Source organism: Hyaena hyaena, unplaced genomic scaffold, assembly GCF_003009895.1.
Source record: "Hyaena hyaena isolate Hyena2069 unplaced genomic scaffold, ASM300989v1 scaffold_755, whole genome shotgun sequence".
Classification (NCBI taxonomy): domain Eukaryota; kingdom Metazoa; phylum Chordata; class Mammalia; order Carnivora; family Hyaenidae; genus Hyaena; species Hyaena hyaena.
Genome location: NW_024081388.1, coordinates 1 through 965215, shown reverse-complemented (window position 1 = coordinate 965215; position 965215 = coordinate 1). Strand labels below are relative to the sequence as shown.

Below are 965215 nucleotides of genomic sequence, written 5' to 3'. Positions count from 1 at the left end.
AAAAAAAAAAAAAGAACAGAGAACTACCTAACACACATGAGAGTAACACCATTAAATGTAAAACAAGAAAATCACCATTACTGAAAAGGTTGTACCCAGAAAGCCCAGACTGCTAGTTTCCTGAATTAATGGAAATGACTCTAATTCCAAACTAGTACATTCAAGTTTTTCAGGGACCAATGAAAGCAAAAGAAGAATTTTATCTCTTTCTTAATGTACTATCTAAAGTAGTATGGAGTTAAATGTCCTAGATGAAGATAAATACATCAAATTCAAGAATACTATTAAAACTCATTAAACCTAAATCCCAATGAAACATAAATGGAATGAAGGAAAACATAGAACTGATTTCCCATTTTCTAAACTTAATGAATACATAACCATTTCCATTAAGCATCAACAGGCAGTTATATTATCTTGCTTAATTATTTTTCTTATCATAAATTTTGGCACATTGTAGAGGGCCCTCATTACTATCCATAATCCCTTTAAGAAGAAAAATGCAATTTTTCATAGCTTTAGATTCTAGGAAAACTACAATCACTTCCAGTTTTCTTCTACATAAACCATAACACCTTTTAGGAGTTTTATCGACAAAATATACAATCTAATTGGTTTTGTTCTGTGTTCTTCTATGCCCCACCATACCTGACATATTTCCAATTATTGTAACAATTAGAACATCATGCCTTCCATTATGGTCATTCATATGCATTTTTGCCTCCTTCACACCCAAGTTTTAAAATGTACAAACACAAAGAACTTGCCTAGTTTAATTTTGCATTTCTAACAACATCTACTCTACACATTAACAGTTACTCAGTAAGTGCTATTGAATAAAATAGAAATCTTAGGTCACTCATATAAAACCTAATGTGTAAAACCTCTACTTGAAGACACAAAACTCTACTCTGTACTAAAATTGTCACCTTCAGCAAAACACAGCCTCTCAGGATCTCAGGTTCATCATCTGACACATCTGTATCATAGCTTCCTACTCTGTTCCTCTGTTCCCACAAGTGCCTACATGAGTTAAAGCTTATGAAAACACTACAGAATTATAAATCACTGTGCAATTACAAAAAATATACCAAGTTCTAACAGCTCTATACATTATTAATTTTTTAAGTTTTTATTTAAATTCCAGTTAGTTAACATATAGTGCAATATTAGTTTCAAGTGTACAATACAATAATTCCACACTTCCATATAACACCTGGTGCTCATCACAAAAGTGCACTTCTTAATCCCCATCACATCTTTAACCCATCCCTCCACCTACCTCCCCTCTGTTAACCATCAGCTCATTCCCATCTCCTCTGTTAACCACTATTTGTTAAGAATCTGGGGATGCTTGTGTGGCTCAGTCAGTTAAGCCTTGGACTCTTTATTTCAGCTCACGTCATGATTTTGGGGTTCCTGAGTTCAATCTCTGCATCAGGCTCTGCATTTACAGTGCTGGGCCTTCTTGGGATTCTCTCTCCCTTTCTCTATGTTCCCCATCCACCCTTTATTTGTTTCTTGGTTTGCCACTCTCCTTTCTTTTTCTCTTTGTTTGTGTTGTTTCTTTAATTCTACATGAGTAAAATCATATGGTATTTGTCTTTCTCTGACTGACTTATTTCACTCAGCATAATGCTCTCCAGCTCCATCCATGTTGTTGCAAATGGTAAGGTCTCATTCTTTTCTACGGCTGAATGATATTTCACTATACACACACGCACACACGCACACACACACACACACACACACAAAACCACCTTTTCTTTATCCATTCATAAATTGATGGATATTTGGGATATTTACATAATTTGGCGATTGTAGATAATCTATTTTTATATTCTTTGAGTAAATACCTAGCAGTACAATGGCTGGATCATAAGGTAGTTCTCTTTGTAACTTTTAAGTAACCCAATGGCTGCACTCAGTTTGCATTCCCACCAATAGTAGAACCTTGAAAAAGAAGAGCAAAGCTGGGGGCAGCACAATTCCAGACTCTAAGTTATATTACAAAGCTCCAGTAATCAAAATAGTACAGCACTGGCTAAAAAACAGACACAGAGATCAATGTAACAGAAGAGAATACTAAGAAATGAAGCCACAACTAATGGTCAATTAATCTTCAAGAAATCAGGAAAGACTATCCAATGGGGAAAAGACAGTCTATACAACACATAGTGTTGGGAGAACTGGACAGCAAAATACAAAAGAATGAAAGTGGACCATTTTCTCACACCATACACAAAAATAAATACAAAAGGAATGAAAGATCTAAATGTGAGACCTGGAGTCATAAAAATCCTAGAGGAGAACACAAGCAGTAACCTCTTTGACATCAGCCATAGCAACGTCCTTCTAGACATGTTTCCTGCAGCAAGGAAAACAAAAGCAAAAATAAACTATTGGGACATCATCAAAATAAAAAAGCTTTTGCACAGTGAAGGAAACAACCATCAAAACTAAAAGGCAATCTGTGGAATGTTAGAAGGTATTTGCAAATGACATATCTGATAAAGATTTAGTACCCAAAATATATTTAACTTACAAAACTCAACACCCCCCCAAAAAAAATCAAATAATCCACTTACAAAATGGTCACAACAAGAATAGACATCTTTCCAAAGAAAACATACAGATGGCGAACCGACACATGAAAAGATGCTCAAAATCTCTGATCATCAGGGAAATACAAAAGAAAACTACAATGAGGTATCACCTCACACTTGTCAGAATGGCTAAAATCAACAACACAAGAAACTACAGGTGTTGGAGAGAATGTTGAAAAAGGGGAACCCTTATACATTATTGATTTTTGGTAAAAACTCATACCTGGTTCTGCTAGGCATTTATTCATATATCCATTTATCTATCTAGTAAAAACTTTTAGGACAAATAAAATATAATTCTCATTCAGAATGTAACCTTATTAATTAATAAGAAATATTTTATAGTAAAAAGAATAAACTCTTTGAAATTAGAAGATTAGGCTCACATTTTTACTTCATCATTTATTAGCCATATCAGTTAAACTTCCTCAGTGTTATCTCCCTCAGTTACAGATAAGAGAAGCTAAGATAATAATAATATATCCCCTGGAGCTTTAATAGATTAAATATGTCCTTATATGAAAGTGTTCTGCCCACCAGAAGGCATTATTATAGAAAATGTAGCGTTATTACTAACCTCTACATAGCTAAGTACTATAGATAATCAGTAATCACATAACCTTCACTAACATAATGACTACAATGTGTTGGATACTAGAAGACTTTATGCATATTTTTGTTGATCTTCAAAACAACTGTTAAATATGAGTATTAGTGTCCTCATTTTGCACAGGAGAAAACCCAGGCTCAAAACACTTAAGAAACTGATCCAAGTATATAGCATGTGGCAGGGGCAGAATTTGAACCAAGGACCATAGGCCAAAGCCTATGCCTTTTGCACCACATCAGACTTTCAAAATTTCAAAACTTTCAGAGTTCAGCCATCTCCCACTGAATGTCAGTAACAGCTCCTGAAAATCAGACATGAAAAAGTTAACCAGTTAGTTGTTCTTTTTTTCCTGCTGCATTAAATAGGAAATATTAGTATATGTTACACTTAGCCCCAATATGCAATATATTTCATAAAACACGGTGAAACTCCAAGTAGCAAACTATTATAGTTGTATACAAAGTGCTTAAAACATTGCTTCCTGATTACCAAGTGATTAATACAGAGGTTAACAAACAGTTGATTTGGATGCAAAATCACGGCCTTTCAACATCAACCACTTAAGCACATCACTTTTGTTGATAAGCAACGTGTTTTCTAGAGAGGTTGTACCTGATTCTGATATTCTTTTTTTTTTTTTTTTTTTAGTTTATTTATTTATTCTGAAAGAGATGACATGCATGCAGTGGAGGGGAAGAAAGAGATGGAGAGAGACAGAATCTCAAGCAGGCTCCACACTGTCAGCACAGAGGAAGCCAGACATGGGGCTCGAACTCACAAACCATAAGAGTATGACCTGAGCTGAATCAAGAGTGGGATGCTTAACCAACTGAGCCATCCAGGTGTCCCATGATTCAAATATTCTAACAAGTACATATGGGTCTTTTTCAAATGTCATTTTATCCAAAATCATGTGTTAAGTGTAGACAAATACAATTTTTTCCTATGTAAACATCAGCTAAAAATGTATTTGAAGAACATGTAAAAGTCCTCAACATCTGAAAACAGATTGACTATGCACTGAGGATACATGAAACTGGGAGATATTTTATAAGGAACACCTTATATGTCATATCATACATCAGTGAAAAACAGTCTGTGTCATTAACTAATGCACAATAGAAAACTAAATGAACTTATTTCTGTTTAAAGTCAAGAGCAGACCTGGATGGCTCAGTCAGTTAAGCATCCAACTTCAGCTCAGGTCATGATCTCATGGTTTGTGAGTTGAAGCCCCTTGTTGAGCCCTGTGCTGAAAGCTCAGAGCCTGGAGACTGTTTCAGATTCTGTGTCTCCTTCTCTGTCTCTACCCAGCCCCCTGCTTGCAATCTGTGTATCTCTCTCAAAACTAAATAGAATTTTTTTAAAAAATTTATAAAAATGAAGGGTAGGATGAAACATTTAGACTTTTGTCAGAAATAAAGTATGCAATATTTAAAACACATACATGCTCTGAAATCCTTTATTATTCAATCCATGGTTTTTATGAGCAATCCAATTAATAAACAAAAATATAGAGTACTAAACAACATTCATGTTATCACATAAATTGTATGACTATTTAAAATGTTATAAACTATCTACTGTTATAAACTATCCTCTGTTTAAGGGAAAAAAGTGAATGTCTGCCCCAGAAAGATAAACAACACAGTAGAATTTCCTTTTTGAAAAAAAAAAAAAAATGTTCAATTGGATACATTGTAAGCATACTTTATACACTTACGCCTTTACCCTGGATAATGCAGACCAATGATCTAAAGATAAAGACTATCAGTGTTTTCAACTGTCCTCTTTACATAAACTAAATTTCATTTAAATTAGCCTTTTTTTTTTTTCCTGAACATGCTAGAAGGAAGGAAGGAAGGAAGGAAGGGAGGGAGGGAGGGAGGGAGGGAGGGAGGGAGGGAAAAAGTAGCTCCTTAACAAACAGGATGAAGTATTTTAGCCAACACCAAACAAGTCAGTAGTTTTAATGTAGTCCTATTCTTTTTAATTGTGCTGCAGGATGAGACCATTAGAAATTTTTTTATTCTTTGATAATGTATACAATGTAAACATGATGTAGCATCAGAACTGTGAGAAGACTACCAAATGGGAAAATAGCATCACATAGAGGATTTGGGTCCAGGAGGAACCAAAGTAGGTGACAGTTGTGAGGCAGATCAGGAGTTGTAATTAAGAAAGTCATTCCCCAGAGCACTGAGGCCACCTATTTGGTTCACTTCATTTCTGTGAATAAAAATGCAAAATCATCTAAGTGAAACCTAAAATATTAAAGTTAAAGGCATTCTTCCAAAATTGTAAACTAACAAATATGATAATTATCATGTTTAGTTAGACCAAACAGAAAATTATTTAACTTATGGAGGTGACGGTGTCAATATCAGAAAACGGAGTCATTTAATTTACCATATAAAATGAAGCAGTGCGAAAGATGTTCCTTCTCTCTGACCTTAAGCACTATTTTTACATTGCTGCTTAATAGAAGCAATCTGCCAAAATTTCATTGTATTTATATAAAATACCAGCCAATATGTTTCATAATTCCATTTTTTAATAAAGTGAGGAAGACTTTAGCTCTTAGATGCTTAATAAATGTTCGCACAGTGATTATAGAAAGGAAATATGCATTTTGCTCTTTTTGAATATTGGAAAGCACAGTGTCTACTGCCCACCTTTACCAGAATTATTTAACTTAGTCAAATTATGTGTGCTGTGAATTTAAAAATACATACATTTTAAAATCATCATTTAAAAAATGTTGTCATTGAAATTGTGTCACAGAACTGGCAATGCTGCTTATAATATTTCTATTCTAGAAAAATTCAACATATCTAAGGTTCATGAATATGCAAGTAATGCCTAGATCCTACCCATTTCTTTCCATCACCATACATGTATTAATTCTTATTTCCTAAAGATTTTTATACATAGTGCAAAGGGATCCCAGGTGTTTAAAATCACTATAATTAGTAATTAAATTACATAAAATGACTGTTTATGTAAAAAAAAAAAAAGTCTAAAACCTAGACCAGTATTAATTACAGGTAATCAGGATGATTTTCCCCTTACTGTTTATTCATAAAACCCAGTAGTACACCTTTAACTTTTCTCATATAGAACATTTGTCACTAGGAAATCTTTAATAGATTTTTTACAAAATATTTCAGATATCAGTTCCAATTTGTGTATGAATCATATTTAAAGTTACACTGTAAATAAAAATGCACAATAAATTTGAAATGTGCATCAGTGACTTAAATCATATTATGACATTCCAATGATGAGTTGTCAAGGTATAGAAAATGAACGCAGGGAACATAAGAAAAGGAGCAATAAAGATGACAGGAGTCAGCACCTTTTCCTATATTAGGAAATTCTTAAAGACAATCTAGTGCTGTAAAGAGCCTAATTCTTTCCCTTTAGCACTATCCCCAGATGATGATATGATCATAAGAAAGAACCAAAGAACACTTAGTTTCACTTGCTTTCAACAGCAAAAAGACCAGAAAGAGTCTTTCTCTTTCTTGTATTTTCAAAGATTATACACTTTTATTATTATTATTAAAGTAATACATAGCTATTTTAGGAAATCTGGAAATTACAGAGTAGCACCCATGAGAAAATTTAAATTGCCTATAATTCCAGAATCTAGAGACAAATACTATGTGCAGTTTGGTATATTTTCTTCTAGTCTTTTTTTCTATGTATATGTACATGAATTTTGACCTACTTTGCACCATACTTTGGGTACAATTTGGCATTCTGCTTTTTCACTTAACATACCAGACATTTCCTTTTGGTATTTTAAGTACCAGCTGAAAGGATCATATTTAAGAATTACATAATACTCCAACATATGGCTTTCCCATAATTTATTTAAAAGTTGTCTCATTGTGAGAATTTGTTTCTAATTTTATGTTTATATATTTAATAATGGACATAATTTTGAAGATTTATCTCTAGTTTTATCTATACCTCTGAATTCCTCCTATAGGAAAAGTTTTCTAAAATTAGATGTCTGAGTCAGAGGTATCAACTTTTTAAAGGCCATTTATATATATATATATATATATAACCAAAGACTTCATATTTTTTATTTGACTCTATAGTTTATGAGGGTGATTCCTTTTCCATTTCTAGCTTTATACTTTAAGCATGCGGTGATGTCAGTGAAGCATTTCTAATTCCTTTATTATTTACTTTCCTAACATTTTGTTTAAATGCTATATAGTGAAAAGCTTCAGAGGGCATTTCAAAATGTACTTACACTCATGTTAAATTACTTGCAACCTGCGGTTTAAAGAGTTGTGATTAACTTCACCAAATTTTACCGTAATACCACTTGACTCAGAACTGTAGCTCCAGAAAAGAAAAAAAATTAAGCTATGATATCTTAGAAAGATATCTGACTGTGAGATTTTTCAGCCATATAGACCTGAAGAAAACACAGAATATTGCACCTAATTAGATATGCAACTTTGGAAAATTGTTTTACCCCATTTGACTCTGTTTCTACAACACAAAAATGGGAGAAATGTCTCCTGTTCTGGATTGTCACATGAAGTATGTGTGTGTGTCATCAGATACTGAAAACAAAAAGGTTTGCCCATCACCATTCTATACATTCTATAGTGAAGCTCACCAGGAAACAAATCCCACCTAAGTATATAGTTAATAGCTTTTAGTGCCTAATTCTTAAAATAATGCTTTCTAGATTATTAACTATGTGAGGAATGCTTCCAGCATAAAAGAGAGTAAAACAAACAAACACAGAAGGGAACCAGTGGGAAAAAAACTAAGCAGAGTGAGAAAGACTTGAACAAAATATAATATAGTATACCATAACACTAGGACAGAAAGCCATAAAATAGAAGAAAATACAGAATAAGGAGTTCTTCAAAGTAACAAAAATAATATGAGATTAAACTTAAAGAAAAAGAATCACCAGAAACAAACAAATAGAAAGTGACAGGAAAAAAAAGAGAAAAATATCAGAGAATTAATCCAAGATAGCCAGCATCTTCTGCAATAGGAGTTGCAAAAAAAAAGAGAGTCTCAGAGGAAAGAAAATCACAATAAAAAATAACAATAACAATAATGGAAAGAATCCAAAAATCACCAAGCTGAAAGACAAGTTTGAAAAAGCACATAGATACCCAAAAAAGAGATCGTGAAATTTCCTGAGAAAAGCAGTACCAACGATCAGCATGGCCTCTGACTTCTCAACAGAAATGTCACAACATAATAGAGGCTTATAAATTCTGAGAAGCTGCCTGTGCTCACTGAAAGTATCAATCAAGCATGAGCGGAGAATAAAGACCTTTCAAACATGTAAGGAGTCAAAAAAACTTTCCTAAACTCTCTTTCTTAGAAAGCTGCGAGAGGCAGAAATGAGATAAAAGTAACACAGGATTCTAAAACAAAACGAGGACAGAAAATCTGTGGGATGACAGTTGTACTGGGCCAAGAAATAACAGTTGAAACCGATGCAGGCGATGGGGTACCTGGGTGGCTCAGTCAGTTAAGTGCCTGACATCAGCTCATGTCATTATCTCCTGGTTCATGAGTTCAAGTCACACATCGGGCTCTGTGCTGACAGGTCACAGCCCGGAGCCTCCTTCGGATTCTGTCTCCCTCTCTCTCTGCGTCTCCCCTTCTTGTACTCTGTCTCTCTTTTCTCTCTCTCAAACATAAATAAACATTTAAAAATATAAAAAATAAACTGATCCAGGAAAATGAAGGGACCCAGCAGAAATATTTCCAGGACAAAAACAAGAACAGTCTAATGTAGCTAATAATTATTTTATGAGTTTTTCCTAAATACATTCCATTCTTCACTCTCAACTTTTCTCTCTCCTCATCAAGCTCAAGAAGAGTATATTTTGCTGGAGTTTCAAAAGAACACTTTTTTTCTTAGTTTCTTCTGGGATCTGTCACTGTTCTTAGTTCCTAAGGTAGGACCAAGTTCTTTACTTCGGCCTCTGCCTTCAATAATGAAGGCATTAAAGGGCCTGTTTTCCTGAGAACAACAACAAATATCATTTAATAATGCTATTGATAGCTCCTTAATAGCCCTGTTATAGAACACTGGGGAACAAAAAGCAACAGATACATATAAAACATATAAAGAAAAGCATGTGAGAAAGGAAAAAAAACAATCATAATGCATGCACTGGTTCAGAAGTAAACAATACTCAGTGATTACAAATGTAAAAATCATTAATTAAACAATGAACTGTGATGTAATATTGTAATTAAAATGAACAATAATTTGGATAGCTGGATTGTGATCTTAGAAAAATAAAGTCTCAACCAACAAAACAAGAAGTCAATGGATAATAACAATTTATAAACTAAGAGATAACTATATAAGCATAGAACTATCAGAAGAAAAACTTGGAACAGCTGAAACTCATCTCTTAGGAGTAGGAATGGAGAGAGGTAGTAGCAGGTTACTATTTTTTTCATATTAAGCCTATATAAATTTTAAACTGGAGAATACTTAATGTCAAATGATGATTTCAAAATATAATAAAACATAGCCTAAAATTTTGGTTTTTAAGAAGGGATGCTTGGAGGGGTGTCTCCAAGTGACTTAGGCGTCTGACTTCAGCTCAGGTCATCATCTCACGTTTCATGAGTTCGAGTCCCCCATGGGGCTCTGTGCTGACAGATCAGAACCTGGAACCTGCTTCAGATTCTGTCTCTCTTGGTCTCTGCCCTTCCCCCACTCACACTCTGTCTTTCTCTCTCTGTCTCTCTCTCTCTAATATAATTAAACATTAAAATAATTTTTTAAAATTTTAAGAAGGAAAACTTGGAAAAAGGACAGAGAAACAGAATTAAAGGAGGAAAAGGGAGAGGAAAAGAATGAAGTAAAAGCAAAAGAGACACTATACACAGAGGATCTATAAAACACCTCAGAAAGTAGCTTTCACAAAATGTTTTTCATTAAATTCAAAAGAAGTAATCAAAGTAATTTAATCTGATTGCTAATTACAGTCTCTGGAATGTGTTAATTATTGTACTATATTTGTAAATAAGAAATAAGCATCAGTAAAATAGCTTAATTATTTACACTGTATTTCTTCATTCACTCCCCCATCATATTCTAAGTCAGCCTACTCTTACACATAGATGCCCCAACCTCTTCCCAGACAACCATCCTGCTTCTAATCTAGGTTCCTTTCACAGATAACCTCTCTTCATAATGACCTTCCCAGCTCAAAAACTTAACGCTGTCCATTGCCTAGGTTTAAAGTGCTCTGCCTGGCTGTGAAATCCTGCCTCTGCTTACTTCTCCTCAAATCCAGTACCTGCCCTGGACATATCCTCTGTTCCAGTCACTAAGGTCTTCTCACACTGCATTCTCACTGGCATTACTACCAAAGGACTAATTCTATGGTTCATGCTTTTGGTCACCCCAGAAAGGTTTCTATTTACTGTCTCATTTACCCAAAATCTCCCCCATCTGTCACAGTCCAGTCAGGGCACATTGACTCTAACATGCCTTCTCTGAAAATTCCACAGCATACATATTTACCCCTTGTCTAATGACTTTGACAAACACTGCTTTCACTTCATATTAGCACCTATTTAAATATGTTTCTATCCCCCAATTTCATCTTATTTCTCCAGTGCCAATTTTGTTTTCCTATAACTGTAGACAGTTGTGAAGCAGGAAACATACAGAACTCTACATTCTATAACTAAAATCATAAATGAAGTCCAGTACAGCTTTTGACCACTTAAAAAAATATAATTCTTAGCATCTAGTGCATTTTAATGCACATGCCACATACTCAGAATATACTGAATGGCTGATTGATCAACCAACTTCAAATTCACTAACTAAACATAGTTTACTTATACAGTTGTCAAACTCCTAGATAAACCTTCATGTTATTTAATTATTGCCATTCACCTTTCTGACCTGAATCTGTACCTTAGCATGTATCAATCAATGTTGTCACACATTCCAACTTTCTAATTTAGAAGAAATTAGATCATTACATAAAAATTTTACAACAGAATTTTCAGATATCTGGCAATCAAAAATAATGTTACAAAATTCTTCACTAAAGTCTCTTCATAATTTTTAATGTACTTCATTCCCAGTTAAAATGAAATGGATTTAAAAACAAATGGAATGTGGAGAATGGTGTGTAATAGAGATGAAGGAGCCTCTGAAAAGTCACCCTTGAAATTCATGTTACCTGAATTTTAATATTTTAGGAATAAATATCCAATAAGAGCTTGGAATTAAAGAAGAACAATATGGTAAGAGAAAAAATGTGAGAAAAGCTTTGGTTCTACTGTGCACAAAACCTTACTTCCAGTAGAATAAGTATGTGTCCCAAACAGAAGCTGTTATTCCTGTTTTGAGAGATGTTTTATTTTACTTCTCCCCTTCCATCCCCATATGGCAAATAGTATATAGATGGGCCACAACCACTAACAGAAGAAAATTCTATCAAATTTTCCATAGAAAAATTCAAAATACCTGTTCTTAAGAAAACCCATATGTGAAGTCCCTAGTATCCAGGCAACAAGTTGTCATGAGCCATGCTATACTGCTGAAAAGATTTTGTCCTAACGAAAAAAAAAAAAAAAAAACTGCTTTTGTTTCAGTTCCTGAAAACTTACATAGCTATATTAATGAAAAAGAGAAGCCAAATTCAGCATGTTAGCATGAACAGACGTTCAATAAACAGTAATGAAATGGAGGAGATTTACACCCCTTTGTCGAGACAATTAAAAACAATTAAAGCTTTCCTTGTCAACAGCCAGCTTCTAATGTTGTATATAAAATTCACAAGTGGTCTCCCTGCCAGTAATATATTTGGCTATCATAGCTTTGACAGAAAACTGTTTTTGCTTTGTCCTACCTGTTCTGCAAGTTTTTTAACAATTGCCTTTGGTAGCTTACAAAGAAAATTTGGCATGAAGATTTTGTTAAAACGTACATTAAGGTGGCCTGCCAAGGTAATGGTATAGAACAGGTGCTGTCAGAGCCAGAAGGTGAAAGCAAAAGAAGGAAACCAATAGACAGAATGAGCACAGGAAATGACCCTGAAACAAGGCAGCCTGAGCTTCATACTGTTCCCACCACCTGGCCCACCCAGAAGCCATCTTTCGGCCACTCGTCCACTTGCAGCTGTTTACACATCCCACTGGCAGGCCTGGCTACATCTTCTGCCTTTATTTCTTTCTTCTTCTTGCAAAAAGAAATTCTATTTTGTGAACTTTTGATTCAATTCGCTACTCCAAATATATAATGAGTTGGTGATTCTGATTTGTTTGAGCTCTTATGTTACAGCCAAGGAAATAATCATTTTTGCCTTATTAGAAATTCCTATTTATTGTTAAAGGTTATTTATATTTACACACATATATGATAATATGGATTTCGGGCTGATATCTTTGGGCTCATCTATACATTAAAAAAAGTACAGATGATCCCTAACTTACAAAGTCTCATGATAATTGCAACTTTAAGATGGTGCAAAAGGGACGCACATTTAGTAGAAACTGTACTTGACATTTTGATATTTGATCTTTTCGTAGGCTAGCAGTATGCTTTATGATACTCCCTTGTGATTCTGGGCAAAGGCAGAGAGCTGCAACTTCCAGTCAAACATGCAATTACAAGAGTAAATGACCCATATGCTTACAACCATTCTGTTATCCATATAGCAATTCTGTTTTTCACTTTCAGGACCATACTTAATGAATTACATGAGATATTCAACACTTTATTATAAAATAGGCTTTAGTTAGATCATTTTGCCCAAATATAGGCTAATGTAAATGTTCTGCACACATTTAAAGTAGGCTAAGTTAAGGGGCGCCTGGGTGGCTAGTTGCTTAAGCGTCTGACCTGGGCTTAGATCATGATCTCATAGTTCGCGAGTTCAAACCCCGCATCAGGCTCTGGGCTGACAGCTCAGAGCCTGGAGCCGACTTCTGATTCTATCTCCCTCTCTCTGGCCCTCCCCTGCTCATGCTCGCTCCCTCTCTCTCTCTCTCTCTCTCTCTCAAAGAATAAATAAACATTAAAAAAATTTTAATTAGGCTACGCTAATCTATGATGCTTGTTAGGTTAGGTGCATTAAATGCATTTTGGACTTAGGATATTTTTCAACTTAACAATGGGTTTATTGGGATGTAACTCCATCAAAAGTGGAGTGGTTATATATTAGAAACCTATAGTTGGTGTTAAAGACAGAGGGTCATGTTTTTGCTAAAAAACACATTTTAGAGGGATTATAAGAACATTTAGAATTCCTTTGTGGTTCACCTTTATTCTCTTCATTAGTTCGTGTATTTCACTTGGACTAGTTTAGATCAGAGGCAGGACTGCTAAACCAAGATCAGATAACAAGAGGTAGTTTATATCAAATGTTGACCTAGGAAGTATGGGGAAGCAAATTCCTACATTAAATATTCCTAAAATGAAATTCATTAAGACTTATTGTTTCTGTGTGTTATGAAGCCCTAGGCCTCAATGGTAGGAAAAAAAATCTTTTTGCCCTCTACCCATCATAATTTGTTGGCCAGGGCCCTGTAAATGAGACTGACAAAAGAGAGATTAAAAAGAGAAAACCCAGCAAAAACTCATTAACATGTGCATTGGACATACACAAGAGAGCACTCATAGATGAGTAACTCAAAGGAGAGGTTAGAATTTGGGGTTTATATATCTAACTCAGTAAGGGAAAGGAAGGGGGAGAAAGTGCACCTGTGGAAAAGCAAATCACTATTTGGAAAAATAAAAGGACCTTTAGGAAGATAGATGGAAGATATGACAGCATTGTGGTAATATCTGTTAGGGTGTAGTGAGCTTAGAGTTGGTTTGCAGAAAGGGATATAAGGACTGTGAATTCTTTTAGGAAGTCTCTGTGTTTAGACAGTTAAGGGGTTTCAGGAACTCAAATACCTTCAACTCAAAATAATTCTTATGCCAAAGAGGCAAAATCAGAGATAGCATATCCTGATACCCCTCACAACATTCCCTAGTTATATTGCTCTTGTTTCTGCTTCTTTTCTACTCTTATTTTTCTACTCTTCATTTTATTGGTTTTAATTTGTCTATCCTTAACCTGTATTTTGACTGATAGCAAGCCAGATAAATGCCTATTATTCCATCACACTAGGCAGCATTTCTTTGAGAACTCCCTCTTCTTCATTTTACAAAACGTTGCCATTACCCTATGGACAACAGGTTACATTAACACAACTTGGCATCTTTGTTTATATTTTCTTTATTGCTTAAATATTCTATGTATTTAACTTACTATTTTGGTTTTATACTTTTAAAGGTTATTGTTAGCTTTGGAAAAAAAATAATTTAAATGTCCTGCCAAAATTATTGGGTTTATTGAAACTACTAGTTTGTATCTCCTTATCCTTAGGGCACTAAAAAGATATGAAAGCTGATATCCTTACTCTGTGCAGCTTTGGGTTGGTGTTCACAGTCCTTCCAGAATTATATGTGGTCACACCAAAAAAAATTTCAGAAATGCTCCACTGGTCTCAAAGGACAATCGAGCAGAAAAGTGACCATAAAACAGGGCATTTAAAGGAATAATATCAGAAAAGCTGGTCAAAGAAACTACCAGTACAAAAGTGGTAAGAAATATAGAATCTATTTTTATAACTGAACCCAAAATGTCCACATTATACAATAATATGCAGTTGACCTTTGAATAATATGGGTTTAAATTATGCAGGTCCACTTATACATAGTTCCATAAGCATATTTTCTCTTCCTTATTATTTTAATAACACTTTCTTCTCTATAGTTTACTCTAAGAACACAGTATATAATACATATACAAAATATGTGGTAATGAACTACTTATGTTATTTGTTAGGCTTCCAGTCAGTAGTAGGTTACTGGTAGTTAAGTTTTGGGAGGTTGAAAGTTATATACATATTTTCAACCACTTGGAGTATGAATCACCTAGGTCACTGTACACTAAAGTAATTTTGTGATTTGTTAATCACCATAATTTTTAAAGTATTTATTGATCTAAGTAATCTCTACACCTAACATGGGGTTCAAACTCATGACCTTGAGATCAAGAGTCACATGCTCTTCTGATCAAGCCAGCCAGGCATCTCCTCCACCCCCCATCACCATAATATTTAAAGGTCCCTCATTAAATTATTTTTGCTTAAAAAACAAGTGAAATTTATCTTCTTGATACATTATCTTAAAATATATAAAATGTAATTATAGTTACCATTTCATCTCATTAAAAAAGAATTTTATAAGTATTTTAACATTTATAATGTATTTATAAGCTTTTATAACTTATTTTAAATAATGTATTTTCTAGAGTTAGAGAATGAATAAATTAAAATTGGATATATTGCTTATTTCTTCTTTTGCTAAAAATCATTTTCTTCATTTATTCTTAGTTTTCTCCAAAACTTTTTTAGATTGTTTAAAGAGAATTTATTGACATTTTTATTTACAAATTGATGTTATTTATTTTTAAAATTGCATTTCAGATTGATTTACTCTGATGGAACATCTTACTTACTAGATTATGAATTACTAGATTCATAGATACTAGATTATTACTTAACTAGATTATGAATCTAGAAGTAAGGAGGAGATGTGGAAAAGAATTTTACCAGTTGTGACAACTGATCAGGGAAAGAAGGGATAGGGTCATAAGTAGTCAGTCTTTTCAGGAAGCCTGTGGTAGGTCAACTTATCCATTTTCCAGAGTTTTATATTCAATTCTGTAATCCCACACTATAAATATTGAGAACCTGCTATGTGCAAGGTACTAAAATAGATCCTAGGAAAACAAAGTGTTCTTACATATTAAAAAAAAAAAAAAAATCCAGGTTCTTGCTTATAAAGACTTTATATTCTAGTAAATATATTTATATAGGTGTAAAGGAGGAAGATGGCCTGCTCTCCTTTATTATATATAGTAGCTAGTGCTGTGAAAATTTGACCATCCAGATTTTAAGAGAATATACAGTATCAGATGAAGTCTTTCTAATTTAACTGTCACTATTCACAATTCTATCTAAATTCCTAAGCATGGCTCATGAAGACACTCATGATCTGCCTCTTGCTTAATTCTTTAGACATATCACCCTATCTTAAACACCTTACTTCAGACATTACAAACTACCTCGCAACTGAAAATTTAATCTTCCTCCACCTTGGCATCCATCCCTAGTCTGGCTTAGTTGCTCCCTTCATTAATCCTACTGTACCCCATGCTTTTCCCTATTGTTTCCATTCATTATACTACCTTGTATTTACCTATATATTTTTGACTGACTGCCTCTACATGTGAGGTCTTGAGAAGCAGATACATATTCTTCACCATCATGTCCTCAATGTAAAGTAAATAGCACATATTAAATGTTCAATAAATATTTGTTGAATGAATGGGTGAATTAGTTCAACTCCTATATCCAAGAGAAACAGAATATTGCTAATTGGTCCATATCATGATCTTTCAAGTAGAAAGCTAAATAATCTAAAATGATGGCACAATCTATAACTAATTATACTGATTAAAACCTCTTAAAGTATAATTATATGAAGATTTACTTTCCTTTAATTTAATATCCATAATAAAAAAAAGCTGCTAGCAATTTCTAATTAGTTGCTTTTTTTCCAAATCCATATTTACTTAGGATTCAAGTACCACTATGATACATTTATATAAGGTAATTCATATAACTGCTTAGCACAGTACGTAGCCCAGAATAAGACCTCAATAATGTTAGCGTGATGGCAGTAGTGCTAGTGGACTGGTGTAGGGGGTGACAAAAATGCATATGTATCAATGATATTATATACAAATCATGAGAAAGACATGTATTCAAGGTAATATTATTTTAAAAAAGTGATAAAAATTTAGACACCTATTTCAAAATACAAGGTATAGATAGCCATATATCTTCCTTACAAGTAATACGGTTACCAGCATTATTATTAGACTAAGTATGATAACAGCAAAACATTGTACTGGAGAAGAGAATGTGAAATATAAGTGCATAATTTTACAGTGCTTTGTAATGCTTGGAATAATTCTCCCCAATGTCCAAGAATGTAAGTAAACAATATTGACATTTGAATGCTTTTTGACAAAAACAGCAGTTACAGAGAGAAAGAGGGGAAAGGTTTTTATATTCTCTAACTGTTCAAACAGTTTTACAAATGTTTGTAAAAAGTCACCGATAGAGGGCTTACCTGGGGTCAAATGAGAGCGGCCCTAAGCCATCAAAAGTTATTTCCAATGTCCAGTTGGGAGATCTAAAACACAGAATAACAAAGACAGTTTGTGACACACAGTATTCTGGAAGGAGTGAAATCAATTGTGACATTTTTCATTTATTTGTAAATGCCTCTTTGGCAGTACACTCACTCAAAACGACGGTTGCTTCTTACAGAATAGGGGAGGTAATGGTAAAATAGAAGAATCCTGACAGTTGCTTTAATGAGATTCTGCATTAGGGCTACACTAACATTCTCCCCCAACAAAGACCTTGCCCTTCATTTTCAATATCATAATTCAGTAATTTGGAAAATGTTATCTCTATGAAAAACTAAACCAGCCAGTTTCTTAGTAGCCATTGCCAAGTTTATTTTGCTCTTATTTTTCAATTAGGAAAAAAATGGTAAAACAAGTATCTAAATAAATGTCAGCTATACAGACTAATTACGCCTTTTTATTAAAAGAGTATTACTTTTATTAAAAACGGTAATATGGACTAAGACTGAACAACTCAAGGCACACTTTCCAGTAAGTCAATACTTGTTTGAAAATATTAGAAAGTATAATTAAAGCTATTAAAAGTCTTTAATTTTAATATTTTAAGTTCCTATGGGAAAGGAAGCTATCAGCAAAGTAGTTTCACTAGCCTTTTTATAATTTGAGCAACTTCAAATTAACTAGTCTCAAGATCCCACTTCTTTTATTCATTCAATGTTCTTTGATCTTATGCTAAGTTCTTGGTGAAATTGCAAAGTAACTGGCAAAAACGTACTTCTAAAAAACATGTAAATTATAATGTGCAGGGAAAATGTAATCCAATCCTGGGATACTCAGAATCTATTATCTATTAGTCAACCAATAGGTATTTACTAAACTAGTAAACTGCATAAAATCAAATCTCTGTGAATAGCAAAATGAAAAGAACATGCATTTTAGCATTTCATATGCCAGTACAGCCCCCAGCATTATAGGTTCAAATTCTAGATTCCAGAGAAGTAAATAATTAGGAGACATGAGAGAAGTAACAAGCTTCCTTTTCTAATTTTGTTGTCTATGAAGTAGTTAGTAATATTTACTGCATGACTGTTATGATTAAACAAATGTTGGGGTAGGAATAGAGTGCCTAGCACAGTGCCTGGCTCATACACAGTAAGTTGTCAATAAATGAAATAGCTATAATAATTACAAAGCTTCATCTTGATCAAAACACACGTCTTTCTCAAATACAATAAGAACATAAGCAGCAATACTAAACAGAAGGAAACCCTGGCTGTCAGGACACCAAAATAAGAACTTTAGTTCTACCGCTTCCACCAATAGCCTCTTTGCAAATCAATTCTCTCATTACAAATATGGTAATGACATTCCTACCCTTACATAAAACCCCAACTTAGGGGTGCCTGGGTGGCTCAGTCAGTTAAGCATCCAACTTCAGCTCAGGTCATGATCTCGTGGTCCGTGGGTTCAAGCCCCGCATTGGGCTCTGTGCTGACAACTAGCTCAGAGCCTGGAGCCTCTCTTTGGATTCTGTGTCTCCCTCTCTCTGACCTTCTTTCCTTGTTCTCTCTCATTCTCTCTCTCTCTCTCTCTCTCTCAAAAATAAATAAAAACATAAAAATATTTAAAAAAAAACAACTTAACTTGGCTATGAAAGCTGTCTGGGTACTTCAAGTACCCAAATATTATACATGTTTTTGGAATATGGCCAGTGAATACGGCAGTGAGCACCATTTAAGGCTGGCAAATTAACTGTAGTCCAAGGTTTTGGGTTGGTAATTTCACCAAGCTTGACAATGGTTAACTTTTAAGTAATGCTCAATACAGCTGCAAAACTGCTTATGCAGTTAAATGTGTACAGACCCATGAAAGTTTTTGTCTCCTTACTCTATCTTCAGTTTACCTACAACACTGGTTCCCAAATGTAGCTACACATTACAATCACTAGGGGAATTTTTTTAATGCTAATATCTACGTGCAACCCAGATCAATTAATTAAAAAAAAAAAAAATTAAAGCTTGCTAGGTAACTCTAATGTGCAGCCAGGGTTTAGAACCACTGGCCTACAGCTGGATACTATATTTTCCTCTTTTCTTGCTATGCAGACCCCCTGATTCACCTTAGGTGGTGTCTTTTTCCTAAGAAACTCTGGAGAGAATGCTCATGCCCAGATTTAGGACAACCCTGATTTAGGCTCAGTGAATCCTAGTAGTCCCAATTCCTTTGCCAGGGATTGACTTGGGTATATATGTTACCCATATAGCCATATAAGATGGAAGGGAAGGTGTGCTGGGGCTCCTAGCAAAGTTTCCAGCTTCCTAACAAAATGCTTTTTCTCTACTGTTACATATGAATATGATGCCTAGAACTGATGCAGTCATCTTATAAGCATGAAGGAAGTTAGTCTGAGGACAAAGCTAACATCTTGAGGATGGCAGAGCAGAAGGCTAGAAAGAAACAGAGTCTGTGATAATGTCATTCAGCTGCTGCATTAATTTGTGCCACTTTTGAACTTATGTGAAACAAATTCAAACAGCATCAAAGCACTCTGTACTTACATAGAACTCCAACAATATTAAACCAACAGAGACAGGTATATCCCAAGCCTAAGTTTAGGTCAAAAATTTCTTTTATTGTTTATATTTTGAAATGCTTTATGAAAAAAACCAACTGGTGAAAACTGTTCCAATTTTTCTCTATATACTAGATAATTCTCAGTTTTATTTAAATGACTTAAAAACACTTATTTTTACTAAAAACTATTGTGCAATACATAACATATGAAATTTAATAGCCTATCCCATCAAATAACTTTTTTCAGAAGTACTAATTTGTTCTAGTTTTTTATACACAAACATAATGTACAAAATTAAAATATATTTTCCTATAGCACATATATATATATACATATATATATAAATGCATGCATGTGTTTGCTTTTTTAAATTGTTGCCAACCATATGGTGTTTGAAGTGGAGAAAAAAGTGTTTTTTTAATATCCAACCACAACAATCATATGATTTCCTAATAACTTTGTTTTTTTATTTTGATTCTATATCTAGCTTGCATTTATTTATTTATTTATTATTGTTGAAATTTATTTATTTGAAACTTGCATTTCTTGAATGTAATAAGTCTTATTATTAAGTGCCCAGATTATAATTTTGGTTCCAAATGTCCTCTCTTTTCTCTAGGTGGTATTTTCCTGACCCAGAAAATACTAGGGCTACTTTGGAATAATGCTTTACTGTCAACCATACACTTGGAATGAGATTAAGAGGATTTGTTCCAAGATCTACTATAAAGTTTTAAAGTGGCTAACACTATAATCACCATGCTCCAATTTGACATTTTATAGCCAGTTGCTTCCAAAATTTCTAAGTTCGTGTTGCTTCTCCCTCTATCCATCCCATCTATAATTTGTTTTATTTATTCAACAATATAAAAAAATTACCAGTGCTTCTGTAGAAAAGGGAGAAACCAGACTATCTGTGGTAGATGGGCTCTGCTAGATAGAGAAGAAAACATACAGGAGTTTTTGAACTTTTGGGAGCCATCAGAAATGATCAGGCAGGAGAAAACATGAATTGGAGCTGATGGAGGGCTCCATGACGTGATTTCTTCCCACATAACCCACCAAATCGTCAATTAATTTATAAATTTATAACTGTTATGGCATGCATAATATGATGGACTTCTTGTGAAAGTCAATAGGGGATATAGTTGGGTGCAGGACCAATTAACTATAAAAGGGCTGAAACTAATTGGGTTCAATGAAGAAGGAAAAGAGTACTGGGAAACAAGAAGGGAAGAATTTCTGAGAAAATCTCTGCCCTAGAATAGATTAGGGTTTGAAAAAAGCATTCAAGCCAATATTCCCTCAGTATAGATTGAGAAATTTTAGTGACTTTTTTTATCTCCCTCACTATTCTATGAGCTCTAAGAACAATACTATCTTGTACTCTGAATCACAACGGAACTCAATAAATGACTGAATTAGCTTTAAGTGGGAAAGCTCCTCCAAAAAGGGTCTTTTTGTGTACCACTTCCAAATCTACGCAAGCTCTATATCCAACTTTCCTTTTCTACCCAAAATGTAAATAAGACTGACCTCTCAATAGTTCTAAGAAGTTGGAAGAACTGAAAATCTCATTGGCAAGTTTGGTTTGAGGTCCTCCCTGTAACTCCAAATCATTTACTGCTTAGCAGAGGGCCTAGAATAGCAGGCCCTACTTATAAATACTGACAACTACTACCAGTTAATAAGACTCAAAAATTTCCCCCAAATTGCAGTATGTTTTTCTAAAATTCACCTGGAGCTCCATATTCTATTTTTGGTGTCTTTGTCATTCTGCTAAAGATGGGAGCATCTAAGAACATACTAATCGATCTGCACACTCTAAAAAGTTATGGATACTCATGTCTGTCTTCAATCCTTTTCATCCAAGGACTGGGACCTTACATCATATCTGCAAAGACTTCCAAAATAGAGGCTTAATAAATGTCTCAAGCACTGAACTAAATTATACATCAAGTACACATTGTTTACTCTTTTTATTTCCACTATAACTATCCTTAGATAATAATTGCATCTACTTTTTGGACCACTTAAGTACAACCATTAGAATCTGATATTTTATTTCAGAAGCACAGAATTAACATTGGTTAAAAAGTTCTACAAATTTTTAAGAGGAATTTAATATTTTGTAGTTTATTTCTGGAGGCAAGCCCTTATTTCTTCTGAATCCCATTTCATTCAGAGAAATATATGAGATGTCTTAAGAACCATTGGTGTTTCAATTGTAAATATTAAAGAAGGCTGTATTACAATGCAGACAGGTAATCCTGAGGCCCAGCAGAGCAATAATGATTAACAACACACTCTAGAGGGAGTATAAATTTTAATACTATCACTCATAAAATCCATGTTTCAAAGGTTACAAAACAGAACCAAGTTTACCAAAAAGCAAATAAATCATCTTGCTTTGGGGCTTCTTCTTTCATCTCTGATTTTAAAATAATCAGCACCATCTCCCCAGAGCAGATAAACTACTCTTACAGGCAAATGAACTAGAGGAAGTTCTGAAATCCTTACAGAGGACTAAATCTCATTGGATTCTGCTCTTAGTAAATTCTACTCCCAGTGTTTATTTAAATTTACATTTAAAAAGAGAATGAAGACTTTAGGGAAATGGCCTTTATATGGATTTTATTTGCTGATGATATGATGATGCACAATGCCTGTTCACAAGATTGCATAGGTTAGAGGGTAATCCCACTATCATTCTTGCACTGATGAGAGCTCTATTTGAGTTCTGATCTCACATCTGGTCCCCAAACTAAAACCGAACTAAAATAATCCAAAAACAATGAAAGAGTAAAAGAAATCATGACTAAAAAGGCTAGAAAAAATGAGCAAAAGTGAAAGAAAATGTGATGAAAATTGGCGATGAATTCTGAGAAGAAACAACCACGCATACAAACATAAGGCCAAATAAATTCAAACATCAATAGGTTTATTTTTAATGATGCTATTGGGAACTAACTTGATGATGTTCATGATAGCTTGTTTATTTGTTTCATTGCTTTTTAATACCCATAATTTTATGTCTTCTTTTCAAGTCACATGAATTATGTAAGTCAATGCGCCTAACCTCGGTCAATTGTTTCACCAAACCAGCTAATAGTCTCACAAAAAATGTGATCATACAAGAGATGAATCACTTGTCCCATTCAATATTTTAAGTGTCACATTAGCTATATTTGTATTATTTTATATTTGCTATATAAATATTCCTACAGCACTAAGTAGGCTGTAGGAGTTTATTATATAAATAAAAGGAAAAGATTAACATATTAAACAATAGCCATTTTTAGTAAATACTATCAATGCTCTTAGTAAAATTTAGTGAGGACAGGAAGTCATCCCTGCAGAGAAAGTACAAAACAGCAATTTGAAATAAGCTCTCACAGACATATTTAGATCTATTTTACAGACTGTCAAACTTTTTTCTGCAAATGTTCAGAGAGTAAATATTTTTGGCTTCGCTGGCCATTCCTGCTACTATTCAGCTTTGCTGTTGCAATGTGAAATAGCCATAGACAACATGTAAGAGCATGGTTGTGTGTGTTCCAATAAAACTTTTATTATGGAAACAGCTGGAGGAGGGGCACCAGGGTGGCTCAGTCAGTTAAGCGTCCAACTTTGGATCAGGTCATAATTTCACAGTTCGTGGGTTTGAGCCCCACGTCGGGCTCTGTGCTGACAACTAGCTCAGAGCCTGGAGCCTGCTTCAGAATTGTTTTTCAGGGATGTTATAAAAATTAAATAAGCTCATAAGGCCTGATACAAATTAGGTACCCTCAAAATGGTAGCTGCTATAAATAAAACCATTTATACGGTTTTTAATTACAGAAGTGGCAAATGGTGTTTATTTTAAAAGACACGAGGCATCTGAATAAAAAGATAAAATGTATCCAAACATTAAAATAGCTTGTCTATATAACTTTAAGTTTCTCAAAATTTACTGATTATCTCTTATGTGCTAGAAATCACATTTGGAGGAAAAAAAAAGAGTTGAAATTAGTCATAAAAAACAAACACTAGAAGACTTACTGAATTTTTCACTTTCATCTGAAAATATTACATGTATACAACTATTGTTATTTCAATATTTCAACTCACAGAGCTTCCTACCCTATAGGGTGACTATAGTTCTGCAAGCCTTACAGGGCCAGGCAGGCTGAACACCCTTTCTCACACCCCATCTGCTTATTTCTAGTTTAAAGCAACCTCCTTCATCCATTTTCCCCAATGCGTCATATAGAAATATTGTAATTGGGGTGACTGAGTGGCTTAGTAGGTTAAGTGTCTGACTTTTGATTTTGGCTCAGGTCATAAACTCACAGTTCATGAGATCAAGCCCCACATCAGGCTCTGTGCTGACACTGTAGAGCCTGTCTAGGATGCTCTGTCTCTCAAAATAAATAAACTTAAAATTTATATATAATTTTTATGTAAAATAATATAAATATATAATAAATTAATATATAATGATATATATAAAGAAAATTAATACTCTATATCATAAGTCATAGATGCAACCAAAAGAGTGCTTAGAGGTAAATTTGTAGCATTAAATGCTTATGTTAGAGAAGAAGAAAACTGTTAAATCATTTTCCTTAAGCTTCTACTTTAAAAACATAAAAAGAATAAAAAGGAAATTAAACACAAAATAAACAGAAGGAAGAAAATAATAAAAGTAAAAGTAGATATTTATGAAATAGAAGATAAACAAATACATAAAAATCAGTGAAACCAAAAACTAATCATTTGAAAGAATCAATAAAATTGATAAAATTCTAAACAGATTAATCAAGCAAAAGAGAAATGACAACAAATTACCAATATCAGGAATGAAAGAACACATTACTCAGATTACAGACAAATTAAAACCATAAGGAAATAATATTATGGACAGTCTTATGGCAAAAAATTCAATAACTTGATGAAAAAAATTCCTTGAAAGATATGACTCAGCATGAAATAGATAACCCAAATAGCCCTTATCAAAGAAAAGAATTAAACTCAAGCTTAAAAATCTTTTCAAATGAAAATTTCAGGCCAAGACAGCATCACCAGGAATTCTATCAAATATTTAAGTAAAACATAATATCAACTCTGCATAAGTTCTTTCATAAAGTACAAGAGGAGGGAACATCTCCCAACTCACACAATAAAGCCAACATTAGCCTGATCCAAAACCAAATAATGAAACTATAAGAAAACTACAGAACAATCTTTTATGATCACAGACATGAAAATAAATCCCTAGCAAATTTTAGAAAATTTAATCCCCCAATATTTAAAATAAATAATATATAGATATAAATGCATACAATAAACATATATTGCACTTAAAGAATAACAGATATATAAAAGGTATAAAAGGCATATGAAATGTGACCAAGTAGATGCAAGATGAGTTTAACATTCAAAAAATTATGTGATTTCCCCATACTAACATATTTTTTAAAAAGGAAAACACATGATCATCTCAAAAGATGCCAGAAAGCATTTCACAAAATTCAGCACCTATTTATGATATTTTAAGCTAATTAATTAGAAATAGAAGGGAACTTTTCAATCTGATACAGGATATATGTTATAGTATGAATTGTGTTTCCCCAAAATTCATTTGTTGAAGCTCTTACCCGCAATATGACTGTATTCAGAGACAGAACCTTTAATGAGATAATTAAGATTAAATGAAGTCAAGAGTGGAGCCCTAATTCAATAGGACCAGTTACAAATTTCTCTCTCTGTCTCTCTCCTCAATCCCTCCTTTCAAGCCCTCACTCTCTGCCTCTGCCTGTCTCTCCTCTTGGACAGACAAGAGGCCAAATGAGAACACAGCAAGAAGGCAGCCATCCACAAGCCATGAAGAACCAGAAACGAACTCTAACAACACCCTGATTTTGGATTCCTGTCCTCCAGAACTATGAGAAAATACATTTCTACTGTTTAAGCCATCCAGCCTGTGGTATTTTGTTATGGCAGCCCTAGCAAATTAATATAGCATCTCTGAAAATCCAACAGTTAACATCATTCTAATATGGTGAAATACTGAAAATACTAAATGTTTTCCCTTTAAGATCCAGAACAAAAAGTTATGTTGGCATTTACCATATTTACATCAATATTGTACTGAAAATCTAGGCTAGAAAAATAAAGCAAAAAGAAGAAATACAGGCATACAATTAGAAAAGAAAGACGAAAAACTTTTTTCAGAAAAAAATTGTTCATGCAGAAAATCCTGAGGAAATCTACACAAAGCTATTAGAACTAAAAAATTAGTTACCAAATACACAGAAGGAACTCAAATGTACAGAAACCAACTGTTTAAAATACACTAGCTATAAAAATTAGAATTTTAACTTTAATAAGAATTTTTATTTTAATAAGAAACTTAAATATAAAAGTAGACATTTTAATATGTTCAAATAACATAACATCAAATTATGAAATACTTAGGGACAACTTTTTTAAATTTTGTACAACTTATAAAACTTTATTGATATAAGTTAAAGATTCAAATGAACAAAAACACAAAACTTGCTCATAAATTGAATGACTCAATATTGTTCATTGTCAACTGTCCCCAAATTTATCCAACAAAATCAAAATTAAAATTTTAGCAGGTTTTTTGTAAAACTAACCGCTTCTGTAATTTCTATGGAAATGCAAAGAACATTAGCCATTAAGGAAATGCAAATTAAAACCACAATGAGATACCACTCTTCACCCAGTAGAAAGGCAAACAAAATTAAAAAGACTGATCTTACTAAGTGCTGGCAAGCAGGTAAACCAACTACAATTCTTATATATTGCTGGTGCAAATGCAAAATGGTACAGGCACCTAAGAAAACCATTTGGCAGTTTCTTAATGAAGTTTCTTATAAAATTACACACACACTTATCATTCAACCCAGTAATCCCACTCTTAGATACTTACTCTAGAGAAGTAAATCATGTGTCCATACATGGACCTGTAAAAGAATGTTCATAACAACTACATAGATGACAGACAAAAATCAGCTATACCTATGATACCCAGATATTCATATGTAAGTGAATAAACAAATTGAGGTATATCTATGTAACTGAATACCACTCGTGATTAAAAAAGAATAAACTACTTGAGGACAAACAACATAGATGAATCACACAAGTATTATGTCGACTGAAAAAAAATCCATACATAAAAGATGATTTGCTCTACTGTTTAATTTATATGAACTCTTAAAAAAATCTAAGCTATGTGTAGAAAGCAGATCAATGGTTGCCAGAGGTCAGTAGCAAAGAAAAAGGATCAACTGCAATGACAAGATGAAGGTTTGTTTTGGTGATGGAAATGTTCTCTATCGGGAATGTGCTTGTGGCGTACACAACTTTATTGAATGTATATATCATACAGTGTGTATATTTATTGTGCTTCAATAAGCTGATTTTCAAAAATTAAGAGGAAATCTCACATTTATAACTATCTTTGGTAACAGATGTTACATAGATCTATTGTGGTGATTTGCAGTATTTATAAATCAAACCATTATATTGTACATCTGAAATTAATATAATGTTATATGTCAATTATACTTCAATAAAAAAGAAGAAACTACATTAAAATATGGAAAAAAAATTTTAAATCACACATATTTCAATGAAGATCTAAAAAAGGTTAAGATAAAGCCAGCTCTAAGTTTCCAGATCTTAAACAACAATCCATGAGATCATACCATGGAATGTGTGAAGCTCCTCAGAACACAGTTGGAAAACATCTATTATGATAACTGAGCATTCCAAATCAATAAGGAAAGCTGGACTAGTCATTAACTAGTAGTGTGTCAATAAGCTAGCTATTTAGAAATAAAATAAGTTGGACTCTTATCTTAAATCATACCTAAGAATGAATTCTTTATGGATTAAATGTAAACATAAAGAAGTAATAGAGGAAGTTGTCAAATAATTAGTCATAAAACTTCGTGTAGGAGAAGATTTGGTAAGCATGGCTCCACAGCCAGAAACTATAAGGAAAAGATTAACAACTAATGGGGGAAGTACAAATGAAATCAGGATAGACTGTACAGAAAAAAATGTGTAATTGGTGAGACAAAAAATTAATATCCTTTAAAAATACAGAGTTATTACTAATTAGCAATAAGAAAAAGATTATACTAATGGGGAAAAAAGACATGAACAAGAAATTCACAAAATACAGTGTAATGGCTACTAAATATGTGAAAATACACTCAATATGACTAATGAACAAAATCAATGCTGAGATAATAAAGTTCACCTGCCTAACTAAAGAAGATCCTTGTTGTAAGAATGTAGTGCTAGTGGAAGTACATGTTTACATCTTTTTGGAGAGTATTTTGCAGTAAATATCAAATGTCTAAATCTTCATCATTTTTAAAAGTTTTAAAATTTATTTTATAATCTGGTATATAAAAAAGAGTTGTATTTACTTCAGAATTGTTTATAAGATGGAAAACTATTCTAAATGTTCATAAATACCAGATGCTAAAAACACAATTTGAAGCCACTGAAAATGAGACTGTAACCAATAATTATTGACATAGAAAGATATCCATGGCGGGGTGCCTGGGTAGCTCAATCGGTTAAGTGTCCAACTTTGGCTAAGGTCATGATTTCGTGGTTCATGGGTTTGAGCCCCATACTGGGCTCTGTGCTGATAGCTCGGAGCCTGGAACCTGCTTTAGATTTTGTGTCTCCCTCCCTCTCTGCCCCTCCCCTGCTCACATTCTGTCTGTCTCTCTTTCAAAAATAAAATTAGGTGGCTTAGTCGGTTAATGGTCCATCTTTCGCTTAGGTCATGATCTCGCGGTTCGTGGGTTCAAGCCCCGCGTCGGGCTCTGTGCTGACTGCCAGCTCAGAGCCTGGAGCCTATTCAGAGTCTGTGTCTCCCTCTCTCTCTGACCCTCCCCTGCTCACGCTGTCTCTCTCTCTCTCTCCTAGAAATAAATAAAAATATTTTAAAAATAAACAAAATTAAAAACAAAGATAACCATGGCACTATGTTAGATAAAATATGAATATACCTTCTATGAAGACTCATTTAAAAAAACACTATCTTTCTACTCATCTGTCTGTCTTTACCTACATACATATATACAGAGATACACAGGTCTGGAAAGTTTATACTAAAAGGTCAGTGAAAGTCATCTGTGATTAGCAAAATTAAAGGAAAGCTTTATTTTATTTTTTATATTTGCCTATATTATCTGAATTATTTATATGTAAAAATAAGACTGCTTAAAGGATTATTTACAATTTAATTTTGAATTTCAAATTGAGCAAGAAAAACTAAATCTGGACATTTCTAGAAGTTTAAAAACAAGCTATAGCTAGTCATCGTAATCAATGTTTACACAAACTACAATCTACAGTTTTATTATTTTTTTAAGCATCTAACTAAAATTTCTAGGAACATATCTTGAGGATTTCTTTCCCACATGAAATCCTGCTTAAGGATCTACTAAATAGTGTCCTTCTGCTACCCTTACCCCTAGTTTTCACTTTCTTCCTTTATATCTCTAATAAAATATCTTACAGGCTTTAAGTTTCTCTTCTTTGAAAATTATTTACTGTTAGGTCTTAGAAAATAAAGTGGAACTGTGGTCTGCATCTTATTTGAGAAAGAGAGATAATCTTGAATCTTAAACCTGCTCTGGCATTTTCTTGATCTTCACTAACCATGACCAAGGTAGAATGGTCTCATCTGCAAATTACTAAAAATAATCAGCTCTGGGAAGTGACCTTGGATGAAGCAATGTTAAATTGGCCAGGAAATTTTTTTGAGGCATCACTGTTATTAACTCACAATTTTTTCATTTCACTCTGCCACTGATGCTTGGCAGGTTATAATTTTTCATTTTTGCACTTGGATGAAACTCAGTGAAGTAGAGATTATGGAGATGGTAGTGGAGAATTTTTACAAAGGGATTTCCCCCCTCACTCCATAATATTATATGGCTACAAAATGCATCTCTATTGGAGACAACTTATCAGTTGAAGACATGTAATCTGACCTACACCATATTTTAATTTTTTTTAAAGTGCTGCCTTCTGTAGATAGAATTTATGTTATGACCAATTTATATACTTGGAAACATCTCCTTAGTGGAGATGGTTTAGGCTGATTATTCTTTGACAACTCCAAGCTTTCATGAGATAATTTGCTGGGATTAAAGAAATGTCTTTGAAAACAGAAAACAAATCTTTATGTAGAGATGTCCAGTGACACAGACTGGAAATAAACTTGTACTACTATTAATGAATTAAGAACTATTTTAGATAGGTGGCATCTATTTTTGGTGCATCCTTCCTCCTTCTTTACCTCCATAAAACCAGTTCCAATGCCAGCAGCCTAGTGATAACTACTTATATCCATATTCTTTCAGAATCTCCTTTCAGCATGCTATTCACTAACCAGCTTATGATAGGCACTAAATAGGTAAGTTGTCATTCTCTCAAGTAAAAGAGTGCAGAAAATGTATTTTAAAAATAAAGAATATTATATAATAAGAAATATAGTAAATCAGAGAACAAATTTGAGTTTGAAAATATCCCTTAAATCAGAAGATAACATTTAATGGTAACTAGAATAGAGACTTAGAGACCAGTCTCCAGTCTTAAAAAACTAAGAAATGTAGGGGCACCTGGGTGGCATAGTCAGTTGAGAGTTTGACTCTTGATCTCAGCTCAGGTCTTGCAGTTTGTGGGCTCGAGCCCCACACTGGGCTCTGCACTAATAGCACAAAGCCCCCTTGGGACTCTGTCTCTCCTTCTCTCTGCCCCTCCCCAGTTTGTGCTTTCTCCTCTTCCTCAATCTCTCTCTCAAAATAAATAAATTTTTGTTAAAAAAAATTTTTTAAATTTTAGTTAAAAAAGAAAACTAAGATATGCCTAGTTGAGTCGCTAATTCCCTTAACTTACTTTGATTTGATCAATAGCATCCAATTTAAGCCAGGGTAGTGTCAAGCTAGAGTACCAAACTAGGGACAACTATTAACTAGGAAAACCATTAAGTTCTTCCCAAAGTTCTTTATGTGTGTTATCACCATATTACTTAAAACGAGAATCAGGACTGCCTGGGTGACTCAGTCAGTTAAGCACTGGACTCTTGATTTCAGCTCAGGTCATGATCTCACCATCATGAGATCAAGCCCCAAGTGTAGGGAGATCATACCCAGGGTGTGGAGCCTACTTCAGATTCTCTGTCTTCCTCTCCCTCTGCCCCTCCCCCACTTGTGTACATGCCCATAAATAAGTAAATAAATAAATATTAAACTGCTACTCTCCCCCAGAACATCTGAATTTGAGGTCTTGTATCTAACTGTAGAATAAAATATTTTATTCCCCTAAGAAAACGGAGTTAAATACTATTTCACCATAGACATTATGATTACCTCACAATATAATTTTGATATAAATGAGACTGTTAACTATCTTTTTTTGTCTAACCACTGGCAAAATATGTAAATTGACAAAAGAGCTGCATAGTAAACAGCTTCCTTTGAGTGACACAGCAGCTTAGAGTTTAACAGATCAAATGTTTTTATAGCAACAGCTTAGAGTAACATTTTGGTTTTAAGTGAAGTTACAAAATGATATACAGAAATGAAATTAACCATTGCACGGAGATAAAGACGTAAAGTGTCTAATCTAAACTTTTTAAAAAAGAGGACTGGCAAAGATGATAATATCAAACATGCATCTTTATTAATCTGCATGAAAGATAGTACAGGCTAAAGTTTTAAGAAGCATGATTCAAATAAGTTATTTTAAAACAAATAATAAAGGCAAAACAACAGAGATGATACATTTTAAACATAATGTAGTTCCTTATTGAATTTTTATTTTTTACTAGATATGTTTAATAAAATGTTTTTCTGTTATAAATACTAATTAACAGCAAATAGTCTATCAAATAGCAAATAGTCAATAATAAGATATTTGTTTTTTCTACCAGCCACTGAAGTGGGAAAAAAGGGGAAGAAAACAAAAGTAGAAGGAAGAGAGACCAAAGGAAGAGACTGCTTCTTTCTTTCCTTCTCTAAAGCTCTAGAAAGACAAATACAATGCTCCAAAGATAGACTCAGGTCTACTCTTGTCCTATCAAGCAGGCCCCATTTCAAGCAAAAGGTAGAGTAGTTTGGCTTGCTCCTTTATAAAAGCTAGTAACATAGAGAAAGTTAGCCTAAATTTGCTATGCATTAAGGTAGCAGTATTTGGTGCAGAAGCTACAGAGGAACCTACTATTAAAATTTCCTACCTTAGAAAAATAATGTCAAGGTTCATCATTTATAGTGTGAAAATTGTTGATTTGACTCTTCCACATAAAATACTGAAAACTGAAAGACTAAATAGCATACAGTCATTCATCCTAGCAGTAATAAGTAACATGGATGATACACATTTTATTAGAAGGTCTACTACAAGAGGAGTACTTTATATTCTAATAATAAAAGGAAAATTCTTAGTTAAAACTTGGAATCTTTTTATTCTTGCAAAATTATTAATTTTTTTAATATTTATTTATTTTTGAAACAGAGACAGAGCGCGAGCTGAGGAGGGGCAGAGAGAGAGGGAGACACAAAATCCAAAACAGGCTCCAGGCTCTGAGCTGGCTGTCAGGCTTAGAGCCTGACATGGGGCTCAAACCCACGGACCACGAGATCATGACCTGAGCTGAAGTCGGACGCTTAACAGACTGAGCCACCCAGGCACCCCTTAAATTTTTAAAACCAATCCATTTTGTTGTTCTTGTATTACAAGGCAATGCATAAAATGTTCACCACTTCAAGATAATTCCACTTGCTTGAAACTGCATTATTTTTAAAATAGCATTTCTAGTATTAAGGGAAATAAGCAAAATCTCAGTAGGTCGTTTTTGTTTTAAGTAGTCAAATTATTACATTATAATTCCAAAACGGCATTTTTAAGGAAAAGTAGTTTGGACAATTACATTTCTTATCAATAAGGTAAGCTGAGTGTAATCATCAAAAATAAATATTATACCGCTCCCTTAAGATAAATGTTGACTTAGGTAACTAATTTCTGTTTTTAGACTGAGGTAATAGAAAGGAAAATATAAATAGTTAAGTTATGGATAGACTTTCTTAAGAAAAACTGATATGCTGATTTCCAGCATCTGGAAAATCCTTATGCAGATGCAGAAATATAGCAGACATCTTTGGTACTGTTACAGTACTGAGACATGGCACCTGAGGAGTAGTAGACACTGCCTCATGCCCTACAACTTGTATCTTCAACTTTCAGAAACTGGACTGACTAGGCATGTTAAATACTTCTTTAATCCCTTGTCTTTTTTTTTTTTTTTTAAAGAAAAACCAAGAAAAACATCCAGGTGCCCTGTTTTATTCAGGAGACTGTGCCAGAAATCATTAACAGAAATAAATAGAACTAAAGTTAGGAAATCTCAGCCAAAGCCTAAGATTTCTCTACACTTCAGTCTTCTCTCTTATGATCCAACCTTCACTTTATAATACATAGACATGCTCAATGCTAAAATGACTGTGTTAACAGAAACGAAGTCATATCACTCTGCCTCTGAAATACCAAGGGTGATAAAGATCTGTGAAATGGACAAAAATGCTTCAATTTAAGTAGCACTAGAATTAAACAGCATAGAAAGAGATGATTAGAGCTCAAGAAACTTCCCTCTCATAGCTGTTTAGGCATTCATTTTCCCTTACTTTCCCTTGTTTTTTAATTGACTCCCCCACCCCTCCTGCACTATCAAAGTTTTCTGAATCTATGAAAATACCAAGATTACTGTTTACATATACCAGATATTTTGAGTGGCTAAGACTTGTGCACACACTTATAAAAGTATAACACGTTACTATGAAGTTGGAAAAAGTATTAATCTCCCCAATTAACAGGTTCTTTAATTCAAAACAGTAAAATATAATCTATATATATATATATATATATATAGTGACAGCTAATAACAGGAATAAAAATGATTTACTAATGAAAAATAGAGATTAAAAAAAAGATTTGAGATAATTTAATGACCACAAATAATGTGTATCAAAAATGCTCCATCAGTTTTTAATAACTTATCATAAAATATTTACTAAATGAATATAATGGCATTTTGAGAAAGAGAAATATTTCAAGTAGTCGGGAAAGCAGGAAAAAACTTGAGTAGTTAAAAAATAAAAAAGAGATTCTTTTTCTTTCAAACAAGTCACAGGTGAAATGATGTTGCTGTATGGACTACACTTTAGGAATCACTGACTTGGGGATTCTTCTATGTTTGAGATTGTTCAGCATAGATGAGGTGGACACTCAAACTGTAGAAGATCTTAGGCAGGAGACTGTGTGAGAGTAGAGATTTCAGAGATTGAAGGTACATGGTGTAAATGAATCATGACAAAATGCTACCTAGCATCTTCCTATGTGTCGGATGTGTGAGAAGAGGGGTGAGGAAGAGGTCCTCATGTTGCCTTCATGAAACTTGAAGCATAGGGACCTGAAAGAAGTAACTATAAAAAAAATTCTGGCTACTGATTTTGCTATGGATCATTCACTCAGTTTAAGACCTGAAGAGTAAAAAGGTAAGCCTCCCAGAGCACAAAGGAATTCTTCAGTACACTGCCTTCAGACTGTATCAGCACCATTAGCTCTCCTGGGCTTCAAGCCTGCTGGCCCATAATACAGATTTAGGCTTGCCAGCCTCCATAATCACACCATCCATCCTCTGTTTTCTGTCTTAGCCACATTTCTTTATCTCTGTCTTTGACATCTATTTTAGTGCACCACTGAATGATCCTGCACGAATGTATTCTGGAGATCCTTTGCCAGATTCAAAGAAGATTTAATGCCTATCCTTCTTCTCAAACTCCTCCCAAAACACTAAAGAGGAGGAAATGCTTCCTAACTCATTTTACGAGGCCAGCATTATCCTGATACCAAAACCAGACAAGGACACAAACAATGGAAGCAGGAAAGTTAAAAAAGGAGAGGGGAGGGGAGGGACAACAGAGGAGGGGAGGGGAAAGGAAGAGATGGGGGAAAGAGAGGAAATTAGGCCAATATACTTGACAAGCACAAATGAAAAAATTTCAACAAAATACTAGCAGAACAAATTCAACAATATATTAAAAGAATCATACACCATGACCAAGTGGCATTTTTTAATTTATTTGTCCCACCTACTGAGAATAACCCTTCTGAGAACCATCATGAACATCTCTGCAAAGCAACATTGCTAACTAAACAATACCTAACAGGCCAAACTATCAAGAGATATTCAACAAAGTAATCCCACTGCCAATTTTGCTGAGTTGTGGGAAGAAGCAAACCCTCATGGCTCTGGATAAATGAAAAACTCATATAAAAGTAATTTTAGTTTCTTAAGTTACAGCTCTAAATATTTGTGAGACATCTCAACTCTGAGCTTCTTATCTCCAGCAGCCTGTATGTTTGGGCCACAATTACCTAAAACAGCTTAAATTACCCCCTCCCCCCCATTAATAGCCCTCATCATTCCAAAAATCTCACTCCATTGCTCTTGATACATTTATCTTGAAACTCACTGAAGTTTTTGATTGCTCTGACCAACTCTACTTTCTTGAAAGCTATCATCCACTCCCCACCCCAGCCCTGCCATGTCCCTGTCTAAATTCCTTCTGATCCAACCTAGACTTTATAAATGGCATATCATTTCAACAAATTTCTTATGAAAAATCCATTCCCTCTGCTTCATCCCTGATAACTAAAGGCCTTTCTCAGACCTATCATTTGCCCTCTATGCTCCTTTGCCCAGATTCCTGAAGGCTAATGCTGACATCGTGCTAAAATTACACTGCCTCTCACCTCAGCTGACCTCCCCAGGCCACTGAGCTACCTTTGGTTGGTCGTCTTTTCCATTCCCCTTAGTGACTGTCCCTAATGTCCATTATTCTCTCCAGCATTGAATCTCATCCCAAACCTCTTATCCTTTAGCAGATAGTTCCTCATAGTTTTATCAAGAAGAATCTTTCCACCCTCCATTCCCCAAAGACATATTTATCTGGAATTGTGCCATCTTTTCCATATGCCCTGAAGAAAGAAACTTTTACCTTAGGCTGGTCCCTCCATCTGTACCTTAAATCCCATTTGCTCTCAGCTACTCTAGATCTTTATATTATTAATGATCTTTTCTTTTTGCTGCATCAGCAATGTCCTCTCAATTAGACCCTTCCTTCAGGAACATATAAATATGTTCACATTTCTCCCATCATAATAAAAATCCTACCTTTGACTTATGCTTACTTTTTCCCTTTCAAAGTACCCTCATAAAGAGTTGTTTATACTCCGTCTCCACATCCCCCTTTGCACCCCTCAGTCCTTTCCAATTTGCTGCTACTTCACACTATTCAATTACTCTCATTAAGATCATTTAAATGACTTCTAAGTTTCTAAATTTAAAGGCTAGGTTTTCATTCTCTTACTTGAGCTCCTTACAGCATTTGATACTACTGGTCAATCTCCCCTCTTCAAGTGCTCTCCTGGTTTTAGAATAACATTATTCCTTGTTTCTCTTCTTATCTCTCTAACTAGTTTTTCTCAGTCTGTTTCCTGGATTCTTCTTCCTTATAGGAAAGATGCCCATATCAAAAAAGATTATAAAGACAAACTGAATGGCATCCCAGTAGATTTTCAGGGCTGAGCCACATATAGCAAGGCTCTGTCATAATAATATCATGCAGGTTGTGACTGTGAGCACTCACAGCCCCATGGACTTTAATTGTCTATATGCCATAATCATGGAGTTTGGTGGCAATGTCACTTTACATGAAGTCATACATAGTGCTATCAGCTGCCCTGAGGAAGAGAAAGGGAGCTTCACTGCTGTGCCCAAAAACTATTAAATTTGGGAAGGCATATACTTTCATATATTTAGGGAAATAAGGATTCCCTAGATGTATGAATGACCCTGCTTTTCCTTCACTCATAAAGTATTGAGTACTTTGAGCTGAGGCTTGCAAACATTTTGATTCATGAGCAAAATTATCTGCAAAATTGGTAACTGTTTGCTTCAAGAAACTGGAAGATTTGCTGTGTTTCCAGAGGCTCCTTACCATCTAGAGAACACATACATCCACCAAGCCCCAGAACTCCTGAAAAACCATAATTCCCGAAGGTGACATCTACTCTTTTTCTATCATTCTCTAGCAAATGACTACCAAAGAGGTACCTTACTCAGGAGAGTATATGTTCTATACCATAGTGGCCTATAATCTTCATCCATTTCTCTCAGCAGCTGTCATCACAGACTCAGTCTCTGGGAAAAGACAAGAGGATCATCTGCTGCTGCTAAGTAAAGAACTTCTGGTTGATTTTAACTTTTTAAAACCTGAATTTGGCTGATTTTAAACCTGTATTAAGATAAGCTATCACTGGGGTGCCTGGGTGTCTCAGTCGGTTAAGCGTCCAACTTCGGCTCAGGTCATGATCTCACGGTTCGTGGGTTCAAGCCCCATGTCAGGCTCTGTGCTGACAGCTCAGAGCCCAGAGGCTGCTTCAGATTCTGTGTCTCCTTCTCTCTCTGACCCTCCCCTGCTCACTCTGTGTGATTCTCTCTCTCTTTCAGAAATTAATAAAACATTTTAAAAAATTAAGATAGGCTATTGCTTTGTTTCTATTTTTTTTCTTTTTACTTTATTTAAATCCAAATTAGTTAACATATACTGTAATAACAGTTTCAGGAGTAGAATTTAGTAATTCATCACTTACATTATAACACCCAGTGCTTATCCCAACAAGTGTTTTCCTTAATGCCCATCACTCATTTAGCCCATGCCCCCACCCAATACTTCTTCGGCAATCTTCAGTTTGTTCTCTGTATTTAAGAGTTTCTTATGGTTTGCCTCCCTCTCTTTTTTTATCTTATTTTTCCTCCTCTTCCCCTATGTGCATCTGCTTTGTTTCTTAAATTGCACAAATTTATGAAATCATATATTTGTCTTTCTCTGACTTATTTCACTTAGCATAATACATTCTAGTTCCATCCACACTGTAGAAAATGGCAAGATTTCAATTGTTTGATCACTGAGTAATATTCTATTGTATATGCACACCACATCTTCTTTATTCATCAGTGGATGGATATTTGGGCTCCTTCCATAACTTTCTATTTATTTTTAGATGATAACAGAGGAAAACTATTTGTAGGAGGGATTTTTTTTTTTTTAATTTTTAATGTTTATTTCCTAGAATGAGAGAGAGATAGAGTGTGAGTGAGGGAAGGGGGAGAAAGAGAGAGGGAGACACAGAATCTGAATCAGGCTCCAGGCTCTGAGCTGTCAGCATAGAGCCCAAAGTGGGGCTCCAACTCACAAACCATGAGATCATGACCTGAGCCAAAGTCGGATACTCAACCAACTCAGCCACCCATGCATCCCATGTAGAAGGTATTTTTAGAAAATAAATTTATTTAAAACCTCAAAAGAGAAAAGAAAAAGAACTGCCAGAATGTAAATTTGACATCAATTAAAACTGTTACATAACAAAAATAATAAATATAAATTTAATGTTCTTTCAGCATGATAAGCTTGAAATTAACAGCGTATATACTTTGCAAATCAGATAGTGCATTTCAATTATCAGATGGCTGCTTTCAAGATTGTATGGGAAAGGAATGGAGAAGAAAATACTGATCATTTTTTTAAAAAAATTTTTTGAAGACTATTCATTTTTGAGAGAGAGAGACAGACTCTTAGCTGGGGAGGGGCAGAGAGAGAGGGAGACACAGAATCTGAAGCAGCTCCAGGCTCTGACATGTCAGCACAGAGCCCAATGCAGGGCTCAGACTCACAAACCTCAAGGTTATGACCTGAGCCAACTCATAACTTGGTTGGTATGCTTAACCAACTAAGCCACCCAGGCACCTCGAAAACACAGATCTTAAGAATGCATTAATCTCTTTCTACGTTGCTCCAGAGGAGAAACAAGTAAACTTCTCTTAAACTTCTCTAATTTTCTTTATAAAATATAAAACTAAACCAAAATTAATTAAACTCAACATGATCACAAAATATCTGTCTTATATATGAGTAATCTTTAATTTAAAAATGTAAGAATTCCTTTAAAAAAGAAGAAACTAAAACTAAATTAAGTAAAAGAAATAAAAGAATAAATGCAGTGGAAATCAACAAAACAGAAAATAATAGAAGAATTCAATGTAATCATAAATTGATTCTTTGAAATAATCAAGAAAAAATAGCCAGATGGGGAATAAAGGAGAGAAGACACAGATTTTCACTATCAGGATCAGAGATATGGCATCATTCCAAATGCTAGAGCTATTAATTAAGAAAATATCATGAAAAACATTACGCAAATAAATTCTACAAGTTAGGTAAAACTAAAAAAAAATAGTTTCAAACTGTCAAAACTCACTCAAGAAGAAACACATAGCCATTTATACCCCTGTACCTTTTACAGAAATTGCATTTGTAGCTAACATCCTACCCACAAGTAAAAATCCAGACCCAGATGGTTTCACCAGAAAAGTCTCCTAAATATTTATGGAAGAGATAAGCTTAACAACAAACAAAATCTTCCAGAAAACTGAGGAGTAGGAACATTTCCCAATTCATTCTATAAAACTATCATTACCCTACTCCCATTATGTTGCATGGAAAAGATAATTTAGGCCAATATGCCACACTTAAAAATATGCAATACTTAAAACAAAATTTAGGCCAATAGAAGCCAACAAAATATAAGTGATCGAGTAGGGTTTATTCATTTATCCCAGAAATGCCAGGTTGGCTTAACATTCAAATAGTAATTAATATAATTCACCATATTTCAGACTTAAAAAGAAAAACGAGATCATTTCAATGGATGCAGAAAAATTATGACAAAATCTATTAACCATTCACATTAAAAAATTTTAGCACACTTGGAATAGCAGAGAACTTTCTCACTCTGATGAAAAGGGATTTACCAAAGAAACCTCCATTTAATATCACACTTAACATCCATACTTTTTCTTCCTAAGATCAAGAAAAACATAAAGATGTTTGTCACCACTTATATAAAACATTACTCTGAAGAGTCTAGCTAGAGCAGTTGTAAGTGTGTGTAGGTGTGTGTGTGTGTGTGTGTGTGTGTGTGTGTGTGTGTGTTTCAGTGTGTGTTGAGGGGAAGGGAATGGAGAGCTTAAAATAATAAAAGGATGGGGGCCCTGGGTAGCTCAGTCAGCTAAGCCTCTGACTCCTGATTTTGGTTTAGGTCAGGATTTTATAGCTCGTAGGTTTGAGCCCCACATCGGGATCCACACTGGTGGCACAGAGTCTATTGGTATTCTCTCTCTTCTTCTTTCTGCCTCTCCCCTGTTCATGCTTTCTCTCAAAATAAATAAATAAAGCTTAAATTTTTTTAAATAAAATAAAATAATAAAAGGCATTCAAATTGAAAGGAAAAAACTAAAACTGCCTTTGCAAATAATCTTAAAGGACATGATAATCTATACAGACAATCCAATGGAATCTACAACAAAAACAAATAATAGAAATAATGAGTTTTAGCAAGGTCGCAAGATCCAAGGTCAATATACAATATATATAAAGAATTGCATTTCTATAAATAGTAATGGATTATCAGAAGTTCAAATTTTGAAAAAAAATACCCTTAACACATATAAAAAACATGAAATATTTAGGAGAAAATAAGTAACTCTGACAAAATGTACAAGACTTGTGAGATAAAAACTGTACAATATTGCTAAGAGAAATTAAAGAAAACATCTGTAAGCAGAGAGGCATATCTTGTCCATAGGTAAATGACACATTGTGCTAAGATGTTAATTCTCCACAAACTGATATGATTCAACATACCCCAAAACAAAATCCTAGCTGGGTTTTAGTATTAAATTGAAAGCTGATTCTAAAACTCATGTAGAGATGCAAAGGGCCTAGAAAAACCAAAACATCTCTGAAAAAGAACAAAGTTGTAGGGCTTTTAATCAAGGAGAATTACCTACTTGATTAAAAGATTTTATTATATAGCTAATAACCAAGAAAGTGTAGTAGTGGCTCAGAGATAAGCAAATAGATCAATGGAATAAAATAGATATTCCAAAAAAAGGCACACATATATAGGGACAACTGATTTTTTACAAAGGAAAAAAGGCAATTCAGTAGAGAAAGAATAGTCTTTTGAATGATGCTGAAACAAGTGAAAATCAATACACGAACAAAAAGAAAAATAAAGAAGAAATGCCGATCGATGCCTTAATCATTACATAAAATTTGCTCATAATGAATCACAGACTTATATTCTAAAAAAATTAAAACACTTAGAAAAATGCATAAAATAAAACCTTGTGAGCTTGATGTAGACAAAGATTTCTTAGTATGATACTGAAAAAGCATAATCCATAAAAGAACAAAATGACAAATTGGATTTCATCAAAATTAAAAATTCCTATTCAAAAGACTGTTAAAAAGAATGACTAGCCAGACTAGGAAAATATATTTGCAAGTCACCTATATGATAAAGAATTTATCTAGAATATATAAAGAACTCTTAATTGAAAATTTGGCAAATGAGCAATAGCACTGCTAGGAATTTACCCAAGGGATACAGAAATGCTGAGGCATAGGAGCACATGTACCCCAATGTTCATAGCAGCACTCTCCACAATAGCTAAAACATGGAAAGAGCCTAAGTGTCCATCAACAGATGAATGGATCAAGAAGATGTGGTTTATCTATACCATGGAATACTACATGGCAATGAGAAACAATGAAATCTGGCCATGTGTAGCAACATGGATGGACCTGTGTTATGCTGAGCGAAATAAGTCACGCAGAGAAGGACAAATACCATATGTTTGCACGTATAGGAGGATTAGGAGGAACTTGACGGAGGATCAAGGGGGAGAAGAAGGGCGGAAATGGTGGGGGAAAGGGAGAGAGGCAAACCATGAGAGACTCTTGAATGCTGACAAAAACTGAGGACTGATGGATGTGGGGGGAGGGGGTATGGGGCATGAAGGAGGGCACTTTGGGGATGAGCACTGAGTGTTATGTAGAAACTAATTTGACAATAAACTATTTGTAAAAAAAAGAAAAAAAAAGTTTATAACAGAACCAAAAAAATAAAATAAAATAAAATAAAATTGGTATGTTATTTATACCCAAAAAAAAAAAAAAAAAGAAAATTTGGCAAATGATTAAAACAAACACATCAAGAAATATAAATAGATAGCAATAAGTAAATGAAAAGATACTTAACATCATTAGACATAAGAGAAATGCACATTATGGGGTGCCTGGGTGGCTCAGTCAGTTAAGCGTCGGACTTCGGCTCAGGTCATGATCTCACGGTTCATGGGTTCAAGCCCCGCCTTGGGCTCTATGCTGACAGCTAGCTCAGAGCCTGGAATCTGCTTCAGATTCTGTATCTCCCTCTCTCTCTGACCCTTCCCTGCTCTCTCTCTCTCTCTCTCTCTCTCTCAGAAATAAAATATAAGAAAAGAGAGAAATGCACATTAAAATCACAAAGATATACTATTATACTTCTCTAAGAAATACTAAATTTAGAAAGCCTGGCCATGGAAAGTGACAGCAAAACTGTGGAAAGCCTGAAGATCTCATACACTGCTGACTGGAAAGTAAATGATACAACCACTTTGGAAAACAGTTTGGCAGTTTCTTAAAAAGTTCTACACATACCTACCATATAGTCCAGCCATTTTACTCCTAGATATTTCCCCCAAGAGAAAAGAAAGCAAAAGTCCAGATACAATCTTGTATGTGAATGTCCACTGTAGCTTTATTTGAAGAGCCAAAAACTAGAAGATCTCAAATGTTTATCAACAGGGAAATAAACAAATTGTATCATGTTCATATAATGGAATGTTTCATCAACAAAGAAAATAAACTGTTAATACACACAAATGTGTCTCAAAACTAAGCTTAAAGAAACCCAAAACAGCACATACAATATGATCCATTTACACAAAATTATGGAAAACGAAATCCAATATATAATAATAGAAAGCAGATCAGTAGTTGCCTGGGAAATGAAGTCAGAGGCAAGGATAGGAGGGAGAAGTACAAAGAGGCATGAGGAAACTTTTGGGCCTGATGCCTATGAGGTGTTGATGATTTCACTGGTATATTCATGTCAGAATTCACAAACTGCATACTTTATATGTACCTTATTGCATGTCAATCATAACTCAATAAAGCTCTAAAAGATAAAAAAGAAATAAACCCTCTAAAATGTTAGGATTCACTGATTTTCACTTGAACCATTAAACACATGTACATTGAAAATGTACATTTTCATTCCAAAGATACTATTTGCCAGGTTCATCTTTCAGTTGGTGATTTAAAAGACTCCAGCACCAAAAAAATGTTAGAATTCAATACATGGTCACTTATTTTAGCCAAAGTCCTCTAATTTTCATAATCATCACAAGCGATCAGCACGGGATGGAACTACCATTTATTCATTCAAAAAATACTTATTGAGTGTTACAGTCTGTGTCAGGTAATAAAATAACAAGGTAAATAAAAATGAGTCTCCACCATCAAGAACCTCATGGTCTAGTGGGGAAGATAGGAATTTTTGAGGCTAATGTTCAAATGATGTGGCAAGTGCAATACTAAAGATGTGCAGAAGTGTGTTCATGGCATAATGTGAGCAAGGAGGAGGCATACCTAACTAGTTGGGGACAAGAAACACAATGCAGGTAGGGGAGAGAAAGCTTTGCAAAGGAAGAAACTTCTAAACTATATGTAAACTAAATAGTAATATTAAATAACATGATAATTCAGTTGCAGGGGAAAAAATCTCTTCCTTTTAGTACCTAGTGGCATGTTCTGGACTAAACAGACTTCAATATAAATAAAAGGTAAATATATGGAAATGATAGACCCCTTTAAAAGAGAAAGAATGATTCTGAAAGGCATTACCTGTGTGTATATTGCCTGTACTTTAAAAATATTAAAATATTTTGGCAAAATAATGGATAAAATGTTAAGATTCTAGATAAGAATATAAAAGTAAAGGTTTTTATAAATAAGTTTAATAAACAATTCACTTTTTATTCATGTGCAAGTCATGGAACAGGTATATAATGGAGCTAGACAGAGAATGCATCTGTATGCTGGCCTTATTATTTTAATGACTTAGGATTAATTAATTCTTTAAAGAACATATTCAGTGTAAATCTTACTACCAATAGACTCATGCTTAACTTCTTGTAGTATTATAGACCTTGAGGAGTTGTGGAACTTACGAAGGTAAAGAAGAATAGTAATGGAGTATTCTAACACAGTTTGTGTTCTATGTTATTTAATTATTCTATTATTGCAGTATCCATCAGGATAACAGCACTATAGCTAATCTCATCAAGGTCTAGGATAGGAATAAGCTGAGATAAAAACTAGAATTTAACACTGTTTTAACTGAGGATATTTTAAATATTCCATCCTTGAATACGGAACAGATCCTATCTATAAATATAGATGGCCAAATAATCCTTTGCTTTACCCACTTCTAATATATGCATGTGTTGAGATATATATATAGATCCACATATGTATATGTGTATACATGTGTATATGTATGTATATATATATACATACACATAACATAAGCTGGCATCAATGAATACGTACATGTGTTGGGATATATACTTATCTATATATTATAGATACATATATAAATATATTTACATATGTTATATATTTCTACATATATATAACATCATCTGGCATCAATGAATACATACCTTTAACATTAGGAGAGAATTCTCTGTCCCACAATCTAGGCAAAGAAAAATAAATCTTTACAGTTTTATGATCATACAAATAGCCAAGAAATGAGTCAAATATTATCAACATCTAACGTCAACACTGAGGGAGCCAAAGTGCTAATGGAAGTTACATTTTCTCCTTGGCATATTTAGTGCTTTAAGAGTGTCCAATAGTTTCATAGTATATCAAATGAGAAAATTTCAGGCAGTAGAGACAGTATGTACATAGAATGAGCTAAGAAATACTGAGGGATATCTAATGAGGTTATGGAACAAATCAAGGCAGCTTGCCTGATGACTGTTCATTAGCCACCCTAAAAGAGCCAGAGGTGTCCCCTCTTCCTGCCAGCAGCTGCTGAACCAAAAGAAAGCATCACTGGAGTTCAAGAGCACAAACATCACACAATCAGAAAATATTAGAGCTAGAAAGGCTCTAAAAGATCAGATAGTAGCAGTGCCCAAATCTGTAGGTCGTGGTTACACTTCAGTGATTCTATGAACTTCTTGAAATTACATATAAAATTTTATGTATACATACAGAAGAACCATATATCTATTTCAATCATTTCATTTAATGGATAGAGAAACTGTTCCATTGATACTGACTCACGGCTCACTAGTACTAAATCAGAGACAAGATCTCTTGAGTACCAGCTATTTGTTTTTGCTAATACAGCAAGTTGTCTCCTATTAAGTATTAAAAATCTTAACTGCAGCAGAAAAAGATAGAAAGCTGCGATCCCTAATCCCATATTTTTAAAAATCTTCAATATCTCTGTGTAATCACTTGATAAACTCTCCATGAGTCCATTTATACTGTCCTTCCTTGTCAAAGTGCCAAACATCACCTGTGTGATACCTGTGTTCTGGGAGCCCTTGCACATGAATCAATATCTGACACAAGTAGCTGCTCATGCCCCTCTGTCATCTCAGAAACCAAAGGTAGTCTGCCAGAACACTCAAGGAATAAGTTAGAGGATACAAAAAGGTCTTGAGAATGTAAGTGTTCAAGGGCAGAGCTATGCAGTAACTTACTGCCTTGTGTATAGTTGATGCTCAGCAAATGTTTGTTGTACTGAACTGATGTGTAAACCATTTGACAGTCACCCTGACTATTACCAAAGGAGGAAGAATTCTCGTTCAAGAATTGCCTCTCTTATGAATACACTAAGGCCACTTTTTAAACTAGCTTTCCTTAAACAATTCCATGCATATTCATCAATCTTTCAGTTATTCCAAAATACCTCTGATTTTACAAATAGATGTTAAGTTCAATAAATTAACAAGACTTTCTCTCAGTGTTGATGATATAGACAGACATAGATATGGATATGGATATAGATTAGATGTAGATATAGATATAGATGATACAGATATAGATGAAATCTCTCCAGTAAGGTATTTGGGCTGATAATAATCTCTCATCATATTAATAACACCATTAGATTCACTTTCAGATGGCTTAACAGTGGTCTTTGGGGTTTAATAATATATTGCTGATGTAGGCAAGCGACCACTGGACTGAATATGAGTTTGTACAAAGTAAATTCTCCATCTCAAATAGAAGTGTTTTCTCCTGTAAAACCTGCTTTTTTCCCTATTAACTATTATGATTAGAAGCATATAATTTATCTAGTCCCCAATCCAAAAAGTTTACTGAACTTTTCTCTTACCTAAAACATCTACTGAATAAGGATACTCAAATATATCTCATAAACATCTATCAAATTCACAACATCCTTTTTCCAATGGCCATTGCCTTCTCATAGGCCCTCATCAGCTTGAGCCAGAACTCACAATTCTCACTACCTTTAATAGTTGCCATTCTAGTTATTTCTTCAATGACATCAGAATTAGTTTTCTAAATAGCAAAGTTAATCATTTCTTACTTTAGCTTGAAACCTACTAGTGGCCTCCTACTGCATTCAAGTAAACTCAGATTTTTATCTTAAAATATAAGGTTTTGGTAATTAAAGCTTGGTGTCCTTTCCATTCTCATGTGCAGCAACCCATAACATCTCCTACAGGCTCTTTTAAACCTCCTGTTTAGAGACCTTGTCAAGGTTCTCCATGTCAGCCTATTTTTTTTATTCCCTTAACTCGTAGCATATATTGTACCTGCTCCATAAAACATTCTCTCTGACACTTTTTCCATGTGGCTTAGATGCTACCCTTCCTTCATGGCTTAGGCAAAGGCTACAAAAAGAACCTCACCTGTCTCCCACACATGAAGTCAGTTATTTGCTTTCCAATCTAGCACTTTATCCATATTTCTATCAATACATTTAAAACAATATTTTATGAAATATACATACTAAAGTAAAATATGTTACCTGAACAAAATGAGCCAATTAAATATCAGTACCAAAAAGATATCTAGAATCCCCAAATGTGTACACTACCGACTTCCCCATGGGTCAATGGAGAAATAACAAAGGAAATCAGGAAATATGTTATATTAAAAGATTATAAATACATGTTATATAAAACTCATGAAATGGAGTGACATCAGTGAAAATCAGAGTTAAAACCTCCAAAAATCCTCTCCTACAAAAAACCAACAAGAGAACTGGCAAAATTGTTAGGATCAGCTTTTTCAAAACTCAGAAAACCAAAGGCTTAACCAAAGACTTGCAGCATTCTGGGGAATGTTTATTCAAGGAAAATAACTGATCTCAGTAAAAACAGCGATCTGTGAGGAATGTGAATTTGCCCTACTCCTTCCCCACCCCCCATTAGTTGAAAGCTAAGCACACACATTTGTGGTGAGTACCAGAAGACAGACCACCTCTAAAAAAACAACATGGGTCTGGAGTATCTTCAAACTCTCATTCCCCAAAAAATGTCATGATATGACCTATGTTATGGTTTCTAGAAGACCCATTTCCTGCTTCTCTGTATTTGATCTAAATCAGATCTCACCCAGTAGGAAAAGCCTTTTTTCCCAAAGGCACTTGTTGAAAACAACTATAAGAATATTATTTTACCTCTACAGTTGTCTAAAGCCTGCCTCCTGGCTTACAGATGGCTATCTTCTATTTGTGTCTTCACATGGTCGTCCTTCTGTCTATGGCTATTCCAAACTTATAAGGATGACAGTGATATTGGATTAGGACCCACTTTAATAACCCCATTAACCTAATCATCTCTGTAAAGATGCTATCACAAAATAAGGACATGTTCTATGGTATTGGGGACTAGAACTTCAACATGATTTTTTTTATTATTTCTGAGAGAGAGAAGAGAGTGAGAGAGTGACCGAGAGCATGAGCAGGGGAGGGTCAGAGACAGAGGGAGACAGATTCTGAAGCAGGCTCTAGGCTCTGAGCTAGTTGTCAGCACAGAGCCTGACGCGGGGCTTGAACCCATGAACTGTGAGATCATGACCTGAGCCAAAGTTGGATACTTAACCGACTGAGCCACCCAGTGCCCCTCAACGTAATTTTTATGGGAGACACAACTGAGCCTATAACATCTATCCTCACACATTAAAAAAAAAAGTTGTGGTATGGTTATGTTTTTTGGTCTTTTCAGAATGTTTTGAAATAATGAGCCATATTTTTCAAAGTATTTTCTATTACCTTTAAAACATTATATTAAGAAAGAGTCTCTAAGGTCTCTAACTATGCTTTTGAAACTCACTTGGTACAGCAAAGTCAACAGTAGAACTGAAAAAAAGAACTAATGGACTGATTTTAGTCCTGGCTCAGCCATTAACCACTGAATTTGCCCTGAATTTAGTACTTAAATAATGCATACTTTAATTCTTCACCTGGAAAAGGAAGTGGTTGGACTGAATCCCTCTGCAACTCCACAACCCCAAAGACTCTGATTCTACCTTGTCCTATTTTGCTACAGCAATTGGCAGGTTGAAGGCAGACTAGAAATAGCACAAGAACATTTATTTAAATGAAGAGATTAATGTAAATTCAGTTGAGTTTGGAAATGTTTGCACAGCTGAAAACCATGAACCTTCCACACTTCTTAGACAAATTTCATTCATTCTCTGAGGATAGACTGCTTTTGGATTTGTAAATGCACATGGATGTTGCTTTCAGCACACAAAAATACCTATGGTAGTTATCCCTCATAACAGTGCCTTCTGCTACTTCAAAATTATTTTAATTAAGGTTGAATATTCTAACAGCCTTTATTTTCTTGAAAATTAGTCCTAGAAAATTAGAATTTATCATAATATGCTACAGAATTTAAGTTAATAATTTATGAAAATTCCCTTGGATGCTCTTAGATTCTATGATAAAATTCCAATCATCTAATTGTTCACTTACTAAATGGTATCCAGGTATTCTGAACTAGTAAATTGAAAAAGGTATATATCATCATATCCATATTTTAAATATACCAAATGACAATAGAATCAAGAATGAAATGGTCTTTCTTGACACAGGAGAAACATGCATTTGAAAGAGAGTCCATGTTTCTTGATAAAAGTGCTTTCATAAATTTTATAGAGTATAATGATCAAAATTTCTGGGAAAATGTGCTGAAAGAGAATGATTCATATAAACATTCCCTTTGAGAAATAATCATGGAATATTCAACAAAGACTATAGGGTATACTAGAACAATTTGAAGCAACATCAATGCTGGAAGGGAAAAAAAAAAAACATGCCAATATTTCAGAAGCTTGTTTAGGACACAAAAAAAATCCTTCAGAAGGGACATCTATGTAAAATTGCCAGCTAAGATGAATTCTTGAAGATACTAGCTATGTATCTGGTGTTACATAGTGCCAGTAACCGGCATTAATTTATATAAACCTAATATAGTTTTGGAGAAGAACAAGTGAGCTGACATTGAAAAGCAATTGTGTCAATATTCAATACTTCACAATGATAATGATAAATTATTTAAAGAGTACTACATATATGAAATATTTAAGAGTATAAATTGTATGTTTGGGTCTTTTTTTAAATAACTATGATAATGAACAGGTTAAGTCAAAAAGGGTTCTTTGACTACCTGAACCTTCTATGAGTCACAGATTTTGCTCAGACAGCTGCTGTTGTATAGTCAAACAGTACCATAGAGCATAGTAGAGCATGGCACAGATGGCTATATAATCATGGTCTACAGTTATAAGATTCAATAATTGATATACTGGTAAAAAATGATAAAGTGTTGAAAAAAGAACACCAGCAATATTAATGCAAGTTATGGTGATCGGAAGTTCATAATGTACTGTCTGAGAGTATACCAATCACTCAAAATTGATAAAGTAATTCTTCCATTTAAGCAATACCCCATTCTACAAGTAATTTCTTACAAGATAGTGTCTCAAGTGTTCTTATATGGTTGATTCACTTCTTATGGCTAAATGCTCCCAGAGAATGGTTTACTCATTCTTGCTGACAATAGCTCTGGAAAATAGAAGTACTTTACATACCTATAAAATACTTTTAAAATATATACCTCTCCTTTTCCTTTCATAATACAAATCCCATTGTAAACTTTAATTAAGATTTGAGGTGGCCAAAAAAAAAAAAAAAAAAGATTGGAGGTGGCACTATTTTATAAGCAGAAGTATGAAGAGATTAATTGGCCAGCTTATTTTGCTAATCATGAAATAAAAACCAAACTCCCATTTCACTCACTGAGATACTCAACCAAAGGGTCTCAAGGGTGCATTCTCCAAATAGAAAGGCTCTTCCCACCTGTGGGATAGAAGCTACAATTCCCCCCACCTTACTTATTTAATTCATTCAATTATTTTCAATTCCTCTAAATTTCCCTCCTCTATACTCTCCATGTTTTAAAAATTATAGACTGACCCTTTCCTCCAAACTTGAAACCAAGGGTTCTTGATTTTTTTTAAAAAAGCTCATCATTAAGATGCAATTGACATAAATAAAATTCATCCCTTTAAAGTTTATGATTCAATGGATTTTAGTATATTCACAGAGTTGTACAACAATCACAATAGTCAATTTTAGAACATTTTCATCCTTCCCAAAAGAAACTCACACTCATTTTTATCCCATTCCCTCTTCTCCCAGCATTAGGAAACCAATAATCTACTTCCTGTCTCTATAGAGATTTACCAATTCTGGACATTTTAATAAACAGAATCACAGTATGTGGTCTTTTGCAATCGGCTTCTTTAACTTGCTGTAATGTTTTCAAGGTTCATCCATGCAGTAGAATATATCAATACTTCATTCATTTTTCTTGCCAAATAATAGTCTAATACAAAAGGTTTTGTTTACCCATTCATCAGCTGATAAACAACTGTGTTATTCCTACTTTTAGGCTATTATGAATAATGCTGCTATGAACATTCATGTATAACTCTTTGTGTAGATGAACATAGGTTTTCATTTCTCTTAGAAATACAGCTAGCAGTGGAATTTCTAGGTCATACGGAATGTCTATGCTGAATAATTTAAGGAACTGCTAAACTGTTTTCCAAACACATTGCACCCATTTGCATTCCCCACATCAACCCAAGAAGGGTTCCAATTTCTCTACAACTCACCAACGTATTCTATATATCTGACTTTTTAATTACAGTCATCTTAGTGGGTGTAAAGTGGTATGTTACTGTAATTTTGAATTGCATTTTCCTAACGTGTAATGACGTCAAGCATCTTTTCATATGCTTATTTGCCGTTGGTATATCCCTTTTGGTGAAACATCTATTCAAATTCTTTATACATTTTTAACTGGGTTATTTGTCTTTTTAATACTGAGTTGTAGGAATTACTTACATATTCTAGATAAAAATTCCCATAACAGATATATAATTTGAAAACATTTTCTCCCATAATATGGATCTTTTTTTTCAATTTTTTGATGGTATGATTTCTAGCACAAAGGTTTTAAAGGTTGATATAATCGAATTTATTCTTTCTTTTGTGGTTTGTGCTTTTGGAGTCATGTCTCCAAAAAACACTGCAAAGCCCAAGGTCATATTTTTTTTCTAAGAGTTCTATAGTTTTAGCTCTTACATTTAGGTATCTGATGATTTTAAATTAATTTTTGTGTATGGTGTGAAGTAGGGCTATCTAACTTTATTCTCTGTAGGAGGATATCCACTAGTCTCAGCACTATTTATTGAAAAGAATTGTTCTTTCTTCATTCAACTGTTTTGGTACCCTTATCAAAAAATAGTGGCTATAAAATTGATTTTAATACTATAAAATTTAAGCAACAAGGTCACCTGAAAATTTTTTAAAAAATTATCTGAGATTTAGCCAGTAACCATCGATCAAGTGGAGAAATGGCTAGCTAACATCCTAGATGAAAGGTACAGTGTGTCAATGAAACACTGACTTTATCCACATCAGTATCACTAACAAAAGTGACCATAGGCTAGGAGAGGAAAAAGCTAAAATCTCACAAGTAGGCAAGGATATTCAGTGTTTATGAGCCATAATAATGACTAAAGTCAATCAGTTGGCTATGGAAAGATTTTATGTAATTGATCTACTTTGAAGATTAGATGTATGGGGAGCAGCCTTAAAGGATAAGGTGGAGCATCTCTGAGTGTGAGTGACAGGAACTAAACAAGATATAGAAACCAATTGCTTAGTAGTCTGATTCAGAATAGGGTATAGATCCAATATGAATCAAGAAATGAAGGTGGAAACCAAGTTATGTAGACAAGGCAAATATGAAAAAGTTTGGGGAATGCCATGGGATTGCAAAAAAACAGACTAGGAATTTACCCCATATAACCCTAGATAAAAATTGAAAACAATTTCTACTTTTTGTTTAGAAAGAGGCTTTTCACACACTGCAACCTTAGTAAGGAATGGCTTATGGACTTGTAGAGACTTAGGCAGCACATCAATGCCTACAATAAAAAAGCATTTACTAAATCCTTGGCTATATCCCAGACACACTCCTGTTGTTTTTACATGTATTACCTTGCCTAATTTTCATGAGTACCATAAGAAGTTAACACTATTATATTCAGATTAGAGGTAAAAAAAAAAAAAAATTGAGATTTTTAGAAAGTATCTTATCTAAGTCTCATAGCTATAAAACAGCTGAGTCTAGATTTAAAACCAGATCTAGCTGACTCCAAATTATATGGTCTTCTGATTATACAGGCAAAGATAAATAAAAACTGCAACAGGAGCTAAAAGCTTAGTCTTTTACTTCAAGTAATGTATAAGTGGCACATGGCTTGGGTGCTAAAGGTTAGAGGTTGATAGCGTTTCTAATCTTCTTGGTTATTAGTGTTACCATCAAACTATTCACCTGTACTAGAAATATCTTGAGCTTTGTCTGATTTCTTCTTAACCCAACATATCATTTCTACCTGACATGCATCTCCTTTCCAATCCACACTCCCAAATGTATTTCAAGTCATCATCACTCTAAGACTTGATAATTGTAATATTCACCATATTTTCCTATCTGTTGGCTCTCCTTACACAAATCTAGATGAATCAGTATTACAAAACTAATCCTGAAATGCAGCTTTGATCAAGGCATCTACCACTCAAAAATATTCAATACTCTCCCCTCGAGTTCATCAAATATAGCAAACTGACCTCCACATTCCAGGATTCTACAATATAGTCATGTCTTCCCCATCCAGCCTAACCATCTTAGCTGCCTACTGTATCAGCCAAACTATATCATTTACTATCACTGAAAAATATTCCATGCTTCCAAACTTACCATTTATTGATTCCTTTCTCTGGGCATTAAATGACTCCCAATGTCTTCCCACAGAAATCAAATCCATCTCAGAGCACCTGGGTAGCTCAATCAGATGAGCTTCCAACTCTTGATTTCAGCTCAGGTCATGATCCCAGGGTCATGGAATCAAGCCCCAGCTCAGTGTCCACACTGAATATGGAGCCTGCCTAAGATTTTCTCTCTTTCTCTCCCTCTCCCTCTCTCTCTCTCTCTCTCTCTCTAATACAAGAACAAACTGAGGGTTGCTGGAGGGGAGCTGAGTGGGGGAATGGACTAAATGGGTGATGGACATTAAGAAGGGCACTTGTTGGGATGAGCACTGGATGTTATATGTAAGTGATGAATAACTAAATTCTACTCCTAAAACAATTACTACACTATATGTTAACTAACTTGGATATGAATTTATAAATAAATAAATCTCACCTTCTTCCCCTCTCTCCCATGCACACACCCTCTCTCCAAAGGAAAGAAGGAAGGAAGGAAGGAATCCACCTCAAATGTTACATTGTACAAGAAACCTATCCCTAAAAACCAATTCCCTCAACATAATGATTATAATGATTGTTTCCTCTTTTAACTACATTTTTCTTATAGGGCTCATATGACTCTAAATTATTCCAGCTTTATGGATTTTCCTATTCTCCCTTTCTAGACTCAGTGAAAGCAAGGACTGTATATTATTCTTCTCTGAATTGCACAAACACTTAGCAGATTCTTTGAAATTATGGGCATTAAAAAATACTTGTTAGATTAAACTATTATTAAAGTTGAAACAATATAGTAGTGTGTTAATCAGAAATATCTTGGCTGTAAATGACAAGTGTTCCATCTAGCTTAGACCAAAGGGAGAATTGCTTTTGGTTCATGTAAACAAACTATGAAGAATACATGACAGGGCTGACCTCCAAATGACAGATACTGACAGGACTGTGTGCTATGTTGCTCTTTATCTTCTTTGGGTTGGCTCTGTTCCCACCTATTACGGACTGAACTTGCCTAACTCCTCAGACACATAGCCACTAGCAGCTTCTCAGTTTCCATTCTCTAACTTTCAGGGCCAGAAAGAAAAAGAATATTCTACAACACTCACCCTTATCCCTGTATCTGTTTAAAAATAGCGAAAGACACCTATGTGGATCAGTGAGTTAAGCATCTGACTCTGAATTTTGGCTCCGGTCATGATCTCACAGTTCATGAGATCCAGCCCTTGATGAGATGGAGCCCTGCATCAGGCTCTGTGCTAACAGCACAGAACCTGCGAGGAAATCTCTCTCTCCTTCTCTCTCTGCCCCTCCCCCACACATGCATGCTCTCTCTCTCTCAAGTAAATAAATAAACATTAAAAAATTAAAAATACAGGGGAAAAAAGTCTCTTATTGCCCCAGTTTGGATCACTGAATTACCAAATGTGGCCGAAAGTTGAGCATAAGAAGGTCATAGCTCTTGTTCAGGCCTCATGGATAAAGTGAAGCATTCATATGTGTGTGTATTTCTTGGAGTGATGACTTTCTCAGAAAATGAGGGAGAGTCATTACATGGAGAAACTACTTGATGTCCATTGTAAGTAGCCAAAAATGTCAGTGGTAATAACTGACTGTTACATAGTTGAGTTAAAAAAAAAAAAAAAAAAGGATAAAAGGAAAATGTTAGTCTATCAGTCTATAAACAGCATTTAGGAGCACTTAGTAAAAACAGAGAAATATATACATCACATCTTTTGCTTCCCCATTCTTCATATTATTGTTCTTTCTCCAACATTCTTACATAGGTAGGTTCAGATTTTGCACATAGTTTATGGATAAGTAAGGCTATGCACAACTGTTCATAAATATGAAAAAGAAAATGGCTGGTTAGCATAACTATTTGGGAATCTAATATTCTGTGATGGTTAAAACAATAGCCTTTCTTATGTACTTCAACATTTTTTTCCTTGCATGACATTCATCTCCTTTAATATCATTGTTGGAAATATCCATCATGTATCTCTCAGAGTATCATACACACAGAACAACAAGAATCAGTTTCAAATGGCTATGTGGGCCAAAAAGACAACATAAATGAGTAAGAAATATGATGCTCTAAGAAGTGCCTACTTGAAATGGGCAGCTGCTATCCTTCTTCAACCAACTGTTCCATTGAAAGAAGGCAAACTAGTGTGGTAAAATCATGTGGATTTTTTATTAAAAAATTCAAAAAAGGCAGGGTTATATATGAAACCTCCTCATTTTTCAATGTGAGCCACTAATTCAAGTATTGTTTCCAATGCTGTACCTGCCAAACAGACCAATTCATATCCTATGTAGATATATTCAAAAGTACTCATTAAATGAATACTAATGTACAAAATCAATGATTCACAAATTAAATCATAGTTTGCTATTAATTACATTCTAATTGTAAAGATTTCTTTCTCCAGAAGAAAATGTTGGTCTTAGTCCATTAAAACACTATTTAAAATTTTAACATTTACTTTAAGAACTATTCTTCTTTTGTTAATGGGAAACATTACGTAAATGTAATTCTAAAAACGATCTCTGAAGAAGATAGTCAAATGGATAATCAATTCACTCTTATAGGTGTTCTCTCATATAATATTAAGTTATCAGAGAGCCAGCATTTACTGTCATTCTCATTTATTCCTTATTACTTAAATGTTTGAACTGCTCAATTTAATCCTCTTTATGAAGGCATTTAAAACTACTATCAGCCATACTGATATCTCTTTGAGTTTCTACAGTCCTCATTTGTTGTTTGTTATTTAATCACATGTTCCCAAGTACCAAGGAGCTTTGTGAATAATCAGTGAAATAACAGAAAAAAAAAATAAACTTGTTATTAGGAGATCCAGTTGGATTCAAAGTTATTAATTATTAGAGCTTGGGAAAGGGGTATAAATGGTCTGCAATGGTACTTTAGCAATAACTAGTCAACTGAGGAAAACAACAGAAGGAAATGAGGCATTTAATTGCCAATGTAACTCTCAAATTCCTGTCAAAAAAAAGGAGATAGATATGAGAACCAGAAGGGCAGTACTGATAAAAACGACTATGAAAAGATGTTGGGAGAAAGGAAGAGAAAAAAAAAAAACAGATGCCAAGATATATAGGTAAAAGATATGTTCTCATTTAATAATCTACTTAAAGATAATTGAGTTCTTGGGGTGCCTGGGTGGCTCAGTCGTTTGGGCATCCAACTTCAGCTCAGGTCATTATCTCACAGTTCGTGGGTTCAAGCCCCGCATTGGGCTCTGTGCTGACAGCTAGCTCAGAGACTGGAGCCTGCTTCAGATTCTGTCTCCCTCTGTCTCTGACCCTCCCCTGCTCATGCTGTCTCTCTCTGTCTCTCAAAAATAAATTTTAAAAAACATTTAAAGAAAGATAATTGAGTTCTTAAAGAAAAAATAATGTAAAATGTGTTCAATACATATATAAAAATAAGATCTATGACAAAAAGCCCAAATGAAATGAGAAAAATGGAAATATATTTTATTTCAGAAAATGAAAGGAACCTCACCTTGAGTTAAGGAAAGAAACCTCACCTTAGAAGATATTTAAAAACAAATAAATCATACTAGAAAAATGAAAAACATAATTCCTGAAGTGAAAAGTCAAACATACCAGTTTATCAGCAGATTATATAAATCAAAAAAGACATGGTGAATCTGAAACCAAAGCAATGGAAACTACGCAAAAGAAAACTAAGAAAGAGGACCAAAAGGAGAAGATGCAAGGGAAGGGAAGGGATTGAAACGGGAGTAATGGGAAGAAAAGGAGAAAGTGAAGAGAAGGTATTGTGGAAAATATAATGTGTGGAAATAAAACATATGACAACAATAGCATAATGAATAAGAAGAAAAAATAGCAGAATACTACTGTAAAATTCTAATATTTCATATGAAGTGGTATAATATCCTTTGAGGGTAGGCTCTGATAAATTTTTAAAAAAGTATGCTCTAAATTCTAAACTAATCATTAAAATAACAAAATGAAAAAATATACCCAATAATAAGCCAATAATTTAGATAGTATAAAATAGTTTTTAAAAGTACTGAATCCAAAAGATGGGAAGAGAGAGGAAAGAAGGATATCAAAATATGGATGGAATTAAGAGAAAACAAATAGCAAGACTATAAACTTAATCCTCACCATATCAATAATTACAATATGCAAATTTATAAACACTAAAATTAGAAGGAAAATATAAAACTGAGTTTAAAGAAAAAAGCAAGACCTAACTATGCACTGCTTACATGAAACATATTTTAAACATAAAGAAACAGGCTAAAAATAGAAAGAAAAACAAATACACATCATACTAACACTAGTCAAAAGAAGGGTGGAATGGCTACATTAATATCAGAAAAATTAAATTTCAGAGCAAAGAATAGCACTACAGATGAAGGGTTTTCATAATGAAAGAATTAATTAATCAAGAAAACATAACATTTCTAAAGATTTATGCATCTAATAAGGGAATGTCAACATACATAAAGCAAAAATTGATAGAACTTGAAGAGAAATAGATAAATCATAATTAGTCAGATTAATTATAATCATAGCAAAAATCATCAAAACAGAAATCTAAAGCCATAATGAAATCAATGTAATCAGAAGCTGTTTCTTAAAGAAATACCAAGTGATTGATAAATCTATCTAAATAATAACAAAAAGGCGAATTTACAATTTAATAGTATCATGAGATGAAATGGAAAACCTCCCAAGAAGAGCAACTACCAGAGCTCATTCAAGAAAAATATACAGGGGTGCCTACGTGGCTCAGTTGGTTAAGCATCTGATTTCATCTCAGGTCATGAAAGCATGGTTTGTGGGTTCGAGCCTCACATGAGGTTCTGTAATGATGGCTCAAAGCCTGGAGCCTGCTTTGGATTCTGTGTCTCCCTCTCTCTCTGCCCCTTCCCCTGCTCACACTGTGTGTGTGTGTCTCTCTCTCTCAAAAGTAAATAAACATTAAAAATTTTTTTTGAAAAAAGAAAAATATGTAGACCTGTATCTATTAAAGAGATCAAATTTGTCCTTAAAAGCATCTCACAAAGAAAATAAAAGAAGATCTAAAGAAGTGAAAAGAAATTTTATGTTCATGGAAAGGAAGACTCCATGCTGTCAAGATGTCAGTCTTCCCTATTTGATCTACAGAATCAACTCAATCCCAATCAAAACCCCAGCAAGCTATTTTGTGGACATCAGAAAACTGATTCTAATGTTTATACACAGAGGCAAAAGACCCAGAATAGCCAACACAATATTGAAGGGGAAGAAAAAAATTGGAAGACTGACACAGCACTACCCAATTTCAAGGCTTACTATAAAGCTGCAGCGATAACAACAATGTGTTACTGACAAAAGAACAGACAAATAGATCAATGGGTCAAAATAGAGAGACCAGAAATAGACCCAGATACATGAAATCAACTGGTCTTTGACACAGATGAAAGCCAATGCAATGGAGCAAACATAGTCTCTTCAACAAATGATGGTGGAACAACTGGCCATCCATGTGCCAAAAAAAAAGTTGAGACACAGACTTTAAACAATTCACAAAAATTAAATGAAAATGGATCACAGACCTACCTGTGAACTGTAAAACTATAAAATCTGTAGAAGAAAACACGGGAGAAATCAAAAGAAAGAAAACTTCCAGGCCACATAGCTTAACCAGCAAATTTTATCATCCATATAAGGATGAAATTGTATCAATAAACACAAACTTATCTAGAGAATTGAAAAAAGGGAATACCTTCCAGCTGATACTATGAGGCCAACAGTAAACTGATTCCAAAACCAGACAATGTATTACAATAAACTACAGACTAATAGCCTTTATGAACACAGGTAAAAGAATTCTAAACAAAATTTTAGCAGTCCAACATCCTTTCCTAATAAAAATTTTCAGAAACTAGTAATAGAAAGTCCTCAATCTGATACAAAAAAAAAAAAAAGCTAAGTCTAATTTCATACTTTTCATACTTTACAGTACTAGTCTGCATAAAAGTCTGAGTGAGCATCAACAAAACAAGAACCACCACACTCACCACCTCTATTCAACATGGTACTTCCAAGTTCCAGCCAGTGAAATAAATAAAAAGGATTTAAATTAGACGACACAGTAAAAATATCTTTGTTTACTAACAATATGATCATATAGATTGAAAAACTGCTGGAATCTATAAACAAAAACAAAACCAAAACAAAACAAAACCACTAGCACCAAAAAATGAGTTTAGAAAAGTTGTGGGATATTTAAAAATCTACTTTGTATACACTAGAAATAAATAATAGAAAATTGAAATAAAATAGAATACCATTTATAAATATCAAAATATCACATCAAAAATATAAATATGGGAAAGTCTGATAAAATATGGGCAAGACCTGTACACTGAAAACTTTATTAAAGAAGACTTAAATATATAAAGAGATAAACCTGGATCATGGATCAAAAGATTCAAGAGTGGTAAGACATAAATTCTCCCCAAAACTCCAGCAGATGTTCTAATAGAAACTGAAAAACTGATCCTAGGGGTGTCTGAGTGGCTCAGTTGGTTAAATGTCTGACTCTTGATTTTAGCTCAGGTCAGGATCTCACAGTCTGTGAGGTCAAGCCCCACATCAGGCTCTGCACTGAGCATGGAGCCTGCTTAAGATTCTCCCTTTTTTCCTCTGCTCCTCTCCCATTCATATGAGCTTACACATTCTGTCTTTCTCCCTCTTTCTCAAAAAAAGTTAATAACTTCTACTACTCAAAAGACACTGTTAGGAAAATAAAAAGACAAACCTAGACTAGGAGAAAATATTTGCAAATCATGTATCTGATAATGGACTTGTATACAGGAATAAAGAATTTTTAAAACTCTTTAACAAGAGACTCTTAAACTCTTAAGAAGGAAATAAATTTGGCAAAACACTTCACCAAAAAAGATATGTGAATGGCAAGTAAGCAAATAAAAATATGCTAAACATCATTAGACATTAGGGAAATATACGTTAAAATCACAATGATACCACCACTACAAACCAATTAAAATGTTCAAAAGTGTTAGCAAGAATGTGGTAGACTAGAAATCACACACACTGCTGATTACAATATAAAACGGTCAATCACTTTGAAAACCAGTCTGGCAAGTTCTTAAAAAGTTAAACATATACTTACCATAACATTCAGCCATTTCACTCTTAGGTATTTACCCAAGACAAAAAAAAAAAAATCATATAACCATATAAAGAGTTGTACATAAATGTTGATAGTATGTTATTTAAGACAGCAAAAAACTAGTACAACTCAAAGACCAAAACATGAGTGAAATTTTAGCTGTCATCACAAATTATAACACGGATGAATTTCAAAATTACCTCAATAAAAGAAAATAAGAACAGTACATACAATATACAATAAGATTCCATTTACATAAAACTACAGAAAATACAAACTAATATATAGTGACAGAGGGCAAACCAGTAGTTACTTGGTGATGTGAAGAAAGAGGTCAAGTGAAGTGAGGAGGGATTACAAGGAGCCATGGGCAAATGCCTAGAGACGATGGGTACCTTTTCCATCCTGTTGTTGTAATGTCTGACAATGTATAAATAAATTCAAACTTATCAAATTGTACATTTTAAGTAGGTGGTGCTGTATATTGAATTATATTTTATTTCATTATATCTCAATAAACTCTTGAGAGATATTTCCCTCATCAATCTAAGAACATGTAATAGAAAATGTTTAAAAGAGCTTTCTTTCTTGATTACCTTAACCAAAAGTAAATATCAAGTCTAAAACAAAGTAACAGACCACGGTTCTCTTCAAGTCCTCCATCCTTTGTCAAATTTCCTAAAACAAACTGCAGTAAGACATTTAAAATGTTAAAATAAAGCTGAAGGTCTTATGACTCATAATAATGGATATAATTCTAATGAAATCTCTCCAATACTGAATAACATGAATAAAACTGGTTCTCCATCTGAAATGATGTAACAGTTTCTGAAATATTCTCTAATCTGTGACCATGTTGTCTCTCCAGCCTGGAATTCTTGCCCAACTGCTTCCGCTTCATCTAAATGTCTACCATTCCTTCATAACATACCCCATCACCTCTATTAAAGTGCTCCTTAATGAATATAATCTTTATTTCAGGAGCGGGCAAACTACAGTCCTTCCTGTTGCCTGTTTCTGTAAACAAACTTTTACTGGAACACAGCCATACCCATCCATTTAGGTGCTATCTAGGTTTGTGTGTGATACAAACCTAGCAGAGCAGGGTAATGGTCCTTTATGACAGAGTTTGCATGGTCCAAAAAACCACATATGTACTATTTGACCATTTATAGATAAAATTTTCCAGTCTCAAAAAATATTAAAAGGAAAATTACAACTTTTAGCCCCCACATTTCATATCTGAAGCATCATTTATTATGTTACTCATCTTTTTAACTTACATTTTACAATCCTTAAGGGCAAGGGCTTAACTTTATAAGCACTAGACAGCGCTTTGTACTTATTCAGTACTTGATAAACATTTGTTAAATCAAGTTAAGAACAATTTATGAGTACAAAGGAATTCAATCAATAGCAAATACCAATTATGATGAGCTCTACAATTGTGGGATAATAAGAGTACACTACTTTCATCAAGTTACACTATGATACTGCAGTAACCTTTGGAAAGTTAGTGCTAGAGCAGGGTTTAGAGGTCATCAGATCCAATCTACTGCTTTGTAGATTTAAAAAAAAAAAAAAAAAGTGAGGGCCAGAGAGTTTAAATGATTAGCCAGTGATAAAATAAATCGTTAGTCTTGGAACGAACACTTAAAGTCATGTATGCTAGAGATAAAAGACTCAGATCCATCAACGGGCAAGCTTCAAGACATATGCAAATTCCACAAATTGCATAACATGCAAAATTGTGTATAAGTACATGTAAACATGCTCTCGGGAAAAGTTTTATATTCTCATCAGAGTTAAAAAGGTGTTCATAATCCCAAAATGATTAAGGAAAAAACAAAACTGGGGAAAAGATACTTTTGGAGAATCACTGATAGTACCATCTAGTAAGTAGTAAAGCCATGACTAACTCTCAGGTCTAATTATCGTCTCTATATTCTTCATTCCACCCAAGGCAGCCAGCATCAGTACATATTCCACCAACATAAAAAACCACTGTGAATAGCTCCTCAGGCAATCCAGGCATCCCTCTTTATTTTCCCCTAAGCATATACACTTATCATTTAGTGTATAAGTATTTTTTACAGTACTAATCAAGTCAATCAAACCAAGGTTATAGGAGATAGCTAATGTTAAGGGGAAAATATGTATATTTCCAATTTTATGTAATATTTCAAGGAGGTTATGTGGTATGGGTAAATAAAAATAATCAGATGTCAAATATTTTATTACTGATACTTCCCATTCTATTTTCTCTTTATCCACACAAAAAAATTCTTTCAATAAAATGATACAGTGAGACTAAGGAAGAACAAACTCAAACTTGCCTGTGCACACAAGCAGATGGGCAGCCTAACCAGAAAGCAGAGGACTGTTTCCAAAGTTGCCTTGCCCAGTTGAATATAGGAACAGCTTATATATGTTTGGGGAATGAAGTGGATACATTAAAATCAAGTGATGGGTCTCTTGAAACTTTGGGGGGGGGGGAGTCTTGAACCAATCTGGAGGTACACATTCTTCTGAACAATAATACGCCATTTGGGACCTGGTATGATCAGATATGTTAAATAATTGCAAGACAAATGTTATCATCCAGTCACCATGAGGTTTCTATAATCAGTAAGTAAACAGGGAGTAGAAGTGAAAAAGGAAAAGTTAACGATTGATTATGGATACGGTTAAAAGGTGCATAAAATAGGGGTTCAGGGGTGGCTTAGTCTGTTGGGGTGGGGGGAGGCTTTTGGATGGCTCAATCAGTTAAGGGACCAATGTCAGCTTCATAATCTCAAGATTGGTGAGTTCAAGTCCCACATTGTACATCGGGCTCTCTACTGCAAGTGCAGAGCTGGTTCCAGATCTTCTATCTCCCTCTCTCTCTGCCCCTCCTGATCATTCTCTCTCTCCCACAAAAATGAATAAAACATTTTAATAAAAGAAGAAGGGGAGGGAAGGGAAGGGAAGGGAAGGGAAGGGAAGGGAAGGGAAGGGAAGGGAACAAAAAAGGAGCACTGGGTGGCTAAGTCAGTTAAGTACCCAACTCTTGATTTCAGCTCAGCTCATGGTCTCACAGTTCCTGAGATCAAGCCCCATGTAGGGCTCTGCACTGACAGTGGGTAGCCTACTTAGGATTCTCTCTCCCTCTCTCTCTTTCTCTGCTCCTCCCCTGCTCTCTGGTGCCTGCATATGCATGCTCTTTCTAAAAAGAAAAAAAAGAAAAAAAGATATGAAAAAAGAAAAGAAAAAGAAAAAAACAATTAAAAATTCTAGTGAAAGGAAATTACTAGAATAAGAATTGGTTAAGAAGGTTAAAAACAGTAAAAACAAAAAAAAAATTCATTGAAGGACTCAAAAAGGCATAAAATATTTAGGACTATTTACAGTAAGAATGATCACAGCACCTTTACAGAGAAAATAAAATCTTACTAGAGAATATAAAGCCATTCCATAAATGAAAAGTTATTTAATGCTTTTGTATAAGAATTCCTAATATTAAAAATATTGCCTATGTTACTATGTATATTTAATAAAATCCGAATTACGGTCCCAATTATTGTCTGTAAGTGGATAAGATTTTCTTAAATTTATATTGAAGAGTAGATGCCCAAAACTTGAAGACAAAAAATGCTAGAAGGTACATGTACATATGAGAATTTGCTGAAAAAGCCTCTATTATCAAAACATGGAATTAACATAACAACAAAGAGCAGAAGATAATATGATTATCAGATAATCTCACAATCATATCTTTAAAAATTTAGGATTAAGCACTTAAATATAAAATGATAAAACAACAAAATCCTGTTAAAAATAGAGCATATTATTTGCATAATGTAGAGTTTTAGATGACTTTCATGATCAAAACGGAATATATTATAAAATTATAAAATAGATTTGACAATACAAAGCTTTAAAACTTTTTCATGGCAAAAGATATTTTGAGCAAAATCAACAAACCATATATTTGAAAAAAACATTAAAGAGGGCAATTAAACTCTGGTATAAAATAGTCCATAAAACTTGATAAGGTAGACATAAACAAACCAATAGAAAAATTGGCAATTTATGTAAACAAAAGTTCAAACTCAGAGATTGTAAATTAAAGTAACATTGAGCTAGCACTTCCTACTTATCAGACTGTGAAATACTTAAAAGACAGATTACAGACATCATTAGCTATTATTACAGAATAAATATATTCTCATATATTGCTGGGATAAATGGTTTAAAACATTATATTTAAGATAAAAACTGGCATTTCTGTAAAAAAAAAGAATCTATAGTAAAAATATATGTATTAGTAATTACCCATGAATATTACCACTGAATATCTTCTCAACTGATATCTAATACACATTTGTTAATATCTTTTAATAAGGCTACAGATGAGTACTATATTTTTTGTGAAATTTTAGAGGGAAAAGTGATACCCCAAATTACATCTAATTTTAAAACAAATTTTTACCACAGTTTGAACAAGTGATATTATAAACATTATTTGTTCCGTATATACTATGAATAGTTTAAATGACAATCTGATAAGACTCAAAGTATTTGTGTAACTGCATAGTACATAAAATAGTACTGTTTTTTTAATGCATAAATTCTCAGAAACATTGTTAGAGATTGTCACTAGGGGGAGGTCTTGTTTTCCAGAGTCTAAATTTAAATTACCATAAATCTTACAATTGGAGCACATGTCTGTATATAAAAATATATCAGAAATCATAATGAGAAACATGATACAATATTTCTCCTTTTAAATCAGTCATAAGCTTCTGAAAACACAACCAATCAATATTTGTAAAACCTAATGTTAAAGGCAATTTTAAATTTTGCATCATAAATAGATCACAAAATTTCCACATGTAAAATGGAAATCATAAATCATATTTTATTTTAAATAATAATTAATTGAAGTAAATGGGCATTTTTCTTTTCAGTTAAATGTAGTAGCCACTCTTCATTAAACTCTTCCTACATAGATTATAGCTAATGACTTTTCTCCATTATCTATGAAACCCCTTTTCTTTTTTTTACCACCGTCACACTAAAATTGTTCCTTATCAGTTCCCATAGATAGCCTCATGTATAACAGTGAAAGAATAATACTTGTATACCCCCTCAGAACAACTATTCACCTATTCTATGGCGTTTATAAATGCTAACTCACTTCAGCTCACTGACTTTCCAGTTTTAATCCTTCCCTAGAGGAAATCTATGTGCGGATAATTTTTGCTCTAGGACCCTTGCAGATTGGTTCCTGATAATAAGAACTAAACAGCTAAACTACAGCATGCAAATTCCTGCTCTGGAAGCATGTTTTTTAATACTGTAACTGTTATTATTTCAAAAACAAATTAAACAAGGGAGTTCTGTAGAAAGCCAATTAACCAATTTAAGCAGCAACTTAATGCAAATCACTGCCCCTTACTTACACCCAACATGATGTTTTATGATTCTAAGATGTCAGTCTCTAAGTGTACATCTATGGCAGGTGACTGTTAAAGTGACCCAAGGTGCCTATACAAGCATTCCATTGGGATGCATATGAGTTTTGATTTATTTTCACTTCCTACCTCTGCCATGTGGTTTTATTTCTTCAATGTTCTATTATAAATAAAACTGGAAAAGCATGTAGGAAGAGCACAGGATCAGAATGAGATTCTAACCCAAACTCTATATGGAAAAAACTATATTTGGTCCAAACACCAGATATATGACAGAATAGCCATAAGGAAGACTATTTCATGAATTCAAGACTTTGAGCACATTTTGAAAAAAGTTGTATGTAAGTAATTTTCCTCTTTCATTTTCAAAGAACTTTAATCCTGATAACAAGCCATTAGGGGTCAATTTCAACAGGAAGTATTTAGAGACACATAGCTCAAAAAGACATCTGGTGCCTGAGGCTTCCATTACTCCCCTAGACTAGTACTTCAATAATGGTTCCTCAGTAATTTCCATTTAAAAATATTTAAGTTAGTTAAAGCAAAGTTCAATTGGGTATAGTTCATGAAACCACTTTAGTCAATACAAGTATGGTTTATACAAATTAATCCATTTCTAAGCATTTATTATTTTTAAATATATTTTTATTAAATATATCTTATATATACTTACTATTAAAAATTAACCTTTGTATTTCTCTAACATACAATATGTGAGGTTTATTTCAAAGTTTACATACCACACAAACATGTTTTAAGAATCATATTCATTTATGAGCATGCATATATATAGGAAAAAATTTTAAATGTAAAATGAATAAACCACTTGAATAAACTTTGAGAAAAATTAGGATATTATAATGAAACATTAGAGGAAAGGTCAAATTAACTATAGGACAGAAATAAAACTAAAGGAAAGAGAGAGAAAGGCTAAAAATTAGAGGAGCAAGATACCACAAGACAAATAAAAAGTATTACATGAAAATAGGAAAAATATATCATAACTGATCTCTATAAAGTTCTTGGGTATTGTGCTCATCCTCTACATGCATTTAATTCTATCAGTAATAAATGCATTGTGTCAAAAAAAAAAACTGTCTATTTTTAGCCTTTGAATAACAATTAACAAATCACAAGGACAGATATTTGGCAAAATCTGCTTATACCTTAATAAACTTGCTTAGGGTCTTTGACAAGAAATAATGTTGTTCTCATAAGGGTTTGATTATTTCATTCATTATTTCTGGAAAGAACAATAACATTTTAATTGTATCTAAAGTGTAAATTTTGAATAAATAAAATGCATTATTATTTTTGTATTAATTTGTAAGATCTGCCAACATGGTGTATGTTTTCCCCTGGAGAACTAGAGATATCTATTCTCTGGAATGGTATCTACCTCTGATGTCTCTTAACCACCATTTCCTCTGCCCATCTCCTTGAATAAACTCCTTAATGACAGAGTCTCATTTTTTATCTTACCATCCCTGCACCTAACATAAGGTCTTATACACTCTAGGGATTCATGAACTCTTGTTTTTTTGTATAAACAGATGAGCAGCTGGGTTGATGGACTAGTCTTAAAAAAAAAAGAGAAGAAGAAAAGTGGTAAAGAAATGTTCTATCCCTAGATGGTGAGTTCCCTGAGAAAGAATTCTTTGTTATTCATGTTTATCATTTTAGTAGTCAGTGTGGTATCTGGCACATATTAAATATTCAAATAATGTTTGCAGAATGCAGAATGAATAAGTGTCTGATTTATGCTGGAATTTCACTGAGTATGTGATTCTTACAACAGTTTGTATTATTAGTTAGAAATTTAGTCAATCCTTTCATAAATTACCCTTTTTGGTTCTAACTTTAGTACCTGTAACTACTTTTTTATGAGACTAAAAGAAACTAATTTCACAAACTATAGAAAGTATTATATTATTTTTATGATCATCCCTTATGTATGGGATTCATTCAAGAATTCAATATTTCCTATAAAATGCATTTTATATATGCTGCAACATCAGTATTGTCTACTTCGTTTTCTACTAATAGTACATTTTTCCCTTTTAATGATTTTATGTGAAAAAAAATTAATCAAACCAGTCCATCTTTTCCTTAATGTCATGTTTCACTGCTTTTAGACTTTGAAATTCCTTTCCCCTCTGATATTTAATATTCAACTTTACTTTTTCTAATTCATCAGTGGCTTCATTTTTTTTTAATTTTACTACTATTCCAGTTAGAATTTATTTTGCCATGACCTGTTAGGTAAGAATCTAATCATTTTCCTAATCCCCATGAAAAAGCCCAAACATCATGTATTGAATATGATTTTTTCTTCTCATAAACTTGAGGTCTTTGATCATATCTTATATTTATACATATAAGCAGTTCTTATTTTAAGGCCAATTGTGATAACTAACAGAGTATAACTCATGCCTATGTAACACCCTGTGTGTGCTACAATCCAATACAATGGAATAAACTGCTAGGCACTTAAATAAATGCTTTCTGTTAACAAAATTCTCAGGTATCTTACCTGCTCTGAGATCTCAATATAATAATGAAAATACATATGTCGTTCTCTCATAGTATACTAGGAGACCTTTTAAAGCAAAACACCCCCTCCCTCATTTTCGGATCCCACATTCTTAGTACAGTGTCTGACAAAGAGACTCAACAAGCATTTGCTGAAGTGAGCCCAATTACGCCAAGACTGAAAAACAGTCCCATGAGAAGTAAGATGGTTTAAATGTAAGAAAATGGGAGATTTTTTTCAAGTAACTGGAAGAAGTTAAGCAGTGGCAGAATTTTACAAGAAACACCAAACTACAAAATACAGATTTCATCAACTCACTGTTCACACCAATAACTATGTAAAATACATTGATTTTAAAATAAATCCCCTTTATAGGCTAGATTAGGTTGATTCACACTTTCAATAATGATGAAAATCACTCTGGAAAAATACACTTTAATTCTTATTTCTTATTAACTAATACATAGTAATTCTTCAATCAAAAATCTTATTTCTAATATGACTTGAGAACGTTCCATTAATAATGGAAATGTGACCCTAATTTTCAAAGTCTGAAGTCTCATGACTACATTCAGTGTTTTTAAAGGAATCTTAATTTCAACTTTGTTAATTAAAATTTGTGAATCAATGGCCTGGGGAAATTTTCACGAGGAATATGTTAAATTCAGTAAGGTATTATTTAGACAACATATGTAATTTCCTTTAAGCTAAGTTGTGGAAGGATGAGATACTATTTTATATTGGCCTCAAAATGTGAATTTATCAGAAAAACATTCTCCAAAAAACATCTACTTAGTGAATTCCAAAACAAACGGATATATTTTATCTTTCTTCGTCCAATGTTATTATCATCACATCACTCCTCTCCATCCCACCCTACCCTAGAAAAACTTCTGCCAATTTTTATATCATTCTTATGAGGTAAGGCTACCTCTTAATTATGAATTTAATTTATAATGACTCTTAAACATGTGTGGGCACATTTTTATCTTTTCAGTAACAACAGGTTAGCTAGTAAACAGAGTAATCAGAAAAGGGAAAGGATCCAAGATCCAAGTCTCCCAAGTTTGAAAGTGGATTCCATTGACAGAGAAAATAAGGAGAGTTCACAGGAAGGAACAAAGTTTCATTAAGGTTAGGGGACTCCTATCATTAGCCAAAGTAGGAGGAAACATGAGGAGGCTGACACTCTGAAAACTGAGTATAGAGACGAATGGTCCCCTATAGATGTGACTTAGTTAAGCAGAAGGTGGCATTTTCTTGAAGCAGATCATCTCAGAATGCAATAGAGGCTTTCAAAACGCTACAGCCCTATTGCTTCTCAGCTTTCTGGCTGAGATTGTATGTAGCGGCAATCCTGAGCCACTAAACAGGTCTACTAATTCAAGTTGGCAGGTGTGGCAGGGTGGGGTGAACAGTAGGAGATCACTAACATTCACCAAGAATTAGCCCCATTCTGCATATTTGGAAATTTAGGTTTCAAGTTTATAAGAGACACAAAGAAAATCAAACTGCTAACTGGAGGAGGTGTCAGGGTTTAAACACAAATTTCTCTAATTCCAAAGACTATGTATGCTCTTTCCACTGTACCACATTCACAGGATTGTGTCAGAAGAAATCTATAAAGTCCTAGGTAGAAAATTACAGGACATTGAAACCGAGGTGTTTTCATCTCTCCTACCCATTTAAAATAGCAAAATGTGGAAAATAACCATAACTATGGAAAAGAATTAGCTTGTATAGATAGCTTTATAAGAGCAATATTTGGTTCTGAATAATACTTGGGATCCATTGCACTGTGAGATGCAACTCATGTCTAGTGGAATAGACCGAGAACACATGGTTGGCAAAGAACAATAATTCTGTCCTCAAGTTTAATGAAATGATGAATAAGCACAGAAATAGAGAGATCTTGACATTTTAAAAACAAAGAGAAACATTATAAATGGAATTCAGTGATCCCTCCTTGTTTCCCTGATGCTCAACAATTCTTCTCTATACACACTACTCATTTGTACACACACTCACGTACATATACACACTCACACTGGTACTCTGAGGACAAGTCTTGTTTCCTAGGCCTCGTTTCTGAAGTGCCAGGAACAATCCCATGTACTTACCTGCTCAATAAATACTCGCTGAATGGGTGGAAACAAATGATAGACAAAGTGGAACTATTCAATTCCTATTTAGTTCTATCAAGAATGATCTTCAAATTGAAAAAAGGTACAATAAACATGGTTAAGAGCTATCGGAAAGCTAAGATAGATGGAGAGAACAGGAAAAGTACCTGGCAGTCTTAAATGAATGATTTCAATTCTTTGGTCCCATACAAATTCTAATTCAAAATTCTCTCATAAAGTATAGATATGATCACTGGGTATGCCAGAAAACTGAGACTGGAAAATAAATCCTGATTCTCAAAGAGTACAGGATAGCAATGACAGAAAATAGAGACACTCATATAATCCCTAGCAAAGTTTTAGAATACATTTTTTAAAAATAATTATTTAATAGATGATTTGTGAGCTCTTATGAAAGGAAGCACTTGATCATCAAGACCTATTGTGAGCTCGTTAAGAATTCTTCATTAAGAAGATTTTAATAATCTTCTCTTAGAATTACTAAGTTGAAAAATTAAAGACACACTAAAGCCATTAACAGTAATGTCACATCATTAAAAGGAGAAATGTTTTGAAACCTTTAAAAAAAAAAACAGTAATGTCAACACTCATTGAACACTGACTTTACTCAATATTTTAATTGAGTATTACCTCATTTAATCCTTACAATAACCCTGAGGGAAAACATTATTACTGCCATTTTAAAAATGAGGAAACTGAGTCATATAGAGATAAAGCAACTTACCCAAAATCATGGAGTTAGTCAACTGTCAAGGATTCAGACCCAGGACACTCTTCTTCCAAAGGCTTTGTTCTTACAATCACTGTGTATGCTGCTTCATATAAAATACCTGGGAAATATCTGATAAAAGTCTCTCATGGAATTCTTGTGGAAATGAAAGGACACAGTGGGCTGGATTATCTTTTAACTAGACAGTTTGAAAGCTGGCTGAACATTTGCCAAGATGGGTGGTAAGACAGAAAGAAATAAAAAGGAAAGGAAAAAGATAGAAAATTTGTCCACTGATAAATGGTTTTTTCAATGTGATCAATCCTAATAAATATATTGTACATCGTGTCCATTTCACACATGCTTATATAAAAATATTTCAATGGAACAATATTTACTCTGTATATAATGCAAAACAATATTTTCCATTTTATACAGTTCTATTTCTTTTTTTCAAATGCTAATTGTAACTCACTAAATTGACTTCATGGCTGATACTGGGTAGCATCCTGCAGTTGAAAGAACACTATTCTAGAGAATACCTGCAAGGATGCACAATGAAGTATTAATAGAGGCTATAATGAATGTCATTTGGAACTTCCTTCTTGCTTTTCTAAATTAAAAAAAAATTCTAGGATGAACAAAGGAGAATTAGAAGAATAGTTTTATCTTTATAAGAAATAAAAAGTGCTGAAGGGACAGTAACTATAGAGACAATAATTAACAGGAATTCATATGAAAAATATCAAGGTACTCTAATGGACTTCAAACTTAAAATGGACAACAATATGCTTTAGGTGCCAAAAGAGCTAATATAATCTTAGGATTAAAACACACACACACACACACACACACACACACACACACACACACATCTAAAACAAGGCAGGTGAGAGCTCTACTATCCTTTGCATATTCAGAGCCTATCTAGAAACTTGTGTTCGCTTCCGCATATCACATGTCCATTGAAGAATATCCAGAGGAGAAACAGGATAATAAAGTCTGGAAATTTTATAATATGAAGAACAGTCAAAAGAACAAAGGATCTTTAATCTGATGTCTCTTTTCAAATATCTGAAGAGCTTTTATATAAATAACAGTCACAGATCAGAGTTAAGATCTAATAAACACAAGTCATGAAAGAAGTAAATATGGGTAGATTTTAGCCTCAGATAAACAGTAATTCTGACACTACTTAGCAAGAGAATTCACTGCCTCCAAGAGAAACAGTGGACAATGTTTACAAGATTTCCCACAACAATCTGACCCCTCATTTCATGAAATGAATTTGAATTTTTCAGTACCTTCAGACTAGTAATGTCCAGTTCCCAGATCTCTGTCCTGCCCTAGACAGATCTTTTCTTATTGTAGCTAAGTTAAAAGAACTAGCTACCTTCAGAGGGTAAGCAAGTCCTATCAATGACAGTGTGCAGACACATGAGGGATATCCAATTAGTGGGGAAACTGCAGAAGAGAACTGCTGTATCAGAGTTAGACTGGCCAGTCAATACTGTACTTTCTCAAAAGGGACACTGTAATTTTTATCCTAATGAAGAAAAATTCCCTTTACTATGCCAAAATAGATGTAATTTCAGAAGAATAAAATTACGATTCTTAAAAGGGAGTTTACAGTGTAATTCTTAAATATAGATAGATTTTGGCTCTACCATATGCATTTTCCATTCTGTGGAAGATATTTTATGTGCTTAAAGCTATCTGAATATGTATCCATTTATTCCTTTCTTTTTACATAGGAGTCTTAGCATGCATATTGCTCTATACTGTTTTTTTCCCCTCACATAATAAATCCTAAACTGCTTCAACATTTTATATTGCTACATAGTATTCCATTTTATAGAGGTTCATGTTCCTTTAACTAGTCCCTAATGGACAGTGATTCAGAATGTTTCAAACCTTTGCTGTTACAATGCTGTAACAAATAACCTTATAAATACATCATGCTACATGTATACCTGTAGAAATAGAAATGCTGTATTACAGGAGATATGTACTGGTAACTTGCCTAAATACTAACAAATTGCTCTCCAAAAAACCCTAACATTTTAAACCCCCACCAGCAATACATGAGGGTCTCTGATTTCCCTCAGCTTTAATAATTCAACAAATTCCAGTGTTTTAATGTGAAAAGCTTATATTTGTAGATAGGATATATAAACCATAAAAAGAAGTTCTAATAGGTCTTGCACTCATTAAACTAAGAGAGTGGACAATATATGAAAAGCACCATTGGGAATTATGACTTCATCAAAGTGCTGGGGGAAGAAAATGAAGCAAATTATAGCTGTAACATTAACATAAAGCAGCAGTATATTTAATGATGGATACACAGATGTCCTGTATATGAAACCCAATTTCCCTTAATAAAACCCCTCAAGGTTGCTGGAAGGGAGTTGGGTAGAGGAATGGGCTAAATGGCTGACAGGCATCAAGGAGGGCATGTGTTGGGATGAGCACTATGTGTTATATGTAAGTGATAAATCACTAAATTCTACTCCTGAAACAATTTTTATACTATGTGTTAAAACTTGGATTTAAATAAAATTAAAAAAAAAAAAAACTCTCAAACCCAAATTCTGTTATGGTTGATACTGAAGGCAAGTCCTTACATGGATGCGGTCACTTAGGCCATAAGCACAACTAAGATTCAATTTTTTCATTGGAAGACCTGATTATGCTTGACATACCATGCTGCTAGGTCACTAAAGACACATGGTAGAAAACCAGAAATACTCTATCCTTCCTGGATCCTTTTCTTAATAGCATAAATGAAACAAGACTACCAACGAGTATGATACAACTTCAATGCACTGTGGCAACCAGTAGTGGTCACTAAATCCATTTTTCCTTTGCTTCATAGTAACAGAGTTTTAGGAGAATGAGTGGCCCCGTATATAGCCTGAGCTTCGTAGCTTTCCTTGGAGCTCTGTGTAGCCATGTGACAATTTGCAATGGAGTACGAAAATCTGAGGCTACTTTCTTAAAAGAAACTGTCTTCTCCCCTTCTGCTCTTTTCTTTGTTTCTCAAACAGGAATACAGACACAGTAGTGATCCAGATTTAACCCTGCCGACAAGAACAATCTCCTACAAGACTGCAGAACAGTAACATGAAATGAATATGGGACTGGTAACTTTGTGAAGCTAACCACTTTGACAGCCTGGACTACCCTACCACTGTTACAAGAAGGAGAAATAAGCTTCTATCTTCTTTAAGCCAATGTAAACGTTGGGTGTCGTTGTTATAATATCTTTGTCTCTACAAATACACACATAAACAGACACACAAACATGTGCATATATTCGCACTTAAGACTGGACAGTGAGAAATTAAGGTAAAAAGAAAAACTGTTTGTTTAGGCATCAGGGTGTAAGAACACAACTAAGAAATAAAGACAATTACAGGGGCACCTGAGTGGCTCAGTCGGTTGAACGTGTGACTCCTGATTTGGGCTCAGGTCATGACCTCACAATTATGAGATCAAGCCCTGTATTGGGCTCTGTGCACACAGAACAGTGCCTTCTTGGGATTCCTTCTCTCTCCCTCTCTCTCCCTCTTTCTCCCTCTCCTTCTCTCCCATCTCTTTCCCTGCCCCTCCCCCACTCGTGCATGCACACTCTGTCTTAAAATAAACTTAGAGAAAAAGGAAATAAAGATGATTACAAATAAACAGAAGTATTAGAGAATTAAACAAAAAGAGGACTGATATCGGAAACACCTTTTCTATGATCATAAAATTGATATAATACTGTAAAGCATTAGAAGAAAAAAATACATTATACTTCAAACACTTGTTTTTTATTCAAATGATTACTCCTCACAGCAGAAAAGCACAGTAATTCAAATACAATTAACAACTGGATTTACAAACATTTAAATTCATTTAAACTTTCAGTGGATTATATAACAAATGTGGATCTTAGCTTGATTAAATAGTGACAAGACTTTATGAGAAAAGATGCTGAAGTGCATTCAGTAAATATTATTGAATATGTACTAGACAGAACTGTTGAGTATGGGGATATCAAGGTAAATAAAACAGGATTTTTCCCATTAAAGCAGCAAATTTCGTTAATTGTGTTGATATATAACGATAAAACTTTTTCTGTTCGATTGCGTCAAAATTACTTTTTTCAATATCAATTACTTGGTTATTTTTTTAAGGAGAACATACACATAGAATATACATATGTATCAATCTCTTTAAACTTTTTTTTTAATGTTTTATTTATTTCTAGGAGAGACAGAGAAGGACAGTGTGAGCAGGGGAGGGTCAGAGAGAGAGGGAGTCACAGACTGAAACAGGCTCCAGGCTCTGAGCTGGCAGTCAGCACAGAGCCCAACGCGGGGCTCGAACCCATGAACCGCTAGATCACGACCTAAGCGAAAGTCAGACGCTTAACCGACTAAGCCACCCAGGCGCCCCTGTATCAATCTCTTTAATACAGGATCCTTCAAGAAAAAGTCTTCATTGTATATAAAAATAACTTTCAAAAAAATTATTTTGAACTATAATAAAATTCATATTACATATACTTTAAAATTCTCAATAGCTTTCCATCATTACAGTATTGCTCCTGAAGATATCAAAGATTCTCAGGCCTATTTATATAAACCAACTGCTCAAAAAAGAATGTAAAATGCTTAAAATTACAGTATGGTCACTAACTGCTTCCTTTCTATTCTATATTATTTATTACAGAAAATATTGGCAAACACTTTGAAATTTAATTTAGTACCTGAAAAGTGAATCATAATGGAATATCTTAAAGTGTTATCTACTTGAAAATGACAAATATTTAGTTCAATTAAAATTAAGGTATATATTAGTATAACTTAACATTCACTTGGAATTTTGTCAAATGAATCATTTCTTTAAGTCACTTTAATGTATCAAAATCCTGGCAAAACTATTATTTTAGACAAATTCTGTCACATGAAAATATAACTGTAAAAATTTTATTCATTTTTAAAAGTTGTTGAATCTTACAAACCACCCTACCACTGTTATGTGGAGGAGAAATAAGCTTTTATCTTTAAGGTTGGCAATGTCAATAAATGGTTTACTGATGAAATGACATCCCCCCCTCCTAAAAAGTGCCAGAAATTACAATTAGTAAATATAAAAAAACTAGCATAAAATTACATACAAAAAGTGAATCTGAGAACAGACTTTAAAATGATCATTTTAGAGTTCAATTTACAAAGTTTTTATACTATAAAACTTATTACTGTTTAACTTATTTCTTAACATAAAAAATCCTATGCAGAATCATATTAGCTTATCTGACCACCCTTCAACTTGACTTAGTCTTCCCATAAAGCTTGACTATAAAGGTCGTGTAGTTGATATTTTTCATTATTTTATCCTTTTCTCTCAGTGTTCCAACATTCTTACAGTTCCCAGCAAATGGGAGGCTTTTTACATAGTAGGACAAAAGTATACACAACAGAGATAGTTGAGAACCATAAGCATTCCTGCTGATTCTTCCCCATAGGAGATAATGTGCTGTAATGCAGATTTTGCTTGACTCTCTGCAGGATCTCACAAGATCTGCAAATCCCTCCCAGCAGACCCAGCAACAAAACTATATTTTCCTGTCTCCTCTATACAATGGTTTGTTTTACGTAGCATTCTTTTAAAGAAGGTGATTCACTGTGCACAAGTTATCAGAGGCTGAGCAATTACTTTACTTTTAAACTCCGCATGTTCCCATGGCTAATTAAAGCCCAGAGATATATAGACTGTTCACAAGTAGCTTTGTAATGATATGAGAAAACACTGGCAATGAAGCAAATAGGATTATTGGATGGTCATATATTTTTTAACTACACTCTAGTAGCACCTCTGCATTATAAACAGATTATAAAAATCAGCTACTTAAAAAGAAAACAAAAAAAGCCTTAATTTTATAAGACCCTTCCCTATTCTAATTCTGTAATATGACTGTAGCTTATTTCAGCTACCTTCATTGTGTGTTAATACTGGTCCAAAATGGGGTCTATTGCCTTCTCTTACTTTCACTTTAAGAATATACTGCGGGAGCTGCTATCTCAATTCAGAGATGCTTGTACTAACACTTTTTTTTTTTACCAACACTGACCTAATTCTCTAAACTATCTAGACTTAATCAGTTTTGAATCCAGATTCATCTCTATTTTTCAGAGCACCAGACATTTTATATGCAGGGATCTACAAAATTGAAGATTTTTCCATTTCATCTTTAGCAAACCCTTCATTAGTTTTCACAATACCTTCATACTTTTGTTCCCAAAGAAATCATTTTTAGAACTCCATGGTATCCTCAATAAATGTGTTAAGTATTTAGAGAATTGCTCTATTACTAAATTAACTTAAAAAAATCATAGGATATCTTCCAATTTCATAGATTTTTGAAAAAAATGGTTATATATTCTGATTTGATTTCTGTTGAGAAAGATAGTGGCTGCATTGTTTTATTCAATTATTCATTAAGGCTGTCTTTGCATTGAGTTCTGGAGGATTTTGCAAAAGCCAAGGATACATGCTCTAATAATAACCTATCCTTTATGGAAATAAGGCAGAAATATTTAAGGAGAAAATATTTTAAAACAAAAATTAGCTTATGTGTAAACTAATTTTTTTTCTCATGCCTTCTAAGTAAAACAATGGTATTAAATAGAGTATGAAAATTAGAGATATTTTTTCAACAAAAACCTGAGAAAGAACAAATCATATCTCATTATATGACAAAATATTAAAAAAAATCTAAGTGGAATACAAACGTAAAATACACACTTTATTATTACCACCTCAAGTTACTACTTTAATAAGATGTGAAATTCATACCATTTAATGCCAGATAAGCTATTTATTCTTTAAGATAATTTTACCATATAGTAACTAGAAGAACAAGAAACTCACACATACATACACACACACACACACACACACACACACACACACACACACACATACACAGAGTACTGTCTTAGAAGTTCTGCAAATTATATAAAAGAACTGTAGTAAAATAAGCCTAATATTATCAAAGAGCATCTTGTTAATTAAAAATGTAGACCTTGGTTTATTATTATATTTTGTGACTACTTCCAGAAATAATTTCAACATTTAATTAAATTTCATTTCACAAACTTATTTTTAAAATAAATTACAAGTCTGAGGAAAGTAATATTGAGGAAAATTTCCCAAGAAATATACATTATGTTGAATAGAAATGTACTTTTGCATAGAGCAGTAGTATTTTTTTTCCAATATAAATGAAAAGATCTTAAACTAGGGGAAAACCCACATAGCCTTATCAAGGAATCTAAAGACCTAGCATTTTATTCAATAGTCTAGTCCATAACACTATCTATCTTTTCCTACAAAGTGACAAATTTTATTGAAAAGAATATAATTTTAAGCTCAGATATTCCCCATATAGCCAACAGAATGTTTATAATACAGTACTAACAAACTGTTGTTGTACTCTTGAAATCAATAAAAAGTAAATTATACATAAAAAATCAATACTTAATTCATGCAGCCATCAGTATTAATATTGGTGTAAAACACTATTTTACATATAACTGAGGTAAAATGCTTCATACTAGAAAAAAATTTAAACTGTACAGTGCATAAGTAGTACTTCATTCCTTATATTCTATTAAGCATCTTTATATATATTCTCAAAGTATATTTATAGCTCTCAAGTTGCATTAAGGATCTCCTGTTGAGGTTCATGGTAACTTAAAGAAAAGAGCATATATACTTTATTTATGTACAATCACAATACATCAATCACAGACAAAATGAAGCTGTCATACCAGTAGCAGAAAACAAGGAGTTTATCAGATTACAAAGCACAAGGAGGGGAAAAAATCCTAGAAATTAGCTACCACGTAACTGGGGGGAATGAAAGAAGGAAGAAAGTATCTAATCTTAAGAAGAGTTTTATCAATAAGCTTACCCAACTGAAGAGGAAAGCCTCAAAAAAAAACTTGCATTAATTTAAGATTTAATATTTATGCAAACAACTTAAATGTCCAACAACAGAGAAATAGATTTATTACGGCCAAGTCAGATAACAGATCATGTAGTAACCAATAATTATATTTATAAGGTTTAAAATAATATTTGGAATACTCTGGCTATATAATATACTCTCTATATATTATAATATACTCCCTCTATAAAATATATATTATGTTGAAGAAGCAGAATGTTAAAATTTCTGGTATGACCTCAAAAATGTAAAGAAAAAAATAAAATAGAAAAAGAATCAAAAGAAAAAAATGCAGAGATTTTTTTTTTTTAATGTTTTATTTATTTCTAGGAGAGAGAGAGAGAGACAGCGTGAGCAGGGGAGGGTCAGAGAGAGAGGGAGTCACAGACCGAAACAGGCTCCAGGCTCTGAGCTGGCAGTCAGCACAGAGCACGACGCGGGGCTCGAACCCATGAACCATGAGATCATGACCTAAGTGAAAGTCGGACGCTTAACCGACTAGGCCACCCAGGCGCCCCCCCAAAAAAATGCAGAGATTTTAAGAGAGTATCTCTGGGTAGTAACTAATAGGTGATTTTTTTTTCGATTTCTGTATATATTTCTAGGCTTTCTGAATGTTTTGAATGTTCTGCAATAACTGTATTATTTTGATCACAGAAATCATTAGAAAAAGTATTTATAAACATAGAATGTTTTTCAAAAAAAGTCTCTGAAAGTAAATTTGAAATTAATGTAAAAAATCAGATTAACACTCTGTTTTTAAACAGTTTTATATTGACCCTTGAACAACATGAGGGATTTAAGGATACTGATCTCCATACACTCAAATACCTTGAAAATCTACATATAACTTTTGACTCTCCAAAAGCTTAATTACTAATAGCCTACTGTTAACCAGAAGCCTAACCTATACCATAAACCGTTGATTAACATGTACTTTGTATATGTATTATATACTATATTCTTAAAGATAGCCAAAGAAAAAGATGTCATTAAGAAAATCATAAGAGAAAATACATTCACTGTACAGTGCTATAAAAAAAAATCTGTGCATAAATAGACCTGTGCAGTTCAAACCCATGTTGTCCAAGGTCAACTGTACTTTGCTTTCAGAAAATTACACAATAAGTAAACAAGTCTTAAATATAGGCTCTAGATCACTGGGATCTTTCTATTCAAATTTCAAGCAGGAATAAATGCTAAATGTTTCTATTTTCCTCACAGTTTTTATGCATGAACATAAAAGCTAACCAAACACAACGGATCTCTGAATTCTTTCTCTTCCTGATCCAAGAGGAAAAAACAGAGCTTATATGATATGCAGAAGGAAAAAAAAAAAAAAAAAAACCAGAAATAGTTCTAAGTCTGAAACCAGACTTATGTTGTATAGTCTATATGTTCTATATGTTCTATAGAAACCAGACTTCTATATCTTGATTCCAGATGACATGACTCTTAATATACTCTAATATATCCCCTTATCTATTGGGGATTATGTATAGTTGTTATTGGGGGAAGAGAAGGAGAACTGTTTTGGTGTTTTTTGTGGGTTGCTTTTTTTTTGTTTGTTTGATTGGGTTTTTTTGCTTTTTCATTCTGCTTTAGCAGCATGCATTTATGTTTCTATAAAGTCAAATCTCTGTAATTCAGTTTGCATTTTTAATCTTAGTAATGTTGCCAGTGTCCCATTAACACGTTAAGGCAACTTTCCAAAAAATTAAATAATTTTTTCACATCACTTCATAATTACAGAGCACATACAATATAACATGCAGGTGGGTTTTGAAAACATAAACAAAAGACAAGATTGCTGTCATTAGGAACTCTAATACCACTTGGTAAGGCTTCAGTTGAATATCATTTCAAAGACTGCATCTAAGTGAAGAAACTATCTTTGAAGCTTACAGTGGTACACTTCATTTGAGGATCCTAAAGTGCTTTAAAAATCAGCATTTTTAATTCCCATTTTGAGGGTGAGGCACTCAATGATTCTATAACTGGGCTAACATTATGGAATTAATCCAGCAGAGACACCAAGAATTCCAAAGAAGCATTCTTCCAATTCACTGTCCACTACATGTTCTTCACATGCTAACCTCATTTAACACTAACACTGAGAAAGCCAACTAAAGAAATAGCCCTCATTTTCATTTTCCTCTTGCCCACTATCCTCAAACTTGACATACCATCCATTTTAACATACAGTGGCCTCTGAGCATCTCTCTTACCATAGGTATCTAGTCCTTCATATCATCCAGTTCTCACCTAGGCCTTTTCTCCCCAAGCAGTACTACAGATTCTGGATGACTGTCTCCTATACCTTTTGGGCTTCACTGACCCATGAAGTTTTTTAAAAAGCCAAACAGGGGCGCCTGGGTGGCTTAGTCGGTTAAGCGTCCGACTTTTGCTTAGGTCACGATCTCGTGGTTCGTGGGTTCGAGCCCCGCGTCGGGCTCTGTGCTGACTGCCAGCTCAGAGCCTGGAGCCTGTTTCAGTCTGTGACTCCCTCTCTCTCTGACCCTCCCCTGCTCACGCTGTCTCTCTCTCTCTCTAGAAATAAATAAAAACCTTTAAAAAAATAAAAAATAAAAAAAAAATAAAAATAAAAAGCCAAACAAAAAAATATGAGAGCATTAATACAGAGTTACCAAGTTTTTTCGGTCAATAAAGTTACTCATAAGAGTAGGATACAATTACAAAATTTTAAAAAATGGTGGAAAAACTTACTACATAATTCTTACTTAATTTCTCATTTTGTCAAGGAACAGTGTGAATTTTCTAAAAACCTTGGGAACCGTTCCTCTGGACCATCTGCTTTCCCTCCAACCCCTCCCCCACTCTCTTGCCCCTTCCCTCAGGTTTCCCTCCGCCCTAGAAGAATGCTGACTTGTTACTCTAATATTTAGAGTCCCCAAAAACATAACAGAGACATGAAAAAAAATATTAATTAAATTAGGATCAATCCTGAGCAGCTTAGTAGCTCTGCAAGAATAATGCAAAATAATGAATGAAAGTACATTGAGTGCATCTGCACATTCTAATGAAAAAAAATGGGAAAGCCATTACTTATAATAGTGTTGTTTTTTCTTAACACCAATACATGGATTTGGATAGCAGCAGAAACCTGGATTGTGGGCCAGAACACTAATTTCTAGTCCCAAATTGGTCTCATTTGAATCAAACCTATGTGAGTCTGAGCAGATCATTTAATATGTCTTTACAAAGTGAAAAGGGCTAAACTAGATGATCCCTTACAGTAACTTATACTCTAAGAATATAAGTATAATGTTCTTTAGAGAATAAAACAAATATAAAACTAGCATTGACTTTTTTTTAACTTGGTTCCATACTGGACACAGAGTCAAACCCGGGGGCTTAAACTCACGACCCTGAAATCAAGAGTCAGACACTAAACTGACTGAGCCACCCAGGTGCCCAAGTGATGATATTTATATCCCAACATTTGTGTTTATTAGTTTTATATAATTATATATTTCAAAGAATGATATAATGTGGCTTCTAATGATGGACACATCAAATAAGGCTGTTACAACAAAAGTTGATGTTCTTAAAATACTACCCTTTTTTCAAGTGTTCTAATCTCATTTTTTACATTCACATATTCAGTATCAACAGAAGAAACAAAAAGTGTGCTGAAAACAGAGTAAGCATAATAAACTTTTGAAAAAGCAAATCCTAAAATATGTTATTAGGTACTACTATCTAATAATATCATAAGCAAAATATCATCTCTCCAATCTATGTAATAAAATTAGTATTTCAGATAAAACCATAGTTTTGTGAATTTTTTAAAAATAACCAGACAAAACACTATTTTACCTTTTAGAAATTATTTTCTCACACCTCCAATTACAGCACAAGCTCTGTGGAGGGAAAATCAGAATATTCTTGTTTTTTTCAGCAAAAAATAGTTCACAGTGGTTACCGAATTTAGCTGAACTGAATTCCAGGTCCAAATGGTCTCTACTTCTATACGATCATTATAAAAATCCCTCATTTCCTAGATCTGTGCACAAACCATGTTTTAGGCCATATATCCCAGTATTCGTTTTGAGAAAAAAACATGGCCAAACTGATTTAATCTTTCCATATCTCTATTTTTCCCCAGCCTTCCTACGGTGCAGTATAACTTGGTGACAATAAGGTGACCAAAAGGTGAACATGGGCTCAGGAGATGGCATTCCTGAGACCTACATGTGACCTATTTATCATTTCAACTCCAATTCTGTTATTAACCATCACTCATTCCTGTTAGCTCTACCTCGAACATCTTTTATACTCTCAAGCTTCCCACTTCTTACTCACAAATTTCTTATCTATTTTAAGTGTCTTTGAGAATTGCATATAAACAAACTTCCCTTGTATGACCCTAGGATTCTTAGTCTTTCTCATTCTTGCCCTTTCATTCCTGCTTTCCCACTTATCCATCCATCCTCCCAACACACACACACACACACACACACACACACACACGCACTCACGCACACAATGTGTGCTATCCTCCTTCGTAAACTTGCAAAAAATAAAACCTCAGACACTTTCCCACAAAGGAAATTTTTATTTCCTATCAAAAAATCTTTTTAGCTTCAATATACCAACTTTGCTTAAGTAGTAGAAGGCTATGAAATAACAAGATGAAGTTGTATTTTCAACCACTAACACTATCTGATGTTAGCCTAGGGATCCTGTGTGTGCCTGGCAAGGCTAAGTATAGAGTACACACACGAGGTTATAATCTGCTTGTGAAAGTACAGTATCTTCACATAGGAAGTGGGAGGGGTTGTGGAATGCAGTAGTAGCTCTGGCTTGGCCTGCTATGTCTGTTATAGCACATTATAGGGCACTTAGCTTTTGTTATGAAGATAAACTCATTTAATAAGTTTAGTAAGCATACTCTGTGCACTGTAACAATACACAAATAAGGAGGCAAATATTAAAAGACATCATCTCTGCCCATGTAGCAAACAGAGCATGAGGATAAAAGGAAGATGCACTGAAATCTGTTTTAATAAAGGCAGCCATATATACAAAAGGGTCACAGGACCACAGTGGAGGGAATGTGACTGGTTCTAGGGATGGAGGTGTACCAAAATATTTCAACTGGCTATTGCTGGATATATAGGCATCAATCATCTAGTGAAAGAAGAAAATCATTCCAGACAGAGTATCCACACAAAACACAAGTGCAAATGAAACAATGCCAACACATCCCCCAAGTGCATTGGACACGCTTCATCATCCTTCATCATCTTCAGGCAAGAGTGCCCTGTTTTCCCCACACACGTAAGCATGGGGTAGGAGTGGAGGAATTAAATAAAACTAGGTTTAGGATAAGGGGCAGGGGGTGAAAGTGTAATCTATAATGGAGGCCAGATTACATGGGCCTTGTTCATTGGGCTTAGTTTCATCCAAAGGCAGTAAGGAGATGTCAGAGACTTTTAACCAGAGGAGTGACAGTATTATCAGACAATTGGATATCAGACAACTGTTGATAGATGGTGACTTGTAAAATGCCCCCAGTCTTTCACCCAAAGAAAGCCCCCTCACTAACCTCAATAAAGACTTTTCTTTGGGAAAGAAAAGCTCCTTCCTTGGGGCTTGACAAGGAACAAGGAAAATGGTTTCAACCTAGACCATATCTGATCTCACCAGGTCCTCTTCTCCAAGACTGTTGAAGAATGAGAAAATGGAGAAAAGGGAAGAAGGAAAAAAGGAGAACTAACGTTTATAAAGTATTAGGTATCAGGCAAGGTACTAAGTGCTTCACATACATTATTATCAAATTTAATTCAAAAAAACCTTCTGAGGTAGGTAAAAATCATTCCTATTTTAGAGAAGCTAAACAAGTTGCCAAGTATCACAGAGTAGTAGCATATGGGAGTGAAAAACAGGAATTATAGCCCAAACACGACTAACTCCAAAGATATTCATTTATGTAAGTATAAGGTAGTTTTCCCCCATGCCATCTTAATTTATTCTTACAACAAACATTATCCAGTGGACTATTATTAGTATCACTATATAAACAGAAGAAATTAAAATTCTGAAAGGTGGTCATACATATAATAAGTGGGTTGAGGAGAAGATGAGGTGTAAGAGAAAGACAAGGCAGGTGTCCTAGAAAGGTGCATTAACCACATAAAAAAAGTGAGCTACTGAAATACAGATACCAAACTGACAGGACTTTTCCTTAATTCTTCCTCCAATATCCTTAGCATTGCATTAATGAACAATATTTTATTGGTTTCAATGCTATTTGTGTTTTTATATTAAAGTGAAAGAATAGCTATGCAGATAAAATATGTACTGTGAAAATGGGTAAGGATTTCTTTTTCACCACCCCCAAAAATATGTAAACCAAAAAGAAGACACGAGAAACAGCAATTCTTTAATCAGAAACAGAGATGAGTATAATGGCAGTCCTTCTTTATCAAACATTAATTTATAGGTTTTATACCTACTTTGTCCTGAATGCATTGTGCTTTTTTTTTTTTATCATAAAAATGCTTAGAGGAGTTCAAATTGGATAAATACTAAGACAATGTCTAGATTATAATACAAACACATTAAGCCTCTATTATGTAGCTTTCTGCTTGCTTTAGAATTGAATTGAATGATATGAAAAATCACACAATTAGATTTTTATATTTGATACTGAACAAATAAGAGAATAGCTGCTTTTTTATAGATATATACCAGGCAGCAATGAAGTCAAGAACAACTTTTCCATTCAAGGGAAGAACTGGTGATGATGAGTCACTTGAATCTCACCAATGTCGCTATCTCTAATATTGACAATAAATTAAACCCTCAGTACTAGCAGAATCCACACCAACATTCCCAAATTGAGGTTGATACAGAGGTTAGTGACTGTTGTCAACATATCATATCATCCTTGGTAAAAATAAAAACTAAGCCACCCTTTCTTTCCATACATACATAGTATCAGGTTTTTTGGGGTTTTTTTTACTAATTTAAGAAATTTTCAACATTTAATAACCATTAAAATAGGGGTTTTTTTTTCATTCTGAGTGAAATTAAAGATTTGAGAAAATTACATCATTTCCACTGGTGGAACACAGTAAAATATATTAGAAAGATGACCATGCTCACTGTCTGTCTTGTTCTTTCTATGTACCCAACTAAAAATTAGTAAAGCATGTGGAAAATATATGTATGAACATATATGTACATTTATATTTTTGCTTTAACCTTGGAAAATTGATAATGAAAATGACAATAACCTGAACCTAATGTTTAAGTATCATTACAGTAACAATATTATGACATACATTCAGATAACAAAGCAAAAACAGGGAAGACAGACGGGAATTCTTTGCTTTATTCTGATAATCTAAAAACAATGGGGAAGGACTAATGATAAAGCAGCTACTACTACACAGTACAAAATTTCAATAATATCTCCAAAACTCCAAAAAGATTCTAATTTACTATCTGAAGCCAGACAGAAGACAGCTTATTTTATATATTCAAAAGCACAAACTATCACAAGCTAAAAATATTTTTAAAGCTATTAAGATATATGTAAACTGGACTTTAACAGTACATTTATACTATTCATATGGTAATATGTGACACTAAAACTCTAGATCATGATTTCAAGGAAATACTTCTGAAGAATTTCTGAGGTCCTAGTGATAGAGTAATTATCCTCACATTATCCCCAAAAAATGTTGGTTAAACAAGGTAGGTGAATAACCTAATAAAGTAGTTGTAAACATTAACACTTATAAAATCAAATGTGGCACAATGTCAATTAATAGTGTTTTTGATAATGCTACAATGTTATTTCCCTCCAGCTCTGGGTTCCACAGGAAAATACAAAGCTGGTTCAGCACTTAAGACCTTCAACAAGACCCCTCTTTCTATGCATTCTCCTATTTTTACTTTTAAGTTTTGTCTGGTCTATTCCAGTACATGAATAAGGATTTGTCATGAAGACACACTGATATCACATGGTATCACCTCATCCCCATCTTCAGGCATATGAATGTCTAACCTTTCAAAACACAAGTTTTAGAACACAAACTTGATATTAAGCCTTTAAAAACTTTCACAAATGGCTTTATCTATATCATGATTTATGACTATTTTAACTATTTAAAGCTCTCCTGATATATAATTATAATATTTCATCTTTCTCTTCATGGTCCCAAATATGAAATGATCTACCATGTACTTAAAAATATCTCAAAAATTAGAAAGAAGTGAATAATTCCTTAACTAAGTTAAATATCTCTGATTCTTTTAGTATCTCTTTTAGCAGTGTGCTCTGAGAGGGAACTTTGTGGTGATGGAATAATTTGATTGTGGTGGCTTGAATATACACTTGAGATAAAATGACATAAAATTATGCACACATATTGGGGTACCTAGATGGTTCAGTCAACTGAGCATCTGACTCATTTCAGCTCAGGTCATGACCTCAGAGTTGTGGGATTAACCCCTACATTGAGCTTTGTGAGAGTGTGGAGCCTGCTTAAGATATCTTCTCCCTCTCCCTCTGCCCCTCCCCCCTCTCACTTGCTTACTCTCTCTTCAAATAAATAAATAAATAAATATTTTTAAAAACTATACACACAGGGCGCCTGGGTGGCTTAGTCGGTTAAGCGTCTGACTTTCGCTTAGGTCATGATCTCGCGGTTCGTGGTTTCGAGCCCCGCGTCGGGCTCTGTGCTGACTGCCAGCTCAGAGCCTGGAGCCTGTTTCAGTCTGTGACTCCCTCTCTCTCTGACCCTCCCCTGCTCTCTCTGTCTCTCTGTCTCTCCTAGAAATAAATAAAAAATATTTAAAAAAAAAAAAAAACTATACACACATGTTATGCCAAAATCTATTTCCTAGTTTTAACTGAACTGGTTTTAACACATATGTTATCAATGGGGAAAACCATAAAGAGAACATAGAACCACTCTGTACTACCTTTGCATTTTCCTATGAATCTACAGTTTCAAAATAAAAAGTAAAAAAAGGAAGGGAAGCATCTCACAGAAATCATAATACCTCAATGCCAGGAATATAGGAGAAAAATAGAAAGAGTAAGAAGGAAATTATTCCTGCAAATCTAAGATATCAATGTGAGTAAACACCAGGAAAGCATGTAACCAAAGCAGATGGATAATGGCAATAATCTGAATATTTTGATAGTACATAATAATCTTAATGGGACTAAACATGATGTGAATATAACAACCAAATTATCTATCTGTCAACTTATATTCTTTCCCGGGGTCTGAAAATATCCTAGAGACCTACTATAAGCAAGAAATTCTTTCAAAACCTTGAATTTTATTTTAAAAATCACATATTTTGCAGTGATGTCATATTCACATTCATTTATGTTTTTAAATATTTAATTTACCAGTTAAATTACTTAACTACTGTGAAAACTAATAAAGGGAAACTTCATTTCAAATGAAGCCCTGAAGCGAGAGTTCTGATGTAAAACTTTCCATCAAAGCTTACTTCACATTCCTGGGCAGAAAGAAGTTCACTTTACTAAGCCAGCAGGAAGAAGGAAGATTTCCAGCTTGCCCAGCAACAGAAGAACAAATGACAAACTGCCACAACTCAGCCAATAAGAAAACCATTGTCACCCTGAACTCTCACTTTCCTTCAACAGACTTTTGTTCAAATCATTCCCTCCCCAACTTCTTCCACTTTCTCTATCAAGTAACTATGGTTTGTCTATGGCTTGTCATTGCTTTTATGTTCCAAACTGTAATGCCTCTGCTATTCTCAAATAAATTCATTTTGCTGGTAAAGTAACCGGATATTTTATTTTTAAGGTTAACACTACTTCCTCAAAAAAATAAATAAATAAAAAACCTTTAGTAAATCTGACATTCATAGAAGATGGCCATGTTTATCTGCGGCTTGGAACCCTCCAAAATAACTCTGAGTACCCCAATTGGATAATCATCATTTTATTTTCCAGTTACCAGGTGGTGATTTACAAATGGTTCTGGCTGGCCTAGTCTGAAATTGCCATTAGACCATTGTTGACTAAGCTATCTTCAGGAAAATTCTTAGAAGAAGAATAACTGCTAGCAATCCATCATTTCAGCTATGACTTCCTAAAAAAGGGCTTATCCTAGGAACCATGTACCTCTTGTATGCAGAGCCTTCCCAAGAAAGCATCACTTATACACAGTCTCATTTCAACAAGAGGCAGTAAACCCTTAAGGCATTTTCACAAACATACACACCTAAGAGTAGGCTTCCTGCATAATTAGCTTAAAAATACCTGGTTCATATTTTAAAGTTTTCTGGGAATTTAGCAAAATTAGAGAAATGATCCAAAACTACAAGTCTTGTTTAGTCATTCCCAATCAGATTCACATCGCTTGAGAAGGTCAAATAAAGGAAACTTTTATCACCTAAATATAAATACAAATCTCAAGCTGACTCTATGACCAGTATTTCAAAAAAGTGTTAACAGTACACCAGAAGGTATTTACTTTGGTTTGAACACACTCTAAGAGTTCTGAAGTCTAGCAGGAAATATGTTTCTGGTTTAATTAAGGAAAAAGAAAACCTGAAATGCCCCCTCTGAGAGCTAAGCTATAAGTGCTTCCTTTTTTTCCCCAAATTTTTATTTAAGTTCTCATTTGTTAACATACCGTGCAATATTGGTTTCAGGATTAGCATTCAATGATTCCTCAGTTATAGACAACACCCAAGGCTCATCCTAACAAGTGTATAAGTGCTTCTTAAAACCAGGAGACACCCAAAAAGTTGTTAAATCACTGAGTAATGTGTTAAATTGAAAATTAAAACAAAACAAAAAAAACTACTACTTACATAGAGAATATGGTTTGTTTAAAAGTCTTTCTACTTTGAGCAAACCATGAGAGACTCTTGAATGATGACAAAAACTGAGGACTGATAGATGTGGGGGGTAGGGGGGATGGGCATGGAGGAGGGCACTTGTGGGGATGAGCACTGAGTGTTATGTGGAAACTAATTTGACAATAAACTATTAGAAAAAAAGAAAAAAAAGGAAAAAAAGTGTTTCTACTTTGTGTTTTTTCTCCAGTTTCTAAGTGTAAAAAGATAAACAGATCCAAAGAACATTTAAGAATGCATTATTTGAGGTTATTTTATCACCAATGATAATTGGATGCAAGGCATAGGAATAAGACATCACAGTTCATGCAGAGTTATAATTTTACCAGTAAATAAGGCTGGACCAATACAATAAAGTCCTAAAACTGAAGAAGTTAAAGAATAATTTTATATACTAAGGTTTTAAAAAAGCAAAAAGCCATCACTAATGTAGAAAACATTCATAGGTGGTACTATATACAATGGAAAAGTCAAAAGTATAGATTTTTCATTATCTGTTTTTAAAGGATTTGTAAGTGTTCTAAAATTTTTCATGACTGAATATCTAAAAAGAAAAAATCCATAATCTATTCCTAAACAAACCATCCTATGGTAATTAATATTGAGAGAGTAAGTTCCCATTATTATTAAAACTTAACTATTTATACATTGAAACATTTATACTTATAAACAAGTAGTTAGGGAAAATCATGCTGAGCTCAAATACTAGGTTTCTATGAAGACAAATCACCTTTCTTATCTGAACCACGCATATCAAAATGTCAAAACAATTAAATTACAATTTTGTCTGACATCCAACATCCTATGCAACAGTGCACAGCAGACAAGCCTGACTTCAAGCATACCGTTTGCTTTTAAATGGCAAATAAAATGAGCACTGAATCAAATTTTGCAAAAGAAAACATGAGACAATATGCCAGATCACAGAGGTCAAGAAATTCATCAAGACTCACTTTCTGTGTAACTGTATGCTTTTGGCTCAGGGGGAGAAATTATCTATTCCTCCACACAAATACAAAACTAGACTAATACAAGGACAGGTATTTCTCTCCCTATATACCAAAAATGATAAATCATATATTTTTTAAAAATCACATTGATTTTATAGCTATATGTACATACTTATATTTACATGTATACATACCTGTATAAGTGTTTATGTATGGATAGTGAGAAAAAAGGAGAGCTTAAATTTTTGGCTTAACAAACCTAATTCTTCCATGTTGCTATCTTATTTCTTATCTACTTCTCTTTATGTACCATTTAAAAAAAAAATTCTACAATCTTATTTTTTGAATTATAAAAAGGACTAAAATGATCTTGAGCTGCCTGTTCATTTTTCAGTAAAACAAAACAAAACAAAAACGAAAACCTTAAGGCCAAAGAAGACATGGACACAAAAGCTATCCAGAGAGAGACTGGTAAAACAAAACAAAACATAATTTTTTGCACCAAACAATCATGTCATATACTAAAGGCATAGACTCCTAAATACTGGCAAGTATTGTCAGATGAAACAATAATGGGCTCCTACTGTTATATTTTATAATTACTTACTTTTTAAAGTAAAGTATTCTTTCAAAAATCCACTAAGCCCTCATGAGAAAATAATGACATACTAGAATATTCTACTCAGGCATATTTAGATATCATGCTTGTTCAACATTAAGAATTAGTCAGCATGGGGCGCCTGGGTGGCTTAGTCGGTTAAGCGTCCGACTTTCGCTTAGGTCATGATCTCACGGTTCGTGGGTTCGAGCCCCGCGTCGGGCTCTGTGCTGACTGCCAGCTCAGAGCCTGGAGCCTGTTTCAGTCTGTGACTCCCTCTCTCTCTGACCCTCCCCTGCTCACGCTCTCTCTCTCTCTAGAAATAAATTAAAAAAAACCTTAAAAAAAAAAATAATTAGTCAGCATCTTAAAGGCTTCACACACATAATCACAATATAGGATTTTACTTAAGTACAAATCATTGATTTCTGAATTAATTTTCATTCTCTAAAATTCTTTTCATATATACTTTTCCTATGTATCTAAAAAGAATGCAGCATTATAGTTAAGGATATGGGTGCTGGGGGTGCCTGGGTGGTTCATTTGATTAAGTGTCCAACTTTGGCTGAGGTCATGATCTAACGGTTTGTGGGTTCGAGCCCCGCATTGGGTTCTGTGCTGACAGCTCAGAGCCTGGATCCTGTTTCAGATTCTGTGTCTCCCTCTCTCTCTGCCCCTCCCCCACTGATGCTCTGTCTCTCTCTGTCTCAAAAATTAAAAAATAAATAAATAAAAAATAAGGATATGGATGCTGTAACAGAACTGCCTGTTCCACTACTTACTGCTATGTAACCTTTGGCAAGTTACTTACACATCCATGCTTCAGTAATAAGACCTATCTAATGGGATTTTGATAAAAATTAAATTTGTTAGTACATACAAACCAAAACAACAGCACTAACTCTTAGTAAATGTTCAAAAAATATTAGCTATTATTGCTAATTTTTGGTGGCCTAATAGATTTACTAACATATTGGAGCTAAAGGAATCTCATAGATCACGTAGAATAGGTTTGGCAGACATTCTGTAAAGGATCAGAGAGTAAAAATTTGAGCCTTCTCCAGCTACACCATCTCTGTATCAACTATCCAACATTCTAGTCTATGACAAATCCAACTGATGGATATAGTTATGTTCCAAAAAGCTTTACTTACAAAAACAGGTGGCAGCCTGGAGTTTACAGTCCCCTAATATAGAATAACACCACACTCTACAGAAAGTGAAGCATAGAGAGATTAAATGAGTAACAGAAATTTGCCCAGCAAGTCAATGGCAGGTACAGAACTAGAACCAACTGCATTTCAGTTCAACTGTCTTCTTACCTATCATATAGGAGAGGCTCCATGAAGTCTTCCTACTGATCTACAAACAGAAACAATCGCTCCATTTTCTACCCTCCCACAACATACAAGATCAACAGAAAATTGACAGATTTTTAAAGGTGATAAATTCACTGGGATCTATTATACTAATCTCCCTACTTTGGAGTTTCCATAATAAAATTTTTTAAACTTTAAAAATTTAGGAAGTCTCTCAGAGTATTAGTGTACATTCTTTTGTGGGTTTTTTTTTTTCCCCAGTAGATATGGCGATTTGAAGGCAGGGATTATGTCATTTGCATCTTGGTATCACCATCTCCTGCCTTATATAGAACCATGTTTTATAATTAGAATTCAATAAACAAACAAAATAACTAAATAACTGAGGGAGAGTCATTTCAAACAGATATGACTTCCAATTCCAACGATCCTCTCCATCTTGTCAAATTGCTCAGTATTCATAAGCAAGGTCGTCAAAATGCTATCTTTCCCTATGTCTAATTTGTTGCCAATCCAGTCTCATTATATCATTTTTGAAATCTTTTTCTAGCTAACATCTCTTTCTAGGTCTAATACCACCCATCCATAAGTGGATTCACCACCAGCAACAACACTGCTCTCCATTAGACTGCATTTGGTACTCAAAAACTAAACCATCTGTTTCGTAGGATGGTAATATCCTTAGAACTTTACTGTAGTTATCTAATAGCACTAGAGATAAAAGTTAATATTTTTACCTTCCTCATCATAGCCTTTCCCAGATTTTATGATAGGATCTTGCTTACCTTATTTCTTCTTTCACCTGTAGCAAATTTTTATTCTAGAATCTCAACTTTCTCTCCAAATCCTTTCCCAAGCAGAATCCAAGACTGAAATCCCCACTTCTTTCCTCAACACACACGTATTTCTTTGCTTCAAGAAATTTTCAGAATCTCAGTGTATTTGCTCCTCAAATATACCATCAACCAATGGGAAAAGAATGTAATATTTCCTACAAATTTCTAATGTACCACAACTGTCTGCCACTCATCACTATGACAAAAGAGAAGTGATCCAAAGAGGACATCCACACACATTCCCACCTGCATCTGTGTCCACAATTCTCTTTCACTCTTACCACTATAGATAAATAGCCCATCCTAGTAATAGATAACATTTCCTGTTGCATTCTCTCTAACATAAGAACAATCCTTCTTTCTCCTTGTATCATCAATTTCCCAGCTCGATGGGCACTTTCTCATTAGTATAACAACATACCATTGTTTCACACATCTTTAAAATTCTTTTTATATCCTATAGCCCTCCAACAACTCCTCCATTTCTTTCCCTATCTTTTTAATTAAAATCTTCAAAGATTTTTAATGCATACCATCATGTTCTTCAACGTTCTCTTCTCTATCAAATATTCCAAACTAGCTTTCACCATCCACCACTCCATGGAAACTATCATCAAGATCACCAATGATTTTCTTTGTTAAGTCAATTCTCAATCTTCATCTTTAAAACAGGTGGCCAGTCCCCTCCCTACTTCTTCAAATACGTCCTTCATTTGGCATCCAGGAGCCCATACTCTCTAGTTCTTCCTATTACCAACTATGCAGCTAGTTTTTATAATCCTTTGATGGTTCCCTCTCAACAACTCACACTGTGGGAGTGCCCCAAGGCTGCCCTTGGTCCTCTTTAGTTTTCTAATCCCACACATTTTTTATGAATTTATCCAATCTCTTCACCTTTAAAATCAGTTATATGCTGACGAATCATAAATGTCTATATTAGCCTGGCCTTCAGACTGCTTGACATCCCCACTTGGACACTGAACATGCATCAAACCCTTAACACTGTTCAAACCCAAATTCTTAATCACCATATCATTCTCCTGCTCTATTCCCATCTCAGTAAATGGAAATTCTATATTTTCAGTTGCTTCGGCAATTAAGTTTTCCTAAATTTCTTTTGCTTTCACACTCCATACCTAATCCGTCAGCAAGTCCTGTGGACTGTACCTTCAAAATACATCCAGAATCTGAACTTTTCACTTCCTCCACTGTTACCACCCTGGTCTAACATACCATCGTCTGTCACATGGATTATCATAATAGCCTAACTGGCACTCCTGTTTCTGCCCTTGCCTTCCTTCAATCTGTTCTCACTACACCACAGGAATAGTGTTAAAGAGTTGTTAGTTCTAATGTAAACACTCCAAAGGCTTCCCATATCACTTCGAGTAAAATCTAGAGTCATTACAATAGCTTACTAGAACTTCGGTACAATCTAGCTTCTCTTTCACTTAAGACCATATATGCTACTTCTCTCCTTCCTCCACTCTACTGAACCCACACTTCTTTGCTGATCTTTGAACACACCAATGCAGGGTCTCTGCATTTTGTTCTGTATACCTAGCAAGCTCTTGCCCCAAATATCACATGGCTGACTCCTTCACCTACTCTAAGTCTAATGAAAGGTCACCTTCTCTGGAGGTCTTCCCTTACAGTCCTGTTTTAAGCTACTAAACACACACACACATACACACACCTTTTCCCCTCATCACTTATTATAGTATCACCACATATTTTTCTATGCATTGTATACCCACAAGAGTGTATATTCCAAGAAAGCAGTGCTTTATCCCAGCACCAAAAACAATGCTTGGCACACATCGAGCACTCGATAAATATTTGTTGACTACATGACTTCATGTCTTTGTTTGAATCTGATAATGCTTTTGTAAGCAATTACTAAATTGATTATTTCATCCTTGTTAGTTCTCTAATAAAAGTCCATAACAATACTCTTTTTGTATGGTACCAGGAATATATTAGATCACTCTTGTGAAAAGGAGTTAACTTTCATATTTCTCAGAAGTCTTGAGATCAGAGATTACTGCCAACTATAAGGGAGAAGAAGCTCTGAGTAGTTTCAGGTGAAAAGTACTGTTAATGATATCCTCTTCCTGTTGAGAAGAATTCTTAAGGGATTTTAAAGAAATGAGGAAAACCCACTCCAACAAAAAACCCAGTTTAAAACCCAACCCTTAAGGAAAGGGCACCATTCACCCAGAGCACTTTGTACCACTTTTGCAGCGTTCACCGCGGCCCCTTCTCCTGGATATGGAGTCTCCGTAGGACAAGAACTGAATCTCTTAACTTGCCATCCACTATCCATGACCTGCATTCAAAGAACTGTTTGGATTGAACTAAATGGAATGAATCCCACAGAAACCTGTGACGTAACTGCTTATAGTTGCCAAGACGTAGCCCATCAACAAGTAGCACCGCTATCTAGGTTTCTAAGGTCGGTTTCTAACAAACCACGCCTTCCGCTATGGCTAAGTGAGGCAGTCGGACATTCAGGCGCAGGTCCGGGATCCACTGCTCTCGGGATCACGGGTCACAGTAAGCAAAGGGAGGACAGAAAAGTAAATGATACTGTACGTGTACCTGTTCTGCTAACAGTGAGGAACAAAAGAACACAGGCACCAAAAAATGAGATACCCAATAAAGGGGAAGGGAATGAAAGGGGGGAGGGGAGTGCAGCAGGGGTCAGGGGGCTGGAGGATGGAGCCACGTGAAGAACGAGACCGCGGGGCAAGTGTGTACGAAGGCTGACACTAAGGTAGAAGCCGGCGCAGGCGCTAACCGCCGGCTGCTCTTTCAACACTTTCTCATCAACTTCCTTGAGAAAGCGGTCCTGCGCGTCCTCGGGAGCGGCATTCCACACGCGGGGCGTCGCTCGGGGCGAGCCAGCCCCCAAACACCGGTCTGCAGCGCCGCTCGTTTTTACCTGCGTCCCGCCAGGGTGCCGCGTGGGACAGCCCCAGCTGGCTTGCGTGCATGTGTGAACGTGTCAGGAAAGGGCACTCGGGAGTTGCGAGGCTCCGCTCAAAGACCCGCGGCTTCGGGAGGTGGGCGGGGGCCTCGAGGAGGGGATGGGGGCTCCTTCAGCCAGCCAATGGCGGGGGGGCAGGGCTGCCCGAGCCAGGTGCTCCCCGCACACCGCCCCTCGGGGCTGCCTCCGCCCCGCCGCCGCCCGGGCGCCCCTCCGCCCGGCTCCCGACGCCCGCTCGGCGTCCCGGGACCCACGCAGGGGTGCGGCCAGCGCCACAGCCGCGCCAGCCTGGGCGGGAGAAAGGGCCGGACGGCTCGGCCGAGACCGCGCCGCCTCAGAGCGCCGAGCTGGTTTTGGCAAAACTTTGAAAACAGAAAGACTCCGATTACCTGAGCGGCGCGGGCGCGGGCGCGGGCTCGTCTGCGGTACGGCTGCCGAGCGCGGGCCGGGTTTTCAGCAGCCGTAAAGCGGGAGGAGAGCGCGCGAGCCGCGGCGCGAGCCCTCGCCCCCGAGCGGCGGCCCCGGCGCCTCCGCCGCGAGCGTCAGCCGCTTGGCAAGGAGCGGGCTGGGCTGAGTCATATAATAAAAGACACGTTTGCCGAGCGAAGTGGGAAGAGGGGCCTCGAGGAGCCGTGTTAAATGGCAAGAGGCTCAAAAATAGGAAAGGAGGGTTGATTTTTGTATTTTGTTGTTATTTTTTGTTGAGTGGACAAAACTGAAAAGCTTGTCTCAAGGTGGGACAGAGATAAGCTTCTTTTATAATTTGCATATCGTTTACAAATACTCTTTGTGTCTAATAAAACTTTCTAAAGATTCTTTTTTTCAAGTGCATTACCTGTGGAATCAATGGCTGGGTGTAAAGGTCAGCCTCACTTTCAGCTCTCGGACCTTGTGCGAGTTACTTGAATTCCGTGCCTTTGTTTCTCATCTGTCAAACAGGATAATAAAAGTGCCTCCCTTAGGAAAGAAAATGCTTGGAGGGTACTTGGCATAGTGCATGCCCTAAACGTTAATTATTATGATTTTAAAAGAAGGTGGGGTTCAGTGAAGAGGAACCTAGATGAGCAGCTTTACAAGGAAGGATTCAAAAATAAAGCAAGGACTTTTTGCAAGTGGAGTAAACTAGACAAATGTCTCAATGGAAGAAAATACTTTGGAACTTCTGAAAAATAAATGAAGTCAATAGATGTAGCTGAGGTGGGAAAAAGAAGAAAAGAAAAGAAAAAGAGGAGAAGAGAAACCAGGCGCAGTGACCAAACATCTGAAGCTTCATGGGGAACGGAGAAGGAGTATGTTTACTTGCTATTTAGAAAATCATGACAAACTCCCTCTGCTGAGGGAGATTTAAAAAAAAAAAATATTTAAGCAGATAAACAACTGTCTCAAAATGAGCCCCAAAAGAGGAGCCTTCGCTCCAATGAATGAGATTTGGCAGTTCTGCAAAATGAGGAAATTCTTCCTTGTGCTGCATCTTAGGCGGTTGAGTCATCAAACCCTTAGCAAAACTTAGTGGGCTGGATTCCTGAAAGGCATGCCAGATGGATGCATTCTGCTTAGTTTTAATAACTGTATGATGTTCCCTCTGTACTGTCAATTTTGGAAGAAAGGAATCTGAATAAAGATTTGAGAAGTGAACTTGAAAATAAAAAGGCAAGCTAGTTATTTAATACATGAGTATCCACCCACCATTAGCATAGAGTTAAAGATTACAAAACAAGTGACCATTTCTTCCAGTTTTGTTCTCCCTCCCCTTTGTTTCTGCTTTCAGTGTGTTTCTTTTTATCTACTTCTGTCATATCATTTTTATACAATAGAACTACCCAGGGGAAACGTGGTTTTAATTAATACTAAGGCATGGAAGGAATTTTAGCTAGGCCTCTCTAAGTAGGGTCAAAGTTTCTGAAAGAAAGGTTTTTCAGTTGAAGTTTTAATGAGAGCAAGGGTAAGTTGGCAGATGTGAAATCAGAAGTTGTTCCAGACAAACAAGAAAATAGACTGAAAAAGAGAATGGAATAGAAATCAGAAGCCGTTCTATTCCCTAATTACTGGAAGCACCAAAGACTAGAGGAAAGTTTTCTCTATCAGATCAAGAAAAATGGGTGCCTTGCTTTACCACCCAGCCTTTCAAATACAAACAAAAGAAAGAAAAGGGGGGGGGGTCCTTTATCAGATTCTTGAAATGATTTCATAGGAGGTCTCCCGCAGGGTAGAAGATTTGGAGGTGCTTCTTTCAGGGAAAAACACCAGCAAAATATTTGAGGGGATTAATTTTTGCAGAATTGGGGAAAACCCTAAGATAAGAATCTCACTCTCTTTGTTTCAGTTTTGTAAGCCTTCAGGCTGATGCAAACAGATTTTCATTAAACCTTTATTAATGTGAAACAAAAAGATGAAATCTTAAATGGTGTGAAGCCTTTAAACTAAAAGGAGCAAAAAAACAAAACCAAAGCCCAGAAAATAAAGAAAGAGATTAGGAAGCTTTTCTAAGAGGAACCTTTGAACTTTTGGCTGTCATATGAATGCTTGTGACTTACTTTAGACAAATGGGAGATACAAAGTAAAGCTGGGAACCAAAAAGATCCAGTCAGTTTAGATTAAAAAAGAAAAAAAAAACTTACCTTTTCTGAAATGTTTTGGTCTGAGAAGATAATTCCATTCATTTTAGGTAGAGACAAAAGCTCACCACCTGATTAGGTATGCCCATTAACACCTCAATCACTGGAATCTTTTTGTTTTTTTAATGTTTTATTTATTTCTAGGAGAGAGAGAGAGAGACAGCGTGAGCAGGGGAGGGTCAGAGAGAGAGGGAGTCATAGACTGAAACAGGCTACAGGCTCTGAGCTGGCAGTCAGCACAGAGCCCGACGCGGGGCTCGAACCCACGAACCGTGAGATCATGACCTAAGCGAAAGTCGGCCGCTTAACCGACTAAGCCACCCAGGCGCCCCACCGGAATCTTTTTGAATGCGCTTTTTAGTAGGACTCCTGGCACTTTGTGAACTAAACCTTGGCTCATGGGCTTTTGAGCATTTTGTGATTTTATCCAAAGGTATATTTTGACTGATAAGTATTTTCTTTTAAAACTCTTAACCCATCATTATTAATGTTAATGTAAAGCAGAGTGACCTGCTTCTTAAGGTTTTTATATGCAGAATATAACAGGTTATAACTGATGATGTTACACGTATCTTTGACACAACTGAATTTAACCTTTGTGTGTTAATAAGATTTTTATTTAAGATTTCATATAAGATTATATCAGAAAGGATTGATTGTTTGCAAAAGACAGCATTGTTCTAACTTAAAACGTCGGTGTAGTAAAGATTTCATGCCACATTCCAAACACTGTTACATTACCTGTTGCTAAATCACTGTGTAACAGGAGCAATAGTTAAAAGGCTTCAACAAATTTAGTTTTGAAAACTACTTTCAGGAATGCTACTTAAGACTGTAGCAAAGCTGAAGTGAGATTTCAACCCAAAACTGAGCTTTAGTTGAGAACATTATATTACAAGATTCTAGCTTATCCAGCTCAAAATGGAAGACAATCTTAAAGATACAGATCCTTGTCCTTCTCTGTAAACAACAACATATAGTAACTTATGAAACCTATTGTACATATTTTAGAAGAGGTCTATTTGAAATTGTTCAAATCTATAGCACTGATCTTTATTTTAGACATCTGAGGTGGTTTGAAAAGTGATCACTTTATGGTTTTGGTTTTGGACAATGTCACAACTACAGATTCTCAGGTTAATTAAAATTTTCATTGGAAACATAAACAATTGTAGAAAATAAGCATTCTCATACATTTCTGATTGGAGTATAAATTATTATAACCCCCTACAGAGAGCAATTTAGTAACAAAATTAAAACACCAAAATTACACTCTCCTGGAACCAGCAAATTACTTTTGGGAATTGAATCTGTAGAAATAACACATGTACAACATTATTCATTATAACAACAAAAGTTTGGAAATAACCTAAAAGTCCATCTGTACGAGACTAGTTGCATTGATTATAGTACACTCATCCAATAGAATGTACTATATGCAACGGTAGTTGTCAGGGGAGAAAAATAGAATGAACTTTTCTGTAAACAGTTTTGGGAAATGCAAGATATTCAAAGTAGAAAAAAAAACAAAGTACAAAACAAGGTGCAAAATATAATACTTTATGCAATGAAGAAATACGTTTATATTTTTTTGTACATGCATAAATTCTTGAGGGGAACATAAGAAACTAACAATAGTTACTCATGTAAAGGGGTAGTCAAATGTATTGATTGGACTGAGAAACAGGTGCAAAGGAGACTTTGTTGCATATTTTTTTTTGTTTTCCTTTGGAAGGCCGTATTAATATATTACCTATCTGTAAATTAATTAAGTTATTTTATTTTTTTAAGTAACTTCTACACCTAACATGGGACTTGTAGTCATGACCCCAAGATCAAGAGTTGCATGCTTTTCTGACTGAGCCAGCCAAGTGCCCCTGAAAATTAATTTATAGGGTTTTTTTTTAAGTTTTTTCATTTATTTTGAGAGAGAGAAAGAGATCACCTATGAGCACACATCGGGAAGAAGCAGAGAGAGAAAATCCCAAGTAGGCTCTGCTCCCATCAGCACAAAGCCCGATGCTGGACTCAAACCCACGAAATCATGAGGTTATGACCTGAGCCGAAGTCTGAGGCTTTACCGACTAAGCCACCTAGATGCCTCTGAAAATTAATTTCAAAGAAGAAAACAAATATTAAATAATATGCATCAGGTTTAAAAAAAGTTGGAAAACTTATTTTGAAGTTGAATAATCTTCCTGTCATAACTCCAAAAGTCTTGAAGTTTACTATTAAGAATTCCTGCTAGCTAAACTATGAATTCTATCTACACCTGTTTTGACTATAAATATCCATAGTATTTGGAAATAGCAGATAAACCTCCAAACACAGGTGAAATTCATTTTCATTTCTCTCTAATGACTTTAAAGTAGAGAAATTAACATATAAAGTAAGTGTATTTTATGCTAATAAATTGTCCAGAGTTTCTACAATTCACTGGTTTTTTTTACTGAAAAAATGGTATAGTAGCAAGTACAAATATTTCATGCTATAATGACTTAAAGAAAATCACTCACATAAATACCTTAGAATCACAGACTTCTTTAATTGTTACCTATATAATGGTACTTCTATTTCCAGTGCTTTTGGGGAAATTAATGGCCTCAATGTGAGGAACTTAATGAAAATTTAAAAAAAGAAAAATTCAAATCACTCTGCTTATAGAGTGATTTTCTATACAAATTTAGAAAAAGTTACTTAGCTGAGAAAGTGGTATCTAGGAGGTGCTGACAATGTGTGTATGACTTGTTGAAAACTAAGCAGTGTGACAGAAACTGCCAATCTCACTAATATCTATGCACCCCATACATTTCTCTTCCTCCCTTACAGTTATATTTGTCATATGACTGGGTTCTGCCCAATGTAGTGTGGACAGAAGTATGTCATAATCTCTTTAGTTGTTGTGCTGGGTGGTTGGAGAAACTCCACCAAAGGGCTTTAAGTACCCTCTCTCTCAGTATCAAGTCAGGAAAAATCAACCACATTATTCAAAGATAGGAGGTTTAATATTAAGGCAATCATTATACAGTGTGTTAATCTGTGAAGCTGAAGAGGCAGAAAGGGAACATACAGGCAACTCAGGAATAATTTCAGACAACAATTACCATCTAGGGCTGGGTGTTGTAGAGCTTTTAAAACAGGCTCCTTGCCTCCTCCTCCTCCAGGTATTCATGCCCTGTGCAACAACTTCCCTTTAAAAATGGGCTGGACTTCATGATACTTACAATGAAAAAGATAAAGCGGAAATAATAAGATATCACTTCCAAGTTTAGGATATAAAATGCTATTGCTTCTCTCTTGGCATGCTTGCTTTCATTCTCTCTTGGATTACTCACCTGGGGAAGCCAGCTGACAAGTCATGAAGCAGTCCTTTGGAGATAAAAGTTCAGGTGGCAAAGCTGTGAAGCCTGCCAACAACCATATAGGAGAGCTTGGAAACTGATTTCTCTTCCTCCCCATCAAGGCTTCAGATGAGACTACAGTGCCTGTCAGCAGTTTGAACACAAGCTCACAAGAGACTTGTATCCAGAGGCATCTATCTGTGTCCACATGATTAATCCTCAGAAACTGAAATAATATGTTTGCTGTAAGGCGCTAGTTTCTGGGTAATTTGTTATGTAGTAATAATGACAAATACAGTAGGGAAACAAAAGGGAAAAGATGAGTAACCAAAACCTAGGAACTCAGAGAGTGACCATATGTAACTTGGCTGTCAGTCCTCTGAGGAGGATAGAGGTAGAATGGACTCCCTCCCAATTATAGGTAAAACATAGAGGCTGATGACACCCCACACAACAAGAGAATTCGAGAATAAGTTTATTACTGACACGAGGGCTCCCGGGAAAGAACAGCATGCACAAGTAGGTCTGTGCTGAACTTGAAAGAGGCAGATGGAGTGGGCTGGGCCCTCAGAGTGGCTCCTATATTGGGACTAGGGAAAAGTTCTTGTGCATGGGATGGAGATTTGCAATGTTTGAATTGCTCACTGCTGCCAAAAAAGAGGCACAGTCAGGCTTTCTTGTTAGGTTGTTTAAATGTGGGGCCAAACAGGAAAGGGAGGCTGAGTCTTAAAAAAATGTCAGAAATCAAATCTCAAAAAATGAAATCATACTCTTTATTACTAGATGTCTCCCAGGTACTCATTGTAACTCTGGAGCACAGAGGAAGGCTTCCAAGAGATGGTACTCTGACCTCTTAACAAGACACACAGTTGCCTGCAGCTGATACCTCGGAGAAAGCACAAATCCAACTTTGGATGTGACAAAACATATTTGAAAAAGTGTCTGATTGCTGCTGCACAAACCATGCTGACAGGGTGAAAGAAAGTCTCTTCTCTTCTTTTCCACTTTCCAAAGCTTCTTTAGTGCTGCTTATTAGCAGAAATGAATTGGTGTCTCAGAAATGTAATCTACCCGGGGCACTTGGGTGACTTAGTCGGTTAAGTGTCTGACTTTGTCTCAGGTCATGATCTAGCAGTTTATGACTTCAAGCCCTGCATCAGGCTCTCTGCTGTCAGTGCAGAGCCTCGTTTAGATCCTCTGCCTCCCTCTCTCTCTGTCACTCCCCCACACGTTCTCTCCCTCTCTCAAAAAAAAAGAAAATAAATAAACATTAAAAAAAAAAAAGAAGAAGAATGTAACCTATCCTAGCCCTAGAAATACAGAAAACACTGTGAAGGGTGGATTGGAGCAGAGTCACTACCCAGAATACTTCTTACCTTTGTCATCTCAGCACTGTGCAAAACCCACCTCACATTTTTCAACTTCTTAAGCAACAACTTCATGCTTCCACATTTATTCCAATGAAAATACTCTAATTTTCTCCTCCAAAAGAGAAGATACACACAAGAATGTCAACATCACCCTAATGATATATTGGTCAGGTTAGTTCCTCTACTGGTCCAATCATAACCCTACCGTATATACTCTGTAACTAACACAAAAGTGAAAGCAATAGCCATCATCACCAATCCTTATTTATAATAAGAACATAAGGAGGAAAAAGGAGGAAATTCTGTATGCAACAGTTATTACTGGAGTCATTGTTTCTGTAACTAGTCAGAAAAAGTTTGTAATTACAACTTCTTTCATCATCTACTGCATGTTCCTCTGACCTCAGCCAGTGTCTCTGCTGGTTATGGTTATTAAGCTGATAGAGTGACTCAAATCTTTATTCCTGAAGAATCTAATGTCTCAGTAATTCTATCTTTATTGAACTTCTGTAGTTTTGGATTAATTTTTGCTATTAAAGATGTATGTGCTAAGAAGTAATCCAGAGAACCCACTTAGTTCCAATATAGTCGTCTCTGTGTCCAGTATATAGCAGCAGCTAATTTCTCCTTGATAATCAGGATCAATTGTTTCACCCAATAAAGTATCTTCCTCTTTTACAATTAATTCAGTGATATGAGAAACTCAAAATTGCCATATGGCTGTCTCAACTTTCAATTCAATGGAACAACGGCTATGTACCCTGATGGGAACATTCCTTAGTACCTTGGGAACTGAAATCGCTAGGTCAGAAAAGTCCAAAGTTTCAAAGATGGGAAGAAAGCTTTTGGAAATGAATAATTAGGTGTAACAGTGGGAAAAGCTATTCATATTCCTCCCTCTTGGTCTTGGAGCCATACATTCTGACCTAGAAAGAAACAATACCATATGTGTTCAAAACATACACTGTATGCTGTAGGAGAGTAGCCCAGTCAGGGACATGTATGGAAAGACCAGTGAATGCCATTCTGCCACACTTCTTTTGCTGTAAAACAATGTTATGTGGAATTTCAAGATGGTGAACTTAAGCATACCGCAAGTCCATGAATAGTGCTTTCTGGCCAAAGCATTGCTGGCAAGTAAAGCAAATCCATACCCAGAATAAATGTGCATTCTTGTGAGGTCAAATTCCTGTCCCCATTGTGGAGGAGACACCAAATGAAAAGAGCCTGGGTCTTTGACTTTGCCTTTAGAGGAGAGTCACTACACCCCAAACATTTGCTTTAGACTTTGTGTGTGAGAAATAAACTTCTACTATATTTTTTTTTAATTTTTTTTTTTTTTTATTTCTAGGAGAGAGAGAGAGACAGCGTGAGCAGGGGAGGGTCAGAGAGAGAGGGAGACACAGAATCCGAAACAGGCCCCAGGCTCTGAGCTGGCAGTCAGCACAGAGCCCGACGCGGGGCTCGAACCCACGAACCGTGAGATCATGACCTAAGTGAAAGTCAGACGCTTAACCGACTAAGCCACCCAGGCGCCCCAAACTTCTACTATATTAAACCACTAAGATTTTAGTGTTGTTTGTACGTTCAGTCAATTTTTACTAATTCAAGTAGGAAATTTCCCTTCAATAAAAAATAAAACAATTATAAATATCCATGAAAGAATTAAAGACTAAAACAGTTATTCTACACAAAACTATTCTTTTAACATATAGCATTAATACACATATTTCTATATTTGATCTAGGCATTGAGTTTCCTATCTTCATTCAGAAATTTTTTCCTATGTCTGAAATAATTAGGATACTATTTTTAAAATTTTTATTGCTACTACAACCATTTATTATCACTATTACTACTACTTTTGATTAATTTTCTTTCAAAATATCAATATTTCAAGGAGTTCAAAGGGTTTCTTTCTGTCTAAAAGATACACTTCATTTAAAAAATCAGAGGATTTTCATGAAATCAAAATTTTAATCATTCAGAGGTTAAAGTCAGGTTTTCTTTACCTCTATTCCTCTTTCCCTCATATGCACAATATAATTCACTTTTTTATTTACTATATTTCTGCTATTCCCAAATGGTTTATTAGATAAAAGAATAACTGCATGATTACCAATTTTTTTTTACCATACTACAAACCCATTAAAATATGATCACATCATAAAAATCCACTTTTTAGTGATACATGGCTAGACCATAAGGTGGAAAAAAGACTTGAGACTTTCTTTTTTCTGTTCTGTAAATAGAGTAAATGAACGAGGAAAAAAAAAAAGTTAAATAGCAAGCATGGCCAAGCTCTGTTTATTGGATGGGTAGCTTAGCATGAATACCTGTGAGAGTTAGCCATAGTAAAGCATATGTTAAATAACAAACAGTCCTAAATATGATGTAGAATCCTCTTAATATAGAAATAAAATGTTTCTGGAGCACCTGTGGGGGCTCAATCATTTAAGCATCTGACTCTTGATTTCAGCTCAGGTCATGATCTCACCATTCTTGTGTTTAAGCCCCATGTCAGGTTCTGTGCTGACACTGTGGATCCTGCTTGGGTCTCTCTCTGTCTCTCTCTCTCTTCTTAATACCCTTCCCCTACTTACGCTCTCTCAAAATAAATACATAAATAAACTTTTGAAAAACTATTTCTCTAATGATTAAGGGGAAATAAGGCTACTAGAATACAGATTGGTTTTAATGATTTAATAAGTCTTACATAGGCAGATTAAATAACTACCCAAATATTACATAATATTTGTCCTCTAACACTTTTCATATATAGTATATATATGAATTGTGGTTCCCTCAGTTCATCACTTTTATAACTTTTTTCGGAAAAAAAGTTCAATGTAGAGTTTTTATCTATTGATTTAACTTTCAATGTCTTTCATCCCAGTCTGTGCCTTGGACATGTTAATTTTCTCCCCTGCCATATGTCCTTGCTTTGGGGAAGTGGTTTTCTCCATCCATATGAAACTGATAGGTCTACCTAGGAAAAGACCTTGCCTCCATTACCAGAGGCAAATTCATGATCCTAAAGCATCAACTGAGAGTTGTAAAGCTCCACAGACTCTAGGCCTAGGATTGCTGAGGACTAGCTTCCTCACTTCACAGAGTCTCTAAAGGAAAGTGGAGCTGAGACAGAAAGTGCTCTGATAACATGCATCAGCCTCAGCCCATGTCTAAGCCCTTACACCTCCCAAGTATGTGAGCCACATATACCCATTTTCCTTATGCTGCTCTCAGATAGATTCCTGTCATTCACAGACAAGAGTCTAGAAATTAAAACTTTCACTTGCCACCCTTTCACTGTGTATTTCACCATGCCTTCTAATTTACATTTTAGAATATTTAACATACAATGGAGGCAACAGAAAAGTAAATGTAGCCATTAGTAAAAGAAAATGAAGAACACTTTCAAGAAACCTAAGAAATAGACTATTTCCATGGATCCCAAGATAAGAAAGGGTAGAACTAAATCCTTGCCAGGTGTTAGAAACCAATGTTGAGTGTACCCATAGCTATCGGGGTGTCATAACTTCTAGACCCCGTAGCACACAGAGCTCTGATTCTAATCCAGTACATAAGTACCATGGCTCATTCTAGCCTTCCTTCCTTGCCTATTTCCTCCCACTGTAACACTCCAACCTTCTCTAGGTACAGGATTCCCAAACTATTTCTTCTATCCCTTTTTAACTATGGCTTTCCCTCACCCTTCCTCATTAGATGAGATAGGAAAGCTGGATAAGGCTGGATTAGGGCAGAGTTCCCTTTCTCCAGATGAGATAAAATATCAGAATTATATTTACTGTAGAGAAAAGTTGGGGAGGTTCTCGAAATGGCTACTCTCTCTCCTCCTCGCAATTCCATGTGGGAGTTTTCTTAGATTTCTCCTTTGAGAACCTGGCAGGGCCCCTGAAGAAAACCTGCAAGTGTATGGGGGTCCTTCTATGAATACAACTTCTGGAAGCCTTTCACACTCATGCCCATATGCACTGAGCCTCCAGCAATTTCTCAAAGATACTGTTGAAATGTTCTTACCGGCCTATGGAATTTTGGCTTCTACTCCAAGGAAACAAATCTTTGTTGATTTATCTCTCTGAATGTATCTGACTATAGTTTATGGGGTGAATATTTGCCTTGTATCCTCCACATTTTCTTGTGTGTCCAACCTCCACCCCAAATAACATTTTTAATGGTTATTTCTAATTATTCTTTTTTAAAAATTCATAGCATTAAAAACCTAGTTATAAAAGTAATTCATTTTCATTGAAGATATTTGGAAAATCAAACACAAAATCAACCACAAGTTCAACATGCAGACACATCAACAAATATATTTTGACATCTATACTTCTAGTTTTTGAACTAGAAAACCATTTATTTGGCATCAAGATGAACTTTCAATTTCCTATTGGCCTGCGGAAATGCAGAAAATCTCCTTGGAGCAGATGCTTATGACCACTATCTCAACATCAAATGGCCTCATTTGGTTGTGCACATTGGTCCCAATGGCTGAGCCTGGGTATCTCACCTTGGGGGCTTAGGCATGGTGCAACCCTTCTCCTCCCCCAAGCCTGTATTGGGAACCACATAACTGAAGACAGCCAACAGAGGGCAGTGATGCTCCAGTCTGCACAGAACAATATTTAAAGAATCAGTTTAAGTGGCAAAGTAGACAATGGCAAGCCCAATGTGGGTCGCCTTAGTGGACTGGTCACACTTTCCATTTCTCTCTTCTGCCTGGGATTTTGGACAATACATAAGGGGAGGAGGCCTTAAGAAGGAGACCTTGGACTTCCTAACAATGTGAGCATTGGGGTCTTATGCAAATGATTAAGAAGAAAAGCTTTGTTATTAATTTTCTCCTAAGATTAAATGGGTCACATTTGTAACCAGATACCTTTTTTCCAAACTATACTTCTATTTATTTTTATTTTGTTAACATTTCTAAAGACTTCAGAAAATTAAAACTATGCCTGGATTAATATATAGTTCTCTGACTTTTATGAATTCATTCAAAAGTGTAAGAAAAAAATCAGGATAAAGAAGAATAGGAGTCTGGTTATGCACCTATTTAGAGATCCAACATGCTCATGTGTGATCATTGTCAATCTTTCTCTCCTGGGAGCACTCATTCTGAATGCCAGTCTCCTAATAGGTTGCCCACCAACAGGATGAGAAGGAATAGACGAAGGGGAAATACTCCTCACTAATGTTCTCCACTAAAGCCCATATTATTTAGGCTGCAAGCTAGGCTACTATGATGAAGGACCAAGAGGCTCCAATAAGATAATAGTTTATTCCCTGTTCATATAAACAGCCCAGAAATTAAGCAGGCAGTCTTGGCCTTATAGTTATTTTTGCCATATTCAACTCTGGCTTGGACTTCTACATGTAACTCAAGGAAGATGCTCCAATGCTTGCCATTTCCCAATTAGTGGACAGGGGAGTCTATGCCCAATTATTTTTAGTATGAGACTCAAAGTGCTTGTTTTTTTATATCTCCTTAGATGAAACTCTGTCATGTAGTCATCCTTAACTGCATGATATCTGGAAACTATTATCTTTACCTTGGGCAGATATATAGCCACTTAAAACTTTATTACATGGAAAGAAGGTAATGATAATAACAGACAACTAGAAATCTGCTACAAATCTAAACAGAGCCCCAGGCTTTACCAACACCCAGTTACTTCTTCATGTCAATAATACTTCAGAGTTGAAGTTCAAGAAAACTAAAAAGAAAATGTCAGGAAAGTCATGATGTTGCTTTTGTTATCTTTTTATCTTTTTCATATATATTAGATGAAAAAATACATAAAAAGTATTCTGAAGATTTCCATAGTGGGAATACTATATGATATAGCTATTTTTATCAATAGTATTTGTAGTATCAATATTGCAGCAGGTTGAGTTATGGTCCTTAGATATGCATTCCCTCATCTTTTCAGGAAGATTTTATATCCCTATAACTACTTCAATTATAGTTGTGAGCTTTGGTACCTCCTTTGGAAGAGTATACATATTCATGTTTATGTTATGCTTGATCCTTTGGAAGAGTATACATATTCATGTTCATGTTATGCTTGATCATGTGACATGTATGTGATGTGTACCAAGCAGAAGCTTTGAGAACCATATGACAACAGCAAATCCCAATAGGGGCTCAGACTCACATCGAACTCAATAATGACCCACAGTTGACATGAACACCAAATGACTGATATACCTTTGTTGCTTGTTATAGGCTATTGAAAATGTAGAATCACTCCTTACCTCAAGACAAAGCTGACATATATGACCATTATTTTACATGAGTCTAGACTTTTAGAATACAGTATAGGAAAGGGTGAGGTAGAAATGGTGTAGAGTAAGATAGTGACTAAAGAGATAGTATAGAATCAGAAAAGCACCCATGATGGTCAATATATAAGGAATGAATGCTGCAAAAGAGACAGAATGAGACCAAGATGAAACATAGGAGGAGAATCAAAATGAACACTAAAGCACTTTCTGTGGGAGCTGACTAGTAAAGCTTTGGTCAAAACAACATAAACACCTCTGATTATGACAATAAGGGAGGAATTTGTTAGGAGAACTTAGGTGCATACAAAACTTTTGAAAGGGGTAAAGTCAGAGAAGGCTGCTACCTCAGGGAATCAGTAAGTTTCCACTGCTGCTCGGGTCAAAAACTGCAAGGAATTGCTGCAGCAAATACAGCTATCCACATGTTTGCAGAAGCCTTTGCATATACCCACTGATTTCAAAAGAAGAATCTTTGATTTTTGATTCTTTTCTGTCTTTCCAATCTTGGGCAGATTCTCTTTATCAGAATGTAAATCACTTCAGAACTCTGGTGGGAAGGGAATTTGGGAAATACAGTTGCTGGAGTCTCTAGGTGCAGCAATAGAGGGAAAAGGATATAAAGGGAGTGGTGATGAATATTTGATGACAAAAACCAAAAACCAGAAAATCAAACAATTTCCAGGACAAAAACCAATATAGAACAAGGTTTAAGAAAAACATAAGTGTGCCTGGGTGGCTCAGTCTGTTAAGGGACCAACTCTTGATTTCAGCTCAGGTCATGATCTCACAGTTTGTGAATTGGAGCCCCGTATTGGACTCTGCACTGACAGAGGGAACCTGTATGGGATTCTCTCTCTCCCTCTCTCTCTCTCTACCCCTCCCTGTCTTGTATGTGTACTCTCTCTCTTAAAATAAATAAATAAGCTTAAGAAAAAGGAAAAAGAAGAAAAAGGCCACCGTTGCCCAATAATCTAGAGATGAAATATGACATGAACTGGAAGGATTATGAACTGGGGAGGGAGGTAATTGGAAATTTTTTCCAAAATAATTTTCCAAAGTGAGAATTTACACCTTAAAGTCTTATTTCAGTGATTCAATTATACATTTTAAAGAACTTTGGATAAGGAAAGGAACAAAAGAGGTGGCAAGTTGAAGGTAATACAGGATCAAGAAAAAATAGTTTTTAGATGGTAGAGACTCATTCATGTGTTAGGCATAAAGGAAGCAATTAGTGAGAAGGAAGAAATGAAGTTAGCCATTGAGAGTGTAAAACTAATGTCGCAAGTTCCAGAAGAAAATGCATCGGTATAGGAATCATAAGTAGAAAGAGAAGGGTTACCAACAACTTCGAAGGCTTAAGGGAAGGAGATAAAGAGAGGTATAATTGTAGATAGCTTTATAACTATAAGAGAGAGTTTAAGAAATATACACACAAGTGATGTCTCTTTTTTCAGTAAAAAGGAAGACATGGTTATTTGCCTATTAAAGGAGCAAAGATGAAAATGGACAATTCACAGTGCTGGTGAGGATATTTTAAAATGGGAGAGGAATACAAATAATCTATTTTTCTAGTAAGAATATGGCAATTTGGATCCAGACCCTTATGTAATTTAAATATAACTTGGCCTCTTTGTCAGTCTCTGGTCTTACTCAGAACCTAAACTGAGGTCGGTCTAGCACAGTCTTCTTGCTAAGCCAAAAAAGACAACAAGTTCCAAAACCACTGGTAAGAAAACTGTGGGTTTCACTGATGAAGACTGCATCACAGTCACACTGAAAAATTTCCTCCAATTTTTGTCTTGGGAAAGGCCAGGGGAGCTCCCAGACTAATCTTTTAAAGCTTTTAAGATGTATCACAAGTCTTGGGGATTTATAAATATAAGAGAAAGGAAAGTCACACAGGGAAAGGAAAGTCACACAGTGTTGATTGCTACTCCCCCTGCCATACTGGAGTCCTCGACTGCCTCAAGTTCAAGAGATTGTATATCGTTATCAGATGTCCAAGACAACACCTTCTCTCCATGTTAATAAGCAGATTATCCAGGTAGCTATGACTCTAAAACTTAACGTGCAACATACCTGGTGGATGGAGAAATTGATCTGAGAATTTTTCTCTTATCAGACAAGTTCATAGTTCTGCTTACAGGGCTGGGTGGGACAGGCTTTAAAAAAAACAATGGTAACAAAGTACTTACTTTATGCCAGGAACTATCCCAACCATTTTACTTGTGTTTAACTCAGGCATTTCTAAAAATAACCTAATGAGATAATTTACTACTGTGACCTGCATTCTAAGATGAGGAAATTGCTCCACAGAAATATTAAGTAACTTGCCCAAAATTGTGTAGATAGGAAATACTGGAGACTGACTTAAAAAGAAAATGAGAAAACTTCCATTATTGAAATTTTAATTAGCACCCAAAAAAATAACATAGTAAATCCCTATTTACCATTCACTTTACTTCAAGGATTGCAAAATTTTTACTGCTCTTGTTTTATCTATTTATCCCTACCAGTAACCTTTCTTTCCCCCTCTCTTCCCTTCCCTCTTTCTTTTACCTCCCTCCCTCTTTCCATCCCTCCTCCATCTCTTCCTTCCTTCTTTTTCTTTATTGGAATACTTTGAAGCCAATCTTAGGTATCATATGCTTTCCCCATTGGAGTTCCACACAGATACCATTCACTAGCTGGTGCACGCTTCTCAGGTTCTGTGAGTGTTGGCTAATACCTTAAAGCTTCTTCCCTCTACTAGAGCATGGCCTTTGACAAAATGTGACTTACTTTGCCAAGGAGACTGTCCCTCCTGCCTCTCGCCTTGTTCTCCACCCCAACACCCAGGTAGAGGAAAACCTTTGCTGACCCAATAACAAACTGGCACATGAGTTTAAAACGTTCTTCAGAACTACCTCAGGGATCAGATGGAAGTTAGTCTCCAGCTGAAACCACGTTCTTAGTTAGCTATTTTTCACTGCCCTAGACTGCCTCCTTCATTCTTCTTTAGACACTCCTCTTTTTTTTTTTTCCAAAAAAATCACTCGAACACAAATCATTATTCTAGACTTTGCTTCGAATCTAAACTAAGATAGTTAACAGCAGAAATTGTGTTAGGAAGCTGATTCTAAGTCTGGGGTTTGCGGGTGGATTATTCACACTTCGGTGGCAAAGAGGTCCAAAGATGGATGACAGGTAGGGTATTTTATAGCAATTGATAATACTTTCATCTATGGCTGATGATGGAAGGAGATGCACTAGCTGGTACACTGGCTCAGGAATTTTAGAGGTATGGTGTAAATGACAACTCTAAACAATCTGAAATTGGTGCCTATTGCTGAATGCCATTAACATATTGAAGAAAGATACTAATGTATTGAAAAAGAAAGTGACAGGTTCAAATCAAAGAACTTTCCTGACATCATATAAAGGAACCACTCATCTGCAGCTGGACAACAGACAAAGCTGAAAATCAAGCATAAGACTTAATTTTTAAAACTTCAGAAAAGGCTAAATTCACAATTTATTTGCATTTCCTACACCAAAGTTGTGGTTTTGATAGAGAAGTGGAACTCTGATACTTGTGGTAGTAATGTTTGGATAGATATAATTGAAAATGTTTAATGTTCAGATGCCCTAGACCCTCTTGGTTTGTTATATTGGTCCATTCTCCCTTTTGGATGATAAAGACTCCCATCTCCATGCTTAAAGATGATGCAGAATGAGGCAGGTGCTTTACAAGACTATGCTTACCCTCAGTTGCTTGTCAATGCTTAGCATAACCCAGTTGGGGAAGTGTTGGACCTGCTGAGTAAAAGGGAATTGTGCACCAAAATAGCTACTGGATATGACTAACATGAATGGGCAAGTGTGGAAAAAATAAACCTCAGTGTGGTTCTCAGGAATGATGAATGAAGTAGGAGCCAGGGACAATGGTCAGAGGTGTGTAGCAGAATATGAAACTGGGCAAGTGGGATTTTGTTGATATTGGAAAGCATCCCCATGATATAGGATTTAATATCCTGGTAAGATCCCCAAATGATGGTTCTAGTTCACTGGTGGGATATCTTCTCAAAACAAGGAAAAATCAATTCTCCCTAATAAATGAACTGTGGAGGAAAGAATCTAGAGTCTTAAGAAGTGGGCATGTTAGAACACATCAGTTATATAAAGCTTAAAAATATCCACCAGTTGACCATGTTTCTCAGGAAAGCCTGAAGGACACTATCCATCAATTGGATAAAGAATGCATGGGTGAAGGGTTACTAGCATTGCTGAGTAGAAATATGGGGCTTCCCAGTAGCAATGGAAGTGGGAGTGGTGATAGGTATTGGAATAGTACTTAGGAGGCAGCATTTAGCTATGAAAAGCAAGGTAGATGTAGTTATACAATGAGCAGCAAAGTTAGAATATTGTAATGTTAGTTAGTGGGTCTGATCTAAAGGACTTTATGAAAATGGCTCAGGAAACCTGGTTCCTAGGAAGCCAGTTGATTGTGTATTGATAGGAAGCCAAATGAAGTTACACTTTAATAAATATAACCAAAATATAAATATATAATCAAAGAGATCAAGCAGAAGGCCAAGTTTAGCTGATCTGATAGAAAGTTGTAATTTCATTCCCAATTTTCAGACCTTAGCCAGTTCACAGATCCACAATTCACTTACCTAATAAGAGGCCTCTCATGAGGAATAACTCAATGATATCACAGCAAATATATGCAGTCATAATTCTTGTTATTACTGAAAAGAACCTATGGCTATTTGCTGAGATAAAAATACACTAGGGAAAGAGTGTGTGACTAAAGGGTCTGAATTTATGCAGGACTCAGAGACTCATTATGGATCTCCCAATTAGAACTGAAAATCTGGCTAAGGTCCATCTTATAGCTGGTTAAAGAATCAAAATGGTGGTAATATCTCATTCCTGAATGTAAACTTAAAATGGATGTACTTCACATTGGAAGATTCCATGCATTGGTTCACTGAACTTAAGTTAAAAGCTATTGTAATAAATCCTCATCATATCCCACATTTAATTTACCAGGTTAGCTACTGCAAAAACTGGATGAATCATGGCAGAAGCCAGTGAACTGCTTTAAATTTAGTCACGTGGTGGCCCTAATTGCATCTGCTGCACCAGCTGTGGTATCTTCCCAGGATAGGTTAACAAAGCCTCTAGCACATGTAATGAGTTCACCATTCCCATCAGGAAAGAGGACCAAATGCAGTATGTATTCATTGAATGGACAACAGTAAACATTGGTGGTTTTACCTCAAGACCACACAAATTCACATGCTCTCTGTCATAATATAGTGAAGAAGTACTTGGACCATGTGAACACATCACCAAACAATACATTGGTATACTAGATTTATGACATCACAATGCTGGGGGACCTCTTCTAAAGTAAACAGCAAGTTATTGTACCACCTACAAATAAGTACAATGCTTGGTAATTCCATTTGTATTCTAGAAGCAGTGTGTTTTTACCTTGAATACTACCCAAAACCATTTATGGGGTGATGTGGAAGTCTATTAGCTTTGGGACTCAGACTCAGAAGAGGAAATGTCCTTAGAGTACATCCTAGCTGTGGTATAAGTAAATCTATTTGGATCATATAACCTAGCATATCCAAAGGTATTAGAGTTATCTTTGGCAGAGAAAGATGTTCTGTGGAACCTCTGGCAAACATGAAAAACAGAGTCAACATGTAGACCCCTACATTCTGAATCATGGTCATGCTATCTTTACTGATTGTCCATCTGTTTACTCTCAGTTCTAGATTCATACCTTTTCCTCCTTTGTTAAAATAGAGCTGAGCCCTTTAAACAACTTTCTTTTGGAGGCTGGCACTAAAGCCTTGTAGGTTGAGGGTACTGGAGAGACATTGCAATGAAAAAAGGAGTGTGCTTCCTGTGTCTCTGATTCCTGGTAGGCATGCTCCCACCGTGCATATAGTGTCTCAGTGTTACTATGGCACGTGAGGCTTTCTCTAGCACCAGGCTCTTGCAGCCCTTGTAGTTTCTCCCGTGCCTGACTCCTTCAGTGCACACTGTCCATCATTACCCAGTAGCCAACATCTTCCCCTAGTATCCCTCCTTGGGGAGGAAAGTAGAAGTTTGTGGTAAGTTGCCTCCAATAAGGAATTTTCCTATTCTGTGCTTTCAGTAATGAAGTCCTCTATCTTTGAATCTAGAGTCTTGTGTTTTTCTTCACTGTCTACAAATTTATGGCAGGCTGACAAAATATTAAGCCCTTTTCAGTTTTTGACAGAAGGTCTAGATCTCTTTGCTGGGGTGGAGTGGTGAGACTCTTCCCTGGGTACTTGATCTCAGCTCCAAGCTATATAGGATGCTCCTCATATTTGCTGTTCCTATAGTCTGTTAACTTTTCTTACTTCTTACCAACCAATTCCTCATTATTCTAATTCCTTATGGTTGATGATTCTTTATAGTAAACTTTTCCTGTTCAACTTACTCTGTCATTTCTCTCTTTTTTTTTTTTAATTTTATTTTTGAGAGAGACAGAGACAGCATGAGCAGGGAAGGGTCAGAGAGAGAGGGAGACACAGAATCTGAAGCAGCTCCAGGCTCTGAGCTGTCAGCACAGAGACCGATGTGGGGCTTGAATCCACGAACCATGAGATCATTACCTGAGCCGAAGTCGGACACTTAACCGACTGAGCCACCCAGGTGCCCCTGTCATTTCTGTCTTTTAATAGGACTGAGATGGATATAAGATTTATAAAAGAAAGCTAAGCAGTACCTAAAAACACGTCCTGGCATACTACTGAACTCAGAAACTGAGCTTCTGACTCAAGAACATCAAATGACCATGTAGTAAAAATGATCTATCTTGAGTCAGATCCATCAAGTCGTAACACTGGGCAAGGCTGACAGCAATCTGTTGCAAGATGGAGGTGGTATGCTGAAGTTCAGGCTCAAGTAGGTTCAGAGAGCACAAGTAACCTGCAAGAACAGATGGCATGGACCACCATGCCAGCTGCAGCTGTTGCATTAACAGCTATCCTTCAGCCTCGTGGGACAGTTCTCCATTGCCAGCTGTTGGAGAAAGAAAGTTTAAACTTGATTCATGAATGGATTGTCTTGGTATATGGTTGCAACTTGAAAATAAACTTTTTAAAACTGCATCCCCTACACAGGGATGACCTGAAAGACAGTGGTAAAGGAAAATCCTTTCAATGGGCAGAACCTCAGCCAGTTCATCTGATCTTTCACTTTATGTAGAGACAGAAGTGGTCCACAGTCACAGAGTACCCGGAATCATAGGCAGTGGTGAGTAGCTCAGCTGCTGGGCGAGAAGTCTGGAAGGAGCATGATTGGAAAACTGGGGTCCAGGAGGCCTAGGTAAGAGACACATGCTTAGGTCTCTGAGAGTGGGCGTGCAGTGTGAGCATCTCTGTATTACATGTTAATGACTCACCCTCTTTTATGTCATTTTACTCATTAAAGCTATCAGATGATTTGGTACTTCAGAATCAGTGTGGTATTAACATGTTCCTCCACACCATGTTTCTTGCATAATCTAGCAATAGCTCCAGACTGCATTAAATTCAGCTCATTCTTCTCTCTCTCTCTTTTATCAGCAATAAACCAGAGAGGCAATACAGTGTGTACTTCCTATTGCAGCTTATCAAAAACATGATATGATTGTCCCAATTTTACTTAGGTTAAGATGGTTCAAATGTCATCCATCCTTTAAAAAAAAAAGTCCCGTAAAACTTTCACGTAACTGATTTAACATTTGTTATTTTGTTGTAAGTTGCAAAATGGTAATGTTTCAATTCTAATATTTCTCCTGAGTTTACTAGTTATTCTTCTTTAAAGAAGAACTTCCAGGGGCGCCTCTGGGTGTCTCAGTCAGTTAAGCGCCCATCTTCAGCTCAGGTCATGATCTCATAGTTCATGTGTTCGAGTCCCATGGGGGACTCTGTGCTGACAACTAACTCAGAGCCTGGAGCCTGCTTCGGATTCTTTATCTCCCTCTCTCTCTGACCCTCCTCTCTCTCTGACCCTCTCCTGCTCACGCTGCCTCTCTCCCTCTCTCTCTCTCTCTCAGAAATAAATAAAACTTAAAAATGAAAAAAGAAGAACTTCCATCTTTTTAGGGGGGAAGGACGGGGTGGGAAAATATTATGAAGTACACTTTGAATAGAAAAAGCAGAATAAATAAATAAATAAATGCTTGTTTGTTTTCTTTTATTTATAAGGTTCCTATCTTAGCAACAACCATCATAGCTGCCCAGTGATTTCTTTTTTAATACAATTATGAAGCTCAGGACATATATATATATATATAAGTAATATGTATGAAAGACATTTTTTGGTCTCGTGCAGTCATTACCCTTTTTCTTAATGTTTATTTTATTTCTGAGAGAAGGAGAGAGCAAGAGGAGAGGCAGAGAGAGAGGGAGACAGAGAATCCCAAGCAGGCTCCATGCCGCCATCGCAGTCAATGTGGGACTCAAACCCACAAACCTTGAGATCATGACCTGAGCTGAAATCAAGACTCAGACACATAACCGATTAAGCCACCCAGGCACACTTCAGTCACTATCTTTTTTTTTTTGGCTCGTTTTGTTCTACCTTTGGTCAATAGGGCCAACAAATAAATATTTTTAAATAAATATAGTGTACATTTGTTATTTATTTTACTAATGTATTTAATTTTATATTTGTATGTATTTGATGTTGCTTTGAAAAACCTGTTTCTTAATGAGATAGTCATCTGCTTTATCATTGTGTGTGTGTGTATATATATATGTAATAGTTTCAAAATAATAGTGTCAATATGCCAAATACCAGAATAATGACACCAACATTACTAACAAGACCACGGAAAACAATTTCAGTATGTTTTTGGTTTTCTTTGTTTGTTTTCCTTAGGATATATCTACTAGTAATGTACAGTCAAAATATTGTTTTAAGATTAATTTGGAATAATTCTTGTCCATAGAGTTATGGTTTTAACCAGATATACACTTAGGTTGACGCATCTTAATTTGTATTTGTTATGCCCAGATCACGAGTACCCCAAAGACCACCGAGGAGCTGATTCCGACGCAAGCACCCGAGGGTCTTTATTCAAGCTCACGCAGGGACTCAAACGCACCGATGCAGCGGTGATGGTATGGAGCCAGGAACTCGGTCGAAGGGCTTTTTATTGGGGTTACAATGGAATTCGGGGCGTTCCAGCTTGGCGGCCTCCTGATAGGTTGACTTTTGGTACAGGCTGTCTTGTAGGTACCGACTGGTTCGGCTCATCTGGCCTGACTGCAAACCGCCAACTGGAACGTCTTGGGACATAGGCACCTCTTTTTTTTTTTTTCCTCTCTTGTTTTTTTGTTTTTTTTTTTTTTACAAACAGTTTATTGTCAAATTAGTTTCCACATAACACCCAGTGCTCATCCCCACAAGTGCCCTCCTCCATGCCCCTCCCCCTCCCCTCCTCATCCATCAGTCCTCAGTTTTTGTCAGCATTCAAGAGTCTCTCATGGTTTGCCTCTCTCCCTTTCCCCCACCATTTCCCCCCTTCTTCTCCCCCTCGTTCCTCCATTAAGTTCCTTCTAATCCTCCGATATGTGCAAACATATGGTATCTGTCCTTCTCTGCCTGGCTTCTTTCGCTCAGCATAACACCCTCAAGGTCCATCCATGTTCCTACACATGGCCAGATTTCATTCTTTCTCATTGCCATGTAGTATTCCATCGTATAGATAAACCACATCTTCTTGATCCATTCGTCCGTTGATGGACACTTAGGCTCTTTCCATGTTTTAGCTATTGTTGAGAGTGCATAGGCACCTTTTTTAAACTGATTGGCTGTTGCTGTTGCTAGGGGAGTAACTAAGGGCAGGCTGAGGCTGCCTAAGTACTTCCCGCGGTTTTTCCTGGGACTGGGTTCAGGCCTAATTCACCTTCAAGATGGAGGCTTTTTCCAAAATGGAGTCAGTTAGATTTAGGTCTCATATATTCAAATGTTAGGCATAGTCTTTTTGTCATCCTTTAATTTATTATTTTTTCAAAAAATATGCAGGACATTACATGATTCTGAATTTAAAACTAGCTTTTTAGCTTCCATCCTAGACTATCTCCCTGTTCTCTTTTTTGTTTTGGTAAACTTTTAAAATTTATTTTTGTCCTTTCCTTGTTTGGGATTTTGGATTTGAAATCCAAGTCTGGTTCCTCAGTCCATAATCCTAAACACAATACTAGGTTGAAATTGTCCCATCAGAAATTACCAAATCCTGTTTTAACAGGGGTGGGGATAGGGAGTAGGTAGTGAAGCGGTTGAAAATTGTATATGTTTGTAACTAGTTCTTAAAATGTAAACTTGGAGAATACCACTCTAGGGCTCTCTATAAGCCCACTCCCAACTGCACTTCCCAAATTCAAAATCACCAGGCAGCAGCTAAAAGCCTCTTTTATGGCTTTTTGTGTTCCAGAAGCTTACAGCCTTAACCCAGATACCTACTTTATAGATTCATAGCATGCAAGCTTTGCAGATATTCTTTTGAAGTTTGCATTTATAAGGCTTTGTGTACCAGCTTCTGTAAATTTCCATGTGACCTGTCTGAACTTCTTGAAGACAGAGTGTGAACAAACATTACAGCTTTTTGTGAAAGAGAATGTAGGCTCCATATAAAAAGATTTTTCCTAAATCCCATTATTTCTTCTTTAACCATCCCTGTTTATTCTTAGAAAGTTTCATTACCCTTGGTCACTCTCACATCTCTCTTTTCTTCTACTTTGGCTTCACTCCTCCCTCTGTCTCCTCCTTGGGGTTTCTCAAAAGTCCATTCAGTTCACCAAGGCCACTCAACATAATAAAAGGCTGCCAGCAGGTGGAATAGCTTTAGACAACAAAAGCACCAGAGGCAGGGTTGTTAGCCACTGCCTTTGTTCTTTATGAATGCCCCTGGGGAGTCCTCAGTTTATCCAGTTACACTTCAAATTTTTTTCATGACCTTTATGACCTTTGACATAGCAACTCCTCTTCTAGGAATCTAGTCCAATGAAGTATTTCAAATTGGTACAAAGATGTTCATTGCAAATATTATATAATAAAAGTTTATTACTATTTAAGCGTCCAACAATAGAGGGAATGATTAAATGATGGCACTTATTTATACTAGGCTATTAAAGATTTGTTATACTATAAAGACAGACAATCTTAATAACATAAAAACTCTTAAGATGTACTGTTAAGCAATTAAGTATAAACAAAGTAATATCAGTAATAATCTGAGGAAATTATGACATACTATTAGCAATGTTTTATTTTTTTTTTTAATTTTTAATGTTTTTTATTTTATTTCTAGGAGAGAGAGAGAGAGACAGAGTGATCAGGGGAGGGTCAGAGAGAGAGGGAGTGACAGACTCTGAAACAGACTCCAGGCTCTGAGCTGGCAGTCAGCACAGAGCCCGACGCGGGGCTCGAACCCACGAACTGCGAGATCATGACCTAATCGAAAGTCCGACGCTCAACCGACTAAGCCACCCAGGCGTCCGCCCCTAGCAATGTTTTAAAAACATTAATAATGATGGGGCGCCTGGGTGGCTTAGTCGGTTAAGCGTCCGACTTTCGATTAGGTCATGATCTCGCAGTTCGTGGGTTCGAGCCCCGCGTCGGGCTCTGTGCTGACTGCCAGCTCAGAGCCTGGAGTCTGTTTCAGAGTCTGTCACTCCCTCTCTCTCTGACCCTCCCCTGATCACTCTGTCTCTCTCTCTCTCTCCTAGAAATAAATAAAAAAAATAAAATAAAATAAAAACATTAATAATGATAAGCAGCATTAATTTCTGTGTTTTCCAAATTTTCCCATGGGATATATTACTTTTATTAATAATACAAACCCACGTATACACAGACTAACCTCAAGGATATACACCTGTGAGCTGATTGCTCAAGCTTTTTATGTCTGTAAGAGACAGATTTGAAGGACAATATTCCACAGAGACAAAATGGGCTTATAAAGAGTTATAATCTGAAGATGTGAGCTTCAAAGGAAAACAGTTTCCCGATAAAGTGAAAATCTAGAAAAGATAATGAGAGAATGCAACTGACATCTTCTGGCCTTATGGAAGCTAGGTTAGAAGAGAAAGCACAGTACACACTGGAGAAAGTGACACTAAAATTTAAGTTTTCAATGGAAAATTAAGGTAGCACTTCTTAAAATGCAAACATTTAGGATTTTTGTCATCTCTACTTTCTACATAAACTAAGTATTTTTCTTTAAATCAACTCACCATCTCCCTCCTTTTTTTTAATGAAAATTTTCCTTTAATTTTAACCTAATCAATAATATATGTGCAACAATAACTCTGATACATATTTTCTAAGACATATTAAAAATATAATTATTAAAATTGAAATATTTATCCCATGGAGACCCTGAAATCACCTTTGAGACACTACTTTAGAGCAAGAAGATGAAGAGAACTTTCTCTGAAGAGAATGAGTATGCAGAAAAAAACACTGCTAAGGAAATAGGACTCCAGAGAGCAAAGTGAAAGGTTTTCAATGGCAATCAACAGTAAGAAAATGGGAGAGAGGTTGGGACCAGTAGTGTAAATCTTTAAGTGATACAACAGAGTAATACACCAGGAGAATCTGCATTTTGGATGTTGGTGCTTGATTATTAAGATGAGAAGCATGAGTGAAATTATCTGATCCGTAAGCATTCACCTTTGGCTTAAAAAAAAAAATGGGCATGGAAAGAAGGGAAAATTGGGGCCTCAAACAATAGGATCAAATAGAGGTACCAACAGAGGACCAACCTGGCAGTGCGTGATACATTTACAAAAGGGGAGTATGTTAGCCAACAAGGGCAGCACTAGAACCTGCAGAGTTAGTTGCTGCTGGAGAGCTAACAGGCAGAGACAGACCTCACAAACACTGAATCCACAGTAACTTCGGGGAAGCAGACTTCTAGATACCAAGGAAAGCGTCACTGCCCAGCTGCAAGCTGGTGAAGAAACACCTGATCTCACACATGGGCAAAGTAAAAGAACATGTCTAATCTCAAGTATTTCGGTTTACTTATACATATATTGAAACAAATATTAACTTTATTACACCTGGGCATCAAATAGATATAAAAATGAAATAATTAAAAATAAAAAAATGATGCTTTATTAAACATTGACAGGCACTATTCTGTTTTATTTTGTTCATATCACTCCATATGATTTTACTAATTTCCGTGAGATCAGGGAATTTGTCTTTTTGTTTCCTGCTATATCTTGAGTGCCTAAAAAGGAACTGACACAGAATAGAAGCTAATAAATAAATATTTGTTAGTTGACTGGTGGAATGAAAGAAGGCAGGAAGAAAAGAATGATGGACAAGTATTCCAAGGACTTGTCGTGAGCCTTGGTGGTGAGAAGAGTAAAGCAGAGATATTAGGAATGAGAAAAGGATTTAAGATTCATGATGGGACATATGAATCATAAGGATTCAGAAATGATGAGGGATGCAGTTACCTTGGTTTGTACTTAGGATAGAGAATCATCAGGCAAATATCCAATAGCAGGGTTCATATATTCCCAGTCTTCCAGTCTCGTATTGGTGAGAAGAGGTAAAGGAGAAGCTGAATCAGTTCTGTGAACGTATTCAGCTTTCTCCTATCTGAGGGTCTTCTGATATGCTGTTCTTCCTGATTGCAATGTTGTTCCTTTGCCCCACTTTATTTATTTTTTTTTAATTTTTTTTTAAATGTTTTATTTACTTCTAGGCGAGAGAGAGAGAGCGTGAGCAGGGGAGGGTCAGAGAGAGAGGGAGTCACAGACTCTGAAACAGGCTCCAGGCTCTGAGCTGGCAGTCAGCACAGAGCCCGACGCGGGGCTCGAACCCACGAACCGCGAGATCATGACCTAAGCGAAAGTCGGACGCTTAACCGACTAAGCTACCCAGGCGCCCCCCCACTTTATTTTTTTAAAGGCATTTTTTAAGGTTTATTTATTTATTTTAAGAGAGAGAGCAGGGAAGAGGCAGAGAGAGAGAATCGCAAACAGGCTCCATACACTCAGCATGGAGCACAACAATGGGGCTAGAACTCACAGACTGTGATCATACCCTGAGCTGAAATCAAGAGTTGAATGGTTAAGTAACTGAGCCACTCAGGCACCCTCCTTTGCCTCATTTCATAAATATGGTGAACTACTTCCCAACTTTCAACTTTCTGGTCTCAGATTTAGTGAAATTCCTTGACTGCCACCATCGTCATCTCTTCCTGTACTGTGTCTGCTTCCTACCACTATCACCATTTGTAATTGTATGCTTACTTATTTGTTTACTGGGTTATCATCTCTCTCTTCCACTAGATTGAAGATTCTTAAAGGCAATTTTTTTTTTTTTTTTTTTTTTTTTTGTTCCTCTCTCAATACTCAGTGCTTAGCACAGTGCTAAGGGCTCTGCAGATGTTCAGTGTCTTTATTGATGGTAGTTCTGGTCATTGCATTCACATGAGTTCATATTGGATCTATCCATTTTTCTTAAATTGGGGGGAAAAAAGACTAGTTTTGCAACTTAATCTAATACATTATCATCAAAGTTAAGAGAATGGAAAAATTACACAAGGAAGAATAGGGTGACAGATGGAGTTTGGGAAGTTCTTTGTTAAACTGCAGTAGAACAGATATAAAAGGCAGTGTTTTCCCTACACAAAATGTAATTATTTAGCTTCTAATGATACAGGGACAGTGCCTACATTTAAAGAAAATAAAGTTATAGTGAAATAATGATATGTGGTTCAAAGGTTAATATAATTGTGCAGGAAAAAAATTTAAGTTTTAATTTTTTTAATTTTAAAAAAATTAAAATTTTTAAATTTTTAAAGAATTTTTAAAAATAAAAATTCCTTTTATGCTTAAAATTCCATAAAAGGAAATAATTGAGCCACATAGGGGAAATTTGCCAAACTCTTGTGTTCTTAGCCTTTATAACTTTTAGACTACCTTGTACTCTTCCCTTTTATCAACAAATAAAAGGAGATTTATCAGGGGTGGTATTAATTTGTCCTAAATTTCCTCATTTTTTCATTCTTTAATTTATCCAGTTCCTAATAATGATGACATAACATAAGAGATATTACCAAAAATTCTTGACTGAGACTGTTAGATAACAAGAGAGAGAAGTTTCAACTAAAGTGTCATATATACAGGAAAGCTTCTTTTCACTCGTGTTCTTTGGATGGGAACAAAAGGCTGAATAGCAATTGTAGTTTCCGGTCACATCAGAAGCATCTGCCTAAGATTCGCATTGTACAATGGGAGCTCTGTAGACAGCCCTGTGAGGGTAGAGGAGAAGCAATCTGAGTTTGTGTTTTGAAGTCAAAGATAAATACACCCGTCCTTTGCTAAACAATTTGAATTTTTCCTGAAAACCATAACGCAAAAGCTCTTAAAGGAAACCATTTTCCATTAGTTGAAATGGGAAATATTATGATGTGTTCTTTCCAAGGTATCCCAAGGTAACCTTATTCCAAGGTAACCAAAGAATATTTATAAATAGAAAAAATGTCAATAAAACAACAAAAACAAGCAAGTATAAGGAATAATAAAAAGCTGAAAGCAAATTCAGTTTGTATTTAAAATGTAACTATGGTTTATTACACCTCCCAATAAAGGGAGGGAAGACTTGATAAAAGATGGTGACTGTCAAAGTGAAGAAAGAAGGTTGATGCAAGGGAATCATTCTTTGGCAGATACATTTTTTTCCATTTTAAAACATTCTTTTCAGTCCTTCTGAGGCTCATATATGTTTTATATAAAACTTCACTTAAATTATAGCTGAGACAAACAATTTTAGGACAAAATAAAGCCAAAATATTCAGGGCAACAATAGAGTGAAAAATCAAAGAAGATTCTACCTCTTGATTCTTTCTTTTTGTGTATGTCCAAACATAGTGCACAATTCAAATTTGTTCATATGATATTCTCTCACTAGAAAATCTTGTGATAAATAAATTGGTGTGTCTTTGCCTGAAACCATAGTGTCAAGATTATTATTTCATATAGAAAATTTCTGTTAGGAATTTTGGGATTAAAAAAGGGGTTGTAATACTGAGAAAAAGTAGTTGTCCGAAAAGTAGTATAACTTTTCAAAGATCTTAATGATGGAAGTAGTTAACTGAACAGTCACCCTGTGTGGTTAAGGCTATAGTTTTCTACCAACTTCTTTTCTGGATTCCCATTTAGAGATGAAAGAGAAAAAGACTTTCTGAAGCCATTCCCAGGGCTACTAAAGCACCTCTGTTCAGATTCTTTGCAGCTAGAAATAGATGTGTATACTATGAGACAGTCTCTCATCCTGACAAACAGAAATTCTGCAAAAGAAAAAATCAGCAAGCAAAAACAGAAACTAAATTTGAAAGCTCCAACTACGTCTTACACTCCTATTTAATGTGACAATAGACTTTGCTACATTTGATTTTGTGGCATCACTTAGGTAGTCTCATATTACCCTAAGTTACTGTTTGTGTTAGATGCCTATATAATGTTGACTTTCATAGTAAGAATTTCCCTAGACCTAAGCAGGACACTGGGAAATCATATTCCCAATGCTTTCTCATTTAAAAATTATCTCTGTAATCCTGTGCAAGTCACCTAACTCTCTGTGCCTAAATTTCCTCATCTATAAAATGAAGATGATAATACGCATTTCTCTCATAACAAGGGTAAACTGAAAGAATACATTAAAGTTTTAGACCTATGTCTGGAACAGATAATTATTGTCACACACCTTCTACTACCATAAGAACAATTTTATTTTATTTATTCACAGAAAACTTGACTCCTTTTCCTAATAGTTGGACAGTTTAAGTGCCTAAGTTAGACTGAGTTTAACCTCTGTCTATTAAAGCATATTATTGGTGATAAGCAAGACATGCAGGAAGGGATAAAAATGATTAGAATTACTGCAAATGTTCCCTGAGGACACACCTCAGGCACCAGACAGACCACAGTAATTGGGAGTACTGAAGAGACTAATCAGTTTCAAAATGAGAATCTTTTATTGGTAAATAAGTCTTTATTTAGTCCTCTGGCCATCATTATGGACTATTTGTGAAAGAAGAAGACTGTAATGGTCAGCCAAGGAGCATCACCAGGCCCTCATCAAGCAGAAACCAGCTTCTCTACAACTTATACCATGTTTCTAGGGGTGCTTGGTGGCTAAGTCAGCTGAACATCTGCCTCTTGATTTTTGGCTCAGGTCATGATCACAGCATTGTGGGATCAACACCCATTTTGTGCTTTGTGCTGCATGTGGAGCCTGTTTAAGATTCTCTCTCTCTCTCTCTCTCTCTCTCTCTGCCCCTCTCCATTCCCTCCTTTCTAAAGTTAAAAAAAAAAGTATACCAATGGTTCTTAATTTATTATATCCAATGGGTCCTTTTTTCCCCCCAGTGGATCCCTTTTTAAACAAATATTTTGTAGCACTCTATTTATCATGCAAGAGTTATGTTTATAGTTAACATAACCTATATACACAAGAATAAAAATCAATCAATATATTAATGTAATATAAAAGAAGAATGAAAGGAAAATAATTCACAAACTAGTATGTACTTCAATATGTAAATGTTCCATCACTTTAATTACTAGAATATATAATAAAGTGGACAAACGTTTGTATCTGTATGTATAATCACTGTGAATGCTTTAACTACAAACATGGACTGGTAAAACATGTTTTAATGCCACATTAAGGATTGAAACTACTATTGTCATTGTGAATTTCATAAAATGGTGAACACTCTTAGCAAGTCTTCCCTCAGTGTAATTGAGGAAAATTACAGTTGGAAAATTTGTTGGAAAATTTGGTATATGTTAAACTTGTCAAAATATATTTTTCAATATATAAAATGAAGTCACATTTAATGTTAGATTGGAAAAACATTTGGTGAGACTTTATAAGTTCTTATGGGATGCAGGACAAGTTTTGGTTTTGCCCTGTTCTACCCAGTCTATACCAGTATCATCTACTGATCAATGTGACAAATAACACTAATTCTCCCCCTCCCCTGCATACTTCCAAAGCATCCCCTAGAGGGTACTACTATCTACATGGAAAACCACTGATTTATATCCTGAAGATTTTAACCACAAATGCTGTTAGGGGAGTAGAAATTAGACAGACAAGAAATATTCTCAGAAAAGAATAGTGCCAAAATAACACAAGTACATTAAATGGATTAAAGGATCTCCATTTATCCTCACTGCCAAGAAGAAACAATAGGGAACTCCCTACTTTGTACCTAGATGTCAACAGAAGTCATCTTGGAGAGGTTTCTGGAATGACAATCAATATCTAAGAAACCAGGATTTTTTACCTAAAGAAAATGACCTAATAATGTGGCTTAAATTATTACATAAGACTAAAATTTCACCCCCATTTCCCATTAGGTGAGGACAGATATCTGGAGATGTGCCATCTGGAGATGTTCCAGACTTCTTAGCTCTACCCAAGAAATAATTAATCACCAGTAGTGTGAAATGCTTTAAGGAATAACACCAAGGCTAATTAATTGTAATATGGAGGATTCTTGTTAATTTAGGGAGAACAAATTTTATGGAGTTACATGTTGCCATAGGATATATGCCTAGGAGATGAAGATAAGGAGCCAAGGAAGCCCAGGTGGGAAAAGGAAGGGGGGAAACAGTCTTTTCTCTTGCTAATCTGTCTTTTGTAGGCTTAATTTGCAGATCCCAAACACTGAACTTAAGAGGGTGGATAATAAATATTTTTCTACCCTGACAATAGCTATACTACCTAGAGGAAGCTGAGAAGCAAAGAGAATTTTTGTTTGTTTGTTTGTTTGTTTGTTTGTTTGTTTGTTTTTGAAGGTGGAAGAAGCTTAAAAAGGTTTACATGTCAAGGGGAAAGAGTCAATATAGAGGAAATTGTTGAGATAATGGAGAATGGAGCTGATCAATGAGAGTGCATTCCTTAGATACACAGCAGGATGAAATAGGAATCCATGGTAAAGGAATTTCTCTTAAATTACAGGAGGAAGTAGCCATGGGAGTAGAACCAAAGTATTTGCAGATTTGAAATCAGTTGAAGGGAAAAGCTTGGGAATTCTTAAGTTTTACCCAAATATGCAATAATTAAATTTGAATTATAGTCTGGGTAGGTCTTCAGGGGGGTTATAGCTTGTTAACTAGTTTCAATTAAGTCTTCATACTTGATATTTTATTGAACATTTAAATAAAGTTTAACACATTTAAGTAAAATTGTATAAATCATAAGATTATAGGCTTGATAAATTTTCACTGAGTAGACCCTTATGACCACATCCAAGTCAAGAGACAGAATGTGACCAGCACCCCAGAAACCCCCTCTTGCCTTCTTCTAGTCACAATTTCCCCCAAGGGTAACTGCTAATCTGACTTGTAAATCACAGATTAGTTTTGAATGTTTTTGAACTTAATAACAGATATGGAATCTTACAATATATATACTTTTTTAAATCCAACTTCTTTTGCTTTACATGTTTTTGAGACCTATTGTATGTGATTGCAGTTTTTTATTCTCATTGCTGCATAGTATTCCATTGTGTATATATGCCCCCAAATACATTTATCAATTCCAGTCTTGATTGGCATTTGGGTAGTTTCTAGTCTGAAACATTAATAATGCCACTATAAACATTTGTGGTCTTATTTTTTTGTTTATACACTTACACATTTCTGTTGGACTCACACTTAAGAATAGGAATCTAAAGTGAGTTGGGTATTTTTAACTGCCAAAATTTATTGGTGCATTTTACTAGCATGGAGAAACAGTGACATCTGGTGCATGAAATAATGAATTTCAAGTATTTGTGTATATTTGAAATTTTTTAAGAAATCTGTTCTTATAGGTAGTATGAAATCATTTAAGAATCCATATGAACTGTGAGCTTATAGTTCTTGTTTCTAATATTTAAATTAGCCTAAACTGTATTTACTTTGAACACTTAAAAAGTTTGAGAAAAAAATTCTTAAACTTTTTTAAATAATTGGTAAAACCAAGTAATTAAAAAGATACTTTGATTTTGGAGGAAATGTTATTTTGATATGTATAGTATCAATGTATCAATCTGATAGTATTTTTAATGCAATTTACTACCCTTAAAGTTGCCACACAGTGAATGATTTTTAGGCTTTGTGAAGTACATGACTTCTTAACTAACTTAAGCCAGTGAAACCTGGAAAAAATGCACACAAATAATATGCTTCTAAGGTAATAAAAAAGTAAAACTAATTTATATATTGGAATTCTTTAGAACTCAATTTAGGGAGCTCTCTGTCCTTTAGTAACTTTTCCACCTCTGTTGAAAAAGCTATTTTTTGCGGCGCCTGGGTGGCTCAGTCGGTTAAGTGTCTGACTTTGGCTCAGGTAATGATCTCACAGTTCGTGGGTTCAAGCCCTGTGTCAGTCTCTGTGCTGACAGCTAGCTCAGAACCTGGAGCCTGCTTCAGATTCTGTATCTCCCTCTCTCTCTGACCCTCCCCTGCTCACGCTGTCTCTCTCTCTCAGAAATAAATAAAACATTAAAAAAACTTTTTAAAAAAAGAAAAAGCTATTTTTTATTACATTATGTGATTAGGAAACATACACATACATACCACTTTATTTTTATGTTTGTATGTGTTTTTGCTATCACACAAAATAGGTAGAGGGGTTAGGTATGTTATTTAAGGGATTACTTTGATTGATCTCTACAGTTCTAGAAGGATGATACAGGTTTCTTTTTTGACACTGTGAAGCTCATGGACAGGTTTGTCACACTGAAATTTAACGCTTTTCAACATTTATTCCACAAATGTTTATCACAACCTTTTATCTGATGAGCTTATTATCTAGTGGAGTCCTGGACAAAGCTCTCTTTCTCCCTCCTGGCCCTTTGAACTTCCTTTCTTCTTCCTTCTGTCTTCCCTCTATTTCTTTTTAATATGAAAGAAACCTGAATAAAGTTAAATTCTGACAAAAATCTTGATCACTGTCAAGATACCAAAGATACAGGAGAAAGATGGCATGACTAATGGAGCAGAGAAAGTAGAAAAGCAAGGATGAAGGTGATAAACTTTAGTTAAGAGAAAGAATTGTTTTCTAATTGTGTCACAGAAGAAAGACAAAAGAAAGTGGGAATGTAAAATAAAAAATAGAGTGACAGGAAGTCGAGAAAGATCTGGCTGTTGTTTCTATCAGGAGAAATATGATTGGAGACCATGTTCTAAAAGAAGCATTAGAAGAGGTATCCTGGTGGTATGAAGAAAGTGAACAAAGGTTGTGGTAGTAACTGTTAACAACTGAAGGAAGTGGAAGTAACTAGAGGAAATACACAGAATTTCTGAGGAACACTGAAAACCTAGATGACGGAAAGATCTTGAATTTGTAATGGTGTCAATGATCAACAGTGCTCATCAAGCAATACTTAGAGAGAAGGACAGGTGAATTGAACTGGGTTGAGAGTTTTAAAGAATATACACACTAGAAGACAAATGGGCCAGAGAGATGGAGTCTATGGGATGATTATGGAAATATTTCATGGAGTTGATGTGGATCTGAAAATAACGGATGCTTTATACATAGATTACAGACAGATTTTGACATACAGAGACAATGTTGATATTTTTAAGTATTTGGAAATTAGATGAAGACAAAGTATTATGACAATAATGAAGTAGGAGAGTTGAAAGGACAAGAAAGGTTAAGGTCAGAAAAAATTGTGAATTTATGACTTTTTGAAGCATTTGCAACAATAAGTGAGGCAGGAGAGTGTGGCAAACATGAAGTGGGGATGGAAGTCTCTAGAAATGAGAAAGTCAATAAAATGACAGACAAAGATATTAGATAGACATTGATTGATAACCAGAATAATTGCAGAACTTAAGAAAGTCTGAATGATTATACAAAGCCTTTAATAAATGAGGGACAGGGATCAACATGTGAGTAGACGACAGTAGTATTGGTAAGGTTCAAAAATAACTCACTGAAAGATGTTAATAATTTTAAAAGAAGAAAATTAACTGATTAATAAGCCTATAAAACAATGTCCAATGTTACAATTAATAAAAAAACTGTAAATTAGAAAAATGAGAAGCCATTTATTTAGCCTATGAAATTAACAGATTTAAAAAGATCATTGTAAAAAAGCATTGTCAAGGATGTAATGAATAGATAATTTAATAATATAAGTTCAAACTATTAAAAATTGGAAAGCTATTTAGCAATATTTATTATATAGGTACCAATAAGTTTTGATGAAGCACTTCCATTTCTGGAAAACTATTATAAAGCGACTGTGCAAAATCACTGCAGTGCTACACTAAATCAATCAAGATTGAAAAGCATATGAGTATTTAACAAGAGAGGAAATGCTTTTCATATAATGTTAAGTGGAAAACTATCTTACAATGTTTTATATATAATATGATCAAATGGTCTAAAACCAAAACCTGTGTATATGTAAAAAGATTGGAAGAAAATATTGAAATAAAAATGAAAATGAATGCTTTTCCCCTGATGTAAAAATATTTTTTGTGTGTTTATCAAAATTTCCCTAATTAGTGTTTTATTAATCTATACTGGAAATATAAGACCAAGTTTATTAACACTGGAACTACCACCAAGAGGAGCACCACCAATAACAAAAATTCTAATGGGCTTGGGTGCCTGGGTGGCTCAGTCGATTAAGCATCCAACTTTGGCTCAGGTCATGATCTCTTGGCTCGTGGGTTTGAGTCCCGTGTCAGGCTTGGGCTGACAGCTCAGAGCCTAGAGCCTGTCTTCAATTTTGTGTCTCCTTCTTTCTGATCCTCCCCCACTTACACTCTGTCTTTATCTCTCAAAAATTGATAACTATTAAAACAACTTTAAAGGGGCGCCTGGGTGGCAGTCGGTTGAGCGTCCGACTTTCGCTTAGGTCACGATCTCGCGGTTCGTGGACTTGAGCCCCGCGTCAGGCTCTGTGCTGACTGCCAGCTCAGAGCCTGGAGCCTATTTCAGAGTCTGTATCTCCCTCTCTCTGACCCTCCCCTGCTCACGCTGTCTCTCTCTCTCTCTCTGTCTCCTAGAAATAAATAAAAATGTTTTTAAAAAAAACAACTTTAAAAAATTGTAATGGGCTTAAAATATAAAAGAAAATTAAGATAAATGTAAAACATACAAATAAATAAAATGAAGAAATAATCTAAATTTACATGTGAATGATATTTAAAGTAGAATTTGATAATTTGACTCTCAAGTTATTCTGTTTTCTTTTTTTTTTATTTTTTAATGTTTATTTATTTTTGAGAGAGAGACAGAGTGCAAGCAGGGGAGGGTCAGAGAGAAAGGAAGTCATAGAAAGCAGGCTCCAGGCTCTGAGCTGTCAGCACGGAGCCAGATGTAGGGTTTAAACTTATGAACCCTGAGATCATGACCCCAACCGAAGTCTGACACTTAACTGCCTGAGCCACCCAGTGCCCCAACTCAAGTTATTCTTGAGGAGTAAATGAAACAAGGAAATACAAATTGTAAAGTTTAATTTGATTAAGCTTATATCTAAGTATCTATAAAAATTTTAAATGTTTAGGCCTTTGACACATAATTCCACTTCTGAAATTGTAAGCCTATAAAATCGTTAGAACAAATGCAAAAGGTACATTTGTAATTCTATTTACAATCACATTATTTCTAATAGCAAAATCCTATAGTTACTTAATTTTCTTTTTATGAAGAGTGGTTAAATAAAATTGTGTGATGTTTGTGTTAGAGAATGCTATGCAGATGAGATGTGGTATGTGACATTGATGCAAAAGATCTCTAAGACATATTCTAGGTAAAAATAAATAATTATTGGAGTTTTGGATTCTAGTCACAAAGGAATATAAGACCCATCCTCCTGCTGACAACAATTATAATTTGAAACATTTGAAAACAATTGTTCAAAGGCAACTGAAATCATACAGAAACTGGAGGGAGTTTGAACCTTGGAGAAGAAGACCCCACATAGATTGACAAATATTTCTCTGTGAATTTCCTGATTCTGAATTCTAAAAATTCTAGCTGCATTTGCCTCCAATCTGTCTCCTCGATTCGGTTAAAGTATTGGACTCTTTTTTGGTTTGCCTTCCCTGTATCAAAATCTGGCAATAACTTCCACTCATATAGCCAAAGTAATGTTTGCTTTTTTTTTTTTTAATAAGCACACTTTTATTTTTATTTTTTAAAGTTTGTTTATTGAGAGAGAGAGAGAGATAGAAAGGGAGAGAGAGAATCCCAAGCGAGCTCCGTCCCACACATGGCTAGATCTCACGAAATCATGACCTAGGCTAAAATCAAGAGTCTAGTTGAAGGCTTAACTGATTGAGCCACCCGGGCACCCCTGTTTCCTTTTCTTAGGGATTACAGTCCTGTACTACCTACACTCCCCTATCTAAAAATACTTGTTTTCCATAATTTTTCCATTTTCTATTTGACAGCAAGATGTAATTCTGGACCGTCTTATTCCCTCATGGCTGTAAACAGGAAGTTTCACCTAGTATTATAGATCCAGCAAAAACATCTTTTGAAAAGGAAAGAAAAAATAATATACTTTCAGAGAAGTGGAAGCTGAGAGAACATGTTGCCAACAGAATATGCCATTATACAAGAAATGTTAAGGGAATGTCTTCAGGTTGAGGAAATTGATACCAGAAGGGAATTCAGATATACTTAGGTATTAAATATAAAATATTATCTTTTTTCATTTTCATAAATTCTTTAAGTCATAGACCACATATACTGTGAAGTTTATAGAACATGTAGAAGTAAATATATGACACAATATTGCAAAAGATAGGAATGTACAAATGGAATTTTACCACTGTTTCTTACCTAATCTGTGAAGTTACATCATAATAATTCAAGACTTTAATTAATTAAGGATGAATATCGTAACCTCTAGAGGAAACATGACAAAAATGAAAACCAAATTAAACAAACAAGCAAAAACCTTCCATAAAGTTATATTAGCTAAATAGCCAATAGAAAAGATAATACAGGACATGAAAATTTTATTAACCCAAAGAAAGAAAGGAAGAATAAGAAAACAAAGAGCAGAGAATAAATACCATGATGAAGAGAATTCTGTTATAGCAATAATTTGAATTCAGATTTATCAGACTGTATACAAAAGTGAACCCCAACTATTTGCGGTCTACAACAGATCCATGGTACATATAATGATAAAATTAAAACACAAGAGATGAAAAGATACACCAGGCTAACACTAAGAGTATGAAAGCTGGTATGCTATAACAAAACCAGACAAAACTGACCTTAAGATAAGGAGCATTATCAGACATAAAATGGATCATTTTATAATCACAAAAGAGTTCATTGAGAAGACATAACAATCTTACAATGAATACATTTAATAACAATATTTTAAAATACACAAGCAAGAGGCACCTGGCTAGCTCAGTCATGTGACTCTTGATCTCTGGGTTGTGAGTTTGTACCCCATGCTCTGTGTAGAAATTACTTTAAAATAAAATCTTAAAAAAAAATACACCAAGCATAAAATGGACAGAATTAAAGGGGGAAATAGATAAATTCCCAAAGTTACAGATTTTAATTCTTCTCTCAGTAATTGATAGAATAAGTAGACCAAGAATCAATATAGATCATCATAGAAGATTTGAATAACACTATCAATCAACTTGACATAACTGACATTTACAGAACTCTATATCCAGTAACTACAGAATATACATTCCTCTGAAGAGCACATGGAACATGCACTAAGATAAATCATACTGAGCCATAAAACAAATCTTAACAAATTTCAAAGTCTTGACACCATGTTCCCTGTCCACAATCAAATTAAATTTTAAAAAGTAGTAGAACAATATGTACAGTATAATCTTATTTATGTTAAACAATATTGATCATACAAATCAATATACTATAAATCTACAAAATATGCATGTACATGTGTAACAAAAAAACCTGGCAGAATATAAATCAAAGATTACTTCTGAAGAGAATGAGAATGGAAAAGGGATTGAAAAGGAACATCCAAGCTTTATTTCTATGTATTTCTTTACTGTTGGATTACTTTTATTCGTATGTCACTTATGTATTTAATATTGAAAAAAATAAGTCTTATAAAGAATAACTAGTATGTCTGAACAACCCATAAAAGTTTTGAAATAGAGGAATAGTGAAGAAGAACCTGCCCTACACTACTAAAAGGTTCTAAATAGCTCTGGTACTTGAGGCACAGTTATAGGAAGCTACAAGGTGCTAAGTGGAATAGAGCCCTTAACAGACTTTTTACATGAGAATTCAGTAGATAATTGAGGTGCCATTTAAATTTGCTGGGCAAAGAATGTGATCTTTAATAAATGGTGTCAGAAAAATTGGCTAAATGCTTGGGGGAAAATCAAACACTATTATAGTCCTTAGTACTTTCCTTCACATACTTTTAGCTCTCTATTTTGGGTCACAAAGTAAGACTATATTTCATCACTATCTTTGAAGCCAGATGTGCCCCAGTGACTTGTTTTGGCCAATAGGATATAAGCATAAGTAGCAGGTGCCATTTCCAAGTGGAAGTAACGTGTCTGTTCTAGGCAATGCACGTGCAAATCACCATTTCCTTTTCTGCTATGATATCTTCAGTGATAACTGAAGTCTATCTTGAGATAACGTCTCTGTAAGCCTGGCTCTCTGAGTGCCATATGAGCAGAATACTCTCTACCTGCCTGCACTGGACAGGATACACAAGGGAAAAGTAAATTTTTACTGTGTTAAGTGTATTTTTGGTGACTGTGCCACCACGGCATAAACTGATTAAAATAGATGTTGCTATCTAGAATTTCAGAGATTTTTATTTTACTTTATTTTATTATTTATTTTATTTTATTTTATCTTAAGTAGGCTTCACACCACGTGCAACGCCCAACATGGGCTTTGAATTCAGGACCCTGAGATCAAGACCTGAGCTGAAATCGAGTGAGACCCTTAACTGACTGAGCTCACATCCTGGCATCCCTAGAAATTTTTTTTTTAATTTTTAACTTTTAGAATGTTTATTCATTTATTTTAAGAGAGAGAGACAGAGAAAGAGTGCATGTATGAGTGGGGAGTAGGGCAGAGAGAGAGGGAGAGAGAGAATTCCAAGCAGGTTCTTTACTGTGAGCACAGAACACAACCAAGGGCTCTCTCACAAACTGTGAGGCAATGACCTGAGCAGAAGCCAAGAGTTGGATGCTTTACTGACTGAGCCATCTAAGCACCCACCCTGGAGATATTTTAATAAAAACCCAAACTTCTTGCATTAGCATTGAGTCCGGAAAGCAGGTGTGAAGAAAATTATCACTAGAGTTGGAATATTTCTCCATGCTTTGCAGTAGCAAAACTTATCATAAAACTGTTGCTAAGGATGTGGATGATCGATTACATATCTAATGAACTTTTTGTCTTGGGGGAAAAGATTAGAAAACAGAATGATAGTAGCAAGCTTTGGTTGACATAACCTGAGTTTGACAAAATATGACAAGAAAGTTGCTTCAGATAGAAATTGCCACTTTGCAAGCAGAAATGAAGGGCCTATAATACAGTCTAGGAATTTATAGATTTGTAGAGATAGGAGACGCAACTGCTTCTCAATCTCAAATAGTTCAATATAAAAATGAAACAGAATTTAAACAATAAATGCAGATTTTTAATAGCTTATTTATAATTACCCCAAACTGGAAATAATTCAAATACCTCTCAACTTTAGAATGAAGAACTCCCACAACTGGAGAGTATACTGTAGTGTATTGACTCAGTGGAATACTACTTAAAAGGCACAAATGACTGATACATGCTACCACATGGATGAATCTCAATCTGCATTATGCTAAATTACTGTTGGATTACTTTTAGGGATAGAAAACAGATCAATGATTGCCCTAAGATGAGGATTAGGGAAAGACAACAGAGGGTTTTGTGGGGTAATTGAACCTTATTTTTATTATGATGGTTGTTTCATGACTGTATACACGTGTCAAAACTCAGAGTTGTACTCTAAGAAGGGTAGAACAGGTTTGTAAGCCCAAGAGAAACCCTGTTTTAATCATTAAAAGTCCTAGCAGGAGCAGAGGATATTTAAAGATGGAAGAAATTTGCCTTGCCAAAGACACTTCTCAATAACTGTTTATTGAGCACCTATGATGTGCCAACTAGAGACACTCTACAAAGCACACTTACACAGAGAAGTAACAGTATCTCCAGTCCTTATAGCATCCTTTTGGAAAAGCATTGTTATTCCCATTTTAAGGAAATTGAGGATTAGAGAGATTAAATAATTTGTACAAGGTTGCTTAGATAGTAATAGGCCCAGGCAGAGCAGTCTGTTAAGCTCTAGCAGCTTCCTCTCTATAATGTAAAAAATAGAATAAATGATGTTAGAGATTTTCAGGTAGCAAAAAGGAAGGAAGCTGAGGAAATTATAATCAGGAAATGTTATTATAACAACACTGTAAAATCAGGACATCTGTTGGCAGTGAGGGGATTAATGGCGTAAAGTTGAAGCCTTGAGTAGAGTGGGGAAAATTGAAGGAGGCTGTGATGATTTTGACATTGTTCATTCTATTCTTTGTCCTTGTACCATAGGGATGAGATACCATTCCACTCTTAGTTACATTAGCAGGGAGAAATCCTGCTGCAGGATGCAAGAGACCCACAATAGAATTCACTGAGTGCAGATTATCATAAGAATGTGCAACTTGAGAGCCTCTTATTTTGCAAAGACCAATTCTTATCCATTCCCCAAGCCCTATTCATTTCTGTGTTCTGTTTATAAAGAATATGTCATTGAAATTATAGTGTATTCCTGAGGGTGGGAGAGGAACTTTGAAGTATAAAAAGGAATCATAACTTGTAGATGACTGTCATTCTAATCTCTGATGGGTTGCTTAACCTTGATCTCTCCCAAATTCTTTAGGATCTCAAAAAATAACTGGAAAACATTAAGTGTAAGATCATAACTACAAACCCACAACTATATTGTTAATGAAACATAGGCTGGTTTCAGAGAGATCACTGATGAGGGAGCATAAGGCTGCAAACACATGACAGGCTGCAACCCCCCACTCCCCTCCACACACACACCCCAGGTAGGATATGTGTGATATTCCTCGGGCACTCCTGGCTGCCCAAGTACAAAAGAAAGGGGGAAAACAAATGGTTAGCTAATAGAGATCATAGTCCTGCAGGACCTAAGTCTCCATCACCCTCTCCATAGTTATGTTGGAAACAAAGGCAGAAGCAAATGGCAGACAGAACTAAATTTCCTCATAACCTGCAGCCCATTGGCAAGTACTTGAGGCTGGCAGAGTGAAATGTTTTTACAGGAGCTCCTTACTGTCTTAATGTTAATGCTTTGCTAGAGGGAAAAACAACTTTAGCTTGACAATAGCGAGGCCTCCAGTATCCTGTGAGTCTTCTTTAGCATATGAAACTCTCACTGGAAACTTCCCATGGATTTTTACTCCCCTCTGACTCTATAGTATATAACCAGTATCTCATCTTGGTCCCTGGGCAGCTTGTTCTACCCACAGGTCTTATTCCCCTGTTTTAACAAAATTGCCTTTTTGCACCAAAGATGTCTTCAAGAATTCGTTTTTGGATGTCGGCTCCAGACCCCAAGAACCCTACTGTCACCCACAAAAACCTCATCAATGACTACACAAAATTATAAATTTCCTGTCAGTTTCCTTTTCTTTTTTTTTTTTCAATGTCTTTTTATTTTGTTTTGAGAGACAACAGAGAACAAGTGGGAGAGGGACAGAGTGAGAGAGAGACACAGGATCTAAAGCAGGCTCCAGGCTCTGAGCTGTCAGCACAGAGCCTGACAGAGGGCTTGAACCCACGGACTGTGAGATCATGACCTGAGCCGAAGTTGGATGATTAACTGACTGAGCCACCCAGGCGCCCCTGGTTTCCTTTTCTAAAGGTACGTATCATGAAGGCTTGGGTATTTTCAGGGTGGATATGATGGATGGCATTTAATGTTGAAAGCATTAGGAAAACTTTCATAGAGTAAGATTAAGTTGATTCAAATAGTGTTTAAACAGGAAAGAGTCTTACAAATCATCTAGTTCAATTTCTTCATTTTGCTTGTGAGTAAAACAGTCTGGATTAAACAATTTTCTCTAAACTCACAAGAATTTGTTGCCCTATCATAGTGTACCTTTTAAAAATTTTTTGTTAACATTTACACATTCCTTTTTCATCCTTTCTCATATTGTGCCGGCAAGGTGACAGAACTAAGGATATAAAAATTAAAAGACAAAATATTTCTGAATGGTAATAGATGAAGGTATTTTAAAATATTACTGCATGTGTAGAGGAGGTAAAATAAATTGCCCTCTATCCTTCTAGGTTCTTGGCTGAGAAGGCACTCCCTACCCCGTCCACCAACACTAATAAAAAGTAAAGTAACAGAAGAAAAACAAACAGAAGTTCAATAACATGAATACTGCTGAATACACAAGAGATACCCGGGGAAACTGAATAAGTCCCAAAAATAGCCCACACCACCACCTTAAATATCATCTCCAGCTAAAGACAAAAGAAAGACGTTGGGTTGGGTTAGGGGGTTGGGAGTCAGTAATGGGAGGTAACCAGGAAAAGCACAGTGAATAGGTTAGGTTGTTATGCAGATTTAAGTCCTTGTCTTCCCTACTGCTAACAGTTTTAGATTTGGTCATCCTTCGTTTCCTAGCACTGAGAGGAAGAATCTTTACAAACAGAGATTTCCCTTGTAAATGTAAATGTCTCTAACAAAAAGGTAACTTCCCAGTTTTCAGAGCTTCTCCTGTGTCTGCTGTTTCTTTAAAATAACCAACGCAATATAATGCTTATGCCAAAGAGACTTTTTTTTTGGTGGGGAGAAAGGGGATTCTGCTCCTTTTCATATGCATTATAGTTTTGCCTACTTTTGAGGTGGCATATTATACTGAAACTGCTAACTGAGTTAGCAGTCAGAAGACAAAAGTTCTAATCCTGCTCAGTCTCTTCAGGACTCAGTTTCCTCATTTTATGTCCCTGGTTACCCTAGAAAATAAAAATCCTACAGGTTTTTAAAAACTATATTAAGGGGCGCCTGAGTGGCTCAGTTGTTTAGGCGTCTGACTTCAGCTCCGGTCATGATCTCATGGTTCGTGAGTTTGAGCTGTGTCGGGCTCTGTGCTGACAGCTAAGAGTCTGGAGCCTGCTTCAGATTCTGTGTCTCCCTCTCTCTCTGCTCCTTCCCCACTCATGTTTCTCTGTCTCTCAAAAATGAATAGATGTAAAAAAATTTTTTAATAAAAAAAGAAAAAAGAAAAAAAAGAAGTATATTAAAATAAATGAGATTTTAAATGGGTAAATAGAAGCCCTTCTTATACATTGGATGATTTAGAGAACTTAAAAATTATTAAATACCTGTCCTGAAATATGTTAATGAAGAAAACAAGCAACCATTTATGAATGACAGTGAAATTTTGGGGGCAAATGGATAAATCTGAGTCTCTAGAGATTTCTTCTGGATCTACAGTCTTATGATTATGTTCCCAGTGTGGTAGGCAAAATATAGTTTAACACATGAATTCTCATCAGTGTAGAGTTTATCTATAGGTTCATGAAATTTTACTGCATTGCTATTGGTTCACACACATGCCATCACATCCCAGAGGTGGTATGAAGGCTGTAAATAGACCATCTTTTGAACCTTTATTATTTTTAAAAAATATTTTTATTTATTTCTAGGAGAGAGAGAGAGACAGTGTGAGCAGGGGAGGGTCAGAGAGAGAGGGAGTCACAGACTCTGAAACAGGCTCTAGGCTCTGAGCTGGCAGTCAGCACAGAGCCCGACGCAGGGCTCGAACCCACGAACCGAGAGATCATGACCTATGCGAAAGTCGGACGCTTAACCGACTAAGCCACCCAGGTGCCCCAGCCATCTTTTGAACCTTTAAAGGAAACAATTTAAGTAGAGCAGCACTGAGTAGCTAAGGTTGAGTCTTTACTGTGTTAGACCTGATGTACTGGTTAGAAGCAGAGTCCTAAAATCATATTTAAAAGTTTTTAAACAGAGACATCTTCATGTTATCAAATGGGAAAAAAAAAAAACCTTTTAGAAGTAAAAGATTTTTCCTTTGCACAGGAATGATAATGACAACACCACTGCTCTTTTACAGTCTCTCTGGGAGTTTTTCTCACCACAGCAGTTACAGGAGAATGAAAGCTTCATGCCTTGGGAAGCCTGCGTTTTTATGTCTGGAGCTCTTCCATTAGGTCACACTGTTAAAGGCACAGTTCTTTCCTAAGGGAGACCTTCCCTGCTTCATAGCATCCCCATTTATTCTGTCTGCAGCTGCTCTGTTCCCTTATACTCCATGCACACCAACCTTATTAAAACATTGTGAAAATGATTCTTATGGAAAGTGCATCACTGTTGGCTTAACCAGCTATTAGAAATATAAAAAATAAGCTTGAGTTTTGGAAGAAAAAAAAGAAAATACAATACAAGTTGTATCTGGACCTTTACAACAATGAAGAGATATAAAAATAAAAGAAGACTGCTAGCTTCTGCACAGCATATATGTTTGGTTTTCTTTTTTCACAGTACAAAGGCAAGGCACAAAGAGATGATGCCACACTCCTTAGATGTAATGGAGGGAGAAGTCAATGTGTCAACTGCATTCTCATTTACCCATATGGTCAACAATGTCAGGATCCTCACACAGAAGAAAGAGGGACTAGAAAATAAGGTGATTCTGTACTCTTTTCAATTTTCAATTACTTACACTTTTTCTTCTTTTCTTGTTTTGTTGTTCAGGATCCCAAGGTATAAAATACCATCTTGTCTTTCTTCCTTGGAATGTCAAATGGAGTCTCCCTTAACAGAATGCTAGCTCTTTCTCCCTGTAGCTCAGTGATGTCATTCCATCTGACTTTTCCCTTCTTTTTTTCTGTTAAATATCTGGGCTCTTTATTTATTTTTTAATATTTTAACTTATTTCTAGGAGAGAGAGAGAGACAGCGTGAGCAGGGGAGGGTCAGAGAGAGAGGGAGACACAGACTCTGAAATAGGCTCCAGGCTCTGCGCTGGCAGTCAGCACAGACCCCGACGCGGGGCTCGAACCCACGAACCGCGAGATCATGACCTAAGCGAAAGTCGGACGCTCAACCGACTAAGCCACCCAGGCGCCCCCTGGGCTCTTTATAAAAGCCTAGATCAGACTCACTGACATTAAACTTAAAAACCATGTATATATTCCTCATTATCAAGAAAACAACTTCCTGGATTAAAAAATATGGTGGAGGCCTTTTACTATAAAAAGTGAAGATGGCAACTTGAACATGTGTCCCAAATCTAAATCAGTAGTATACACCCTCTCTTGAACCTTTCCTGGACCAACTGACAGGGGGCCTCTTGAGTATGAGCCAAGTCTTATCTCTTGCAGAACAGATGAAAGGAAATTGAAGACCTTTTGACCTTCATTTTATGACGCCTCTGACAACCAATGATGGAGAGAGCTGTGAGATGATGATCAAAATTATTTGAATTCTGGAGAGGGTTTACCCTGTAGAAACACACAAAAACCAGGAAGACTTACCCAGTGGGAATGATGAAGGTTCCTGGAAAAACCAGTTGATCTCCCCCAACCAGCTGGAAGCCAAGCAGATAGTGTGGGTCTTTTCTATTACTAAGGTTTGCAAAATGCTGGCTTTTGCACAGAAGGACACTACAAGCAGAAAGAAGTTTTTTGTGATGTTTCCATTTTCGACTGAGAGACTGCTGGCTGGTACATGCTAACCTCTTGCTATATATACTTTGACCCTTGATCCCAGGAACAATGGCATCACCTGGTTGCTTAATAATAATGCAGAATCTCGGGCCTTAACTTAGATCTACTGAATCAGAACCAGGATTTTAACAAGATTCCCAGATTACCTATAGAAACATTAAAGTCTGAGAAGTCTACAGATGTAGAGACAGCTGTATCTCCCCTCACCTATGGTATTATCACCATTAAATTAGATTAACAGCTATACCCAAATCTCAGTGAGAAAATTAAAACCCCACCAATCATGGTTCTTAGTCAAATGGTGCTGGAGGGGGCTGATGAGTAGTTCGGGAAATAACTAATGCTCTCTCTCTCTCTCTCTCTCTGTCTCTCTCTCAGCAGAGAGACTTTACATTTAACTAAAAAGTTAGTAGATAATTTTAAAGAGAAAATGGTTACTGCTAAGACTTGAATAAGTGATCTTGAAGATTAAGTAAAATAATATCTTAAAGCAAAACAAAATAAACAGATAACAATGTAAATGAGAGAAATCACAAAAGATAAAAATTCAAGAATCCTACAATTCAAGTACTATGGGTTCTAGAAGAAGAAAAAATACTAGATAGAAAAGGAAAAATTATTTAATTGAAGAAAATGTCCTATTCTGAAGCTGGATTGTAGTCTGTAGATTGAAGGAGTTTAGCAAATTACACACAGGATTGGGGGGGTGCAGGGGAAGAGAGAGCAGACATTTCATGATAAAATCTCTGGATTCTGAGAATAAAGAGAGCATTACTGTAGGTAGAAAGAAAAAGTTGCATACCAAATAAAACAAATCAAATTGGCATTAAACCTCTCATTAGTAGGAAGCTGTTGGAGTTACCACCATAGCCAAAAGTATAGTAAACAATTTAGCCTGCATTGCTGGATTGCCAATAGTACCAAACCATCTCAGTAGAAAGTAGGGATTGGCTGGCCAGGGATGTGTGGTGGGAAGTAAAGTCATGCTAAGTTCCCATTTTATGGGAAGGGAGGAAGAAGTAGTTGTGGTTTACATCATCTTTGCTGGGGATACAACTGTTATCTTGTGTTCACATTTTGGGAGAGGTATATGTTTGATTATGGATGTCTTTAAAAATATGGCATTAGTTGGTAAATAACTATAGATAAATGAAATAAAACTTTTAAGTTAGAAAAAGATCAAGTAAAGAAAGAACAGAATTTAAAAACCAGAAAAAATAAGTAGGACAGGAAAAAAGAGAAAATAGTAAAGTAGCCAGGAAACAAAGTAAGATGAAAGAATTAATATTAATTATAACAGTTATTACCGAAATATGAGTGTACCAAATATTCTGTGTTAAAGACAGCAATGACACTAAAAAATTAGAAATTGCAATTTAAAAAATGAGGTATATGTTGTTCATAAGAAACAATGGTAAAGAAGATGAAATGTGATAAAGAGGAATAAAGCAAAAAAAAAAAAAAACCCTAAAAACAAGCAAGAGGTATAATAATAATACCAATCAATCTACAAATTTAAGTTAAAATGATAAGCGCATATTTTAATAAATGAATGCACAGTAAATCTGTAAGCAACAAATAATGTAGCAACAAAATAAATGAAGCTAAACATTAAAAATGTAATATGAGCCCAACAGAAACAATTCTAGTGGAAAACTTTAATATATATTTTTCAGAAATTTGATTAAAAAATGCATAGTCCCAGAGAAATTGAAGCAGATAATCAACAAACTTGATTATAAATCCATATATGTATACATACATATATGTATATATACACATACATAAACTTTAGATTTTTCATAAGAAAAAATTTCTTAAGTCCAGAAAAACTGCAAAACCAAATCTCTCTTTGACTACAAAAGAAACTTTTAATACATTTTTTTAGAGAGAGAAATTTTTGCCATAAATTCTACGATATAATTATAATCCAATAAAATTAGGAATAAATAATAAAAGTTTACTTTAAAACCCTAACTGCTTAGAAATGAAGAAATATACATCTTAAATAATTCTTAGCTCAAAGATAAAATAAAAACTTAATTACAAACTATCCAGAAATAAATGAAAAGTTTCAAAATCTATGGAACACTGCAAGAATACTCAATGGGATATACTTAGCCTTAAATGTCATTATAGTTAAAAATGTAAAGAAAGGAACTTAGTATCCATCTCAAGGCATTTTTGAAACCAGCTGCAAAATCAAAAGAAATAGGTGAAGGGAATGCTTAAAGCTAAGTTCAATTAATGAAACGAGAAAAAAACAATTATATATAAAATAAATAAGTCCAAAATTTGATTCTTAAAAAGTAAAATAAATAAATCCTTTAGAAGATGGAGTAATACATTCCTGATGGCATACTTAATACTTTTTTTCTTTTTAGAAGTTAAATAATACTAATTTGGAAGAAATATTTAAAGACTGTGGGTATAACTTAGGCTTTAGAGATAAATTTTTAGTCAAGATGGGAAACCAAAAATATATTAAAGGAAAGGTAGGCATATTTAGCTATTAAGATATATTGCCTAGAAAAACATATCATCAACAAAGTTTATAGGCAAATTATAGAAAATTTGAAACACACAATGATAAATAAAGTTGATATCTATTACACAAAGAACTCACAAATTGATAACACGAAAACAAATATCCCAACAGAAAAATTATAAGAATATTAAAATGCAATTCACAAAGAAGAACATCTAGATGACTGTTAAACACTAAAAATGCATTAAACATTCCTAGTAATAAGGAAAATGCAAATTATAAAATAGTGAGCTATGTTATTTTACATCCATCTGATGGTAAACCATAAAAGTAGTGTTAAGCTCAAATGATAGTAAAACGGAATAAAGCTATACACATTGCTGGTGGAAATGTAAATAGCTACAATCTTTCTTGGAAATAAATATGGCAATAGATTTTAAATTAAAAATGTATATCCACCTTTGATCTAGCAATTCTTCTCTTAAAAATCTATTCTGTAATACTAAAAAAAGTATTAATAAGTAATAATATATATACAGGTATATTACAGCATACTGCTTAGGGTTAAAAAACCAGAAGCAAGTGAATGTCCTTTGATATGGGTATGTTTGAATACATTTTTAAAGAGAAAACCTCTTATTATGGAAAATTTGAACATACATAAAAGTAGATAATGTAATATAATGAACCCCTACTAATGCATCAAATCATATTAAAGAATTATCAACATTTATTTTCCAATTTTATTTTATGTATCTATCCCTTCACTTTTTTCATTCCTGGCATATCAGAATATATCCCAGTATTATATCATTTCACCCAGTAATATTTCAAATGTGAATTTTTTAAAAAAGGTAATTACCACATCATTATATCTAAGAAAATTAATAGTTATTATTTAATATCTAATTGCATTTGATGTTCACATTGCCTATTTGATTCAAAAATGTGTTTTACAATGGATTGTTTTGAATAAGAATCCAAACAAGGGTCTAAACATTGTATTTTGTTGGTATATATTGGTATATACTTCCTTTGCATCACATTTGCAAGCATATAATTTCTAGTTATCCCACTTTTCAATGTTAACATCGATTAATGTCTTCAGGTGTTGTCTATCTGATAACCAACCTACTCTTTACCGAAAGGGTTTAGCATTCATTGATGATTGTTGCCTAGATCCATTATTTCATTAGAGGTTTTCTAGTTGAATACATTTTGGTACATCTATACCATAAAGTAATATTTTGCAACTATTGCTAAGGCTTTTAAAAGGCTTACTTTGAGTAACATACTGTTTGTTCCAAGCACTCTCTATATATTTATTATACCTAAAAGAAACTCAATGAAGTAGATACTATAATTATCCCAATTTTATAGGTGATAACTCAGGAACAGAATGATTTGCCCAAAGTCACAGCTACTATGTGTTGGGCTGGGATTTAAAAGAATAAGTGAGATCTATACTAGTTGCAAAAAAAAAAAAAAAAAAAAAAAANAAAAAAAAAAAAAAAAAAAAAAAAAAAGATGCAGAAGAGTTGTTGTACATAAGATGATTATATTTTTGTAAAATAAACAATGGCAAATTTATGTACATGTTTTTATGAGAATAATAAATATTACATTATGAATTGGTTACATGGTGGAGGAGATAGATGTAATATTGGGGATGCATATAGATAGAGTGGGGGAATAGAGGGCAAGAAGGACAAGTAAAAATCCCCACAAAAGACAGCTTTATGAAAAGCTGAAGATGAAACAACATGTGATAGTATTTCATTCGTATAAAATTATGCATGTAGTATGTGTACATAATGTATGTACATGTACATACAAATATACACAACTACATATGCATGTGTATATAGTTTTATGTTCATAAAGAAATGCATGAATACACGGTTGCTAAATGATTAATGGTTTTTACCTCAGGCTGGGGATTTTAGGTGATGTTTAATTTCTTCTTTAACCTTTTATGTATGTCTCAACTATTTTACAATGATCAAGTATTTATATAACAACAAGAATAATAAATCTATTTTATTGTGGAACATTTTAAGAGAGTCGATAATGAATATTACCTTCCAAACTACTAACATATTAATTATATAAGCCACAAGTTCACACTGTTTGTAATTGTAATTATTAAATACTTATAGTAATAAATGGTTAACACAGAATTTGAGTCAATGGTAAAACTTCATTTATTAATATTTGTTAAATTTTATACGAATTCATAAAAGCTCTGAATTATAAATTATAGGATGGCAAAGAAAAAAAGTGTCATTTTATGAGCTCCAAGCTATTTGAGTAACAAAACAGAGACAGCATCAGTCCATGTGGAACAATTACACTTACCATTTCACAATGGTGAAATATAGATATAGAATGAGATTTACGTTTATGCTAGTGTTTCTCAAAATGCAAACTCCTGCATGTTACCTAAGATTTTCTCAGTTGAACAACCTTTCTAGGAGATTCTTATATTATTTAAAGTTTGAGAGTTGTTACTTGTTTCTTTTTTAGCATATTTTTAAGACTGATAGTATTTAATTTAATTTAATTTAATTTAATTTAATTTAATAAGACAATATTAATTGTCATAGTCATAGCAATCCAACCTGGAGAAATATCTGACTGGTTTGTATCATTGTTTAAGAGACATTATACTTTTTTATTTATAATCAGACTTTTAGCTTTTTTAGTCCAAAAGACTAAACATTCAGAGATAATGTTTCCAGGTCTGAAGAAGTTTCTTCAAATATTGAATACTGATATAATACCAGGTGTTATTTAAGCATGCTTAATGTCTTATCTTTTATAATGTACATGATACAATTTTAAGGAAGTTTTCTTACCTCCACTTAACAGATGAGAAAACGGGAGCTTTCTAATGGTTGAGTAACTGCAAGAGGAGGTTATTGAGAGGACATGACCTCCAGTTGACCTGGGAGCTCGATCCAGGAGGGCAGTCAGAAGCTCCTCACTCTGCCTGAACTGCCGCCACTGTTTCCACAGTCTGAGTGGTTTGCAAGGACTCGCTCTGAGAGGGTAATGTGTTGCTGAGACCACCTGGGCAGTATTCGTGACTGAACCCAGTACAGGCCTCTAGAAATGTTCAAAGGTTTTTGCTGGCGGCGCAGAGATTTACCCGACTTGTGTCCACACAAGACAAGCCTCATGTGTAAGTTCCCTCGCTTTGCTTATGAAATCCACCAGCTACTAATCTGGAGTGGTCTGCTCCTTTTTTGGTCTCTCCTTGCCCTCTGTGTAAAGGGGGCCAGTTTCAGATTTTACCCTGGGAACTCCCAAGGTTTCAACCCAAGTTTCAAGGTAGAGAATAACTCACTTGCCAGCCAAGGGCCTTGAGATTCTACCTGTCTATTGGAAAATGCTCCAGATGCACTGTCTCTAGACCCTCACCTACATTCGATAGTATTGTTAATTATTTGAGATTTATAGATCGAAATGATTGGTTTACCCTGGCTTGCACCTAATTTCTGTAATCCTGTTACAGTGTGTGTGTGTGTGAATATTTTTGTGTGTATATATATCTATATATCATGCTTTGTAAGTTCTTTTATGCAACAACTTGGGAATAAATAAGTAAAAATAAACACGGTTTCCTTTCCTTGGGGTCATGTCTGATTCTTGACTCCATACTCAAGGGGATTGCCTGCTCCCAGATTCTTTCATTTAATCAGTTTTATCTCCCCACCTTTTACCGAGTTGGTTACCAACTGCATATTCTCGGATCCAGTGATGATGAGCCTTCTAGGTACTGAAACTACTCAATTGGCAGAGAGTGTAGAGTTCACAGCCCGGCAACCCTAATTAGTGTGTGTAGTAGCTGTCTTCTGCAACTGGGATATTGGAACTGTGAATCCAATATTGGCCATATAAGGTCTTAACATATCCAGTAGTCTCAGTCAGAACCTCCTGTAGGTAAAAAGGCAAGAGGAGAGGCTTATACTCTTTCTCCTCTGAAAGAGTGTGATTTTCTTTAAAAATATTTTGATGTTTATTTATTTTTGAGAGAGAGACAGAGTGCAAACAGGGGAGGGTCAGAGATAGAGGGAGACACAGAATCCGAAGCAGGCTCCATGCTCTGAGCTGACAGCACAGAGCCTCACGCGGGGCTCAAACTCACAAACTGTGAGATCATGACCTGAACTGAAGTCAGACGCTTAACCAACTGAGCCACCCAGGCGCCCCATTATCTACTTTTTTAAAGCAATTTATAATTAACAACCTCAAAAGTTTGGTCTTTGAATTACCTCACCTGAGCACAAAATCAGAAGGGTTACAACCATTGGCTCTAGAGCAAGACAGACCCTGATTTGAATCTGGATTCTACAACTGACTAGCTAGATATTAACAATTACTGTGCCTTTTTTCATCTGTAGAAGGGGGGGATATCATCATTCTTGCATAACAGATTTCTTGAGGGATTAAGAAATAACAATGCATGTAATGTATAAAACAAAAATCCCAAAATGTATTTAGATCTTAATTCATGATAGTAGTTATTAAAATTAAAATTATTATTTCAGGGTTCTTATAGTCCCCATCAAATTTAAGTAAGTCATTGTATTTCCTTATACTTTTAAGAGTCTAACCATAAAAAATTTTTATGTGAGATGGCAGAATGTTTTCTTGAGATGTCAGAATTTTTTTTAAGTTTCTTTTTTTATTTTGAGAGAGAGAGTGCAAGTTGGGACAGAGCAGAAAAAGAGGGAGAAAGAGAATCCCAAGCAGGTTTTGCGCTGTCAGCACAGAGCCCCTTATGGGGCTCGAACTCATGAACCATGAAATCATGACCTCACTGACCCTTAACCAACTGAACCCTCCAGGTGCCCCATGAGATGGCAAAAATTTTTATTTTTCTTTTCTATTTTTAATCTATAAGGAGTCTCACATGAAAAATGGAAATACTTCCAGATTTTCCACGAGATATGACAGGTGTTCTAAGTGAGAAAAGATGGACAAATATTAAAACAAACACAAATTATTCATCTTTGAAGATTCTTGGTAAGTACACAAAGAAAGAAGATCCAGAAAAAATGATTTGAATACTTTAATGAAGTTCTCTTGAAGTCATTGTGAAGACTAGTGCTTTTCCAGGCTTATATTAGACTTTTCACTTATAACTAGAAAGTAGTATTTATTATTAATACTTTAAAATATTAGTAATATTACTTATTAGTAAATGAGACTGTTAACATTTATTAACATACATTTATTGATTATAGACATAATACCTGGTAGCGGTGTTTCGAAATGACAGAAACTAAGAAACTAAGAAAATATATATCACTATATTCTAGCCACTCAGAGATGACAACTCATTAATATTTAAAAATATTTATTGTTATGCCAGATATTGTCATTTAGGAAACTATATGCTCAGCTTTTTTTAAAATGGGCTGATATATTTTATTTATTTATTTATTTATTTATTTATTTATTTATTTTCAGAGAGAGAAAGAGAGAGAGAGAGAGAGCCTGTGTGCATGGGGTGCATGGGCAGAGGAGAAGGGCAGAGGGAAAGAGAGAGAATCTTTAGCAGGCTCCACACCCAGCATGGAGCCTGACACAGAGCTGGGTCCCACAACTCTGGGATTATGACCAGAGCCAAAATCAATAGTTAGTTGCCAGCCAGGTGCCCCACTATATGCTCAGCCTTGGAAGCAATTCAGACCCTTCATAATATATCTTGGGGAACTTTCTAAATTAATACATGTAGATAAACTTTATTTTTAACAGCTGCTCAGCATTTTATCTTATGGGTGTAATTTATCTAATCATTCCTATGTTATGGAAACTTAAGAATGTTTCTACAGTTTGACATATTTTTAAATAGGATAAGAATGTAAAATCCATGAGGGCAGATTCTTTTTCTATTCTGCAAGCCAGCTAAAATAACACTTAAAAATTAGTAGGCAAAAAAAATTATTTAATGAATATGTTGACTGAATATAATGTCATACTGAGTATCTTTTTTTTTAATTTTTTATTTATTTCTGAGAGAGAAACAGTGTGAACAGGGGAGGGTCAGAGAGAGAGGGAGACACAGAATCTAAAACAGGCTCCAGGCTCTGAGCTGGGTGTCAGCACAGAGCCCGACGCGGGGCTCAAACCCACGAACCGTGAGATCATGACCTGAGCCAAAGTCAGACATTTAACCGACTAAGCCACTCAGGAGCCCCTGAGTAAGTATCTTCATATAAAACTCTATCTAGAGGTGACTGGCTGGCTCAGTCAGCAGAGCACCTGACTCTTAATCTCAGGGTTATGAGTTCAAACCCCTCATTGGGTATGGAGACTACTTCACACACACACACACACATGCACACACACACACACACACACACACAGAGTTTCTGTCTGTATTTGTGATTATTTACGGAAAGTAGAACTTTTTTACCAAATAGTAGGAGTTTATATCCATTCTTCACCATGCTCTTTCCAGTCTCTTTGATTTAAAAAAAATTATTTGGAAATAAAGAAATCACTCACATGGTAAAAAATGTACAGAACAGTACATCATTATATTCTTAAATATAAGCATTTAAGTTTTCTGCTTATACATGAAACTTTAAAAATGACTAACATGATTTATATGTACTTTAAGAGAGTTTTTCTAAAAAGCATTTTAAGAAAATAGGCAGAAAATACCAAAAAACAAAATATAAGAAAATTAGAATTAAAAACTCAAGTATCAGCCCAGGAAGAGCAAGACCCAACTAATAGACATACCTGAGAGAGAAAAGATAGACCGTATTAATGAGATAAACTAAACAAAGTCCCCAAATCTGAAGATACCTATGATCCCTACTACCACTTTAAGGCTATTTGTTCCAGTCTTTAAATAGTTTTTCCTCCTTTAAAGTTTGTACTATGTCAGTGCACAGAGATATTTCTTACTTCACTGTCTAATACTATCGGAGAGTCCTCCTCCTTTCACTTATTTTTTCTCCCATTCCTGCTGCCCTCTGAGAACTGTGTTTAACAGAAACATGTCCTGGTTTCAGCCACTCTCCACCTCAACCAGAGATTGATAAGCAGATTCAACTCAAGGATATTGTTCCTCAGGAATTTATCAACTGGAAGGCATCCTCTCCCAGTGCTATCTGAAGTACTTTCAAAGACCTTACAATTCTTTTGCTGCATTCCAACGATATTTGCTTGAATCTACAGCCATAGTTTTCCATTATTTTATCTGCTTGACCTAATGGTTGTTATGCCTTGTTTCTAGAATTTATATACTGAAGACCTAGCTAAGAAGAAGTCAGGATTGAACAGAGCGTACAATTTAACTGATGGTTCCCAAATTTATATCTTGAGTCTGAACTCTTCACTCAAATCCCAAATTTCAACTCAAATATTCAACTGTCAGCAATTTATTTTTACTTATTTTTAATTTTTTAATGTATCTTTTTGAGACAGAGTATGAGTGCGAGAGGGGCAGAAAGAAAGAGAGAAAGGGAGGCAGACTCAGAAGCAGGCTCCAGGATCCAAGCTGTCAGCACAAAACCTTATGTGGGACTGGAAGCCACATACCCCAAGACCATGACCTGAGCCCAAGTCTGGCACTTAACTAACTCCCCACCCAGGCACCCCTTGACTGCCATTTATTTATTAGTCACCTCGAACTTCACAGGTTCAGATAATGTAAACAAAATTATAGGCATCATCTCTCTACCCTCTAGCCTCTTTTTTGTATTATTCTCTTCCAGATTCATCATATTTCTGACACACTGGCCTTTTATTTATTACTAGAAAACACCAATCTTGTGCCAAACTCAGGAGCTTTCCACTTTCTGCTTTCTCTGTTCTGAAAACTCTTCCTTGAGATCTGTACATAGCTGGCTCTTTCACATATCATTCAGGTCTCAGCTTTAATGTCATGTCCTCAGAGGACTCTTCCCTGACAAAATTAAATAAAGCAGCCCCTTCTCATTTTTCTCATTTTTGTCTATCTTACTGTGGTTCATTTTATTTATAGCACTTTCACTACTTAAATTTTTATCTTATTTGTTTATTTTCTCTCTCCATTATTTACATGCTGTTAGAGTAGATACAAGATCTGTCTTCTTCACTGTGTATTGCTAAGCAACAAGAAAATACAGTGTGATGCATGGTGGCTAAACAGTAAGAACTGTTTTTCAATAAACAATTGAATGATACAATTTTTCAATAAGTCCAATACAACTTTTTTTTTTTTACCTTAGACCCATATTACTATTTCTTGTGTTAAACATTAAAGGAAGTAGTTGGTTTGTTTACAGGCCATGCTGTACAAATAGTATGTATCTTTAATCTAAATTGAGGGTTATAAAATGCAGCATAGGGGATCTGAGACCTACAAAGGAAAACAACAGATTCATATCTTCTGTTTCACTTTCCCCCAATGGTTTTTCCAATTATAGCTTTAGCCTCAATTTACTTTCTCCTTCCTATAGATAAGATTTACTGAGATACCCAATTACAAAATTACCCCTTCTTTCTGACAGCATGCAATTCACAGCAAAGCCCTACGTCCTTGGACCCTGTCCCAAATCACTCAGCCCAAATCCAAATCCTTTAATAATTCTGTTCTGGCATTCTGTTACTGAGACACCCCAGGATTCCCCATGATGTGTGTTTTCTCTTCTGGCAACCAATAATAAATCCAACTTGTTCAATTACTTGTCTTCTTGGGTCTTTGGCTGGAGGACATTGTTACACCTGACACCTTGTTTACATTTGCTGTTAACTGGTAAAACTTCATCTATACCTAGGTAACTCCATATAAAGGGAAATTCTAGGACTCCACTTTGGGTTACTTGATGTAGCAGTAATACACGGTACAACTAATCAGAGAACCACAGGTGCTAAGATCTGCTGATGGAAATACTACTCCCTCTTTCACCAAAAGACCACAGCTCTATGTCCGAGGGGATTGACACTCAAACTATAATGTGCATATGAATCACCTGGAGATCTTGTTTAAAATAATACAAATTACTATTCAGTAGGTCTGGGTAGGCTCTGACATCTGCTTTTCTAACAAGGCCCAGGGTAATATTAAGGAATAAACTTTGAGTAGCAAGTTTTTAAAGGAACTAGAGGCTGTAGACTTGAGCTCCTATTTCCCACTTTTCCTCAGATAGGATGCTCAGACGACCACTAGATAGGTAAGATGTGAATCGTGTCCTGAAATTATAGACTTCTCCTGAACTTCCTTCCTATTTTGGAAGAAGGATGGAAGAAGATGAAAAGCTTTGTGTTACATTAGTCAGGTGTATATGTTTGTCTTCCTAATCTTTAGGTACAATCAAGAGCAAAAAGATTTTGAGACGGGTTTTTATTTGAATGTCTTTGGGTACTCCTAGCAGCAAACATCAGGACAAAGATTGGAGATTCAGTAGGAAGGTAGTCCCCAGAAGCACCAGTAGGGGAGTATGGGAGTGAGGCAGGAAAAACGAGGCCAACAGAGAGTCAGTTATCCACCAAGTTACCACTGTTGGGAACTAGAACATAATCCCATTGGGGAATTCTACGCAGACTATGCCTTCAAATTATCTCAAGAGAGGGATGAGTATTCTTCATTGGTTGAGGCCTGTTTCTAAGGAAATTAATTCTTTATCACTTTTGCCTTATCTTGATAGCTGGCTTATTGTGCTACTAAGCCAGAAAAAAAAAGAAAAAAAGAAAAAGAAAGAAAAAGAAAAAGAAAAGAAAGAAAGAGAGAAAAGGCAGCTCTTCAACAATGAGTTGTACTTATTCGCAGTAAGCAACCTTCAGTTTAGAGGTAAGCAGTGAGAAGATATATGGATAAGACATGGACAGTAAACACTCCCTGAGTTGGGGCCTTTGGTAACACAAGGTGAGAAAGAATTCACCTATTACCCTCAAGAAACATAGATGTTTCTGATCAAGGGAAGAATATGCCTGAAGCTACTTCTTACCACAAATAACCTTTTTCATTAAGGGTTGACAGCAGGGTCCCTTGAGAGGCCCTGAGGTATCATTGTAGATGGATGAAACCTTGCTCTTCAGATAAAAGCTCTCCTCTTTATCCTCATCAGCTGGAAATGCTATGGGGTAATACCCACTCTGCAAATCTAACAAGGTGAACTCTAGATGCTCTTTCCAAGCAGTCTATTGATCACTCTGAGTCCAGCTATTAACAGTATGATAATTCACACACTCAATTTTTTCCAGACTCCTTTCTCACTACCAAAATTGGAGAGGCATATGGGCTATGATTCAGTAATGATCCTGTTAGCCAACAGTTCTTTAACATGATCCCTTAGGTAATTAATCTTTCACAAAGTAATCTTCCTAGATTGTTCCGGAAATGCCCTTGAGTCATTTAACATGATGGCCTGCTGCTCCACTTGGGCACCTCCCACACCCAGGCTTGCAAGGGTTGACTTCAATTTTCACCTCATCATTATGTTCAAATGCTGAAGATCCCACAAAATGCAAGAAGACTGCACTCAAGCCATGGGTGTTTCTGGGACTGTGCTAAGGAGGAGGGAACAAAGGACAGTTTTCTGGCTTCCCCAGGCAATTAAGTCTTTGTACTTGAGACATGTTTGCTGTGGTTAAATATCTCCTAGTGCTTGGTGCTGACCATATGTTCTACAATCTGTAGAAAGAGTTATCCCTCAACAGATCCATTATTATCAAACTTGATGAAACAGGACACATCAAAGAGCTGCTTACTATTTCTTCATTTACAGTCTCTTCAGGGAATTTCAATATCATCAGACCTGTTCATTATACCCAAATCCAATCTTGGTTAGATCAGATGTGAACTCCAGAAACACTTGAGCATCATATTTATTCAATTTCATGTGGCATGGTCTTTCTTCCCTCCTAATTTCTGGATGGTCTATAATTCCTAAGGGTAAAGACAGCAATTCTGAGTTGAGTCTACCCTTAGGAAGGTTCTTCCCTGTTTTTCCACTGTTCTACAATGTTCTTCAACTGTTAAACTACTGTGGTAACTTTCTGACTTGCCCCTATAGTCTCTAGTTCCTGATTGTGAGAAGTAGACTCCCTGGTGTTATTACTGATATTGCCTTCACTGAAATTTGTCTACATCTCTAGCAGAGGGAAAGGTTCAGAGTGACTTTCTAGGCCTTGTTTCTTTATACTTGGGGGTGAAGGAGGGAAAGAAAGGGGATTGGGTTGTATTATAGGGACATGGAAGAATATCTGGCCACTTCTACTTATAGAAGAATGCCATAGATTTGTTCCATGATATAGATCTATAGCCACAGTAGTGGTTCTTCATTTTTACACTTAGTCCCCAAAACTTCTAAAGTTTCTGCTTTTTCCTTCTTTTCTGGAATGAAATTATTAGTGAAATTGGTCAGTCCTTTAAGTGTTTCACATAATCTATGTTTCCAAAGATTTTGAAGCTCAAATTAGTTCAAAAACTTCTATTTTTGCTGCCTTAAGTGAGACTACTTTGCCAATTGTAGCTCAGGAAAGAGGTTGTCTATTGGCCATTACAATGGCTTCCTGGTACAAATGTTGAACTAAAGATCTTTTCTCTCACTCTTGGTATTTCATTAAATTAAAGTCCCAGATCCCTCTTCTAATTTTCACTCATTTGGTTGACATTGACCCAATCAGCTATAGTGCTAGAGATTTCATAAGGTGGTTCCAGTCACCCAACGTATTGTTTCATAGATAAAGATACTAAGGCCCAGAAAAGTTGTGAGTAGGCAAATGGCAAACAACTCACTAGTGGCAGTACTAGGATATGAATCCAACACACCAGAGTTTCATCAAACATTCTTTTCTCAAAGATGGAAGTCCAGGGACACTTGGGTGGCCCATTTGGTTAAGCATCCAACTCTTGATTTCAGCTTAGCTCATGATCTCATGGTTCATGAGTTAGAGCCCCAAGTTGCACTCTGCACTAACAGCACAGAACCCACTTGGGATTCTCTCTCTGTCTCTCTCTGCCCGTCCCCTGCTCACACACACACACACACACACACGCTCACACTTTTTCTCTCTAAATAAATAAACAAAAAAGATGAAAGTCCAATAGGTTTTAAGTACCTGAATTTTTGTCCACATATAGCACTTTTTATATTCTCCATTAACTTATCATTATTTGTTTTGTTGTCTTATGTCACCAGTGAGATTGTAAACTTTTTACAGGTGGAGGTTGTATCTCACTGATCTCCATATTTCCTTTATTATTAAACAAGTGCTTTTCCCTAGGAAACAGCTGGTGCTCACTAACTGTTTAACCAGTAAACTATGCATGAACAAATGAGTGAATGCTTTTTTGCTAACAGTTATAAGGCAATACAATTTAATTGGAAGAACTAATGGGTGGTTTGGAATGCCAGTTGTCTTGTACCACGTTACTTAAACAGCTGGTTAATTTAAAAGTAATATGAGTCAAACCAATGTTTTGTCATCACATAGACAAAAATTGGCTCATTAACTGGATTGTTCACTTTCCAGTTTGTGGCTATTAGTTCATGTAGATAGAAATTCATAGTGTTTTGTCTTCTTCCTAGATAAAGCAATATTTAATTGGATGATCTTGACCAAGTAAATTAAAATCTCCCTGGGTCTTCTTTTCTCCATCTGCTAAGGAGTATAGTCAACTCTGTCTGTTCATTTCCTCACAAGGAAATTGTCATGCTGACAATTTTATAAAAGAAGGTTTCATATAGAGAAAGAAAGGATGAAATGGCTTAGTTCCTATCTCTTCCCGAGGAAGATTTTGTAAATGACTTTATTCTAATCCATCAATCCAGTTTGTGTTAGAATTATGGCCATTGTGAGCCATGAACTCTTCAGCATCATCCTTATTTTCACATCTTTATTCTTTGGTTGATTCACTAAGTAATGTGATTACAAATAAAGACACTTGATGGATATTCCTGGGTTCCTTGATATGTGTCATTCCTTGGGCTGGATCTTACACACACACACACACACACACACACACACACACACACACACACTGAGAAAGAGAGAGAGACATTTGCTTTAAATATCTTTAAGCTTTTTGGTTATTGAATTTTATTTTATTTTTTGGTCAAGAAAGAAAAATAGAATGAAAAAATCCAATTAGTGACTTAAACTGACATATAATCGTTCTAAATTTGAATTCTAAAGGGAATCTATGATCTAAACACCTCATATATTCATAATTAGTGTACATTGGTCTTTGCTCTTCATGTCCTATATTAAGTCTGTTAAGTCTTAGTCTATTTTCCCCCTCCTCCAAATTAATGTACATTACTACCAAATCCATCTTCAAAAAACACATCTTTGATCAGATCCTCCTCAAGTAACTTCAATAACTTTCTATTTGACTACAGCAGGATTTGGAAAACTATGGCATGAGAACCAAATCCAACCTACTGTCCATTTTCATAAGTGAAATTTACTGTATCACAGACATGCTTATTCATTTATGTATCATCTATGGCTGCTTTTTTGCTACAGTAGCTGAGTTAAGAACCTGCCACAGAGACTCGATGCCCACAAACACTAAAAATCCACTATTTTGCCCCTTCCACCTTTATTTTTTTTTTTTTTCAGAAAAAAAAGTTAGCTGACCTCTGGACTACAAGATAAAATAAAATTCTAAAATAAAAAGCCTGGCATTTATGGCCTTTCATAAATGGTAGTTGGAATATAGCAGCTGATCAATAAAAGCATAATCTAGGTAAAAATTTATGCTGGAAATTTATCCTGCACGATTAATTTCTAGCACAGTCTCTTAGCTTTAGCAGTCTCCTGTCCTGTTGGGAGGCACTGTGAAGCAAACTGTCAGGGTGGATGCATAGCCTCTGCAGTCAGGCATGCCTGGGTTCAAGTTGAAACTTTGGCATTACTAGCTGCATGGCTTTGAGCAAGTAAGCTTTCTGAATCTTGATTTCCTCATTTGTAAAATGACTTCATGGGGTTCTAAAAATAAAATGAAGTAATACATTTAAAGTACCTAATACAACACCTGAAATATAACAGTTCATACTCAAGAAAGGCTATTGTGTAGTTTCTTGCTTAGTCCAGAACTAGGATTGCTTAGAAGATACGGTCTATCAGTCAGCTTGGACTGCTATTACAAAGCACCTCAGACTGAGTGGCTTCAACAGAAATTTATTTTCTCACAGGTCTGGAGGCTGGGAAGTATGAGCTCAAGGTGCTAGACAATTTGGTTTCTGGTGAAAGATATCTTCCAGGCTTGCCAATGGCCACTTTCTCACCCTGTCCTCTATGGTGGGGTGAGAACAAGCTCTCTGGTGTCTCTTCTTAAAAAGACATTAATTCTTTCTAAGAATTCTTTCTAATTCTTTCATATGGGGTTGGAGTCCCATATGACATTATTTAATGTAATTACCTCCTTTTAAAAAACCTTTTTTGTATTATTTTTTTTAATGTTTATTTTTGAGAGAGAGAGAACAAGCAGGGGAGGGGCAAATAGAGAGGAAGACAGGATGCAAAGCAGGCCCTCTGCTGACAGTGCAGAGCCCAATGCAGGGCTTTAATTTATAAACTGTGAGGTCATGACCCGGGCTTGAACTCACAAACTGTGAGGTCATAACCTGAGCTTAAGTCTGACGCATAACTGACTGAGCCCCCAAGGCGCCCCCTAACCTAATTATCTCCTTTTAAGTCCTTTCTCCAAACACAGTCACACTGAGGTTAAGACTTCAATGTGTGAATTTAGTAAGGGACACAATTTAATTTACAGTACATGGCATGCAAAGATGGCGACTCAACTATATCTGGTGCATTGATCATTGGATACCCCACAGAGTGGGCTTCATCTTTACATGAGGCAAGCATTTTGTTTTCAAACTTTAAAACCATGTCATCTTAGGGGCGCTTGGGTGACTTAGTTAAGAGTCTGACTTTCGCTTACGTCATGATCTCACAGTTCGTGGGTTCAGGCCCCGCGTCGGGCTCTGTGCTGACTGCCAGCTCAGAGCCTGGAGCCTATTTCAGAGTCTGTGTGTCCCTCTCTCTCTGACCCTGCCCTGCTCACGCTGTCTCTCTCTCTCTCTCCTAGAAATAAATAAAAAATACATTAAAAAAAAACCCATGTCATCTTATTGGCATAATATGACACTTATGTACATTGTTAAGCTGCAAAAGTGTATTACAGGACTATGTATAGTATGATTACATTTTTTTGGTAAAAATACACAGAAAAGAGACTAGAAGGATATATGTCCAAAACGTAACTGAAGTTATTGCTATTTGATGTAATAATGGACAATTAAAAATGCTTTCCTCTTTTACTTCCTGCTTTTTTATAATGAAAATGAATTGTTCATATAAAAGTGGATATATGAAAAGGGCTATCATAAAACAAACTTAAAAATACATTAAAAACCCCACATATTTTGACAGTGTCCATAACTTTTTAGCTTTTTAGCTTCTTAGGTGAAATTCTCATAATGTAAAGTTAACCATTTAAAAGTGGCATTCAAATGTGTAAACATCGCCTCTATCTAGTTCCTGTCTACAACTTAAAAAATTTTTTTTTGCCTTTCATAGTTTATTGTCAAGTTGGTTTCCATATAACACCTAGTGCTCATCCCAATAAGTGCCCTCCTCCATGCCCATCACCCCCTCTTCCCTCCCCCCCACCCAATCAGCCCTCAACTGTTCTCAATATTCAAGAGTCTTTCATAGTTTGCCTCCCTCCCTCTCACCAACTTTTTTCCCCTTCTCCTCCCCCATGGTCGTCTGTTAAGTTTCTCCTGATCCACTTATAAGTGAAAACATATGGTATCTGTCTTTCTCTGCCTGACTTATTTCGCTCAGCATAACACCCTTTAGTTCCATCCATTTTGCTATATATGGCCAGATTTCATTCTTTCTCATTGCCATGTAGTATTCCACCGTATAGATAAACCACATCTTCTTGATCCATTTGTCAGTCGATGGACATTAGGCTCTTGCCATGATTTGGCTATTGTTGAAAGTGCTGCTATAAACATTGGGGTACATGTGTCCCTATGTATCAGCACTCCTGTAACCCTTGAGTAAGTTCTTAGCAATGCTATTGCTGGGTGATAGGGGAGTTCTATTGTTAATTTTTTGAGGAACCTCCACATGGTTTTCCAGAAGGGCTGTACCAGTTTACATTCCCACCAACAGTGTAGGAGGGTGCCCGTTTCTCCACATCCTCACCAGCATCTAGAGTCTCCTGATTTGTTCATTTTAGCCACTCTGACCAACATGCAGTGGTATCTCAGTGTGGTTTTGATTTGTATTTCCCTGATGATGAGGGACACTGAGCATCGTTTCATGTGTCTGTTGGCCATCAGGATGCCCTCTTTGGAGAAGTGTCTGTTCATGTCTTCTGCCCATTTCTTCACTGGATTATTTGTTTTTCAGGTGTGGAGTTTGATGAGTTCCTTATAGATTTTGGATACTAGCCCTTTATCTGATATGTCATTTGCAACCATCTTTTCCCATTCTGTCAGTTGCCTATTAGTTTTATTGATTGTTTCCTTTGCCATGCAGATGCTTTTTGCTTTGATGAGGTCCCAATAGTTCATTTTTGCACTTGCTTCCCTTGCCTTTGGGGATGTGTCAAGTAAGAGATTGCTGCGGTGGAGGTCAAGGAAGTTGTTTCCTGCTTTCTCCTCCAGGGTTTTGATGGTTTCCTGTCTCACATTCAGGTCTTTTATCCATTTTGAGTTTATTTTTGTGTATGGTGTGAGAAAATGATCTAGTTTCATCCTTTTGCACATTGCTTTCCAGTTCTGCCAGCACCATCTGTTAAAGAGGATTTTTCCATTGGATACTCTTTCCTGCTTTGCCAAAGATTAATTGGCCATACATTTGAGGGTCCAATTCTGAGTTCTCTAGTCTATTCCATTGGTCTATGTGTCTGTTTTTGTGCCACGTCCACAACTTTCAAAAACAACTTTATAAAGGTATAATTTACATATCTTATACTTCCTCCATTTAAAATGCACAATTCAAAGAATTTTGTATATTTCCATTACCACAACCCAGGTCTAGAACATTTCCATGATCCCAGTAAGATTCTTTGTGTCCATTTAGATTTTACTCCCATTCTCACTTCTAGCTCCAGGCAAATACTAATCAACTTTTTCTCTCCTTAGATTTGTCTTTTCTCGACATTTCACATATGTGGAATCAAATGATTTATTATCTCTTGTTTTTGGCTCCTTTCATTTTGCATAATATTTTGAAGTTCATTGTTATAGTATGTATCTCTATTTCATTATTTATTTTTTCTTTTGCTGAATAAATTTCATTATAGGAATAAACCACATTTTGTTTATCCATTCACTCATGGACACTTGAGTTGTTTCTACATTTTGTCTATCATGAATAATTCTGCTCTGAATATTCACATGTCAGTCTTTGTGTGGACATGGGATTTCATTTCCATTGGGTAGGATCTCTTTTAAAACTTGTTTTTAATGTTTATCTATTTTTGAGAGAGAGATGGTGTGTGAATGGGGGAGGGGCAGAGAGAGGGGGAGACACAGAATCTGAAGCAGACTCCAGGCCCCAAGCTGTTAGTACAGAGCCCCACATGGGGCTCAAAGTCATGAGCTGTGAGATTATGACCTGAGCTGAAGTCAGTCACCCAATGGACTGAGCAACCCAGGTGCCCCATCGCTGAGTGGGATCTTAAAGGTGCAAATACGAGGTTTTAAACTTATACTTAACTTTTTATGAAACTGCCACATTGTTTTCTTTATAACTTAGTTTTTCATTTCTATAAGCATCAATAAAAACTGCATCTTTGAGTTCCATAATTTGTATAACCTGGGTACGTTTCTTATGACCTCTTCATCTCTTTCCTCATTTATAAAATGGGGATATCATGAAGTTCTTGTAAGTCTTAAACATAATATACAAAACACTTACTACTGTGCTTAATATGTGTAAGTCCTCATTAAGAGCTAGCTAATATTACAGAGTATGTTCAGAAGATTGGGATTCTAGGTTGAATTTCTTGCATAGACATAATATAAAGCCATAATATAAAGTCATTTATTATTTACTATTTGCCATAGTTTTTTTTTTTTTCCAGTAAAATATCTTTGCAGACTCTTCCTAGACTTTTAGGATTTTTTTCTGCCAAATCTTTCCATTTCACAGCTTACTCCTTATTTAATGATGTTGATTTAATTCTTCCCAAAGTATCCAACTTAGTTTTTATGTAAACTAGTCTTCATAGAAATATCAATTCTCTTTCATTCTGTACTTATATATTATATTCACATTTCACTATTTCATGCAGTTATATGCCTCAGTTGTTGGAGCTGAGTAGTTTACTGGACATAAGGGTTCATATGCTGGGAATAGTAGTAAGTTTAACAAGGTTTCTAGTAAATCTGAGTACAACTTAGTAAAGATAGTTTGTATGCCACTACATGGCAGTGTCTATAGGAATTTCTACCAGTTACAAAGTTAAAGAAGAGAAAATAGTAATACAGGCTTAGATTCACATTTCACAGAACATGAAGTAAACTTGGCATATCCATCATGTAAGATAAAATATAGCAATATGTGTGGGTAATTTTTTAAAACATGGGGAAATATACTATTAAGATAAAAAAGTTGAATACCAGTGAGTGTTGAGGAGGAAACTGGCTTTAAGTAATAAAATTATAGGTTAATTTTTTTTCCCTGCAGCTCATTACTTTTCTCTATTAAAAGTTATAATGTACATGTGCTCCTATGCCTCAGCATTTCTGTATCCCTTGGGTAAATTCCTAGCAGTGCTATTGCTGGGTCATAGCAGCACTCTCCACAATAGCTAAAACATGGAAAGAGCCTAAGTGTCCATCAACGGATGAATGGATCAAGAAGATGTGGTTTATCTATACCATGGAATACTACATGGCAATGAGAAACAATGAAATCTGGCCATGTGTAGCAACATGGATGGACCTTGAGGGTGTTATGCTGAGCAAAATAAGTCAGGCAGAGAAGGACAAATATCATATGTTTGCACATATAGGAGGATTAGGAGGAACTTGACGGAGGAACAAGGGGGAGAAGAAGGGTGGAAATGGTGGGGGAAAGGGAGAGAGGCAAACCATGAGAGACTCTTGAATGCTGACAAAAACTGAGGACTGATGGATGTGGGGGGGAGGGGGGGATGGGCATGGAGGAAGGCACTTTGGGGATGAGCACTGAGTGTTATGTGGAAACTAATTTGACAATAAACTATTTGTAAAAAAAAATAAATAAAAGTTATAATGTAGATAGCTTCGATAAATAGGTAATGAGTAAATAGAACTTATGGTTTCAGTTACAGCATTTAAAGAGCTTGGAAGTTTGCCCTCTTATCCTTAAATAAAAAGGTAAACAAATGGAAAATCAACAACTTTTCTTGCACCCATCAGGTAGTTGAGGTCACAGGACAAACTCACATGCAGAAATATGTAGAGATGGATAAATCCAGTCTCGGCCAAGATCTGCTTGTCAAAAGTAGAAGCAAGCCATAAACTGGTAGAAATACTTAAAAGGTAATGTTAATGAATTGGTGGAGGTTAAGTATAGGCACATACAACCTATGCATAAATATTTATAGTAGTTTTATTCATAATCACCAAAAACTAGAAAAAATAAAATATTATTCAATAGAAGAATGGATAAAAAGTGGGTGGTACATCCATATAATGGAATATTATTCAGCAAGAAATAAAAGGAAAGGAATTATCAAGCCACAAAAAAATATATGGATGAATCTTAAGTGTATATTACTAAGTTAAAGAAGCCCATGTGAAAAGGCTACATACTATAGGAGTCCAATTAAATGCTTTTGGAAAAGGCAAAACTATAGCACCAGTAAAGTATCAGTGGTTCTGGGGTTCAGTGGTGGAGGGAAATAGGTGAACCACAAAAGATACATTTAAGGTAGTGAAATTATTTGGTATAAGACCATAATGATAGATACATGATACTATGCATTCCATAGAACTTTATAGCATAAAAAGTGAACCTTAATGTATATAACTTTAAAAAATTTTAGGTTGTAGTTTCCCAAAAAGGGTTGCACACTGTGACAATAAACTTTAACTATTTTACAAATGTATGAAATATCCTCACTGAAAGGGGTGGGAGGGAAAAACACTGATCTAAGTACTTTTGGAAATGAGTAGCGTCTGTATTACTAACAGCAAAAGGAACTGCACATAGCACTATACTCTGATTATTTTTTCCCATGAGGCGTTGGGTTAATAACGTTGAAATTTTAGGGGTGCCTGGGTGGCTCAGTCTGTTAAGTGTCTGACTTCAGCTCAGGTCGTGATCTCAGAGTTCGTGAATTCAAGCTCTGCGTCAGATTCTGTGTCCCCTTTTCTCTCTGTTCCTTCCTTACTTGCACTCCATCTCTCTCTCTCTCTCTCAAAAATAAATAAAGATTAAACACAATAAAAAAATAATTCTGAAATTTTAGTACATAAATGACTAAGTAAATGAGTGGTGGGCAGTGGGAGCCAGACGTCTCACAGTTGAAGTAGGGATGTACAGATAAGCAAGTGTAGGAGTCTAGAACGATTCATGCAGTAATGGATTGGAGATATCAGTATAAATAGGTTTTAACTTAGTTAGTTAAAAGATATACAGATGGTTGTATATGGAAATATTTATAGCTTTGTGTGTATATATGGGTTCATGTACACATGTATATTTCCTTGCTCTGTCAGCTTAGGGGACCTAGAAGCAATGATATGCCTAGTGCCCAGATCTGGTTTCTACCATTCTCCAATAAAAGGATCCAGGACTGCTTGGAGAAATGGCTGATTCCAGGGCTGGAGGAGGAAATATACAAGATGATCCTGGAGAATCCACTAGTGCCAAAAAGTTTTTTAAAAAGTGTTAAGAAATAAAAATCTATAATAATGAGAGTATGTCAGTGGAACATAGGAGTCAATCAAGAGAGCTCTCGAGGGTCAAAACTGAGAAAATTTGAACACCAAAATAAGCAAAGAAATACTGGATTATAACCCAAAGTATACAATAATTATCCATAAGAACACACTGACATAAATGTTAAAAAAGTAATAGATGATTAATTTAGAATGAAGGAATAGATAAGATAAAGTGATGGCAAAGTTAGTACAAAAATTTCATATTGCTCTCTCATGCTCTCTCATGCAGGTGGACTGCATATTTCTTCTGAATTTCCTAGCAGTCAAACAGAGCATGAAGCAAGTTTTAAGACTTCTAGTGTATATAAGCATGTACAAAAACAAACAAACAAACAAAAAAAAACACCCCACTAATTACTTGTTCAGGAAAAGGGCAGCTTCTCTTGAAAATAAGATTTAAGAGATTTTTCTTTCTTGGGTTTCCACAGCATCCTTACAATAAAGATAATAAGGAATTTTAATAAGCTTTCAATATAGACTAATTAATAGGAAATATGTTTAATTAATTGCTTGTGGCATGTGCCTGATAATGTTTAAAGACACTATAATCTATACTTCTGTAAAATCTAACATCAGAACTTGTTTCTAAAAGAGGAGGTTTTAATTTACTTGCATCCTTCAAATCATAGGGGACAGACACTGGCAAGAATTAAAATATTTAGGGGCGCCTGGGTGGCTCAGTCGGTTAAGCGTCCGACTTTCGCTTAGGTCATGATCTCGCGGTTCGTGGATTCGAGCCCCGCGTCGGGCTCTGTGCTGACTGCCAGCTCGGGGCCTGGAGCCTGTTTCAGTCTGTGTCTCCCTCTCTCTCTGACCCTCCCCTGCTCGCTCGCTCTCTCTCTCTCTCTCTCTCTCTCTCTCAGAAATAAATAAAAAATATTTTTAAAATATTTAAACATGACTTCAAATTTTATTTTTATAATCCTGAACTTTTCCTGATAATTAAGAAATTGACGTGTGAAAATACATATTTCCAATTTTAATCCTGAGTTTTACATACCTGTATTTAAGAAATAAGACCCCAGCTACTGGTATTAAGCCCTACTTTTAATTTTATTTCATCCTGCTTTGGTCACAAACCTTTCCCTAACTCCAGTTACTGACATAGCTTCATCTGAAAGCCAAATGGTCCCAGATTTATTTAGAATAGGCTGTTTTGGGATTGAAAGAGTTTCATCAACTCTGAACTTTTTTTTCTAAGATTGGTTTGACTTTTTCTAATCTATAAGAGCTGTAGAGCAAAGCTATGAGATTGCACTGGAAGTAGTCAATTGATAGCCTGCAGTACTCACTTCCCGAAGAAGAGCTAGAAGCCACTGGTAGGATGGCTTACACAGCATTAGGTCTAAAAAAAAATTATATTCATCCCATTGAAGATTGAAACTAGGAAGGCTAATTTGTTCCATGTGGGGAAGAAACATTGTAGACTCCCTGCTCTAGGCTCTGTGGGTTCTTACCATTTAACTCATCATGGAACGTCCCACAGAAGCTGACCTGGAATTGTTTTGGAGTGAGACTACAAACACCGATGTTTGGGATGGTACTCTGTATAACTGTTTCCATCAGATGTCACATTTAAATTACATTGTATTTTAATAGTCATTCAAGTAGTGTTTCTGTAAACAGAGCGCCCCCACTTAATTTGCAGCACTTTCATTACTTGTAACATTTTATCCAAATGGGAGTCTGCATCTAAGGAAATGATTGGCAAGTCGATTGAGACTACTTTTCCTTGTGTTAAAAGACCAAGACCTGTACACTCTTCCCTGTATAATTTAGTAGCTTATGATTCTAATTATTGTCTCTGATCCAATAATTTTGTCAGGTATCAAACTCCAATAAAACCCAATATTACCCTCTTGGTATTCTTCGGTAGGGTATTATTTAATTTAAGACAGTTTTAACAATTCCCCTTTCAAAGCTTCAGCAGATATTTTAACTGAGAAATGAATTCTTCAAAGTCAGTCCTTCCCTTCATTAAACCTGTGTGATGGTGTGTTTTATTTCCATGAGAGTACATTTCTTCTAATGTAATTGTGCTTTGTAAAGTGCATTATCCCTTGGGAACATATTTTCTTATTTATTACTGATGAATTTGAAGAGAACAAGATAAAAATACTAGCTTAATCAACAGAATACTTATATAAAACCTGACTATATTTAAAGTAGTTCCTTTTAAAATATTTATTTGTGTGTAATAAACAGTATGATGCACTGGCACACTAGGAATGGTAAAGGGCACTGCACTACTATCACTTAGGTATAGACTAGGCAAAACAGAGCAGCAAATATAGAAAAGGTCATTATGTAACTAGAGTGGAAGAAAAACAACCGTCTAGCTTTGAAAAGTTAATTAGGAAAAAAGTCTCTCTACTGAGAGGACTTTTACTTATACTGTAATCGGATTCCAGATTTCATTCTCTTTCCACTTTTAGCATGTTTCCTCACTTACCCTTTTTCCTTTTTTTAAAAATGTTTATTTTTTGAGAGAGACAGACAGACCACGAACAGGAAATGGGCAGAGAAAGAGGGAGACACAGAATAGGAAACAGGCTCTGGGCTCCAAGCTCCATTGTTAGCACAGAGCCCGATGTGGGGCTTGAACTCATGAACCATGAGATCATGACCTGAGTCAACGTCAGACGCCTGACCGACTGAGCCATCCAGGCGCCCCTCACTTACTCTCTTTCTTATATCTTCTACCTCTTCCTCTGTGGTAGCTACTTCTATAAATTTTCTGAAATAATATTAATTTAAAAAATGCAACTTCTTCTGAACCTTTCCCTTCTTATTATTGCATTGTAACTCTTTTTCCATTTTTCATTCACCTATAAACATGGTGGAACTTTACTCATCTACCGTTCATGTTTAAATCCTTTGCAATTGATTATTTCCAACTGTTTCTGATTCATTATTAATTATTTTCATATTGTCAGATCTCTTTATTTTTTTAAAAAGCCAACTCTACTCCCAAGGTGGGACTCAAACTCACAACCCTAAGAACAAGAGTCACAACGCACTGAGCCAGCCCAGCACCCCTGTCAGATCTCTTTAAATTGCCTTTTGACATGAACTCTTTTCCCTGTATGTGCCTCAGCCCCACTTCCCACATGGACTACCTCCTCTCTCTTGGCTTCCTGGTTAGTGCTCTATTTTATCCCCCTTACTAAGCTGTGTTTGTGGGCTTTTTTCTTTTTTACTGTTAACCTTGACTTGTGATCTCTGTCTTCGGTGTGTCTGTCCTCTACTGCCTGACTCTAAAGTGTTGGTTTACCCTTCTTCTTAGCCTTCTTCTCTGTGCTCATTCTGAGTGATGCTCATCAATTAGCAGGGCGCCACTCCCATTCATGTGCTGATGAATCCAAAATCTAAATGGACCAGATGAAGAAAAGTTGGACTACTTTGAGAAGAAGAAGTGGACATTCTGAGTAATAAAAGTGGAAAGATAATTTTAGATTATGAAAGGACATGCAATACATTCAATTGCAAAGTAGATTTACAGGCTCTAGCTATTAAAGAGGGAAAGAATTAACCCAAGGCACTACACTCAGAGGCTATATAAGATCATAGGATGACTAACATTAAGATAAAAAAGTTAATAGTATTTCAGAATTCAAAGACGCTCTCTCTTCTTATCTGGACAGAGCAGGTAGTCTTGGCCTGTATCTTCCCGGTAGCTTGTATTAACTAACAGAGAATGCCATGTTACGAAATTTTTTTGCTGTGGTTATTTGTAGGGAGTAGGGAGAGGAACTAACAAACAATAATGAACATCAGGATTTCTGAATAGGTATAAAGCAGGCTTTAACAACATGTCAAATTAGCAAAATGAGATGGGTAGGCAGGTGAGTTTAAGATATTAAGACAAGGGGTGCCTGGGTGGCTCTGTTGGTTAAGTGTCCCAGTTCAGCTCAGGTCATGATCTCACCATTCATGAGTTAGAGACCTTCATCTGGCTCTGTGGTGACAGCTTAGAACGTGGAGCCTGCTTCTAATTCTGTGATTCCTTCTCTCTGCGTGTCTCTCCCCCACTCAAGCTCTATCTCCCTCTTTCTCAAAAATACATAAACGTAAATATATATAAAGACAAAAGGTTTTGTTGCTGATTCATTGCAAGGTGTTGAAAGCAAAACCTGAAAAAAACTGCCTGAGTCAGAAATTCAGAAATGGGTGACTCAGAAGATGGGGCACCTGGGAGGCTCAGTCGGTTGAGCGTCTGACTTCAGCTCAGGTCATGATCTCATGGTTCATGAATTCGAGCCCAACATCAGGCTCTGTGCTGACAGCTCAGAGCCTGGAGCCTGGTTCGATTCTGTGTCTCCCTCTCTCTCTCTGCCCCTCCCCTGCTCATGCTCTGTCTCTCTGTCTTCCAAAAATAAATAAACTTAAAAAAAAAAAGAAGTGGGTTTTGTGGGACAGCAGTGCAGTATAAGGAAATAGTCAATGTTTCATGAGTGGAGCCATACAGAGTATAGTAATCCTTCATATTTTAAAAATAAAGGAAAAGGAGAACTTCACTGATTCAGTAAAGTCATAGCAAGGGTTTACTAACAGATGTTGTATTAGAATTCAGACTTCTGTCTTACAAGCTGTCATAACTGTTGGCCTCTAAAAAATGAGGACAGCTTAGAGAAATTTAAGGAAATTTTCTGTTTGAAAACCATTTTCACAGTGCTTTGTCCCAACCAAGTAAACATCAACATTTATTAAACAAAATGTCTTAATTCGCAGGGAAAATGATAACTTATCAGGGTGGTTGATGAATGTTTCATTGCTCCTTCTATTCTGAGCCCTGGAGCCCATCCAGCATTGTTGGCTAAAGGGACAATCTACTCCTTTCAAAGTTCTCTAAATTTAGAGCTGAGATGCTCAGAAAAGCATTCATCACACATAAATAAACAGCCTTATTGTTATTTCCAAAACACTGAAAATTTTGGAAAGGAACAGGAACACAAAGTTTCTCTGAAGAAAGCAGTGTCTTTGCTGTGTGGCCCTCACCAGTTTAAGAGGTTACTTGGCTACTGTTTTAGATAACTCATTCCATCTGACAAATCGAGTACATTTTTTATTCAGTGAGATTATCTTTTTGCAAACTTTCCATTCTCATTTAGCTTGATTATTAGCAATTTAGAATCATTTACAAATCTTGCAAATGATCCAATTTAATTAAAAATACAATATAGATGAGAAGTATATATAGAATGGGGTTTTGTAATAAAGGAAGTCAATTTTTTTTTCTTTTTTCTTTTTTTTTTCACATAAAGGAAGTCAGTCTTCAAATGAGAAAGACCCACTTCATACACAGCCCTTGCATAAATTGACTGCTATTTCTGTCGCTCCATCTTTATAGCACAGAAAATCAGTGCATGTGTACCATACAAAGACTTGGAGCTCTAAGGGAGCTCCCACATGGATTGGGTTCTGGTAGTTGTTTTTTATTTCATTTTGTTATGCTACCTGAAATTCCTGTAATTAGAATATTTGAATTCAAAAAAATTTACTCTGATATAATTGCAAACATTTCTGGGAATGGTAAATGGCTCATAAGCATTGGCATGTAAATATGAATTCATTTAATCAAGTTACTTCCTCCTAATATGAGGAGTATGCAGTATGAGTCTTTGTTCGGAGAAAGGAAAGCAAATCATTTGAAAATAGAATATTTGGGTTGTTGTGGGCCAGGCCTGGATGGAAGACATTGTAGGACAGGAAACGTACTAAAGATAGATATGATTAATTACAAGAATAGAGATTTTTTTTTTAAAAAAAAGCTTCCTCTATTTTCTGTGTAAGTGCATACACACATGCACGCATATACACACACACATGCACATACACACGTACACACACACTCAGGCTATACTCAATGTCTCTGTTCTGCCAGGAAATAGAACTCAGGACATGCCAATACCACCGTAAGGATTAGCTATACTGTGGCTTAAACAGCTTATATTACGGACTGGCTTAGTACATTTTTCTTAATTTCAAATTATACACAAAAATAATAAGCCTCCGTACTGTAACTGGATTATAAATTTTTGAATTTCTATGCAGCATAAATAAAAGGAGAGTCTCCTGAATAACGTTTAATATAATAAAATTATTTTTAGAGTCTAGCACCCCAAAAAAGTTTCTTTCTCTTAAAGAACTAGAAAGGAGGGATGCTTGGGTGGCTCAGTACAAGTCCGACTTCGGCTCAGGTCATGATCTCATGGTTCATGGGTTCGAACCCCCCTTCGGGCTCTGTGCTGACAGCTAGATCAGAGCCTGGTGTCTGTTTGGGATTCTGTGTCTCCCTCTCTCTCTGACCCTCCCCTGCTGTTGCTGTCTCTCTCTCTCTCTCAGACATAAATAAAACATTTTAAAAAAAGAACTAGAAAGGGTTTTTAATGAGATAATAAGAATTTTGTCACTCTTTTGTTCTTGTCTCTAATAAATTCAAATTTGAGGCCTAATTATATTGCAAACTTGGCTCTTTTGTGGATGTATATGCCACTCACTTTTTTTAAAAAATATTTTTATTTATTTCTAGGAGAGAGAGAGAGAGACAGCGTGAGCAGAAGAGGGTCAGAGAGAGAGGGAGTCACAGACTCTGAAACAGGCTCCATGCTCTGAGCTGGCAGTCAGCACAGAGCCCGACACGGGGCTCGAACCCACGAACCGCTAGATCATGACCTATGCGCAAGTCGGACTCTTAACCGACTAAGCCTCACAGGCGCCCCTATGCCACTCACTTTTAAAAATTATTTTGATTTTCAATTTCTAGATAAGCAACCTAATTCTAAGTGGCTTTAACTGCTTGTTTTGTTTTGTTCTAATAAGGTAACCAAGAGAAGGAAGAAGAAACAGAATGTTATGAATGATGTGCTATGTGTTTTTCTTGTATTACCTCACTATTCCTCCCAACATCCTGTGACATAGGTCTTCTTATCCCATTTTTATGACTGAAGCTGTATTCAAAGTGTCATCTGAAGTGACAGTGCTGATATTCATACTTCTGTGTATGTAACCACTTTATAGAATGAGCAATGTCTTGATAGGTCATAACCAGGACGCAGTTTTTATTTTCTTTCATGTTTGCATTTGAAAAAGTTTTTTGTGTGTGTGTCTCCCCATTATCTGATCAGGAGATTGCACAGCTTTTAAATCACTCTCAGCAAAAGGATATTTTTGATTTTCAGGCGTTTCCAAGTCTAATCCTTCCTAAAGCAACTCTCCAAATCTCCATGTAATTCAGTTATTCCCCTGCCTCACCTAAGGCCCGAGATGGGCATCAGAGATTGGAAGTGATAAAGCTGTTGTAGGCTTTTTCACTCCTCCCCACTTACTCTACAGTTGTCTGCTCCAGAGTTTGGGAGGTGGGTGAGGGGCTAAGGAGGGGGAGCTGGAGAAGGAAGGGGGTAACAGGAAAAAGCAATGCCTCTCTTGCAGCAGGCTCTAGTAATTCATTTCCTGTGTCCTCTGATGGCAAGCTTCCAAATGCTGGCTGACACAAGGGATTCACTTTCTGGCTGACTTCTTAAGACTTCACTCCCCCCACAGTAAGGCACATTTCCAGCTTCTTCCTGTGGGATGCCCTTTTGGCTGGGCTCCATCAATATGTTTTAAACTCAACTTCTGAGATATCCTTTGGCATGAGGGAAATCAAAGCTCCTTCTTTGACAAAGCAATAGAAGTGCAGTTTGCTTTCCACTGCTGCCCTCTCTACTTGCCTTGCCATTCAAATCCATTTAAGGATCTTTGCACCTTTAGCACTGTCCAAGTGAGAGGCAGGGGACAATCTCTATGTTTGTATAGGCCCTAGAAATACATGTAAGGTTCTCCCAATAGCCAGCTGGGGAATGAGACTTCTGGAGTCCCCTTTCAGACACTCTTAATATGTGTGCCAATTCTCTTCTTCCTTCTTACTTGTCTTGTTGTGTGTGAAGGGGAATACTTCAACAAGGCTCATAGCTCTTTACCTTGATTAACCTCTTTAATAAACCCAATGATTGTGTTCTTTTATACAGCTGGGAGGAAGGGGTCAATTACTGCACTGAGATTACTGCCTTAACTTGGTCCCACATAGATGTAACTAACACCTTTCATTAAAACGTAAGGAGTACCTATGGGGTGCCTGGGTGGCTTAGTCGGTTAAGTGTCCAACTTTCGCTTAGGTCATGATCTCGCGGTTCGTGGGTTCGAGCCCCGCATTGGGCTCTGTGCTGACTGCCAGCTCAGAGCCTGGAGCCTATTTCAGAGTCTGTGTCTCCCTCTCTCTCTCTCTGACCCCCTCGTGCTCACGCTCTCTCTCCCTCTCTCTCCTAGAAATAAATAAAAATATTAAAAAAAAAAAACGTAAGGAGTACCTATAATCCATTTTTCTGAGTCTTGGGGCTTCAGCTAAAATTCAGAGGCAATAAGACAAAAGTCATTTAACATCCTGTTATATTATTTTTATAGTTCCTAGTTTTTTTATTATAACATGCTATTTCCCCAAGTTCACCCTATGTTGATCTACTCACATTCTTTAAGTGTCCCACCTTTAATCTAGAAGTTCAATATGACAATAAATATATAGGTAACAAAAAGTAACTAGACTTTGTACTGTGAAACTTGTTTCTATCTTTGTTTCTTTTCTGAACATGAACTATGTGCTTTTTGTTGCAAATATAATATTGAATTGCAGCTACAGGTTATCAAAATGTCAGTATTTGCTAAACCAAATAATATTTCTATGGAAATAGTTGCAAGCAAGCATTAAGGAATTTACCACTTTATTTTGCTTTCTTTCCAACATTGCCACTAGTAGGCTGGTTAAAAGTGTTCTGCAAAGAACTGCTAATTGAAAAAAGATATAGATCTTACTTTTGGCCTTGGTACTGCATAGCTGTATGAGCCTGGCAAATACGTTAACCTCTCTTCCACTCAAGGTTCCTATAATTAAAGACTCTTACTAAGTAATCTTTAGAGCCACAAAAGGTTAACCGTGCACATAGTGCTTAGATGAACCATTTCAGCGAAGCACTGAAATCCTTCTAAATAAAGCCAGAGCCATTGAAGCTGCTGACTAGAAAATAACCCCTGACTGATAATATGTCTGGACAAGCCATTATCCAGGATGAGTTGCTCTGATTTGAGTAAAGTGAAGTGCTAATCTAAGCAGTTAGTTCTTCAGAGTTCCCAGAGACTAAACAGGATACATACCAACAAAACAAGCCCATAGACAGAGCATGTTATTTCTTAAACTGACAATGTATAGAGCACGTGTGTGTGCACAAGTAAATAAATAATATCCTGACAACATTTTCACAACTAATAAACCAATCTATATAAATAGGTACGTTTCAAAATATGGATGCATATCCATCGGTTCCAGGGTAAAAAACAAATTACTAAGAATTGAATGAATTACTAAGACTTCCATGACCTGGGCTCTGCTATTCTCTTTATTCTTGATTCTTGCATTGCCCTGACTCACATTCTGTCTTTTGGCAATACTCAGATTCTTGTTCTTGCTTGGAAACACCAGATTGTTTTAAGCCTCCAAAGTTTTTCATAGGCTGCTCCCATTGTTTACTGCTTTAGTCACCTACTGTTATCTTATAAATTATGCCAACACTCAGTGATGGGCCTGGGAGTTGGCAGGACTTAACTAGGTGGTTCTTGCTCAGTGAGGTTTGTCAAGTAGATACAATCAGATGATGGCTGGATCTGGAATCGTCTGAGACTTGCTAATTCACATGTCTTATTGCTGTGCTTGAAGGACTTGAACAGCTGGTATCCAGAATAGCTGGCTTCTTGGGACTCTCTTTATGCCATCTCTTGAAATGGTCTCTTTATCATAGAAGCTTCCGGGAGTCAGACTTCTTACATGTTGGCTTGGGCCTTCAAAACACATGTCTCGATAGAGGAATAGAGTCAGGTAGTAGCTATATCATCTTTGTTATTAGCTTTGAAAGTCAAACACTATTACTTCTCCTGCATTCTATTCATCAGAAGTGAGTTATTAAGGACAGCCCATCTTCAAAAAAAAAGGAATTAGACTCCATCTCGATGGAAGGAATGTCAAAAGATATGGGCATGTTTTTAGACCACCAGCCATACATGGCAAATATCTATTACCTTTCAAGACTCTTGATAGTCATCTTCACTATGAAGTCTTTGGACCAGATCCATGCTCGATCTGATTCCTTCCCTTTCTCAAATTGACACATTCTTCACTGTGCCTCTACTCTTTCTTGTACCTGTTTCTATTACTATGTGTATGATATCTTTTTTGTGTTCATGTTAGTTTATGTTTATCTGGTATTTATTTATTTAAATTCCATCTAGTTAACTAACATTCAGTATATTAGTTTCAGGTGTACAATACAGTGATGTAATACTTCCATGCTATCTGACCTATTAAAATACATATTTTTTCAATGTTTTAAGTGTTTATTTCTGAGAGAGAGTAAGAGAGAGAGAGAGAGCACAAGCAGGGGAAGGGCAGAGAGAGAGGGAGACACAGAATCTGTGCAGGCTCTAGGCTCTGAGCTGTCAGCACACAGCCTGATGTGGGGCTCAAACTCATGAACTGTGACCTGAGCCAAAGTTGGACACCCAACTGACTGAGCCACCCCGGAATCCCTAAAATACGCATTTCTTAAGGGCAGAAATTATTTCTATGTTCTTCTCTTCAGCTCAGATATTTAGCCCAGTGCCTGTGAAAAAAGGGGGGGGGTTACTATTAATTTGATAACTAATAAATTGAATAGAAGGTTGAATAAGAAATAAGAGAGTATATGTGAAACTTATAAATACCATAAAATTTATTACAAAACAGATTTACTTTTTTGTAGTTAAAATCTTTTTTCTTTTATTTTCTTTTAATGTTTATTTATTTATATTAAGAGAGAGAGTGAAGGAGGAGGAGCAAGAGGGAGAGAGATAATCCTAATCATTGTGGAAAGAATCCACATTGTCAAGGCATAGCCCGAAGTGGGGCTTGATCCCATTAACGGTAAGATCGTGACCTAAGCCGAAATCAAGAGTGTGATGCTTAACCAACCGAGCCACCCAGCTGCCCCCAAAACAGATTTACTTTTAAAAATAATATTAACCCATTTCTTCCAATGCTAGGAACATTTGGCTTTGGGCACTATGAAAAGTTACAATTTGCTTCCTCTTTTGTCTACATTGAGTAACAGGTGACTGAAAACCTTAAACTTATTTCTTCCTTGCTAGAATTATGGTCACTGAAATCCAAGTGTCATAATGGATGAAGAGCTCATGCTCTTAGTTTTGAAACACTGAAAAAAATTAGAGTATAATGTAAAACATATTCATCTTCTTTTTCTCAGAACTTCAGTCTACGTTAATCTTGTAGATCCTCCAGTGCTGATTACTGTGAGAGACATCAAAGGTCCATAAAAGCTCACTACAATAATGGAAGAAGGAACTTTTCCAAGATGAATTTAAGATGTGATGGAATCAAAAATGTAATGGTTAACTTCCTGGCAATTGTGTAATGAATGATAAGCAGAAATTAAGCAATGCACTTCTATTTGCTTTAGATTTATATGTTTGCCTTTTGAATACATGCTGGCCATCGAAATTGACAGCATTAATCTTTGGCATCTTTGTTTCATTTCCTATATAAGAGCTAGTTTAAAAAGATGTTGCAACTCTCACACAAATTAGTGAAAGCAAGGTTATTTATATTTAATTTTCCCAAGAGCCATACTTTTTACTTCCTATGTATTTCTATATCAATATTAGCATTTTGTATATTGAGATAGTTTTAAAATTGAATAGTTTACTGGCATATTTTGGCAACTCAAATCTCTGCTGCCCGCAATTGCAAATGCATGGGGAATGGGTAATTATTCTTTAATAGTAGAAGAATAGTAGGGGTCACATTTGGCTCAGAGTCATGAGTAGTGTTTTCATTAAATATCACCCTGTAATCATTACTCACTGCACATTTTAGCAAGACAGATGATGAGGAAGGACGATAGAACAGGGACATTGCCATCAATAAGCAAGGCACGCACAAGCTCGAGAGTAAAATTTGGTTCGACTAGTACTTGAAGACACTTAACTGTCACATTATGCCACCCTACAACTAAAAAGAGTTGAGGGGATAAAAACTATTGTTTAGGGAAAATGTGTGGTTGTATGATGGCACACACTTCAAACTGTTCAAATAAAAACTAAGACAAAGTGAGAGATTCCACCCATCTTATGGTGCCTTTAATGAAATCTAGGACACTGAATCCCACAATTTTGTAATGTTTCCTCAGGCAATACATGTAATAATGTCCTTCAGGCAAGTCAAATGATATAAAGTGAGAGATATTGCCCAATCATTGCACATAAAACTTGAATATAGGGGCAGCTGAGTGGCTCAGAAGGTTAAGCATCTGCCTTCGGCCTAGGTCATGATCTCACAGCTCATGGGTTCGAGCCCATAGTTGGGCTGTCTGCTGACAGCTCAGAGCCTGGAACCTGCTTCAGATTCTGTCTGTCTGTCTCTCTTTCTCTCTCTCTGCCCCTCCCCTGCTCTCTCTTTCTCTCTCTCTGCCCCTCCCCTGCTCATGCTCTGTCTCTCTCTGTCTCTCAAAAATAAATAAACATTAAAAAGAAAAGCTTGAATATAGAGGTAGGTAGAAGAGGGGCTTTTAACCAATTTCTCCGTGCCTTTTACCATAATATAAAGAAAACTTTTACACGGATTCCTGCCATTGTCATTTTATGTAGTTTTTCCAGCTTAAAAAGAGCCACAACTACAATCACTCGATTAATTTTCAGATATTTTATTGGTGTGTCTATAAAATGAAAAACAAAACCAGAAATCTCAGTGATCCAGGTGGGAACATGATGTTCAGTGTCAGCACACATGGATGGCTTGCGATGATTTATCCCTTTTATAATCTCTATTGGCCAGTTTTCCTCCTTGAGCTTCCTCCCACAAAACACACACTCCAATGAGACAGTGAGCACATACGTTCAATATAGCTCTCAGATAAGTCTCTGAGCCTCTCATTCTAGCCAAATTCCTTCCCCCAGGTTCTTTCATATAGAAATTCTCAAGTGGCCACTGGTTACATTTTCTTTAGAACACCTAGCTCTCATAACAACTTCTTACTTCCACCAAGATACTTCCAGAAGATGAGAAATATAGTAAATCTAGGTATTAATATTTGTAATAGTCTATGATTTAAATTGTGACAAAAAGGGAAAATCAGAATTCTTTGAGATCCCAAAGAGACCTGAGATAAAAACTGTTGAAAAAGAATAAAAGGATGGGTAAGGTCATCTGTATGCAATAATACTCTCTTGAAGCAATTTTTGAGGGTTTTAGGAATTTGGGGGGGATTTCTCTTTTACTTTATGCTTTATGTTTTTACTAGTTTTTTAAAATCTGTATGTTGAGATAGTGTGATCAATATTTGTGTATGATTCTGACCATTGGAGCTTTCACTCACTCTAGATAGGAAAAAAGAATAGGAAACAAGGCAAAAGATTCATTTCAAAAGAGTAGTCATGATTTGGAAAGTGACAGAGAGCAAACAGACTGTGCCTGTTTCATCACCTTATCTACGATTGTCCTTATGCTTCCCTTTTTCCTACCTATTTGTTTTTAATTTTTCTTTTGCCTTTCAGATTTTCTTGGTGGCCCTCTATAGTCTCTTTTATTTTCCCTTTATTTTTAAAGTTGTGAGATATCTTATATAATACGTAACATGCATTGTCATTTAAAAAATAATTACATGGGGGCCCCTGGGTGGCTTAGTCAGTTAAGTGTCCAACTTTTGCTTAGGTCATGATCTCGCGGTTCGTGGGTTCAGGCCCCGCGTCGGGCTCTGTGCTTACTGCCAGCTCAGAGCCTGGAGCCTGTTCCAGTCTGTGACTCCCTCTCTCTCTGACCCTCCCCTGCTCATGCTGTCTCTCTCTCTCTCCTAGAAATAAATAAAAAATTAAAAAAAAATTACATATACCCTGTATCACTATCTATATCAACTGTTGAATTACATCTAGCTCCAATATTCAATAAATTTACAATTTTAGTGGAAAAATGGAAATAGCAAATGATGAAATATAATTACTTCAATGTAATTTAAAAACAGTTTAAAAAACCAATGCTTGCATCTAAAGAGTGGACACCCCAAATAGGCATGGTTAATTTTATTCATTGGAGAGAGGAGGAAAAGAACAGAGATGGCTTCATAGATGAAATTAGAGGTGAGTCTTAAAAGACAAATGGGAAATTGTCAAGTAAACAATCAGGTAGTCCAGAATTCTAGGCAGAGAAGGTGCAAACCACTGATGTGTGAAAAATCTTGGTATGTTTTGAAATCACGAGAGAGACTGTGGGGTGTAGTGCAAGGAAAAGGTCTTAATACCTTAAATTTTCTCTGGACTACTAATTCTAAAGTTTGAGTGGGACAAGCCTGGAGGCAGAGTGACCCAATAGAAGGTGTTTGGATCATCCAGCAAAAGACTAAGTTAGAGGTTTGGGAATATGGTATTATTACACAAATTTGAGAACTTTTAAAGAGGTATAATTTAAAAGAAGTACAATTTTATGGAAGTATAATTTTCAAGAACTGTTGATTAATGGGATGTAGATAGTAATGAAAGGAGGGTATAAGCATCAGCCCCAGGATTTTATTCTTTTTAAAAACATTTTTTAAAGTTTACTTATTGATTTTGAGAGAAAGAGTGAGAGAGAGCTGGTGTACAAGCCAGGGAGGGGCAAAGAGAGAGAGAGAGAGAGAGACTGAGAATCCCAATTAGACTCTGCACTGTCAGCATGGAGCCTGATTCAGGGCTCGAACCCATAAACTTTTAGATCATGACCTGAGTCCAAATCAAAAGTGGGACATTTGATGAATTGAATTACCCAGGTGCTCTCCCCTGTCAGTTTTTATTCTAAGTGATACCATTTAGTTGATGATGATACCCTTAGGTAAGATAGAAAATTCAGTAAAATTGCTCAGTAACACAAATCTGGATACAATAGAATTTATGATTGGTTCTAATTTTTCTCCCAGCCCTAGTTCTCAAACAGGGAAAGATGAGGGGGATAAAAAAACCTGAGGCCAGGAATATAGAGTGGGAAGTAATTGGGAAGTAAGTGTCATGTGCTTATTTGAGACTTTCTCAGTGTATGGTCATCTAAATTCAATACATGTTTCACTATCTTCACTTTTGTACTTATTATAATTTTATAGCATGACTTTTTAATTAACCTTGCAATAATGTGACCTTGAATTTTAGCTGACACAATTTTTGGACCCTACATATAGCAGTCTGGTATCCTACTAAACAGGAGGGGGATAGCATCAAAGATATTGTAATGAGTTTTAATACTGAATTTGTGGTGTCCTTAACATGCATGAAAATAAAATGTATATGAACACATATATTTCAATATCAAAACTGAGATGTATATGCAAATTTAGTGGTGATCAGTATAAATTTTGTACTTGAAGTCATGATATTATGTTTTGTGGGAAACTGACATTTTGAGAGTAGGCAGAAAAAGAAAACCCTCATAGAAAATAGGGGGAAAAGAACATCCTGATTCAAACACATTTCAGGAAATTGAATGAACACAGAGTCATGGAAACTAAAAGAATAGGGAGTTGTTTTGAAAAGAAAGAAATGAGGTAGTAACAAATGACTGGAAATTTCCCCTGCATTTAATAATTAGGAAGCTATCTGTGGCCTTGGTTAGGGCCCTTTTAGTAGCATTCTTGGGGTGGAGAGATGATGGTAATGAGATAAGAAATGAATGAAGCTAACAAAGTGAGACTGAGCATATTCTTTCAAAATGTTTCAGTGAGAAGGGGAGGATAGAATTTTTAGGTAGTTATTCAAGTACACAGGGTCAGGAGGTTTTAAGGTAGAAGAAAGTTGAGCCTACTTGAGGTGGAGAGGTCTAAGCCTCAGGAGAGAGAGAAAATAGACCATAGGACAAAACTCTTGGATATTGACAAGAATGAGATCAAGAATGAGAATAGCACTCTTGCTGATGCAAGGGGCTGATGCTTATTCTCCTTGCTTAAAAGGAGAAGAAATACCTTTTTCTCAAAGGTTAACAGAGAAAATATTAGATATGTTTGTAGATCAGAAGGAATCGAAAGTAAAACCTGACCTTGGCTGATGGCCTCTATTCAAGGAGACAGGAGGGAAGGGTTAATGACAAACCATAAAAAATGGCTCTTGAATGTACGCTAACAAAGATTCAAGGCTGCTTTATGTGTGTTAGTGAGAAAATTACCAAAATGTACCAAAGTGCTTTGTTTTTGTAAGCATTGTTGTAAATACACTCATCCTGATTACTAGAAAAAAAGTGATGAGAAAAGGCTTGCTGTAAAAGGAGTGCTGGAGACTGGCCTCTCATTGCAGTCTTGCCATATTTCCAGCTCCATTATGTTAGAGAAGCCAATTTAACAGGTTTCTTATCTGAAAGGGAGACTTGAACTAAATGACCTCTAAATGTCCTTCCTAATATAAACTCAACTTTATCGGCTTTAATCTCCATAAAGGCAACTAAAAAGCCTGGAGAAAGGTTTAAGCCACGCTATTGAATATGTGTGCCCATGCCATGCTGTGGACACCTGGTAGCAGGAGACTTAAATTACAGTTTCAGGTTTGGGGTAGAATTTTTAATTTATTTCAAAAATATGTATGGCATTCTTACTTTGAGTCAAACACTGTACTAGGTGTTGTGTGAATAAAAAGATGTATTAGATGGGTTTGGGTCCTCAAGGAAGCTTACAAACTAGTAAAAGAATGGAATATACATCTTTCAAATGTTGAAACTATAAAACTGAAGACATGAAGAGACAATAAACATTCCCGGACTGAGCATAACAACATAGATAGTCTTTGTTCCCAGGCTGTTTGTTAATTGCCACAGACATTTGCTGTTAATTGGCCAGGACATTTTACAGTTCAGTTCATGTGATGTGCTGCTAGATCCCTCTTGTCTACTAAATCTGTTGCCGCCATAGCCTGGAGAGATTCTAAAAGTATCATAGAAGACTATAGAAATGTTACCTCCCTGCAGAGGGAATTGGCTTGGGCATGAACCCATGAGCAGTTTAATGTCATTCAGCTTATGTCGTGTGTTATCCTTAAGCTAACTAAACTCTGCCATCAGAATCAGGGCTGCATCTTGGGGGCCAGGGATTGGGGGGGGGGCTGTTGAAGGGATATTATTCTATTAAACTTGGCATTAACTCCTCCTCTGCATATCTACGAACCAAATGAATTTTCAATACTCCCTCTCTCTCTCTCCCTTCCCTCCTCTTTTCTTTTCTCCTTTCCTGTCTTTCTCTCTCTCTTCTTTGTTTGCTCATGTAGTTTATAAATGTTTATCCCAATTTTTACTCGGCCCTGTGCTAGCTAATATATGTGAAAAGATTTAAAAAACACACTTTTTTTCCTTCTCATAGAACTCATAGGAGAATAATATACAAATCAACAGTAATTATATGCCTTGACAACTGTTTGTAGGGTATTGTGCAATAAAAAGAAAGAGGAGCAATCCATCTGGAGAGGGGAGAGGAAAGGATAATGGTCAGTGAAGACATTCTGAGTTGAGTCTTGAATCATAGCTGTGTATAACTAAGTGCATTGCATTTGCTTTCTTGGGAGAAGTTCCTGCATCTGCACAAGTCCTAAAGCAAGAAGGCTTCACAAGAGTTTGATGGAGGGCTGAGCTTTCTGCCCCTGCTCCAAATTGTGGATGAGAAGTTGAGCCTCAATTCTACCACATCATCCAAATGCCAAACTAGAATTTCCCCCTCCTTCTCCCCTCTTCTATCACATCTTCTCTATTCTTCAAATGACATTTCATCGAAAGACACTGTTTCTACATATACCTATAGGCCCTAGGACCTTGTCTTAATCTGTTTGTACTGCTCAAAGGAAAGAAGAAAACTTCTGTAGAGGAAGTATCTATGCGTTGTCACCCATTTTTACTATTTAGGTTGCTGATGAGAACAGGACAGTCATCATTAGGGAAAGTGCCAGTAATTTAGAAGGGCTAGAAGGTACAAAGAGGAAAAGAATATAAAGTATGAGATTCAAAAGGTAGACAGGGGACAGATCTCGAGATGCCTAGTATGCCACTCTAAAGAAAATAGATCTTATCCTGAAGGTGGTAAGAGCCAATGAATATTCAAGGAGAGGAAAGACACAGTCAGACCTGTATTTTATTTTGGGTATGATTAATCGTATTTTGTAGTGTGTGGCCTTGTCCAGAGAGATTCTGGATTTTGCCCTCAGCTTTGGAATTCATCTTCAAACTTGAGAGGATTATCTTTGTTCAGGGCAGGGGATGACCATACCAGATCTTGGGGTGGAGCCAGTAACGCCTGATAATCTTGTGTGAGGGCTGGGACTCATTCTGTCAGAGAGGCCAACCAAATGATTTAGGATGCAGTAGGGGTCAACCTGAAGGCTGAGATTGACCATATGGACAATCAATCAGTCCTGTGAATTCTGAAAACTCTGAATCCTAATGCTTGAATAAGCTTCCTGGGGTTGGCAATACTGCAGGAGTATTATCACATGTTGGTGCTGGGAGACTTAATGCATCCCAACTCCATGGAGAGCGAAACCAAGGAAGACAACATCTGCAATTCCCCTGTACTCTGTCCTATCTGTCTCTTCCATTGTCTGATTTTAATCTCTATACTTCCCTGTATTAAATTATAACCAGAGTATAATAAGTTTCAGTGAGTTTTGAGTTGTTTAGTGAACTATTGAAATCCAGGTGGCTTTGGGAACCTCCCTGAAACTTGCAATTGCTGCCAAAATTGAAGATAGTCTTGGGAACTGTGCCCTCTAACTTTAAAGTTGACTGAAACTTCTTGCACATAGTAATTAAAAGTACAGGCTTTGGAGTTGGACCTGATATAAATCCTAGCTTGGTTACTTTGCAGTCTGAGTTACCTCTCAAAAAGCTTTCTTTATGAGAAACAGATGACTTCGGTGCTTTGTGTCACCTACCCTTGTCTTACTTTGGATTTAACTGCAGCTGTGCTTAATAGTTTTGTGGAGCTCAGGTTCACCTTGCCCTGGTACTGGTCCATCTCAAATGTGTGTTGTGTACCTCTTCTCTTTTTGTCTCTGGGCTGTAGGAGACTCTGAATCAATGCAAAAATGGCCCAGGGTCAGTCCTCAAATAAGGGGAATGCCCACTGTAGTAAATGCTCCAAACTTTCATATTTTGAATGGTCATTTCTTGGGGGCATTCTGTTCATTTCTCAGATATTTCAGCTTCCGTTGTGGATAGCAGCAAGCATGATAATGCCCCTTATAGTGGCTTTTCCTGTCCATTCTCTCACCTCCACTTTCTACCTAAAACTTTTCTCATGCCCTCTTTTAGAAGCTAAATTAAGACACTACCATACTCTTGCTATGGAGATTGAGATATTCACTTGAAAGAGTTTTAGTGCTTAGTGTATAAAGACTGCTATTAGAAAAGGACACAAATCAAGGAGGTATTTATAGGGGTGAAGAGAAGGAGATTCATTTCCGAGATTTGGGAGATTCATCTGAGAACTTTAAGACACCAGATGGGAATAACATATGGTTAGACGTGCTAAGGGATAGTGAAGGAATCTGAGATAACTCAGAATTCTGACTTTACCATTCTTTAAGAGACTAGGAGAGAGAGGCAGGTTAGTGGTGGGAAGTATTGAAATTCATATTTGACACAGGAGGCTTGATACTCTTGTGGGTAGACAAATGTGACTGTCCATTATGATATTCTTTCTACCTATCTAGAACTAAAAAGATAGGAGGTCTAAAGAACAAATTACCACTGATCCTAAGTAACCCTTAACATCATCAAAGAAATGTGTATAGAAAGAGGTTCCAAATTGGACCCCACAGGACAGACACATGCTTTTGTTTGGTCTGAATACAATTTCCCCATATGTTGGTATTTTTTTGTTGTTGCTGCTTGTTTTCATTTATTTGGAATAATTTTCTAACTTATTTTATATAAAATCCAATACGAAGCTTGCATTTCTGAATGACAGCACTCAGATGGGTTGAATAGCATGTCACCTTTAAAATAGGACAAACTCTCTCCAACTAAACACAGTCCACACCGCTTGCTCTATCTTTAGACTGAGAGTCAGTTGCTATTTATCACAAAGGTATTTGTTAGTTTTTCTTATAACAGAAGCATATCATTCAGTTTTGTTATATACTTGCTTCCATGTAGGCATTTGTGATTGAAATCTGGGGAGAATAAGGGAGTAGGGGAAGAGGGAAACTCTGGAGGAAGCATTACATTTTAAAAGGAGAATACTTTGGAAGAAGATCTGAAGGAGCCTGTGCTGGGGTAAAGAGCATCCTCTGAAAATTCATGTTCACTTTGAAATTGTGAATGTGATATAATAAAGTAACATGAGGTTATACTGGTTTAGAATGGTACCTAACTTGAATGTATTGGTGTCTGTTTAAAAAGTGAGGGAACAAACACTGATACACACACACACACACACACACACACCATGTGACAACAGAAGCAGAGATTGGAGTGGTGCATCTGCAAGCCAAGGACTGCAGAGGATTGCTGGCAACCCCTTGTAACATTCTCTGTAAGAGCCATCAGAGAAAACATGACCCTGCTGATGCCTTGATTTCTCATTTCTAGACTCCAGAACTGTAAGAGAATACATTTCTTTTGTTTTACATCACCTATTTAATGGTACATTGTAATGGTGATCCTAGGAAACTAATAAGGATAAGATAAAGTAAGGAATAGAGGGGAGCAATGCAGAAGGTCTCTTCAAGAAAAAGAGTGTTGTTGGGGCACCTGGGTGGCTTAGTCGGCTAAGCCTCCGACTTTCGCTTAGGTCATGATCTCACGGTTCGTGGGTTCGAGCCCCGCGTCGGGCTCTGTGCTGACTGCCAGCTCAGAGCCTGGAGCCTGTTTCGGTCTGTGACTTCCTCTCTCTCTGACCCTCCCCTGCTCACGCTGTCTCTCTNAAAAAAAAAAAAAAAAAAAAAAAAAAAAAAAAAAAAAAAAAAAAAAAAAAAAAAAAAAAAAAAAAAAAAAGAAAAAGAGTGTTGTTATTATAATCAAATGCTGAAAAGTGGTCAAATAAAATAGAGAGTGAGATTGTTATAAGTGACAAGTAATAATACAGTGCTAACCTTGAGTAGAGCACTTTCAAATGAGTGATGAGAGTACCATCCAGATGGAAGTGGGCAGAGGAAAGAATATGAATTCTAAAGGTGGTGACAATGAGTAGATTCAAAGAGCTTCTCTGGGAAAGAAGAGATGAAAATAACAAGAAAGACCATAGAGGCACATGGGATTCATCTTATTCAGATAACTTACTTCAGAGATAAATACTTGTGCATTTCTGTAGTGACTAATTGCTGAATGTCCCCGCAAATCCACTCAGCACCATTTTGTGACTATTCTATAAGGAATATGACATATATGAGCTGCATCAATGGGCTCTCTTGCCCTCTGACTTCTGATTAGGTTTAATCAATGGGAGGCACCAGCAGAAGATGAAGCATTGTCCAAAAGTGAGGTAAAGATATTTGTTGCTCTGTCTTCCTCCCTGTTTGGGTGAAGGGTTAGCAGGGTAAGTTCTCCACAGCTTTTGTCTGGTGTACTCTCCCACAGCGATGGCAGTCCTGTCTTCTGGTAACTGTCCATTCTTCTTTCCCTTTTAGGCCTCTGGGTGAGAAAAGAAAGCATCACTTTCTTTCCCTTTAATTTCCCTTTACCCTTTACACATTCTCATATGCAATCCCTTCATTAAATGTTTTTCAGTTCCTCCATTTCAATGCATCACCTACTGGGAAGAAACCCATGAAAGAGATAACCCATAAGGACTGAGGCCAAGATTACTATAGGGAGATAAATCCTGAGAAGTTGAGAAAACATGAATTTGGAATTTCTTTCTACTTATAGTCAATTGTTCATACAGGCACCAGAGTGATTCCTTTAATAACACAAATCAGATCATATAGCTTCTCTAACCCAAGCTCTCCAGGGACTTCCTATGTTACTGGGAATAAATCTACAGCTTCCCCCAGGGGATCCAGGCCTATATGACCCAGTCCCTAGCTAACTCCCTGACCTCATTTTCTTCTACTCTCTCTCTTGCTCTCTCAACAGTCTTCCCTGCTCTTCCTAGAGCAAGACAAGCATACTTGTTCCTTATAACCTTTGTATTTCTCTACCCTCTGTCTAGAATACTTGCTCACAGATACCAAAGTGGATTACTTCTTCAATTGATTCATGCCATTGCCTGACATCACCTGTCAGAGACAACTCTCTGTCGCCTATCAGATGACAGCTCTCTCTCTATATATATATCTCCAGGCATCACATCTACAGAGTCCAGATGAAAATGTACAATATTAAAAAATCCCCAGACTCTATTATACTCAAAATGAAATGTCCCATTTTAATCCAAAATGGCAAGTTCAGAATACATAAGGTGTTGTGGCCATGTAAATCCTAATCTCAGTTCTCTAACCGGAAAGAGAATTCATGTATGACCCTAGCTGTAGCTTTCTCAAATACGACCTCACATTTATGGCAGTGCAGCATTCTGGGGGCTGCTCCCAACCCTTGACTGAGTGCAGCAAGGATACTGAGGGAGGCTCAACCCTGGGGAATGTGGAATTTTGTCTTATGGACCATTTTGGCTTGAGAAGTCTGATGTTTTTAGAAGTACACCCTAATCTAAGACTCTTCTACTTGACCTTCATTCTTTCCCCGTCTCTTTTACAAGAGTCAGACTTATATTGCAGTCTCTTGGCTCTTCCAAGCTTCCCTAGCCTCCTCCTCAGTTTCCCTTATAGACTCTCCTCCTTTTAAGTCTTTTCCACATTTAATTCCATCTTGCTGTCTGCTTCTTGAAGGACCTGGACTAACACATAAAGGAATCTTTTCCCCAGGACCCATGACATTCTCTTTTGCTCAGGTCTTTGCTTTCCTGGGAAACATTTTGATGACAAATACCAAGGTGTTCAGAAATTCACTATCTAAATCAATAGGCTCCAAAGAAGAATTTCCTCCCATATTTTTCATTAGTGCCATTATTCTATTTTCTGACCTTTCCCCCACACTTCTCATATTTCCCTCTTTTCCATTTTAGTTCTTCCCACTGCCAGGGAAATCAAAGAACTCCACCATAATGATAAGTCACAATTGTGTCCTGCATGACTCATTTGAAGGAAATACAACACATAACCAAACAGATGATGGTGAACGGTGCACATAGAACCAAAGCTTATTATTGAAAGTATATGTGTGTGCATGCACCTGCACGTGTGGGTATAAAAGGTATTTGTTGGCATTCTAGAAGGCAGCAATGAAGAAAAGTTTGACTTAATGTGGTTGAAGTGCCAGGTTCTTGGCTCTAGTTCATGCTCTGCTAACAAACAGCATATGACCCCTAATAATTGCCAGTTTAGAGTTTTTCTTCTTTACTCCTGCATTTTGGGTTCCTTTGTCTTATCCTTTAAGGGGTCTGACTTTTAAATCCTTCCTTCCCTCTCATATACTGCATCTGCTGCCTCTCAAAGGAGTTCTTTTCTAAAGCCTATAAGCATGCTTAACTCTCTCCTATCTTAACAAACAAGTAAATAAACAAAACTCAAAAGACCATACTTTCTCCACCTACTTCACAGGAATGTTATGGGTAGGCATGAAGTTGACTTGGGTATAAACTCCATGTAAGCAGAGATTATGTCTACTTTAATCTGTGCTGCATCTCCAGACCCTTGTCTATTACCTAGATCAAGACAGAAAGGAAATAAACAATAAACAATTATTGAACAGATACATGAAATGAGATAGTACATGTGCTTTTTGAAAGATAATACATATGATTTGAAAGTGGTATTCAATACAAATACAAAGGCATAGATCATAATTTTTATCTTCCTTTTGAGCAAACTTTTACTGACCTATAAAACACATGCAGAAAAGTGCACACATCATAGCACAGTTCAATAGCTTTTCGTAAAGTATTCATGCTTGTATAGCCAGGACCAAGATCAAGTTAAAGAATATTACTGGCACCCAGCACCCCTAAACTCCCCTTATTGGTGGTTTGTGTGGGTTTTTTAAAATTTTATTTATTTATTTTTTTATTTACTACAGACCTCCATGCACTAAACTGCCTTGTATCCAGCTTCACTAAGTCAACACTTTGTTTTGGAATTTTATTCATATTATTTTGCATAGTTAATTCATTCTCCAGGCTTTGTAACATTTCATTGTCTGAATATACTCAAATCTATTTACCAGTTCTACTGTTGATAGATATTAGGGTTATCTCCAGTTTTGGGCTACTGTGAATAGTGCTTCTCTGAACAGGTCTTATGGTGGATCATATTCAGAGGTTGGAATTACTAGTGTGTTAAGGCTATGTATTAAAATGCCTGCTAAAATATCCAATAAGTAATAGGAACTCCCTTAAATCCACTCAAATAAGAAGGGTTTTATTGAAAGGTGCACAAATTCCTCAGAATTCAAAAAATGGGAAACTATGAAAAGCAACCATGTGAATTCATAAAGCACAGCACATGGGTTTGAACAACTTAACATATTTTAATAGATCCAGAAGTGTTTAAAATTTTATAACTCAGAAGGCTGTTCATGAGGAGACCACTAAGTTATCAAGAATAAATTAAATTGTCATGGTTGTATAATGTATTTTAGAAAAAAATTGATAAATTAAAATATAATTTAGATCTTAATAAGAAAAATATTCAGTAATGTGGAATATCTTCTATTCCAATCTTGCTTTACTAAAAAGTCTAAATAGCTGCTATTTTATTGAGAGAAAAAATCCCACAATCTTTTTATATAACGAAGAAAAATACGAGACACACCAAAATTTACTTTTAGCATATTTCAATTTTATATTCTCATATAATTAAATATACAGTTACACATAGTAACCATTTATTAAATATATTATTACATTTATAAATTATATAATTATCTTTCATGTGATATACATATAATGAAGTAGAAGGGCTTTCATTAAAATGCGTTTATTACATGATTATAGAGTTCATATACTATGTGCCACGTAAATTTTATCTCCATGTACCTACATTATTAAAAGTTCTATTGGCCACACAGTTCCTAATGAATTCCTGCTATAATCTTTATTCTGATTTCCACAGTGATATCTTACCTACACCATTGGGGAAGTAATTACTGTTTTCTCTAGGTGCTTACATAGGTGACCTCGTGCTTTGTTATGCAACCTTCACTGAAATGTGTCATGAGGTGCAAGAGAGAACATGACTATTATATTATTAGATAAGCATACCTGTCCCCTGGCTAGTTCAAAAGGACATTGTAAGAATTAATAAGATTATATCATTGGAGTACCTTTAAATACTGGAAAAATTCAAACTATGTAAATGGTTATGACTTTAAAATGATCACCAAAGGTATATTTCGGGAGTGTGATTGTATCCCATTCAAAAATTATTAAGTCAATAAATTAGCTTTATAATGTCATTTTTCCTAAATTCAAAGGGTAGAATCTCGCATTAATTTAATTTTCGTGAAAGAGACCTTTTCTATAAGCAGGATTCTTTTCGTTGCAACTCTGAAAACCCAGCCCAAAGGAGCTTAACTATTAAAGGAATTGATTGGCTCAAGTAATTGAAAAGGGGCTGGGGGGGTGGGGGTATACCTTCAGGCATGGCTAGGTGGAGAGTCTCAAAGGACAGAACACTGCAATGATCTGTCTTCCCAGTTCTGCTTTCTCCTAGGTTATTGTCGTTGTTGGGGCAGTTTCTCCTATGTGAGAACAAGTTTGGTCAATAGCAGCTTCAGAGGTTTCTCAACCCACGTGGAAACCCCAGAGGAAAAGGATAGCTCTTCTTTCCCAGCAGTTTTATGAAAATTCCCAGACTATTATTGGCCCACAGTGGCAATGAATTTCCCACTGTGGTCAGTGAAATGCAGCTTCTGTTAGCCAGGACAGGTCACCTTTGTATCCTGGAGTCAGAGGGTTTAATATTGTCTGATTCAGACAGAGAAGAAAAGTATGGTAAGAAAAGACAGGATTCAATAGGCAGAGAGGGAAAGATTAGGACCTCAAGTCCCTGGGTGGGGAAAAACACATATTTTGGAACAATGCTGGGTGTGTCTGACCATAGCAAACCCCCTCAGGCATAAGGTTCCTTTCAAGAATGTAATAGACCCGGGGCGCCTGGGTGGCTTAGTCGGTTAAGCATCCGACTTTCGCTGAGGTCATGATCTCGCGGTTCGTGGGTTCGAGCCCCGCGTCGGGCTCTATGTTGACTGCCAGCTCAGAGCCTGGAGCCTGTTTCAGTCTGTGACTCCCTCTGTGTCTGACCCTCCCCTGCTCACGCTGTCTCCCTCTCTCTCTCCTAAAAATAAATAAAAACATTAAAAAAAAAAAAAAAACATGTAATAGACCCCGGGGAGCCCGAGTGTCTCAGTCGGTTGAGTGACTGACTTTGGCTCAGGTCATTATCTTGACGTTTGTAGGTTCAAGCTTCATGGTGCTGTCAGCTCAGAGCCCGGAGCCTGCTTTGGATTCTATGTCTCCTCTCTCTCTCTGCCCCTCCCTCGCTTGCATGTGCTCGATTTCTCGCTCTTTCTCTCTCAAAAATAAACATTAAAAAAAATAAAACATAAAAATAGAATGTAACAGATCTCACCTATTCTTCCTCAGGTTTCTCTGAGGAATTTGACAAAAGACCATAGGCCATAGGCCACCTTTCATACAATGGAATCCAGCCAGTCAGAAATGGACAACCCAGCACCTACAGCTATCAAGCTAGTGAGGGTAGAACCTGAGAAGGAACAAGGGGGCAAGGGGTGGGGCAGAATCTTCTACAACAAAGACCCTTGCCTATCGTCTGCAGGCGTTCACTTTAAATGTCCCCTCTCTGGAAAGAGAGCTTTCCTACTATTCTTACTTTCTGATTTTGTACTCTGATATACTTTTGCCTGCTGCTCATTTTGCATCCACTTCTTCATTCTTCAAAGTGGGGAGACAACAACTCCTGGGTATTGAGACAATAAAATCCTACAACAAAAAAAGCTCCCTGCTCAAGGGAAGAAAAGGTGCTGCTACCAGAGTACAAGGCCAAAGGCAAAATCAGCAAAGGACTAAGTACCCTTTTACCGGTGTGCAATGTGTAAATTAGAAAGTTTAAAAAAAAAGAAATGTTTCTACTAAACCCAGTTTTGTCTTTAACATTTCTTGAAGATTGACAAAACATTTAACGGTTTGTGTCTAAATGTTCTACCACTGTAAATTACCTCCTGGGTTTAGCAAAACTACTTGTTGAGATCGTATTGACTCGGTGTTGCAGAGATTCACTGCTACATTTCTTCTCAGCAAGATCACAACTGTACACATGTGAGTCAGGATATTTGGGGCCCAGAAGAGAACATTCAATGAATACAGAAGACAAATGGATGCCCCTGTTGCGTTTGAACACATATTAGTTAGGGACACTACAAGATTTGAGAGAGCAAGTGACAGGTTAAAACTCTAATGGTTAGAGGAAAACTAGAAGACCAATCAACCTGGTTTTATTTGTAGAAGAGATTCTCTACAAATAAATAATTAAAAAGGAATTTAGAGCCTCAAGGGGAAAATTAAAGGTCTTATAGAATAGGAAAAGTAACAAGGGCAAAGAAAGTCAAATTACAACAGATGTACTTGTTGGTGGGTCATTTGAATTTTGCTGGCGGGGCAACCCCAGCAGGAGGGGTATTTTCACATCGTTTAGCAGAGGCCGCAGCAGGGATAAGGAGTTCTAATCACTTTATTAGAATCACAAAGTCGTTAAAGGAGGCACAGGCATGTGGGAACTATTTATGGAAATATTCAATGAAATGCTTGTATGACCACAAGAAATAATGGAAAGTAGATGTTGCTTATGGACACATTAAGAGAAAAAAATGATTTATTTTGACTGAATAGATGGACTCATGAGCTTCTCTTTGGTGAGGAAAAGAATTGTTCTGAGAATGAGGCATTATGCTGGCAGCTTTGGTGCACAATCTTGGACCATTGACTCCAATTAAGTCCTTATGCCCCTTTGTTCAGAGCAATGAAAATGTCAATTTACCTTACAGTGTTGACTATAACACATAAACTTGCTTGGAGTTTTTAAAAAATCACTTCTGATGGGGCAATTTTGAACTATTTGGGATTCTGCTCTTCCTAGCAAGGATCTTTCTTTCTTTCTTTCTTTCTTTCTTTCTTTCTTTCTTTCTTTCTTATTTTAATGTTTATTTATTTATTTATTTTGAGATAGAGACAGAGAGAGAGAGAGAGAAAGAGAGACCATGAGTTGGGGATGGGGCAGCAAGAGAGAGAGGGGGAGAGAGAGAATCCCAAGCAGACTCCATGCTCAGCATGGAACATTACCCAGGGCTCCATCTCATGACTGATTTCATGGCCATGAGATCATGATCTGAGCTGAAATCAAGAGTCAGATGCTAAATCAACTGAGTCACCAAGACACCCACCAAAGATTTCTTTAAAAAAATTTTTTTTAACCTAGACACAACAGATCTTAGTGATTCTATAAACCTAGCTCTGAAATGTAAAATCTGCTTTTTCACACACCAGTCTCACTCAGCATGATTCAGGGAAGTAAAAGTATGCTTAAGTGTGTCTAGCACCTATGGTCACCAGCTAGGCTGCAAGACCTGACCTTTACTGCTCAACTATTATACCCATTGACCTTTGTCCCATTCTTTTTTAAAAATTTCTTTAAGCTCTTCTTTCCAGCTTATCTCTTAACAAAAGACCCTACAGGCATACATCCGGTGATGGAATAAAAAAACTACCTCTTAAGCAGTAAGGACTGCCCAGAGGAAGAGGTCTGGTGGCCCAGACCACCAGATCAGTTTGACCTAACCCCCCAACTCATGCCTGTGCAGATGGGCCACAGAATGACCTCTGGAATGACCCACAATCAATTACCTTTACCTCATTATAATACTAAAATCTCTGCACAAGGAGGAGCACCAGCCTCATTTGCATAACGTACAATGTATGTATAGCATGTTTACTTAAGGCACATTCATGACCTTGTGCCTGCTTTTACATATGACAAGGTTTCTCTATCTAAATATTCACCCTAACCCTAAATATAAGGGACACATTCACTCTTTCGTGAAGAGTCACAGCTTTGAAAGTTATTCCCTGTGATCTCCTCATTTGCTACAAATTTCCACTGTGGGACAATTCACATGGTGTAGTTTCTATCTGTGACTCACCAAGGAGTGAACTCACGCTGGTTGGGTTATATTACCACAGGCCAGAGTCACTTTTGGACTAAGGGAGTTTGTATTAGTATTCTATTATTGTAAAACAAATCATCATAAATTTAGCAGCTTAAAATAACACCCATTTGTTAGCCCACAGTTTTGTAGGTCAGAAATTCAAAGATGGCTCAATTTTCTGCTCAGGGTCTTGCAAAGCTGAAACCAACATGTTGGCCAGCTCTATTTTCATCTGGGGATTCTGGGAGAAAATTTGTTTCCATTTTCATTGACGTTGTTTCTTTGTGGGCTGTCACCTGTGGGCTGCACTCTACTCCTATAAAGACTGCCAGTATACCGTGCCACGTGGCGCATGGTTTATCTGCAAGCCTAGCAATGGAGAATCTTGTTGAATCCCTTTTGTGTTGAATCTCTGACTTCAGCAAAAGCCCAGTCCCTTTTAAGGGCTCACCTGAGTAGGTCAGGTTCACCTAGGATAATCCCTCTTTCTTTCTTTTTTTTTATTTTAACATTTAATTCGTTTTTGACAGACAGAAACAGGGTGTGACTGGGGGAGGGTCAGAGAGAGAGGGAGACACAGAATCTGAAGCAGGCTCTAGGCTCTGGGTTGACAATGCGGGTCTTCAACTCACAGACCCACAAGAAAATGACCTGAGCTGAAGTCAAGACACTTTAACAGACTGAGCCACCCAAGTACCCCAAACCCTCTTTCTTAAAATCAACTCTCTCATATAATATTACCTAATAATGGGATTAAAATCCATCATATTCATAGTATCAAAGGTTATGCAGGCTATATGCAGTGGGTATCTTGGGGGGATCATCTTAAAATTATGCCTACCACACGTAGGACAATATCTTTCTTTGACCTAAATGTAGGTGGCTAAGCCTACCATGCTCTAGTTTCAAGCAAAGAAATCATCACTCTAGTGTTCAACCAGTTTCTACCTGTCTATCACTGTCCAACAATCATGAAAATCCCCAAACTATGACACAACATGAGGCAGTGGTTCCTGTGAGAAGTAAGTGAGATTATTCATTTTCAGAAATACCAACTAAAAGCTGTGCTGTCTAGTTAATATTAGATTTACAACCTATTGGAAATATGTATGACCCTCTCCCCTCAACAAATCCCAAACCCTCAGATACTTCACTTCCTGGTTCTTCTTCCCCTCTCCATTTCGTGAACTTATTTTTTGCGGGCTTTGCAATGAGCGTGTGCCAAAGAACTGATGTGTCTGTAATACCTCAAGGAATATACACTTATTTGCTCCAATCAGACTACTCTCTGGCCTTACATGGGCATAGTCGATTTCTGGGTAAGACTCTAACCTTTCTAGTACTCAGCCAATTAGGAATCAGGGGAGGGACTCACACTAGGGATAAATTGCCTGCTGTAATCTCCAAGAGTGTGCCTGTCCACTAGAAACCCGTTGATTAAAGCCTCCCTTCACTGTGCTCTGTGTCTCCACATCCCTCCTTTGATTATGTCAGAGGGCTTCTTTCTCACATTCCCAAACTTAAGTATACATGAGCCTTCTGGGAAAAATGTTAAATTTGTAGCTTGCTGGCTTCTAGTCTTAAGAAATTATGGCTCAATACATCTCAGAGATCTCAGGAATACGCATTTTAAAAGTGATTCTGAGGGTGTTATGCTGAGTGAAATAAGGCAGAGAAAGACAGATACCATATGTTTTCACTTATAAGTGGATCAGGAGAAACTTAACAGAGGACCATGGGGGAGGAGAAGGGGAAAAAATAGTTGGGGAGAGGGAGGGAGGCAAACCATGAGACACTCTTGAATACTGAGAACAAACTGAGAGCTGATGAGGGTGGGGGAGAGGGGAAGGGGGTGCTGGGCATGGAGAAGGGAACTTGTGGGGATGAGCACTGGAAACCAACTTGACAATAAACTATGAAAGAAAGAAAGAAAAATAAATAAATAAAAGCAAAAAAAAAAGATTCTGTTGTATGCAATCAACAAAACACAGTTCAAGAAACACTATGGTTTCAAAATCTGTGTAGTGATCCTTGCAGTCTGGTGTGGCCCCTACGCTACTCATAGCCTGATGTACATTACATTTTTTAAACTTGAAAACTAAGATTCCTGAAAGTATTTGAGAACTAAATTTGAGAACTCCTTTATCTAGTTCTTGCAAATGGGAAAATATTTTAATGTAAAGCAATTTTGGATGTGAAACATAAAACAGCCCAAAACCCCAACAAACCACCAAATATTATAGAGAAATTGCTTAAGGAGTTTTAATGTTGTTTGAGTATCATCATTAAAAATGTCATTTTTTTCCATCTGTGCTGTATTTTGTTATGTTTACAGTAGGCATTCTTCACATAGATGAAGCATCATGAATATTGACTGCATTTTGCTTTCATTCATACATAATGATGATCATGGAGCAAAACATGGAAAAAAGTGCAGTAGACTATACACTTATGCTGAAATAGACATTGTATTTTGGGATCATCAGTTAAAGTCTAAATGCAGAGTTAGAGTTGATTTATGAAGAGAAATGAGAAATGAAAAATGAAAAATAGCGCCATAATAAGCACCACACTCAAAAAGACTTCTTTTTTTACACAACAATTTTTTGGAATTACTCTGAACATAGGATTGTTTCATCTTTTTTCTTAATTACAGTGACTTCAGTTTATTCATATTTCATTTTTACAGGTCTTTCATCCCATCATTAAATTAAACCTTGTTTGTCTCTGGAAAGTATTAAACACTTTAAAGAAGAAATTTGTGCATTTCAACTAACATTTGCAATCAGGCAGGTAGTGAATTTCCTTCATGTTTAGCCACTCTTTGAAAAACAATGAGATAGATACAAATTCAGATAATCTCCTTAGGAATTGTAAGCTATATAAAATGCTTACCTTGTCTTACCTGGTGAAATGCAAATAAATCTTTTCAATTACCATTAAGAAGCAATGACTGTGGTAATAAATGAATATGGACACCCAGCATCACTTACTCACCCACTCACATAAACCAGTATAACATAAATTGAGCACATTTTTATGCCTGCCAATTCTGCTATTAGATAAAAATTGTGGCTTTTTAAAACCAGAGATCCATTTGACATCTAAATATTTTATGATATTATTACTGAATTTACTAACTTCAAAATATGTGTGATGATAATATTTAAAGATGACCAAAGAAAGTTAATTCTACAACATATTAATTCAGCTAATATGGTTGTAAATGCAGCATATATCAATGTGGTTTTTTTTAGTACTTCCTTATCATATAAATTTTTTCCAAGAGAGCAATTTTCTTTCTTTCGTTCTTCCTTCCTTCCTTCCTTCTTTTCTTCTTTCTTCTCTTTCTTTCTTTCTTTCTTTCTTTCCTTGCTTTCCTTTCTTTCTCTCTCTCTTCCTTCCTTCCTTTCTTTCTTTCTCTCTCTCTTTTTTCCTTTCTTTGTTTCTTTCTCTCTTTCTTTTTGTCTTTCTTTCTCTCTTTCTTTCTTCCTTCCTCCCTCCCTTCCTTCCTCTCTTTTTTCCATCTCCTTCCTTCCTTCCTTCCTTCCTTCCTTCCTTCCTTCCTTCCTTCCTTCCATTAGTATGATTATTTTAATTATATGCTCTAAAGTCATTCCTCAATGGATTAAAAGGCAGAAGTTTCTCTTCAAGTTCAGATCTTCCTTCAATATTTCCCTGTACACACATTCCCTTTCTTTTCTATATTCTCCCCTTTTTTCCTTCTTGATTTAAATTCCTTCTTGGTCTTGAATTTCACTAATGTGTTGGAAGATAAAGGTGGTACATTATAAAATTCCCATCATCTTCATCAGCTTTCTCATTACCTTTATCACCTAAAGACATGACATATAACCTTCTTCCTATTTTATTGAGTAAAATCCAAGCTCTCATATATAAACTCCTTCTGATTTTTTTTTCTCTGCAACTCAAAGTATATTCACTTATCTTCCTCTGCTTGCCTGACAGAAGAAATGTATTATTATATTAATGCTAATTCCTTTGACTCAGGTCCAGATTCCAATGATAATGTCTTTTCTGAGAACTATTCTATCACCACCTGTTTTTGGATCTTCAGTCTAACCACTAACTTTTTCCCTTTAGCTTTGTAACAGAGGAAAACTAATTTTCCCTCTACCTTTCAACAGTTCTTAGCTAAGATGCCCTTGTAAAAAGTGATCTCTGATAATAACTCCCTTCTTGGTACAGGCCCCTTTTCTAATATAAATTTCCTCTAATGTAGAAGGGAAAGGGAAACTTTTACTGTTTTCAAAGCTTCTCTTATGCCTGTGGTTTCTCAAAATAGTTAGTTCAAGGTAATCCTGATGCCAAAGAGGCATGTTTTGGGTTGGCACAATCTGCTACCCTTCAGCTTATAAACACACTCAAGCATCTCCTAATTCTCCCACAAAGAACCAAGATTATTTCAACCTGCTGACTACTCATCCTACTACCAAGTTTCCTTAAAAGTCTATGTGAACTTTTCCCATTTCTAATAAAAATCTAACAATCTCTTGTATTCTGGCTTTTTTTTTAAACTCACACTTTCCTTCTGAAGCATTTCTTTCATTTCTGGTCTTTTTCTATTCTATCTCTACTCTTTTTGTTATTAATGATGTCATCTTTTTTGAAATTGTTTTATATAGATCAATATCACTTTTATGAGATTCAGCATTTTTATTTTCTTACTATTTTATATCTATCTCTATCACTGTTCTAACTTAGTCTTCTTTGCTTACTTTTACAATGTATGTTTATAAATATCAATGTTATATTTTCTGTTTCTAGATGCTGCCTCTTATTCTATTCTCTTTCTCTTGGCAATTTCATAATAGAGAACTGGAAAATTACTTCTTAATCAGATTTCTCTTGGTCTAATTTCTGCCTTGAATTTCAAGACCACCTTTTCAGTTGTTTTCTTGAATATTTCACAAGGGTGTCCTTTGTGAATCAACATTTCACCTTATCCAGGACTGCCACCAGCATCACACCTGTCACTTTTTCAGAATGCTGATCCTTCCTGATGATATTCATTTTCCTAGTGCTTGGCACTGGGAAGGATTCAACATGTGCTGAATAAGTTACTCCTTCTCTTTCAATGGCCTTTCTATTTTACTTGTTACTTAGTTTAAGGCTATTTTCTTGAAATTCCTTTTCTTGACCATCAATATAAAGACGTTTCTGTTAACTCAATCTTTGCAATATCCCTCACTTTCATAGCCTTCTTTCCTTTTGCTTTGTCACTCAGTTGCTTGTATGTAAGTTACAAGAAGGCAGGGTTGTTATAATATTTTGTTCACAATTTTAGTACTTGGCATACAGTCAGTATCAACAAATATTTGTTGAATTGCCTCAAAGTTTCATTGTTTTGCATGGACTATTATAATAGACTTGGACTTTCTGCACCCAGTAATTTCTCTAATCCATCCTACACATCACTAGTGCTCACAAACTACTACTCTTCTCTCTTGGTATAAGAATTTATCCTACCTCTTGGTTTTCATTGACCAAGTTTCTGATTATTTCCCAACATCTGTCCAAGCTTTGGATGTCTAAAATACATTTTTCTTTTCCATTTCAAATTCTTCCAGTACTGTGGATACTTCAGGATCTAGGCATATGACCATTCTATATCAAATATCACAATTTTTACTTCACCGTAACAATCTTCCAGAAATTCTTTAACATACAAATTGAAAGTATGCAGTCTAAACCTTTCCTGTAGTATCTCTGTATCTTTTAGTTTGTTCAATGTAGTTTTAGAATTTTCACCTAATATCAGAAAATAACTTTGATAGACTAAATGAGCTTTCATAATACTTTGGTTCCATGAAAACAAATTGAATATCTCCAAGATTGTCTCTATCTTTCTGGCACGGAAAACAGTGTCATGAGATCAAGAAGTGCTTTTTTAATCAGATTACAAATCACTATATTAGTATATTGTGAAGATAATATTCCATAAATTATATTGTCAAACATTGTAGAGGACTGTATTCTTATGAATAGCTCTCCTGAGAAAAACAAATCATTTTCTGTGTCTGAGCTGCCAATCCATTCATGTTACTTTAATCAGATTAGTAAGACTTTATTTCTCATTATACTCTTTGTATTATACTTAAATGTAATATTATTGTAAAATATCACATTTTGATTTTCTTTATAACTATGATACATGTTGGTCTTATTTATACTCTGGATCTGTTTTTGAAAGGATATATATAAAATGAACACCATGATCTGCCATATGCCTATGTTTACAGCAATTTCATTTCATTCCCATAGAATAGAATTCCTTTGACAATAAGCAGAATATGTTCCTTGAACTCCCCATATTTCAACTATAATTTGCATGATTTTTGGTATCCCACAAGTTACAAAACTTAGGTTGTTACAAAACAACCCAGAGATAATTTTCTTTTCACATTGAGTTATTTTCATCCATTAAATTAAATACTTAAGGTATCACTTTGTCATTACTTGCATTCTTTTGCAGAAAGTGTGGATTAGAAATGTTATCAATAGATACTTTGGAAATGGAGCTCATATAACATTAGCAGCAATTTCTTGTATTGCCACAGATACAATAGTTTGTTTTAACTCTGATTTGATAGATTAATTACTAAGGTGAGTTAGTTATTTAACAACTTTAGGTAAGAAAAACAACAAACAAATTGAAATTAAGAAAGACCACAAAAAGGATAAAAGTTTTAATAAATTGGAAAATCTTAATCAAATGAATAATTTTCTAGAAAAGTATAAACTCCCAAAATTTCAGAATAGTTTTAAATATAATTAGTAACCAGACTTCAAGCTGTATTACAAAGCTGTAATCATCAAGATAGTATGGTACTGGCACAAAAACAGACAGTCAGATCAGTGGAACAGAATAGAGAACCCAAATATGGACCCACAAAATATGACCAACCAATCTTTGACAAAGCAGGAAAGAATATCCAATGGAATAAAGACAATGTCTTCAGCAAGTGATGCTGGGAAAACTGGACAGTGACATTCAGAAAAGTGAACCTGGACCACTTTCTTACACCATACACAAAAATAAACTCATAATGGATGAAAGACCTAAACGTGAGACAGGAAGCCATCAAAATCCTCAAGGAGAAAGCAGGCAAAACCCTTTTTGATTTGGCTGCAGCAACTTCTTACTCAACATGTCTCCAAAGAGAAGAGAAACAAAAGCAAAAATGAACTATTGGGACTTCATAAAAATAAAGAGCTCTGCACAGCAACGGAAACAATAGCAAAACCAAAAGGCAGCCAACAGAATGGAAGAAGATATTCGCAAATGACATATCAGATAAAGGGTTAGTATCCAAAATCCATAAAGAACTTATCAGACTCAACACCCAAAAACAAATAATCCAGTAAAGGAGTGGGCAAAAGACATGAATAGACACTTCTCCAAAGAAGACATCCAGATGGCCAACCAACAACACATGAAAAAATGTTCAACATCACTAATCATCAGGGAAATACAAATCAAAACCACAATAAGATACCACCTCACATCTGTCAGAATGGCTAACATTAACAACTCAGGCAATAACAGATGTTGTCAAGGATGCAGAAAAAGAGGATCTCTTTTGCATTGCTGGTGGGAATGCAAACCGGTGCAGCCACTCTGCAAAACAGTATGGAGGTTCCTCAAAGAATTAAAAATAAAACTACCCTACCAGACAGCAATTGCACTAGTATTTATCCAATACAATACAATTGTACAATTGGCTATCAACAATAGCCAAAGTATGGAAAGAGCCCAAATGTCTATTGATGGATGAATAGATAAAGAAAATGTGGTATATATACAATGGAGTATTTCTCAGCAATCAAAAAGAATGAAATCTTACCATTTGCAACTACGTGGATAGAACTAGAGGGTATTATGCTAAATGAAATCAGTAAATCAGAGAAAGACAAATATCATACGACTTCACTCATATGAGGACTTAAAGATACAAAACAGACGACCATAAGGAAAGGGAAGCAAAAATATTATAAAAACAGGGAGGGGATTAAAACATGAGAAACTCTTAAATATGAAGAACGAACGCAGGGTTACTAGAGTGGTTGTAGGAGGGGGAGATGGGATAAATGGGTAATAGGTATTAAGGAATCTACCCCTGAAATCATTGTTGCACTATATACTAACTAACTTGGATGTAATTTTTAAAAATAAATTAAATTTTTAAAAAGTAAAACAAAAATATAATTAGTAAAATATAGAGATTTCTGGCCTATCTCTGGAGCAAGATGCCTTGTTAGCTAATTACTTAAAACTCTAAAAAACATATAATACTTATACTACATAATATGTTACACAGTATAGCAAAAAGGAGAAGACTATCCAAGTTGATTTTCTAAATAGAAAACCTTGGTACTTTTGGACTTGACAAAAAACAAAGCAAACTTTAGGTCAATATCATTTGGAAATATATATGTATAAATTATAAATAAAATATTAGCATGTCAAATTCAACTCTACATTTAAAAATATCATCTATCATGACCAAATACAGTTTATTCCAGTAAAGTAGAGATGATTCAAGCTTAGGAAATCTATTAATGTAATTCATCACTTCAAACTGTCAAGGAAGAAAAGTCTTATGATCATCCCAACTGAGTCCAAAAATGTTATTTCCTGAGAATATCTCCAAGAAAACTCAGAAAGAAAAATGCTTACTTAAAATCATAAACAATATCTTTGACCAATAGCTCATGTCACACTTAATGGTAAAACATTTAGAAGATTGCCTTTAAATATCATGAACAAGATAAGAATGACTTCTGCTTGTCATTTCTAAAGGAAATATGGCCAGCATCCCTGAGTCTTCTAATCTCTTCCAATCAGCAGGCGCTGATGTATCTACCCTTAGTTTTTACATGTGAGAAATGATAGCCAAATGGATACCTTTCTTGTATGCGATGGCTTCAATCATGTTATCAGCAAAGATGTGTGAATCAGAAGAATCAAACTTAGCCTGTTGTGTGGTTTATCTACTAGTGAGAAGGAAGTCAGTCAAGCAGGAAGTCTATTCAGTTTCAATGTTATGAAATTATTCACATTAGATAGGTAAGAGAAAAATGATATACAGAGGGCAGAGAAAGAAAACGAATTTGAAATGAGTGACTTCTCCCAATCCATTTCTACTTATTTAACCTGTTAGTATAGTCTGTGTTTTGCTGTAGTTACACATTAACTCTGAAATCTTAGATTCTAAAATAACACATTTGTTTCTCATTCATGCTACATGCTTAATGAGAATTAATGTAGGGAATTGCTCCATGTAGTTATTCAGTGACTTAGGTTGCTGGTGGCTTCACGATCTCATATCTATATCATAGGGCACACATGGGCTCCTCACATGATTTACTAGAAAAGATAAAGAACGGCGATTGCTCATGGGCTTTTCATTGCCTCAGTCTAGTAGTAATTAGAGTCAATTTAAATCACATTTCATTGGATAGAAAGTTTTGTGATCCTTTAGAAAAGCACAAAATGTTGTCTAGCACAAAGATCAAAACTAATTTTCTTTGGTGACCCTCAGACTGTAATCAGTATGTGAATGAGATCACTGTCTGGGATGGAAAAAGTAAGAAAAATGAAATGACTGTTAGTTCATTTATTCCTTACTCTAAATAGCTGTGACTTCCCAGGTGTTACCAATAAATTTATTTGAAATGTAAATACCAAATATATCCTATAATTGTTCATTTGACCAGTATTCTCTGCTTATAAACAATCCATATGGGATGTCAACATTATCAGAAAGTTGAAGTGATCCTAGACTCAGAAAGTAATAGTTACACTATCACAATAATAGGCACTTCTTGTATTAATTTCTTATAGTTGCATAAAAATTGCTGCCAAGTTTGTGGCTTAAAACAGCACAAACCTTTTATTTTGCTATTTCCATGGGTCAGAAGTCTGGGTATGGCTTAACTGAGTTATTTGATCAAGATCTCACCACACAGAAATTAAGATATCAGCAAAGGCTCTCACCTGATGTTCGAGGTTCTCTTCCAATATCACTGGTTATTGGAAGAATTTATTTCCATATATATCTTGTAGGTCCCCATTTTCTTGCTTGTTTCACCTGGGGACCACTTTTAGTAGCTGGAACTCCACATCAAGTGCTTGCCCACAGCCACCTCCTCTCACAAACTGACAGTCCACTTAGTCTTGGAAGCCAGTGGGAGAATCTTCCTAATACTAAAGGACCCATCTGATTATGCCACACCCACTGGGATAATATTTATTTTTATTAATTTATAGATAACTGATTAGGAATCTTAAACATGGAAGTGATATCCCATCATATTCAATATTCTTGTTATAGACAAGGGGAAGTGATTAGAGAGGGTGCATATATGAGAAGAAGGAATTTTGGAAACATCTTTGAATTTAGCCTACTATACTCTTAACATTTCCTGAGTATGTACTTTGTGTCAGGCATTATAATAAGCATTGTACATGCCTTATTTCATTATTTTATTTGACAAAACCCTATGAAGTAGGTATTATTAGTCTTATTTTAGAGATGAAAAATTAAATGTCCCAAAACAACCACTCAAAGTGTCAGGGGTAGCAATTGCTGAGCCAGAATTTGAACCTAGGCTTGATGGACCCAAAGTCAGTTTGCTTCACTTCCATACTATATTGTACTTCCTTTTATTACCATTCACTTAATAGAGCAACTGTTGGAGGTGCCCACTGTGACTCTCCTAGATATTGCTTCCATTGGTGCTGGATATTTTGTTTTTTCTCTATACAACATCTATGTCCACATTCTCTTCATTAAATATTTTTATTTATGTATTTTTTATTTTAGCAAAAGAGAAAGAGAGAGAGAGAGAGAGAGAGAGAGAGAGAATCTTAAGCAGGCTCCATATCCAACATGGAGTCCAACTTGGGGCTCAATCCCACAACTGGAAGATCATGACCTGAGCCAAAATCAAGAGTCAGGTGCTTTATCAATTGAGCCCAGGTACCCTTGTCCCCATTCTCTTCTAATAGACATATTCTTTAAGGTTTTATATTAGATTCAAGTATTGTTGATCCTAGAACCCTTCTGCTTCCTTAAGAGAGCTTTACTTATCTCTGGTCTGGTCTATGAGTTTTTAATGTAACTTCTTGAAAGCCAGTTTATTTCATCAAATTCCAGGTAGTCCCTAATGATACAAAAGTTGCAGAAGGAGACATGATGAGATAACTGACAACAGGAAAGTCCACTTTTAAAAATTTCCAACTCTACTGACATGAGAAAAATGTTGCCGGCACTCTTCACTGAGAGAGAAGGATGTCTTTTTAAGTAGAGTTGTTGTTTTTAACCGAAGGCCATTGAAATCTTAATTTCATAATTTTTCTCTTTTAGGGGCATATCATCTAAGTGTTATGAAGTGTACTTGTGATAGGTTCTGAAGAAATGGCACAAAATGCCTAATACCTGGCAAAATTCAGGCCTTGGATCCTTCTTCATCCCTGTTTACTGGTTGTATGCTCCCCTGATTTACTTAATCGCTAATTCTCTCATTTAGTATTCAGAATGCTGGTTCTCAGGTTGAAAAGGAGTATAAATTTCAACTAGGGTGCATTTTTTTTTTAATTAAAATTTTTTTCAACTTTTTCCATGTGATGGCATATTCTAAGGAGTACTTTCCTTTGTGTACCCATTGCTCATCACCATACCCTCAAATCCCTGGTTTTTTTTAGCCACCTTACCAATGGCAGTAGATACTATCCTTTGGATGGTATTGATATTGAAAATTTATTTGATAATTAGTTGGCCTACACATGAGGAAGTATATTGGAATCTGTTACTCAACTTTTGAATGGAAAATACTATTATAAAGAGAAATATTGAGTAGATTAATAGCTGTTAAAGTTGTTACTTTTGTTCTGGGACTGATTGTGTTTTTTTTAAAGTTTGTGGGTGTGGTGCTAACATATTCTTATGTGACTGACTTTGGAAAACATAAGGTTGATAATAGAGCCTTGGAGCTGAAGTCATGCAATTTTTGGAGGTTGTGGAGGAGTATCCCAGCTGTAGCTGCTGAATGAGAAGTCCAGACTCTAACCAGTGACCCTCTGAGTAGGATTCAAGACAATAGGAAGAAAATTGGGAGGGTGGTGGTGGCTTATGTATAGTTTGGCAATTAAAAAATATACATTAGGTGATTTCACTGGCTTAGAACATCAGATAGAGTTGGAAGCTTTATATTTTGTGGAATAGAGTGTCAGGCAATTGTATGTCATATTATTTGGATTGAGATGATACTACTTAGGCGGACAAAGATAGCGTAGAGGGAAAGCACTCTCTCTTTAGAGTCAGACTGCATGGATTCTAACCCCCTCAATTAGAGAATGAATTAACTAGAGGTAATTACTTAACCTATGCATTTTCTAATCTGTAAAATGAGAATGGTAGTAGCATCTACTAAATAGGGTTATGTGAGGATCAAATGGATTAATGTCTGTCAAAGTACTCAGCATGGTGCCCAACAGACAGTAATTAATCAATGCTAGCTATAAACAGGGTGCCTTTAGTGCAGTAAGACAATAAAGCCAGTAATATTTTGAGAATTGAGAGGAGCATAGGGGTAACTACTAGACTCAGTATACAAAATGGGATAGGACCACTTGAAATATTTCACTGATTTCTGGGCAATATCGATCAGCATTTATAAATGACTTGGGGAGGGGCTGGAAGGAAAAACTGGAAATAAGTCTCATAAAGATGCAGACCCTCTTCAGGAACAATCCTTAAAAGACAAAAACAACAGCCAGAAAAGACTATACACTGACAAAAACATTGTTTTGACTCAAGAAAAAACAAAAACAAAAATAAAAACAAGAAACCATGATTGGGAGTGTGGGTTACAAGATTTAATCTGTCAGGGGAATTGAAGTATTCCCACCCCTCTTGCTACTTTAGTAGCAAGTACTTTATTGAGAAGAGTAACTGAGATGGGAGACAAATACAAAATGGAATGCTCAATCACATTATCTCTGACCAATGGCTTGGGGGTTGATTTTCTGTGGGAGAAATGTTCATACCACAAGTAAAACTGACTTTACCTTGAATACTTGCTGAAACAGGTTGAGTAAGGAACAAACAGATAAAAGTCTCAAATCAAGAAACAAATTAAATGGATTCATTTGATCATTCTCTTACATTCCTCTTTGGGCCCTCTCTGCATCTTTTTTGCACTGTGCTCTTTGATTTCTTTCACTAGCATTTGTGACATGTGGTAGGATAGGCCTGGGTGGGAGAATATGACAAGTTATGAAAGAGACTGGGTGTGTCCAGAGGAAAGAGTAGTGAGGATCACACTTGCCTGCCTTTACTCTAAGTCTTGTATATCAAGCATGGATGCTCATACCTAATCCAGCTTTCTTCATCAGAGAAGACCTGATGAAGATTTGGATCCATTGCACCAGATGGAAGTAAAGGACATGCATAGCTTAGGATATAACATATATACTACAAATGTAGGGTTAGTTAATGATTTGTAGTTTTAAGTCCTTTGGGTCTTGGATCTTCCTTTTACATTACAAACACTCATCATTACTAGTATTACCATTGTTCTCAAATTTCTCCTCAGTGTGTAGAGATAATTCAAATTGGCTCCTCAAAATCCATTTCTAATATCTTTCTGGTATAGAGGTTGGAAAGTAAATACCTGTGGCAGAGTAATATTTAACCCAGTGATATGTAGGCAGAAGTTTCCAGAAGGGCTTCCTTTCATAATGGGAAGCAAAATCTCACCAAAAGAAACTCCTTCACTCCTTTCCTTTCAATCTATTTCCTTGGGGGGGAAATGCAGAAGTAATGTCTGAAGGGGGAGCAGCCATCCTGAATGATGAGGTAATAATAGGCAACAAGTGAGCTTTAGAAAAGCAAGAAGTAAACACAGCTGCTATGCAGAACTTCCTTGTTCCCAACTTTCTTAGATAAATCCTTAGCTGAAGTATAACAGAGGTATAAGAGTGTAGACATCATGAGTACAACATACATCTGGGTAACCACTACTTGAATCAAGAAAGAGAATATTATTAGCACCAGAGAAACCCCTCTCATGCAATTTACCTGTCATTAACCCTCTCCCCAAAGGTAATAGCTCTTCTGAAATCCACCATTATGAAATAGTTTTTCTTATTTTGGAACTTTATATAAATGGAATCACACATATATATTCTCTTTAAAAAATTAAATAACAATGTGATGAGTATTTTTCTAGACTCACTGGGAATATATTGCCGGGTGGGGGTGGGGGTCAGGAAAGATTATCATTTTAAACTAAGTGAGCATGAGAAGGAGATATTTCAGCAAAGGCCTGGGGGTAGGCAGGGAGACCTAACCTGGATGTTTGCCAGACTCCTCTGTTAGAAATAACATTTTCATGTACACTCTTATGAACACATAATAGTACCAGGTTTTCTGTCAGTCATGGGAACAGGCAACAGTTTCCCCTTCTTACCTTGCTGAAAGCTTCTTCACCAGTCATTGGGACTTTCAGTTTTGAAGACCAAGTGATAGAATTTCATTAATTAGCAAAAAGTGGGAAAAAACAACAACAATCCTGAAAAGGTCAAACTTCACAACATGAAAAGGAATGGCAGAATTGGACTATTAACAAATGGAATATGAGGCATGTAACATCGAGCCCTTTACCTTCTCTCCCTGCTTAACAGTCACCACAGGCTTCATTACTGAGTGTTTCTTTCCAACCATATAGAGAAAGTATACCAATTGGATGACCCATTTCTTTCCCTCATCCCCAAGATGCATCTACTCCAAGAGCCCCTGCTTCACTTTCAATCTAGATTTATTTCTTCTTCCTTTACAGTGCTGTCAGAGGGTCCTTTCTAAAATCTAAATGTGACCCAGATCTCTCCTGAAACTCCTTCACATAGAAAACTCTCATTTTAGGGGCACCTGGGTGGCTCAGTAGGTTAAACTCCCTGCTTCGGCTCAGGTCATGATCTTGTGTTCCTGGGTTCAAGACCCACATCGGGCTCTGTGCTGACAGCTACCTCAGAGCCTGGAGCCTGTTTCAGATTCCGTGTCTCCCTCTCTCTCTGACCCTCCCCTGCTCACGCTCTCTCTCTCTCTCTCTCAGAAATAAATAAAACATTAAAAAATAAAAAAAAAAAGAAAACTCTCATTATGATTTATAAAGCCCTTCAAGGTTATTCTGTGCCTACTTTTCAAGTCTCCTGCCTCACACTTCTGCCACATACCTACCATATACTAGCTAGATATTTTATCCTTTTTGTATTTCTGCATGCTATTCTATTTTCTTGGGTGGCCTTTCTTCTTTGTCTCTCTCAATAATGCAGGGGAATGGCTCTGCCATGGTGCACTGGCAGCCTTTCTCATATCTACATGCAGGCAAAGGCCTGAACCACAGCTGATCTGCAGCTTGGAAGAATGCCTTAATGATAGGTTATTCCAGGACTTGAAAGGATAGGAGACTTGTGAGGAGATCCTATGAGGGCATCTCTTGATCACCTTCCTATTTCTTCGGGGAGGCTATTAACATCTTCTCACCACCTCCCAAGTTCTGATGACCTATGAAGCTTTCTGTTCACTCTCCTTCAGACTAGAGCTGGAGACCATAGAACCAATTAGGAGCAGTCTGGAATTGGTTCCTCAGCAATGGGGTATCCCACAACATATTGCAGTCAACCAGCATTTTTGTTTTCATGTCATCCTTTCTTGGCGTGTGGCATAGACTCATGGAGGTGGCACTTTCAGCACTTTTTCCTTTCACTGTTAATGCAAGTAATAAGCTCCCTAGATCTAGCAGTGGGTCATTATAACTTCACTGACTGGGTCTCTTGGCTTTCCTGCTGTTTTATGCTTAACTGGTAGTTCCCATGATTCCTTCGAGTCTCAACTCAGTCTTCTCCTCATTCTGAAGACTTTCCTGTCCAACAGGATGCCTTAAGTACCTTTCTCTCCCCACTACACCCCCCCCACCATTCTAACAATTAGAACATAATCTATTTATTCTTGTTCTGTGTAGTATGATAGCCACTAACCAGATGTGACTATGGAATACTTAGAATGGGTGTAAAATACACACTGGAGTGCAACTATTTAATATGAAAATAAGCATAAAAGTTTTAAATACTGTAATGATATTCATTACATGTTGAAATATTTTGAATCTATTGAATATATTATTAAAATTAATGTCACTGATTTTTTTAAATAGAGTTTATTTTTTAGAGCAGTTTTAGGTTTATAGAAAAGTTTCCCAGAAAATACAGCGACTTTTTCATACCTCTGCCCCTCTCAGTTTTCCCCATTATAAATATCTTGCATTAATTTGGTGTATTTGTTACAACTGATGAACCGATACCGATACATTATTATTAATCAAAGTCCATAGTTTACCTTTGGTTCACCTTTGTGTTGTATATTCTAAGAGTTTTTACAAATTAGTAATGTCATGTGCCCATCATTAAAAGTATCATGCAGAATAATTTCTCTGCAATAAAAATCCCCTTCCAAAAATCCTTTACCAAATGAAAATTTATCCTTCCCTTCCAACCCCTGGAAACTATTGATCTTTTTACTCCTTAGTTTTGTCTTTTCAGAATGTTATATAGTTTGAATCATGCAATATGAAATCTTTTAGGACTGGCTTCTTTCACTTAGCAATATGTATACATTTAAATTTCCTTCATGGGAAATTGGTTTGCTAAATCATTTCTTTTCAACTTCATCCCATTGTGGTTGCAGAAGATATTTTGTACAATACATTATCATTTAAATTTGTGGCCAAATAAATGGTCTTTCTTGGAAAATGTTCCATGTGCACTTGAGAGGAATGTGCATGCTGCTTTTGGGTAGAGAGTTCCACATGTCCGTTAGATCCAGTTGGTTTCTTGTATTGTTTTAAGTCTTCTATTTTTTGGCTTATCTTCTGTCTGGTTGTTCTATTCATTATTGAGAGTGTGGGATTGAAGTCTCCAAATATTTGTGTTGAATTACCTATTTCTTCCTTCAATTCTGACAGGTTTTGCTTCATAATTTGTTCTGTCATGCCTACAATTGCTACATCTTCTGTCTGTTTTGAACCTTTTACTTTTTAAAAATATATAACTTTATTTAATATGTAATGCCCTTCTTTGTCTCTTGAAAATGTTTTTGATTTAAAGTATATTTTGCCTGATATTATCAGAGCCATATCTGTTCTCTTTTGGTTATTATTTGCATAGAGTATCTTTTCTCACTCATTTTCAATCTATTTGTGTCTTCATGTCTAAAGTGAGTCTCTTATAGATGCCATGTAGATATAGTTGGATTCTGTATTTTTATCCATTCTACTAATCTTAGTCTTTCCATTTAACTCAAAGCAGGAAACTTAATTCTGCCACATTAGTCTTCAGGAAGAGGAACTGAGATATAGGACAAATACAATATTAAATCTTCCAATTCATGAACATGAATGTCTTTCCATTTGTTTTTGTCTTGCCCAATTTCTTTCATCAGTGTTCTGTAGTTCTTAATGGATACGTCTTTTCCTTCCTTAGCTAAGCTTATTCCCTGACATTTCATTCTCTTTGGTACTATTGTAAATAGGACTGTGTTCCTCATTTCCATTTCAGATAGTTGACATTGGTAAAACAGAAATGCAATTGATTTTGTATACTGCCACTTTACTCATTTCATTCTTTAGTTTTTAACATTTTTTAATAGAGTCTTTAGGATTTTCTTTATATAAGATCATGTCATCTGAAACAAAGACAATTTTACTTCTTCCTTTCTGATTTAGATTCTTTTTATTTCTTTTTCTTGCCTAATGCTCTGGCTAGAGGTTCTAGTGTGATGGTATATAAAAGTGATGAGAAGAAGTATCCTTACCTTGTTCCTAATCTTAGAGGAAGAGCTTTTAGTTTTTCTCCATTGAGTATGACATTAACTGTCAGCTTTTTGTATATGGCCTTTATTATACTGAGGTACTTTCCTTCAATTCCTAGTCTGTTGAGAGTTTTTATAATGAATGGATGTTGAATTTTGACACTTTTTATCTATCCATTAAGATGATCATGCAGTTTTTATCCATTATTCTGTTAATGTGATGTATCACACTATTTGATTTGCATATGTTGAACCATCCTTGCATCCCAGGAATAAATTCCACTTTGTCATCATGTATGATTCATTTAATGTACTGTTGAAATTTGTTGAGGATTTTTACATCTATATTCATCTAGGATATAGGCCAGTAGTCTTCTTTTCCTGTAGTGCCCTTATCTGGCTCTGGTAATAAGGTGATTCTGGCCTCAAAAAATATGAACTTGAAAGTGTTCTTTCTTCTTCAATTTTTGGAAAATTTTGAGAAGAGTTGGCATTAATCCTTCTTTTTTAAAAATTTTTTTTTAACTTTTTTTTTTTTTTTTGAGAGACAGAAACAAAGCATGAGAGGAGGAGGGCCAGAGAGAGAGAGGAGGACACAGAATCTGAAACAGGATCCAGGCTCTGAGCTGTCAGCACAGGGCCTGACGTGGGGCTTGAACCCACGAGTCATGAGATCATGACCTGAACCGAAGTCGGACGCTTAACCAACTGAGCCGCCCGGGCGCCCCGGCATTAATCCTTCTTGAAATGTTTGGTAGAATTAGCCAGTATGACCATCATATCTTGGCCTTTTTTGTTGGGATGTTTTTGATTAGTGATTCAATCTCCAAACTATAGATCTATACACAATTTCTTTAAGTTTTTAATGTTTACTTATTTTTGAAAGAGAGAGAGTGTGAGTGGGAAGAGAGGGAGGGAGACAAAAGAATTGGAAGCAGGCTCCAGGCTCCTCATTGTCAGTGCAAAACCTGACATGGAACTCAGACCCACAAACCATGAGATCATGACCTGAGCTGAAGTAGAATGCTCAACTGATTGAGCCACCCAGATGCCCCATGACTTTCTATTTCTTCATGATTCAGTCTTTGTATATTGTATATTTTTAGAAACTTATTCATTTCTTCTAGGTTTGTTGGTATATACTTATTCATAATAGTCTCTTAGGATCCTTTTTAATTCTGTGGCCTCAGTTATAATGTCTCCTCTTTTACTTCTGACTTTACTTGAGTCTTTTTTCTTAATACATTTTGTTAAAAAGTTTGTCAATTTTATTTATCTCTTCAAAAATCAACTCTTAGTTTCATTAATTTTTCCTACTGTTTTCTATTCTCTATTTCATTTATTTCTGCTCTAATCTTTATTATTTCCTTTCTTTTGCTAACATGAGCTTGTTTTTCTTTTTCTAGTTCCTGGAAGTATACAATTAGGTTCTTTATTTGAGGTCTTTCATTTCTTTTAATGTAGATGTTTAGCCCTATAAACTTCTCTCTTAATGCCACTTTTGCTGATTCCTTAAGCTTGCTATGTTGTATTTTCATTTTTATTTGTCTCAAGATATTTTCTAATTTCTCTTCTGACTTTTTTTAATCCATTGGTTGTTCAAGATTATGTTGTTTAGTTTCCACATATTTGTGACGGGCCTTAAAATGTATGTTTTGAAAAGTATATGACTTTCATGATCATTGTTTTTAATTTGAATGCCTGTGGGGCATTTAGCAGCATTTTTCTTTTCTGCAGCATAGTGTACCCATCTCAACCATTATCCATATCACATTCTGTTCTAGTAGTTGCTTACACCATTGTATACAGCATCCTGGATTGTGACTGTGTTGAAGATACATTCTCATCAAGTCTTCACAGTGCCTACCTCAATGTCTGGTGGTTTATGGATGCAAGTAAGTGTTTCTTGAATCAGTGAATAAGTTAATGGATTTAAATATTTGTGTGTCAGGTGTGTTCTAACATCCCCCAACCAACAAGAATATGTACAGAAATAATTGTATGCTATAAATGTTGGTTCAAAAATCCAGGACAATTTTAATAAGCATGAGGTTTTGAAAGGAGAGAGTGACATCCATGTCTTACCCCCAGGAGGCCCAATAAGTAATCCCATGTTTGAAGGCATGAATAACACTTCATTACAAAAGTCAATTTCTTCCCATATCCCTAGAGCAGCTAACACAGGAATTGTCAGTTTTCAACCTACTTGCAACTGCTATATTTTATTTTTCTCTTCAAGGGCAATACGTAATTTAATAATTTTAGTGCTCTAGAGAAGCAACATATTTGAGGACAAGCCTCTGTTCTAATAAAGCAAGTAGCTGACCCTTTAATTCTCTGAATGTTACATTGCTGTTTTGTTGTTTCACTTAGTGAAATAGAAGACTTTTAAAAAATTTTTTAGAAGACCTTTAGGAGTAACAACAGGCCAGAGGACAAAATAAAAGGAAGAAATCTGGAAAATTGATAAATGTCAATCTCTTATTGCATCCCGTTCAGCTAATATCAATCAAAGTATGCCTGAATTTGCAAAACAGATGTGTTATATTGTATTTTCATTTGATTCAAACAGATGTCAAATATAATTTGCTTTAATATTAATTTTTTTGCACATTTCATCTAATATTTATATGCTAAAACCATCATAAATTTATTTATATAAAAGGGTTTGTTACCAGAAAAGGCATTTGTTTGTACCTGATTATTCTTTGCCTTATATTTAAGTTTTACATATCTAATTTGGCAAGGCTTTATTCCTACTAGTCACAAATGGAAAATTCCAACCTATTTCCTAGGTATTTAAATATGTATAACTCTGTTGTAGTTGACACATGCCGCTTTGATGACAAATCATACTGCTACCAGAATAATAGCATATTTAATAATGTAGGAGAAAATCGTGGTTACAACATTGGTTTCATATAGTTCCAAAATAATGGCAATTTTTTGGCTCTTTACAAAATTTTTTTTCTAATAGTTGCAAAATGCTTTCACATATATTTTTTTTACATGTGTTTTTTAGTTTTCAGCTCATATTATTATCCTCATAAGAGGTTCAGAGGTTCAGAGAGGTTACGCAATTTCTCCAGCATTACTCAGCTCAAAGGTATAGCAGAGGTACCGGTTGAACTAAGGTCATACCAGGGAGCATGTTACAGACAACTTGTTAGGAATGTATCTGTTTTATGAAGCATATCACTTAGCCTTGAGAAAAAAAGCAAATGTATCTTACCTCCTGGAACAAACTAACGAATCCCTAACAAATAACAAATACATACATGCATAAACAAACTTTATTGCTAGCAGTGAAGTAACCGGCACTTCAGTTTCCTCCAAATCGTTTTTTAAGTTTATTTGTTTATTATTTTGAGAGAGTGTGTGCAAGTGGGAAGGGGCAGAGAGAGAGAGAGAGAGAGAAGGAGAGAGAGAGAGATCATCTCAAGCAGGCTCTGCACAAAATCCTGACCTGAGCCAAAGTTCTACGCTTAACTGAGCCACCCAAGCGCCCCTCAGTCTCCTCCAAATCTTTTAAGGCTTGTAACAGTAATAGTACAATGTTTCAGTTGATAGTATATGGTGTCTCTTTGAAGTAGCCTTGTGTAATGGCATAGGATCAACTATATCTTTTAGGACTCTTTGTTAATCACTTTCAAAGGATGAGCTACTTATCACAGTGTTACTTCTGAAAAGTAGTTATCAAATAATTATGGAGTTACTGTATATGTTAGATTTTGTTCAGACTATAAACAGCCCGATTCCCTATTACCTGGAGCAGTAGTTCCCAACCTTATGCCACCAAAGGCACTTTCTTGCAAGTTGTCTCTCTGATGATGGTTCAGACAAATATTTAATCATCCAAGCAAACTGCTTACAACAGTTTACCATGGTCTCATTTGGTAGAAATTTTTCTCTAAGGATTTTTAAAATATGTACATTTATTTGAGATTTGTGTGGTTACTTTTTGGCTGCTTGAGTTCAAGAATTCCAGGTGGTCTGGTGCCAGGGTTTGGCTCCTTGTCCAACCTACACACATGGAGCAGACAGAAGCTCCGTGATGAGGCTGGGTGGTAACCATCTACTCCTCTGCCTGGGCACACTCCCTTCCCTAAATTCCCTACATGGTCACGATTTCCTTGGGTGAAATGAATCCAGCCTCCAGAAGGGTCTTATTTGTTAGTGCAGAAATGGATTAAATTTTTTTTAATGTTTTATTCATTTTTGAGAGAGAGACAGCATGAGCAGGGGAGGGTCAGAGAGAAAGGGAGATACAGAATCCAAAGACAGGCTCCAGGCTTTGAGCTAGCTGTCAGCCCAGAGCCTGATGTGGGGCTTGAACCCATGAAACCATGAGATCATGACCTGAGCTGAAGTTGGATGCTTAACCGACTGAGCCACCCTGGCGCCCCTATTCAGAAATGGCTTTAAATGAAGGAATGTTGAGAGTTAATGGATTAAAAAAAAAAGTCCTGAGAAAAGAAGTGGGGAAAATTGAGAGAAGCTGACTATATAAGAGGGGGCAGGATGTGGGAAGGTTAGACTCAGGAGGCTGTGGGAAGCTTGGAGACAATTTGGGAACAGTGACCGAGTTAGATGCTTAGGAGATGTTGTTAAGGAGGTGAGTAGTAACTAAGTGGTAACTTTTATCACTAAGCTTAGCCCAGCCCTATGCTAACACAACACATTTTCTTCTTTTTCATTTTAGTAGCCTCCCACTGCAACTACAAATGTAACATTCTTTAGAAAGCATTATTTTTCTCTCTCCTGCTTTCATCTTTTAAAATTTCTTATTTGGTGTGTATCGGTGGGGTAAGATTTCTCTAATAATGTTTGGGTTCAAGTTTAAGAATGTTGAGAGTTCTTATTCTATAGAATTGAGTTTATGGACATTGATTATCAGAAAAGGTTAAAGCCTAGAATTAAATGAATTATGTGATATTCAAGCAGGATTTATTTTAAGTTGTGATATATGGGTACCACTTTTGGCCTCAAAAGACCTATCTCTAGTTTTGTAGTCATGTATAAGTCACTTATGCTATCTGAGCTTTAGTGTATGTTCTACTTTATTTAGCCTGTACTGGGGCATGATTAGGAAGACTTTCAGAAGTCATTTTACCTCATGTTCAGTGAGAGAGCACCAAGTGGCCTTGGTGATTTGATTAGAGACCTTACAGAAGACAGGCCAGAGAAGCTGACTAGGAAATATGAGGAGATATTATGAAAAATATAAAGCTGAAAAAAGATTAGATTCTAATGATATTCAAATAAAAAAGTTTAGTCTGAAATATTAGCTTGAAGTAGGATCTTCTAGATTTAACCAGATGTCAGAAATATTGCTTCAGGTACATCTTTACAGAAGAAATAAAACAGTGTACAAACATACAATACATTAATAACATACATACATACATACATTAATATAAACATATATCTTTCTATACATTATTTTTAATGGGGGGAATTAGTATTGGAAATTTTGGATTGGTTTCTGTTCCAAATTAGTCAGAACTATGGTTAGCAAAACAGATATATAAATCACAATCCCTTGAGTAGCTGTTTCATTTAAATGTTTCTTTTAATTGTACAATGTAATATATTTAAAAAGGGATAAAACATCAATATATAGTTTTATGAATTATTGTGAATGCAAACACTTGGGTGGGCAGCTCTCAGTTCCAGAAAGAGGACTGTGTTAGCACCCTTGAAGCCCTCAGTGTGCATCTCAATTTTATCCATCTCCCTCTGAAAAGAAACCATGAATCCAGTTTCTATGGTAATCACTTCTTTGTTTTGGTTTATAATTTTACCTCCAAAGACTGCATTCCCAAACAAAGGAAATTAGTTTTGCTTGTTTATGAAGACAATATATTTTTGGCTAGAAATGACTTAGCATATGTGGAAGACCGGGTCATCACCACTCAGTAGTGATTAAGTAAAGTCAATATGATCCCATGATAACATTAAAGATAAAGCATATTCCCCCAAACTAGTCTAGCTATGCCTTTATTAACAAGAAATAAACTGATTTTCAAGCAATATTTTCTTCCATTTAGGTTCTTTTCCTCTTGATTCCTCCTTTTAATCTCCCTGCTCCTTTAAAAGTGTCACTGGATGTAAATGTGAAAACATAGTTTCATAATAATGGTTTTGTTTGTTTGTTTTTGTGTTTTACATCTTGTGCTATTTCTACATTCATGACTGTAGACTGTTCCAACCTTGACTTTGATTAAGCTAATTGATTGCTGTTTGTCTACACAACAACATGATTGGCAGAAGCTGGAAGTACTAATTAATTCAATCTTGCTGATGTCTACAAAGACTGTTGAGCCATTGAAAAGAAAGCTGTGGCTTGGACAGCTCTTAGTACCATTCTGCCATCTCCTGTGTAGACCAGACTATTGATCTCATAAAACTTATGGACGCACTTCAAATTGTGTTACTTGTACAAACCAATCTAAGAAGAGTTTAGCCCTTTAAAAAGTAGCTGCTGGGCATAGAGAGGTTAAGAGTTCAATGCCTCAGAGTATTTGGCGCTAGGAGAAAAAAATGAAGTTATTTTTCTTCAGATCAAAAAAGACTAAAGGGACAAAGACTCCAACACATTAATAAATGAGACATGACCCTTTCCACTGATCCCAGATATTAAAGTTGCTTTTCCAAAGTAAGAGTTTTATTTTTCAAGAGAGACGGGGTCATATGGGAAAGAATAAGATCAGAAAATGAAAGGTGATGTCACATCAGAGTTGTTATAATTAATAAGTGCTGCTGGAAACACTGTAAGAAATGTCAAGAAGGTAAAAAACATAATTTTAAATGACTATTGTAACTTAGAATATTGTTTTCAAAAGAAAAAAATACGTATAAATACAAATTATGTGTACTTAATTGGATCAAGCTTAGTTACAATTAGATTAAACACCAGATATCCCCTGGATGATTTCAGGGCACATGGAATTAATCTTTTTTAGTGTGAAAAAGATAAGTCACCTTATAGCCAATGTCTCTTTCTTATTTTGGGAACCATATGTAGTAACAAGTTTACAGACTTTGTAGTATTGGAAGTTAAAAACAAATAAAAATAGAATGAAAGTAGAACAAAAGCAACCCCCTGCAAAAGTAGAATGATAATGGCTCCATATTTCCATCACCCAACTTCTTTTTGTGTGTGTGTGTAATATTCCATTATGTATTTATTTATTTATTTAATTTTTTTTACAAATAGTTTATTGTCAAATTAGTTTCCACATAACACTCAGTGCTCATCCCCACAAGTGCCCTCCTCCATGCCCATCCCTCCTCCCCCCCACATCCATCAGTCCTCAGTTTTTGTCAGCATTCAAGAGTCTCTCATGGTTTGCCTCTCTCCCTTTCCCCCACCATTTCCACCCTTCTTCTCCCCCCTTGTTCCTCCGTCAAGTTCCTCCTAATCCTCCTATACGTGCAAACATATGATATTTGTCCTTCTCTGCCTGACTTATTTCGCTCAGCATAACACCCTCAAGGTCCATCCATGTTGCTACACATGGCCAGATTTCATTGTTTCTCATTGCCATGTAGTATTCCATGGTATAGATAAACCACATCTTCTTGATCCATTCATCTGTTGATGGACACTTAGGCTCTTTCCATGTTTTAGCTATTGTGGAGAGTGCTGCTATGAACATTGGGGTACATGTGCTCCTATGCCTCAGCATTTCTGTATCCCTTGGGTAAATTCCTAGCAGTGCTATTGCTGGGTCATAAGGGAGTTCTATTGTTAGTTTCCTGAGGAACCTCCACACTGTTTTCCAGAGGGGCTGTACCAGTTTACATTCCCACCAACAGTGTAGGAGGGTGCCCGTTTCTCCACATCCTCGCCAGCATCTAGAGTTCTCTGATTTGCTCATTTTAGCCACTCTGACTGGCGTGAGGTGGTATCTCAGTGTGGTTTTGATTTGTATTTCCCTGATGAGGAGGGATGCTGAGCATCGTTTCATGTGTCTGTTGGCCATCTGGATGTCCTCTTTGGAGAAGTGTCTGTTCATGTCTTCTGCCCATTTCTTCACTGGGTTGTTTGTTTTTCGGGCGTGTAGTTTGGTGAGTTCCTTATAGATTCTGGATATTAACCCTTTATCTGATATGTCATTTGCAACTATCTTTTCCCATTCCGTTGGTTGCCTATTAATTTTCTGGGTTGTTTCCTTGGCTGTGCAGAAGCTTTTAATCTTGATGAGGTCCCAACAGTTTATTTTTGCTCTTGATTCCCTTGCTTTTGGGGATGTGTCAAGTAAGAAGTTGCTGCGGTGGAGGTCAAGGAGGTTGTTTCCTGCTTTCTCCTCTAGGGTGTTGATAGTTTCCTGTCTCACGTTCAGGTCCTTTATCCATTTTGAGTTGATTTTTGTGCATGGTGTGAGAAAATGATCTAGTTTCATTCTTCTGCATGTTGCTGTCCAGTTCTCCCAACACCATCTGTTAAAAAGGCTGTCTTTTTTCCATTGGATATTCTTTCCTGCTTTGTCAAAGATCAGTTGGCTGTATACTTTTGGGTCCACTTCTGAGTTCTCAATTCTGTTCCATTGGTCTATGGGTCTGTTTTTGTGCCAATACCATACTGTCTTGAGGATGACAGCTTTGTAGTAGAGGCTGAAGTCTGGGATGGTGATACCTCCCGTTTTGGTTTTATTTTTCAGTATTACTTTGGCTATTCGGGGTCTTTTGTGGTTCCATACAAATTTTTGGATAGTTTGTTCTAGTTTTGAGAAGTATGCTGGTGCAATTTTGATTGGAATTGCATTGAATGTGTAGAGTGCTTTAGGTAGTAATGACATCTTAACTATATTTATTCTTCCTATCCATGAGCATGGAATGTTTTTCCATTTCTTTGTGTCTTCTTCAATTTCCTTCATAAGTTTTCTATAGTTTTCATCATACAGATCTCTTGTATCCTTGGTTAGGTTTATTCCGAGGTATTTTATGGTTTTTTGTGCAATTGTGAATGGGATCAGTTTCTTGATTTCTCTTTCTGTTGCTTCATTATTGGTGTATAAAAATGCAACCGATTTCTGTACGTTGATTTTGTACCCTGCAACTTGGCTGAATTCTTGGATCAGTTCTAGTAGGCTTCTGGTGGAGTCTGTCGGGTTTTCTATGTAGAGTATCATGTCATCTGCGAAGAGTGAAAGTTTGACTTCCTCTTTGCCAATTCTGATGCCTTTGATTTCCTTTTGTTGTCTGATGGCTGATGCTAGGACTTCCAGCACTATGTTAAACAACAGTGGTGAGAGTGGACATCCCTGTCGTGTTCCTGATCTCAGGGGGAAAGCTCTCAGTTTTTCCCCGTTGAGGATGATGTTAGCTGAAGGCTTCTCATAGATGGCTTTGATGATGTTTAAGTAGGTTCCTTCTATCCCAACTTTCTCGAGAGTCTTTATTAAGAAGGGATGCTGTATTTTGTCAAATGCTTTTTCTGCATCTATTGACAGGATCATATGGTTTTTATCTTTTCTTTTATTGATATGATGGATCACATTGATTGATTTGCGAATGTTGAACCAGCCCTGTAACCCAGGAATGAATCCCACTTGATCTTGGTGGATGATTCTTTTGATATGCTGCTGGATTCGATTTGCAAGGATCTTGTTGAGAATTTTTGCATCCGTATTCATCAAGGATATTGGCCTATAGTTCTCTTTTTTTGCTGGATCTCTGTCTGGCTTGGGAATCAGAGTGATGCTGGCTTCATAAAATGAGTCCGGGAGTTTTCCTTCGACTTCTATTTTTTGGAATAGCTTGAGAAGAATTGGGATTAATTCTGTTTTAAATGTCTGGTAGAATTCCCCAGGGAAACCATCAGGTCCAGGGCTCTTATTTGTTGGGAGATTTTTGATCACTGATTCGATTTCTTCACTCGTTATGGGTCTGTTCAGGTTTTCTATTTCTTCCCGTGTGAATTTTGGTAGTGAGTGTGTGTTTAGGAATTTGTCCATTTCTTCTAAGTTGTCCAATTTGTTGGCATATAATTTTTCATAGTATTCCCTGATAATTGCTTGTATTTCTGAGGGGTTGGTTGTAATAAGTCCATTTTCATTCATAATTTTGTCTATTTGGGTGCTCTCTCTTTTCTTTTTGATAAGCCTGGCTAGAGGTTTGTCAATTTTGTTTACTTTTTCAAAAAACCAACTCTTGGTTTCATTGATCTGTTCAATTGTTTCTTTGGTCTCTATGTTGTTTATTTCTGCTCTAATTTTTACTATTTCTCTTCTTCTACTGGGTTTAGGGCGTTCTTGTTGCTCTGCCTCTAGCTCCTTTAGGTGAGCTGTTAGATTTTGGACTTGTGCTTTTTCTAATCTCTTGAAATAGGCCTGGAGAGCAATGTACTTTCCTCTTAGGACTGCCTTGGCCGCATCCCATAGATTTTGAATTGTTGTGTTTTCATTTTCATTTGTTTCCATATATTTTTTAATTTCCTCTCTAATTGCCTGATTGGCCCATTCATTCTTTAGAAGGGTGTTCTTTAACCTCCATGTTTTTGGCGGTTTTCCAGACTTCTTCCTGTAATTGATTTCAAGTTTCAAAGCATTGTGATCTGACAGTGTGCATGGTATGATCTCTATTCTTTTATATTTATTGAGGGCTGCTTTATGTCCCAGTATGTGATCTATCTTGGAGAATGTGCCATGCGCACTTGAGAAGAAAGTAAATTCCCTGGCCTCAGGATGTAAAGTTCTAAATATATCCGTCAGATCCATCTGGTCCAATGTGTCTTTCAAGTCCATTATTTCTTTAGTGATTTTCTGTCTGGTTGACCTATCCATTGCTGTAAGCGGAGTATTAAAGTCCCCTGCTATTAGCACATTCTTATCTATAAGCTTGTTTCTGTTTGTGATTAATTGTTTTAGATATTTAGGTGCTCCCATATTCGGTGCGTAGACATTTATGATTGTTAGTTCTTCCTGATGGATGGACCCTGTAATTATTATGTAGTGCCCTTCTTCATCTCTTGTGATTGTCTTTAATTTAAAGTCCAGTTTGTCTGATATAAGTATCGCTACTCCGGCTTTCTTTTGATTTCCTGTAGCATGATATATATTTCTCCATCCCCTTACTTTTAATCTGAAGGTATCTTCCCGTCTAAAATGAGTTTCTTGTAGACAGCATATTGATGGATTTTGTTTTTTAATCCATTCTGCTACCCTATGTCTTTTGATTGGAGCATTCAGCCCATTTACATTCAGTGTTATTATTGAAATATGTGGGTTTAGAGTCTTTGTATCTTTTGTAGGGTTCATGTTTGTGGTGGTGTCTCTGGTATCTTTGTTCCTTGCAACCTTTCCTTCAGAGCATCCCCCTCAGGATTTCTTGTAGGGCTGGCTTCGTGGTGACAAATTCTTTCAATTTCTGTTTATTTGGAAAGGTTTTTATCTCTCCTTCTATTTTGAATGACAGGCTTGCTGGATAGAGGATTCTTGGCTGCATATTTTTACTGTTCATCACATTGAAGATCTCCTGCCATTCCTTTCTGGCCTGCCAAGTTTCAGTAGATAGGTCTGTCACCACTCTGATAGGTTTCCCTTTGTATGTGAGGGCCCTTTTCTCCCTAGCTGCTTTCAAAATTCTCTCTTTGTCCTTGTATTTTGCCATTTTTACTATGATATGTCGTGCAGAAGATCGATTCAAGTTACATCTGAGCGGAGTCCTCTGAGCCTCTTGTATTTCCACATTTACTTCCTTCCCCAGGTCGGGGAAGTTCTCTGCTATAATTTGTTCCAGGACTCCTTCAGCACCTTTCCCTCTCTCTTCCTCTTCTGAGATTCCTATCATACGCATAGTGTTGCGTTTGCCCGTATCGCTGAGCTCTCAAATTCTTCTTTCTTGTTCCTGGATCAGTTTGTCTCTTTTTTTGTCAGCTTCTTGTTTTTCTATAATGGTGTCTTCTAGATCACTTATTCTCCTTTCTTCCTCATCAATCCGTGCATTGGAGGCGTCTAATTTATTATGGATCTCATTTATCACATTTTTTAATTCTTCATGCCTATTTTTATTTTCCATTCTGTCTGTAGCCATAGTTTCTTTGATGTCCCCTATGGTTTTTTTCAAGCCCAGCTATTGATTTTACCATTATTATTCTAAAATCTTGTTCAGTGATGCTGCTGATATCTGTTTTGAGCAGTTCATTAGCTGTCATTTCTTCTTGGAGTTTCTTTGAAAGAGAGCTCTTTCGTTTCATCATTTTAGTTAGCTTTCGGGCTCTTGTTGGTTTTAAAGACCTGTTATGCTCTCTGTATCTATGAGCACTGCTGTATCCAAGAAGACTCTTTGACTTTCCAGGGCCTATCCTTTCAGAGAGTGTTTTTTGAATCGTATCTCTTGGTCTGTCTTGTTGGGACCTTGGTTATTTTATTTTCCTATTTGTAGTGATATTTGGGACTCTCCACCTTGTGTACTCTGGCTTGTTTCTTTAGGTAGCCCTGGAAAAGAAAACAGACAGACAAACACACAGGGAGCAGGAGCACACAAACGCACAGGCTAATTCAACTAACATGGAAAGTGAGAGGGAAAACGAAAAAGTTAAGAGAAAAGACGGAGGAGGGAGGGCGAATAATAGGGAGTATAAAATACATAAAAGGGTCAAAAAAGGGAAAAGAAAAGGAAAAAAAGAAGAAAACCGATGGACAAAGAACGGTTTAAAGCATATAACCAGATTTCCCAGCTACAGTTAAATAGCCGTGTGTATGCAGTGCTGGTTGAGGAGCATAGAGAAAGAGAGAGAAGACAGGGCAGGATGAGGCAAAATTGGAAATAGAATGAACAGGCAGAAGGGATAAGAAGTTTTTTCAAAGAGGTAAAGGGTAGAATATGGTTGGATAGGTGAGAGAAGGGTGCTGGAATTATCCAGAGAAACTATATAGTCTAATTACTCCTAAGAGAAAGAGATTAAAATGTCGGTAGGTGCAGAATTTACATTTACAGAATGGACTTGTTGTGATTGTTTAAGCAAGCTGGCGACCAGAGTTAATCAGGCCAGTGTTCTGGGGAAAAAAGAGAGAAAAGAGAAAGAAAAAGAAAAAAAAGAAAAGAAGAAAAAAAAAGGGAGGAGGGCACCTCTCAGGCAGGGATGGGCGTGGCGTGATCCAATGCCTCAGGCGGGAGCTCTGTTTGGCGGTTGTGGGGAGGAGAGTGACGGTGCTCCAGTCCCTTCTCGAACCAAGCGCTGCACCTCGCTTTTTTGGGCGCGTAAACTCCCCGTACCAGGGGCGCAGCTGAAGTTGGTTGCACTCTTCAACCCAGGCCTGTCCCAATCTCCAAATCCCCGTCCACGCGCCCCGCTGAAGTTGCCTTAGACACAGCTTCCCAGGCAACCCCCTCGGGCAATTCCAGGCCCCCTGCCGAGCTCTGGGTGCGGAGTCAGAATCGCTGCTTCCTTCTCTGGGTCTGGCTGGCGCGCATGTTCGGGGGCTTGCCTGCTGGGTGTTCTTAGCCCGAGTCCGCTGGAGTGAGGAAAACCGGGTCCCTCTATGGCTCGTCACCCGAAACACGAACTCACAGGCAAATTTCCCAGTTTTTAGTTCTTTGCCTTCCCTCTGGAGTTCCAGCCCGCCAGGAGCGCGGACGCTCGGTGCCCGTACGCGGCCCTTCCAGGGGCCCAAGCCGCCCGGGAGGACACTGGTGGCAGGCGCGCCGCTACTCTGATGTTCAGCCGCCAGGAGAAAGCAGAAAGAAGCAGTCTGTGCGCTCAGCACCCCCGGGACCAGTTGGCGCAAGGGGACCCGGTGTGCAGGTATTTGGCAAGTACGGTCTTTCTATGCACCGAGTGGAGGTTTTTCCCCCCCGAGTGGAGGTTTTCCTGTTTCGGACTCTCTCTTTTTCCCCTCTCACTCCCCGTAGAGGGTAGAGGGGGATCGCCTCCCACCCTGGAGTCTCCGATCCCGGCCCGATTTTATCTTCCCCAGTTCGCACTCACGTTAGAAGTCTCTCTCAGTGGATACTGCGTCCTTTTTCTCCCAATCTCTCAGGTTTTGTAAGTTTTCCAATGGCTTCAGATCTTTTCTGTGTGATGTATGGGCGCGAGTGCAAGTATGGAGCTCCTTACTTCTCTGCCATCTTGCCCCCTCTCCTCTCCATCACCCAACTTCTAAACGAGCAACTCAAAAGGCACTTGGGTGGCTCAGTTTGTTGAGAACCTGACTCTTGATTTCAGCTCAGGTCATGATCCCAGGGTCATGGTACTGAGCCCAGCATCAGGTTCTTGTTGAACATGGAACCTGCTTAAGATTTTCTCCCTCTGCCCATCTCCCCTGCTCATGCTCATTCTCTTTCTCTCTAAAATTAAAAACAAAAACAAAAACAAAGTGAGCAACTCAAGATCATTGTTGCACTACCCAGACACCATGTCCTTTCATTAGTAAATTACATTTCAACACTTATCTCCAAATACATGGATGCTTATTGTTGTTTTCATAGTTATCTTTGATGTTTTGTTTGTAAATTTTTTTCTCTCAAATAATTATTCCATTTTTTTCTTGCCTTGAATAATAGTTCTCAAACATCAGTGCAGGTGGGAATCATGAGGAAAACATTTGGATTGAGCTCAAGAAACTGCATTTTATTTTATTTTTTAGAGATTTTATTTTTATGTAATCTCTATACCTAACATGGGGCTCAAACTTACAACCCCAAGATCAAGAGTCACATGCTCTACCAACTGAGCCAGTCATGTGTCCCAGAATATGCATTTTAAACACACATACTGAAAAATTTTATGCTACTGATCTGTGGATCCCACTTTGAAAAGCATGACTGTAGAAATTCATATTAGAGTTTCAAAGTATTTCTGTGAAATAAAAAGGGAAATGTTTTATGTGAAGACAACTTTTAATGTGTTTTTCTTTTTCCTCTATGTCCATTGTAGGTATTTAGAATTTATCAATGTAACACTATTTGTCATTTCCCTTCATGATGATTCTACATTTGTTCTCAGTTTAAATGATTTTTAAGTTTGATGTAAAGAAAATCTGGATGTTATATTCTTACACAAATGAAGGCTTTATCACATCTTTTAGGAGATGTTTGCTTTAGAAAACAGCTGTTTCTGATCCTGTCTACACTTGCTACGGGAATTGTTATTTAATTTTATGAATTGTGTAGCTGAAGTACTTTTTGGGAAGGAAGAGATAAATCTGGGTTTCACTTAGGAAAAAACAAACAGTAGCTAAGTACAAAAAGACATTCCTCTTATTGGTTAAAGAAAAATTAGAAAATTATTCTTCTGGTGGAGAAATGCCTAAATGCTCCAGTTCCACTTTCTGCTTATGAAGAAAGATGCAAATGAACAAAAGATGAGTGGGAAGACTTAAAAGCCAAGGTAATCTTTGGCCAAAATTCTTGAAGTGGAAGGATCATTGTGAAGAAAAGCTAAGATGGCTTCTTTATAAGTCTTAAGTAAGCAGGGGTTCTCACTAGAAAGATAAAAATGTTCCCTGTTCAAGAAAATCTCAACAGACTTTGAAAAACACTCTCAGTAGGCATCATTAGACATGATTTGGATCTCTATTGACCAGAAATGGAAGTCTGACCAGCAAAGATGTGTGGATACAAAACATTCCAAAAGAAAAATGAAAGCCAAAGATCAACTTTTCCATCTGTAAAACCCCCTTACAGATTTGCTCTTGTTTTGGCTACCTATGCTGGGCTCCAGATGAAAGGGTCTTCACACTGAAGACTTACATTTTATTATTTCTTATTTTTTTTAATGTTTTATTTATTTCTGAAAGAGAGATAGAGACAGTGTGAGCAGGGGAGGATCAGAGAGAGAGTGATACACAGAATCTGAAGCAGGCTCCAGGCTCTGAGCTAGCTGTCAGAAGAGAGCCTGACGTGGGGCTCGAACCCATGAACCGTGAGATCGTGACCTGAGCTGAATTCCGACGCTCAACCGACTGAGCCACCCAGGTGCCCCAAGACTTACATTTTCAACTTATTTTCCTAAATATCTCAACAGTGCACAACTTCCTCTTCTTCTTGGTCTCTTCTCTGGCCTCAAACCAGAAAAGTCCTTGCTTTCTGCTTTCAGTAACACTGTATTTCAGACTCTTGGAATCACAATTCTGTTGGTCCCTTCTCTTGTCCTGTTTTCTGGAAGCAGGAAGGTTGAGGAGTTATCTGGACCTCTGTTCTAAGAACAACAGTCCAGGTTCCTACGCTAGCTCATATGCCACTTCTCCACACCCTTTTCCAGATACAACAGAAATCAGATTTCTCTGTGGAATGTTTTAGTCCTCTAAGAGGTGTTCCAAATTGTGGAAGGAGAAGGACTTTTATTATTGGTCCTTTAGGAACAACAGGGTGTGTCATTAGAGAAAGCACCATTTTCTGGGTAACATATTGGTTTCTTATCTTGCATTATTCAGTGGGGGCTCTGGAGCCCCCAGTGGGGTATAAGCATACTTATGAGCAATGGTATGGATATGCCTATGGAGGAAGATAAAATGGAATTAAGATAGAGGCTTTTATCATCTTTGGTCTCTTCTGCTTTTAGGATAAATGGAAGTGTGGATGTTGCAGGAAGACCCAAAGAACATCTCACACCATGGCCTGGTTCTGTTTAATGTAATTCTTGAACAGTTCCAGGTATATGTGAGACTCTCCTAGGTCACCAGTTGTACACATCAACTGGAAATTATTCGTAGATGTAAAAGGCAGATGTGGCACTAAGGGTTGAAGGAAAGCGATGAGAAATGGGACTTATAATCTCTATGGAAGCTAATATGAAGGGTAAAGGAATGCAGGGGGCCATATTCAAGTTCTACAGTGTCAAGATAGTTGTGCTAAGAATGTGCTAGTAGGCAGTGGAGGAATACAGATCAAGGGATATGGTCTACTAGGCCATTAATTTAAGTTCTAAGTGGAAAATCTGTTAACAGCCTGTGAGTTCCTTAAGCAATGTCATCAAAAGCCAGGAGACATTTGGAGAATAATACTCTAATTTTATTTTATTTTATAATTTATTTTATTTTATTTTATTTTATTTTTTGAGAGAACAAGAGAGAGAGCATGTGCATGTGTGAGCACAAATAGGGGTGGGGCAGAGAGAAGGGGAGAAAGTCTTAAGCTCCACATCATGCTTGATTTTACAACTCTGGGATCAGGACCTGAACCGAATCAAGACTTGGTCACTTAACCAACTGAGCCACCTAGGCACCCCCTTCCCTTTTTAAGAATACCCTAGTTTTAGAGGATATGTGCTTAAGTATTTGATATAATGTCATAATATGTACAACTTAAATCCAAATAGTTTAGTCAAAAGAGAAGGATAAAACAAATGTGGCAAAATGTTAACAATCAGTCTCTTAGTAAATTCTCTCAATGCTTCTGTGGCTTTGAAAATTTTGAAAGTAAAAGTTGAAGAGTAAAAGAAATAATATAAAATTTATAAATATGAAGGTAAATCCCATATGAAAGAAACAAAACTGGGGTACCTGGGTGGCTCAGTTGGTTAAGCGTCGGACTTCAGCTCGGTTACGATCTCATGGTTTGTGGGTTCGAGCCCTGCATCGTGCTCTGTGTTAACAGCTAGCTCAGAGCCTGGAGCCTGTTTCGGATTCTGTGTCTTCCTCCCTCTCTGACTCTCTCTCTCTCTCTCAGAAATAAATAAAAAATTTAAAAAAAAAATCAAAACAGATGAAGTTAATTGTCTCTGGGGAGAAAAATATGATAATAGTGGCTGATTGTTTTTTTTTTCTTATGTGTCTTTTAGTACTATTTAGTTTTTAAACCTTCTGAACATGTTACTTTGACAAAAACTAAACAATAACTTATTTCTTTCCTTTTTTTAAATTTAAATTTTAGTTAGTTAACAGACAGTGCAATATTGGTTTCAGGAGTAGAATTCAGTGACCCATCACTTACAGACAACACCCAGTGGTCAATAATAACTAAAAGGAAAAAAAAATCGAATAGACAAACTGGGAGATCAGACTGCTGGATGCTTCATGGAATTGGAGACCTATTGGTAAATATGCTGGAACAGTTTTATTTACATGTATTTAAAAAAATGCATCATCTCAGTGAAGAATACTATCACCTCAGGGAAAGGATGACAGCCATAATGAGAAAGCAAATCTGAGATGAAACAGAAGGAATCTGTCAGGAGAAGAGATGATATTCTTTACGGCCATTCAATTAAATCTTTCTTCAGAAGTAATATAAGTTATTTATTCATGAAGAATTACATGACTTTGGCCATTTCACAGATCAAATGAAATCAGTAGATGCTTTTACTGGCTTACCATGTTTCTATATACCTTAGTTCCATAGATAGGTTGTAGGTGCCCTAGAAATCTAATTTACTAACTACTGACTCTTGTTCAAGAGACCAGAGACCTTTACGGCTAGAGGAATGCAAGAAGACACTTCTCATTTTATTATTGCAATGGTGAAAGAGCTCACTGCTCTGGTGTTTATGTTTGAGTTTATTGTTGTTTAATAAAAACACAATATCCACTAAAGGGGAGAGGAAATCCTGATGATACTTCTCCATGTTCCAAAGGTTTTATTAATGTACTCTTAAATGGCCTTATCCTTGATTTCTAAAGGAAAGTGTAGTTAGGTGATAGCAAGAGCAGACATTGGACCCTTGAGTAGCTTGGGCAGTGGATGGGTAATAGGACCAAGTCGTTGAAATGCTCTCTACATACAAATTAATGGGAATAATCATTTCAACAGGAAATTAGCCTTATATGACCAAGGTTTGGACCATTATGCTGCTGGATATTTCTGAATCCTGACACCAGGGAATATGGGCAGCAGGTCCTCTTTCTCTGCTGTTATCCCATTCTTACTCTTGGTTGAGGTACAAGAAATTCACAGCCTCATTGGTCACTGATCTTGCCTCATGTCAAAGCTGTAGCCATCTTATCATAGATCGTCATGAACCACAGCTTAGGGCTGAGCTGCCTGGGGGCTCATGTAATCCAAATGACTGTGCTTCAAGATGGAGGAGAGATCTTGACTCACATCAGTCTTTATGCAAAAGACAAAGAAGTCCTTATTATGTCAGGCTACCATTGAGACTGAGAATTTGGTGTACCTTTATTACGGCAGCTAAAAATGATTATCCTAATTAAATGCAATATGATTTGGAGAAAGAATTGGAAGATCTCCAGGTCCACAGTGAACCACTACGATGGCATTAGGGACTTCAGAGGCACTTGTGGGATAAGGGTCCTGAGTTCTAAAGTAAGAGAGTAGATTCTACATCTGTCATTAGATCATGGTTTGTGGTTGACAGAATTAGGTGGGAGCCTTCAGCAGCTGCCATAAGTTAGGCTTTGCAGCAAATCTCACTTGTTCCTTAACTAGAGAAAAATCAGACACACGTCAGACACTGAAGGATACAGAGAGGTTCATGAAAGATATTACTCCAGGGTGTTCTTGTACTTGGATCCCAGATGTTTTCCCAAGGACCCTTGGAGAGAGAGATGTGAAATAACTGCATGATCTCCAGTTCTAGGGGAAAAGTAGATTATGAGAGTCATTCAGTGGTTGGTCTCACATCCATTTCTAGCCTTCTTTTGTTCTGCTTTGTATCACAAGTTTTTGACCTTGTTGGTTTCCATTTGGTTTGGCCAATGGACGGGACTGGCAGGAAATGGAAGGCAGAGAAGTCAAGTAGCCAGCATTTTATTCCCTTGTACTCTGACTTGGGAGAGATTTAGGGTACTGGACATGTCTCTTCTTGTGGTACTCGCTTAGCATTCTGTTCTTCCTTCTGTTGTCTCATTTTCTATTGGCATCCCTGGCTCCTGGGTTCTAATAATTCCATATTCTTTTTTTTAACCCTGAAATCCAAGACATGCTGGAAGCTTTCTGCTGTTACTAACTTAGGGGTTCTCTTGTCATCCCATTGAATTTTATATCTCTTCCAACACCTTTGTAGCTGATCCCTGTGTTTAAGCTCCCTTTTGAACTACTTGTCAAGGGCTCTGCTTTCTTGATTTACCCAACTGAGTTGGGCTATAGACCTTCCTGAGGTTCCAGGAGCCAGGCCAGGGATGAATAAAATAATGCATGGAAATGGACCTCTAGACTTGGGGAAAAGATAGCGATGCCATGGGTTTGTGGGGGAGGTTTGGAAAAGACACTTGACAGAATGGGTCATTGGGGGAAGGAGATATCTTTTATGCGGTGCCCACATTTGAGTTGTTGGTAAGACTGTGGATATTCCGCACCCCATTAGTCATGTTTTAGTCTCTCAGTTTTGACTAGGCGTACTTGGGAAATCTTCAGAGTATCTAACTTTCCTCCTACAAGCCCACTAGGAATCTGGGTTTCTCTCCTAATGAACAACTATACTCACTATCCCTCCTAGTGTTTAGGGGAAGACCTAGACCTCAGTAACATAAAAAAAAAAGTTGTCTTTGGTATGGATAAGGTGTTTTTCTTAGGTCAGTTTTATTTTCCATCCAGATGGTTTGCTTTTTGCAGATGTTAAGGCCCATCTGCAAATTCTGACCCACTTTCTAGGTAACGGGATTGAATTATGCCAATGCTTAAAACATTTGGATTCAGGTTTGCAAATGCAATTACTGAAGTGAAAAATAGAGACTAAAAATAATTAAACTAATAAAATTCTCATTTTTTCAGAACAGTGAAGTGTTATTTAAAAGATAAATGTAATTATTATTACATTATTATTGCCTTTTAATACAATAAAGTTTTACTTATCAACTTAGTTAATGATCAAACATAAAGATACACTATATTCTACCAAAAGTACTAACTATATGCTTGACTTGCATTCATTTATTTTTTGAATCATTTAGTTAGTGTTACAGTATTATCCTCAAGCAGTTACTTAGGAACTATTTTAATTGGTTTCCTTCTATTTCTACTCAATTCTTCTAATATTATTAACTATTATTTTTTAATTAAGTGTATGCATGTATTTGTAAAGAACTAATGATGCCATAAAAATATTCTTAAAAATTCAGGTGTAAGTTCTCAGATTTTCTAGCCTTAAGTTCACTATTCACAGTGAAACATTAGAGAAAAAGAAAAGAAAAAGGTGAATATTAATGCCATGAACTTAAATTTGTTCTAACCTTTTGGAGAGAAGGTATAAATTTTTAAGGAGGAACTTTAAAGACCAGACTAAAAAACACTCTATTTGATTGTAGGTTGCTTCATTTCATGTGTTTTTAAACTTAACCAGGGTGCTATGTACTCATGGTGGCAGAGATGTTCTAGGATTGTTTGCACAGTTCCACTCAGGCAAACTGGGTCAGGCAAGGAGGCATGATTGAAATGAAAAATCATTCAAGTTATTTTCAATTCTTTTCTCTTCTCTATCTAGTGATCTCTAACCTGTCATTTAAGACCAACTTGAGAAATAGATATTGAGCTGTAAAGCATTCCACTCAGCTCACACAGTCTCTGCTAGCTGTGTTCCCTCTTCTTTCCTTATTAAGCTTTGTATAAATTAAGTTGGACAAAAGCCTATGTGACATGTGTATAGTCAAGTAAGATGTGTGTATAATGAAACAAATTAACTCTCACGTTCATGAGAGTTAATTCAACCACCATGCTCTGGTACAAGGAGTCAGAAAATCCTTTATATTTGTCTATTTATGCTATTATGGAGGTTAATCAGACGCAGTAAAAGAAATAAGAAACTTTAGGAGGATTGGCAGTTCTGTGATGTCACAAAAATGTTTGCTGGAAAAAGGACTTTAGGAAATAAAATTAAAAGCATTTTCTGAAATTTACTTGTTTCAGATCAGTGCTTCTCAAGTTTGTAATGTGTAAATGAATTACTAGGTCCCTGGGAGGTCTCCAGGATTTCCTTCTCTAACAAGCAGCCTTCTGTGCTGATGTTGCTGGTCCATGGACCATCTTTGAACAGTAAGGTTTTAGACCATGTTAACAGTTTCTGGGTTACTGAAACACTGATATCTTCTAAATAATTGCTAATATTTGAATTTTGAAAAAATTGCATCGTGGGCAGTAAACAATGTCCAAAAATGATGGTATTATCTGGATTAATGATAGTGGAGAGCCAAATCATGAGTCAAAAGTGAACCTTTGGGTGAGCTTGAGTCACAGTGAAAGTAGCTTCAGAACCTGTTTTAATTCATATGAGTATAGATTTACATTGTTTCTCATGTCTGAAAGTGTTGAATTATTCATTTGAATGCTTCTGAGAAGCTTTCTATAAATCAAATGAAGAGAAATGAATTGGGAATTGTAATGGTGAGAAATTCAGAGCTTCTAACCTGATTTACCTGGGCACTCTCTCAGTAATCTTTCTCTTGTTCTGATCAAATCATTCCTGGTGATTTAACAGCACCTAAATTTAGCCCAAGAGACTCTTTCATTACGGTATGTGATTTTTAAGCTCTTGATTTTAAAGCCTTGTCAGATGGATATTAAAGTCAATATTGAAACCTCAAGGTGCCATGTGAGAGAGCTTCTAGAGAAAATTTGCAATGGTTTATCCAAATGCTTTTTCTCTGGTAACAATGTTGGATTAATATGGCTGTATCATAACAATGGTTAATTGTTAAAAGTACATGATCCAACTCATTTTACAGGAACATTTTGTTATTCCATCTAATAATACTACAATGTTCTCCCTATTTCCCCTTAAGACAATTTGGCATATTAAGGATGGAAATATTTTATGTGGATGAATTTCATTCATTTCTGTGATTTTTCTATTAGTAGGAGCTAGACATTTGACAAAAAATCCTAAGACACTGATTAAAGTAGTAAGAAACTGAGCACATGTAAATTTATATATAACGCTTTAAAAGTAGATTGAATAATTGTCAATATAATACAAGTGATTTATGATGATATAAAAAATGTAAGCTTTTGATAATGCTTTGTCTTACTTGCCTCAAAAGATTGCTCTGAGGATCAAATAAGACAGTGTCTTTTGAAAGTGATTTGTAAAGTATAAATGGTATTTCTGTCTTAAGTCTCACTTCTTACCAACATATTTTACATAAGGTCACCAGATTAATCTTCTGAAAGCATCACTTTGATTACACAATTCCCTTGTTCAAATCCTAGTTCACCATTTCCTCCCATCCCAACCTCCTTCTGATGAATTGAGTTTGACTTCCCTTGGCATTCAAGAAACATCATGTTGCTTTTCTAGCCTTATCTTCAGCTATGTCCTTATTTCTCTCATATTCAGAGACTGTTTTAAATCACATATCCTGAGTTCCTGGCCCAGATTGCCCACTGTCTCCTGGAGAGCTCCATCTGGTTGTTCCATAGTGACCCTAATACCAAACATAATCAAAACTAAGACCATAAGCCTTTTTTTTCTAATATATTGATTATTATCCACTCAGTTGCCTAAGCAAGAAAATGGGGAGTTTTTATTGTGTTTTGTTTTGTTTTTTACCTGTACTTCTCTCTAATGCTCACCTTCAGTTATTAATGGGGAATTTTTTCTTCACCTACCCTTCTCCCTCAAGCTCACCATCTGTTGCTACCAATATCCATTAATTCTCTGATATTTTGTAGGCCTAACATCCTGTGGTTCTTTTAGTGAACAAATATTTATGAATCACTTGCCGTGTGTTGGCTCTTGTATCGATTTCACATTATTGCCATAATAAATTACTTTAACCTGGTGGCTTACAATAGTACATTTATTATTTTAGACTTCTGGAAGTCAGAAGTCCAAATATATTTTTCTGGGCTAAAATCAAGGTGTAGGAAGAACTCTGTTCCTTCTGGAACCTCTAGCAGGGAGAATCTATTTCCTGGACTTTTCTGGCTTCTAGAGGCCACCTGCACTCCATGACATGTGTCCTTCTTCCATCCTCAAAGCTACCAGTTACATTGTTCTAACTTGTACCTCTATTATCATAGCTTCTCTGACTCTGACTCTTTTGCCTCTCTCTTTCATCATAAGGACCCTTATGATTATATTTAGGTCCCACCTGGATAATCTAGGATGGTCTCTCCATTTCAAATTTCCTGACATAGTCGTATTTGTAAAGTTACTTTAGCCACATAAGGCAACATATGTACAATTTCTGGGGATTAGGACATGGCCATCTTGGGAGAGGCATTATTCTGCCTACCACAGCTATCTTCTTAAGCAGTGTGAACACAATAGTCAATATGATGATACAGTCCCTGCCCTCAAGGACATCAGAGACAAAGCAGTTAAATGAGTAGGCAGTTATGATATCCTATAATTACCACTATGGAATTATAATAAAAGCTATAGGAAATCTTTGAGGATCAGGGAAGGCCTTGGAAAGAAGTGATATCTAAGACATGATTAAAATTCTAATTGAGACTCTTGTTACATTTTAGAAGGGAGAATAATGGCACTAAGTAAGTTTGGTACAGCATTTTCGGCTTTAATAAAATCAATCAATCTGATTCTCTCACTTCTACAGTGGTGAGATTGGCTTAGTATAGATATTAGTTACACTACAAAGTTATAAATATAGGTACTGTATAAACATTATATTCATATATATAGTCTTTATATATCATGTACCATTCAAAACATAGTATAAGCAATAGACTCAACAAGTATGTGCAAGATACTTTTTCTCGGGTAAAGGGGAATAGTAAAATCAGGCACAAATTCTGCTCTCAATGCTCACACTTTAGGATGGGTCAAGACATGGGTATAAATATTCACAAAAATATGAAGCAGAAAGAAATGACTGTCATAAGAGAGATATATAGTACTGTGTATATACAGGGCTGGAAGGGATTATTTTGAGGTTAGAGAAAGCAAGAAAGATTTCAAAAACGATGTCTGGAGTGTCTAAGGATGATGGGTGGTTGGGCTTTGGCTATAAGAAAAACATAAAAAGGGGCATGTATGCCACTTCTTTCTTAGGTTGAGGAGGAGAAAAGTTCCTGTTGGAGATCTTTAAGTCTTTGAAACATCAGTTGAAGATATGTGAATTCTAATTCCAATTTCACTTCTAGTGAACAGAATTATTCACATGCTTCTATTACTCTCACAAGGTCTTCAGAAGGATTTCTGCTGCAGGCTGGTAAGGAAAATATGTATAAATAAATCACACACTTCCTTGTTAGAATGGGAAAAGTTAAGAAATTTACAAAGGGGAAGTATTATTACCAAATATTTTCTGGAGAAAACGCAGTAAAGTTGATAGCTTTGGAAAATTATTTCATAATCATTCATTAAGTATATATTAAGCCCTGACTACAAAACCTTGTGATAGATGATAGAAGGAATATGAATATTTTAAGACATAGTCCCTGTTTTTAATCCATCTATTTTGGGAGAAAAAACCAGATTGAGTATATTGCAAAGCAATATGTGATTCATGTTACATGGTTAGAATACAGATCAGATCAATTTTAGTTAGTCTGATTAACCTAAAGCTCATGAAGGAGAGAACACCTAAGTCAGACCTGTAAGAATAAGGAGGATTACAATAGACTAAGGCATGTACATAGGGCTGGAGGAAGGTGCATTGGTAGGGATGATATTTAGCCAAAAAGTAACATGTGAAAAATCATAGAGGTAGAAAAGTTAAGATTTTTCAGTGACTGTACATTGCTATTTTTTGTCTCCAAATTAGAACTGAGCAGTAAGCACAGAGAATACAACTGAAAGTAAGAGAGTCCCTGACTTCAAGGAGTTTACAGCCTTGGGAAGGGAAACAGACAATTACAGTAAAGTGTGATTTATGTTCTGGCAGAGAGAAAACACAGTGTCCAGTTTTTACCTAGCCTAGAAGTCACAAAGACCAGAGAGAACTACCCAGAGGAGGTGGCATGTAAGCTAAGTCCTGAGGGATGACTTTGAATTGGTCGAGTAAAGAGAGGGGAGATGGAAAAGTCTGTGCAAAGACCCATAGCAGAGAGACCAAGAACACAATGCATTTGAGGAATTTCAGAAAGCTTTGGTTGGAGTCCAGGATTTATGGGGAGAAGATGAGGAAGCTGATTGATGTAAACAGCAGCTGGATCATACAGGATTTTGCAGACTATGTGGGAGTCTGGATTTTAACATCCATATCAGAATGGTTGTGAGTCAAAACTATGAAATGGCAATGAGGATTAATAAGAGAATACAGATGAGATAGATATGAGATACATGAAAGAAGTTCCCTAGAAACCTGGTTTATTAAGGAGAGGTTTTACCACAGGAAGTCTCTATGATTGTATTGCTATAGAGAACTGATGAAAACACACTTAGGAGTAAAGCCAAGGTGAGAAAGAGAAGGTGGTGCATCTAAGGAGAAAGGACAAAACAAGACTGCAATAAAGGTTTGTGTCATAGGAAGGCAGACGATGGGGAAGAACTCAGGAAACTCAGAATTTGCAATGAGGCGTTCTTTTTCATAGGAGCTGGTATAGATAACTGTAGGTAGAAGGTAGCCTTTGTCATCTTAGCTGGGTGAATGCAACTTGATGGATCTTTTTACCTAAAGCACAGAAGGTGGTTAGATGATTTGGCCAAGATATTTAAGGCTAAATCCTTATTGGGAAGAAACAATGTCATGAGCCTCAAGTCATCTCTCAACTTTCCTGTTTCATTGGTTTACATAGCAAAAACAGGACATCATATTCCTTGGTAGGTGAACACAGTTCCCTTCATATCAAATGTATATCAATATATAGCTTGATATCTCTTGGTTTTTGGTGAATTTTCTGATTTACAACAGGGAAAGAAAATATAGTTTAACAGTGGATTTTAACTGTGGAAAATTCAAGGGGAAGCTGACAACATAAAAACATAAAACTCTTATTGATGATTATTATCTTGATCATCTTTCCTCCTTCTTAAGATTTTTCTATATAAATAATGATTCCTTTAGCATTAGCTCAATCTTTCCCTATGTTTCCCATGTAGTTTTTACAGCTCTTGAAGCAAATGTATGGGATTATTATTCAAAGAACTTTTTGGTTGTCAGGGGAAAAAGAGAGTTCTCTCTCCTTAACACATCTGTTCACATCTGCTGGACAGCCCAATTCTTTCCTCCTTCCCTTCCCTCCCCAAAAATGTTTTATTGGAAACTGCACATATTGCTAAGTTTTTTTGTTTTGTCCCCCCTTAACACTGTGTAGACTTTGTGCAGAATAGAAATCTGATGTAGATGTAAGATAGATGGATGTTAAGTATACTTGGACGATCAACTAAAGGACTTCTCTATATACAATCTTGCTCACACAATACCCAATTAACCTTTTATCACTTTTTAAAACATACACAGCTTCATGGCATGAGCTCATTCATCTTTGCTAAAAGCCCTCATGTAAATCTGAACAAAAGTAGTTTCCATTAAATTTTCTTCAACTCTAATGTTCAGCCTTTTATTACTTCCTTTAAGTTTTTTCTTCCTTTTTTAAATTAATAGCCATTCTTAGACTCTTTAAGGTTTACAGTAAAAAAGTATAGAAATAAGTCATGTAGCAAAGTGCAGGCCCCAAGAATCAGTTGTTTTTTTTTTTTTTAATTTTTTTTTTAACGTTTTATTTATTTCTAGGAGAGAGAGAGAGAGAGAGAGAGAGAGAGAGACAGCGTGAGCAGGGGAGGGTCAGAGAGAGAGGGAGTCACAGACTCTGAAACAGGCTCCAGGCTCTGAGCTGGCAGTCAGCACAGAGCCCGACGCGGGGCTCGAACCCACGAACCGCGAGATCATGACCCGCGAGATCATGACCTAAGCGAAAGTCGGACGCTTAACAGACTAAGCCACCCAGGGGCCCCAAGAATCAGTTTTTTAAAAAAATGATGGCCAGAAAATCAGAGATGCAATAGATGTGCTGGGCAATGGATGAAGAAATTAGGCAGAGTGAAATTAGATCTTTCTCAATAATGTAGAAAAAGTGATCAGAAGACTCTACTCTATAGACGTACAATTTGGGAAGAAGCCCAAGACCACAAGAAAGATATCTTAAAGATGCCAAGACAACCACTGTTGTCTTTAAGATAACTTGGTAGAAATCCCTGGCAATACTATGGCAGCATTTACCCAACATTTGGTTTAAGTCTGTGAGTTCAGGGGCAGGTGGTGGTATACTTTTGTTGTCGTTTCTCTTTCCTGAGTCCAGTCTAGACCAAAATACTTACCAGTGGTCTAGACTCCAATCTTGATCAAAATACTTGTAGTTCTCTTCTTGCTGCTGATTTTCTGATAATAGAACTCAGCAAACTTGTTATTCTTAATCCATTTTCAAATGGAATGACAGAAAATAAGGTCCTCAGATATGAATGTATTTTATATCCAATGCCTTGTAGCAGAGCATATGAATAGACTGGGATTATAAGCCTGAGGACTTTCCCTTCACTGACTGGCTAATTTTAAGTTTTTTGGCAGCTTCCTATTTGGAAATGAGATGTCACATAGTAACGGGGCAGAAAGGTTTCAGGCATAGGCATGTAAGAAGATAGGCAGAGGTAGCAACAATCCACTTATGGTTTAGTTAGCATCTTGCTCTTCTACAGTCCTATAGATTAAAATGTCTGAAAATAAAAAGTTCTCATCTTTACAATAAAATACATCACTTTTACTCAGGTCTGAAATGTATTAAAATCTTGATTTCTCTGGGAGAAAATAAAGTTAACTTCCTCCTTAATCTTTTATGACAATATAAATTTCACATGGTGTAAAGATTTAACTATAAACAATGAGGTTGTCAATACAGAAAAAAATATGATTAGATGAAAAATTTTGGAATAGGGAACATCTTTCCTTGCAAGACAAAATCCAGAAAACATAAAAGAAACACTGATACATTTGAACAATAAAATGCAACCATTTCCACCCTGTACAAAATTACATAAAATTCAAAAAAATTGAGCAAAATTATTTACAACACGCATGACAAAAAGTACTGATTTTATTCATCTATAGAGTGCTCTTATAATTCCATAAGAAGAGATTAAAAAACAAATAGAAAAAATATACAGAGGAAGACATTTAATATAAAAAGAAATACAATGGCTTATAAGCATAAGAAAAGATGCTTTACCTCAATTTAAAAATGCAAATTAATACAATAATGATATCCCATTTATATTAAAATGGAAAGATAAAAAAGTGATCATTACAATTTTGGCCAGAGTATAGGGAAACAGGCACTCCAATACAGTGTTGGTGGGACTGTTTAACATCTTTGCAAATAAACCAGGAAATAGTAAAAAAAATCTTTTGTTCTAACCTTTCTATTTGTAAGAATTATTCCTTAAATGTATTTCTATTTATATATACAAAATATGTTCAAGGATTACATTCCATTTCTTATAGTAATTTTTGCTTTTCTCTCATTAACAATAATCTTTTTGTTACTTAGGTTTTTTTTTTTTACATCCTTCCCAAATTCAGCAAAAGAAATAAAACCCCTACAAATGACTTTTTTTTTTTTTTTTTAAATAATGAAATGTGTCAGATACTCTATCACTTTCAATTTTATTCTAGAGACATCTCTACTTGGGCCCCCAGGGTCACACTCTGAAGCTGGACTGATTGTTCTCTGGCTGTCTGAGCAGACATCTTGTCTGAGCAGATATCTTGGGTGTTCCCTTGACTTTCCTCCTGGATCCATGCCTCCTTGGACTAATAGCACTGTACTAATATTTTGTTTAGGTATAAAATTCTAGGTTGATCATAATTTCCCCTAAAAAATGTGAAGGCCATTATTCAAGGCATCTATTCATAAAGCTTCCAAGACTGGTGTTAAGAACTCCTTTTCTTCCTCTCTGGAAGTTGTGGGAACTTTTCCTTTCATCTGATGTCCTGACACTTCTTGATGACATGCCTTGATAGGGTGCTTTTTACATCCATTATAGTAGGCAGTTGGAAGGCCTTTTCAATTAATAAACTCATATCTTTTAAGTTTAAAACGTTTTTATGTGTTATCTCTTGTATAACAATCTTTTTTTATTTTATTGTAAAATGTAACACTGGTACAGGAAAACCTTATGAAATAAATGTTTGGTTTAAAACATCATCAGAGAAATACTCTGGAGAAAAACACCCAGATTAAGAAATAGAAGTTTGGAAATCACCCCAACGTCTTCCACATGCACCATCTCAACCACATATTCCTCCCTAGAAATAATCACCATGTTGAGGGTTTGTGTCTCACCTTGTTTTTCTTTATAATTTAATCCCCCAAAGTATTTCCCTAAGCAGTATATATTTTAAGTTTTTGTAAGTTTCTTTTAATCTACATGTTGTCCCACCATATTTTTTCTTTTATTTGTTGAAGAAGTCAAGAGATTTAATTGATAAAATTTCCTGTAGTATGAATTTTGTTGATTTCATCCCATGGTATATATTAACCTGCTCCTTTGTCCTATGTATTTCCTGATAGTTGGACCTAGAGACTTCGTCAGATGCAGGTCCATTTTTGGGTGTAAGACCTCTTCAGGGGTAGTGCTAAGTGTTTCTATTCAGGAAGCACATAATGACTGGTTGCTTTTTGTGAAGATATCAGCCATTGATGATCAGTAGTTAGATGCATTCGTTCATTAGGAGTGAGAAAAGGGTGAAATTCTAATATGATGATTCCTTCTTTTATTAGCTAATATAACTTTTACAAAGAGTACTTCCCTTTATCTACTATTTGACTACTTAGTTATATAGTTCACAGAGGAATAACAGGACAGATTCTTTAACGCTTCCTTTTATATATCAGTTTCAAAACAATGAGTTGAATTCCAGGTATCCTCCATATGTTCAACTTGATTTATTTCAATGGAAATTATCCTTATTGATGCTCAAGCTGCCCCATCTTTAGATAGTCAGATCTTCAAGTTGGCTTCTGAATCTTTTTTATATATCCATACAAGTCTTTGGCAAGATGTTCCAAGTTCATCTTGTATAGTTTCTTCCCCAGCTCTCTTTTCTCTCTCTTTCACTTTGTGTGTGTGTGTGTGTGTGTGTGTGTGTGTGTGCATTTTATCATATGAAATGTTATTTCAAGACCACAATCTGAGCCTAGAGATGCTCTTTGCTACTGATTTGGTCATTGTTTGCATAACATTTTTCATGTTTATTCGAGTACTTCCACGTTAAACCCCACATCATGGGGTTTAAACTTAACGCCTTTTATCTTGCATCAGAATATCCTTTCTTCCACATTAAGATGGCTTGTTCTCAAGGCAGTGGAGATGACAGGATTAGCATATCACAGTATTTCTCATCTGCTGTAATCCTTGTTACACAGGTAACAGCCTCAGGGTAGCAATAACATTATTACCAAAACCAATATGGTGACTGAAGGTAAGTATAATTTTTGCATGTGATTTCCCTACCTTCCTCGCATTTTTAAAAATAGTTATACTCTATCTCCATTGTCAAAACATATAGCCATTGTAGAATGTACTTTCCACCTTACAACCCTCATTTAGTCATCGTTCTTTGAGCAAATATACGTATTAAGTACCATCGCCAGTCCTTCCATCAGTGTCACCTTTCTGTTTGTCTGAAGGTCATTGTTAAATTTCTCAAGAAGTGTTCATAGGAATAGTATTACGTGAGCTCTTCAATGTGGATACCAGTTTCTTATGGCCTTCATATTTGTATCCTAAGTAAAGTTAGTTTATGGCTGAATATAAAAATCATTGGCTCACATTCTCCTTTCTTGCTTATCTTATACATGCAACTCAATTTTCTTCTGGCATAAAGTATTGTTTTCAAAAAAGAAATCTGATGATAATCTAATTATATTATGAGAGTCTCCCTTATAAAGTACTTTGTCTTTTTACTTGGATGTGAATGTCCAAAGAATTTCTTTTTGATATCCAATAATCTTCCTGGAATATGTCTTAATGGTGGTCATTTAAATAATGTTTTCTCAGATACTCAATGCAGTCTTTCAAAAACGTAATTTTAAATATTTTTCTACTGCATTGAGAATGTTTTCTTGAATTCTAGTTTTTATTTTATTTGTTTTGTCCCCCATTTTGATTTTCTTTTCTGAAGACTCCATAAATACATTATATCTTTTCTGTCTCCCTTTTTATAAGTCATTTACTCTTGAATTTTTTTCTTCTACCTTCTCTTTTCTTTTGGACATTTTCTCCTTTTTACCTTATATTTCTCTGTAGACATTTTTTTAAAGTCCCTTAAGACATTCTTTGGTCCTGTGTTTCTTTCAACTTAATTTTCATGTTTATTTATTTATTTTGAGAGAGAGAGTGTGTAAGCAGGGAAGGAAGAGAGTGAGGGAGAGAGAAGCTCAAGCAGGCTCCATGTTCGTCATGGAGCCGAATTTGGGGCTCCATCCCACCACCATGGGATCATGACCTGAACTGAAATCAAGAGTTGGTTGCTTAACTGACTGAACCACTCAGGTGCCCCTAATCTTTACTTTTGAAATCATTCTTTCTTTTATTTATAATTCTTTCTTGAATTCTGTTAAAGCATCTTTTAACTTTTCAAATTCTGTTTTATGTTATTATTTATAGGTTGTATCATTTCCTTAATATCTTTTAGTTTATTTAGTTTTTATCTTCTAAAAACTTTTTAGAACTTCTTAGCCATTTTCTCTTCATCTGTTCTTCTTGTTCTGATAGGTTTATATATATATATTTTTATCCCTCATGCTTTTGTAAGGATCAGGGAGAGGGAAGAAACAAAGACATGATTTCAATCCATAATATTTAATCAGCCTCATTTTTCTTGTGAATTGTCTTTTCTTATTGATTTATAGAGGTTTTCTTTCCAACTCATTAATGAATTCTTCATTGCTATTCATATTATAAATATTTGCTTTTTGTAAGTACTTGTCATCATTTAAACGATCTTGTTAATTAACTTATTAAGATTTTCACTTCAGTTTCCTGTTCTTTCCTTTATGGTTTATACTGTTTTGTGTCTTGTTTAATAAATTCTTTCCTATTTAAAAGATATGGCAATATTTTTCTATTTGTTCTTCTAAAACATTTAAAATATCCTTTCACGCTTATAGCTGCAATTTATATAAGATTAATTTTTGTGTGCAGTAGGACATAGAGATCATTTTCCCTCAAGCAGAGAGCCATTTTTAGCTGAAGAGTTTGGCACTTCTGTTTGATTTGTTATGTTTAGCATACACCTAATTGCTTCTTTTTCATAGGTTTACTGTTATTCTTCATTTCTCTCTCTTTAAATTGATACTACTGTTTTAATTACAATAGCTTAGCTCTTGATATATAGTAGGTGAAGTTGTTGCCCCTTATTCTTTTGCTTCAAAATGATTTTGGCTATTCTTGACCTTTACCCATCTAAAGTCTAAAAACAAAATCATACACAAACATACTCTGTTACAATTATGATCAGGAAAGCTTTGGATTTGTGGATAAATTTGAGACTAATTTTATGTACTTCAGTTTTCTCATAAAGCAGACATATACTGTGCTTCATAGAACATGTCGAGATGAATATAAAAAAGAATATATAAATATAATGACCCTTGCATATATGCATAGACAATACACATTTGCACATGTTTGTTTATAACTGGAATATTTGTAGAGATAGATCTACAAATTAGCAACTGTCAATGTCTCTGGGAAAAGGGACTGAGGAATTGGGATCTGATGTGAGAAGGATGTTTACTTTTCACTGTAAAATATTTTATCATATTTGGTTTTTTTCTAACCTTGTGCATGTGCTACTTTAAAGCAATTCCATTTGAAGACTACACTTGGCTGGCTTACATCAGCATCTTAATTATGACAGGTTATTGGAATGAGAATTGGGGAAAACATCATAGTAGCAGAACCACATGCTTTTTCCATAATTTCTTTCATTTAATAAGAACCAGAAACTCAGAAATCTTCAAATAGGTCTTAAATAATCCCAGTTTTCTTACTTAGGATGACTATAACATCATTCAACTATTTTAAATGGAAGAAAACAGATTCTTCAAATTTATTTGATAATTTAACTTGTGCTGTGTGTATAGACCAAATGAAGAATTAATCAATTGGTTGCTAGTAATAAAAGAATAAAGGCTATATTTTATTTACTCTTCTATCATCAGTAGCTCAGTGACTCACATATAAGAATAGGTCCTTAATAAATAGGTCTAAAAGTATTGATAAGTTTTTGGCAGTGGTATGTAGTGGTTTATTGTGGGGTATGATACAGAATATAGGATATAGTAAGTGTTCAGTAAATGTCAATGTAAATGTCAACTGTATTATACATACTATTTCTATTACCATTACTCCAGAACTTTATCATTAACCTGATTCTGCATGGTATCTTTTGTAAAACACTTGGGTGAAGATAAAAAGGTATGTTTATCACTTTTTTGGATGTAATTACTTTGTGGTGGTAGAAATATCTTCATAGGCTGGATCAATATGCTGAATCTAATGAAGTGAAATGTAATACTGTCTAGTATCCTGAAGATGAGATAATCCTTAAATGATCAAGGATAGTACAAAGGCATAATTTGATTAACAGCAGTACATGTAGAAATTCTAAGGAGTTTTAACAGGGAGTAGGTTTCAATCTGAATTACCAGTGTGCTGTGGCCACCAAAGAAGATGTTATGATGTTACATTAAGAGAATACAGTTTCTACAATGAGGAAATTGTTAGTTGTGCTCTATTAGGGATCAGTCTATACTTGAATAATTTATCATATGCAATTCTAGACATCACACATCTTAAGAAATATAAGATTGAGAGAATATTAAAAAAACAGTGATCAAAATGGTTAAGACTAAGCTATTTTGTATTAAAAATTGGAATTTTGCTTTGAGAAGAAAATGACTCATGAAAGATGTGATAGTTGTCTTTAAAAATTTGAAAGGAAGTCATGTGATGGAGACTTTATGACTTTCAAAAGAAAAAATAGAATAATGGATCAATATAAGGATGAAATTCCAAATGGTCTCAAGAGTAGACACCTGCTTTAGAATTCCAAACCAATGGTGTTGTGCGATACGGTTCACAATCACTTGTTGGAACTGTGGTAGAGGATTAACGAATCAGTTAAGTGGCTGGATCAGATGAACTTTAAGCTGGATATTTCATGTTTGATTTATTTTGGCATAGTATAAGATGGCTTCACATATGCTTATATTTATTATTGGGAAGGATTGCCACACACCTGCCTTTATTGATGAACTTGGTCAATAGAATTCAACTAATATTGCTGTGAACTCAGCAAATACTGTTTTATATTTACTGCTTTGAGACATTTAAACCAGATAAGACAAAGTATTGTGTAATGATTTGGTACAATGGATAGTACTGAAAGATATCTGAATAGTTTAAGTGTTTAAACCTATTCCAAGTGTGGTAATAGTTGTATTTTTATTGGGTACGTGTTAGCATTCAGGCCATTGTGTGTAACACTCAACACTGTGGCCCATGATGAGTACTATTTTTTGAATAAATGAATGACTAATTCTTCTCATTGCTTGAGTGATGTACACTAGTTTTTAACCTGTGTGAGAAATAGAGGAAGCCAATTATTAAGGCACCATTCATTTGGATCACCTGAACATATTCCCTACAAATTCTACATTCTTAGAGAAGAAGGCATAGATAGTTATGGAAGAGGATATGGAAATCCAAGCTGCAGTAGCTGATAGAAAGATCTCTAGTGCAGAGGAAGTCAATTCCAAGAATGAGGCTGAATATTTTCATGAGAGAGAAAGAAATGTTTATAGGGGGTATTCAAGGAAACTCTCCAGATTTGGGGCAGTACGAAGTACTTCAAATTATGTCACTTCATTGGAAAATAGTGTTTTCAAATAAACACTTATAGGATATATTTGGGACTGTTTTTTGAACTCAGAAATAACATTCTATAACCTGTTAGGAAATGTAAAAATGTGGTAAGAATGTAATCATGTAAGACATCAAACCTGACAACACATCTAAACCCTTTTGTGGAATGTGAAACTCTTTTATGTTATTTGGTTGGCTATTTGGTTACTGATGGCTATATGTGGCCCCAGAGACCTGCAAAAAAATGCCAGTTCTTTTATTTAGCAATTTGGAAATATTGATCTTTAGGGCATATTTTGGTAAATTCTATGATGGCTTATTTATTTAACTGTATTCTTAACCAGGTCTATATACAGATGAGCAATGCCCATGCCTTACTTAGTCTTCTCTATTAAGATTATTATTGATTAAATAGAACATGATTAGAAATATATCACTCTAGATTTTATTTGTTTCCTGGTACACAATTTGACTGAGCCTAGATTAAGGATTAAAGTCATTGTCTCTTCCTAAATCTCATTCTGTAAGGACAGTGGATTATGGTTTAAAGGGATTTATTTAAATTTCTGCTCTTTTTTTATAAGCTGTCATTAACCTCTAAAAAAGAACTATTTGGGGGCATAAAGTCATTAATTTAAAACTGAGAAGTTTTTCCTCTTCTTTTTCTTCCCTCATTTCCTCCCTCCTTTCCTTTTTCTCCTCCCTCTTTCCTCTCTCTTTTCTGACAAAGTGTGCAATAAGTGTGCTCAGGTTCCCAAAATTTACTCTCTAGATTCTTTTCCTGCATTCATATGGTGAAGAGACCATAAATGTCATTGTTACTATCAAATCAGAACTGTCATCACATGTGTGGGCCATACAAAAAAGTTGGAAAGGCACATTTATCTTGAAAATGTTTTTGTGTGTCACACAGAGAAGAAATTATTTCTGAGTTTAAAAATAGTCAACACAACTTGGAAAACATGGTAATATTTATTTATGATAATAAGTGTGTTTTAATGAAAGCCATGGATGTCCAAACACAAACTGAATCATGACACCCAATGGCATTTTTACAAAAACCATGACATATGTCCCATTAATTTGCTAAATGATATGAGTGCAGAAAAGATGAATCAAAAACACTAAAATTCTTTTGAACATACCATCTAATATAGACACCAACCCTAGACATGACATTCAAAAATAGTCCCTTTGCTTTCCCTTCATCTGCTGAGTTTTTGTTACTGTACCTTTACAAATGTCTTTAAAGCTTTAATTGTTATTGTTCATTTCAACACAAAACTGCTAGCACTTTGGCTTCACCTTCTACAGAAGACTAAATCCTATGACATTAGTACATATGTAGTATGTAATACAAAGTTATTTGAAAATATATGAGTCTGGAAGGACCATCACAAATATCCTATAAACCACATATTATATAGAATATATATACCATGTGGTTTATATAATGGTTGACTAGAAAAAGTGATATACTTTCTAATTTATGTTTGACCCTAACAACTTCAGACTCCTTTTAAATTAAACTTACCTTATTGGAAAATAAGTTAAAGTTTGTTAGAGATTTAAGTCTCTACACTTAAATACTATTACATCAGATGCCTAAATAATTATTTGTTAATTTCCAAAAATTCACCTTAATCTTTTCTAGGAGTAGTTTGCACTCCTTTGCTGTCATACAAAAATCAAATGAAATGCAACAAAAGATCTTTCCACATAAAATTTTCTTTTTGGAAATTTATAACATGATCATCCTATTGTATCTTTTCAGTTGAATTATCAGGATCTGCAAATTTAAAAAAGACAATAAGAAATAAAATCCCAGGAAGAAAGGCACTTATACCATGCACATGGTAATTCCAGTCAGTATACTCCATAATTTTTATTAAATGGAATTGATTTCTGGCCTACATACAAATATGTCCAAGTGCCAGAATAAAGAGAATCAAGTTGGCTACCAAATGTTTCACATTAGTAGGATATTTCTTTAGAGGCTTCTGATGGAAATTTGAAGTGTATGTTATATCAAGTGCAGGAGAGGTATAAGGCTGTTGGAGAAATTCCCTTAGTTTATTGACTAAAAAGACAAAAACAATTGTCATTAACAGTAAAGCTTGACAAGATAATTAAATGAATGATAACAAAATCTCAGCAGGGAAATGCCCATTAATTGAATTTATTTGGGAGCAAGTTTTCACAAGTATAACCAAATTATCTAATTTTCACTCACATTAAAAACTGATAGTCTATAACAACTAATTACTAGAATTGAAAAAAAAAAAAAGCCCAGTACTTTGAACCAATAACACAGAAGAAAACAAACATCAAAGGATTGCCATGATATTTGACAGCTTCCTAAAAATTCCATTCATCATTTTGCCCTGTGAAAATCTCTCAGTGAAACTCGCAAAAGAAAAAACCCCAGTAGTTTTTATGTAGTAGTGCCTTTAAAGCTGAAACACATTTGCCACATTCTTTGTATCTTTTCATGATATTAATATGTGTATCAGTATGAGTATGTCAACAGGTGAAATCACAGAAAAATATGATAAAGATACAACAATTGAGTTTTGGCACTTCCTTCCTGTAAGAAAATGAGTGCATTGTTTTCCATTTAAGTATTATATATGGTTAATTATTTTTAAAAATTTGGTTGCTATTTTCACATTGTACAGATCAAAACATCTATTTAAAGCATCATTATGGTCAACTTCTAAATTTGAAATAAGGAATGAAAAAATTTATACTTTACTCAGATTTTCTTCTTTGAGCTGCTAGCATAGTCTCTTCAAATTCAAATTGGATATTTTTAATGCTTTAGCAAATGACTTTCCAATTTCCATGAAGCTAATGAACCTTATGACACATCTGTAGTGACCAACCAGATTGTGTTCAGAATCAATATATTCAATAGATATTTAAAACTATGAAATCTATCAGTTTCATGTTTCTAATCTTGTACTCTAGGGCAGTTTTAATCTATTGATAAATGTCTGGCAATAATTCTATAGAATAGCAAAACAATAAAATAAAGTCTGTTTTGGCTTAATGTTTGTATGAATTCTAAGCAGCTTTGGCCATTTGCAATTTAATCTGAAGGAGGAAAATCTGTATTAATAAGTTCTGTCAAAAATATTCCTTTCATTTTGTGATTTACTTCCTTCTAAAGAAGACTATCTAAATAAATACATTTTAAAGATATTGGTTAAAATTTAACAATATCCAAAATATTTCTTATATTTAAAAATTATGTTTCAGCTTTAAAAACAGTTCTTAATGTTCTGTTTATTGTGGGAAATCATTTTACATTCAGAAAACTAGATGCTGTAATTACAAAACTAACGACTAACACTCCTCACAATGACTTCATCATGACTTGAGAAAGGTAATAAAACCTAGAACTGCTTCTTATCTTCCACAGAGTTGATACTACATTAATTTAGAAAAAGGAGTAGGACTATGCTTTGTTTTCCTAAATCATTTCCTTAAATTAATATAACATAGATGTCAGTTATGGCATATATAGGTAGATTGATAGATAAATTTAGAGCAACAGCTACACAGATGGATGTAATATATGGCCATCATTAAGATATAATAGAATGCCTGATTTTGCCAGCTGAAGTAATGCATATGAAAGATTTCACTCATATCTTATTTTGTAACCATTTCTATTTCTGCTTTTTAACCAGTGTATTAAAAGACAGTTTTCTGATTAGCAATATTTCAGATGCTAAGCAATTCATTTTCGTGGTTTACATTGGTCTAAAAGCATAATCACATCAGGCAAAAACTGCATGTAGACCGCTCTGGGTTTTGAAGACTTTTTGCTTCTAACAGAGAATTTTATTTGAAGTTATAGGGTAATATCTACATTTAATTGATAGTTAATAATTGGGGGGGGGAATTACAAGGAAAGAAATTCCTTGATATAGAAGATTTTATCTTTTAGTGTCAGCTTAATGTCTTGCTCAGCACTTTTAAATTCTCTTAGGAAGATAACTCCTATCCATTACTTTATGATAGCTTAATCACCCTTATATTATGAACGTAGCTATTCTCATTCCATGAAATATTGCACATTTATTTCCAGTAGACCTTTTCCTTGACAACGAGAATTGGAAACTGTGTTTCTAATTGAAAACAATTGGCACATTTCATTTCTACAACACTTTCACATAGAGGTATTTAAAAGTACAAAGCTAATATTTTTCATGAGTTCCTGGGCTTATAAAGTTTCATCAATTTCATCTGAGATGAGACTTGCCTTTAAATACATGGTGTGTTTCTTGTAGAAGTTACCTGTATGTCTTCAAAAACCCTACTGATCTAGAAAAATGACTTTCTAGACAGTCATGTTTCTTTTCTTTTCTTTTTTTTTTAAAAAAAAGACAAAACAGCAACAAACATTTTAGCTCTTTAATGAGCAAAGATCATGTCTCTTAGCATTGGACTAATAGTCATTATCCAGATTATCTTTATTTCACGCAATGACCAGTGACATGGCCAAGATGTACAAAGTTGTTTCCATCAAGTAGTATACAATTTTTTTTTTTGTATAATAAGCTTTCATTCTTGAAAAAGAGTAACTGAAAAGAAAGGTTTCTGTTACTGCAGTTAGTTTGTCAGAGAAAGTTCTTTGCATTATCTTACAAACTATCAAAATTGCTAGTCGTCTGAAAAAATGTAAAAAAAAATCACATAACTTTAGTCTAATAGAAATATAGTACAGGTAAGAGAGAAAGTATTTATCAGGATGTGCTCTTTAAGTCCATCTCAATTTTTTTAATATAAATGTACATCTGATTACATATACAAACATTTGGAAAGATCTGTGATATACTGTTACTGGTAAACAACAGGGGGATGAAGAGTTTCCTGTGGTCTTAAAGTATTCATTTAAAATCACACATACGTGTAAGACTAAAATCCTCCAGGTGTTGACTCTCCTTCTAGGTTCTGTATCTATGTTGTACTCTACTGAGATTGCGTGAGTAAATTCCAGTGGATGAACCTCAGTGAGAAAGATAAGTGATATGAGGAGGGACATAACTGCATATTGAATTATTAGTAGTAAACATTTTGTCATGCAACATGAGTAAATCAATTAACTGAGAACTGTAATCAGAGTGGCAATTTGGGGCATCCTCATATCATAAAAGACTGTTGCAAGTAACTCTTTGGACACACTTCACCTTACCAAAAGGAACAAAATACAGAAAAACAAAAACCACAGAAAATTATAGATCCTGTAACACATGTCCAATTAGGGCTGTATTTCTATAAATTATTTAGATCGGAATGAAAAGAACATTAAAAACGCAGGAATTTTTTTTTCCTGGGATTCATATCAGCGAGTATTCACCACTATACCTATAGTTTCTTCAAATACCTTTAATAACTAATTCTTCCTATTATCAAAACTACTGTGAATTATTTACTTCTAATTACTTTTGCCCCTTAAAATCTTCTTTAGATTCTGCCAATTGATAGAGGAAGCTTCTATTAAAGACTCCAATGGGATGAGAAGAATTTTAATTACGGCTTAATCAGCAGCACAGCCACCAAGCATATAAATTATCATGCACATCGTGCTAAAAATATCCAGTTTCCTTTATCCCCATAACTTTATACTGACAGCACTTATGTGATAATGTTGTACCTGCCAGTCTTTAAACTTCTTTGTCTTACTGGCAAATTTCAGCATGAGCCTCTGCTAAGGCCATTAACAGCACTGGTGCTTTGTGTACTTATCCAAATATGTAAATATGGTCTACACAATAAAACGGCTCCAAATAAAAACTGGTGAAAATTATCTGACATTCCATTGGTGTGTCCCTTGTGCATATTCCTGGTTGTTTTTATTTTTATTTTTTATATTTCAGACATAGTTCTTTCCTGTTTGGTGTTCCACATGCCTAATTCCATTATGTAACATAAATCTTCAAAAAATTAATTCTTGAATATGAATGAAAAAGTATCATTCAGAACAATTGCTTCAAGCAATTGAAATTCATTTTTAAAGTTGATTTGTGTATATATGTACAATTTAATTTTTTTCAAAACCCCCAAAGTTCTTGATATGTATATTCACATAATATTCCTCCTTATTTAAATAGTAAGAGTCTTGTAGGTTGAAAGCCAAGGAATCTTCAGTAATCTTTTACTGCAATCCATCAAAAAAATAGAGTTTATTTCTCTTATCTGGCTATACCCTGGTTGTTGAATGTGAATGGGGGTGGGGATGGGGATGGGGCAGAGTATTGTTCTGTCCTCCAGTAAATGTATTGAATGTGTGTAAGGGTTGAATCCCTGGTATAGTGTTGGGAATCATTGTAATGGTGTTGGGTGTCATTAAGGGAACATCATCAGGTGACCTCCTCATAGCTAGTGTGTAATCTGGGGGGCAGGCGGTCCGAAGAACCACCTCATGTGGATGGATGGACTCACATTCATGATCCAAATCAGTGTGCTTCATTTGGAGGGACATGATCTCCTCTTCTTGTGCGTGGGTCAGATCGTTGGTCGTAGTGCGTTGAGGGCTGCATCTTCTGTGAACATCATGTCTCCTCTTATCTTTTTTGTAGTACAGGGCTGCAAAGGCAAGGATGTTCAGAAACAGCAGTGATGCTCCAACTGCAATCGTGACGCTCAGCTCTGTGGAGTAGTCCCTTTGATCCACTGAAAATGGACTCGGTTGTTGTTTGGGATCATCCTGCTTGGCAGTGGGAAATGCTGATGTGACAGGTACAGAATTCTTTCTTGTAGGTCTGAAAGTGATGTCAGTTGATGGCACTTTAGTTGTTGTCGAGGTATACTGAGAAATGTCATTGAGATTATGCAGATGAGGTACCAGCTCCAACCAGAGGTTCACCTTATTGGCTCTGTAATGTTCTTTAACTCTTGGTTTTAATCCAATATGGAGATAAAGTTGATCTTTCTGGGAATATCTGGTCCATGCTACTTCTTCAAAGCGGTTGGGTTTGGTATGGATGAATTTTGTGTCTTGAGGGACTGGTTGATTTGGGTCACTAGGGGAAAAAAAGTGCTCATGAGAACAAAGTTTTTTTATTTCTTTTTTTTTCTTATTCAAAAAAGTACTAGTTTAACATCAAATTGAAGAGGTAACTTAACAAGTTAGCAAGGCCTAGACTGTATTTTAATAACAGTTTGGGTCAATTTAGAAATACAGATCCTATCGTAGGCAGATTAAATGGATGATAATGTAATGAGAATAAGCCTCACAATCTTGTTCTCTTTGGCCATTTAGAGATGGGCTACTATCAATCCAAAGGTTATAGAATTCACACACATATGCATTGTGTCATAGGCAAACGAGCAAGGACAGCATGGAATAGTGGACAAAACCTGAGTTTTGGAATTAGCAGATGAGGTTGTAAGTCTTAGTACTGCTATGTATATCATAGATATACGAGTAGATATATGAGGCTAGGCTCTCATCACCTCAGTCCTTTATCTGCAAAGTGGATTAACAATACCTGACCTGGCCACCTAGAAAAAGAAGATGGAAGGATCAAAGAGCAAACAATAGTGTAAACTGGAAAGCACTATAAAATAATATTTGTCACTACTAAATAACAAAAATAATAAGTCCTGTATAATTAAAAATGAATTTATTTATTGAGTAATGCAACAGAGATATGTCTTTCTTTCTTTCTTTTTCCCCAGAAGTATGTCTTTCTTAATAAACTTCTAAAAGTAAGAACTAAGGCACAAAATAGAAGTTTGAAACAGCACAAATAGAAGTTTGAATAAAGAAACTTAATATATTAATGACATTAACCCATTAAGTTAAACCATTTGAACGTGAAGTGTGTATTATTTTTAAATGCTTACAAGGATATCTTTTATTAAATTATGGACAATTCTATTACTTAGGTACATACCCAGTTTTAGCAAAATTTGTCCAGTACGTCATTACAACTGCACTCAGCATCACATCATTTTTGGAGAAATTGCAAGGAAATAACTCTGTAGGTCCAATCATGGGGATTCCTAGTACGTAGGGAACTTCGTCTCCATGAGCTGCATCAGCCCAAGCTGGAACCTGATCTGTTTGGCAATGATGGTAAAAGGCATAGAAATATGTAGGTGAACCAAAGTTTGAGTGAAGATCTGCTGTAGCTACAGCTGGTGCCACCCACTGATGGTCTGTAAACAAAGCCAATAATGTCTTCCTTCTGGTTTCAGGGTTATGACGGTCAGCCCAGTCAGTATACATGAATTTAATGGTTTCTCTCAAAACATCTTTGCCTTCAGGATATCCGTATAAATTATCAACAAAATTGGAAACAGCAAAGTCAAAATCACTAGCTGATATACCATCATCACTATCTACTATATTTTCAACAAATTTTAGCCCTTCTCCTTGGTTAACTCCTAACATTATATCATAGTTGAGAAACTCTCCTTGCTCCATCAATATCTGAGGGTCATCTGGTATTACATCACCATCGATCACAGGTCCAAAGGCTATGTGGTATCGTGCTGGTTGAATATCTTGGTCAACAAGTTCTTTGTAAGGCTTCTTCTGTAGGCATTCCACTAACTCTACTGTATCTGAAACATTGCAACCAACTTTTGTGGCCAACATTCTAGCATATTTTGCAGGTTGGAAACTAACAGCCCAGCTGGAAAGGGCTGTTCCACTTTGAGCTATTGCTCGTTGAAAAAGTCCTATAGGGAAAAACAACAGAGTTTGAGATGACTTTTGAATAAGTTATTGTGCTAAAACAATAACATCTGATATTTTAGGCGTGTATATACAAACCCATATACAACTTAAAAAACAGGAAGATAGAGACATTTTTGCTTAAGAGAAGGTACATAAAGACATCCCCAAGGTAAAAGGAATCAAAGAGGCAAACTAAGTTTGAGGGCCAACTGCTTTAGGGATCAAGAGATCTAAATGGTTTAGTGTCTCAAAGAGGCAATAAGCAAGGAGAGATGGAGAACAGGTAAATATTAGTGGTGAAAAGTCCCAAGTATTTTTTCGCCCAACACCCGAACACCCATGTTATTATGAAAGCCAACCAGGTAGGCTTTCTCCCCCTTAACTCTTCATTAGACTTTGTATTGCTGTGTTTTGTTTTTTTTTTTTGAGAATATTTCTTCCAATTTGGCTGTATGTATCTTCTTTCAAAATGGCTCTGTATGTTTGTTTTAATCAGATTTATTAAAAAAAAAAAATTGCTGGGAGCTCACACAACTCCTGGGGATGGGGATTTGTTAATACCCTGGGGATGGCCCAGAAGGCACACAGAACAGAATATCACTTTCGACATACTCTTTCCAGCTCTTCATGTCAGACATAATATCTGAATATTCATCTTTCAGAAGAAGACATAACATTTGAAGTGTTTTCACTAGGTTAAAGAAAAAAACATCAGCAGAAGGATTCAGTGTGCGTGTGTGTTGGGGGAGAGTGATTTAATTTTTCCACTGTTGAATGCGCCCTGCTATATTTTATCATAAAAGATGAAAAAGTCATGGTCCACTGCTTTTTACTTAATTGCATTTAAGAATTATAAATCATGGTCCCATAGGCAGTTTGATAAGGGCTACATTCCATTCAAATTTACAAATGCACTTTATCTGCTCATTAAGGTATTTTCAAATAAAATTCTTGTTTTTAAAACCTAACTTATCTATTTTCTTTAAAAATTACATTTATTATCAGTTTCCAAAAATAGCTTCGTAGTTCAGTTATTTAAACACATGTTCAATTATTCATATGTGTTAATGAGATAAGAATTCTTTTCACAAAGGTGCTAAAGCAGTGTCTGAATTAGAAGCAAAGTTTTAGATTTTTCTCCAAAAATGCACATGTATTCAAAATGCCTATAATGTGTTCTTAGATAATTCTAAAAATATTCAAAAAGTCAAACAGTACCAATTTAAATTCGTTTTGGTTTCTGACATCTTTATGAACATATTTTTAGTTTGCCAGAACAAAGTATGCCAGAGTGAATGATATAAATGCAGATAATTTTTAAAACTTACATAGGCTATGTGTTTTTTAACATCTGTTCAGAAAAATATTTTACTAATTAAAAACTTTACAACTAAAATATACCTTGTGATTATTTCACATTTTAAGGGCTCAATGAGATTAACTAAATATACCAAAAAAGATTTGGGAGAAATACATATACATCATAGTCTGAAATATGCCATCTAGATAGTATTGGAAAAACCAAACATTTTATCATTAATGAAAATGCTTTTATGTATATATAAGCTGTGGTTGACTCTTGATAGATACAAATTTGAGCATTGCTGTAGCCTTGGGGAGTTTACAGACTTCAAATCAATGTCTGTACTGGAGACAGAATTAGTTTGATGATTTTAAGATATCTCCTGAGCATCTCCTGGTAAAAATCATGCACCCTTTTTGTAGAGATAGGCTTAGGACTAAATCAAATACAAGTCCGTTTATCTGGCTCTGCATGGACAGTCTTCCTTGAAGAGTGTGATGGAATATTATATTTTCAACTATTGGCATAGCCATTGACCACTGTTTATCAAATCATCAACTGATGAATAGCAATGCTGGTCTATGAACTAATTGGTTTGTCTCTTTATCAAATGTTAGTTTTATACTAGGTGACTAGCTTTGGTGCCCATTTTTGCTCTACATTTAGAAAAAATTTTAGAATAAATAGGAAGAAATTACATTTGAGATCAAATGACCCTAATAAGTCTGAACAGATTGTCTAACGTTAACCTACATAAATATTGGCATTAGTATAGTCCTCAGCTAGAACAGTCTAATCTCTTCAATGAAAAAAAAATAACAAAATTTGTTACTTCAAAATAAGCCACTTCATTATAGACCAAAATCCCTATATACTTGGAAATGTTCTCATATGTGTTATTTTGTCATCTCAAGTCAGAATTCTACTAACATAAAGAGATATTACATAAACTATATCTATAAATTAAGTCTATGAAAATATATGATTCTCTGAATATATATAGTCATTTAATGATAGGCTGTTCTTTTGAAATTCTGCATCAATATATCCTTTGATACTGAAAACAAATACTCTATGTCTGATGCTCTATATCATAAAGCTCAGTCTTACAATTCAAGATGCTTCATGAATTATACTTGACAGTATATACTTCCTTAATATATATAAAATGACAATAAAAGAAGCAGAAAACACAAAATGGTCTGTGTTGATGTGTATTCTCTGTCTTCCTATCTATTATATATAATGGAGAAAAAGTATTTGCTTTTGCAGGCTTTTCCAATAAAACCTTTCTGTTCATGTGGATGTTTCAAGTTAATAATGCAATTAGAATGAGTGAATTAAACTCCTGGTAAAATGGAAATTCATGAAAAAACAACATGATGAGCCTTGAGCAGGCACTTTGGAAAAAGGGTGTCAAGGCTAGAAAATGGAGTCAAGAAAAATGCTTCATGGGTTTAAGCAGCCTCAGTGCTCCAGGCTGCTTTGCCAAGCTTTACAGGGAAAAAATAATATAAACACTTTTCAATTTGAAAATAGAAAAAGCACAAATTCAAACCTAATATTCCTTTTAATGAAAAGCTCTACTAGTGACCTTGATGCTTTGACAATTTTGGATCGTGCATGCAAAATAATCAAACATCCAATCTCTACTCAGACAAGTGAAAATCTTGTTTCCAGACAAACCAGCTTAGGACGGCTTCCTTATCTTCCTACTGGTGAAAGGTTTTAAATGCCTATTGTCTTGAAAATAGATAATACACAATCCTTGCATTAAAAAAAAAAAAAACAAACCTGTCTTTGATTTTTGATTACTGAATAAACAGAGATGACAGAGCTATGAACATCTTTGATTTTCCCAAAAATCACCTTTTAGAGGAAAGAAAAGTAACTGTAATGCTAACTATTCTGAAGTGCGCTTGAAAGGGCATCCTTACCAAGCTCCACAGGAGACAAAGAAAAGAGTTTGACAAAAATTTAAACATGCATAGAAAAGCTGAAGAAACAAAATTTTAAACAGTTATTGAGCTCAACCTAATACTCAGTTTCAACAGAGAAATATGTACAAAGCATCACATACTACTGATGGTGGTGGCATGCAGACACCAAAATTGTCAAAATTTGCAACCTGCATAATACCTTTGGTTGAATTGCTCCAACGGTTACCTTCAGAATAATGGGATAAAGTCAGCAGATTGACACATGAACCCCCAGCGCCAGATCCAAAAACAGTGATTCTTAAGGGGTCACCGCCAAAGAATCCAATGTTCTCACTAGTCCATCTTAAAGCCTGTATGAGGTCAAGGAGTCCATAGTTTCCTTTTGCAGCCTGATCTCCTGTGCTTAAGAAACCTGGAAGATCGAAATAAAAAGGTACCTTAGAACACTGTTTTGAGTTGACATGGATCAAACAGACATTCAATATAAATACAATTAAATCTTGTATTCATCATGGTGAGTACAGTACAAATTCTTTAGTAAAAAATTATTTCCCACTAGAATCAAAGAATATACTTTAGGAAGAATAGTAGACACTGAAACCTGAAAAGTGACATTTATCTTCCCCAAGTTACCCAGGTAATAGGTAACAAGGGGCAGATAAAGAGAATGAAAACATTCTGAAAATCCTCAAGGGAGACATTCTATAGGCCAAGTTACTTTGTGGAGATATTTGAGTCAGTATCATGGGGCATATGAGAATGTGCTTTTGCATAAAACACTGTGTCAGCCCTAAAGTTGCGCATGGTCTAACATGGTTGGAATTTAATGAATGTGTGGTACAGTGGCAGGATGTGAGGGTGAAGAACAGGGGTATTTTTCTAAGATTTGTGCATAAAATTATATGCAACTCTTTGCATGTAGATGCATATATGCATTTTTGTCAATGATGGTCCATGCTTAAGAAAGAATCACTGTGTTAGGGGGCCTGGGTGGCTCAGTCGGTTAAGTGTCTGACTCTTGATTTCGATTTAGGTCATGATCTCAGCATCATTAAGATTCAGCCCCGTGCTGGGCTCTATGCTGAACATAGAGCCTACTTAAGATTCTTTCTTTCCCTCTCTCTCTACTCCTCCCCTACTCACGCTCACTCTCTCTCTCTCAAAATAAACTAAAATATAATATTTTAAAAATAAGGAATCAATGTGTTAGACGTAATTTGGGAACACATTTGGAATACCTTAAATGCTAAATTGAACATATTTGCTCAATTAGAAAACAACACAGAATCATTGGAGGTTTTTAAAAAGTTCAGACTCATATATCTAGAATGTTTAAAACTCTGCTTAACAGTAAATCTGATAATCAAGAGGAATATATATTGCATAATACAAAGAAAGGAGGTAGAAGAAAGGTTATAGGAACAGAACTGACAGACTGGCAAAGGCAATTGAAAACAGGGGATAGAAAAAATATTGTAACTGTAATAGCTGGCTGAGTGACTTTATATATGAAAGTTTTAGAGAGGAGCAAAGATACTACTTTAATACTTTAAACATATTCACTCATTTCACTGACTTAATAGCTTTTATATTATGTTTATTAAAACTTGTAAAACAAATATCTACTCTCTAATATATATCCACATTTGCTATAGATGAAAAAGTATAAAGTAATTCATAAAAGATTCCATTTTATACATTATTCACATATTGTGTAGAAAATATTTAGAGATATATTACACATAAACTGATTATATTTAGGGATATAATTTCCAATCTCACCAAGTGTATAGAACTAATTTTTTTTAATTAGATATATTCTCTTATTGCAGACCCATTAGAGAAACTCAACATAAAAAGAGTAAAAATTACTTCAATGTGAAATATATCTTTATTTTATAACTAAGCCAGGAAGTGAGTTATATTTGTGAAAACCATACTGTGGTAACAGTACCTATCAGTTAGGTAAATAAATCTATACCCCAAATGAATATAGGAACGGGAAATTCTTAGGATCATGGTAGAAAGCAATAGAGGAAGACAAATCTTTTTGAATAATTTTGCAAAAAAATATATGAGGTAATAAGTTGATTAGTCATTCTTCTTCTACAAGACCAAAAATTTTAAGAAACAAAAACACAATCTCTAGTCCATTAAGCGTGTGCTTGTGTGCATGTGCGTGTGTGTGTTTGTGCGTGTGTGTGTGACCCCAAAACCAATCATACAGAGGTTAAGTTTTAAAAAATAAGATTCAAATAAATATATCTTTTTGGACGTACTCATTACTTTTTTTTTTTTATTAAATATACATAACAGTTTAAGAAAATCTTCACATTATCTTCTTACATAAAAACACTTTTGAATACTCAAAGGTCATATAAATGAGAGCATATTAAAACATAAAACAAAAACATGGGAAAGAACTCCTTTAACTTTATTTGCTATTAAGTGAATTTTGGTGTAAAACAGAACCTTTAGTTTAAGTTCCTGAAGGAATCCGTTACAATTTTTTTGTTCTATAAACATGGACTGATAGTATGAACTCTGAACACAACCTTATGAAAGGATTACTGTGCATTAGATACAAGTGACTCTGTACATTAGATAGAAGTGGATAAAGGAGGTATGTGTGCGTGTGTGTGTGTGTGTGTGTGTGTGTGTGTAGGAGAGAGAGAATAAATGAGAGAATGAGAGCACACTCTAGGTAGTTTATTACCTATAATTTATATTCAGGTAGAAATTTGATTTCTGAATATAGCTTATGCCACTCAGCACAAACCCCAGGATTGGTATTTAATTCCTCTTTAAGTAATATTGAATAATTCTAGTATTATCCAAATAAATCTCTATGTTCATACAAAAATTGACTTCCTAATAAGATAATCATAACTCAATATGTAGCAAGTAGAGAACCATAGTAATAAGATTATTATCTCTAAGTTAACTAAAAAATATGGCCTCTATAATTTCAGTTTTAGTAGCACTAATTTAACGACTCTGGTAGGTTGGTCAAATAATTTTGTGTTTATATCATAATACTTGTAAAAGCATATCATTTGTCCGAAAAGCAAGCTCTAATTTATATATGATTTAGTGAAATCTTGTAGCATCATCAAGAAAAAAAAAATTAAACAAAATCAATTCAATTCCAAAGTTGTACTGTTATGTCATAGCATAGAAAATGGAGTAAATCATCAGGTAAAAGATTTTGGTCCTAGGCTTGGAATGTCTAAGCTACTCTGTCAAACTTCATTTTTATCTTTCATTACTGAATTTCTTTCACTATTAATTTTTATTTCATGTGTATGCTGTAGTTTATCTATCTATCTATCTATCTATCTATCTATCATCTATCTATCTATCTATCATCTTCTAACTGGAAGCAGTTCATTAGCATGAATTGAGAGAGCCACTATAGTTTTATGTTAGGAAAAAATAATCGATATCTACTGCCTTTATTAAGGTCAGTCAGACAATCAAATCATATCTCTTTAGGCCTGATAAAATAATACTACATGCTTGTATTAATTTTTGGATTTCCGATCCTATATTCAAACAAGAGTCTGTGGCTCAGCCAAAGGCAATAAATAAAGAAAATTAAGTAAATCGCTGCCTCAAAAGAGACACAGTTTGCTAATTACCCAAGTGATGTGCATTGGCAGCATTCTTTATACGTTGCTATCCAGTGAAGTGTCATTTAAAGTTCTTTTCAAAATTGACTTAGCTGCTGTGTCCTTAACAGCAGAATAATTTCAGATAGCCCTACCTGGAATTTTATATTGGACTGTTCAACTACAGGCCAGCCATGGCAGAACTCACTTTTGCAAAGATCCTAAAGTATTCCTTACCTTCATGATTACTTTGAAGGTTTTTCCCTTAATGTCACTTAAGTCATTCTGTATAGTCATTCAATTTATCCAGCCTTTCCTGGCCTTCAATTGTAAGCTCCTGGAATGTATGACTAATTGTTGTCCTAACACAATTACACATTATTTTTGTAAGATAGAACAATAATGAGTATAAGCTCTTCTCCTTTTTTGGGAGGATAGCAACAGAATTCTCCAGAAAACATTATTCAACTATTTATTTGACTCGTGAGTATAAAAACTGAAAACATTATTACCTTTAAAATTAAGGTAAACTTTCAAAATTCATAATTACAAGTATGCCAAGAATTATTTCAGTGGCTCATGTACACACTATAATTCTCATTCGACTGTGTTCAAATAGAATTTGTTTAATGCCATTTTTCCCACCTAAAAATTCCCTATAGAAAAAACCCTCCAATCACTGTTTTCACTACCTGGACTACTAATTTTACTGATCTGATTAAATTTACCAAGCAGGTTTTGATGTTTACCTTATCTGGCAACTACGATTCTTTTCAGGTGTTAGAAACCAAGCAAACTGAACATGGGCTCACAGAACCTTGGAATGGAAAAATCAGATCAGGCATAAAATAAATTGGCAAGGAAGAAATAAATAAAAGTGGATAATCACTGCAACCAGGTAACCAAGTATTGGTTTGGGCTACTGGTGACCACCAAATTCAGACAGGCAGACCTGAGGGAGTATGAGAGAAGCTACATTAAGCTGTCTGGCAACAGCCCTACAGCTTATTGGTTGAGCCAATCTATTTGCAGGTACCTTACAGTATAACTGTATAGACAACATGTTTAGAATGTAAAACAAAAGGAAAGCAGGGTGCTTCTCATTAAAAAAAAAGATCTAAACGTACCCAAGGAGGACACTGAGACTAGGAAAAATGCAAGCTGTTTACATTTGAGATTACATCTAGATTTTCAGAAATTAAGATGTCAGTGATTCTAGGGGCGCCTAGGTGGCTCAGTTGGTTAAGTGTCCAACTGTGGATCAGGTCATGATCTCATGGTTTGTGGGTTCGAGCTCTGGGTCAGGCTCTGCGCTGACAGCTCAGAGCCTGGAGCCTGCTTCAGATTCTGTGTCTCCCTTTCTTTCTGCCCCTCTCTTGCTTGTGCTCTCTTTGTTTATAAATCTAAAATTTATATAAATAAAAAAACTTAAAAAATAAGATGTCAGTGATTCTATACTGTAGGTATGCTTTCTTTTTTGGGGATAGAAGGGCAAATCTGAATGTCTATGCTTATAGCGTTTGATATATGAAAGTGTTAAATATATATACTTATATATATTTAAGAGTCCTTACTATGTGTTCGTGCTATAAAAAAGTAAGAAAGAAATCTCTGTTTATCAATGCTGTTGCCTGGATACAGATGGTTATGGTTGGTCTTTGAGTCAAATTGATAAGAACTTCAAAATAGAGGCCATACTGAGCATTAAAGAGTCTGCCTTGAAGCTATGAAACTTTGAATGATAGTGAGGAATCCTTCTAGGGATTTGGGAATATAGGTCAGAAAAATAACTCATCAAGGATTTTGCATCTTAAGCATAAAAGGATTGAAAACTGTGGGATTAATATCTGAAAAACTAAAAATCCGACTGAAAATCCTATGTGCGAACTCTCCCTGTCTTCTTAGTTGCCAAATCCAGTCTGATCTTCGTCTGTACTCTCTCTCTATTTCTTGCTTTCAACTCCTGTTCCTGACTTTTTCTAGGTGCTCTTCTTTTTATTCTTAGACTCATGAAATCCTTTTAGCTAGTCAATCTCCAAACTTTCAGCACACAAGTCCACCTTCCATTCTGTCATCAGACTCACTTTTGAAAGTGAAAATATTTTGAAAATATTCTGTTCTAATGGTGGACATTGCTATGTTATAGTTTAAAATAAAACCCCTCTGTTAACACATACTAGATAGTCATCCCTCATTTCTCTTTGAGCAAGATTGTTTAAAATATGATGGTTTAAATTTCCCAAATTGGACAATTTGGGGTCTGTGTAGGGAAAAAGAACACACATAATATCATTAATTAGTCATCACCTCTAGCTAACTTCCCTGCTAATGTGCTTTTTGAGAGCTATTGTCTAAATTTTTCTTAGAAAGGAACAAAAGACAGAGTCAAAATAATTTCCTTTTTGTATGTATGTATCCTCCAAAAAAACTGGCTCTGAAATGAGTGATATCTTAATATCAAATAACTTGGTGATATTCCAAAACTTTATATTTTCGTACATTTATTATCTATCATCTATCTATCATCTATCTATCTATCTATCTATCTATCTATCTATCTATCTATCATCCTCATCTTCTGTCATCTACCTATTTTTTTATTGTGAGGTAATTTGCTTTTTAATGGCTCATCTTTGGGAAAAGCAAACTGAATTACTGGCCACATCTCTTGATTGCTGACAGCTGACATGGAAAAGGTGAAGGTGACTGCCAGCAGATGCCTGGAAAGAAGACACCTGTAGATGTCTCTGTATTTTTCAATCTTCAAATTTCCCATATGTTTACCATCTTCAAGGTAAACAGGTGAAATTGATCTTTCTATATAGTCACTGGTATTATAGTCACTGGTAACACTTGTGACTCTTTCTCCATAGACAGTAATGGAGAAACAAAGGCCCTGGTTTGCTTAGCTCTGAACTGTGTACACTATTCCTATTTCAAGAATGGCCCAAGATACTAGAAAAAAGTAACAGCCCTTGATCCCACACCATCACCTCTATTCTTCATTCCAACCTGAGGCTGTTAATGTTCACAATTCTTGGTCTGCATGTCAAGAAATGCTTATGCAACATTCCTTGAGTAAGGCTATTGTGTACTTCCTGGCTATTTGAATCTGCACAACAGACCTGGTATCAAAACTGATAAAGTTTCCTTGCTTTCTGAATAACCACTCTCACAAACAAGTGAAAAAGCACTCTCCCTTCTAAAAAAGCTATTTAGAGGAAAGAAATCACATTATTAATTTCTAATTGTTCTGATTATGCAGGAATGTGTCTAATGATTTAAAGTGATAATTTGCTTCAAAGCAGGACATTCAGGGAGCCACAATGGCTGCTGTATAAGAAAAAATCTTCAGGAACTATATATATATATAGTTCAGAACTATATAGCTTCAGGAACAGTAAAGACTATAAAAATATTGCAAATATCTGTCTAATGCACATTTTGGTCTGTGTGTGTGTGTGTGTGTGTGTGTTTTGTAATTTATCATTTGTATTTATAATTTGTTCATCTTTTTTATTTTCTCTGAGCTGGATGCTCCACTGTACCTGCCCCAAATGGCCATTCTGTACATGTTTTCTGAATAAAGGTAGGCATTAACATGTTATAATTCTGTTACAACATGGAGACCAACAATTAAATTCTTTCCAAACAATTCTTTCCAAACAGAAGACGTCTATGTGTCTTTTCTGATGGCAGCAATGAAGGGGAATTTAGGAGCCTCTGAGACCTGAGAGGGAAAGAGGAATGTTGTGTTCTTCAATCCCACACAAGCTGACCCCTGAGAAAGACACAATTAATTGGAAAAAAAAAAAAAAAAAGAAGGAAGAGTAGGAGATAAGGTCTGGGTAATGAATAAATATCTGGTAATGAATAAGCTTAACTAACTTAAGAAAACTAATTTCAAAGAATATTGACAAAACTAGATTGTTTTATGTATTTTGTTTTTACCATAGCAGGAGTTTTTGAGAAGATAATGTTGTCCTAAGGGATAACTAGTAAAATCTGATAGTTTTTAATGCTGCTTTCATTATATTCTTCTCTACTAAAAGCTACCCTAATTTAGTGATTTTAAAACTTTTTATTTTTGAAAACTTTCAATATTATCAAAATATTTCAAAAATAGTACAAAAATTTACCATGTACTCTTCACCCAGATGTCCCACATATTATCATCTTCCTTCCTTCCTTCCTTCCTTCCTTCCTTCCTTCCTTCCTTCCTTCCTTCCTTCCTTCCTTCCTTCCTTCCTTCCCAACCTCCCTCCTTCCCTTCCTTCCTTCCCAACCTCCCTCCTTCCCTTCCTTCCTTCCTTTCTACCGCTACTTCTCACTCCCCCACACCCCATCAAATCTAGAATCACATGTTGAATTTAGTTTTCTACTTAGTCTCCTTAATTTTGAGCAATTTGTTTCTCTTTCTTTGTCTTTTTTTTAGCCTTGATATTTTTAAAGAATGCAGATCAGTTATTATGTAGAATGTTCCTCAATTAAGATTTATCTGATATTTCTTTGTGATTATATTTCTTCAGGTTATCAATTTTTGACAGAGGACCATAGAAGTAATGTTGTGTTGCAGAAGAAGGAAACTAGATCATTTTCTCACACCATACACAAAGATAAACTCAAAATGGATAAAGGACCTGAATGTGAGACATGAAACTATCAACACCCTAGAGGAGAAAGCAGGAAACAACCTCCTTGACCTCCACCGCAGCAACTTCTTACTTGACACATCCCCAAAGGCAAGGGAAGCAAGAGCAAAAATAACTATTGGGACCTCATCAAGATTAAAAGCTTCTGCCCGGCAAAGGAAACAATCCATAAAACTAATAGGCAACCAACGGAATGGGAAAAGAGTTGCAAATGACATATCAGATAAAGGGTTAATATCCAGAATCTATAAGGAACTCACCAAACTCCACACCCAAAAAACAACAACCCAGTGAAGAAATGGGCAGAAGATATAAACAGACACTTCTCCAAAGAGGACATCCAGATGGCCAACACACACACATGAAATGATGCTCAGCATCCCTCTTCATCAGGGAAATACAAATCAAAACGACACTGAGATATCACCTCACGCCAGTCAGAGTGGCTAAAATGAGCAAATCAGAGAACTCTAGATGCTGACGAGGATGTGGAGAAACGGGCACCCTCCTACACTGTTGGTGGGAATGTAAACTGGTACAGCCCCTCTGGAAAACAGTGTGGAGGTTCCTCAAAAAATTAACAATAGAACTCCCCTATGACCCAGCAATAGCACTGCTAGGAATTTACCCAAGGGATATAGGAATGCTGATGCATAGGAGCACATGTACCCCAATGTTCATAGCAGCACTGTCAACAATAGCCAAATCATGGAAAGAGCCTAAGTGTCCATCAATGGATGAATGGATCAAGAAGATGTGGTTTGTCTACACGATGGAATACTACATGGCAATGAGAAAGAATGAAATCTGGCCATGTGTAGCAACATGGATGGACCTTGAGGGTGTTATGCTGAGCAAAATTAGTCAGGCAGAAAAGGACAAATATCATATGTTTGCACGTATAGGAGGATTAGGAGGAACTTAATGGAGGACCATAGGGGAGAAGAAGGGAGGAAATGGTGGGGGAAAGGGAGAGAGGCAAACCATGACAGACTCTTGAATGCTGAGAACAAACTGAGGACTGATGGGTGTGGGGAGGGGGAGATGGGCATAGGGGAGGGCACTTGAGGGGGTGAGCACTGGGTGTTATATGGAAACCAACTTGACAATAAGCTATTTGTAAAAAAAAAAAAAAAAAAGAAGAAGAAGAAGTAATGTTGTGTTTATCTTGGTTCATCAAAATAGCAGACATGCCATGTTAATTTGTCTCATGACCACTTACTTGGTCAAGTGGTAGTTTTTCATGTTTTTCCATATTAATTTACATTTTTTCCCTTCACAGATAATAAATATAAGATAGACAGATTATATTGATACTATGTAAATTTCCTGCTTCTCATCACACTGTCATCCACTTACTGGCATCTGTTTATGATTATTATTTGAAACAAATATTAATTTCATCATTTATTTTACTATTAGTTGGAATTGGCAGCAAGAAAAAGATATCCTTTCTCCCCAATTTGTTTTCATTCATTTATTTGTATTGTTATGGACTCATGGGTTTTTATTTTATTCCAGGGATTTTAATCTTTTCTCATAATTTGTTTTGATATTTAAATTGTCCCTTATTTGGCCAGTAGGATTCCCTCTAAGTTGGCCCCCATGTCGTTTTGACATGTTTCTATCATCTTTGAGCACATGCTCACTTCTCCTTGGCACCATAAAAATAGCATTTTTGCAAGAAACCTCTAACTACTCTTGGGGTTTTGGACTTCCCTTTGGTTAAAATTTCTGAATAGACATTTTACATGTAAAGCAATTAAATTTTTTTAGTAACTGCAAAATTAATTAAATCTATAAAGTAATTAAGTAAAAGTTAATTAAATTTTGAAAATCATTTACAAAATTTACAACAATATTTAGTAATTACAAAAAAAGCAGAAACTGAAGCTTGTTCTTGAATTTTGGAGTATAAGGATATCTCATTTGTGAAAAAGTGTCATACAATGAGATTGAAACCACTACTCCGGAACAACACTAAATAATGTCACCAGCACCACGTATGAAATACCAGCACACACACACACACACACACACACACACACACACACACACACAGCTACATTCCTGAGAAAAAACGATGGTAGTAACAAATATGACTCAACCCAGCTAAAAATATTTTAATGCTTCAAAATATATAGATTATGGAAAGAACATAGTAATATGAGTTACCTATAGTGAAAATCTACAATATAAAGTAGTGAAAGCTACAAAATGAAGAAGATTACACTCAACTAACTACTTCCCAATACTCAGATCTCTAATAAAACTTGAATGATAATCCAAATTTCTCACTCTCCCAAATTTTAAATTATAAAGATTGTTTTATTTTTTAAACCAACTTTTCCTAGGAAGTTTCAATTAGTGATTCTTAAAAGGCAAGTTTGTGAACCCTAGATTAGGGCCATATGGTATGCCTTTCAGAGCAGCTGCTGAGTGTACATAAAGGCACTAGAATGGACCCAAAATATCCTGAGGCAAACCAATTTCAGAGACCAATGTAGCAGCACCAGCAGCTAGCCTCAGGTAATCTCATTTACTAATGCCGAAGGGATATATGATAGGTGTTACTTAGATGTTAACAATAAATCCACCTAATATTGAAAATTGGAATATCTTTTGGGTTTGTACTTGAGCATAAGTAACATGCTGATATTGGCCCCTGAAATCCATCAGAAGTATTGTCTGAAGCCCCGAATCTATTGCTGTGTTAATCTGTGAAAGCTCACCAAGGAGAAAATTACTCATGTAGCTTGGCCTTCAGCTGGAGGAATTTTTCAAAAGTTTTCCTAGACCAGCAATTCCTATAGTAGCTAATATGGATCTTCAGCTCAGAGGGTCATGGAATGCTGTTCAATAGTGAAGGAAATATTGAAACAAGTAGAAGGTCAATTTAGAAGAAGCAGTGATCTGAATCTCCCCCAGGGTGCCCTCACATTAAGCTTGGATTTGTAATTGAAAATAAATCTTTCATGTCTGGGTGACAAGTCTGAGGTCCTGTCCTGGGTACAGTTTTCACTAAGCATTATATTCTCCAGCTTGAAGTCACTGTCCTTTTCAGCTGATTTGACCTGCAATGCCACAGTAGGATGTTGGCTGCCAAGTGATTAGCTATTCAAGAAAAAAGTGAAACTAATCTCTGTATTAATATACATGAGGTGAAATGAGAAAGAATTTGAGACTCGAAGGCATGGAGACTGATGTTACAAGCTGTGCAGTGAGGCATACTCCCCCAGATCCAGTAGCAGAATCAAACCCCACAGAGGAAGGGTGACATTTGGCAGAGGTGGTGCAAGAGACAGCTGCCGTGGGTTGAAGTGACAGCTTGATTTTCTAGCACTTTAATGGAAAGAGTTACTCCTTTTCAGAATAAAAAGAGCATCCTGTCATTATGGCACTTAGTAAAATGCATACAAGTGCAGAATTCAATTTTTTCCTTTACATTGAGGATTGGAGAGGTGCTATATTGAAGAGAAGCTATGATTTATTTTTAAATTTGCTGACCTATCAAGCATTTCCACATCACTTTGTGGCTACTGAGGAACCTTTATATAAACACTTTTCCCTCTGTTAGAAATATTCCTTCTTTCTCTTAGAGAATCTAATAACCATAGAGATCAATTAATAGCACATATTTGAATCTTTTAATGAAAAACAGCTGATAAATTCACATTTGGTGGGCACCTTCTCTTCCAGGCATTCTGCTAGTTATTCAATATACATCATGTCCTCTGTCCTTCAGAAAGTTAGGTTTCATTTGAATGTTTCTTGAATGTATTCCCTGTGGACTCTACCTGTCTTAAAGGTAAAGAATGTGGGGAATTCCGACCAAAAATATGAGGGCTGGAAGGAACATTAGTAACTAGTGCAACCACATATTTTATAGATGAGAAAATTGAGGATCAGAGAGTGAATATAAATTTTCTGGTGTCACACAGCAAGGTAGGACCCCAGGTTTCCTGTTTTCTAAGCCCAGTGCTTGCAAAGTAAGGAAATTGTTGTGGACTTCTTAAGCAATGCATTACATTGTATATGTTCCCTCTTGTTTTTGCTTTACTAAGCAACTATTTCAGTGCTTTATATTTTAAGACTATGATGACAAAAGTTCAGTATAGGAAACTCTCTACTCTCTTGACTTTTTCTCCAGACTACCTTTCATCCACCCTTAACTATCTAGACAAGCAAGGGTACTATCCCATGCAAAAATTAGATCTCCCCCAACAAAAAAATGATTATGTGAGTCTTATTCTATATACCTTATTAATTTTTCTTGTAGTTAAAAATGCTAATTTTTATTTACAAATTACCTTTGTATTTCCAAAGTAAGGTAAAAACTGGATTTTAAAATGTGAGGCAATAGGGGTCCCTGGGTGGCTCAGTCGGTTAAGATTCTGACTTCCGGGGCACCTGGGTGGCTCACTCCGTTAAGCGTCCGACTTCGGCTCAGGTCACGATCTCACGGTTCGTGGGTTCGAGCCTCGTGTTGGGCTCTGTGCTGACAGCTAGCTCAGAGCCTGGAGCCTGCTTCTGATTCTGTGTCTCAATCTCTCTCTGACCCTTCCCTGCTCATGCTGTCTCTCTCTCTCTCTCAGAAATAAATAGAACATTAAAAAAAAAAGATTCTGACTTTGGTTCACATCATGGTCTCAGGGTTTTTGGGTTTGAGCCCTGTACTGGCCTCTGTGCTGACTGCTTAGGGCCTGGAGCCTCCTTTGGATTTTGTGTCTTCCTCTCTCTCTCTCTCTGCCCCTTCCCATTCACTTTTTCTCTCTCAAAAATAAATAAACATTAAAAAAATAAATAAAATTAGAAAAAAACAAAATGTGAGCCATAAAGTCCTTAATCATACTTTTAAGGTTCTGTCTACCTTGGGGAAAAATGTTCTCTTCTAAACTAATTTTATTATTCTCTTTGCTAGGAAATTCTTTTCAGAGCTGAAATATCTATGTAGCTTAAGCCAGTTTCCTTTTGTTCTGTGCTCAGAGAAGATGGAAAACATCTGGCAGGTTCTTTTGGCAGGATATTCAAGGAAAATCTTTACTCTTCAGGCAAAATAATCCAATTCCTTTTTGTCTACATTGTGTGGAACTCCTCTCCAACTCTTATATAAAGGGATAAATTGCATAATGGAGATGGATATTTGTTGATCAGAGCCAACTTATAGTAGTTTAATTTGCAATTTCTTTGAATAAAGTTAATTATAACAAAAGCGATGTTAATAAATTCTACAGAAAATAATTTGCTCTTTAGGTTTTTCATCCATTAGCCATGCCAACAGAAATATTATGCAGCATGTTAAGAATTTTTGTTTGAGCTTATCTAAGAGGAAAGGCTGGCTGGTAGCCTGCATTTGACCAGCTTTTACCAGGTGCTGTAGGGTTGCCTATAAGCAACTTCATGGTGAGGAAATAATCACTGCACAAAGGTGCCTTGTGAGTTAGTGGCACCTGGCCCAGGTCCACCACAAGCTTCCGTCAGTCGCTCAGCATTGTATTTGTATAGGGTTAGACTCTTTTCCTAGACGCAGAGAGAAGGCCATTCCTCCATTCTCACGAAGACAAAATAAGAATAATATATTGTACACTGCAAATCGGTCCAACATTAAATGAATATCATTCAAAAAGTTTTCATTTCTTAGTAACCATTTCTGTGAATATTTTAGAGTTGTACAATTGGAGGATTTCTATTTTGTTTATAGCTTCCTTTTTTTTTTTTTTTTTAAATGGAGTTAGAGGATTTTGCTAGCATCTAAGATGAAAAATTCCACAGAAGTACACTTGGTAGGCTGACTCTAAGTTTGGCAATGGAGCAAAGCTTGATTTCCTACTAAGATGAGCTAGTATAATCACACTGTACTCAGTGGAGAAACAGAAAAGCTCTTTCCTTATTAAAACAGCGTGTCAGATTCTGCCCAGGGAAACCTTGCTCACAGGAACAAGTAAGGCTCTGAGGGTAGAAGGGGTGATCAATATTTGATTATCCTAGGTCACAGCTGTTCTTATCCTGAGCTGGGCCATAGTTCTTAAATTATTTACGATCAGAAGTAAGGAATGTTAACTTCTCAAACTCAGCTTGGAGGCCTAGCACCAAGTCTGCCCCACTAATATGACCTCCTTCTCTCTCTCTTTCTTTCTGCCTCTTTGATTCTGCCAGGCAAACTTTTATTCCTTTCTTTTCCAGAGTTCTTCCTCCAGGCTTTCAGTTATGCCAGTATCCTTCCGCTTGTTTCTCCTTTGCCGTTTTAAAGTTTCCTTGCATCAGATTCTCACTCCTCAAGCGATCATTTTTTTTCTTTACAATCTTTTCCCCTGAATACAAATAAATCCCTTATTTCAAACTCTATTACTATAAAAATTAAAAGTAATGGTGATTAGTCCTATGTAATATGACTAAAAATTACTGAGAACCTCACATCACACTAGACACTTAGTTAAATATTTTGCATGCCACATTTCATTTAACCTATATAATAACTCTGAATAGTAGATAAGAGTTTGAGGTCATCTAGTGAGTTAACGACAGAGTCAGACTTAAAGGCTTTGCTCTGAAAAATGGTATGCACTTAATATTTTGATAATGAAGTGTGTCTTTGTTGTAGGATCTTTTTTAAAGCAAAATATTCATCCGCTGTAGCAACATAAAAGACAAACTTTGCCTGGGCTTCTAAGCATCTCTTTTCTGAACACTTAACATTTTTCCCCCTTAACAAATCATCCAGCCTACATAACCTCCTTCTATTCCTTGATAATATAATCTTCTTCTTGCCACAGGTCACACACTGGAACAAATGCATGATCCATTTGTGACAATGAAACACAGCAGCCTCCTTCTTATAATACAAAGGCACAATCAGAGAAGAGAAAAATAGCTAAGCAAAAAAGGAAAGTGAGAGAAAAACGACTCTGATTTTAAACATAACTCAATAGAAAATTTGTCTTTCATCAAAAGTATTTCCAGGCTAATGACTTGTGGTTTCTTTAGTCCTCATTTAAGTAGAATAGGACTCACTTTTCATAAAGTAGGTAAGTGGATAAAGTACTCATTCAATTCTACATTAATTTTAAAGGGAATGTGAACCAGCTGCACTTGATCTGAGTACTCATCTCAAAGAAAGCAGGCTGTCAGAGTTCCTGGGGACAGAACTGTCTAGTCTTATTTCCAGGAGAGGCCATGTTCCCTGGCCATGCAACATAAAGAAATGGGCACTAGATATTTGCCCTAAGTGCTCCATTTTTCCTAACTTCTGACCATGTGGTTCTAAGGGGGTTGGGGAGGAGTGTCCTAATTATATTCAGAATATATAATTTAGTTCAATGGAAGATTTATTGGAGCATGTGACACACACAGCACTAGGCACTGAATTTGGAGAGGCATTTTAGTGACAATGAAGGATAAATGCATTTCTTACTTATTGTTCTCCAAAATGGAGCAGTGACATAATATGAAAGATGGGGGAAGGACAGATAGCTATGTTTTTAACATGCAGAAAATATGAAGCACCTGGGTGGCTCAGTTGGTTAAGCGTCTGATTTCAGCTCAGGTCATGATCCCATGGTTCACAGGTTCTAGCTGAGAGCCTAGAGGCTGCTTTGGATTCTCTGTATCCTTCTCTCTCTGCACTTAAGTGCTGTCTCTCTCTCTCAAAAATGAATAAACATTAAAAAATTAAAAAAAGATATGGACACTAACACAATTGTTATATTTCCTTTAGGCTTCCTTACAACTCCTATCTGAAACGTTCAATTTGTATGTAGTGCCATTACAAATCTCCTGGACATGGAATTAAGCCAGCAGAGAAGCCAGGGTGGGGAAAATGACAGAGTAGAAGTGATACAAAGTACTTTAATATAAACATTGTATTTTGGATTATAGAGCCTACTTTTAGTTCTAACCTCCTACACTATGATCAGAGATACAATCTTTATATTAAAATTCTTTATTATATAATACAGTAAGTTTCCCTAGTATACTTCCTAATAAATAATAAATACTCAATAAATGCTTGCTGAATTGGTGACTATACATATTTATTGTGGATAATCTTTTTTTAAGTTTTTTTAATTTATTTTGAGAGAGAGAGAGGGGGGCAGGGAGTAGGGCAGAGAGGGAGGGAGAGAGAAAATCCCAAGCAGGCTCTGTGCTTTCACCACAGAGATCATGATCTGAGCCAAAATCAAGAGCCAGATGTTTAACTAACTGAGCTACCCAGGCACCCAGTTGTGGGTAATCTTTATAAATAATTATGTGCATGACTTTTTTCCATATTAGACTATAAACATTTGAGGGAGACTGAGGGGAGAGAAAGAGAATTCATCTTTGTATCCTCTCCCAGCCTCTAGCACACAGTAGGTCATATTTTAGAGAATGGCAAAATGTATAATTGAATTTGGCTATCATTTTTCCTAACCCTGAATGGGGTCTTGGCTCTGCCAGCCATCCCCTTGCTTGTGAATGATCTAGCTGAGCTCCACTTGCAAATCTGAAGGTGGAGCTGGAAATCTGGCACCTACTAGTTTGGAAGCTGAACTGATCGTGCAGTGATACACATCACTCGCTAACACAGCCAATACAAATGAATTAGTCATGCCTGGCCTGTGTATTTCTCGTATACAGACACAAGCTAAAAACATGTCATGTGGATTCTTATTTTTTCCAAGAATCTATAATTTACACACATCTGCAAATTTTCAGGCAGCTTTACAGACACTCTCTGTCCTTATTCAGAAGAGGTTAGAGATTGGAGCAAACAGATCAGTTAGCCATCACTGTGGAACCTGAATACGCTAGTCTTTCACAGCCAGGGAGGTTTCCAGCCGGGATGGCTGTTAGCGACTTCCTGAGATAGCGGTAATGGACTGTTGGCTTAGGCTCTCTATCTCTTCTTTGAGCTCAGCTGCTTGATTGGTGAATGATGAATGCAAGTTGGTCTAGCTGACAGCTGTCTACTGCTGTGGGGCTATAGATAACTGTAAGTAAAGTTAAAAGATGGAAGACTTCTCAGCTGCACTGATAAAATCATTTAGATGAGAAGTCTGCATAAGAGGTGGAGTCCTGAGATAGCCAGGACAAGAAAGACCTGTCACAAGGCCCTCCGTAAAGGTTTTGAGAGACAGACCCTTAACAGAAAAGAAGGCTGGGTTTTCCTCTCAGACACTGAATATACCTTCTGCCAGATAAGGATGGAGAACTCATGTTAAGAAGACATTCACTGAGTAGTGAGCCTATTGAGGTCAAGGATTATTTTTATAGTTTTCAAGTGATGTGTATCCCTAGAGCTAACCACAAAATAGGCTCATAATACCTGTACACATACTTAAATGGCCACAGTACTGTCAAGACTAGAGCATCACCTTCAATGTTGATCTCTAATGCTGAAAAAAAGAAAAAAAAAAAAAAAAAGACAACCCATACATTTTAGTGGCATTAGAAAGAGACATACGCGATCTTTTCTATTGCATGATTCACAATAATTTAGAGAATGCTTAGTATGTATCAGTTTTCAGAATTGGAAACACTCCAATTAAACAGGCTTTTGTGTTATTGGTTCTTAAGATGTATATTCTATATAGCTATCGGACCCATAACATAACAAGGTTAAGAATCAATGGGCTTTTCAGTTGGATTAACTCAATATACTAGTCACTTTCCTACAATAGGCTAACTGTCCTCTCTTTGGTTCTTACTGATCCCATCCATCAGTATGATCATCTGCTGATTATCAAGAGCCATTTTTCACCACTGCAAGCAGCTTAACCATCCATTCATTCTTGAGTGTGTTTCCTCTAGAATCTAGAAAAAGTTCTTGTTAAAAATGAAACTAGGGTCATCCTAGTTGTTTTTTGTAAAGCATACACTTGCTTATTTTTCCCACAAAAGTTTATCTGCTTGTAGAACTGGTTTTGCAGTGATAACCAGATGGATTTGAAGATCATATATAGCACACCCAATACACTGAAAGATCAATGACTTCATTTTCATTAAACTCAACTTAGGTAAAATAGATAAACAAGAGTGTGGTGGGAATCTTGACATTTCTGCATTTCTTACAGATAATTCTACAGGTATCTAGTGCTATCCAGGGTCAGCACCACCATTCTCAGTCCTAAAATATTTGTTTTGGGACTGGGTAAATAACTTGACAAATGACTATTAAATATGTAAGGGCTTGCCACATAGTGTGAACCCAACAAATGTACATTGCATTGAATTGAAAATGGGCACAACTTTGTCAAGGCTAGAGAACCACGTTTGATGTTAATCTCCAAGGAATGCCAGTTCAGTTCCATATCGGATACCATATTAGGTTACTATATAAGGGTAACATTTTCATGTAATAGGAGGCTCTTGGAGACAACATTCGGAGCTGACTATAGGTTTAAAAATGTGAAAGTAATTGGGCAGAATATTTTAGTCAAAATGTAAATTGATCAGGTTGTTCTTATAGAGAATTTATAACACTAATTTTGGAAAACACCTAGAGATATAATCCTTGATATAAATAATATTTACTAGTAAAGGGGAAAATTGGGAAGCGATTTGATCAAAAATGTATAGTTTTTATATGGTTAATTTTATCAATATCTGTTCAATTACTGTTGTGTTTAGAGACCAGATTTATTGTCTTCATGGTTTTTAATTCCAGGTGAAAACTAATAGACCAGGGATATTTTTCCAAATGATACTGGTTATAATAAAACAGAAGACCACAATTTTAAATCAGGTAACTATTAATATTCAGCAGCTATTGGTGATATGTTCTTCCAATGGTTTTTAGAATTGGTAGAGTGGAATGCCTAGTATTGAGTTCATTCATGTTGCCCTTCCCCACAATCTAGACAGAAAGCTGAATATATTTTATATATTAAACAACAGCGGCTATGTAGGAGAACTTGTTTAAAAAATAACAGAGGTAGTTGCCTTTTGAATTAAAAATCACAGACTCTAAATGCTACTTTGAAAAAAAAAATGAGTGCTATTAATCTACACTTTCCAAATGGAATCTGGGGAGATTAAGCTACTGCTGGTTGCACATCTGTTACACAAAACAGCTGCATCAGAGGGTAGAGATTAAAATAGAAATAGATTGTGTAGATGCTCTTTTGGCTCCAGAACATCCTTATAAAACACCTAGTCACACACTGTCTCCCTCTAATTTTCTAGCAACAATTTAAATAAATACAAGATGTCAGACAATAGTCCCAGTTCAGGGAAAAAAGGGCTTCAATTCCACCCAAGTTAATTGAGGCTAGAATCATTTCTGCAACATCTATGGCAATTTCACATTGGTGCACTTCAATTAAGGAATAATAAGAGTGCAAAGTAATTTATACTCATAGATTAGATGTCGTCTGTGAAAAATTACCGATTAACTCAAAGGCGGCCTCTGGAGTGCTCACCAAGCATTTTAATGGGGGTCTCTCTGTCACCTTTGGTCCTCATATCTGGTCGGAAACTAGCAACACTCTAAATTTGCCTTTTAAAAGACTCAATATACCTGTTTTACACATCTATGACTTCTCTTTTTTAAAATTCCCTAAACCACAAGTGTTTTGCAGTAATAATCAATTTTAATCATCTGGCATTTTTTTTCTATTTTTTTGCCTACACTTTTTTCTTTTATTTCCATTCTGGTTTTACTTAACATTAAAGGACATTTTCTTCAATAAAGTAAAAATAAAAAGACATTATTGAATAACATTCAAATGTTCTGTATTGTATTTTCACCTCAATAAACATACATAACTAACTTTCAACAATGGAAAAATGTGGTGTTTGTAGTAAAGAGAAACCAGATTCTTAATTACTGTTTTCCTCAAGCTAAAATTTTAAGCCTTAGTAGATGATGATCATCATGAAGAAAATTTTGTGCATAATATGTTAAAGTCTTCTCAAATTAAGCAGGAGGATTATCCTTGATTATCTGTTCTCAAATCAGTACTTTCTTAAATGTCTAGAGACATGGCTAAGAAACAGTAAATTAAAGAAAAGTAAAAATAGCATTATTGAAACCATCCTTTTCTATTCTTCAGTTATTATCTGAAGGAAAACAAACTGAAGCATAAAGAAAATTCACATTTATTTTATTAAGAAAGAAAATGGTCTACTTAATGACTTACTCGTAGATATAAAAGAGCAAAATTAAACACAAGTGAAACAATTGACCTTTTCACTTTTCCTGTGATGATCGAAGTGGCCAAGAGCTTGGACTTAATAAACTCAGACAATCTGTGTCCTCAAATGAGCTCTACCGCTTACTAGTGGTGTGAATTTTGTGTGGACATTTTGATTTCTGTGAAATAGGAATCTCTGGAGAATGAGATGATGGCTCAGGGGGTTGTTGTGAGGACTAAATGGATTATCATGTATTGACTATGTGTTGTAAGGGCAATTGTCATTTTTGCAGGGTACTTTTCAAATAGGACCTTGAGAATAATTTCTAGAATGTATCTGAGAGGGGAATCTGGGTGGTTCAGCCGGTTAAGCGTCTGACTTTGGCTGAGGTCATGATCTCATCGTTCGAGGGTTCGAGCCCCACATCGGCCTCTGTGCCAACAGCTCAGAGCCTGGAACCTGCTTAGGATTCTGTGTCTTCCTCCCTCTCTGCCCCTCCCCCACCAGCGCTCTGTCTCCCTCTCCCTCAAAATTAAATAAATAAATAAGTATATAAACAAATATTAAAATGTTTCTGAGACATTTCTATTTCGTAGCAAGTATTCCCTGGTCCTTTTTCTAAGAGGAAGGAATCACATATACTGTAGTTAGAGAGCACCTGCAATACCACCAACCCAATCTGACTTTTAGAGAACATATTAGGAAGGTTTAAACGGGGCACCTGTGTGGCTCAGTCAGTTAAGCGTCTGACTTTGGCTCAGGTCATGATCTCACAGTTCGTGGGTTTGAGCCCAGTGTAGGGCTCTGTGCTGACAGCCACCTCAGAGTCTGGAGCCTGTTTCAGATTCTGTATCTCCTTCTCTCTCTGACCTTCCCTTGCTCACACTATCTCTCTCTCTCAGAAATCAATAAAACATTTAAAAAAATAATAAAGTGTTGTTGGGATTGAAAAGGTGTCACAGAGAAGATTTTAAAGAGATTTCGAGAAAGAAAAGACCCAAGTAATTTAACATTAGGTAAAAATGTCTGCACTTACAGTCATTCAAATGTGGTTCTGTGTTTAGTTTAGAATTCTTGCTTTGTGGCAGCAGCTTATTTATATTGCTAACACTGTTAAAGCTGTCATTGCCATAGTGACTCAGTCTCCGGCCTGCCCACCTGTGAGCCTGAAAAGCCGCATTAAGTTATTCTGCAACCCTTGGATCTGGGAAGATAGACACTTTTGAAAGGAGGAATTTAAATATGATGTCTGGTTCTCTTGAAGCAAAGGGTTATCAAAGCAGTAGGCAAAGGGAATTTTTTTTTTTTTTGGATAAATTAGAAATGTTTGCAAATGAATATTTAAATACACCAGTAGCTTGGACCTGTTTAGATATCCTATTCAGCTTTGGAATATTTGTAATTAAAAATGATATATGATTTAATCCCAACATACACTCTCCCAACTTCCTCTCAAATAGTAAAAAACATATAGAGAACTTAAACGCTTGAAATGAGAAAGAAGTCAAGGCTGGAAGTTAAGGTATAATAAGCATCTTGGAGGATTTGGAACTGATCATGTTCAAGCTAGATTTTTTTCTTTTTCTTTTTTTTTAAATATTTTTTATTTATTTCTAAGAGAGAGAGAGAGAGACAGCGTGATCAGGGGAGGGTCAGAGAGAGAGGGAGACACAGACTGAAACAGGCTCCAGGCTCTGAGCTGGCAGTCAGCACAGAGCCCGACGCGGGGCTCGAACCCACGAACCGCGAGATCATGACCTAAGCGAAAGTCGGACGCTTAACCGACTAAGCCACCCAGGCGCCCCAAGCTAGATTTTTTTCTTTAACATCTGTAGATCACATGTGATGTACCAAGCAATCTAAGCAACTTACAAATGTTGACTCATTTGCTCCCAATTAATCTTATTAGATCAGTAGTTTTTTATAAAAAATTTTAATGTTTATTTTTTAAGGTTTTATTTTTCATTTTTGAGAGAGACAGAGAGAGAGAGGAAAAAAAATCAACAACACAAGCAGGGGATGGACAAAGAGAGGAGACACAGATTCTGAAGCAGGCTCCAGGCTCCACACTCTCAGCACAGAGACGGACAAGGGGCTTGAACCCACCAACTGTGAGATCATGACCTGAACTGAAGTCGATACTCAACTGACCAAGCCACTCAGGCGCCCCAGATCAGTATTATTAACATCAGCTCAAAATCATACAACTGATTAAGTATTAGAGCTTGGATTTGAACCCAGATGCTCTAACTCCAAGGTCCTCTCTAAACCACTCTACTCTAAGGCTGTGAGATAAAGGATTACTTTGGGGAACAGAGCTGCTGTACTGTGTTAGCACATGCCCAAATTGACAAGAATGCAGGTAGGTTTATTGTTTTAGTAACTGTCTCCCCCAAAGACACCAGATCCTTCAAGACAAAAGCTATGCTGATTTTGTTTTTTTCTATATGTTAAATACCAGAAAAGTGTTCAAAGAAATTTTTTATTGGTGGATAAGTATATGCCTGAATAGTGGCTAGAAAATTGTTTCCAAGGATTCCTGGCTCAAAAGTCCAAATCAACAACATCTGGTTAGGCATCGATCTCTTTATTGCATGAGAACACCTTTTTAAAATTTTAATTGCCTATTTTAGTTTTTTAAATCATAAAAGCAGTAAACTAAAGAATATATAAAGCCTGAAAACTAAAGCAACAGAAATAAATATAAATTAGAGAAAAAAATAAATGACTTAGTTCATACTAGACAAAGAAACAATAACAGGTTGTAAAATAAGATTTATAAAAAGATATAGAGAGATATGATAAAATTTCCTAGTAATTATAATGATTAAAATTGAACTTTATTTACCTCCACTTTTCTAGGAGGGAAATAAAAGATAAAAAAAGTTATTTAGGGGCACCTTGGTGGCTTAACCTGATGGATAAGCATCTGACTTCAGCTCAGGTCATGATCTCATGGTTCATGAGTTCCAGCCCCATATCGGGCTCTATGCTGACAGTTCAGAGCCTGGAGCCTGGTTCAGAGTCTGTGTCTCCCCCTCACTGCCCCTCCCTTGCTCATGCTCTGTCTCCCTCTGTCTCTCAATAATAAATAAACATTAAATTTTTAAAAACTTATTTAATATTTAAAATGGTGTATAGCTCTCAAAACTAAGCTTGTCATTATCAGCAAGTATTAGACTAGGACAGCACTTTTTATTTTAGGTAGTCATCAAACAAGTCAAGAGAGGCCATTTCAGTTGTGGAGGTTCCTGGGTGGCTCAGTTGGTTAAGTGTCCAACTTTGGATCGGGTCATGGTCTCACAATTCATGAGTCTGAGCCCTGCATTGGGCTCTGTGCTGACAGCTCAGAGCCTGGAACATGCTTTGGATTCTGTGTCTCCCTTTCTTCCTGTCCCTCCCCTCCCCTCTCTTTCATAAATAAATAAATATAAAAGAGAGGGACAGAGAGAGAGAGAGAGAGAGAGAGAGAGATTTCAGTTGTAAAGTGGAAGCCATGGCACAAAAAACACCTTTTGGAAATTGGTAGGAGTGTGGAGGCAGAAGGGAAACAGCTGAGGAAAATAGTAGAGCCCAGTATCTCCCTTGGGTTGTAGAATTCCCTTGACATGACATAATCCATCGGGATTCCTGAGTGAGGGCCAAAGGTATGAAAAGAGCCATAAATCCTCTTATATATACCCTGTGCTTGAATCCTTACTTTTGTTTCAAAATGAATGCAGATGTGGTGTATATTCTGAGCCTTTAAATATCTGAGAATAGAATAATATCCTCAGGTCACAATGCTTTTGCCTAAAACTCTATGGATGTTGCTCTGTCATCTTCTTGGAATGATGTTCCAGAGGGGGCTGAGGCCAGTGTGATTTTCTTCCATTCTAGGTATACTATTTTGTATGTTAGTTTTGTTGTTTTCTTTATAGACTTTATTGGGGGTGGGGTGGAAAATGAGAGTATGTATTTTTCATTCTTTGTAATTAAAAATGTTTTAGGATTTTTCTAAATGAAGGTATCTTTTTTTTAGTCATTGTTTATAATGAAAGCTCTTTTGGTTTGTATACTCAAGCCATTTTTTTTCAACTCGAGTAAATTTTTCCATAATATATTTCATTATACTTCTATTCCAATTTTATATCTTTCTTGGAAAACTCTTTTCAGGTTAGCTTTCCATATTTTTAATATCATACCTATTGTTTTCTCTCTCCTCATCTCAATGCTATTTTCCTTTTTTTCCCTATATTATGAGTAAGCTTTTAAAGTATGACCTCCACATCAATGAATTGACATCAATCATTTTGGATTTAAAATCTGTCATTATATTTCATTCTCTTGATATTCTCCCTTATCTCACCACCCATTTTTTAATATCAGCCTGCTGTCTTTTATTTCAGTCTGTGTTCTCCAAGTTGATTTATACCTCTGTTTCAAAGGTAATGTATTATATATTCTAGGAAAATGTCAAATTTCTAAAATTATATTCTGGTTTCTATGTCATTTTCAGAGGTCTGCTTTTCTTTTTGTATGATAATACCTTTCTCTTTCTTGATAATATTTTAAAATAAGAAAAAAATATTTTTAACATTTTCTTGTTGTTGTTGTTTTAATTTTTCACCTGGAACATAGTATCCAGACTGAGATTTTGTCAAATTATGAGTTTTGACTTGTTCTTAGTTCTACCCAGTCAACTTTTCAACTGGTAAAATGACCTTCTTAGATCTAAGACTGGTTAATGGGTTGATGTACACTCTCCTTAACCTTGTTTTGGCATCTACAATTTTATGGGCTCTCTTTCTGACATGCTAAAATACATAAAAATGATAACTCTCATATTAATCAGAATTCTTTTAGAAAAGGGGAAAATTAAAAAGGAATCCAGCAAAAAAGAGCAACAACGATAAAAGGAATTTATTGAGACATATAATGAAAAAAGTAATCGGTATCAGTCATGGTTGCAGCCCAGGGTTTAACCCTACCAGTAGGACCTTCTCTTGCATAAATGAGTTCTAGATACAAATCAGTACAGTACAAATGCACACTAAATACAAAGATGTAAGTACTCAGATTTAGGCAGCACACCATTTTGCCTTTTACCTGTAATGAAATTAGTATCCATACAGCTCTCAGGTAGTTAGTCAATAGTTGGAGCCACAAACTTCTACCCACACTATTGAGTGTAGATGATATTTCATTTGAGGATAAGTAAAGAAAAAGATAAATTGAAAGAAAGAGAATTATCTGTATGACTGAGGGTGAGGTTTATCTCTAAAATTATTTACTACCTTGGACTGGAAAACAATTATAGACAGAACTATTTTGCATGCTCTCTAGGGTACAGAAATATATAGTTTATGTAATTGGATTAGGAATTTATAAGAATAAAATAAAGCCTGAATTGAAAATGGAATCTGTAAGGGAAAAGAAAACTTAGGAAGCTTCCCTATAATAGCTAATAAAAGGACAAAGACACAAAAGCAAAGAAAGAACAGAAATTAGACATTGAGAAAATGGCTATGTAATCTTAGAGTTATAGATATTCACTCCAGAGGAAGACATCAGGACGGTTACAAAGTAGACAATTAGGAACTACAAATTAAGAAAGCAAAAAATCAAGTACTTGTACAAAACAAAACAAAACAACTAAGTACTCCAATGATCTAGCATGAAAAGATATGAACATATAGGCATGTGTAGAATAAAATTTTGGAATAAGAAGGATAATTAATACATCCAACTGTCAACTACACAGGTGAAAAGGCTGCTCACAAAGTAATAAAAGTCTGACTAGCAACTGACTACTTTGAGACATAAAATGTCTGGAGACAATAGAAAAGGTGCTACTGAGTTTTCAGGGCAGGATATCAACTTATGACTTAAAAATTTTAACATAAAAACAATGGGATGATAATTTCAGATATGCTTGGCTCAGCAAGTTATGTCCATTTTGCAAATATTACTTAAGGATTCATTTCACCTGACTGATGAACTAAAACTCAGAATTGAAAAATAAGTACATTGTATCACTAAAGGACTAGTGTGATTTAAAATTGTTAAACATAATTAATATTCTAAGTAATTATAGATTTGGGTGGGCAAATGAATAAAACATAGCATTACTAAAATAAAAGCTATAACTAAAGATCATGGTAAATGTTTAGATCTAAACACGTAGAAGGTATGAATAAAGTCTTTAAATTGGTAGGGCTGCATATAGAGGTGAAGATAAAATATTTGAAATTCCTAACATTAAATTAGGAAAGCAGAAAGGATTTTATTTACTTGTTGACTTTACCAATGATTTAACCATAATATAACAATTTTTCTTTTTTTTAAATATTTTTTTATTTATTTCTAGGAGAGAGAGAGAGAGAGAGAGACAGCATGAGCAGGGGAGGGTCAGAGAGAGAGGGAGTCACAGACTGAAACAGGCTCCAGGCTCTGAGCTGGCAGTCAGCACAGAGCCCGACGCGGGGCTCGAACCCACGAACCGCGAGATCATGACCTAAGCGAAAGTCGGACGCTTAACCGACTAAGCCACCCAGGCGGCCCATAACACTTTTTTTCTAAGTTCTTCAAAGCAACCCATTAGATTGCGAATTCCATAATTTTTGTGTTTTGGCTACTGATATACCTCAATTGCCTAAAATATTTTCTGCTCAATAAATATCTGTTGAATGAATTAATGAACTTAGAGTTAAAAACACGGTGTGTATATGTATTTGTATTTATTTTTATAAATTCGAAAATAGTTGTATTCACTAGGAAACTAAAAGTTAAACCCACAGAATCCATATAATAAAAACACAAAACAATGAAGATAACAGCCAGAAATTACAACCAAGATAAAAAACAAACAAAAACAACTACAATTAGAATAAGGAGGCCAAGTAGTAGGGTGCCTGTGTGGCTTGGTTGAGCGTCTTGGTCTTGATTTCTGCTCAGGTCATGATCCTGGGGTCAGGAATTGAGCCTTGCGTCAGGCTCTGCACTGAGCATGGAAACTGCTTAAGTTATTCTCTCTCTTTCTCTCTCTCTCTCTCTCATTCTCCCTCTCTCTCTCCTCCTCCTCCTCCTCCTCCTCTTCCCACTCATGTACTCTGTCTCTAAAAAAAAAAAATTAAAAAAAGGAAGATCAAAGGCAGTATCAATGATAATAAATACAAATGGGATAAATTCTACTTTTAAAAGAGGAAGAATTTCTGACTGGTTAGGATGCAATTCCAAATAAATGTTGATTGCAAGCAACACATTAAAAATGTAAAAATCAATAGATGAACAAGCTTTGTACGGTGAATACAAACTGAAAGCAAACACTGAAGGCATTATTAAATTTAGACAAAGTAAAAGTCAAGAAAGAAAGTATTAAACAATTAGATTTTTTTTTCTAAAGAGGAACTTTTTCCTGGATCAGAATTATAACCTGCAATGACAATAGGTGTTATGAATCTTTAGATGACAAAGAGAATAACATTAAAGTATGTAAATTAAGTCTCTTGGAAATATAACAGTTGAAACACAAATAAGGGAAACATTGGTAGGAACAGTTATTTTAAAAGATTCTTATGTAACTCTAGGCATTTGACAGACTATATAAAAATAAATATGGGTCCGGAGAATTGAATTACATGATATGAATGCATGTTGTTTGGATTGTAGGTTGAGTTAACATGCCTTTGTGGGACAACAAGCAGAGAATACAAGTTCTTTTCAAGCACCTATATCATATTTACCAAAATTGATTATACAACAGACCTCAAACTTTTATAAATTTCAAAAAGCACATTAGCAATATTCACTCAATTATTTATTTATTACTATTTATTGAGGGCCAGCACTCAATAAATATGAGCCAGCATTCTTCTAAGCATTGGAAATACATTAGTAAACAGCACAAACTGACTACTTCCTGCATTCTTGGATTTTAAGTTTAGGTGGGGAAAGACATTAATAAACAAATAAGCCAGTAAATATGTTGTACATCAGATGGGGGAGAATAGTATAGAAATAAATATAGAAAGGTCAGGGGAACGAGGGATGATGATTTTGGAAGAGTTTATTTTAAATACTCAGTTTTGGAGATCATTTTTCTCACAGCTACTGGAAATTTGGGCTATTCCTTAGTTCTGCTCTTTAAGACAACACTATCCTGTTTACAATTAAGTCTTTTATAATTTCACATAAGCTATTTGTCCATAAGACAGGGCAAGTTAAAAAATCCACACTTTTAATATGGAAGTGGCACCCGTAAGTCCTATTTATAGCCACAAAGAACTTAAATCAATAGAATATCAGCCTATTAGAGCTGGATTAAGGAGGATTTTCCATTTTTAATTAAACCAGTTTCCTTATTTTGTTTTTTTCTGGGTTTAAGAATCTGACCTTACGATGTAGCTGACCAGAATATAATAAAGGAATAACAAGGTGGCATGTAGTTGAAAAGTTCTGTGACACCACTGAGCTAGAGTCCCAGTATCTCACACAGATACAGAGGAATACCTACCAGAGTGTGAATGAGTAACTGTATTAAGAACTATGTGCTCTCCATTGTTCACTTTTCCTCACACCAGACTCACTGAGGTTAATTACTACCACTCCGCAGGACTGGGTTTTAGCCCAAAGGCAGGAGAACGACTGGGAGTTAAATATTTTGCATATTCCAAGGAGGGGTAAGGAGAGGACAATGCTTATTGGGCTAAATGTTCTCATGAGTAGATTTCTAAATGAATTTAGGGGAAGTGTACTTAAACTCTAGGACATATGAAATCTGAGTTCTCAGCCCAAGTCAGTGACACAGTTGGAAAAATTCAGAATGATTGCTCTACCTGTTGGTTTCATTATATATTAATACTAAAACAAAACAAAAAAAACAAAAAAAAACAAAACTAGCCATCATTAGAACAATGAGAGCAATAATTTCCTTTTTTTTTTTTTTTTACAAGCCCATAAGGGTGGGTTATAAAAACATGCACCAAAGAGAAGAAATGTGAAGAAAAATTATTTTAAATTTCAAGATATAAGATAATTTTGGGAAAAGATGATTTTATATATATATATTTTTAAATTGAAGTTATATACTGCACAATTTTATTTTACATTAATTTGGTGCTAAAAGCATAACTGAGTGATTTAGTGTGGAAGGACTAAATTTCATATTCTTTTTATTCATATGGAACTTAAAGTAGGTTACTGAAAAAAAACTATAGAAAATTAAAGTTTAAATGCCCACATAAAGAATAAAAGGAAAAAGAAACTATATGTTAATAGTCATAGGCACAACCAAGTATAAGCTAGAAATTACCATAGAATATTGAATATAATAAATACTGAATTCGCATTATTACTAAACAATTAAATGGCTAGGGTGGTAATGGTGACCATTAAATGCCATCTTCAATGCAAATTTCTCTCTGCTGAAATCTCCAAATTTGCAAATCATTCCTTTGGTTCAAGAGGATACTCATCTAAATATTCCACTATCATTATGCCATAAAACCAAGGAATGCAACTTCATAATTTCATAGAGGATTAACGCAGACTTAGACAATGCCATTTCTCCTTATAGCCACTATGAAGAGGAGCCTTACAGCGTGAGAAAAGAGTCAAGTATGGAGCATGTCATCATCGGCCAAACCAACTTAACTTGAAAGTGGCATCCCTGTTTGGGGTTCTGGGATTACAGAAAGGCATGAGAACCCAAGAGATTGTGAATTATGAGTTCAGAGACACCTGGATTGGGGAAAGTGCTACTTTGCAGAGAAGTACAGTTGGCAAGTGTGTTTGCAAGTCCACCTATTTTACCACTCCTCCAACTCCGTCTTCAATTTCTTCACCTAGATAGTTCCTGTTAATCAAGAGAATTTCTTACATTGATGTATCTAGCATGTATAGCTTTCAAGTGGCTTTTTCCCTTAAAAGTGTATCAGAAATAATTCCCTATATCATTAAAGTCACTTTAAAATATAACATGTAATAACTAGGTAATATTTTGTCTTATAAATCTACTATAACTTATTAATCATTTATCTTTGGACATATAGATGGATGCCAATATTTTACTAAAATAATGCCAAGGTTAAGGCTTTTGTGCATGTTTTATTTCTTTCCTGTATTCTGATCATCTTCAGATTTTTAGTAGTGAAATTACTGGGGAGAACTGTACTCATATTTTAAGGTGGATATATACTATGAAATTTCTTTTAAGAAGGTTTATATCACTTCGCACACTAATACTATTGAACGTTAGATCCATATTATTATATTACCCTTAGCACTGGTTTATTATAATTTTTGTAATCATCTCTGATAATTTCATGGGGGAAAAATGGCAGCTCATTTTCTTTTAATTTGTATTTCTTTGATTTTTAGTGAGGCTGAAAATTTTCTCATGTTGTTCACGAACACATTTAAGCTTCCTTGATTGAAATTTTCCGAGGAAAATACTCATCTCAATTCTCAGGTACAGTTTGAAGCTGAATGTAGTGTTTTTTCAATTACACACTTCCTCTCCAATAACAGGGCAGAGGCCCCAGGAAGGTGCTGTGCACACAGTGGGTGCTTAATATGTATCGGGGTGAGGACCTTATTTGCATCTCACTATATTGCCGTGAACGAACATGTAAGGATTTCACTTGTGAGAAACTCTTCTAGAAAAATGTATCTGAAGACTATAATTAAATGGGTAAAATGTTTTGATGAGAAGGAATTTAAGGACTTTTCTGAGCTTCCTTTAATTTATGAACTTGGGATGAATGTGTTGCTTGTGGAATTACCATCACACAAGAATTGGAGGCACCAGCGTATTCCGTTCAGAAAGGAGTGGAGAGAGAGATCTCCATATGCAAGCAATCAACAGGAACAGTCTTCTATAAAGCAGACCTAAGAAAGAAGTCCTTTTAAAAGGAGCATTACATAATCATAATTACAATAAAATGGAGAGTTATTCTATGCTTTTGATTTCTTATAATCGAACACTTCCTTAAATTAATGTACCCAATTCCAACAACATTTTAAAGAGATTTGGCAAATTCTACAAATACATATATCTACTAAGTGTTCTTTTTTTAAACCTTCATTAGCAAGAGACTCTGCTAAAGAAAAGGGCCTGAAAGAAAATATATTATGCTTTAAATCAAGCTACTAAAACAAACTTATCATTTGAATTTTACTAATTTTGGCATTACAAAATCTGATATTGACACAATTTGTAAACAGAGTTTGAAAAAAAGGGGGAGGGAAAAGGGTATGCACGTACTATGAGCCTGGCTTGATCGGTATCTCAGTCCTATTTTTAGATAAGGAAACTGAGACTCACAAATTTTACAAAACTTGTACAAGATCTCAGTGATAAATGGCAGATTCATAATTAAAACCTATTTCTGCCTGGCACCAAAGCCCATGTTCCTTCTAGTTGATTTTTTGTCTCCCAGGTAGCTCATTTAGTTTTCTTAATACTTCTATATGATAGGAACTATAATTTACTATTTTACTGTGGGGAAATTAACACAAAGAGAGGTAAAGAATTTGCTCAAGGTCACACAGCTAGTAAGCAGCAGAGCTAGGAATCAAATCCAGGCAGTCTGAGAGTAGAGTCTGAACACTGGATCACGACACTGCACTACCTCTTGACGTGCTGTGGAAATAGATGAAATCAATGATCTTCTGTGAATATATGACATTACAGCCTAATTTCTACCATGGGACACTCTCCAGGAAAGTATCAATGTCTGCTTTATAATTGATATAATAGTCTACTTACATAATGAATATTTGTACTGCTTCTTGGTTCCCACAGAAACCTGGTAGACTAGAAACACCATGTTATTATCCCATCAATAGATTTGTACAGAAATGCTTTTTGGGGACAGGACCTATTCAGAATAAAGCTGTGAAAAGAAAGGGCATATTTCATGCTATATTGAACAGAAAATTTTTCACCTAATGTAGATAAAGGGCAAATGAAATTTTATTTGCAGGAACCTAATATCAGTGGAATTAAGTGCAACTATATTGTTACTATATAACAATATATGCCACACTTATTTTCTAAAAGATATTTAGAAATGTCCACCTCCCCTTATATGCACAGTGAAGAAAATACACTGGTATCTCTGTTTCCATAGCCCCTATCATGTAGCAGTACCCTGCAAATGCATGCCTTTGGGGATTAAGGTAAATGATTTATGCTAATAGAACCATGATTAGACTCATAATTGAGCCAAATTCTGTTATGTGGAACTGCATGCCATTTGATTTGCAAAAGTTGTTCCATTTCCATCTGACTTTACGGGAAGATACACTGATGATCTATCATTTTAATTTCTTTCATGAGCACTCACTGGAAAAAAAAGTAGCAAATGACAAGGTGGGTTATTTGTTACAGTAGTGCTCCTCCAAAATCAAATGAACAAAGGTAACTTTACTTTCATGAATCAATTATCTTAATAAATACCTACATAATTAATTGGGGAATTCTCTTTGGGAAAGTCAATTGAGAAATAATTTTAATGTAAGGAAGTAGGAAGAGGTAAATGCAATAATTCTGAGGTATTAATAAACTTTCTCCCCACCATCAAATATGGCATAGAAACATTCCTAAGTATATGTACAAATATACATCAAACACGACTTAAGTATATATAACGTGCAAATTATATCAGGTTTGATTCTATTTTTGGGTGTATACAATGGCCAAATTTCCAATCAATTAGCCAAATTAGATGTTTAATACACTTGGTATATCTGTATAAAACAAATACATATTAGATTATGCTAACATTAATTTCTTTCTCCATCTCTGCCCTTGAAATATAATTCCACCTAAATTAACTTAATAAGGCTATGTAATAAATATTTATTAAATTTATTAAAATATTCATTAACATTTATTAACAATTTTGACAGATTGTTGAAATCTGGATCCCAACACGAGACACATTTGCCACCAGACTTCTATTCATCTTCAAGACATTTTCTTTGCCTATTGTGGTCACAGTTTTCTCATCTGTGAAATAAATAGGTTTAACTAGATGAATTCTAAGGCTTGCTTTCTGCTACAAAAATATACTCTTAAAAATATGACTATAATGATAAATTATGTAATGATTAAAAGTAAAAATAAAATAATTATATTAAGTGGTTTGTCTACTGTGTGCTTACAGAAATCAAGAACAAATTTGTGGTTGAATGCCTGCTGTAATTCTGATGAGCTTTGTGACCTTCTACTAACCTTTCTGAGCTTTTGATTTCTCCTCTGTAAAATGGACATAGTAGTAAAAATGTTGTTTTTCTCCAGGAGGTAGCAAAAGTGAGTATTCCCTCAGATGGCCATGGTTTGGTCTTACAATTTCATAGGAATTTGGTGAGTGTAATGAATCTATAGTATTTAAAATTACTTAAGTGTTCAACTAGCTACTTGTATAGACAATAAACATGAATTTATGCTTTTCACATAAAGTTGATGTAAACCTGGCAGGTAAGTAAAAGGATTGTTCATTCCCATGTACGAATTTAAGTAAAGCCTGTGAAACTAATCCTCATTCCTCTTAACAACTTGCCTGTTATAAACCTTACTAGACCAAGCTAGGATTATTTTTAATATTTGAATCACTAAAGTCCAGGATCCTGGGATGCTTGAGTGGCTCAGTTGGCTGAGCGTCTGACTCTTGATTTCAGCTCACGTCATACTCTCCTGGTGTGGGTATGAACCCCGAGTCAGGTTCTGTGGTGGGGGTGGAGCTTGCTTTAGATTCTGTCTCTCTTTCTTTCTCTTCTCCTTCTCCTCTCCCTTACTCATGTGCTCTCTTTCTCTCTCAATAAATAAATAAAAAAACAAACAAACAAAAGAAAAGCAAAGCAAAGCAAAGAAAAAAAGACCAAGGATTCTATCTCTACTTATTTTCATTTCTTATATACCAGCAATAAATAATCAGGTCTTTAACTTCATTTAAAACATGTGCTCCTTTGCAGCTAGGATAAATGGAAAAAGCCATTACCTCCTGAAGTGAATAATTCTCTGAACTGCCAAGTTGGATAGAATGGCTATAATCAGGCAACCCAAGAAGTAAGGGTAATATTCACAAAGGAATATTTCAGCAGGTCTCTTCTTGATTTTAGTGTTGTTTTTTGTGGATGGTGTATAACCTTTTTAAATTGAGTAACAGACATATAGCACCTGGTTCTTATGTTATAAAATACTCAGCAAGTAAATGAAGTAACAATAAAATTCAATGCATCATGAGTCTAGTAAAAGTTTAGTTAAAGAAAAAGTAGCCTAGGGGCACCTGGGTGGCTCAGTTGGTTACGCTTCTGACTTGGCTCAGGTCATGACCTCACGGTTCATGGGTTTGAGCCCCGCGTTGGGCTCTGTGCTAACAGCCAGCTCAGAGCCTGGAGCCTGCTTCAGATTCTGTATCCCCCTCTCTCTCTGACCCTCCCTTGCTCATGCTATCTCTCTCTCTCTCTCAGAAATAAATAAAACATTAAAAAAATTAAAAAGAAAAAAGAAAAAGTAGCCTAAAAGTGTCTTATACATAGTCTTTAATAGCACCCTAATGTTACAGAAATACAGAAATCTCACACAAGCTAGCACTTAAAATTACCACTTCACTATCATGCTCTAAATGAACCAGGAAAAAAAAAAAAAAAGCCAACCAAAAACAACTCCAGAGAAAGTCCCTCTTAAATCATGACCTGTTTAGTTCTTCATACTGAGTTCTTACGTTGTATGAGAGATGGATGGTCACAGATATACCTAGATAACCAGGGGGAGTAGCTAATGGTCCATTTCTTCCCCCTATGACACAGTATGCACCTTTAATTAGAAGCCATATACTTTCTTGGCATCCACAATTATTTCCTAGCTGTATTCATAAAGAACTTCCATGCTTTCTTCATAGCTGAGACAATTCCAGCCATCTGGCTCTTAATCATCTCTTTGAACATATTTTGATGATCCAGGAGATAATTAAGACTTGGCGGCCATTAGTGAGTTTCAATTTTGTTTCATATAGGAAACATGACATTCAGTATAAAGGAGAAAACTATATGGAAAATTGTGATCATATCTACACAAATTCTAATAAAATAAGATCTTTCTTCTCTTTTGCTATATTTCATATTGATATTTCTGCTGTAGAAATCTTTTCCTTGACTTGTTTAATATGCTTTGCTATTCTAGAGTTTAATTGTAATGATACAAAATAAAAACAACTCTAAATACCTAAAAAGTGTAAAAACATTTCATAGTCCTAATTATAAGCTTTCTTTTTCCCCATGCTTGTATCTCTGGTTTGCAAGGATAATGTAATAGTGCTGGGATAAACCAGCAGTACAAGGCATATTGTATCACTTTGGTTATCCATGTTACAAGTTGCTTGGATCAGATGCTGGTTGTTGAATTTTCTCCTCCCCTAACTACCACACAAAATGGATGTCCATTAATCCCTAGGGTAGGGATTCTTTGCATAGGATCCCTGGAAGTGTTTATTGGATCTGAAAAACCTTAAAATTCCAAACCTATTTTTTTAATCTGTAGAAAAAGGCCATATTTTTCATTATAATTTCAAATAAGGCTCCAAACTCTTGTGTTGAGATTATTTAAGAATATTATTTTATAACTAACATCTCAGGCTGCACAGATAGGACATTTGTCTTTTTCTGTTTTGGGAGAGAGAAAAGGGGAAACAAGGACAAGGAAGAGCCTGTACTGAAACCCCAAAAACCCATGGGCTATTACTCAGAAGGTTTGGATTTTCCTTTTAGGTTTTTAATGTTTATTAATTTGAGAGAAAGAGAGTGCGTGCTGGGGAAGGGCAGAAAGAGAGGTAGAGAGAGAATCCCAAACAGGCTCTGTGTGGTCTGCACAAAGCCCCACGTGGGCCTTGATGTCAGGAACCATGAGATCAGGACCTGAGCTAAGATCAATAGTGGGCCGCTTAACCAACTAAGCCACCCATTGACTTCACCCATGAAAATTCACCAGATTTGTACTTATCAGTTGTCTCATTTTGGTCTCAGATTCTTCATCTCTAAACAGAGTGTGTTGGATTACATCAGTGTGATGTTCAAAGCATGTTCCTTGATGTCCTAAAGGGCCTGGGGGTTTGGAGAAGTAGTTCAGTGGCCCTCCCAAGATGAAAGGCTAGTGCAAAAAAACTCAGCTTCATGCACCTCCTAAAAGGAAAGGTAGAGGTGGTAGATGCCAAGTAAGTCTATAGATTTATATCTTAAGTTAACAATTTTAAATTATGTTAGGTGATTCCCTTGGATTCAAATATCATTCCTTTTTGGAAATGTCAAAATTGCTCAAACTTCTAGGAGAGTATTTTATATACGGTGTGATAATTATAAGTTTACAATTTTATTTCCTCCACTGGATTGTAACTCAGGAGAGGCATTATTTATTGTCTATCTCCAGAATCTAGGAAGTAGTTGTTATACAGAAGGAGAAAGATAAACAGTAGGTGGAGGAAAATAATTTGTGTAGCAGTATGGAAGATGGATTAAATGTTCATGAGATAAATAAGACACAAGCAGAGTGTCAGGACTGTCATGTAATACTTGTCCATACAATGGGAGGGAGAGATGGGATTAAACTTGAGAGACAGTCAAGAGGTAGAATGCTTCCGACTTCATGGCCAATGTGGCCAGAAAGATGAGGGAGGAGAACCCAAAATAACTTTCAGATTTCTGTAATGGGGTCTCATTAACCAGAAAAGAAAATACAGAAGGAGGAGCAATTTGAGAGGTAATGATGATTTGTTAAGTTATGGTCACATTATTGGGAGCACTCAGCCAGGTGGTCCTTTTGTATCTTTGGGTATATTTTGTGATTTAAGATGCCAAATGTGTTTATTTCTGTGGGCAGCAGTCAACATAGTTTAAAAAACATTTCTTAAAGAAGTATGCATGAGATCTTCAGTTGTCAACAAAGTAATTGTTCTCAGTTTAGGATACATATTTAGAAGTCAGCAAAAGACATCTGGCTGTGCAAAATAATTTGAGAGTTGCCAGTGGGCAGGTTAGTTGAAGGCAAGTGAGTGGGCGAGATTAGGTAAAGGAAAAGTGAGACGGAAGAAACTCTGGAGAATACCAACAGTCAGAGACAGACAGAGGAAATGGAGACAGGAAAAGAGACTAGAAAAGTGTCCTGTAAGCCAAGGGAGAAGACCAAGCTTGTTAAGAAGCTAATTGTGTCAGATTCTTAGGTTTTGTGCCAAGAAAATTACACAGATTTGAAAATTACGCAGATTTCCATGTAGGAATTTATCATCAAATACCAAATCGACATTGGCCAGATTAACAATAAATATAAAAAGGAGAATAGGCACACTGATTTGGCACAAAGGGAGAGTTAAGATAGATAAAAAGCACATATTTGGTGAGGAAGGCAAAGGTAGGAGGAGATGTGGGAAGTGATGCGAGGGAAGGATAAGAACAATGTGAAGTTGTCAGGTCTCCTCTGATCAATGTGAGAACCTTGTTAGCAGAAGAGAAAGTATTCCCAGTGATTTACAGAAGAGATATATGAAACCCCAAAGGAGCTGTGATCAGCTACTCACCTCTCTGGTGGCACAAAACATGCAAGAATCTAAGCAAATAAATCAGATGAAATGCGAGAATTGATTTTGAAAATGTGAAGAAATTAGTGGTACACTTCAAAAAATAAAGTACAACCTTAGAATAGTAAAAGTATAAGGAAAAATATGTATTTTCAAATAAACACTTCCATTTATATCAATTCAACAACTCCATATGGTAAAATAGATACAAACAGCAGCTAGGATGGTCTAATCAACACCTGGGAAGAAATGGATAAAAGAAATGAGCTGGTGGTGTGCAAAGGGAGATTACATTTACATGTGTCTTGTGAACCTGAAAAATGGAAGAGAATTGCGAACTCAGAGAAAAGAAAACTTTGCTTGCCCAAACAGGAATCTTATTTGGCCAGATATATTGGCTGAGCTGAATCTAATGAGTTCTTGTGCCAATGCAAAATGGACCCCAAACCTAACCTAGGAAACTTTTGTTCTGAAAATGATTAAGTGAGAGAGAACCATGTTAACTGTGAAAGAGTAAGTTATTTGCATTGCAAGCCACATACTACACCTGTTTACTATATGCGTTGATTTGGGGAGGGGAGGATGCTCTGATTTATAAGTTTTCTAAACTCTAAATCAGATTAATTTTTACCTACTGGGTCTCCATATAGAGCAAAAGAATGAATTTTTAACTCTGGAAGTCTTTTGTTAGTTGAAGTATATGCAAAATAAAGTTCAAGAAAGAATTATACAATCTGATTCCATTATAGCTATCTAAGAGGTTTCAAATGAAATAAATGCTTGCTGCATAAGTTAACATACCATAAAATCAAGTAGACTGTGTCTGTGTATAATACATATATGCAATAACCCATTAAGGAAAGACTTATGATTTAAATTATTTGAATACTCATGTCTAGTCTCACAATATTAAAAGATTTTAGGGCTATAAATTTAATTCTCCTCTTGAAGGGGGCTGAATAGTGTCTCCTCAAAATTTATGTCCCCCTGGGACCTCAGAATATGAGCTTATTTAGGAATATGACCTATGCAGATATAATTAGCTAAGATAAGGTCATAACTAGATTAGAGTGGGCCTGAAATCCAGTGACTACATTCTATAAAAGAAAAGAAAGGGACAGTCAGACACAAGCATGCTGGGGGAGAAGCCATGTGATGATCGAGACAGAGAATGGAATGGTGAATTATAAGCCAAGGGACACCAAAGATCGCTGGGAGCCATCAGAAGAGGCAAGACGGTTCTTCCCTAGAACCTTAAGAGAGTTCATGGCCTTGCCAACAACTTGGTTTTGGATTTCTAGCCTCCAGAACTTAGAATAAATTTCTGGTATGTTAAACAACCTAGTTTGTGGTAGTTTATTATGGGAGCCCAAGGAAAGTAAAATACTCAATATTTTAAAAAAGGAGATGTTTGTGTATGTTTACATAAGTACTGCTTATTCAAAAATCTGACTTTAATAACTTCCAGTGTTGTTCATGACACCAAGAAGTTGGGTGATTTGCTCAAGGTTATTTGGTGCCTGTGTGTTTGTTCTGTAATTGGAATCCAAGACCACCAACTATTGGGAGTCTGCAGTAGTTGCTGTCTCTTGCTGCCTCTGACTTTACAAAGATAATTCTATAGAAAAATGACTCCTGTAAATTCTGCTGTCAGTCAGTGGGAGCTGGTGAAGTGCCGGTGTTGATGGCTTTTGTGATTAGAATGCAGGGCAAACAGCCCCACACTTTGGCTTATAAAACAAGCTAAAGTGTCGCCTGCTTCCTCACCTCATCATTTCTAGAATGGTACTTATCTTTCAAGCCACAAAACAGTGCTGATGCCAAGGCCATAAAAAGTATTATATGGTTCTGCCTGCCATCTTTTCAAGGTGGGCTGGCAAAGCAGAGGACCACAGATAGAAAAATGGAGTAATAAAGTTTAAATAGTAGGCAATAATATTAATCTGCTGTGCTGCAGTGCCGATTAAGAGATTGAACCAACTCCCTGCAGTTCTAATTGGATTTTTCTATGTTTTCTACAACCCTTAGGGCTCTACACTGATAAATCCTATTTTTGCTTGCCATTTATTCCCCATGAATGACTCTATGTAATGGACTTATCTGTAAAAACACACAAGTGTTTGTATTGCCATAGAATATTTTGTGATTTTCTTTGTAGATTGCTGGCATGAGATTTTCTAAAAGGCAAGTAATTAATACACTAAATCATGGGGCTAATTGCTGGCTAAATATTTCATATGTATTATAGGATAGAAGGCTACAGCTCAGCTACTGAAGAAGCATGATCATATGTAAAGTGATGTCCTAGAAAACTGTATTATGTTGAAACTAGCAAAATAGATCCATACTTCATTATGGATAATATCTGAGGTAATCAAATGTAAAATGAAAGAGAAATAAAGCTTTATATTTACACATGTCAGGGATATTTCTCAAATCAGTGAGATCATTTTCACATGGTCAATTCACTATTATTTTTGAAATAATGCTATCTTTGTCTAAATTTGTCTTCAAGTATGTGATATGTAGCCAAAGACTACTTTGTTAGAATATTCTAATCACTGCTTAGTTATGATTTCAATTACAACCATTTAGCTCCAGTTATAAGATACTAATTATGTATTCCTAGGTCTAGATCAGAAATGGAGAATATGTGAAATAGGGTCTCAGTAGGTGCATTCTTCAGAAGATTGCCACACTGATTTACAAACAAAATTTTGATGAAATAGGTCTGTCCAATTCGTCTAATTTTATCATAGAACTAGTGATGTTTCTATTTTCTTCAGGTCTGTTTTACTTTCAGTTTAATCTGATACCCTGAAACTACATACCTCTAGCAATTTGTTCACAAGAATCTCTGTACAAATTCTCAGACTCGGTTAGTTGCCCAAATTTTCTGCTTCAGACTCTGTGGACAACATCTCTGCTCTCTAGCTTGTGGTGTTTTGCCCATCAGACTTTGTGGACACTTTAGTCCTGACTACCAATGAGTGTTGCATCATCTCTCTGCCTGGTCACTTTTTGCTACAGTATCCATTCTATCTTCTAACTTCTTCCTTTTACTGTCTTCCAGGTGGTTTCTCTTGTATGACACTTGCTGGCTGCCCTTCTGCCCTAATGCTGACATCTGGAAAAACTGAACTGCAGTCAACAATCCTGCTTACTTTCTGGTGATATGTCTTGCTTTTATGCTATTTCACTTGAACAAACATTCCCTGACCCTCCTGGTTTTCACCTCCAAGTCTGACCAATGATTTCTAACCAACCATATCAACAAACATATACTAAGCATTTACTGTGTGCCAAGGGAATGAATATTGGGGATATAAAGCAGAACAGAAATTGTCCCTATTTTCAAGAAGCTAATAGCTTGTCCAGGATAGCTCTGTTTTGTTGTACTCCTACTATGTAGCAGAAGATTTGCACTTAAATCTCATAGCTGTGGGTTCACTAGTCTTGGCAGACTTGGTCATCATCTGGGATGCTTGCTAAAATACCAGAGATCTGCACTGCATTCTAGATTTAGTGATTCAGAATCATCATGAATGGGGTTAAGGAATATGCCTAAGCAAGCAACCCCATGATTATGTGATTATGTCATAGATGATCTGTGGACCCTACCTTGAGAAATACTTTCATAGTGAATTTATTGACTAGGTTTAATAATCCCCATTTTATGGACAAAGATTCTGGAGAAGAGTGGAAAGTTATGTAACTTTCCCAATTGAAGAGTGGAAGAGGAGTGAACCAAACCCAATCTATATGGTTTGAAAACCATTGTCATTTCCAGTCTACTCCTTCACAGATCATGTGAAGTCTCTGTGGGTCCCTGATTCACCTTCCAGAGTAGTCTTCCAGACAATCTGTATAATAATAGCAGTGGCTAGTACTATTGACAGCTGTTATGGTTAATTATATGTGTCAACTTGACTGGGCCATAGGGTGCCCAGATATTTGGCCAAACACTATTTTAGAAGTGTCTGTGAGGGTTTTCTGGACGATATTAACATTTGAATCAGACACTGAGTACAGCAGATTGCCATCACTGATGTGGGTGATCTTTATCCAATCAACTAAAGACAAGATTAAAACAAAAAGGTTGAGTAAGAAAGCTTGATTGCTGAGCTGAGATTGTTGGTGTCTCCTGGTTTTTGGTCTTGGAATGAGACATGGGTTCTTTTTGGGTCTTCATCCTGCTGGGCTTTTGGACTGGAATTACATGTTAGCTTTTCTGGATCTCTAGCTTGCAATTTGCAGATTTTAGGGCTTCTCAGCCTCCATAATTGCATGAGCCAACTATATATATATATATATATATATATATATATATATATATATATGCAATCTCTCCTGTTGTCTTTGTTTCTCTGTGCGACCCTCACTAATAAAATAGCACTTTCTAGCGTTTTAGAAAATACGGAACCATTTTTTTTGATATCTTGACAAGTTGCCTGAAATAAACTTGGATATTTCATACTTTAAAGAGGGAAGACTGAATGTGAACAAATATGGCAGAAAATGTTCTAGGTCAGAATGAGTCACCAGCTGAACATAAACCAGGATTGTTCTGTCAGAACTAGAGCATAATCCCAATGTTGATAAATGGCAATAACAGCCCAGAGGCAATCCTTGCACTTGAGGGGACTGATGAAATGCTCTCAAGCAATAGAAAATGGGCTACTGTCAGTTGGATCCCTGAACAGAGTGGGAAACTTGGAGAATGCCAAGAATCAAGAAACTACAATTACAATGTAGCCTAAGGGGGGAAATAAAGCTTGAGAAATGTAGGTTACTTATCTGATACAAGGCTCATTGAGCAATGCCTCAATTATGCTGTTCTAATACACTTCTCCTCAGAGAGGTCTTATTTTAAAGGGTCATGTTAGCCCCCATCCAAGAGTTTTCCAAAGATGAGGATGTCTTGTTTTGAAGGAGGGCCACAGCATGGACCTCAACTTCAGTAATATTGCAGGGTAAGATTCCCAAGGACATAGTGCTGTTTATTGAAAAAGCTACTCTATGTTTGTGTTGAAAGGCAAAGAAAAGGAGGAAAGATTTTGGTTAGACTGAGAAAAATCTGTAAGACTGAATAGAGTAAGGCAGCACTGTACTTAAACCATTTCTGATAATCTCCTTCCTATTCCTTAATCTCTCTCAAGGAGAGATGATGCAGCAATACTGGAAAAAAAAAAAAAACTGTACTGGGAGCATTTTTATTATCTATCTTAAATCCTCCCTAATGCAATTTTACCTTATTACTCTCGGGAAGGTAAGGGGTGGTCAATGAATGGCATTAGTCATAGTTTTCTTGGTAAGCTATATTCCCCTGGTGGCAGATTCTATTACCATGAATATTCTCATTTTAACCTTGCTTGATTATTTAAAGGGAACTTAAGTGGTATGGATTCAACTCGTCTAAAGCATTAATTTTTCCCATGAAAAAAATGGTATAAGCCATAAAAGAGCTGTGAGAGGGCCAAAGACAATTTTCTGAGGAAATTATTCATTGACTTAATTTACTTTAAATTGCAAAACTCTGCTTCTAAAGTTCATTTATCTTCTGGCCAAGGCAAACTTATGAAGTAGGTAAAGTTTGTCTTCCTCAGCCCTCCTTACTTCTTTAGCTGCCATAATCTTTCCCTAGCCATTCCTGCCTCAACGCCTCACATACTTGTATGTGTGAATTCTGGATTGCTGTTCTTATAGCAGGGCCTAGCATCCTGGCTTCACTCTGTGCTCCTTCAGAATGCTGTTGTACCCTCCTAACCCTCTACTTTCACTTTGTAAGAACTTTTCCACACTGTTTATCGTTTTTTTTAGGATTCTTGTTTCCTACTAGGTGAGGTCTTACTAACTTGATAAACCACTTAATGTGTGTTAATGGAAACTGTTATGGTTTGAATTATGTCCTCTCAAAAGAGATGTTGAAATCTTACCCCATTACACATTAGAATGTGACACTATTTGAAATTAGGGTCATTGCAGATGTAACTAGTTAATGAGGTCACACCCTATTAGGGTGGGCCCTAAATTCAATAGGACTTGGGGTCCTCATAAGAAACAAGACACATGAAAAGAAAACACCACGAGATGTCAAAGGGAGAGGGTGGAGTGCTGTTGTCACAAGCTGAGGAACACCTAAGGCTACCAGAACCTGCAAAAGGCATGGAAGTATCTGGATCTAGAGGCCCTGAGAAGAACATGACCTTACCAACGCCTTATATTCAGACTTCTAACCTCTAGAACTGTGAGAGTGTAAATTGTTGTTGTTTTAAACACAGAATTTATGGCAGCCCCGAGGCACTAATACAAAGACTAACTTGTTAAGATGCTATTTCTGCATAACTTACATATATGTCTATTTTAATAAGGCCTTCAGTAGACAAAGCCATAGCAGAAGCAATACTACCAATGACCCAACAGGTCAACGAGAAAGATATTTTGCGATGGAAAGGGGTGTGTGGTATCCACCAGCTATACATGACAGATTCTGACTTCTGACCTAGCATCACAGTCTAACATCTGAACTATCCTGTAGGGCTTCAGTTCCTAAATATTGCAAAAACAAAGAGCAACATGGCAAAGGAGGCAGTTGTCACTGGTTGAGAGTCTAAAGTAGCAGGCATGCTCGGCCATTCTTGCTCTCCCCCTGCACTTGCTCTGCATACAATCTTCTCCAATTCAGGAAGGGGCGCTTCCATCTACACAGTTGTTCAAGGCCAACATAATATTTTTCTTACCCTTAAATCCCCAGCATCTTGCATAATGCACAGTACATAGGATGTGTTCAAAATTATTTGAAAGAATGAATACAAAAAAATCAGTCTGGGGAGCCTGGGTGGCTCAGTCCGCTAAGCGTCTGGCTTCGGCTCAGGTCATGATCTCACGGTTCATGGGTTAAAGCCCACGTCGGGCTCTTTGCTGACAGCTAGCTCAGAGCCTGGAGCCTGCTTCTGATTCTGTGTCTCCCTCCCCTACTTACAATGCCTGCCTCTTTCTCTCTCTCTCTCTCAGAAGTAAATAAAACATTAAAAAATTAAAAAAAAAAATCAGTCTAGAAAGTCTGAACTGGCTTATCCTGGCCACAGGGAGTCACTGTTTGTTGTGATTTCATGGGTGCTTTGCTGGGGGACTCTATGCTCCTTTGCTTTTTTCCCTTATTGTTTCTACAAAGCCTGTATTTTATTTTATTTTATTTTATTTTATTTTATTATTTTATTTTATCTTATTTTATTTTTAAGTATGTATTTTAGAAAGAGAGGGAGCGCATACAAGCAGGAGCAAGGGGTAGAGGTAGAGAGACAGAGAGAGAGAGACAAAGACACAAAACCCCAACTAGGCTCCAAGCTCAGCAAAGAGCTCAATGCAGGGCTCAATCTCATGGCCCTGGGATCATGGCCTGAGCTGAAACCAAGAGTTGGATGCTTAACCAACTGAGCTGCCAGAGACCCCCACTCCATGAAGCCTATTTAAAAGAAAATCTTAGAATACAGATCAATTTGCTGATGTGTAGAGGGAGGTATTAGGGAGTCAGTGGGAAGAGTACGGATTCTAGTGTCAGCTCAGCAACTAACTAGATACCCAGACCTGGACAGGGCACAATTTAACAGGAATTATTAATGAACACAGTAATGCAATTGAAACTGGATTGGAAATACAGTAAAATTGGATTTCTAACCTCTGTACTGCCAAAAACTCACCCCGCGGGGTTGTCATGAATCTCCTCTGGGTCACATTTTTCTCCTCGGAATATTAAGGAGATTTGACTAGTTAAGAGGAAGCAAGCATAAAGCTATTTGGCTCTGTGGGGTGAGGGGGTTTGGAAGAATGAACTGAACAGAGGGAAGAAGGTTGTCAAGCTGGGAGGCTGCGGTAGAAAAGATAAAAACACCATTTTATTTGGAGCCAGTGATGAGTGTAGAAATCGTTTTCCTTTACCATCCTCAAGTATATTCATTGGCAACACACTGCCCTTCTGTTAGATTTCCATGGTTTTGTGTGACCTACATTTGCTGTGATGTTTTACTTACTGCTTCATTTGAATTAGCTACTTTTTTTTTATATGCTTCCAGATGCCATTATGAATCACTCAAGCTCAAGACCATCTATCACAGTTACAAGGCATATAAAAGATGACAATCATCAGTCAAATATCTTCACTCTGCCTGAAACAAAATTTTCTTGGTACAAAATAAATACTTTCTCTCCTGCTGTATTAGCTAAGATTTATACTCCTTATATGCAAATAGTCTTTTAAGTTTCAGATGAAGGAGGGGCGCCTGGGTGGCTTAGTCAGTTAAAGCGTCCGACTTTTGCTTAGGTCATGATCTCGCGGTTCGTGGGTTCAGGCCCCGCGTGGGGCTCTGTGCTGACTGCCAGCTCAGAGCCTGGAGCCTGTTTCAGTCTGTGACTCCCTCTCTCTCTGACCCTCCCCTGCTCACGCTCTCTCTCTCTCTCTCTCCTAGAATTGAATAAAACATTAAAAAAAAAAAAGTTTCAGATGAAGGAAAGCATTTAGTGCCTTGGCTCAATCATAGGTAGGAGATATAATTTTAAATAGGTATTTCTGCTTTGAGGCTTATCCACAGCTTCTGGAAGGGTCACATTTTTATTAGTGGGACAGCACGTGGCACTCTGTGTGCTTAAATGTTACTCCAAAAAGTTCTGAGCTTGTGTCCTGAGCAAACCAGAAGCCTATATTAGATAATAGTTAAATCTAACCAAAATTTGTTTCCTAGACCAAGAAAGAAATGATAGATAAACAGGAAAACATAAATTGCAATATATTGTACAATTATTGAATTTGGGAACCGGAAGAAATCAAAACACGTCCACTGTTAGGTCAGTTGATAATTTGTGCTTCAAAATTTAGAAAGAAAGCTCCAATTAATAGTACTTAGATCTGAAATTCAGAAGTCTTGACTTTGACTTGAGCTCTCTGTCAATTCCTTCAGATTCTAATAGTTTAAATAATTAATTAAGCATGACAAGAATTGTTCGTTGCCACTGAATATTCATTCTCTTTTCCTGATTGTATTCTCAGCATGAATGCATCCAGACCAAAAAACTACGTTTTCCAGGTAAGTTTTGGACAATAACACGTAAGTATAAGAATTTGGTGCATTTTCTAAGAAGTTGCCATCTTGGACTATAAAGAACCCCAGCTAAGATGATAGAATCTTGGATCTCTAGTAACTACAGATCCACCCTACTTATCATATGTGCATTTCTTTTACTTGAGAAACAAATAATAACCTATTTTATAAGCTACTATTATCTGGAGTTTTCTATACCATAGAGAGCTAAGACTAATTCTAACTGTATACTATGTTATTGCTATGTTTGAAACAAAACAAAACCAGAAAGCTTTCTAAAAATTCAATAATCGAATGTTTTAGAATCTGGCATCTTGGATTAGCAAAAGAAGCACCTAGGTTTATCTCAGAAAATAACACTAAAATGTATGCCCATAACAATGTTAAGAACTTATTAACACTTTTAATAGGGACACTGTGGTTGCCTGGCAAAGAAAGCTAACAATTCACTAAGGGCAGTCTGTTTTTATAAGATAGTTTCACAGCAATTTACTAAGCATTTCAGAATAGTTAATGCAAATCCAGATAAATAATTACATAATTCAGAAGCTCAAAATGTGGCAAACATAATGATTTTGAGGAAACAATGAAAATAGTGAGAATGTTTAAATTCTGACGACATAATGGGCACTGCAAAATTTCATCTCTGATAATCTGGATTCTGATTTGTATCCATTAAAACAAATCACAAATATTCTAAAAGACAAAAGTGATAGCTAATAAACCAGAGTAATATCCAAAGAACCTCTGAACTAGTTCAAAATCTTCCGAGTAATGACCAACATTGTCTTAAATGATATACTGTTTTAGTGCTAAAATACTTTATATATATTAACTTGCTAATCCTTTTTATAAAAGCGCTTTAAGACAAATAATTATAAAATAGCTTTGGTAATATAGAGTCACAAAGCTAGTGTTTCATTCATTACATATATATATGTATATGTATGTAATTTGGAGAGCTAGACAGAGTGAATGGGGAAGCAGCAGAGAGAGATGGAGACACAGAATCTGAAGCAGGCTCCAGGCTCTGAGCTGTCAGCACAGAGCCCAATGCAGACCCAATGCAGGGCTCGAACCCACAAACTGTCAGATCATGACCTGAGCTGAAGTCACACCACACGCCTAACTGACTGGGCCACCCAGGTGCTCCATTCATTCTTAAATTTAAATCCAAGGGAGACAAACACTATGAATCATCAACTACAAATGTAGTAGTTTTCAAAAGTAAATTGTAACTTTGAAATTATGCGTAACTTTTAATTCAACAGTTCTTTTAGAATTTTATTTATTTTAGTTAAGAAAAAATATCCAAGATTTAGAAGTAAAACAGAGTGACTGTAATCCTTTCCAGTGTCATTATTTTAATAGCCACACCCAAGGATCCCAAAGGTATCTAAGAGAATGCACCTAGATGTTTGATGACAGTGCCAACATTGTAAATGACATCTTAACTAGTGGATTTCTATTTGATAGAAAAGAATAAATCCAAAGGTTATAATATTATGGTCATATAGCACATTAAACTGTTTTTTTTTTCTTAACATTAGCAAAATCATTTAGCATTTCTTTGTTTGATTATATACATCTTAGTTCCTTATATACTCTTTTGAACCAGTCTCATAATCATGGTCCATTATTAGTTAATAAGATGAAGAAAATCTTTGACATATGTTTATCTTAAACTTATATGAGAGTTTTATTTTTTACTTTTGATAAAGTATACTTTAACAGAAAAATGAACTATGGATATGGGCAACTAGTTCAGCAGAATTTATTAGCACCAAAAATTACCTACAACTCAAATGGTACCACACACTCCAAAATGTAAACCATAGTTATTTTGGAAGAGGGAGACATTTCAAAATATTTTTTCATATTGCTTCTTGTATGATGAGTAATGACCCCCAAAGACGCCCACAGCCTACTCCCCAGAACTTGTAAATGTGTTACCTTACATAGGGAAAGGTTGCAAATGGAATTAAACTGGCTAATTAGCTGACCTTCAGGTAAGGACATTATCCTGGATTATGCAGCGTGGCTCAATGTAATTGCAAAGTTCTTAAATGTTGAAGAGGCAGGCAGACAAGAAGGTCAGTGTGATGTGGTGTGAGAAGGATGTGATCATCCGTTGCTGCCTTGAGAGATGGAGGAAGGGCCATAATCTAAGGAACATGGCTAGCTTCTGCAAGCCAGAAAAGACAAGGGAATGGTCCCTTATTAGAAACTCCAAAAAGGAATGTTGTTCTCCTAACAGTTTAATTTCGGCCTAGGGAGACCTGTGTCCAACTTCTGACACATGTAATTATAATGTGATAACTATATTGTTTTATCCACTACCTTTGAGGTAACTTGGTATAGCAGCTCTGGAAAACTAATAAACTTCACTATATTTAAAAATTCCATTTGCAATAAAGTGAGTAGGAAAGTATAGTTTAGAGCCGCAAGGCAGCGGTTGGAAGGGAGAAAGAAAGAAATACTTAAAGACTTTGGACTTTGTCTCAATTCTGCCACTTATTAGCCAAGACACTGAGGATCTAATTTGCTTGGGCTTCAAGCTCTTTTCAGCTTTTAAATTCTATGGCATTTCAAGGCCTTTGTAAAATTCACTCATCAGGGAAAATATACAATGGTTCTCCCACTTTTACCTTAAAAAAATTTTTTTTTAATGTTTATTTATTTTGAGAAAGAGACAGACAGAGTGTGAGGCATGGGGGAGGGTTGGCAGAGAGAGAGGAAGACACAGAATGCAAAGCAAGCTCCAGACTCCGAGCTGTCAGGACATAGCCCCATGTGGGGCTCAAACCCATGAACCATGAGATCATGACTTGAGAGAAAGTTGGATGTTCAACCAAATGAGCCACCTTGGAGCCCCATCCCACTTATACCTTTGCTGACACCAGTCATGTTTATTAATCCCATCTACAGCACACTTCGAAGGGCATATTAATTTATTCAACAAATATTTGTTGTATACCTACTATGTGCCAGGCACTCCTCAATGTGCTGGAGTTACAACAGGAGGAGCTAGAGACAAGGCCTTTAATCTCATAGATCTTTCCAGTGGAGAAGAGAGAAATACACAGGGGAACAAATAAGAAAATAAGTAGAATAAATTTATATGGTGACAAGGGAAATGAACATCAAACAAGGGGATGTGACCCATGCTAGTGTACAAGGAAGGCGTTGGGGAATATAGATGATATAAGTTTCATGGAACTGATACATGACCTCAGATGTAAATATTAGAAGGGAGTCTGCCATGTGACAGGTTAGAGGAAGAGGCAACAGAAAGTCCCTCAAATAAGAATGAGCTTGGTGGGTCTATAAAGAGAGAAAATTCCAGAGTGTCTGAGACATGGTGATCTAGGTGAGGGTAGTAGGAGATGAAAGTAGAAATGTTGACAGACAGGCAGCAGAGTAGCCAGAGGGGATGTACCAGTGTAGTAAGCATCTCCCTTCCTCCAGAGTGACAATGTGTCTACTCAAATGAACACATATTCTTATCTGACCCAACCTCTTTATTAAGCATTTACTTGTAGGAATACGTCTACACTGTGTGGTGGAGTGATCTACTGGAAAATGCAAGAGAAACACTATTTTGTGGTGCCAAATATTGAAATAACAAACTTTGTGATGTTCTTCCACACCCTGATCTGAAGTGTGTATGATGCACAGTGCTAAAGATTGCAGTAAGAAAGAAACAGAGAATTGCTGCAGTCACAGGGAAGGATGGAGAAAGGATTTAAGAAATCATCAAAAGGAGCAGTGCACAGTTAAAAATGTAGAGTTACTACTTGCCTATATCACTACTCCCTGCCTGAAATATACTAAAGATCCTCACAAATGTAGAAGGAAGAAAGATGAGTATTCAGTGCTTTTAGGTCTGATGCTGATTTCCTATGGGCCTTTGCTGATTGAATTGAGGTTCTACGCACTGTGCTTATTTTCCTGGCTCTCATGATTGACAAATTACCATTTTCTTTTTTCCCTGTAACGGCATTATGTTGCAATAATGGAACACCTTTGAAAGCAACATATGGATAGACTGTCAGATTTATAAATGCAAGCTACTTAAGGCCAGCTGTGTGCCAGCAATATTAGAGAGGGTTAGGGGACTTTCAGAGAGAGCCTAGACTACCTGATCCCAGACTTAGTTCTCTGAAGTAATGCTGATCAGATTTAAATCAGGTGTTTGAAATGGAGGTCATGTCAGCTATAGTAATGGTGTATCATATACCTTGACATACTGTTATTTTCCTCTTCTTGTCTGAATAAACTCACTGTTTAGCTATAGTAGCAAATTGGATGGCCTCCATTTTTGTTCTTTGCTTTGCAGGTTTAGTACAAGCTTAGCAAAGAGCAATAAAGTTTTACATGACTGAATTCAACTGTGTCTCCCCACCTCCTTCAGACTACTCTCCTTCTGAAATGAGAATACAAAGTCAAAGTGCTGCTTTCCTTTGGGTGGTCATGCAGGAAACACAAAATTGGAAATGAATGATATTTTCATGATCTGGAAATAATGGGGAGTGGATGCCTTTTTTATATCATTCATTCATGTCCCTGAAAGGCATTCTTAAGAAGCCTCTGTTAAAATAAATTGATTTGCCTTTTGCTAAAGCTTTGTTTTATAATGTGTCAAGGGGTTTGAAAAATATAGGCAGTATTCAAAGAAAGCAAAGCAAACACATGCCCTGTTTGCATTATTTACCAATTAGAATTTGGCAAGAAGCTCTAGTTTGCACATATTTAAATTAAGAGAAATCCATTTGTACATCTCTAACAAGAATATTAATTCAACTTTCACTGAAAGCCTAGAGTGTGCAAATTTCTATGCTTGGTACAATGAGGGGTTCATAGAGAAGAAAGACTATGGTTTGGTGAGGCAGCAAGACACAATTAATAGTCATGAAAAGTTACAAGTAAACGTCTTTGGGGACAGTTATTCTCAGTCGTCTTACTTGAAGAGTAGAATAAGAAAAGTATCTTGGAGTACAAAATATCCTTATAGTTGAAATTTTTCATAGTCGGTGGCATCCATGTATAGGAGCCATATACATTTGGACTATAATAGAATCCATTCAGTTTACACACTTAGCTAGGCTAGAGAGGATGAATCAGTATCTTCATAATAGAAAAAAATAATCATTAGATTTCTAATTGAATTGAGAACAAAACTTCATTTTGTCTGTATCCTTATGTATTTGCTGGGAAGATATGTATTGAGTGCCTAATACCTGTCAGGTCCTGTATCTATGGCTGAAGAACCTGTTGGGGTCTCACCGTATGTATGATCTTGGTAAGGCCGTTGCACTAGGAGATATAATAGAGGGGTGCCCTTGTCACGTATGTTCTCTTTATTCATTATTAGTACTTACTGTTCCCAGATCTTGCCTTCTTCATCACAAACGAGCTGAACAAAACAATGGAGAGTCCTCAGGTATCCCCTAGATTTCTCAAGTCTAAACACTAACCTACTAGGTCTGAGCACCCACCCAGGTATTTCTTATTTACCGTGATTTCTACTCTTTTCAGACCCCACTAAATCTTCAAAACATAAGCACAATTCAGTTTTAAAATCTCACCACTCCGGGGCGCCTGGGTGGCTTATTCGGTTAAGCTTCTGACTTTCGCTTAGGTCATGATCTCGCGGTTTGTGGGTTCGAGCCCCGCGTCGGGCTCTGTGCTGACAGCCAGCTCAGAGCCTGGAGCCTGTTTCAGTCTGTGACTCCCTCTCTCTCTGACTCTCCCCTGCTCACGCTGTCTCTCTCTCTCTCCTAGAAATAAATAAAACATTAAAAAAAAAATAAAACAAAATCTCACCATTCCAAAAGAAGAGGAAAGAGGAAGCAAAATTTTCACATCCTTTTACTATTCTTACAAAAGGCTAAACTGACTGCCTTTTGGGCTGGGCAGAGTGGTCTAAGCCATGGGAAGTCTTTGATTGTGTGTGTGTTTCCATTGTAACTTTGCGAGCAGTCTGGGGTCTAGGGAAAGAGATGATAAGGCAAGTATGCAGAAGATCATACTTCATATTCTCAACCAGAATAGGCTCTCTTGGATAATTTAGAAGGCTCATGCCCATGGGATATCTTTTTTTTTTTTTTTTGGCCAGACTTTGTACTAAGTCTCTCTGGGTAAATAAAGGCACATCTGTGCTGTTTGAAGCCTATCAGTTTCGCAAGGATAGGAGCATACAGTGCTGCCTTGGTTCAAAGTTCTTTTCTCCATTCCACACAGGTTGTCAGAGTGCCAGTTATGAAGGGAAGCAATTTGCAGCAAAGAAAATCTTTTAAATAAATACAAAAAACTTGTATCTATTTTAGGGAGAGGGGAGGGGTAGAGAGAGAGGGAGAGAGAATCCCAAGCAGGTTCCAAGCTGATAGCACAATGACACAAATCATGAGATCATGGCCTGAGCTGAAATCAGGAGTCAGCTGCTTAACCGACTGAATCACCCAAGTGCCCATACTGCAAAGAAGACTTTAACTTGCGCTATTTACCAGGAACTGCAAAGAAAGCCTGAGAAACTCCATGAAGTTACTCCTATGAGGTGAAAGAGGGGCTTTCTCCAGAAAGATGGAAATGTGTTCAGGTTAAAACATAGCTTATGATTTTGCCAAGGACTGGCTCTGCTTTTGTGGTGCCTGATAATGCCTCCTTGATCTGGACCTGCCTTCTTGATCTTGGAGGCTGAAAGCTGATGTGAGCCCTGAGCCACCATCTGACTTCCCTCCTCTCTCCACAAACAGAGAGGATATTAAATAAAGAAAGAACTGTGATGCTTCTCTAAGGCCTTTGGAAGTCCTTGCTCAAGTGATGATCTGCTATTATTTTCTTGATCTGAAATCAAGTCATGTGCTTTTATTTTTGACTTGAAACGAATACGGTCATCATATCTGGAGAGTTTTGGTAGACTCATGTAGATGTTAACAATTGAGATGTGTGCTCAGTTGCTCCATTTGTTTTCTGGGTTCTAGATGGACCAAATTAACCACAACAAAATTTCCATATCCACTTCATGTTATGTTGATTAAAATATTTAATAAAAATAATCATGACCACAGTCTGTTGGGCATTGGGTACCAGGCACTGCACTGAGTCACTTTGCATGTAATTACCTCAATGATCTTCACAAGAACTTTCTGAGGATGAATTTCTCTAGAATATTTCTAGAGAACTTTATCTAGAATATATTGGGGAAACATTAAAATTAAAAGAACACACATTTTCTAACCTGAATTTAAGTGCTTCTGTATTTCATATTTAAAAATATACAATCATTTATTTCTGCATTTTTTAAAATGCAAAATCATAGAAATAGAAAAGGGACATATCTTCTAATTTATATCTTCTAGTTGATTTAGTTAATCATTTTGCTATTGTAAGACTTAGCATCCAAATGCCTTTCTTAACACAATTTAAAAAGAAATACAGGTGTGCCTGGGTGGCTCAGTCGGTTAAGCTTCTGACTTTGACTCAGGTCATGGTCTCATGGTTCATGGGTTCGAGCCTCGTATAGGGTTCTGTGCTGACAGCTCAGAGCCTGGAACCTGTTTTGGATTCTGTGTCTCCCTCTCTCTCTCTGCCCTTCCCCCACTCATGCTCTGTCTCTCTCTGTCTCAAAAATAAATAAAACAAAAAAAAATACAAAAGAACTGTTCACACGCAGATAACATGGCTGAAAACTAAAAGTCTTGAAGAACTGAAAACTTTAAAAATGACTACCGTAATAAGCATTAAAATATTATTTTCAGTAATAAAAATATAGCTACTTTGACTGTTCAATGTTAAGTGAAGTTTAAATTTTCATTTAGTACTAAATGTGGAGAGTTGTAGAGACTAATTTGAAAGAAGTACTGAAGTCATAGTGAGCAATGGAATTTAAGCATCTCCAATTTCTTTTTGAAAATTGTAATGATATAATATTTAGCTTTAACCTCAGGCTAATTGTATTCTGAAAAGGGAATATGACAGAATCAATGTTAAATCTTCAAGTGCTTTGTTTTGAATATCTTGGTTTTCTAAAGAGGGAAATTCAGTGGATTCCTAAGGGTAAAATTACCACAATTATGTTTTCATATCACTTGAGATATTTGTTGAACATATAAAATGGTTTTTTATTTTGAATCACATTGAAATTAATAAAAGTGCCATAATAATTTGCTAACTATTGGTGTTAAGCACAGTTACATACATTCTGGATCCAGAGACTTTGAGACCACATGATCATGGGACTAGTTTCTAAGTTCCATTTCTGCCAAATCATTGCTGGCTATCATACTTAAATCCTTCTTTAATAAGCCACGGCAGGCTAAAATATGATATCTGGAGGTGGGTAATCCAGAAGATTTACAGGTGTTATCTAAAAAAGAAAAACCTGTTTGAAGTTTAGTTAATATGCATTTTAATGATTTTAATGTCTACTGAGTTTAGAAGTTGAAAAGTTGCGGTAGGTAACATGCTAAGCTGTTTTAGTGATAAAGGAGTGCCCACTTTAACAACTGAATAGATACAAATCCTGCTAATAAGATTACATTTTTGCCTCTTCATGAGCTTATGCTGTCTCAGAGCTTTCACCCCAAACCTCATTATGTAGGGGAAAAAAAGAAAAAAGACCCCAAACTTAGTAAAGCAAATACCAACAGGATCTGACACACTCCACTGAGACCACAAGGGCTTCAGTTACCGTCATAGATGAATTTATCTTATGAACTAAGCTGGTGATTGCTCAGTTAGAACATTCAATAAGGAGTTCTTTACACCAGTGGACACACAATTAATCTATGCTTTTGATTAATTAAATTTTAAGTTGAAAAAAATTTTTTTGATACATAAAGAATATTTCTCCTTTTGGAAATATGTTAAGAGTGTTGTGGAATGTTAAAATATATCCTGATCCCTGTCCTTGAAGAACAACAAAACTACTCTGGCATTAGAGGTTATTAAAAACTGTAGCTAATGATATGCTAATTTTATAAAAAGAATACAAGAACCCCCACTGCTGTGAAAAAATTGATGATTTGGAGAAATAACTCTAATTAATAATTACTAACTGATTTAATTTTACTTACATAGATATAAGTCTGTTGTCTCTTTTGTTTAATAGAAAGACATAAAAGGTATTCTTTTATAAAAAATGAGTTTCTTTCCCTAAAAATGTTAATTTTAATGCTTTGAGAAAAATATCTTTACAACCATTATAATGTTAAAATGACTTTAATAGAAGTTCTATATTATCTGAATCAAATTATGATATCTATTTAGGAAATCTATTTTGTGTCTGTGTTGCTGTGGAAATGTTTTTTTAATAAACAAGGATTGGATTAAGTCTCTAATAATAATAGAACAGCCACAGATTTATCATTTGAGTTAAGAAATTCTGTAGAAATATTATTTAAAAATCTGCCCCTTTTAAAATCCTGCTCCGTTAAGTATAATTCCACAACTGCTAGTCTATATGCATGTAAAAGGGCATACTATGTTTGTGATGCTGGAGCAGAGGTGACTGGAGGGTGTTCTCTGGTCTTTCATCCATTTCCTTCGTTCATCTGGGTACCCTGGATGTATCGGATCAATATCTGCCTTCTGCAGCTCAAGCAGCATGGCTGATGATGGAATAACAGTGTCCTGGTCAAGAGAAAAAGTCCTGAGACAAAACACTATAGGAAAGCATGTTTACAATGGCTTCCTTTTTTCCTAAGATCCGTCAGCCTCCAGCTGTCCAAGAACAAATGTGCGACTAATCTGTAGGGGTGAATGTCTACCTACTCCCCCCACTTTCTGCCCACCCCAGGACCTTCTAACAAGAATTCTAAACATCTCTCAGTGAAAGAAATCCTTAGTAGCAATTAGAATAGTAACCTTTGCCGGACTGCACAGGGGCAGAAAATTACTCCTCTTGTCTAGGTCACTGCAGCATGAGGCAATTTCTACCAGTTAGAAATGTGCCATGGTGGGTAGACATGGCCAAGAACTCCAGTAATCCTAGAAGAAGAGATCTTAAGTGTGTGCTTCAGTAAGCAAGCACTTCATACAGATAGATCTGTTCAGTGACACGTCCTAATCTGTCAAAAAAAGCCCATAAAACTTGTAAAGGAAGTGCTTCCCTTTTAAAAGAAAAAAAATCCAGAACTTCTAGCAGAAAGTAAGGGCAATTTACTTGACTGACATGTTTCAGCACTCAGTGAGGGCTAAAATCCTGCCCTCTACAACTCATGTGCAACTCATTGACTTCTGTGAGTGCTGACCTCTATTATTACTGCTGCAGATATTTATTCTTGAATAACAGATTTTTGGATGAGTCACACTCAGGTTCTCCTCTACTTCTTCCCCACAGTAACACTAGAACTCTTCATTTGCATCTCTGTTGCCATGGAAAAATGAACATTCTGAAAAGCAGGCAGGATTATGAGTTTAAGGCAAAGTCTATTCGTAAAGCACAGAGAGAATGCAGGTTGAAAACATGCCACAGCTAATATTACAGAAAAATGCCAACGTAAATAATAAGAAAAAGAAAACAGAATGCCATTAAATCTCTGATAAGCCATCTTTTAGATAAAATACTTTGTTTCAAAACAATTTTTTTAGGTTTTGTTTGTTTTTTAGTAGGAAACACCCTCATGTTTAGGAATAAAGTAAGCATGCTATTTTCACCACCTGGTGCATGGCTGGTAGACATAAAGTCCATTGTACACCAAACAGTAGATAATTGGATTCCATCTACACTGTGAACCTGCTACATCATTAGCAGTCTTTTTGTTTGGAAATAGAAGTAGCTCTTTAAGAGGAGCAGGAAACAAAAATGAAATACCAAACACTGTGTTTAGCTTATTGGACAAGAAGATTTGTATTTGGATTAAGGTCATTTTATCTCAAATTCCTCCTGTACTATGGGTATTGTATATAGAAGACACGTTTCAAGGGGTAGAGATAAGAAACAAGGCACAGAGACATCAAGAGATAGGGACAGGTCAAGATAGTGAAACAAGAAGAAAGGGATGAATTGACAGTATTAAGAAGAAAATGAGAAGAAAAAGAGAAGAGAAAGGAAGAAATATAAAGAAAGAACAGGGAAGTGAAAGAATCATAAAAGAGAGAGAGAGAGATGCAAAGAATGATCAAAGAATAAGAAGGAGAGAAAAATGATTGGAAAGAAATTTGCATGAAAAAGGGAAAACATAAGGAAAATTCCTACCTTTACGAGAAACTTCACCCAAAAGGTCTGGGCAAATTAGGTAAAATGGGACCATAGAAAGAAGCAAGTAATGGAATGCTACCATCATCCTACACTCGCTATCTTGTCCATCGGAATGAGGCTTCTTTCCTTCACACCCCAGGCACAAGCTTTAGTTGGGGAGCAAGTGACGGTCCTGTTGGGAGACCTTTCTAAATGAGAAACCTCTCTGGATGTTATCTTTTCTTTTGACAGTTAGGTTCTGAGAAGAACTTCTGACGTCTTGATCCCTACTTCTGGTTAGACTACACCCATCAAAATGTGCAGTCCCTGGATCTTCAGACTGGAGGGTTTTTTTTCTTTATAAATTAATTAATATATTTCTTTTTTAATTTACACCCAGGCTACAGTGTTTAACCCTCCTATCCAGGGATGAGCAAGCTGTCAGTGACCTGCCATCACAGAGGAGAGGTGACGTGCTGCAGTAAAGAGAAGGCAGAACTGAGAGACAGGAGACCTGGATTCAATCTCAGCACTGCCACTAACAAAAAGAGAGTTTAGGAGAGGCAAGAACAAACTGGAGCCGATTTCTACCCTCAGAGCATGCACACGTGTAGATTCTGAGAATGATATGCCTTTGGGGTGAGAAGAAAAGGTTGTCAGTGCTTTATACCCCATGTGATTGGAATATGCATGCTGGTTCGCTAAGGAGAATAAGTAGTGAGAGGAGGGCTAAGTGGTCTGTTTAGGATCGAGTAAGATAAAGTTGCCCAATTTAATGGCTGAGAGGGAGGCTGGAGTGAGATTTTAGTCTCAGATAAAAGCCCATATAAAAGGAAAGGGTTGTTACTATTACTACCTTGTGGCCTTTATTAGTTGAAATTAATCTCTCCTCAACATTTATAGGGCTTTCTTTGAAATCTATCCTATTGGAGCATTTACCCCTTGCTATTATATGAACCAATTATTGATGTTCACACCTCACCTTGTCTGCTAGACTATAAGGACGTTCAATGCAGAATCTGTGTGCTTGATCGTAATGCCTTCCACAGACCGTGGATAGTGTCTTCTGCACTGGAAGCACTCAGCTTACACTCAGTGCATAAATATCAGATGCAATGAAGGGGGTCTGTTTCTGGGACAGGATATAAAGACTTAAGCTTTAAGTTTATGTCTGTCTAATTTTATTAATAATTTTCAGGAAATTGAGCTGAGAACATAGTATTCAAGCCTTAGAAGCTGAATGGCCAGTGTCTGAGTTATTGTTAATAATAACTATCAGTTGCTATTTTGTACTAGGATCTTTAAAGCAGTTACCTTTCCTCCAGGAATTAACATTCTTAGCTAGCTGTTATTATCCCCATTTTGCAGATGAGGAAACAGGGAATTAAGTAATTTGTCCAAGGTGACATAATGAGTAAAGGACAGAGGCAGAGGGGCTGAATTCAAATTCAGGGCAGCCAGCGCATTAATATTGGACCCAAAGCCACTACTGGTCAGATCAGGAATTATAAAAGTTCCCCTGTTAAATCCAGACAGTAGGGAGGGCTCTCCATGCACAGATGACTGCAAAAGGCCACTAGCAAGGGGAAAAAAATGCCAGAATAACTTGATTATAACTGTGGGCTTGGGCAGATAGTAAATACTCTTATGGCATTTGTTTCCTCCTCTGCAAATAATACTACTCTGTAAATAACAGTACTTCTTCTACAGCTGTTGAGTATTTTTTGTGTTAGATTAAAATGAGATGCTTGGAAAACTCCTAGAGCAGTGCCTTGGCACATGGTAGCTACCTCAGGGAAGGCCATCTGAATCTGCATTTCTGCAGAAGAAGTAAAATGGTGGGATTTGTGATACAATGATAATGTGGAAATCTTTCCTCAACATGTGTAGCACTTTCTCCAAAATCTATCTTATTAAAGCATTTACCACTTTCTACTCTGTGTAGCAATTATTGATGTTCATATCTCAAAATATATTTCTGGTTCAGAGTGCATATTTGACACTCCTCCATCTCCAGCTTTAACTCCAAGGCAAAGAGGCAAAAATCTCAGTTAGCTGTGTCATTCTCGCTCATTACACAGGAATCTGCCCAGCAAGAGGACAATCCTGAGAGGAGTGCTCCTTGATTTGAACTCTACGACCACCCTTAGACCCTGTCCAGATTTGCTTCTCTCTGTGAATTAGTTCAGATCAATGAGAATTAGAAAACACTGCTTTTAAGAGAATATAACCTTGAGCACACATCCACCTTCACTGCTCATACTATTACCAGAATTACTACTGATAGTAGCTAACACTTATAAGCACTTATAGTTAGTTCCATATTGTCCTAAGCCTTTTATGTCTTATTTCATTCAATCCTCAAACAAACCTATGAGATATGTATAATTCTTTTTTAAAAGTTTATTCATTTTTGAAATAGAGAGAGAGAGATAGAGAGAAGGAGTGTGAATAGAGGAGAAGCAGAGAGAGAGGGGGAAACAGAATCCAAAGCAGGCTCCAGGCTCCAGGCTCTGAGCTGTTAACACAGAGCCTGACACAGGGCTCAAACTCAGGAACCATGGGATCATGACTGGGGCCGAAGTCAGATGCTTAACCTACTGAGCCACCCAGGTGCCCTGAGATATATACTATTCTTATCATCATATGACAGATGAGGAACCCATGAATTGATATCCCTTGTCACAGCATTACATACTCTTGATGTAGCAAGGTTAAATTGACTCCCACAAAGCGGCTCCATAAAATGAACATAAGAATATGCAATCCAGCATGTGATCAAATCAAAAGAGATTCCATGCACAGTACATCTGTCATTAAATAATACCCTAGGGGAAGGAAGTGTGGGCACTGAATAAATATGGTTCAGTGAATAGCAATTATAGTAAAGATAAAAATAATTAATGGATATACAGCCAGTCTCACTAATAAAAAATACAAATAAAAATAAGATCTCACATTTTAAATTCTCAAATTTGAAAATTGAAATAATAATTTTCAATGTGGGGAAGATTATTATGAAATGAGCATTCTCATATTCAGCCAGGAGGGTTAAAAATTAGTATATTCATTGAGGCAAATGTATCAAAAGCTTTGCAAATTTTCATACTCTCTGATTCTGTGATTCCCCACCTAGGGATTTATCTCAAATAAGTAAACCATACAAAATGTTTATATATAAGGATGTTTATCATAAAATTCTTAAATATTCAATAATAACACAAAGTTATAGAGAGTAATTAAGAGCAGAGATTCAAAAGAGCACCTGGGTTCACATCCCTTATACAGTCACTCACTCTTTGGCCTTGGGGAACTTTATCATCCTAAGCTTTAGTTATTATTTCTATAAAATGGGACTGTGTGTAAAGCACTCTGTAGAATATCTGAACACATGTTATTAATGAGTATTAGCCATTTTATTTTTATTTTCTCTATTATCATTATTATCTTTGGCCTAACTGGAGAGCAATAGGGGATGGCTATATTATATATAATCATCTATTTATGAAATAATTATTTCAAGATTAATGATGACAATCAACTAAGTGGCAAGTGTACAGTGCAAAATTACAGAATTATCCCATTTTTTAAATAAGATAGTTCATGGAAATGTGTGTGCATGTATAACCACAGGCAGAATGAATAAAAAGGAAAACATCAGAGTGTTAATACTAGATGGTTGTTGGGATTACGGGTGACTATGTATTTCCCAAGTTTTCTACAGTGCATACGTGTTACTTTTATAATCAGAAAAATATTTTGGCTACATTTGATTTTAAAGTAGTTTTCACAATAGACTGTTCTAAACCACACCTTACCCTACTAACACACACACACACACACACACAACACATGAAAATGGTAATTATTTTGAAGGTTGCAACTATGGATATTTGTAGAATTTTGACTGCCCATATCTATCTCCATTTCCTAACAGTAAGCCTAAATGTCTTCAGGAAAAGCATGTTGTCCTCACTAAACCTAGTCTAGCAGGATTGTATTCCAGTCCTCTTCCTCTTCTAGCCAAGAAAGAATCATGTTATTGAAGTCCTCCTTTATCAGAATTTGAATCTAGAATTTGAGTAGAGCAGCAAATGAATAAAAAATATCTGGAATTCTGTCATCCTGATATGATTCCCTGGACCACTCTGTACCTGATATAAACTGAACCCATAGTTCTGTTTTCCTTCTCCACCAAGATCACATCGTCCCTGCTAGTTTCCCAGCTTGGCTCTCCAGCCCTCCTGTGATTCCGAGGTCTCCTACTATTGTTCCAGTACATTTCCTTTTGTTTAGGGTAGCCGGAGCTGTCTTCTGTTGCTTGCAACCAGAGATCACTTCACTTGTATTGAATCCACAGTCTTAAAGAAGTGGCTCAATAAAAACTCATCCACTTATTAGTTGATAACACTAATAAATTAGTTTTAAGACATACAAAGAATTTTGGCTTATCATTAGAACACAACACACATATTATGTTGTTGCAGTTTATCCTTGCCTTTTCAATTCTATGCTCTATTTGTTAAAACAGGGTACATAAAACATTCTCACCTTCTGTGGGCATGGCCTCCCCCATATTTCATAAAAAGTCATGGCTAAATAGAAGAGTGATTTTTTTTTCTGCCATGTATGCATCCCCTGGTAACAAGAAATGTTACAAAAGACTGCTCTAAATAGAGAAATATTCACTAAAACCACAAACTCTGGGGCTTGACCGTCTGGGATTAATTCCTACTTTTCCACCTGCAATCTGAATGACCTTGAGAAAGCTACTTAACCTTCAGTTTTCTTCATCTGCAAAAATTTAGATAATAATTGTTCATACTCATAAGGTTGTTATAAAGATGAATAGAGTCAACATATTTAAAGTATTTATGATAGAGGTTGTCATATACAAAGTTTATAGACAAAGGCACATAGAATGTTTTAAAACAGGAACTTAGAAATAGCAAAGGCCTATACATGTGGGAAATGCAAGTCAGTCGGGGAATAGGGAAGGGGAACAGTCTGTAAGGGGAAGAGAGTAGTAGGAAACGAATGGAGGAAGGCACGCCATAACACGTTTCTCATTGGCAGATAGAAAGACAAAAATTTATTGAGTTTTTTGTGGGAAGCACTTTGGGGAACATAGGAGACTATACAGCTTTCCCCAAGAGCTTATAGACCAGTGACAAAGATAAGATAAAAATACATAAAAACTAAGCAACCACTAGTATCATGGCAGGAGCTATATCGTCTATATTGTGTATGTGTATGGGAGCCTAGTTCAATGCTAAGCCCAGAGCAGACACTTAATAAATGGATACAGAATGCATACATAAATATATTTGCCATGTTGATTGTTGAGAATAACATTCCTGAGTCACAACATCTGCACAGTAACACTGATGTTTATAAGAATTTAATCTTCTCTTAATTGCCTCTTTCATAGGACACCAAAGCAACTTTTTGAAAAGGCAATATTATTCCAAGAAATTATTAGTCATCAAGTAAGCAAAAAACCCTGTGTACTTGGTTGAATTTATTTTTCAAAAATAAATTTAGAATAAACAAGTAAACAAGTTTTCTGTTTAAGATTTTGAATTTTTCAAGATAAAATTCTTTAATGTTTCAAAAATCCCATTATAGCCTATATTTTAAGATCTTTTTAAATAAATCCATTTTTTTCACCCTCTAACTGTCAAAAACCAAATATCTATGTCTGCTCTGGGTATCTTGCTGTACAATCAATGCACAACAGTATTTCTGGGGTTTAGGCTCAAGGGAAACTAACAGAAGTATAAGCGTTATTGACTTTGAATAAGCCACAGCCATTTTTGCTTGTTTCAACAAACTTCTGTCAAACAACATTGACAAGAAACTCTAAAAGACTTCATTTGCAGAATTGAATAAGAAACCCACTTGAAGTAAACTTTATAGATAAGCAAAGTGCTCAAACACTCAGATTATCTTAAGTGAAGATAGACCTTTGAAACTGAAAAAACAAAAATCTGAAACTGTATGTTCAAGCTCCAAAGCCTGGGATATGGCATTTAAGGAATCATAATGATTCTGCTTCTTGATGCTTTGTTGCAATTACAATTTTGCTAAGCGGACAACCTGTCAGCATTTTCTTCATAGCTTGAACAAGGCGGCCTGTTCAAACAAGTATATGAACACTATCAAACGACATGTGATTTGTAGTTTCATTTTTGGCAAGAGACACACTTTTCACATAATGACAGGTCATAGAGTTGCAAGCCAGCCTCACTCTTTGATCTCTGTCAAGAGCAAAACTGCGGAGCAAAAATAGCTTTACTCATTTGTCTTTTGCTTATTAGCTGTATGATTTGACTAACAGTTTAAAAGAAAGCATAGCTGTACCACTCCACTATGTACTAATAAACTACATACTTTGATTACTTCATTCCCCACGGATAACAAAGCAGTGGTTGTGACACCAAATGCTACTTTCTAACAGTAAGTGGAATTTAGCTAGAGCAACAATATGTTACGGAGAACACAATATAGATTTGCTTATTTGCATAAGAAAATCTCCTTACAATAAATTTGTGGAGACCAGAAAGTGGATTTCTAAGGAAGAATAGATCCATGAATGAGCCAAACAAGCCTGGCAACTTTGGATTCCTTTCACAATGCATACCATATTTAGTATATGCAAAGTCTTCTCTTACATAGAAGCAAAAATGTAACATATTGGGTGCATGCAGGAAAACAAAAGATCTATATTTGTTATTTAAATATATACATTAAATAAAGGGCATAAATATAAAATATGTAAATATATTGACATGTAAATAATATATAAACTTTAATTGAGTGATATGTATATTAATATATAGCTTTATGTGAATATAAATATATATTTACATATTCTATAAATATATTTATAGTTTAAACTTAAATATATTTATACTTATATACTATATAAATATAAATATGTATTTATATATTGAGAAGAGAGAATACAGAAATTCCTGTCCCCAATCAAACCTTTTATATTTTGTCTTTGGAAAGATAGATTTCTGGAAACTTAGTTGCTTTGGCTACATGAAGCATCAAATATGACATTCCCTGATGACTGTATATAAACGGAGCCTGTTTATATACAAGGAAAGGGATTCCAAAGTGTGTGGGTAACATCTTGTCATCTTGGGATGACTACCCAAGATGGGGACTTACTTACATAATAATTATATACAGCTAACTAATAAATTGTGTGCACATGTGTAAACCAATACCTGTGTGTAACCATTAAGAAAACTCTTAAGTGTGTATACATGCATAAATGAATATCTTAAAGTTTAGAATAGAATGATCTTGGCGAACAGAATATATGTTAAAAATGTCTGATTTTTTATAATTAAAAACATTTTATTGTTAATTTTAAACTAATTTCATAGAATAGCACCAAAAACAAATGCATTTCTCTAGGCCTTAAAAAGTTACATGTTTTCATTTTTTTCTAAAACTAAAAATTAACCATTTGATGACCGTTTCTTATACTATGAGTTTCACAAGAGGCTGAGTGTCAGCTAATCAGCACGTTTATTTTCTTTGCTTTTTAAATTGTGCAAAATCCTGGTAGGTGCTATATCTGTACTTGAAATTATCTTTCTTTTCAAAAGCATGGAGAAATTATTGCATTTGAAACCATAAACAAGAGTCTAAAACTCTTATTCGCCATGCTACTTAAATACAACTCAACAAAGTAAGGAATGTGCTTTCTAAATCATACAATAATTCACTGTTAAAAACTGAGTTGTAGCAGAGCTCTCGCGTTGTACCTTTCTACTCTTAAGTCTCAAGTGGCATGATGTTCTCATTTATTGAATGCCCCTGATAGTCAAGTCACCTCGCTGTAAATTGGCTTCCCTCCCAGCCTAATAACTTGGAGACTTTTTTGTAAAACAATTGTAATATTAAAATTCAGACAAGTGACCCAAAAATGGCCCTAGAGGCCAGGCCTGCAATTTCCTGATTTGCACTTTCCTTATTCCTTCATTTGTTAAGTTTCGCAACATCAATTTTTATACTGTTGCTGTTTTAGCCCGGCCAAATGGTTGTTGAATTTTAATGAACTGTCTCCTTTGACAAATGAGTTATTGTTTGATATATTACATTAGGGATATAGAGAATAAACTACTTATGGATACCAGATATTTGGATAAAATACATTTACATAATACTAGACTATTAGTGTAATGAGTTCTATTAGTTGTAAAAAAGACAATACACAGCAGATTTTGAAACATGCTAAAGAATGATGGACATACACATAATTTAAATCCCAGTACCTCAAATGAAATGGGAAGTATTTTCACATTATAGAACTTGATTTTTTTCCCTTTGTTACGGTACTAGAGAAAATTTCGCTTTCATGAAACAGATCTGAAGGATGGGGAAACTTTTTCTGATTATTAGCAATTACTCAAATAGAGTGTTAGTTGAATGTACTGTTAATGAAATGAAATTGATGTTGAAGAGTAATTTAAACAGTTGAAACACTAAGGCTACACTCCCTTTCTCCCATAATGCTTCCACCTCTCTAGGAAAGAATGGTACTTTTTTTCTCATGTGAGGGTGTAGGGCTTGAATTGAAAGTACTCTTTGCTCTGTGTCTTCCATTCAGAGTTGATTTCAAAATAATTTACACAGACACTCTTACAGTAAAGGAAAATGTTTAAAGCCAACTCCCACATATACGGGAGCTAAATGGCCCAAAGGTTCAAATACCCACACTTTAAAAATATTATTATCTGCTAACTATGTGTACGATGAGGCACTTCAAGATTCTGAAGTACCTTTCTGATCATTGTAGAAAGAGGAAGTTCTATTTGGTATGACTTTAATGTTAAGTGTATGTATATTATTTTATTCTAGCGATAGTAAAAACTCACATACTCGAAGTATAATTTTCTCCTAACCAGAATATTTGGTTACCATTAATAAAATATGGTGGTTAAGAACCCTGTTGTCTCTTAGAAGCAAATTTGAGTCCTTTCTCCATCCTATCACTGACTAGCTTTGTAAACATGGGAGAGCAGTCACAATTCTTCAAAACTCAGTTTTCTCATCTGGAAAATAGGATGACAAACATAACTCCCTATTTTTGTTCTGAATATAAGTAATACAATAAAAATCTAACACATAGAGCATATGATGAGTTCACAAATACCATTAGTTGTTCTTCTCGTTATTTAGGCTTGGGGAAATGTTTAGTGGGGGTGGTGAAGAGTCAGGACTTTGGGGGCAGACAAACTTGGCTTCAGTCCTGGTCTTGCTATTTCCTTGCTGAATGATCTTTGCCATTCTTTAAGATTTCTAATTCTGAGTTTCCCCCACTGTAGCAGGGAGCCTGCAATAGTCTCTATTTCACAGAATTGTTGTGGGGATTAACTAAGATGACACACGAGAAGTATTTATTGTATTAGTTGAAACAGCATGAATGGTAGCTCATATTTTTGACGTTATTGTTACCATCTTTACTATTATTGGCTATTATTTTATACCATTTCGTTTTTCCAAATATTCTGAGTGAACAGATACTTACTTAATACAAATTCAAATATGCCATATTTCTTGAATATATAAAATACAAAACTAAAAGCCATATAAAAGGTCCAAAAGAACTTTAGAAAAGCATAAAGTATACACACATGGTGCTGTTACCATTAATGTTACATTCATTATTAAAATCATTTTAGCTGTTGTTAGCTTTGGCTTTAAAATTTTATTCTCTTTGATGGATGCCATTTAAGTATACACATTATAGTACTCAAATAGCTATTTAAAAATATTTTCTGAATCTGTGAATTTTACTCTTGGATACATACTAGAATATAGTTATTCAATACTATGTTGACTGATTCATATTTACCATGCAGTAGGAGTTGTGCTTAGTGTGGAGGATACAAAGGTAACTGAAGCACAGTCCCTAGTATGTAAGCCACCCATTGTCCCAGCAAACCTACCATATCACTTCTCCCAATGAGAAAGCCATGGTGGAAGTTAGAGATAGGGAATGATTCTCCCAGGAGACAATCAAGTCAAGAGGGGCTAAGAATATTTGATGTCATCATTCCTGACTCCTACAAAACTCTCCAGCTAGAGGCTTTACACTAAAGTATACAGCACTGGTTGACAAATATAATCCAGACTCTAATCAATCAGAAATGATAAATTGAATATGCCAGTCAGCATGCTAGGTCTGAAGCAGAAGCATCAGGCAAAACTGCAGTTAGTCCCAATTAGTCTTTGATTACATTTTCCCTTGCATAGTGTTAATTTAACCTCTTATCGTAAAAAAAAAAAAAAAAAAAAAGTAAAAGAAAGTCCATACAGGTCATGTAATATTAAAAGAAAATAGTGAAAGAGCCAAAATGGTTGAAATTATATGTAAAAGTAAAAGCAATGAGACTGTATAGAACAACAGGTAAGGGACAGGGAGAAAACAGCTATTGTGATTTTGTTTTGGAGAAAGTCTTTGGAAATAACATTTACAGGTTTCTCAAGCACAAGGTGTAGATGCACATATAAAGTAGATGTTGCAGAATGCTTAATTGATGATCGTTACTTATGGCCTTTGCAAGAACTATCTTTTCTTTCTGAACATCAACTCTGTTAGTTTTATTAAAATTGTTTTCTGTTTTCTCTTTCATTTCACTTATCCAGCAAATATTCATTGAGGGCTTACAGTGTTCCAAGCTTTTTATTAGGAACTGCAGATATGGTAGAGATTAGAAGTTTCTGTTCTTGGGGCTCCTGGGTGGGTCAACATCCAACTTCAGCTCAGGACATGATCTCACAGCTTGTGGGTTGCAGCACTGTGTCAAGCTCTGTGCTGAAGCTCAGAGCCTGGAGACTGCTTCAGATTCTGTGTCTCCCTCTCTCTGCCCACCTCTCCACCTCCCGTTTGTGCTCTCTATCCCCCAAATAAACAAACATTAAAAAAATTTAAAAAAATAAGTTTCTCTTCTCAAGGAGTTCACAGCCTAGTGCATGAAGACTTAGATATAATGAAGAGAGTACAAGTTAGGAGGAATAAATGTATTATAAAACATAAACAGAGAAATAATATAGAGCATCAGAATTTTAGCAGATTTTTTAGTTAATTTCTATTCTAGGCCACCATTACCAATAATGTTTTTAATGTAAACTCTATTCATGTCACATTATTTTTCCTTCTTACTTTTCAATAGTTATTTTTTATAATAATATTTTTCCTTCTTACTTTTCAATAGTTATTTTTTATAATAAATATTTATTTTTGAGAAACAGAGAGAGAGAGAGAGAAAGAGAGAGAGGGAGAACGAGCAGGGGAGGGCAGAGAGAGAAGGTGACAGAGGATCTGAGGCAAGCTCTGTGCTGACGGCAGAGCCTGATGCAGGGGTTGAACTCACAAACCATGAGATCATGACCTGAACTGAAGTCAGATGCTCAACTGAGTGAGCCACCCAGGTGTCCCAATAATTATTTTTAAGTGTTATTAAAATTTGTAACTTTTTCATGGGATATAATATTTATATTCATTACTTTGTCAAATACACACTGGGACCCACTCAGACTTGACCATTCATTTGTTCAACAAAACTTTATTGTATACATACCGCAATTGAATATGCTGAGGTATACGGATGATAATTCTTTCCCTTAAGAAGGTGGAAATGCACTGTCTGATACAGTAGCCACTAACCACATGTGGTGAGTTAGATTTTAATTCAAATCTATTTAAATTCAATAAAAATATTAGCTCCTTTGTAACATTTGCCACATTTCAAATGCTTGGTAGCCAATATGGGTACTGGCTCTTGTATTGGACAGTGAGGATGTATTTTCATCATTACAGAAAGTTCTATTGGACAGTTCTGGTTAGAATATGTGTGGGAGAATTAGTAGTAAAGTTGGTAGTATGATTATTTATAATTATAACCTAAGGAGAGAATTGTTAATAGATGTACAGAGTATGATGGAAAATTGAGGCTTTGGAAAGACTTCCCAGAGGTAATAATGTTTGCATCTCTAAGGATGGAATCAATGTTTGGGGCTCAAAGAATCTTGAAACAGCATATGTTCAGAGTTGTACAGTAGGACCTGTGAATACAGCTAAGCAGGTTGTGCATGTTACAACTTTGAAGGGTTCCATTTGTATCTTAGTTGTATTATAGGTGCCCAGCTGCATGCCATTCTCATTCCTGTCTCTGGACCTATGATTATGCCCTTTCCTGAGTCTGGAGACATTTCAGTCTCCTCCCATCTCATCACTCTGGACCGCATGACTGGTTCCTCCTGACATCTTTTTGATCCTTCCATTCTCAACCATAACACAATGCCTGAACTGTAGAACTTCTCAACACTGAGCCCCAAAAACAATTTCACTCTGAGTTACTTTGTAGAGAGCATCTACTGGCTGCCACAGTTCCTCACTGTTCCCACTATTAACCATTGTCTTCTGATTACACTTTAATGCCCAGGAAGGTAAAGAAAGTCCATGCCCTCTGTTTCTTCTATTTTCCTCAGGGGAGTACTCATCATATAGGTAGATGCTCACATTGGTTTATATGATAACTAATTATAAATCATTTTTATTCCACTTTAATACATACAGAACTTACAACCTGGTAGGCACTCTAAAGTAGTGGGTAAAAAAGATAAAAATGCAGGATAATATGGAAAAAGTTCTATAATAATGAGGGTGGGACTAAATTATATATGATTTCTATAGAAGAATGATGTGAAGTAACTTTGAAGTTAATCCTCATGTAATGTGACACTATTCTTTACAATATAAGGAATCATCCATTGATATTTCTATGTAAATTAATTTTTGGTTTAGTGGTTTTTAGTTGGGGTGAGATATAATGAATATTTTAAATCATTTCATTCATTGTCAAATTCCTTTTATTTACATTAATGATGTAAGATTTCTGAGTACGAACAATTCTTGTACTTTATCCAGGGTAAATGACAGGTAATCTTTCAAACTTTCCATCTGTTTGACTACTTATCACTTTGTCTAGTGTTTTTGACTTTCATATTTTTATATGGAGCATTGGTCTAGAATACATGCTAAAGATATCCTTCTTTCTTATAAATATGATCATCTATGTGGCTTTCTCATGAGTTGTTGTGGGACATGATTTATTTTCATTCAGGATTATCTTTGAATTGTTCTCTGACATTCAAGGTTGGGCTTTGTTTTCAACTGAAGAGTAATAGTTCACATACATTGTCTCTAAACACAGACATGCCATCTCTACGTAGGAGGCACATCGACTGCTCTCACCACGAGACTTTTCATTTCAGCTCAGTCCAATATTTAAGACACAATTCACAGGACCTAAGCAAATAATGAAGTAATTTGAAAAGAAAGAGTAGTCACACACTTTTCTGTCTTTTCTGCTGATTTCTGGAGATGGGCTAAAATTAGGTAAGATTTTTTTTAAGACAACTTAATTATGAATGTGTGCACATGTGCAGGGGAGTAGAGACTTAGCATGTAGGTTAGAAATATGTTTCCCCCTCGCTTCAGGGTTTTTTAGCATTTTCCTCCTCTATTTTCCCTTTCTTCTGCTCTTTCACCCCAACATTTACTTCCTCAGTAAGTAACTGGTTAGGATTTGTTCAGTCAGTCATTTTTTAAGCAATAGTTATTAAACACCTTCTCTATTTTGAATATAACCTTATAGGTAGAAGATGCAAAGAAAGATGAGATTCAGATCCTTCCAAATAGAAGCTCATATGTAAGTGGTGACATCAGTGGAAATAAATAGGTATTATGTGCTATGGAACTAAAAAGTAACTGAGACACTTAACTCTTCCTGGCCAGATCAAGGCAGGCTTCAGGGAGAGGGAACTTACCTTGAAGGATGACTATACTTTGCCAAGCAAAGGCAGCAGCCTATAAAAAGCAGAGGAAAGAAAGCATGTGGTGTGAGGCATCTGGGTGGCTCAGTCAGTTGTGTCTGACTTTTGGTTTCAGCTTTGGTAATGATCTCAGTTTGTGAGTTCAAGGCCCCCATGGGGCTCCTCACTGACAACTCAGAGCCTACTTGGTATTCTCACTCTCTTCCTCTCTCTCTGCCCTTCCCCCGCTTGCTCTCTAAATAAATAAATAAATAAACAACAACAAAAAAGAAAGCACGCAGTAAAGCATGGGTGAATGTAGGTTATGTGCACTAGCAGTGGTGGCAAGTGAGGTGACAGAACTGGGAAGGGCCAGTGTGGGAAGGGCCTTCATGTCTGGAATGTATACAACAGGTGATGGAGAGACATTAATGGGCTTTAAACCCAGAAATGGCAAAGTCAGGTTTGTATTTTAAAAAGATCTATCTGAGTGTCCTTTCAAGACTGGGTAAGTAGGGGATCAGGAAGAAGAGCAGCAGAGTGACTGTGCCAGGGAGTTTCAGGAAGGTTTCGAGGACAACATGAGAAGTGAGTCAAGCCTTACAGGATTAGGACATAAACATTCTTTCCTCAACGTGGGCAGGTTTTCATTATATGTCTACTGCCTCCATGAAGCCTGCCTGCTTTTAAAATCTTCACTATGAAGCTACTTTAAGGCACTTAATGGGTTTTAATATCTTTCTATTCAAAGGGTGGTTCACAGTCCAGAAGCACCTGCATCACCTGGGAATTTGTTAGAAATGCAAAAATCTTGGGGAAAAAAATGCAAAATCTCAGGTGTCACTCAAGACCTATGGAATCTATATTTGACTGACAAGTCCCTAGGTGACTTGTATGCACGGTGCATATGAGAAGCACGTTTCCTGGTGCTCCACGCCCACACTGTAGAATTCTTGGGGGTATAGAGGCAGTTTCTATGCTCTGCTTCTTGTGACTCCCCCAAAACACATAATAATGCATATGGCAGGTGGGTGGCAAGCACTTCCTAGTTGATTTATTTTCAAAATGAGAGTGATACTTCAAGCAGTTCAACCATTTCAATTTAATAGGCATTTATTGCAACTGGGAGACCAGTTAAGAGGTTATTGCAATATTGTCTAGGTGAAAAATGAAGTACTGCATTAAGGCAATGATAGTAGAGATAAAGAAGAAGAAGAAGAAGAAGAAGAAGAAGAAGAAGAAGAAGTAGTAGCAGCAGCAGCAGAAGAAGCAGTAAAAAAATATTTAGAAAGAAGGATTGGGAGGTTTGATAATTAAAGATATAGAAAGTGAGGGTGAGAGTAAGTACAGGATGTGTGGGTGAGGTGAGGATATCACCAACTGATTTTACCGGACAACTGCAGACTGGATGTGATTCTAATTTTATTCAGACATTTTTTTCCTACATTTTTTTCTATTTTTCTCTCCAGTCAACAACTATTTACTGAGTTGGTGCCTTCCAGAGGGTGGGCTCTATTCCAGGTGTTGTAGATAAAAAGACTCACCAGATATTATTTGGTCTTTGCCCTCAAGGAATTTACAGTCTAATGGAAGAGAGAGAAAAACAAACTGGCAACTGGAATGGGGTAAAGTAAGTGCTGTGATAGAGGTAGCGGCGATGGGCTACACGGACCCGGGGAGAAGTCTGAATCTAGATTTGGTACGGATGGTTCAGAAAATGCCTCTCCGAAGAGGGGACTCCCACAAGGGGCCTTCAACCCAATAAACAGCCAGGTATATGTGCATATATTTAGTGGATAAGCAAAGAGGGTGGGTGGACTTTCATGCACAAAGCAAATCATGTAGGGAAGGCCCTGGAGAGAAAGCATGGATGGCTGATTCAGTAAATTTGTGTTGTTCCTTGTGGCAGCAGTATGCAGGGCCAAGAGGATGTTTACTATATTGAAAAATAGAGGTAAATAATGTTATAAAGTGTCACTGATCTGGTTATTGCAGATCAAGGCACACAGTAATTTCTTGCAAACCACATCTCTCACAAGGATAACACAGCAACTTAGTGTTTTTCTTGTTCCTTGTCTGCTATGAAGTAAATCAAATTTAAATTTGTTTTCTCTGTATTCCAATCAGTTGATAGAATCCCACTGATCTTTCAAAATCCATTTAAAGACCTCTTTTTTTTAATTTTAAAGAAGCTAACCCATATTCTCTCTCCCTTTTCTATAGTTCCAAAATTTTTCTAGCTCAGTATCCATGGACTGCCCTTTTCCTAAAGTCTGAGTCTTCTATTTGCTGATGATCTCCAGGAAGTAAAGAATGTTAGCTTATGTATCTTTATAAATATCTCTGTTATGGATATCATGCTGGGTACAGAGGAGGCACCCAAAGAGGAGATTTATTACCTCAAATTAACTGGATTTTTAGTTACTAACATAGGTAGATAGTTGTTGATGAAGATGAGAGATACCATCTTTTAGAGAATAAAATCAAAAGTAAGTATTTTTCCCAAATCTGCTTCAGATGTATAAATCATTAGTAACTTAATACTGGGTTTTGGGAAGGGGGAAGATTAGCAACCTTTGACTTTTCATTAAAGCCATTTGTATCCTATAATATATTTCTGGACTCCATTTCTGCTTTTGCTATAATTGCATAACATTTCTCTATAAACAGCTCAAAAAAATAAATTTGCACGTGTTAAATTTGTTAGCTAGATGCAATCATTTAGCTGGGTCAGTTTCACATTAGAATTGGACAAAACATTGCAGCCTACAGGAAAGAGAAAGGAGTGATAAAGTCACCAACTCTCTCTCAGTAGTTGGCAGTCTGTTAGGGCAAGATTGCCAGTGATACTGTGTCCTTGCTATTTTACTCTCCTCTCCCTAATGTGTGATAACATGCACTCTCATTTCTGCACTGTGTTTAAGTTTTCTTTCATCTCTACCTCTTCTGTGACTCTTTTGCCTCCTTACTAAATTGAAAGAAGGGGCTGTGTTCTTTTTCTATAGAAATGGCAGCAGGGAGCATAAATAGCGTTTGACAGCTCTTTTATTTTATTTTATTAAAGAAAAATAGATGGCCTCACTGAATCAGTTTGGGATTATATTGCTATAATTCTGTCACTGTTTTGGAAAGAATGTCCCTCCCAATCCAGGGCACCAGAAATGATTAACTATGGGCTCAGATCAAAAGCTGTCTCTATATAGGTTCTGTGGAAGAAGGTCACAAGTTAAAACGATGTAGTAGAGGTTGGCTTTGTGGACGTTGCTTCTTAGAAGTGGATTTCAAATTAAAACTCTATTCTTAAACTATGAAAGGCCTTGTGAGAAAGCAGAGATCATCTTGGATAGCAGTTTTAGGGTAGTAACCTCCAGAACTGTTTACTTTCTCTGGAGTTCAAATATAGCCCTTTGTCTAAAGCAGAATATAATACTCCAGTTTTGCAATGAACTATTCATTGTCCTCCTTCCTCTCAAGGGTTGACATAGTGTTCTTTAAAAATATACAAAATAAAAGTTGTAAGTTAAAAATACACTTTACCATCCTCAACTTTTTTCCTGCCAACATTTAACATATAATATTAAGGTAGCATAATCTCAGTCAGGGACACTAAAAAAATCTCCTTGATATTTGATCCTGGCTATGTATATATCCGAAACTGAATATTGATGTTTTTCATTATTCTACTGCAAAACTACAATATATTTCTTTTCCACTGCACCTATCACTTTCTCAAATTCACAGATTCAATTTTTCCTATTTTTTCCCTGCAACTTCTCATGTTTCTAAGTATTCTTGCAGGTATACATGGATCTTGGAATCTCATTTTGTCTGAGAAATTAAAAGCAAACAAACAGGATAACCTGCTAGTAACCAAGAACTCAATTTAATCCTATCTTGGTTTTAACTTAAGTTTAAAATGCTCTTGTGAGGCAAGCAATTCATTTTAAAATAAACATAGTGTTTCTTATGTCATAATCTTTGGATGTTTGAGGAATCTAATGAGACCCTTTGGTTTATCGCTGTGATTATCATAACCGCTACTGCTATTAATAACCTAGTGACTTAAAAATAATCTGAAAAACAATGACGTGGTAGTTAAAATGAGTTTGAATTACATATTCTTTATAGTCTTCCTAGATATATCACAAAATGATTTTATAACCTTGGGAAAGTCACTGAACCTCTCTACACTTCTACTCTCATCTCTTTAAAATAAAGATAATGACTTCACCTTATTACCTAGTTCAGTGATGAAGGTGTGAAGACTAATAACCATAAAAAGTACATCAGGCTTTCTGCAAGCCAGGCTCGGTATAAATATAAAGTATTTACGAAAGAGAACACACAAGGAGTTTTTAAATGGAAAGAGAAAGGTTTTATATAAAGCATCTTGGAAAAAGAAAATACATTGAGCGAATAAATCATCTCAATATTCATTTTCTGAGGTACTCCTGTGTCCACCATATCCCCTGCGTTGTTAGTCAAAATGAAAGACCTGGGGGAATTTTTATGTCTTTGCATTTAGCATTCAGCAACAGCTTCCCATTGCTAGGCAGTGAAATACTCATCTTCTACTTTAAGCACCAGATTTACTGCTCCTAATGGGAGATTTGCATTTGTTCTAAGATTACAAATAACAATTATGCCAAAGCAATTACTCTTAACCTCAATTTGTAGCTCTTGCTTGCAGCAGGGCACTTTCATCTGTTCCATTTATTTTCATTCTCATTTTGGCCTGGAGGTATTTCTAAATAAATCAATCACGGTAGATGTTGGAACAGGTCTATTGAATAACACCTAGGCTGACTACACACACTGTGTGGAGAATGGAGAAAATTATAACTATAATTCAAGCATACTTCAGGGGTCAGTTATCTGAATAAATCAAGGGAAAAAGCTTTTTGCCCTAGATTAGCTAGATAGTTGGTCTCCTTTCCACTTATTCTGGGGAGTACAGAGACAGCCTTTTATGTGGCAAATATAAAATGAATAATGCACATCCTGTTTAGAAATAATTAGTGAATACTTCACATGGTATAAATGAATTTCCTTTATCAATAACTATAATTGGTAAAAATCACTAATTATAACTATAATAACTTTATTCATCTTTATCCTGAACTTCCTACTATGTCAGGCACTATTAAGCACTTTACCTCCCTACTCCCATTTTGCAGATGAGAAAACTGAGGCAAAGAGAGATTAAATTCATAAAGCTACTGAGTGGCAGAACAAAGAGTCCATCCTGGGCCTGACTCTAGAGCCTGCATTCTCACTACTCGGCTCTCCTATCTTCCCATGGCAAAGCAGATGTGTCACTGGGCAGTACTGTTATCTGGGTTGTCTTCCTATCATGATTAAAGACCGATTCCAACATGAAGAATAAATCAAAGGTTTATTAATTGTGACTATGCTTTTACTTCCATTCTCAAGGTTACTCATATTTCTTGAAACTATAACACAATGAGAGGTCATGAGTAAATGATTATGTTTTGATTGTAGGCAAGTATAATTGAATTTAAAAGTCTTATTTTTTTCTTTCTATTGAGACTTGCTAACCAAGGAAACAGTCTTTTACTTGATATCCTAAAAATGAAAAGAACCCTGTTCCACAAATTTCAGTAGCATTCTCTCTTGCTGAGGACAGTGACTTTAATTTGTTATCTCTTCATATTTATCATATTTGATATATATGGAAAACCAAGAATGGAGGTTATAATAAAGGAATCAAGCAGCATTGCTCACCAATCATAAGGTCATAACATCTAATCAGAATACTAATTAATGTTAATTTTTCAGTAAATATTAAAATTTTGTACTCTACTTGATGATTTCCTAAAGTAGCTTTTAAAACAAAACACTGTAAGATATGTACTTAACATAGGAAACTTGGGAGAAAGACACTGTGAAACAGAAGGAGAAAAATCACCTATAGGTAATATACTCAGTTGGAGAAAAATAATGGGTTGATTTATTTCTTTCTAAAATATTTTCATGAATATTTTAATAAGGAATTGTTATTGAAGCAAAATGTCCATATAGCCAGAAATTCTGAATCGTTTCCAAATTTTTAATTTCTTACATAGACAAAGGCACAGTTAAATTATAAGAGCATATTGGAGCACTTGGTTGGCTCAGTCGGTTAAGCGGTCGACTTTGGGTCAGGTCACGATCTCGCGGTTTGTGAGTGTGAGCTCCAGTTTGGGCCCTGTGCTGACAGCTCAGGGCTTGGACCCTGCTTCAGATTCTGTGCCTCCTTCTCTCTCTGACCCTCCCCTGCTCATGCTCTTTTTCTCTCTTAAGTAAACTTAAAAAAAATTATAATAGCATATCTTCTACATTAACTGTTCTACAATAGCATCATTTTAAGCTAAATATTTATAGCTTGTCAGATTATGAAAATCTCTTACTCTAGACCTTGACCAGATAGCTATTTGACATATTCCATAAAATTTAGCACCTCACAATCAGTAGCATGCACAGATTAATTCTCAGGGTTATCAAAACTAAGGCAGCATTGGGTTGAAGCAAGTCATACACATTACTAGCAGCTCTCTTTTCTGTCAGAAAGTAACATATCTAAATTATGGCCAAATTATGTTAACTGTGACTGTATGGGAGTGCCTGTATGATTGCATGCACACGCTTACATTTAAAGATATATGCTTTTGATCTTTAGGTCTAATTAAAATGATATTACTGGCCTCTGTTCTGTTCTCTTTGGGCAGCAATGTATATCACAAAGCCATTACTCACTGTTTCTTCACTGTTCTACACTTGAACACACAAAACAATTTATAATCTTCAAAAAATAAATAAAAACAATTCAGAGTATTAAGCTGTAATGGTTCTCTACTTCCCAAGGAACAGACTACTCAATAGAAAAAAGGAATCTTACATCTGATGGCCCATAGAAAAGCTATTTACTTTAAACACAAATTTCTGTTGTTCTATACATTAGGGTAGAAACTTTTAAAATGCCACTGGTAATTTATTTCATTTGTATCTCTGTATAGCTAGAGGTAACAAAAGACAATAAAATTTAATCATTTTTATGGAAATTTTTATTGTAAAAATTCTAAATGTTTGTGTAGGTGAGAGAGTATTGGAGATTCTTATTTGACTACTTCCTATATTTAATTGATGGAAATATATTGAATGAGGCTCCACTGGATACTCTAAGGTAAAAAGTGAAGGGTATTTTGCACTAAAAAAATGTACAAGTAATTGTATGTTCCCATTTCCCAATGTGACTCGAAAACCATATAGTAAAATACATTATTCAGCAAAGCTGATATCAGAGATGGAAATCTAACCTGAAAACAGCACTCATGGATGTGTGTTAAGTACAGAAGTCCTCCTTATAATGCATGCTTTAAACTGCTAGAGGATGTGGATTTAATGTGGAAAGCATATCCTCAGTGGATGAATGGGAAAAACAACTCTAATACTTTCACCATGGGTGGAAGAAGAGAACACCCCAAAGCCTTCTCAGTGGCAATCACACCAGTGGTGAGTGTGGCGGAGTTGAAAGTGTTTGTGGTATCTCTAGCATGCAGCCACCCAAGATTGGTGTGTGTTGCTTCACTACACCAGGATTGCATTGGGCAAATCTTTACCCTCCTTTGAGCCTTGTTTTCCTCACTCTGAAAATGGTGAAAAACATCTGTGTTCTTTTAAAATAATTAAATATTGGGGCACTTTATAAATGTAAAAGTCATCTGCACATGTGAGGTGGAGGGTTAATAGACGCCACAGGCTTCTCCCAATTTTAATGATATTAAAATTTAATGATAATTTTCCAAGCAAAATCCATGCCATTAAAGTAAGGGGCGGGTAGTTAAAGGTCAGGAGAACAGTAATAAGAGATATTTAGCATGATAGAGAAGGCTTTGGGAAAAACTCTTGGTATCCAAAGATCCAAAGATCTGAGCTTAAATTCTACCTAAGAATTACATTGGAATTTGGGGTTGAGCAAATAAATTGGAAAAAGATTATTATATTAACCAGAATAATGAACTTGGCATAAAAATTAAATGTGAGGGAAGAATAAAAATTCAAGTTTACATGTGAAACATGAGCATCTCAAGGTCACAAAACTCGGATTGAGAGGTGGAAAAATTGGCGATAAGAAGAGAGTCCCAGGACTGTTAAAAGAGAAGTTAACTGATGTAACTAAATGCATCACAGTTTGGGAGTAAAGTAATACCTAAAATTCAAAGTCCCAAAGTATGAAATGGTTTGTGGTACTGGTATTATGAGAACTCCACGAAAATGCTTATGAATTCATTTTACCCAATTTTATTAGTGGCCTCAGAAGGAAATTAAAGACTTTAATATTTAATTTTTCAACATAAAAGATCTCTTTAAAACACTAAATGAGTTATAAAAAGGATAGAAACTAGTTTAAAGGCTCATATTCTAGATCATGGTTCTTTGTCAATAACGTGCCATTATTTATTTTTGAATGGCAAACCCTATCATTGAAAAATGATACAGAGGGGGCATACTCAGGATAATAAATATAACAGGTTCTATCCTCAAATTCATTTTATTCATGATGCTTCTTAATTTTGTGGCAAAGAAGAAAGTTACACAGTAAGTCCTTCAAAGCCCATGCTTTCTGCACATCAATAGTGATGTCTGATTTTAAATGATTTTTCAGATTTGTATAAAATAATCATTTAATTTGCTTGCAAAAATATTTGACTTGTTACTTGCAAAACATGACATTGCTATGCATTTCAAACTGAACTTCAGAAAAAATGTTTGTTTATTTATTTTGAGAGAGACATGGGGGGTGAAGGGGCAGAGAGAAAAGGAAAGAGAATCCCAATCAGGCTCTGCACTATCAGTGTGGAACCCAACAAAGGCTCAAATCCATGACTCGTGAGATCATGACTTGAGCTGAAATCAAACGTTGGGTGCTTAAATGACTGAGTCACTCAGGGGACACTGGACTATTTTTTTAAAGAGAGAAGTGAACTTAAAGCTTTAGTCATGTATTTGTCTATCTATTCTTTCAACAGACTTATTAAAATGAAAAGAAAATTCTATCTTGTGAACCAAGAAAATTTGGTGCCTGCTTTCTCATGTATATAATTCAATATATAGCTGAAAGGTATAATGAATTTTCTTACTCATCCATACCCTTTCAAATCTTTTTTTCTTGCATTAGGACTAAAACAATTTATGAAAGAGGCCTGTTTGAAGCACCTTCTTTCTTGTCAGCCCTTGGGCTCATGATATAATACAATAATCCATCATGGAGACGGGGAGCCCCACTGATGGATCATAGTAGTGGGTCAGCCATGTGTCACTGTACTCTCTGAGACACTGTTACTGGGGCACAAAAGCAAAGTAGCTTTGAAAGAACTAAAAATTCCCGGTAAAGCTGTCTACTGTTTCCTTTTTAAAAGATATTATTAAAGGTGGGAAGAGGTGAGAAACATTGATGGACTAGTTGAACAACTTTTAGATGTCCAGAAGCAAAAATAAAACCTTTTTTAGGTTCTGATCCAAACGGAAATTTACTTTACATATTTTAAAGAAGTAACACAAGTTTGATTAGAGAGATTGGTTGAGAAATGTCCATGGGTAGTGAACGATGATTTCATAAAAGGAAAAAATAAAGAAAAAAAAATGATTTTCTAACCAGGAAAAGGCTGATGCTTTTTCTCGCAGTCTAGAAAATATTCCAGTCTAGCAGACAGAGGTGTCCTGTAGTTAGTAATAACCTTAATATGGACAGCAGTTATTAATGAAAAGTCTCTATAAAGTTTAATCTCATCTGCTCTCCATTTTAAGATCTAGATTCAGGGTACTTGTTTGGAACGCACGGCTAGCAAATGGTGGCTAAAAGATGTGAGCCTGTCTCTGGACTTTAAATTCAGTGTGGCAGAATAGATATGTTTATATCTACCTCTTAGTGTCAATAAAAACTGATAATTCATATACTTAGTTCTGTGCCAGACAGAGAGCAAACACAGATGTAAGGTGACCTTTTTTCTTTCTTTTCTCTTATCTTCATTTAATTACATGTTTCTTCCTTGAATTATAGGCTATTATAATATCCTAGATGTGAACCCACAGACAGCTTACATTTTCACAAGATGGTAACAGCCATAAGGATGCTTTAAATTTGTCCGGTTTCTTAGTGCAAATCCATAGTTAGTATAGTTAGTATCCATACCCATTCTCTCACTGCGAGCAATCCGAGTGTTTCTTTAGAAAACAGCAAAGTAAGATTTACAAGAACAAATAAAAAAATCTAGAATAAATTCAAGACATCAACTGTGTAGTACAGAATTGGATATAATTCAGTTGATATGGCTTATCTTAAAAAGCAGAAAAAAATAATGGTTTTATTGATCACTTTTTTTTTCAAAATTACAATCTTTTTCTAATCCTATTGCCCAGGGAAGAGATAATATTAATAATGCTTTCCAGCTTCAGTAAAAATGTGGTCATGTCACCTTTCTCCTATATTATTAAACCCAGTATCTTCACCCTGCACCTCCCCCTCCTCCTATCCCTTTGTGGGGTTCATTTACTGAGACTAAAGGGGTCATCCATCCTGTCAGTCACTTTTTTGTGAGTGAAAAACTATGAGGCAACTCCCTTAGAATTAGGGGAATGGCAACAGGTTTTGAGTAGAGCGTATAGTCCCATCAAATTCAATCTGTACCTGGATTACTTGGTGTGTCTCTGGATGTTTCATTTTGAAAAACCAAAGCATGATGCTAGAGTCTGGAAACCATCTCATGCTAGTAAGAAACAGAAAAAAATTGACTAAATAGAGACAACAAAAGGGAGACAAAAAGCCTAAGAAGAACATGAGAGGTCTTGTTTCTATTTGTGGGTGAGGGGTACACTGTAGTAATGTTTATATTGCTCAAAAAGTTATAGCTAGTACACATGTGTACAAGATGCTGGGAGACCAGATACACTGGTTTAGACTCATTTTAGACACTAAATTATCCAGAAATAGGTTTGTCTGCTTTTTATATGACTCATGAGGTGTCAAATGTGATTGTTAAATTGAATGATGGAAGATTCCTGTATTGGATAGAGATGAGGACCAGCCAGCCAAGGCCCTTCTGACCGTAGTATTACTGATTTGTGGGAGCAGATGGAAGGTGAGGCTCACAGCGATGAGCATCTCTTGAATCATGCTGGAACAACTTTTATACATGTGTGTATAAATACACATATTTATTGAGCACACAGTAGGTACTCTATAAATATTTACTTCCTTGATTCTTGCAGAAGTTTCTTGCAAACATTAAACCTATGTGAAGTCCAAATAAAATATTCTTTTCTGAGTAAATATTGTGCTTTCTGACATGTGAAACTCTGACAGTGAGTTACGGTTTTCAGGTGAATAGTTTTGGTTGTTATTGCATTTCTAAGCTACGATCCATTGCCTGAATATTATTCATATAGTTTTCCATCACAGATTCAGAGTTGATTTCACAATGTTTTACTCAACTGAGTAGAAAAAGGGAAAGAGATAAAGAAAACACAAATCTATATTATCAGGGTGTTTAAAAATTGGTCACTATTTTCTTCATGAAAAAGAAAGTGACTATATATATAGTGTTACAACTGATGTTTAGTTAAATTAACTCCTTAAAGACACAGTAATTTTCAGTGTTGTCGCATTGGTTCAAGAACACAATTATATAGGTAACAATAAATAGAATATTTTCGTAGCTGATTAAGAAACAGAGGTGTTAGAGTTAAAATGTAACATAACCATAACATTCCACAGGGAACTTTATCATCTACAAAGTACATTCACAAATAGTCTCATTTAATGGATAGATAATAAGAGAAATAGATTACAGTTGACAGAAGTATTAGGGCGTGAAAGGCCTTCTTTCCAAACAGTGTTTGGAGAAGGTAACCTGGGAATGTAATTTAGAAAGACTAACTACAGGAGACGTCATACGGTGAGGCCTGGCTCTGGCTGGTGATAGTAATGACAGAAACAAATGCCATTACAAAAGCCTGAATAATCAGGTGTATTTGCTAAAGGATAAGAGTTGGAATGAGGTGGCAGGGACTGGAAGGAAGGCTGAATATCATTCTAAGAAATGGAACCTAGGATGCTTGGGTGGCTCAGTCAGTTAAGCATCCAACTCATGATATAGGCTCAGGTTGTGATCTTGTGGTCAGGAGATTGAGTCCCGATTCGGCTCTATGCTGGTAGTACCGAGCCTGCTTTGAATTCTCTCTGCCCTTCTCTGCTCTTATTCCCCCCACCTGTAGATGCATGCATGCTCTCTCTCCAAATAAATGAGTAAACATTAACAAAAGAAATTGAATGTATGTGGCTAAGATTATGATATAACCGTGGAGAGCAGTAGGAAAATAAGAGAAAGGAAAGATGACTTTGGAAATTTTTTGATATAAAAATAATAATAGATCTTATATAATACCACCAAACATTGTTCTTAAGTGCTTTACATTGATTAACACATTCCATCCTCACAAAAACCTTCTATGGTAGACATTCACATTGACATGGTTTCAGTGAAGTTCGGAATGCAAAGATTGTTGTTCTAGAATTTTACATTGACCAAAATAAACCATTTTCAGTTCTTCAAAACGGCATTGTTAAACACGTATATAGTATATTATACTGATATGATTGAAAGTGATTTAAGATCAAAATATTTGTAGGGTTAAGCCTGGAATTTAGGAAGGAGGTGGGAATATTTAGAGGAAAAACAGTGTTTGTCCAAAGTTTTATGCTTTGCAGCCATCTCCTCCAAAATACTTCACAAAGGTATAAGTATGAATGTGAAGAAACGAGATGTCAGTAACTTAAAAGTGCTTTTGTGGTAAAAAAACAAAAACAAAAACAAAATAAAGATTTTTTAAGCCCTTATTTTATTGTAAATAAGATATTCAGTAGTCGAGGATGACAATCAATTTTAACTGCAGAAATAGTCTTTAAATAACTGATTACTATGGTTAAATATAAAAAAATTCTTTTCTTTTTCCAGAATGTGGGGGAGGGAAAATCTGAAGTATTTAGGAGAAAGAGAAATCAGGATGTATAGGTCTACAACTTCCTCACAAATGGCTTAGACAAAGAATAATAAGAAAGATAAAATGCAAAGGTGGTAAGATACTAACATTTGAAACATCTCAGTGTAATTTTTAAAATAATTCTTATAACTCTTCTGTAAATTTGAAATAATTTAAAAATACAAGTTAAAAAAGGAAGAAAAGTAATGTCTTCTGTTTGTAGAGCTTGTGCTGTCTGTGCATGCGTGTGTGTGTGTGTGTGTGTGTGTGTGTGTGTCTATTTGGGGATTCTGGAGATGGATGAAAGGAAAAGATCCATGCTAAAAATAAGGGAACAAAATGTGTGTTTTGCATGAAAAAGAAAATCCCATAAGAAATTGATTTCATCTGGCCCATTCCAAGTACTTATGAAATAATATTGCTATGATTGTAGTGCTGCATCTAAGAATAAAATCAATCCCCCATGGAGGCTGTCATGGTATCTTGTTAAATGCCTACTGAAGGTTAAGCATAATAAATATAGTTGAATAGTAGTGGCTAGTGGGTAATTGCTGAAAAGCTCATTGGAATTTCAAAGGATAGGCATAACAGGTGATAACTTACTTTGATGACTATCCTACAAATAAACTGTGGAATCAGACTAGCAGCCTAACTTAATTAACACATCAACCCCATAGCCTAGGGAACTTGTCTCTGGCCACCTCTAAATTTTTTCTCTTCTGTGTAATCTTCTCTTTATAAATTTTCTAGTCTCTCCACCTCTCTCAGAAAATCTTATTCTTTATTGGGCTTTCTTTCTCTTTTCCCTCTTGTTACTTTCACTACATTCTGTTTGTCTCCCTCTTATCAATTCCTGTTTTTATAAGGAGAACAAACAGGACTTTATAGAATTAAGTTGTTGCAATTGATAAATACAATGTGTGCCTTACTATTTTATATTTAGAGCTGAAGTTTAAAAACATTTCTTGTAATTAAGCTGCCCTCAAATTACTACTTCCTGGGATTTGGCCCTTTACTGACTTTTTTGATTTTTTTGTTGGTTGGTGGTTGAGTGACATTTAGGTTTTAAAAATGGATCAAAATTTAACAGCAGCCATAAAGGGGTAGATGCCAAGAGTAAAAATCTCTCAAATATCTTATTTCATACTTAGCTTCAGACACCATGAGTTCAGAGAACTGTGGATAGAGAAGTCTTGCTTTTATGATAGTGGACACTCCCTAGGGAGCCAGTCAAGATATTTTACAACAGATACAATGCTACTCAGTGCATACTGGACGAATATCAGCCTGGCTGTTCCTGAGTCTACCCAGTGGTTATTCAGTAATGAATTCTGTACCTTACAGAAAAAAAATTTAATATCTTTCACGTACATTGTGAAGACTTCAGAAGCAAGATTTTAGAAAGGGAAACTAAAAAAAGATGAGGACACCCAAGAGCTGTGAGCATCTGTTATCATGGCTTGGAGTAACATAGACATTGATGGGAAACGCCTGAAGAATGGAGGAAGCTGGTTCATAAGGTGGTGTTCAGAAGCTCAGATAGGAGCCTGATGTCTTCACTAAGCAATCCTTGATAGTTTGGTTAATGGCTTTTTCAAACTCTAGTACATATATCCTGTCATGGCTCCCCTCATCCTACTTCCCCAGCCCCCCATCTTACAAAATACATACACACCCACATAAGAAAATTACTATTCTATGTAAGTGGTTCTCCAACATTGATGTGCATATAAGTCACCTGGGGATTTTGCAAAATCACAAATTCTGTCTCAGTAGATACGGAACAGAATCTGAGATTTTGCATTTATAATAAGTATCTAAGAGTGCCTAGGGATTCTAGTGGGTAGACCACAGAGTAGCAAGGCTCTATATCTCAATGAATTTCTGGTGATTTTATACTTTATATTGTCTCTAATATTTATATGATTATAAATGTTATCCTCCCTCTCCAATGTATAAACTATTTAGGATTTGGTTTCTACTTATATTTTATCACCACATAATATAGAGAGTGAAAATAAATAAAGGAAGCTTCATTAAAAATAGAGTTAGGAAGTCCTGATGGGAGAGCTTTCTTTCACATGGTATCACTCAGACTCTGAACAGGAAAAAAACTTACTTTATATACCCCAGAAGGAGGAAGAAAGAATTTCTCTTTGCACAGCAACAACCCAGCCAATGAGAAACTACTACACTTAGCCAATGAGATGCCATCACCACCTTGAACTTTTTGAAACAACCCTTTCCCACTTCCTCCTTTCATCCGTAAAAACAAGCCCCTCTCTTCTGTTCTCCTGACTTGTGTATAGTCCACCATACTATGCTTGTCCTGAATTGTAATTCTCTGCTATTACCAAATAAACCCATTTTGCTGGCAAAATAGCTGAATCTTCCCCGCCCCAACAAAGGTCAATAACCTAGAGTTTCAGATACATAGTAGGCACTTAATGAATACATTCTCAAGTAAGTTCCACTTTAAATTGTATCAATTTACCTAATCTTTGAATAAAAATTTTTCTCTTTGCACGAGGGAAGCTTATGGGTGAAATTTCGTTGGTTAGTACTCCAAAATAAAGCAGAAAAAAATAATTGTAATGATTTGAGGAGAGAAGCACACCTAATAAAGTCAGTAAACACAAAACATACTGCTGTTTTTTGTGTAATCTTAATGCCATTTAGACATAGACATAGCACTTTATTCATTACAGATATTCTCTCCCCTTACAACCCGCCAGAAGTCCTACAATAGATGGACTAGTCTACTGGAAAAGTGCTTGCTACTTAGGACAATGGCAAAGAAGCAGTTTTAATGAGTGGCATTGCAATCTTAGATTGTTGATTAAGACTAAGGAGTAGTGAACAAAAATTATATACAAGTGAATAAGAGAGTTCTAAGGAGATGAAAAGGAAAAAAACAAAGGATGTGATCTAATAAGAATGTCTACTAACATTTCCTCAAGAATATTTATTTCTTCCCTGCCCTCATTCTGTTTTTAATCTCCTTTCAGAACTCTGTCTGCTTCTTCTCTGTGCTTGCAGAGATGGCTAGAAATCACAATTCATGGCAATCTGTTTTCAGAAGGTGGAGGGGTTTGGTTGGAAGTAAAAGTTCTCAGGATCACTCAGAGGTAAGAGATATTTCTCATTATCTAGTCCAAATATGCAAGTAGAAATATGTATAAATGTGCAAGTATATACTTTATATATATATATCATGCAAGTATTAATAATATATACGTATATTATATATATATATGTCATGCAACATTTAAAAAGCTTACTCTACTTTCACAATGAATATCTCAACTTTATTGAGTACCACCAATGTATTAAGTATTTTGTCTCTTATTTACTTTTTTGGGGTGGAGAAAGGGGTTATATCAACTAATGCCTGAGGGGAAATTCAAAGCATATAGTTTGAAAGTATATCTGAATTGGGGTGCTTAAGTGGCTCAGTCGGTTAAGCATCTGACTTGCTTTTGGCTCAGGTCATGATCTCACAGTTCTTGGAATCGAGCCCCACGTTGGGCTCTGCTGACAGTGTGAAGCCTGCTTGGGATCCTCTCTCTACTCTCTCTCTGCCTCTCCCCCTGCTCATGCTCTATCTCTCTCTTTCAAAATAGATACATAAACATTTAAAAAATATATCTGATTATCTGAATCTGCTAATAATAGGAAAGGAATTTTTAGGAAACTTACATCCATCATATTTAGTAATATGATTTGTAATGTTTCTCAATAAGCAAAAGCCTGCAAATTATATAAATATGTGCTACATTGTTTATTTTTCTTAATATGCTAATGCACAAAAATATGAAAGAGAAAAGAAAAAGTGTTTTAAAGCTAATGATTACACTGGTCTTTGTTTATGATATCAATTAAATAAGCATCTTGCTAAGAAGCGTCCTTGAATACAAACTGGCTTTGGAGTAAAATATCCATTTTCTCTCCAACACATCTTCAGGTCTACCTCTCACCAAGTGCTTTTTAAGTTCTTATGTTAATGATCGTGTAATTAAAATACATGGCATTTCCATTCTATTTAAAGAGCATAGAGTTTAATCTTTAAAATCACATGTTTAAAATTAATCCTTACACATGATAGTGAGATAATTCTATTTCCCATCTCAAGTAGTACTCTAGTGTAGAAACAGAGTAGTAATATATATTTATAATTCACTTGGTCTGTTAGCTTTGCAATTTTATTACTTTTGATGCTTTTGTCTTAAATTTTGGCAGAGATTTTTATTTTGTATAAAACTTAGACTTGGTTAATATTACCAATATCACACATTTTTAAATTTGCTAATTGGAAATTATATTTACCTCTTAAATATGAGGACCTCCTTAAGTGAGATATATCCCCGTGTGTTTAAATTTAGACTGCCTTAATTAACATCATTTTTAAGACAATTACCTTTTATATATAGGTATCAAACTTATGTAACCCATAACCTAATTTTATAGGCAATCCTCACTCTGTTGACAGAGGAGTAATTATATAAAGTCACTAAATGAAAGAAGTTTCTAATTTTTAGAATATGTGCTGCTAAAGTGAGCGCTTAAGGAGGTTTCTAAATATTTAATTCAAATTAGATCATCTTATTTTTATTCAGAAAACTAGGAGCATTAAAAAACAAAACAAAAACTAGGTTTAAAAAAAACCCCTGGGTACTATGGCCTAAATTGTGTCTTTTCTCCAAATTCATATGTAGAAGCTCTAATCACCAGTGTGATGGAATTTGGAAGAGAGAGCCTTTGGGAGATAATTAGGTTAAGATGAGGTCACCAGGGTAGGGCTCTCACGATGGAATTAATATTTTTTAAGGAGAGACACCAGATAGCTCTTTTTTCCCCTCCCACCCTGTCTCTCTGTCTCTCCCTCCCTCCCTCCCCCTTCCTCTCTGCTCATTGCTCCAGTCTTCAGTCATGTGAGAACAGAGTGAGAAGGTGGCCTTCTCACTGAAAATGAGAGCTATCTCCTCAGAGAACTGAATGGGCTGTTGACTTGATCTTGGACTTCCCTGCCTTTAGAACTATAAGAAATACATGTCTATTTGTTTAACTCACCCAGTCTGTGATTGTTTGGTTATGACAGTCTATGCAGACTAAGGTATCAGGCCACAGGGAAGCCCAACTGACCCTGATTGAAATATCTCCTCCTCAACAGGTTTCCTGGAGAAATAAACTGTCCTGGGAATAGCTGTTAAACAGGTTTACTACAGCATTAAGGCAGCTGATTGGCTTAAAAGATATTCCTAAAGTCATATCCAGGAAACAATGAGTTTCAGCTGCCATAATGTCATATAGGCCTTAGAGCAGAAAAAAAGCAGAGAATGATGTTAATTATTAAAGAAAAACAAATTCTTTCACCAAAACTCTACCACTGCTCTTTATGCCTTGACTGGTTGAAGCTGGTAAATTTTCTTCTCAGAGCCAATGGATCATGCTCCTTCAAATAATCAACAATTTGCCCTAAATTTGGCCTCCTGCCAGCTTACCTTATCATGGAAAGGTGTTTCAGAGTATTGTAGCTAGATTATAAATGAAGACAGAAACACTTGTGAGAGCAAAAAAAATTAAAGGAATAGCTTTCTTTTCTGTAAGTCTTATAAAAGGGATTTCTCTAAGATCTGCTTTGCTCCCTGGAAGCTCTGCAAGGCTTTCTTTATATTATAAAAAAAAAAAAAAAAGAAAGAAAAAAATGTGAAAACACACACACACACACACACCAGTTCTTGCCATCCTTATTTCTTTATTTATTTTGATACTTCTTTATTCACTTTTACACTCTTGCCTATTTTCGTTGCAATTTATGCTATAATATAATATAAACTTCTATAATATAAACTTCTATAATATAAAGCATCTCTAGCTAGGGAGATGTTTCTTTTGTCTGAAAATGAGAACTAAATGGAAAAAAAAAGTCCATTACACCCTTAGTAGCTATGTTATTTGACATATCATTGAAACCTGAAAAACATACCAGTAAGACTTTCTTATATTGTTTAATGAAAAGTTTACAAGCATATTTTCACTATATATTGTTCACAAATGCTTCATTGTCCCCTGACAAATGGTCTGTGGCAAATCTCTAAAATCTTCTTTTGCAGTACTACAGCTTAAAAGATTCATACCATCAAACACTGCACCTCAAAGGCTAATGTCTACTCTCCAAATTTCAAATACCGTAGCCTAATAAAAATTTAAAGAGTCCAAGATCCTCTCCAGGGAGCAGCTGTCAAGCTTCTCTTGAAAGAAAGAAATATAAACAGCCTCCACCCAGAGTACCAATTGTCTTGTCTTTGAGAAAAGACATAGTAAGGGCAAGATTTTTTAATAAAAAAAATCCAAGTTATGCTATTTGATGTTAAGATAACAGACTTTTGATCTCTCAATAACCAAGGAACAAAAATGTTCCAAACATATCAGTTGTATTTAGAAAGAAAAGAATAAAAAAATGTATATAACACACATACACACACACACATAACAGGCATAAAACATATATATGTACACACATATGCACAAACACATATACCAAACATAGTATATAGAAACATATATACATATTTATTCTATTTGGGGGACATTACAGTTTCTTTTTAACTGCTTTCATTTTCAATTTTTTGTGCAAAGTTTGATTTATTGAACTTATAGCTGTATTTCATTAAGTCATGGCTGCCCTGGAGACAAAACAAAGTTCATTTTAGTTCAGCGGCATTTCACATTTTGCTCTCCTCTCAACACATTTCATCAATTATCCTTCATTTACACTTTCTGGTTCAGTAAAATTCCTTGTAGTAATATTCCTTCATAAAAGCTTGATCTGAAAAATCCTGTGTAGATAGGACCAAACCACTTACTTTATGTCATCTACAGAACAATTTATTTGAGAACAGAGAGCCCTAGATTAGATTGGAAAGATTGCCACTTGCTTCCACAGAGAAGGAACTTCATTTTTCCATTGTAGCATCTTAAAGCGTATTTATACCATCACCCCAATAAAGGGATTTATTTAAAATCGGTTTAATATTGCAGTTCTTTGTAAAATGAAGCACAAAGTATCTCTTTTGTAATCCATTTTCTGTCTAAGATGGCTTCTGCTGACTTCTGCCTTGAGAAGAAAAAATGCGCATCCTAAAAAAGGTATTTCTAGACTCCTTGATTCTCTAATAACCTAATATGCTTCAGTGAAGAGGGGTTATCTTTAAAATTTTCTGTGGGCCATTAACCACCTATAGTTACATATTATATTGGTTACATTGTGGTACATACTTCTGTAACTGTTGAAGACAATAGAAGAAAAACACCAATAGGAAAAACAAAACAAAACAAAACAAAACATAGGCAAGCCATTGTGAATTGGCTAGCATTTGAAAATAATGACTGCTTTAAGGAGAAAAAGAATTCACTCAAGTCATTTCCATATAAATTCAGATGTTAAACCATATCTCATGGTTTCTTATCCAAATTATTTCATAATTGATTAAATCCAGATGTTGTAAGCCATTATAATCTAGTACTGTTAAAACACACACACACACACAAAACTGTAGAGGTGCCTGGGTGGTTTGGTCAGTGAAGTGCCGACTCTTGATTTTGGCTCAAGTCATGATTTCATGGTTGTGAGATCAAGCTTGCATTAGGCTCTGGGGTAACAGCGTGGAGCTTGCTTGAGATTCTCTCTCTCCCTCTCTCTACCCCTCCCCTGCTCTCTCTCTCAAAATAAATAAATATTTAAAAAGTTTAAAAATGACCATTTGATAAATAAAAATTGGTTATTGTTAATTATAAAACAACATTAAGTAAAAATTTTAAATCCTGGAGGTTCAAAATGCAGCTGATGTTTTTAAAAATATGCTACAACATATTGTGGTTTTATTCTGTGATGAATGTCAATTTTAACTCAATTTAAATTTAATAGAATCACAAGCATTTAAAATACTTTTTAAATCATAAGTTAAGTATAAATATGAATGTTATTATAAAATTGTAGAGTTGACATTAATGAAGAAAAAAGTGAAGACCTCTAGCCAAATTATATGCTATTTTTGGTACTATTTGCTGAATGGTGCTACATATATCTATACCTATGAGTATTTTAAATGTGTGGGGGAAAGTGAATATGACCATGTTTACTTCCACATCTTTCTCAAACATGAAGGAAGCAAAGGTTAAATTTGTCCTTGAAATGTAACCTTGCTTACATTAGCTATACTCATCACATGGACCATTGTTCTACAAAATGCAACTGTCACAATATGTCAAAATGATAAATTGGGGTAAGTTCTATGAAGTGCTGAGGAAGACTAATAAGTTAGTGACATACTAAGGTAAACATCTTCAAGGAAGTGCCATTTAAACTAAGACTTGAAGATGAGAAAATCAGCTAATAGAAGGGTCTAGTTACTCATATAGAGGACCCAAGCTGGTGTTTTAAGGCTGCCTGGTGCATAGTCAGGGAGGGAGATGAGAGAAATGAGGTAAAGTTGGAAAGGTAGGCAAGGGATAGACCATACAGAGCTTAGCAGAGACTGAAACAGAATTTGCATTTTATTCTGAATGCATGAAAAGTCAGTGCAGACTTAAAACCAAAAGAGTAAAATAATTGGGTAAACTTTAAGAAGTGATCATCCAGGCTTATGCATGGGTAATGGATGGTGGTGGTGACAGGTGGTACACAGTAGTATATGGTTCAGGATCTTTAGTTATATTATCTGGATTTCTTAGATGAGTATGAAATAAAGAACAGTTTTCCCACAATATGCAAGAACTCACTGGATGCAATGAATACCATGTGCAGGCCTAAATGGCATATCCTGTAAAGCTAATATGTTTGATAAGCAAAATGCCATTCATCTTTAAATTATTTTGCATCATTGAAATTGAGAATATCCATTCTCTCCTTCTGGTGAAGAATCCTAAATATGCTAAATATGATTCAATGGTATATTTATGCATATAGACAGACAGACAGGTAGATGGATAGGTACATTTTATATATAATTTTTTTTTATGAATAACATATAGTACATTTGGGATAAATGTAGATGAAAAGCTTAGTTCTACTTTTCTTTAAATATTTCAGAGTTTTAGTTAATATTATTTATTTCCCACCATTGTATTTTGCAGTTTAGAAGAATACAAAAATGAGACCTACTCTGGTCAGCTGCTTTTTGCATGTGATTTGTAGTTAAAGCCTTTTCACAATGTTTTGATATGGGAACTGGTACATAGAGGTGTTTGAGGACTTGTATTCTTTCCCTCACAGCCATTTTCTTTTCTATTCACATTATGAGGTCCTGAAAAAATGCTGGTAAGTGTTCACGAGATATTTTTCCTTAGCTAACTTTTAACTTGGAAATGGAATTTTGAAATACGTGTTCTGTCCATCTGTAACATGAGGATCAGTTAAAGAGCTGAAGAGGAACTCTTGACAGTTCAAATACTGAAGGGATATCTGGATCTCATTTAATACACAAATGTTTCAGGCAGCATATTTGATCTAAATCAGTCAATCAGTCCTTAATGCCAAAAACTTTTTAGAACTAGTTTTCGCAAAGGAAATCCATCAACACAACACAATGATCTGAATAAATCCATACCAAGCTATGCTCGTTTTCTGAAGGCTATGTGAAAGTTTACAAAGAACAAAAATTCTAGAGATTCATGAGAATGTAATCTGTCTGTGGTAAGTTCTTCTGAGAAATTTATTTGGGAACATAAATATGTTGTAACTTAGAGGCCTGAGGACAATTCAACTTTCCAGGAAAATGTAAACATATACTATGACAAAGATGTCAGAGGAATTTTCTTTTAAATTATGCACATGACCAGCATATTCAACATGACCTCAACTATTTTAAAAGCCTGCAAAGGTTGTCAGAAGGTGATGAAAGTAGAAAATAAAATGTTAATGTATTAACAAGTATAGATTGATCAATCAACCAATGAGATAGCAACCTACTTAATAACCTTTCTATTTAATAAACATATTTTTCTAAGCTATACTATAAAGAAAGCTTTTTAAAAAATATTTATTTATTTTTGAGAGGGAGAGACAGAGTATATGCAGGGGAGGGGCAGAGAGAGAGGGCGACACAGAATCCGAACAAAGTTTCAGGCTTCCAGCTGTCAGCACAGAGCCTAATGGCTTGAACTCACGAACCACATGATCATGACCTGAGCTGAAGTTGGATACTCAACCAACTGAGCCACCCAGGTACCCCGCTTTTTTAAAGCTTTCATAAATAAGAATAAGGAAATAACTTCTTTTATATAACTCAATGTTTCAAAATGAAGATTGTTTTTGTTGTTTTCTATGTGTAAAGGTCACCACTTGTCAGCATATAACACTGCAGCCTAGCTCTGTTAGACATACACACTTAGATAAAGAAAGAAAGAGAGAATTATGTGAAAAATAGAAATGTTTCCAGACTTAGAGAAAACATGTCTATGATCCAAGGAATTCCAAGGCAGAGGAGAATACCTGCAATGGGGAAAATGCTATTAGAGACAAGTTACTTGCTAGATCAAGTCCTGTTTGAGAGGACTATGTTAGGTGGCGTAAGTAATGTGATACCATCGTAATATATAAGAGAACTAATTTAAAAAATTATTGTTTTGAGAGGAGAGAGTGTAAGCATAGAGTGGGGGAGGGGCAGAGGGAGAGGGAAAGAGAATCTTGAGCAGACTCCATGGCAGCATGGAGCTGGATGCGGGGCTCCATCCAACAAGTGTGAAATTGTGACCTAAACTGAAATCAAGAGTTATATGCTCAACCAATGGAGACACACAGGCACCCCAAAGAATTAGTTTTTATTTAGGATTTTTATTAGCAAGAACTTAACCATTGACTGTTTAATCTTATGCCATTGCATTCTCCAAAATTAGAATAATCTCTTTCAATCTCTACAGTTTCCACTCCAAATAGAACTAGCCATCTGCCATCACTACCTATACACGTCTCCTCAATCTCTGTAAATCCTGGCCATATCTTTTAACTACAGCTTCAATAGCAATTAATAAAGTATTCACATAGTGTCACACTATGTTAGGTTGTGTGACTTTCCTAGTTCTGGCTTACCCATAGCTCGTGCTCCCAACATAACCCTGGGAATACAGGGTTGGCTTTAGAACTGTGGTTCTTAAAAAAAACAATAAACAAAACAGAACAAAACAAAAGACAGTGGTTCTTAACCAGGAGTGATTGTATCCTATAGAAGACACTTGGAAAGGTTTAGGGACATTTTTGGTTTCCACAACCAAAAGACTACAGAGGTCAGAAATGCTGTTAAACATCCTGAAATGCATAGAACAGCCCCCCATAACAAATAATTATTGACACAAGATGTCAATAGTGATGAGGTTGTGAAGAAACTCTACTCTAGGGGCATGTGTTCTGTAATCAACTTTGTTGAAACACATGAATCTCAATATGAAAAAGAAAAGGGGACAGAATTTATTTTTGCTGGTATTTGTAAACATTTATACTTAAAATAATAACAATGTCTACCACATGGCCTGATTTCTGATATTTTAGAGGAATAACTAAGTTTCTATCAATGGATTTTCCCATCTACATATAATTCAAGTTACTAGCTGGTTCCTCCTTTTACATTGTTAATTACATTGTGACTATTTGGCTCATTCTCAGTAATAGGGTCTAAGAAGATGGGGAAAATAATGCTTTTAAGTTTTCCTGGTAAAAGAGTAGAAATTATCCATCAATAAGGATTGAAAGCTACCCATATATTAAATAGCCATATCTTGAGTTTATTTACAAGAAGAAATGAGGTTGTAAGTCCCTTTAACAGTAGGCAACGTCTGTGTAATTCAGTATGATTTCCTTTTACTTCCTAGCTGTTCAGAAGCTCTCAAACAAAATGTATCCCCAAATTCCATGATCTACTTATCCAGGTTTCTTGTAGTATCCAATTTTGTTTTCTTTAATCTCTATTCTCTTTTACTACTGTCTACTATACGTTGTTCTAGTTTTCACTTGTAAATCACTTCAAATATTTTCATAGGTCTTTGGGTTAAAATTTTTGAATTTTATTCAGTTTATCAAATATTTGTTCAGTGCTTGTATCATTTTAAGAAAGTGATAAAAGCGAGGCGCTTGGGTGGCTCAGTCAGTAAAGTGACAGACTCTTGATTTTGGGTCAGTAATGATCTCACAGTTTGTGAGATTGAGCTGCTGACAGCGCCGAGCCCTGCCTGGGATTCTCTGTCTTCCTCTCTTTGTGCCACTTCCCCTCCCTCTCTCTAAATAACTAAATAACTTATTTAAAAAAAGTGGTAAAAGCTTTGAAGGCCATAAAAAACAACAACCAAACTGTCCTTACATTGAAGGATGTTTAAAATTTGATAAGCAAATGTAGAGAGGCATGTTAATAACTATTCAACAAAGCAGCAAAAGTAAAGGGGAAGATAGGGATAGACTAAATATTCAAAATACAAGAGTGATTCCTCTTTGGGAAGGAGCATGAAAGCTTCAGGTTAAGGTTGGCTACTCAAATGAAGGCTCTTCACAAGTGGATATGTCAGAGGAAGCAGATATTGCAAAGGAATAGGATGAGAGAAGATGAATACTTAAGAGAAAATAGTTAAGTTTGAGTTACAGTGTTTGATATTGGTAGATACCTTTGGCTGGAGCATGAGTGTGATCTAATTCTGGTGAGTGGGACCTTGGGGAACACGATGGGTGGGTTTACTGTTACTCTGAAAGTTTTTCCTCCTTGTTCAATATAAAAGTATGAGAGCTAGGTGAGGTCATGACTGCTGGATGAAGTCCTACCTTCAGCACTTCCTTGTTCACTAGGTCCTTGTAAATAAAAGTGTTCTAATTTATAATATGAACAGATGCGACAGGATCATTACCGCACATAGAAGAGTAGGGAATCATGTCAGAAGGAGATTGTATACTATTGTGACAGGTTTAGAATAATATACTGGGGCAACTTGTACTTCATTTGGTAAATCTGTAGAAAGTCTATAAACAGAATAATATAACTGTGGAAATGTGTATACAAGTGGTAAATGCTTTACTTTATTGCTATATTATTTACACTTATACTAGGGTCAGGCACTTAGTAGGTGCTAAATATATATCTGATGAATAAATGAAGGAATGAAACCACACAAATAGCTATTATGAAGTCTTCAACAATTCTCACTAGCTTATTATCTTTTATCCCTATTTAATAATCTTATTTGAATTTATAATGTAAAATTTCTTAGAATACATGTACAAGTGTAGATGGCGTCTGTATCAAACAGATCTATATACTTAAGTGGGAGGACACAATTAAATACTAGTAAATTCAGCGATGTTGCTGAGTATTAATTATATGTTACTGAAAATGGATTTAAAGAAATATAGGCAAGAGAGTGGGAAGGAATGAAAAAAATGTAGATGAAGCTATAAGCTTGTGGCAATTTGGCATGTGTTTCCAAATTAGCAAGGTGAAAAGCGTTGCATATTTATATTTATTTATTTATGCACCTGGAGAAGTACCTACCATTTAAGAACAATCACTTATGTCCAATTTTCGCAGGTAATGCGTGGCTTCTGGAAGAACATGTGATCCAGGACACATTATGTCGCTTTCGAATGCAACCTAAACTAGTGAGACTGAATAGAAAACCAACATATTCATAAGTGACACATTTTTCTAAGGCCTTCCTTCTTTTTTTTTTTTTTTTTAACCAGTAAAAGAATGCAACATCTACAAGTGGGAAAACACCAATACTCTTTAATCAGATTGGAGAATAGCTGATGTTTGTCACTGACGAAATTAAAAATTCATTGTTCAGTTTAGTAGCTTGAAACCCCATTATGTCACGTTCTTCTCTGAATGACACACATTCTTTTGTAGAAGTGTTCTGCTAAAAGCACACCAGAATGTTGGCAATTGGGGCATGCAAATTTGTTCTGCAACTCGGAACAAGAGGAGGATTTAGAAGCTATTTTAATTTATGTGGTGGTACATTTATGTTTAAAGTACAATAATATTCATGTCATTATCATGTATTATTCATATGCAGTGTTTGAAGTAGAGGTCTTTCCAAATATATTAAGACACTCTTATTCACAATAATCTAATTAATTCCCACACCTCCCTTCCTCTAGTTTCAGCAAGTGTGAATCTTCAGGCTGAATTATATCACAGGCTATAAACTGGCACCTCATGGGCCAGACCAAGCCAGCAATACGTTTTGCTCACACAGTGTTTAATTTTTTTTTTAATTATTTGTCAGAATCTAAAAATAGAAAGCATTCCAACAAAATTCAGATCTTCAGCCCCTTTTGCAATAATCTGCCCTAGCTCAGTAGACCTCTGGGTAGGGTCCCTACAGTCTGATTTCTGCAGCCCCCACCGCACATAACTTATCTTGGCTTAAAGAGGACTTCTGTAGATGCTGGGAACATACACGGGGGCTACGTTCTTGCACACAGCACGGCTCAGTTTCATTATCTATGGCTTTAGCTGTAGTTTGGTATGAATCTAAAACACCAGTGGCAACTAGAATACTGTTTCTAGAAATGGGGGTGAATGGTAAGGCTGATCTCAACTATTAGAGGGGTGCATTGGTTATCTATATCCATAAGCCATCTTGAAGAGAAAACTTTTTCAGTTCTATTTAAAAAGGTGTTTTTCACCCTTGTGAAAAGACAGTTTCCATGATACAAATTTTCTTTTTTCTCATAAATCTGTCTTATATAAACTCTACTAAAGAAAAGGGTGAATTACAGATTATGGACTCCTTTGTTGATAGCCCACTTTGTAATTCAGATACACGTAAGCTATTTTATATAAATTTTTATTTGAATCTTTAAACATTCAAAAGTATTTGCTTTTGATTTAAAATTAAAACTGCTAACACTTTTACTGATATCTAACGTTTATTGAGCAATTACTATTGGTTATACAATTGTACCGATTGTTTTATATGCATTATTTTATTTAATCTAACAAAAACCATATGAAGTATGTGTTATTACTACCCTAATTTTATAGGTAGAGATTAAATACTTCTCCAGGGTCTCAAGATGGTGAAATCAAGTCTTGAGGCCAGTTTGGCTTTATTTCAGACATGTTCTTAACCACTGCAGCAAGGTGGGAAAAAGAAATAATGAAGGAAGGAAAGAAGCAGTAGGGAAGAAAGGACAAGGTAGAGGAGAGTAGAATAGAATAGATTAATATAATTGGTTATATCAAGGTCATGCATATATTAACGATAAATTTGATTCTGAAATTTTCCATGCAGTTATAAAGTTTGTGCATGTGTGGGTATGTATATGTGTTCATGTATGTGCACACATCCTAGAAGTGACATATTTTTCCTTAATGTGAAATCTCATCAAAAAAGTTTAAAGGCACTACACTATAACCTATTGTCTTCTCTTATTAGGACTTAAATTATTTAATGAAATTATATTCATATCTTAGGTAGATGTAGAGTTTAGATTTAAACATCTTTTAAAAACACATTATGTTCCTATGGCATTACAGTGCAAAAAAATTACCAAAATGTATTGTAACTTTACAAATTAAGAATAATGGTCATACCTTAGTCATTTAGGGCATTAACTAGTCCTTTATGTTTTTGTTTGTTTGTTTTTTGTTTTGAGAAAGAGAGAGCACAAGCGGAGGAAGGTCAGAGAGAGAAGGAGACACAGAATCCGAAGAGAGGCTCCTGGCTCTGAGCTGTCAGCACAGAGCCCGATGTGGGGATTGAACCCACGAATCATGGATCATGACCTGAGCCAAAGTCAGATGCTTAATGGACTGAGCCACCCAGGTGCCCCATTAACTAGTTCTTTAAAAGGAGAATGTTTTGGGGATTGAATCAATGCGCTATAAAATGCAAGTAGCAACGTCAGATATTTAAGACTGATGACTCAAAAAAGTACAATATATTTTTTCAATGCCTTTTCTTTTTAACCATTTTGTCTTACTATTTTATTTTAAACACCTTATTTCTTCTGTAGATACAAGGTAGACACATTAAACAGGCGACATTGCTTTATTTGGCTCTGTAGATATTATTAATCAGTAATTAATTTATGTTATAAAGAATTTGTTACCAAATCCTAAACTCATGTCTGATGGAGAAAAATAAACACACTGGAGCCTGAAATATCTAACCATATTTTTATACTTAAGCTGTTTCTCTGGGATTGTGCCAAAGGATGCATTGTGGGGAGAGGCTTTAGCCCCCAGTAATCTCCATTAGCTCTCCATTACGTTGGAGGAATAATAATTGTAAGATCTGGCCAAACATTAATAATAGTACTTTGCTTTCTGTGGCTTTCTTCCCTTTGGTTTCATAACCTGGAGTTATTTTATAAAACACAAATTTCTCAGTGGCTCATGATGGCTATGGTTTTCTCCCTGCTCTATGTAATCTGTAGCAGTTTGCAAATTACACACACACACACACACACACACACACAATGTGTGTGTATATACATAATATTTTATTATTTTATAAGTTACAAATTATTTTATATCAACATATATATAACAATATATGTAACACATTATATAGTTATATATTACTGATATAAAATACATGTATATATATTTGGAGGTTACCAACAATTTGGTTTAGTACCAAATATCATGTGCTTCTCATCCTGATCACTATATCAAATGTTGTACCAGGCCCCATCTGATCTGGCCCCCAAAGGTTTTAGACCTCTTGCTATATTTCGGCTTCTCGGTCCTTCTTTCTCTTCTTAGAACAACAAAGTTTATCCCACTTTAGGGCCTTTGCTTATCATATTCTCTTTGTGTAGAATATTTTGCTTCTAAAGGGTCTCATTTCCAGTGTGCATAAGTACCACTACTTGAAAAAAAAACAAAACACTAAAAATGTATCTAGAAAATGTGAACACTAACATACCCTGTGACTCAGAAATTCCACATCTAGACACCTATCCATAAAGAGACACGAATGTATCATAAAAAATGATATGTGAGGTATGTTTGCTGTAATAGCAAACAAAGGAAACAAACAACCTGGAAACAATCCAAGTATCAGTAGAGAGCAAAATGGGTAAATATTCTGTAATGAACTCAGACACTGAAATTTAATATATAGCATTGAAAATAAATGAGTATGCATCAACATGGATGGATATCAGAACAAAATGTAGACTCAGAAAAGCCAGTTAAAAAATAATAACTATGATCTCATTTTTATAACATTTTAAACACAGAAAACAAAACAATATATTTTCAGGTATGTGTGTGGTAAAATCATTAGGAAAACTAAGCAAATGGCAAGTAACAAACTTTAAATGGTGGCAAATTCTGGAGGTAGGGGGCAAGGGGAAAGTTGAGATTGGAAGGGCACAAAGAGGCTTCAAATGTTTTATTTCTTAATCTAGACTTTAAGAACGTATGCCTCTTAGTTTTACACATGTGGTATATATATAGTATTAAATATTAAGAGTTTTATGTGTTTAATATTATAAATTAAAACAATAGACCATCAGTCCTTTTTACGGTCATCCTATTTTATTTTCTCATAACTTGTCACTATCTGAAGTTACTGTATTCATTTATTGCTGATCTACTTCTGGTTTGTCTCTGTCCCTTTCGCTACTAGACTGCAAGCTTCACAGAAGCTGGCACTTGGCTCAATGCTCAAGATAGGACAGTGCCTCATACTCAGTAGGCCCTATATATACTTATTTGTTAATTTAAATAATCCCAGCAGATATGTTTTACAAATAAACTAACTACAGAGAATTGTGAGGGGGACATTTCTAGGTATATATGTATCATGCCCTTTAGTTGGATTTGTTCAACATTATGTATCTTCAGTGAATCAAACCGTTTTCTCTTATCAAACTGACTTTCCTTATATGTACCCATTACTCTTCCTTGGATAGCTGACCACTGACATTGTGATTTTATTTTCTTCATAGGAGGCGTTTGATGAATCCTAATGTGATAAGATGAAAGATTAGGAAGTACTTCAGCAACCCTCCTCATCTATTCTATCACTGGGTAGGAAAATTACTGGCAAATTTCCTAAAGAATTTAATCTTATTCCTGTTAACTGCTTGAAAAATAATTTGCATGTATTAAAGGAATGTCTTTTTCTTGTTAATTTCTTAATGAAAAACAGTGTAGAAACTATTACTTAAATGGCACGGAAAATCCTGAAGTACTTAATTACCAGGAAAGACCAGAAAAATGTTAAGTGAGGTGTAACAACAATTATAAAATGAGCTAAGGAGCCATTAAACAACATTTAACATATGTATTTTAAAATTTTGCTTTTACTCAAATGGTACTTTAGAAATAATAAATGTTAATACTTTAATATATAGAGATTAAAAATAAATTCCTAACATCATTTTCAAGAATTGAGTTATTAGCTAATAAATTTTTTTTCCAATCACAGAGTTATACAAAATCATTAAAACTTTGGCTATACAATTTATGAACACTTACAGAAAAAAATAACCTAATTGGGGTGATAGGTTCCGCCTCTGTTCTTTCTTCAAAATTTAATCTCTGTAAAAATATCTGATTTTTTTTTCTTAAAAAAAGAAAATCTACAAGATAGAAAACTGAAGGAGATACTACTAACCAAGAGCAATCTGAATTTTAATGTTCCAGAGAGAAGGAACACGGTGTACAGTATTGAAATGTAATAGATAAATCTAGGTTGCTGAACTATATTGCTTGGGTTTGAATACTACTTCCATCACCCATGCACAAGTTATATAGCCTTCAGATAGTTACTTTTTTGTTTGTTTGTTTTAATGCTTATTTATTTTTGAGAGAGAGAGAGAGAGAGAGAGAGAGAGAAAGCATGAGCAGGGGAAGGGAAGAAAGAGAGGGAGACACAGAATCTGAAGCAGACTCCAGGCTCCGGGCTGTCAGCACAGAGCCTGATGTGAGGCTTGAACTTGCAAACAGCCAGATCATGACCTAAGCTGAAGTCAGACACTTAACTGACTCAGCCGCCCCGGTGCCCTGAGAGTTATTTTCTCTTTTCCTTGTTTCCTCACCCATAAAATGGGGATAATAATAATAGTTCCTGTCTCATAGCATTTTCAGTGTTGAATGAAATAATACATATAAAATATTTGGAACATGCCCAACATATAGTATAGGTTTACTACTATCTATGTAAAATATGTAACTTTAAGTGTAAAGATTAACTTATTTGATGCTTAAGTTCTGTGTGAAAGAAATGATGGCATCCTTACAAAATACTACCTTAAACCTAACTCTAATTAATGAACATTTCTAAAACAAACTTGGAAAATATGTTAGAAATAGTTAATTTAACATATAAATTCATCTGGTAAAAAAAAAAGTGGATCAATTCCATGTTTTAAGTCTTATAATAAATCTTGCCTGTCCAAAATCAAATCTCTTTAAAGTTGGATAAAATAAATAATATATGACAAATCGCCTTACAGATATAGCTAATATTTCCACAGAAGAAAAGTATTTGGTCAAGTCAGAGACTAGGAGAAAATATTTCCAAAAGACATATCTAATAAAGGACTGTTAGCCAAAATATAAAATGGAATACAAAGTTCAACAATAAGAAAACAAAGAACACAATTTAAAAAAATGGACAAAACTTCTGAAATAGCTAAAGATGATATATGAATGACAAGTGAGCATATGAAAAGATAGGAGATTTGTAAATTACAACAACAATGAAATACCATTACAGATTCATTAGAATATTCTAGCCAAAATCTAAACCACTGACAGCACCACATGCTGGCAAAGAAGTGGATCAATGCCATTCATTGCTGATGCAAAATGGTAAGCCACTTTGAAGCACAGTGTGACAGTTTCTTACAAAACGAAAGTACTCTTCTCATACTATCGATTAATTGTACTCCTTGATATTTACCAAAATCAATTGAAAACCTACGCCCACAAAAATACTGCATGCTGGGATTTATAGCAGCGTTATTCATAATTGCCAAAACTTGGAAGCAACCAAGATGTCCCTCAGAGGTAAATAGATAGATAAGCTGTGGTGCATCCAGATAATGGAATATTATAGAATGCTAAAAATAAATGAGCTATCAAGCCATGAAATGAGGAAAAAGACATGGAAGAAACTTAAATGCGTTATTACTAAGTGAAAGAAGCCAATCTGAAAAGGCCACATCTTTATGATTCTCAAGGGGAGCAGAGTATGCCACCCCAAATATGCCAGTCTGGCATATTGATTATTTTATTTTATTTTTTTAAAAAAGTGTTTATTTATTTTTGTGTGTATGTGAGAAAGAGAGAAAGAGAGAGAGCACCAGGGAAGGGCAGAGAAAGAGACATAGAATCCAAAGCAGGCTCCAGAATCTGAGCTGTCAACACAGAGCCCAACATGGGGTTCGAACTCATGAACTATGAGATCGTGACCTGAGCTGAAGTCAGATGCTTAACGGACTAAGCCGCCCAGGCACTGCTGATTATTTTAATAATTGATAAATAGTTGGTACAAGAAGGACACTTTGACTGTCCTTCATCTCTCCTGAAAGTAGAAAATAAATCTCCAATGTGAAGTTCTCCTTCCTGTAACAGGAGAGAAGAAGGTGTCCTTACTGCCAGAGATAGGGAATTTAAGGCCAAGAAGGCTGTATAAACAAACTTTGTTACCTCTTTACTAATTTATTATCTTGAGCCCAAACCTCTTTGTCTCATCAATTCTTCACAAATTTATTTTATCCTTTGCCTAAAAGATATAACAGTTGCTTGCCTTGGCCACTTCTTAGAGACTCATATCTTTGAGGCTTTCATACATATGAATTTTTTTTCTTCACCTGTTAACCTATTTTATGTCCATTTAATTATTAGACCACCCAAAGAATCTAGAAGGGAAGAAAAGTTTTCCACACCTATAATCCTGACTGTGTGACAGTTTGAAAAAGGCAAAATTATGGACACAGTAAAACAGCAGTTGCCAGGGATTAGGGAAACAGAGCACAGACTACTTTGGGGACAGAGAAATTACTGGATATAATACAATGGTACATACATGTCATCACACATTTGTCCAAAGCCATAAAAAGCACAGCACCAAGAGCGACCCTTAATGTAAACTATGGACTTGGGGAAATAGTGATGTGTCAAAGTGTGTTCCTCAATTGTAGCAAATGTACCACTCTGGTGCAGGAGATGCTAGTGGGGAAGGTTGTACATGTGTGGAGACGGGGATTAATTGGCACCCTCTGTACTTTCTGTTGAATTTTGTTGGGAAACTAAAATTGTTCTAAAAAATAAAGTTTATTAATTTAAAAAAGTATCTAGCATGTAGATACTGACTAAGCAATATACAATAATATTAGTAGAACATAGAATCTGGTTTTTCTGTGCAAAATTTTGAAATTAGGTATTAAAAATATATTTGACCTATGTACTCTTTAGCCATCATTATAAAATAATGACATTATAAAATAATGACATGATAAAATAATGACATCATTATAAAAAACAGACCAAAATGTCTGTTTCAAATTTACTGCTTGGAATTAATTGATCAACTAGATGATTTAATTATTTTTCCTTTTACCTTTAGCACCCTGTCTTCCCTTTTTTGTGTTTCTGTCAGCAGCCAAAAATAAGGAAATAAAAATAAATATTTGAAAAATATACTCATTATCTTATAAAAACATTTAGAATTATATGCAGAATAAAATAAATCTTAATCCAAAAGTAGTAGGAAGTAGTAATAGTAGTAAATGTAGAATAAATTATAACTTCAAAACAATATCATTCATTTTAAATTAAAACTTAGAGTTAAGTCTTGAGAAGGCAAAAAGCAATCTTATTAAAAATAATTTGTGTGAATTTTGACAATCAACATTTTTTTCTAGGAACTTGAATTTACTTACCAAGAGATCCTATATACTGGAGACTAAATTTCTATGCCTAATTTCAAGTAAATGTCATATATGTGTATATATATATATATACATATACATATTGTGTATATAAATATATACAACCTATTGAGACCAAACTTGCTGTTAGACTATTTAATATACCCAAATGTTAATTTATTTATGGCTTAAGCATTATGCTAGACTTTAGGAGACCCAGAACTTACTGGTGTTTGGAATGACTAACAGAACAGTTGTAACACAGTGCCAATTCTAATTGTGAGTCAAGTGGATTCGTAGTGCAAATGGAGTGATCAATTTCTTCTATGCTAATGGTATTAACAAGTAGAATGACACTTGACCAAATGTGACCAGATGAATGGTTTCCATAATAGTTTGGAAACGTTATGTACAAATAAAGCCTATGTTTGTTTTTCCAGAAATCAGGAGCTGGTATTGCCCTTTTCTGCCCAAAAAGACAAGAGGGAATGATTTACTTTTCAACACTTAAGCTTCCCCAGATGTAAAATAGCTGAAATAATTCGGAAGTATATGTATTTTTTTACACAAAGAAATATCAAAATTAACATGTCTGTACGATTTGTTATGCATAACAGTCTTCTGCTATCCCAGGGCATTAACTGACACATAGTATTTCTGGTGAAGCAGAATAATAGTACTTCCATGTAAGAGTTTTTAAAGTTGCTTCATATCCATGGCTTCATTTGAGATTTCCAATGATCCAGCAAGGTTGCCAAAATAGACAGTATTCACATAGAATCAGTGGAAAAGCTAAGGTTCATATGACCCAAGGTTGTATGGCTAGTAAGTTAGGTAGAGTCTAGATGAAAACTGACCCAAGGTTGTATGGCTAGTAAGTTAGGTAGAGTCTAGATGAAAACCTAGACTCCTAAACCAATCCTCTTAACTATGAAATAATGTTTTCATTCTTAATACTAAAGTGTTATTTTTAAATAGCTTTAGGACATTGTGTAGTTCATATTTGTTTATAAGTTTTTGTGTTTTGCCTGTTGGTATATTTCATTTTCTTTTAGATTACACAGAAATATACTCCAGAAGATATTATTCAAAGAAATAAAATTTATAGCAGTGTTTTCCAAACTGTATTTAATGGTTTATAGCAGTGTTTTCCAAACTGTATTTAATGGAACACATGTGTTCTATGGGACTAAAGTTAATAAGTATTCTAGAAAAAGAAGATTCTATAGTTAAATTAGTTGGGAAATTTACCACATTAGCACCTTTTAAACAGTCAGTGTACTAAGCCCTGCAGTCTAGCTACAGGTTTAACTGTGTTGCATATCTGTTGTATACATAGGATATGGCCTAAATTCATCTCATCATTAGCTCCTTTTCTCATGGAATAAATGAATGTATAATTGACCTTGGAACAGTTTCTGAAATATTTATTTAAAGAAGATGGAATGAAAAATAAATTAGTAGCTTTGTTTTCTTTAACTTTACTTTTTCTCGTTAAGGCCTTGAATCTTCTCTAGTGTTAATGACAACATTTTCATAATATTAAGCACTCAGAGGGCAGAGACTATATGCTACTCATCCTCTTACATCCTACTAATATTTCCTGTACACATAATGGTAACAATTACCAGACATTTATTAAGTTACTATGAATAAAATGCTATTACATTAAGAGTAAAAAACTTTATAACCACTTTGTAATAATTTTCCTACTGTTGAGTAAATAAATGATGAAGAAAAAGGATTACAGCTCTAACCTTGAGATTTTTCTCCTTTTTTTACATGAGAATACAAATGCATTCTATTCTGATAGGAAATAAAAGAGCAAATAATCGTATTTCCCCAGTGAGGCCCTTCCCCCCCCCCCCCCATACTTCTAAGTAAGTTGAACTCAAAGGATAACAGCACTGGAGGCAGGACACTGATTGAAGAGTACTTTCATGATAGAAAGCAAGTGGATCTTCAAGTATTGATTATAATGTTCTTAACACCATTCACAGAATGGTACCTAAATTCTAACCCTCATAAGGCAGAGACTGCGTTTCCTTTACCACACAGTATCTGGAACTTGACTGAGAGCTGACATAAGGTAAACATTTGTTGAATGAATGAATGAGTGTACAATTGATCCTGACCTTTCCAGTAAAATTTAACTAGAGTTTTCATTGGGCCAGGGAGTTAAGAGTATTTTTAGGTCAAAACTCCTACTCTTTTCATAGTTTGTTTGCACTGAATAAGTTTGAAAAAAAATACCCTATCACCAAGACTCAAAAAGCAGTGACTTAATACACAATAATGTGTATCCAATTTAATTCTCAGGCTTCGAGTTGCACAGTAAGATAATTGCAAGGATAGATCACTGTAAGCTATGCTAGTGGTAAGTCTGAACTAGGGCCAAAATGGCCGCTTGGTGCTATTACAATTACGAATGATTGGTCACTTTGGTAGTATCTGGCATTACAGATAGTTAAGGATCCTAAAGAGCTCAGCCTAAGACAGGATCCCAACTCCTTGCCTTGAAGTCTTATGCAAAGCTGCCAACATGCAGACGTGCCTGGACCAGACATCATTGTAAATGGAAGAGAGCTAGTTTATTCATAGCAAATGGAGTTGTTTCTCCTCAACCACATGACAAACGTCAGTATTTCTTTTCTGCCTCTAGTAGAATCCCCTCCCAATCTCCTTTTAATCAGATGGTCTGTCCTTGGTGTGTGTTATTATATTGGGGTAATTTTTAGTGTCAGAATAATGCTGCAAAATTTTCCAAAACCTGCAAATTTTTCACTATACCTTATCTGGCTCTGTGGCCTCACAATTTGATGACCAAACTTTATAATACCAAGACACATGAAAACAGGTTCATGAAGACAGGCTTCAGTATCCATTTAACTTGGTGTCTTCCTGAACTAGCTGAAAAGTGAAGGTAACAAACACCAATAATATGATTTGTATTTCTATGTGCCTTCGTTTTCTTGTTCTGAATATTAACGTGAACATCCCACCAAAACATCGGACATATATTTTTGTAGCTTACAGACATCTGTTATATCCTGTGAGTTGCAAAATATTCAGTAATTGAAGACTGTTCCAATCTTGCAGCTTTTGGAATTCAAGATTTAGCAAAGATCAAAACCCTCTACATGTGTGTATAGCGTCAAACATATTAGAGTAGAAACTAAGTTATGTGTGGTAAGAAAACAGAAGGGTAGAATTTTAAAATTTAAAGACAATGATTTTTAAATAAGTCACTTTTCACCTTACTGAACTTCAACTTTCAATGATACACTAACAGTCGTTTATTTCTGTATTTCACCAGATTTACTCTAGAGCTGAATCTTAGAAATGGCTTTTTCAGAAGCTAGTAATTTAAAATACTCAAAAATTACTTACTCAAAATAGTTCATGTTCTGTAATTTTTTGGCTACATACTTAGCAATAGATACACTTTAATTTTTATTCTAAATGAAACTAGAGCATCAAATGGCCACAACGATGATCACATATTTTGAACCTCATTCTATTCCATAGAAGATCTGGAAGTGACACAATTTGCTTTTTAAAGTCAAAACTGTTAGAAATTTAAACCCATGTTCCTAGAACTAGAGTGAAATAATGAAATTGGGTTATTGATAGAAATCATTAAAACCCTCTGAGAGAAAAATATTTGCTGTAAGCCACATATTCTCTGGGCAACTACCACCTTTCTCGAAGCGTATTTAATACTGCTAACCTTGAAACACATGTGACACCTTCCTGTCATCTGCTTATCATTAGGATGTATCAGAAAACAACCCTACTGCATGGTCTAGCCAACTGCTCACTATTTTATTTGTCAAAAAATAAATAAAAATAAAAGTTTTACCTCATTCACTCAGCGTTTTCAGACATTTATTTACTAAATGATTTTAAAAAAAGGTTCTTAGGAATATAATCTGTATGAAATTGCCTCAAAAATGGTTAACTTAGGAAATGAAATGTCTGATTAAGATGCATTAGAAATCTTAAGAAACAATAATGTTACATGTGGGATGATCAGAATGATAGCTATTATAATAAAGACATTAGGGAAATGGTTTTTAATAATCTCAGAACTTTGACAGAACGTTAAATTGCCTTTTTCTGTATCAGAAGTAGCTACAATTGCTTCTAAAAAGAAAGAATAAATAACAGGCTCTTGCAGGGAAGGTCCCAGCCACTCCAGGAAAACAGGGTAAGGGTACAGCCCTGGATCTCTCTTGGGTAACCTCTAGAGAATTTGCTTGATATCTGGGAAGGCAGGATCAGACAGGCTCCGGCTTTTGCTTTCATCTAGGTACCCAGCTGTATCACAACTGGTCAGGTAGCATTTCAGTGTTCACATCCCTGGTGGCATAAGAGTGTTTCCTCAGAATTGCTGGGGCCCACACCATGTAGCTTCAAGTCATTTACTTAGAAACTGCAGCCTCCTTGGAGGTCGTGTTGAAATATTAGGATAATCAGGTTTCTCTTAGTACTTCACACGCCTCAGTCTCTTTATGTAATATCATGTTGGGCACCCACCATAGGTAGGGCTGGTTTCTCAGGCTCTCAGTACAAGGTACACCTCATTCAGGTTTACAAAGAAATATAGATTTTTAATCCTCAGAGCCTTAAATGCAGTTATAATTTAAATTATAAAGTTTCCCCAAGTGATTTATTTATTCATTTTGATAAGTAAATTGCTTTATATACATGAAAACAGTGAATGGGTAACCAAACATATGGGCATGCTGCTTCCCCATTGTTTTCAGCCTCACCTTTAGATTTTGTAAAAATGCTATTGGTTTTTATCTCACCAATTCCTCATGTTCTCTTAACTCCTTAATATTTTGCAAATTGGCTTTCCCATCCACCATTTTCTAAAATGGTCTTTTCTATTTTCTTCTTAGTATGTTGACTGCTTAGGCTGTTACTCTCTGATTTCTGTCTTTTAACCACAACCATTCCTTCTTCCTCCCATGGCTACAATAAAATATTGTTTGTCCTCTTCCTTCACCTTCAAGATCAAAATTGAGGAAAAGGAAGGCCTTTCCAAAGAACTTATTGTCTAATACCTATTAACAGTGACTTCAAGCTTTGTCCCAGTATAGGAAGTACCAAGAGAGTTGCCCAGGTCTGTTTCCAATTCTTAAAAAGGCTCAAATAAAAGTTGTGTGTGTGCACGCATGTATGTGCATGTACGTGTGTGTATGTGTGCGTACATGCGCACACACACGGCAGGTATGGTGGGGCAGAAATTTTAAAAATATCACTGTTTTGTTTTATAACAAGATACATTCATTCCATTGTGAGAAAGATGGCCTTGCTAATTAAGAAGGCAGGCAGGGAAAAGTTTTCTCTCTTGGAGTTGACAGTCTGCCTCCAAAAAATTATTGTTTATCTTTGGGAAGTATGTGAATTTGATCGCACAGTCAGAACAGTAATTAACAATGTTTTTAGTTATCCCTGGAGGGAAGAGTTTCAGGGGGACTAGACTAGGAGATCTTGTTCATCAAAAACTATTTTGTCTAATTGGGAGTAACGGGGCCTCTTCTCCCATCCTCCATCTCTTCGGTGCCTGCAATTTTGTGATGTATAAGAAATATATATTTTGTTATTCAGATGGCCAAACTTTATTTCTCATATGCATTTGGTTTTTGTCCAAGGCTCCTGGCTCAGAGCTGGCAACACACTTGGAATTTCCTGTGATAAGAGCAGTAAAGGCGTCTTCTATTATGTTAATAATGCAGTTTTTGTAAAGCTCTTGGATAACCTAAGGGTTGGAAGCTGGTTGTCAGGAAAACCAACCTTGTGATTAGAGGGTTGGAACTTTCAGTCCTACGGCCTTACCTTTGAGGAGGGGGAGAGGATTTGGAGGTCGAATCAATCACCAATGCCCAATGATGTAATCAAACGGGCCTATGTAATGAAGCTTTCATAAAAACGCGGAAGGACAGGGTTTGGAAAGCTTCTGGGTTGGTGAGCCTGTGGAGATACAGGGAGACCACTGCACTGGAAGAGGACATGGAAGCTCCATGCTCTTACTGCACACCTTGCCCTATGCATTTTTTTCCATCTGGCTGTTCCTGAGTGATATCCTTTATAATAAACTGGTGATCTAGTAAGTAAATGTTTCTCTAAGTTCTGTGAACTGCCCTAGCAATTAGTCAAACCTTAGGAGGAGGTCCTGGGAAGCTCTGTCAGCACAGGAAACAGCCTGAGGCTTGCCCCACTGGCATCTGAAATGGAGAGGGGGGAGGGCAGTCTCATAGTATTGAACCCCTAACCTATGGAATCTGATACCTGCTGGTGTGTGTGTGTGTGGGGGGGGACTCTCTCCCATTTTGGAATTGGGTCTAGGAACCCTAGAACACTCTACCCTCCACATGTCTCCCAACAAAAGTAAAATATGTGCTTAATTCAAAGGGCAAAAATCCTCTTAAAAGTGATTGGCAGGTGACCTAAAGGTTTAATTTACACTGAGTTTCTTAGACTTGGGACTTTTGCTGTTGGGGAAAGGGGGATGGGTCCTGAAGGAGAGATTAAATGGATGGAGTTTCCTAAAAGGTTGTTGGAAATTTAGATGTTAAAGGTTAGAAAGACATTTTCCCAGAGAGGCTCAACATGAAGATAAGGAAACAGGATAGAATCTAGAATTGTTTATGACCTGGAAGGTTTTAACTTCTTGGCTGCTTTTTCTTGGTTTTACATATGATCCTTTCCTGCATACATTAATGCTACTAGAGTAGGCAGTTACTTGGCTTTAACAGGATTCCTGGAGGCCAGCAAAGGGTCATGGCTGGCTCTTGGGGAAGTTAGAGACCCGTCCTGGCCTTCCAAAGCAAAGCCACCAAAAGCATTCCAAAAGCAAAGCCACCAGAAGCCAAATCAAACTAGACAGGCCAAAGACAAAGAAGGTCAGAGACCCCGACCAAGTAAGGAAGAAAAGCATGAAACCTTGCTCTCAAAGAAATCTCCTCCTCCCAGTAATAAATACTCCATCCCCTAGTTAACAATTGTCAATAAAAAATAGAGACCCAAACCACTGGGTTTGGGTTTGGGTTTGGGTTTGAGCTCTCCCTTTAGCCCACTTACTCTTACATCTTACTTTAATAAACTTTCCTACTTGTACCACTCAACTATTGTGTCTGGTCTATTTTTGAATTCCTTCTTCAGAGGAGACCAAGACCTCCTGAGGATGGGTTGGATGGAGACCCCAGGGCCTAACAGTCTCCCCAGTCCACCTGGCAACATTACTAACCACATGATCTCTGAGAAAATTCTAATAAACGTATAAAATCCTTGTTTACATATGAAAATCAAGGAATCAAGGAGTGAGGACTGAGCTGGCAAGGAAAGAACAAGAATTGAATTAATTCACCATCAGATGAGCAGAGTCTGAGATAATCATGAGAATATAATGCACCCAGGAATTCACAACAGCCTTGGGGAGGGCACTGGACTTGCCACCAATCATGGAGTACAGGTTGAGTCTAAATTATCTGTCAAAGGATAGTGTTTCTAGCAGATTTTTGAATCCCACACTTAGTAAACATTCCCTATAGCTCTCTCAACCTCTGCGTCCTAAATTTAAGCAATCTCATCCACTCCCTTGGCAGAGAGCATCGAGTCTTATACCTGGGACATATTCAGTCATTTGTTAGATTGAATTTCCCAGTTGAGATCACTTAAAATAATCTCATTACTAGGTAAAGAACAGAATCATTTTGCTGATACCTGAGGCAGTGACTGAGTCTACTCTGAACACTATTAAGCCCAGTGTGACTAGTAGAGTGCCTTGATCTCTGAGAAGTGCTTAGTAAATGTTTATTGATGATTAATCCAAAATGTTCCAGAAGCTTTACAGGAAGTTATAAACAGACTGAAAAAATCTATAAATCCCTCAAGACAGGGCCAGTCTTACAAGAGTATTCAAACTGTTTTCTCTGAAGCAGTTTTAGAAGAAAGAACCATGAAAGGACAATTCTATATATCCTATCTTATGATATGGGTTTGCAAATGCAATCAGAATGCCAAGTATTCATATAAAGAGCTTATCTTTCTGTTGTTGTTGTTTTAACCTTCCCTTATTCCCCATTTTATGATGAATAATTTCAAACAGAAAATTGAAATAATAAATGAGTACTCGTATGTTTATCATCTAAATTCAACAAGTATTAATATTTTGCCATATTTACTTGCTTTCTCTCTTACTCTCTTCTAATTCTGGGAGGAACATGTCTTTCCCACTAATAATTTAATATTCATCTCCCAAGAATAAGCATATTTTCCTTTGTAGCCATAATACATCATTATCACGCTTAAAAATTTAGCAATTCTGCAATATTATTCAATATCCAATTTATATTCAAATACTCTCAGTTGTCCCTAAAATTTCTACTATAGTTACTTTTTTAAATCAAGATCCAATAAATTTTCCCATATTGCTTTTGCTTGTTATGTCTAGAGCATTCCTTGACCACTTTTTTCCCCCTCATTACATTGACTTTTTGAAGACATCAGGGCAGTTGTTTTGTAGAATGACCTACAATCTGGATTTCTCATATTGTTTCTTCCTGATGTTAAGTAACCTGTTTCTCTGTTCTCTGCATCCTGTGAACAGAAAGTTAGATCTAAAGGCTTGGTTAGATATTTTAAAAAATATATACTTTTAAGTTTGTTTATTTATTTTGAGTGAGGGAGGGACAGAGAGAGAGAGAGGGAGAGATAGAAAAAATCCCAAGCAGGTTCTGTGCTGTCAGCCTGGAGCCCAACGCAGAGCTTGATCTCAGAAACTGTGAGATTGTGACCTGAGCTAAAATCAGACACTTAAGCAACCAACTGAGCCACACAGGTGCCCCTTAAGTTAAACAGTCTTGACAAGAATACTCTATAGGCAATACTTTGCACTTCATATTACTTCAGAATGCACAAAATATCAGCTTCTCCCATTACTAATGAAGTTAAATTTGATGTCTTGGTTAAAGTGGTTTCCACCAGATTTTTTCAGTAAAGATAAGTTTTCCCATTTGTAATTGACAAGTAATCTGTAAGGTAATATTCTGAAATTTTACTATTACTCTGTTAACTACTAAAACTTTCATATAATGGCTTCAGCATCCATTGGTAATCTATTTCTGAATCAATTGTTTTACTTGGAATTACTCATCACTTTCTATTATTACCATAAACACAAGTTAAGTGATATCCTACAGGAAGTACAAAGAGGAAGCCAAACCATTAATGGGAATTTTTTTGTCTTGAACTCATTTGGGAGCCTCCGGATCAGCATATAAATAAATAGACAGTAGATGGGATATGTTGAACACATAGCAGAACATGTTTGTTTCTATGCAAAAGATACTTGAAAATTAGTTCAAGGATTTAAGGAAGTTTGGAGAAGATATCCTTTATAGTTTGTCATATGCACTATGGTGATCCTTGTCCATCGTTAGTTACTTATTTTAAGAGAATCTGAAACAGTTTGATAATAAGCATGTTAGTATTACTTAACAAGAAGCAAGAAACAAAGGTGGGGGGGTAACATAAACAGTAAATACCTTTGAAATCTGAATAGTAAGACAGTAAAAGTAACTTAGACCAACTGATATCTTCAAGAACGGAAAGAATTTCTAGATTTCTCTGGTGCAGATCATTTCAACACTATCTAAATCAGGAATTGAGTGAGTACAAAGGGCTGGAAGTTCCTTGAGTCATTAAGAAGCACAACTCATCTGTGAATCTGAGTTTGTGAGTGAGAGTGACCCAAGTGGTTTTGTCAGCCTAACTGCACGAGTTTATATTCTAGTACTATGATCTAAGATAGAAAATAGGAGGCTTGCCTTTATTTTTTTTCTGAGTATATATATATATACATACATATATATGCACACACACATAATATGTATATATATATTTTTCTGAGTATATATACATACATATATATGCACACACAATATCTCTATCTCTATCTATCTATCTATCTATCTATCTATCTATCTATCTATCTATCATCTATCTGTTATGCCATTAGTAAAACATGCAAAGTTATAAGGAGAATAATAAATATATCCCCTAATTACACCTTCCAGATATATCCTTTTCAAATATTTTAGTTTATAACATTCAGGATTTTTTTCTATACATATATATTTTAAGAAAAATACAATGATGCTATTTCACTGTTTCTGTAATATACTTTTTCATCTAATGTATACTATGGACACCTTTCTGTCTCAATAATATAGTTTTATATTATCATTATGATGGTAGAAATTATTACATTATATAGATGTACTATGGTTTATTAATAGCAATCTGTTGAAAGTAACAGGACATTACTAGTTTTCAGTGTTGTGAAAATATTACAGTGATTTTTCCTGTATTTCGATTTTTTTCTGTTATCTTAATATTTTCCCATATAAAAGTTCTCAAAGTAGAATTGCTAAATCCAAAGATATACACTTAAAAACAACTACTTGCAATACATTTAAATCCATTTGTTGCTACATACTTAGCTCTTTGCTTAAAATTTTTGTTTAAATCTGACTTTTAAATTTTATTTTGCCTAAATTTCATTTTTAGAGCACTTTCTTATCACATATTGCTTATTAGCTTCTATAAATCTACCAGAAAGCTAGATATGACATCACCATCACCCTCAAGTGTCTCTTTGTTTTGTAAATATCTTTAGCCTAGTAATCTAAGGCAAGTGGAGTTCTATAGATCTCCAGACTACCAAGTGGTTTATTACAATGACAGCAAATCTTACACCAAATTCTTTTACAAGGGTTGATTGGCAAGCGGACACAAACATCATACACCCTTTTCTTATAAGTTCAAGGGAGCTCATTTCTCTGTCCTGAGAATCTTTGGATAAAACTGTGAATGGAAATTCCTTTTCTTTTATATTCTAGGGATTTGCAACAATGGAAGGGCCAGCCAATTTTTGAGCTGGGTCAGGCAACAAAATAACTCCATGAAAGGGAATGACGTAGTACTGCATGGTGGTTCAGACCTGAAACACATTTTTAAAGGTATGGAGCTATTGGGCTTTTTGTATTCTAATACTTGTTTAGGAAAGGGTAGTGATGTCCTTATCATCTTTCCAGGCAACAGCAAACTTTAAACACCTGTCACTTTACTACATAGATTTCTAAGATCCTTCATACTGAATGGCAAACTTTCTGGTGTAGTTTCATTAATAATATTTGAAGTGCTTACCTTGAAATGTGGATTACTCATCAGAGCTTTTCAAATATTAGGCAATAGTTTACATTTAATTTAAACAGTCACCCATACACACATGTTACACTCTTTAACCAGAGTTTTAAAAAAGTAAATTATCTTCAGGCAGTATAACACGTGCTATTATTTCTTATTGCTGTTATTAGTATTATCATTATTATTCCTATTTTATAGATGAGAGAACTAAAGTTCAGGGTTTAAATAATTTGCTGAAAATCATACAACTAATATGGAAACAACTCTGTTTACGTAAATCAATACTTAGCTCTGGGCTTTCATCATCCACAATAAGGAGGTAAACACTATGGTTATGTAATTTTCACAGCTAATCAAAGAACTTGGAGAACAAACATGAATATGTGTGGAAACATAGATATTAATCATTTTGAACAATATAATAGACAATACACTTGTTATTAACAGTTTGAGCAATGAAGAGATGTTCCCATGTGTGATTATTTCCTATATTAGACTTGGAGAAAGGCCAGGGTATCATGCTACCTACAGGAGGCGTCAAAATTCATGATGATGCTTAAAAGCTTCTTGGTAACCTGGCTTTATATAGAGATGAAGCTTAACAAATGAATGATATATATATCCATTATGTTATTTTTTCTCTTCTTTGGAAGAGGCTATGATGAATAAGAATCTCATGAAATCTTTCAAAATATATGCCTACATCCCTGTGACAATTTTTTAAAAACTTTTTTGAAATGTTTTTTATTTATTTATGAGAGAGACAGTATGAGCAGTGGAGGGTCAGAGAGAGAGGGAGATACAGAATCTGAAGACAGGCTCCAGGCTCTGAGCTAGCTGTCAGCACAGAGCCCGACGCGGGGCTCGAACCCACGAACCGTGAGATCATGACCTGAGCCGAAGTCGGACGCTTAACTGACTGAGCCACTCAGGTGCCCCCCGTGACAATTTTTAAAATATTGTCTCAGTAAGCATTTGGCAGGAACTGTATGCCAGACATTACAAAAATACAATTTCTAGCAAATAATTTCAGAATCAGTATTCTCTGATATGGACTGAGGGATGTTCTGCATCTTCTAAACTTTTAGTATAAAAATCAAATTTCTAAACTCAGTTTTTATTGTCTTTTCTCATTTCTTTTCTCCTGCTAGCCTAATTTTCTGTCTTCATGAATGACCACAACTCTGTTAACACACTGTCCTGTCCTTTGGCCTTTATTTTTATTGCCTGCTCCGTGTGGTACACCTTCGCGATACTGTGTCCTTGCCACCACCTCCCAGCTTTTTTTTTTTTTTTAATGTTGTGTCTCTTGTATGCCACATTACCTGACATATCACAGGTCCTTAAGACTGTGTGGAACAAGGGGCGCCTGGGTGGCTCAGTCGGTTAAGCGTCTAACTCCGGCTCAGTTCATGATCTCACAGTTCGTGGGTTCGAGCCCCGCGTCGGGCTCTGTGCTGACAGCTAGCTCAGAGCCTGGAGCCTGTCTTCAGATTCTTTATCTCCCTTTCTCTCTGACCCTCCCCTGCTCAGGCTGTCTATCCCTTTCTCTGAGAAATAAATATAACATTAAAAAAAAAAAGACTGTGTGGAATGAATAAAGGCATGAACACATATATTCATTTTTATCTATTACGTTTTGCCTGATCTATTTGGATTTCCCAGACCTTAGAGCTGCCAGGAAAGGAAAAAAATTTGGTTTGGGCACTGGAAAAAGATTTAGGGGCATGTGGTGGGTCTGCAACACAGAGATGTGACCTCAGGGAAGTATCATCTGCACTTTATCCTGAAGTTCTATTTCTTTCCTTGTGTGCACTGCGGCTGCATTCTGTATTCTAGCAACAGACAGGCCCAAACAGATGCTGATGATTACATGAGAACTGTGGATTTAGTGACCACATAGTAAGATCAGTAATAAATGCAAAGGCATTATTTACCTGAAGTTTACATATGAGTTTTCAATGGCAAATGTATTGGAGCAGACACTGCAAAATTATACTTACAACCCATTTAACTTAAATTTAGGTAACTTATTTTATGGAGGTACATTAGCTACTTTAGTTTTGCATGATTTTAAACAATTATTATTAAATACAAATATTTCTTTACCTATGTAGTGGTATGGACTGACATAGTTCCCAGTCCTAGGCTTAAAGGTAATGTTATACTATTTCACTGACTGGGAGACCCCACCTAGCCAGCAGCACAGATGATGTCTAGCCAGCACTATTTTAAACATGTCAAAGAACCTAACAAGCCCATCTTTTTTTTAATGTTTTATTTATTTCTGAGAGAGGGAGAGAGACAACGTGAGCAGGGGGAGGTTTAGAGAGAGAGGGAGATACAGAATCCGAAACAGGCTTCTGGCTCTGAGCTGGCTGTCAGCACAGAGCCCAACATGGGGCTTGAACTGACAAACCATGAGATCATGACCTGAGCCGAAGTCAGATACTTAACCGACTGAGCCACCTAGGTGCCCCCTAACAAGCCCATCTTAATCCAAGTGTCATATGCACCTTGATTGCTAAATTTAACTTTGTGAATTCTTGTTTCCTAAGAATATATGCATTTTCAGCTCTACTAAACACTTTTTATTAGATACAGTAGAATTAATGTATGCGTGTGTGTGTGTGTGTGTGTGTGTGTGTGTGTGTGTGTGTTGTATACCTGTTGGGGGAACAGGAGAAACAGGTGATATATTGAAACACACTTGTTCATCCATTCCATACAAATTGTCTGGGATTCTTACTTCTTTACATTCTAAACCAAAAAATCGACTCTTTGGGCTTCAAGACTTCTAAGACTTGAAGGTACAGGATAGAAGATTTCTTTGGCAGCCTAAGACATCTGAAACCAAATGAAGGCTTAATAAGGAGTGGAAAGCCATCCACTTTTATAGGATGCTTATCTGCTGATATTAGGTTTCTCGTGCCAAATTTGACAGCAGGCTAACCATACATACTTGGGCATGTTTGAATTGGGGATTGTTACCTCTAATGTCTAGGTAATGACCTCAAACAGATGTAGCATTCTTTTGCTCTTCGCAGGACAAGGACGCACTCTGAAAATAAATTTGTCTCTAATTTCCTTTGTTTCCACTTCTATTTTGATTTCCTGAGACTGCTGTATTTGGCACGCGGACACATTTTCCAGATGAGGCCGTGAGAAAAGCAACAATCAGGACATGGTTTATGATGTTCTTTTCAGGTTGCTTTATGCAGCACCATATCTAAAGAAACCAGCCTTCCTGAATGTCCAGGCAGGTGGCTCTTTTATTAAGCCCACTGAAATAGCTCATCCCAAAATGGACAAGTTACAAGCTACCAACTGAGCAGGTAAAAGCACTGCACTCCAAGTTCTCTGAGGTCAGTCAGTTTGACTAAATGTACGAAGACAAGAACTACACGAACTTTGAGGCTGCTTTTAAAATGGGTCAATAAATAATCACCATTCAATCAGAGCAGCAGTGGAAAGACTGGATGTATTCAACGGCAGTAAAATGGAGTTGAAAGCTACTTTCTTTCCATTTAACCGAGCTGTTGTAAGGATCAAGTGAGAATCCAAATAAAAATGTTTCAGAAAACGTTAAATGTAATTCCTATCTATCCCACACATTATCTTTTCTATTATTATTCTATTATTTTTTTCATGACTCCAGCTAGAGAGAGCTAGAAGTAATATCTGAATTATTACTCTTTACAAAATTATTAGAAATGAATGCTCTCTTAACAAAACAAATATAGGATGGGTAGCAAATTAGTGGCTCTCAGGTCAAGCTTGTAGGTGTATTTGGTCACAATGGACTTTTCATTTTAATACACTAGTCATAAAAATTAAAAATTCAGAATGCTTCCAAAAGAAATGTTGGATTTCTCTTCTTTATTGAGAAATTGGGATATTTGGAAGCAATGGGTTCTCATTTAGCATTAAATCAGTCACTCACTCAACAATATTTATTGAGGTTCTATTACATGCCTGGCACATTTCTAGGTATTAAGAAGGTGACAGAACAAAGTCTGGCAAAAAGCAGCTAAAAAATATCAGGAGCTGCTTCCTTGTATAGGCACATGCTATCTAGTTTTTATCACAGCACCCACCCCCCCCATCCATAGTCTGAATACCAAGCCTACAGTACTCATTTATTTTAACTGCCTGGTCCCTGTAAACATTGGTGTCTGTGATACTTGCAATGTACTTGCAGTTTACACATATACGCCTATGTTCTAGAAAAATGTATTTAATGGACCAGGTTTATTCATTTCAAACAGTAGTACATGAGAGGTTAGGTTAGGAGGAAAATTGCTGTTATTAAACTCAACTCAAGCTTCTATCGAGTACCTGCTATATGTACATTCTTTGAGAGGATAGTCTGGGAATAGAGCCTTGAAAAGAGTGGAATTTCCACAGTAGAACGTGTGTGTGTGTGTAAGTGATATGTCTGGGGAAGGTGGTAGAACTGGACTGTTCAAAAGTGTTGAAGAGACCAGCTTGGCAGGAACACGGGACAAAGGAAGGAGAAGAATATTCCGTGACACTCCACACAGTCAGAAGGGGCCAGTGCAACTGTCACTCTGTTCAAAGAATTAGCTATTCCAGGTAAACAAATCCTCCAGAAAAGAACAGAAGGATAACATAGAATCAAGTAGTTTTAAAATACTATATTCTTATAATGCCTACATAATAGAACAGGAGCACATACTTGGATTATGCAGTTGCTACTATACTTCTAAAGCTTTGAAAAGGGAAAACAGACAATTGAAAGTTTTTAAATGTCTACATTATTTGGTCCCACATAAATTCCCACATACTTGGGCATGATTGAATAATTTAAATCAGTTTTCTCACACAGTACCCCAACATATTAAGCTTGATGAATCATCGTGATGAAAATATTGATTAAGCCCTGGCTTCAGTCTAGGAAATACTTTATTTAGCTTGTTCATGGGTCAAAAATAGCCTCTGAAATCATATAAGTCCCATGACACTTCTGGAAAGGATGGTAAAATGTAGTAAATTGTATGTGCACATAAACTATATATAACTATATTATGGATAGAGTTTAGAGCAGTAGTTAAGGAGGTAGAATGCCATGTTAGCACATGACATTTTGTAGTTCAGGAAAGAAAACTTCTAATGTCTTTAGAGGGCAAGAAATCTCCTCCTGATCAACATCCAATTTATTTACCTTATTTTTGTAAGTACTGTGTAAATACCATGTGCCTGGTGCTAGATTAAGGACAATGGAAATGGCAGCTTAGAGAAATCACAGAACTTGTCCTTGAGGAACTCATAATTTTCAGGGGTCTGGTTTTCCAATGTAGCATTTGTATAGGGTTAAGGGAAAGCAGAGTATCTCATTTTCTATTCTCTTCTCAGTCCCAGGGTAAGGCAAGTTTTGTTGTTAGGAATTGATTGACTCCTAAACTATATTAGCAATTGTGATGAGTACAATTAACTGATGAAGAATTTATTATCACATAACAGTATCCTAAGAATTACATCTGATGTTTATTTCATCTTGTTCTGTATAGTACATTGGGCAAAGAGGGATACAAAGAAATAATAAAAATCACATCCTTTTGACACTTGGCTCATCTGTACCTGTCACTCCACTAGACACTTCATGGACATTATAATTTTTAAACTATGACCCAGGTCTGTCAGGTTGCAAAGTCTATTTTCTTTCCCCCCTATACTAGCTCTGGTGCTTGCCCTTAGCAAACTCATAAATCTAGTGGGAAAGGCAAGGCTGCTACATCCACATAGAGCAATAACAGAATAAACAGAATCTAGTTCTGTCCCCTTGATTTTAATGCCAAAACAAACAAACAGCAACAACAGAAACAGCAAAACTAGTTCAGGAAAGGGCTAAGTTACTCAGAGCAGGACTTCTGGGCTCCATCTCTCCTGCATCATAGACCTAGGTTTGAACATCAGGTTTTCCCTACACCACTTTTTAATGTGTGACCTTGAACAGTGATGCTATTTCCTTGTCTGCCCCATGGCAATAATACCTACTGCACTCTGAGAATTACAGTTAGGTGTAAGGCACCCTGCATGGTGTATGATGCAAAAAAGAACCTCTGTGTTATTCACTTCAATCGGCAGTTTTTTTGCCCCCTCACATTATTTGACCACAGTAATTTTTGACAAGGCAACGAGTGATAATTCTCCTGAAACAACCTCATTTCTTAGGTCCTGAGATTCCAGTCTTAAAGTTTTTCTTCTATCTCTTTGGATAAGCTTGCTTTATTTATTTATTTATTTATTTGTTTGTTTGTTCGTTCATTCATTCATTCATTTAGTTATGGCTCAGTGCTAGGCCTTTACTTATTTCTTTTTTCATAGTATACTCTCTTTCTGTACAATCTCATGTGCAACCAACAGATACATGCACACATACATTCCAACAAATCCATAGTGACATTTCAGACTTTGACTTCTCTTTTGAGTCTCAAACAGGATTGTGCAACTATTTAATACCTCTACTCATTGATGAATCACTAAATTCTACTCCTGAAACCAGCATTACATTATATATTAACTAACTAGAATTTAAATAAAAACTAAAAAAATAAATACCCCCAAATCGCTCCACTTGACCAGCATCCCAATGGGCATATGTCTACACCTTGAACTCCCTATATCACACTGACTCCTCCACTCAACCACCTCTTCCTCTACTCCTGTTTTAGATAATGACACCACTAACCTTCTAGTTGTTCAAACCAGACAGCCATGCGTCATCTTTGACAATCCTCATTTCCTTTTCCCCATATCAAATTGATTGTGAAGTTTTTCACAATATATACTTTAAATCAAAACTTCAACTTTTTATCCACCCTCATTGCACTCTTGTGCAAGCCAACTTTGCCTCCAGACTGAACTATAGAATTTTATATACTTTATCTTTTTTGATCCAAATCATCCTACACATAGTCATCAAAAAGTTCTTTTAAAACTGAAAACCTACTCATATGGTACCTCTACTTTAAGCCCTTTAATGGCTTTCCATTGCTTTTGAAATAAAGAAAAAATCTTAGCCTTTGCCTACACTGTAATCTGCCACTTAAGTATTTCTCCAGCTTCACCTCATACCATTTATTCCACATCACCTTTGATGATCTTCAGCTAGACTATCCTTTGTCAAGTTCTTCAAACGCTCCAAATCTTTTCCTGCGTCAGGTTTTTTTGCACCTGCTGTCCTTTCTACATCTTTGCCTGGTAAATTCTTTGTCAAATGGCATGTATTAGTTTAAACTTTCTCAGAGAAACCTCCAGGAACCTCTAGACTGAGCTGGATGTGTATTTTGTTTTGTTTTGTTTTTGTTGTTTTTTGTTTTGTTTTTTTCTTTATGCTTTCACAGAACTTTGTGTTTCTACTTCTTAGCACTTAGCATAGTCATAATATATTTGTTTCTTTTCCATTCTCTGCTGAAGCTTGCTCCATAGAACAAAAACTATTACTTTCATTCACCAGTGCCAGTATATCCCCGCTACCTAGTACAGTGCTTTGTATAAAATAGGTGGTCAATAAATATTTGTTGATAGATTTTTTAATGTTCAACAAATGGTAACAAACAAAAGAAAACACCCACTTGACTATAAACTCAACATTGACTGCTCATTGGCAGAAATCTTTGACCACCTACTGGCTATGTAGGCTCTTAGCTGTCTATCTCTTATTAATTCACCAGCAACAAATCCCACTGTTCTGCCTACTCAGGTGACCATGGTTTTTTCATCCTTTTATTACTGGTTTTCATTTCCAAAACCTTCCTGTAAATGGTTCTCTATCTTTACTTTGGGATTCCCAGTTGTGAACCCTGATGAGTTGGTATGGTATAGAAATATATTTGGTCTTTGTCCCTGTTTCATGAGACAGAGCTCTTAAAACCTTTTGGATTTTCTGAATGACAGCAGTGTCTTTTGTTATTTATAAGGAGTTCCTTTTGAGCACATCTGAGTTTATGCTCATGAGGTGACTTGGGACAGGTTTGGTCACTAGAAGTGTTTAGAAGGTAGGGTTCTCATCCCCACCAACCAACCTTTGGGAAGGAGTTGCAAGAAGAGAAAACTGGAGATTCAGCTCTATAAAAAGTCTTGAACCATGGGACTTGATGAGCTTCTAGGTCACAGAAGGGGAAGAATGTGGTGCATATAGAGAGAGCGGGAAAGCTCTACACACCCTTTTCCTTAAGCCTCACCCTATGTGTCTCTTCCATCTAGCTGTTTCTGAGTTCTATCCTTTTATAATAAATCAATAAATGTTTCTGTGAGTTCTGTGAGCCATTCTAGCAAATTATCAAAACTGAGGAGGGGGTTGTGGGAATCCCATTTATAGCTGGTTAATCAGAAGTATTGGTGAGGACCTGGACTGGTGATTGGCATCTGCAGTGGGAGCAGTCTTGTGGGGCTAAGCCTCTAAGCAGTGGGGATTTGGTGCTATCTCCAGGTAGAAAGTATCAGAATTAAGTTCAATTAGTAGGACACCCAGTCATTGTCAGCTGAGAAATTGGAGAGTTGGCTGCTGTAAGAAAACCGCCACTTATCTGGTATCAGGAATATGGAGAATAGAGGAGAAAAGTGGTTTTCCCTTACAGCTGGAGACTACACTAAAGAGCTTAATGTTAGGTGAAGTTATCTTAAATTAAGTATCTGTAGTTCTATTTACCTACTACCTAAATGTGTAACTGGTAGCGTCTGGGATTCTCATTCCTGGTGTTTCTAAATTGTGCTCAAATATTAGTGATTATTTGAATAGAGTTGACCCTAAAACAACATGGAGTTAGGGGTGTCAAAAATCCACGTATAACTTTTTGAGTCCCCCAAAACTTAATTTCTAATAGTCAACTGTTACTGGAAGCCTTACTGATAACACAAACAGTCAGTTACCATATTTTGTATATGTATTATATACTATATTCTAACAAAAAATAAGCCAGAGAAAAGAAGATATTATTAATAAAATCATAAAAAAGAGAAAATATGTTTACAGTACTATACTGTATTTCTTTTTTTTTTAAATGTTTATTTCTTTTTGAAGGAGAGAGAGACAGTGAGAGTGGGGCAGGGGCAGAGACAGAGGGAGACACAGAATCTGAACCAGGCTCCAGGCTCTGATCTTTCAGCACAGAGACCGATGTGGGGCTTGAACTCATGAACTGTGAAATAATAACCTGAGTCGAAATCAGATGTTTAACCAACGGAGCCACCCAGGCGCCCCTGCATTTCTAACAACAACAACAACAACAACAAAATCCTTATATAATTTGACCTGTACAGTTCAGATCCTGTTGTTCAAGAGTCAACTGTATATGCTTCTTATCTTAAAAAGCTTTCTCCTTATCTCCTTTGAAGGATGGCATATGTATTTATTTATTTGTTTATTTATCTATTTATTTGTTTTTAAATAACATGGTGCTGAAACCAATTTTCTTTGTACATCTCTGACTATGAAAGCTACAAGTGTATACAGGCATGACAGATTCAGCTATGAAAAAAAAAAGAAAGAAATCTCTCTTCTCTGTTATTTAAAAAACATAAAAGAAGCAAGGCTAGGAATGATTTTGCAAGTGAGAGAGTAGCCAGGGCAAGCAATCTTTGGTTTTGGAGATCTAGTTCTAGGTTTTGGCTTAAAAACAATGTCACTGTTAAATCTGAAGGGCAGATTTGCCACATGATAATCACAGGGATGTCATAAATTGCATTCTTTCCTTCTCCCTGAAGAGGTTATTATAGAGCAAAAATTATTTTGAAAATGTCATCAGAGAGGTGGAAAAAAATAATCTTCCCCTCTAGGTAGAAGATAATAAAAGACTAAGGGATCCTGGTGGATTTTCAGCTAACACAGGGCACGAACCTTCTTTCAGTTAAAGCAAGAAAGAACGCAGCAAGGTTACATTTCCTTTGTATGACCCTGCTATTTTTATTTTATGGTTATTAAACCTTCATGCTCAAGCTCTTATAGAACATGCAGAGAGCCAGTTTTCAAAATGGGTTAAAACTTTAAGTGAAGAAATTTTGCTCTCAAGGAGGTTGCCTCCTAAAAAAGGAAAAATAGTCAGTTGCAGGTGACATTAAATAACTTACAGTGTTTTCATGGAGACTCAAAATGGGCAATATCACTGGGCTTAGGAAATATGTTTACTCACTTCTCCTTTCATCTATATTCTTAATTCCATAGGACATTTCAAGGCAGCATGATCAAGAGCCAAGTCCAGAGGTGAAGTGATTTCACAGAGGGGAAAGAGAAGTCTTTACTTATACAAAATGGGAAAAACCTATATAAAATACAGTAAAAGAATAGTTGAAGGGGCTTGTGAGTATCATTTAAAAGCAGGAAAGTCTGCTTGATTTTAAGAAAAAAATGACAAGTGTAAGAATAGTGAGTTTGGTTTCTCATATTTACATGCATGTGTAGGTTTAGCTCTACAAAATAATTAGAGACATAATGTTTGGGTAGTATATTCTAGTTTATGATTTTGTTCCTATAAAATCCTATGTACCTTAAATGCTAGGCGCTTTAATATGCGAGTGTATAGTTCTCATTGTGTAAGATCCTGGAGGTGTAGAAGGTGTTTATATTTGCTGAAAAAGTCAATGATGAGAATTGGAAATTGAGCATCTATTCAGAATTAAATTTCATTCCCTTAGCTATGGAGCAAAGTTGTTGTTGTTGTTGTTGTTTTCTTCTTCTTCTACTTCCTTTACTGTGCTGAAGGTCTACCTTAGAACCAGTTTCTAGAGCTACTTGAAGCTCAGGCCGTAATCGCGGATTGCATTAATTTTATACACTTGCCAACTTGTCTGGAATACAAATGTGGATCAATGTGGCAGTGTTGCCCTGTGCTCTACACACAGCATTTTCACACAAAGCACAGGTCACCTATTGGGTGGAAATGTGTCTGGTCAGTGATCTCAAAATAAAATGCTGTTGTAGACAATAGCACTCTCAGGCACACTCATTCCACTTAGGACCTATGGACAGAGTGGAAGCCAAGTAGAGTTGAAAAGGTCAAGTGGCTCTCAGACAGAACTCACTGCTTTTGTTCTTTCAAATGCTGTCACTAGTCTTTGCTCTAAAACAGCAGAAATAATGAGCGTATGTGCTTCGCCTGAACCCTCGATGTTTTACCAGCTATAGGGCACATTCAGTGGTAGCCAATTGACTCTAAAGGTATCATTCAAATTGAACTTGAATATGTGTGGCTCTGAGGTACTTCCTAGTGCATAAGTTACAGGAGTTTGAAAGCTTCAGACTACTTAGATTACTGAAGTGAAGAGCTAACATAACAAGGCCTATTCCTTTGCAGATTCAGATACATTGCCCATCAGATAATGACTGTTGGGTCTTATTATTTACCAAAAGCCAGGAACATAGGCAGCATAGTGGTATTAAGTGAAGCCTAGATTCAGAGTTAAGTGGTTCAGAGTTCTAGTCTTGGTTCTAGCACTTTTAAATTATGAGACCTTGGTCAATAAACTTTATATTTTGAGGCTTAAAATTCTACCTTTGGGAGATTAACTTTCCTTTATCAATTCAACCTCCACTCTAGAGGGAGGGAGGGAAAAGGGAGAGAAGGCGAGAGAGAGATAGGGAGGAAGAGATTTTTCTAAAAGTCAAACATGACCATGTCATATCCTGCTCTAAAATCTCCAATTATTAAATATCATGGGTTCAAATTTAAGTTCTTTTTTTTTTTTCCAAATTTAAGTTCTTAAGGAAGAAAAATGGGTCACTGGTAGATATTTTCTAGAGAGTCAAATGAATAAGTGATCCAATGAGGTAATCAGATAGGTAAAACTGATGATGATAAGACAACATTTTTTGAACACTTGCTATGTGCTTGATGTCCTGTTGCATCATATAATCAGTTTATTTGATCCTTACAACTACAAGCTTCTAATGATATTCTTACATCGATTATTTTGTTATATTTGGAATCTAGTTTCTTAATGTTTGTTATTTTTAATGTTAATGAACATTTTTGTGAAATACCTAGGCATCTAGACCAGTGGTTTGCAAAGTGTGACTACAGTATTTCATGAGATACCATGATCATTAAAACAAACAAACAAACAAAGATGTTTAGTATTCATATTAAGAAAAGCTAGGTGAAACAGAGATAAATAAGTTTATTTACTATAGGAATTCCCTGACTTTTAATAAAAGTTGGTGTCCTATGAATGTCCCAGGGGTATGGGGTTACTGCTATATTAGTAGGATTCTTCTTGGTTGAACACATATTGAACTATATTAGTTCTCCACAGAACACAGCTGGAGAAATTCTAATCTAGATAAATCAATCCTAGAATGATGAGTACTTGGCAAATATCCCCAGAGCACTTCCCAAGTCAAAAGGAGCTTGCTACCGCCTGAGGGTTTGGCTTCTAAGTAAGTCATACAGTAACCTTGTAGTCATTCTAAGAAGAAATGCTTGTTCTGAAGCAGTTTTAGAGCCCCCAGCAAGAGCATGTAATATAGAACAGAGGACCTTAATTCAAGTCCACAGAATAATTTGGTACCTGACAAAGCTTTCATAGATCCATGTGAAATTAGAACATTGCACAGTTTAATGGGATTGCACAAAATTTTAAGACAAAGAGGATGTTTAAAAATTATGGTAAATCCAATCTATGCAGTATTATGAAGTGTACTACTGTTTATTCTACTTACTAGAGTGAAGTAGACCTGCATGTCCTGCAAGGGAAACTGTCTACGGCATATTATTAAGTGAGAAAGAAAAATTAAAGAAAGCATATTCTATAATGATTATGTTTATAATGTTAAGATACGTGTACATTTAGAAATACATGGAAATGAGCCTGGAAATATGAATATGAAATACTCAGTGTTGTCTGCTGAAAAGATGAACTCTGGGGTATTAAGTTGTGGGTGAAGGAAACATTCAGTTTTACTCTTATAGCCTTAGTATTATTTTAGATTTTGATAACTGGCATGCATTAATTTTGTAATACATTTATTTTAATTGAATCATACATATTCTAAGCATGAAGAAAAAAACATATTCCAGTGATTTTCTTTTCCTTTGTCTAGAGATGGAATATCAATTATTAATGCCTTTTAAAAGATTATAGAGAAGAATATTAGGAGTATACAGAGTTATTTACTATAGGTTCTGGAAAACACCAGGCATTGTTCACATCCAGCTAGGTACCTTATCCAAGCCTGGGGTATGAGTGGGAAAGGCCATACTGTTGCTTTTAGTATGGAGCCAAAGCCCCAGTACCTTACTTGCACTCCACATGTATAAAACTTCTTTCCAGATCCTTCCAAATGCTTAGATTTCTCTTCTCTTCTTTTCTTGTCTTTTTTTCTTTTAGATCACATAGGCAGCCAAATGTTAGAAACATCTTTCTTTCTACTACCCCCATGTACTTGTTGACATCTAAGAATCCTTTAAGAATAACTTCACAATTTTACTCTTTCATGAAATGTTGCCTGACTTAGCTCCTTCTCCATCACAGGTGAATAAATGATGCTTTTATTTAGCACATATTATAATGCATTGAAATTATTGTATAACCTTAGCTCTCATCACTAAATCATATACTTTAAAACATTTATCTATCTATCTATCTATCTATCTATCTATCTATCTATCATCTATCTATCTATCTATCTATCTATTGTTCTAATCCCAGAGCCTGCATATAGCAGAGTTCATAGTCAGTGCTCAAATAAGTATTTAAAATATGGATGGCTTGGGACACCTGGGGGGCTCAGTCAGTTGAGCATCTGACTCTTGATTTTGACTTAGGTCATGATCCCAAGGTTGTGGGACTAAGCCTTACATCTGGCTCTGAGCCAAGCATGGAACCTGCTTAAGATTCTCTCTCTCTCTCTCTCTCTCTCTCTCCCTCTCTCTCTCTCTCTCTCTCCCTCTCTCTCTCTCTCCCCTGCCTCTGCCCATCTTCCCTATTGTCTATATCTCTCTAAAAAAAGAAAGAAAGAAAATGGATAGCTTTGGTCATGAAGTTAGAATGCTGTGTGTAAGATGCTATAGTGGGCTCTCTGAGGCCTCTGAGGTTCAAGCAGGCTCCCCTAGGAAAATAAGTGAAATGCATACAAATAAGTATCATACTAAGAAGAAAGTGATTAGAGTCATGAGAGGAATTTAGAGACAGTGTTTGCTGTTCTCTCCCCTGAAAAAAAAAATTGCTGAACAGTGGCAAATAGTCATGGCTGAAACAATTTATGAATTTTAAAAATAAAAAAATAAATTAAAAGAAGGAAATCAGTAGATTTTAAAAAACAAGATGAAAAATCCACAAAATAAGTAATAATGGTATGACCTTCATTATCAGAAAAGAGAGAAGGAAAAAAAAATAGCCTTCATGAAACAAATTTATTCCCTGCATGTAGGATTTTATTTCTTGTTCTCTGTGAAGCCAGATTAGAATCAATTCCCAAAAGAGTGTTGGACTTGAATATGTGTAAAGATTATATGTTGAATAAAAGGCATTTGTACCGGCTAGTAAAATAAAAATAATCTATGGAAAAGAAATTAATAGAGATTCCCTCTAATCTTTGGTTAAATCAATCACATCTTTTTTACAGATTTCAGAGCTTCCAAGCCGGTATGTTGCACAGAGATTGCAGGTGTATTAGATATTGACCTCCTGCCACCCTCATGGTCATTCCTCACCAGCCGTAAGCAGGCTGGCTCATTTGTCCCAGTGATTTTCTTTGTGTGCTATGATATAAGAAACTTGAGACACATTGATCTACTGTCATTTGAAATCTTCATTCTTTCACATGAACCAGCTTTTTTATAAATGCCTATTACAGATGGTAATATAATTGAAGGAAATGGCAGCATAACAAAATAAGATATAAAGTTTAAAAATTAATGATCATTATCAATTCAAAATTATCTGTGTCCTAAAGAAGTGACTTAACTTCTTTTATCCTTAGTTTGCTTATCTAAAATGTACAAAGGAGTGTCTGCCAAGACTATTTTCATATGATTTCTACAAATATCACATAAAATAATGGATATAAAAGTGCTTTGAGCTTTGTGTGTTATTAAATTATAAGACCGTCAATGGCAGCTTACACTTCTCCCCTCTATGGAATGGAAATCACTTTACATACATTATTTTGTTAATTCTTCTAAGAAATGAGAAAATATTATAAGTGAAAGTCATTCAGTCCTAAAATGAAATTTAACTGGATTAAGGTTCATATGCCTTCGATTTCAATCGCCATCATCTACGAATATTTGAATTCTATATTTGTAGCAAGTTAATATTGAAATCCAAAATCAACATTTAGCTTTTTAATATGTGAGTCTATAGTTCCCAAATTCTATTTTTGCCTATGTCTCCCAAAAATATTACATGTCTCAATCCATAGCGCAGTATTCATAAATGTAAGAAGATAGTGATGTTTTGATGATGATGATAGTGGTGGCAGTAAGGATCGTGATAAGATGATGATGGTGAAAATCTCTTACTTTTGACTCAGCCTTTGTCTGAAGCCCTTATGTCCTCTAGTGCAGCATTTATAAAAGTGATCTGACAAATTCCTTAGAAGCTATTAGGTTTAGGATTTGAGGTGTTAATAATTCTCCTTTTGTACTGGACTTCCTAGAGGTTTAATATACCCTACAGGTTTTCACTGTAAGTTTTTAGAGGGTAGATGGCATATGCAGAATTCCCTATGGGAACAGTTCATTCCCTCACCCCCAAACATCAAGTGGAATATTAAGTATTTGGTAGAATATACTTTGTGGTGCTTTCATCTCATGAATAGATACATAGAACCTCAGTGTTAGAGATGACCATAGTCTCATGTCATCTAGTTCCACATCTTCACTGAGCATAAGGGGCTTTGAGGATCAGAGGATTTAAATGACATCTTCTGGGCTACATAGAAAATCAGTGGTAGAGGAGAAATTATAGTCCAAATTTCTCAATCCAGGGGTGTGTCATTTTCATTACATCATCTAAGATGTAAGAATAGCTCCAGACTTCCTTTATCTCTGCTCAGTCTCCAAGTTAACTCTGACATCCTTTCCTTCGTCACCTAGTCCTAGACTCTTATGCTTTTCATTTCTTGCATCAGGGATTCAAAAGTTATCTCCATGACCTCCAGGCTCTCTGGCTTCAAGGACTTCTCAATGAATCATTTATCTTTATTTGGATTCTGTAATATGGTTTTATATATCTGTTTAACAGATGAGGAAAACAAAATTCAGAAGATAAGATTTGTTCAAGGTCAGGCAGCAATTAGTGACATGAAGAACCAGGGTTGAAGCCAAAACAATGTCTGATATCTAATCCTATTTACCCATAAGCTTTATTTTTTACAAAAAAAATGGCTATCATTTATTGAACTTAAATGTCAGTCTTTGTGCCTAACTAAATACTTTAGTTATCTCAGTTAATCTTTTCACTGGCAAATGAATAAACTCAGGGTGATTAAATTCACTTGCCACAGTCCCAGAACTAGCAAGCAGCATTACAGGATTTGAACACAAATCGAACTTCAGTATACTACTCTGCTGACCATACTTGGCTGAATTGTATTTTTAATTTGCAAATAAGAAAAATGAAAATCATAGGAAATGCTGAGAGAGAAAAGTCTACTATCTTGGGATCACTTTAAACGTCAGTATAGTTAATAGTCCTTTGCTAACCAGGTAGCATGGATGTTCCTGTCAAGGTTTGGAAAACCTAGGTTCTGATCCAATTTTTGCTTTTTATTGGCTTTCTAATTTTGAATGAATCACTCTGTTCTTCAGTTTCCTTGCCTTGGAAAGATGAATAAGGATGCTTACAATTTTGTAAGATAATTGTGAGACTAAGGAATCTGGACAGCCAGAGATGATAGGGTGTCAGGAGACCCTACCAGGTGAAAGAGGAGACCTAAAGGTCTTGTTGAGAACCTTCCAGTTTGGGTAAAAATGGGCCTGAAGGAGAGAGATGCATTTGCCAGGACCCTCTGTTCAGGTGAACAATGATAACAGCACCTTTCAGATTATGTAGAAGTACATGGAGACTACGCAGTATAATATACACATGACAAACATAAGTAGAGCTACGTGAGTAATATCATGTTTCCCAAAGTTGTAATTTAAGACGAAACAGATTTTGAAAGAAAGAAGTCATGGTTTTTGTTTTCTTTTGTTTTTTTTGACAGATCAATTATTTGTGGGACTTGGTCTAGTTGAAACTAAAAGCCTCATTGAGTGAGGCATCAGATAAACTGGTATGAAGCATCCACTTTACAATATTTAGAGTACTCCTGGGAGTTTTGGAATTGTTTATATGTCATTTTAAAAAGGAAGATTATGCAAAATGAGAGAAGAGATCATTTTTACAACTTCAGTCATATTACTAGGGGCTTTATGTTGATATTTGTAGATTGGTATTTTAATGAGTTACATAAAGTCTCCCCCTTAATGTTTATGACATATGGTTGTTACTGCAAGCTGTGTTTCTAGGAACTCAAATGCCTAAATACTTCCAGTATCCTAAAAGCCATGTGGGTAAAAACAGCCAGGAAAACACAGTAGTTTGGATCATGTGGCATAAAAACTAAAGCCTGTGGATGTACAACACTGAAAAATTAAAACCAGAACCTCAGTCTAAATATATATGATGCAGAAATATATTTCTGTTACACAAAAGTAGTTCCATTTAACATATGTTGAATATTTCTAGCTAATATTTGTACCACTTAATCTAAAAATAGAGAAGGAGAGGGAGATAAGGTTGGAGAAGAAAGCTTCTGGCAAAATGAAAAATTATCTCTATTAGAGTGGCACCTACTATTGCTGAGTTGTAGTTAAGTTCTGTCTGAGCTGATGCAATAAATCCTGAATTCCAAAGATTTACACTGTAACTATAAAAGGGCTGATATAGCCCCTTCAAATTTTCAGCCCTTAAGATTTAAATTGACTCGGGGTGCTTGGGTGGCTCAGTCAGTTAAGTGTCCGACTTCAGCTCAGGTCATGATCTCACGGTTCGTGGGTTCAAGCCCCTCATTGGGCTCTGTGCTGACAGCTCAGAGCCTGGAGCCTGCTTCAGATTCTGTGTCTCCCTCTCTCTCTGACTCTCCCCTGCTCATGCTGTCTCTCTCTCTCTCTCTCTCTCAGAAATAAATAAAACATTAAAAGAATACTAAAAAGAAAGATTTAAATTGACTTATCTATGTTCAGCTAGTGATATATAAAAACTTAACAGTGGGCTTTTCAAAATATCAGAAATATTTTAAGGATCATTTTTTATGTTATATTTCTAAATATTAGCTGTGTAAGATGTATACAAGTGATTTTATTAAATCTACACAACAGCTCTGTGACATAGTTGTTATTTGCATTCACATTTTAAATAATTAAATTGAGGCTCAGAGTAGTTCAGTGATGATTCCAAGGTCACACAGCTAATCAATGGCAAAGCAAGGATAGAAATCTAGCTAGGTTGATTCTTAGCTACAATTGTTTATGTAGAAGTTAAGCTCATTAGTTCTTATTACCAGATCTGAAACAACACAGAGTGTCTTCAGTTGCTGTTCTTATGACAATAATTGTTACAAAGCCCTCGGGACAAAAGGGGATTTAAAGTTATTTTAGCTAAGGGATACGAGGGGGATAAGAAAGTTGTACTACCACAAAGTTTTAAATTACCTTTTACTGACACTTGCCCTTAATAAATACTACAGTAGAATACATTTGAATGAAAGAGTAAAGATTATGTCTCCTGAAACTTTGTCTCATTTTGAAAATAAAGCCTATCCTTTTTTGTATTGCTTTTACTTTATCATTTTTCTTCAGAAACATTTGAAGTTCAAAATAACTGTATGGTACTGATTCTTTGAAGATCAATGTTTTGAAAGTATATGAAATTAATATCCTCATCTACTGACATGTGAAAATGTATCTTTTGGAGCTGTATATTGTTGATAAGCAAATGCTCTTAAGAGGGATGCATCCAAGTGAGGAAAAAATGTCAAAGCACTCACGCCTGCTATAGAATATAAAAAGTAAACACTAAAAGTCTTGTATGGGTGGTGAGGTTATTTCTGTTTTGACTATTTTCATCTTCCTCTCTTTACTAATGCTTATATCCTACAATAACATGAATATTCATTGAAAGTGGGAATGCAGAAATTATAAAGGATACTATGTGCACGTAAGTATATTTGTTTATATCATATTCTATAAAAAGAATACATACAAACATACATGCTGTGTTTAGCCATAAAGATTTGTGGTTTGTATCAAGTTGTTTTGAGGATCAATTAAAGGAGAAAAAGGCAATCTCATTGATTCATTTGTTCACTGTTTATTGAGTGCCTACTATATGCTAACCACTGTGCTTTATTCAAGAGTAATCAGTAACAGGTCCTAAATAATGAATAAATCATATTTGTATTTCAGTCTAACATATTTTTAAAAATGTGATGTTATTGGGCTATAAATAAGGATGTCTAAATCAATTTACTTTTGTCTTCTACTGCTTGAATTCATCATTTTAACAGAGAAGCAGAAGTAACGAGTGACATTTTAGAATGACTTTTCAATACAACTGAAGATATAAAGTACATTCTGCCTCCAACTTGGGTCGTTAATCTGTGTCATGGATCTATTGAACAGTGAGAAGACAGTGATATTAGCAAATATCACTGAAAAGGCATTGAGTAAAAAAAAAAAAAAGAGAAATTGGAATTGCAGTGTTCAGTTCAGAATAATAATAATAATAACAATAATAATAATGATATCTCCCACATTTATTTTAATGATTATATGCACAAAATTCAAACTCTATTTTGTGAATTAGTCCTCATATTCGTAACAGTCTTCTAAAGTATGGAGAAGGGTTTTTTTTTAACTTAATATATGGTAATAGATTAAAAGAAAGTTTAAATTGATATTGATCTATCTATTTTAATCTCCAGGTGACTTTATTTTTCAATTGGATAATTTGTGAAGTTCCTATATGTGAACTGCCTATATATCAGAAGACTTAGTTCTTATATCTCACTTAGAAATCTTTCTAAGCCATTAGAAATTTCCCTAATTCATGATCTAGTAGTAAGGACTTATATATTAATTTGGCAAATGTTTGGATATTACTTTGTGACATTTCTTGGGTCATTCTCTTAAACTATTGCTTTTCTTATGTATCAACTGTTCAACTAGATAATAACCATCTTATGAGCTGTGTCCTTCTTTTAGAACAGCACTTGAAAATTGGGCTGGGTTCACTGGTAGATCTAACAGTACATATATTTGATGTGGTCTAATATATTCTTAATTGGGTTTAATATGCACAGAATTTGACCCTTGTTTCATGACATGCTTTCCTTGTAGGCTCATGTGTGGCACTCATTTATTTAGTTCTCTTTTAATTGGTTATTTTTAATAATGTATATATAGCACTCAGGAATTTAAATCATAAGACAGAAGCTTAATATTAACCTGTATCCAATAATTTGTTCCCTTCCTTTCTTCACTAAATATAAGTGCCACTTTCTATATCCCTTGTGTTCATTATTCCATTGCTTTCCTTTATCTAGGGTTTTATTACATATGTATGTATTTATGAAAGGTTGATTTTAGACCTTTAAAGTTTATTGATTTCTTTGGAGAGAGAGAGAGCAGGGGAGGGGCAGAGAGAGAAGTAGAGAGAGAATCCCAAGCAGACTCCATGCTATCAGCACAGGCCTGATGCAGGGCTAGACCTCACAACGGTGAGATCATGACCTGAGCTGACATCAAGAATCACCTTTAACAGAATGGAGCCATCCAGGTGCCCCAGATTTTATAACTTTAAACTTTACAAAAAGGTAAAAATGCTAAGTAAAACATTTAGGGATTCTATTTTTTATTTAATATATTGTTAAGCTTCATTTGTATTTTGCATATTCCTGTAATTCATTTGTTTTGGCCACAGTGGGCTTAAAAACACATGATATAGGGGCTCCTGGGTGGCTCAGTCAGTTAAGTGACACATTCTTGGTTTTGGCTCAGGTTATAATTTCACGGTTCATGGGTGTGAGCACTGAGTCAGGCTCCATTCTGATGGTGCAGAGCCTGCTTGGGATTCTCTCTCTTTCTCTCACTCTCTCTTTCTCTCTCTTTGCCTCCCCCTCAAAATTGGTAAATAAATTAAAAAAAAACAACTGGAAATAATTGCCACCATTTAAAGACTGGGAGAAATCCAAAGTTAAGCAATTGTAAATCTGGAGATATTTGTTCCACATGTTTACATATGATACATCAGAGGCAAGAAGCACTACTTCTGGACTATGTTTTCCAGACCATACCATATGTTACATTCCACCCCCTGTCGATTTCACTACCTGACCAACATACTATGGAATGTGAGTTGGTGCCTCCTTTTTTAGAATGACTGATAAGAAATTGAAAAATAATACCTAATATTTAAGAAAACCACAGAATCTCAACTCTTTAAAATGACTTTTTTTTCTTTAGAAAGAAATAAAGGGGGGGGAGGGGGAGAGAGAGAGAGAGAGGGAGAGAGAGAGAGAGATTGAGAATATCTTAAGTAGGCTCCATGCTGAGTGTGGAGCCTGAGGCAGGGGTCATTTCCACGACACTGGAGTCATTACCTGAGCTGAAATCAAGAGTCAGAAGCTCAACTTACTGAGTCCTAATATGACTTTTTCTTTTAAAAAAAAATGGCAATTTAAAAAATAATCTGCTCTGGTTGATCCACAAGTTACTGCTGCTTAGTGCCAGGTGGTACCCAAGCGTGTATAAGAAAGACTGACAATAAATATTTCTCAACACTTGCCTTAGGTGTTTCTGAATGTGACCTTTAAAAAAATAGCAGTAACTATTTACCAAAAGCCAGAAAAGGACTGTTCTCTGGAATAATATATTTCTTATATTTCTTGTTTAGTGCTTTAAATTTGTTTAACCTATTTACATTTTACCCTGAGTGTCCCTTGGCTAAAAGAAAATGCTCTAAGGCTCTATGTTTATATAGTCAAAATACAGTGAAAATTGAGGCATTTGTCCAGATAATTTAAACAAAGAGTCATGACACTAGAAAAATAATTCTTTGGTCATATAACATATCTTGGCAGAATACATCAAGCAAACATATTTTATCCTTTACAATTATTCATTTGTTCATACATTGGATTTTTTTCCTGTTTAAAATTATGGTTTTTAAAAAAGTTTTTATTTAAATTCCAGTTAGTTAACATACAGTGTAATATTAGTTTCAGGTGTACAATTCGGTGATTCAGTGATTATATATACATCACCCAGTGCTCATTACAAACACACTTCTTAATCCCCATCACCTATTTCACCCATCCCAACTTACTACTCCTCTGATAACCATCAGTGTGTTTTCTCTAGTTAACGTCTGTTTCTTGGTTTGCCTCTCTCTCTGTTTCCCCCCCATGCTTATTTGCTTTGTTTCTTAAATTCCAAATGAGTGAAATCATAGGGTATTTCTCTTTTTCTCTTTCTCTGGCTCATTTTAATGGAATATTATATATATTGGAATATATATCTATACCTCTATCTTCTTTATCCATTCATTAGTTGATGGACTGATAAGATATTTGGGTTATTTCCATTAGTTTGGCTATTGTAGATAATGCTGTTATAAACATCAGGATGCATGTATTCCTTTGAATTAGTGTTTTTGCATTCTTTGGGTAAATACTTAGTAGTGCAATTGCTGCATCATAGGGTAGTTCTATTTTTAACTTTTTGAGAAACCTCCCTACCCTGGGTATTTCTTGAGTATTTACTATATGGTAAGCATTGTCCTTGGGGTCGGTTTCACAATAGCTATCTCTCATTTGACAACGTTCATTCATTTTTACAAGGTCCTTAAACTCAAAGGAAAAATACCTGAAAATCCAGTTAGTAAAGAATAAAACCATTTGTTTTCCAGTAGTTGCAGGTTTTTATGCTTTTTTTCCCCTAGATGTCAGATGCAAACAACAAGAGACATAATATCTAACTTTATCTGAGAAAATGAAAGAAAACAAATGTTCATTTAAAACAGCAAGATAGGAATATAATCAGGATACATAAAAATGCAAGCAACCCAACTGAATGCTGCAATGAGTCCATGTGGGAGGTAGAGATGTGGAAAAGAAAGTACAAATCTATAGGGAAATGTAGCACTGTACTCGATGGAATAGAGAATTAAATAACTACAAATCAGGGAAATGTTCACTAAGGAGAAGCCACCCAAGTGAACATCTGTAGTTTCAGGCTTTAACAAGTCTGGGGAAGTATGTACTGGCAGAATGTTCTAAAAATGACAAATCGAGTGCATACCACTCTGAAAACTGAAAAATGTGAAACACTCCACAGAATTCAATGAAGGCAGTGTTTTAGGTTTTTGTAGCTCTTTAACATGTTTTTAACTCACAAAAAGGGCTTTGCATTTTCTCCCTGTTCAACTGACTAAGTGAGAAATGGTTTAAGAACTCATGGACTGCTTCTGATTTTACTTCAGACATGAATGCTACAGCATCAGCAGACATGAATCCACATTTAAATTTCAAAGGATTTGTTCCTAGAGAGTAACACCAAATGTAACCCTGGAATGGATCTTTAGAGGTTTAAAATATCTTCACATCTATGCTTATCATAAATATTCCAATAAGGTACAACCCATTAATGGCTAATACTTTTTTCCACCCTGAATAAAAATTCAAAAGAATCCAAAATAAAGAAGGATAAAAGAATATGATTAATATGTTAGTTTCTTATGGAGTCTTAAGGTCAGCAGGGAGAAAAATATCATCAAAGGAAAGGAGTGATAACTCTTTTGACAGTGTTGGACAAATAAAATGTTTATGAAAATTAGGTGGCTTAATAAAATGTGTATGGTCAAAAAAGAGGATGGACTTCTTATAAGTTAGAAATAGATAATAAAAATTGAGAAGCAACTTCAAAAAGCTATAATGGCCATTTGGCAGCACATAACAGTGACTTTTCAAAGCTAGTTAAATCCAAACTAGAACGTGATGCACAAGAAATAATGCACAGTCAATAGGAGGCTGCAAACAAATATAGGGGAAAATGCTTTTGAAAGTTTAAATAAGGGTAGTTATTTTTTTTTAAGTTTATTTACTTATTTTGAGAGAGAGACAGAAAGATAGAGAGACAGAGAGACAGAGAGATAGAGAGAGAGAGAACATCCCAAGTAGGCTCCATGCTGTCAGCACAGAGCCCAACATGGGGCTCAAACTCACAAACCAGTGAGATCATGACCTGCTGAAACCAAGAGTCAGACACTTAACCAGCTGAGCCATCCAGGTACCCTAGGGGGGTATTATTTTTTAAATTTCTCCAGAAGGGTAAATCACCCCCAAAGTACAATAATGATAATTTAAGATCATTAGAAGGTACTTATTTTCAGATTATGTAATGCTATTAGTCATTTTTCATTTCTCCCTTTCCAAATAAACCAGTTATTTCTAAAAGCTTAGAAAAAGAAAAAAAAAGTCCTGAGTACATACACACAAGTACATATGCGTGTGCGCGTGCACACACTCACACCCCAATGAGTCTCCAGAGAATTAATCTGAGTGAAAATTGTCAGTCTTAAACCTTAGTTACTACATGACTCCATTTATATAACGTTCTTGAAATGACAAAATTATAGACTAAGAACAGATTAGTAGTTGCCAAGGGACAAGGAACAAGTAGCGGGGAGGGAGGGAGCTGGGTGTGGCTAAAAAAGGGCAACAGGAGAGTTCCTTGTGGTCGTGGAATTGTTCTTTACCTTGCCTGCATCAATACAAGATCCTGGTTGTGGCATTTTACTGTAGTTTCATAACACAATGTCACAGCAGGAAATTGGGTAAAGGCAACATGGGATCTCTGTGTAACTTCTCAACACTATGGATATCTACAGTTATCTCAAGTAAAATTAAGAAAGTTCCATTAAGAAATACCACGTTACAGAAATCATGGCTATTAATTTCTTTGAGTAAGTGAAATGAAGTAAAATAATTCTCAAAATCATGTGAGAGACAAGAATATTTTGTTGCGGAAGCCTGAGCATGGGTGTCTGGAAGATTTTTGTACATCCGCTCTGGATCCAGGAATATTAAAAGAAAAGATATGACACAAAAATGTTAGCTTTAGTTTATAATGGAAAAATGTAACCAATGTTGAATTTTTGAGAAAATGTTATACCCGAAGAATAGCACTAAATCCTTGGTGAATAAAAGCATATATGAGAGAGCTCCTTAATCTCAAAAACACATCAGGACAGGTTACAAACTTTACACTAGGTTTAGATTCTTTTTTTTCCTTAAAAATTTTTAACGTTTATTTAGTTGAGAGAGAGAGAGAGAAAGAGAGAGAACAAGTAGGGGAGGGGCAGAGAGAGAGGGAGACATAGAATCTGAAGCAGGCTCCAGGTGCTGAGCTGTCAGCACAGAGCCAATGCAGGGCTCAGACTAATGGACAACGAGATCATGATGTGAGCTGAAGTTGGAAGCCTAACCGAATGAGCCACCGAGGCGCCCCCACTAGGTTTAGATTCTAACATCAGTTAAAATTGTTCTTCCATGATTCTAGTTGTAAGACTTTGATCAGATGATTTAAATTTTTTAACTTTTACTCATCTGTTAAAGAAGACTAATGATTCTTATCAAGGACTGAATGAGATATTTGTATGTGTATGTGTGCAGGTGCCTGGTGTGTATCTGGGGTTTTTGAAATAATTTTATTTGAGTATAGTCAACACACAATATTACATTAGTTTCAGGTGTACAAAATAGTGATTAAACTCCTCTATGTGTCAACTTTTGCTCATCACACATGTAGTTACCATCTGTCATCATACAAAGCTATAATGATGTCACTGACTGTATTCCCTATGCGGTGACTTTCATTCCTGTGATTTATTCATTCCATAACTGGAAGCCTATATCACCCACTCTCCTTCATCAATTTTGTCCAACCCCCCTCATCCCCTTCCCTCTGGCAACTGTCAGTTTGTTCTGTTTTTTGCTTGTTTTTCATTTGTTTTGCATTTTAGATTCCACATATGAGTGAAATAATATAGTATTTGTGTTTCTTATTGCAACATTATTTACAATATCCAAGATATGGAAGCAACCAAAGTGTCCATCAATAGGTGAATGAGATATTTTATGTAAAGATCTCATCATATCACCTCACGCCAGTCAGAGTGGCTAAAATGAGCAAATCAGAGGACTCTAGATGCTGGCAAGGATGTGGAGAAATGGTCACTCTCTTACACTGTTGGTGGGAATGTAAACTGGTACAGCCCCTCTGGAAAATGGTGTGGAGATTCCTCAAAAAATTAACAATAGAACTCCCCTATGACCCAACAGTAGCACTGCTGGGAATTTACCCAAGGGATACAGAAGTGCTGATGCATAGGGGCACATGGATCCCAATGTTCATAGCAGCACTCTCAACAATAGCCAAAACATGGGAAGTGCCTAAGTGTCCATCAACTGAAAAATGGATCAAGCTATAATGGAATACTACACGGCAATGAGAAAAAATGAAATCTGGCCATGTGTAGCAACATGGATGGACCTTGAGGGTGTTATGCTGAGCGAAATAAGTCAGACAGAGAAGGACAGATACCATATGTTTGCACGTATAGGAGGATTAGGAGGAACCTAACAAAAGTCCGTGGGGAAGAAGGGGAAAAATAGTGGAGGAGAGGGAGGGAGGCAAACCAAGAGAGACTCTTGAATGCTGAGAACAAACTGAGGACTCATGGGTGTGTGGGGGGAAGGGGGAGATGGGCACGGAGGAGGACACTTGTGGGGATGAGCACTAGGTGTTATATGGAAACCAACTTGACAATAAACTATTCAAAAAAAATAAATATTAAAAAAAAAAGATCTCATCACTAGGTCAGGTACAATATAGTTCTCAATAAATGGTAGTTATTGCATAAATTTCAGGGATTCAAGATCCTAGGTGAAGACTAACCTACCTTCTTCAGCAGATTACCAATGTGACCCAGACACATTTTGTGGCCATGGGATACTGTACCCATTTACACAATGCACCAAAACCACATCAGGGATAGTATACATTTTCATGGGGTCCCTAGTGTCTTCTGTATTAATATTTTTTATTGGAGAAGTGGCAGGAACTCACTAGGTAAAAATTTTAAAGGTGGGAACACCAGAAGCTAGAAAGTTATATATATCCAAGGGAAAAAACAACAACGATCTTCTCAATATGGTGAAGACACTTGCCCAGAATTAAAATGATCTGGTGTCACTGATTTAAGTGCCAGCAAAATCCTTAATCGAAACAATCAAGCTAGAAACTCAGTTTCAATTCCTCCCCTTCTGGCACCTTCCACATGAGTCAAACTTAAGTCTTAGAAATTAGACTTTCTGATCTACGTTTTGGTCTCTCCTTTTTCTTAGCTCTACCCTACTTTCTAAAACATACATATATGTTATTTTTTACTCATACTTATGCTATAGCCACCTCACCCAAATCTGTGAATCTGCATTCTTTTCCTTTCTTGCTGCTGGTTACAATATGAGTATACATATATTGTTCATCATTGCCCACTCTTGCCACAAGCCATACCCTATAAACTCATTTCAAATCATGTAATTTCCTGATCAGTAGAAATCTTTGGTAGATCCACAGTGGCTCCAGAATAATTTCTGAACTCCTCATCATGGCACTTTATACCTTATGTGACCTAATCCTAATTTCATGCTACTCATCTAGACATAACCTGTGATCCTGCCAAAATAAACTATTACCTTTAACTCTGCTGACTTGTACATCTTCACAATTATGAGCATATCTCTCCACCTCTTCATCACTTACAAAAATCCTACTCATTTGCAAGATCGCACTCCTCTCTGAAGCCCTGTTTAATCAAAGTTAGAATAAAAACAAAACCAAAAAAATAAAAAAACCCTCAACTTCTTTCTTATGTGCTATTATAGCTCATCATATATATATTTATTATATTCTTTCTTTTATTCTTATTTAGATTATACCTAACTTTTCATGTGTCTAACTTGCATTACATGTCATGTTAGATATTGAATTTTTAAAATAAATATTACAAATCCTCAAAGACACAATCCATGCCTACTAAGATTATCTTTGAATTTCTAGTATGCTCCCTGGTATTAGGTACATGCAGAGCACTCAGGTCTAAATGTTCAATAGATATTTTTTTGAGTAAAGGAATGAATAACTGCGCATATCTGTATCTCTCTACAAATATACCCAGTGCAATATATCTTTTTTTTTTTTTTTTTATTTCTAGGAGAGAGAGAGAGAGAGACAGCGTGATCAGGGGAGGGTCAGAGAGAGAGGGAGACACAGACTGAAACAGGCTCCAGGCTCTGAGATGGCAGTCAACATAGAGCCCGATGCGGGGCTCGAACCCACGAACCGCGAGATCATGACCTAAGTGAAAGTCGGACGCTTAACCGACTAAGCCACCCAGGCACCCCCCAGTGCAATATATCTAATAAGTGCTCAGTTAAAGCTGAGTAAAATAGCTTTGAGTGAAATATTATTATAACATTTCTAAAATTCATATGACCAGTTTGATTGAAATATTACTATAATATTTTTGAAGCTCAAATAATCAAACCATAGAACATGACTAGAAAGAGGAAGAAACAAACTGGTACAGAAGAAATAAGGAAATATAGACCAAAAAAAGATGATATGTAATGCTGAAAGGAGAAATGAGAAGCTATTGTGAAAGACTATGAAATGAGAAATTGTATTAAATCTATGTGTAGAAAAAGATAAAGTAAAATATCAATCCTCTACAAGATGAGAAGAAACATCTGGGTGTTCTTATGTTTCTGCCTTTACTCAAAACATGAACTAGGAAATGTTACCAATAACCTACATGAAGGAACAACAAAATAATAAATATTAGTTGTGTGAAGTACATAGAATTAGTTATCACGGAGAAATGAAAAAAAAAGAAAGGTGTTATGTTGTGGTTATTTCCCCTCAAAATCTTAGAACATGTATATAGAATTTAACTGGTAAATAAATATATAGCTATGCCATACAGTATAAACTATATCCCAGAACATTGGTAGTGGGGGATTTAGGTGTGATTCTAATAGGTAATAGTATCTTTTATGCTACATACAGCAGTTCACCATACCACTAATATACTGCGACATAACAAAAAGCCTATTTTCAAAGGCATGTTTTCTTATAAAATGCAGATAGGTTATATTATTTGACTGTATTGTAGTAACATTACCCATTTATCAGGACATTTAACTGCCAACTCCCATCATTGTGTCTTAAAATAAAATCTGCTCCAGTTCCAAATACTCAGATGAGAAGATTCTCTGGCTATTTGTGATGGTCCTTTCCAACAGTAAATTTTTAATTTGAGGAAAAGTGATATTTGGATAAGCAGGAATGAGCCTTGATCTGTAAAATTAACTACTCTGAAATATTTTTTAAAGGATTTTTAAAATGTTAATAGTAATTATTACTCTGTAGAATATTCTCTCCAAGTCCAAAATTTTTTGAGGAAATTGCTTTTTATTTCTAATCAGTTTTATGCTTGATCAAAACCTTTCTTGAAACATTTCAACAAATGTGACACACTAGGAAATTCTATGTAGAAAAATGAAATGTTACTCACTATGACTAACTTCTAATGCAAATAAACCAAATGTCAAAACAATGTTGAAGCTATAAGTACAACTGCAAGCTGCGAAAAAGATTTACAGTTCTTCCCAGTCCCCCATTTATTTTATAGCTGCCATATGAGATTTTATTTCTGGATGAAAGCTGCATTGATAAAGAGGTTTAATTGTCTGTCAGTGTGCCTTATGGTGAAGTTGCTTCATTTACTTCAAGCCTGAATCTCATTACCAGTTCAATTCTCCAGGCTCCTCTTCATCTTAAGGCGGTGCTTAATTAGTGCAGCCGTGGTGATGAAGGCAAATACGGCGAATCTAATAGACTATTGATTTTCCATCCTTAAATAGATCAGGCACCATTCAATCATGATATTAGCTGTCCATTAGCTGGAATTTCCCGCTCTGATGGGCTGTCAACGCCATCAAGGCCATCCAATCAACCAATCAACAACTACGTAGCACCTGCAAGTATGGATCTCTTTAAAAATCATGCCTAAAATGCTGGTCTTTATTTTAGAGGAGTTTTTATTTCTATTCCCATTTTTCTTATTTAGCATTTGAATACGACTTTCATTTCATAACAACTATACTACTTGGAAAGAGGTGTTTGCTTTTGAAAGGTTGATTGTGTTATCTGCCGACAAGCTATAATTTTACTCAAAACTAATTCTACCCCTTTTCCACATCTGTAATATTTTGAAAATAATCTGACACTATAAACAGTTAGAACTTGTCAAAGCAAATAGATCCTTCTAATTTTAGAAAATAGATCTTTATTAATTTCTACTATGGTTTTAGGAGATGATTATCATATTAAAAAGTGAAGGGGGGGATGAATATTTCACTTCCCCCCACCACTCAATCACATGAACATTCAACAGTTAAACCAAAAGGAAAAAGAGAGTGACTGTGATTTTGTTTAAACTGCATATCGACATAGGAAAAATCACACCTAGCAACATGTCTGTCACTGAAAAGAATGACAACCTTAAACACCTTCAGAGGGTAGAAAGTCTGAACTTTTGCATTCAGATTTAAAAATACTCTTTGTTGTTTTTTTAAAGTTATAATACATGTTATTGACTAAGATTTTCACTGTATAATGAAAATAATGGTGATCAGAACCTCTATCTAAAATGCCATTTCTTCTTACATCTTTCTACATGTTGAAGTTTATTCAATTGCCATTTTCTATGTGAATACTTCCTAATCACCCCAGTGGACACAGATGCAATGTCTTCACTACTTACATTATCTTTTATTCATTAGGGCACGTCTGACATTTACTATGGCTTCTGTAAAAGCACTTTTCTTCCCTTGAGGGCAAGTAGTCTATTTTCATTCATTCATTCATTCATTCATTCATTCAGTGAGTCAATCATTCTTTTAGTCCATTTCATGAACATTAATTATAAATCTATAATGTGGCAGCTACTGTACTAGGCCTCAAGGAAAAATAAAGGACAAACACAAGTCTCTCTTTAAGAAGTTCACAGTCCAGAGGTACCTGGGCACGTTAGTCGGTTAAGCATCTGTCTCTTGATTTTGGCTCAGGTCAGGTCATGATCTCACGGTTTTGTGGGATTGCGATCCATGTCGGGCTCTGTGCTGACAGTGTGGAGCCTGCTTGATGTTCTCTCTCTCTCTCTCTCTCTCTCTCTCTCCTCTCTATCTGCCCTTTCTCCACTCACACTCTCTCTCTCTCTCTCTGTCTCTCTCTCAAAATGAATAATAAAAAGTTAAAAAGCATTCATTGTCCAGTGAAGGAAGTAACATGTAATTACTACAGAGTGCCATTATTAAGTTTTAAAAAAAGGCTGTAATTTATTGAGAGCCCACAATGCATCAGGCACTAAGCTGTGAAGTTTGTATGCATAATTGAATTTAAAATCACAAACCACTAGAAGTAAGCTATCACTGTTCCAATTTTATGGGTAATGAAATAGAGGCCAAAGAGAGCTAAGTCAGTACCTGTGTTCAGAAGGTACTGTAGTTGACAGAAGGTGAAAGTGGGGTTTGAAATCAGACCTGGTTGACTTCAAAACAGTTATGTTCCTGGCCGCTTACTTGCTGCACAAGGTTGTCTGTAGAAGTGTGATGGCCTTGTAATATATTACCCAAACTTGGACAATCACTGTATTGCCAGGTAAAGAGGGTGCTACCCAAATGGAATGCTGAGAAAACAGACATAGTTAAGTTTCCTAGTCGGCCAGGAAAATGGTTGCTCCATCCAGAAGAGAAAACTTTCTTTCCCTTTAGTGGGATTTTAGAATGCTTTTGGCAGGAGATGATTTCTCAACTGAAATTGGGAGATTTCGGAGAAAGAACACAAAGTGATTTTCAGATATAAACCACAGCCTCTATAAAGCCCTGGTGGTTTGATGGGGGAAGCACTCTTAGAATTCAATATGGAATCCAGGATGTGAGAGTAAAGAAGTTGGATGCAAGTCAAGTAGGTGAGGCCAGATTTTAAGGAACCTTGTATGCTATGCTAAAGAGGTATGCCTTTATTCAAGAGCTTCTGGAAGGAGAGTCACTGCAGGACTTTAAACTGAGAGACAGAATTAGTTATGCACTTTTGGAAGATGATTCCAGCAGCAGGACAAAGCTTAATAGTAGTATTTTAAATATAGCCTTCAATAGGAGCTAATAATGTGATCACACATTTAAATGGAACCTGACATTAGGTCTAATCAACAAATTCAGTGAAGTTGCAAATTATAAAAGTGACCATGAAAAATCAGTAGCACTTCTTATGTACTATTCATCAAGTAAAAAAAGTAGTTGAAGAGAGAGTTTAAAAATATGTAAGTTGTTTTTAAAGATGACAATTGAATTTTTGTTTTTTACATAATGCAGCATATTAGCAACCTTGACAAGAGTGGTTTTGGCACAGTGTTTGAGAAAAATATCTAGTTTGTCAGAAATGATGACAGAATAGTAGATGCTAAAGAGACAGATTAATATAAAGAAATGTTTCTAAAAATTTTGGTGAGGATAAGAGTTTCTAATTGAGTTATAGCTGTTGATATATATGGTGTTAGGGGACAGTATTCAATAGGTAAATATTACATTAAAAATAGGTAATACTGGGGCGCCTGGGTGGCTTAGTCGGTTAAGCGTCCGACTTTCGCTTAGGTCATGATCTCGCGGTTCGTGGGTTCGAGCCCCGCGTCGGGCTCTGTGCTGACTGCCAGCTCAGAGCCTGGAGCCTGCTTCAGTCTGTGACTCCCTCTCTCTCTGACCCTCCCCTGCTCACGCTGTCTCTCTCTCTCCTAGAAATAAATAAAAATATTTAAAAAAAATAGGTAATATTTACATTAAAAATTTTATAAAGGCTTTTACTACCTACGATTCCATTTATATTTGATCTAAGAGCCAGGGAGGGGAGAGGTTCAAATGCAAGGTAAGGTAGAGTAATTGTTCTTTATTAGAAGCTGTTATTGTTTGAATTTTGCCCTTCAAAAGATATATCCAGGTTCTAAGTCTCCAGAACTGTGATATAATAAATTTGTGTTGTTTTAAACAAAAAAGTAATGATAATAAAAAAATTAGGGGCACCTGGGTGGCTCAGTCAGTTAACTGTCTGACTTTGACTCAGGTCATGATCTCACAGTTTGTGTGTTTGAGCCCCACATGTGGCTCTATGGTGACAGCTCAGAGCCTGGGGCCTGCTTTGGATTCTGTATCTCCCTCTCTCTCTGCCCCTTTCCTGCTCAAGCCATGTCTCTCTCTCTCTCTCCCTCTCTCTCAAAAATTAATAAGGATTAAAACTAATTTTAAAAATTAAATAAATAAAATAAACAAAAAATAAATTTAAAGTGAAAAAATCAGTAGCACCTCTATACACTAACAACAAATTATCTTAAAAAGAAATAAATTATCCCATTTATAACAGCATCAAAAACAATAAAATACCTCGGAATAAATTTAACCAAGGAGGTTAAAGATTGCTACATTAAAAATTGTAAGACACTGATGAAAGAAAAAGAAGAAACAAACAAAATATTCAGTGTTCATGGATTGGAAGAATTAATAGTGTAGAACATGCCCATACTGCCCAGAGCCATCGATAGATTCAATGCAATTCTTACCAAGATTCCAATGGCAATTTTTAAAGAAGTAGGAAAACAATTGTAAAATTTTTATGGAACCACAAAAGAGCAAATAGCCAGAGAAATCCTGAGGGAAAAGAAAATGGTGGCAGGGTAGGGAGGTATCCCATTTTCTGATTTCAAGCTGTATTATAAAGTTAGAGTAATCAAAACAGTATAGAATTGGCAAAAACAGAACAAAACCAGACAGATAGACCAATGAAACAGAACTGAGAGCCCAGAAATTAACCCTAGAATATATGGTCAACAAATATTTGCCATGGAGTCAAGAATACTCAATGGAGAAAAGACAGTCTCTCCAATAACTGGTGTTGAAAAATTGGATATTCATATTTAATTTCTTTAATGTTTCATTTATTTCTGAGAGAGAGATAGAGACAGCGTGAGAAGGGGAAGGTCAGAGAGAGTGGAAGTCACAGAATCCGAAGACAGGCTCCAGGCTGTGAGCTAGCTGTCAGCACACAGCCTGATGTGGGGCTTGAACCCGCGAACTGTGAGATCATGACTTGAGCCAAAGTGGAATGCTCAACCGACTGAGCCACTCAGGCACCCCTGGATAGTCATATTTAATGAATGAAAGTAAAGCCCTATCTTATATACCACAGACAAAAATTAACTGGAAATGGATTAAGGACTTAAAAATAAGATTGAAAACCATAAAACTCTCAGAAGGAAACATAGAAAAAGCTCTTTTTGTCTTGGAAATAGTTTTTATGGTTATGACATCTAGAAGACAAGGAATGGAATAAAAAATAAGTAAGTGGAGCTATATCAAACTAAAAATTTTCTGTACAACAAAGGAAACCATCAGCAGAAGAAAAAGGCAACCTACAAATAGGAGAAAATATTTGCAAGTCATATATCTGATAAGAGATTAATAACCAAAATATATGGTAAACTCAATAGCAAAATATAAATAAATAAATAATCCCATTTAAGTGGGCAGAGGACCTGAATTTACATTTTCCCAAAGATATTCAGAGAGCCAACAGGTACATGAAAAGGTGTTCAAAATCACTAGTCAGTAGGACATTAGGGAAATGCAGATGAAAACTACAATACGACATAACTTCATGCCTGTTAGAATGGTTAATTTCAAAAAGACAAGAGATAACTAATGCTGGTGATAATGTGGAGCAAAAAGCTCCCTTGTGCACTGTTGGGGGAATTCTAAAATGGTAATCACTAAGGAAAACACTATGGAGGTGCCTCAAAAAATTAAAGTAGAATGACCATACATTCCAACAATGTCAATTCTGTATGTGTATGTATATATTCATATATATATGTGTATATATATGAGAATATATATTTCATATATATGAAACAAAATTGGTACATTGAAGAGATATGCCCATATTCACTACATTATTTAAATAAACAAGACATGAGGTGCCTGGGTGGCTCAGTTGGTTAAGCATCCAACTTCAACTCAGATCATGATCTCATTGTTCTGAGTTTGAGCACTGCATCAGGCTCTGTGCTGACAGCTCAGAGCCTAGAGCCTGCTTCAGATTCTGTGTCTCCCTCTCTTTCTCCCCCTCCACTCATGCTCTGTCTCTCACAAATGAATAAACACTAAAAATATTTTTAAAAAATGAAATAAACAAGACATGCAAATAGCCTAAATGTCCATTGACAGATAAATGGATACAGCAGAGGTGGTATACACACACACACACACACACACACACACAGGAATACTATCTGACCATAAAAAAGAAGGGAATTCTGCCATTTGTAACAACATGGATGGACCTTGAAAGTATCATGGTAAGTGAAACTCAGAGAAAGACAAATATTGTATGATCTAATTTATATGTGTGTAGAATCTAAAAGAGAGAGAGACAGACAGACAGATCAGATTTGTGATTACAGAGGTGAGAAGGTGAGGAGAAATTGAGTGAAGGTGATTAATGGTACACAGTTTGAATAAATAAGTACTGGGGTTGTAAGGTACAACATGATGACTATAGTTAGCACTGCTGTATTATATATTTGAAAGTTCCTAAGAACATAAAATATTAAAGTTCTCATCATAAGGAAAACAACATTGTTTTTTCTTTCTGTATGAGATGATAGATGTTAACTAAACTTACCATGGTAATCACTTCAAAATATGTATAAGTCAAGTTATTATGCTGTGCACCTTAAACTTTTACAGTGCCATATGTCAAGTATTTCTCAATAAACTGAAAAAAAATCTGAAAGAATAAATGAAAGAAAGAAAGAAAGAAAGAAAGAAAGAAAGAAAGAAAGAAAGAAAGAAAGGAAGGAAGGAAGGAAGGAAGGAAGAAAGAAAGAAAGGAAGGAAGAAAGAAAGAAATCTGAGGTTAGGGAAACTCTAAGCATATTTTCTTCAGGTGAAATCAGGACATTTAAAAAAGTGTACTACCAAATAAAAATGACGCTCCTTTCCCTCACATATATAAAAACCTGGAGATTATATATAAACTTCAACACTGCAAAATAGCATATGCTCTAGCAGGGCCTATATGATGGTCTGTTGTCTACAGCAGAAAATAATATCTACAATTTAAAACATATTTTAGGTATAAGTTATAAGTTATTTCCAAATGCATACATGTGAATGACCATATTCACATCTCACTACATATTTATGAGATTTGAGCCAGATGTTTATCATGTTCAATTTATAGATAAAGAAAGCTGTTTCTGGGGGTCCCTGTGTGGCTCAGTTGGTTAAGTGTCCGACTTTGGCTCGGGTCATGATCTCACGGTTCGTGGGTTTGAGTCCCGCGTTGGGCTCTGTGCTGACAGCTCGGAGCCTAGAGCCTGCTTCAGATTCTGTGTCTCCCTTTCTTTCTGACCCTCCCCTGCTCATGCTGTCTTTCTCTTTCTCTCTCTCAGAAATAAATAAAACATTAAAAAAAATTAAAAAAAAAAAAAAAAAAAGAAGCATGTATCCATGGCAGAGCTAGGATAAAATGTCTGCTTCTTAACTCCTACTGTTTCCCTTTGGACATCATTTTTTGATTTATATAGTTGTTTGTAAGGACTACTTTTGGTTTTAATAGAAATGTCCAGTTTTAATAAAACAATTTATCTTTAATATGACTACTATCAGAATTTCACAGCAGGGAAACCAACTTAGTTGATATCTTCATTTTGTGGCATTTTCATTCATTTAATGAGATCCTATTTAACAAAGCTAAAATTTCTGATATATATATAAAACTAAGCTCCTAATAATGACTTTTCTAATGGCTTATGTATTTTGAGGGGGCAATTACTCACTTTTTGGGTCTTGGTTATAATACTCATTTGCTTTATGTTGTTATTTAAACTAAATGTAATCCTACCTCTTAGTAATTTAATATACTATACTTTAGCTCCTCAGAGTATGATTGATTTATGGACCAGTAGCCCTTGTAGGATTTGGTTAGAAACGCAGAGTCAGGCTTCACACTGGACTTACTAACTCAGAATCTGAATTTTAATAAGATGCCCAGGTGATCTGGATGCACATGAAAGTCTGAGAAATACTATTCTGTTCTCTATTTAAATAGCATCTCACTGCTGAATAAGACTGCAGAGAGCAGACACTACCAGACATCTAACATTTATGTATTTTCTTATTGTCTACCGTACTTGAAAAAGCATTTGAGTTAGCAGGTTCCCTGAATTTGATAAAAAAATGTTTGGCACTGCTCTTCCTTTTACCTTCACCAAATAATCTGCTAGGTGGGTATAGAGTCAAAGCATCGTGGACATAAATATAGTACATTAAAAAAATTTTATCATGCACCTAATTACTCTGAATTTTCTCATTTTATTATGAAAACAAATTTTGCAGATTTGCAAAAACTGAATTACAAGGTGTGAAACATAGATAATCAGACATACTAAGTACCTAGCCATAAATGAAGGAAAAATGTTTGGGGAGGTTAATGAAACTCTCAATGGAAAGAGGGCTCAATCCTAGATAATCTCATTAAGAGCTTTACCGCAAGTAGCAACAAATTAGCGACATTATAAAGGCGATTTGTATTTAAATTCCCTTTTTATTTTTCCTGAGAATGTGTTTGCTTTGGTCCAACATTTATGGGGAAATGCTTTGATTTTATCGGATGAATGTTAATACCATCTCAGTGATAGGCTGCAGAGAAAGTACTTGGAGGCGAGACTGATAAAATAGCTAATCCAGACACATGCTTAGAGCTACATTAGTTAAGTGGTGGGCAGTTACGCTGGTAACTGCACGACTCACCCACTGACAATGACTCACCACTTTATTAGGGAGAATCAGTGTGGAGTGATAATGAGTGGGTGTCCTTGTCCATAATTAGGGCTGTGCCACCCCTCTGACCACTTCCATCAGCACTTGATCTTTCCATGAAACCCCAGGAGCTATTTCAGTTACTCTTTATGACTGCCTTCTTTGTAATCTCAGAGCAAAGATTTTCTACATTATATACTGTGTTTTTCTTCACAGCTGAGTACACTGACTCCAAAACACTACATAATTGTGCCCTATATTCATATCAGTTGAAATAATTTTGGATTTAATGATTGACTATTCAAAAGGTTGAGTGAGTGACTGGCAGAATTATCTGTTTTTAACACAGACTTGATAGAAATGACTCACAAACTTTACATTAATACATAAAAACAATTCTTTGCAGATCCAAATCCAAACATTTTTAAAAGCTCCTTTTTGGGCAATGAATATTCTATCTCACAATCTACACTGATCAAATAAATTGAACAACTGACAAGTTTTCACTTTGGTGTTTAGTGTGTAGACCATCCAAAGTTATTCACATCCATTCACTGATTTTTGCCCTGAGGAATAAATATGAATGATTTCTAAAAGTGATTTGAGTACTAAGCAGAGCTAGTCTTGAAATTCTGGATTCTTACAAAAATGAAATGATTAAGCCTTTGAAATTCCTTGCCATGAACAGAAATTTCCCATCTGCTTATTAAGAAAACATTCAGAAAATTGGATAATTATAATCATTTATATGAAGCTAGCATCTTTCTACAGTGGTGCTCATAGACCCACTGTCTCATTTACCCTCAAATCATTCCCAGAGTGGAGAAATTGAATCCCTTAAAATACATGGTGGCAAAAGCCATTGGTTCAAAAATTACACACACATACAGGCACACCCACGTGCACAATTTATTTATTTACTTACTTAATTCGCTCCAGGTTATTACTTTCAAAAAGATGTGATTTGCCTTTTAAGGTCACCTAGGAAAGTCTCAGAGTTTCTAAATATCACTGTCATTGAGGTTTCTAGAAATACAATTATACTATTTAAAAGTTCAAACAAATATTAATTAAGAAGAATGTGAAGAGTACTCACCAAAATAATATATTTCAATAAGTTTTCTCAAAAATGATCACTCCTACCAAAAACCTAAATAACATAGAGAAGACCAGGTAGTTTTCCATTGTTATAAATTCCGTTATTCAAAAAGTCACAAAATATTACTAGAAACCCTATCTCAGCTAAGTGTTCTATTTTCATAGTCCAAATATTTATTTGGAAGTTTCCACATTTATAATTTATCCACTTTCAAACTGACCTCCCACCACCTTTTTTTTTTTTTTTTTTTTGGTAAAGTAGAGATATAGTCATAATCTCTTGGTATTGTTTTTCATTCATTTTCATTCATTTCATTCATTTTCATTGTTTAACATTCCAGTTAGGATTACTCTGGATTAAGCCTCACAAGCAATTTTTATTTATTTTATTTTATTATTTTATTTGAGAGAGAGAAACAGCATGTGAATGGGAGGCAGGGGCAGGCAGAGGGAGAGGGAGAGAAAGAATCTTAAGCAGGCTCCACCAAGCCACAGAGCTTGGTCCGACGACCCTGGGATCATGACCTGAGAAGAAATCAAAAGCCCTATGCTTAACTGACTGAGTCACCCAGGAAACCCTTGACAGGCAACTTTTAAATGCATGTATTCTCTCTAAGAACGAAGGAGACCTAGATATTAAGCTATTTTGTTGGTATTAACAACTTTTATTAATCATTAGGTGTTAGTCCATCAGATAAGCTGATTATTATCCGGATTGTAAAAGACAAAGTAAATCTGGATAAGTAGGAAGTATTAATGATCAGAGAAATGGCTTTCTCAGGAGTGGTTCTTAGGCACAGACTGGAAGAACTGTGCCATCTGTTTACCTGCTCTACCATCAGTATTTGAGAGTGCAATCACATTTAAAGGATATACAAAAAGGCTGGTGTCACTTTGTTCCAAAAATTTTATTGACAGGCTTATTTAGGAAGAGTTTTATTTGTTGGCACAATTTTAGTTTCTCCATTCATAAAATTAATGTTTCTTTATTAGTGTAAAATTGAGAGCCTCCAATGAATCAGGGGTTGTGATCAATGGCTATAGTGACATTACATGGTCCCTGCTTTCAAGTATTGGTACTCACTGGAGACTCCAAAAAGCCACTCATTTCATTATTTCTCTGTGGGAACGGAGGTGATGAGAATGTATTCTGACCACCCTCTAGAGTGTGTGTGACCAGCTTTGCCATTGAGATCTTTAAATATTAACAGAAGTTTACTTTGGGAAAATTTCTAAAGAACTGCACCCTTGGGTATTTACAAATTAATAGAGCTGGATACACTCAGTAACTTGAGAAAAACTAGGATTCCCTACTTGTATGATTTTGTCTTCTTTGGTCTTCTATTTTGAGTCTATTCTAATCTAAGGTTATCGTGAAGGTATTGAAGCCAGTCATAACACTTGTGATGTTCTTTGTGACTCTTATGATGAGCAGCACATTGATTGATATATTTGCTATACAAGTTCCAGGAGATGGAATTCTAATGTCAAATGCAGAGGAACAACTTGATTTTTAATGCCCAGGCCCTCTTAGGAAAATTTATGAGAATAAAGTCACTATAAGCCTTGTTTTCTTCAAAACATGTGCCAAATTTCCCTTAAGCCCTTCTTGAATTCAGTAGCTTTTGTGAAAATATTTATTTAATGTCTGATTGGTTGCTGCAAAAATAAGGTAAGAAATACACAGATAATTAATGCTCTACTATATAATATTTCCTAGATTACATTAAGTGTGTTTTAGAAAGTTTTACACTATTAAAGTATATTGGCTATATTACCTGTCATTGATCAAATCAGCCAAAGTTGCATGAAAGATCATTCAGGGGCCACCATGGGAGATGGGGTGAAAGATCAAGTGTGTGAGATTCTTAATTCTTTTCCATAACTGTTCTAATCACAGTCATTTCATTTTTATCTATTTTATACATTCAAGGTCCATCAAAAGCGGCATAAGAAAAACTATTCTACTGCTAAAAATGTCTGAAAACTCTTTCCTTGGATTTGGTGCTTATGGTGGTGTCTATAAAACATTATTTATGTACAAAACATATATAATGTTTCATATGAAGTTTACTAAAAACTATGACAAATATATATATCTATGTGAGTGTGTGTGTGTTTGTGTGTGTGTGTGTGTGTGTTTAGGCTCTTACCTAAGACAGTGACTCTCCTATCATATGTATATAGTCTGCTTTAGCATATATCATGGCAACTGCTAGTGACTTTCCAGGAAAGGAACCTATAAGATGTGTGAGGACTTCCTTTAATTTGGTTTTCATTGACTACTAAAATTACTTTGGGTTACTAAAATTAGGTTTTTCTTCTTAACTTTAATCTAGCTCCGTACTCATGTAATTTATTTTCCACAGAACACCTTTATCACTTTTACTTTTGAAACTTCTTCATCAGGTTCAAGATATATTTGTCCATTTTATAGAGCCTGTCAAGTGAGCCTTATACAGTATCTTACATCTGCCATGGTGACTGGGAAGAAACCCCATGACAAGGATGCTGAGGCAGAAAGGGCTTGTCTGGTCATAAATACTCACATGACCCAAGAAGGTGTCCAGAACATTTGATATAATGGCTGTGTACCTGATTAACTTTCTTTGCCCTTTTCTGGGGCACAGAGAGATGGCTAGGTTTTGGGTGCCAATCTTTGATCAACCTCAGCCCTGACTTCCCACTCTGATTGCTTTTCAGAAGGAAGGACTATTGCCCACCAAGTAAGAAAGCTGCTGAGATTTTAAGTTGTAGGCTTTGTGACTGGCTTACCAAGTTTCCCTTTATTAGCTGAAAATATATGTTCAACTCTTTTATTTTTTTTGCATGGGGCTAAGGAATGTTGATCAGGGAAGCAATCCATTTTCCTTATGAACACAGAGGAAGAATATTTATAGATGTTTAATAGGGTACAACAAGGGAGTCCTAAGGAATAAATAATAGATACTATTGTTTATACCCTCAGGGTAGATCGCCTGAAAGAGTGGAAAAAATCAGGCTTAATAATGATGATATTTGAACAATTACCAGATTAGAGCTAAATTGTGAGACAATGGATGTGAAGATTTTTTAAAGCAACTTTACCAATATATGTAATAATTTTTAGATATTATAACTTGGTTTTCCAAATACATGTGGAAATTACTGAATCTTAGGATAACTAAATAAACTAAATAGTAATTGACCCTGTGTATGTCACCATGTTTACTTACAATAACTAAGAGAATACCTGCCCTTAATATTTTTATGATTTAATAGGAGATATTAGCATGTAAATAATAGAGGAATAGGAGACATGGACCTGGGCCAGATAATGCAGATTTTCGGGTAAGAAACAAATGAACAGGAAATAAGAATGAATCTGAGAGACTATCAGACAAAAAAAATCTATTTGGATGTACAGAGTGAAGAAGATGAAGGACCTAAACATGATCCCCAGATTTACTCTTTAAAATTTTTTTTAAATATTTATTTATTTTTGAGAGAGAGAGAGAGACAGAGCATGAGCAGAGGAGGGGCAGAGAGAGAGGGAGACACAAAACTGGAAGCAGGCTCTAGATCCCAGCCATCAGCGCAGAGCCCGACGTGGGGCTCAAACTCACAAACCCGTGAGATCATGACCTGAGCTGAAGTCGGACACTTAACTGACTGAGCCACCGAGGCACTTCCAAATTTACTTTTAAACTAGGAGGTGAATGGAGTCATTACAAGAGATAGGCAGTGCATAAGGATAAGGGGCTTTGGTGGAAACTACAGGGAGGAGAGAAATAATGAGCTGAGCTTAAGGCATGTTGAGCCAAATTGTAGCAAGAATTCCACAAGGAGATGCCCAGTCAGCAATTAAAACAATTAAAACCATCCAATCCAATCTTCTGAGATGGTGTCTCTGGACAAATTGAATATTCACAAGGTACTTAAAATGACATTGCTCTGTTCTTTATTAATTTATTCATTGAATCAATAGGTATTTTACTGGGTGTCTTCTAGAACCCAGACCCACTTTTAGGTATATGGAGAGGAACAGAAGAGTCATGGCAATGTTTTCTCATGGAGTTTACAGTAAACTGGAGGAGACAACAGCAAATAAGTAGATAAACAGATCTATCATTACAAAATGAGATCAATGAATTTAAGGAAAATAAAAGGGTAAAATAGGGTATTTTAGATTCTGTACTCAGAGACATCCTTCTGAGGAAATGACATCTAATCTGAGACCCAAAAGATAAGAAGGAGCTGGGTATTCAAAGATTATTTTAAGCAAAAAGAACAGCAGATAGATAGATAGATAGATAGATAGATAGATGATAGATAGATAGATCCTGAGGGCCATAAGAGCTTGTTAATTTCAGGAATGCAAGAATAATGTGGTATGAGATGAAATTGATAGATTTGTTAAATTTGCAATGACAGAGACCTCTAAAGGGAAATGTAAAGTGTGTACAAAATAGGAAGCCAGATTTTTCCAGTGACCAGAAAGAGGAGGGAAGTGTACTAAGAACAAAGGACTCCTTTGAAAATACAAACATTTTTCTGATTTGCCTTTAACTGACATCACTCTTCCTCCCATTTTGAAGCATCTGAGTTAAATGAAGCAGAACAGGAGTCCACTGAAGAAGACACAGGAGTAATCCTTCATCAGATAAGTAGTTCTGTGCTATAAGACAAGGCAAGTGACGTCCACATGAACTTTGTTATAAGAATAGGGAAGCCATGTATTTAGAAATCCTACCCAATAAGGAATGCGTATTTTTAAGATCTGCCATTTCAAATGTGAACATAAAATTGTGTTTGCCCTTTATAACACAAAACAAAACTGGCAATAGCAATCTGTAGAATGATGTTAATGATGGCCATATACAGCTCAACTTCACAATTTATGAAGAGCTCTCTACACATTCACTGATTTCTTACAATAATCTAGCTAGGTGCATGTTACTATTATTGTTTTTAATTTATCAAAAAGGAAGCTGAGGCTCAGAGAAGAAAATGGTCTGGGACATTATACTTGCAGATGAATAAATCCCAGATGTTACTAAAATTCCACCTTTATTCCATGAGACAATTGTGCTGCATAATGAAATCTTCAAGTGGAATTTCTCAGAGAGATTTACTGGGGATTAATAGAAAGTGTAACCTTCAAATGTGAACCCAACAAAAACAAGACCCAATAGATACCTGATAAATCTTTTTTTTTTAATTTTTTTAATGTTTTTATTTATTTCTAGGAGAGAGAGAGACAGTGTGAGCAGGGGAGGGTCAGAGAGAGAGGGAGTCACAGACTGAAACAGGCTCCAGGCTCTGAGCTGGCAGTCAGCACAGAGCCCGACGCGGGGCTCGAACCCACGAACCGCGAGATCATGACCCAAGCGAAAGTCGGACGCTCAACCGACTAAGCCACCCAGGCGCCCCGGATATCTGATAAATCTTAATGGCAAATGGTATAATAGTAAGCATCAATTCCCATATGGGAAAACTAAGGCAAAGTGACATGGAGGAACTTGAGCCACAAGCCACACACACTTCCATTCAGCTACAAAATGGACACTTCACCTTGTAGTCACAGGGCCCTAGAAGAGATAATGAGTCCTTAAAATACAAATCCTTAAGCATTTTAGATGGAAAACATTTTATATAGGAAATAGATATTATTTATATAAAATCTATACTAATATTATATAAACATATATTTCATAAAGATAGAAAACTTTATGCTATTGTGAGGATATTACATTATTTTGAGGATATAGTTAATGAATTGCTTTTAGACAGTCAAATGATACATCGATGAAACATAAAGTATCTAAAATGTTTTTTTTATAAGTTTATTTATTTACTTTGAGGAGGGGCAGAGGATTTTCTCAGGGAGAGAAAATCCCAAGGAGTCCCTATGCCATCAGCACAGAGCCCAACATGGGGGTCAAACTCCTGAACCATGAGATCATGACCGGAACCCAAATCAAGAGTCAGACGCTGAACCGACTGAGCCACCCATGAGCTCCAAGTATTTAAAATGTTGTAAAAATATATAAAATCATCCTTTTACTCCTAGTACTGTATGAGTTGCTACCTATTTGAATCTAGTCTATACTATTCAGAATACTAGGGTATAGATTTTTACTTCCTTGGATAATGTTTCTATTTATATATTTATATTTATATATATTTATGTATATATATAAAAAGACCATAGTAGCAAATTTCATTATATTATTCTCTTCAGAGATATAAGAACACAGAGAATAAAGACCATTAAAGAGAAAAATACATTTATGAAATATTTGTGAGTGGGTATATGTGGGGAGTGAGAAGAAACAAAGATGCTCAATCTTTATATTTGTAATAATAGATATTAACTAAATTATTCTGACATTGGCTACAAGGACTGAGTATTAAATGTAAACCAATTAGCAGAAAAAATTATATTTGAGGTGTCGACAATTTAATCATAAGGTCAAATTTTCAAAACAGGCCATCACAATCAATGCACACCTTGAATAAATGTTTCCCATGGTTTCATTTATATCAAATAGGCTAATGTGCAGCATTAACCTATTGCCAGGCATTAGCATTATTGATGAATTTGTGTGTAACTATTAATCAGTTTGCTTCACAGAGACAAACTACTGTTTTAATTTATTTTCTTAACTATACTGAGATCTGCCTTTATTTCCTTCCTCTAACCAATATCTCGTATATATCTGGGGTATGTATTGCAGCTGCTTAGTTTGAAGCTGTACATCTAAAATACCCTCATCTTCTAACAGGCTATGTGGGATGTCACTTATTAAAGAAAGCACTATTCCGAAAACATGTATCTTTTTTGCTTGCCCTTTTTACCCATAACTGAATTCTTGTTTCTGGTTAAATTTATTTCAGATAGATATCTCAATTTTTCCTTTTCCTTCTTTTCTGCAAAATCCTGTTTGCTGAAAATAAGGCTTCGTGTTGGCACAATGCCTTTCTAGTTAATGCAAATAAATGGAAGATTGTGTTCCTTTAGATCTCTGATGTGCCAGGCAAGGTTAAAGCTTCATTCTCATAAGAAAAGTAAGCTTTTTAAAGCCATCCCAGAGTTTGATTTATTTTTGCATTCACTTTAGGTATGGCCCCTGGAACTGGCTAGCTCAAGGGAATAACAATGAGCTATGGGGATGCTCCCTTCTAGAATCCTGGTACAAATCCAGTTCATCCTGATAATGACTTAGAAAATTTAAAGATTTGATGGATTAAAACTTAGGGGAAGGGAGACAGACAACAGATTTGCAGTTAGAATCCATGGACCACATTTGAATTGGCAATTGTCCATAACTTATGAGTGACCATAAAGCTGAATGGTCATGTTCTCTTTAGTGACACTAGGACTGGATTAGCTATATATTTTCATGAGATGACCAGAGTTACCACGCATTAAAGTGCTTATGTGGCAAAAGACGTGGCTCTAGACACCCACTTTCCTCTCTGAAGTGAAAAAAAAAAATAAGAGAAATGTTATAAATAATGCCACCTTTCAGTTTGTCTAAAAAATGTGAAACACAGGGGTGCCTGGGTGGCTCAGTTGGTTAAACGTCTGACTTCAGCTCAGGTCATGATCTAACGGTTCGTGGGTTCAGGCCCCGTGTCGGGCTCTGTGCTGACAGCTAGCTCAGAGCCTGGAGCCTGTTTCAGAGTCTGTGTCTCCCTCTCTCGCTGCCCCTCTCCTGCTCACGCTGTCTCTCTCTCTCAGAAATAAATTTAAAAAAACATTAAAAAAACTTTAAAAAATGTGAAACACAGATCCTATTGTTGGTATCAGTTTCATTATGTTTTTCTAAATTAACAAATGGCAACGTATTTCAGTAGTTTTTAATGGGAGGTAAGCACAACTCTTAGACTACGTATAGAAGAATGGAATGCATTGATGTACTAAAATTCTCACATAATCTCCCACAAAACTTTGTCTTATAATTGTTAAAAAGACAAGAAACTGTATCTGTCCTCCCTTATTTTGTGAATTTATTTTCTTTCTCTCTTTTCTTTTACACTTGTGTATTTTCCTCCATGGGCCCTCTTACCTCTGGTTTTTCTCATGTATCTTTTTCCAGATCAGAGTTTCTGCGTTTCATTTGCTAGCCCACTCTTATTACAAGCTTGAAAAGGTCCTCTGTTTTTGATCTCTCCTCTGAACAACAGCACTTTATATCACATATTCATGTGGCTATCGAGTACTGGAAGAGTGCTTTACACAAAACATATTAATTTTGTTCTTTCTTTATACCTATTTATATTCCATACATTTTTATTTGTAATTATAACTTAGGTAAATTTGTCCTTTCATATAAGAGACTCATAAGCTCAGAGATAGAGAATTATTTTTCGACTAATTATCTCAGGACTTCCTTACTATAGTATTCTTAGATTCAGTGAATTTTGGGGACTTGGGTCATATTTGAGGAGGCTGATAATTGGAATGATATTATCAAAGTCTGAATGGCAAAAAGAGGCAGAGGAACCACTGGTTAATAATCAATGAATTAGAAATATCATTCTAAACATATTCATAAATATAACTAGAAACAGGTAGGCTTCATAAAGTTTTATAATATCTTAAATGCAAAAGAACTTCATCCCCCCAAACCCACAAATGCATTCCTTTTAGAAAAGCACACTTTAACATTTTTATGCTTTCCAGTTCCCAAGGAAAGAAAAAATAAATGATTCATTGAGCTATATTAAAGAATGATATTTCTGGATTAAAAATGGTAGTAACCACAGCATGATCTCTTTGTTAATTTTAAAGAAGAAAACACTGTGAAAAGTCAAAGAATAGTTTTGTATCTAGCATGGTACCTGGCTGATTATACTATGCTAGCTAAGAAAATATATCTGCAATAGGCAAACTTATTATTAATGTGAAGTTTCCTTTAAGTAATTGGAGAGTATTTTCAATATCAAGTGTAATTAAACATAAATCACCTAAATAAATGTTTTAAAATTCACAGAGAGGAAATATATTCTATAACCATTAAATAAAAACAGAAACCACATGAAGCACTGGTCACCCAATCAGCAATCTATACAAACCAAACACTGCTTTACAAGGTTTAGCTAGAGATGACAAAAGCTAAATCCCCTGAATCATCCATTTGCCAGACTGATTAAAGATCACCACAAAGTTCATCTTGGTTTCACAACTTCCATCAGTTTAATTTCCTTTAGACACTAGGTCAACCAAGATCAATCACTGCTCTGGGCAGGACAAAGCTGTCTGGAAAAGAGAAAGTCTACACCACAGCTTCGGCACTCTACTTCCTCAGGGTAAAACAGCTATGGTCTGGCAATATTGCACCATTATTTATAGAGTGAGAATCTGGAGGAAAAAGCAAGTATTTTTGATGGCTAGACCTTACTACTATAACTTTAAAGTGAGTAAGAATCACCTGGATGGGTGACACTAGGGCCTGAGATTGATATTTCTAACCAGCTCCCTGGTGAGGTCTATGCTGCTAATATGAAGACCATACCTTGAGTAGAAAGGGACCAAAGATCCTTGATAATCTGAAAAGAAAAATCTTTGTTCTCTTAAATCTCCCTGTGTATCATGTTCAAATATTGTCAGTCCTCTTAGGTGTTTTATCCTAGGTGCCCATACATTCAAACTGTATTCTATTGGTTTGGTGACAGAAAATTCCTTTCAGTTTGGTTCTCAAAAGATCGATAACTGTCATTCTGTAGGAACTGATCCAAGTGTTCTTTTCCCTTGAAATATTTTTGTGAGCATTTCTAAAGCTATACACAATTTCTTCCTTAAGTAATTTTCTATTTTTTTCTTTTTTCTCTTTAAAATTCTAACACAAAACAATTTCATAAAGTATATAGAACACTTTGTCGGTTCTTACACAGAAATCAAATGATAATACATAGGAATACATGCTCTTCTTTATAACAAGTGGGTTGATTTCTCCCTACTTCTACATCTGTTCTACTTTATATGCATAGAATACACTTCAGAAATCAATGGATTGAGTGGATGTTTATGTTATGAGACAAATGATGGCTGAGTCTTTTATTTATTTATTTATTTTTTAGTTTATTTTTTGAGAAAGAGTAAGGAGGGGAGGGGCAGAGAGAGAAGGAGAATCCCAAGCAGGCTCTGCACTATCAGCACAGAAAAAGGATGACTGATTATTAATGAAAAGCACATCTCTATCTGTTGAACTGCTTTTTGGTAGATAAAGAGTTAATGCAACAGGTCAAATAAAAATAATGATAAATCTAGATATACTGAATACACCACTACAAAAACCTGGGTCCACCACATATTATCTTGAAAGGAAGAAAAAATGGTCTTTTCATAAGTCTCTAAGGCAAATATTACATAGCATATTTTGCTTCCTGAATGAATTTTTGAATTTGCCATAGAAATCTTGGATGCCTATCAGTGAGAGAATTACTTGAACTTAATTGGATTAAATAGATCTGTTGCACACCCACATGAATACTTCAGAGCTCTCTTGAATGATTTATTGGTGGCCTCTTCTGTTAAAACAAGAATAAAAGTGCTGCTGAAAGATCTTCTAGATTAATATATATTAATTACTTTTTTTTTTAAGTAGAGGCTCCTTTCACCTCAAGGGCTCATAAACATAAAGGATAAATATTTTCAGGTACTCAGGAAAGAATCTGTGCTTATAAAATTGCACATTTTTTAAACTTAGGAAACTCTGCTTACAAATTTTTTAAATCATTTCTTAGTTTTGAACAAGGCTGCTGTTTCTATGGACTCTGGATGACATGTCCTCAAACCTGAGGCAGAGGCCACAATTTCATGATATTCTGATCAAGTTCTAGTTGAAAAAAGGAAAGCAGTAATGAAGTGCAGGCTAGAGGAAGAACCACATACTGAGAATGGCTAGATAAGTTTCCAGGGAAAATATTTTAAGCAAATGGTACCGAAAGCAGGTTATATGTTTATTTATGGGATAAACTACTACATCTTCCATTATTCTCTGAAGTGAATGAATGCTGATCATGCTCCAGTCCCTGGAACTATATGCATTTAAATTAAAAATATAGAAAGTACAGTATACACGGAGGTGGGATCTATTGACTGTGTCAGTAATAGCAGCGTTTTCATTTTTCCTTTTGTAATAGAAGTCATTGTGTGTGTTCAGGATGGATTTTTGGTCTTTATTAATCTCAGCAGTGAGAGCATTTGGGATTTTAAAAGCTATTGATTTTTAAAAAAAGAGATTGTAGTCCTCTTCTGGGTTACCTTCAACTTCTATTTCAAATCTGTCACGAAATGGGTATTCAGTGCAGAGGGTCTGGCACTTGGTGGTGCATTTTAGGTACCCTCTTCAATATGTCTTGAAAGATTGGGATAGTAGTTTAAACAATAAAACAATCTTGTTTTGATTAATGATTTTCCTCCTTCCCCTCCCCACTCATTTCTTTTGGCAATTTGATAAACAAGGTCCCAGGTTGTGATCATAAAAGTTGCAAAATGGGTACTTTTAATGTGTCATTCATTTTCATATTTTATCAAGGCCTCTAAGTGATCTAATTTCCCTTCTTGTCACCTTTTTACTTTCACTTGCATCTGAATCTTACTGCCTTCTCCTTGGAAGTATCTGAACCTTTGTTGGCACCTGGAATGGATTGCTTATTCTTCTTCTAATGAACCCTACATTAACTTATGTTATTAGTGTCAATGTGAAATGAATCTTGAAACAAAATGGGTGTCTTTTTCCATTACTTGATATTACTTTATTTTACATCATGACATTATAAGGAAAAACACAAAATGTAATGAATGCTCAGTATATATCATGTAGTAATATCTATTAACACTCTGCTTGCATTCATAATTATTTAAAAGTTTCTGCCCTAAGCAGTAAATGGTACCAGACTGCAGGGATACAAAAATAAAGATGATAATACAAAACCCCTCCTGACATAGAGAATCTACTTGTTTTCTTTCCCTGTTACATAGCCTGGGATTAAGAGAATTCCATACATCACCACAATTCTCATTCACAGCTATTCAAATGAGAAAAGCATGTGGCAATGGATTCATTATCAATTATGGAAAGAATGATAAGAATTATAAGAACATGGGCAAAATGAACTTGCTAGCATTAAGTGTGTAGTGACTGTAGATACTTTACATTACATTTAAAGGTCAGGATACATACCCTTTAAAAATCCCAGAGAATGAATGTATGAAAAACTCTAAAATTCATATTTGAGTTTGGATTTTGAGAGTAGAAGAGTAAGGAATATTTGGTAGTTAAATCACTTAAGATTTGGCAACAGTGTACGTTTTTTTTTTTTTTTCTTTCACGCTCTCTCTGTGGCTCAAGACAATAAAAGCAATCTATGTCTTTAGCAATTTATGTATGCATGGCAATTTGGTATTTTACATTTAATCACCATAGAAAGGTTGATCAGCTTGTTCTTGTCGTCCTAGATATAAAACAAAATGGTCCTGAATTTTGTCTTTGGGGGTGTATAACTAGAAAAAAACTATAAAATATAGACTTAATTTCATAGAGATTCTACCAAAATCTTTTAATTTATAATAAGAAGTATAATTTATATTATAAATTACTTAAGATTTTATTTTTCAAATGTTTACTTCAAATAAGGTAATACTTTGAATATTTTGAAAAGCTTTGAGACTTTTTTGGGAGAATAGGAGGGGGAAAATTCCATGAATTATACCACAAAGGAACAGAAGCTATTAAAATTTCTCAGCTTTCAGTTGGTAATGAAGAAGCAAAACTTACACTATTTGCAGATGGTATGGTACTGTATATAGAAAACCTGAAGTACTCCATCCAAAAACTGCTAGAACTGATAAACAAATTCACTAAAGTCACAGAATACAAAATCAATATACAGAAATCTATTGCATTTCCATACACCAATAATGAGACAGAAGAAAGAAAAATTAAGAATATAATCTCATTTACAATTGCGCACACACACACAAACACACACACAAAGATATGTAGGAACAAACTTAACCAAAGAGGTGAAAAGCCTGTACTCTGAAAACTATAAAACACTGATGAAAGAAACTGAAGAACGACAAAAAGAAATGAAAAGACATTCCATGCTCATAGGATGGAAGAACAAATATTGTTAAAATGTCTATACTATCCAAAGTAATCTAGGGGCATGTGGGTGTGTCAGTCGGTTAAGCGTCTGACTTCGGCTCAGGTCATGATCTCACAGTTCGTAGGCTCGAGCCCCGTGTCGGGCTCTGCTGACAGCTCAGAGCCTGGAGCCTGTTTCGGATTCTGTGTCTCCCTCTCTCTCTGACCCTCCCCTGTTCATGCTGTCTCTCTCTCTCAGAAATAAATAAAAAACATTAATACAATAAATTTTTAAAACAAAAAAACTAATCTATACATTTAATAAATTTCTATCAAGATATCAGCACCATTTTTCACAGAGCTAGAACAAATAATCCTAAAATTTGTTCTACAGAGAAAAAAAAAGAAAAAGAAAAATAACTACAGAGAAAGAAAAAGAAAAAGAAAAGCTGGAGGCATTAAAATTCTAGACATCAAGTTATATTATAAAACTGTAATAATCAAAGCAGTATAGTATTGGCACAAAAACAGATATATAGATAAATGGAACAGAGTACAAAATCCAGAAATAAGCCCACAATTATATGGTCAATTAATATTTGACAAAGCAGAAAAAGATATTCAATGGAAAAAAGAAAGTCTTTTCAACAAATGGTGTTGGGAAAACTGGACAGTAACATGCAAAAGAAAGAAGCTGGATTATTTTCTTACACTATACACAAATATAAATTCAAAATAGATTATTAAAGATCTAAATGTGAGACTTGGAATCATAAAAATCTTAGAAAAGAACAGGTAGTAACTTCTCTGACATCAGCTGTACCAACGTTTTGCTAGATAAGTTGCTGGAGGCAAGGGAAACAAAAGCAAAAATAAACTATTAGGATTACATCAAAATAAAAAGCTTCTACACAGCAAAGAAAACAATCAACAAAAGGGTGACCTAACAAATGGGAGAAGGTATTTGCAAATGATATATATAATAAGGATTACTATTCAAAATATATAAAGAACTTATAAAACTCAACACCCAAAAGACAAATAATCCAACTAAAATTGGGCAGAAGAGTTGAACAGACATTTTTTCAAAGAAGACACCCAGATGGCTAACAGACACATGAAAGGAAGCTCACCATCACTTATCATCAGGGAAATGCAAACCAGAACTACAATGAGATATCACCTCAGTGTGTCAAAATGGCTAACATTAAAAAAAAGAAGAAACAACAGGTGTTGCCGAGAAAAAGGAATCCTCCTATACTGTTGGTAGAAATGCAAACTGGTGCAGCCAGGAAAACAGTATGGAAGTTCCTCAGAAAGTTGAAAACAAAGCTACCGCATAATCCAACAATTGCATTACTGGGTTTTTACCCAACTAATACAAAATATATCTCAAAGGGACACATGTACTCCTATGTGTATCAGCATTATTTACAATAGCCAAGATATGGAAGCAGTCCAAGTGTTCATCAATTGATGAACAGATAAAGAAGATATGGGATGTATACAGTGGAATAACATTTAGCTATAAAAAAGAATGAAATCTTCCCATTTGCAACGACATGGATGGAGCTAGAGAGTATAATACTAAGTGAAATAAGTCAGTCAGAGAAAGACAAATACCATATGATTTCACTCATATATGAAATTTAAGAAACAAAATAAAAGAGCAAAAAGGGGAAAAAAGAGAGAGAAAAAGGCAAGCCAAGAAACAGACTCTTAATTATAGAGAACAAACTGGTGGTTAACGGAGGGGAAGTGGGTGGGGGATGAACGAAATAGGTGATGGGGGTTAAGGAATGCACTTGTCATGATGAGCTTGGGGTGATTAAAATAAACACTTAAAGAAAATCATTTTGAGTTTTCCTTTCCAGTTATTTTAAGTAAGTGTACAGTTAATATAGCTGTTCATAGAGAGTTATAAAAATTTGTATTGCTTCCTGAATTTAGCATGATGCTATATTCACTTCTCTACAGTTCTACTGAGGCTTTTTATCCTATCGTGTTAAAGGCTGTCATGAATATTTTTTACATTTATGACTTCTTTCTTTAAGAGCACATTTTCAAACTATTAATAATTAATGTTGTTCAAGATCAGTAAAAACTTAAAAATCACTTGTTTAACAATCACATATTAATCCCAAGCTATATGTACACAATTACATATACATGCTTCATCAAATATTTATGAAAGGAAAAAGTGATTGTGGTTGAGGTAGAAGATTGGTGAGATTTTTGGTACGTTTGGTCAAAAAAGGGTAACTCTTCACTACATGTATATTTTTTGTACTACTTCACTTTTTTTTTTTTTTAATATTTTATTTATTTCTAGGAGAGAGAGAGAGAGACAGTGTGAGCAGGGGAGGGTCAGAGAGAGAAGGAGTCACAGACTGAAACAGGCTCCAGGCTCTGAGCTGGCAGTCAGCACAGAGCCCGATGCGGGGCTCGAACCCACGAACCGCGAGATCATGACCTAAGCGAAAGTCAGACACTTAACCGACTAAGCCACCCAGGCACCCCTGTACTACTTCACTTTTTAAAAATCATGAATATTAACATTTTTATCCAAAAATATAATCATTTTACTAAACACCATTGACAACTATTATTGTGATGGAAATTAGAAGACTCTTCTAATGAAGATTTTTCTTAGCTCTGGTAGGACCTTAAATAATGTATGTTAAAAATATGCTAAATAAATAAATTCATTTTTAAAAATTGAACTTAAATTCAGATATATTTTAAAATTGATTTGCTGGTATACTAGCTATTTCAATAAGTTATTCAGCAATAAATCAAAATTAAAATTTTACCAATTAGATGTTTAATTCAAAGAATAAAATAATGTCTTCTTTCCTCTCTTCCTCAGGCTATTCTTTTCTCCTACTCTGTAATGCTCTGCTGTGCATGACAAAATGCAAAGAATATTCCTTCAAAATGTTAAGAATCAGACACAATGACCACAATGCAAGGTAGAATGTGGGAGGGACGTTAAAGGGGAAGAGCTGCATGAAACATGAAAATATTCTATATAAGATGTGAAGAAGGAAATTTGACCAAGACCCAATGGATGAGTGAAATTACTTATAGGGCCTATATTGCTCAAGAAAGGACTTGGAGTCACACTCAAGCTATGAGATACAACTTCATGAAAACATATTCATAAATGAATGAGAGTGGCTCAGCTGGGTTAAATGTCTGACTCTTGATTTCGGCTCAGGTCATGATCTCAGTCAAGCTTATGAGATCAAGCCCGGTATTGGGCTCCATGCTGGGCAGGAGCCTGCTTAATTAAGATTCTCTCTCCCTCTCTGCCCCTCCCCTGTGTGCATGCATGCTCTCTTACTTTCAAAACAAACAAACAAAAAGAGCAATAATAGAAAGATAATTCAGTGAAGCAATCAAAAGCCTAATAAATGCTATTTTTCTTAATTTAAATCAGGCATTTTTAATTACTCTATTCTAAGAGTTATACTTTTCCCAACATTTTGTTTGGAAAAATTTCAAATATACAGCAAAGTCCAAAGGATATAGTAAGCATTCACGTAACAACTACATCTAACTTTTTATTATACATGCTTTATTACATATGTATCCCTAAGGAGGCAAATTTTCAAAAATTATTTTTATAATTTTATAATTGCAACTTTCATGATATTCAATTGCATTTCACAACCAACATAAACATGAAATATGATAGTGTTGTTTTTCTATCAAGGATTGTTTCTAATTTAGTGATGATTCTTATAATGTTTAATAAATGAGGGAATATAGTCTTAGTTTTGACAAAAAAAGGCAAATTGTAATTCAGCCCTCCTATTAAGTTTTTTAAAAAGAGTTATTTCACATTTTTTAAATATTTGGAGTTAACTTGAATAAGATTTCAAGACTGAAACTCATCATTCCAATATTAAAAATATGAATCATGTTTGAATTACAGAAGAATAGACTTTTATGGCATATAAAAGAGTGAAACAAAGATTACAGGAAGAATTTGGAGCATTAAATGTCAGGAACAGTATTTTCTCAGGAAAATTATTAACAGGTTGACATCCATATCCATTTATTCAGGCCAGACAATCCTTTTCATTATTTTTTAATTTTTGAATACTGATAAACAACCATAAGCACTCCTTTATTTTGGTTATCTGGGTTCTTTTGTATTCTGAATTCTTAGAGTACAAAGAATATGAAAATATAATTTATATGTTCAGTCTCTGTTGATTTCTCCACCTCCTCACTTTGCACTCTGTACCATCTTTCCAAAGAGTGGAAAAAAGCATGCTGGAAAAAAAATAATAATAATAAAATAAAATAAAATAAACTCGGAGAAATGTCTTATGAAAAGGCATATAATTTTTTTATAATGTACTTATTAATAAATCTTCAAGAACTACTGTTAGTTAAATTAATTGGCCATAGCTATACTGTTAGTGCTTGAACTATCTTAGAAATATATATGAGAAACTCAAAAGGAGAAAATTTTTAAAAAACTGTGATTTGGAATTTCTGTGTTAGTACTCAATTATCTGAAATTGTTAAGGAATCTGCTATTTCATGTAATTATTTCTTCCCACATCCCCTCCCACACAAAAGTATTAAATTAAAAAATTCTAAAATGTGTGAAAAAAGTTTCTGCTTTGTGAAATAGTGAATTTTAATTGCACCTTAATGATAACAACTGAGCAGAAGCATCTCCTTTTTATAGTCACTCTATTGCAAAATACAGAATTATATTTTTCTTTCAGAAGCTGTTTGTTCCTCTACAGAGTGAATGGTTTTTAGGCTTTTTGTTGTTATATTGTTTTGTTTTGTTTTATAATGAAGAGCTGGTATATCTCTGTCCTTACTATGTGGCTCTTGTCTCTCTCTCTTTATTCCTGTTAGAGAGCCTGCTATGAATGGCCACCATCTTTTCATTGGTTTCTTATTTGCTATGGTTATAGGGGGAAAATTGTGACCAGAGTATTAGCGCTGGATTTAACATAAGAACAAATCTTCTGAAGGCTTGAGAGTTTTAAATAATGAATTACATTAGCATCACTATATGACCTTTCTGATATTGAGTTTTTTAAATATTCAAAGACTTAAAATGCATATTTTTATGTTCCAAATAGTTAAGGATTTTAAGTAACTGACCTCAAAACTTAGGCATTACTGAATATTATAAATCAAATTCTAAATTTTAACTATGTGTTTTCAGAGCACATTGAATGTTAGGTTGTCCGCAATTTGTAATGGATTTTTAATGACAAATTTAATCATAATAGCTACTACCATTGATTACCAACCTATGTACCAGGCACTATCTTAATTGCTTTATATACGGTAACAAATCTGTTATCACAACAAGACACAGGGGTTAAAAGTCAAAGTCTGCACATTTTGTAAATTAAGAGATGGAGGTAGAGAGAGTTTAGACTACTTGCTGAGAAGGAATCATCATTTAAGGTCAATCAGTCTCAGTCCAGGAGCTACATACTTAACCATTTGGCTATCCTATGCAAATCCACATTAACATGTGTATCTAATAGATTTGTTATTTTCTTTTAAGAACATAATCTATATTCATTAAGGAAAACTCTAAATAAATAAAAAACAATGTAAAATGAAATGACCAGAAATTCTGCCACACACATGAGAATAAACTGTTAATATTTTGGTGCACTTTCTTATTTTTCAAAAATTTCATAGCACTTTAAAACAAAGCTTCAATCATAGTTAGTATATATTGTATATTCTTTCATTCAATTTACTACTGTTTCATAAACCCTTCCCCAATCTATTATGTAGTCCTTTTGATCATTATTTTAAATGATGGAACAACATGCCACCAACTGCTTTCATACTGGTTTAATTTTAAACCAAAAGTCATAGAAAAATTATTGCTAAAAGTAATACTAACAAGGCTGATAAAATATCTACCATCTTTCTCTAAATCACTACTTTTTTAATAAATAAATGTCTCATTGGTCCAATGATCTGATCTAAGTAAGGTCTTAGGTAAAAGAATATTTAGACTTTGAAAAGAATGTTTGGATATAGAAAGAGGGAGGAATAGGTAGTCATATCAATAAAGTATTGATAATATATAGAGAAACAGGTACACAAGTATAATTTGAATAATGAAATCCATTTCTTAGATTCTCATTTTAGTGCATATCACTAGTCAAGTAATAATAACAATAATAATATTTCAAGAAAAGCCATATATGAAAAGTCCATAGCTAATATCCTTAATGGGGAAAAACTGAGAGCTTTCCCCCTAAGATCAAGAAGAGGATAGGGATGTTCCCTGTCACTGCTGTTGTTCAACATAGTACTGGAAGTCCTAGCTGTATCAATAGGACAACAAAGAGAAATAAGAGGCATCTGAATCAGCAAGGAAGAAGTCAAACTTTCACTCTTTACAGATTATATGACTGTACATGGAAAACCTAAAAGAGTCCACTAAAAACCTGCTAGAGCTGACACATGAATTCTGCAAAGTCTCAGGATATAAAATCAATGTACAGAAATTGGTTGCATTTCCATATTCCAATATTGAAGCAGAAAGAGATATCATTTATAACCATGCCAAAAACCATAAAATACTTAGGAATACATATAACCAAAGAGGTGAAAGACCTGTACGCTGAAAACTATAGAAAGCTTATGAGAGAAATTGAAGATGACACAATGAAATGAAAAAAAAATCCACACTCATGGATTGGAAGAACAAATATTGTTAGAATTTGAGTAGTATACGTCTATACTACCCAAAGCAATCTACACATTCAATGTAATCCTTATCAAAATGACACCAGCATTCCTCACAGCGCTAGAACAAACAATCCTAAAATTTGTATGGAACCACAAAGGATCCCCAAATAGCCAAAATAATATTGAAGAAGAAAACCAAAGCAGGAGGCATCACAATCCCAGACGTTAGCCTCTACTATAAAGCTGTAATCATCTAGACAGTATGGTAGTGGCACAATAACAGACACATAGACCAATGGAATAGATTAGAGAACCCAGAATTGGACCCACAAATGCATGGTCAACTAATTTTTGACAAAGCAGGAAAGAGTACCCAACAGAAAAAAGACAGTCTCTTTAGCAAGTGGTGCTAGGAGAACTGCAACATGCAGTTGAATGAAACTGGACCATTCTCTTATACCATACACAAAAGTAAACTCAAAATGGATAAAAACTTAAATTTGAGATAGGAAACTATCAAAACCCTAGAGGAAAAAACAGACAACAACCTCTCTGACCTCAGTTAAAGCAACTTCTCACTCGACACATCTCTGAAGGCAAGGGAAATAAAAGCAACTCTGGAAATAACAGATGCTGGCAAGGATATGGAGAAATGGGAACACTCTTGCACTCTCGATGGGAATGTAAACTGGTGCAGCGGCCCTGGAAATCAGTGTGCAAGTGCCTCAAAAAATTAAAAATAGAGGCCTTTCCCGTCTGCGCTCGCGGAGAAGCAGGGCTTTCGGAGAGATATCCCACCTCTAACTGTGGGGCTTTCCTTGGACTGGTGGCCTCGGTCTGGCACTGGACAGTGGAAGTTCCCTCCAGGTTAGGTGGTACCCCAGGGACGCGGTCGGCATCAGGAGGAACCAGTTCCCTGCCCTGAAGTGCCTTGGCTTGTGGGATTGCAAGTTGGGTGGCATCATTAACAACGCACGGAGTGAGGGCGTGAGGCACGGGAGACGGCCCGCCTCCTCTGCGCCTGTGGCACAGGCTACTTCAAGGAACAAACCTAAAGTGCACATCGTGGAGAGTTCAAAACATCACTACGAGTAGAGAAATAAAACCAAAGTCACAAGAGAGACCAAGGGACACCCTTCAAAGAAGACTTCCTGAACGGCCAGGCCCTGGACAGTGTATGAGCCTCCTTTAATATTAATATAGCAGCACTCACACGGGCAGAACACATCACAAGCTTTTAAAACTAACGAGAAAGAAAGCTAGCCAAAATGACAAAACAGAAGAACTCTCCTCTAAAGAAATTCGAGGGAGAAATAACAGCTAGAGAACTGCTCAAAACCGATCTAAGCAACATAACTGAACAAGAATTTAGAATAATACTCATAAAATTACTCATTGGGCTTCAAAAGGGCTTGGATGACATCCGAGCCATTATTGTTGCAAATACTGATGAACTAAAAAATGCAACACAAAATAAAATGGAGGCGTTGGCTACTGCACGGATTGAAAAGGCAGAAAAAATACGTGAATTAGAAGATACAATTATAGAGAAAGAGGAAGCCGAGAAAAAGAGAGAGAAATTGGTCCAGGAACATGAAAGGAGAGTTCGAAAGCTGAGTGATACAATCAAACGGAAGAATATCCATATCATAGGAATTCCAGAAGGAGAGAGAGAGAAAGGAGCAGAAGGTGTACTTGAACAAATAATACCTGAGAACTTCCCCAACCTGGGAAAGGAAACAGATATTGAAATCCAAGAGGCACAGAGAACTCCCCACAGACGTAAACTGAATCGATCTGCACGACATACAGTGAAACTGGCAAAATACAAGAACAAAGAGAGAATTCTGAAAGCAGTTAGGGATAAAAGGGCCCCAACATACAAAGGGAGACATATCAGGGTAGTAGCAGACCTATCTACTGACACTTGGAAGGCCAGAAAGGAATGGCAGGAAATCTTCAGTGTGATGAACAGGAAAAATATACAGCCAAGAAGCCTTTATCCAGCAAGCCTATCATTCCGAATTGAAGGAGAGATCAAGGTTTATCCCAACAAAAAATGGAGGAATTCATCATCACTAAACCAGCCCTACAAGAGATCCTATGAGGGAAATGTTGCAAGGAACACAAAGTCCCAGAGACACCACTACAAGCATGAATCTAACAGAGAACACAATAACTCTAAACCTGTATTTTTCAATAATAACACTGAATGTAAATGGACTAAATGCTCCAATCAAAAGACAGAGTAGCAGAATGGATTAAAAAGATTAGATCCATCTATTTGCTGTTTACAAGAGACCCATTTTAGACCTGAGGACACATTCAGATTGAAAGTGAGGAGATGGGAAAACATCTATCATGCTACTGGACATCAAAAAGAAAGCTGGAGTAGCCATATTTATATCAGACAAACTGGACTTTATTTTTTATTTTAAAGGCAAAGAAGGGCATTATATAATAATTTCAGGGTCTATCCATCAGGAAGAGCTAACAAGTATAAATGTCTATGCACTGAATTCAGAAACACCCAAATACATAAGACAATCACAAACATCGATAAGAATGTGCTAATAGCCAAATATGGAAAGAGCTTAAGTGTCCAACTGATGAATGGATCAAGAAAATGCAGTTTATATATACAATGGAATACTACATGGCAATGAAAAAGAATGAAATCTGCCATTTGTAGCAACATGGATGGAACTCAAGGGTATTATCCTAAGTGAAATATGTCAGGCAGAGAAAGATACCATGTTTTCACTCATGTGGAACTGGAGAAACTTAACAGGACCATAGGGGAGGGGAAGGGGGAAAAACAGTTGGGGGAGAGGGAGGGAGGCAAACTATGAGAGACTCTTGAATACTGAGAACAAACTGAGGACTGATGGGGGGGAGGGGAAGGGGGCTGTTGGCATGGGGAAGGGCACTTGTTGGGATGAGCACTGGGTGTTATATGGAAACCAACTTGACAACAAACTATATTAAAAATAAAAAAAAAAAATTAAAAATAGAATCACCCTACGACCCAGCAATGGCACTAGTAGGAACTTATCCAAAGGATACAGGAATGCTGATTCATGGGAGCACATGTACCCCAATGTTTATAGCAGCACTTTCAACGACAGCCAAATTATAGAAAGGGTCTAAATGTCCATCAATTGATGAATGGATAAAGATGTGGTTTATATATACAATGGAATACTAACTTGGCAATGAGAAATAAAATCTTGCTATTTGCAACAATGTAGATGGAAATGCTAAGTGAAACAAGTCAGTCAGACAGAGAGAGATATCGTATGTTTTCACTTTATGTGGAATTGGAGAAATATATATATACATATAATACTCAGCTATCAAAAATAATGAAATCTTGCCATTTGCAACAACATGGATGGAACTAGAGGGTATTATGCTAAGTGAAATGTCAGTCAGAGAAAGATAGATATAAGATTTTACTCTGTGGAATTTGAGAAACACAACAGATAACATGGGAGAAGGGAAGGAAAAGTAAGATAAAAACAGGGAGAAAGGCAAACCATGAGACTCTTAAATAGAGAGAACAAACAGGGTTGCTGGAGGGGAGGTGGAGGGATGGGTTAAAAAGGGTGACAAGCATTAAGAAGGGTACATTTTGGATGAACAGTGTGCATGATATGTAAGAAATGAATCACTGGGTTTTACTCCTGAAGCCAAAACTACACTGCATGTTAATTAACTTGAATTTAAAAAAAAATAATAATACTGTAGCCATTGTACATTTTTCAGTAACAGTCTTCTAGCCTAACTGGTTCATATTAGAACCCTCAATTGCTCTCTAGTATGAGCTAAACTGAAGTAGACATGTTCTTAAATTTGATTAACTATTTCAAGGTAAGCTTTTATAATTTAAGTATTCCCCTTTCCCCAAGTCATAAAAAAATATGTGTACCTTTCCCCCTCTGTCACACACCAATATGGAGCAATGCAGACTTTTTCTCATTCAGTTTATAACTCATAGTTAGGGATGTAGCAGAAAGATGCAGCCCACCAACTGATGAAAATGATCTTCAAACTCAGCAGCAACCAGATTTCTGGCATTTAATTTCTATAAGAACTATAGGCAAGGGTTAATTTATTCTGTCTGTTAAGATTCAGCATCTCTGTCTTATTGGCTATATATTTTGGATGTAGGCAGTGGCAAAATAGTTGTTATGACAGAAACTATGCCAAGAAAGTGGAAAAAATCAGAGGTAATATATAGAGAATATGTAGAGTCTTAAGCCAAATGCACTAACATTGCAATCTGACAGAAGGGAGAACAGTATATTTACATGTACACACACGTACATACATAATCATACCATGGTTTTTTTCACTAAGGTAATATGATCTGCATTTTCAGAATTCCTTGCTAATATTAGAAATAAACATTCTTTAGATTTGTACGTGGGAAAGGGTTATGCAAGATATTCAGGGAGTAGTTGTGTTTCACTAAGGTAATATGATCTGCATTTTCAAAATTCCTTGCTAATATTAGAAATAAACATTCTTTAGATTTGTAGGTGGGAAAGGGTTATGCAAGATATTCAGGGAGTAGTTGTGAAGAATGATATAAAATTTTTCTTAAAATAACACAACAAATATCACTTCTAATGTAAAACAGTGGTAATCAAATTGCTGGTCCCTTTCTTTTTCAGATACCATGATGCAACACAGGGAAAGTAATTTGCATCCTTAAGATCATCTTGTAAAACAAGAACCAGAGTCCTGTTGCATAGGTTGGAACTGACAATTAGGATTTAAGTTTTGGTCTTTCTTCTGACCACAGAAGGTAAGTTCTTTCCATCAGGCTATTATATTTTTGTTTGAAATGTCAAGCATTCTGGTGAGGAAGAATCCTATATATACATGAATAGAAAAACAAAATTAATGACAATAGAATTTTAGAGTTGTAAGGGCCTTTGGAAATCATATAGTCTAACTCTCGATCAAAACCCTTCCAATAGACAATTGATCACTATTAATTCTTTTAATAAATGCTGTTGAATACCTCCCTTTCCTCAATGAGCAAATTGTGCTCATTCGGGACATTAACAAAATGGCTTTTCACCCTTTTCTCCAAGAGGGATGAATCTAACACATGCATGTCATCCTTTTTGCAACATTACATGCTATACAATTAGTAAAATAGCCTGCCTTACATATGTTGCTCTCCTTTGAAATCCTCACTAAATAGTAGCTCTTCTTCTAAAAATACAATGAAGTCATCATATAAGTTAGACTTTTAAAAATATTGTAATTAAGTTTTAGCAATCTGTAAGTTTCTTCCTCTGTATACTAAAGTCTTTATATAGCTTATATTGCATACACAGCATACACATGTATATAAATCATATATAGTATGTATGTTTAACTGTTAGGTTTTGTTCTTCCATTCCCTACCTCAGTGCATCAGCTTTAGGGAACAGTCTTATAATTCACTGGAGAGTAATGGCACATTTGTGAGATTTTTTCTGGCTTTCATTCCCTCTAGAGACCAAATGTTTGATATTTTGAGCCATACAAAATATGCCTTCCTTGAATGAATATTGTTAACAAGAAAACTGAGCAATGAAGATAAAGGTCTAAATACACCAACTTTCTTTTTGTTATGTGAATATTTTCTCAACATTTGCAACTGTCTGTACAATTAGTTTTACCTGCTTTATTATCACAAATTTGAAAGTAAAGTTCTTCCCTTAAATAAATTTCACTTTAAATCCAAGTTACTGAAACTTTTTCACAGATTTCAATGTTCTAGTAGTGCGTTAGACTCTTATAAGGTTAGTCGGGGTATCTAGGTTGATGCCTTCTAGTCTTCATGGAGTAACATTTTATAACTGTATAATGCTTCATTTCCTCCCACAATATTCTCCACATAATCTTATTTTAAGAATGGGAATAGACATTTTTCCTTGGAAAAACAATCTATTTTTCCTGTAATTTGTCACTTGCTATGTCCATCATAGTGCTGATGTAGCAGTGAAATAACCCTCATGATACATAAAGTAAACTTTCTCCTGGAAATTAGTTTAAAATGTCATTGTTTGAACAAATTAGCTTTTATTAATACCCCAGAATACTGCAGACTAATTTTGTTCATAACTGGGCATACCTGGAGCTGCTTTGGATAAGAGAAATTTGAATTATTTAGGTATCATTGTCATGATTTCCAAGGCTTCCAATGATCTCATAGCCTCCTCAGCCAAATGGTGGTACTCTCTAAAAGCAACAGGGAGTGCAGATAGACTATACTAGTCTATTCCTGTATCCAAAATGTACAGCCATGTAGGCAGAGGAAATGCTATTAAACAAGAAATCTTCTTGACTCACATGTTTGATTGTTTTGGTTTAAAATATTCTGTGCCCTCCGCCAGCCTTCTCCCTGGTATTTTCTCAGTGGGTAAGGTAAATATCTTATGCTACGAAAGGTCTTTCTCATCAAAATAGAACTTAGTGGTTCTTCCTTATCGGATAAGATCAGAAACTACCTGGTATAAAGAGAGCTGTTAAAGGTATATTACCACTAGATTGAGACTCTTTCATGGCTACATTTAGAATTATGAGAGAAACAGGCAAAATCTTTTTCTAAAACATGTTTTGCTAATAGGATAAATAATCCTAATGGCAGTTGTTATTTTTTGATTACTAGCTTTGATTGCTTAGATACATAAAATCTTTTAACTTTTTTTACTGTTTATTTATTTTTGAGAGAGACAGAGCAGGAGCATGGGAAGAGTAGAGAAAGAGAGAGGCACAGAATCCTAAGCAGGCCCCAGGCTCTGAGCTGTCAGCACAGAGCCCTACCTGGGGCTTGAACTCAGAACTGTGAAATTATCAACTCAGCCAAAGTTGGATGCCTAACTAACTGAGCCACCCAGGTGCCCCGATATATGAAATATTTTAAATACGTTATCTCTAATCTTCCCCTAAATCTGCCAGAAAGATACCATTATTTGCTTTTCACACTTGTAGAAACAAAAGATTAGAAATTTTAAATTGATTATAGTTATGACTATACCATATACTGAAGGCTAGGTGTGGGACTTGGATCTCCCTCACTTCAACGTGTTTGTTTCTTCCCCACTACAATGTCTTCATTTTTGAGTCTTTAGAAGCTTCACCTTGCAAAAATTACATATGAACAGAAAACAAGAATAAAAATCAAAGACTTTTGTAGTTCTAATATGGGACCTCAGCAAGACCCACTGCAACCTTATTGAATGTAGTAATTAGTGCAAACAAATGCCACACTTGTCACTAGTTCAGTGCTGGGCATCCCAGCATCTACCGTGCAGTTTCAAAAGAGGAAGTTTTGTGCTACCTGAAGCTTATATTATTTGGGGTACTTTCCTTAAGAAAAAGAACAAAAATCAAACGCTAATTTAGGTACAAAATAATATCTATTTAGAATAGGAAAATAAGGGGCACCTGGCTGGCTCAGTGGAAGGAGCATGGGATTCTTGGTCTCAGGATCATGAGTTTGAGTCTCACATTTGGTGTAGAGAGTACTTAAATAAATAAATAAATAGAATAGAATAGAATAGAAAAATAAAACACAAAAATATTTAAGTCTTGGAGTTCAATATCTTTCTTTTGAGATCTCTGCCAACAATTGTTATAAGCAAATCATTTATGGACTCAACTGGTCCTCTCAACCTAGAACATTTATATACCTTCCAGTAACTACCAGTACTCATGGGGGCCTGTGCAAATAAGGGGTCCTGAATATTAAGATTTTTTAGCATCATATAAATTACTCTGAGTGTGGATGACTCAAATGGACTTCACTAAGATTGCAAGTTACTCCTGGTAATAAAACTGTGGGCTGCCCACCTTATGTCCACAACCAAGAATAGTTTTAGAAACACATATACACATATGCATGTGAGCATAAACAGAAACACACAAACACTCTCTTACTTTAAGGCTTGCTGGGGAGGGGATGGAGGAATTAACTCCTAACTCTCCCTGGCGGCTTCAAGGACAGGTTCATAGAAGGTAGGACAATTTAAATGGATTGCAAAAGATGTATAAGAGTTTGTTAGGCAAAGAAAATATAAGAAGTATTTCCAGTTGAGATGAAAGCTTTGGCTGAATATGGTGGAATATGTCTGGGTCTTCTCTGATCCATTTTGAATGACTGTAATTTGGTGTAGATCTAGCCATTTTGAGCTTTCAGAAAATCTCACTGATTTTCAAATAGAGTGACAGGAAGACAGCTAATGCTTTATATTTATATGCCTACAAAGCAGCTAAATGAAGAAAAGAAAATTGAGTCTAAAGATTAAAGATTACATCTTAAATATGTTCTAAAATATAGAATAACATTTCCTATATCATTTCTAAAAACAATATTCATTTGAAAATAAATTATTCTTAAAATTAAAAGCCATCTTGCTTTAAAATTACTAGTCAAGTTTTGGACATAAGATATATATGGTAGACAAGTAACATAATGTATAATATATTGTATGTAATGTAAATTATAATTTGAGTTAACTATTATAAGCTAATTGAATGATACAGTGTGGGCAGAGATATGTAAAATAAAGTGCTGTTGCTTAGTTTAATTACTATCTCAGATGTTGTTACACCCACAGTGATTCTTCATACAACAAAACAAAGTGTATATTCTTAGTATAAATTAGTTATTTCTATGCATGATTTGATACTGATCAAGTTAATTAAAGCAATGAAATTAAGGTGCTAATAGCACATTTTCAGTTCCATGGAGACTTATATCTAAATATTGATATTCACAAGAAACAATGATCCACATATAGATTATTTCTATGTCCTCTTCATTTTCCTTTTTAGCTCTAATGGTAAAAAAAAAAAAATGTCTTGAAGTAAACTTTATTTTTCCCTTAAGATATTCTTTAATACACAAATGCTTACCAGGCCTAGTGGTAAAAACTGAAGGAAAAGTCATATTAATTTGCAGAAATGTCTACTTCTATGTGGTTCTATTCTGCCTTCAATTAGAATGTGTAATTCCTAGGCAAGTTATACTGCTAACAAGAGTATCAGAAATAAATTTTGTGGCATTTTCAATCATGTCTGGCATCTACTTTAAAGGACCATTTAATCAAAATTGTGTCTAATCTGGGGGTTCTGATTATCATTTAAATTGATTTGCTGTTTATTAGTTGATTAAAGAACACAATCAGCCAATATTATGTGGTTTTAAATCATTGTCTTCACATGATAACTTATCTTGAGATTATGCATCCTTAAAATAAATTATTTGATTATATCTTAAATTTCCTCAGATCCTAGGACATGGAAATATATATATTTTTTCAAATATTAATGGAATTATATGCATTTTTTCCCCAGACAAGTTAAAAATTAAGTTAGACTACTGTAAAAACACTTTGTAAATGCCACTCCAATTTGGGATGAATATTCATGGTAGATTCTATACTCTTCTGACAGATAGGTCCTAGACCTCATGTAAGGTCTATTAGCTTCACTCTGGGTAGCTAAACTTTGTTCTGGTTCCATAGCACTATATTCAGGAACATCCTTGGTTCAAGTGAGGTAATCTTGGGAAGGCCAAGAGTGATGGATGAGAAGTTTTTTTAGAATTAAGTGAACAAGGTAACTTTATGCACTTGAAATAAAACTGCATTGTATAATCCTAAGGTTGACCAGAAGCTCCTGATTCAGGAGTAGATGGTCACAGGCAAGGTTGTATCTCAGGCTGCTTTAACTGTGTGTGTGTGTGTGTGTGTGTGTGTGTGTGTGTGTGTGTGTGTGTGTTTGAGGTGGGCTTACAGAAATGATGTTTCAGAAAGTGTGATGTGACCCTTACTCACTGAGAATCTACCACAACCATTTCCATCAGTGATGCCACATTGGAGAAGTCCAGAAGCTTACATCAATGTTTGTCATAGGATAACCTTGCTGATTATCTGCTGTCAGAATTGACTGTGCTGACCTTAATTTCTACTCCTTAGGAAAGTAAATTTTGTATAATTTGCTAAAAGTTAAAGCAGAGTTAAAACCATGTCTGATCCTAAATAATGACTTGCATTTTGTTCCATATTTTCAATATCTTCTCCATAAGCAAATAAGTAATACTACAGAAATTAGACTCACTCTTTTCATCTTTTAATTGGTTATAATCAAGAGAAACAGCTTTGAATTAAGTATTTCCTTTTTCCTGTCTAGGTTTCTACTAAAATAAATACCATTTAATTAGTGTGAAAATTACAATCATGACCAACACCCAAACCATAGAAGTTTAACCTTAAATGTTAGCATGTCATCATCTTTGCCAATAGGAAATGGGCAGTAATTGTGATTCATAAGATTTGCTTAATTCCCTTTATTTTTCCAGGTATTTAAATAGAGCTAGCCTTAAGCAGAAGAATGTGAGAGTTATCTTTTGTATTCTCAATCTTCTTTTTGGAATCAGGTATTAGTTTGAGATGCTCCTTCTACACTGGACTCAGAATAAGCTTATGTTACAAACATTCCCAGAAGAACCCAGTTCATGGCCTTTCCACTGCTTTCAATTTGATTGACACTTTTTCTGCATTCATCTCTGCTTTCTGCTCCTTTGTTTGATAAGCCAACCCTTGCTTTTATATAAGGTGGGAGACAACAGTTTACTATTACTTTATTCTAGGCAACATTTACATTTTAAGTCAGGATGTTATGAATACTGTAAAAATAGTGGTTCCTATATTTTTTTCAAACTACAAAGAATTCCTTTATTCTTTCAGGGGTAGATTCTATGTTTTGAAAGATTTTGACTATCGCTTTAAATATTTGTGGAAAGAAGTGATCAAAATCGGCACTGGGATGACCAGACATGTGATTCAGTTAAGTGTGTCGGCTCCACCAGTCACATTCCAGAGGTTCCGGTGTTATCTCTCAACTTAATCTGAGCTTCTGATTAGCATGAAATTAGGGTTGCTATACTTTCAACCAAATGTGAAGAAGTAAATTATGTTTTCATGAGGATTTCCAAAATACTGAAAATAATCTTTTAGGCTTCACTGCTACCTGTGCAGACATCTAGAAGGAAGAGAACTGAAGCAAAGAATAAGAGTCTTAATCCAAAGGAGTGATTTTAATGTCTAGAATTTTCTACCAGTGGAGGAAATGATTTTAGGTAAATATCATCAGCTCTATGTTCAAAAGATATGCCTTTAAACAGTAATCCTGACAGTAGGTATTCTAAAGTGGGCTTCACATCTAAGAGTTCTGAAATTCTATCTTTCAAAAGTTATTGAAATATTTGCAGCATAAACTTTTAGTTAATCTTAATGAAATAAAATGCTAAAATATGTAAAACTTGTATATAAAGTTTATAATTTGTTAGAACATTATTTGGTATTAAATGAATGTTCTCAGTACCCCTTGTATAACTTCATTTGTTCGTTTGTTTGTTTTCATTTAAAAAGAAACCCAAAAGACTGTATTAACTTTTTTCTAGGTCCAGCTATGACAACCTATGCTTCTTGAATGCATTAAATCTAAAAAAAAAGTTTTTATTCATTTGTCATTCTCTTGAGAGTCTGATTAAATAGTTGAGTTATATATTTTGTTTTAACATTATACAAACATGACTTAAGGAATTATTTAGGTAATGAAGTCATTTGATACTTAGATAAAGTTCCACACAAGAAGGCACATTTTATTCAGTCACTCACTTTATTAATAATACTGTTTACATTGGAAGCAACAATATATCTTAATGTCATCTTCAGTTTGAGTCATTTATGTTTCAAATACACTTCACCAGAATCCACACTGAATAACACTAGTGATTCACTCTTATATTCCTCATTTGCTCATATACCAGTAGCTTCCTTGTAACTACTCTGGTCATAAACTCATTTTGGACTGACTTCATGGTCAGTTCCTTCTGTGGGGTTTCCAAACAAATTCTCGACCTTTTACTTTATTCCAAAGCGACCAATACCGTTCCCTCACCCAAAGGATCTTCTTTGTTGGGTCCTACCCTGGACTGCAAACACTGTAGGGAGCAATTAGACAGCTTTACCAATCTGGTGGCATTCATACTGGTGTTGCTCAATTTCAGCTCAGTCCTCACCATTTTAACACAGTCCTCTATTTTGCCATCAGTGCCCTTGATGTGCCCACTACTTTCATAGTTTTATTATTATAAGTTGTCAACATAGAACTTCTGAGTCTACACTTTCAATCTTGGTGTGGTGTGGATGTCCTAGTGTCATCTGTTACATAACAGTCTCAGAATAAACTCTTCACCATTGTGCCAAAGTTAGTTTTCGGCTGGCTTGATCTGGTCTCTGTGTAACAAAACAATCTTTTAGTTCACTCAAGATCAAAACCTCCTTCTCCTTTCCTTCTTTCCACAAGGACATAAAGTTTCTCTTCAGGACTGGGAGTCCTGATATCACATTGGTTAAGTGATTTTAGGCAAATCAAAGATTTTTTGGTTCTCAAATTTCCCATCTGTACAATGAAAAGAGCAAGCAACTACTATTCAGTGAAACTGAGAAGATTAAATACAATAACATGAAAGTATTTTTCTTACCCTAGGCTTAACTTTCCAAAGATGCGTATTTGCCCTTTTCTGCAGCCAAGCAGCATGATTATTCTTAGTTCTCTGTTCACAACCATGCAGCTCTTCTACCCTTTCATTCATTCAGATCCCTTCCACATAGAATGCTCCCTAAGTTTTGCCAATGAAAGTTTTCCCTGAAGTCATTTCATTTCCTTCAGAAGTTTTTCCTGACTCTGTAACTACATCTAACCTGTATGTAAGCTACTTAAAGCAGAAAATTATTTCTACACCCTTGGAAATTCTTACCATGGTTTTTCAAAGGAAACATGTGCTTAATAAATAACTGAATGAACTGAGAATATTTCTTACCTGCTGGCCAGACTTATATTTCCATATGCCCACCTGATGCCTCCTTAGGTGGAATAGCCTATTCTTGTCTTAAATTCCATGCAAAAAAATTAAATTTTCATCACCTCCTCCTTAATTGATTTTATTTCCTTACATTCCTAAATCCTTCAGTATTCTACGAATATATCTCTGATTCCAGGATCAAAAATTCAGTTACCTTGAGGTGCCTGGGTGGCTCAGTTGGTTAAGCATCTGACTTCAGCTCAGGTCATGATCTCGTGGTTCATGGGGTCAGGCCCCCTGACTGGCTCTGTGCTGACAACTCAGAGCCTGGAGCCTGCTTGGGATTCTGTCTCCCTCTCTCTCTCTACTCCCACTCACCCTCTGTCTGTCTCTCTCAAAAATAAACATTTAAAAAATTCAGTTATCTTTTTAAAAAATTCTGATCAAATAATACAGTAACAGAAAACTGAAAATGCCTCAGATCCCTGTTATTGTTCCATATGGTCCCAAATAAATTAAAACATTTTTCTATTTAGACTTTCATTTTGAAAAAATTTTCATATCTTAGCCATGTCCTTTACTCTTAATGAGTACAACTTGATAGTAATTTATCAGTTTATATACTTGGCCATTCCTGACACTCTAATAAAAATGGTTTTAAATTAATGTTCTGATATTTAATATACAAACTTTTATATTAAAATGTCAGGGATTACGAGGTACATGTTATAAATTATCTGGCAAATAATAACTAACTACAATGCATAGTTACAGTGCTTTGTCCTCAGTGTAATAAAAAATCTTAGGGAGAGTATTCTATCTATGTTCTCTTTAATTTGGCCTTTCACAGTCTTTGTTTTCTTTAAGAGTTGCAGAAAAAGTCAGATTTCCACATTGCTTCTAGCCATCTCCCAAGTCATCAGTTTTACTCATTTGTCCATATTATAGCAACAGCAAAATAATAACTAATATTTATGTAATGATCAATTACAATATGCCAAACTCTACAGTAAATATTTTACATTAGCTGTCTTCTTTAATTCTTTTAATCACCCTATAGGTCTACCTTACTGTTTCGATTTTACACATGAGGATTCAGTGATGTTTAAGTCATTCAGCCTAGGTGATGTAAGTAATAATTTGTAGAGCTGGAACTCAAAACCTGGTCTTTTAGCCTCCAAATCCTACGTCAATAATCACTCTATTACATACCTTTTTCAGAAATAACAAGACTGAGGTTTAAACTACCTTCCTGCACTTACCTGGCACACTAAGATTTTTTTTAAATCTTCTCTCAGTCTCCAGTCCAGAAGCAATCTAGACAGCTGTACCATCAGTGGGCTCTCTACACTGTCCCCTGTGTGGCCCAGTGTCTCATTTCCATACAGTACTATCACCTCAACGGTTGGGCTTCTCCAATCCAACCTTAAAATACTCACTTGCTTCAGGACATATATGTTTAGATAGTCAAGGTCTTATGTTTACCATATATGGGAAGAAAATGTATGATGCATATGTGGGTAGGTACCTTAGGGATATCATAGCCTTCTTCCAAATTGTTCATGTAGAAACAGGAAGCCTTATTAATTAATTGTTCAAAATATCTCCCAGGGTATTCCTTTTCTTTTCATTCCCAATATCCCCACTGGTCTGGTCATTACAATAGCCTTCTAATTTGTTTCCCTTATCTGGTCCCTTCCTTTGTAAGCTACCTATACACAGCTGTCAGAGCTACATTTCCAAGACATTACTTTGATCATGTTACACCCAGGCTCACAACCTTCAGAAGACACTTTCAATTATTTAGCCTAGCATCCAAGGCAATTAAGTTCTTCTTAAGTATTTAACTTTACTTCCCCATGAGGTTCTGCTACAGATAACACATTACTCATTCAATATCTTATGCAGAGTTGCACTCATTCTGACTTCTATATTATGGGACTGGACTTCTCCTTACTTTTTCTCCTCATTCTTTCTATTTCTCCAAAGCTTGTTCAAGTCTCCTGTCTTCAATGTGACCTTTGAAACTCCACATTCTCTTTGACTCCATCCCATAGTTTAGCACAGAATTATATACATATGCATACATATGTAGAGCAAGAACTGTTTTCTTTCCATCAACTCATTTTTTCTCCACAGCTGGCATGTTATAGATGTAAGAAAATGTCTAGTATTGCACCACTGTACATCCATGCACCTTAATTTTAGACTAGAATTGCTATTCAACCAAAAATTTTTAGTTTGATTATTTCACATTAAAAATTAACCATGTGTTTTTACTCAATCTATTATCTTAGATAAATATTGTGTTAAAAAGTTTAATGAAGCAGAATTAAAATCCATTAAAGTAAATTCACGGCTTGGATCATTTCTATATCAAATATAACTTCAGGTACATCAACATTTTCTAAATCCATAAAATTTCAAAAAAATTAAGAAAACCTACAAGTAAAGTGAGTGTAAGGTGAACATTTCTGATGAGCAAATAATGTTTTGGTAATTCTAAGTGCAAAAAATGACTTTGGTTCAAACCAAGCACAAACGTGCTTTTATAGAGGTCAGAGTATCTAGCACATCAGGCACATGGTAGCAGCCTGGGACAAGTCAAGCTTGCCAACCGATGCCTATGTATTTCATACAACTTTAACCATTTTTTCCTAATTTTTTTTTTTTGAGAGAGAAAGAGAGAGACAGAGTGCAAGTGGTGGAGGGGCAGAGAGAAAGGGAGACAGAATCTGAAGCAGGGTCCAGGCTCTGAGCTGTCAGCACCTAGCCTGATGGAGGCCTCGAACTCACAAACATCAAGATTTGCTTAACTGACTGAGCCACCAGGCGCCCCTCATACAATATATTTTTTTTTCTTTTTTGCTATGCTACCTGTCATCAAGATACAGTCCTAGAGTACTTAGAGCAACCAGGCACTGTATAGTGAACTTAGAGGAGCTTTAAAAGGCCATCCTACTCAGAAACACTTTTCTTCTCAGCTTTTTTCAGTGTCAGAAATAACTAGTTTCCAGTACTTAAAGCAAGAACCCAGTTAAGATCCAAATGGACGTACTTAACTAGAAGGAATGACACAAAGGGGGAAAAGAAAGTGCTCAAACCTCACCTACTTCCCAGTTCAGCCTGTTGAAAGGAAATCCAATGGAGCTTCAAAGTAAAGAACTAGGGTGTGTTGTTCAGGACTTCCGTGTGTCCTGATTCTCAAGACAATATTCTGTATTTGAGCATGCCACATGGACTTTCTTTAAACTTTACGTCCTTTTGAGGTTTTTTCCCAAATGCCCCAAATGATTTTCTTCAAATAGATGAATTTGATGATCCCATTCTTAAAGGCTGTCTGTGTATAGACACTGGAGGAGCCCTGGCACAGAGAGTAACAGATGCCTGAAATCAGCAATGGAGCTGGTTCTGCACAGATTGATAACAACTTTGCCAAATGAAATTCCCCTGGTAGAACATTGTGTGCCCATTAGAATAGAGGAGACCTGAGAACAATTATTTTCATAGAAATCTATTTAGATTTGCCTACCTTAACCCAATTAAAACTTCATCCAACTCAGTAATGTTACTGAGAAGAAATGCAGACTGAATCTTCACATGGACTTTTACATCAAATTTTCTAAACAAACCCCATTGTAAACCTCTAATATAAAACAGAAGAAAATCAATTCTAGATATTGAAGTTACAATTATTGATCTACTATTGCAAAATGCTCAGTAGAAGTAAAAGTTACTATAGTTCAGACTACCTCAATAGTCAGTAAATGATATATCTTCAAAATACATGTTATTTTTACTAAATTCCCGTTTGCACTATGATTAACTTAATAAGGCTTGGGAGTTAGAAAGGTAGATTTATCAAATTTATTTTATTTTCTCAGCAGCAGAAGAAAAAAAGATCAAGATTTGCCAACTCTGACAACTTTCAACATAGCATCATTATTTACCTGATTTCCTTTGTGACCGCGTTTTTTTTCTTTATATGAAGGAGTTAGTTAAAAGCGACTTCTTTCTGTGAAACAGTGAAATAGTTCTAATATTTATTAAGCAAAGAAGTTAGAAATACAGAGAGTAAGAAGGATTTTAGATTAAGTGTGTCAAATAAGTTTCTCTGTGTTATCATTCTTATGGTCAAGAGCATCATACTCTGAGAAAAACACATTAGTGTCAGTGAGGATATTTGAAAAATTTACTTCCTATCGAATTTCTCCAACTAAACACCAAACCAGTCATTTGAACAGATTGCTGGCTCTGATCTTTTGTGTATAGGTCATAATTTTCAACATAAACCATTCAGGTATGAAGTCCTGCCAAACACACCTTGCCCCTAGCAAGGACCAATTTAAGTTTATCACCGAAAGAAAAAGTATGTCACAGAGACACGATTTTACCTTCAGATATGTAACACATCTTCACTGACAAGATACTAGTTCTTTCACTATATTAGAATTAACCATAATCTAAAAACAACCAAAATTATGGGGTACATACATAGAGAGAGAGAGAGAAAGAGAGAGACACAAACAGATTTTCTCCATAAGCTATTTAAAAGCTGCATTTAGGGGCGCTCAGTCAGTTAAGCATCTAACTTCAGCTCAGGTCATGATCTCTGGGTGTGTGAGTTCAAGCCCCGTGTCGGCTTCTGTGCTGACAGCTCAGAGTCTGGAGCCTGCTCCGGATTCTTTCCCTCCCTCTCTCTCTGCCATTCCCCTGTTCCTGCTTTCTCTCTCTCTTAAATATAAATAAAGGAGTGCCTGGGTGGCTGAGTAGGTTGAGCACCTGACTTTGGCTCAGGTCATGATCTTGTAGTCCATGAGTTCAAGCCTGGCACTGGGCTCTGTTCTGACAGCTCAGAGCCAGGAACCTGCTCCAGATTCTGTGCCATCCTCTCTCTCTCTGCCTCTCCCTTGCTCATGCTCTCTCTCTCTCTCTCTCAAAAATAAGGAAACATTAAAAATTTTTATAAATAAATAGATAGGTAGATAACAATTAAGAAAAAGTAAAAGGTGTATTTAGATGGAGTTCTGGACATCAGAATCAATAACAAAAACTAAACAAAAGAAGAAATGTTTTAAAAGCATGAAATAAATTAGAATAAATTGACTAGTTACTTAAACACATTTAAAATAAATTGATTTTATGTCAAATACCCTATCTTGATCCACCTTCATTTATTAATTTGAGCCAGACAATTCTTGAATTAAATTCTAAAAAACTTTCCATAATTTTTAAGTTACTTTAGTTACTATATTATATATTATTAATGAGGGGGAACAGAAGGGAAAAAAAAACAAAGAATCCACTGCCTCTGCAAATTTCTATTAGGGAGTTAGTAAGTTGATTAGTCTAAGAATCACTTGTGTAGTTGGGAAGTTAGCATTAACTCTGTTGTAATAGTTCTTTTACGATCTTATTATGTCTATCTAGCTATTCAGCTTTGTCATTATGCTATCTAGTTATTCAAATTTGTCTTAAAATATACTATTAAAAGCCCAATTTAAAATTTTGCCTTTTCAATCCACTGTATATCCTAGAAACAATTCTGTATCATTATATTGAGATATTTCTTATTATTTTACATGATTTTATAGTACTCCATTGTATGAATGCATTATGGTTCATGCACACTGTGTTTCCTAGGAGATTATCCATGCTGCTTCAGCTTTCTCATCTATTTGCAGAGTTAGGCAAAGTAGTCTCATGATTTTTAGGTTTTTTTTTATTCTGTTTCAATATATAATAAGATATATCTTACTTCCTTTTATCTTTATTGTTCTTCTTTCACTTGATCAAGATAGATAGTGGTTTAGTTAATTTGCTGTTGTTTTAAAATGCCATCTTTTTGATGTGTTTATTTTTTCTACTGTTCTTCCCTTTTTTACTTAATTAACTTCAACCTCTTTCTTTATTTTTCCCCCAGCTTAACCTGTTGTGCTTTTACCTTTCTGGGTTGAAAATATAATTAATTTATAGCATTCTTTTATCTTTGTTGATACAAATATGTAAGATTATGAATTTTCCTCTGTTCGCTGCTTTATTTGTATCACATAGGTTTGAATATGTGGAATATTAGTATTAATTTTTGAAAATTCTGAAATTAAGGTTTGTATTTCCTTTTTTCTCAAGAGTTGTTTAACATAGAATTCTAATATTTCTAGTAGAATGAAGCCTTTTTAAATTAATTTCTAGTTTTGCTATATATTGATAAGAAAATGTTGATATTAATAAAACTTTATAAAGCACACTAAAATTTTCTTTAATTTTGACCTTTAAAAATTGACCTAATAAATGGTCAATTTTTATTAATGTTCTAAAAGCACCTGAGAAGAATGTATATGTTCATTATCATGAATTAAATTTCACTATATATTTACAATATCTACCTGATTATGTTATTTAGTTCTTCTATTTCTACTTCATTTTGTCTTTAGAGTAAGACTGATATATTAAAGTCTTCTTTTACTTTGCCATGCCATTTTATTTATTTCCTTAAAATTTTTCTTTTTTTGAGTATATTTGACACACAATGTCACATTAGTTTCAGATGTACTACATAGTGATTCAGATTCTCTATTGGTTATGTTATGCTCACCACAAGTATACCATACAATGTCACCATACAATGCTATTATATCACTAACTATTTCCTATAACGTGTCTTTTATTCTCATGACTTATTCATTCCATAACTTGGAGCCTGTACCTCTCTATCTCCCTTCATCCATTTCACCTGTCCCCAATCCTCTTTCCTGCTGATAACCATCAGTTTCCTCTCTGTACTTACTAGCTCTGGTCCTGCTTTTAGTTTGTTTATTCATTTTTTTTAAAGATTCCATATGAATGAAATCATATGGTATTTCTTTCCTAATCTGACTTATTTCACTCAGCATAATACCCTCTAATTCCACCTATGTTGCTGCAAATATTTGCCATACTATTTTAAATTTGCAAAGTTATAAACTAAATGAAAGAACTATGCCCTTCAGAAGGGTTTGCATGCCCATATGTTAAGGAATTTCATGGTATGATCAACCTTGTCTATCTCTAATTCACCCTGGGACATCTCCCTGAAATTTGTACTCTTAATATGAGACTTGGCATACTTTTTCAGACCACCCTACTATTATGTTTTTATTCCTGTTCCTGTGATTAACTTCCATTGCTCAGGAAACCATCTTCTCTATACCAGCTGCTTCTTTCTTTATTTTCTTCCTTTAGTGAAGTCTTCCCAATCCACTAAAGAGGCTAATTAGTCCCTTCCCTCCAGGTTGCCAAAAGCATCATGCATTGTTTTACTTTAGCACTTACAGACTGGATTGTAATGATTTTATTTCCTCTACCCTTCTATCATCTCCTCTACTTAGCAGCAAACTCTGTGAAGGGGAGAAGCTTGTCCTCATTACTTTTACATCTGAAGAGTCTCACACAGTGGGTGGCACATAGAGAACATCAATAAATATTTGGTATATGGTGAACCAATTAATTCTAAAAGTATTTCCTGAATGACATACCCTCAAATTATGACATTTACTCCTCACAATCACCTTGATTTCTTCTATATAACAAAGAACCCTTTGATAACTATTCTACTTGCTATACATATAACTACACATTTCCATTTTATACATTACCATGTTAGATTGTAATTTCCTAGATATCTGCTTCTTAGCTGGATAATAGGCTCTCCTCACAGAGGAAACTCTCTACAGCCTGGTATACAATAATTACTAAGAAATTGTTGGATGAATGAATGAATGAGATAGGTACTACTGCCAAGACAAAGATTCTGGTTGTTATTATCAGTATGTAATGTAATGTCATACTTAGGAGAAAACAAAATAAAGGTAATAATTATTATTCATAATTATCAAACAAATCATATGATTAGTAGCTAGCATGTTTTAGTATATACACTAGAAAAGGCAGTTTCTAAAGTGATAAAGAAATAAAATTAATAAATTATTATGATTCTGTCATGATAAAGGGAGTAATTTTTTTAAAAGTTTATTTATTTTGAGAGAGAGACAGAGCATCAGCGGGAGAGGGGCAGAGAGAGAGGGAGACACAGAAACCAAAGCAGGTTCCAGGCTCTGAGCTGTCAGCACACAGCCCAATGTGGGGCTCGAATTCTTGAACCGTGAGATCATGACCTGAGCCAGAGTTGGACGCTTAACCAACTGAGTGACCCAGGTGCCCCCAACACTCCGAACTTTTTATAAAACTTTAATCACTGGATTTAGGTCAATGGATCTGAATCAAGTTGAAGCTCCTAAAAGTAGTGTTAATTTTATAAACATTTCTTAATGACTCTTTATCTTTCTCTAGAAAAACCTTTCTTATCCCTCCCCCTTCACATGTACTCCTAAAAGTCCATGCATAAATTAAAGAAACACATTGAACTAGTCTCATGGAATTTCTAGGCTTCTAATTATTTCCAAGTAAAATTCAGTGAGTTGACTTAAGTCAACAGATGGTTTGGGGCTTGTTTAAAGAAAAAAATTATCTCACTCCATATGTACACTTGTGAGATGTGCAATCAACTGCTGCACTTTTGCACATAATTTCTAGAATTCCATTTTAAGAAAATGGATCCAAGGAACATTCGATGGAGAACCAGTAACTTTAGAGTTTCTTCCCCTTTTTAGAGTAGCCAAGACCTCATTAGCTTACCTTGCTCGTCCTTATTAAACAAATTAGCTTGAAGTTGCTGCTATTTTTATCTTAAATCCTTTTAATTAATTCTGTTGATAGGTATTTTAAGTATTTTAGTTAGCTATACTTGCAACTCTGAACCACTGAAGCTAAAAATATTCTGTATATCTCTTTAAAAAATTAAAGTAATCACTTATGCAAAGTTCTTGTTAGACAATTGTTTCATATGGGTTGACAATACTTCTTATACTGGCAACGAGGAAGGCTGATATGCTTTATCCCTCTGGTTCTACTCTTCTTTTTGTCTGGCCCATCTACAATGCATTTACCAATTCCACTGGCTTTCCTCTGAGTGTAATGACTTTCCTTGTACTCTGTTAAAAATATATCCCCACAAATCAAGAAGAAGCAGATTCAGACTAAGTGGCTGAGAAGATTTACATTCTATTGCTAACCCAGTTATTACTCTGCTGAAAACCCCATAGCATCAATATAATGAATCCCTCAAATTCTGCAGCAAGCACAATTTTTCTTCCCAACCTCATTGGCTCCCAACTCTCTGCTTGACCTTTTACAATGTGTGTGCGGTGGAACTTCATTACAACCTTTTAATGATGCACAAATGGCACACAACACCAAGGTCACAGAAGATCCCAAGTGAAAATTTTCCCAACACCACTAGAATAGTTATTGAGAACTCATTTAAGAGGCAGAATAGCCTTATGGAAAAATCATATCTTAGGATTCACTGTGTCTCCCAAGAGCTTATAATGCAAAATATTGACAATATGATAAGTTGAATACCTTCAACAAACCTCTTTTAGGGGGAAAGAATCTGATTTCTCAAGCTATACAAGGCTAGGGGATCCTAAATGGCTCCTTTGGTGTCCAATGTCAGTATTGGAAGGATTAGCTTTAGAATTCCAACCCAGACAGGTTTCATTATATAATTCGCAACATTAATGTAAGCTCAAGAAGTCAACACTTTTTATATATTTTTTTCTTATCAGCTTGAGCCAGAAAAAAAAACACCTCAAAATCCAATTGTAAAGTAAGTTAAGAATGTGAAAGGCACAAAATTACAGCATAACTCTTCACATGATCGATTGAAAATGGAGGAATCTTGAAGGCCTAGGAGCAAGGAAGTTGAATTTAAGGCAGGATGAGATGTGGCAAGAAAGAAGAAGGGACAGTTTGATTCTGATCAGCAATCTCCTTCAAGAAGAATGAATATTTGCTTGAAGAAGAAGAGAGTTAAGGGAAGAGGCTCAAGAAAAAATTTAGTTCCACTTGCTTTAAATCTTATTGCTCAAAGAGAGTAAAGGAGAGCACGTGATCTGGTTCTTCTTTTTGCAATTTTAAATCACTTCCAGGCTTGGTTTTAATTTTGTCTTTTCCTATATTACCTCTTCTTCTTTCTCTATCTTTCACATCAATTCAAAAAGCCCAAGTTATGCAACACACAGTTGAGCCTGTATGATCTGCTAATGTGAGATGGAGAGATGCCTGATCAGGTTTAGTTGGAAAAGGGAAAACACTCTAATTCACTGCTCCTCCTCTTACTTTCATCCCCCAACTCAAATTTTTATTATAGAGTATATACTGAAAGCATGTGAAAACACAAATGAAAAATAAGAAAGTCTCTGAATTGAAGACCTCAAGTCTAACATTGATGGTGCCATGATGACCATCTTCAATGCCCTTAAAGATGCTCAGTAATTTCTATGAATGCTCTCCTCCAATTGACACATTAACCATCAGCTTCATAGAAGACAAAGATGAGAATTCAGAAGCCACAGAAACTGGTTTTAAACCCATAAGGGCCTTGTGAGCTAGATGCAGTGTGTACACGGAAATAAGAATGTAGGTTATGCCTTCATACACAGACAGGTTCAAATCTGCCACTCAGGCACTTGTTAGCCATGTGAATTCAGCACAGCTACATAACTTCCCTGTGTCTCAGTTTCTTCCTTTCAATTTATAATAGCATGTAGAGCTCATCTATATAGAACTTCTTGCACATAGCTTGCTACTTAATGGATTCTCTTTGAATGGTAGTAGTGGTCATCATAAAGCATATGACTTAATTTGAATATTTCAAGAAGTCACGGATGTTCATTTTCACCAAGAGCCTCAATCACTGTAAAAAATGGCTATCAGCTTAGAGAGCAAGAATGATTTCCCAAGGGTTTTGCAAAAAAGGCCACCTGATTTAGTTTAGCAAACTATTTGATGCAGGGTAAAATTAGGAATAGAAGTTGGTGTATTTTATATCCAATACAAAAATTTGATTGCTTAAGTTTCTCTCATTTTCTTTTACTGTAGTTTCACTCTTAGCCATTCCTTTCCATTGGCACTGAAAATACTGTTATATGGAATCATACTATCTTTTTCATGAAAAGTTGCCTTAGAGGCCATGATAACCCATGGCTTTCTTTCATAGTCTAAGTCAATGCTGAGAACAAAGTGATCCTTTTACCAGACTAACTAGTTAACTCTAGCCTGGGAAGAAATACTAGGTTGCACCACTTACCCTGCCAGGCTCTCTGCCATAGGCTCTGGGTCCTAAGCAGTATGGTGTCTGGTAGCTTTGGTAGTGAGCACAGATAGAGATTAATTGAGGTGCCCAGTGAGCATCAGGCACATTGTGGAAGCTCAGGAAAGTATTATACAGCAATGGGAAACTGTTCACATTCTTTCTTCATACAGCTGTTATACACATTTGTGAATATATTTGTAGATCAGATTATCTACATTTCATCCTCAAGCCTTCAGCATTAAATGGGAAAGACCTGGCAATATCTTGCCCAAGAAAATGCTGAACCTTTGGCAATAGAAATTATCTATAGACAAGGAGTTATCAACAAGTTCATTCTTTATATATGTCTGCATAGACATTTGCTCTTTTAAAATGTTAAGAAAATGGCATTGATTACTGTAAGTAATAAGTTTTTTCACAATAACCATACAAAGCACATGCCTACTTCCAAATTATTTTTACATATTCTGGCAGAGTAGGTGAGGTAAAATTAATAATAAGATGTGTATTAAGATTGTTATTAATATTTAAAATATATATGCAAGTTGAAGTATGACAAAATCCTTAAGTAGTTTTTTACTAGTATTCATTTATTCACCTATGAATTCTTCAACAACTATATGGGTATCTACTTTCTGTGTTTTAAGCAATTTGATGGGCCTTGGGCAAGAAAGAAGCTGCATGATATACATGAATCTCTCTATTAGTGCTGTAACATGACACTCCTAATGCTCTTTTCCAAAATCTGTAAAAGTGAGATTCATCTGCAATGAGATGGGAAGTGTGTCCAATTCATGCACTCTTATTTAATTTAACTGAGACAGGTACTCTTCAGTATAAATGCTTTACTTTGCCATAAAATTTCATTACAGAATGTGTCAAAACGGTGTATAAGCAAATGGAGTTAAAGAAGTTAAATTTTCATAATTTAAAAAAGTCAACTGTGAAAATAAAAACTGCTTCTCTGGCTAATTCCCCATGTACAGACTGCTTATACATGAATAATAATACAAAAGACTCTGAACTCGTTCACTTGACAAAGGAGGCATAAAAAATACTGGTAAATATATTCTTACCTGCCTTGTTACCACTTGCCATCTGTATTGTTACTGCATTCTACAGTCACTTCACTGCAAATGTAAAGAAATCATCTTAGCTACAACTCTTTCTTCCCTCAAAATCACAATCAATGCCTGGGATAATGCCAATCCAAATCTTTTACTCTTCCTTCCACATCTGACTTTACAAAGACTTCCCTTCAACATCTAACACTATCTCTTTCTATTGTAAAAGAGGCAGAAGGCCTTAGCAAATTAAAGAAAACTGTTTACCCTCCACAAATAGAGCTAGTTTCATAATTAGGGAATTCAACAGTTTCGATTCCCATGCTTGAAAATGATTTCTTCTCTCTATGGGAAGGTCATCCTTTTCAATTAAGTTGTGGGAGGGATGAAGATGGAGATCTGAAGGGAAAAAAAGGGACACCACCTAGCAAGTTAGATTAGCAGAACTATCTCTGGAAAATACATGGGTAATAGATGCGGTAGCCAGATTGCCCTCCCATCGACATCCACACCAAGACCATGGCAGGACCAATGTTACTTTCAGCCAGAGCTGGCTTCTTGTGGTAACCATAATATATATGTGGTAGTTTAGAAGACTTCATGAAGGGCATTCCTTTAATCTAATTGCCAAGCAACACATTTCTATGCCCTGTGGCTTTGTAAAACTTTTCACATTTATATACAATTATAGTTTCACCTTTCCCCCTGGCCCCTCCCAGACCTAGGATTGGCTTACTAGCATGGGATGGCCAGGAATCCCATTGTTGCTTATCTGAGGCTCATCAGCATGTCCATAGGGTGCTGGCTTTTTTTTTTTTTTCCCTGCTAAACATTGCAGTATTAACACATGTCTAATTACCAGGAGGTTCCCTCTCCCCTACCAAAAACAGTGGCCTGACAGATCAATATCTCTAAATTTTGTTGTGATAAAAAATACCTAAGTTATGACTTACTTCTCTATTCCACTAATTACAATCTAAGGGCAATTTAAAACCAATTAAGTTCTTAGGTTTTTTTTTTTCCCCTAGCCTGCCATTAATAGGCCCTAAGAATTACAAGAATTACAAGAATATAAGAAGCTGTGGAACATCAATCTAGTCACAATACTTTCAGTAGAATTGTCATGAAATTACAGGAGAATAAGAAAATGATTGGATGTAATTAGGCGGGAGGGAAATAGGACCCAACTCAAGATGTCAATCAGCAAGTAATTAATCTTAAGATAAAAAATGGGGAAAAAAATATATGTGGCTCAAAAGTGATTTTATAAAAACTGTATTCCCCAGAGGAATGAAAGCATCCGAAGATGAATTAGAAGCTCTATATTATTAATTTGATCAAGTTCATGTTTACCGTAATAAATGACAAGGCTTCTCAATTTATTAAAACTGCCTGAAAGGAGAATGGTTTTTTAAGTCTGAAATATAGCACTTGAGCTTATTTGCAAATGACATACAGAAATTTAATGTTTTATTAAATCGTTCATTACAGGAAAATAAAAACAGAAATGCTCATTTATCTTTGAGGAGTGACTATAGAAATCCCATTATGTGTACTGATCTTAGAGAAGTTCTATGGTGAGAGTTTTGAATTCTTTTCTGTGATACAGGTAAAACTTCATCCAATGAAAGATTTAAGGTTTACTCATCTTTTAAGAAAATTATAATCCTGAGTTCATAGGAAAGAGAACCCAGATAGACTATTTGTTTAAATGACATGTGACTGATAATAATTTTATACTATACAGAATTCAATAAAAAGTTATTCCTAGAAGGAAAAGATGAAAAAATATCTTCCAGCTCAACCTTCCTCCCATCCATATGAACTACCTCCAGAATCCCAGTACCTATCTGAAAAAGAAAGAAAGCAAACCTGTTCTGCTCTTAGTAAAAAAATATATTAGAAAGAGAATGAAGCATGGTGTATGGGGAAAACACAGACATGAGGAATCATATTACTGCAAAATATCTAAATGTGCTTCTAGACAAATAGGCTATAAGATGTCATGGTTAACAGTGTGATTTCTGGAGATAGACATGTGCTCAAATTCTCTTGGATAATTATTTAAATTACTTGAGCTCTAGGTTTCTCATATTTGAAAAAAGGGTAATAATAGTATTTACTTCATAGGGTTGTGAGGATTGAATAGTAGAGGTAACACATGTAAAGCTCTGAGCACAATACTTTGCATATGATCGGCTCTCAACACATACTGAAAAACACAATTTATACTTAAATTCTATTGGTACAGATACAATTGGTTGTAACCTATTTCTAAAAAAGGCAAACAAAGCAAATTCAGTGTCCAGTTTTGGTAAATAGAGATACCTAACATTAAGGATGCTGTGAGTTTATTGATAAAATTAAGGGGGAAAAGTTAAGAATAGGAACAATTAATTATTGATAATTTATAGAATGCTTATAATATGTCAAGTGATGTTTTAACTGTTTTACATATGTTAAATAATTTAATTCTCATCAAAAATCTTGAGATAGTTTCCATTGTTGCTTATCTGGCTACTCTACTAGCTGTTTGAAAATGGGAATTATGTTTTAGAAGCAGGATAGAACATAGTACATGCCATTCAGTTGTTGTTTAAGAGCTGTGAACGGAACACATGAATGAATCTTTCTAAAATGCCCCAAAATCTTTAATGTTTTCACACATCCTACAAGTTAAGTCCAAATGTTTCTTTCTCCAGATTTCTCTCCAGATTTCTCTGCCAGAGGCCCACAATTCTAGCTACACAACACAAGAGAAGTCACAATTTCTTGGTCAGATTATAAATTTATGATCAATGCTAATTTTTATTTTTGCCCTTGCCATTTCTGCAGGCTGAAGTATGTTGCTCCTTCCAGTGCCTACCATCTTCTTCTTTTTAGGGCTAGTTCAAATACTGCTTCTTGAGTGAAATCTTCTCTACTTCTTTCAACCAGAATTAATACTTCCTTACTCTGTAAATTGCCAGAGCTATTTACATGCTCTTTGGTTCATTTGGTGTTCATTTAGTCACTAGTTACATATTAAATGTAGTGATGACCACCAGACACTTTTAGACACTGGAAAGAAAAGACAGGTCTTTAAGAAGTTCATACTCATAAATGTGAACTTACTTGCTCAAATGCAAGTGATACATGCAGAGAGTAAGCATAGTAATGGGGCTTTGAATCATAGTCTTGGAAGGCTTTCTGGAAGAGGTAACTTGACAGTCTGAGTTTTGACAGGCAAGTCGGGGATTAGTCAGGGGAAGTCAGGCTCATTCTAGGAAGGAGAAGCCACCAGTGGAATGGCAGAGGGTGTCACACAGTTTGCAAATTGCAACTAATTTAAAAGAGTGTTACTTAAAACTGTGATCCACCACCTCACTGGCAGATTGTGCAAGAGATAAATTCAGAGACTAAGCGTAAGCGTGTAGAAACAGTTATGGAAAGTTGACCCTGCTGTGACATGAAAGCATCAGCGGACTGATACTCACGTTGAATATGGTATACATCCATTCTTGAATTGCTGGACTAGCATAGTGAGTCACACGTGGCATGAACACAATCCTAATCACTCCCTGTAGGAGCATGTACATGTCAACTTGGATTAGAAATAAAACAAACAAAAGCAACAGGTCCTTCAACTGAGATTGAGAAACACTGATTTAGAACATCCAAAGCATAGGAAGGAGGGATGGCGAGAAACTAAGAAAGGACAGGGTGGGTCAGATCTTGAAGCATCATGTGGACCAACAAAATAAAATTATCACACAATTAATTTCTTCTGTCCCTTTAAGATTATAAATTCTTTGTCAATGACTGATTTGAATTTAGACATCTCTGTATTCCTCACAACTGCTGTCAAGTACTTTTTGAATAAAATTATTTACGTACATGTGTGATTTCCTGCATAGGAAGAGTCTAGTTAGGATCCAAGTAGCATTTGAGACTTTCCTGATGCATTCGTGTTATGAAACACGGGTATAGATTTACAATGAATCTGTCAGTTTTCCATTTTGTTTAGTGACTTAGAACGCCAAGCTAGGCACTACGGATCTAGCCGTGAATAGACCCAGTCCCTACTGTTGTGTCCGTGAAGGAGCCATACCCATTTCAAGACTTCTTAAATTTTAGAAACCTGTTCAGATCTGTATTGAATATTAAGAAATATTTAAGAAGCTTGGCATACATATGTCCCCTATATTGAACATTTCAGAATTTTTAATAATGCTAAAGAAAGGCAAAAGTTTTAAAGTAATCAATATTAGTGAGTGTTGTATATTTTCTTCTCTAGACACTAGACACCCAAAGAGAAAGTAGCAACATGAAACAAAGGAGGAATTGAAGAGTAAAGGTTGGGAAAGAAAGACAAGGGTTAAGGCATAGGAAAAGAGAATATAGACAGATGGCTCTAGGAGGAAAGAAAAGAAGAAAAAGTAAAGGCCAAAGCCCAAAGGGAAGCAATACTTAAATGTTAGCACCTGGAACTCAATGATCATTTAGCTTTACCCACTCTATTGTTCCTTTTCTGTACATGAACGCATCATAACAGTGATTTCAAAAGTGTGCAAAGATTTACTTGGGATGGTTTCAAATTAATAGAAGCCCAGAAAAGCCAGCTGAAAAAAGTACAACCAATTAAGATGCCAAAACTATACGTAAATAATGGAGCCAATTTTAAATGCCATAGTTTAGTTAATAAAATTGTGTTAAGATCACTAAAAGCATAGATTTTTTAAAAAAATATAACAATGATGGTTTGTCTCTGGCCTCACAGTTTACAAAATAACTTTCATCATATTCTATTATCATAACAGCACTGAGATCTGAGTATAACAAAGAATTTTACTCTTGTGTTGTTGATGGGCACACTGAAACTCAGAGATATTAAGGAAGTGGTCCCTCTTTAGTTACATAATCTTAAATCTTGAAGGCAAGAGACTTACTTTTTAAAAAAAAATTATTTATTCACTTTGAGAAACAGAGTACAAGTGGGGTAAGGGCTGAGAGAGCAGGGAGAAAGAGAATCCCAAGCAGGCTCTGCACTGAGCTGAAATCAAGAGCTGGACACTTAACTAACTGAGCCACCTAGGCACACCTCTACTTTTGTAATGCCAGTTTCGGAGCACTTTATTCAATATTCTACCATACTGTTAAAAGATATTATTTCTCCAACAGAATGCAATAGCTCTAGAAGTCCTATACATGTACTTTGGGAATTGCACAAAGATAGACATGAAGTACAAATAACCCCATTCCATAATGGTTCTCCTTGGATAAGGTAGTAATTAGTTAGCTCTAAAACATTATTGTTGCATCTATTTTGTTAGAAGCATTTTTGATAGAGCATTGCTGCTACTCATACAGCATTTGGCACTGTGATGTAATCATCTTAACCGATTAACAAAATTGGGGATTTTCTTAGAAGTCTAGTGATTGTGAATTTTGTTGTCAAATCCATAGTACTGAAAATCTCACAGATCTCTGGCATTAATATCAGTGACACAGATGCTAAAACTGTATACCCTCTAGTAGAAGCAGTCAATTACCTCATCTTTGTCCTATTAAAAACTAATAAGATGAAAATTTAAATAAATGATATAGTAAAATATTAGCCTCAAGGCTGCACATCACATAAATTTGGTTAGTTCCATTTGATTTTTATCATCTATTAAAATATACCTGTATATCATCTTATTTAATGCATTGAAATATATGCTATAAAAATATAGGTATTCACTAAAATGTATTCCAGCTAAAAAAAAAAATGAGCAGGTCTGAAGAACTTTGCTTCATGGCTCTTCAAAATGTTGATGCTTATTTAATATAAATTATGCATTCTAAAATATATCCCATGCTTAATTAAAAAAAAACTCATAAATTCTCATTGCCTCTTCAATGAAGTTTCCAGGGAAAATAACCAATATTCTTATTGAGAAAAAAGAAGAATAGAACATGTAGAATATCCTATCAAAAGAGCCCAGAATTATGTCAGAGTGTGTCTTACATGTGTATTACAAATTAATGCACTGAATAATTTTGCTCTTACTCAACACATGCCCTCCCTTTTCCCAGCCTAAAATGATAATCTCATTTTATAGTTCCCACCTGGCACATTCATAAACTGGTTCATAGAAAAAAATAAAAAAGCCCAGTGACATCTCAATATGAGTGTGAGGCTGCAAGTAAAGAAGAAATCAACATCTTACTGAAGAATTGCTTGGAGTTTGTGAGCCTTGAGCTCTGTTAAAACAGATTATGCTACATGGAAAACTAAATTTCCCCACGGAGAGGAAGAGAATCTTTATTGGCACTGGAAAGGCAGAGGATCCAAGTGTCTAGAGCTATTACTGTCAAGCACATACATCTACATCTCTTTTCAATAGTAATGCATTGTGTCTTTATTCCACAAACAGAAAATTAGATAGAGCCAAAGCATATGAGGCTCATCTGTCTGCCAATGGTATACGTTCCACCTGTGGGTGGGTGGGATAAATATTTTTTATGATACAAAGCATAATTCCACAGTCTTTATGAAGCTCTCACACAAGTTAATGTCACTTACTCTCGAGGAACATCTTTTATTAGTTTGATCCCATTACTTCCCCCCCCCCATAGCCCCAAGTACTATAATTACCCTCCCCTTCAGTTTTTGTGACATGCCCTGGCTTGTAAGCTTTTCAGTCCCATTCATATCCTCCAGTCCCTGAAGCATCCTCCAGGCATCCATGTAGAGTTGATTGCCATATGTAAGAGCAAGAGAAAGTCAGAGCCATTCCAAATTGATTGTAAGAAATCTGCCTTGCAGCCAGTTAGTTCTACAGCAAAAGCCAATTCACACAAAGCAAATGGGAACTTTGGTGTATGTGGCAGCTGACCAGCACACTGAGGAGAGAATGGAATGTCCCATCAGTGAAACCCCAGGCTTGGCAACCCTTGAGAAGTGACATGGCAAACCTTCATTTAGTCTGTCTCTTAAATGGAGGCCATGGAAATTGAATTCACTTGGGACTCTTTACAATCAATGACATTGTGGATGGTACCCGGAATTGGAAAGCAACTTTAGGTGAGTCATTTTGAATAGTTGAATACAATGAATAGTTGTATTTACATAGCGTCCAGTCCCAACGAATTAAAGCACTTTAGATTACTTTGGGGAAGTATGTGTAATCAATTCTGATAGCATCTCAGAGACAGGTAGAAGTAAAGCACCATAATTCATTTTTACTAAGAAAGATGGCACTCAAAATAGGGAATAGCTTAGGTCACACTGTCATTTTCTAGTAGTTACAAACTGACGTTCAATCGCTGGCTAAGTCTGCTTCTTCTCTCAGTCTTATTCTTGCCATTCCCTCTCTGGCTGTCCTAGTTCGGGCACCTACACTACTGCCATAACTGAACTTCTTATTAAGACCTCCCATGGGGCGCCTGGGTGGCTTAGTCGGTTAAGCGTCCAACTTTCGCTTAGGTCATGATCTCGCGGTTTGTGGGTTCGAGCCCCACATCGGGCTCTGTGCTGACTGCCAGCTCGGAGCCTGGAGGCTGTTTCAGAATCTGTGACTCCCTCTCTCTCTGACCCTCCCCTGCTCACGCTGTCTCTCTCTCTCTCTCCTAGAAATAAGTAAAACATTAAAAAATTAAATAAAAAAAAAAGACCTCCCACCCCAGACTCTCTCTGCTCAAATTCTGTTCTACTTCGTCCTATCCATTACTGATGATGTGTCTTCCTGAAGAACTTTTCTGATCCCATACCACTTACTGGTTCATAAACCTTCAATAGCTGCTTATGACTCACCAAATTTAACTTTACTTACATCAGCATTTGAGGGTGTCAACCTAGCTTTTTCAAATATATCGATGACTGCCTTACATACACTCTCATATGCTACTTGACCAATACAATTACTAGCTCTTCCATGCAAATCCCAAATCTCCCTATTTCCAAGTCTTTGCCCATGCCACTTTTTTTTTTTTTTTTTTAGAGAGAGAGAGACAGAGCATGAGAGTTGGGGAATGGGGGGGGGGGAAGAGAGAGAGAGAGAGAGAGAGAGAGAGAGAGAGAATCTTAACAGGCTCCATGTTCAGCACAGAGTCATATGCGGGGCTAAATCCCATAATCCAGGGATCATGACTTGAGCTGAAATCAAAAGTCAGACACTCAAGGGACTGAGCCACCCAGCTGCTCCTGCCCATGCCACTTCTAATGCTCAGAAACACTTGTCTCTTCATCTCTGCTAATATTGTTGCTTTGTTCTTTGGGGATCACTGAATATTTTACTTCCATGAATTCCGCCCTGGATCTGCTAGTCCTATGCAACCTTTCTTTTTCAAAGGTTCAGAAAATTGTACTTGTCTTTGGCATTTATGATAGTCTTACTTTCTGAGTTTTTTTGTTTTTACTTATTTTATCACTTTTCATGTTATAAAAAATTTTTTCATGTGGTAAAATATTTTAAAGCAATAACTATTTCCCTTATATTTTACAAAACCTCCTGTGTTACCTGGCATCTATAATTATTTATCAATAAAAATTCTTAGTGTATTTAACTCAAATTCATTAATTGTATTTCATCATACTTAATATATCTTACCCTCAAGTACTAGTTTTCATAATAATTCATAAAATCATCATTTATCATTGTATCCTCTTTAAATTCCTGAACTCTGATTTTCTGTATCACTATTGTTGGCTTCTCTTTTTTCTCTTAATTTTGGCATTTCTTATGGATTAATATATCCATCCCATGGATTGCTTCTTGACTCTTCTTACCTATATACACCCTCCAGGAGAAATTCTTTTCCTCATAACTCTAACTTGTGATACTAACCTATAAGATGTTGTTTTACTTTTTAAAAAAAATTTTTTTAGCCCTCCCCGTTGCCATGTTTCCAAAGGACTCCTTAAAATTTCTGCTAGGATGTCTACTTGTATGTGACCAAACTTAATACCTCCTCCTCCATGACTCCTTTCCATCATTGACACAAATGACTTCACCTCTCTTTGGCATATTAGGCTGAAATTTCTTCTCTAAATCATCTAATCAATCTTATCTTCTCAGTGTGCACATGGGGAAACTAAACTAAAGCTTAAGAAGGGCAAGTCACTGATGCAAATTTACACAACACTACTGATCTTCAGATAAAGTTAATATTAAACCAGCAGCCCATCTGGGAGGATGTCTTAAAACAATCCTATGGAACTTGTGTTTATAATAATGTGTTGAAGATGTCGACTCTCCTGCAGTGTTCTCTTCTTTGAAGATAGATAAAAATAATTTCTTCCCTTTCTGAGTTCTGATAATAGACAGGTTGCTTCCTTTGTAATGGCTTTAGTTAGACTTTCCATGACAAACTGGATCAGATCTCCTTCCTATTGCCTTCTAGAAAGTTCATATTCCAGTTTTTGCCCATACATAGCAAGTGTGTAAGGCCTCAGAGCATCTGTTTTGAACTTTAGTTTCCCTTTTGATTTCAAATTATTTTTTCCTACCAAAATTTTCCCTTCGCATAAATTTCATCAATTATCATTCAATCATCTTAAAGAAACAACTCGTAAAGTATATCTATTTTTGGACTATGTTGAGTATTTTGGGTGAATAAAATAGAATAAAAATATTTAATTATATAAGTAAAATAGTGATAGATGATAGATAGATAGATAGATAGATAGATAGATAGATAGATAGATGATAAATAGATAGATAGATAGAAAGAATAGTAAAATAAAGAGATCAAACTAGGTACAAGGTCCTTAGACTCTCAGTAGCACATCATGTCTTTTCTAGCTGTTTTTTGTATTTTTTGATACATTTTTCTGTGTACCTCTGTGTGTGTGTATGTGCGTGCATGTGTGTGTATGTTTAAAATATATTTGTATTTTTATATCTGATCAGATTGTAAAATCCCCTAGGACAGAAATTGTCCTAAAATTTTTTTGCAAACTTCTCAAGCAAATATGATAGTTTATGCATATGGTAGCAACTCAATAAGTGGATTTAGGTGATTCTCAATCTTGCTAAATCCTAACTCATATTTCAATTCTCAGTCACCATCTCACTTATATATATAGATTTGTCTGTCTGACCTTGGCTAAAAATGTAATCCTTTACTTGATAGGATAGATATGTAATCTCAGGATTTACTGTAAAATAAATGTCTGTTAATGGAATCTTGTCTTCTCACTAACATGGGGGAAATGGAAAAATGTGTACTTCATAAAGATATACTTATATAAGGTAGATATACTTATATAAGAATTACTTATATAATTTTAATAATTTAAAATTAGAGCAACATGATAATGTTTAAATGCATGTTAGTATTCAGAATATTAGCAGTATTGTTTTGTATTTAATATAGGCTAAATATTGAAAACACAGTAAGTGGAAAGACAAAAAGAATCTCTGATCCAACGGGACCTATTTCATTCTTTCTTTAGTATTTCTTTCTCTGTGAAGGTAGAAATATTTAAAAATTTAGAAATCCCACTTACGTATCATCAGTAACTATTAACAATTACATTTTTAAATGAAAGGCAGATTTGCTTTTAACTTTTCAAAAACTTAAAAGAAATTCTTTCAAATATAATGCACAAAATTCATATATACTTACTATTAGCTCCTTAAAGTTTGTTGGATGGATGATAACAGCACAAATAAAATTAAGGAAAAACCAATATCTTGTTTAGCAGTGGAATCCACACTCCAATACTTCGAAGAAATACAATTAATTCAGAAATTTTGTTTGATTTTCACCTCAATATTATAAAGTAGGCAGCATGAGTATAAGGAGCCCCTTAAGAAATAAACTAGAAGTCTATATTTCCTGAGACATAATCCTTAGGAAACAAATACTTACAAAGTTGCATTGAAATGGTTTTCTTTATTCCAAGTAAGCACAAAGAAGTATGTATTTGTTCAACCTAGTGATCTGGGCTCAAACACAGAAACAGGAGGTAACTGGAGCCCAGGAAATGTGACATGAGGGGCACCACACCTGCAAGATTACAAGCAAATCCCAGAGCTTCTGCACAGCCCCATTTTCTATGAACTAATGCAGAGCTACCAGATGCATAAACAAGCAAACAAAGGAAAACAATTAAAAACACTTTTTGCTTCTATTAGAGTCAATAGTGCCTACTCTTAATAATGCAAAACAAAATATGTTATTCAGCCAATGTTCAATTTTCCATTATTATTTAAAGCACAAAACTCTTCCATTAGATCCATTTGAGAAAATACTATTGTCATCTTTTTATGTACAAAAGCAATTTCAAGTCACTGCTAAATTATATTTAAGAAAATATACTATGGAGCCTCAATTTTTCACATGCTTTTGCAAAACAGTAGGTACAGTTCTTACTAAAGTGCTTGCAATAAATCTCACAAATATTGAGATAGCACCTTTTTCTTTAGATCATAAACACTTAAGATTTGTGCATTTTGTTTCATTACATTTGTGTGTGTGTATTACAAAAAACATTACAAAAAACTATAAGTAAATATTGAATTCTAGTTAGAGCTATGTATGCTAAAGTATATGGGGAGAAATGTGTTGACATCTGTGATTTACATTGAATTGCATTAAAAAATAAGATAGTGTGATGGCTAGACGGAAGGATGAATAGATGGATAAATATGTAGTAAAATAAATATAATAAAATGTTAATGAGAGAATTTAGGTGATATATATCTGGATGTTTACTCTAAATTTTTTTCAATTTTATTGATGTTTGAAATTTTTCATTAAAAAAAATTGAAAAGGAGTGCCTGAGTGACACAGTTGGTTAAACACCGGACTTCAGCTCAGGTCATGATCTCATAGTTCATGGGTTCAGGCTCCACATCAGCGGCTAACAGGTTAGAGCCTGGAACCTGCTTCAGATTCTGTGTCTTCCTCTTTCTCTGCCCCTCACCTTCTCCCTCTCTGTCTCTCTCAAAAATAAATAAACATTAAAAAAGTTTTTTAATTGTTGAAAAAATTAAAACTTTCTGATGTTCTTTCATCTTCTGTAAAGGGTGAATTATAATTACTACCTAAAGAGTTCTTCAGAGATAAAATGAGACAATGACATTTTAGAGATATGTTTTGCAAATATCTTTTCCCAATCTGTGGATAACAATTCATTTTCTCACTGGTGTCCTTTGATGAGCAGAAGTTCTACATTTTTTAAAAATGTTTTATTTATTTCTGAGAGAGAGAGAGAGAGACAGCATGAGGGGGGTAGGGTCAGAGAGAGAGGGAGACACAGAATCTGAAACAGGCTCCAGGCTCTGAGCTGTCAGCACAGAGCCCGACGCGGGGCTCGAACCCATGAACCGTGTGATCATGACCTGAGCTGAAGTCGGACGCTTAACTGACTGAGCCACCCAGGCGCCGCAAGAAGTTCTACATTTTGACGTAGCTTATCAATTTCTCTTTTTAGAGGGAAGAGATGAGGTGACCCACACAAAGTTGGTCTCCAATAAGTGTCGGTTCTTTCATCCCTTACTTCACCTGTATTCCCTTTCAGGGTCACAGCAAGCTTTATTCATTATAGCCTCAAACTGCAAAGTCCTCCTTTCAGAAAAGTCTAGATTTCACTTAGATTCCTCAACCTTAATACCAACTCCTCATCCTCCTGCACACAGTTGGCAGTCACTTGCTGAGTTCCTTCTCAAGGGTGTCCTTGACAAGGTATCTTCTGAAGGGTATCTCCTCATGACAGACTTCCTTTTCCCTCACTTCCCTCACAACACACAGAGCTCCTCAGTAAATCCATGTGGACATTCAGCCTATTTTGGCCCCCAGCCTCTTTTCTTTCAAAAGACAGAAGAGTAGACAAAAAGAAAGAGAACTGAAGAATTTAGCAGCCTGGATATCAAATGAGAGTCTCATGAATGGCTGAGAGCCTGTGTCAAATGCTATGGAAAGTCAAGGAGAATTAGGAAAGAAGAAGATGCCTTTGAATTGTAAGGATTGTGAATACTGACCTCAGAAAGATCATTTTCAGGAAAGTGGTTGGAACATCAGAGGATTGGCCTTATTTCTATTCTGGGCTTATCAATAGCTCAAATTCAACAAACTTCCCAGCTAACCTCGCTGTAGCATAAAGGTCCTTCCTATTTTACTTTAGTTTCCCACATTCTTAAGCAGAAAATTGTTACTTCTCAATGTTCCTTATCTTCCTAAGCACAGACAGTTGCAGGCCTACAAAGGCACTATGAACACAAATGATTCCAGGCGTACGGCACGCTCACTGCCAGGAACCCCAGCTATGTTTGTTAGTTCTGGAAAACACTCTATTGCTGTTTTCATTTTTCACAGGTATATATTTTGTCCTTTGCAAGGAGTAATCTCCAAAGCTTCACCACGTTACTGAGGCTCATCTTTCTTATCTAATGCATTTTAGTGCTTCATCCTCAAGGGGAAAAAAAAGTCACTTGGAGCCAATGAAAAGACTTTGAAAATACAAATATTAGCCTAAAGATCTTAGACAGTCCTCCCACATGATCACCTTTTTTAAGGTATAAAACATCTTCCAGATCTTTATGTAAAAACCATGAGGTGACTGGCACTAGAGGCTGGATGCCTCCTTCCTAAATGACCTGCTCCTAAGGGATCCTCCTTTGTTTTCTGGTACCCGAGGAGTTTCCTACCATATGCAACAACTTCAGTTGAAACTGCAGCCAGCTAAGAGAATTGCATTTACATTCAACAAGCAATTTTTGGCGGTCAAGACTACATAGGTTGTTTGGAGCCTACAGAAGAAAAATGCCACATGTCCTTTTCCTCAAGACTTATGTACATGAAACAGTGAAAGAACAATTCAAACTGCAAAACAATCAAGCATCACGGGATGCTGTGTGTATGCACAAAGAAGGATGAAGGGGACTGGGGTATATTTCCTTAGTTCTTCAAGCTTCCTAGAAAAGGAGAATGAAAACCTCTTTAAGAATGTATAGCATTTATGAAAGGTACCTTGGACACTCAGGAAAAGAAACATAAGAGAGTTAGGACTGCTGTAGAATTAGAACATATTTTTTTTTTTCCAAAACAAGTTTTTAACTCTTTGTAGTAGCTGTTTTTAGGGTTTTTTTTTTTTTTTGGAAGAAATGGATTTCCTTAAATTAAACAATGACAGATTCACTAGGTATCCTTAGAAGAAATGTTTCATAAGACATGGGACAGGCAGGAACAATCGCAACAGTACTTGTAGAAGAAAGATAAAAGAAGTTTGGCATTGGGGCACCTGGGTGGCTTAGTCGGTTAAGCATCCGACTCGGCTCAGGTCATGATCTCCCGGTTCGTGGGTTCGAGCCCCGCGTCGGGCTCTGTGCTGACAGCTCAGAGCCTGGAGCCTGTTTTGGATTCTGTGTCTCCCTCTCTCTCTGGCCCTCCCTTGCTCACACTGTCTCTCTCTCTCAGGAATAAATAAAACATTAAAATTAAAAAAAAAAGAAGTTTGGCATTGAACTTCATTATTAGTATGCACTACACAATGCAAAGACCATCTTTAGCATAAGTTATAGAAGTGGCTTACTGCTGAGAACATTTTCTGAAGAAGTACTTCAAGAAGAGTCCATTTCCCACATCACAAGAAGGGCAAAGGATGTAATTTAATTCCTTGTTGATAGGGTAAGTGAGCTTAAAACCAAGGGAGAGACGAAATGGCTGAGGTCTCAATGAATCAGCTTTGTACAATGAGTAAGAAAAAAACTGTTCGCTAGCAACAGAGCAATTAGACACTGTATTTAAAAAAATGTCAATTTTGGCTTAAACTTAACAATCCAATGGGGTAGGGAAGTTCCATGACTTGTTCATAGAAGCCAAATGAGATTTACAGAGTTAAAACCCGATGAGAATTACATTGTCCAGATTCGTCTGACTACTACTAAAATCTCTTTATTACCTTATTTTAGTTAATATTCTTCGGAGGCTTCATGGCTCATAAGATTCTTTGAATAAGAAACAATTTTCCATATTTGCAAATGTATTTGTCATAAATTGTATTGTCATAAAATTCATTCAGTATAGTTTTATCATTACTGGAGGCATTAATATCAGGCATCATCTCTGCCTTTACTTTTTGCATCAAGAATTCCTCCTTCAATCTTTGTTACTGTTGAAATTACTATCCAATTAACGCACACAAAACCACTCTCTCAGCCTTCATCTATTGCTATTAATTATTCTTTTCATGCGTTACCCCAGATGAAGTAAAAGTCATAGAAACACAAAAAATAGTATTAATGACATGTTTACCCTTAAAAAATAACCACCCTAAATTAACACACTAAAATCAAGTTCATCATTAATTAACAACCTTAGCTAATATCTAACTAGTTTTGCTTCCTATTTCCTCACAGTGCTTATCAATACAGAGTATTCTGTGTGATGGAACTTTCTACATGTCTTGTTCCATGGACCTCTAAGTTATTGTGCCTTTGGCTCAGAGGAACATTGCATTGCTAATGCTTTAATCAACATGATGATTTCTAACATCAAGAGAGAGTTTTCTCAAACTCAGTCACACTGGTGGAAATCATTCCACTTGACAGAAAGGTGACACACTTGTTTCTGAATTGAGTATACAAAGAAAATATCACCAACAATGCTCAGTGTTGAAACATAAACAGAGGTGGATGAAAGAATGCCTATACAATGTAAGTTATAGCTTGAAATTTCTTGCCATAAATACTAAGAGTCACCAGATAGAATTTGTTTCAGTGTTGCTCCTTAATTTTTCTTCTTAGGAATTCTCAGCTTCCAGACTCACAATTTGATTCAAACTTCCTCATGCTTAATCAAAGTTGGGCTAATCCTATTATTCTGTATTTGCAAAAAAAAGAACATGTTGAAAAAGCCAGCTGAAAAGTGAGGGAATAAGACTCATGCAAAAGGGAGTACCTAGGAACTCTGCTTTTTTACTTCTCGTCAGTGGTTTAGCCTGCATCAAAACCACTTGGAAAATTTACGAAATCACATGTTTCTGGATCTCATCCCCAAGATTTATGATTCAATAGGTATGATGTGGATCATGAAAAATGCATTTCTAACAAGTTCCCAGGTGATGCTGAGGCTGCCCAGACCACACCTTAAGGACCATTGATACGCTCATCTTTCCCTTACCTGCCACCTTCTTAATCCATGGGATTACACCCTTCATTATCCTTCTTGCCACAGGCTTCCTGTGTTCACAGGTTCCTCCTATGGTACCTGTATTTTCAGATCCTATTTATCTCCCTGTTGAGCCACCCAGTTCACTCATTCTCAAGCCGAGTTGAAACATCATCATCTCCCTTGTGAAGCTTTCTCTGTGCTACTCTTCCTTCTAAGCCTTTAATGATTTTGACCTATCTCCACCTGAGCACACTTAAACATCTATCTTCTCCACTAAACTGAGCTTTTGAAGATAGGTCTCCTTCATTTTGTATTCCCAGAAGACAGCCTGAGACCTACTTACATAGCTAGTACTTAGTATGTAGCTACTCATAATTTCACTGGCTGCCAGGATAAAAAAAAATATTTTTAAGTAAAGTTTGCTTCATCCAGCTAGATATTGTGAGGTAATTAAAAAAAAGTAGACACTTCTGCTATGAAAAGAAAAAGAAGGAAGGTGCTAGGTACCCTCTCAAAGATGCACAGGGAGGAAATGGGAAAGCCATGTCTGGGACTTGGTTAGTCTGACTCCAAATTATAACTACAGACTATACTAATATAACTACAGAATTATATTATGACTCCCCAAATAATACGATTATTCTAGGATTAGAAAGTCTAGAACTTTATGCTTCTGATCCCCAACCTGTGGTCTTTTGACTACAGTAGGCTGCCTCACTCATTTGACACTGTTGCTTTAAGTTTATCTAAGAGGGTCCAGGCAGCATAAGTCTGGGAAATATAATTTTTGTCAGATTTTTCCTCTCAACACTGTAAATCCCATTTGTCTTCTATGAGCAACTCACTAAACTTCACTGTCCTGCTTAATTGTTAGTTGGGGGTCAAAACTGAACTCCGTTATGCCTTGTCTAGTTCCACTGCAATCAAGAATCATCTAGGGTGTCCTTATCATGATTTGTTGGAGTGAGTAATAAAATGTTTCCATAAAAGCAAGAGTTTGGCTTGAAGTAACTCTGAAATTCACCACTGGGGATACACTATTGTGTGTCTGAAGATGTAACACAGAGATGGTTGTGATCTTAGATTGTGTGGCACCTCTGCCTGGTGGACTCTCAGCTCTGCCACTTTCTAACTGTGTGACTTTGGTTTGTTATTTCAGCTTCTTGTGCCTCTGTCAATAAAATTGGGATGACAATAGTATTTGATTCAAACAGTAGTTACAAGCATTAAATGAGCTCATACTTGTATAGTACTTAAAAGAGTACTTGGCTTATAATAATCATTATATAAGAATGTGTTCAATAAAACTAATATATATACAAAACCCAAACCAGGAAGTGGAGAGGAGGCCAACAGCACTGATATCCAGGTTAAGCTATTTGCTTATTTGTTTCATTTTGTTTTTGAAGTCTAATCTAGGTTTTATTTGATGTTTCTCTACTTGATTGACAAGAATAATATTTGAAATACAGCACTAATGTTTGCTTTCTTGCATAAGTTGCTGAACTGCTAAGGATGCTTAATAATGAAAAGACACCAACCGTCTCATTATTGTAAAGATATCCAAAACCATGCCATTTCCCACATCAGACCTAAACACATGTTGTCTGCTTTGTCATGGAAAGTATGTAAGATTGGTGATCCAAAGGGTCATGTAACCATGAATGAAGTTAGTAACCTGAAATACTGATGTACAGGGCAGTGATAATCAGATGTAGACTTGATTTCACGTGACTTTCTCAGGCAGTTTCACCAACAACCTCATCAGCCCTTTTTATTAAGTAGAATTGCAGATCTCTGGCAATAAGACCCTGGATTCCAGCCAGCCCAGCAACACTGGAGCCACACTCCTTCTAACTCAGCTTTCTCTGCAGGGTGAGGTGTTTGTGAATGATAAATGGTAGCAGGACACCAACACAGGAGCTGCTTTAAGTGGAGCAAACTCAAACTTGGCAGGCAGATGAAATGTACTAAGCACATACCAAACACAATATTGAGCCACTGGGGAAAACAGTGGAAATTGCCAGCAGAAAGAGTAGCCTATGAGACAAGATGGTCACATATCATATATGGCAACAGGCTTGTATGAAAGTTCTGCTGACCTCTCATCTCTCTATGTCTCTTGCCTACCTGGGAGCACTAATAGTGTGAGCAGTTTTGAACAGGTTCCCATGACAATTATCAATGTGATACAGGACTAAGAAATGTAAGGGTGTGTTGAGTGCCTATTTGCAGGTTTCAAATGCTCATTTCCCACTTGTTGTTTCAATGTATTAATAAAAGGAAATTGAGGCAATGCCATTTTGTTGCATTTTTATTAATCCTTATATTCAAACATAGAGCAGATGCTATGTACCAATTGGACTTTCATGAGTAATGATTTTGAGATAATTTAAGTGAAAAAAATCTATCATGATGTTAAGACACACAGCAGATGTTTATACGTAATATTCCTCTTAATCTTTGATAATCTTCCTTGTTCTGAAATTTCCTATTTCTAAAACTAACATTGCTACTCTAGCATTCTTTTGATTATGGTTAGTATGGCATATTTTTCTCCATCCCTTAACTTTTTATTTTTTTAACAAATAGTTTATTGTCAAACTGGTTTCTATATAACACCCAGTGCTCATCCCCACAAGTGCCCTCCTCCATGCCCATCTCTCCCCTCCTCCCCCACACCCATCAGTCCTCAGTTTGTTCTCAGCATTCTATCCCTTAACTTTTGACCTATTTAAGTTCTTTACATTTGAAGTAGTTTTCTTTTTTAAAATTTCTTTTAATGTTTATTTATTTTTGAGAGAGAGAGACAGAGTGCAAGCAGGGGAGGAACAGAGAGATAGACAGAGACAGTATCTGAAACAGGCTCCAGGCTCCAAGCTGTCAGCAGAGAAACTGACGTGGGGCTTGAATCCATGAACCATGAGATCATGACCTGAGCTAAAGCTGGATGCTTAACTGACTCAGCCACCCCTGTGTCCCTGAGGTAGTTTTCTTATAGACAATTATATTAGAATCTTGTTTTTTTATTGACTCTCAGAATCTGTCTTTTAATTGCTCTGTTTAGACTATTTATAACTGAAGCAGTTATTGGCTATTGTTGGATTAATATCTACCTATATTTTCTATTTGTTCTACTTATTTTTTATAGCTGTCTGTCCACCTCCTTCCCTCCTTTTTATGCTTTCTCTGGTTTTCAGCAAGCATCTGGATGCTTGTTTTATACAAATTAACTCATTGATATACAGAACTACATTCCCTTATCCTCAATTTCATAATTAAAAACAATTATAAAAAACAAATTTTTAAAAACTCATTTTACAGCAAAACTTCACTCGATTTGAATTTATTTGAGGGGAAAACTTGACCTGAACTGACATCTCTAACCCATATAGTGTGAATATTCATATGTTTTGTTAGAGAAAAAACAATGTGGATGCACCTGGGTGGATCAGTCGGTTAAGCATCCAACTTCGGCTCAGGTCATGATCTCATGGTTCAGGAGTTCAAGACCCTTATCGGGCTCTGTGCCGACAGCTCAGAGCTTGGGATCTGCTTTGGATTCTGTATCTCCCTCTCTGCCTCTTCCCCATCACTTTCTCTCTCTCTCTCTTTCTCTTCCTCTCTCTCTCAAAAATAAATAAACCTTTAAAATACCTTTAAAAAATCCTTTAAAAAATAATGTAATTGCCATACATTCATGCAGCCCAGTCTCCTTAGTGGTATTTTTATGTACCATATTTCTTTCAAAAGCCTGAAAAATCTGAAATTCTGAAATACTTCTGGCTCCAAAGGAATTGTGCACCTGTGTAAGTATTTATAACCTTTCCCTCTGAACCTTATCTGTTAGCTTTTTGTTTTACTGATTAGGGCTATGAGTACAGCTGAAGAACTCAAAATGTGAAATAGAAGTAGCTATAATAGGAAGAGGAAAAACTAAAACAAATCCAAAAGTTGGAGAAGAGGGTTTGAGAAAGAAAGATTGGAGCTGTTGAGACAGTCCAAGAAGATAAATTTTGGAGGGAATAGTTGTCAGGATGAATGGTTGTTGGGCAGACAACTGGGTAAATGACATTTTTAGGAATTCCTTCTGGGTGTTCTACTATGCAGAAACTTTAGTATAGGCTTATGTTGCTTTAGAGGTTTAGTGAAAATCAATTTCTGTTTATAAAGGGTTGTTTTTCTTCCATTTTAAAAATGGACCTGGACCTAACTTAGCCAACTTTTATTTGTCTTACCCTTCTAGCTGTATTCTTCTTGAGCACCTAGGTCTCAATCTATCAATTTCTTCCACATAAATATTGTTTAAAAGTGCTTTTGAATTTTATTTAATAACCCTATTGCATGAATGTAGGGTGAGGATATTTAGTATAAAAGCAGTACACAATATAGAAAGAGGGTTAAGAGTAGGGACAGAAATCTTGCAAACTAGCTTCAAGTTCTGCCTTAGCTGTTAATAAGATGTGTAATGGAGTGATTTTTGTTTGGTTACTGGATCTCAAGCGTAGAGGATTGGCTTAACTATGACTAGTAGTTCATGGCCCATGGTTATGACAAGTATTCTAAGGCTATTTACTTATTTATTCTCTCCTTTTGTCTCTGACCATTTCTTTCGTCCAACCTCCCCTACCTCATATCTTATTATGCTAGACATATGACCTGAGTTATGCTTGTAAAGTATGTAATAATATTGTATCTTTATCTGTTCTGTATTTATATGGGTAGTGTTTATGATGTGGTCTACATTTTAGTTGAAAATTTTTTAACTTATTAATTTTAAGATTAGCCATGTGGTTGAATGTATATTTGGGTATTAGGGTTAGAAAATTATCTCTAGTAACTTTTTTATTCAGTTATTCATCTGAAACTATTTATTAGTATCAGATACATTCAGGGCATAATAATGGACATAGTCTTTGGCCCCTGGGAAGAGAGAACTAAATATGTAACTATATCTGAAAAAGTTTTTCAATTGTTTTTACTGATTTCAATTTTTAGTAAAGGGTTTGAAATCACCAATAAAATTTCTGTCTTGTAAGAAAACATTTCTTACAAAATACAAGTTGCTGTCTCTTTGTGACTTTCTAAATACAGGAGTTTTATGTAGCTAATGTTGCTGTTAATTGGCTACACATTGCTGCTGTGTAGCTAATGTTATATGGCAACCTTGAAAATACTTCTCTCCAGTGATAACCTTTTCTCCAGAAAGGCTAATCATGTTTACACTCCTATCAATAGTGCTCAAATGCGCCTGGCTACCCACATCTTTAGCAATCTTGACAGTTATTCACCTTTCCAGATTTTGCCAAACTGATTGATATAAAATACCCTCTCGTTGTTTTAATTTGCACTTTTCTCTAGTTGTTAGCTAATTTACATGTCTTTTTCCATGCTTATTATGCATTTATGCTTCTCTTTCTGCAGTATCCTTTCCTAAGTACTAGGCCCATTTGCTCTTGGAGTCCCTTGCACTGTTATTGATTTGAAGGAGTTTCCGTATATTTTAGATAATAATCCCTTATACCATTTTTAAATGCTGAGTATATCTTCTACCATCTTAAGCTGCCATCTTTATTTTAGCTTTGTGATTTATATCCTCATTAAGCAGAATTATCTTCATTTCCTTGTTGTACGCTTTATATTTTGGTTATGCTTTTCGAGTCATGTATAAGGTGTACTTACATAACTCTAAATCAAAAGATTATAAACTTGGTACTTAATGATTCTCAGTAATGGTGCCCTCATTTGGAAAATCTAAGTTTGGCCTATGTACTTGTTAATCAGTTTTTCAAAAATAAGTTTCTAGAGAAATCTACAAAATTTTATTATTGGTCAGAACTCAGAATGCAGCTAAATGAAATAATATGGGTAAAGCATCTCTAATTTCTGGCCCATAAGAGGCATTACACTAAGTAGTAGTTATCATTATTACTATTAGAAGAGATATTATTGGCCAAAAAGAACCAAACTGGGAAAAAACATGTGGGCTCATGAAAAATGATGTGTATGATTTAAAGATGGGAATTTAATTTTTGTTTATCTGGTGCAATTAAGTGCTGATAAAATGAAATGAATTTATTTTCTCTTTTAAAGATTTCTAAGTGAAAGATGCCACAAAATCTAAATGGCATCTCTACAGAGCAACCTATTTAATAACAGCTAGATTGATAGCATAGTGGTAATCTTATATTGTCAATAAATAGATAAAGAATTCAAGGAACCATTGGTGTTTATTAAAGACTTGATTCATGATGACCCTTTGGTGAGCAGTCTGACTTTTACCAGCCTTTTCACTGTGTGATAGAAGACTTCAGAGTTTTCCATGGCTCTGAATGATAACTAAAATGTTATTTTATTTTATTTTTGCCAGAAATACCCTGGGGTGGTCTACAGAGGACCAAATACAAAGGACTGTCTTGTGTACAAAGAGAAAATTTTTCTCAGTGGGATATAGAAAGTGTAAATCTGTGAGTTGTTATATATGCACCATAAACTTCAAGAACTCCCAATCCTAGCCTCTCTCTCATTCCTGAAAATATAATTAATTCTGCCCAGCAGATTAACCTATTTTCCTGAAGAGAGACATGGTACTCCTATAATGTTCATTGCCTGTATTGCCCATTTAGTGGGCTAACGTTTACTGGCAGGGGTCATGGGATCTCTCTATTCCCCCAAATGTCTACCACTCCAATCCTTATGCGCAGTAGATACTTAAAAAATACTTGCTGACTTATCAATGATGTGTGTGCTACTGTGGCAGTTTACTATGGTCAAGTCCACGTTATTTTTATAGGGATGTTAGGAACACCAGAGAGTGATGAACTTCTGGATGTAGTGAACACAAACAAACAACAAACAAACCCTGGTGCCTTGTTTGCATTTTTGCAACAAAAACTAGTTTTCTCTTCTCTCTACACTAGTATCCACATGCACTAACCTGTACCTTGTGGTGTTAGGAGCGTGTTTTATTTCCCAAGCTTCTACATGTGGTGGGTGGTGTACAAGGAGTGGAGAGACTCACTGAACCAACCCTTCCCCATCCCCCACCAGGTGTTATTGGCAGTTGGCTCTTCCCATTTTCCAGATCAGTCTGCCCTTCACATAAAATCCACAGCTGCTGACTGCAGGGCCTGTCACCGTTACCGGTTCTGCCTCTTCATCACACAGTCAGCAGGACTTTTTTGCTCAATCAAACTTACCCCGATTCGGATTGTTCCATTGGAGTGGTCTGGCTGCTGCTGCTGCTATTTCCCAGCTATTAACATAGACATTACAGTGTTCCAACCACTCGAAGACTGCAGCAACACAGTCATCCTGGACAGCAGCCACTTCAGGGAGATCTCAGACAGATGGCTGCTTGCAGAGGGCAGAGAATTTAACAGCAGTGCCTTTCCACACTGTGATGATGAATTTCCACCTCAAAGGAAGTAATGGGCATTAATCCCCCTGAGATTTCACGACACTCATTCTATGCCTTTCTACCCATATCCCATTCCTCACCCTTGCAAACAGCAAGCAGATGCCAGTATTTTGGATGCCTGAAAAGAAGGAGCTCCTAAGATTACCAAAAATATATCCTGAGAGAAGGAGTTTGTCTCCAAGCAGACCCCCAGCTCTTGCAGATACCAGGTTTGTGGTCCTAGAATCATATAACTTTGCCTAGGATCATAAACTTTTTTTTCATCTGTAAAATGGAAATAATAAATTTAACTCACCAAATATTAGGGAAAAATGAGATGGTATATGGCTTGCACAGGGCAGATCCCTGGCACTCAGTAGATGCTTAGTAAACGGAGCTACAGTGGGAGCCCCACTGGGCAATGGTATGTTGCCTCTCTTACGTCCTTCACCCTGTCCCCGCTCCCTTTTCCTCCTTATTTATCTATGACTCCCTCTCCCAGGAATTTATGGCCATAATATTTCTATATCAATTAGAGCTTCCTTTTAGATATTTTTCCTTTTTAAGTGAAATTGTATTTAATACACTACATACATAAAAAGCACTCAAATTCTAAGTTATAGCTTAATGAACTTTCACAAAGTGACAAACTTGTGTAACCAACACCCAAATCTTTTTTTTTTGGGGGGGGGGTTATATTTTTTGTTTTATTTTTTTATTTTTATTTTTTACAAATAGTTTATTGTCAAGTTGGTTTCCATATAACACCCAGTGCTCATCCCCACAAGTGCCCTCCTCCATGCCCATCTTCCCCCTCCTCCCCCACCCATCAGTCCTCAGTTTGTTCCTAGCATTCAAGAGTCTCTCATGGTTTGCCTCTCTCCCCCTCCCCCACCATTTCCCCCCTTCTTCTCCCCCATGGTCTTCCGTTAAGTTCCTCCCAATCCTCCTGTACGTGCAAACTTATGGTATTTGTCCTTCTCTGCCTGACTTATTTCGCTCAGCACAACGCCCTCAAGGTCCATCCATACCAACACTCAGAGCTAAAAGAGACCACTAGCAGCACCTCCAGAAGCCACTCTTTGCCCCCTTACAGGTCCTATAAAGTTCTGAAGGGAAATAACAAGCCGGAATATACTTAACAGACATAAAGAATCTTGAGAAACTTTCTACCAGGGACAAATAATGTATTATTCACCAAATGAATGTTCTTCCAAAAGAAACTCTAGAGCCACAAGTTCCCCGACTTGTGTCTAATGCTGCCTTAGCGCTCATGGTCAACGGTGGTTCAGTAATTGACTCCAGGACTTCCACCCCAGAGGTTTCTTCCCTGAATGTCCGGAGTCCACATTCTTAGCTGTTTTTAGAAGATGACTCTCTCTTTCATCTTCCTACAAGCAATTCCATAAATGGTATCCTAGTAATGAGAAATTCATCCTTCAAGAGGAAAGATAACCCACTTCTGGCCAAATATGCTGGCTTAATGGCAGTCATTTGATATGCATTCTGATGTGACACTGTTACATAATTCAGAAAAAAATGTAAAAATCCATAACCATCAGGATTTAGACTAAAAACAATTCTAAGATTTTTTATGTAGTGTAAACTTGTCTTGGTGCAACCCTAGTAATTCTATTTGAGGTATACTCAATATTTGAGTGACTGAAGAATTCAAATTTTAATTGTCACTACAATGCATACATAATTAACTGTCTTATCAAATAAAGGTAATTTAGAAGGGAAGATAAATTTGAGTGTTCTGAAAATAGCATATAAATTCTTTTTAAGTATATGCTGATTTAAAGTGCTTCAAAAATTAGATATTACCTTAATAGTCATGCTTACAGTATTGGTTTTCTCTGAAAAAAAGATTTTCCACTTTATGAGGGTAAAGATACTTCAATTTACAAAAAATTCCCTATCTGACTTATTGCAAATTATATACTACTTGAATCTGAATTAAGGAGGATTTATTATTTAATTGACCTTAAAATGAGAGAAATATGAAAACTCCATGTCATTAGAAAGGAAGTCAGAAAAATGGAAGTCATTCCAGATATATTCAATAAAGGATTTCAAAGATATGATCTCAGAGAAGTAAATGAAAATACTGTGTTAAAAATCATATAAGCCCTGAATCGCCTTCTTTCTGTATTTATAGCTTTTGAAAAGTGACATGTTCATGTATTCCTTCTTACCTTGCAATTCTGGAATTTTCTAGATTGTTTTATGTCACAGTAATAAACATATGTACATTTTTTAAATGTTCATTTACTTTTGATAGTGAAAGAGAGAGAGAGAGAGAGCACAAGAGGGGAGAGGGGCAGAGAGAGAGGGAGAAATAGAATCTGAAGCAGGCTTCAGGCTCTGAGCTGTCAGCACAGACCCCAGATGCGGGGCTCAAACCCAGGAACCGTGAGATTATGCCTGAGCCAAAGTCGAATGCTTAAGCGACGGAGCCACCCAGGTGTCCCAACATATGTTACATTTCAACTCCACTTCAGAGCAAAATGCTGTATAAAGCAAACTGAATAAACAAAGGATAATGATTGATTAGGACTGAGGAGAGACCCTAGGGCTGCCCACCTTACTGCCAGGGAATTCTTAACATTAAAAGGAGATCCATTCTAAGTGAAAATCAACCAAGCATCCATCAAGAAACCTAGGGAGAAAATGGAGTATCAACAATTGTCAAAGGTGCTGGAGATGCCCTCTACCTACTAGCCGTTTTCGGAACAGCACACAATGGAAACTATAGAGGGAGGGGAGAGGAAGGCAGCGTGGCAGACCCCCTCGCGCTTGTGCCACCTAACCCAGGTCTAGATTCTCATTCCCATATATGCTTGAAGGCAAACTCTTGAAAGAAATTGTTCAAAGATCCCGCACATAGAGCTGGAAATTGCTCTTTCCAGAAACTCCTTCACCTGGACATTCTTGTTTGCAGGTGACTGAAACCCAACTCAAACTACTGCATGCAAAAAGGGAATATGTGTATCTTATTTCAGGTCACTAAAATGAACAGAAGAGATGGACTCAGAGATAAGGAACCAGAACTGTGGTGACCTCTGGATCTCTTTCTCTTTTTCCTAATCTCTCTGTCAGTCCCTCTTGCCTGTACTGTCTCTCTCTCCCTGCTTTTCTCTGCATACAGATTTATTCTCTCAGATCTGCTTTTTCCACAAGGCTAGAACCATCACTGCTGGCATTTCCCAGGTGTGCATTTTCAGCTGAATGCTGAGAGGAACTGTCTTTCTTCTCTTAGCTTCTAATACATTGCTTCCAAGATTATTGTATTTTGTAAAAATAGCCAGTTAAAATTAAGATATACACATACGCACTTGTAGAAAACTAAGGCAGAATGTCCATCTTATTGCTTTCCCAGAAGAGAAAAAAACAAAACAGAATGAACTTTCTTCTACTAGCACTATGATTTCATTAAACAAAAGGGCATTTTTGACTCAAAGAAAGGAGAGAGTTTTATAATCTCAAAATAAAGGACAGTCCTTTAAATGGAATATATTTAGCTTTATGAAAAATTTATTACAGTGCCCTTATTTTTTTTCCCATTTCATCCATGAATGAGTAAGCCTTGCTGTTTACCCAGTTTGCCGCCTTTCTCTCCTACCTTCTCTGCTACCATGGTTTTCCAGGACTTTGCACTCTTCAACAAATCTGGAGCAAAAATACTCATGCTAACCATTTCTTCAGGTCTTAATTTCCTCTTGAAGGCTCTTGTATCATGTAAAACTTACATTAAATAAATTTGTATCCTTTCCTCTGTTAATCTGTCTTTGTCAGTTTAATTTTCAAACCCAGCCTGAGACCTTAAGAAGAAAATGTATTTCGGGGCGCCTGGGTGGCTTAGTCGGTTGACCGTCCGACTTTCGCTTAGGTCATGATCTCGCGGTTCGTGGGTTCGAGCCCCGCGTCGGGCTCTGTGCTGACTGCCAGCTCAGAGCCTGGAGCCTGTTTCAGTCTGTGACTCCCTCTCTCTCTGACCCTCCCCTGCTCACGCTGTCTCTCTCTCTCTCCTAGAAATAAATAAAAAACATTAAAAAAAAAAAAAGGAAGAAGAAAATGTATTCCTCCCTACACGCGCTTCTTCTCTTTCTGGAGTGTGTACTTATAAATCCTTTCCTCTCTTTGAGTCTGCTACACAATATAAACACACAGACCATACCCCTAAATCTTTGCTTTTAGCACCAATTAAAGAATACAAAATTACTTTTGATTTCCAAATATTCATGTAAGAATACATATGCTAATTTGCTGGTATTGTTTTCTAATTGCATTTTACCCATCCCTCCATATATCCAGAAGCATAATGCCGTGTTTAAGCTGAAAGGTTTTCTCCTCTGCTAAAGAGCATAACCCAGACCGCTGCACTGAAATATATTCAGTCATTCAACAACCAGCCAAGCTTTCAAATTAGCATTTGCATTAGTGAATGACTCTGATATAATGTAAAATTAATCCTTTACAAATTTATACAGGCTTCCTCTAACTGTTACCGTAATAGATTTTCTTATGAAAGCACATTTAATTACATCTTTTAGGAAGGGTAGTACATCAAGACCTAGACATCAATGTTTAAAAAATTAGGTAAAATTGCATTTCTAGTGAGAAAAAAATAAAAAGTAAAAAATAAAACAATACTAAAATTATTTACATAATTTCCAGTCTTTAAAAAGAGCTGGTACAAATTCCCATCAATCACTTGGCGTCATTTCTGGCAGGAAAAAAACATTGTCCTTTCCAAGGCAATGCAGCTTTCGCTCAAACCTCGAGTTAAATTTTTTCCTTTTGACAAAAAAAATCACATCATATTCATTTTACTTCCTCAAGCATTTATTACAGAGAGAATCAATTAACAGTAAAGTTAATTACAAACTATAAAATTGCTAATTGAGATAAATTACACATGATGGCTTTGCAATTTGGGTAAATGACAGGTTCGGATGGATATGTGACCTACAAACTTATGTTATCCAAGATATTTGTCTTTTTAACAAAAATTTCAAAAAGACACGTGCATTAAAATACCAGAGGAGCAGAAGCTACCATCACACAATATATTCCAGTACAAAATTCAGTAACAGGAAGTCTCCAACCTAGAAGCTTTATTACTTCAAGTTTTAGAAGCAAGCCATGGAACATTGTTAAACTCATCCTATACAATCTAATGACACTGACCCTGAAGGCTGTGTTACAGTGTGAATCAAGGTTTATCGTTCAAATGGTTTCTATCATGCTTGCTATTTATCTGTTGTTATTATTATGGTAGCAGTCAAACATTTGTTCTAGTGCATAACTATGTAAATAATTTAAGCCAAATACCAAAAGAAAATAGAGCTCTTTGGAGATGCTTTCTTTGTGAAAACTAAGTACTCCTATTCTCCTAGTATGAAGTGATACATACTCATTGTAGAAAATCTAAATGTGTAAGAGGAAAAACAGCAATCACTGATAATTCTACCATCCAGGGATACTCATTGTAAAAATGTTGGTGCATTTCTGTCTACTTATCTTTAGTTGTATTTGCATATTTGAAAGTGTTTACTTGCAACAAAATATTATTATACTGTACATATAATTTTATAATCGACTTGTATAATATACAGATGTACTGGTAACACATTTCCTTGCTTAAATTCAACTATGTGTGTGTGTGTGTGTGTGTGTGTGTGTTTGTGTGTGTGTGTGTGTGTACTACTTGTATATGGTGTTACTGAATATATTGATTCATTAATACTCCAGACTTCTGACATTTTGAAGTTCCCTTTTTTGATACTATAAACAGCATTATAGTCATCAACTTTTTACCTAATATTTGCTTTTTGGGTAGCTATTTTTCAGTTCTTCTTTCCTATATTCCCAAATAAATTCAAATACATCTTTACAGATTTGGTCCTATCTTTAAAAAATGTGTTAAAGTTAACACACACATACACACACACATGCAATGCACAGTGTATGAGATCTAAATTATACTCGAGAATATTTGGCTACTTTAGTGAAAGGTAATACTCAATTCTTCACTTGCTAGCTTGAAAAAGAGGTTGCAGAGGAAAAGAAAATGTGGGGAAACCAATCAATATCACTTAACACTTTCATAGACTTAAATGGAAAACTCTTTATATAATATGTTATAAAAGTAATTTTAATTTTGTTTTAAGAATATTTCTAGATGTATCTATGGACTCTCACTCCTTGAGACATCATGTAGAACCTTCTAAATAAATCCATTCTGAAATGACTACAAACTGCACTAGTACCTATGATTCTACCAAAGAGACAACTCATATGAATGGATCTCAGCCAACTAGAATACTTTGACAGGCTGTCAAAGGAATGATTTGTTATACATACTCCAGAGACTAAATATACATATCTGCATCATAAACCTGACTGTTCATGGAGCAACCGTAGACTTCTGTTAAAGTCCTAGACAACAATGAAAAATGAACACCTTTTCAAAAAATAAAATAAAATAAACAGCCCTAGACCCAACATTAGCCAAAAGAAGGGTGGAAAAACAAGCTAACTAATGTATTAACAGTCTGAGCCCAAGCCAAATAGATCGTTACCCAAGCCAAAATCAAGTGTTGGATCCTCAACCAACTGAGTCACCAGGGCATCTTCTGTTCTCCAGATCATATCAAACATTTCCCCGTCCTTCATATTAAAATAAGTCATTCAATAATATTTTCCTAGCCCTATCTCCTTCCCAAACCTGTCCAATGCTCCTGGTAAAGTAAGACTCCAAATGATATTTTTCCTTAGTGGCCTGGGAATCTCTATTGTTCTTTGTGAGGTAGTCATCTTGACTGCTATGTAGCTTTAGGTATTTCCTCCTTTCTTGCTGAGAGCTAAAGTGGATGATATTCTTTGTAGCTTTCAACGTCCAAACGAGCAACTCAATTATTGCTGCCTTTTTTTTCTGGCATCTTGTCTGTCTGCTTATGCCCAATATGGAGGGTGCTGCTGTCTGTGCCAACAGAACCAGCTCTAGTCACAGCTGCCAGCCCCAGGGCTGCTGATGCCTTGTACACTCAATGTCCCATGGTCATTTTAATGAGACAGGTCTTTCTGGGACTTACTTACCCTTTCATTATAGTGCTATGTGTGCAAACCATGACTCCATCAGGAACTGGTTATAACACAATCTCAGTTGGACTTGGATTTATACTCTTGGACTTTGGCCCATATACTTCTAAGCTCTTTTGCTTTAGGATAAGTTATAACCTGGTAGTTTCCCTGACTCCCACTTTAAAGGTTCTCTGACAAACGTACATTTCTAGGTTTCCAACTACATCTGAATCTTAGCATAAACACATTTTGGTTCACATTAGAGCATTTGCTACTTATACAATTGTTGGTCATTATTCAGAGCTCTTGGGGACATATTATTACAGCCCAATACTGTATTCTAATTCCTGAGAGGTCAGAGATGCTGTTGCTTTATATAGAATTCAGTTTCATGGTCACATCTGCTTTTCTTTCAAGGTTGCTTTAGCCTTCCGGACATTATTCTCTCCTGTTTTACAATCTCTTGTCACCCCTTTGATGTTCATTCTCAGTCATCTTATCTTCCTTTTCCAAAATTTTCTGATCTCTTTTATATTTTTATTTTCACTCTGCATGTGCTTTCTTCATGGTTTGTGAATGTGTCACTTATGTGCTACTTATACACTAAAAACACTAGATGCAGACTCAAATAACCTGATTTTTTTATCTGTTATTATTAACGACCTTGGATAAGCTACCAAACCTGTCTTTTGTTTTCTTATTTGTACAATATGAGATGTTGGATGGATAAAAACTAGGTCCCTTTAGAATCTATAATTGTATTGAGTTTATGATTGAATATTCAATTGTTTTTAAATACAGCATATACTTTGATAATAGAGTGTGTAAGAATATAAGGTGCTGTTTCTAAACTTATGGCCATAAAATTAAAATAATGTCTTAACCTATTTTCATCCTAAGAGCTGTAGGACTAAAGAGCAAACATGTAGTTTACAACCATAAAACCACCACTATGAGACACAGACTAAATAAAACCATGCTTTTGTCTTTGTGAGACTCAAATACGTGAGTTGGTAGAAATTTTCTCCAGCTACTCAGTTTGTTCCCCAGCCCTGCCCCTATTCGCCATTTCCACTTTCATCGTTGCTCAGGTACACTTGGAATGAATTCCCTTCTACTACTCTTTCCTCAAGAATAGTGATCACCATTTATTATGCCTGTACTCAGGGTTAGGTACTGTGCTAAGTGCTTTACATGGTATCTCACTTGATTGCCATAACAAGCTTAAGAGGTAGGTTAATATCTTCATTTTCTACATGAGCAAACAGAGGGTCTTGCTCCGGGGCATAACACTTGTGAACTAAGATTCAAAATCTTACCTTGTCTGTCTGGTTCCAAAGGCTCTATCTTTTATCACATGTTACTAGAGATTAAGGAGAGGATAAAGCATGGTCTCTCTCTTTAGAAACTAACAATTTAATGAGTTAAGTTAAAGAGCAAAATGCAATCATAAGGTGAGATGGTAATAAGTATTTAATAAAAGTATCAGGTGAGAAGGAGGTGATTATTTCTTCTCAGAGTGGTAACATTTAAATAAGACCTTGAACAGTAAGTAGAATATTGACAGATGGTAGAAAGGGAGAAACAATACAGATGTGTTCAAGGACAAGCAATTGTCAGATGTTGCTTAAACTTAGGCAAATCTTAGGATTATCTGAAAAGGTAGGTTAGAATGATAGAGTAAAACGTTTAATATGTTAATAAGATCGGTGTATATTATATAAGACCAAAAGAAAAGAATAAATCATATGTTTACACCTTTACATAGAAAAATGTGGTTTTCCTATTCTGAGATATTTTAATGTTATTATTTATTTTTATTTATTTATGTATTTTTGCATTTCCCATGGGGCTTGGGTTGCTTTCAATTTTGAGAAACTCTGCTAACTATCTTGATATTTATCAACACTTGGAGGGATCTTCGATAAAGTTTCATTTCACTTAAAACATGTAGCAGTATCAACCATATCTTTATGAAACAACAGTTCAAGATGAGAATAGAAGATGGATAGTTTCTCTGGCTTAAAGAATGTATTCGAGGCATTACACAGTCTTGAATTCTGTCTTTTAGTGTGGAATTTTAGGTTCTATTTAAATTACCAATAATGTTAAACAATTGCTAGATGACCTTGTAGCTAATTAGCAGTTGACCTCATTGTATTGAATTTCATCTTCCTAAAGATAAATTCCCACTTACTAATATAATTGCTTCTGGGTTACTAAAATATTATTATTTTTGCATTTTTAAAAATGATTTTGGCCAATTTTGAGCATATGGGTGTTAAACTCAATTATGTTTTTATTTTAAGGGAATAGAGGTATTTGTAAATCATAGAGCATTTGAAATATTCAAATTCTTCATAATAAGATATTAACAGTGCAAGGTCTGCTGGAAGTAAAGAGTCTATTCAAGAAGACTCAAAATCCCAAGTGTCTGTTATCATCCCCTCAAACTGGTTACCCTTAACCAAGAATTGGACTTATTCAATATGCACTGCTTTTTGAAAAATCTGGAGGAGCTATTTGAAAGACTTCACCTGTCATGTGCATCACAATTTAAAGTTATTCTCATTTCTGAATTTAGTATCTTCTCACCTTTTTGCAAAATCTGCTTTTTATATTTGAAGTTGACAATTTTGATGCATATATTGCCTATGTATGAGTATCATTACAGTACCTGCATTCCCTCCTCACTATCTGATTCACTTTTATTGATCTAATCTAAACTTTGTACTCCATTTGGTAGTTTACACTGAAGATTGTGCTACATCAAATATGCCACTTAGGCATATGGATTATTTTGAATTGAAAGCAACTGAGAAGTAGATGCAAAAGAAATAATTTTCTGTCTTCCTCCATTGCCCAAAAGTAGAACATGCATTTACACCAGAACACAAATGACTTTCTTCCCTTTTCTACCAAGAAGGACAGAAATTAGTCCCAAGAGAAAACTTCTCAGCTTGGAGAAGGAAACAGAAGAATCTACATAACAAACTTTATAACTAGCCTTCATCTCTGCTTAAAACTGCTTTGTTTTGTGCTGTCATTTCTTTACAGATTTGTTCTTTGTTGAAGATGGTGTATAAAGTGGAATTCTAATTCATCTAAGACAGTCATTTTCCCCTAGTATTTCCCATGTTTTCACTTGGGAAACAAGTGATACTTGTGAATCAACTTGTTTGTTTTTCTCTTGTTAACCTTTTTTTTTTTTTTTTTTTTTACAGGCGTTGCAATGAAGAACGTAGAGAGGAAATTATTTCCTCCTCTATAATAGCATACCTGTAATCACTAAAAGCCTGAAGAAGAGCCCTTGGTTGTTAATTGTTATATCCAAATCTAGCATCTCTACTATATTCCTTGACTCTGGTATCTACAATTTCAACCTCATTACAAAAAAAATTATTGAACATGTACAGAGATCAGTAAAAGGGAGTAGACCATCTGTTGTTCTTATCTCAGGTCTAAGCTATGACCAAACTTTGACTCTAGTTTCTTTGAAACTATGAGAATGAAGATAGAATTCCAAATCTTTAAGTAGTTGGCTTTGAATCTAAGATGCTGAGGCAAAGATGGTGGGAAGAACTTGTAGAACCCCTTCACTGGAGAAGCTGTAAACAGGACATGAACTGGACAACAGACACCTGGTAGTGTTAGTCAAGAATGAGTGACTGGATGCTTTATTATGTTCTGCTAATTACTCTGCCAGAAATTTAGGGTAAAAGCATATGTCCTTTGAGTAGGAAAAGGTATTTCCTTTGAAACCCATGAGATTTCCCAGACATTCATACTGGAGAAAAAAGAAAATAAGAGATTAAATTAAAAGATTGAAAATAATAATCAGAGAAATGAGCCTCATCAAGAATGGAGTTGGGATAAATTATTTTCTGTCTACTGGGGAATAGGGCAATGTGGACTTGGTATTCTGTCAGGCTGGAATGTAAATGGTGAGGGGTGCCTCGGGGGTACAGGGCTATGCCAAGCACAAGTTCAGTAGCACAAGCTAACTGTCATAGTGACCTGAGGAGGGAAAGAAAGGGACACAATTCTAGCAAGTTCTCAAGCTTACACCAGATGGCTCCTTGGGGGCTCGGAGAAGTGCTGAATGATGCTTTGAAGAGAAGCTCTGGTCTTACATCTATCAAAATTTGGCATTTAAAGGAAACGCCATCTCATTTTATAGTCATAGTCTGAAAAGGTCTGGAAATCATTAGCACCTACTCTATACCATAAAATGGCAGTTTTTCTTATATGATAAAATAGAAGTCCAGAGGAGAAGAGATTTTTCTAGGTTTTGATCACTGATGTAATTTGTATTTAGACCAGTGTCTGGCACAGTAAGGGCTTCAGAGAATACTTTTGAATATATGTTATTTTATTTCACTCTTATATTAACTCTGAAAGGAAATTTTAGAATCCCAATTCTAATCAGGAAATAAGACCTGGAGAAGATAACAGAACTGTCAGTGCCCTACAGTTTCATGGAGAGAGAGAAGCAGAATTTAGACTTGAACCTGGCTCTTTTCATTGCACACCATTTCAGCATAGTTGTGGATCCAAGAAACAAAAACTAAAACTTTAACAATAAATAGAAGCTTTAAAACTTACAAAGCTAGTTTGCATTTTGTGTTTATACTACTGTTCTGAATTGCAACTCTGAATACAGATACTTTTTTTTCTCTTAGGGGTATCAAGGAAATTAAAATAAATGGGTCACATTCACTAATGTGAAATTGAAACCATTTTCTCTCTAGTCAGTTAAAAAATGAAGGCACATTATACAATACAGCAAAACAAGATGGCCAAAGGAGGGGAAAAGCCAACGAACGCTAAAGCCAATTTATTACTTCAATAAATGTCAGGGCAGTAATTGTGTGGGATGTGGATTAATACTGAAAGAATGGATTTGTGTCATTCTTAAAATATAAATATGAATGCTTTTACCATAGAGTTAATAAAAGTATGTTTTCTGCAGTGACTGGGCTTTTACCATAGAGTTAATAAAAGTATGTTTTCTGCAGTGACTGGTAATTGATGTGAAGCAGTTACCTTTACTTTATCCTGCAAATGACAGAAACAAAGCTTCCACTGAGGGGGTTATTCACACGTAAATTGTGTTTAATGGTTTCCTGTTAATGTGTTCTATTTTTATAATGAAAGTCTAGCCAAATTATAGGAGATGCTCTTAACTCCTTTACTGCTATCAAATTGAGCAGTAATTGAATCAGGCAAGAAATCTCTTTTTGACCTTGAAGGCTGAGATTCAGATTTTACGTACTTGTCCCATCATCAAATTTGAGGAAGACATGGTATTAATTTTTCTAGCCTTTTATATATATTTTTACAGTAACCTAATGGTACTAAATAAAATTCCCCTGAATGGAAAATGCATGAATCATCAACAAAGTCATCCACCTGCATATAGAAACAAGAAATTTTGAGGATGTCCCACTTGACTCACAAATTCAAGTTTTTCATTTAACATTTTACCTGCTATAAAAAATTTAACTAATAAGCAGTTTAAATATTATGCAAAATCTGATATAAGAAAGATTGTGACTACATGTGGGAAGAAATGTGGTATATGAAATAGATAATATTTTGTGCAAATGCTTTAACAGAATTATTCCTAAAGCATTTAAACAATATTTAATTCAGTTGAAGAGCTGAATGCCTTTGTATCATTATTATGTTGTAAATTTTCAAAATCAAATAATATTTTTAAAAAGCAGTGTATGTGGGTTGAATATGTTAAAAGGACTGTCCCTTTATAGAACTTCTGTGATTTTCAGGAGAACACGATTTACATACAATTGTCACATTACAAGCTACATTAGACAGATCTATCCTCATTTTTAAAAAGTAAATAGCTAATTGCATTCATGCTCATTTGAACTTCAAAGACTAATTGGCTTTAAGCATCACAGAGTTTGTTTTCAAGGTATTATGTTTTGATTACAAAAAAAATTTTCAAGTCCTGTTTTCAAGCCATCTTTAAAGCTGTCATACCATATTTCCTATAATACCCATTAAAACATTGATTTAGTGGGGAAGTAGTTCCCATTGACTTCCATTGATGTGTTCACATTCATTTAGTGTAGTCACTAAGGTTTTTTGTGATTACCACTTCCTCCTACCCACGAGGTATCTTTTTCATGTAGCCATCACCCAGATCTGTGCTCTGTCTAGTCCACAAGACCACATCTCTCTGACCTTAGTTGAGTCACAAATGACCTCTGTCTAGGGAACGCTTACTCATCATCCATACTCAGCTGAACCACTTCCCTCTTGATGAAGAACTCCCATGCCTCCCTTTTGTGGCCTGTTACAATTAATCACTCCTACCTTTATTCAGCTATGGGACTCAGCTTACAAATACCGCATGTAGTTTTCTACTTTTTATTTAACCTAGATATTTAGAAATTCCTGATTCTAGTCATTACCAACTAGACAATAAGATTCCTAAGAAAGTAAACTATGTATACTCAGTGGTCAGGAGTTTGGGCTCAGAAGTCAGAGACCATGATTCATGCCCCAATTCTACCAATTTCTGGCTGAGCAAATATGGCAAAGTTATGGAGCCTCTCTAAGCTTTTTTTCTCATCTGCCATGAAATTATAGTATTTATCTTTTACGATTTAGTAAAGATTTAAAGAAATCATGCATATCGTAATGCATGTATTTTGGTGACTGACATATAATAAATCCTCAGTAGCTGTTAGATATTTTAATTACTGATTATTTAGTATCTTTCATAGTCAAACACAGTAACACAAGGCAGATGCTCAATACTTCTGGATGAATAACTGAATAAATGAACAAAATTAAGTCAACAAAGAAGAAAAGTCTTTAATTTAAAAAGGGGTTTTCAACTCTTCTTAAGAAACACTGAATATCTAAAACTATGAAAGCACCTTAAGTTTTATGGAGAAATATCCTGCCTCACTGGGAAGGTGATTATATAGGGAAGCTATATCCTTGCTCCTCTTATACAGGCAAGCTGGGTATAAGCAAACGTGAGTGCCTGGCTGAAGAGCCAAGAGTGAATCAGTTTTGCAATGATGTTAAATAAAGAGCATAAATGAGGAGCAAATAGAAAAAATATGTGAAGGAATATGTTGGAAGCTAAATAGTAACTTAGGATTTTTCACATTTTTTGAAGTAAGCTTTAGACCCAATGTAGGGCTCGAACTCACAACCTCAAAGTCAATAGTTGTATGTTCTACTGACTGAGCCAGTCAGGCATCCCTCACATATTTTCTTCAAAATTGAGTATTTATATAGCCCTATTGATAAAGGACTTCAGTATGGGGGGAATAACATTCCCAGGCCAGTGACATCAGTTTTGGCCAATAAGATGTGAGAAGTAGAGACACATGTCACATCTCAGCAGAAGCTTCAAGAGTATATTGTGAGGTCCTTTCATTATCTTTTGCCTCTACCTGACATTTGTCTGGCAGAAATGGAGAAGGAATGTAACAGAGATAGCTAAACCACAACCTTTATCATTGTAAGAATGGAGATTTTGGGAGTTATTACCACACCATAACCCAACAAAATATGACTGACATAGAACTCATCTGGGATTCATTTTTTTTTTTTTTAAATTTTTTTTTTTTTAATATTTTTATTTCTAGGAGAGAGAGAGAGAGAGAGAGACAGCGTGAGCTGGGGAGGGTCAGAGAGAGAGGGTGTCACAGACTGAAACAGGCTCCAGGTTCTGAGCTGGCAGTCAGCACAGAGCCCGACGCGGGGCTCGAACCCACAAACCGCGAGATCATGACCTAAGCGAAAGTCGGACGCTTAACCGACTAAGCCACCCAGGCGCCCCCTGGGATTCATTTTTAAAGCAATTAAATCCTTCTGGAAAATCCCTTGGCAGCTTCCTCTGCACTTGTCACACACACACACACACACACACAGACACACACACACACACACAGACACACACACACAAGTAGCCAAGACTAGTCTGGGCCAGCAAAATCAAGGTACTCACTATACTTTCTACTTACTCTGGAAAACTCAGTAGTTAACAACTGCTACACACCTAGCCAGCAACATTTTGTTTGTGCATGTTCATGCATTGATGAATGTATATGTGCATATGTGTGTGTACACATTGATTTATAAATGACTGCATCTCTAGGTATATAAGAAGGCCTGACTCCTGCTTTCTGGGGCTTACAATATTGATAGAATTTCACATATGAAACCCTGGGAGCATGAACAAGTAGTTATTTCATTACATCAAACACTGCTTTGTCCCATATAGTTAGTGTGCTAAGTATAGAGGATGATGCATACATAGAACATCTTGCTAGATGTGGTTTCTGTTATCAAGGAGATTGCCTCCTAGCAGGAGATATAAATATACACATGATCAGCTAGAAACTATCTCAAGATATAAAGTAACATATACCATAAAGGAGGGTGAAACAAAGTGCTCTGGGAGTTCGCACTCAGGAAAGATTTGGGAAATGTTCCATGATGAAGTAGCTTTTGAAATTGTTGGTTGATGGGAAAAGAGTCATAGTATTTAAGAATGGGCATATGCTATGATTAAAATCACAGAAAGGGGAATAATAACTCATTTTTTGGTTAAAACATGGGACTCTGAACGACTTAAGATATGTATATTAGTTTTCTAGGGCTGCCATAACAAATATCACCAGTTGGGTAGTTTAAACGTTTCCCCACAGTTCTGGGCTCTAGAAGTCCAAGATGAAGATTTCAACAGGTTTGGTTTTTCCTAAGGCCTCTCTCTTGGACTTGAACATGGCCACCTTATCCCTTTCTCTTCATATGATCTTTCTTCTGTGCAAATGCATCCATGATATCTTTTTGAGTGTCTTTTTCTTATGAGGCCACCAGTTCTATCAGATCAGGATCTCATCCAAATGACCTCATCTTAATTACTTTAATCACCTGTTTGAAAGACTTAGCTCCAAATACACTCACATTCTCAGATACTGGAAGTTAGGGCTTCTACATGTGAATTTTGGGGAGACATAATTCAGTCCATAACAAGGTGAATAGACTGAATAAAGCAGAGGCTGCTTGGCAACTGGGAAAAACTGAAAATTTGTGATCAAGAGAAGGACACACAATTAGAATGGTAATATAGATAGATTAAGTGAAGTGTGTAGGACCAGGGCAGATTAAACAGATATTTTCAAATAGCCAGCCAATGACCTGGTTAAAGGTAATATCACTGGGCATGGAAGGAAGAGGATACATATGGGAGGAAATGTAAGACAGGATAAATGATGATATTAAAACTATAATCGATTTTGTTTTTGTGACCCGATGTCTAAATACTTATGGCCACGAAAAGGTAAGAGTCATAAAGAGAATAGATATAGAAGACTCAAAAATAGAAATACAGTCTAGAGGGTGGCCTGGATGTCTCAGCTGATTGAGTGTCCAGCTCTTGGTTTTGGCTCAGTCATGATCTCACAGTTTGTGGGTTCAAGACCTGCATTGGGCTCCGCACTGAGAGCACAGAGCCTGCTTAAGATTCTCTCTCTCCCCCTCTGTCTGCCCCTCTCCTTCTCTCTTTCTCTCTCTCAAAAGAAAATAAATAAACTAAAAAAAAGAAAGAAATACAGTCTAGAGAAATAAAAGAAATCCTGAAATGAGCTATGAAGTCAGAGGAGGTCACTTTTGCTATATCAGTAGGATCTTTACAACTGTGTATGGGGCGAACGAGAGGATATTCTGAGAAAAGGCATTAGATTTGGTAACTACGGGGTGTGCTGACAACCTTATCAGTGTAGAAGAAAGCAGGGGTGAGTTGTGGAGGAAATGGAAGTGGAGGCTGGATAGAAGTTTGATTGCACAGCCCAGGGGAGTATAAAAACAAGGTCTTAAATAAAGTAGAAAACATAATCAAGTTAACTTTGTCATTTAATTTTTACAACACTTTATGAGGTAAAAACTATCATAATTCCCAATGAACAGATGGAGAAGATAAGACATATAGGTAAAATATCATATTTAATGTAATAGAGCTAGTAAATCCAAGAGCTAGATCTGACCTCAGGCATCTAATTCCATAATACTATATTTCACTATTGTTATTTTGTTTCTGTATATAAATCTGTTTGATGGTAAAAAGAAATTCATTTCATGAATTTGTTACACAGCAAAGTGGGTATGTGAGTCCTCATCATAAACAATAAAACAGGAGTAAGTTGAGGGAATTGGTAAAATTTATGTATTTGGATGTTGCAGTATGAGTCAATTCCTACAGGAAAAAGTCATACATATTACACTTTATTGGTGCATTCATTCAACAAATATTTATTGAATATCTACTACATTCCAGGGACTTAACAACAGAAAGTAAAGATATGATGGGGAAAAAACCCATAGAATTGGCCCCAGGATTTACGGATTCTCTAGCTAGTAATGCTTCCAGACCACCAGCAATTTGATAAAGAATAGAGCTAGCTATTTGATATCAGAGGTCATAGATTATAATGAAACTACCTTCACCATTAATGGGACATACAATTCAAGGAAAGTCGTTATATCTCTGATATCCCAGTTTGTCCATCAATGAAATAGAGATCAAATTATAACAGACTTTTATATCTTTGAATAAAAGCTACATTGGAGAGGTGAAGCAATATTAATAAATGAAGATAACATATAATACTGTTTAATAATAAGAAATCTTCATTTTATTTTCATTAGGGAAATATTAATTATTGGATTTGACCCAGGCAGGCTTGTTATTTCAATAATCTTTAGAGGCTTTTATGGTTTTCTCCAGAAGTAATAAAGCTATAATTTATAAAATCAGAATTTAATTGAATAAAAAATCTTACAGTAAGATGTTGCTATGATTGAGATTTAACATGAATGTAATTTAAGGCATTGTTATGACTCTTCAGTAACCATACTTGCCCTTACTTCGTTCTCTCTCTATGTAGCCTTTTACTCTGCTTAAATAATAGATGCTAACAGATTTTGTTGTCTGACCAAATACATTAAAGTATTTCTGCATTTTGAAATCTTGATGAGTATTATTCCATTTTAAAGGTATAATAGAAATATTTTTTCTTACTGCTTATAAATTAGCATCTGCATGTTAATGAAGCAAAAAGTAGCCTTACTGAACAGAATGTAATGAACTTTGGAAAGTAGCAAACTGAACAGAAGAAGCAGCATAGACCACATAGAAACTTCTACCAAATTCATTTAACTTTTTGAAGGGTTTAATTTTTTTAAGCTTATTTATTTATTTTGAGAAAATGAGAGAGGAAAAAGAGAGAGGATGGGGGAGAGAGAGAGAGAGAAAGCACAGGGGAGGGACAGAGAGAAAGAGGGAAAGAGAGAATCCCTAGCAGGTTTTGTGCTACCGGCACACAGCCTGACTGAACCAGGAAATCATGATCTGAACTGAAATCGAGTGGGATGCTTACCTGACTAAGCCACCGAGGCATCTCCAAACTCACTTAATTTTAATACAGTTCCTATATTAGTAAATCAGAGAATAAGGATATCTTGACTTTAGTAGAGCACTCCCTTAGATTTGAACATTTTGATCAGTTAATTAAATAAATAAAAAAGTGTATAAAATTTATAGATGACACCAAACATGAAGGGCTAGTTGCTACAAGAAGTAACAAAATCAAGGTTGAAATTTATCTTCACATATATTAACAAGGTAATCCTAAACCCAAACTACTGGTAAGAAAGCAGTTAGGTTTTTACAAAATGAACTGTACAAGCCTATCTTGGTAGAGAACTTTCTTGGCAAAAATTTATGGGAAAGTGTTCTTATAGTTTAGATTAACCAGTTTTATTTATTTTTTAAAATTTATTTTTTTTATTTTTTATTTTTTATTTTTTTTTAATATTTTTTTTTTTATTTATTTCTAGGAGAGAGAGAGAGACAGCGTGAACAGGGGAGGGTCAGAGAGAGAGGGAGTCACAGACTGAAACAGGCTCCAGGCTCTGAGCTGGCAATCAGCACAGAGCCCGACGCGGGGCGCGAACCCACGAACCGCGAGATCTTGACCTAAGCGAAAGTCGGACGCTTAACCGACTAAGCCACCCAGGCGCCCCAAAATTTATTTTTTTTAATTTAAATCCAAGTTAGTTAACATACAGTGTAATAATGGTTTCAGGAGTAGAATTTAGTGAATCATCACTTACATATAACACCCAGTGCTCATCCCAACAAGTGCCCTCATTAATACCTATCACTCGTTTAGCCCATTTCTCCACCCAACACCCACCAGCAATCCTCAGTTTGTTCTCTGTGTTTAAGTGTCTTATGATTTGTCTCTCTCTCTCTGTCTTTACCTCATTTTTCCATCCCTTCCTGTATGTTCATCTGTTTTCTTAAATTCCACATATGAGTGAAATCATGATATTTGTCTTTGACTGACTTATTTCACTTAGCATAATACCCTCTACTTCAATCCATGTTTTTGCAAATGGCAAGATTTCATTCTCTTTGATTGCCAAGTAACACCACACCTTTATCCATTCATCAGTCAATGGACATTGGGCTCTTTCCATACTTTGGCTATTGTCAATAGTGCTGCTATAAACATTGGGGTGCATGTGCCCCTTCGAATCAGCATTTTTGTATCCTTGGGATAAATACCTAGTAGTGTCACTGCTGGGTTGTAAGATAGTTCTATTTGTAATTTTTTGAGGAATCTCCATACTGTTTCCAGAGTGTGATTAACCATAGTTTTAGACAAATGGCACGAAACAATGTTAATACAGACATAATAATAACAAAGCTAACAGGAATCTGTAGGCCACCCAAATCAAACTATAGGTTCCAGATAATAGAAAAGTGATCATTGCTTTGTGGATCTGGTACTTGATTCAATTCTGAGAAATATTTTAAGTGCCACTGATAATCAAAACCTCATCCACAGACACAGAAGAAGAAATTACAGAATTGAATGTGAATTGTTTCAGGTCATTTATAAGATCCATTCTAGCATTAAAGTGCTATGATTCCAGCAAAGTATAAACTGTTGCAGACCATGCTTACATCAAAGAAATCCCATTAAATACTGTACGTATAATCTTTGATTATATATCAGTACTTCTACAATCTAAGTTTGCATCAAAATTATTATCTTGATAAATTCCATTGTGAATACCACTTCTTACATTAACTCAGGGGAGGCATCTAATCATTTAGGCTTTATAGATAAGATAGAAATATGTTATTTTCTTCAAGAGTCTTAGTTTTTCATCCAGCTTCTATTGTAACAAACCCTATTTTTACACTGAAATTTACATAAAGAGATAAGTTAGAGTTTAAAAATATTCTATGTGTATTTTTGTAGGAAAAAGTATCTATTAGACAAAAAAATCTTTTAAAATTGTTTCTAGGCTAAGTATGAATTGGAATATAAAATAGTTTTTATTCATTTTGTTTTATTTTAGTTATTTATTTAAAAACATTTAATGTTTTATTTATTTCTGAGAGAGAGAGAGAGAGAGCAGGGGAGGGTCAGAGAGAGAAAGAGATACAGAATCCGAAGTAGGCTCCAGGCTCTGAGATAGCTGTCAGCACAGAGACCCACACAGGACTCTAATCCACTGAACCCTGTGATCGTGACGTGAGCCGAAGTCGGATGCTTAACCAACTGAGCCACCCAGGTGCCCCATTTTGTTTTACTATACATCTACTTCATAATTCAAAGCAATGCTTCTCAAACTTTAATGTGTATACAATACACCTGCTGATCTAGGTGAAACCTCAAATTATGCATTTCTAGCTAGTTCTCAGGGATATGCTTCTGCTTCACCCACCACTCATTGACTAGCAAGGATTTAAAGAACTGTACTTTTCTAATATTATCAATTATTCTGAAATAATTTCTGCTAAATATATCATTTAAATTAAAGAAGTTATTTTCAAAAAGGAAAAAGAAACTTTGCAATTTTTTGTTCCTTGAAAGTCTTCTTTACATTACTCTCTTTTCCTTTGAAAATTTAAGGCATTCTTCCTTCCTCCTCCACCTCAAAGGTGAGGCCCTTCCTTTGCCCAAGGGCTCACCAGCTTGCCTCTCATTCAGTGGTTGCCATTCCAGCCCCACTTTTCCTCAGTTCCCTGCTACTCCCTTTGGTTTTATGCTGTACTCTTTTCCATAGGCCTTTGAGGTTATTATGGACAGAAAGTTGGTGTTCTACCCAGATTCATATGCTTAAATCTTACCCCAAATGTGATGTGTTAGGAAGAGGGGTCTTTGGGGGGAGGTGACAAGGATAGTACCTTCATGAATAGGGTTAGTGCTCTTCTAAGAGTTTTGATAGAGCTTCCTTCCTCTGTTCTGCTCTCCATTATATGAGTTTGCAACTGGAAGAGAGACTTCACCTTGCTGACACCCTGAGGTTGGACTTCTAGCCTCCAAAAAAATTTGTTTTTGTTATTTAGATACCACCTAGTTTACGGTACTTTGTTATAGCTGCCTGAACTAAGACAAAGGTCTTCTATATACTTCTCTAATTTCCTTTTCATAAAGTATTGAATTTTGTGGATATATGAATTACTCAAAAATCTTCATCCCAACCCACCTTAAAATCCTGACCTATATAAAAAAAACAAAACACAAGAAACAAAACTTCTTGCTGTGACTAGTCATGCTTCTGACCCATACAGAACCATGAATGAGAAAATTTGGGACAGCACCCACTCCATTTCACATGCCTTCTCTGTTCCTCTAAACTTCTTTCCAGTAGGTAGTGTAGAATGACTTCCTTAAAGGCAGAAAATTTAACGTAAAACTCACTGTGGACTTCAATACTTGTTTGCTTCTGAGGAACAAAAGCTCAAGGTCCAATTTCATACAACCTTCTATCTATTAGTGATTTCATCTAAGTCAGCCATTCTTAACTTGCAATGCTATTGGAATCACTTGGGAAGCATTAAAAAACATTGATTCCTAGACTCCAAACCCATTCCAGAGTCTCATTCCATTAGGAAGGGTCTGAGCATTGGTATTTTACAAAACATGTTTAGGTGATTTTATTAACTTAACTTATCTCACTTTCATTCTAAACTTTCTCATTTTTATTTCCAAGACATCTTTTTTTACTCATGTTAAAGCATCTCTTCTTCATAAGGGTTTTTCAACCTCAGCAATATGGACAAATCTTTGTTGTGAAGCTATGTTGTGGAGGTTCCTCAGAAAATTAAAAATAGAACTAACATATGATCCAGCAATTCTACTTCTGGGTATTCATCTGGAGAAAGCAAAAATACTAATTAAAAAAGATATATATGCCCCTACGTTCACTGCAGTATTATTTATACTAACCAAGACATAGAAACAACATAAGTGTCTATTGATAAATGAATGGATAAATATATTGAGGTATATACACAGTATATAATATATAATATTCACACATAAATATAATGGAATATTATTTAATTAAAAAGAATAAAAAAGAATAAAATCTTGTTATTTGCAGCAACATGGTTGGGCCTTAAAGGCAGTATGCTAAGCAAAATAAGTCAGAGAAAGACAAATACCATATGATCTCTCTTATATGTGTATTCTAAAACACACACACACACACACACACACACACACAAATAGACACTCATAGCTACAGACAACAGATTGGTGGTTAGCAAAGGTGAGTCATAGGGGTGAAGGAAAAGGGTGACTTTTTAAAAAAATTAATTACATTGAATAATAATGTATTAAAAAAGAAAATTAGAAATATTCCAAAATCAAGTACAGCATCTGCACTTACTAATGATGCCACTGCAAATTGGTACATCTTAAAAGAAAAAAAAATAAATCTTTTTAAAACCTGTACTTTTAACTCATTATATAGCCAGTTCAAATCATTCTATCATAACCTTTAAATGTAAACCTGAAGATTTTAGCTTGGCAGTTTAAAAGCACATTTTAAGTTTGCCCCCATCTGCTTTTCTAACTTTACCTTCCATGAAAGATATTGGATTAGTGTGCTTTACAAACACCTTTTGTTGATGAGTCCTCAGTACAATTAAATCTTGCAGTTAAGCCTGACAAAGTATTGTTGAATTGTGTGTGTGGCAGGGGTGGGGGATGGTGTACATTAGGCTTAAGTACCACAAAATAAATACTACAGAGCCAGTCCTTGTCTGGGCTCCCTGGATCTCCTATGGTTTGGAAGAGCACAAGGGAAGACCAGTGACCACCCCATTCGACCCTCGCTCCCACCTCCCACCGCCCACAGAGTAATTTAATCTTGGTCTATCGATGAACACATCTGATCTGATGCATATCTTGATTTTCACATGTTGCTGCACTGCCCTGCTCAGGTCAGTTTTGCTTCTTCCCTTCTTCACCTAAAGCATTTAAATTTACTGTCATTTAAGTTCCACTAAATTCATGAATTATTCTCTAGTCACTTCCACCCAATGAGATCTCTCTCTTCACATTCTTACCCTCATTGTACAACTCTCATAATGGTTGCTTAACATATTTTACCTTATATGAAACACACAGGCTATTTCTTAATCAATATACTAGAATTTTCTTACCATTGATTTAACCAACTTCATGGATTAAGTAAACTCTTACCTTGGTGAAACTTATTGATTGCTCTCTAACACCTACAGAATTTTAAGAGGCTATATAGGATTTTCTCTGGCTCATCCACTTACTTTTGCTTTCACAAGTGGAGTTGTTTGCTTAGCAGCAAAATTATTTGACATTATTTATGCCAGTTGAATTTGTTTAGGTATATAAGTAAATTATTTCTCTTAACATTGAAAATGAATGCCAATAGACAGAGTCATTGCTATGAAAACTTAGATGCTTTGAAAAAAATTCAAGTGACTTGCTGTGAATTAGGTGTGGCAGCAAAACAATTCAAAACAGTTGTTGATATTGATGAACAACTTTCTTTAAGATTTACTCCACTTTAAGGAAATGAAAGCTGGGCATTTGCAGTCAGGGTATTATAGATGAGAAAGAATGAGAGGAATTCCCATCAGTGGGCCAGGACACAAATGCAAGTTGTTGATTCTACACCAAAAGATTGGCACAGTAATGTGTGTTTACATGTTTAGGGATAAAATATTTAAGGTACTCATGCAATTCTTTATTATGATCCCCTGCTTTTGAAGACTTAGTCATATTTTTAAAGAAAACATCTGTTACTTCTTCAAATTAATAACTGTAGAAAGCCTTGTAATTATCACAATATACTAAAGTAAGTTTTACTTTTCTTTGGAGATGACATTGTATTTCAAAACGCTTTGCCCTGTGTACTTATTAGTGATATGTTTTCATTATTCAAGTGTGGATTCAATTCTTTTGAATTAGTTAAATGTCAATGGAAGCTACTTTTGCAAATAAAATAGTGATCATGCTGGATAATACCAGCTTCAGGCAAAAAAGGAGGTATAACTAGATAGGAAATTGATCGCTTTTTCTTATAAATTGTCTCAGAAGGCAAGTGAAGAGGTAAGTTCCCCAAACGTTATTAGGATTTTAAAATATAAAGTGGTAGTAGATGAATAAAGGTACCCATTAGCTATAACTCTTGGAAAGTTTTATATTCTTTTAATCAGTGATTTTTAAAAATTCTCAAACTTTATATTATATAAAATTTTATTTGCATCATCTTACTCAGTAATTTTTTCCATTAATGGTTAAAATTCTATTTCTGGCTATTTACAACATAGATTCAAAGATATCAAAGGTAAGATCATGTCTTAGAGTTCCTCTAATGTTATCTACAACAAAGTACTTCAAATAAAATGCAGTCCTAGAATTTTTAAAACTTTGCTGGGTACAAGTTGGGAAAAAATGTCACCTAAAAGGTTTTTTTTTTTTTTTTTTTTTTTCAAAACTCCATGAAATCCCTTTTGGGGCAGACTGTTCTTGTATTCTGGGAAAACTACCAACTAGACTTTCTATTACGAGAATATCAAACTGCCACCCTCTTCTGAAATGGATGTAACTAGTCAATTGTATCTCTAAGGAGTTTAACTGTTCCATCAAGTAACAAAGGTTATTTTATGGGGTACCCAGAGTTGCATTGCTCTCTGGAAATAATGATGCCTATAGAGACAGGTTTGTAAGTATGGAGAAAGCATGCTCTCTATATCTAAAGACTGTTGCTGACCCTTAAAGAAGTAATCATACTTCCTTTACTGGTGTGTACAACTCCTGGCAGGAATTTAGAGGCTGAAGATCAGCAGCAGAAGGATTATTTGCAAGGGACCTTTCAACAGTCTGTATAATGAGTAATAATGCTTTCAGACTCAGGTGATAGCATTTAGAGTGAGATTGGAGGGTGCATATACTTGAATGATGTTCTCTTTATCTTTGTCCAGAGCCCAGGACCAGACGAATATCTCAGGGGTTGGCTACATTGAGATAACTGAAATCAGCAGGATCACTGGTGTTCTCAGGGGAGCTGTGGTACTACAGACAGATTCCCTTATGAGAATGAAACACTGTAGGTAGATTTAATCTTGAGCACATGTGGGTGCTCTGGGGACTCTATGAAATAACTGGACTATAGTTGGCTAATCCTTGGTGGGCACGGAAGGGATGAAATTGTCATAGTTTGGGCTTTAATAAAAGTTATATTTTTATTTCATACACAAAATCAAGTGAAGCCTAACTTTGAGATTACACTTTACCATTTATTTTTAACATATTTTAGTCACTTGCTAAAGGGAAATCATAACACTATTATTTCTTCCACTTAAATACTTAAAGGCACACAGAAGTTTTTCCTAAGGATGTAAGACTGTGTCTTAAACTTAGATAAATTCCATAGGAATGGGAAAGCTGTCTGTGAAGTAGGAATATTCCGAATCCAAAGTAATGTGACCAAGGAGTACCTGACAAGTGAAATATCAATGGAGAAGATAAAAGGGATAAATGCTGTGGAGGTAGGCTGTCCTGAGTGGAAAGCTTGCTTGTGCTTCTTACTAAAATAGGAAAAACTATGTATCCTTGTACCTCACCTTCCTCCTTCATAAAATGAGTATAGCAAGAGTACCTACCAGGAGGCTTTACAGATCTCGTCAACAATCTCAAGTATAGCTCAACTCCTGGAGAAATTTGTACTGATGGTATTATGTTGCCCACCAGGACATTACTTGTCAAAGAATACTTTAAACGGGCAAGATCTTGGATGAATCCTTATTTATAAGAATAGCACTGAAGAAACCATGGGTCTCAATTCTAGCTTTGGATCTCCTGCAGCTGTGAAAACTGGTTTTAATATTTTACTTCACTGCAGTGTAAAAGTCTCCTTCTTCAATTATGTGTTTGAATTAGATCAGGTTTTCTTAAAAATGGAGTTATTTGTGTCTCCCCCCAACAATACAAAATTAACATTCTCTAGCTCCATAGACTATGAAGTAGGTAACTTTGGGGGGCATTGTACAATATACTGTAGGAACTAATTACATTACTTTATTTAACTGCAAAGAGTTACGTGGAAATTGAAGCCACTATTGGATAGCTACTTGGCAGAAATAACCCTTCACTATGGAGGTGGGAACAGGAGAGCTAGCTGACTGCCACACTCCTCCAGAGGGTTGTCACAAAACTTGAGATGATAGGTGTAAAGATGTTTAACATAGTGCCTTGCTTATGTAAACCCTTGATATACCATATCTATTATTATTCTGTTCACTTTGTTGTTCATTTGCACTATTCCTCTTTCTTTACTCTGTATATACTCTCTGTTTTACTACTTTGCTCTTGACTCTTTTGGGTTAAGGGTTAACATTGAGAAGTATTTTCCAAAACAAACTCTTTTGTTTTTTTTTTTTTTATTTGTTTGTGCTCTGTGGTACTTATTATATGAGAGCTAGTTATGGTGTAATAATTAAGAACACAATTCCCATGCCTCAGTGTCTTCTATCGAAAAATGAGAGTGGAGCACCTGGGTAGCTCTGTCAGTTAAGTGACTGACTTGGCTCAGGTCATGATCTCACGGTTCATGAGTTTGAGCCCCGTGTTGAACTCTGTAATGACAGCTCAGAGCTTGGAGCCTGCTTTGGATTCTGTGTCTCCTTCTCTCTCCCTGCCCCTCCTGGAGAGTGCTGTGTCTCTCTTTCTCTCAAAAATAAAAAAATTTTCTTAAGTGGGGGTAAATATAATATTAGCATCCTCATAGGATAGTTATGAAGAAGAAGCATGCTTAGAACCGTGCTAGAAACATAGTAAGAATTCAATAAACACAGTTAACTCTGGAATCCTTTTGATAGAGAGCTTACTAGAGGTAGGATCAGAGATCAAAAACCCCATACTCTTGGCCCCCATTTGACAACTCTCAGCAGCCACTGAAACCTTAAGTCACTCTTAAGAGATTATAGACATAGTTTAAGTCACTATAATAGATGATTCTGGATGTCCCATCCAGCATAAAAGTGCTATGACTTTTGAAACTCTTCAAAGATGCAGAATCTTAATCAATTAACAAGGATCTGCCATGTCTCCTCTGTTGGATAACTCATCTCTATGTTGGCTATGCTTCTCCATTATAATTTTGCACAAAAGTACCCTAAAGCCCTATTGTAAGATAATTCAGTTTTGTTATCATTTATATCTCATCCACTTTTCAAAAATGATTTAATGCAGTTTATTATGCATTTTATGGCCAGAACTTGTCCTGTGAAACAAGTTTCACAGTATAATTACCTTCTGTATAGAATATATTCCATCCTATTCCATCCCCCAAAGATGGATATAACCTTCTAAGTTCATTTCACCACTCACTGATATATCACTACCCACTATTGGAAAAAAAATATTGCCTTGCATGAATTTGGGGCTTATATTATACCTTGTTATATTATACCTGTGTTTTTTTCTGAGGAAATTCCTGGAAGGAATTCTTAGAAGCCTACCCCAGACTTATTGAATCAGAAACTCTGGGTGTAAGACCGAGCAATCTGTGTTTTAACAAACATTCCAGGTGATTCTGATGCACTCGAAAGTTTGAGAAGAACCAATTCAAGAAAGCAGCATTTCTTTGCTGTTACATATGCAACAAGGATCTCAAAATAGAAGTAGAAATAGTTTAAGACATGTGGAATGGAAAGAAAGTGCTATATAAATTGTAGATTCTCAGCCAAAACCATTGAATAAAAGCAGGAATTAGAATTTTTTTATTTGACACCATTTGTGTTTCCAAATTTACTTTAAAAAATGACAATAAAAATACACTAATACCTAGACTGATACTCTATGCCCTTGGACATTCAATACATATTTGTTGGTATTTTGGAACTAATTAAAGTTTATTATGATTAAAACCAAAACACAAAATAGTCTACCATTAATCAGGGGCATTTCAATTCACAGTAATCTTTTTCTTAATCCCCACTTCATTCATGGTTAGACTGTCCTCTGCAGCCATTCTGTACAATTGGATACCACCTAGGCACATTTGATTGGACCAGGAAGAACACCTGACTTATTCCAGCCCAGATTCTCCCATTCATGAATTTAGGGTTGGGATTCATAGAGATTTATTCATTCCATCTTTATGTAGCTGGACTTGAAACATATAAATTCAGGAACTAAAGAGTGGCTAAGTTTTTCCCCATGTACCTTTAAAAGGGAGAAATCTGGTCTACAGAAAGAGTGGGGAAAGGCACCAAGAGGAGCAGAATATTCCATCAGGCTCTAAGTCAAAGATTGTAGCTCCTTCCTTGAGAATCTTGGCATTCTGGCCTTAGGGTCATGACTCCTGAAAAATCTTCTAATAAAAACTGCTTTCAGCTAAAGCCAGCTCTGGTTAGTTTCTCTCATATGCAACCAAACACTCAAACCATAGGCTGTTTGGCTTGATGATTTTGAGGACACTAAGAGAAAGAAAGATGAATTTTCTGGCACATGAAAATCCATAGAAGTTCACATGTAATGAATGGGAGATAAACAGAAATATTAGAGACTTTCACTTAAAGTCAATATTATATTTTCAAAATATCTAATAGTATTTGAAGGTTTGGTGTCCAATTCTGCTGGCTTTTATCTCTCGCCTTCTGTTTCCTCTTCACAGGGGTAAAGTTTCAGACATTTCCTCTAGAAAGCTGTTGATGTTGTTTTAGTCTTCTGCTTTGTATTATTACAATTATTTGACATTTGTGAGGTATTCATAGTGTTCCAAAAGCTGTTCAGAATTTTTATTTTATTATTATTTTTTAAATGTTTTATTTATTTCTAAGAGAGAGAGAGACAGACAGCGTGAACAGGGGAGGGTCAGAGAGAGAGGGAGTCACAGACTGAAACAGGCTCCAGGCTCCGAGCTGGCAGTCAGCACAGAGCCCGACGCGGGGCTCGAACCCACGAACCGTGAGATCATGACCTAAGCGAAAGTCGGACGCTTAACCGACTAAGCCACCCAGGCGCCCCCAGAATTTTTAAAACAAAAATTTCAGTCCCCTTTAAGCAAAGCACTTGTCCACATTTATAACCCAAAGTCAAGGACTTATATGCTGGTAGAGAGAAACAAAGGATCAAGGCTGTCACTTAATTTTGCCTGTGTCTTTGCCAAACAAAATGTTTCACTGTAAAAGAGGCATGAATCACACATGAACTCAAAATTTTGCAATCAGATATAAGATAGAGAACTAAATTAAATGGGTTTTAAAGCGGAGTTAATGCATTACTAATTAGGGTTTTTTTTGTTGTTGTTGTTGTTGTTGTTTCTCAAGGTTAAATATAGAAATTTTCACACCAAAGAAACTCTCACTAAGTAATCCCTACCAATATATTTCAATTTATGCGTTTCACAATTTTTTAAATGTTTTTATACTTATTTCTAGGAGAGAGAGAGACAGTGTGAGCAGGGGAGGGTCAGAGAGAGAGGGAGTCACAGACTGAAACAGGCTCCAGGCTCTGAGCTGGCAGTCAGCACAGAGCCCGACGCGGGGCTCGAACCTCCAAACGCGAGATCATGACCTAAGCGAAAGTCGGTCTCTCAACCGACTAAGCCACCCAGGCGCCCCTGTTTCACAATTTTTAATGAAGTATGCAACTTATTTTTTAAATGTATTTTATTTTTTCCATAAAAGTCAAACCCACAAAACCCTTTATGGCAATCTACTTACATGGATTGAGGTGAAATATTTATTTAAAATAATATGAGACAAAAAAATTGTGTTTCTCTTAACTTGATTTGTGGGTATGTATATGTGTGCACACACGCATACACACACATTTTATTATTAAAGTACTGAATGAAAAAGCTGAGCTACTTTTAGTTTTCCCTTGAACGATATACATCTATAGATATTCGAATAAGGTCAAAGCCTTAAAAAATACACTGGGGCCTGCAACTCCATCTACTGACCAAAAGTTACCATAACATCCTGAGACACGCAAAGACACACACACACACACACACACACAGACACACACACACACAGTCTCTCTCTCTCTCTCTCACTCTCTCTCTCTCTCTCTCTCTTTTTTTTTTTTTTTTTTTTAAGAGCGAGACGAGGAGGGACAGTGGGAAGGGGACAGAGGGAGAGGAGCAGAGAGAATCTTAAACAGGCTCCATGCCCAGTGTGGGGGTGACGTGGGCCCCGCTCGGAGCTCCATTTCACCACTGTGAGATCGTGACCTGAGCTGAAATCAAGAGTCAGAGGCTTAACCCACCGAGCCCCCCAGGCGCCCACTCTCTCTTTCTAACATCTGACCTAACTACTAGTGGCTCTTTTCATTTCATGCTATAATAACCTCTGTCTGCTCTGCAGCAAGTGGCGTGAATCATATGTCCAAATTTGATCTGACATTATGCTGAAAATACAGTTAGCACAGAATGGACCATTTACTACACACATAGTATATACTTTACAAACCACAAGTAGCAATATAAATAACCAAATGAGTGAATTGCCTTGGCCACATACAGGTGAACCGATGGAGAACTGATCTTTATGATGGTGTACATGCTCCACAACAAATTTAATACATTTTAATGAAAAAAAATGTTATATCACTGAATATAAGTTCCAACCATGTATAGGCCTCTCATTATGACAGTATTAAACCGTATCCCAGTGACATCAAAATAATGAAATGCCTGTAAGGTGTCCCTCTTCTATTTATTTGCATATTTTAACCAGAAACAGGAGGAATAATAAATGATAATGAAGAACCATTTATCCCCCAAAGATTCAATAGCCTCTTGTCCCATTATACTACATAATCATTAATTTTAATTGCTTCAGATTTGTAACCTATATGGATAAAATTAAATCCATTCCAACAGGTGAGAAAAATAGACGAAGATTACATAAACAGAAATAACTTGCAGGCTATTTTTTAACAAATAAACACAAGCATTGCTGTATTATTTGGCTTAAGGGTCTAAGGTAAATATTTGGGTTCTTATAATAAACAGAATTTTAGATGATATTCATGCCATTAATATATTCTTGTCTTTCTGCAGCTATGAAAATGAAAGAATGTATTAAAAACTACCACAACATACTCTGAGAGTGTGTTAAAGCTATACATTTACTGTTTAGCATAAAAAAATCACCACAATATCTATTTCTGGACAAATTCATCATCATATTTTAAAAAGATAAATCTATTTCTTTTTAAAACTTTTTTGAAGTTTATTCATTTTAGAGAGAGAGAGAGGCAGAGTGTGAGCAGGGGAGGGGCAGAGAGACAGGTAGACATAGAATCTGAAGCAGACTTCAGTCTCTGAGTTGTCAGCACAGAGACTGATGCGGGGTTTGAACCCACAAACCATGAGATCATGGCCTGAGCCAAAGTCAGACACTTAACCAACTGAGTCACCCTGGTGCCTCCCAAAAGAGATAAACCTATTTTACTTATGAAAATACTTTTTACATGGACATTAATGTTTGATTTTCTGGCAGTTAGACCATAAATAAGTATTTTATTCTTAAATCACTTAAAATAAAAAATAATTAAAAGAGTCACCAGTGCATTGGTTGAATTAGAAATTTCTTAGCTTAGTGCAGGGTGGTACAAAAAAGCTTTCTCCACTTCATATCTCTATACCTCTGCCCTGAGGTCCTATGCACAACTTCAGGGCCAGAGTCATGATTATCTAGCACAATGATTTTCCATTTGAGTTCTGACACGTTATTGAGTCATAAATCATTTTAATGGGTCACCACCAGATTTTTAAAAAATTAAATAGAGAAACATAACTTAAAAGACTAGAGTTTCTTGTGCTAATAAAAGTAAATATGGTTTCACAACATTTATATATTTTGTATTTATACATATATATTATATGTCTATGAGTAGTATACAAACATATATACATATAAATGAATATGCATATGCATATACATAACATATTAACAAACATGAATATACATATGTATAATGTGTGTGTGTGTGTGTGTGTGTGTGTGTGTGTTCTGGGAAATGATAAATTTATTTCATACTATAAGTTGTTGGCATAAAGTCAAAAATCTTTGAAAGTCACCATTCAAGTGAGAGCAACTGCTGACAGCCAGGCAAGAAAAAGTATATAGGCAGACTGTAGGACAGTGTTTCTTAAAGTGTGATTCTCAGACTACTTGTATCAGAATTACCGGATCCTAGGCTCCACTGAAAGCCTACTGATCAAGTACCTCTGGTGTTGAGCCTATTCATGGAAAACTGGTTCTTCAGGTAATTCTTCTGTGTCCTGGTATTTTTGGTTTATTATACTAGAGAACATCTTCACACTGAGAGGGGGTGTCTAGAGCCTTCAATATGTACAAAAGAATTATTTCTTTTCTATTTTCTACTCCATTCTAAATCTGTGATGTCCAATACAGTAGCCACTGGCTACCTATGGATATTTAAATTTATATTTAAATTAATTAAAATTTAGTAAAATTAAAGAATCATTTCCCAAGTGACACTATCACCAGGTGCTCAAGACACATGTGGCTAGTGGCTACTTTATTGGGTAGTGAAGATATGGAATATTTTTATCATCTCAGAAAGTTCGATTGGACAGCCCTGCTCTAGAGGTTTTCAATAAATTATGGAATTTGGTACATCATGTTTTGACACTGAATACATTCATAGATCTAAGATATTGAATCACATACAATTTCTAAAATGTATATAAGTCACAGGGACAATATATTTTTATTGATTTTAAAATATTTTCTGTTAGATTACATCAGTTATTAAGATTTTTTTAACATTAAAAAATCAACATATGGACAAGATTTTTTAACATTTAAAAAATCAACATATGAACAAGGGATAAATAGATGGAGCATGGAGGAATTTTAAGGAGTGAAAGTAATCTGTATAATACTATAATGGTGGACATACGTCATTGTACATTTGTCCAAATCCACAAATGTACCATACCAAGAATAAACCCTAAAGTAAACTTTGGACTTTGGATGGTAATGATGAGCCAATATAAGCTCATCAGTTGTAACAAATGTGTCACTTTGGTGTAGTATGTAGAAAATGGAGAAAGCTATATGTGCGTGGGAGCTGGGAGATCATGGAAAAGCTTTATACTTTCTGCTCAGTTTTGCTGTAAACCTAAAACTGCTCTTAAAAATCAAGTTTATTAAAAATAAATATATGCTTAGAAAAATATTTTTTAATGTTAATTTATGTATTCATTTTGGAGAAAGAGAGTGAAAGCATGCACAAGTGGGGGTGGTGGGGAGAGAGAGAGAGAGAGAGAGAGAGAGAGAATCTGAAAGCAGTCTCCATGCTCTGAGCTGTCAGTGCAGAGCCTGAGGTGGGGCTCAAAACCATGAACCGTGAGATCATGACCTGAACTGAAGTTGGGCACTTAACCAACTGAGTCACCCAGGCATCCCAGAAAACATACTTTAATGAGAAAATAAAACAGACTCAAAAAGCATTCTTTATATTCTCATATTACATACTATTTTTAATAAAAAATAAAAGTATATATTTTATTAGATTACAATATTTATGAATATTCATAAGTATACACACATTTCATATCAAACAGCTGTGAGTTGTTTACTAATTTTTCCTTTAAATTATTATCTCAAGAAGGCACATACTGCTTGAACTGCTATCATAATCAAGTTGCCAATAGAGTAAACAACTTTCATGATACTAGCTGCATCAAATAATATTCAAAATAGATTAAGACCCTCTGAAAAATAAAACTTCAAGGCAATGGAACATTGCAAACTGAAATTGTTATACAAGTCATAAGAATTTGCATATTCATTTGTAAAACTTTTCAAACCAGTTGCAATCTTAAATATGTTTGTATCAAACAAAATGTATTCTTTATAAAGGTATTGTTGACCTATCCCTTTTAACATGTGTTCACTCATGATAGGAAAGTAAAGTAAATAATCAACAAGTAGAATCTAGATGAGGGAGAAAGGTAATATAAGCAGTAAGTACATGGAGAAAATTGTTAAGTTGCCTAGCACCCTAAAAACTCAGAAATAAAGGAAGTCACATTTTCTAGTATAACTGTATAATCATCCAGTGGAGTCTGCTGCGACTCATTGTTGGTGGCCTATTTAACAGCCATTTTTACTTTTTGCTTGTTAGGCGTCCTCCACTCTCATCCTGGGCAATGTGCCCAGCCACTGAGAATGGATCATGAGTGTTCTAAACCAGTTATGCCAATCCAATTTTTCCATGCCAGTAATTTGTCTAGAATTGATCTGGTGACCCAGGTCTGCTGAAAGAGAAGTAAAGTGTGAGGGGTAGCTTAAATGAGGTGGGGTGCCAGAATGGTTCTAATAAGACAGGGCTCCAAGATGAAAGAAACTTGTTGTCACCTCTCCCTTCCTGGTTTGTGTGATGTTCTACAAGGACTTGAGGCTGTGAGGATCATGAGATGCAAAACCAAAACACTGAGCCTGAAGGCAAGGTAGGGTGGGAGAGGAAGGTTTTTGATGAATTAGTTGAATTGTTTGTTACACTTGTTACACTTGCCCCGAGACTACAAATTCTCAGGCTTCTTTTTAAATGTCTTTACACTTTAAGCTAAGGTGAATGGAATTTTTGGTTACTTTTGGCTAAACATTGTCTAACTATTATAGTGGGTAAGAATAAAGGTATGCAAAGTAATATTAAAGTTACAAAAGGACTCCTAAATTAGACTATAACTTGACTCAATGCATCAATCTAATTTAAAAAAGGATGTGTCAATCATAAAAGAGGCTGGTCAGGCATGGAAATATAGAAAAAGAAATGGAGAAAAACATAAACACTGACTCCTTATTCAAGTACTTCTCATGGGAGAGAGAATTTTTGGCAATAGACTTGAAGTATTATGATCCTGTTGTCAAAGTTATCTTTATAGTGGGCAGGGGTTTTTCAAGCTTTCTTAGCTGAAGAGTGTTTCTTAAGAAAAATGAACTCAGACTTTTGAGTACAGCATGTGACTTCCCATGTATATTTGCCTAAAGGTAAGGAATGTGTAAGTCATGCTGATGCTAATGCTGTGTAAGTCATTGCCAATGTGACTGTTGGGTTCTCATTCCAGGCTACAAAGGGCTTTATATCTCATGCCCTGCAGGCCTTGTTAATAAGTAACAACTGGGAAAGATGTGACAGAATGAAGTTGGCTGAATGCAATCATGGTGACTTCACCAAATTAAGTGTCACTTCAGGAAGATTCTTGCCAATCAGCTGGCTAGTCACTCCTGACTTATCTTGCTGTCAACATTTTAAGTGAGAAAAACAAAAGTGGATTGGGCAACAGAGATGGAACCCCAGAACAAGGCTGAGAGGTGATGAAGTGAGATGATGGGGACAGTGGATGGAAATGTCAGGGAAGTGAATAAGATGCTGAGGAGAGAGTAATGGTACTGAAGGACAAGAAAAAGAAAAGAGGATGTTAGAGAAGGAAGGAAGTTAAAGTAGGGTTGATCAGTTGAATTAGAAAGGTAAGAGATAAACATTATTTAGGGATTAATAAATTTTCAAAACAGAACTATTGGTATATCGAATTCAGAAAATTTGAGCAGGGAAGAAAGTAGAGAAGACATGGTTAACTTCTACCTGGATGCTATGCTTCCAGAAAGCATTCATAATTACTGGAACAAATATTAGTATTCCTTGGAAGTTGTGATAGGTAGACTTGTACTAAGAAGGTAAAGTGTTTCCACCTCAGTTCTTCCAGTTAAAGTAAAAGTAACCTGCTTTTTTTCTTCATCTATTCTAGAACTGGCTGAAAATAGTGGCTATGAGAAGCCCTACCAAGAGTCTATGAAACTACATTTCAAAAGTGTGCCTATTTGGTAATTGGGTATCTTTTTACTTGAGGTGGTAGAAAAATGTGAGCCTACCCAGATTGAAGCCGTACATCTTTATCTAGTCACATTATCTGAGCAGAAACTACTAGCTTTAATAAAATGAAAATATACTTTAAATCACTGGCATTGATAAGGAAAAGCATTTGGGATATTTGACAGTAAAGCCATGACTAATTGACAATCTCATTAATTCTCAAATCAAGTGAGAATTAGGAAGTAAGACCTTCCTTTACTGATAAAACCAAAAAGAATTATTAAGTCAATTGCTAAGTCCAACTGAATCACAGTATGGCATATTCTCAATGCAACAATATAATTATAAATAACTACAGGCCAGAGCTGGGTCTGCACATTGCCCTTTGCACAGCTTCAGGAGGAGAACACAGAATAATTGTTTTATTGGTGAAAAGAAAGGGAAAAGTGATGATGGTAGTGTTGTAGATGAAATTATTTTACTAAAGTAAGCTGGATTAACAGATAGGAAAGGAATGGTAAACAAACAAAACATTGAAGTCATGTCAATTTTTAAAGACTTCTAGATTCAAGCCTTTGTATTTTTTATATGATAATTCTTTCCACACTTTTGTCAACCCTCCTATATTGAGATTAGTGCTAAATGGAAATCAAGCGAGGGCATTAAATTCCCTTTTCCAACTGCAAAATACAAACGGTGATCTCATTTTCCCAATTGATAGCATCCTCACAGTTGATTCCCTCTGATTTGGATTTCTTCATTCAATGACAGGGCCAAAGTCAATTTGAAGTAACATCTGAACTAATTAGTGACAAGAGCAGTTTGACTCTTTCCTTTGTTACAAGTGCCATGTTAAAGCTCTGACCTCTCTCTGTTAGGCTGAAGAAGTAGGACTTGAATTAGACCAATCCCCAAAGAACATTGTTAGCAGTAATTTCAGGAAGATTCTCTTCAATTTTCTGTATTACCTGCTTCTAACATCCACTTTCAAAATCTAGGCAGTTTTGCCCAAAATGTTGTTTGCTCAACCTTATGGGAGCTGTACAAAGTGGGTTTCAGAGTAATTTCTTTGCCTTTTATCTTTCCAAATATTTGTAATTTCTTCCAATCTTTGCTTATTTTGACTGAAGCAAAATACACTAGAACAGTAAGAAGGCTTTACCGAAATGTCATTAAGGGATCTACTCTAAGACTTGAGCTATACTAGCAGTTCTAAGGCACAAGATAAAGTCAGTAATCTGAGGAAGACTGCTCACTGCGCGGCTCTGTCATGCCCCAGGATCACTCAGACATTTGGTATTCTGGAGGAAGGAATTTGTCTGGCAATTGGAGAATTGTCCATATATGACCAAGAGACCTGATTCCAACAGTTAAATCCTCTATTACTTTGCTAGGGCTATTGAAACAAAGTACCATAAACTGAGTGTGCTGAAGAACAGAAATGTATTGCTTCACATGTTTGGAGGCTATTAAGTCTGAAATCAAAGTGTTGGTTCCTTCACTTCAAAGTGTTGGTTGAAATCAGAAGGTTGGTTCCTTCTGAAGGACTGTGAGGGCAGTATCTATTCCAGAACTCTCCTGGCTTTAAATGGCCATTTTATCTCCATATCCCTTCACATCACCTTCCCTCTGTGCATGTGTCCTAATTTCTCCTTTTTATAAGGACACCAGTATATTAGATTAGCCAATATTTAGCTCAGTAGCATTAGAGTTTGCAGAACCTAGTATGGGTTACTAATGTGGTCTTGTTCCCTTGTTTTACATATGCAGAAATACAGACTCTGAGATAAACTCCCAAAAAGAGAAGTCCTAAAGTCTAAAATCTCTGGTTATTTGGCTGAATAAAAACACATAATAAATCAGCAAAGCCAGGACCCAAAGTCAAGTTATTGACCCCAGGTACTCAACTTCCACACTGCCACAGGGCTTCGTCATATACCCAAGTACTCTTGGAGGGTTTCAGTTAAACTTGATTTACCTCTAAGAAGATTTGCTTATACAGAAGAACTGGGATCATCACATTGTTTTGTTTCTAATTGAGAAACATCCTAGTCCTAAGACATCCGCTAGTCCCATAACATCAAATCTTAAGATCTGTGACAGTAACCTGGGGAGCTTGTTAAAGAATTCAGACATTTATTTTACAAGTATTTGTTGGAGTACCTTCTGCAAATATAGCAGTGAACAAAGCAGAGAAACAATCCTGTGCTAGTGGAATTTCAATTTTAGCAGAAACAGATGCTGAATGTTAAAAATAAGTAAGGAAATAAATAATATGTGACACTGCTAAATACTTTGACACACATAAAGCATACTAATGAGTAGAAAAGTCTGTGAGGGTTGTGGCTTTGGATAGTCATTGAACTCTGCTCTATGGAGGTGACAGTTAAACTGGTTGAACTACAACTTGAATGAGGAATAGGAACCATTAATGGAAACTGGGAAATGAGAGACTCAGGCAGAAGAACAGCTGTGCGTGGCCTCTAGTTGAGACATACTTGCCATGAGTCAGACTAAAAGAAGCTGGAACATAAGGACCAAGGGGTAGGAAAAGAAATGGGCATTGAGATCAGATTCGTGGGATCCATCAAGGATTTTGATTTCTTCGGTCTGGGATAGATTCAGGGATCTGCCTTTCAAAGATTCAAGTGTTTCTGATTCAGGAGGTCCATGCAAAGAACTTAATGACATTTTGTACTAATCCTTTGGACACACACTGGACTCAAAACCGAAACACAGAAACATTTGTGACTAGAGAAACCACTACTCTCCACTCAAAGCCCTATGTGAAGGGCAACCTAGCAACAAATCGACTGATTTAGGGAGATTTAAAGAAAGGGTGCTCTGTAGTCATGTTTTATATAAAGTAACTGATTAGTTAATATAGTGAATGCCTATTGGAAGTGCATCCTGTCATGCATATGTAAGACCAAACACAAATGTCCCTCCTACTTTGTGAAAGTTCAAATTATGTCCCTTTCTTTCATAAAGGACCTACTTTTGAACTTGTTTCAACTAACCAAAGAATTTCCAAAGAACTTATGTGTTTATAGAAAAAAAGGCAAAAGTTAAAATAGCGTTTGATGTTTGTTTTGCAGCAAGCCATTACAGAGGAAGTGTGCAGAGAGAGTGGTGCCTCCCAGCTCTTTGCCCAGGTACTACACTCAGCATCAAGCTACTGTAGCTCTGAATCATGACTATGAGCATCTGTGCTTTATCTCAATTTATTTTGTGCATCCATTAGCAAGATGTGTCCCTAAGTTATCAGAAAAGCCTATGAGAGATTCTTTTTGGGTTTGGGAATGCTAAAAAAAATTTCCATATAATTTAACGGTAATTGCTTCCTTGCTTTATGCCATTTTGGTTTATGAAAGTTTTCATAGGAATGTCCTACTTTCAGATAGCAGGGGAAATCTCTAAGGTTAGTTGTCCTTCAAATATGAAGGGGAAATAAAATAAAATAGACAATTCTTATGGAAAGCATGCTAAGACACTTACCCAAAATAATAAAAAAAAACAGAGGAAGTCAATTATATATGGTTTTAAACTTAATTGTTCTGTATTTGATTTCTTTTTTTCTTCAGAAAGAGCAAGGGTAATAGAAATAAAAATTTCTTTATGAGGAAAAAAGTTAAACTCCAATAGTCTGTCTATCATTCTAACTGTATCCAGGATCTCTAGATGAATGTCCACATATGACTCATTTGGCTAGTGACCAATACCTTTTTTAAGATGAGTGCCTGGGTATGGAGTACCATCGTGTTGCCATACAACAAAGAAAAGTTTGGTGGTGTCAAGGAAATGCAAAGCATGATCCAAAGTTTGGATATAATTTTTTAAGTAAACTGTAATCAAACTCAACTTCAAAAACAGAATCTGATATTTATGAGCTACTTAAATGTTCTAGGTACATGTCAGTACTGTTCTCACTGAAACTCACAGCAGCACTAGCAATGAAAACTAGATCAACCTTACCAATATGACAGGTAGCAGTTTGACTCAGAAATTGATACAGGGTACGTCTGGCTGTGACCATCAATCAATTCATTCACTGCTTATCATTCTTAAACTTTCTTATTCTCTAGAATGACCAATAATCCTTCACCTGATAGAATTAACTGCCTTTACTCTAAATTTACTATCCATGACATTCTCTGGCTCTTTACCTGTGGACTCCTTCTTAGCTCTACGGATCAAGCATTTAAAGATACATGGTAGAGTTAGAATGATAGAGAGGCTACTGGATTTCTATTGTTTCTCCTAAAAACATTTTTCCCATTCGCATATTCTTTCTCCTTCAAAAAGAAAAATAAAGTGTACATGTAATAATTAAATATTAAATATATAATTATTCAATTTCTTATTTCTTCATTATTTTAGGTATGACTTCTTAGCATATTTCTCAGAAAAATTATCTATTTTCTTTTAACCCTCAGAAACTTGAGTAGCTCTTGGCCTTTACATTTACGTCAAACCAAAGAATGGCATACATGAATGGTTAAAATACAGCTAAGGGTTAGGGAGCTGAGCTCTAGTCCTAGTTATTTTACCTCATATTCATATGATTATACAACATGTCATTTACATTTTGAAGTCTTAGTTTTCCCACCCTTAAATTAAGTACATTGATGTCTGTTCTCTTACCTTCATATGTTTGAGGTAAATATCAAAACAAAAAAATTAATGTGAGTGTGAGGGTGTTTCAAAAATCATAAATGTGGTACAAAAGTGTCAGCTCTTAAAATCATTGTACTTTGGGCACCTGTGTGGCTCAGCTGGTTGAACATCCGACTCCAGCTCAGGTCATGATCCCACAGTTTGTGAGTTCAAGCCCTGCATTGGGCTCTGTGCTGACAGCTCAGAGCCTGAAGCCTGCTTCAGAGTCTGTGTCTCCCTCTTTCTCTGCCCCTCCCCTGATCATGCTGTCTCTCTTTCTCTCAATAATAAGTAAACATTAAAAAATTGTTAGATCATTTCACTTAAAGCAAAAAAAAAAAAAAAAAGCAGTATGGCATTTACTTGATTTCTGTATCATGACACTCATATGTGCCTGACTTTAGTCAAACAACATTTATTAATCAAAGAGAAAATGAGTGCTGTAAAATGCTTTGAAAATTATAAGATGCTATATAAATATGTGTGTTTTTGCTAGAATGTGATTATATGTAAGAAATTATGCTTGGTATCATGATGAATATGAAGAGGTATATAATGCAAAGAGCAGACACTATTACACACATACGTTAATTCTATATATAAAAAAAGACAAACCCAAGAATGCTAAAAAAAAAATGGCACATCAAACCATGATCTTATAAAACAATATAAGAAACAGAAGACATTATTTAGCCAATACCATTGAACAACAGACGTAATCCATTGAATGAAATGAGATTCTTGCCTTAATATAATATAGAAAGAGTTGGAATTATATGGTGTATCAGTGATATCTGTAAGCAATGACCTAAACTCTTTAGCAGTTTGAGCTAAAACAACTTCATATGGAAATATATTTGGTCAGCATTCCCAATAAAGATTTTACCATTCTATATTTTTATTCCTGCCACAAAACCATCCAAACACTATCAACTAAAATTCTTGGTGAATCTACAACAGAATGATAAGAGTAAAATAAACTAAGAGAAAATCCAAAAACCAAGTTATCCTAACTTGCTTGGTTGATAATCTGTCACTGAGTAAGAAAGCCATTAAACATAATACTTAAGTACTGGATATTTAATCCTCAACTATTATACTGTAGTTATTATTATCTCTGGATGAGGAAACTCTGAGGCTTAAGTCATCAGTAGGACAACCAGAGATTCAGAGCTGGGCTTCATTTCAAGTTTTACATGACTATAATCCCTAGAGCCTCAGCCAATAATATGTTCTTTACGGTAGGCTATAAGTAGAAATTTGATATAAGTATTTAATTAAATATTTTATGTAGAGTTGCATATAACAAACTTAACTGTACTATAATAATTGGGAAAATGTGGACTAGAAAGAATATGTGGATCAAATTAAGGGGGATGATTTCTCCAAAAAAACAACTCAAATAAGTTGATAAGGAATAATTGATTTTCCTCAAAATATAAGTGGGACAATCATTGTATGCAAATATTCAGGAAATATTCGCACTAATATGAAATAATTCCCACTCCAAGGAAATTAAGGCAGAGGTGTCTTTTTATATATAATTAATAAAAAATTTATACATGATGTTGGCAAAGATGAGATGAGTCTGGACCAGTATGGAATTTATTCAATCTTTTTTTTTGAAAGCATATCAGCATTTGCTTGAATGTCTTTATATTTTGATCTAATAATCTCACTCATAGGTACATATCCTAGGGAAACAATCCAGCAAGAATGAACTATATTCCCAAAGATGTTCATTAAAGTATAATGAGGAAAAATTAGATATAAACTAAATGTCAAACAAAAGGGGAATAGCTGAGTAAATTATAATGCATCAACCCAGTGGCATTTGTATAGTTATTAAAAATGATAAATATGAAGATTACATAGCAACATGGAATATTTTTATGATATAATGGAAACTGAAATGAGATATAACATTTTATGATTAAATAATAGAAAATAAGAATTAAAGGTAAAAATAACATGAAGGAAATTTAAAAAGAAGAATGCATGTTCTAAAATACTTTTATTTTTGTTCAGTGTAGTGTTGTTACTTGTTTAACAGATTTTTGAAATGGATTTATATGTTAGTATTATTTAATAATTTTTTAAATTCACTTTCCAATATTTTAAATTCGGCCAAGAGGCATAACAGGTGGTATTTGTATTGAGTAGGTGTGTTTGAGTGAGGGGCAACACTACTTCTAAATCTCTGTATCATTAAGACACCATGGCTCAACCCAAAAGATGGGATGGAAGTCAATTTATGCCACTGCTGCTACTTAAAAGCTGAAGATCAACTTCAGAGGCACAAATATAGTAGTCATTAAGATGTCTAGTGGAAAATCTTATTTCAATTCATTGAACACACTATTGAGTATTCTTATATTCAAAATTATTTGGTATGCTAGAAATGAGGAAAGAAAGGAGTATGCTGGGGCCTCATAATCTAGACTCATCTTGACAGATGCATAAGCAGTCAATGAAAGGATATGATGAAAGGATTAGAATAGGGACATAAAGTACCATGTTTGTATAGGAGGATAACGTGTTCCTCCAGTAATTTTAGGAAGATTTCCAGTCCTGTGCTAATCTTGAAAAATTCTGGATTTCATATAAGGCTTAGCATGAATTATGCTATAACAAAATACCTTTTAAATATTGGTACTCATTTACACTAACCACTGCTGTTGTTTGTCTCATTGAAGTCTTCATATCATTGATACTTTTTACTTCTTAGTCTATCTTCACAACTCTATTCAAACTGGATTCTATGAGCCATCATTTTAATAGACTCTTATGTTTAATAGTCCTCTGACCTTGTACTTGGTACCTGCTTTGTCAAATCTCTACTTGAATTTCATCCCTTCCCATATGTTGATATCCCTTTTGTTTTATATACCTTTATTTTCTTCCTTTCTATTGGATTATTCCTATCTACATTTAACATGCCTAGGTGTCTCTCTAATCAAACAGTAACTTCTCTGATCTCTCTTTCTCCTTTAGCCACTGCTTTATCTCTTCCTCTATACAATTAATTCTTCTGGAAGAGTTATCTACATTGATAGTCTAACATCCTTTCTCAGTTTTTATATCTCCATTCACTTTTTAATTCACTCCAACCTAACTTAATCCTCCTCTCTCCACCTGTTTTTTCCCCTAGTTTATCAGTGAAACAGCTCCTGATACCATCAGTGTATTTCATTGCTAATTAAAATGGTTGCTTTTGGTTTTCATTTTACTCATTCTCATTTTACTTGATACTTGGGAGTATTTGCAAGGTTGACCATTTCCTTTCTCTTGAACATTTCTATTCCTTTGGCTTTGATGACACCATATTCTTTTGATATTTCTTCTTTCTAACTGCTACTTTTTGTTCTTATTTGATGGCTCTTTTATCTGCACGTAACCCTTAAGTTCTAGAGTTCCAGATTGCTAGGTGCTAGGCACTCTTCAGTTTCTTTCTGTCTTTATAGGTAATTGCATGCATTTTCATGACTTTACTTAGTACCTTCTTTTAATTTTAACTGCATGTGCAACATCAGCTCTTGGATGACTCACATAACTCTCAAATTCAACATGCTTATAACTAAACTAAAAATTTCCTTCCCAAACTATTCTTCCTATGTATTATTTGTCTTAATAAGACCAGCATATGGTCAGATGCACAACTGGAGCCTGGGATCCATCTGCAATATTCCTTTACCACTCATCCTTCCACCCAATCAATCAAGGATACAGATAAAGGCGATGTCAAAGAAGGGAAAAGGAGACATGTGGTTCTTAGTGACAGTGTCTGATCAAGGTTTGCATAAAGCCTGATCAGTGCCAGACATTATAATTACCAGAGTCAATAGATACCACTTCTTCATTACTTGACTCATGATCTTTTATCCCTTGCTTAGTCTTATTATAAACATGGATATTGTTGGTATTTTCTCTTCCCCTGGCTTCAAGACAATTCTCACTTTGTTTTCTTCTTTTTTTTTCTCCTTCTTTCTACTCTTTTGGCATGCTCATCCTCCTTCAAGCCACAAGGTGTTGTTGACATTCCACTAAGATTGCTCTTTAGCTCCATCTCCTTTTTGGCACTCGATATTTTTTCCCTATATGATCTCATCTATCCTCACAGATTCAATTATCATCCAGTCACAACTAATTCATATAATTACATCTCTAAGCGATAACATTCTTCTGGGCTCCATATTTGTATAACCAATTGATTACTTTACATTGCCCCTCGGTATTTCAAAGACATCTCCAACTCAACATGACCAAAATTGATATGCATGATTTTCCTTTCCTTACTTTCCCAGAGTCTGGATTCTATCTACTGTGTCCAGTCTCAGTAAATAGCACCACTAGTCTTCCAGGAGCACAAACCAGATCACTAAAGTCATCTTTGATATCTTCATCTTCTAATATGAAAAAAAATTAATTCATTCTTTAAAACTTTGGTAGCAGCCTATTTCATTTATAATTAGGAAACTCTTTAAATTTTTTTTTATGTTTTATTTATTTCTAGGAGAGAGAGAGACAGCGCGAGCAGGGGAGGGTCAGAGAGAGAGGTAGTCACAGACTGAAACAGTCTCCAGGCTCCGAGCTGGCAGTCAGCACAGAGCCCGTTGCGGGGCTCGAACCCACGAACTGCGAGATCATGACCTAAGCGAAAGTCGGACGCTTAACCGACTAAGCCACCCAGGCGCCCCAGGAATCTCTTTAATATGTTGTACATGCTCCTGCATGATCCAATCTCCATCAACACTGTCAACTCATATAAAGCCCCTCTTCATTCTTTGCACTCTGGTTACACTGTTACACTGTTCTTTTGCCTATCCTTTGCCATGATCCCTCCCATCACTGAATCTTTGCACATGTATCACCCTCCCTCCTCCATCCTCTGCATCCCCATTAGAAAGCATTTTTTCCTGTCTAATAACCATCTGGTCTTGTTTCAGATTTCAGCTGAAGTGTTATTTCTCAGAAAGGCCTTCCCTGATGTACTTTGCAATGTCATACAACACTGTCATAGATCCCCATAGTTTGGATATCTTTTTATTTTAATATTCATCACAGATTTAAAAATGTGTATGTGTGTGTTGGTGGGTGGGTGTTTAAACGTCTCCCCTTCACCCTGCTTGCCTGGAGTCTATAAAGGTGGGACTTAGACTATATTTTCTCACTGTAATATCTATAGTACCTGGCACAGTACCTGGCACATGGTAGATATTCAATATAAATTTGTTAAATGAGAGAATCCATGAAAGAATGAATGGGTGAATGAATTTCTTTGCTGTAGTGCTCAGAAGACTGAGTTTAGATTACTGTGTTTGAACCTGGATACAAATCAGTAAAATGAAGATATATTCACTTAATAAATTAGCAAGTGGCTAAAAAAATCAAATTATTAAGAGGTTGAAAAAGTATTTATTAAGAAGGATGAAAAGAATTGCCAATGTTTGCTTGAGAAAATGACAATTAATAAACATAAAAGGTCATAGGTCCCTTAAGGGCACATGACAGGGAAAGAATCATTGACTTATAGAATCACATTCTTCAGTGTAGCCTAGAAAGCTAACTGAAATTAAGAAGATTAGAGAAACTGTATCATAATGAAGCACACTTATCCGTGATAGAGAAACAGTAAAAAAATAACTAGAGGTCATAGTCATTTAAAGTAAAAAAAAAAACAAAAAAACAAAAAAAACACCTGACTGAGAATCAGGAAATCTGTGTTCTAGTTCTGGCTCTACTATTTTCTCTCAGCTTGTCTATCTCAATCACTTAAATATGCTGACCACTACTTCTTCATCGATATGTTTTCTGTAATAGTTCTAAAATTCCAATTCTGTTATTCCAGAAGAATTTTATATGAAATGAGACCATAAACTACTCAAAAGAAGGATCACAAATTACTCATCCCTACACTCCTCAGGCTCTGGCATGGGATATTGTGCCTAGGAAGTTGTGTTGTTAACCCAGTTGAACGGTTTGTTCTACAGCATACACTTAAGAATATCTTGTCAATAAATGTCTTATTAAAATATATGCAAAATTTTATGTGTAGATTGGATGTGCACTTTGTTTTCTGAAGGAAGAAGAGCAAAAGCTTTTATAATATAGTTAAATAAAGAAATAAAAACCCCAAATGTACAGTTAGTAAATATTTATGTAATTTCCATAGCTTTTATTGTACTCAATGTATATTACTCAGTTGGGACTACCCTGATTTGTCACCATCTACCCCACTTTCTATAGTAAATAGTCACTTAATAAATATTTCTTATGGATTTACCAATAGTGTACCAAGAGTTGGGGATACAGCAATGATAACCAGATTTAGAAACAATAATGAATGAAGTGTATTATTGTTCTTGGGAGACTTAGTTTCTTGTGGAGAGAAACAATGAATAAATACCCAAACATAAGAAAATCATCATAATGACATGAATACAAAATATCACAAAAAGCAAGATAAATGATAATGAGATGGACAATGACTGGGGTGGGGGGGGGTTGGTACAGTGGACAGGGAAGAGCTGAACATTCAATTTCAGAGAAAAAGGGCACTGGAATAGGATTCACAAGATACTACCTCTAGATAATAGCTTCTATTAGTTGTGCAATCTTTAGTAAGTCAGGTATCCTGTCTGAATCTTCATTATCTCATCTTTTCAAAGATATCCTGTATTTATTTTTAATACTTCAAAGAACTATTACACTTTTATGTTTTTGTGTTAAGATATTCACCTTCCTTGAAAATCAGTGACATTTCCATATGAAATTAATATTATCCCATGGTTTATATAGCACCAAACTGTCACCTTCTTCTGATCAATAATTCCTGTCTTGTCATTCTCTCTCCCCAACAGCCTGTTTCCCCAGCTAGCAACTCCTTCCTGATTGGAAAGGGAGGGGACAGATAGGAGTGGAGGAGCAAAGAGGGAGAGATTTGGAGGAGATCCCGAATTCAGCCCCATCTGTCAAATATCCATGTAAACTCACTCTTACTTTCCCCGAATCCCCAGATTAATGAGACAAAGACTAGATTATGTTTAGCCTAAGGTATGTAGGAAGAAGAAATGGCTGTGTCTAAAGAAAGTTGAAGGTATAAACACACTCATCTTCAGAAGTGGGTACAAAATGATGCTAATCCAGCCCTGGAAATGTGTAAATCCTATTAGCCTATGTTCTTTCTTTTTCTAGAGAAGTGTGAGCTTGGGTCACCACTATTTTTTGAGCTCATTGAACCTAATATTAAATATTCAGGGTGGCCTGTGAGAAAAGCATTATTGGTTCCCAAATCAAACTAAGAAAAGAAGGTCTAATATTTATGATTTATGATCTATGGCTTTACTTCTAGTTTCACTCATCTAGGAAGTAAGATGAGACTATAAAATCCAATATGTATACTTTCAGTTATAAAAGAATACACATAGACCAACAAAACATAAAGTAAGGCCCACTCTGTGGAGTACTGTGAAACAAAACACCCCTACCTTTACCACTATGTGTAACAGATTCTTCAAACTTATAAAAATTAGGGAGCAGTCCTTAGTTTTCTCTGAAGTCCCCACAAAAGTAATCAATTCTTTTAAACTTTGAAAGTCTTCATTTGTACCTTTCTTAAAGAATTTTCTATTTCTGTCCACATTGAATCATAGATTTTTAAAACACATTTTAGTTCTTCACCGAGCTCTGATTTCAAAGGTCAGGATTTGTGGCTGTTTTACCTTTTCTCAACAGGGTTTTATTTATATCCTTGCATGTAGTAAGTGCTTAGTAATTATTTGTCATATGAACGAATGAGTCAGTTAGAAGACTCATTTAAATAAAAATACATGTATTTTATTAAAAACAATCAATTCAGTATGAAAAGTCTTCAATCTTCCCAAGCAAAGTTGAAAGAAAAACATACTCAGTAATTCCTTCCTTTAAAAATTTAATGATCATCAAAACTGTCTTTCAGCAATGAAGTAAATCTTTCATCAAATACCCTCCTAAAACTTTACAATTTTATCTTTCAGCCTCTCTTAATCCTAATCGCACAATAAGACTTTTATTAACTCTAACTGCTCTTTGATCAGACTTCTGATTATTTACCCTGAGGCCACATTGTAGATTCTAAGTTGTTCTGCACTCTTGTAATTACCATATGTTTTCATTAATCTAATTCTGTTAGCTGGCTGTTTACTGAATGGTCTTAGTGTCAATCAATTATCCTGCCAGCCCAAGCATCAAAACAATTAGAATGGGGTTTAGTTCTCAAGGTGTAGTCATTAGGGTATTTTATTACACATTTCCAGCCTATTAGAGGGTAACCAGAAAAAGACTAATAGGAGATTTTCAAATGCAGTTTTATCACTGCTACTAAGTACAGAACTACCAGTCACTCATCTATGTGGCTAACATTATGATCAAAGGATATGGATCTTGGAAAACGTTATTAAACATTTGAAAAATGAAGCCATGTAGATCTAAGTAAATGGAAAAATAATCACTGCAAACGATATTTCCTTCCAAAGACACTGGAAACCAGGCTCTTCTAATTAACACAGAAATTGTCCTTCACCATACTACTACATTTGATGGTCTCCTAGCACAATTTCTCCAAAGAAATATTTAAAATGTTTAAAAAAAATCAAGACAATTTTACTCCTCAAAAATTAGTTATCATATAGTTTTTCAAAACCCCTATAGAGTTTGATGACTTCTGTATGCATTGCTCTACATGCACTATTTCACTTTTTCCTCCATTCCTTCTTTCATTTCTTTCATCAAGCAGTCCCTGAGCACATGCATCATGCCATTTAAGACACTGCACAAAAAGAAAAAAGACAACACAGATCTTGGGCTCACAGTCTTGAGCAAGAGACCAAAACAATGAGCCTGTGCCACTAAAATGGCAAAAGTCACAAAGCACAACACATCGGACTAATCAGAACTATCAGTTCTTACAGAAGTAATTAGCATTTTATTCTATTTTTCTATAATGATAATTATTGACATTTTTTCAGTAGTTGCAATATACCAGAGACTATTCTAAAGACTTAAGATGCATTGATTCATATAGACTTTACAAGAATACTATGAGTTGGTTTTTATTAGATATCCTTATTTTACAGATGAAGAAACTGAGGCACTGAGAGGTTGAATAATTTGCAAAAATAGGCACTCAGTTAATAAGTGACAGTTCTGTGATGTAAAATTAGAGCTTGTGCTTTAAAACCAGGCTACCCCAGTGGTTCTCAAACGCTACAGTGTGCATGAGAATCACCATGCACAGGTGGATTCCTTAAAACACATATGGTTAAAGCATATTATTTGTCCTTGGAGTTTCTGAATCAGAAGATCTGGCTGGGGCCCTAGAATCTGCATTTCTAGCAAGTTCCCAGGAGATGCTGTTGCTCCTCATTCACAGATCATACTTTGAGCAAATAATTGCTCTACTATATGCCAAACCCCTCAGTCTCTTCAAGCAAGCCTTCTATCTCCTCACCAACTCACCACTACTCTTAATTCTCAGGAGGGAAACTCCCATTCTCACTACCCACCGCCTGCCCTTTCCAATTAAGTCTAACCATTATCTTCTTTCATTTATCTCTTTCTCTTCACATTTGTGAACGTTTGCTGTTTAAGTCTATTTTCCTACATGTGGACTCTATCACTTAACCTCCCTTGGTATCACATGTAACAGTATGTCAAATGAACATGACTTATATATATAATTAAAACAGAACTTGTTTGTGTACTACCATGTCCCTTCACATTTATTCAGTGGAGGGGTCTCTTCCTTCTACCACTACCACTATAAGAATCCAGACAGTTCCATGACTTTTCTGGTCATGTGTAGGCAGTAGAGAGGGCATCACTTTAAATAATAAACAGAATATCCCTAACTAGTAATCCAGTCCTAAATAATAATCAACACTCTGAACTCATAGCCAAGTGGAAGTGTTTTCTACTCCAGGCAGGCAGATCTTCTGCTATCAAGGAAAGGCATATGTGTTCTTACTCTCTCCTCTCCACTAGGAGAGGGAAGGTGCAACATTCTTACCTGATTAATGCTGCTGTAAGATACTTTATCCTCTTTAGTCCTGTTTATATGTTTAAAGCTGATTCTTCTTTCTTCTTGAGGACATTTGTAGGTTCTTTAGAAGCTCCTAGGCTGAGTACTTTAGATTGTAACTCTCATGATGTGGCCAATGACTTGCTCCCTTTCTGGCTTCGGGTTTTCTGGAAAACTACTCCCTATAGACCTAGCTCATTACCACCCCCAGATAGTCCCTTTGAGGAAGAGTCAGAATGACAGTATGCCAGTTCTCTGTTGTAGTCCATATCTGGTTCAGGGGTAATACGTATACATCCTTGGCCCTGGAAATATAGATGTCAACAGGAAGGTCTTAACTTTCTTGGTGTGAGTTGAGTACCAGTCCTTTGTGTCCTGTGGCTGGCAGGCACCATATCATGGCCCCCAAAAAACCAAGAAACCTAAATTGTCCTTTCTACAAAGGAATCTGTGCCTCCCTTTAGAATTTTACATCTACTGTTTCTCAGTGATTTGGCAGAATTTTTCTTTTTTTAAATTTATTAAAATGTTTTTAAAATTATTTTTGAGAGATAGAGCAAGCACACATAGGAGAGGGATTGGGGGGGCAGATAGAGGATTTGAAGCAGGCTCTATGCTGACAGCAGAGAGCCCAGTGCGGCTGGAATTCATGAACCATGAGATCATGACCTGGGCCAAAGTCCAACACTCAATTGTATTGAGCCACCAGGCACCCCTGGGGAGGTTTCCAGACAGAATTCTTTTACAAAGTAATTTACCACTTTCTTGTGCATTTATCAGCTCTTTCCTTGTGGTGTGCTAACACACTCAAATTAAAGTGAAATAAAACATATCCTTAACCTCCTCTCTCAGAATCATGCCTCTCTCTCTTTCTCTTTTCAGTTAAATCTGTGTTCTTTCTCCATTTATTCATGTTTCAACTCCCCATCCCATTGAAATTTGATTTTAGCCCTTTTCCCTCCCTGAAAGTGGCCAGTGATTTCCTAGTTGCTCTTTTTTATGGATATTTTTTCAGCCCTTATCAAGGCTGACTTCCACTGGCAATGTGTAGTATAAATAATTTTCTTACAGGACTCTGACTACTGTGACAACACATTCTCCTAGCTCCCTTTATGGTTTCCTCTCTCTCATTCAAAGGATTCATTTTCCCCCCAGGTCATTCCTCAAATATTAGAGCTTGTACCCAAGTTTTCACCTTTGAATCTTCTTGTCTATATCCTCTTCCTAGACAATTTCACCATTCACCACATTATTGCCAGTAACTCATAAACCAATTTCTACCAGCTCTTCACTTGCCAGCTCAAATTTAATATGTCTAAAACACCAAACTCCGAACACACTGTTCTTCCTATATTTTCAGTCAGTTCTCCAGTAGCATTCAATTCTTCCATTACCTCTAGTATTCGATCTTTCATCCCAATTTATAAAAAAGTAGAAGTTTCAGCTAGCAACAGCGGCAAAAAGGTCACTTAGGTTCAGAGGTTGAATGATGTGCCTAAATCATAGAACTCTTAGTTGGTAAGGCCAAGATTTGAACCCAGATCTAGAGTCCTCTCAGTCACTATGCTATGCTGTATTCTCTAATAGCTCTGGAACCTATCCCTTCTATAAATCCTTAAGCTTAATTCATGCCTTATTAGCTTCAGATAAAATCCAACTTTCTTTCCATTATAAGCAAAGCCCTTCATTATCTGACTTTGCATCCCTTCCTACTTAATCTCTTCCTACTTACCCATAAAACATCTGGACTGTAGCCATACTGAATGTCTTGCATTTAGATTTGATTCTCATTAAAATGCAGTTCTTTCTATCTCAAGTGCTCATCACTTAACAGATGACTTTCTTCTGTTCTCACAAAGCACCCTGGACATCTTTTCTTGTAGAATTTACCACAGAATATTACATTTAATTTGTGTTGTCCTCCACTGAACACAATTGCTCTACTGGTCTTTTGCAAAAAAGACTGTGTTTACTTTATCATAGTTGCTCAATAAACTAGAGTATATTATTTAGAGATGTATGAAAAAAACAAACTTAATTACTCCTACTGTTTTAGGCACCAAAATCTATAAAAAGAGAGTTAAAAGAAAAACTCTACCAGTCAGAAATGAAACACATGATAGGGATTTATTTAATGCATTGCAATGATTGTATGTAGCTCATGTAAATATTATAGTGATATAATAAAATAGGTCATTAAAAGGTTGTATTTTATAATTAAAATCTTTAAGCATAAATATCCTCATCATGCTTCCTGAAGCAGAACTCTGAGATTTCTAATAAATTATTGGGCAATTACTTGGGATGAGTCAAAACCCTTTTTTGAGACAATCTGTATTTTACCCATAGGAACCTTTCTGTGCAAAAGTGGTAAGAAACAAGTCAAATTCCAAAATTTTCCTAATAACTGTTAGTTCTCTAATGACATACCATGTTTAAAGAAAATGATTGCTATTGAATGAACATCATAGAATATTCTACTTCAGAGACTCATCACTGAATCCAGCCCTGTACTGACTATAGCCTAATTCTCAAACAAGCTCACTTAAGTCAAAGATTTTTGAGACAGACTGCTCAAGGGAAAAGCTAATTTTTGCTCTAGTTTTCTATATGTCTCAACCATGTATTAATTTAGAATCTAAATTTTAGAAAATACCAAATATATTTACTAATGGTATTTAATTCTTGGCTTCTAAATATTAGTGATACAAGAATATTTGAAGAAATTCCCCCTTCTGCAAAACATTTGCCAATTATGTTACTTAAATACCCATCATAAGGCTTCATATGATAAACTCTATATAAAATTCAATACTAGGAAATAATCCAGTATTATTATTTTCAGATAAACTGGTATGTGTTCATTTACCAAATATTTAACATCATATTGCACAGCATAATGTCCTTGTGTCTTTGACTATGAGAAAACCAAAACATCTTATAATTTATTTTATGTTTCCTTCCCGATGTATGGTCACATTGTGATGTTGATATCATCCTCAATCTTATTTTCTTTTAGACAATAAGTGGGATATAAAAATAAATAAAATGAAAAATATACATCAACAAGTTGACACTGACAAGACATTTTTTTAATCTCCTTACATTTTTTTGGTCTTATTCAGTGAACAATCTGGTCATGTCAAAAATTATTTCTAACTGATTATAAGTGAGGAAGTGAACAAATCATAATAATTTTTCAGAAGGCTTTGTATTCAATAAAGCATTCATTGATAATCTTCTGGGTATAAAGAATTTTTGTGTGCATGTGGTTAAAACACTGTATTACAAGTATCAGGAAGTATTGTGTCAAAGAAATAAAAATTATCACTGACTCATTTTTCAAAACTACTGAAATTGTCTACAGAACTATAACTGTTTTAGAGATACATACAGATACAGAAATAGATATAGATATATCCTATACCTCACTGTTAAATAAAATTAGGTTTAATTATATTTGAAAGGCAAAAGTCCAGTAACCATATAGCTTTTGTAACAAGTAAAATAGCAATTCAATATTCAGTCAGTATTTAAAAGATTCATTTTCTATAAGGAGAAATGATGCCCTGGATAGTTTCTAAGCTAGATTTTAGATATGGTGGACTTGATAAATGAATATTGTAAGTTATATGACCTATTCTAAAATTATTCAACTGTAAGTCTCCAAGGTGTTTTAAAGACTGTGAAATGTTTAAAATGTAGTTTTACATTTTATTTATTTATTTATTTATTCATTCATTTATCACGAACCAACACAAGTGTGAACCACTCAAGTTTTAAGGTTGAAAGTTAAGGTGGAAAGCTGCAGCAAGTCTTATGTTACCACATTTGAGTTGTATATTAGCAGGGCACATGTCACCTACCAGCAAGGCTTGTAGGGCCCTCAGTCCAGACTTTATTAGTGGAATAAACTTGAACTTGAGCACGTTTCAATCAACTTTGCTATTTTTGGAATACTTAATCCTAGGGCTTAGACTATGTCAATTTTCTAAAAAAGAAAAAATAAGTGTTTAGAGAAATGGAAACAGGGATGAAATAAGATGATATGTATTTACTAGACCTCTTTATTTTCTTCTCAGCTCCCATGAAAGTAAATGTTCATGGGACTGTCAAGTTCATTGACATGATAAGACAGAGGGGAATGGGATGAAATAAATTTCAGGATTGAGAATCATAGTAGATCTTGAAAGCAAGATTTAAGGATTATAAAGTACATACCAAAGGGAACAGAAAGTCCATAAAAATTTCTAAGAAACTGAACTATGTAGTAATATGAAAATTTAAACAGAGGTTATAAGGAAGTTTGGGGTGACTCCAGAGTGAAAAAAGGCTCTTTTTTGGGGGTGACAAAGGTTAGATTTTGACAAGGACTCTTTTTCAATGGAAATGTTAGTTGTGCTCAGATCAATACAATGAAGGCTGATCTATACTTAAACTATTTCTAAGAGAAAGCATGCCATAACACATCTCTGTAGAGTCACCTTATTACAGTCTAGGCAAGAGTCCTAGGGCTTGCAGAGCAGTCACTAGAAGGAAGCCACACAGGGTCTGACTGCTGTGCGCCAGCATGGTCTGTTTGCTGCTATCACCGTCCAGCGGTCGGGAGTAATGCCACATTGCTTAAAGGCCTTAGAGAACTTCTTTTGCCTACTGTGCTTACAATTACTCCATTTCGGCTAGTCTATCAGCTGCTTCACCACCCTGCTGTTATCCATCTTCCACACATGTCCAACCAGTATATCTGAATTTCAGGGAGCTTGACTTCTATGCCGATGTCCTAGGATCCTGCTGTTGTTGACCTTGTCTTGCCATTAGATGTTAAGTATGACTTGTAGGCAAAGTTGATGAAACTCTTCCAGAAACTGTATGTTTTTTTTTAAGATTTAAGTTTTCAATTCATGTACTGGAGAAATTTTGTCATTGTCATCATTTAGTCTTAGAATTTTCTTTTTTAATGAACCTAAATGTTTGGACTATGTCACAGTTCTGTACACTTGCCTTGCAAAATGCATTCTAGTTCATCCAGCCACTTTCAATTTGGGCGTTTACCAAGGTTTACTATCAAGACTGCAATAGTGACACTATTTTAGGGAATGTTTTGTCTATTTTTATATAGTGTTCTTTTCAACCTTTGTCTTTTTAAATCTATCAGATTATCAAGGTTGATTCTGCTAAGCAAGCAAATATTACAACTTATAAAGTCTGCTTGTTACTAAGCCTGATATACAGCAGATCAAGTCATTGTATGGAATGTACATATCTTTTCAGTGACCAGGTGAGGCATCTTAAAATTCTTAAATTGATAACAACAGGTTTCCATATTCTTTTACATAATGTGAAAAATCTGGTAGTACAAATAGGTCACATACTGCATTAGTTTATTATTTAATTATTTTTATGTCCTTTGCTTGATAACACAATTTCTGCTTCTGATGATAGCCCTTTTAAGACTGACCTTCTACTTCACAATAGTATTTCAAGTCAAATATATATATCTTGGCATCTTCAGATTAACTACATGTCATACACTTTTCCATTTAGAAAACCATGCCATCACCTCCTATAAGGTGAATTTACTAAAGTGAGCTTTGAAACACAAAGCTTTGGACTTTCTATTTGATCAGATAGTAAGTATGGGAAAGAGAGATTTTAGGCAAAATGTCATTGGCTCTACTGTTAGAGAAAGGGACAAGAAATCAAATTCCAATGGAAATAATATTTATCTCAAATATGAATTGATACCATCCAAAGCTAAAATATTTCATTCTCATAAAGAAGATAAGGTAAATATTACTCAATCGTACAAAACTGAAGCATTTGCAAGATTATAAACCCAGGTAAAGATCAATAATTATACTGATTTCCCCCTTTCCCCAAAATCTACATATACATATACACATGTGTATAATATAAAATATGCATACGTAGGAGTGCCTGTCTTGCTCAGTTGGTAGAGCATGCAATTCTTAGGCTCAGTGTATTGAGTTCAAGACCCATGTTGGATATAAAGCTTATTTAAAATAAATAAATAAATAAATAAATAAATAAATAAATAAATAAAATGTATACTTAAATTATGTCAGGATTGATAGTATTTACATGTACAACAAAATATGTTTTCTCTTTAGTTGTTTAGCTTAGCAGTTTTTTAGGGCACTACACACTCCTTTACCTTGGAGCAATATAGACATTTGTTTTCAAAGATGTCTTAAAAACTTGGCTACCTAATGAGAGATCCTAAAAATATATATATAACTTAAGAAAATTTTCCACCACCTGAGAAACACTTCTATCTTTGGGATGCTAATAGATGTTCCAGGAAAGAAAACAAATTGTGGTCAAACAAGTTTGGAAAATGTGATTCAACAAAGCTAATAGGGGTTCTTTACTGAAAGACTGTTTAGGCCTTTAATTCCACATTATACATTCCACATAGGGAATGAGGGAGCATATACTAAAAGCATGGCATCATTTGACCATAGACTTATTTATTCAGAGGACACCTATCAGTAATGTAAAAAAACACATCTGGAAGACAATAGCTGAAAATATAAACCAAGACACCAGCATGCCACTCCTCAGGGCTGTCCTGCATAGCTTTTTATGATTATGTATGTTCTTATTCAGAATGGCCATGTAGGTTTCATATTAAACAATTTTTACAAAATCAAAAGTTTTCTCCAACTTTGATCTGTGTAATTATCCAATCCCATCTTCATGTACAACCTAAAAATGTTTATTGTAATTCAAACAATATTTTTTAATAAACCTCAGCATTAAATTCCAAAAAATCATAATTATATGGATTCAAAGACCTAAATGTATAAGACCATCATAAACACTAATTGTTTATGGTAAAAAATTGTCATATTTTTACCACGCCCTTTTAAAAGTGCATTTAGAAAGAACAATTATTAAAAATTAAAAGTCAGAATTATAGCTGATTCATACAGCTTTCTCCAGTAGGGCAAATTTAGAAAGTTAAGAGCAATGTATTTCAAGCCTCCACCTCGTATCAGGTGAACTCAATACTCAGGATGCTGTCAAAACGTGCTTTGACTTTCTATCACCAAAAGCATAAGGTTTAGTCTTTGTTTCCCGGCACAGTGGAAAAACATTGAATTGGAAATCGGAAGTGAATCCTGGTCTTGGCTCTGCCCCTACCTAGCTACCTGACCCTGGGCAAGTTCCACAACCCCCTGAATGTGCTCAAATGTAACATGTCCAAGTTGCAGCAGATAACCTTGGGGTCCTTTCACCATTCTGTGATTTCAGTATGGTAATGAGATGAACTGCAAGACTTTGCGTTGTCACTCACTATTCAGAATGCATAAAATAATGTCAGCCTAATGCTAAAGTTTGGGCTGTTACTAGCAAATGCAAATTAAGGGGGGAAAAGGTATCTCTTCTGGGTGGCTAAATTGTAAAAGGCTTCCTTTCTCAGAAAACCCTATAGAAAAAGAAGCCACATTTATTGGCTCTATTAACAAAAAAGCACCCTTTCTCCAGCTGACATGGCTCTCCAAGCAAGACTCGGGCTGGATTTCAGCATCCGGTCTCTCCTCCACTCAGGGCTCTAGATACTCATCTGGGTCAGCCCTCTCAGGACATCATGTTGACTCATCAAGACCTCATTTTGGTATCATCTCTCTGTTCTATGTCTTAATTTTCTCTCTGCGTACATATAAATGTGTTTAAGTCTCTATAATAAAACTCTTCTCTTGATTTTTGGTTGCTGGCCTCTTAATCTGCTTCTCTGCACATCCTGGCTTTTACAAAATTTTCATTTACTTTCTCACCTACTCACTTACCATAAATTCCTGAATACTGCAGAGTACTGAGTGCTCAAGCCAACCTACCTCTACTCTGCTCATTTTCAAACTAATAGGCAAACTCACTAGACGACTTTAAAGCCTTATCTTACTTGATCCCAGAATTTAACATTTGGCCATTTCTAAATCATAAAATCTCTTTTCTGTTAGCTTTGGTGATAACACCTTGTCTTAACTCTCATATTAGCTCTAATTTTTACTGCTTTTTAAATATTACTATTCACAGATTCTTTTATCTTCTCAGTCTACAAAACTCTTTAAAAATACTTAATCCATACCTGAAACTTCAACTTATATTATATACTGATGATTTCAAAGCTAACATCCGGACCCTTTTTCTCAGCTCCAAGCCTCTACATCTAACTAATAGGCAGCCCCTTCTGGAAATCTCTTACTCATGTTAAGCATAACATATGTGAAATGGAATTGGTCATTTTTATTGTCTTCTGTGTTTTCCTGTACCTTTCCACACTATCTAAGGTATACCTTCATTACTAAAGCAATTTATAAATCTACAAAAATGTTCTTTTTAAGTTTTTTAATGAACCCCCTTCTCTAACTGCCCCTTTTAGCCCACCATTCAATTCCTTGACTCCAATCCCCGTGTTAATTAAAACTATCTTCTTTTTTCACCTTAGCTGCTGTAACTGTAGAATTGAAATGATAACTCTCTCACATAGTTGTGGCATGAGTCAGATGAGATAATGCATTTAAAAGGCCTGAAACACAGCAGGAGTGCAATAAATGGTAGAATATTATTATTGCTGGAATTATTATTTTTATTACTAGTAGGATTATGAGGTTCCATAAATTGCAACTCGACCATAACTACCACTAACTTTATTTTCTATAGTAATAATAGTTTAGGGTTGAACTTGATCTGATTTACTAAATTAGCATTTTTCACTGCTACATAGCAGTGAAAGGAAAGTTTATAGACTAACTCAACATAAGAGATCCCAGCTTAATTTAGAATTCGAGACAGCTATGGTATACTGAGCATCAGCTTTCAAAATTTTAATTAGAAAACACCCTTAGGCTATTCTATACCAGAAAGATAACTTTGTAGTTAATGAGTCAAATCCAAGAATTTGTTTGTTAGTTAATGAAACTAACACATGCCTTGGTATTAATAGAAACTTTCCTAGTTTATTGCATAGTAAATACTTTATCATTTCAGAACTTTCATCTTTGGGACTAAATTTCCATCTGAAGTAAGAAATAACTCTTTAGGAAATATTTGAGCCACTCTAGCATGCATTTCAGAATTCAAAACTATTTTCAAGTGTGTTCAGGTAAAAGAGAGCAATAAAACATCCACGCTGCAAGCTTTGAATACAATATGACAACTCATGGTAGAGCTCTACCAGAAGCACACATTTGGGGTAAGCTCAGCCTGAAAAGTATACTTGACTTAACATATTGTATTGTAAAAGAGAGGGTAAAATACTCTTTTTATTGAGCTTTCAGTGAAAGATTGTATTTGACTAAGAAACATAGTGACCTCCTTACAGTGACCTCCAAAATGCCTTCAGAGATCCAGAAAAAAAATTCATCTAACATCCAAACTACTCCTGACACACCAATTGCCTATAGGAGGAATTTCTGCTAACTTTTAATTGAGGTAAATTAAATATAAAGATAAGTGATATAGATTAAGTCTGAACTTCATCTTGTTGTAATTTTATAGAACCCCTAAACTGGTTTTTAGATGGAAGGGAAATCACATCACAATATGTTGTGACTGGTAAAGTTGTGAGTAGATTAAAAGTTTACCCAAATCCAAGGTCTGCTACAAATCTTTGGTTTATGTTCTGGATAGTGATCTTTTGAGGTTCCCCTTTAATTGTTTCCAGCAGATCACATTTCTATCTTCATTCAGAGCCAAAATGTGTCAAAAAAAAAAAAAAGTCAAGAAGGAATGAGACAGAAGATTGTTTGGAAAAAGTACAGACCTATAGAATGATAGACTGATTCACTTGTGGAATTTGCAATCTAGTTCATATAGGTAAATAATGTAAAGTATGTATATGAAACAGCAAAGAATCTCAAACACAGAAATTTGGTTATCAGATTGGTTTAAAAGCCACATCCAATGCTATCCATAAAAATATATCTAAGGAATTTTCCATAAGAAGATTAAAAATGAAAAGATAGATAAGGATAAATGGTCCAAATTCTTGACAAGAAATGCAATACTATAAATTTAAGTGGTATTTCAGACATTGATATTACAACATTGATGATATGTAAATATATGCTAAAGACAGGCCAGACATGAGTATTTACAAAATAATGTTTTATTTACCTATATAAAGAAAAAAAATTATAACTTTGAGAGAAAATGGGCAGAAAATATAATTTGCCTCACTATTTTAAGTATGAACAGACAAGGATGCAAAAGGTGTGAAAAAATTAATATATGAATAATATATTTCTCTTTATATAGTTTATAATTAAATATATATCCTATTTCTTTGTTTTAAAACCTCATACAAATGTATTTAAATGATCATGTGAAGTAGCAAAAAATCTAAATAAATCTTTAATGGTAGACAGATCATAGGCCACATTCTCTAAAACTCAATGTGGTAAAAGTTAAAATTGTTATAAAATTGCAACCTTTCTAAAGTCGCCTGAAATTAAAACAGACAAAAAACACCATAAAATCACTACTGTAACCAATGAGATAAAGATTTCATTTAGCTAGAAGTAAAGAAATCACAGTGAGAAAAATACATGTTAAAAATTTGAGGTATGGTCAAAGGTTTAACCAAAAATTAAACTTTTATCTGCAAATTTTTTATTAATAAACATGAAAAACTAAAAATAAATTGACAAATCAAATCAATAAAATACTATATAAAAAAGAAAATAGGGAGACACAGGTTTTGGTAAATAAGTTAATAAATTAGAAAACTGAAAAAATTAGTGCAAATTATTTGACAAAAGTAATAAAATAGATAAACTCTGGCCTTTTGTACTACTGTGAAAAAGAGGAGGAATAAAAAAATAACAACTAAGTATAATTTCAGATAAAAACATCCAAAACCTGAGAAAAGTTTTGAAAATGTGATATACAAATCTGTATAATCTAACATACAAATCTCAAAGTAAATATGATTTTCTAGATATATGTAGTTAGCCCAAATCAATCAAAAACAACAGCAGCAACAAGAATGCATTGGAATATCAATAATTATGGAATAAAGTAGAAAAGTTGGCCAAAATATTGAGGACCAAAGAGGTTCAAAGCAACTTCTTTCAAACTTTCAAGAAACCAACATTCTTCTGATTTATTAATTATGAAGAAGCATAGACATTACAGAAAATTCTGAAAATTGTTGTATGAATCTAGCATAATTATGTCATCAAAACATTAAGAAAGAAAAATTTCCAGACCAATATCACTTTTTTTATGTTGATGTGAGTACCCTAAATAAAGTAGCACCAAACTGAATTTATTGCAGACTGGATCTTGTAGAGTTTGTTTCAAGAATGCAAATTGTTTGCTCATTGAATATTGGGATTCAATATTCATGTAGTTCTTCTTTAGATAAAGAAAAAAACCTACATGATCATCTTGATAGGTAACAAAAATGTATAAGTTAAGTTACAAAAAATAAAAGTGTCTTCCTTTCTCTTATATCAGTGAAAGCATAGTCAGTCCCAGGCTTGTTTGGTGGCTCTAAGCATTGGGAACCCAGACTCCTTCTCTCTTGTTACTCTGCTGTTCCTAAGTGTTTCCTGCTTCTGACTGGACAAAGATGGTTCTCTACTAACCATATATCTAGGACCACAGAAGGGAGACAGAAACTTTTATTTATGTCCTATTAGAGAGAAATTATTCACATGCCCCATTTCTACGGGATTATTGATTGTTTAGGAATCGAAGTAGAATAGCCTTTATTCTGGGCTAAAAATCAGGGGTTTTCCAAGAAAAGAAGCATGCATGTTAGAGAAACATAGCTTTATATCACATTTCTTTTACTTGTCAGAATTTGATTTTAACCCATGAGGGCAAAAGAACAATATTTCAAAAGTTCCCAGTATACAAATAGCTTTCTAAAATATAATGAATTTTGAAATTTACATATACATTATGATCTTCAGGATTTGAGTATCTGTTTGGGGGAGAAAATGTTCATAATATTGCCTTTTTTGTCTTAATGTGGACAATGATTAATTAGTGTTGGTTTAACCTAAACAACTTACCCATACAAATAAGGGACACATTTGTTTCTCTCAGAAAGACATATAATTTTAATGCTCAAATATGTTAAAATTTATATTACATAGTATTTGATCCTCATTAAATCACTTTACCCTTCAAATGATTATTTTTTGGTAATTTTATGCCATTAATCATAGTTTTATAGCTGTTTCTCTAATATTTTTTGTTATTGATAGCCTTTCATACAGATGCCTAAGATCACCATTTCATGATGCTCACCATATTATCAACTCATTAAAAAATATATAAAGCTCTGTAGGAAATAGTGAATTCTCTGAAGAAAAGAAAATCCGCCATATGCTCAAATCAGTGGGAAAGTGAATTTTCTCATCCCCATATGAAAATGTAAGCTATTTACTATGCAAGGATTTACTAATGTTCTTTAGGATTCATGAGTGAGGATTATATTTAATGTTATTTATCAATAAGTTTCAGTCATGGACAGTATCATGTTTTGTTTGGAATAAAACAAATGAAACACAATACAACTCTTTAAGTATATTTAGCATATCACAAATATTCAAAAATATTCAAATACACAATTGGACCACCATGTAGGAATTGTTTCATAAAATACAATTTAATTGAGATACATTAAATACATTTTTGTAGGATAGCAATAATTACAAATAATATTTAATTTATTTTAAATTATAACATTAATAACTGACAACTAGCTTATTAAAAAAGAAAGAGGAGGAGGAGGACTCAGTAGAAGGGGAAGAAGGAGAGAAAAACCTTTTGGCCAATTTCAGGTACTGTTATTTTCTTTCCTCAGTTCATAAGGTGGCTTTATTTTGTTTCCTTTGGTTGTAGAATATTGTTAGAGAAAAAAACTGGATTCTTGTCTCTATTTATCACTATTTTGCTGTGTAATCTTAAGTAAGTCCTTTTGCACTTCTGTGCTTAATCTCCTTGTTTCTAAGAAGGGCTTGAACAAACCACTCGATGTAACAAAGCAAGTCACTGCCCCATCAAGTGGCTGTTCTATTAAATCCTTATTTACCAAAATGGGCAGTGGGCTGGATTTGATATACTATGTAAATACAACACACAGTTTGTTGACTCTTGCTCTAGATCCTAAGTTGAATGATTGGTTGGCAGATGATCATTTTATTGTTTTGCTTCATAATTTTCAAGTATTCTTACATATCAAATATTAGATAACACATTAAAAATAGATAAAATATGTCTTGGGATAATTGATTAAATATGGATAAGATCTGTAGGTTGGATAATAGTATTGTAACAATTTAAAAGAAAATTCTACCTAATCAAATTTGAGTGATTTTATTTTAATGTCATTAAGATTTCTATAAGCTCTAGAAAAGTATTTTCTATGTAGTTAAAAAAATCTTTGTTAATGTTTAATTATTTTGAAAGAGAGAGAGAGAAAGAAACAGAGCATAAGCAGGGAGGGGAAGAGAGGGAGACAGAGATTCTGATGCAGGCTCCAGGCTCTGAGCTGTCGCCACAGGGCCCGATGTGGGTCTTGAACTCATGAACCGTGAGATCATGACTTAAGCTTAAGTTGGATGCTTAACCAACTAAGCTAGCCAGGTGCCCCATCTATGTAGTTTTAAGTTAAAAAGAGAATTAACCTCATTAGTAAAAGTATAACATTAATTCTGTTTTTATTAATAATTGGCATCGGATTTAATTTACTCTGTCATATGATAAACTATATTTATTCTTGAGTGTTTTGGATGGTCTCTAATTGTATTAATAGTACTGATATATGTAATAGAAATTTATTCAAATGAATTATTTGAATAAACATAAATGAAATGATATCAAACATTTCCAAAGTTGTTTCTCTCATCATTAGACCGTATCTTGACAGTTATAGAAGAAAGAGTTTTAGAATAATTCCTAGTACATTGATATGTTAGTAATATTTTTCTTCAACTATTTTTACCTGAAAGCTTAAGTCAAGCAATTATTCTCCAATTTTCTGTTTATATTCCATATTCCAACCTATCATTCAAATTGTGATTATGCCCAGACATGATGTCACACCTATCTATAGCATTATTTGATTGGCAAGAAAGCTGGTTATACATGAAACTGACATCATGTCTCTGTATGATAAAGCATTCTTGTGACAGTGTATTTGTCATGGACTCTATGTAAAAACCAACTAGAAGCTATTGTTTTTATAGAATTTTCCCAGTGCTATAATAATATGTAGTTTTAAAGGAAGAAAAACATATAACACCTCTTTTTATACTTATTACATACACCTTGAAGGACATTTGGAGAAGTTTGTTGAATGCCACATACAATTCTCTAGCATTTTTTAAAAATTTCTGGATCAGATACAGTATTAATATTCTATGACAGAGGTCAGCAAACTATGGCTTACGAGCCAAATTCAGCCCATTGGCCGTTTCTCTGTGGCCTAAGAGTTAAGAATGGTTTTTATATTCTAAAGGGTTGAAACAATTCAAAAGAAGAATTTTATTTCATGATTTTTGAGAATTATATAAAAATCAAATCTCAGTGTCTCACGAATAAAGTTTTATTGGAACACAGCCATACTCAGTGTTAACATTTTAGCTATGGCTGCTTCTGTGCTACAATGGCAAAATCAAAGAGTTGCAGCCCAGATCAAATGACCCATAAAACCTGCATTTACTATATGGCCATTTGCTGGAAAAGTTTGCAAATGCTTTCTCTATGGTCAGTTGATATATAAGGGAATTTTCATAGATCCTGCAAATACACATTATTATTTCCATATTCAATGAATAATTGACATTTTTGTAAGCCAGCCCACTGTTCCTGTATTTGTGTGCATATGTGTCTGTGGTTAGATAAGGTAATCTAAATAAATGATGGAAATACATTTAAAGGGGCAGTCCAGAAACAGATGCTTTGACTTTAGTTTGTCCTCTGTGTCTAAACCCTAGTTTAGTATAGTTTAATATAAATAATAAAAAGTTCTAGGGGCACGTGGGTGGCCCAATCAGTGGAACGACTGACTCTTGATTTTAGCTCAGGTCATGAAGTCACAGTTCCTGGGATTGAACCCAGTGGTTGGACTCCATGCTGATAGCATGGAGCCTGCTTGGGACTCTCTCTCCCTCTCTCTCTGCCCCTCTGCTGCTCACATGTGTGCTAATGCTCTCTCTCTCTCTCTCTCAAAATAAATAAACATTTTTTAAAAAGACAAAAAATAAAGTGAAGAAAAATAGTAAATATTTATGTTTTTTTCTGATGTAATAAATATATGTGCTGTCTGTAAGCAAGTCCATGTGGTTATAAATATACACTGACTTCTGAAAGGGATGCCATGGAATAAGCCAGCTGCTTGCTTTGTAGCTGATCACTGTATCTACCAAAGTATAGATTATTGTATCAGGCTTGTTTCAGTTGCAAGTGATATAAGCTCAAACAGTCTTAAACAAAAATAAGGTCATTTATTAGCTGATGTAAAGGAAAATCAAGGGTAGCACCAGAATAAAATCAGACAGAATTCAAGAATTAAAGGATGTTGCAGACATCTTGTGGGAGCACTCCTCTTGTGGGTAACGTGGCTGCCAGCAGCCCCAGGCTTACACTTTCCACTGATTCAGTGGAAAGAGTCAGACCAAAGTCTGGGGCTTAGGAGACACATTGGCTCTGACTGGGACATGTATCTGTCCCTAAAACCTATCTCTAGGGCCTGTTTGGCCAGGTCTGGGCCACATACCTACATCTAGGGATCTGCAGGCAGGAAGTTGCCATGCCTGGAATGGGAAAGAGGTGTTCTACCTAAAGCACCTTCATGCCCCTGCCATCATGGTGTCATTAGGAAAAGAAAGGAAAATCAGGCCAGTATAATCAGGTGTGATATTAGATGTCTACCACAGTATGCCCTTGTTTACAGACACATGTACTTTCCATTGCACTGTGCAGAAATTATACTGTTCAAAAATTACATAAAATGGTTTAACATTAAACAATGGTGAAAGTATGTTAATATATAAAGATATACACTAAAATTTATAAAAGTGTTATGATATATCTTATGGAATAAAAAGAATGATACCTGCTCTTAAACACGTTACATCTAACAGGATGAGGAAGAGGTAAGATCGGTTACGTTGTGGCTTCAGTGTTATTAATATAGTAACAAATACTGCTAAAAATGCCAAGCAAAAGTCTTAGCTATAGTCCAATTTTATCAGATAATATATACATGCATTAGACTAATTTGAATAAACTGAAGAATTACCACAAATTTTCCAAAGAAAATTTTCATAATATTTATTTTTTCCAGTTGGATCAAAACATAGCTTCTTTTACAATCTAGTTATAGAAATAATACCATGTTTATTTTTTATTTTTAGGACCTCTTAAGAATAAGTTTGAACATGAGTATATTTGTTTAAATTCTCCTTTGCGTAAAAATGTATATTTAATGAAATTAAATTTACAACATACACTTAAGCATTCCAATTCCAGATAATGTTTTTAACCATGAAAAAAAATATGTAATAGTTCCCAGTAATTATATTTTTATGTCTGCAAATGTTTACCTAAATATTTATAAATGAGACCAAACAAACTTGGCTAAATAAATGTCTTAGATTCACAGAGACAAATTTTCAAAGTATTTACCAATTTGTTCCGTTTGTTCAATGCAGTTTAAAAGTTTAGCATAAATTAATCTATTAACTATTCTTTGGAGCATTTTGTGGATAATAATGAAAAACAATAATTTTACCAAATTCCGTTAAATTTTTTAGTAACGAAAGGATACCAAGTCTCAATATAAAGTGGTCACATGGTCCTAACAGTTGTTTTAGCCACAGTAACGACACACCAACCATTTGTATCTTTCGATTGCTAATACTTAACAAGCACTCCATTGAAGCATTTTCCAGGCCTATAAACGGAAGTCACTCCAGAAGCAGATGGTTACACATCCATCAAAATCAGAAGACAAAATTTATTAGAAGCCACGTAAGTAACGGATCCAGAAATGCAAGACATAATGATTTCCTCCTGACAGCCTCAAGTCTAGTAACACTCTGGCAAATCTACTGTAGTAAATTCTTATAAATTCTAGTTTGATATAGTTTTCCTTTTAGGATTATTGTGCTATTGTGCTTCACTTTCTGACATAATATTATACAGATATTCTTTAGTAGTTTTAAGCTGAATGTTTATAGGATGCCTTCATGTTTTAAGACTTGACTTTACCAACTGAACACTATTTCACAATTCATCATATTTAGTCTGAAAATAGTAAAGCCAAGGTTTCAAAAGCACATTTCAGGCTCCTTTTTTACTTCAGAGTACATAAATTAACATTTATGGCATTGGTTATTAAGAGGATTTTTCTGAAAATATAAATAAGCAGAGTGGAACTTACAAAATGCCCCAAGTTATATAGGAAAATAAATCTTTCTAATTATGTTTTATGTACAGTTTTGCTCTTCTCTACCCTGCAGATTAGGAAGTCTAATATTTCTTCAATGTATTATTTCTGCTAGGAGAGAAAAATGACTAAAAGCTGCATCATAATTAAAGCACCTCCCTTTTGGCAGCCAATTATTTAAATAATTAAGAATATACTGAGAAAGAATATTCTTTGAAGATTTACAACTACAGTAAAAGACATCTAAAGATTTGCTATCTTTCTGTAAAGGGAACTGTATGTCTGGGGAGAAGGCGCTAGGAGCTGTTTTTTCCAAATGCAAACTTGTCCTGATTATCTAATTGTTTAGCTCTTTTTCTTTCTCAGTTACTATTAATTTTTTTTTCAAAGTTTATTTACTTTAAGAGAGAGCACAAGTTGGGGAGGGGCAGAGAGAGAGAAGGAGAGAGCGAGAATTCTAATTAGGCATTGCCCTGGCAGTACGGTGGCCTAAACGATGAACCACTGTGAGATCCTGTCCAAGGCCTGACCCTGAAACCAAGAGTCACATGCTTAACCGACTGAGATACCCAGGCACCCCTGAGTAAGTACCATGTTTTTACATGTATTGACTACAGTGAAAAGAGTGAAGACAGGTGTCTACACATAGGGCAAATTTTCTCTAGGGTATAAAACTATGATTTAAAAAATTTAACAAACTGCATCTTCCATTTTTTGAAACTGTTTCTTTAAAATGCATTAATTGTAGATTTTTCCAAATCCCTTTATTTTACCAAAAGTCTTTCTGGATTGCCACTCCACTTTATTGTAATTGACTAATACTTCTAGATACAGGATCACGTTGAAGTAAATCTTTACAAAGAATCAAGATAGAAAGTATTAATTGTTAACATTCATAAGAACAGGTACTAGAGTTACAGAACAATTTAACACAAATATCATATTCATGCATCTGTCTGCACCCACTTTCTGCCTTCCCTCATGTTACAACTGCATAACTGTCCATCCTTCTTCCTGCCTATGGACCTATGTCCTGGCTCTATTCCCTCCCAACTCTTCAGGGACTTTCTTCCGAAAATTTTATGTCTGTGCATTTACCACCCATATACTCATGACAAGCAGATTGATTTCTCAAACTTAGATGTTTCTTCTAAGTGGCAGGCAAGCACACTGCCCTGTCTCGTGGTCTTCTCCACACTGATGTTCTGCAGATGCCTCAAAGTCACATCTTGACACATCACTGGAACTTTTGTTGGATAATCTATCATTGTCCGTATAGTAATTAAAATTAACACCTGACATTTAGTTGACTCATGTGCCTGTGTTATGAGCTTGTATTCTTTATCTCACTTAATTTTCACATCAACCTCTCAGGTAAACATCCTCATTTTGTAAATGAAATGAAAGCCTGGAGGATGTAAACAACATCTCCAGTCCCAACCAACTCTAAGTGGTGGACCTGAGATTTGAAGATAGATTTTACTGAAACACAGTGTGTGCTCCTCAGCAACCTCTATGCTGCCTCCCCATTGCCTCACAGAGGCGTATATGTTGATGATAACTTTATAACAGTCACATCTCCACTCGAAGCCATTCATCATATATTAAGAAGCAAATGAACATAGTTAACTGTTTAAACTCTCAGTTGCTTGAATTTCTTATAGTAACAGATACCCACAACTGAGTAAACTGGTGAAATTGTTGCTTTTTTTAACTGTCCAGATAGACTGCTTCCACTATTCCAGTTCATTATATATCTGCTTGATTTTACTTTATTTAATCCATATATTCCAAATGTAGCAATGAGTATGAACATTGAATGTTGGCATTTGATATGTCAGTGATAATTATATTTCTTATTAACCTATTTTTTAAACATCCATTCTTCTCATAAGTTTGCCTTATGTTATTCTGAAGCAAATCTTAAATTGCCACTCACAATATTTAATGTTTATATTTTATACTGTAAAGCAATTTTATGTGGATAATTTGAAGATGTCTTGATAAAATTATGTTCATGCATAACATTAGTCCATGCACAGTACACACTGTGAGAAAAGCATAATAATTAAATAATAGCAGTCATGAGGCTTTCCTATGAGGGTTAACTATGTACTAAGCATTATGTTAAAGGCTTTATATATACCTCCATGTATACTAAAAGAGTTAACATATATAAAGTGCTAAGGACAGTGCCTGGCACATTGTAAGGACTATAGAAATATTTATAATATTATTGTTCTTACTTTTATTATATTTGGGAATATACAAACCTTAACAACTAATCCGTGAGATGGTTACCACTGTTGTCCTCATTGTATAGATAAGTTAAGGCAATTGTCCAGGCCACATGACTTGGGTGCACCATTATGGAGGACCAGGACACCTGATTTTAGGTACTGTTCTCCCAAACACAACACTGAGCTGCTACCTATGTTGAGTTTCCTATCTAAATTGAAATCACCATTAAACATGTGATAACAGTTTCAGCTCACCAGTGTAAATTTTTAAAAAAAAATTAACATTTACTTATTTATGAGACAGAGAGAGACAGAGTGTGAGTGGGGCTGGGAGAGAGAGAGAGAGAGAGAGAGAGAGAGAGAGAGAGAGAGAGAAAGCAGGCTCCAGGCTCTGAGCTGTCAGCACAGAACCGAACTTGCAAACCATGAGAACATGACCTGAGCCAAAGTCAGACACCCAACCCACTGAGCCACCCAGGCGTCTCTCACCAGTGTAAATTTTAAAAAGGATCCATATTTCACCTATCATGTTGACAATGATTAAAGACAACGTGAGTCTTAGTAAGCAGAAGCTAGTGTACAAGAAGAGTCTTATGTCCTCCACTAGTGCATGTGTAAGAAGAGTTAATCCTTCTGTAGGGCAATGTGTGATAGATAGATACAGCATATATATAGCCTTTGATCCAGCAATTCCATGTCTAGCAATCTGCCCTAAAAGACATGATCCAGGGAATGCACAGACATAATTTATGCACAATGAACACTGAGAAATAAAAAAAATAACCATTAATGGGGGGTAGGTTATGTATATTATCACATTGCCACATGAAAGAGTGTGATAAAATCATACTGTAAATAATACTTACTGACATGGGAAATGTTCATAAACTATTAAGTAAAAATACATGCTACAGAGGCTCCTGGGTGGCTCAGTTGCTTAAGCATCCAACTTTGGCTCAGGTCATGATCTCAGAGCCCCATGTGAGCTCTGTGCTGACAGCTCAGAACCTGGAGGCTGCTTCCGATTCTGTGTCTCCCTAGCTCTCTACCCCTGCCCCTGCTCAGGCTCGCTCTCTTAAATATAACTAAACATTAAAAAACTTAAAAATACATGCTACAAAAACATGATATGAAATGCTACCTTTTCTGTGAAGAAAATATTAACTACCTGTATATAGATACACACATAAATACACACACAACCATATGAAAGCCCTTACATAATTGTCAAAAGGAATGCACCAAAATATTAAATTGGTTTTCTGTCTGGTGGCATAACAAGTATTTTGGTTTATTGGCTATATTTTTTTTAACTCCTCACCTCTCTTTATATTGAATGAACATTACTTCTACTATTAGACAGAAAGAAAAAAAAATAAATGTTATTTTGAAAATCTAATTTAACAAGAGAAGAAACATTGAGTGGGCTCTTTCCTATTCTGTGAAAGTGGGTCTGTGTAGAAGAGGCTGATGACATCCTTCAGGAAAGGGACAGATTGACACAGACACATAAATATGTACTCAGCATTGGTTTATGGCACCAGGCAAAAATCATATTGTATTTGAGTCAAAGTTGTCGTACCAAGTCTCACCCTGACAGCCCAGAGATGCTTCCCTTAAGAAGCACAGCCTACTTTCACGGGCGACTGCAAGTCATCCCTTCCTTACAAGTGCAACCTAGAGAGTGGAAGACTGACAGCTTGTGAAAAGATAATTAGAAAGAGAAGGAAAGAAGCAAGCCTTGCGCAACCAAGTGGGTACATTTTTCTCCCTCAAATATGCTGAAGACTAAACCTCTCATAAATGCAAGTGGGAAAAAACTACATTTATATACTGAATGTATCATGTTAATATGTGTTAAGAGTCGAAATCCTGGATTCAGAAACATAATATATGTGTAAAATAAACAGCTTTTCATTGGCATTGAAAATATGTGCATATTTCTTACCAGGGAAAATGGCATTCCAGCTCATTAAATTATGTCAAGAATCATAGCTGAAACTCAACACAGACTGTCACCAAGCATCACACAAATAATATGGCATGGGCTGGCAGCTGAATACTACAGACTGTGCAAATAATGACAAGGAAAGCCTTTATTCCCAAACCACTTAGTGCAGATTCCAGCCAGCACTGTATACTCCAGAGGCACTAACATTATGCACAGGGAAATTAGGTTTACACCCACATCAGAAAATGTATTTGTTGGGATAGAGGTGTGGGAGGAGATGCTGCTAGCTGCACAGATGCAAGCAACGTCACCAGAGAGAGATTTCTGGTTCCTGTCCCCCTCACCCCTCCGAAGGGAGCAGAGATTGAATGGAAAATACCCATCTATTGCAGAATTTCCAAAAGACTTCTGAAATCAAGCAGATGAAGCATAGGCTAGAGTCCTTCTATCAGATCATGTTATTGACTTTCAAATCAGGTCAAATGAAGCCCAGATTGGATGAAAGCAACCCAATCAAATTTCCATTTAAGTCCAGGTAAAGGAGGCTTAAGGATCTAAATTATTCAGAAAGTGGCCTCTGTCTCATTTTCACTTTACCATCAAAGTTTGTCAAATATAAAGTTACCCAGAGAACTGTTAGAACAACTAAAAACCTTTCGTTAAAACTCTTGTCTTTATTATATATTCATTTATACATTAATGGTTACTGAAGGACAACTTTAGACAACAAATAAGAATTTGGCATGGCTATTTGTTTCAGGAAGCTAACAATCTAGGAGGGTAAACAACAATGCAAAGCAAATGGCTTAAACAAAGTGCAACAAATTGTCAAGCTAGAAAGCACTGGAAAGGAGCAAGGTACAGTGGAATAACGGGGGGCAGGGGGTTGCCTTGCAAGGGTTTCACAACTTTCCAGTTAATCTCAATTGATAATAGGAAAAGCCAATGAGACTTGATTGGGGTCGTTCTCCGTTCTAGCTTGAATCACACCCCACTTCCACTGTAGCTTTGCCAGCAAACTCTACCCTTGACAGTGATTGCTCTGGGTTTCAGAGGGGGATAACTGACTGCTAACATGTCATCTCAGTCAATTATTCCAGGACCAGTGAAGGCTGCCCCTCCCCGCGTCTCTGTGCAGTCCAGCACAGAGAGCGCCAGGAGATGGTTCAGGGAAGGTCTCCATTGGCTTCTCACTGCCTGTGTAAACAGCCCTTCAGACAAAAGTCCACTTTTTGTACTTTTTAAATATAATATTTTTCTTCCATGTGCTCATTCACAATTCATTTCAATCGGGCTCAATTTGGAATTATCAAGAATAAAAGAGGACCTAACTGCTTCTAAAGCATACAATATTTCCTTCCTGGGCTATTTATTTGAATTCTCCTTGCACAGAGACCAACACATTTCTGTAATATTTTACTGGACACTGAAATGAGGTTTTTAAATGAGAAATGATTAAATGTTTCGGTTCCTTATTTTGTGTTTCGCTTTTTCTAATATTAGCTGGCACAGTTATATATGTCCGTCAAAGAGTTGCTTATTATCTGCATTTCCTGTCACTTCTCTTAGAAAATATAAGCAAACATACTTATTACTAATAATGTTAGAAAAAGATTGATTTTCCTCTGTTTTTACTACTTAGTGAATAATTCTTTAGCAGCTGCAAAACATTAAATGTTAAGTAGAAATACAACATTGATTTCTGAAGTGATTCTGGAATAACAAAATGTCACAGCTTCACACTTGGAAAGCTTTGTTGGGCTCTCTAAATGCTGTTCTCACTTTTATAGGCAATAATAGTAGAAGATGTGAAAAAAATCAGATGGCAGGGAAGGAAATTTGCCTGTAAAACACAAAAGCACACCCCCCAACCTAAAAAGTTGAATTCTTCCAAAAGCTTAAATAATTGGTTCATTTTCAGTGTCTTAGAGTTTCTTTACAAGCATAAGACACAAAATGTTACCCAACGCAAGGAGTAGCAAATACTCTAAGTACCTAAGGAAGAAAGAAGAACTCAAATGTAACTAATTGTGAAGGGCCTTTCACTACAGTTAACTTCTAGCCTTAGGTGTCTTCCTGAGCTGGCTGTTTTTTCTGGTGTGAGTGATACCCAAAGACCTATTTCGTTCTGAAATCCAAAGAAAGAATGTGTGGCTCAGCAAGGATGTGTTTCAGTTATGAGAAGTACAGAAATGTATAAGGTTCCTTTAAAAAAGTAATAAGGAAGTGCTTCCAAAGGAAAAACGTGTAAGTATTTTATATCTTTTATTACCTTCAGGGTTAGCAATATGGTAAACTGTCAGTCCAAAAAGAGAAATAAGAGTAAAAACAAACACACAAAAAATCCTGTACTTTTAAATTAAATTAATATATGAAAATTTAGTTTTACCAATAACTCCTAGAGCTGCATCTTTCACGGTTGTCGTGAATATGACTATATTCGTGGAAGACTAAGTCAGTCATGCAAGGTAATATTAGATGCTGTAATAAAATATGAGGTGGGGAAGGGAAACAGATAGGACTCTGATCTGATAGGCGTAAGAGTTTCCTATCCCTTTGGACCATATTTTGCTCTTAGTGGATAAAAACATTTTTTCTCCTCCTAATTGGGAAAAATAAAAAAGCAATGAAACTAACCGTTGAACTATAAAGCTCATGTCACACTTTCTTTCAGTAATTGTTGGTGCTATTCTGAGACCAGAAAATGCTGGAAATACAGCAAAATCTCTATTTCAGATACAGAAAATCTGAACCACTTGATAATCAGCTGAGTCAACCTGAGGTCTCTCACCCTCATCTTATAATGGCTACTAGGGTAGTACCTATTGCCTAGTACACTTCAGGTTTACATTTTGTAATTTGTTTCAAACCAACAACACCGTCTGAGTGAGCTTCTCTTTCTGGGGTTATTTTAATGAGTTAATTGTGCAGATGTGACTGAATTTGACCGATCATAGCTCTTAGCTCCAAAACAGTAGAGCAGTCATTACAGGCAGCCAAAAATACAGGCAGTAATTTAATACATATATGTATATGTATGTATGTGTATACACACACATATGTATGTATATAATAAGCCAGTGTCCCATAGCATCTGTGGGTGCTTGTTGTTTATTTAATTGTCAATTAGACAATGACATCTAATGAATAGTGAAATAATCAAAATGGGAGAGGCAAAGTCTAAATATTTCATTGAGGGCATAGTTAGCTTCTGAATGAGCCAAAGGTTATTGCAGAAGGACAGTTAGTTCTAACCCCATCTTGTTTTCTCTTAAAATAAGCAAAAGAAAATTTGAGAGCCAAGGACACACAAACCTATACAGATTTTTCATCTCTCTCTCTCTCTCTCTACCTATCTCTCTGTTACTCTCTCTATTTCTGTATCCCCCTATCTATCTAATCTATCTCTCTACCTCTCCCTCTCTCTCTCTCTCATCTATTTACCTAATCTCCATCCATCTAAATAAGCTGTCAAAACTCTTTGGATTTTGTTTATTTGAACATCTTGCATCATAATTCATTTTGATATGCTTAATGTAGAGCATGAAGTGAAAGTCATATCCAGTCAACCTTTTTAAGCCAATTGTTTTGTTTTAGGCTTCAAACCTCAGTAGGAGGGTCCAATAGGAGGATCCGAGCTGTCATTCTACAACATTTAGAAATGCCTGATTCTAATTAATCATATCAACTCTGATGCTTGACTTCAGTGAGACAAAGGGTGCCATCAATTTGATAAGACTCTGCTAAGTGGGGTTTAAAATTAATTCATAATTTCTTTTATGTTTGTCATGTGTTGTGAAAATGAACTGCCATTCAATTCTTCATAAGCCATGCATAAGCAGAAGATTTAATTTTAGGTAGTGTTCTGGAAGGCCTGGGTAGTTTGGGGAGCAAATTATGATTCCATACTGTGATCTTAGTGTAATTGGAACAGCAAGCAAAACTTTCTGGCATGCTGATATTGACATTCACTCTCAGAGTCTATACGCATTTATACAGTTAGCAAACCTCCACTGTTTTTTCCCCATAATTATACCTGAAAGATCCTCAAAAGCCCCTTTATCAAACTATACCAAGTGTAACATTTAAAACTTTAATTTTTTTCTATAATTATGGAAAATGCAGTGAGAATTGTGAAGTCTCAGGAGCAGTGAAAATAAAAGGTGACTATTAAAGCCAATAGTCAGTACTCATATAATACAGTATAAGTGGATCTTTTTATAAATGTATAATAATAAGCTGAGTGGCTTTAAGAACACCTGACTGACAAATACACATGGAGATTCAATAATGTTAAACTGTTTATGAGAATTATGTGACTATCAAATATCATCTGGGGAGAAATTATGAGACTACTTTATGAAATCAGGAAAGAACAGAATATTACTGTAAGATCTCAAGGAATTTCAGATGAGATATTTTGTCTCCCAAGGCACAGGTGTTCTCAGATGGGTCAGTTTCCTTCATCCTTGTAGTTGGGAGTTGGAGTGAACACCTCATTTTAAAATTTAATTTATTCAGAAGGGCTTTTCAAAATGGAGCATATCAAATCTATACTTTTAAATAAATGCCAACAGTTTTAGGACAAAACTCAGGAAAGATAAACTCATGTTGATTGAGTTAATGATTTCCATCATTTCCTCCAATGAGAACTAGGTATAACATATACTATAGACCAGAATCTACAAGATAAAACTATTGGAATGCGAAACTTTAAAAAAGAGTTTTAATTTGCTCATTACTTTATTTTTTTGTTCCTAGACCAGTGCTTGAAAAGACAGTTTTAATATATTTTAGTTGCTTTCACACAATGTGCTTTTGTTTAAGACCAACTAATCATTTTTGAGTTGAAGATGCACTGAACCACTTTTAAAGCCCTAAGATAAGTATCATCTAACTTCTTTTAGATGATAAAAGTGACTTGATCAGATGCCTTAGGCATCAGCTAGGCAAAAAACAAAAATCAAAACAACCCAGTAACATCCAAAGGTGACAAAAGGCATGTGCCACGATTGGGCAAAAATTCAAAACAAGAATTGAATTCTCTATTAAAGGAAATTTTCTAAAGCTTTTTTTTTTTTTTCATTTTTAATATCATTATAGTTAGACAAGAAAAGTGGATATGAAAGCAAAATGTTAAAAACATTTTTCTGCCAGCTGGAAACCCTTATGTCTGTTTTGACAATTCTATCACACATATACAGACTGTCACAAAGGGAAAATCTTTCAGTTTCCTCTCAGGAAGATCATTATGAGCCTTTTGTATTGATTGCTTCCTGTGGTATGTATAATCCTCCTCGTGGTTGTGTACTATCCAGGGAACCTGTTGTGTGTAAACAACCACAGGTGATTAGCGATCAATGAATGATTTTAACCTACGAGATAAATGGAATAGGACATGGGCCTTCATGTTAAGGGCTGTTTAGTTTTCATTCCCTACAGATTTAACGTGGTTCTTTTCAGCTGAAAGGAGAAGAACATGGGAAATCAATGTTGCTGGTTGAGGCCAACACAGTTGAGCTCTGCTCACAAGAACTGTTAGATAAACATTTCTGGCTTAAATTTTAAGCTATATTGTGGGCAGTAATTTTTCTAGTATGTGTATATTTGGCAATTTGGGGTATGCTTTTACAAAATACACTGCTAACAATGCATTTATAAAAGCCCATTGTGCATAATCCACACAATGCTACTCTAGCATAAAGAACAGAGGAGTAAGGTGCAGAGAAGATTCAAGGTCAAAGTTATTTAATCACCAAAATTAAATAGATGGTAGTTATATGAAGAACCAATGATATGATAATGTAATTTTATAGTTTCTGTGGACATATCTTAGAATCTATAACTCTTAGGACTGAAAGGATCTTATACCTCACCTACCACAGGAGTTTCTAAAATAACTGACTATTGGATTTTACCTGGTCAGCTTTTTAAAAATAAATATTTCTGGAATTTTCTTCCATATATATTCAATCAGAGCCTGTGAAGGTCTGGTAATCTGAATTTTAAAAAGGTCCTCAGAGATATATTAAGAGGAAAAAGCAACACGTAAAAATAGTATGAAAAATCTATCTTAGTAAAGATAAAAGATTGCAAATAATAAACAATGAAATAATAGTAATAAAAGATTTTTCCATGGGTACACAAATACATAAATACATTACATATTTCTGGATGTTTACAAAAATGATTTACACTAATTATTTCTTGGAGTAAGACTCACAGTCTAGTGAGGGAAGAGAGTTATCTTATTAAACCTTTTGGTTTGGCTTGTATTTTCTGTGTGTTTGGTACCACTTAAAAAAGAAAATTCAACTTTTAAAATTTGTTCCTCAGGCCACTGCATTGACCAGCTAGGTTTGGGAACCACTGATTTACTCATTTCACCCCCAAATATTATCCCTGACTCAGCTGAAAGGCAAACATTGTGTGGGGGCACAGATCACTATCCCTGCACTCTGCTCTTGCCACCAAAGACATCTGTCATAAATGATTGACTCTGGGAGCTTTCAAGGGCACACTTTTTCTCAGTACCTCTCTCTCTAAGGAGCTGATCAGAAGGGATGTAGAATAGAAAAGGAGAGGTAGGAGACTTCCCCAATCCGGAAAGTGTTTCCTCTAGTCCTCCTGTCAAACTACAGCATTGAAAAAACTAAGCCAATGATTAGTTAATCATTTGATTCTATTTCTTACAAGTTGGAATAGTATGATCAGAGCTTCCTCCTTTGTGCTCCCTTGGCATTTCATATATAATAGTAGTTTCAGCCAAGATGGCTAAGTTACACTGCAGTAGCAAAGAATTCTAAAATCTCAGTGGCTTAACACAACAAATAAGTATTTTTTGGTCATTGTACATGTCTGGTGCAGATAACCAAAAAGCCTGCTCATCCTAGTAACTTGGCCATGGTGGCTAAGGTCTTATGAGGGACACATGCTTCAGTGCTCAGCCTGACATAGGAGGGAAGGACTGTGGTGACTTGCTCTGGCTCTTAAATTTTCTGCTATGGGGAGGAGACACTTGCTGGGGAGATGCTTTTGCTTCATTTAATCTGTTAAAACTGTTCAAGCGTCCGCACATAATTTCATGGAACTGCAGAGTATAATCATATTCTGAACTAGAAAGAGAACCAGATTACATTCAGAAAAGGATGCAATTTTCTTGTTTCCCATGCTAGAAAGTGGGTTCCTTGAGGACAAGTACCTTCTCCTAACCATCGCTGTATTCCAGTGTTTGACAACAAAATAGATGCTCAATAAATATTTGATAACTTAATGGCTGATTTGTGTTTAATTGTTTTAAGTGTTATATTTACTTAACATTCCCTAGAAGGGTTATTTTTAACAACAGAGGAACTATATTATCGGGTCACATCTGCAAATATATTTCAAATTTTGAAATGTTAACAGGGCATTTAGTAGTAACTTTGTAAAACTAAAAAAACACTGACATATATCTTCTTACTTACTTGACCAGAGCAACTGTTTCATTTTATGTAATGAAAGACATTTGCCCCGACTACCCTATCTTGGGTTAAACACATTTTAAGAATACTCCAACATTTTAGAGAGATATAAATAAATAGTTTATAGATGATATAAAAGCACTTATCAAGGGTATAGAGTTATTAGTGGTTTATCTCTAACAAATGCTTACTAAGGGATATAGCATAGATAAGAGAAGTCACAGATAATATTCTTTCTCCTGTATACTAGCCCCATCTTTCTTTGCATTCCAATTAATTAAAAAAAATCTTACTAACTTTGGATAGTTAATTCTCAGTAGTAATAAATCACTTGCAATATAAAGATCCTATCAAGGTACACCTACTGTTTGTAGTACCATTATTGAGAGCTGGTGGATTCTGACAAATCTCATCTCCCAATCTAAGACACTATAAAGTTCATAAAGTCTATTGATTTTGCCCTGTGAGGTAGAATCTTTGTTTTATTGTATATATCTCAACACCCCTCATTGGTGGGTGAATTATTTCATAAACTCAGCAGTAAGGAATTCAGTTTATATTTAAAAAACAAAAAAACAAAAGGCACCTGAGCCACTAATGCAGTCACAGTCCATTAACTGAAGATTATGTATTCATAACTAAGAGCCTATGTCCTTACTTACAATGTATCTTAAGTTTGTTCCTATTTCTAACAATCTCAATGGTCTTGTGCTCATTATATGGTCTGGGAGCTGCATTACAGAATCAGAGGAAGCAGATGGAAAAGGAATAAAGAAAGTTATTAGTTCCATAATCTGAAAGCTTATCTTACAAGTTAATTTAAAAAATTTGCATTATGTTTCTGTGTATGTCCCTGTGTTCAGATGAGTTTGATTTTACGTGACTTCACATGCTACCGTAATTAAGAAAATATTTTTTATTACATTTTAAACAATGAAATGTAGTAATCCAAGACAGATCTCGTAAAACTAGAGTCCCTTCAAAATCTTTCAGTTTGTTAATTTACGCACTGCCTAACATATGATGGTCAATGCTGAAGCAACAGTACCAATATTAGAATGAAAATCTGAGGAAGAGTCTTCCATGTAATAACCATTGTGGTATAGCAAAACAAGGCATATAAAGAATAATAGAATCAATATGTTAATTCATAAAATCTTATGTGAGTTTTTCTTTGAGATTCTTTCTTCAATCTTGTGATACTCTTTCAAGTGAGAATTTCAATTTAAAATCTGTGAAAATGCTGCAGTGAACTGCAATAACAATGTCCATGGTTTGCCATCTGCCATTATAATTCTGGTCATCTACACAGATTCACAATAGTGTCACTGTGCTTAGATCTAATTACCCTCATAATGCCAGAATAAATGAGAGAAATAATTTTTATAGTGTTTATTAACCTGAAATTTCTAAACTCATGGTGTAGGGACCTGAAATAATGCAAATTAAACACACTGTAATAAACATGAAATGCATGGTACTTATCAGGAAGTGTAGGAGGTAGACACCTATATGGCCATGCTTAAGATGAAAAATGGTGCCTTTAAGGAAAAAGCAAATGTAGAGACTGGATTAATAAACTACAAAAGCAGAATAAATGAATGAAACATATAAAAGCAATACAAAATCTGACCACTCACTCCTAGCATATTTTGTGAGAGCAGTTATATATGATTGTAGATCTACTTTTTGCCTTAATATATCAGAAAGCCCACTCAGCATTTGAGTAGAAACAGAGATGGAGGACTAACATGCATTGAATATCTATTACAAAGCCGAAATATTACAAGTTTTCATCCCCAAAACTTGAGTCATTAACACATTTATACTATACAACAAGCCTATACTATACTATACAACAAGTTGGTATAATTACCCCCATTCACAGAATAAATACGCCACACAAGAATTTTAATCAAAGTTCATATTCTTTTGATTGTAATATATAGTCTGAGGATGAGCAACTTTTTTGTTTACAAATGAAACTTCCAGAATCTTCCTTTCAATAGGTACTTTTGCTCAGAAAATTTACTTGCAAGAAAATGTTCTTATATTAAGTATTTAATCATCTTGATAACCGAAGTTACCAACATTACCAATATAACCAATATTCTAGGCCCTGAGGGAAACCTGATAAAAGTAAATGAAAAAGGGTTCACATTTTGGAAAAAAGGGAAACTAATGTCTTTTACATTGAAAGTAAAATTGGCTACTTAAAAATCATTGTCTTAGATTAGATACAATTTTTACTGTGAAGATTTTTTTCTGTAAAATCCAGATACTAAATGCTGTTGGTTTTGAGGGCCACAGGGTCTTTTTTAAAATACTCAGAGCTGCCATTATAGCACAAAAGTGGCCATAAGCAATAATTAAATGAACAGGGCTATATTCCAATAAAAGTTAGTTTATGAACACTGAAATTTGAATTTCTTATAATTTTTACATGTCTTAAAATATTCCTTTTTAAAATTTTTTCCCAACCATATAAACATGTAAAAAGCATTTTTAGTTTGTGGGCCATACAAAAGTAGGCAGCATTTTAGACTTGACCTATAGGATGTAGTTTGTTGACCCTTATCTTAGATGTCTTACTTAAAAAAATAATCATGTGCTAGTTGCAGATGAAAGTAATAAACATTTGAAAAACTTAGACAAAAAAGAGGAAACTATTCTTTTTACAGGGTCAATATTAATGTGAGAATCCAAAAATTGTTACAAAGTAAACGACAATCTTGTACAACAGATTCCATGTCTGTGAGAAGTTTTGGCAACTAGCTCAATGTTTTCTCTGAGGTATTACTCTTAAAAATATACTTAAGAAATGTTAACTCCCTCAGAACAACATTTGCTGAAGGCTTTACACTGTGCATGGGGATTGATAAGTCTTTGGGGTCTAAAAATCTACATTAGGCATAACCTTCCCGCATGGTATAATTCAATATTTTCTTTTAGTCTATGAATTCTAATAATTTTTTGTGTCCTAGTGACTTAAAAAAATACATTGCTTTGAGCACTAACAGTTGGTTAAAAGACTTAAAAACACATTACACATATACCTCAAACAAAATTACAAATAAACGAATTGGTCTATCCAAAACCCAGTTTCTGGTTTTAACAGGTGTTTTTTTGTTTGTTTGTTTTTTGTTTTTGTTTGAATCAATCTAATGGAATGTGTGTATGTGTGTGTCTGTAAGCACTATGTCAACTCTATATTCTCATAATAATGGAACCTGCCACTTTGAACTTCAAGGGTCTAGAACTTGGCTGAATTTGTGGAGGAGTGGCATTATTGGCCTGGGTTCCAATAAGCCTAGCATCTATTGATCTTTAGGGCAGGTACAAAAATCCATATTTTCATGCTGGACTGCATAAAACAAAAGTTTTAGATTAGACTTTTACTATTGATTCTTGTCCCAAGATTTAACTAAGAATTGTATCACTCATTCACTGTTTCAGCTAAATCCCATGTCTGATATTTTTTAGCTGTATAACTTTAGGTGAGTCTCTCAACATTTATAACCCTCAGATAGTTTAACTTTAACTTAGCTGACATGGGCAAGATGAAAGTCTTATGTGTTAGATAACCAGTTTGGATTTGATGCAAACTTATGAGGTAGTGGGAATAAAAAGGAAGACTCCAGAGCTTCTAGAAGGAGGGAATTTAGAGAGCAGAATTTAAGAACAAAGGCTAGTCTGAAAAATTAGCTATGCTTGTGAATAACCACTAAGCATCATTTCTTCATCCATATAGTGGCAGTAATAATACTTACCTCATTAGGTTGCTATGAACAATGAAATCCTGAAAATAAAATTTACCTAGGACAGGAACTGATAATAAACCTTTGCTAAATGTTGGCTCTTTTATTGGAGAATTTACCACAAGCACGCACAAAGTCTTATCTCTTTAAAGAGATATGTGAAGTAATTCTTATTCTTCATTAAAAATAAACTTTTTGAGTTTTATCATAAATTAATTATAACTTATAGTTGGCATGTAATCCATAAAAATATGTGCTTACAATTTAAATGCAAATTTACTATTCATACTGCTATTCAATTTTTCTTTCAACCTCTTCATAAAACAACAAAGTGGAATGGGGAACTTAAATATTCATTGTTTTATTTATCTATCACAGAATGTAAAACATCTCAACTTTTTCTTTCATGATTTTGGTAAATTGTTTTTTTTTTTTCTGGTAAATTGTTATTTAAAATTATTCATTTATCAGGGCTCCTGGGTGGCTCAGTCAGTTAAGCATCTGACTTCGTCTCAGGTATGATCTCATGGTTCATGAGTTCAAGCCCTGCTTTAGGCTCTGTGCTGACAGATTGGAGCCTGGAGCCAACTTTAGATTCTGTGTCTCCCTCTCTCTCTGCCCCCCTCCTGCTCACACTCTGTCTCTCTCTTTCTTTCTCTTTCAAAAATAAACATCAAAAAATATTTAAAAATTAAAAAAAATAAAATTGTTCATTTATATATAGTTGCTTTACTTTACTTGTGTATATGCTTTTTTCTCTAAGGATATTATAAAGTCTTAGAAAGTGATCCAGTGTCCTTTGCACCTCCTGTAATACTGAGAACAGTGTTGTTCATTATTCAAGTGTTAAACATTTCTCCTTCAATGAATGAAATATTTGTTTATTATGTTGTTCTTAGCAAAGCAACCTTACTCAATTATAATATATATTTATAACAAGGACTGTGATCTGACAAATATCTTAAGAGAAAGAAAATCTATCAAAAGCAAACTGAGCCTTTGAGATTTGTTGAAATATATGAGATTAACATTTATGGAGTGCAGTGAGAGTCTGCTTGATGTTATTCAGAACACAGAAATAACCTACTTACTGCCTGATGGGATTTGTGTCTACATTAAGGGAAAGTAAATAATATATCACAAGAAAACTCAGTTGATTTATCTGATAGTCATTATCATCTCATCATATGTTTCTGAAAAAGGAAATAGAAAAGGCCATAAGGAGCAATAACTAATTATATCAAATCTGACTCCTAAAGTGCTTGGGGTTCTCCCAAACTCCAGTAGGTCTGAGTCACTTGTAATTTTGTGGCAAGTTAAATAAACTGTCTCAAATGCCTGCTATCTTTATTCATCATCCAAGATAGCTATTTTCTACCCCTTCTTATCACTTCCTGTCCCATGCCCTCTCTCTAGAACCCCCATCTATAGTCACCAAACTCTCTTAATCCACAGTTCCTTTTAACCTCTGGACTTAACCAAAATGTGTTCTATTGTACAGTGTTCTGCTCATTTTTATCTTACTTGCAAGTCTACTGGTGGAAAACATGTCCCTTCTCTCCACAATGTGCCTTTCTCCTGCCATTTACTTAATTTCTTTTTTTTTAATGTTTTTATTTATTTCTAGGAGAGAGAGAGAGAGAGAGAGAAACAACGTGAGCAGGGGAGGGTCAGAGAGAGGGAGTCACAGACTGAAACAGGCTCCAGGCTCTGAGCTGGCAGTCAGCACAGAGCCCGACCCGGGGCCCGAACCCACGAACCGCGAGATCATGACCTAAGGGAAAGTCGGTCGCTTAACCGACTAAGCCACCCAGGCGCCCCCATTTACTTAACTTCTAAAGTCTTCACCATCTGACTTGTGGTCCTTACCAGTCTAAGTTCTGTAATTGCCCTAGATAATTCCTTCTGAATGTTTAATTTATTCCTTCTCATATTTTTGATCACTGATTTCTACATGTTCGATTCAATTACTCCCAACATACCATAATTTTGCTCATACTTGGTGCCTCTTTTACTAGTCCCTAAGACCCTGTGAGCTACCTTGTCACCTGTGCTTTTCAAGATTTCATTGTTTGGGACTTCCTGTGATTCTCTGAGCATCCTTCAAATATATCCACCTTCACCCATCACACCAGCCACCTTTATGCTTAAGTTAATTTTCCTTGCTTTCAGGTGGCTTCTACCAAAAGAACCTTAGCAGATACTCCCACACTTACACATAAGCTAAAGTTATAATACAGCAGCTCCCTGAGGCAGCCGGTGTCTGGGATGAGTCACATTTACCTGACTCATCCTGCATGCACATCAATCATTCCCTGGTCCTCAGCCAGTTACCCAGACAGACAGCCTTCAAGAGTGCTAAGCTCATTCATTTTCTTTAGCCTGGAAGAAATGTGATGGAACCAGCATTCTAATCAAACTTAACAAAGAGAAAACATTTTAGTAATTCCATCAGTTTAGTGGCTTAGTCCTCTCCATCCACCACCCCCACATCCCCAAAGAATCTGTTCACATACAAACTTCAGTCACCATGGGTAATGTTCCTATCTCAACAGTTCTAGTGAACAATAATATCACAGCTATTTTTTGTTCCTATTCTTCTCCCAGACTTAATTGGTAGAAAAATCTGATCATACTTTTTAAATAATAAGCATTTTTCTCTCACAGATTGCCTAGTTGAGGATGAGTTCATTTTCTAACTGAGTATAACTCATTGTTCTCCAGCATACTGGAATTAATCAAAACATATGAACATATTTTCCACATACATCCATAGTTTAGTAATAAATAACAAACATGACATAGAAAGAGGAGTTATAGCCCAATTCGTTTCTTATGAATCATCTTAAAAAACAAAATTAAGGACTAAACTATTGCCACAACAACATAAAACAATTTGAAATAGTACTACTTTTTGCTTGATAACAGTAGGAAAATAAAAACATATTACAAATAACTGGAAAAATATAAGCAAGTAACTTGTCTAATATTAACCTTAGGTACCCACATGTTCACCCAAATACAAACACACTAAAAAGAAAAGAAGAAAACAAAGCAAAAACAAAACCTGCCTTCAGGTAACAGACACCAATTCTTCCATTTGCTCAGGTGAAGAATCTTGGAGTCATCCTGACTCATTTTTTTAAAAATGTATTTTCTTTCACATCACTCATCTGAACTATCAACAAATTATTTTGGCAGTACTTTCAAAGACATCTAGAATCTTAGCACTTCTCCTTATTCTCAGAATTACTATCCCTCTCTAATCTACCATCTTTTCCTACTTGAATTATTATAATAATTTCTTAACTCAATTTCTAATTCCTCACAAAGGAGGCAGACTGATTCTGTTAAATATGTCAGGTCTTGTCACATGTCCTTTCAAAACTCTCTCTTTCTTGCACTCATACACAGCAAAAGACAAAAGTCTTCAATGACTTAAAAGTCCCTGTGATATTTGGCCTCCTACTCTCTGACTTGATTTCTACTCACTCTTTTCCTTATTCACTTCTTTCCAATCCCTTAGGAGCTAGTGATGTTCCTCAAACACCAGGGACATGATTCTGCCACAGAGCTTTTGCACTTGCTGTTTTCTCTGTCTGGAATGCTCTTTCCTGGATATCCACAGGACTTACTTACTTCAAAGTATGTCCTTAAATATTTCTATATTGAAGTTTTTTTCCAATGGTTAATCTATTTTGAAAATACTGTACCCAGCTCCCTTCCACCTCTGCTACCCTCCATATTCCCTAACTCACTTCCATGCTCTATTTTCCTCCAAAGCATTTCTTATCTGTAACAAATTTAATGTGCTATGTAGTTATTATGTTAGCATCTTGTTGACATTCTCTAAATAAAACATAGGCTCTATGCAGTAGGATATTTTATTAGTTTTATTTGTTATTTTATCTTGAGCCTCTAGAATGATGCTTGAGATACGGGGTGCCTGGGTGGCTCAGTCAGTTAAGCATCCGACTGCAGCTCAGGTCATGATCACATGGTTCGTGGGTTTGAGCCCCGTGTTGGGCTCTGTGCTGACAGCTAGCTCAGAGCCTGGAGCCTGCCTCGGGTTCTGTACCTCCCTCTCTCTCTCTCTGACCCTCCCCTGCTCATGTTCTGCATCTCTCTCTCTCAGAAATAAATAAAAAACATTAAAAAAAATTTAGAATGCTGTTTGAGATATAACTGGTTCTCATGTAATATTTATTGATCAAGTATTTGAATTCATTTATTAATTCATCTATTATGAAAGAAAAGGATAGAGGCAATAGATGTAAAATTCTCAGTATAAATAAGCAATCACAGAGATTGGAACTAAGTTCTACAAGTACATTGAAATGAATACTAGTGAATCATAACAATGGATAATTCCATGGTGCGTTGTTATTTATAAAACTTTTGCAAACACACACTCTCTCCTTAACAAAACCATGTGAGTGAGGAGTAGCATTATTTTCATTTTACAGGTAGGAAACAGCATCATAGAGCTTAGTGACTTACTGGAGGCCACACAGATTCTAAGAAGCAGGCTACCTTAAGTGTTTGAAAAATGCTATTTCCAGGAGACCACATTTTATGACCACTTCTATAGCACTCTCTAGACCTTCAAACCATCTCCTCAATTCACATGATGATAGTAAGGTTAAAAAACACTGTTACTTTCTATTACAAAGATTGGACATCAGAAGCCCCAGGATAAATATGACAATTGAATTAACTCCCCATTTTCTTAATTCATAGTTTGGAGTACAAAAGGAATGGTCTAAACTCTATCCTCCTTTCTTAGATTATCTCATTCTATCCTGCTTCCTTAGCTGCGGTGTAAGAGCTTTTCAGTGACTTGCACTGCATTACCTTAAGTACTTAAATTTCATTTTCAATGAAACCCTGTTTAATGAATATTTATAAGTATGTCCCTGCAGTGTTCATTCAATGTGTAGACTTCCCTTCACAGCAGGCTGCAGTTTTACATTTTGCTTTTTATTGCTAAAATGTTAGCCATACAAATCGATGTCGCTTCGGAAATATGAAAATAACAGTTCCTCCTCTAACTGGAGCATTTCCACCAGAGTCACCTAGTGCTGCACTGATGGTGCCCAAAAAATAATAAATAATAATAATTAGAATAATCAGGCCCAACCTGAAGTAATATGCAATTTACATTTTTGATAGATGACATGAAAGTATAAATCTCCCAGGAGGTGTAGAGTTTCCTAGCTAAAACATTCATCATTTCTAAAAGCATCAAGTGCAGATGGTGGGATAGATATTCTCTTCTCACCATGAAAGCACCTACTAGTTCTTTTGCCATTGGGTGTCATCAGAGGGAATTCAGGGAGGGATTAATTTAAAAGAGCTTCCTGGATAGACATACACTTTGATAAGGAGATTTGTTCCTCCCAGAAAAGATTTGGGAAACCTTAAGTTGCTCTTTTTTTTTTTTTTCCCCACTCTCTTTGTGTAAATGACAGTGATCATCTATAAAATATTCCATTATAACTACAGAATCAAAAGTCACATAATTCCCATCCACTCAGCAAAAGGTAACTCCAATTAAAACTCTCAGTGGGTGGTCTGACATCTGATACTGCGTGGGCAAATCTGACAACCTGCCATATACTTTGAATTCCTTTAAGGTGAACATACAACTTAGCTGGTAATTTGCAAGAAAGAAAGAATATGCAGGAGTGTAAAATAAATGACACCAACCATATGGTGCTCAGATTGTAAACCCCTGATGACAAGAAGATAGCTGATCATCTTGCAACTGTTACAAGTTTTTCTTCCTTCTGAAGCCATTGTGAGCCACTGAATTATGCAAGGAGCATTTTGCTCCTTTCAAATCAGGGAAAAGTAAGAACTTCATGTAACTTTTGTGCATGAAACATAGAAATAAATGGAATGTATCTAATTTGCCAAGTTGATATAAAACCTGGTTTGTGTATATAGAATTTGACTTTCACAAGAAAATCTAGGAGTTCTTTCATACAGAGTTCTATAAGGATGAGATTTATAATAATTATTGACCTCTTCTTTTAAAATCCCTCTCCAAAATTACTATATGTTATTTATTTTGAGTACCTCTGAATGCCACTCCATTAATTGCAGAGAAAGAGAAAAATAAAACAAAACTAGTTGAAAATCAAGGCAAAAGTCTTATCTGTGAGATTTAATTAAATACAATGTTAAGTATCTTTCATGCTTCATACACTATGTAATATAGTCCCTGCCCTTGGGTATTGTAGATCTTAATTATTCCAATAAGTCTCAGAGATAGGTATTATTAAGATTATTTTATTTTAACAGTTGAGATCACTGAGATTCAAAAAGTTCAAGTGGCTTGTCCATGATCACAGAGGGTGATAAGCCACTCAGTAGGTGATCACAGCATTCTTCACAAGGCAAAATGGGAAGTTATCAAAGTTCAACTGGATTACTGAAACAGGCTATGTAGTGCCCCAAATAACAAAGGATCAGAAGGTTCTGTCACAAGCATGTGACACTGGGCAAATTAATTAACCTATCTGAGTCTTGTTTTTCACATATAAGAAAATAAGAACATGATCTGATTCTTAAAGTTAACAGTAGATAATTGTAACTAAGGATATCAAATCTGCTTTATATTAAAGTTGTATAGAATAACTTCTCCTTGGTCACAGTAATAAAAATAAATGATGGAAATCTGTCTACACTTGATGTATTCTGGGAAGTCTGGGTGTGACCCTGGCTATTGGGAATTTCAATGACTCAAGTAAGGGTTTATAGTTGTTATGGATAAGGCACTGTGCTGGACAAAACCAGATCTTCAGAGAAGCATGAAACTCTTGGGAGTCCCTCTTTTGATCACTCTAATAGCAGAGTACAGGGACACAAGGGGTAGGTCTCTTCAGCAGATGCTTCCTAGCTCAGAATGAAGAAAGACTTTGAAGCTCTTGGTGGTACACCTGAATGACTACTTGTGAACATGCATGTCTCTGTGTGTATTTTCATGCCACGTGTGTGTCTTTACACATGTGTGTCTACGTGTGTACAGGTATGGGCATCGAGAATGGGAGGCCAAGGTCCCCTCAGTGGTTCCCATTGTCTCTTCCAACTTGAAAATGAAGCCATTCTTGAAAAAATGTATAAATACCCCGAATTCCAAGGAAGGTATTTCTAACTCCACGCCCTCTCCTGTTCTTCCTCTCCTTTCCCAACTTGGGAAGAGGCAAAAATATACAGTAGCCCTGACTGTGTTCTCATCCCCCCTAGAAGTTTCTGAGCCTCGGTCAGGCTCAGAGACAGAGAAGGGAGAATTCAAATTTGATGAAATATTTATTTCAGTTTTTTTAAATGTTTTATTTATTTTTGAGAGAGAGAGAGACAGCGTGAACAGGGTTAGGGTCAGAGAGAGAAGGAGACACAAAATCTGAAGCAGGCTCCAGGCTCTGAGCTGTCAGCACAGAGCCCAATGCGGGGCTCGTACCCACGAACTGTGTGATCATGACCTGAACTGAAGTTGGTCGCTTAACTGACTGAGCCACCCAGGTGCCCCTATTTCAGTTTTGACCATAGATTATACTAGACTTTAAATACTACAAATGAGAAAATTCATTAATTCACAGAATTTTCAGAAAAGCGATAAGAAGTTTTAAAATTATGGGTAGAAAATAGTAAGTTGTCTGAGCTTAGTTAAAGGGGAAGTGGTAAGGGGCACCTGGGTGGCTCGGCCTATTAAGCTGCAGACTCTTGGTTTTGGCTCAGGTCATGATCTTACAGTTTTGTGGGTTCAAGGCCTGAGTCAGGCTCTGGGCTGACTCTCTTTCTTTCTCCCTCTCTCCTCCCCATCACCCAGCCATGCTGTCTCTTTCAAAACAAATAAATAAACTTTTTATTTTTTTAATAAAGGGGGAAGTGGTAAGAAAGATTTAATTGGCTTCTTGCTTATCCCCAACCAAAATCAACCTAGTCACTAAAACTATATGTAATACAGCTATAATGACATATTGAAGATGGTACTGGGTTGCTTTAAGGTTTGATAACACTAGGTTAAGGTTTATATTAAAGTCAGGACTGATATCCTGCTTTGCATCTACCCACCTCCCAAACACAGTTTCTTAAAATTTCAAAATTTCACGGAGCATGTAGCCACATATACATTTATAAGGTAAGAAAAATATTACAAGGGACCACATACAATAAGTACCAAAGATGCTATGGGTAATAAAGAGAGAGAGAGCAAGCAGGGGAGGAGCAGAGAGAGGGAGAGGGAGAATTTCAAGCAGCCTCTTTGCTATCGATGCAGAGCCCAACATGGGGTTTGAACTCATGAACCGTGAGTGAGATCATGCCCTGAGCTGTTACAAGAGTCAGGTGCTTAACCGACTGAGTCACCCAGGCACCTCAAAAGAGAACTGTTTTAATGTGAACAGAATCTGTATGGGTGGTAGAGAATGAGGATTTGCGAATATATAAAACAGGTAGGTTTGTTTGAAGCAGATTATTCCCAGAATTTAGTGGGGAATAAGGCTGGGATAGACGGTAAAAGCAGACTGTAGGAATCAAAACAGACTCAGGTGATGATCTTTATTATCTGAGAGGCTACAAATTGTTTTTTTTTTTTAATTTTATGATTAGAAAGGAAAATGATGAAATAAAGCAGTATTATCTAGGGAAACTAGAGTTGGGAGCCTAGCCTTTTTCTGAGGTTTCACAGTATACTTAAATTACAATTAGTGAAATTAAAATATCTTGTACAGAATGTAGAGATAACTCTTTTGTAGATAGAATAGTTGTCTTTTATGACACAGTTCTTCGTTTTTTAACATGAAAACAAACAAACAAAACCTCACACCATTTAAAGAATGAAATAATACTTTAAAAAAATCTTTAGACCTGAAGATTTAGAAGTATTTCATTTCATAATCACTTAAAGTTTTTCTAAATGGAATTAGATTATAGTAAGATCTTAGCGATTTTAGTACAGCATGATTCTAATGAAAATGACAGCACTAAAATAAGAATGAATGACAGCTAAAGAAGTTTTGAATGACACTTAATAATTTTTGAAAATTTCTGCATCCTAAATGGAATGGGAAAAATCAGAACAATGACATAGATGTTATTTTTAAAAGAGAAATACATTTTTTAAAGGCACTGTAATATTCTATTTCTTAATCTGAGTGCTTATTTACTATTATGTAAACTATGAATACATAATTTTCACCCTTTCATATCTGTGGTATATTTTTAAATGATATTTTAATGTTTCTTTTATTTCTGAGAGAGAGAGACAGCGTTAGCAGGGGAGGGTCAGACAGAGAGGGAGACACAGAATCCAAAGCAGTCTCCAGGCTCTGAGCTAGCTGTCAGCACAGAGCCCAAAGAGGGGCTTGAACACACAAACTATGAGATCATGACCTGAGCCGAAGTTGGTGTCTTAACCGACTGAGCCACCCAGGCGTCCCTCTCTCCTCATTCTTGAATGCATTGAGCTAGTTTGTCAGTCATGGAGTCCCTACTCTGAATTTTTTAAATGAACTCTTTTTTTTCTTTACAATATTGTTAGTGCAAAACTCGCATCAAAATATCAACAACCCCAATAGAACCTCAATGGCTTACTTTCATTATCCACATATGGCTTTCTGAAATGTCACTTTTTAATTAAGTACTTAGAATGGATTATATTATTAACATTTACAAAAGGGAATTTTGTAGTAAACTAAATAGTATTGTAATTAATATCCTTGGTTTCCTCCACTTCCCCCTACTACCCTTCCAGAAAAACTTTCGAGGGTCTGGTCTTTTGTTTGTTTCTGTATGTGCTTGTTTCCTTTTCAGTTTTTAGGGAGAATATCAAATGTCTAAAGAGAATTTTCACAAAGCAATAACAAAAAATTAAAAAAGTAAGTCTTTTAAAGATCATAACACTAAATATTTCTAGAGCAACTCTGGATAAGATTCCAAACAAAACTTTATGAAATACATGAAATTATTGTTTCATTTTCAAAATAATATATCATCTTTGAACCAGATGATTCCTTGAAAGTTTTCACCAGACAGTGGTTCTTAAACATTGTTTCCCATACACCATCTTAAAAAAATATTTTGAAAACTATGTATTTTCATACATTGAATAGCTAAAATGTTTCCTTATAAATTTAACATTTGAAAATATTTAATTCCTAGTATACCATTAATATTGGCAGGTGAAAATAATTGTTTTTAACTTTTATTTGTTTTTATTTGATTCCAAATGTCACATCAACTTAATAAGCACCATCATGTATTACAAAGTAAAATACATCAACAAATTCTGCCTAACCAGTTAAAATATGTTGCATTGTTTCTTTTTCTCTTTCAACTTTTATTTTACCTGTCCCACACCATTGCATTTTAGTGGAATAATATCTTTTTTTTTTACATTTGGAAGATCTGTATTGATCTGTATATTTTCTGCCAAAATATGTATATAAATAAAAACTTAAAAAATTCTGTGATCATGAGAATCTGTGTTAATATTTTTCTTCAAGATTTAGCCTTTAGAATATTTTAATAATACAATTAATTAATAATAATTAATTATTTTAATAATACCATTAATAGTATATTAAATATACTATTGTATATAATTAATAATATATAACATATGTTATATAAACATATATATATAAATATATAAACATATATGTTATATATTATTAATTATATACTATTATATATATACAATAGTATATTAATAGATATTTGACAAATAAATATGCTTGATAATTATGAAACACAAAAATATAAATATATTGGAAATTCATTTCTTAGTAAGATAAATATCCTTTATTTCTCAATTAGTCCTTGTACTTGTATTCATATCTGAATATTTTTATTGCTGTAGTAAGAAAATATTCAACATAAATTTGTTAGTTTTTATTTTTATATATGTCAGCCCTGAGAAAATTACTTCACATATATCAGAAAATGAGAATCTAAAGAGTTTTGTTATAAAATATCATTTAGTGCTTTGAACTTCTTCCAAATTATGTGCCAGAAATCACATTGTAATCTATAATAAAAAATTACTGTTAATGATCTCTCAGCTGACAACTCAATTAACATCACCTTCAAGTTTTTAAAAAGAAAGAACTGGGAATTAAGAACTGGCTTATAAAAGATATTTTTACTCAGCCATTTTCTTTCTCAATACAATTACCAGTATCCTAAAATTTCTTTGTTTTGTGACTGAAGATTTTTTGCTTTAATCCATTTATCAGATGTATACTGAAGATTTCAGGAGCTAGAAAACAGAGATTATATCATTCAGAAAACTTTTCAGCTATTTTCTCAAGGTTGCTTGAGCTTGGAAGATGTTTAACCTGTCCCTGATATTTTTAACGTACAGGATCAGTAAACTTTAGGAAGCGAGAGAAGGATGCCACCGTTTATAAAATGTACATATAAAAGTAGGGACAAAAATTCTATAGCAATTGTATTCTCAAGCCAATTCACCTTGGGGTCATATGTGACCATTCGGGATGCAGGTGGATATTGATTCTTTCAGAAGTGTTGGTTCTGAAACTTTTGAGGAATCTTGAAATTTCAGAGGTTTGCCAATTTAGTCTGAAGAACAAAGTTCCCATCCAGCAGGACCCTCTACTAAGGAGTCCAATTTCTACTGCCTATCTTCTCCTCTGCCTTGTCTCATAGACCTTAGCAACCATGGCTGTGAATTGACTTTTTACCATCTCCAGCTTTCTTCCCCTCTTCATTTCTAAGATTCATATAGTTAAGTGTTTAAAGTATGGTGAGATAAGATTTGAAAATACTGGATTAGGATCAATCTTGCCTTTCAGTGTTTTAGGTAAGATTCTATTGAAAAACAATAACAAAATGCATGTGAAACCACAATAATGACAAAGATGATGACAGCAAACAATTATGTAACAGGTATTATGCACCTGTCAATGTAACTAAGGCTTTTCAAACATTAACTTACTCAAATGTCATTGATTTGATTAAAATCTCCTGAGATAGGCACCATTACACTCTCCATTTTACGGATGAAGGAACTAAGGAATGCAGAGGTTAAGTGACTTGCTCATGGTATTTAACACCAAGTGGTCTGTCTGCTGTGACTGTACACCTACCACTATCACATAACAAACTGATTTATTGATCAATGCAATGAATTCCCAGTGAATATACATAGCATTACAAAAATAAGGCAAAATGTGGTTAGTTGTTTCCAGTAAAGAACCTTTGGCATCTTTTTTTCCCTAACTATTTCAAATCTGCCATCTTCCCTATTTGGAGATGAAATTTTATAGGTCTTGAAGAAGTGTGCAAAATTGATATAAATGAACCAGCGTGGAAAAATTCAGCCAAAGCCCACTTGCGATGAAATTTTAAATAATTCTATGAACATAAGACATAATGTTTAATGTCTTTATTTCTAGAATAACTTCTTAATTTTAGAATGTGAACGAATATGCATATATGAAGAGAAATGGCTTTTTTAAAATCTGTGCTTTATTTCTTAATAAGGTTAACATTATTTATGAAATAATTAGCCATAGCAGCTAAATTTTGAATTAATTGGTTTTAAAGTGAGTGATGGAGTATTTGTAAGCTGTTAAATTTTCTTATCAGTTTTAATTGTACTACATTTTCAATTTTAATATTCGCATGGGAATTACAATGAGTTGAAAGTTATAAAAGGAAAATATTGTGTTTTCATATTGTTAAATGTTCAAAGAAATATATGCAGCTTCTTAATATTTACACCTAAATTTTATTTTGCAGGTACTATTAATATATAAAAAATATAATAAATACAAATTGCTCAATTATGATATGAAATCTTCATAAATCACTATTAGCACTAACAAAGGCTATTTAACATAACAATATTAACTTTAATGTATCCAAATCCTGATTTCTTTTAATTATTTTACATCAAATCGCTCTGAAAAATCTGTGGAATATGGTTTGTAATATGTTTACTGGTCAGAACTTTTTTCTTCTTCATTTGTTTCTTCTGTTATATTATTATGGGTTAATATCCATAAACAAGACCATCAATAATTAAAATAATTAGATAAAATCTGCTACTGTGATAAAATTTATTACATGAAATTAAGTATGAATGAGCCCTTGCCAGATATAAAAGGCTTTGTAATTTATTTGTGTTTTGTCAAAGTAAATCATACAGCATTTTTACTGAATTAAATCCATAGTTTATTTTAAAATGAAAACAATGTGAAATCAAAGGGGGAAAGATGGATGTGCAAAATCAAACCTTTAAATATAGGAAAAATTAGAATAGCATGCATATAATTTTATACAGTAGCTATTAGACTGTATATTTACATCATTGAAAAAATAATAAAACAACACTTTATGCTAGTAACACAAAGAAATCTCAAACCCAAATGCCTGTGGTGGCCAGGAAGGTAACTAAGCAGAAATGTGTCAAGTATAGAATGTGGTGGATGGAGCTTTCTTGACCTGCCTGAAAGCCGTAGCCATTTCTCAGTTATATATCATTGTTCCCAGAGCTTCCCATTGTAAAATGGAAGACAGAAATATGGGTTTTTTAAAAACGTAAAATTGTCTGCTTTTCAATGTCATTGACTCCATTTCTTTTTAAATTACTATATTATCTTACCTCCAATATGGCCACTATAAATTATTTATGCCTGACCTGTACATGGCATTCCCCTACAAAGAGTTGATAAAAGTGATACTGTGTCAGCTGCAGATACATCTTTTTGTTTGTTTGTTTTGGTTTTGGTTTTTTGAGAGAGGTAGAGTGCTCACATGTTAGCTGAGGAGGGGTAGAAGAAGTGGGAGAAAGAGAGTTCTAAGCTGGTTCCCCATGAGGGGCTCAATCTCACAAATGTGAGATCATGACCTGAGCTGAAATCAAGAGTCGAGTTGGATGCTTAACTGACTCTGACTGAGCCACCCAGGTGCCCCAACATACATGTCTTTTAGTAGAACCAAGACCAGCTTCATGGGCATGTGATTACTATAGCCACACAAGATCCTGTGCTTCTAAGGGCCTCATGTTTGGCTAATGTTATGCTCTCATCATCTTGAAATTTATAATGATGGTGGAATATGGGGCTCATGCTTCATTTTGCATTAGGCTTTACATATTACATAGAGGTACCTAAAGAAGGCTTGTAATCTCTGCTTTTGGGTTGGCTCCTGTTAAGAATTCCAGGCTACTCTGCTGCAGAGGAGCCTCAGAAAGGATCACAGAGGCATCTGACATGAGTGAAGAAGCCATTTTAGCTGTTAATCCTAGTGAAGTCAATCCAGTCAATCACAGAACCATGAGACAGCTCAAAAATAAATTGTTTTGCACTGTTTCAGGTTGGGTTGAAATGCAGCAATCAATAATCAGATAGGCACAATGTTTAATTAGCCAACAGTAAGCCTCATTTTGTGACCACTGATCTACTGGTCTGTAGTCCATTGACCTCCAGGGCTGGTAGGCTCTCCAGAAATTTTTATCAAAATGTCATTTTTTAGTGTTTTATTTTATTATTTTGATTATATCGTTTAAAGTAAGAGTTCAGGAAATAGATTTCATTTTTCTTTTCTTTTTTTTAATGTCTTATTTATACTTTTGAGAGAGATAGAGAGAGGCAGAGAGAGAGGGGACAGAGGATCTGAAGCAGGCTCTGTGGTGACAGCAGAGAGCCCAATGCAGGGTTCAAACTCACAAGCCATGAGATCATGACCTGAGCCAAAGTCAGATGCTTAACTAACTGAGCCACCCAGGTGCCCTTATTTTTCTCTTCTTCATATTGAGCTATCTTATTGTTTGAACTGATATTAGACAAATATTACAATATGAATTAAATAATTTAAAAACTTTACTATAATTTGCTAGTCACTTGATATATATTTGATTAGCACGTTGCCAGTTCAATGTGTGTTTGTTTTTATCTGAAGACAACATCTTAAATTGAAATAATTGCCTTATTATTTAGTCATTCAAATCTACCTTTCACAAACATATGCCTAACAAGCCATCAAATTCTCCCCCTGAGTGCCCAATTCCCCCCTAAAATCCAAAATTACTGTATTCTTCCATGAGACAATTCCTCCAAACCTTTAGGCCATGTATCTTAAATCACTCATTTGAAGATGCCATGCAAACAAATGATTAAATAATTCTCTCTGAATTTATTTTAGTAAACATACAACTGGAGGCATACTGCCTGAACTATATTTATATATATTTTTTCCTCTATCATGCTTGGCAAATAGCCTAGATTTGCCTGATCCTTTCCATTTGAAGTCCAAAGAGTTTCTTAATGAAAATTGATCAAAAAATTTTTAAAAAAACATAAATATTTAGTACTTCATACAGCTTAGTTTATATTCCAAGTCAGAAAGAAAATCCATTTCTATATTTTTCCCTAAAGATTTCTAGTTGTATTCACTTGGATCGATGTGGCTGCTTCCTTAAAACATTATTTTGTAAGTGATAAATTTAGCAAATAATGAAGGAACACCACTACCAAGACATTTTCTTTTTTTTAATTTTTTTAATGTTTTTATTTATTTCTGAGACAGGGAGAGTCAGTGTGAGCAGAGGAGGGTCAGAGAGAGAGGGAGATACAGAATCTGAAGCAGGCTCCAGGCTCTGAGCTAGCCGTCAGCACAGAGCTCAATGCAGGGCTCTGAAGTCCGTGGCTTAACCAACTGAGCCACCCAGGCACCCCTACCAAGACATTTTCAGTAAGTCTAGAAGTGTGTAGCACCACCTTGGTTCTGAGGCCCTGAACTTTGTCTTGTTGTGTTTTTTGGTATAATGCATTAAGAACTGCATAGGGAAAAATGTTCTGCTTAGGATAGGAAATGAAAGAATGAATAGTAATGCCCTAACAGTTTGTTTCAGTCAATGAAGTGATTGGAATAATCCAACTACTACAATTAGTAATGATCAAGCAGCACTTAATTCTTCATGATGTCAATTTCTGATACTTGTATTGTTAAAGTTTTTATGTATAGAAGAAGGAACACCATGGTGAAAATACATACTAGTTGTTTAGAGTTTCTTTTCTCATTTTGACAGTCACTACATGATTTGGCAAACATCATAAAATTCATGCACAGTTTGTTTCCTTCAATGAGGATTGTACTTTCCTATCGGAAAAACATCTTGACAATCTCTTAAGTGAACTGAAAATTCATGTTTATAAATTCAATTAAGTTTGCGTTGCTGAGCAATGATTATTTCCTAGGGTAAAATAAACAAGATTTGATCACAATCAAAACAAAAGAAACTTAGCATTTAAACTGATGAAAGAAAACCATTTTGAATGTCTCCAAATGCATTCCCGGTATCAACTGAACTTGAACACAGAAAAAATAAATCACTACAAACAAAACAATAGATTACTAAAGTCAACTGCCTTATTTTTCACTGTATATACATGAAGCATCAAATTGAAATGAAATCTGTTGCTATAAACTCCATGTGAATTCCAAGTTTCTTTGAAGGACTTTTAAGGTTGAATTCATTTAAATTCTCAAAAGTTGAAAGCATCTTACTTGGAAAATAAGTCAACAATAAATCTTGAAATCGAAATACATATGCTGAAATCCAACTCATTTTTATATTATGTTCCCTGAATTTATAATTCAGTATTTGAAACTACAAACTTCTTTTATTTTTATTTTTTAATATTCATTTATTTTTGAGAGAGAGAGAGAGAGCAAGCAGAGAAGGGCAGAGAGGAAGACACAGAATCTAAAGCAGGCTCCAAGCTCTGAGCTGTCAGCACAGAGCCTGATGAAGGGCTTGAACCCACGAATTGTAAGATCATGACCTGGGCCAAAGTCAAATGCTTAACCAACTGAGCCACCCAGGTGCCCCTAAAACTATAAGCTTCTAACTTTAAACATGTTTATACATTTGTCAACCAGGGATAAAGTGCTAAAACAATGATTTTCAGACATAACTCTCTCTCTCTCTCTTTCCCTCTTATTCAAAACAAAGAGCTAAAAACGTAGGGAGGTTTGGAACACTGAAGCCTTCCTTTTCTCAGTAATCTTTCCTCCTTCATTTAGGTGGCTCATAAATGAATTTCTGAGCAGTTTAAAACTTACCGCTTGGGCTAGAGACTGAATCTTCAAAAAAGTGAGATGAACTAATAGCTCATGTTTTGAGTTTGGGAAGGAGTTCTAACAAATGAGATGTCGGATATACATTCTTACAAGTTTGAGGATGGTTGAGGATATGAGTAACTAATGAAGAAATTGTTGGGTGTTATGGGAGAGTTGCTCATTTAACCAGGAACAATCTGCCCTAGTGATGTTGGGTAGCCCTTCTACCACACTGTGTCTTCTAGTTTTCTTGTATCAAATAATACTTGATTTAGCCCAAATCTGAAAAGAATGAAGGGTTAGAGTTCTGGGCTCTAACTTAGCTAATCATATTTTTCATTTACTACTTGAGTACTCTCAATGATGAAATAACATTTATATTTCATTTCCACTATCTTTCTAATACACTTACTTTAGGAAGTAATGAATCATTCGATTCATAGGGTCATTCATTTAAAATATACATATTAGTAGACTAGGCTACTATATAGCTGGAGTAGGACATTGAAAATCATTAGTAATAATTCAATATTTTATTTTATATTCCATTTCCCTTAAAGTATTTGTATTCAGTTTCTCTTTTCAGACTGGAAGATCAACATTAAAACTGCTAGATTCATAAGATATAAAGCTTTCTCCTTTTGTCAATGTCTCATCCCTACTCTAGGCAGTTTACAATCTAGGGTTCCTTTACAAAACCTTAAAAAATGAACAGCATCTCAATATACTTGTTTGATTAAATAAAGTTGCAAAGTCTTCGGCATCCACATTAACATTTTAAATTTTGACTATCTTCTAAGATTTATGCAAATCTTAGAAAAAAGTATCAATTATCTATTATGAAGGAAAAAATAATCTTTTTAGCAAAAAGGCCCTTTTGCTAAATATTTAATAGCTTTATTTATAATAGAATAATATTTTCTGTTTGCATGTTTTCCATTTTTAGTTTAGTAGAAGATAAATTCTCAAGTGAAATGGCTAAGCAATTAGCCATGTAAAATAATATACGAATCCTTAAAGATTTTATTTATATTTTAGGAATCCTCTTAAACCATTCTAGTGAAGATATAATGAGTTATATTCAGAGAATGATCTAGGTTAAGAATGTAAACATTAAATATGGCTAAGCTTGTTCTAAATTCTTGATTCTACCACCATTTGGGTGACTTTGGACAAACTGCCCTACATGTCCTGTTTCCTCTTCTATGAAATAGGTAAAACAAACTAAATAACAAAGTGAGTGTGGCTTAGATAATTTAATGAAATTATGTAAATTACCTTGCACAATTCTGTCACAGGATAAAAATCCAATAACAGTTTCTTTTGCCCTATTTTTTTATTTACACTTGGAAAGGAGAATATGAACATTAAACTTTAATCTTTTTTATAATATGCCCTTTCTGACCTTAAGGAATAAATAGGTTTTCCTTTAAATTCACTGCAGTAAACAAAATAATGTCTTCCCTAAGATATACATGTCCTAATCCCCAGAATCTTGAATAGATAAACTTAACTGACAAAGAGGACCTTGCAGATTTGATTAAATCAGAGATGGGTAGATTATCCTGGATCATGTGGATGGATAAAGTAAAATCACAGGGGTCCTTGTCAGGGAAAGATGGAGGCAGGAGAATGGGCATCAGAGGAGATGTGATGAAGCAAGCAAAAGTCAGAGGAGGAAATGCAATTTGAAGATGCTAGGCTACTGGTTTTGAATATGCAAGAAGGGGTCACAAGCTAAGGGATGAAGGCAGCCTGTAGAAGATGGAAAATGAAAGGAAACATATCCTTTACTAGAGCCTGCAAAAGTCATGCAACCTTGCCAACACCTTGAGATTTGGACTTTTGATCTACAAACTGTATGATAATAAACTTACATTGTTTTGAGCCTCTAAATTTCTGGTGATTTGTTACAGCGGCAATAGAAAACTGATACAATCAGTGAAGACTAGACATGAATTAAAAAGAAGCTATCACTCTATAAATTTTAAAAATTCTGGTTTCTAATAGTTTTGGAGATATATAGCAAGCTACAGAGAACTGTGATATCTGGTAGGTAGGCCATTTCATGTTGTAATAGATCATGAAGCAGTAAATAAGTACAGTCACAGTCCCATATAAAATATATCTTAAAAGCTAAATATATATATATATACGTAACTTTAATATAATTTATATATTTTAATATGTATATTTAATATATATAATATATTAAAATTAAATATATATATTTAAAAGTTACAAATCCCACATTTTCGTATGTAATAATGTATTGATTATATTAATAATTTAAAAATTCACAATGATTCACTGGATATTTACTATGTGCCAATAAGATAAGCATTTTACATACATTATTTCATTTAATTCTAGCAAAAAACCTTTGAGAGAGGTATTCATACTATGGTTTTATAAACAAGGGACTGAATTTCTGTTTAACTTGCCAAATAACAAACAAAAGAAAGGGAAAGGATTTGAACTGTAGTCTGTTGATTTAAAATCCCATGTTATTCACCATAGATAAATTGAGATAAGAAACTGAAAAAACAAGAACAAAAACAAAAGAAGAACAAGAGGCTGCTCTTGAGAATTTTCAAGTGCTTTTCTTCTGACTTCAGATGATAATACTTCCTCCTGTCACAGAAATGAGGTTTCTTGAACAAGGTGAAGGCCGTCAGGCACCCCACTATTTCTGCCTTGCTTTTGGTCTGAACATCTTTTTTAATAGGGAGCAACTGACTTAACCATCACCAGTGAAATCAGGACTGGCGTTTTAAGTCAGGGCTTAGAAAAATCTAAAGGTAAAAAAAAAAAGTATACTTCTTTTTTCAAATTTTTCATAAAATCTGCTTTTGTATTCCACTTATGTTCTAGCTCTTGCTATTTTCTTAAGAGGTAAAGTACCACTGTCTATATAAGAAGTTAATGTAAAATTAAACTAATATTAAATGAATATTGATCTTGTGCCTAGTCTTATGCCAGTCATCATCACATATCATATTTTATGTATTTTAATGTTCCCATTTTTATAAAAGAGGAATGCAAACCTCACAAAGTTTACTCATAATTACACATAATTACACAGTTAATTGAATCCCAAGGGGGACAGACTCTTATAGACATGATAAAGAATCAACTAGAAAAATATAAAGTAATCTAAAAAATTATTCTCTTCTTATAATCTTCTTTTATGATAAAATCCATGAACTTCTTCCGTATATAGGGAGGCAGTATTTGATTCTGCAAATCAGATCTTTCATCTCTAAATTTGGCCCTAGTTTCTAACATGTAGATTATGAAATTCCCTCTGGAGTACACTTACTCAGATTTGTGTACTCCAAGAGGCAATGAGGCTCAACCTCAAAAGACTAGGATATCCCTTATGGATAAAGTGAAACATTCATTCCATATTATAATCTGATAAAATTCAAACACATTTATGAAAAGCCACCCCCATCTCCATTATCCATATATTTTGTGTAATTCTCACTAAAATATGTATCTCTTTAGGTTTTACAATAATAAAAAACAGCATTAAAGGAGCCATTCTACTGAAATTGCTATCTTGAAAGTCACCAGTGATTAATTGGTCATCAAATTTAATGGCTCACATGTAATTCTTTATTGTCACTATTATAACACATACAAAGAAATTTTACATGTATCCAATCATTTGATACGAAATACAATACAGTTGACCCATAAACAATTCAAGGGTTAAAGGTGCTAACCCCACATACAGTGGAACTTTTGATTCCCCAAAAACTTAACCACTAGTAATCTACTGTTGACTGGAAGACTTACCTATATAACATTAACAGTAGATTACCACATATTTTTTATGGCATATGTATTATATACTATATTCTTAGAGAGAGAAAAGAAAGTGTTACTAAGAAAATCATAAGGAGGAGAAAATACACTTACAGTACTCTACTGTGTTTATAAAAAAATATTTGTGTACAAGTGGACCCATGTAGCTCAAACTTGTGCTGTTCAAGGGTCAACTGTAATTAGACTGTGTTGTAATTATGTGCTTCTTCTAGGTACTTCCTTAAACTAGAACTTATTAATTCCTTATTTCCAATGTCTTTCCAGTTATGTTGATCAGCAGGTGAATGAGTCAATGAATGGACAGAATATTTCTAGGATGCCACAGGTATGTTTTTTACCAATTGTGTTTAGAGTTTCATAATACAGCATATGATACTTTCAGTACAATGTTAATATCTTTCAAAGTATGGGGTTTATAATCATTTTAATGTATTTCATATGGGATCTTAACTGCACTTATTTATTGCTTCATGATGTGTTGCGATATGAAATGACACAGCTGTCAGGTATCATCACAGTTCTCTATAGCTTGCTCATTAAACTCTGCAAAAGTGAGGTGGTAGAAAGGCGATTGAATGCAGACCCCTCAATATCTGATGATCAAGATAAGTAATCACAATCACACATACTTTTACTATGTGCTACATGTTTACATGGCATTAGTTTATATAATGTGCTGATCTGATCTCATTCGTGCAAGAAACCCCAGATATCTAAATTTAAATATCTGAATTATCTAAATTTTACAGATATGAAAACAGTCTCAGAAGAGCTACTTCCACATGTTGCCTTCCCACACAATCTTGATTCAGCCTAAATGATATAATCCAAAAAAGAAATTAAAAAATAAGATTAGAATAAGTTTCAAATATGAGCATTAATCTGGAAATAAAATCTACATGGACATTCGATGTAAAATAAGACATTATGATTCTCAAAAAAAAACCCCAAAAAAACAAAAAAAACAAAAAACTAAAAGGCTAGTCAAGGGCCAAAATAAAGGAGCAGCAGATGACAAGTTACATGACTGGAGCCTCTAAAACTGTGGTTCCCCATTGCTATTTCTGACACATTCATTCCAACTTACAATAGTATCTGCATGGTTTAACAGACAAAATGGGCCTTTTTTACTTTATTACTTTAAATAGAATGTATTACCAATGGTCTAAATAATTCTAGAAGTTACCTAGTTAGTCGTAAAGAATCATTAGCAGGAGAACATATACATATACTTTTTTTTCTTTCTTGAAGGCTCTTGGAAAATGTTGAAAATCTTAATTGGATATCATTCAAGATCAATAAATTCTCTGCCTACAGATATAGACTTCAGTCTATTGATCTGTCCAGAGTAAACAATGCTTTTAAAGTAAATGTGTTTAATCTTGACATCCACGTAGACAGCTACACTTGAAAAATGAATGAATTAATTGTGTCTTCCATATGCAAAGGTGTTGGTTACTCATGAGGCATAGGTCATGAAGTTTGAGTTTTTTCCCAATAGGAAATCAATTGCCATTGATCTGTTCACATACTCTTACAAAATAACCCTTGAGACCAGAAAAATGCATTTATAACTGGAAGGTTGGAGTTACAAGTATAATGTATAGAATAGAGTCAAGTTAACCAGGCCCCAAGAAATTCATGCCCATGATCTGGGCCCTGTTAATATGCTTCCCAAACCAGCTAATCTACAGGACTAAAGTCAAATTAAAAGTGTACATTATTTTAAACAGTTATAATTAATGCTATTAATAATTTCATTGATTATTTTAAATGTACAAAGATTATATGTCATTCAAAATAAAATCCCATGCCACATCTAAGTACAGGCACATCATTTAATGAACATCACCACAAACAAGGTATGACATTCTTTTAGCTTAAAACAAAGTCCAAACAAATAAACTTGAAACACTTATTGATTTATGAAACAGTGATCTCTAGAACTAACCTAGCACAGGGCCTGTATCAGGGAACTCGAATCATTATTCCACTCAACCTGGTGATCTTGCAGTTATTGATTCATGTTTGCTTTAGTCTTTCCCTGTCTCAAAGACTCTACACCTCCGTGCTTTCACTTTCACATAGCAGTAACAACCACACATGTGCACACACAGTCACACACACATATACAACTTCTTTACTTTCTACTTTGTCTGGGACCGTGAAAGTATGAACTTTAATGGATAATACTACTTTTCTCTCTTTCTCTGTATTTTCTCCTTTTCCTTTTCCTTTTCTCTATTTTAGTAGCTTCCATGTTTTGTTGCCTCTAGGGATATATGAAGGCTGATCACAAATCAGGCAGAGCCTATAAGTCTTACTAGCTTGTTTTACAAGAGCCTAACTCTTTTGAAGAAGAGGCAAAGGGATTAGGAAAGGTCAAAGTGGAGTAGATGTTCCCCCTGACTTGAAAATTATTTGTCCTGGGATTTGGGGGAGGGGAGAAGTCTGTGGGAATTTAGCCATATGTCAGAGAGTGATGAGATCTCAGAGATGAATTTTGGGGAGACCTAAGAAGGCAGAACCACAGCTTAAAGATATGACACAACCATTACCATAAGGAAGCACAGGGCCACCCAATTTCAAGAGACCACATTGGCTTGTCAATAAGAATGCTAGTGGCAACCACACTTGACTGAGGTTTAATACCATATCCTTGTTTTGATTATATCGTGTAAGTCCGCTGGAGTGTGATGTGATTCTGGTCTGGGGAGAGGGCCCTAACAATGAATGAGATGGAGTTTTCACTAAAACCAATAAAAGAGTGTGTTTCAGTCTGTAGTTTTAATCTTTTTCAGTGTATATTCTTCTGTTTTAATAATTTTTAAATGTTTTTTATTTATTTCTGAGAGAGAGAGAGAGAGAGAGAGAGAGAGAGAGAGAGAGACATAAGCAGGGGAGTGTCAGAGAGAGAGGGAGACACAAAATCTGAAACAAGCTCCAAGCTCTGAGCTGGCTATCAGCACAGAGCCCAACACGGGGCTCAAACCCCAAACTGTGAGATCATGACCTGAGCTGAAGTCTGACACTTAACCGACTGAGCCACCCAGGTGCCCCTATTCTTCTGTTTTAAAATTGAAACAGCAACTAATTAACAGAGACTCCTCAGGTAAATTAAGAATCACCTCATGGTTAGAAGCAGAGCTGTCTTGATAAGAATTCTGTTTAAAAAAAAAAAATATATATATATATATGTATATGTATATATATATATACATATACATATATATATATCACTTTTCTTTAGCTATTACTGAGTTCTTCTGCTTGACATACTTTTTGTATGAAGTGAAATGTGGTCTGTCCTTGCCAGAGTAGATAATAGTACCTGGACTCTAGCCAGTTTAGCTAGAATGTTGAGAGAGAACATGTCAGCATTCACTGTGAGACTTACCCAGCTGCCTCTGTCAATGCTTTCTTATCTGTCTTCCTCACTCCTTCCTGGGCTGTCAGCACTGAACCTGGCACTCAATGAACTGCTCTACTGCTACTTAAAAAAATTCAGCTAGAAAATCATGTGTCTTTTAGTTCCTGTGATTATTAGTTTGAGGTTATAGTGAACTTTTAGTCCTATGGAAAACTCTAGAATGTGGACTTACAGCTGTTCTTCCCATACGCCAGAATATCTGAGGTCTAAATTCTAAATCTGAAAGAAAATACATTCCAAATACAAACCACACCTTTTAAGCAACCTTGCAAATTGCTTTCACTCTTCCACTTCTCTTCTACTAATTCTATCTCCTTGGTACATAAACTGGAATTCCTTCACACATGGATTAGTTCTTATAAATTATTTTCTGTTTCTCACTTGAAGCAGCATTGCTCTGGGGACATAAAGGAAATATTCAAAAGTGTTAGCAGAACTACATTTTAGTGTCTGACATAGCTTGGGTGAACGAGTATTCTTAAATAAAAGAGAAAAAGAAACTTAAGGATGCATTCTAGTTGCTGTAGACTCCTGAAGGGGTTCACCTCATTATTCCAACCTCTACAGTCTTTTCTTTCCTTATTTTCTTAAATTGAATAGAAGTAATGTGCCTTAAAGGATACGTTCAGTATTAATACAGAAATCGCTTATAATCATATGATTTATATTATATTCATTTAGCAAATTACCTTCCTCATACATGTATATTGTATATAATGATAGTGTATTATGAAGCCCATAATTCTACTTCTGCTATTTCTAGTACTGTTAGTTTTTTATTAAGTGTATTTATTTATTTTTGAGAGAGACAGAGAGAGCTCACGGGGGAATGGTAAAGAGAGAGGGAGAGAGAGAGAATCCCAAGCAGGCTCAGTGCTGTCAGTGCAAAGTCTGCTGTGGGGCTCAAACCCATGAACTGTGAGATCATAATCTGAGCTGAAACCAGGAGTCGGACACTTAGCCTATAGCCACCTAAGTGCCCCATGTAGTATTGTTATTTTTATATCATAAGCATTCCTCTGTAAGTCAGTTTTAAAATTCAAATTTTTGGGGCTCCTGGGTGGCTAAGTTGGTTAAGCGTCCAACTTCAGCTCAGGTCATGATCTTACAGTTCTTGGGTTCGAGCCCCGCATCAGGTTCTGTGCTAGTAACTCAGAGCCTGGAGCCTGTTTTGGATTCTGTGTCTATCTCTCTCTCTCTGCCCCTCCCCTGCTCACGTTCTGTTCCTCTCTCTCAAAAATAAATAAAAACTATAAAATATTTTTTAAAATAAAATAAAATTCAAATTTTAATGATTATACTATATTTAATTCTGTTAATATACCTAATTTAGTAATATAGAATTTACTAACTCTTATTTCTAATTCGGGGCTTATGATTGTTTCTGAGGTTTTGCTTTATAGATGATTCTGCATTGATAAGAGCCACATACTCAGAGCCCTGATAGATAAATGAGGCATAGACCAGACACTTAACACATATGATTTATAAGGCTCCCAATCACTGTTCAGGATGGATACTCTCAAGTCTGTTTTACAAATGAGGGAGCTTGAGTCTTATTGAGGTAAAATACTTCCCCAAGGGCACTCAGTGAGCATGTGGCAGAACGAGGATTTGAAATTCATATCTATCTGACTCCAAATCTCATACTTTCTCCCCTATATCATAGAACTCTTTATTTAGTGGAATTTCCCCAAGATAGAATCCCAAGAGTGGAATTGTCGAATCAAAGAGTGTGACTATCTCTATGGGTCTTGTTACTTACCCATCATTGAAAGTAACAGTGAAAAGGAGACAAGAAAAATTATGTGCAAACCTATTGTCTACCTTTCCCAAAGATCTCACACTCTTTCTGATCAGAGGGGATCCATTTTTTATATGTGAGAAAATCATATGCAGGGAAATTTAGTTATTAGTTCATATTGCATGCAAGCAGATTTCTTGTGATTTTATGAAAAACCTTGGAAAAAATGCTATTCAAAATTTAGCACATTGTAAATAAAATATCACCATAGAAGATTTTAATATTTGCTTGCAACTCTACTGGCATAGGCGGAATTCTTAGTAAACAGAGAAACACATATTTAATCTGTGACTAAATAAGGGGCCTTTGTGTAACAAAAATTAGAGGGGTCCCTTTAACCAGAATAAAAATAAACGTGAAGGAGACAAAGGGATGCTTTCATGGTTTGAGATACACTATTATTATTATGCCTTTTCAACAAGTATCAATGCTCTCTCTTCCCTTTCACTGGAAACAGTGGAACCTTTGCTGAACTGACAGTCAGTTAGAGCCAGTCAACAGAAACTGCTTTAGGTCACATGGTACCAAGAACTGTTGTTGCCATCGCAACTGCACTATGATAAATTAGCCTGTCGCCACTAAGTATTTGGTTTGCCTACATGCCTTAGAAGGTGCCGTTTTGATATTCTCCTTGACAGTTTTGAGCTCATCTCTGATTCAACCTTTTCAGCAGTCTTGCTAACATTTATATATATTGGGGAACAGTTAAAGGAAATTAATATTTTTCACTCATTAGATACATGTGTCACTGTTTCTGAATGATTACCAAATTTAAGGAGTATTTTTGCATTCTGACGAAGTTTGATCATTGTTTCAGAAGCCATTCTTTGCAAGGTTAATAGGGATTTATTTCACCTCTTAGATACTTACTTATTACTGCCACTTAGTAATTGAGATAAACTACTAGATTTAGTAAAACTAGAGGAAAAATGTTAGCTATAAAAGCACTGGAGCTTGTAATAGCTTAAATAATTATTTCTCAAAAATTAGCACATTTTTATTGTTTAGGGGATTACTTTCTTAATAAATTCTATGTTGATACTGTAACAGTTTATTTTCTTTCCAGAGGTACAATGAGTTTAGCAGGTGTTTTTTTTTTTCTTTTTTCTTTACTTCATTTCTTATAATTAAATTTAATACAGTTCATTGACATTGGCATGTGAAATGTAATAAACCATACTGTGATTTAAGGCAACATATATGAAAATTTACTAATAATTAATATTTAGCAACTCTGTGAAATGTTTTCAGCTTACAAAGTTTTTCAATAAATTTTCTCTTTTTATTTTCAACATTCCTTCACTTTGTTATCACACCCATTTTACAGATGATTAAGAACAATTAGAGAAGATAAGAAAATTGCCAAATTTATAAAGAACTTAAAACAGCTCAAACTGAAAGTCAAGTATCTGACTCCAAATATAGACTCTTTATGCTATATCATTACCAGAATAATTGCTTCTCTTTTTTCCAAACACATTATATTTGTATAATATACACATTAGCTGAAAACTTTATATATTATAAAAATTCAGTAATTTATTATTTTTTAATGTTTATTTTTGAGAAGCAGTGAGAGACAGAGCACAAGGAAGGGAGGGGAGGAGAGGGAGGGAGGCACAGAATCCGAAGCAGGAACCAGGCTCTGAGGTGTCAGCACAGAGCCCAATGAGGGGCTCTGTGGGATCATGACCTGAGCCGAAGTCGGACGTTCAACCGACTGAGCCACCCAGGAGCCTCAAAAATTCAGTAATTTAAAAATCTTAAATCCAGTTAAATATATACGCTTGGGTTGCAAGTAAATCTGCATACCATATATAGAACCTAAATAAAAGGATATTAGGGATACACAAGCTATTTAAGGAAGCATCTACATTATTATTCCTATACTCTTTTTTGTATGAGGTATAAAAAGAAGAAAAAAGAAAAGTAGAGCAGAGTAAAATAGTAGCAAATTTCAAATTTTAGACTTAGAGTAATCACTTGAATTACTGGAAGTGGGGATAAAGGCTGATGTTCATATTGTTGTAAAAAAAGACTGCATTTCTCTTTCTATGTCCATCAGGGTTTGTCTCATTCTTTAGTCCATGCTTTTCAAAGTATATTCCATGGCTAACCAATGCAACTTGTATCATCAAAGGGCATGTTAGAACTGCAGAATCTGAAGCGCCGCCTCCAATCTACTGAACCAGAATGTGCATTTTAGCAGGATCTCGGAGGATTTGTGTGCATTCCAGTGTTTGAGAAGAACTGAATCTAGCAAATCTCTACCAGTTATCAGGAAGGAAAAGAAGAAAAATATAGAACACTAATGCCAGTGGTCTCAAGTGTCTGGATGAAGACTACATTGGCACTCATGTTTAAAACTAATAACTCTCTCACCCACTGACCTTGCTGGTGAGACAACAATATAATCCATTAGCAATAATTGGCGTCTTCAAGTGAATTGATTGCTCAATAGAAGAGACCAAACAAGTGAATCTTGATATAAGATTATAAAGTCTCAGATGCCAGGGACTGTACCTGGCACAAAATAAACAGGTGCACACACACATACAGAATCCCTTTTGAATTAACTTTTGTTAAGACAAAGTCCCAAGCATGAAATGCTTTTGTTTTGGAAAGTCCTATGACAAAGGATGATCTGTAATGCAGACCTCCAGGAGCAATTTATCAACAGATGTATCTGGAAGGGAACAGATGACCAACAGCCTGCTGGCCTTGTTAACTAGTCAAGTTGAAGGTTAAACTAAATTTTGCATTGCTTTTCTTTTCCAGGTGCCAGATACCAAACTGGGGTTCTTCTATGTCTTAACCAAGCCTCCTCTATTCCCCTCAATCAAATCTCTCTTGCCTTGAATCATTACATAGGGAAATCCTGACTTAGAAACTAGCTAATATAATAAAATGCACATACCAGTCATTTCCTAAAAATGAATAATATTAATCTTGGGACAAAATGTCTTAATCCAAATGTGTGCCAGTAATGGAAGAATGATCCATTTCCCTGCCCCACTGATAGAAAGAGATACTTTGTGACAGTGGAGACAAATGGTGATTGTTAAGGCACCGGGTTTAAGGTACTTGAGTCTGGTCAGTTGATGTTATTGCATTTTAATCTTCAGATTAATTAATAAAGCTAAAAAATCTCTTTAGCCTGCCAATAGTTCCCATTAAAAATGTTTGTACAGACATTAAATTATGTTAACAGAATAAAAATGAAAATAAATAATTATTGCACCATTCCACTATTCCCACAAACCAAATCATTTCAATTTTTTTCTATTTCCTTCTGGTCATTTACAATCAGTGTCTATTTTTTTTAACATATAATTTCAGGAATGACATCAATACCAATGTCCCTGACTTTGCCAGCCCTGCTAGAGTGCCAGATAAATTGCTACCAGTGGGCTGCATTTGGCTTAGTTCCAGAGCCAATTCTGTACTACACCAGCTTCCAACCCTAGACGGGCAGGTGGTATTATATTGGTGGGTGTGTGGTGATGGGGACAGAAATTATTATTGTCAATTAAATATTTTGGCTCCTTCTTCTCATGTACTCTCCCCTTATTTTGAATTATTTCTTTAGGATAATTTACTATAAGTGAGATTATGAGGTTCAGAGATGTGAACATTTCTGCAGTCCTTTAAATATTATGAAGATTACTTTCCAGAAGCACGTTTAGCTCCATCCCTGAGGGTCGGGGGTGGAGGTAGAGGGCTGTCATTAGTAAGTCATAAAAACTGCCCACTGGGTTCTAATGTGCAGCCCTAATTTGTGAACAACTACAGTGTGATGCTTTCACTGAAAACTAGTCTGGATACTAACATTTAATTTTTTTTTCTGATTTAGTCGGTATATGTATGCATTTATTTCTTTATTTTAATAGCTTTAACTGGGATATGTTTATCCATATATCTATCGAATGCTCCATGTTTTCTCTTTTAGCCCTGTCGTTGATGGAAAGGTGAAAAAGAATTGAAGCAACTGTAAGCTACGCCTTCTCTAGAATACTCTTTTACTGTCACTCTCAACTCTTTATATGGAGAAGAAGAGAGAAAATAACTCAGTTTGAGGACAGAAATGTAGGGACGTTGGGGGGAAGAGTGCTTGTCCTTGACACTAAAGAAATCTTCTGTGGAATCTGGACTCTGGAAATGCCATGAGGGCCTGTTCTCCAACAACTGGAAGGGACAGTATGTAATTTTTTTTTTTTTTTTAATTTATTTCTAGGAGAGAGAGAGACAGCGTGAGCAGGGGAGGGTCAGAGAGAGAGGGAGACACAGACTCTGAAACAGGCTCCAGGCTCTGAGCTGGCAGTCAGCACAGAGCCCGACGCGGGGCCCGAACCCACGAACCGTGAGATCATGACCTAAGCGAAAGTCGGACGCTTAACCGACTAAGCCACCCGGGCGCCCCGGGACAGTATGTAATTTAAATGGTACTTTAAAGTCAGAGGGTATCACCTGACATTATGTTTCAATGTGAAATAATAAGGACTTCCTGGGGAAAACAAACAAACAAAAAACCAAAATAACAGCAATGACAAAATCTCTTACATTTAAATATCCTCTCTGAAAGCGATGTGAGAGATGCTGGTGGTGAAGCATAAGTCTAGGCTTCCTGGGTTTTGAATCTTTCCTGCCTGCTGAGCCTGACCAAAGGTGATAATAAGTATAAAATTCATACCACCAATACTAAACTTCTTTTAGTTTAGTTTAGTTTTTAATGATGATGAGGCCCAGACAATGGGAAAGCCCTTCACATGTTCCCAGGGAGGAAAAGACGCCAAAAGGTATAGGAGAAAATAGTTTACAATTTGCTTAGTATTTTAGGCTTTCAAAGACCTTTTCAAGCAGTTATTAATTAATCAGAACCTTGGTAAGGTGGACATTTTTGATATTTCACAAAAAGAAGAAAAAGAAATATAGTGCTACTATATGGAAACCAACTTGACAATAAACTGTGAAAGAAAAAATAAAAAGAAAGAAATGTAGTGCTACAGAGGCAGCAAATTTGAAATAGCCCAAAGACCATAGTGACTCTGTGTTGGAAATGATGAAAAATATGGTTATAATTTATCACAAATTTGTTCACAAAAAGAGATAGGTTGTCTAGAAAGATAGCAGTGCAGTAATGTTCTGGAACTTTTCAGGTCAGTGGTGATATCTCTTTTATATCTCTAGAGGCTATCATAAAGTAGGTGTATGATAAGACTTATAAGGCATTGAATCTTATTAACAATTAACATGACACATGAATTAGTTTATCATCTGCTTATGAAATCAAAAGTAGCAGAGATCAGATTTCAGCTGAGTAAGATACACATAGGTGAACTGGATTGTAAAGAAAATGGACAGTGATCCACTTTGTGATAATAAAATGGACAGCAAAGCGATCTTGTGCAGAGAGCATATAGGCTTAGGGGCCAAAGTTGGATTCAAATGTGCTACTAGCCTAGCTGTGTGCTCTTAAACATATTACTCAAACTGTCTACTTCTAAGTTTCCTAATCTATAACACAGTCGGTAGTAACTAGTGGATAAATACTAGTTTTCTTTCCCTTTGAAATTAAAGAAACCCAATTGGTTAGGGTGCCTCTGTTTCCTCAACTAGAAAACAACAGAAGTGGAATCAATGACCCTCGCATCCCTTCTCATTTTAAGAGTTCTTTAATTCTATAATCTGTTTACATAGCAGAGTTCAATTTCCTTGGTGTACCACAGGGATACATTCCTTGTGATTAAATTTCAATGGCCATGCACAAATTGATGGAATAGATTTTTATTTCTGTTATGGCAAGAGTTTTCAGAACTCCACAAATCCTATGTGTCAATGACATCATTTTACTTCAAGGAACCACCATGCACTGAGACTTCCTTGAAATCATAGAGGGAAACCTGCTAAAGAAAGCATAGCTAGATCCATGTCTTCTGTTATTTTTACCAAACATTTCTGTGCTTGCTTGAAATGCCTCAAGTGATACATTTCATATCACATCCAGTGTCACTGGCATATCTAGCAATGTAACTCACAGCCAACATCCAACAGGCCGATGTATGCCTCTGCGAAAACCACACAAGAGGTATGTCTTCCTCTCTTTTAAAGATTTAGGATGGGACAAGGCCAGGAATGGAAAACATCAGGAACATGTGCCATTATCCCCCTCCTCTGCTTATGGAATATATCCCTGATGGACCAGTGTGAAGCTTTAGAAATCTCCTTTACATATTGCTCTAACAGGCAGTATAAATTGGGGTTGGAAGTTAACAAGACATGTTTGGCTCTCCTCACTTTAGAGTTGTTTTAACAATTGGGCTGAAGTTGCAAATTCAAACTGTACACAATAGGAATAAAAAAAATAACCAAGAAATTGACAGTGTTTTTCACCCATAAAAAATTAGCAGAGTTTGAAACCTGTAGGAATAGACCTCCGCAGGCCTGAGGCCTAATTGTGTTATGAGGATGGTCCACTTGGGAAAGAGAGCTTGGACAAGCATGTTGGGAGATTCTGGAATTGTTACCAATCACGTGCATCAGGCAGTAGCCAGAAATTGCCTTTATTGCCGGGAGGAGCCAAAGGGGTCCAAAACCTCATGAGACTAGAAAAGGGAGCTTTTCCAAAGTTCTTATGGGATTGTCATCTCAAAAACATGGCAGAAGCAGCAGTATCAGGGACTTTAGGGGACCTAGACAATAGGGGTGGCCTGTCCTTCTCACTGAGAACACTGTAGTATATCCAGCTTTGTATAGCCTGTGTTGGTAAATTTACCCTTTATCTAGCTGAGCAGAGCTCACTCTTGTTCTGCATCTGTTGGCATTTTTCTGCCAAGTGTTATCACCATCGTTTTGTTGACGAGCGAGCAAAGACACAAATAAAAATAAATGTGTCTGTATATGGTCAGACCAGGTCCAAGGCATTCCCTCTCAGAAGAAGTGATCCAGAAAAAAAAATGGAAAGGTGTGTCATTCACATCTTCTTCTATCTGCCAGTTGAAGAGGAAAACATTCACTGGGCCCACGGGCACACATTTGTTCTTGCCTACTTGAAAATTAAATGAAAAAAAAAATGCTATGGGGTGCCTGGGTGGCTCAGTCGATTGAGTGTCTGACTCTTGATTTTGGCTCAGGTCATGATCTAACAGTTCGTGGGATGGAGGCCTGCGTAAGGCTCTCTATTGACAGGGAGGAGCCTGCTTCGGATTCTGCCTCTCACTCTCTCTCTGTCCCTCCCCCGCTCACACTCTTTCACTCTCAAAATAAGTGAATAAAACATTTTTTAAATGCTATACTCATATAAACAATGGTCCATTTATGAGGAAAAAAAGGTAGAAAATAAATTAAGCAAGATACAAAACAAAAAAGGTGAAAGTTAAAAAGAGAGTAGCAGCCGTGATTCTAATTATGTGGCGGTAGGAATAGGTTTTTACTCTCTTCGAGTTTCCATGATAAAACAATGCCTTACATGTATTAACTCAAAAATAAATATTTGTTGGACTGAAAATGAATAGAGGAAAGGGAGGGATAAAATGAAAAGGAGACAGAAAAAAAATGAGAAGGAGGTTTTTACATTATGCCTCTTTTATTTAAAAAGGCCATCCAATAACAAATAATGGGGGGTCCCTAAGGAACTCATAAAAATTTATATGCAGACTAAAAACCTTAGTTTGACTTTCAAAAAATAAAATCGGCAGCCTAAAGCCACATAAGTTGAATGTATTACAAAGTTCTTAAAGTTCAAATTGCACTGTCATATAGAAGACCTTCAACATTTCTTGGAAAAGTAAATCTCTACTTCAAAAGTAAACTTGGTAGCTCCTTGAAAATGAAAAAAAATAGGCTTCTGAGTCTTTGCTGGGGAAAAAAGAAAGACTACAAGTATTTTAAAGCCAACTTCTAGAGGGCACATCAGGATTTGAAAAGATGTATTAAAAGATCTCCTTACAGCTCCCTGAAATATATGACAGTATTTCAAGGAATCTGGCTGAGACTGACACTGGCTCTCATTTGAGACTTTAAAATAGAAGACAAACTGTCCCAGCTTTCAGCAAACGCTTCATTGTTTCAGGAGGGATATACCCACAGGTGTAGTTTCCTCCCTTCTCTTCCATATCCTTAACCTCCAGTACAGCTTCCTTGATGGGGTAGGCCTGGCCTAACCAATAGAGAACTCTCACCTTTTCATCACCTTTTCCCAATCGGCGGCTGCCATCTGTCCCTTCTAGCAAGGCAATATGAAAATGAAGTAGTAGAGAGGTTTGCTTGTTAAAGAATTTAAAGAAACCTGTTTATATCTTATATGTATAAATAGTCAAGTATATAAATAGTCAAAATAAAAAGATTACATGATCTTTATCATGCAAAATTTTTTTAACATCGGCACACACATTCGTACAGTAAAATTCCTCATCCATCCAGGCCATGATTAACTGTGATTCCTCTTATTCCCTCACTTTTTCTCATCCCATCAGTAGCCAACTCAATTCTGGTCTCTTCTCTCTCTGAACCACCCTCTTGTCTCCATAGCAATCTCTTTTCCCTAGATCTAATCACCAATCTTACTGATTGTTGCAGATTTGATCCAATAAGGCCATAGTCCTCCTAAAAGCCCATAAATGGTGCTCCTTTGTCCCCAGGATAAACTTCCTAATAGAACATATGATGCCCTTCCTGAAACTGGCCACTGTTTACTTCACAAGTGTATTCTCCGTGCTAAGCTTGTCTAGATCTTTACACATGGCATTCACTCTGCATAGAATGTCTTGATTCAGTAAAGCTAAGTTAGGTGATAAACCCAAGAATTCTTATAGTATATTTATTATAGCACTAACCACAGTACTTAATTTGTTTTTATCTGCTTTACCCTGTGAAAGCCCTATAATACAAGTATGGAGACTTGTGTTTTGATTCTAACACCAGAACAGTGCCTGGCACACAGTAGTCACAAAACACACATTTTTTAAGTGGCTACTCCTGATATCAACTTTAGACTTGATGTTATGGATTCACAGAATAGTTATAGTAGAATACAATTAAAATCATATTCTCAGCTGGCCTAGAAACAAGCCAAAAGCCACTACTCCATGCCTACTCTATACTTACCTCAATGGAAAGAAACAGAGAGTAAAGCTTTGCAGTCTGTTGAAATAACCAATGATCAAATATGAAAACATAGATGCCAGAGGCTTGCCAGCTTAAAAATCAAGTAGCCACTGGTTACTGAAAGGTCATTCTAAATACAATCTTGGGGCACCTGGGTGGCTCCGTCAGTTAAGCGCCTGACTTCAGCTCAGGTCATGATCTCACAGTTGGTGAGTTCAAGCCCCACATCGGGCTCTGTGCTCACAGCTCAGAGCCTGGAGCTTGCTTCAGATTGTGTCTTTCTCTCTCTGCCCCTCCCTTGCTTGCACTCTGTCTCTCTCTCTCTCTCAAAAATAAACATTTAAAAAATATTTTAAAAATTAAATAAATAAATAAAATTTCAGAGTAACATGTTTAAACAGTAACATGTTTAAAAAAAAAGAATAAATAATCTTGAATTGTTCCCATCTTCTGAAAAACTAGTCAATATACAAATAACTCCTAGGAATCAAGTTGGCCTGTAACTTTGAAATATAATATTTTTCTTTACCCTCATACAAACTCTCTTAAAAGCCACAATTTTTTGAGGCAAGGGTCAGGTCATTTTATGTCAGTCTTGAAATCCTCACCCACAAAGTAAGGAGATGAAGAAATGGGCAAGTCATGTGTCCATCCCTGTGGGAAGGTTAACATCACAAACAGAAGCTGAGATCCCTAAATGAACTGTATCATGGGTCCTAAATAAGAGGAGGAGAAAGACTAAAATGTGGGAAAATTTTAAAAAAAGTATCCACGCTATAAGAAGTGAAAGTATGGTATATGGCAGAATAGGAAACATGGGAAGTCTTCTTTAAAAAGTATGAACATGGATTAAGATAATCAAATAATATTCAGTCAAGGGCCATCTGACTAAGGAACCAAATTTTGGATGCCAAGCAAAGTGCAAACTTGTCATAATAAGATCTATACCAGAAGATCTGATCATTAGTTTTTATTCTAGCTTGTCATTAAAATGACTTAAATATAAAAGTCGTATTTTAGACAAGCAAAATGTATCCGAAGTTTCAATATATACTGTGTAATGTTGTGAGACAAATGGCTCCATCTCTGACACAGCAACTGCAAGACGTCCTTCTGATTCAGCTCAGATTTCTTGAAGGACAGTGCAGTGATTCTCAAAGTAAATCAATAAAACTCCACAGCATTTTAAGGCCTAGTCTTCAAAAAGAAATTAAGCCCCTGTGTAAATTCAGATCATTTCCCAATATAGTTCCCAAAATGAAGTAACCAATTCAAAACGTCTTGAGCACCATGAAGAGAGATTCCATTCTTTAAAACTTCCGTTTTGCAAAACAGAATCCTTTATCACTTTGCAGGGAATCTTAGAAATAAGGATCTCATTTACCTAAATGTTAAATATAGAATATGCAAACATTGAATAAGCAAAATAAAAAATATTCTTTAGGAGGCAGCTAACAAATAGAATAAACTCCAAAATGAGATTACGAGCAGATTTAAATGGAATTTTTTTCAAATCTAATATGCAATAGCAAGAATTGTCAAGCCCCTGAAAGAAAATACATTCTTTCAAAAATTCACACAAACAGCAACAAACATTTGTTATCTAGCTTCTAAATATTTTGTTTCTATTTCTATTTCAGTTATCAATTTCAGAAGGGGGTCTATATATTAACTGCTTCCCAGTTCCGTACCCCATGGTGGGCCACACACAATACGTGTACATGTTAAAGGGAGCACTCAAGTGTGAATTCCGAATGCATTCTCAGTCACTGTCATGCTACACCCTGGAGAAGGGTTTCCTGGGAAGTGAGGGGAAATAAATCTATGGCATTAGTAGGCCAAATGACATTAATCTTTTAATCAAATGGTCAAATACTTTAATCAGATGGTCAAAAAGTCCTAAGAGAGATTTTCTAAGGTGCTTTTCTTGAACTTGGCACCACAGAGTTGAAACACAATTGCAAAAGATATGAATTTGGAATCAGAAGACAGACTTACACTAGTTATTGCTTTTGTGACCTTAAAATAGTCACTTCATAATTACCCAGTATATCTCATACTCTCCTATCAGGATAAAATGCAAAGCAAATGATAATTAAATCTGAATTGTTTAACTGATATACCAGGATTATTTTATTGGCCAAAATGAATGTTGCTCTGTCTCAGTGTCAATTCTATCCCTGGATCTTTGTACTTTGTGTGTGTGTCTTCCCCGGAAACTCTGAAGATCTGAAGATAGCTAGAGATTTGTATAGATAATCCTAAGTAAATTTTGCCTCTTAAAAATGAGAACTTAGATTCTCTCTCTTCCTCTACCCATAGTTATGAAAACTATATGGAATAGAGATGGAGATAGAATTATTCAAAATCATATTTAGTAATATAAGGAATGTAATAAAAAGGGATTCATGATTTTTCAAAATCCTTTTCTGTCTATATTTGGCTAGCCTTAATCTGGAGATAATTAGTTTTCTTCTTCTCGTTGGTTAACTTAGTTTGCAAATAAGTCATAATCACACTTATGCTGTAACAGATACACTCAAAGCTATGGCCAGGCTCTCAGAAGGTCCAGATGATTCCAATCATTTGAGACTGTTGGTGCTAAAAACTGAAGTAATGCCAAAATAGAATTTATAAAACTTGGGCACATTTAAAAGTATATGTTTGACAAATTAATGCTTATAATACACAGAAAAATAGACTACAGTATAATTACAAGATCTCTTTATTATTTCTTCCTTGAGCTTTATCTTTACTGAAATTTTTAAAAAAGACTTCCAAAAAGCTTTGCCCTTTTATCCTCTGTGCTTTTTGAGGAGGGAACGTGAGTAGAAGATCCACCAGCTGCTTAAAAGCCTTTGGCTGGAGATGATTGAAAGGAAATGGAACATATGATCTGTTATGAACTCAGCGTACTGCCTATACATCATTTTATTTCCTTGTTTATGGGTTTTATAATTAACTTGTGTAGCTTTTTGATATCCTTAAGAAAATTGTTGATCTTGTTAATTTGATTCAAGTCAAAGGAATGGAATCAAACAGCAAATAAAAAATAAGTGTATTTTAGTCCATGCTTAAGCAAATTTATGTTAAGGGACATTTAGTAAATATTTTAGCCTTTGAAGGCCATATAATTTTAAAAAAATTTAATGTTTATTTACTTTTGAGAGAAAGAGGGCGACTAGAGGAGGGGCAGAGAGAAAGGAAGACACAGAATCTGAAGCAGGTTCCAGGCTATAAGCTGTGAGCATAGAGCCGGGCATGGGGCTCGAACTCATGAACTGTGAGATCATGATCTGAGCCAAAGTTGAATGCTTAACTGACTGAGCCACCCAGGTGCCCCGGAAGGTCATATAATTTCTGCTGCAACTATTAAACTTTGTCATTTTGGTCTGGAAGCAATCATAAAGACATGTAGAAGAATGGGCATGGCTATGTTCCAATAAAACTTTATTTATGGAAATGGAAATTTCATATAATTTTCATGTCAGAAAATATTCTTTTTTGATTTTTTAAAAATGCAAAAATCATGCTTCGCTCAGGACTATATAAATCCAGATTTGGTCTACCAGTTATAGTTCATCAGGCCCTGGCTTACCCTGACTAGTCTAGTTTGGCTAGGCATTGCTAACTAGTAGACAAAGTTCACCTATGTTTCCTTTTAAAAGCTTCATAGAAGAAGCATTTTAGGTTTATTCCAAATGTTTTTGAAAAAATACATTAAATTATTCTACTGATCCATATCACTCTGAAAAATTTTTAACCAATTAGTTTCAAAACTTCCAATGTGTTCATTTCAATTGCAAAAATAATAAATACAGACTCTATTCTAACTCTGTAGCAAGTTCAACAAAATTTTGTTATCTGAGGCTGTCCTTTAGGTTATTAAGCTATGGACCTCTTGACCTCTAAAGGTTTCTGCTCTTCTAAACTAACTAAAACCCACAATTTGATGGAGATTGGAATGGGGGGCTTGAACGAAAAGGAGAAGGAATGGAATTGACTCCTTGTCAATATTATTTTGTTAAAAGATCAGAGATGCACATTTTATCATTCCCTCTCTATGCTTCATTATTTTAAGAGTTAACAATTTCAAATAATTCTATTATTTTTGGAAACAACTGACTTCTTACCCCACTGATCAAGCTTGACTTTTCTTGCTACAATCACTTTTAATGTTCTCTTAAAGCTCTGTCTGAATGACCCACAGGACAATTTCATTTTTCCTTTAGGTTCAGTATGCTTAATGTCCTTGGATGCCTCCAAAAGTGTGTTGAAAGCGTGGCTGATAATATGTTTATTACAGTGATTATTTGTAGTTGGTGACTTGTCAGAGTATACAACCCTACTACTAAAAAAAGATTCACAGTTCATAGTGACAGTTTTACAGAAGAAATGAGTAAGTCCCCAGTCAACTGCAAAACAAACAAAATTAAGCAACAACACAAAACAAACAAAACAACAAACAACAATGGCACACATGACAGCAACAACAATAAGAGAAAATGAACCTGTACAAGTGGCTCCCCAGATTTAGCAACTAACTATATTGTTAGAAGAGATGTATATGCACTAATATCAGTGGTATGCTGGGTAAGCTTATAACTGCCTTTCCGGGGAGAAAAGCCTTGATTTGTAGCACTTGCTGATTTCCATTGTGTGAATACTCCCAACCATGGCCCATTTTAGGCAACAATGTGACATCTCTGAATGCAGAACTGGAAAGAGTTGTATGCTATGGAAGAAACCAGTATGAACTAGCTACTGCACAGCACTGTCCCGTACTGTACTAAGAAACTGTAGTACTTTTTCAGCTCATGTTTAAAAGAGAAACTGAAAAGTAAAACTCCTTCCAATGTTCACTTAAGCAAAATGTACAGTACAAATGTATGCTGAAATATAATTGTACAAAATATATGATAAAAATAAAATCCTCTAAATGACTAAACTGTGGCCAAATATTGGACTTAAAACACATCTTCAAGATAACTTACAAATAAGGGTCTTGACAGCTTACATCTTTTAAAATTGTTATATATAATGAGAGGGAAATTTGGCAGAGAAATGATCATTTATAAATGTCAGCAGAAGCTTATTTTTAAGATATAACCTTTTGTTAGATATTTTTTCTGTCTATGTTCATGGCAATTCAAGTATAATCTCAAAATGCATTTCTCTTATGTATGACTTTTAAAGTCCTTTTTCTTCCCAATATTAGCTTTTTACAGTACACCATGGCTTTTATAAATGCAAATCCGACTGATTGCAATGACTCAGGTAATCTAAAGGGGGCAAGAACACCATGCTATTCTATTAATATTGATTTGTAACATGAGTGGTAGATGTTCATGGCAAGGAGAGAAAAAAATCTATGGCTTCCTTATAGAACTGAGTCCCTAAAGCTTATCCAGTTCAGTGAACAAGGCTTTCCTCTTGTAAGATATCTATTGTTTATCTTGCCTTTTCTATTAGAGGAAGAATCCTTTACTTGTTTTACATTTAAATGAGGGTAGCAGTATGACATTATACCTAACCTAGACATAAGATAGTAATGTAAATTACCAGTGAATTTAAGGTTCATGTTCTTTTTTTAATTTTTATTTTGTTTTTATTATTTATTTTTGATAGAGAGAGACAGAGCATGAGCAGAGGAGAGGCAGAGAGAGAGGGAGACACAGAATCTTAGCAGGCTCCAGGCTCTGAGCTCTTGGCACAGAGCCCGATGTGGGGCTTGAACCCACGATCCGTGAGATCATGACCTGAGCTGAAGATGGATGCTCAAACGACTGAACTACCCAGGCACCCCAAGGTTCACACTCTAAAAGTAAAATTTCTTATTAGGACAAACCATGTCTGGTAGTGATGGGGACTAGACTTGGTCACTAAACAACTTATCCAATTTTAGATATTAATATTCAAATTCTAATTTCAAGATTTTACAAAGCTGCAGTGGGCATCAGTAAGGGTGTTTGTTTAATATAGACTTGTAGGAAGGCAGCAGCAATATTGAAAAGTACCCTCTGAGGGGAGATTCCAAATCTCACTACCTCAGTTTAATGTGGTAATTATTTAGGAAGATAGTGGGAGCTTGAAGATTTTCTTATAAAGGCATTGAGGTGCTACTCAGGTGATGACATCCAATAGGGTTGCCAGAAGGTAAAGCTGTAGATCTGAGTCTTGGGGGATCTTATTATGAGGCAAAAAAGATGGTAAAGAATTTTAAAATGTGTGAAAACTGGAAGAGTAAAAACATACAGGATCAGTGAATAGAGTTTCAAGAAGGAAGTAGTCAAATGCAGAAGAGAAGTAAGGTACTTGCTTCTGGATGAAAGAACATTGATTCTGACAAAGAAGATCTTTGAAGACCCTGGAAACAGCACCAGAATAAGACATCGGAATGGTTTATTGTGAAGATTTGATGTGATATATTTAGCTATAGGTTTGAGAATCAAGGCATTTTGGGATCACCAACTGACAGTCTAGTTCAAGGAAGAGGAAAAGGGATTGTGACAAGGAAGAAAGTTTTCATTTGAGTGAAATGAGAATTGAGAGTCACAGTCTATAGCTGAGGGAGAAGGTGCCTAGGTGAGAAGAGGGATTGAAAATTACGTTAGATCAAAAGGCTGGATTGAGAGAGCTGGAGATTTCATGGCCCGGTAACACCTTATAATGAAAAATGCAATGTCCACTGGGTGGTTGGGAACTGCAGTCAAAGATTGGAATGGGAAGGAGAATGAAAGAGTAAAGGTAATGTTAGAGAATGCCTAATAGAGACACACCAACTTTGTTCCACAGGCCTGCATTTTGCAGATCAAACTAACACATGCCAAATAAAGTCTTTTTTTTTTTTTTAAGGTTTTTTTAAATTTATTTCTAGAGAGAGAGAGAGCGTGAGCAGGGGAGGGCCAGAGAGAGAGGGAGTCACAGACCGAAAAAGGCTCCAGGCTCTGAGCTGGCAGTCAGCACAGAGCCCGACGCGGGGCTCGAACCCACGAACCGCGAGATCATGACCTAAGCGAAAGTCGGACGCTTAACCGACTAAGCCACCCAGGCGCCCCTAAAATCTTAAATACTAGAGAAGTATAATGATTTCACAGGGCATGACAAACTCACTCAACCAATCCCGAAATCTTGCTATACTAGAGATGAAAGTCTACCTCTGATTCTTTTAGATACCTCATAAGATATTCAGAGGACTCAAATATCCCGTTTGTCAGAACCAGAGAGACTTTTACTCTACATATCAGAAGCCTCCTAGCAATCAGAGGACCAGCTTGACAATAATTATTGGATTCCATATATAGTGGGCAAAATAATGTTTCCCCCAAAGTGGACGATGCTCAAATCCCAAGAACCTGTGAATATGTTACCTGCATGGCAAAAGGAACTTCACAAGTGTGATAGCGAGATGGGCTCAATCTTATCATATTAGTTCTTTATTTTTAATTTTTTAAATGTTTTGTTTATTTATTTTTGAGAGAGACAGAGTGTCAGCAGGGGAGCGGCAAAGAGAGAGGATGACACTGAATCCGAAGCAGGCTCTAGGCTTTAGGTGTCTGCACAGAGCCTGACATGGGGCTTGAACTATGAAGTGCAAGATTATGACCGGAGCTGAAGTCGTATGCTTAACTGACTGAGCCACCCAGGTACCCACTATTAGTTCTTTAAAAGATCATGGTCAGAGAGATACACGAGGGAAGCATAAGCAGGAGTGATTCAAAGTGAGTGATTCTAGAAGCTAGGGATGGCCCTCCGCTGATGGCCAACTGAGAAACTAAATGCCAGCCCTGCAACTACAAGAAACTGAACTCTATCAACAACCTGAAAAAACAAGGAAACAGATTTTACCCTAGAGCCTGCAGTAAGGAAAGCAATCCTGCTGGCATCTGATTTTAGCTCTGTGAGACAATTGTCAAACTTACATTTAAGATAATATATGTGTATTATTTTAAGCTAGTAAATTTGTGGTAATTTGAATGGCAACAATGGCAAGCTAATATATTATATGACTCTGAAGCATCTATGAGATTGCATCTTTAATGAACATCAAAGAATGAGAATCAATATATATACTCTTCCAGAATGAAGGAGTTAGAGACTCCTCCCCTACCCCAAAAACTTGCCAGCTACAGAAGACTTTTCCATTCTTATAAACCAGAGTGTCTGGAAATGAATTATGCTTGACAGATAACTAGTTTGAATGCCTTCCTTTTTCCTCTTGGTAAGCCACTGTCCTCCATTAGTTCCAACCCAAGGCTTCCACTCAGTTTCCTGGTAGGTGATTTGCTAGATGTTGGTATCCAGTAGGACCAGACTAGCTACATAATTGTTATTATTGCTGTTGTTGAATGATTATTAGTGCACCACCTTGTGATAGTGTTATAGTGGAAGTCTATACCAAATATAGCTAATGGGATTGGGAAAGGAAGGAAAGAGGAAGTGGAGGTGCTTTATGGGTATTTAGTGAGTAGGAATTTGAAAGTTGGATAAGTTGGCAGGACATTTCAGGCAGAAGTAAGGGTACATGTAAAAGCATGAAGAAATGAAATGACTTTGGTTCCTTCTCATTCACATTTTGCATAAATGGGAATAAAGGGTGTGAGTGGCAGGAGGCCAAAGATGTGGTTAGATAAATATTCAGGGTCCATATCACACAAGACTTGCTATGACATAAAAAGGAGTTTGGGATTTATAAACACTAGGCAAGTTACTTCAGAATTTTAAGTAGAGGAACACAAAATTGTATTTATGCTTCTGGGGCAGCATGAAGTACAAATGGAGGTAGGTTAAGCAAGAAATAAAATCTCAGGGTAGAAACCCTTACAATAATTATGCAAAAAATAATTAGAGCCTGAGGTAAAGTGATAGACATAAAGTGAAGATCTGAAAGCACTTAGAATGTGCATGATTTGGTGACTTTTCCTGAAGGGTGGGTTAAGGAAAAAGTCAAAGACCATCAGTAATCATCATGGTCATCATCGTAATTAATTTTTGCTGGGTCTTAATAGATGCTTGTCACTGTATTAAGCACTGTACTTAGATTATATCATGTGACCTGAGCAATAACAATAAGAAAAATGATTGTTACATCCATTTTATTGATGAAAAAACTGAGATTTAAAGAGGTAAAGTAACTTTTTCAAAGTTATACTGTTAGCATCAGAGCCAAATTCCAAACTCCAAGCAAGCCCTTAGAAACCACCTACTACAAAAGCTGTACTCTTAACCATCACGTCATTGCCTCTGAAGGCTTACACCCAGGTTACCAGCTTGGATGACTGGGTCGATAGGGGTAACACTCACTTAAAAAGTTAAAATAGAAAGATGAATAGCAGAAGATCAGAATATTATGAGTTTGAAGTGCAAGAGACATCTCGGTGGAGGGACAACGAGCTCTTGGATTTCTGTATCTGATTTCTTGGAGACATGTGGATGGCAGATACCTATTTCCTGTCTGATTCTCATGATGGGTCAAACATTAATGTAACTAGCAGGTGTACAAGAGGCAGGAACCCAGGAAATACACAGCTACACTGCAGACTAACTTCAGATATTAAAAAAAACAGTGTTACCTGGGTAGCTCAGTCGGTTAAGTGCCTGACTTCAGCTTAGGTCATGATCTCGTGGTTCATGAGTTTGAGCCCTGGATTGGGCTCGGTGCTGACAGTGTGAAGCACACTTCAGATCCTCTCTTTCTCTCTCTCTCTTTCTCTCTCTCTCTCTCTCTCTTTCTCTCTCTGCCCCCCCACTCATCCTCTATGTATCTCTCCCTCTTTTTTTCCCTCTTTTTCTCAAAAACAAATAAACATAAAAAATTTTAAAAATTAAAAAAAAAAAAAGAAAACAAAGCTTCACCAAATCTCCAAGACAGTATATCACCTACTGTGATGGCTGTCAAGGGCAACATATCTTGAGTCATTGTAAAACCTAACTGGGGGATTATGACTATACATTTTAGGCACTCCTCACTTCCTCTTCCCTTTTACTGTTGCAGTCACTTCGTGTGTTAATTTCTGTTTTCCTGCCCTGTGGCTCCTGAACCATACTGGGATATAGAGGTATGGAGGAATCCTGCAAGTGTCCAGCAATTGGAAATCATAGCACATGACCCAATTTGTAGTGCTAAAAAGATTATATTATCTCTTTTTTTTCATTTCTTATTTGTCATTTTTTGCTTTGTCTTTTCTTTTTGTTGACATTTATTAATCTGTGGGAAGTTATAACACTATATGATACTTATTTTTCTCATCTGTAATCTGGGGCAGTTAATATTTACTCAACAGTGCTATTCCAAAGGTTAAAGGAAAATGATGTACACCCAATATGTAAAGGAAAATCTCAATAATATTTTGTTCCTCCCACCTATCATCTTACCAACCCATATTTTGAAAGGACATAACATGTCTGGGGAAAAAAAGCTGCATAAAGTGAAAGCAGAGAACAGAGATGAAGGAATTATTGGAGGATATGACATAGAGACTCAGGCCCAAGCAGAAAAGTGAAACTAATGTGAAGATACATAAAAATTAAGGAATTGCAAAAAATACTATTTAAATATAGTCATGATGCAAAATACACTTAAAAGAGATAAATACTAATAAACTAAAAATAGGTGACTCCTCTCAAAAGCAAGCTTTCATGATAAATAAAACCATTTCATTTATGTTTTTAAGTGGAACAGTGATTTAAGTAACTGTTACTTCCCTGCAAAGCCTGCTTCCAAAAAAGTAATTGTTCTGACCTCGGCCGTAGAATATGCATTCTGCCATTTAGTGCACTTTCCTGCATATTCCTTCATCAAGTATTTATTACTCACTGCAAGGTGTGAGGCAGTGTGCTAGAAGAAATTTTGTCTTTTCTGCATGATGGGCATTATTGTGACTTGATTAGGACAGAGCTGGAGGGTTTATTTAGGGATAGCATAATTAGATTTCATTTGATCACAAGGTATTAGAAAAATCCAACCTTCCTAAATCTGAGTATGTTGGGTCTGAGGAGTCCCCAGGATCCCTCTATGGGGCCATTAACACCCACTGTCCTGGTAATTTTTGAGATTGTGTTGGGGAGGTTGACAAATGGCCCTGGACACTGGCCAGAAGTAAATCATCCTCACTCTTCAAGGTTTGTGGATATTTCAGCTAGATAAAATTGGATTTGAGACTTTTAGAGGCAAAAATAAAGGTTAAACTAGATATACAGGGGATGAGGGATGTGCTGGGCAGAGGGCATAGCACAACTGAAAAAGAGAAACTATTTTAGGGTTGGGCTTTGATCAAATGAAATACTCTGAAGGGATTTGAAATCCATTTGCTCTATAAATATCTTAGATGATTTTCTGATTATTCAGATAACTTGAAAATCCAACTAAATACCACATCAAGTTAAAGAGAATCTAGGGAGATATTGTTATTAGCACACAATGCTCCCAGCTGGGGACTGAGAGATCAAGGTGTGTATTTGCTGCTTTCCATTACTTAGGCCATTGCACCTGATCAATAGTTCAGAGAATGAGCAGTGAACAATATTACTATTGTGTCCAGAGAGTTCACAGTTCTTTGTTGGCTTTACCTGTCAACCTTTCCGACATCTCTGTGTTGTGTGCAACAAGTGGTCTTCAGTCACCCTATTTCATCACAGAACTAAACATGGAGGTAGAAATGGTTTTGTTGGAAAACAGCCACTTAGCAGTAAAAAATAAACAGAGGACAGGCCATGTCTGTTAATCCCCGCTATTCTCCTCTCCAGTCCATACATTATCTCCTTCAAGATGAACACAGAACAATGAAAGATTCAATATTTAATTTCCTTCTCATTTTTTCCCTAGATGATTTAATTGAACTCTCATTACAGGTGCAACCAATTCTTTTTTTAATTTTTAGCCAAAAACTGCCATAGCACATAGATTTCTGACCATATTTTAATGAAGCCTTTTATTAGCACAGTGGTTTCTATTGCCATGTGTGAGGGAGCTCTCAGATTTTCCATTAGAGGCCATGCTTTTGACGGGTTTATAACTTGGAAGTAAACCTTTTTGTCAGGTTGAAGTAGGGCAAAAAGGTTTTAGCCTTAAGAGTACTTTGTTATTTCATAATAATAAATCAATTTTCCTTCAAGATCAGAGTGCAATAACAATTTTCTTCCAATGCTATCTCCTTGTATTTCTCCAGGTTTATATAAATGACTACCTTTCACACATTTATATCTCCAAAAAGCATTCGTTTAGGGTCAGGAAAAAGGGTTCAGGAGTAAGGCAGGTGAACATTTTGTGCACGATGCTAATGCAATATCTATAAAGGCCAGTCAGATTTTGCATTGAGAAGAATCTCAGTACCAAAGGCACAGGCTTCATCTCTCATCCAGGCAGCCTTTTCACAAACGCATTCTGTTGATCACCCAAGAATTAGACAAACGTGTGTGGGTGGTTCTGAACAAAACTCTCACCATTATCTGAAAAACAACTGAGGGGGTTAGTACTATGGTCAAAACACATGAGAGACAGTCCCCTGTGCAAATGATAATACCACTATTTCTAGAAGGGAATTTCCTCTCCCAGTCCAGGTTAATACATGTATAATCTTACATACAACAGCTTTTGATTACAGACTCCTACACTACACAGCTAAGTGGGGTAACTGAAAATGATTACTGGATCACCAGACAACGCTACAGAGCCCAAATGAACTTATGTGATTTTACATAATCAAATACACACGTACATGCACACAGAGTAAGCCCTTTATTTCAGGCTAAACCTCTATCGATTTCCACAATCTGACACATTCTTTCCTATATCTATGAGCTTAAAGAATTTAAGTTTCTGTTTTTTTGTTTTCTTGGTTTTTTTGTGAATCATTCAGCACTGAAAATGGTGATGGTGCTTTTTAAAGTATAAATTTATACACCATATCTCTTTTGAAGGATGTGTATTTTATTGGATGCATCTGAATTAAATAGCTTTCTCAACCAGTACAACTAGTTCTTATTACTGCTGTTGGCAGCTGAACAACTATCATGGTTGCTGCCAGACCTTATGTTTGCTGTGTTCTTTTATTCCTTTTCATGTATCACTGTCTTTCAGTCTCAACTATCCTAGCTACCTTCTTTAACATAAATTGGATGAGATTTTAAAACATCATTTAACAACAACAAAAAACCTTTTTACTTCTTGACAACCCAGAGAAATGGATTCTTCTAAAAGGAAACAGATGCTTTAAAACGACATGTCACAACTAAATGGTCGTGCCACCAAGCTTTATAATAAAACGTATTAACCCCTTGAGATTCCTACACTGACCTCTATTTTGCTCTCTTTGTCACAGTCTCCAATAAAGCAATGGCAGGGAACTGGCTAGAGGTTACAGTTATGCATAAAGAAAGGGTACAGAAACAAGATGGCTGCAAAGATGGGTAATCCACCTGTCAGCAATTCACAATCCTCCCCTCATAACCATCATGTCATGCTGCCTACAGGCAAAACTCCTTTTGCTTATATGCAGCTCAGAAAATTATGCTTATTATTGCCATGATCTCAAAAAGGCAAATTATTATTATTATTCATTCCCATGGCCTACTTTCAGACTGAACAATTATGACTTCAGATGAGAAATAACAGTTTCATATCAAAATGCTCCTACATTTATGGAAATACATAGCTGTCATTCTGAATAAAATTAGAAGCCTTCAATTTTAGTTTCAAAATCATTCTCCATACAAATAGTGAATACAAACAGAAAATTTCTATAGCCGGTTTGAAATGTAGTATTCTATCCTAATAACTGAAAGTTTCCAGCCCAAACAGTTAATTAACAACCAAATCATGATAACCTGTCTTTGTGCATGTCTTATAAATGGTGAGCCGTCAATAGTCCATATGAAAATGGCAAAAAGATAACAAAAAGAGGATCTCTAAGCCTTGATTTTTATTGGGATGCTGCAGAGTTGAAATACTCCTAAAAACCTTAATGGCCTCTCCAACATCTAAAAGAAAATGATGTAGGCATATAATGTAGGGGAGGAAAAAAACATACTTCATTATAAATGTTCTTCAATCTATTATTTTAGATAGAATTTTTGAGGAATCAAATATGCATATTAATACAATGTCATAATATAATAATATACATTCATTATGTATTCAAAAGATTCACACATATTGAAATGAGCATAGTATAAAAATATATTCAATACTATTGAGTTTATCTCTGATGTTCAGAAGCACTTCAGTATCTTATTTTGCTTTAGGATATCTATTATTAAATCAATTATTATTGGAATGAAAGGTTTAGATATGCTTATAATTGAGAGTCCTGGGAATAAAATAAAGAGAGTATTGTGATTTACAAAAATGTTATTCTCTACCTTATGTTTGTGGATCATATACACCAATGTGTTCTACTGGCACTTACAATATGAACTTTCTACTATGCTAAATATCTGCATTATTTTAAGAAATGAGACATAGTTAGAATATCAGCTAAAGGTCACTTAGAAAGTTCTAACTGAAGTTCATAAATTATTTCCTTGAAAAAAATCTTATCTGGGGCACCTGGGTGGCTCAGTCGGCTAAGTGTCTGTCTCTTAATTTCGATTCAGGTCATGATCTCACTGTTCGTGATTTCTAGCTCCCTGAGCTGGGCTCGATGCTAACAGCATGGAACCTGCTTGGGATTCTCCGTCTCCTTCTCTCTCTCTATCCCTCTCCTGCTTGCTTTCTCTCTCTCTTGCTTTCTCTTTCAAAATAAATAAATAAACATTAAAAAAAATAAAATAATCCATATTTTGGCAATAGTGGTGGAAGTGTTTTTGTTTTGTTTCATTTTGTTTTGTTTTTATGTTGTGTTTGCTGTTTTGAATCTTTTGAGTAAAATTTTAAACATACAGATTGATAATTTTAAAAAAACAGTTAATAAAATAACCATAAAACTTGGAACAATCCCTTTCAGAGCTGGTTATTTTTAGAAAACAAAAACTATGTTTCACTAATATACTTAGGGCAATGATTGTATTTTAATACTGACCATAGAACATTAGAATTAAAATTATCCTCAGTAGCAACATAATGTATTGGATAGATTACCGAACAGGAGAAATAGGCTTTCTGTAAGAACTCTGCCTCTAATTAGCTGTAGCCCTGAAGCAAGTCGAAGTTTTCAATTTTAGTGAGATGGAGTGCAATTGAGGAATAGTTTTCAAGACTTCTCCCAGCTCAAAATATAAAACATTTATTTGATGCTTTAGAAAAATTTGCCAAATATTCTTTATCATAATCACTATGTTAAAAATATGAAGTTCATAAGTTCAAAAAAGATTTTACCTTTACATCAAGCATTTAGCTCAAAGGAGACGAAACTGATAACAGATGCCTGAGATCTGAAGTCTTAACTATTTAAGATTCCAGAGTCATGATGATCCAAGAAACAAAACTGGAGGTCTGCCCTTAACCCAATCAAAGTTTCTTATATGTAACCAAGTCCTGAGAATAAGAAAGGTACATATCTGTACTCTAAATGATGTCTACAAGCTGTTCCCCAAAACCGTTCTTTAGGGATTATAAGGAAATGCACTTTGTCTCAAATGAGATGAAAAAGCTATGCCTTAGAAAAATTAATGGCAATGATGAATTTTGATTTACATGCTGGAAAGTGAAAATCTCAAGACTGATTCTGATGACAAGGTAGAAATATTTTGCCAACAGACACATGAAACGATGCTCAGCATCCCTCCTCATCAGGGAAATACAAATCAAAACCACACTGAGATACCACCTCACGCTAGTCAGAGTGGCTAAAAGGAGCAAATCAGAGAACTCTAGATGCTGGCGAGGAAGTGGAGAAACGGGCACCCTCCTACACTGTTGGTGGGAATGTAAACTGGTGCAGCCCCTCTGGGAAACAGTGTGGAGGTTCCTCAGGAAACTAACAATAGATCTCCCCTATAACCCAGCAATAGCACTGCTAGGAATTTACCCAAGGGATATAGGAGTGCTGATGCATAGGAGCACATGTACCCCAGTGTTCATAGCAGCACTCTCAACAATAGCCAAAACATGGAAAGAGCCTAAGTGTCCATCAACGGATGAATGGATCAAGAAGATGTGGTTTATCTATACCACGGAATACTACATGGCAATGAGAAACAATGAAATCTGGCCATGTGTAGCAACATGGATGGGCCTTGAGGGTGTTATGCTGAGTGAAATAAGTCAGGCAGAGAAGGACAAATATCATATGTTTGCACGTATAGGAGGATTAGGAAGAACTTAACTGAGGAACAAGGGGGAGAAGAAGGGGGGAAATGGTGGGGGAAAGGGAGAGAGGCAAACCATGAGAGACTCTTGAATGCTGACTAAAACTGAGGACTGATGGATGTGGGGGGGAGGGGGATGGGCATGGAGGAGGGCACTGGTGGGGATGAGCACTGGGTGTTATGTAGAAACTAATTTGACAATAAACTATTTGTAAAAAAAAATAAAATAAAGAGTAGAATCTTCAAAAACAAAAACAAAAACAAAAAAAGAAATATTTTGCCTCAAACTATAAAATCTAATCAGATAAAAGAGCCATATTGTTTCTGAGCATTCATCATGTAGTTCTTATTTATTTCTGAGAGAGAGAGAGAGAGAGAGAGAGAGAGAGGAAGCATGAGCAGGGGAGGCTCAGAGAAAGAGGGAAAGACAGAATCTGAAACAGGCTCCAGGCTCTGAGCTGGCAGTCAGCACATTGCCCGATGCGGGGCTCGAACCTATGAACTGTGAGATCATGACCTGAGCCGAAGTCAGAGGCTTAACAGACTGAGCCACCCAGGCGCCCGAAAAGAGCCATATTTTTAAAATCAATTTTTTCTTGAAGTCTCCTGTATCAAGTCTATTTTATAGTATGAAGAGAATCATAATGTGGTGTTTGCAAAGGCATGTGGTGAGTTGATGGTTATTTTTATTGGTTTTTGTGGTCTATGGTCATGCACATATGTTTCCTGTGGAGTCAGGAGGCTACTTTTTTCCCAGGAATTTCCTGAGTTGAAACACCAGGGTAAAATAACTGAAGTATTTCATCTATCATTTTGATTTTTACACTCATCCATATTTTAGATCTTATTGGTAAAATGAACTATTAAGATTATGTTTGCTTTTAAAGTACTTTGCCTCAGTTTAAAGGCTCAGTTTAATTTAAGAGCTATAGAAATCCTGAGAACCAAAGAGATTCTTGCACTTGTACCCTGTTGAAAACACTTTGTCTTTATAAGAAAAGAAAAATAGTGATTAGTAAAATGATGAAACTATTAAACATATAGAATGCATAGTAAGGTATTTCTAGTATTAAAGATGCACATTTTAAAAATTTTTATACCTTAACATTTGTTTTTGCATTTAAAAAAGTAGTATTCATATAACAGCAAATTTGAGGAATAGAAGAAGGTGGCCAAAAATTATTCATTGTCTTTTTTTCATAATGCTTATAATATTACAACTTTGAAGTATTTACTTTCATTTTCTTTTCATCAGTGTCCTTCTTTTACATAGCTATAATCATACTGTTTTTATAATTTTATATCCTGAAATTTAATTTAACAGTATACAACAAACATGTTGCTATGACCTTATAGGGTTTGAGTGACCATTATTGTAATGCCAGCCTGAGTCCATGTAGATGTACCATAATTTACCTAAATATTTTTCTATTGATGGTCCTCTAGGAGGGGTGAAGTAATCTGTCTTAAATAACATTGAAACAAACATCCCTAGGTAGGTGCATTTTTTTAATAATTTGGATTCTTTCCAATTAATTCATTCTTTGTAAGGAAATAATAACAAATAATATTATCTTGTATATGGTTTCTGACACAAACTTCCAATTACGTTCTAAAAAATTTTTACCAGTCAAAATACATCTGAGACTATGGAAGATAGTATTATTGTTTAATAATTGCTAATTTGGGGATTGGAAATAGATCTTTAATGTCATTTCAATTTATATTTCTTTAAGTACAATTAGGGTTAATTAGTTTTTAATAGATTTATTAATTACATGTTTTGTAATGATCACTTCTTGTTTTTGCCCATATATTGATGAATGCTAATATAATTTCAGTATTTATGAATCCTTCAGCTAATAAATATTTGTACTGTTTTTAATATTTGCTGAAAATGATGTTTCAGATAATTAAAATGTTCTCTTCCCTGCAGTTTATTTCTTCCTTGTGTTTATTCTGTTTTCTTAGCTTTCATGTTCAGCAGTTTAAAAATATTCAAGGGTTTAATTTAATAGTTACTGAATTGATAATGGTGAAATTATTAATTTTATTTCCTTTAGATATTTATCCTTTAACCATTTATTGAATGGCCTTCCTTTGTATTAATGATTTACATGATTTATGCTATGTATCATATACTTAACAAGGTACATACAGTATAGCAAATTCTTATATGTAATAGGATCTATTTCTAGACTAATACCACTATGTTAAGTATTTTAGGTTTACAATATGTCTTAAAGTGTTTCCTTTGTCTTTAAACTCTAATACGGTAGTGACAATGTATGACTGAGTCATTCTTTTCAACCCTCAATCATGTACTGTATCTAGCACAAGTACTTTGAGTTTCATTTATGTCAAGTATTTCAAGTGAGCTGCATAGATATAATGAATTTACAAAAAATAACGAAGTAGAGAGTATGCATATTCTAAATTATGTGTGGAGGTAATTAAAAACTTTCATTAAATATTATAATTGAAGGCAATGGAAAATGTATGACATAATTTCACAGTGAAACATTAATACTTGCTAGATTCCTCAGGGAGGATTCTCAGGATCCATGAACATTGTGATAATGTACCTGAATATTACAGTATTGGTAGATCATATATGCGTTAATATGATTTTAATTCATTCAAGATAAAAATATATATACAAATATAGAGAGAAGGTCCTATCTATATGCATATGTAGGGGACTTTTATTTTTTATAATATGGGTATGTGTAGGTGTAAAAATTTTAACTCATTTCCAAGTATGTAGGTCCTTATTAAACCTAAATCAGTACCTCTTATCACTCACTGTTAACAGTGTATTAGCAGATAGTACAGAAAGTGTTATATTTTTTCTTCTTACATGAAGATCATTATGAACAGATGTAGGGCATGCCATAAATCTGAAACCATCTATATTCTACTGTGCCTCATTAGAAAGAGTGCATAAGGATAAAACTTTAAGACTACGACAGGTGTTTTGAGATGTCCAGAAATAGAAATTAGGCTCTAGGAAACAAAGTCATAAATAGCAGTTGATCCCTTCGGTGTTTTCTACTTTATTTTTAATCTCTTAAAATTAAAAGTAGTTTTATCTCCTATAGAGAATTCTTATCAGTTACAGAATAGGGAATTCCTAGCAAAGTCAATATAAATTTATTATTTTTATAAATGTCGATCAAATTTATGAGAAAGAAAACCTTTTCAGATTATCAAACACATTAATAGGTTTAAAAATAAGCAAGGACAAAAGTATATCTACTTATAAGACATAGCCACAAAGTAATGAAATTTAAACAAAGTCCAAAGAACTTATATGTCCAGTAATGGTCTACCTACAAAATAATACTCTGATGCTCAAAGCATTTTAGAATACACTTGAGAAATACTCTCTCAAGAATCGGTTTACACAGAATTATGTTTTTGGTCATGATCAAGTGGCTCCTGTTAATGTCCCAAATATGACAACTATAAATTCTTGGAAATACACAAAACTATCAGAAGACAGTGGACAACAGTTACAAAAAGGCAGACTCTAAGGGGAGATATGCACACTTTTGGAGGAACATAACAGAATCTAGAGTGTCTACACTGTGTTATTCATGAATTACATTAAAATAAATAAGAAAGCATGATCCATACTCAATAAAGAGACAACTAACAAAGACCAATTCTAAAGTGACCCAAATGCTGGAATGAGTAGATGAGGATTTTGAACAGCCATTGTAACTATGCTCAAGGATGTAAGAAAACTATGCTCTGCATTAATGTAATAACAAGTATGTTAGCTAATAAACAGAAACTGTCAAAAAAATGGACCTTTGGAACTGGAAAATGCAATATCTGAAATAAAATTTCACTAGATAGAGTGAACCGTAGATTGAAGACACTAGAAGACTCAGTGAACCCGAAGACAGATCAACAGAAACTATCCAGTCTAAGGAATAGACAGAGAAAATATTGAGGAATCAGTTCACCTAGACTCTGAAACACTTCAGATGGGCTTGCACATTACTACAACTTCTTTAGGCAATAATGTGACAAGTGGGCCACAAGATGTAAACATGCATGTGACTATTGACTCAGCAATTCCATTTCCAACAATGTATCCTAAAGAATATCAGGTCCTTGAGGGCCAGAGACAACCGTCTTTTGTTCTCTGCTATATCTCTAGCACTAAGAACAGTGCCTGACATAGTAGGAAAAATAAATAAATATATTTGATTGAATGAATGAGAAAAAGGATGGATAAATGATACAAGAATGTATATAGGAGAATGTTCATAGAAGTATTGGTTCTAAAAAATAAAACCAAATGACCAAAGACAGATGTTTGATTGTATGAGGTCTAATATAGTCACAGAATTAAATGTTTTGTATATTAAAAATGAGACAGATAGGTATTTATAGATAAGGAAAATACCCATGATCTAATGTTTAATGAAAAATCAGTTTGCAAAACAGCATATATATGTCATGTATTTAACAGACTGAGATGTTTATAATATTTTCTTTAAAATTTAAAAATAGAACCTATAATAAGACAAAAGACTACTACAGTCATTCTTTATGTTTTTGTTTGTTTGTTTGTTTTGTTTTGTTTTCTGAGAGACAGAGAGAGACAGCACGAGCCAGGGAGGGTCAGAGAGAGAGGGAGACACAGAATCTGAAGACAGGCTCCAGGCTCTGAGCTAGCTGTCAGCACAGAGTCCGATGCAGAGCTTGAACCCACACACCGTGAGACCATGACATGAGCTGAAGTTGGACGCTTAATCGACTGAGCCACCCAGGCGCCCTTACTAGAGTCATTCTTATATGACCACACCTTATTTTTTCTTCAAGCTACCTAGCTTATTTGGCCCTAAATGATTTTTAAAGACCAAACACAGTGTCAAAGGACAAACCTTTTCTAATATTTAGGATATCCAGAAGGATGTGTTATAAATTCTGAAATAAATTACCAAGTGTTTAAAGCAAAGATAACATCACTATGGTAACTGTATTCCTATATGTTAGTCACGTATCGTGGAGACCATTAGACAGTGGTGAGGAATATTTACTTTAGAGTTAAAATCTGGGCTAAAGTCCCAGCTCCACTATTAACTGGCCTTATGTATCCTCTATTCATAGTCTTCTCATCTTTAAAATGACAGCTACAAGGTAATGTTGTAAACATATGAGTTAATACATGTACAGCATTTAAAGCAGTGCCTGGCACATGTTGCTGTGTGTTAGTCACTATCTTACAATTGCATATGCAAGCTTTGTTATCATAGCTTTTATTTTTTAACTTTTTATGTTGAAATAAATTTAGACTTAATAGAAGATCTGCAAAAACAGTACAATTACCATATATCCTTCACACAGTTTCCTCTCAAGTTAACATCTTACATAATGATAGACCATTTATGAAAACTAGGTAATTAACCTGGGTGCATAATATTCAATAAAGTACAAAACTTATTCAAGTTTCTCCCATTTTTTTACCAGTATTTTTTCCTGTTCAAGGATCCATTCCAGAACCCTGCATTTTATGTACTTGTGTGTGTTCTTAGTCTCCTCCAATATGTGACAGTTCCACGTTTTTCCATCTTTTTCTAAAAAAAAATTTACATGTTTATTTATTTGAGAGAGAGAGAGAGCACGAGCACAAGTTGGGGAGGGAGGAGAGAGAACCCCAAGCATAATCCCTGCTGTCAGTGCACAGCCTGTAGCCCCACGTGGAGCTTGATTCTTGAAAACCATGAGATCATGACCTGAGCTGAAATCAAGAGTAGAAAGCTTAACACACTGAGCCACCCAGGCATCCTTCCTTGTCTTTGATGACCTTGACACTTTTGAAGTGTAATGGTCAGTTATTTCATATATTGTCCCATAATTTGGTCTTTTTTTAAACTTATTTCTGAGAGAGATAAAGAGATCGCGTGAGCAAGGGAGGGTTAGAGAGAGAGGGAGACACAGAATCCGAAACAGGCTCCAGGCTCTGAGCTGGCTGTCAGCACAGAGCCTTGACGCGGGGCTCAAACCCACAAACCGTGATTATGACCTGAGCCAAAGTCGAACACTTAACCGACTAAGCTACCCAGGCACCCCTAATTTGGTCTATGTAATGTTTCCATATTATTAAATTGAATTTATATATTATTGGAAAAGCTATCAGAGAGGTGATGTGTCCTTCTCAGTGCATCACATTGGAGTAAATCATATTGATGTATATTGCCAACGAAATTAACCTTGATCATTTCGTGAATGTAGTGTTTGTTGGAATTCTTCACTGTAATATTATTTTCTCTTTGTAATTACACATTTGGGGAGGGAGATCCTTTGAGACTGCAAATATCCTGTTTTTGTTTAAACCTTTACTCACCAGTTTTAGCATCCATCAGTGGATCTTGAGTGAAGCAATTATGGCTTTGGTGTTCTAATGAGGATGTTCTATTTCTCTCATCCTTCTACATTCATTCACTGAAATTATTCTGTAGAAAGAGCTATCACTTCAACTCTATTTATGTGTTGATCCACTTATATATCTGTGTCAGTTTGGATTCATAGGTATTTTAGTGTAGGGGTATAATCTAAAAATTTATTTATTTGTTCATTTATTTATGCTTTTGCTTATGATACTTATTTTGTTGCTTTCATTGCTCCAGCGTCAGTCATTGGGAGCTCTTTCAGTTTAACTAGTAGGCCTTTTAGATACCATCCCCTTTTTAAAGTATTTTTTATTTTCTGGCAACACAAGATTCCCCAGGCTCAGCTCATGTCTTCCTGCCCAGCCCTGGTATTGTATAACAGCTTTTAAATCACACTATTTTTAGCAATGCTCATATATATTTTTCACAACAATGTAAACCAACAGTAGCCCTCTAAAATTCTCTAATTATTATTGAATTTTAGTTGCCTCTTTATTTGCTGCATGTAGACAAACCCCTGAACATTATTTGAATTAATTAGAAATAATAAATTCTTGCCAATTTTTCAAAATAAATTAAACTCTTCAAATATTTTAAACTATGGTATATACATATTCAAAGGTTGAGTTATAAGGAAGAAAAAGTATTTTGTAAAAGTGATTTAACCTGTTCTGATGCATAACCACTACAAATGCATTGTCAAAATTACCCACTGCCACAGCCCTCATAACCTACTGTTCAAAAATTATATATCTTGTTTCCTCTAAGAACCCCTACCAACTTGACATTTCTTAATATGTCCCTGCCTTCCAGGGGAACCAATTTGATTTTGCAGCTCTTTATCTCTGTTGCTATACTTAGAATGTTATCACATTCATCAATCAGTATCTTCAGTTTCAAAATTTTCTCAGATTGAGAGACTTTTAAGGCATGTGTTAAGCTTTAAAAATTCTTATCTTCCACAGCCTGACCTGCACTAAGCTCTTTGTTAAGTGTCACCTCAGTTCTTACTGGGTAGTTAGATTTCATTTACAAAGACATATCTGAGGTACTACCTCTAACCATATGACAATAAAAGTCTGTCATTAGATTAGAAATTGAATTGAAATGATAAAGTCTTATTATAATAAGAGTCAGAAGTTTTCTTACATTTAGGGACTCTATCATGTTTAATATTATAAAACTTATTAAAAACATAACTCTATAAAACTATAGGCCATTATTAGGAATATATTTGGGTAAAAGAGCTAAAATTAAAGTGCATTTTCATTAAAAAATATTGGTGCCCTTTTGTCTAAAATGTTTTGAATAAATAAAAAATCTTGCTACATTAATTTTCGTTTGCTAGTACAACATTCAGTATATTTATTTTTATTATCATATTATTACCTTGTATTTACATTGAATTACACAACTTATGATAAATGGCTTTTGCATGTATTATCACATCTGATGCTTCAAACAAATCTTTTTAGAAAGCAAAAGAGATATTTTCATTATGTGCATCTCTCACTTAGGGAGAGAAATTCAGTGCATAGGTAAGAGTCAGGACTTGAATACAGACCCTAGGAATTGAGGCTACAGACAAAGATTGTGACTGGCAAGTAAGGTTTGGGTAGAAGTAAGAAGAAGCTGAAAGTCACAGTCACATGTACAACTAACAATTGCCATGGGCTCGCGAATTTCTATACTGCCTGTCTTAGTCCCTTTGGGCTGCTATAACAAAATAGCACAGACTGGGTACCTGATAAAATGATTAATTTATTTGTTACAGTTCTGAGGACTGGAAGCCTAAGCTCAGGATGCCAGTACAGTTGAGAGAGAGCCCACTTCAAGGTTGTAGACCTCTTTTTGTGTTCTCACATTGAGAAAGGGGCTAGGGAGCCCTGTTGGATCTATTTTATAAAAGCACTGACCCCATTCATGAGAGCTTCACCCTCAGGATCTAATCACCTAACAAAGTCTCCATCTATTAATAATACAGGATATTAATGTGTTAATTTAGCAGGGGTTTGGTGAAACAAAAACATTCAGACCAGAGTACTGCCTCCCCAAAGCATATATTCCAATAGTTGCCATACACCTTCTTTGTTATACCTTGCAATGCTCGTGTCCTGGATGTCAAACTCTGAGAGGATGTGAGGAAGTGTGTGAAAAAATTTCTTGCTTTGCTACAGGAATAGCTAAGGGGGAATGGTTTATACCCTCAATACTACATTCTCTTTGAAAAACAAATGCCTGATGATTTGCTAAAGTTATTAGACATAAGTAGTTGTATTGCTTGTAGTGCACATACTTCCTTAACTTTAGAACCCATTAATTTAAGAAGGTAACTTTCTTTGGATTCTTTTTCACATCTGTAATCAGATTGCTCCCTCCTTTTCATTACTTGTCAAAAACATACCACTAGTGACAAAGGGGAATGACCAAGAGAGATGAGTAAACCTGCAAATTCATTACTCAAAAAGTGCATCTTATTAGGTAGTCTCAAACCTTTGCCTTTTTAAGAGTGACATAAGCATCATGACAGCATGAGTCATCCCCTTTGTCTCTCCCCTTTAAGTTACAACCCATCAGGCATCTACAAAGCATTCTCTGCACAGAACACCAGGATGCCTGGGGGAATCTTACATCTATACATCTTAAAGCAGGTGGACTGGATGGATGTAACAGAGGTGGTGGAACCAGAATAGCAGTGGTGGCAGTGCCAGCTCTGGGAGCCGTGGACACACCCTGCGACCTTGTCAACCTCAGCAACTGGGACTGACTGTGACACCTGATGACCCTGGCAGTGGTGGCAGCACCCGTGGCACGCTTACGTCCCTGCACGATGCCAGAGATCCCATGACTTTAGTAGTGCCCACTCCCCAACTCTGGCAGATGGGGTGGAGGGTGGGAAGTGCAGGCTCCCAAATAGCCACAAGGCAGCTCTGTGAAGAGAAACCAAAAACTTGTGCTATAGTGCCACCTGCTGGAAAGCAGAAGAAAGGCCTCTAATTGCCAACCTGTTGAACGGTTAAAATTCAAGGAAGCAAAACTTTACCTAAATAAGAAAGGTCTTTTCTACTTCAAATGAATGGGAAGAGACACATATCATCAAACATCATGAAAAACCATGGCAATACAGCATCAGAAAAAGAAAAGAAAATGACAATTCTCCAGCAACCAAACTCAAAGCCATGGAAGATTGGGATTTAAGTGAGAAAATTCAAACTAGCTGTTATGAGGACATTTGGTGGGTTACATGAAAACTCAGAAAGACAGTTCAATAAACTGAGGGATAAAATTAATGAAGAGGAGTACTCTGTTAAAGAAACTGAAATTCTAAAAAAGAACAAAACAGAATTTCTGAAGCTGAAGAACTCAATTAATGAGATGAAGAATGCATTAGAAATCACTGGAGAGCAGATCAGATGGAGGAGAGCAGGTCAGATGGAGGAGAGAATACATGGTCTGTTAGATAGGAATCTAGTAATGATTCAGAGGAAGAGAAGAGAGTATTAAGATTTTATAAAAGTGAAGAAATCCTATGAGAGCTATCATCCTCCATTAGGAAAGCCAGCATAAGAATAATGTGTATACCAGAAGGAGAAGAGAAGAAGGAGGGAAGGGAGAGGTTATTTAAAGAAATAATAGCTGAGAACTTCTCACATCTAGGGAAAGAACCAGACATATAAGTCTCTGAAGCTAATAGATCACCTTCCTATCATAATGCAAAAAGACCTTTCCAAGACATATTGTAATTAAGGTATTAAAAGTCCGCAATTAAGAAAGAATCCTAATAGGAGCCAGGGGGAAAATACCCAGTAATCTACAAAGGAACCCCATTAGACTATCAGCAGAGTTCGCAGTAGAAACTCTAAAGGCTAAGAGAGTGGAATTATGTATTCAAAGTATTGAGATAAAACTTGCCAGTGAAAAATACTTTGTCCAGCAAAGTTATCTTTCAGAAATGAAGGAGAAATAAAGACAAACAAAAGGTAACTTTACCACCACTAGACTTGCCTTACAAGAAATGTTGAAAGGAGCTCTTTTACCTGAAACAAAGAAACAAAAAGGAAAACTACCAAAACTTTTGAGTAAGGTATTAAATAGAATCAGAAAATTGTAACTCTATTTTAGAATAGAATTTTATTTTAGAATAGAATAGAGTGTTGGGTGCCTGGGTGGCTCAGTTGGTTAAGCGTCCATGTCTTGATCTCAGCTCAGGTAATGATCTCATGGTTTGTGAGATGGAGCCCTGTGTTGGGCTCTGCACTAACAGTGCCAAAACTTCTTGGGATTCTCACTCTCTCCCTCCCTCTCTGTGCCTCCCCTATTATATGCACGTGCTTGTATGCTCCCTCTCTCTCTCAAAATAAATAAACTTTAAATCAATCAATCAATAGAATAAGATATTAAACTCTATAGCATAGTGGTTAAAGAAAACAGTGTTAAATAACTATAGATAATGCAGTTTAGTAACAACCTCATAGCATAAAAAAGGATAATTTGTGACAACAAAAAATATAAAAATGAAGGAGGAAAATGATGGAAACTATATAGGCTAATGAAGTTAAGTCGCTATTAGCAGAAAAATAATTATCTCTAAGACATTTTGTGCAATTTTCATCATGGTAATCACAAAACAAAAATCTAGAGCAAAGACAGGAAACATAAAGAAAAATAAGAAAACTAAGCAAATCATCATAGAAAAGAAAACACCCCCTTTGCAAAATTTATGATTCCAAAGTCTGCAATCCAAGAGGTAGGGTATGTACCTGAAGGAAGAAAATACTATGTCTGAGACCAGGTGATAAACATTTTATTATTATTATTATTTATTATTATTTTGAATATGGCTAGCATACAATTTTATATTCGTTTCAGCATAATGTACAACAAACATAGTGATTCAACTCCTCTATACATTATGCTACCATCTGTCACTATATAACGTTATTAGAATGTCATTGACTATATTCCCCATGCTGTGCCTTCGTTCCCATGACTAATTCATTCCATAACTGGAAGCCTGTATCACCTACTCCCCTTCACTCATTTACCCATCCCTCCACCCCCTTCCCTCTGGCAACCATCAGTTTGTCTTCTGTATTTATAGGTCTGTTATATCTCTGCATTTATAGATTCTGCTTTTTGTTTGCTTGTTTACTCATTTGTTTTGCTTTTTAGATTTCACAATTGAGTGAAATAATATAGTTTTTTTCTTTCTCAGTCTGACTTATTTCACTTAGTCTGATACCCTCTAGGTCCATCCATGTTATCACAAATGGCAAGATCTCATCTTTTTTATGGCTGTGTAATATTCCTGTGTGTGTGTGTGTGTGTGTGTGAGAGAGAGAGAGAGAGAGAGAGAGAGAGAGAAAGAGAGAGCATGTATGCACATATGTGAGTCTGTGTGTACACCACATCTTTCTTTTTCCATTCATCTATCTATGGACACTTAGGTTCCTTCCACATCCTGGCTATTGTAAATAATGTTAGAATAAACATAGTGTATATATCTTTTTGAGTTATTGTTTTTGTTTTCTTTGGGTAGCTACCCAGCAGTGGAATTACAGGGTCATATGGTATTTCTATTTTTAATTTTTGAGAAACCTCCTATGTCGTTTCTACAGTGGCGACACGAATCTACGTTCCCACTCACAGTGCACAAGAGTCCCTTTTCCTGCATATTCTCACCAATACATTTTATTTCTTATCTTTTTTTAGTTTAGCCATTCTGACAAGGTTGAGGTGATATCTCATTGTGGCTTTGATTTGTACTTCCCCAATGATTAGTGATGTTGAGCATCTTTTGATGTAGTGCAGTCAAGGCACCGTCTGCCCTGAGCATCTTGGGATACCCTGGCTTGTACCCAGGTGATGGTAATTTTAAAAGACTGAACTTCTATAGAAAACCAGGCCATACTGACTCAAATAAAAGACAACTCCAAAAACATTTGCAAAATTTATGAGCTTTTTTTAGTAAAAGCTAAGGAAAAAAATCCACAGTGAAACAAAACAAGAATTTTAAATCATTTCTTTTTCTTGTTTCTTGTTCTTCTGTAAATATAGAGCAAAAACATCTAGAATTACAATTAGCTCCATCTTTTAAATAGTTTATAGGTAAAAGTTTTAATAGTTATAAGTTAATTTTCATTATATTGATAGACAAAATATTTTCTTAAGTTTATATATATATTTTGAGAGAAATAAAGGCAGCATCAGTGGGGGAAGGGGAGGGAGAGAGGGAAAGAGAATCCCAAGCAGGCTCTGCTGACAGCACAGAGCCTGATGCAGTGCTTGAACCCATGAAACTGTGAGATTGTGACCTGAGCTGAAACCAAGAGTCAGACACTTAACCAATTGGGTTACCCAGGTGCCCCAACAGAAAAAAAGTATTTAAAGCATTTTTTAGATTAAAAGTACAATATTTTAAGATTCATAACACATGCATTCCTGTATATACCAGGTTGTTACTGAGTTTCTTCATGTGCTAGGAATTTTTGACCTGGGGTTTGAGGACATTGTGCAGTAGTATGGTGTGGGTGACATTATGTCATCAAACTCTAAGAACTGACTCACCTCTTCTTTCACCTAGTTTCCTATATCCCCTCTGTCTCACTTTGTAATAAAGAACAAAAGACAAAGCTTCCAGAAGATGAAGGGAAGTTCCAGATGTTATTCAAATGAAAGCCCTTTGTGCAGAGATATAAACTACAGATACTTAGTGAGATTATAAGCTTCAAATTCACATTAAAACTTTACATTCAGAGAAGCCAACTAGAAAGAAAACACTAAAATCCTTGAAGCAAGCTTCAGGGCCTCAGTGGGAAAGAAAAGCCATCATTCTGATAGCCCCGGAAACACTTGGGCTCACCCCAAACACTGAAGATTCCTATCTAGTGGGACTTCTGTTTAGCCTCAGGGAACTAAGGAGTTTTCGAATGTAGACACACACGTGCGTGCGTGCACACACACACACACACACACAAACCAGGTGAAAGACTTCTCTACGGTAAAAGTAGCAGAAAAACAAATTCTCTGAGAAAAAAAAAAGAACCCAACAATAACAACTTTGTTTTGTTAAGACATTAGACATCATTGGACAAATCCAGGGATCATTTAGGCATTTTTCCAGAGGCTCTGTCTGCCTGCAGAGATAAAAGATGGCAGAGATAGTATAGAAGCCATTTGTAACTCCAGAGTTTTCACTTCCTTTTCATTCAACTAGACTGCCATCTAAATCACGATTACTCAAATCACCAGCACAGGCCCACACTGGAGACACATTAGAGATCCTTCGATTGTCCCCATGCTCAATTTAGAGCATTTTATTTAAATAGCGACTCAGTCAGTCAGTCACATCAAATTCTCCTCCTGCCTGTTTAGGTAGACAAGGGAATTGACTTGGCTACCCCACAGTCTCTCAGTCCAGAGAGGGAGGTGACTGCCAATGCCTTTGGGCACGTGATTGCCCTTCCTGTCTCATTACCCAGCCACCCTTGTGTGGCTAGCTCCATCTCACCTCCTCCTGGGGGGTCATCCAACCAGTCTTCATCTATTCAAATTACAGATCACAGGTGGTATTCAGGAATGTGTTTCTCATGAATTCTAGTTAACTGCTGCAAGTGTTTGAAAATGAAAGGCCCTATAAATAATTAATATTTCAAATTTTATTAGAATGTCTCCAAAGTTAAAAATGTTTTATGTCCTAATGTTCCTGGCTGAATCAAGACAAAGATTGTGAATTTGTACATTAGTACATTACTTGAAGCAGAGAGGCATGCATGCACCTATGGCCTCTAGACCATTCTTCTACTAGATAAAAAATTTCAAAAATATGCAGGCTTTACCCAGTCAGGAGCTTGTCTGGATATATTATCAAGACTGTGATCCACACATAGCGCTATTATATCACATTGGGGATTCAGGTGTCAATATAGCTCCTAGTAGGGCTATACTATCCTTTGGAGAATTAAAAAAAGTATTTCTATTTCCAACTTGATTTTTAATTGAGATTGAGATATATCAATCCAAGCAACATTTACTGAGAACCTCTTATGTACCACGTATTTTGCTAAATCCTAGAGAAACAAAGATCAAAAAAACCTTTCTGCCTGTGGTGGCTCTTCAATGTAAAATCCTCACTGAGTACACATAAAATTTCACACTCTTCTTTTCATCGAGGGCTAATATAAGAACCAAGAAGACTGTTTATGTTCCTTTTGAAAAACTATATATTTTCAACTGCATTCCAGGTTGATACATTCTTAAATTCAGAACCAGGTAAATCTCTCATCCTGGGTGCTCCTTTTTATTAAACAGAGCAAAACCAAACCAGTTTCCATTTTGCTAGAACTATCAGAGATGCTGAGCTAAATTAAGCGCTAAATGTTATCATCAAAAATCATCTTCCAAATCTTTGTTTTTCTAGTTCAATTTCTCAAAGTGCCTCAAACTAAGAAAGGATTCATTCCTTCAACATATAGTTACCAGGTATCATGAGATATTTACATAATTTTTTTAAAAGCTCAGATTTAAAATAAGATAAAAATAATGGCACAGTATAAACATGCAGCTTAGTAAGAGGTCTGAAGAGACACATGATAATGTGTATAATCATTTCTACAGTTATTTGATACAAATATAAGGATCTCTACCAAAACCTAGGACCACTTGCTCTGGACAGACTTTCTGATAATCTGGCATGCTTCACACACTGAAATGTATTTGTACTGGTCAGCACTTCCTCTCCTCCAGCCTCTGCATCTATTGCTGAACATCACAGCTAGCAATGAAGTCAGCCGTGTCTAGAATAAAAGACTTTCTTTCAAATGTGTGCTCAATTTATCTGAATCCGATGCCACTGGCTGCTGGAATTCTCGATACAGACTGAAATTGTAATTTGTTCTCTGTTGAGCATCTGATGCAAACAGCAACAAAAACACCAGTCAAAAAGACAATGAATTAGAGCCTCGTTTGTGTTATATATGTTATAAATGATAATATAAATTATATTTAACATAAGAATATATGATATAATATGATATGATATGGTATGATATGATATGATACATAGTGTATATATCTAAATCCATAAGGACCAGTAACAAAGTGGAGAGTAGAATTAGAAAGTAGTTTTTCTCTCGAGCTGATTTGAAGGGTTCTTTTCCCACACCAAGGAGCATATGTTTTCATTGACATGATCAGATGAGGTTAGTAACCAACAACAAAGGTGGCTTCCTACAGACAAATATTTTCATCCATTTCCTATTTAACAAATAGAAAATAGAGTGCCCTCTTAAGTGTCTGGGTTAAGATTCTGGGTATGGATTTAAAGGGAACCTTCATTTTTCCTTATAATAAAAGATTATAGGTTTCAATGTCCAGGGAATAAAACTAAACAAAGTTTGCTGTAGGCCATTAGTTAGCATACATATGAAAGCCTAAATATGATTATGTCACATTAAGAATTGCTTATAATTTTTATTAAATTTATGTATTTTATTTAGTACCATTTTTATGTAAACCAAGTTTTAAAGGCATATATTCATTTCTGTATTGAGAAAATAGCTTATTTCATCAAATATGAGCAATTACTAATTGAAAGGAATTACTTTTATTTCTTTCCAAATCTGATTGCTGTTTTAATAGCAGTACATGATGCTGCCATTTAAACTACAAAGTTCATATTGAATACTATTAATCATTTATCTGCACTTAAAAAAAATAATGGTGTAGCCAAGTGATAGCCTAGGCAGTTGGCATTAACTTTTCTGATCTATTGTTTTGTTCCTTAAAAGTTTGAAATATCAAGTAAAAATATGAAAAATGACATTTAAGTGTAGAAGACAGTATCTTGTGCTCTTTGAGAATATATAACAAGAACTTTTTCCTTTCAGTTCAACTGTGGTTGTTTCCAAGGTTTCTCTTATTTCTCTCCTTGCTTTCTTTGTCCTCTCTCTTCCTCACTCTCTCTATCTCACACTCTCTTGCATGTTCTCTCTTGCTCTCTTTCTTTCCCACTCCTGTAAACTTTCTTTCTCTTCATACTTTCCAAACACTTTACACAATTATGGGTTTCAGTCCAACTATGGACTAAAAACCTCAAAATATAGTCAGTGGAACACCTGTCATAGATTATCTGAGCTGCTTGTAAATGCAAGAGTCATGTCTGAACAGAGCTATTGAATCAGGGTTTTTGTTTTTTATTTTTATTTTTTGTTTTTGTATTTGTTTTTGTTTTGAGATAGGGCCCCAGTGAGTCCACATTGTTACCACTGTTTGATATGCCTGGTGAAGTCTGACAGCCACAGCTCCAGACTTTATGTAAAACTTCTAGACCTTGACCGATATCTGGTTGAATCTTCACCACGACTGGAATCATTTTGTTTTCACTCAAAGGTGTGAAAAACACAACTATAAGAAAAACAAAATGCCCAAGTGCATTTTCATTCACTAATGAGTGAATAGTAGTTGCTGTAACTTTACTCTGTGATTTATGGTATTCTAAGGACTTGAAAAAACAATCCAAGTAAAGTCTATATGATGCCATATATACCAGAACCTCTGGGTAGCTAAAACATAGTATTTCTTAGTCTCTGAATAATACTGATATAGATATAGTTGTTGATTGAACATATATACACAATTAACATATTACTGACTTTAATATCTTTCCTTAATCTCTTGGTTATCCAACTCCTATACATTCTTCAATCACCTTCTCTACTGCCTATACTCACCTACTTCACTTACTTCTCCCTACACTCAGTAATCAGACCAATAGAGTTCTGTAACTGATTAAAAGTTCAGGACTCTCCAATTGTTGCAATTTTACCAACCATTTATCAATTATCAATATGAATAGAAACCATAGACATGAATTGGATGGCATTTACAACTTACAATAATTTACAAATAATTGGAAAATATGAGAAGGGTACAGTTTTACCACGCACATTAGAAAGTTAAGATACGTACAAGATCTGAACTACTGTCCATGTGAGGATCCAGGCTTCAGGACAGTAAGTAACTTTTTCTTAATGGCAATATTCTCTAGGGGTATGGTTAGTAGAGTCAAAGCAAAGGCAACTGTCGGTTCAAACAAATGAATCAGTAGCCCACCTCACTTTGAAACACATAAACACACACACATTTATGTATTTTTAGTAAATGAATTTGAAACTTCTCAACCTATCATATGTCCCCATCACTCTGTCTCTTCAGACGATTTTTCTAGGAGTCAAATGAGTCTGTATTATCACAACTGAAAAAGTAATTTAAGTATCCTCCCAACCACCATTACATAATAATGATAAACCACCTTTGTTCACAATGTTCATTATAAGTAGCTGTCTGATAATCAATATAAACTATTATTTTAATAGCTGATATAGTTTTTTAATTTCTGTAAAGTAGATTCATATTTATATTTTAAAAGGAATTACTCATAAAGTAAATTACCATAAAAAATTACCCATCAAAGATAAAAGTCAGAACCATCTTATAAGTGACACATAGTGGCAGAATCAGTAATCTTGGGCAAAGAATTTTAAGTTAGCAAATACAGAAAAATATCCTTTTTTCCCCCATAATACAGCCTGTTTAGTAAATGTGTGAACTCCAGCTATCGGCCATGACTGCCTCTACTTTCTGTTTAAATACAGGGAATACTTTTGTTGCTAGGTTGAAACTAAATTTAGGAGAGGCAAATGACTGATTATTGTTCTGAAATCTTATAACATCTCCCTAGATTTGGGTCAGGAGATGGTTATGTTTTAAATTTTATTTGATAGTTTCTACATATATCAGTTTTAAGACAGCTTAATTGATCACCAAATGATCCTTAAAGTCTTGCTCAGATCTTTCTAGTAGTGAAGACAGACTGCACTGTTGAAAGATAGTACTGTGCCTAAACTATCCATAAACATTCAAGAAATCCATTTTGAAACTTACAATTATGAATGGTGTAATTTTCTAAGTTTTAGCCATTCTCCATTTTTACCTCTCTCTTCCAAAAATGCTGCACATCTTTCTGGAATAAGTTATCCTTCTGGAATAAGTTAAACTCTATGGTCTAAGTCCAGAAGGATAATCATCTCCAGAAATGTGCCATTTATCTTACACCATCACTGCATAAATCTCCACTGCCAAACTAATGGGTATTCTTAAGTCAGAAATCATTGGCTTTATTGAAAAAGGGGTCTCTTCAGTGGCTATGTGTTAAAATGGGCACTACATCTTATATGAGATTCCTTTTCACTTAAAACCAACAAATCAATTGGATTCTGCTGAGGCTTCAAATTTCAAACTGACTGAAAGTTAGTTAAGAACATAAAATCAACCATGTAAAGCAGTTTCCAAAACTTCAATTTCTAATAGTTTTACTCATAATAGATGATAATAAACAATTGACCCGTTTCTCAACAAAACATCATTATGCTTTCTCTCTCTACCTCTCTCATTACTCATTCAGACATTCATATGTAGAGCAACATATATTAGCTCATATCAGTTATATAATGTAAAAACATAATTATTATCTAATTACTGTCATTACCATTTTCACTGCCTGCTCCCATTAGCAGAAATTGTCAAAACTGGGGCACTTGGCTGGCTCAGTCATTTGAGCATGAAACTCTTGATCTCAGTTGTGAGTTTAAGCGCCATGTTGGGCATGGAGCCTATTTAATAAAAAAGAAGTTGTCAAAATAATGAGTTTCTTTGTTACTTACTTGAAGAGAACTCCACAATGATATTCATGAAATCATCCTCCCAAACTATAAAATTACCTTGATGAAAGAAAAGATGTCAGGCCCAGGGGAAAATATGTGGTCAGAGGTGTCTGGTTCCTCTAAGGGGCTCTCTCTACTGTGCCTTTAGATTAATACTACTGCTGTTAGACTAGTCAGCTGAAGAGGAAGCTTGCCACCTCTTACTTCTCAGACCCAGGACCCACATGGCTAATAGCACAGGGCAACTTTTATATATTTTTCTAATCATAATTATGAAGTAAGGGTTTTGCTTCTTAAAATTTTAGCATTTAGTTCCTTGTCATATATCTTCCTCCAGAAACCATCTCTCATCAGTGTTAAAGGTATAATCATCAAAGGCTTCTTCCATGTTATTCACCAAGATGCATAAATAATGTCTAGTAACCACATTAAAGGGTAATCGTCCAAGAGGCATATGTATTTCAAAATATCAAAGCTCCATGTTTAAGATTCATGACAATGTTTCTAGAGTAGAACTACCTGGATTTAGATCCCAGTTTTTCTACTTTTCCACTTCTTACTTGGGCAACCTTGATCACGTTTTTTCACCTTTCTGTACCTCAGGTTTTTATCTGTAAGCTTGCAAATATAAGAGTACCTCTCTCACAGGGAATTACTTAATAATAATAGTAATAATAATAATAATAAAATATATAAGGTACTTGGAATGGTTCTTGGCACATATGTCCAATAAATGTTAGCTATTATGATATGTGCATAAGAACTAACCGCAGTTATTGAGGCTGGAACTTTTGGGAAGTAAGGAAGTGTCTTTCATAAAGACACTGAAATAATAATACATACAGCAGGATCACATAATACACCTGGATTTTAAAACTTTGGGAGCTAAAGGGCTGAAGTAAATTCAAAGTTGAGGACTTTTTTTTTACAAACTGGACTATGTTAAGTGACATCTTTAAGTTTATTTTAAATAAATAATCAAATATAACCTCACTGTGTCAATTCATTTTTATTCCCCATATTTATTATATTCCTCATATTTATCATGAGGAATAAAAGTGAGGAATTAACACAAGTGAGGTTATATTTATTTATTTCATTATTTATTTTAAATACACTTAGAGATGTCACTTAATATGGAGTAGCCCTATTTGGTTTCGACAAATACCATACTGAACTCACAGTCTTACTCTGGAATTAGTGACAGCTAATTATACCATCAAATTGACAATTCAATCAGAAATAATCTAAACAAATTTCATTACTTAAACATCATCTATATATATGCTTTCTGTTATACTTGCAACAGAAGCTGATAGATATCAAATCATATCCAGTCAAAACCATGACATTTTTTTTTCTCCCTAAAGATGATTCAGACCATCTGACTCTCCTTTTTTCATTTTCCTCTTCCACCACCCACATTCCCAAATCCCTCTACAAATAACTCATTACCAGTAGAACTGTTTGCTTTACAAGCACCTTGATGGGTTAAAGAAATGGGTTAAAAGCCCCTTCATGGGTTATGTGCCACTGTTAAAAACATGTAGATGATTCCTGGCCTCAGAGCTGACTAGAAATATTTAACTACACCTGAATTTAAGTTTTCATTGTTTACATAAACAAAGCCTAAGTCTACTCAAATTTTTCATGACATGATTACAAAATTAATGGCAAAGTAATTATATATTTAAGATAAACAGAAAAAATATGAATGCTCTTGGAGAGGCAAGTGTGCAAATATCAGTCACTTAAAATATAATATATTTTATTCTTTTTTTCAAGATGTGAAGTACTCCGAAAATTCAAAAGCTAAATGATTCCTAGAATGGTTTCCTCTTCATGTAACAGTTTTGGTAAAATTGCCTTATGATAAATAAAGATTTTGCTTAAGGGAAAGAAATTTGTCATCCATGATGTAAATAGATTAAAGACAATGGAAGACCACATTCTAATTAAAAAAGTGACAGTAAATGATAATCTACTAAGCAAATTGCCAATATTTGCATCTATTAGCTGTCACATTTATGAACTAGGACAAATTTATAATATGTTACTTATACCTCATTTCTAAAATGGAGACAAGAGAGTATTTTTCCTGTCATATTTAATGCTAATGAAACTAAGGAATACAATATAGTATTTCATGAATACAATACTAAATTCTTGCATTTAAACAAGCTATCCAATGGTCTATTATTGGATTGACAACTTTATTTATACCAAAGCAAATGGTTAAATTTTTCCTTTCTAATCATAATTTTTCCATTTGAGACAGATCATTACTCTTCCAATTTTCCCCTCACCAATATCATCCAAATATGAGAAGTAGCTCTGTCAGGTTGTACTTTGGGTTTGAAAGGAGAATTATCTATGTCCTTCGCAATAGACTGATCACTTTCCCTTTGTTAATGTCAGATGAAGGCTCAGTGACAGCTGATCAAGTTCTCTTGTGTCCAATGACTTCCAGGCCTCATCTTGTAGGTTTTAGTAATATGGTCCCCGCCATTCTATGACGGGCCAGTCCTGCCAGTAACACAGCAGATTTGCTTAAAGCAAAGTCAGAGAGGGAAGTGTCTCCAGCATCTTGAATTTTACTTTAGCTTTCAGCTTGAGTCCGAACCCTGAAGGGAAATGGAAACACATCCGAAGCCATAGCCATCAAATTAGCCCATGTGCATTTTTTCCCTCTTCCTCACTCTGGTCATGACTGAGGTTTATTGTCTATTGGAGATATTCAGAATGCCTTCATTGACACAAGTTCCAGCACATTAACAATGAAATTAATTGAGGAAGGAAATGCTATTATATACCCTTGTACTCAACAGGATTTTATTGTAGATAGGACTTAGAAAAAAGAAGCATTACTCTGCTTATTAGAATTCTGAAACCTAAAAGTAAGCAAAGATTTGCTGCTGCTTTGCTGATATGAAAGATGATAATGAAGAAGCTTTAGGAAATGTATTATCCATTTTGGAGAAATCTGGATTAAATATGAACCACAAAGAAAGACAGGTATATGCCACTGAGAAAAATATGAAGGCACAGATGAGAATGTTTGGTTTTTAATCTTGAGCTGAAACAATCTGGTGTTAGTTTTTTATATAGCTTTTTAATTTTAAAAATGGAATGTGTGTACAAACAGATAAGTGAAAATCTACTATATGTTGCATATTATATTAAGCACTCTGTTTATGTTTATTAATTCATTCCAGAAATATTGAATGGGCTTATATTGTGGGGAGGGACTAACTTGGACTAAGTGCAGGAGTTAGAACGGTGAGCAAGGAATAGACAATTTCTGTACCCACAGACCTTAAAACCTGAATTAGAGGCCCACACTAATGAGGTTACGTTGGACATCTTGCCAACAAAGTTATCTAGGATCTCAATTATTTTTGCTATTAAAATTTTATTATATAATCAATGCATTGTAGTGAAAAATTTATATAAACAATATATGGAATACAAAATAAAACACTACACAAGTAGTCACTGTTATTAGTTTAATGTGTTTATTTCTGGATATTTTTCATGCAATGATTAATATAAATATATGTGTCATTACCATTTTTAAATACTCAGAATACATACAATTATAAGTATTATATTTTTATTTTACTTATAAATACACCATACTTCTCTTTATGAATACATACATATGTGGCTAACTGTTTATCTGAACAGTGTTTCTTTGATTGACTACAGGATATTAAATAAACTATTATAAGTCATGTCCATGATTAAATGTTTTCAACCACATGGAAGGGTATAAAATTAAAAGTTCAATAACACACACACACACACACACACACACACACACACACACACACCACTTCAGTCTGTCACCTCCACTATCCTAAAGTTTTATTTTCAATTATTCTGTTGGCAATCAAATTTGTATTATTTTTTAAATATTATAATTATTATAGTTGTATAATTATTGTTGTTGTATAGTTAAATTATTACAGTATTTCTACAACTTATACACACATACACGACAATCACTTGACTTACCAACTCCTAACAGTACCCATTTATTAACTTAGCATTATGAAAAATAAGCAATTTAGGAAACTAAACACTATCTCTCCTCTCCTCTGTATCTCTCAACTCTAGATTCTATTACTTCTTTTATCATTATAATTTTTTTTTTAATTTGTAATGGTTGCCATAAGGACTTTAAGATTTTTATTCCTTTACTAGTTTTTCTTGATTTGTCCAAATAACACATCTATTGACTTTATATTGTGGAAGACAAGAGGAAATGCTTTTCTTTCAAACTCTCCTTTTTCTACCATCGAATTTATGTTATTTTAGAATTATTATTATTTTTTATATTGTCAAGGCTTAAGTATATGTTTTAAATTTTGAGAGATGATAAAGTTTTCAATTAGCCTTTACAATAGGCTAATAAAAAAAAGAAACTACAAACAGGGGCACCTGGGTGAATCCGTTGGTTAAGTATCTGACTCCTGATTTCGGCACAGGTCATGATCTCAAGATTTGTGAGTTTGAACCCCCGACATTGGGCTCTGTGTTGACTGTTCAGAGCTGGCATGGGATTCTCTGTCTCAGCTCTCTCTGTCCCTACCCCGGTCGTGCTTTTGAGCATGTGTGTGCACACTTGCATGCTCCCTCTCAAAAATAAACTTAAAAAGAGTGTTGTGAATATTTAAGAAAATAAAAAAAATAGAAACAATCAGTGATATTAATGTATTAATCATATGCTATGATTGAACTATAAAGAAAGAAATATAAGCTTATATTATAAAAATTTTGCCCATTCAAAGAAGATGTCTAACACTCTTCAGCTGTCCATTTATGTTTCTTTTGACTAATACAGGCAACTAACATGGATTTATTTGACAGGCTTATAAGCTTCTATCCCACAAGCCTGTCTCTTAAATGTGCCCTCCTATTAGGTATGTGTACATTTAGGTCATGTCAATGGGAAAATTCTCCTTCATATTTGAATACAGAGCAGAACAGCCAGGCAGACATTAGGTAAGATCGTTCTTTAAGAACAAGGTTATAATTAATGAAAATTATTTACATTTCATCTCCTTAGAGAACAGTTTTCTTTATAAGAGAATAGAAAAAGTTGAGTACAAATATTCCTGCCTTTTGGAATTTTTAATGAATCAACCTGATCACATTGCTTACAATGGCAGTTTCTTTGCCCTTTTAAATGAATTTTAACTTGTCTACTAATGACACTCACTTTTCCTTCTGCTGCTATATTTGTATCTATACCTTGATTTATTACTTTTAGAAAATATTTTTGATTTTAGAATGAAATAGTATTTTTATAACTACACTGGGTGACAAAAGGACATTTGAGCAAATACAAAATATTTGCTAGCCTACAACCTGCAATTAGAAAAACTAATCAAATTGGAAATGTAAAAGCAGCCAAAAATTCTCAAAAATTTAGATACTCAAAAAACACATCTAATAATGCATAGATCAAAGAGGATATCATAATGGATATTTCTAAATATCTGAACTGAATAACAAACAAATATTACCTATAAAAATACTTGGGATACATCTAATGGTTAATATTAAATAATTAATAAAATATTTACTAATGGTAAATACATAATAATAAAGAAAAACTAAAACTAATGAATTAAAGTTTCTAAAGATATGATAAACTATAACAAAATAAACTCCAAACAATAAAAAGAAACAAAAAGTAAACATAAAATATAACTAATGATAAGGAAAACAAAGAAACAAAAGAGTGAGGCTTAATTACATCTTGAGTTGACTCTTGAAAGATTTATAAAATAGTGACACCTGGGTAACTCAGTTGACTAAGTGTCTGACTGGCTCAAGTCATGATCTCACGGTTCTTGCATTCAAGTCCCACATCGGGCTCTCTGCTGATAGCGTGGAGCCTGGAGCCTGCTTCAGATTCTGTCTCCCTCTCTCTGCCCCTCCCCTGTTTGTGCTCTGTCTCTCTCTCTCTCTCTCACTCAAAGATAAATAAACATTTAAAAAAATGTTTGAAATATTTATAAAATAAATAAACTTCTAGCAGGACTGATTAAGAAAATAAAGGAGAAGCACAAATCTTTAAAGATTAGGAATAAAAAGGAGTAAAAGTGATACAACTATTGCTACAATTGAGATTTGGAACCATCATGAGAAAACTGTGAACAACTTTATGCCAAAAATTTAAAAGTTTGAATGAAATGGATTAAGTTTAGTGTATGTGTTCTATACCACATCTTGAACAAAATTTTCATATATGTAAACTAGGAGACCAGATCTATACATTATCTGCTTCAACTGCCTAAATATACAGATGATAAAACTGAGACCCAGAGAAGAAAATTCGTTTTTTCAATGTGGAAAAAGCTGCTAAATTAACTGATTCTATTTACTATATCAATGGATTAAAAAATATTATCAAGTACCTCTTTTTTTGTCATAGCCCTAGTTTATATCACATGACAACATAGCTTCCTAAAGAGTAAAACAAAAGCCCTTAACAATGTTTTCCATGACTCACACTTGTAAGCAGATCTCTCCAAATACAATGGGTGTGGCTTGCTTTTGGTGCAAAGAAATAGACTAACAGACAAAGGAGAACAACTTTGCTAGGTCACAGTTATATATGCTTGGGAGATCAAAACATTAAAGAAGGCCCAAACTTCTTAGAATACAAACAGGAAGACAGTGACTTTTTAAAGGTAGAACTAGATCGTAAGCTCTTTGAGAGCCTGATATAGTTTTCACAGTGTTAGTTATTTGGAAGATGCTCAAAATGCCCCATTATTTTACTGTCAAACTAGATAAAATACAAAATCCCTTGAGTTGAGATTTCCTTCTCTCCCTCCCTCTCTCCCTCCCTCTCTCCCTCCCTCCCTTCCTTCCTTCCTCTTTTTTTTTTTTTAAATTTTTTTTTTTAAATTTTTATTTATTTCTAGGAGAGAGAGAGAGAGACAGCGCGAGCGAGAGAGGGTCAGAGAGAGAGGGAGACACAGACTCCGAAACAGGCTCCAGGCTCTGAGCTGGCAGTCAGCACAGAGCCCGACGCGGGGCTCGAACCCACGAACGCGAGACCATGACCTAAGCGAAAGTCGGACGCTTAACCGACTAAGCCACCCAGGCGCCCCTCCTTCCTCTTTTTTTATTTCTCTCTTTTTTTCTTTCTTTCATTCTTTCCCTAAAGTATTTCTGAATTCATTGCTGTGCAAAGCCAGGCAACAGCAACAACAAAGGTAAACTAAACCATACTGAAATAGTATATCAAATATACATATTTTTAATGAGAAGTGAAACAGCCTTAATATATACTATGATTTTTTTCCTCCAGTCTAAAACAGTAGACAGTTTTACTGCAGACAAAAGCTGCACAGACATTTTCAAACTAAGACATGATCCACGATTTCAATTAACTACTGACATTACTAGCGTAGTTTCTATGGTGGTGAAGACATGAATAAATGATTTGAAGATCATTTTTAGACCTAGAATAAGTATTTTGCAGAGATGCTGTAGTAATGAAAAATCCAGAACTACCTGTATGAACTATACATGCAATTTAGTTCTAATGATGAATAAGGAGACTCATATAAAAATTTCATTTGGGCTTAGTACTTAAAGGTTTGAAACTGGGGTTCCAAATGAATAAAATCTAATAATGTATGAGTTAAGAATCATTGTGGAAACTATCTACACTGACTCCTTTTGATATTAAAGTTGTATGTTGACAATGGGATAACCAATGTTAGAAATCATGACCCATTTTCATCAACCATTCCGATAAATAAGAGAGTCCAGAAATTGGAAACCTATTCAAATGACAGTGCTCCTTGAAATAAATCAAATCTTAGCATTTTACCAAGGCCCTACATAGGCTTGATTACCAGATTATAATTTTAAAACAGAAGGTAACTGTTTTTCCAGTCCTTGCAAAATGACTGAAATTAAACATTCCAGAACAGGAAATGACAAATCATTCTATCCTTCTGTTTTGTCTGCTGTATGGATATAGGGAAAATATATGACTCTGTCGAAAGCAGAGAAATCTGACAGAGCTCATTTTTCTTCACTCATGCATCTTTTAAAATCCAGCACAATATTGTCCTCTGGGAATTCAAAATAGAAGAGAAGAGGTTGAAAATCTCTTTCCAGGCTGACTGTGCATGTGGGGATGCTAACAAAGAGGAAATTGCAAAATGAGGTCATTGAATAGCAAGATGTAAAAAAAAAAATTTTTTTTTCATAAGCAGACATGTTGCTTCTGCAAGCAGGATAATACTGAGATTTAATTTTTTTTTATATTTTTCCTATTATTAGCTGTTGGTCACTATTGATTTAATTTTAAAAAATGTGGTTGGGATAGGTAATAAAGGAATTCTGAACTTCTTGGGCAGTAAAATAAGAAAATACTAACATCCTGAGGATATCCAATATAGCTCAATAAACAGAATCTATTTTAGAGCCCCCAGTCTTTAAGTATTTTCTCTCTCTTTTCTCCTTCCAAGATGGCAATATGATTGCCCATGATTTTTTTTTGTACTGGTGGGTCACTTTTCAAACTTGTTTAATATTGTTATTGCCAATTACAAAAGAATGTATTTTGTATCCAATTTGTAGGATGGGGAAGTGAGGGAGTTAGAAAATCAGTCAGGTCAGTCAGGAAAATTGGAACATTGACTTGGGTTTTGAAAAATAAATGATAAAATCTTAAAGACAGACATGAGAGGGAGTTTTAGGTTGGGAAGACTTTCTACAAATCATGAAACTGGGGTATGTTTAGATATCGAGTTGTCTCATGTTTTAAGATATTGATCACAAATACTGTGGGGGTCTCAACATCTCGGGTATTACCAGTCAGTGGGTTCAAATTTGATCAACAATAACATTTGTGCCCAAATTAGCATGGCTCTTAGTTTCCATCTGCCTGACTTTTTTTTTTTTTTTAATGTTTTATTTATTTCTAGGAGAGAGAGAGACAGTGTGAGCAGGGGAGGGTCAGAGAGAGAGGGAGTCACAGACTGAAACAGGCTCCAGGCTCTGAGCTGGCAGTCAGCACAGAGCCTGACGCGGGGCCCGAACCCACGAACCGTGAGATCATGACCTAAGCGAAAGTCGGACGCTTAACCGACTAAGCCACCCAGACGCCCCTCCATCTGCCTGACTTAGGGACCCTCAACAAAGACCTACTTCAAAGCCTTTGGTAGTTATTCTTACAATTTTCTAGAATGTTTGCTAGTAATTCTAATATGAAATTCCTTTTGTGCTCAAAAGGGAGTCTTAAATAAGAACATAAACTGCATGAAGAATATTGTTTCTTCTCCCTCTCTTTCCCCCCCTCTCCACCACTAATGCCCTTGGATAATGCCCAAGAACCTTATCTAGATTCCCAAGTCCTCAGTGTTCCAGGAGCCAAGGTCCTGTCAGGTTCTGTGTAGAAGAACAGTGACTCCACCCCCTGCAATTTGTACTTCCCTGTCAACTTGGGCCCCAAAGTTCACCTTATACTGAGTTTCACAAAGCCTATCATGAAATTGTATTTGTCAAGTTCTGGCTTTCAGGTGATATTCATGCCATTTGTTTCACACTCTAGTCTTCTACCATTCCCTTGACCTCCATGTACAAAACAACTCTCATTTTATTCAGACTCTCCTTGGAACAGTCACCATGCATATGGATTTATGCAAATAGACTCCAGGAAAGATCGTCAGCCTCTTAGTTTTTGCAGAGCTGGTTTTGAATCCCAGCTTGAACCATGCTGTCACATCTGCAATTTATAATATCAGTTTTGCTTTCGCTGGACAATAGCTCCTAGCTACAAAGGGAGTTCTTGATGGCAAACACAGCTACTAAATATTGAGTTTGTGATCTGTATACAGTCAGGTAGTTTTTACCCTAGAGAAATCTGCCTTATATTCCCATTCGCAATACAGGACTTACGTAAAATTTTTAAACCATTTTAAAGTTCAATTATGTCCAGTTGCAAAATAAGTATAACTCCACCTGTACCACAGGTAGTTTTAAGGATTAAATGAGACAACCTGAGCAAAACGCAGGGTACAGTAGATAATGTGTAGCAAAAGAGCTACAAAATGCTACTAATTCCTTATTAGTGATGTTATTATAACTACTATTGTAATAGCCTGAGCACTCTCTAGAGGCAAAGTCTCTCTACCACTCAGAAAGCAACTTCTGTTTTCTATCCATACTAAAGCAAGAAGCCATACATTTGACAAAGTACCCCAAGAGAAATGCTTCCAGATCCCCATACCGGGCACAAGTGAGGAACAGACAGAAATAAAATCTTGGCTTTTTGCTCTTAGTGGATAAAACAGAGCTGGTAATGAAGATTCCGGAAGAAGAAAGATTCTCAACAGTACCATTCTTACATGACAAAGCAACTGATGTGATGGGGGAATCTGAAATTAAGTGGCTTCTTAAATGATAATGATGTGGTAGCGTATGGTCCCAATCTACAGCCTGGCCACCATTAATGACGTGAGTCAGAAAAGATTTGGCATATTTATTTATAGAGTTGAATTGGGATGTTGCCCTGTCTCTACTGGGGGGTGAGTGGCAATGCTTAGAATTATTTAGGATTTCATGTTAAAATTAGTTACAGTATTGCTTGACATTCAAATTATGCATGTTGAACAACAGACGATTATTAAAAGTGCTAGTGTTGGCAATTCTCTAAACAGCCCTGGTCATCCTTTACTTTGTTTATGACATGTCTCTTGGTTTGTGACTCTTAGGAAAGATTCCAAAATGTGGCACATTTTGGAAGACTACAAGAATACATTATGTTGCCATAGAGGCATCTAAAATTAATGTTTCAAATATGTAGGGCTTAGTGCATAAAACGTCTTTGCCAAGTACTTATTCTCAATTTTAAAAAATCAAGTATATTTTGTTATTAGTTGGCTTCTACTTTATGTACCAAAATTAACATTTGTAAGGCAATAGAGTACTATTATTTGTAAAAATTTGAATAGTGTCACATTATTTTAACTTAAAATTTTATTTTATTTGGACATACACACTTGAATGACAATACATAAACATCCTGAGAAAAATAACTTCAGCACATAAAATGTTTTCACGTTTGTTTTATTTTTTTTTTTCTTTAAAAATTTTTTTTTTTTTTTTTTTTTAGTTTTTTTTTTTATTAGCGTGAGCAGGGGAGGGTCAGAGAGAAGGAGATACAGACTCTGAAACAGGCTCCGGGCTCTGAGCTGGCAGTCCGCACAGAGCCCGACGCGGGGCCCGAACCCACGAACCGCGAGATCATGACCCAAGCGAAAGTCGGACGCTTAACCGACTAAGCCACCCAGGCGCCCCTATAATTTTCCTTGAAAATGGTCAGCCTTAGTCAGTAACCTGTTATCACATACAGATACGACTAAACTTTAAAATATGAATTTTTAATATCACCACTCTTATAAACACTATCATCAATCATTAATAATAATGGGCTTAAAAATTCACCCACATTTTGGCAAATACTTTTTATTAAGCAATCTAAAGTGACAGACTTTCAGTCCTTCCTTCAAACAGTGAAAAATGTGGAATATTGCATTTATGTAAGAAGCAAGGAGTGATACACTCTGGTCTACCAAAAACACCCAAAAAACAAAAAACAAAATTCTTCATGGATTTGAATAAAATATTTAATCTCTTTTGTTCTGATTTTTAATCTTGTAGTTATGGTATATAAGAGAAAAAATAGCCTGGTGGGGATCCAAGTTGTATTTTTTTTTTTTTTTTTTGACTCTTCTAAACACTAGATATAATTAGGGAGGTAACTTAATCTTGCTGAGCCTCATCTTGGCAAAATGGTAATAATCCCTTTGTGTTTCCATATTAAGGCTGTATATTCTTTGAGCCCCAGATTACGTATCAATTTCTCCTATGTTTTCTCCAAAGAATACCACCTTCAATGGTAATTTACCTCTGGACTTTGGTATTTTGTTTTGAATTTCTTATGCAAGTTCTCCTTTGGCTATCATTGAGATACAGAAATGATGAATGCACACACTGATTTAAAAAAAGTCAAATGAGTTATTCATTATCTTGTAGATAAGAAGTTAGCTCTGGTTATGATATAAGAATTATATAGACACAGAGAGTTAGAACCGATTCAAACTCACATAACCCACACTTCTTTCTTTATAATTTTCAGGATTTTCATAGTACTTAAAGAAAACGTCTCCCTGAGAGAAGCCAAAAAATAAAGCTTACAGTTAGCATTCTTGTGCTGTTTTCCTTTTTATGTATTGATATGGTAGAGTGGTTATAGGACATTTAATTTAGGTAGCAAATATAATTTGATTCCTTTAATTAAAATGAGTTCCTAAGTAACTATCATTTTTAAAAGGTATACTGATGTACTTTACAAGAGAAAGTGGATATTTGAATTATGGATGGATAGGTATTTTTTTCATATTAAAACTATACTCTAAAAACTCAACATAATTTTCTAAAGTACAAAAGTGATAAAATAAGAATCTGGATATTTGGATGGTAAAGTTTACTTCCTTTGTTTTTTACATTGCTTAAATATTTGATAAGAGTGTTTATAATTTACATTCACAGACACATTAAAGATATAGTATTTTACATATTGAGTAAAAATATTTGGAGTGTAATATATCACTTATATAAAACAAGATACATCACCATCAAAAGCATGTACATTTTGATAATTAAATTATAAAACGATTATTTCATTAATTTTAACTAAAATTTAAAAAAGATACCATCTTTTTTGCTGACCCTGAGTTCCTATCACAACTGGATTGATTATTTTAATATTTAAAATCATAATATTTCTAGGGATGCCTGGGTGGCTTAGTTGGTAAAGCATCTGACTCTTGGTTTCAGCTCAAGTCATGATCTCATGTTCATGGAATTGAGTCCCAAGTCAGGCTCTGTGCTGACCAGGCAGAGCTTGCTTGGAATTTTCTCTCTCCCTCTCTCTCTGCCCCTCACCTGCTCTCTTTCTCTCAATCTCTCAAAATAAATGAATATTTTTTTTAAAAAAGATAATGATATTTCTAAAGGCACTAAAATCTGCAGAAAACATGAAGCTTATATACAGTCTGTCTTTTTAAGTAATGAAGGTTTTTAAGATTATAGTAGTTTGTCAAAAAGCATATTTCAGTTCAACATAAATGACAGTAAAAATGCACTTAGTAAATACACACAAGAAATGTGTCAGTCTAATTCCATCCATGTATGCAATTAAACTACCCATCATGCTACAGTGTAAATACATAATTTCCCCTATGTTAGACTTTTTGGACACTCTGTTGTGTATTTGTTATATTTATTTCTTCTATTGGTTCTAATGTTAGATCTATTACTTTAAATACAAAAGGACAACTTCTGAAAAAGCAATCGGATTTGGAGGAGAAAGTTATTAAGGTTATTATTTAAAAATGTATTTACCACCATACAAAAATCAGATCATACTATGATTCCTGACTTTTCAGATGTACTGAAACTATTTTATAAGAAGTTAATACTTAAACTCAATTCTTCTCTTTAAGCCCCATAAGCATCAGCAAGGAAGTATTAGGAGTATATGAAAGAAATATTTCTCCACTCTACAGATAGTTTGCTATCTGCCAATCTTATAAAGTATCATTTGTTACTATCCTGTCTGGGATGGACCACCATGCTGACAACCTACAAGCTAACATCTGGGAAGAAGTCTAGGGCATAGACTAATGAGACAGGTTGCATGTGATTAGGGTAGTATCTTAAAAGTAGAATAGGGTGCAAAATGAAGAAGATATGGGTATAAATATGGAGAGGACTTGGTGCATTACTCCCAATTTATTCTCAGCAATCATATCGAAATAGCAATAATATAGGCAGTTTGGAAGACCACAAATAAACTCCCTTGAGACTATTGGAAACATTTTTATCCTTATAATATCTGCATCAGCATGATGAGATTTAAGATATGACTCTTTTTAAAGGGCTTCTGGGTGGCTAGTCGGTTAAGTATCGACTTTGGCTCAGGTCATGATCTTACAGTTCATGGGCTCGAGCCCCACTTCGGGCTCTCTGCTGACAGCACAGACCCAGCTTCATATTATCTGTTCCACTCTCTCTCTGCCTCTCCCTCCACTCTCTCTCTCTCAAAGAAAAAAATAATAAATTAAAAAATTAAATGACTTTTTTCAAAGTAAAATGACATTGTTCTTATTTACAAAAATCCCTTAATAGATCCAGATGGGTTGTTATTGATAATTTCAAGAATATAAAAGACTCTTATAACTTTAAGCAAGAACATTCAGCTACACTGGAATACAGAAAATAAAGAGAAAGGAAAAGCAATTTCTTATTTGTTTTACAAAACCAACATATTATGGAATTAAAAACTTCACAGCTTCACAAATGTATCTTATAAAGATGATTCTATAAAACAATTTTACATGAATAGAGATAAAAAACTATAAACACATTAATAATAAATAGAATCAAACAAGATATTTAATGAATAGAGTAGAGGCTGCTTTTAGGCAACAAGCTTGAACAATGGAAACCTGAGTAAGGTAAAAGGGCCCACTGTGACCACCAGGCTGAATGCCAACAGGCCCATTAGGCGACCCACCTCAAAAGAAAGAGGCATAAGCCCTGGTGGACCAATGGGCTATACTTAAAACCAGGCACAGTTTCCAAAAGCGGAAAATTCCATACATTCCTTACCTACAGCCATCCCCTCAGCCCCCACCCTCCTCCCACCCCCAATTCTCCTTTGCTGTCCTGTCTGCTCCTCCCTTGCTGTGTATTCAAGAAACTTCAATCTCCATTGTTCTGCCTCAGGTGAATTTTTTCACACCCTCCCCCCCCCCCACTGGTCTCCACCCAATCCCAGTGGCCCCACAAATACACAAATAACCTCTCATGACCAGTAAGATTCGGTTCAGAAATACAAGGTTAGTTAAGTATTAGAAATTCTCAATAATTCACCACAAGATGCAGACTCATTAGAAATGTGAAGAGGCTCTAGATTCAGTATCTTTTACTCCTAAGGGGCCCTCCCATTGAAATTCTCAATAATTCACCACAAGATGCAGACTCATTAGGGATGTAATGAGATTCTAGATTCAGTATCTGTTACTCCTAAGGGCCCCTTCCACTGCAGCTGTTCTTCTTCCATCCTAAATAACTATTTACTTTCAAGTCTTTCAAAGTGTGGAAGTTTTAGATCCCCCATAAGTGAGAAACACTCTACCATAATAATAGATAAAAGGGGGGGAGTACTAAATGATATCAAATTGCACTTGACAAAATTTTAAGTTTAATTTTAATGACTCTGAGCACAGAAGAAATGGGTGAGTGATTCTTTAACTTTTTGACACAAGTATCTTATTAGCTGACCCAAAGATGGAATCTGCCTTAATGATAGAACTCTTGAAGCATTCTTGAAATTAGGCACAACAAAGGTTGATCCCTCTCTTGTTTAAATCCTAAGTAATACCATGAGACAAGAGTGCTTAATATATTCACAGATTCTTTTTGAGCATTTTCCAAGTAACTGGCATTGTTGATGAAGTAATAATATTCCTAACAAACAGACCTGGAGCTGGTCCTCACAGAGTTAACATAAGTAAAGAAAGACAAGGATAACATTAGTAATGTTTTCAAATATCTTGGTTGTTTACATGGGAAATTTAAGTTATCCTACAAGTTATTAGAAATTATAAGATTATTCTTCAATGTGGCTGGTTATAAATCACTTCAGAAAAGGAACCATTTGTAATGTATAATTTTAAAAATAGTCTCAAATATGCCTGTAACCAAAAGCCTGAAAGTCAAGGAATAAATATAACCACAAATTTATATGACCTAGATATATGTGTCTATTGAAATAAACATCAAAGACTCGAAAATAGGAGAGACCTTATTCTTAGAGATGAATGACCTGACATTCTAAAACTGTTATCTTCATTAACTTAATGTACACATTCACTACAGAATTAATGATAATCCTATCATGAATATTAGGAGATTGATTTGAAGAAATGTTCTAAAACTTGACAGAAAAAAATAACATAGTTAGGAATATGACAAACAAAAATAATGGATACGTGTGAAGTGGTCTTGACTCACCAGATATAAAAACATAATATAAAGCTAAATAAAAATACCACTGGATAAGCAACATAAAAGCTTAAAAGGTAAATAGAACAGAAAAGATCATCTAGAAAGAGATCCAAGTAAATATAAAATGAGACTTCTGGGATCTTTATACTCTTGATTATATTTTTCCTGTGTTATAAGAATTTTCTTCAGCAAGTATTATAGTTACATAAATAAATATGTAATCAAAACCAATATATTAATATAGAAAAAATATTAAGCTAAGATAAATATATTTCATTTTAGTATATATACTCTTACATTTGAACTCAATACACTTGGTGGTATCCATGAATCACGCTTCTGAAAGAACAAATTCATTAAGTGGAGATTTTTCATGGTCATAGGATCTAAGGATTCATTTCTTCTTAATTTTTGAAAAAGTTTAATGTTTATTTTTGAGGGAATGAGACAGAGTGTGAGTGGTGGAGGAGCAGAGAGAGAGGGAGACAGAATCTAAAGCAGGCACCAAGCTCTGAGCTGTCAGCACAGAGCTAGCCATCGGGCTGGAACTCCTGAATCACCAGATAGATCATGACCTGAGCTGAAATCAAAGGTTTAACCAACTGAGGCACCCAGGTGCCCTAAGGATCTGAGAATTCAGTCGCAGTATAGGAACATAGAAGTTTTCTGGTTTAACTCTCATAATTTTATATATGAACAAAGAGCCTCAGATAATTGAAATGAATCACCTTAATTCACACTAGAGGCTATAGCCAGAACAGAGATAATTTCTAAATCAGTACCTTTTTCACTGTATCATACTGTTTGCCTCCCAAGTGCCCAGACTGCCCCATAGTGCTTGACTAGGGACAGGTAATTAGCAATGGCATAAGCAGTATTTTAATGCTGAATTATTAATCCTAAAAAGAACTTCACATTTTGCATACAGCAGATTTTGTATTAATAAAATAGTATGAATTTTCAAACAGACTCTAGTAACATGTGAACCCTACTAATGTTTGTAGGCTGTTCAAATACATTCGATGAGGGACCCACTGTCACTCTGCAGTCTCTTGCTTTGCCTAATTTGTCTTGACATTTCAGATGACTAAGTGTCACACAGAGAGATCTGGTTTCGTGATAAGGTAACTCAGGTTTGTAAAACATTTTATCCTTTAATGTCTATGAACTTCTGTAGAGACTTAGAGAAGTGACTAATCAAAATGAATTAAAATTAAGTTCCAATCTACCTGCTCCCACATACAAAGTCATTCAAATTCAAATAAAACAGTGTCTATCATATGGAAGGAAAAAAAAATAACACTTTCCCAAATACAAAAAAAAAAAAAATAAGTTCTCTCTTCACTATATAGTAGTTGCTATAAAGCTTATATAATATTTTGGAAAGATTATCTATAATTCAGGGGAATTAATGATAAGCTGTATATAAAATCATGGACATTTCAACTAGTTTCTCATCTTATATGTAACTCTCCATTCCCCTGTGTCCCCCCCCATACACATCTTATACCTAGGAAATGGTTTTCAATTCTTAATGAGTTTTGTTTAAAAAGAAATCTTTCGTAGGTAATTACGACTAATTTTAATATCAATAAATACTTTCAAATTTTATAACAGCTAGAAAATAAAATAGTCTCATCTCATTAAAACCCAATAAGAGGCAAAACAATCCACATAAAGATTAAATAAAATATAGTGGTGCCTATGTGGCTCATTCAGTTGAGCGCTGGACTTTGGTCATGATCTCATGGTTTGTGAGTTCAAGCCCACATTAAGCTCAATGCTGTCAGCATGGAGCCTGCTTCAGATCCACTATCACCCTCTCTCTCTGCCCCTCCCCTGCCCTCTCTCCCTCCCTCAAACATAAATAAACATTAAGAAAAGATTAAATAAAATATCTATTAAAATAGAACAAAAATGTCTGAGAAAATCAACATTATATTCCAGATTGGAATATGATTGTGTATACTTCAATAAATACAGGCCAATTTTCTAAAACACCTAGTGGTTATTTCAAATCTTCTCTTTCTTAGCAGTTCAGGGGAAAATGACATTTTTGTTGTTGTTGTTTTTATGCTAAAAACAATGGACAAATAAGACATTTTAGCATTCACAAAGATGCCATTTTCAGTAGGGGAAAAAACCAATATACAGTGATATTATTACTACCTTGTGAGATAAATGACTGAAAGATTTCTAAATATTAAAATTCCTTTGAAAACCAGTGTAAAGACCAGGGGACTTGGAAGTCTGCTGAGTGACATGGGGCTGAATTATGTTCCCCTCTCTAGAATACAACCTTCAGAGAGTGATTTGATTTCTCTAAAGTTCTCTGTCTGTCAGAGATTATGACACTGACCTCGTAGATGCAGATGAGGATGTGAGTTATTAATAGCTAATATTGATTCCATCCTTACTGTGTGCTTACCACTCTCTAGGATCCTTAGCCTTATCAGTTTATTAAATTATCATAACTACATTAGATATTACAATGATCACCATTTTACAGAAAAGCTATGTGGGATTAAGTATCATGCTCAAGGTCTCACAGCTAGTAACTGGAGAATCAATAATCTGAATCCAGGTGATAACAGCTCAGTTATCACCAGGTGAGAACAGCTCATGTTCTTCCATGAACAAGATGGATGGCATAGAGTAAATGTTCAGTACAAGGGAAACTAATATACGTGTTTGCTACTAACTCCCTTCAGTAGACTGTGAGCTCATTGTGAGCAGAAAACTTTTGTTTATTGAAGGACTTTGACATTATATTCACTTAACTCATTTCAAATCCTCACTATACATTTTAATTATATAAGTAAATAGCATTGCATGTAAGTTTTTCTCCTATTATCTTATTGGTTGGATGAAAATAACAATTTTTGTAGGGGAATAATTGGTATAGTTACCTTTAATACCTAAAAAGGTACCCATGCAGCCAAGAATGAATTTTATGGAAAGGTCAGTAAGAAAAGGTGAAAGTGGGATAAATTTCATAATATCAGAAAGTTTTACCTTTTTTCTACATACTTATAATATAATTTTATAATGAATAGACTTTTTAGGAGCACCTAAAATAAAACAAAAATATAACTTAAAAAAGACTTCCCATTGGAATAAACCACTCCCTTTAGAGACATTTGTAAGATAGCTGGTAGCAGTCATTGTAGGAAATATTTATTTGAAGCATTGAGAACCTGATCAAAAAGTCTGTTTTCCCTTTGCGTTTAATTTGCATTTGGTATGTAATATAAAAACCTTACCATCTTTAAGATGTGAGAAAAATGCATTGAGAGATCTAAGTAATGTATGAACAGTCTTTCTGGCAAAAGAAAAAAAAAAGAGGAAAACAAAGCTATTCATCAGTTGTCATTTTAGAATGCAATCCCAAGATATCTTTAAACAACCTTCTCATTGCAGTATTTTTTAAGCAAGAACATATTTAACTGTCTTTTGCAAGTTCATCTTTTCAAACACTTGTTCTCTAAACATTTAATCAGATAAAGGAAGACATGTAAAAGAGGTACCTTTAATATATTTTTTTAAGACAACTACTGTGGAATATTATTAAGCAGCATGAGCAATTTAACATTTTCCTTTCTTGTGCACACATAGTACAGTAGAAAAGGAAAAAAATTTAACTGAAGGCAGGCTTTAAAATTTTTAAATTATTGGGGCACCTGGATGGCTTAGTTGGTTAAGCGTCCAACTTTGGCTCAGGTCATGATCTCACAATACATGGGTTTGAGCTCCACATTGGGCTCTTTGCTCACAGCCAGCTCAGAGCCTGGACCCTGTTTCAGATTCTGTGTGTCCCTCTCTCTCTGATCCTCCCCTGCTCATACTGTCTCTCTGCACGCGCACAGAAATAAATAAAACATTTTTAAAAATTAAAAATTTTAAATTATTGATATTATTGATATGGTTTTGAGATTCCTTTAGACATAAGACAATGTTTATCCACTATGCACATGGCTATTAAGAGAAAAGTTCCTATTTAATTGAGTAGTACATGGAGGGCAGAGGAATGTATTGGTATGAGGTCAGTGATACTAACACCTGGAAAGTGGAGTGTCAGATTGGTGTAGAACTCTGAGTACACTTAACTCATTTTACCCTTGAGCAAATGACTTAATATTCCCATGTCTCAATTTCCTCCTTAGTAAATTAAAATATCATCAGTCTCTCCCCCAACATGATGCTTTAGGTTTTAGAACATTCATAGAAATGGGAGAGGATGGCATACAGTGAAGTCAGATTCTCCATCTCTCCAGGTAAGTTCTGAATGGAGCATCAAGAGAATTAAGAAACTTGCAAGTTTGGTGTGATCTTGATGAATATTCCTAGGCTTGGGTCCATTGTATGTTCCTTCCATCTTCTCTGATCCCTGACACTCCAGGTGATCCCTATATCTGTTTTTAACTCCTATTCTAAATTACTTGGGAATGTGCCCCTCAGAAATGTCCCTGAAATACCAGAGCCAGATTACCTTGTTGGAAAGCACTGAGCCCTGGGTCATCCATTATCTGCTGAGAGTGCACCCTGATAGGCCACAGAACCTAACATAATGGGGAGAGGCTTTCCTGTACAATGAGGCTTTACTTGGCAACACTGGATAAAGCTTTAAGTGGAGAATTTAAAAATATGGAATTAAGAAAAGATGGCTTTCCTAAAGAAGAAACCATCTTTTAAAAAGAAACTGATCACTCCTTTTCATAGTATTTCAACCTCTGGTTATCTCTTCACTTTGGTTTCTTTTCACTTATGCTGTTCCATCTTCTTTGCTGTGATTCCCTCTATGTCTATAATGCTTCCAACGTTTCTACTTTTAATAAACTTTGTTCTCCAACATTTTGCCTTCAGTGGTTTCACTTGTACTCAAGAATTCAGTTATGCTCTTCATGGATGCTATCCCCATGCACATCTTCAAATCAACTCCTCCCAAAACTATAGATAAGTGTCTCTTTTTTTGGTATCCCCACCTCACTATCTCAATATAAATTTAAGTCAGCAAACACGTTAATGACTGAACTCCTCCTTCATCTCCCTGGATCAACTGCCTTCTGTCCCCCATAGTTGATAAATGCCAAGAAAATCCTCACTTCATCTATATCATGTGTTAAATTCAAAACTCCAAAAGATGCCTTACTGGACAAATATACCCCCATTCAAAATGAATGCAAATAATGATCACCTTCTAGTATTACAGTAAGCAATTTTATGGACCACCATGAACTTATCACAATTGATTGGTATTTGATTTGGGAGATATGGATATAACTAAATTGGTCAAGTTTTCAAATATTTCTAAGAACTTTAGTATTGCTCAGACATGAAAAAAGCAGGGAATAATAATTACAAACTTAATAGCTTTTATGCTCACAGTGTGAAATTGTCTGCATTATTATAATTCTTAGTGTGGGGTGGCATCTATGATACTCACAGGGATCCTGAAAGAAATGAGATCCTGGACAGGTAAGTTAAAGTAAAGTTGTGAGAATATTAAAAATTGGGTGGTGTGTATCAAAAAACCAGTTTCATCTTTGGCTCCTCCTCCCTCCATCTATTCTTCAGGTGTCCTTGTAATGTCTTTCACAAGTGATGAAACCCCTCCTTTTCATGCTCACATTCTTAGTGCAACCCTCCTACCTTTCTTTGCAGGAACCGCATATTCTCTTCATCATCGCTTACCATTATGTACCTAGTTATTATCTACCATTATTTTCTTAATAACAGTCCAGGCATATCTTTTTGCTTCAAAAACTGTCACTAGATTTCCAATCTCAATTTGTCTGTCAACGTGAGTATAAGAGATGCCCTAACCTAGGTTCTAATTTGTGAAACAGCATGGTAGTTAGGCTGGAATCTGTCTCAAATTGTCTCTGGGCTCAAATGTCCACATCTACCATTTACTAGCAAAATGAATATTTCATGTTACTTTTATTTTTCTCTGCCTCAGTTGTTTTATCAATTAAGTGGGGGGAAATAATAGTAGGGCTATTAGCTATAGCCATAATAACACATTTCCTGAAGTGATGCACTGGTTTTTCAACCCATTTAAATCTTCTCCTCTCTTATTGTCAATAATGTTTGGATGATTTAAACATTATCCATGCAGCCTTAAACATTTTGTTAAGAGGATAGATGCCATGTTAAATGTTCTTACTGCAAAACAAACAAACAAAAAAGCACACTGGTTTTTAAAGCCTCTCAAAGGGTCTTCAGGGTCTTGTCATGCTGATGACTTGACCCAGATCATCACTGGGTAAAAACTTATTGGTTAAGAAGATGACAATTTTATATACATGTAAACATTCTAAATTAACTTAAACTTGAAAAAAAGAAACAAGAAATGAAATGAAAGACAGGGCAATGACTATTGTCTTCTATGATTTAAGTTTAATGAATTAAGAAAAGGTTGATGGATATATTTTTTTTCTTATTCATATAAACCGAAGGTGAAGTAACTTAATGGCTTGTATCCTAACTGTTATAGATATAAAAGTAGTCATCTGATTCAAGAAGTCAAAAAAGAATAGTGTGAGCGTTTAATTTTCTCTTCAAAGTTTGATCCTTGATAATATGAAATTAAACTAAGAAAAATGATTTCCTGAACAAAAAATAACATATTCTAACATCTTGAACTGAATGAATATATGCAGAAGAAAAAATATAGTTCAATATTAGTAAGACTTTTCATATGAAGCATCAGTCAAACTAGACTGCTTGCACATCATATTTTTATTCGCACACTCTCAGGATTCCAAACATAGAGACAATTTCACCCTATGAGTATAGAATCCATTGCCTCAGCAATCATAAGTCCCAATTTTTTTCTCTCTCTCTAAGCAATTCAGAAGTTCTTGGAAATATTCTGAAACTCTACCAACATCATTAGTCACTTTTTTTTTAAACCAAAGTTCCATGGAAAAGCAACAGTGAATGATTCGTTCATTCAACAAATATTTCTTGAAAGGTTCTTGTATGACAGTCAGGAATTTAAGGCTGGGAATCCAGCATTGAATCAGACAGACAAATCCCCAGTTCATATTAAACACACATTCTAGCAGAATGACTTTAAGCCTAGGGTTGGCAAAAGTTATTTATTGTACTAAACCAAGAACTTAAATTTTCAAGGGTATACAAAATCAATAAGCAAATTTTATTTGATAAATGTCATAGCCTAAATCAGTACCCGAATAAATTGCTACATAAAGGATAGAAGTTAACTTTCAAAATATTTCATGAGTTTGCAGTTGGTCAAGCAAAATATGATAAATGTAAGTTAACCAAAATATAATAATTATAATTTCTCCAAAATTTGAGGGTCATACCTATTTTATAAGGCTATACATTTGGCTAAATATGCTGTTAAAACACATAAAAATAAACTTTTATTCCTATGTAGTCTATTACTAAATATATCTTTTAATTTTGTCCTGTTTAAACTAGAAAGTTAATCAGGTGGTATGCAATTTCAAATGTTCACATTAAGCAAAATGCTCAGGTTAACCAGGCATTGGGTAATGGGTCAAACCTTGACTTAGCAAACAAAAAATCTGGTTAGAGACAGTTTTGTCTTCACTCCCTAGGATTTACCTGTGTAGTATTATTTCCTATTTTGTCAAATCAAAGTCAAAGTAGAAAAATTTTTTCAGCCTAAACCAACCTAATATCCATCAATAAATAGATGAATGGATAAAGACAATGGGGCATATACATATGAGCCTTAAAAGAGAAGGAAATTCTTCTGCAGCAACATGGATGAATCTGGACTATATTATTCCAAGTGAAATAAGTAAATCACAGAAAGACAAACACTTTATGATTCAATTATTTGAGGTATTTAAAACAGTCATAAAAGCTGAGAATAGAATGGTGTTAATAGGAATGGGTGGTGGGAGGAGAATGAGGAATTATTTTTCAGTTATGTAAGATGAACTAGTTCTAGATATTTGTGGTTTATAGTGTCTATTGCATTAAAAATATTAATATGGTAGATCTCATATTAAGTGTTGTTCATCACAAGCAACAGCAATGGAACAAAAGAAGACTTTGGGAGGTAATGTTTATGGTTGATTGATACCGTGGCTGATACCTTAATTGCGGTGATGGTTTCATGGTTACATGCATATGTCCAAACTCATCAAATTATATACAATAAATATACCCAGTTTCTAATATACCAATTATACCTCAGTAAAGCTGCTGCTTAAAAATGTAAGCTGATTTAATTACCTTTGAAAATATTTAAGACTTCAGATCAGGAATACCTATTGTCTTGAATTTCACACAATCTCCACTCTCTTCCCACCTCCTTCTGCACAGAAACTCATCATCACAGCCACACAAACATTTTGGCTAGTTATTCTCTTATATTTTTCTGATTTGTTGCAGTTAAAAAGAAAAATAACTTAAATGTACACTAATGTATGCTGGGAAACTGCTCTGCAGTAGAAAAAAGTAATTAGCACTTCAATATATGGATACAAATGTGGAACATCTTATACAGTGGAATTTGAATTTGAATGTTCAGCATGTCACTGACTTTGTTTTTCTGTGCTAAGCTCAGATAACCATAGTGTCTACCTCAGGTGACAGCTATTCCTTTTGCTCAACATATTGTACATTAATGAATATCATTACAGAACAAAGGCTTTTCAGAGTCTTCAGACACTTTTATAATAGACATTCTTTTAAAATTCTGATTGCCTCAGAAAGAATGGACAAATGTCTATGTTTACGGTCCTGAAGCAGATTTTCCTTTGGTCTATAATTTCCATGATGAGTACATTTAAATATAAGAGACGCTATTAAAAATTAATAGAAATTTTTCTTTAAAGTATAGGTATGATTTGACTAAATTTTATTTGCACTATGAACTTAAAAAACTCCTTTGTCTTAAAAAAATAAACTAGTTATAGTATGAACCAGTGAGAAGGTGAATTAAGAATGAAATGGAGTACTCTCAATTTCCTATTTCTTACCACTTTTATGTATAGTTTAGGGGAAAAGAAGAAAATTGTTTCCTCAACACACAATTTTTAAATTATTTGCTCCATGGTGTAAATATGTAAAAAGGATTAAAAAGTTCCAAAGGAGATGTTAACATCTCTTATGTAAATATATTTTAGATGATTTTTATAATACACATTAAGGTGTTTTTCAGAAATAAATATCATATTATCCAGTAGATCAGTATAGGGCCTTTAGATCAATCTAGCAAGTGATTATATATTTAGGATTTCCTTCTCCACATGAGCATTATCATTTTGTTGATGGCCTTAGAAAAAATCCAAACCAGAAATGCTCATCTTAACATGAAATTATATGAAATGCTATACTGTTCTAACTTTTGATGCCACAGTCTGAATGAAGAAAAATTATGATACAGGGATAGTGATAGGGATCAGAAAAATTTTCTTTCTCAGTAATGGAGGAAATGGAAATCAAATTTCAAAAGTCTAGAAAGTTTTTTCATAAGTCACAGTACTATGTTACAGTACAAACATTAACAAGGTCAATTGAATTTAAATTTCCTAGGAGAAGGTGTTAAAGAAAATTCCATAAAACCATAATTTCTTTCCCCAAGTTTATATTTTTTCATGGGTGAGAATATATTGTTGCAATTTTACACATTTTTCTTTAAAAAGTAAACTTCTAAAATCCTCCAAGTTGCATGTAGAGTAAGAACTATAAATCAATAGATCATTATTATAACTGTTATCATTAGTATAATGATATTACCACAGTAGTATTAGTTTAGGTAATAACAGAAACGGCAGTTATAGTAATATGGTATTAATCCCAAAGAATAACTTCATAGTATAGATAACACTTTAAAATTTTAACATATGTCTTATAATAATGTTGTAAGACTCAAGTCATTACAGAATTGTCACAATGGTTGAGACTTGATACAAAGTCATCATAAAGTTAGGGTTGTACTCCAAAACATTCTAGAGTCTTTAATATCCCCTATAGTCATGATGGTATAGATTTATGTTATGTGTTTATTGTAATCTTATTTCATGTTTTATTTAGCTTATTTTTTTAAGTTTATTTATTTTTGAGAGAGAGAGAGTGTGTGTGAGTGGGGAGCGGCAGAGAGAGAGAGGCAGACACAGAATCTGAAGTAGGTTCCAGGCTCTGAGCTGTCATACGGAGCCTGACATGGAGTTCAAACTCATGCACCATGAGATCATGAGCCAAAGTAGAACACTTAACCAACTAAGCCACCCAGGCATCTTATTTATCTTATTTTGAAGCTACATATTTATCCTGAGTAAGGACACCTGCTTTTAAGTTCCAGCTCTGGCACGCAGTGACTACAGGTGGAGATATCTTGCTAACATCACTGAGTCTCAGACATCCCACATACAAAATGCAATTTGTACTAGCTTTGCCAACTTTACTGAAATGTTGTAAGGTCAAATGTTGTTAGGGTCAAATGTTGTAAGGGTCAAATCAGATAAGAACTATGAACATAATTCATAAGTGCCAAAGTTATATATAAATATATTATTTTTATACCTTCTGTAAGTCTATTGAGCTCTATTTGTTCTCCAGTTCTAAGTTTCTCATATTCAGAATTCAACCAATGACAACTTTTTTCACTTCCAGAAGAAAAATCGTGTGATTCATGACTTTAATTCAATATTAAAAACTTCACGTTTTATGTATCTGTTGCATCCAAATGTTATTTTATATCTTCTGAGAGATAGATTAGGGCATAGGTAAAAGAATGTATGTGTGTGTTTGTAAAATATTGAATATATTATTTTCTACCTATATATTACATACAGTAACGCATGTATTATTCAATATAAACTTTATCTTTACAAAATTGAATAGATTTAGATTCAGTGACTTAGATTATTGACAATGAAATGTGTTCCAAAGAAAACATTTGGGACTTAAATTCTGTTGCTAAATTAATTATCACTCCAGGAAAATTTTAGCAAGGAAAATTTTATCATCAATTACAATAAACAGATCTTTTCCTGAGAAGTTTCTCTTTTTTTTTTTTTTTAAATATTTTTATTTATTTCTAGGAGAGAGAGAGAGACAGCGTGAGCAGCGGAGGGTCAGAGAGAGAGGGAGTCACAGACTGAAGCAGGCTCCAGGCTCTGAGCTGGCAGTCAGCACAGAGCCTGACGCGGGGCTCGAACCCACGAACCGCGAGATCATGACCTAAGCGAAAGTCGGACGCTTAACCGACTAAGCCACCCAGGTGCCCCAAAAGAAGTTTCTCTTTTTATTTGTCTGTGCACTATCAATACCTATGATTTCTTATAGGATATAATAATGAAACAATAACCATATACAAAAGTTCAGAAAATGTTTATAACAATTTTTTTTTCTGATAAAATATTTATAATACTCAGAGTCAAATGAAAAATCACTACCAACTTTAAGGGAAATTACAATGGTATAAAGAGGCAAATATATCAGGGGAAACTCTACTTATTAATAAGAAATATTTCCTCCTGTGATATATTTGAAGAGATTATTAGTTATCAGAAAAACCAGGTAAGGAATCACTGGAAGAATAAGGCAGCCTACGTACATTCATTGTCTACAAAACAATGAATTACCTTTATTCTGGTTTGACCCTTGTAGAAGAGAGCATAGTGGTGCCCCTTTTCTCAAGTGAAATCAACAAGATTTCTCCTTGGTTACATCCCATGGCCAGTTTGTAGATATACTTCTTTTGCCTTTTTCTCCCTCTTGATAAATGAAAAAGATTAAATAGAGATAAATATAGTTTAGCATAGTAAGGACAGCATGAGGTTTAAATTCATGTATACTTGGGTTTGATAATCAGTACTGCTTTCTACTTAACTGTGAACATATGTAATTACTTCTCTGATGTTCAATTTCTTCACTTAAGTAAATACATGGTGCAAGAATTAAATGAGACAATACGTATAAACCTTGTAGCATGGTGTTTGGAAAAGACAAGCTCCCTAAGGAGTAATCGCTGTTGCTGCTGTTGTTGCTGCTGCTGCTGGTGTTGTTATAGAATGTAGAAGAACTCAAGGTCATTTGGAAATGTGAAAATTCACTAAAAAATAAGTTATACTTGAACAAATAGAAAACCACATCTCTTTTCTATAGACTGACTCAACATCATGAAAGGTATTCTTCCTTAAGTAAATTTTTATTGCAATCCCAATAAAAATATGATGAAAATTTAAAACTAGGTGAGCTGATTCAAAAATTCACATAGAAGAAATAATACATGGAGAAAGTCAGAGTTTTTCTTAAAAATAGAGTAATAATGGACAGGGACTAGCTATGCCCAATATCAAAACATATTATAAAACTACAATAAATAATTTTGGTATGACATAGATATACAGTTAATCTGAAAGATAGAACAGAAGCTCTAGAATATGACTGTCTATGTGAATATAATACAAATTTGGAATATGAAAAGTTGGTATTTTAAATCTTCATTTCTAGTAAATCTTTTCTAACCAGTATTTATTTACTTTTACTATACACATGTATTACTTTTTAAATTAAAACTAATTATAATAATATATTTAATGTGGCTGAAAAGTTAAGTTTTTATATGTTCCTAACTAATAAAATTTAATAACTCATGAAGATATTAGTTGTGATGACTAACAGTAGTGGCATTTTATATCTTGTATAATCTTTCTGTTCTTTAAAGGGAGGGTAGTATTTCATACATGTCTTTTAGTTTTTAATATTTACATGAACTTTTCTAGCAAATATTAGTCTCAAACTGAAGGATCTGTTTTTGCAATGGTAAAAACAGAAGAATTGGCATAACTAAAGAGTAGCGTATAATAGCAAGTAGTAATCCTATATATGTGAAAGAGAACTGAGGAGAAATTATGTAGTGAAAAGCAAAAAAAAAACAATAAATTGAATAGTCAATGTAAAGGAAGTTTTCCAATTTTATTAGAATGTTTTACATGTGTTGGAAGAAACACGACAACTTCAGTGACTCAATATCATTTTCTTTTAAGAATAAAGAGAACATGGACCGAGTTGTGTGAAAATACTAATAATTAATAATGAGTTGTTCATTCTAGGGTGAATAAGAAAAACAACAAAGGTAAAGGGGAATCTAAATATTTCTGTTCAGAATACTGCTGAATTATAATAAATTATAACAAATCATGTACGGCTGTGACATGCAGCAAGAACTTACAATAAGTTCCCCAAATTTCTAGACCAAAGCTGTCAGTGTAAAGATTCAACAAATTTGTAAATATATTTTTAACTGATATAAAGTGGGCTAGACAGTCATGCAATGCATGGCACTATCTTGCAAAATGAAAATTGCCCCATTTTCCGCGTGACAAATAAAAACGACAGTGATGACACTATGTATAGAGTACAAATATTTTACTTTGTTTTATTTGAAACTTTATCAGAACTTTTATTCTATTTGAGAAAATGGCATCACCTACAATGCCACTAATGGTGTCTGAGACACCAGCACAACACACTAGTGTCTGTCAGTCTGCTTTTGTTGTTGTGTGTTTACAGTGGTGCTATGTATTGGGGAAGACATGAATGCTACACTATGTCTTGTAGCATGATCTTGTAACAAAACTTGCACTTTGAAACACAAATTTACTTTCCTTTTATCTCCATTTTATTTTACAGATAGAAAATTTGGTTGATACCTATATTTTTAAATATATGTGTAAATAGGTAATGCAATACTAAACATAATATTTTTTTCTTGGATAGTTAAGGATGACTAAAAAACTATTGCTTTTTTAAAAAATGTTTTTATTTATTTTTGAGATAGAGAGAGAGACAGAGACAGAGTGCAAGTGGGGAAGGGGGAGAGAGAGTGGCAGACACAGAATCCGAAGCAGGCTCCAGGCTCTGAGCTGTCAGCACAGATCCTGACACAGGGGCTCGAACTCACTTAACGGACTGAGCCACCCAGGTGCCCCCAAACTATTGCTTTTAAAGAAGATATTGGAACTGACCAAGTTGAGAACTATGACTGTACGTAAAATCTGAAATGTTCTGTCTATTCCTATTAAAGAAGGCTCATGGTCAAATATACTCTTTATTGAAGTTACTCTGAATCAGTCTCCTTGAAAGTTCTGAATTTCAATCTTCATGTAGAAATAAGAGTAAATAAAGATCTTGGGAAGCTAAACATGAACTAGTCACATGCTCCTCCCAGAGTATTTGCTATACTGACCAATTTTTATAGCCAGTGAATGCATATGACAGTTAATTCATCATTCATATTGTATCTGTGTATAATGCAAATAATTTATAAATAATGCTAGCTAGATTGCTTTGTGTTCTAGAAAATTACGTTTTTTTCCAAATTTTGAAAAGCTAAATATCACAACAGTGATTTTTCACAAAAAGAATGTATTCCATTTATTATATCGATTAGATTTCTTTAATATTTCCTAGCTATATGGTGTCATCATATTTTAAAAAATAATAAAGCAACCATGTGTTCTAAATAGATGGATAATGCCAATCTATTTTGTTGGAAAGGACATAGTAATGAGATTCATATGATAAGAGCTATATATTTTCAAGAGGTTCATTTCATAAATAACTTGCCTGTTGTGCATTTCAATTGATGCTGTAGGCATATCAAGCACTAACCTATTGTTTATTATAGACCCATTTTGTCATTTTGATGGTACAGATTCAAGTATGGCAATCTTCTTTCCTCTCTGCTTCACTAGCTACATGACTTCCCTTGGCTAAAACCATACCGAAACATACACTTGAATGTCATAAGTTATGACAGCCTGGGAGCTGAATGGGAATCCTATTAACTGACCTATGAAATTAGAAAATTATAAATCTTGATACAGGTTGGGCTGTATGCATAGCTTACCATATATTAAAAAGATATCTTTTTAACAGGTTCAGATAAATCCAACTGAGCATAATTTAAACAAATGGAAACATATTGATAAATTGATTGAATATAAAGACTTTTTTAAAACACATACATGTTTATATACATATAAAACATACGTGTGTGTGTGTGTGTGTGTGTGTTGATATATATAACAACTCCACTAATTCTATAACTGCTAAAACTCATCTGGAAAATATTATGACCACTCAGCAGGATATTTTGAAATCAATCAACTATGTAATGCAAGTAAAAAGAAAACATCACAGAAAATTTTAAAACCCATTAGATACATGACATGTTCAAGGCCAATTTAAATAAAAAGGACTGAATACTAACTGTTAGAATATAAGGGGGCAGAAGAATAAATGGAAATCTAAATGAAAAAGATTTGAGAAAACAAATTAGTTAAACCCTACCAAGAAATTCAAACCCTGAAAGTCATGATTCTGTAGATTATGGAAACCCAATAGTTTTCTAAAATTTTCTCCCTCTAGTCCACACCTCTCCTCTAAACTCCTGACTTGTATATCCAATTACCAAGTAGAAACCTCCATTTTGATACCTCATAGACATTTTATAGCATTTAAATTTTTTTTAAGTTTATTTATTTTGAGAGACAGAGAGAGAACACAAGCAGGGTAGGGACAGGGAGAGAGGGGAGAGAAGAGAGAGAATCCCAAGCAGTCTGCACTGACGGTGCAGAGCCCGATGAGGAGCTCAAACTCATGAGCTGTGGATCATGACCTAAGCTAAGCAAAGTGTTGGACGCTTAACTGAGTAAGCCACTCAGGCACCCCACAATAAACATTTTAAACTTGATATCTAAAATGAGCTCCTGCTTTGCCACCACAAAATTGTTCATCTCATTTTTTCCTTCTCAGAAAAATTATTTGGAACCATCTTGACTTTTCTAATCCATCCCTCAATTCTTGTCAGCTGTGCTTTTAAAACCTGCACAATCTAGCTACTTCTCATAGCCTCTCCACCTACCACTCTGGTCCAAGTCCCCATCATACTTTGCCTGGATTATTGTAGTAGCCTCCCACATGGGAGGCTTATAGTCTTGCTTATAATCTTCCTCCTTTCCAATCTATTCTCAAACACAGAAGCCAAAGGATGACAGCTGAAAAACAATTCAGGTCATTGCATTATATCTCAAAACTCTTCAGTATCTTCCCATATTACTGAGTTGGGGGAAAAAAAGAAAGAAAGTAAGAAAGAAAAGGACAAATTCCTTTTGGAATTTGAAATCTACATCATTTGCCCTCACCTATTCTCCAGGGCCTGTTTGACTCATCTGCAGTCTGAGTAGCTTTTTTTTTTTTTTTTTTTAACATTTGAGTTCCTCTCAGCTCATCTTTCTTGCTTTTGCTTTTTTTTCTTCCTAAAACACTCGTCTCCCAAGTATCTATTGGTGTAATCTCTCCATCAGGTCTTTATTGAAAGCCTTCTCTGGCTGCCCTATCAAAATGCATTCCTCCTTTTCCAAGTTTCCATCTCCCTTCCATACTGTATTTTTCTTCTCCTATCAGCACCTATCAGTATCTAATATACTTTATATTTTACTTACATTTTATTTTGTTTATTGCTTTTCTCTTCTCACTAGGATATGAGGCACAACAGGAAAGAGAATTTTGCCCCTTTGATTTGCTGTTGTGTCCCCGGTATCTAATGGTGTCTTTCATGGTAGAATATCCTGTGACCTTTAGCTGGGTGAATATTGAAAGACTTTTACTACCTGGGAATCACCTGCCTTTATTACATAAAAAAGCGACCTCTGTTTCTGGAAATATACTGTCAGCCCTTTATTTATTTATTTTTAAAATGTCATATTTTTAAAAAAATATATATTTTTTGAGACAGAGAGAAACAGAGCATGGGTTGGGGAGAAGCACAGAGAAAGGGAGACACAGAATCTGAAGCAGGCTCCAGGCTCTGAGCTGCCAGCACAGAGCCCTACACGGGGCTCAAACCCATGAATCGTCAGATCATGACCTGAGCCAAAGTAGGATGCTTAACCAGCTGAGTTACCCAGGCACCTCTGTCATAGGGTTTTAAAGAGCCTACAAAACTGGTTAAGTCTTGAAAAACATGACAGGATCACACTGCATAAAGAAATTTGCAATGTCAAAATTAATAAATGTGTTAAATAAGTGTCTACATGACATGACAGCAACTCAAATTATGCCATTGTATATACATAAAATGAAGAAGCTCCAATCACAAAAATGAAAAAATAATTTTAGCAAACTCAAGATTATGAAAATTATAAACATCGTTTAATTTTCTTTTCTTTAGGCAAGCAAAACAATGTGGGAAATGGTACAATTTTGTTTTATGTTTTTGTGGAACACAAAAAGATACGATGGGGGTCTTCAGTCGCTGTCTTTTTGCTGTCCATGCGTCCAAATTCTCAGCACAGTCAGATATATCTTTACTAGTTTATTCCCCCTGTTTTCAGCTGTAATAATAATGTACAGCTTCCAGTTCCCCATGTACTGACCCTTAACTCTTCTGGGCAACCGACTCATGGTCTTCTTAAAAATCCTGCTAAGTAATACTCTTTCCCAAACAGTTTTTCTAACTGACCCCCTACCCTACTGTAAGATAATAAGACCAATTTGGTGGCTTTAAATAGCCTGTGGTTTATTTACATCTCTTCAATAGAATCCTCACCTCAGTTTACAGTCCGTAAAAATCTGGATTTTGCCTCCATCTTCAAATTCATTACTTACCACTTGACTCCTGATATATTATGCTCAATGTCACTGGTAAGTGTTCTGTACACTAACTAATGACAAGAAGTTAAGAAGCTTGGTCCTTCCTGATCTTTCCCCCCAACCCTTCTCCGAATGCTATATCCTCAGATATTGGAATGGCTGGTTCCTCAGGTCTCAGAATGAATGGTTTCATTTTAGGGCATTCTTTCCTGATTACTTAATATAAAGTAGGCTTTCTAGCTTCATCTCTGAGCATCATAATGTTTTATTTTCCTCATAATACTTATTATTCTCTGATGTAAAAATTTGGGGGGTATGTTTATTCCCCATACATGTTTCCTTAGCCTAGTCTAGAATATAGTCACTATAAATCAGAAACTTTGTCCTAACCCTTATTTTAAGACCCTATACGTGATAAACAAATACTTACTGAATAAATAAGAGAATGTATTTACCAGTATAATTTAAAACTTTATAGATCCTTTTCACAAATAAATAAGCTTCTTGAACATAGAAAGACTATGGCTTACTCCTCATTATCCCCAATGTCTACCTAGAATAAATTAACCATTTAGTGATTGTTTTTCAAATGAATGGATCATTATTAACACCTTCACCAGAAGCCCTTATTTACAAAACACTGAAAACTAGATTTTACAAAATATTCAGATGGAACCTCAGAATAAATCTCTGAGAAATCAGACACATGAAGATCAAGTGTTGCCTTAAATGACTAAGGCATTGTGGCAGAAACAGTAATGACTCATAACACAGTCTATTGCTTCCTTACATTTATCAGTCCTCTTGTAGCTAGGTGGAACTGTATCACTAGTTCTGGCCAATGCCATCATTTAATTTGAGCTGAGGCAATGAAAAGGCTGTGTGCAGTTCTGTGATCTTCCTCTGCTTCAGGAAATGAGGAGGCCATGTACTGAGATGGCAGAGACACAAGATCAAGATCATGACAGTATGAGTTACAGAAATGTCATATGGATGGCTGATTAAGAGAGTTGTCTGTATTTCCAGAAGAATTTGAGTGAGCAATAAGTTTTGTCATAGTAAACCACTGATATTTTGAGCTTATTATCCCTGTGGTAGAATTTAGTTTATTCTGACTAAGGGACGGACCTCCTTTTATACACACACACAATGGACTTTTTGTTGTTAAAAAAAAAATGACACTTGTACTCTAACTTAAATTGTGTGAATTTGTTAGTTCTGTTCATTAATATGTCTCATGGGTTCAAGTATGTGAATAATCGAGGAGACAGCATCCATCTTAAGTGAGTTGGGGTAATCTTGCCTCTTTCTATGAGAGCTGTGACTCAAATTCACTGCATTTTGCTCTACCAGAGACCTATTTAAAAAACCAAAATCAAAGGTGCTATGGGTGGCTCAGTTGGTTGAGTGACTGACTCTTGGTTTTTATTCAGGTCATGATCTCTCATTTCATAGGTTTGAGCCCTGCATTGGGGCTTGGGACCCTGCTTGGGATTCTGTCTCTCTGCCCTTCCCCTCCCCCCACTCCCCGCTCACTCCCTCTGTTTCTCTCAAAATGAAGAAATAAACTTAAAGAAATAAAATAAAACACCAAAATCACAGATTAAGATCAGGATCTCTTAGCTAACTAGAGAGAACATATTATAGTAGGAGATTATTAATCTTTCACCTGGCACACCTCAAGCCTTTTTGGATTTGATATAAAAGATCAAAACGAGGAGTATGGTGATTTTAATTTTACCATTCTTTAGATTTAATCCTCTCAGATATATTTCTCATTAGTGGAAAACAGCATATCAAGTACCATGTAAATAAAAATCACATTGAATAGAGATCATCATCCAATTAATTTGGCTGGGAATTTCCTGAGCTTTGGAGAACAGGGTGTAAACATTGATTACTTTTGACTAATAAAGGTCTTTATAATTTTTGGAAAACAGAATAAAGAAAAAAAACTTTAAGTACAGAATACATTTTACTAATATTAGCCACTACAAAAATAGGAAGGATGAACAAATGATATAAAACTACAATCAAATTAAAATTCTAAAAAATGGCATATTTTTATAAAATATGAAAAAAATCCTTTTTCTATCACTTATTATCAGCATAGCATTAAAAATGAACGGTCAGACTTTGTAAAAAAATGTTTAACATTTATTCATTTTTGAGAGGTGGGGAGAGACATAGCATAAGCGATGGAGGGGCAGAAAGAGACACAGAATCTGAAGCAGGCTCCAGGCTCTGAACTGTCAGCACAGCACATGGGGCTCAAACCTATGAACCATGTGATCATGACCTGAGCCGACATCAGACACTCAACCTACTGAGCCAGCCAGGTGCCCCTAAAATAAACGGTCAGACTTTAAATTTAGTTTTAAAAATAAATAGGGGCACCTCAGTGGCTCAGTTGGTTAAGTGTCCAATGTTGGTTCAGGTCATGATCTCTCGGTTCATGGGTTTGAGCCTCGGGTTGGGCTCTGTGTTGACGGCTCAGAGCCTGAAGCCTGCTTTAGATTCCGTGTCTCCCTCCCTCTCTGCCCCTCCTTGGCTCACACTCTGTTCATCTCCCTCAAAAATAAATAAACATAAAAATTAAATAAATAAAAATTAATCATACTAGCAACATTTTAAAACATCCTTTAATTTTTTTTCTTGCTAAAAAGCTTTCTCAGTTCCTTTCAACAGAGTATCATCGTCTGAAATGTAAGAAAGCATAATTTGAATTCTTTTGAAGTGAATGAAAATGAGGAATATTTTTAAAATAGAGATCTTAATTCCTCCACTCTTACATTTGTTCGTTAGCTGGCACAGTTTTTTGTGCTCTTCTCTTGGGCACAGTTTGATGAGGTCTAAGTGGCTATTTGGGCCTACTTTAAGACTGCCAGATTGTTGGATGGAGTTTTTATATATTCACAAAGCTGAAAGAACCCATATAAAGTCTTGAATCTGCTTTAAGAATATCATGGTGTTTGAGGGGGTTCCAAGACTCAGGCATAGAAGATCCTGAACTCACCTTCTCCTCCCACAGAAGTACCAAATCTACAGCTACATATGCATCATTTCCCTCTGAAAAAGATCTGAAAACTAGATGAACTGCTCTCCACAACAAAAGATTAAAGGATCACACTGAGAAGAGTATGAGAGGCAGAGACACAGTCTCCGCGAAAATCCCCACCACTGGCACTGAGGCTTATAATGGGAGGAGTCTCAACAGTCTGCAGTTTCTCCTGCAGGAGCCAGGGTTGATGCCCCACATTGCATCTTAACCCTTGGGCTCTGCTCTGAAGAGATGAGTTTCCAAAAATCCTTGGGGTAGAACACCAATGGGGTTGATATCTTATGGACCCAAAGTGCGATAGAAAACGGATTATCCTTTTAAAATAAAAGGCTTACATATGCTCCGACTCCCCTGGGGAACCAGAGCAAAAGCACCACTTTGAGAAGCCCTAGACTGTGTTTGAAGGAGATTCATTTGTTGATCTGTGGGGATCTGCTGGAGGGGCAGGACACAACTGGGGCTCTCTCCGGAGATGGAGGCACTGGTGGATGCCAATTGTGTGCGCTCCACTGACCCTGCTAGTACAGGCAGGGGCACTCAGACAAAGCACATCCTACTGCCTTGCTAAGATGGGTTGGAGCAAGGAGGCATTGTACTGTGCCACTGCCTTACTAAATCTGAAGAACATGGGCAGTTGCAGTTATCCTCTGCTCTCTGGGTGGGGTGGTTGAGCACAAATGGCCGTAACATTCTCTTGCCCCAAAACTGAGAACAGCACATGCACACAGAAAGAACACTTGCCAGCAACACTATTGAAGCTTGTGGGCATGTGCAGCCAAGCAAGGCATGTTGCCTTTCTGATGATGACGCGCCTGCCCTCCTTCCTACAGTCGCCAGCTACTCTGCTAAAGTCCACAGACATGCACAAACCATATAGCGGATGCGCGTTGTTCACCTGGCTCTGGTTGTCAAAAGCAGCTGACATTCCTGAGCTCTAAGCGACGACAACATTTGCTAAAAAGTCTTAGTAAGTCAACACACCCAGGACACTGCACAGACAGCAGACTAACACATAACTCCCATTACTTATCCTGGAGCTTTAGCCTGACAGACGGGCTTCATGTTTCACACACATCAAGATGGAAAGAGGTAGCTATTTCAACTAATACATAGAAACAAACACAGTTAGGACAGAGAAATATGTCCTTAATGACAGTAGAAGACCAAACCTCAGAAAAAGATCTTAATGATAAAAGAAATTAACTAATCTGATAAAGAATTCAAAGTAATAGTCATAAACACAGTCACCAAACTTGGGGGCAGAATGGATGAACACAGTGAAAACTTCAGCAAAGAGAACATACTTTTTTAAAGTACCAAACAAAAGTCACAGAACTAAAGAATATAATAACTGAAATAAGAAAAATACACTAAGCAGACTTGATAAAACAGAAGAACGAATCAGTAAACTGGAAAACAACACTGGCATTCACCCAGTCAAAGCAGTAAAAAGGAAAGAATTTTTTAAAAAATGCAGATAGCTTAAACAGTAATAGAAAAAACATCATGCATAATTACATTCTCATTATAAGGATCCCAGAAGAGAGAGAAAAGGGCAAAAAAATTATTTACAGAAATAATGGTTGAAAACTTCCCTAATACAGTGAAAGAAACAGACATTCAGGTCCAGAGCATTCCAAATAAAATGAACCCAGAGATAAATACTGAGTCATATTAGAATTAAAAGGTCAAAACTTAAAAATAAAGAAATCTTAACAACAAGAGAAAAACAAATTGTTGCATACAAGGGAAATCCCTAAGGCTATTAGCAAAATTTTAACAGAAACTTTGCAAGCCAGAAGGAAGTGTTATGCCATATTCAAAGTTCTAAAAGAAAACATGTCCCTCCAAAGTTATTCAGAATTGAAGAAGAGATAAAGAATTTTTCAGATAAGTAAAAACTAAATGAGTTCATTAACACTGAACTGGTCATGTAAAAAATATTTAAAGGGACTTTTTCAGCAGAAAATAAATGGTTCTTATTAACAAGAAAACACACAAAAGTAAAAATTTCACTGGAAAAGGTGAATATATAGCAAAGGTGGTGGAAAGGTCACTCATAAAGCTAGTATGAAGCTTAAAAGACAAAAGAAGTAAAATTAACTAAGGCTACAATAATTAATTAAGGGATATATAAAATGAAAAGAGGTAAAATGTGACATCAAATATATAAACAGGGGGGATAAAAATGTAGAGTTTTGAAAGTTGCTCAAATTTAAGTTGCTTATTTATTTAAAATAGACTGGTATATACAAGGAATGTTATATATGAACCTCACTATAACCACAATGCAAAAATTTATAATAAATACACAAAAGAAAAAAGTAATTTAAACACACCACTAAAGCAAAACAAAATTCCTCAAAAGAAGAGAAAAAGAGAAGAAAGAAACAGAGAGTAGCTATAAACTTATAGTAATACAATAATAGTAGGGGCTTTAACATCACACATATCAATGGGTAGATCATCAAGACAGAAAGTCAATAAGAAAATATTGGCCTTAAATTATATGTACTTAATTCCATTAGATGGACTTAATAGACACATACAGAATATTCCATTAAAAAGTAGCAGAATACATATTCCTCTCAGATGTACACGGGACATTCTCTAGGATAGACTGCATGTTTTTAGGCCACAAAACAAGTCTCAATAAATTCAAGAAGACTGAAGTCTTATGAAGCTTCTGAAGGTATGAAATTAGAAACCACCTGCAAGGAAAAAACTGGAAAACTCACAAAGATGTAGGGATTAAATAATATGCTACCGAGCAACTACTAGGTCATTGAAGAAATCAAAGGGGTAACTTAGAAATAAGTAAAGACAAATGAAAACAGAAAAATGAATTACCAAAAATCTATAAGGTACAGCAAAAGCAGTTTTAAGAGGGAAGTACATAGCTAACTCAAGAATCAAGAAAATCTCAAACAATCCAACTTTTTTCCTAAAAGAACTAGAAAAAGCAGAACAAATGAAGCTCAGAATTACTAGAAGGAAATAATAAAGATGAGAGTAGAAAGAAATGAAATGAGACTAAAAGGGCAATAGAAAAGATCAATGAAACTATGAAGGGGCTCTTTGAAAAAATAAACAAACTTGAAAAAACTTCAGTTTGCCTCACTAAGAAAAAAAGAGAGAGAGCTCAAATATATAAAATCAGAAATAAAAGAGAAGTTACAACTGATATCAAGTAATACAAAGAATTATAAGAGAATGTTATGAGCAATTATACACCAATAAACTGGACAACCTACATGAAATGGATAAACTTGTAGAAACATACAAAATTCCAAGACTGAATCAGGAAGACATACAAATCTGAATAGACTAATTACTAATAAGAAAATTGAATCAGTAACCAAACTTCTCAACAAACCAAAGTCCAGGACCAGATAGCTTCACTGGTATGTTCTACTAAACATTCAAAGATTTAATACATGTCCTTCACAAATTCTTCCAAAACAATTTTCAGAAAAGGAGTGCTCTCAAATTTATTTTATGAGGCCAACGTTACCCTGATACCAAAACCAGACAAAGACACTACACAGAAAAGAAAATTACAGGCTAATATTCCTGATGACCATAGATGCAAACACCCTCAGAAGAATATTAGCAAACCAAATTCAATGATACATGAAAAGCAACATATCCATCTTATATACTATTCCACAGACACAAGAAGCATTCAATATTTGCAAATCAATTAACACCCTGCACCACATTAACAAAATGAAAGTTAAAAACCATATGGTCATTTTAATAGATGCAGAAAAAGCATTTAACAAATTCAACATCCATTTACGATATAAACTCTCAACAAAGTGGGTATAGAGGGAATGTACTTCAAAATGATGAAGTAGATACATGACAAATCCATAGCTAATATTATTTCAATAGTGAAAGGTAAGAGCTTTTCCTCTAAGATCAGAAACAAGGCAGGAATGCCCCCATCCCCACTTTTATGCAACATATTATTGAAAGCCTAGTCACAGCACTTAGGCAAGAAAAAGAAACAAAAGACATACAAATTGGAAAGGAAGAAGTAAAACTGTCAGTATTTGCAGATTGCATGATATTATACCTAGAAAACCCTAAAGACGCCACCAAAAAACTGTTAGAACTAATAAATAAATTCAGTAAAATTGAAGGATACAAAGTCAATTGATTTTATAAAAAATGTTGTATTTCTATACACTAAAAATGAAATATCAAAAAGAGAAATCTAGAAAACAATTCCATTCACAATTGCATCAAAAAGAGTAAAATACCTAGAAATAAATTTAACCAAGAAGGTTAAAGACATGTATACTGAAAAATATAAATAATTTCATGAAAGAAATGAAAGAGAAGATAAATCATGCTCATGAATTAAAAGAATTAATATTGTTAAAATACTCATTCTACGTAAAACAATCTATAGTCTACACATTACAATCTCTATCAAGATTCCAATGGCATCTTTCACAGAAATAGAACAAATAATTCTAAAATTTGTACAAACACAAAAGACACTGAACAGCAAAGCAATCTTGAGAAGGAACAAAGTTGGAGGCATCATGTTCCTGGATTTACAAGTATCCTACAAGGTTATAGTCATCAAAATAATACGGTTTGTCATGAAAAGAGACACAAGGACAATGGAACATAATAGAGAGCCTAGAAATAAACCCATGCATATACAGTTAATTAACATGACATTGGGACCAAAAATATTAATGGGGAAAAGGACAATCTCTTCAATAAATGGTGTCATATGTGCATTGGTAGTATAGTGGAAAGCATAGCTGTCTTCCAATAAATGGTGTTGGGAAAACTAAACAGCTACTTGCAAAACAATGAAATGAACCACTATCCTATACCATACAGAAATTATCTAAAAATGGATTAAAGACCTGAAACCACAAAACTCCTAGAAGAACACATAGGCAATAAACTGCTTGACACTGGTCTTAGAGCTGTTTCTTTTCATCTGACTCCAAAGTTATGGGCAACAAATGTAAAAATAAACAAATGTGCCTATATCAAACTAAAAAGCTTCTGTATGGCCAAAGAAACCATCAACAAAACGAAAAGGCAACTTATTGAATGGGAGAAGATATTTGCAAATCTTGTCTAATAAGGCATTAATATCTAAAATATATATAGAACACTTGCAACTCAATAATAAAAAACAAACAATACTATTACAAAATGGGCACAGGACCTAAACAGACATTTTTTCAAATAAGAAATACAAAGGGCCAACAGGCATATGAAAAGATGTACATCACTGTCAGAAAAACTCAAATCAAAATTATAATGAGATATCACCTTACACTAATGAATGGCCATTCATTATACCATTGAATGGCCATCAAGGAGAGACAAGTGTTAAGTGCTGTGTACATGCAGAAAAGGGAACACCATGCCTGTTGATGAAAATGCAAACTGCTGTAGCTACTGTGGAAAACAGTATGATCTCCCTCAAACAATTAAAATGGAATTACTATATGATCCATCAATTCTACTCCTGGATATTTATCCAAAGAATAAAAACAGTAACTCAAAAATATATATGCACTGTTATGTTTATCACAGTATTATTTTCAGTAGCTAAGATATGGAAGCAAACTAAGTGTCCATTGATAGATGAGTGGATAAAGAAGGAATGCTACATATATGCAATGGAATACTACTCAGCCATAAAAAAAGGAATAAAATCTCACTACTTGTCACAACACGGATGAACCTTAAGGGTATTATGCTAAGTGTAATAAGTTAGACAGAGAAACACAAACACTGCATGATTTCATGTATATGTGGAATCTAAAAAACAAAACAAACAAACAAAACAAAATAAAACCCAGATTCATAGATACAGAGAACAGATTAATGATTACCAGTGGGGAGAAAATTGGGGAGGGTGAAATGGGTAAAAGGGATCAAGGAATACAAACTTCTATTTATCAAATAAATAATTCATGGAGATGTGATGTACAGACTGGGAAATATAGTTGATAATATTGTTTTAACTTTGTGTAATGACAATGAGAACTAGACTTAGGTGATCATTTTGCAGTGTTTGCAAAAGCAGAATTACTATGGTGTACACCTAAAACTAATATAACATTGTATGTCAATTATACTTCAATTACATTTAAAAAAGAAAAAGCTATATTCTTGTATTCAATGTTAGTCAATGAAAGATATTTCTAGTCACTTATATTAGATTTATTGAAACCTCTACCAATGTTCAATAAAAGAAAAATCCTCCAATCAAAATATCAGTATATAATATCACCAAATCATAATCCATCCTGACGCTAAGGAACATTTTAACTTATATCAATAGTCTTCATAATGGTAAGTGGTTACCCAAGGAGGACACTGTGATTGGGATCAGTCACATGATTTGAAGGAGTCTGAGAAGAAAACAGCAAGTCATATATTTATGCTTATATTTTATATAAGAAAAAAGAAATATAAGTTTTCTAACACACAGAATGACACTGAAACATTTCTTGGGTATGTAAAGGAAATGTCGTTTAGGTACACATGTCATATAAACATGTGATTTACGGTGCATGAGGACTCGTGAAGGCAGGGAGGACATTGCCTGACAGCCTGTTACGCCCTTGTTAAATTCATTATTGTAAGGTATGCTGCAGATTACATGAGCCTGCTTGGGTAGATCTATATGTTATTTAATTTTAATAAAACTAGCACTCACAGGGAACCAGTGGCTTTCAAAGAGTCCTGCAAATACACCACAGATTGAAGATGTTGCAGGTACCAGTAAGTCACAAAAAGGGAAAGGCTGACGCTTTCTGTGTGTGAATGTGTTAGTAATGAGCTTGTAGCCAACTAAATTCCAAGGTAGAAACCATGACAATTTAATCCTACCTGACAAGAATTCAGTCTTCAAAACTGTCAAGAAGACTATCATACGGATTTAAATATATGATGGTAACATTGAACTTCTCCTTATATGTGTAGTTTGTAGTCTTTGTAAGCCATCTTTTTCAGTCCTAATAGTCATTACAACTCAATATTAAACTGATTGTAGAAACAGCCTTCCAAATCTATCGATGAAAAAAATGTAAAAAATAATATCTTAAAAATAATAAACCCTATTTAATCACATAGTTTTAAATTAAAAAGGTGTTCAAAAGATGAGTAAGCACCTGAAATTAATGTAAGATTATATGTCAACTATATTTCAATAAAAAAGAACTTTTTAATGAAGATAAAATAGCTACTATTATATTTTTTTATTTAAAAAATTTTAATGATTAATTTTGAGAGAGAGACAGAGTGCAAGCAGGGGAAGGGAGGGAGGAGACACAGAATCTGAAGCAGGCTCCAGGCTTTGAGCTGTCAGCACAGACCCCAATGCAGGGCTCAAACTCACTAACCATGAAATCATGACCTGAGCTGAAGTTGAACTGATATAACTGATTGAGCCACCCAGGCACCCCAAAATAACCATTATTTTAAAATGCTGTGTCATCTTCAAAAATTTCTATTTTCTGTGTATTTTTGTAATACATAATCCATTAATACCATGGTGTGTCAATATCACTTGTAAATATATTCATGAATTGAGGGTTCTTGATTCAAAATTTTACCTAAGAGATAAGTATAATCAAAAAAGTAAAGTACAGGGGCGCCTGGGTGGCTTAGTCGGTTAAGCGTCCGACTTTCGCTTAGGTCATGGTCTCGCGGTTCGTGGGTTCGAGCCCCGCGTCGGGCTCTGTGCTGACTGCCAGCTCAGAGCCTGGAGCCTGTTTCGGATTCTGTGACTCCCTCTCTCTATGACCCTCCCCTGCTCACGCTGTCTCTCTCTCTCTCCTAGAAATAAATAAAACATTAAAAAAAAAAAAAAAGTAAAGTACCTACAGTGTGGAGCTTCATTGTCCAATAAGTAGCCACTGTCCACATTAGACTATTGAGTACTTAAAATGTGACCTGTGTCACGGAAGAACTGTATTTTTTATTTTATTTAATTTTAGTTGATTTAAAATTTTAAAAGTGAAGCAGCATCAAATATTGTCTTCTGACACAACTGTATTAATTTGGGAAGACTACATTCACTTTAGCTGTTGGAAATATAGCATCTGAATTTAGATGTTATATAAGTACAAAAATATTTTAATGAATGAAAATGCATATGTTCCATTAATAATTTTGTGGTGATTCCATCTAAAATTGATAATATTTTAGTTGAATGAAATATTAGGTTCAATAAAATAAGGTTTTTAAAATTAATTCTATCTTCCTTTTTATTTTTCTTTAAAGTGGCTACTATAAAATTTAAAATTACATATTTGATTGCAGTGTATTTTTATCTGATCCAGAAGCAAAGTAGTGAATAGGGAGGTTTCTAAAAGGAATATTTAAAAGGATAGGTCTATAACTTTTACAAGACTCAAGACTAGAATAGTAAATCAAATTTTTAACTTATACAAGGTATACATATACACACAAATTTAACATAATGTGAAGATATTTATTATTGGGATTTATTGAGCTTAATGCAAATACTGACATATAGAGTTAACTGCCATGAAGTTACTGTAATTACCCAATTTTATTTTATTTTTATTTTTTTTCTTAAAGAGTTTATTGTCAAGTTGGTTTCCATATAACACCAGTGCTCATCCCCACAAGTGCCCTCCTCCATGTCCATCTCCCCCCTCCACCTCCCCCCCATACCCATCAGTCCTCAGTTTTTGTCAGCATTCAAGAGTCTCTCATGGTTTGCCTCTCTCTCTTTCCCCCACTATTTCCCCCCTTCTTCTCTCCCTTGGTCCTCCGTTAAGTTCTTCCTAATCCTCCTATACGTGCAAACATATGGTGTCTGTCCTTCTCTGCCTGACTTATTTCGCTCAGCATAACACCCTCAAGGTCCGTCCATGTTGCTACACATGGCCAGATTTCATTCTTTCTCATTGCCATGTAGTATTCCATCATGTAGATAAACCACATCTTCTTGATCCATTCGTCTGTTGATGGACACTTAGGCTGTTTCCATGTTTTGGCTATTGTTGAGAGTGCTGCTGTGAACATTGGGGTCCATGTGCCTCTATGCATCAGCACTCCTGTATCCCTTGTGTAATTACCCAATTTAAATTCTATTTCAGAAAAATAGCAGATTTTTTGCTTTTGTGTAAAAACTGGACCAAAAGCAAAAGACAGGAAAAAGAAGGATAAATACAGGAATCTTTTGATCTTTTTAAGAGAATGATAGAAAACAAGTATGGGATAGGGATCATATTATTCTATTTTTAAAAAGGAAAACTAAGTAAATTATCCTTTCCTCTTAAAAATAACAGATGATCTGGGCCAGCTACAGAAAAGTCTTCTATATGAAAACCACTGACTCAGTCATCTTATACTAGTGGGTTAACAAAGTAAAATAATCAATAATTTTCTCATATAAAACAAATATCAATTAGAAGATTTACCTATAGGATACACACATAGCATGGAAATCCTTCTCTCTACATGGTTTTAATTTCTGTGTCCCCTGACCCCATCTGCTCTGTACCTGAAAGATCCCTCTTTCTGGACTCCAGCAACAAGCAGAGAAAATGTAACTCATAGGCTAGATGACTGCAGGAAATAGAGCATAACAAAGTATGGTGCATGAATAAGCTTAAACAACAGGATTTGGGTTGCTTATTTTTGAACATTTCATCATAGAATTCTATTTTTATAATTGCCCCCAACCTGAAATCCCACATGAGAAATTTCTTTTGAAAAACTCAGTGCTTAGAATGAATACCTTTGATTTCTCCGAATAATTGTCATGTTTTACACCCCTTCTGATAATTAGAAATAAATAAAACTTGGCATAGTTTCCAGCTCAGAGTGCAAATCATCAACTGAGGAAATGTTTTGAGATTCTGTTTTGGTCTTTACCAGGTCTTCTATTTTCTCTAGACTTGATTCATTATTTACATCTGACTGTAATTTTATGTACATACTCTCATAACCTGTCACAAATACTTTCTGTAAAGTGAAAGGGTAAAAATATGTAAGTTTATTAAATGTGTAGTTAATTGTCTTTCTAAATATCAAGATTATATAAATCATGATAAAATATCACTAAAGGAGTATATGGATACTACGTATTTAAATACAGAATAGCCTGGGATTAGGGAAAATTATACATGCCTGATGTGGTCCCTGTAAACATCTTCCAGAAAATAAATCCAGATATGAACTGTCAACTATAAACTGTCTGTTTTGGTAAATATTACATATTGGCTTTAAAACAGAAGAGTCAAGAGGTGCCAGGGTGGCTCAGTTAGTTAAGTGTCCAACTTTAGCTCAGGTCATGATCTCCTGGTTCATGAGTTCAAGCCGCATGTTGGGCTGTGTGCTGACAGCTCACAGCCTGGAGCCTGCTACAGACTGTGTCTCCCCCTCTCTCTGCCTCACCCCTGCTCATGTTCTCTCTCTTTCTCTTAAAAAAAAAAAAAAAAAAAAAAAAAAAACAAAGAAAACAAAGAAAAAAAACAGAAGAGTCAAAAATACACTCTGAAAAATATGTTCTTTGTTGACTTTAAACAGCTACAGCTGTGGTACATTTCAGGGAAAAACACTATCTAGTTAAGCAATTTTTTAAATTTATGTTAAAAACAAATAATGCATATTTTTAAAGCTTATTTTCATTCAAAATAAAAAATCTTAATCCTAGCATAATTAAAGGACAAAAAATTCATTACATATTTTCTGTCAGAAAAGAATGCTGCTGGGGCACCTGGGTGGTGCAGTCAGTTAAATATCTGACCTCAGATCAGGTCACGATCTCATGATTTGTGGGTTTAAGCCCCACGTCGGGCTCTGTGCTGACAGCTCAGAGCCTAGAGCTTGCTTCAGATTCTGTGTCTCCCTCTCTCTCTGACCCTTCCAGGCTTGTGCTCTGACTCTGTCTCTAAAATAAATAAACTTTTAAAAATTTTAAGAAAAAAATGCTGCAAATTATAATGATATTAACACAAATCCTTTTTAATAATTTATTTCTTTTGAGTATTTACATAGTCTCTTAAGAGAACTGAGTTTTCTAGAAAAGGTGCTGCTTTGAAAAGCTCAAATACAAGAAGCTAGCAATAGCAGAACAGAAATTAGTATTTCTCTTGGATATGTCACATCTCAGGAATATGCCTCAGCTCTTCAGAAAAGTTTCTAAATGGTGACTTTGTTGATACATAAGTCAGCTGAGTAATATAGCTTGCCTAGTATTTAGAATTTTTTTAAAAAATAATTAAATGTATTATCTTAACTGTTCTGTTAGATAAAATGGGTGGGTATGTAAGTAACCAATAGTTTAAGATCTCTCACCCCAGCCTCTCTCTATTTGTGGCAATAACTGAACACCTGTAATTAAATTCAAAACAGGTGAGGTATCAAAAGGCAAAGAAATTATAAAATTCTTTTTACCTTGGCTTTACAAAAGAACAACATTAAACTGAGTTTAAAAACATAAATTTCACACCCTATCACATATATAAAGTAAATATCCTTTCTTTAAAATTGTATATATTTTAATTCAAAGAGTTGCAGTTCATCACTATTTTTATGTTCATTTAATGCTCATGAACACCAAACCTTCTCACTCACAATATGTTATGCAGGAAACAGAATTAATGTTGATTGTAAAGGTATGATAAATTCAGAATCACTACTCAGTTTAAAATAAATTACTGTTTTCATGCATTACAGTTCCAGTGCCCATGGCATTTTTCCAGAGGATCCAGGGATTTTTCATACCACTGCCGTTGGGGGTGAAGTATTGCTACCATCAACAAGACCTCACCTCATTTTTGTGGGACTAGACATGAGACCTGGCATGCACATAGTTAGTAGTCTTTACTACCTCCCCACATCCTCCACTATCAGTCACTCTTTCTATCTGTTCTCCCACCTAAGACATGCATATCCTAAGAACAGGACAAAGTGAATTAACTTGCACACTTATTGATCTTTGGATTATGTATGCAGAGCACCCTGCAAGTCTTGAAGATATTGGAAAACCAGATTTGCATTTATTTTGTATTTATTTTCTAGTTTAGGTGGCAAGGCGTCTACTATATTGAGCAGTTAATACACACAAAATAACAAGGGGAGTTGGTTTTCTGCGTACCAAAATGAAGGGTAGGCTGCCTAAGCTATGCAAGCAGACAGAAGAGACAGATCAATTTGGCTTGAGATAACTTTATAGAAGGTAGGGCGATAGCTCGGCTGTGTAGATTAAGCAAGATGAGAAAATTTGGCAAGTAAGCTGTTGGAAATGGTCCTGAAGTGAGGAGGCTAGCCTGGCTTAAGTATAAGGGACTTTCCAGAAACTAATAGAAGATAATGTTTGCTAAGAAGGAAGCAACACACTTCAGCAACCCTAAAATGGAAGGAAAAATCTGGAATGGATTCAGGAGTTGGTAAGAAATATTTAGAAATACAGAGCAGAGAAAATCTAAAGAATCTGGTATTCTGTTATGTTTTTAAGGATTATTTAAGGTGAGGTGCCGGGGTGGCTCAGTTGGTTAAGCATCATGGTTTCGGGTCAGGTCATTATCTCATGTTTTATGAGTTCTTGCCCCACAATGGCACTGTCAGCAGGGAGCCTGGTTGGGACTCTAGCTCTCCCTCTCTCTCTCTCTGCCCCTCCCCTACACACTCTCTCTGTCTCTCTCTAAATGAATAAACTTTTTTTTTTTTTTTAATTTAAAGTGTTTTTAAGGTAATTTAGCATGTAAGTTTGGGTCTGGGGCTTGGGAGTCAGCTGGAAAACCTGGTAACCCAAGGTGAGTAGTTAGTAGTAACAGGAATAGAAAAAAGGAGACAAATATAAGGTATTTTTTAAATGAACTATGTCAAGGAAAAGGGAACAATATCTAAATGTTTATGGAATAACTTATTCAAGGAAGAACTTCAGAAAGGGAAAGACATTACAAGGTGTTCTGGCAGATGAAGTTGCAGTATATTTTTAAGGCAAAGTAGTAAAAGTGGAAGAAATATCAAGGACCATGGCACTAGATCATGGGAAGGTAGGGGAAGTAAGGCCTTAGTTTCTTACTGATGGACCATTAGAGGTGGAAAAGGATCATTCGAAAGCAAGTGAAACTAAAAAAGCAAAATCCAAGGCTTTTTTTGGAACAAAGAGGAAATATTTTGATACTGGGTGAAGAAGACACTCATATCTCCATTAGGAAAAAAAATCATTAATGTGACTAACTTACACATCGCATGGCTTTCCTAGTCACAATAGGGCAGGTGAGGGGGAAAACCTTCAATTGTCTCTGAAAATTCCTATGATTATACTCTCATTCCATAGACTCAATAGCTAAGGGCTGGTTACTGCCCCCTGGGATCCTTTCCCTGTTTATTGTATTTCACAGACCAATTTTGCTCATTACATTCAAATAGAGAATTTTGCCTGGTTGTTTGTGGGTGGTCTGTTTGTTTGGATTTTTGCATTTTTACCACAGCTGCTTGTTTAAATGCTTATTTGGTTTCTAATATTACATCTTTTAAAACTATTTCAAAATATTTTATCTGTCATTTAATATTTAACTTTGAAAATGCATGGGGGAAAAAGAAAACAAAAACCAAACCCACAACTAGGCTAGCATGAGAGGTACCAAAAAATAAAAGAAAATGTTTCCTGAAGCCCTCATTCTACATTTCAGTTCCACAAATATTTTTTTTTTTCTTAACATCCTCATCTTTTCAGAAATACAACATATCAAAATTTGTACTAATAGTTTTGTTGGTTTGTTTCATGTTGATCTTCCTTATATACTTTGAAATCCAGAGAGGAAGGATTGAGTCTAATCTATATATGTGTGTATATATATATATATATATATATATATATGTATATATATATATATATATATATTTTTTTTTTTTTTCCATTGTGAACACAGACCAACCCAACTGCTGGAAATCTATAGTGGGCACTTATCAAATGCTTGTGAATTAATGAGTGAATACATGAATGACTGAGTTAAGATGATGACTTCTGCTCTGGAAAGAAACTAGATATCTTTTTGCTCATGGTTTGTTAGTTGAAGTCTTTTGAGTACATAAAAATAGTTGTCCAATTCTGGACCCAGAAGAACACCTTGACTAGGAATGAGGGAAATTTTTTATTCTATGTTCTTGGGTCTTATTCCAAATGACTGATCTTAATGTCTCAAGGAAATCATAAACCACATACGTTCAACTTCCTCCCTCTACAACTAAGATCTTAAATAAGGAGGTGTTAATAACACAGAAAGACAAATAAGGAGACATCATAATATAGTAATTTATTTCAGTCTCTTATATTGGCCAGTCTCTGGAACAATACAGATCATATTGATTCACACTCCTTCAAAACAAGAATTCAAAAGAGTTCTCTATAATGCTGGTTTGATTCATGAAAAATTTAAGATAATTAGAACCAAAATAAGTCATTTAAATAAGTGACTGTGGTAAAAAATGGAAAATGCTGGTTTGATTCATTCTATTATCATTCATTCTACTATTGGAAAAATCTTTATGTTGCTTTTTGTATAAAAGACAGATTTACATACTCACCTGGGTCAGCCAAGGCTTAGCTGGTCCCTCAGTTTCCCATGAGCAAAATATCTCCCTTATTCACTGACTTTACCAAGCATCTCACTCTAATGAGGCACACGCCATGTTTTTGTATCATAACAGATTCTCAACTTTGATCAAGGTCTAGGCCTGCTCAACACACTTTTTGAAATGCAAATCTAATCATGTCACTTATCTGCTCGATGCCCTATCATTGTTTCTCATTGTTCTTAGAAGTCCTACATCTTTAAAGAGATGCTGCCTGTTTTCAACCTTACCTGACACTACCTACCCAGTACTCCAAACATTCCAGCTGGGTTTGTTCAGTCCCTTTAACACACCAAACCTTCTCTTCCTCTGGCTTTCATCCAGATTTTCCTCACTTCCTGAAGCTCTGCCTCACCCTCCAATCAATGACCACATTGGATTAACACCTATTGATCCTTCAGATTCACATAAATTCATTCAACAAATATTTTTTCAGCAAATTCCATATGTCAGGGACTATTTCAGGCTTTGGAGCACTAGACAACCATAAAACAAACAGTCCAAATATAAATAGGAGATAATCAGGTATGGTCAATGTAATGCAAGGATCATTAAGAAGCAGATAACTTGTGATATGGTGGCTCTTGTTAGATTGGTTGAACACGGATGGTCTCTCTGAGAAGAAACATTCAAACCAAGATCAGAAGACTGGGAACTAGTTCCACACAGGTCTAGGGAGAGGGTACAGCAAGTATGAAATATCTAAAATGAGAATGAATTTGTTGTGTATAAAGAACAAACGATGGGGGCACCTGGGTGGCTCAGTCCATTGAGTGTTGGACTCTTGACTTCAGCTCAAGTCATGATCTCACAGTTTGTGTGAGGATCAGGGGAGCCTCCATGGGATTCTCTCTCTCCCACTCTCTCACTGCCACTCCCCTGTTCTCTCTGTCTCAAAATAAATAAACCCCCCAAAAAATAAAAGAACAAAAGATGACTAGAAATAGAGGAACAGCATTTTGAGATGAACTAAAATACAGGTACAAGAGGTACAGGCATTAAGAGATATGGATACATGATCCAGATTTATGAAAGGTTTTGTCAGACAGGTCAGGGAAGGAGTTTGAATTTTATTCTAAGTGAATAATGGAAAGCCACTGGAGGGTGGTAAGCAGAAAAGTGAGCTGGTACACTTTATGTTGTAAAAAAATAATCTGATTTTGCTGTATGGAGAATGGATTATAGGTATGGAGCAAAAATGAAAGGGGAAAATAACATAAGAGGTTCAAGGAGACTTAGCTTAGTTTGGGAAAGGGGGAAATTGAAAGGAGAAGACAGATCCAGGATGCATGTTGGAATAATTCAGCAAGAGAAGCTGATGAATTGAATGTTGAGCATAAAAGAGAGACAAATCAGAGGAAATCTATAGAGTTTTACTTGATTATCCAGACAAATGGCAGTGCTAGTGGCATCAGTATGGTGTTGAAGAGAAGACTGCCTGGGTTAGAAGCCTGGCTCCAGCACTTAATACCATTTGACCTGTCTGACTATAAATAACATACTTAATCTCTCTATTCATTTGTTTCTGCACTCATAAATTTGGGAAAATAACAACCCTACCTCGTAGGGTTATTATGGGAATTTAATAATGCAATTATTGTAAATTGCTTAAAATAGCTTTTGGAATATAAGAAGTCTTCAATGAGTATGGCTACTATGATTATTGCTATTGTTATATTGTTACAATTATTATAATAATTGTGAAAGACAATGAAATACACACATGAGAAAATCAAAATATAGCCATTGAAATATTCATTAGATATCTCCATGGAGTGTTGATAGGCAAAAGTATATAAGTTTGAAGTTTTAAGGAATAAGTCCTGAAAATACAGTGTTGGAAGTCGCTTCCATAGAGATGGTATTTAGAGCCATGCATGATGTCCCTTAGGGAGACGAAATAGAGAGGAAAAGGAAGGGAACCAACAATGCTGGATAATGCTGTTTCAACACTTAGAGACCAGGGTAAGAGCGAAAGAGCCAGGAAAGGAGCCTGAGAAGGAGCAGACAGTATGATAGGAAATAACGCTGGGGTGATGCCAAGAAAGAGCATACTAAGAAAGGACTAGTTAACTGTCTCCAATGCAATGGAGAGATCAAGAAAGATAAGAACAGAGAAGTGGACAATGGAATTAACAAACTGGAGGTGCTTGGGAATCTTGACAAGGGCTTTCTCAGTAGAATATAAGAAATGGAGACTTGAACGTCACCTCCTTTGCGAAACATTTCCTGAACAGGTTAACATTTGCCATTTCTCTAGTATATGTCATCTAGATAATTGTAAAGAAAGTTGACTTTGCACCAAATCATTATCTATGTAAAAGATATCATTTGTATAATTATTCATTTATTTTCCATCTTGCCTAATGGCTAGCAATCTACTGGATAGCAGGCATCATATCTCTCATGTTTTTCAAATTATCCTCAATAACTAGTAGAATGTCTGATATATAATATTGCTCAATTTATATTTAATGACTGAATAAATTAATAAATGACATTACATGACTTGTTCAAAAACACATTCTTTAAAACATTTTTATTTATTTTTGAGAGATGGAGACAGAGTACTAATGGGGGAGGGTCAGAGAGAGAGGGAGACACAGAATCTGAAGCAGCCTCCAGGTTCCAAGCTGTCAGCACAGAGCCTAATGTGGGGCTCGAACCCACCAACTATAAGATTATGACCTGAGTAGAAGTTGGATACTCAACTGACTGAGCCACCCAGATGCCCCCAAAAACATATTTTTTAAAAAGCAAACTTCTTTTAACTAACACCTACATTAATTGACGTACTTACTTTCAGGTTTTTCCTAAGTTGTCGGCATAACTAAATAATTGTATTGCAAGCCACCTGAAATTTTGGAGGAAGTTGAATAAAAATAGCAAACAAATAGTCTACTTTGCCCCGCGACATTAGCTGTCTTAAATTTCTTTATTCCAAAGGACAAACAATATCTCTACTCCAGTAGCTCATTTTAGAACTCAATCTAAAATTGATTACCATCCTACCCTTATTAGACCTCAGTTGATATAGATATTTGAGAAAAGAAATCTATGGACCAAGTTAACTGTCAATTGCTCTCAATTGGTTTTTAGTTCTATCCCATTATAAGTGAAATCACCAAATGTCTTCCTTGAATTGCATTTGGGTAGGTATTTTTATGACACTATAGAAATTGTGGGCATTTATTATTATGTTCTTGGCTTTTATAGAGTGTTAATATAAATAATCATATACTGAGAATATATCTGTATCTTCTAAGGACATCAAAACTATCACAGGATTCCAATTTTGTTCAGTGTTCCAAACAAAAACAAGCCATATGATAAATTTTCTAGGGTATGGTGTGAGAAAAAGCTGTATATTTTTTATTGGTTAATATATATTTTCTTTATCTGGTAATAACAATTACAAAATTTGTTCCATTATCCTTTTTACTTCTCATCTAGGAAATTACGATATACATTTTATATTCAATTCTAATACAGATTCATGGCCTAAGTTTCTGTATCTTTTGTCTAAAGTGTATTCCTATATGATTTTAGCAACTTATTTACATGTGTATTTTTGTCACAAATTATCTCCACTTTTTTGAAGTAGAAAGGGTGTGAATAAAGAAACACTGAAAGTGCTTTTCTCGTCCCTTCAGTTAAACCCAGAGATAATCTACTCTTCATGATCTTACTGAAATAAAACCAATCTTATGAAGACATTTTTGACTCTTCAAGGACAGCCTGACTCCCTCTTCTACCTCCCAAGAAAATATTTGGATCATCTTATAAAATTTAATATTTTACTATATATTGCTCTCAAATTTAAGGTCATATTTAAAGATTTTTGTTTATTTTTCTGTTTTAGGATTTACAGCCAAACAAAAATAAAAACAGTGCCAAAAAAAAGACAAAACAAAAACCAAGCCTAATGACAAAATATTGTACTGCTTCATAAATTAATAAGCTTTTCTCTTTTTAATTTTTTTCTTTTAATGTTTATTTATTTTTGAGAGAGAAAGAGAGAGAGAGAGATAGAACATGAGCAGGGGAGGGGCAGAGACAGAGGGAGACACAGAATTCGAAGCAGGCTCCAGTCTCCGAGCTGTCAAAACAGGGCTCGACGTGGGTCTTCAACTCACAAACTGTGAGATCATGACCTGAGCAGAGGTCAGTGGTCCAACCGACTGAGCCACCCAGGCACCCCAATATGATTTTCTTTTTTAAATCATAAGCATAACCTAGACTTTACCAAGTCTCCTTGAAGCTAGACTGCTCAGATTCAAAATGAATCTCAATCACTGCATATATAGGGATCTATCTGATATTCTTTGCATTTTAAAATTATTATAAAAATATTATTATAAATATGAAACGGAATGTCAATTATTGTTTTCTAGTGAATGTTTACTTCTCTGCTCTATTAGATTGAAACTGCCTAAAAATAAGCACTATATTGTTCTTACTTTTTATAGAAGATGTATGTTATTGGAGCAAACATTGTATATTTGATAACTGGGCACCACCACCATTATATTTACTTCTGTCACTTGTCTAATAATACTTGAAGTATTATCATAAGGTCGATAATATAGTTATAAGAATCAACAAATCTCATTAGGCATTTCTAACAGAATAAAAATTAATTCAGGTGTTCATTAAAGTTGATATGCAGTAAAGTAAAAAAAACACACACAAAAATTTGTGTTTTAAATGACTTAGCCTTACAATTCTTCAAATATAAGTATATACTCTTCAAACTTTTTCCTCAGACATTAGATTCCTAAAACTCTCCAAATTTCAGATAGATATTAGTACTTCTAAAATTTTTAAAACAAATGTTTTCTAGTCTAAATCATGCAGGTTAGAATTATGAACACATAATTGCCTCCAAAATATTCATATAAAGATCAAAGTTATATTAAATTTCCACCAGATAAAAATCGTGTTTGCCTAAATTAGATCCTAATAGTGGTATTAAATTTTTTCATTTTCTCTAAAAATAACTCTTAAATTTATTCTAAATTTAAAGAGGCAGTTGAAACACATTTTTAACACTAAATTAGTTAATATATTTTTCAGTTTTGAGATGTGAAAATATATCATTTAGTTTCTATTTTCAAGTGTTAATTGCACAATACCCCATCCTAATAGTGTGTAATTTTTTTCATATTTCCTTCTGGTTCTTGCTCTTAAGTACATATGTTTATCTTATTTACAACCATAATACTTAATATTATTTCCCCCTTTTAGGCTTTTGAGAAATGTAATCAAAACACTTCTCCTTAAATTTCCATTACGGTAATTTTACCTTATGGTTTTAAAAAATTATATATAATGTTAAAAATAAGTCTGTTAACAGTGATTTTAAATGTATTTTAAAGAACTATGCAACAACGTACTAAATAACAGAAAATGAAGAGTTAAAGCTGGCTGAGGACAAAGAATGTATACAACTAGAAGTGAAAGAAAGTCTAACTGTTCAGTATACTGAATGAGATAAGGTTGCAAAGGGCTCAGAGAGGAAACAGGGAAGTGAGATTAACAGGCAGAGCCCTGCCCTCCCTTTTTTTTTTTCAACCTTTTTATCCCCTCTCCTTTTTTTCAATCTTATTAGCAATTTTTCTTACTATCAAAATAGTGATAGCCTATATTATCACTCCAAAGGAAACCACAAAAGGGTCTGGGTTGATAAACTAATTCCCATTTGTTCTTAACTTCATCAAAACGATATTGTAACAGGAGATCTTTTTTCTTCTATTCCAGTTTACTTTGCAGTGAACAAAATCTTATTTTCAACATGAAATGCTTTAAACTGAAACCTTGCCTCTAGATAGCTGTATAAATTTTATTACCAAAATACTGTCATATTTGTAGTTATTACTAAGACAAACAAACAAACAAATAAAGCCTGTAATATTTTTCCTCTGGGATAGTAAGATCAATCAACACTAATTACATTACCTGTTTCAGACATCTCAATTATTTCTGCCAATCCTCTGAGAGCAACAGTTTTGTAATTAGCCAAATTGTACATTGAACCCCCAAATTCATATCCTTCATACCAAAGCATCCAAACCGAAACACAGATCAGAATTTCCTCTGATGTGGGACCAAATCTTATCTTCTACTTAATTTCCAATACTCTCCCACATGCAAACTAAACAGCAATAATTTTGGATCCCATACCAAAGAAACATGGCTTACCTTGTTGTATACCACACATGCAAAGTGTACTGAAACAAATGTTTCAATAATTTAGTTTTCATGAATTAATTCACTTAAATCTATTTTCACAAAGCCCCGATACATACTCTAGGAACAAAGTGACCAGAATATACCTGCTCCAGAACTAGTGTTCCAAAATGCATCTAAAATTGTTCACCAACAGAGTTTTGTGCTTCATCATGTTGAGAGGTCTAGAAAGGACACCTGATTCTTAATGCTGATTATTAGTGAGCAACAAAGGAGCCACCTGAAAGTTAAATCCTAAACTGTAGTACAGCAGAATATGTAGCACTGAGAAAAATCATCCATCATCAACACCAACTCTGCTTGCCATTTTACAGACCAAGCAATTGACCAATTTCTTCATTTTTTAGCTGGTTAATCTACTGCCCTGCAATTCAGTCATTCAGAGCATGGTGTTTAGAGATAGGATATGAGCACAAATACAGGATTCAAATTGGACCAAAGTCAAGTCCTCATCAGTTCTGAATACATAAAAAAAAAAAAAAGGCAAAGATTTAGTAAATTAGCAGCTTGATTTATGGAATCTTACTTTATGTGAGTACAATTAAACAAAGTGAGGCAACATAAGGTGTGGCCAAAAGATTTTTTTAATTAAATAAATATATATGATTAAGTGGACGGCCAAGTCCTTGAAAACATTGCTGTAACAATTTGGCATTTAATTTTAATTTTCAACTGGCAAACTCGTGACTGCTTCAGAATTTTCAACTTGAGAAATTCATAAAAAACATAAATATAACAATATAAGCAACTAAGCTATAAATAATACTTAAAATTAAATGTATTAAAGTCAATTGAAATTAAATAATTAAATGTATTAAATAATTAAAATTAAATGTATTAAAATATTGAAAATTCTTACATTAAAGTTGCATAAAAACAAATGACAACACTAAGATATTTAAAATTAAGAAGATGATTATGAACATCTCTTTATATATCTTTCTAATATACAGTTTTCATTGGTGGGAAAATACACATTCCCACCAACTGAAATTTTAAGAACACTGGAAGCAATGCCTGATTAGACACTATGGGAAACTAAAGTGTACTTGAAAAATGTTACAGAAATATCTGACAACTAAATTTGCCATGTTACACCTATTTTCCAACATACTCCAAATTCAAAATAGAAAACTAGGAAAAGATCAAGATTTCACTTTGCAAGGCATTGTATCCCCTTCCCCAAAACATACAAACTCAATTGAAAAAAAATATTCTTTTTTTATATTTTGAGAGTGGCATGAACACACGCTTATGATTACATAGAAGTAACCAACAGTGAAGAGGAAAAACAACACTGATTTTCAATGGCCAAATATATGATATGAACGATTATTATAAAAGAAAATCTAACTTAATTTCCTTTTCTAAAATCTTCTAAAGAATGAGAGTGAGGTGCATCTTTCTGTGAAAGTAGCAGTATAAATTGTATACCTTTAAAAAGTGTATAGTATGTGATAAGACTTTAAGAACAATTAAGATTAAAAAGATAAAATCTTTTGTGATCAATTGTACTCTTTCAGGAAATACTCTTAACTAAAATACCACAATAAAAGTGTTTTATTAAATGATAAAGTAATTTCATTCCTAAAATTGTGGCAATAGCATGAACATAAACTTACACAAGTAGAATATCAAGTTTATCCTTTAATAATGGGTTAAGTTATTACATAAAACAATGTCTCAGAGTACTTGATAAGTTATTTTGAAAATAATATTTCCCTATAATTTTCTTCAAACCAATGATCTCCAATTTGGTTTTGTTTTACATATATATACAGTATTGCCTTGAACTCTTTATGACTCTCTGATAATGCATGTTTTCCAAATCAAATATTTCAATATAAATACATTTAGACAAATATTTTTAATTCTTATCTGACCAACTTTTTAAAAACCCAAACCTATACCACAAGGACAGACAATCATTCCCCAAAGCCAGTCCATCCACATAGTCTCAAAGAGACTATAAACTTGTTTCTAAGCTCATGTCAAATTTCAGGCAATTTCATGGCATTGTAAAAAAGAAAAGTAGAAGGAAAAATTTGTCCAGGGACTAATTTTCCTTTTGAAAGGCCCTGACTCTGTTGCCTTTCACAGTTCTATAAAGGGAAACCAGGAAAAACATGACTCAACAGTGTGAATAATTTCGCTACATTTTACCTTCAAATTTAAGAATTTACCCTGTTTTTCATCATGTATTTATGAATGGACTTACAGAATTTATTAAAAATATCAAAAACTTTGGTTCAAACAAAATCAACAAGCATAGAACAATGAGGGAAACAAAGCAAAGCGAAACAAAACAAGTCAAAAACAAAACTGTCACATACTTCATGGATTAATGGTGAAAAGAAAAGAAGAGACTTCTTACCAAGTACCCCAAGTCGATAGTTGACTGTGATGACGATCACATTGCCATAACTTGCCAAGACACTCCCATCATATAAATTTCCAGTACCTTCCATATATGAACCACCATGGATATACACCATCACTGGTTTGGGACCCCCACTGTCCCGAATATCTGAAAAACAAATGGTTGGCAATTGTTCTTATCCTCAAAAAAACACAAATCATGAGGTAGAGAATAAATTTTCCATTTTAGGGACAAAAGAGCATGATTTTAATATAGTTCTTTAAATTGCTGTTTTGTTAAAGTGTTTCTTCAGCAACTCATATAATGAGCTATTGTGAAAAAAAAGCAATAGATATCCACTGTGTTCTAGATGAAATTCTGTTTAAAATTATAATCTGAATTTCAAAATTTGGACAAATTGAAAATAGGTGTGAATGTTAGTGTTTTTTGATTGATTTCTAAAGTTACAGTAGAACAAAAAGAATGATAATCACTCTTAGAGCTGTTGCCTTTAAATGTCCTGGATCTCATATGCAATTTATGAATCATATATTAAGGACAATGCTATTGCTGCTATTTTGAATAAAACACTATGTTTTTCCATTTCTTATTTACTATAAAGATTTTATTAAATGCATCATAATTATATTAAATAATTTCTGCTCTAATTTGTGAACATAATTATAAAACTGTGTTATGGGTTGCAGGAAGTTCATTTCATGACTCTAGTATTAATTTTCAGATGAGTGTCTGGGTAGTAAAGTCTCCCATTTTAGTTTTTGCATGTAGAGGATGTCACTTAAATGATGTTTTTTAGTTAAGTCTGGGTTATTTGTCCAATCCACCTACCCTACCCTTTGGAAGAAGGAAATAGACTAAATTATATTTTTTCACCTCTTTGTGTAATATTATACTCTTGTTAGTCCTACTTTGGCTGTCTGATTTTGTCATGTACACATGAAACAGAATATAGCTAAGTCCAGGTGTGAAGTGCCAAAACTTAAGATGATGTTAAAGTGATTTCTACAGCTCTGAGTTTTAATCAACTGTGCTTGTTTTTGTAAGATACTATTCCCAAATTTTGTAGTTTTCAATAAGGATCTAGAAATAATATATAAGGGAACCATAAGATAATTTTAATAAGTATTAAGAATGCCCTAATTTCTTGAGAAATACATGCTTAATTTTATATTGGCAAACCTGGTTATAACTATTATATACTGAAATATTATATATGTATGTATATAATTATGAATTTATATATACATATATAAAACACTACTCTTCTATAATAGCTCATTATCTCTTCTACTTACAATTGAAACAGAATTAGATCAAGTGTATTATCTTCTTGTTAATGCCAATGTTAAAAGTGTCACTTAAAATTCTAGTTTTGTTCCTTAGCTTTTGATATTTTTTTGTCAAACTTATATTTCCTACATCTTTACAATTGAGGTTTCTGCTTTCAGAATGGACTAATAGAATACTAACTCATTGAAAAGTCTGGTGATTATTTAGGTGCTGGTTTACATTCCTGTGAAAAGGATGACTAATATCTCAATTTTTCTACTGTAATAACAAAGTGACTTTCTTAAATGAAAAATCCTTTAGGATCAGGAATTGCAGCTCAACACGTTTGTCCAGATTTTCAAATTGGACAAAGAAGCTCATTGCAGTATTTAGAGACTTTTTAAAAAGACTATTTTAAATTTGACTAATACCAGTATATAAATTTACCATAAGCCTGCCACTCCCAAGGGTGTACTTGAGAAGTATATCTTACTTTTAAGTGGTGAGAAGATACTTTGGCATAGAAGCTATCCATCAGACACAGCTACATTTAGAAGAAAAATCTATTATTATTAGAAGAAAAACATTTGTTTTCTCCTTAAATCCTTGTGAGGGAAAATGGTATTCACTCATTTGTAAAGATTTGAGGGCTTGTGGAGATGTTAGGCTTACACAGAGAAAACAATCCTTTGGAAATTTTTAAACTATCCTCCATTTTTAAATGCCTGTTTGCTGCATACAATTTTCACTTATTTTTCTAGTATGGTTGGCACTGAAGAAGCAATAATAAATTATTAAACTGAAATCATTAACTGACTGCTCACAGCAGACACTGTACTCTGCTAATTGTATGCTTGTAGGTAGCACAGAGGGAGACTGTTTCAGAATTCTTCTTTAATTAAAATTACATAGAATTACAAAGCACCAACTGTGAACAGTAATGAAATCTTGGTAGAACCATTCTGTTCACCTGGAAAACAATACAGGCACACATTGAGAAGACTTGCCACATTTTATACCTAATAACAGAATGAAGTGGACATTGTCAGGAAACACTGAAAATATGACAATACATCCTAGGAGCCTTTTGAGTGGTATCTCTTTATTTTTCTTTGAAAATTAGACTGGAAAAAATTACTGATAGTTTGGGCTGATTCTAATTTCCAATTTGTCTTTTCAAACTTCTGAAAGATTTCAGCCTTGTCTAAGAACTTAATATATCAAGCAGGCTTTTTTTCATAAAGTTATATGAAATTCTAATGCTATGTTCTGAAGAGTATTTCTTTTTGCTTGATATAATCCTGAAGCTAATTCTATATGCAGTATTAATCAATAAATAAGTAAAATTATTGTGCATAACAACTCATAAAATTGCTAATAAAGTTTGGAAAGATGCCATATTTTATTACAGAACAATTGATATTCTATGATATTGTTTTATCACTGTGGTCTATCCTAGACTTTACTTTCTTTATAGTATACAGTCTTTTCGATACAAATATAAATAGTAAATAGTTTAAATATAGTAATATCATAATATAATAATAAAGAGTTTAAATTGTATTTATATTTTCTTTGATATTTTTAAAAACAATCTTTGTAAGTGAAACAAATATATCAGCTCACTATTGAACGCTATTTACTAATGTCATTCTTTTAATTATAAAGTTTGGGGGAGCCATTATATTTTTAGTGCAAATGTATTAAATGTCTTTTAGTAATTTATAATGAATTTATTAGAGTTAAGTCATCCTTCTAAAGCTTGTCTAATATTTTTCTTTATAAATAAAGTGGATTTCACCTAAGATTTCTGACTTTGCCTAAACAGCTGCTACTGACTTTACTAAAATCAAAACCACTCTCAGAGATTTAAACGCTAGTTTGGGGCACCTGGGTGGCTCAGTCGGTTAAGTGACTGACTGGGGCTCAGGTCATGATCTCAAGGTTCATGAGTTCAAGCCCCACATCTTGCTCCGTGCTGACAGCTCAGAGCCTGGAGCGTGCTTCCGATTCTGTGTCTCCCTCTCTCTCTCTGCCCTCCCCTGCTTCTGCTCTGTCTCTCTCTCTCTCGAAGATAAATAAACATTAAAAAAGAAACAACTAGCTCAGGACCAGTGAAAATATGAAAGTTCATAACACATATTTATATTTTCCATTATGTGCATTTTTTAAGGCTTTACCAAACATCTAAATCTCTGCAAAGAGTAGAATAGTAAAGAGGAAATACTACATGGAAGGTTATTTTTATGGTAAGAAAGTATTTAAGTGTTTCAAGTTAAAAAAAAAAAGTAATAAACTTGGAATCTGAATAAATGTCTGTATTTTACGTTTTAGTAACTATTTTATCTTTCTGATAAACCAAAATTTTAAGGCCAATGTGGCAAGTGTCAATAGTTCTAGGGCAATTAATGGGGATTTATTTGTGCCTGACAACCAGGGTTTGGAAATCACATTTCTCCTTAATGGTCTTAATGAATAATTATTAGTCACATAACTCCTTAAACAAGTTTAGTGGTTTCCTTTAAAAAACAAAACAAAACAAAACAAAACTCATGAAGTTTTTAATTGCCCATAATTTAGAGGTTTTGGCATTTAAAAGTTTTTAAAATGTGGGTCAGTTTAAGTGAATGAGAGGCACATGCCAGTCAATGCCTCTGGTAGCCTCTGAATGCAGAGGCTGACATAGGGACCTTGAAATCTAGTAAAAGATTTCGGTTATCAGGGAGTAATGGAGAATAGGTAACTAGACTTTTGACTAAATTAAATGGAAATAATTTATCAAGTAGTTGATATTTATTTGCTTTATGTCTAGTGATATTGATTTAAACTTTGGAACAAATTGGGGCTCCTGGGTGGCTCGGTTGGGTGTCCAACTTCAGTTCAGGTCGTGATCTCACGGTTCATGGGTTCAAGCCCTTCATGGGGCTCTGTGTTGACAGCTAGCTCAGAGCCTAAAGTCTGCTCCTGATTCTTTGTCTCCCTCTCTCTCTGACCCTCCCCTGTTCACACTGCCTCTCTCTCTCTCCCTTTCTCAGAAATAAATAAAAACATCTTAAAAAAAATTAATTTGGAACAAATTAAATGTGAAAGTTGGCCTTGGTTTTTATTCACACTCACATCTATAAAACTATTGTAAAAGAAATTCAATAGTAGATGCTCAGACTTTTCTACAAAGGGATTTTTTTTAAATCATAAAATAATTGATTTATCTTTCTTGTCTTCTAAACAATTATCCAAAATGACAGCACAATGGAATAGACTCAACTTGAATTGACTGCTCTTATATTCTACACTTTTGAGCATTTAAAATATTTATTGATTTGATAACTCTTATGACTGACTGGCTCAGTACTTATCCTGAATATTACCTGCCAATTTAAACAGGGGTTTATTACATTTTTAATGGCTATTTAAAAAATGTTAAATGTGCTTCAAAATAAATCTATAAAATAGATTCACATTTACAGTGCTTAGCTCACTCTAGTGCCTCAGAAGTATCTTTTGTAAACATGTAAATATCTTACTTGATGCTACTTTACCAAAAGAAAAGAAGTACATTAAGTCAGTAATCAAAATATTTTTAAATAGGAAAATTATGTGTACCAACATTGTGAGTACTTTCTTGGAGTTTACAAGGCTACACACTAAGTAGTCCTTTATATTTAAGTATTATTTAGATAACAAATGTCTTGGAGTTAAGAATTTTCAGAGGTAAGGATTTTTTCAACAAATCTCAAAGCCCCTAAGTGGAAGCAGTCTTCTTAGCTGTGAGAACAAAGTCAATAAATGTCTTGAATGTTTGAAAACTTCAGATTTCCAACAGTGCTTTTAAAAAGTACAATTTGTATTTTAACATTATTAGCTTATTTTTGGCTATTTAGCATTCAAAATGATAACTCTTGGACAGTTATGATTTATTTCAAATATTAATAACTGTTTTGTGTTTTATCTTTAATCCACTTTTGGGGTTCATAGTAAACACATTTTTAATCAAAGTTCATCAAATTCATTTAATCAAAATATTTCTTAAATGTTATAAAATATTAAAACACAGTATTATTTTTAAACATTTAATACTTCACCTATACTTTTCTACTGTGAAGTTGTTTAGTAAATATATATGTCAATGAAAATAATTCAAATTGTTTAGTAAGGATGCATTCATTCATGGTTGTAACTCATGGACCTAGTATTTCTGCTGGCCTGATTGTGGCTTATTTTATTGTATAAAACCATTCTCCTATATTATTAATATTTTTATAAAATTTAATTTCTAGGGCTGGGAGTTAATTTTAAGCATGAGATTACATTAGTCACTTCTCTAAGAATCATAATTAGGGTAGCATTTAAAAAAATAATCCTAATTAGAATGAAAGTGAACTGAAAATATCATTGGGCCTCTCTGAACACTCCACCTAACACTACATAAAGGTACACAATAGAATAAGAAATGTCCAATCAATCTAGCAAGTATTTACATTTATAAAATATATCAGAACTGTACATCATAAGAAAGTTAGAAAGAGAAAACAATTTTGATATTAGCAAAGTAGGAAATATTTTACTGCTTACAGTGGCAATACTTTGAAAATCAGATTTCTATTTGACTGTCTAGAAAATATCTAAATAGGTGGAATGCCTTTATACAATTTAATTTATTTACATAATTTTTAAAGCTAATTAATAGAAAGCAGTACTGTGGTCATCTAAATTATTTTGCTCAAGAAACACTTTATATCAGTTTTTAGTTTTCCTTCATTTTATTGGGTATGGGTTTTGTTTTAAACAAATATCAGATGTAAAAATGAAACACATTTTGATATTGGGTAAAATATTTACATAGATTAGAAAACATGCAAAATGGGTACAAAGAGACTACAGCGGAGAGATTGTTAGTTCAAAGAATATGGACAGATTTCAGTCAAAACATGGGATGAAACATATCAAAAGTCAGTTCAAGAAAACAAAAAAAAAATGCCTCTCTTTCTAAAACATTTCAATGGTTGGCATCAAAATGTAAAACTTAACATTCATTTTGAAAAAAAAAATTAAAAATGTATATTTATATGTAACAACAAGCAAGAAGACAAAACACATCAAAAACGGGAATTAAAAACAACTCTTCAAAAAAAGACAAGAAGTAAAAAAATAGAAAGGGGTGGAAAAAGTGATTGAGGCCCTTGTCATGCAAATAGATTTGGTGGAAAAAAATACCTTCATCTTCAGCACCGTCATTATCACCTAAATCATCTGTCTGTTTCTTTGTAAGGGGACCTAGGATTGAGAACGGAGAAATGGAGGGGAAAAAAAAGACAATTCAAGAATAAACAAGACTGAGGGAAAAAAATAAATGTAAATACTAAAATTCTCAAGGGTATTTCCAAAAAGAGCGGGGAAGTGGTTAAGTCAAAGTTGATTATTTTGTTTAAGAAAAAAAAAAAAAAGAATCCCTTTCCCCAAAATATCTTATAGAAGATTTGGTTTGTGAATATATCCAGCATAAAAAATACATTATGGTTTGAAACTCAAGTCATAAGCAAAGGAAATGATTTTTTTTAATATCCGCTGCATATAAAAAAGTAAACAGTTTTAGCTGAAAGAACGTAATTTATTCAGTGTCTTTTCTAATTTGAATTGGTGACAACAATAAAGAAAGTAGGCCAAACATCTTTAATTTGGGACAATATAATAACATTAGGGAAAACAGAGATATGAACATTTTTACGGTGTTTTTTTTTTCTTTTTTCTCCTTTTTTTTGGTAAAAGCATTAACACTTGGATTTTACATATTTCTATATCATACATTTTTCAAAACTGTGACTTTTTAAAATTACTTGTCATTAAACAAATATTTCCCCATTTGTTTTAATTAAATATTAGCTGTGGATTTAAGACATTTGCAACCTGCACAAAAATATGAACAGATAATCACATCAGTCTGTATAGCAAAACTACCATCATTAGAAGTCAGTGTTTAGTTATTAAGAAAGTTACAGAGTCAGGGCTTGTATTTCATAAGCAATTTAGTAATATAATGGAATTATGCCCTTGTACAATTTTATGTCCAGTATAGTTATTTATAATGGAATCATGTTTTAGGATAGTAATTGCATTAAAACACTGTAAATGTTTAATAAATGTTTTACTATACTTAACAATACTAATTTGCTAAAATAAAAGAGCACACCAAAGGGGAAGTGAAAGGCCATTTGAAAGTAATTTTAAGTGTCACATTATTGACATATTCAGCACAACAAAAAAGCAAGTGAAGCCCCACGTTTCTTTTTGTTTCCACAACCATTTAATTTGTATGACATTTCATAATCCTCATGCAAAAAGCAATCATTACAAACACAGGACACTCAAGTTAAGACAGCCAAACACAGCAGTAAGCAAGAGAGAATTTTGTCATGCATAAAATAAGAGTCACAGAAAAAGGAAGGGGGAGAAAAGACTGAAAGTCATGTATTGATTTCAATAATATAAATAGAAAAGAAGCAGGCATTAACTGTTAGCACATTTCATAGGGAAGGATTGTTAAACATTTGGAGAAAGATTTCTGAGTCTTTTCAGTGATTGTTGTGCATTATGTTTATAATTCAAACTATACCTATTATCACAACCCTCAAAGAATGAAAAACACCATCCCAGAAAATGGAAGGAAAAAAATACAGAGAAATAATCCAGTTATGTTTCATCAGCTCAAAGAAACATCCTTGAAAAATAGTACTAACTGGCAAAGATCCAAAACTGGAAATGAAGAAATTGATGATGTAACTGAAGGGGCCCATTGACTACTCAATTGTAAGGTCATGATTTCAAGGTCATTCCAAAACAGCCAGAGGAGCTGTACACAATACATTAAGTGATTTACTTTTATATCACTCTTGCAAGCAATCATTCCATTAAGGGAAAACCTACATGAAAATAAATCTATGTTAATTGATACTCAGCTGTAAGTTCACAGAAATCTACATTTCTTTAATATGACCCTGTTTAGTGGAAAAAATACCCTCAATGTTATTGGAAGTCTATGCAACAATGTTGCTATATCTGAAAAATAGAGATTTTTTTCAATTTAAATTTGAAAACTGATATATCAAAAACTCTATTTGAAATATTCCCAATTTTAAAACATGACACAAAATATTAGGCTTATAAAATTATGTTTTCAAACTTTTTATTTTTCTTTAACTACCTTAGGCAGTACATGAACAGACTTCAACAATTATGATTTGTTGCATTTCTATTTTCAAAGATGCTATAAAGAAGTTATAGTTTTATTTACTGGTTAACAACACCGTTTAAGTGCAGTGGTCATTATTTATTGCTGCCAAAACCACTATCTACTTTCCATTTTTTTGCCAAATCACTAATTTGCTTAATTCTTGGCTCTATTAAGAAACCACTAATATGAGCTCATTTTTTTTTTCTGAATCAATTTACTAAAATTTGGATACACATGTAAAACCCATCACAATTAAATTAAGTCACTGTCTTCATTTTGTGCAGGATTCTTTTTGGACAATTCAAGCCAAGTGTCTTTCTTTTCTGTCCTAAGGTACCCCAGACAATTTACATGACTTCTTCAGGAAATCATTCAGCTTCTATAGCCAGTAGTTTTACATACTTGGCACACACACAAAATTGCTGGTTCTTAGGTCTGTATAAGATGCAATAATAAGAGAATTTTCATTAAAACTTGGTCTCCCACTTGTTTGCATGTGGCACATAGTTCTCAGATGCTAACTGACTTTGGGTATGCATAAGTAGTGAATCAATGGAAATAATACTGCATATACAATGAGATGACTTTTTCATGGGTGAAATGGTTGAACCATCTTTTTTTTTCATTATTTGTTATCACCTTCCTTACTCAGGAAGCTGCATGCCTCTTAACTAATGTGGGATAATGATATGGAACACCGTTTACTGTAGTAAATCTGAAGAACAAAAAACAGATATAAATATTGCTTCAACATCAAAAATAGATGGCGACATCATTCTTTTAGAGAAAGATTAAGTCAAGTTCTCTCAACTAAAGAATTTCATTTACTGAATACTAAATAAAATCTTACTATCACAGGATATTAAATTGTTACCACACTGTGGGTTCCAGCAGTAATTTTGTAATTCCACCATAACTGGGTTTTCTTCCTATCAAGAATTGTTTATACATCTGATTTTTTAAAGATTCCCTGGGAAGAAGAGGGCTGATAATAGTTTTTGGCAAAAATAATATAAAAAGAAAAACAAAAAAAAATAGATTTCCTTTATCTCATATGCCTACAGCCATGGAGAACAAATATCTGAGAGGGTCCAGGAATGCAAATTAAAAAAACTCAACCTTGGTTTCTTTGAGGAAGCCTCAAGTAAACATGTGCTTGTGGATTACAGAAACAGATTCCTACAGAATCTCAAGATTCCTTATTCTCAGGTTAGAAGGAAAACAGTCTGTTACCTTGAGCTCCCTTCTTTTTAGATATCGGCAACACGGGCTCATTTTTTCTTTACTCTAAACTTACATAATTTGGTATAAATACTGATGTTAAATTTTTCTTAATTGAAAGAAAATATAGTAAGAGGTAATTGTCATTAATAATCCTAGGAGAATTAGGAAACCATATTTTAGAGACCACATAAATTGATCAACATGATTTCCACAAAGGTTAAAACATTTATCCTTCAACAAAAATACATAGCAATCATTAACCACATTCCAACCACAGTGTATGCTTCTTTTAAACTACAAACTGCATTTTCGATATCAGCAGGTTAAATGGGTATCTTAAAGCACCAAAATATAAAGCGAATGAGTCCTTTAAAACCTGAAGAAGTGATTTATTTTACCTTGAAACTCTATAGGATCTGTCCTCCTTGAGGAATGCACACATAACTCTCATTAGAGTTAATAGGAAAGTGGACCTCATGTCATTTTGAAAGGGTGTGAGAGTAATTACTATATTTTATATCTCTTATAGGCAGTAAATAGATTCAGTGGTAAAACAACAAGACTAGGAAGGTAAAGGGAACTCCTAACCATGAACTTTCAACTCATTTAAATCCAAAATAATTCCTTTGCCATTATTATGAGCATAATTCAAAGTACTGAACTTTACAAAGGACTTATGATACAGGCATACGTTTTAGGATCCGACCATAGTGCCTTTTATTTTTTTTAAAAAAGGTATAAAAATATCAGCATTTCTCTGTGGTTAACTGAAGAATAATCATGAGGCTCTGAAATAATTACTATCCACCCATATTAATGCTGCTTTTTATCATTCTCTTTGATGAAGGGCTAATATACTTTAGGTCTCAAATACATTAGAACTGATTATAAATTCCTTCATTACAAGTTCAATTCAGCAGAAATTATCTGTACTTTGTGTCACACATATCTGCAAAAGGCAAGCAGGTTGAGGGTATTATTAGCTCCTGACTTAGAAAGCTGGCTATGAGAAATGTGTCCTTCTTAAGAGAAGGAGTCTTTGAAATTTTTAGGATTATTTAGAGCTCCAGGCTCCTGTGAATACAATTGTGATAGAGAGCCCTGACTAAGGACCTTGGTCTATTCTTTCCCCACCAGACTTTGAGGTAAACTGACTCCATGGAATTCCTAAGACTATTTCCACAGAATGAGAAATTTAAGAATGTTGCAATTTATTTGGAAATTATATATCCGACAAGAAGTTAATATCAAAACTATATAAGGAACTCCTATAACTCAAGGCTGCCAAAAAAAGAAAAAAAAAAACCAACAACCCAAAACCAATAATCTGATTGAAAATAGGCAGAGGGCTTGAAAAGATATTTTTCTAAATAAGACATTCAAATAGCCAATCTATACATAAAAATATCACTAGTCATCAAGGAAATGTAAATCAAAATCACACTGAGATATCACCTCACATCTGTTAGAATGGCCATCATTAAAAAGACAAGATGTTAGGTAGCAACTAGATAAAAGCAGTAGAAGGAAGAATAATAGAGACAGGAGCTGGAGGCCGGGATGGTGATAAAAAAGCTACACATTAAAAGCCCAGGGACACAACATTCCAACCTTGTGACTTCCAAGTTCTTGGGCCTGATAGACCCACAGCCTAACACAGGCTATCCTCTTCCCTCACTGCCCCTGGCTAACTCCTAGACTCATTAGAATATATTTGCATTGCAGGGGCACCTGGGGGGCTCAGTCTGTTGAGCAATTGAGCTTGGACTTCTGCCCAGATCACGATCTTATGGTTCCTGGGTTCAAGCTCATGTCGGACTCTGTGCTGACAGCCTTTGGATTCTCTGTCTCCCTCTCTCTCTGCCCTTCCCCTGCTCACATTGCTTCTCTCTCTCTCAATGATAAATAAATATTTTTTTAAAAAAAGAATATATTTGCATTGCAGACACAGCTATCCCTTTGGAGAAAGGCTCCTTTACTGTGACTGCAAACCTTGTAGGGTTCAAATTTGCCCCCTCCCAACCTGTGGGAGGGACTCCGCAAATGATTGGAAGCAGCCCCCATTAGAGACCACCCCCACTCGGGAAGGGAAGGGAAGGGAAGGGAAGGGAAGGGAAGGGAAGGGAAGGGAAGGGAAGGGAAGGGAAGGGAAGGGAAGGGAAGGGAAGGGGAGGGAAGGGAAGGGAAGGGAAGGGGAGGGAAGGGAAGGGAAGGGAAGGGAAGGGTTAGGCAGTTTAAATCTTTTCAGGAATGTTCTTAGACTTTATAAAACTAGAATCAAAGATGTAAAAATCTAATTATATCTGCTCTGTATGGAAGACAATGCCAGCATTCAGTACATTAGAAATAAAAAGAGCAGTATGTTATTGTATTTGATTTTTTTCTAAATTGATAAATATTAAAATATAATGACTTAAAGAAATCGGAGATCACAACAGTTGGTGTCATTGCAAAAGTAGTACATTTTACCTATTGAAATTTAGTGGATTTTATGTAACTATGATATATAACTATTGAGAATATAGAAATGAATGAAATCAACTGATTTGGAATAATACTCACTAATTTTATATTACTGTACTTATTAACTAAAGGTTATTACACTTTACTTAAACTATTGATTAAATGATTAAATGAAGAAATCATAACTAAAAATATTTTTTCTTAATTTTTCAATTAAAATACCCCATTCTTGTGCAATGTCATGAATATACATTATGATAAAATAAAACTATAATGCAAAGTACTGTGATAAGATATTAGAAGCAAACTTTGGGAGAATTCATAGTTTCTAAAGAATCCATACCTGTGCAAATTTTGGTGGTGCTACTGTGCCATGTATGATGCTTGAGTAACTTTTAGGAAAGCTGCTCGTTTTGACTGGTGGTTCAAGTACGCTATGGAAAGGACCAGGTTACAAGGTTATAAAAGTAGCAGATGTGCTCTGTGTTTTATTTTTGTATTAGGAAAAACACCTACATGAACAAAAACCACATTCCCTTACACAGTTCTTCATAGGCAGAGCACAGCTTAAAACATGACTTTTAGGGGAAAGAAAATTTGATGTTAAGGCCAGGATAAAGGGAAAGGGAAATCTTGTATCTAGTACACTGAGAAGAAAAACAAGTTGCTTTTTCATAAAACTACCTTTATTACAATACTTTGAAATCAGAAGAAATTTTGTCTAGAATAAAAGTGATCGGATCTGGGGAAATTTTTTTAAGGTAGATAAAAAGTAATTTAACTAGGCTAACTCTTAATATGAGCATCACCAAATTTGCACAAGCTTATTATTTTTCTCACTTTATGTTTGTTTGATTTTTAAAAAGTGCACATGCAGTATTTTATAGCATGAAGAATATCAGAATAATGCCCCTTCTCCTCTGGAGCAATGTGTCTGTATGTTGTATAAATCCAGTAGTATTTTCTGAAGACATACTCTCTGCTGACCTAGTTTTCCACACATTACTCAGAGATATACCTAACTATGGTGAGGACACAAGTACCAGATGCCCAGAGCTCTCTGAGCAATGCTTGAGGATTGGGATGGCATCAATAGCCCAAACTCCTTGACATGGCTGCCAGTATTTAGTCATCCAGGCTTTCCAAATATATACTACACTAGGCCATCAGGATACATGGTGAGCAAAACAGGCAAGACCTTGGCCCTCATGAAAATCAATTTTGTCAAAGAAACAGACATTAATCAAATAATCACACACATAAATGTATACTCACACATTGTGTTAAGGAAAAGAATGCCTTAGAATGAGAGGTTATATAAGGCAACCTACTGAGCCTAGGATGTCTTCACCGAATAAGTACAATGTGGCCTGAGGACGAAAGGATAGCTCAGTACCAAGGAAGCAAAGAGGCTGGGGATGGGTATGTAGGCTGGAAAGAAGATTCTAGCTGAAAAGGCCCTAAAATGAGAGGAAGCCTGGGGGTCAGTGTGGCTGGCAAAGGTGAGCAGAGACTAGTGGGAGATGAGGATGAGCACATAGCTCCGCTAGCCTGAGGAATTTTTTTCTTAATCCTGAAAGCAACAGGAAGTCATTTAAAAGATTTAAGCACACACTGATAATTTCTGCCCTATCTGAATCTTAAACAGAAAATCAGAAAGAGGCAAAGTCACTCCAAATAATATGGCAGAGAATATCTTACATAGAAGTCTACATTATGTTCTTATCAGATGAAAATAGTTTCATTAGAAGAAATCGGATGAGGGAAAAGGAATCTTTAATTCTCTATTTTCTGTTTGCAGATAAAATGACTATCACCAAAAAGGAAAATCTAAGACTCCAGCACATCTAAAATTTTATGAATGAATATATATATATAGTGTGTATATGTGTATATATATATATATGGACATATATATATATATAGTTTATTTATTTTGAGAGAGAAAGGGGGTAGCAAGGATCCCAACCAGGGTCTGCACTGAGAGATGGACCTGAACTCAAATGATGAGATCATGACCTGGTCTGAAGTTGGACCTTGATCCAAAGTTGGACTGAGCCACCAGGCACCTCTATGAATATTTTTAAAGTTTTCTATTAAATATGTATTTAAAGTTAAATTTATGTTCTCAGAATTAACATAATGAAAATTAACATATCCTAACTATTCTAATATTTGTACAAAGACAGATATTCTGTAAGTGATTTCTACTTGGATATCTCACCACCTTCTCACTACAATAGCAATACCTACCAGGTCCACCTCAAGGCCAGTTTTATCTCCCATACAGGTTTTGCTTTCTGACTTATAATTTCCCTCTGCTTCCAAACTTTAAGTTTGGAGTTAGTCATTAGCTATTTCCTCTTTCTCCCTCTAGTCTTAACCAGATTTCACCAATTTTCCAATTGAAACTTAACTCTGTCCCACTCTCCCAAAGTTTTCTGTTATTGGCTTTGTTTGTAGCCATCATTATCACGTGCCTGAATTCTTGTAGTAGTCTCATAATTGTTACCATAGTCATCTAGACTCTAGACTGTCTCCCAAGCCATTTTGTATATCATAGGTTTTTGAAGTTGTAGATAATAATAGTGGCAAACCCAAAGAGAAAAAGATTTAATCACTATCAGCTAAAATGTATACACATTCAACTCCTTCTAAGACTAAAATTGCAAGCATTCCAAGGGAACAGGAACTCAAAAGCGTATACAAAAAACTTGTACTGTGAATTTTAAAATAGCTATAACCAGACAGATGAAAACTAAATATAGTTTAACACTCATTTGGATGTTTTAGAAATTCATGAGCAAAAAGATTTTTTTATTCAAAATGGAAACAAGTCATTTCAAATATTTTTTATAATGCAGTTCAGATTACTGTTCATTAAACACCACGTTCATTGTTTCACTAGTTTTTAATATCTCCCTCTTTCTTATTATTTTAGATTATATGCCCCAGACTAAACCTTAGACTCTCCTTACTCTTTCCAGATTTTATCTCTTCATTCCACTGCTTTCCAAAATACATCTTTTCTGAATTCTGCCAAACATTTAAAAAAGAACTAATACCAATCTTTCTCAAACTCCTTCTCCAAACTGAAGAGGATGGAATGCTTCCAAACTCATTTTATGTGGCCAGCATTACCTTGATAGCAAAGCCAGATGAGCACACCACAAGAAAAGAAAATTACAGGCCAATATCCCTGCTGAATATAGATGCAAAAATACTCAACAACATATTAGTAATCCAGATTCAACAATACATTAAAAGGCTCATATATCATGATGGAGTGGGATGCAAGGATGGTTCAACATTAGCAAACCAATAAACGTGGTATTTCATGTTAACAAAATGAAAGCTAAAAAATCATATGATCATCTCAATAGATGCAGAAACAGCATGTGACAAAATACATCTTTTCATGATAAAAACGGAACAAATTGTGTATAGAAGAAATGTATCTCTACATATAAAAAAGTCCATGTATAATAAGAGCACAGTTAACATCATATCAAATAGTAAAATGCTGAAAGCTTTTCCTCCAAGATCAGGAACAAGACAATGATGCCCATTTTCATCACTTTTATTCAACATAGTACTAGAAGTCTTATTCAAAGCAATTAGGCAAGAAAAAAGAAATAAGATATATCCAAATTGATAAGGAAGAAGTAACATCACCTCTATTTGGAGTTGGTACGAAATATCTAGAAAGTCCTAAAGACTCCACCTAAGTACTATTAGAACTAATAAACAATTTCAGTAAAGTTGCAGGGGAAAAAAAATCAATATACAAAAATCAGTTGTGTTTTTATAGCAATTAAATATCAGAAAGAAAAATTAAGAAAAAAACCTCATTTACAATAACATCAAAAAAGAATATTTAGTAATAAATTTAAGTAAGAAGGTGAAAGATCTAAACACTGAAAACTATAAGACTCTGATGAAAGAAACTGAAGAGTACATAAATAGGTGGAAAGATATTCCATGTTCATAAATTGAAAGAATAATATGTTAAAGTGTCTATATTATTCGAAGTGATCTACAGATAAAATGCAATCTCCCTCAAAATTCCAATGATGTGTTTCACAGAAATAGAGTCAACAATCCTAAAGTTTGTATGAAGCCACAGAACACCCCAAACACCTCAAGCAATGCTGAGAGAAAACAATAAAGCTGGAGGCACTTCACTTCCTGATTTTAACTGTATTACAAAGCTATAGGAATCAAATCAGTAAGGTATTGGTAGCAAAAGCAGACACATAGATCAACAGAACATAATAGAGACCCCAGAAATATACCTAAGCATATGGTCAATTAATTTTCAACAAAAAAGCCAAGAATATAAAAATGGGAAAGGATAGTCTCTTCAAAAAATGGTGCTGACAAAACTGAATAGCCACATATAGAAGAATGAAACTAGACCCCTATTATACCATACAAAAAAATAATCTCAAAATGTATTAAAGATTGGTATAAGACATGCAATCATAAAACTCCTAGGAAAAAACCTAGTAACAAGTGAGCTCCTTGACATTGGCCCTGGCAATAATTTTTTTGGCTTTGATACCAAAAGCAGAGTCAACAAAAACAAAAATAAATAAGGGGATGACATTAAACTGAAAAACTTCTACATACCACAGAAACCATTAACAAAATGAAAAGGCAATCTATGGAACAGGAGGAAACATTTTCAAACCACATATCCAATAAGGAGTTAATACCTAAAATATGCACTAAATTCATACAACTCCATAGCAAAAATAAAAACAACACAAATACACAAACACCAAACAAATAATCAAGCAAACAAAACACAAAAAACCTCAAACAACCCAATCAAAAATTTCAGAACCTGAATGGACATTTTTTTTTTCCAAAGAAGATCTCCATATGACCAACAGGTACATCAAAAAGTGCTCCACATCAATAATCATTAGGGAAGTGCAAATCAAAACGATAATGAGATTATCATCTCACCTCGGTTAGAATGTCCTTTATCAAAAGATAAGAAATAACAAATGCTGGCAATAACATGGAGTAAAAGAAACCCTGTACACTGTTCACAGGGATGTAAACTAGTGTGGACAACAGTATGGACATTCCTCCATACTAAAAGGAATGCTAAAAATTGAACTACCATAGATTCAGCAATCCCAATTCTGGCTATTTCACCAAAGGTAATGAAATCATTATCTCTAAGAGATAATTGCACCACTCCCCTCCCTATGTTCACAGCAGCATTGTTCACAAGAGCCAAGGTCTGGAAACAACCTAAGTGTCCATCGGCAGATGAATGGATAAAGAAAATGTGGAGTATATATATACACAAAGGAATATTATTCAGACTTAAAGTTCTTTAATTTTTAGTAACAGTGATATACCTGGAGGGCATTATGCTAACTGAAACAAGCTAGAAAGAAAAAGTGCAAATACTGCATGGTATTACTTAAACGTGGACTCTAAAAAGAGTTAAAAATAAGAAAATAAAAGTAAATTCATGGAAAAAGTAGAAAAATGGTTGTCAGGAGCTGGGGAGTAGGTGAAACAGGAAGAGGTTTAGAGTAAAAGGGTAAAAACATCCAGTTAATAAAATAAATAAGGTCTGAAATGCATAACATGGTTACCATAGTTGATAACACTGTATTGTATAATTGAAATGTGCTAAGGGAATACAGCTTAAATGCTCTCTCATACACACACACAAGTAAAAATGTGAGAAAAAAACAGAATACATCTTATTTTTCTGTTGTGAGTCTTGTCATTCCTGCACAAAAATGACCTCACATTCACATATTTTTTTTTTGTCCTATAGAGTTGATTCCTTAAAGTTCTAATTAATTCACCACAGAGGAGGAAAGGAAGATGAGTACAGGGAATCTCCTCTAATATACCATGTAAAATTTGTTTTCACATTGAAAAACAGGAGTACTATTGTACAGTTTGGCCTGAATGGTTGTCTCCAGGATAAGAACTAAGGATAGTTCTATACTGCTCAGCAAGCCCTGACTGTGAAAATATCTTACCTCCTGGACATTACTACATTTTATCTCTATATGTGAAATAAATAAATTGAGGCAGTAATTTTTATTGAGTTTTCACATATTTACTAGTATTTTTGCTCATCCTTCCTTCCCTCCTTTTCTTCTTCCTTCTCTTCTCTTCTCTCCTCTTCTCTTCTCTCTCCTCTCCTCCCCTCTCCTCCCCTCCCCTCCCTTTCCCCTCCCCTCCTGTCTTCCTCTCTCTCTTTTTTAAAATATAATTTATTGCCAGGTTACCTAACATACAGTGTATACAGTGTGCTCTTGACTCCGGGAGTAGATTCGCAGGATTTATCACTTATATCCAACACCCAGTTCAGCCAGTAATTTTTAAGATCCTATTTTCTGATGGTCCTCACCGGTAACTAAGTCAATAAAGACAAGACCTCTACTGTTAAAGTCTCAAAAGAGCTAGACTAACAGTGAGTGTGTGTTCCCTTGAAGTAACTTCTTGACAGTTCCTAGTCTCACACATGTCCCTCCTGGCTAAGTATCTCTTGTTCTCAGTGAAGCTGTTTCATTCCTTCTGCCTCATGCAATCCATTTACACATGTATTGATTCTCTCTTACCATGCAATCAGGAGTCTTTTGGGGACACAATTCTGTGTTCTTTCCTGCCTGATACAACAAAGATAAGCTTACATTTGATATAACAAAGAAAAACACTTGTGAATCCAGTAATTATATGCCCAGACTCATAGGATGCTAAAGCTGGAAAGGACCCTACTGAGTATCAAACAAAGTATCACTTAACAAGTCCTAAAAAAAAAAAAAAAAAAAAACCAAAACACACACACACACACACACACACACCAAAAAAACAAAAAACATTAACTGATTATGCACAAGCCTCAAAACTAGTTAAATGCAGAGCTCAGTCTAGATCTCAGATTTCCTATCACTTCTTTATAGTAAGTCACATGGCAATAAAAGATAAGCAGGGAAAAGGAAATAAATTGTGTGTTATCTGATGTAGCATAGATACCTTTTAAATAAACCACAAACAAATTAACAGGTTGGCCCTTATTATTACTATAAAGCCATTAGTATTTCTCTAACCAACATTTTATTTTTATTTTTTAAGTAGTTTATTGTCAAGATGGTTTCCATATAACACCCATTGCTCATCCCCACAATTGCCCTCCTCCATGCCCATCACCTCCCTTCCCCTCCCCCCCACCCCATCTACCCTGTTTGTTCTTGGCATTCAAGAGTCTCTCATGTCTAACCAACATTTTATTTAGATGTCATTGAAGTTAAACTTTAAATAAAAATAAATATGTATAGAAATATCTTTATAAAACAAAAAAAAATTTAAAACAAACCAACAGATTTGGAAGGACAAAGATCCTAGGGCTTAACCAAATAAGTAAGATCAGTTAAGAGGAACAATTTCCCAGTATTATTAAACTGAGTAGAATGATTAAAGTGTGAAAAAAAAATAATCAACTTGACTTAGAAGAAAAACAATAGCTGAGGAGAATGTAAGGCCCTACAGGCTAATGAAACAGTGAAATGTTCTGAACAAGCTAAATGACTACTGTTCAGAACTCTTTTTTTTTTTTCCCCAAAAAAAAAAAAATCTTTTTACAGTTGTTTATTTTTGAGAGACAGGGGAGAAACAGAACACAAGCGGGGACTGGCAGAGATAGAGGGAGATACAGAATCTGAAGCAGGCCCCAGGCTCTGAGCTGTCAGCACAGAGCCTGATGTGGGGCTCAAACCCACTAACCGTGAGATCATGACCTGAGCCAAAGTTGGCGCCTAACCAACTGAGCCACCTAGGTGCCCCCAGGACTCTTGAAGTCTTTCTACTCTAGCAGCTAAGGTACTTTAGCTCTAACCTTCCTCAGATCCCCTTATTATAGCATAATTAAGAAACGAAAGGGTTAATGTTTGTATCGCAGGGGCTCCCAGCACCCACCTAGAGTGCTATAGGTGGATATCCCTTCTAACTAGGCAATTTTAGCATTTTCATCTTCCCTCTGGATTAATTGCAAAGACATTTTCAAACCTAGTAGTCTGTGATTCTAATTTTTTCCTAAAATATATATTAATACTACTTGAGGGGCGCCCGAGGGTCTCAGTTGGTCAAGTGTCCAGCTTCAGCTAAAGTTATGATCTCATGGTTTGTGATTTTGAGCCCCACACAAGGCTTTCTGCTGTCAGCACAGAGCCTGCTTCAGATCCTCTGTTCCCACCCCTCCCTTGCTCGCATTGTCTCCCTCTCTCTCCCAAAAATAAATAAACCTTTAAAAAAATGCTACATAATATTGTGACTGTGTTCTAATAGGTTTGGATACAGGTATATATATATATAGTTATATAATATACATTGTTACATTGTTATATAATATAATATAATATAATATAATATAATATAATATAATATGTATATATATACAGTTATATAATATACGTTGTTACATTGTTATATAATATAATGATTATAATATATATAACTTATTATACACATGTTTACACATATGTGTATATATATATATAGGTTTGGATAGTGGCTCTTTCATGTGCTAGAAGTGTAAACTTGGAATGTTTTTTAACTCCATAGAGTCTCAGGAACACTGTGTCACCCTATCCTCAATATTATTACACTATAATTCAAAGTGCCTACTAATTAATACAGAGAAGTACAGTTACATTTTTGTTTGCCCTCCATGTTTCTTTTATTGCCTCACATCAAATGTTTAACACATATGCACATGTGTGCACACACAAACGCACCCCTACACTCACACATATGCCTCCCAGTACGATATGTGCTAAAGAAAAAGGACTTTAGAATTAGGTTGTTCTCACTCAGCTATTTACTAGCTATTTGACTTTTGTAACGTTTCTTAACCTCTGTATTATTCAGTTTTTTTAAAATCTAAACTTGTACAATGTCCACCTAACAGGACTATCATAAGGATTTAAGATCATGGATATGAAAAACCTAGTACAGTACCTAATCTATAAAGACACTACAATAATAATAATGATAATTATCACTGAATTCTCTTCATCTGTGATTAAATTTTATTTACTTTGTATTGATCTAATGTATACATATGACAACTATTTCTACAGACCTTACAGATTTGACCCAGTCTTCCATTGTTTAATGTAGAAACATTTAATTAGAGTCTAATATTTAATCATTCTCTCCAAATAATCTATCAACAGAATGCACTGGCCAAAAAATAATTATGGTATCTCACACTCACCTTGAAAATATTGACATAAATTTACCAGAATATTCCTCAGAAGGTAATAGTAGGCAAGCTTTATGAAGTCTACTGAGCACCAAGCATCCTAGAAGTTGTGTAGCAATAGATAACTATGTAAACATTATTTAAAAATAAATAAATAAATAAAAAATAAAACAAACAGACATTAGTTTCCACCAATGACCTCAAGGAATATTATTTTTTAAACATAAGAAATTCCTTTTTTTAATGTTTATTTATTTTTGAGAGAGAAACAGAAGACAGAGACAGAGCACAAGAGGGGGAAGGGCAGAGAGAGATTCACACACACAATCTGAAGCAGGCTCTAGGGCCCGAGCTGTCAGCACAGAGCCTGATGCAGGGCTCGAACCCATGAACCGTGAAATCATGACCTGAGCTAAAGTCGTACGCCTAACTGACTGAGCCATCCAGGCTCCCCAGGAATATTTTAAAGTACCTCTTCATCCAAGAGCAGTTTTCCTGCAAGTTATACATAGCTCCAGATTTTGACAATGACAGTGTGGTAAAAAGAAATTTTCGTTAAGAATCAAAAGTTAAGCATCTACTTTTACATGTCTAACATATAAAGGGTATCCATATTTTAATTATAAGGTCATGCCAAGGAATATGACACAATAATTAAAATTGCAGTTTCTAAAAACTATCCTGTTTCAAATCCTGTCTGTAGTTACCATAAGTTCTGTGATCTTAATTTCTCTGTCTTCATTTCCTTTTTTTTTAATGTTTATTTATTTTTGAGAGACAGAGAGAGACACTGAATCCGAAGCAGGTTCCAGGCTTCAGGCTTTCAGTACAAAGCGGGGCTCAAACCCACAAACCCCGAGATTATGACCTGAGCTGAAGTTGGTTGCTTAATCGACTGAACCACCTAGGGGCCCCTTCATTTCCTCATTTGTAAAGTATAATTAATGATGGTATCTACTTATGGAGTTGCTGTAAAAGCTAAATTAGTCAATATATCAATTGCTTACTTGATACAATATAAATGGTGAAGCAAAGTGTTAGCTATTGTTATGAGATAGGTAGTGATTATCTTCATTTAATAGAATTAATGAACTGCTCAAAAAAACTGATGCTATGTTAACTACTCCACCAGAAATATGTTATTGGCTCCTCACAACTATTCCAAACCCCAGGATTATTATTATTCCATCCATGGGTAGGGGAATTTGGGGCTTACAAAAATTATGTATTTGTTCAATATCTTCTACCTAATAAGTAGGAATGCCAGGAAACGGGACAAGTTCTGTATTATTCTGGAATTCACACCATTAGGACTCTTCTGTGCTTCCAAATGGTATCATAAAAATGTCACAAAACTGCTTTCAGGGAGATTAATAGAATAGTGGTTAAAATCTAAGACTGTCACAATGGGATATCCATATATATGTATACCTGTATACACATATATGCACACACATAGTTACGTATCTATATGCAGCTATATACCTAATGATATCTATTCATAATATATATGTATTTGGATCTCTAACTACTCAGAATAAACTTTGCTGTTAATTTACTACATGACATTAGGTTCACTGAAATGATGAAGAAAAAAGAAATGAAAGGATTATAAATGTGGGGAAGTGCAAAACAAGATGTGCTGGGTACTCTTCTATGGTCTGAGGGGGAAAAAAAAAGCAAGGCTGTGTATACAGAATAAAATAAAATATAATATAAAATAAATATTAAATTAAAATAAATAATAAAATAAAATAAAACGACACGTGAGTACTATGCGCTGCAGAAGGACCAAGTCTTAGGAACGTCTTGTCCCTAACAGAAACACTGGGTAGGCAGGATGGAATTCATTTCATGGGAGCAAGACAGTCTAGAAAAGGGCAAAAAATGTTTATTCAAATGGAGAACATCAAAGTTGAACCTGACTTTGTTACTCAGTCCCACAGGTGTGGACCCCAGGGAATCTGGGGCCCAGATTGTGAAGCTATGAGGCAATCTCTCCCACAGTAACCAGAGGCCCCAGCAGCATGAGATGCCTCATTTTAGACTGCCAGCTGCCAAGTTCTCTGGTAAAAGAGTTCAAATTAGTAACTAGCCTGGGTTCTAGTTTGAGCACTGCCACTTCACTAGATGATAAGCTATATGATATTGTTCAAGTTACTTCATATGTGTGAGCCTTCCTTTAGGTGTAAAAAGGAAGACAGTATCTTCTGGCCACCTCATGAAATTGTTATAAACCAAATCATGTGTTGGTGAACACACAGCAAAAGGCTTTTCATATGTAATATGACAGCTTTATATTATTGGCACTAAACAAGAGGAAATAGTGGGGACCGCTCATTACACAGGTCATGCTTGACGTAAAGGACTGGCTGCAATCATGTATTCAAAAGAAGAATATCTATATTATCTTAAAGAAAAAAGTCCATATATACATGTATACATTTTTTTAAATTAAAATCTTCTTGCTTCCCCATGTGCCTATCAAAAATACAGGTTCTAGAATCAGATTTCCTGATGTTACATTCTGATCCTATCATCTTACCTACTGTCAAACTTCTTGAAAGTAATTTGACAATTCTACACCTCAATTTATCCAACTGAAAGTTGGGGATAGAAATAACACCAAGCTGATAGCATTGTTTCTAAGACTAAAGGTGGTAATATATGTGTAGCTATTGGAGCAGTGTCTGGCATATTTTAAGGACACAATACATCTTAAGAATTCTTATTAAAATATATTAAATGCAACATTTAGAAAATTAGATTGACATTTTACAGGAGAAAAAATGGGTATTTTCTGGTGTCTTTAAAAAAGTGAAGGCTCTGAATGTAATTAATAATGTGTTTAATATTTAGTCATTATAGGTTTGAAATTGATTACCAGCTAATGAGAATTTTAAAAGACTTTCTTTTTTTGTACAATATCAGTTCTGAATTTGTAATGTTGGGGTAAAAAAAGTGCAGAAAATTTAAAAGCAAAAATGCCATAGCAGTTCTCTATTTCCATTGTAATAATAGTCATTAAGGAGAGAGTTGACAGGTTTGGGACAAGCTAGCATTTCTAATACTTTATCCAGCTGAAATACCAAAAATTTTTACAGAAAGGTAAAAATGATATCCTGGATGAAAGTATACTTTAAAAATATATGAATATTAAAATATTTTTTCTAATTCTATTATTTACCAACTTTGATGTTCTAGATTCATTTTCATAATTTTCAGTACTGTTTAAATGTGGTTATGTACACCAGCACTGCAAGAAATAACTGCCTGAGGGTGACTCCACTCACGATGTGCATTTAAGATGTTCAGTTAAAGAACATCTGCAATAGGAATCATGGCCACTGTAAGTTTACATTCTGTCTTGTGCATGATTGTGTTTTGGGAAGCCCATGAGCAAAATTAAGGTATTTGATCCTCAAAATATAAACATTCCATCTTAAAAGGAGTTTATCTCTCAAATATTTAATGGTTGCTGGATTACAAGAATCAATATGGGATAAGAGGCTCCATGTTTTATTGATTTCTCCTTTGCTGCATTTTCTTTCTTCCTTTAAGCTATTAAAATGCTTCAAATCAAGCTACTTTTTGTAAGATAGTCCAGAATAATAATATTTATCAAAGATAACATGTCTAATACTAATATTTTGCTATTGGCAGTTAAGATTGCCTTTGAAAAAAATATATTTACTTGTATCAATATGAAAACTTTTGAATTTAGTCCCTAGTATTTTTAAAAAGAAGACACTTTTTCCAAATATATAGAGATCATATTTGACTTTTTAATATATCTCACATTTAGATAAATAGCCACTTCTTGAATATTACAGAATTTTTATTTTAATATAGAAATCTAGAAATAGCTGCATTAAAATTTAAAGCAATAAAATATGCAATTGACCTTAGGCAAGATATGTGTTTCAGAAATTTGCACATGAATCAATGTTTACAAATTTGAAATACAGTAAGAAAGGCTGAGTGTTGGCACCATTTGGTGAATTATTTGGATAAATAAACTCTTATAAGAGCCACCCCAATATGTGTTTTCTAAGTTGCCATTCCTATGTATTTTTTTTTCCTTTGAATATGGATGCAACTGTATTTATTTAGTAGTAAACTCAACTCTTCTGGTTCCTGTTAAGAAATAGTATCTAATGTTTTAATTCCTTATGATTAGAGTTCATTTATCCTTTATGATTCACCTAAAGATAACTTTTCACTGAGAATGAATGATTTTCAACACTAGTTTGGTGAAATGGAGTAGAAATTTTCTTCTTGAGTCAGCTTAATTATTGTAGACATTTCTTTTTAAGCAGAAGGACAATGAGAAAACTCATAAATGAACCGGTACATAAAAAGACCAAAATGGTTCCACATTAAAAACAAAAAGAAAGAAAGAAACCTGAATAGATAGAAATATTCAGGACAATTACATTGTACAAAATTCACAGGTGGAATACTTCCTTCACATGACTCTTGCTTTGTATTTGAACATATCTTTCAGATTAATCTCTGTAGGAAAATCAACAAAATTCAGTTTTCTAGACAGTGTTTCTCCATTATGAGTGTACATAAAAATTACCCAGGGATCTTATTAAAAATGACAATTCTTACTCCCTTTCCCTTTGAGATTGATAAGGGTTCGGTCCAAAGTTCAGCAATGGAATGATGAATGAGGCCTTACAAACACACTCTGAAGAAAACTTGGTATCTAGGACCCTTTCTTTTCCTACTGGAGGGATTTTGATTCTTATTTTAACTCTCACTAGGAATAAAATAAAAAGATCTACATAAATATAAAAAATTGACAACATTGTGTGCATGCTTAGTTATGAGCCACATCAGCTAGAAGTGTTTGTGTGACTCACCTGTTGCCTTCTCTTTGAGAAGAAAATACCCCAAAGAAACAGAGTGGCCTATTCCCAAATAAAGCCTTATGTTTTTAGAATATCTTAGATGATAGATCATTAGATAGATATAGACATATATATATATATATATATATACACACATGTATACAAACATATACATCATATATATAAACCCATGTATACATATATAATAATATACATATATGTCGTTGGAAGTATTAAATGGCTCTATTCTTTTGCTTTAGTATTTAGAAATTTAGTCAAGAGATAATCTCTATCTCAAAACATTTCACAATGTATTTATTTAAAATGTACTTAATCTTGACAATAATTTAGATTCTTTGAGGTTCGAATATTACTAAGAATACTTACCTTACTATCTCATGTAATATCATACCAGACCTTAGTAAAACTAAGGCTGGCAGGAAGAACAAATTTTCAGGTAAAACAATGAGCTCTGAAGTAGTTCAGAGCATACTTCTAGGAAAATTAAGAAATGTAAGGACGATGTAAAATTTAAGAGATATCTAAAGGGCATAAATGTCAAGGAGTGAGGGAAATATGCTCCCTAGAACATAATGAAATAAACACAAGTATAAAACTACAATAAGAACAGAGCACAGTAGTCTAAGGGTGGCAGCACCATCTGTGGCCTGGGAAGGAGGAATTGTTGGCCCCCCACCCAGTGTAGGAGCCAGGGAAACAGGGAAGCTTTTGAATTACTATAGTGAGAACTAAAAGTCTTATTCTTTTTGTCTTCAAGCTATTGATATCTATTTCTTTCTGCTTGTTTCTGTGTGTGTCTATCTCTCCATGTATGGATGTCACATCTACCCTTGTGTATGTATTTCTTTGTGTATAAATGTGTGTGAATTTTCCTGTCTAGTTAGGCATGTATTTTATTCTTGTGGAGTTACATGTCATTCACTTTGTTTTGTGAGTAAATGGCTCTAAATATATGAGATCCATCCAATTACATCTTGCTGTTTATTTGCATACCTTGTTCTGCCTTGTGAGTCTCTCTGACCAAGTTTGTGCTTTTTCCCCTACCTGCTGTATATATGTATATACACTTGTATATGTATATAAGTGTATCTGTTTATGAGACTTTTTCGGCCTTCGAATGTCTTTGACACCTTGTGTCCCATCCTATCTATATTTTTGTGTATTTCTCTTTGTATGCCTCCCTGATTATCTCACTGTATCAGAAGCTTTACAGTGAGTCTCTCTGCATTTGTGTTTCTGAGGGCACATGTTTTTGTTTTTACATACATACATCCCTATGTGTCTCTCCCTCTCTCTCTTTTTGTACCTCTGGGTATGGCCTGTATATGTGTTTTTCTTGCATACTTGCTCCCATTTATGTGGGCCTCTTTAAGTGAGTGTCTCAATGTGTCCACTTTTCTTTCTATGTCTCTGTTGAGCATGCCCTGTGGGAGACTAGGCAGATGAGAAGCTCCCATGATATATACCCTCTCTCAAACCAAGTCTGTCATTGAAAACACTCAAGGAAATTATTTAGTTTTTTATTGCCTCCAGACAGAGCTACTGCTAACATATTCCACAGAGAGATGTTAATACTCATCTTTCTTACCTTTCCTAATATATTCTGTTGACACTCAGTTTTACACATAGAATATCTATTCCATGAACTAAATGTCTCTAAGCTTTATTCCCCCAAGTAAAAATGATGATAAAAGAAGCACCTTTTTATAGGATTGCTGTTGAAAATTACAGATGTGAAGTTCCTAGCATATTACCTAGCACGTAGTTGGTGCTCCATAATTTTGTGACTCTTAGGGCATATTTCTAGCCTAAATTTTATTGAAAAGTTAAATTCTTCTAAGGAAACCTGCTATATAATTAAACACTTTTAAGAGAGATTATTTCATGCAATGTTCCTACCTTTAAAAAATATAGCTAGAAGAACGATATAAAATGGATCTCATCTAAGAAATATTATGACAACGTTTTGGATGGAAAATATATTAGAGCATATGTTTCCATGCCTTCAATGGCCTATGGCACTAATCCAGTAGCTTTAGATTATGCACAATATTAGATCAATTAAAATATAACTCAAAATGACATCTAGGGCATGAGATCATCTACTGCAAACTCTTCATCTGTAGCAGGTGCAAACACTGAAGCCAGGGAGACTGAGTCTCAGACACTTGCACAAAGTTCTAGGCAACGGTGGCAAATGTGCTGCACAATTTCATGCCCCTAAGATTTGGATAGTCCATGCTGTTTCCAGTGTGTTTTGCTACCTTCACTATGGATTGAAATCTGTTTTTCCTACAAATCATATCGTTTGAATAGGTAATTCCTTCACAAAGTTGAAAAATCAAGTCAATAAATATGAAGGGATACTGAAAAGTCATGGTCTCTATCACTTACACTAAGCTCCCTTGTTCCTGCCTCACTCTTCCATTTTGTGTGTGTCCTTTCCATATTCTCTATGCAAATTTAAGGAGATTATTTATATAGACACAGTAGTTATAAACTGTACGTATTTTTATTTCTTCTCTTTTTTACATAAAGGATAACATTCTAAATTCACTATTTTGCCCCTTCCTTTTTTTTTTTTTAACTTAACAGTATATCCGGGAGATCTTTCTATATCAGTATATGAAAAACTTCCTCATTTTTTTTATAGCTGCACAGTGATTTCAAAAAATTTTTAAAGAACCTAATTAGTTGTGAACACTTAAACCAAAGGGGGAAAACTGAAGTCCAATACAAGACTATATTGAAAAATTTCCACACCAATTTTAATTCATGGGTGGTGAAGAATAATGCAAAGAGAAGGGCCGAGGTGAACTTTGAGCACACAGTAAAAGCTGTCTGGCCACACCTGTTCTCTTTCCTAACCTCCCAAGGGCTGCCTGAGGCATGAAACAAATAGATAAAATATCTACAGTTATTTTACTTTTTACTCCCAGGAGCAAAAATCCATACAATACAAACATTCATAAAATAGGAGCTCTTAGGAGGACTGGAACATCCTGAAAATATGCAGTGCTCAAACTACCATTTTGAGTTTTAAATTTACCAAGACAAATAACCATGCACCTACACACAAACACATTTTTTTTCTTACAATAATATTTTATGGTTTTACAATAAACCGAAGTATCTTGCTGAGAATTTTTTTACTATAATTCCATTATCCATTGTCTTTACTACAGTCCAATTAAGTCACTTATCTATATTATTTCAGGGAATTAACATTTAAGTGACTACAATCCTGTCAGAAATGTTGTTAGGTGTTGTATGTACTTTACCCTAGTGAGCTGTTTCAACACCCCATCTTCCCCAACTGTCCATGGCAACACAATTAGATCTATGTCTGATTTGCCTTATTCCTCCCTATCCAAAATAAGCAGTAGATTACAATATGTAAAGGTAACTAAAAACTTCAGAAGATTTTCTAACAGTAGAATTGCTTTGAGGAGTTCACAGTAACTAAAGGAGCAAGGAGAGGCAGATTCGTCTACTCTATCTTCTGCCTGTTGCCCAGTGAAACCTCAAACTTCCCTTAAATTTCGGATCAAATTATGTCTAATTAAATAAAATTACCTTAAGTTCTTTGTTCATAAGCAAGTCACCTAACAAACATTGCCCAGGTTTTAGCTAATAGTTTATTTTATGACTCTGTTAAAAGTATGGGTGTTTGGGGTGCCTGGGTGGCTCAGTTGGTTAAGCCTCTGACTTTGGCTCAGGTGATCTCACGGTTGGTGGGTTCGAGACCCGCATCGGGATCTGTGTTGACAGCATGGAGCCTGGATCCTGCTTCGGATTCTGTGTCTCCCCTTCTTTCTGTCTCTGTCTGTCTGTCTCTCTCTCTCTCTCTCTCAAGAATAAGTAAATGTAAAAAGAAAAAAGAGTATGGGTGCTAAATCTATATTACATTTTGAAAAGATTTCATTTTTTAAAAAGCACTTCAACATATATTTCTTCACTTATTCTACCCACTTTGTAAGTCAAGGGCTGTTGTTCCTGCTTTATATATATATACACATCTTGTAAATCTAATTATGGAAACACTGGAAGATAACCCATCCTGTCCAAAATCACATAACTAACAAGTGGTGGCAACTCTGTTGCTCATGTTTGATCTAATGTTTTTCATGGAAACCATCCTAACCTAGCCTCAGATACACAAATGAATAACTGGTCTTGATAACAATTTAGTCATCTAAAAACAGGAAAGATTAAAAATCAAAATGGCAACTAAAATATCCATCAGAGCTCATCTTTCCTTAACAGTGAACAAATTGGTCTTGTGCATTTGTTAAAATGAATTAGATAGATCCATATGTTATATTAAAGTTACCTAACATACATAATTTTTTAAAAAGGCAAATTTCATAATAATATGAAAAGCATCATCCCATTTGTATAGAAAAAAGATTACACACACAAATGCTTAAATATACATAGACATTTCCTGGAGGATATCCAATAGTTGTTTTCTCTAGAAAGTGAATATAATACAGGGGCACCTGCGTGGCTCAGTCGGTTGAGTCGGATGCCTCTTGATTTCAGCTTAGGTCATGATCTCACAGTCATAAGATAGAGCCCTGCCCTGCATTGGGCTCTGCACTGGGCATGGATCCTACTTGGGATTCTCTATATTCCTCTCTTTATGCTCCTCCCCTGCTGTGCTCTCTCAATCAATCAATCAATAGAAAGTGAGTATAGTATGTCATATGTGGAAACAGTTTGGACTTTTTTACTTTTTCACTTATACTCTTCTCAATGTCTGTTTTTAAAAACATGAATATATATTATTTTTATCACTTAAAATATCATATCGTTAGAATTTTTGGGTGCTTGGGTGGCTCAGTCTGCAGAGCCTTCGACTATGGCTCAGGTCATGATCTCATGGTTCACGAGTTAGAGCACTGCATTAGGCTGTGTGCTAACAGCTCAGAGCTTGGAGCCTGCTTCAGATTCTGTGTCTCCCTCTCTCTCTGACCTTCCCCTGCTCGTGCTCTATCTCTCTCAGAAATAAGTAAAAACATTAAAAAATAATTTACACTTGTTATTGAGCTTGGAACAAATCAAGTAAATACTCTATGCATACCTTTAAATGTCTGCTTCTCTTAGATTATTCATTGAAACTTTGACTTTATTTATGCCAAAATCTCTATTGACTCTTTAAATAAATATTTAATTTCTTCTAATTATAATGCTAGTGGGAAGCTTAAACTACAAGGATAAATGTACTGGAATTTTACCTCATCAATAAAATAGCCACTCAGAATGGCATTCTGGTTGGATTAGCAATACATATGTCATTGTCTTGATTACCAGTGCATATGACATTTAAAGTGTAGATGGGCAATTCAAAAGTGTAGATGTTTTTATGAAACATTCTCTGAACCTTTAAAGTCTTCCAGTTATTTTCATTTATCATAGAAATTATTTCAGCACATAAACTATTGAGATTCACATTTTAGACCTAAGTGTCACATTTCAACTCATTTGTGATCCCAATAAGCATATACATGGACATACATGTATGTGTTTATGTATCCAGAGAGAAACATGTAAGAATCATCACTAAATATATGAACCAAATGAAAGCAGTAGGAATTGTAGATTAATACATTCTTTAACTCCCATTGTTATGTAGGGAAGTTAGAAGCACTGCAGTGTGAATTAAGGACAAAGTGTCAACCTTAGGTTTAAATATGGACTTTTCAAATAACAAATGATATATTCCATGGACATCTGTCTAGAAAATGTGTTGCTTTTTAAGAATGCATTTTTGAAATTCTATTCGTGTGTTTTAATACCCTGACTCAAAGACCTTGTAGGTAAATGGGTAACACTTTTTATCAGAAATGAAAACTGACAGAAGCGAAAAAATGGCTTAAGGAAGTTATAAAATGAAGAGCCAAATGATCAATATTTTACATAATCTTGAAAAAATGGTAATTGATGAGGGATAATTAGTATAACATTTTTTTATTATTTTACTCCATATTCTGCTACTCATCTCTGAGGTCTGTTACCTAGTGCATGGGATCTACACAGCTGACAAATCTTCTCAAAATCTCTTTAACTGAAATGAAATCAGCTTAATATTATAATTTTTGCAGATTTATTTTATGCTCCATAATAGTTAGTTCAAACCACATTAATCATCCCGGTCACACTGCTTTCACTTAGTGTGATGCTTGTCTGGTTTCTCCAATAGATTTTTAGCATCTGAAGGAGAGAGACCATGCCAAATTCATCTTTATACCTGAAGTCGCTGCCCAGGGTTTGACACACTTTAGAACTTAGTTTCTCAAATAAATAAGGTGGGGGGGGGGGATAACAAATATACCAAAGAGTCTAGTGAATCTATTCTCTTTATATGTATTTACAAGTACCAAATATTGTAATTTAAATTCATACTCAGGATGCTGATCTTAATATAAAGGGAAAAATAAAAACAAAACCAAATATTGTTTCTGAGTTCAATACAGTATACTCACTAAGACAGAAAAAAAAAGTAATATTTTATAGAAAGGTTATTTTTAAAGTGTTAAGAGAAAATCGATTTTTGAACTAATATCTAATTAAACAGGAAATCCAAACTCAAAGCTTTCAAGCTTATCAAAATCATATTGTTTCTATAATTTTATTATTTATTTCTACAGAATATTAGTGTAGAATATAGTATGATTAGCTCTTATTTAAAGAATATTATTATTTAAAATGTTTGCTATTTTAATGAATAAATCACTAAATGTGATGTTAGCCCACTCATCTTAATTGGTTATATCAAGGATGTATTAGACATGCAAATTAAATTGCATAATTTTGCATTACTTTTACTCCATGAGAATAATTTACCATTGTAAATTATTACACTGTATCATAATCTTTGATCATATCAACTAATTACCCATATTATTCTTTGTAACAGGTAACTCTAAATTCTACTTTTGTTCTTATATTTAAAGAACATGAAGTGATTTAAGTTGTTTATTGAATAAACATCAACTGCCAGTTAAAATTGATTTGGCCATCCATTTTGGAGCATTAACTTCATTGTTAAGAAAGGGAAGACTAAGAGACAAAATCCACTCAATAGCAATATATTATTTTTCCTGCAAGAAATATGGAGGCTAAATATTGTCTTTGTAGAGCAACCTTAAAGTTGCAAATAAATGAAAAACAACAACAAAACAACAACAAATATTAATAAAGAATGATGGCAAAAATTCATATTTAAGAGCAATATGCTATATTATTCATATATTCTTAGGGAAAAGATGGCAAATTTATTGGCTTCCCTCTGTCCTTATCTTCTGCCAGAAAGAGCCATCTGTAATAAGACGGAAATATTGGCACACACAAAAAATTCACTTATGTTTCCTAAAACTATTGCCTAATAAAATCAACTGCATACTTTCCAAGGCTCTAGTCTTTTCCATTTTTTAACAGGGATAGGGATACTGAGGTACTTCTTTTTGGGCAATTTATAGTCTAATTTAAAACTAAATAAGATATTCCTAAAATAGAAAAGATAAAGTGGACCCACATGAACAAGATTCTCATATTTTTTTATGTAAATGTGAAAAAAAGTGGTAAATAAATATGGACACTAAAGAAATTGCATGCTATTTTAAAATGCACTTTAGCAACTCCAGTCTCTATATCAGAAGTGGCCTTTTAGGGACCAGGGATGAACTTTAACACCTCAACTGAAAACTGAATTTGATTAATGCTTCATAAGATTTTCTCCTTAGGAATATACTATTACCATTAAAGTGCTGGTTAGTTAATAACATGACTATTCTCATTATCAGTCACAAATGTGCTAGATCTAGATTTTTCATATATGAAATAAATACTTGGGAAAGTTGCATGAACCCTTACAGACCAGACTGGAATTTGGAAAAGAGTTTTGGAAAATGACTTCAAAGCAGTCATTTTTGTGTTCAGGGATAGAGCTTATCACTTATTTACAAATATGCACTCCAGAATCCATTAGACCACGACTTTGAGTATTCAAAGCACAGCTGACTCCTGAACAACATAGGTTTGAACTGTCTGGGTCCACTTATACACAGATCCTTTTCTGATACAATATAGTACTGTAAATGTATTTTCTCTTCCTTATGATTTTCTTAATAGCCCTTTCTTTTCTCCAGTTTTCTTTATTGTAAGAATGCAGTACATAACAAAGAAGACATACCAATGACCAATAGACACATGAAAAAATGCTCAATATCACTAATATTCAGTGAAATGCAGATCAAAACCACAATAAGATATCTATCAGTCAGAACGGCTAGTATCAAAAAGACAAATAATAAGTACCGTTAAGGATGTGGAGAAAAGGGAACACCTGTCCACTGTTGGTTAGAATGTAAATTGGTGGAGCCACTATGGAAAACCGTTTGGAGGTTCTTCAATAAACTAAAAGTAGAAATACTATATGATCCAGTTATTCCAAAAGTAGGTATTTACCAGAAGAAAACAAAAACACTAATTCAGAAAGATATACGCAGCCCTAATGTTTATTGCAGCATTGCTTATAATAGCCAAGATATGGAAGCAACTTAAATGTTCATTGATAGGTAAATGGATAAAGAAAAAATGTGATATATCTATATATCATACCCCAAATGGAATATTATTTAGCCAAAAAATAATGAAATCTTGTCATTTGTGACAATGTGAATATACTTAGAGGATATTATACTAAGTAAAATAAGCCAGATGAAGAAAAGACAAATATTATGATTTCACTTATATGTGGAATCTTAAAAACAAAACAAAACAAAACAAAAATGAACAAACAAGGAAACAACAACGATAACAACAACTAAAAAGATAGAAGTAGATTCATAGAGAACTAACTGGTAGTTGCCAAAAGGAAGGAGAGAGAAGGTTGGGCAAATGGGTAAAAGGGATTAAGAGGTACAAACTTCCATTTATAAAATAATTAAGTCATGAGGATGAAAAGTACAGCATAGGGAATATTGTCAATAATAATGGAAGACACTTATTGTGGTGAATATTTTGTAATGTATGTAACTGTTGAATCACTATGTTGTACTCTTGAAACTAACAACACTATACCTCAACTATACTTCAACTAAAATTAATGTTTTAAAGTAATACATTATATAATACACTTAACATACAAAATATGTGTTAATTGACTTGTATTATCAGCAAGTCTTCTGGTCAACGGTAGGCTATTAGTACTTCAGTTTTTGGAGAATCAAATTTATATAGGAATTTATATTGGGAGGGCCTGGTGCCCCTAAACTGTGCATTGTTCAAGGGTCAACTATACAGTCTTATGGTTGTGATAAAGTATAATAGCTAACATTTATTTTCTATTATATTCTGGGCACTGGAGAAACAACTTTGCATGAATGGCCTCATTTATGACACTCAATAACTCTATGAGGCAGGTACTGTTATTACCTCTATTTCATAGGTAAATATACTTCTAAAAAATTTAAGTAATTTGACCAAGCCAATGAGTAGAAAGCCCAAATTTACAGCAGTGTTACAGAACTTGTAGTGTTTTTTTAATGTTTTATTTATTTCTGAGAGAGAGAAAGAGAGAGAGAGAGTGTGAGCAGAGGAGGGTCAGAGAGAGAGGGAGACACAGAATCTGAAACAGGCTCCAGGCTCTGAGCTAGCTGTCAGCACAGAACCCGACACGGGGCTCGAACCCACAAACCATGAGATCATGACCTGGGCGGAAGTCGGACGCTTAGCAGACTGAGCCACGTAGGTGCCCCTGTAGTGTGTTTTGTTGTTGTTGTTGTTCATCTGTTTTGAGTATATTTGACACACAATGTTACATTAGTTTCAGGTGTACATCTTAGTGATTTGACAAGTTTATATATTAGTTTTAGTCACTATTATTGATTTATGAGTTATGTAGATATTCTATTTTCACTGAGTTTTATTTTTTAAACTTTGAATTCATTAGCACTTATACCTGTGTGGACTATACAGTCTATAGAGCTTGCTGGACTGGAGGACAGGATTCTGGCAGTAATAAAGTCAGGGTCACAGGTTTCATTTGTGCTCAGCTGTTGTTTCCCTGTGAAAGTCTATTCCATTGCTACTGAAACCCATCTATCCAACTTTTCCACAAGAGTTATTTTTCCGTGGATCATAGGTTGGCAAAAGCAGTCACTCTTGTTGGAGAATCACTCTAGGGTCACCCATATTATTTTTGCATATAAACGAAAATAAACACATGATAGCCAAGTCACTCATACTGCTTCCAGAGGAATCTGATATACCCTCAGGGAATGATCCTAGATGAGGAAATTCTTTTTAATCTTTTAATTGGCTTCTTTCATATTTAAAATACTGAAAATGTGATACTCAAAGGCAATTGCTAAGAGTTAGTCAACTGAATGGATTTCTCCACACGTGTAGCTAGAGTAATCACAGCTCTATTAAGTTGTCAACACTAGAACAGACTGAAATTTATCATCAATGTCAATTGATTATATTTATTAACAATAAGGAAACAAAATATCTTCAAATAATTAATATTGTTGAATATTAAAAATAAGAGAGGAATAAAGTTATAATCATTATTTTAAACAAGCCTTGATTTCCATAATATATCTTACCAAACTCCTCATTCAATCCATATTAATTAAATTTCACTTATTGCCATACTGTTTATATTCAGCTTAGGGGCTTCCTAAAACCAGCTGATATAGTTTACAAAAGGCAGGATATAATAAAACATGAAAATTTCTTAGCAAGTATTCTTGCTTAGTACCCAAATATTTGAAGGAAATTACAATTATTTAGAATTTCACTCATTTAATGGTAAAGGAAGAAATTTAGTTAAGAAAAATAAAAGTGAGACCTCTTCATCTGGATGTTTCTGTGAGGAGGTGAAGGATAATCAAGGAATAAAACTGATTGTATAGACAACCAGTTTTGGATAATCAAGGAATAAAACTGGTTGGATAGACAATCAGGTAATGTTGCTGGTAGAAACCAACTATAATTCCCAGTGAAGAACCCCAGCAGGAAGTCTGAAGGAGATAGATAAAGGTTGATGTTTTTATATCTGGGTAGTACTGTCTATGATTACCATCATTTAGCTTCAATGCTCTGCAGCCCTAACTCATGATTACTGTCTCTTTATCTTTCCCTTTGTTTTGTAACTATGTAACGGTGGTATATTTTCTTATGTCCTAAGTTAAAAAAAAAAGTGTTATTCTAGTTCTGTTTTTGCTACTTTGCATTATTGAAATGTTAGTGTTCTTAAAGTACTTCAGTGTCCACTTTCACATTTAATTAACTTCAAAATTCTATGAAGTTTGAAATATTAATTTGTTTTTCTGAGATTATACAACTAATAAATGGTGCTGCCAGAATGGAAAGTCAAATGGAAACAATGAGGAGGACAATAGTAAAAAAAAAATACTGAGAACCAGACATTGTAAAAGAAGATTTAAATATGCTACATTGCAAATTATCATACAGTAGCCATAATCCCAACTTTATGATGGGAAAAATAAGTATTATGGAGATTAGTCCTTTACCCAAGGTCACAGAGTGACAGAGCTAGGATTCATATCCAGGTCTGCTCAAATCCAAAAACCAAAGTCTTAAAGGAGAAGAGCGCATTCCCATCAAAAGAATAAAGAATACGCAAGAAGAAACATATGTATCTTAAAACGGATAATATAAGAATAACAAAGAATATAAAGATATAAAATAATCTAAATAAATAATCTATAATAACTAATCGTAGTTTAAAGATTTATGTATTTGTGATTTTACCTTTTTAATTATTATAAATTCAATACAGATTTAGAAAACCCAGGAATTCTTGTAAATACTCAGAAAATATAAGCATATTAGATTATGTAAATTTGCATTGTTATGAAAAAGAGATGGGAAATTTAGGAAACTAAAAAATATTTCATTGACTCACGGTTGTCTATATTAATTTGATACACAGATAAAAGTTTATACAACATTCTCAGTAACTGAAGAAGACGCAGGTGTAAAGTATCAAATCTGAAAATTTTTCAAAACTAATAGAAACTACATTAAAGTATAGTTAAAAGATTTTAAGGGGTTTATATAGTGCAGCAGTAAAGAAAATCACTCTAAGTTAAATCAACATAAGTCATAACATTGTTTACATGTGTGTTGGAAGGTTATATTAGAGGCGTTTGAAGTCAAGATTGTTGATTAAACAAAAGCTAGCATCTCTCTCACTCCCCACATATTTAGATATTCCAGAAAAATAATAAAATAAGACTATCAAGATACTTAGCCACATCAAAGAATCCTGGAAAGATAGAGAGCAAAAATAAGACTGGATTGAACAAAGAAACCACTATCAAAATGTTCACCAGAAAACTACCACAGAAAGTGGATTCAGCACTAAGCAAGGACCAGAAGTAGAAGGAAGTCCTAAAAAGCCATAGTATAGTTATTTGGGATATGATAGTTGGAACAGTTGGGGGATCCTAAACAGAAAAGACATAAGAGTCACTGGTTATTGAAAACAATTTTTTGAGTAAGGAGTTTGTGTTGAAAACAGGATGATTAGGCAACTGAAAATTTAGAGAAAGACAAGGGACTGCCCACAGGCAGAAGATTGCCTACTGAAGCACCCTATCTGGCCGGGCTCCCTTCTCTTCTTTGACACACACTTCATACAAGTTCTCTCCATTTCGATACTAATACTTTTGCTTGAGTCAATAACATTTCTTGTTCTGTCTATCTTAATAACCTTATAAATAGGATGATCACACATCAAGGTTTCCTTTTGACAGTTTCGGTTTATACCTTTAAGTCCCTCACCTGCTTAAAACCCTCCAGTTTCTTCCAATCACTTAAAATAAAAATTCAGACTGTTTACAATGGCCCACATGTACTGCTATTTGAATGAAACTACCATTCTCTTCCTTCCTTGAAGTTCTCTAGCTCTACTGCCCTTCTTTCTGTTTCTTAGACATGCAAATATACTGCAACCTTATGCTTTTGAATGTGTTACTTTCCCTTGTCAGAATGTTTTATTCTCTGATCCTCACAGGACTAACTCCATTTCACCTTAAATGCCACGTTTACAGAGAAGCCTTTCCACTCTGCAACTCATCTTGTTGTAAACCCTAGTCACTGTCATATTACTGTGTTATTTATTTTGTAGTACTTATCAACTTCTGAAATCAGTGTATATATTTATATATATACAATAACCTTTGTGCATTTTAAATTTATGACTCTCCAACCACAATGTGAAACTGAATACCTTCTAACATTCCATTACTCAATATGAGAATATGTAAAAAAAAAAAAAAAAGATTTTTACTTCATTATAATAAAGATTCTTTCAAATTAAAATAAAAAATCTCTACTGTAGATTGAGTTTTTGGAAGGTAGTCTTAACAATCTTTCAAATTCTAGAGTCTTGCTAAAGGCTCAATAAATATTTGAAAAAAATTAATGGATGAATGAAAGAAGCTTCAATTTTCTCTGTTTATTAGCTTGCTATTTTAAAAATACAGTATCACATACAAACCTTGTACAATTCAAGCTCTCAGTTTTTTCCTTGAGTACTTAATCGTTTAAGGAGTATTTCTTTTGCTCTGACAATTAAAATGAGTGAATTTAGGGGCACCTGTGTGGCTCAGTATGTTAAGCATTGGTCTTTGGCTCAGGTCATGATCTCGCTTGCAGTCTGAGAGCTCCAGTCCTGTCGGGCTCTGTGCTGACAGCTCAGAACCTGGAGCCTGTTTCAGATTCTGTGTCTCCCTCTATTTCTGCTCTCCCTCTCCCTCTCCCTCTCCCTTTCCCTCTCTCTCTCTGTCTCTGTCTCTCAATCTCACTCTAAAAAAATCAATAAAGACATTTAAAAATTTTTTTAAATGAATGAATTTATCATTGCTTTCTCATCAAGAAAACTATTTCCACTACAGAGTTTTGGAATTATAATATTCCTCAATGCTCAAATACCCTAAATATCATATCTGCTTCTCAATTTATAAGATTTGATTTTAAATGATGACATATGATTGAAAAATTAAGACAAATCATTGTTAATAAAATTCCTCACTTTCTTTTCAGTTTAGTTCAACAGACATTTGCTTTAAAAAGGACCTACTATGTGCCAACCATTGTGCTAACCATCCTCCATACTATCAGAGCTCTCATTGTATTATGGAAAGGCAGACAGGTAGAGAATTCTAAAATTAAGACATTTGCAATAAGTGATCTAAAAGTGATAACAGCAAGCCACAATGGGAAGGGAAAGAAACAGATTAGATTTCTGTGTGCAGTCCCAGTGAAGGCTCCTCTGTAGAAGTGCATTTGAGATGAAACTTGAAAAATCAAAGGGCTATTGAGAGGTGAAAAACCACTGCAAGTTGAGGATACAACTTGAACAAAGGAGTGAGCAAAGGAATTTTACTTTATAAATGGAATGAACTCCAGGTTCAGCTGTAAAGGGCTACATTATTGGCAGTATGCTTTCTGATTCATAAGCTGTACTATAAAGGTTGAAGGGCTTTTCATGACAAAATGACAAAAATAGGAGACATTTTTTTCTCATTTTATTGGGTACTACTAACTGTTCATTGCATCACTGGCAGTATTTTATTTAATCCCCTTAAAAGATTTAGGTAGGAGTAACATTCCCATACCCATTGCACGGATGAGAAAACAGAGACCCAGAAAGATCAATTAATTTGTCTGAAGTTGTATTTCTTGTCAGCAGTGGACTAGAGCCGTGATTCAAATCTTTTTTTTAATTCCGAAGCTTGTTCTCTTTATCATTACACCATACTTTCTCTAAAAGGAATTAGGAAACCAATGGAAACAGCACTGAACTAGAATTTTAAATATATTGCAGTAAATATTGATTTGATATTGCACAAAAAAGGTAAAACATCAGGAAGTAACAATAAAGTAGTAAAATAGTGACACAGCTCTAGAGATTGGAAAATCTAAAAAAAACTATTAATTTTAGAAAGAGGAAAAGACAAGAGTTAGGGGTCATTTGTTAGGTCAAGAGTTAGGTCATTTGTACCCTACACTTTGGGTCAACTACCAATCATCTGTGGATGCAACCTTGGGCTAGTGAACTCACACCTCTGTGAGTCCAAATTCTGTAAATGTTTCATTTGTATAATTATCTTATTACACATCATTATTTCTAACTAGACTGTGAACTCCCTGAAGAGCATGCTTACTCATCTTTGTCCCAGCACCACATATTTTCTTGGCATGTTCAACCACAGAATGGATGATGGATAAACGAACAAATATTTCATCTGTAAAATAAGGAGTTGCTCTAGTTCTCTTAAGGTTTCCATCATTTTGAGAATTCCCTTTATTAGGGCACATATCATTTTCCAGAATTCCAGGAAAAGAATATAACTTCCAAACTTATTGCATCTTTGGAACACAATAAAAACTAGAAAACTACAGTAATTGCCTTGAGCTTTGAAAACTATAGATTCTGTATATGGAAAATATAAACAGCATGGATACTGGATATGTTTCTAGGATCTTAGAGGGGAAATGCCACCTTTTTTTAGATGTTTCCAGTGGAGTGGGTGAGGGAAGAGTGTAGCAATAGCCAAATGATTCTGAACTCTTCTTTTAGGTAGCTGATATCAAAATGAATAAGACCCTCTTTTTTATTTATTCATTGGAAAATGAATTAAAAAAGTAAAATAAATTAACTCAACCTTATACTCTTCTATCTTTCCAATCCACATCTCTCTTATTAGCCTAGAGCCCATCTCTAATCTTGCCCTCTGGTATTTGTGCCAGACACTGGATGAATTGCTAGGAATACAAGATTTCTGAGATACAGATCCATGTCTCAAAGTGCTAAGCACCTAGAAGGACAGACAGCTGCATGCATTGCATCTATTACTCCAGATACATACAGGTGTTGTCATAGGAGCACGTCATGAAAAGTTTAAAAGAGGTTCTGAGGAGGAGTGTAACTGGCAGAAACACACAGCACTACTATGTGTGTTTGGGGAGAATATTGGAATGTCAAGTGTGGATTGAGAGGAATATAGTTTAGAATTACTTGAGCATATACCAAAACTTAGCAAGAGTGGAAGATGAGGGATGGGCCAGATCATGACTGCCCTTGTAAACCATGTTAATTATCTTGGCCTTTCTCCTGGAAGGAACGGTGAACCACTAAAGGATTTTTGGCAGAGCAGTTTTACGGTAACCTTGCTATTCTGGAAGTTGCAAAAAAGATAGATCAAGGGGGCAGGGGGAAGCTCACTATTAATGCCTCCACCAAGTCCCTAATTTGGACTTCCTGGTCCCTGAAGATTCTCAAAGTAATGAGACCTACTTCACTCAATCAAAGTGTTAGTTTGCATTTTGAGGTTGTTGTTTTGTTTTTGTCTAAAATAATAATTTAGTATTTCTTATAGGCTATTATACATATATGTATGTGTGTGTCTGTATGTGTGTGTAAAAGGAGGAAACTTAATTAAAACATAAATACAGCTTGATAGAATTTTTTTGATAAAAGGTCCTAGGAAGAACCAATTAAAAGGTGACTTTGAAGAAATATTTGGCGTGTGTAATATGGAAGATGTAAGCTGATGAACAGTGACCGTTCTAAGAGTTTGAGTATTTTTTTTTTAAGTTTATTTACTTACTATGAGGGGGAGAGAGAGAGAGAGAGAGAGAGAGAGAGAGAGAGAGAGAATCCCAAGCAGGCTCCACACTGCCAGAGTGGAGTCCTATGTAGGGCTTGAACTCACAAACCATGAAATCATGACCTGACCCCAAATCTAGAGTTGAACACTTAACCAATTCACTGCCACTTAACCATCCAGGCACCTCAAATTTAAGTATTTTATTTTAAAAGAGTGTGCTTGAGATAAAAATCTTCTGAAGATCCTAAGAAGCAAATCTGCACAAGATTATTTACTGGGATTGGGGGAGAGGGCTATTCATCTATTCATTAATAAACTACTTAGTCCTTTAGTTGTCTTAGCAATTTTTCTCTCGCTTCCTTTAGTAAGTTGATGAGTGATAAATAAATTCTTTAGTAGTTGATGAATGATAAATAAATTCATTCTCAATAAGAGAAAAGCTATCCAGCAAGCATCTCTGCTCTTATGTGGTAGCAATCAGATATTCTCTAAAAGCTCTGTGAAGTATTGTTCTCTGGGCAATACTATAGTTTTTTTTTGTTCTTTGTGTGTGTGTGTGTGTGGTCAAACTCAGGCACTGGTAAATTAAATTACATTATTATATATTGGTTACCTAATTTTCAGTTTCTAATGGATAAATTATATTTTCTAAGTATTTCATGAATACATATAAACTTGAGAGAGAATTTGAGGTAGAAAAAAATAAAAGTCAGTGTAGGAACTTATTTCTGATTCATAACTGTACTTATGTAAAGTTGAAATTAACTGAGAGATTTAAATAAAATTAACTTAAATATTCAAAAGAAACTATTAAAAATTACAATTTAAACTACAAGAATTTAATTCTTTTTCAATGTTTTATTTATTTCTGAGAGAGAGAGAGACAGCATGAGCAGGGAAGGGTCAAAGAGAGAGGGAGACACAGAATCCGAAACAGGAACCAGGCTCTGAGCTAGCTGTCAGCACAGAGCCCAATGCGAAGCTTGAACCCATGAACCATATGATCATAACCTGAGCTGAAGTCCGATGCCAAACCGACTGAGTCATGCAGGTGCCTCAAAAATTTAATTCTTAAAAGGCATAAAGTAAAGTGATGATGAATGGAATTGCATCAACTGTGAAGGTTATTGAATTTTGACAAACGACTTGATTTTTCTAGACTAGTTTCTAGACTTGAAACTATCAATAAATTAGAGAAAGTAAAAAAAGAAATTTTAAAACATAAAATTAGAATATCAATGTGTGCTTTCTCTTCCAAATTCATTGGGTCACTCTTATTTACTATAGGTCCACTCTTATTTACTCTAGGTCCACTCTTATTTAGTAAACAATACACTTACACATATAAAACAAATTACATTAATGAATTAGCTGGATAAAGTAAAACATAATATATTTATCATCATGTAAAATTTTGAAGAGTCAGTATCTGAAACTGTCTGAATAATTCTTTAGTACTCTTATTTCATTTATTTTCCAATAAAAATGCCTCTTCCCTTTGTAAATACTTTTTGCACCCTTCAAGATTTTGACCATCATTGCCTATATACAAGAAAATACTTCTTTTTTTTCTGGGGCGCCTGGGTGGCTTAGTCGGTTAAGCGTCCGACTTTCACTTAGGTCATGATCTCGCGGTTCGTGGGTTCGAGCCCCGCGTCGGGCTCTGTGCTGACTGCCAGCTCAGAGCCTGGAGCCTGTTTCAGTCTGTGACTCCCTCTCTCTCTGACCCTCCCCTGCTCACGCTGTCTCTCCCTCTATCTCCTAGAAATAAATAAAATATATATATTTAAAAAAAGAAAATACTTTTTTATTCTAACTATAAGCCAACTATCAAGTCTATGTTGTCCATTAATCATTTATTTACCAATATCTATTAAATGTTAATCTGTGTCAGATATGTGCTAGACTCTCCTAGTGAAAGAAGCCATGAATATAATATGATCATCAAGTGTAGGAAATCCCTTTAAGTTTGCAGTATTGCTTTAAGTACAAATTTCACATTTCTGGTTCAATGTCTGTTAGATGAAATATGTTCAACATTGAAGGAAGATATGCCAGCCCCTTCTTTTATTTTTCCAGGTTATTAAGTTATGTCCACATGATAATTACATGTTAAACATTTACAGCCTCTTATAGTTGAAGTTTTAAAGTACCCTCTCAAGATAAACTATAATTATTATTTATTTTATCATTATTGATCTAAAGAATGGAGCACCAATGAAGGAGATAATTTTAGGGAGAGATGCAATAGATAACTTTTAATCAAAAATTTAAAATCATTATTTATTTAAATAAAAATGGCAATAATCATTTTTCATTTAGTGCATGAAATCCTGAAACTATTTACACAAGACAAGAGTTAAAAATAACTCTTAGTTTATACCCTGCCTTGGTTTCTAAACTAATTTGTAAATTACGCAAAAGAAAAATGTTTATTATTTTTTGCATATGTAAAATGTGTTTCCCTTTGTTCTTTTCAGTGTCTTTTGGGGCCAGTTCCTAACTTTATAAATTGTGAATTTTTAGCTTCAATACTACCCTGACTCCAAAAATAATTCCATGCAGGGGTCTTATTTTACTGTGTGACTTAACCTCTTTTTCCTTTGTGTTTACTCCCATAAAATGAAGAAATAACATTGGGGCCATTTTTAGGACTATACATAATTTATGTAAGATTAGAAGCACACAACTAACATGTGGGCTTTGCTCAACAGTAGAAGATAATACTCTTGCTACTGCTACTAGTAAAATTACTAATATTGGTACTAATAATAAACACAGGAGGAGGAAGGAAAATAAGGTGAATGAGAAAATGTATGAGGAAAAGAGGAAAAAAGATGAATATAATGAAATTTTAAGTGTTTGTGCATGTGTCTGTATTCATCTACATAATAACGTGTGTGTAATGATTTAGAAAATAGATGATTTCCTCCTCCACCAAGTCCTTCTATGCCACTAAAACTCTGAGCATGACCTATCTCCAGAGGAACTAAGTGATGGAACACAAGGATGATGGAAAAGAGCCTGTGACAAAATAAGTATATGTGCTGAAAAGAAATCGAAGTCATTCTACTTTTCTTCTCATTGAAGCAGATGCTGAAAGTATGTGAAACAGCTTCTCTTCATATTCTTACTGCATGATTTAGGCATAGGGCTCTGCATGGTACCAGCGGTCATTCCAAAATCCTAGGAATTGAAGGAAACTGAATAAAGGTATAGATACAGACTGGACCAATGGAATTTATGGTTTGAAGACAGCATGTAAAATTCTCTAGAGCAGGATGCCATTCCTACCAAGATGCTTGCTGAGTATTTTGGGTTCTAGAGAAAAGAGACAGCAATAGAAAGAATGATTCCAATCTAGGAAGACAAGAAATACTAGTTCCTTTTTCTCCTTCTGGTCTTACTGGTAAATTTTCTCTTTGTTTTTTGTGTGACATTTTACCATCTCTCTAGAGACATCACTGGACATCATCTTTTTTTTTCTTAATCTGCTTAGGCCACAATGCAGAAATAACTCGTCTGTCCAATCAATTATCTTTTATTGTCAAGCCAAGGGAACTTCCCTTTCACATTATTTTAAATTCTAACAACCCATTGTTTTGTATATCTTTTTTCACTAAATTAAAGTTTCTCTGCTGCCCCAAATCTTTTTGTTGTTGTTGTTCTTGTTGTTGTTGTTGTTGTTCTTAATCCTCATGAACCAGAAAGAATTCTGTGAGCCAGAAGGAATTTTATCCTTAAGTAAACAATTTCCCCCCTACTAATGTATGTGTACACACACATCTACATGTGCAATTTCTGGCTCATGTCTTCACTTATCCATCTTGGAGCCCTAATGATGGACATAAAGATATTTTTTCTACTGTATAAGACAAAAATTATTCAACAAGGAATATCAGATGGCATCATATAGTGTTATAAAAATAATATAAATGACTGATGAGTTCATTGACATAAGGTAATAAAAATTATTTATTCCGGGAAAACTATACCAAGATATTTGCTAATAAATGTATCTTTTGATGAAATGAAGAACTCTATATTTCTGTTTTCTATTCCTGTTCATAAAATTGTGTTTTAGAGTAGAGACATAGAAATCCATTCATCTAACTACCCACCTGATGATTAAGTCCTTTCAACAATATTCTTCCCAAATAGTTATCCAGACTATGCTAATTATGACTAGTGGTCATTTGGTGTAACCCAATCTATTATTGAGAATATCATCTCCTGAAAAGTAAGCTAGAATATACTTTTTACAGTCTTCCCACTTAACCTCTTGGGGACACACACACAAAACTACCTGTTCCACATGGCAGCCGTTCATGTAAGTGAAGGCAATCATGCTATCCCCCCTGGTTCTGCTCTCATTTTGCTTAATCAGCAGTCAAATCTCATGGGAGGCAGTTTTTCACTGTTCTGATCATGCCCTTGGAACAGAGTATAGTGTGTCTGCAACCCTCTGTAGTGACTGCAAAATCTAAGTTAGACCTGATCAGGTAGACTGTAATTACAGCCTTTTAGGTAAATTATATTTCTAAAATGTCACTTAAGATCATATCAGTTTCCTTGATGACCACATCTCACAATTTAACCCATATTTAAGACTTTACTGTAATACCAAGATCTTTTGCATTATGAGTTCCTGTTAAACTTTCCTCCATCCTGAACTGTAGGTGGTTCTTGTTGTTATTGTTTCTTGTATACTTGTTTTGTGCTGTTTGTTTGAAATTTATCTGTGGGAATACAAAAATTTCCCAGGCAATTTCAAAGAGTAATGATACCAAGTGAAAATAAAGTTTAAAAACAATATAAGAATAGTGTTTTGTAATTTCTTTAATACAATGTCTCAGACATTTGTTAAGAGTACTGGACACAGTGAAGATGTTCTTGTAAATGTGTGGATATAAACGGTTATTTACCCAGAGGAAACAGTGAGTGGCCATGCTAAATGTGTGAAAAGATAAACGAGTGTGAGTTTGCTTCTGTCTTTACATTGATTCTGTGCTGCCTGTTCTGAATGTCTTTGTTTCCTTTTACATATTCTCTTTTTTTCTCCTTTTCATCTCACTTTCTTCCATTTTCTGTGTTCCCTCTTCAAATTTTTTTCTTCCTCATATGTCTCCCTTTTCTTGTATCTCTACGATACAAGAGAGGAGAGTTCATTTGAAAGTCCAGGAAAAGGGGTGCCTGGGTGTCTTAGTCGGTTAAGCTCCGACTTTCGCTTGGGTCATGATCTCACGGTTCGTGGGTTCGAGCCCCGCGTCGGGCTCCGTGCTGACTGACAGCTCAGAGCCTGGAGCCTGTTTCAGTCTGTGACTCCCTCTCTCTCTGACCCTCCCCTGCTCACGCTGTCTCTCTCTCTCTCTCTCTCCTAGAAATAAATTAAAAAATATTAAAAAAAAAAAAAAGAAAGTCCAGGAAGAACACAGTTGAAGTCATGGAATAGTTCTATTACCTATTAACTAATATTAAACTCTTTTAGCTATGCCATGTATGCGGTATACCATATATGCAAATGAAAAGGCGAACTTCATAGTATCGAAAAAAAAAACATGCTTCACAGATCTAGGAAAATTTCACAATGAATGAGAACTAGAAGGTAAATTAAAATATAAATAAATGCTTTCACAAACCAAAACCATTCATTGTAATATGAAAAATCAGGGTGTGCCTGGGTGGCTAAGTAGGTTAAGCATCCAACTCTTGATTTCTGCTTGGGTCATGATCTCATGGTTCCTGAGTTCAAGCTCCACATCAGGCTCTGTGCTGTTAGTGTGGAGCATGCTTGGGACTTTCTCTCTCCTTCTTTCTCTATCCCTCCCCCACTTATGCTGTCTCTCTCTCTCAAAATAAATAAATAAATAAATAAATAAATAAATAAATAAATAAACAAACTTAAAAAAAACAACAAACCATGAACTTCTCTCTTATTTTCTCTTAAATTTCTAATTTTATTTGGAAGGACATGGATATATAGTTTAGTTTTCCCCAACCCCTTGTGTATTAGCTGGCACATAGTAGATGCATGAATAAATATTTGTTGAAGAAATAAATTCAATCAGACAAGAGAATATGTATGTCTACATTCTTAAGTGGAGGCTGGAACATAAATGGAAGGGGAGCTTCCTTTGTCATGTGCTGGAATATCAGTCATTAAATAATCAACAGTTAATTTTCTCTGTCTTTCTTAGCAGTATAGGATGTATAGACAAATTTTCTCACCACATAAATTGATGAGATTGGGAGGAAGAGAAAGAAGGAAGGAAACTCCCCAAACATTGCTCATTTTCCCATTATTTTTCAGCAGTTGTAGTAGGGAACAGGTTGTAGTCTGGAGAAACATGAAACCACATGCCTCATGCCCGTCAAAGATCTGTGTGTTTCTGTGTGTATTCATGAATTGTATTGGAGACAAATTCCCCAATTATTTGCAGAAATCTATGATAATTATTGAAATGGATACATAAAATCCATTTGTATCATAAAAATAGTATTTGGAATTTCTGTTTCAATGAATTTAACCCTTTCCCTTCTTCTTTTTGCGTTTCTTGACATGCTCCAACCTCACCCCAAACCTTATCCTAATCTTGGCAAAATCAGAGTCAATGAACAATCACTTTTCAATGTCTAAGTTATTTCCTTGTAGTGAGCTAAGCCCTTAAAGAGATACATTAACTTTCAGTCCTCTTGGGTGCTGTTCAGAGTAATGGTTTATAACAGTTAATAATGTATAACATAACTAGAGAATGCCTTAGGCAGGCTCATTGTGTAGTAAACATAATAAAACAGTTTCTTTTTAGTATCAATTGGAAGTACATTATTTCCCCCACCATTAAGACATAGTAAATGAAGAAAAAGATCACATCATTTGCTTATTTTATATAGCTATAGTATATTTTACCTCATTTATATTTTAATCAGTCAAATCCTTGGCTGCACACTTCTTTTTATGTATTATGATTTTTAAAAAGTACAAATATTTGTACTTTTTAATATCATTAAATATCATTCCCTAAGGTCTACTTTAACACTGATTTTCTGTTATTTCCCTTCTTGCCAAAGCAGTCACTTCTCTGCCTCTCCTCTAAGCTCAGGACCACTCAAGCCACCCTTGGCTTATTTCCTGTCCTGAAGAAATAAATAAAATAATCAAGATTGGGTAAGAATAATGCCTCAATATTACAAACTAGTACTAAAACTAAAACCATAGATTCTTGCCTCTCCAATCTCTAGTCTGCTTTCTAGTATTATTTCTTTGCTTTGGACTTTGATAACTAGATGACACTGTTGGCCCATTCCAAAGATTTGATCAAAGACTGATATTACACTTGATACCCACTCTTGGCTCATTGAAAGCCAAGACTTGAGCCACTCTTGGCTCATTGTTATTAGGTTGGCCTTTTGTCACTGGATTTGTTCCTGGTAAAAAGTCTAAATTATCTACCTCAGTTAAGAAGCTTAAATCGGGTGGGCCTGGGTGGCTCAGTCAGTTGAGGATCTGACTCTTGATTTTGGCTCAGGTCATGTTTCCAAGGATCAAGCCCCTCATGGGATTCTGCACTGAGTGCAGAGCCTGCTTAAGATTCTCTCTCTCTCTCTCTCTCTCTCTCTCTCTTTCTTTCTCTCTCTCTCTCAAATAAATGAATAATAAAAAAAAAAACTTAAATCAGAAAGAAAATGTAAAGGGGATAAAAAGAGCATCCATCCAATGCATACAATGTTGGTCAAAACCTTGTTTGCTCAGTTTGCTAATTATGGAGCCAGTAGGTTAGAAGAAATGATTCTGAAGGAAATGAAGGCCATAGAAAAAGTCCATTAAAACATTAACAATGAGCCCCATGATCTCAGAAATGTAATGATCTATTTAATAAGAAATTTCAGAAAGAGCTGCCCAAAATGAAACAAATAGCCATAGTTAAAAGATGACAATGTACCCTCAATCTTTCCAATTGACTTGCCTCATTAGAACCCTCAGCTTTTGCCCCAGTGCAGCTGCACTTTTGATTCATACTCAATGGTTGACACTGGTTCTCTGGCATCTTACTCATTGCTCCCTGTCTGTCCGTCAGTGCTAAATGTGTAGGTTATCTGATCAACTTTCTTTCTGGCCAGCAGCTTCTCTCACTCTTCAATAGAAGAGAAAATAGGGCACTCCAGTGGACTTTGAGTTCCTTATCAGAACAATCAAATTAGGTTTTGTGGATTTTTTTGTTGTTGTTTTATCACAAGGACTGCAACTCAGGATTAGCACTATATGTTAATTTGAGTATTAAAATTTATTGTACACTGGCTTATATTCAGTTTATATCCTGAATACAAAGATAGACAACATGTCAAAAAGGGCAAGATTGAGTCAGCTTTCAACATTTCTCAGTAAGTGCACAAAATGTCTGGGAATGAAGCAGAATGTCCTATTTCATTTACCCAGAGGCTACCACAAGCATTTTCTCTACAAATTGCTAAAGGCTTAGAGTTAAAGCTGCATGATTTTAAGTAGCTGCAGGTAAACATCTGTTAATTGCTCTATTTTGCTGACTTGAATATCATGATTTGTATAATGCCAACACATTAATGAGTTAGAAATTTGAGTTGCTATATTTGTCATTTGTTATTGTATTACGAAAAAGTTGGCATCTCAAAAACTGTGATTAAGAAAGTGAATAAATCACTTTCTATAAGCTTATATCTAGTTTGGTTTAATATTATGAAAGTTTTCTGGATCTTGAAGACCTATGAACTTATCTATATCATTTTATGGTTTTAATAAGTAGAAAAATGTATTAAACAAAACTAAATTTAAATGAACTACTCACTAATTGTTCATATAGTACAAAGAATTATGCTTGATGGAGTAGTCTGGATTTATGTATTGATGAACAAAACACTGAAAGATTACATAAATAAAATTTCTTTGTTTAATTCCATTCACTGTAGCAAGAACTTCTGAAGTAAAGTAAGAACAAAGGCCTGCCACGTCTTGTCTAGAATCACTGTCACTTTGAGTTTCTAAAACTGTATGAAATTGTAGCCGCTGCAGAAAACAGTATGGAGGTTTCCCAAAAAGTTAAAAATAGAACTATTCTATGATCCAGTGATTGCACCACTGGGTATATACCCCCAGATACAAAATCAATAATCCAAAGGAATACATGCACCCGTATGTTTATTGCTGCATTACTTAGAATAGTCAAATTATGAAAGCAGCCCATATCAATAGATGAATGGTTAAGGATGATGTGGGATACATATAATTGAATATTATTCAGCTATAAAAAGGAATGATATCTTGCCATTTGCCACAACATGGATGGAACTAAAGAATATAATGCTAAGTGAAGTAAGTCAGTCAGACAAATAGGATTTTGTTCATATGTGGAATTTAAAAAACAAAATAACCAAAGGAAAAAAGAGAAAGAGAAACAGAGAGAGAGGCCAAAAAACAGACTCTTACCCTTAAAGAACAAACTGATAGATACCATACGGGAGGTGGGTGGGTGAATGGGTGAAATAGGTGATCGTTATTAAAGAGTAACACTTATCAAAAGTGCCCTAGGTGCCTTAGTTAGTTAAATGTTGGATTCTTGGTTTCAACTCAGGTCATGATCTCACTGTTTGTGAGTTCAAGCCCTACATTAGGCTCTGTGCCGACAGTATGGAGCCTGTTTGGGATTCTCTCTGGCCCTCTCCCTCTGCCCTTCCCCTGCTCATTCTCTCTTTCTCTCTCTCTCTCAAAATAAATAAACTTAAAAAAAAAATAAAGAGTATAATTACTATGACGAACACTGAGTAATGTACAGAATTGCTGAATCACTATATTGTATACCTAAAACTAATATAACACTGTATATTAATTACAGTGGAATTAAAATTAAAAACTTAATTAAAAAAGATACCCATCAAGCAAAAGTAATGCATACTCTAAATTTCTTAAGCTTCTACCACATCTTCTGGGGAAGATCCTGGAAGCTACTTTATGAAATTCAGAGTGAAATACTAAGCACAAACTGAGTTTGTACCTTGATCATTTTCTCTGGAGGTAGAGAAAAGGAACTGATGTAAATATGTCCCAAGAATGGTTTCTTTAGAGCAGAATAAACACTAAGTTACCATTCAAAAAGTAAAAAAAAAAAAAAAAAAAAGTGTGTGAACTATTACAGTTTTAACAAATTGTATTTAGTTATTAGTGTATCCATTCAATAATTATGTCAGAAGTTTCTAAATTGCTCAAAAAACTGAAGGGTGCAAAGATAATTTAGATGGGGATTTTCCTTTCAGGGATTATAAGTGAGATCAAGGAGTCATGTATATAAACAACTATAATTTGAGGCAGGAAGTGGTGATTGCCTTAAGAGAAGTAAAAATAAAGTGCTATGGGGTCTGAAAGCAAGAAGACAGAAATTTTAACTAGTCAGAGAGAAGATTTTATATGAATGTAAAATTTTAAAGCCACTGGCAGAGAAGCACACATGGCTAAGAAATGGATCATAGTATCTTGTGGAATATAATGGATCACTGAGGAGGCATTTCAATTCATATGAAAAGAAGGGTCTAATTTAGCAAATGGAGATTACAACTGATTTCCATTTGGAGAAAATACATTGGATCCCAGTCTCACTCAATTCCCGTTGATTAAAGATACAATTATAAAACAATAAAAATCTTAGAAGACATTTAGGAGATTATATATACAACCTAGATATTTGAGAGTTTGTTAAAAATAAGACAAAAAGCCTAGAAGCTAGGAAACAAAAAATGAATATATTTGCTACATAAACATTTAAAATTTGCATACGGATAACCATATATTAAGGAGTTAATAAAATAGATTGGGACACAAATACTTGTAATGCAGATAACAAAAAAAAAGCATTATTATATTTACTCTACTACAAGATTTTAAAACTGATAACAAAAAAGGCTGACATCTCAGTTGAAACATGGGCCAAAGAATAAGAATAGACAATTTATAAAGCAAAGCAAAATGACTAATCGATACATGAAAGTATGATGAACCACCCAGGGAATGAGAAAAATGCAGATGAAAGTAATCTTGAGATAAGAAATGTTTCCTGAGGGGATGGCATATGGCCAAAAGCGTGATGATGTCTAACATCCTTCCCATGTAAAAGGGTACTTTCTACATTGCTTAAAGAAATGCTAAGTCTCACAGACTTTTCAAAAAACAATGTGAAAGCATGTGTTCGAATTAAAACACATATACCAGTAATTTCATTCCCAAGAAGTAAAACCACTACTATATACAAGAATGTTCATTGAAACACTGTGTTGGTAGTAAAACTAGAAAAGAAAAAGTGAACGCCTATCAGTAAGAAGATGGTTAAATATGTTGTGGTTTATCTTTGCTGAGAAATACTATGAAATTATTTGTTTTAATGAGTCAAATTATCAGCTGATGTGGATGGATTTCTGTAATAAACCATTAAGAAAAAGCAAGATGCAGAGAAGTATAGGTGAAATATTTCTATTTGGTAAGCCATACAAAGTTGAAATTCATGTGTGTGTGTGTGTGTGTGTGTGTGCGCGCGTGTGTGTGTGTGTGTGTAATTACATGAATGAATTAAAATAGGGAAGAATTAAAACCAAGATCCTAAGGGTATGCATGAAAAAGTGGGTGGTGGAAAATGGGAAGAAAATGTGGAAGGTAAAAGAAAAACAACACTTAATACATATGATCTGAACATACAATATCTAAGTGCAAAACTAAGAACTCATCAATAAAGGCTTCAAAGCTAGGAAAGCACACAGCGGCAGTGGGGCTCCTAGTGTGACAGCCATGGGAGAGGACCTACTGTTGTCTCAGAAGTAATCCCTTGAGTTGCTAATTCAGTTATTTACCACTTCACTAGGAAGGAAAAATTGAGAACTAATATCAGAATCTACACAACCTTCATTTCTTTAGCTGCATATAACTGTGTATAATAACTGTTTAATTATCATTTATTTTAATGTAAAAATTGAGCTGAACTAGAAGAATCATTACAACTATTAATAGAGAGAGGATATTTTTGATGATTTAAGGTTTCTTTTGGTTGAAATATAAGGATATGTTGCAGAGAACAAAAGGAAACATCTCTGGAAAGATTCATTTAGAGCTTCATTATGGGCTGGCTAAGCATCTTGGACTTTTCCTGTAGGCTCAAGTACTGTGGATGATACAGTAACAAGAAAGCTACAAGGTTGGATGGATTGGGAGTAGGGAGCAGAGTCACAAAATCAGAATTTTAAATAACATTTTAATTTTATAAATTTAATTTAATGTATTTACTAGAAATAAAATGTTATAAATAAACATAAATAAAAATGACATTTTATTTCCAGTAACATAGGTCAGAAACTTTCAGCATCAGACTTTTTTTTAATTTTCAAAATACATACAATTAGAAAGCCTTATATAATAAGTTCCCACATACCCATTGTCTTAGTCTGCTTGAACTGATAGAACAAAATATCATAGAATGGATGTCTTAACAGAAATATATTTCTCATGGTTCTAGAGGCTAGAAAATCTAAGATCAATCAGCCAGCTGATTCAGTTTTTGGTGAAGACTCTCTTCCTGGCTTGCAGACCCACCTCCTCACTCTGTCCTAATATGGCCCTTTCTTGGTGCACACATGCATGTGGAGAGAGAAATCTTTCTCTCTCCCTCTTCTTATAAAGCCAGCAATCCTTTCAGATTAGGATCTCACACTTACAACCTCATTGAATCTTAATCACCTCCTAAAAGCCCTATCTCCAAATACAGTCTTGTTGGAAGTTAGGAGGTCAATGTATGAATTTGAAGGAAACGCATTTCAGTCCACAGAACCACCCAGCATTCAGGTTTGATAAATGTCAAGGTTTTTGCACTCTTTTATCCTATATCCTTCTTCTTTTGTTGTAAAGTATTTAAAAGGAAGTCTCAGGTATCATATCATGTCATACCTATAAACTTCAGCATGTAATTTCAAAACATATGGGGTTTTATTAACATAAACATTTGGATTACATTGATTATCTCTAAAATGATATTTTTTGGTGCTTTGTCTAAACCAAAATATAAGCAATGTCTCCTCATTGCCATTTGTTGTTACTTATCTTAAATTTCTTTTAATATAACTGTCCTCTCTCACTAACTTTTTTTCTATCATTAGCTTAATTGAGAAACTGAGTTGTACTTCGTTTGGTAGAATACCCTATGGTCTATTTTTTTAAGTTTATTTATTTACTTTGAGAGAGAGTGCGTGCGAGCGGAGGATGGGCAGAGAGAAAGAGGAGAGAGAATCCCAAGCAAGATCTGCACTAATAGTGCAGCTCTATCAGCCCTTGCCCTCAACCCCCCCATGCTTTGCTTGAACTCAGGAACTATGAGATCACGACCTGAGCTAAGATCAAGAGTCTGTCTCCTAACTGACTGAGCTACCCTGGCACCACAAGAAGGTCCTATATTTTAAATGTATATGTTTTATTATAACGTTATTTAATTTGTCCCACAATCACCTGCATTTCTTGCAAATCATCACTTAGGTCTAAAGACTTCATTTTAGATTCAAGTACAACTTTTAATTTTTTTACAAGAATATTTCATGTTGATGCTATATAGTTCATTTCTCAGCATATCAGGATGAATGTGTCATATAATGTTGGATTGTCATACTTTCAATGATTCTAAAATTGAACAGAAGGTCAAGATGGTAACATCTGATTCCCCATTAATCTTTCATCCAATGGTAATATCTATTGATGATATTACTTAAATCAGTGACTTTATTTGATATTGTAAACATGTTAATTTTTCCTAGTTTTATCACCTTTTACACTTATTTACAGAATTCTTTTGTAAAAAAGAATTTTGTCTCTTCAACTCTTAAAATGTTTAAGGAGGTTTTAATACTATCTTGGGCTAAGACTTAGATAATGTTCAAATATGTACTTTTCTGCACTAGTTGTATTTGTGCCAGAACTATCAATTATTTTTGTATAGATTATTCATTTATTCATCAAATATGTGTTGCATGCCTACTATATACTAACTCCAGATATATCAGTGCACAGAGAGTAAAAAAAAAAAATTCTTATACTAACAAAATTATTAATGAGGACACAGATAATAAATCATATAAATAAGAAAATTTTAGAATATTTTAGATGATGATACATCCTACTGAGAAAAAATATGGCAGAGAAAGGATAAGGGGTATCGGAGGAAAGGGACATTGAATTTCATATAGCATAGTTAGAGGAAGTCTTACGATATGATGACTTTTTAGTGAAGACATGGAAAAATTAATAGACCACACCATGCAGATACTAAAAGAAGAGAATTCTTGTAGAAAGAGCAGCAAGGTTTGCAAAGATCCTAAAGCTAGAGTATGCTGGCACTATTTGAGGAAGAGCAAGGGGCTAGTGTAGCTGGAGCATAGTGAGAGAATAGAGAGAAAGTAGATGACTCAGAGAAATAACAGGACTTAGACTTTGTAAGGCCTTGTGGGCCACTGTGTGGATATTGGCTTTTATTTTGGAGGGAAAAGGAGCCATGGAGGGTTTTGAGGAGAAGAATAATATGATATGACTTATGGTTGAATATAATTACTGTGGCTATTGAGTTGAGAATAGGCCTAGAAGGCAAAGATAGGAAGGAAAGTATAATCCAGGTGAGAGATGATGGTGTTTGGTTCAGGGTGCATAGAGCAAGAAGAGAATAGGTTTAAGACACAATTTACTGGGAGACTGGATATGGAATGTGAGAGAAAAATGAAAGTTAATGGTGACCACAAGGTTTTTGACCAGAGCTTCTGGAAGTCTGGAGTTGCTTTTAACTAAGATAAGGAAGACCAAGAAGCAAGTGTGGAAGGAAGAATAGTTTGAGCATGCTATGTTTAAGATGGATATTGGATACTCACCTAGAGATGGAGAAGAAGCAGAAAAATATTCAAATCTGGATTGAAGGAGAGGCCTAGAGCAAAAATTTTAATTTGAGTATTATAAATTCATGGATAGTATTTGAAACCAAAAGTCTAGATAAAATAAGAGAGTAATATAGCTTTAAAGAGAAGTTGAAGGATTGGGTACTGAGGCATGTACCCATGATGATGGAAATGTTCTAATATTATTATCTAGTAGAGATAAGTGGATGGTGTTGAAAAGGAGGTTGGGTGAGATTTTCTGGGAAAATGCCCAGGAATTGGCAAAAGGCTATGGTGTTTAGCATACAAGTCGAAGATTTGTTCTTTCTTGGAGTCTAAGGGTAGAGACGGGGATAGGTAGTAAGTAGAGGGAGGAGACTGAACATTCTCTTCTAACTGCTTCTATATTTTCACTGAAATAGAAAGCAAGGTGACCAGCCAAGACTGAAGACTACAGAAGAACTGTTGAAGATTTGAGAAGGTTGGGGGAAGTCAACTAAGGAAGGAGAAAGGAGAATGAACAGAGAAACTGTAATATAATTACTGGCAGCCTGGCTGCCACTTGAAGTTGGCAGTATATTTAGAGTACCACACCACTCAACATGGTTAAGATGTTTCCTGTCATTTTTAGCAGAATATGTTAGCTATTTAAACAGGTAGAGGAAGATATTAATGGGATGAGAAGAAAAGAAGAGTTGGTTGAATCAAGGATCATTTTGCTGGGGGGCGCCTGGGTGGCTTAGTCGGTTAAGCGTCCGACTTTCGCTTAGGTCATGGTCTCACGGTTCGTGGGTTCGAGCCCCCCTTCGGGCTCTGTGCTGTCAGCTCAGAGCCTGGAGCCTATTTCAGAGTCTGTGTCTCCCTCTCTCTCTGACCCTCCCCTGCTCACGCTGTTTCTCTCTCTCTCTCCTAGAAATAAAAATATTTTTTAAAAAAAGGATGATTTTGCTGGGTAAGACTGAAGAATATGTAATGTTTGGAGTGTTGAAGGGGAAAAAAAAGTAGTTAGTAGTTGGAGAATGGAATGCCTGAAGGCAAGATCCTGGAGGGATTTCTGCTTATGGTGAGGTGCCTGGCATGCCTGTAGTTGTGAATGGCTGATAAGAAGGAGGAGGGCAAGAAGAAGGAAAGTTCAGGAGGTCAACAGTTTACATATTAAAAATGGGGTATGTGTTCCATGTAGAGAGAAGTCAAGTCAAGAATACAAATCTATATTTTTAAGACATCAGGGAACATTTGTCATTTGCTTCTCAGTAGTCTGGCAGGGGAGGTATTTTGTATCACCACAATCCTGGGACTATCTTACATTTATGAATGAAATTTTGAGAATCAGAAAAATATAAATAGAGTGTACATGGTTCCTAAGGCCTTCAATAGTCTGGTAAAGAGATTGTGATTCTACCACTTCTCCCAGAACCCTTTTCTCCAGCTATGTCAAGCCATTCACATTAAGACAGTGTTTTAACAGCACAAGCCTTGGAGTGAAAATGGGATTCAAATCACAGCTCCATTATATGCTAATTGTATCAGTTTGGCCAAGATATTTAACCCCTTAATCCTCAGCTTCTTGTCTGAAACATAAGGAGAGTAAACTTAACTTGAAGGATGGTTGTGGGACTTACATTAGATAACATACAAAAAGCTCTTAGTATAGTTCCTAGAACAGTGCTTAGAAGCTATTATTATACCTTACTCCCAAATCCCCTTAAATGTTCACACTTACATGACTTTGCTCCCGGTGTTCTCTTTTAAGGATATGGTCTTCCTTGTTCATATACAACAGAATTGTTGACTTGCTTAACTAGACTGTTGATGCCTTGGCTAAAGACTGTCTTATCAGCATCCAATTCTTTGCACATCAGGCTTTCACAGAGGTAATTTAGTGAAGGCCTGTTTGAATTAATCAAATAAATGGAGGCAACATGCCTGCATTAAGAAAGATATGATAGCTATGCTCACATGCTTTCACTGTTACAAAAACATATAACAAATAAAGATGGACTGACGTAAAGCTACTTTATTACTAAAAAATTAATAAACAAAAGTTTGCTTGAACTGACGTTATGACCATTGCATCTATTTTTATGTATATTAGATAATTGATAAAAATGCTATATGTTTTGTTTGTTTTTTAATTTATTTATTTATTTTGAAAAAGAGAGACAGAGAGAGAGAGCAGAAGCAGGGGAGAGGCAGAGATACAGAGAAAGAGAATCCCAAGCAGGCTCCATACTGTTAGCACAGAGCCTGATGTGGAACTTTAGCTCGTGAACCATGAGATCATGATCTGAGCTGAAACCAAGAGTCAGACGCTTCATCAACTGAACCATCCATGTACCCCGAAAAATATGCTATATGGTTTTATGATCTTCTTTGACAAGCAATAAATGAAAATGTAGAATATTTAGTCCATTTGAAATTGAATCATGTCAGTTATTTTGTTTTTAAAAAAGCAAATGATCTGTCCTCACACTAAACACTGTTATAATCAAGTATAGTTCTATTATCCTGGAATCATATTTTGAAATTCAAAGCTATACTTCCATAGTTTGTAACTAGAATTCACAGTTTAAAGGAACATATTTGTCACATGTTCAAACAACTGGCCTTTCCATTGTTTTTTGAAACATGGTCTTTTGGAACTAATATGCTAACTATAATTTTTGCCCCAACTGCCATAGTTGAAGTATTTCTAAAGCACTGTTATTTCTCCAGGCAGTTGAGTTGTGCTGAAATGTTCTAATGATCCCAGGGTCAAGTATGTTACAAAGAACTTTTCTGGCTTTGAATTTCCCCCATACATCATAACTCTGTTGGAGTTTAGACCTCAATGTAAACGGCAGGAAGACCAGCATTTGCATAAAAGGATTATGCACCATCTAAAGAATTAACTACAGGGAAGTTGATTTATCTGCCCTTCTATCAAAAGAAACCTCTACTAACTGCTATTTCTGCAGTGTACAACAATAATTAGTGTGCATAATGATTCCTTTGAGGCACACAGAAGTGCATTCTGAATTCTCAATAGATACAAAATTATTTTGGTACATATCCACTACTGTTTGTACCGTACTATGTTCTAGTTCTTAGAAAGATCGGCAAATCCCATTCAATCTGCAAGCTAATGTTTTGTTAAGTTTTGTTAAGTACAAAAGATAATACGCTGACTATGCGAAGGAAATTAGTTTTCTATCTTAGTTCAGTAACCTTCAATTTGCAGAGGCGATGCAATCCAGTGAAACACCATCACTAGAAAATTCATTACTTGAGTTTAAAATAAATTTAGGAAGCATGAGGGTGTTGTCCAAGACATGAGAAAAGTGATGCTGTGGTAATAAAATAATATTAAGTATGGAGCAAAATAAAAGCACAAAGACTGAACAACCTGAAAAAAGCTTCAGCAAAAAGTCCAAAATAATGAGCAAGCCTTTAAGAGACAGAAGGAGAGAACAGGTCTTCTTATGTGAAGAAGGACAATGGATAAGGAAGGTAAATTGGTATAAGGCAATCAGGGCAGGGCAGCTTCCACATTTGGGAAGCCTCTGATGGGATGGCAGAATCAACTCAGTCTAGTCTCCAGAGTTCTAGTTGCACAAACTTCTGACCAGAGCAGAAGAGAAATACAGAGCAGGAGGCTGGGGAAAAACTTCATCAAGTTTACTTAGTTTGGGCACTGTTATCTTCAAACAAGCATGAATACACAGAAGGCACACAAATTTTACCAAGAACATTTCCACTGTCCAGACAGCTAACTATAGTTTTTGAAGTTTTTATTATCAGGTAGTCACCCTTTTACAAAGGGAGTTATTCCCAGAATATCAGATACTGGAGGAATACTCCACTGTACTTTTAGTTAATATGTAGTGGCCATCATACAGTAACAGTAATTCTTAATGGGTTATAATAATCTTTTGTTGAAAGAGAAAGGCTTTGACCATAGCTGTTATATCAATTGTTTTTTGGAGAATAAACACTAGTCAAGGGAATGATGTATTACATGTGGAATAAGGATCTCTGGTATTGTTTCAAACTGGAAAGTCAGGCCTTTATTTTGGAATTTAGGAAGGGTGAGGGTCCTTCTAGTTAATTAAATCACAAATTATTTGTCTAAATTAATTAAAATTTTCAGCAATATGTCAAATTCTCAAGACATGTAACACACTATAAAATATATAATGTTACATTTAGAAGGGGTCCTTAGTGATCTTTCAGCCAGGACAATCTTCTTCTATAGATGAAAAAAATAAACCTAGAAAGACAAACCAATCCACCCAGGGCCAACAGGACTCCTAATATCTGTTCAATAGTCTTTTGAGTAAATTATTTGATCATAAAAATTACCATAAATCTAGCAGACTGTAAATCTTTTTTTTTTTTTTTTTTTTTTGCACTGTGACTTTATGCTAAGTTTCCTTTCTAAATTCTCACAAAAAAAAAAATGCTTCGATTTAAAAAGTGAGACAGGAGGGTGTCTGGGTGGCTCAGTCAGTTAACCATCAGACTTTGGCTCAGGTCATGAACTTGCAGTTTGTGAGTTTGAGCCCTGAGTCAGGCTTTGTGCTGAGAGATCAGAGCCTGGAGCCTACTTCAGATTTTGGGTCTCCATCTCTCTCCCCTGCTCATGCTCTGTCTCTTTCTCCCCAAAATAAATAAACATTAAAAAATATTTTAAAAGATAAAAGAGGGACAGAGAGAGAGAGAGAGCAAATGTGAGAAACATTTTTTGAAGATAACCTGTGCATTTAATTCACTTATTGGAATGTACCACAATGTTCATAGTAGCACTTTCAACAATAGCCAAATCATGGAAAGAGCCTACATGTCCATCAGCTGATGAATGGATCAAGAAGATGTGGTATATATATATATATATATATATATATATATATATATAATGGAATACTACATGGCAATAAGAAAGAATAATAGAATAATATCTGGCCATTTGTAGCAACATCAATGGAACTCGAGGATGTTATGTTTAGTAAAATAAGTCAGGCAGAGAAGGATAGATACCATATGTTTTCACTTATGTGTGAAACAGGAGAAACTTAACAGAAGACCATGGGGAAGGGGAAGGGGAAAAACAGATAAGGAGAGGGAGGGAGGCAAACCTTAAGAGATTCTAAATACTGAGAACAAACTGAGGATTAAGGGGGTTGGGGGAGAGGGGAAAAGAGGTGATGGGCATGAAGAAGGGCACTTGTTGGAATGAGCACTGGGTGTTATATGGAAACCAACTTGACAATAAACAAAATAATAATAGTAATAATTCAATGACTGCATTCTCCACCTTAGGTTTTCACCTTCACATTTTAGTCTTCGGTTAACTAGAACAAATAAAGCATAAACTAAAATATAGTCTATCTAAGGTTTTTCTTTCTGAACTATAACATTTTTGGTTTCTTCAAGAAAGAAATCAAAGAGAAGGAATGTAAATGAATTAAAGGAAAAGGAAAAAAGAAAAAAAAAAAAAAAGCATGCCCAAGAGTGTGACCAGGAAAAAATGACCACAGATCCAATTAGATGTCAAAACAGGGACTTGCAGCCAGGAGGAATTAATCCATATACCAGAACCTTTGAGCACAACTCAATGATGCTCAGGTATTCTATTCATTTATATATGATGACATAAACCACACAGAAGATGCTTCATACATGCAAACAAAGAATAAGCATGTATTTAAACAGATTTGTTTTTTTTCATTCACAACAACTGAATCATGTGATATGTGTATCATGACTTCATATGTTTTGCAATCACAGGGCCACAGATAACTCAGATTATATACCTAAGGTCAGCATCAAGGAGTTGCCACCTTATTATCTCAATTAGACTTTTTGTGCTTCAGTTCAAACTTCTGCAGGTAAATAAGCAATCTTATTTTAGGATTCTCTGAACCCTTTCTTTATTAGAACTGTAGAAATAGGTTAAATCACATTTTCATAAACAGTAAGTTTAGAAGAAAGGATCTAGGGCTTTGGGTTAATTTTTAGTAGACTTGAATTTGGGGTGTATGTGAGAATTCAGGTCCAACAAACCATTCAGCAATGTATTTTTCATAACAAGATGCAACCTGTTTTAAAGAATGGAATTCTTGCATATGCATCACATAAAAATTGGCTGCATATAAGGAGAGGTTTGTCTTTGTCCTGGTTCCTTTAATCTTTTGGAATTTCCTGAATGAGAGAAGTATCTTCATATTTATGGTGCCCCTCCCCTCATATCTGATAGTTTTTCCTAACTAGGTGACACCTGGAAGGCCCATGGACCACACCTGGTAATTTATGTTAATAAGGCATCTTAGAGTTAAGAGGTAGCCACACTAAAAAGACAAACCACATGGTTTTGTGCCACATATTTTCTCATATCTTTGGAAAGGTTAGAGGGGCAGGGGATTGGGTTCAACTTTGTTGACAATAATTAAATTATGGTGATGAAGCCTCAATAAGGCTCAAGTGAACTTCCTAGTGGGAAATGCTCTCTGAGTATTATCACCCATCAATGGCAGAAGGGTAACTGATATGTGAGAATGATGGAAGCTTCTCATTTGGAACTCTCTTAGACTTTGCTCTATGTGTCTCTTCCTTTGGCTGGCATATGTGATAAAGTATAATATAAGAAGATACTGCTCTGACCTCTGTGGTGGCTTTGCCCACATTTCCTTTTTCAGGCACGTGAACTTGCCTCAGTTCCTGTTGGCTGCTAATAGTCATAGCTTCCCCTTTCTTTGGAGAATTGTCTTTGGGCAAACAGGAGCCACCTTGCCCAAGAGGTTGGCATCCCCCACAATGGACATGTTGGACAAAAGGTCATCCCTTCTCACCTCAAGATCAGGCCAGCTTTGTGGAATAATTAGTGTTCCAGGGCTCCGGATAAGTTCAGACTGAGGTTCAGCTCCCGCTAAGACTACCATGCTTATTAGCTTAATCTCCTACTCCACCCCGCTTCTTTCATGCCATTTCTTGCATGTGAATTTCCTCAATAATCACCTCTATAAGAATTTTTCACTTCAGGCTCCATTTCTAGATAACTTGAGCTACAGTGGATAAATTAGCCAATATATAAGGAATTGTATTATAAATAATCTTTATATCTTCTAATCTTACAGTTCATTCATTATATTATGAAAAAATCTATTTGCTATTGCTATAATAATGCTAGTTTCTTCCTTGTCTTTAAATAGAAGACAAGTGAATATATTTTCATATATTTTAAGTACTGAGTATGGGTCAGACCCTATGCTGGGCACTACTACACCATGTATGTGCATGTGTGCCTATGTACAAAATCATTTAATCTCTTCCATCATTCCAGGAGGTCAGTCACCCTTATTTTGTAGAAGAGGTAGAAAGATCCTTACGGTCACATTTATAATAAGTAAGGAGCTGGGCGCAGGGGGGGTCAGACACAGGTCTGAGTCCTAAGTTCATCGTTTTCCAGGAGCCATTCCCTCAAAGGACAATATAAAAGCCATGAGTTATAGTATAGCACTCTGTAAAGAATATAAGCTATAATTCTGCATATAAGCTAAAATTCTGACATTTTTTCCAATGCCATCTCTACTTTGGACGCATCTGTTCTTATTTATATATTTTTAATTCATTTATCTATTTAATTACTTATTTATACTCCACCTTGTTTCACAAAGGCTTTTTATATAGTTAAGGTTAAACTGCCACACTTTTCTTTATCTATGTGAAAAAAGTATATGTTTAAGCTAACTTTCCAACTCTAAATAAACACATGCAATAACCTACAAATAGGTAGCTCATATATACCTAAGTAAAAGTCATTTTGAGAGTAACAGTTTCAACTTATAATTATTTAATTAAAAGATGAGCATTAAATGCTAACAAAAATTGTTTAAAGTTAAATATTGGATCCCAACCAAATTTATTAGCTAGATAGAAAATCAATAGATAAAGTATTTCTAGAGACTGACAGTAACTGATGCCAATAATATGAATTCTAAAAGAGGATAGTATGTGTCTGTGTGGGTATATATATATATGTATATATATAGTAAATATTTATATACAGTATATATTTATACAGTATATATTTAATATATATATTAACTCTCTCTCTAACATAATGTGCCTTACATACTAAAAAGAATTACATCAAACTAAACTGCATATACAAATTAAATATTTCTAAGCCATATCAAAATATATATTACTAGCATTAGTATTTCCAAGAAGACAGACCCTGGTGTTAATAAGGGCAACAGCAGAATCTAAATACACAATGTGTCTGAAGAGTTGATACACTAAGCTTCTGAATCTATTCTATATCTGTTTATATATTTAAGGGACATGATTTAGATTTATTATACCCAGAGAATAAGACTTGACATCTGAAAGTCTGGATTTGAGATCCTACTTCAATGTTTATTAACTTTTGTCACTCAATCAGGAAAACATTCTGATATTTATTTTCACATACTCCAGAGAATTATTGTGAAGATTCAATGAGAAAACACATGGAAAAACACTTGGTAAACGTTCAAAGGTATTTCAAATATCAGACAATACTGTTATTAGTAAATCATAGCAGTTTATCTAACCATAATAGAGTCATTCAGAAAATTCTTTAACATCTACATTGAGAAGAATTTGGAACCACCATCAGAATTACTTCTCAGACCTCATGTCAATATCCCAATGTTGTGATACAACTGTTTTAAATATGTTTTCCAGAGTTATGTTACAATGGCTACATTTATAGATAGGTAGGTGTCTTCACAGCTAAATACTCCAGATGAAAGTACAATGCATAAGGCCATGTCCAAGTATTTTTCAGTAGTTAATGGGTGATCTTCTGGGAAAAAGTATTTTTAAAATATTTTATCTGGATGTTGCAATAATATGTAGACATACCCAGTTGCCATGAGGCTAATTCCAACATCCATCTTTTCCTCATTCTCCCTCTATCATTTAGATATGAGAAGGCAAACAGTCAATGTTAATACAAAGATGAAAAATTCAACCAGTTTTTTCTCACACACATTGAAGAATAATTGAGAAAGAAACCCATTCCACCATTGCACTTTCTTTCCAGAAGTTGCCAGCAAGAATCAAAGATTATTTTGCACATACTAGGTGGATACCATTTCCTTAATTTTTCCATTTTCCCCACGTGACCAGATATAATGTTCTGCCTGTGAAAATAGGAAAGTCAGCAGCAAAAGTAAAGCCAAGGAATAAACTCTTTTCTCTCTGCACTTGAAATTTTCTATTACTTGTACCCTTCAAGATGGAATGTTTCTTGATTCTTACAACAAATGGAAAACAATGAAGTTATTTCCAGATCAGTAATATATCAACAAATAATATGCTTTGGGGTTCTAAATATATGTTTTCAAGAGAAAGAAGATCTTGTTTTATTAACTTCGCATCATATCCCAATATTTGCACATACCTTAAGAATGTTCCCTAAATGAATAAGACTGTGAATTGCTTTGGAACAAAGAGTGTATTATTTGCTTTTTGATACTCAGTCTTATTCAGCAGTTAACAAGTTAATCTGTGTCAATGAATGAATGCATGGGTGTATGAATAAGCATCTCCTAAAGGATTTTAGAAGGAATTATGAGAAAACATACCTTTGAAATTAGAATGGGACTCTCCCTTGCCAATCAAGCAGAGCACTGACAAATCAATCTAAGACAGATTCATTCATTTATTCAGGCATTTGCCAAATAGTTGTTTAGGGCCTACTATGTGACATACTGAATAAAAAGATATGATCCCTATTTCATGGGGATTACTTATCTTTTACTGATGAAGACAGATCTTGAGTAAATAATTACAAACATCTGTGACTATAAAGGACACATTGAAATGTTTCATAAGAGTATATAACAAATCAGATTTAACATAGACAGCCAGAAACAGTTTTTCTGAAGGGTATTTAGACTCAGGCTTGAAAATAAGTCAGAAGTAGCTGGTTCAGAGGCAAGAGAATGGGGAAGTCTTAAAAGGAGCCAGAGAGAGAGAGGTGAAGATTTCATGGCCAGTGAGTAGAGAGGAGTATATTAAAAGATGAGTTAAAATTGTAAGAAGGGAAGAGTTGTAGAAGGCCAAGTAGATTCTAGGTTAAGGATTTTAAACTTTATCTTGACAACACTGAGAAAAAACTGGAAAGATTTTTATAGAGTCCCCTTAACTTGAGATCAACTTTTAATGGACAGGTATAAACCTTCCATTCCTTCTGCTGGCTAAGAATCTTTTGTAAGTACTTTCATAACCCACTGTCTAGGATAATGCCTCACTTAGAGAAGGCATTCAATGAATACTAGTTTAGTTTAGTCTAGTGCTCTGGCTGCAAATTAGTTTCACACCCTTGGATAACTACTTTCAATATTCTGAGTCTCAGTTTATCTATGAAGTGAATTTGTCTGATTTATAGTTAGTCTGAAATCTCTCTTACTCTAATAATTCATAATTCAAATAAGTCTTTGTCAAAATTGAATAAAGACATAGAAATTTGGTTCTCCCCCTCCTTCTCAGTCCCACCCAGAGCAGCTGTTTCCTGGTACTAGGTAACTAAGTCACCCAATAACTCAAACATCTACCCTGATGCTTGGAGAGTCCCATGAATGCCTGTCATGTGCTCTTGGGCAAGTCATATAATCTCATCTATAAAACCAGAGGTATAGACTTGATGGTCTTAAAAAATTCCTTTTTGGTCCTTTAGCACATTATTTTCCTCTCTATTTTGATCCCTGATGCAACTCAAGCGATTCAATGTTTGCTTGAATTTATGTCTGTTTAAAATAAATAAATATACAAATAAATAACCAACTCTTTCTTGTGAAAAATGCTTTAGATGTACTTATAAGAAAGTAAGATCATTCATTTATTTAATTAAATTAACTCATTACTAAATGTTAATCCAATTAAGCATAAATGAAGCAGGATCTCCACAACTTAAAGAAATGATGAGTGGCAACGTATTTGGATGAGTACATGAAGATAAAGAAAGGAAAAAATGTTCTTTTAGTACATAGAGAAAGCTATTATCTGAACCCCATTTCCCTTTTCCCTTCATTCAAACTCTAATAAGGTCATTAGTCACAAGCCAGGCATCTCGGAGCACAGAAAACATGATAAGTGCTGAATTATCAAGTCACCAAGTTCTATAGACATTTCACAGTAGATGAAGAGAACTGCCATTGTGTCTGCTCATACACAGGGCTCATCTGCCCTGGTCAGGAATGGGCCATTAAGAATGCACACCACTGATCCACTGTACCTTCCAGTTTCAATTTAGTGCAAGGAAAGACAGGTGGCCTGTTAACAATGCTGGGGATATCTGGAGTTGGTAATGTGGAGACAGACTGATTGATAGGACTCTGCTGGAGAATACAGAGATTTTTTTAATTGGTTGGACGCTATGTGCAATAGTGGATGGTGATCTATCAGCCTCTTCCCAACAGAGCAAAAAGACAAAAGATTAATAACAGCCTCTTCAGTGTCACTGCTGATGAGTGGGCTCCACAAGGGACCAAAGGCAGAGACACCCATAGGACAAAGTGGAAAGCAATACAAGAATATGAGGCACATCCACTGCAAAATTCAATGGACTACAAAATTTGGGGTGGATTTTACTTCTCTGGGCAATCAATGAAAAGAAGTTCCTATTTTATAATGGTGATGGTAGTGATGATGATGATGACGGTGATGGTGGTGGCTCTTCATTTCCCACTTTGCGTAGTTAACCCCTATTTACCTTTTATATATTAGCTCCATTATCACCTTCTCACAGAAGTCTTCCCAGAGTTTCATAACAGGTTCAAATTTTTCTAAAATGTAGTCTCACCTCTCCCTCTCTCCTGCGGCAGCTGCTCTGGTGATAGAGTTTGGCTCCATTTGCATCACTGTTCTTTGTTGTAATTTCTCTCTACTCATTTACACCCTCCCTGCAAGCAGATAGTACATCTGCTTTTGCTTATCATTATCTCCTTACCTAAGCATAGTGTCTGAGGACTCAATAAATGTCTGTTTAAAAAAAATAGGAAATAAAGGGAGGGAAAAAACACCATGTACACCTATTGCATAGCATCTATTGTCTTGATATGTTCCGTATTTCTCATGACAACTATTCAAGGTGAGTCCTATTATTTCTATTTCATTGAATCTTGGAGAAAAAAGTCAATGGCCTTAGTTCCATAACTAAAATGGGTGGAGCACATGTGTAAACCTGATCAGTCAGGCCCTAAATCCATGCATCTTCCATCACCCTTTATTATATCATGTTGCCAGTTTATGTCAAATAGATTTATCTGAATTCCTAAGTAGCTTATCTTAAGTTAAAATAAAATGGTGATGTTATAGTATTCAGAAATCTGACATAGTTGACAACTGCCTCCGTTGACAGGTTTTATTAGGTTAAATTTACAGCAAATAAAATCTGATGGTCTATCTCTGAACATTGGATTTTGTAGGCAATCAAAGAAATTGTATAGGCTGAAATTAACCCTGAAAGAGAGACAGAGAACCTACCAAGAGAATCAGAGTCCATTCTTGAACAATTTATACTCCTTCCTCATCAAATGGCCCAATCAAAAGCCAGAAGCTAGCTATCTCTTTTGCTTCACCCCTGTAACCCCAGCAAGGATAAAACATTTTTTTCCTTAAGAAAGTAAACAATGCAGCCAATACTCTGTTTCAAAGCTGAACAAAAAAATGAAGAGGAAAGTCTAAAGAAAAACAAGTGCTGTTTTATTTTCAAATCCTGTGTGAAAGAAGCAAAAGATGTAAGTACTTGCTATGATATATTTGATTGTACAAAGTACTGATATGAAGTATTATGAATAATAAGTAGCAGCTGTTCAAAGAAGGAAATATAACTCAATAGAGTAAATGGTGTATTTGTCCCTCGAGCTGATGAGTACTTAGTCACTAAGAAATCATCCTTCCAGAGAACATAATTTAGACTACACTCCAAGACAAGCTACTCAGAAATCTATGCATCTCACTACTCTTTGTTAGTTATATGTGTGATTTTAAATATTAAAGCCGTTATGAAATATTAATAATAAAAATAAGTTAAATTTAGACTGCAGAACTCAACTGTTGCCACATATTGCTGAAGTGTGAGTTTATTATGAGTCTTTAAGGGTCAACAGCTGAGAACTTCCATATGGAGAAATGTCTCAATAATAGTGCTATCCAAATTTTGGTAGACATACCGTATACTGAGGGAGCCAAAGGATACCTGTAGCAAAGCTGATGCCATTAGAACATAGGTATAGCCAGGCAATTTCTTCAGTGAAGTTTTGGGGAAAGATGCATTTAGTACAAATATGTTCAAATAATTTTATAGGTGTCATACAAACAACCCACCCCAAAGCTAGGGAAATAACTTACTCAAAATAATATTAAATGTATTTTCTGCTTTGCTAACATCAGAGATGACCAATGAGAAGAAGCTCCTACAACATCAACTAAAATAAGGACACCAGGGGGATCTGGGTGGCTCAGTCAGTTAAGTGTTTGAGTCTTGGTTTCGGCTCAGGTCATGATCTCACACTTTGTGGGTTTGGGCCCCATGATCCTGGCTGGTGCTGTCAGAGCCAAGTCTCCTTGAGATTGTCTCTCTCCCTATCTCCCTGCCTTTCTCTATCAAAATAAACTTAATAAACAAATAAATAAAATGAAATCAGGTGCTACTTGCATGGGAACAAAGTCACAACTTTTGGCTTCTAACAAAGGAATCTAGTACAAGTAAAGAAATATATCCTTGACTCAGGTACAATTTGTTGCACCAATATGTCATATAAAAATTCAAAGCTTAATTTCCTTGTATGGTCAATTATGGTTTATCAAAGAGAATATAAGAGATAGAGCTATATCCATATCATACCTAGTTATGAGTCCTTAAAGAAATCTCTTAATCTTTGTGACTACTTCCTTACTTAAAAAAGGAAATTCACTAGCTATCTAAAAAGATAATCGTAAAGATTAAATAAGACATTGCATATAAAATGTATGTAGCAAGTAGTAGTATATGAATAGCATGTAGTAAAAGCTTGAAAATATTTCTCTCACTTTCTTTCATTAAGAAGAACAGTATTTTGGAAAAGGCATTAATTACAATTAATCACTTGGGATGTAGAAAACCTCCATATTTATTACTTGGTACAGTGACATTGGTCCCAATATTATAAGAGAATCTCAGTTCTTCTGTTCCCTACCTCTTCTTCCTCAGTGTCTCTGTTGATGATTTCTTGTCTTTAATTCACTAAAACTGTCAGCACTCTTTAAAGGGAAAATGGATATATTGTGCATCCTTAAGAAGAGGTAATATAATTGGAGCACCTGAGTGGTTCAGTCAGTTAAGCATCTGACTTTGTCTCAGGTCATGATCACGGTTCATGGGTTCGAGGCCCACATCAAGTCTGTGCTGATAGCTCAGAGCCTGGATGGAGCCTGCTTCAGAGTCTGTGTCTTCCTCTCTCTCTGCCCCTACCCCTACCCCACTTCTGCTCTCTCTCTCTCTCAAAAATAAATAAACATTTAAAAAATATCACAGTAAATGGAGTAGATGCTAATAAGCTCACTTATGCCATTTCAAAGACTATCATCCCCTTGGAACATTGTGTGTCTCTTTTATAGCACATAGTAGACATGTAAGAAATATTTGGTAGGCCAGTCATATAACCTACTCTGAAGACAATGGCCAGAACATATTTCTACACAACTCAAGAAATAGTTATTGATTGCTTCCTTTGTGCCAGAAACTGTATTTAGCACAAGAATACAATTGGTGGGGGGCGCCTGGGTGGCTTAGTCGGTTAAGCGTCCGACTTTCGCTCGGGTCATGATCTCGCGATTCGTGGGTTCGAGCCCCGCGTTGGGCTCTGTGCTGACTGCCAGCTCAGAGCCTGGAGCCTGTTTCGGTCTGTGACTCCCTCTCTCTCTGACCCTCCCCTGCTCACGCTGTCTCTCTCTCTCTCTCCTAGAAATAAAAAATTTAAAAAAAAAAAAAGAATACAATTGGTGGCTGTTAATGAAATTCAAACAGCAAGTGAATGGATTATTACTGCATGGATTCTTATGATGTCTAAGAGCAATACTTATGTACTAATAACTATCTTCATTAGACTCCAATAGCTTTTAAAATATTGACTAAGTCAATTTTCTGTGTTTTTAGTCATTCTTGTAACTAATTGCATATCTATATGCTGAGTTTTCATAAATCCACTAGCTTGCTTTTGGATGCTAATAGTACAATATATATATTTTTACGGTCAAAACTTTTTCTGTAGGCTCTCAAAGTGTCACAGAATATAATATAAATCCTTCTTGATTTCATATCTCATCTACTCTTATTTGGCTCTGCTTTGTCAGTGCTGGTCTTTGGCATTTACCTCTTCTATCTTATGTACAGCTTTTCCAGTTTTTGGGAACAATTTATTCTCTCCTTTTCTCTTTTAATTCTAAAATCTGTCATTATCCAAGAATTAAACATATAGATGCTTCCTCATCTGTGAACTGCGGTATGAGGCAAAACAAGGACATTTTCATTTTAGACATCACTGCCTGTCACCATGACTTTGTTTTCCATGGTCTCCATTTCCTAAACTTTACTTAATTTTATTTTAATTTATACCCCTTTCTTTCTTTTTGTCTATAACTCATTTTCTTCTCTTTCCAATCAGAATTTATTGGGAAAAGAGAATTGGGTGAAGGATTAGGGAGAAGCTGTGACCAGGATGCTGGTTTTATATTGGCAGGTCCTGATTTATCAATAGAGCCATGTTCATCCCGTGTCATGTGCAAAAGAGAATCTGTTCTTAAATTGTTCAACCTACCTAAGAAGGTTATGAAGACAGGAATTTGGTGTTAAAGATCAGAAAAGTCATACATTCTCAATTACTTCTACTTTATGATTAAACCAGCCTAGTACAAGATCACTGAACTCCTTCCATCTACCTCTTTCCCTTGATGTCCAGCCATTTCAATTGTCTGGCTTCCATGGGAGCCCCTCAGGGTAGTACTGTGTGTTAATTTACTCACCTTCATGTTTTATGTGTTTATCACAGTGAGTTCGACCCATCTGGAGAAATGAATTGTTTTTGAATCACAATACTCTCTTACCAGACTACATAACCAAAAGCCAAAGTAGTTTTCTCTCTCTCTCTCTCTCTCTCTCTGTGTGTGTGCGTGTGTGTGTGTGATTTTTTTAAAATAAACAAACTAAATTAGGGAATATGCAGGAAGCAGCTATAACTACTTCATCCCCAATATATTTTAAACTGTCCATTAGGAGACAAATCACTATTGTATCATTCTGTTCAATTTTCTTCGGATCATCAATCCAGAATGAATAATCCAACACAGAATTCAGAAATTTCCACCAGCATTATCAAGACAAGCGATGGTGAAGTATTTTCACTACCCTTGCTTTCTTAACAAATAGTCTGTTCACTGAGGCTTCTGGTTTAGAAGTCCAGAACCAGTGGTAGAAAGTCAGCTTTTTTTACTAAAGTATAAAAATATTTTGACCAGACATTCATATTTTACAATTTTCCAAGTAGAGTCATTTTTTCCCTCTGCCCTTGCTGTGATGTGACATTTAATTATGGATTCCCCAGAAAACTTTCCCTGAGGTCTTTTACATCAGAAGTACCTTTTCCGGGAGGAATCCAGTGGTGTTTTTCATCATGACAGCAGCTCCCTATGGCTTAGCTTGCTATTAAATCCTGAATTAATATAAGCAAATCTCTTCTATTGACAAGATAAACAATGTTTCTCTTTGTTTTCCAGAAGATCTACTATTCTAATTGTCAAAGCCAGGACCTTTCATGGGTAGCCTTTTGTGTAGGTTAAAACACTTACCCATACACGTGCTTTCCATCTAACCAGATTTTACCACCTCTATTATTGCACATCCTCAATCCAAAGAGTGCAAAGTTCTGCATCACTTACCAAGTAAAGGCTAAAATCCTAGAAAATGGCATTTCTCAACAAATATGTTTTAATTTTGTGAGACAATCAGATACATGATAGATGATAGATAGATAGATAGATAGATAGATAGATAGATAGATAGATAGATGATAGATAGATGATAGATATAGATAGATAGATAGATAGATAGATAGATAGATAATAGATATAAATTGATAAGATAGTAGATGATAGTTATAGATATATAATTTTCCCCCTTACCTCACAATGGAGACAGGGACAGCTTTCTAAGACATAAAGGTTCAGATTCAAAATGTTTCTTTCTGGCTATCACTAGATGGTTAGTACTGGCATGATTTTGATGTTTTATATATTTCTTAAGCCATACCACTAATGTGAAAGGGCACTAAAAATACCAAACACTTTAAATTTGTATGTCTTCATTTTTGCTGTTGATGCCAAAATTGTGGAATAAACATAAGACAAAGGTGGATGCATGTTGTGTGTATATCTTTAGCCTGGTTTTTGCAAAGGTTTTGCATTGTAAAAGTGAAGATGCTCCAAAACAAAATACTAGCAAGCTATTCCAGGAACATTCACATGACCAAGTAGGATTTATCCCAAGAACATGAGATTTTTTTTTACACTTAATTAATGTAATACACCATACCAAATAAACAAAGGACAAAAATTGCATGATTACTTCAATATATACAGAAAAAGCATTTGAAAATACCCTATACTTCTTCATGATAAAAACAGTAAACAAATTGAAATGGCAAATAGCTTCCTCAATCTTACGTAAGGTATCTACAAAATACTGAGAACTAATGACATCGTTTTAATGGTGAAATGCTGAATGCTTTCCCCAAAAGATCAGGAACAAGATAAGCACATCTGTTCTTGATACTCTATTCACTTTGGCCTGGAGGTTTTCACAATGACCATTAGGCAAGATACTAAAATAAAAAGCACCATGTTAGAAAAAATTAAACCATATCTATTTGTAGTGATATATCTGGTTATATAAAATCGTAAGGAATCTGTTCAAAATTTATTAGAACTAATGAATGAATTTAGCAGTTTTGCAGTCTACAAGATCAACATAAAAATAAATTGTATTTCTGTATACTAGCAATGAATATTCAGAAAAAGAATTAAGAAAACAAGTCCTTTATAATACCACCAAAAGTAACTATAAAATATTTAGAAATAAATGTAACAAAACAAGGGCAAAACTTATACTCTGAAAATTAAAACAAACAAGCAAAGATCATTATCAAAATAAATTAGACCTAAGTAAAAGGAAAGACCTCATGTTCATGTATCAAAGTACTTAATATTGTTTAGATGGCAGTGATCTCCAAATTGATCTATAGATTCAATAGAATTCTTATAAAAATTCTACTTGCTTTACATAAGTTAACAAGTTGGTCCTAAAATTCATATGGAATTTCAAGAGACCCAGAAAAGCCAAAATAATCTTGAAAAGGAGCAGCAATGTTGGATTCACAATTCCCAGTTTCAAAACTTACTACCAAGCAAGATTATGTGATACTGGCTCAGAAAAGAAGTATAGATTAATGGAATAGAATTAAGAACCCAGAAATAAACCCTCACATTTGCAATAACTGATTTTTGATAAGGACTCCAAGTCAGTTCAATGGAGAGAAGATTTTTTTTTCAACAAATGCTATTGGGTCACCTGGGTATTCACATGTAAAAGAATGAAGTTAGACTGTTTCTTCACACTACACACAAAATTAACTAAAAATGGGCCAAAATGGTCCATCGATCTAAATATAACAGCAGTGTCTTGGAAGAAAATATATGAATAAATTTTTGTGACTTTGGTTTGGCAAAGCCTTTTTAGGTATGACACCAAAAGCATAAATTACAAGAAACAAAATTAGTAAATTGGATTTCATCAAAATTTCAAACTTTTGTGTTGCAAATTATACCATAAAAAACATAAAAAGCCCACCCACAGAATAGGAGAAAGTATTTGCAAAGATATATCTTACAAGGAACTTGTATCTAGTATATATAAAGTTCTCTCACAACTCAATAATAAAATACCAAAAAAATTAAAATGGGCAAAAGCTCTAAATGCATCTTTTTATAAAGAAGATAAGCAAATGGCCAATAAACAATGAACCTATATTCAACAGCATTCACCATCAGGGAATTGCAAATTGAAATCACAAGGAGATACCATCTCATATCCACTAAGATGATTATAATCAAAATGACAGATAATAACAAAGGTTGGTGAGGATGTAGAAAAGTTGGAATCCTCATACACTGCTGCTAAGAATGTAAAGTGGTCCATCCACTTTAGAAAAACAACCTGATGGTATCTCAAGTTTAAATGTAGAGTTTCATATGACTCAGCAATTCCGCTTTAAGGTACATACGTAAGAGAAATGAAAACATGTATTCCATGAAAACTTTTGTACACAAATATTCACAGCAGCATTATTTATGATATCCCAAAGTAGAAGGACCCATATGTCTATCTGCTAGTAGATAAATCAAATGTGGCATATCTATACAATTAATAAATATTTGGCAATAAAAAAGAATTAAGGACTGATACATACTACAACATGGATGAATCCTGAAAAAGTTGATAACTGAAAGAAGCCAACAGATGAAATATTGTATGATTCTATTTATATGAGATGTCTAGAACATCTAGAACTTTTGTCTAGAACAGACAAATCTATAGACACAAATAAGATTAGTAGTTGCTTAGGGCTAGGGGTTTGGAAGGAAATGGGTAGTGACTGCTAATGAGTTTTGCATTTTGGAGGAGGATAATGAAAATGTCCTAAGGTTGACCATGTTGATACTTGCAAAACTCTGAATATACTAAAAAAACATTGAATCATACACTTTAAAATAGATAAACTGTATGGCATGTGAATTATCTCAATAAAGGTGTTATATTTTTTAATGAAAATATTCTATATTAGCAATCATGCTACAGTACAAAAAAGTCTTTTATTGACAAGTGTGTAAACTCAGCTAACATGGATCCATACTATTCCTCCAAGCAAAAGAAATCTGAATTCCAGATTCACAGTAGATTTTGGCTTCTGTACTTATGATATGATTTAATAATTCAAATAGATTTGATTTAATAATACAGCCACACTTTGAAAGATTCTTTGTAAAAATTAATAGTCATTTTTGAGTTGGTAAAATTAAATCATAAATAAGTCCTCTGATTTACTGCTAGTCATTAAAATTTCAGATAAACTTTAAAATGAACTATCTGTGCCAACATTGCTCATTAGTAAGCAAGAGTATTTTACAAATGTTTATAGTGCTGATTTATCAATAGTGAACATTTCCAGCCAAAACTAAGGTATATGTGCATGGAACATACACAAGTGCATTTCTGCTTTGAACTCACAATTATATTGTAGATGACTGAAGTTGAGATTGTAAAGTTATTTTGTAGTTTAGTAAATGGCTTACTAGCATCTCTAAATATTTCATATGTACATGGATTTCCAAGTGAAAACTCATTTTGGTAACCTAATGTCCTCTTTCTCACATTGCAATCCTCCCCAGGATCCCACCCCCCCCCCCTTCTACAAAGAAGGCTCCATGAGAAGTGAGAAAGGAAATGTTTTGTTCAGAAATAAAAACAAAAGGGAGAAGACTTAGTCACAAGTTATAACTATGTCTTAGTCCTTTTCTAGGTTTTTATTTCTTCTACATTCTTTGATATCGGTTTTGCATACCTGTCTGTAAGTGATGTCCCCTGAACATTACACTTCCCAGCATATTACATATAAAATATACATAATGAATTCATATGGTTTTTCTAAGTTCAATGACCACATTTTCAGGGCTTTGCAGGGAAGGAGAATGGGGTATAGAATAAATTTCCTCCTTCTTCAGCTAATAGACAGTAGTGAGAAATTTCATGTCCATGTATGAGAAGGTAGGGAAAAGAAGGAAGAGCAAAAAGAATTGAAGGTAGGTAGAAAACATTCTCATTTCATATGTTGTATTAAGTAGTGAATATAAGGCCTAAAAATAAATCAAGCTGAGTTTCTTTTACTCTATCCCCACAATCCTTTTTTGCTTTGCTTTATTTTATTTTTATTTTAATTCCAGTTAATTAATATATGATATTAAATTAGTTTCAGGTGTACAACAATTCAACAATTCCATACATGACCCTGTGTTATTCATAAGCGCTCTCCTTAATCTCCATCACCTATGCAACCTACCCTCCCAAAGCCCTCCCATCTGGTAACCATCAGTTTGTTCTATATAATTAAGTCCATTTTTTGCTTTGACTCTCTCTCTCTCTCTCATTTTTTTCCTTTGCTTATTTGTTTTGTTTCTGAAATTCCACATATCTCTAACCTAGGGCATCTGTGCCCTTCAGCCCCTGCCTATCTTTCAAACATGAAGTCTCCCATCTTTTCTGTGCTTCCTTCTGCTTGGTGTCTCCCTGAGAAAGAAGTTTCTAAGAGCTACTCCAAACACCAAAATCACCCTGAGGGAGAATATGTGTATACAAAGATAAAATATACTTTTACAATGTGTGTGAATGACACACAACACAGGAAAGCATTTTTGAAATACCACTTATAATTGGAAAATTAATACTTCTATGTAAAAGATATTTTTTAAAAAATCATGTGGACGTCACCATTCCCCTGTGCAGTGTGAGTCAACTGTGGCCCTGAGAGCAACAAGTCTAACTGAATTGTCAATCTTTAACGTTATTTCAAGACCTTAGAGCAGAAAATTATTATACAGCCTCCCGTGAAAAAGGAATAACAAAAATAGCAAAAGCAAATTTCATCCCCAAAGGGACCCTGCTCTTCTCAAAACTTATCTCTATGCAGATTTAAGACAGGAGAGTTGGCCTGGTGAGCAAGGAATCAGCCAGCTGAAAACAAGCTTTCTATGCTGCAGAATCAAAAGTTAAAGATAATTCATGAACTGGTAAGAAATTTTAGTACTTCTTATAAACTGGTAAGAGGAGTCATTTTCTTAACCCCTTAAGTTTGAATTACAGCACTCTGCGATATAAGATAGAATTGTTTAGTCAGTACTTTATATTTCGTGTGTCTAGTTCTGCAATAAAATCAAGTGGCCAAAGATGAACTGGGACAGGAGACATTTGTTTCACTAGCTTTGATGTGCAAGACCCATACACAGAAAGGATATGAAAATAAGTTTCAAACTAGAAAATATTCCATTCCCTGGATCCAAAATTTCTTGGACTTTGGATTTCAGTTATCATTTTTTTCAATAGCAGTTGAAATTTGAATACATCATCTTTACATTTTGCATCTAATGTTTATTCATAATCATAAGAACATGGAAACTGGAATATTCATACAATATGAAAACCAGTGGATTTCACACAGGCAAATGACATTCATTCCCTTTATCAGAAACCTAGCAGACCCCTATTTGCATAGCTTGATTTATAATTGACAAATATTGTATTAAGTTTAATTCTTAGAGGGAAAAGAAAAATCTTTGCCAAGAAGGAATATGATACCATGTTAATCATATAGAAGGAGGTCTGTATATAATCTAAGGAAATATCATTTTATTCACTGTACCATTGCTGATACCAACTGGTCTGACCACTTTGAACCAGAGTTCAAAAAGAAACCATTATGATAATTGGTGAAAATATTAATCTTTGCAGGGAAAATTTCTACTGGGGAGAAATGGTTTTTTTTTTTAGGGGAAAAGATAATTTATTCAGATTGCTTATTAAAATGAATTAACTATTCACATAACTGAATTATTATCTAATATAATTCACAATGGATGAAGAAATAGCACCGCACACTTATTCCTTTAGGAATAGAGGGTAGTTATAATCCTAAACTAAAGCATGATCCAAATATATTAGACTCTAGGACCTCAAAATTATCAATACTACAAAACAACATATTATTTAATAAAAGCAACCAATAAAAGGATTCTCTAAAGCTAAGAAATACAGTTATAATCTGCTCTCTGATTATATCTGTGGGAATAGTAGACATGTAGGAATTCCATAAATTTGATATTTAATAATTAAAGTGAAATTAGTAAATGTAGGCTTGATAGGCTTATGTAAAGAATCAACAACACTAGGTAACCAGCAGTATAATGTCCTTTGTTATTAGATTCTGTGCTCATTCACTAGAGTGAGTACATCTAAATAGAAAATGCACAATCTATAAAAAAGAAATGATACTTGATTTCCTGCTGAATTTGGCCAAATGAACAACTTTTCTGGAGAATTTAGTACAGAAACACCATTCCTTTACTGTGACAAATGTCGAAGGACATAATTTTGTTACCTTTCAGACCACATGTACATTGAGGACTTATTAAAGTCACCGTGAAGAGCTCTGCATGCTAACAAACACAGGCAAAAAGAGAGAGCAGGCACAAAAGAGTGAATTTAAAAAGTAGAGCCATAAATATGCACTGAAATTTAAAGGTGAAGATAGGAACCTTCTGGAATCTCTCCCAAGTGAGAGAGTCTTTGCAGGTGCAGGCAACATGCCTGCATCTCTCCCTGTACAACTGACTGTACAAACAGTACCACTCCCACCACCCAGGTGCTCTGCTTTGGAGAAAAGATGTCACCCTTCCTCTCTGATAGCACAGCTGCAGAAAGCCAATGTAGGACAGGAAACAAAGATTCCAGAAAAGGGGAAGAAAGTAGGGAGTGAGAGAATAGAAGAGAGGTAAGCCTATCAATTCCAGTGACAATTCAGAAACCCAAAATGAAAAATTTTCCTCTAAGATGTAATGCCCTTACGGAATACACAAAAACAAGAGCAACCATTCCTGAAGATTTTGCATGTTTCTTGTTTTGTTTTGTTTTGTCTTGTTTTTTAATCTCTACTCTAAATGCACTTATAGCTTAAGCACCACCTGCTGGTTCAGCACTGGATCTTCCCACTTCCTCAACGACAATTCCAATTTGGTTTGCATTCACATCAGCCAAGAGGACAATTCAATTTTCCATAGGAATAAGTAAGGCAAGACAACTACTGATTTTTAAAATCAGACAACCTAAAGTTTTGGTATGATTTAAAACTAGCTTTGTATTTCTATCTCACATTTAAACTCAAACCAACTTTTGTTGAAACATTAAAAAGGCACTCTTTCAGGAATTGAAAGATAGGTTAATATGAAAGATATAATAATCTATACACATAATATTGACATTTTGTGCCTGTTTTGTAGCTCAGCATCAAAACTCTCATTAGTTACTAGATTACAATTTTGTCTTGCTAATGTTTATTTTTCTTGTAATAATACTTTTATGATAATATATGAACGTTTCAACATCTTAATACAAATAAACTGTGGTCTGTTTTAACCATACAGATGAAGTAAAAATCTAACAATAAAAGACATGACCCAATGAAGAAGCTTATAGAAATGACTCCCTGTGATTTAGCTAGTTACCTTTTCCAGTATTTCAATCACACACACACACACAAAATTGTATTATTGGAGAATGTGTCTTAGAATTAAGTCACTGAATCAATTTTACATTTGTTTTAAAAACAGTCACTTTTAGCTCTCTCACAAGAAAAATCAAACTAAACTGAAATAAAAATAACTGTTTTCAGTGTAACCACTCAAAAAACAGTTGGGTATTTTTAATCAAAATGAACTGCCCTCCACCCAAAAGTGTCACTGTTAAATTCTTTTAATTTATTAAAAAGCAGCTACATGCAGCACTTCCAGGCACGGCCTCGAAGCCTAACCGGTAGCAGCATCTTAGGGCTACATTAACTGTGTATCCTAGGCAACCAAGTAATGGCTAAAGCACCACAGTGTTTGTTTAAAACGTGATGTGGAAAGCAATCAGAGGAGCTTCAATTCTGGGGAAATTCCTTTTCAATGTAAGCCTCACACTGTATTAGAGTGGTGTTATTTGCACCATTATAATTAAGATTGTGTCACCATATTCATTATTTTCAAGGGTTTGTAACTGAGCTGTAAAAAATTAGTCATAGTAATTAAAAGACAGAAAACATCTAGTTATGCTAAGATATCCTACTGGGGCATTTAGGGTCCTAGTGAAGGGGATTTAAGCAATTTAAATGACAGACAATATTTTATCTTAACTAGCTTAAAATGCTATCCTAACCACTGATAAATTGGAGGTGTGCATAAGAATGAACGTAAACAGTAATTTAGTCTGTACTTCTCCTGGTAAAAACATGCATTAGCTATTCTTGAACCATAATGATTATTCTTTTATGATTTTTATTGCGTTAATTCCTCAGTGATTTTTATCTCTTGATTAATCTGTTGGCAAAGAGAAGCATGGTCATTTTAAAAAAATCAATTTTTGTTTTTTGACAACTTCAAGTTACCAGTTACGTTATCTGCATTTTTTACTTAAACATTTATATACCTACATATATTATAGGAGAAAGATTTTGTTCTCAATGTAATTTTTTTAAACCAAGTTTATTTTCTTTATCAGTTTCCTTAAGAAGGAAAAAGGTTTTGTCTACTGTATTTCACACTGAAGAAAGAACTTGGTTGTCATTTTTTTTTATTTTTTAACAGAAAAATAAGCTGTAATTTGAGTTTCAGGGAGAAAGGATAACTAACCTTTATTAAGAGACTGTTGTAATACTCACACATGCTATATATCATTCATTTATTTCATTCAACCCTCTCAACAGCTCTGTGGCGAAGGTCATATTGTTTCCATCTCACAAGAAGGAAACTCATAACCCTAATGGGACCCAGGATCCAAACCTCCTACATTTTTCATACCATTTGTGCATCTTTGAAGTAAAGATTTAAAACTGAACATAGCCCATCTTATATTTAAATGATTTTACAAAAAATTTATCAAGACAATTATAAAGTAACTTCATTTATCTTTTCATTCTTCAGAATTCTTTGCTAGATTTCATTGCCATATTTAATTAACAAATGTATAAAACTCATCATAACTACAAACTCATCAAGAATGAAATGAAACTAAGAATTGCAAAAAAAAAAAAAAAACCCAACAACCCTATTTCTTCTTAAAGCTGTTTAGTAATAGCGCAATCTAAATTATGCATAAAACAGTGCTGAATTCTGTCAGAGTAAAACAGAAATTGTCATCTGAGACTCAATGTGGTAGATGCTGAAATGGAAACAGTCACAGGTTATGTGTTAAAATTACTCTGTTAGGCTGCTTTAAGAGAGAGAAGCCCTCACTTGCTGGCCAGGGATCTCTCAAAACACATGACACATGAAGCCTTTTCCAAACTTACACATGTTTACCTTTTCTTAGATCTCTAAACTTAGAAAATATTGTTCAATTATTTTCAAAGAGACAATATCAGAGATTTTATTATCTATTTCTGATATTGAAATTTGATATTCTTATAAGAGAGCTCTGAACATTTTTAGCTTTATATTTTGAAAAAGTTTTTTTAATAAATCCACTACTTGGATTTTATATTGGAATATTTGAGAAAACCAGAGAGAATAAATTTTTTATTCTTCCCCATCTTTTGCATTTGCAGAATGTTGAGCAAAAAAGAAAAAGAAAGATATGAATTAACCAACGTCCCCATTTCAAATGGAGAAGGCAAGGGAAAAAAAAATCAAAGCATTAGAGAGGCACTATCATCACCAGGCACGTGTGACTATTGAGCACCTGAAACATGATTAGTCTGAATTGAGATGGATTGAATGTATAAAATAAGCACTGAACTTCATAGTGACACATACACACATGTAAAATCTCATTCAGAATTTTTACATTACTTATTGAAATAATAATATTTGGAAATATTGAGTTAAGTAAATTGTATGGTAACAATTTACTCCACTTGTTTCTCTTTACTTTTTTCCATGTGGTCGTTGAAAAGTTTTAAGTTACATATGTGGATGAAATGTATAGCTAATACTCCATTTATTTGGGGCAGTACTGTGTGAGACAAAGCAAGAGGCATTGTAGTTTGGGTCTGAAGTCACATATTGTCTACAAGATATTTCCTAAAACAATTTTATTTTACTGTTTCCCTCATACCCTAATGTATGTTTCTCATACATTGATAAAATTATGTTATGCATACATATACATAAGCATTTACATACATTTTACTCTCTGATTCATTGTTGTATATTCAAGCATTGTTGCTTGCTATTCAAGCATCTAGCCAATAGTAGGTGTTCAATAAACAATTGTGGACTGAATTTTAAACTAATGTGCTTCACCAGCACTGAATACAATTTGGAGTTAGAAGGGCAAACAGAGCCCCACACAGAAATTCTAAGACCCATAAATGAAATCTTTGAGACAAAGAGACATGCTAATGAAACAAATGAAAAATGTAACTATTGAAGCATTTGTAATAATATAGAAAGAATATATAAATTGTAATAAATAAAAATTGTATAATATCAGATTACAGAACCACACATTTGTGAGCTCAACAATGTATACATTTATAATGTGAACAACCTGGAAATTTAAAATGTATTCACCTTTAAAATACACAAATATGGCTATAAAAGATACTTCTAAAGCTTCCTATTCAATGTTTTTGATACTTTCCTTCAAAAGACAAAAATTTCACTTGCCAACATGTATCTTCCACAAACAGCAGAAACTCCAAAGCGCAGATTTGCATTCTATCGAAAACATTATGGATAAATTAAGAAGAATCATTAGGAAAGGTCAAATATTTTGCATATTGCAACACTGTGACTTCAAGTTTATAGGAGTGTGTATATTTTAAAACACCCACACACCTTATGTCCCTGGGTAAAAAAAATTTAAAAGATTATAAAAACCATTAGATACCAAAGTCTGGAGAATTGAAAGAGATGGAAACAGAATGAAGTTACTGTAATCCCCAAAGACTCAACGGCATACAGGAAGCCCAAGATATCTAAACACAGAAACAAGATGTCTTAGCCAGGGCAAGAGCCCTTGATCCATTGCTTAATGTGATTACTCAAGGGGAAAAAAATGTTTTACAGAAACCTTTAAACTTTAAAATATATTTGCTACAACTTGTTCAGAATCTCAAGGAATGAAAGAGAGATACATTGTTTGATGGGTCTGAGTCCATCTGCTATTTTAAGAATCTGGCTCCATCAGTTATCAACATATGTCCATGGGCAAAAACCCTGGAGACCTCTGTTTCTTATTTAAAAATAATACAATAATCGTCCCTCCAACACAAGTTTCTGTGAACTCATTTGAATAAAGCACTAACAACAGTGTCTACAACAAATTACCACAAACTTGGGGGATTGAAACATGATAATTTTATTCTGTCACAGTTCTGGAGGCTTGAAGTCTGATGTCAAGCTGCAGGCAGGACCATGCTTTCCTGGCAGGATCCAGGGAAGAATCACCCCCCCCGCCCACCCCTTCTTCCTAGTTTCTGGTGGCTCCCAGCAGCACGTGGTGTTCCTTGACTTGTAGCTGCTTCAGTCTAAACTCTGCCTCTGTCCTCACATGGAGTTCTTCCCTAGATGTATATCTCTGTGTAGCACTTCTTTGTCCTAAAAGGACACCACTCAGTGGATAAAGGGCCCACCTTAATCCAGCATTGCTCATTTTAACTAATTACATCTACAAAGACCCTATTTTCAAGTAAATTCATATTTTCAGGTTCTGGGTGGTCATGGATTTCAGGCGGGCACTGTTCAACCAATTAGAGGCATTTAACAAATTCTAAAGCTCATGTGGCTTTAAATAAAATAAGAGAAAAGTCAAAAAACAATGGAGTCTGAAAGCAATAGTCAGCTCTGTTACATAGTGTCTTCTTATACATACAATGTCTACCTAGACCTGCAATGTGAAAATACATTTTTCCATTTTTCAAAATGTGCCTTTAAGTGATCTCCTACTTATGTTTTCCTTTGTTTATTTTTGTTGTTCTTAGGACTTATACAGTCTAGCCACATCTTATCCATTTTTCACTTACATCCTGGTGCTAAGTCTAGCAATTTGTCTCTTCTACATATCTCTAATAACCATTTTTCTTTCTCACTCCTAATTCTACCTAACCTTAACACCAGCATGAATATAATCATCTGAAAAGTAACAACTTCCTCAACACTTTTGAATCATAACACAAATCATAAGAGGTTAATTTGTTCTTTTTTTTTTCACATTTTTGCATGATCACTAAGCCATCAGTGGCTCCCCATTTTTTGATGGTAAAATCTAAGCTGCTCAGACCAACTGGAAAGACTTTTATGACCTCACCCACCCACCCACATATATTTTCTCTCTTTTTTTAAGTTTATTTATTTATTTTGAGAGAGACCACACAAGAAGGGGAGGGGGAGGAGAGGGGGAGAGAGAGAGAGAGAGAGAGAGAGAGAGAGAACATTCCAAGCAGGCTCTGCAGTGTCAGCTTTCATTTTCAACTAAATGAGAAATCTTATCTTAAGTAAGCCTGGGTCCATTGTTTCAGCTTTCCTCATTCACTTCTTGGTTGGAAGAGAAAGTAATTACAGAAATTCCTTCTCAGCAACATCAAAAAATGTACAGAATATTTCTGCTTTCATCTCAAAAGGCACATTATACTAATGTTGCAAGGTAGAAAGGGTTTGTAAGTGAATGAAAATGTCTTCTCTGAATGAGGATAAAGAGATTGGATCCTTATTTGTTATGGGCTGAAGCCCACAACATAACACAGGGTGTGGATTGCGCTTGTGGAGATAAAGAAGGGAAAGTGGTCAAGCAACAGCTAAGCAGTAAGGTTAGAAATTAGCTTTTACCAAAGTGAATTTCAACTGAGAAAAGAATATTCATTTGGAGATCAATTAAGATGCTAAAACGGGATAAAGCTCTAGCACTAAGATGACCGGTGACAGGCAGAAATGGAAGATATTGGCAAGAGTCTATTATTTTAAATGAGTAGCACTGGAAGATGAACTTGATGAAAGTTTTTCTTTTTTTTTTAATAATTGCAAAATAGGTATTGGTATGTAAAAGTCTCCCCTCTCCCTTCCCTCCCCGAAAGCCAGCTTTGTATATAACTCTGTACATTATCTTAACTGACTTGGGAATGATCGTTTGAGTTTGTCACTTCGACTAACTGACAAAGTGTCATGAAATATTTATGGTATCTGGTTTAGTATGTGCTAAGAAATCTGCTTTCCCCCAATGCTTCACTGTTGCTTTCTCCTCCCTATTATGGATATGGGTCTTTTGGGATTTGAGGAACCAACTCCTCAAGCAAATCCTCAATGCTGTTCTCAATGGAGAGATGTTGAATAGAAAAGTTTAAAAGTTTTTTTTATTTCTTTCTCCCTCTCCTTTAAAATATAACCCCTTGATAAACCATCAGAAAGATTTTTTTCTATTTTTTTTATAAGGAAATGGAGAATGAGTTGCTTCTGAAGCAAGGAACATAACTTTTATTATCCCTATTCCCTGTTACTGACTGTTATTAATTTTAAACTTTTGTTGCATTTTTCAGGTAATAAAAAAAAGCAATAAAGTAGTCCTTTAGTACAAACTGTGCAACACTTGTGGTTTGTTTTAAAAATCAAACATGCTTTATAAAGGAAGGTAAAACAACCTACGGCTCCCAAGATAAACAAAACTAGTTATAAACCAAATGGAGAAAAACATGGTTGATTCATTTAATAGATATTTGAGAGCTTGCTATGGACAAGGTTTAGAGTGAGGTGAAAGGCTATAAGCCATTTATAACATTGCTATAGCCTTCCTGATAGCCAAAGGAAGCTCAGAGAACCAGAGTGTAATCATTGTAATAAAGAACAACGTCAATGTACAGTTTTTTATATTGTTTCCACTTTATAGTTCAAAATCAAAATATGCATTATATCATATAATATTCATGAGAATCCTATGAGCAAAGATGCTAGGAAGACACTGCCATCACCATTTTAAAGATGGGAAAACTAACAGATTAATTACCTTGTCATCTTCACATAATAAAAGTGAAAACACTAAGAATAGAGTTTATGACTCTTTCCTTTAGTCTGTGCTATTCTATTTCATAATCAAGATGAAGAACAGAAATTTTACACTGTACCACAAGTTCCAGGCTATGGGGAATATCTGGATAAGAAGGAGAAAGGTAGAAGGACACACTCTAAACTGACCTCCAGTAAGTCAGGCCCTTATACAGTCTTCTCCCCTTCAATGTGAACATAAGAAATAACTTCATTTTAAACAACAGAGTCGGACAAAAGTGATTTTACTCTCTTGATTAAGTTATGCTATGTAGCAAAGGTAGTAGGTTGTCATTCTCATAATTATTTAATGCTATATAAGATTCTTTCTTAGCAGGCTGAATTTTCAGAGATTTTCCTGCTGTCCTTGAGGAAGTAAGATGATTTGCTCTAAACTGTCTAGGGAAAGGGTCACATGACAAGGAACAAGAGGTGGCATCTAGGAACTGAGAGTAACCCCCAGCCAACAGCGAGCAAGTAAGTGGGGACCTCAGTCTTACAACATAAGGAGGGGAATGCTACCCACAGCCTGAGGAGCTTTGAATTATATCCTTCCCCAGTCAAACCTCTGATGAGAGTACAGCCATGGTTGACATCTGAATTGTAGCCTACTGGGATCCTGAAAGAGAAAACTCACCTGCACTGTATCCAGACTTCTCAGCCATCAAATTTGATATAATAAATGTGTGTTATTTTAAGCTGCTAAGTTTGTGGTAATCAGTTATGCAGCATAGAAAAGTAACATAGCACCTATTTCTTTTCTCTATACATTATAGCTTGAGCCCTCTATGAAACTGATAAAAATAAATCAAGGTATATTTAGGGGAGGAAGTCTACTATAAAATAAAAACTAACATTTGTTGAGCACTTAATTTTTTGAGCTAGGTATTGTTGAAAACATTTGTACATATGACATCAATTAGAATTCTGAAGGTTGAAATACTCCAAAGCTCAGTCCTGGGAACTTTTCTCTTCTCCATCCTTGTTCACATTCTAAGCTAGTGTTTTTTACAATCTGAGTAACATGCAGTAACCTTTGATTTTTGAACAAAAATAAAGGCAGAAACAGAAACAAAAAAACCCCTCAAAAACCTGTATTTTACATGGTAAAGTCCTAGGTTATGTCATCCTGTTGCATAATATTGAACAGCATCTATATATAACAGAATGGAGTCATTTTATATGAGTTATATATCTCTAGACTATATGTCTTCTCTGAACTCCAGAATCATTTTCTGACAGCTTGCTCAACACTTCTACTTGAATGAATAATAAACAATTCAAATGCATCATGTCCCAAATCAGACTCCTGACCTTCTCTATGGATACCAACCCATCTGCCCACAATCTTCCCCATCTCAAGCCAAAGAGGTGGGGGTCATTTTGATTTCTTTCTTTTCTCATACCCTACATAAAATTATCAACAAACTTGTCATTTCTACCTTTTTTCAAAATATATCAGAACCTGATCATGTCATACCCTTTCTGAACTACCTCTTCAAGTCAAAACATACTGTCTGAATTATTGTTTTTAAAATAAATGTCCTGGCCACTCTCTGCTTCCATCTTTGCTCAGTCTATTATTTTATGGGAGCAAGAGTGGTTTCTGAATTAAATCATTACCCCTTTTCTCAACATCCTCTTCTGACTTCCTGTTTCATTTATACTGCATTTTAACTTATTATAATACACATTTATTTAATTATGTATGAAATTAAGAGGTGTCTTATATTTGCATCTAATATGGCAGTGGTCATTGCTTGTATATATACAAGCTTAGACATAATTGTTCATCATTAAATTTGATGACATATGGTAAAAGCCAGTCCTTATAATGTTCTACATGGCCCTTATATGCTCTGCTCTTACCCTCCTGATACCTTTCTGCACTTATCTCTGAAAACTCTACTCTTTGCTCACATGGCTGTAACTGCAAGGACCTCCTTCAAGTTCTTTGAATATGCCATGAACACTAGTGTTAAGACCTTTGTCTTTGCTATTTCTTCTGCCTGATATGGTCTTACTACACATATACGAGTAGAACTCATTTGCTCATTTCCTTTAGGTCTCTGCATAAATGCCATCTTATTAGAGAGGTCTTCCTTACATATCCTATTTAAAATATCTCTGCTCCTCTTAAATTATCTTTTCCAGGAGCACCTGGGTGGCTCAGTCAGTTACGCATCTGACTTCAGCTCAGGTCATGATCTCACGGTTCGTGGGTTTGAGCCCTGAGTCGGGCTCTGTGCTGACAGCTAGCTCACAGCCTGGAGACTGTATCAGATTCTGTATCTTCCTCTCTCTCTGACCCTCCCCTGCTCACGCTGTCTCTCTCTCTTGCTCAGAAATTAACAAAAAAAAAAAAACATTAAAAAATTATGTTTTCCATATTCTATACTTTATTCATGCTTTTATTTTTTGGGTGTCTTTCTTCCATTGAGAAGCATCATAGTCCTCGACACATAGTAGATGCTTTTAAGAATTTGTTGAATAAATACATGAATAAGTGGATCTTCACAATAGTTTTATGATAGTCACTGACATTATCATTCATAGTAATACTATTATCATTCTCCTTATACTGATGAAGAAAGTGAAGTACAGGCAGGTTAAGTAATTAGCTCAAGGTCTTACAGGTTGTATAAAGGAGAGGCCTTGGGTTTGCTGTGTCTACTGTGAACCTTTCCTTATTATTGTCTCTCATGGCTTAATATATGAGTGCAGGTCTAAAGCCATTTACAAAGATAAAGAAAGAAAAACTTATACAGGACAATGAATTTCACAAAGCTGTCAGGAAGCTTACTACTGAGATAGCAAAGTCTACCAACCTAGTCTAAGGCACTCATTCTGCAGCAATTTTACAGTCAATTCTGGTATTTTACTAATTCTTCAGAAGTCCCTTTGCATAAGGTGTCTTTCCATTCTAGGACATTTAGAATTTTTAGCAGACTCCAGAAAAATACAAAAGACTCCAAATCCGTAACAATTAAATATCTAACTTGGGTCCATTGGTATCCCTTTTTTTGCCCAGCATATACTCATGATGTCCATCAAGTCACAGCAGCTTTATACTCAACTCCTATGCATGCCTGGTACTTTATCCTGGCCAAATGGGGGCCACTTTTCCAATCTGTTAAAATGATTAAATGGCTATGCAGATTGAAGAGCAAGCCATGCTGTAGTGATTACTATATTGCAGAGATGATACAAAATTATTTTATAATTCCTCTAGCAACAATAAACATATTTTATTGCTTTTCAAATTCTCTACTATCTCCAGGCCTTCTGTAATAATCTCCATAAATAATTACATCAAATTTATATAGTGTGTTTTGCCTTAGAAAAACCTATTGAGTCATTGTAAAGTAGAAATAAGATAATTCATAAATATACTAAGAGCTGTACTTTGCACAGAGTAAGTACCCTGAACTTATTATTATTGTCATTATTATTGCTATTAGTGTTGCTATTATTATAATTATCACATACTTGTATTTTACTTTAGAGTTCAGTGACCAGAAGCAAAAAATTGAGAAAGTAAAGAAATGATTATGCACAACTACAGCTATAGAGTTTAGTTAGAAAATATAAGCTGTGCTGCATATGAACGCTTAGGAAAATCTTTTAAGAATGCAAGGATATACTCTTCACTCACATTGTCTCTCTGCCCGAAATGCTCTATCTGACCCTTTGCCTGGTCAACTGCCTCCTATTTATTCTTCAAGATTATGATTAAACATCATTCCTCAAAGCAGCCTTTCCTGATCCCCAAAGCTAGACCAGACACCCTGGTCTGCCTCTTACATTCTTCTCCTCTTTACAACTGTACTTAGATGTCATTAAAAATTAAATTCACAAATAGTTATCTCCTTAGCATTACAAATGCTCCTTGAAAACAGGTACCAGGTCATTGGTTCTCTAACTCTAGATCTTAGCAGTATGCTTACTATCTACGAGATAGTCAATAATATTTGTTTAAAGAATAAATTTAACTCTGTTACCCTTGCTTGTAGGGAGATTTAAATGGAAAATCTAAAGGTCTGGAGTATCTGGAGAATACAAATGTATTCTCATAGAAATATAAATAAAACATTTACATGTTTTATGCATTATTAACTTCCTATAATGTGTGGTATAACGGAAGTTTTGTTTTGTTTGTTTTTTTCTGAAGCTGAAACAAGATTAGAAAGTCATCCACTCCTATCTTCTCATTTAACACTTTTTTATCTTTCCTAAGCAAATAATTTACGATTTGCTTAATACTGGAAGTTGGCTCTGCCTATTACGGAAGTGAACTTTTGATAGGGAGGTCAGAATCCCTGGAAGTTTCCATTGGCTAAACTGTCCTTCCATGTCATATGGTCCCAATTCACATTCATTATGCAAAAGGAGAAATAAGTAACCTTTGGGTTACCAGAATAAAGGGACTTTGGAATTTACCTTCAAACAAGCTATCATAGACATTTTTCAACATGAAAGAAGTGTTTACGTTTTAGTCTTCAATTTAGCATGCATAGGTATCATTTGAGAGTTTATTTAAAAGAAAGATTCGCAGTTACTATTTTCAGAAATTCTGATTTAACAATAGTGGACTGTAACTCAGAAATAAGAATTTTCTAGAAGCACCCCAAAATCTACAACCACAGCTTGAGAAAACCCTATCCTAGACCCTGGAAAGGATATATCATACCATATCATATCATATCATATCATATCATATCATCATATCATATCATATATAAGAACACTTTGCTATTTTCAGTATTTCTCATTAACCTCTGTCCTCAGCATAAATCTCAGTGTTTTCTGAGGAGAATTCTAACATCAACTCTATGAGATTTTTTACAGTACACTCATACAGTATCCTCCTTTAACTTTCCTATATCTTTCTGACAATGCTAGTAAAACCACCACCCAATATGATGACTTGTTCCAGAAAGCTGGTTGAGAGTTAAACCCTCCGGGAAGCAGTTACACTATAAGCCATTACTGAACTTTCTTCATTCTTTGACATGAATTAATTAGTGTGTAACTAAACGGTCTGAGATACTGGGCAGGTATTTTAAATTTTAAAAAGGGAAGGTTGGAAGTTTAAGTAAGCAGGAGGATACAGAAAAGAGTTTCAATCAAATAAGACCAAAATATGTGTACTTAATATGGGAATTAAGTCTCAGAAGAACTTAAAGAAAGGAAAATCAGAGATGAAAATAAAATTTTGCTATTTCCAAGTTACCTACTGCAAGCCTTACTGAAATGGACTCATTCATCTACCCATCCATTCACTTACGTTTATGAAATCAACCAAAATCTAACAAGTGCATCAAATGAGCCTTGAAGGACATTTGATTCCTTTGAGGACAAAAATGGTCAATAGACTTAAAGATAAGGTCTCTGTCTTTATGAAGTTTGCATACCAGCCTAGTCTACCCTGGGGACGAAGAAAATAACACTGGTATGAAAAGTGGACCTCATTACCTAAATTACCTTCAACTGTGGCTAAGCAATATAAAAAATTATTTAATTTTTATGGTTCAAGAAAAGGTTTTCAGATTCAGTGCACTAATCTTAATACACATTGCCATACATAAACAGAAAGCTTCAGGGATCATTATAAGTATTTTATTTTGATAATTAGTAAAAATATTTTAAAAATTCCTACATCTGGGGCACCTGGGTAGATTTAGTGTCTGACTCTTGATTTCAGCTCAGGTCATGATCTCATGGTTCGTGAGATCAAGCCCTGCATCAGGCAGTTCAGAGGCTGCTTGGGATTCTCTCTCCCTCTCTCCCCCTCCCTTGCTCCTGCGTGTTCTTTCTCTAATAAACTTAAAAAATTTTTACATGTTATTACCTATTTTAGAAACAATTTGCATCAGAGCCATACACTGAATGGGATCACGTACACAAGCAATGCATCCATTAGCTTATTCAGGAGATTCACTGACTTGAATCTAACATGTCAAAGTCATATCTACATGCATTTTCTAGTCAGAGTCATAGATTTTTATGGTTGAAAGGAACTTTTAGAAATTTATTATCTATCTCTTTCCCTCCAAGTTGTGTAACTTGTGGTCTAGAGCAGGTTTTACAAACTGAGACACATTCATGGATTGTGAAATCATTGTAATGATCTGTGGCCGGCATTTCTTTTTTAGTGAAATAGCACACCACAGGATAGAAAATAGAATCATACTCTGTACAAGGGGTATTATTCTGGGAAACATGTTTTTAGTTGTTAACATACACTGTGTATACTGTGTCACCATGGAAAACGTGTTACCTACTATGGATCAAAGCCTAAACAGTTTGGAAGCCACTGGTCAAGAGCTGTTATACAGTAAGCAGGAACAAAACCTCTAGATTCCAACCTGTCATGCACTCCCAGTATTATCTGGTTTGACGTACTTTTTTTTTTTTTGCAAAAATGGAAATGAGCAACTATCAAGTCACTGTATTTTCTTTAAGTGATCTAAACAGCATTAAAAATAAAACTTTGATTAGTTTTTCATAGAATTTTCAATCATATTGAATTCAGACCAGATTACATTAAATTCTATTAAAGCCTGGAGTTCATGTTCAAATTCCACATACTCCAAGGATTGCTAGAACATCATCATACCCAATTGTCTAGCTGAAGTTTCTTTTGTTAGATGTCTCCCTAATGAACTTCTCATGACAACACAGTGCAGGGATGGGCTTAAAAGTGGTTAAAAACCATCTGCTAAGGCTGGAGTCACTTAATATAAAGTAACTTGTAATGGTTGCTGGAGGCAAAATCAAATACTAGAAATGCATTCAGGTACTAGGATCAAAAGCCCAGTTTCATTGATTAATGTGTCAGGATAAATGGTCTGAGGTAGTCCCCTCCTTTCAGTGCATTCAGTGTGCTTCCGTTGCTATGATATCTTCATAAAGATACATAGCAATCATTCACCTTGGAACAGTAGGCAATAGATGAATATAGAAGAAGGAAAAAATCCTAATTAAAAGGCCAGTTTATCAAATAATAATCTAAGCTGCATTATACTTCACTCTGATTGCAGCGTTCTCTCTTGGACTTAAGGATACATTTGGCTCCCAGCAACACTAAAGCTCATTATAATCATCATTAATATAACACTTTTCTCAAGCCAGCAGGAGTTGGGTGTCTTGCTGAAGCTGTGCATTCAGCCTCTGGGAAGGAGTATCAGGCAATGGATCCCTCAGGATAAACCTGAATGGGCTCTGATGAACTCCGAAGGGGTGCGAACCAAAAGTCTTATGGAAGGGAAGCCCTGGTGCCTCTTACTTCCTATATATTACTAACACTTATGCTGCTGCTGTAAGAGAGAGTCTGTAATTTAACTACAACATTTGTCTACAAATTTTATATTGGTGCTTCAAACGGAAATGCAGACATTATATATGTATGTTATATACTATACACAAAAAAATTATCTTATTGACAAGCATTCATATATTTAGGTAAAATGAATATAACTACAAAATCTGTGACCTCCTTTCTAAAAAATGAGAAATATTGCAGTTAAATTAAGAAATTATAAATATCTAGAGAGATCAATTACTTTAACTCCCTCTTCTTCAACTTCAAAGTCATTGTGTCTACCACCTCTGTATACAGACAATTTTTAGAGAAAAGGAAGAGAAATGTAGACTCACTCAATTTTGTCTGTGAAATAATTAGAAATTTTAGATTAGTGGTAGAACTGTTTGATGGATATCTCTAGCTAATGTAAACATGTATATTTATTAGGTACATTTAAAATCCTTCAAATAATTTAAAATACAGCTCTATTTTATTTAAATATTTGTTATTTTGAAGTGTTGAAAACTTCAATCAAAATAAAAGCAAGGAAAAAAATTTAAGCCTGAAATCCTGTTTTCTTAGTGTCATGACATAAAAGACACTTTGAACAGGATGAAGATTTTTATTCTTTTCATTTAAACATTCAAAGGAAATGGTGTGTGGAATAGTTTACATATTCTTGACTAATGAACTTTCTATCCACAAAAACGATGAATGCAACATATTTAAGTAATCTTAATTTTTTCTATATACTGTTTGATGGGCAGAAAATGAGAGAAAACTGAAGTCAAGTTTGTTTGTAATAAAAGAAATGGAAAACCTTCCTCCTGAATAGTTCACCTAGTTGCTGTCTTTATTCTGCAACAGTACAAAGCAAGATTCGAAAATGGTAAAGCTCTTTTTAAGTGAGATGATTCACACTGAGAAAATTTCTCTTACTTACTAGCTATGTGTTCCTAGGCAAGCATTTCACTTTCTCTAAATTTCAGTTTCCTCATCTGGAGATCTCAGTATAATACTACACCTCACTGTAAGAATTAAGTGAGGGGTGCCTGCAGGGCTCATTCAGTTAAGCATCCAACACTGGCCCAGGTCATGACCTCGCAGATCACGGGAAGGTTCCTGGGTTTGAGCTCTGAGGCAGGCTCTGCTGGTAGCTTGGCTGGGAGCCTACTTTGGATCCTCTGTCCCTATCTTTCTGTTTCTCCCTCCCTCTCTCTCTCCTCTTCTCCCCCTCCTGCTCTCTATCTCTTTCAAAAATAAATTTAAAAAAATTAAAGAAAACAATTAAGTGAACTAAAAAAAAAAAAAATTAAGTGAACCAGCAACAAACAAAACACTCAATACAGTGACCAGAATATGTTATATGACTTATAAATTATTATTAAGCACAGCCATAGAAATGGGTACTTCCTGATCTGTATTCAGTTCGCTTTTAAAAGCTGCCTGAAAGCAGGAACCAAATAACACACTGCGGTTCTTAACAAAAGTGATTCAAAAGTAAAATGACCTGCATTGCTCACAGTTTTCTGTTGCTCACTCTCTGACTGATCACTTAGTGATCAGCTTTGGTCTCAGTGCCACTCCAAAGCTGGAAAAAGTATAGTCCCTACTCTTGGGCGGGGGGCTGGTTGGGGGGGAACCTCAATACATTGGATGGCATTCAAACAGCCTTGTTATCAGTCAGGTTCCAGTCTGTATCCTTACCTCCTTGGTAGGTCTTGGTAGTTGGGTGGGCATTTCAAGGGGCCTCAACATCACCTTGGTAGGCCAATTCCAGTAACAAGTATAAGCAGCCACCATACTTAGTGAGTACCTCAAAAAGCAGGTAAAAGATAAGAGTGATGGAAAGAGCCACACCAGGCAAAAGAACAAGTCCCCTCAAGCCCCCATTTTTTCTTTTAAGCCTTTGGCTGACTGGACCCTAGAAATAGAAAAATAGTGAGCCTTGCTGCCTTCATCTATTAGCTTAGGAAACACAGACACAGGGTAGGTGATAGCTGTAACATTTTGCATTTCTTTATATGCTTTGTTTTAACTCGGGAGTTACCCTCTGCCTCTCTGACCTGAAAACAAATATACACTGATTTTCTCCCACTGTCACCAGAAACAAACTAACAAGCTCACTGTTGGTTTTCAACCAGAAAACATCTAAATTGCAATATCTATAAAATATTATCCTGAATCATTTAAATCCAAAAAGATGAGCTCAACAAAACTAGGTACCCAACATTAAATCAATACCATTTGATTGTCTGCATCTCATGAGTTTATATTTTTCCTGTTTCTCTAATATGGCAATTTGTGGACCTCCTTGTCTGTGTAGCTAAATGTTGAATAATAAATATGTATAATAAATGGGAATCTGAGTTCTAGAATTTCAAACTTGTAGCTAGATACTCAAATTTTGCCCATGAGAGTGTTTAGTTTCAGTGACATAGTATATTTCAAAATATTAGTTCCAACTTGAATGCTCTTAAGAGGTGTATATACTCCCAGGTCACCACAGGAATTGTGAATTCCTATTTTCTTATGGATTACCCAATTTGCTCTTTTAGGGCACTTGACTAGTTCTTGTTATGTTTTTGTGTTTCTAAGCCTGAATAACACGTCTTCAAAGTATGTATTACCTCCAAAGTGTCTCAGATATAAAGGGATTTTATTGTTTAAAAAGACTGAGTTAACCAAATTTTACAGATGCAATTAAAAATTTAATTATTGGGGCACCTGGGTGACTCAGTAAGTTAGGCATCCAACTTCAGCTCAGTTCATGATCTCACGGTTCATCGATTCGAGCCCCGCATTGGGCTCTGTGCTGACAGCACAAGGCCTGGAGCCTGCTTCAGATTCTGTGTCTCCCTCTCTCTCTGCCCCTCCCTAGCTTGTGCTCTGTCTCTCTCTGTCTCAAAAATAAATAAACGTTAAAAAATAATAATAAATAAAAAATAAAAGAATATAAATTTAATTATTAAAATTTCATTAACAAAAGCCCTGCCATTTGAGACACTGCATTTGTATGCTGTGGGTCATTCAATGGTCGTTGAAGGCACAGACTTAGAGAGCATTCATAAACAAAGTTTTAGAAAATTACATTACTTTTAAGGAACATGACTCGCTTTTAGTAGGTAAAAACTGGAATAATTCACAAAAAGTGCATTTAAAACTTAGTTCAGATATTTAAATGCTGAAAAATTAGACTGTTGTAGACAGTAAAGTAAAAAGGAAATGAATCCTGGGAAATCTACACAGAGAACTTCTTTTTTTAATAAGAGTAGGAATATAATTAATAATAGAATATTAGATTAAATGTTAAACATGGCAGTACTGAAATTCCAGAATCTACAGTTCCAAAGAAGTCAAGAAGGGCAAGCTGGGTACTTTGTTGGTCTTTTTCTATTTTATGTATGGCTAATATTTTCCACCATGTCTTTAGTATGTTCATTTTAATGTTTAGGTATTGTCAGATTAGATATATACACATTCATTAAATGTTTGAAAAATCCATAATTAGTGTGTCTACCAAATGTCAAATTTAATTAAAGAGATGTCTATCACCAGTTTGGCATGGCATGAAAGCATAATTAATGTTAGATGGACAAATATTTTAATTTTCAACATGTAAGTGTTGCATTAGGTATTTTTACTTTTAAATTCTATCACAAGGCCTTAGTTTTAAAAGCATTATAAAAGTACTAAAAACACAAAGCTCTAAAATCATAAACTCTACCCCCAAGGAAACCATTGTTAACAATTTGGTGTATATGCATCTAATCTTCTTTTATTTTGGCTTTTCTAGATATATACATGTGTACACTATACCAGATTAGTTATTAGTCATGTTAGCAAATACCTAGAGTCTCCTGACCAGAGCATATACTCATGACTATAGCTATGTTTGTTTCAATTATTTGATATGTTTTGTGTCTCTGACACATAGAAACTAGATTTCTCAATAACTGCATGCCCTATAAATATGTTAAAAAAAGAAACAATACCACAATACAACAGTAATCGTGTTATTAAAATTACATTAATATACTGAATAATGCATGGGTTTATATATAAAGCTTTATTTTTTCTAAAGTATATATAACTTAAAATTAGTATACTTGACTTATTATCATCATTGAGATATTTGTGCCATTATCTAACTGACATCTCTGTAATATATTCAAATGCTTCATGTATGATCATTACCACCCCTACATCCAAGAAAGGTGGACCCCTGGACCCTGTACTTTGTAAGACCTCACTCTGGCTCCCTGCAATCCTGTATTCATCACAGGGCAAGTATGTACAGCCAAATGGACATGTCCATCTGCAGTGTACAGTACTTTCTCTAAACTATTCTCCAGATATTTAAAACTGACAATTCTTGCCCTAAAGCTCCTGAGCCCAATGCAGGACCTATTCAGGCCTCTCTCACATTCCATCTTCTTCAAGGTAGAATACTCAACAAGTATGTATCTCCCTAGATCTGAAGGTTGACCAAGACACAGCCTTTGGGGCTGGGAGTAGGCAAAGTATGGTTCACTAGAGATGAAGCACAAAATCTCTTTGTGCAGCACTGAGCCTGGGGTGGAAAGGTAGCGGATCAAGCAACAAATAAGGGGCCTACTCTTTAGCCAAGATCTGATGTGGAAGTTCAAGAGTTGAAGAATTCTAAAATCAAACCTGGGATTCTAGGTCATTATGAAAATATATCTCTCAAGATAGAACCGAAGAACATATTTAACAGTTGGTTAACTTATTTTACAATTTTCATATATTTTCCCATTCACAATAAAACATTTAAGGGCAAGACTATACAATTAATACTCTTAACTTAAATGTAAAACTGTGATGATCAAAGCATCATTTCTTAAATAACTGCTAATATATATTCCATCTGACAGTAAGGAGCTTTACCTGTCACTGTTAATTAAAACTGTGCTTTGTCACCTGTGATGATCCATTTATTACAATAAAAATCATTAATTTTTGAACCAATAACAAGTTACAAAATGTAATTGCAAGGGCTATTTTATTTCTAAGGATAGGTAGCAAATTTGCCTTAATATTCAATAATGGCAAGGTAATTTTTTAGTGTTACCATATCCCTATCTCACAGTTCATTGAGTTTAGTACTGGCAGCAGGCATGGTGTACTTTTTCAGTTTCTTAATTAGATTTAGTCATTAATTTAACTATTCTATTGTACTGGGAAGTAAGTTTAACCCTATTTTTTTAGCTGATTTTTCTTTCTGCTTTTGTTAAACAATTTCTGATCAATGCATATGGTTATAGCATTTACATATGAAATCTTGCTATCTACGTTCTTAAGATTCACATCACTGGGTACACATTGGGAAAGGGGGACTCAGTCTTCTTATTTATCTTCAACTGACATAAAAACTCATATCTTAGCTGTAATAATAATATTTGAGCTTATAGAAAAATGTGCAAAGAACTTGCCAAACTATTATCTTGCTTATTCTTCATTACTATTTTGTGAAGTATAATATTGTTATTACCTTCATTTCACAGACGAATTAAACTGAAGTTCATAGAAGATGAGTAACATCCCCAAAGTCACACAGCAATTAAGTGGAAATTTCTCTGACTCTGAGTCCCATGTTCTTTACCAGAACATCATACTTCACAAAAATCATACCTTTTGTGTCAGACAGCAATGAACATCTATAAGTACCCAACACTGACTTCCTACTATCCTTAAATCAATAAAAATTGCCAGATCATAAGGTATCTATGGAGGATAAAAGGAGAAAGCATATGTGTGTGTGTTTGCCTGTTACCTACAACTATGTCTACATCTCCATCTATATGATCTAGATCTACACTACAGGTAACACCTGTTAAATCTGATGGCTGAAAAGACATTTGACCTGTGATTAACAAAGAGCAGCAGATTTTATAAATAATCAGCTATATTTTAACCTATTGAGTAACACAGGAAAAAAAAGATACTTAAAGGCAATGTTACTAAGGGATGTGGAATTCCAAATTTTAAAACATGGATGGTAGGAGTATAAAATAGTATTAGCTGGCTGAACACCTTTGAGCCAGCAAATCTAATTCCAGAAACCTATGCTAAGGAGATAATTGCACAAGTATACAAAGATATAGGAAAAAGAACATGTATTATGGTACTGCTTATAATCAGGAAAATTTGAAAATAATCCAATCTTAAGCATATGGTATTATTTAAACAAATTACAGTACACCTATTTCTAAAAATTATAGATCTGTATGTATTAACAAATCCTCATTATATTGTTAAGTACAGAGAGCTAATGATGGAACAGTAAATGCTGTGTGCTTGCATTTAGGTTGATAAAATAAATGTATATATGCATAAAAATATGGAAAGGTCTATATCAAATCATAAGCAATATTTATCTCCGAAAATAAGACTACAAAGAACTTTCAACTTCTTTTTAGCACTAATAATGTTTCTATTTACAAGGAGTAATTGTAATTGTAATTATTTTTTAAAAATTTAATTATTTTAAGTTTAATTATTATGAGTTGTCATAACTCATAACACATATTTCTTCCCAAAATCTATTGCATACGAAGGATAAATTACTCATATAATCCTAACTTTATTTAGATTTTCTTTCTTGGTTATGTTTGATCTTTTGGACACAATGAAACAACACTACTACAACTGATTTTCATAAGGCCTACATACCTTGAATACAAAAGAGGGTTTTTTGCAGCCAAAATGTCAAAAACTACTTGGGCAGGTTTAAAAGATGGAACTAGAGGGTGTTATGCTGAGTGAAATAAGTCAGGCAGAGGAGGACAGGTACCATATGTTTACACATATAGGTGGATTAGGAGGAACTTAACGGAGGACCATGAGAGAGAATGGGAAAAATAGTGGGGCAGAGGGAGGGAGGCAAACCATGAGAGACTCTTGAATGCCGAGAACAAACTGAGGGCTGATGGGGGTGTGGGAGGGGTAGGGGGGTGATGGGCATGGGGAAGGGCACTTGTGGGGATGAGCACTGGGTGTTTTATGTAAACCAACTTGACAATAAACTATTTAAAAAAAAAAAAGAAATTCTGAAACTGAAAATAAAATAAATTAAATAAATTAAAGTCTTAAAACAATAAATAAAGGATCATGCTCTCAGTGGAAACCACACTTAAAAGTAAGACAAAATATAAACAGGCTAGGTTTTCTCCATGAGAGAATAATTATTCCATTTATTTTTATGACAAAAAAGTCAAATTATTTCAAATAAAACTTTCTACTTGTTAAGTTTATTCTTGAATTTTCTATTTTGTTCATCTCTTTTCTATAAAAAATAATACCTCAATTATATTTCTATAATATTTAATATATAATTAATGTTTAATATTAAATAATATATAATATTTTAATCAGTCTATTTCTTATGCAACCCCTCCTAGGATTTCAAAAATCTCAGGCATGCTTCAAAGCAACAATAAGCATTTTTGCTTATCTGAAATTAATTACCCAAAATGGAATCTTCTAGGTGGTATAAAGCGATTTTCCTGTTTCTTTTTTTATCCAAGGAAAGAAAAAAGAAAGAAAAGGAAAAGGGTAAAGAAAAGGAATAGGAGAAGGAAAGGAAAGGAGAAAGAGTGAAAGAAAGAGAGAGAAACAAAGAAACAAAGAGGAAAGACAAGGAGAAAAAGAAAAGAAAAAAGAAAAAAAAAAGAAATGGAGATTCAGAAAATAAACATCTTAGTACCACTAGTTACTATGAAATATTTTCACAGTGACCTATACATCAAAAATGACAGGCTCACCCAACTCCTGACCAGTATATTTCACTGTGGACTCTGCAAATTTACATCACAGTTTCCAAACTTAGCTTTAGGTTTGCTACTAGATTTAGATCACAAATTCATCTAGCTTCCATTATTTCAGTAAGAAAAGTTTCAATGGTTATTAGTTGAAAAATAATATTGACTTGTCCATGCATATGTCTAAGACTGTCAGGGCTTTTTTGGAATTGATAATGCCTAACATCATAGCTTTGAGTGAAGATGGCTTGTCAACTGGAATGGTAAAAAGTCTATGCAAAGTAATTTTTCAGTAAAGAAAACTGTCAAGGTGGAAAGTACCTTGATTATATGTATAATCAATATGTATAATAATATAGGTATATTGGGGCGCCTGGGTGGCTTAGTTGGTTAAGCGTCCGACTTTCGCTTAGGTCATGATCTCGCGGTTGGTGGGTTCGAGCCCCGCGTCGGGCTCTGTGCTGACTGTCAGCTCGGAGCCTGGAGCCTATTTCAGAGTCTGTATCTCCCTCTCTCTCTGACCCTCCCCTGCTCACGCTGTCTCTCTCTCTCCTAGAAATAAATAAAAATATTTAAAAAATAATATATGTATAATATACTTATAAGTACATTGATTATACAGTAGTAGCAGTAGAGTTGCTTGAGCAAATGGTAACTGGCCAACATGTTGAAGATACAGAAAGGACAAAACACTGTTAAGTTCAAGTCAAATGGAACAATATACATACAGTTCTCTGTCCCTTGGTCAGAGTTTTGGAAAAACAAATACCTACCCACCACCACTCTTTGACAAATAACTCCCAGGTAATATGCACTTTATAGGGGCGTTCTAATATAGAAATGACAATGATTTTCATCCTCATTAAATTATTAACAGTAATTTCGTTGAGCCCTCCTGTGTCATGGAGAAGGTAAGTAGGCAGAGTGACAAAATAATCCAGCAAAATTTCCATCACAACACATATTTCTCTCCAAAAAAAACTATTAGAATTTGCAAGATTTTAGATACTATTTCTATCAGATCTCACCAGTGAATTCTCTGACTCATCCTTTAAATTGATCTCTCTCATAAATGAAATGATTGCTACAACTGTTACAGCATTTTTGAAAACTGTCTCTATTATTTACCTCTCTCAGCAACAAATAATTCCCAACGGCTATGAGAAGCAAATAAATTATTCTGGTTGAACAAATCCATACATACTAAAAGACTACAGTTTGACCAATTCTGACCATTCTTTTAGACAATAAAATCACTATGTGATTTTAGAGAATTGATAAAGACGTAATCTACTACAGTTGAGAACATAATTATTTTGGGGACAATGTCAGACATCAGGACACACTGCCATGTGCCAGCTTCACAACACATCTTCTTCTCCATAGCTTATACCCCTCAAACAAGTTTTGCATTGGCTAACAATTACTCTGTGTACTTGCAAGTAACTGAAGCTTCTGCATCTGCTACTGCAGGTAAAAAATAAAAAGCAGGCAATAACACAATATGTGTGTGATTTAAGGAACAGTTCTGCCACAGCCTCTAATTGCTCTCAGGATCTGAATTGGCAAAACCATAAGACATTCAACAAAAGGCTCTATGCAGGTAGGCCTATAAAACCTAATTATTTCTCACAAAGCAGACCATTCCATTTAAAATAAAAGAAAGCTATGAGCAATAAAGACCATGCCAATAACAATTAGTCTTCTGCACACATGATTAGACTCAGAAAGATAAGGAAGCCTCTAAATTTAATGGCGAATCCCATATTTCTGGTGGGGTTCAATATTCTGTGCTAATTATGTTGAAAGACCTTGTGCTACTTAAAAGTACGTAGCCTGCAAAGTACTACACCATCTCCATGGACTCACTGTTAACACTTAGCATTTAACTCTGATATTAAAATATACTTGGATATATACATCCAGGAATGATTTTTTTTTTTTTTTTGGTTTCTTAAAAGTATTTTTAGGAATAGTTTTAAGCTTTTGCCAACTGTAATATTTACTGATATGTATGTAACTCAGCATTTTATAAGACTTAAAAATTAACACTTTAGTAAGGCATAGAGTCCTATTTTTAAGAGGAATGAAAACAAATTTTAAAAATCTAACCAGTAAATAAAGCCAGTGTAAAAAGGGAATTCAGAGCCTGGAATCCTAACTATTGTTTACCAAATGGTTTTTTAAAACCTTATTTTAAATGAATGATGCAAAAGAAAACAGAATGGACCACAGAATCTAGGAAACAAATGCTAATGTAGAATTTCTTTATTAAATAAAATTGCCCAGCCTCTGGTAAGGAGAAAAGATTTGTTCTTTCACAAGGCTTTGTACTAATTTGGTTCTGTAAAGGGTACTTTCCTACTAGCATGCAAATGTAACTTCAGTTAATATAAATGAAAGTTATCTACACACCACAGCTGGGCAAAATACCAAAATTGAAGTTACTGGTAGTGTTTAATGTATAAATTATTATTAAAAAACTGAAGTAATGTAATGCCAAGAGAATTCTAGATTTATAAACTAAGCAGAGGAAACACTATCTTTGTCATCAGAATGGGATGGTCAGGAAAGATCTCATTTCTGTTGGACTGTGTTTAATTTGTAAATGTTTACAATCTTTGGAAATAAAAGAGAATCCTACTGGCATTGAAATAATATTGCTTAAAAGGAAACCATTTTAATTTTGTTTCTGAAATTATGCAATAGGAAAACAAGTAAAAACTGTTTTAAAGGCACAGGGGAGTGGAGGAGTCTTCTCCCCCTAACTGCACAATAGTTAGTGTCTCCATAGAAACGGATGGCATTGCTATAAAGTGTCATCAACAAACCTGGGCTTCAAAAATATACACAAGTATGCTTCCAAAGACACTGAACAACCGAAGTATCCATTATTCCCCCAAATAGAAGGCAATTATTAAATATTTGCAAATGACAATAAACAGCTCAAAAATCATTTGATAGCCTGTTGATGAAATTAAATTCTTTTGTGGTCATCAACTTATTGTAAGAGCATATAGGCAAAAGGAAAATTTCTTGGACATTGTGCCATTCGTGACATTTGCAGGATCTTTTACCTTTCAAGTTATTAGTTAATTATAATAATATTGGTTTATTTTGCCTTCCTAACTAACAATTAGCAAGAAGGCCGGAACTGTGGCTAATCAGTTCATGACTGTTTGCCTAATCCAGAAGTTAGTGAAACATATAAATTCTTGTTCTGAAGTCACTCTTCGTAAGCTCTATCCCTTCATCCTCATGCCCACTTTTAGCCCTACTCCTTATTATGGCAATGGAAAACACTTCTCAAATACTGACCTTTTTAATGCAAATGTTTTCATACCATGAAACAGAGGCAGTATGACACAAATTATAAATCAGTAGCCTAAGAGCCTAATGTAACCCCCACTTAGCTCATATCTTGCTAACTAGCTATGTTACCTTAATCAGGTCATATATGCCTTCTGGTTTTAGTTACTCAAGTATAATAAGCTTTTCTATCACTAAGATTTATTCTACCTCTATCATTTGAAAAGGATGAAGACTATGGCTCAGGGTTGAGTCTGAATCACTGTGTTCTAATTTTTTTAATTTTTTTAATTCCATTTTTTTTGAGAGAGACAGAGACAGAGACAGAGTATGAGTGGGGGAGGGGTGGAGAGAGAGGGAGACACAGAATCTGAAGACTCCAGGCTCTGAGCTGTCAGCCTGACACAGGGCTCAAACTCATGAACTGTGAGATCATGATCTGAGGCAAAGTCAGACACTTAACCAACTGAGCCACCCAGGCACACCTGAATCACTGTATTCTAATTTGAACTTCAGAATCTTATATTCTAGAGTTGAAAAGTCATACTAACAATTGTGCATTAGTTTCCTGTTAACAAGCTACCATAAATTTTAGTGGCTTAAAATGCTAGAAATTTATTATTTGACAGTTTTGTAGATTAGAAGTCTGAAATCAGTTTCACTGGACTGAATTAAGGTAATAGCAGGGCAGCATTTTTTTCTGGAGGCTTTGGGGGAATCACTCCCTTTACCTTTAAAGCTTCCGGAGGCTACACTCTTTTCTGGCTCATGGCTGCACCACATTGCCTTCTGCTTCCTTCCTCCCTCCTCTGACTGAATCTCTCCTGATTCTCTCTCATATGAACCCTTGTGATTACACTGGGTTCACAAAGATAAGCCAGTATAACCTCCTCATCTCAAGATACTTAACTTATTCACATCTGCAAGGTCCCTTTTGCCGTATGAAGTAACATAGTCACAAATTCCCCGATTAGAACATGGAACCATTATTCTGGCTATATGCTTCAGAAAAACACTGTAGATAAACTTTAATGGGATTTTCTGGCACCTCTGTGAGGTCTAGGTTTTAATATTTCTATTAGCCACTCCCAAACATAACATTAGCACTCTACTCTGGCTTCTCAATAATTGGTTTGTCTTGCCATATATCAGTCATAGCTTTCACAGAAAGTCTTTTGCATGCAAAAAATAAATGTGACAGAAATCTTTGGAGACTCTATTACATTCAGGTAATAGTTACACTTCAAAAACACAAATGGAGGTTTCTGCCTAAAGATGATTCATCAAAGAGAAGAAAACAAGCATTTCATTATGTACAGATGTTACAAAAACTCCATGAAAATATGAAAGAAGTTCTGCATTCAACAGAAGAAACTCATTATGAAAACATAAACCACTACTGTTCAGCTTTCTTCATACAGTTTTAATGATGGTAGAATTTATTTATTTCTACCTGTAGAGTACAAGGTACATTACAGTGGTACAGAGGTCTGGGTAAATCTTTTCTCACCTCGAGAAAGTCACTAACAAGGGTTCACATCTATAACAAGGCAGTTTTCTGTGAGATTTAATTAAAATGAACTAATCTGGCTCTTTTGATTGCTTTTAAAATTATCTTGTATTTTTCCAAGGAATGGAATGTTATAAAAAGTAAGGAAATATAGCACTTCTACAGTAGTGATTAACATGAATGCATTTACAAGAATTCTTGCAGATATACAATTAACAATAATATTTTAGTATATTTCCCAGGAGTCTATGACTTTTGGCATTTGGGAATACATTTCATTTTGCTGATTTACTCCATTGCCCATATCTTACCCAGTTATTTCCCAAAAGATGAATAACTGGCTATGTGGAATCTCATCCTTTAGATGGAAAGAATGTAAATTTTCTGTTTGGTAGATGAATTGCTCTTTTTAGCCACAAAGGTCCACTTAATAAATTATTACTACAAAATGGTACCTCTGTGCCTAGCAGAGTTCTTTTCTTTTTATTTTCTTATCATCTTCTAACCTTCCATTGGTGGCCAATTTTCTTCCCACTGGTGGGAGAGGAGAGCTCTTTTTTTGGGAGACACTTTACAGCATCTCTATTAACCAGTTTTCAAAAATTACCTGCTGTTACTCCTACACCGTCCTATATTATTCTCTCCTCAATGTTAGCACATACAATCTATCATATTTCAACTCCTATTTTCATGAATGAAAACCAGGAAGTCAAAGCCACAGAGGGTACATGGTGACTCAGTACAGAGACCAGAACTCAGATCTATGACTTTAAGCCTCTTTCCGTTGCTTAGCTTACTGAGACAGGAAGTTTACATTTATACTCACTGCAAGAGAAAAATATCTCAAATAATCCATGAGAAAGCAGAACAATTTTTACTTCTGCCTTGGAAAAATCAGGCCATCTGGCTGCCCTCATGACACATTTGAATAAGAATATCAGGTTGAAAATTTAGGTCAAAGCAAACCAAGAGAAAAGAGCTTGACAAGAGCAGGCTAAAGTATTTAATGTCAGCTTGATTTTGGATTTGCCCTAAAATTTATGGATGTACATTTTTAAACTGTATTGGTAATATTTAGTTTGGATTCTTTTGTCTTACTTTCACATTTGGTAAATCATCATGAAATTTGGGCTTAGATATAGAAAAATAGATAAGGTAGCCAGAATACAGAATAAAGTTAAGATAGAAGCACTACTTACTTTTTAAATATCTCCTTTCTCATTGAAAAGTGCTGATTCATATTTAGGGAAGTAAAAAAAAAAAACCAGAGTACATTACAAAAATTAATAAGCTACTGAAAATATCTATGCATGTACAGCTACATGAAGCATAGCCATTAAGTTTTAAATCAGAGTCATACATATATCTGTTTTGAGCTGAGGTTTTATATAGATTTGTTTTGTTTTGTTTGTTTTTAATGAGGTATCCCATACCTCAAGTCCTATTTTTGGAAGGGAAATATATTTTAGTATCCACACCATTATTAGTTTTGATTACAACTATGAATGAAAGTAGAAAGGCTAGAAGGGAACATAAAAAACAAAAATTAAAACCAATGTATTACAGGTTGCAGTAGTGAGGTCATATGTGTTTTACAAATTATGTAATGTTATTAATCTAAATAAAAGAAAATTTAGATTAATTTTTAATGTTCATTTATTTTTGAGGGAGAGACAGAGAGAGACAGAGTGTGTGAGCAGGGGAGGGGCAAAGAGAGAGGGAGTCACAGAATCCAAGTCAGGCTCCAGGCTCCCAGCCATCAGCAGAGATCCCGACTCAGGGCTCGAACTCACAAAACTTGAGATCATGACCTGATCTGAAGTTGAACTCCCAACCAACTGAGCCACCCAGGTACCCTTAGATTAATTGTACATTAAGTCCTTTTGATTATTATAAGAAGCATTGTGACAAGCGATACGATAAATCATACTATTATTAAGTTAAGTACATAGGACAGCTGAAGTAATTCTATAATTCTAGTTAAAACATATACTTATCAGCTTCATTCTATAACTAATTCATCTGGAATTGTTATTTAGAACTGGATTAAACAGCCTTTTGCTTATTTCCTCATTTTTACCCAATAAAACAATGAATAGATGTTCCTAAGATTGACTATTGTAAAGATTTAATCATTGTTATAGTATGACCAAATAGAATAGTAATCTAAGAAACGGTTTTGCCATGACTAAGGGGATTACAAAGCTTTTCATTACTAGGAATTCAGTTTTCTAACTGCACTATGTCCAACATTTCCCCCCATTTCATCAGTGGCATTATCCTAACTCCAAAGAAGCAACTAATACCAAGAGAGAACAGAGTGAAGGTTTTTTGAAACTAATCATTCATTCATTTAGGAAAGCTTGTCTTGTGTGTGTGGGCAAGAGAGTCAGTATTTCAGATTTTGTTTCCTATAATACAGCAAAAAAAAACAATCTAGTAAAAATCTTGCTCTTTGAGGACATATTTCCTTTGTATGTTCCACAGGGCATGATATAGAACAAGGTATTTATTGAGAATTGAATAAACATAGTATCCAGTTGAATCTGAGAAGCAACTATCATTTTAAGGCATTTTGCCATCATTGGGTGAACCCTTAAACATCAAAAAGGAATACGGCTGTTCTCCCATTAAAAGGTGCATGAATCCATTAAGTGACCAGAATCTATTTAATGGAATGATTTGGGAGGTCTCTTATTTCTCATCAGGGAAGAACAGGTATTTGGAAGAACACGTAAGCCCTAATTTTGTTTTCACTTGCATGTGGGGGAAAAATCTTCCATTTGATATTTTAATACTGTAATATGATGCCTTTTTTCCTGAATTTCCATTTCTTGAAAAAACAACACGAACACCATTATCATCAAGTAGTATTTATTAATTGTCTAATAGTTGCAGAATAGAGTACAAAGCTCCCCAAATCAGCAAACTTCTGCAACAAAGCAATGATTCTCCTAAGAACATATGAACCTAATAAACTAACACATAAGGAAGCAGAAAGAAATGAAAAATATACAAAAATTTTCTCACTTTTTAAGCCATATCTTTTTTTTTTTTTAATGTTTATTCATCCTTGAGAGAGACAGAGTGAGTGGGGAAAGGACAGACAGAGAGGGAAACAGAATGCAAAGCAAGCTGCAGGCTCTGAGCTGTCAGCACAGAGCGGCATGTGGGGCTCAAATCTATGAACTGTGAGATCATGACCTGAACTGAAGTTGGCGCTTAAACGACTGAGCCACCTAGGCACCCCTTTAAGCTTTATCTTAATGCTTTTAGGCCACTGGTTACTATTCAGTGCACAGGAGCACACATGTACAAAATGGCCCCAGTAACTTGAGAAAACTAACATGCCACTAAAAAGTGAGTAGCTAATTCTCTAATCACAGAAAGGGTTCAACCTATAAGGGAGAAGGGGCATAAAAATTGCATTGAAAATCTTTCTCCATCACCCTGTCTCTCTAACAAACAATATAGACATTTGCACACAGCTATCTTAACCTTATTTAAAATTTTCATAAAGCAAACAACAACAACAAAAGAAGGGCTGCTAATTCATTATAATCACCTCTATCATCACTAACCTATATTGAAATACAGTGTGTTAGGGGCCCTGGGAGGCTCAGGGGGTTAAGTGACCGACTCTTGACTTTGATTCAGGTCATGATCTCATGGTCATGGAATGGAGCCAGTGTTGAGCTGGGCAGGGAACCTGCTTAATAAGATTCTCCTTCTACCCTTCAATGGCTCATACATTTATTTCCTTCAAAATAAATAAATAAATAAATAAATACTGTGTGCAAAATACTTTAGATGCATTATTTATTTAATTCTCACAAAAGATCTTATGAGATAAGCACTATTATTACATCTTCAATTTCTTTTTATAACAGATGTAGAAACTGAGTCTTAGAAAAATAAAATAGGGGTGCCTGGGTGACTCATTTTGTTATTTCTGAGATTGAGTCCTTTGTTGGGCTCTGAGATGATAGGATGGAACCTGCTTAGAATTCTTTCTCTCCTCTCTCTCTCTGTGCCCCTCCCCTCCCCCTACTTGTGCATGTGTGCCTCTTTCTCAAATTAAATAAATATTTTTATTTCATTTTTTAAAGTTTTTTATGTCTTTTTATTTTATTTTGAGAGACAGAGACTGAGATGGAGCATGAGAGGGGAAGAATGAGGGAGACACAGAATCTGAATCAGGCTCCAGGTTTTGAGCTGTCAGCACAGAGCCCTATGTGGGGTCAAACCCATGGACTGTGAGATCATGACCTGAGTCAAAGTCAGACACCTAACCCACTGAGCCACCCGGGTCCTCAATAAATATTTTTAAAAAGAAAAGTAAAATAAGTGCTTGAGGGCACATAGAACAAAATACTGACCCTCTTTCCCCCCCCCAAAAAAAGATTTGATCCGTGCTCAGACCCACTTCAAATCTTTGCTTCTATTAACTCTCATAAGGTTTTTCTATGGATATCTAAAAATTATATATCCTTTCATTAAAATAGTATATAGTAGTCTATGATTAAAATATGTATCTATATGTTGGCAAATAGAAGATAGCATAAATTTGTAGAGAAACATTTAAATTTCTCCACCATCAAAGCTAGTATGGTAATAATATTTCTGATCATATTTTTTAAATTGTATGAAAAGAGTAGCATTAGTAATCATAGTCAGCTACATACTGTGGCTTACCCAGTGGCTGAAGTAGACTGTCCATTTTCAAGAGAGATGTACTATTTTCCTTCACAACAAACCTATTCTTATCTGAAAGAATACTTCTATGAAACATACTGCTCTATTTAGTGTCCACTTCATAATATCTGCAGAGCTCCTTGTAGGTGAATAAAAAATGTTATGGAATCATGGAAGTCAAGATACAAAGACAAGCCAAAATGAAAGTTCAAGGGAGAATGTTTAAATCCTTGGTTGTGGTTATTTCTGATGACCCGTTGCTACTGCATCATGTCACTGTTTTATTGCCCAATCTGTTCTCAAAATGTATAATCTCTAGATTTCCATTTTTTTTGGCAAAGTTAGTTAGAACTTAGTTTCTTTACAGGCACCACAAAGAATTGCAAATAAATGGCTACCACATATCACGTATCTCAATATATTCTGGACACTGGGCCGGGCACTTCCCAAACTGTCTCTAACGTTCAGACATCCTATGATACAGGTATCACTCTCTGCATTTTACAGGTAGAAAAACTGAATGAAAGAGTAAAAATTGCCCAAAGTTTTACTTCAAGAAGTGACAAACACAAGGTTGAGTTAAGCCTAATATGCTTCCCACAATAGTTGGCTTAGAGAAAATCTACTATCAAGTAGACTGTTAAACTAATAGCAGGTATCAGATTTAAAAAACAAAACAAAACAAAAACTTTTCAGAGGAAGCATACTGGTACAAATAGCACTGGAAAATAATAGTATCAAAAGATTTGAAAATGAGCCCCAGTTTGGCCATTAAAACTGTATGAATAATCAAGAACAATAAATGGGTAGTAATAAAAGCCCAAGTATGAATGTTTCCCTGTGGGTGAACTGTTTTTGAGAGGATTTTGTGGGTCAGTCTGGAACCTAACCACCATTTCCTGCATAAAATAGGTTTATATTGTCAAGCTATTGACTAACAAGTGAATGTTATAACACAAGCCCTTTGAAATTTGGGGACTGACTGTACTACTAATATTCAATTTAATAGAATACTTAAAACTACAGAATTATATTTTCCAACTACTTGTAGGTACTGAAGGTAAATATCTGTCTTTTTCACCTGAAAAAGTAAATTACCTTGAAATGAATTCTTTACTGGCAACATTAGTTGTGCCATAAAATGCATAATTTTTAAAAAAGGCTAATTAAAAAAAATTAGGGGTCCTTGACTAAGGCTCAACATATGTAGCTAATAGTCTCTGGAAATATCTCAAATAGCCAAGCTAAAAGTCTTAATACCATTACTTAAAAAGTGAGGGCAAGAAAAGATATACATGCAGAACTTATTAGTAGAATCTGATAAATCTAGAAATTTACGACACATCAGCTATCTGTCTATAGTTCAGTGGAAGGCTGCCAGTGGAATAGACTTCCCTTCTCCACCTTTGGAATTTATTTTTTTAGTCCTCGGAAGCAATTGGTTGTGTAGATGCTGTGTATGTATTGTGCCTTGGTCAATAAAAGGCAACAAAAATGCATATGTAAAGGAATCTGATCAGGAGCACTGTATAGATATGTTGTGGGCCGTAGGTTAATAAACTTACTTTCAATTTACAGTCAAGGCGGGAAACTATCAAGTAAATAATATTTTTAATGGTGCCTATGCAAAAATGTCAGGTTTTCACTGTAGATACCAGAAACTATGCACAAAAGCAGTCTTATTTATCCAGCCCACACTCTGACCCAAACAGAAATATACCTGATGTTGTTTCTTTTCATAGCACAAAACAATATAATAACAAAATTTGTCCTTTTGATTTAATTCATACATCAATTTAGTTGAAGCCCTCAATGATCTACCCATCAGTGTGTCCCACATAGCAAAACCCACTGAGACTTTAAATGGGAACTTCTTATTATGGGTCACAAGCTTTCAGCACCCCCACTTGGCCCCCAAGTATCCAAATCATTTCCAGTTTGTTTAGCACCTGTACCATTATGCATTTTATCCATTATGTAAGGTTTTATTTGGTGGTTCATCTTATCATATCTTGTCCTATCCTGCCCATAATGAATCATTGGCTTAAACATATAAAATAAACATAATTGACAATTGACCTGATACTATTCGAAGCACAAAGAAAAAAGCCTTTGAGTTTTATAATTCCAACCAGAAGCAACAGGTGTGGATCCCACAAAATCACTAATAGAGTGGTTCTCTCACAGCACTCTGCTAATATTTAGGATTCAGTTTCCACTAGGGGCGCCTGGGTGGCTCAGTGGATTAAGCATCTGACTTTGGCTCAGGTCATGATCTCCCAGTCTGTGAGTTTGAACTCTGTGTCAGGTGTTGATGCTGACAGAGCAGAGCCTGGAGCCTGCTTTGGATTCTGTGTCTCCTTCTCTCTCTGCCCTTCTCCTGCTCGTGCTCTGTCTCTCTCTCTCACAAAAATAAATAAACATTAAAAAAAAAAAAGAATTCAGTTTTCTCTAGACTCTCTCATATTTTCCAAAGGTTGTTTTCTTCCCATTATTTTCCTAGATTTTCCTTTTGCCAGTGTGTTGTCCTTAATGTATGTTCTTTTGTGTTTTCTCTACAAATTTTATTCTTTAACATGGATTAAACTATGCCTCCATATTAATAATTTTAATCATTTTTATCTCCTCCAATCCAGTACCTTTAATTTTCTCTAAAAATATTTGCTCCTTATATTCCAGAGATCCTGAATAAATTAAAGAGAAATCTTTTTGGTAAAGTTACTTTTTTTTCTTTCTTCCTAACCATATTTTCCTTTTTTCTGTTTGTTCATTATTTTCCATGCCATCTTCCTCCCCCCCCAACCCCGCCAAACATTATGATTCCACTGTACAGCTAGTATAAGAGGAAAAATTTTCCTTTAATTTATGCTACTAACATTCAGAGGAGTAAAGGCTAATATGAGTTAAAGTTCTAATAAAACATGAATATAAGCAGGCTGTCAATGTGATGCTGAGGGAGGGGAATTCTCTTCAATAAATAGATCATTTAATTGATAAATATATCAACATTTTAAGCAACTATCTACATAATGTTTGAAGTATTGGTCGAGTTTGACCTTATAGTTTAGAATCTCCACTAAATGTTATTTGCTAATTATAGTATTTCTGGTGAACATTTTGACATATATCAGAGGGATTAGTCTAAAATTCTGCAGCCTGAAACTGGCCCTTCAGATGTTTGCCTTTCTGGTACAACTGTGAAATGTAAGTTGGAGTTGAATACTTGTGAGTGGGTCATTTAGTCTTCATTTCCCCACACACTCTATTATTCTCCTTTGTTTTCTACTCTGACAAGTTACATATTCATACTACCCAGCTATCCATGAAGGAATTTGCAATGTCACTTTTTTCCCATGATAGGTAAGTAAATTTTATTTCAGTTCCTCCTTGAATTTCATGATTAAAACATAGTCTCTGTCCTTAATAGGACTGACTACAGATGGTCCAATCGTCATCCAAAATATTACCTCTAGTGTTGCAAGACCATCAACATTTCATCTCATTCTGTTTCAAGATGTCAAATCACTCATTCTATTATTTTTCTACAAAATTACCTTAAAAATATTCCTTAGCTAGCTTCTCACAACTTTTGTTCTTACTCTCACTTACAGTGTATTCTGGAGGAAATCATGTAACAAAACTCTCTAGGCCCCAAATTTGTACCACGCGAAACAGCAAGGATAGCTGATTTGATTGAACTGTCCCAGTGGTGGAGAAGATATTTGTGTAATCGGCTTTTTCTGGAATCAGGCACGTACTTTTGACTCCCATACAGTAGCTCTTAATGGGAAAGTGACCGCTCTTTATTTCTATCCGTGTCCTTTCCAATGCATTTAACCCTGTTCACAGAGACCATCTTCACAGATGTATTCTGAGTATTAGAGGTAATACAACTAAAGACTTCTGAGTATCTTGCAAAAAAAAACAAAAAACAAAAAAAACAAAACAATAAAAAAAAAAAAACAGTTAGCTCTTAGGGATAAGTATTATCATTTTAGTTCATATTAAATTCAAGCAGCTCATCTTTGCCTCCAGGGCTCTGTGGCTTTCTCTGCACTTCCAAATCTCAGCTATCAAACACATTTCTGAAATACTCAATATAAAAGTTAAACTAGTATGTTACCAAGGATTTTCGACACCCACTGCAGATATTTGATAAGTCCAATCTTAGCTCTGTACTGCAGAAAAATGTGATTGAAAAAAGCCATATTTTGCACTTATATAGCATTTTACATTTTCAAAGACATAACTGATCATTTGCTTTATTATATAGCAGTCACATGGCATTTGGGGATTGTAGAGATAATTGTCAATTAATCTTTATGCTATAAATGTGAGTATATATCATTGCTCTTTAAAAAAAAATAATTGAGTAAAAATGAACTCATTCCATGCACTGAGAAGTGATAACTGCCAAATAAGTTTAATAGCTTACTCTTTTTATACCTGAAAAGACAGTGAGCCAAAATAAGTGATGTAGTGACATCTACAATACTATTATCAGAACAATCTTCTTCAAACACTAAGAGGATTAAAAATGAGTGAGAATTTTAAGTGAGAATTTCCTATGTCTAACAACTAAATATAAAGGGAATCATACTGATGCCAGAATTTGTTATAATAAGTAGTATATTGATTTTTATTTGTATATTTATGTTATTTACTAATTATTGATACCAGAAAAATATTCTACTAATTTCTGATATATTAGATCCCCACTATGTAAGTTGTTATGTGTACCTACAAATGATAAAAGTAATTCTGCATTCAGTTACAAAAAGATGTACCGTGCTTGACATTCTTGGCTTTCACATAACTGAAGTCCTTCCACAAATGGGAATATTTAACTTGTATTTAAGTTACTACATGGAAGTCAGTAACTCTCTTTCAAAAAATCTTCGATAGTGAAAACATTAGAGGGAGTATTTGCTGTTGTTGCTTCATTTAGTTTTTTGGGGGGGCAGAGCAGTATATTTAGAGTCAAGCTTGGTGAGTCTAGCATATGATCAAGCTACATAACATCACTGAAGGTGAAAAATTTAATACAAACCATTAGTACTGATTTTATATGTGATCTCAACACAAGTTCTGAGAGGACTCTAAGGTCCTTTCTAATATTTAAGCTTTATCTATCTCTGAGTTTATAGTCGGGTCTTAGGTTCTCTCGCTTTAAGTTAAAGACACATATTAAACAACCACAAACCTAGAGTTAGCTATTTGGAGCATACAAGAACATAATATACAAATCTTGGCTTCAGGGATCATATTTTCCATATAAGTACATGAGATTCTCTGTACTATCAAATAAGACCATATCATAAGACAAAAAAATCTTTTAAAAATTCAATTTATAATTAAGAAGAAGGAATTAAGAAGGGTGCTAATTTTGTAGTGAATGTAATACATACAGAGGGTATCGAGACAGAGAAAATGAGGAAGAAAGAGAGTTTGAAAAAGAACGTGTTGGCTGGAATCATAAGAAAACCTTCAGATAGAGAGACCTGCACTAATCTTTGAGGGAAAAATGAGCTACAGAGAGGGTGAGAAGAGAAGAACAGAAATCTTCCAGATGGAAAAAGAGCAAGAGCAAAGGACAGACGAAGGAGCACTACCTAAATGTTATTTCAAGTTCCCCTTCTCAGAGTGGACAATGGCTTCCGATTATCCTTTGAATGTAATTAAGACTCCTTATTACAGGCTTCAAGGCTTTCACTCGCCATTCCCTGGAATCTCCAGCTAATACTCACCAGGCATATCAACTTAAAAGAATCTACACAGAACTAATGCTCACCCTTCCACAACTTCTGCAATTTCTACAGCTTCTCCTAAGTCACTTTACCTAAGGTACCATAAACTGTTCAGCCCATGCTTCAAAAATGGTTTAAACTCGTCTTTTCAGCTTTGTCTCTCTTCACTAACCACACGTGGCTATGATCTCTTCATATACCAAATGAGTCCCATACCTATTTTTATGCTTCATTGTGCCTTTATTCATGCATGCATTCAATGTTGCTGTAAAAAGAAGCAGAAACCATGTACTTTATTAACTAGATTAGATTATGAGGTTCTTGTATCATTTATGTACTAGGGATTTTTATGGAATCCAGAACCAGAAACATTGGCTGTCATCACATACTTTATGTATTCCAAGCACCATATATATTTACAGTATATAGTATTTGGACAACAAAAAATCTTTCAATTCAGTGGAAAATAGAACTGTAATGCAGCTAGAATGTGAACAGTGCCAAAGGACATGATTTCAAGAGCTGAGAAATTATTTGTAGATATGTCAGATATGTTAATCGTAATTAGATTCATAAATAAGGATGTTTCTGAGCTGAAAAATATTATATTGCCTAGAAATTAAATGAGATGACATTCTAGGAATGAGAAACAAAATGCTTAAAAGACTGGCATACGTAAGTCATGATGTAGGTGGTAAGGAGCCTAGTTTAATTGGAGCTGAGGCTTTGTGGGTATTTTATAGCATAATATTTTATAAATACCAGTGTGACTTGAACTCATGTCAGAACCATTATTTCATTTTATTATTAGTTTTTAAGTATCATCTGTAAAATGGGTCCACTCAGCAAGGATTCTGGAGTCTTGCCTTCACTCATGACTCTTACAGTAACTAAAGGATTACGATTTGGAAAATTCCAAGTCTCAATTTCTTCAACTATAGTCAAAAGAATAGAACCACACAATTTCTTCAAACCTCCCAATATTTCCCAGCTTAAAGTTCTGTTTACATTTTTTGTAACACTAATTCTAATTTATTGTATTTGTATTTATTTATCTTGTGCCCATTCTCCAAAAATAGCATAAAGGTAGAAATCATATCCACCCTTTCCACCTCTGTATCCTAAATGCTTAGTTTACTGGGGATACATTTTGAAAATTATTAACGTGCTTTTCTAGTGTGCATTTTTGAGAACAAGTTTTTTGTTATAGTATCTAAATGAATGGAGCAAGGTAATACGGGAGGATTAGAATTTGTTACAGATGGAATGTAACATCAGCTTTTGATGCTCAAAATATGATTTTGCAACACATACGAGGCTCTCAAGCCAGGCCATTATCTTGACAGATAATTGTCAAAATTCCTTTGACTCCTCCTTTAGAATAACATGGGTCAGACTTGGCAGGGCCAACAGAAAAGACTGTAGAGCCAAATCCCACTCTCTTTGTCTTGCCTTAGAGAGTATTGAGAAGGAAAGGAAAGTAGAAAAGCCATTTCAGCAAATGTGGGTCTTGAGTTTCCTGGATTTGTCTGAATATAATAAGGGGCATTAAGTAAGTAGGAGTAAACTTAAAAGCAGATTGGACTTCTACTGGCCATCTACCATTACTCTAGTCTCTACAATGTTGGGAGGAAGCCACCTCATGAGTATAATACATACTGTCCTATAATACATCTAAGTCTCATGCTCTTGGACAAAGAAGTAGTCAAGCAAAGAGAGACTCTTGGGTTTCTTTTTGCCATGTTAAAGGCACAATCCCATAAGGCCAAGGTACTGAGCTGAGAGCCAGCAGACCTGCTATGTGGTCCACCAAGGTAATATACAGGAATCCAAAGCAGGAATCAGGATATAAACTGGGGTCAAAATTTCTTGGAACTAAATGGGGCCAACGCAGAGCAGATCAAGGTCTATCAGAACAGGAATATATAGGTTGTACTAGCTTCAGATGTCAGTCATAAATAATTGGTGCACCCAAATGGAAGGTGCAGGGATGAAATGAAACAACAGGATAGTGACATGGAGACTAAACTTTCACCGTGTCTCACATACAACACTTTATCAAATATTCTCTGACATCATTTTAGAGAGATACAAGACCTTAAGAAAAGTTCATTTCAGAGATTAGCAATTGTGTATATGAGATTTTGAAGACCAATTCTGAACGTTGATTTAAAGACTGGTTAAGACAGATTGGACACTTAGTTAATTTCTAACCAGCAGAATAGTTTTCCCACACATCCAGTTAGAGTAAAAGTCTGACCATGTGACTTGTCTACAATATCTTTAATAAAGTAGTGTCTGGCATATGTTTAGTATTCAATAAAGAGCTTTATTTTAATGACTGAAACAATTAAAGGACTCTCCAAATAGCTATGATTGTTTGATTCCAGTGTATTGCTAAGATTAAAAAGAAAATGTAAATGACCTTTTAGTCTCTCTCTACTGCCCAGCTATGTAGTAATCAGAGGAAAACAAAGTCCTAAGAAAACAATATTGTTTTGGGAGGCCAGAATCCAAAGCCTAATGAATCCTTAACTTTCTTTCAGCTTGTTTAAACTTACTACCCCAGGAGAGCAAATGAATTAAGAGGATCTCATTGTCTTCAGGAGCCATTAACAAATCCCTATGTCAGTATTTAAAGAAATCTCTGTAAGAGAATTGCTTACATTAATAGTTGGCTTAACAGTTCACAAAGTATGTTCATATAACACTGTCATGTAGTGTCACTTAACATTTGAAGAAAAAAGCTTTGAAAAGTCAAGTCACATGGCCAGCAGTATCTCATTCAGATTTGGTCTAGGTCTACAATCCAAACAAATACATTCATTTCTACGTATAAACTGCAGAATGTCCCTACTATGAGGCATTTTACATGCCAGTATGACTTATTATTACATCCCCTATCATTCTGTTTTATTTTAGACCTTTTTTAAAGAATTAATATTTCTTGAAATTTAACCAAGATTTAAAAACCTGGTGCACTGGTATAGAGCAACAGTTCTCAGCTACAGTGGTTGTGTTTGCTAGCCTGTGTTTCCATTTCTTGTTTAATTTTGGAGGCTCTCTCATCGATTGTTGGACACTACTGGCTAGGTGTTCTTTATTCAAGAGCAATTTTGTAGAATGAAGAATTTTCCTACATCTCACACACCTTTCAAGTACCTTGCTGGACACATATAAGTGAGAAAACTATGTATATTCATTGGAGTCCATAACAGCTCTTTTTTACATATCAATATTTGAACATTTTATTTTTTCAGCTTAACATAAAAATGCATTCTCCCAAAATACAATTATTTTACAAATGCAGGTAAATTTGTATTTTATTTTTCAGAACATTATCAAGTGTTCAGTTAGAATATAGGATTGACAGGTGACTGATGGCAGAGCTGTTCATGGTATTTGAGTCCCCAGCACAGCATACCTGCCTGTATTTTAGCCTTTCCATCTTAATAATTCCATGTATAAGCACAAGCATATAACTACTTGATCTATCTTCTAGTGAAACCATACACCTATGTTTATTCAAAAAAAGTATATATCATTATTAAATTATTTCTAAAACTTGCATGTGTAGGTAGAGAATATCATCTCTTAAGTTCATTTCAGTATAATTAAAAGTATGTTCAAAAGACTTTATACAAATGAGTTAATGGATCTGAATATGTTGAGAGCCACTATTTCAGGGGAATTCATTATGGCTCTACAAACAAAATGTTAAGTCCAAAATCCAAGGAAAACAACCTGATTGTGGATTTCATTTGGACTTTCATTGTTATCACAGCAGACCCAACACACATAGACTACAACTGTCCAAGAGCTTTCCCCCTCATAATAATTACTCGTCCTAGACACAAATCACTGTACCACATGTACCATTAAGATTTAATACAAGGTCTTTGACTGTCTATTTACATGCAGGACATTGAGGTTACTGATCTCATCTACATGGCTGTGAGAAGCATGCATAAAGCAATAGCATACCTCTGATTAGAAGTCTGAAGAAATTTACATAGTGATAAAAACAAAAAATTAACCATCTTTAGGAAATCACCAGAGACCATAATTTGAATTAAAAATTTTTTAAGAATACAGTAATTCTGACTTAAAGAAAAGTGAAACTAAATATAAGTAAAGTTTACAAAACGCCTTTTTGAAATGAAAAAAGGGGGATGAAAGTAAAAGGAACTTTTACTCACTACACTGGTTTGGTGTTTTTTTAGACAAATACTTGGTTCACTTCCTTGTCATAGTACAATATTGAGAGAACTCTGAATTCAGCAAGAATCAGTTAAAATTTCTTCAGCTTCACAGTTACCGCTATATTATTCCAGAGTTATGCTGTGAAAAATCAATTGTATACTGTGACCATAAGAACAAGTTTTGGCCCTGGGTTTTAAGTCAATGTATTTCCTTATAAAATGTTTTAAAATTTGGAGATAACTTGCTAGATGTTAACACCTCCACCAGTGAGCACGTTCAATGATTGCTGGACTCTGCTATGCTCTTTGCCTCCTTCCTTTTACCTTTTTATAGCTTGAGACAGTCTACTCCCTTCCCCTATACACACCTCAGTAGTTCAGGTTCTGATCCTCTCAACCAAGTGAGAAGAGTATTAATTTGATTTTAGCATATGATGACATCTGAGGCTGAGAAATAGGAAACACTCTGCCCATGCTCACATCAAACCTCATCATGGTTACCCATGATGATGAAGACCTAGTCTCTGCTTTGGAACCACCTATGGTCACCCAATCTCTATACGATACCTTCAGGTTGATTAACTGAATTTCTTGGATTTGGGTTCTTATCTGACACTGCCATCTTCCTGCTCTATTAACTTAGAGATCACCATTTTGAATCACTGACTAGAATCACAGCCTATTTCTTATTATTAGGCCCTAATATCCTCTTTTCCTTAGATTTGGCATCTGCCTGGTAACCCATGCTCTATGCAGGGAGTGAGGGATGCTAGTTATACCTATCAACTTAAGGTCTCAAAAATGTTTGAGAAGGAATCTTGGGAGCATTTTTACCATAGTGTTTAGGACACTTCAAATTATTGATGCATTTAAAATGAGTTTAGCACTGAATTTTCATAAGGTATTAGTAACCTCAACCCACAAGCTCATAAAACCTGGGAATATGTCCTAACTATACATAAAAAATGATTCAAATCTGTTCTCTTCTTGTCCATGGAGTTGTTAATGATTTTGTCCCATAATTAGTAATTACCTATAAGCTTCATTTTGTGTCTATTATAATATTGGGAGCAACTTATTTAAATTGATTTTCAACTGAAGCAACTACTAGGTATCCTGTAATTATATTTTATGTAACACAAACCATACATTATTAAATGAGTTTCCATTATTAAAGAGAAAGGTCCTTGGATGGTCTAATAATAAGGGATAACATCATGGAAAGAATCATTTGGCACCATACAGGGACATAGAGGATTAAAATGGTGACATAAATTAAGTTCTATCAGTATGAAATAATATATTATCTATAATGCAAAATAATTTTACTAAAATAATAACTTCTGAATCATCAGATGTAGGACAAGGATTATTTACCTTAAAGGCTTTAAAACAACATGCCAATGTTCATTGGATTAAGTTTTAGGATAGCTTAGTTATGATCTTAACTGCTATGTTCAGGAAAACACTAAATTGAGATGAATACATATTCAGTTAAACTACATCCAACTAGTAAATTTCAAATATTTTCTCCATGATATATTTACTTCATGTAAATTCTCAACAGATAATCTTCAAACAAAGAAGTAAACAATAACTTGATTCAGTAACAGTCATTTCCAGTATGCTTTAAATGGTACATCACATGAGTTCAAGGATCTAATGGGACTACCTCAGCACATTAAAAAAGTTGAGTTCTTTGGTCATCACAACTATATTTTCCTTTGGTCTAATTCTCCAAGGCCCAGATGTGTGGTAAGCTAATGGCTTTATAAGTAAATTAGGGCAATAAACATCTTTCACATCCTATTACCCAGGTATGCTTCAGACTTAAACTATTGTGAAGACATGGAAAGTACACTATGTAAATTCTGACTTTTAACCTTCACATTTATCTTTGTCAAATGTGCTTCAATTATTTCCTGAGGTCAAAATGAAAAAGAACTGGAGGGGCATATTCATCTAGCCAAAACACATGGTGCTGGAAATCTGTACATTAATGAAATCTTTAAAATACAAATTGTGCTTAATTGCACTAGAAAAAAATGTTTTGCTTAAAAAGACACTATTGGGTCTTCAAAGCAAATAATTCTTTTGAAAAGCTAATAATCACACCAAATTGTCTTCTGTTTTGTCAGGTTTGAATTTTAACACACTGAGTATAATAAGGTACTCTTGTTATATAAAATTAAATAATAATATCTTATATTTGCATATTGTGATTAAAAAATAAAGCCCCTCAGCTTTGGAATCAACTGGATCTTGCTCCATCTCAAACTCTATAAACAGTAACTCACATGTATCCTTACCTTCTGTTTCTTCATCAGTAAAATGGTGCCAATAGGCATCTCTGAAGGCTGAAATGCTGATTAAACTTGGAAAACATTTGCAAACCACAAAGCATAATACTCAACATACCCTTATCAACTTTACAGTTTTCTCCTGGGCCTTCATATGTATTATTTTATTTGATCCTATCAGTTAAGTAAAGGTATCTACTACGTCTCAATTGTATGGATAGGATCTAAGATTGAGTAGAGTAAGCATAAGATATTTGGTCACAGTAAGTGAGTAACTGGAAATTAAGTAATTGAAATTTTTCATTACCATGAAATTAAGAAATGAGAGAAAAAAGGCAAGGAAATATTATTTTGAGTTGCTACCTCTAGGTTATGAAATCCAGTATTTTCTCTCATTCTTTACCTTTTGCAAACCCCAACAACAATTATTGTATTGTCACTGGGAGATCCTTCCCAGTGGAATTAATTCCACATCCTCAATTGTGACAGGTTGAAGGAACCTTAGATGGGACCTGGGGAAATTTCAACTCTATTTCCTGGAAAGATAGGACCAGCACTCACTAAGCATGATGTTTTCATACACAGTGCCCGAGGCAGCATTAAAGTCATGGGGAGTCAAGGAGGGGGAAGGGAAAGAGGACTTTAAATTGTAGGGATGATCGTTTCTTCCACTGAGGACACAAGGGGATAAAAATGAAAGAAGAGCAAATCAAATGAAATCTCTGTATTTTAAAAGGAGCAAAAAATAACTACTTATACATCATTTATAAATACATGCCAGCTGCATATTAATACTAAATGGAAGGAAGCAACATTTAAATTTATTTTTGTAAAACTAACCACAAATATGCATGCTGTATACAGAATGCCCTGTAATGAAAAGCACAGCTTTAATCTCTGTCAACAGTTGCAAGAACAGCAACTTATACAGGATGACAATTTAATAAAAATCTTTAAATATTCTTTTATGGTGGAGAAAACTCCTTGAGTTACAATAGCTTTGGTAGGTTTTTTCAACTAAAGAGATACCAAATGTTTTAATTAATTATTATTATTTTTTTTTTATTTTAGAGAGAGAGCAGGGAGAGGGGCAGAAGGAGAGAGAGGGAAGAAGGGAGAGAGAGAAAGAATCTTAAGCAGGACCCATACCCACCACAGAACCTGATGCGGGGCTCAATCCCACAACACTGAGGGCTTTACCTCATGACCTGGGATCATAACCTGAGCTGAAATCAAGAGTTGGATTCTCGACTGACTGAGTCACCCAGGCACCTCAAGAGATATATAAATTTCATATGAACCTCAGAATTTAACATCCATTACTTTCCAGTTGATAATTCATTGACACCTCAGGCAGCAGTTTAAAAGATCTGATTTCTTAAACATGGAAAATCATGGCATATGTAGTAATAGCTATGTTATACTAGGTGGGCAAAGATGCATTCATAAACAGAATCACTTAATAAAAATTTCAAAATAATATTAATAATGACAAAAGCTATCATTTCTTGAACTCTCTATATCAATCACTGTGTGAAATGGTATATATACACACTCCCATCTAATTCTTTCAAAACCCTATGAGTGGATATTACTGTTATTATCACTATTTTGAAAATGGAAAACAGACTAAAGAAGTTTAAACAAATTGCCCACAAACATTAGTAAAAGGTATAGTCAGATTCAAATCAGCTTTAAAAATTCATAGCCCATTTTCCTACTAAATAGGGCTTACACATCTGTCAATTCTCAGTGAGTTCATTCCACAAATCTCAGAATCCTTTACAATAGTTTTAGAAGTAAGGAGGTTGACTGGAGTAGTTAAGGGAATTTCCAGACATCATAGTTAGTACAATATTGAACATTCATTGAGCACTTATTAGCACTGTACTAAAGGCATTGCATGCTTGATAATTCAATTTAAAACTGTCCTTGTGAGATAGACTACTGTCAATATTCCCATTCTCTAGGAATCTAGTGTAGAGATTAAATAACTTGCTCTGATCATTCATCAAGTGGGTAGTTACTCATCATCTGCGTCCAGAGACCAAGCACTTAATCAGAGCATTCAAATGCTTCTTATTCAGGGAGTAACCCATAAAAAACAGTTCCAGAAAGAGTATACAGGTCTCACCCTGAGAGGTGGGGATTGCAGAGATGCAAACCTCAAACACATCAGCAAGGAAGGGTTAGAGAGGTCAAGGACAGATTCATCATGCAGACTCCAGATGACTGACTGTCACAAAAATACCTACTTACAATTACTGATAACAGCTTGAGCCACAGAAATATATTACTTAGAATGACAGCAAGGAAGCATAAGTGCAAATTCATCCTTGCTTTAGAAGAGTGAGAACAGCTAAGAGTCAATTATTATCCATCAAAACATCAATCTTCTATTTCTCTTTCATATCCAAACACTGACCATAAAGTCATTTTGTTACATTGTCTTGGAGCAAACATTTCATATTTCTATTTCCTTACCATATTAAAAAAAATAGTACTCAGCATATAAAACAACCTCTGCTTATCTCATCTCACAGGACAGGAAATGCTGCATACAGTTTGAAGAGAGAGTAGTTTGAGCATATACAAAGTTAACAGCCAACCCTGTCATCATGTATTTGATAGTCCAACAAATTTCAGATGAAAATATGTAGCTTAAATCTCTACTGGTAAACATTATTTTCTTGAAAAATACTGTTTTAACATGAAGCAAATGGGCAATCTTTAAGATGAATTGTTCTAGTTATTTTTTTTTTCGTTTTATTTTGTTTTGTTTTTAATGTAGCCTGAAGCAGAAAGAAAATCTGGCCCAGTTTCCCATGTCTCAATTTCCAATTCCAAAGCATCAAATTGCTTAAGTTGGAACCAGAAAAGGTACATTTGTTTCAGTTCTTGGTTTAGAACATTCTTTAGCCTTATATATATCAAATGTATATATAATATAAATATATAATATATATTTTATATATGTGATACATATATTTAACATGCATGATATAAATAAGCACATATATATATTACATATATATGTAATTATATATAATATATCAGTACAAAAATGTTCTGATCAAGAACTAAAATAAAAAAATATATATTAATCAACACCCAAAGTTATTTCAGTTTCCTTACCCTAGTGACAGAGATCTGATTGGATTATCAACTAACGCACCCCCCACCCCCCTTTTGAATTCCCCCCTTTAATTACTTGCCATTAACACCTTTCAAATGTACGCTGGAATATTATCATTGTCATAAAATGGTGGTGTTGAGCAAACACAAGGATCACGACCTTGATCCAACTTGCCACTTGACATTCAGAAAATTAGAATTTAAAATGAATTTAGTTGCTTAGAATTTTAAAAATTTGCCACCTTCAATGTTCAGAGAACATTAGTCTAAATACTTATGATTATATTTAAAAGTAATCCAAAGACTACATTATTACTTTTCACCTTTGCTTTTGCTTTTAGGATTTTTTTAGAACTATGACAGTGATGATTTACACTAATAGTATATTTCTGACCATCCCTAAAATGACATCTTCTTGTTCAAATCAATGCTAGGTTACTTTTAGACAAAATATTTTATCAATAAGCAATATATAAGTAAATTTCTAAGAAACCTGCAGCATATTCATATAAATTAGCACAAAACTCATAATCCTGTTAAGGAAAAAAACAAAAACAGAAAAAAAATCGTTTAAAAATCTCATTTTCTGTACAGGATAAAGTCTTTCCATCCTCATATCCCTTCACTCTAGTCTCAAAATAGCTGCTATTCCAAAATATTTCCCTCTAATTCCTCTTTTATTCCTCTGGCCAACATCCTATGCACCTTCCAAGTATTAGTCCAGTGTTTTCTCTTTGTAGAACATACCCTTGCTTCTCTTATAACCATAACTGTTCCCGGAGCATGGACTTTCCAAAGAAATTCTGTAATGAAACGTGTCATATTGTTAGGACAGGGAGGAGGTTTCTATGTTTAAGTCACCCATAGTCAGTGTCTAGTCATGGTATTCGTACGGCTGGTTTCTTATAGTGTAATGATTACAAAGTCAGTGCAAGATCTACCTCAGGCATTTTCCTAGTTCCTGGCTTCAACTTTAAGAATATAATTTATCTGCCCTCAAAAAATTTCCCTCCTTGAGACCAATATATTTTACTATAGTATCCTATACTCCTTCCTTGAATCATTTCCTCTGCTGATATTCAGATCACCCACCTATTCATAGAAAAAATAGCTCAGTTTGTAATCTCCCTCTTTAATCCAACTCATGTAATAATTTTGAGCGGTTTCAATGTATGGAGATAACCTATCTAATTTCTTAGGTTCTTGGGTTTTTTTTTTTCCTTTAAATCCCTTCTATAATAACATTTATCCTCAAATCATGTCAGTAACCCTAATCTATAGGATGTCATATGACTCAGAATTATACTACTTATAAAATCTTTCAACTATTTTCAGCTCTTTCATTCTCTCATTCTTTCTGAAATTTTGGAAACTCTAATTCCCTGATCTGTATGTTTTCTGCTGATTTTTAGTTTTTTTCCTATTCTTATTGTTTTTTACTAGGCCTGGTGAATCATATTTTTCTCTAACCAAAAACCTCAATAAACTCAATTGCTAGTCATCTTTCCTCAACTCTAGATTGCTTCTAAAATCTAATCATACATAATTTGCAACTAGGCTACATAACATAGCAGAATGGAAATCTTTGTATTGACAGACTAGATCAGTACTCATTGGTAGTTTCCAGAGTATTCTCAAACTCAACAACACACCTAAGCCAAACTTATTTAATTCCCAACTAAGTCTTGCTCTACTTAGTTATATCATCTTCCACTTAATGGAACCACCCACTTATTACAGACTTTTCAACTCCAACATGGTGTAAAGCAACACATTCTCCTAAATACAGTAAGACCTTGGATTGTGAGCATAATTCATTCTGGAAATATGCTTGTAATCCAAAGCACTCATATATCAAAGAGAATTTTAATAACCATTGGCTCAGTTGTGATTATGTGACATTCGGGGTCATGTACTACTTGTATTTCAAGATATTGCTCCTTTATCAAGGTAAAATTTATTAGAGATGTTTGCTCGGGGCGCCTGGGTGGCTCAGTCAGCTAAATGTCTGACTTGGGTGCAGGTCATGATCTCATGGTTCATGAGTTCCAGCCCCACATCGAGCTCTGTGCTGACAGCTCAAAGCCTGGAGTCTGCCTCAAATTCTGTATCTCCCTCTCTCTCTCTACCCCTCCCTCACTCGAATTCTGTCACTCTCTCTCTAAAAAATTAAAAAATAAAAAAACATTAAAAAAGAGAAATGTTTGCTCATCTCGTGGAACATTCACAGAACAAGTTACTTGCAATCCAAGGTTTTACTGTACCTTGAAAATCTGCCAATTTTCCGAATTCCTGAATTCAATACCTTAGTTGAAAGGCCTCAATATTTCTCACCTAGATTAGGTCTGTGGTCCCTAACTAGTATTCTGCCTTTAAGTTTGTCTAATCTTTTTTCCACAATGTTAGTAATGTGACCATTTTAAAATTCATATCTGATCACATCCCTCTTCTGATAAAAAATTAGCCCATGAGTGGTTTTTCATTACCAGAAGAATGAACACTAAATCCCTTAGGTAGTGTACAAGGCCCTTTAAAATCTAGTTTCAGCATATCTCTCTAAGCTCCATCTCAGTCACACCCTCAATTTCTTTATCTATTGTCACTATATTTAGTACTGGTGAACTATTATAGTATCCCTGCAACCTCCATGGCATGGATCTTTCCATTTGGAATGATTTTAGCTTTTGTCCATCTAATAATCTCCACTACTCCTTTAATTCATAGGTCAAGAATTCACCTTCTCTATGAAGTTAGGCCTAGTTTTTCTATGGCTTCATAATAACAAAGGAATGATAAGCCCCTCCTTCTTTGTATAACCAATGGCCTTTTCTTTTACCTAGATTGCTAATGACTTTGTGTAGTTATTATTTCTTACATATCCCTTCTACTAGTCTATGTTTTCCTTAAGAAGAAGGAACCATGTCATTTTCATCTCGGTTTCCCCAATACATAGAAAAAGTACTGATAAAGAGTAGGCATTTAGTATGTTTGTTGGATGATAAATCAGAGTTTTCATGACAATGAATTGCTCTTGTAACATTAAAGGCCTGTGGGCATACAGGTTGACTAGACATATTGCATTTCAATTAAGAAACTGTTTCAATAGCTGATATCATAATTGCTTCCACATACAGAAAGATAAGGGAGAAACTGAGGAAATTACACATATACAATTCCACTCACAGAATGGGAAATAAATTTAAAAAATTGTACCATAATCTGTAGATAACTGAAAATTAAATGATACCACCCTAGGTCTTTTGGAGGGGGTGGAGCTGAAAATATTTAGTGTCACAGAATGAACAGGGTTCTGTAGTCAGCCATCAAATTTAATTCCATCTCAAGTATTTGCGCATGACTTTCCATCAATTACTTAATGTTTCCAAGTTCAATTCCTGTACTAAAAAATATGGACATTGATACGCAATAAAGGGACAACTGTTAGGAAGATTATATGAATGGCTAGCATATTGTGTCTGGCTGATAGTAAAATTGTCCATTTATGGTAGTTCTTTTTTCCTATGTTATCTAAATATTTATACATCCATATAGATAGAAATGTTTCTATCTATCTATGTTAATTTTTAAAGGGCATGTGTTCAGAATCCATAATCTTTATACATAAGTTATACAGTTATCAAATCTATATGGTGATCTATGGGCAACAATATTTCTGTCCATCTGCAAAGAAACTGTCCTGGTTCAAAACAAAACAAAACAAAATGTTGCTAAGGAAGTCAAAATTAACTTCTCTCTTCAATTTATAGGCAACTTGAAGACTTTAAATCATAAATTTATTAATAAATTAAAGCAACTGAAAATGAAGCAACAAAAGCAAACAAAAGAATTATGAGGTACATGGACTTACATGCAAGTAAAGCTTCAATTTTTACATGCTTCTGGACTAGCCTAGATATCAGAAAAATATTCCAGCATCTAGCTCCAGCAGATGCAAGATGGCACTGCTTTTAGATCTGGTGGAAGACAATATTCCATATAATTCACTCACTTCCTACTTCCATAGCAAGGTGTGAATCTTGGTCTCCAGATCCTCCAGATCATCCTTCTGGCCTGGATGACCATCAGATGCCTTTCACTCTACTGCTGGCTGGACATCTATACACCCTGCCCTGGTCCCTCAACCAAGTCCTTGTTTGATGGCTACCAAAATATTCTTTCTCAGAGTCTCAGGTCTTTTAGTTCTGACTCTGCAGGCTTCCTCTTCCCTGGAAATTTCATATGCTTGGAAGAGTTATGCATGTTATGTCACCTGACTTTTTCTCTTCCTAATTCACTTTTAAATTATGACAAAAGACATTAATTGAGCATCATTATTTGAATGATATTATGCTAGACATTTGGGCCTAGGGTAAAAAGAAGAGAGACACAAACAAGTGAAGAACTGTTCCACAACACTAGGACTATATGTCTAATTAGTAGAAAAACATGAAAATGAATAAATTATAAGAGCATAACAGTTGCTTTGTTTAGAGTATGTTGAGATGTGTGGTGAACATTTAGATATGCTTAAAACTAAGGATGGATCTTTACTTAATATCTCAATTTACAGTAACTACTATATAAAATAAAAATATAAAACTTTTGTGAACTAAATTCATTTTGTAATATGTACATTTATATGAAAAGTATGTACACAAAATCAGTTATACATTTAACATGTTACCTTTATCTTTAAAAAAAAAAAGCACACAAAAATGTTACATTAACTGGAAAAGAGAGCATGTGTATTTTCTATACTTTAGCAATTATTGGGGGCTGAATGGCCACTGTAGGGGCCCAGGAAGGGGAGATTGTCTAAAACCTTTTACACAGGATGTGTGCTGATTTGGAATATAGCATCGCTCTGGACCCACTGCCAGGCCTTACTCTTAGTTCCAGTTTCCATCTGCACCCGTTTAGGTTCAGTCCTGTTGATCTGCCCGTTTGCCTGCTCAGATTGTACAATCTGTCAGAAGCATCACTACCTCAGCTCTCTCATTGTTTATTTTTTATTTAAAAAAATGTTTTAATGTTTTATTTATTTCTGAGAGAGAGAGAGAGAACATGAGCAGGGGAGGGTCAGAGAGAGAGGGAGATACAGAAACTGAAGCAGGCACCAGGCTCTGAGCTGGCTGTCAGCAAAAAGCCTGACACAGGGCTTGAACCCACAAACCGTGAGATCATAACCTGAGCCAAAGTCGGACACTTAACCGACTGAGCCACCCAGGTGACTCTCTCTCTCACTGTTTAGAAAGCAGGGAAGACCATGAGGCCCCAAACCCACGGAAAGTTTCTCTTTCCAGGTTCCCTTTGCTACCTTTTTAAAATTAAAATTTTTTAAAGATAATTGTAGATTCATGTGCAGTTGAAAGAAATCTTGAGAAAGAGCCTACTTACCTTTGATCCAGTTTTCCCTCAGGGTAACATCTTGTAAAACTATAGCAGATATCACAACCAGGGAATTGACATTGATACAATCCACTGACTTTATTCAGATTTCTCCAGTTTACTTATATTTCTATATATGTGTGTATGTGTGTACATGGGAATATGTGGGTGTTTTTAGTGTGTGTGTGTGTGTGTGTGTGTGTGTGTAGTTCTATGCACTTTTATCACATTTACAGTTTCATGTATCCCATACCAGAGTCAAGATTCTGAATTTCGTCACCAACATGATCCCTTTTGTTGATCTTTTATAACCACATCCACTTCTCTCTTGCTCTCTCCCACATCCACTCCCTCCCTAAACCTTAGCAACCATTAATCTGTTCCCATTTCCATAGTTTTGTCACATTGACATTTGACATACTAAAGTTGCCATATTAAAATTTGTCAGTTTTACATAAATGAAATCATATAATGTGTAATCTTTTGGGATTGGCTTTTTTCCCCCACTCAGCATAATTCTTTTGACTTTCATCCAAGTTGTTGAGCACATAGATAATTCATTACTTTTTATTTCTGAGTAGTATGCCATGGTACCATTTTTATCTTTTACAACACTGTTTAATGACATAGTAGAAGAGATCATAGGCTTTTACATCAGGCAAGCGCGAGGTCGATTCCAAACTATGTAATCTTGGACAAATCAACTTAGTATTTTCCATGTACACACCAATCTCAAATGTTTTGGCCAATATTAAATTAGACATTTACAAAATATCTAGCTTGGTTCCCGACATCAGTAAATGGTATTTAATAAAGCACTAGCAGCCACCAATAAAATAACTGGTTAAAAACTATTGGGTAAAGTTATACCCTCCCTACTTAAAACCACTTTTTTCTTATTTACAGAGGCTTGATTTTCAGAGATCGTCTATGTAAGGATTTCTTGGAGCTTTTTTCTTGTTGTTTATTTGTTCTGATAAGTTGCTTAGTTTACATCTGCTACCTAAAGCTCTTAAATGTGTTAAAATGATCAGTTCTAGCGACTGAGCTGAGTGGTCAACTGAAAGATGTATGTGCAATGAAATGAGCCTAAGATTCAGGCATTTTGCAAATCAGCTACTTAGAAGACCAAAAATGACAAAAAAATCAAAAAGGTATTCTATTGACATTTGTCTAAGTTAAAATTAAAATATTTCATTAAGAAAAATCCACAGGGAGATCAATGCAATCATTTCTAAACACTTAACAGGATTTCTTCCCTTTTACTCCTTCTCTCCTCCTTTACACCAATTCTAAAACTTTGTATTACTGTATTTTTCAATTTTTAAAAAATTTTATTGTATATTTTTGAAAAAGAGACTGACAGACAGAGTGCAAGCAGGGGAGGGTCAGAGAGAGAGGGAGACACAGAATCAGAAGCAGGCTGCAGGCTCTGAGCTGTCAGCACAGAGCCCCAAGGGGGGTTCGAACCCACGAACCGCAAGATCATGACCTGAGCTGAAGTCAGACGCTTAACCGACTAAGCCACCAAGATGCCCCTATTCTTAAAGACTAACACAAATCAATGTATTTTACAAATTAAAGGTATACGTGAAAAGATGTTCAACATGACTCATCATTAGGGAAATAAAAATCAAAATGACAACTCCAGCAACAACAGATGTGGGCGAGGATTCAGAGAAAGGGGACCCTTGTGCACTGTTGGTGGGAATGCAAACTGGCTTAGCCATTCTGGAAAACAGTATGGAGGTTCCTCAAAAAATTAAAAATAGAACTACCCTACGACCCAGTAACTGCACTACTAGGTATTTATCCAAAGGATACAAAATGATGATTCGAAGAGGCACATGCGCCTCAATGTTTATAGCAGCAGTACTGACAATAGCCAAATTTTGGAAAGAGCCCAAATGTCCACTGGCTGATGGATAAAGCAGATGTGGTATATATAATCAATGGAATACTACTTGGCAATGGAAAAGAATGAAATCTTGTCATTTGCAACAACATGGATGGAATTAGAGGGTATTATGCTAAGTGAAATAAGTCACTCAGAGAAAGATAGATCATAAGATTTTGCTCATATGTGGAATCTGAGAAATACAGCAGATAATATGGAGGAAGGGAAGGAAAATTATGTAAAAGCAGAGAAGCAGGCAAAACATAGGAGACTCTTAAACAGAACAAACGGAGAGTTGCTGAAGGGGAGGTGGGGGGAGGAATGGGTTAAATGGGCAATGGGCATTTAAGGAGAACACTTTAGGATGAGCTCTGGGTGTCAACTGGAAGAGATGAATCACTGGGTACTTCTCCTGAAGCCAAGACTACACTGTATGTTAACCAACTTGAACTAAAAAAATAAAAGGTATATATGTGCTAATCTAAACTTCTGTTCTTGACAAGATGGTAATTTTATATTATGGTTTTCCCACACAATTTAAGGATTTCTTAAATTTAAAAAAGACGTAGAAATGCATACATACATATGTGATTAAAAAGAGGAGAACTTTTCTTGTCAGGATGGAGGAAACAATGATACCAAGCTGACTGAATTTGAGTAAAAAACAAAGAAATTTAATCATCATGTAAAACCATGGAAAAATAGTTTTATGTAATAATAAGGTACATCTCAAATCCTTATTACCTTACTGATTCCTGGGAGTCAGAAAATCTATCCTAATCTGGATCATTTTCTCTAAGTTTATGAACCTGTGTGTCATCCCAACTGGTACTATCTAAGTTCTCTTATTGCATGTTATTTAGCTTAAAGTGGAAAAAATAAACTTAGAAATGGTCTTTACACTAGAGATTTTAAAAGCTATTCTAATAACTATTGGGCTTAAATCCTTAATATACTATTGTCCTAATTAACTCATCAGTAATGGTTTCTTATGCAGATACAGAGTTACCCATTCATTTCAGAAAGGATAGACTTTTATTTTTCTTAACAAGTTTTTCTATAGTATTGAAGGACATGTCCAAAATTTACCACATTTTTTCCCTACAGGGCTTCCTCTTCAGCCCAAGATATAATTTAGTGATTAAGTGCACAGACTTTGTAGTCATTCAGACATTACTCAATTTTTAGCTTTTCCAAAGCTTTGTCACCTTCGATAAATTATTTAAATTCTGTAAGCATCAGTTGCCTGATCTGTAAAACTGGAATAATAATACAAACGCATAATTCTTGGTACAAAGTAAGGAATCAATAAATATGTTCGGTACAAAAGTAGTAATTCATATATGAAATAAGTAAATTTCAGATATAACCATTCTGCTATAGATTGTTTTTATATTTTGTTTCATATTTTACAGAAATCTGCCACAAGAAACTTGTTATTTTGTATGCTTTTCATTCACTTTTTGTTACTTCAGAAAATGAAACAAAACTTTAACACCTTAACATAGGTCTCCAAATACTAATGACTATTGGCTGACTGCATGTAATTGAGGAACAACAACAATAAATAAGGGATATCATAGTGAGATAGAGATTGTATTCTGATGCCTAACACTAACTAGTTATGTGACATTAACAAGACGTTTATCCCCTCCAACCTCCAGTTTCTCATGTGTAAGATGAGATAATACTACTGAGTTTACAGGACTGTTCTAAGAACTGAATGCAATAATGTAGGCAAGAGAGTTGACACAATGCTTGATGCTCCTTTCCTTTTCTGAAAAAAAAAACATTTTAATATTATTGCAAAAATCATCCTCAGTAGGTATGCGACCTTGACAAACCAGACCAGCATGTCAAAAAGAGTAAAACAGTCTATATTTTAATGCCTCTTCTCTTAACGTATACCCTAATGCTCTGATATTGCTTTTTATAATAAATGCATGAGGATCTACCATAGCAAATGGAAGATATTATCTTCCTCTATGTGGATGACATGACACATCATTATATACTAAGGGTGGCATCAGGAGTTAACTAGTACTGATACCTAATTATTGCCAAAGTAATGACTCAATATGAATCGCCAAAATCACTGTATTTGGAGACATTCTTTACAATTTGACTGGTCATTATGTGTTTTAGCACTTATTTTGCTCAATTACCAGGGGTTACATTTCATAGCAACAGGATAATGTCATTTTGGTCATATACAGTTATTCTATAGTAGTCATAAGAGAAAAAATGAAACTGATAATGTAAGTCTTTGAATTACACATTAAATCTCCTAAAATCTCCATTTAATCCTTAAAAAAACCTTTATCACAACCAGCTCCCGTGTCATACCATAACAGTTATTTAAAGTATAACTCAGTAATTCCAAATTCCTTTATTCTGAGATATCAATTGTTTATTGACAAGGCTAAAACCAGCAAAACCTACAGTGAGTCTCTACAGGTCTGTCTCCTAAAAATGTCCCCTGAATAATGATTAATGCATAACCATTTGTGCCATTATATAGTGACACTGACCTCGACTTTTCATCAAGGGCAATAAAACAATACAGTTGAAAGAGGTACACTATAAAAGGTGTTTAAACTCTAGAATAAAACTACAAAATACTTATACATACGGTAATGAGGTAAATAGTCACTAGGTTTTATTGAAGTAACATAACATAAGCTGAAATAATAAAGTATCTTAGGTGGTGGAGAGAGGAGAGAGGAGGAAGTATGTCTTCTCAAATGTGTCAGGCCTCTCTTTGGCAATTTACATGTTCTCCCATTTAATCACTAGGTCAACTCTGTCCAGTAGGTATCAACAATACTCAATTGTATACTAGTGAAGCACAGAAGCTCTCATAAGTTTAATTACTTGCCCAAAGTTATAGAGAATTGAGCCAGGATTTAACTTTCAGCTGTCCAAGGATTTCTATATCATCTGGTATTAGAACAAACTCTTCTTTAAACAGGGACCTTATTCAGGTCATTTAAGTGTTTGGGTCCGTCTTTATTCATCATCATAGCCACTCTGTTCTAACTCACAGGTATATATTATAACACTTGAAAAATGCATCTATCCTCTTTGGAGAAAAGGCAGCATATAAATCTTAAGTGTTAATCTGCTAAAACCTTAAAGACCAGTGTAACTTCATAGCTACAAACAAATTCTTTCTTGTTGAACTCTGCTGAGCTGTGAGTACTTATTCTGCATTTAAAATATCATTTTATCTGCAATACTCTGTAGTGGAGCACTGACCTCTTGAAGACCCATTTTCTAGTCCCAGGTCTTTCAAGCATTAGCTAGTGTTTGCCCTTGGATCAGATACTAGAAATACCAGAGGCTTAGTTTCCTCACTTGTCAAATGGGATTTCCTGCCTATTTCATCTGCAACATGGAGAGAAGCAAATGAGTAAAGTATATATGAAAGTGTTGGGAAATTGAGCAAAACACAAAATGTAAAGTGGCAGGAGAAATATTGTTACCAATATACTGAAGCATGGAGACATTCTTTATCTAGGTCTCCTCTCTTCCAACATGCTTATGTTAAGGTAAGTAACCCAATCCTACATTAATGCACTAGAGGTTTTGTGCTACTTCTTCCACTTGCAAAGAATTTTGTCAGGGAAGCAAAATTATATTTTCCCAAACATATTAACAGCCACATATATATTTAAGAATAAATGGTGGTGCCTGGGTGGCTCAGTTCATTAAGTGTCCGACTTCGGCTCAGGTCATGATCTCATGGTTTGTGGGTTCGAGCCCCACATCAGGCTCTGTGCTGACAACTAGCTCAGAGCCTGGAGCCTGCTTCAGATTCTGTGTTTCTCTCTCTCTCTGACCCTCCCCTGCTCACGCTGCCTCTCTCTCTCTCTCTCAAAAATAAAGCATTAAAAATTTAAAAATAAAGAATAAATGGTATAGAGGTGTCTGGGTGACTCAGTCGGTTAAGCGTCTGACTTCAGCCCAGGTCAGGCTCTGTGCTGACAGCTCAGAGCCTGGAGACTGCTTTGAATTCTGTGTCTGTCTGTCTGTCTGTCTGTGTCTCTCTCAAAAATAAACATTGAAAAAAAGAATAAATGGTATAGGCATGAAGCATGCACTAACATTACACCATCCTTCAGACGATTTAAAAGCCCAAGGCAAGCCATCTTCTAAGAATAAAATTAAGGAATCTGCCATTATACTCTATAAAGCTGTTTGCTACTTATGTCATTCTTAGGTATTATAGTAAATACTGTAAATCTGAGTACTTTTAGAGTACTGTGTTTTCTTTTTGTACATTGAAATTCACAGTACAATAGATGCTTAACTTTTGGCCTTTATTTTTATGCTTAGAACTTCTGACATTTTAAATCTCAATACTTATGATTAACATCTTTGCTTTACACCAGGAGCTAAAAACTTAGGCCTCTGCATATAGTAACACCTTTCAACAGTCACACACTCCAGCAGTTACTAATTTTCCAACCCAGTATCTGAAGATGACATTTTGATAAATATGCAAAGGGCTTTCTGAACTATTTATTAGTTCGGGATATGAAAAAGTACACCTTCAGTAATGACATTTTGTTTCCAAAATAACTTCATACACTTTGTCCATGTTTTAATTTTAAATTGGGCTACTTATGGAATTTCTGAAAATATCAAAATAACTCATAATTAACAAATGGCATACTTCTATTTCTCACCTCGTCACACTCAAAAAGCACTGTATTTTTAAGTCAAAAATTGCTTTTCCAGAAAGAATAATATGCCATGATACTTTATAAAAGCTCTTTTAAATGAATGAGGTGTGCATCACTTTTTCATCCTTACTCTTAGCTAAAATGAGATTAAGGAAATTTAAACTTATCTCTTTCAAGATCAAGAAAGGAGTCAATCGTTAAATTAAAAATGAAATGGATGCAGTAAAATAACCCTGTCCTCTACTCACCTTCCATATCACATCTGAGATGTAGAATTAATAATCATCACAACACCAAGCATTTTCTAAGCTTCTTCTATGTGTTCAGAATAACAATGATAGCTTTCAATGCATAAAATTCAAGATCTGAGTCAAAACTATTGGGTTTAATAAATCAGCTGATATTTTGGATTTATCTGTTTTTGCCTATTTATGAGAAAAATCAACAAAAAGACAATTTTGGAAAAAATAATCTTACTATCATAATAAAAATAACATTTCTTTTCAGTATGTTAAATTTCAGGCATACATACACGTGCATAGTCCTCACATAGTTTAAATTATATCACAAACAAAATTTTGTATTTTGTTTTGTTAAAACCTGGCAACATTTTTAAACTACTTGATATAAGAACTACATGTATCAATAAATAGAAGCTATAGATACCATCCCACACCTGCCCAGTATTTGAATAGTGATGTTTGTTTTTGAATAAGAACAATGAGCTGAGACAATTGGGTCTATTACAAAGCTAACATTATAACTAAAAATTAGTTATGAATTCCTGCTCATAATCATTACCATAGTTCTGGGCAACACCTAGAAAGAATCATCTGACCCTAAGGTCAGAAAGAATAATGTTATGGGTTGAATTGTGTCTTCCTGAATTCATACGCTGAAGTCTTAACCCCCAGCACCTCAGAATGTGATGTGATTTAGAAATAGGGTTGTTGCAGACCTAATCAGTCAAGAAGAGGTCATATTGCAGTAGAGTGGGTCCCTAATCCAATATGGCTGGTGTCATAAAAAGGAAGTCATGTGAAAGGCAGACATTGATATAGGAGAATGCCATAAGTATATTGGAGTTATGCTACTACAGACCAAAGAACTATAACAATTTAGATCCTTTCTTAGCAACTTCAGAGGGAGTGAAACTTTCTTGACACCTTAATTTCAGATTTATGACCTTCAGAACGGTTAGAAAATAAATTTCTGGTTGTCTAAGCCACCCAGCATATGGTACTCTGTTACAACAACCCTAAGAAACTAATACAAATAATGTATTAAAATTTTTATCTCATTGCTCTGTACCTCCTAAACAAATGTAGCACTTTCATCAGAGGTCTTACTGTCTCTTAAGTCCCTTCAAGTCATTACCCAAATTGCTACCACACAATTCTGTCTTAAATTAAGAATGTGATCATTTTAGGGGCATCTGGGTGGCTCAGTCGGTTGAGTGTCCGACTCTTGCTTTCAGCTCAGGTCATGATCCCACAGTTGTGGGTTGAGCCTTGCATTGGGTTCTGCACAGACAGCATGGAGCCTGCTTGGGATTCTCTCTTGCTCACTCTCTTTCCCTTTTCTCCCCACTCTCTCTAAAAAATGAAATAAATAAGCATTTTTGTTTAAAAAAAAGCAGTAATTTCGTGAATGTAAATGGGTGCAGCCTCTATGGAAAACAGTATGCAAGTGCCTGAAAAATAAATATAGGACTACCCTATGATTCAGCAATCCCACTTCTGAGTTTTTAACCTAAAGAAATGAGAAGACAATGTGGAAAGGTATCTGTACTCCCATGTTCTCTGCAGCAACAATCATAATAACCAAGATACAGAAAAAAACTTAAGTGTCTATCAAAAGATGAATAAAGAAAATTAGGTATGTATAAGCACAATGGAATATTACTCAGTCATTAGAAAGAGAAAATCTGGCCATTTGTGACAATATGGGTGGACCTGAAACGATTATGCTAAATGAAATGAACCATACAGAAAAAGACAAAGTCTCTATGGTATCATTTATAGTAGAGTCTAAAAAAAAAAAAAAATAAGTGAATCATAAAACAAACAAACAAACAAAAAAAACCCCTCAAACTCATAGAAACAGAGAGTTAAAAAGTGGTTGCCAGGAGCTGGAAAATAGGAAAAGGTTGGTAAAGGGGTGCAAACCTTTTTTTAAAAGCTGTAAAATGAAAAGGTCTGAGGATCTACGTATAACATGGGTGACTACAGTTGATATACTGTATTGTACAGTGGAAATTTGCTAAGAGAGTAGAACTTAAATATTCTTACCAACAAATAAACAAAAAAACATAAAAATGTAGGGAAATGGATAAAAAAAGGTGAAATCATTTTTTTCTATTATACTCAAAATGAAAATAAAGTATTACCCCATACCAATTTTTAAAAGGTGTTATTTTACTGCTTAAAATAACTGTAATGACTTCCTTATGTTGAAAGGAAAAAATTAAACACAGCATGCAAATATAGTGATGATAGCTTTCATATTTATGATAACCTACTATGGGCTATGCATGGGATTTAGTCATGTTTATTATATACTCATAGCATCCATTTGAACCAAGTATTAGTATTCCAATATTAGAGATGAAAAAAACATTACTTAGCAAGAAAGTGAATTGCCCATGATCACACCGTTAAAGAAGAGGCACGCCACGTTTTCACCCCGAGTTATCTTCCAAGGGCACACACAGTTAGCCACCATGAGGGAACACAATAACTGAAATTATTCCCTTCCAGATATGTCTTCTATATATGTTGTCCTTTAGTATTATTTCTTTATTCTACACCATCCTTCCTACTACCTACCTGCCGTCTCAGGCACTCAATTATGTGCATATTAATTTAACTGTATGGGTCTCTCCTCATTACTTCTACTAACACCATTTTTAAATTTTTCTTCTGAAAGCCCAACCAAACTGAGAGCTACTTTCCAATATTTAAGATTTGGTAAGTATCACTTCTTCTGTGAAGGATTGTTAGTTTCTCCTTAAGAAAAATTTGATGATCACTACCTGTTTTCTGAATTTGTGATAATCTGGAAAGTTATCAATTATGGCATTTAAACAAATACATTACTAGTCACAAGTTTATATCTTTCTTCTAGACTACAAGCTTCTTAAGGAAAGCACATTATATCCCTAGTATCTACAACAGATGATAAGTATGCACTTGTAGATTATATAAATGAATGAATGAGACATAACATTATTTTTAAGCTTTTCTGGACATAATTAACAAATAAAAATTGTAAGGTATTTAAAGTGTACAATTTGATGATCTGATATATGTCCATATTGTGAAAGGATTCCCCTTATCAAGTTAACACATCTATCACTTCATACATTTGCCCTGTATTTTTTCTTTTGGTGAAAAGATAACATATGATTGAGTTAAGACATTTTCATGGTTTCAAGTTTTGCTATTACAAACAATGTCACATTATTTGTCCTAAAATGTAAATCTTTTTTCTTGTTAATGGATCCTCTCTAAAGTCAGAGAATAGAACATCATTCCCTGACCCCAACATAACTGATCAATGAATGTGTTGAATAAATGTTGAATCTCAAGCATATTTCCTAGAACATATAGAATATTATTCAGTAGTTAAAAGGAATAAACTAGATCTACATGAATCAACACTGATAAATCTAAAAGATATAATGATAATATTAACAGGTAAAAAGCAAGTAGAGAATGTATATGTTGCTTTATATGTATGATATGGTTTAGATAAAATTTTGAAATGCTTAAATTTTACAATATTTATGATCAAATATATGCACATATATAATTAAAAATGCATGATATTGATAAATGCCAACTTTCCAGAGGGGCATGGAGAGTAGAGGGATAGGAGAAGGGAATTTACCCAGATTTGTTACGTTTTATTTCTAAAAACATATCAAAACAAAAAGCAAAAATATAAGAGATCTAAAGTTAATGTACCAAATGTTACTAATGTATTAAATCAGGTTGGGAAATGCAGAGATACTTGTGTTACTGTTTTTTGAATATTTTATTTTTGGAATATTCCATAATTAAGAATAAAAACAAATTATTTAAAATGTATAGCATGAATCTAAAGGGAAAGGAAAGTAGAAAAATCACCATTGGGTAAATGCCATCGTAATGACTGCTGCAGACAAGATTCGCTCATGGATGCTAAAATTAGTGGGCAAAAAATGAGGAGAAATAGAATATTTGCATAATCTCAAAGTTTCTCCTTCAAGATACTTATAAATTGCAAAAGTAAATATAGTAGCTTTACAGTAGAGAAACACAGCAAACATCACATCATGCACATGTTCAGGGTGGATAACATCACCAGTGATAAGACCTAAGGACATCACAAAACCCCTGGTGTTATGCACTGTGAGGGATATAGTGTGATTTCTCCCATATTCTTGCCAAAAATATGTAACTTCATCCAAGTCATAAGAAAACATCAGACAAACCTAAATTGAGGAACATTCTACAAAATAACTGACTGGTATTCTTCAAAAGTGTCAAAATGATGAGAGACAGGAAAAGACTGAGGAACTGTCATAGACTGGAACATGCTAAAGAGAAATAACTAAATGTAATGTGGGAGCTCATACATTTCATTTTCTGTGCATTTTCTTAGCACAGAAAAATGAAAGCAAAAACTGGCAAAATTCAATTAAGGTCTGCAGAATAGATAACAGTATCATACCAATGCAATTTTCTGTTTTTGTTAAATATACTATGGTTACACTACATTAATGTTAAAAGAAGCTGGGTGAGAAGGGTTGGGGAAATCTCTGTATTATTTTTGCCACGTTTCTGTAAGTTTAAATTAGTTATATTTCCAAATGTAAAAAAAAAAGTGTGCATACTTATTAACCTCACAAATTTACCTGTAGGAATTTATTCCAATGAAATAATCAGAAAAGCCCAAAAAGCTTTATGTGTGTATGCATGCTTCTGTGTGTGTGTGTGTGTGTGTGTGTCTCTTCCACTATGGCATTATTTAAAAAATTACATCGGGAATAACCTAAATCCCCAATGAATAATTACGTTACATCCATAAAAAGCTATATGATGCCATGCAAATTATAATATTTTCTTTAGATTTATTGACCTACGTGCTGTTTGTAATCTATTGTATAAAAAAGTAGAAAAAATACTATGTAATTAATATTTTATGTGCGTGTTTTTTAAATTTTTGTATTTTTAGTCCAAAACGTTTCTATTTTTTAATATGTGCAAAGAAATTGATCTTGAGTCATATACAATAAAATGTTAAGATTTGCTTTTTATGTGAGTTACGGTAATGTGTTCATTAATATGTATTTTAAATAGTTCATTAATTTGCATTTTCAATAGTTTTCATAGTGCAATCAAAATTATGTTGTTTTTAAAATTCAAGATGTTTGGGGGGCGCCTGGGTGGCTTAGTCGGTTAAGCGTCCGACTTTCGCTTAGGTCATGATCTCGCGGTTCGTGGGTTCGGGCCCCGCGTCAGGCTCTGTGCTGACTGCCAGCTCAGAGCCTGGAGCCTGTTTCAGTCTGTGACTCCCTCTCTCTCTGACCCTCCCCTGCTCACACTGTCTCTCTCTCTCCTAGAAATAAATAAAACATTAAAATTTTTAAAAAAAATAAATAAATAAAATTCAAGATGTTTGGGAGCACATGGGTGGCTCTGTTGGTTTAGTGTCCGACTTTGGCTCAGGTCACGATCTCACAGTTAGTGGGTTCAAGCCCTGCGTGGAGCTCTGGGCTGACAGCTCAGAGCCTGGAGCCTACTTTGGATTCTGTGTCTCCCTCTCTCTCTGCCCCTCCCCTGTTTGCACTCTGTCTTTGCACCATGTCTCTCTCTCTCTCAAAAATAAATAAACCTTAAAATTTTTTTTAAATTAAAAAATAAAATTCAAGATGTTTTTGTGATGGATACCACAAAAACTACTATTATAAATAAAGTTGCTCATCCTTCTTATAATTTTAGTTATTATTCATTGAAATGTAGACTTTCTTTTAAATTTGTCATTGGAGCAGAGTTTTCACCCTCAGGGTAGCAATGAATCTATGACATATCCAAAAAGAACTGGGATCATTTTCAAAGAAAGACTGTATCATCAAGAGAATTCTTGTTAGGGAATGATTGATCTGTTAATCATATATCTGGGCAGGAGAAAAGATCCTTAAACTCTGACATCCTCTGATTAAAACAGTATTGTTTATAACTTAACATAAATTTCCTCCAAAAACAATAAATTGTTTTAACATGAATACATTAGGCATACTTTCTACTCCCTTCATAGTATAACTTTTAACTCTCACTAACTATATGGTTCATTTAAAACTATATACATTTTGGTTGGAGCTTATGGTTTGATACAGAATTGCCTTAGTATAACTTATTAATAGGAAGCTTAATTTTTAAAAGGAGGATATCCTTAGGCTTGTGTTTATCTATGTCAATACGATATGACTGCCACAAGGGAAAAACACTTTTTATACCTACTGCAATGTTGATTTTACTTATTAGGAACTCAAAGTCCAGAGACATTTAAGAAAAGTATCAGGGCTAGTGTTTCCAAAGTAGGCATGTTTTTTTCTGAGTCTATCACAATTTGCATCCTCAATCATGCACAACAGTAGGGTAGAATATGGATTCACCCATTAACCACCTGCAAGGCTACAAAGATGAATAGTCAGTCTGTGCCCTCCAGGTGCTCATGGAAAAGAGGTCAGGCATATAAACAAAACACTTGGGTAACACTCCATTATAATATCAATGGGAGCTGGAAACTAATACCAATTATGAATACCAAAATGAGAATAATTATAACAAACCTCATATTATAGAAAAACAGTTTACCAAAAGGATTTAGTCACTCTTGTTTTAAATTTTAATTACAGTTTATTTTTTCCTTCTGGACATTAGGAAAAGCACACTCCACACAGGTAAATGTAAATGCTTTTTGTTGTTGTTGAAATACATATCTTTTTATTTTTCTCACATTGTTCTTGACAGTATTATTTCTGAATGCATACTTAAAGAATTTTTTTGGTAAGGTGACTCAAGTAGACCGAAGTTAAACACTGTTTACACATGTTGGAGTCTTCAGTGTCAATTATGTAAACCTTGTCACTGCAGTAGAAATAGAACTACACATTTATTTAACATTGATCTTCAGAGCATCTAAATGCTTTGACAGGTATGCCACTCTACCACTTTTGTTTGACAAATGGAGGAAGATGTACTTGGTAAATGTTTTCAATCTTGGCACCTATTTAACAAATATTTGTAAGAACCAACCATATGCCAGTCACTAATACTGAATATTTGATGAGCACTGGGATATGCAAGTCATGGCTTCTGACACTGAAGGACTCATCTAGCAGTGGAAATTTAAAGCAGTTTGGTAAGTGTTCAAATAGAAACACTATAAAAGAACAATAAATAATGCAAGTAATGTGATTTAGAGGGAAGGGCATTAAACTTTAGAGACCTTCACATTTGGACTCAAACTCAGACCTACTCACTGGTTGAATGAGCTTATGCTCTCTACAACTCAGTATCCTCATCTGTAAAATATACACCATTTGATTCTACTCACCCTGCATGGTGGCTCTGAGAATCCCATGAGAACATATGTGGAGGCATCAGAAAAATGCTAGATGCTCAATGACTGGAAAGCTCCTTATCCTTTGCTTTAGGAGCACAGGACAGGCAACTGCTAATTCTGCCTAGTGCTCTTTTTTTTTTTTTAGACTTTTAATGGTTCCCTTACTCAAGCTGCTCATTTCTTTTTCATAAAAGGGATGATCTGGCCATACGTATTCTATAAGAGTCTCCATGTACAATAAAGTGATTCTGTATTTCTAAAAACTAGACACTGATTTCATTTTAAGTGTTCATTTCCAGGAGGAGGCATCTTAGTAAAAAAAGACAAGAGATGGTGAATATAATCTATTCTAAATTAAAGATGTGGTGAGCTTTCAGGGAATTCTTGACATTTTTCCAAAGTTCAGTTTAGGTCTAACTGGGAGAGTCACCCTTAAAAATGTACTGATAAGGATTTTAAGTAGTTTGTTTTTGCAAAAAGATATGATTTTTATTATTCAGAAAATTCCATTCTCTTAGCTAAGATATGTGCATAATTTAATAGGAATCCAGTCCAATTGTTTCATTTTGTGGAGAAGTACATTTTTTTAACAATTCATATTGTTTTGGCACAGAAATAAATTACAGTGCTGAAAGGGCCCAGAATAAATATAATGACAGCATACCTCATGCTGCATACTCCTCCATCTTCCCAACGGTTTGCTAAAGGGGAAAAACACCTAAGAAACACTTCTGCAGTTCTTTCAAACAATGCACTCCTACTCATCAGGCAGGATTCCTTTGGGAACAAGTCTGCTCATAATGGAAAAGAATAGCACTGATTTACAGATTTAAAATGGATGATTTTCAAGGAACTTAGCTTTCAGGAGTCCACGAGATCACTGCTCTACACTTGAACATGTTCTAGTCAAGGTTGCTGACCGGTACAGGATATACTAGTACAGAAAAGACAGAACATTTAGAAATTGAGTAGGTCGAAATAATCCCCAGCTCAACTACCAATACATTTCTAGTCATCTTTCAACTGCAGCTTTTTTCTGATTCATTTGTGGGTGGTTTTAATACCTCTAGGAGCTTCTTTTGTTTAGCATAGTTCTTTAGGTGTCTTTCCAGTGCCATTTATTTATTTATTTTCTGGCACTAGTGTCTATATATGCAAGTACTTTATTTTTTTACAGCATAAGAAAGTTTTTTCCGTATTTTTTAAATGAGAAAGAAACTTTTTAAAAAGTTGTTTTTGTCATATGTTCCTCTCTAGTTTCAATGAACAGCAGCAGCTGTTCATTTAATACTTCAGTGTTAAATACTTCAATGTTAACATACTTCAGTGTTTCCTTTCAACCATAAAATCTTAATAAGTAAGTCAAACGACTGGTGCAAGTTAAAATTGGTCCAGTGAGACACAGTAGTACCCTCTTATCCAGTTTCTCTTTCTGTGGGCTCAGTTGCCTGTGGTCAACCTCAGTCAAGAAGTAGATGACCCTCTTGAGTATCCTCAGAAGGTCAATCAATAATAGCTTAATGCTATGCAATAGCCTAACGCTATGGTACTGTGACATCTAATTATGCAGGCGTCGCACATCGTCACAAAAAAAAAGAAGGGTGAGTACACTACAATAAGATATTTTGACAGAGAGACTACCATCACATAACTTTTGTTACCAAAAAATTGTTATAAATGTTCCATTATTATTAGTTGTTAATCTCTTACTGTGTCTAATTTATAAATTAAACTATAATAAGTATGTATGTTTGGGAGAAGACATAGTATATACAGGTTCAGTATGATCCATAGTTTCAGGCATCCATTAAGGTCTTGGATCATATCCCCCATGGATTAGGGTGAATCCTGTATTCTGCCTTTCTTTGATAACCAGACTTTGCCCCTATAACTGTGATATCTGAAACAAGTGTTCCATGTATGTCAATTAACTTTAATGAGTGATTCATTGTACAATGGGAACTACTTTACATTCCCTCTAGATGCTTTCTCTGTGTGGAAAAGATAAAGCTCCATTTAGCTTGGGGCTGACATAGTGAAACATAATTCACCTGCCTCCATTGTTTTCAAGTCATGGAGGTTTCCACAGAATGGCAAGAATAACCACTCATTTCACTAGAACATATGCCACATTTTTTCTTGCTATATACTTAGAACAAGTGACCTACATAAACCAACAGAATGCAAGAGAAGGAAACCTGCTTATCTATCAATTAAATACAAGAGGAAAGTAAATTCAGAACAAAAATATATGACCTTTAGGCATCATACTTAATCTGCAAGATCTATACTGAGGTGGGGGGTTACTGTGAAAAGGAATTTTGACAAAATATAGGACCACACAAATATATCTTCTATCTAAAAACAAACACCAGCATGCAATTGATGAAAGCAGTGAAGACACGACACCCAAAAAAGGCAGACAAACAAACCCAGAAAAGTTACAAATAAATAGCAACAATACACACATCAAGATCTGAAAGCAGCAATATTCTAAAATGTGTGAAGCAGGGATCAAAGCATCACAATGTCCCTTTTATATAATAAACCCAATATGTTAGCTGGCAAAGAAGACTCTGTGGCCCAAAGCTATTTTTTAAACTGCTGCTCTGGAAGGTTCTAAGTGTTAAATGATTCTGGTCATACTTACTTGCTTTTTAAATGACTCCCATGTGGTTAATATTTCTGACATACCATTGTATATGCCAGGTAGATGGTTATACCATACAGTGATTCTCATTTCAGCTCTCACAAAGAGTTGACACCAGCAAAAAGAGGAGTCAGCAAATACAACAGACTTAGAAATCTCAACTTTCTTATTTGAAAAAAAATACTACTGTACAAATGCATTTTCTTTAATCTGGTTTGGTTTTAACAGTTTATACATCATCATTAAATATAATATGAGAATACATATATCTTAATTTGGCATTCTTCTGAACTCTAAAGTTTTTCATATTATATTTGTGTTTTATTTTCGCTGGATATTTTATTATTATCTCCACTGGTTATTGCTCACAATGACACTAATGGTAAGCCATGCTTCTTTGGTTAACATATAAAAATAGAGGCAATAGAAGTTAAGGGCTCATCACCCTAATGAGACAACCTGAGGCTTCAAGCTCCTGGTGTTACATTTCTCTTTTGGAGCAAAAGAACTACAATGATCATGTGCCTGTCTTCATGGAAGTATCAGATAAGCCTACATGGGGATATTTATTCCTTTGAATACCTTCTTATTTTATAAAATAGTTTTACAAACATTTTGAGAGTGGACCTCCATTCTGCACATGTGTACACATCATATAGATGGTACCTAAAGAGTAGGTTACAATGCACATTATAAACTACAGAGGCCCAGTGGGTCACTGGAGGCCTCCACTTAGATACTATTGTTCAATAGCACTATTATCAACACCATGCCTTCATACACTGATAGAGAGCCCTAGGGGAGGAAGGTGGATGAGTAGCAAGATTAAACCACTAGAAAGTCTTACTTTAGCAGCACCCTTAGCTTTAAACCAAAGCAAAGTAGGAAGAGGATTTTGATACCTTCTTCACCCTGACTGACTTTTGCCAGCTCTGCAAGAGTATACACAACTGAGAGTAGACACATCAACAGTCATCTGATGGAACAGGAGGGTTCTATGCTATTTCCAAAATGGTTAGAGTAATCACAACACTACAGTAGAGAGATCAGACTAGAAGTATCCCAACATGTAAAAAATTTAGATTATCATTACTGTAGGTCACTATCCTGGATTCTACTCTAAAAATGCACATCGAAACTTCAGTGTCCCAAGTGACTTCTCTTTCCCATAAAGCCCAATAGAGTCAATAAAAGAGTACATCAGGCCATTATAGCTTCCTAGTAACACACCTGGTAGCAACAGATCTAAGGAAAGTGAGACACAGTAGGGCCTATGTTGGCAAAGGCTCAAGATTTTCCTGATTGCTAACAGTTATATGATGTGGTATCTTGGACTTATGGTATAAACATGTACAGCCACAACATCTACTAATGCATACACTATTACGGTAACCACTAAAGTGCTTTCACTTAGACATATAAATTATACCACTTTTCTTTTCTTAATTATCCATTTTATTAGTAAAGTTGATAACCTAATTCAGTTCAGTCTCTTACTAGATTTGGTGAAACTGACCATACCCTTTCAAATGTAGGCTTATCACTCCTATAGTAGATTCAGAAATACTTCTGCTGTCACATTTATTAGCTTTTATAGACAAAAACAAAACAAAACAAAACAAAAAACCCACACATGACATCATAAGAAACTTTTGGGAAGAGCATTGCCAACAAGGATCATCATTCAGTACTTTTCAAAATATTGACATCCATTATTCATGGCTCCCTCTTTTAGAAAAGCCTTGGTGTTTTTAGTTATTTATTTACATACATTCTTTAATGTCACTGAGAATGAAATGAATGGACCTGGAGCTTTGGAGTGGGTGGGATAATTCTAATATCTTTAGTTGAAGGCAAAATATATGCACCATATTTTCAAACATTCTAAAATAAGAGTGTGAGTCAGGTTTCCAACTAATGAATTTAAAGAGAGGCATTTACACTTTAAAAGAATAAATTCAAAGCAAAAGCCTTTTATTAGCACTCCTCACTCCTCCCCAACACCAGGTTAAATGGTAGTTCAGAGCCTTTGAAAGAGGCAAAATTTTATAATAACAAAAGAAGAAAGGATAGACAATAGTCCTAATTTGGAAGCTAAATGCAAAAAATTAAAACAAAAACAAGAAGTAAAGTACTTAGCTAAGAAAGTTGCTAAACTGGCAGTAGAGAAGGTAAAAACCAACCCAATTTGCACTACAGACCTCTAAATGTCCCAGGAATTGGCAACACAGGTAATTGGAAGGGTGGTGAGCCCAAGTCTAAAAACAGCAGGATTGTCTGAAAGTCTATTGAAGAAGCAGAAGGATCCCCAGATACCCTCACCGTCATTATTTAAGGCTCTTACCTGTCATTATTTAAGGCTCTTACCTGAGATGCCATAGTGAGTGGGATTCAGGAGTTAAACACCATGAGATCCAAAAGTTCTCATGCCATACAACTTCCTTCATAGTTAGATTATCAAACCACATGTTTTCAATAATAACAATCAAAACTAGCTCTTTAGTTTCACAATTTTCAAAACATTTTTACATTTATTATCTATGTAATCATCACAGTTCTCTCTAGCAAGCTAGACAAAATAAAATGTTTTTCTTTATTTTTAAATGAGAAAGAAACTGAGGGAAAATTAATCGAGTCACTCTAGTTGTAAAACCTTGAATAAAGGCATCCAAAGTCTGTAAGTATCAAATGTCTTGTAGCTTAATTTGTCCTTTGATCTCTTCCCATAGGTCTACTTCTCCAAGAAAGTGGTTTGCCATCACTGGTGCTCATAACAACCCCTTGAGGAGCTTAATTAAAACAACCCAGTCCCAATGATTCTGATTGAGGAAGACTAAGGTGAGGTCCTGAATAACTAACAAATAAATAACAAGTTATTCAAATACTTCTAGTGCATGTGCTAAGGGGACCATCTTTTAATAAATGCTTTATTAAATATTTTCACTTTCACCAGAGCAGAGGGGAATATAACTGGATCACTTTAGCCAAGTCTCACCGAAAACAAACAAAATAGCCCCCAATTCCAAATCAACTAACACTTTCACTAAAAGACATTAACAAGGATGTGTTGGGATATGAAGAATACCTCTGCAGCTATTGTAAAGTTCTGTAGAGGACATTTTTCCTGGAGAACTAAAAACCATGCAAGCAATACTTTCCAGAATTCAGGACAAGAAAAAGAAAATAGTTATCAGCTCTAATTAACTTGGAAGAGTCCCCCTTTTAATCAGTGCTCCTTTTTATCTTACCTACCAGGAACGTCAGAACTAAATTTAATATAAATTACCAAGAACTAAGGCATATGTACTTTTCCACTGAGAACCGCTCCCTCACATACACTCAGATGAGACTGAGCTATTTTTAGTTTTATTGTCTTATACATGAGTTTTTAAAAAGCTATCTTAAAATCATTTGGGAAGTAGGCAGGGTATAAATTATAAATAAATACACTTGAGAAATATGAAGTAAACAAATTCATGCAGGAATAATTTCAACATGAAGAAAGGACAGGGAGGTAGAGATTTGCTGTGGTAGATTTTTCTCAAAACATAATTCTTTCAGGCACAGTTGGTAAGTACACCTGTCATATATGCTTCCAAAAATGTAGCTCAAAATGATAACTTACTGAGAGAAAAACAAATCTTGGGAATACAAAATTCATTTGTTATAACCAGTTTTGCTTACACTCTCTCAAAATAGCCATCTGTGCTGAAGTGTGTACATAACAGAACAACTTGCTACAATACAAAAAGTTCACATATATTTAGACCTTGGAACTTTCTACTGGTGCTTTCAAAAGCACCTTTCATTTTAGCTACAGTGATGCTACATGTGGGGGAACATGAGTTCACCTAAATGAACAGCAGCTACTTAAATAAATCTGATTATAATGTTGTCAGTCCCATTTTTTTTTCTTTCTTCCCCTAAGATACTTAGCTATATCTATCTCCCTTCTGAGATCCTCTTTGGCTTTTATTTAACAAATATTTGTTTGATGCTTACTACATAAAGGTAATTTCCTGTGTGCTTTTTAATTTTAGCTTTTTTAATCTTCATAGCAAACTATAATGTAGGGGATATTTCCCCAAATTACAAACTACTGTGGAAAAGCTGTACCCAAGCAATCTGCTTTCAGCATCTGTGACCACTGCATACCTGCCTGACTACATATATATTTATACATACACACACATTCACACACAGAGATATATAATTTATATATTTTATGTATGATTTATATATTATATATAATTTATAAGTTATATATATGATTTATATATTATATAGTATAATTTATATATTAAGTATATACTAAGTATAGTATACTATACTTAATATATATATTAAGTATATATATAGTATATACTTAGTATATACTTAATATATAAATTATACTATATAATATATTAATATAATTTATATATTACATTATATATGTATTCATAATATATGTGGCAATGCCTTAACAGAAAAAAACAGTGTCATACATTAATTCCTAACCTCCTATATGAATTGGGATATAAATCCATCTACATTTTCCATTTCAAACAAAATGCCTGAAGAATATTCTTTCAGATACGAGACATCTATCTATAGATACTTATTTTATTTTGGGAGTAAAAAAGAAAAGAAAATGCTTAATGATGTGTACATGGTCTCTCAATTGTGAGATATTTTTTTGATTTAATAATAGCTTTTGAGGAAAGGAGAAACACTATATCAAACATATATGTCAATCACAAGACACATTCAACTTGAGAAACATTAAAATGTTGAAAGAATGAAACTTAGAAAAAAGAAAATAGTATAATTATTTAATCTTTTCTTTTTATAGGTTTCACCTTCTATTTTGTTATAACAAAGAACCTGACCTATATATAGCATTTTAACCACCCTGAATACTTATTTAAAGTAGATAGGATAAAAATTAATAAACAAATTGCTTTCACCTGTTAGAAAGTATTCTTTCTGTTAAGACAATCTTATGTTATGGTATTCAGGATCAATGTTTTATAAGATGTCACTAGTATTGTTGATGTGTTTAAGGTAAAACATTTATTTAAATCTACTATACTCCCAACAGTTTTTTTTTTTCAATAAAATAAGTTAGGAAATTAAAGTATAAAAATTTACAATGGCATCTTAGTTCAAGATGTGAAGTTAAAATATTATCTAATTTTAACTCTCCTGAACATAATTGCCCTGGCAATCTACTGCCATGTAATAAGCTACACTAAATAATAGCAATAACCTTTAGTAATTATTTATTTTCTTCAAAAATCTCCAATTTGATAAGGTTCAGTGGGGATGATTCATCTCTGCTCTAAACAGCATCAGCTAAGGTAACTAGGTATAGAATCTACTTCAAAGAAGACTCACTCAAGTGACTGGCTAGTTGTCAGTGGCTGTTAACTCAGCCAGGGTTGTTGGCCAGGACCTTGGGTTCCTGTCCATGCAGCCACTTCATTGTGTTGTCTGGGCTTCTTTACAACACAGTGTCTAGGTTTCCAAAGGTCCCAAGAGACCTGTAAAGTGTCTGTGGTGCTTTCTCTGCCCTGGCCTTTAAGCCCCAGAATGTCACATTGTTACACACTGTTAGTTAGGCAAGTCACTAAGGCCAGCCCAGATTCAAGGAATGGAGAATTAGACTCCACATCTTCCTGTATGAATAGCAAAGAGTGCTCAGCTATTGTTAATCAACCATATCAATATATAAATTGAACATGATGTCTATAAAAATCTGTTTTCATTTTCTTGAGCTAAACAATTTGATGGATCAAATTTATATAAGAAAATAAACATGTAAGAATAGCTAGGAAGCCCCTAGATAAGATTAATAATCAGGTACCATTTATGAAAACATATTCTACAACCTTACGATTAAGCCTATATGATGCTGTTTGAATGGAATAAAATAAATACCTAATATATACTCAAGAATATATGAAAATTTAGTGTATGGCATAAAAATAGTATCTTAAGTCAATGAGAAAAATATGTTTTAAATGAATTATGTTGAGACAAGTGGGTAGTCACTTTTAAATTAATCATATCAAAGGTTACTCAATCTCATGATCAGAAAAATACAATTTTAACCTCAACTGTGATACCATTCCAAATCTGTCAAATTGGTAAACTTCATAAGTTTGGCAACACATCCAAAGGCAAGGCTGTGGGGAAATGGGTAGTCTACAGATTGCTGGTGGGAGTATAAAGTACACAACCACATGGAGGGAAATTGGTAATACCTTCCACAACAAAAGCAATTCCACTTCTAGGAATTCATTCTGAAATAAACCTCCAAAAGCCAAAACCAATACACCCAAAAGGTTATTCATTTTGACATTATTTGCAAAGGCAAAATAGAGACACCATCTAAATGTCATCCTTGGGAAACTGATTTGAGTAAAAAATGATGAAAGTATGTAGCTGAAAATGAACGAAAAAGATGTCAATGGACTGATTACATCCCCAGTGTATTAAAAAAGCAAACTTCAAGGGAGTAGCTGGATATTATACAATACGCCACCTTTTGAAAAAGGAAGTAGAAATACAAAATAGGAGTGTGTGTACACACATACACATATATAAAATTTTGTTTCTTTTTTTTTAATGTTTTATTTATTTTTGAGAGAGACATAGAGACAGCATGAGCTGGGGAGGGTCAGAGAGAGAGGGACTCACAGAATCCAAAGATAAGCTCCAGGCTCTGAGCTGGCTGTCAGTGCAGACAGTGGGGCTCAAGCCCACAAGCCGTGAGATCATGACCTGAGCCGAAGTCAGATGCTTAACCGATTGCGCCACCCAGGTGCCCCAAAATTTTGTTTCTTTTTGTAAAAAGAAATTAAGAAAATAATTTTCTTTCTATGCAGGTAAAGCAAAATATTATGGAACAAAGAGTTGAGTATATGTTTTCATAGAGTTTTGCCTTGGGGATCATACAAATATTTTATATATTCAAAAATTAAAAAGGATAGAAGAGGCAAATCCTAAAATTCAATCCATGTACAAATAAATGTACCACACCTATATAACAAATGTATAACATTACCACACAAAGAAAAATAAATAATTTAAATAAATTAAACTCAGGCTTCAATTGTACACCTTCAGTGTATCCTATTGAATATACATCATAAGGACTAAAAGAATTACCATAAATCGTTCGTGTTTTTTTTTTACTTTTAAGGTGAATTTAGGTTTTATTTTGAAAAGTCACAAAGATTGATAATAAAGACTTATGATTCCCATTATTACATTCATTAATTCATTCAGCAAATATTTATTGACCACCTCTGGCTTATCAGGCAGTAGAGGCATAGGATTAAACTTTTAACTTTTTGGCTTTCTTTTGGAAACAGTGGTATAGATGTGACCCCAAAACTAACTCTGTGTGTGTGTGTGTGTGTGTGTTGAAAAATAGAATTATGAGTACTTATTCTGAACTTACAAAGAACCACTTTTCACTCTGAGAGAAGGAAAATACAAACATAGATTGTGGGAAGTTGAGAAAGAATCCTATGGTATTACATTTAAATTTGAGATAGTGATGTGAACTCAACATTGTTTTTTAGCTGCTTTGTTTTGGAATAAGTGGCATACAGTAAACTGCATATGCTTAAAATGTATAATTTGATCATTTGCATTCATATTCATCACTTCCCACAGTTTTCTCATTTTCCTTTGTAATTCTTCGATTTTATCTCTCCTCTCCCACCCCTCCTTGCACTCCTTGAGACCATACACACTTTTTCTGTAATTATAGATTAGTTTGCATTTTCTAAATTTTTATATAAAAGGAATTATTCAGTGTATATTCTTTTCAGTGACAAGAGTGGCTTTTCCACTTAGTATTATTATTTTGAAATTTACTTATGTTTACCCTTGTATCAATAATTTCTTTCTTGTTTTTTTTTCTTTTTACTACTGAGTGATATTCCATTTAATGAATATTCCACAATTTATCTGTTCATCTATTGATGGATCTTTGGGCTGTTTCAGATTTTTGGCTAATACAAATAAAAGTTCCATAAACGTGCACATACAAATCCTTTCATAAACACATGCTTTCTTTTCTCTGTGTTAATTACTTAAGAGTGAGATGATTTGATCAAATAGTAGGTGTCTGTGAAGATTTTTAAGAACCTGCCAAACTGTTTTCCAAAGACATTATATCTTTTTACATTCCTACCAGCAATACACAAAAGTTTCCATTTTTTTCACATCTTCTGCTGACTTGGCATGGTCAATCTTTTTAACTTTCCATTGTAATACATGTGTAGTGGTTATCTTGTTGCTTTCATTTGAATTTCTCCAATGAGTAATTATATTGAGCATATTCTCATTCACTTATCCCTAAATCTTTTTAGATCAAGTATTTGTTCAAATATTTTGACCAGCTTGTATTTGTGTTTTGGTTTCTTATTATTGCATTTTCAGATTTTTATTATATATTCTGGATATGTCTTTTAATAGATATTATTTTTAAATATTTCTAGCAATGTGTGCATTTCTGTTCATTCTCTTGAAAGTATCTTTTGATGAACAGAATTTTAAATTTTAATGAAATCCAACTTATCAAGTTTTTTCTTGAAAGCAGGTAGTTTTAATTCTTCTACTTTATTCTTTTTCAAAGTTTTTGGCTCTTCTAGTTTCTTTTCATTTCCCTGTAAATTTGATACTCAGGTGCTAATTTCTTTTTTAAAAATCATGGTGGTATTTTTATTGGTATTACATTGAATCCATACATCATTAGTGAGAGAATTGACATCTTGACAATAGTGATTCTTTTGACTACTGATTAAGAGATATCTCCATTTATTTTAGTTTTCTTCATTTTCTCTCAGCAATATTTTTCAGTTTTCAGAATGCATATCTTAAATATCTTTTGGCAGATTTATCCCTAGGTGTTTTGATGTTAAACATGGGTAGAATTTTCTCCTATTTTTCTGGTTTCATGAAGCAAAAGCTTATGCCATGGATTTGAGACTGCTCTTTTTTTTTTTTCTAAAATAACAGTTTATTGTTATAAATGTTCCCCTATACCTGCCTTAGGGGTAGCCTCTATATTTTGATGTACTGATTTTCATTTTCATTAAATTTAAAATACTTTCTAGCACTTGTTTTGATTAGCCTTGACACATATGTTATTTAAAGATTTTTTAAAATATTTTGTATTTATTTCTGAAAGAGAGAAAGAGAGACAGCATGAGCAGGGGAGGGACAGAGAGAGAGGGAGACACAGAACCCGAAGCAGGCTTCAAGCTCTGAGCTAGCTGTCAGCACAGAGCCTGACATGGGGCTCGAACCCACGAACCATGAGATCATGACCTGAACCAAAGTCAGACACTTAACTGACTGAAACACCCAGGCACCCCTTCACATATGTTCTTTAGAAGTATATTATTTACTTTTAAATATTTCAGGACTTTCCATAGACTTTCTCGTACTGATTTCTAATTTAATTCCATTAAGGTTGGAAAGCATACTTTGCATGACTTTAACGATTCATAGAAACTGTTTTGTAGCTTAAATATGGTTTGTCTTGGTATATGTTTTACGTACACTTGAAAAGAATCTAATTCTGCTCTACATTAGGTGAAATGTTCTATATGTATCAGTTATATCAAGTTGGTTGATAGTGTTACTTGATTTTCTGACTATTGGTTTTATCAATTATGGAAATAATAATATTGTAACTTCTTGGTGTTTTGAGTAATTTTGAGTTTATCTATGTCTCCTTAAAATTTGATAGGTTTAGATTTATGTATTTTTGAATAACTATTATTAGGAGTCAAAACATTTAAACTTATTTCTTTCTTAATGAATTAAGTCAGTATTTTAAAATAAACTTTTATATAACTCAGGTAATAGTCTTTGTTCTCAAATTAATATAGCTTATGTAATGTATACTAACAAGCAATTCAAACTTTAATTTAATTTATTTTATTTTTTATTTTATTTTATTTATTTCCCTAAATAGTATATTGTCAGTTTGGTTTACATATAACACCCAGTGCTCATCCCAACAAGTGCTCTCCCCAATTCCCATCACCCCCCTTCCCCTCCCTCCCACCCCCATCAGCTCTCAGTTTGTTCTCAGCATTCAAGAGAATCTCACGGTTTGCCTCCCTCCCTCTCCTCAAACTTTAATTGGTGTTACCATGACATATCTTTCCCCATATTTTCGTTTTTAAACTACTTATATTTAATAGTAAAGTGTGTTTCTTTAGGCAGCAAAATTACTTGAATTTTACTTTTTTATCCAATCTGACAATCTCTGCCTTTTAAATAGAGATGTTTAAAGCTGTTTATCTTTAATGTGATTATTGATATGGTTAGGTTTGGCTCTATCTTCTATATTTTCAATTTTTCCCATGTGTTCTCTGTTCCTTTTTGTCTCCTTTTCTGCTTAACTTTGTATTAAGTGAATGACTGTATAATTCAATTTTGTATCTTTTGTTGGTATATTAGATATAACTCAGTTTTGTTATTTTAGTCATTGATTTAGGGTTTATAATATACATCTTTCACTTACCACAGTCCATTTTTTGGGTAATATTATATAATTTTATGTATATGAATCTTCTAAGAGTGTATTTTCATTTCTTTCTTCCTGGACTTAATGCTATCATTGTCATGCATTTTACTTATACATGTGTTATAAACCTCTCAAGGGCTTTGTTTAAGTAGTCAGATACTTTTTCAAGAAATTTAAATTATTTAAAAAATCATATGCAATTACACCTGTGGTTTCTTTTTCCAATGCTCTTCATTTTCTTTGTGTAACCCCAGGTTCTTATCTGGTACTATATTTCTTCTGCTTTAAGGACTTTATCATTTCTTATAGTGTCTATCTACTGATGATTAATTCTTTAAGCTACCATTATTTTACTATAGTTTTTGAAATATAGTTGTTGGGTATAGAGGTTTCTTGGTTGACAGTTTTTAAAACTGCTTTGAAGTATTTTGCACACTTTCTTACTTTCATTGTTTCTGATGAAAATTCTTCTGGCATCACTATATTTCCCTTCTTTTTTATATATTTCTTGTGACTTGGGCTCATTGAGCTTCTCAGATCTGTGGCTTTATATTTTTCATCACATTTGGAAAATTTTCACCAATGATTTCTTCAAATATTTTTTCTATTCTCTTTTGCTTTTCTCTTCTGCTTTAGAGACTCCAATTATATACATATTAAGCCTCTTGAATTTTATCACAGATCACTGATATACTGTTAATTTTTCTAAATTCTCTTCTTTTGGTATTTCATTTTGAATAGTTTCTATTTTTATATCTTCAAGTTCAGACTTTTTTCCTGCAATGTTAATTTGTCATTATCTCTTAATGTATTCTTCATCGTACATATTGTAGTTTTCATGTTTAGAAGTTAGAGTTGGGTCTTATTTTATATCAGCCATGTCTACATTTAACTTTGTTTACACATCTAGAATACAGGTATTATACATGTTTTAATCCTTATCTGCTAATTCTAACACCTTTGCCTCTTCTAGTTCAATATCAGTTGACTTATTTTCATCACTAACGGTCACATTTTCCTTTTTTGCATGGCTGGTAACCTTTTATTGGACACCACATATTTTGAATTTTACCTTTTTGGGTACTGGGTATGTTTATAATCTTATAAATATTCTTGAACTTTGTTCCAGGACTCTGTTAAGTTACTTGGAAACAGTTCCATCCTTGAAGTAGTGCTTTAGGAAGTGTTAGGTAGATAGGTAGAGAGCAGTGCTTAATCTAGGCCAATTGTTTTCCATATCTACTGATAGAAGAACTTCCTACATACCCTACACTACACTGTGCCTCATGAATTATGAGATTTACCAGTCTGACTGGTAGGAACATACATTGATTCTATTCCTATGTGTGCATTGTATATTGTTCACTTTAATACTTTTGGATAATTATTTCCCTGGCCTCTGATAGTTTCTGCACATGCATCTTCTAATCATTATAATGAATACCTGAAGGAGGCCTTGTGAAGATTTTGGGGTTTCTTTATGTGTGCAGCTTTCTCACCTCTTTAATTTATAGCTGCCTTGACCTCTTGGACTCTGTTTCTCCAACTGCAGGAGTTGGTTAGACTTTATCTGGATTTTTCTTCCCTTTGTAATAATAAACACTGGATTTACCTCCTGCCTGAAATAACCAAGAAATGAAACAAAATAACAACAGACAAAGGATTTGAAACAAGGAGTATAAGACCATGTATGTCAGACAATAAAAATGAAGGAGACTAATCCCTGAGAAACAGGAAACAAGCAAAGTGAATCCTGCAACTGTTTCAATTTATTGCCTTAAGAGAGTTTCCCTTTATTAAAAAACCTAAGATCCTATCATTCATTTTATGCAAATAATTCACCTTTCACAAAGGAATATGAATATGGTATAATTTAAATGTATGGGTGGCATCAAACTTGGAGCTAAGTTTGGACTTTTCCTTAAATTCTCATTTATTTAAGTTTTTAGTATATATTTCTCCAATTTGTGAAATATTTCCTTCAGTGTGTGGCAATACCTCCCTACACTAAGTATTTATCTTCTATCAGTTCAGAAAGCAATTAATACCTATAATTAGTACATGAAAATTAATACATGAAAAAAATTCTTCCCTCCAAAGCTCCTCTGGTTACTTCTCACAATGTTCTTACAGGAGAAATTATCATATAACCATGAAATTATAAATTATATTTTAGAAATCAGTATTTCCATTGAGAAGATTTCTTTCATGGAGAGTCTATCTCTGATAAAATAATTCATTACATACAAGGGTCTCAGAGTTAAAATTCTCTCACATTTTATCATCTAATTGCTCATGAATTGTGTAGTAGGTAGCATCATCTTTTACAATTGAGAAGTAACAGTAGCAGAGGAGTAAAAGACATAACTACATATTTGGAGGGTAATGGCAGAGAACTGTGAAAATATAAAAACGAAATATTTAGTAGAATATGATTCAAATTTTTATTTTAAAATTCCTTATTTATACATTTTTAATAATGCTCACAAACATGCAACTTGTCCTCTTAATTTTATAATCATTTTTGCATAACCTTTTTCTATTAAAGTATAAAATTAACATCTGTCTACTGAAGTTGACTGAACCATCAAACTCATTTTATACCAACTTGATTTCACAGCCACAATTACACTTTCTCAGCCCGGAACATCAAAACAGAGGCACCAGTAGGCTTTTTCAGCTTCACGGCTATATAAAAGAAATATTCTAACAAATGAATTTCCCCATCTATTAATCAGTTTAAGAAAGAGAGAGAGAGGAAGAGAGAGAAATGTACTGATGAACATGAAGTGGCATAAAACCAGAGTTGTATCCTAGATATCTCAAGTTTTAGATCTCTGGAGGATGTAGAGAAAGCAAATATCTCTGCTAAAATCTATCAATGTTCCTACTTGCATATATATTCAACTGCTTTAAGCGGTTTACCATCAAACCATCACAACTTTCCACTTCCAAGTGTTGAAAGGTAAAGAATGAAACACCTTCTCTGGTAATTTTTATCTGGGTCCAGAGGAATAAATCCAAAACACAGATACAGACAAGCAGAAATACCACTGGGATATATACCCTGGGCACATAATATGGCGACTAGGCACAGAAGAAACCATTCTCATGGTTTTACATACTAATATAGCATGGTCTTCCCACCCATAACTCAATTCTGTATTTTAAGGCATCACAGAAACTTTCCTGAGCTCAGCCACTAGAGAACAAGCACCTGTGCTCTAGACATGCTTCATAAGGTGACCAGTATCTCAAAATCTTAACTCAATTATCTCAGCTTGTGAAAGCAATAATGGTCATAAAAGTCAAATTTTTATTATATTCTGTTTGATTATATAATGTTATTAGATTCATTTTTAAATATTACTTTCACCATTTATAGTAATAAAATAAAGTTACATATGAAGGAATAGTGGTAAAAAATAGTTTTCTATATGATTCACCACCAAGATTGAGTCATTCAATTTTCATGTTATTCAGAGGCCAATTATGGACCATTATGATCATTCTCTTCTTTAAGTATTAAAATAGCAAAACAAATGGAAAAGAAGAAGGAAACTAAAAATAAATTTCAATATTTTAAACTGCATATTTCCAAAGATATTTTATAATAACTCTTAGATACACTTATCAAATTTTTCCATGAATAATATGCTAAGAAGTTTTATATGGTCTCTTTATTATTTTCCTTGACCTTCAGATTATGGAGATAGGTAAGTCCCTACACAGCCAAGTCTTTTTCTTGGGAATAGAGTGTTCCATATCACCCAAAGTCTGCTGTTCAACCAAGGTAACAATTTTCTTATTAATTCATCATTAAGGTGGTCCCGATTATCTTATTCACTATTAGACTATTATAAGTAGACAAAAACTTCCGTAGAATTTATCATATTTTTATTTATTCTTTAAATGATGAAGTTAAAACTAAGGTTTTATTTATTCTTTTATACTGTTTTAGGCATAGCACTGTCAAGAGACACCCAAAAGTCCTCTATTGACTTCTTTTCACTAGAAGCTATTTTCAACTTAATTCTTTATTTAAGATTTCTAATTTTGTTTATTATAATCTTTCCCATTATGCTTATTAATAGTCTCACTAGTGTGTAGCTTCATGAGAAATGAGAGAGTCACTATGTTATCTAGAAAACAACCTCCAACTACTTTTAAAGTTATATCAGGTTAACATTAAATCCCCATAGAACTATTTTCTAACTAGTTCCAAGAATGAACAAAAAAAAGTTTATAATAATCATATTTTGAAGTTTCAGACCATGAACCTAATTTTCTTGGCTTAAAACTTTTTCATTATAAAATAACTAAGAATATCTCTATGTGAAGAGTTAAAAAAAAAAAGGATACACTAAAGATGAGGAATGAGAGGTATTCTAGTTAATTAAACAGCATAAAATTAAAAGGAAGGAAGGAAAAGAGAGACAGAAATCTCATTGATAACTTGTGACCATAGGGAAGATATTTAATTTCTGAGCCTCAGTTTTTCAATCTATACAATGGTTATAATGCCCTTGAGGAATTTATCACAATTTTCCTGCACCTTGAGTCTTTTCTCTGGGGCTCTATATTATCCCTATAAAACCACTTCACTGTTCTATTAGTTATACAATAGAAAAGGCGGTTAACAGAAAGAATTTTTCCTCTTCCTTTTCTTTTCTTTTTTGGACCTGGTGGAAGGGCCAAAAAGAAATGACCAAATGTGAGTTCTCTGCAGGAATGCAGCAGAGAGGTAGGAAGAATCACAGATATAATTTACATATGGTATTTTTTCCCTTATAGTGACTAATTACATTCTACTAAATGACAAATTGATAAAATACCATTGTTAAGTTCTATTGTTACTTTTTAGTAGAAATATAGAAACTAAGGTGAGAAATTTTCTAACTAACAAATTAAAATAATTTAGAAGCTGGAAATAAAACACTGACACCTTTGATGTCTTTTTGCATGGCTACTAAGTAAATTACAGTTCTCTTTTGCTTAGAACTGCAGGAGTTCTGTAGTTTAGACATCAGGAGCCTGTCCAATGTACTTCGTGATCACTATCTTCTTCCATACTTATTTATTAAGATTCAAGTGTAAAAGAATTCAATATAAATGTGAGTCTTGTTTATTAATATAAAACTCAGTCCTCTCAAAAATATTTTTCTAATTAACTCGCACAGACACAGTCTTTAATAATTTTGAGGAAAAATGAATGATATTTCAAGATTTTCATTGACATAAAATATGTCTTCTAATTAATAACAGTAATGAGAGAAAACTAAGATAATGAAAATTATTTCCAAATATAGAAACACCAAAACAAAGAAAGATAATTCAAATTTTAGTCAGTTCCTCTAATGGCCTGGTGAGCATTCTTTTCCAAAAAAGTGTCTTTTGAAATCGTTTTCTTCAGATAAACCTTGTATATTCCTATTAGCAATATAATTAAGACAGTAGATATTTGTGATTGTTTTTCTCTTCTAAAAGCAGGGGGGGAATGAAACCAAGCTTTCAATTCAAAACAGAATCGTGTAATAACAGTATTCCAAAAGTGGAGCGAAGGCTCTACTTCTATGCCATTATGCCTTATTTCATACTTACTAGAGAACTAGTGAGAATTGATAGAGTAAACAGAGCTCCCTTGTCCTCATCTGCCGAAGCAGTATACCTCTGAAGATAATAACTCCCTATAAACTTAAATGACTTAGTACTTCTGAGCTACATAAACAAAATAAAATAGGGACAGCAATTCCTGTCTCACAAGGTGATTGTAGAGAGTGGATTGTATGTGTATAAAAAGCAAATGGCAGGTGAGAACATAGAATAACCCATAATATCTATTATTATTCATGATATTATATAACTATTAGTGTTTTTAGGTGACATAAATGTTCATGGACTCTGTAAAAAGCAAAGCAAAATGTCACTATTAATGGCTTTATTTTTTAAGAGTGTTATATTTTAGAGGAGATCCAAAATTAAGCTAATGTATCCATGTGTCACAATAACATTCCTGCATTATGTAGGAAAACACTGTTTTCTTGTCTTCTCCATGTCCACTTAGATGCTCTATTGTCATCTATCTAAAATGCAGATAGAATTGAACCAGTTATCTTCCCCGACTCTGCTTCCTCCATCTCTCATCTTCCTTCCTTCCTTCCTTCCCCTCCTCTGCCCTGTCTTGCTCTATCTTTCTCCGTCTCACACTGGGATCATCAAAAGGAGAAAAATTATGTTACTGCTCCTCTTGGGCACCTTTTTCAGTTACAATTCTTCCTGCATGCCAAGGATGGAATAATCTTCCTAAAGCATAGTTCTTGTTAACAGTAGTAAATAAGCTGAATTATAAATGTACTACTTAATGTAATATTTAGCATGCATTTAAAAATTCTTCCCGGGGTGCCTGAGTGGCTCAGTTAATTAAGCATCCTACTCTTGATTTCAGCTCAGACTCTGCGCTGGCAGCATAGTCTGCTTCAGATTCTCTCTCCCTCTCTCTGTTCCTCCCCACCTCTCTCAAAATAAATAAACTTAAAGAAGAAAATGACAGGGATGATTAAATTAATCATGATGCACTCCTCCTCTGAAATATGTATGAAAAATTAGTAAAAAAAATTATGCATTATTAATGTGGGAAAAATGTATCATTTATTGTTAATTAAAAAAGAGCAAATTGTTAAATAACATCTATTATGTTACCGCATTTTATAAAAGAATAAATTATATATTCATATGATAGATATTTGAAACATGTACGTAAAGCATATTACATGAGGCATAGTAATATATGTAAATATATTTATGATTATGAATTTGTTCACAGTGATCATATCTGTGGATGAGATTGAGGATAATGGGAGAGGAGATTTTATTATTCATTTCTTTCACAAGGGATATCATGGACATTATATGTAACTTTATTTTTTGTTGTTTTTAACCATATTTTTCATATACTGCCAAAAATTATCTAGTAAGATTAAAGAAGTCAACAGGAATTTTCACTTACTGTTTTATCTTACACTGTATTGTTTGCTTTTTTAAGAAAAAAAAGTACATACATTTCTTTACTGATTTGAAAAATTTTAAAGCCCATGATATTTTTAATTAAAAATATGGATTTAGGCAAGGTTACCTTTATTGGCAGATAAAGCCTTGAGTAGATTGTCTTTATTCTAGTAAGGAATTACTTAGACAAGTTGTCATTTATCACACCATCTCAAAATTCTATTAAAATGGGCAACAGAACAATGCCTTGCAGTATTGTTTTGAGTATAAGCTAATATAAGTGGATTATCATAAGAGGTTTAACAATCTATGGGGAATCAGAAAGGGCTATGAGAAAAAAAATACAACCCAATATATTCTCTTTTAAATACTGTACTGCTAAATGAGAATTATAAGATGAGAATCAGAATTTTTTTGTTGCTGTTGTTGTTGCTGGTCTTACAAGTCTAATTTTCTTCACCTAAAAGACTTCACCAGAAATCCTTTTCTCAGAAAAGCTGTTTCTAAGAGCTCAGTGGACTGGGTTTCCTTTATAGGTGGCAATTCCCCTGCCTGTCACTTGAGGTGTCCACATAGAACCCATGCTGCCATTTTGAATGCTACAGTAAATGCTTGAATTACATACCTCTGAGGTTCCCTCCATGTGTAAACTCCTGGGCTACAAAGTTGCTCTTCAGGAACTTATAAAATCTTCCATTTCCTACAGATTAAATATAGACACCCATCTTGTCACTTAATGACATGCAGGGCATATATATGTGGCCAAGAGTAAACAATGTGGGAGAATCCCCTATGGAATAGTACATTAGGGAATAGTGACCTTAGTCCAATTAGCACAGTCGAGTGTAGAAACCAGATAAAGGTAGAAACGTCGGCAGAGGTCAAACCGTAAGGATATTGTATGAAGAACAAATGGACACCACAGAATGGTTTTTAACTGGGGTCTATAAAAAAATGATAAAATAACCAGTCATGTTAAGATGTCATGCAAAGATACCAACTGTGGCTGTGGTGTTGAACAGATTGAAATGAGCCAGCAAAAATCAGCTCATGTCAATCCAAGATTCTTCATCTCAAACAAAATAAAAGCTAAATTCCTTAAAGTATCCTACGAGGTTTTTAATGATTTGGCTCCTCATTTCTCAGATTTTAGTTCCCACAAATCTCTTTCACATAACGAATATTTCACGGAATCAAAAGTCAAAAGTATTTTGAAAAGGAAGCAAGATGACATTCTTTACTCTATTCCTAAAAATTCCATACCTATGTTTCCGAGAAACTCTTGGGATAAAATGAAGCAGAACAAATGTTTTCACAACCACCAGCTGGGGAGCCCCATGTTATAACCAAAATATGTAACAAAATTCAAGAAGCATTAAGTGATATGTATAGCATGCTAAACCCATTTCTGCAGATGCTGCCCTTGATAAAATGAATTTGTTTGTTTGTTTGTCTGTTTTTTTCTCTAAGAGTAAGACACTTCATTTCCTACATCTGAAATGCTCAAGATAGACATTGCAGATGCATCTGAAAACAAACTTCTATGTTATCAGAAAATCGTGAAGTTTTAAGGCTGCCTCTTAGCACTGCTAAATTTAAAGTTATGGCAGTATTTCCATTATTAACACCATTTTCCAAGAGTTTGTAAACCAGCTGTTTAAAAAATCTGCTCCTGGATCAAGTTTTGTAGGCTGAAGAAAGGAGAAAAGTATTAAAGTCTATTATGAAATAAAGAACATTTTAAACTCCATCTTGAAATGGGAAATTACAAAAACATAATATTAAAGGCTTTTGTGTCACATTTTAATTTTAATATATAATGAAAGAAAGATAATGACCAGAAATTTATGAAATGGAAACCCATTTTCACCTATTCTGAATGCATGGAAGCTTCAAGTAAATAGCTGCCATTCCAGAGTAGAGTTTCCTCCTAGTTAGCCTGGATTTACTCTTGTTACCATAGCTATAGGTAACTACAAATATATATTCTTATGGAGTTGTCAAACGATACTATACTTAAAAAGTTATTCAGGATCAAAACCAATACGTAAGTAGAAAGATGAAAGTAAAACCACTATTCCTGGTGGTATTTCCTTCTTTCGCACATATATCCATTAATTCATACACTGACCACTGCCCACCGCCCCCCATAAACATTAACACAGGTATGTGTATATGTCAACCAGAAAGCATTTTGTTGTTCTTGTTTCTTCAAGAATAAAGGAAAGTTAAGCCCAAAATAAATAATGGGGGGAAAAAGGTAAATTAAGACTTAAAGTTTTTTTTTAAATCTACACACAAAAAGGATGGACCAATAGTATTATAACCAATCTTTCTCAAAACAAGAAATCTATATTCTCCACATGTGAGAATCCTCTACTTGCTTGCTTAACAGACTAATTCTTATTAATATAGATAATTGCTAATAATAATAATTTGAGCCTCACAGTTGATTTAAAATAACCACTTTCAGAATGAACTTGTCTCTTTCCAAACATTTAAATCTACAACTATCTATACAATTACCAATCAGAAAGATCACTAGGAAGGCCAACTTGTAATACCACATCTTAATGTCCTGAGAAAGCAACTTAACTAATGGCTCTCATCTTGGAATTTTCTTTGAGGAAAATCTGGACTAACTCTCACCAAACCACACCTCTTCTCTGCACTTCCTTAGCAAACCACTCAAGTTTCATCACAAGAGTCTCCCTTTCCAAAGTCCAATACCTTAGTATTTGCATACAATGTGAATTGTATGTGAATTGGGATAACAAAGTCAGCAGGCTTATGGCACTTGAAAAAAAATTTAAGCAAGCCATGTCAGAAGAATATTGTTCTACATTAAGGAAACATATAAGGAAGGAACTTTTAAAGAATACTGTGCCTCGAAGAGATAATAGGCCCCACAAAGAACTGAGCTTCCTTTTGTGGAAGAGAAGGAATTCTGAAAGATGATAATATTATATTAAATAAGAATGATGTTAAAGGGGAAAACAGGAAGGGGTAATCTAATTTTAAGGGCAATAGGATCTACCTGAAAGGAATATACTTGACCATTTGATTTTGAGGGAAACGCAAAACTGCCATTCACACATACTTTAGTCATGTTTTGTTTTATTTTATTTTTAGATTATATTCAGCTTTATTATGAAATGGCCTTTGGTTTCTATCTTCTTAAATATAGTAGACTTACTCCTAAATCAAGGAAAATCAGGTAAAAGTGTGAGTAATTACAGTTAGGGATTCTAGAACTTCATATTCATTACTTAAAACCGAGATTACTGTTTACTGCTCATGATACCAATAGGGGGAAACATTAACTCTGTGCCTTGGAAATCTTCCTCATATTTTGGACAGAATATAAGTCATTTAAGTGCTTCAGTGAAAATACTTTTCTCCTTGTCTGTGTAGATTTAGTAATACCTTCCAAAATAGCTTTGTTTCCCAATCACAATTGACTGGCTGTGTTTGTTCCCTTTCCCAGGCATGTCTCATAAGTAACTGAGAAACATAGTTTACTCTATAAAGTTATGCATTTTTTTCTTCTTTTCCTTTGTCTGTAAAAAAGAAAATCGTTGTCAAATAACTTTTGCCTTCTTTAACCTTCAGCATTTTTTAAATTCTAAATTTTTGGTATGCAGTATTAAAAAACTTTTCTATAAAGGTTAGAAAAAGAATTGATTGAGTGTTCAAGCTTTTTTTCAGCTATAATTATACAAGTCTGATAAAGTCTGAAATGGAGATTGATTTCTTCAATGTTCAGCACAGTCAAGCTTTTTTTTTTTTTCTAAGCAATGAAGGTACAGATGTTTAAACTAGCAATATTAAACAAGATGTGAAGGGGTTGGAGATAAGGGATTAGTTATGTGTATATGATTCAAAGGGAATGTCTGTCTCATAGAAACTTTATATACAACTTGTTAAAAAGCCCTTTATCTACGGATTCCCAAGTTTCAAACAACCTTTCACTAGATATTTTATAACCTATTGTTACATGGCTCTTCCTTTGAACCTAAATTATTATTTTCCTATTTAATTATAAGTAAAGTTAAGTCTTTGAATAAAGAATATTCCTTTTTAATTTGAGAAATATTTCTTAATTAAAACATAATTTTCTATTGATCATTTTGCTAGTCTGGAAGTCTAATCTTTAGGAACATAGAGATGGTGTTTGCCAACCTAATTAACATTGGATCAACCCCAGTCTGGGAATATGGTCCAAGCACATGCGCAAAGAAATAATTAGATCCTTCTGTTTAGGACTTATTAAAAATAAAAAAAAAACAAGATATCTAAAGACAGGTATGTCCCCCACCATTGTAATCAAATTAAAAATAAAGGATTATAGGAATCCTAGTATGACTTATTCAGTAAAAATAGTTATTTATATACTGCTCCACAAAGTGCTTTGACCTCACTGTGTAAGCAATTAAAATATTAAATTCAGCTTCTTCAAGACAAAATTTTAAAGTTACATCCTTAAAACATGAAGATTTAGCTTAACATATCTCTTAAGATTCTTCCCAGGTTTATTAGACAGAAACTATACAATGTTTTACATAGTGATGGAATTTATGCTATAACTTGAATTTTCTTGGGTTGCCTAGATGGCTCAGTTGGCTAAATATCTGACTCTTGATTTCAGCTCAGGTCATGATCTCACTCATGAGATCAAGCCCCATCAGCACAGAGCCTGCTTGAGATTCTATCTATTTCTCTCTTTTTCTGTCTCTCCCCTGCTGTCTCTCTCTCTCAAAATAGATATTTAAAAAATAAATGAATAATAAAAAAATAAAGTTTGAATATTCTTTATGTGAACACTTACATAGATTTCTTCATTTCTAATCAATCACAAGACCAATGGATTGCTCAGAGCAGTTTGAATGCTCAGTGACTATTGCTATAAGGTAAAACCTAAGGCATCTTCACATGAATTTCTGGCATAAAAAAATCAATACTAATCACAGAATAAGAGAAAGACAGTGTGTGTGAGTGTGTGTGTGTGTGTGTGTGTGTGTGTGTGTGTGTTTATACAGCACACTGTCAGGAAGAGAAGCAAGCATTCACATAAAAGAGAACAATACAGAGGAAAGAGAGAGATTCAATGGACAAATACTGGAATCAAGTACAACATCAATAAAAGCCTCACAGGAAGACTGCAGATTTCAGACAATGCATACAGATTTTCAGGGATGACTTCTTTTGCTGAACAGAAAACACGAAATTAGAAAGAAAAAGTCTCACCTGGATGAAATGTAGAGCTTTAACATTTGCTTGAATAACTTAAAGCATGAGTCCTTGTGAGAAAAAAGTATGCAAAATAAGTGACATGTATCTTCCTAAAGATTAAGAAAAACTCAGTTGCTATTAAGAAAATCATGAGGGAAGAAAATACGACCCTAAAAGTAGGTAGTTTTAAACCAAGAGCTAGAATGAACCCATTTGCTACAAACAAATAAAAACCCAGTACTAGGCGAGATGATGCAATATTCAAAAAATATATATTCTGACTCTGAGGATAATATTCTACAAAATCACAAATTGCAAATGCCTCTTTATAACGTGTTCAACTTAAAATCATGGGGGATGAAACTAAAGTAAGGGAATGAAGACATAACTTTTGATGATGTCAGTTTACTCATGAGCCAGTCTTATGGAAATGTTTTTGTTTCCCAGTCAGTGACTTTCGAGACACACCAAGGGAAATATACCTTTCTTTCCCAGGGGGATAGCTTTGCCATTTTTAGCAACAGTTAGATTTCAAAAAATGAAGAATAGGTTATGATTCATAAGCACAGTCTTAGAAAATGATTTGAAAAGTCAATGGTTATAATGGTCAATTTAAAATCTCTAAAAACAAATTGTGTGACAAGTTTGTAAGCTGAGAGTTAAAAAACAGCTAATCAAAGTATTTCCTAATGATTAACTCATTTGTGGGAGATCAATTCTAAAATAGCTAGGAGGTATGTGGCCCATCCTGGTGTATATCCTTGGAAGAAAATATTGTATACATTAGTTCCAGAAACAAACAAAAAGTTCTTAACTCTATAGACCTCTTAGAAAATATTAACAAGAACACTTGCTATATATATATATATATATGAATATATATATGAAATAATCCTTGATGTAAAAAATTGTTCTGAATGCCTTTGTTTTAATTTTGAAAAACTGAGAATTAATTTGCAGCAAAAAAAAATCTGCAAAGAGCTAGTTAAATTTTAGTGTTATAAAAAAACCCTGAAATTAAAAATAATCATACTTGACACCATGCATTTGAAAAGTAAGTTCCTTTCTTATAAAAAGTTAGCTAGTATCTTCTAAATTCAAAAATCTTCACAATTATAGAGACTAAGTTTTTACTCATATTAGAAAATTGTAGATGATTTTCATCTATACTAATTGATACTAATATTCATTCTCGAGCTGTACTTCCATAAATGGTAGGAACTAATCAAAGGTAGCTGCTTAAAATTTAATTTATGTTAATAAAAAGTAAACAAAATTAAATAGTTTCTCAGTCATATTAGCCATGTCTTGAGTATGTAATAGCCACACGTAGCTAGTGGCTACCATATTGGTCTGAGCAGATAGTCTTTCTATGGCTGCAGAAAGTTCTATTAGCAGTAATCTAAGGCCATAAACAGAGATGAGACTTCATACGACTGTATTGTTGATATAAAGTTAATATAAATTCAATTACCACAGCTGTATTTCTTAGCTACAAGAGAAATTAATCATGCTAAATTTCAAAGATGTTTCTATCATCTTTCATATGATGACCAAGTCATAGTCTTAACAGTGGATTTATTTTAATTTTGTACTGAGCTCTTCACACTAGTAACTCTGGTAAAAGTCATTTGATTTGTATCTATGGACTTCTTAAAAAGACTTCTTTTATCATGGTACCTGGATGGCTCAGTCAGTTAAGTGTCTGATTCTTGATTTCGGATCAGATCATGATCTCAGGCTCATGAAGTCAAGCCCCACGTCAGGCTCTGGACTGAGAATGGAGCATGGGAGTTGGGGTGGGGTGTGAGTATGGAGGCACAGTCTTTTCAATACCTATAATCACAAAAAATGTGTCCACCATCTCATAAAATGGTTCACATTAGCTTATCTCTAAAACCTACAACAAGGAAATTTTTCCTATTTATAATAATGTCATTCTTTTACCCAAACTCTTTACCATTCCAGTTCATCTGTCCATTTTTTTAATAAATTAGAAAAAAAAGTGGATGGAGTAGTACTTTTAACAGTGGTAGCCTCAGTCCCCTGACTACTAAAACTCTGCTAAAGGCTGTGTAAACATAATAGAGCAAGTCCAGAAAAAGTTGATGTCTTTCTAATTAGAATCAGGCAAATGGTAAGTAGGTAGAGTTAAGAATATTTGACTCACCCATTCTTTATATCTCTGACCAAACTGACATGTATGAAATCTCTGATAATTACTGTAGAGTACAAGATTCTCACTGGGGCGGGTGGGGGGGGGGTAGCAGGGCGCCTGGGTGGCTAGGTGGGTTAAGCATTTGACTCTTGATCTCGGCTCAGGTCATGATCTCATGGTCCACGAGACTGAGCCCCACAGTGGCTCCAAGCTGAGCATGGGGCCTGCTTCAGACTCTTTCTCTGCCCCTCCCCTGCTCGCACTCCATTGCTCAAAATAAATAAATAAACATTAAAATTCTCAATGGATTATATTGATCATGCTGTCCTCATAAGCCTTTTATAAAACCATATGGAAACCCCCAGAAAAAAAATACAAATAGAGTGAATAGAATATAAGAGAGAATTATAAACCTTATCATCTTCTTCATTAAGAACAATCAGACAACTTATGATCTATAAATTAGTGTTGGAAACACTACCACTAGTTCCTTAATACTCTCTACATTCTATTATAATTAATTTAATTAATTAATTTGCCCATTGATTAGTTTCTGTTTGTTCTTACTTCATTTGGCAGCTGTCTTGCATTCATATTTTTAAAGTATTACATAGCACTTCTAGCTGATTTAAATTATTTCCCATGAAACTAAGATATACCAATATTACATGATGACTAGTTTGTTTAAACTGGTATTCTAAGTCTTCTTAAATATAAAGAAGAAAATGTATCTTAATTCACTGTAGGACATGGAAGCATGCATCAGCAAAAGTTTAGCTTCTTGGAAACAGGGAAAAACAAGCAAGAGTATCATGACAAGAGAACAATAAGATGGTATTTAAACTGCTTCAACAGATGAATCATCCTCATGTGAAGTTAAATCCACGCATGAACTGGAATCTTCAACTCCTGCTCCTCACTACAGTTCTTGGGGAGTCAGTGAAATAGGCTGCAGAAAATGCAGACAGACATTAACCCTTTTATCCATTGCAAATCACTTTGTTCCTATAAAGATTCTGAAAATGTGAAAGCTGTAAATGACTCTAGATGTCATGGAGCCTGAACCCTCATTTCACACAAGTGAAAACTGAGACCCAAAGAGTGTGACTTGCTCAAGGTCACACAGCAATGCAATGACAGAGCCAGAAAATGAAACCCTACATCCACCATTCTATCCTCAGCTGGTATGTAGACAGAAAGCCAGAGGGTCCAGCATATTTCCCCTTTTAACCTTACATACTGGAACTTCTGGCATACTTTTTTTCTTAGAAAAAAAAGGAGGGAAGGAAGGAAGGAAGGAAGGAAGGAAGGAAGGAAGGAAGGAAGGAAGGAAGGAAGGAAGGAAGGAAGCTAATAATGCTCCTTATTGCCAAATCTTTGAAGCCTTTTAAATGGGACTTAGGAAAATTTAAATCTTTAAAATATTTTTACAATTACTGATCAACTTCTTGTGAGATGACACTTTTTTTTTATCCAAGCACCAACCTCTTGCAACATCCATCTAACCAAAGACAACTGCCAAATTAATCTTCCTAAAACAGTTTTAATCATGTCACTCTCTTATGCACAAACATCTGGTGGCTTCCCTTTGCCTACCAAATTAAATGTTAAATCCTAACATGGGCATTCAAAGTCCTTCACAAAAGTCCCAATCAATCTTTCCTTCCTGATACTCATTCCCTCCTTCTCAGCCTAACTCCAGCCATTTGACAGTCACACCTTTGTTCTTCTCCACCTCCATGCCTCCCTTTGCCCATGCTATTCTCTCTTCCTGGCAGATCTCTCCTTCTATATCTATGCATCACAGGTCTGCATTATTTCAGGTCACCTTCAATCCTATTATTTTCTGGTGGTCCACTCTCTAAATGCATCAAACACACATTCATGATTAGCTATCATCCCTCTCCCCTTTTAGCCCTCCAAAGGCTCTGTGTTTTTGCCTTATATGAAAATTATCATATTCCTTTATATTTACATTATATATGTAACCCATCCTAACTTCCTTTCCCATCAGACTAAGCTTGTTGATGACACAGGTCTGTGGTTACCTTTGCTGCCAACATCTACTCAGTTTTGTTGATTTCCATGCCAAAGCACTTTAAGGACAGAATACACAAGAAGCATTCAACCTTCACCAATGCTAACCTTCACTGAGGTTTCATGTGGAAGTCATAGTAGAGGCAGGCCACCAATATGGACATGGCTAACAAGGTAGACTGTGAGGAATAAGTATCATATGTTGCTGCAGAATAGTGATGAGACAGGATGCTGGCATTTTGGCTTCAGGAATAGTCATAGGGTGGTTCTTCATTTAGCTTAGCCTCGCTGGGACTCAACACTCCCTTGGGTGCAGAATGCAGTAGAAGCTCTTTTAACTCTTTCAGCATAATTAGTGCACTGAAGAAGTCATTTGTTCAATGATCTGGAAAGCAGTGTGCAGCTCCCCTAAGGCTTGCATCTGTTATTGGGCAGGAAATATGGCAACTTGCTGTGTTTACTAATTGGGTCAGTTAGTAACTTTGTTCTCTTTTTTTCTTTTTCAGAAATTACCCAAATAAGTAATTTGCCTACTTGAATCATAAGAAGAAAAGTGATCCCCATGATGGCTTGACAAATGTAAATTGTTTCCCTAGAATCTCAAAATAAGTTTGATATTTTACCTCTCTTTTGCCTGGGACTATTTCTCTTCTTCCAGCAGGTCAGCATCAAAATGCAATTTGCACATTCTATCATGCTCTGATCTTGTCAGATGTTCTTGCCATTGCTTTAGACAATTTTCTACTTGATGTCCCACATTCCATATTCTCAGTCTTTCTGTGAGGTTTATGCGGTTTTAATGATCTAGGTGTATAAGTCTCAAGTAAAAGCCTCACCATTCCCATCTGTACTTCTCACAGCAAGGTATGTGGCTTTGCTGCTTTCAAGTTCTTTGGGTCTATTCCACTTCCATGCAAATAAACACAGCATTTGATGTGAACAGTTAAATAGCTGGAAAAACACACTGAGGCTGTGCAATTGGCCTTGTATACATTCTTCAATCTTGGCTTGTCAGTGAGAATTACACTCACACACTATGACAGTGGGTGGCCTTTTTCTGAGAGAAGTATTATGTATCCTATTCATTTCTCTTTTGGAAATCTAGAGCTATACACAGCTCAGAAATGACAGCAATAGAGAAATTTTTGTACAGAAGATACATCATCTTTTTTCTCCTCTTTGGTAAGAAATGAATGTAGGATTTTTTTTTCAGAGCATTTGTGTGTGTGTGTGTGTGTGTGTGTGTGTGTGTGTGTGTGTATGTGCATTTGGACATATGACAAAGGCATAGCCTTTTTTATACCTTCCAATTGATAAGAATAAATAAAAGGATAAATTCATTCACAAGATAAATTTTTGCTGAAACCTTCACACGTTCATCTATCCCTTGAGCAGATCTCGACGTATGATTTATTAACAGCATCACCTTCCTCCAGACCATATTGTCTCCAATCTGCCCTAAACCTTGTCAGTACTTCCTTGCTCACTGTCCACCCCTGTGTTTTTGCAATCAGTTTCCAATTCTGCTAATTCTGCTTTGAAATGTCTCCCCAAACCATCATCTTTGTATTGCCATTGTTACCACTTTTCATATGAACTATACGGCCATTGCCTCATATCTAGTTTTCTTTCCTACAATTGAATTAGTTTTCACCCTTCCTATTTCTTGCATCCTCTGGAAACCACACTTCCTATTATCATAATCCCTTGCACACGCGCGTGCACACACACACACACAAATTATTAATGTATACTAGTTGATAATAAAACCACACACCTTGACCTTCTAATATTTCACAACTGATATTTCATCACAATTCAACATTTTCTGTGATCCAAGTAATTGGACACTTACTGTCCCTGGACTTTGCTAACTGTTATACCTTTCCTTTGGCTAGACAAAAGCCCTTATACCTCTACCTTTTGAGAGCCTACCAGCCCTTCAGAGCTGATCCAAACTATTACCTCTTTTAACAAACTTTGCTGATTCACACCCATATTAATGAGTTCCTGCATTTTTATGAAGATTTATAACATTTCAGCCCCCCTAATGACCTCTCTAGTCTTATAGTATATATATATATATACTATAGTATATAGTATATATATATTTGATATATATATATACTTATAGTATATATATATTTGATATATATTTGATTATTTACACTTTGCTTTCATATTACACGTTAAGTACTGAATTCAGTGTGTGTGTCTATGTGTGTTACCAACATGCACAGACTGGATTTGTATTCCAATACCTAGCATGAAGCATGCCACATAGTAAAGACCAAAAATACATGTTGAATTCAATCAACATGTATTTTCTGAGTTACTACTATTCTGAAAAATTATGTTCATTTGTCTAGTCATTAATACAAATCTACATAAATTAGGCACTTGTCTGTTCTTTTTAGCAATTTACATTTTGCTAGATGATTTTGCTTTCTCCCCAGGTGACACTTTGTGAGTTGCTGTCTATGTATGTCTCCCTTCTCATTTTCAAGCCTGCCCCAATCAAAGGTAGGTTACAGAGTTATGACTCTTTCCTCTATCTTATAGCCACACATTCTTGTCACCTGTCACTGTCTTGTTCTGACATACTTACCTTTTCCTCAAGGTCTATTTTTAAAAGATGACTCAGTAACATAAATGCATATATGTGGCATTATCTTCCAGAGTTTACCTTAATCTGTCACAGGAAAGATTAAAAATTTGTTTAGTATTCCGTCCAGTCCTTTGATTTGTTTTCTGAAGCTTTTCTCCCCATTTCTCTCTCTCTCCTCTGCCACTCCTCAATCCTGTTGAGCTGCCGAAAACACATCTCTTATCTTCCATTTTCTCCTTTCTAGTCCTCAGCCATTGTCCTTGGGAAGTCCCTCAGGTTCACTCACACACCACTGCAGTAATCTTCTACTGGTCTCTACTGTGACTTTTTATCCTTGGATTCTATAATTTATAATGTTGTTGGAGAAATATTCTATAGTGATTATCTGATCATGTCAAGTCTTTGTTTAAAAATTTTAATGACTTCCCTATATAAAACATTCAAGCTTCTCAGACACAAGATTTGGGAGCTGCCTAGAGCTCCAGGCTTACTTCTCTGCTATCTTCCTAGGCCAGCTCCTCCCACTTCATCCCAATACATTCTCTTCTTCAGTGGATGGGCCACTTCCTCATGCTGCACAGTCCATTTCAAGCAAGATGAGTTTGACAAAACCTTCCTCACCAGCTCCCTCCAAGATAGAACTGTAATTCCCTCTTTTGGGCAGCCTCCTACAATGCATAATCTTTGCCTCCTTACCTCATAGCACCTCTAACATTTGTTGCACTTCGTGGCTAATAGCACTGTCAACAAAGTTAAGCTACTTGGTTTTAAATCCTGGCTTTGCCACTTTCTAGCTATGGAATCTGTACGGTTTATGTAACCTATCTAAGAATCACAATTCTCATCAGTAAAGTAAGGATATTAATAGTAATAATTTCACAGGACATTTGTGGGAATTAAGTAAACTACTATATAAAACCCTTAAAATAATGGGCTGGTCCTTGGTAAATATTGTACGGTAGGTATTGTAAGGTAGGTAGCTATAAGAATAGTTATTATTATTTTTATTATCCCTTGCATGCCCCTTGTGGGTAAACACCATGTTTAGTTGTTGTTTTTTGCTAGTGTCTAGCATAGTCTGTTGGACATACCAGACACTCAATAACCATTTTGTGAGACAATGAACAAATGCATAAAATTAGAAATAATAGAAAAACAGACCTTTTGTTTCCCCCAGTTACTACATGGTCTCTTTTGTTCCCCTTAAATGTGAAGGGGACTGCAAGGGTACAAACACAAATGTTCTTGGTGTTTAGTTGAGAGTTTTAACCGAACTTTCCAACATGCACAGAGGGTTTCTGTTTTATTGTCTTTCAGAATTGTATGAACATCAGTCGGTATGCAGCATGGGGGAAATGCCAGTGAAAGAGGAAGCAGAACTGGCTGTGTAATTTGTGGGGCCCAGAGCCAAAGGAAAATGTAAGATCCCTTGTTCAAAAATAAATATGAATTTCAAGATGGTGACAGTGGAACATTTAGCTAAGTATGAAGCCATTCTCAGCACAGGGGTCAGTATGACTGTCCACATTACACTCCCATGAAGCCAACCATGCCAGGAATCGAACCTTCTCTTCTCCATCAGCTACGCAATATGTCTGGAGACATAGATCTAGTCTCTGTTATGCTGGATTTGTCTCTTACAACTAAATTAAGGGATTATAGGTCTGCAATGCTCTTACTATACCTCTCCACTCTGAACTGCTCAGGACCTAGCTTCCACTGTCTACTACAAATGCCAGTGGCCTTTTCATGTAGCATAGAAATCTAAGCTGCCCATTATCTGTCATGCTCAAAATATTCCTTCATTTACCAATCAATTATTGGGCACCAACCATGTTTCATAAGCTCTGCCTCTAGTGTTATACATACAATAAGGTCTCATTCTCCTATGTGCCCCATTTTCTAATGTGATTTCTGGCTTTTCTTGGGAAAGCTGGTGGTTGTTAATATCTAATAAAAGAAGAAAAGAACAAATCAACCTTCTGGATGCATGTACATGCTAATGGTGATCTGAAACAACTAAAGGCTACATCATGAGCACAGACCACTGAATAAACTATTTCATGCTATATAGAAAATTCTTTAAACAAAGCCAGTTAGACATTTTCTTGGATCCTTTAGTACTCAGATTCTGCCTGTTTAGTAACCCCAAATGACATGCCTTAGCAGAAACACTGGCAAGAAATTCTATCACAAAGGTAGATGGTATAACAAGGACAAAGAAAGTAAAATAATTATAACGGAAGATATATTTGTAGCAGGGGGAAACCGGGGTTAGGTAAGAGGAAAAGGAAATTAAATTAGAAGGTGGGAAGGGAAAATGAAGCTTCTGGCCTGGAAAAGGGAAATCATTCTCTGTGCTTCTATTACACAAATGCGTTGTTGGCGTCCCGTATTAAAATATAAATTCAGTGCAGAGGCAATAAGGCTGGCAGTAACGTGCACAGGCAGAGAGCCAAGAGCCTCGGCTGTTGGCAGCCACTCGGCCCTGAGGGCCCTTGCAACAGAGTCCAGGTTATATCTGTCAGACACTGAGCCACTGAACACTGTTATTTCTTAGTTAAGGACTCCGATGTTGGCTTTGAAATTTTCTTCATTTTGGGAGCCATAAACAAACAGTGATTGCAGAGCAGAGAGGAATAGAATATATTTTTACCTGCTATGTCTGGTGAGAAACGATAGCAGGTGTAGTATTACTCAAATAAATGCAGATGGTACGCGATGAAGGCTTTCTCCAGCAAAGTGCATTGTTTCTTAAGGCTGTTTATGTTTTCGGTGAATATTTATTGAATCTCTTATGGGTACAGGGGATATAACAGTGAAGAAGAAAAATGTTCTTCTGGGGCAGACAGAGAGTAAATATGTAAGCACCTAAATGAACAAGATAATTTCATATGGAGATAAAATGTAATAAGGAAATAATCCTGGGTACATCAAAGAATACCTAAGTGAAAAGAAGTTGCCTTAACAGAGTACTCAGCAAAGGTTGACAAGGTAGCAATTTGCCAAGACTTGAATTGTAAGACCTAGACAAGAAAAAAGGTAGATGCTGTATATTCAAGTTAGAAGGAACAGCAAGTTCAAAGGTCCTGAGGTAGGATAGAGATTGGTACACAGAAGGAGATCAATAAGGCTAGACTGTAGAGAGCAAGGGGGAAATATATGGAAGGAGATTGCAGAAGTGGGCAGGGCTCTCATGGGGTCATCATATGGGAAATGGAATTCAGGAGCAGGAATGGAAATGAAAAGATTTGGTATGAGGCTACTATAATGGCTCAGACAAGAAATGATGGAGGTTCCAGATGAAGCTGAGGGAAGTGGAAAAGAAGGAAAAAGGTACACCAGGATGAAAAGACAATGTCTGTAATGTCCTGAGTATCAGAGGTAAGCAAAGTGTGTACAGACCTCCGAGAAGTTACTCTGTGAAGAGAAAAGGTTGGGTCCTATAGCTTCACTACTAGTAAAGCATAATCAGCTTCAAAATCAATATGTGGGGTGTTTACCTCATGTACTTGGAAGCTACCTCTTAAGCAGCTTCATTTATTCAGAAATGAAATTAAAAAATTAAAAAATTATTTAAGTTGTTATGGACTACTCATAGTGCAGACACTTATTTTAAGTCTATTTGTTTTTCTTTCACAAACAAGTTTTTTGTTTGTGTGTTTTTAAAAGTTTGATTGCTCAGTCTTCCAGCCCATGACAGTTTTAACCACCTCAGAAGTGGGCAGGTAGTGTTTCTACAGCCTGGCAAAGTGAGAGCAGTAACAGAAGGCAACTGATATCCGGCAAAGAGGAGGAGACACATGGAGATACATACACACATATCTCTCAACACACAAACAAACACACATTTTAAATAAACACAGAAATATTTTAATCTACAGTAACTCAATAAAATGGTCCCACACACCACACTAGCCTTTGAAGGCACTGAAGGATGACAATATTTATTCCTGAGTGGTCACATCAGGGACAACTTTCTACCACAAAACATCTCTAAACCATAGACACCTCTCCTATGTGTCCCCATCATGCCCTCTGCTTCCATTCCTCAGGGCACTTACTACCTTGCTATTCTCTGTTTATGAATCCGCTACCCCCAAGAGTTAGCGAGTGCTTTGAGGGCAGCCCTTTCAGGCCCTTCTTTTATCCCTGTGTGTCTGGGGCCTACCACAGAGCTTTGCACAGAGAAGATACTCAACAGAAGTGTGGGAAGAGCTACAGTGGAGAGGCTGTTAATTTACCTTCAGCAGAGACAGCCTGTAGTCCAGTAACTCAGCAGCTGCTGTATCAGTAGTCAAAGCATTCTCAAGCTTTCCAGAGACTTGTATAGGTACAGTGGAGTTGGGTTTTTTTTGTTTTTTTGCTTTTGTTTTTGTTTTTTTTTAATAACGGATAGAAAGTTTTAAAGCATTGCTTCTTGGCAGAGCAATGGAGGTGGGCTCAGGCACAGGACTGATATAATTATAGTTTTGGTTATGCCTGATGTGTTTTATTCTGATGTGCATATTTTGTGCGCCGTACACATTTGAAGATTTAATTAAATGTTTTATTATAGGGAACACAGTGCCAAATATCAGCATCATTACCTCCCTCCCCCCCCCCAAACAGAAAGAGCCATTTTCGAGTTTGGTTTTGAGATTTTAATACAAATGAGGCTTACATTTACTTGATAATACTGACAAGGCCACCAACAAAAATATCAGATTTCTTGTTACTGGTGGGATCTCATTACAAAGGAAGCTCCCTGAGGGCAAAGAATAAATCTGTCCCGCCCAACTAAGCCTTCAGTAGTTCTGGACATAGATGTTTTGCCTATGTAGACTCAGGAAAGAGACGGGGAATGGCCATGTAGGAAATTTAAGGCATTGTCTTCTGGACACAGAACACAAACTAGAGTAAACCAACATCAGTTAATAGAGAGGGGGATAGAGGTAGGGAGAGAGGGAGAGGTTGAGGAAGAGACAGACAGCAAAAAGAAGAAGAGAGAAAGAGAGAAAAGCATCATTCTGATAGTCAAAGATTCTAATTAATAACAATCTGAGGACCCATAAACATTTTACAGGGTTTTGTTTGTTTGTTTGTTTTCCCCTCAAAACACCTTTGCTGAGCTGCACAGGTGGCCCAGAATCTTTACACTATAGCAACAGAAAAATCTCAAATCTCATCCTTGGCCTTTCAGAGTGAATTGAAATACAAAATATTTTAAACGGTCATTATAGAATTTTTTTTTCTCTTCAGAATCCAAACTTACACATATTTTAGTTTTAATGGAAACAAAGTTAATTCCTTAAATAAATGACTGCCGACCTTTTTTTTAATGAACAAAAATAAAATCTCACTTCCCCCCACTTTTTTATTTTTTCTTTTAAAAAATTTTTTTTTAACATTTATTTATTTTTGAGAGACAGAGAGAGACAGAACACGAGTGGGGGAGGGGCAGAGAGAGAGGGAGACACAGAATCTGAAACAGGCTCCAGGCTCTGAGCTGGCTGTCAGCACAGAGCCCGACGCGGAGCTTGAACCCACCAACCATGAGATCATGACCTGAGGCGAAGTCGGATGCTCAACCGACTGAGCCACCCAGGCGCCCCCTCCTTTTATCTTAAAAAAAAAAAAAAGAAAGAAATCTTGGCGTTAGAGGTGGACTTTCCCCTCATATGTAAAGAATGAAAGCCAAGCTGTCCTGGTGGTGGTAGCATGTGTGGGGGTATGGGGGTGTGTGATGGTGGGGACCTGGGCACAGGCCAACAGAGGCACTAGCGGGTTCCTTGGTTACCTAGCTTAAAGACAGGTCAGAAAACTCAGGCTCTGCCTGGCCTGTAAATTATTGTGCCAAAGGGACAAAATCAATATTTCTGATGACAGTTTAGAACTACAAACTGAGGCCTGAACTGCTCAGTGTCTGGGAGGATGATAAACTGAGGAAGAGGGTGAGTGGGAACTTTGCAGGAATGCAAAGTTAGCACTTGCTACAGGCATTCCTCTTTCCAAAGATCCCCTTCACAGGGGCATATCTATTCCTGAAAGGCCCAGGGATCCAAATCAGAAGGAGATATGCGTTCTTAATAATCCTACCCAGGCTTCCCTCTTCCTTTCCCAGGAATGGTTATATTTACAATGTATATTCAGGCTTCTTACCTACCTTTCAGGGTTACGTTTGTCCTCTCGTCACACCTGTGTTGTACTCATTTGTCTCTCTATTCCCTCTCTTCCTCCTCCTACTTCCACTTCGAGGAAATTGAAAGGAGATTCTAGAAGAGGAACCCTTAAGTCTTTTGGGGAAACAGAAGAGGAGCTCTTTTGTGAGAGAAAGAGAAGAGAGGGAAAGTGCTTTTGTATTATTCTCCTAAGACTAAGAGCCAACATGTAATTCCTTTTTGGCCTAACTGATCCAAAAGTCTTTGCCTCAAAGAGAAGAGATAAAAGGGAGGATGAACACTTTTCTTTTCAGTCCTCAAATGAGAAGCAGAAAATTAGGACTGTTGATTAATCAGATTTTATAATTTTTCAAATTATGGCTGCAATGACCCCAACTCCTTTTATTAAGATTTCTTTTTGTAATTGTTTAAAACTGATTCTTGCCACATTTTACATGCTTTAATGAAAATTAAGGACTGTAATTAAATTGCTCTAATGCTATCATTACATAGATACCAGATGAACAAAATTACAGCAAACAAAGAATTAGGTCTTAAATTTAAAAAAATCATTTTAAAAAGAACTTTGTTCAAGTGCCTAAATATGAAAAATGAGATAGTATTGAAAATCAATGCTACTACAATGTTAAATTGATAGGATCTTAATTTTAACTGAAACCACATTTGCATGTAAGCAACCATCTGGATAAAATGTTTAAAATTCAGGGAAAGTTAAAAAAAAAATCACAATCATTTTATCACAGATCAAATGCTTGCATATTTAAAAGTACCTACACTAATGCATAGCACCCTATCTTGATAGAAAAATACTGAAAAAACAAATTAAGGAAACTTCTCAGGAGAGCAAAAAGAATCTACAGGACTTAGAGGGCCTGAATATTACATTTGAGTTCTGATTTGAAAAGGAGCCCCAGCTCCTAACTAGCAGCATGTGACCTTGGGTAAATTATCTAACTTAAATAAGAAACCTATAAAACAGATATAATGACGACACCATTTCCAAATCTTTCTGAGGATTCAGTTTAAAGAAAAGTGGATGGGTGCTTAGTGCCCATCAAGAATTCATGTCTAACTAGAACTTCAGAATGTGACTTTATAGGTTGAAATGTGCCCCCCTGATATGCTGAAGTTCTAACCCTGAGTACCTCAGAATGTTACCTTATTTGAAAAAAAAGATCTTTATACATATAATTAGTTAAGATGAGATCATTAGGGTGGACCCTATCCAATATGATTGGTATCCTTATAAAAAATAGTAATTTGACAACTCAGTAGCAAACAAGTAAACAATCCAGCTTAAAAATAGGCAGGGGATCTGAATAGGTATTTTTCCAAAGAAGACATACAAGATGGCCAACAAGCACAAGGAAAGATGTTCAACATCACTTATCATCAGGGAAATGCAAATCAAAACCACAATGAGATATCACCTCACAGCTGTCAGAAAGGCTCGTATAAAAAGACAATAAATCACAAGTACTATTGAGGAGGTAGAGAAACCATCACGCACTGCTGGTGGGAATGTAAATGGCACAGCTACTATGGAAAGCAGCAAGAGGGTTCCTTAAAAAATTAAAAATAGAACTACCACACAATCCAATAATTCCTGCTTCTGAGTATTTATCTTAAGAAAATGAAAACACTAATTCGAAAGGTTTATGTACCCTTATGTTCACTGCAGTATTATTTACAATAGTCAAGATATGGAAACAACTCAAGCATCCATCGATGGATAAATGGAAAAAGAAAATCTGATGCACACCCACAGGATTTAGGGTGGGCCATAAATCCTGTCAGTAGCATCTTATGAGAAGGCCATGTGAAGACTCAGAGACAAAAGGGAGACACACAGGAAAGAATGCCATGTGACAACAGAGGCAGAATCAGAGAGATGCATCTACAAGCCAAGGAATGCCCGGGAGGTTTGTCAACTACCAGAAGCTATGAAAGAGGAAGGAAGATTCTCCTTCAAAAGTTCCAGAAATCACCACTCTGTCAACTCCTTGATTTTGGACTTTTCAAATCCAGAACTGTGAGAAAATAAATCTCTGCTATTTTAAGCCCCACAATTTGTGCAATTTGTTACAGCAGTCTCAGGAAACTAATATAGGAAGTGTTACATAAAGTACTTTGTCCTCTTAGAAATGGCTATGAGAAAATTGATGATTAGGAATTATGTTTCAATTCTAGTCCAGAATTGAAGATGATCAAATCTAGAAGGAGTTCATATGATTGCTTCTAGCAAATTTATATACTGGTGTGATTTTTAAAATTGGTCATTTCCTAGACCATTTTAGAATGTACCACCATGACCAGGAGGAAAAAGAAGAGCATTCATAGAAGAAATATTAAAAGCCAAAAGATTATCAACAAAATATGTAATGCTAAGTAATGTAGAAATGAATTAAATCAAAATTATTAAGCTGGTAGCATGTCTTATATGTGAAAACAGGATGTGAAGACAATATATTATTTATTATACATTGGATAGGAAAAAGAAAAGTACTTTTTACAAAGGATTTATTTTGTGGAATAACTTTTTGCTGGTAACATAAGTCTTAACTGTTTTCAACTTCAACCCCAGTTTCTATAAGAAAAAAGGTATTTATTCTCTGGAAAAATTGAGTTGGACAACTATAATGGTCTTTTAATCATCTGCTTCAGAAGACTCTCTCTGGCTGTCAGTAAACAATGGGACAATTGATGTTACTCTTTTAAAACTTTACAACCCTTTAGATCTACTTCATTTCAGAGTTCCAACTTAAACTGTTTAGCTTTTAGAAGACTTAACCACATCTGTCCAAGGTTACTAATTTAAATATGAAGCCAACTTTCTGGTACAATCTGGTTTCCCATTCATCTTTGAACCCCCAAATGAACCAGATGTTGTAATTACTCCAATATATGTGATTTTTTTCTACTGGCCACCAATTTCATTTTCTGTTTGATATGGGATCTCACATAAACAGCATTGCTGTTGCTGCTCTTGTATTGTTTTGTTTTATTCTGTTCAAAAATTGTCTCCTCCAAGAAAATATAATTGGTGACCAACAAATTATGTATCTTTGGACAAGATATTTAACCTCTTTGGTCCTCCATGTATGTATTTGTAATATGGTAATACGAATCTCATAAGATTGTTATGATATTAAACTAATGAGGCTAAATTCTACAACAAATTAAGAGCTTGCCTATGTTAATTCTTTTTTTTTTTATTTATTTTAAAATGTTTTATTTATTTCTAGGATAGAGAGAGAGAGACAGAGTGAGAGGGAGTCACAGACTGAAACAGGCTCCAGGCTCCAAGCTGGCAGTCAGCACAGAGCCCGACGCGGGGCTCGAACCCACGAACCGCAAGATCATGACCTAAGCGAAAAGTCGGACGCTTAACCGACTAAGCCACCCAGGCGCCCCTTGTCTATGTTAATTCTATCTACATTCCCTTTAATATTACACCCAAACAGAATAAAACTAATCAGATAAAAATAGACTGCCACTTCCATTTCTACCCATGGAGTCCCACTCATGAACTCTTCTTAGTTATTAATGTTAATTTAAACTATCTGTCTATGCTCTTTTTTTAAAATATTTATTTATTTATTTATTTATTTATTTATTCCTAGGAGACAGAGAGAGAGAGAGAGAGAGACAGCGTGAGCAGGGGAGGGTCAGAGAGAGAAGGAGACACAGACTTTGAAATAGGCTCCAGGCTCTGAGCTGACCGTCAGCACACAGCCCGACGCGGGGCTCGAACCCACGAACCGCTAGATCATGACCTAAGTGAAAGTCGGACGCTTAACCGACTAAGCCACCCAGGCACCCCAGTCTATGCTCTTTTTAATCCAAAACCTCCAAATGTATACTAGATCCCATCTTTCTATAAGAATGTTATTTTAGCAGTCTACAATCCTCTATATTTTTAATTTTTCTCTTTCTACTATACAAACATTTCTTTCATTCATCTTAACATACAGCAACAAAATCAACCTGTATTTTCCTTGGTTCCCATTTTTTCTTTTCCTTTTTATAGTAAGACTCCTTAAAATACTTTGTTTATGCTCAGAGACTCCAAATCTCCCATTATTTTCTTAGACCCACTCCAGTGCCTCAGACCCAGAGACATGTCGGCATGTCTCACGGATTAGTCTTTGAATCTTTTCCTTTTCTCTATTTTCATTCCATTCCGTTTATTCTCACTCAGCCTCATGACTTTAAGCCTTTAGCTCCAAACCACAATGATTCTTAAATTTATTCCTCCTATACCTTTCTCTTGAACTTCAGCCTGGTTCCTTGATGTCTGTACTTGAATGTCTATAAGTGATCTCAAATTTAACATGTCCAAAACTATACACCATTTTTCCACTGTGCCTCCCCCTAAACCATTCTAACATTCCTTTTTTTCCATCATAATTGGTGGCAAATTTATTTATTCTTCTAAGGACTCAGACCAAAAATCTAGGAATCCTCTCTCATTTTCTTTCAGAGCCCATAGCAAATCAATGGGGGAAAATGTGACCCTTCAAAATACATCGAGACTGTATCACTTCCATTGTTAATTCTCTGGACTGACGCCAGACCAGGCTCCTATGTTGTCTGGACTCTGATAGTCTCTTATCTCCTCTGTGGTCTCCCCATACTCTTCTACAATCTACTCTCAATTCATCAGCCATAATAACTTCTTCTTCCCTTTTCCTGAATCTTTCATCCCAATGACTTATTCATTCTATAACTGGAAGCCTGCACCCTCCATTCCCCTTCACTCATTTTTGCCCATATCTTTACTCTTCTCCCTTCTGGCAAACCATCAGTTTGCTCTCTGTATTTATGGGTCTGTTTTTTGCTTTGTTTGTTTCTTTTTCCTTATTCAGATTCCACACATAAATAAAATCATGTAGTTGGACACTTAGGTTGCTTCCATACCTCAGCTATTATAAATAGTGCTAAAATAAACATAGGGGTTATATATTTTTTTTGCATTAGTGGTTTTGTTTCCTTTGGGTAAACATCCAGTAGTGAAATTACTGGACTGTATGGTAGTTTCTTTTAAATTTTTTGAGGAAACTTCATAATGTTCTCCACAATGGCTATGCCAATTTGCATCCCCACCAACAGTGCACAAGGGTTCCTTTTTCTCTACATTCTTGCCAGCAGTCATCTCTTCTTGTCTTTTTGATATTAACCACTCTGACAGGTGTAAGATCATACCTTGTTGTGGTTTTGATTTGCATTTCCCTGATGATTGGTGATGTTGAGCATTTTTTCATGTGTCCGTTGGCCATCTGCATCTCTTCTTTGGAAAAATGTCTGTTCAGTTCCTCTGCCACTTTTAATTTGTATTATTTGTGAGGCTTTTGTTTTGGTGTTAAGTTGCATAAGTTGTTTATATATTTTGAATATTAACTCTTTATCAGATATATCATTTACAAACATTTTTCCCCACATGGTAGTTTACTTTTTCATTTTGTTTATAGTTTCATTTGCTGTGTTGGCATTATATCTTTAATAAAAAGTCAGATCATTCTGAATTTCATTGCCCCTCTCTCCCCTTTCAGATATACAATAGCCGTAATTATTCCTTAATTACACAACGCAGACTCTCACCTTAATGCCTTTGTACTAGCTCTTTACTCTGCTCTCTCCCCAGATAATCACTTCACCTCCCCGGATATCCACTTCATCTCCTTCAGGTCTTTGCTGGAATGAGGACTATGCTAAATATCTTATTTAAAATTACCTTGATCCATCACATCAGCACCCCTGATCCTCCATATTCTGTTGATTTCTCATCGTCTTACACCTTTTAACTTTACTTGTTAATTGTGTTTATTGTCTACAATTTGTCTCCACACACTAGATGTAAGCTTGAGGAGATCAAGGATTTTTTGTTTATTTTTATTTTTTACACTTTTCACTGATGTAATGTATCTCTGGGTATTAGAGCAGTAATCTAATTGGCACAGAGTAAGGACTCAATAAATATTTGTTAGATAATTAAATTTGCTAAAAACATATAAGCAAGAAGGAAGAGCATTCTGGAATATAATTTTTAAACACATTAACAATGAAAGGAGTATTGCTATACATATTTAATTAGGAAAAAATCAGTCTCTATGTACAACAAAGAACCAGATAGACTCTAATGTGTGGAAAAGACTCTTGAATCAAGTCAATGTTATCTCAGGTAATGAATACTAAACGGAGAATGTACAAGTAAAATACTTATGAAAATCAGGAATAAAAGTCTCAAAGAGTAAAAAATTATGCAAGAGTCATCTATTAAGATTCTAATTTTCTATACATTAAAAACTGAGGTAAATGAGACAATTAGGTTAACAATTTCTCACCACTGCAAAAAGGAAAATCAATTCTGAATTCATCTCAGAAAAGCTATGCAAACAACAGTCAAAGTGCTAGAGAAATGCAAAGCTGCACAGCTCCAGGGTATCCATGAGCCAATCAATTTGTTTGTGGATTCTCTGGGTCCCTTGTTCCTCCTTCTCATGTTTACTGCCTAATATTTGACCACTCTTCTGTTTGTTGGCAACTCTCACAAGACAGCAAACTAAAGAAACAAAATGAAACATAAGCAAATTAAAGCTACTCCTGATAGTAGCCAGGAGAAATATGCTGAGATTTTGGCCTAGACAGTAATAAAATTATGTGTAGGAATGAAGTACATTCACTACAATGGTTACTAGCATGTTTTCTGAAAATCAGCTGCTATCATTGTCTTGAACCAATTCAGTTAACGTGAGCATGAAATTTATCTAAAATAGAGTCCACAGGTTGAAAAACAAGAATTCATGATATGTCTTAAAGGAATAAAAAAAGAAAGGGAGATCAAGGTAGAGAGATGATATATTACAAAAGCTATAGAAATCTCTAGAGGAGGGGCCCCTGAGTGGCTTAGTCGGTTAGGCATCTGACTTGATTTCAGCTCCAGTCTTGATCTCAGAAACCATAAGATTGAGCCCCATTTCTAACTCTACACTGACAGCATGGAGCCAACTAGATATTCTCTCTCTCCCTCTCTCTCTGCCCCTTCCCTGCTTGCTCTCTTTCTTTCCCTCTCAAAATAAATAAATAAAATTAAAATTAAAAAATATATCTCTAGAAGAGATAATTTAAAATAATGGAAATGTATCTAATAGAAGCAAGAACTAGAGACAAATCTAACTATCACTTAGGTTTAGCAATAGAGATTGGATCAGAACACTTAACCTCAGAACCTACTTTCTTATTTATACAATAAGGAAGGTAATATTTTTTCTCATAAATTTGTTGGTGATAAATTACCTCTTTCCACTACATCCAAATTCCAGTTTCTGTCACACGTTATCTGCCCATTTGGCCAAGTGCTGACGGCCATCTCAGTTTAAGCCCCTACCTTTCAATTTTGCAAGGATAATACCCTAAAGACATATCTAGAGAGTAATTAACATATGGCTGAAACTGTCATGGGAAATATAAAAAGATAGATTGAAAAGTGCAACTGGGACCTGTTTTAAATGAGTGGGAGCCTATTGACAAAAATGGGGTTTTTTCCTCTTTCAACTGTACAGGATAATATTACAAAAGCTCTATTTAAACACTATAGCAAGGGATCTCTTACAGGAAGTAAAAGATTTTCTTCCTGTTATACAGACTAATGTGGAGAAAATGCTTGTTCATTGTATATTTACTTGAATGCAGTAAGTTCTATGGGAAGAAAGATCTTTGTTTCTTTCATTCATTACTGACTCCGTTGAATAGTGCGTGGTTTAAGCAATTAAGAAATAGTTTTGGATGAATATAGTATGCACAGCTTTATTGTACTTGGCACAGGGGTGGGGGGCTCAGCTGCCTTGGAAGGTGACTACAAACAATTTAAATAAAAAGGTAAATAATAACAAACCAAAATATCTTATCACCTATAAAATGCAGCACATCTATTCCTATACTTCCTGAACCACCATCTAGAATTCTGTTGAAGAACATAGAGTCCACATGAGACATATATTGTTATATGTATAGATATGAAATGACTAATATTTTCTTAAACCAGAATAGTATGATTTCACAAAGTGACCAAAAGAGACCCTCCATGATAGAGAAAAAAAAATTAAAAGTCTGGAAAAAAGAATTTTACTCCTCTGCTTAAAAGCTCTAAACTTTAATTTTATTTAGTTTTAAAAAGTTTATCTAGATAGAAAGCTACATTTAAAACCCTTGTTATTTAGACTTTGGAATAATATACAAACAACTAATAAATGAACAAAAGTTATGTAATAATAAGGATTATTGAATACCAAAACAAAATAATTATTTAAACTGTATAACATAAAAAACACAATAGATTTAGACTATAAACCACACAAATTGAAATAGGTATCTACAGATATTGTCCTAAGACTAATTATAAGTGAGTTCAAAGTTGCCAAAGTAAACAGCACAGCCTTACACACCTCTTTGCCAACTCTCTCATATAGCCAATGGAACTGAACATCCAAAGAATGATGGAAAAGAATTTTCTAATGAATCCTTGTCCCCCTGAAGTTGTATGAGAGGAAAGGTCACTTTCTTACTGACTAGCTTACCTTTTTGTTATCTTATCATTTTCTTAATTGTACATATTTTCATGTATTATGCTCTATTTATACATTCTTTAATAGCATCTTTATTTATGACTTTGTGAATCAACATCTTTGTGATAGGAGGTGAAAGTCACTTAGCTAATTACACATGCTTGATAAGCTGCATAATAATAACCACTGCAGTGCTGTACATTAGTTAAAGGCATGTAAATTACTGCAGTTATTCTCATTTGGGGAAAAACAAGAGACTTTGTTTTGGTTGTTTAAAACACCTTTGTTGTGTCTATATCCGCTTTCTCAAGTATACTGTGCTTTTAACCCATATCATAACATCAATAATAAAATAAAGGTTATATCTCATTCTGCTAGTATGACCAAAGAAATAAAAACCAAACCAAACTAAAGCAAAACTCAGTTGAATGTGAACACGCTTATCAGCAGTTGAGAATTTTGTTATATGAAGCTTCTTCCAAATAATGCAATCATTGTAAAACAGAACAGTTTAGACACTCACTGCCCACCAGGATGTTGTAATGAAATCTGACTTGGCCCAGCCATATTAGAAGTACATAGAGAGATAGAATGTATAGCACTGAAATATTAATATGACTTCTGGATGAGGACTGGAAATTCTACAAAGTTATGAATAAGGTCAAAATAACACTTGGATGATTTACTGCCATAGAAAAATCATAGTCTCTTATGAGTGATTTACTGGATGTTATATAAAAATGGAGTGTGGACAAGCTACATTCAGATGCAAGCTTGCAGCTGTCAGTGCGTACATGTGCTCAATCTGGCTGGAGGATGATTTGAAGGTTGATTTAATTGTAGCTTCTGAATCATGTTCTTCCCTATGTGTTAAATTGTTTAACATAAATACAAAAATGTTAAAGTAATGTTAAGACTGTAAATATTTAGTATAAGTCTGCAAAATCTCATTCTTTTCTGGAAGAGTAACTGAAAATATAGACTATCTGGGAAAAAATACCAGGACTGAATAATGGTGACTGCCCCACAGTTACGGCAAATTACTCTTATATGAGAAAGTTCAGAGGGCTTTCAGAAGTAGCTAAGAATAAGCAAACACAAGGCTCGGTTTGTGACAGAGCAGACCAGTTTTAAGAGGAACAGAAATCTTTATCTGTAGAACTGATTTCAGAGATAAAGTCGACCAATTGGTAAGGCAGCATCATTTGTGTTTCTTATAGGCAATGTCATAGCCTAAACACATCTTGTCCTCTAAACACAAACTCCAAGCAGAGATCCAACTCCTATCGATGATACCAGCACCAAGCTACATAAGACACCACCAATAAGCTTTGTCAATATTATGTATTCAGCTATAGCTCTCCTTAATCATCTTTCTATTCCTTGACAGGCCTGCATTAAATTCCAAATATCACCTAACCATTTACTTCCCAGCTCAGCAAATCATCCTTAGGGAGAATATCTTCTTCCTCTGCAAGCTTTTCCCCCATTTTTTTATTTCCACTTTTATACATACCTCCTTTTCTACATATTTTCTTGCCGGGTTTTCTGGCACATTCCTTGGATATTCTTTTTACTGAAAAATGAATAGAAGACTAGAAAATAACATGGCGCTCCATCACAGACCGCCGGAACATGCAATACCACTATCTAACTTAATATGCTCCTGCATTTACTAAGTGCGAAAGATCCCCAATTCCTTGAGCCTGCACATGCAATGGAGAAATGTTGATGCATCTTCTCAGAAGTCATTTGGTAGGAAATGGAAATTAGGAACCCATTTCTACCTGAATATACGTGCTGTGGAGGAAAGAAAATGAGTAGGCATAGGAAAAAAACAAGAACAGGTACATTAACGCACATAAACAAAAAGAGCGACATGCAAGCATGTAAAATATGTCTACATGCCAACAGGAAAAGCCATGCATGCTACCAGTACACATGAATCAATATTGTTAGAACTTAGAATAGAAAAGAAAATATAAATTAATCTCCCTGTTTTTTGGCAGTAAACTCACCATCCTCAGTCGGAACGTATATGTTTAAATACAGGCAATCTTCACTCTGGTCTTGCACATATGATGAAACCACATCCAAGTTATTGGTAAACCACACAGGAAGCATGACTTCTGGCAACCTGCCATCAATGATATTCTGGGGACACACAGGAGCAAACTGCGTCGCATTCCTGATATCTGACCAGGGAGATGGTGGTTCTGGAGGCTGAAAACGATGTTCCCCTGTTGGTGTGGCTGCGTACGGAACCCCAAGAAACTGAATAACAGGCCCCAAAATTTCATTATTGAGTTCTTTCTTCATCCCTCTTATCTTGCCAAAGTTGGTAGTCACCAATGGGTCTGCATCATCCAATTTTTGTGAAAGCACACGGGCAGCCTGAAGTAAACATCCCAACACACAGAGAGTCAATGAGGCACCCAATCCCCTGTGTACCAAGCATGCCATTACTGCTCTCCACACATAATTTGGCCACATGCATCTGGGCAGTGCCATGGTCCCACATTAGTTGTGTAGTTGTCTGGTTACAATGAGGCAAAGGTATTTGTATCCACTTGAGAAAGCCTGGATAATGGTAGAACACACCTCCAACTTCTTCAAGGAGAGCTTGTCAAGAAAAGCTCAGAAAGTTCTTTATGTATCCAGTATCTCCCATTGATTTCACATGTATTGTAGTAGCATCTTCAATCATCACTATTTATCAGACCATATCCTATTGACCATTCTGTTTTCCATAGTAGCAACGTGACAAGAGTGGCCATTGACTGTAGATTTGCCTCTTATAAATCAAATCCAATTAGCAGCAGGTCTGCATCCTAAAGAAAATTAAAATAAATCATTAGGACAAACAAGCTCAAATAGACAGAACAATAACTAGATATTTTACAAGCTACAGAAATATATAAATAGTGGCTAGACTCAGGTAAGCTAAATACTACCATAGAAAAATTATGGTTTGATGTGAGGTGACAGCGGAAATAACAGATTTTTAGGTTATTGAGAAATTTGCCTGCTGACTTTACACATATTTAAGTGGAAGCAGGCCTTGTCAAAATATGTGATTTAGGGAACATTTCACAGTACACTATTTTTAAAAATACTGAAGGCTATATGTAAAGTTTCCCCTTTATTGATGGCCTTCAGTCACTTCAAGGAACCACAGAATTAATCAACAAACACACTAAAAATTAAGACTAAATAGCAGAAAATCTTTTGAAAATTATTGGTAGGGAATTAGTGGAATGTAAACAAACTATAAGGGTGACTATATATATTTAAAAGAAAACAAACAAAAAGGTAGTCCCCAACCTTACGCTATATAGAAAAAACAAAGCTAACGTTAGAACAAGAACACTAACACTAGTTCAACTGTGATCATTTAAGTGCAACTACCTTATAAGGTCAACCTCCTCGCTGTTTCTCAAAAGTTTGTATCAAGTCATTGAGCATAGGTCCTTCACCTTAAATTAGGATTCAAAAATTTTAAAGATAAAATGGCTTCAGACAAATTTGAAAAAAAAAAAAAACAGAAATTGGCATTTTTTCTTGCAGACTAAAGTTTTTAGGGCTTTCTGTTTTGTTTTGTTTGTTTACAATCTAGCTATAATATTTTAGAAATCAGTAAATTCACAACTTGAAAATTAATTTCTGCATCAAAGTCAGCATATTTTAAGCTACAAATTTTGTTTTCAGTACCTCTCAGAGATCAAAGGAACAATAAAAAAATAGAGTACAGTGGTTTTATGAAACAATCATACCTAATCACCACATCTTGCATATTAACACTAACAGAACATCTAACACTGTTTACCCAATTCAACTTAAAACACATCAGGATAAAATGTAACACTCAGTATAGTGCAATTCACAGCGTAATCTTACTTTAACTGCTAGATAGCACACAACTCGGCAAATTCATCTTTTCTTGTTCAAACAACCTTTTAAAGTGCTTGCTTTGAAAATAATAGTGTTGATTTGTATTACAGATGGTTCTATCCTGTCATATTATGAGAAGATTCCCAAAGAAGTGCTGGTCTGGCAGTGAGGCTGCCCTGACTTTGTGTTATTGAAAAGGAGATTGTACAAACTAGGCACTGGGAGATTTGGTTGAGGCCTGGTGTTCTGTTAGCTCTGAACAATCCATCACAGAAGGCAATAAGGAGATAAATGTCTTTCTTCAAGAGTACTTCCGTCTGTGTTAATTCATAAACCTTTGCTGTGAAAGCTCATTAACATACAAAAAGCAGGCTTAGACCCATCCCATTCCAGTCTCAAAATTCTAGCACATACTGAAGATTTAGCTACACAAACCCATTTCTATTAAGAGTACACAGTATTTATTTTTGTGAGCCACAACATGGCTGAATCTTTCCTAGTCACATTTTGGTGTTAAAAGAGTACCATATTGACACCCAAAATTCAGAACCTGGGTGGCACCTTAAAAGTCTTCATTACCATTTTTTATTCAGTCTAACTTCCAAGTACAGTGATTTCCAAAAGTTCTTCTTTATACACTTGGTACCTTATTAATAATATAAAGTACTTGTTTCATTACTAACAAAAGAACACTCCTTTTTGTATTCACAAGCTCTTAACTGTGTTAAAAATAAAGGGACTCCTGTTTCCCACTGACGTGATACTTTAACACAGGTTGTGAAAGATTGTATTTTTTTATGCACTGGTGAATTTTCAAATTCTAATAACACTTGGCTTCCAAGGTTACAAAAATGTCCCATTTTACAAGGGTCTACCTGTATGGAGAATTATAGTATTGACCCCACAGATTTTTTAGAAGTTGTCATTATAATAATAACAGTTGTCCAAACTAATGTAAAAATATGGCTTACTTAAATTAATGAAATTTTAAATATATGTGTAAATAAGCCTCTGTGCATGTGTGTGTGTGTGTGTGTGTGTGTGTGTGTGTACATGTATATATAATATAAGGACTCAAATTTCTCAGCAGACTTTTTTTCCTATTTATTGGTGCTTTCTTAGCTCTAATTTATGTCAAACCCTTAGCTTTTATGCATTTACATCTCATTTACAATAACCCTATAACATGAGTTCAACAGTTATCCCGTTTTTACTCAGAGGGACTGAGACTTAAAGAGGTTAAATACCCTGAGCAAGATCTCTCAACTAATCAATAACAGATCCAGGAGTCCAATGCAATCTGATTTAAAAGCTGTCCTCTTGATCATTGCACCTGATAACACTCTCACTTCACAATTAACACTTTTTAAAATATTGATCCTAGTACACTTAAAATTAAATTGTAAAAGTGTTTTATGTTCCTTCAGAAGGACAGAGTCTAGGTAAATACTCTGACAATTTCATTGAAACAAAATTTAAATGGATTACCTTGTTCTTATTGGAAGTTTAGATTTTATTTTGTTCCTTTTTTTAATTTACATTTTTTACCTTTTTATTTTACATGAATTTTAGTGATCGGTTGTCATATGTGTTTACCCAAGATTATGCTAAAATAATAATGGGTATCAAAAAGTTCCAACTTTGTAGCCTAATAGCCTAAATGTCCATTAATAGATATTGATAAATGAATTATGATACATGTGGAAATTAGAATTCTATACATCAGTGAAATAAAGGACCTAGACCTAAATATGTCAACTTAGATAAATCTCAAAAGTTTTAAACAAGCAAGTTGCAGATCAGATAAAGTAAAATGTTATTCAAATAAAGCATAAAATATGCAAAGCAAAGCTATATATTATTCACTGAATACATAAATATATAGTAACAGAATATTTGTCACCCCTGGGTAAGGAGGAAAGTGAGTGAAGTTAGTCTAATGGTTAATTAATTAACACTATTAATTAATTAATTGGCACTAAGATTGATAAGCTGTGGTGAGGACTTAAAAGACCACAATTAATTAACTATAGTAAGTTTTACAAACCTAACATTTGAGAGTGTTAAGTGATACATACACACACAGCTACATGCCTTTGTTATGCAATTCTCCATATTTTTCTATGTGTTGAAATCTTTTATAATAAGCATGTTAACATAATAAGATCAGAAAGCCTTTTTCAGAAAATCAGGCAAGTAGCTGAGTCTATTAATTCATAGGACTAGCTCCCACCTGACTTTGCAATTTAGTGCAGATAGTAGCTCAAAAAATTATTCCCTTTGGGTTAAAGTATGTATAATCCCACTGAGAAAAAATAAAATAAAAAATAAATAACATTTTAAAAGGCATCATAAATGGAAATATATTATCTCACTTGCATTAATTCATCATAACAGCTAGAACTAGTTTGTTCCTGAGTAACCCAGATCAAAGAGATGATACTGGAGAGAGTAGAGACAACTTTTTAGAACATTAGATAATCATTCATCCAATCTTCCATTCACTCAATAAACATTTATTGGGTATCTGTAATATATAAGCTATTGTGCTAAATGGTATGACTTTAAGTCACATTAAAAAAAAAATGGCTCTATAAGTGTCCATCAACTGACAATCAAGAAGATGTGGTTTATATGTACGATGAAATACTACATGGCAATGAGAAAGAATGAAATCTGGCCATGTGTAGCAACATGGATGGACCTTGAGGGTGTTATGCTGAGCGAAATAAGTCAGGCAGAGAAGGACAGATACTATATGCTTGCACGTATAGGGGGATTAGGAGGAACTTAATGGACGACCAAGGGGGAGAAGAAGGGGAAAAATAGTGGGGGAGAGGGAAGGAGGCAAACCATGAGAGACTCTTGAATGCTGAGAACAAACTGAGGACTGATGGGGATGGGGGTAAGGGGTAGGGTGGTGATGGGCATGGAGGAGGGCACTTGTGGGGATGAGCACTGGGTGTTATATGGAAACCAACTTGACAATAAACTATTTAAAAAAAATGGCTCTAATGCAGATTGGAATGTGACATGTGTTCAACAAATATACAATCAATGGGGAGATGGGGCCCAGCAAAAAGTTTCTGATTGATAACTTTACATAGTGTCTTTAAAAATAATTATTTCTATTTATTTTCTACTTTGTTTTTAATTTGTTTCATTGTGGAACCCAACTCCACCTCCCCCTCTACTGAATTCTTATTCAAGGGCTAGGATTTTGTGTTGCTGTTATGTTTAAATAACTTCATATCCATCATAAACTCTATGTTGACAATCATTTATATGCTGCAGGCATGGGTTAAACCTCAGCTAATATGGACTGACTGAATGCTTATCACCAGAGTGGCGTGGAGTTTGCCCAATGCTATACAACTGACTGTTGTTATTCACTGTAGTCATGTTCCATACAGTCACTGCAAACATCAAGTTAGAGAACATGGATCAATGTTCCTAGGGAAATAGCTATAAATTATCCACATAGTTATAAATTCTCATCTCAAATACAAACTAGTTATAAATTATTTACATAGTTGTAAATGAAAATGTTAAACCCTAAAAACAGTTCATACTAGTAGATTCTATTTTCTTTATTTTACAAAGAGAAAACAAGGTTCAAAAATGTTAAGTGACTTGTCTGAGGCCACCCCACTAAAAGGTGCCAGAGTTGAGGTTCACAGCCCCTCCCTCTGGCCCCAGCACTGGAGTTTCTTAATTCTGTCCTCCGTTCATCTTGGTATGAGAGCTGAAACAAGGAGGCAGAGTATCCCTTTGCCTGGAAACTATGCTCATAGGAAGACCCAGAGTTTTTGCTGCTCTGCTTCTAACTCTGAATGACTGCATATCTATGAGTATTGACTTTGGGGTTATGAATAAATTTTAGTGAATAGGCAAATTTGAAAATACAAATCCAGGAGTAATGATGACTGACTGTATTACCTAAAGATAAATATTTTATATTTACATTTTATAAAAATATTTTATAACTATGGATCTATAAGTCATTTTGAGGTCAGACTATATCAGCTTGTCACCAGCCTATCACTAGTAATAATTAGTAATAATCAATGGTTTTAGAATTGGATTTACTACTAATAATTTAATAATAATCACATTTAATAATAACTGGTTTCAGTGGAGCACAGTGTTCTCAGTGGCCGAGGTCACCCATGTAACCTGAATGTGCTTATTGTAACCAGCTCACTATAAGAGAATCTGACCACCAGCGAATTGTGGATTCCTATAGCAAGATGTTTCACATGCTTGAGGTGGTTCAAATTTTGGAGACAAAGGAGTATCCTGTGTAACCTACAGTGGGAAAACAAGGAAACCTGCATCTGAGACGTCCAGACTCCATTCAAGACATATCCTTCTCCCGTTGTTTCTCTCTTGTACTATTTGCCTGTAACAAAGCTGTCCAAGGAGTATAAACTATTTGAGTCCCACGAGTCCTTTCAGTACCCGAACACTTAAAGCAACTAGTGTGTGATTAATTCACACAGTAAGTATTTAGAAATAGGATGAATAAGCAAATGAACGCAATTGGACAAAATGTTGTTGGGCTTTAAAAGAAAACACAGGTCGGGGCACCTGGGTGGCTTAGTCGGTTAAGCATCTGACTTTCGCTTAGGTCATGATCTCGCGGATCGTGGGTTCGAGCCCCGCATTGGGCTCTGTGCTGACTGCCAGCTCAGAGCCTGGAGCCTGTTTCAGTCTGTGACTCCCTCTCTCTCTGACCCTCCCCTGCTCACGCTGTCTCTCTCTCTCTCCTAGAAATAAATAAAACGTTAAAAAAAAATTTTTTAAAAGAAAACACAGGTCTACCTCTAGTTAATAGATTAGGAAACATATTTGAACAAATATTGATGGTCATGGAAGAGATCCCAGGCAGAGGGCACATTCCAGAAACATGGAAAGGATATGTAGTGGCCATTGTAGTCCTCAATCTCCCTGGGAACAGCTCATTCCAGTGACTGGTCCACACCAGTGTAAGGCCTGGCCATTTTGCCTCAATACAGACCAGCTCTGAGAGGCCATCCTGGCCCCAAAGCTCCCTACTGTACAGAAAGAGTAGGGGGAGGAGTTGGCTATGATTTCTTCACTCCATCCCAGGTGTTTTTCCCAATGGTATGACCCAGTAAACTTCCTGCAGATAAATCCCCATCTCAGAGTCTTTTTGTTTTTCTCTCCCCCTCCACCCACCCCTTCTGTGAAATCTGACCTGTGACAGAAGAGAAAGAAGCATCAGTGTTTGAGAAGGGCACAGTTTAGTTTGGCAAGAACACAGAGTATATGAGGTCCAGCACTGAATGAGACTGGAAAGGCAGGTTACAGCCAAATCAAGCAAGCCCTTTATTAAAAGGCTAAAGAGTTTGGATTTTATTCACAGGATGATAAAAAGCCATTAAATATTCCTTGCAGGGGAAGAGTATTATCAAATCTATTCACAAGAAAATTAAACTGGCAGTGCAGTGGAACAGGGATCTCCAAAGCACTGTGCTCATTCCCGACTGCAAGATGACCAGATGAGAAAAGGAAAGTAAATCGTTGATGTATGTATCATGATTTTTTATAGAAAGCTTAAAGAGAGAAATTAAGCTTTGCTAATATGAATATATGGTTTAATACCAGTGTCTCCACATGGTTGACATGATGTGTATAGCACTTGAGATGTTCTTGGGAAGGTGTATAGTCTAGAACACAGTAGGTTTACCAGCAGCGACATTTTTGCTGTTATTGTTTCTTTCCAACACACAGTGATATATTAGAGTAACATGACTAAATAAGTAGATTTATACATTTTCCATCATGTTGTAATTAAAGTCACCCTCACAAAAAGGACTACTGAATTAAGTTTTCCTTGCAAGATAAATACATGTTAAAGGAAATACTAGTAATACAATCATAAGTACAAGAAACAAGCAGATATGAAACTTCTAGTTCTGATACAAGCTTTTCAGCTATATTGCAAGACTCCAAACTATGGCTATCTAATCATATAGAGTAATAAGTTAGATAAACATTTTTAAAAAATCAAGAAAGTAACTTGAAATGCAGATTTATATGTATTTCAATAGCTGTGAATTGTGTCCTTAGGATCTCTATTGCTTGAGAGATCCATGAATGATGGAATGAAGGTATCAACATTTATAAAATATTAAAATACTAATTTTATCTTTCTCATCTTTTACTGTCTATTTTTGTGTATGCTTTGCAATCTGATGATAAAGATATTTGTGCAGAAGTGTATGTATATATTTATGTTTTGGTTTAGGTATCATAAACGCAGGACTGCATGATCACAAAAATGTGTAGTCCATTACATTAGTGAATGAAATGGGAAAGAAGGAACAATTTTATTTTCATGTTAAGTTTAAGTGATAGGTGAATACATCACATTTATGTGAAAATGACAGCAAATTGACTAATATTATAAATCACCAATTACTCTCTAAGCCCTGTCCAAACCATTTACATGTCTCATGTCATTTAGTCCTCACAACCAAGTTATTAGCCAAGTACTGGTATTTGAGATGAGGAAAATGATGATTTGAGTATTTAGATAACTTTCTTAAGGGTACAAAGCTAGGAAAAGGCAGACCCAATAAACAAGCTTGGGAGTGCCTAACTCCAAAGAACATGCCCTGAACTTTTATGATACATGACATTTTGCTTTGTTCTCCAATGAGACAAACTCAATTAAGTCATATGTTCAGTTTGAGCATTTGAAGAAAGTGAATCACACCAGATACTAATAGGAGGAAAATAAAAAGGCTCTTGATCAGCTTGCCAGGGTTAATTAACAGGCATAATTTAGAGCAGTTCCAAGCACTGTGATATTGAGACTTCTTCCAGCAACATTTCATAATATAAGCTAGAGAATAATGAAAAAAGTTAGGACTTAGGGATAAGCAAGTCAAGAATGTTAGAATTTCAAGGAGCAAAGTTTATGAGAAATGGTAATTCCAGTGTTGAATATACTAATCTAGGTAGAAAGGTAAGCAGTAGCAGAAGGGTGCAGGAGAAAAAGTAAGAAATAATTAGAACCAAAGATTATGAAAGGTCTACTCTGGGATGGGAATATCAAAGTTCAAGATTTTGATCATATAGAATTTCAAGTGTCATGGTCTATGTTGTGGCCATATTACCATGGAGCTATTGAGAACTAATGCTGTAACAAGTATATTCTGCCATTACCACCATTAATTAATAACTTGATTAATGGCTTATTCCAACTGAGCATAGACTGAGGCTGGTGAGCTAACGGCATCATTTCATTTAATTATGAGATGAAGTAGAAATTGTTACCATCTCCTTGTAACCAGTAACTAAATGGAAAATCAGGAACATAAAGCTACTAAAACATTTTTCAATAAAACAAGACCACAGTTTTACAAATACATTGAGTTCTAACAAATAAAAGGAGATAAGGCTGAAGAATTAATACACTCTAAAGATAAACCCTGCCCCCTTCTCAATTTTCTCCAGAGCCTCCTTTTCAGAGAAAGGGTAGGCAGACTTCAATAGTTTCCCAAAATTATTTCCGATCCTCCTCTCCTCTGAAGAAAATGTAAGCAGTTCTATTTGTTTTCTTTCTCCTTGAGCTACTTCCACTCTAAATGAAGCTCTCCAGTGATGTGAGAAAATAGAGAAAATGATTGTTAAGAAGAAAAAGGAAACTAAAATTTGACAGTAATAAAAGAACAAATTTTACCCCTGAAATATTTTAAAGATTAGCAAGGAAAAAATCATGAGTATGTTGCCAAGGTTATACCTGGGAGCAGACTATCTTCATGAAAAACAAGACTACCAAAAGGCAGCGGGTTCCTGCGTGGCTCAGTTGGTTAAGCATGCTACTTTGGCTCAGGTTGTGATCCCATGTTCATGGGTTTGAGCCCCGCATCGGGCTCTGTACTGACAGCTAGCTCAGAGCCTGGAGCCTGCTTCAGATTCTGTATCTCCCTCTCTCTCTGACTCTCCCCCGCTCACACTGTCTCTCTCTCAGAAATAAATAAAAAACATTTAATTTTTTTATTAAAAAAAAAAAAACTATTGGAAGGCAGCACACAGCACTGGGAACAGTCTCCAGTGAATTGGGTCCAACGGTTCAACAAGATCCTTCTCTCTAGTAAGTACTCACTTGGGCAGTGTTTGCCTGAAGGAACCCCAGCTAGCATCACCCAAAGCCTGGCTCAAACATCAGTACCTCCTTCTCAGACCCTTCCAGCCACAACAAATACTCCTTTCCCTCAACTCTCAAAGCACTTGTTACCTTTCTTGTAACTGAATCTGTAGCACTTTCCATCACAGTAATTTATACACATGGCTTCCCTCTTTATTCTCTTACATTATTTAGTGGCAGCCATTGGCAAGACCCACATGAGCAAAACAGGCATAGTGCTAATTCTCTTGGAGACTAAAATTAAATGGGGAAGACACACTTTACATAAATCAATCACACAGATAACTATTTAGTCATAAATGCTTTGCCAAGTAGCAGAGTGCTCTGCGGGGAGATTTAATCACTGTGGAGTGGGATGGATGATCTTCCTGAGGAGGAGATCTATAAACTGGGCTCTGAAGGATGAGTAGGAGTTGGCAGGTAAAGACCAGGGGGCAGACAGAGGCAAGAGAAAGCTCAAATGCTGTGAAGCCTGGGGCTTTTCAAGAACAAAGTGGTAAGTATAATTTGAGAACAGAGTGGAGTATCAGGCTGGAGAGGTGCTGACAATTCAAGAATGCCTAAGCTATTTTAGGATTTTAAGATCTTATCCCAAGTATGATGAGAAGAATTACAATCACAATAATGACATAACTGGTGCGGCCTTAATCTTTGAGAGAAACCCATTCATTTATTATATTATTTGTCATCAATTAACCCTACCCTCAGATTTTTTCCATCTGTGATGTCTGACCTCTGTGAAGGCATTACCTTAATTAGAGTTACGGCAAGAGAGAGTAAGACGAACAAGAGGTAGAAACAAATTAGAGTATAACAAAAATTCCTCATCATTCAAGAATGTTCATGGATGACCAATGTAGATCAGTAGCTAATTCCATTGCTGTTTGGCAAAAAAAAAAAAAAAAAAAAAAAAAAATTGGGATACTGAGAGGCAATAACTTTTCTGACAACACAATGAAAAAGAGACCAAAGTGACAGCACTTCTTTCTGTATTCATATCTGATAATTTCTACTATGGTCATCATTACAACTAACAGCTATTGGAGAGTTTCTTGTTTGTTTTCTTTTGGAGGGATGGCTAAAACAGGCTATTTAACATTTATATATATAATAAGTTATATATAAATAACATTTATATATATAGTAAGTTATATATAATACGTTTTACTTTCTGTTCACTCTGAATCTACTCTCAGATAAAATCTCCAAAAATTAATTGTTAAATTTAATATCTCACTTAGTAATCTCGATTTCCAAATGAACAAGAAGGTGAAGGGGGTGAGAGGGACAGGAATTCATAAGAGAGGATGTTTAAAAAAAAAAAAAAAAAAGCACGGGCAACAGTTTTAATGTATACATAAAATACTGCAGGACATATTTTAATTTTTAAAACCAGTTGGTGACCCTGTGCAATCCCCCAGAAGAAAATGAATAATCACTCAAGAACTCAAGAGAGTCAGCAAGGTAGGGCTGATTACTTCCCTTGATATTAAATTGATGCTTTTGTCTGAAAGGGGCCACTTTGGGGTCACAAGTCATTGTTTCCAGATGCAACTTAATAGCACAACCTAAGAGCACTGCTACATTCTCAATTCACTATTTAAGCTTATTTTTGTTTCTAGTGAGCTGCTGTGCCTGGGAAGAGTGGAGGATTGCCATTCCTGGTGCCCTGCTTAATTAAAGTCCTCTTTAAAAAATCCCTTGTTGCCAGAGAATAGCTACAACTTTGGCAGAAGCAGTACTAAGTTTCTCAGTATGGCCTTGTGCCAGGTTGTGTCAATCTTGACCCCTTGGAGGATGATTAGCAGAGAGGCGGTAGTTAAACCTTTGTGCCCATTCAGCCCCAGGCTTCTGCTGGAATTGGCAAACACTATAGTGACTATTGTTTAAGGAGTAACTGTCTAGTAGGAACTGGACTAAGACCACCAACTCCTTTCACGTAAGGCACCAAACAACGATAATGGCTTCCTGTCACTCCCGACCTGGCTTAGGACTCAACCGGTACCCCAAAGGGTCAAGAGCATATTACACTTGCAATCAGCTTCAAATATTCACATCTTTTATTGTCCCTTCATATTACAGTTCTATTAGTACTGATAGTAACAAAATTAAAAACGATGCTGATAGTAACAAAATTAAAAACGATGCTCCATTCATAGGCCATTTGTGTAACAGAACATCAATGACTAGATATTCGCAAGTCTTTAACATATACATGGAACATAAGCTGCTAAATGAATTCATCATTTAAATGATTTCACCAATTTAAATAAAATTGAATAGGGGACTTAGAATTATAAAGTATTAAAAAATGAAAAAAGTGTTTAAAATAATAACCAAAACACCAAACTTTACTGTATTTTAGATCTTATTGTCTACGTTCTAAGTGTTTGTAAGTGTTTGACTAATTTTTGATCCTTCCAAAGTTCCTTGAGAGATCACATTTTCTTCATGGCAGAAAACAACTCTAGTGCATTTTGGTAAATTATAATCAGAAATAATCCTATTACACATGTAAATCTTAATAATTTATCAAAATTTTAAAAACTATATAAAAATCAGTACAAAGTTTCAATTATTTTTTTTCTTTGATTAAAATTCAGTCCTTTTAAATATATTCCTTTCTACCTCTGGAACTTTGCATATATAACTGCAAAATATCTTTCAATTCAAATAAAAACTGATTTATGTTAAGAAAAAAAAAACAGGAAAAATGAAGGCCAAGTATTAAGCAAGAGGTTAAATACTTAATTGTTAACATTCAAGAGTAGAACCCAATGTCTTTACTCACTTAACAACCATTTATTGGTCACCAATAATGTGCCAGTACAACTTTGAAACACCAGACAAAAACCCTTGCCACCTCAGAAGCTATATAGAAAGCTATTACTGTGTTATTACAGTGTGTAATATATTCTGCCCTTGTATATTTAACAACTCCTCACAAGTTATTACTTGAAGACCACAGCTTTGAATAATGAGAACTTCATAGTAACATATATATTTAGAACACTTGGCATTGTTAAAGAGGTAATGAAACTAGTGACTGTTTTTTACCCATAAGAAAAAGGATAGATAACATTGTCACTTGTGTGCAAAGTTTTAGACAGCTAAGTAATATAGATTTAAATTAAAAATGACAGATGCACTGATTTGAAACATGATGGTTACTGAAGTGAATCTTTATTCCTTATAGTGCTATGATTAACTATTAAATGGCCCAAGTGCTATTTTTAGGTGTGAGTATTGTGACAACTCTTGGTCAATGTCCTATGCTATCATCCCTATTTTCTTGGCCAATTCTATCATAAGAATGGTTACCAGGGCACCTGGGAGGCTCAGTCAGTTAAGCGTCTGACTCTTGATTTGGACTCAGCTCATTATCTCACGGTGTTGCCCTGTGTCTGATTCCATGCCTCTTGGGATTCTCTTTCTGCCCCTCCTCTGCTTCCACATTCACACATGCACTCTCACTCTCTAAAAAACAAATATTAAAAAAAGAGGAGTGGTTATCTTATGGGAAAAATTTATCCTCGTGACAATCCCAAGTTAGTTTTTATCAAATCAATATTCATTGATTTCATGAGGCACTTTGTTGAACTTCCAAAGCAAAGTGAGTATTCCATATTACACTATGAAAGTATTCACCATAACTCTTTTTTAAAAAGGCAGCAAGAATTTTCAGTTCACTTTAAAATGTTACAATTAACCTCTTTTTCTCCTAAAAGGCAGCATTCACTGGGTGTGTTAATGGAGAAAAAACTCCTGTTACATTGATACCAAAGATCTGTACAAAAGAATGTTAGTGTATTAGTTGGATGTTTCAAAAAGGGAAGTTGTTGTGGAACACATATAAGACCTTCATATCATTGCCTGACATCTTCACTCTTTTCAAAATATAACTATGTTATTTAGATATAGACAAAATGTAAGAAAACCATATTCTAAGAAGATATTTGCCCAATATTCCATCTGTTCCCCAACTTTTCCTCTACCTGTCCCTACTGGCACTACCAAATAAACAAATATGGAAGCAAACAAATAAATAAATCTACTTATTTTGTAAACTATGTGAAAAATTATAGAATTTTTCACCTACAGAATTATAGGTGCAGGTAAATTGATAAATAAGCAGTTCTCTTACTGAAGCACCACTTACAGCACACCCAAAGGGATGGCATAGGCTTCATCAGGTACCTCTAACTACAGGCATATGTGGTGTTAGAGAAGAAGCCTACAGAAGAAAAGACTATAGTGTGGCTCAACTCAAGGGAACTAGTATTATGTATGAAAAGTGTGGCTGTATAATAGTTAAAATACTAAACTAAAATGCTATAGAAACCAGAGAAGAGTGAGAACACTGTGAAAAAGTATATATTCTTCCATTTCATACATCAAATCCAAGCTCATCAACTCAACGGCAGGTCCTAAGATGTCAACTGCACTAAGCAGCTTTAGTCTCAGACTGGACCCTTTATTTCTGGGGATGTTATCACTGTGGTTTCTGATTTTACATCTGTAGCAGTAACTTAACTTGTTTTTGTTCCAAAATGAATTTCATGCTCAACTTGTTTTTCTTAATTAAACTTCCTTTAGCAGTCCCTAATATGTGTATTATTAAAACTCATTAGTCCCATTCAGGCTTGCCTGTCATTTTTTGACTACACATCCATATATTGAACTGTTCTGTTGCTATATATAGGAAAAAAATTAAATAATAAATATGGGGACTTGAACATTTTATGGGTGTCAAGATGAGAGACTGCCTGCAAGGCCCATAAGGTTTCACACAAAAGAGGCATTACTGCTAAAGCTAACATGCTGACATGTCTCTCATCTATAAAGTCTGCAGTAATGGCAGCAGTAAAGCATTTTGCCATTGACTAGAATTTCTCTTACATGCAACGGAAATAGGCACAGAAGAGATTATATCGACTGTTATAAAATGAATTCATATTAAAATCCCTCAAAAGTTTAATGTCTAATAATTTCAAATGCCTGAAGTGATTTACTAGTTTTCTCTGACTTCATTAAGCTTAGAGTTGGCAATCTTTCTCTTTTATGTATGTTTACTACCAAACAGGTGGGTTTTTTTTTGGGGGGGGGTAGTGGGAGGAGGGTGGTATTTAAAGGCAGAAATAATTCATATCCTTTTATACCAACATAATCATATTATAAATTGTTAATGTGATTCCATTAAAAACAAAGCCAAAATCATAAAAAATTTTTACTGTTAAGGAATCACTCCTTAAAAACAATTGAGAATGTTGCTACCCCACAAGATTAACCCCACAGGTTAGCTACCTCAAAATATTTTCAATTAGCTTTTAAAAGGTATTAAAAAGGATACTCCAAATTCATCATGAGTGTTCACCATCTTTTTGTAATTTTCTGGGCTTTGAAATTTGAGATATTAAAAAATTGAAATTTAAAATTAACGGAAACTTTTGTTGTGTTTTTACATTTCTCGAGAAAGAAAAAGAGAAGATTTGCATTTTTGGATGTCATATGTTAAATTTTAACCAATCATTAAAGAAGTATTGCCCTTTTCATTTTACTTTCAATTAAGAGTGTATAATAATTTTCTTTTCAAAAATCAATTAATGTAGAATAGCATTTAACTGTATTTAATCATCTCAAAGTCATAGAAGGAAGCTGCAGTAAATATCTTAACTCCCACTGAATGTAAAGTCAGTTAGAACACATGTGAGGTTTTTGAGGGACAGGTGCAGCTGTCCAGGGAATGAAATATCAGTTTATCCATAGTCAAAAGCTTTGGGCCATCCAGTGCTATTTCTTGTCACATATATCAGGCTCTGTGCTTGCAATTTTCTGGGGTAATTGAGAGCTTCCATCCGTTCTTCCCAAACTGTCACATTTTGTGTTATTCTTCAGCAAAATTGGAACAGCTGATTAAGACCACCATGTTTTTTTTAAATAATCACAACCAAAGATATGTGTTCGGATAAGGTAGAGCAAAATGCAATTAATTTTCTAAGTGAATGGTTGGGCTTATCAATAGTTATTACAGTGATCTACTCTATTAGCAGAGACTATTACTATAACTGGGTACCTAGCTCTTATTTATTAGCTACAGTTTTAAACAATTTTGTGGCATGTAATTTTATGTTTATTTCCATCACTATTGACCTTCCAAAGTGGATCTACTATCTGCAAAGTTACTAAAGTTTTGTGCAGGAACTGCTTGTAGAATGACCAAAGAGTAGGCCAAAGTTTCCCCTTTTTCTTTTTCACTGATGAAAGAGAATAAAATGAGGGAGTAGAAAGTTTGATTATTCTTGACAGAAAGAAACATTGTTCAGCCATGACAAAGGCACTTCAGGCTGAATCTTCTGCTTCAGCACCATGGTACACGCCATGACTACCAGTTCAGTGGTTGTGAAATATACAAGTTAACTTCTAAAAGAACCTTCTTTCTCATGTTTCATATCTACCATCTACCTTTATATCAACATTATATTTTCTACTAGCCTGAGACGAAAAATTCCAGTTCATCACCCTTTCACCTTTGTTATTTATTTACTACATCATTAAATTTGTTATCTACTAACTGTCTTTTTTTAAAGTAATTTAAACCGTGAAAAAAGATGTTAACTAATATTGGACTGTGTGGCTAAGATCAGTGGCTAGAATGTACCAATACACAGAACATCCATTCTTCTAGCTCACACTGCACATGAACCATGTAACTTAGAGCTGCGTAAAAGAAAGGCAAATCTAGCCTCTCAGATATCTCCTTAAAACTAACAGTTGGGCTTATAAAAACTAGTTGTTTTTTGCTATTTTTGTCACCTTTAGGCAAGCTCACACAAAATCAGCATAAATAGGAAATATTTAACTTTTCCACCATAGAATCCATAGGAGACAAAGTTTTATATTTTGCTATTTCATTTTAAAAAAGAAAAAGGGAATGGTATTGAGCTTGTCTCAGAACTTAGATTTAAGAAACACATATACACACACAAAACCAGGAAGAAAGTTTGGCAACGCTCCTCATTTAATACCAGAATGTCTGCTGTATTTGGAATTCCTGAAATAAGTACTGGGATGATGAGTGCTTCAGATGACTTTGAAGAGCTGCCTTTCAGGAGTTCACACATAATGGAGAGGCTTCAGTGCTAAAGCCATAAAGATATCCACATTCATATCATAGCCTGTAAACAGAAGCCCCTGAAAAAATATTTGATGCTTTTCTTTACAGATAAAACTGTACAAAAATTATTTTACATTTCAACAATTATCTTTACTTTATTCTAATGTATTTGGATATCTGAAGGTTTAAAATTTAATGAATTGGCCTTAAATAGGAAGAACCAACTAAAATTATAATGCTGAGATGTCAGAAGGTATAAAGGGATGGGGGATATTCATCAATCTATTTAGCATGTCTATATATATCTATTTTAAATGAATTACTTCTTATATGTTATTGTTCTGAACCTATGTAGGTTCCAAAATTGGTTCAGAATAATATGCTTTTCTGGATTCCAAAGCAACTTTTAGTTTCCTAGTCAATTAATATTCACTCATTTGAGTGATTAATTTTAATTACATCTGCTGAAATTGATTTTCCTTCTGCAAATAATGACGATCTTTTCTTGAGAGTTAAAAAAATAAAATAAGATAATAAAAAGGGGGAAAATCCTTATGTATGTATTCAGCTGCAAGAAAACGTCTTGGAACGCGCGCGCACCGCTCAGTTGGAAAGAAAAGGCACTCCGAGGCAGCCAGGGCAGGGATGCATCAGAAATGCAGCCGGCTGCCTGGCGCACTCGCCAGTCCGGGCCCTCGGCGTTAAGGCTGCAACGCCTCCCTGGACTCCTCCAACTCCAAGAAAGTTATCTCAGACTGTTATGCAAAGCCGTGCGAGTGAATTACAAGACAACATGTGTGGCCAGTCACCCACCTATATGTCTATACGATGCAATGACCCTGTAACCCTTTAGCGTTCGGCTGAAAAAACCGGGAGTGAGAAGGGAAAGGGGAAATAAGGAAGGAGGGAGAATAAGATAATACGAGAAGAGCCAATTCCCCCTGCAAAATTCTCCTAGAAGCCAAGACAGCTGCCGAAACCGGGGCTGAGGCAGCACCGATTTCTACTTGGGTTTTCCTTCTGCACAAGCAGGTTTTCCAAGGCATCTCTGCTACCTCTCTTTAAAGTATCACTAGGAGGAAAGCACTGGATCCAAGAGAGATCTCCCAACTAAAAGGTTTTCAATGCAAAGTTGAGAGCTTGGAGGGTTGTTTGGCTTCCCCACCGACGCCACAAATTAAGGTTTTTAAGCTCGATCTGGGTAGCTCCCTAGCGATCCACCCCGAGAAGCGCGAGGTGGCTTTACATCCCCCCTTCTCTCCCCATTTCACTGGCACCGCGTCCGCAGCACCTACCGCGCAGCAGCACACAAACCCAGGCAGCCCCCTCCCAACAAAAGACCCCCAAACTTACCCTCAGGAAGATAAATCCGCAGAGGGAGCCCCCTCATCCTCCCCTAGTCCCCTTCCAATCATTCAAGGAGACAGTTTCTACAACACTTCGCCGTCAAATTTAAGCTGAATTGGTCAAAGTATTTATCAGCTTCTAGATGCTTTTTTTTTTTTTTTTTAATTTTGAGCACCGGTAATTCTTGTTTAAGAATTCAGGATGCCTTCTTTATTTATTTATTTTTCTTCTTTAAGTAGCCGCAACCCCAGTTTCACACCCCCCCCCTTTTTTTTATTCACCCACGGACACTTCCAAAACGTGTCGATTGATCCTTTTTTCTCTCCAGATGAAACCACGATCCAGAATCCGCGGGACCCAAAGCCACCTCCATGTAAATCCGACCATCAGGCAAGAAACACAAATGATCAAACAACGTTACTTCTTTCGGCTGCAATCAGATAATCCTACTAATCCAATAGATTTATCTCGATTGGAAATTGACCTCAAAAATGAATCCCTGGTGCTGATGTCCAGTAGAGAGACTTCGTAGCCCTGTTCGGGTGACCAAAAGAACTGTGGTTTCTTTCTTTCTTCTTCTTTTTAAAAAATCTTTTTGAATTCTGGGTGCACTGCTCGCAAAAAATGCCGAGGACCCTGGTTTTCCCCTAATAGAGGTTTCTACTCCAAATCGGTGCAGGATGAAAAATGGTACGAAGATACCCCTAGTGGCTCGAAGTGATATTGCAGGGAATCTCACTTTCTTCTTTTTTTTTTTTATCCCTTCTCCTCACCTTCTCCCCCACCCTCCCAGCCCCAGCCCCTCTAGACAACTGGCTGCTGTAGTAGTTAAATAAGAAGGTTGAACCGAGATTAACATGAATAGTATATGACTACTTGAAAACATCGTCTGATCTCTCTTCGTTTTACTTTAAAGACCGAATCTTCTGTGCTTCTGACTCCTCAGTATTGCATCTTTTTTTTCAACAGAATTTCCCCCAATGTCATTTAGTAGATAAAATGCCAATTTGGAGCAGCTAGTGATTTCAAAGCAAATGTATTTGTTTCCTGAATCACTATAGATACCCAAAGAAACCTCAGTCTTCTTGAGATGGTGCTCTTAGGAAAAAAACCTTAATATTATCTTTTCTTTAAAGGAATATGATTATGGATACATATTTTTAGACAATCTCCTCTCATTTTGGACTTTTGATATACATTCAGCAGAGCAGATGATGGCTGCTATAAGCCTATGGTCAAAGAACAAGACCTAAGGGTCATTATATAAGTTCTCAACGTTCCTTATCTGAACCATGCACAATTCAATGATCTCAAGATTACTACTAGCATTTTTGACAGGTTTTAGAAAAAAAATGATGCAACCAATTTCAAGACTCTAGTTTGGTAAGCAATACTTCACAAACTACTGTGCCTACCAAAGACCCAGGAATCTTTTCAAGATGAGGTTTCTGTTTTGGTAGAACCAGAGAAGTAAGGAGATTCTGCATTTCTGAGAAGCCCTCTCACCACACTCTGATTATCAAGGACTTAGTAAACTTCAGAAGTTGGATTCACTAGCAATGGCTGAAAGGACTCCACCATCTTATTTCTTAACCAACTAAAAAATTAAGTCTTTTTAGTGTATGAGCTATTAAGGAGTCAAGAGACCTTCTATTACTGGTTTTATTATTAATAGGCTATGTGACTTTGAACAGTCACTTTTTGGCCCATGGCTAACTTATCTATTAAAATTAAAGAGTAAACCAAAATAAATGAACAGACATATCTGTTACTAGAGGGGACACTCAATATTGTAAATTAATTTATAAAATTAATGTAATTATTATTAAAAGCCCACTATACTTTTTCATTGAACTTGAAAAGTTAATCTTAAAATTTGTCTGCAGGAGTAAAGAGTCAAACTGGTCAATACGATTTTATATACAATACAAGCAAGAACAAGGTGTGGATAATTTCCATATGAACTATTTTTTTAATTTTTTAAAAATGTTTTATTTATTACTGAGAGAGAGAGAGAGAGAGAGAGAGACAGCGTGAGCAAGGGAGGGTCAGAGAGAGAGGGAGACACAGAATCTGAAGCATGCTCCAGGCTCTGAGCTGGCTGTCTGTTTGAGCCCTGCGTCAGGGCTCGAACCCACGAATTGTGAGATCATGACCTGAGCCAAAGTCGGACGCTTAACCAACTGAGCCACCAGGAGCCCCCATATGAACTATTAAGACAATATAAAATGACAGTAATTGAGACAGTGTAGCTGTCAGAGACAGCTGTCAGAGACAGTGTAGCTTTGGTTCAGGGATAGAAATTAGTCCAATGGAAGAGAACAGGGGACTCAGAAACAAATCCCTGAATTTATAGAGGCTTGATAAATAACAGGTGGCATTAGACAATACTCAGGGAAAATTCAAAGATTAGGCATATGAAAAAATTATATGCTAGCTCTCAAATTCACACCTAAATATGCATTTAAGGTAGGATAAAGTCTTAAAGATACAGAGCAAAACTTAAAACCTTTTAAAGAGAAATGGCTTTGTGATTTTGTGTAGACTGGAAGGGTTTATTACACATAAAGACATTAAAAAGGAAGTCCAAAAGGAAAAATATTAATTTTGAAATATGAAAATTAAATATGTATGTGCATCAAAAAAGTCAAGGCATAGACTGAGAGAAGATATATGCTATGCATGTAACCAAAGAAAGACTAGTATTCTAGTACATAAAACTTTCTTACAAACTTACAAAGACAAAAAAATATGATAGGAAAAAATGAGCCAAAAAGATGAACAGTCAATTGACAGAAGGGGACTCTCAATGTCCAATAAACATGAAGAAGATACTCTAGTTATTAGAGAAATGGAAGCTAAAATGATGAGATATAATTTCACAGGTATAAAATTGGCAAAAATGTGTAAGTCCAGCAATATGAAAGATGAGAATGTGGAGAAACCATGGGAAGTTTATAATAGGACAATTTCAGAGAGCAGTTTAGAGATAATTAAAGATCTTTTTTCCTAAAATTTACTCTCTACTCCTGTGTACTTCTCTTCACATGTACAGAAAATACCCATTGCAGAATTACTTGGAAGAAGAAAAAAGGGAAAAGGAAAAAAATCTAAACACCTTTAGATAAATAAGTGGACAAGTAATTTATGGAACAGTCACATGCTGTGATACTTGAAGCTGAAAAAAAATGCACTATAGCTATTTGAGATAGCATGGATACCTCTCAAAAATGTGATGTGAAGCAGCCACAATAATTGCAGGTTGCAGAAAGATAGTTGTGGGATGATACCATTTATGTATCAAGTTTTAAAACCTGCAAAAATAATTATATTACATATGTATATATATAAATTTTTGAGCATATGTACATGTGGCAAAAGTATATAAAAATCCATGATAATGATAAACCTGAAATTCTGGGTAGAGGTTATCTCTGGAAATAATGGAGGTTAATGGCACTGGGAAGACATCACAGGGAACTTCAGCTGAATATTAAGTACTTTATATCTCAGACTGAATCTTGAGTACACAGGTGTTTATATTACATATAAATTGTATGTCTAAACTATTTTACTAAAAAGAAATATTTAAACTGAATGATTTCCATGAAACTTTTTCAGTATTAGAAAATTTTTAATTAGAGGGGCGCCTGGGTGCGGTTCGTGGGTTCGAGCCCCGCGTCGGGCTCTGTGCTGACTGCCAGCTCAGAGCCTGGAGCCTGTTTCAGTTTGTGACTCCCTCTCTCTCTGACCCTGCCCTGCTCACGCTGTCTCTCTCTCTCTCTCTCTCTCTCCTAGAAATAAATAAAACATTAAAAAAAATTTTTTTAATTAGAATAAATATGTGTAGAAGTGAAAAAATAGTATGAGAGTCTAGAATTTCATCATGTGCTTTCTTTTAAAAGTCTTAAGTACTTACTATTTCTAAAAAGTGGAAATGGATCAATGTTCACTTATTTCTACCATAGGTATGAAAATCTCCAGCTAATAAGCAAAAACTACCACCTAAATTAGAAAAATGTGGTTAAATAGGGGAAAGACATAATCCTCAACTAATTCGTTTTTGTATTTTCCTTTGATCTCACATAGAGTAACAAGGTCTCTGAAACTGTGAAACAGGCAATCAATCAATGGATGTTCAGTTCTAAACAGTTAACTGGAAACCACCAAAACCAGACTAGCCCTAAACTAAACTATAACATAAAAGACAATTTGCCAGAATATTTAAAATTATACATGTGAATTCAAACAGGGAGTTTTGTTGATATGAAATATAAGAACTGGAAATTTTGTTTCAAAAGCATTAGACACTATTTTTCATAATTCATTCAAAACTAGAGAAGATATCATATCAAATATTAGAGAAGAATTTTTTAGAGCCCAATGATAGAAGTAAAAATGAGTTAGTTTAGCAGTTAATATCACTCAACTCACATTGAACTTAGAAAAGATGCCTGGACAAATCAACAGTCAATTTTCAACCATTCACAACAGCATTCCTGGGCGATAGCCAAAGTAGCTTTGTAATAAAGAAACAGAGAAGACAATTTAATGCCCTTCAATGATAGAAAAAACAAGGGAGAATAGCAGATGTAATATTTCCAAAATTTGGAGAGGTTGACATATTCTTTCAGCAACAACTTATGGAATACCTCCTGCATACTGGACATTGTACAAAGCATTTCACCAGAAAGTTAACTTTAAAACAAGTAGCCACCACAAACCCTTAGTTAGCTATTGATAACTGATTCATTCATTCTAAATGGTTAATAGTTATTTTGAATTAATATTTCACCATCTATACTGAAAATTAGATGTCAGACACTAATATAGAAGTGAAGATTCATTTTCAGTGTGTTTAAGAACAAACTGATGTGATGGGTTAAGGTAGTCAGTGAAGGAGGAAGAGTAAAACATGAAGTAAAAATGAGGAGTCATAGAGGAAAGGAAAAAGATTGAGGATAATAGTATGAATCAACATTTTTCTTCCTGGTGATCTACATTACATACAAGATAGAAACTTAATCTTTGGATCTCTCACAGTACAAACAATTAGTGAATGAATGACTTAATGGACCAAAGTGTGAATCTAGTTGGCACATGAAGAAAACAAATTTATTCTCTATATTGGATAAGCTTTCTAATATCTCTTCTGAAAATGAAATTAATAGAGTAGGGAAGTAAAAGATTACTGTGACTAACAATAATGGTAAATGAAAGGCCAAGGTTGGCAAACTTGAGTGCCAGTTGGAATACGGGATTCCAGTTTGACGGTGTCACTAAAATTTCAGCTCTGCTAAAACTCATAGCAGGATTACACATCTTATTTTGGTTTTCACACTTTAAACAAACAAAATGATTAATACCAAATGTATCGTGTAAAGAAATAGCATAGTTCTACTAAAAACAAGATGAGAAAGTGTTTTATTGTTGCCTTTAATACAAGAGCCATTATGAAAAGAGGGTTATGATTTTTTTTTTGATAACTGATATAACAGCTCATCTTTTGTGACCAGGTCAAGTCAATTAAGTTCTGCCTGGTAATAAACATTTTAAGATATTATGGAAGATTGGTGTTCTATGTCTGAAAAAAAAAACTTATAAAGTATTGTAAAACAAATTTTCTAAAGCAAGTCTTGGGAAATATATTCTTCTACCATCTTCCAAAGTCTCCTGATGTACCCTCATTTTATGTGCTCAAGACTTGAATCTAAATGAATGGCACCTGGGAATTATGAAAGGCATAAAAATAAAAAGTAGTGCAACATCACAGTCCTAACTACTGTAAAGGTAGCTGTTTATAAAGAGGTTCTCTCTACAGGGAAGAATATTCTCAGACAATTCTGCTTAATTAGAAAAGACTACTTAAAACACTTGACTGATACTGCATATTTCAGGTTATGTATTGGGAGAACACACCTGCTTGAATGCTAAATTTACCAGGTGTGTCTTTATATTTCATGGTTTGAAGACCTGTAATGGAAACCAAGGAAGTAATGATCAAGACTAGATACTTTAGGATGAGATTGTCATATAGAGAGAAATGGGGCTTCATCAAGATTAGTTTGAGATTCTAAAACATATTTTCAAAGCTCAGGAGCCTAAGCCAGAAATAAATCTAGAATTTTGAAACAAGTTTAAGTCATTTTAAGCTGTTAAAATTTTCTAAATTTTAGTGCCATTATGGTTAATAATTAAGAATCTCTTGTTTCTTTTTAAAAGAAGTTTTTTAACCTATAATTTATATTTAATTGGTACAATTATTCTTTACTTAAAAATACATCAGTTTTCATCATCAAAGATTTTATCTGTTAATAGACTACTACATTATTATTTTACACAATATTTTAGTGTAGATTTTTATATCTTTATGAAATTGAATAATATTTATATTATTATATAAATAATAATTTCATAACAAGATTCTCTATTTTAGCTGCTTTTGACTCCATCATACTGGAATTGATTTTAATCCACTGCAGTGTAGCCTAAAATTAAATTATATAAAATGATCTTAAGTATTTATTTAGTAGTGAATAAAAACACCAAAAAACCATCCTATTGTACCTCATCCATTAAAGCTTATTATATTAGTTTATTTGAGTCAGTGTTTCCAATATTAGTAAAATTTACTGTAAACTTTAACTGAATTATGAAAAAGTCACATGAAAATTAATGGTCTGTATTTCAATCTAGAGAAGGAAAAATTTTGTTACATTTCAATCACATTGCTATCTCATTGACTTCACATACATGGCTTGGGTACTCTTCCCATTCTGGATAGGATTTTATGCTAATTACACAATTAGAAGTAAACACTAGCCTTGATTTTCATTATTGTTCAATTGGTGATTTAATGAGCCTCTTCAACTTGTCCCAAACTAATTAGTTTCATAATTTCCTAAAATATTAAGTAAAGGAAACCTTTAAATCACACCTTCAAAATGAATGGATCTCTGTCAGTCTTTTCTTTCTCTTTCACTCTTTCTCTCTCTCTCTCTCCCTATGTGTACATGTGTCTGTATGCCTTTCTCTTTTCCTCGGACTCTCTCTCTCAAAATTTCTTCACAAATAAATTCCACCTCTTTAGTTAATTTTTTTAATTATTATTAGACCAAACTGAAATGATGTCACAAATGACTAAAGTAACCAAAGTCACACTGCTGTCAGTAACAATGCTAGATGAGAAACCACTGCACCATGACACTTTCGACTTGTTTTTTCCTTTGGTTGTTGGTATTAAAGTGTCATTGTTCTTAAACTATTTGACCACAACCAAATTTCAAACATTGCAAATTATTAAGCCAAAAAAGCACATTAGATATGCTCAATATTGTTATCAGAATAATGGCTCTCCAAAGATGTCCACAATCTAATCCCTGGAATCTATGGATATGTTACCTCACATGACATGAAGGACTCTGCAAATGATTAAGTTAAGGATCTTGAAATGGACCCAATGTAATTACAAGGTGCCTTACAAAGGAAGGCAGAAAAGTTTTAGTCACAGAAATAACAGAAACAGAAATCAGAGACAGATAAAGAGAGAGAAAGAGATTTGAGGATGTTATACTGCTGGTTTAGAAGATGGAGGAAAAGATAAGCCAAGGAATGCATGCAGCCTCCAGGAGTCAGAAAGGCAAGGAAATGGATTCGCCTCTAGAGCTTCCAAAAGGAATATAGCCTCTGCCATTGCAAAAACTGAAAGTTAACAAATGTGTATTGTCTTAAACCACCAAAGTTGTGAATTGTTACAGCAGCAAGAGGAAGCTAATACACTTAAATAAAAACATTAAAATTATTCTAAGAATAATCAGTTCCACCCAATAGAAACATATGTGCTACATATGCAAAGTAAGATTTTCTAGTATACACTTTTTAAAAAGAAACAGCTGAATTTAAATTTACTAATATATTTTCTTCAGCCCAATTTATAAAAATATAGTCATTTTCATATGTAATCACTATTGAAAATTATTAATAAGCTATTTTATAATTTTTATAAAAGTCTTCCAAACCAAATGTATATATTGGATATCTAGATATCTATAGCACATCTCAGTTTGGACTAATTCCACTTCAAGAGCTCAGTTGCCACATATAACAAGTGACTATAATATTGGATAGCACAGCCTTAGACTATAAGAAACAAATTAAAAAAGAAAATCCATATATTATTCTATAGATTATTATAATCTCTTACCTTTAACAACCTAGACTCAGAATCACAAAGGCATCTAAAGAAATCAGGATGGTTGTACACACAATTTTCTGATAACTCTGCTTTAGAAGTGTATTTCTTTTTTTTTTTATGTTTTATTTATTTCTGAGAGAGAGAGGGGTAGAGAGAGAGAGAGACAGAGAGAGAGACAGAGACGGCATGAGCCAGAGAGGGTCAGAGAGAGAGGGAGACACAGAATCCGAAGCAGGCTCCAGCCTTTGAGCAGGCTGTCAGCACAGAGCCCGATGCAGGGCTCAAACCCACGAACCGCGAGATCATGACCGGAGTTGAAGTTGGAAGCTTAACCGACTGAGCCACTCGGGTGCTCTGAGAAGTGTATTTCAAAAGTAAGATCAGAAAAGGAGCAAAAACAAAAGAATAATGTGAGAGAAGAGTATGATCAACTAATGACACTGAGTTATCGGATGTTTGTGAAAAATGCTAAGAATACCAGAAAAGAAATTTCTCTGATATTTTCTGAGCAAAAAGATAAACCAAGTATAAGATAAGAATGACATTCCTTGGGGCCAACTATGTAATATGAACAAATGACCAAGAGAAAAGCAAAACTATTAAACCATAGCTTCCAATTTTTCCACAGAGAAGAATGATGTTTGAACTGGAAAAGAGTATGATGGTGAGAAAATGGTAAGAAAGCCTGAAGGTGATTTAAATTAGTTTTAAGATTCCAGGTCCAAATCAGTTACCTAATAGTATACTAAAAATACTTGAAGATGTGTTTTTGGAACGAACATCTAGTATCTTTGAGTCACCATGTAAAAATGCCACGAAAACTCTTACTGTCCTGGTTTTCCAATAGAATTCCAGAAACTGGAATTTACTATTCTTAACATTAACTGAAATTCTAGAACTCATGCTCATATGTGTTCACTAATTATATGACAAAAAAATAAAATCTTATTAAAGTTATTGGAATGGCAGATCAAAAACGTGGTTTGAATTGTTTATCTTGACTTCATGTAAGGCCTTTTAATAAAAAAAATACACTCATAATTTTCTACTGGACTAAACTGTGGAGTATAGCCTGAATGATGCAGTTGAGTAGATCTTTTGAAAGTTGAATAATCAATCATTCTTCTGTAGCATACACTTAATGTTCTTTGATGTCCATTTCTTTTCTCTTTTTGAGAGTTAAAATTTCTGAAAGAATTGGTCTTGTAATCAGGTCTTTCCATTAAGCAAATTAGTCTAATGATGAGTATGAATGAGATGCTTTAGTAGGAGATGGCCTTAGACCATCAACTTTTAAATAGATTACTTAAAACCATTAACTATTTTTGGAATTATACTTTTCAATGATGCTTTTTCCAACTATTTATTAATAAGAAGTTTGATATAAAGCACTTAAATAATAAATTTTAAATTGAATTTTAATTCAATTTAATCAAATTTTGACATCTAGATCTTCTGTGTGTCCTCGATTGCAATATAGAAACCAAAGTCTCCTTATTTTTAATTCACTCACTGATATAAATATTTCTATTTAGTTAATCAACCATATTTTTATCAAATGGTATTGTTTATTGATAGTATTGAATTGAAGTACAAAGAAAATCGGGTTATAAATAGAGTCATTTTAATAAAAGCTTCAAAATCTATCTAAATTTAAGACAAATCAATCAAAATAAAACTCAATATCAATCTTAATTTTGGCTGCATGTATTTCAAGTGAACTCTTCTGATATAGAGATATGGAAGTGTTCTTTAATGTTTTTTGATTCCTGATTCTGGCAAAGTCAGATAATCTTTCTCTATCCTCTCTCTCCCCAGAAATATCAAGAAATAGATCAGGAAGCAATAAAACAGACAAAATAATAATAATAATAATAATAATAGTAATAAAAACAGAAAAGAGAATAAAGTCTCAATATAGCCTGTCTCCCTCTTCTCATTCTCCTTCCCTCTACATCTCTTGTTAATATACATATTATGTTAAATATATTTGTATATTTATATACAATATTATCATTAAGTTATATGTATACATTGTATACATGATATACAATCATGATATACAATATGTATACATGATATACAAATAAAGATACACATATTCCCATGTGGTTATTGCAAAGATTAACATTTTTACCTATGCCTGTGCTCATGAGTGCTCTTAAGACACGAAGATATAATGATCATGATAACAAAAATAATGTCAACTTTCATTTGTTTAATACATCTTCTGTACTTGGTTCTTATTCTTATGTAGGTCTTTCAAGTTTGAAGGGTACAGATAATTTTTCCTATTTTTACAGAAAACAGAAACCTCATAACACTAAATGACCTGCTGCCACTAACAACAGATTAAACTAAGATTACATTCAAATTAAAATCCAAGCTTCCTGTACTTCCTTTTCACTGCACAAGGAAGGGAACTCAGAGGTGAAGAGTATGGATACTGAAGAAATGACTCGGTGCTCAGGAGTTCATATAAATGGAATGGTCAGCTGGAATGAGCCCCAAAATGAGAAGGGGTCACCTTTGGGCAAATGGATGCCTCCATGCACTTCTCAGGAGGCAGGGATAATGCCAGAATTAGGTTAGTTTCAGCCACCCTGCCTCACATTAGGCCAATGCTTCTGACTGTTTTGAAAAATAGTAGAGGGTAAGGGGATGCCTTGTAGTAAGACACCACGGTGATTTCACCCATTGAAAAGGTAGAACTATGTACTGAAGTGAGGGATGACTAGAGGAGAGCATTGCCAAGTGTTCAACTTAGGAGCAGTTGGCAAAATCCTCTTTAAATGACCAGTCAACTAAGGGAAAACACCAGCCTACCACTGCCAACACTGCGGTTTGCTAGCAAAAGAGTTGGTTTCCCTGATTCTCTGGGAAAGACTGCTGCCTAAAAACCACAGGCAGGACCACCTTTGAAAGAGATAGCCAGATGCACCAGGAATACATAATCAGATTAGACTATGACAGCAGGGGGAGAAAGATCACAGAGGACCAGGTGACAGTAAGATTGTTCATCAAGGAATTGCAAGTGACACTGGACTTCTTGATGTGTATCCATATATGCTCAGGTCTGCATGGCTATGCCAGCCTCCTCAGTGGCCTCCACTCCCCTCATCTAATTTTTTTCAGTCTGTTCCTCACATGGACACCAAGATAAACTGTTTATAAAATAAATCTAGTTGGGGTGTTTGGGTGGCTAAGTATCCGACTTCAGCTCAAGTCATGGTCTCGCAGTTTGTGGGTTCGAACTTTGCGTCAGGCTCTGTGCTGACAGCTCAGAACCTGGAGCCTGCTTCAGAGTCTGGGTCTCCCTCTCTGCCCCTCCCCTTACTCTTGCTCTCTCTCTCTCTCTCAAAACTAAATAAACATTAAAAAATTAAAAACACATAGTTGAAACACTTCTGTATTAATTATTACCAGGATTAGTCGTTCTTACCGTAGTTGCCCACTAGAATCACTTAAGGAAGAGGTTAAAAAGACCAGTGCTTGGGCCTGCCTCTCTGCTCTCCACAAACCAATTAAATCAGAATCTCTGACTAGGTCATGAACATTTTAAAACACTCCAATATGATTCTTATGTATAGCCAGATTTAAGAACACTGACCTAGAGGGGCACCTGGGTGGCTTAGTCGGTTGAGCATCCGACTTTCGCTTAGGTCATGATCTCGCGGTTCGTGGGTTCGAGCCCCGCGTCCGGCTCTGTGCTGCCAGCTCAGAGCCTGGAGCCTGTTTCGGTCTGTGACTCCCTCTCTCTGACCCTCCCCTGCTCATGCTGTCTCTCTCTCTCCTAGAAATAAATAAAACATTTAAAGAAAAAAAAAAAAAAAAGGAACACTGACCTAGAAGAGGACATTTTAGATGCCACAGAGTGATAACAAAGCTTTCTTAAGTGATATGCACAGTGTTCACTATCAGAAATGCACGAAACTACGTGTGTTTATTTTTTTTTCAAATCTACCATGCTTTTTATTAAGCATTAAACTTGTGCACATGGTTTTCTCTTTGTCTAGAAAGTCCTCTCTTTGAATGCCCTCTTTCCCAACCCATTCACTTTTGTAACTTCCACAGATCCATCAAATTGTACTTTAGTCAGCACTGACTCTAGAGACCATTCCTTAACACTACCCACCCATTCCACACCTTACTACCACCCCACCCCCCTTCATACCTCTCCCACTCCCAAACTGGGTCAGCTAGTAACCTTATCTCTTAAGAACTTGCACTTTCACTAATTGCTCTTTGAAGGAGAGAGTCTATTTTTTTCTGTTTACTCACCAGCATTTTGAACCTATTCAGCATCACAATAAAACAAGAAATATAAGATTGAATAAATGCTATTTTCTAAGTAATTTCTTACAGAGAAACATGAATATGGGACAGTGTGGTATATATTCCAGGGAAGTAGGCCTCACTTCAACTTGCTGCATATGCTATATCATACTGCCAGAAAATAGGACAGCCATGGTCCTCAGCAACTCCTAATTTGCAGCTCTAGAACTTTCCATTATCATGACAGAAAAACTTTGCCAGATACCTATATTACACAATCTAATCCTTTATTCATAAACTTGAACAGAAAACCATAAACAGCAAGCATTTGAGGGAAACCAATAGCGTTAAAAAGGACAGATAAATAGAAAAATACATACGGTGGGGAACATTTAAGGAAACAAAGAAAAATATATATGTTTTTAAAAATTTAATATTTTATTCTTTTTTTATGTTTTATTTATTTCTGAGAGAGAGACAGAGTGAAAGAGAGAGAGAGAGAGAGGCAACATGAGCAGGGAAGGGTCAGAGAGAGAAGGAGATACAGAATCCAAAGCAGGCTCCAGGCTCCGAGCCAGCTGTCAGCACAGCTCCGAGCCCGACGCGGGGCTCAAACCCACAAACCGTGAGATCATGACCTGAGCTGACGCTCAACTGACTGAGGCACCCAGGTTCCCCTAATATTTTAATCTTAATGAGGCTCAAAGGACTGCTATTTTGAGAAAACACACATAGGCTTCTCTAAAAACATATCTATAATAAAATAAAGAGTTTTTATAAAATTTAAATTTTGAAATGAAAACTGTGATAGAAGCCCTGAGTAGCCAAATTGCACATGGGTTGCAGATTAATATATAAACTGAAAGATGAAGTAAAAATACCTCCTTTAAGAATTGTACATAACAGAGGAACATTTATATGAAGGTTCACAATTCCATGTTTTCCTTTGGTTTCTTTTACTTTTAAGGAAAACCTAATAAAACAATTTTATTAAAATTATGTCTAATAAAGTATTTTCAAATTGCACACAATGCTGTCATAAAACCAACTAGATAACCTAGTACATTATTCGTGTAAAACATCTTGAAGAATAATTTTACTGTACTTTGTAGGAACCATCAGATTATCATTGTGCTTTTGCATTTTTCACCTCAGGCAAAAGTACTGAGAAACGAAACATAGATTGTTGAAAAAATAAGTCCTGGAAATACCTTTTCCTTCTAAAGCTGTTTATTTCCTAATTTGTTTTTTCTTTTTAAATAATTTTAACTTTTCGTGAAATATCTTAAATTGTTATTCGTCATTAATTTAGCTTCAGGATTTTGAGATCAACAGGTTTCTTTATTAAGAAATAAAATATATGCTTTTTCTTCTATAGGTGTGTGCTGGAGGTAAATTTAGACTAGTGATTTCATTATCTCTTCCACAGATTAGCAATAATCCAAAAGAAGGCCTACATAAGAAAATATCCTCCTCTCAGTATAATTTATAATAGCAAAATTAGAAGCAATCAAAATATCCAGAATTAATAAAATATTTAAGGAAAATATGGTAACATACTTGATAAACATTATTAGGAAATTATGTAGCAACATATTCAAAATTAAATCTGTGTTCCTATTCAATTAAATGTCAACATTTAAAGAATGTAAACAATTTTTGTTTTATTTGAATAAGATTTTTTAAACAGAAAAATAACAAAATTTTTCGTCTTTCCACCTGTATCTCAAACTTATAGAGATTGAGTACCCTAAAAGGAAAAAAAAACATTCACTTTTGAATTAATAGTAAAATGTATATGTGGTTCATACACTCAACTCTGACAGCAAATGTGTATCTTGAAACTGCTGGATCTGCCTTCACTAATTGACCTCATTTTTTCCGAGGTGACCATTTTTAATGTAGAAATAAAAACTTACATGTATACCACTTTAGAATTTTCAAAGTACACACACACACACACACACACAGACACACACACACATACACTTGTTCAATTCTCTTAACCATGAAGAAAGGTTAAAGTAGGTAAAGGAAATTGGTATATAAATAAAAGGAATAGATATTATAGGTATTATCATCTTTTTCAATGGATAAGGATTAAGGGGTTAAGTGAATTTAAGGACCCACAGGGGCATAGAATGAAACCCACTTCCAATCCTTTCTTCTACATTAGCATTGTCTCATGACACCACTTAATAATAGATAATTCATTATATGTTTAACTTACAGAGGATAATTTTTTACTAAGTTTTAAAGTTTTACTAAGTTTTAAGGAAATTTTTAGTTTATTGTTTTTTTTTATTTGAGTATATTTGACACATGATGTTACATTAGTTTCAGGTATACAATATAGTGGTTCATCAATTCTATACATTATGCTATGCCCACCACCAGTACAGCTACCACCTGTCACCACGCAACATTTACAATACCATTGACTAAATTCCCTGTGCTGAACCTTTTATTTCCATGATTCATTTATCCCATAACTGGAAGCCTATATCCCCCACTCCCCTTTATCAATTTTGCCCATCCCTCTATTTCCCTCCCCTCTGGCAACCATCAGTTTGTTCTCTGTATTATAGGTCTGATTTTGCTTTTTGTTTATTTATTCATTTGTTTTGTTTTTTAGATTCCACATATAAGTGAAATCAGGTAGTGTTTGTTTTTCTTTTATTTCTTAGCATTATATCCTCTCAGTCCAATCATTTTGTCACAAATGGCAAAATCTCATCCTTTTCATGGCTGAATGCTATTCCATTATATATATCATAATAATATATATGTAATATATATGTACTATTATATATAATATTCAATATATATATGACACACACACACACCACATCTTCTTTATCCATTCATCTGTCAATGGTAAGTTGGGCTGTGTCCATATCTTGGCCATTATAAATAATGCTGTCATAAACATAGGGTGCATATATGTTTTAAATTAGTGTTTTTGTTTTCTTTGGGTAAGCACTCAGTAGTGAAATTATTGGATCACATCGTGGTTCAATTTTTTAATTTTTTAAGTTTACTTATTTATTTTGAGAAAGACAGAGACAGAGCAAGTGGGGGAGGGGCAGAGAGAGAGGGACACATAGAATCCCAAGCAGGCTCCACACCATCAGCATGGAGCCCGATGCTGGGCTCAAATTCACAATATCATGAGATCATGACCTGAACCGAAACCAAGAGTCAGACGCTCAACTGACTAAGCCACCCATGCACCCCTTCTATTTTTAATTTTTTGAGGAACCGCCATACTATTTATCACTGTAACTGTACTAATTTACATTCCACCAGCAGTGCACAAGGGTTTCGTTTTTTCTCCACATCCTCCCAACACTTTATTATTTCTTATATTTTTTATAATAGCCACTCTGATAGGTGTAAGGTGATATCTCATTGTGGTTTTGATTTGCATTTCCCTGATGATCAGTGATGTTGAGCATAGTTGTGCCTCTTGGCCATCTATATGTCTTCTCAGGAAAATTTTAATTCTTTACATTTTATTTGTCCATTCCTATTTTTATGCAATAAAAATGTGAAGACACAGAGGCAGTCTACCAAGTCCTAGAGATAAAGAGATGCCTAAGATACAGTCCATCCTCAAAGGATTTGCAGTTCAGGAAGGAAGACACCCAAATAAATAAAGAAGTATGAGTAAGTGTGATAACTGTTGAGGCAGAGATACCAATAATATGCAAACAAAGAAATGTTGAATCATTCGTGGGATGAGTGTAAAGAGGAAGTTTGGGGAAAGTATTTGAGAATGGTCAAATCTGGAGGATCATTAGTAAATTATAAGATGGGGCAGACAGTGATAAAATATTTTACAAATTTAAGGAATTCATAGAACTTTGTTAATAGGTATTACTAACAAATCCAATTTTGCAAGCACTATTTAATTCCCAAATAATTTAGTCTTGATTTCATTATGAGGTTTGTTTAATTACACATGTTTTGGTCACCTGCTAACTCATATAATGAAGTAATTTGTCTGAATGCTGTTGAAGTTGAGGTTAGAGAAGATCAACAATGCCTAACAATTAAAAGCCTAAGGGAGAAGGTAGGATCTGTAGCTTTAATATTCATCTTGAAGTTATTTCCCACTGAAATCATGACTCATGAAACTTGTGCATCAGTTAACCCATTTACTAACCAGACGTGTTGATGGATATTTTCAGGTTCTCTTTAAATTAATTTGAAATAATAAAGTTCTATTGTGTAATAACTGCCTGACATACCACTCTCAGTGCCATTAATTATAGGCTTATATCTCTCCATTATACCTCAATATTTATAGGCCATTCTTTACATAACGTCACTACTCTTAGCTCCTCTTTTTTCTCTATGAATAATTCTGTTTGCTTTGAGTTTGAAGGGGATGAATATAGTGAGGGATTAAACCTCTTCACAGTTAATGGAAAAAGCAGTTTGATTCACCAAATTCTAATATTCCTAAAACAGCTTTAAGGGATATTGTTTTAATTCAATCAAAAGAACTGTTCCTCAATACATACATCTAGAGTCCTGATAAAATTCTCATTGTAACATCTGCTTCATCTTCACTCCAACTACACCTGCTGAATTTGAAATTTTCAAAGCAGCATGGTGGTAGTATAAATCAGTTTATTTTCATGTGGTAGTACATATGACCAGAAAGAAAAGCCATGTCTCAAAACCTTGTTTCTGGAACTATTCTTTCTTTGTCTGAGGTGACAGATATCTTACAATGGCCTTCTATTTCCCTAGGCCAAATAATAAACCTACCTCTCTGGGGAACTGCCTATATTTCTTCCATGACCTTTTAGCACCTACCCTCCTAGATCTAGGCCCATCATAGTTATTAAAAGTAGGCACCAGCTTTCTGAATGCACTCTAGCTTCAGCGAAGTAGAATGAGTGGGCACTTGGCAGTCCAGGTCCCAGGATTTGGTAGAATATGAAAAATATAATTTTGGTGCTCAGCTCCCAAATGCTAGTCAGTGTCAAGAGATCTCCTTTCCATTTGCATGCGGTCACAGTGCATGATACTTGCCCTCACCTTCACATCTACTCCGTCCTCCATCTGGAAGGCAGCCTATTTCACTTTATTTATTCTACCTGGGGGAGGTGACTACTCTCGCATTCTTCATCTGGTTATCTGCCCTCTCCCTCATCCTCACAGGGCCCAATGGTCTAATGATCCTCTTTTGCCTTTCAACGTCACACTGGTTTATAACCTAGCTTGACATCTCTTCCAACTCTGCTCTACACTCCTTGTGTCCCTTACCCTCTTTATACAGGCTTCCCTTTTGGCCCTATAGCTCCTTCTGCTCAATACTTGACTCCAACTTCTTTTAGACTATAAGCTACATGAAAACAGGAAATTTTGCTTATGACTATATTCCCAGTGTTTAAAACATAGAAGTAGCTAATACATATTAATTGAGTGAAATATGGATTTTTTTCTTCCATGAATTCCTAATACCTGTCTTACCTCTTCATAAGAGATAATTTTGGTAAAACAAGATGGAAGAATTAAACAAAACAATAGTATATCATTCAAAATAGATTAGACTATAATAACCTTAAATCTCAAAATGTTTATAACCATGAAGATTGATTTTTTTTTTGTGCATGCATATGTGTAGTTGATTTAATAAGGATTCTCATCTTCACAGTCATTGAAGAGTTCTGAGAATGAGGCTGGACCTATCTTGAGAAGCTACCATCTCCTCATGAGTCCAGAATTCACAACAGGGAAGAAAGCCTGACAACTGCACAATGGCTCATAAATGAACAAATAGCATATCTGTTAACATTTCTTCATATAGACAAAATAAGTTATATAGTGCCAAGCAAACTTTAAGGATATGGAAGTGTAATCCTCCCATGACCCTGGATGGAGAAGAGAAATGAAAATATTGATGAGATGTTTGACACAATTAATAACAAAGTATTATATCCTTAAACATTCATTTCTCAGTAAGATCAGTACAGTTCTGATTAAATACCTTTCTACCTAAACAAGAGGGATGAAACAGAAGTCTGCATTCTTCATTATCAATCCTACATCCCTATATTTTCTTTTCACTCAGGTTTATAAAGAGCATAGAGAAAAAGACAGAGATGTTTAACAGACACCTATGCCTAGAATAAGTGGAGGATATAATGAAAAAACAAACTTTTGAGGGGAGAAAAACATTCTAGGCAGAGGGAATAGCAAGTACCTGGTGTGCTTCTATGTTTATGGAGGATGAGTGAGGAAGTGGGGAGAAAAAGGGATGGGATTCTTTTTTTTGAAGGGTAGTCCAAAACGATTTCCTGAAGATATGAGGGTGTGAGAACAAGAACTGGCCCAAGGATGATACTAAGGTCTGTAACCTTGTTGCATAACATTATCACATTTGCAAAGATCTCAGTAAAATGTAAATCTGTTTGAGAGCAAACAGATACAAGCAGATTGGAGAGAATCAGAAGTCCTGGCAATGCTGGAGATTCCTAATTAGATAAAGTTGTTGCTTTTTTCATCTTTTCAGCAACATAACTTTACTACTTGATGTAAATAAATGTCTCTTGATGGTAAAAAATAAATCGTTCCTTGGCTTTTGGTGTACATGTACTTGCGCTTAATTTCCCTTAGTTTTTACTACAGATCTACTTATTTTTTCTGAATTTCACATGCATTGGTTTTTCAGGTAAAGGTGGGTTTTTGATGTTTAATTTTTGATGATAAATTGATGTTTTTGAACTAACAAGTGCATGTATATTATCAATTATCCCATGTTGTTTGTGAATTTTTATCTAACAATAATTCACTCTGAGCAGGCGTGCTGTGTTCTATTATACAATGTTTGATGACTGCAAAGCTGCAGGCTTGTGCTGTAACCAGCTCATGTCCTCAGATGACCTAGATTGGTAACAGGCTTCTCTACCACTGCAACATACCATACTATAAGCCAGAGTGACTGGAACAGTGGAATCCCTGTCATCACAGGTGGTGAAAGCTGCGGGTAGAGCAGGCTTTTTGTGTACGTGTGTGCAGGTTGTAAACAGAAAGATTTTTACCTTTGGTTATGTTAGATAAAGCATATTAGCTATTGTGGAGGACATGTCCAATATGCAGTACTGCTTTGTATCTTTTAATACAAACCAGGAATTCAGAAGAACTTCCTGGAATAGAGATGTAACTGTGAAAATGGCATACAGATGCTATTTTCAGTCACGAGACTGGATGAAATAACCGAGAGTGAGTGTAAACACATAGGATGAGAACCAAGAAGGAAACCTCAAGGCACCCAAATGTTAAAATGTCTAGACGAAGAAGAGTAAACCACCAAAGGATACTAGGGAGTGATGAGAGAGGGTCACTGCTGGGAAAATAAAGTATGATGACATATAAACGCTCTTCATCAATGGTAAAGTGCCATCAGTGCAGAGCCTGCTTAAGATTCTCTCTGCCCCACCCCCATTCACATGAACTCTCCCTCTCTCAGAAGCTAAATAAATACACTTTAAAAAAGAAATCCAACTGTGCTGACCTCCCATAGCCTAATTTCTTCGATCTTTTTGCAACACCATTTTAAAAACTAAACCATTAAAACATTGTTCTGCAATGTTTTATAGCCTTCGGCAGATTATACCTTGTACTATACTTGTTAATGTACATGTTTTATCTCTTCTGCTGCCTGGCTAAATGCCTTATAGACAGATGTCTTAAATAATCTCTGTATTTCTAAAAACATCTAATTTAATCCTTAATATGTCATATGGGCTCTATAAATTTTTAATAATTCAATGAATCAGTCAAAGAATAAAGAAATAATTACATATTTATTTTGAGCAATGTTTCTTTTCTTTTGCAGAGAAAACTAATATTTATCTCATAATACAGGATTAGGTCTTTAATTTCAATTGATTTTATATTATTGTCAAACATTTTTAACTCCTGCTATCGTGTTTTCTAAATGGAAGTCTAATCCAAAATTTAAAGACCTGTAGAAAAACTAGCACCAATCTAATCATGGTGGTACTTAAACAATGAAAAAGAAAATCAATCTGTTGATTCTTTTAAACTTACAGGAGTAAATAACCGGTTAGCCCTCCTTCCCTCTTCCATTCTTTTCTTCTTCCTTTGTCTTTCTTTCCCTCTCTTCTTCCCATTCTTTTTCCCTCTCTTCCTCCTTTCCTTTGGTTTTATTTTCCTTTATCTCTCTTTTCCTTTTTCTTTTCTTTCTTTTCCTTTTCTTCTCTCTCTATCCCTTCCTTCCTTTCTGACTTTGTTTCCTTTCTTATTGTTATTCAACTTTTCCTTGTTACAATTCTACAGTTAGCTATGTAGAAGTGAAGTCATAATGCTCAAATTTACTATAAAGTTGACCCAGACAAAGTAATGTTATCACTGCAGTCAAATGATAATAAACTTTAATGTTTTTCACTAATGATCACATGTATTCACTTCATGACAGAAAATAATATTTCATGTACTATTTTAAAATCCATTAATACGTATCTTTAGTTATAGAAAATATATATAAAAGCATTCTAGCATTTAGAACATAAAACACATATTAAAGTAAAATCTTCCTTTAAATCAATACCAAATCTCTATCTCTATACATCTCTATCTCTATTTATATCTGCAGGGAGAAAGTTTATTTAAAGTATTTACTTGCTTGTGGGTCTTCCACTTCCAAATAGGATGTAAAGGGATCAAAACACATTTCTTACCATCAAATAATAAGGAAAAACTAGATAAATTAAAAATCATAATATTCTGTGTGGTTACTGAAACATGGTGGATGCTAGCAAACCTTGAGAAAGCAACATTTAAAAATGAGCCATAAGCATAACAGCTCCTATACACTGAGTTAAATGCTTGGTCTGGGCAGACACACAGTGGGGTCTGCCACAACATTTTCAGGGACAAGATCAAAATCCCCCATGTCTTAGACAACAGCATGGGAAAGGCAGGTTGCATATGGATCTAAAAGAGGCCCAAATGCTATAAAGCACATTGTTTGAGCCATAATTCTTCCCTGTTGAATTTTTTCCAAATCTACTTCAAAAATGCAGCAGTGGATGAGAAATATGTAGTATTCCCATCACCTTAGATACCAGGGCTTTACTAGGGATAAATCCACAAATAAACACAACTATCTGAAAGTGCAAACCCTTTCCTCTTCCTGGAAGATAAGGTGAGGGAATACTATTTCAGCATCTTTGTAGGTTGAGTTGACCTGGTACTCATATCAATTCATTTTTGGAGCTCTACATAATCCTGATACCAAAACCTGACAAGGCTATCACAAGAAAAAATATCCGCTAATAATCCTTCTGATCATAGTTACAACAGTCCTTAACAAAATATTGGCTAATGAATTAGCAATACATAGAAAAGATTTAATTTGTAATGTATATCCTTGTAATTAAAGGAAAGTTTAACATTTAAAAAAAACATTCAATATAATTCATCAATTAAAGGTTAATACTCACATAAACATTTCAACTGATGGAGAAAAATAATTTTACATAATCCTATACCCATTTATGATTTAAAAATATATATCAGTAAACCAACAGTAACAAGAATTTTTCTTGATCTGATAAAGACTTATACCTAAAATATACTAAGAGATCAACAATACATAGCACAATAAAAAATGGTCAAATATTTTAACAGACCACTCACTAAAGGCATATGAATGGCCAATTAGCACATACAAAGGTGTTCAGCATTATTAATAAGAGTAATACAAGTTAAAACCACAAAGAAATACAATTTAAAAGGTATACAATAAAGAGGACTAAAAAATACCAAATGTTGCCAAGGATGTGGAGCAATGGGAACTCTCATACATTGCTTATGGAATGTAGAAAGATTCAACTACTAGAAAAAGCATTGGAAGTTTTTGTATAGTTACACATCTACCCTAATAGCCAGGATTCCACTCTTACTTATATAAGAGAAATTAAAAATTTGTAAATGCTATTTATAGGAGCCAAAAACGTAAAACAAGTTAAATGTCCATTATCAAGAGAAAAAATAAATAGAAGAATGCTATTTGTTAAAATACTATTCATCAATAAAAGGAACAAGTTGTTGATAAAGTCAACAACCTGGAGAATCTTTCAGAACCAAAAAAAAAAAAAACACGAAAAACAAAAACAAAAACAAAAAAAACCCCAAACATGTCATTTATATTGAAGTTGTATTAGTACTGCCAAATACTAATCTAGACTAATCTGTACTGATTAGTCTAGATTATACTAATGATCCTATGTAAAGGATTATATTAATCTATACTGATTAGTATAGATTACTAATCATGCTAAAGGTTAGAAATACTAATCTATGCTCATTAAAGTGTGATTAGATTCAGAAGAATACTTTCCTGGTATGTGTTGGAGATTGACTCGAAAAAAAAAAAAAAAGAACAATAAGAACTTTTGGGGATAGCAGAAATATCCCATTTGGGGATGGTAGAAATAATCCATGTGGTGTGATTTTCCCCAACTTGCTGGATTTTCCCTCAAAATCACTACTATGTCCTGAAAACAGTAGTGAGTTAAACTTCATTGTTGAGTCAATCCTAAACAATCCTACTTCTAAACATTTTGAACCAGGGGAAGAAACTTTAGATGGTTTTCTAAAGTAATTTTAAATTATCTTTCATTTTTAGTTTATGAACATTAACTAAATTACTTAAACCTATAATTACTTAATTAATTACGCTTTTTGAAGCTTTATAGAATTATAATTCTCAGCATGGTTTTAGAAATAAAGTGATTTAAATATTACAAAATAGATAAAACTTATTTGCTGGTGTCACCATTTGGCAGCAATTGAATCATCTGCCATAACAAAGATAATATAAGTTTCTCTCCAGAGCCATCTTCATCAACTTTTCCCTGCCATTTCTTAGTACCTCTCTTTCATGTACAAATAACTACTAATATGCCCAAGGCGGAAATTCAATCTCCTTTCCTATCTAAAAATCAGTGGCTGCCCTGCTTATCAGCCAGCAGAGGGCTCAATGAATGAATTCCCAAGTCAGAAAATAGCTAAGAGCACCTCTGTTCTTTGGCTTTGTTAAACATGTAATTTGCCTCTTAAATCTGCATAGGCAGTGTAGCTGATTATTCTTATTAGTTGTTAAACTTAACCACTACTTACGTTCATTCAAACAGTTCTCTATTCATTTGTCACATATATCCAATCATTCACACGCATTTTTAGTGCCTGAGTGGACAAATCCTAGAATTTTAGACCTCAAAGTCACCTCAGAGGTCGTTCCTCTGAGATTTTTCATTTTAAACCTCTCACATAAAAGGCTCTTTCAACAGTGCTCCCGACTAATAACTGGATAACGTCTTGCTTGTAGAAGGGAGATAAATAGATATCATTTGCGAGAGAATGTATTGCACATATGCACAGTTCAATGATCTGGCACCAAAAATCTCTTTTGCTGTAAAATCTATTCATTGATCCCAGTAATTCTCTCTGTACCTACATGGAGTTAGTTCAATTCCTCAGCTAGTGGACAGCCCTTCGTATATTTACAGCCTTTTGTCAGTTCTTTGGGTTTCGGTATCAGCCTTGGTAAACAATGTAATTTCACACATATCCATATGCAATTAGTTCTCACTTTATTTAAGTTTGTTTCTTAATATACTAGTTAAATGCGGTAATCCCCATCCCTTTGGAAATTTGGAATTGCAAGGCTAATACTCCAAGTATTTGTAAAATGGAGGGATAAGGACCTCCAAAGTCACCAATAGCTTTGTCACCTAACCTGATGACTCTCAAGCTTTAATGTGTATTGAATTACCTGAAATTTTATTAAAATGTAATATCTGATTCAGTAGTTCTGAGGCAGACCCTGAGAGTATGCATTTTTAACAAGCTACCATGTTACTGGTCCACAGATCACATTTTGAGTAATAGGGTCTAAATAGAATTTCTTATACAGGTTCCATTAAATCCCAAAAATATAATATGCTTTTCTATACTACTGTATTTTATATAAAACACATAATTAAGGCAAAACATTAGCACTAGCATATATACACAAACACACAAGTGATGCTGTTTAATGCAAGAAAAATGTAGAAAAATACAGAGTATTACATTAATTCTCCACTGCAAACAATTACTATCTGGGTGCATAGATGCTTTGAGCTATGAAAAAAAAATCTCTCAACTTATGTTGGATTATTTAAAGGACAATAATCATTCAAAACTTGTGAGGTAATTAAAACCATCATAACTTTTCTAACCCTATACCTGTTAATTAAGTGTCTCATTTCCATAAGCTGACTTTCATTCCTCCTGGCTGGCCAGCTCTCACTTTTACCATCAAAAAACCTTCTCTCTATTTTCACAAAGGTGAAAATGAACTTATTCTCCAGGGTATCAGCCACACATACTACAGAAATTTTCTCATGTATTATGACATAAATTTTCCATAGTGAGTCTATTTCAATATGGAATAAATATTTTTTTTCTCTTCTAAGGAAAAGAATCCTCCATTACTTAACAGTCATCATCTCATGGCTGGCTTGCAAATAGTATTCTCTGTCATTTTGGATATGTTTTACTTAGTTTTCTACTAATTTACTAAGAGGAGTTATTATGATTTATATAATTACATAAAGAATTATGGTTTTGTAATTATATAAATTATAATAATTAATAATTTGCTATGGTACCTAAGAACTATATACAGAGATTTTATTAGTACAACAACAATAATAAGACAGCTACTACTACCATTTACTGAGTGCTTATCTCATGAAAAGTACTATCGTTATTCATGCCCACAAAATTCTAGGTAAGTAAGTATAACTGAGAACATTACACAGGTGAAGAAATAGAAGTTGATAGATGTGAAATAGGTTGGTTAGGGTCAACTGAGTAATAAATGGTTAAGTTGAGGTTTGATGCCAGATAACTTTGGCTCCATGGTTGCAATGCAACCCTATCTGCTTTGAAAAGTGTTTTATATTATGGTATAATAGTTTTTCTCTTGAAGAAAGTATTTATAGCAATATTTAAGATTTGGAGATTCCATCAAACTAGATCCAAAGTACATGTAGAAGACAAGAGGATATTTTAAAATGTAGAGTATTGTCAGGGCACAAAAATACGCTTTCTTAGGATCAGAGATCATAAAAGAGAATTTTTCAAACACAATGTTTTTTTTTTAAAGAACATAAAACAATTACTCTAACAATTACTTTAAGCTATTCAAATCTCACATATTAACTAAATGGCAAAAAGCATTCAACCAATTTAATGAATCCATAATATAGACCTTAGCAGAATTAAGAGCTCCTGTGTTTAGTTTAAATTAGCATTGAACTGGCTTAGCTTTGTATTTTGTTTTGTTTTTCCCCCAAGATGCCATGATCCTTCATTTTAATTCTTCCAACTTTTGTTTCTTCTTTTGTAAATCTTTTGGTAGGAATCTGCCCATCACTGCCCTTCACTGGCCTTCCTTCACTTTCGCAGTCATCACATCCACTCATCTCTACACCTCCAGTCTACTCAATCTGTGACTCCTGTGCTATAAACGTCATAGATGAGGGCAGGACAAAAGTGCAGGTAATTAGAAAAAACTAGAATGACCTTTTTCAGAATAAGTATAATACAGTAAAGGAAGAAATCTGGCTAGATCCATAGAAATGTTTGAGATGAGAAAAGAGAAGTTATCATTATATGTAGGGAGAAAAAGACTGCCAGAGAATTAAAATAACAACCCATTCCTTACAGAATACAGCTATAAGCAACTAAATTATGGTGCATCTTTGAATGAGTCCGAACCTCTCCATGTCAAGATGTTTCATGACAATATTCCAGTTTTCATCCTATTGTTCAAGTCACTGGTCTACCTTTAAGTCTGTGTTAGTAAAATTAACTTCACTAAGTAGTTAGCATAATGGTCTCAAAAAGACATTGAGGGCTCTTTTGCCTGGACTGCCAACAATGCCATCCAGACTGAGGAAGACCAGGAAGCTTCTAGGTCATGTGAGCCATAGCCAAGGCCATATGGGCAAGCCCAGGAAGCATCCAGAAGGTAGGAGTAATGCTGGTGGCATACATTAAATACCACAGGATCAACTTCAACAAAAATCACCCCAGGTCACTTTGGAAAAGATGCTATGAGGCATTACCACTTAAGGAGACACCAGAACTTCTACTCAACTGTCAATCTTTATAAACTGTAGACCTTGGTTAGGGAGCAGACACGGGTCAATGCTGCCAAAAACAAGACTGGAGCTGCTCCTATGATTGATTGATGTGGTGTGACTGGGCTACTACAAAGTTTTGGGGAAAGGAAAGCCCTCACAACAGTCTGTCATCATGAAGGCCTAATTCTTTAATAGATGAGCTGAGAAGATTAAGGGGAAGGGGGAAGAGGGTGCTGTGTCCTGATAGCTTGAAGACACATGGAGGGAGGTTCATTAAATGCTAACAAATGCTTTCTTTAAAAGAAAAAAAGACATTGAAGGTTACAAATGTTGTTTGTAAACCTTGAGAATTTAGCAAATACTTTCAATATTTCTTTTCAGTGATTTCAGGAAATATACTAAAATACCAACTGGCCATATGATAATTATGAAGACACCCGGGCTATTTGCAAATTTTGTATGATGAGTGTGTTGAAGGGAAATGTAAGATAAATACCTAACATAATTTTTATTGATGAACTCATTTAAGTCCTTTTCTTTAATTTATTGTTATTTTACTTGACCTTTAGTCCTCTATGTAGCCTGATGGAAGACATAATAACAATAGAAGATCCCTCCTTAGTACCTTGATGCGTGCCTAAACGTGCTTTTTATCCAAGCATGGAATATATTGGATCCCAAATCTTATCAAGGGCAGAAGAGAACATCATGGATGATTTTTGTTCTAAACCTCTTCATATATTTATTAAAAATTAAAATTATTTCTACCTTAATTTTCCAAATATAATTCTCATTCACATTTCATTTGGAAAAAATTTTTGCAAGATTGCTAAAGAGGGTGCTTGGGAAGCACCTGGGGGGCTCAGTTGGTTAATCCCCTGACCTTTGCTCAGGTCATGATCTTGCAGTCTGTGAATTTGAGCCCCACAATGGGCTCTGTGCTAACAGCTCAGAGCCTGGAATCTGCTTTGGATTCTGTGTCTTCCTCTCTCTCTCTCTGCCCCTTTCCCACTTGCACTCTGTCTCTTTCTATCAAAAATAAACAAACATTTAAAATAATTAAAAGAGAGAGAGTCACTTGGATGGCTTAGTTGGTTAAGTGTCCAACTCTTGATATAGGCTTATATCATGATCTTGCAGTTGTGGGATTGAGCCCCATATCAAGCTCGAGCTCTGTGCTGAGTATGGAGCATCCTTGGGAATTCTCTCTCTTCTCTCTGTGTCCCTCACACCCCCATTCTCTCTCTCTCTCTCTCTCTCTCTCAAAATAAATAAACATAAAAAAGAGAGATTCTAGAGGCACCTGGGTGGCTTAGTTAGTTAAGTGTCTGACTCTTGATATTGGCTTAGGTCATGATCTCAGGGTTCATGAAGTCCAGCCCTGCATCTGACTCCATGCTGAGTGTGGAGCCTGCTTGAGACTCTCTCCCTCTCTCTCTTTCTCCCTTCCCCACTCATGCTCTCTCTCTCTCTCTCTCAAAATAAACAAATAAACTTTATTTTTTTAATGTTTATTTATTTTCCTTGAGAGAGAGAGGGTAAGCTGAGGAGGGTCCGAGAGAGAGGAAGACACAGAATCTGAAGCAGGCTCCAGGCTCAAATCTGTCAACACAGAGCCTGACACAGGGCTTGAACTCAGGAACCGTGAGACCTGAGTGGAAGTGGGATACTTAACCAAATGAACCACCCAGGTGCCCCCAAATAAGCTTAAGAAAAAAGCTTGCTAAAAAGAAATTTACAACAAATTGCAATACTGTATGTAAGAGACACCATAGATAAGTGCAATTGAGATATTAAAAGTCAAGTCTTAACTGAGCCAACAATACAATTCAGGATTCATTAACAGATTTCAGAATCTAATTCAAGTGCCACATCCTCATAATCTCCTCATCACCTTCTGTATTTTGAATATCATCATCTGCCAGTAAACTGTGGAATTCATCATTGAGGGAGAAGATAAGGTTATGTCACCAATAATGGCCCACTGGGAAAGGTTAGCTTTTAGAAAAGATGGTGTGACTGATTTGCCCAGTAGACTGAACAATACTGGTAACTTGCAGGCAGAGGAAATATGAAATAATATTCATTAATATATTCAGAATATAAATATAAAAGATATTTTCAAAAATAATTTACAAAGGATTGGTTTTCCTCCAAATCCTAAGGGTTACCATTGTCAGCTGGCTAATTTTTGTTCAGAAATATGCACGGTCATCTTTCCACCAGTAATATAAACATCATAAAGAACTGGTGCAAACAATTTTATCACAAGCATTGCTTGATTTACCATGCCGCCTATAAATAATTTAATAAAAAAAGAGGAAGCATTCTTTTCATTCAGGGAGAAAGTAAATTTTAGTATAAAATGAGAGGCAACATTTTTATTAACACAGGAATATGTGTTAAACATAGGGGGGAAAACATAGGGGGAAAAACATAGGGGGAAAAAAACCCATACTGCTCACTGGCACTATATTAAAATAGGTATACGAAGTAAAACATATTGTATATCACTTTGCTTCACCAAAATCTGAAATGTTTTCTTTTATCTTTTGCTAAGGAACATTCAGAGTTTATAAGTACGCTGCAATAATACGTTAGAAAGCAGTCTCTTCTTTATTGAAAAAACAAATAAGTACAAAGAAAAATCATTTTAAACATATAATTTATCTGAATTTACTATCAAGTCATGTGAAAGGGGAATAGATACAGACTATTTGGTTCCACAGTGATGGTGAACATATTTTTAGTCTTCATTCATAAAATGTGGTACCCTTAATCTAATAGAAATTCAGTTAGTGGTTAAACAAAATCTCCAATGTATAACATGTCTTATCACAAACCTTTTTCTGGAATAAAAGCAACTGTGGTAGGAAGGGTATAATATAGATATATATTCACAATTCTCAAAGGGTCACAACAGATCAGTGTTTTTCTAAAATTTTATTTTTAAGTAATCTCTACATGCAATGTGGGGCTTGAACGTACAGTCCCAAGATCAAGAGTTACCTGCTCTATCAACTGAGCCAGCCAGGTACCCATAGTGTTTTTCAAACTGCAATGTATGACCCATTAATTGTACATAAAATAAGTCTAATGGGATGTGGCCAGCTATTTTTTAATGGTACACAGCAGAATAAAAAAGAATATAATATATTGGAAGGCACTGCAGATAGTAAAGTACCAATCATTTAATAAAATCTCTCTCTCATATCTGTTACACACACACACAAGTCTATACATATATTTACATATATGTATTTATGCATACACATATGTGTCAATGTGTCTTTGTATACTAGATCCTAATATAAATTAATACATTTTTGTAGGCTTTGGTAAAAAACAAAATTTGAAAACTACTTCGATAAATAATTTCGAAACCCAGTCTTTCTCTCCAAAATTAAATCATATACTGCAATTTTCTTCAGAGAATTCTTTAAATTAATTGGTCATTAGCTCTACAGTCAGATCATATTACATATCATATATTAAATCTATAATCCACACAGAACTGTCACATGATCTGGAAAGAAAAATTTTGGTGCTGATTTCATATAAACATTCTGGTTTTCAAGTAGTTTTTAGTTTACTTGAATGTCTTCAATACTGTCTCTTTTACTTTATTATATTAAGGAATGCAAAATTTTGAAAGTCTAGCTCATATAGGAAGCATTTAAGAATCATTTTATATATATTTTATACCCTAGCTTGACAGAGTAAAATGTGCACAAAGCTTCCTTGATATATTGACCAGACAATTAATTTTAGGGAAGCAGTACAGACTTATAGTTCCCATTTGATAAGGTGATAAGCTATGAGGTCCAGAGAAACATCGGGAACAAGGTGGGGGCAGATGGTGAGTGAGAGGCCAAAGGTGTTTCTGGTGGGCATTATTTTGGAACAAGAAAAACAGAAACAATTTCAAAGAACTTTCTGAGTGTTGGAGAAAGCAGTAAATGAGTAAGTTAATAAAGAACTACTATAGTGGGAAGAAATGATTGGGGAGAGGGAAATGAAACACTATACTACTCCCGGGGATAGAGCTTTGGGGAAAAAATTAGAATGTGTTCAGGTTTTGTTTTTATAAGCCATTCAAAGGAGACATCTGCTCCCCTTACCAAGACTTCTGTCCCTGCCCTCTGTAACAGAAATCAGGCTCCTTCTTGCTGGCTTGGAATCATAATCAGACCACCTTCATTTTATATAGACCCCAAGAGAGTGCTAACAACTTTTGACTACTGATAGTCTGGGAAGAATTCAAACCACTAACCCATTGTCTGTAAGCACTTTGTTCTCATACCAGTGCCATAAACAATCTAATTCTGTAAAAGCTGACACATAATACCTAGTATGAAGAGAAGAACTTATGTTTAGTAGCAACCTGAGGAAAAATAAGTACATAAAATCAACAAGGAAGCATCAGTATGGTCCATTGGAGATCTGGGACTGCATATCTGGAAATAATATTGGATAAATTGAGAAAATTGGGGCAATAATGGATCAAAAGTTATAACACAGCATTTCTGTGCATCACAGAGACCCTTCAGGGAAACCCCAGTTCAGCAGTGAGTTCATTTATCAAAGGGATAATGACCCTAAAACATTCTTTTGGAGACAGTGTGGAAACTATCTCCTTTTTAAAAGAAAGGCACCTGTGGAACTAATTAGGATAAAGTACTTCTTTCAAAGTATGGGCTATAATCCTGTTGAGTGAATAAAAGATTTACAAGACTATAGTTCAGAATGAGAGAGAACGCAAATGACAGCTGATGGTGGGGTGGCTTCTGGTATGAAAATAAGAATATTTGGAGAGATTCATATTGATATTCACTGACATAGTCACAAGAGAAAATAGTAATTGTACCCAAGAACAATTTAAATAATTCAAGTCACTCTAGCCCCAAATTCAATTAACAAGTGCCCCAAAGTAGATAAGCCTCACCTGAATGCATATCTTATTGCATTCCCTGAATGCAGATCCAGGGAAAAGTTCTGAAAAGATAGTTGTCTCCAAGGAGTAAGTCAGGGGCTTATGCTAAAAGGTTACATTTTTATTTTATACCTTTTACTGTTTGCTCTTCTTAAAAGCATGTACATGTATTAACTTAAAAATATTATTTAGGAAGAAAGAGTATTACTCATTAAATTAAGGAATGCAAGATATTGAATTATTTTCTTCATTCAAGATGCAAAATAATTTTTTGTTTGCAGATCTGTATGTATTGCTCAACTTTAGGTGTATACATAAAAGAATATGTAAAGGAATAATATTGGACATTTGTTATCACTCCATTGTGAGTTGAAAAATAATGCAGAGATTTGATACCATAACCCAACTGTCAAGGATTATTATACCCATGTATAACAGAGAGAAAAAAATATAATGGAATCATACAACTATCGCCTGGCAAGAATCAGGGATTTCAGCAATCTAGTGAAATCTAATTTATGTACATTTTTTTTTTATTGTTACTCTTGTGATAAAGCCTCAAATTTTTTTTTAAATCAATCTATTTATCAACCTAGTTATCAAACTATTTCTATTCTTCCCTGACAGGGCTTCAGAGAAAGCTAATTCTCATATACTTTCTTAGTTATAAGTCTTCTGTAATATACATTTGTTTCTATCTCTGCCTTTACACCACCTCCCAGACTTCTCTCCATCTTTGACAATAAAGACTTTGCAGAGTCATCAATGACCATCCTGTAGCAAATCTAAAAGAAAATTTATTCTCTACCATAAATTGGCTTGTCAGTGTCATTTGACATTCTGGATTATGTCCCCTCCACCCCACCCTCCTACCTCTCTTTCTTTCCTCAGTTCTGTGACAGTGCTCCTTCCTGGTCTTTCTCCTAACTCTAGGGCCTACTAGGTTTCCCCTCTCTTTGAAGTTGGGATTCCTCAGTTTTCTCTTAGGAACCCTTTCCCTTTTCACTTTAGTCTCTCTCTGTCTGGATTGTCATGAACTCTAGGGCCCCATTTGCCACATACATACTAAAAACTTCCAACTCTATATATCTAGGTCAAATCTTTTTTTAAACCTATTTTTCTGACTGCCTACTACATACCTCTATCAGATGTTCCACAAGTATTTCAAACTCAATATATCTCAAATTTGTCTCAAGGGATTCTTCAAACCCAATCCTTTCCATGTATTCCTTTTTTCAGAGAATGGTACTGATAATCACTTTAGTGTCCAAGAAAATATGGTGCTTCCTGAGACCTTTGACCTCATCCATTACAACTAGTAAATTACTAGAATGTACAAATTCTATGACACCTACTTTTTTCTTTGTCCTCATTGTCACTTCTTTATCTCTTACACAAATAAATGTATAGCCCTCTGTCTCCCTGCCTGCCTTTGCTGCTTCTCTGTAAATCATTCTCCACACAGCAGCCAGAGTAATAAACACACATGCACAAAATCATGGCACTTTCCTACTTAAATCAAATAAGGGTTCCCTATTACTTTTCAGATAAAGGCTGTCCCTATTATGACTTAGCACATCATTATGACTTACCACACGTCACATCCAATCCAACACAATAATTCATCACTCAAAATTATTCTGTTACTCAATTATACCATTTTCCTACCCATGCTTCAGAACTTTCCACATGTCTTTTTTCTAAAACACACACATTTGACTTCTTGTGCCTGGTTAATTTCTGTACATCATTTAGATTTCAGTTAAGACATTATTTCCAATGAGAGGACTACTCTGACCTCCATCTCTCCATACAAGTCTTTTTTACTGTCACTCATCTATGTTCCCATGACAAGTAATATTTTGTTGCATTTATCACATTGTATTATAATTCTCTCTTTACTTGTCTCTAAGCCTCATGCAGGCAATGACTGCATTTATTTTCTTTATCATTTTATTTCTAGCTTCTAATGTAGTGACCGGTACAGATTTTGGGTCCAATAAACATTGTTAATTGCATATATAAATTAATGAATAATCACCATCAATCCTATCAATGTCTTATTCTCAGAAATCCAAGATTCTCTTTACAAAAATTTCACTTAGGATATCTGACTTTATCGATTTTAGCCATATTTCAGAACACAAGATAATGAAATATGTTTGCTATCTTCTGATATACATTCCACTCAAGTAACACTTGTCAAAGTCATCAAAAATCTTCAAAACAATTATTCAAGAGCTGGTTTTATCCTAATGGATAAGCTCCCAAGTATACTTCAGGGGTTGATGTACTACTTTGAAAAGGCAGAATAGTGCTGGGAATGAATCATTATCTTGAAGCAGCTCAAAGTTCTTTACTAACTTGTGCCAGGGAAGCCCCACATTCAGTGACAGATTTCATTAGCAGCACATCCGTTTTTGCTATCTTTGTAGAACACTGTTAAGTGCTATGCTAATAGACAAAAGTAGAAAATCAGAACATATGTTATGAAATTAGCTGGAAGCTTTATAAGCAACCGGTTTTTTTTCTGGATGAAGAATTCTAGTTAAAAGACAGTTAATATTTTAGTGTGCAAGAAAAGCAACCATTAATGGATATTTTTAACAGAATTAACAAATTGGAATTAAGCTAGGTAATATTCTTATCTGACACACACCTCAGGGTCATGAGAGAAATAGATAAAATGCTGCAAGTAAGTACTGAGGTTTTCTTCAGTACATTCTTCTAGACTACCTACAGCAAATTAAGAGCTAACAACAGGTCATCTGAACATGAAGGAGTAAAGTTAGAGGAAATATTTAGAACTCTAGAGGCAAATAAGACCAGCTACAACTATCTAGACAAAACAATATATTCTATAGCTATTGCAATGGAAAGGACAATAGACATGTAGCATGTAATGTCAACTTAGAGTATTAGTTCACATTTGTACTAATGCCATATTTAAATTAAAGGGCAAGAGTATATAAATAAGACTAAGGACAGGACATGAAACTAAAAAAAAATGGGGAGATTGAATGAGAGTCTCTAAATAGAAAACCTGATCTAGCAAAATATTTAGGAGTTCATCATGTATCCCAAGTAAAAACAAAAACAAGTACAAAGAGTTCTTCTCTAAAGAAAATATTAAAAGAAAACTCAACATATGACATTTCCTGTCCCTTAATATAACTACTGGCTTATTGATGTTCACTGTAAAGAGAAAGCTAATGATTAGTTCTGTCCACAATCATAGAGCTTCGAAGGAAATATCTCATTTCTAACCATTACAGGTATCCGATGACTAACGGACATTAAAGGAAAACAAGCAATGTGGAAAAAAATAAAAGGCCAAACTAAGCAAACAGAAAAGTGAACTTTAAAAGAGACAGAAAAATTTACAGAACAGAATAAGATTTTTAATTTTTTAATGTTTATTTATTTTTGAGAGAGAGAGACAGAGTGCGAGTGAGAGAGGTGCAGAGAGAGGGAGACACAGAGTCCAAAGCCGACTCTAACATGAGGCTCAAACTCACAAAACTCGAGATCATGACCTGAGCCGAAGCCGAATACTTAACCAACTGAGCCATCCAGGCGCCCCAAGAATAAAGATTTTTAAAATGGTTTCATTAGAGGCATCTGGTAGCTCAGTTAGTTAAGCATCCTACTTTGGCTCAGGTCATGATCTCCAGGTTCTAAGCCCACATCAGGCTCTGTGCTGACAGCTCTACTGCAGCTCTGACAGACTTAACTTTACTTCCACATTTACATCACTAGATTAGTTACAAACTTTTAAACTTAATAAATATTTTTAATTTGATGTTACTGCTGCAAATGTACTTTGTTGCAACCTTGAGTCATATACTAGGATAATATTTCCTCCTCTATAAGCCCAATACTTCATTAAGAAAAACACCACCTTGTGTCATTTAGAAGGAATTCTCTTTAAATCCTCTAACAAATGTTTTTACCATATTCCAAATTTTGTACAATTTGGAATCATTCTTTATATTTACAGATTTCTCCCATTTCCCAGACCCTTCTTTCCAAAGCCCTGGTTCTTCTACTGCTCTCTAAAGCAGAGTCTAGCTATCATGTTACTGTACTTCTAAGTTAAACCCATTATTTCCATGCTACCATGTATTCATCTTTCTTGGTATATGCTCTTCTTACTATAGTACATGTTCAATTAACTTTCCAAGAAGGAAAGATAATGGGGGGGGGGGGGATGATCTGAGCAGGAAGCAGAGAGAAGGTTGATGGTGTGAATGAACTAAAGTCTTATTTCATAGCAACAAGTCAAAACACAATGTATAAGTAGATTTAAAAAAAAAAAAAGAGAGAGATCAACATATCATTTTAAAATAAGTATCAGAAGAGCTAAACACAGAAACTGAAGTGGTTGTCATTTAAGGACAGAGTCTGGCAAGAGAGAAGACTTTGACAATCATGATTTGCTTTTCAATATAACTTGTAATCATTACTGTTGTTCATTAAATATTCCCAGTTCTTTACTTCCTGAGAATATGACAGGACCACACTTCTTGGTCCTGGTGAGACTGCATGGAACTGTTACTAGTCATGGCAAAGGACTTGTGAGCACAAGTGGCATGTGTCACTTCTAAGTGGAGACTTTAAGAAGCAATACACAATTCATCACCCTCTCTCTTTTATATTTTTTCTCTGTAAGATGAATCAGAAAGTTTGGTGGCTAATCATCAACCTGAGTACCAGAATGAGAACACAAGTTTCAGAGCTAGCCCCCAAACAACTTATGATATGCAGTATGGTCTAGAAATCAGCCTTTACTATTATGAGCCACTGAAATTTTGGACTTGCTTGTCACTGCAGCAAAAGTTAAAGAATACTATTTGACTTTTTTTTTTACATGTGCATGATTTACTTTGATAATAAGACATTTTAAAAAACATCGGAAGACATGGAAAGCTTTTAATTTGTCCTAAATATTTAAATATATTTCATGTCTTTGATAATGCCAAATCTATAAACTCAATAAGATTATTTTAATTCTCAAAAAAAATTAAAAAAATTTTAAAAAAAAGATTATTTTAATTCTCTTCAAGATTCTTCTTCTGAACCTCAGGACACAGAAAATTGAGTAATTATTTTCTCCATTCTCCTGGGTTGGTACATAAGTGGTATTCTAGAGGCATAAGAGAAGCTAATTCATTAAATACAATACATGTCTTAAGTCATCAGGGCTTACTTCCTTGTGGAGCCCCAGATGAGGAAACCTACTTGGGTTATAGTCCCCACAAGGAATATAGTAATTCATGGAAATACAACTAGTCTTTCTTTAACACTGTTATATCACAATAAAGCATTAAATAATTTAAACCATAATGATTAAATAAAAGTTACTCTTTGGCTACACTAATTTATATAAGGTACCGGTTCTCAGACTTCAGTGGCTCTGGAGTAGGAACCAGAAATCTGCATTTTAACAGGCACATGAAGATATTCTGAGATAGGTAATCTTGGACACTGAAAATATTGCCTTAATGTTTTACTATATACACATTGAAGCTGAAAAGATTGTTTACTTCATCCCCCAAACATCAGTGAGTAATTAACTCTCTCAAGAAACATAGTAATAAAAATGGAAACTAAGAGGAAGTCAAAATCACACTTAAAATAGAATTAAATCCTCATTATCAGGGAAGATTAACCATCTCAAAAACTGGCTCTGATTAAAACATAGCAGGAACCTGATGAGGGTTATGCCTAGTCATCTTTCAAAAGAACTCAGTGATTGATAAGATACCAGCTGAATCAATGGCCGTCTTCTCATTCCCACAGACACATCTGGGAGAGGCAGACAGGCTCAAGGAGAAAGGGATTCACGAAACCAATCAAATTTTCCTAAGACTCCAACACCACTCAAACAGAGCACTCCAGGAGGCAACTTGGTTTCTATTCTCCCCTTACAGGGGACCACTGCCTGCTGCAGCCTAGTCACAGAGCCTTACTTTGTAAAAATTCTGAGATCAAGGCTCCTCTTTTGTCACATGACTCTGTAAATCAGTTAATCAGTTTCAGATCATGACAGTAGAACTGATGATTATGAATATATTCTCAGTTCTGCTAAAACTCATCTATGCATGCCCTTGGCTCTATTAAAATTTCATGCCATATTTTGAAATTTAAAAAAATGCCATAACCATTTGATATTCTGTTTTTTCTAGATATTTTGATAATATAAAACCAAAGGCTAGCAATGGTTGCTGAAGAAACACTACTGGAATGTGAGCAAATATTAAAAATGTATATGAAGTCACTATGGAAAATAGGTCTTGTCCATCATCACCAAAAGTGAGTTCACATCTGTGGTGTCTGTCCAAACTGGTTTGACCATCTCACTCCAGTTTTGGCCTCTCATAACTTTGGTAGCCTAAATACAATTCCATTCACATATCTCCCACATATCATTTTATATCTCATTCAGACTCGAACCGCCCCCCTTCAGTCCTGTCATTTGTAGCCTCATGTTCAAGTATGGTAGAGAACAAGATAGGCATTTGGTGGAAAGACAGAATACACACTCTTTAATAAGTAAGTTTCACAGTGTTGCTAGGTGTCAAAGCCAAACTTATCAAGAAGCCATTGATAAAAGTAATGTTGAATGTAATACAGGATATTTTTCACTATACCAAAATATGCCTGTACATGATAAATTTTCCTTGGGTGGCAGTCTTTACCATATTAGTAACACTAAACTTTATACCGGATTATATTTATACTTTATTTTGGTGTAAAGAAGATCAGCATTAAATTTATAGTCTTCTCACTCGCTACTAAGATCATATGACTTGCATCTCTGTAAATAAACCATAACCCTGATATCTATTTTTTTCTACACATATTTTTCTCTTACTCTAATCTTTTTCATCTGTTCATTGTTATTTTGTTAAATGTTATATATTTTTATGAAATACCTCAAAACAGAGCCAAGCTAAAAAAAAAAAGCATAAGGAATAGGTAGGTAATAAATGAAGAAGAAAGAGAGATAGAAGGGGAAATGATATCTCATGTAGATGAGCCATGAGGGAAACAAGATGGTGGCATTGCAGTTTAGAAAGTAGCTCTTGCACAGCTGAAACAGACCCTTTCACCATGTCCTGACATTGGCCTTTTTTTTTTTTTTTCACTAAGATAGTGGGAAACAGGGGTATTTCTTTCTGTAGTGCTTAAGTTATGAATGCTTTGATACCTTCAGTTTTAATGAGTAACATAAGAGTTGCTTACCAATAAAAGTATTGATGGTTAAGAAAATCCGAATTTATTTATTAATCAAGTAAAAGGACAAATTGAAGCACTATGCTGAGTATTGCAGGGGTGGAGAGTTCCATAGGAGGTGGAACGGATGAGGGCAGAAAATGGAGACAGTGGTTCAGAATTTGAGTTTTAAAATTTTTTAATGTTTTATTTATTTCTGAAAGAGAGAGAGACAGTGTGAGCAGGGGAGGGTCAGACAGAGAGGGAGATACAGAATCCAAAACAGGCTCCAGGCTCTGAGCTGGCTGTCAGCACAGCGCCTGACGCAGGGTCTGAACCCCCAAACCGTGAAATCATGACCTGAGCCGAAGTTGGACGCTCAACCGACTGAGCCACTCAGGAGCCCCCAGATTCTGAGTTTTAGATACAGTCCAACTTGGATCTGAATCCTTCCTATTGGTGTCATGTTGGGTACTTATTGTCTTAGCCTCAATTTCCTTTATCTATAAAACAGGAATAACATAACATCTACCTCTCTGTGTCTTTTAGAGATTTAACTTGAGATGAAGGCCTTAGAGAACTTAGTACAGAATATATTTTCCATTCACTTTTGTATGATTTTTATTTATGACAGTTCCTTCCCTAAAAAACTTGAAATTTATAGAGCAATTAAGTCATGTATACAAGACTATAGTTGAAGGGCATGTGTAATAAATACCATGAAGTTGGCATATGCAAAGTGCTATGGGGTAAGGGAAACAGAAAAAAATGATCAAAGTCAGAGACCCAGGCTGGGGGGTCAGCTTGAAGAAAAGACTCTAGTGATTTAAATGAAAGGCTACCTAATGTGTTCAAAAACACATAGCAAAGCTACATCAAGAATAAAGTTGAAGGACATATTGGAATGGACTGTACAATGTCAAAGTAAAATGAAAATGCTATCAAGAAGAAACTAATAATGAGAACACTGCTTTTGCAAAAGAATCATTCTGTGAAAAGTAACATGCTCTTTATGTTGCCACCAATTGGGATATGAAGCTACATTATATCCCTTCTCATAACAACTAGCATTTAGTATAGAATTAATATGTTCCCGAAGTCTTTTAGATACATAACAATCATGCAAGCTAAGAATTATCCCCAATTTCCAGCACAGAAGATGAGGTTTAATAAGCTTAAATACTTTGATTAAAGTCACTTAGAAAATAATGGCATGGAGATGCTTCCTGGCTACGAAGTCCATGTTCCAAAGCCTAGGCCCTTCTCACTATCATCTTTAGCTTCTCTGTATAATTGCATCTTACAGGATCTCTTTTAATGACTGTGTCAAAAATGTGGTTTCATTTGTACACGGAGAGTGAGCCCTTCATGTAGGATTTTACATTAATTCTCTGAAAAAGTCAAAATGTGAATTTGAATAAATAAGAAAACAGGCTTTATTTTCCAGAAGAAGCAAGTGACACCAATACCAGCAGTGTCTTATATAAGGAATGGTTGTCCCCACACTCATGGGGTAACGACTAACTCCATATTTTCGGTTCTACTAGTGATTGATTATAGCTCTTGACAGTGTGTTAATTGTTACAAAGATTTTGCTAAACTGGGACCACATCTCTGTAACATTCTGAAAAATACAAAGTCCTTCAGTTTAAAGAAAAAAATAACAGGAAGAAAACGGTATATAAGCAAAGAGAATAAATGATAACCTTCCAATGTTTGCTTTTCTAAATTTTCAAAGACACATTTAATTTCAACTGTAACCATTTTACATGGGACTTGTCCAACAATGGCTATGCTCTAATCAAAAACTAAAAATAATTAAAGCTACCTCTAAAGATTAGCTAGCAGTTATCATTATGTTCTAAAAAAATGGTAGAGTTGTCAATATAGCATTTCCAAATAGCCAACTATAGGAAAACAGATATTGAGGCCATTTTGCAATTAAGAGACTATAAGAAGTGAGAAAAAAACATCAGAAAGAACTTTTAAAAAGGTTGTGTAGGGGCGCCGGGGTGGCTTAGTCGGTTAAGCGTCCGACTTTCGCTTAGGTCATGATCTCGCAGTTCGTGGGTTCGAGCCCCGCGTCGGGCTCTGTGCTGACTGCCAGCTCGGAGCCTGGAGCCTATTTCAGAGTCTGTGTCTTCCTCTCTCTCTGACCCTCCCCTGCTCACTCTGTCTCTCTCTCTCTCTCTCTCCTAGAAATAAATAAAAATATTTTTAAATAAATAAATAAATAAAAAGGTTGTGTAGTATTTATTAGTACCATTTGCCGTGTTTTTGGCTCTCCACCTTCTGGACACACTTTCTGATGCTATTGTTAACATGTCATATTCTGTGACTTCTGCTGGTCAGTGAATCACAGTAGATATGTAAAATGTCATTTCCAAGCTAGAGAATTTCATTATTTGTTCACGACCCCAGAGTTCTCCTTCCCTCTATTCCTGGCTGACTTGGACAGTGGCTGCTCCATGAAGCTGGGTTCAAAAGTGAGAGTTATCTGGAGCACAAATTTCAGTCAACCTGCAACAGGCATGGAACGTGAGGGAGAACTAAACCTTTGTTAGCTAAGTCACTAAGATTTTGTGGTTATGACTATAGTAAATCCTAGCACAGTGCTGTCCAAGAAAAAAAAATGGTCCACATATGAAATTTTATGTTATTTATCTTTTTAATGTTAATTTATTTTTGAAAGAGAGCACACGTGAGTGAGAATGAGTGGGGTAGTGGCGAATAGACAGGCTCTGTGCTGAGAGTGGGCAGCCTGACACAGGACTTGAACTCACAAACCATGAGATCATGACCTGAGCCAAAGTGGGATGCCCAACTGACTGAACGATTCAAGCACCCCTAAAGTTTTAAGATTTGTATTAGCCACATTTAAAATTGAAAAGAAACATGAAATTAATCATAGTCACATTTCAAGTGCTCAATAGCCATAAATGGCCAGTGGCTACTATACTAGACAGAACAGATTTTGCTTCTTATGGTGATACAGACAATATATAGTATCCAATTAATCACTAAGATTTTCTCAAGAAACACACATATACACAGTAGGATAAATGGCTTAGAAATAAGGAAAGTTGATAAATTGTTTAGTTTAAGATGCCAATGGGCTATTCTAGTGGATATGTCCTCTGGGCAATGAGAAAATACAGAACAAAGGAAGCACAGACTTTGGAATATAAATGCAGTTCCAATTATCCTTCACTTTGCTAGTCCCTGAAAATAGAAGAGTAGAGGGCTCAGCTATACCTTGAAAATCTACAGTTGATCCTCAAAAGACCAAATAATATAAATGATTTTTTAAAAAACTTTGAAAAGACATATCTGAAAGACATGACATCAAACATCTAGCACTTAGGTCTTAGAACTGAGAAAAATATATAAGCAATGAATGGAGTTTTAAATATATCTAAAGTAATCAAGAATGAAAGAAATACCAGAACAGAGTGAAAGCTTTGGGTTTTTAACAAGAAATGATTATTAGTGACATTTGGAAGTATGGCTTTGGTGAATTCATGAGTTAGGGGACCAAATTAAAGAAAATTCAAAAGAAATCTAGTGAAGAGCAAATTGAAGCAATGAATGAAAGGCAATAGTAACAGTATGAGTAGAAATACACTTCTATAAAATAGAGCCCCATTTCAGCTGAAGAGCCCAGGGAAACTTAATAAGAGAAAACAGCCATTTGTGGGTCTGTGTGAAGCTAATAATGAAATGCAGGATTCTACAAGGAGATGAGTGGCGTGAGGGCAAAAAAGAGCAAAGGACTTAGACAAGGATCAAATACCCTATCTGGAGGCTTAGAGGAATAAAATGTAAGGCAGAGCATTAGATTGGCTGCCAATCAAAGGCAAAATCTTTGATCTATTGAGAATTACATGTTTAAATAATTGGTTACCTTGACTTTGAATGAAAGAAGGCATGGGATTTATAGGTAGTTGTAAGTTTAGCAGGAATAAAGGAAATGAGAACTTGACATGATTTCTACAGAAATCAGTATGTATTTTTTTCACACAGGTAAAAGTGAATAAAATTCTTAAGGAAAATAAAAATGAATCAAAATCAAGTTTTTCATATAAACTAGAAATAAAAAAGAAGAAAACTGTAAAGAAATATTGATGTCTTTTCTTAAAATTGAATACCTTAAATGTCCATGCCTTTAAACATCCTAGAGAATGAGCAATAATATGAAAATCCAGAAAGTTTTTGGAATGTTTATCACAGTACCGTGTTATTTTACTTATATACTATTTTTCTAAGTTTATACAAACAAAAATTCTTGGAAAAATCAAGTTCTGCAAGCACTACATCCCTATATATTCTCACATATTTCCCCACAAATATCTCTTGATGTTAAGGTGTTCAGGAAAATTTATAGAATGAATGTGGATTTCAAAAACTGTCGCAATAGTTTAACATAAAATTTTTCCAATATGTAATGGTATATGTTAAAAGTAAAGAGCAGCTTAAGTCACAGAATTCCAAAAACAACAAGGATTTTGGAAGGAAAAAAAGGATTCTGAAAGGCTCAAAAACCTGGAGAACTGGAAGGTTGTGTCAATTAAAGCAAAACACAAGATAATAAAAAATACTTATTTAAGAAACCTAATTTTTTAAAAAAGCAGTGAAAAGAATTTCAACTAAAGCCAAAGTATATTTTAAATATAATTATACAGTAAGCAAATGACAAAAGTGATGAAGTGTAAAGAAATAATCTATGAAGTAATTATTTAGACCCTATCTTCAGAATTAAAGCAAAAGAGCAGGCTTTTGCTTATCATCAAATCAGATTTATGAGTAGAAATGTGAGAAATTAAAGAACCAGCAGATTAACACCTTAAGTGAAAATTAACTCAGTAATGTTTTCTCTGCTGATAAAAGACTAACACTAACAGCTCTCAGACAAAAGTGCTAAATTAAGTAAATAGGATAGAAATTCTTCATTCATTCAGATATTTAATATTTGGAAGTAATCCAACTGAACTCACCTCTGGAAATTCTCCTTACAAATAGCTTTTGTGTGTGAGTATAATATCTACTACTCTCCAGCCAAGAAGATGTCTTCCTTAGGTAAGTTTAGCCTCTTCCATTCATCCCTCTTCCTTATCCAGGACCAAAGTACATTGTCCTTTACTCCTTCCTCTCTTTCATAACCCAGCATGGATGTGTGGAGCTAGGTCAGAATGAGGGGTTGGCTCCAGGCACAGAGGGGGAGTGAGATAGTACAGGTTTGGGAGTCAAACAGGCCTGGGCTTAAAATTTTCCAGATCCACCACCTACCAGCAAGTTGTTTAACCTCTATGATGTTTACTTTCCCCATCTACCAAATGAGGATAATAATACCCACCTTACAAAGTTATTGCAAGAATTAGAGCTAATAATGCAGATAGAGTGCCTACTACATCTTGGCATGTAGAAAGTATTTAACTAGTTAATTTCATTTTGACGATCTGAGTCTAAATCCCGTCCTGTCATTAGAAGCTCTGTGGCCCAATTCCTGATGATATAGTACCTGCCTCATAATATTACTATGAGAATTAAATAAGTTAAAATATGTAAAGTACTTAGAATAGTGACAGGCAAATAATAAATGCCACATAAGTGTTATCATTATCAGTACTAGGCTGAGTGCCTAAGTGAGCTGGGAGGTTCTGGAAATAACCAAGTCCTAATGTATAGGACTTTGTATATGAAACACAGAGGTCAAGATTTATATGAAAACAGATATGGGGATGATCAGAAAGGGGCCTAGAATTAATGACCTTAAAAATTAATACAGAATAAGAGACCAGCCCTGAAGACAGTGTTGATTCTAGGTTTTACCACCTTTTTTGAGAGTCAGTGCTACATGTATGTGTATGATGCTTACAGGCATATCATAGACACAGAAGGAAAACTGGGCTCTTACACATGCAATTTGTGGAGATGAAAGGCTAGTCCCCCAGGGAGCTCTAATGCACTTCTCTGAGTTCCCATAAGTCTCACACTGGCATAGTCATACATGGGACTGTGATATCAGAAAGCACTGCTTCAAGTTCGTTGTGCTGTGCTTGATGCTTCTGTTCTTGCAATATATTTCAGAACCAGGCAGGCACGGGCTCTAATCCTGGCTCTGTCATTTACCAACTTTGTGACTTAAGCATATTCTATAGTGTATCTTATGCTTCACTTATGAAATACCTGTCTCCTAGGGTTGCTGTAAAGTTTGGGGATATTATATATAAGAATGTCTGGCATTTCATTCAGCAAGTGGTCGTTAACCACTGGCTACACAGTTTTCTTCTCTGATTTCTTTCTTTGTCTCACACCATCAGAATGTGTTTATTCTCAATGGTCTCTCTTTATGTAGTGAAGTAGTGAAGTAATTCTTATCCCTCTCAGGGCTAAACATCCAAGATGCCTTAGAATCTCCTTGGGCTCTTGCATATATTGATTTTTACTGTGCCTTTTTACATCTTGGTTGCTTCTAGTACCATCCCTCTATTCCTAGCTCTCATGCTAGAGAAGGATGCCATCAACTAAGGTGGCCATATAATGAAATGAGTCTTAAGTTTCCTTCCAGTCTTTATATTTGATAATTTTAGTAAACTTAGTTCTATAAAAGCTTATGCTTTAAATTCAAGTTGACACTTCTTTCTATGTATGGGTTACGTGAAACTATCTCTTTGTTTTGTTTCTTATGAAACTATATCTAGTTGGTGTTCCATGTATATTTCATAGCAAGCTCTCAGTCTCTAGCATGTCATCATGATTTGAGAATATCCCATGTGCCACCCTCTGCTTTGCACTTTTCTTCCACTTCTTATGCCAAACTTAAACTTGCCCTTCCAAACCAGATCACTTGTCACCAACTGTGATGCCTTCCCCAACTCCCGCAAACAATCCAAGTTGTCCTGGTCTCTGAATTTCCACTAGGTTGCTATCATGTAAAAAAACTGACCACACTGTATTATGATTTGTTGAATGTTTTTCTCACATCGTCTATGTGTTGGTTTTTGAAGATAGGAAAAATGTCCTACTAATTTTCTTAACCCCCATGCACACTACCTTGCTCTAGCATGAGCTTTTAAAATGCTTAGTAATTAAATAGATTATCACATCCCTTCAGTGAAATGACCAAGTTTGTTAACAATAAGGTTCCACATTTGCTCATTCCCATCTCAACATAATTTTGTATCTATTCCTATCATATCAGTCTAAGTACAAACAATTCAGCAGCATATTAGAAGACTAAGTAAGATTTGTTCCCAGAAATGTGAGGAAACTTCAATGTTAAAAATGTACCTGGGTGGCTCAGTCAGGTGAGCATCTGACTTTGGTTCAGGTCATGATCTCACAGTTTGTGTGTTTGAGCCCCACATTAGGCTCTATGCTGACAGCTCAGAGCCTAGAGCCTGCTTCAGATTCTGTGTCTCCCTCTCTCTCTCTGCCACTCCCCCACTTGTGCTCTGTCTCTGTCTCTCAAAGTAAATAAATGTTAAAAAAAATTTAAGTATCGGAGATCCGGGGCAAGATGGCGGAGAAGTAAGGAGCTCCGTACTTGCACTCGCGCCCATACATCACACAGAAAAGATCTGAA

The 965215-nt window shown here is 35.1% G+C and overlaps 1 protein-coding gene and 2 pseudogenes across 1 annotated transcript; 2 read left to right on the top strand and 1 right to left on the bottom strand.

Moving 5' to 3' along the window:
• The first annotated feature begins 36713 nt into the window (after positions 1–36713).
• On the top strand, positions 36714–37443 carry LOC120221128 (annotated as a pseudogene).
• Positions 37444–256870: 219427 nt separating this feature from the next.
• Positions 256871–918906, bottom strand: NLGN1 (neuroligin 1). Its single transcript, XM_039218377.1, has 8 exons — positions 918834–918906; positions 900312–901124; positions 899810–899869; positions 709477–709536; positions 702988–703140; positions 262987–263172; positions 258730–259519; positions 256871–257853 (listed from the first exon to the last, which is right to left on the bottom strand). Exons 2-8 carry the CDS (start codon positions 900802–900804, stop codon positions 257031–257033), a joined length of 2565 nt encoding a protein of 854 aa, XP_039074308.1. The 5' UTR covers positions 900805–901124; positions 918834–918906; the 3' UTR covers positions 256871–257030.
• A 26367-nt stretch (positions 918907–945273) lies between these two features.
• On the top strand, positions 945274–945731 carry LOC120221127 (annotated as a pseudogene).
• The last annotated feature ends 19484 nt before the right edge of the window (positions 945732–965215 follow it).

Bases quoted from the DNA above. Each gene is read 5' to 3' on its own strand.
- NLGN1 (XM_039218377.1), bottom strand. From the start codon at position 900,804: ATGGCACTGCCCAGATGCATGTGGCCAAATTATGTGTGGAGAGCAGTA. The intron at 899,870-900,311 runs GTGAGTTTACTG...TTCATTTTTCAG, and splicing joins ATACGTTCCGACTGAGGATG to TAAAAAGAATATCCAAGGAA. The intron at 703,141-709,476 runs GTATTTTTTTCC...TTTGTTTTTCAG, and splicing joins TGACGGTGCTGAAGATGAAG to ATATTCGGGACAGTGGGGGT.